The 995,495-nt window shown below is 44.3% G+C and overlaps 4 protein-coding genes and 1 long non-coding RNA gene across 13 annotated transcripts; 3 read left to right on the top strand and 2 right to left on the bottom strand.

Moving 5' to 3' along the window:
- Positions 1–42,457: 42,457 nt before the first annotated feature.
- Positions 42,458–366,872, top strand: HECTD1 (HECT domain E3 ubiquitin protein ligase 1). Its single transcript, XM_030215386.1, is given in 43 exon segments — positions 42,458–42,637; positions 59,622–59,918; positions 79,656–79,890; positions 99,944–100,171; positions 115,557–115,838; positions 122,712–122,982; positions 124,845–124,921; positions 125,007–125,105; positions 133,052–133,166; positions 153,872–154,046; positions 154,315–154,453; positions 158,213–158,383; positions 165,868–166,090; positions 166,809–167,072; positions 171,102–171,178; positions 180,222–180,356; positions 183,019–183,165; positions 183,721–183,815; positions 188,779–188,884; positions 191,478–191,612; positions 204,054–204,193; positions 210,747–211,070; positions 211,625–211,716; positions 211,719–211,790; positions 220,001–220,177; positions 233,610–234,446; positions 243,030–243,251; positions 254,424–254,557; positions 256,878–257,034; positions 279,815–280,037; positions 305,665–305,719; positions 305,984–306,166; positions 306,627–306,837; positions 308,948–309,033; positions 318,219–318,346; positions 318,744–318,945; positions 326,596–326,733; positions 332,120–332,727; positions 352,977–353,055; positions 353,158–353,251; positions 354,449–354,599; positions 362,843–362,987; positions 365,633–366,872. Coding segments are annotated over 42 exon segments (7,710 nt in total). The 5' UTR covers positions 42,458–42,637; positions 59,622–59,778; the 3' UTR covers positions 365,771–366,872.
- LOC115478140 lies at positions 289,919–294,909 on the top strand. Its single transcript, XR_003943448.1, has 3 exons — positions 289,919–289,931; positions 294,189–294,194; positions 294,808–294,909. It is a non-coding gene; the product is annotated as an uncharacterized LOC115478140 (long non-coding RNA).
- Positions 366,873–375,299: 8,427 nt separating the features above from the next.
- Positions 375,300–488,786, bottom strand: AP4S1 (adaptor related protein complex 4 subunit sigma 1). Of its 7 annotated transcripts, XM_030215285.1 has the most exons (9): positions 487,995–488,075; positions 451,428–451,513; positions 450,948–450,992; positions 440,174–440,267; positions 424,950–425,158; positions 415,248–415,334; positions 390,376–390,444; positions 386,492–386,503; positions 375,300–376,924 (listed from the first exon to the last, which is right to left on the bottom strand). In XM_030215285.1, the coding sequence occupies exons 5-9, from the start codon at positions 425,085–425,087 to the stop codon at positions 376,796–376,798; spliced, it is 435 nt and encodes a 144-aa protein (XP_030071145.1). In that variant the 5' UTR covers positions 425,088–425,158; positions 440,174–440,267; positions 450,948–450,992; positions 451,428–451,513; positions 487,995–488,075; the 3' UTR covers positions 375,300–376,795. The 7 variants fall into 7 exon arrangements, with proteins under 7 accessions (XP_030071145.1, XP_030071148.1, XP_030071144.1 ...); XM_030215288.1 differs by lacking the exons at positions 450,948–450,992; positions 487,995–488,075 and adding an exon at positions 488,713–488,786; XM_030215284.1 differs by lacking the exon at positions 450,948–450,992.
- On the top strand, positions 488,204–798,072 carry STRN3 (striatin 3). 3 transcript variants are annotated; one of them, XM_030215280.1, is made up of 18 exons: positions 488,204–488,681; positions 511,769–511,872; positions 572,620–572,693; positions 586,850–586,931; positions 608,405–608,584; positions 626,055–626,181; positions 642,436–642,577; positions 662,175–662,285; positions 694,262–694,402; positions 709,228–709,361; positions 712,788–712,963; positions 723,788–723,835; positions 734,007–734,128; positions 766,158–766,325; positions 776,559–776,699; positions 781,391–781,498; positions 783,546–783,632; positions 796,671–798,072. In XM_030215280.1, the coding sequence occupies exons 1-18, from the start codon at positions 488,409–488,411 to the stop codon at positions 796,838–796,840; spliced, it is 2,388 nt and encodes a 795-aa protein (XP_030071140.1). In that variant the 5' UTR covers positions 488,204–488,408; the 3' UTR covers positions 796,841–798,072. The 3 variants fall into 3 exon arrangements, with proteins under 3 accessions (XP_030071140.1, XP_030071141.1, XP_030071142.1); XM_030215281.1 differs by lacking the exon at positions 662,175–662,285; XM_030215282.1 differs by lacking the exons at positions 662,175–662,285; positions 694,262–694,402.
- Positions 798,073–822,321: 24,249 nt separating this feature from the next.
- Positions 822,322–989,298, bottom strand: COCH (cochlin). The gene is made up of 14 exons (XM_030213687.1): positions 989,271–989,298; positions 965,665–965,777; positions 943,826–943,988; positions 919,653–919,688; positions 919,236–919,280; positions 904,863–905,016; positions 891,564–891,697; positions 883,258–883,320; positions 860,486–860,530; positions 856,653–856,800; positions 849,133–849,236; positions 845,416–845,642; positions 834,376–834,889; positions 822,322–822,500 (listed from the first exon to the last, which is right to left on the bottom strand). The coding sequence occupies exons 1-14, from the start codon at positions 989,296–989,298 to the stop codon at positions 822,322–822,324; spliced, it is 1,953 nt and encodes a 650-aa protein (XP_030069547.1).
- Positions 989,299–995,495: the final 6,197 nt, after the last annotated feature.

Here is a 995,495-nt window from a genome sequence, read left to right as displayed (position 1 = left end):
GACATTGCACTTAAACAGATAAAGACCTAAACGATCTTTCCAGTCTGCCAAACAGTCAATTCATGATTAAACCAACAATGAATGTGGAGAGATTGTTAAGATAAGTATTTAGAAAAATAAATAGAAGAGTAAAAACTTGAAAAAAAGCATAAACAGGAAAAATGGACCTATGAGTTGAATTTCATTACTGATTCCACACTAGCTATGTGTAGAATAAAAGTATTGCATTTCCCTAGCGTGTATTACAAAAGTAAAACTTATTTCTCCCCTCTGACCTTCACACTGTTATTTCCTCACTAAAGTACATGTTCAAGTACATGAACTGTGTGAAAAAGTGCTGTAGATTCTAGAAATATGTTGTTGCTTATGTTCTTCTTTGCCTGGTCCTTAAACTAGTCTTGCACATTCTTAGATGATACAAGATGAGAGACACATTTAGGGGTCTTTTTACAAAGACGCACTGAAAAATGGCTTGCAGTAGTATAGGTGTGAGTTTTGAGCACGCGCCGATCCATTTTTCAGGGCGCCTGTAAAAGGCCTTTTTAAAATTTTTGCCAAAAATGGATGTGCGGCAAAATCAAAATTGCCGCGCGTCCATATTGGGTCTGAGACCTTACCGCTAGCCATTGATGTAGCGGTAAAGAGTCGCTTGGTAACCAGGCGGTAATGACCTAGGCGTGTCGAATGCCACTTGAAAATAAAAAATATTTTTTGGACGCGTGCCAAAAATGAAATTACTGCAAGAGCCACATGGTAGCTGGGTAGTAACTCCATTTTGGCGTGCATAGATGCTTATGCGGCTTAGTAAAAGGACCCCTTAGAGAGAGAAAAATAAATGGCGGCCTCTGTAATCTCATTGAAAGTATTTTCTTTATGACGCAGCTGTACTTAGGGCCATGTTTACTAAAGCGTAGTGCGCACTGGGTGATTACAGTTACATAGCCAAAGGACACGTGGTAAGTCTATTATATAAAGGAAAGTAGTGAACTACTTTCTTTTATAGAATACTAGCTGTAAGAGGGTATATACTCTCTTAACATTTGGAGCACGTACGTCACCCATAGAGCTAATGTAAGTGTTGAATGTTACCTGCCTAAATTAAGTATTCTGTAAGTTATGCACATAAGTGGGAGCCCTGTCCATGCTGCATCCCTTGTGTGTGGATCTTTGCAAATACACACTATGTAAGTTATAGGGCTGCATTTCGATAAAAAATTGTAATCATAATCACATGATTAAAAATATAATCATCATTAATCACACAATTTAAGGTATTTTATTTATTCATTTATTTTCCATTCCAGCTCCTTGCAACTCTGGGCAAGTCAATTAACCCTCCCATTACCCCAGGTACAAAATAAGTATAATATGTAAACTGCTTTGATTGTATCCACAGAATGGCGATATATCAAATCTCAACCCTTTCTCTTCTGTAAAGGACTGATAATCCCCCTCCCTTCCACCCTCAGAATCCACTCCCTCTTCTCTTCCCCCAGGCCTATTATCTTTTTCTTTCCTGAGATCCATTCTCTTTTTCTCTCTTCCACCCCCATGAGCAGCAATGGCACCTTGGCCATAGCTTCCACCAGTGAACTTTCCAGTTCTTCTCACTGATCTGTAGCTCACTGTGCTCCCCCTACCTGGGGTTCGGCATCTGCCCCCTCTTCATTCTCACCCCCCCCCCCCCCCCAGCCAGTCTACATAAGCACCGCCTTGCTGGAAAACGACCAGAGGACCATCAAGCCCAGCACTCTGTCTCCGACAGCGGCCCATCCAGGCCCCAAGAACCTGGCAAAAACCCCTAAATTTAATAACGATCAATGGACTTTTCCTTCAGAAATCTGACCAGACCCCCTTTAAACTCAGCAACGCCAGGTGCCGTCACTACCTTCTCCGGCAATGAGTTCCAGAGTCTAACTACACGCTGAGTAAAGAAAAACTTTCTCTGATTTGTTTTAAACCTACCACATTCTAATTTCATCTTGTGTCCCCTGGTTCTATTATTGTTAGAAAGTGTAAACAAACGCTTCACATCTGTCAGCTCTATCCCGCTCATTATTTTGTAAACCTCTATCATATCACCTCTCAGCCGCCTTCTCTCCAGGCTAAAGAGTCCTAGCCGTCTTAACCTCTCCTCATAGGGTAGTCATCCCATCCCTTTTATCATTTTTGTCGCCCTTCTCTGCACCTTCTCCAATTCCTTTATATCTTTTTTGAAATGAGGCGACCAGAGCTGAGCACAATACTCCAGGTGCGGTTGCACCATGGAGCGATATAACGGCATTATAACATGCTCATGCTTGTTTTCCATCCCTTTTCTAATAATACTCAACATTCTGTTCGCCTTCTTAGCCACCGCAGCACACTGAGCTGAAGATTTCAACGTCCTATCCACGATGACTCCCAGATTCCTTTCTTGGTCCGTAACTCCTAAAGCGGAACCCTGCATAACATACTGTAGCTGTAATTCGGGTTCCTCCTTCCCACATCCATCACTTTGCACTTGTCAACGTTGAACTTCATTTGCCATTTGGATGCCCAATCCCCCAGTCTCACGAGGTCTTCTTGTAATTTTTCACACTCCTCCCGCGACGAGACGACCCTGGATAACTTTGTGCCATCTGCGAATTTAATTACCTCACTAGTTACTCCCATCTCGAGGTCATTTATAAATATGTTAAAGCTAGTCTTCTGTTGGTCCCTGGGAGCAGCAACATTGCAGATACGCTGCCTGCGGCCTACTCTGAAGCCGATCCTGCCTCCTTTGACATCAATTCCTGTTTTTGTATGGGCGGGATGGATCAGTGAGACAGCTTCAGACCAGGCTGCAGGCAGCATATTTTCAATGCTGCCACTGCCACGGACCAACAGAAGACCACCCTTTTTTTTTTAAGAAGACTTTATTGAATGTTGAGAAACAAAACAAAGAGCAAACTAACATGCAGCAGGAAACTTGATCAAATACAGTATATGATGGAGGAACCCTCCCCCCAACAGAGAAATCCTGCACCAGCTGAAAAATGTTCCCAATTAATGAAACCCAGAAGCAAACACACACTTCCAACATTTATAACAGTTTTTCAGAATACAATTCCTACCCACCACAGACCAGAACCCCCCCCCAACCCCAAATCAACCAGCTAAGCAAACAACAACGCCTGGCAGATCAAACAAAAAGACCCTCCCCTCCCCAACCAACCAAACCCCTCAGTAGGAGCAGTATCTCAGAAAAGGGTCCCAAATAACTTCCCATTTAGCCAAGGTATGAGAACATACAGCCCAGAGTCTTTCCATTTCACAGATATACCAATACACCAAAGTTTGTTTAGCCATTTAAGCAAAGAGGGAACAGTAGGAGATTTCCATTGAGCAACCAAAGTGACTCTGGCAGCAGATATAGCATGTCGAACCAACAAGACCTGAGATTTAATGAGACCTGGAGGTTTCTTAGGAAAAAGAAAATATTTGGAAGACCACTTGATGGGCTTAGGCAGCCAATGCTGAAGTCTATACTGAATAGAGAAAGGGAAATGGGACTTGATATACCGCCTTTCTGAGGTTTTTGCAACTACATTCAAAGCGGTTTACATATATTCAGGTACTTATTTTGTACCAGGGGTAATGGAGGGTTAAGTGACTTGCCCAGAGTCACAAGGCGCTCCAGTGGGAATGGAACTCAGTTCCCCAGGATCAAAGTCTACTGCACTAACCACTAGGCTACTCCACTAGGCCTGAACCTTTACACAGGACCACCAAAGGTGACCCATGGTGCCTCTCTGTCCACACTCCCGACAACACAAAGGAGAGACAGCAGGAAACGTGGTGAAGACACACAGGTGTAAGGTACCATCTATACAGAACCTTTACGGCATTCTCTTTAAAGGGAACAGAGATGGAAATCTTCTGTAAAGCATTTTCTAAGAGAGTCCAATCCTCAACACTCAGTGTCATCCGTAATTCTTGATGCCGGCACAATCGATGCTGAACGTGGGGGCATGTTTGCTTACGTTGATATTTATACAGGCAAGAAATGAGACCCCTCGTCCCCTTGGAGTCTTCTCAAAATTCCTCAAGAAAAGAACCCTCACGAAACACCCTAGGCTTAATCTCAGCAGAAGGAAGAAAAATGCTTCAGCTGAGCGTAAGCAAAAAATCCCATGTGGAGAAATTGAGTAATTAATGGAAGACCACCTTTCAGGTAGACCCGGGGGAGTATTGTTGAATTACAGATGGGGGTAAAGTTGCTGGATCACCCTGAGGACAGATTGGGAATGGAAGAGAGCAGAAGAGATGTTTGGAGGAGACAAGAGATGTTGTAGCATGATTCGTTTTTTAAATTGTGATTAATAATGCATTATTCACACAGTTAACTCTGATTAACTTGGAGCCCTGTATTTGCACAATAGCACTTAGGTGCCATACTGGTATATACACGTGTATATGCTAGTATTCTAAACATGTACACACATACCACATGCATAAAGTTAGTGGCTATTTTATACTATTGCCTCATAAGTGCCATACAGCCCACAGGTATAAAATGGGCCATGTGGCACTTAGCTCACACTGATGCCTATTAGTGCATGCTAAGCTGTACTAAAACCTGCAATCCCTGTACCTTAATGTAACTTGCCTTGAGCTACAATCGAAAAAAAAAAGGAATGAGCCAAAATGTAATAAATAAAGACATGTAGATCAGAACAAGCTTTTTATATTAAGCAGATTTTTTTTTAAGAATATGAGGTCTTATTTTTCTTTTAGAAAGATAATTACTAGAAAAATAATAATGGTTTATTTTCAGGAGAATATGCCTATGTCCTGGGCTCCTAATTTGTGAGACATATTTGCTTTAGAAATCTCAGATGTATAAAATAATTTCTTAAAGATAATGAAAGAGAAATAGCAAAAAGTGTATACTACACACAGCTTAAATATATATAAGTGGCTTCTCTAGTTATTATCAAGCGTAGAATTATAGTAACTGTTTTAGAGAAAATTGGATTGTATGCTTTGTAGGCTGCAATGTCCCTTTTATCAGATCAACAAAAACTATTATAGTCCATGGGGTTTTAAGACTGTATAGATTATCTGAAAAGAGTACAATAAGTTCTTGGATCTCATATTCTACATCATCTTTTGATTGGTCTTAAAAAAAAAAAAATGCTGCTTAGCCCTATCCTGACAGCACACTTAACCAATCTGAATATCAGGGTATCTGGAATGGATATGTATGAATATCCATGTATAAAGTATTCTACAGATGTGAAATGGCTCTATTAAAAATGCACAGGTAGGCACACATGTACAAGTATGAAAGCAAAGTCATTGGTGATGAGACTGGCCATTGCAGAACATTTGTATCTGAAGGAGTGAAAGTTCTTTCTCTTATAGTAGCTTGCCTCAGACCCTTGAAGTCTGATTGCTAGATCAATGCAATCAATTGCCCCCAACACTGACTGGAAATGAAACATCTTATAGAATCTGGTCTTGATAACCCTAGGGATGTTACCACAAAGAGCTTACTTGATTTTCTTGCCTCCTGGCAAGGAATACCTTCTGCCACATTCCAAGTCCTCCCACATTAGGAGTCATCTACTGGATCTGCTGGCTTATAGAACTGTACAGATGGAGAATTTCTACCTGGGTGACCCATCCTGGTACCAAGACCCTTGGTCAGACCATAAGATTCTGGAGTTCACTCTTTACTGGCAGGAAGCTACTAGATCTTTTCAATCCAGTCACCTCTCCTTTTAAATCGAGAGGCAACACTGATCCTGTAAAATTCTGGTCTGGAATTTTTGATAGTCCACAGCTTCCAGACGCAGACAGCAAGGATTTCTTGTGTAAGTGGGATAAGTTATGTAGTTCATACTATCTACCCTGGATAGTATGGCTCCCATTAAAGTTTAGCCCAAACTCACCCATAGGATGTCACCCTGGTACAATCAAGATATTCTCCTCCTGAAGAGAAAGTGGTCTAAGACCGAAGAAGCTAAAACCCTCTACTATAAAGAGCAAATTGGTTGCAACCACTTAAATACCCATAAGCTCTTTAGCCTTCTTAATAGGCTTCTGTTGACTGAAAACATCAACAACTGTAGACACTCCCTCTGCTAATCAATTAGCCACATACTTCAAACAAAAAGTAACTAAAATTAGCGGGGCTGTACTGCAACTTAAGGCTGCTAGTGTTCAATCTTGCTTCAAGCAGTCTAGTCTGGATGCTGGTATTGCAGCGTGGTCCTCCTTTCTGCTATAAGACACTGTTCAACTATTTGGAATCCTTATATATTTTTTTCACTTCCTCACAAGGCTTGAAATAGAATCTTGAATAATATGTGACAGATGGACATTCTAATAGAAAATACTGAATTACCTGGTATGTAATAGACCAAAACCAAACACAGCAGTTCATTATAGAACCCATTATGTGTAATTTTGACAGAAACCTGTAGAGTGCGGTTTTGGAAGGCGGAGATAGGAATGAGATTGGTTTTGACAGCTGATGTTAAAATCTAAGGTTGAGTGACTGCACTCTATGTAATTATGCCTAATTGCAACCAATATGGTTGTGTTGTTATATGGCAAACCCTGAATTGTTGGCTCACTTTTGAACTTAACTACTATTTAATACATTTTATCACAGGTGTAATGTTAGCTTATTGTATCAGGAGTAACATTTTAGAAAAAAAGTAGGCTAGTGGTTAAAGCAGCAGGCTGAGGAACCAGGGAAGCCAGGCTTCAAATCCCACTGCCACGCCTTGTGACTTTAGGTAAGTCATTTAACCTCCTCCTGCCTGAGATAAAAATTTAGGGCCTCTTTTATCAAACTGCGCTAGCAGTTCCCCGTGTGGCAATGCCAACAAAGCTCAATTATCACATGGGACCTGCTAGCGCAGCTTGATAAAAGAGGCCCTTAGATTGTAAACTCTCCAGAGACTGAAAAATACTTGCTGCACCTGAATTAACAGGCCTCTAACTACTACTGAAAAGGCATGAGTAAAAAAATATTAGAGATAAGTTGGTTTTTTTTAATTGTTTATTTATAGTTTTTCCATCAGATTACAATAACCAAAACACATCTTTATCCTGTGTCTTATTTTACAATATGCCAACATAGATTTGCACATATAAACATATTACATAAACATTCTCAACTAAATACTATCACAAGCTTCCCCCCCCCCCTTTCCCCCTCTCAATCCCACCCTAACCTTAACTCCCCCCCCCCCCCCCCCCCCAGGTATGTCTGGAAAAGCTATGAGGCTTTTATTTTGTTGGCTCTTTTCCATTTATCATATACATCCCAGATTTTATAGTATTGAGCAATCTGTCCTTTTCTTAAAGCCGTAAGCTTTGACATCAGCTGGATCCTGTCCAATTTCTCCAGAACCAATTGGGCCCCTGCCAGATGTGGTTTTTACCAGGCTCTCGCAATGATCAATTTGCTCGCCACAAATAAATAGGTGGCAAAATGATGAGTGGAATTCTGAACTCCCTTCAGCTTGAAATGTAGTAAACAGCAATCCATGCTTAGGGGATATACCACCTCCGTTATCTCACATAATAAGTTCACCAACTTTTGACCAGAACTGATGTGTGTGCGTACAGGTCCACCATATGTGGAACATGTCTCCCTTTAAACCATATTGTCGTCAGCACAGATCAGATCCTGATTTATACATTTTTACCAATCTACTAGGTGTATAATACCAGCAATACAAGATCTTGTATCCGTTTTCAACCAATGCACTTGATATTGACACTCGCAACAGTGACCTAAGAGACTGTGTCCACTTAGCTACCCCATAGGTCACTCCCATTGCGTTTTCCCATTTAGGTGTACAGTGTTCTACTGGATTATCCGATGCTAGGAGGGCCTTGTACAATCCAGTTATCCCACCTCTACCTCCCCCCCTAGAAATAAGTTTTTATATTATAGTTATTAAATCAATGTTATAAATGAGCCTATATTTTTAAAACTCTGATGGGTCCTTTTACTAAACCTTAGCACACGTTAATGGACATTAGCCCATGCTAAATGCTGCGTGTCCTATTTTATATTTATGGACACTGGGCACTTAGTGCACACTAATGTCTGTTAGTGTGCACTAAGCTTTAGTAAAAGGGCCCCTGAGTTTGCCAAATCAGCTCATATGCACACACACACACACACACACACACACACACACACACACACACACACAAATAAAAACTAAGGCAGAACTGACTGATGTGATATCTGGTTAACCAGTTTAACCTTCTATACAAATAGAACCCTGATAGCTATGCCAGCTCTCAAGGATTTTTCCTTAAGCAGGGAAGCAATAAATCTTGCACATTATCACATGGGAACTTTCCACCCTGTCTCTGGAGACACAGCATTCTCTCTGAAAGTGAAACTGTTTACAGACTAAATATAACAGTTAACTGAATTGCTCAAAGACTGCCTGTTCTGCCTTTTCACAGGCATCCACTGTCTGTCTCCCTATATGCTCTCAATGTTCCACATCGGGATAACTAATTAAAAACAGCAGCCACATGTACAGCAACCTTTAACATACTTTCACTCTGTTGCAAAATCTATGACTGCTCTAGCAGCCTTGTAAACAAGAATTTGCACGTGTGATCTCATGTAACCAGAGTCACTTTGAACTCTAGGCAGCTGATCCTGCTGGACCTATGGGCACTTAATTTTGCTAAATCTATGACCTTTGTTTTTCTTTCTTGCCTGCTGTGTAACTGTGACATGGTGAGGAAAGAAACCCTAACTGTATCAGAAATCTGAGAACAGAAAGAATATGTACGTACAGCAGTCAGCAGGTTTTGTGTTGCTAGTTATTGAGGGCTAGATTTTTAGGGCCCTGTTTATTAAGCAGCGTTATAGTTGCGTTAACATTTTTAACGCGCATTAAACATGTACGTGCCTTAGGCGCATACATGCTAAGTGTAGGCGCGCCAAAAACACTAACGCTCCTTAGTAAACAGGGCCCTTAATACGTGCCAAAAAAGAAAAATTGGCAGTGATAAAGCCATGCTTAGAGGTAGGCGCGGTTTATAGAATATAACTTACACCTGGGAATTGCGCTTAACTTTTGGTGCGGCAATTTGCACCAACTGAAACATAGTGCAAATGTATGCGCTTAATCCCCCTTATTCTATAACAATGTACGTTAATTTTAGGAATACCCCTGTTACTCCCATGACACTCCAATTTCTGTACCCCCTTTTTTAGGTCGCATGTAAATGCAAATCTAATTAGTGACTAATTGCTTGTTAAAAAGTAAATTATTGGTGTTAATTAGCTCATTATTAAATTTAATTGGGTGGAAAGGGAATGGGACTTGATATACCTCCTTTCTGTGTTTTTGCAATTACATTCAAGGCAGTTTACATAGCATATACACGTACTTGTTTGTACCTGGGGCAATGGAGGGTTAAGTGACTTTCCCAGAGTCACAAGGAGCTGCAGTGGAAATTGAACCCAGTTCCCCAGGATCAAAGTTCGCTGCACTAACCATTAGGCTACTCCTCCACTCCAGCCAAATTTACTCACACAATTTTTGGCAACTTTTATAGAATTAAGGGTAAATTTCATGGAAGAAAGTTTGGACTAGAGATCTGCACAGGAATGGGGTTAGTGGGAATCCATCAGTTCACACAGTCGCTGAAAACTATGCTCCTGTGCCTCATCGCAAATCCAGCTGATAGAAATGTATTGGACCCAAATTTCTCTGCTCCAGCGACCTGGGCTGGTTCCCTATTTGCAACAGAGCAGCCTGTTAGCTTTTTTTACTATCTAGGGCTCCGTAAAGACAAAGACAAACCCAGACCGCATTATGACAAAAGGGCGGCCCCTGCAAGTCCAGTTGCCTCCACGATCGGGTTGACCTGGGTGGCAGAGGTTACTGCCGAGGTAACTGGGGCTATAGAAACCTTGCTGGACAAATGTTTAAGCCCTGTTGACTCCAAGTTAGAGCAACTGCACAGTAACTTGGAACGGCTCAGTACTGATCTGTCAACATATCAACAGAGACATGTGGAGCTTGAGGACAGAGTGACTAAAATGGAGGAAGAATATTCTCTATTGCAGAAACTAGTGACCACATATGAAGACAAAATTGAGGATCTGGAAAACAGATCCAGACGGAATAACCTTTGCTTTGCGGGCCTGCCTGAGACCCTTGAGGACTGGGACCTAAGGGGCTTTTTGGAGTCTTGGCTGTCCCAACAATTGAAGCTGCCGGCTTGTTAGTTCAGTCCTGCTTGGGGGGGGGGGGGGGTTGCCTCCTGCTGCCCTTGGCCTACTGTCGGCGAGTGGCAGCAGGAGGCAACCCCCCCCCCCCCCCAAGCAGGACTGAACTAACAAGCTTGGCTTGGCTGGAACAGGATGTTGGGATGGACTTGGCTTGACTGGAACAGGATTCAGGATACTGGAACAAGCTTGGCAGGAACAGAAGCTGAAAGCAAACAGGGCAGAGACAAGCAGGAAAGGGACTGGAGCTGAAGACAAACAGGGCAGACACAAGCAGGATACAAAGCTGACCCACACAGACAAACAACAGAACCAAGGCTGAAGGTAGAGGGAACTAGAACAAGCTAGGCAGACTAGGCAGGACACAAAGCTGACCCACACAGACAAACAACAGAATTATGGCTGAAGGCTGAACCTAGCACACAAACAGACTGAGAAGAACAGAAGCAGAAGTGCACACAGGCACCCTAAACAAGGAATCGAGACAGAAGTGCCCACAGGCACACAGGCTATGAACAAAGCAACAAGAAATCAAGGCAGAAGTGCACACAGACTAGAACAAGGCTGAAGTGCTACACTGCACACGGACTAACCTGGAGACCTTTGGCATTGCAAAGGCACTGAATGAAAGTGCACCACTTCCTTATAAACAGGACAGAGGCAGGAAATACACAGAACCCAAAGTGAGGCTTGAAACTCACAGGAAAGAAACCCTACAGACAGTAGCCAGCACAGCAGCTGACCATCGGGACATAAGGTGAGTCAGAGAGGGATCATGACCACAGTCGTGACAAGTACAAGTGGATCGGGCCCACTGAGTGGGTCTCCGCCAACAGATGGCCACAAGACCCCGAGTAGTCATCTGCCATTTGCTTAACTTTGTTCATAAGTCTGCTATCCTACAGGTTCTGTGTGGAGGAAAAGAACTTTGCTATGAGAATCAAAACATTTTGTGTTTCCAGGACTACTCAGCAGCCGTGGCGGCGCAACATCAGAGTTTTTCACCTATCTGTTCACAACTGTTTGCCCGCAAAATTCGATTTGCCCTTCAGTATCCTGCTGAACTGAGAGTTACCTATCAAGCTGAAACCAAGATGTATTCGTCAGTGGAGGAGGCGCAGAAATTTGTGAACACACTGGAATCACGGCACACTCGAGGAGAAAGTCCTGATCACTGATATACTGCAGAGTCTGTTAAGTTGGCGGCATTATGGCTATGGAACCGCTGATGGGACTTCTAACCTGGAAAGCTTGAACTGACTTGGCCTTACTGACTATCAGGGTCTTGACACCTTCTGAGGAGTTCAGCAGAGGAAGTTTGACCAGTTTGGAGAGACCTCCTTAACAAGTTGACATTGTACGTGGAGTTTGTATTGACTGAAATCACAGATGAAGAAAACGAGAAAGAGACCATAAAAAGAAGGACTGGGGTGTAACATTTTGTTGTTGTCTTGTCACCTTGAGTATGCTAGGAGGGTGCTTGGGCAAGGGGTTTTCCCTTGCCATTCTTGGATTGTGGAAATGAGGATGTGAGTAAGATTGAATGCTGCTAGACAAGCGCTTGAATGAGGGGCAGTACTCACTTACTATTGGGTTGTGAGGATGGGTTGTGTGTTTGTTTGTATGTGTGCTTGAGAGGCTCTAGAGTAGGGGATACTGTGTTGCTTTTATTGGTATGTGGAAATTGAGTGTATGTGAGTATGTCTGTTTGCTTGGGGAGATGGCTTTACAAAGGGTGGATTTACTTGGGGCCTGTTTGGTTAGTGATTGGGTGTGGTTTTGGTGGGATCTGTCTGGGATGTAGTTGTTTCTCATGGGTTTCTTATCTGTTGGACACTGTGGGGTTTGTGGTGGGGAAGGCATTGAAGAGTGATCTGTTCCGACTCAGAACTTTCGTTTGGGGAACAGGGGGTTGGTTTTGGGAAGATGGGCATGGGGGGCAGATTGAGGGGTTATGAGTGTGGGTTTTAAGACAGGTGGGGATTAAGGGCTATAATTGTCAAGACGAAGATTGTTATCATTACTGGGCTGTTACACATTAATGTGCTTTTTTTCTGTTTTTGTTTTGTTTTCTGGTCCTTTGGGGTGGAGGTCGAAAGCTGAGACGACCTGCCTCCTTTTCATTAATAGGAATATTGTGGGATATAAGCTGTGATAATTTTTGTTATGGTTAAAATTATTACTTGGAATGTAGGGGGTATTCACTCCTCCATCAAGCGCTCTAAGGTCCTGCAACGGCTGCAGCGCCTGAAAGTGGACGTTGCTGTCTTGCAGGAGACACACCTTAATGACCTGGAGCACTCCAAGTTGGTGAGATGGTGGGTGGGAAACTTTGTAGCCACCCTGGTGGTGAGAAAGAAAGGTGGGGTGGCCATATTAGGACTAGCTACTCAGATACACAATGTAATCAAAGATACAGAGGTCCAATTTATTTTTTGCAAGACTGCAATAGCTCAACAAAATGTGTTGATGGGTAGTATTTATGCCCCTAACCAGCTAGACACCTCATTTTACAAACGCATGTTGGCAATTCTATCTGATGAAAGTTCTGTTCCCTTACTCCTGGGGGGCGACTTTAATATGGTTTGGGATCCAGAGCTGGATAAGTCTCATCCCTTTGCCTACTCAAAAACGTGGGCTACATGAGGGCTGCCAAACTTCTCCAGGCTGCTTGATCTCCTAGATGTCTGGCGCGTGCTGCACCCTCTAGCCAAAGACTACACACACTTATCCAGCGCGCATGCAATGCAGTCTTGAATAGATTATCTCCTGGTTTCACGCTTTTTGCTATCAGATATTGTTGATTCTCAAATATGCCCATATGTAATCGCTGACCATGCAGCTGTCTGGTTGGATTGGTAGCCCGATGGGGCGATGTGCTTTTCTAGAGCATGGACTTTTCCGTGCCATTTATATCGAGACGTGCACTTTCAGGAAAAACTACTAGCGTGTTGGAATGAGTACAAGCACTTTAACCAAGCTTATTCCTCTGAAGCAGTTCACTACTGGGAGGCTGCTAAGGCAGTCTTGCGTGGAGATATCTTAAGTTATTCTAGTCACCTTAAAAATGCCAAAGATCGCGAGCTACTTAGGCTGGAAAGCCATTTAATCGGCTTGCGCAAGAGTCTTGTGACCCGCCACAGCAAGGCCACTCGGCAGGAATTGATATTGGTGCAAATAGCAATGAACACATTAATCCATGAACGTGCAGCTAAAATCACAGACTTTTTACAAATATCAGTTGTATAATTATGGTAATAAGAATGGCAAATTGTTGACAAAAAGATAGATAGGAAACAGGAGACCAGCTCAGTTACTACTCTTAAAGACACTTCTGGAAATTTGGTGCACACTGATGCAGCAATTTGTGATATTTTTAAAACTTATTATCAAACTCTATATACCCCACCCCCCCTGAGTCTGACGGGCTCCCTGGTCATCCCTATATGGATAGTTTAGATCTACCTCACCTGTCTACTACAGATCGTGATTTTTTTTAATGCTCCAATTCATTCAGATGAAGTACACTGGGTGATTAGTCGTAGCCTGTTGGGCAAAACACCGGGCACCGATGGCTTTAGGGCCGAGTTTTATAAAATTTTGGGTGATTCCATCGTTACCCCTTTGACTAATATGTTTAACGCCTGGGTGGAGGCGGAATCTCTGCTGGATCATTTGAACTTAGCACAAAATTATTGTTCTACCTAAACTGAACCAGGCTCCTACCCTCTTGGCATCGTATAGACCGTTTTCACTGTTAAAGTACAAAGTAAAATTGTTTGCAAAAATCTTGGCCAACCAGCTGGGGTGGGTGCTGCCTTCTCTTATTCACAAATCTCAAGTAGGGTCTATACAAGGCCACTTGGTGGCTAAGAATTTCAGAAGCATATTGGTATAATTGGAAGAGGCGACCACTTGCATTCAACCATCCTTATTAATAAGTTTTGACGCTGAGAAAGCTTTCGACCGGGTTCGCTGGGATTTTTTGTTTGCCGTGTTAAGGGCCTATGGATTTGTAGGCTGGTTTGTGTCTGCAGTTAGGGCACTTTACCACTCTCCTCGGGCCCAAGTGATGGTTAACAGACAGGTCTCTGGGGATTTTTTGATTGGGCGCGGGACCCGGCAAGGATGCCCCTTGTCGCCTCTTCTCTTTGTTTTAACGCTAGATCCTCTTCTTCATGATATCCACTCTAATCCCGAAATTCACGGAGTTGCCGTAGGAGGTTTTCAAAGTGACGGCCTTTGCAGATGATCTGCTGTTCCTCTTAACGGAGCCCTGTGGGTCCTTGAATGTTCTTTTGGAAACTTTTGTTGAATATGGAGACTTTGAGGGATTCCGTTTGAATCTAGATAAGTCAGAGGCACTGGCATCTACTCCAGACGTTAAATTTCTCTGGCCGGAGAGCTTTCCCTTATGGTGGGCAGACAGATTTTTTAAATACTGAAGCATTCTCCTTACACCGAACGTAGCTGAACTATATTTTCTCAATGTGAATTGGATGATGGGGACAACACAGCGGCAGTTGGAAAGTTGGCAATTGCTGTCTTTGCCTTTAGTAGGGCAGATTGGTCTTATTAGGATGGTTATCTTGCCTAAATGGTTATATATGCTTCAAACATTACCATTATACTTACTACAGAAAGATTTTCGGAAGTTCTGTCGAATGGTTCAATACTTCTGCTGGGCGAAAAAGAAGCCAAAACTGCATTACCAATACCTGTTGGGAAGTAGGGAGGGTTGGGGTTGCCTAATTTGAAGTTATATAATACTGCTTGTTTGTTACAGCATGTCCAGGACTGGCTTTTTTTTTCCCAAAGCTGTTTTACTCCTTTGGAGTTTGAGACGACATACTTTGACCCTTACAACTTGCTCTCTTTCAGGCTGATTGGTCAGTAATTCCTACAAATTTGAGAAACAGTGTGCTCTTAAACCCTTTGAGAGAGGCATGGCGTATATAAGTGAAGGGATTAGGCAGCGACCTGCAGGTTACTGATCTGCTCTCCCTGCAAGGCAACCCCAGGGAGAGCAGAGAAGGACGCCCATCTTTTGACACAAGTCAGAAGATGGACGTCCTCACACTTCTCCAGCGTTTTTATTTTACATATGTTGGTGGGCGTACAGTTGGATGGCACGCGCTGAGGGGAAGCCACGAGAAGGGGAGAGACAGCTGATAGCACGAGCCAGATGCTGGCTCATGCTGAGGAGTGCAGCAGTCACGTGCAGAGGGAAAATTGAAATAAACACCTCCAGACTTTAAATAAGGTATGGAAAGTTTATATAAATATGTGTAAAGTGCTGTGGGTTGCTGGAAATGTTGTAAATTAATGTAAAATGGGTGCTTAGGGTGGTTTGTTGGGCTGGTGTTAGTGCAGGGGCTCGTGCTGGGTTTTGTGTCATGTATGACATGGTTAGGGTTCTAAACGTTGTAATGTGGCAGAGGTCTGTGGTCAGCTGTGTTACAAAATCTGTATTAAAATGGATTTTGAATGTTTTAAGCGCTGGGTGTGAGTGAAAGGTGTGACTAAAGTTAATTATTTAAATTTTAAAAGCCTGCCACGATTTTAAAGGCTTATAGAGTGTTGTCTGACTGCTGCTTGATACAACTACAATTCTAGAAATAAAGTAGCTTAATAAATCAGACTAAAATATTAATGATGTGGTAGGCTAACAGAATGGGTTCAGCTGATAGATAGTCACCCTTATTATTTTAAGGAAGGTGCTGACTGAGCTGCACATTTCATTCTATTAAACCTAATAGGTTTTCTGAAGGATTCTAAACTGAAAATTCCCTATAGAACTGGAAATTGGATGATTAAATGTATAAAGAAAAAAATATATATATATATATTACACTGAACTTAAATTGCAGTGTATGTAAATTAACAGAGAGCTATTTTGATTCTAAAGACCTTTACACGCTCAGTAAATCTGCGTTTGGAAAATCTGAGTTTGGAAGAAAATTCTCTACACTATTATTTTGATTAATTAATTGTGGGAGGGATAGTATAGGGTTTAAGAATTATTCATTTTTTTTACTGGGGATGTTAGTTAGAAGAGTGCTGCTATAGTTAGTAATCATCTATAATTGCTTGACCTACTAAGATTGTTAGAATTTAGGGTTTTTTGATTTTTTTGAAGATTAGAATAGTAGGTATTCCGAAATGGTTCTTGTCCCTGTTATCATCACAAAACGGTACCCAACTATAAAAGAAAGGTGAAGATTGAAGAGATACAAGAAAGCTGGAAAAAGGGAAAGAAAATACATATCCTTTACCTGTACCTGCATATGAGAGATAGACACATAACAGAATTACTGAAAGCTAAAAACAGAGACTTTTAAACACTTCATCCCATACAGGGCCGTGCCTAGGGTCTCTGGTGCCCCCCTGCAGTCTATCAGTTGCCCCCCCCCCCCCCCCGTGGCACAAGATGCAAAGGAAATAGGAGCTGAAAGATGGAGTGCATCTTTGTGGGATTGCTGAACAAATAGAGGGTTTACAACCACTTAGCTTTTCGTGCTTTCATGTTCACGAAATTAGTGATTAAATCTTTGATATCTAACTGGGCACATATATCATTCTCAATAGCGATCATGGCAAGGCTTACAAGCCTTTCTTGCGAAATATTTGATAGCAAATAATTTTTTATGATTTTTAACTGTGAAAATGATCGCTCACCACTTGCCACATTGACAGGCATTGTCAGCAATATTCTTAGAAACAAATTGCTATACATTGCAAAATAAGATAGCAGATGTAAATTCTCAAAGTGGACATATTCCAAACAATAAAATGAAAATAAAATGATTTTTTTTCTACCTTTGTTGTCTGATGACCTTCTTTTTCTGATCATGCTGGCCCAGTATCTGATTCTGCTGCTATCTGTCCTCTTAACTCTGTTTCCAGGGCTTCCTTTCCATGTATTTCTTTACTTTCCTCCTTTCTTCTTAATTTCTTGCTCTATATCCATAAGTAAAAGCTGGGTCCTCCGCAGACTTGACTGTCCAGTGGATCCAGCTTCTGCCTATTTTCTCCATCCATGTGCAGTTTTTCTCCACTCTTCCTTTTCCCTCATCTCATCTCCTTCCTCTCTCTTCCCTCCCCTCCATCCATGCCCAGAATTTCTTCTCTCTCCCTTCCCCTCCATCCATGTGCATCTCCTTCCTCTGTCTCCCCTTCTCTCCCCTCCATCCATATCCAGCAATTATCCTCTCTCCCCTCCCTCCATTTCCAGCAATTTCTCCTCTCTCCCTGGGCCCTGGCCTCCTATCCATGTCCATCCTTTTCCCTCTCTGCCCTTCCCTCCTCCATCCATATCCAGCAATTCTTCTCTCTCCCCTCCCCTCCATTTCCAGCAATTTCTCCTCTCCCTGGGCCCTGCCCTCCCATCCATGTCCATCCTTGTCCCTCTCTGCCCTTCCCTCCTCCATCCATATCCAGCAATTCTTCTCTCTCTCCTCCCCTCCATTTCCAGCAATTTCTCCTCTCCCTGGGCCCTGCCCTCCCATCCATGTCCCTCTCTGCCCTTCCCTCCTCCATCCATATCCAGCAATTCTCCGCTCTCTCCTCCCCTCCATTTCCAGCAATTTCTCCTCTCCCTGGGCCCTCCCATCCATGTCCATCTTTCATTTAAATTTACCTACAGCTTTCCCTTCGCGCTCCCTTCTGACGTCATTTTCTTGTGAGGGTGGGACACTGAGGGAACAAATGAGCGTGAAGGGAAGGCTGAAGATGTCGGCAGCCCTTTCACTGACGCTGCTCAGCTGCTGCGACATCAGAGGTAAATTTAGATAACAGATTTAAAGCCCCCAGCTGGGGTAAGCAGCGAGGGTAAGCACCGCGGCGGCGCCCTCCAGAGGTCGGCACCCCCCTGCGGTGCTTACCTCGCTTACTGTGTTGGCACGGCCCTGATCCCATACATACCTGTGCTGTAGTTGGAAGAACCTGGAAAAGAACTTTAAAACAAAGAATCAGTTCTTACAAAATATAAATTTTTAAAACAATTCTTGATATCGAATGTGTGTTTAGGTATAAATTTGTTTGCATATCTCAAAGTTCATACTTATCTGATAGAATGTCACGTCTGTGGTCGTGACCACCCTCAGACTTACCTCATTTCTGGGGGCCAGCAGTTCTGCTGGCTTCTGTCTGTCTTTGTGTTAGTGTTGTCTCTGGCTCTGTGTGCTGATTACTTCACTATACCTCACCTGTGTGTGCTATGCCTCTCTGGGGAGCCAGCATCTAAGATGGCTGCCACCGGCTCTGTGCCAGCTTCCAAGATGGCTCCTGCCTGTCTTTCCTGTGGGCTCACTTCCTATGTGTGTCAAGCCTCTCTTTGGGGTCAGTGTATTTTCTGCTTCTGTCCTACTGCTGGTGACTCATCAGTGAGAGCCTTCATAAGGAAGTGCGGTGCTTGCAGTCAGGGCCTTTTGCATATGTGTTATGCTCTTAGGCCAGGTCAGGTTAGTAAGTGTCTGCTGCACTACTGCTTAGCCTCTCTCTGGGTTCCAGCCCAACTTCTTTCTGTGTCTGTGTCTTTGTTGTCCTTCCATGGGGGGTATTCCCTGCCACTGTCTGTCTGTGGACTGCGGTCCTTCCTGGCTTACCCTGAATTGGGGTGAAGCCTCTGTCTGTGGACTGCGGGTCCTTCCTGGCTTACCCTGTGTTTGGGGTGAAGCCTCTGCTCCTGGCTTACCCTGTGTTTGGGGTGAAGCCTCTGCTCCAGGCTTACCCTGTGTTGGGGTGAAGCCTCTGTTCCTGGCTTACCCTGGGTTGGGGTGAAGCCTTTGTCCTGGTTTACTCTGTCTGTTCTCCTGTCTGCCCCAAAGACCCTTGGCCTGTTATTCCTGGTTACTCTGTTTGCTCTGCTGCCAGCCCAAGACCCCTGGCCTGTTCTTCCTGGTTTGCTCTCTTTACCCTAAGTCCTGCCTTGCCTAGCCTGTGTGCCTACCCTGCTTGTATATCCTGAGGGTATATCCTGAATCCTGTATCTGTCTAGCTAGTGTGTATTTCCTGGGTGATTATTCCTGTATCCTGTCTCCTCCTAGCTAGAGGGTTTTCCCTGTGGGTATTCCCGGATCCCCGTTCTGCCTAGTGTGTATGCTGCCCTAGTCCTTGCTCCTGCTAAGCTTCTGTACGCCTTGTGTTCCTTGGTCTGCCTTCTGGGTCTTGCTAGTGGTTGTGCAGCAGCACACTGTCTGTGTTTAGTTCCTAGTCTGGTCTCCCTCGTGTATCCCAGACCCAGGGTGGGTCCTCTGGATCTTCAGTTCCTGCCTTATCCTGCAAGTCCTGCCGGCCACCTGCACTTCGGAGCTCAACTCCGGAGGAACGGTGGCTAAGTGCAGGTGAAGCTGTTCCTGTTTCGTCTGTTCTAGTTGCCTGCCTTGTACTACTCCAGTCCAGCGTTCCAGTATTGCTCTTCTGTGTTTCCAGTCCCGAGGTGGTCTTGCCTGCTGCTGCCACTCCGCGGCAGTGGTCCAAGGGCTCACGAACTCCAGTCCTGCCTCGAGGACCTGACAGAATGCCAAGGCCCTTGAGAACGCGACATAGAAGTTATGTAGAGTTCTGAAATGTTACAGATGGATTGTCTACAAGAAAAAAAACATACAAAATTTAATAAGGATTACAATTGTTTGACTGAGTTAAATAAATTTATATAATTTAAAGGTTTATCTATTGCCTTAACGAGTTATTTATTCCTTTAGATTTATTGACTTTTCTATTTGGATTTCCACCTCCGTTTTGGTAAGGTATGTTCGAGGTAAATTATAGGGTACTGTAGAACATACTTTTATCCTTGGAGGGGAGGTCACAGTAAGACGCTTTTGGAGCAAAGTGGTTACATACCTGGAGTCGATATTGTATTGTAGGATTGGGGGTACCCTGGCACAATTGGTGTTGGACTGCCCGGGATCCTCTACGAGCCCCACTGCCGCCAGTACTTTGCTGTTTTGAAAATTGTGCCTCTTGCCACAAAAATGTATTTTGCAGTCTTGGACCTTAGCCGACCCACCTATATTTTGGCACTGCCACAGTTTGGTACACACTTTGATAACATGGGAGGCGAAAGAGATGAGGGGATCTTATAAACGTAAAACTAGATTTTTAAAGCTCTGGAGCCCATATTTGGACTTGTTACCCCCCAGGAGTAGAAGTCTTATGATAAATGGCCTTTGCTAGGTCTTTCTCCGTACTATTACTTGGCCTTACCCTCTTGATAGCTCTATTTTGTATGGTTGATGATACTGGGGAGAGGGAGATAAAGAACTTAGGGATTACTCTGCTGAAGTGCCCATTCTACTTCCCCGGGGGGTTATAAGAGTGCAGAACCCATGGGGGTGTGGATGGAAATGATACACAGTATAGGTTTAAATGTGGGGTGGGTAGGGTGATAGGGGTTGGATTTTGTATTGGCAGCACTTCTGTACTCATGACACAAGTGGGGAGTGGGTAGCGGGGAGGGAAATGTGAAAAATGATGGACTGGGTTTTCATAATATTTCGCTTTTGGTACTGTGCTGTTCTTGTTATATTCCCACTTCCCACTGATAAAGTGTTTGTCATTAAAGGGGGTTGGGGAAGGGGGAGAGGGGAAAAAAACAGAAAACAACTTGATGACGGACTTATTCTATTGACTTTTATGTATAAGATCTGATAATTTGGACTTTGTAGATCAAGATTTATGGTTGTATCTGTTTTGCACAAGGTCATCAATAAAAATGTTGAACATAAAGGCAGTAAATAAAAATAAAACCAAAACAGAGAAAAGAAAATAAGATGATACCTTTTTTTATTGGACTAAATACACTTTTTGATTAGCTTTCAAATGCAATATCTTCTTCAGATCAGAAATGAACAAATGTTAGTCTGGACCTTGAACCCCTTGCAATTTCTATTAGATCAAATCCTGACATTACTGGAATTAAATTGAGAGATTGTTATAAACTATATACACTGATGATATCCTGTTATACCTATCAACTCTATCCCTCACCTTCTCTCTTGTATTAACTCTCTCGCTCTAAAATCTCTGGTTAAAAAGTCAACTGGACAAAGTCAGCAATCATGCCCCTCTCCAAATTTGTACCCAAATCACACATTTCACATTTCCCTTTTATTTGGGAACCTTCTAAATTAAAATATCTTGGTATCACTTATAGTAACTCCCACTAAATTAAATTAATCCACCACTGTACATATAACTAACGACTTACTGGATTCCTGGACTACTCTGTTTCTCTCATGGTGGTGAAGAATTGAAGCTGTGAAGATGGTCTGGCCTCAGAAATCAACTACTTATTTAGTACGATTCCCATCCTGTTCAAGGAGTCTTTTTTATAAAGGGCACAACTCTCTGATTTCCAAATGAATTTGGAAATCCTTCAAACCATGTATAGTGATAAAAAAAACGACAACTCCATCACAACTTAGGTGGGTTAAATCTTCCTGATTTTAAATATCATTTACCTTTTAAAGTATCTCAAGCCGAAGATTCAAAATGGCCGCTGACTAGTTCGGACGCTCAGCAAAGCTCCGAGAAGAAAAATGCCAAAGAGAAGGGGCCGCTTGTCCTCCGCTGCTGCCCCTCCACGGCAAAATCTTCCTTTTCAATCCACAATGATAAATTACCTTCGTGGAGCACAGATATCAGGAACATCGGGAGCAGGTCCGCTAGGTCGACCGGGTGGAAATGGAACCATTTCGGAGACCGTTGGACTGGAGCTATCGCTCAGCCCCGATGATAGGGCGCCTCCCCCGCAGAAAGTGAAAGTGCCTTGGTGCTTTGTAGCTTTTACTACATGAGACGTGGGGTAAGGAATAATATATTGTAGAGGAATATATTCGAGTTATTCCCCAAGTTTTCCACGTCATCACTGTGACCCCTGACGCAGGTGCTAGTCACCGAAACACGGCCCGTGTCAGGTCTTTTTGTCAAGGCTCATTCATTAAAGAACTGTGTTCCATTTTTAAAGGCCCGTGGTGCTATCTAATAATCAGCACCAGATGGAAGCTGTGACCGGAGATAAGGCACAAGAGACCGCTGTTGTAGCTGCAGAGGTACAATTTCCTAAATTTCAGAAACCTACTGAAATTACATTAGAGACTCTATACACCTTGATTGTGGACTTAGGGAGTTCCTTAAGTCCACAAATTAAACAATTATCTCAAGAAATGTCTATAATGGACCAAAAGGTTCAACAGACTGAACTCAAGGTAGAGACAATATCGAATCGGCAAGAAGAATTGGAAAAACAAGTGAAAGAGGTTCATTTAAACCAGGAGACTATGATTAAAGATTTAATTTCCTTGAGGAGACGAACTGAATTCTTGGAGAATGTAACCAGAAATAATAATATCCGCTTTTTAAATTTTCCAAAAAAAGTTGGAGTTTTACCAAGGGAAATGCTCAGAAAGTATATTACAGAGATACTTGGCGCTTCAGAGGAAATGGTTCCACCATTCACACAAATATATTATTTGCCCCTGAAGCGCCAAGCGCCTCAAGAAAAGTCAGAATTAGATATTTCACTGATACTGGAATCCTCAGATACCGAACTAGTACAAGCTTCTACTTTAATTGCCACAGTAGCCTTGTCGCCAGATAAAAACTGGCTGATGAGACTTTTCTTCCAAAATAAGGACAAGAGCTTCCTTGGTTTAAAAGTTAGTCTCTTCCCTGATGTGACTAAGGAGACTCAAAAACGTAGACAGAGATTTTTACTTATGAGGCCTGGTGTAATTCAGTTAGGAGGTACGTTTTTTCTAAAGTACCCGTGCAAATGCCTAGTTAAATATCACTCTAATAAATATGTGTTTTATGAGCCGGCACAGCTTTCCTCATTTCTAGCTGAAAAAGGACAAGGGAGAAATTAACTTAGAACCCTATATATTAAGAGAAGATATCTTTTATGAGCACCCGATAAAGGGAAGCTTCCTTAATTATTTTCTTTTGGAATCCATAATGTAATTTTTGAATCTCACAAATGTGGACTTTAATTAACATGCTGTAATTGTTTGAACATTAATTGGTTTCCTTTATAATTGAACAGTGATGTTATTTACTTGACAAGTTTATTTTTGCTTGTTTTAATATATGTAAATTGATAAATAAAGAATACAAAAAAAAAAAAAAAATATCTCAAGCCAAGCATTTGGTACTCAATGAACCAATCCTCTGACATTCCCAGGTGTGTATTCTTTGAAAAAAATAAAAGATATCTTATACCATTACATCTGCTTCATAAAATGAATAAATTTTGTTATATTGAAGACCTAACTGTACTTAAAAATACCTCATGTTCCATCAATATAGCTCTAAGGTCCCTGTTTACTAAGCCGTGCTGTAGGTGTGCTAGCGTTTTTAGCGCGTGCTAACACTAGAGACACCCATATATTCCTATTAACCAATCCTCTGACATTTCTAGGTGGGTGGGCATCCTATGAAAAAGAGAAAAGATATCCTATACCATTACATCTGCTTCATAACATGAATAAATTTTGTTATATTGAAGACCAAACTGTACTTAAAAATACCTCACGTTCCATCAATCTAGCTCTAAGGTCCCTGTTTACTAAGCCATGCTGTAGGTGTGTTAATGTTTTTAGTGCGTGTTAATGTTAGAGACACCCATATATTCCTATGGGTCTCTCTAGCATTAGTGCACACTAATTTTTAGCAGGAGCTAAAAATGCTAGCGCATCTTAGTAAACAAGGCCCTAAATTTGTTAAATATTAAATGGACAGATTCAATTGACATCTCTCTCTGGTACAACTCTTCATTTCCATGCAAACCCTCTCCTAGTCTCCGTAAACTATGGCTCTCAGTCAATATATGGTCTCCTTAGTTGATAACATAGTTCCTTTTCAGGTATTTTGTCAATGTTTTAACACCCAACACATTAACAAACCTTTTTGAGACCAACTTATTTCAATCATCTATCAGATTTATCCTTCCTCTGAAGTAAGATTAAGAACCACTTCAAACGTTTCTAGTTTTTGTAAAACTCTGCACATGGCTCCCAAAGTCTACAAGTCACTGGAAGTGTCTAAACCTAATTACTGCTCAACCCTTATTTCAGAATGGGAAAAAGATTTGTAATTCTCTCTATTTAAAAAAGGAATGGGACTTGTTCTGGACCAAAACTATGAAGGCCTCTATCTCTGCAGCGCTGCTCCAATCCTTGTATTTCATCTTTCACAAAACATACAGGACCCCAGTTAAACTGGCCAAACTATTTCACAAACCCTCAGACTTATACTGGTCATGTCAATCTGAGTTAGGATCTCTTACCCACATGATATTCTACTGAAATAATCTGAACTCCTATTGGCATGCTATTTGGAACAGACTGAAAATGATCTTCGCTTTATCTGAGGATCTCTTGGTTTATTTATTTTATGTATTTATTAGGATTTATTTACCGCCTTTTTGAACGAATTCACTCAAGGCGGAGTATAGTCCTCCACTCCAGGTCTCAGTCCCTCTCAAGAACGCTAAATTGTTTAATTTGATGCTTTCTCTCACTATTCATATAAATGTGATCAACTGGAAAAACAAGTTAAATGTTTCTTTTCATGAATGGTGGAATCTACTGTGCTCGTTTTGCAAATATGAACCCCTTCCCCCCACTTGATCCATATTAGATGACTTCTGTTTGACAAATGTGTCCTCCTAAGGTTTTACATTAACTATTCTCGCAACCTCAGCTTTAACTTTACTCATAAATAAGTTTCTATTAACCTTTCTTCCCACAGCAGCACAACATCTGCATACTTTCTAGTATCTGTTTATTATTGCACTTGTTTTAAAATGTTGACATTTTGCCCTTAAAATTTGTTACTACTAACCAGATGGTTGTTATTATCTGAATTTTGTATCTTTTACAACTTACACATTTTATACATAAAAGTATGTGGGGGGGGGGGGGGGGGTAGAAATAAGCAAATGTTGGTAAATAAAAGAATATATAAGTGAAACATAAAAGCATTTAAATGATAGCTTCACAGAAAAAGGGTAGAGTGGGTTAAGTGAGAAACAGGGAGAGCTGGGTGGGTGAGAGACAGACAGACAGGGAGAGATGGATGGGTGACAAGAGTGTGACAAAGCAATGTATAATTTAATGGTTTATAATGTGACAGAAAATCCAGATCTTTATTAAGTCTTGTCTGGAGGGCATCAAAATATTTAATCATTTTGACTTTAAAAGTCTTATGTTCTCACCATAAAATCACTAACGCAGTGTTTGGGTTTTGTAAAGTGCTATCCCACAGAGGTGACATCCTGGTTGGTCTCGGGACAATTTCTCCTAATGGATTAGTTTTGCAGATAATGCAGATAGATTTCCAAGTAAAAGTCGACTCCAAGGATGGGAATGGAGGTCAATCTTTATTGATGTATCCTTGGCGTCATCTTTTGGATTTTACTTGGATGGCTATCTGCGTTACCCTACTTTGCTGTTTTGCCTGTTAGACCTTTTCAGGTTTACATCCCTTTCTTTTTTGTTTAGTTTTGCGGATACCATGACAGGAATAAACCTCACTCCTAAGCCAGGGTATGTGGAGTATGATCTCGGTCTCTCAAATGTACTGAACATTTGCCATAATACTTGCATGGTGCCAAAGTAAGCTTCTTTCTAGAGTTCACAAGATGGTGGTTCTCAGATCAATGGCTTCCCAACCCAAGCTGTCAGTCAAGTTAGGTGGGAAATACTCCAAAATGCCTGCTGCCTGTCGGGTATTATAATTGGAGATCCAATAGTATTTGCATTTCCCAATCTCTGGTGACAAATGAAAGGAGTTCTCTAATTCTGGAACCACTACTGAAAGTGCCCTATTTTTAAGTGCAGCCTTTGACAAGAGGCGTTTTAATACTTCTTTTTTTTTTTTGATTGAACATATTGGATTACACTCATTGAAACTAGAGCTGCCTTTAGAATAAAAATTGTAATCAAAATGAATTGTGTGATTAAAGGTAGGGCATAGCCAGCAGTCCATTGGGGGGGGGCGGGCACGGGGTGGACTGGAAGGGACACACATTTCCTCCCCCTCCTTGGTATCATACTTTATCCAGTGGGGATGCCGAAGCCCCATCAGTTGAAGAAATCCACTGCAAAGCGGCCCCCTTCCTCAAGAGCAAGGAAGTCAGCAGGGTACCTCCAGCCGCCACTCCCTGAGTATGCTTAGTTTATGCATAAACTTGGGAAGTGCAAGCGTTGGTAGCTGGAGGCATGCCACTGACTTCCTCGTTCTGAGGGAGTAAGAGGAAGGGGGTGTCTCAGGCAGCAGATTTCTTCAGCTGGCAGGGCTTCAGCAACTCCACCACCCCAACCCAGGTCCATTATCTTGCTCCCCTCTCTCTGAGCCCAACATCTCTCCCTCCCTCTTGTCCATTCTCTCTCTTCCCTTTCTACTACCACTCCTCCATCCAACACTTCTCTCTTTTTCTTCCTTCCCTCCATCCTAGGTCCATTCTTTCTCTCGCCCCTCCTTCTGAGCCCATTCTCCCTCTATCTTCTCCCTCCCTCAGTTTGGCTTCTTTCCCTATTCCCCCCTTCCCCTCTGCACAATCCACCATCTCTTCCTCCCCTTTTAGCCCTCTGTGGTTCTCTCTCAATTCCCCCTGGCATCTCTCCCTTCCCCCACACCTGGCTCTCTTAAGCCCCCTCCCCCTGAAGTTCTCTAAAGCCCCCCTGTGGCTCTCTCAAGCTCCCCTCCCTCCATGTACCTGCCTGCGTCTCGCTCTCCCTACCCCTGTACCCATAGTGCATTTTTAAACAAAGTCTTCGACCTTTCGCCCCTCCCCTTCCGGACCTGACTGTGGATCTCCCTCCTCCCCCTGTCCACACCCTCACTCCCCCTCCCCAGTACCTTTTGAAACAGCAAGTCTTCGGCACTGCAGGCCAGTGGCAACTGTACTGAAAGGCTGCCCAGGGCCTTTCCCTCTGACCCTGGCATGCTCCTTCTGATGAAAATTCCTGTTTGCAAAACAGGCGGGACAGGTCAGAGGGAAAGGCCCAGTGCAGGCCACAGACAGCATTTTAGTACAACTGTCGCTGGCCTGCAGGGCCGAAAACTTGCTGTTTCAAAAGGTACTGTGGTGGGGGAGGGGTGCGGGAGCAGCGAGATTTAGATTGTAAGCTCCTTCGAGCAGGGACTGTCCTTCTTTGTTAAACTGTACAGTGCTGCGTAACGCTAGTAGCGCTCTAGAAATGTTAAGTAGTAGTACTTAGCGAGAGCCGTGGGAAGGGAGTGAGTGATGCTGGGCAGCATGTGATTTAATTATTAATTGCAATTACTTTTAATTTATAATTCATAATAATTAATTTATAATTAATGTGTTAATCACAGCATTAGCTGCAATTAATGTGCAGCCCTAATTAAAACCTTTAGAAACATAATTAGAGCTGACTTCTGAAGGTAAAATTATGTATCATACCTGATAATTTTCTTTCCATTAATCATAGCTGATCAATCCATAGACTGGTGGGTTGTGTCCATCTACCAGCAGGTGGAGATGGAGAGCAAAGCTTTTGCCTCCCTATATGTGGTCATGTGCTGCCGGAAACTCCTCAGTATGTCGATATCAAAGCTCCATCCGCAGGACTCAGCACTTAGAGAATTACACCCACAAAGGGACACTACGCCCAGCTCACCACCGCCGAAACGGGGGAGGGGAATTAACCCAGCTCATCCCAACACAAGTGGGGGAGGGGAATCCGTCCAGCTCATCCCCGCGGAGCGGGGGAGGGACACCACCCCGCCGATGCGGGGGGATATGGCTTATCCTGCAACTGCAACCGCGGGAGGAGCTGACTGACCCTAACACCGCCAAAGCGGGAGGGGTACAAAGCTGCCCTACAGCCGCACGAAGCGGGAGGGAGCGCCGGCAGAATTTATGTCTCAATCCAGCCCCGTAAAATGGAGGGGAGAGGAATGCAGCAGCTTACTGTAACACAAACTCGTCTCAACTCTTGAAGAATCCAATTGAAAAAACTTGAACATGAAGTCCTCCTGAACAGGAACTGAAGACTAAACTTGAACCTGAAATGCAACCAGAATATAAACAGTACAGATATCTGGGAGGGGCTATGGATTGATCAGCTATGATTAATGGAAAGAAAATTATCAGGTATGATACATAATTTTACCTTCCATATCATCATGCTGATCAATCCATAGACTGGTGGGATGTACTGAAGCAGTACTCACCCAGGGCGGGACATAGAAATCCCTGACCGCAACACTGAAGCTCCAAACCGGGCCTCCGCCCGAGCAGCCACAGTCAAGCGGTAATGCCTGGAGAAGGTATGGGCCGATGCCCAAGTTGCCGCCTTGCATATCTCTTCCAAGGAGACGGACCCGGCCTCTGCCATCGAGGCCGCCTGAGCTCTAGTGGAGTGAGCCTTCAGCTGAATAGGCGGCACCTTCCCCGCGGCCACATAAGCCGCTGCAATGGCTTCCTTGACCCACCTTGCCACTGTAGGCTTAGCAGCCTGCAGACCCTTACGAGGACCTGCAAACAGGACAAACAGATGATCCGATTTCCGGAAATCATTGGTCACTTCCAAGTATCTGTTGATGACTCATCTCACATCCAGATATTTGAGAGCAGAGTATTCCTCTGGGTAGTCCTCCCTACGAAAGGAAGGGAGACAGAGCTGCTGATTCACATGGAAGCGAGAAACAATCTTGGGCAGGAAGGAAGGCACTGTGTGAATAGTCACTCCTGCCTCAGTGAACTGCAGAAAAGGCTCTCGACATGAGAGTGCCTGGAGCTCGGAAACTCTTCTGGCTGAAGTGATAGCCACCAAAAAGACTGCTTTCAACGTCAGGTCCTTCAGAGATGCCCTCGACAAGGGTTCAAAAGGCGGCTTCTGCAAGGCTCTTAGCACCAGGTTGAGATTCCACGCAGGCACCACTGAGTGCAGAGGAGGGCGCAGGTGATCAACTCCCTTGAGAAAACGTACCACATCTGGCTGCGAAGCCAGGGAAGCACCCTTCAGGCGACCCCTGAAGCAAGCCAGAGCCGCTACCTGGACTTTAAGGGAACTGAGCGACAGGCCTTTCTCCAGACCTTCTTGCAGGAACGCCAGCACTGAAGAAATTGGAGCAGTGAAGGGAGAAAGTGAGCCTGCTTCACACCACGCTGCAAAGGTACCCCAAACCCTGGCGTAAGCAGTAGAAGTAGAGCGCTTTCTCGCTCTCAGCATAGTGGCGATGACCTTGTCTGAGAAGCCCTTTTTCCTCAGACGCTGCCGCTCAATAGCCAGGCCGTAAGACCAAAGAGGGAGGGATCCTCCATCACCACGGGACCCTGATGCAACAGGCCCTGCTCCACTGGCAGCCGCAGAGGGTCGTCCACTGATAGCCTTATCAAGTCCGCATACCAGGGATGTCTGGGCCAGTCCGGACCCACCACGATTATTCGGCCCGGATGCTTTGCCACCCGGTCTAGTACCCTGCCCAACATGGGCCAGGGCGGGAACACATAGAGAAGCTCCTGTGTCGGCCACTGTTGGAGAAGAGCATCTACTCCCAGGGATCGAGGGTCCCGTCCTCTGCTGAAAAAGCGCGGCACTTGGCAATTGGCCGATGACGCCATCAGATCTAGGCTCGGCTGGCCCCAGCGCTTCGTGATGTCCAAGAACGCCTGAGCCAATAACTGCCACTCTCCGGGATCCAAGGTATGGCGACTGAGAAAGTCCGCCTTGACATTCATGACTCCGGCAATGTGGGCAGCTGACAGCTGTTCCAGGTTCGCTTCTGCCCACTGGCATAGATTCATGGCTTCCTTGGCTAGAGGGGCGCTCTTGGTACCTCCCTGGCGGTTGACATAGGCCACAGCCGTGGCATTGTCCGACAGGACCCGTACTGGCTTCAACGCCAGTACCGGGAGGAACTCCAAAAGCGCCAACCGAATGGCTCTGAGTTCCAGGAGGTTGATAGACCACTTTGCCTCTGCAGGAGACCAGAGCCCCTGCGCTGTCCTTCCCAAGCAGTGGGCTCCCCAGCCCGTCAAAGAGGCGTCCGTCGTAACGACAATCCACTCCGGGGTCACAAGAGGCATCCCTGCAGACAACTTGTCTGTCTTCAGCCACCAGCTCAGCGCCTTGCGCACTGCTGGGTCCAAGGGAAGGCGCACAGCATAATCCTCCGACACCGGAGTCCAGCGCTGCAGCAGAGAGTGTTGTAGTGGTCTCATATGAGCCCTGGCCCAGGGCACTACTTCCATCGTGGCCGTCATAGAGCCCAACAGCTGCACATAGTCCCAAGCCCGAAGCGGAGAGGCTACTAGGAACTGGTCCACCTGAGCCTGAAGTTTGACAATCCGATTGTCCGGCAGGAACACTCTGCCCACTTGGGTGTCGAATCGAACTCCCAGATACTCCAGGGACTGAGTCGGGCGCAGCTGGCTTTTCTCCCAGTTGATGATCCACCCCAGGGAGCTCAAAAGAGCAATCACCCGGTCCACAGCTTTGCCGCACTCTGCATAAGAGGGGGCTCAGATCAACCAGTTGTCCAGATAAGGATGGACTTGTACTCCTTCCTTTCGCAGGAAGGCCGCGGATGACCACCATTACTTTGGAGAAGGTCCGCGGAGCAGTAGCCAACCCGAACGGGAGGGCTCTGAACTGGAAGTGTCGGCCCAGGACTGCAAAACGCAGAAAGCGTTGATGAGGAGGCCAGATGGGAATATGCAAGTACGCTTCCTTGATGTCCAAGGATGCCAGGAACTCCCCTGCCTTCACTGCCGCTATAACAGAGCGGAGAGTCTCCATGCGAAAGTGCCGAACTTTCAAGGCCCGATTGACCCCTTTGAGGTCGAGGATAGGCCGTACAGAACCTCCTTTCTTTGGTACCACAAAGTAAATGGAGTAACGTCCCTTGCCAAGCTGATTTTCTGGCACCGGAACGACCGCACCCAGGCGGATCAGATTGTCCAAGGTCTGCTGCACTACCACAGCTTTGACTGGAGACTTGCAGGGAGAGAGTACAAACCCGTCTCTTAAGGGTCGGCAGAACTCTAGCTTGTAGCCGTCTCTGATGACTTCCAGCACCCAAGCGTCTGAAGTTACCCTGGTCCACTCGCCCAGAAACGAGGACAGGCGTCCTCCAATCTGCACTGGGCCATGGACCAGGACCCCGTCATTGGGTACGAGACCCTGGGGGAGGACCGGAGGGCGCACCTCCGGGACGGCGGTCTCTGCGAAAGGAATGCTGCTTGGGGGAGAAGTTCCTCTTGAAGGAAGAGGGGGCAGAGGAGCCCGACTTGCCCGGGCGGTACCAACGGGCTTCCTGAAACCGTCCTCTGGAGTTACCGGGGCGAGCACTGGCCCGAGCCCTGACCTCTGATAACCTCTTGCCCTTAGACGTGCCGAGATCGGTCACAATTTTGTCCAGCTCGACCCCAAAGAGCAGCTTGCCTTTAAAAGGCAACTTAGCCAGGCGGGACTTAGAGGCGTGGTCAGCAGACCAATGTTTCAGCCAAAGCCAGCGCCGCGCAGAGACTGTCTGAGCCATACCTTTAGCCGAGGCTCTCAAGACATCATACAGTAAGTCTGCCAAATAAGCCAAGCCCGATTCCAGGGCCGGCCAATCAGCCCTCAAGGAAGGATCCGAGGGGGAAGCCCACTGCACAATCGTCAGGCACGCCCTGGCCACATAGGAGCCGCAAACTGAGGCCTGCAAACTTAAGGCAGCCGCCTTGAAGGACGACCTTAAGGCCGCCTCCAATCTTCTGTCTTGGGCGTCCTTTAGGGCCGTGCCACCTTCCACCGGCAACGCCGTTTTCTTAGTCACCGCAGTGATTAAAGAATCCACGGTAGGCCAAAGAAAGGCCTCACGTTCACTTTCAGGCAAAGGATAGAGGCGGGACATAGCCCTAGCCACTTTGAGGCTCGCTTCCGGGACATCCCATTGAGCCGAAATTAAGGTGTGCATGGCATCATGCACGTGGAAGGTTCTAGGCGGGCGCTTCGTCCCCAGCATAATGGCGGAGCCAACAGGGGCTGAGGGAGAGACGTCCTCTGGAGAGGAAATCTTCAAAATGCTCATGGCCTGCACTAACAGGTTGGGCAAATCCTCTGAGCGAAAGATCCGTGCTGCAGAGGGGTCATCCGCTCCATCCGAGCGGGAATCCGTCTCCTCCAAGGAATCCCCAAAGGACCGTTGAGAGAACTCAGATACGCTGCCCTCATCTACATCAGAGGAAACAGAGTCCTCTAAGGCCTGGGAATCCACCCGAGGGCGTTTACTTCCGGGGGCCTCAACCCCTTTATCGGACAAGGGAGAAGGGGCAGCATTTTGCATAAGGAAGGCCTGATGCAGCAGCAAAATAAACTCGGGAAAGAAACCCCCCAGACTGTGCACTTCAGCAGCCTGGGCCACAGCCCTAGACGCACCCTCAACCGGCGCTCGCAAGAGCGGGGGAGAAACATGCTGCGCATCCAAGATGGCGTCCGGCGCGACACTCCGCGAAGGAGCCGCGCGGGAAGAACGGCGCTTAACTTTAGCCGCTTTTTTGCCGTTGCCCAAATCAAGGGCGGCCATGGTATTAACGTCTCCCAGCTCAAGGGTGGCCCAAGAAGAAGCCGTCCGAGCAGTGGCCAGCCAAGATGGCGGAGGCGAGCAGCGGGGGATGGGCGTTTATGGCGGGAAAAACCGCTGCACCGGAGGAAGACCCGGGACACTGACCGGCCTCCAAACTGACACCCAACAAGGGCAAATCAGACTTTAAGACCCCCGCATCCCCGCTAGAAGCGCACACGCGGTCCGGGGAGCGATTCTTCGCGCCCTCGCCCTCCGACGCCATAGGCCACGTGGAGATCGATCGGGGAACCCCCTGCCCGCTATAAAAAGGTAAAAATTACCTGCTTCTCGCTCCGAGCTGTAACGACCTGGTGTCCCAGTGAGTAGCTGCAATAAACGTTTAAATAAACGTCGAAATAAACGCCCTTAAGGACGTCCAAAATTTTTTTTTTTTTGTAAACGGAGCCAGCGGGAGGGGGGAGAAAAGGAGGGACCTGGCGCCACCAGGTTTGCACTTGCTCAAGAAGAGCCCTCAATCCCAGGTACTCAACAAAACCTAAAAATTAGGCTTGGAGACCTAGCCAGAGCTGCTGCTGTGTGTGACCACCACCTGCTGAGATAGAGAACATACTGAGGAGTTTCCGGCAGCACATGACCACATATAGGGAGGCAAAAGCTTTGCTCTCTATCTCCACCTGCTGGTAGATGGACACAACCCACCAGTCTATGGATGGATCAGCATGATGATATGGAAGCAAGCATTTGCCGAAACATGGCCCGTGTTGAGTCTCTTAATAAAGTATTGTTTCCCATACAGATTCCCGAGTGCTTTTTCTTTGTTATATGGTTTCTGCTGCATCACTGAGACCCTCTCTTTGGCTTGGAGTTCATAATTTGTAATATGTATAGGCAATTGATCCAGATGTGCTTGAAAGTTCTTTTTGATCAAGCCTGTGGTACCCAAAACGATGGGAAATATTTCTGTGTATCTCTGCCACATTTTCTTAGTACTTAGTCTTAGGATAAGAACTGTGAAATCTTACAGCTCTTATCACAAGACTGGTCCTGCATTAGCAGGAGCTAATATCTTATTAACCCGTTTCCTGCTGCAGATAAAGGGGGAGGTTGCCGTACCACATCAGATCCACTGAGAGGGAGTTTATGATCCGTCAGTGGGAGTGCGAGAGATGACCCATGAAAGCTGGAGTCTCCCACCGAGAGACTAAGCCAGGCCCGGGGCAGGGCCACCAGTGCTGCCTCCCCAGGATCACCGTCGCAATTCCACATACTTTGGATGGTGGGGGTCTCCAGGCCCTGCCAGCAAAAGAAGCCTTCCTCCTGAGCTGTTCTTCACTCCGCCGCAATGCCTGTCCTGTCTCTGCGGCTGCTTTTCCCCTCACATCACGCATGCTCAATTTCATCAAAACCGAGCATGCGTGACATGAGGGGAAAACCAGCCCCAGGGCAGGTAATGTGGTGGAGTGAAGAACAGCGCTGGAGGAAGGCGTCTTCTTTTGGCAGGGCCTGGAGACCCCCACCAGCCAAAAAAGAGGCCCGAAAGCCCTGTGTCTGCTCCTCCCTAGCCTCTAAGGGGGGCCTGGCACTGGAGTTTTCTCCCTCCTCCTCTTTTCAGGACGTGATCACCAGGGTCCTGTAAGGAGCAAGAGAGAGACCCCCGTGCTAGGCCCCCCTTGGAGGCATCTACTAAGAATGCTAGCACCCCCATACATCACAAAGGCTTTTTTTGTGAGTGTTTTTCCCTTGGATATTTTTTATTCTTAAAATAGTCCTAAAAGATAGATGCAGTGAAAACAAAAACATCTGGCAAATGGCTATTTCTGAAACAAAACGTTGGATGTTTTTCTGGTTTGCAAATGGCCATATTTGCTACTAGCTTTTTACAAATTTTTCCTAAAACATCCAAAATTGGATTTAGACATATCAAAAATGCCCCTCTGCATCAACCAACTCACTTTTATCCACATTTGTTCACAACTTTAAAAAGATGAAATAAATTGGTAAGACAAAATAATTTGATTTATACTTTTTTCTAGCCCCCCACCCCAAAAAAAAAAACCAAAACTGTAGATAGAATGTATTTGGATACAGGCAGCAGATGATGTTTTGTATATTCCTGAGAATCTAGCATGTGATGTTTTTGTTCTTTCCTGAGAAAGTAGCAGAATAGCAGGTGATGTTTGTACATTCCTGAGCAGGTTCACGAGCTGTTCATGTAGAGTTGTTCTTGTAAGCAATGCATGATCATGGTTGTGTAAGCAAAATGTAACCAATAGTAATGATAATACATGTAATATCCATGAATATTCATAGAGTATATAAGAAGGGGATTGACTCCCAAATAAAGAGTTTTTTGCCCAGACACACGAGAGGAGAGTTATTTTGCAACATCTGGTGACCCCGACGTGATCGGTGAAAACGTGACGTACTTACTACGACTGGAACAGTCAGCGCGCCATTCCTTCTACGGAACACTGTAAGTATGGGGGGAAATTTAACATCATCACATAAACAACATGCACAGGAGCTATATACTATAACGCAAAGATATGGTTCCTCCCGAAATCCAATAACTCTTAAAGATATAGAGCGTTTAATTGAGGAAATAGTTTGTCAATGTCCCTGGTATCCAGAGAAGGGATCATTCGATCCTCAAACATGGGAAAAGATAGGGCAGCAGTTTCGTTTAGAGCCTAGAGTTTCGACTCCTATATTATTGACTTGGAGAGAGATATATTCTACTATAGTAATTCTCTCTTCTGGATTGACAGGCATTACTAACGAAAATATATCCAACAAATTGCCAGGCAAGACCTGGTCTCTTTTACCTCCCGCGACTCTTGGACCTACACCTTCTCCTCCTTCTTGTCGGCTGGCCACCGATATGGGAAGGGAAGAGCAAAACAAAACTCCTGACTTTACTACTACTACCCCTAATAAACCAATTGAAAATATCCAAAACAACAACGCTAATGATAGCGTTATTATTACCAAAACACCAAAGAGCGTAGAACGACCTAGTTTAATTCAATTAGGTATACAGCAAGCACGAAAAAATGGTGAATTCATTTGGAACGATGATCTATGGGATAATTCGGAACCTAATCCTAATTTATACCCAGTTACTAGAACTACAACAATAGAGGCAGGGAACGAAACACATCATGCAGAATGGACTGCTCTACCTTATCAAGTTTTGAGAGAATTACGTAGAGCTATCGTAGAATCAGGTTTAAAAAGTTCATTTGTTCAAGGCATGATAGAAGGGATTAGTAACGGTTACTTAATGACTCCAAAAGATTGGAAAGACCTTTTCCGTATGCTGTTAACTCCTGCGCAATATGTAGTGTGGGATAATGAATATAAGCAAGCAGCACAACTTATCACTGGGACTAATTTGGTGCCTGATCAAATTTATGGATCGGGACCATTTTCAACCCTTGATATGCAAATTCAACAAAACGATACCTGTTTTCAAGCCATAGGCACTTGTATCTTGCGAGCATTTAAAAGAACACCAGAAGGGAATAAACCAACAAAATCTTTTGCATCAATTAAACAGGGTGCAACCGAATCTTACCTTCAATTTGTTAATCGATTGCAGGAAGCTGTAACTAGGCAAATTGATAATCTTGATGCGCAAACAGAGTTATTGATTAAATTAGCCCAAGAAAATGCAAATTCAGATTGCAAAAAGGCATTGCAGACTGTAGCTCATCGCCCAGGAATTACTTTAGCAGATTTATTGAGCGCATGTGCAGATGTGGGGACTCATGGTTATTCTATGAATTTGTTAGCAGGAGCTATACAAAAAGGTAATAAGCCACAGGGGACGTGTTTTAATTGTAAGAAACCAGGACATTTTCGAGCTCAGTGTAGAGCCCCAGGAGGGGGTGCCAACTTTGCAAAAGGACCTTCTCGACCTTCTCGAAAATGTCCTCGATGTCAAAAAGGATATCATTGGGCCAATCAATGTCGCTCTAATCCAATTAATTCCACACCGCCACCCCCAAAAAACTTTGCTCCGGGTTAACTCCTAACCTCGGTCCAAAGGGAGTGCAAGGGTCTTTTGCTCATAGTACTACTGCTACACAAGGTAGTGCAGGAATTGACCTTATTGCAGCGGAATGTAAAACTGCCATCTTACCTCATGAAGTTTTGGTATATAATACTACCTTTAAAGGACCCATTCCAGCGGCTACTGTAGGTTTAGTATTACCTCGCTCCTCTGCATCGAAGGCAGGTATTCATGTTATCCCTGGAGTTATTGATGCTGATTACACAGGCATTGTTAAAATTCAAGTATGGTCCTCATCACCTTTAACAATTTCTCCCGGGGACTCGTGGGCACAATTAATTATTTTACCATATTTTACAGCACCTATTCCTTCTACTGTCTCTCGTACAGGGGGCTTTGGATCTACGCGACAGGTAAGTGCAGTTTTAAAACCGGTTTCTAATGCACGACCCACTGCTCAATTTTTATTGCAACAAAAGCCCTTTGTTGGTATATTAGATACCGGGGCGGATGTTTCTGTCATAGCTTATAAACAATGGCCTGTGGAATGGCCCATTGAAGATACTTCACATGTGACAGGAATAGGGGGAACTCAGTCAGCCTCCCAAAGTTCTCAATGGTTATCTATTACATATCCTAACGATACCAAGGTTCTAGGACATATTAAGCCCTGTATTTTACAAGTACCCTTTAATTTATGGGGTCGTGACCTTTTGGAACAATTAGATGCATCATTGATCCTACCTGATTAACAGTTCATAAATATGTCTTTTTCTCTTCCTTTGGAATGGAAAACTGACAAACCTGTTTGGGTAGAGCAGTGGCCGATTACCAGAGAAAAACTGTTGATTTTACATCAATTGGTGGAAGAACAATTACAATTAAATCACATTGAGCCTACCAATTCTCCATATAATACTCCGGTATTTGTGATCAAGAAAAAATCCGGAAAATGGAGATTTTTACATGACCTACGAGCTATTAATGCGATTTTAGAACCAATGGGCCCGTTACAATGTGGTATTCCAAATCCTAATTTGATTCCTTATGATTATCAATTAGCTATTATAGATCTGAAGGATTGTTTTTTTCAATTCCTCTCCAGGAAAAAGATTATAAATACTTTGCTTTTACTGTACCTGTTTACAATAATGCACACCCTACTACTAGGTATTGTTGGAAAGTTTTGCCCCAGGGAATGTTAAATTCACCCACTATTTGTCAATACTATGTTCATCAAGCCTTGCAACCATTTCGTGCCTATTTCCCTCAACTTTTGGTATATCATTATATGGATGATATACTAATTGCAGGGATAACTCTTCCCCCTTCTTGGAAATCTACTTTAATTTCTATCTTGGCCTCCTCAGGATTAACAATTGCCTCAGAGAAGGTTCAAGAAAAGGAACCCTATGTATATCTAGGTTTCCGTATGACTAAAGCTGCAGCCCAACCTGTCGCTCCTCATCTCAATTTACAGTCTCCCACGACATTACATCAATTACAAGAGATTTTAGGAAATCTCAATTGGTTACGTCCCTACTTGAAACTTCCTACAGAATTTTTACAACCCCTGTTTCTCGCATTAAAAGGTCATAAAACACCTGCTGAATTAATTACACTCACTGCATCGCAACAAACAATTCTGTCACAATTGGATCAAATCTTACAAACAAAATGGACAGATAGACGAGATGCATTTGCCCTTTTTTGTTTTTGCGTTCTCAAAGACCCCACCCACCGACAACCGTTTGGTGTCTTATATCAAGATACAACTCCTCCGAAATTGATAGAATGGGTCTATTTACAGAATACTCTCCATTCTACTATTACACAATGGCCCCAGCAACTAGCCTTGCTGATTACTAAAGCTCGAGAGCGAGCAACATTCATGACTGGTTTCGACATTCTTAAACTCATCATTCCTCATTCTTTGTGGCAGTGGGAAAAAATGATTCAGTTCTCCGACGACTTGCAATTTATTTTAGCCACTTATGTTGGTATTATAGATTGCCACTATCCTAAAGACCCTCGCATACAGGGCACATCCATTTTGCCAATCACTCTTCATGATCCCATTTCTTTACGTCCACTCCCTACTGCTCTCACCGTCTTTACAGATGGTAGTCCCACTCGTGGGGTGGTTACTTGGTACAATCTGAACAAATGGCACGTCAAATTTACCTCTCCACAAACCTCTGCTCAACGTTCAGAGCTTGCTGCCATCATCCTGGCTCTTTCTTTATTTTCAGATCAACCACTGAATCTTATTGTTGACAGTCAATATTGTGCTAATCTTGTCCGTCGCATGCCCGACAGTTATGTATCATTCAAAATGGATGCCTCTTTTTATGCTTTACTGTTAACCCTCCAAGGTTACTTGGAGAATCGCCTTTCTTCTCTCTTTATAGGTCATATCCGCAGTCATCAACCTTTTCCTGGTGGTCTGTCTGAAGGGAATGCTCGAGCGGATCGCCATCTTCATTTTTTCTCCACAGCACACTGCAGTCATGAACTTCATCATCAAAATGCACCTAGCCTAGCTCGCCAGTTTCAAATTTCTTTAGAAGAAGCTAGAGCTATTATCAAAAATTGTCCACAATGTTCCTTTTCAGCTCCTACTACCTTTTTTCCTGGAGTTAATCCTCGTGGTCTGGAAGTTAATAGCCTCTGGCAAATGGACGTTACTCACTTTCCCCCTTTTGGTCAATGGTCTAAGCTTCATGTGGTTGTTGATACTCATTCTGGATTTTTGTGGGTCACTGCACAAAAAGGGGAAACTACATCTCATGTCCGCTCTCATCTTCTCCAAGCTTTTGCGGTCATGGGTGTTCCTAAAACTCTCAAGACAGACAATGCCCCTGCTTATACTTCCACCTCCTTACAGGAGTTCCTGACCCTCTGGCATATTGAGCACCTTTTTGGTATCCCCTATAACTCCACTGGTCAAGCTATTGTTGAACGTGCTAATCGCACACTGAAAACTGCTTTAAGTAATCTGACTACAAAAAAAGACGGTATTCTCCGTCATAGAGTAAGCATTGATGAATGCTTAGCACAAATCCTTTACACACTGAATCATCTCAATCTCATCAATAATCCTGCTACAAAAACTTTTTCTTCCAGATTTGAACAACATTTTCGTACTCCTGCCCCACCTTTATCTCGTCCTTTGGTCATATACCGACAACTACCTTCTGATCAGTGGAGTTCCCCTGTGCCTCTCCTTACCTGGGGTCGTGGTTACGCTGCTGTTCAAACAGATTCTGGCCCGGTGTGGATTCCAGCAAAGTGGGTGAAACCTCATGTCGTGGCATCAAGGTCTTCACAACCCAATTCCCAATTTCACACTCACCCTTCAAGGACCGCAGATGCAAACACGCAAACGGTCAGTGACTCGTCAACCTAATGCTCCTGTTACTTGGGGACAAATTAAAGCCTTGAGTCAACAAGCTACAGAGACTTTAGAAAAAGCTCATATTGAAAAGACTGATGATAACTTCGTAGTGGCTATTATTGCAGCGCTTAATGCTAATTCCATTACATTGCTTCTACTGTGTTGTTGTTTGTACATACCTTGTGGACAGTCACAATTACTTCCCACAAAAAATATTTGGGAAGCGTTTGCAATTTCACTGAACCAAACTGATTTCTGTCTTTCTCATCAAAAGGCAGTTGGAGAAGTTTTGGCAACTTGCCTGATTCCAGTATGTCATGATCCTAAAGATATGCAAAATGATACTTGGTTTTATTCACAGCTTCCTGTTAATTCATCCTATCGAAATGCTTCTTATGAATACCATAATTGGGGAACACAAACCCTGTTGCCGCCTACTTTGGCAATGCATGTGAGAACCAATCAAATAGCTAGTATCAATATGACATGTGCTCGTATGGTTAATTGTACCCGATCAAATTGTGTTAATTTTGGACCAACTTTGTTAAATTGTAGCTCCTACGAAAATGTTTCATATATTTATAAATTTACTCATTTACCCCCTGGCTGGTTTTGGTCATGTGGAATGTATACCTTTAATTATATTCCAGCTAATATATCTGATGGTACTACATGCTGTCTAAGTCGACTCACTATGGTACTTCCCAGTAAACATATTTTATTTTCTAACTCCTCACATATGCGATCCAAGCGTATGACCCTTGCTGCCAATTGCAATGATAATGTTAAATTTCTGAGTCAAACTGAATATCTGGCACTTGCATTTTCATTAATAGGTGTCCCTGCATTGGCAGCGGCAAATGCAAAAAATATTCGTGAATTAGCCTGTTGGGCAATTAAATCAATCAATGCAACCTCCACTGCTATTAGTTTACTTAATGCTGAGCAACAGCAATTACGTCATGGAGTTTTACAAAATCGAGCAGCCATTGATTATCTTTTATTACTTAACCATCATGGTTGCGAAGAGTTTCAGGACATGTGCTGTTTTAATTTATCTGACAATTCAAAGGCCATTGACAAACAATTAGCTTTCCTACGGAATTTAACTACTCATATTACTATTCATAATAACCTACTCTCTGATGTATGGGATCAATTGTGGCAATGGATCCCTTGGACCTGGCTCCGCCCTATTATCCAGTATTTAGTCATTGGTATTTTTGTTTTCACTATTTTTTGCTGTTGTATACAATGCATTCCTAACCTTTTTTCTTTATGTTTTCCTCGTCCATTCGCTCCAACACGTCACTCTGCTCAATATGTTTATAAGCTATTACAAACATCTCCACCTCCATCTCCAGCTGGCACACCACGGAGATTTCATTAAAAAAAAAAAAAAAAAGGTGGAGATGTAGATAGAATGTATTTGGATACAGGCAGCAGATGATGTTTTGTATATTCCTGAGAATCTAGCATGTGATGTTTTTGTTCTTTCCTGAGAAAGTAGCAGAATAGCAGGTGATGTTTGTACATTCCTGAGCAGGTTCACGAGCTGTTCATGTAGAGTTGTTCTTGTAAGCAATGCATGATCATGGTTGTGTAAGCAAAATGTAACCAATAGTAATGATAATACATGTAATATCCATGAATATTCATAGAGTATATAAGAAGGGGATTGACTCCCAAATAAAGAGTTTTTTGCCCAGACACACGAGAGGAGAGTTATTTTGCAACACAAAACAAAACTGTATTTATAGGTTGGATAATCACTCCTTTTTTTTTCACAAGTAGACTAAGGCAGAATATAATAAAAACAAATGCAATAAATTACCATACAGATAAAACCTCAAACCCAATGTACAAAAAAAAAAAACCCCAACAACCTTCACAAAGTCTTCCAACTTGAACTACCACACTCAGCTAACCCAGAAGCTCCACTATATCCATACAGTCATCATCAACCCTAGATAGATGTCCTAATTTAGCAACACTGGCGGCAGCGCGTCCTCGTCAAACAGAATCTCCTAAGCTAAGGAGGCTAACCGTGCTCTTCTTTGCTCTGAATTATAGCGCCCTCAGCCGGCGGACGGAAAGAAGGTCGACGGATTGGTTGTTCATGCGTGGTTGAGGCCAAGGAAGTTTGGTTGAGGCACTCTGCCCAGGTTACAGCGCCCCTGGTGGTGGGTAGTCGTAATCTCGGCGCCGGGCGCCCGGCCGTCTCTCAGTTAGTCACGAGCCCCGCGTGATCGGACGCTTCTTCTCAGCGCGCGGCGCTCCTCTTCCTCCTCCGCGTCTCAGCGGCCGCCTCTCTTCCCCTCTCTCTCCTGGGTAGCCGTGCGGTCCGGGCCGGCCTCTTCGGGAGTCTGAGCTGGGGAAGCGGCCTCCGCCGCTCTCTACCTACCCGTCGAACGCTGTCTTGGTGAGTCTCCGGCATAGCCGGCTGCTGTCCTCCTAGGCCTCGCTCTCTCCGGCGACTTTCCCTGCGCTGCGCACCCAGGCCGAGTGGCTGGGCCCGCGGCCTCTGTACCAGGCGAAGGGCTCGTTCGGCCCGGGGACATAGAGGCACAGTGTTAGCAGCCAGAAAGACTTGGGGGCTCCTGGAAGCGCCAGTCTGTATCTGTAGAGCCTTCGGAAAGATTTCAGTTGTAGGAACCGAAGGCTGCCCCTTAACAAGTTTCCCCTCTCACCTAGAGGGCTACATCTGTTCCCCTACTCTCCTCTCTGGACGGGAGCTGCTTCTCTTTTTTGGGTCCCCCTGGGGAATCCTGGTCCTTGTAGCCTTACTGAAGCGGATCACTGTTGTCGGCCTCGAAATCCGGGGGCTGTTTGTAAGATCCGGGTTGGTTTGCTGTGTAATTTTTTCCTGTGTGGTTTTCTTTCATTACTGTTTGTCATACTGTATAGTAAGGAATGGGACCTCTTTAAGCAGATTAGGGCATCAATACTTCATAATTAGGGTTTGTATGGCTTTTGTTGTGCGTATGGAAGTCCTGGGCACTCGACAACGCTTTGTTTCTTTCTGGCTCGATTCTATCCCTTCTATATGATATATTTCTGTTTTTATACCTTCTTTTTTTGTAATATGTTGGAAGAGCTCAGAGACCTTCATGATTGAGTTTAGAAGCATATAAATGAGTAGCTGTGTTTGAAATATGTAAAACAACCTTTGTTAGTTACTTGCTTGGTCCAGGTGTAATTTGAAACTGAAGAGAATGGTGTTTTGGAAAAGGAGAAGCAGTTTAGTGCCAGAATAGTGTTTTGTCTATTTTTGTGGTGAGTGGTGCAAAAATCGGTTTGTAGATTTTTTTTTTTTGGGGGGGGGGGGGGGGTTGTGTGTAAATTGAGTTAAAATATTAAATTACTATATTAAACACGAATATTTTATAGTTATTCTTCATGTAGAACAAGGGTGAGGAGGTTTAATGTGTTTTTTTTATTCCTCCATCAGGAGAAGTTTGAGAAAAGAAATTTCTATTAAAAATAGCATATGTGTACTATTGGTTCAGTGAAAAATAGATCATAAGCAAAAAATCACCAGAAAGTAAAATAAGTTAAACGTTTCTCCTATTTCCTATAATGAAAAACTTTTTATGAAGGATGTTGGTGGAAAAGGGGAACAGCAACTCTCTGCAGATAGTTTGAACTTGACTGACTTGCTTGAGAGTTCTTTGGAGGTCAGGGAAGCCTGTTTTTCCTTAATTGTATTGTTTGCTCTGAGATTGTTTCTGCAATAGAAACAGACAGTAGAAAACAGGTTTTCCTGAGAGAATTCAGAGTTGTAGGGATTTTTTTTTGTGTGTGTGTGTCTGAAGCAGGAATTTCTGTTAGGCCTTACTTTCTGTTTAAATTTCCATGCAAATGTGTTTATAAAATTTGAAAGCAATACATGCAGTTAAAGTTTATCTTGAGTTTGTGTGTCAGTAAAGTAATTTTTGAGGTTCTGGGCACAACCCCCTCCCACATTGTAAGTTAAAAAAATCTGTGATAAATATGCATTTCCATAAATTTGTATATATTTGCTTTTTTGGTTGTTGCTTCATAAAAAGCCATTGTCTGACATTTTCTTATGTGCCCAGTTATTTTATTTGGTCCTTTTTGGAAGGGAAGATGGAAATGATCATATTTATTGTGATGAGAGAAAGAGGAAGTGGTTAGAGGGGAAGGAATCTAGGAAGTAGGTGCAGAGAGGGGGATGTCGGAGTAGGGAAAAGAGGGCATTTCAGATAGAAGGAATAGAAGATGGGAGGTGAGAATAAGGAGAATTAGCCAAGGAAAGAAGGAAGTGGGTTTTGGAGGAGAAAGAAGGGATGCTGAATTTGTCAGTGGCATCTGGGATCAGAAGGGAGGAATGACCTCTATGTGCCGTATCTCTGCCCCCACATGCATACCCCTTGTCGCTTTAACCCTGCACTTCAGCTCTGATCCTGTCACGTGATCTAATTCTTTATTCTCTCTCAACCCTCACATCGTATAAGATGCTCTCACCCACATCCTGTGTCTACTTCTAATCTTCTTAACTCATACCGTGTAGTATATTTGATTCTCACTCGCCTCCTTCCTTCCTCTACACATAAGAACAGCCATACTGGGTCAGATCAATGATCCATCTAGCCCAGTATCCTGCTTACAGCAGTGGCCAATCCAGGTCAAAAGTACCTGGCAGAAACCTAATTAGTAGCACCATTCCATGCTACCAATCCCAGGGCAAGCTGTGGCTTCCCCCATGTCCATCTCAGTAACAGACTATGAACTTTCCTCCAGGAACTTGTCCAAACCTTTTTTAAACCCAGATATCCTAACCGCTGTTACCATATTTTCTGGCAACGAGTTCCAGAGCTTAACTATACTTTGAAAAAATATTTCCTTCTTTAACAGTATTTCCATGAAATTTAATTGTTCCTCCTGGTCTTTGTACTTTTGAATGCATGAAAAATTTGATTCACCTCCACCCGCTCACACCACTCAGGACTTTGTAGACTTCAGTCATATCCCCCCTCAGCCATCTCTTTTCCAAGTTGAAAAACCCTAACTTCTTTACCCTTTCCTCATATAGGAGCGGTTCCATCCCCTCTATCATTTTGGTCGCTCTTCTTTGAACCTTTTCTAATTAGTGCTATTTTGTTTTAGATGCGACAACCAGAATTGAATGCCATACTCATTGAGTTTGCACTATTTTGGCCATTACTGAAGTCAGGGTTACCAGTCTGTAATTTCCTGGATCATCCCTGGAACCCTTTTAAAAAATCGGCGTTGCATTGGCTATCCTCCAGTCTTCAGGTACTATTCTTCTGTGGTAGTTGGAGGATTTTGTGACACTCGACATAGAATTGCTGGAGACCAGTGACTTTTGGTCTAGGTATTTTTCACAGGGGGTTTGAGATCAGCTATTGATTGGCTCTGTTTTGTGATCTCTGCTCTTTTTTTTTTTCCTTTACCTGTTAGGTTTTGAGTTCCTTGTAAAGGTTTCACATACTTGAATATTTTTCACATTCTGCTCTGCAATTCAGTGACACAAATTTCCACTTTAAAGCATTTTGATTTACACAACAACAACACACTATACTGTCAGTATGAATGACCAATTAAAGGGTATCAAAGAAGTAATCAAGAATAAGAAACCAAAAAACTTTGTGTGACAACAAACCCAATATTGCTCTGACAAGGCCCATGAGGTGTAGAGCCCCCCTTGCTTTCTTGTATAAAATTACTTTGATACAAAGGTGTAAACATGCTGAAAACAGAGCTGAAAGAATTGTGCTGTAAAGTTATTATGAGGTGCAGGTTGGGAGAAGCTTGTAAGAAAACTTTAACGTGTTTTAAATACACCATCTCTTAAAAAATCAGTAGATGTGGGTCACTGTTCCCTCTAAGCTGTGCAGGAGTCCTCCAACCATGTTCCTGTGAAGGGGGTGGGGGGTGGGGTGATGCTTCAGTATTCAGTTACTAGGACAGGAATTGACTCAGCACCACTACTGGTAGGAATGTAAGTGGGAAAACTCCTGCATAGGTTACAGAGAACATCTGTGTGGGTTAAGGAAATTGATGATAGAGGTCACTGATTTGTAAGTTTACATTAAAATAACTACAGAACTCTTTAGCTGAGACTGGCGAAAACATTGATTGTTGAACAATATCAAGATTACTCGACGGGTATGGTCTGTATGGGGAGAGTGGCAAGAGGGAAGCCAAAATTGAAGAAAAGCCAAGTGGGGGATAATTTTACAAAGCTTTTCCATGTACATCCCTTTGGCCTATTATGCCAAAGGAGGTATAGCAAATAAACTGTACTAACATGTTTAACATGTAGAAAAGAGCTCTTTGCATGTAGGCCTGATCACAATCTAAGATGGCGTTATAGGAGGTAGATGCACCTGCATCTGCTCTCCAGGCTACGCCAAATTTAATCTCAGAGTGTCTTCCTGTCTGTTTGAAAGTGGGCAAATGGAAAGAGAAGGTTAGAGAGATTCCCTCATTTCCTGGTGCAGTCCTGGCAATAAAACAGACAATGCTGGATTGCTTCGGAGTTCCTGCGGGGCTTCCGATGATATCATTTCCCTCTGCCAGAACCAATGTGCTAGCGTCGGTCCATAGCGTGAACGGGGCATCTCTGAACCCTGTTGAGCATGTGGCTCCCCCGCAGTCAGGAAGTGAAGGAGCTGCAGGAGTTTCTGTGCCTAGCGCCTTAGTAGTGGAAGAGCTGCGTTTGCAGAGAGGGAGTGTGACTGCAGCAGATAAAACTGTACTTATTCAGTCAGTTTTAAAGATTTTATCTATGGATACCATGAGTACTCTTTCCCAGGTGAAAAGTGTACCTCCTCCTGCTATGCCTTTTTGGGTGATAGTTAAGCCAGCCGTAGTGACATTGGAGTCACTTTGGGATATTGTTCATGATATGCACTCTTCTTTGCAGTCGTTGATCATGGGGAATTCTAAGGATATTATGGCTATTTCAAAGGTGGTCTTGCTTTAAGCTCGGGTATCTGCTCAGCAGTCCTCTAAAGTGGAGTCTTTGGGAGTAGTCTCGGTAAGGATAAGAACTTTCTACATTGTCATGCAGAATGCTTGTAAAACCAGGTTAGGAAATATAACTAGAGATTTCTCAATTTCCCCAAGTCACCTTTGATTTCCCAGTAGATATGATCAAGAAATATTTAAGTGAGGTCCTGGGGTGGTGAATGACTCATTGCCCCCACCCCCATTACACAAGCTCAGTATATTCTGATTCCTCTTGGAGGCGGGAGGTGGACAATTTGAATCTCGCATCCTTTTTGGAATCCTACCTGGAAGTAATTACACTGCCACTTTTGCTTTGGAACCTGACTGCAATGCAGTTTTGAAACTTTGTTTAAAGATGCAGTTTTTGGGATCAAAAGTGTTCATATTTCCTGATCTTTCAAGAAGAGACACAGATGAGCCAAAACACTTTATTGGCTTTTCGGCCTAGGGCACATAGGCTTTAGGTGCCAGTTTTCTGCTTGTTTGTGTTTTGTAGTTTGAGGGTAAACAATTTCAATTTTTTGACCCAAAACAGGTAAATGATTTTGTAGTAGCTAAAGAAGAATTGAATGTCATAACATAATCCTGAATGCGCACTACTAGGGGTAGGCTTGAGAGAGTGTTCGGGGATTGATTGATTAGTGTTTGTTTATATTTTTCTGATATCTTTATTCTTAATTTGTGGGCATGATTAATGTTTAATTTTCTTTAAATATCTGAGAAGTTTTTCTGTTTCTTGATTATCTCAGTATTATGGAGATACTAGGAAAAAAGGCCCGTTTCGGACTCAAATGAAATGGGCGCTAGCAAGGTTTTCCTCGGAGCGTGTGTGTTTTACAGTGTGTGTGTGAGAGTGAGTGTGTGTGCCAGGGGCCCCCTCCCTCCCAGTTTCAGGGTCCGCCCGCCCCCCTCCAAGTTCCAGGGTCCGCCCACCCACCCAGTTCCAGAGTTGTTGTCCCCTCTTCTCCCCCCCTCCAGTCACCCTGCGATGTTTAAATGAAAAGTTAGGGAGCTGTGTGTGTGTGAGAATGAGAGTGTTTGCCAGGGGCCCCCTCTCTCCCTCCCAGTTTCAGGTTTCGCCCGCCCCCTTCCAAGTTCCAGGGTTGTTGCCCCCCCCCTCCCAGTTTCAGGGTCACTCCCTTTCCCTCCCTCCCTCCAGTTTCAGGGTCTGCCTTTCTAGTTCCATGGTCGTTGCCCCCCCTCTCTCCCTCCCTCCCAGTTCCAGGGTAGTTGCCCCCCTCTTTCCCACCCCCACCCCCTCCAGCCACCCTGCAATGTTTAGTTGAAAAATAATGGAGCTGTGTATTTTAACCAAACGCACCTGCTACGTTGTGAAGCTGACTCCGTGGCTTCATTGAAGTGAAGGGGTTGGTAAGGTTCGTCGGATTCGTGAATCTGTTACCGTGTCTGTCGGCCCCGCCCTCGCGCCTCTGATAGGTCCGCCGCCCTTGACGTCAAAACGTGATGACGTCGAGGGCGGCGGACCTATCAGAGGCGCGAGGGCGGGGCCGAGAGAGATGGTTACAGATTCACGAATCAGATGAACCTTACGAACCCTTCATCAGTGAAGCCACGGAGTCAGTTTCAGAACGTTGGAGGTGCTTTTTATTATAGTAGAGATGTAATTTAAAAATTGAATAAAGAAATAATTTTAAAAAATTGCATGTGGGCCTACAAAAGTAAAACAGGCACATGAGAAGAGAGCCCCTAATGTTATGTAAGCTCCGCTTAGGCGTTCCAGGGGGCATGTGGGTGGAATTAGGGTGCAGTTGTGGGTACGTGCAGAGGGTATGTCTATGTAAATCACATTTTATAGAATATGCACACATTTGCACCTGCCTCTGAGTGGGTATAACTTTGTGCACTATTGAGTCTGATTCTGGTTGTCTGTTTAAAAAAAATACACATGGGTGCGTATGTTGCCTTTTATAAAATAGTAACAAAATAAGCATATAGGCACCCTGTTAGAAAATCTAGCCCATGATATGCTGCTCAGTGTTTGCAAAGAAACACTTAAAGGACAGTGCATATATGCGGGATGAGGTTTTGTGTTCTAATGAAACCAAAGTGAAACTTACTGGTCTCATTTCTAAGCGATATGTGGTGTAAAACGAGCACAGCACATCACCCTTCTAACATTACGAATTCTTTACTGAAAAGTTGGTGGTGGCAGAATTATGTTGTGGGGAGATGGGGGTTTTGAAGATTGAGGGACAGATGAATGGCACAAAACACAGGCAGATCTTGAAAGACAACCTGTTCCAATCTACTAGTAAATCTGAGACTGGGGAGAAGCTTCGTTTTTCAGCAGGGCAATGATCCTTAGCACAAAGCAAAAGCAAACATTGAGTAACTCGGCAAGAAGAAAGTGAATGTCCTTAAATGGTTCAGTCAAAGTGCAGACTTGTTACAGATTTTAGATTGCATTCAAGATTGAAGGCAGCAGTCAAGAGATGATGTCCAGCTAACTTAAGAGTTTGAGCTAATCTGCCAAGAAGAGTGAGTAAAATCTGTACTGTCCCGCTGAGCAAAATTGGGCGCTTCTTAATCTTAAATGACTCATGGCTGTTACAGCTTCTAAAGGCACTTTGACCCAGTTTTGAATCAAGGAGTGTGACGTCTTAGACAACCAAGACTATTTGGTTTCTTATTCTTAACTATTTGAATATTTCTATAATTATTTCAAGTTGAACCTGTACAGTCTGTTGGGTAGATCAGTGAGACAAGCTCCTACTTTAAAGTGTATATTGAATTGTACATTTTAGAGAGCAGAATATGAAAAATGTAGTAGGGTGTGAGGACCTTTTAAAAGGCATTGTAATTAAGACTCATTTTGTGTGTCTGGGATTCACCTATTTAAGGTGTTGGAATGGGATTTTTCTTGTTTATACGTGCAGTGTTTACTGTTGTTAGTTTTAATCCTTGCCTTTTTCTATATTAGATATATTCTTAATATGTTAAGTATAATTTTGAAGTTATAAATAGTTACAAAAACTGTAAAGGTAAGTACTAGAACATGTTTCCTGGGAAGTTGTTGGAATTTGTCACTGAAGGCTGGAGGAGGGAGGAGTAGATTAAAGGACCGCTTAATGTTCTTTCCAGCTGTATGTCTGTGATTTATCTATCTAAAATGTATGTTTGCTTGATCTACTTGAGAATAATCTCAGCAGTGCACAACATATGTGCATAAACAGTTTTACATAACTAAGCTAATATAATCTTAAATAGCTATAACATACTAAGAAAAAATGTTAAAGTAGCGCATTAAAATAATACGGTAAAAATGTTTTAAAAACACCCCGTAACTTTAAAGCCGGGGTTCTCAACCCAGTCCTCAGGACACACTCATCCACTCATGTTTTCAGGATACTCACAATGAATATGCATATGAGAGATTTGCATGCAAATTTCTTATGCTTATGATATGTTGAAAACCAGACTGGCTTGGTGGAGTGTCAGAATCTGGCCTGCTTGTCCTCGGAGAGCAGGTGTATATGACTGGTGTAATTGCACATGCCTAAATATGAGACGCACCAATGCCAATTATGCTGGTATTCTGTAATGGATCATGCTATAAAATAGGCTCTTACTGTGCAGCATTAGGGCGCTAGTAGTAAGCGGTCACTTAGAATTGCCCCTTCGTTATCAAGGGCCTATTATAGAGGAAACCCTCAGATGTGTGGAGACTAGTACCAAAAACTCCATGTACACAGCTCCCCCCTCCCGCCAAAGAAACATGAGTTAGACTACAAATCTTAAAGAATCTACTGGTCAAGCTCATTAATACAGGTGAAATATGATCATGAAAAGAGTCCAAAGAAAGGAGGCTGAAAGGCTATATTAAGTGTGTTGCAGTAGTCTAAATGGCACAAAACAAACAATTGCAACACGGTATCACCTTCAGAGGAGAAAATTAATGCCTAAGATGCTAAATCAGCTGTAACTTAAAACGTTCCTGACCATCCTCTAATAGGTTACTTAAACTGAAGTTGGGAGTCCAACAATACATCAAGATTTCTAACTTCCAGAACCCACCGTAGTATTAATCTTAAAAGTTCTCGAGCTCTTCAGCAAATCACCATGACCTGTCTATAAAATCTCAGTCTTATGGTCAAAAGCAACCTATTATACTCCATCCAAGATTTAATGAGGGGGAGAAAAAAAAAAGAATTAACTGCATAGGAATTGTCCATATAAATCCTAAAATTATATCTGTGAATGAAATAATACAAAAGGCAGAAGAAAAAGATTAAAAATAACTGCAAATAGAATTGCACCCTATAGCATCCCATGATTCAGTTCATAACTATCATTCTCCGAGGACAAGCAGGCTGCTTGTTCTCACGACTGGGTTGACGTCCACGGCAGCCCCCACCAACCAGAAGAAAAACTTAGCGGGCAGTCCCGCACGCATGGCACGGCCACTGCGCATGCGCGGCCGTCTTCCCGCCCGTGCGCGACCGTTCCCGCTCAGTTTTTTTTCCATTCCGCGCTGGAGAGAGACGTGTTCCTATCTCTCTCTTAGTCAGCCCCGGAAACCAGATTGCGGCATAGCCGCGGTTTTTTCTCTCTTCGAGTACGCGTTCGCGTGTTATTTTCTTTAAAAAAAAAAAACAGCGAAAAAGTTTTCCTTGTCGTTTTTAGCGCGAGGGCGCGTCGTCGCGGCCTTGTGGCTGCGCGGTCGTTTCTTCTTTTTCGGGTGTGCTTTTCACCGCCACCATCGATGATTTTGACTTCGCCAACGCGATTTTTCTGTCCATGTCCTCGAAGGTCCTGAGCGGATTCAAAAAGTGTGGTCGGTGCGGCCGGCAGATCTCGCAGACCCATACTCAAGCTTGATGTCTCCAGTGCCTCGGCCCGGAGCATGATTCCAAGATGTGCACCTTGTGTCTCGGCTTAAGAAAGCGGACACAGGTGGCGAGGCAAGTTCTGCAGGACCGTCTTTTTGGAACTTGTGCTGGCCCTTCAACGTCGACCTCTACGGCATCGGTGTTGACGGCCGGGTCTTCGGTACTGGTACCGATGTCGACGAAGTCGGCGCCGACTCTGGCATCGACCCTGTCAGCTCCGATCCCTCGAGGCCACCTCCTCCTCGTCTCTTCCGCCGAGCGCCGATGACGGGCATCGCAAGAAAGCCAAGAAGCACCATCATCGGTCGCCCATGGCGCACGGGACTGCCAGCTCCGGTACTTCGAGGGACGACTCGACGCCCAGGAAGCGACAGTGCTGGGAGGAGCGTGTGTCGCTGCGTGAGTCCATGGGTATCTCGGTACCGTCTCCTGGCCCCGAGCAGCTTCCGGCACCGGCACCCACACCAGCCCCTCTGCCTTTCCTGACAGCGGGCCTTGACGAGTGCCTCCGAGCCATCCTTTCCGGGATCCTGGAAGGGCTGATGCGCCAGGCTCTGCCCCCCGGCGCCGTTGATGGAGGCGCCGGTGGGCTCTAGCCCGATGCTGAGGCCTCCAACGCCGATGGTGCCGTTGCACAATGTCCTTAAGGAGACACTGCTTCGGAACTGGTTGAAGCCACTATCTAATCCCACCATCCCCAAGAAAGCGGAGTCCCAATATAGGATCCACTCAGAGTTGATGCGGCCTCAATTGCCTCATGACTCGGCGGTCGTGGACTCTGCTCTCAAGAGGGCACGGAGTTTGAGGGATACCGCCTCGGCGCCCCCTGGACGGGAGTCTCGCACTCTGGACTCGTTTGGGAGGAAGGCCTACCAATCTTCCATGCTCGTGACCCGCATCCAATCATACCAGCTCTACACGAGCATCCACATGCGGAACAATGTGAAGCAACTGGCAGACCTGGTCGATAAGCTCCCGCCGGAGCAGTCCAGGCCTTATCAGGAGGTGGTCAGGCAGCTGAAAGCATGCAGAAAGTTCCTGTCCAGGGGTATTTATGACACCTGTGACGTGGCATCTCGTGCTGCGGCCCAAGGTATAGTGATGCGCAGGCTCTCATGGCTGTGTGCCTCTGACCTGGACAACCACACCCAGCAGCGGCTGGTGGATGTCCCTTGACGGGGGGATAACGTTTTCGGCGAGAAGGTCGAGCAGTTGGTGGACCAACTACACCAGCGGGAAACCGCTCTCGACAAGCTCTCCCACCGGGCGCCTTCAGCATCCACCTCTCCGGGACGTTTTTCCCGGGCCAGGCAGGCTGTACCCTACGCTTAGCAAGCGTAGGTACACCCCGCTGGCCTGAAGGCCTCCTCAGGCACAGGGACAGTCCCAGCGCGCTCGTTCCCGTCAACAGCGTGCGCCTAAGCAGCCCCCTGCGCCTCCACAGCAAAAGCCGGGGACGGGCTTTTGACTGGATCCATGGGAACATAGCCGCCATCAAAGTTTCTGTGCCGGACAGCCTGCCGGTCGGGGGGAGGTTGAAACTTTCTCACCAAAGGTGGTCTCTCATAACCTCCGACCAGTGGGTTCTCCAAATAGTGCGGTGCGGATACACCCTGAATTTGGTCTCCCCTCCATCAAATTGTCCACTGGGGGCCCAGTCCTTTAGCTCCCATTACAAGCAGGTACTTGCAGAGGAACTCTCCGCCCTTCTCAGCGCCAATGCGGTCGAGCCCATGCCACCCGGGCAGGAAGGGCAGGGATTCTATTCCAGGTACTTCCTTGTGGAAAAGAAAACAGGGGGGATGCGCCCCATCCTAGACGTGAGAGGCCTGAACAAATATCTGGTCCGGGAAAAGTTCAGGATGCTTTCCTTGGGCACCCTTCTAGCCATGATTCAGAAAGACGATTGGCTATGTTCCCTGGATTTAAAGGACGCTTACACTCGCATCCCGATACTGCCAGCCCACAGACAGTATCTCTGATTCCGTCTGGGGACACGTCACTTTCAGTATTGTGTGCTGCCCTTTGGGCTCGCCTCTGCCCCACGGGTGTTTACGAAGTGCCTAGTGGTGGTAGCGGCGTATCTACGCAAGCTGGGAGTGCACGTGTTCCCATATCTCGACGATTGGCTGGTCAAGAACACCTCGGAGGTGGGAGCTCTCCGGTCCATGCAGTGCACTATTCGCCTCCTGGAGCTGCTGGGGTTTGTGATAAATTACCCAAAGTCCCATCTCCAGCCAATCCAATCTCTGGAATTCATAGGAGCTCTGCAGAATTCCCAGACGGCTCAGGCCTTTCTTCCCGAGGCGAGGGCTCAGAATCTCCTGTCCCTCGCTTCCCAGACCAGAGCGTCTCAGCAGATCACAGCTCGGCAGATGTTGAGACTCCTGGGCCATATGGCCTCCACGGTCCATGTGACTCCCATGGCTCGTCTTCACATGAGATCTGCTCAATGGACCCTAGCTTCCCAGTGGTGCCAAGCCACCGGGAATCTAGAAGATGTCATCCGCCTGTCCGTCAGTTGCCGCAATGCGCTGCACTGGTGGACAATTCGGACCAATTTGACCCTGGGACGTCCATTCCAAATTCTGCAGCCCACGAAAGTGCTGACGACGGATGCATCTCGCCTGGAGTAGGGAGCTCATGTCGATGGGCTCCACACCCAGGGGATGTGGCCCCCCCAGGAACAAGATCTTCAGATCAACCACCTGGAGCTTCGAGCGGTCTGGAACGCACTGAAGGCCTTCAGGGATCGGCTGTCCTACGAAATCATCCAAATTTGGACAATCAGGTTGCAATGTATTACATCAACAAGCAGGGGGGCACCGGATCTCGCCCCCTGTGCCAGGAAGCCGTCAGGATGTGGCATTGGGCCTGCCAGTTTGGCATGCGTCTCCAAGCCACATACCTGGCAGGCGTAAACAACAGTCTGGCTACAGGCTGAGCAGAGTCATGCAACCGCACGAGTGATCGCTCCATTCCAGAGTGGTACGCAAGATCTTCCGAGAGTGGGGCACCCCCTCGGTGGACCTTTTTGCCTCTCAGACCAACCACAAGCTGCCTCTGTTCTGTTCCAGACTACAGGCACACGGCAGACTGGCGTTGGATGCCTTTCTCCTCCATTGGGGGAACGGCCTCCAGAATGTTTATCCTCCCATACCTTTGGTGGGGAAGACCTTGCTGAAGCTCAAGCAAGACCACGGCACCATGATTCTGATAGCGCCTTTTTGGCCCCGTCAGATCTGGTTCCCTCTACTTCTGGAGTTGTCCTCCGAAGAACCGTGGAGATTGGAGTGTTTTCCGACTCTCATTTTGCAGAACGACGGAGCGCTTCTGCACCCCAACCTTCAGTTTCTGGCTCTCACGGCCTGGATGTTGAGGGCGTAGATTTTGCTTCGTTGGGTCTGTCTGAGGGTGTGTCCTGTGTCTTGCTTGCCTCTAGAAAGGATTCCACTAAGAAGAGTTACTTTTTCAAGTGGAGGAGGTTTGTTGTTTGGTGTGAGAGCAAGTTCCCACAAACCATCTTTCTCTTTTGATCTAGGCACAGGAAAAAATAATGTTCAAATGCTCGCTGGTTTCGACCTAATACATATTAAATGTGGGATATGAATAGAAACTGTATGTTGAGCACCTGATTCTCATAACATGATGTCTGTTTTAGTGGCCCATTACCAGGAGAAATCTCTGCATGAATATGACGCATGCTAAGGTGTCCTTGTAACTAATCCCTCCAACTGACCACTGATTTTTATAACAAATTACTACTCTACCTATGAAAAGTTATTCCATTATTATACTTCCTCTGTGTACATTTGTATGCTGCACAAGCTGGCATGTTTGAAAATATAAGTGAGATTAAATAATGCTACCAACAATACAGAACGACAAGGTGGATGCAGCAGCTCATAGGTTTGCTTGCTTTGTTTTGAGTGAACGGGGATGACATCTGCGCTAGGAAGGGGAAACTTAGACTGACTTAATTGTTTTCAGCGTTCTGACGTCACTTCTCCTCCTGTCTATTAATCCTCCTTGGTCAGACACCACGTGTATTAAAGGCTTGGGAGAAGAGCCAGGCTTTCATTTGCTTTCTGAAGCAGAGGTAGTCTTGAGTTAGACATAGTCCCTCTAAGTTCCAGAGTGTGGGAGTAATCCCTGAGAAGCATGATGCAATAGCCACCAGCGAGCCAATTTCTTTTGATGAGGGTACAGATAGTAATGCTCCTTGAGAGGACCTTAGAGGTCTTAAAGGTGTATAGAGGGCTAACTTATTCTTCAAGTATCTTGAGGACCTTGAAAATCAAACATACAGTTTTAAACTTTAGGAGGGGAAGTCATATATGTTGCAAAAGGCAAGATATTCAACACATTTATGCTATGTATTTAACATTTAAGTTGCTGTAGCTTTGTGTGAAGAAGGTGATGAGGCTTTCATGAAACACATCATCAGCTTTTATGGCATGGAAATGTTCATTATATCTGTTCAGTCTTCTCTGTGATACTTTTTGGAAATTGAGATGAGATGTGTATTTCACCCAGCGCAGTTTTATTTCATTTTGACTTTCACACTGGAGAAATCCTTATGGATCACATACCGTACATTTAAATATTTACTTCAAAAGGAATTCTGTGCAAAAAAAAAAATCTTAACAGAATATTCAGACTTTTTAAATACTGTTAAAATGGGAGGAGATTTGGGAGCAGCTCATACCTTTTCAGTACTCTTTTCCCAAGCATGGCAGGTTATTGGGAACATGTTTCCCGACTTTGCTGGTTGAATCTTGGGGTACAGACTGAGCAGCCTTTCCCTGCCTCCTGTAAGTGTGAGAGACATACACTTTTTGGCAGCAGCTTCACATGTGCTTGAGTCCAGCAGTCTGGTTACCAGAATGTCCACTGCTTTCACTTACCACACAGGTTTCCCAGGTCAGCTCTCCTGCCCCCACAGACCACATGTTTGGCATCTTCTCACGGTGGAACTTTCCTGTTAGGTCTTATTTTGAGCTAATAAAGCATTTATACTAAAGACAGGTCTTCTGCAATTGTGCTGGGCATGGCCTCGCCCCCGTCCTAATGCTCAGAGCAAACAGTACACACAAAATTTCCTTGTGAACCACAGAACCATATTGTCCAAGAACAGTAGTGTCGGGAGAGAAGCTGAGGAAGGTACTTACAGGGGAAGCAAAGGGCTAAGGAAAAACAGAAGAGGAAGTAGTGGGTAAGCTTGAGGAGACAAGGGGATTGAAGGGAGAGCTGGGGATGACAGTGGGACATGTGGAAGGTAAGATGAGCTGGAGGAGATAAGATGTAGGGAACGTGTATTGAAGGGAAAGAGCTGGGGATATGTGTGTAGGAAGAGAGAGCTAAGGGGACAAGAGTTAGGGATGTGTGGAGATGACATCGGAAGGGGGTGGAGCTGACAAATGGGAGTAGGGAATTATGTGTGTGTCGGGAGGGAGGAAGAGCTGTGGACAACAGAGGATAAGAGGATGTGTGTAAGAAAAGATGAGATAGGGTAAGAGAACAAGTATGGAGGAGATGACCTAGGGGTGAGTCTGGGTAAGGGGGCATGTGGAGTAGCTTAGAATGGAAAAACTAAGCGAGGTAATAGTGTTCATGGAAGATAGATGAACTGAAAGAGAATATTTGAAAGGGGAATGAGTTGGAGTAGGAGTGTGTTCAAATATCAAGTTTATTGGGGATTTGCTACTCTGCCTATCGCAGAGAACCATCTAGGTGGTTTACAATCTAAAATTTATAAAGAAAAAAGGGAGGAGAGGAGAAGATAAGACATGACATGACAAAAGGGGAGTGGAGGATGAACTACAATTCTGATAGAACAGGAAGGAGCGTTGCAAAAGGAGGGGGGCTGAGTTGTTCAGGCCCACATCAGAAGGGTATGGCATTCAGTTAAAGGCATCCATGAATAGACAGGTTTTAAGCACAGATTTGAAATTTTGTAATGATGTCTGTTGGCGGAGGGACTGCAGTAGTTGGTTCCAGAGTTTTGGGCCTTGGACTGCAAAAATTGCTTTCCTGGTTCACTCATGAAAGATTTCTCAGAACAAGGGTACTGCTAATCAATTTTGAGATGAGGATCTTGGAGTTCTCTGAAGAGTAAGGATTGAGTAAGTGGGAAAGGTATGGGGGCTCAACATAAAGTTGGTTTTTTTTATAGGTAGTATTATGGGGTAACAGTAACCTATGTACTGCTTTCGTGAGGTGTTACATGATCAAATTTATTTGCCCTGGAAATCAGCTTTCTGGCTGTGTTCTGTATTAATTGTAGCTCTTGAATATCCCTGGTCCTGAGGCTGTTGTAAAGTAAAGCGTGTTGCAGTAATCTAATTGACTGATAATGTGAGAGTAGATCAGTCGGAGCCTAAAGAAGCACTGTGGGGGGGGGGGGGGGGGGGGTGGAATCTGAGGGAGGCAATGTATGTGGGTACATATGGTTATGTGTATAGAGGTTGGGAGTGATCTACAGCCTTATCTTTTAGAGCTTCTGGGTTTTATGTTTTCATTTGACAATCTGTGGAGCCCAAAACAAACTGAAGGTAGCACTGGTGTGTGGGGTCCCCCCCCCCCTTAGTTGCTGTTACTTTGTAGCAAAAACCATGAGCGTAGCCATGTTGCTGCAAGAAGGCGGTGCTGTCTGCAGCTTAGTTTTCCCCTTGGACTCGGTGAATTGCCGAAATAAAATTCCCTAAAAGCCAGAGCTCTTGCTACTTGGGGTGTACTGTTACTGAGCTCCTGGGAAAAAACTGCTCCAAACACTTTCAAACTTGTATTTTAGAGTAAGAACTTTTCACTTCAGAAGTTAAATACTTTCAGATGTGGATTATACTGTTTTTTTTTTTTCAAATAAATATAATATGTAGAATTTCAAAATATTGTGTGCAGAATTTCCCCAGGTGGCTTTTCCCCTTTGTGTTGCTCTTTATTTACAGAACTTCTCTTTCTTACCCACAATTCTTTCCTGTTTTATTTTGGAACAATAGCTGTGCACAGTTGACTGTTCTGTTCATGCTTTTGATGAGTCATGGTGTGGAGTTTTCTAATACTAACCAGCACATGTCTGTGAGAGAATACTGAAAGGTTGGATCTTTTGAAACTGTGAATGAAATACAGACCAGGTAGAAGGAAGGAAAAAGCATTTAGAAGTTTGTGTATGTTCAGATGTTTAACAGAAGAGTGGCAATATTGGCCAGTTAGAGAATAGATCTGGAATCTAAAATGAAGGCCAGTTGAGAGGTTCTTATGGGGTAATTATTACCAAACTTGTTGTTATGTTAAGTCTTTTAGAGAAAACAGTGGTTATAAACAAGTCTGACAAAGAGGGCTCTGATTTCCAGCTAATCACCTGTTTGATCAATTCATAGTTATTGAGGATTCCTGTGCAAGCAGTACTTTTCTAGTTTGGTCTAGAATGTAAATTTAGGCAAGATTAATATGTGAATAAAAATAATTGCTGCTCATGTTTGGATGTATAGACAGGCAGGCAGGGAGTGACAGTGATAGAGCTGATATTGACAATTTTTTTTTTTTTTAATTCTCCAGGTGAAGGAAAGCGGCAATCAGCTGGGGCTGACCAAGTTCTGTTTCTCCCTTTAAGCTGCTCTGGTGTGAACATATTGTGGGTTTTTTTCCTTTTTTGGGGTGGGTTTTTTTTTTTGCCCTTTTCCCCCCACCCCCCTAGAGGAGGCTTATTGTAGCCATGGCTGACGTGGACCCTGACACATTGCTGGAATGGCTACAAATGGGACAGGGAGATGAAAGGGACATGCAGCTCATAGCCTTGGAGCAGCTGTGCATGCTGCTGTTGATGTCTGACAATGTTGATCGTTGTTTTGAAACGTAAGTACTTCTAAAATGAATGAAGTCAGATAAACAGGAGTTCCTTTGAATGGCACCTGTTGGCAAGTCTTCTGTCTTCTGAAAGTTTTATTGTAAACTTAAATGAAGTGTAAAACATGTTTGTTGACATTTATTGGGCTTCCTTTTAGAAAGTGTGTCTAACACAAAGTTCAGCATACAGCAGATATATTTCAATTCTGTTGCAAAGTTGTTTGACTATCAGAAGAACAATAAAATATAGCAACACCATGGCAAGCATGATATGGTATACTACAGTGATTCCCAAACTTTTTTTTAATCTATGGTGGACCCCCCCCCCCCCAAAAAAAAAAAAAAATTTATATATTTTTCATACACTGAAGAACCCCATTCCCTCTCCCCTTTCCCCTCCCCACCAAGACAAGGAGCCCCCATCTCCTGGAACCACACATAAATTCTAGCTAGTTTGGGCAGGAACGATCCTCGGTTGCTCCTGCCTCTGCTAGTTCCACTGACATAACTGCCAGGATCTCCCACAGCAGTCTTGTGAGATGCAGCAGAAACACAGCAGATCATTCCTGCCTGTGCTGGCTCCAATCTCAAAATTGCTGCTGGTCCTGGCAGCTGTTTTGTAAGCAGAGACAGGAGTAACTGAGGATCGTTCCTGCCCCAACTAGCTAGAATTTGCACTGAAGGGGAACTCCAGAAGAGAGTTCACAGAACCCAGTTTGGGAGTCGCTGGTATTCTGTATAATATCCAAAAAAACATACAAGTTGATTAATGTCAAAAGCAGTTTTTGTGTTCATAATATTTCTTAAAGTCCAGATAAAGAAAGTTTTGTCCTCTAAAATAGCAAGATTTGTCAGTCTGTAATTTTACACTTATTGGTGGGGTATGCAAGAATTCTTTTCAAAGATGTACATCTGGAAGTTCTGCACTTGGGATCAGCTTTTGAATATATGTTTTTTAAAATAATTTGTTCTGTCTGTGAAAGAAATATTCAGGTGTGAAAAGAAAAAGTCCAGGTGCACAAGGCTTTTGTTGTCTGAATTTATGATGCCTGTTTACTAGTAGTGTTCAGCTTCTTGCTGTTTGGTGTCTTGGATTTAGTCTTGTATTGATGCATATGTTTCTCACACAGAGGATGTGCACATTAGGCTAAATCAAATGGATTAGAGAGAGGCTGCCTGTAATATTTGCTGAATGTGTTCTTAATCTCCCTTCTGTTGATATGCTGTTCAAACAAGGCATTCCTTATTATTTGGTAATCTTTTTGAACTTCAGATAGTTGATGGTTACCATGTGGGAAGGTAAGCTCATCTCTGGATAGCCTCTAGTTCGCCTTATGAAAGGTTTTTTGTTGACAAAGCCTCCTATCAAACCTCCACCTGTGTCATGGGACCTCAGTGTTATCCTCACCCAGCTGATGAAAGCTCCTATTGAACCACTTGATTCATTGACATCTGAAGTACTTGACATGTAAGGTGTTCTTTGGTTATGCCGTTTTCAACCAGCAAGGGACACGGCAAGTATCATTTCTTTCCTTGTAACTTGCAGCAGATGAATACCGGAACTAGTGGGCTAAGTCCGCCTACCAGCAGGTGGAGAAAGAGATAAACAAAGGCAGTGATGCCAGGTGGCCAGCTCCTTCCTCAGTTAGTATGTCTCTATCTCAGCAGCTGGTGGACGGCTTTTTCTCCAGCTCCTGGGCCCAAGGCCTCTGAGGGTGCTCCTGGGCTGGTGGCCTGGTGGTGTCCCCTTTGGCAGCATACGCAGTTGCTGGGTCCCTGCTGCACCTCAAATTCCCTCTGAACAGGCTTTTGCTGTTCCTTTCCTTCCCTGTTTTTCTGCCTCCTCACTAAAAAAAACCAAAAAAAAAACCCCCCATAGAATTTATTTAAAAGAGAAACAGAGAAGCACAGGGAAGTGTGTTTTTGCTGAGAGCAGGTTTGTGTTACTGCTGTCCGAGTCCTGTTTTCTGTTGCCTGCTTGTCTGAGCCTGCCTCGAATTGGAGTCGGAGAGTTTTTTTCTTTGGCTCAGCTGTCAGTTCCCGCGCTTTCCCGATCCGGGGTAAGTCCTGCTGGTTTCCTCATCGGGGGCGGGCGATGGCAGTGGAGGCGGTAAAACACTGTTCCCGATGCAGGAAATGGCGTTTGGCAGCGGGTTTGCAGCACGGGGTGTGCTGATTTGGCGGGACTTGACGGAGCGGTGCACCCCACCCCCAAGAGCGTACTTTCCCGCCCAGAACCTGGTGATTCTCGCGCCATTTTGCAATTGGTTGCGGAGCATTCTCCAGTATCAGTTTTGGGCAAAGCTTCTCCGCTGGTAGGGGAGTAGGGGGGGGTGTTGTCAGGCACTGTGGGTGGTGGTGCAGGTGCCATGGCTGCGACCTCCTCCGTTGCGGGGGAGGGGTTTTCGCCAGAGTTAATTTTGCTACTCCAGGGGTTTTTGTTGAAAAGGGCCTTGCCCCCCCCTTCATGCGGCTGCGACAGCTGCGGCCTTTGATCCTATCAGGGTGTCTGGGGGTAACCAAGAGATTTTGGGGTTTTCCCCAGAAGATTTCTCCTCCCTTAAAAAGCCTAGGCTTTCTTTGGGGTCTGAGGAGAGGGGTTCTGCATACAGTCGCCTGTAGCTTCCTCCGCGGTGGCTCTCTCGGATTATCGCTGGATTATCAACGACGCCTTCCTTGGTCGAGCCGGGCCAGGGACAATGGTTTTAAGAAGCACTCTAGGTGACTCAAGGTTTTCTCTCTGATTCATCCTCATAGTTGGTTCTTGCTGTTCCTAGGACCCAATCCCTCTAATTGTTTTCTCTGATCCAAAATGCAGAAGGGAATCCAGAAAGGTACAGGGGGAAGGGAATGGGACTTGATATATTACCTTTCTGTGTTTTGTTGCAACTACATTCAAAGCGGTTTACATAGTATATACAGGTACTTGCCCAGATTCGCAAGGAGCTGCAGTGGGGATCAAAACCAATTACCCAGGATCAACGTTCGCTGCACTAACCACTAGGCTACTCCTCCACTCGCCTGGTGCAAGAGACTTTTTAGCACTTCTAAAGTCTGCCACTAAGTCCTGTCCATTGACTTCAGCGTCTGAGGCATTGGTATCTATGGCACAGGGAGGCTGGAGGTCTAGTGGACCTCTAGGCCCCCTAACTCCCACCCCCCTGAGACAGAAAGTAATTCCCTGGTTGCCTAGTGGGCTTATGTACCCCACCCACCCAGGTGGTCTAGCATCCCCCTCCCTGTATCTTGTAGTGTGATGGAGCAGGGAGTAGCACTGGGCAGGGCTTCCCTACCATATAAGGGAGTTTCTCCCTTATATGGTGGGGATGCCCCACCTAGGATGCATTGGGTAGGGCACCACTATTTTGGAGGCGGCACTAGAAGGAGGAGGGAATGCTACTCCCTTCTCCATTACATTACAAGGTATGGGGAGGGGAAGGGGCTGCTAGACCGCCATGGGGGTGGTGTATGTAGTCCACTGGGCCACCATAGAATTACATTTTGTGTCGTAGGGGGTAGGGGGCCTAGAGTTCCACCGGACCACACCCAAGGGGTGTGTGGGGTCTTGGGGGGGGGGGCACTGACCCCCGGACTGATAGTGGCAGCCCTGGCTGACAGTGACAGCCTAGGCTGCCTGTCATGGATAAGTGGAGGGTTAAGGCGAACTGGTGTAGGGTTAAAGCGCTATTCAGCCCGTAAGATCAGAGCACAGTGCTTTGATCATACGGGTGGAATATTGGACAGCTACCTTTAAATAAAAATGTATTTTAAATGAGCTCTGTGGCATTCCCTGCTCGCTTGCGCCAGACATTTGATAATCCGCGCTGGGTAAATGCTGGCGCTAGTGGCTTCCGCTTTTACTTTTGATGATCTACCCCTTGGTTCCTGAATCAGACCACCTAATGTCACTCCCTGGGAGCCTCTGCAGCACCCCCAGCAAAATGAGGTGCAAATGACCTGACTTTGTGATCCAACTGGGAACCTTTTTCAATGGCAGTGGATAGCTCTTGCCACAAGAACTATTGGGCTAGTTCAGTGGGCCCTTGTATATATTACTGTCTAGTAGCTCAGCCCAGTTTTTCCTCAACCCTTGCCTGCAGGCACATCTTGCCAATCAGATTTTCAGGGTCATGACAATGAAAATGCATGTTATAGATTTGCATATAATGGATCTTGGCTATATGCAAGTTACTCATGCATATTAATTGTGGTAATTCTGAAAACTCAGCTGTCTGTGTGCCTCTAGGAGAGAATTGAGAGGCATTTCAGTTACTCCACTAGGGAGCTGAATTGGAAGTATGTCTTGTTTCTAAGAACTTGACCGCTTCTTAGATTTGGTTATTTGCATACCTGATTATACATATATGGTAAAAGAAATTGTTGGTTGAAGGTAAATTCAGACACCTGTGAACTGCAGTCCTTGGCAAATGGAAGAAGTTGTATTTGAGCTGTGTGTGTGAATGATTCCAAGCATTTCATGCTAACCTTTAGATATAATTGCATTGTTTATTTGACCTCCTTGTGGTGAAATTTAGAACAGGTTCCAGAGAAGGTGATTAAGGAGAAGTAAAGGTGAGAATCAGTCAGTTATACCTTCATGATCAATATCTATGGAATGATGAAAAATGAGTCAGCGGCAAGTCATGCATTGGTCATAGTGCTGAGCACAAAAATGTATCTCGGAGTTGTAGCTCACTGCAGTTTGACAGGAAATTTGGAATATTTTCATGGCCATTACTGTCTGCTACTTTGAGCTTTTTTTTTTTTAATTGTTTTTATTAACATTTTCCATACACAAAAAGAAAAATCAGAAATTATACATGTCAAGCCACATCTCAGCAATACATCTTTAACAACACCCACCCCACTCCTCTCCCTCGGAGTAACTCAATTATGCATGACCATCTCTAGGCACTGAACCCCCCCCCCCCCCCCTTATCCACATGTCACACTGAAAGTCCTCGCCACTCCATGTATGGAGTCCATGTTTTAAGAAACTTCACTCCTCCCTGTCTTAAAGCAGTCAGTTTATCCATTAAACAGCAGTTGTTTTATGAGCTGATGACTAGAATATTGTGTTGTTTAAAATGCTGTTATGTAAAGTTAAAGAAAAGTTAATAAAAACATTTTCCAAAAAAAAAAATAATAATAATAAACAGCAGTAGTCCACCTTAACAAGTACTTGATCCATGGTAGGCACCGCAGCTTGCTTCCACATCTTCGCAATTAATATCCTGGCTGCTGTAACAATGAGAGAGAGAAGACAATGGCAAGAGCCACGGCCACCCCTCACTGGTATATTCAAAAGGCATAAACCAGGATTCAGTATGACCAAGGCTCCCAGACCACCCTGTTGTTGAAACTGTAAACTCATCCAGAAACGCTGTATTTCAGGGCAATCCCACCACACATGCCAAAACATTCCCACTGCCCCACATTTATGCCAGCAAGTCGCCTCGCCAGTTTTAAAAATACGTGACAACTGGTATGGGGGTCAGATACCATTGATAAAGCATCTTATGCCCATTTTCCACCATGAGAGTTGCCACCGAGGAATTCAGTAATCGTTTAAATATCTTTGTCCATGTGGCCCATTCATACGTAACTGATAACAGGGTCTCACGTTTGCGAACATATTTGTCTAGGGGTTGGGACTTATGAAGCAGGGCTCTGTATATCCTGGATATCCCTCCTTTACTTTGAGCTTTTAATTTTCTTTTCAGAGAATTTTTATTGGAAACATTGCAAAGTACAGTTGCAGGCCATTACAAATAAGCATATCCAAACAATGAAACAAGTAAGAATAATGAACATCAAAAAAGAATTTGTAAAAGGCTTTCTCTATAAAGATGGCTAACATTGTGAAATCTCCCCCTTTACAATAATTTCAAAGTGTTAAACATGCACCCCCACCCCTACCCACACAATAAGTACATAAGTACATAAGTAGTGCCATACTGGGAAAGACCAAAGGTCCATCTAGCCCAGCATCCTGTCACCGACAGTGGCCAATCCAGGTCAAGGGCACCTGGCACGCTCCCCAAACGTAAAAACATTCCAGACAAGTTATACCTAAAAATGCGGAATTTTTCCAAGTCCATTTAATAGCGGTCTATGGACTTGTCCTTTAGGAATCTATCTAACCCCTTTTTAAACTCCGTCAAGCTAACCGCCCGTACCACGTTCTCCGGCAACGAATTCCAGAGTCTAATTACACGTTGGGTGAAGAAACATTTTCTCCGATTCGTTTTAAATTTACCACACTGTAGCTTCAACTCATGCCCTCTAGTCCTAGTATTTTTGGATAGCGTGAACAGTCGCTTCACATCCACCCGATCCATTCCACTCATTATTTTATACACTTCTATCATATCTCCCCTCAGCCGTCTCTTCTCCAAGCTGAAAAGCCCTAGCCTTCTCAGCCTCTCTTCATAGGAAAGTCGTCCCATCCCCACTATCATTTTCGTCGCCCTTCGCTGTACCTTTTCCAATTCTACTATATCTTTTTTGAGATACGGAGACCAGTACTGAACACAATACTCCAGGTGCGGTCGCACCATGGAGCGATACAACGGTATTATAACATCCGCACACCTGGACTCCATACCCTTCCTAATAACACCCAACATTCTATTCGCTTTCCTAGCCGCAGCAGCACACTGAGCAGAAGGTTTCAGCGTATCATCGACGACGACACCCAGATCCCTTTCTTGATCCGTAACTCCTAACGCGGAACCTTGCAAGACGTAGCTATAATTCGGGTTCCTCTTACCCACATGCATCACTTTGCACTTGTCAACATTGAACTTCATCTGCCACTTGCACGCCCATTCTCCCAGTCTCGCAAGGTCCTCCTGTAATCGTTCACATTCCTCCTGCGACTTGACGACCCTGAATAATTTTGTGTCATCGGCGAATTTAATTACCTCACTAGTTATTCCCATCTCTAGGTCATTTATAAATACATTAAAAAGCAATGGACCCAGCACAGACCCCTGCGGGACCCCACTAACTACCCTCCTCCACTGAGAATACTGGCCACGCAATCCTACTCTCTGCTTCCTATCTTTCAACCAGTTCTTAATCCATAATAATACCCTACCTCCGATTCCATGACTCTGCAATTTCTTCAGGAGTCTTTCGTGCGGCACTTTGTCAAACGCCTTCTGAAAATCCAGATATACAATATCAACCGGCTCCCCATTGTCCACATGTTTGCTTACCCCCTCAAAAAAATGGATTAGATTGGTGAGGCAAGACTTCCCTTCACTAAATCCGTGCTGACTTTGTCTCATCAGTCCATGTTTTTGTATATGCTCTGCAATTTTATTCTTAATAATAGCCTCCACCATCTTGCCCGGCACCGACGTCAGACTCACCGGTCTATAATTTCCCGGATCTCCTCTGGAACCCTTCTTAAAAATCGGAGTAACATTGGCTACCCTCCAGTCTTCCGGTACTACACTCGATTTTAGGGACAGATTGCATATTTCTAACAGTAGCTCCGCAAGTTCATTTTTTAGTTCTATTAATACTCTGGGATGAATACCATCAGGTCCCGGTGATTTACTACTCTTCAGCTTGCTGAACTGACCCATTACATCCTCCAAGGTTACAGAGAATTTGTTTAGTTTCTCCGACTCCCCCGCTTCAAATATTCTTTCCGGCACCGGTGTCCCCCCCAAATCCTCCTCGGTGAAGACCGAAGCAAAGAATTCATTTAATTTCTCCGCTACGGCTTTGTCCTCCTTGATCGCCCCTTTAACACCATTTTTGTCCAGCGGCCCAACCGACTCTTTGGCCGGTTTCCTGCTTTTAATGTATCTAAAAAATTTTTTACTATGTATTTTTGCTTCCAACGCTAATTTCTTCTCAAAGTCTACCTGCTGAACTCAACAGAAAGAAAGAGAGAAAAAGGAAAACAAGAAAAATTGAGGGGTTGGGAGAAGGATACTTCCTATAGTGATGGAAATCAGGAAAGGCCAGCCAGAAAGCCAACACCTATTTTCGTCAAGTACCCTGATTGCATCAGCACAATCGGGGTATTGCATTCCACTAAACAAAGTAGCTATACTCTACCTACAGTTGCTTGTAAAAGGACCCCCAATTTTTTCTCCACTTATCTAAAGTTCTATTATGGTCTGCTCTCAACTGCTATTCTACATAAACCACAGTTTTGCAAACCATTTCTGGAGAGGTGAACTCCTTGCATACTTCAACACCTAGCTATGGTAAATCTAGCAGCATTCAGGCAGTGCTTAATAAACACTGCCTGGGACAGAGAAACATTTCCTATAGGTCTATTCAGAAGAAAGAATTTCAGATCTCAGGGTAACAAAAGGCCAAGCCATCTCTGAAGCCTAGATTGTATGGCTTTCCAAAAACTTCTAGACTTTTGATATGTCCACCATATGTGGCCCATCATGCCTCTGGCCCCATAGTTCCTCCAACAATATTTTTTTTATTTTCTTTTGATTTAATACTGCTTTTTAAAAATAAGACTTGTGTGTGTTCATACTCTTGTACTTTATGGCTTGTTTGTTTAGTCAACTTTTTTTTTCTTTGTTATTGGCAATGTTTTCTAAACTTGTTTGCTTCCTACATGACCTCAGTTTGTCACCATCTGATACTATAATACCCAGCTGAAGCTTCCCTAACCAGTTTTTCTGTGAAACGTAAGAGTAAATCTCAACATGTACAGACATAATCCACTCAAGGATAACTTCTGCTACATGTATGTGTTATAATGTAAAAACTGTAATGGAAGCTCAAAGGTATGATAGAGTCAGAATTTAAACAAACTTAGATCATCCTCAGACTGGCTTGGAAAGAATTCTCTCTCTCTGAACACTATGGATTTTGCTTTGTTTTTTAGTCAGCATACTAAAAATAGAAATTTTTGGTGCTAAAGTTGAGTCTATTTTAATATTTACTATTGTTTTATTGATGGCAAGTCAAAATGCATACATCGAGCATAATAAGTGGACAAAGGAACGACAACCAGCACATACAAATTAGATAAAGTGCTGATGTCCGTCATCAAAAGATTAACAAAGTTATTTGTCCCCTCCCCCTTTATTTAACTACCACCCAGCTCTATACCCCAAATGAAACCATACGTGCCCCCCGCCCCCCCCAATATAGTACAAATTGTCATCAGGAGAACAGACTCTTGTTTCCCCCAATGACCTATCAACACCAAGGAGAAGTCAAATAATCATTACAGATGTAATTTGTTTAACACAAAACTTTATGCTGCAGGAGGTAATAGGTTAATATAGTCCAGACAAAAGTGATTTCCTTCTCTTAAAGGAAAAGTTAGCACTTTGTTTTGGTCTTGGAGGGGTCAATTGCATACACTGATGCTGCTGGAACTCCAAAGGTGTGTCATGTCCCACCCAGGTTTCCAGAATACACTTTTTTTTCCCCACAATACATGCCTTATGGACAAACATTTGTTCCTTGTCATCAAGCAGATGAATCCATTACAAATGGGTTGTGTCCACCTACCAGCAGGGGGAGATAGAGAGCACTGAAAACCATAGTGCCTCTTGGTCAGCTAGCTCCATCTGCCTCTCAGTATTCTCTATCTCCCCAGCAGGGTTGGACGCAGTTTATTCAGCTCCTTCAGAAATCTGCATAGGGTGGCTCCTGTGCTTTTGCCAGTTGTAGCAGGGGTGTTGTGGCTGGTGGTGCCCACTTTAAAGGCACATAGGCCCTTTCCCTGCCTTACCCGGCCCCCGATGTGGATGCAGGCATATAGGTTTGCCCTATCCCTGCCTTTCCCACACTCTGGATGTAGGCACATTGGTTCGTCCTTTCCTCTGCCTTTCCCACTCTCCTGAACCTCCATAGTGCCTCTGTAGCTGTTGCCTCTAACTTTCCTCACAGTGTTAAAAAAAAAAAAAAAACCCTACACGCTTTTTAGCGCTGCAATTCTGAGGCTTCCTTCTGTCTGTGCAGCGTGACCAGAGCTCTGGGACTCGGTCTGGTGAGGTAAGAGAGTCTTGTAGCTCCGGGGAGGGCCCGCGATCGGGACGTTTTTTGGCACGAATCCGCCATTTTGAATTTTCCGCCGTTTTTGGCGATGGCTGCGGAGGTTGTTAAGCGCAGTTCACGTTGTGGCAAGCGCAGATCCGCAGCGAGGCTCTGTATATCGTGCTCTTCAGACGTCAGGGCCGGCACGAGCATGGCGAGCGATGTTTCTTACCGCTTGGTGGAGCTGGCAGCGGGCGCCATCTTGGATGCGCCGCATGGCTCAACCCCCACAGGTGCGGAGGGGTCTGAGGCCGGAGGGGAGCCTCGGATGGAGGCTACCAGAGGAGCTGCTTACCCCGGACTGGAACCGGGAGGCCAGGGTGAGCCTTTTCTCCCCTGAGTTTGTGTTGCTTTTACACAAAGCGTTCATGTTAAAAAGAGCTCTGCCGCAGATGTCTGACTCTGTGTTGATACCTGGTTCCCCTCCGGTGGAGACCTGCCCGGGATTGCCATCAGGCGTTTTTTTCCCCCAGACAGCTGGCCGCAAGACAAGCGCAGAAGGGTCAATTCCCCTTCAGAAAGTGGTGCACCCCCCCCCCCCGTGGTCGGGCTGTGGGGATTCTGAGGGGTCTGGCAGGCCTTCGTGGTCCGAAGAGCCAGAGAAAGGTGTAGGATTGCTACTGGATCCAGATGATCCCACTGTGGTTAGGATTTTCCATCGCGAGGAGCTGCCAGCGCTTATTTCTGATACCCTGCAGGCCCTCTCTATTGAAGATCCTGTGATGGGCGAAGCCTCCTCTGGTAATCCGAGGATGGCAAGTACTAAGAATCCTGCTCGAACCTTTCCTTTGCATGACACCATCCAAGAGCTTATTTTGGCTCAATGGGCTGACCCTGTGGGGCCTTTGAAAGATGCCAGGGCAGTGGGGCACTTATACCGTCTTAGTGAGGAGCACTTGGCACGCATGACCGTGCCTAAAGTGGATGCCCTAGTCACGGCTGTGACGAAAAAGACTACCCTCCCAGTAGAGGGAGGGGTCGCCGTGAAGGACATGCAGGACTGGCGTCTGGAATCAGCAATGAAGCGGTCCTTTGAGATTTCAGGCCTAGCCTTACGGGCATCTATGTGCAGTTGTTATGCTTCTCGAGCCTTCCTCACTTGTTTGCAACAGGCAGTGGAACAGCCCGGAGATGGAGCGGAGCCCCTTGCGGAGGTGGCACCGCGGTTGGAGTTGGCCTTGTCATTTTTGGCTGACGCCCTCTATGATCTGGTCAGAGCTTTGGCTAAACAGATGGCTGTGGCGGTGGCCGCTCGCCGCCTTCTATGGCTACGGCATTGGGCGGCTGACATGGTCTCTAAGCAAAGGTTGGTGAAGTTGCCCTTCCAGGGCCTTCTCCTATTTGGTGAGGAGTTGGAGAAAATTGTCAAGGGCCTGGGGGATGCTAAACCCCAGCACTTACCCGAGGATAGGCCGCGGCCTTCTTCCAAGGGTCAGGCGGTTCCTTTCTCTTCCAGACCTCGCTTCCGTGAAGCTCGAAGGTACCGCCTGGGGCGTTCTACTGGGTTTACGTCACGTGCCCGCTTTCAGCAGAGGAACTCCTTTTGCTCGGACAAACGTTCTCCAGCGGCCGGCTCAAAGCCTGGAGTTCATGGGTGACCCTCTCAGTGATGGTGCGCCGGCCCACTTCTTGATTCCTGCAGTTGGAGGACGTCTTTCCCTCTTTCTCGAGGAATGGGCCAAGATTACCTCAGATCAGTGGGCTTTGGACCTGATCAGAGATGGCTACAGATTAGAATTCAATGCCCCGGTGAGAGACGTGTTTGTGGAGTCCCGATGCGGCTCTGCCGTCAAACGGGCGGCGGTAGAGGAGACCTTGCAAGGCTTGTTGCACCTCGGGGGGCTACGGCCGTTACTCCATTTACTTAGTGGTGCAGCGAAAACCATACTCGACTTAAAGGAAGTCAACAAGTCACTGAGAGTGCGGCATTTTCGCATGGAAACCCTGCGCTCTGTCATTGCTGCGGTACAGCCAGGAGCGTTTCTCACGAATCTGGACCTGAAAGAAGCCTACTTGCACATTCCTATTTGTCCCCTGCACCAACGGTTTCTCCTGTTTGCGGTGGTGGGAAAACATTTCCAGTTTTGGGCCTTGCCTTTTGGCCTCGTCACAGCTCCCTGAACCTTTTCCAAGGTAATGGTGGTAGTAGCTGCCTTTCTCAGGCGAGAGGGTATCCGGGTTCACCCGTACCTCAATAAGTGGCTTATCAGAGCGGACTTGCAGAAGAGAGGAGTCATGTAACAGCCAGAGTGGTCTCAGTACTTCAATCTCTGGGCTGGGTCGTCAATATACCCAAAAGTCACCTGATCCCCTCTCAATCTCTGGAATATTTGGGGGTCCGTTTCGACACAGCCTCGGGGTTTGTCTTTCTACCTGAGCAAAGGCGGTGCAAGCTTCAGAACCAGGTCCGTCTGCTCCTGAGGATGCCTTGCCCGCGAGCTTGGGACCTTCGAAGTGGTGCCATGGGCGAGAGCGCACCTGAGACCCCTGCTTCAACGATGGTCTCCCATTTCTCAGGATTACCAGCGCAGACTCACATGGCTCCCTGCGGCCCGACTCAGTATGGAGTGGTGGCTCTCAGACAGCATGCTGCGGCGAGAATGCCGCTAGCGCTCCCTGATTGGTGCCTGGTGGTAACAGATGCCAGCCTGAAGGGCTGGGGAGCACATTGCCAGGGAAGGCATGCCCAGGATCTCTGGACATCCGAGGAGTCGGAGTGATCCATCAATCGCATGGAGTTAAAAGCGATATTCCAGGCGCTTCTGGCCTTTCACACGACCGTGGAGGGACTGGCTGTCAGAGTTCTGTCGGACAACACGACAGCAGTGGCCTATGTAAATCGACAAGGCAGCACTCAGTGTCAAACACTGGCCGCCGAGACCGCTCAGATATGCCACTGGGCCGAGCTACATCAGCAGTTTCTGTCAGCAGCTCACATTGCAGGTCAGAGCAACGTGCAAGCCGATTAAGCAGGCATCAAATCGACCCAGCAGAGTGGGAACTGGCAGACGAAGTATTCCTGCAGATCTGTGCCAAATAGGGGACGCCCGTAGTGGATCTTATGGTGTCAAGCGCAAATGCCAAAGTCCTGTGCTTTTACAGCAGACAGAGAGATCCTCGCTCGGCGGGGTTGGATGCCTTGGCTCAACCCTGGCCTCAGGGCCTCCTGTATGTGTTCCCTCCTTGGCCCTTGATAGGGCGAGTACTACTACTACTACTTAACATTTCTAGAGCGCTACTAGGGTTACGCAGCGCTGTACAATTTAACAGAGAGACAGTCCCTGCTCAAAGAGCTTACAATCTAATAGACAAGTGAACGGTCGGTCCGATAGGGGCAGTCAAATTGGGGCAGTTTGGATTCACTGAACGGTAAGGGTTAGGTGCCGAACGCAGCATTGAAGAGGTGGGCTTTAAGCAAAGACTTGAAGACGGGCAGGGAGGGGGCTTGGCGTAAGGGTTCAGGAAGGTTGTTCCAAGCATAGGGTGAGGCGAGGCAGAATGAGCGGAGCCTGGAGTTGGCGGTGGTGGAGAAGGGTACTGAGAGGAGGGATTTATCCTGTGAACAGAGGTTACGGGCGGGAACGTAAGGGGAGATGAGGGTAGAAAGATAGTGAGGGGCAGCAGAATGAGTGCATTTGTAGGTAAGAAGGAGAAGCTTGAATTGAATGCGGTATCTGATCGGAAGCCAGTGAAGTGACCTGAGGAGAGGGGTGATATGAGTATATCGGTTCTGGCGGAATATGAGACGTGCAGCAGAGTTCTGAACAGACTGAAGGGGGGATAGATGGCTAAGTGGGAGGCCGGTGAGGAGTAAGTTGCAGTAGTCCAGGCGAGAGGTAATGAGAGCGTGGACGAGAGTTCGGGTGGTGTGTTCAGAGAGGAAAGGGCGAATTTTGCTGATGTTAAAGAGGAAGAAGCGACAGGTCTTGGCTATCTGCTGGATATGCGCAGAGAAGGAGAGAGAGGAGTCAAAGATGACTCCGAGGTTGCGGGCAGATGAGACGGGGAGGATGAGGGTGTTATCAACTGAGATAGAAAGTGGAGGAAGAGGAGAAGTGGGTTTTGGTGGAAAGACGATAAGCTCGGTCTTGGACATGTTCAGTTTCAGGTGGCGGTTGGACATCCAGGCAGCAATGTCCTGCGGATTCGGCTTCATTGCCCCGGATTGGCCCAGGCGGCCATGGTATGCGGACCTCCGGTGGATGCTGGTAGAGGCTCCCCTTCCTTTGCCTCTGGTACCGAACCTGTTGTCACAGGGGCCGGTAACCATGGAGGACGCCTGCTGCTTTGGTCTTATTGCATGGCTATTGAGAGGGCGCAATTGAGAGACAAGGAGGCATATTTTCAAAGCATTTAGCCTTCCAAAGTTCCATAGGTTTCTATAGAACTTTGGAAGACTAAGTGCTTTGAAAATATGCCTCAAGGACTATTCCAACAAGGTCATCTCCACTCTCCTTCAGGCCCGCAAGCGTTCCACTTCCGTTGCCTGTGCTCGGATTTGGCGCCAGTTTGAGGCTTGGTGTGTTGCTAAAGCGATTACACCCATGCGGGCTTCTGTTTCGCCGATACTTGACTTTTTGCAGGATGGTTTACAAAAAGGCTTGGCCTATAATTCCCTGCATGTTCAAGTGGCAGCCTTAGCTGGCCTCTCCCTTGCTGCTTATCCGGATGTGGCACAGTTTCTTAAAGGGGTGCTTCGGCTCTGTCCTCCCGTGCGGTCTCCGTGTCCGGCCTGGAACCTGGGGTTAGTTTTAAAGGCCCTTCAGAGTTCGCCCTTCGAGCCATGTAGGTGAGCTTCGGAGAAGGATGTGACCCTAAAGATGGTCTTTTTGGTGGCCATTACATCGGCGAGATGGGTGTCTGAGCTCCAGGCGCTGTCCTGTCGAGACCCATTTCTGCAATTCTCAGAGTCCGGAGTTATGATACGTACGATGCCTTCCTTTCTGCCTAAGGTGGTTTCAGCGTTTCACCTAAACCAGCCTATTTTCCTGCCCTCCTTTTCTAGAGAGGAGTTTCCGGAATCTTTTGGGCAATTGCACCTTCTAGATGTGCGAAGGGCTCTGTTGCAATATCTGCGCATGTCAAATGCTTTCAGGACCTCTGATCACCTTTTTGTTTTGTTGTCAGGTCCTCGCAGAGGGTCTCCAGCGTCTAAAGCTACTCTGGCTCGTTGGCTCAAAGAACTATTTTTTCAGCATATCTGCTGTCTGGCCGGCCTTCGCCTGAAGCCTTTAAGGCTCGTTCCACAAGAGCGATTTCCTCTTCTTGGGCTGAAACTGGAGCACTCTCTCTTCGAGATATGCAGTGCAGCAACATGGGCGTCTAAGCTCTCATTTGCCCGACATTACAGGCTGGATGTGGCTGCCAGGAGGGATGCGCATTTTGGAGTACAAGTGCTGGCGCGTGGTGTGGCCTGTTCCCACCCTATCTAGGGATTGCTTTGATACATCCCATTCGTAATGGATTCATCTGCTTGATGACAAGGAAGGGAAAATTAGGTTCTTACCTTGGTAATTTTCTTTCCTTTAGTCATCGCAGATGAATCCATGAGCCCGCACTGATTGATTGATTAATGCTGTTTTGAGTTCAGTTTTTTCCTGTAGATATGTTCCCCCATTGGGAGAAGTTGGAAAACAGTGTTCAGGATTTCTGTTCTGTTACAGGAGGTTGAGTTCGTCCCTCCTTTGAATTACTGCTCCTGTTCTGGGGCGTTCGTTCGCTGTGAGCATTCATGTTATTCTACTTTGCGGTGTAGCACTGCTTTGGAAGCTTCAAATACTGAGAGGCAGATGGAGCTAGCTGGCCAAGAGGCACTATGGTTTTCAGTGCTCTCTATCTCCTCCTGCTGGTAAGGTGGACACAACCCATTCATAATGGATTCATCTGCTATGACTAAAGGAAAGAAAATTACCAAGGTAAGAACCTAATTGTCCCCTTCCACCTGCAGCCTAGAGCAGCGCATGGTCATTACCTGAAAGCACATGAGCCCTGGAGATCTCAGGACAGTGATATCCTATATATCCTATATATTGTCCATCCAGATTGCAGCCCCAAATGCAGGTTTTGTGACCTTGTCTGGGGCAAGGAGGTTTAATAAACTGGAGTGGAAGTGAGCATATCTAGTGCACTGAAAGCAAGGGGAAGCCAATTAGGACACTCTAGGTTTCCCCTTCCCAGCACAACCGTCATCCCCGTTCCCCAAAACAAAGCAAGCAAACCTATGAGCTATTGCATCTACATTTGTTTTTTTTTTTTTTTATTGCTGGTCCATCTGTAACAAGTCTAAAGCTGTTTCAATTGGATAGGCAGTGCCTTAAAAGACGGAGGACAAAAGGTTGTTGTTTTTTTTTTTTTTACTTATGGGAAACTTTCAAATAAATTAAAAATCTGTCCCATATCTATATAAATAATTCTCACCTCCAACGTTCTGAAGCTCACTTTGTGGCAGGGAAACACTGAAGCCCTGTACTGTTGGTAGGCTAGGCTGTGAGCACCACTCAGTGTCACTCATGGACCCGCCCTCAGCCACGCCCCATCTAGACATAATTCACAACCCCAACGTTCTAATGAAGCCTCCACAAGTCCCAACGTTCTAACTGCATGGTGGTGAAACCCAAATTTGCCCATGAGTGTTTGCCCCGCCCTTGCGTCAAACGTGATGACGTCGAGGGTGGATCAATGGCACTCAACCAATCGCATCGCTCCGCCCTCCATGTCATCATGTTTGACGCGAGGGCGTGGCAGACATCGATGTACACCACTACACGCCGCTCACCCACACCCACCCAAAGTCACCACCCCTTATCCCTACACCCCCCCCCCCAAGTTGACAACAATACCAGCCTCCACCCCCCACCCACATGTTGCCACCGCTCCACCCCCTCCCTAGAGTCGCACCACCCACTGCTCCACCCTCTGGCTCTGGTCCAGGCCCATCGCAACTGCCAAGCCCAGGCTGTCCACACTGTCACTGCTGCCGCCATCCTGCTGCTCCAACCGCTTTAACAGCAACTCTGCCACCGGGCCGTCCGCCATGCTGGGAGGAGCAAGACTGGGACCAGCCTGTTTTCTAACAAACACGTGTTCCGCTACCGGGGGACGTCATACTGGAGCAGGGCGCGGCGGGGGTGTTGTGACGTAAATCAACACGCGATGTCAGCTCGCAGCGGCCATGTCTGGTGCGGGTTCCGTGCACTAGCTAATCGCTGCCCCCCTGGCTAACGGACGGAGGGAAGGTCTTTCACGGATACTGAGAAGGATACAACAAAAGTTTATCAGCGTGAGGAACAAATGTGTTTTGGGTCTTAGCCAACCCGACAAAAAAATGTTTGAATAAGACACCTGCAGTAATGAAACCGAAAAAGTAGATGATGACAGGAAGCATGCATGGGACCTGACGTGATTGTAGATTATCAGCAGGGAACTTGCACAATGCAGACCACCTATCCTTCAGTCTAGGGGGGAGGAGGGGAGGAAAGAGGACAGGGGGACAGGAAAAAAGGAGGGGAGGGAAGACAGGGGGGAGGTGGAAGGAGGGCGAGAGACGGAGGGGGGGGGCTCCTGCCACACACTCTCACACACGCAGCCAGCCTCACTCTATGTCACACACACACACTCGCACATTCACTCTGTCTCTCTCTCTCTCTCACACTCTCTCAAGCATACACACTACGATGACAACCTTGCTAGCGCCCGTTTCATTGGTCTCAGAAACGGGCCTTCTTTACTAGTGTAGATATAAATATCATGAAATCACAATTGAATATCACAAAAACAGCTTAAAAAATTATTATAGCTGGTAGAAACAGAAATTTTAAACTCTGTATTTTGTGCTCATTTTTCTACACTAAAAACTAAATATACTGTATACAATACAGATGACCACATTTCAGTGAGGATATCCTGTTTCCTGATGGGCTCATCTTAAATGTTGTAATCTGCCTTGGGAAGCCTGATGTTGTAAAGACGATGGAATATATTGAAATTAAATGGAAGTAGAATTAAACTCTCCTTTCAATGGGGCACATGAAATCACATCTTCATCTGTTTTGTAGAAGTTTACCTTTTAGATACGCAAATGGATTATTCTGTTTGAGCATGTTTAGGGACAAGTGGTTTATAAGTCAAAATAATAAAAATATTTTCTGTCAAACAAATCTCTCATTTTTTGAAACATAACTAAATGGGCTATAAGACCCTAATGCAGTCCATTGGTTTTCTTATATTTTGTTCTTGTGATGGCTTATACTGTGCCAAAACTGGAAATACAGTGAGACAGAATAATAAAATTCAGTAACATCCAAAACTTATTTTTTGTGTGTTAATCATCTTTATTAAAAGCAAAACATGTTGGTTGATAAGCTTCATACAGAATAAGAAAAAAAAATAGTAAACCGTCCAACATGACACAATAAAAACATTTACAGGGAACATACCCCAAGAATCTTTCCCCTCCCATACTCCCCTCCCTCCCCATAATCCCACCTGACTGTTTCCACCTGCCAAAATAACACAACAGATGTACAGATCAGTAGGACTCAAAGCATTTCATAACAAGCACCGCCTCCACTGTATGCAAATCTCTTTCATGAATATTCATTGTCAATATCTTGACAAACCTGACTGGCTTGGATAACTCCAGGACCAGGTTATCCTAACTACCATAAGAGGCAGACACGGTCGTATAATTAACAACATAATTTTATTTGTATTTGGGTAATTGAGAAAATGCTATTAAAAATTATATTACAAAGCATGAAGTTGACTTGGTTAACTTCTGCTGTATATCAACCAGTAGTAAATAATAGTAATTAACAATATTAAGTGCATTTTTATAATATACCACTTCATTCTTGAAAACAGAAGGAGCATGTTCCCACAAACCATCTTTCTCTTTTGATCTAGGCACATGTTAAATGTGGAAGATGAATGTCAAAAATAAATAGAAACCCTGAATGTTGAGCACCTGATTCTCATAACATGATGTCTGTTTTAGTGACCCATTCCCAGGAGAAAAAAAAAATCTCTGCATGAATATAATGCGCTAGGGTGTCCCTGTAACCAGCCCCTCCAACTAACCACTGATTAAGATTTATAACAAATTACTACTCTACCTATAAAAAGTTATTCTGTTATTATACTTACTCTGTGTACATCTGTATGCTGCACAAACTGGCATATTTGAAAACATAAGTGAGATTAAATAAAAACTCTACCTACAATAAAGAACGACAAGGTGGATGCAACAGATCATAGGTTTGCTTTCTTTGTTTTGAGTGAACGGGGATGACAGCTGCACTGGGAAGGGGAAACTTAGATTGACCTATTTGTTTCAGTGTTCTGATGTCACTTCATGTCCTGTCTATTAAACCTCCTTGGTCTGAGGGAGTGTGATCCACCATTGGGAAGCTCTGGTGAATATTTGACATCCGAGTTTTGGAGCTAACATTTGCATTGGCTTATTTACTTCCCTCCTTTGCTACCTTTCACCTGCAAGTTCATGATACAGCTGTTAACTTAAGTCATAAAAGCCCTAGTCAGGAGGGCAAAACTATAGTAAGTTGCCATTCAGTTTGGAGCTTTATAGTTGTATAGTTGTTTGTGTTTCTTGTTTCACGTAACATCCTCACTGTAACAAAATTTTCATGTAAGCCTACTATTTAAAAAAAAAAGGTTTTGTCTAGTGATGGTGTCTTTCTTCTTTTGCAGATGTCCCCCACGAACTTTCTTACCAGCTCTCTGTAAGATATTTTTGGATGAGAGTGCCCCAGACAATGTGTTGGAGGTGACTGCTCGTGCCATAACGTATTACCTGGATGTATCAGCAGAGTGTACCCGGAGAATTGTGGGAGTGGATGGTGCCATTAAAGCACTGTGTAACCGACTGGTGGTGGTTGAACTTAACAACAGAACCAGCAGAGACTTAGCTGAGCAATGTGTGAAAGTAGGTGTTGCTAGAAATGCAGACATTTATAGATGTAGCCATGTTACTGTGTTGAATTTCTTATGAAGATCAATTGAAGCAGATTTGGCTACAGTTGTATAGGAGAATATAGTTGAAATTGTCATTTCTGTTTTGATGGTGTCGGGTTACATCATGGAAGTGATGTTTTTGGGATCCTTAGGTCAGGTGAGTTCTTTTTTTATTTATTTTTATTTTTTTATTTATAACCATTTAAATTTTTACAAGCGATAAAACAACTTGCTGAAAATACAGAGAAAGTAATATGTAGGAATTATTTCAGTCAGGTAATTCTATTCTCTTCCTTAGACCACTAAATAGGGAGAGTGAAACAAGATAAGGAGATCAATTAAACAGTAAACAGAAAAAAACCCCCGTGGTATTAACCTGATTATCCCCAGATATTACTCATCTAATTCATTATTCCACATTGATCATCTGGTTGGTTTCTTCAAGGCCAATACGGAGTTCATTGAAAACATACTTATTGTCAAACTTTGGATCCAGGAGGAAAAACCCACTGCCCAAGTATGGAGGGCATACATGATATCGTTGAGTGCCCTGGAACGCAGGGCAGTACAAGACTTAGCCACTCCAAAGGGCGAGAAGTATCTCCAATGTTGGTTACCATTCCTGGACACCTTGACACCTAAAGCGCGTAGTAGAGTGCTTAATGGATAAATGGATAAATACTGTAACAACATATAGCAACCTGGCGAAGGGGGAAATGGGGGGGAAAGGGGGGGTTTGGGAGGGGGGGTAAAAAGAAAAAATGTAATGATGATATTTAGAATCTGTTAAGACTATAACACCAAGTGGCATGGTAAACTACTGTTTTAAATCATTTTGAATGTAAGGATTTATTGTAAAGTTTCTATCATCAATAAAATATAACTTAAAAAAAAAAAAAAAACATACTTATTGTCCAATATTAGTTAGAAATAATACATCTGATTACATTCTTTCTCTTTTAAAAACCTGAAGTTATTTAACAATATATATACTTAAGTCTCTAATTCAAATCCCACTGATTAAAGTAATCCCAATTTTCACAGGCTTCACTCCTTTTAAAGTAATAATTTGAGGAAATATTTGGTCAGGTGAGTTCTTTTGTGCAATCCTAGATGACTTAAAGGCAGCACTTGTATAGCCCTATGTAAATGTTCACAGCAGGTATGCTTACTTTAAAATGATCAGTAACTAATTTCTATATGCCTGATCTATTGAAAGACAAGGTGGTTTTGGTAAGAACCAATGAGTTTACATTATCAGCTTAATGTAAATTTTTAAAAAAGAAGCTGGCGTGCTACATGAGATAAGATGCAAATGCATACTAGATGAAATTGCACCCTTACGAACAAAAACCTCACGTAAGCATAACTCAATACCATGGTTCAACGATGAACTGAAAAAGCTAAAAACACAATCCGTGAAAAACTACACTGGCTCCCAATCAAAGAGCGCATTGCCTTCAAAATCTGCACTATGGTTCACAAAATTATCTACGGCAAAGCCCTGGGATACATGACAGACCTGATCGACCTACCAACTAGAAACACATCTGGATCAACATGAGCGTACCTAAATCTGCACTACCCAAGCTGCAAAGGACTCAAATACAAATCCACCTACGCATCCAATTTCTTCTACATAAGCACACAACTGTGGAACACATTACCAAAAGCCTTGAAAACTATGTACGACCACATAAACTTCCGGAAATCACTAAAAACTAACCTGTTTAAAAAGGCATACCCTACCAACCCAACATAAATGACAATTTCTACAACACACTAATACTAAAATACGTAAAGGACATACTACTACTACTACTACTATTTAACATTTCTAAAGCGCTACTAGGGTTACGCAGCGCTGCACAATTTAACATAGAAGGACAGTCCTTCTCAAAGAGCTTACAATCTAATGGACAAATGTATAGTCAGTCAAGTAGGGGCAGTCTAGATTTCTTGAGAGACATAACACAACACAGGAAAGACAAGCAGGAGCCATCTTGGAAGCTGGCAAAGAACTGGTGGCAGCCATCTTGGAAACTGGCCAGGCAGAGAGGCATAGCCCACACAGGTGAGATCTAGTGAGATAATCAGCGCAGAGACTAGAGACAAGACTAACACAAACACAGACAGAAGCCAGCAGAGCTGCTGACCCCCAGAAAGAAGGTAAGGCTGAGGGTGGTCACGGCCACAGACGTGACAGATACCTAGGGATTGGGACACGCAATTGGATTTTCTTTCCAATCAGGATCAGGAAATGCCCCTTTTAGAGGAGGAAGAGGACTTAGCGGAGCATTCTTGGGAAGATCCTTCCTCTTTAGATTCAGACACTCTGCCTTTGTCACAGGGGGAGGATCCCGCTGTGGCTAGAGTGTTCCATTGGGAGGACTTTCAGGATCTCATTTCTATGGTATCCTCTGCTTTGCATTTTGAGGATCCTCTCCCTGTCACTGAGGTGCGAAAGGTTGATATCTTAGGGGATCCAGAGTTTCCACTAAAACTTTCCCGATGCATCAGGATATTTTGGAGGTTATTAAAGCGCACTGGGAGGTCGCGGATGCGGCTTTTCGTCCATCTAAATCTATGAATCGCCTTTACCCTGTCCCAGAGGCTGATAGAGCTCTGCTTAAACTTCCCGTGGTAGATGCCGTGGTTTCGGCTGTTACTAAGCGAAACACGGTTCCGGTAGATGGAGGGACGGCGCTTTGGGATGCTCAGGACAGGAGACTTTGACACTCTTCTAAAGGATAGTTTTGATGTTTCTTCTCTGGCTGTACAGGCGGCCATTTGTGGTTCTCTGGTGGCCAGAGCTTGTTTTCGTTGGGCGGAAAGAGTTTTGGATCGCTCTTCCGATGATCTAGGAGCGATTGATGTAGAAGTGGCTAAGATTGAGACGGGCTCTGCGTTTTTAGCCGATGCTCTGTATGATCTGTTGAGGGTTTCTTCTAGTCCTTGGCCTTGGGGGTCGCAGCTCATCGCTCTCTTTGGTTGAAGGGCTGGTCGGCAGATGCGGCCTCCAAGTCTAAATTAAGTAAATTTCCCTTTAGTGGTTCCTTTTTGTTTGGAGAAGAATTGGACAAATTGGTTCATTACCAAGGAGATTCTAAGGTTCCTCGTCTTCCGGAGGATAGGCCTTGGCAGTCTAGTCGCGGAGCTCAGTTTGGTCGTGGTCACATGCGCTCTTTCCATAGATTTCAATCTGATAGGGGTCCTCAGACTCAGAGATCTCGGTTTTTCAACAGGACTCAATCCTTTCGCTGTTACCGCAGAGGAGGCAGGCTCTCAGGCACGACTTTTTGCTCCCCATCGCGTGCTTCCTAATGAAGGTGCGAGGGGCTCTCCTCTGATTCCCGTAGGAGCTCGACTGGCTCAGTTCTATCAGAGGTGGGCTCAAATTACTTCGGATCAATGGGTCTTGGAAGTTATTCAAGATGGTTATGCCTTAGAATTCGCAAGGCCTATTTCAGACGCCTTTCTGGAGTCTCCCTGTCGCGCTCGTCTCAAAGCGGAGGCGATTTGGGAGACACTACAGAGGCTCTTGGATCTTCAAGCCATTTGTCCTGTCCCTCTGGCGGAGCACAAGCGGGGTCGCTATTCCATTTATTTTGTGGTCCCAAAAAAAGAGGATTCCTTTCGTCCTATTCTAGACCTCAAAGCTGTCAACCGGGCTCTCAAAGTCACAAGCTTTCGTATGGAGACCCTTCAGTCCGTAATAGTGGCAGTGCGCAAAGGGGAATATCTAACGGCATTAGATTTTACAGAAGCGTATTTACATATTCCTATTCGCCCTGCTCACCACAAGTTCTTGCGATTTGCGGTTCTAGGCAGACATTAGCAGTTTTGAGCTTTGCCTTTCGGTCTCGCTACGGCACCATGCAATTTACCAAGGTTATGGTTGTGGTGGCAGCGGCTCTCCGGAAAGAGGGGATCCTCGTCCACCCTTACCTTGGCGACTGGTTGATAAGGGCGAAGTCTTATCGAGAAAGTTGTCAACTCACGGAGCAAGTGGTAGCGTTCTTGCAGTCCCTAGGTTGGGTGGTGAATCTAGCCAAGAGCCGTTTGGTTCCCTCTCAGTCTCTCGAGTATCTGGGGGTCATCTTCGATACTGCGAGGGGTCGAGTTTTTCTTCCGCAGGGCAGGATTCTAAACCTCCGGTCTCAGATACTGAATTTGATGCATCACAAGGTACTTTGTGCTCGGGATTATCTTCAGGTTCTCGGGTCCATGGCAGCCACGATAGAGGTAGTGCCCTGGGCCAGGGCTCACATGAAGTCTCTTCAGTGGTCTCTTCTGTCCCGGTGGTCTGCTCAAACGGATTCTCTTCTGAAGAAGTTGTCTCTGCGCAACTGGGAACGCATCTCTCTCTTTTGGTGGCTACGGATGAAGAATCTCACTGTAGGGATGCCATTGGAGTCTCCTCGGTGGATACTATTGACGACAGGTGGCAGTCTCCAAGGCTGGGGAGCTCATTGCCTAGACAAGTGGACCCAGGGTCTCTGGTTTCCGCTAGAAGCAGCTCAATCCATCAACTTCTTAGAGACCAGAGCGATTCGGTTAGCTCTGCAGCACTTCAGTTCTCTCCTGGTGGGCAAAGCGGTGCGAGTTCTCTCGGACAACGCCTTGGCAGTGGCCTACATCAACCACAATGGAGGAACGAAGTGCCGTCTGCTGTGTCGAGAAGCGGAAAGTCTCCTCGCGTAGGCGGAGATTCACCTCACGGCCATATCAGCCTCGCATGTAGCAGGAGTCGACAACGTTCAAGCAGACTTTCTCAGTCGCCACACACTCGATCCCGGGGAATGGGCTCTCAGCGATCGGGCGTTTCAGTTGATAGTAGACCACTGGGGTCCTCCAGTGTTAGATCTTTTCGCCTCCAGTCTCAACTCCAAAGCTCCTTGCTTCTTCAGTCACTGAAGAGATGCAAGAGCGGTAGGGGTCGACGCCCTCTTGCAGCAGTGGCCCTCCGGCCTTCTTTACGCGTTTCCTCCATGGCCACTAATAGGTCGTTTCCTACAGAGGATCGAGGAGCACGGGGGGCCAGTAGTGTTGGTGGCACCAGACTGGCCTCGGCGTCCTTGGTATGCGGATCTGCAACATCTAACAGTGACGTCTCCTCTTCGTCTTCCGGTGCACAAGGCCTTGCTGGTACAAGGGCCAGTTCCTCATCCAGACCCGGCTCGATTTTGTCTTACGGCTTGGCTCTTGAGCGGGCCCGTTTAGCTAAGAGGGGATTCTCAGCTCCAGTAATTACCACCATGCTTCGGTCTCGTCGTCGCTCCACCTCTCTGAGCTATATTCGCACCTGGAGAATTTTTGAGGCTTGGTGTGCGGATGCTGGCATTGCACCTTTTCGGGCGTCCGTGGCTCAGATGTTAGATTTTCTGCAACGAGGCTTTGATAAAGGGTTGTCGCTTTCTTCACTTAGAGTGCAGACGGCATCTCTTTCCTGTTTCAGAGGTAGGATTCGGGGCAAGTCTTTGGCTAGTATTCCCAATGTGGCCCATTTTTTGAAGGGGGTTAGTCTTCGTCCTCCGGTCAGACCAATTTTTCCATCTTGGGACCTTAATCTGGTTCTTTCGGCTCTAACAAAGCCTCCTTTTGAGCCATTACAAGAATGTTCTTTGAAGGATTTGATGCTTAAGACAGTGTTTTTGGTGGCTATTGCGTCAGCTAGGAGAGTCTCGGAGTTGCAAGCTTTTTCCTGTAGATCTCCATTTCTGGAATTTTCTAAAGAGCGAGTAGTCCTTTGGCAGGTGCCTTCTTTTTTGCCTAAGGTTATGTCTCGTTTTCATATGTCCCAGTCGTTTTTTCTCCCTGTTCTGGGATCGGCCTCAGGAACACAGGAGCAGCAGAAGTTGCGTACTCTGGATGTTGAGAGTTCTTAAACGATATCTCGCAGCTACTGACGACTTCCGTCGCTTGGACCGTCTTTTTCTTCTTTTTGCTGGTCACCGGAAGGGCTTGTCAGCTTCTAAGCCCACGTCTCGGTGCTATCTTTCAGTTGAGATTCAACATTACCGTGTACAGACATTCAACTGTCGTCTACAGAGCTGTTCTGCAAGTTAGACAGTTAAAGGAATTACATAAAGTTCTTCAAGTTAATTAGTTATACAATGCGTTATGTTATGCAAGTTGAACAGTTTGGAGAAATACATATCTCTACGTTATGCAAGTTGAACAGTTTAAACAAATACATAAATCTGTACATAATTGGCCATACCTCAGCTCTGAAGCAAGTTGTTGGTGAGCCCAGTGTCACGGCTAAGCCGTAGTTTAAGCATGTTTCTCTTGTGCTTCCTGGCTGCTAGGATTCCTCACGGCACAGAATATGGGTCCTTCTTTTCCTTTCTGCTTTGCTAGTCAAATACTGAGGCTAGGGTCACATGACCAGGGCTCTTATTGACTCTCTAGAGTCAGAGTTTGTTCTCAGTCTCCACCTGTTGGTAGGCGTGCACAACCCATCAGTCCAATCCTGGGCCGGTCTGGAGGGATTAAAGGAAAGCAAATTAGCAGGTAAGGCCTAATTTCTCCTTAAAAAAAAAAAAAAAAAAAGGTGTTTTTCTGTTTTGAAAATGGCTATATTCCCCACTTGAATTTTGGACTTCTTGACTTAGTCATATCGAAAATGCCCCTTTCTGTGTTCTTGAGCTACCCACTTCATCCTGCATTGCCACAGGTAGAAACTTAGGTTATAAATAGGGTTTATGTTCTTAAATGCTTTTTGAATTCTAAATTTAGGTTTGTATTTTCCAATGAATTTAGAGTTCTGTGAGGGTCCAAAAGGTTGATGTGTTTGTACCACAGATACCATTGCTGGGTACCTTTGCTGGTATAATCAAGTGCGTGTGTTTTGTATCATTCAGAAGTTATTTGTGCAGAAAAGTCACAAAAGCAGAGTGGAATGTGTATGGATAGTGGTGTTTTTCCAGCATTTATCGAACAGACACTGCCTGATTAAGGTGTTTTTTTTGTTTGTTTTGTTTTTTTGCATTGATCTGTTAAAACCTAAAATCCCTAGTTATAAAGCATCTGGGGCAACAAAACGCCTTCTGTATCTGAAATGTATTTTGGCGTGGTGCATAATTTCAAAAAATTCCAATCCAAAAATCTATAAATGGTTTCCCTTGTGAACCAGCCTTACCCCATGCTTATAATGTTATGATAAAGTTTTATGAATTTTTGTTCTTCCTTGGTATATCTGAAATCCTTGCATGATGTCAGTTTAATTTGTCATGGTACCCAAGATTTGTTGAGCCCTTCATCATGGGTTTGCTATTCTGTTTTGTCTCTGAAAGAAAAAATGATTGTATTAGTCAGACAAAACAGATACTTGTATCTCTTCAAAGTTAGTGATGTGAAAGTGTATTTATCCCTTTCCTGGTTTCCCCTGTTACTGCATATATGTCAAACTGAATGGTTTCTGATCTTTAAACAAAATGCAATATTAGACAAAGGGAATCTGAGTAAACACAAAGCACACTTTTTAAATTATGACTTCATGTATTTAAGGAACAAAGTTATCCAACATCCGTATCGCCAGTGTGAAAAAGTAACTGTTCTCTAAACTTAGTAAGTGGTTACACCATCTTTAAGCAGCAATAATTGCAGCCAAACACTTCCCATAATTTGATACCAGTCTCTTGCATTGCTGTTAAGTAATCTCTTAGCCCACTCTTCTTTGCAGAATCTTTTTAGTTCAGATACATTGGTTTTTGTGCATGAAGTGCTCCTTTCAGGTCCTGCTACAGCATCTCTATTGAGTTCAAGTCAGGACGTTGATTAGGTGAGTCTAAAACCTTTTCTACTCAGTCATTCAGATAATAGCCTTGCTTTTGTGTTTTGGAAGATGGTCCTGCATAACCCAATTAAGCTTCAGCTTTATCTTGCAGACAGATGGCTGCACATTTTTCTTAAGAATTTTCTGGTTCAGTGCTAATTCAGCATACTACCTGTTGTCTGGTCTTAACATTATATTCACCCAGTTGACATTGGGAATTGGAAGGCACCTGTCAATTATCTATTCCAGTTCTGAAAAAAATTCATTTTGAAGAAACTTGTAAAAGACTTTTTCAATTGCTGGCCCATTTTTGTGGAATCAGCTGCCTGTACATATTAGTACAACCACTGACACAGCTGTATAAAAAGAAAATATTGAAGAGTGCACTATTTTCGATGGCATTTTTGAATATAGTATAACAATTTAAGTATTTAGAGTTTAGATTTGTCAGTACCAGCAGGAGTAGTATTTTGTTTTGTGCGTTATCTGATTTTTATTGTTTTTTTATTTTTTTGTATTTTATTTTAAACTAGTAAAAAAGGCCCATTTTTGTCACAAATGAAACAGGCGCTAGCAAGGTTTTTCTCGGAGTGTGAATGTGCGAGTGTGTGTGTGTGACAGAGAGTGAGACTGGGTGAAGTGTGTCTGTGAGAGAGTGTGTGTGTGTGTGTGAGAATGAGAGTGTGTGCCAGGGCCCCCCCCCTCCCTTCCCTCCCCCTTCTTTCCCTTCCCTTCCCTCCCCTCCCCCCTTCTTTCCCTTCCCTTTCCTTCCCTCCCAGTTCCAGGCTCGTTCCAGGCTCGTCCCCTCCCTCCCTCTGACTTTCAGGGTCGTCCCCCCCTCCCCTCTCCTTCCCTCTGACTTTCAGGGTCCCTCCCCCCTCCCTCCCTCCTTCCCTCTGACTTTCAGGGTTCCTTCATCCCCTCCCTCCCTTCAGGGTCCCTCCCTCCGACTTTCAGGCTCCCTTCTTCCCCTCCCTCCGAGTTTCAAGTTCCCTCCCTCCCGAGGAGTCGTTGCGGCTGCCCACACACTCTCCCATGGGGCCCGGAGGGGCAGCCGCGACCGTCGCCTGCTTTCCTCCTCTTTCGTGCCGCTCCGACTCCTGAGGTGCGCTGCTCCGACTCCTGAGGTCCACCCCAGGCACAGCAGCAGGCTCTCCGTGGCTCTGCCCCCTATGCTGAAGCCCAAGGACGACTCCGACCTTTCTTTCCGTGCCATTGGTCGGGACGCTGTCTGCTACTTTGCTCCTCAATGCTTCTGTTTCTTTCAAGCTCTGCCTTCACCCCTGTGCCTGCCCCTTTCGCCCCTCCTCCGGCTCTGGCGTTCTACGTGACGTCAGCTTGATCTACGGAGCCTAGCAGACCAACTGCGAAGAAAGCCATGGGCACAGGCAGCAAGATAGAATGTTGGAGGTGAGAATTATTATATAGGATTATATATATATAAATGATGTGACCCGCCTAGGTATAGGTGAAATATAAATTAAACCTTTACTCAGTGGTATACCCAGGGTGGGGCAGTGAGGGCAGGCCATTCTGGGTGCAGGCAATAAGGTGATGCATTGTCTACCTGACCACCACCTTCCCACCCACTAAGGGTGTATCACCTCTTTCTATTCCCCCCCCCCCCCCCCCCCACCTGCAAGTTTGCATGTCTTTTTTTGTTTGTTTGTTTTTGTTTTGTTACATTTGTACCCCGCGCTTTCCCACTCATGGCAGGCTCAATGCGGCTTACATGGGGCAATGAAGGGTTAAGTGACTTGCCCAGAGTCACAAGGAGCTGCCTGTGCCTGAAGTGGGAATCGAACTCAGTTCCTCAGTTCCCCAGGACCAAAGTCCACCACCCTAACCACTAGGCCACTCCTCCACTCCACTTTCTCTTTCAGCCCCCCCCCCCCCCTTCAATTCTTCGGTTCGCAGTAGCAATAACATGCTGCCCGGGCTAGTGCTGGAAGCCTTCCCTCTGACGCAATCTTATGTTTACACGTGGGCATAGTGCGGCAGAGAGAAGGCTTCTGGCATTGGCTTGGGCATTGTGCTATTACTATTGCAGTTGTGAAGAGCTGAGATGATGTACTGGTGGGGGGGAGGAGGGAGCAGCAAAAAGAAGAGAGACTGCATTTGTGAGGGGGGAGGGAGTCAGGGAAAGGACCCAGGGGTGGGGGGAAGGGAGGGGAGGGAAGGAAGTTGTGAGAGAGGTTCTGGATCTAAGTAAGGAAGTAGAAGAAATGCTGGACCTGCAGCATGAGGAGGAGGAACATATTTATAAATGACCTAGAGATGGGAGTAACTAGTGAGGTAATTAAATTTGCTGATGACACAAAGTTATTCAAAGTCATTAAATCGTGGGAGGATTGTGAAAAATTACAAGAGGACCTTACGAGACTGGGAGACTGGGCGTCTAAATGGCAGAAGATGTTTAATTTTTTATTTGTTGCATTTGTATCCCACATTATCCCACCTCTTTGCAGGCTCAATGTGGCTTACAATACATCATGGATAGTGGGAAAGAGAAAAGAGTAGATATTTGGTGAGCAAGTGCAAAGTGATGCATGTGGGAAAGAGGAACCCGAATTATAGCTATGTCATGCAAGGTTCCACGTTAGGAGTCATGGACCATGAAAGGGATCTAGGTGTCGTCATTGATGATACGTTGAAACCTTCTGCTCAGTGTGCTGCTGCGGCTAAGAAAGCAAATAGAATGTTAGGTATTATTAGGAAAGGAATGGAAAACAAAAATGAGGATGTTATAATGCCTTTGTATCGCTCCATGGTGCGACCGCACCTCGAATATTGTGTTCAATTCTGGTCGCTGCATCTCTTAAAAGATATAGTGGAATTAGAAAAGGTGCAGAGAAGGACAACGAAAATGATAAAGGGAATGGGACGACTTCCCTATGAGGAAAGGCTAAAGCAGTTAGGAATCTTCAGCTTGGCGAAAAGGTGGCTGAGAGGTCTATAAAATAATGAGTGGAGTTGAACGGGTAGATGTGAAGCATCTGTTCACGCTTTCCAAAAATACTAGGACTAGGGAGCATGCAATTAAGCTTTTTCTTCACTCAACATGTAATTAAACTCTGGAATTCATTGCCAGAGAATGTGGTAAAGGCGGTTAGCTTAGTGGAGTTTAAAAAAGGTTTGGACGGCTTCCTAAAGGAAAAGTTCATAGACCATTATTGAATGGACTTGGGGAAAATCCACTATTTCTGGGATAAGCAGTATAAAATGTTTTGTACTTTTTTTAGGATCTTGCCAGGTATATTGTGATCTGGATTGGCCACTGTTGGAAACAGGATGCTGGGCTTGATGGACCTTTGGTCTTTCCCAGTATGGCAATACTTATGTACTTATGTACTTATGCTGGACACTGGTGGTAGGGGAGAGGGACAGGAGAGATGTCAGAGGGAGGATATGCCAGATCATGGTGGGTGGAGAGACATATTGGACTGCAGGAAATGGAAGGAAGAGGTGGGAGAGATGCTGGACCTGGAGGTAGGGAAGGGAAGATAGACTGAGATGGTGTGTAGGGATGGAGGGAGGAGGGGGAGATATATTGGACCCACAGAGGGAGGGAAGGATGTGGATGGGGGCAGGGATGGAAAGGAAAGAGAGACAGATGTTGGACCGCATGGGGGTTGAGGAAAGATAGGAAAGATCTTGGACCATGTTGTACAGGGAGGGATAGGTACAGGGACTCAGAGAAGGGAGATGCTAGGTATGGGGTGAGAGAATGTAGGTACAGAAATACAGAGAGCCAGTGATGGACAGGGAGAGGATAAAGAGACAGAAGGACAATGCTAGACACACAAGGTTATGGACAGGAACACGTGTGATGCAGGACACTGGAAGGGTATAATGATACAAAGGGATGATGTGGACATGGGAGAATAGGGAAACATTTGGGTAGAGAGGTAATGCTGGACATGGAGATAAAGAAGGGGCAATGCTAGATACAGTGGGATGGATACGGACACAGAGAAAATGCTAGACAGGGGAAGTTAGATACAGAAAAGAGGGATGCTGAATATGGTGGGAGGATAGGGACACTAAAGGAAGATGGATGATGCACATGGAGAAAGAAGAAATATCAATGGATAGGAGATACTGGTAAGAGTTAAGAGAAGATGGAGGAAAGCAGAAACAAAAGACTAGGACTAATAAAATGAGCAAACAACAAAGGTAGAAAAATGATGTTTTGTGTTCATGATTGGAATATCAGTTTTTTGGAATGTACCTCTGTTAGAGCTGGAGGCATATTTTCAAAGCACTTAGCCTTCCAAAGTTCCATAGAAACCTGGACATGGCTGGAGTCCAAGGCAGAAACTTAGGAATGGGAGGGGACCTCAAAGCACACTACCAAACTTTACCTTAACCTTCATGGCTCCTTCAATAATGGCAACTTTTTCAGGTCCTGAGGCAGCAAAATATCCACACACCATCACACTATAACCACCATGTTTGATCTTCTGAGTGTGTAATGCTATATTTGCTTTATGGTAGACATAATGGGACCTGTGTTGTCCAGAGAGCTCCACTTTTGACTCTTCTGTTCGTAGAATATTCTCCTAAAAGGCTTGGGGATCATCCAAGTATGTTTTGCAAATCTGAGATGAGCATTGTTACACTTTTATAGCAGTGATTTCTGCCTCGCTACTCTTTCATGAATACCATTTTTGCCTAGATTTTCTTATTGGGAAGTCCTGAACACTGACCTTAGTTGAAACTAGAGAGGCCTGCAGTTCTTTGGATGTTTTTCTGGGAAGTTCTGTGACTTTCCAGATGAGATGTCGCTTTGTCGCTGAGCCCTTAGAGTTATTTTGGCAGGCCCAGCTACTCCTGGGAAGGTTCACCACTGTTCCAGGACTTCTCAGTTTGGAGATAATTATTTAGTGATTCAGTGAAGTGCCAGAGCTTTAAAAATGGCTTTGTACCCTTTCCAGACTGATAATTCAGCAACTGTTTTTCTCATCTCTTCAAGGAATTTCCTTTGATTGTGGCATAGTGTTCTTGTAGAAATTTTTATGATGACTACTTCAATGTCATGATACAGTGAAATATATATTGAGATTTAGATTCAGCAGGGCTGGCTACAGTCAAGCCTGGCTGTGTTCTGTCAGCTCAATATAATTATCAATTAAATTTGGTGATATTGTTGATTAACAAAGGGAGTAGTCGACCCTCCCACCTTATCCTCTAGTATCTCTAATTTCCTCCCTTCCATTACGTCCTCCGAGTCTGTCGACAAGGCTGTCTCCACTTACAATGCCACCCTCTCCTCTGCACTGGACACCCTTGCACCATCCATCTCCCGTCCCACAAGGCATGCTGACCCCTTGCACCCGTTACCTTCGCTCCTGCACCCGATCGGCTGAACGCCTCTGGAGGAAATCGCGCATCCATACTGATTTCATTCATTACAAATTCATGCTATCCTCCTTCCAGTCCTCCCTATTCCTCGCCAAACAGGACTATTACACCCAATTGACTAATTCCCTCAGCTGTATCCCTCGTCGTCTCTTTGCCACCCTTAACTCCCTCCTCAAAGTGCCCTCTGCTCCCACCCCCCTCACTCTCTCCTCAATCACTGGCTGATTACTTCCGCGACAAGGTGCAGAAGATCAACCTCGAATTCACCACCAAACCATCTCCTCCTCTTCACCCTTTAACCCACTCCCTCAAGCAACCAACCCAGGCCTCCTCCTCCTCTTTTCCTGATATCACCGAAGAGGAAACCGCCTATCTTCTCTCCTCCTCGAAATGCACCACCTGTTCCTCTGACCCCATCCCCACCAACTTACTCAACACTGTCTCTCCTACTGTCACCCCCCCCCCCAATCTGTCATATCTTCAACCTCTCTCTCTCCACTTCAACTGTCCCTGACACCTTCAAGCATGCTGTAGTCACACCACTTCTCAAGAAACCATCACTTGACCCTACCTGTCCCTCCAACTACCGCCCAATTTCCCTCCTACCCCTCCTCTCCAAGATACTTGAACGCGCCGTTCATAGCTGTTGCCTTGATATTCTCTCCTCTCATGCCATCCTCGATCCACTTCAATCCGGCTTTCGCCCCCTACACTCTACAGAAAGGGCACTATCTAAAGTCTGCAATGACCTGTTCCTTGCCAAATCCAAAGGCCACTATTCCATCCTCATCCACCTTGACCTATCCACCGCTTTTGACACTGTCAATCACAATTTACTTCTTGCCACACTGTCCTCATTTGGGTTCCAGGGCTCTGTCCTCTCCTGGTTCTCCTCTTATCTTTCCCACAGTACCTTCAGAGTACATTCTCATGGTTCTTCCTCCACCCCCATCCCGCTCTCCGTTGGAGTTCCTCAAGGATCTGTCCTTGGTCCCCTTCTTTTTTCAGTTTACACCTCTTCCCTGGGCTCCCTGATCTCATCTCACGGTTTCCAGTATCATCTGTATGCCGACGACACCCAGCTTTGTCTCCACACCAGACATCACTGCGGAAACCCAGGCCAAAGTATTGGCCTGCTTATCCGACATTGCTGCCTGGATGTCCAACCGCCACCTGAAACTGAATATAGCCAAGACTGAGCTTATTGTCTTCCCACCCAAACCCACTTCTCCTCTCCCTCCACTCTCTATCTCAGTTGATAACACCCTCATCCTCCCCGTCTCATCTGCCTGCAACCTCGGAGTCATCTTCGACTCCTCCCTCTCCTTCTCTGTGCATATCCAGCAGGTAGCCAAGACCTGTCGCTTCTTCCTCTATAACATTAGCAAAATTCACCCTTTCCTCTGTGAGCACACCACCCGAACTCTCATCCACTCTCTCATTACCTCTCGCCTTGACTACTGCAACCTACTCCTCACTGGCCTCCCACTTAGCCATCTATCCCCCCTTCAGTCCGTTCAGAACTCTGCTGCACGTCTTATCTTCCGCCTGGATCGATATACTCATATCACCCCCCTCCTCAAGTCACTTCACTGGCTTCCGATTAGGCACCGCATACAGTTCAAGCTTCTCCTACTAACCTACAAATGCACTCGATCTGCAGCCCCTCCCTACCTCTCTACCCTCATCTCCCCCTACATTCCTACCCATAACTTCCGCTCTCAAGACAAATCCCTCCTTTCAGTACCCTTCTCCACCACCACCAACTCCAGGCTCCGCCCTTTCTGCCTCGCCTCACCCCATGCTTGGAATAAACTCCCTGAGCCAATTCGCCAGGCCCCCTCCCTACCCATCTTCAAATCCTTGCTCAAAGCCCACCTCTTCAATGTCGCCTTCAGCACCTAACCACCATATCTCTATTCAGGAAATCTAGACTGCCCCAACTTGACATTTCGTCCTTTAGATTGTAAGCTCCTTTGAGCAGGGACTGTCCTTCTTTGTTAAACTGTACAGCGCTGCGTAACCCTAGTAGCGCTCTAGAAATGTTAAGTAGTAGTAGTAGTTACTTTTTCATAAGGGTGATATGGGTGTTGGATAACTCTGTTCCTTAAATTAATAAAGTAATAATTTAAAACCTGTGTTGTCTACTCAGATTCCCTTTGTGTAATATTACAATTTGTTTAAAGATCAGAAACCCATTCAGTGTGACATATATGCAGTAACAGGGGAAGTCACTGTACTTTGCTGTGAGGAAGAACTTGAATGTTGTTATAACGTTCAATCAATTTACCAAACTATACTGTACATACATAGTGTGAGTACACAGACCAGCTGTGTTTGAAAAAAAATAAAAGCGGGGTGATGAAAAAAATAAACACAGAAGGGCACAAAGAATGTAAAATCTAAGTGATACATGAACCACAGATTAAACAGCAGCATTGAAAAGGGCGCAAAGGCAGTTGTGATTTGGGGATTAAAAAATGTTTTTTTTTGAGAGAGGAAGTGACGTCACGGACCTTGATGGCTGCTTGATCTCTTTGCTCAGGAGCGTCCTCACTAACTACAAAGCTGCATCTGCGATCATCCGCCCCGATTTTGTGTTCTTTCCTCCTCTGGTGAATGCAGCCGGTCTAGAGAGTGGATTTAGCTTGTCTGCGGGTGACAATGTTGGTGGCGCGGAAAGAGGTTGAATGGCAGCCTCATAAGCCAGCGGATAAGGCCCCAAGGCGCCACGTGGCATCTGAGCATCTCTCGCACTTAGACTCTGACTCGGCTATGTCCTTAACGGAGGCTTGTTCAGTTCCTCCTACCCGGGGTCTAGTTCCTTACAGAAATTTGAGATGAAATAAAGTCCTCCAAAGAGGAAATATTGGAGCAAATGGACGTTCTTAGCGTAGACTTACGGGTGCTGGGAGGCCAAGTGGAGGACCTGGAGGCTCGTATGGACGTCCACGATGAGCAGTTGAGTGGGGCCGATGCTCTCTTAACAAAGCTCCTGGCTTCTTATGATGATTTGCAACACAAAATAGACGACTTGGAAAATCGGGGGAGTCGGAATAATCTCTGCCTCCGTGGAGTTCCTGAATCGGGAGACAGAGGATGTAGCTACCATCGTGCGAGTGGTGTGTGGGGAAATTGCTGGGGTCAGAGGATATGGCGATCAAAAGGGCATATAGGGCCCTGGGGAAACCAGTGGAAAACCGACCCCTTGATATTGTCGTTTGCTTTGCCTCTTTTCGGGTTAAAGAGCAAGTGTTGCAACGGGCACGCCAAGTGTCTTTTGTGGAATATAATGAAGCCAAAGTTATGGTCTTTCAGGACTTGTCTGTTTACTTTGTCTCAGAGACGTGCCATGAAGCCTGCGCTGGAAGTGTGGGTTAAGAATAAAATCCCATACCGCTGGGCTTTCCCCTTTGCACTTTACTGTGGAGGGAAAGTTGCATCGGGTTCGTTTGTTACCTGGTGTTTGGAAGAAGATTTTGCATGGTGCTGGATTGATGACCAAGGAAGTTCCACCGGTGGACGTGGTTTCCACTGAAAGAGCCAAGCTTCAAAAATGGAAGCGAGTTTCCCGCAAGAATAAGAACGCCCAGGAAGATACCTGATTTACCTGTTTGGACTGGCTGTAGGCCTTTTCTTTGCTTAGGGTATGTTACTGTTTCCCTGATTCATATAGGCTATGTTCCTGTAATGCATTGTTGCTGTTAGATAATGGGTTGGGAAAAGGAGCGAGGGGGTGTGTGACTAGAGGAGTAGGGGAGACAGAGGGGGGGTTTAGGTGTGGGGGTAGGTGAGTAGGTTTGTGTGTGGGGCGGCCGGGGGTGGGGGGGTTGGGTAGTGTTCTAGTTACGGTGGGGTTCTTCCTCCAGTGTTCCCAGTAAGTGGTACCTGGTTATTACTGCCTGGTGGTATAGATGGGGGGTGATGGGGTCCGGAAGGGGAGGGAGGAAGTGGGGGGGGGGGGGTTGTTCTGGGGGTGGGGGGGGTTAGTTTTTTTTTTTTCCCTCTCCTTTTCTCTTTTCACCAGACTCTGGTCGGTGCTGGCTTCCATGTTCTACCAGAGCTCATAGCTCGTATATTGAGGGTTAAATGAGTGTGGATCTAAAGTTCTTGTCCTATAACGTTAAAGGCGAACTCTCCTCAAAAGCGTCAAAAGTTATTTAAGGAATTGTTTCACAAACCTCATGTAGTATTTCTCCAAGAGACTCATTTAAAGAGGGAACATGAAAAATACTTGACCCATCATTATTACCCACATGTCTTTTGTGCCTCTGCTGTGGATGCTTCGAAAAAACGGGGGGTTTCAATTTTGCTTCATGCCTCCCTGCAGATTCAGGTGTTGAAATCTAGGTGTGACCCTACTGGTAGGTTTTTGCTTCTCCATGTTTTGTTGAATAATTTACCTCTTTCTCTGGTGGCGGTTTACATGCCCAATGAAGCTCAGGGGGACTTCTTTGGCAGGCTTGGTAAGGTTGTTCAATCTGATCCATATGGTAAATTGGTGTTGGGTGGTGACTTTAATGTGTCCTTTGACCCAGTTGTGGATAAGTCTGGGGCGGTGATGGGAATGGATGTTAAAAACTCTAAGGCTATGGTTGAATTAGCTCGCTCTTTAGCTGTATGCGATATGTGGCGATTACCTCATCCTGGGGATAGGGACTATTCTTTTTACTCTAATTCTCATGATTCATGCTCTCATATTGATCATTTATTATTAGATATTTCTGTGATGCAGGGGGAGTTGTCACTCAGGTATTGGCCCCATTACTATATTGGATCATGCTCCTGTGCGGATGCAGCTCTCATCCTTTTGTGAGGAAGATAAGAACAGTAGGTGGACATTAAACTTTTCCTTTCTGAAGGATCTTAAGCTTTTGGCTAACTATCGAGCGTATCTGAAGGAGTATCTTGACATTAATTTGACTTTGGGTCCTCCTTTGGGGATTGTTTGGGATGCCTTAAAGGCTGTCACAAGGGTTTTTTTTTTTTTTTTTTTAAATAGGCAAGCATTCAGGCGCGGGCTAGGCAAAAGGAATTTGCAGATTGTATATCACAGTTGTCTCACTTGGAGGATCTTCATAAGTCTTCTCACTCAATTTCTGTACTGAGGCAGATCTAGGCTTTACGGTTGAGATTGGATAATATCTATTTGAACCAATTGCAGTTTATCAGGGGTCAGCAACAGTAGTTTCATTACTTTAACCATACTAAACCTGGTCGTTCTTTGGCCATGAAATTGGGGCAACGTAGATTTGAGTGTACTATTCTTCGGATTGGAGGGGGCAATAATATGGTGTTAACTAAATCTTCTTTGATTCGGCAGCGGTTTCAGTCCTTCTATCAGTCTTTATATTCACTGATTCTTCAATTCATCAGGATGCGATTGAGGCCTTTTTATCATCTCAGAACCTTCCTTCCTTGACAGATCAGCAGAGATGTATGTTGGATGGTATTATTCAAGTTGATGAAGTTGTTAAAGTTACTAAGGATTTGCCTGCAGGGAAGGCGCCTGGTTTGGATGGCTTACCAAATGATTTCTACAGGACCTTCAGGGGGGAGCTTGCTCTCTTCTTGGTCGAAGTTCGTAGTGGAGTTCGGGAGGGGGAGGCTTTACCTCCCTCTATGATGGAAGCCTGGCTAGCTGTTATTCCGAAGCCAGGCAAAGATAAGTTGGAATGTGCCTCTTATCGTCCAATTTCAATTCTAAATTCTGTCAAGATCATAGCTAAGGTCCTAGCAAATTGACTAGCTAAAGTTCTTCTTGATCTGATCCATCCGGATCAGGTTGGGTTTGTTCCCCAAAGACAAGTGAAAGATAATGTTGGTTGAATGGTTAATTTGCTGCATGTCGCTATGAAGTCAAAAATCCCCTTGTGTCTCCTGGGGTTGGATGCTGAAAAGGCATTTGATAGTGTTCATTGGCCTTTTATGATTAGTGTTATGGAGCGCTTGGGTTTTGGGTCTGGTTTCAGGGATTGGACTCGAGCTCTTTATAATTCTCCCAAAGTGTGTGTGCGAATTAAAGGGGGTAATTCTCCCTTGTTTTCTTTGTCTAGGGGGACACGTCAAAGATTTCCTCTCTCGTCGATGCTATTTGCCTTGGTTATGGAACCCCTCGCTATTGCTATTTTCTCTAACCCAAATATTTCAGGCCTTGTGGTAGGTGGTCAGGAATTTAAGCTGACAATGTTTGCTGATTACATCTTGTTTTCCTTGCCTTGGGTTTGGGGAAAAGGTAAGCAGCTCAGTCTCGATCATGTTCAGTTTTAAACAGCGGTGGATAACATGTATGCCTTGTCAAGAATGTAATATTAATTCTCTAAGTAATGTTTGTACGTTTGGGTAGCTTGCCCAGGTGCCCTTGACCTGGATTGGCCGCTCTCGGGGACAGGATGCTGGGCTCGATGGACCTTTGGTCTTTTCCCAGTATGGCATTACTTATGTACTTATGTAAGTATTCTGTACGTTAATTATTTCAGTCTTGAGAGTTTCTTGTATGTATTGAACTATAAGGTTTTACCATCGAGTTGTGTATGCCACTGTTGAAGGATGTGACTTATTTGCTTTTGTGTTGACTCCTATAAGTTTAATAAAGACTTCTATAAATTTAAAAAAACAATGCTTTTTTGAAAAAGAATTTTGGAATTGAAATATGGAAAGGAAGGATAAATGGAGAAGATTAAGGAATACTAGAAGTTTGACAACCCTGAGTAAGTAGAATTGGAGAAGAGGGACAGCTATCTAAAACACCAGCTAAACTTTCTCCTGATTTATTGAAGTAGCATAAAATACAACTGACATTGTAGTTGGATGCTTCCTTCTGACAAGTTGATTGTATGTGATGACTTTGTTTTTTTTCTTTTTTCTTTTTTATCATTAGGTGTTGGAATTGATCTGCACGCGAGAGTCAGGTGCTGTGTTTGAAGCTGGGGGTTTGAACTGTGTGCTGACCTTCATTCGTGACAGTGGGCACTTAGTCCATAAAGATACCCTCCATTCTGCCATGGCTGTGGTGTCCAGGCTGTGTGGCAAGATGGAACCTCAGGATTCATCTCTGGAGATCTGTGTGGAGTCCTTATCCAGCTTACTGAAGCATGAGGATCATCAGGTAGGATGGTTTGTACAATGTTGAAACAGTTGAAAGCACAATAGTTGCCTCTCCCCCCCTCCCCCCCAAAAAAATATTCTGTATAGCTGATTAGGTGGTACAGTACTGATTTACATTGAGGTCTTTTTTTATTCTCAGCTATAACTGGAAAATTGCTATAAAACACTTCAAATGGGGAAATTGAGTGTACTTTGACTTCTGTGTTGGATAGCATTTTCACTTCCTTTCTTTTTTGCCTCTGTATTCCCACTGGTTCTCTAAACATGCTTGAAAATTGATACTCCTACTTTCTCCCCTTTTTCCCCACTTGAGTCCTGGAGATACTTTCCACTCACCCACAGAGTCATCTCTGCAGCCTTGAGAAGATGAGGTAGCATGAGCCTCAGGTTTTTGCACCCTGGTGATGTCGTCATGAGTGGATGATGTCATCGAAGCAGGACCATATTCTCTTATCTCTTCACTATAAACATAAAAGCAACTACCACATTGACTTGCAGGATTTACTTTGATTGCTGAGCTTGCTGTACCTCTGCCCCAGTGAACATGGGGCTCATATTGCCTTTTTCCCTCATGGACCCAGAGTTGGCACCCAGCAGGAATAAAGAGGTAAGGAATTAGTTCTGCCAACTGGTCAAGCATGTTTAGAAATTCATTGCAAATACCAAGGCGAAAGGAAGGGGAGATATTGTAACATAAAATTTGAAGGGAAAGAGGAAAAATTTGGCCACCTTTAGAAATGAGTGGAAAGAAAACAGAAAAGATACAGATTCAGATCAAGTTCATTGCTGAACGGCAGTACAAATCATAATAACCAGGAAATGTTACCAACCTTTCAAAAAAAAAAAAAAGTAACATTTAGGTCAAACAAGTGCTCAAAGAAAGGAAATAAAGTAATTGCTTCTCCATATGGTTAACCTCAGTATAGTTTTTGAGAGGACTGAAGGACTTAACTGATAAACTTTTACAATTCTCTAATTTTATGCCTTACCTTTTAGAATTTTCTTTTTTTTTTTTTTTTTAAATACATTTGTTACTTTGGAGAAAGGGATGGTTTGGGATTGTATGGTGACTTGTATTGATTATATTGTTGCTTGAAAGGCATGTTAAAATGGAATACACCTAAAAATATTTCTAAAATGTAATTTTCTTATTCTCCATGCGAGACCAGCCCAGACAAGTGGGTTATGTCCATCTGTCAGAAGATGGAGAGAGATTTAAAAAAAGCTCAGAGCTGACTTATTTTCCTTATAGGAGGCTGGTTCTGCCTTTTGTGCCCAACAGATGGTACAGATAAGTGGACTGGTGCAGCAGGCTTGCTAGGTCTCAGGCAGTGGCTTCTCTGCTATCTTCCCAGGTTTGCAGTCTGATTTTCCACAGGACACAATCTTCTGTTGCTTTTGGTAGAGCAGGTACTGGTAAATGTGCTCACAGTGCTATGGCCTTCAGTTGAGCAGGTTCCCAGGATTTGGCTTGTTTGCTGCCTCTGGTAGAGCAGGTATTGGAAAGTGTTCTCTCAGGGCTTCTGCCTACAGTGACCCTCTGATTGAGCAGGGGTAGGTAAATGAGGTCAGATCTTAGTTTCATCACCTCCCTGTTCCATTTCTTTCTCTGCTGCTTCTTGTCATTTAATTATCTGCAAGAGAACCCTATCGTTTAGAAGCCATTCTTATTCAAGTTATTTGAGGGTGGTGGGGAGCAAAGAGGGAGTCTCGAGGAGCGAATGCAGCAGGCTTTCTGCGAGATCCAGCCGCCTGGTGTGGAGAGTGAATTGTTGTTCCTTTACATAAGTACATAAGTAATGCCATACTGGGAAAAGACCAAAGGTCCATCGAGCCCAGCATCCTGTCCCCGACAGCGGCCAATCCAGGTCAAGGGCACCTGGCAAGCTACCCAAACGTACAAACATTTTATATATGTTATTCCCAAAATTGTGGATTTTTCCCAAGTCCATTTAGTAGCGGTCTATGGACTTGTCCTTTAGGAAACCCTCCAACCCCTTTTTAAACTCTGCAAAGCTAACTGCCTTCACTGCATTCTCCAGCAACAAATTCCAGAGTTTACGCATTGGGTGAAGAAAAAATTTCTCCTATTTGTTTTAAATTTACTACACTGTAGTTTCATCGCATGCCCCCTAGTCCTAGTATTTTTGTAAAGCGTGAACAGACGCTTCACATCCACCAAAGCTCTTCCTGATGTCTCTTCTTGGGTCCGTTTGCCCAGCACTGTTCTATTGCCAGGTGAAATGGATGGACCAGGACAGGATTGCTCTGGTCAAAAGGGGTTCCACTTTCGACTGCTCTTAAAGGAACTTTGGAGAGTGGGAAAGTATAAAAACTGTTAAGCCCCCTAGCAACTTTGGATGGAGGAAAGCCTTCATCTTCTGAAGAGGATGTCCTGTTTGTATATAGATTTTTCATTAAAAATGAATTCTCTTCTGTTTGCCAGGTGGCCTGTTACTTCTCGGTACTTCAGGCTATTAGAGATTCATTTCCCAGAAATATGAAAAGACAGTTTCCGGCCTTAAGATAGCCAGGATGGAAAGTAAGCTTTGCTCCCTTTTCCTGAAAGAAGAGGTAGTCGTTTTTTGTACATATACAACACTGATACTAGGAAACGTAGTGCTTGGAGACTTCAATGCCATTATGAAAAGCAGTATAGAAGATGCCATAATAAACAGGGCTGGGTCTTTGCTTAATCAAGTTTCTCAATTTTTCCAGTCCCTCTCTTTAGGCTGTAGTATATTAGTGGCTTTACGACTTGATTCCTCTTGTGTTGGGTCCAGTAACCCTTGTGGATGGTACCACAGGATCCTCCTTTTAGGTAGTGTTGTGCAGAGTTTGGGTGGTTTGACTGCTTTGTGGGAGAATGGATTGCAGATAGATCCACAGCAGGTGAGACTTACACAATAGAGGTTAGTGAAGCTGTGGAAGCTCCTTTTGTCAGATGCCTCAGTGATCCAATCCAGTTCTAGTGTTACGTAGAGCACAGGGATTATAAAATTTCTTGGAAGTGCCGCCGTAGAGTGGTGGTTGCTGCAAACAAACCATGTTCTACAGTTTCCACCTGATATAGGGATAACTACATTTGGGAAAGTCAAGAACCTTTTAGTGAGCTTTCTGACCAGATATCTCCCTCCGTTTTCTCAGGAAGGTGACCCATGAGAATTGGTTCAGCTGGGTCAGCTCACTTTTTGTTGTGGATAACTGTATGCTGAGCATTGGCTTTTATGACAGCACCACGAGGCTTCTTTACTGGGTTGTATGATGCTGTTAATGGCTGGCTGCAGTAGCAACAGTATTTGACTGATTAATTCAGCCACAGGTTTTGTGCCCTGTTTTCCTTAGCAGGGAGGGGCAGAGACATGGTACTGCCTACTCAAGGCGCTCGGGATAGTCATTGTGACAGTTCAGCAGAACAGCGAGAGGAAGAGATTTATCGTAATTCTTGACTTGTCTGGAGTATTTCCATGTGTTTCATTCACAGTTTGTCACCAAATGGTTCTAAGAAGTGCTTCTGAAGGCTTCAGACTCTTGATCTAACAATATGGTAGCAGCAGTCTCCCTACAAGGGGAGTGATTCTGGGTCCTTGCTTAGTCTGTTAACTGGCTGTGCAGGGCAGATAAGAAAAGGAAAGGAGTTTTGTCCATGTTTAGGATTATTTCAGGTGCTTGAACCACTAGGAAGACTGATAGCTTTTGAAAGGTGTAGGTTTTTTTTTTTTTTAAACTTCTTCACAGACTGTGAAATATTTGAGAAGTCCTTTTCCTTTAAAAGAAAAAGAGGTTCTGTGCCCTTGGACGAAAAAACTCAAGGCCTCACTCCTAGCTTCCCAGATCTTCCTTTTCCATGTTCACCCCTTGCATTCACCACAGCAACAGAGCTTAGAACCTCACTTCCCAAACTACCTAGGCAATCATCACAACAACGGAGCTCAGAACATCCTTCCCAAATTAACTACCCAATCATTACATCAACAGAGTTCAGAACCTCCTTCCCAGTGTGGACTTTGGGCTCAAGGACTGTGTGAATGTAGTATCTTGGGCACAGGCACATACACATCTTAAACATTTTTCTCTCCTCTCATATGATCTTCATGCATATAGAGTTGCCCTTCCTCTCTGTATGCACTCTGGAAGTTCATGGGTGGGGAATGGAGCAGAGGGCAACCTCCTAATTCTCGTCTCTGCTGCTAGCCTTGTTGGTTAAGGGGGAGTCCTTGTCCAGAACAGCTGATGAGGTGGCAGTGGCCCTTAGGTAGGGTAGGGACACAATCAGCTGCCTATGCTTGGTAGTCTTGTATACTGTCCTTGGGTAAGACAATCCAGGAGATTTGTTCTATGCAATACTGTTAGCTAATAGAAACATGCTGGGAAACCCTTTTAGCAGCCAGCTATTTGCGGAAGAACCTAGCTACAACTTGCATATCCACACAGGTTAAATTCATGGTATCCTAAGACATGACAGCTTGCAGATGTGCCCTTTGCCCTACTAGGGGACAGATGGGGCTCCTCAACTCTGGTGAAATATCAAGATCAAATTCTTCAACTAAAGGAGAAGGATGTAAACAAGGAATTTCATTGACTTCCTTCAGTCAGAGACCTTTTTTTTTTTTTTTTTTAAAGATCAGTTTTTTACTTTGTTTTATGATCATGGCTACTATTGGGAGCTCATTCTTCATGGGGATTTTTCTCAGTGTTGATATTTGCAACCCTTACTTGGTGCCTGGAGAGGTCCTTGTAGTGGACCTTGTTTAGTGTTTGGAGTATGTATGCGTTCAATTTTATGGAGGAGTTAATGTCCCCTTGATGGCTCTGTTCCTTTAATCTGGTGGTTTTTCCAGAGAAGACTGGATGGAGGCATAACCTGCACTTCTCATACAGGGCACAGTCAAATTTTGGATTATTTCAAGGTTCATGTATAGAGGAGATCTTTATTTACTCTGAGGGGGGGATATTTTCTCAAGAGAGAAAAACACACGAGACCTTCACTTTGGTGATCTCATCTTGAAATCGGAGCTTAGACCTGGAGGTTCTGGCATCCCTTTCCCTTGGGTCTTTAAGGTACTGTCTGCAACAGCTCGCCTTTGGAGGGTAGTATACCTCTTCTACCTGAATTCAGGCTTAAATTTCAATTGTAGGAAAGTCATGTGGGGACAAGAAGCCGTTGTTGATTTCCAAGCCCTTTCAAATTCATATAGGCACCTTTTTGGTATGAATGGGTTCAAAAAATGACAGTGTTCTCTAAGGCATTGATCTCTAGAGGAGTCAAGGAAGAGTTTGCTGGTACCAAAGAGCAATGTGCCTCTTGAGGAGGACTCAGGAATTCTTGTAGGCAGAGTCCAAATATTTTTCTAGATGATAATGGCAAGACACTGCATTTTCGCTCTAAGCACTTAATCTTGGATGTTGAGGCTAGTAGAGTCTCCACTTTGGGCATAAGAGCCTTGAGAGCTGTCCTGGTTTCTTCCTGTACAGTTAGGTGAAGCTTTGGTACTTTCCACTTGTCTGGACTGTCTGGCATGTATATGAAGGAAGGTGAAATTTAAATTTACCTAGTAATTTCACTTTCCTGAGTCTACCAGATCAATCCAGAAGGCACCCAGGAAAGCCGTGGCAGTGAAGAATAAATACAGTTGGTGCATGTTGCCTATTCAGGAGGTTTTTTAGGATTAATTTTACCCTCTGTTTCAAGTCTTACCTTGTTTGAGTTTCTGACCAAGGAGAGGTGTGTTTGGCTGCAACAGCTTTTGTTTTGAAGGTGTTTCAGAAACTAAAAAAAACAAAACAATTTTTATTGTATGATGGGAGTTTTTATCCAGGCCTTGCTAAAATCTAGTGACCTGTTTGTGGCCAAATCCAAGGGCCTTGAGTCAGTCGTTATCCTTGATCTGCACTTTTGGACTCTGTTGGCCAGTTTGATAACGCTGTCTTTAGTTGGATCTTCTAGTTGTGTTCTGTCTTTGTTTCCTTTTTCTCTCTCGTTGTAATTTTAATGAATGTTCCTTGTGGCTCCCGCTCCACTTCTATCCCATTATCGGTTGGTGTACCTCAGGACTGTGACTGGGAAATTTTCTTTCTCTATATTTCTTCCCTTGGTGTTGTCCCAGATGTACGCCTCTACACTAGAATTTTCACCAGGAACTTATGCTCAAATCTTGGCTTACTTGTCTGACATTGCTGCCTGGATATTCACCTAGTTGATCTATTGTAACTCTGAAGTATAGGAAAAAAAGGGGACACTGTAACCCAAATATCCCTCTCTCCCCCCTCCCAGAACTTGCTTTCTGCAGAGTATTATTACTTAGAGAATTAATATTACATTATTGACAAGGCATACATATTATGCACTGCTGTTTAAAACTGAACATGATCAAGACTGAGCTGCTTACCTTTTCCCCAAACCCATCTCTCCCCTACCTCTTTTTTTCAATTTCTGTGGATAGCATTGTCATCCTTCCTGTCTTCTCAGTTCATAACTTTGGGGATCAAGACAGGAAAGATGACAAAAAAAGAAATGTGGGAACAAGGTTTGCTGGAGTATTACTCCAGATGAGACAGAATCAGTACTAAGCCTTGTGGAGGTATGTTTATCCACTCCTTCCCTAGCTGAGATAATATTTAACCATCTCTCTGACCTCATGTGCAACTTTCTTTAAATTAGTCACCTTACTTTCTAACTCTTCTTACTCGCTTACCTATCTGTATGTTCATCTCTGCTCTACTCTTTATTATCAGTTAAAATGTTCTATTATGTATTATGTTGACATCGTAAGTAGTATACTATGCCATACTTTGTATTGTTTGTTTTTACTGCTGTAATTGCCTATTGCTCATGTTTGATCTAGTCTTACTGTACACTGCCTTGAGTGAATTCCTTCAAAAAGGCGGTAAATAAATCCTAATAGATAAATTAAAATAAAGTTTGACTCGAACCCCTTGGAGGGCTGCAAGTTCTGTTTGGTAAGTCCCTGACTTACCGCTCGGGACATGTTCTGTGCTTGTGCCAGTTGGGGTGAATGGTGACTCCCGTGGAGGCAGTTAAGCGGTGTTCTTGCTGTGGGACCTACCTGCCAGCGTTGGGGCATTGAAGTGTGTGCAAGCCCGGGAATCCTGTGATAAGCTAAAGAAATGGTTGGTGACAGCACGTCTTCGGATTTGGCACAACATTCAAGTATGCCAGAGTCCTTTGGCGCTCTGGCAGGGCCGGTGTGCAGTTTGATACAGAAGAGCGCAAGAACAGGCAGCATTTTGTTGGGGGCCTATTGGCAGTGAGGAACAGCCTCTGATCATGTACAGAACACAGCCACCATTTTACAGCCTCAGAGCCTGACAGAGCATTCAGCTGCATCGGGATCTTTGTTTTCTCTGGAATTTATATTGTAATTACACCAGGCATATTTACTGAAGCAGAGACAGTCAGAGTTTGCAGCAAAGTACTTCAGTTTCTCACCCCTCTGGCTCCTAAGAGATTTAATTTTGACCTCGGGAGTGGGCAGATGAAGCTTTCTTCTTCTCCCTCATCTGATGTGTCCTTGGTCTACTCAGAGGAGCCATCATTGAAAGAGCTGTTAAAGGAGGGAGTTGATCTGAAAGTACTGAGGTTCTTTCATAAAGAGGAGCTCAGTACTCATTCCTGAGGCACTGGCCATGCTTTCCATTGAGGAACCTTCTACTTCAGCATCATGAGTTCCATCTTTGTTGATCATAGATAGGGCTTTCAACCCAGTCCTCAGGGCACACCCAGCCAGTTGATGTTTCTGGGATATCTCCATTGATGGGGATATCCTGAAACCCTTACAGACTGGGTGTGCCTCAAGGACTGGGCATGAAAGCCTCTGTTCTAAGGCCTTCCCAATACATACAGAAATTCAGGACCTGATTATAGCGGAATGGGTATCACCGGACATGGGGCTGAGAGTTGGAAGAGCCGTAGCTCGCCTCTACCCATTAGTTTCAGAGGAGAAAGAGAAGCATAAATTGCTGCTTCCCAATGTGGACTCCCTGGTTACAGTGGTGATTAAGAAGACCACTTTTCTGGTGGAAGGGGGCATTGCCCTAAAAGACCTATGGGTAGGAAGCAAGAAGGTTCGCTGAAACAAGCCTTTGAAGTGGCCTTTTTGGGCCTTCCAATGACAGAATGCAGCTCATTCGGGGCAAGCGCATGCCTAAAATGGCATCAGCAGGCAGTAAAACAAGGTGGGCACCATAATTCCTAGCTGGAAGTGGGGTCCACTTACTTGGCGGATGCTATTTGACATGTTATGGGATACGGTCCGCAGTATGTCTTTGGTTGTCACGGCATGTCAGCAACTCTGGTTGCAGCATTGGGCAGTGGATACAGTGTCAGTCACATCTAGTTAAAATGCCCTTTCAGGGAAAATGGCTGTTTAGAGATCTCAGTAATTTGGTGAAACTAAGCCACAGTGGTTGCTGGAGGATAAGCCAAAATCATTTGGTCATTCGTCTTCAGAGGGCTCTTGATCTCAATTTTGACACAGCAGATGGTACCTGCCTGATTGTCAGCGATATGGTCAGATATCCCATTTTCAGACACGCCGGTGTTCCTTTCATGCAGACAAGAAGTCTGCCTAATGCTCTAGAGCATCGCAATGATACGAGGCTGGTCCACTCTTCTCTTTCTGTGGTGTGACACATGTTCAGGAGTTTTAGGAGGAGTGGACCAAAATCACGTCGTACCAGTGGGTTCTGGATATTTGTACAGAAGGCTACAAGTTGGAGTTCTCCCGCCCAGTCACTCCTTCCTTTTTCCAATCTCTTTGTCAGAAGGGAGCCAAGATAATCAAGGTTCAGACTACTGTAAATTCTTTGCTGGAACTCTGGGCCATTATTCCAGTTCCCCAGGCTGAACAGGGACAAGGCGGGTACTCTACTTCATTATCCCAAAGAAGGAAGGCACCTTTTGTCCTATCTTAGATGTGAAAGGACTAAATTGCTGCTTCTGAGTGTCCAGCTTTCACATGGAGACACTAAGAGCAGTCATATCCTCAGTTCAAGAAGGAGAATTTCTCATTGCCTTCATCTGAAGGGGGTGTACTTGCATATACCATATGGGCACCACATCAGAGGATTCTACGTTTTGCAGTGCTGGGCCATCACTGCCAGTTCAGTGCCTTGCCTTTTAGTCTTGCCATGGCTCCAAGAATAATTATCAAGGTTACGGTGGTAGTGGCTTTTTTCTTTTGGTGCTAGGGAATCAGAGTCAACCCGTATCTTAATGACTGGCTAATTCGTGCATGCTATTCAGACAGTGTGGCAGCATGAACAGAGTTGTCCGTCTTCAGCAGTTATTGGGTTGGGGGATTAATTTCGAGAAGAGCAGACTAACTCCATCTCAGACGCTGGAGTATCTGAGCATTCTAATCAGCACAGCAAGGGAGAGGATCGTCCTCATGGAGCACAGAATGTTGACATGTTTCAATGGATTCATCTTCTCAGTCAACGCAGGCCCAGGTTCTGGGCTCAATGGCGGCAGTGATTGAAGTGATACAGTGATGGAAGTGATGCCATGGGCAGGGGCTCGTATTCGACTGTTAAAGGAATCTCTTCTCAGCCACTGTTCTCTGTTGCTACAGAAGTATGACCTTCATCTTCCTGGACTCTAGTTGCTAGACGGAGTGTGCAGAGATGGTTGTTGCCCAGGAATTTAACTATTCGCTTTCTGATAACACAATGGGAGGTGGTGAAAACGGTCAACAGCAAATCAGATTGAGGAGCTCATTACAAGTTCCTTCTGGCACAGGGCACCTAGACAGAACAGGAGTCTCGGTAGGCAATAAATTGCTTGGAGCTCATGGCAGTGTAAAATGCCCTATGTGACTTTGCTCCCTTTCTGGTGGGGGCTCCAGTCTGAGTTTCTCTGACAATGTGAAGCTATAGAAATGATAAGTAGTAGTAGTAGTCTGATGACTGTGGAAATGGGCTCTTCCTCATGAGTTGAGTGGAGAAAAATCTTTTATGCTTGTTGACAGCTCATATTGCTGGGTCCTTTAATGTGGAGGCGGACTTTCTCAGCAGGCGCTCCTTGGAACTGGGAGAACGGGAGCTATCCAGCTAGTAGGTTCAGCTGATAGTGGACTGATTGAGTTCTCTGCTTCTGGATTTGATGATAAGGAATTCCAAAGTGCCCTAGTTCTTCAGTTGTCAGAACTGGGCTCGATGGGAATCTGTAGCCCTGGCTGGAGACACATCTACTGTATGTCTTCCTTCCTTGGCCCATGGTATGCCACGTGTTGAAAAGGATCACATTGCACTGGGGTTGAATAATTCTTGTAGCTCCAAAGTGGCCGCAGAGACCTGATTCGACTACTGGATGGGGAGTCCTTTCCATCATCTTGCCAGTACATGGCCTGCTGAACCATGGTGTGATGCTCGAATTCACTTCCAAGCCTTCTCCTCCCTGTGATTTCTTAACCCACCCCCTCAACCAACCTAACCCGGCCTCCTTCTCCTCCTTCCCCGAGATCACCGAAGAGGAAACTGCTCGCCTTCTTTCTTCCTCAAAGTGCACCACCTGTTCCTCTGATCCCATTCCCACCAATCTGCTTACCAACATCTCTCCTACGGTTAACCCCTCAATCTGTCACATCCTCAACCTCTCTCTCTCCACTGCTACTGTCCCTGACACCTTCAAGCACGCTGTAGTCACACCACTTCTCAAAAAAACATCACTTGACCCCACCTGTCCCTCCAATTACCGCCCCATCTCCCTTCTACCCTTCCTCTCCAAATTACTTGAACGCGCTGTCCACAGCGGCTGCCTTGATTTCCTCTCCTCTCAGGCCGTCCTCGATCCACTTCAATCTGGCTTTCGCCCACTACACTCGACAGAAACAGCACTCTCTAAAGTCTGCAATGACCTGTTCCTTGCCAAATCCAAAGGTCACTATTCCATCCTCATCCTCCTCGACCTATCTGCCGCCTTTGACACCGTCAATCATAATTTACTTCTTGACACACTGTCCTCATTCGGGTTCCAGGGCTCCGTCCTCTCCTGGTTCTCCTCGTATCTTTCCCAACGCACCTTCAGAGTATTTTCTAATGGCTCCTCTTTCACCCCCATCCCACTCTCTGTTGGGGTTCCTCAAGGATCTGTCCTTGGGACCGCTTCTTTTCTCGATATACACCTCTTCCCTGGGCTCGCTGATCTCATCACATGATTTCCAGTACCATCTCTATGCCGATGATACCCAGCTTTACCTCTCCACTCCCGACATCACAGTCGAAACCCAGGCCAAAGTCTCGGCCTGCCTTTCAGACATCGCTGCCTGGATGTCCAACCGGCATCTGAAACTGAACATGGCAAAGACTGAGCTCCTTGTCTTTCCACCAAAACCCTCCTCTCCTCTTCCCCCACTTTCCGTCTCTGTTGACAACGCCCTCATCCTCCCCATCTCTTCAGCCCGCAATCTCGTAGTCATTTTCGACTCCTCCCTCTCCTTCTCTGCCCATATCCAGCAGACAGCTAAGACCTGCCGCTTCTTCCTCTATAATATTAGCAAAATTCGCCCATTCCTCTCTGAACAGACCACCCGAACCCTCGTCCACTAACTCGTTACCTCTCGTCTCGACTACTGCAACCTCCTCCTCGCTGGTCTCCCACTTAGCCACCTATCCCCCCTCCAATCTGTCCAAATTCCGCCGCACGTCTTATCTACCGTGTGAACCGATACTCTCATATCACCCCTCTCCTCAAGTCGCTTCACTGGCTCCCGATCCGCTACCGTATACAGTTCAAGCTTCTCCTACTGACCTTCAAGTGCACTCAATCTACAGCCCCCCATTACCTCTCTACCCTCCTCTCCCCGTATGTTCCCACCCGTAACCTCCGCTCTCAGGACAAATCACTCCTATCTGTACCCTTCTCCACCACCGCTAACTGCAGACTCCGCCCCTTCTGCCTCGCTTCACCTTATGCCTGGAACAGACTTCCCGAGCCCATACGCATGCACCCTCCCTGCCCATTTTCAAGTCCTTACTCAAAGCCCATCTCTTCTCCCTTTTGGCGCCTAGCCACTCTACACTGACTACATAGCTTGTTACCTTTAGATTGTAAGCTCTCTTGAGGAGGGACCATCGTTCCCCATGTTTAAACTTGTACAGCGCTGCGTAACCCTGGCAGCGCTATAGAAATGCTAAGTAGTAGTAGTAGGATCCATGCCCTTTTGGTCTTATGGCTTGGCCATTGAAAGGTCTCAAGGTTATTCTGATTTGGTTATTGCTACCTTGCTTCAGGCTCAGAAACGCTCTACATCAGTATTTCCCAAGTCTAGTCCCTTTCCAGTCAGGTTTTCAGGCTGTCCACAATAAATATGCATGAATTCGATTTGCATATTTGCCTCCATTATATGGAAATCTTTCATGCATATTCGTTGCGGATATCCTGAAAACCTGTCTGGCAAGGGATACTCCAGGACCAGACTTGGGAAACACTGCTCTACAACAATGGTGTAAACTAGGGTGTGGAGGATGTTCAGGGGCTGGTGTTTGAGCATGGACTTTCTCTCTTCTCTGTTCAGATCACGTGTATCCTAGTTTCTCCAGGTAGGACTCCAGAAAGGATTAGCGTTCGATTTTCTGAAAGTTCAGTTTGCGGCTTTGGCGTGTTTCAGGAGCTGACAATAATCGGACAGACTGTGCTTTTTGGTAAATAGAGGCTTGGCCTCATGGTTCCAAGCGCACAGTTGGTAAATGGCTGAAGGAGACTCTTGTGTCAGCTTATTTGTTTGTGGGGAAGCAGGCTCCTGAGGCCTTGCAGGCTCATTCTATGAGGTGTGCAGCGACATCCTGGGCGGAGAATACCTTATTGTCTCCAGTGGATATTTGGAAGACAGTGAGTCTGTTGACTCTGCATACCTTTGCTAAGAAGTACAGGGTGGATGTTGTGGCACGCTTGGAAGCCAGTTTTGGGGCATTGGTCCTCAGGGTGGCGGCACCAGGATCACACACACTCTAGGGATTGCTTTTGAGCATTCCACAGGTTCTGGAGTAGTAGGAAGCAATGTAATGGAAGGAGAAATTTTAGATCTTACCTGATATTTTCTTTCTGTTAGTCCTTCCCACTGTTCTGGAGGTCTGCCCGAGGTTTCTGACGTGTTTAGTCAGTGCAAAGTAATGATGAAATAATGACTTGTCACCTTGCATGGTGCTTCCTGTGTAGGCTTATTCTCTACAAGTTGTCTAGAAATGAGAGGTCCACACGTTTGCTCGTCTAATTAATGTTAGGTTAGCGAGTTGTTTAAGGCTGCTGTGTTCAGTTTTTCCTTATTGCTTTTAACATGTCTCTTGCAGCTCACCCGGATATCGTTCGATTTCTTGTGGGGAGCGGGCTTTTGGCCTCCCTTTCATATGTCATGTCAAGAGTGGAACCTTAATTTAGTCCTTTGGGCTCTTCAGAAGCCTCCTTTTGAGCTATTCTGGAAGGCTGCCTTGAAAGATCTTATGTTAAAGGTAGTGTTCTTGGTGGCAGTTGTGTCAGGATTTAGGGATTCAGAGCTTTAGGCTCTCTTGGCGGGATCCCTTTCTTTGCTTTTCGGAGACAGCAGTCTCCCTGTGCACATTTCCTTCCTTGCTTCCGAAAGTGATATCGGCATTTCATCTCAACCAATCTGTTAAGTTTCCATTCTTTTACAGAGAGGACAAAGAGACTGAATATTCTTTTTTAATCTTCTCTTTGTGCGTAGTGTCCTCATTAGATATCTGAAGGTGGATCTCAACTGGTCAATGTGTTAAAATTTATGGCAAGCTCCAGGAGTTGTAATCATTTGATGTTATCTTTTCCCTCAACTAAGGGTATACGATTTAAAGCTGGTTTTTCTCACTCTTTTTTTTTTTTTTCTTTTCAGCTGTTCATCATTGGAATAATCTTCCTTTAGAGTTGTGTTCAATGAATAGTCATTTTTTAATTTGAAAAGCTTTGATGACTTATGTGATTTTTGTTTATTTAATATGTATTTTATAATGATATGTTATTTTCTGATTCTGTTCTTGTATAATAGATGTCACTCGCCTTGAATCTTTTAATTAAGAGAGCTGGTGGGAACACTCGCCTTGAATCTTTTAATTAAGAGAGCTGGTGGGAAATAAATCCCTGATAGCATTGCATAGTTGGTAAATGTGGACACTACTATGGTGATAATTGTCTCTAGGTCCTGCATTTACTTTTGATCATCGGCATCTGATTGACTGCATGTGCTCCTTTCCTCCTTGAGAATCCATTGGTGGCCAGAGAAGAGGAAATTTGCTGCAGTAAGCTGAATGCCTGGGGTAAAGGAGGATGTGGAGGAGATCTGTAGCAGGGCCAGTTGGTGCCTAACTTGCATTGTTGCCATGCAACCTGAGATCGCCTATAGAGCTGCTCCCTTTGTTTCAATAGCAGTAGTGGAGACTTTTTGTTGGGAGAGCTAGGACTGGGACCAGGAGTCTAACTGCCCAATATATTGGGGTGCAAATGGAGGTCATAAAAAGACTGTAATTGGTCTACTGTGTTATAGCAAGATGGCCCTACTCTCTACACTTATGTAGTAGTATGAACAATTCTGAAATCTTGGGAAAGAAAAGCCTTGCTGCCAGTGTTGATACTCAGTATGTACAAATGCTCAGAAATGGGCAGAAAGAAATGGCTCTGTTACACATTTCATACAGCTCTCCCATGAACTCCTGGGAAGGATAATTTTCAAGTAATTTACCCAAATAAAATAGCTTACATCAGCTTTGTACTTCAGCCATATTAAGAGGAACATTAAGGTTAGAGACATATGTTGTTGCTCAGCTAGCCAAACAAATGAAAGGTGTAAATCATGAGGGCAATTTTAGTACACATTCTTTGCATCTGCAGATTTTCAAACCATAGTAACACAGGCAGTTTCCCATCAAAAATTAGCTGCAAAGTACAAAGGCTAACAGGCTATCAAGAATTATTCCTTATGAGCTTAGGTGAGTATTTCCTTCTGTCTCAGTTTACCTAAATGGTTTAAAATTAATGACACTGATCCATTACTACCTACGTCTCTAACCAATAGACCATACTTTCTGACTTGTAAATCTTTTCTGTGTATACCTGGACTCTTATTTCGAGCATTTCCTCAACTGGTTCTTTTAATAGCTTATGGTCATATGACCACTTAGATCAAAGTTATGAGGTGGCTTTATATGAACCTGCTGGTCACCTGAGCACTTAAAATAAACATTTTTCAAGTTATTAATTTGTTATAGAACTCACTGTTTTACTATTGGAAATGAGAGGAGAAAGGATACCAGCACTTGTTGTGTGCTAAAAAGTGTTCCTCATTTGTCTATTTCAACCTGAGAAATGGTTTGAGTTGTATTTTCTAAGATGGCTGATGTCACATTGTATTTTTTTTCTGTAGGTTTCTGATGGTGCCCTGCGATGTTTCGCTTCCTTGGCAGATAGATTTACAAGGCGTGGTGTCGATCCAGCCCCATTAGCCAAGCATGGGCTTACAGAGGAACTTCTGTCTCGTATGGCAGCAGCAGGAGGAACAACGTCAGGCCCGCCCTCTGCATGCAAACCCAACCGAAGCACCACTGGGACTCCTTCAACCTCTGCAGACTCTAAACTTAGTAGCCAAGTATCAACTATTGTTAGCTTGCTGTCCACTCTTTGCAGAGGGTCTCCTGTTGTGACACATGTAAGAATATTTTACTAATGAACGGGATGTTTGCCATTACAATTTATTCTTTAAATGCTTAAACTTAAAATAATTATATCTGAAAACAAAATGCCTACATGGAGCCTGTGATCTCATATTTAACCACTGTACACCCCTTTGCACATTTAAAAGACCATCTATTGAATTAAAAGAGCAGTGCCCCATACATTTCATAGAACTCACATTTACATTTTGTAGCTTCCCACTATTCCAGAACCTGTGGGATAGTTGTGTCCATCAACCAGCAGGTGGACATAGAAAATACTGAGGAGCTGGTCTGGATGCCAGGAGAGATGTGTCTGAACTCTGTGTTCTCTGTCTCCAGCAGGTGGAAGGACACACTTTTCAGCCTCTGGTTCTTTTGCTCCTGGCTTCAGTTGAGCTTTACGGGTGGCTTGAATGTGCAGAGTCTTATGCACATAAGTACATGAGTGTTGCCATACTAGGACAGACTGAAGGTCCATCAAGCCCAGAATCCTGTTTCCAATAGTGGCCAATCCAGGTTACAAGTAGCTGGCAAGATCCCAAAACAGTGCAATACATTTTATACTGCTTATCCTAGAAATAAGATGCTGCTTATCCAATAAATAAGCAGTGGATTTTCCCAAAGTCCATCTTAATAATGGCTTATGGACTTCTTTTAAGAAGCTATCCAATCCTTTTTTGAATCCCGCTAAGCTAACTGCTTTTACCACATCCTCTGTCAACAAATTCCAGAGTTTAATTACACATTGTGAAGAAATATGTCCTCCGATTTGTTTTAAGTTTACTACTTTGTAGCTTCATTTTGTGCCTCCTAGTCCTTGTATTTTTGGAAACAGTAAACGAGCAATTCACGTCGACCCGTTCCATTCCACTCTCATTATTTTATAGACCTCTATCATACCTTCCTTCAGCCATCTTTTCTCCATGCTGAAGAGCCATAGCCGCTTTAGCTTTCCTCAAAGTGAAGTCATCCCATCCCCTTTATCATTTTCGTTGCCGTTGTTCAGATCCTTGGCTCTGGTTCCCTGCAAATTTACTTTTTCTCTCCCGTCACCTCTCCCCTGTTTCCTGTGGAACTCTTTTGTTTTTTTTTTCCCCCAGCACAACAACCTTAAAGAGGGAAAGAAGTTTACTGTAGAGAGTGAGAAAGAGTATCAGTGCTGATTCTCTCTCATTTTGAGTAACACTTGTGGAGACTGTAAGCTTGGGGAAAGCAGCCGGCAGTGGTGAGTGGTAAGTCCCACTAAAGATTGACTCAGAACCACTTGGAGGCTGCCAGTTCTACTTGGTGCAGAGGAGGGATCCTGACTGACTGCTTGGGGCTGTTGTGCTGCACTTGTACCAGTTGGGATGAATGGAGACTTGTGTGGAGGCAGTTGAGCAGTTTTCCCACTGTGGGACCCACTAGCCAGCATTGGTGTGTTGCAGTGCATGCAAGTGGTGAATCGTGCAAGACATGGGGGAAATGGTGGCAGCACTTCTTGGGATTTGGTGCACCATCAGAATATGCTGGGAACTTTGTGATCTTCGTCAGGGCCGTTGCACAGTTTGATGCAGGAGAGCACAGGAATGGGTGCTATTTTGTTAGAACCGACTGGTGGTGAGGAACAGCCTCTGGATCGCACACGGAGCACATCCACCATTTTGCAACCTTAGGCCCAAACAGAGCATTCAGCTGCATCAGAATCTTTGTTTTCTCTGTAGTTTATAGCGCTCTTATACCAGTCGTATCGACTGAAACAGATATAGGCAGAGTTGCTGCAAGGTATTTCAGTTTCTCACCTCACTGCCCCTCTTGTTTAGCCTCATATGTCCACTTCTAGAAGTCTAAACAAAAAAAACAGCACCACGGGCCTTTAAAAATGGAACACAGTTCTTTAATGAATGAGCCTTGACAAAAAGACCCGACACGGGCCGTGTTTCAGTGACTAGCACCTGCGTCAGGGGTCCCCACGTCTCATATAGTAAAAGCTACAAAGCACCAAGGCACTTTCACTTTCTTTTCTTTTTTTTCATCCGTTTGGATACAGAAAGTGAAAGTGCCTTGGTGCTTTGTAGCTTTTACTATATGAGATGTGGGGACCCCTGACGCAGGTGCTAGTCACCGAAACATGGCCCGTGTCGGGTCTTTTTGTCAAGGCTCATTCATTAAAGAACTGTGTTCCATTTTTAAAGGCCCGTGGTGCTGTTTTTTTTGTTTGGACTTTAGTTTGTACTTCGTTCCCTCTCTTTTGTTATATCCACTTCTAGAAGTCTGTCATGGCTTCTTCCTCCTCATCTGATGTGATCTTGGTCTATTTGGAGAAAGGAGCTCTTAGAGGAGGGAGAAACTAAGCCACAGTGGTTGCTGAAGGATAAACTGAAAGTCTCTGGTTGTCTGTCTTTAGGTGGCTCTCAATCTCAATTTTGAGACAGCAGACGGTACTGGTAATATGGTCAGAAGTCCCTCTTTCAAGCATGCCAGGTTTCCTTTCGTACAGACAGGAAGTCCTCCTCCCGGTTGGCCAGTTCCTCTAGAACTTCCCAGTGATGTGTGGGATGACATCTTCCGGTGGGGTGACATCTTCAGGAGTTTTGGAAGGAATGGGGCCATGTCAGACCAGTTGTTGTAGATATTCTTACAGAAGGTTACAAGTTGGAGTACTTTTACCTGGTCACTCCACTCCTTTTGCAGCCTCCTTGTCAAAAGGGAACCAAGGTGGTTGAGGTTCAGGCCACTGTAGTTTCCTTGCTAGCGCTCCAGGCCATTATTCCAGTTCCCTAATCTGAATGAACAGGGCCATGGCAGATATTCTGTCTAATTTATTGCCCCAAAGAAGGAAGGCACTTTTTGTCTGGGTTAGATCTCAGAGGTCTAAACCGCTGCCTCTTGTCCCGCTTTCGCATTGAAAGACTAGGAGCAGTCATAGCTTCTGTTCAAGTAGAAGAATTTCTTACCACCCTCAATCTCAAGGAGGTCTGCTTGCATATACGTATATGACTGTCACTTCAGTTCAGGGCTTTGCTCATCGGTCTCACCATGGCATCAAGAATGTCTACCAAAGTTGTGGGTGATGCTGGTGGCTTTCTTTGGCGTCAGGGAATTAGAATTCACCCGTGCCTTGATAATTGGCTCATTTGTGCGTCATCCTTTTTCAATGGCATCATGGCAACTGACAAATTTGTCCATCTTCTGTAGTCGTCGAGTTGGGTGATCAATTTCGAGAAGAGCAGACTAACTCAATTGCAGACACTGCAGTATCTGGGCATTCTGTTTGACTGCATGGTAGAGGATCTTCCTTATGTAATGCAGGAGTTCGAAGCTGGTTGAACAGAGTTGTCTTCTCAGTCAAGGCAGGCCCAGGGTCTTGGGATTACGCCTAGGGTCTAACATCAATGACGGTGACGATGGAAGTGGTGCTATGTGCAAGGGCTCAAAATTGGCTGTGACAAAATGGTGGTTTTTTTTAAGCCTGTAAAACTGCTTTAATTCTTGAAGTGTATTTCTCTAGTTTGGCCAGCAGGTGGTGCACATTTATGCTTAAAGCCATTAACAGAGAAAAGACCTGCAGTGAAGTGGCCAGTTTGTTTGTTTTTGTTTTTTTTTTTAACTTATTTTACTGGGCTCTGATTGGCCCAGGAGCTCAATTTCATTTGGAACGCGCACTGTCTTTTGCCCAAGTCTTAGCCAGGAAGAAAAGAGTAGGATCTCTTTGCTGAGGCTCAGTAAACAGTTATATGTTCTGATCTTCCCAGATACTAATTTGTATACAAATGTTTAGTTAGTGTTATAATTGATACATATTTCAGTTACATAGTAACATAGTAGATAACGGCAGATAATGATCTGTACCTGTTATTGTTTCGCTGATTGCGCTTTCTGTTTCACTGTTCAAGTTCTGACAGTAAACCTGATTAGTTTGTTGGCTCTGCCTGTCTGGACTGATAAAGAATCGTGGTGGGTCTGCAAGTGCTTTCTGGGAACTGTGGAACCACAAGGAGTGTGGCCTCCAGTAACCTAGAAAGCACTGGGGAGAATTGGAGAGCGGGAGACTTTCTCTGAAGCGGTTGAGACCCAGTCGGTGGGAGGAGGGTGCTAGTACAGAGCACAAGCGGCAGGTGCAGGCGGACCTGAGTTGTGCTGGGGATAGAAAGTGGCCACAGGGTAACCCCAGGTGGGTGGCTAGTCGTTTCATGATGGTGGCCGTTATAGGAATCTCTTCTCAACCTCTGGTCTCCGGTGTTGCAGAAGTACATCCTTCATCTTTCGTGGATGCTGGTTGCCAGCTGGAGTTTGCAGTAATTGGTTATCAGCCAGGAATTTGACTGTCGTAGCTGCCTTTCAGCTAACACAGTGGGAGTTGGTGATGACGGGACACCAGCAAGTCAAGATGGGGAGCTCATTACAAGTTCCATCTAGCAAAGGGCACCTGTACAGAACAGGAGTCTCAGTGGTCGATAAATTACTTGGAGATCAGGGCAGTGTGGAATGACTTATGCAACTTCGCTCCCTTTCTGGTAGGGTCCCTGGTTCACGTTTTCTATGACAGTGTGACTGTTCTGGCTTATATCAACCAGCAAGGTGATACCGCAGCCATTTGATGGCAGTGGAGGTGTCCACCCTCATGAATTGGGCAAAGAAAAATCTTCTCTGCTTGTAGGCAGCTCATATCACTGGGTCTTTAAATGTGGTGGTGATCTTTCTCAGGAGGCACTCCTTGGACCCGGTGGAATGGGAGTGGACCGATGGAGTTCTTTGCTTCTGGACTTGCCAAAGTGCCCAAGTTTATCAGCTGTTGGAAAGAACTGGGATCAGTGCTATACTGCAACCCTAGCCAGTGACACATCTAGCCTCTTTAGCCCATGGTAGGCCATGTGTTGAAAAGGATCACATTGCACCGTGGTCGAGTAATTCTTTTAGCCCCAGATTGGCTACAGAGGCAATGGTACATGGACCTAATTCGACTGCTGGACAGAGATCTTCTGTGTCTTCCCAGATAAATGGCCTCCTGAAGCAAGGTCCAGTGCTCATTGGCAACTGAAAGGACTTGGTTGAGACGAAAAGGTTATTCTGATATGATCATTGCTACCTTGCTTAAGGCTTGGAAACACTCTAGATCCATACTAAAATAATCAGACAGTATAATCTCGGCACAGTGGCAAACACTAGAAGCCTCTTATCTTTTTCTTAAATTTTGCTTTATTCAATAAATGTAGTTATTGCCCTGAGACAATCTTAGTAAGTTAACTGTGCAGATGAGAGGGCATCTGGCTATTTTCCAGAGGATCTGGGCACCTCTTGTTACTTGATATAAAAACTTACCCTCATAATCTGCTGAATTGAATCCCTCAGCTCTCATGTTATAAAGGGATATTTTGGATGTACTGGTTAGGTATTTTATTTATTTATTTTACTTCACTTGTAGCCCACATTTCCCACCTATTTGCAGGCTCAATGTGGCTTACAAAATGGTACAACGATATTCACATTAATAGAATAAGAATTTCAGAATCTAAAGCAACTAAGGCGCATAAAAATATCATAGCAATCATCTTAACGGAAAATATCAAAATTATTACAAATAAAGGTGCATATATAGGGAACTCTTGACACTGTCGTGTTTCGGCACAGGTGCAGCTCAGAAGCAAGTTTTCTGGCTTCGGTCCTGAAGGCGGCAGTGCCATGCACCCATCCACTCTATGGTTTGTTTTTGAACGTCCCAAAGTTCTGGAATAGTAGGAAGCTATGTAATGGCAGGAGAAATTAGGTCTTTTCTGATCATTTTCTTTCCGTTAGACCTTCTCACTATTTCAGAGGCCCCCTCCCCCTGAGGTATCTGAGATGTTTAGTCGGTGTGAATGTGTAGCAGGACTTGAGAAAAGGAATTTAACAGGTATGAATACATTTCATCTTTTATCAATGAGTTGGTCTATCTGTAGACCATAAATTCACTGAAATGAAGTACTCCATTGATAGGAAAGTAGGATTGGGGAATTTTAATGAGTAGCCTTTAAATAAAATTTCCAAAAAAGAATTGCATGCTTAGGAAGCAGAAGACTGCATTTTACAGAGCGGTTGCAGGATGGGGGTCATAGCTGTCCAAAAGTCATTTTTTTAAAGAAGGTATTCATTTAAAACAGGGGTTCTTAACCAGTGGTGCTTATATTTTCTGACTGCTAGTACAAAGAGCAAAAGCCTGAGGCTCGAATCAAATTCTAGTCTGTTGTAAGGGTACCAGTTTTCAAAGCTGTTTTCTGTGGTTAAAAAGCATTCAACCTACTTAAATCAGCTGTTTGAAAATTGCCTACCTTCAGTTTGACTAATAGCTGCACTGAAAAGAGGCTTTCCTGGGAGCTTTTTTAGATCATGGGAGGAAAAGTATATGCATAGACTAAATTTTCAAACACGGTTCTACCTTCAGAAAAAGCAGGTACAAGTGAGGATTGTATGTATCTTGTACCTATGGCAATTTTCAAAGCGAAAAAACATTTTGCTTTGAAAATTGGTGCCAAGCCTATGGGTAAGAAGAATGAGTGGTCTTTATTTCAGTTTATTTTCCATAGCCTTACCTGGAAATACCTGATTTAGTCGAGATGGCCAGGTGGCGGCACTGCTTCTACTATATATTTATTTATTTTTCTTTCTCTTTCCTCTTCTGTCTTATGTGTAGTTCTTTTCTTCCTTTGTAAACTATCATTTTATTGAGATTGTAAACTGCTTTGACTTTATTCTGAAAGGCGGTATATCATGTACGAAATAAACAGTTTGAAAATGCTAGGCCAGCCTTTTACTGCCTTTTACACCTTAGTTCCCATTGAAATGATTCTGTGTGCTACTTAGGCTTATAGTAAAATGATTTGTTTTCTGAATTATTTTTATTTTCTAAGGATTTGCTGCGATCAGAACTTCCTGATTCAATTGAGAGTGCCTTGCAGGGTGATGAGAGGTGTGTTCTGGATACCATGAGACTGGTTGATCTTCTTTTAGTGCTACTGTTTGAAGGTCGCAAGGCACTGCCAAAGTCCAGTGCTGGATCTACTGGCAGAATCCCAGGGCTGCGCAGGCTGGATAGCTCTGGAGAACGTTCCCACCGACAGCTGATAGACTGCATTCGCAGTAAGGATACGGATGCCCTCATAGATGCAATTGATACAGGAGGTAAATATATAAATTCAAGGAAAACAACTGTAAGCCAAACCATTACCTCCTAATACCAGCTTTCAACCAACTTAAAATGTATAGAATTGCATGCCATCCAAATAGTACACCACACACTGTAGAGCATTTTTTATATGGCAGTTTCCAAATAGGAGAGAAAATAAAGACAGAAGCGTAGAAGAAGGCGGAAGGTGGACTGTGGTTTATCCATTCTGCCCATTCAGAACCTATGATTGTTGAGCAATGTGACAGTATTTCCTGTGGAAGGTCATCTTAGAAACCAATTGTTTTACATCATTCTTTCCATGATCATTTTTCTGAGGCAGCTTCTTTGCATTTTTTGTCTTGTTTGCTTTGTTGCTTTAACATTTCTACGTTTCCTTCTAGCACCTGACGTTTTGACAGCATATTTTTCATTGACTTCTTCACGGGTGCAGCTTAAGCCCAGTCCTGGTTTCTTATTGCCTGTACAATACGTTTTGGTGTTTAAAAGTCTTGTTTATCTTGAGGAAGGATTTTCAAGTCCTAGAGTACAATTTACAAAACTATGAATGGAGATGGAGGGGATGACAGATGAACTGAAACTAGTTAAGACATATAGTCTATAACAGTGGTTCTCAAACCTGTCCTGGGGTGCTACCAGCTGGTCAGATTTTCAGGATATCCATAATTAATATGCATGGAAGTATCATATGCAAATTTATTAGGGATATCCTGTCTTGTGGTCCCAAAGGTCAGGTTTGAGAACCAGTGTTCTAGAATAGAATATATTCTATTCTATTCTAGCACCCAGCTGCACTATCCTATATAATTGGGTTGTATTCCCTTTCTACAATCAAATGGAGGTAGAGAAACTGACTTAATGACATCACTGGTATAAGGACTTATGCTCTGTGGGAGAAAACTCCAGTATTTTCTCTACCTCCAGCAGATGATAGGTTGTGTGGGTTATGGGTACAAATAAAGTGTTTTTTTACAGATCATATACATGTACAGGGTTGGTACACCTGGTCGCTGACTTAGCTGCCAGCCATGCAGGCTAAGACTGCACTGGTTGGCAGAGCCTAATGGCTTTGCTCTCAGGTTTCTGGTTCATGTATCAGACCTGGTAAAGCATGGAGCATAGCTACAGAGCTCCTAGTTATCACATACAGATAACTTGGTGAACCTCTCAACTTGAAGCTCACAGGGCCCTTGCTACAGGGGGAATGGGTCCCCATCCTATCCAACACCACTTTGGGAGGGGGGTACCACCCTCCTCAGGCTTTCTGCCGCTTCAGACCAACCCATAGGAAATATTTTGTTGAATGTGACACTGAATCAGTAAGATAGGAAATTGTTTTGGCAGGGAGTTGTATGGGGAGGGGGGCTCTTTATCTGAGCCTGGGCCAGAGTGACCTGAGACTCCAAGAGGTCCTCAGCCTCATCACGGTCCACCCCCAGAGGTTGAAGAACCTCCTGTTGGTTTGTGGTCACTTCTGGACTTTTGGCCCCCAAAGTGCCCCCCCTTCCCAAGTTACAGGGGGCTAGCATTAGATACCTAGTATCTGCTTAACAAGCTGGACTACTTGTTGCAGCCACTTGGAACTCAGTGCTCCCCATCATCCCCCAGGCAGGTGAAGGGACACTAACCTCCAGCCCTGATAGGGGCAGAGGCAGTTCCTGTTGCAGATAAACTGCAGCAGAAGCTGAAATGGTTGCTGTTCCTACCAAAGGCATCGGGTCCACAGGTCCTGAAGCAGGAGCAGCCTCAGCTGACATCAGGGATGCTAACAAAATGTTTTGCCCTTTTTTGTTTTTAACTATCTTTATACCTTTGCATTATCCTGTTCTTTTAATGTTCTTTTTCTTATGTTTTGTAGCATTTGAAGTAAATTTTATGGATGATGTAGGACAGACGCTCTTAAATTGGGCCTCTGCTTTTGGAACTCAAGAAATGGTGAGTTACTGAATGCTTACATAGAGTTCTTTGAAACCTGACATGTAAAAACAAAGATTAATCTTTTTTGGGTTATTTTTTTTAGGTTGAATTTCTCTGTGAAAGAGGTGCTGATGTAAATAGGGGTCAGAGATCATCCTCATTGCATTATGCTGCATGTTTTGGAAGACCTCAAGTAGCGAAGGTATGAATTCCAAACTGTACTTTAGTAGATTATTATTTTTTTTTTAATTTTTATGAAAGGCGGTATTGTAAGTGCTAATAAAGCATAAAGTTTACTTTTTAATTTTGGGTGGCAGTAGCACAGGCCAGCTTTATTCAGCTCCTGGACTTTTAGCCATATTGGAAGTTACTGAGGTTTTCATAAGCTCTTCACCTATACTTTTGAGACAACTGATATATGTCACTTGAGGATGCGATGCACAAAAGCAACTGTAAAATATGACTGCCTCGGTAAAATTTGCTGAGTCAGAAACAGTGACCAGTGCACAAAGGGGTTTGCATGCAAATAAGATGCATGGCCCCTTTGTGCATCAGGCATTTGACAGCTTGCACAAAAATCCCTGGTGATCCAGTGGATCGCCCCCACACTCCCCTGCTTTCAAATGGCGGTGTCCTGCCCAGTGCATTCTGGGATGTACTGGGCAGGGTTAAACACCATATAAGGAGAAAATCACCTTATATGGTTTTTAGGCCTGCCCTGTGCATCCCAGAATGCACTGGGCAGGAGCTGGGCACTGCCATTTTCAAAGCGGCAGGGCCCGAGTTAGGAGGGGAAGAGGTTTTGCTCCTGCCTACAACCTTTTTCTTCGAGGACAAGCAGGCTGCTTGTTCTCACTGATGGGTGACGTCCGCGGCAGCCCCCTCCAATCGGAATCTTCACTAGCAAAAGCCTTTGCTAGTGCTCGCGCGCCGATGCGCACTGCGCATGCGCGGCCGTCTTCCCGCCCGAACCGGCTCGTGCCGGCCAGTCTTCTTTTCTCCGCGCTCGGTACGGTTGTGCTTTGCCGTTCGTGCCCCGAAAAGTCGACCTCGCGCGTCGTTTTCGACTCGTTTCTGTTAGAAACTATAAAAATTGTTTGGAAAGACCTCTTGTGGTTTTTCCCTTCCTCTAGTTCGAGTTTTTTTCGCCCCGGTAAGTTTTCTTTCGTCGTCGGGGTAGGCCTTACTTAGGCCCCGGTCGAAATTTCCTTCCTCTAATTTTCTGGTGCCAAATTCCGCCATTTCGACTTTTGATTTCGCCGGCATGATTTTTCCGCCCATGACATTGAAGCCTTCCAGCGGCTTCAAGAAGTGCACCCAGTGTGCCCGGGTAATCTCGCTCACTGACAGGCACGCTTCGTGTCTTGGGTGTCTGGGGGCCGGGCACCGCCCTCAGGCCTGTAGTCTGTGTTCCCTTTTACAGAAGCGGACTCAGGTAGCGAGGTTAGCCCAGTGGAACTTTTTGTTCTCGGGCTCTTCGTCGGCATCGGCACCGGGGGTATCGAGTGCATCGACGTCTTCAGCGTCCAGACCTTCATCCTCGGCCGCCAGTGCATCGAATGCATCGAGGCATCGACCCTCTGCATCGGCGCTGAGACATCGGACGACTGTATCGACGTCGGTGGTACCGGGACCTCGTCTGCTGATGTCGTCGGACGGTGGTGCTTCGTCTGGAGTGCAGGTGAGGGCTGTCCATTCCCCTGCTGGTGGCGGTGAGCCTTCGGGTGGGTCTCCCCCTACCCTGAGGGCTCCTGCGGTACAGCCCCCCCGAGATCGACCCTCTTCGGTCTCGGCCCCGAGGAAGAGATGGCTGGATTCTACGTCCTCCTCGTCGGTGCCGGGAAGCGCCGGTGACATGCTTTGCAAAAAATCTAAGAAGCATTGACACCGGTCTCCTTCCCGTGTCGGCACCGAGAGCTCTGGGTCGCCGAGGGAGTCGGCACCCAGCAGGCATCGGCACCGAGAGGACCGCTCACCCTCTGTCCAAGAGGTGTCGATGCGCTCCACTCTGGACAGCCCGGAACAGCCTCCACGCCCGGAACAGGTTCTGACGTCGACGCCTGCATCGACTTCCATGCCTTTTTCTGCAGCCGCTCTGAACGAGAGCCTCCGGGCCGTTCTCCCAGAGATTCTGGGAGAGCTGTTGCGCCCTACCCCTCCGGTACCGGCGGTGCTTGCGCCACCGGTACCGTCGAGCGTGGCGCCGGCTGGTCCATCGCCCGGGGTGAGGTCTCCGGCGTCGGTGCTGCATGCGGTACCGACTGCGGTTGCCTCCCAGGAAGGCTCCCTGACTACGTCGGCGGAGGGAGTCTACCTCTCGACGCCCCCATCGTGGACGTGGCTCCACGGAGTCGAGCCGGGCGCGGTTGCAGACACAGGTTTGTGAACTTGTGTCTGACACCGAGGGTTAGGCCTCGTGGGAAGAAGAGGAAGACATCAGATATTTCTCTGACGAGGAGTCTGAGGGTCTTCCTTCTGATCCCACTCCCTCTCGTGAAAGGCAGCTTTCTCCTCCTGAGAGTCTGTCTTTCGCTTCCTTTGTCCGGGAGATGTCTACGGCCATCCCCTTCCCGGTGGTTGTGGAGGACGAGCCCAGGGCTGAAATGTTTGAGCTCCTGGACTATCCTTCTCCACCTAAGGAAGCGTCCACAGTACCCATGCACCATGTCCTGAAAAAGACATTGCTGGCGAACTGGACAAAACCTCTAACTAATCCCCACATTCCCAAGAAGATCGAGTCCCAGTACCGGATCCATGGGGACCCAGAGCTGATGCGCACCCAGTTGCCTCATGACTCTGGAGTTGTGGATTTGGCCCTAAAGAAGGCTAAGAGTTCTAGGGAGCATGCTTCGGCGCCCCCGGGCAAAGACTCTAGAACCTTAGACTCCTTTGGGAGGAAGGCCTACCATTCTTCTATGCTCGTGGCCAAAATTCAGTCCTACCAGCTCTACACGAGCATACATATGCGGAACAATGTGCGGCAGTTGGCGGGCTTGGTGGATGCGCTCCCCCCTGAGCAAGCCAAGCCTTTTCAGGAGGTGGTCAGGCAGCTGAAGGCGTGCAGAAAATTCCTGGCCAGAGGGGTGTATGACACCTTTGATGTTGCGTCCAGGGCCGCTGCTCAAGGTGTGGTGCTGCGCAGGCTCTCATGGCTGCGTGCCTCCGACCTGGAGAACAGACTCCAGCAGCGGATTGCGGACTCGTCTTGCCGTGCGGATAACATTTTTGGAGAGAAGGTCGAACAGGTGGTAGAGCAGCTCCACCAGCGGGATACCGCATTCGACAAGTTCTCCCGCCGGCAGCCTTCAGCATCTACCTCTACAGGTAGAAGATTTTTCAGGGGAAGGAAGACTGTTCCCTACTCTTCTGGCAAGCGTAGGTACAATCCTCCTTCTCGACAGCCTGTGGCCCAGGCTAAGCCCCAGCGCGCTCGCTCTCGTCAGCAGCGTGCGACTCAGCAAGGCCCCTCGGCTCCCCAGCAGAAGCAAGGGACGAGCTTTTGACTGGCTCCAGCAGAGCATAGCCGACATCCAAGTGTCAGTGCCGGGCGACCTGCCAGTCGGAGGGAGGTTGAAAGCTTTTCACCAAAGGTGGCCTCTCATAACCTCCGATCAGTGGGTTCTTCAAATAGTCCAGCAAGGATACACCCTCAATTTGGCCTCCATACCTCCAAATTGTCCACCGGGAGCTCAGTCTTACAGCTTCCAGCACAAGCAGGTACTTGCAGAGGAACTCTCCGCCCTTCTCAGCGCCAATGCGGTCGAGCCGGGCAGGAAGGGCTGGGATTCTATTCCAGGTACTTCCTTGTGGAAAAGAAAACAGGGGGGATGCGTCCCATCCTAGACCTAAGGGCCCTGAACAAATACCTCGTAAAAGAAAAGTTCAGGATGCTTTTCCTGGGCACCCTCCTTCCCATGATTCAGGAAAATGATTGGCTATGCTCTCTGGACTTAAAGGACGCCTACACGCACATCCCGATACTGCCAGCTCACAGACAGTATCTGCGATTTCAGCTGGGCACACGTCACTTCCAGTACTGTGTGCTACCCTTTGGGCTCGCCTCTGCACCCAGGGTGTTCACAAAGTGCTTGGCTGTAGTAGCAGCGGCACTTCGCAGGCTGGGGGTGCACGTGTTCCCATATCTCGACGATTGGCTGGTGAAGAACACATCCGAGGTAGGAGCCCTGCAGTCCATGCAGATGACTATTCGCCTCCTGGAGCTACTGGGGTTTGTGATAAATTATCCAAAGTCCCACCTTCTCCCAGTGCAGAGACTCGAATTCATAGGAGCTCTGCTGGACTCTCGGACGGCTTGCGCCTATCTCCCAGAGACGAGAGCCAACAACTTGTTGTCCCTCGTCTCGCGGGTGCGAGCGTCACAGCAGATCACAGCTCGGCAGATGTTGAGATTGCTGGGCCACATGGCCTCCACAGTTCATGTGACTCCCATGGCCCGCCTTCACATGAGATCTGCTCAATGGACCCTAGCTTCCCAGTGGTTTCAGGCTGCGGGGGATCTAGAAGACGTGATCCACCTGTCCACGAGTTTTCTCAAATCCCTGCATTGGTGAACGATTTGGTCCAATTTGACTCTGGGACGTCCTTTCCAAATTCCTCAGCCACAAAAAGTGCTGACCACGGATGCGTCTCTCCTGGGGTGGGGAGCTCATGTCGATGGGCTTCACACCCAAGGAAGCTGGTCCCTCCAGGAACGCGATCTGCAGATCAATCTTCTGGAGTTACGAGCGATCTGGAACGCTCTGAAGGCTTTCAGAGATCGGCTGTCCCACCAAATTATCCAAATTCAGACAGACAACCAGGTTGCCATGTATTACGTCAACAAGCAGGGGGGCACCGGATCTCGCCCCCTGTGTCAGGAAGCCGTCAGCATGTGGCTCTGGGCTCGCCGTTACGGCATGGTGCTCCAAGCCACATATCTGGCAGGCATAAACAACAGTCTGGCCGACAGGTTGAGCAGGATTATGCAACCTCACGAGTGGTCGCTCAATTCCCGTGTGGTGCGACAGATCTTCCAGGTGTGGGGCACCCCCTTGGTAGATCTCTTTGCATCTCGAGCCAACCACAAAGTCCCTCAGTTCTGTTCCAGGCTTCAGGCCCACGGCAGACTGGCATCGGATGCCTTCCTCCTGGACTGGGGGGAGGGTCTGCTGTATGCTTATCCTCCCATACCTCTGGTGGAGAAAACTTTGTTGAAACTCAAGCAAGACCGAGGCACCATGATTCTGATTGCTCCTTTTTGGCCGCGTCCGATCTGGTTCCCTCTTCTTCTGGAGTTATCCTCCGAAGAACCGTGGAGATTGGAGTGTTTTCCGACCCTCATCACACAGAACGAGGGGGCGCTTCTGCATCCCAGCCTCCAGTCTCTGGCTCTCACGGCCTGGATGTTGAGAGCGTAGACTTTGCCTCTTTGGGTCTGTCAGAGGGTGTCTCCCGCATCTTGCTTGCTTCCAGGAAACATTCCACTAAGAGGAGTTACTTCTTTCTATGGAGGAGGTTTGCCGTCTGGTGTGACAGCAAGGCCCTAGATCCTCGCTCTTGTCCTACACAGACCCTGCTTGAATACCTTCTGCACCTGTCTGAGTCTGGTCTCAAGACCAACTCTGTAAGGGTTCACCTTAGCGCAATCAGTGCATACCATTACCGTGTGGAAGGTAAGCCGATCTCAGGACAGCCTTTAGTTGTTCGCTTCATGAGAGGTTTGCTTTTATCAAAGCCCCCTGTCAAGCCTCCTACAGTGTCATGGGATCTCAATGTCGTTCTCACCCAGCTGATGAAACCTCCTTTTGAGCCACTGAACTCCTGCCATCTGAAGTACTTGACCTGGAAGGTCATTTTCTTGGTGGCAGTTACTTCAGCTCGTAGAGTCAGTGAGCTTCAGGCCCTGGTAGCCCAGGCCCCTTACACCAAATTTCATCATAACAGAGTAGTCCTCCGCACTCACCCTAAGTTCTTGCCGAAGGTTGTGTCGGAGTTCCATCTGAACCAGTCAATTGTCTTGCCAACATTTTTTCCCCGTCCCCATTCCTGCCCTGCTGAACGTCAGCTGCACACATTGGACTGCAAAAGAGCATTGGCCTTCTATTTGGAGCGGACACAGCCCGACAGACAGTCCGCCCAATTGTTTGTTTCTTTTGATCCCAACAGGAGGGGAGTGGCTGTAGGAAAACGCACCATATCCAATTGGCTAGCAGATTGCATTTCCTTCACTTACGCCCAGGCTGGGCTGGCTCTTGAGGGTCATGTCACGGCTCATAATGTTAGAGCCATGGCAGCGTCGGTAGCCCACTTGAAGTCAGCCTCTATTGAAGAAATTTGCAAAGCTGCGACGTGGTCATCTGTCCACACATTCACATCTCATTACTGCCTGCAGCAGGATACCCGACGCGACAGTCGGTTCGGGCAGTCAGTTCTTCAGAACCTGTTTGGGCTTTAGGATCCAACTCCACCCCCCGAGGGCCCTGTTTGTTCTGTTCCAGGCTGCACTCTCAGTTAGTTGGTAAATTTTTTAGGTCAATCTCAGTTATGTCCTCGCCGTTGCGAGGCCCAATTGACCATGGTTGTTGTTTTGAGTGAGCCTGGGGGCTAGGGATACCCCATCAGTGAGAACAAGCAGCCTGCTTGTCCTCGGAGAAAGCGAATGCTACATACCTGTAGAAGGTATTCTCCGAGGACAGCAGGCTGATTGTTCTCACAAACCCGCCCGCCTCCCCTTTGGAGTTGTGTCTTCCCTTCTCTTTGTCTTGCTACATATGAGACTGGCCGGCACGAGCCGGTTCGGGCGGGAAGACGGCCGCGCATGCGCGGTGCGCATCGGCGCGCGAGGGCTAGCAAAGGCTTTTGCTAGTGAAGATTCCGATTGGAGGGGGCTGCCGCGGACGTCACCCATCAGTGAGAACAATCAGCCTGCTGTCCTCGGAGAATACCTTCTTACAGGTATGTAGCATTCGCTTTATGGTACTGGGCAGGGGAGCGGCTTACTAGACCACCAGGGTCATTTGCTGGGGTGCGAGTCCACTGGATCACCAGTGGATCGTTTAGGTGGGGCATGGGGAGGGGTCAGGAGGTGTATGTGGGGGGTCTGGTCTTAACTGGACCACCAGGGAATTTTGTCGGGGGGGGGGGGGGTGTAGGGGGTTTGGGAGACATGGAAGGGGTCCACCTTTGCAGCTGCCTGCTTGTGCTTTCCTCCTCTCTGATAGCTTCAGAGCAGCTGTAAAATTTGCTCATTAGAGCTAGGTGCTCTGGAGCTGTGCATTGCCCGGAATGCTCATTATAATATTAATGAGCTCATTGTATTACATTTGCATGGTGGCTACTAAAGATACGTTAGAGACATGGAAAACCCCTTTATGCATTACAGGCTAAATAACGTTTGCTTTAGACTGGCTACAACCAGTCTAAAGCAAACATTCCCAACACGGTAAGCTTTGTGCATCGGGCCCTGGGACAGCTTAATATTTAAGAGTGCCTTATGTATTTCTCTATGTTAATCTGATTGTGTGCTGTAGAATTGTACTCAATCAAGTTCAATTTTATTTTGATATACCACAGTCATACTAACACTTCTAAGTGGTTTGCAACCCCATCAAAAAAGAGTAACCAGTATAAAAGCAACAAGACAAAGTAAAAACAGGGGTAAGAAAAGAATTAGAGGGAGAACAAAAGAAAACCCAAGAGGTATAAAATATAGTGTCATTAGGGGGCTAGGATCTTTAACAATTGTATCAAATTACCACTATTACAAAGGGGTATAGCAAATTGCCAAAAATAAATGTAAATATAACTAAAGAAAGCAGCAAAATAAGGAATTATCAAGCAAAGTAACATATGGAAGAGAAGGTAAAATTTGTGGTACAAGTTTTACACTTTGTTATAACGTAATTGTCATATGAGGTCATCGGATCTAATTACTTAAACTTCTTTGAAGCTGGTAGCATTTTTACATATTTTTAAAAGATATATATATAGATAGATATAGATAAATATAAATAAATATATATTAAGTCTGTGTGAGGCAAGTGGTTATGGTATTGGTTGAAGAACATAGCCAGTGAGACTGCAATATTCACCAGCCAACACAATTCTTAATTCTGGTGTGTTCTAAACTGCATACTTTCTCTTGTTCAGACACTTTTGCGACATGGTGCAAACCCTGATTTGAGGGATGAAGATGGTAAAACACCTTTAGATAAAGCTCGTGAAAGAGGACACAGTGAAGTGGTGGCCATTCTGCAATCTCCAGGTTAATTTTGTTTTCAGCATGTAATATTTACTCTTACTAACAAACTGATACTTGATTCCTATTTTCACAATTTTACATGAACTACTGAAGTTAGTGGCCTGTACATGTTAATAAGCTCTATTTTAGGGTCTTTTTTTGAATGTGGTCAGAGTGAGGATAAAGCGAAGATACTTACCTGTAGCAGGTATTCTCTGAGGACAGCAGGCTTCACATTCTCACAAGTGGGTATATGGTCCGCGTCGCCTGGGAATAGCATATTAACAAGCAAAGAAAAAATTTCAGAGCCTTCTCGGGTGCGCACCGCACTCTACTGCACATGAGCGGAGCACCTTCCCTCTCGCAGCGTTCCCCACGTCTCAGTATAATACAATAGCATAAAAGCTAAACAAATTATGAAGAAAGACAACTCCTAGGGGAGGTGGGCGGGGTTGTGAGAATGAAAAGCTTGCTGTCCTCGAATACCTGCTACAGGTAACGTATCTTCGCTTTCTCCGAGGACAAGCAGGCTGAGTAATTCTCACAAGTGGGGTATCCCTAGCATCCAGGCTCACCCAAAACAACACCAGTCAATTGGGCCTTGCAAGGGCGAGGACATAACAAAGATTAACCTGAACTAAAATACAACTAGATGAGGGTGCAACCTGGAACAGAATAAAATGGGCCTAGGAGGGTGGAGTTGGATTCTAGACCCCAAACAGATTCTGCAACCTTGACTGTCCAAACCGACTGTCGTGTCGGGTATCCTGCTCAAGGCAGTAGTGACATGTGAATGTATGAACTGAAGACCACGTCGCAGCCTTGCAGATCTCTTCAGTGGAGGCTGACTTTAAGTGAGCCACTGACGCAGCCATGGCTCTGACATTGGAGGGTCACGTCGTGACCCTCCAAAGTCAGCCCAGCTAGGGCATAAGTGAAGGAAATGCAATCTGCTAGCCAATTGGAAATGGTGTGTTTACTGATGGCGATTCCCGTCCTGATCAAAAGAAACAAACAACTGGGTGGACTGTCTGAAGGGCTTTATCTGCTTCATGTAAAATGCCAACGCTCTCTTGCAGTTCAAGGGTGTGCAAGCTGCTTTCGCCAGGGTGGACGTGAGGTTGGGGAAAAAATGTTGGCAAGACAATTGACTGGTTCAGATGGAACTCTGACACTACCTTTGGCAGGAGCTTAGGGTGCGTGTGGAGGACTACTCTGTTGTGATGAAACTTAGTATAAGGTGCATCCACTACTAAGGCCTGAAGCTCACTGACCCTACGAGCTGAATAACAGCCACCAAGAAAATGACCTTCCAGGTCAAGTACTTCAGATGGCAGGACTTCAGTGACTCAAAAGGAGCTTTCATCAGCTAGGTGAGAATGATGTTGAGATCCCATGACACTGATGGGACTTTGATAAAAGCAAACCTCTCATCAAGCGAACAACTAAAGGCTGTCCAGAGATAGGCCTACCCTCTACACGTTGATGATAAGCACTAATTGCACTAAGGTGAACCCTAATGGAGTTGGTCTTAAGATCAGACTCCGTTAAGTGTAGAAGGTATTCAAGTAGGGTCTGTGTAGGACAAGAAAGGGGATCTATGGCCCTGCTGTCACACCAGACGACAAACCACCTCCATTTAAAAGAGTAACACTTCTTAGTAGAATCTTTCCTGGAAGCAAGCAAGACCCGGGCGACATCCTCCGAAAGACCCAAGGAAGCAAATTCTAGGCTGTCAACATTCAGGCCGTGAGAGCCAGAGACTGGAGGCTGGGATGTAGAAGAGACTCCTTGTTCTGCACGCCAGTCTCCACGGTTCTTGGGAGGACAATTCCAGACGAAGAGGGAACTATATCTGTCGCATCCAGAAGGGCACGATCAGAATCATGGTTCCATGGTCTTGCTTGAGTTTCACAAAGTCTTTCCCACTGGAGATATGGGAGGATACGCATACAGAAGGCCTGTCCCCCAATGAAGAAGGAAGGCAGCTGATGCTAGTCTTTTGTGGGCCTAGAACTGAGGGACCTTGTGATTGAGTTGAGTGGCATAAAGATCCTCTGAGGGGGTGCCCCATGCTCGGAAGATCTTGCAGGCTACGTCCATGTTCAGAGACCACTTGTGAGGTTGCATTATCCTGCTCAGTCTGTCGGCCAGGCCATTGTTTGCGCCTGCCAAATAGGTGGCTTGGAGAAACATGCCGTGACGGCTTGCCCAGAGCCACATCTGGACGGCTTCCTGACACAGAGGGCGAGATTCGGTGCCCTCCTGCTTGTTGGTGTAATACATTTGCTTCCAAATATAGTAAGTATACTCTGAAAGTGGGGAAAAAGTTGCCCTGGGAATTGCCACAGGTAGTGTGTGATACAGATACATGAAACTGGGCAGTAGCATCATTTTGCATGTGGTAGTGCATCCCAGCCAGGTGTGGACCAGTCTGGACCAGTAATTCAAGGTCTTGAAAAGATCTGGAATTAACCTCCCATAATTCAACCTGTATAACGCAGATAGGTCTGATTTTATCTTTACTCCAGGATATAAAATATACCCTGTAGCCCCCACCCAAAGGGTAACTGAACTTTGAGATTCTCAATCACTGACATGGGAAGTGTGACAGTTAACAATTCTGACTTTGAAACATTCTTTTTTTGTTTATTTGTAGAAGTTTATTGAAAATCCCAACACAAAATCACAATACAAAATACAACAGAATAATATAGAAACAGAAGCAGTGAGTCCAATAAGAAATCCACAATGTCAGGATAATCCAAACAGTTACCCAATATACAACTTCCAGATTTAAAAAAAAGATTTTCAAATAACAAAAAGGAGAAACAGAACCCAGACCAGTATTGAAGCATTCATTGTAAAGCCTGAAAGGCTGTCGTATTAGGTGCACCTCAGTCATTACATGGGTTTAATAATGACCCACTGGGGTCCCAAACAGAAGGATGTCATCAGCAAACAACAATATTTTAAATCCTCCCCTCCCACACGTACTCCCTTGGTAAGCTGATGATGTCTGATTGTAGCTTCTAGGGTTCAACCACTAAAGCAAAGAGAAGTGAGCAGAGGGGGGGCACCCCTGTCATGTACCTCTGCGGAGCTCAAAACTAGCCTAGTATCCCCCATTAACTCTGACCTGGGCATTTGGAGAGGGGTAAAGGGCACCTCGAATATTGTGTTCAATTCTGGTTGCTGCATCTCAAAAAAGATACAGTGGAATTAGAAAAGGTAAAGAGAAGGGTGACGAAAATGATAAAAGGGATGGGATGACTTTCCTGTGAGGAAAGGCTGAAGCGTCTAGGGCTCTTCAGCTTGGAGAAAAGATTGCTGAGGGGAGATATGATAGAGGTCTATAAAATGAGTGGAGTGGAACGGGTAGACGTGAATCATTTGTTTACTCTTTCCAAAAATACTAGGACTAGGGGGCATGCGATGAAGCTACAGAGTAGTAAATTTAATATGAGTAGGAGAAAATGTTTCTTCACTCTTTGTGTAATTAAACTCTGTATTCGCCAAATTCAGGATCCTGGGTGTCTGGGGCAGCCCCCGCCCCCAGAAAATGTTTGCTTCAGGCAATAGGCCCATTCGCGTGGACTCTCAGAGGGCCCACGCACATTGTATAGGCTGCCTGCCTCTCTTTTGTGGGATTAGCAAATGATCCATAACGCTTTATTAAAGCCTGCTCCACAGTGAGCAGATCAGAATTGTCTGTACTTACTGCCTTAAGATATGCGTGACAATCTTTATGAAATGTTCATTTAAGTGTATAGATTTTTATAAAAAGATTGTCTGTGTACTATATATAGAATACATTTCTTAAATATTGTGCAGATATAGTTATTTATATGCCTTGTATGTTCCATCTCTATGTATTTTTATTTTTTATTTCTTATCTATCTGTAATTAACTGTGCACATCTTTTTTTATGCAATACTATCACTCTACGATTGACACAAGAGTACTTTACATACATTTTTGTTGTATGGCTTGTATTTAGCAACTGATGTATACATACTTTTATTTGTTCTTTAACTGTCCATTTATACATGTTTTTGAATATTTCATTAGTTTTTATTTTGTAATATTTTACATTGTTTTTGCTTTTTAGCAAATGATTCTTTGACTACATATGGTTTGTTTTTATTTAATGTTTATTTGTATATATGTGTTTTGTAGACTCCTGATGCAGGCCTAACGGCCGAAACACAACGGTTGTGTCGAGTCTTTTATTCATCAATAAACAAGTATTTTTAAGATCCATCTCTCCAGGTCTTGTATTTCCGTGGTCAAACATCCCACTTTCTTCCATACCATTTAAGTAAAGCCAATTAATCTGAATCCGAATGTACTTGAAATGTGTGAAACAAGTCATGCAATGAAGCCAGATGGGCCTGTATAGATTTATTTGATCCCTCCTTGAATGGAACAATCAGAGCTCTGAGTAGCTTCATTAAGTGTGACTGTTTTTCCAAAGACAGTGGAGCTCCCTCACATGGCCGCTTGTGGGAACGCTGCTCATCAGCAGAATCAGTGACCTATGGGGCAGATTTATTGACAAGGTCGTCATGAAATGCAGATGGGTGAGGCCTGACTGGGTGGAGCATGAGATCAGGTTTACTGTATATGTTAGGGAATGCAAATGGCTGAAACTTGGCAGAGTGTGGTTGGAGGTTTGCTTCATTCCAGTCCTTAGAATGTGCATGGGTGGAGCATGAGATCAGGTTTACTGTATATGTTAGGGAATGCAAATGGCTGAAACCTGGCAGAGTGTAGTTGGAGGTCTGCTTCATTCCAATCCTTAGAATGTGCATGGAAACTTTTAGAACTAATCTCTATCTCCTTTCTGGGACAATGATCAGCAAAATTGACTACGCGCTCCGAGAGAGTAGCCTGAGACTGCCTGACATACAAGCCCTCCGAGAGAGAGGGCTGCTGCTCCGTGATCCCTGCTATCACCTGACCAAAAACTGGAGGGCTGGGAGAACGTGAACTTGAGCTACTAGCACACTCAGTATGGAGTAGAACAAGTTCTCCCCTCACAACATGCAGATCCTGCTTCACAGCCACAAGCTCTGCAGAACTCTCTGATAATGACTAAGGAAAAAGCATTCATTTTAATCAGTACATGTTTCAGGCATACAGTGAGCGTATCATGTTTCTCCTGGAGGTCTTCCAGTTCCAGCCTAGCTCTGCGCAGTGCCAAGCTGGAAGATTCAGTTTGTTTGTTTGGACCTCAATAAATCAAGGTTTATACAGGCCCAACTTGTTTTGCTCTCATGTCTGGATCCAGTTCTTGGTCTGCCTTGTCTTGTCTGGATTCAGTGTCTGGCTTGCCACTGTTTTGTGCTCTGTGTCCTCCCAGAGGACTTGTCTGCTGCAGTCCAAGGGCTCATCATCCCTGAATCTTTGACGTGTTCAAGTTTCAACTGCAGTGATTGGTTGTCCTAAGCAGGAGGCTTAGAGTCTTTTCTTAAACTGTTTGCAAGGGGATGTGACACAGAGTTCAGCTTACATTGCAGTTTTGCAAAATGTCCTCAAGTCTAAAACACGTGTTACTCCTGAACCCTTGGGCGATTTGGTGTGCGCGTTAATTGGAATAAAGCATCATTCAGCTGTTGCTTTATAGTCTGCTGTGGATGCAGGGGATGGGCTCCGTTCTAAACTGCTACAGTGTGAAAAGCTATTAACTGATCTCAAGGCGCCCTGTACTACCCTTGAAACTCAAAAAAAAATGATTAACAACAGACTTTCAACCTTGCACAGGCTCAGGTTTCTGAATTCAGCCGACTGGCTAACTCACCGCCCATCTCTAAAGGGGGGGGGGGGGGGGAGTGCTGGCACAGTGTGTCACTCCTGTGAGAAGTGTGTACAGCTTCACAGCCAATACGATTCGTTGCAGGCTGACAGTTCTACTTTGGAAAACCAGATTCAGATACTACAGTCATTTTTATCTCAGAAAGAGGAGTGGAGGAGTGGCCTAGTGGTTAGAGCAACGGTCTTGAAATCCAGAGGTGGCCGGTTCAAATCCCACTGCTGCTCCTTGTGATCTTGGGCAAGTCACTTAACCCTCCATTGCCTCAGGTACAAACTTAGATTGTGAGCCCTTCTGGGACAGAGAAATATCCAGCATACCTGAATGTAACTCACCTTGAGCTACTACTGAAAAAGGCGTGAGCAAAATCCAAGTAAATAATAAATAAAATTCTGTTACACTTCAAGTTTCATATTTGCAGTCAGACTTGGATCTTCAGACCGCAGAAACTGCTAAAGTTACTTCCCAATTAGAAGCACTGAAATGACAGTCTGCAGTTGACGTGCATACATAACATATAGTAACATAGTAAATGACAGCAGATAAAGACCTGTACTACTACTACTACTTAACATTTCTAGAGTGCTATTAGGGTTACGCAGCGCTGTACAATTTAACAAAGAGAGACAGTCCCTGCTCAAAGAGCTTACAATCTAATAGACAAGTGAACGGTCGGTCCGATAGGGGCAATCAAATTGGGGCAGTCTGGATTCACTGAACAGTAAGGGTTAGGTGCCGAACGCAGCATTGAAGAGGTGGGCTGTACGATCCAGTCTGCCCAACAAGATAAACTCATTTTACATGGTATGTGATACTTTATATGTATACCAGAGTTTGATTTGTCCTTGCCTTTCTCAGGGCACAGACTGAATGATGCTTTATTCCAATTAACGCGCACACCAAATCGCCCAAGGGTTCAGGAGTAACACGTGTTTTAGACTTGAGGACGTTTTGCAAAACTGCAGTGTAAGCTGAACTCTGTGTCACATCCCCTTGCAAACAGTTTAAGAAAAGACTCTAAGCCTCCTGCTTAGGACAACCAATCACTACAGTTGAAACTTGAACATGTCAAAGATTCAGGGATGATGAGCCCTTGGACTGCAGCAGACAAGTCCTCTGGGAGGACACAGAGCACAAAACAGTGGCAAGCCAGACACTGAATCCAGACAAGACAGACCAAGAACTGGATCCAGACGTGAGAGCAAAACAAGACCAGGCACAAGACAACAGCAGACAAGCAGTGGAAACTAAAGACAAGGTAGAGCCTGGCAGTAGCAGGAACCAGGATCGGAGCTTGACTATAGCAGGAACCAGGAACAAAAGGAGGAACCCTTATATGGGCCACAAGGCTGAACTGGAACCCATACATAACAGAGTCCAAGTGCCTGAGCCACAAGGCCAAACTGGAACACAAACAGAAAGAAAGGGAAAAGGAACAAAACGAGATTCCCTAAGAAAATACTAACCAGGCAAAATATGCTGCGGCAAACACAGCCTCAACAAAAGGTCAAAAGACACTACAAACGCGCAAACAGTAAAAGAAGGGTAAAAGAAAAACCCACACAAAGAAACAATACACATTGTGCCCAGCACACAATCAAACAAAAAGTAGCTCACACAGACTCAAACAGCAACCACACAGCTCAGGGCTGATGAACAAAGTAGCAAAAATCCCTAACAGAGACAGCAAGCAATGCAATCAAGGCCTTACAAAGGATAGAAAGAAACACGACGAGAACCCCATTATGTAGGTACTTCTATATCAGAAAATCACAAAGTAGCAATTATTCTGGGCTCATTTGCTAAGGAGTATGAATGTACCTAATTGGCCCTTAGGCTCAGCTGACTGGCTGCACCAATGAAAGGAAAAATGCCACAAATGGGGATATATTATTTATTATAGATATAAAAATAACAATGTGGCAAAATGCAAAGCAAGTTACAAAAATAGACTTGTACTATAAAAATCCTGATTACCAGTAGATATATAAAGATATATGATTACACCACTAATGTATCAAGAAGTTTATGAGAAATTATACCTATGATATCCTGAGAGGATTACATTCTTAGCAGCAATGTAAGGCTGAAAACCACCAGTCCTGTTATAACCAGTCAGTGACAAGCAGTCACCATAGACTAGCTAGCCCCTGAACCATAGGAAAAATAATCCCACTTCTCTCACCTTGTCTGTAGGTTTCAGACTTCCGGTGATGAATTGGATTCCTCCTTTTAGACTCCAGCAGAGTGCATGTGAGTCTATCCCAGCGCAGGAATAAAATCCAAGGTCTTTGCTGTATACACTGATTACACAGTCTTTGGAGAAAACTACAGAGCTGCGGCTGAACTTGTCTTTGTCAGCTGTCAGCACAAGGAATTCAGTTCACTGGTGTTCAGGCCAAAAATCAGTCTCTCTTGCTCCTCTGAGAGAGATGTATACATCAGGCAAATCCACTCTCCTACCTCTCCTCTTCTGATCTTCTTCCTTGGCCCTGCTCAGGTGACCAATGGACTAATCACCAACCTTGTATCTCTGTCTCGCAGATAACCCACAGTCATGACAAAGAGGGCTTGTGTGCATTCAGCTAGAATAACTTACCAGTTATGAGCCTCATTGTAGCAAACTCCCCTCCATTGTTCACAGTTGATACTGAAGACACTGTCGTGAGAAGTTCACTCCTCCACCTGCTCTCAGGAGACAAGATGGACAGCCAGTGCATGTAGACATATGTCCTTGATGAAGTTAGCAGCATAGCTTTGCCAAAAAGTAATTTTCCTTTGTAGAAAGCTGGTTTCTGATGGTCCTGATATATGTAGGCCACAGGCAGTAGAATCCATGTTAGTTGGGTCAGGCTTAGACAGGCCTCAGACCAGCAAAGGTGAGATAGCCGGAAAATACCCCTTTAGCCATAAAAGGGACAATTAGCCATAAAGATGTCAGCTAACTGATCTGTTTTCTCTGGAGTATGGGGCTGGTGATCTTGAACATGTTGTCTCTCTGGACAAAAACACTGAAGAATCTACTCCAGGACCATCAGGTTTTGGCAGTCCTCCAGAGTTTTAACTTAAGCTCCATTGAGCCATGTCTGATGCTGGTATCTTAGCTGAATCACAAACTCGCTGTGAGTATCATCCGCCCCCTTTTGTAAAGTCCATAACTTTAGTCTGTTGGTCTCAGGGGTAATGGCATAACGGTTCAGCAAAGCTTTGCGCACCTCCTCAAACTAGGAGCACGTCTTCATGGACAGTCCTTGGAATGTCTCAAGTGCTCTACCATTGAGCTTTCCTCCCAGATAGCGCACCCAATCTTTCTGAGGAATCTCATTGAGGCAGCAAATTTTCTCAAAAGCAGTTAAGATATCCATCTATGACACCTCGGGTATCATCAAACTGCGAAAACAAATTGAACCCGATCCGAGCTGTGGATCTTGCCTCTGCCTTGGCGCAGGTGTTGGGCTGGAGCTTTGGACACGAGCCATTTCCATCTCCATCTCCAACTTCATTTTCAGCAATTGGAATTCACGTTCTCGTTCCCATTCCTCTCGCCGCAGCTGGAATTCACACTTTTCACTCCACCGTTGGTCTTCCTTTTCCTCTCGCTGCTGTTGCTCAAGCATGTAGATCTGCCGGATCTCAGCTGGTGTGGTATCTGGCCTTCCAACTCACAGGCCTCTGCCCATAAGGGATCTGCGCAGGCCATTCCTGCGTCTCCTTGCTGAGGCCATCTTATTGCTCTTGTGTTAGGACAGGCGTCTCCAGTGTCTGCTGGCCACTGCCAGTCGCAATCAGCATGCTGCTAATCTAACACTACCCAAAAAAAAAAAAAACCTTAACAGGAAAGGGACCCCATTACTCCTGCACTGCTCTGTGTCTGGAGGTTACAGATTAAAAAAAAAAACCAAAAAATCTCCCAAAACCTCTGAACCACTTCGTGAATGGTGAGCTTCACGTCACACACTGAGTCACCCACTGTTGCCACCTAATAAGGGCAAAGGTCTGTCATGAAATGCCTAGCCACCCGCCTGGAGTTACCCCGCGGCCACTTAGAGGGTCTGTCCCCAGCACAGCTGAGGTCCATCTGCACCTGCTGCTTTTGCTTTACACTAGCACCCTCCTTCTACCAACTGGGTCACAACTGCCTCTGGGTGAGTTTCCTCTCCAATTATCCCAGTGATTTCTAGGTTACTGGAGGCCACACTCCTAGTGGTTCCACAGTTCTCAGAAAGCACTCACAGACCAATACACAAACCACCAGGATTCTTTAGCACTCCAGACAGCAGAGTCATCAAACTAAACAGGTTTATTGTCACACTGGAACAATGAACAAAAAATGTGCAATCAGCAAACAGTAACAGGTCATTATAACACTAACTAAATATCTATATATCGTCTAAACAGTATCAGGACATATAATTCATTGAGCCTCAGCAAAGAGATCTGTCTTTCTTTCCTCCCGGGCTAAGACTGAAGCAACTGCCAGCAACAACTGCTGGGTAATTTCAAACTCCAGGACAATCAGAGCCCAGGCAACAAGATTTCAAATATATACTGAGTTCTTTGTAACAGCTTTACAGCAAAGAAACACCACCTGCTGGCCAAATAGGAGAAATACACTTCAGAACATAATCAATACAGGAAAATATCCAATACTTTTTACAGGCTTAAAACACACTGTTTCTTCACAGATGGATGGTCAGGAAGGGAAAAGGACTAAGATCCAAGAAGATCAGATCACCTGGAGTCAAGCTTGGTGTATGAGGTGGATGTCTTGTATGTTCTTGTTAGAACATAAGAATGGCAGTTGCTGTGTCAGCTAGGTGCCTCCTATAGGTCAGAAATTGGGCAGTGGATATGGCTTCCAAGACGCAGCTCAGCAGCATTCCATTTTGGGGAAGCTGCTATTTCAAGAGATAAGGAAAAGTTGGTGAAGGATTTGGAGAAATTGAAACCCCAGAGTTTACTGGAGAATAAGCCCAAGTCAGCCTCACACACCTCCTTGAGGCAATCTTAAGTTGTGGACGGCATGTTACCAGCTGGATAAGACAAGTTCCTCACAGCATGCTCAGTTCCTTCTGTTCAGAAAGGAAAGAAGCCAGACACTGTTTGAAGGTGATGGCATCCTCGAGAAATACACAATGATGGCTGCGGATCCTCTCCCCTACCGAATGTATTAGATGGTGTTTGTCCCAGCTTTTCGAAGAGTGGACCCAGATAACATCTGCCAATGAATGTGTCCTCTGCCCCGGTTGCAGATTTGTTTTCCCTTGCCATGCTGCAGCCAAGAAGATAGCAGTCATAGAGATCTTGGAGAGTTTGAGGGTGGTGGTTTCATTCTTGAGGAAAGGTGAGGTGCAGGATGTTCCAGCTCCTTTAATAGTTCCAAAGAAAGAAGGCTCACTTCGTCCCAATCTAGATCTCAAAGGGTTGAATTTTTTGCACTTGATGATCTTACATTTCTGGATGGGAATGTTGCAGTCAATATGTGTAGCTGTTGGAGTAGGGGAATTCTTAAGTGGCCTGTATCTGAGGCATGCATTATTTGTTAGGAGCATTAGCGATTTCTGCGGTTCTCAGTTCTGGGGCACTACTATCAGTTTCAAGCTTTGCCTTTTGGTTTGGTTACAGTACCTTTCAAAGGTGATAGTAGTGATGCCTGCAATACTCTGCAAAGAAGGCATACTGGTTCATCCATATCTTGACAGTTGGCTCATCAGGACCAAGTCCAAGGTAGAAAGCAAGGAAAACTACCTTATGAGTAACTCGAATGTGACAGTTGTTGGAATGGATGATCAACTTTGAGAAGAGCCTACAACTCTTTCCAGTGTCTGTAATATCTGGGGGCACTGTTAAGAGACCAGAAAAGGGAAGATGATGTTCCTTGTCAGGGAAAACTGAAGCTCCAGGCTCAGTTTCAAGCACTTCTAGTGCAGAGAGTTTTCCAAGTGTGGGATTCTATGCAGGTTGTAGGGTTTGTGGCAGTGACCTTCAAACTGGTTCCATGGGTGTGGGTGTATTTTCTGTATCTGCAGTCAGCACAGTCAGCACAGTTCTTGTGATTGGGGTGCTGAGGAATGCCAGTGGGAGCACACTTCCAGGAGTAAGCTTAGGGGTAACAGACAGTAATAGAAGCATATTGGTTCTACAAACCAGAGCCATACAGAAGTTCTGCAAGCTTTCTGCTCCTTTATACTGTGCAGAGCAATCAGAATATTCTGTGCCAACAGTGGTGGCCTGTGTCGATGGACAAGGAGGCACAAAGAGCGTGGTGGTGGCCTGAAGACTTCACTTTTGTTCTGCTGGGCTGAATCTCACCTGTAGGCATTATCAGTGGTTCATATTACTGGGAATATGATTATGCAGGCAGACTATTTGAGCAGGTACTCCTTGGATCTGGGATAGTGGGAGTTGTTGGAAGAGGTCTTTGTTCTGATTAGGTGTCATTGAGGCAACACATTAATGGATTTTATGGCCACAAGAAGGAATGTGGCCATTGAATTTGGAAGAGATAGATGCTCTCTTTCAGGTTTGGCTGTAGTCTCAGAAGTTTAACATATTTCCACCTTGGCCTTTTCTGGGTCGGGTATTGCAAAGAATAGTGTTGCCTCGTAGTTTGATAGTTTTGGTCACACCATATTGGCCAGAAGACCTTGATATTGGATCTTATGCAGCTGCAAGAGAGGAAAGACACCTTACTAGTTCCTTTTCTGCTTTTATTGGTTCATTCTACGCTCAAAACTGTGAAGAACTTGGGTTCACCCTTGTTTGAAAGATGCTAAGTTTGTAGTGCTTCACTATTATCCAATCTTCTGTTAATATTTAAATTGACAAACTATTGTAGCAGAGCAACTTACAAATTATGTTTAAATCTTTTTATTCAAAGCACAAAGCAGAAAAGGGAGAAGATACATCAACTCGGAAACAATCCAAATTGTATAGAACATCCAAAGAAAACATTCCAAGTGCCTTGAGTTCACTTCCCCTAACCTCTCCCCTCAATTACATCCCTTCCACCCCATGCAACTTACAAGTTATTTGAAAAAGACAGACATCCTAATCGATCTAGTTTCATAGTCATAGCACTGAAACTGCACTTTTAGGTATCACCAATTACATTTAAACAAATGTAGACCACTGTAGTATAGTTCTTTTATCATTTGATCGCTTGGCAGCCTTTGATCAGTCTGTTTTGCTTTGTAGGTTATAGGACATTGGTTTATCTGGTGCAGTTTTGGACTGATTTCATTCCTACCTAACAGATAGGACTTAGTACAATCGGGCACACCGCCTGTATTTTAAAATTTGTTTATAGTAGATAATTCTTTCTTTCAATAGCAAACTATCCCACATCGCAGACTGGTTTGCACTATGTAGAATGAAACTTAGTCCAGAAAAAACTAAAGGTATCCTATTCTCTAAAAAGTAAATTCCAGTCCTTTCTTGTCCCTTATTGATTAGTGGAACTCAGATTTCAATTGTAGTGTGTCTGAAAATATTAGGGATTAGCTTAGATATCAAATTAAACCATTTGTCTACTGTTCAGAAATGTTATGCCACTGTTTCCAATCATCTGTGCTGTACATCCTAGTGCATGTCCTAATCTAGACTACTGTAATGTCCTTTTTCACGGATTACACATTTCTGATGTGACATGCCTTCAGGTGAATCAAAACATTGCTGTAAAATTAACTGCTAATGTATAAAGTTTGATCACCTGACCCCATTACTTAGAGAAACATTGGCTCCTTATTACTTCTAGAATCCAAATCTTGGTTCAAAAGGGGTGTGACACTGTCATTCCTCTTCATATGTCTCATTTAATCATACCTTATTTTTGTGGTACACTTTGCTCATCTCATAAGTACACAAATATTGCCATACTGGGAAAGACCAAAGGTCCATCAAGCCCAGCATCCTATTTCCAACAGTGGCCAATCCAAGTCACAAATACCTGGCAAGTTCCCAAAAAAGTACGAAACATTTTGTACTGCTTATCCAGAAATAGTGGATTTCCCCCAAGTCCATTTAATAATGGTTTATGCACTTTTCCTTTAGGAAGCCGTCCAAACCTTTTTTAAACTCCGCTAAGCTAACCACCTTTACCACATTCTCTGGCAACGAATTCCAGAGTTTAATTACATGTTGAGTGATGAAAACGTTTCTTGGATTCGTTTTAAATTTACTACATTGTAGCTTCATCGCATGCCCCCTAATCCTAGTATTTTTGGAAAGCGTAAACAGACGCTTCACATCTACCCGTTTAACTCCACTCATTATTTTATAGACCTCTATCATATCTCCCCTCAGCCGCCTTTTCTCAAAGCTGAAGAGCCCTAGCCGCTTTAGCCTTTCCTCATAGGGAAGTCGTTCCATCCCCTTTATCATTTTCGTCGCCCTTCTCTGCACCTTTTCTAATTCCACTATATCTTTTTTGAGATGCGGCAACCAGAATTGAACACAATATTCGAGGTGCGGTTGCACCATGGAGCAATACAAAGACATGATAACGTCCTCATTTTTGTTTTCCATTCCTTTCCTAATAATACCTAACATTCTATTTGCTTTCTTAGCCGCAGAAGGTTTCAGTGTATCATCAACGACGACACCTAGATCCCTTTCTTGGTCCGTAACTCCTAACGTGGAAGCTTGCATGACATAGCTATATTTCGGGTACCTCTTTCCCACATGCATCACTTTGCACTTGCTCACGTTAGACGTCATCTGCCATTAGATGCCCAGTCTCGTAAGGTCCTCTTGTAATTTTTCACAATCCTCCTGCGATTTAACGACTTTGAATAACTTTGTGTCATCAGCAAATTTAATTACCTCACTAGTTACTCCCATCTCTAGGTCATTTATAAATATGTTAAAAAGTAGTGGTGCCAGCACAGAGCCCTGGGGAACCCCACTAACTACCCTTCTCCTGTGAGAATACTGAGCATTTAACCCTACTCTCTGTTTTCTATCTTTTAACCAGTTTTTAATCCACAATAGAACACTACCTCCTATCCCATGACTCTCCAATTTCCACTTGAGTCTTTCATGAAGTACTTTGTCAAACGCCTTCTGAAAATCCAGATACACAATATCAACCAGCTCACCTTTATCGACACGTTTGTTCATCTCTTCAAAGAAATGTAGTAGATTGGTGAGGCAAGATTTCCCCTTCACTAAATCCATACAAGACAATCAACTGGATAGTTTCTCCAGTGCTAATCATACATTACAAAATAATATTGCAATTCTTTCTCTCTTTCGCCTTCCCCTCTTCCCCCCCTCCCATATGCCTGCAACATAGTTATAGCATCATGGTTACTATATCAACAAAGAAGGGCCAGGTCCAGCTGACCACTGTACATACGGATCTCAAATGCAATGATAGGTCCCCAATTGCCCTGTGCGTAAGGCTGTCAATTTGGACATTAGATTAATATAGTCCACCTTTCGCAGAACATCGCTAAGGCTCTGCAGGGCTTGCTGCTTCCACGCTGCCGCCAGCATCAATTTGCTAGCTACAAACACAAAGGCAACTAGTTGATGAGTGTGGGGTTTCATCCCGCAGGGTCTAACATGCAAGAGACAGTGTTCCATCTTCAATGGATATTGTATTTCTGTAAGAGCATGCACACATTTCAGAATAGCAGTCCAGAACTCTTGCGCATGCGGACAGGTCCACCAAACATGTACCATATCAGCCTCTAGTCCACAGTGGCGCCAACATAAGGCTGAACTTGTAGGAAATATTTTAGAGAGTCTCTTTGGCGTGTAGTACCAGCTATATAATACCTTATGGCCATTTTCCATCAGATTACTAGAAACCGATACTTTAAGCAAAGATTTGAAAATACGTTCCCACTGGTCAAAATCATAGGATACACCCAATGCAGCTTCCCATTTAGAGAGATAATATGTAATCGGTCTTTGATAAGTCAAGAGAGCTCTATATATTCTGGAAATACACCTCTTAGCTGCTCCACTCATCATTGCCCGCTCTAAGGGTGTTTCAAAATATGCTCTCTAATTTTGTTCTTTATAATAGTCTCTACCATTTTGCCGGCACTGACGTCAGACTCACCGGTCTATAATTTCCCAGATCTCCTCTGGAACTTTTTTAAAAAATCGGCATTACATTGGCCACCCTCCAATCTTCCGGTACCACGCTCAATTTTAAGGATAAATTACATATTACTAACAATAGCTCTGCAAGCTTTTTTTTGAGTTCTATTAGTACTCTGGGATAAATACCATCTGGTCCAGGAGATTTGCTACTCTTCAGTTTGTAGAACTGCCCCATTACATCCTCCAGGTTTACAGAGAATTCATTAAGTTTCTCCGACTCGTTAGCTTCGAATACCATTTCTGGCACCAGTATCCCACCCAAATCTTTCTCGGTGAAAACCGAAGCAAAGAATTCATTTAATCTGTCCGCTATGGCTTTGTCTTCCCTGATCGCCCCTTTTATTCCTAGGTCATCTAGCGGTCCAACCGATTCTTTTGCCGGCTTCCTGCTTTTAATATACCTAAAAAAATTTTTTTACTATGTGTTTTTGCCTCCAACGCAATCTTTTTTTCGAAGTCCCTCTTAGCCTTCCTTATCAGCGCTTTGCATTTGACTTGCCATTCCTTATGCTGTTTCTTATTATTTTCAGTCTGTTCCTCCTTCCATTTTCTGAAGGATTTTCTTTTAGCTTTAATAGCTTTCTTCACCTCCCTTTTTAACCATGCCAGCTGTCGTTTGGTCTTCTGTATTCCTTTTTTAATACGCAGAACATATTTGGCTTGGGCTTCCAGGATGGTGGTTTTGAACAGCATCCACGCCTGATGTAAATTTTGACCCTCGCAGCCGCTCCTCTAAGTTTTTTTATCATAGTCTCCTTTTTTAAAATTAAACGCTAATGTATTTGATTTCCTATGTATACTTCAAAGCTAATATCAAATCCGATCATGTTATGATCACTGTCATCAAGCAGCACCATTACCTCCCGCACCAGATCATGCGCTCAACTAAGGACTAGGTGTAGAATTTTTCCTCTTCTCGTCGGCTCCTGTACCAGCTGCTCTATAAAGCTGTCCTTGATTTCATCAAGGAATTTTACCTCCCTAGCGTGCCCCGATGTTACATTTACCCAGTCAATATCAGGGTAATTGAAATCACCCGTTATTATTGTGTTGCCCAGTTTGTTTGCGTCCCTAATTTCCTTTAACATTTCTGCATCCGTCTGTTCATCCTGGCCAGGCGGGCAGTAGTACACGCCTATCACTATCCTTTTCCCCTTTACACATGGAATGTCAATCCACAGTGATTCCAAGAAGTGTTTTTTTTTTCCTGCAGAATTTTCAATCTATTTGATTCAAGGCTCTCCTTAATAAATGCAGTGCTACCCCTCCACCAATTTGATCCACCCTATCACTATGATATAATTTGTACCCCGGTATGACAGTGTCCCACTGGTTATCCTCCTTCCACCAGGTCTCAGAGATGCCTATTATATCCAATTTTTCATTTAGTGCAATATATTCTAACTCTCCCATTTTATTTCTTAGGCTCCTGGCATTTGCATATAGACATTTCAAACTATGTTTGTTGTTCCTATTTACATGATGCTTAGTACTTGACAGTATTAATTTGCTATTTTTTGTCTGATGTTTTATTTTTATTTAAGGACACCTGATCTACTATGGTCTCTTTTGCCAACCTCACTATCAGGATATCCTATCTTCCCTTTGGTGATATCTTTGAAAGATACCTAATCCCGAACCATGCGCTTTTGAGCAATTGTCAGCCTTCCCCCTGTTTCTAGTTTAAAAGCTGTTCTATCTCCTTTTTAATGCCAGCAGCCTGGTCCCACCCTGGTTAAGGTGGAGCCCATCCTTTCGAAATAGTTTCCCCCTTCCCCAGAATGTTGCCCAGTTACTAACAAATCTAAAACCCTCCTCCTTGCACCATCGTCTCCTCCATGCATTGAGACTTCAGAGCTCTGCCTGTCTCTTGGGCCCTGCGCATGGAACTGGTAGCATTTCAGAAAATGCTACCCTAGAGGATCTGGATTTGAGCTTTCTATCTAAGAGCCTAAATTGGGCTTCCAGAACCTCACTCCCACATTTTCCTATGTCATTGGTACCCACATGTACCAAGACAGCCGGCTCCTCCCCAGCACTATCTACTACCTTTCTAGGTGACGTGTGAGGTCCGCCACCTTCGCACTAGGCAGGCAAGTCACCAGGAGATCCTCACGCCCACCAGCTACCCAAGCAAATTTGTCTAGTTCATGTCTGTTGTTTGGTTTTTAGTATGGTTGACCCCTCTCTTTCGAACAGTATTCCTTCTTGTATTAGATAGGAAACCTCTATCATTAGGTTTTAAGATCCCCTTTCAAAAGGCTTTTGAGCTTAATACTGCTTTTCCTTAGGAAACCTGGCGCAGGGGGAGGGTTGGGATTTAGGACTTGAACCTCTAAATCTCCTTTTGTGCTTTCATACTTTTTCTCACTTGTTTTCTATTTTATTATTTTAATTCTAAACTGTTGATATGCTGTACTAAATCAGAGATAAACGTGTGCCTCCTTCAGAAGAGGGATCTTTGGTGCAAGGGTCGGTTCAAATGGAAGACTCTGGTACCTTTTATCTTATGGTTTGACCTTAATAGGTTGCCACCTTAGGCAAAAGGGATTAGGCAGGAGGTCATTACAATGTTGCTGCAGGCCCATAAAAGATCCACCTCTTTGACATATACCAAGTACCTCTGGGGTACTTCAGTATTTACCTTCCTTCATTCAGAAAATTGATCATTTAACTCTTCTCTCTCTTTTCTATCTTGTTATCCAGTTCACTGTAGGACATTGCCACCTATCTCATGGCTTTTTAATTTCTTTAGGAGTCTTTTATGAAGTACTTTGTTAAATAGTTTCTGAAAATCCAGATATGGAGTCACAACTTCCTTTGGCTAAATCCGTGGTGACTGGCCTTTTAAACTATCATTGTGTTTAATAACTTAGTTCCCTATAATAGTTTCTGTCATTTTGTCCAGCACTGATGTCGGTCTCACCAGTCTGTAGCTTCCTGGATCACTCCTGGAATTGTTTTTAGAAATTGGCATTAGCTTAGTCACCCTTCAATCTTGAAGTACCATAGATGATTTTAATAATAGATTACATTACTAATAGTAGATCTGCAGTTTCACTTTTGAGTTCTTTCAGCAATCTGGGGTGTATACCATCCAGTCCATATGACTTGCTGCTCTTCAGTTTGTCAGTTTGATCTATTACATTGTCTGTATTCACTGAGATTCCTAATGGCCCAACTGACTTCCTACCAAAGAATGAGAGGCCATTGGCAATAAGGATGAACCAAAGGAGAATCTTAGGATAACCACAATTAAGAGTTTATTGAAGTGACCCAACGCGGACCATGTTTTGGCCTTTTCTTGTGTCAGAGTTCAGTACATGGTAGTCTTGAGGCATAGAGGATAAGCAAATGATGTGGTGGTACCAACAATTGACATAGTTTGAAGCAAGAAGTACAATAATCTCTACAAAGCGTTTTAAAATGCTTTCAATTGCCTCGAGTCTGCCATATACTGACCTCTAATGCAGGCAAAGTCCGACACTCCGGTATGACAGCATTTCAAGGAATGCAACCCTGGAATTTCTGGATTTCCTCTCTTTATATAAAAGCCTAAATTTGGCTTCTAGAACCTCCCTCCCACATTTTCCTATGTCATTCATAGCCACACGTACCAAGACAGCTGTCTCCTTCCAAGCAGTGTTTAAAATCTCATCTATGTGAGGTACGAGTCCACCACCTTTGCACCAGGCAAGCAAATTAACAAATGATCTTTTTGTTTGCTAGCCACCCAGCTATCTACATGCCTAATGATTAAGTCACTAACTACAAAGTCTGTCCTAACCCTTCACTCGCAGGCACATGCCTTGGAGACACATCATTGGTGCAAGAGGATATTGTACCACTTGGAGGGCAAGTTTTGTCTACAGGATGGCTACTTTCAATGCCAAGGTGATTCTTTCTATTTATGCTTCCAGACTAAAGGTGGAACCTTTCTACTGTGGCCCTGAAGGTCTCCTCTATGTATACTTTTCTGTCCACCTCAGCTTCCAGAGGTCAAATTCGTTCCTTTAGAGCTGGGAGCAATTAGCACTGAGGGCCCAATGCACAAAGCTTACTGTGATTGCATTGTTTGCTTTAGACCAATTGTAGCTGGTCTAAAGCAAACTTTATTTAGCATCTGATGCACAAAATGCTTTAACTGTTCTCCATAGCAGTTACCAATAATCTAATGTAAATGTATTACGATGAGCTCATTAGTATTAAAATGAGAATTTTATACAATGCACAGAGAGAATCGCCAGTCTTTAAAGTACAAAATTTTCAAGCAGTTCTGGAGCTGTAAAGTGAGGGCGACTTCTGGGAGGATTAGTCTGCTTGCATTTTTCAATAGCAGGAGGAACGAAACAGTGTGGAAAAGTAGAAAACAACTTGGAGGGGTGGAGAGACAAAAGTAGACAGCTGGGGGGCTTTGAGCATGAAGGAGATTCCCAAGCACGCCAGCAAAATCAATCTGGGGCAATCAGAGGGAAAACAAGTAAGCAAGTCTTAACCTCAGTCTTCAGTTGTCACTCTTTAAGGCTAATGTGCCAATTCAGTATACAGGTTGTTACTGTAAGAAGGATATGTGATTGGAGATGCTCAAGTTAGCTAATCTGAAGTTTATCTTTCAAAGTAATTTTTAGTTTGTGTTGCCTAAATCAAACTTTTAATCCGATTACTAAAACAGTCTAATTTTTAGTTGGAGTATTTTAATGACCCCCAAACAAAATTAAACATATGTTATTTAAATTAACTAAACTATTTTAATAAAAACTAATACCACCCCTTTGTTGTGTATTCAAACTCTCTTCAGGTGATTGGATGTGTCCTGTTAACAAAGGGGATGACAAGAAGAAAAAAGATGCCAATAAGGATGAAGATGACTGTAATGAACCCAGAGGAGATCCAGAAATGGCACCTATGTACCTGAAAAGATTATTGCCCGTCTTTGCACAAACATTTCAGCAAACTATGCTGCCTTCAATCAGGTAAAAGTATATGTGTGTTCACTTCATACAGTGCCAGCATAGAGGTACAAAGTTTCAGACACAACCTGTTTTCCTCTAGGCATTTGCTTATTTCTCACCTCTGTTCTTGACTCTTTTCTCGCCACTTTTATGTACCCATTATTATCCCTTATTTTTGACTCATAAAATTATATTGGGTGTTCATGTCTCAGTTTATTGAACATAAAAATATTGCAATCAGCGTGAAATTATGCTAACAATCTAGGTTTTCACTTTTTTTTTCACACAGGAAAGCAAGCCTGGCTCTGATTAGAAAAATGATCCATTTTTGTTCAGAGGCACTGCTGAAAGAGGTTTGTGATTCTGATGCTGGCCACCACTTGCCCACAGTACTTGTGGAGATTACAGCAACTGTTCTTGATCAAGAGGTAATCATCCTGCCCTTTTTAAAGAATTTTTCAGTTTCATCTAAAACTAGCATTTAGGACAGTGGTGCTCAACCTTGTGTTGATGGGTATGCGTTTAAAAATTGACGTGTTAATTTGCAAAAAAAACCCATTAAGTGCCATGTTCACTACGGTTTAATGCACGCTAATGGATATTAGCATTCAGTAAATGCAACTCTCCCCATAAGAATAAAATGGGCCATGTGTCACTCTCAGTAAACAAGACCCTAAATATCTTATTCTTAAAGAAAATGTCAGAAATTAGGTAAAGGACCCATGACCCTTTCCAGACTGGCCAACTGATCTTGGTCCATCACTTGCTATTTTTTCTTTTTTTCCTTATTTCATCATATTCTCATGAGAGAGATCTCTTCTTCCTAAGCAGCATGCAGTTCCCGTTAGTACTTTTAAGGCTGTATCTACTTGCTGGTTAATACTTTTCTCTCCTTACACCAATCACCAGATCAAACTGGACAGAAATTCCATATTGTGAAATTTACATAGATTTATCAAATAGAGTGAGCCACTTTCATACAATGTAGTCAGAGGGGGAAGTATTGAGTCATAGGTTGCCTTGGAGTCACCATAGTGAACAGTATTTTCTTTTACTGGGGAATTCCTGAGATAGGTCTATTTGCCTCTGCTCAAATAGGAAGGTTCCATCACTCTTTAGAAAGAGATCAGAAGGCAGAGTAGGGTTGGATACATTCTTCCTTAGAAGGTCATGTTAAGCCCCTTTAGGGGGAATTCATCAAGCAGCGTTAGGGCTTTAATGCGTGTTAAGAGATTTAACGCACACTAAATGCTAAGATATCCATAGATGGGCTTCCATTACATAGCTTCCCACTATTCCAGAACCTTTAAGGATAGTAATGTCCATTAACCAGCAAGTGGAGATAAAGAACTGAAAACTGAGCTGAGACATCTCTCTTGGCATCCAGACCAGCTCCTCAGTATTTTCTATGTCCAGCAGGTGGATGGACACACTTTTTAGCCTCTGGTTCTGAGTTATTTGCTCCTGGTCCAGTTGTTCAACTGGTTCCCAGTTGAGCTTTGCAGGTGGCTTGAATCTGCAGAGTCATATCTGGAGGTCTTCAGATCCCTGTTTCTGGTGTCCCATGAATTTTCTTCTTCCTTCCCTTCACTTCTCCCCTGTTTCCTTTGGTGCTCTCCTTTCCAGCACAGCAACCTTAAAAAAAAAAAAAAAAGAGAGATTTACTGGAGAGTGTGGGACAAAGTATCAGTCCTGATTCTGTCTTATCTGGGGTAAGACTTGGGCAGACTATGAGCTTGGGAGGAGCACCTAGCAGTGGTATGTCCAGCCAAAGTTGGACTCAGAACCACTTGAACGGCTGCAAGTTCTGCTTGGTGCAGGGAGAGATCCTGACTCACTGCTTGGTGCTGTGCTTGTGACAGGAAGAATGTCAACTCCCACTGAGGCAGTTAAGTGGTATTCCCACTGTGGGACCTGTCGGCCAGCAGGTTATTTTGATTCAGTCATTGTTATCTTGCTTCAGTCTCAGAAATGCTCTGTGGTGTATGCGAGGATGTGGAGGACATTCGAGGACTGATGGTCTGACTGCAGACTTTCTCCCTTTTCTGCTCACGTTGTGCACATCCTAGCATTTCTCCAGGCAGGCCTTCAGAGAGGATTGGCGTTGGGTTCTTTAAAGTTCAGATTTTGGCTTTGGCCTGTTTCAGGGGCCACTGTCTCTTGCAGCTCACCTGGATGTCGTTCGATTCTTTCAGGGAGCAGGCTGCTTGTGGCATCCCTTTCGTACGCCATGTCTAGAGTGGAACCTTTAACGTAGTCCTTTTGAGCCACACTGGAAGGCCTTGAATATACTAAAGACAGTGTTATTGGTTTCTGTTGCGTCAGCACATAGGGTTTCAAAGCTTCAGACTCTCGTCTGGATCTCTTTCTCCACTTTTCAGAGGTAGGGGTCTCCCTGCTCATGGTGCCTTCCTTCCAAAAGTGGTATCAACATTTCATCTCAACCAATCTGTGGAGCTTTTATCCTTTCACAGAGAGGACAAAGAGTCTCAGTATTCTTCCTCAAAGCTTTTTGATGTGTATTGTGTCCTCCTTAGATATCTGGAAGTCATGAATGAGTTTCACAGACTGTGCTTTTTGGTAAACAGAGGCTTTGTTCTCATGGTTTCCAAGCCCACAGTTGGGTAGATGGCTGAAGGAGACTATCACATCAGATTATTTGCTTGCAGGAAGCAGGCTCTTTATGCCTTGAGGCTTATTTTACAAGGCATGCTGTGACATCCAGGTGGAGACTACCTTACTGTTTCCAGATATTTGCAAGGCTACAATGTGGTCAACACTGCATTCCTTTGTCAAGCACCACAGGGTGGACATTGTTTCAGTCTTGAAAGCCAGTTTTGGGGCTTCAGTTGTTGGGGCATCAGTGCCAGGATTCCACCCAGTCTAGGGATAGCTCTTATACATCCCACAGGTTTTGGAATACTGGGAAGCTATGTAATGGAAGGAGAAATTGTCTTACCTAATAATTTTTCTTTCCATTAGTCCTTTCCACTATTCCAGAGGGTTGATCAAGGTTTCTGAGATGTTTAGTTGGTGTAAAATAATGGGCCCAATAACGGCTTTCATCTTGCAAGGTGCTTCTTGCATGTTTGTTCTCTACAATTTGCCCAGAGATGAGACAGGTCTATGCATGTTTGCTCGTCTGGTTAGTGTTAGGTTAGCAAATTGTTTAAGGTTGCTGTATTTATTCTGAGTATTATCCTTACTGCTTGTCTTCCTAAATACTGAGGAGCTGGACTGGATGCCAAGAGATGTCTCAGTTCGTTTTTCAGTTCTCTATCTCCACCTGCTGGTTGACGGAGACAACTTTTCCACAGAGAGAAAATTCAGATAAGACTTAATTTCTCGTTCTTAGCATTTGGTGTATGCTAACGCCCTAACGCTGCTTGATGAATTCTCTCCCATAGTGTCGGGATGTTCTTCATTTTGGAAAGATTTTCTATTTTAGTGTAGTTTATCATGTTTGATTTGCCTGTGATCCACAATCTCTATCAGAATTGCATGTTTAAAAAAAAAAACAAAAAAACCCCAAAACGTTTTAAATGTTGAAATTAAATATTTGAACTTCTGCAACATTGGTAATCAAATAGCTGCATCCTTAGTATTTTTCTCAAAAACATTTTTTTAATTTTATGTATTTGAAAATTAATTTTTATAGGCTATAATATGTGGAATTTATATAGTCTGATATCTGATAAAAATTGGCTGTAGTGTTACCCACCTATTGTGGGTAAACGTTTTTTTATTTTCTCATCTCCTATTAGCCCTTTATAGTGCAAACTCTGATACGTTTGAGGACTGAACTCCTTGTTGCATGGATTTCCGCAGTTTGGTGACATTGTTCTGTGGTTTGCAGAACTGTTCACTGAGATTTCCAGACTTTTTTTATTTATAAATGAGAGAGGAAATCCAGATTTTTGGACAGGTAAAATGCTAGTGCAGTTACCCTTTGCATACAGATATTGAGATGATATTTCACTTAGACTACTTATTTTGCTATGAGAGTTGTGCCGTTTACATTCTTTCATAGTGAATGGAAATAAGATTGGAAAGGGTGAATATGTAGACCCACTTGATTGATACTGGAGATAAACAATGAACTAATTCTTTTTTACTTGTTTCCTCTAATCCTTCTCTAATTTTTTTTGAAATATTAAGAATAGACTTTATCTTTGTTTCTCTGGTAGGATGATGACGATGGCCACCTGTTAGCATTGCAGATCATTAGGGATCTAGTAGACAAAGGGGGTGACCGTTTCCTTGACCAGCTTGCTAGACTTGGTGTCATCAGCAAAGTTTCAACTTTAGCAGGACCTTCATCCGATGATGAGAATGAGGAGGAAACTAAACCTGAAAAGGTGAGTGAGTGCTGTGAATTCTGTGATTAGCCAGTTGTCATAGGCCCCCAAGAATTGTATGGGTGGGTGGGGGGGGGGGGGGGGGGACTATAAAAACTAATCAACATAAACTTGCCATACTTTTGTAGTATCTCCCCAAATATGAGATCCCATATTTTCCATGTGAGCTGCTTTTTCTCTTTACACAACATTTATTAGTTTAGACCCTTATTTATGAAGCTGTATTAAGGCAATAGTGCATGTGAATTGGCAGAAATTCAGCTTAATTTGATATCTTTTACCAAAATGCATGTAGATGAACTTTGGAGTATGCTGGTACATTTAATGCAGCTCATTATTATGCAAAATGAATAATGCAGCTTGTTTTAAATCTTGCAAGCTGCATTGTTCATGGAAAGTTAACACCTCAGGAATAACATAAAAGTCTGATGCTTAATAAAAACTCCTCACTGTCCCCACCCACTCTGAATACATAGCATCTCCCTTCAAACCTACCCTGACATGATGCATTGTCAAACACTTCCTCAAATTCACCTCACACCTCCACCTCAATCCCACCCTGACCCATTTTCAAGTAACACCTGCCTTCCCCTTCCTCCTGGCACCTACCAAGGGGATCCCTGCTAGGGGTAGGTGGTAGGAGCAAATCCTAGGTGCTTCTTCAATGGCTCCCTTAGTCTGAATTGCAGCCTCACACTTGTAATCACATTTTATTTATTTATGTATTTGTTGCATTTGTATCCCACATTTTCTCACCTAATTGCAGGCTTAGTGTGGCTTACATAGTACCGGAGAGGCGTTCGCAGACTCCGGTGTGAACAAATACAAAATGATGTTGTGGTAAGAGAGGTTCTCGTGGAACAGTCTCGTTAGGGTGTCATAAAGCGGAAGGGTTGTGTTGTGACCATTACGTACTTTGGTTTTGATGTGTTGCAGAGTTTGAGCATTTAAGTTGGATCGGTAGGGTATGCCTTTTGGAACAAGTTGGTTTTTAGTGATTTCTGGAAGTTTAAATGGCCGTATGTTGCTTTCACGGCTTTCAGTAATGCGTTCCACAGTTGTGTGCTTATAAAGGAGAAACTGAATGCGTAAGTTGATTTGTATTTAAGTCCTTTGCAACTTGGGTAGTGGAGATTTATTTATTTATTTGCTGCATTTGTACCCCACATTTTTTTTTAGATATGTTCGTGATGATTCGGATGTGTTTCTGGTTGGTAGGTCTATGAGGTCTGTCATGTATCTCTGGGCTTTACCGAAGATTATTTTATGAACTAGGGTGCAGATTTTGAAAGCGATATGTTCTTTGATTGGGAGCCAGTGTAGTTTTTCACTGAGAGGTTTTGCGCTTTCAAATTGCGTTTTTCCAAATATAAGCCTGGCTGTCGTGTTTTGAGTGGTCTGAAGTTTCTTTAGAATTTGTTCTTATTCAGTTGTTACATTTGGGGAGTTGAAAGCACAATACAATATTGCTTTCATAGGTGGGACTGGGGTTTGTATTTATGTACACACTTTTGAAAATAGGTGTATGTACACCAATAAACTCTGAAAATGCCAACGAGCAGGTATAAGTGTAAGCAAATAAATTATGAGGTAATTTTCTAATCAAAAGCATGCACAGGCTCCGGCAGAGAAAACATACGTGCATACTATTTACACATGCCCTCAGCTGTAAAATTACCACCAAAGAAGGCAACTGTAGGACTGGGTGCCCATAAAAAGGTACCCAGAGGGCACCTGGTGGGAACCTATTTTATGAAAGAATATAGGTACCTACTTTCTAGAGTAAATATAGGTGCCAATTAGGTGAGAACATTTATGCCTGCCACAGAGCTGCTAGGGTAGATGTAGTTGTCATTTTGACTGAGGGAGCTGCTTGGGCAGCAGTATCTGGTGATTGCTCCTGCCCTCTACTATGTACCAGGGAGACTCCTGCTAAGTGCTAGAATGTTAGTTTGGTGGAAGGTAGGAGGGGCTGGGGGGGTGTTTGAAATTGAATTGGGGTGGGTTTGGTGAGTGTTTTTTATTCAAGGATCAGGGAGGTGAGGATTTATTTTTTTCTAGAATTAGTGTAGCCAGGGATTTTCAGCCCAGTCCTAGGCACACACCCAGCCAGTCAGGTTTTCAGGATACCTATAATGAATATGCATATGAGAGATTTGCTTGCACTACCTCCATTATATGCAGATCTATCATATGCGTATTCATTGCAAGTATCCTGAAAATCTAACTGATTGGGTGTGTATTGAGAACTGAGTTCAGAACCCCTGGTCTAGCCCATTTAAAGCTGACAGTTCTAACTTGCAGTTTATCTTTGTGTTGTTATAGCAAGGCAAAAAATATGTTTACCATGAGATTTGCTAATCTTCAGTACTGAGGTACCGTAGGTTAGCAAATTCATAGGAAATTTCTATGCAATAAGAGTTTATAAAGTGCATGAGTAATTCATGAGTGGAGCTGGACTGCATTACTTCCTTTGTAGAAGAAACTAATCCTAGACTTGAGGTGGCTGAATTACTTTTGTTTTTGGTCACAATATAAAAGCAGATCTCTTGAGAGACAACTGCTCTTGCAAAGCTCAAAACTCACTCTACACCATTGTGTCAAAACAATCGGTTTAAGCCTGTAACTTGTATTATTTCTTGAAGTGTATTTCTCTAGTTTGGCCAGCAGGTGTTGCATGTTTATGCTTAAAGTTGTAACAGAGAACTGATCTTTCCTTCTTCAGTTAACACAGAGAAAGGGGGAAGTGCCTGCAGTGATGTAGCCAGCTATTTTCAAATGTTGTTCTGGGCTTTGATTGGCCTGGAGTTTGAAGTTACCCAGGAGTTAGAGAGTAGGATCTCTTTGCTGAGTCTCTGTGAACAGTTTTATGTCCTAATCTTCCCAGGTACTACTTAGATAGTATACAAATGTTAGTGTATAATTGATCCATATTTCAGTTACCTGTTACTGTTCTGTTGTTTGCACTTTTTCTGTTTCACTGTTCAGTTTTTCAGACAATAAACATTCCTTTTAGTTTATTGCCTCTGCTTGTCTTCTGGACTGATAAAGAATCCTAGTGGTTTGCTTGTTGGGTCTGTGAGTGCTTTCTGGGAGCTGTGGGCCACTGGGAGTGTGGCCTTCAGTAACCTATAAATCACTGAGGATAATTTGAGAGCGGGCGACTTGCCCAGCGGCAGTTTTGACCCAATCGGTGGGAGGAGGGTGCTAGTGTAGAGCACAAGCAGCAGGTGAACCTGAGTTGTGCTGGGGATAGACTCTCTAAGTGGCTGTGGGGTAGCCCCAGGCAGGTGGCTAGGCATTTCGTGACACCCATGCTTAAGGAAGGGGTTTTGTATAGCATATAGGGACCCTTTTACCGAGCTGCAGCAAAAGGGGGCCTGCGCTGGTTTCTGCGCGTGTTTTTGACGCGTGCCGAGGCCCCCTTTTACCACAGCTAGGTAAAAGGTAGATCTTTTCTCCAGGAAATGGCCATGCAGCAAGTAAAGCACTTGCCGCACGTCCATTTTGGGGGGGGGGGGGGGGGGGGGAGCCCTTACTGCCACCCATTGAGTTGACGGTAAGAGCTCCTGCGCTAACCCGGCGATAACTGAGCAGCCTGCGGCACTGCCCGATTTAACACTGGTGCTACAAAAATAAATATAAATATATATTTTTTGCTCTGGATATGATGGTGTGCTGGGGTGAGAACTACCACTGGGCTGCTGCGGTAGCCCGGCTGTAGGTAGTTCCTTTTTAGCGAGCCATAAGCCCACGTTGGTCTTACTGCCACTTTGTAAAAGGGACCCATAATTCTTTACTATGTCTTTTAAACCTACTAGAATGTGATATAAAGAAAAACAAAACTTGCAAGGTTTGTGGGTAAACAAAAACTATTACAAGAACTTTAAGTACCTCTTTGTACTAGTACGTGCGCATATCACAAAAGTCTTCACCTGAATTTGTTTTCAGAAACATGGCAGAGCAGACTGCCTCACCATGATTGTTTACAATAGCTGTCAGTCAAACTGGCCAAAAGTCACTAGATTTTAATGTTCCTGAGTATTGTAATGTGTGTTAGTACTGTATCTTCTGAAGTAAAAAAAAAAAAAATAAATAACAACAAATAAATCTTGTGCATGGTCATTCTCTTTTAGGAGTGTGTAGTAGTGATATATCTACTGTACTATGTATATAAAGGGAACCTGTCTGATTTTAGCTGCTAACAACTGCTGGGACCACTGCCATATAGGGCCACAGCCTAGAATTTGTTGCATTTATTTCCATTCAGAAATCATATTTATCTTAGCAGCAGATGGAAATCACTATAAGCAGGTACTTGAGTAAATCAGGAATAACAGCATAAAGGTGAGCTCAGCTGTTTTGCATGTAATTACAGCAGGCAAATCATAATAATTAGCAGGAGTTCATGAAACAGGCACAGAGGAGGCTCCTCAGTTTGTCCTGCTCCCAGGGAATTCTGGAGCAAGACAGGCCACCGACACTAGCTCTACTGTCCTGAGGCTTTGCACATTTTATTGGTACTGATGTCAGAAAATTTCTAACAGTTCCGGCAGATTTTGTTGCAAGCAACGTAAGATAGAGTTGCTACACTGAAGTTCAGATGAAGAATCCCCTTCACTAAGTAGATCTTACAATATAGATTACTTAGCTCCCGAGGAGGTGGGTGATTTCTCTAGGTAATCAGAAAAATGCTGAAATAGAGAAATATGGAAAAAAAACACCTTGTTTATATGAAAATAAAAATTGGCTAAAAATTAAACAGATCTACCAAAGTATGAAACATCAAATAAAACAAGGTTGGTCAAATAGTGATAACTCAAGTCTATATATCAGTCTTATACACATGAATGTAAATGATGGACATAAGCATAGAGAGTCATCAGACCTCTTATAGCTAAAGCTATTGCAGGTCAAGACCTCAAATCATTGTGGTTACTGACTTTTCGAACTAGACCAGAGCTTTTTCTATGCAGGTATTACAGTACATGTATTGAGTCTTTGAATGTATTGTGGAAACCTTTGTGACCCCTGACGAAGTCTTTTCCAAAACTTGGCTAAGTTGGGTCCTGTTTCCATTAAAGTTGACATTTGGATAAACTCTTGCTGTGTTTGGCCTTCCTTGGATCGTTTCTGCTGTTTGGTGTACTTTTATTAAAAAACCACTGTGTGCTTTGTGTCCATATTAAATCACTTTTAAGTGTCCTTATAAAATACAGTAAGAACTTCTAAATCAAATATAGAAATACAATGCAATCACTTACCTGAGTAAAATCTATCAGCAGTGAGTCAGAGACACCCAATGCCCACATACACCCACCATGAGTGACTACGGATGTTAGGCATCTTGTCAGATAATTAATTATGCAAGCAGTCCTTTGAAAATTAAGAATTTTTACAACCCCCGAAGCAGGTGCTCCAGTGCTGGCACAACACCATTAATTACACCCATCTTTGTATGTGGGCATTGGGGGGTTTCGACTCAGCGCTGAAAGATTTTATTCAGATAAGTGATTGCTTTGCGTTTCTGTATTTATTTGATAAGTTCTCACTATATTTTATAAGGATACTTAAAGCACACAGTGGTTTTTTTTTATGGAGGCATATACATTCAAAATATATTCCACTGTAATAGCTTACTTTAAAAACCTGGGAGGAAAAAGCCTCCCTTCAACAGAATGTTTGTGCTCCCTTCTTTTCATCATTGGCTTAAAAATCCTCCCAGTATCTTTTTCTGTTTTTAAATTTCAAACTCATGCAGCTTATCTCCAAAGAAAATATCAAAAATAGTGCCTTCACCAAAAAACAGTTCTTCTAATCATAGTTTCTTAATCTCCCCATTTCTCAAAGCAAAATATGCACACTTAGCTTCTGCAGCAACTTCTTAGAGCAGTCTTTTGTTTCCACTCCTTCTATTCTGACATGGCAGATGGGGTAGAACAATACACAATTAGTGAATTAAAATGTTTTCTGAGCAGCAGTAGTATCAGTTCCATGATGCAGCGGTAAGAAAACCATGAAACGCTGACAGCGTCGGAACAGAAGGCGTGGAAACTGGAAGCGGAAGACTGCTTTAAGAAGTTGCTGCATAAGCTAAGTGTGCATATTTTGCTTTGAGAAATGGAGAGATTAAGAAACTGATTAAAAGAACTGCGTTTTGGTGAATGCACTATTTTTAGGGCTGTTCAGCGATCAAAAGGTTTAACTGCACGATTGATCGCGATTGTGATTCTTGATCGCGAGGTTGGTCGCATGAAGTGCCCCCTCACATTTTCACCTGTATAGTGCAAAATATAGACTGCAGATGTCAGTTCTCAAAACTGATATATTGTATTTCAGTTACTAAATTGAAAATAATTTTTCTTACCTTTGTTGTCCAGTGATTTTATTTTTCAACCCTCTTATTCCTTGTCTCTGGTTCTGTTCCTCTGTCTGTGCTCTGAACTGTATTTTCAGGGCCGCCTCCTCACTATTTCTTTCCTCCTCTCTCCTTCACTTCTTCCCCTATAACATTTTTCACATTCAGCTTTCTGCCATTTTTCTTCCTCCTTATAGGAGAGAGCAGCATGATGCGATTAATCGTGTTAAAATTACCTGTGCAAGTAAAAAAAAAAAAATCCTGACGTGCTTAATTGTGATTGATTGCGCTGCGTGAGCAGCCTTAACTATTTTTGCTATTTTTTGGAGATAAGCTGCACGAGTTTGAAATCTAATAAATAGAGAGAGAGATACTGGGAGGTTTTTAAAGCCACAATTAAAAGAAGGAAGCACAAACGTTCTGTTGAAGCTACCCAGTTGTTTCTGAGGCTTTTTTCTCCCAGGTTTTTAAAGTAAGCTATTACAGTGGGTACTAGACCACTGTCTCTGACTTTGTGTATTTTATAGAGGTACATGGAGCTTTAGCTATAAGAGGTCTGATGACCCCCTATGTTTGATGTCCTTCATTTATATTCATATGTATTTAGACTGATATAGATTAAAGCTATCACTTAAAAAAAAAAAAAAACCCCAAACTTGTTTATAGCAGATGTTCAAGCATCTTCGGGAATCATTGTGTCCTGCAATGCCAAGCATAATAAATAAGGAAGGGGCCCAGCACGTATTCTGCAAGCTGGGAAACTAGGCAAGGAAGGTTCTCCCTGTAACAAAAATGTACCGTAAATATGCTCTTGTAAATCCCGTAGAGGAGCAAAAATATGCAGGTTTTATATGTGTCTTCAAGAGACAGTGCTTCTAACAGGTAGTCCTCAGAAGCATGATTCTCACCCCAAAAACATGGTTTCCGGCATGCTTCACAATCCCAGCCTTCTTTTTTGGTTGACTGTATTGGACTGTTGCTTTCAGGATGCTGTGATATCAGGGTTAGTCATGATCTGATGACTGTCATGAGTTCCACTACAGCGTGCTTCATTGTGTACAGTTTTATTTTGAGGGTGTTTTTCTTTTGCTTATAACTTAAGGGAATGTCGTGGTTTATACTGCAGGAGGATGAACCTCAGGAAGATGCTAAAGAGTTACAACAGGGGAAACCGTATCACTGGCGAGACTGGTCAGTCATTCGTGGGAGAGATTGCTTGTATATCTGGAGTGATGCTGCTGCTCTAGAGTTGTCCAATGGGAGCAATGGGTGGTTCCGGTTTATCCTAGATGGAAAACTTGCCACCATGTATTCTAGTGGTAGTCCTGAAGGAGGCTCTGATAGTTCAGGTAAGTTAAGTTTTAAAAGGTTTGCACAAGAAGTGGGAGCAGTCCCTAGATTTTCAGGTGGAAAAGTAGAGGTAAGATGGGAGAGAGGGCAAGGATGGGCATGGGCACATATGCTGGAGCTTCATTCCCAAGTATTGTATAACTTTGAAAAGTGTTCAGTTGTACAAGTTTGCAAATTTTAAACATTTTAAAGATTCAGATGTTTTTCTTTTAAGCATTTTTTTGGATTCTATATATTTGAGAATATTTTAAGACTTTATATGGAATTTTTATAGGTTGTAATACCTTTTAAAGAAATTTTTGAGACTTCACAGGCTAGGGCTTCAGTTGTCAGTGTTGTGCATGACAAGGCTTGTTCTTAAGCAGAAGAGGTAGACAATATTTAGCATAATTTTTACAAGTGAACTTGTGATATGTGTAATGCGAAAGGACTTAAGGTATTGAGTTTGAAAATTCTACTGGCTTTACTATGTCATAAGTAGACAATAGTGATAGTTTTCCTGCCCTATCTGTCTCACGGTGCTATTTTTTTTTTAAAATACCTTTTTCTTTATATGTGCAAATTGTTTTTGTATTTATATTTTTCAGGTTTTAAAGCTTGTTTCATTTGCAAGAAGTACAGTACCCTTTAACAGGCATCTCTTATTTCATAGGGTCTGACCAACAGCAACTTTATGTATGAATGATTAACAGTTTCTCATGTTTCTGTCTCAAATAGAAAGTAGAAGTGAATTTTTAGAGAAATTGCAAAGAGCTCGAAGTCAAGTAAAGCCATCAACCTCGAGTCAGCCAGTTCTTTCAGCCCCGGGGCCTGCTAAGCTGACTGTGGGAAACTGGTCACTGACCTGCCTGAAGGAAGGTGAAATCGCTATTCATAACTCAGATGGTCAGCAAGCTACAATACTGAGAGAAGATCTGCCAGGTTTTGTGTTTGAATCTAACAGAGGAACCAAACATTCCTTTACAGCTGAAACTTCCTTAGGTAGGTATGGCAGTGTGTGGGAAGGGTCCAGGCCAGATACAGATAAGTGCTGTAAGTTTTTGGTAGATGTTCAGAAGCCTTACAGTCTAGGGAATATCTATTCTACTAAAAACAGTTTAGTTAAAAATATGTGTATCCTGCCCTTCTACTCATTCTGGGTGGGTTACAGTAGATGTTGGTAATTGTGTTAAGATAGTGACTTTTTTTTCCCTATACTGTAGCACTGTTTGAGGACAAGCATTATAGCAAGTTCTCACTACTGGCTGTTGTCATCCAATGGAGCCCATTTAGGCAAGCGTCTTAAACTTAGAAAAACCTTCTGGAATTCTTTGAGGCACTATTGCTTCTCGGCCTTTTGGTTAAGATCAAGTGTAGTATAGTATTGCTCATATGTCTCTCTTCTGTTTTACGTTTACACATGGGATTTTCTCTGTTATTCCACAAATCAAGTAAGATGAACCAGATCTCCTCTCTTTCTCTCATCTAGCAAACTTGGGGGTGGGAGTGGGAGAGTATAAAATTGGAAAAGGCTTTTTGCCACCAAAAACATTTTTTGGTATCTTCCTGCTGGTAGCACCTTTCATGTGCCCCTCCACACTAATCTGTTGAAGGCAATCTGTAGTAGGAAGTTCCTGTTGTGAGCACTTGGTTTCCTCCAAGGATAAGCAGGATATCAAAAATACAAGTCCTTACACACTCTCCCACCTCCTCTAGTAGCTGTCTCCTAAACCTACAGTTTTCATTGAATGAGGAGGTCCTTCGTGATTGTGAGACAGTAACCTTTCTTAAAGGCTTCCAGAAAGTTTTTCAAAAATGAGTCTTATCTGCATGGGCACCCTCAGATAACCTCACCCAGCTGTAAGAATTTGTATCCTGCTATCTACAGAAGACACTTACTATAGGTCATTAACTTGGTTATACCTCTAATGTGGAGCTTTTTAATTTAGCCAGTTTTTTTGTGTTATTTGAATTAGAATTTTTCTTGGTAGCAATGATACGCCTGTTTAGATAAGATGGTTGACACTATCCTCACTGTTTGCCTTCTTTTCTGGTCCATGGTTCACATGGATGAAAAGTAGACAGCTAAGACAGTGAGGGCAAATGGACTATAAGAAGGAAGGAGGAGACTACTGGAAAGCAGATATCAAACATGGGAAATAGGGAAGAAGAGGGGACCAAAATGAAGAGGACTGCAGAGAATGAGCATCAGGGGAGGGTGTACTGTATAGGCTGAGTATGCAGAAGATGTTTGAGCAGGCCACAGAATTTCAGGTCCAGTTGTGCTAATCAAGGACATTTTACATGTGCCAAACTTTTAGCTATGTAAAATCAGTAAGTGGTGAGAGAATCTGGAAATTCAGTCTGTGTATTTTGGTTCATAACATGACAAAATACCATGTAGGTACCAGCAGACAGATAAGAGGAAGGAAACATAGGAGTAATTTTGTGTCTGGCATAATACATAAAGCAGATTTCTAGCAGCATTCCTCCTACTGGCTGTCTTTACTTCTTTCTCCCCATTTCTACACTACAGGTTCTCCTCTGTCTTATATCTAATTGCTTGTATTTTCCTCTATCACACCCTATGTGGCTATCCCAAACATTTCCTTCACTGAGTAATGCAGGACCCACTCCTCTTGGCTGTATTTACACCCCCTTTCCCTTTTAGCCTGTCTTTATCTCTCCTGTTCTCCCTCTGTGTTCTTCCTCTTTCACTCTCTCCTCTACCTCTCCCCCAGCTCTTCTGTTTTGGCACTCTTTTTGTTTTCCCTTTCCCATCTTTGCTTTCTCCTTCCTCTGCCTATTTCTTTCCTTTGCATACTCTTTTTCTTCTCCTCCTCCTTTTGTACTGTAGCATTAGCACCATACCATGACAGTACTTGAGGAGTGGGAAAAGGTCATGGTAGTTCAGATAGGAATACTCTTGTTAAGCATGACTGCCTCCTCTTCCTCCTCAGTCTCTTATTGGTTATCAGCCCTCTCTGAGGTGCAGACTGCTCAGTTCACTTCTGTTAGCCAGTAGATCAAGGGAGGAGGTGGGAGTAAATGCATTTGAGCTATGCCCTTTTTGGCTTCCAGTGCCCAGTGTAGCCCTGGTACCCCATGTTGATTCACTCACCAATGGGGAATTTTACAACTGGCTGGGAGGATTTGTGTTTGGGAGAAGAGAGAAGGAAAATGATGAGAAACAAAAAAAATATGACTAAGTTGGGAGGTGAGACATGACAAAAGAACAGATACATGTAGAAGGTTACTTTTGAAAGGATAAAAATGTCAAAATTTTATGCAGCTGACAAAATAAAACTGAGTGTATTAAAGGGCCTGCTTAATAAAGTGTGTTAAGGTTTTGTGGTTACTGCATAGTATTACTGTACACCGCCTTGAGTGAATTCTTTCAAAAAGGTGGTAAATAAATCCTAATAAATAAATAATAAATACATTGTTCTTCCATTAATAGCTGGGGGCATTCCCCATATTTTTCCATTCAGTTAACACACAAGTTTTATTACATGTTTATTGACCTGGCAGATAATGCAATGGCATTTTAGCTGTACTTCAGGTGGCATTAACAGCTCCTGTTACCTGTCTTTAAGTTAATGTGGGGCTCAACAAATCCTGGGCACCAGGTTGCCATGGCGCCTAGAAATTGGAACACTAGTGCCTGGGATTTCATGCCTCCTGATTTCTTGGGTTTTTTGTAACACAACCTCAAATGGCATGTTTCTTGCTTCTACACTGTGTTTCAGCTCTCTATGTAAGCTTGTGCAGTGGAGGAAGTTCAAGAATCTCCCGGCTTTAAGTCTTGCATAACTTAATGATGAGACCAGCCCGAACTTCCTATACTGAGCAGCTCAAGATTACATGAGAGCTGAATTAAAACATAGTCCACGAGGTAGGGGAGAATAGGTAGCAGTGTCAGAGAGACTGAGTGAAGGCTGAAAAAGGTTGGGGGGGGGGGGTTCAGAGAGACAGGGTGAAGGCTAGGGGGCAAATATATGTGAGCAAAAGAGACTGGTGAGTACCCAAGCTGCCTCTGTTTCCTGTTTCACCTATCTAGAATGTGCTGTCACACAGCTGACATGCTTTGGGAAGGGAGACTGCTGGCTTTTGCCAGTAATTTGCAGCTAGGTTCTGCAAGAAACTGATTTTAATAAAGTTTCTATGCCCACAGACACAAAATAAGAAGAAAGTCTTAGTAAGTCAGTTTCTAAAAGCGCTATTGCTGATCTGGAAGGGGATTCCGCTCCCACTTCACTTGGGACAATGTTGGAAGGATGAGGAGAGAGAAGCAAGAGATGTCTCCACTGCTGACCCCTAAGTTTTTGGGCTGGCTCCTAGATTTAGTGAAAATTTGTTGAGGCCTGTGGTTAATATGTGGTAACCACCTCGATATTAACTATAAGGTGCATTGCACACTTTGTTCCCTTCCTCGTTATTGGTTTAATATGGGAACTGCTGTTTGCGTTCAAGGCACAGTGTTTGAAAACAGCTAACACAGCTTAGTAAATGTACCCTAAGAGTCTGGTTTTTTTAAAATGATGAATGAGGCATTCAGTGGTTACACTTGAACTGCTCTTACCAGCCAGAAGGCAAAAATTTACACCATGTTTGGAATAGAAAGTAATGGGAACATTGATGCTAAAGGAACAAGGCATGGATTGGATAAGTTTGCTTGATTTTAATTTTCTTCATAAGTAACTGCTATCTGGCATTAGTAAATTAAGCCCCAAACAGTGGAGAAGCATCATGTAGTGAGGCTCTGCAATCCTATGTGATGAGAACATTGTATAATAAAATCAGCCTGCATAACTTCACCTATTTTTATTACTCCTTTTAGATTAGCTTGCCAGTGTTGCTGTTGTAGCAGTACTTGCCTCTGCTGCTTTCTGGAGTTGTGAATACTATTGCTTCATATCTATGACTAACTTGCATGGAGGTTACTAGCTTCAATTTTGGCAGCACAGTTGATGATAATGCTGTACAAAATTTTTAATTTTTTGAAAATAATTTCTCCTGTATACTTTGTAGGATCAGAGTTTGTTACAGGTTGGACGGGCAAAAGAGGCCGGAAACTGAAATCCAAGTTAGAGAAAACGAAGCAGAAGGTGTGTGTTTGGGTTACTGTCAAAAATTTTATCTTTGGCTTGGGGGGCTCTCTGTCCCTCCTTAAATCCCTCCTGAGACACATTTAGTGCCAAGCTACAACTATGTAGAGCTAAAAAAGCATGGTTTTATCTGAACTGATGTGAGAATAAACACGTCTGTATAGTGAACTTTAGTTTGTCAGCAGAAAACCTCATGCTTTCAAGAGAAAGCAACATTATCTCTGATCTGTGCTTAAAACATTGCTTACATATCATCAATTCTAGTTACAGTGTTGATATCTTTTCTCCAAAAAAGTAAAGGCATGAGTCTGAGCTAGAAACAGGTTTCCTCAAAGCCTTCTTATCTTTTTTTTTTTTTTGTTTAAATCATTTTATATTATTAAAGTCACAAAAACAAACAGAGAACAATGATGTACATCAAAGCTATGAGAAGTTCCAGCAATAGCATTGAAAACTGTAGCATCAAACAAGCTAAACTGCCTTTCTTGTCTTTAATAATTGAACTAACATTGGGCTTGATTGCATGGGGAAAATATTAATCAGCACTTACTCATAGAAATAAGTGTTTTTTCAATTTTAGTATTTTTTATACTTTTGAATTGGTGATACCTAAGCAGGTTATACAAGAGGTGACCAGAAAAATCGGTAGTGGCACCATAAGGCACTGCCAGCATTTACCGAGCAGTATATTGTCATGGGAGGTGAAGGCTGAGCAGAGCACAAGTGAAGAAGAGGATGAGTACAGGAAGGATAAGTAATTTCTTGAAGCTCATGCAATTCAAATAGCAAACTTGAGGAACCCTAAAGAGGTCTCAGATTTTCAAACTGTACTCTGTCCTCTTGAATGTCCTACTATCACTAAGTTCAGAATTGCTTGTATGATCAGGCATTTTCAATCGAGGTGTATCCATCATACGTAGATGCATACATACAGATCTGGGCTTTCTGTTGTCTCAGGAACGTGACCTACAGAAGTTGATAGTCCGATACTTCCCCATATCTATCCACCTGGTTGTGGTATTTTTAATTCTCCAAGACCGGGTAGAAAAGGAGGCAGACTTGCTCTTATCTTTAAGAATTTTTTCCACGTGTCTTTAGTTCTGGGATGTTCTCTATACTGGAATACATGCTATGCAAATTCTGTGATGATTCAAGAGAAGCAAATCAAATTGCCGTACTCCTCATTTACTGTCCTCCAGGAGCTTGGTCCAAGGCAGAGCCACTTCTAGTAGATGACTTCATGATGACCTATCCTAATAGCTTGATTAGTTCATTGAAATGGAATTCAGTACCATGGTCTCACCATTTCCAACTGTATTTCACTATTGATATCTGTATGTCAAGCTTAACCTGACACAAGTCATCCAAACTCATTTCCACCAGAGATAAAATCAATGAGGCCACTTTCTGTTCGGAGCTAACAGATTTCCTCACTACTGTATCTCCTACACGTGGTTTGATCAAATCCCACTGGGACACCAAGGTGAAAGCCATACTAGACAAAATTGATCCACTTAACCACTAAAAAGGTCGTCATCCAGAAATTCACCATGGTTTACAGAGGAACTAGTCATCCTAAAAAAGGAATGTTGATGCCTTGAAAAGCAATGGAGAAAGAACAAAGATACTACTGATAAATCCAGATGGAAGTCAGTCTTCCGACGCTACAAAAAGAAGGTAGCTAACTCAGAATGCCAGTACTATAGCAGCCTAATAGGTCAAGATGATCTTGACAAAAATAAAACTTTTCTGCTTAGTTAAAACACTAGTTTCCGCTAATAAGGATAAACATTCATAGAAAACATGTCCCACTACCCAAGACCTCGTTGATCATTTCGCCAATAAGATCTTCCAAATTAGGTCCGAACTATTTAAGGCTACTCCAACAGAGGAAAATAGCCCCAACTCGTAGTTCATCCTTAATCGCTGGAGATTCTACAACCCAAGGACTCAAAACTGACCAAAACTGGGAATCTTTTCAACCACTAACAGCTGAGGATGTGAGATCAATACTGTTGAAATGCTCCCAAGCCAACTGCTGCATCAGACAAGATCCAACTCAGTCTGTAGCGAATTGTATGACTGATGTTAGCACCTGGGCCCTGCCCAATAAACTAAAACAATCCACAAAAAATCAAGGTCCCGTGGTTCCAAAATCAGGGAATTGAGGTCCCATCATCAATATTTTCGTCCAGTGGTCAAAGCTTTACAGTTGAATCTGAAACCAGAATATTAGGGGTATTGCTTGATTCTTCACTCACCACCTCTTCCCGTATTAATCAGCTATGGAAGAAAACACTGGTCAAAATGAGACAGCTACACCTAGTCAGACCATTCTTTGACCAAAAAGCCTTCACGCTACTAGTCCAAATGTTAGTCCTACCTCATTTGGATTACTGTAACATTCTATTTCTTGGTATTAAGTGTCAATATCAGAAAAAATTGCAAATCATACAGTATACAGCTGCAAGACTAATATACAGACTGAATAGATATACTAGTGTTTGAACTCAACTAAACAAACTGCACTGGCTTCTCATAGCAGAAAGACTCTGGTTCAAAGCTTCTTGTTTAGTTTTTCCAAATCTTACAGGGCTTCACCTCTGAACTGCTGACTTAGACCACTTCACTATATCTGGTCCACTCTAACAGACTGAAACAGCAACTAATGCTAGCATCACCATTTCAGCTCTCTATTCCCTGTACTTGGAGTCAAAATATGGAACTCTCTACCTATTCCCATCAGAACAGAAAACAGCTACTTCAACTTCAGGAAGAGGCTAAAAACCTTTCTCTTCCCAAAGACTGCTTCATAATAATCCATCATGACTTCTACTTCCTTGTATCATCCATTATCCTTTCCTTTAATGTTTTTAGTCTCACTTATTACACCAGTGGTTTCTAATGTTTCTCGTACTTCACACTAACACTGTCTGCTTTTGTCTCACCTAGAATGTATACCGCACTGAACCCTGGAAAGGGGATATTAGCGGTATACAAGAATTGAATACAAGTAAGAAGTAGGTTATTTGTTACTAATGTTTTATTCTCCGAGAACAAGCAAGCCCAATGTATTCATGCATGTGAGTGATGATATCTGACTAAGCCTGGTGTGGACACTGTCTCATGCGTATAGCTTTAAGAAAGTTCTGGCAGTGTCCCATAGCGCATATGCAGGTGTCTTCTTGCTCTGCACGTGAGCGCAGGTACCTTAGTCTCTTCTGCAGAGTGGGGAGGATGCTTTTTGCGATCTCCCTTCAGTATGTGTGTGTTTTTTTTTTTTTTTGCTTTACGAGCGCCATCCCATGTGGGTTTAGCACTTATTTTCAGTTGTTTTTCTCAGTATTTCCCTTGTTTTACTTCCCTAATTATTTTCTTAGTTTTTTCAGATCTTCAAGTTTTCTTTTATATTTTTGCTGTTCTTTAGGTCCGCTTAGGACTGAGCATCGGCCTCAATTTCGGTCTCACACCCTTTTTTCTGACCTTCAAAATTGAGGAATTTAATTTGGCCACTATTCTTTCTCAGTGTTTATGAAGACCCCAACTGGTTTCAAAAGGTGCGTCCATGTAATTGGGTGACACCTGCCGTGGACGTACATAATTGATGCCTCGGGTTCCTTGGACCTGACCAGCAGCCTGATTCTCGTTCTCTCTGTTTATAAATGCAGCTGAGGACACAGGGTGTGCCAGGTCCAACAGGAGAAACACTGGCTCCTCAAAGACTGGTCCATTGACATTGACACCACAAGCATTGACCTCAATGGCTTATCAGACTGCCTCTACCACTGGCAATGCACTGGCTTTGAGCAGGTCTACACAGGTGCAGATAGCAGACTCTGGTATGGTCAGCATTGGACCCAACACTGAGGACGCGTACGGGTTCAACGTTGTCATCTTCGGCGCCGAGGGATCCCAGTGCTGTGCATTGAGGGAAGCCTAAGAAGCATGACGCCAGGAGTTGCTGGTCCCCGAAGGAGGATCGCTCCCCCTAGTCAGTGGAGGTGCCGGTGCGCTAGTCTGTGGGCAGTCAGGCTTCTGCTTCCAGTACAACACAGACTCCATTCCAGGCTGTTTCTGATTTGACTCCCATCCTTTGCCAGTGCCTCCTCTTGAATGGTATCGGGCCATGCTCAGGGAGTTGCTGGTGTAGATGTTTTAGTTGCACTCCGCTCGGGTATTGAGGGTGCTTGCACCAGCTGCAGCTCGGCCTCTGCTCCTTCGTGAGGCCCAGGTGTTGCCTGTGGAGTGATGCCAGCACCTCAATGGGTGTCGACATTGAACTATGCAGTATGGCGTTCAACATCGAGAGAGGAAGTTTCCACAGAGTCGGAGGGTAGGGCTGTACCTCGGCGCCCTCGGGGTGTGGGCAAAGTACCACTGAACTGAGACAGGCCCAGACTCACTCGGACCATCTTAAGTACATAGAGGAGTCTGATCTGGATTGTTCATAGGAGTCAGGTGAGGATCCATATTACTTCTTGGTGGAGTCGTCTTATGGTATCCCTTCTGACTCCTTCCCACCACATGAGAGGCGTAGATCTCCACCTGAGTCTCTTGTTCACTGGTTTTGTGAAAGAGATGGCTTCGGCCATCCTATTTAAGTTGGAAACAGAGGAGAGGAGCCCAGTGCTAAGGTGTTATCAGCGTTTGGACTAAGTGTCTTGTACAAGGGAAGGCATCACAGTTCTGTTACACCCGGTCCTGAAATATGCACTGATGAAAACTGGGAATCTCCCCTCTCAGTGCAAGTTGTACTGAAGAAGGTGGATAATGCAGTATTGTATCCAAAAGGCTCCCAGATTCGAGAGGGCGCAACTGCCTCACTGCACTTTGGCAGTTGAATCTGCTCTGAAGCGGGCCAGATGCTCCAGGACTCATGCCTCTGTGCCCCCAGGTAGGAAGGCTCTGACGCTGGGCTCATTTAGGAGAAAACTGTATCAGGCCTCAATGTTTATTGCCCATATCCACACCTATTAGCTCTACACGAGCATATATTTGAAGTCCTGGCTTGCAGTGTTCTCGGTCTCGTGGACACTGTCTCTCAGGAGCAGACCATAGAGCTTCATCGGTTGGCCAAAAAGCAGCTGGACTGCAGGACGTATCTGGTCAGGGGCTCCTATGATACTTTTGACATTGCATCCAGACTCTCTGCTGTGGGTGTGGGAATGTGTAGACTCTCATGGGCTATGTGTTTCTGACCTGGAACCAGCAGTTCGAGAGAGGTTAGCAGATGTTCCCAGCTGTAAAGAAATTATTTTGGGAGGGGGGGAGGTTGATGACTTCATTAAGAAGCATATTGATGCCTTGCAGTCCCTCTGTCAGCAGCCTCTCTCTCATCAGCCTCCAGTTGCATTATCCTGTGCTAGGAGTTCCTGAGCAGGTTGAGGCGCAGACCCTACTACTTTCAAAGGTGTATCCGCCAGCTTCCCACTTATCCCAGCATTCCCACCCTCAGTGGACTCATCTGTCAGCCTAGGACCCAAAAGTCCCAGTTTGTTCCCCAGTCAAAGCAGGGGACAAGCTTTTGACCTGCAGGAGCCACAGTCCAAGTAACTATCCCAGACAACCTTCTAGTGAGAGCGAGGCTGCATTTTTTCCATCAAAATTGGCCCATTGTAACCTCCGACTGGTGGTTCTTCAAATAGTCCATCTGTTACACTCTGCGTTGGCGACAGAGACCAACAAATTGTCCACCGAGAACATTGTTTATTAGCTGTCATCACAAGCAGGTACTTGGAGAGGAAATCTCTGCCTTTCTATAGGCCAGTGTGGTCGAACCCATGCCACCAAGAGAAGAAAGGAAGGGATTCTATTCCAGGTACTTTCTTGTACCCCAAAAAGCGGGAACATATCGTCCCATCCTAGACATAAGAGCTCTGAACAAATTCCTGGTCAAAGATAAGTTCAGGATGATTTCCCTGGGCACCCTTTTCCTCATGATTCAAGAACAGAATGGTTATTCTGTCTGGACTTAAAGGATGCCTGTACCCACATTTTGATGCTTCCCAGTCACAAGAAGTATCTTGGATTTTGAGTAGGGAAACACCATTATCAGTACTGTGTTCTGCCTTTTGGCCGCGTGTTGGCTGCCAGAGTCTTTACCAAGTGTCTTGCAGTAGTTGTAGCACCGTTACGCAGACACGGAGTCTGTGTTTCTCTACCTGGACAATTGGTTGGTCAAAAGCACATCGCAAGAAGTGGCACAAGCATCTGTGTAAGAACTATTCGGATGCTGGAGCTATTAGGGTTTGTTGTATACTACCCCAACTCCCACCTGCAGCCTGTTCAGAAATTGGAATTCATACGAGCCCTGCTTGATACAGTGCAAGCTCAGACTTTCCTCCTGCAAACAAGAGTGGATACATTGGTGATGCTCGCCTTTCAAGTCCGCAGCAGCAAGCATGTCCCAGCTTGGCAGATGTTGAGATTACTAGGCCACAGTGCCTCCACAGTGCTGTCATTTCCATGGCTCGCCTCCATTTGAAAGGGGCCCAATGGACTCTGGCTTCCCAGTGGTCTCCAGCTACGAGGAACCTAGCAGGCATCGTCCAAGTCCCTCCAGATCTAGATCACGCCCTACTCTGGACAATTCGGCTGAATTTGACCACAGGACTCCCATTCCAAATTTTACCTCCTCAAAAGGTGTTGACAACAGATGCTTCCAACTTTAGATGGGGAGCTCATGTAGATGGAATTCACACCCAAGGTACATGGTCTGCTTAGGAGACAGATCTTCACATCGATCTCCTGGAGCTAAGGGCCATTTGGAATGCTTTAAAGGCTTTCAGAGATTGGCTGCTGAACCAAATTGTTCTCTTTCAAACTGACAACCAGGTTGTGATGTATTATAAGAACAATGGGTGGGGGGGGGGGGGGGGATTCTACCCCTTGTGTCAGGAAGCGGTGGGGATGTGGCAGTGAGCCATCCTTCCTGGGATGGTTCTGCGGGCCACATATCTGGCTGGTAAGGAGAACAGCCTGGTGGATAGACTGAGCAGGGTAATGCAACATCACGAGTGGTCTCTCAACGTGGGCATAGCCCACAAGATCTTCCGAGAATCGGGCACCCCCTTGGTGGATCTTTTTTGCTACTCATCACAACAAGGTCCCTCAGTTTTGCTCCAGGCTCAGGTTGCATGGCAGACTAGTGTCAGATGCCTTCCCCCTCCATTGGGGGAAGGATCTTCTGTATGTGTATCCTCCCATACCTCTCATAGAGAAGAACTTGCTGAAACTCAAGATTGAGGAACGATGATCCTAAGTGCACCATTCTGGCCGAGACCGATCTGGTTCTCGCTTCTTCTGGAGTTGTCCTCCGAAGAACTGTGAAGGTTGGAGTGTTTTTCCAACCCTCATCATGCAGAATGAGAAGTCCTTTTGCACCCAACCTCCAGTCCCTGGCCCTTACAGCATGGATATTGAGAGCATAGAATTTCACTCCTCAAATCTGCCTGACGGTGTCTCATGAATATTGCTTGCTTCCAGGAAAGATTCTACTAAGAGAAGTTATTTCAAATGGAGGAGGTTGACTGTCTAGTGTAGGGCAAAGTCCTAGATCCTCTTACTTACCTTACAGAAAACTGCTTGAATACCTCCTGCACCTTTCTGGGTCTGGTTTGAAAACCAAATTTGTAAAGGTACACCTCTGTGCAATGAATGCTTACTATTTACATGTGGGGGTAAGCCCATCTCTCTGCAGCCTCTAGTTGTTCGATTTGTGAACGGTTTGTTGTTGACAAAGCCCCTGGTCAAATCTCCTACTGTGTTATGGGGTATCAGGATCGTTCTCACTCGGCTAATGAGAACTCCTTTTGAGCCACTGGATTCCTGTCATCTGAAGTATCTGACTTGAAAGGTTGTATTTTTGGTGGCAGTCACTTCAGCTCAGAGTTGGTGAGCTTCAGGCTTTTGTAGCTGATGCACCTTGCACTAAGTTTCATCACAACAGAGTAGTTTTTTGCATGCACCCTAACGTCCTTCCTAAAGTGGTATCGGATTTCCATCTTAAGCAGTCAATTGTTCTGCCAACATTTTTCCCGAAACCTCATGCCTAACCTGGCGAAAACACACTGCATACCTTGAACTGCAAGGGAAACCTTAGCTTTCTGTATGAAGTGGACTAAAGCCCATAGACAGTCCTCCCAGCTTTTGTTTCTTTTGACCCAAACAGGATGGGAATAGCCATTGGTGTAAACACTCTTTCCAGTTGGCTAACAGATTGTATCTCCTTCACTTATGCCCTTGCTGGGCTGACTTTTGAAGGTCATGTCATTGCTCATAATGTCAGAGGAGATTTGCGAAGCTGCAATGTTGGCTTTAGTTTGCACATTCACTTCTCACTACTATCTTGAGCAAGATACCCAATATGACTGCCGGTTCGGTCAGACAGCCCTGCAGAATTTGGTGTCTAGAATCCAGTTGTACCTTCCTAGGCCTGGTTTTGTTCTGTTCCAGGCTGCACCTTCACAAATCAATCAATAGAAAGCGTTGTTTATGCTTAAAGGACCCCTTTGTCTCTCTAGCCTCCCAGGATCCCAATATATATGATTGATTCCTCCAATGCCAGTAAGCCGGAGGTTCAGGCGAAGTCCAGTGTTGTTTCCTCACCTACATTGATGTACTTAATTCATCTGGAAGAGGTACCAACAATAGTACCCATGTTATGAAAACACAATAAAATAATGTTTTTTGCACCCTAAAATAATTCTTAATTAGCTGGAAAATAGATTCCTAAAATCACAATTTATAAACACACAAAAAAAATAGAAAACCCTATTTATAAACAATGTGACCATAACCTATGTTCTTAATGCCAAATATGTGTTCATGATTGAGAGATCATTGAATTTAATAACAAAAAGAGGTCATGAATGGTACAGTTTCAAAGTAGGTGTTAACAGCCTAAAGATGTTCAAATTGTTTTCAAAATTAAATACTTTATTATATATTTTATAGTTAAGCATTCAAATTACTTGAACAGTTGTGGAAATGAGCTGGGTTTCTGATGGTTAGAATATTGGTTTTTTTTTCCCTTTTGTAATAGGTGCGAACTATGGCGCGAGATCTTTATGATGATCACTTTAAAGCTGTGGAAAGCATGCCACGGGGTGTAGTTGTAACACTGAGGAACATTGCAACCCAGTTGGAATCAAGTTGGGAGCTTCATACCAACAGACAGGCAAGTATGGACCATACAGATGATCTGTCTCCTTCACTTGGAAGCAGTGAACAAATAGTTTTGAGATGAAATGTTGCTTTGATATACGTGTTGCTTTCTCTGCTTGAATAAAGTCATGTGATTTCCGTGTTAGTCCAAAGCAGGGCCGGCGTTAGAAATTGGGACCAATATGATGAAAAAATGTCCAAGACATCAATGTTAGAAAAAAAGTGGTTTGTTTTTGATTGAATTAATTGGAATATGTTAACTTTAGAGATGTATATTATTGTGTTCAGTGGCATAGCCAGACAGTTGGGAGGGGGGCAGGGCTGAAACCAAAAGTGGGTGGGCACCAAATTTCCCCCCTGTCCCCCGCTCCCCACCTGAATGCAAAATATAAATACTTGAGCTGGCAGGGATCTGAAGTTCCCTCTAAGTGAAGACTTCCTCTTCTTTTGCCACACTGACAGAACTCTCCAAGCTCTGCAGCTAGCATCAGTGTCTCCAAGCTGCAACCACCACTGCTAACCCACCCCTGTGAATGCTTGGCTTTTCTGCATGTGTGAATACTGAGCATGCATGTGTGTGTGTGGGGGGGGGGGGGGGGGGGGGGGGTCTAGAAGTGGCGGTAGCATCTTGAGGACACAGCCAAAAGTTGCAGATCTTGCAAGAGCTGTGGCTGCCGGACCAGAGTTCAGCTGTCACAACTTGGGAATCCCTGCCAGCCACGGCAAGGGTGATGGCTAATTTTGGAGGGTTTGAGCCCAAAGTAGGGGGACCCAGGCCAAGGCCCCTGTGGCTTTTGCCATTGATTGTGTTCAGTACAAAAGGAAGTGTATTTCTGTTTTTATTTCTTCAATATTGCAGTACTTGCTAAGTTTAATTTCTTGGGGTTCCTGGTTCAATTTTGCTTCCATATTTCTAATTCTTTGTTCTGTATTTGCTGAAAGTATGTTTGTATTCCAAGTGTGAAGAAGTCATTTAAAGATTTTGTTTGTTGTAGTGATGGTGGGTAGAGAGATTGGGGGAGAGGGCCCACCCCCCCTTAATTTCTGCCTTGGACCTTAGCATGTCTAAATCCGGCCCTGGTCCAAAGGGATATGCAGAAATAAAGGACCAACAAGCATGTTGTAAATGAGACCTCTTATGAGACTAACTTGATTAACTTGTGATTAGCTGTGCTTCCTTCATCAGGTATTTTGTTGTTGACCTTTGTTTTGTGGTGCATGCAGTTGGTCAGTGAGAGCTAGTGAAAATCTGTTTAAAAGTTTTGTTTTTGAAATTTTATATCTATACTAGTTCTCTCTAGATATACATATATACAGGTTACCTTATAGGTCTGAGTCTTGTTTCATAGTATATATAGAATATGGACTTGAGAACTTGCTTTTAAGAATAGTATTGTAAACCACAAGCCACAGTGGGGTAAAACCATAACTGATTCAATGAGTGTTGATAAAACATGGACTTGTGGAGTCCATTCCCTGACCCCATTAAACCCATGCACCTTGAAGGAGGGTAGGGTCTAAAGGAAAATCAGTCTTGTGTTGGAGCGAGGGTCAGAGAATGCTTATCTCTATGTAGTTCAGTTTTTGTAGGGAAATCCTTTTGGTCTGATGTCTTTGGCGTGTTGTCATTGCTTAGCAGTGTCTCTGTGTCTATTCCAGTAACTAGACAGGGCTGCCATGTAGGGTTATAAAGATGGTTTAATGCTGTAAAACACAACTTCATATAGCTACTTACTTTTTTGACAACTCAGAATTGTTGCTGTGGTTCTGCTAAGTAAATATTTTCTAGTGTTTTTATTCAGTACTAGAGAGGGTAAACACTATTGGTAATACTAATTATACACGATTAAGTGAACTGTTGACCATAGCTAAAAGAAGCTATGGTTAAGAAGAAGTTTATTTGCAGTATTTTATATAGGGCTACAGCGAATATTCAGTTTGATTTGGCCCCGAATACATTATTCGTATTCGGCTGAATAGCGATATAAATTCAGATATGAATAATCCAGGCTTCTGTTGTGCTAAATCCTATTGAAATAAACAATCTCTGATTTCACATTGCTTCTTTTTATTATTTGTTATTTTAAAGCTCAATGCCCCTTATCCCTATTTGGATGAATAGTAAAATATGCTATTCGATACAGCTCTAATGTTATATACTGCTAACTTACAATACTTCGAAGCAGTGTACAAAAAACATTTGCAGCAAAAAATTAACAACCAAAATCAGAAACACAATCACCCCAATATATTCTATGGGTAGCTGCTCACAGTACAACTTTGTCTTTCTTATGAAAAGGCCATTTGATGGCATCAAGAACAGTATTGTTTATGCTTAATTTTTTATTTTTTTGGGTGGGGGAAGAGGGTGACAGATCATTCCCACATTACTGAAACTGAAGGGATTGGTGGGGTGGAGGGTTCACCGCTCTTAAAATCAGGACCTAGTAAAACCCTTTTTCTGACAACTAAAAAGAAATTTCTAAAATCTGAAGATGCTACCAGAGTCTGATTGTAGAATTTGTCTGCGACCATCAGAGAGTTTTCTATATTCTTCTAAAAGATGCTGTGTCACAAGGAATGAAAAATGTGTGTTGAATTCAAGATACTGCTAGAAACAAGTACTGACTTCTACCCCATTCCCCCCCACTGGCCCTCAAATTCCTCTTTTGTAGTGTATTGAAGGAGAGAACACGTGGAGAGATCTAATGAAGACTGCTTTGGAAAACCTAATAGTACTATTGAAGGATGAAAATACCATTTCCCCATATGAAATGTGCAGTAGTGGACTTGTTCAAGCACTTCTCACAGTTTTAAATAATGTAAGTGTATAAAATATTAAGTAGTCGGTAAACATACACTCTCCAAGGGTAAACATTTTATTTGCATTTTCATTTCTGGGATAAATGCTGAATGGCAAACATGTCTGAGGATCTCTCAAGCTGGCCATGTATAGTAATATAGTTAAATGCCTGTAAAGACAACTAGAGTTCAGTGAAGCTGCAACAGGATGTTGCTCTAACTAATCAGATCCTGAATTCTGTAATTATAGTAGCATTTGCTCTAAACCAGCAAATATGGTTGTGGGCTATGCAGATATTTCAGGAGCGGAGACAGTAGAGGGATAGGACAATGGAAGAGGATTCTGTAGTGTTACAATTTACATATTAAAGCATCATTTGATTTTTAAACTTGTTGAGGTCCTTGTGGTTGGCCAGGAGCTACCCAAGATAATTACTAGGGGTCTGTTTGCCCAAATTGCTTAATGGTCTGTGTCAGTCTTACAGCTTCATGCATGCGGTGGGGGACATATAAAATAAAGAAGAAATGGATTGTTTCATTGGTTTTCACTATTAATTTTTATTTTCTTCCATCAGAGCACAGATTTGGATATAAAACAAGACTGTGGTCAGCTAGTGGAGAGACTGAACGTGTTTAAGGCAGCATTCAGTGAGAATGAGGATGATGAGAGGTAAAAGTTTAAATACAATACTCTGGAACTAGCAGGTATAGGAGAAATTTAGATTTAAACTGAGAAGGCTTTGATTAAAACTGTGTTCAAAAGCATGTAACTGAAAAAGGAGAGAAATTGATGTGAAAGGTATTGGGGGGGGGGGGGGCAGCAGTCTCGTGTTATAGGAAAAGAAAGATAGAGAGCACAAAAAGCAAGTTAAGTAGCTTACAAGTATATATTGAGTAGGTGGCAGAGGTGGGTTTTGATCTTGAATAACCAGTCATCACTGCTAAGTCACCCTCTGTTGAATGCAGAGGGATTAGTGCACTTTTAATCTAAACTGTAGTTCTTACTTTTACCTTTGTGTGTTTATATTACTTTTAAGAAACTGGGACATGTTTCATATTTTAAAAACAGCTCCTGGAAAGAAAAAATCCTTCAATCTCACCAGTTGTGACTTGACAAGTAACATCCAATGGTGCTTTAGTCAGTGCTTTTTTTGTAGGAAAAAAGGTACCGGTACTCATTGTGGGTGGGGTCACCATCTATGGCTGTGCCCCTATGGTAGCCACACCCCTTGTATCAGCCATGGCACATATAAGCAGTATCATTAAAAATACTGTACCAGTACAGGAGCAAAAAATAACTTGTGATTTATTTTCATTATAAATAATTTCTATAAGCTGTTACAGCTCTAGTATACCCAGTGCAAAATAAGACAGCAGATGTAAATTCTCAAATTGGACATCTTCGAAACACTAAAATGAAAATAAAATGATTTTTTCTACATTTGATGTCTGGTGACTGTTTTTCTGAATATGTTGGTCCCAGTCTCAGATTCTGAGGCTCTTTATCTGATTCCTTAACTCCATTTCCAGGGCTTCCTTTCCATTTATTTCTTAACTTTCCTCCTTCATTTCTTGCCCTACATCCATAGGTAAAAGCTGGGTCCTCTGTGGACTTGACTGGAGGGAGGCATAGAGTGGATCTAGCTTTTGCCTATCATCCATGTGCAGATTTTCTCCTCTTTTCCCTTTCCCTCACCTTGTCAGTATGCATCTCCTTCCTCTCTCCATCACGTCCAGCATTTTTCCTCTCCCCCTCCATCCATGTCCAGCATTTCTCCTCTCTCCTCCCCTCCATCTATGTTCATCTCACTTCTTCTGTCTTTCCTTCCCTCCATCCATGTCCAAAATTTCTCCTCTCTCCCCTAAATCCATGTGCATCTCCTCCTCTGTCTTCCCTCCCCTCCATCCATGTCCAGCATTTCTCCTCTCCCCCTCCACTCCATGCATGTGCATCTACATCCTCTGTCTTCCCTCCCATCCATCCATGTCCAGTATTTCTCTCTCTCTCCCTTCCCTCCAACATTTCTCCACTCTTTCCTGCCCTCCATCCATATCCAGCATTTCTCCTCTCTCCCCTCCATCCATGTGCATCTCCTTCCTGTCTTCCCTCCACTCCATCCATCCAGCATTTCTCTTGCCCTTCCCTCCATCCATCCATCCATGTCCAGAAACTGCTCTCTCCCCTGCCCTCTCTTCCCATCCATGTCCAGATTCTCCTCTCCCCTGCCCTCCGTGTCCAGCGATTCTGCTCTCTCCCCTGCCCTCCGTGTCCAGCGATTCTGCTCTCTCCCCTGCCCTCCGTGTCCAGCGATTCTCCTCTGCTCTCCCTTCCTCTCCCATCCGTGTCCAGCGATTCTCCTCTGCCCTCCCCTCCCTGTCCAGCGATTCTCCTTTGCCCCCTAGCCCTCCCCTCCATGTCCAGTAACTCGCCCCAGGCCTCCACCTGCCCACCCATAGCTTCCAGACAGACCCACCACCACCACCCCGCAACACGTTTAAATCTTTTATTCCTTGTCACTTGCAGCAGATTAATCCAGGAGCTAGTGAGACGCGACAGTATCGCCTGGGGTGGTCCAACGTAGCCTTTCAGCGTCCTCATTTTGGGCAGCGTTCTTCCTTTGCAACGAGAAGCGTCCGGCTGGACCCCCCTCTCGTCTGGGGGCTCCTTCTCGGGCCTCCCAATGATGGGGCACAGGTCCACTCGGGAGGAGAGCAGATTGGTGGTCGGCTTTCTCTGTTTCTTCCAGAGTGGGACAGAATTACTTCAGACCAGTGGGTCCTCGATGTGGTGCGAGAAGGTTACAAGCTAGAATTCTTCTCTCCCGTCACAGACTTTTTTCTGGAGTCCCGCTGTGTATCGCGGGCCAAGAGGACAGCGGTTTTGCAGTGTTTGCGAGACCTGCTAAGGATAGGGGCTATCGTGCCTGTTTCTCCTCTGATCATAGGGTAGAGTCAAAAGCCCAGACCTGTCAAATACAGGGGCTGGAGGTCCATGGGACCACCAGACCACAACTACCCCCACCCCGAGCCAAGTAAAACGGGGGCTGGAGGTCCAATGGACCTCCAGGACCCCCCCCTCCCCGGACACAAGTTTGGGGGGCTGGAGATCTGGTGGTCTCCAGCCCCCCCCCCCCCCCCAGCACCCTCTCAACTGAGTGGGCCACAGGACAATCCCCCTCCACCTGGTGGTCTAGCGGCCCTTCCCCCCCCAACCCCCCCGCCTTTAGTTGGAGGAGGGAGGTGGCCTTTCTCCTCTTCCATCGGCGCTGCCTTGAAAATGATGGTGCCCAGCCCTGCCCAGTGCATCCTGGGATGCGCTGGGTGGGGCTTCATGGTGTGAAGCCTAATTGAAGTTAGGGGGGTGAGGAAGGGCCGCTAGACCACCAGATGGGGGGTGCGATTGACCTGCGGCCCACTGGGCCACCAGGGACATCTGAGGGGATGCTTTTGGGGGGGGGGGGGCTGGAGACCCACTGGATCTCCAGGCTACCCCCAAACCTGTGTCAGGGGGAACGGAGGTCCGCCGGACCTCCAGCCCCCTGTCGCTGGGGGAAGTGTCAGGTCAGAGTTCCTGCGTGTGGGCTGCTGCATTGGGGGGGGGGGGGGGAATGGAGGCCTGTGGAATTTTTATGCTGGTTTTGAGTTATGAGACGTGCTGCTCAATCCTGACACTATGCGCACATGTGCCTGATTATTCCTTCTGACTATGGGAAAAAATTATAGGTAAGCAATTTTATCCTGTTGTCAACCTTGGAATATCTGATTTATTTTGCATTTAGTTCTCTGCGTGCACAGCAATATTAGGAAATAGATATACTGAGGTAAAATAACTTAATTGACATCACAAATGAACTATCTCCTAGAATCAGAGAATTTTGTTGGATGCACAAAACCATAAAATCCTGTACATGTTAAGCTTCTTTAGAAAATTCTCACTTTGCTACGGAGTAGTGGTAGCATGTACCAGTTGGTGAATTTGGGAGTATTATGTTTAAATTGTAAAGGAATCAAGGAGTAGCTTAACGAGCAATGGGCTGAGAACCAGTATAGCCTGGTTTAAAATCATGCTTCTCCTACTGTTGTATGACTTTAGGCAGTCCCTTCATCCTCTACTGCTTAAGATACAAACTTATATTGTATCCATAGCTCCCTGTAAGCACTGTGCATACTTTCATGTGTCTTCACACATGCCACTTTTGCATGGTGCAGCTTGGACTGTCCCGCTCGCTCTTCCTTCCCTACACCCCACCCCACTCCATCAGTTCCAGTTCAGTCAACAGCAGAAGGACAAACGGGCCATTGATGAGTTCCATGTAAACATCCAGTGGATGGGTCCTTGTCCCCTGTGTCTGTGCGATGGGAAGGCATGCCTAGTGCCCAGTTTCTACCTCATAGACCAAGGCAGTGGGAACTGAGAAGGGTTGAAAGAGGGCTGTTGACTGGGGCTCTGCTGTCAGCAGCAGGAAGTGATGTTCCCGGCAGAGAGTGGGGGAGAAAAGAGAAACAAAATGCTTGGATGGGTTTCATTTCACCTGTGCAAGTATGAAGACATGTTGGTGCATACTTGATTTCTCTGACATTTATTTTACATTCTGCAGGTGAGTGTGGGCTTTGGCTTGGAGATGTGTATGCAGCATGTGCAGATGGAGTAGATAAGGATGTGTTGGGTGTGGGGGGATGTTTACTACTTTTTATGTAGTGGAGGAGTGGCCTAGAGGTTATAGCACCGGTCATGAAATCCAGAGGTGGCTGGTTCAAATCCCACTGATGCTCCTTGTGATGTTGGGCAAGTCACTTAACCCTCCATTGCCTCAGGTACAAACTTAGATTGTGAGCCCTCCTGGGACAGAGAAATATCCAATGTACCTGAATGTAATTCACCTTGAGCTACTACTGAAAAGGTGTGAGCAAATATAAATGTGCCTGAAGGGGTTTTGGAGGGGATGTGTGTGTAGAGATGTGAGGGTGCAAGTGTAGACTGATTTCTAGTTTTTTAGAATAAGCGTATAGGGGTGCGTGTGTATGTAAGTGGAGAATGTTGGCAGGATGTGTATGTGGGGGGGGGGGGGGGGGGGGAGCAGCAAGTGTGTGGATACAAAGATATGTGTTCAGAGGGGGAGTGTGTATTGTGGGGCATGAATACTTAAATGCACTATTTCAGTAAATATGTTCTGAAATGCACTCTGTAATGAATTATCATATTGAGTAATAGCAAATAGCACTCACAGGAAAATGTAAGTTTGCACAAAAACAAAAATATTTGCTCATGGCAACCTGGTCCTTAGAGGGAACTATGATTATAAACCATGATTATAATCCCTCTTGAGCAGGGAGTTATCTACTGTATGTAAATGGAACTTGCCTTCAGCTTGGATTTAGAAATATGAGTAATCAAATGTGAAATCCAAGTTCAAATCCATTAAACAAGTTGGCTCCCCTGTATGTGCTCTTGAATCTCCCCTTGTGGGATTGTGGGGAGGCGAGAGGGGGAGAGGAAAGTTTGTACAGAGGCAAGAGTCTTTTAATATGAAATTGATCGTGATTATACATGCTGTTTTCTCTGTCCACATCAAATAAAAGCAAAATTTCAGTAGCCTACATATGTTGTAATATTTAACTGGCTTCTCTTACAGTCGTCCAGCAGTAGCACTAGTTCGCAAGTTGATTGCAGTGTTGGAATCAATAGAGCGCCTTCCTCTTCACTTGTACGATACGCCAGGTTCCACATACAATCTGCAGGTAAACATGTCCTGCTTCTTTAATCAGTAAAAGCTTCATTTGTTGTGTTGAATACATTGATTTTATTTTCTAATATTAGCTATTCACATTTTTGGTATTACAGCCCTTAGTTTCTTGAAATTTTGTTGTTTTAGGGGTTTGGGTTTTAGTTCCAAGCCCTGCTCTATGTGCTGCACTGCAAAAAAAAAAAAAAAAAAAAAAAAAAAAGGTAAATCCAGAGGGGAGTGTGCATCATGCATACATTGTGTAAGTGTGTATATGTATGTGTATAGTATACTGTTTTAGACTGTCAATTGATATAAAAACAAATAAAGTGACATTATTTTGAGGAAAGGAGAAAAGCAAGGTTGCAGATGAGGATGCCAGCAAGCCATATTGCTTTACCTATTGACAGGAAGTCAGTACTCTTTCTGCTTCTATATTCTGAACAGAATGATTTGAAATAGTGATTCTCCGAGGACAAGCAGGGTGAATATTATCACGTATGGGTTGTCGTCCGCGATGGCCCAGTAGACTGGAACTCTTCAAAACAAAGAAACTTCGAGAACGCTGCGTCGCACGGGACAAAACGCATCGCACATGTGCGAGCAGGTTCCCGCCCGCGACACAAGCGTGCCACCGCTAGTTCTTTTTGATCCGCGCTTCAGGAGAGTTGTGTTTTGCTGCTACTCCTTTTTCGGCTCAGGAGAACCGTTTTTCCACGTTTATCGTGCCCTTTCTTCTTCTACAAATTCTTCTCAGATAATTAAAAAAAAAAAAAAAAAAATTAGTTTTTTCCTCTTCTTTTTAGTTCTTTTCTTCTTCATTGAAGTTTTTTTTTTTGTTGCGGCCGCCCTTTAGGCTGGTCGACCGCGTCTTTTTTCCCCCCTTTTTTGTGCCTTGTTATTGGCACCATCGAGCCTTTTGATTTTGTGGACGCTATTTTCCCCACCCATGTCATCGAAGACTCCCAGCGGCTTCTAACGCTGTACTCGCTGCTACCGGACCATCTCGTCTATTGACCCCCATGTGTGGTGCCTTCAGTGTCTTGGGCCCGATCATCTCCCAGCTGCCTGTAAGCTGTGTAAGTTGACGAAGAAACGGACCCAAGTGGCTCAAGAGGCTCAGCGTGAGAGACTTTTTTCTGACCGGTCCGGTCCTTCGACGTCGGCATCGGTACAGAGGTGATCGGCATCAACGTCGAAGGAAGCCGTGACACCGAGAGCTCAGGTAATGGCTGCCGAGCGACTGCATCGAGCTGGGAGCAGCGAGGCATCAAGTGGGTCTCCACCCATCTCGAGGCCTACTATGATGCAGCCCCCCCCCCCCCCGGGACCGACCTTCATCGGACCGGGCCCCGAGGAGGCGTGAGGATTCCACATCCTCCTCTTTGGTACCGAGGAGTCTCAATGACAGGCGTCGAGTGAAGGCTAAGAAGCACCGTCATTGTTCTCCTTCCATGCACGGTACCGAGAGCTCCAGGGAGCCAAGGCAATCGGCACCCGAGAAGCATCGGCGCCGGGAGGACCACTCACCCTCCATACAAGAAGTGCCAGTGCGTCGGTCATCTGGCAGCCTGGCACCGACTCTCGAGCCCCCTCAGATTCTGCTGCCAACTCCTGCACCAGCCCCCCCAGCCCTTTCTGTTTTGAAGCTCTCGACTAGCGCATCAGGGTCCTTCTTCCGGAGCTTCTGGAGGGGTTGCTTCACCAGTCTGCATCGGTGTCGAGGGTTCTTGCGCCTTCCGTACCGACTGTGGAGGCTGCATCTGGGCCATCACCTGTGAGGAGGTCCCCATCCTCGGTGCCGCTTGCGGTACTTACGTCAGCTGCCACTCGGGTCGATTCCTCCTCGACGTCAGAGGAGGAAGCTTCGCCGAAGTCTAAGTAGGGGTCGACTCCACTCCAGCTTATCTGAATCTGTCTTGTCATGCCCGGCACTGTCCCCATGTTCCAAATTACTGGAGTCTATGTCAAAACCCTCTCCAGCCCACCCTAAACTGGATTGCTGTATGCGGGACATAAGACTGTACAAGCCAGCCCAGCACTGGCCTTAGTTTTTACAGCCAGAGTTGCCATCTAAGCACCACTTGACATGCAAACACATATGAAACCCTTTGTTTTTTATACCATTCATTTTGTAATTAGAGATCCTCTGTGTTCATCCCATGCTTTTTTGAATTCTGCAACCATTTTTTCTCCACCACCTTCCTCAAGAGGGCATTCCTGGTGTCAGCCACCCTCTCTGTGAAAAAGAGTTTTCTGATATCGCAACCTCAGTTCATGTCCTCTAGTTTTACCATTTTCCTTTGTGTGGAAAATACTTGTTTCTATATTAATACCTTTCAAGTTTTTAAACGTCTGTGTCTTATCTCCCCTGTCCCTTCTTTTCTCTAGGGTATAAATATTCAGATCTTCGAGTCTCTTCTCTTATGTCTTTTGGCCCAAGCCCCATACCATTTTTTTCCCCTTGGTTAATTTTTCGCTTTTCTTTTGAAAATTCAGTAGCATCTACATAGGCAGAAGTGTGTATGTATTATTTATCCTCTTACTGAAAATGTGCTTGGTATCATGCTGTCACTTAGCTTTGGGGGGGTTTTTTTTGTGTCCTTTAGATACTAACAAGAAGGCTGAGGTTTCGGTTGGAACGTGCTTCTGGGGAGACATCACTGATTGATCGAACAGGCAGAATGTTAAAAATGGAGCCCTTAGCAACAGTCGAATCATTAGAGCAGTATCTCCTTAAAATGGTAAGAGATTTGGAGGATATCTCATGGCTTCAACTAGACTGTAGTCTTGTGATCACCACCTGTCTCGTGGCAACCCCCTTTATTGTGCACTTTTAAAGGTTTGATAGTATGTATTTTTATTCTCTATAAATTTATTAATGTAATATAGAAAAATATTTGGCTAGTAGGGAACATGACTTGACTTTCAGATTTTGATGGAGTTTGGGGAGGCAGAGCTTTTCTGTTCTAGGATATTTCAGAGACTTGATTCTGAGAATATCAAATGTATAAACAGATAACAGAAAATTGAGAGAAAAAGAGAATGCTACAACATTGTTTGCATGTTTTAGTGTACATTTGAAGGTTAATCGATTACATCATAATTGTGCATGCCTATTTATCCACCAGACCAGTCCAGAACTGATGATTTATGCCACTTAGCTAGCAGACAGAGATAGGGACTTGCAAGCTTTGAGTTCTGCCTTTATAGGAAGTACAGTTCCAGAAAACCTATATTTGCTGTCTCCAGCAGATAGTGGTGAACATACCATATAGCGCAGGGCTGGTTTAGTGATAGCTTCTGGGCTCATTCAGATAACTGGTCTGGCTGGAGGTGACTACATTGGGAATACTTGGAATCATCCATGTTCTTTCCCTATCCAGGCAGATCTGACCAGTTTGGGATTTTTTTGTCTTCCTTTCCTTGTTGCTGTCAGCTTTTTAAATCCCCCCCCCCCCCCCCCCCTTTCTTTCTTTTGCCTCCTATTTTTTTTTTTTTTTTTTTTTTGCAAGTTTAAAAGAAGAAAAAAATAATAAAAGGCAGTGCATGCTGTGCTCCCATGATTGGTGCCCAGACTGCATAAATTCTGAAGTGGCAGCAGAGAGTTCTGTACCTGCTGGGGCTGCTCTAGTGTTTCAAGCCACCTGCCCCCCCACCCCTCCTCACACCTCTTAGAGCTATCAGAGTGCTGAGATTTCATGGGGCAGCTTTGCAGCAGGAGAGACCTCCTTAGCCACTTAGTGCCTTGTTTGTCCACCTTCCTGCATTGAATGGCTGCAAGAGGGCACCAGGAATGGTGTGGATACGAGCTGGAGAAGCCTCAGGAGTCCTGCTTTCCATGCCAAGAGCAGCAGGTGTGCAAGCGGCACTGGTTGGGTTTGGGCAGTGGATTTCTAAGCTGAAGTGCAAGCAAGGAAAGCAAAGTGGCTAGGTGATGGGCTTGGTAGGCTCAGTCTAATGGAGGCAACCTAAGAACATGCTAAACAGTCTTTTGGTGTGGGCAGCATTGTAACAGCGAAGGAGTTTATGCAGCATACTAGGGAGGATTCATTCGCTCTTCAGTGTCTGGGTCTGTGACTTGGGAACCCCAGGTAGCTGGGATTGGTTTCTTAGCTCATGGCCATGTAGACTGGCAAAAAGCATGGCAAACTGTCATTTTGTTCTTCAGTGATGCCGAAGAAAGCTTGATTGCCCTTTCCCCTTTGCTGGCCCTGGAGGGGAGCATAGTTTTTTTTTTTTTTTTTTTTTTGGGGGGGGGGGGGGGGGGGGGGGAATGAGGATGCCTGAAGCAAGATCTGTCTACAGCCCTTTTGTAAGCCTCTGAGTTTGTTTTTTTGTGGAGTTTCTTGTGTTTACTGCTCCACAAGGCTTTTATATTAAAGCAGGCACAGAGCAGTGCAGAGATTAGGTCTAATGGTTCAGGTTAAGCTGAAGGGGTCACGCAGCCTAAGTGGGCTTGTCTAATTGACTGAAAGATGCAGTCACTGCCTTTGAGAAGGAACTTGAAGTAGCTCAGCTCAGTCTGTGAGGCTGCCAGAAGTTCCTCACTAGCTGTCATCCTGGAGAAGGGAGAGCTTCTAGTAGGGGATGGAGTTTACCCTTTTATGGTTTAGCTTTTCTGGAAGGAGGAGTTCATAGGCATGGTGTTGCAAGTCCTAGAGAGTATTTCTTAACCATGGTTTCAGGGAACAGAGGAGAGACCCAGTTTATGGAGGGTATCCACAAGCCCAGTTTATGGAGGGTATCCACAAGCCTGCTATGGTCTTTCCTGTCCACCAGGTGATTTCGGGTCATGATCTTGTTCAGAGTGGGAGTTATCAGAAGCTGGGCTCAGGTAAGCACAACCAAGGGTAAGTTGTACCCATTGGTCTCAGAAGAGAAGAAGCTAGCTGTTATAACCACAGTTACTAAGAAGACAACCAACCAAGAGGGGGCTGTGCTAAAAGTGCTGGATTGGAAGTTGGAGATGCAACTCATTGTTTAGAGGTGTGTGCCCTGGGCTTTTTTCAGGTGGTGGCCTGCTGCGCCTATATACATGTTAGTTTATGGTGTCTCCTTGTTGTGCTTTAGCCAAAAGGGCATCTGTTTGCCACCTTGAAGATGTTAGACTTATGAGTGATGGATTTTATTTATTTATTTATTTTTATTTATTGCACTTGTATCCTACATTTTCCCACCTTTTTGCAGGCTTAATGTGGCTTACAAAGGTCTGTTATGGCGTCGCCATTACAGGGTCAAAGATACATTTGGTGTTACAAAAAGATCAAGGAAAGCAGAGAGGAACTAGCAAACAGTTATAGAACGATGTCATTCAAAATCATGGTGGAGTGGTAAAGTGTTGTAGTTAAGCTATGGATCTGGTCTCAAATGAGGAGTAGTTCAGAGATTGTTATTTAGTTTATTTTGTGGTTTCAAATAAAGCTCCTTTTGCCCAATCCTGGATTTGAAGGTGTGAATTGAGTGCTCGGTGTCTCTCACATTTCAGAATGGAGACCTTTCATTCTGCAGTAGGGGAGTTCTTATGGCCCTGCATCTGACGTCCTATCTACATATTCTGATTTGGCTGCCACATAAGAGGTTCTTGAGGTTTGCATTTTTAAACAGCATTACCAATTTCAAGTGCTTCCCTTTGGTTTGATCATGGCACTTCAAACCTTCTCCAAGGTAGTAGTGGTGGTGGCAGCAGCAGTGCTTTGCAGAGAGGGGATTCAAGTCCACACTTACTTAGATGATTGGCTTATCAGACCATTTCTCAGGAGATACAGCTGCTTCCCTAGCAGTACACAGAATATCTGGGTACCCAGTTTGACACGAGTGGGCAAAATCTTCCTCCCTCAGCAAAGGGGATTTGAAATTTAAGTTGGAAGTTCGGGCCCTGTTGACGAAGGGTGTCATTGGCCTAGTATTTTATGCACGTGCCAGCCTTCATGGCGGCAGCTTTGGATCTGGTGCCATTGGCTTGTGTTCACCTTGGTCTCCTGCAGGTGTCCCTCCTATCTCAGTGGTCTGCTCAGCACCAGTCTGATTTAGGATTGAGCTGCTTTTGTTTAGTGGAAGCTGGGCGGATAGAGGGTGGTCTGGGCCCCCTGCCCAACCACTGTCCAACACCTCCCCCCTGCTGCTGCAGCCAACGCCTCTGCTGCCCAGAGTACCCAAGGTATAATATCCTAGTATTTGGCTGTTTAGATGAGAAACATCTTCACGCCTGTAAGACGTTCCTCAGATCTCCAATTGTGTGTGTCCCTTCGTGCCTATCTGCCTCACTTGGAATCTTGCAGCCTGTGCGCAGGTTTACTGAGAGAGAGTTGAAAATTGTAACCTGTCTAGTAGTTGACCAGAAATTGCAGAGCACACTGTTCCTGATGATTTTCCAGTAAAGATGTATTGTATCTGTGTTTCTTGTGTACAGTGGGGGAAATAAGTATTTGATCCCTTGCTGATTTTGTAAGTTTGCCCACTGACAAAGACATGAGCAGCCCATAATTGAAGGGTAGGTTATTGGTAACAGTGAGAGATAGCACATCACAAATTAAATCCGGAAAATCACATTGTGGAAAGTATATGAATTTATTTGCATTCTGCAGAGGGAAATAAGTATTTAATCCCTCTGGCAAACAAGACCTAATACTTGGTGGCAAAACCCTTGTTGGCAAGCACAGCGGTCAGACGTGTTCTGTAGTTGATGATGAGGTTTGCACACATGTCAGGAGGAATTTTGGTCCACTCCTCTTTGCAGATCATCTCTAAATCATTAAGAGTTCTGGGCTGTCGCTTGGCAACTCGCAGCTTCAGCTCCCTCCATAAGTTTTCAATGGGATTAAGGTCTGGTGACTGGCTAGGCCACTCCATGACCCTAATGTGCTTCTTCCTGAGCCACTCCTTTGTTGCCTTGGCTGTATGTTTTGGGTCATTGTCGTGCTGGAAGACCCAGCCACGACCCATTTTTAAGGCCCTGGCGGAGGGAAGGAGGTTGTCACTCAGAATTGTACGGTACATGGCCCCATCCATTCTCCCATTGATGCGGTGAAGTAGTCCTGTGCCCTTAGCAGAGAAACACCCCCAAAACATAACATTTCCACCTCCATGCTTGACAGTGGGGACGGTGTTCTTTGGGTCATAGGCAGCATTTCTCTTCCTCCAAACACGGCGAGTTGAGTTCATGCCAAAGAGCTCAATTTTTGTCTCATCTGACCACAGCACCTTCTCCCAATCACTCTCGGCATCATCCAGGTGTTCACTGGCAAACTTCAGACGGGCCGTCACATGTGCCTTCCGGAGCAGGGGGACCTTGCGGGCACTGCAGGATTGCAATCCATTATGTCGTAATGTGTTACCAATGGTTTTCGTGGTGACAGTGGTCCCAGCTGCCTTGAGATCATTGACAAGTTCCCCCCTTGTAGTTGTAGGCTGATTTCTAACCTTCCTCATGATCAAGGATACCCCACGAGGTGAGATTTTGCGTGGAGCCCCAGATCTTTGTCGATTGACAGTCATTTTGTACTTCTTCCATTTTCTTACTATGGCACCAACAGTTGTCTCCTTCTCGCCCAGCGTCTTACTGATGGTTTTGTAGCCCATTCCAGCCTTGTGCAGGTGTATGATCTTGTCCCTGACATCCTTAGACAGCTCCTTGCTCTTGGCCATTTTGTAGAGGTTAGAGTCTGACTGATTCACTGAGTCTGTGGACAGGTGTCTTTCATACAGGTGACCATTGCCGACAGCTGTCTGTCATGCAGGTAACGAGTTGATTTGGAGCATCTACCTGGTCTGTAGGGCCAGATCTCTTACTGGTTGGTGGGGGATCAAATACTTATTTCCCTCTGCAGAATGCAAATAAATTCATATACTTTCCACAATGTGATTTTCCGGATTTAATTTGTGATGTGCTATCTCTCACTGTTACCAATAACCTACCCTTCAATTATGGGCTGCTCATGTCTTTGTCAGTGGGCAAACTTACAAAATCAGCAAGGGATCAAATACTTATTTCCCCCACTGTATGTGCATGGGTTTCTCTGTAGGTTATTCACACGTCACACAAAAATGCAAACGAATCTGAGTAGTGCTGCCAACATTTGCTAGTGGTTTATATATCAGCAGAAGCAGCTGCCATACATGACAGAAGCCAAATCCAGTGTGAAGTAGTGACTCCAGAACTACAGTCTGCTCAAAAGTACAGACTTGGAATCGCCAGGTTAGTTGCTAGTAACAACTGATGCAAGCCTCCTAAGTTGTGGAGTGCATTATTAAAGCCTGGTGGCTCAGGGTAAGTGGTCAGACACACAAGCTTCTTAGTGGATCAAACACGTGGAGACTCAGGCTGCACGGAAGGCCTTGTCTGCCTTCTGTCCTCTGTTGCAGACAAGGCAGTCAGTTGTTTCCAACAATGCCACAGAAGAAGCTTATGTCAGCCAGCAAGGGGGACTGAAGAACCTCCCAGTAGTGAAGAAATGGCTGATCAATTTTGGTGGGTAGAGACCCATCTGTGGCAATTATCCATAGTTCATATAGTGGGTGTGCAGAATTTTCAAGTTGATCTTTTGAACAGGCAGGCCTTGTATTCAGGAGAATGGGAGCTCTTGGACAAGACTTTTGCAATGATTTCTCCCTGCTGGGGAGCGTGGGTGGTGGGTCTCATGGTGACAAACCAGAATGTCAAGATTCTGTTTATCAGTTATTGAAGAGAGTTTGGGGCAGTGGGGTTGGATGCCGTTCTGTAAAGTTGGCTCCATTCAAGACTATTGTTTGCACTCTTTCCTTGATCATTGGTGGGCCATGTGCTCTGAAAAGTGATACCTTATCTGGGATTGGTGGTGCTAGTGGCACCAGGTTGGCCCAGGCATCTGTGATACATAGATCTTGCCTGCTCTTTAGGCAGGGGGCAGTTTGTCCCTTCTGCAGGAGAGAGGGTCTTCTGGTTTGAGAACCAGTAGTCATGGATAACCCATGTTCCTTTTGTCTTGGCTCTTGAGAGGTTGCATTTGAGATGTAAAAGCTACACAGAAGGGCTGCTTATAACCTTTTGCAGGAGGAAAATGGTTTACCTCCTTGGCCTGTGCCAGAGTCTGTGAAGCATGGTGTGGAAAGAGAGGATGTGATCTTTTGCATTACGTGTTTGTCCAGATTTTCTTTAGCGAATTTAGCTCCGACAGTTATTGTAAGAAGCTAGTCCACTTGCTTTGATTACAACAGCATTTGTGTACGGTCTACAGCTTTAAACCTTAGCAGGACTGCGATCCTATGCTAAGCTCTAGAGTTTACTGTTTGACCCCTGATGTAGACGCATGCCCGTGTCGGCTCCTCTTCTTTAAAGGTTCGTCACAGCATCTTGTTTCTGCAGGTATCGGAAAGGTTCCATGTTGAGGGTACACTCAAATATGGTGCAGTTTTTGAAGGGTATAGGGCACTTAAGGCCTCCGGTACGTCTGGTGGTGCCATTATGGAATCTCAATTTAGTGCTAAATTCTCTATTATCACTGCCCTTTAAACCAATCAAGAAAGCCTTGAAGGATTTGACCTTAAAGGTGTTGTGTTTTTTGTGGTTATCTGGTCAGCTAGAAGAATTTAGGAGTTGCAGACCTTATCTTGTCGGAAACAATTTTAATGTTTTATGTAGACAGATGTTTTCTTTAGGACAGTTCCCTTCTTTTTTTCCCCAAAGTGGTGACATTTTTCCATATTAATCAGGTGGTGATGTTAACCTGCTTTCCAGGAAGAGGATTGGGACAGGACTTCAAAGGCTTATGGCCCTCAGATGTGTGTAAATTTCTACTGCAGTATTTAGAGGTGACAAACCATTTTCACAAATCAGAGCTGTTTTGAGGGTATAGGAAGATTAAAGCAGCTACTAGAGCGATTATTGTGCGATGGTTGAAGGAGGTGATAAGGGCTGGCTTATATTTGGGGTCAAAACTTTCCTCATGGGTCTTCAGGCTCATTCTACTAGGGGAATGGCCACCTCCTAGGTGGAATCACAACTGATTACTCCTGTTGATATTTGCAGAGATACCACTTGGTCATCTCTTCATTTTTTTTTCTCCAAGTATTATAGATTGGGTGTGCAAGCTAGGGAAGATACTGCGTTCGGGACCACAGTAGTGGTGGAAGGGGCTTCATCTTTCCACCCAGTTTAAGGATTGCTTTGCTGCATCCTGGTTGGGAGAGGACACAGAGACCTCTTTAGTCTTTCTCGGTTGTGGTTAGTTCCTTTTTGATTTTGGATCCCCCTTTCTGCCGAATTCATTGCATATGTGGGATTGGAGATCCCATATCATCTTTGTTTACAGGCATACTAGGTTGTTGGAGCTGCATAATATCCCTTATAGGGCAGAGCTTACAGCTCATAAATGTCTCCATCTGTTGGCTGAGGAGCATAACCTGTCAGTTCTGGATTGGTCTGGCTGGACTCATGGAAAGAAAATTAGCAGGTAAGACCAAATTTTCTGTCTTTAAACCATATGATGTACAAATCTTCTGCAGAATCTCTGATACCACCTCTATCACTCAGCTAAACTCCTGTCTTTTTCAAATTTCTCTTTGGCTCAGTTCCAATTTCTTGTTCCTGAACACTTCAAAATATGAATCCATATTTTTTTCCTGTAGGCACTGTTAGTATACAGAAAATCACTTCGCAATTACTCTGGACTTGTTTGGCTAAGGATAGGACCAGTACCTAAATCAACCCTTAGATTCTTGCTAGGCTGTCCACCAATGAAGGAATAATGCCAAAATGAAAATATATGTATTATAGATATAAAAATAGTAATGAAGCAAAGCAATACCCAAACATAAGTGCATAGTATACACTAAGGATTACACCAATAGATATATGAAAATATATATATTTGTATGTAACTGCACACCTACAATATATCCTGAGAACAGATTACCAACTTTTCAGCTATAATAGGTGAGGCCATGTGCCTGAGCAAAACCTGCCTTTCACAAGCAAAGACCATGTCATAAAATGCCTAGCCACCTTAGTTAACCCTGCGGCCTGCACCTGGGCATATGATCTATACTGTACCGTCCTCCCACTGACTGTGTCCCACTTGCCTCTGGGCTAGTCTCCCACTCTCAAGTTTTTCCCCGGTGATTCAAGGTACTGGGACACTCTCTCAGGGGTCCCATAGTTCCTGGAAAACACCCACAGACCCAACACACCAATCACCAGGATTCTTAGTCGGTCCAGGACAACAGAACCAATAAATTAACAGGGTTATTGTTACAGTAAAATAATAAATGTTTGAAAAACCAGGTGGAAAAGTACAGCAGGCAATAACAGATAACCAATACAAGGATTTTTTATTATTTATTTATTTATTGCATTTGTATCCCACATTTTCCCACCTATTTGCGGGTTCAGTGTGGCTTACAATACATTGTAAATGATGGAAATACAATTTGTTACAACTCGGTTATGGATTACATTGTGAGGAGTTATGCGAAGACAAAGTCAGAGTATCGTTGAGGGAAAAGAACAATGGAAAGAGACAACTGGAAACTGATAGGGCAACAAAACAATAGTAGGAGATCATTCGGTATAACATTTTTCTGTAAGTAAAGCTATAAATGTGGTAATATTAAAGGGGGATGAAAATTCCAAGAGAGTGTATTGATGCATTACTGACAGTGTGTGTGGACTTCGTGTGTTTGATCCTTTCAATAAATTTTATCAAAGAGATGAGTCTTCAATAATTTGCGGAAGTTGGTCAGTTCGTAGATCGTTTTCAGGTTGCGTGGTAGTGTATTCCAGAATTGCATGCTCATATAAGAGAAGGTTGATGCGTGCAGCGCTTTGTATTTTATGCCTTTGCAATTAGGGAAGTGGAGGTTGAGGAAAGTTCGGGATGATCTTTTAGCGTTTCTGGGTGGTAGGTCTATTAAGTCAGACATGTAGGCTGGGGCTTCACCGTGAATGATTTTGTGGACTAGTGTGCATACTTTAAAAGTAATGCGTTCCTTGAGTGGGAGCCAGTGTAGCTTCTCTCGTAAGGGTTTTGCACTTTCGTATTTTGGTTTTCCGAAGATGAGTCTGGCTGCTGTGTTCTGGGCTGTTTGAAGTTTCCTCAGTATTTGCTCTTTACAACCTGCGTATAGTGAGTTACAGTAATCCAGATGGCTGAGTACGAGGGATTGCACTAGGCTGCGGAAGACGGATCTTGGGAAGAATGGTCTTATTCTTTTCAGTTTCCACATGCAGTAGAACATCTTTTTGGTTGTGTTGTTTGCATGAGTTTCGAGTGTTAGATGGCGGTCAATAGTGACTCCAAGGATTTTTAAAGTTTCTGAGATTGGAAGGTTTATTTTTGGTGTGTTTATAGCGGTAAATTTATTCGTGTTGTATTGGGAGGTGAGTATCAGGCATTGAGTTTTTTCTGCGTTTAGTTTCAATCGAAATGCATCTGCCCAGGTGTTCATGATGTGTAGACTTTGGCTGATTTCACTGAAGATTTCCTTAATGTCTTGTTTTAAAGGGATGTATATTGTTACATCATCAGCGTATATGTATGGGTTAAGATTATGGTTTGATAGGAGTTTTGCCAAGGGGGATCATCATTAGGTTGAAAATAGTTGGTGAGAGGGGTGATCCTTGCGGTACTCCACATTCAGGTGTCCATGTAGCAGACGTAATTGAATTTGATGTGACTTGATATGAGCGCAGGGTTAGGAACCCCTTGAACCAGTTTAGGACATTTCCTCCGATGCCAAAATATTCAAGTATGTGTAATAGGATTCCGTGGTCAACCATATCAAAGGCACGACATTAAAGCAGTCTAACACTACCTGGGTGGCACCTGGGGAGTTTCAGGAAATAGCTGCTCACAAGTCTGAACAGGGTCTCAGGACAGAGATGTTTCTCCTCTGTACTCTCACACTGAGACTAAAGAAAAATGCAGTACCTCCTGGCTAGATTGGAACTCCAGGACCAACCAGAGCCCAGATCACCAACTTTGAAAGTATCTGGCCAATGGTACTGCACATTCCCTTTTTACAAGGCTATATTGAAAATGAAAGTTAAGTTGAAAAGAGTTATCTTCTCTGCAACAGCTTTAAAACAAACGCTGTCTGCTGGCCGATTAGGGGAAATGCATATCATTAAATTATTTATTACTATTCACAGGCTTGAAAACCCACTGTTTCGTACAGAGTACAACTAGTTAAGCCCTGAACCATGAGGAAAAGTCCTGTTTCTCTCACCCTCGCTCTCCATAGCTTGAGTCCAGATGGGGTGATGAATCGGCTGCTCTTTCAGGCTGAAACAGAATTCTTCTGTGAGCCACTTTGGTCAGATTTTATTCCAAGGTCTCTGTTCAGCAAAACTACTGTTTACTCAGTGTGTAGAACGCCACAGAGCCACTTCTGAACTTGACCTTGTGCTGCAGTTAGCACAATGAATTACAGTTCACAGGTGTTATGGCAATTCAGCCTCTCTCTCCTGAGAGAGATGCATATACTATCTGTCTATTTGTTAAGGTCATAACAATGAGGGGCCTATCCAGCAAGAACAACTATCAAGTACCAAACTCCCCTCCATAGTTCACAAATGTTCCCGGAAACTCTGGGGTTCATTTTCAAAGCACTTAGACTTAAAGTTCCATACGTTACTACAGAACTTTGTAAGTCTAAGTGCTTTGAAAATATGCTGCTTTGTCTCTGCGAGCCACGCTCCCTCTGCACCTTCCCAGGAGATAACTGGAAGGCTAGTTCATGTAAGTAACATGTCCTTGGATGAAGTCACCAGCACATCTGTGCCAAGAAGTTTTCTTTATAGAAAAGCTGGTTCATGTTGTGTTGAGGCCTCAGGCTGCAGAATCCATATTGGTTCAGCAAAGATGGTTCAGGCCTAACCGGGTCTCAGACCAGCAAAGATGAGAGAGCAGGAAAAGTCCCCTACATCCATTACTCCGGTGAAGTTCATATTCCTCCTACACGGAATGGTTTTCCTCTTCCCTTTAAAGACTCAATCAAAATTATTGTTGTGATATTTGATTCAACACTTCCTTTTAAATCACAAATTAATGCTGTTCTGTGTTCCTCCTTTTTTGCCTTACATCATGTTTTCTCTGCTTGCCCTTTGCTTCCCACTGCTTCATTCTGCCTCCTTGTTTTATTTATTGTCATTTCACACCTGGACTATTGTAATACCCTTTATGCTGGTCTTTGCACTTAAATGTTTGCAATTTGTTCAATTCACCGCAGTTAAGTAACTCTAATGCCCATGATCACTTTACACCTCTATGCTGTTTTGGACACTGGCTCCCACTATCCGCTTTAATACAGTTCAGAATCCTTATGCTGGTCTTTAAGTCCAAGCTCTTCACTGCTGCTTCATATTTTCATAACCTTCTCATCCCTTATACCCCGTTATGTTTTCTTTGTTCTGCAGACCATAATCTCCTGACCCTTCCCTCCTCCTCTGATTCTCTTGACCACCAGCCGTGACTCAGCCTTTAGCTACATTGGCTCTAAACTATGGAACAACCTCCCACTCACCATAAGAAACCAGCTGTCACTTCCCGCATTCAAGCAAGCCCTGAAAACCTGTTTTCTATTACTTTTCCTCCTGAGATCTCAACTAATCTTTTAGTCCTTTCTTCTGATCCACTAATCATTTTTCCCCTCCCACTTTCTATTTAACTTTTTCAATTTTTTAATCTGTTTTTTTTTTAGTCTTTATGTACATGAACCTCTTTTTATATATTGTGAACCGCTTAATGTCCAAGTTGGGCCATAGTGGTATATCAAATGTGCTAATATAAAAATACCTTTTATATTATTTCTTTTAAAAAATGTAAATAAAAATTTTATCCTTTTACTCAAGCTGTCTTCAATCCTCTAGTAGCAGATTTATAGTACTTGTAATTTTCTTATACATGTAACTTAAAACAAACCAGATAAATGAAATACCTTTAATTATAATTCGTGGATCAAGTTCTGGTATCTTCAACTAACGTTTTCTTCGACCTCATGACTTTTGTCATCAGTGGCACCTGTTGTAGTTATGCACAGGTTTATTGTGTTCTCTATACAGTATAATGTTTATCCTGTCTATTCGGTGTATTGCCCTAGAAAGTGTGTAAACCCGAAGGTGAAATGTAGTGTTAAGGGAAGATCTGGACAGTACAAAGGCATGTTTAAAAAATTTTAAAATACATGGAAAATATTTTTTATTTCTTCAGGTGGCAAAGCAGTGGTACGATTTCGACCGTGCATCTTTTGTTTTTGTACGAAAACTACGTGAAGGGCAGACATTTGTATTCAGACACCAGCATGACTTTGATGAAAATGGAATTATTCACTGGATTGGAACAAATGCAAAGTAAGAATGCACCTTGATCCCCATTACAAACACAAGTGAGCGCTGGGCAAGCTGAAATGAGACAAAGGAAATTGTATGTGAAAAATTTTGCCTACCATGTTTTTAGATTAGCAGGTTCTTTCCAGTAGTGGTGAGGGCTACCATATGAAATATTTGTGGCTTTTATTTCAAGGTTTGTTTTGGTTGGTTGGTTTGTTATTTATATATTTACTTATTTATTTTGACATTTATACCCCACATTATCCTGAGCATACTTGTTCAGTGTGGCTTACAATAAATAAAACGACAGGCATGGTTTACAATACCATAAACAAAATAAAGTAAGAGCAGAGTAGCACAAATAAGAACTAAATAATAAACCATTGATGGCCAGTTATTTATTTATTATTAGGATTTATTTACCGCCTTTTTGAAGGAATTCACTCAAGGCGGTGTACAGTAAGAATAGATCAAACATGAGCAATAGGCAATTACAGCAGTAAAAATATTCCAAAGCAATACAAAGTATGGCATGGTATTCTATTTACAGTGTCAACACAATACGTGATAGAACATTATAAGTGATAGCGAAGGGTGAAGCACAGATGTAACATATAGACGGGTAAGAAAGTAGGAAGAGTTAGAAAGTAAGGTGATTGAGTTAAAGAAAGTTGCACATGAGGTCAGAGAAATGGTTAAATGTTATCTCAGCAAGGGTAGGAGTGGATAAAGGGTAAGAGTGTGTTAGATTAGTTATAATCTAACACACTCCATCAATGGGTAAAACACTCTGAAAGAGGAAAGTTTTCAGGTTCTCTTTTATGGGAATCAGGAGTTAAAGCACCTAAATTCTTGTACAGGGTGTTAACAAATAAATCTTACATGTTTCATTGTAGGCAAAATCATCCTTCATCCTTAAGTTATTGTTACAGGCTCTATTATATTTCCTACAGTCTATCTCCCTGAGATCCCACAGTGGAGCACTTGCTGGTTAGTGGGAGTTCATGGAAGAGAATGCCCTTTCTTGCATATCTTCTCTAAAAGATGGCATCTCTTTCTCAAGATTAGTGTGGGTAATTTATTATTTTCTTTAATTTACATTGATCCTGGACAAGAGCAAAAAAAAAAAAAAAACCCCATGAAATGAAATTTCCAATAAAATTCTTTCCAGATGCATAAAAGCAATTGGAAAAGATCTGTCTTGGTACTTGTCCTTGTTCTGTAGTGGTGTACTCGGCATTCTGGTTTCGATTCCCACTGCAGCAGCTCTTTGTGATCCTGGGCAAGTCACTTAACCCTAAGACTTTCATTTTCTTAAACTTTCAGCCCTCCAAACCCCCTGTTTACTGGAATGTTCAAGGAGAGGGACAACTCATTTTTAAAATTTAAATACATTTCACAATAATGTTATACACAGTGATACAACATAACATTTATATACTTTTACAATAACACATGAGAGCTTTGAGACTTCTAAAATGCTGTCAATTAGGCATATTTTAGCAGTTTTAACCTAAATAAACCCAAGGGGTCCTTTATTAAACTGCATTAAGCAGTTAATTGGGAAGCTAGCACATGGCTGTACTTAACATATTAACATGACACCCTGACACTTAAGGCTTCTTTTACAGATGCTTAATGTATGTTTATGGGCATCAGCATGCACTACCTGCCCCCATACTCCTAAGAATAAAATAGGCTGTGGCGGCAGATATCGTGCGCTAATGCCAATAGTGCGTGCTAATTGTCAGTAAAAGGGGCCTTTAGAGTGTGTTAATTCCAAGTTAACTGGGTAGCAAGGAATGGACATGAACTGCATCTTGCAATTAACACAGCAGATAATGGGGAACATTTAACGCACCTCAGCAGGTGGTGTTAAGTGCATTTGCTTTACCTGCAGTGCAGTTAATGTGCACTGATTTTATTTTCTCTACATTAATTGCATGGGCAGATGCTGGGAAACCTGTAACAGTTAACACAGAGACTTTGCTGTTACCATGCTTTAATTTGGACTATTACTACACCATAGCTACAAAACTTTGGGAGCCTTAACTAAAGTGTGCTAAAGTTATTGTTTTGATGGTGTACTTGAATCCAAGAGTTTAGTCAGATTCTGTTACTGTGACAGCACTATTTTGTATTTATTGTAATTTAATTAGCTGTTGTCTTGAGCTACTATCAAACAATAAATTGCAGTAGTCTAGTTGTGATAGCAATAGGCTCTGTACTCAGGATTTTTAGGTTGGTGGGACAGAGCTTGTTGATATCACAGCTACACTCATTAAGAAAAATCAGCTCCTCCTAAAAATTTAGGAAATATTTAAAGGATCATAATTTTATGAAATATTTGGGTTAACTGCGATCTTGATGGTAATGCTTTATTGCTTTGTAATTTCCGATTTATGTTTGGTTAGATTGTAATGTGAACCGCATTGAACCTTGCAGTATAAGTGGTAGACAAATTTTAAGTATTGTATAGTTAAAACAGCCATTGAGATGTGCTGAATAGATGCTTCTTGAGCTATCAGGTAAGTTTCATAAAGCAACCCTGGCATGCTTTCTGGGGAGAGAGTTTGAAGATGGAGAGCATGAAAGGAGAGGACAGCGGTTATTTATCTGTAATCTTTCCATCTGTCCTTTTAACGCCTCTTGTCCTCTGTGTCTATCAACTAGACTGTAAACTCCAATGCCATTCAGTTTCAGCATTTAAGCCACTGGGGTGCAAGATATATTCCATTTGTATACATATTCGTGTTCCCAAAGAGTCCTGGAGGTCTAACAGAGGTATGCCCTGGTATTTGCCAAGCCCATTTACAACATCTTTTATGGTGTCCCCCTGCGGTTCCCCTTTGAAAAGAAGGCAGTGGAGGTCACCTTGCAAGTGATTGCTTCTCCTCAGGTCTGTGGAGCCAGTTCCCTGTCAGCAGTGGAGTCGGAGACATTGTTCGATTTTATTTTTTTGTAGTCCCAAAGAAGGGCAGTATCTTCCACCTCATTTTGGACCTGGAAGGAGCCAGTGCATCCTGGGTTCCACGGTTCTGTATGTAGATGTTGTGGTTGGTGTTAGCCTTTTGACAGGCTGGGCGAGTTTCTCACCTCACTAGATTGGACAGGTCTATCTCCATATGCTACATCATAGCGATCAGTGAGGCTCACATGTGCTTCATGTATTTCTGCTCAAGTCAAGTGACTTCATTGGATACCTATCTGTTTCTGTATACAGTTCAAACTCCTCTAACTGACATACAAGTGCATTCCTTCTGCAGTTCCTCAGTATTTCTCCTCTCTTATCCCTGTACCCCCCCTTTCCAGGAACTCCATTTACCAGATGTCACTTATCTGTACCTTTCTCTTCCACTGTTTCAGACTACATTATTTCCATCTTGCTGCACCATATGCCTGGAATAGACTTCTGAGTTGGTACGTCATGCTTTGTCTCTGGCCCTATTCAAATATGTTTAAGACTTTATATACACCCGTTTTCTATCAATCAAAGTAGTTTACAAAGTTTAAAATAACACAAAACCAAACTGCAATTTTTAAAAATTTTTTTTTTTATTTATCATTTTACTTAATTACATTCACATTTATCACGTAAATGTAAGGAAAAACAGAAATTAATATAAGGAAAAAGAAAAAACATTTTCTCTTCAGGCACAGGCAGCTCCTTGTTACTCTGGGCAAGTCACTTAACCCACCATTGCCCCAGGTACAAATAAGTACCTGTATACAATATGTAAGCCGCATTGAGCCTGCCATGAGTGGGAAAAGCGCAGGGTACAAATGTAACAAAAATAAAATATATATAATTGTCCACAATTGGGGGATCCAAGATCAGGAAAACAATCTCAAAGAAAATAAGAAAAACACCAAGTGGTTAATCTTACAAATTCATATTTTCTGAGGAAGGAAGGTTAATCAGTAATTGCAGCCGGTACAGTGGTAACTAAAGGAAGTTGCTGCAGAGGGTTCTTCATCTGTTCTTTTAACTCCACAAACTCTTGTAATTTCTTGGGTTCAACAAATAAGTAATAAGGAAATAAAACACTTACAAGGGAATCGCTCTAGGAAGGTCCCACCTAGGGCAATGATTCTTGGCTTAAAAGCCAAGAGTTCACACCTCCTAGTCTGCGATTCCCTTGATATATCAGGAAATATATTTATCTTTGAACCCAAAAAAACTATCAGCCATGTATCGGAAATACTATTTCAAAACATTGTTCCTATCTAAATCAAAGGCAAAAGTCACTAGTAATATAACTATATAGGGTATTTTAGGAAGATTTATCATTCTCAAGTTATTTTTCCTTAATTGGTTCTCCAGAAGTTCCACTTTTTTACAAGAAACATGACTATTCCTTCATTACCAGATTAACTGATTTTTGTAGAGAAACCATTTCCGCAATCAAAGTCTCTATTTTTATATTTTGGACTTCCACTTTATTAGATAAGTATTGATATAATCACATATTTATTCCTGAAAAATTTTTGACATCTGAAGAAGAGAATTATTCACACTCTGCAGCACTTCCCATGGTGCGTCCATTATGACATTTTTTGGCTTCACCAGGTCCAATTTCTCCACAGAAACCGCTCCAAATATCTTTGGGGGGAAGAGCTCACACTCCAATCCCCCAGTTGGTTTATTATCTGGAGTCAGTGCTGTGCCAGGACCTCCTCGGATCGCGTGAGAATCCTAACCCACTTCGGGCGTTTCCACTGTCAACCTCCATAGCGAAGCGTTACTGTTTCCGGGTCTTGGAGATGTCATGCCAACAGGGGGACTCAAAGTCACTCCCTCTCCACTGAGATTCGGCGATAAAGCCTTGCTGTTCCCCGAAGTAGGAACCGATATCCCCCAACGTTATGACCCCGAATCTCTCCAAAGTAGACTGAGAAGTGGTGGGAACCCCAGCCGTGTTCGAGGAGGACAACACCACGGCTTTGCCTTTTTTCTTCCCCATTCTCTGGGGAGCGCGCCTACTTCTTCAGGTATTCTGGTGTAAAATGGGAACTCAACTAACGTACGTCCTCCCTCGACGCCATCTTGGATCCTCCAGTTTGGGACACTCTTTGTCTAGTTTCTCCTCAGAGGCCTGTCTGATATGGGTAACCCTTCAGCATAGCCCTCTAAGTCATTGAAACACGGAAGCCCCTCCACCACTTACAAGGTGGTGTCCCTTCGGTGGGGACCAAACTGCAATTACAAAGCACAAACATAAAAGGAACTATGTTAAATTAAAAAAAAACAAAAAACAAAGGCGTATAACATATAAGAGAGAAAAAAACCCACTGTCCAGAATTAAAATGAGAAGTCTTGGGGCTGGTAGTATGGCTTAGGAGAGTTATGGCTCCAAAATGTTATCTTTCTTGTATTGATATTAGGTTTTTGTTTTATTTTCTCATGTGTGGTTGGTTTATTATTTGTATATTAGTATTATTTTATTTTTATTTTATTATTTTTGTATATATTGATTACAACTTGTAGTCTCTAAAATACCTAAATCCTTGATGAAACCTACAAAATGGTTCACTGTGGTTGGGCCGATTTTAGCTCAGCAAATTTAGTTGCTTAATATACCACTTCTTTGCCAATAAAATATAACAAAGCTGTTCACAATAGTAAAATAAATGTTTGTATGGTGGAAGATTTTTTAGCCTATGATGGATGGTAAACAGGTTGAATATACATTGTGCCTGTCATGAATCTGACTCTTTTCCTTCCAGTGAAGACAGAAGTCCTGAGAACTGTTCCTGAGAACTGTTTGTATACTGAACACATGATTAGTGAAGTATTTTATTGTTGAGTTGTGAAGTGAAACATTCTTTCTGCTCTCTTCCTCTTGGGGGAGTTGTATTGGTTGATCTGGGAATGCTCCTTGAATGAATAATTATACTCTTATATGTGAGTGCCAGGCCTCAGGTGTGCAGCTAGGTTCTTTCAGCTGCCCTCACCAGAGGGCTCAACCCTGGTGGAATGAACGAAGACATTTTTCTTTTGTGTGTGATTTGACTCCATTAGGCTGTTCCACTTTGGTTTTATGTGCATATAATATATAAATATATATGGTTTATATATGTTCATGATTTTGTATTAAACTTAATTGCTTGTCTCCTGTCACTTTGTAGTTTTCTGTCACTCCCAACCATCTTATTCCCTGATTGTAGTTCTGCGGAGGGAGTTGGGAGGGGTAGGATGTTGGGGGCGCCATCTCATCCCTTGCCTCAGTCAGTAGATTTCCTTGGGATGCCCCTGTTTGCAGCAGTAACTTACTGTCATATTGTCTGTTGGGCCAGGTGGAGACCAAATAGATTTTTGCATAGCTTCCATTATACTACTTATCTGTCTTTGAGATATCATCTGAAAAATACCATGCTATATTTATGCATCTGAAAAATATATACAATTGTAGTTGTGTAGAAAAAGAATCACATTCCTGTGTAAGAAGAAGGATAGTACCTTTAATAGTTTTACTTCCACATGAGTTAATTGATTGTGCTTATGGAATGTTCCACATTTAATTTCTTGAATATTTCAAGGTAATTTGATTAATGCATTTTTGTTTTATTTCAGAACAGCATATGAGTGGGTAAATCCAGCAGCCTATGGACTGGTAGTGGTCACCTCTTCAGAGGGGAGAAACCTGCCATATGGTCGTTTGGAAGATATTCTTAGCAGAGACAGCTCAGCTCTGAACTGTCACACAAATGATGACAAGAATGCCTGGTTTGCTATAGATCTTGGGCTTTGGGTCATCCCATCAGCTTACACATTGCGCCATGCTCGTGGCTATGGAAGGTCTGCCCTCAGAAATTGGGTTTTCCAGGTGTCCAAGGATGGGCAGAACTGGACTACTTTATACACTCATGCAGATGACTGCAGTCTCAATGAACCTGGGTATGTGACATAGTATTTCTTTAATAGGTTTTTGTTGGTTAAATTTTACAAGTTGCATCTGAAAATTAAATACTTGCTGCTGGCATTTTCCTCCTGGTTTTGGGTTGGTTTTTTTTAGTGCATTGGCCTGCAGCACTGTATGCCTTTATTGATGGCTGACCAGGGTATTTTACCTGTAGCTGCAACAGTCCCCTGCCATGAGCCATGTACCAGAGCTTGTTTTTGAACTCTCCAGTCATACATGGTAAATCAGGCCATGAGGCGTTGCTTTTCTGTGGTCACTAGGAGGACTGCTTCCCCTTGGGCTGTGAATACTGCCTCCTATAGTATTAGTCTGTTGCCATCTTGCAAGGTGGTAAAGGCAGCTTGAATAATTCCTTTATTCCATATATTCAATTCAATTCTTGTATACCGCTAATATCCCCTTTCCAGGGTTCAGTGCGGTTTACATTCTAGGTGAGACAAAAGCAGACAGTGTTTAGTATGTGTTGAGCAACAGGTTAAAACCAATTTTGTGACTAACTTAAAATTTTATTTTTTACTCAAATCTGAAGATCCACAGCGACATGGCCTTTGGATCCTCCCAAAGAAGAGAAACAAGGATGGAGGCACATCAGAATAAAGCAAATGGGAAAGAATGCAAGTGGACAACACACTACCTCTCCCTCTCTGGGTTTGAACTTTATGGCACTGTGAATGGAGTGTGTGAAGATCAGCTAGGTAAGGCTACAGAAAAACCTATGTTCTAATGGTGTTCAATCCAGTGTAATTTGTGTATAGGCACCATTTATTTCTCAACAAAAAAAAAAAAGGCTGTAAATCCTAATAATTTAAGATCAAAACATGATTTTTGCATGTGTGCCCTTAATAAGGAAGCAGGAGTAGATCAAATCCTGTGTTTTATAGACAAAATATCTGTAACTTCTGTTAGGGAAACAAGTTGTTCACAGAAACCAAATTTTGTAAACTACTTAAAGTATTCCCTTCTCTAGAAGTGTCCGAGCAAATGGTTCCATTGTTGATGATTTCTGCACTTGCACTGACTGCTTGTTTTTCAGAATGTACTCCTTCCCATCATTTTGCCGTGTCTTCTTACTACTTTGGTTTTCTGTAACCATCAGAGTAACAACTACAACAGAATAGACTGAACACCAAGGGGGAGTTGTAACTATTTGCTATTATAATTGGATCGATCTTTAGGTGGCCTCTGACGGTTTTACTGAATAGTATTTTTTTTTTAATATGTCCACTGTTGGTATTAACATGTGGAAATTGTTTGGATTGTAATGTACTGATAGGAAAGCTGACCTTGGTATATCAGAATTTGCATTAGACATTGCACAAAACTTAATTTACATGGTGATTTATGTATTCACATTCTTGTTTAGCTGAATAATTTTGGAGTATACCTAACAGAGAAAAAGGGGTGAAATTTAGCACATGTTTGGTGCTACTGCTCATAAGTTTCAATCTTCAGGACTACTGTCCATATGCACATCTTCACATTCCTTTTGTATTTAAAGATAACTGCACCTACAGAATTATTTCTGCATAACATAGATGGATTGCTACAGAGCAACTAAGGCAGGAGAGATGATTCAAACACCTGTTGCTTACAAATTACAAAACCAAGCATGGGTTGAAATTTAGAACAGAAGATGGAACTTTGGTCCACAGTTCAGAGGGTAAAGGGATAATTGAATGACAATCATAATCCCCCCCCCCCCCCCCTAAAAAAAAGCATGGGTTTAAATCTAGACATCATATGGTTTTGAAATGAGTTGACATGCTGGGTGAAAAACTTGAAGACTAACTGCTGATTTTCTGGCAGATTGCCTTATCTATTATTCCACCACTTGGACCTGTGCAACTAAAGAAAAATCTCTTATTATTGTGCTATGTTTTTCTCTGTGGACACTGCACAGTTTTTTTCTCCCACATTTGAATGAAAATGAAGGTAAAGGTGGTAAATCTGGACTAAACAATAAAGTAGAGAAGTGAACAGCAAACTAATGCCACAGGCATTAGATTGTAAGCTCTTTGAGCAGGGACTGTCTTTCTTCTATGTTTGTGCAGCGCTGCGTATGCCTTGTAGCACTATAGAAATGCTAAATAGTAGTAGTAGTAGGCAGGGATATCTTATGGTTGAATAGAACAAAGAAAAGAAAAGTGAGTTAATAGAAAAACTGCAAGCAAGACTTCCCAAATATAAAGCAAGTAAAGATTAAGAAAATGAGACATCAAATTGCTGAAAAATTACATGGAAGCTTCAGAAGAGAAGTATGGTAATAGAGAAAATCAAAGTACCAAGCTTCTAAAGAGAGAGGAGGATAGACAAAGCATGAGTAGTATTGGATCACAAGAAAAAAAAAAGGACTAAAGTTAGACGTAGAAGGAAAAAGAAAGGGAAAATGGTGCACAAAGAAAGAACAGGCTTGAAAGAAATGACAAGAGAGAAATGCAGTATCTAAAAGTGCTTCCCCACATTTTACCGCATTCAGCCCCATTTTAATATTAGAAAAACTTCATGTGACTCGATCCCCTTTCTCTGTTCTGGTACAGAGCTTCCTCCTGAGCTTTTGCTGCAGTCCATTCCATTCCCAGTTTTTATGTCACACAAATTTCCAACTGGAATTATAGCAGGTTTACAATAAGAATTCAATCACAGTTTAGAATTTTCATGAACCTAATGTTTATCAAATACTAGTAAAAAATGCCTGTTTCAAAAGGGAAGGAAACGGGCGCTAGCAAGGCCATCCCCCACCCTCCCTCGCTGTTCCAGACTCTGCCCTCCCTCCGTTTTCACCCCCCCTTCCGCGACCCTGTCGACCCCCCCTTCTCGGCGAAAACTGTCCCCTGCCGCCGTCCAGTACCTGTGCTGACGGGGGACCCCAACCCCCGTCAGCCGAAGTCCTGTGCTGGCCCTTGCGGCGTTGCTTCTTCAATGATTTTGTGTTCAAGTTCCTCTGCATGCGTCTGACGTCAGCTGCATGCAGAGGAACTTGAACCGAAGAGCATTGAAGAAGCAACGCCGCGAAGGCCAGCACAGGACTTCGGCTGACGGGGTTTGGGGTCCCCCCTCAGCACAGGTACTGGACGGCGGCGAGGGACGGTTTTTGCCGAGAAGGGGGGTCCAGTGGACCGTAATGCCGGGGGGGGGGGGGGTTGTTGTAATCAGAGGGAAGGTGGAGTGTGGAACTCAGAGGGGGGGGGGGGGGTCTGTGTTGCACCGCTCCCTGCCACTTGCTCCGAAGTGGCAGGGAGCGGCGCAATGACAGCTGATTCCCAGGCAGGGAGAGGAGTAGGGAAACACGGTCCGCGTGTTTCCCTACTCCTCCCCTTGCTTTGGTATCAGCTGTCACTGACGTCAGTGCGTGCCTGCCTAGCAGACCACCTCCGAGGGAGGCACGATCCCAGGCACATTCGAACGTTGGAGGTGAGAATTATTATATAGGAAGAGAGTTTTCAAAGCTCATCTAAACTGATAATAATTTTCTATGTGTCGGAGTTGAATTGGAATCACATTCCAAACTTAACTGAATAATAACTAAAAGAGCTTTCAAAGAAATATTTATAACGAACCTTATTAACCGCTGGAAGACTTATATTCAAAGAATATTTAGCTCAAGAGATATATGATCCAATGGACAGTTGTCAAAATTTTTTTATAAATACTACTACTACTTAACACTTAACACTTCTAAAGCGCTACTAGGGTTACGCAGCGCTGTACAGTTTAACAAAGAAGGGCAGTCCCTGTTCAAAGGAGCTTACAATCTAATGGACAAAATGTGCAGTCAAATTGGGGCAGTCTAGATTTCCTGAATAGAGGTATAATGGTTAGGTGCCGAAGGCGACATTGAATCAAACAAGCAACTTTAAAATATATTCTAGCCGAACCCGGCAACCAGTGAAAATATCTCAGCAAAGGAAGTAAGATGCTCAAATGTTTTAAAGCCAAAAATTAATCTAGCTGCACAATTCTGCAAAAATTGTAACCTTACCCTGAAGAGTCTGACAAATACCAACGAATAGAGAACTACAGTAATCTATATGTGGTAAAATAATAGCCTGAACCAGTTTTCTGAATTGAGCAGGGAAAAAGGTTGATCTGATGGCCCTAAGTTGTTTTAAATTTAAAAAAAAAAGTCCTTCTTCAGTTATTGATCTGACTTTTCATTGTCAATTGTGAATCTAATATGAAACCCAAAACCATAGATGAAGTTTCTAAAAGCAAACACTCCCCTGTCTTAAGTGTGACATCTTTTGGAACATTGACCAGGGAAATACAAAAATAATAGTTCTATCTGTATTGAGCTTTTGTGCTGCCCAAGAATGTTTTTCCTATACATTCAGAGATTACTCTCTCTATATTACTACTAGCAGGCATTAATGGCAATAAAATAAAAATATCAGCATATGTTGCAACATAACATGAGGAATAATTTTAAGAATTCTCCAAGGAACTCGTGAAAATATTAAACAGTATAGGCGACAGTAATGAACCCTGTGGGATACCAAAAGTTGGACTCCAACTGTTGAAAAATTTCCCATTCTTCTTAACACTATACTCTTTATTATTAAGAAATTCCTTAAACTAGTTCAAGACTGTTCCAATAAATCCAAACTCATTCAACTTATTTAGCAGTAAGGTGTGATCCACGGTGTCAAAGGCACCAGACATATCAAACTGAAGCAAGACTGATGGAATATTTCAACTTAACAGATTTTTAAACCGTAATAACCATTGTCACAAGAAAGGATTCTGTGCTATGCATTGGTTTAAAGCCATATTGAGAACTGTGAAGACTTTGATTCCCACCTCCTGGTGAGCCTATGCAGGCCTTGCCTTTATTGAAATGTATTTACTGCTTTATTTTTCTTTTCTCTTTTTTTTTTTTTAAGAAATCCACTCAAGGTGGTTAGTTTCTTGTTGGATTGTGTGGTACTATCATGCACATATTTTTGTTGCAGATATGGAGGCGTATTTTCAAAGCACTTAGACTTAAAACGTTCCATAGTAACCTATGGAACTTTGTAAGTCTAAGTGCTTTGAAAATGAGCCCCATGGTTGCATCTCCAAATATGGAGTTTGTGACCCCACGTGGAGCCTTGATCAACAGTTTGCGAACCACTTGATCTGAAAACAGGAAGCAGAGGCTATATGGGTTGTAAAGGAATACTGAAGGAAAATGGAGAATATGTGAAGAAATCTGTCATGTTCCTCATGCATTTTTCATATAGTATGATTGCACACTGCCAATTACCGTGTTGGTCATTTTCCAGTCATTGCAAATGCAGTGGACTCTCTGCTGGTTTGTAATTTAATTATCTCAAAAAAAGTATACAGTAAGTCTCTGTAAAGCATGATTTACTTCTCATTTGCTTACCTTTTGTTTGGATCAGAAAGGGCTGGGCATTTAGGCTACAAACTCATTTAAATTTCCTAAGGAACTTCTTTTAAATCAAGTGGGAAGTCTGGTCTCTAGCATTCTAGTACTATATGATTGTCTAGAAAAGAGGAGAGTAAGGGTTAGAAGTCGACATATCTAAGAAAAGTAACTGGGATGCTGATTTGGGGATTGAAGTACTAAAATAAAAAAAATAAAAAAAACATAAGACTTATTCTTTGCTACATATCCTGCAGTGATGTTCATTCTAGAGGCCAACTAAAACTGCTTTTTTCAGTTTTGGCCAAAACTGAAACTCCAGCCTAAACTCATCCCCTGGGGACTGTCTTCCTTCTATGTTTGTGCAGCACTGCATACACTTTGTAGCGCTATAGAAATGCTAAATAGTAGTAGTAGTAGGTTTCGGTCAATACTGAAAACTCAAGTTTGATTGTGTGAATGTGAACCATTGAGGGCCACAGATGATTGTCAGAGCTTGCAGACTGCTTCCCTCTGTTAAACCCACAGTATCCAAGCTAGAATATAATAATTTAAATAAGGAAAAACATATTTTACCATCAAGCAAAATAGCCTCCACACACATTGACCACAGTTCATGAAAACTGAAACTAAAAGCTGCAGTGCTTGTATAGTGGCTGACTTTGCGCCACTCTTGGAGTGACGGTTGACATAACCTCTTTCAGAATTACTCTTTCTGGAGTTATCCAAAATTTAGTGTTAAATTCCTGCTAAAATTTTGTATCAAAAGCATTTATTTAAAGCACTCTGTCATATAAAGCAGTAGTTCCCAAACATGGTCTTGAAGGCACCACAGCCAGTCAGGATATCCACAATGAATATTTATGAGAGAGATTTGCATGCAGTGGAGGCAGTGCATGTAAATCTCATGAATATTCATTTTGGCAATCCTGTAAACCTGACTGGCTGGAGTGCCTCCAGGACCAGGTTTGTGAACTACTGATATAAACTATAGTGTAAAATCGTAACTACTTTACTTACAATCGCAGTATAAAAAAAAAGAGTAACCCCCCCCCCTTTCAGAATTACCTACATGTGGGAAGGAGGTACTCGGGGGGGGGGGGGGGGGGGGGGTTTCTAGGAAGAGGGCCAACTCCTCTCTGAGGGGGGATGGGAGACCAGGAGGGAGACAAATGGGACAAAGCACAAATTATTTGGCTTCCACCAAAAACAGCCATTTTTGGCTGAAACTGAAAACATGATCGAAAATTAAAATGACCTTTTGGCCAAAACTGAAACCGGGCAAAAAGGATTTGGGGCCAGTTTCAGCATTGTCGCTGAAACCAAAATTGTCGGCCTCTACTTTCTTTTTCCTTGTGTCCAATGTGCATATATATATTTTTTATGGAATATTTCAAAAATGTGTTTAGTACTTGTTCATAATATTAAAATGTAGTTGTGGAATCCGGTGACATCTAAGGAGTTTGAATGATATTGTCTCAGTTGTTTAGATTCTTGATTCAATGTTTGTCTACAGTTCAACAGCAGGAATATATGCACAGACAAGTTGGTAAGGTTAGATGCTGCTGCAAAAGCAGATTAGAGTCCATAGGTGCAATAGCTGAGGCTGGCTGCACTCCATATGGATAGCAAAGCAGCTTTGGTGTCAGCCGTTGGTGGAGGCTTACAATTATGAAGCTACTAGTAAAAAAGGCCCGTTTCTGACACAAATGAAACGGGCGCTAGCAAGGTTTTCCTCGGAGTGTGTGTGTTTGGGAGAGTGTATGTGAGAGTGAGTGTTTGAGAGTCAGAGTGAAAGTGTGAGTCCAATCCATGCTCCTCTGTCACCTGGCCCCTCCGTCACCTGGCCCCTCCATTCATCCCTATCCAGCAATTCCGCTGTCTCCCTGAGGCCTGCCCTGCAATCCATATGCATCCATGGCCATCTGTCCCTTCCATTCATCCCTATCCAGCAATTCCCCTCTCCATGAGTCCTGCCCTTCCAATCCATGCTCCTTTGTCACCTGGCCCCTCCATTTTTCCCTATCCAGCATTTCCCCTCTCTGCCTGAGGCCTGCCCTGCAATCCATATCCATCCATGGCCATCTGTCCCCTCCATTCATCCCTATCCAGCAATTCCCCTCTCCCTGAGTCCTGGCCTTCCAATCCATGCTCCTCTTTCACCTGGCCCCTCCATTCATCCCTATCCAGCAATTCCCCTCTCTGCCTGAGGCCTGCCCTGCAATCCATATGCATCCATGCCCATCTGTGCCCTCCATTCATCCCTATCCAGCAATTCCCCTCTCCCTGAGTCCTGCCCTTCCAATCCATGCCCATCCATGCTCATCTGTCACCTGGCCCCTCCATTTTTCCCTATCCAGCATTTCCCCTCTCTGCCTGAGGCCTGCCCTGCAATCCATATCCATCCATGGCCATCTGTCCCCTCCATTCATCCCTATTCAGCAATTCCCGTCTCCCTGAGTCCTGCCCTTCCAATCCATGCCCATCCATGCTCATCTGTCACCTGGCCCCTCCATTTTTCCCTATCCAGCAATTGCCCTGTCTCCCTGAGGCCTGCCCTGCAATCCATATCCATCCATGCCCATCTGTCCCCTCTATTCATCCCTATCCAGCAATTTCCCTCTCTCCGAGTCCTGCCCTCCCAATCCATGCCCATCCATGCTCCTCTGTCCCCTGCCCCGTCCATTCATCCCTTTCCAGCAATTGCCCTCTCTCCCTGAGCCCTGTCCTCCCAATCCATGCCCATCCATGCTCCTCTGTCCCCTGCCGCCTCCATTCATCCTTTTCCAGCAAGTCCCCTGTCTCCCTTCCATGACCCCCCCTTGCATCCATGCTCCTCTCTCTCCCATGTCCCAGCCTGGGCCGCCCTCTTCTTCCCCCCCCCCCCCCCCCTTCGCATCCATGGTGTCGTTTCTCCCCTGCCCTCCCGCCCCCATTGTTTTTCTTTTGTGGCCACCCTCTTCGCTCCCCCCAACATGGTTTTTATTTTTTTTTTCTTGTTTTTAAATGTACCTCCGTGGTTCCGGCAGCGAAGCGTCAGGGAAGGAGGCGGTGCTCCCGACGTCTAGGTTTCCCTTTGCTGTGTTCCGCCTTCTTTTGACGTCATCCTTGACGTCAGAAGAAGGCGGAACACAGCGAAGGGAAGGCTAGACGTTGAGAGCGCCGCCTCCTTCCCTGACGCTTCGCTGCCGAGCGTTGCGATTGGATGAGTGTCATTGCTCCGCCCTCGACGTCATCACGTTTGACGCGTGGGCGGGGCAGACACAATGCGATCTCACCCCCTTCACTTTTGGCTAACAGAGGCTTCATTCGAACGTTGGAGGTGCGTTTTATATAGAGAGATACTTGGAGATTCAACTAAGAATGCAGCATGAGAAATGAGAAGGTAGCCCTGTAAGGAAAGGTAAATGAAAATACATAGACAACTGTGGCAGATTTTAGATAATGTGGTGAGACATAGCAGTGTAACATATGTTGACAATCCATACCCTTCTGTGGTTCATGGCCAATGTGGACTACATTTGTTTGTATTTTCTACAGGAAAAGCAGCTAAGGAAGCTGAAGCTAATCTGAGGCGGCAGCGACGGCTTGTCCGGTCCCAGGTGTTGAAGTACATGGTCCCGGGAGCTCGTGTTATTCGAGGCATTGACTGGAAATGGAGAGACCAGGATGGCAGCTCTCAAGGAGAAGGCACTGTTACTGGAGAGTTGCACAATGGTGAGTGTGGCAGTCTTGATGTTTGAGGTTAATTATATTTAGGATCAGAGCTATTGAAAACTACTAACAATTGCTAGAACAACATAGTTTTGTGTTGCTGCTTTGTTACTGATGGCATTCAAAATATATAATGAATTCATGTATATGTGCATTTTTCATAATTGCTGCAACTTTGAGAATGTTATTCTCAGGATTTCACCCAGACACTTTCTGACTCCAATTCCTAGGGAAAATATTGAACTAAAGGAGCAGTTTGCCCTTCTAAGCTAATTAGACACTGCTGCCTTTTTGTTTCCCCACTGTGATTTTTTTTAAGAAAATCAATAACCCTTGATTTACAGTGCCCTGGAAAAGAATGTCTTAAAAATGTTTAGACTTCAAATAACAGCCTTAGAAATATTTGACCCTCTGCTGATGAGTGCCATATGTAGCCAGTCAGCGTTCTAATTATGTTTGCATGATAAATGCATCTTCAGATGATAAAACCACAACACTTTTAATAAAAAGAAAAGAAGTATGACTGGATTAATATGTTTAGCTGATGTTGAAAAGTAATCCTTTCACATGGCAGGTGTCCACTGTCCTGATTACTTCAGGGACTTTGAACAGATGAGTTGTGTGAGACCACTTGACCATTCTTACCATTTTCCTCATGTGTTGTAGGTCTGATATAAGACTGCAGTGTGCATTTATTTATATCTGTTTTCCACATGAATGTAGATGGTGTAGATCGTAATTATTTTTATAATTAAAACCTTTCAGCATCCTTTGTGGTATTTTGAGGTTGTGTACTATTTGCCACTGGACATGTGACAATCCAGGAGTAAGATGCATTTCAAATGGGGAAAAAAAGTGTTAAGCATACATTCCTAGAGTCATTAGATGTGCTTAACTTGCATTTGTGATAATTATAATAGAGTTCACCCAACTACAGTAATGAGAGCTGGTGGGCTGAATTGTGTACGTGTTTTGTGCAGTACTGTGGAATTGCTAAAAGATGTCTAGCTTTTGGAGAAGAATTTTAAGCATGTTTTTAAGCCTTCCTAAAATGTGATTTTGAAATTTTTAATGAAAAGTGGTTTTAAGCTGTTGACTGAGCTCATAATATATAGGGTGTCCCTGTCTTTTTATGTTTTGTTTTTTCCTTCTTTATTGCTGCTTTTTTTGGGCCTAGGAGTAAGATGCATTTCAAATATGAGTTTTACTTTTCCTGGTGTGGGGAATAAAAGTGTCTTCCAGAGGACATGCAGTGCACAAGTTCTCTCAAATGGGTGATGACATCCAATGGAGCCTTCATGTGGAGAACCTTCCTTAATACTGATTTGTGTTTAAATCTTTTTATTGAACGTGCTCCAAACCAATTAAACACTATATCAGCAACTATCAATCAGGCACCATAGAGCATATTCACATTTTTTTGACGGGATAGATGAGATGGATGGGCATATGATTTGTCCAAATTAAGCTGGAAGCCCAATAGTGGCACTCCATCAACTCGATCACTCCCAGAAGAGAGTGCTGCAGTGAGGTAAGGATCAATAGGAGATCATCTGCAAAGGCCAAGGTCTTCAAAGTGCTAACATCCACCTCCAGACCCTGCACCTCCAAGGGCCGCCGATAACGTGCACAGCAAATGCTCGAGAGAGAGAATGAACAGAAGGGGGAAAAGCGGGCAGCCCTCTCTCGTGCCCTGTTCTGTTGATAAGTCTGCATGCGAACACAATTAACCAAGAGGGATGTGGAGGGATGAGTATAAAGGACCTTTACTGCTTGCAGATACCACCTAGTAATCCCCATATGCTCTAATGTGGAAAACAAAAAGGGCCAGCTTACATGATCAACCACCTTGGCTGCATCTAGCCTGACCAAAAGCGCAGGTATCTGTCATTGTTGAATATGAGCCAAGGCCAAAAGGGCCTTATGAACGTTAAAAACTGATTGACTACCATCCACCAGGACAGAACAAACATGAACAAATGTTTACAGCGATTAGGAAAGCTGGCAAATTGGGCAGAATTATAATAATGGGTGATTTCAGTTACCCTGCAAATTTCCGGAATGAGTAGAATATATATAAAAAATTATCATGCAATTCTACCCTATACTCAACGTGTTTGTGGGTCACAATGGCAGGCAATAATGAAAAAAGTGGAGAAAAAAAGAAGACCTCAGAAACATCGGAACTTCCTCGTTTTTAAAGGACACGCCTTTTATGTAATGAGGGAACCACTTCAATCACGCGTCTTCAAAAAAAACTCCACTGTAACAACTTCATAAAAGCACTGTCCAGCCTTGTACAGGTATTCTCTCAACTGGACATTACATAAATTTATGAAGATATTGTCATCCAAGATAAGTACTTTTTCGAGTTTTTGTCAGAATCAAATTGAGTCTCCACATAAGTGTTTGTAAGGGTACAATGGCAGTGTTTTTGTGAAGTTGTTACAGTGGAGTTTTTTTTTTTTTTTTTGAAGACGCGTGATTGAAGTGGTTCCCTCATTACATAAAAGGCGTGTCCTTTAAAAACGAGGAAGTTCCGATGTTTCTGAGGTCTTCTTTTTTTTCTCCACTTTTTTCATTATTGCCTGCCATTGTGACCCACAAACACGTTGAGTATAGGGTAGAATTGCATGATAATTTTTTATTTCAGTTACCCCAATATTGACTGGGTAAATGCTAAATTAGCGCTAGAGAGGTAAAATTCTTAAGATGTAATAAATTACTGCTTGAAGCAACTGGTCCAAGAACTGACAAGAAGGGGATCTATTTTAGATGTAGTTCTTAGTGGCTTGCAGGGCATGGTACGAGAAGTAACGGTGTTGGATTTGCTGGGAAACAGTGATCATAACATGATCAAGTTTGAGCAGATACCTGGCATGAAGTCATTAACAAATCAGCTGTAGTAGCATTCAATTTTCAAAAGGGTGACTATGACAAAATGAGGAAAATGGTTAAAAAGAAGCTGAAAGGGTCAGCTGCAAATGTCAGGACTTTACATCAGACTTGGACATTGTTTAAAAAATACCATTGTGGAAGCCCAGACCAGATGTATTCCATGTATTAGCAAAGCTGGAAAGAAGAGCAAACAGCCAGCATGGTTTAAAAGATGAAGTGAAAGAGGCTATTAGAGCCAAAAGAACATCCGTCAAAGAACTGAATAAGAATCAGAATGAAGAAAATAAGAAGTAACATGAATGGAAAGCACTGATAAGGCTAAAAGGGAATATGAAGAAAAACATGCTGTGGAGAGAGAGAGAGTCATAGTAACACCTTTTTTCAGGTACATCAGAAGCAGAAAGCCTGTGAGGGAATCTGTGGGACCATTAGATCATGAAGGAGGTAAAGGTGCAACCAGGGAGGACAAAGCCATAGCGGAGAGATTGAATGAATTCTTTGCTTTGATCTTTACGGAAGGAGATGTAAGAGATCTACCTATACCGAAAATGGTTTTCAAGGGGGGTGATGCGGAGGAAATGAAAGAAATCTTGGTGAACCTAGAAGATGTACTGAGCCAAATCGACAAATTAAAGTGGGATAAATCACCTGGACCAGATGGCATACACACAAGAGTACTGAGAGAACTCAAATATGAAATTGCTGATTTGTGGTTAATGATCTGCAACCTGTCATTAAAATCATCCATAGTACTCGAAGATTGGAGGGTGGCCAATGTAATGCTGATTTTTAAAAAGGTTCCAGGGGTGATCCGGGAAATTACAGACCGGTAAGCCTGACTTCAGTAATGGGGAAAATAGTGGAAATTGTTATAAAGAATGAAATCACGGGACACATAGACAAACGTGGTTTAATGGGACAGAGTCAGCATGGGTTCAGTCAAGAGAAGTTTTGCCTCACCAATTTGTTTCATTTCTTTGAAGGTATAAACATGAATAAAGGTGAGCTGGGTTTTCAGAAATCTTTTGGCAAAGTTCGTCATGAGAGACTCCTGAGAAAATGAAAAAGTCATGGAATAGGAGGCAATATCCTTCTGTGGATTAGGAATTGGTTATTGGACATAAAACAGAGGGTTGGGTAATGGCCATTTTTCTCAATGGAGGGTGACTAGTGGAGTGCCACAGGGATCTGTACTGGAACATGTGCTATTTAGCATATTTATAAATGATCTGCCTGGTAATAAGCTAGCACCTGGGTGATTAAGCCCACCCCTAGCAGTTTAAAAAAAAACTCCATTGAAACCTATCATGACCTGAAACAATCCCGGACTTCAACCAAGTGATCGCATGTTGCAGTTTCTTAGCCTCTAGTGGTTCGTTAAAGCTTGTAATGGCTTCTGCTGGTGGCCGAGACAAACCAGATTGTGCCAGGTATTCTGCGGTTTGGTCAGGGAGAAAACTCAACTTTGGCCTTATAAAAATCTTCAAAATGTTGAACAAAAATTTGGACTATTTCCTCGAGCTGATTGGCCCATGTACCATCCCTTCTCAACGCAAGGAAGGGGTGCTGACGTTGCCATGTGAAATGTAACCTAGACAAAACTTTTCCCCGGCTTATTCCCAAAATGGTAAAAAAAGATAGATACAGCTCAATAGCTGCTTTTGCATTCTGGAGTAAAGCAAAGAGTTAAGTCATTTGCATGGCCAGATACATCTCTTTGTGTTTCAGTGGGGTTCTGAGCATAGTCCCTACAAGCTTTGCATAGCTATCTTCCTGTTTCTGGCACTCATAAAAGCTATAATATCCCCTCAAAGTGCAGCCTTCGCTGACTCCCAGAACAGGACAGGGTCATTACTATATTGGCCATTATGTTTACAGTATTTTTTCCACTTCTCCTGTGTGTACTCTTTAAACTCAAAGTTCTCTGACAAGAAAGACGGGAAACACCACAAGTTCCCTCTGGTATCATGGTTCCATCATAAGGTTTAAAAAAAAAAAAAAAAGGGCTTAGTCAGAAACTGCAATAACACTTATCTCCATCATAGAGAAAAAATAAGGAGTGGACATAAATAATCTATGCGGGAGAAGATACCATGGGCACAAGAATCAGGATGAAGCAGCTGCCAGGGGTCCACCAAGTCCAGAGCCTGGCAAAAAGAGCCTGCCCCCTCTCTCCCTGGGAGGCCTGTGGCGGAGCAGACCCATCCATGGCAGGATCAACAACTAGGTTAAAATTCCCTGCGACCAACAGAGATTGGCCAATGTAGGGAGCTCAAACGCACGTCAGATAAGAATAAAAGACAGCGTCGTAGGTATTTGAACCATATAACACAAGTAAAAGTAATTCATGGCCCTGTAAGTTCAGTTGAAAAAGAAGGTAGCAGCCTTGCCCATCACTGGCCAATACTGCTGTGGTATTATGGAATAAAATGGCTATTCCTCTATGCCTCCCCCCCCCCCCCAAGAAGCTGAACTAAACATTTCCCCAACCCAGTAATGTCAGAGCTTAAGGTGCTCCATCTCAGTGAGCATTGTCTCCTGCAAGCAGGCCACATCTACCTACAAGCGATTCAGAGTGGTCAGAATCTTTGAACACTTAACTGGGGAAGTGATACCTCCTACATTCACATTCCAGTAATCTATCTTCACCATAGGCGTCATATTTTAAAGTTACATTGCAGTGAATCAGCCAGAACCGGTAAGCACACAACCCAGCCTCCTGGAGCACAGCCTTCCCAGGAGCCACATCCACCAATGCATTCATCCTCAAGCAGCATCCTATACAATCCAGTCACACCACGACATCCAGTCCCTCGCTAGTGCAAATTAAAGGATCAAGCACCCCCCCCCCCCAAAGACATGTTGGCCCCGGCTCCCTAGTCACTCAATCAGATGGTCCAGGCCCGTGCCTAAAGTTGGAATGGAAAGGGCTCAGAGCCCCAAGTGAGCGTTCACACACTTGAGTAGTTCTGCTGTGTCTTGAGCCAAACTTGAAGAGAGAGCAAGTGTTCCGTCAAATAGTTAAGCACCACATTAAGACTACAAATCAGTGGGTGCTTCAAGTAGCTGATGACAAGCAATCCAGGAACACGCTGGTCTCCTCCACTGTATTGAAAATGAGCACCTTGCCATTGTGGCGAACACGCAGCCACACTGGATACTGCAGAGCAAAGGCCACATGGTGATTATGGAGCTCTGCACACACTGGAGACATTTTTTGCCTATTCTGTGCCACCTGCATCAAATAATCATTAAACAATAAGAGTTTATCGCCTTGATATTGCAGTGCTCCATGGTGACGGTAAGCTTGCGTGATATTTTCATTATCATCCCAATTCAAATATTTAGTGATCATGGACCACGGTCTAAGAGAGCGGTACCAAGCGATGGGCCCGCTTACACATTATGGCCATTCAGGAGTTTTTGACTGCAGGTTGCTCAGGAAGCCATGTCTCAAACTATGCACAAAGTTCTAGGTCTCTTACCTCCTCCGGGAGGCCTACCATTTGAACAATTGTTTCTCCATGCTCTGTGCTTATTATCTTCCAGCTATTCCTGAAGCTGCACATTTGCGGTGCACAGTTGTCACTTGCTCCTCCATGCTCACCAGCCGGTCATCGTGGCACGAAATGAGGGCCTCGGCCTCATCCAAACGTTAGTGTGTGTGAGTCAAAATGCTCCTTAATGTCCTCAAGCGCAGCCTGCAGTTTATTCAGTTTATCTTCTAAAGTGACTGACCAGCTGTGATATGTCTTGGGCCAAGGTCCCGGGAAATGGAGCTGCGGACTCAGCTGGAAGAGACACCATCTTGGGTGAGTCCACTTTGCTCCGTTCGTGTGGTGGCTTAGGTATTCTTAGGGGCATCACTACTAGGACCCACTGCCAATGTCAGCGTGTTCCAAATGCATCTACTGCATCCCCGCAAGTCTTACAAGCTCTAATAGGGCAGAGCGAACCCTGGTCTGCAAGATTTAATAGCTCATTGAAGTAAAGGAGAGCTGAAACTCCAGGCACTTGTGACTTCTCAGCACGCTGGCATGCCGGATGTACCCCTAGTACTTACCTGGAAGCTTTTGAGAAACCGTAATATGCATGAATGCAAATTCATGCTCGTTGCTGTTACATGGGACCTCCTTCAGTCTTTGTGCGCACTCAAAGATTTCTCAATTGTCCGTTGCATTTTACCTCTTAGTTCCCTTAAGACACGTTTTTCAGGTATGAAGGGTCCTGGAGCTGTACTGGATGTTAGGGATGCATCGGCATTGTGAGTGTGTCTGTTAGCCTTGACATCAGGTATTGACAGTCTGTTGCAATTAAATGTTGACTAATTCCTGCCTAAAGAAGGTGGATTTATTGTCCTTCATCAATGTCAAGGACCCATGAATGTCAACAGAGGTGGGAAACTTCAGCATTATAGCCCATCAGAGCACTGTAATGAGTATCGAGACACCATGTTCCCCAGTGCTTTTGAAATGAGCCCTACATGAAGGATCACTCGTCGTCTTTGATGATGGAGTCATGACAGCCACCAGTACTTCACAAGTGACTGAGGAAGATGTGGCTACCCTTTACTGGTCCCCCTTTACCTTTTAGCATTGGTAGTCTATCAGGAGGAGCTCAAGATAAATCAGTGAGCACCTGAAATGTTACCTTGCTCAATACAATGTTTCAATTTCAACATCGATGTTGATGCAGAGTGTTCTGGCCAAAACTAGAGATTCATGCTTGCCTGGAGGGGATTTATAGATATCAAAACCTTGCAGGGCCTTCAATTCCATGTGTGTTGCACCAGTATCAATTTCCAGCATATTAGAGAGGAGGAAGCTTCACAGAGATGCAGGAGGTCCGTGTGTCTGCACAGATCCAGAGCTCTCCACTTAAGTTGTTCTGTGGGTCAAAGTCTGAGCACATTTAGGATCCTGAATATGGCCATGTTCAGTTCTCTAAAGTGGATCACTCAGCTGGCTTGCTCTCATATCTAGCTCCACTGTATGAGGAGAAGTTCATCGACTCAATGCTGCTTCATTGATTTTTGTTTGGGAGATGGTGGAGCCCATTTAAATTAGAGGAGGAATATAGGGCATAAACATTGGATATCCTTCAGTTCCTTGACCTTTCACAAGGATGCTGTGACCACACTCATTCAGAGAATCCTCAGAGGTGTTCAGTTGAGAATGTATGATACCCCCCTCTCAGGATATCTGTCAGTAAGAAGGTTGGCTCTGAGTATAGAGGTCAGAAATCTCTCAGATTCAAGAAGCCGTTTCCTCACTGATTTGTGGTGATACAAAAAGGCCAAAAATTCCAAGTCTTATTCTTCTGTACCCCCAGAAAGGGAAGTACAAACATTGGATGCTTTTGGAAGAATTTTTTCTGAATACTGTTTTCCCTTCCTTCATGAGCCAATATATGCAAACACTGCACAGTAGCTAATTTATATGGTGACTTCTATATTCCAATGTTTGTTTAGCTGAGTCGTTTTGGAATATATTTAACAGAGTCAAAAAGGGGTAGAATTAGCAAATTTGATGCTATAGCCCATAAGTTTCAATCTTCAATCCTAGCTGCTGGCCAAACAGACATCCCTTATATTCCTCCTTTACATGTAAAGATAATTGTGCCCATAGGGTTGTCTTTGAGGAGCACAGATGCATTGCCACAGAACCACCGAGGCTGAAGGGGTTGTTTAAACACCTATTGCTTATAGATATCAATGGGAACTGATTTTGAGGGGGATATGATCATCTAGGAAAGGTATGTTGAGGGTTAGGAGAGAAGCACATTTAAAAAAAAGAAAAGTATTTGGGATGCTGACTTGTGGATTGAAGCACTAAAATCACAAGTCATTTGAAAGAGACTGGTTGCTACATATTCCTTCAAGATGGAGGTGTTTTCAGACTTTCTCCCTTATAACAAAACCACACAACTCATGCACACTGATGAAGTACAGTTAACTTTATTCTCCTGGTATTCAGGATATAAATTCATGTCTGATGTCTGTTGAAGCGAGGCTTAGCGTGTCTGGCCTAACACAATCCTTAAAAATCATTTGGATGTTGAGGAAAGCTTTGCCTGCCTCCCTCCTTTTATTGCAAATATTGTAGACATGATTACGTTACACTATGTTGCATTTCTTGTATTATTCAATTACCTTGAGTAGTTCAATGCAGATTACATACAAGAGACAGGGCATTCCCAGGAAACACATATATTAATATAAAGAATGAATAAATACCAAATTAGGGAAAACAACAAGCTGATCAGCGTGTATTTCAAAGAATACTTTATTGCTAGATCACAAACAGATAAAATGCCTGACACAAGCCATGTTTCGCCCAAAGGGACTGTGTCAGGGAATATCATGGTCCCATTTCCCTTTCCCTCCACTGGAACTTTCTATTAGAAAACATAATAAATTGGGGCATTTTTCAAAATGCTTATTAAACAAGATCCTAGCATCAATTCCCTTGTCCTCAGAGTTGGGATGTTTAGTAAATGACTTTGGTTGCTCTGAAAATGTCTGACAGTGTATTACACGTCATTCTGGCTTCCAGGAGAGATTCCACAAAACAGAGTTAGTTTTTTTTTTTTTAAAGTGAAAGAATATTGCCATCTGGTGTGGTGGAAAGGCCCTAGATTGTTTTTCCTGTGCTGCACAGAAACAGTTTGAATACTTTCTATATCTTTCGGAGTCAGGTTTAAAAACTCTTTCCAACTAGGTCTAGGGGACATGCAATGAAGCTACTAAGCAGTACATTTAAAACAAACCAGTGAAACTATTTTTTCCACAAAGTGTGTTGTTAAACTCTGGAATACGTTGCCAGAGAATGTGGTAAAAAGTTAACTTAAAAGTTAAAAAAAAAAAAAAAAAAGGTCTAGATAATTTCCTAAAAGAAAAGTTCATTAACCATTATTAAGATGGACTTAGGAATATCCACTGCTTATTTCTAGATAAGCATCATAAAATCTGTTTTACTCCTTTGGGATCTAGCCAGGTACTTGTGACCTGGATTGGCCACTGTTGGAAACAGGATACAAAAATATTTGCTGTCCTGTTGGCAAGGTAGTATTTTTGTTTTCCCATATCTATATAGATATCTATATATAGAATATGTATAGATATAGAGATTGCATGTTTGATATGCTTTCTTGCCTTGTTGCCTTGTACTTTCATTATAAATTGTATTTAAGTATAGCTATGTAATTCTCTCTGGGTTTATATGGGCAGAGTGGCATATCAGATGTAAGTAAATGGACAAGTTATTGTTGAGCATCACTGTTAGCTAGGGTGTTTCATGTATGTGTGACTTTAATGTATGTTTCATCTTCAGAGAGTAACATTTTTTTCTAAAGACGATTTACTATTTACAACGGTAGACCCTATTCTCTGCTTCTGGAATTGAGCTTTAATTGGAAAAGTGAGGCACATTGCATGGCCATGGTAACTGCTGTGAATGTTCTGAGGCCCTTTTTTTCCCTCTGAAAATGTCTTTGATGGTTTTATAAGCTATCTCTCGTGTGTGCCTGAACTGCTGTATTCATACAAGACCTGTTTCAGATAAACAGCTTCACTTGATTGGAACACTCATTGTCTACACTTTAGTAACCACAAATTGTGGGGCCTGATTTATTGTTTTTTCCTATCCTTAATAAATCTTGCTGCCCTGTTTGGTAAATGTAAAGTGCCCATATGAGACTGCTGGGCTGTCTGTCTCATTTATGTCCCCCTGCTTCTGCTACTTCTAAAGTGCTGCCAGATGTACACAGTGATGTACAGACACACACATGAGAGATTCCGTTCTCCATAGACCTTACAATTTAAGTTAAGATAAACATATGACTAAAAGAGAATCTAGGAGACAGCTTTTATATCTTGACCACTTTTTCTGTAGTAAATACAATTTCAGGTGAGTTTTTAGTTGAATTTTTGAGTATGCCTAGGGAGGGGATTATGGCTTGCTGAATCAGGTGTTCGGAGCTATCAGTGCTCTTCTCTACCCCTGCTAAGAGTGATTTCCAAGAGGAACCTAATTCATAAGGAAGGATGTAGGGAGAAAAGAGAAGTAATTAGGAGCTGCAAAGTAATTAATTTGTAGATTTCTGCTATATTATTATTCCTAGTACTAAAACTACCACCACATTTTAGTATGTGGCTTGGGTAGAGAGGCCCTCAAAGACAGTAGATGTGGAAACAGCCATCCTGTGATCCCTAGACACACTCCAGAACCACTGAGGCTCATTAGAGCAGAGGAGTATATCCTGCTGCTGTCTGTGCTGTACTTTAATTTCTCCGAGGATAAGCAGGCTGCTTGTTCTCACACGTGGGTTGACGTCCGCGTCGGCCAGGAATCGGCATTTTGCCAGAGTTTCTGCCGCGCGTGCACCATGCACGTGTGGACTGACTCCGTAAGAGTTCACCTCAGCGCAATTAGTGCTTATCGGCGTGTAGAGGGTAAGCCTATATCTTGGCAGCCTTTAGTTGCTCGTTTTATGAGAGGTTTATTTTTGTCAAAGCCCCCTGTCAACCTCTGCTAGTGCCATGGAATCTCAATGTCGTTCTCACCCAGCTGATGAAAGCTCCTTTTGAGCCATTGAATTCCTGCCATCTGAAGTACTTGACCTGCAAGGTCATTTTCTTGATGTCTGTTACTTGAGCTTGTACGGTCAGTGAGCATTAAGGCTGTAGTGGTGGATGCACCTTATACTAAGTTTCATCACAACAGAGTAGTCCTCCGCACACACCCTAAGTTCCTAGCAAAGGTGGTGTTAGAGTTCCATCTGAACCAGTCAGTTGTTTTGCCAACATTTTTTCCCTGACCTCATGCCCACCCCGGCGAAAGCAGTTTACACACCTTGGACTGCAAGAGAGCATTGGCCTTTTACATGGAGCGGACAAAGCCTTTCAGACAGTCCGCCCAGTTATTTGTTTCTTTCAATCCCAACAGGAGGGGAGTCCCCATCGGAAAACGCACAATCTCAAATTGGCTAGCAGATTGCATTTCCTTCACTTATGCCCAAGCTGGGCTGACTGTGGAGGGCCATGTCATGGCTCATAATGTTAGAGCCATGGCTGCGTCGGTGGCTCACTTAAAGTCAGCCTCTATTGAAGAAATTTGCAAGGCTGCAACGTGGTCATCAGTCCACACATTCACATTTCACTACTGCCTTCAGTAGGATACCCAACGCGACAGTTGGTTTGGGCAGTCAGTGCTACAGAATCTGTTTGGTGTTTAGAATCCAACTCCACCCCCCTAGGCCCATTTTATTCTGTTCCAGGCTGCACTCTCAGCTAGCTGTATATAGTTTCAGGTTAATCTATGTTATGTCCTCGCCATTGCGAGGACCAATTGACCAATGTTCATTGTTTTGAGTGAGTCTGGATGCTAGGGATACGCCACGTGAGAACAAACAGCCTGCTTGTCCTCAGAGAAAGCGAAGATACTTACCTGTAGCAGGTATTCTCCGAGGACAGCAGGCTGTTTGTTCTTCCAAACCCTCCCACCTCCCCTTTGGAGTTGTCATTTGTTATTTCTTATGCTTTTTGATTTAACTGAGGAGACGCGCTCGAGCGGCGGGCGGGAAGTCAGTCCATTCATGCGCTGCGCGCTGTACGTTCAACTGAAGACTCTGGCAAAACTTTGTTTATTTTTTGCTCCGGCAAAATGCCAATTCCCAGGCCGACGCGGACGTCGACCCACATGTGAGAACAATCAGCCTGCTGTCCTCGGAGAATACCTGCTACAGGTAAGTATCTTCGCTATCCTGGTAATAAGAAACTTTTCCATTGCTGCCTAACTGTTCTCAAATAATGAATTTATAGAAATGGCAAAAATATACAGTGATTTCAGTCTTGGAATAACAAAAAAAACTTCTGAAAATTGAATGACAGCCCTTTTTTACATAGTATCCCAAAGATTTTCTCTCTGTCTTTCTTAGCTTAGCATTTGCAAAATTCTTCTTTGCTGTTTATTTTGTTCTAACTTTCCTATGTCACTAGCTTCAATGGGATCAGACTATAGTTTGTAGTTATTTTAAAATGTGCCTACTTATATATTTATATACATCTTGTCAATTTTAAACCTGTTAAGGGACTTGAGTAAGACTTGAAATAGTGCTGTCCATTTATCTCCATACCCAGTGCATTTTGGTCTTTGATTATGGAAAATAGCGATGTACACCCACAGTCATAGAGGTGGTGTTCACAGTGGTGAGGCAAATTTTATTATACCAGAATGCACTGGTAAAGGATACAAAAATACACAAGACTATAAAAGTAGACTTAAATGTCTTTCTCATAGCTTGGGCTCCCCTAATAGGGCATGCCTTTTTTATTAACTTTTTAAAACCAATTTTGTCTTAATTTTCAAAGCTAATTTTGCCTTTGGCAGAAAGTGCTGTTGGTATTTTTGGTAGTAGATTGAATGTAGAAGTAATCATCACAGCACGTTTAAGATACTGATCCCATATGGTGGAGCTACTGTCTGACACGCTCCTATCTGCTTTCTGCTGGGTCTCATAAACTCCTGTCCCTTTCCAGGCTGGATTGATGTCACTTGGGATGCTGGTGGCTCTAACTCTTACCGTATGGGCGCAGAAGGAAAATTTGACCTCAAGCTTGCCCCAGGGTACGACCCTGATTCAGCGGCATCACCCAAACCTGTCTCATCCACTGTTTCAGGCACGACACAGTCATGGAGCAGCTTGGTGAAAAACAACTGTCCAGACAAGACGTCTGCTGCTGGCGCAGGCTCCTCGAGCAGAAAAGGAAGCAGCAGCTCGGTGTGTAGCGTGGCCAGCAGCAGTGACATCAGCCTGGGCTCGACCAAAATGGAGCGGAGATCGGAGAGTGTCATGGAACAAAGCATAGTTTCAGGTACTGACATCCAAGAACCAATCGTGGTTCTGTCTTCTGCAGATAGCATCCCTCAAGCTGAAATAGGATCATCATCCAGTACGAGTACCAGCACGCTAACAGCAGACATGAGTGAAAATGCTGAGAGGAAACTGGGTACTGATGGTTCCATACGCAATTCTGGAGAATCTAGTGCAATCTCAATGGGTATTGTTAGCATCAGCTCTCCTGATGTCAGTTCTGTGTCAGAGCTGACAAATAAAGAGGCAGCTTCACAGCGCCCTCTTAGCTCTTCAGCGAGCAACAGACTCTCAGTGAGCTCTTTGTTGGCTGCTGGGGCCCCCATGAGCTCCAGCGCAAGTGTCCCCAACCTCTCCTCACGGGAAACTTCTAGTTTGGAATCATTTGTTCGGAGAGTGGCAAACATAGCACGTACTAATGCCACTAACAACATGAATTTAAGCCGCAGCAGCAGTGACAACAATACCAATACATTGGGAAGGAATGTCATGAGCAGTGCAAGTAAGTATTCTTATTTTTACTAAAGCAAACATTGCAGGGCATTACCTAACAGAAATATGTATGACACTGTGCATGAATGTACTTACAAGCCAAGCTGTTGAGAGAGGAATTATGTTAGAACGTTATGCAGGTGGAGGCAAAGTGATATTGTTAGATGAAGGATGTTTAATAAAGTTGGGATCATGTACTGTATTGCATTACATAGAAAACATAGCATAGAGATTTAGACATGGGTGGTGCATTGAAATTGAGATTTGTTTTACAGAAGTTGTATAGCAGACCATTGCAAATAAAGAAAAGTACACATTTAGATGTAAGATGGGATGTGTTGGAATTGGTGAAAATATAGAGAGGTCACATGGTAATGCAGCAGTGCAAAGTAAGATAATGGCAAAACCATTGAAGCCTGCAGCAAAAATTTCCACCATGATTGCTGTTTTATTTCATATTGTGAAAAGCTGAGTTATTTTTAGTTATAGTATATTGAGATTCTGCTAACATAAAAAGTCTAGTGATTCATTAGTCACCATCCTTAAAGATAGTTTTGCAGCCTTTTTCACTGTTACCCTTTTCTATAATTTGCATAAGAATTGATCAGATTGTATGGAATTAAAATTGCATGTGCTAGTAGTAGCCTTGTGCTGAATTGCTCAGCATGACAATATATGGACTGATTAGAACTGATATTGTTTATATGTAACTAATGTCATTTTTTAAGTAGGAATTATAAGAACATATATTCTATAGTTTGTGATTTTTTTGCCAGGGAAATGAAATAATGTGGTTCCTGTAGCTGATTTGATTTGCTGAATTGTTTCTGCACATAGTTAAGCTAGCTGTAGCTGAAGTTCGCCAAAGCAGGCATAATATTCTCACACGTGGGTGACGTCGTCCACAGAGCCCGGTTCAGACACTGTCAAGTGCACTATCACTTTAAGTCTTTGAGACAGTGCCCCCACCGCATGTGCACAGGTGCCTTCCTGCCTGATGCCTGAGCGCAGGACCAGCAGTCTATCGTTTTCCATGGAGCAGAGAGGTTGGTTTTCTAATCTCTCCTCAGCGCGTCAAACATTTGCCTTTTTGGTGCCTTCCCCTTTTCAGGATATTTATTAGTCATATTTTTATTTTCTTTATTTAGTTCAATTTATCAAATTTTTATTTTTCATTTTTCGGCCTTTTTGGACCTCTGAGCCCTTCCTATGCCCAGGAACTATTGACCATTTTTGGGTACATGGCCACTAGAGCTCCCTGGGTCGTAGAGCCTTTTGACCTTGTGACGGCTGTCTTTCCCTCCAAGTCAACAAGGGTACTGAGTGGCTTTCTGAAGTGTGCTCGATGCAATAAGACTGTTTTAGATACAGACCTCCATAACTGGTAAGTTCAGAGCACCGGGACATAGTGTAGCCTTTGCCTGCGCATGCAGCAAGAACCCTTAAAGCCTGCAGAGACCCATGTGAAAAAGTTTTTGGTTCTGCATAGACATTGGTAATCTGCATGGAGCATGACTGGGGATTTAGCACTCAACACAGAATATGCATTGACATCGGGTGCGCTAATGCAACATCGAGATAGTCTGACATTGGACTCAGTACCGCAACTTTATAAGGACTCTACGTCCTCTTTGTTGGTGTTGGGTGTATCAAGGGACCTACAGCTTAAAAATCTAAGTAGGATTGTTCTCCTTCTAGGCACTCTGCCAACATGTCCCCTGCATCAGTGTCCTCAATGCACAGTGACTGCTCGCCTCCTCTCCAACTTATTTCTCATTGAGAACCTTCTCCTACACCTGTTTAGGCTATAACGTGGGCTGCGTCCACACTGGTTTATCAAGTGGTACCATTGCCTAATCTACAGGAAGAAATCCTGGCTATGCTCAAGGATGAGCTCTCAGGGCTACTGCATTTGCAGTCTATATAGGCTTACAGGGTGCTTTCATCAGCCCAGCCTGTCGATACATCAGAGAGACAGTCACAGGAAAGGTCCCATACATCAGCTCGGCGCCGAACATCAGAGACAGCACAAGCCTGACTGACCCTTGCGTCAACATGGCAGAAGAACTTCTCCAACTTTGGAGACTTGCCTGCCTTTGATGCACCTCAATGCAGAGCCAACACTCTAGTCAATGTTCTCTTCCATGTACTTCCCATGAACAGTGCTTTGAAGAGTCAATCAAACCTCTCCTGGGAGATGGATCAGAACTCATAGGACCCTCCTATGGCATCCCATCTGATTCTTCTACACCATCTAAGACACATAGGTCTCCTCCAGAAAGTATATCTTTTCCTGGCTTTATCTATGAGATGGCTCAAGCTATCCTTTCATATTAGAGACAGAGGAAGAACTGCTTTCAGAACTCTTTGAGGTTCTAGATTGATGCTCCTAGAGAAGGAATCACTATTCCACTTCTGACAATTATGAAAAATACTCTAATCAAAAGCTGGGAGACTCCACTGATGGTTCAGATTGCCCCAGATAAAAGTGATACAGTGTGTAGAATACAGAAATGCACTGGGTTTGAGAAAACTCTTACCTCATCATCATGCCATAGTTGTGGAATCTGCTTTAAAATGTATGTGCAGTACAAGATCTCATGCAGAGATGCTAGAACATTGGACTCTTTTGGCAGAAAAACATTTGTCTTCAATGCTAACCAATTGCATATTAGATTATCAGCTTTATTCCACAATTTACTTAAAATCTCTAATGCAGAATGCTCTTTCTTGGACAGAATTCCTTCCCCCTGAGAAGGCTGATGAATTCCATAAGCTTCACAGGAAACTTGTGGATTGTTGTAAACATCTGGAACAGCAAGCCTTTGATATTTCTTCACACATTTCCACCTTAGGAGTAGTAATGCAACATCTTTCCTGGCTTAGGGTCTCTGACCTCGAATCTGCTGTCTGGGAGCATCTAGCAAACATCCCTTGTTGAGATAATTTGGTGACAGTTGAGAAAGTGGTTGGCTTAATTAAAAAAAAAACATACAGATACTATAAAATCTCCATCCAGACCACAGGCTTCTGCTATCTCTTGTAGAAGATTTACAGGAGAATTTAGACGCTCTAGTTACCATATGTCTAAGTGTCATTACGCTCCTCCTCCTCCTCCACGTCAAAGGACTATTCCACCTCAAAGGACTATGTCCCAGTGTTCATGTCCAAGTCAGAAACGGAGTCTGAATCCTAGACGACCCCTTAGTCTAAAAAAACAGCCCAGTTTTTGGCTCCTTCCTAGAGAGCATCACCACCGTACAATAGAAGAGGCCTAATGGTTAGTGCAGTAGGCTGAGAAGTTGTGGAACTTGGTTAGATTCCCATTGCTGCTCTTTCTGACCTTGGGCAAGTCACTTGACTTAAGTACAAAACTTAGATTGTGAGCCCACTAGGAACAAAGAAAGTACCAGTGTGTAATATTTGTAAACTGCTTTGGTTATACACACAGAAAGGCGTTATGCCAAAATTCATGATCCTCCAACCGTTGGGTGCTATGCATCATACAGCTCAGTTATGTTCTACATTGGGGGAAAAAGACCTCCCGACCATCCACCAGGAGTCTCGTTTCAACTCCCTACAGATGACACTATTTTGAGAAGAGTTCTCTACCATCCTCCAGTAGAATGCAGTAAGAAGCAGTTCTTCTGTTGGACAGGGGTTGAGGGTTTTATTCCAATTCTCTATCTGCAAGACTAAACAAGTTGTACTCAAACATTTTGCATGATTTCCCTGGGATCACTGCTTCCCATGATACAACTAATGACTGGTTTTGCTCTCTAGATCTCAAGGAAGCATACATGCACAAAAAGTTCCTCCGCTTCCGCTGTAGGACTCTGCATTATCAATACAAGGTCTTACCATTCGGCTTGGCTTCAGCTCCTCGGGGCTTCAAGAAGTGTCTGATAGTGATAGCTGCAACACTTCACAGGTGGGGGGCATATACGTCTTCCCTCTTGGGAGTCGGCACCACACCTCCATTCTATCTGCCATAAAGATCCTAGAACTCCTTGGTTTGTGATCAATTACCTCAAATCACATCTTCAACCAGTTCAGACCTTAGAGTTCATATGGGCTCCCCTTGATACTACTCGGGGCCGAGCCTTCCTTCCTCAAATGAGGGCAAACATACTAAATCTCTGCAGTCAGTTGTTCAAATCCACCCAAGTATCTGCTTGTCAGATGCTCTGACTACTTAGTCGCATGGCTCTCAACAGTCCATGTAACACCATTGGCTTGACTCCCACTTCCAAATTCTTCAGTGGATGCTCTCCTCTCAGTGGTCCAAAGCCATGGGATTATTCTCAACCTGTATTTGAGCCACTACACAGCTATTCCACTCTCTCCACAGTGGTAAATGTTGACCCAGAATCTCACCCAGGATCTTCTGTTTCAGCCCCCTCCGCACCACAGATCTCTCCATGGTAGGTTGTGGTTCTCACCTCGATGGTCTCCATATACAGGGTTCTTGTTCCCCACGGGAGAAACTACATCATATCAACCTCCTGGAATTGCAAGTGGTCTGGAATTCCCTCGAAGCCTTCCAAACCTGCATTGTCAATCAGGTAATACTCATTTTCACAGACAACCAGGTTGCGATGTATTACCTGAACAGGCTCTTACCACCTCTGTCGTCAAGCAACCCAGATATGGACTTGAGCAGCTTCTCAAAACATCTGTTTACCTAGCTGGCAAAGTAGCAGACAAATTGAGCAGAGTCCTTAAGTCTCACAAATGGTCCCTCAGCATTTACATAGTAAACATAGTAGATGACGGCAGAAAAAGACCTGCACGGTCCATCCAGTCTGCCCAAGAAGATAAATTCATATGTGCTACTTTTTTTTATTTGTACTGTCTTCTTCAGTGCATAGACCGTATAAGTCTAGCCAGCCCTATCCCCGCCTCCCAACCACCAGCTCTGGCACAGACCGTATAAGTCTGCCCAGCACTATCCCTGCCTCCCACCACCGGCTCTGCCCAGCACTATCCCTGCCTCCCACCACCAGCTCTGACACAGACCGTATAAGTCTGCCCAGCACTATCCCCGCCGCCCAACCACCAGCCCCAGCACAGACCGTATATGTCTGCCCAGCACTAGCCCAGCCTCCCAACCACCAGCTCTGCCACCCATTCTAGGCTAAGCTCCTGAGGATCCCTTCCTTCTGCACAGGATTCCTTTATGTTTATCCCACGCATGTTTGAATTCCGTTACCGTTTTCATCTCCACCACCTCCCGCAGGAGGGCATTCCAAGCATCCACCACCCTCTCCGTGAAAAAATACTTTCTGACATTCTTCTTGAGTCTGCCCCCCTTCAATCTCATTTCATGCCCTCTCGTTCTACCGCCTTCCCATCTCCGGAAAAGGTTTGTTTGCGGATTAATACCTTTCAAATATTTGAACGTCTGTATCATATCACCCCTGTTCCTCCTTTCCTCCAGGGTATACATGTTCAGGTCCGCAAGTCTCTCCTCATACGTCTTGTAACACAAATCCCATACCATCCTCGTAGCTTTTCTTTGCACTGCTTCAATTCTTTTTACATCCCTCTTCAATTCTTTTTACATTTCTGTAGTTTGTTGAATATTCCAGCAGTCTCAGAGCAATAAGCTTCCCCACTTTTGTTCCAGGATATATGTTCCCAATCACACAGTCCTGGATGCCATCTTGCTCCACTGGGGAACAGACTTTTTATACACTTTTCCCCTACTACCTCTCATAGAGAAAACTCTTCTCAAACTGTGTTGAGACTAAGGGACCATGATTCTAATTGCTTCCTACTGGCCATGTCAAATCTGGTTCTCTTCTATAGTTATCGTCCAAGGAACCATTGAGGTTAGATCCTTTTTCAGCCCTATTAACACAAAGAGGAGTCCCTTTTCCGTCCAGATCCTTACTGTCTAGCCCTGACAGTTTGGTTCTTGATGACATAGATTTACATTCCTTATGTTCTCTAGGATACTCCTAGCCTCTAGGAAACTACCTACGCAGAAATGGTACCATTTCAAGTGGTAAAGATACTTCGTCTGGTGTGCAGCCAAAGCTCTCAACCCTGCTAGGAGCTCTCCTTCCCTTATGGAGTACATAGTAACATAGTAGATGACGGCAGAAAAAGACCTGCATGGTCCATCCAGTCTGCCCAACAAGATAAACTCATATGTGCTACTTTTTGTGTATACCTTACCTTGATTTGTATCTGTCATTTTCAGGGCACAGACCGTATAAGTCTGCCCAGCGCTATCCCTGCCTCCCAACCACCGGCTCTGGGACAGACCGTATAAGTCTGCCCAGCACTATCCCCGCCTCCCACCACCGGCTCTGCCACCTAATCTCAGCTAAGCTTCTGAGGATCCATTCCCTCGGAACAGGATTCCTTTATGTTTATCCCACGCATGTTTGAATTCCGTTACCGTTTTCCTCTCCACCACCTCCCGCATTTCACATTCTGGCCTCAAAACTAACTCAGAGTACACTTGAGTGATATTAGCATGTTTCACTTCAACCAGTTTTTGTTCTTCCTTTGATAGTAAGATTCATGAAAGATTTATTTCATACAAAACATCCAATTAAATCACTACCTATGTTTTGTGATCTTGATGTCATCCTAACAGCTTTCATGAAACCTCCTTTTGAAGCACTTCATTCCTGTTCTCTGAAGTTCCTCACATATAAGGTAGTTAGCTCTGCCAGAAGAGTAAGTGAACTTCAAGCCCTTGCGGCAGACCCACCTTTACACTAGGTTCCACCATGATAGGGTTTTGAACCAACCCCAAAATCAGTCCATTGTACTTCTGTCGTCTTGCCTGAGCCACACACTCATCCTGGAGAAGCAGCACTGCATACCTTAGATTGCAAGTGTGGTCTAGCGTATTATCTGGCGTGTAGAAAACTTCATACGAAGTCCTCCCAGCTTTTTGTATAATTTGATCCTAACAAATTAAGATGTATTATATCTACTTGGCTGACTGTCTGTATCTCCTACACATATAGTCAGGCTGGGCTGACCCTTCATGGCCGGGTCACTGCTCACAATGCAAAAGCCATGGTGGCTTCAGTTGCCCATTTCCGCTCTTCCTTCATTGAAGAAACTTGCAGTGTGGCTACATGGTCTTCTATCTAGGCTTTCACTGCTCACTGAGCAGCATTCTAGGTAGGATAGATGGTTTGGACAAGCAGTCCTTCAGAATGTTACTACTAAATTCAACTCCGCCCTCTGGCCCTTTTTTTCCACCAGGCTCACTAACTACTTGCCAAAAACTCATTTCTGTCATGAGCTTGGTACCTGGTGAGTCTCGCACATGAGAATATTATGCCTGCTTTTCCTCAGGGAAAGCTAAATTATTTACCTTTAGCAGTTGTTCTTGGAGGACAGCAGGCATATATTCGCACATTCCTTCCACCTTCCCTTGGGTTGTCGTCTTATCTTTAGTACTGTACTGTTGGTCCCGCGCTCAAGCATTGGGCGGGATGGCACTCGTTCATGCACGGTTGAGGCGCTGTCTCAAAGATTTAAAGTGACGGTGCTGTTAACAGTGTCCACACCAGGCTCCTTGGATGACATCACCCGCATGTGAGAATATATGCCTGCTGACTTTGGCGAACACCTGCTACAGGTAAGTAACTTAGCTGCTTAGCTTTTGAGAGTTGGGCTTCATTCATTGTCAGTGCAAACAATCTGGTAAAAGGGGGTATAACCTTAAGTAAGTCAATTATGAGATAATAAAATTGAATCCTCTGTAAGGTGTGTGTTGGCCTCTCTACCTGAGGAAAACCATTTGTGGCTGTTATCAGTTTTTGATGTTTCTTTTTATTGATAGTGTTAAAATTCAATTGATGTTTATTACTCTTAATATGTAATTGCAGCCACTGTGTGATTACAACCTATTCCATTCTTTTCAGTGGTGCATCTTTCAGAGGATCAGGCACACTGAGGGTAATTTTATACAGTCATTTTTGCATGTATGTGACTCTTTATAAAATTTTTACCTTTGTCAAAGTACAGATGCTAACATGATTGCACGTACTTTGCCAGTTGGCATGTACCTTGGTGGAGTTTGGGCAGAGTATGGGTAGAGTTCACAAGTACATGCATAGATTATAAAATATGCTAATTCATGCATACACTTAATCTAGGCACAGAAATTTGTCTATTTTTGAGCAGGTATAAATATCCATACCTCCAATGTAAGTGCGATTTTCTGCTGCTTATGCCAGTATTTTGTAGAGACGTAAGCGCTGATGTGCCTTTATAAAATAGTGCCTAAGTAATACTTGCCCTCTTAAACTAGATATGCTCCCTTCTATATAGTGCATCACTCTGATGCTGGCAAATATATTGATGGCTATTGTAATAACTATGGAATAATTTGTTTTACATGTTAAGGTGACCTGACTAGATAGTAGCAGAGTTACAACTAAAATAGAAAAAACTGGTTATTTTTCATTTCCATGGCAAAAATCTAGGGATTTGGAATGTTGTTGTATGCATGTGTACATATGGGGGAGAGACGGTGCAATTTTTTTGTTAAATAACTGGAGATCCCTTGAAGAATGAGAAGTATAATTTTGAGCAGTTTGTTTCTCTTCATCTCCAGCTTCCCCTTTGATGGGAGCACAAAGTTTCCCCAACCTCACTACTACTGGGACCACATCGACAGTGACCATGTCTACGTCAAGTGTTACTAGCAGCAGCAATGTAGCCACTGCAACTACAGGTTTATCTGTGGGACAGTCCCTCAGTAACACCCTGACCACCAGTCTGACCTCCACATCCAGTGAGAGTGATACGGGACAAGAGGCTGAATATTCTCTTTATGGTATGTTCTGTCTTTCCAGATAAACACCAGCATCTCATCCTTCACTAGTTTCTGGTCTTTGCTGTGTGTGCATTTCTCTTTTTTTAGAAGTTGGCTTTTAGATGGAGAACGCAGTGAAGGTAGAGATTAGTCCTCTCTCTCTCTAAATATAAGCATGTCATTGTAGAGTATAAACCCAGGTTACCAGGATCAAAACCCACTGCACTAACCATTAGGCAACTCCTCCAAACTCAAAAAGGCTTTCCCCATCTGGAAGACATCATTTCCCCTGCATGTCTGGTTGTCTGGTTGAGAACATGTATTGATTCCCACTGCAGCTCCTTGTGACCTTGGGCAAGTTACTTAGCCTTCCATTGCCCCAGGTACAAAAACTTAGATTGTGAGCCCTCTAGGGGCATATGATGTGTACAGTGCTGCATACATCTAGTAGCGTTATAGAAATGATTAGTAGTAGTACTTAACCTGAAGATATCTGTGATCTCGATGGAGGCATCTCCTAACTCTCTTAAAAACAAAATAGGAAAAACAACCTGTGGAATGGCCAATGAACAACTAGTAGGGGGTGTTTTATAAAGACGCAGTGGCATTTTTAGTGTTCGCTAAATGCTAGAGACATCCATAGGAATATTTGGACGTTGCTAGCATTTAGCTCACACTTAGTTTCAGCATGCTAAAAACGCTAGTGTGCCTTTGTAAAAGACCCACATAGTGCAGTTTTATCATCTTTCCCAACTCCCTGCCCTCCCCTCAGACCTAGGTTTGGTACAGATGGTAATGCTAAGCTTTCCTGCCTGGATATGAACTTTACTGCAGTGTGCTGGCAGTGCCTTTGTATGACAGACAATTAATTGCAATGTCCTTAAAGACTGCCAGCAATAAAAGTAAAACTCTGGTCAGTGTGCAGCAGAGGTCAGCCCTGAAAAAAAAAAAAAAAAACAGCACTGCTTCTGGCACATGAGGTCAGCCTGCTCTTTCCGCTGAGGCAGCAAAAACTCAAAGGCGCTCTGATTTCTATAAGTGATTAGTTCATAAGTACATAAGTAGTGCCATACTGGGAAAGACCAAAGGTCCATTTAGCCCAGCATCCTGTCACCGACAGTGGCCAATCCAGGTCAAGGGCACCTGGCACGCTCCCCAAACGTAAAAACATTCCAGACAAGTTATACCTAAAAATGCGGAATTTTTCCAAGTCCATTTAATAGCGGTCTATGGACTTGTCCTTTAGGAATCTATCTAACCCCTTTTTAAACTCCGTCAAGCTAACCGCCCGCACCACGTTCTCCGGCAACGAATTCCAGAGTCTAATTACACGTTGGGTGAAGAAAAATTTTCTCCGATTCGTTTTAAATTTACCACACTGTAGCTTCAACTCATGCCCTCTAGTCCTAGTATTTTTGGATAGCGTGAACAGTCGCTTCACATCCACCCGATCCATTCCACTCATTATTTTATACACTTCTATCATATCTCCCCTCAGCCGTCTCTTCTCCAAGCTAAAAAGCCCTAGCCTTCTCAGCCTCTCTTCATAGGAAAGTCGTCCCATCCCCACTATCATTTTCGTCGCCCTTCGCTGTACCTTTTCCAATTCTACTATATCTTTTTTGAGATACGGAGACCAGTACTGAACACAATACTCCAGGTAAAGGAGAGAAAAGGTTCTTTGCTCACATCTGACAAAACAAGCCACTGTAAACTCCCTAAATTTGCCAGTCAAAGGCTGACTACAGAGAAAAACATAGCCATAAGAAAAAGTAGGCATAGCAAAAGAACTCATCACTCCAAACCTGCAATAAAGGGTCCTTTCACCTCAGTACAAGTGTCAGGTAGGCCCTTCTTCAGAACTTGCTAGATTTGAGGCTTCCACTAGACAGATGCCTTTACTATCACCTGAGCCCACACTGCTAGTGCCAGCACAAGCACTGTTTATGAACCAGGGAGCCCCTCACAATGATCTGCTTCAGCTTCTGTGGAATTTTCTTCCAGACATTTCACCTTCCAATCGACTAGTGATGGCAAAGAGTCTTGTAAAATTCCTCTGGATCCTTCTCACTGCCTCGCACAACCTCCCTTGATCTGTTCCCATAGCTCCTGGGGAACCTCCCCTTCGACAAAATGATGTGTGATCCAAGTCTACAATACTCAGACTGTGAAGATGCAGAAGAACAATTCTTTCCAAACCAAAATGGCATTCTGGCAGTTTCTCCAAGCCTTCCTTCTGAGGAACATCTAGAGGACCACTCGTACCCCAAGTTTCTTTTGAAGCTTTCCAAAGCCCTGGAGCTTGTTTCTTCTCCAACAGCAAGTAATGAAAGGGTGCTTCCAGTCCATTTCTCCAGGCTTCGGTGCTCTGAAAGAAGGTATTGCTCTTCCTATTCATCAGCTTCTTCAAGATCGTCAAGTTAAAAAAAAAAAAATTGGAAAACACCAAATGCCTAGAGCTGAAATACAAAGTTCTTCCAGTGCCTGGCCATGACTGCCCAAAGCTGTCCTATCAATCTGTGGTGTCCGAAGCTGCATTTAACAGATCTAAACCATCTAGGTTTTATATGCATACATCAACAGGAAACGATCACAAGATCTTGGATATGGTATGGAAAGATATGTACCAAAGCACAATATTTACCATGAAAGTTCTGGCCTAGCAGCTGCTGATCCTGTATGGTCATTGAACCCACAGTCCTAGCAGGACTGTTTACCAGGAGTTTTCAGTCAGCTTGTCAACTTAATGTCTACAAACTTCACAAGTGGTCTCTGGATCCCACTGAAACAAAAGATATCTTCATATAATGGGATCAGTCAATACTGTACTTGTTAACCTCCGAGGAGAGCACATAGTGTCTCCACTTTTTTTCACTCCATCGAACCCAGCAATGAACAGTTCATGTTTCAATTCCCTAAAATATAGGTTTATTACGCTTTCCACTTTTCCTGCTGATAACGAGTACTGCAGACAATCTCAGAACAAAGCTCTTATTATATTAATAGCTCCTCATGGCCAAGACAAATTTGATTCCCTCATCTACTATCCTTGTTGCTAGATGAGCAGTTGCTCTGGGAACTCGCCCACATTACTAACTCAGCAGGACAGGAAGCTCTTACATCCCAACATCAAGTCTTTGACTCTCACAGCCTGAATGTTGAGGTGTAGATAAAACACACTTTACTAGCCTCCCAAGAGGTACAAGATATCCTGCTGTCTTCAGGGAAACCCTCTACCAGAAAACCATACTGACTTAATTTGACAAGGTTCACACAATGGAATTCAGCAAAACACTATAACCCTATCTCAGGTGTTACTACATCTTCATCTCTGTCCAGTTTGTCAGACTACATCTCTCAGCAAATTCAACTTACCATGTTCAAATCTGAGACATGTCACTTTCTGCACATTTACACTGTTTGAGAGGCTTAGGTGCTTATTTTCAAAGCACATAGACTTACAAAGTTATTAGGTCTATGTGCTTTGAAAATGAGCCCCACTATGCCAGTGGAACCTGAACTTGGTACTAAGCAGCCTCAGATCATTAGTTGAAGTTTCCTTAAATATCTCACATGGAAAACTGTTCTTAGTGGCAATCGCCTCAGCCAGAAGAATCCATGAATTCCAGGTGTTAGTGTATTTTATGCTCCACATACTCAAGTTTTTTTCCCTCAGGAAATTAGTTCTCTGCACGTATTCCAGGTTTTTATCTTAAAAGTAATCTGATTTTCATATGGAGCAGTCGTGCTATCTACTTTTATTCTAAACCCAACCCTGGAACACTAGAAGAAAAACTTCATTTGCTGTATTGTGGAAGAGCTGTGATCTACTGTTTCCATTCTACTAAGGACCTGTACAAAACTTTGCAGCTCTTTGTTATCCAGAGCCCTAATAATTCTAGGATGTCTGCCTCAAAACAGACTCTTCATTGGGTGTCCAACACTATAACCACCTGTTATCACAAAGCCAACGTGACCCTTCCATCCAAGACTGGGCCTCAGTGGCTTTGAGGTAAAGTGGCTATCATCTTAAGCTACCCACAGGCTCTATAATAGTTATTTGCAATGCTATTATGTAGTTTTCAATAGACGCATTTACTACGTATTACTGTGTGAATGTTTCTTTCTCTGCAGATAACAGCCTTCACGTACAGTACCTCTTAATATTTTTGCATTATTAAAAAAAAAAAGACCAGAACAAATGGTGAAATATGAGAACCACCAACCACACCCATACTTCTTCTCCGGGATGCACCCATACGCAGTATTATAACTTCACTGCAGATAAAGGGTGACCTTGAGCTTCTAAATCGCTTGCAGTGTACCTGCATCTCCCCTGCTTGTTTGCAAGGAAAGTGGAGGTGCTAACCCATGTGTGAGCCTCTCTGTAGGCAGGAGGGGGAATACAGCCACATGTGCCCTCCCCTTGACCCCTTATTTCTTGTTGTTACTTTTATTTGTATATATATCTAAAAGCTTGAACACAACAAATGTAATAACATTGAACAAACTGATATGATATGGACTGAGTGAGGGAGGGAACCTTGCCTAGTATGGGAACACCCATACTTACTCAAAAAAAGCCAATAAGACTTTGGAGAGCTCTTCACACAGGCTTGTCTGGAAGATATCATCAATAGTGTGGCAGCATTCCCCTGCTGTCTATGAAGAACACTTGTTAAAGGTTAAAAAAAACACCCTCTTCTTTCTGGTTAGCATTTCATCAGTTTGAATTAAAGTTGGTACTATTGTTAGCAACAAGTTCTGGTATCTTCAGATCCTGTTGGATAAAAGAAATCTTTACTCTCTGCGGCAGCTTACAAATTCAGCAGTTACTATATCATTGGATCCTTATTCTAAATACAAATTCCTCTTTTGTGTGAGGAAATAATTTCTCAGGATTGTTTTAATATGCTACACACTGGCTTATCTACTGTTCCCAATTTTTTTTTTTCATATCGTATCAGTATAGTATAGTAGATGATGTTAGAAAAAGATCAATTGTCAGCCACTACACTCCTGGTCTGCTCAATTTTTATATCCATGCTGCTAAGGATACTTCCAGCTGGCAACAACAGTGTGACCACCTGCAAGTTTCTTCACCCAACGCGTAATTAAACTCTGGAATTCATTGCCGGAGAACGTGGTGAAGGCGGTTAGCTTAGCAGAGTTTAAAAAGGGGTTAGACTGTTTCCTAAAGAACAAGTCCATAAACCACTACTAAATGGGAAAAATCCACAATTCCAGGAATAACATGTATAAAATGTTTGTACGTTTGGGAAGCTTGCCAGGTGCCCTTGGCCTGGATTGGCCGCTGTCGTGGACAGGATGCTGGGCTCGATGGACCCTTGATCTTTTCCCAGTGTGGCATTACTTATGTACTTACTTAAGTTCTTACCTTATCCATGGTAGTCTCTTATTTATTTATTTTTTCTGTCCTCTCCTTGGTACTCCATCTTGGGTAAATGAGCTTACAAGATCCCTACTTAGTTCTTTCTGTACAGCCCCACTGTTCTTATAACTAATTTGCTCAAACATCCAGCCTCCTAGGTCCTACACATAATCTGCCACACTGACCTGGCTGTGTGTCTACCTGTGTCTGTTAAGCTTTCTAGTTATTGCAGCCTTTCAGACAAACCCAGCTGATTTTACTGTTGCAGTCTGTTAAATAAGGCCAGATGGTTGCCTGTGTTTCCTCTGAGTGCTAATATTTCATATTACCCACTTTGTTGTTCTGGTAGCCCCAACACTCACTGCAGAGTCAGTCTAAAATAGCAGTATTTATTTTTTATTTTATTTTTTGTTACATTTGTACCCCGTGCTTTCCCACTCATGGCAGGCTCAATGTGGCTTACATGGGGCAATGGAGGGTTAAGTGACTTGCCCACAGTCACAAGGAGCTGCCTGTGCCTGAAGTGGGAATCAAACTCACTTCCTCAGTTCCCCAGGACCAAAGTCCACCACCCTAACCACTAGGCCAGTGTCCCAAAATAGGATGAGAGGCAAATGTACCCATCTTCTTGTATTTCCATATATATAACCTTGATGCTTCTAATTCTAGTCAGGGGCTGCTTGTACTACAAACCTTGCTTTACCCTGTTGTCCCTGCAATTCTAACTATAATGTGCCTATGTCGCAATGGTTCATTTGCTCTCTTCATGAGGCTCCTAAGGCTAGGTAGGGTTGTCCTAGAGCTTTTAATGAAAACTTCCTTTTCATCCACCAGTCCAGAATGCATGGCTATGCTCCTCAGCCAGCAGATGGAGACAGACTTATGAGCTGTGAACCCTGCCCTATAAAAGGCATTGTGCAGCCACTTGCTCTCCAATATTTTCTGTCTCCAGGAGGTGGTGATGGACTTTCTGTGCAGAGGATTGCTCTGGTGAGGATTGGTCTGATCCCCAAATTGAGTTGTGCCACTCAGAGGAGTATTGAGGGGTCCTATGAAAATTGGATGCATTTTTGGAGTGTATGTAGTGGAGTCCAGGACTCTCCCCATACCTGGTAGACCATTGGGGATTTTATTTATAATTAGATATCCTTCCGGGGGAAGAAACCACAGGGATAAAAAGGAACAGTGGGAAGGAGCTCACTTGGCTGTAGTACTTCTGCCTCCATAGATCTAAATTGCACTGGGAGTAACGTCAAGTCAGGCCTTGGGGAAAGTGTAATATAAGCCTCATTGTCACTAGGGGTGGCACGTACAGGGGCAGAAGTAAAGTGATAGCAGCTCACCCTGAAACAGCATATCTTTGGCACCTATTGTGCATGGAGACACTGCTGAGTAAGCCAAATGCTTCTCTTGGTGTTTTGGTTGCAGAGGCAGCTCCAGGTAGGGCAGCTTTTGCCACAAGGAAACATTAGGGTGTGCAGTGCTTGTGGCTTCAGCGTTGATGAGATCAGAGGCTGTAGGCAGGCTATCAGGAATGGAGGTGGTTGCTCCCTTAGAGTCACATTCTGAAGTATACTTTAGTGAGAAAAGGGTGGGTGAGGTGGCCATCTCCTTGCTACTTAAGTTGGAGGCATAGATTTCAGCTTTTACCCCCTCTGTCTCTTGCTTCTGCCTTAGCTGGGTACTCTGCAGTTTATGGGTTCCCTGAGGGGCTCTGTGAAGGGCTTGAGCTCTTCTTTGCAAAGGTTTTTCCCTGAGTCTGTACTGATCTTCATCAGGCCCTGTTGTGACAGATATAGCATTCCTTTAGAGATCAGAGAGTGCCCTAGGGTTTTAGAGGAACTCTTGAGACTCAAGCGATCATGACTAAATTGGTAGGAGGCCTGGGATAGTCAGTGGTTCTAAGGTAGGATCTGACCTTGGGAGTTCAGTTAGTATGCTGGGCAAGAGGTCTTTGTTAGTAAACCCTGTTGGTGAGATAATGATCCTATAGTGGCTTTCAACTGAGTGATAAAGTTCTGGAAGCTGTATTTCTAAGCCCTAAGTACAGAAAATGGAATGGGGGAGTTCCTATCTTGGTAAAAATTCATAAACCTACCAAAACTTTTCCTGTCAACCAGGCAACGCACAGCCTTTTCTCAGATGAGTGGGATGCACTGAGTTGGAAGACCATGGGTAAGTTCTATACATTGGTCTTGGATTAAAAAGAAATTGCATCTGATACCTTTTGGTTATGGTGATGACAAAGACCCTTAAAGGAAAGGTTTTCCTGACTAAGCAGAGGATAATTAAGCTACAGGTCCAGAGAAGGCTTTCATGGTGAAGAGAATGATGCTTAGTATGATTCCATGTGTTCCATAAGCACCCTTTAGAGCTGTCACTTCTGGTGAAGCACTAGTCAGTGCACTAACAGTTATAAGGTAAGAATATAAGAATATCTGTACTGGGTCAGACCAGTGGTCCATCTAGCCCCGTGTCTTGTTTCCAACAGTGGTCAAGCCAGGTCACAAGTACCTGGCAGAAACCCAAATAGTGGCAACATTCTATACTACCAATCCCGGGACAAGCAGTTGCTTCCCTACGTCTGTCTCAATAGCAGATTATGGACTTTTCCTCCAAGAACTTGTCCAAACCTTTTTTTAAAACCTATATACAGGGCTTTTTTTTGAGGGGGTACTTGGGGGTACTGAGTACCGGCACCTTTTCCATTGTCTGCTAAAATTACCCCGTGGACCCCAAGTTTTAATGAAAGAGCTCAGGCTCTACACACCAATTCTTCCTTGTCATAGATTTTGTGACTGGTTGCAGGGGGCCTGGCTATTGTGGAGTGGGTCCGTCAGTGATCACTCCACCCCTGAATGGTGGCCTAGCATTTGAGTACCGACACCTTTTTTGCTAGAAAAAATGCACTGCCTATATACGCTAACCACTGTTCCCACATCCTCTGACAAAGAGTTCCAGAGCTTAACTATTTGCTGAGTGAAAAAATATTTCCTCCTATTTGTTTTAAGATGTATCTCCTGTGGTCTCTAGAGGTAAAAGTAAACCAGAAGTGGTGGATGAACCAGTGGAATCTGTGAAGGGCATGCAGTTGGAAGCCCCTGATTGATTAGTTCTGACAACAGACCAGAGTCTAGTTGGCTTAGAAGCACATTGTCTGGACCAGGTAATGCAAGAATGCTGGTCACTGACTGAGGCATCATGGTCATGGTTAATTAACCATTTGCAAGCCAAGGCCATTTGAAAGGCTCTTCTTACATTCCAACCTTTGGTTCAGAGTAGATAGTCTCAAAAAAACCCTGTCAAAGCGGTGGCACATATAATCAGAGAGAAAAGAGGGTGTGTCTGTAGCCACGGAGGGCTCCTGGTGGATGAAGTGGGCACAGTTTCACCTTTTGAGCATTGTTGGCATCTCTTATCATGAGTTCTGAGAATGTGCAGTCAGGCTATTTGAGCAGATGCTCACTAAATCTGAGAGAATGGGAGTTGTTGAAGGAGGCTTATGCTCTAATCCAGAAGCTTTAAGGAATTCTGGGGATTGGCATTCTATCTTGTTGCCAAGTTCCTCTATTCTTGTGTGCACTTTCCCTATGACCTTCCTGGGCCAAGTGTTGCAAACTGTGGTGCCTCATTCTCATCTAGTTGTTCTTATGAAACCAACTTGGCCCAGCTGTTCATGGTATGCAGACCTTATTCATCTCCAGACGGGGAAGAGGTTGACCTTACTATTGGAAAAGGGCCTTCTCATGCAAGGTCTGTTGCCAAAAGAAGATTCTTTTCACTTTTGTCTTATGGCTTGCCAGGGCTGTGGAGTTGGTACACCAAACCTTCAATTCCGACTTCTCTATTTTTCTACCATCTGATTCGGAGTCAGACTCAGACTCCTACTGATATAAGGCTTTATCTAGATCAAAAACAAATATATATATATAGTAAATTTTTATTTTGAAGCTGGAATTTGTGCAATTTTACTGATTCAGACTCCACAGCCCTGATGTCTCGACTCTTGAAAGGTTGCACCTGAAACATAAGGGCTATGTGAACTGAGTGATCACAACCCTGTTACAAGCAAGAAAGCGATCTATTTCTTAGCATACATAAGGGTCTGGAAATGTTTTTTAAGATTTGGTGTGTAGAGCATGGTTTTTCTCCTTTTTGGACTCCTGTAGCCCAGATGTAGTCGTTCCTACAAAATGATCTGAGGAAGGACTTGGCCTTGGCCTCCCTAAATGTTCAGGTGTCAGCATTGGTGTGTTTTGAGGCTGCCTAGAGGTGACATCCTTAGGGTCACACCCAGATTTAGGGTAGTTTCTTATGGGGGGGTTGCACACTTATGTCCAGTGGTCCAGTAGTTCTGCCATAGCACCTAAGCATAGTTCTGCATGCATTTGGTTCTTTACTCTTTGAACCACTGAGGAAAATGTCCTCAAAAGATCTTGCCCTGAAAGCATTGGCTTTGGTATCAGTCTGTTTTGCTAGCAGGATTTCAGAGTGCCTGTCGAATCCTTTTTATGTCTTATTGAAGCAGTGTTTCTTTTCGTAAAGTTCCCCCGTTCCTTCCAAAGGTGCTGGTGCTATTGCCATTGCTTAGGCAGGACAATTGAGATGAGTGTCACTATCTCCACCTTTTGGTTTTTCATATGGTGCTATTGCATAATCTTAAGGCAACAAATTACTTTTGCTGGTCAGATTTTTGCAGCATCTTGGGCAGAATTTCATGCAGTTTCTCCAGTGGAGATTTGTAGAGCTGCCACTTGGACTTCATTGCGTTCTTTTGCTAAGCACTACCTGCTAGTTCATGCCTGGGATGAGACTGCCTTTGGTGCCTAGGGCAGGAGTATCTTCATCCTGCCGAATGTAACGGGAGGTTTTGGTACATCCCAGGCGTTTGGTAGATGGTTTGGCTGTACTTTTTTCTTTCTAGCTTCTCCCATGTGGAGAGTTGTTGTTCTCCCCTTTCGTTTTCTGCTTTCCTATTAAATGTATAGTTTTCCTCATTTTATTTTTTTCCTGTTACTAATGGTTTTATTGTTAACCGCTACAGCGAAATGTTCCCTGTAGCAATATATCCAATAAAAGTGAACTTGAAGAAAATTTTTTTTTCTTACTTTCTAATTTTTTTTCCTCAAGTTAAACCGGCCCAATCCAAATTCCCACTCTGGAAGAATTTGTTTAGCTGTGTTCGTGTTGTAGTTTATTTTTAATCTCAAGTTAATGGAATTGTTCAAGAAGATCTCAGGGTTCTCTTAGAGGTGTACTTCCCAAAGACTAAGGACACTGGATGGTGGCCTTCCTTGAATTTTTAGCAGAGGGTTTTTTTTTTTTTTTTTTTTTTTAAATCATTTGCTATGCTACAGGAATATTGAAGATAAAATGACTGTATGGTGCTTTTTATAGGGCAGGGCTCACAGCTTTTAAGTCTATCTCCCTTTGCTGGCTTAGTGTATTCTATACTAGGGGATTGGACGTAAGGAAAGAAAATTTGCAGGTAAGGCTACGTTTTTCCTTTTATTCATTGTTGTATTTTTGAGCCTTCACATTTCCTTTCTCTCTTATAAATGAGGTACTACCAAAAGGGCAAGATTTAACCTCTTTTGGCATTATTCTTACCAAAGGTGTTACTTTTTCATCCATGATGCAAGGTGAATTATCTGGAAGGTGTTTAGATATTACCACAAAGTTTGTTTATATGACTATACTAGAGAAATGATTTCTTGATAGACAGAAATCTGGGCTTTATTTCTGCTCCATATCCATCTTCTTGACTGTCTTTAAGAAATGTTAGTTTCTCTTGTATATAGATTTCCTGGATAGCTGTCGTGCTAGCACTTTATTAGCAGACCTGGATGATGATGAAGATTTACCTGAGCCAGATGAGGAAGATGATGAAAATGAAGATGACAATCAAGAAGATCAAGAATATGAAGAAGTTATGGTATGATACTTATCCTAACAGTAGCCAGTTCTTTTAAGTAAAAGCCCAAATAACTAAGATGACGATGAAGTAATATTCAAATTTATTACATTATTAATGACCGGAATACTTTCATTGCGATACCAGAATATTTTCATTGGATAAGAGGCTTTTAAATGGAAAGATTTAAAAATAAATAATTGTTTCTTGAAATATAGTAATTATTGTATATAAGGTAGAAGCAATAAATCTAATTCGGAATAAATATGAGTGTAGGTGAGCCCATAGTTTCCCTAGCACATTTAATTACCTATTTAGAATCAAGCACTTGAAGATGTTTTTATTTTATTAGTTCAGAGCTATTCTCTGTATGCAAAGATTCAGCTCGTCCAAGCTATTTTTAATAATGTCATATGGATGTGAAAGCTGACAGTGAAGAAGCAAGACTGGAAAAAAATTGATACTTTCAAGTTATGATGTCGGCAAAGAGTACTACACATTCTGTGGACTGCCCAGAGAAGAAATAATTCAGTATTGGAGGAGATCAAACTTAAGCTTTTCTTGAAAGCTTTAATGACAAGACTTCAACTGTCCTACTTCAGATCCATCATACAAAGAGAAAGATCATTCAAGAAAGAAATCATGCTTGGGAAGGTTGAAGGTCAGTGCCAAAGAGGAAGAAAGCAATATGATGGATTGATATAATAAATGAAAAGAACAGCTGATATCTATCTGGACAGATCATTTTTAAACATTTGGAACTCCATTTATAAACTGTCAAATGAAAAAAAGTTGAAGACTATAATGACTTTACCCAGGAATGGCTATCCTGTCAAGATCGCCCTAACAGCAAAATGAAAAAAATTAGCCATAAAGTCACAAAGAAGCACAGATTTACCATGAAAATATTTGAGGAGAATGTCAAGCCATTAATCCATGAGTTGAAGCTGAGCAAAAGTGGGCCATGCAGCAAAGCAACATAACATTCAAGTAAATGTACTACAGATTGAAGAAGAAGAGATTTTGTGTTTTGCACTAGCCAAGTCAAAGTCCTGATCTAAATCCTATCAAAATATGTTAGACCTGAAGTAAGGCATTCATGCAAACAAGCTGTCAGAAATTGATGAAACAGTATTACAGAAGATCATGGTTTCTTCATCAGCAAAATAAGATTCTCTGCTGCTGTATACATTTGACAGCCTCCTGTATACTACATCCATGCAAGTTTTGTGATAAACACAGCTCATAATTTGTACATAGGCTTTATTTGTCTCATCTGCATAGTATAATATTTCTACATAATTAGTCACTTGATCACTTTTCACATGCATGATTAACACTTTCATGCCTGATTCAACCTATAAGAAAGAAAAATGACATGGCAAGTGCACCTTTAGTTTGCAAAAGTTCATTACAGAGCTACTCTTCAGGCAGAAAATTCTGTATTCAACTGCCAGTAGTTTGGTCAGTTTGCCAAGCTCTATTTTGACTACTGTTATTTACATAAACACACATCCTCTGCATAGAACCCCTCACCCATTCTATTACATATGCATTTTTGTATACACTTACACTAACCTTCACATCACATTACCTCTTTTTCCAATGTCATAGGAAACAGTTCTGTATAGAAGAATAGGCCAATTTCTCAAAGGCTATGTAAGAAACCAGTCAAATGTTTAGTTGAAGTTATTGCTGCTGAAGCAGTCAGCTAATAAAGGGTTCACATATATTTTGCACACAAGGATATTTACTGTTGAATCTCCCTATTGAATGATAAAATTATATCCTTTGTTATTTTACTTATTCAGTGGGATTACATGTCCCTCTTACCAGGGTTTAGATTTGGACCTAATCATATTTTGAATATAAATTATACTAAAATACAGACTAATATAGGGAGTTCACAGACTTTCACAGCATTCTGTGTAAATCAAGCTTGATTTCAGTTCTTAATATATGGGCTTCTGGGTCATTAAAATCATAGTCCTTGTTTGCAATCTACAGAAAAGTCAGAAATTGACAATATTGTGCCTTGAATAGGGTAAAGCATTTTGCAGGACAGTGATGGAAATGCTTCTGCCTGCAAAATCTCTATTTTAAGTACCATGAATTTGGCATACTTTAGCAATAGTGTCTTTCAAAAATCTGTGTTTGGATACATGATTTAATACAAATGTAGAATGCTGTTTTCCTTCTAGCATGCAAAGAAAGGTTTGTAATTCTCTGGTATTCAGAAATCTCCAATTCTGAGAAAAGGAACATTGAGAATAAGTTGAATGCGAGAGGTTCTAAGTTTGCTGTCAAATCACTCACAGAAAAGAACTTTGTTATTTAACAGGAAGAAGAAGAATATGAAACTAAAGGAGGCCGTCGGAGAACATGGGATGATGATTATGTGCTGAAAAGACAGTTCTCTGCTTTAGTTCCTGCTTTTGACCCTCGACCTGGTCGGACTAATGTTCAACAGACAACTGATTTGGAAATTCCTCCTCCTGGTAGGTTAAACCAGAGCTAGTACTGCAAGATGACAGAATTAGGTAGCAAGTTTTACTGACCTTACTTTGCTTTCATATAGGTGTTGCATTATTTATGGTACATACATGTAACTGCAAACATTTTTCCAAGGAAACAAATGAAAGCAGCAAATAAGGGTATCGTAGGAGTAGTGGGATAAGACTTAAGTCACTCTGATATTAGTATCTACCTGTTTCTAATTTTTTGTCCTCCATGGAGAAGCAGGATAGCAAGCCCTCACAGATAGGGGACCCATCTGATGGACAGCACGTGACGAAACTCCCCCAGCCTAGATTCTTCTAGAAGCTATTGAAAAGCAGTTGTGCATATGCATGCTGTTTTCAAGACTTTTCTTTTATCACCACCATCTGGGGGTCACATACATTTTTAAGTATTAAAATGGGGTCAGTGTGAAAAGTTTGGGAAGCACTGCTCTAAAGGATTTCAGAGACTGACTGGGAAACAAAATAATACCTTTCTCCAAGGACAAGCACAAGTTCTCAAGGCATGTGCAATATCACAGATGGAGCCCACCTGAGAGAGGTGCTCCAGCTTAATCGCTACTAGGTGACTTTGAATTGTTTTACCACGTGTGTGCTTCACCTGGCTGTGTAACGTGGGATCACCTTTGTTTTTCCACAGAGCTGGTCAGATGCATGTCAGTGGAGCTCACATAGTGTTCTGCTTTTTTTTTTTTTTTTTTGTAAAGCTTTTGTTCTGTAAGTTTTGTACTCATGTCGCTGTAGTATGGTATCTCCCCCCCCCCCCCCCCCCCCCCCAATTTCAGCTAGCTTCTGGATTATTTGCCGCACCTTTGCCAATTTCCAGGACGTTGGCAACGGAAGCTTCATTGAGGCACCAGAGATCATTGTAGTGTCTGTGCCCAAGCCCCTATACCCAGACTTCTCCTTTGGGAATATTTTTCAGGGTCTTACTCTGTGCTGCTGGGATTCTTATTATGAGCCAAATGTATTCCTGAAGAGGGTTCAACAGACTTATCAGATTTGTCTCCCCCCCCCCCCCCCCCCCCCCCCAAAAAAAAAAAAAAAAAAATATGACAGAAGAAAATCCCTATTGGATGAGTTCTCATTTGTTGATTTTTTGTGAGGGAAATGCCTGATGAGACCTTTCTGTCTAAGTTAGAGATGGAGGGTGATCCCAGAACAGAAACATTTCTTTAACCCCCCTTCCCCCACCAAAGGAGGTTAGGACAGTGCCTGTTCACAGAATCCTGAAGGATGTACAGAAGAGAATGTGAGAGTCCACCTTCTCTGTCGCACCTTTTATATTTCAATATTTTTATTAAGAACATAGTACAAAGACAGTAAACCGTATAAGTGTAAACTTAACATTGCGGCAATAACCTCTCTTATGACAGGGTTAAAGATAGTGCAAAACAGCCATCAGATTTATGATTTAGTAACTTTTCTCCCCCCTATTCCCTTTTACCCCCCGTCCCTCCCTTCTCAAGTTGGTATTCTTTACTAACTTCATAATGATATTAGCCTATATCATCTAAAAACTTCCCTATAACAAAAGTTAACCATGATACATATTGAAACTCAGTTAACATATACCATAAGAGATCCTGATAAACAGGGTCAAAACTAGTCTTTAATCTTCTTAACCTAAATCCCTTCTTCCTTATCTCCCCAAACTTCCCCCCTCCCCTCCCCTCCCCTCCCCGTGCATTGCTTACAGACAAATTCTCTTTACTGGTTCCAGGGAAGTCTATTCAAGATATGGCTTCTCGCCTTAGGTGATATAGTGTTTATGTATGCCCCCCATATTGCTAGGAACCTCCGCTGCCTTCCCGGCGACAGTCCTGCCCCCCTAGACTCCCATGTCAGCAATTCCTGAAGTCGATTCCTCCAGTGCCAAAAGGAGGGTGGGCAATCATTAGTCCAATGAAGTAGGATACATTTTTTCCCCAAAATGCAGGCCTTGCTAAGAAACAATTTCTCCCCCTTTGTGGTTCCCATCCAGAGTCTAGGTACACTGAATATAGCTCTTTCAAATGTTAAAGTTATTGTGCGCCCCAACACCTTGGTCAAGTATCTGCCAATTGCCGACCAAAATAGTGATATTGACCTACATTGCCAGATCCCATGGAAGAAGTTTGCCTCCAACCTAAAACATTTCCTACAGTGCTGTGTAGTCGATACTCCTGCTCTAAAAGCTTGTCTCTGAGAGAAATACGCCCGATGGATAGTGCGAAAGTGACACTCCTGTAATTCAGCATTGTGTACTATGGCTACCCCACTCTGAAGAGCTGACGATATTAACTGTGTAGAGATGTTTTTGCCCGACTCTATGCTCCATCTATTTGCTACCTCTGTCAGGTCCCGTTCCATTGCGAGTCTACCCAATTTACCATAAAACCAGGACACTGAGATTTGCCCCGCTGCATCTCCTTCTAATAATTCTCTTAATTGTCTCCCAAACCGTGGGTGCAGGCTATCTGGTGGGAGGGTGTTTACATAATGAGACAACTGCCTGTACGCCAACCAGGCAGCTGTCCCCTGCCCACACTTCTCCAAAAAGTCAGTATATGAGAGCAAGGATCCGTCTTCCATTACCAGCTCATCCATCGAATGGATTCCCTTATTCTCTAACAGTCGGAAAATCCTATTTTCATCTCCCGGCCTAAATGACACATTCCCCCTCAAAGGTAGCCATACACTTCCTCTACTATCCTGCCCCCAATACATGAGCACTGTTTTCCACACATGTCTCATTGACTTTAACAGTACACTTCCTCTTACTTTTTCTGGCAAATCTCTCCTTGGAGAATGCACTAGGGAAACCAGGTGCCAAGGCCTGTAGAGGTCTCGCTCAAGTTCCACATGTGTATAAATATCTGAATCCATCAACCAATCTCTCAAATGCCTTAATAGGCATGCCTGGTTATACTTCCGGATGTCTGGGAGTCCTAAGCCACCCATCTTTTGCGCCCCTAATAAATATTTCCATCTCACTTTAGATTTTCCACCCCACCAACAGAATTTCATCACTAGTTTCCTAAGGGCTTCTAAGTCTTTTTTGAGTAACCACAGAGGAAGGGTCTGTAGAAGATAAAGCCATCTAGGGAAAACCATCATTCTGAACAAATGTAATCGTCCCAATAAAGTTAATGGCAAATTAGCCCAATTCATCAGTTGTTCCTTTGTCTCCCGGAGGAACCTTTGCACATTAATTTCATATATCTTTGTCGGGTTCATTGCCAATTGGATCCCCAGATATTTAAATGAGTCGTTTGCCCACTGTAATGGGAACCCCGCTCCCCACAACCTCCGCAAATCGTCTGAACTAGCCAATGCCTCCGATTTTAAAAGATTTAATCGGAAACCAGAGAAGTCCCCATACTCCGCCAAACTCTCCATCAGGTAAGGCAGGGAATCTCTAGGTTCAGTTATTAATACCAATAAGTCATCTGCAAAAGCAGCTGTTTTAAAGAGAAAGTCCCCTACATGCACCCCCTTCACATCGGAATTAAGCTGCAGCTCCCGCAACAGCGGGTCCAAAGTTAAAACAAACAGTAAAGGGGAGAGAGGGCACCCCTGTCTAGTCCCTCTTCTAATCTTAAATCTATCTGAAGTTATACCATTTGCATACACACATGCCTCAGGGTCTTCATACAATGTTCGCACAGCCTCATTAAACCAGCCTTCTATCCCATAAGCCTTTAATATACCAAACAGGAAGCCCCAGTCCACTCTATCAAACGCTTTTTCTGCGTCGAAACTGATAAGTAGAGCTGGGTGTCCTTCCAATCCAATTGTCTCCAAAGCTGCCAGGATCCGTCTTATGTTTTTGGCTATAACCCTTCCCCGTGTAAACCCCACTTGGGGCTCAGCTACTAAGGATGGTAATACTCTTGCCAGTCTGTTTGCCAATATCTTGGCCAAAAGCTTGACCTTGGTGTTAAGTAGGGATATGGGACGGTAAGATTCTGGTTGATCCTCAGGTTTACCAGGTTTCCTTAATACTATAATCTGTGCTGTGTTCAGGTGTCTCGAGAGAGCTCTTTGTTGGACAGATTTCTGAAAGACTTCTGTCAGGACCGGACCAATGTCATCCTGTAATAGTTTATAAAACTCATTGCGGAGCCCGTCGGGACCAGGCGCCCTCCCAAGAGCACTTTGCTTAATTACCCATGCCACTTCCTCTGTGTCTATTGGGGCACTCAACTGTGATAATTCTTCACTCGTTATCCTAGGAAGCTCTATGCTATTCAAATAAATGTCACTATCTACCAACTGAGATTGCTGTGACTCATATAGTTTAGTAAAAAAGTCCCGAAGCACTTTATTGATTGCCTTGTCGTCATTCACTCGCTTCCCTCTAGAATCCACCAGTGTGGCTATCTTACTCCGACCCGTACTACCCTTCGCTAATCTAGCCAGGAGAGCGCTACCCTTATTTGCGAACTTATAAAGCTGAAATTTATAATAAGCCCATGATTTCTTTGCCTCTGTATGTATTAACTCGTTTAATGCTTGTTGGGTTTCCAATAATTGCTTCTTAAGTCGCAATGAATGACTCACTCCATATTGCTGTCTTAAGACAGTCACTTGTTTTTCTAGACGCAAAAGCTCTCGCCTCCTCACTTTCCTTTGGTGACTCACGTATGAGATAATTTCTCCCCGGAGAACCACCTTTGCTGTCTCCCAGAACAGTGTTACATTTGATCTGTGCTGTTCATTATCTATTTTATATTGTTGCCACTTGGAGAGTAAGAATGGAGTGAAATTTCTATCTCTATATAGGTGAGAGGGGAATCTCCAGCCGCTCTCCGTTTGCCCAGAGCGCCCTCCTTGCAGGCTTAACTCTACCCATGCAAGGTCAGATATCATTGTAGGCCCTATTTTTGTGTTTTCGACCTGTGTGAAAAGTTCTCTTGATATAAGCAGATAATCTATTCTAGATAGTGTGGAGTGAGCCCTTGACATATGTGTAAAGTCCTTCTCCAAAGGATTTAGTGTTCGCCACCCATCTACCAGACCCAATGCTGACCCTAATAGGTTCACCCCTCTCACTATCCTTGTTAATTCTCTATCTGTAGGGTGGGATCTATCCATTTGAGGATCTGCCACATCGTTAAGGTCTGCTCCTAATATTATCGGAATATCACCCATGTCCAGTATCTGTCTGATCACCTTTGTATAAAATGCTCGATCAAAGGTGTTTGGGGCATAAAGATTGCACAATAGTATAGGTTGGCGCTCAAGGATTACCGAGGCCAGAGCATATCTGTGTAGCACCTTTTAAAAAGGCCGATTTACGCAAAGAGTTCAACATGCTCCTACTTTAGAGAATCAGCTGCTCCTCACCAGGGCCGCCAAGAGGGGGAGCAGCGCCAAGGTCAGGCTGCTGGCGCTGCAGTCCCCAGTCTCGCCTGCCCTCGGCTCCGTCCGCCACCGGGCCCCCTGCATTAAAATCGGCAGCGCCTCAGCTCCGTTTGGAAAGGCAGATCGGCTCCCTTCGGGTCCTCCCTGTGTCCCACCCTCGCGGAAACCAGAAGTTACATCAGACGAGGGCAGGACACAGTGAGGGAAGGCCCGAAGTGAGGCGATCTGCCTTTCCAAATGGAGCTGAGGCGCTGCCGATTTTAATGTAGGGGGCCCGGTGGCGGAAGGAGCCAAGGGGAAGGCAGGTGAGACCCGGGGGGAGGGGGGCGGCCTTGCCCCGGGCCCGGCTTAGTGTCTCTCAGTGGCCCTACTCCTCACCATTCCATGATGGTTGAATTCACTCTCAGAAGAGCTAAAAGTTCCAAGACTTATTTTTCTGTGCCCCAGGGAGAGAAGCTTGGATATTGGAATCTTTTTGGGACAAATGTTTTTCAGAACACTATTCTCTCTTCCCACATAGTTTTTTACCAGCTGTTCACAGGCTTGTTTGAGAAACGTACACAGTGTTAGGGAGTTTGCAGACACTCTCCCTTGGGAGAAGGTCGAGCAGCTCTGTTCACTAGTGGGCAAAGGGAAGGAGTTTGTAAAATATATGCTCTGAGCATACTATGATATTTTTGATACCATATCAAGAGCTTCTTCAACAAATATTGTCACCTGGAGATTCTCCTGGCTTCAGACTTAAGATATGATGTGCTGTGCTATGGAGAGAATTTCTTAGAAATAAAGTACAGGAGGTTATCTCTGTGCTGCCTGATAAGGGTAGCATTCTTAAGATCCTCTCCAGGCCCACTTCTGACCTGTCCTGCTAGAAGGTACAAAAGTGAAGAGCAAAGAAGATCCTGTTACTCTCAAAGGCATAGGTATCATCCTTCCTCTTGCTTTTCCTGGTGAAGACAGGGATCTTGCTCTCAACCCAAACAGCAGGGGACCCAGAAGACCCAACCTGTGCCTCATGCACATCCAGGGGTGGGTTTTTCATTGCCTCCATGAGAAGCATAACCAGTGTCCCAGGTGTAAGTGGAGGATGTTTGCCATCTTTGTGATGGAAAATACCTAGGTTCCTTCTCCTGCCCAACACAAAAACTGCTTGAATAGCTTGTGCATTTGTTGGATTCAGATTTGAAAAAACCCCAGCTCTGCCTGGGTACACCTTAGTGCGATTTATGCAGGATTTGCTTCTATTGATGATTCCCGTCAAGCCTTCTGCAGTGTCTTGGGACCTCAATGTGATCTTAATTTAGATAATGAAAGCTCCCTTTGATAACTTGATAACCTCTGAACTGAAGTACTTGACCTGGAAGATGCTGTTTTTGGTAATGGTGAGTTTTGCAGAGAGTGAATAAGCTCCAGGCTCTAGTACTACTACTACTACTATTTAACATTTCTAGAGCGCTACAAAGTGTACGCAGCGCTGTACAAACACAGAAGAAAGACAGTCCCTGCTCAAAGAGCTTACAATCTAAATAGACAAAAAGTAAAGCATTTAATATTTAAGCAGTCAAGCACAAGAGAACAGTCACAGAAGGACTGAAGATGTTGAAGGGTGGTCAGTGTGATTAGGTGTAACTCTGGTTGGAGTAGTGGGAGAAGGTGATAGAAGAATAGAAATGGGTGAGGTAAAAGTAATGAGTGGGTTGATAGGGAGGTTATATAAGACATGTCACTCTAGGGGTGGGTGGGTAGAGGGGTAGGGTGGGCGGGACTAAGTCTAAAGCAGGAGAAGGTATTCTCTGCAGCCTATCTGTGAGATGGAAAATGCTCTCTGAAGCTGCTGCAGCTATAAGTTGTTAGTTTTCTCTCCCTGAAAGAGATCCAAGCCACACCCACGAAGTTCAAACTGTCAGTTCAAACCGTGAGGGTGCGGCGCGCTGAGAGGGAAGGGAAACGACGAGGAGGCGAGCCTGCCTGCCTGCCTGCTCCTTTCACTGCCAGTTCGCTGCGACTTCGGGTGAACAAAAGATTTAAACTCAGGGAGCACAGGTGCACAAATGGAAGGGAGTGGGAAGGCAGGGAAGAGAGAATTGCTGGACATGGATAGGAGGGGAGTGGGAAGGCAGGGAAGAGAGAATTGCTGGACATGAATGGGAGGGGAGGGCAGGGGAGAGAGGAGAATTGCTGAACATGGATGGGATGGGAGGGGAGGGGAGGGCAGGGGAGAGAGGAGACATGCTGGACATGGATGGAAGGGGAGGACAGGGAAGAGAAAATTGCTGGACATGGAGGGAGGGGAGGGCAGGGGAGAGAAGAGAATCGCTGGACATGGGAGGGGAGGGCAGGGGAGAGAGGAGAATTGCTGGACATGGATGGGAGGGGAGGGCAGGGGAGAGAGGAGACATGCTGGACATGGATGGGAGGGCAGGGAAGAGAGAATTGCTGGACATGGAGGGAGGGGAGGGCAGGGTAGAGAGGAGAATCACTGGACATGGATGGGGGGAGGGCAGGCGAGAGAGGAGACATGCTGGGCATGGATGAGAGGGGAGGGCAGGGGATAGATGAGAATCGCTGGACATGGGAAGGGAGGGCAGGGGATAGAGGAGACTTGCTGGACATGGATAGAGGGGAGGGCAGGGGAGAGAGGAGAATCGCTGGACATGCTACTACTACTACGCATGAAAGCCTACAGAGGAAATTGGAAGGTCATGGGATAGGAGGAAATGTCCTATTGTGGATTAAAAACTGGTTGAAGGATAGGAAACAGAGAGTTGTGTTAAATGGGCAGTATTCACAATGGAGAAGGGTAGTTAGTGGGGTTCCTCAGGGGTCTGTGTTAGGGCCGCTGCTTTTTAATATATTTATAAATGATTTAGAGATGGGAGTAACTAGTGAGGTAATTAAATTTGCTGATGACACAAAGTTATTCAAAGTCGTTAACTCGCGACAGGATTGTGAAAAATTACAGAAGGACCTTACGAGACTGGGAGACTGGGCGGCTAAATGGCAGATGATGTTTAATGTGAGCAAGTGCAAGGTGATGCATGTGGGGAAAAAGAACCCGAATTATAGCTACGTCATGCAAGGTTCCACGTTAGGAGTTACGGACCAAGAAAGGGATCTGGGTGTCGTCGTCGATAATACGCTGAAACCTTCAGCTCAGTGTACTGCTGCGGCTAGGAAAGCGAATAGAATGTTGGGTATTATTAGGAAAGGTATGGAAAACAGGTGTGATGATGTTATAATGCCGTTGTATCGCTCCATAGTAGAATTGGAAAAGGTGCAGCGAAGGGCGACTAAAATGATAGTAATTTATCCACCTTGTACTAAATTCCATAACAGGGTGGTTCTGCACACTAGTCCTAAATTCCTTCCTAAGGTAGTGTTGGATTTCCTATTTATCATCCTGCCAGCATTGTTTTGCAGGCCTCATGCACACAAAGATCACTGCATGCATTGTATTGAAATGGAGTTTTGGCCGTCTATTTGGAGTGGACTAAAATCCTTAGAAAGTCTGGCCAATTTTGTTTCTTTTTACCTAATAGGATAGGGGTTACCATCAAATACACTGTCTGATTTAGCTAGCAGACTGTATTTACTGTCAAATGCTGTGGCAGGTGTGACTCTTTGGGATTGGGTCATATCTCAAAATGTCAGAGCTATGGCTGTGTTGAAAGCCCACCTGAGATCAGCCTCCAGATGGAAGAAATTTGCAAAGGTGTGATATGGATATTCTGTTCATACATTCACACCCCACTACTTTTTTTTTTAAGGTTTTACAATAGTTTCAAGATACTTCTTGATTTAGTAAAGATGATTTACAAAAATAAGAAAAGAATTAATAATAATTCTATACATTTTCCATCTTATATTGACAGGTAATATGTCATAAACGAAAAGAAAAAGGAATCAAGTAATTATACCAGTAATTTGCAATATAAAATGAAAATATTCCATATTATAAATCTTTAGTCCACAACATAGGAGGCCTATCACAGCATCCAAGGAATATCTAAAGTAAATTCTTTCCTTAGGAAACTAGGGATAAGGGAGGGAGTTCCAGGAATTTCTAACTATTTCACGGAGTAGATGTAACAATTGGTCTTGACTGTTCTGAAGGTAACAAGGCTATTTTAAAGTCCAAAAAAAGGTTAAATTGTTTGGGATCAAAAAAGACATATTTAACAGAATTCAATTTTACTACACATTTGCATGGAAAATTTAACCAGAAAAGTGCACCCAATTGATAAATCTTAGGGCGTAATTTAAGAAATTCTTTACGCCTCCTTTGGGTTGCTTTAGAAACATCCGGAAACATTCTTATTTTATAGTTCATAAAGAGCTGATCTCTATGGAGGAAAAACTGTTTAAGGATCCAGTCTCCATCCGGTTGCAATACAAAAGAGACTATTAAAGTCATTGGTATCAAGCCTAAATTGTCATCTTCTAAAGTTTGTGTTAGATTCAAATCCAGAATATCAAATGGTATTTCAGTTCTTTGACCCTCCAGTTGTTCCTTCTCCTTTTTTTAATATGGCAATAGTAAATTTTTGATATTGGAGGGTATGCTTTCTCTGGTATCTTCAGAACTTCACTCAAGTATTTTTTTAAAGTGATTGCTGGGGCTATCGAGGACTGTTTTCGAAAATTTATCAGTCTTATGTATTAGACCGCTGAGCGTTCTCCAAGGTTTCTATTTTATTCTGAAGATATGAATCTTCTTTAATTAAATGGGCTTGTACCTGTTGAAGATTTTGTATTTCTTTCATATTATTCTCTGAGGACAAGCAGGCTGCTTGTTCTCACTGATGGGTGACGTCCACGGCAGCCCCTCCAATCGGAAACTTCACTAGCAAAGGCCTTTGCTAGTCCTCGCGCGCCCATGCGCGGCCGTCTTCCCGCCCAAACCGGCTCGTGTTCGTCAGTCTTCTTTTGTCCGCGCTCGGTACGGTCGTATTTGCGCTGTTCGCGCCCCTTAAGTTGACCCTCGCGCGTCTTTTGACTTTTCGCTAGTTTACAAAAAAAAAAAAAAAAAAAAAAGGGATTTCGGAGAAAGGCCTTTCGGTCTTTTTCCCCTTCCCGTATTTCCAGTTGTTGCCCCGTTAAGTTTCCTTTCGTTTTCGGGGTAGGCCCTTTTGAGGCCTCGGGTCGAGTTTTTCTCTCCCTCTTTTTGGTGCCTTACCGCAATTACAAGTTTTGATTTCGCCGGCGTGATTTTTCCGCCCATGTCATCGAAGTCTCCCAGCGGCTTCAAGAAGTGCACCCAGTGCGCCCAGATAATCTCGCTCACTGATATGCACGCGTCGTGTCTTCAGTGTCTGGGGGCTGGGCACCGCCCGCAGGCCTGTAGTCTTTGCGCCCTTTTACAAAAAAGGACTCAGGTAGCGAGATTGGCCCAGTGGAACGTGTTGTTCTCGGGCTCTTCATCGGCAACAGCACCGGGGGTATCGAGTGCATCGACGTCGACAGCATCAAGACCTCCGACCTCGGCGGCGACTGTATCGATTGCATCGAGGCATCGACCCTCTGCATCGTCGGTACCGAGACATCGGAAGGCTGCATCGGCGTCACCAGGACCTCCACTAGTGCTGATGTCGTCGGACGGTGGTGCTTCGACTGGAGTGCAGGTGAGGGCTGTCCATTCCGCTGCTGGTGGCGGTGAGCCTTCGTGTGGGTCTCCCCCTACCCTGAAGGCTCCTGCGGTACAGCCCCCCTGAGACCGACCGACCTTTGGCCTCGGCCCCGAGGAAGCGACGGTTGGATTCTACGTCCTCGTCGGTACCGGGAAGTTCCGGTGACATGCTTCGTTTGAAAAAGTCAAAGAAGCATCGACACCGGTCTCCTTCCCGCATCGGTACCGAGAGCTCTGGGTCGCCGAGGGAGTCGGCACCCAGTAGGCATCGGCACCGGGAGGACCGCTCACCCTCTGTTCAGGAGGTGTCGATGCGCTCCACCTTGGACAGCCCGGAACAGACTCTGACTTCGACGCCTGCATCGGCTTCCATGTCTTTCTCCACAGCCGCCCTGCACGAGAGTCTCCGGGTCGTTCTCCCAGAGATTCTGGGAGAGCTGTTGCGCCCTTCCCCTCCGGTACCGGGGGTGCTTGCGCCACCGGTACCGTCGAGTGAGACGCCGGCTGGCCCCTTGCCCGGGGTGAGGTCTCGGATATCGATGCCGCTTGCGATACCGACTGCGGTCGCCTCCCAGGAAGGTTCCCCGACGACGTCGGCGGACGAGGGAGTCTACCTCTCGACGCTCACACCGTGGCCGTGTTTCCACGGAGTCGAGCCGGGCACGGCTTCAGACACAGGTTCATGAACTTGTGTCTGATACCAATGGTGAGGCCTTGTGGGAGGAGGAGGAGGACATCAGGTATTTCTCTGACGAGGAGTCTGATGGCCTTCCATCTGATCCCACTTCCTCCCCTAAAAGGCAGCTTTCTCCTCCCGAGAGTCTGTCTTTTTCGGCCTTTTTCCGGGAGATGTCTACGGCCATCCCGTTCCCCGGTGGTTGTGGAGGACGAGCCCAGGGCTGAAATGTTTTTAGCTCCTGGACTATCCTTCTCCACCTAAGGAAGCGTCCACAGTACCCATGCATCATGTCCTAAAAAAGACATTGCTGGCGAACTGGACCAAGCCTCTAAGTAATCCCCACATTCCCAAGAAGATCGAGTCCCAGTACCGGATCCATGGGGACCCAGAGCTGATGCGCACTCAGTTGCCTCACGACTCTGGTGTGGTGGATCTGGCCCTAAAGAAGGCTAAGAGTTCTAGGGAACATGCTTCGTCGCCCCCGGGCAAAGACTCTAGAACCTTAGACTCCTTTGGGAGGAAGGCCTACCATTCCTCTATGCTCGTGGCCAAAATTCAGTCTTACCAGCTCTATACAAGCATACACATGCGGAACAATGTGCGGCAGTTGGCGGGCTTGGTGGACAAGCTCCCTCTTGAGCAAGCCAAGCCATTTCAGGAGGTGGTCAGGCAGCTGAAGTCATGCAGAAAATTCCTGGCCAGAGGGGGGGGGGGGGTATATGATACCTTTGATGTTGCGTCCAGGGCCGCTGCTCAAGGTGTGGTGATGCGCAGACTCTCATGGCTGCGTGCCTCCGACCTGGAAAATAGGATCCAGCAGCGGATTGCGGACTCGCCTTGCCGTGCGGACAATATTTTTGGAGAGAAGGTCGAACAGTTGGTAGATCAGCTCCACCAGCGGGATACCGCTTTCGACAAGTTCTCCCGCCGGCAGCCTTCAGCTTCTACCTCCACAGGTAGACGTTTTTATGGGGGAAGGAAGACTGTTCCCTACTCTTCTGGTAAGCGTAGGTACAATCCTCCTTCTCGACAGCCTGCGGCCCAGGCTAAGCCCCAGCGCGCTCGCTCTCGTCAGCAGCGTGCGCCTCAGCAAGGCCCCTCGGCTTCCCAGCAAAAGCAAGGTTCGAGCTTTTGACTGGCTCCAGCAGAGCATAGCCGACATCAACGTGTCAGTGCCGGGCGACCTGCCGGTCGGGGGGAGGTTGAAAGTTTTTCACCAAAGGTGGCCTCTCATAACCTCCGATCAGTGGGTTCTTCAAATAGTCCGGCAAGGATACACCCTCAATTTGGCCTCCAAACCTCCAAATTGCCCACCGGGAGCTCAGTCTTACAGCTTCCAGCACAAGCGGGTACTTGCAGAGGAACTCTCCGCCCTTCTCAGCGCCAATGCGGTCGAGCCCGTGCCATCCGGGCAAGAAGGGCTGGGATTCTATTCCAGGTACTTCCTTGTGGAAAAGAAAACAGGGGGGATGCGTCCCATCCTAGACCTAAGGGCCCTGAACAAATATCTGGTCAAGGAAAAGTTCAGGATGCTTTCCCTGGGCACCCTTCTCCCCATGATTCAGGAAAAAGATTGGCTATGCTCTCTGGACTTGAAGGACGCCTACACACACATCCCGATACTGCCAGCTCACAGACAGTATCTGCGATTTCAGCTGGGCACACGTTACTTCCAGTACTGTGTGCTACCCTTTGGGCTCGCCTCTGCGCCCAGAGTGTTCACGAAGTGCTTGGCTGTAGTAGCAGCGGTGCTTCGCAGACTTGGGAGTACACGTGTTCACACGTGTTCCCCTATCTCGACGATTGGCTGGTGAAGAACACATCTGAGGCAGGAGCTCTACAGTCCATGCAGATGACTATTCGCCTCCTGGAGCTACTGGGGTTTGTGATAAATTATCCAAAGTCCCATCTTCTCCCAGTACAGAGACTCGAATTCATAGGAGCTCTGCTGGATTCTCGGACGGCTCATGCCTATCTCCCAGAGACGAGAGCCAACAACTTGTTGTCCCTCGTCTCGCGGGTGCGAGCGTCCCAGCAGATCACAGCTCGGCAGATGTTGAGATTGCTGGGCCACATGGCCTCCACAGTTCATGTGACTCCCATGGCCCGCCTTCACATGCGATCTGCTCAATGGACCCTAGCTTCCCAGTGGTTTCAGGCTGCTGGGGATCTAGAAGACGTGATCCACCTGTCCACGAGTTTTCTCAAATCCCTGTATTGGTGGATGATTTGGTCCAATTTGACTCTGGGACGTCCTTTCCAAATTCCTCAGCCACAAAAAGTGCTGACTACGGATGCGTCTCTCCTGGGGTGGGGAGCTCATGTCGATGGGCTTCACACCCAGGGAAGCTGGTCCCTCCAGGAACGCGATCTGCAGATCAATCTTCTGGAGTTACGAGCGATCTGGAACGCTCTAAAGGCTTTCAGAGATCGGCTGTCCCACCAAATTATCCAAATTCAGACAGACAACCAGGTTGCCATGTATTACATCAACAAGCAGGGGGGCACTGGATCTCGCCCCCTGTGTCAGGAAGCCGTCAGCATGTGGCTCTGGGCTCGCCGTCATGGCATGGTGCTCCAAGCCACTTATCTGGCAGGCGTAAACAACAGTCTGGCCGACAGGTTGAGCAGAATTATGCAACCTCACGAGTGGTTGCTCAATTCCCGAGTAGTGCGCCAGATCTTAAACAACAGTCTGGCCGACAGGTTGAGCAGAATTATGCAACCTCACGAGTGGTTGCTCAATTCCCGAGTAGTTCGCCAGATCTTCCAGGTGTGGGGCACCCCCTTGGTAGATCTCTTTGCATCTCGAGCCAACCACAAAGTCCCTCAGTTCTGTTCCAGGCTTCAGGCCCACGGCAGACTGGCATCGGATGCCTTCCTCCTGGACTGGGGGAAAGGTCTGCTGTATGCTTATCCTCCCATACCTCTGGTGGGGAAGACTTTGTTGAAACTCAAGCAAGACCGAGGCACCATGATTCTGATTGCTCCTTTTTGGCCAAGTCAGATCTGGTTCCCTCTTCTTCTGGAGTTGTCCTCCGAAGAACCGTGGAGATTGGAGTGTTTTACGACCCTCATCACACAGGACGAAGGGGCGCTTCTGCATCCCAACCTCCCGTCTCTGGCTGTCACGGCCTGGATGTTGAGAGCGTAGACTTTGCCTCTTTGGGTCTGTCAGAGGGTGTCTCCCGTGTCTTGCTTGCTTCCAGGAAAGATTCCACTAAGAGGAGTTACTTCTTTCTATGGAGGAGGTTTGCCGTCTGGTGTGACAGCAAGGCCCTAGATCCTCGCTCTTGTCCTACACAGACCCTGCTTGAATACCTTCTGCACTTGTCTGAGTCTGGTCTCAAGACCAACTCTGTAAGGGTTCACCTTAGCGCAATCAGTGCATACCATTACCGTGTGGAAGGTAAGCCGATCTCAGGACAGCCTTTAGTTGTTCTCTTCATGAAAGGTTTGCTTTTGTCAAAGCCCCCCGTCAAACCTCCTACAGTGTCATGGGATCTCAATGTCGTTCTCACCCAGCTGATGAAACCTCCTTTTGAGCCACTGAACTCCTGCCATCTGAAGTACTTGACCTGGAAGGTCATTTTTCTGGTGGCAGTTACTTCAGCTCGTAGAGTCAGTGAGCTTCAGGCCCTGATAGCCCAGGCCCCTTATACCAAATTTCATCATTACAGGGTAGTCCTCCGCACTCACCCTAAGTTCTTGCCGAAGGTGGTGTCAGAGTTCCATCTGAACCAGTCAATTGTCTTGCCAACATTCTTTCCCCGTCCTCATTCCTGCCCTGCTGAACGTCAACTGCACACATTGGACTGCAAAAGAGCATTGGCCTTCTATCTGGAGCGGACACAGCCCAACAGACAGTCCGCCCAATTGTTTGTTTCTTTTGATCCCAACAGGAGGGGAGTGGCTGTGGGGAAACGCACCATATCCAATTGGCTAGCAGATTGCATTTCCTTCACTTACGTCCAGGCTGGGCTGGCTCTTGAGGGTCATGTCACGGCTCATAATGTTAGAGCCATGGCAGCGTCGGTAGCCCACTTGAAGTCAGCCACTATTGAAGAGATTTGCAAAGCTGCGACATGGTCATCTGTCCACACATTCACATCTCATTACTGCCTGCAGCAGGATACCCGACGCGACAGTCGGTTCGGGCAGTCAGTGCTTCAGAATCTGTTCGGGGTTTAGAATCCAACTCCACCCCCCTAGGCCCATGTTTATTCTGTTCCAGGCTACACTCTCAGTTAGTTGGAAAAGTTTAGGTCAATCTCAGTTATGTCCTCGCCGTTGCGAGGCCCAATTGACCATGTTTATTGTTTTGAGTGAGCCTGGGGGCTAGGGATACCCCATTTGTGAGAACAAGCAGCCTGCTTGTCCTCGGAGAAAGCGAATGCTACATACCTGTAGAAGGTATTCTCTGAGGACAGCAGGCTGATTGTTCTCACCTACCCACCTGCCTCCCCTTTGGAGTTGTGTCTTCCCTTGTTTTGTCTTGCTACATATGGGACTGACGAACACGAGCCGGTTCGGGCGGGAAGACGGCCGTGCGTGCGCAGTGCGCATGGGCGCGCGAGGACTAGCAAAGGCCTTTGCTAGTGAAGTTTCTGATTGGAGGGGCTGCCGTGGACGTCACCCATCAGTGAGAACAATCAGCCTGCTGTCCTCGGAGAATACCTTCTACAGGTATGTAGCATTTGCTTCCTCCGTTGATTTTATCCAAAGTTTGTACCTTTGTTTCTAGTATTGGCATTTTATTTAATGGAATCTGAGATTGATCAAATAATGAGGAAATTTTTGGCGATAGTGAAGTTTCCAGGTTCTTTTAGGCTTTCCAGATGGCTTCAAGGGTAATATTATCTGGTTTTTCCCCCAAAACAAACTTACTTGGTAGATCTGCATGTAAAGTTTCCTCTATTAGTCCCGCTTCTTTCATGAGCTGGTTTTCAGTCAAGGCTTCTCCTTCCCTTGATTCCAGCACTTCATGTGCAGTTGGTATCGGTAAACTTCCATCCGGGTTGGGTCCCTTCCTGGGAGGCCCCATCGCCTCTTGGCAACTTGGGGTTTCCCGGTCCCTCCTCGGCATGTCTGCCAGCATGGAAGGAGCTGACCGCTGTTCGGGGCTTAATGTTGTTTCTATCTCTAGACGGAGAGGCGGCTCACCTCTCCCCGCACTCTCCATCAACAGAGCTCCTGCACCCGACGTCGTTCCCGGACCAAAGAAGTACTCCAAAGTACCAAGTACCGGCGAAGCAGAAACCGGTTTTCTGCCTTCCCCTCCTTTTAGGCATTATGAAAGAAAGAGGATAAACTTTTTCCAAGGGAATTTAAGATACGTAGTTCGGAGCATCTCCTCATCACTCCCTCCCCGTCGCCATCTTGCCTCCCATCACACCCCACTACTTTTTAAAAAAGGACGCCTGATAGGATAGGTTTGGCCAGACAGTCTTCTAGAATGTGAAGTGTATTCTCTGTTTGTTTGTGTATTTTTGTTGCATAAACATTTGTTTTAATTATGCTTGGGGTTTTTTGTACACCACTTAGGACATGATTGCATTCTTAAATAGAATTAAATCTCTTTGGGGATTACAACAGCACTCTCCCTGTTGCAGGGTTCTTTTCAAAAAGTAAAGAAGAAAATAAGAAAATGGCTAGCTGTCATCAAAAATATCTGCCTTTCGCAGTGCCTTACTTTTTTTCCTTGTTTCAGATATCAAAGTGGCTTATGTGGTAGAACATATAAAATTAGTTACATCATATGTAACAGAAATGCAGAGTGCAGCTAGAGAACAGTAGCATAAGAAAAGGAAAGTCGGAGTAGGAAAGCTTCTGCTTGAGGCTGCAATGATGTACCCCCACTCCCACCCTTCTATATATATCCTACAGAAATAAGGTATCTAGTAGCACTAAAGGACATTTAATTTGAACAATTTTTATTAAGAGCATTAAGACTTTATTTAGTTTTTGTTCCACATAATGAGTTTCTTTAGGACCCCAAATTGGTTTTCAGTCACAATTATCAAGAATGCTCTTTATGTGTTCAGCAAGAACATTGAGCTTCTAGTAGAAGAATCTTACAATTTGTTTTTACAAAGAAATGTTGGTTATAAAGTCCATTTAATTCTGAAAGATGAAATCAGTTTTTATTGTTAAAGTGAAGATATTGTATCTGTACCTATTTGTGCCGTTTTCCAAATAACTCTTTAAAAAAAAAAGAGTTGCAATGGATGCTGGAAGAGCAGCAAAAGGTTTATCTCAGCAGAGTTATCAGAAATAAGAGAAATGGTCCTAATGAAAAGAACTTCCTTTGCTGCTTATTTTAATCATCTACAAACTTCCGTTTTGTTGATAGAAGTTGTTCATAAAAAGAAAAAAAAAAGTGGAAGCTCACTGTTACAGCCACCTTGTTTTATAGAGCTACAAATTTGTCCTTGTCATGCATTTTGTTTGTTGAATTTTTTGACACCTAGGGGTTTTTTTTTCTCTTTTGGGCTTCCAGCTGAAGTGGATCAGCCTCTGTTGTCCTACAGCACCATGAGCCCTTAGCTCACTTACTGCAGCAGTCATCCTTGGTTGGGAGGATTAGATTCTATGTGCCACAGCAGTGGATCTTAAATTAAATCTGTAGGCATTCTTCTCACAATGAATGTTTGGAACTCTTTCCAATTGGCTGTTAATGCTATCTCTTAGCGCCCCCCCCCCCCCAGTCAAAATATGCATCAGATACATGGACCTTCCCTGACTCCGTTTTTAAAAGAAGTATTCTGGGTGCTGTAGTAACATAGACCCACTTGTTTAAAGACTGGTTAATTCTATTTCTGCAAGCCTTTATACTTAATGCTAGATTTTCCCCGTTCATTCTAATTTAAATCATCTCTCCTAAGAAATCCTTGAGCTTGGAAGGTAGATAGAGAGGAGTTGGGAGTAGCATGATATCTTGAGGAATGTCTTTGCCCGTCCACTATTGAGGCGTAGAGGAAAAACCATTAAGTTAAAACAGCACGAGGATTCATAAAATGAGAATTATCAAGTAATTATTTTTCTATCTCGTAACTGTTCTTTATATATTGAATGTTTCCTAAAGTGGAATAGCAGCCTAATAGAGCAGGAGGCTGAGAATCAAAGAAGCTTGGTTCAAATTCCACTGCAGATCTTTGTGATCATGGGCATGTTGTCTCATGTACATACATAAGTTGTAAGGTCTTTGGGGACAGGAAAATTCCTATTGTACCTGAATGTAACATAGTAGGGAGTATCCTGTTCAAACTTCTTCTACTAACCTATAAATGTACTCACTCTGCTGCTCCCCAGTATCTCTCCACACTCGTTCTTCCCTACACCCCTTCCTGTGCACTCCGCTCCATGGATAAATCCTTCTTATCTGTTCCCTTCTCCACTACTGCCAACTCCAGACTTCGCGCCTTCTGTCTCGCTGCACCCTACGCCTGGAATAAACTTCCTGAGCCCCTACGTCTTGCCCCATTCTTGGCCACCTTTAAATCTAGACTGAAAGCCCACCTCTTTAACATTGCTTTTGACTCGTAACCACTTGTAACCACTCGCCTCCACCTACCCTCCTCTCTTCCTTCCTGTTCACATTAATTGATTTGATTTGCTTACTTTATTTTTTGTCTATTAGATTGTAAGCTCTTTGAGCAGGGACTGTCTTCTATGTTTGTGCAGCGCTGCGTATGCCTTGTAGCGCTATAGAAATGCTAAATAGTAGTAGTAGTAGTAGTAGATAACGGCAGAAAAAGACCTGCATGGTCCATCTAGTCTGCCCAAAAAGATAAATTCATATGTGCAATCGTCAAGATAAGGGAACATATGCACTCCCAGTCTGCGTAGCGATGCTGCAACTACTGCCAGGCATTATGTAAAGACCCTGGACGCAGACGCCAGACCAAAGGGCAGCACACAATACTGGAAGTGCTGTGCTCCCAGACGAAATCAAAGATACCTCCTGTGAGCTGGAAGTATCGGGATGTGTGTATAAGCATCCTTTAAGCCCAGAGACCATAGCCAATCGTTTTTCTGATGGTGCCCAGGGAAACCATCCTGAACTTTTCTCAGACTAGGAATTTGTTCAGGGCCCTCAGGTCTAGGATGGGACGAATCCCCCATTTTCTTTTCCACAAGAAAGTACCTGGAATAGAACCCCAGCCCTTCTTGCCCTGGTGGAACGGGCTTGACTGCACTGGCACTGAGAAGGGCGGAGAGTTCCCCTGCAAGTACCTGCCTGTGCTGGAAGTTGAAGGACTGAGCTCCTGGTGGGCAATTTGGAGGTCTGGAGATCAAATTGAGGGAGTATCCTAACCGGACTATTTGAAGAACCCACCAGTCAGAGGTTATGAGAGGCCACCTTTAGTGGAAAAATTTTAACCTCCCTTCGACTGGCAAGTCGTCTGGTAAGGACACTTTTACAGCGGTTATGCTCAACTGAAGACAGTCAAAAGCCCATCCCTTGCTTTTGCTGAAGAGCTGCAAGAGCATGCCTTGGCGCACGCTGTTGACGAGAACGAGCGCGCTGGGGATGAGCCTGAGAAGGTTGTCGAGAAGGAGGATTGTACCTACGCTTGTTATAAGCATAGGGAGTATTCTTCCTTCCCCGGAAAAATCGTCTACCTGATGAGCTAGTAGCAGAAGGAGTCCGGCAGGAGAGATTGTCCATAGCAGTTTCCCGCTGAGTGATCTAATCAACCACTTGCTCGACTTTCTCACCAAAATATTATCCCCCAGCAAGGGACATCTGCAATCCGCTGCTGGACTTGACTGTCCAGGTCAGAGGCACGCAGCCGTGAGAGTCTGCACATCACTATACCTTGGGCAGCGGTTCTGGATGCAACATCAAAAGAATGGTAAGCACCCCTGGACAGGAATTTACGACACGCCTTCTGCTGCCTGACCACCTCCTGAAAAGGCTTGGCCTGCTCCGGAGGGAGCTTATCAACCAAGTCCGCCAGTTGCTTCACCGTGTTCCTCAAGTGAATGCTCGTGTAGAGCTGGTAGGATTGAATTTTGGCCATGCTGCCAACGCCGAAGAACCAGACGAAGCTCCAAAAAGACAATCCTGAAGAGCTTTTCTCGACGCCTGTGTCCGCCTTTTAAGGCGGAGGCACAACTTACATGGGTTTGGGCAATGGTTGGGCCCAAGGCCCTGAAGATACCACGTGTGGGTATCGGTACCTGAGATCGACCGGTTGCACCAAGTACACTTCTTGAAGCAGCTGGGAGTCCTCGATGACATGAACGGAAAAATAGTGGCGGCGAAGTCAAAATTTGCGATTGTGCCAAAGAAAAGGGCACAAAAATGAGAAAACGCGTATGCGCGACGACAAAACGAAAGGAAACTTAAAAGAGGCCAAACTAAAATAAAAGATTCTTTTTTTTTTTTTAAGGCAGGAGAAGCAGAAAAAGAAAAGAGAGAATAAGTTTCAAAAAAAATGAAGGCTCTTTTCCTCTGGGCTCGAAGAGAGAGACCGACAAGCAGCCACTCTCCACCGCGGAAAAAGAAAAAACTGAGCCGGACTCTCACGCGACGGGCAGAAAGATGGCCGTGTGTGCGCCAGGCGCGCTGGAAGGCTCTGGCAAAGCTTTGTTTGTTTTACTCTGGAAATTTGCCGTTCCTGGGCCGTCGACCCATCAGTGAGAACAAGCAGCCTGCTTGTCCTCGGAGAACATAGTTGGAAATATTGGTACTTATGCTAACCCACTATAAATCCAACAACTATAACAAATTCAATTCTCATCATGCTGTCTGCTACTAATGTTTTATCAAATATAAGAAGAGGTGGAAAAATATTTTAGGAAGTTTGTGCTCTGGACATATTTTTTGCTCTTATCTGTTTTTTTTTATTTTTATTTTATTTGCATGAAGTCTTTATTAACCATTAAAACAGAACAAAAAGCTCCTTTCACAAGATATGGGTGCACTGTTTTATAATTTATACAATCAAACAAAACACACTCTATGCACCCCCTTTCCACTGTTTTAACATCCATATATTAACCACAGTAAACTTCAAAAATATTTAAGATTTTTAATGACAATTTATCCCCTTCCCATTACCAACCCCCCCCCCCCCCTTCCCACCCTACCTACCCACCAAGCACCGCTTGACACTACCATCCGGCCACTCTCTCATTACTCACGCTATACACTATATGCTAAGTTTATGAAAAGTTTTTCCATATTGAATGCCATGTACTCTTCAGTTGTTTTCTCTCTGCTAACAACGTCTCCATCTCGCACACATACCTCAACTTGTTGTGCCATTTCGCAATTGGAGGGACCCCCACCTGTTCCCAATGCGCGGCAATAACTACCCTTGCTACACCCACTGCATGCCTCACCAATGCCTGCTGACAGGGCATTAAGCCTGTTGCCTTTACAGAAAAAGGGAAGACTTCAGGAGCCCAAAGAAATGAGCACCCCACCCATCTCTGCAGTCTGCTGTGTACTGATTTCCAAAATGCTCTAACATTTACACAACTCCACCACACATGCCCCATAGTCCCTCTTTGACCACACCCTCTCCAGCATAAACCTGTGGATGCTGGATATATTCGCTGAAGACGGTCTGGAGTTAGATACCATCTAAACAGCACCTTCACTGCATTTTCCTTAAATGAGACATGAGTAGACACACCCACCACCGCAAGCTCTATTCTCTGCTCTTATCTGTTTTTTGTAGGGTAGCTTGCCTTGAACTTCAACTGAAAAAGGCGTGGGTTAAATCCAAATAAAATTAAATCTGTTCTACCTGCTTTGAGCTACTGATGAAAAAAGTGTGTGCTAAATCTAAAATCTTTCTCCTAAAGTTTGCACAACTTGTAACAAAACATATTTGCTCTAATGTATTTAATGGTGATGCCTTGATAGGATAAATGTTGATCTTCCCTGCATGACAAAGGATATAGCTTGATACTATGATGATTACTTTGTTACTCTATGAAAAGTACTTTGCTTAAGTGTTGTAAACGTAGAATAAATAAGTAACACTTCAGAGTCCTTGGAATGGAAATCGATTAACAGAGAGGATAAGCAATGTGAGATGTTCAACAAATGTTTCTATCCCTTCCCAAACCCTTCTGCAATTCTCCAGGTACTCCTCAGTCAGAACTGCTGGAAGAAGTGGAGTGTGCACCAGCCCCACGTTTAGCACTAATTCTGAAAGTGACGGGCCTTGGAACGACACGAGAAGTGGAGTTACCTCTCACCAACTTCCGCTCTACCATCTTTTACTATGTGCAGAAATTACTTCAACTTTCTTGTAATGGTGCTGTGAAGTCAGATAAATTGAGGCGGATTTGGGAGCCCACTTACACGTAAGGAATTTTTGCTAGCTGATTTGTTTGACTTATACTGTGTTTCTTCATATTAGTAAAAAAAATGAAAATAGTCATCCATGAGAGAAACCAGCATTTCATAGCATAGGATTTATTTATATAAATATAGCATCATCCGCTATACCTCTCCTCTCTACTGCATATGAACTTTATGAAATATGTCAGTTGATGTTATATGCTTGTGTGTGTGTTGAGAAAAATGATTTTAAAAAGTATCCCTGCAGCTATACCATGTTACCTGGGTAGGAACCTCTGGGGAAGATTGGGTGCTGCAAGAGAATAATGGTGGTGACTTAGTATTTTTTCTGAGCCGCTGCTGAATATGTAATCTAACAAGTTGGTAGGGTCTTTTTCTGCCCTTATGTTGTATGATTATGTGGCTGAATTTGAACACAACTACCAACGTGCTTCAGAGGGGAGGAGCTTGTTGAATGTAATCTAGTTTTTTAAAGTATCCAGAGCATTACTCTGGATGTAAACTCTTCACACTGTTCCACACTGAAGATGGATAAACAGACTAGCTAGCGTAGGAGTGGAACAGAAAGTTGTTAATTTTATACTGAACTCAATTGGCAACAAAAATGGAGAAAGACCGCAGATAGAGACCTTATGGCCTGTAAAGTCCACCCATCCATACCAACTATTAAGCTCTACAGTATCTTCCTTTCCCTTACAACGTAGAGAATGGTGTTATATGGAGTTCAGTCTGGTGATGGGAAAGTGACCAGTTGGTTGCCTGAAAACTCTGAATTAGTGACAGTACTTCTCTACATAAAAAGATTCAAACTTCTCTATCCAAATAACTTCAATGTAGTGACTCCGATCTATTTTTGGATGATGATTGTTAACTTGGGGATTATTTTTCTCTGAGAAGAAGCAGGACAGCACTAACCACATAAGGGTGATATAATCCAACAGAGCCCAGCATGGACGCTACCCAGAATTCTAACTCTTTCTGAGACTTTGGCAGTGTTGTACCATGCATGTGCTAGTGCCCTCCTGTCTGACATGAGGATCAGCAGTCTGTTTTTTCTTGGCTGCTCTCCTCAATGTGTCTTTGTACTATTTTTGGTGCCTTCCTCTGTGGTGTGCAGGACCTTTTCTTGATAATTTCTTTATTTTCTTTACTCTTTTAGTTGAAACAATTTTTATTGAACAATAAAGAAATTTCAGTTACAGATCAAAACTGTTTTTTGAATTGGCACAAACTCTTAACCACACCCCCACCACCTCTTTCCATCAAATAACATCTTACACAAATTACAAGAACCCCTAAAATGTGGAGAGTTTGGTTTCTTATAACCCTCCACCAGGGTAATAGAGCTACAAAATCAAAAACACTGAGAGAAAAAAAACAAAGCTACAGAAGAGGGGCAAACAGAAAAACCCATAACTACCCCCCCCCCCCCCCAATCCTCGTAACCCCACTGCCACCCCTTCAATTAAAAAAAAATAATAATAGAAGGCCAGTTAAGAGAGTGTAATGGAATGGGAGAATCCAGCACCACAAGCACCAAGGACAACAAATTATTGTGAAGTACCCAAAACAGCACCTAATTCATTAAAGGATATGACTACTTATCCGTGGATTTAGTGTGAATATACTGCTTTAAAATGCAATTGGGAATCCCAAACTTCCATTAAAAGCAGATTATGGAACTTATTGCGCCACAACTAGTAAGAAGGATCCTCCTGATCAGTCCAGTATTTTAGGATACATTTCTTGTCCACTAGACATGCTTTTTGTTTCCAAATTTTTGATGTCTAGTCCCAATCCCCAAGGCTGAAGCGTGCCCCAAGAGAATACCTCTGGGTAAAAATGAGACCTCTCTCCCCAAAACGGTGCAGGCAGCGATTGGCTGGCAGCGTCGTAGCTTCCCTCTGCGAGTCCCGCCTATGCGTAAACAGTAAGTTGTAGGCGGGACTCGCAGAGGGAAGCTACGATGCTGCCAGCCAATCGCTGCCTGCACCGTTTGCTTCTGAGTCCGACGCTGGCTGGCAGGCAGTGAAGGAGGACGGCTGGGGGACGAAGAATCGCTGGATATGGGAGAGGTGAGGGCAGGGGAGAGATGGAGAATCGCTGCACGTCGATGGGAGGGCAGGGGAGAGGCGGAGAATCACTGGAAATCATGGGAGGGGAGGGCAGGGATGAGATAATTGCTGGACATCGATGGGATGGGAGGGAAGGGCAGGGGAGAGAGAATTGCTGGACATGGGATGGGAGGGAAGGGCAGGGGAAAGAGAATTGCTGGACATGGGATGGGAGGGCAGGGAAGAGAGAATTGTTGGACATGGATGGGAGGGCAGGGGAGAGAGGAGGGTAGGGAAGAGAGAATTGCTGGACATCAATGGGATGGGAGAGAAGGGCAGGGGAGAGAGAATTGTTGGACATTGATGGGAGGGCAGGGATGAGATAATTGCTGGATATGGAGGGGAGAGAGGAGAATCACTGGGAGGGGAGGACTGAGATGAGAGAATTGCTGGACATGGAGTAGAGGGCAGGGAAGAGAGAATTGCTGGACATGGAGGGGAGAGAGGAGAATCGCTGGACGGGGAGGGGAGGACAGGGATGAGAGAATTGCTGGACATGGAGGGGAGGGCAGGGAAGAGAGAATTGCTGGACATGGAGGGGAGAGAGGAGAATCACTGGACAGGGAGGGGAGGACAGGGAAGAGAGAATTGCTGGACATGGATGAGAGAGGAGAAATGCTAGAAATGGATGGAGAGGAGAGCAGGAGATAGAGGAGAATTGCTGGACATGGATGGATGGAGGAGTTGGCTAGGAGAGAGGAGAAATGCTGACTTGGATGGAGGAGAGGGGAGAGAGAATTATTGCTTTATATGGATACAGAGGAGGGAAGAGAGATGAGAAATGCTGGACATGGATGGAGGGGAGGAGAGAGAAGTGCTGGACATGAATGGAGGGGAGGAAAGAAAAAAGAAGATGCACATGGATGGAGATGAGGGAAAGGGAAGAGGAGAAAAACTGCACATGGATGGAGAAAATAGGCAAAAGCTGGATCCACGTTATACCTCCTCCAGTCAATTCCATGGAGGAGGACCCAGCTTTTACTTATGGATGCAGGGCAACAAAAGAAGAAGAAAGGAGGAAAGTAAAGAAATAAATGGAAAGGAAGCCCTGGAAACGGAGTTAAGAGAACAGATAGAGAGCAGCAGAATCAGAGACTGGGACCAATATGGATAGAAAAACAAAGTCACCAGACAACAAAGGTAGAAAAAATCATTTTATTTTCATTTTAGTGTTTGGAATTTGTGTTATTTTGCACTTGGTATACTGGAGCTGTAACAGCTTACAGAAATTATTTATAATGAAAAAAAATCACATTATTTTTTCTCCTATACTAGTATATTATTTTCAATGATGTTTGTTTATATGCGCCATGGCTGGCATAAGGGGTGTGGCTAATGTGCGTGTGGCTCTAATAGGGGCGACACCATATGTGGTGACCCCGCCCATAATGAGTACCGGCACCTTTTTGCCTACAAAAAAAGCACTGCTTATGCTCATACAGCAACTTATTCAAGCTAAGGGAAATATTTTCTATTTACCCGGAAGGCTGTCCTCTTATCAGTTCATGTCTTTCCTTTTGGACTTCCCTACATCCTAGGATGTTTGTCAAATCATGGCAGCCCACCTACATAGACAAAGACCACCTTGTTGTTCCATATCTGAATGATTGACTTTTAGCAGCTTTGTCCCCATGTCTAGCAATTTTATTGATAAGCAAGGCCTTCTTTCTAGTTCACTCCTTGGGGTTCCTGATGAACTTCAACAAATTCAATCTTCTATCAACATGGAGACTTTCCATCATTGGTGTACTTCTGGCTACAGATTAAGCCAAAGCTTTCCTTCTTGAAAAACTTTACCCCCCCCCCCCCCCCCCCCCCCCTCCTTACCTTACCAGGAAGTTGCAATATTCAGAAGGCTGATGAAGGCTAAACCTTTGGGTGCTTCTCCCCGGATAAACTTTTTTCCTTATCCTGTGTCACAGGAAAAAGATTCACCTTTATATTTTTCTTAAATACATTTAGCTACTACAAGTAAGTAAAAAAAAAATTACTTAAAAAGAAATTTAGATAAGACCAACAAGGTATTCTGCAAAAAATGTATTAACCAATAAATGTTTACATAGAATAGAAAAAACCCCCCAGAAAAAAATAGTTATTTAGTAGTTCACAACCAAAGGTTTAAAACTACAAGATTCACATAATATAATTTCTTTAATGGCAGAATATCGATCTCGTATTTGTTTCCTGTCAGAGGAAATTGTAAAAGCAGATAGCTGCAAGATGCTAGTCAGTCTGCCTCACAAGTTCCTACCATCCAACTCCCCTCTCCTTCTTTTATACCCTTTAATTTGGACAGTTTGTCCTGTTTACATGCTGAATCCTACAGCTGTATTTCTTCTAATCCTGCTGTCACTTCTTGCTTTTCTCCTTTCCTTTTCTTACATCCCCTTCCGAACATTCTGAAGGCCAGCCATCTGTTTCCTGCATGCCTCTCACTACGCGACCCATAATGCCCTTGTGATATTTATTCTTCTCTTACAAGTCTACAGAACAGGCTGTGCTTGTGGTTTTTCTGCTCTGCCCTCCCCATCAGGTTGCACAATGTGCTAGAGACCTTTCTTCTTGCTTCCATCTTCACCCTCTGTATTGTGTCACAGTGGGATCCCATTTTAGGACTCAGTGTACACTAAGCACTAAAATGGGCAGTTTCAATGGCTAGTATAACATTGCTTTCTACAAGACACACACGTAGAGACTTGTGAGAATTGTTCAAATAGTTCGTCATTCTTCTTGAATCACATCAAGAACCTTCTTAGAAATGCTGAGCCATTTAACATTCATAGTAAATATAGTCCCTCTTGCTGATTTTAGATGAGGAGATAATGGACCTGGAGTTTCAGAGGAATCAGACTTTCCTTAGCATCTCCACCAGACTAGTTCAGAAATTATTGGTGTTTTCTCCTGACCAGCAAATGGAGACAGAGAAGTCCCACATTCTTTGCCTGTTAAAGGCAGCATGAGATCATCACTTTTTCTCTGTTTTTAGTAGGTGGTCACAGACACACTGTGCAGCCTTCTGGACTGCTTAATCTGAGAGCTCTGGACTCAGTGTGAGAACTGAGTTTCTGTGGGTACCTTTTTTAAAGGTTTGAGCTCCTGACCAGGATTTTGAAGACGTTTAAACTAGACTTTAACTCATAGGTCTCTCCCTACCCTACCTCTTTTTACCTCTCAGCATGAAGGAAAAGGCTAGCAGAAGAGGACAAGTTTAGATTTACTTGGAGGACTCTGTTTTCCTCGCCTCTTAACTCCCCCTTTCCTCTGCCTGGAGGTTTCTGGGGTTGAGAGTTGTCTGAAGACTTGACAGGATGTTTCAAGTAGACTCCATTGTTCTAACCAGCAGTTAGAGTACAACTAGCGAGCACAAACAGTGGACTGAACCGTTGTTTTGTCTGGGGACTTCCCAGTGGACTGTGGGCCCATCCCCCTCCTTCCGCAGTGCCTTGTACCCGGTGGTTCTGGTGTGGGGATGTGTATTTTAACATTTATTATTCAGCTGTACAGTTTCAAACAGGTGAACTAAACTCAACTCTAGTGGGATCTGCACTAGAGGGAGTTTGGGCAGGTTTTTGTTTAGTAATGCAGTAGCATTGGGAGCAGCACAGCTTTCTGTCACTGTCAAATTTAAGGCACAGTAAAAATGCTCACTTTTAGTTTTGTGGGTCTATTTATCTTGTCATTGTGGCATTTACTCAGAGGTTCAGCTGGCACAATAAAAACTATTCTCCTCAACGGTAGTTGCCGAGGAGCATCGGGTCAATGTTTTTTGCCATGGGCTGTTTCTCTATTGTAGTGGTAAATGGAATTTGCTTGAAAGAGAAAGAGGTGGATATTAGAGTGCCTTAATGATCCTGTGCCCTTCCTGGGGCTGATTCTGATCAGTATTTTTGTGAGCAATATTGCCGAAGGGTTAGAAGGAAAAGTTTGCCTTTCTGAACTGTTCAGCCAGGACTCAAAGAGCTTCTCAAAACTCTACAAATCCACTATGTTGTCTTTTATGTTGCCTTTACCTACTTAAAATTTGTTAAATGGATTTTTTGGTATTCATCCTAGATTCTGTATTCCTCTCATCTATACAAAGAGGCAGCTCTTTGACTTTCATAGACATTTGTAAATTGCAGCATCCTCTTTGATGTTATCTTCATGAACCTCCTATGGCTTAGAATCCCGAAGTCTCTAATTCATGCTCCTAGGGTAATTCTTCTGGTTACACACCCACATAGGTGATGGCTTTAATACGGCCCACAAGTTCTGGACTGGGAAGAGAAATTAGTTCTTACTTGCTAATTTTTGTTCCTTTAGTCGGCCCAGACCAGTCCAGATTCCTTCCCTGGTATAGCAGAATTTGTACCTAAGTCCTGGTTTGAAAAGCCAAAATAAACTCCTGAACCAGAGAGTACTTAAAATGAATCTAACCTTTCTCTTAGCATTGAAAAGAGAAAAATGATATTGGGAAATACTTGAAGGAATTCAAGTCCTTTTCTTCTTGCTCCCTTTATGAAGTTTCTTGGGGTTACTGCACATGATATTCAACAGTTCGCTAGGAATAAGAAGTCATGTGGTTTGTTGCTTTGACATTCAGAATACTGATGACCTCATGCTGCACGGTGTCCTTGTTGAGTAAAGTACATGGGATATTTTTTGCTTCCGTTTCCATCGCTGGTCAGCAAATACAACACCCACAGGTTCTGGACTGGTCTAATGAGAGTAGAAGAGAGAAAATGCAGGTAAGCTCTGATTTCTCCTTACATTACTTATTTTCCAAGATCTCTCCTTCTGCACGTCTTCAAGCCATTCTGCAGTGGTGATCTACAAAATGCAAGCTGGTCAAATGGATTCTACTTTACACTTCAGCAGCAGCATTATGTACTCACATTCACTGGGGAGTTCGCCTTATCTTTCAAAATACACAAGGCATCTGGTCAAGAACCAGAAGACTTCGCCATTTCAATCATCTGGATCTAAGAGCAGTATTTTCACTTCAGATGTTTGCACACCGTTTAAGCAGACAGTCAGTGCTGATCCAAATGTACAGTTAGATGGCAATATTTTGTATCCAGTAGTTAGTAAAAGCAAGAATGGTCTCTGATAATTTTCTTGGAATATTTTGTATCCACAAACAAGGGGCAGTAGACTCCCTTTAAGTGTGCTGAGTGGGCAGCATGGACATGTATATTCACTGAGATCCACAGGATATAAGGTTATATCTGAAGCTCATTTGGAAAGAAAAATAATTGTGTTATTCTTTAAGGAAACTTTAGGGTTTGAACAGATTTGGAGGTGGCAGGGGCTTGGAGTTTTTGGTAGGTTTTGGAGCTTCCTTCATCCAGTAGGGATTTGAGAAGTTGGGAGGAGCTGTTGAATTTCATAGCAGAGATCAGTCTTCTTTATCAATACATATGGGTGGTGGGAGATTTAAATTTACATGTAGATGCCCTTTATCCTAAGGTAAAATGTTTTCTCTTCACTTGGGGTGTTATGACTGGCTTAGATAGGTTTTCCTATACCAGTGTTTCTCAACTTCAGTCAAAGTGCTACCTAAGTTGAACAACTTGTAACCAAGTACCCCTGAGCGCCAATCAGCAGAGATTTTGAAAAGGACATTCCATAAACTGACACATTCTAATCATGAAATAGAAAATAAAATTATTTTTTTCTACCTTTTGTTGTCAGGTCATTTTATTTTTCTAATTGTGTTGTTCCACGTTCCGCTTTCTCCACCTTCTCTTAACTCTTGTCATTTTTCTTTCTCCTCCTTTTCCTTTCAGCTTGCTTCAGTTTATTTCTCTTTCTCATTTGTCATTCTTTACTATCCCGTCTTCAATTTCCCTCTTTTTACTGCGTCTACCTAAAGCTTTCCATCTCTTTCACTCACCTGACCCTCTTATTCCCCAGTCTTTCACTATCTTCTTCCCTGCTTCCATCCAGCATCCTCTCTCTCTCTCTCTCTCTCTTCCCTTCCTTGGGGGAGGGGGGGAAAAGAGAGAGGTGAGGGAGGTCTTTTGGGCATATGTTAGTCCTGTTGATCATCTGACCCTAAGTTTCACCTCAGTAGGATGGTGTTTCACATGCACCCAGAGTTTCTGCCAAAACGTTGTATCTGATTTTCATCTTAATTGTGTTACCAACTTTTTCCCCAGACCTCCCATACCAGTGGAGGAGTGGCCTAGTGGTTAGGGTGGTGGACTTTGGTCCTGAGGAACTGAGTTTGATTCCCGGCACAGGCAGCTCCTTGTGACTCTGGGCAAGTCACTTAACCCTCCATTGCCCCATGTAAGCCGCATTGAACCTGCCATGAGTGGGAAAGCGCGGGGTACAAATTTAACAAAAATAAAGAATGTGCCCGTTTTTGGTTTATATGCAAGCTGTTATCTTCTACCTGGCACAGAATTTAAAAATCCTTTGATTGTCCGCTCTGCTTTTTTCGTTATCAGATAAGATTGGGGTACTGATGTGGAAAAGAATTTATGTGCAGTTGGATAGTTAAATGCGCAAGTTTCACTTAATCACTGTCATGCTTGAAATTGGAGGAGCCCGTCATCATTTATAATGTCAGAGCAAGCAATGGCTGTGTCTGTAGCCTTTCTCAAGTAAAGCCCTATTATAAAGAGATACAAAGCTGTGGTAACTAAGTTCAGTCCATACATTCATAGCACTACTGTTTGGACAGTGACTTCCAACATGACAGATTTCAGCAGTCCATTCTTCAGAGTATCTTTATACCCCTACAGGTATTTGTTTAAAAAAAAAAAATTGTTTCCCCCACCCCCCTTGCCAGGAGCATGGGAATTATTTTGTTTTCTTTAGAGGATAACCCTTATTGTGGGTGGCATGCTATTCCGTGGAATATGCTGTTTAGGTATTATTTTCTGCTGGGGTTGTCTGTTGCTTGTGTCTGGATAGTCCTTGCTGTGCATTGTCTTGGTGAAGTTCTTCAAAAAGGTGATAATTAAAATTAATTCTCTTGATTAATCACCATTAATGTTTAGAATTAATGGCATTAATTTAATCATTACTAACATTTGCATATTAACACTGACTGTGGCTGGAGTTAATCTCCCCCCCCTTCCCAAAGCCTCCTCCAAGAGTGCCCCCTCCAAGCCCACCTTAAGGATGCACTGGTGGTTTATGGTGGGACAGAGAGGAGCAATCCCCAGTCGCTCCTGCCCTTACCAGCTCTAGTTTCAAAATGGCAGACAAAAATTGTAACGGGCATTTTGATCCTTGTTCTGGTAAGGACATGAGCGATTGGGGGATCTCTCCTGGCCATCATACCCTAGCCAACAGGGCAACCTTAAAGTAGGCCTGGGAGGCGGGGGGGGGGGGGGGCTACAGGAGGATGAGGGTCCTGGAGGGGGATAGATGCTGTTATGGTGGGAAGCTTGGGGGTGGATGCTCTGGGATGGTCTCTGGGAGGGGACATGCTGTGGGCGAGAGCAAATTCTCTTGAGGGCGCCCTTTCAGGAAGGGTGGCTTTCTTAGGAATGGGGGGGGGGGGCTTCAGGGGGATCAGCAAAACTAATTCCCCTTACCCTCTCTCCTCCCCAATATTCAGCCCAATACCCAGTTAGCTAACCAGATAGCAGACTGAATACCACCACTATCCAGTTAACTGCAGAGATAGTGCTTCTCACCACCGTGACACTATCTGGGCAAGTATTAAAAATTAACTGGTGATTAATTGTAATTAAAATTCCTTTTTTTTTTAACTTTAATTTTTTTACTGAATTTTTTGCAAAAAAAGAACAAACACAGAAAACCTACTGAGTCAAATATAGAAGTGTAACAAGTACCAATGTAGACTTATTGCATGATATGAGAATATGAACTATTTAAACCACAATCTGTGTACAATAAGTATTTCAATATAGAAATCACTACATGTGAGGCAGAGAGTAATCACTTTGGGCTAGGAGTTGGATGACCTTGTATATTAAGAAGCACAATGCAAATAAAATTCTTGATCGAACAGCAGCTATAATTAAAATTAAAAAGTGTGCTATATTTGCCACAGAATTTCTGAGACTTTGCATGAAATTTTGATAATTATTTCCTCAGAATCTACCCTGAGTTGCCATAGCAAACTGAGGGCTGTGCTAGTTATACATTTTCTTCTTTCATTTTGTCATATATATATATATATATATATATATATATATATATATATATATATATATATATATATATATATATATATAAAAGAAAAACATTTATGGTTGCAAAGCCATTTCTAAAGCTCTAGGATTCCACAGAACCATTATCTCCAGATGGAATAGACTTCAAACAGTCCTTAAGAGTGGCCAGCCTTCCAAAAGTACTCCAACGTTACAGTGACAATTCATCCCAGAAAATCTGCAGGCCGCTCTAGTCTCAGCAAAGGTCAGTGTTCATGACTCCATAATAAGAAAGAGACTGGGCAAAAATGTGATTCATGGGAGAGTTGCAAGGTGGAGAGACTGGGCAAAAATGTGATTCATGGGAGAATTGCAAGGTGGAAACCACTGCTATTTAAGAGTAACATTCGTGCTCATCTCATATTTGCAAACTCATTTGGATGATTTCTGAGCCTTATATTCTGTGCTCAGATAGTCAAAAAGTGGAACTCTATGGACAACACAGATCCCAATTTGTCTTGCATAAAGCAAATAAAGCATTCCAGAGTAAGAACATCATACCAGCAGTCAAAAAGGGTGGTGTTAGTGTGATGATGTTTGGATGCTTTGCCTGCCTGAGGACTTGGAAAACTTACTGTTATTTAAGAACCATGAATTCTGCACTGTACCACCCTCAAGAGTCAGCCCAGCTTCGGCATAAGTGAAGGAAATGCAATCTGCTAGCCAATTGGAAATGGTGCGTTTCCCGACAGCGACTCCCCTTCTGTTGGGATCAAAAGAAACATTTGGGCGGACTGTTTGAAGGGGCTTGTCCGCTCTACATAGAAGGACAATGCTGTCTTGCAGTCCAGTGTATGCAACTGATGTTCAGCAGGGCGGGTATGAGGACGGGGAAAGAATGTTGGCAAGACAATCGATTGGTTCAGATGGAAGTCCGACACCACCTTCGGCAAGAACTTAGGGTGCGTGCGGAGGACTACTCTATTATGATGAAACTTAGTATAGGGAGCATGGGCTACCAAGGCCTGAAGCTCACTGACTCTACGAGCTGAAGTAACTGCCACAAAGAAAACGACCTTCCAGGTCAAATACTTCAGATGGCAGGAATTCAGTGACTCAAAAGGAGGTTTCATCAGCTGGGTGAGAATGACATTGAGATCCCATGACACTGGTGGAGGTTTGACAGGGGGCTTTGACAAAAGCAAACCTCTCATGAAGCAAACAACTAAAGGCTGTCCAGAGATAGGCTTACCCTCAACATGATAATGAAAAGAACTAATTGCACTAAGATGAACTCCTATGGAGTTGATCTTAAGACCAGACTCCGACAAGTGTAGAAGGTATTCAAGCAGGGTCTGTGTAGGACAAGAGCGAGGCTCTAGGGCCTTGCTGTCACACCAGACGGCAAACCTCTTCCATTTAAAAGAGTAACACCTCTTTGTGGAATCTTTCCTGGACGCAAGCAAGACTCAGGAGACACCCTCTGAAAGACCCAAGGAGGCGAAGTCTATGCCCTCAACATCCAGGCCGTGAGAGCCAGAGACTGGAGGTTGGGATGCAGAAGTGCCCCCTCGTTCTGAGTGATGAGGGTTGGAAAACACTCCAATCTCCATGGTCCTTCGGAGGACAACTCCAGAAGAAGAGGCAACCAAATCTGGCGCGGCCAAAAGGGCACAATCAGAATCATAGTCCCGCAGTCTTGCTTGAGTTTCAGCAAACTCTTCCCCACCAGAGGTATGGGAGGATGTGCGTACAGAAGGCCTGTCCCCAATGAAGGAGGAAGGCATCCGATGCTAGCCTGCCGTGGGCCTGTAGTCTGGAACAGAACTGAGGGACCTTATGATTTAGTTGAGTGGCAAAAAGATCCACCAAGGGGGTGCCCCACGCTACGCCCGAGTTGAGCGACCACTCGTGAGGTTGCATTATCCTGCTCAATCTGTCGGCCAGACTGTTTACGCCTGCCAGATACGTGGCTTGAAGATGTATTCTGTACTGGCGTGCCCAAAGCCACATCTGGACGGCTTCCCGACACAGGGGGGCGAGACCCGGTGCCCTCCTGCTTGTTGATGTTGTACATGGCAACCTGATTGTCTGTCCAAATTTGAATAATTTGATTGGACAGCTAATCTCTGAAAGCCTTTAGAGCATTCCAGACCACTTGCAACTCCAGGAGATTGATCTGAAGACCTGACTCCTGAAGGGACCAAGTTCCCTGGGTGTGAAGCCCATCTACATGTGCTCCCCACCCCAGGAGGGATGCATCCGTTGTCAGCGCTTTTTGTGGCTGAGGAATTTGAAAATGACGTCCCAAGGTCAAATTGGATCGAATCGTCCACCATCAAAGGGAATTGTGAAAGTCAGTGGACAGGTAGATCACATCCTCTAGATTCCCTGCAGCTTGATATCACTGGGAAGCTAGGGTCCATTGAGCCGATCTCATATGAAGACGAGCCATGGGAGTGACATGAACTGTGGAGGCCATATGGCCTAGAAGCCTCAACATCTGCCCAGCTGTGATCTGCTGAGACGCTCTGGCCATGGAAACAAGACAGAAGGTTGTCTGCTCTCGCCCTTGGAAGATAGGCATGGAGCCGTCTGTGAGTCCAGCAGAGCTCCTATGAATTCTAGTTTTAGAACTGGAAGAAGATGGGACTTTGGATAATTTAGAACAAACCCTAGTAGCTCCAGGAGTTGAATAGTCATCTGCATGGACTGTAGAGCTCCTGTCTCGGAAGTGTTCTTTACCAGCCAATCGTCGAGGTAAGGGAACACATGCACCCCCAGTCTGTGTACCGACGCTGCAACCACCGCTGTGCATTTTGTAAGCACCCTGGGCGCAGCCAAAGGGCAGCTGGTTTTTAAGGCTAAGACACAACTTACATGCGTCTGGGGCGATGGTCGGGCCCAAGGCACTGAATACACCACAAGTGGGGGTCGGTATCTGAGATTGCCCGGTTGCATCGAGTGCACTTCTTGAAGCCACTGGGAATCCTCGATGTCATGGACGGAAAAATAGCGGCGGCGAAGTCAAAGTTCTCGATGGTGCCAAAAAGAAGGGCACCAAAATGGGAAGAGGGCCGCGACGGAAACGAAAAGAAAGAGGGGACTAAACCTAAGAAATAAAGGATTTGTGTTTTTTTTTTTTTTTTTAAAGAAACAGCTCAACCAGAGCGAAAAAAAATGAAAGAAACAAGCGGAAAAAAACACAAAAACGAAGGTTCTTTTCAGGGGCACACGTAGAGAGACCGCAAGCAGTCACTCCCTTACCGTGGAAAGAAAAGAACTGATCATGACTCTCGCGCTATGGGCGCCCACGTGGGCTCGAAGGCTCTAGCAAACTTTTGTTGCTAGGAAGATTTCCGTTCCTTGGGGCTGCCGTGGACGTCACCTAGTCGTGAGAACAATCAGCCTGCTGTCCTTGGAGAATACCTGCTACAGGTATGTATCTTCATTTTTCTCAAGTTCCTTTTTCTAATGTTACATTTTGTTAAAGATCTGACACCATACAGAGTGACATATATGCAATAAGAACATAATATCCATCCTGGGTCAGACCAATGGTCCATCTAGTCCAGTATCCTATTTCCAATAGTGGCTAAGCTAGGGCACAATTACCTGGCAGAAACCCAAATAGTGGCACCATTCCATGCTACCAATCCTGGGGCATACAGTTGCTTCCCCATGTCTGTCTCAGTAGCAGACTATGGACTTCTTTTCCAGGAACTTGTCCAAATCAGCTGTTACTGCATCTTCTGGCAACGAGTTCCAGAGCTTAACTATTTGTTGAGTGAAAAAATATTTCCACCTATTTGTTTTAAAAGCATTTCCATGTAACTTCCTTGAGTGTCCCCTAGTCTTTGTATTTTTGGAATGAGTGAAAAAATTAATTCACTTTTACTCATTCTATACCACTCAGATTTTGTAGACATCAGTCATATCTCTCCTCTTCTGTCTCTTTTCCAAGTTGAAGAGCCCTAACCTCTTTAGTCTTTCCTCATATGAGAGGAGTTCCATACTCTGTATCATTTTAGTCACTCTTCTTTGAACTTTTTCTAATTCCGCTATATCTTTTTTGAGATACGGCAACCAGAACTGAATGTAGTACTCGAGGTGAGATCGCACCATGGAGCAATACAGAGGCATTATAGTATTTTTGGTCTTATACCATCACTTTCCTAATAATTCCTAGCTTCCTGTTTGCTTTTTTGGCTGCCGCTGCACACTGGTCAGAAGATTTCAGAGTATTATCTACAATGACACCTAGATCTTTTTCTTGGATTCTTATCCCCAAGGTGAACCCTAGCATCAGATAACTATGATTCGGTTTATTCTTCCCAATGTGCATCACTTTGCATTTGTTCATATTAAATTTCATCTTCCATTTGGATGCCCAATCTTCCAATTTCCTAAGGTCTTCCTGCAATTTTTCACAGTTTGCATGTGTTTTAACAACCTTGAATAGTTTTATGTCATCTGCAAATTTAATCACCTCACTCGTTCCGATTTCCAGATCATTTATAAATGTTAGATAGCACTGATCCCAGTGGCACTCCACCATCCTCCATTGAGACAAATGGCCATTAAACCTACCCTCTGTTTTCTGTCCAATAACCAATTCCTAATCCACACCAGAACATTGCCTCCTATCCCATGACTCTTTTAATTTCCTCAGGAGCCTTTCATGAGGAACTTTGACATAGCTTTCTGAAAATCTATCACCGGCTCACATGTATCCACATGTTTATTCACGCCTTCAAAGAAAAGAAGCAAATTGGTGAGACTTCCCTTGGCTGAACCCATGCTGACTCTGCCCAATTTATTAATTGGTGAGGGAAACTTTTTCACATTAGTGTACATGTGTGTATGTGCTTTCTGTGTGTCTGTTCAGAGGAGGAGATGAGAGGGGAAGGTAGTTTGAAAGGTGCAAATCCTTAAACACAATGTTACTATGAATCAGTGTACCTAGGAAGATGTCAGCTTATTAGAGTAGGGAGAGATGAAAGACAGTCAGATGTTGGGCTTGAAGGTGGGGGGAATGACTGAGAATGATGGAACCATGTGGGAGAAGCCAGGAGGGGGTAGCAAGGAAATGAATGAAAGGATAGCGATTACAGAGAATAGAAATATGTTAATGGGGAGTAGATTAAAGGTGAAAGAGAATGGAGGGCTGGAGAAGGGGTGAGATGGGGAATGGGAGAGCTAGTGGGTGAGAGAAAAAGATGGAAATTTAATAGGTAGCTAAAAAGTTTTTTTTAAAAAAGGATACGGGGGAGAGGCTGAAATTTGAGTTGACAGATACAAAAAAGAAAAAAAAGAGTAAAGAGCTAAAAAGGAACAATCAATATATCAAAGGCAGCTGTAATGAGGGCATACAGGAGAGAGGAGAAAAGACAAATAGCAGCTACTTGAAGGAGAACTAGCAAACAGGAAAGCAGAAGAGAGAAACTGGAACCAACATGATGGAAAAATAAAATGTCCAGACCACAAAGGTAGAAATAAGCATTTTATTTTCAGTGTTTTAAATGGAATATGTTAGCTTTGGCAACTGTACATAAGAAATGTCTTTGTACTGTGTTCGGTAGAAAAGGAAGTGCATTTCTATTTTTATTTCTCCAGTGTTGCAGTACATGCTGAGTTTAACTTGGGATTCCCAGGTACAATTTTTGTCTAAATATTTTTACTTCTAATTTGTGATTCCTTGTTCTGTATTTGGTGAGGGTCTGTTGGTGTGATAGTAATGGCAGATAGGGAAATTGGAGGAGAGGGAATCAGGGAGGAGGGACCCTCCTTTATTTTCTAATCTGGGCCCTAGCATGTGTAACACCTGTCCTGACCCTTGCTGTATAGGTGGTGGGGATCCCCAAGCATCCGCAGCTGAGGACCTCCTCCAAAGATAGCCAGAACTCCCTTCTACCAAGCTCTGCAACAGCATCCATGAGCCATCGACAACTAAGCATGTGTGTTGTGCTGACATTAGTGGCTTAGGGTCATTGCTGCTGCTTGCCAAGCTTGGTAAAAGGGAGTTCTGGCCACCTTCAGAGAAAGACTTCAGCTGACAGAGCTTGGGGATCCTTATTAGTTAATGTATTTATATTGTGAGGTGAGGGTAGGGCAGGGCAGAGAAGGAGAAATGTTGGCCATAGGAGTAGTGGGGGCGAGAGAGGGAGAAATGTTGGATTTGATGGTGGAGGGGAGGAAGGAAGAGGTGCTACATTGGGGGGGGGGGGAGAAAGGGGGGGCAGAAATGTTGGACTTGCCAGAGGTAGGGAGAGAATGCTGCATGGAGGAAAGAAGAAGAGAGATGGTGGTCCCAGGGACCAAAGGAGGGAGAGGGAGAGATGTTGGAAATGGGGGTACATGAGAGGGAGGGAGGGAGAGATACTCAGGAGGTGGAGAGGGGAGGAAGAGGAAGATGTTGGATCCAGGAACAGAACAGTGATCAGATTGAGAGATGCCAGACAATGGGAGTGAGGGAAGAGAGCGAGAAATGCAGTACCATGGAGGAGAGTACAGGAGGGAAGAGAGACGGTGCAGGGAGATGTGAAACTACTAGAGTAGGGAGGGGAGAAAGAGGGAGCAGATGCTGGGCTTTGAAGGGTGGGGGGAATGGCTGGGAATTATAGAACCATGTGGGAGAGGCCAGGAGGGGGTAGCATGGAAATGAATGGGGGCTCAGGCCCACTCAAAATTGGCTGTATGGCTATCTCCCCCCTCCCACCAGGTGCAGAATTTTCATTTCTACACAGAAGTGTTCTCCAGATCACTACCACCTTTCCTGTGATTAGAGCAGCCTTCCTTTTGGCTGGATCCTAACTACAGTCTCTGTTGCTAGTACAGTGTGGAGGCAGGCTAGGCTAGGTTGTCACACTCCTTTTTCTAAACAAATGCATTGTGCTGTATTTTAGGGGGGCTCATTTCTCTGGAAACCCTGGTCCAATTTAGGCCAATTTTGATTTCATGTGTCTTTTTAGTGTTCCCTCTACACACACATTTAGTTTCAGCCTATTTTTATGCTACAGAAGTTGTTCCAACTTCTCCTGCAGAAATATATTGGATCTTTTCTATCTCTGGAACTCCCAGTCTAATTTGTCCCACTTTTGAATTTTTCGGTTTTCCCTCATACCAAGTTTCATCCTATATGCTTTAATTGAGTTATTTTGCCCCTGACATTGTTGGTCCCTTTTGTATAATTCCAAGTTCTGTGGGTTGGAATGAATAACATAATCTTAAATTTTGTGGGTAAAGGAGCTACCGAATTCCTTACTTTCAAGTTCCCAACTGAGGTATAGTCTTTTCAACACCTTCTTAGTTAACCCACACAAAACTGTTATAGTAGTCAAACTAGTTATCATAATTTGAACCACTATCATTAAATCTTTGCAGTTAAGGTAGATCTGATATTTCAAAGTCGATTTAAAGTTAATGTTTGGTATTCCGCCCATTTAATTGAAAATAAAGTACTGGAATTCCCAAAGGCCTACCCAAAGAATTTCAGTCAGATTGATATTTCAGAGTCAATTTAGAGTAGTGTTTGGTATTTCTGCCCATTTAATTGAAAAGAAGGTATTGGGATTCCCAAAGGCCTACCCACAGATTTTCAGTCAGTTTAATATTTAACTTAGCTCTGCTAACATTACACCATTGAGATGCTTCAACAAGACACTTAAGAGGGGCATAATCGAAAGGGGCGCCCAAGTTTTCCTGAGGATGTCCTTGCAAGACGTCCTGGCAAAGGGGTGGGGAAACCCGTATTATCGAAACAAGATTGGCGTCCATCTTTCGTTTCGATAATGCAGTCGGGAACGCCCAAATCGCGAAATTTAGGTCATCCTTAGAGATGGTCGTTCTCGATTTTCGGCGATAATGGAAACCAAGGACGCCCATCTCAGAAATGACCAAATCCAAGCCCTTTGGTCGTGGGAGGAGCCAGCATTCATAGTGCACTGGTCCCCCTGACATGCCAAAACACCAACTGGGCAACCTAGGGGGCACTGCAGTGGACTTCAGAAATTGCTCCCAGGTGCATAACTCCCTTACCTTGTGTGCTGAGCCCCCCAACCCCCCCCCCCCAAAACCCACTCCCCACAACTGTACACCACTACCATAGCCCTTATGGGTGAAGGGGGGGCACCTACATGTCGGTACAGTGGATTTCTGGTGGGTTTTGAAGGGCTCACATTTACCACCACAAGTGTAACAGGTATGGAGGGGTGGGCCTGGGTCCACATGCCTGAAGTGCACTGCACCCCTAAAACTGCTCCAGAGACCTGCATACTGCTGTCATGGAGCTGAGTATGATATTTGAGGCAGGCATAGAGGCTGGAAAAAATATTTTAAAAAAAAGTTTTGAGGGTGGGAGGGGGTTAGTGACCACTGGGGGGAGTAAAGGGATGTCATCCCTGATTGCCTCCGGTGGTCATCTGTTGTGGCTTGGTTGTAAGGAAAAAAGGACCAGGTAAAGTCGTCCAAGTGTTCGTCAGGGATGCCCTTCTTTTTTCCATTATCGGTCGAGGACGCCCATGTGTTAGGCATGCCCCAGTCCCATCTTCGCTACACCTCCGACACGCCCCCGTGAACTTTGGTTGTCCCCACGACGGAAAGCAGTTGAGGACGCCCAAAATCGGCTTTCGATTATGCCAATTTGGGCGACACTGTGAGAAGGACGCCCATCTTGCAATTTGTGTGGAAAGATGGGCGCCTTCTCTGTCAAAAATAAGCCTATTAATTTACAGATAATTGTACATACTAATTCTCCGAGGACAAGCAATGGGTGACGTCCACGGCAGCCCCTCTGATCGGAAATCTTCCTAGCAACAGCGTTTGCTAGTCCTCACGCGCGCATGCGCGGCCGTCTTCCCGCCCGAAATCGCTCTTGTTCGCTAGTCTCCTTTTTTCCGCGGCTCGGGACGGCTGTTTTTTTTTTTCGGTCGCTCCGCACCCCTAGGAGATCCCTCGCGATTCGCCGTCTTTTTTCTCTTTTAAATTTTACCTTTATTTCTAGTGTTGGCCCGTAAGTTTTCTTTCGTGGTCGAGTGCGGCTTTTTTCGCCGCCCGTTCGTTTTTTGGTGAGTTTTTGGTGCCTTTTTTCACCATCACGGATTTCGATTTTGCCAGCATGATTTTTCCACCCATGTCATCGAAGCCTTCCAGCGGTTTCAAACCGTGCACCCAGTGAGGCCAGATAATCTCTCTCACTGATAGGCACGCTTCTTGCCTTCAGTGTCTGGGGGCTGGGCACCGTCCTCAGGCCTATAATCTCTGTCTTCTTTTGAAGAGGAGAACTCAGGTGGCGAGATTAGCCCAGTGGAACAGTTTGCTCGGGACTTCATCTGGCGCATCGACATCCTCCAATCCGCGGTCCTCGGCATCGGAGCCTTCGGTACCGCGTTCATCGGTACCGGCATCGACATCGAGGCCTTCGGTATTGAAGTCATCGTCTGGTGCAGCTGCGAGACCGGGAGGATGTCGTTGGAGGGTGCTTCGATGTTTGGAGTGCAGGTGAGGGCTGTCCATTTCCCTGCTGGTGGCGGTGAGCCCATGAGCAGGTCTTCGCCTGTCTCGAGGGCTCCCGCGGTACAGCCCTCCCCGGGATCGACCCTCTCCGGACCCGAGGAAACGTTTGGATTCGACGTCTTCCTCTTCAGTACCGGGGGGTGCCGTGCGTCGTGCTAAGGCAAAGAAGCACCGGCATTGGTCACCCTCCAAGCGTGGTACCAAGACCTCTGGGTCGCCGGTACTGCCGGCACCCAAGCGTCGACATCGGGAGGACCGCTCACCCTCCATTCAGGAGGTGTCGATGCGTTCCCCTGTGGACAGCCCGGTACCGCCTCCATCCCCGGAACAAATTCGCAGCTTGTCGCCGATACCGGCCCCACCGCCTTTCTCCACAGCCTCTCTGAACGAGAGCCTCAGGGCCGTCCTTCCGGGGATCCTGGAGGAGCTGTTTCGCCCTTCTCTGGTACCGGGGGTGCTTGCGCCGCCGGTGCCGTCGAGTGAGGCGACGGCTGGGCCCTCGTCTGCGGTGAGGATGCCCGCCCGTACCAGTGCCGGCCGCCTCCCAGGAGGGCTCTCAGACGACGTCGATGGAGGGAGCTCCATCGTCTCCGCTACGGGAGTCCTCTTCTCGACGCTCCCACCGTGGCCGTGTTTCCACAGAGTCGAGGCGGGCACAGCTTCGGACCGAAGTCCACCAGCTGGTGTCCGACACTGATGAGGAGGCCTTGTGGGAAGCAGAGGAAGGCGTCGGATATTTCTCTGACGAGGAGTCTGACGGTCTTCCTTCTGATCCTACTCCCTCGCCTGAAAGACAGCTTTCTCCTCCGGAGAGTCTCTCTTTCGCGGCCTTTGTCCGGGAAATGTCTACGGCAATTCCCTTCCCTGTGGTCACGGAGGATGAGCTGAGATGCTGGAGCTCTTGGACTATCCTTCGCCACCTAAGGAATCGTCCACAGTACCCATGCATCATGTCTTCAAGAAGACATTGCTGGCGAACTGGGCGAAACCCTTAACTACGCCCCACATCCCCAAGAAGATCAAATCTCAATATCGGATCCATGGGGACCCGGAGTTGATGCGGACTCAGTTGCCCCACAACTCTGGTGTTGTGGATCTGGCTCTCAAGAAGGCCAAGAGTTCTAGAGAGTATGCTTCGGCGCCCCCGGGCAAAGACTCTAGAACCTTGGACTCCTTTGGGCGGAAGGCCTACCATTCTGCAATGCTCATCGCCAAAATCCAGTCCTACCAGCTCTACACGAGCATACCCATGCGGAACAATGTGCGGCAGTTGGCGGACTTGGTGGACAAGCTCCCTTCTGAGCAGGCCAAGCCCTTTCAGCAGGTGGTCAGGCAGCTGAAGGCGTGTAGGAAATTCCTGGCCAAGGGGGTCTTTGACTCTTTTGATGTTGCATCCAGGGCCGCTGCGCAGGGTGTGGTGATGCGCAGGCTCTCATGGCTGCGCGCCTCCAACCTGGAAAATCGAATCCAGCAGCGCATTGCGGATGCCCCTTGCCGGGGGGACAATGTTTTTGGGGACAAGGTCGAACAGGTGGTTGAACAGCTCCATCAGCGGGATACCGCTTTCGACAAGTTCTCCCGCTGGCCGCCTTCAGCATCTACCTCTTTGGGTAGATGTTTTTACGGGGGAAGGAGGACGGTCCCCTATTCTTCTGGCAAGCGTAGGTACAATCCTCCTTCTCGCCAGCCTGCTGCTAAGGCTAAGTCCCAGCGCGCTCGCTCTCGTCAGCAGCGCGCGCCTCAGGCCCCTGGGGCTCCCCAGCAAAAGTCAGGGGCGGGCTTTTGACTGGCTCCTCCAGAGCATAGCTGACGTCCCAGTATCTGTGCCGGACGACCTCCCGGTCGGAGGAAGGTTAAAATTTTTTCACCAAAGGTGGCCTCTTGTAACCTCCGATCAGTGGGTTCTCCAAATAGTCCGGCTAGGATACTCTCTCAATTTGGCCTCCAAACCTCCAAATTGCCCACCGGGAGCTCAGTCCTTCAGCTTCCAGCACAGGCAGGTACTTGCAGAGGAACTCTCTGCCCTTCTCAGCGCCAATGCGGTCGAGCCCGTGCCACCGGGGCAAGAAGGGCTGGGATTCTATTCCAGGTACTTCCTTGTGGAAAAGAAAACAGGGGGGATGCGTCCCATCCTAGACCTAAGGGCCCTGAACAAATATCTGGTCCGAGAAAAGTTCAGGATGCTTTCCCTGGGCACCCTTCTTCCCATGATTCAACAGGACGATTGGCTATGCTCTCTGGACTTAAAGGATGCCTATACGCACATCCCGATTCTGCCAGCTCACAGGCAGTATCTTCGATTTCGTCAGGGAACACGACATTTTCAGTACTGTGTGCTACCCTTTGGGCTCGCCTCTGCGCCCAGAGTGTTCACCAAATGCCTGGCCGTAGTAGCGGCTTCTCTACGCAGGCTGGGAGTGCATGTGTTCTCGTACCTCGACGATTGGCTGGTAAAGAACACCTCCGACGCAGGAGCTCAGCAGTCCATGCAGGTGACTATTCGACTCCTGGAGCTGCTAGGGTTTGTGATAAATTATCCAAAGTCCCATCTTCTTCCAGTTCAGAAACTCGAATTCATAAGAGCTCTACTGGATTCTCAGACGGCCCGCGCCTACCTTCCAGAGACCAGGGCCGACAATCTGCTGGCCCTTGTCTCCTTGGTGCGGGCGTCTCAGCAGATCACAGCTTGGCAGATGTTGAGATTGCTCGGCCACATGGCCTCCATGGTTCACGTGACTCCCGTGGCCCGCCTTTTTATGAGTTCAGCTCAATGGACCCTAGCCTCCCAGTGGTGCCAGGCTGCTGGGGGCTTAGAGGACGTGGTCCGCTTGTCCACGAGGTTTCTCCTCTCCCTCCATTGGTGGACAATTCGATCCAATTTGACCCTGGGACGTCCCTTCCAGATTCCTCAGCCACAAAAAGTGCTGACCACGGACGCGTCACTCCTGGGGTGGGCAGCATGTCGATGGGCTCCACACCCAGGGGAATTGGTCCGTCCAGGAACAAGGTCTACAGATCAACCTCCTGGAGTTGCGAGCGGTCTGGAACGCTCTGAAGGCTTTCAGGGATTGGCTGTCCCATCAAATTATCCAAATTCAGACAGACAACCAGGTTGCGATGTATTACATCAACAAGCAGGGGGGCACCGGATCTCGCCCCCTGTGTCGGGAAGCCGTCAGCATGTGGCATTGGGCACGCCGGTTTGGCATGTGGCTCCAGGCCACGTATCTGGCAGGCGTAAACAACAATCTGGCCGACAGATTGAGCAGGATCATGCAACCGCACGAGTGGTCGCTCAATGCCAGAGTGATTCGTGAGATCTTCCAGGTGTGGGGCTCCCCCTTGGTGGACCTCTTTGCCACTCAGACCAATCACAAGGTCCCTCAGTTCTGTGCCAGGCTGCAGGCCCACGGCAGACTGGCGTTGGATGCTTTTCTTCTGTTTTGGGGGGAAGGCCTCCTGTACGCATATCCTCCCATTCCTCTGATAGGGAGGACTTTGCTGAAACTCAAGCAAGACAGGGGAACCATGATTTTGATTGCTCCTTTTTGGCCTCGTCAGATCTGGTTCCCTCTTCTTCTGGAATTGTCTTCCGAAGAACCGTGGAGATTGGACTGCTTTCCAACCCTCATCACGCAGAACGAGGAGGTGCTTCTCCATCCCAGCCTCCGGTCTCTGGCCCTCACGGCCTGGATGTTGAGAGCGTAGACTTCGCCTCCTTGGGTCTGTCAGAGGGTGTCTCCCGTGTCTTGCTTGCTTCCAGGAAAGATTCTACCAAGAGGAGTTACTTCTTCCTCTGGCGACGGTTTGCTGTGTGGTGTGATGGCAAGGCCCTAGATCCTCGCTCTTGTCATACACAGACCCTGCTTGAATACCTTCTACATTTATCTGAGTCTGGTCTTAAAATCAACTCTGTAAGGGTTCATCTTAGTGCGATTAGTGCATACCATTACCATGTGGAAGGTAAGCCGATCTCTGGACAGCCTTTAGTAGTTCGTTTCATGAGAGGTTTGCTTTAGTCAAAGCCCTCACTCAAACCTCCTACAGTGTCATGGGATCTCAATGTCGTTCTCACCCAGCTGATGAAACCTCCTTTCCTGTCATCTGAGGTACTTGACCTGGAAGGTCATTTTCTTGGTGGCAGTAACTTCAGCTCACAGGGTCAGTGAGCTTTCAAGCCTTGGTGGCTCATGCTCCTTATACCAAATTTCATCATAACAGGGTAGTCCTCCGCACTCACCCTAAGTTCTTGCCGAAGGTGGTGTCAGAGTTCCATCTGAACCAGTCAATTGTCTTGCCAACATTCTTTCCCCGTCCTCATACCCGCCCTGCTGAACGTCAACTGCACACATTGGACTGCAAGCGAGCATTGGCCTTCTATCTGGAGCGGACAAGCCCACACAGACAGTCCGCCCAACTTTTTGTTTCTTTTGATCCCAACAGGAGGGGAGTGGCTGTGGGGAAACGTACCATATCCAATTGGCTAGCAGATTGCATTTCCTTCACTTACGCCCAGGCTGGGCTGACTCTTGAGGGTCATGTCATGGCTCATAGTGTTCGACCCATGGCGGCGTCAGTGGCCCACTTGAAGTCAGCCACTATTGAAGAGATTTGCAAAGCTGCGACGTGGTCATCTGTCCACACATTCACATCTCACTACTGCCTTCAGCAGGATTCCCGACGCGACAGTCGGTTCGAGCAGTCGGTGCTGCAGAATCTGTTTGGGGTTTAGAATACAACTCCACCCCCCTAGGCCCATTTTTATTCTGTTCCAGGCTGCACTCTCAGTTAGTTGGAAAAGTTTAGGTCAATCTCAGTTATGTCCTCGCCGTTGCGAGGCCCAATTGACCATGTTTATTGTTTTGAGTGAGCCTGGGGGCTAGGGATACCCCATTTGTGAGAACAAGCAGCCTGCTTGTCCTCGGAGAAAGCGAATGCTACATACCTGTAGAAGGTATTCTCCGAGGACAGCAGGCTGATTGTTCTCACCTACCCGCCCGCCTCCCCTTTGGAGTTGTGTCTTCCCTTGTCTTGTTTTTGCTTGGTACGGGACTAGCGAACACGAGCTATTTTGGGCGGGAAGATGGCCGCGCATGCGCGCATCGCGGGCGCGCGCAAGGACTAGCAAACGCTGTTGTTAGGAAGATCTCCGATCGGAGGGGCTGCCGTGGACATCACCCATTTGTGAGAACAATCAGCCTGCTGTCCTCAGAGAATACCTTTTACAGGTATGTAGCATTCGCTTTACATATTGAAAATATAATTTCCATGTCATCTGCAATTTTACATAATTTTTTAGTTGTTCTTTTACGTTATGCCATCTGTAACATACAAAATATGCATTTAAAAAATACACTGTGACTCTCTGCCACCAAAATTGCATTTCATATCGTATCCTTTAGTGCACTGAATGTTGTGGTGGCAGTTTTTGTGGCAATGCAGCGATTCTTCTGATGATATGATTTAATCATTTTTTTGAGGCTTGTTATTTTTGTAATTCGTAGTATCTTTTATTAATAGAAGTATTTTGTAGATGTACTTGTCTTAAGTGGAGTAGATTTGATTTGCTTAGTAGCCAATTCCGGCTGCTTTTAAACTGCTGCTGAGGAGACTATCCCTTAGTCCTGAGCTGTCTTAGTATTGGACATATTGGTGTTAAGTATGCCTCTGCTTTGGTCTTGTCCTTAAAACAATTTGATTAGGTGTTTGGGATGGAATTTTAGCAAGGACTATGATAGTTTGTTTATAAAAAGATCCATTTTTCATAGACAATAGTTTGTATAGCGGTTTAACATTTTACAGATTTAGGACTATGCTATAGGGACTTGAAGAGTGTGATTGTAAATTTTAAGATCAAACTAAAACTTGATCATATTTCTGCTTTATAGGATCATGTATAGAGAAATGAAGGACTCTGACAAAGAGAAAGACAAGGAAAAATTAGTAAGTATTGTATTCTGTTTATAGTAATGTTTGTGTTTTCATGGTTGTTAAGCAACAAAGCAATAGCAAAAAGATCGCTTCTGTTTGCAAGATCCAACTTTTTTTTTTTTTTAAATCACACTAACCTAAAATTCTTAAATAGAAAAAAAATGGATGTAAACTGAACTGTTGCATGATCCTAAAATAAATTTGAGTATTAATGCATGTGACATTTTTGAGACTTTACAATCAGGAAAGACCAACATTTGGTTTTTCCTGTTGTAGGGTTGCTGGTCTATAGAGCATGTGGAACAGTACCTTGGCACTGATGAATTACCAAAGAGTGACTTGATAACCTACCTGCAGAAGAATGCAGACTCGGCTTTCCTGCGCCACTGGAAATTAACCGGCACTAATAAAAGTATTAGGAAAAACAGAAATTGTTCCCAGCTCATAGCTGCATACAAGGTATATGTCCGCCTCCAGGTGTTTGTTTCCTTGGGAATGGCTTTGTGCAGCTTTTAAAGGTTCACAAGGAGGGTGGGAAGAAAGGATGAGAAATGAAATGGTTGCATGATACTAAGTAACAAAAATCGCAATGTGCCAATAATATTTCTAGTAGTGTATTGTTTTGTGACCTTATGACACTAACCATGGATAGTTTGATTTCAGTTCTTTGATTTTGTGTTTTGTTTTTAATTTTTAAAAATATTTTAAAGTCTATTTTAAGAGAAGACATACTGAAGATAATTTTTGTTCTCCAATGATTATATGCATTTTTGTTTACACTTAACTATATACTAATAAGTATTTAAAATACAAGAAAAGTAATATTTTCTCTATCAATAAACTACTTTTATTACATAATATAATAAAATATTTGGAAAGTGACAGGCTACAGAATTAATTGAAAGAATGTTTTCTGCAGGATTTCTGCGAGAATGGATCCAAATCTGGGCTGAGCCAGGGTACCCTCTCTACATTTCAAAATTCAGACATTCTTAGTCTGATTCGAGAGCAGCCTCAGGCAAAGGCTGGTACTGGACAGAACTCCTGTGGAGTAGAAGATGTCCTCCAGCTCCTGCGTATTTTGTATATAGTCGCAAGTGACCCTTATTCAACCCGAACTACTCAAGAAGGTAACTGACTGACTTCCTTATGATTGGCAAAGCCAATACTAATTAGGGATAGAGGTTTGAGGTGAATGTTACAAGGGAGCCACTGGGTAAAACATGGATATATATATATTTTTTTTCTTTACAAAAGGTGGATCAAGTGCAGGGGAGGAAGAGTGAAGTACAAGAGAGAGCCACTGTGGACTTTGGGGATGGGGAGGGGCAGGGGAAAGGAGAAAGAGATGCAAAAGGGCTACTAGACCACCACTGATTTTTTTAATCTTTTTTTTTTTTGGATGAGGGACAAGGTGGGAAGGTATTGGGGGGGGGGGGGGGGGTCCACTAGGACCATCATGGATTTGGGGGGAGTGGGCAAGTGGGTTACTTGGGCCACTATGGGTTTTAGGGTGGGGTGGGGGTTGTCAGGGGAGGCAAAAACTACATCATGAGGTTCCCAAGGATAGCATCGCTGCAGCATACCAACACCGCTATGTAAACCCTGAAGCAGATAATTCATTTAATTTCGCCGCTATGGCCTTGTCTTTCCTGAGTGCCCCTTTTACCCTTCGGTCATCTAGCATTCCAACTGATTCTTTTACCTGCTTCTTCTAATATACCTATAAAAAAAAGTTTTTACTATGTATTTTTGCCTCCAACACAAGTCTGTCTCTGCCTGCTTAATCAGCGCTTTGCAATTGACTCTCCACTCCTTAATGCTGTTTCCTTTTATTTTCAGTTGGATCCTTCTTCCATTTTATGAAGGATTTTCTTTTAGCTCTAATAGCTTCCTTCACCTCACTTTTTAACCATGCCGGCTGTCATTTACCCTTCCTTCCTCCCTCCTTTTTTAATACATGAAATATATCTGGTATGGGCTTCCAGAATTGAATTTTTGAATAGCATCCAGTTTTGGTCTTATTTCCTTATTTTTTCACACTACTTTGTTTTCGGTGTGTGGATTTGGTTTGTCCAGCTTTCTGCCACCCACTAACCTCTGTGCAAACTTTTATATCTCTTAAGTGACCTCAAGGTACTACCTGTTCTATTAGCAGCAGGGACAAAGAACATGTGTTTGGCATAAATCCTGTAAGCTTGAAGAGGAAACTTTTTGAAAGCCATTTTACCCAGGTGGTTTGGCTGTTCTGAAAATTATCTATGTTCACTCTGGCTAAAAATGCACACAAGGTTTCATAGTTCCTGTATTTTTAGCAAGATTGAGAGGATGAGAGGAGGTATTTTGGAGGTAGCAGGAGTTGAAAGAATATATCATAGGAAAACAATTGTTTAGATATTCTTTTTGCAAGCAGAAAAAAGCTGCAGCATCCGTAGATAACTTGTACCCCCCCCCCCCCCCCCCAATATTCTGCGCTATTTAACCGGCCAGAACGGCTGCTGACCGGTTAAGTAGCATTTAACTGGCTATCTGCTGATACTCGGTGAGGGATAACTGCCTATCCCCTACTGAGTATTGGCAGTTACGGCTAGCACATAGTTAAAGGCATCATAGCTGCTGTCTGCTTATTTTTAAAGCCAATTTACATGTGAAAATGTGGGATATCTTTGGCTGGTTTAAAGATTACTGGCTAAGTCTGAATATCGACTTAGCTGGTTATCTTTGAAGTGGCTAAAAATAAACCGGATTTTCAATGCCATTCACCAGCCGTCCACCGAGCGTGGGAGTTAGCCAGTCTGATTCCCGTGATCTGTGTATCCGCCCCATAGTATTTACAGAGAAGTTGTTTGGATAGTTCCCTTTTTGAAAATGAGGGATATGGGTACAAAGTACTGAGGGACTTTGTAGCTATTTGGTCAGGCTGCCGCTTACCCCCCATTGATGTCCCCTCCCCTGAAAATTATTGTGCCTAGGGAGGCAAGACATGCTTTTTAGTAATTATTTCCTCCTTTTGCACTTCTCTCTTTCTCTTGTTTTCCTGGATAAATATAAATTCAGATGAAGCTGAAACTTCAGAAAATCCTATGTATGTATATAGTAAAGGTGATGGAACCATGTGATGACATTCGTAGTGATCTGTTTACCTGATTAACTCTGCTCACCCTCTTTTTGACCCTTGTACTTTACACATGCATAAGTTCATGCACAACCTATAAGCATTAATACTCTTAATACTTGCAGAAGGAGACGAGCAGCTTCAGTTTAATGTTCCAGCAGATGAATTCACCAGTAAGAAAATCACTACTAAAATTCTACAGCAAATCGAGGTAATGATGCCGTGCTTTAGTCACGCCATACATATTTTTATGTACCACATGGATTTACCAAGGGGAAATGAGAAGCTGCAAATTCAGTTTAGCTCCATCTGAGGCTCAGGAGACCTCTCAGGGGCTAATGTAGTAAGCTTTGTGCTATCCCTTAGCATGGCACTTCACTTCCAGTTTTTCTGTACCGATCTTAGACCTTATCTGTGCTCTGAAGCTGTATATTGCATAACAGATCATAGCACTTTATCTGCTATTATACAAAAATATTCATGGTGCCCTTAAAGATCTGAGTTGATAACATATACTGTATTCTCTGCATCACTAGCATTAGGCAACTCCTAATAAGCGCTCTTGTTCCAAGAATGTGCACTTCTCCTAACTTGAAGACGATGAAGAGGTTTGTTTGGAAGAGGGATTGTCCAGAGCCCACTAGGGCCCCTAGAGATTTTTTTGGGGGGAGGGGGACGGATTTATTGGCAGGCTGACCCCCTAGAAGTTTATTCTGACATACCACTAGGAGACAGGCATTTCTACTTTTCATGCAGGTTATGAGGATGATGATGCACACTTCTCCAGGACCCTAAATATTTATAGGTCTGTGAGTAGTGTATTGGAAGCTCTCTGAGGGCTCCCCTGTGCTAGTTGCCCTGGTTTGGCATGCCTGGGCTAGGGGTGTCCTGGACCATGTAGCCTCAAAGGGAACTCATATTTTTCCCTTCTTCTGCGTGTGAGCCATTCCCTGTTCAGAATTTGGTTTTGAACATGGATTATCTTGCACACTGACAGGAAATGAGCAAGAAAGAAAAAACAAAACTTCTGCTGAAGCACAAACCAGTGGCATGTTACAGCATTGATATACACTATTTTTCTCTCAGCACACTTTGATGCCCATGGTAATTTGTATGCGATCAGTTCCCTACATTGAGAGCAAAGGGTTTTTTGGTTTTTTGTTTATGGTGTATGTGTTAGAAAACTGCCCTGAAACTCAGTACTAATTTATGGCTTATTATATCAGCCCCTCAGTGACTTAAACAGCACACAGTTTTTTAGGCTATATGAAATAAGTGAAAATTAGATAAACATGACTAAGTATTTGATGTCAGATTTTCTGTCATGCTCATTTAGGAGATAATTAATTCTATAAAGTGCTGTCTAGTTTTAAGGGGTAGGAAGGCACATAAATGGCACTATTGTAGTCATTTATGTACCTTGATGGCCTCTTCTAGAATACTTCTTAGCAGAAGAGTATGCACCATAATTTGTTGGCATGTTCTTTGCTTGCGAATGGTGGAGTTTGAGGGCGTACACAGTGCTCCGAGGACAAGCAGGATAGCATCTCTTCATAACAAGGGCGATGTCACCAACAGAGCCCAGTGTGGGAAATGTTAACTTCTGCGTAGGGCTTTTAGAAGCTTTTGAGTAGGCTCGTTGCACATGTATGCTATCACTTGCCTGCCTCTGTCACATGGGACTAATTCACTCTTCATATTTCTGCAGATCTGGTTGGACACGTGTCAGCTGAGCTTGTTGTCAGATGGTTTTTTTTTTTTGTTTTTTCAAGTTTGTTTCCTTTGAGTCCTATCACTGTCTTGCGGTGATTTTTTTTTCCCCCATTATTGCCTTTAGTTAGATTTTTCTATTGTTTTTTTTGTAGTTTATTTCATATTGGGCTCCTGATTAGGATATTTTTTACCGAATCATTTATTTATTTATTAAAAACTTTTTGTTCTGCATAATTCACTGTTGTAGGTGGATTACAAGTTTACTTACATAAAACACATTACAAATTATACACTACATATCAAACATATAAATGGCAAGAGGCGTACTCACTCGCAAATGCGCAGTAGAGACCCTCTCTGTCCCGCCCCCGTGTCAATATGTGATGACGGGGGCGTGACAGAGAGGGAACCTGCGCACCTGCGAGTGAGAGCCACCGCTCCACCCCCCCCCCCCCCTAGGGTTGCCGTTACTGCTCCCTCCACCCACCCGGAGTTGCCGCCGCCACCCACCCTCCACCCGGCCCGGGTACCTGGCTTCACTATTCAAACCGCCGGAACGCAGCACACAGCTCATCTGAGCTGCCGTTGGCCTTCCTTACCTGCCTCCTGCCCTCGCCGACGTTACGTCACACGAGGGCGGAACACACGCAGAGAAGAAGGAAGGCCGACGGCAGCTCAGATGAGCTGTGTGCTGCGTTCCAGCGGTTTGAATAGTGAAGCCAGGTACCTGGGCCGGGTGGAGGGCTGGCGGAGGGGACTCCGGGGGGGGGGGGGGGGGCGCGGCGACCTATCTTGGGGGGGGCTTTCAACCCCCCCCCCTTCCTTACTAGCCCGTTTTTACGGGCTCAACGGCTAGTAGATTATAAACAAACACAATCCACCTGTGATGTCTCTTTCACCTACTATACAAACATTACTGCAGATAGTACTTTCTCATATGAACAAGCTAGAATTGCCCATATGCTTGAACAAATAACAATGTCTTAAGTTTTCTGTCCTTAAAATCTCTCAAAACTTTAATTTCTCTGAATCGTTTTGGGATTTTATTCCACAGCATTGGACCCACAACATAGAAGATTCATCTTCTATGCTCCTCCAATTTAATCATGTGTTAAGATGCTACTTGAACAAGCATTGTTTGTCAGATCTTAATGGCTGTTTAGGCTAGTACAAATACATGTTCAATGTCAGTACAAGGAACACAAGTTTATGCAAAAATTTGAACATTAGACATAAAGCTTTAAATTTAATTCTTTGTGCAACTGGTAACCAGTGTAACTCTTGTAAGACTGGAGTAATATGTTCAAATCTAGATTTCCCTACCAACATTCTTGCAACTGCGGTTTGTGTCGCTTGTAAGAATTGCCACTGATTCTTTTTTAGACCAGTCATTAAACCGTTAACAGTAGTTGAAATGTGGAGTAACAATATTCTGAATAACTTTCCTAAAATTATCTTGTTTTAGAAAAGTTTTCAGTCTTCTCAATACTTGTAATTTCCAGAAAATATCTGTAATCACTTTCTGTACATGCCATTTCAAGTTCAAAGCAGAGTATTATTATTCCGAAATTTCGAATCTTCCGCAAAATCTTAATTGTAACAGATTTGTATACAAATTGTGATGGCATATCACTACTCTGTTTGCTGGATAACAAAATAATCTGTGTTTTTGCTACATTTAATTTTAAGTGATTATTCTTCATCCAAATCTGAATGGATTTTAAATAGGATCTTAACTTGACAAAGGTAGCATCCATGGTAGCTTCTAGAGGTACAAGAAATTGTATATCATCTGCTATTTTTCCAGATGACATCCCAAAAGAAAGCCCTCAGCAGCTTTAAGAAGAGCACCAGGTGCAACAGGACCATATGTGTAACAGATACTCATAATTCGTGCCTGCACTACTTAAGGCCTGACTGTGATCCTTCTCATTGTAAACTAGTAAGAGAGGGATTCATGGCATCAATTTCAGCATCAGAGCCATTGGTCTCCGTTGATCCCGAAGCTGCAATGGATACTGTGAATGCATTGACATCGAGAGTACCTCGATCATGCCTCAACATCAGTAGAGGCTATTGAGACCCATCATTGTCTGAGTCCCACCCAAGTAAAGAGGAAGGATGTGTCCTTTTCTTCATTGGTGCCAAGGTATCGCAGTGCCAGGTGAGGGCTGCTGCACATCAGCATTGCACCACAGTGCATGGTGCTGAGAGCACCTGAGTTTATACCTGCTTATCCTCCCTTGCATTAGAAGGGGTGCAACATTCTCCAAGGTCCCGAGAACCTGTTTCCCATACTCTTCAGATGATTCAGGAGGATGTGGCTACCCCTACTTCAATTCTCCACCCCACCCCTTGCAGAAGGCAGTGACAAACAATACCTGTTAAATACTGAAGAACATACAGATGAGAATGCAGGGAGATCCCCACCCCTTGAAGTGTGTATTAGCAAGCACATCAATTTGATGTAGAGAGTCAGAAGACTCCCAAAATCGAGATGCAGCAGCTTCGTCGCTGTTCCATGGTAGTTCAGCCTGCGCTCAAAACGGGCCAAACGTTCCAAGACTTCTGTATGTCCACTGGGAGAGAACCTTGGACATTGGAGTCTTAAAGGAGGAAGTTTTTTCAGAATGCTGTGCTCACATCCTGTATAGTCTAACAGATGTTCATGGGCATGTACTTGTGAGAGATTGTGCACATTGTGTTGGAATTTGCTGATTCTTCTTCAGGCCCACAGACTCTGTTCGCTAATGGGCAAAAAGAAGCAGCATAGAAGGTCTCCCTACCTATGACAGAGGGATGTATTTTTTAAATTAAAAATTGCGAGACAACTGAAAGGATTATTGAACCAGGATAATTTACGTTTGGTGGTGCAGAGTGTGATCTCATTATGTTTTGATTACGACAATTGACTGTTAACAGATATTAGCAGAAATCAACTTTTGCAAGTGGTCGTAGATGCGATAGTGAGAGTGTTAGGAGAATGTAAGCGGTATGAACATATTACACCTGTGCTAAAGCAGCTATATTGGTTGCCAATAGATTACAGATCAAAATGTAAAATTTCGTATCTGATTTTTAAGATATTGCCCAATCGCATATCAGCTAAAAGCCGCTTGTTTATCAGCCAAGGAGGCCAAGTTTTAAAACTTATTTGTTTAGACAGGCATATGAAGGAGTGTAATATTAGGAGATAAAGATCTTTTATGGAGGAATTGTGGAGGGAGATAATGTTGTAGTATAAATGAGTAAGATATTTAGTATATGTTTTGTTTGTGCATATATATACAGTGGGGGAAATAAGTATTTGATCCCTTGCTGATTTTGTAAGTTTGCCCACTGACAAAGACATGAGCAGCCCATAATTGAAGGGTAGGTTATTGGTAACAGTGAGAGATAGCACATCACAAATTAAATCCGGAAAATCACATTGTGGAAAGTATATGAATTTATTTGCATTCTGCAGAGGGAAATAAGTATTTGATCCCCCACCAACCAGTAAGAGATCTGGCCCCTACAGACCAGGTAGATGCTCCAAATCAACTCGTTACCTGCATGACAGACAGCTGTCGGCAATGGTCACCTGTATGAAAGACACCTGTCCACAGACTCAGTGAATCAGTCAGACTCTAACCTCTACAAAATGGCCAAGAGCAAGGAGCTGTCTAAGGATGTCAGGGACAAGATCATACACCTGCACAAGGCTGGAATGGGCTACAAAACCATCAGTAAGACGCTGGGCGAGAAGGAGACAACTGTTGGTGCCATAGTAAGAAAATGGAAGAAGTACAAAATGACTGTCAATCGACAAAGATCTGGGGCTCCACGCAAAATCTCACCTCGTGGGGTATCCTTGATCATGAGGAAGGTTAGAAATCAGCCTACAACTACAAGGGGGGAACTTGTCAATGATCTCAAGGCAGCTGGGACCACTGTCACCACGAAAACCATTGGTAACACATTACGACATAACGGATTGCAATCCTGCAGTGCCCGCAAGGTCCCCCTGCTCCGGAAGGCACATGTGACGGCCCGTCTGAAGTTTGCCAGTGAACACCTGGATGATGCCGAGAGTGATTGGGAGAAGGTGCTGTGGTCAGATGAGACAAAAATTGAGCTCTTTGGCATGAACTCAACTCGCCGTGTTTGGAGGAAGAGAAATGCTGCCTATGACCCAAAGAACACCATCCCCACTGTCAAGCATGGAGGTGGAAATGTTATGTTTTGGGGGTGTTTCTCTGCTAAGGGCACAGGACTACTTCACCGCATCAATGGGAGAATGGATGGGGCCATGTACCGTACAATTCTGAGTGACAACCTCCTTCCCTCCGCCAGGGCCTTAAAAATGGGTCGTGGCTGGGTCTTCCAGCACGACAATGACCCAAAACATACAGCCAAGGCAACAAAGGAGTGGCTCAGGAAGAAGCACATTAGGGTCATGGAGTGGCCTAGCCAGTCACCAGACCTTAATCCCATTGAAAACTTATGGAGGGAGCTGAAGCTGCGAGTTGCCAAGCGACAGCCCAGAACTCTTAATGATTTAGAGATGATCTGCAAAGAGGAGCGGACCAAAATTCCTCCTGACATGTGTGCAAACCTCATCATCAACTACAGAAGACGTCTGACCGCTGTGCTTGCCAACAAGGGTATTGCCACCAAGTATTAGGTCTTGTTTGCCAGAGGGATTAAATACTTATTTCCCTCTGCAGAATGCAAATAAATTCATATACTTTCCACAATGTGATTTTCCGGATTTAATTTGTGATGTGCTATCTCTCATTGTTACCAATAACCTACCCTTCAATTATGGGCTGCTCATGTCTTTGTCAGTGGGCAAACTTACAAAATCAGCAAGGGATCAAATACTTATTTCCCCCACTGTATATTATATACTATATAAGATTATTATGTTTGTTGATGGTGTAATCCGCCTAGAATACTGGCAATAGAGTAGAATATAATTTTTTTAATAAATAGTCTGTGCAATCTAAGATTTTTTTTTATCCGACATAGAGAACTTCTCTGCAGTGGGTATTGCCCGGCATCAAACCTAAATTACAATGCACAGGAAATACTGCTACCTTGATTAAGCATCATAGTGACTCTTAAAATGGTTTCCAGGTTATCTTCCAACCAAAACTGCTTCTGGTAGGAGAGAGACTTGTAAACTGCTGGCCCCTTATAATTTCCGATTGTTGGGTTTTATAGATCATATAGCTCAGATACTATCTTTGTCTATTTGTACTCCCTCCAAATTGCCTACTGAGTATATCATGGTCAAGCTCTCAGCATCAGAATATACTGACAAAGGAACTCTTTCCATTTAGAAATCTATGCTCCACCAGAGGAAAGATGGAAGTTATTTTATTCCAAATATTTCCTGATCACAAAAAAGATAGGTCCAGAAAGGGATGGAATCCCAAGGGTCCTGAGCAGATTATTTATGTACTCAGAGAAAAGATCAGAATGATTTTCCTAGGCACCCTTATTCCAGTCCTCCAAAATGTCTCTGGACTTAAAGGATGCTTACACTTACATAGAGATTCTTCCTATGTTTGGGATGTTATACTATTTGTCATAGGAAAACACCTCTTCCAGTGCCACATTCTACCTTGTAGCCCTATGTCATCTTCTCAGATATTCACAAAGTGCCTAGTAGTTATAACTGTGTACCTGTGCAGACTAGGAATGCACATGTTTCCCTATTTGAATGATTGGCTAATCAAGAGGAGATCTCTGGAATGGGTATAAAGATCAATGTGCACAATATGTTTAATGTTCGTAATGGAAGAAATCCAAATGAGTCAGCAGGTATCAACATGACAGATGTTGAGGATGAGTGACATGGCTTTAACATTTCATGTAACACCTCTGGCGTATCTCAGTTTGAGACAGATTCAGTGGGCCTTCAGTACTCAGGGGATACAGGCCACTGGAAAGTTCCAGGATGTAATTTTGTCATTGGGACTCACTCTTTTGGTGGAGATCAAGCTGGCAAAAGGTGCCCCACTGCAGCTCCTTGTGACTGGGAGCAAGTCACTTAACCCTCCATTGCCCATGGTACAAATAAGTACCTGTATATACTATGTAAACCGCTTTGAATGTAGTTGCAAAATACCACAGAAAGGCGGTATATCAAGTCCCATTTCCCTTTCCACATTTCTCCAATTCATGCAGCATTAATATAGGTGCATCCAAACTGATCTGGGGACCCCAATTAGATAGGCTTCATATTTCAGGGGTGTGGTCTTCCCAGAAGAAACTCCCATCAGATAGATTTCCTGAAATTGAGAGCAATGTAGAATGCTGTAAAGGCATTCAAGGATTGGGTGGCCAACAACATTTTTTATCAGTCAAGCTATATACTATATCAACAAGCAGGGAAGACCAGGATCCTACCTCCTCTGTTGGGAGACTGTCGGGATGTGGAACTGGGCCATCTCACATGGTGACGTTTGGAGCTACTCATTTGTAACCTCTCGGAACAGACTGTTGTTGTGCTGAATTACAATTTCTACATTTTGAGCCACAATTCATGCATCTTGTATTGCTTGAATTGACCCCTGAGGCAGGCGTTAGTCACTCCGAAACATGGCCCATGGATTGCTTGTGTTGTGTACTTTGACCCTCTTCGTTGTATGCTGCTTTAAACATCTAGATGCAGGCATTTACACCAGCTACAGGACTGGTGTAAGTGATCTTGCCTTAATATGTGCCCACTTTCTGGCCATTCACACTAATATCTATAAGGAAAGGTAAGGCACCTACTAAAATAGGCTTAAAATGAGAACCATAGCCAGCACCTATGATGGAATTACCTTCATGGTGACTAAAGTTGAGTAACATTTCCAGGTTTTTAAGAATTCTTAATGTTAGAGAAAAAAAAAAGGGTCCAATGAATAATGTCCAAGACTCAGTTATAAAATGTTATCTTATTTGCACTTGTATCACAGTGGAGCCTTGAAATGCTTATCCTTTGCTTCAGTCTTGTGGTCATTTGCGTAGTTGTTTGGTCACTATTCCTCCAGACAGAAGACTTAGAAAAACTGAGGTTTGAAAAGCTTTACTAGGATTTTAACAGGGTTGGTCCTTGATTTACATAGTATCTATTGGACTAAAGGTCCTTGTATCCAAGACTAGTGAGTGCAAGATGGTAAAATTGGTGTACAGGGTTACGCTGAGATTTGTAGTTCATGCTAAAAAAACAAAACAAGATTAACATGCAGTTTTTCTTTCACAATGAAAGTAAAATCATTCATCAAATCTTTTTCTTTGCCCTTGTCCACTGCTCCTGCTAATCATTGAGCTGCATTACTTTTATCTCATTCATTTTCTATCAGTCACTGAACCCGGACATGCTAGAGAGGGTCTGCAGTGCTACAGTGTGTCACAAATAGAGCTTTAAAGTTGACTGAAGGAAGGGAGGAAAATAGATGAGAGAGACTGAAGCTAATGGAAGGATGACAATGTGGGAAGATTCAGAATGGACTGCAAACAGAGATACACTGGTAGTAAAAAAAAAAACCCAAAAACATTTGTTTCAGAGAATTTTTCATGAAAGTCTAGACTGCACATTTTTTGAGATGTCTGATGTGGTCTTGTAATTTGTTGGTGGCATGGGGCTGCAGATAATTCATTACATTGTAGTTATGTAGTAATCAGGTAATCTATATTGCATTACAGGAGCCATTGGCACTGGCAAGTGGAGCCTTACCAGACTGGTGTGAGCAGTTAACCAGTAAATGTCCTTTCCTAATTCCCTTTGAAACGAGACATCTTTACTTTACTTGCACAGCATTTGGAGCCTCAAGGTGAGACCCAGCTAGCTGTACCTTTTCATAATGGGTACAAAAGTTCTTTCTCATTTGTTGTCCTGTAAAAAATTCTAATTGCCTACTATCATTGTAAATAACAGATAATAATGTGAGCTAATGGCAGAATGAGTTTTGGAGCATAAAATATTGGTTTTATGTAGAGTTAATACTTATTCAATTCTCTTTGTATTAAACTGATGTGGCTCTTCTATAAATATACTGCATAGCGCCACAATGATTCCCTTATCTGCCATTTGGAGTAGAAATAGGGAATGTGATTCTTGCACACTCAACAAATTAGCAGCATGGTTGGATTTTTGCAAATCAAAGTAGAATTGGTCTAGGCACACCACAGATTGACTTAGCAATGTTTGGAATGTGTTATATTTCCCAGAGCAATTGTATGGCTGCAGAACAGACGTGAGGCCACAGTAGAAAGGACGAGAACGACGAGTGCTGTAAGACGAGATGATCCTGGCGAGTTCCGAGTGGGCCGCCTGAAACATGAGAGGGTGAAAGTTCCAAGGGGTGAATCCTTGATGGAATGGGCAGAGAATGTCATGCAGATTCATGCTGACAGGAAGTCTGTACTTGAGGTATAACTTTTTAAAAATTACCTTTCAATCTTATTGGGTAACATATCATCCAAAACATCCATCTGAACTCTAGATAAAGTAGCTAGGCATCTACTAGGGATTTCCTATTCAACTCCGTGACAAAACCTAGTACAAAGCTTCTGTTAAGGAATTTAAACTTGGAGTGTTGAATTTGACTTGTTAAGTTATTTAAGGAGGTTAGCTGTGTAATAATAATTAGACAGTTGAACACACGTTATGACTTGCAGATTATATCTTTCTTTCTTAAAATCATTTCTTTTATGCTTGCGTTGCAGCCTGAAAGAAATATGAAGAGCAAAAGAAAACTTAGTTTTTTGTATATTGTGCAGTTTATCAAAACTATACATAAGCATCAGTAATATTAGTGCCTTTGAGATGATAGTTTTAAATTTAAGGCACAAATAAAAGTGGGCATGTTAGCAAGAGAATCAGAAACTATACTTTCGTTAAATTTTGATCATCATCTTCAGTCGCACCAGGCCTCCCTCCAGCTCATGTGACCCATTGACTGCTGCCTGTACCAGGCTTCCTGCCAATCCACATGGCAAATTTGCTTGGCCTCCGTACAGGCCGCACATCTGCTGAAATCATGTAAGCATAAGTGTCAGAGGGAACTGATATATATAGATATAAATAGGATCTTGGATGGTTCAAACTTAGGGTCTTGTTTATTAAGCCGCGCTGTAGACATACTAGCATTTTTAGCATGCACTAATGCTAGAGACACTCATATATTCCTATGGGTGTCCCTAGCGTTAGCTCATGCTAACAATGCTAGCACACCTTAGTAAACAGGCTATTCTCCGAGGACAAGCAGGCTGCTTGTTCTCACTGATGGGGTGACGTCCACGGCAGCCCCTCCAATCGGAAACTTCACTAGCAAAGTCCTTTGCTAGCCCTCGCGCGCCCGCGCGCACCGCGCATGCGCGGCCGTCTTCCCGCCCGAAACCGGCTCGAGCCGGCCAGTCTTCTTTTGTCCGCACTCGGTACGGTCGTGTTTTCGCCGTGTCGAGCCCCGGAAAGTCGACCTCGCGCGTCCAATTTGTTTGAACGTGTTTTTTTCCTTCGGGAAAGCTTTGTCCTAGTCGGGAAGTGCTCCGGAAACCCCCCCGCCGGGTTTCGTGTAAATCCTCCCCGTACTTCCAGCTTTTTTGCCCCGGTAAGTTTTCTTTCGTCGTCGGGGTAGGCCTTTTTTCGGCCTCGGTCGAGATTTTTTCTCCCTCTAAATTTGGTGCTTCGAATTTCGCCATTTCGGCTTTTGATTTCGCCGGCGTGATTTTTCCGCCCATGACATCGAAGCCTTCCAGCGGCTTCAAGAAGTGCACCCAGTGCGCCCGGGTTATCTCGCTCACTGATCGACACTCGTCGTGTCTTCAGTGTCTGGGGGCCGAGCACCGCCCTCAGAACTGCAGTCTGTGTTCCCTGCTTCAAAGGCGGACTCAGGTAGCGAGACTAGCCCAGTGGAACGTGTTGTTCTCGGGCTCTTCGTCGGCATCGGCACCGGGATCTTCGAGTGCATCGACGTCGTCAGCGTCCAGACCATCTTCCTCGGCCGCCCCTGCATCGAGTGCATCGAGGCATCGGGCCTCTGCATCGGCGCCGAGACATCGGATAGCTGCATCGACGTCGGTGGTACCAGGACCTCGTCTGCTGATGTCGTCGGACGGTGGTGCATCGGGTGGAGTGCAGGTGAGGGCTGTCCATTCCCCTGCTGGTGGCGGTGAGCCCTCGGGTGGGTCTCCGCCTACCCTGAGGGCTCCTGCGGTACAGCCCCCCCGAGATCGACCTTCTTCAGTCTCGGCCCCGAGGAAGCGACGGGTGGATTCGACGTCCTCCTCGTCGGTGCCGGGGAGCTCCGGTGACATGCTTCGGAAGAAATCGAAGAAGCATCGACACCGGTCTCCTCCCCGTGTCGGCACCGAGAGCTCTGGGTCGCCGAGGGATTCGGCACCCAGCAGGCATCGGCACCGAGAGGACCGCTCACCCTCTGTTCAGGAGGTGTCGATGCGCTCCGCTCTGGACAGCCCGGAACAGCCTCCACGCCCGGAACAGGTACTGACGTCGACGCCTGCATCGACCTCTCAGCCTTTCTCTGCAGCCGCTCTAAACGAGAGCCTCCGGGCCGTTCTCCCAGAGATTCTGGGAGAGCTGTTGCGCCCTACCCCTCCGGTACCGGCGGTGCTTGCGCCACCGGTACCGTCGAGCGTGGCGCCGGCTGGCCCATCGCCCAGGTTGAGGTCCCCGACGTCGGTACCCGCGTGCGGTACCGACCGCGGCCACCTCCCAGGAAGGCTCCCCGACTACGTCGGCGGAGGGAGCTTCGCCGATGCGGGCGAGGGAGTCTACCTCTCGACGCCCCCATCGTGGACAGGGTTCCACGGAGTCGAGCAGGGCGAGGTTGCAGACACAGGTCCGTGAACTTGTGTCTGACACCGAGGGTGAGGCCTCGTGGAGGAAGAGGAAGATCCCAGATATTTCTCTGACGAGGAGTCTGGGGGTCTTCCGTCTGATCCCACTCCCTCTCCTGAGAGACAGCTTTCTCCTCCCGAGAGTCTGTCTTTTGCCTCCTTTGTCCGGGAGATGTCTACGGCCATCCCCTTCCCGGTGGTTGTGGAGGACGAGCCCAGGGCTGAAATGTTTGAGCTCCTGGACTATCCTTCTCCACCTAAGGAAGCGTCCACTGTTCCCTTGCACCATGTCCTGAAGAAGACATTGCTTGCGAACTGGACCAAACCATTAACTAATCCCCACATTCCCAAGAAGATCGAGTCCCAGTACCGGATCCATGGGGACCCAGAGCTGATGCGCACTCAGTTGCCTCATGACTCTGGAGTTGTGGATTTGGCCCTAAAGAAGGCTAAGAGTTCTAGGGAACATGCTTCGGCGCCCCCGGGCAAGGACGCTAGAACCTTAGACTCCTTTGGGAGGAAGGCCTACCATTCCTCTATGCTCGTGTCCAAGATCCAGTCTTACCAGCTCTACACGAGCATACACATGCGGAATAATGTGCGGCAGTTGGCGGGCTTGGTTGATGCTCTTCCCCCTGAGCAAGCCAAGCCTTTTCAGGAGGTGGTCAGGCAGCTGAAGGCGTGCAGAAAATTCCTGGCCAGAGGAGTTTATGACACTTTTGATGTTGCGTCCAGGGCCGCTGCTCAAGGTGTGGTGATGCGCAGGCTCTCATGGCTGCATGCCGCCGACCTGGAGAATAGAGTCCAGCAGCGGATTACGGACTTGCCTTGCCGTGCGGATAACATTTTTGGCGAAAAAGTCGAGCAGGTGGTAGAGTCTCTCCACCAGCGGGACACCGCATTCGACAAGTTCGCCCGCCGGCAGCCTTCAGCTTCTACCTCTACAGGTAGACGATTTTTCGGGGGAAGGAAGACTGTTCCCTATACTTCTGGCAAGCGTAGGTACAATCCTCCTTCCCGACAGCCTGCGGCCCAGGCTAAGCCCCAGCGCGCTCGCTCTCGTCAGCAGCGTGCGAATCAGCAAGGCCCCGCGGCTCCCCAGCAAAAGCAAGGGGCGAGCTTTTGACTGGCTCCAGCAGAGCATAGCCGACATCCAAGTGTCAGTGCCGGGCGACCTGCCTGTCGGAGGGAGGTTGAAAGCTTTTCACCAAAGGTGGCCTCTTATAACCTCCGATCAGTGGGTTCTCCAAATAGTCCGGCAAGGATACACCCTCAAATTGGCCTCTCAACCTCCAAATTGTCCACCGGGAGCTCAGTCCTACAGCTTCCAGCACAAGCAGGTACTTGCAGAGGAACTCTCCGCCCTTCTCAGCGCCAATGCGGTCGAGCCCGTGCCATCCGGGCAAGAAGGGCTGGGGTTCTATTCCAGGTACTTCCTTGTGGAAAAGAAAACAGGGGGGATGCGTCCCATCCTAGACCTAAGGGCCCTGAACAAATATCTCGTAAAAGAAAAGTTCAGGATGCTTTCCCTGGGCACCCTTCTCCCCATGATTCAGCAAAACGATTGGCTATGCTCTCTGGACTTGAAGGATGCCTACACACACATCCCGATACTGCCAGCTCACAGACAGTATCTGCGATTTCAGCTGGGCGCACGCCACTTCCAGTACTGTGTGCTACCCTTTGGGCTCGCCTCTGCGCCCAGGGTGTTCACAAAGTGCCTAGCTGTGGTAGCAGCGGCGCTTCGCAGGCTGGGGGTGCACGTGTTCCCATATCTCGACGATTGGCTGGTGAAGAACACATCCGAGGCAGGAGCCCTGCAGTCCATGCAGATGACTATTCGCCTCCTGGAGCTACTGGGGTTTGTGATAAATTACCCAAAGTCCCATCTTCTCCCAGTGCAGAAACTCGAATTCATCGGAGCCCTGCTGGATTCTCGGACGGCTCGCGCCTATCTCCCAGAGGCGAGGGCCAACAACTTGTTGTCCCTCGTCTCGCGGGTGCGAGCGTCCCAGCAGATCACAGCTCGGCAGATGTTGAGATTGCTGGGCCACATGGCCTCCACAGTTCATGTGACTCCCATGGCCCGCCTTCACATGAGATCTGCTCAATGGACCCTAGCCTCCCAGTGGTATCAGGCCGCCGGGGGTCTAGAGGACGTGATCCACCTGTCCACGAGTTTTCTCGAATCCCTGTATTGGTGGACGATTTGCTCCAATTTGACTCTGGGACGTCCCTTCCAAATTCCTCAGCCTCAAAAAGTGCTGACCACGGATGCGTCTCTCCTGGGATGGGGAGCTCATGTCGATGGGCTTCACACCCAAGGAAGGTGGTCCCTCCAAGAAAGCGATCTACAGATCAATCTTCTGGAGTTGCGAGCGATCTGGAACGCTCTGAAGGCTTTCAGAGATCGGCTGTCCCACCAAATTATCCAAATTCAGACAGACAATCAGGTTGCCATGTACTATGTCAACAAGCAGGGGGGCACCGGATCTCGCCCCCTGTGTCAGGAAGCCGTCAGCATGTGGCTCTGGGCTCGCCGTCAAGGCATGGTGCTCCAAGCCACATATCTGGCAGGCGTAAACAACAGTCTGGCCGACAGGTTGAGCAGGATTATGCAACCTCACGAGTGGTCGCTCAATTCCCGTGTGGTGCGACAGATCTTCCGGGCGTGGGGCACCCCCCTGGTAGATCTCTTCGCATCTCAAGTGAACCACAAGGTCCCTCAGTTCTGTTCCAGGCTTCAGGCCCACGGCAGACTGGCGTCGGATGCCTTCCTCCTGGATTGGGGGGAAGGTCTGCTGTATGCTTATCCTCCCATTCCTCTGGTGGGGAAGACTTTGTTGAAACTCAAGCAAGACCGAGGCACCATGATTCTGATTGCTCCCTTTTGGCCGCGTCAGATCTGGTTCCCTCTTCTTCTGGAGTTATCCTCCGAAGAACCGTGGAGATTGGAGTGTTTTCCGACCCTCATCACGCAGGACGAAGGGGCTCTGCTGCATCCCAACCTCCAGTCCCTGGCTCTCACGGCCTGGATGTTGAGGGCGTAGACTTTGCCTCTTTGGGTCTGCCAGAGGGTGTCTCCCGCATCTTGCTTGCTTCCAGGAAAGACTCCACTAAGAGAAGTTACTTCTTTCATTGGAGGAGGTTTGCCGTCTGGTGTGACAGCAAGGCCCTAGATCCTCGCTCTTGTCCTACACAGACCCTGCTTGAATACCTTCTCCACTTGTCGGAGTCTGGTCTGAAGACCAACTCCGTAAGGGTTCACCTTAGTGCAATCAGTGCATACCATTACCAAGTGGAAGGTAAGCCGATCTCAGGACAGCCTTTAGTTGTTCGCTTCATGAGAGGTTTGCTTTTGTCAAAGCCCCCTGTCAAGCCTCCTACAGTGTCATGGGATCTCAATGTCGTTCTCACCCAGCTGATGAAACCTCCTTTCGAGCCACTGAATTCCTGCCATCCGAAGTACTTGACCTGGAAGGTCATTTTCTTGGTGGCAGTTACCTCGGCTCGTAGAGTCAGTGAGCTTCAGGCCCTGGTAGCCCAGGCCCCTTACACCAAATTTCATCACAACAGAGTAGTCCTCCGCACTCACCCTAAGTTTCTGCCAAAGGTTGTGTCGGAGTTCCATCTGAACCAGTCAATTGTCTTGCCAACATTCTTTCCCCGTCCTCATTCCTGCCCTGCTGAACGTCAGCTGCACACATTGGACTGCAAGAGAGCATTGGCCTTCTATCTGGAGCGGACACAGCCCCACAGACAGTCCGCCCAATTGTTTGTTTCTTTTGATCCCAACAAGAGGGGAGTGGCTGTAGGGAAACGCACCATATCCAATTGGCTAGCAGATTGCATTTCCTTCACTTACGCCCAGGCTGGGCTGGCTCTTGAGGGTCATGTCACGGCTCATAATGTTAGAGCCATGGCAGCGTCGGTAGCCCACTTGAAGTCAGCCACCATGGAGGAAATTTGCAAAGCTGCGACGTGGTCATCTGTCCACACATTCACATCTCATTACTGTCTGCAGCAGGATACCCGACGTGACAGTCGGTTCGGGCAGTCAGTTCTTCAGAACCTGTTTGGGCTTTAGGATCCAACTCCACCCCCCGAGGGCCCTGTTTGTTCTGTTCCAGGCTACACTCTCAGTTAGTTGGTAAATTTTTTAGGTCAATCTCAGTTATGTCCTCGCCGTTGCGAGGCCCAATTGACCAATGTTGTTGTTTTGAGTGAGCCTGGGGGCTAGGGATACCCCATCAGTGAGAACAAGCAGCCTGCTTGTCCTCGGAGAAAGCGAATGCTACATACCTGTAGAAGGTATTCTCCGAGGACAGCAGGCTGATTGTTCTCACAAACCCGCCCGCCTCCCCTTTGGAGTTGTGTCTTCCCTTGAAGTGTATTGTCTTGCTACATACTGGACTGGCCGGCTCGAGCCGGTTTCGGGCGGGAAGACGGCCGCGCATGCGCGGTGCGCGCGGGCGCGCGAGGGCTAGCAAAGGACTTTGCTAGTGAAGTTTCCGATTGGAGGGGCTGCCGTGGACGTCACCCCATCAGTGAGAACAATCAGCCTGCTGTCCTCGGAGAATACCTTCTACAGGTATGTAGCATTCGCTTTACCTAGTGTACCCAAATGTAAAACACTGTAGATGTATATATTTCAGTTCCCAGAAAGTGGAAGTGTCAGATCCGGTCTGTTTCACAAAATGGCATAATCAGAAAAGTGCTTAAAAACTCCTTGGGTCTGTTCTTCTGTTTAGTAACTATTCCAAAGAAAGTACTTCCTGAACCAGGGGCGTAGCCAGACAACAGATTTTGGGTGGGCCTAGGCAAGAAGTGGGTGGGCACCAAATGTTTTCTCCCCCCAACCACCAAAAATATATCTCAGCTGGCAGGAAAATGCTACTTTCCACCTTGGCAATCTGAAGTAGGCATGCACTGAAAACTGAGCGTGCATAGGTGCCAGTATCATGGAGAGTAGCATTTTTGTTACCATTAGGGGGAAGTCTTCAGCTGGCAGAGCTTGAGATCCCCACCAGCTACCGTTAAACGTGTGCTACAGTTGGGTGGGCCTGAGCTCTAAGTGGCCCACCCAGGCCCACCTGTGGCTACGCCACTGTCCTGAACATCAAAAATCCTAAGATGGCTGAAGGAATTCATAATTTTTTTACATACCTTACTTAAGCCAACCCATGTTATAATCAAATGTTACATTTTCCCTCTTCCTCAGGTGGAATTTTTAGGGGAAGAAGGAACAGGTTTAGGACCAACATTGGAGTTCTATGCTTTGGTGGCTGCTGAGTTCCAGAGAACAGAGCTTGGAATCTGGTTATGTGATGATGATTTTCCAGATGATGAATCTCGTCAGGTATCTTGTGATCCTTTCATTTTGTCTCTCTTTTTATGCCATGTAACAGTGTATAGAACCACATTATCTTTTGAAGACACCCCCAAATATAGTGGAAGTTTCTATAGCAGATAACAAGTACTTAAAGGAAGGGTTAAGATAGTTGTATGTTATTTTTAATACATCCTAAAATTATTGTATTAAGGGGTCACATTTTTGGGTTGTTTGCCTGTTTTCTTTATGTAAAAAATGCTTATTACAAAGAATTGTCAATATAGTGCAAAGATTTCAGTATACAAAAGATATGAAATATATGCAAACAGAAGCAGTGATTTTGCAGTGTACAGTGGAAATATAAAAAGAACATGACATTTTTAATAGAGCAGTCATGTAAAGAGCTGTGTGGTTTTCAAAGCTTCCTGTTGGGTTGATGAGAGATCACAACTTGTAAAAATCTGTTTTCTCTGAGACCAAAAGGTCCACTGGAAATAGAGTAGCATGCTCATTTCTTAATAGGTTCGTCTTTAGTCCTAACATACCTAATAGCAGCAAGTAAAATTCTTCTATTTTTTATGCATATTTGCTTACAAAAACCCTAAAATCATAGATCAGTGTTAAGATGTTTTTTATTTTTATATTTGCATAAACTTGATATACCGCCAATGGCTGATGAATTTGTGAAATTTAAATATCTAGTTTTAAAAATACACATATTAGTGCAAGATAAGTGATTTCTTGGAGAGGTTTGTTTTTCCTTTAGATGATTATACTGTATATATTACACAGTCATTGCATTTCCATGTTGCAAGGTTTTATGTATATTTCAGAATAAAATGCTTCTTTTGTATCAGACAATTCTATAAAGTACACGTGTATGTCAGAATATGCACACGTACATCTATTCTAAAATTAAGCACTATTCTGTAAGTATACATGTATCATATAGCATGCATTTTACAGGTAGGTGTACAAATGAGCAAAGTCTGGGTGGAGCATGAGTGGGACTCACACATTACATGTAACTTACAGTATTCTATAAGGTTTAAATGAAAAAATGCCTTCACCCTCATTCATCCACAGATGGCAGCACTGACGTGCTACACGTGTTCACTTGTTCTTTAAAATCACGTCTTTCACCTCAGTTATCAAGATGTGTCTGTGTGAAGTGGCTGTTTTGTTCTTGATTGTTCACTTCATACTTCCATTTCACAAACGTCTGTATGATTTAAACAACATGCTGTGATAGAATTTCTGACTCTCAGAGGAGTCCCTCAAATTGAAATTCACCTCCACATCCAGGTTGTTTATGGTGATGATTCAGTTAATGTGATTACTGTGTCTGTGGGCCAAAAAATGTAAAAAACTGTAGACCTGGAAGGGCTGAGTTATATGATGAAAAATGAAGTGGATTACCTGTGACAGCAGTGGATGAGTCTCACATGGGAAAGATTGACACAGTCGGAGGATCACACATAGCATTGCATTGCAGCCCTGAAAAACTTTGAAAGAATGATTGAACAGAGTTTGGAAGCACAAGAAGGAAATTTTGTTGCAACATAACACTAGGCTTCACACAGCTTGAAACACCACAGAGGCAATTGTGAAGGTGGATCTGTCTTACCACTTCAAAAAGAGCTAGAGCAATAGATATCAAGAAAATTAATATAACACTGTTCCAATTTGTGTTCTGTAGTCATCACAACCAATACATAAATAATAAATGTGGACAAATGACCTCCGCTCTACTTGCAGATCACCACTGTCAATGGCGAATATATAAAGCTTTAATCATGAATAAAAAAAACCTCCACATTTCTTATTCAAAAAAAAAAAAGAGAAGGAAAATGTACCACCCCACTCCTAATCAAAATATATACAGTGCCTTAAAAAAAAAAGTAAGTAAAATACCGGTACTTAACTCGGTGAGGATCGCCTGATCAGTTGCCTACCTGATGCAAAGGTGGCGGACTTCACGCATCACCTAGATAGGATTTTGGATAGTGCTGGGGAGGAGCCAGCTGTCTTGGTTCATGTGGGTACCAATGATATAGAAAAATATGGGAGGGAGGTTCTGGAAGCCAAGTTTAAGCTCAAGTAGAAAGCTGAAATCTAGATCCTCAGGGTAGCATTTTCGGAAGTGCTCCCTGTTTCACATGCAGGAACCAAGAAGCAAGCAGAGCTCCGCAGTCTCAATGCATGGTTGAGACAATGGTGCAGGAATGAGGGATTTAGGTTTGTTAGGAATTGGGCAACATTCTGGGAAAGGGGGGAGCCTGTTTGGAAAGGATGGACTCCACCTTAACCGGAATGGAACCAGAGAGAGAGAGAGCAGTTTTTAAACTAAAAGGGCGGGGAAAGCCAACAGTTGCCCAGGAGTGCATGGTTCAGTGTTGAGTATCCTTCAAGGATACTATTGAAACAGGATCTTTCGGGAATCCCAATGGAGAGGTTTCAGTAATGGTGAAAGCCAGGAAAACAGGATGCAAATTATCCTCGTCAACTTCAAAGCAGCTTGTACATATAAGGAAAAAACACAATTTGAAGTGTCTATATACAAGTGCTAGAAGCCTAAAAAAAGAAGATGGGAGAGTTGAAGTATATAGCGCTAAACGAAGAGGTTGATATACTAGGCATCTCAGAGACCCGTTGGAAGGAGAAAAATCAATGGGACACTGTGTTTTCAGGGTACAAATTATATCACAATGATAGAGTGGATTAAATTGGAGGGGGGATTGTGCTATATGTTAAAGGGGGAATTGAGTTAATAAAATAAATATTCTACATGAAACAGCAGCTTGGAATCCTTGTGGATAGAAACTCCATGTGTGAAGGACAACAGCATACTGGTAGGGCTGTACTACCATCCACCACTATTTTAGATCTAGCTCTTAGTGGAATGCAGAGCATGGTACAAGAGGTAATGATGGATCTGCTGGGAAACAGTGATCTTAACATGATCAAATTTGAGCTGATACCTGGAGTGAAGTCATTAAAGAAATCTACTGTAGCAGCATTTCATTGTTGAAAGGGCGACTATGACAAAATGAGGAAAATGGTTAAAAAGAAGCTGAAAGGGTCGGCTGCAAAGATTAGGACTTTAAAGCAGGCATGGACGTTGTTTAAAACTACTATTGTAGAAGCCCAGACCAGATGTTTTCCACGTATTAACAAAGGTGAAAAGAAGAGCAAAGACAGCCAGCATGGTTAAAAGGTGAAGGAAAGAGGTTATTAGATCCAAAAGAGCATCGTTCAAAAGAATGGAAAAAGGATCCAAATGAAGAAAATAAGAAGCAACATGAGCAGTGTCAAGCTAGATTGAAAGCATTGATAAAGAAGACTAAAAGAGAATATGAAAAACTTGCTGTGGCGACAAAAACTCATAGTAACTCCCAGACCTGCAGATGTGTAATGTATGTTGTCAGTTAGGTTTGTTCAGGACTGGTTGGGGGATTTTGTGGAATTTAGCAGGGTGCACCTGGCGTCTCAGCTGGTGAGGCCTTACTCAGTCATGTGTTGCATAGTGTGGCCCATGTTTATTTGAGGATGGCTCACAAAAGTTTGCTTGTCCAAACTACTAAGTGCGGCTTGGCTTTGGGTGAGGAAGAAACTGGGCCTGTCTTTCTGAGACTCCATTTGATAATGGTGATTTCAGGACAAGAATGGAGTGTTCTTTATTTGAGATTAGAGGAGGAAAGAGCTTTGCAGGGTAGGCCCACCTATTAGAGAGAAAGTTGAGGATCAAGAGTGTTTTAGTACTTCCAGATGAGTATGATTTGGGGAATAAAGTTAAGGTTATCTGTTGATCAGATATCATATTGAGCAAATAATGAGGAAGGGCGAGCAGGCTTTTGGGAGTGGGAATTTGATAGCATAATTTTGAAAAAGCATCTTTGTATTGGATTGGCTATATTAGAGTTTAGAGCTAAGTTCCTAAAGGATGTATCCACTTGTCCATGGTTCAGAAGTTGAAATGCGATTTTTAAAATGGTTTGGTTGTAATGGGTATTATTTAACACCACAGTCCGAATGTTCTAAAACGTCAACCCAACCTTGCAGAACACTAGACTTAGTATGTGTTCCTTTTCGTGGGTTGGAGAATTGATCACCTATATAAATCCTAGTGTCCAGGAAAATGGGTTTAAATGGGTAGATTAGTCTCCCATGATCACTAACCTAGAGAAACTCAGGGTCACCCCAGTCATCAAATCAAGGAGTTCTTGTACAGATGTGGTAAGAAGTACTTCTATGTAACATGAGCAGCCAGATTGATTTTTCTTTTATCTCAATGAATAGGGATTCTGTGTCAGTTAAATGGGGGATGGTAATTCTGTGCAGTTTGATTATATCCTGGGTCAGGCCTGTTACTCCTCAACTCCACCTCTCTGGTCTTGATACTGAATTTAGAATCCTTTTTGGCATTGATCAGTGTTAGTCCCTCAGTTTCAGATGTTTAGATTCTGTTCACAGATGATGATCTGGATCATTGGGGATTTTTTAGTAGCCAGTCTGACTGCTTGTATTCCCAAAGGGTAGTCTGGGGGTGCTGGAGATAGATTGGAAATGGCAGGTAATCTTTTGGTTACCGTTAGGTGTGTATGTCTTCTTAACGCTTATGTCCTCTCTGTGGTTGGCGAAAATCATATTTTCTATTTCCATATAGTACTGGCATCCCTGAGGTCTCCTGACCTACTGGACTAAGGCATGTTCTTCATGTAATCATGATCCTTGTAAACCCCCGAGTGTCCCATCGTAAGACGTATCAAGCACGTTGTACACAATAAACAATATTCAGCCAACTTATAAGTGCTATTAAGCAGTTTCAATTTGCACTAGGTGGTCCAGCAAGACTAAAAAAACCTCTGTAGGTCAGCCACCTTTCAGTAGGGTCAGACCTGAGAGATGAAAGGCTAATCCACGTGCTAAAATTTATTTTATTTTATTTTTTTTGGAGGGGCGTTTTGGGGGAGGGGGTGGCATTCCTGAGCTGATCAGTTTAGCACACAGCTACACAACTGTGTGCTAACTAGTTAGTGCAGGATTACTGTGTGAGCACTTACTGCCTACAAAATAGTTGATGGTAAGTGCTCACAAAATGGATGGCTGTGTGCTAATGTCCATTTAATATAAAAATGGAAAATTGCCATTTTACAGCTGCAGCAAAAATGGCGTTTGTACGTGGGAAAAACCCGGGCAATGGTGCATTAGGCCACTTTTTGCTGCAGCTTTCTAAAAGAACCTCTTAATATTCAGCTACATCATGAGCACCCATATTTTTATGTGCATTAATATATGGGTCCCATTTAAGACCCAATAAAAGTCTAATATGTCATTTTATATTGCATTTTTTGTTACTGTTGTACTGTATATCTTATATAACCTGTTTTTTTGCACTCTTCTTTACAAATAGGTTGACCTTGGTGGTGGCTTGAAACCCCCTGGATACTATGTTCAGAGATCATGTGGCCTTTTCACAGCTCCCTTCCCACAGGATAGTGATGAACTGGACAGAATCACCAAACTCTTTCACTTTTTGGGGATTTTCTTGGCCAAGTGCATTCAGGACAACCGGCTGGTGGATTTACCCATTTCAAAACCATTTTTTAAAGTTATGTGTATGGGAGACATCAAAAGTAATATGAGTAAGCTGATTTATGAATCTCGAGGTGACAGAAGTTTCCACTGCATGGAAAGTCAGTCGGAGGCATCCACAGAAGAAGGCCATGATTCCTTATCTGTAGGAAGTTTTGAAGAAGACTCCAAATCTGAATTTATTCTAGATCCTCCAAAACCAAAGCCCCCAGTCTGGTTTCAGGGGATCCTGACGTGGGAGGACTTTGAACTGGTAAATCCTCATAGAGCCAGGTTTCTAAAAGAAATTAAAGAACTTGCTGTTAAAAGGCGCCAAATTTTGACCAACAAAGGTCTCTCTGAAGATGAAAAAAACACCAGGCTACAAGAACTGATGTTGAAGAACCCATCAGGCTCCGGGCCTCCCCTTAGCATAGAAGATTTAGGGTAAGATTATTCAGAGGGCACGGGGGGATAACATTTCAGTATTTTCTTTTTATGTTTAAATCATCTTTATTAAAACCACCAAAATTACCATAACAAAAGATCACCATTTTACAATGTTCTTAAGATATGAAATATGAAAAGCAGGTATAGCTAGTGGTTAAACATCACTGTCAACAAAAACAATTCAAAAAACCCCATTCCACTACCCACTACAAGAATCCCTCCCCTAGCCTGGGAGTACTGCAAGAAAGTTGCATGCTTCTTTCCGTAAGGTAGAAGTGAAGGTACATAATACTCAAAATAGAATTTGCTGCTGCTAAGTAAATAATGTATTTATTTTTTTGCCAGCTCTCTTTTTTATTAGAAAAGCTGCTAGTCTGACTGGTATAATGGCTAATACTTCATTTTTGTTTTGCTTTAGTCTAGCTTAGTACCCTACAGCTATCAGAGACACAAATAGAGAAATGCCTCCATCCCTTTCCTAATTAGTTCATAAACGTTTTTGTTTTGAAGGAAGATCAAACCACCCAGTTGCTTAACCTCTGTCTGTCAATATGGTGACCTAGGGGGAAGGTAAATTGCCAGATTTTTGGAACAGTTCTTTTCTCTGAAGTCTAACTAGATCATACCCATAGTATAGTTTTTCTCAATGTGTTCCAATTTATTTTTGAGTTTGTTTGGTGATGTAGCTATGACTAGCAAAGTATTCCATTATTTCACCATTCTGAATACAATTCCTTTACTGTAAAATGTTTTCTTCTTAACCTTAGAGGTTGATACTCCCTTGTTTTGTTAGTTGCTCCTGGGGGGAAAAAGTCTGCTTTAAGATATTTGTAACAATTAAGGGCCTCTTTTTTTTGTAAGGTGTGCTAGCGGTTTTAGCATGCGTTAATATTTGGGGTTTAGCGCATCCTAAATATTAGTGCGCACTAAAAACACTAGTTCGTTATTAGTTAAAGGCCTCATAAATCTCTTAAATGTCTTCTTTTAAATCCCCTATGACTTCTTTAATATGTTCCTACCTTGCCCTCACCATAGAAACCCTTTGAGACTTGAGTGCTCCAAACTGAACCACCTGATACAATGGAAAGAACACTTTTTTTTTTCTTGCTTCCATCTTCTGTGTAATTCATGCTAGTATGTGCTGAGCTCTGACTAGTGCTGCTTCTCAATATATCTGCTAAAATACCCCTTTCTTTTAACTAGCTAGCATTAGCAAGCTGACCTAGTCACTTGCCTAAATGGGTCTGTGTCCTGAGATCTTGTCAGGTACTTGTGAACTGAATTGACCTCTGTCAGATACTGGGTCCTAAACAGTGTGTGATAGACCTTTGGTCTGACACAGTATGACAGGTCTTAAGTATGTCACTTCTGTAAAATCTGTAAGACCTACTATATATTTACAATATAGCAATGGAGATATCTGTGAAACTACTACTGCTATTTATTCCTTTCTCTAGGTCATTAATAAGAATGTTAAATAGCTGTCCGAACATAGACATAATTATGACCATTTTGTTTCCTTCTGCTTCAGCACATGGGAAAAATATTTTAAAATGAAATAGAGAAAAAAACCCAAATTTCTTTTGGGGAAAAAAACCAACTGTACACCGTGAGAATTTATATTCTGCCTCGAAGTAGACTGACCATTTGGGCAACTGGGCAGTGCCCGAGGCTCTAGGGGGGCCCAGAGGCTCAACCCAGGTGCCCACCGTAAACTACAGCCCTCTCTGGTCCTACCTTTAAAGGTGCTCCGCTGGTGATCTAGTGGCCTCTGCAGGGGGGAATATGTTCTTTCCTGCCCACTGTACTGCTGCTATTCTCCCTGCCCGGCACTGCAGTACTTTAAAAGTGGTAGCCGAGACTCCCTGCAGAAGTCTTGCGAGACTGTTGAGACCCATGAGACTACTGCAGGAAGTCTCGGCTGCCATTTTGAAAACATGACAGCACCGGCAGATGGAATAGCTGCAGCACAGTGGGTAGGAAAGAACATGCTCCTCCCTCCCTCCCTGCAGAGACCACTAGACCAGCAGGGCCTTCAGGTAGGACTGGGGCAGCAGGGGCGTCAGCTGTGGCGGTAGGGGGGGTGTCGGGCAGTGGCCGGGTGGGGGACCCAGACCACCCTCAGTGCCCTGGGGCCCAGACCACTCTCAGTCCACCCCTGTTCTGCCTTACACCAATGCAGATTACAACCACATGTACAACCACATGTAATTATTATTGATAGCAGACATATAAAGAAGCTTAATTCTAAATAAAACAATAGAAACAAACTTAATTCTAAAAAGATATTTATCAAATCACTGATGCACATATGCTCCTTAATCCAGTGACAATGCTCTGCTGTAAAGCATATACGTAATATACTTTATTGAAATCACCAAATTCCCCCCCCCCCCCCCCCCAACCACACACACACATATAGACGCCCAGAATATATTTCAAAAAACATTCTCTAATCAGGAGTCCCAAACATAACTGTAAATAGATGCTTCTTCAGCAATCTGCTAAAAGGGGTAGTCTCATCTTGCAATCTAATTTGTACTTCCTATTTCGCTTCCTATGGTTTTCTCTCAGTAGCTTGAATGAGGCTTCAGATAAAATTTGGAAAACACTATTTCTTCATTAAGTGAAAGGCAAGACAATCTTAGGTGTAAAAACTTGGACTGTGTCTGAAGGACTAATGTGTGTTGTAGAACTAAGTGTATGATTCGTAGGTTTTTTTTTTTTTTAAACTCTTTATTTTATTGACACCATATAATAAACATATATGTATAAATTGCAAGGCGTCAGTTACATACAAAAATTAAGTCTGAAAAACGTGAGTACAGTTATACTGGTATTCTCCGAGGACAAGCAGGCTGCTTGTTCTCACTGATGGGTGACGTCCACGGCAGCCCCTCCAATCGGAAACTTCTCTAGCAAAGTCCTTTGCTAGTCCTCGCGCGCCCGCGCGCACCGCGCATGCGCGGCCGTCTTCCCGCCCGAAACCGGCTCGAGCCGGCCAGTCTTCTTTTGTCCGCACTCGGTACGGTCGTGTTTTCGCCGTGTCGAGCCCCGGAAAGTCGACCTCGCGCGTCCAAATTTATTTTGACGTGTTTTTTCTTCGGGAAGTGCTCCGGAACCCCCCCCCCCCCCCGGGTTTCGTGTTAATCCTCCCCGTACTTCCAGCTTTTTGCCCCGATAAGTTTTCTTTCGTCGTCGGGGTAGGCCTCTTTTCGGCCTCGGTCGAGATTTTCTCCCTTACAAATTTTTTGGTGCTCTTTTTCCGTCATTTCGGACTTTGATTTCGCCGGCGCGATTTTTCCGCCCATGACATCGAAGCCTTCCAGCGGCTTCAAGAAGTGCACCCAGTGCGCCCGGGTTATCTCGCTCACTGATCGACACTCGTTGTGTCTTCAGTGTCTGGGGGCCGAGCACCGCCCTCAGAACTGCAGTCTGTGTTCCCTGCTTCAAAGGCGGACTCAGGTAGCGAGACTAGCCCAGTGGAACGTGTTGTTCTCGGGCTCTTCGTCGGCATCGGCACCGGGATCTTCGAGTGCATCGACGTCGTCAGCGTCCAGACCATCTTCCTCGGCCGCCCCTGCATCGAGTGCATCGAGGCATCGGGCCTCTGCATCGGCGCCGAGACATCGGATAGCTGCATCGACGTCGGTGGTACCGGGACCTCGTCTGCTGATGTCGTCGGACGGTGGTGCATCGTCAGGAGTGCAGGTGAGGGCTGTCCATTCCCCTGCTGGTGGCGGTGAGCCTTCGGGTGGGTCTCCTCCTACCCTGAGGGCTCCTGCGGTACAGCCCCCCCGAGACCGACCTCCTTCGGCCTCGGCCCCGAGGAAGCGACGGCTGGATTCTACGTCCTCCTCGTCGGTGCCGGGGAGCTCCGGTGACATGCTTCGGAAGAAATCGAAGAAGCATCGACACCGGTCGCCTCCCCGCGTCGGCACCGAGAGCTCTGGGTCGCCGAGGGAGTCGGCACCCAGCAGGCATCGGCACCGAGAGGACCGCTCACCCTCTGTTCAAGAGGTGTCGATGCGCTCCACTCTGGACAGCCCAGAACAGGTTCTGACGTCGACGCCTGCATCGACCTCTTTGCCTTTCTCTGCAGCCGCTCTGAACGAGAGCCTCCGGGCCGTTCTCCCAGAGATTCTGGGAGAGCTGTTGCGCCCTACCCCTCCGGTACCGGCGGTGCTTGCGCCTCCGGTACCGTCGAGCGTGGCGCCGGCTGGCCCATCGCCCGGGGTGAGGTCCCCGACGTCGTACCGACTGCGGCCACCTCCCAGGAGGGCTCCCCGACTACGTCGGCGGAGGGAGCTTCGCCGATGTGGGCCAGGGAGTCTACCTCTCGACGCCCCCATCGTGGACGTGGCTCCACTGAGTCGAGCCGGGCGAGGTTGCAGACACAGGTTCGTGAACTTGTGTCTGACACCGAGGGTGAGGCCTCGTGGGAGGAAGAAGAAGACCCCAGATATTTCTCTGACGAGGAGTCTGAGGGTCTTCCTTCTGATCCCACTCCCTCTCCTGAAAGACAGCTTTCTCCTCCTGAGAGTCTGTCTTTTGCTTCCTTTGTCCGGGAGATGTCTACGGCCATCCCCTTCCCGGTGGTTGTGGAGGACGAGCCCAGGGCTGAAATGTTTGAGCTCCTGGACTATCCTTCTCCACCTAAGGAAGCGTCCACTGTTCCCTTGCACCATGTCCTAAAAAAGACATTGCTTGCGAACTGGACAAAACCTCTAACTAATCCCCACATCCCCAAGAAGATCGAGTCCCAGTACCGGATCCATGGGGACCCAGATCTGATGCGCACCCAGTTGCCTCATGATTCTGGAGTTGTGGATCTGGCCCTAAAGAAGGCTAAGAGTTCTAGGGAGCATGCTTCGGCGCCCCCCGGGCAAGGACTCTAGAACCTTAGACTCCTTTGGGAGGAAGGCCTACCATTCCTCTATGCTCGTGGCCAAAATCCAGTCTTACCAGCTCTACACGAGCATACGCATGCGGAACAATGTGCGGCAGTTGGCGGGCTTGGTTGATGCTCTTCCCCCTGAGCAAGCCAAGCCTTTTCAGGAGGTGGTCAGGCAGCTGAAGGCGTGCAGAAAATTCCTGGCCAGAGGGGTGTATGACACCTTTGATGTTGCGTCCAGGGCCGCTGCTCAAGGTGTGGTGATGCGCAGGCTCTCATGGCTGCGTGCCGCCGACCTGGAGAATAGACTCCAGCAGCGGATTGCGGACTCGCCTTGCCGTGCGGACAACATTTTTGGAGAGAAAGTCGAGCAGGTGGTAGAGTCTCTCCACCAGCGGGACACCGCATTCGACAAGTTCTCCCGCCGGCAGCCTTCAGCATCTACCTCTACAGGTAGAAGATTTTTTGGGGGAAGGAAGACTGTTCCCTATGCTTCTGGTAAGCGTAGGTACAATCCTCCTTCTCGACAGCCTGCGGCCCAGGCTAAGCCCCAGCGCGCTCGCTCTCGTCAGCAGCGTGCGCCTCAGCAGGGCCCCGCGGCTCCCCAGCAAAAGCAAGGGGCGAGCTTTTGACTGGCTCCAGCAGAGCATAGCCGACATCCAAGTGTCAGTGCCGGGCGACCTGCCGGTCGGGGGGAGGTTGAAAGCTTTTCACCAAAGGTGGCCTCTCATAACCTCCGATCAGTGGGTTCTGCAAATAGTCCGGCAAGGATACACCCTCAATTTGGCCTCAAAACCTCCAAATTGTCCACCGGGAGCTCAATCCTACAGCTTCCAGCACAAGCAGGTACTTGCAGAGGAACTCTCCGCCCTTCTCAGCGCCAATGCGGTCGAGCCCGTGCCATCCGGGCAAGAAGGGCTGGGATTCTATTCCAGGTACTTCCTTGTGGAAAAGAAAACAGGGGGGATGCGTCCCATCCTAGACCTAAGGGCCCTGAACAAATATCTCGTAAAAGAAAAGTTCAGGATGCTTTCCCTGGGCACCCTTCTCCCCATGATTCAGCAAAACGATTGGCTATGCTCTCTGGACTTGAAGGATGCCTACACACACATCCCGATACTGCCAGCTCACAGACAGTATCTGCGATTTCAGTTGGGCACACGCCACTTCCAGTACTGTGTGCTACCCTTTGGGCTCGCCTCTGCGCCCAGGGTGTTCACAAAGTGCCTAGCTGTGGTAGCAGCGGCACTTCGCAGGCTGGGGGTGCACGTATTCCCATATCTCGACGATTGGCTGGTGAAGAACACATCCGAGGCAGGAGCCCTGCAGTCCATGCAGATGACTATTCGCCTCCTGGAGCTACTGGGGTTTGTGATAAATTATCCAAAGTCCCATCTTCTCCCAGTGCAGAAACTCGAATTCATAGGAGCTCTGCTGGATTCTCGGACGGCTCGCGCCTATCTCCCAGAGACGAGGGCCAACAACTTGTTGTCCCTCGTCTCGCGGGTGCGAGCGTCCCAGCAGATCACAGCTCGGCAGATGTTGAGATTGCTGGGCCACATGGCCTCCACAGTTCATGTGACTCCCATGGCCCGTCTTCACATGAGATCTGCTCAATGGACCCTAGCCACCCAGTGGTATCAGGCTGCTGGGGGTCTAGAAGACGTGATCCACCTGTCCACGAGTTTTCTCGAATCCCTGTATTGGTGGACAATCTGGTCCAATTTGACTCAGGGACGTCCTTTCCAAATTCCTCAGCCACAAAAAGTGCTGACAACGGATGCGTCTCTCCTGGGATGGGGAGCTCATGTCGATGGGCTTCACACCCAAGGAAGCTGGTCCCTCCAGGAACGCGGTCTACAGATCAATCTCCTGGAGTTGCGAGCGATCTGGAACGCTCTGAAGGCTTTCAGAGATCGGCTGTCCCATCAAATTATCCAAATTCAGACAGACAACCAGGTTGCCATGTACTATGTCAACAAGCAGGGGGGCACCGGATCTCGCCCCCTGTGTCAGGAAGCCGTCAGCATGTGGCTCTGGGCTCGCCGTCTCGGCATGGTGCTCCAAGCCACATATCTGGCAGGCGTAAACAACAGTCTGGCCGACAGACTGAGCCGGATTATGCAACCTCACGAGTGGTCGCTCAACTCCAGAGTGGTGCGCCAGATCTTCCAAGCGTGGGGCACCCCTTGGTGGATCTCTTCGCATCTCGAGTGAACCACAAAGTCCCTCAGTTCTGTTCCAGGCTTCAGGCCCCCGGCAGACTGGCATCGGATGCCTTCCTCCTGGATTGGGGGGAGGGCCTGCTGTATGCTTATCCTCCCATTCCTCTGGTGGGGAAGACTTTGTTGAAACTCAAGCAAGACCGAGGCACCATGATTCTGATTGCTCCTTTTTGGCCGCGTCAGATCTGGTTCCCTCTTCTTCTGGAGTTATCCTCCGAAGAACCGTGGAGATTGGAGTGTTTTCCGACCCTCATCACGCAGGACGAAGGGGCTCTTCTACATCCCAGCCTCCGGTCCCTGGCTCTCACGGCCTGGATGTTGAGAGCGTAGACTTTGCCTCTTTGGGTCTGTCAGAGGGTGTCTCCCGCGTCTTGCTTGCTTCCAGGAAAGATTCCACTAAGAGGAGTTACTTCTTTCTGTGGAGGAGGTTTGCCGTCTGGTGTGACAGCAAGGCCCTAGCTCCTCGCTCTTGTCCTACACAGACCCTGCTTGAATACCTTCTGCACTTGTCTGAGTCTGGTCTCAAGACCAACTCTGTAAGAGTTCACCTTAGCGCAATCAGTGCATACCATTACCATGTGGAAGGTAAGCCGATCTCTGGGCAGCCTTTAGTAGTTCGTTTCATGAGAGGTTTGCTTTTGTCAAAGCCCCCTGTCAAGCCTCCTACAGTGTCATGGGATCTCAATGTCGTTCTCACCCAGCTGATGAAACCTCCTTTTGAGCCACTGAATTCCTGCCATCTGAAGTACTTGACCTGGAAGGTCATTTTCTTGGTGGCAGTTACTTCAGCTCGTAGAGTCAGTGAGCTTCAGGCCCTGGTAGCCCAGGCCCCTTACACCAAATTTCATCATAACAGAGTAGTCCTCCGCACTCACCCTAAGTTCTTGCCAAAGGTCGTGTCGGAGTTCCATCTGAACCAGTCAATTGTCTTGCCAACATTCTTTCCCCCCCAATTGTTTGTTTCTTTTGATCCCAATAGGAGGGGAGTGGCTGTAGGGAAACGCACCATATCCAATTGGCTAGCAGATTGCATTTCCTTCACTTACGCCCAGGCGGGGCTGGCTCTTGAGGGTCATGTCACGGCTCATAATGTTAGAGCCATGGCTGCGTCGGTAGCCCACTTGAAGTCAGCCTCCATTGAAGAAATTTGCAAAGCTGCGACGTGGTCATCTGTCCACACATTCACATCTCATTACTGCCTGCAGCAGGATACCCGACGCGACAGTCGGTTCGGGCAGTCAGTTCTTCAGAACCTGTTTGGGCTTTAGGATCCAACTCCACCCCCCGAGGGCCCTGTTTGTTCTGTTCCAGGCTGCACTCTCAGTTAGTTGGTAAATTTTTTAGGTCAATCTCAGTTATGTCCTCGCCGTTGCGAGGCCCAATTGACCATGGTTGTTGTTTTGAGTGAGCCTGGGGGCTAGGGATACCCCATCAGTGAGAACAAGCAGCCCTGCTTGTCCTCGGAGAAAGCGAATGCTACATACCTGTAGAAGGTATTCTCCGAGGACAGCAGGCTGATTGTTCTCACAAACCCGCCCGCCTCCCCGTTGGAGTTGTGTCTTCCCTTGAAGTGTATTGTCTTGCTACATACTGGACTGGCCGGCTCGAGGCGGTTTCGGGCGGGAAGACGGCCGCGCGAGGACTAGCAAAGGACTTTGCTAGAGAAGTTTCCGATTGGAGGGGCTGCCGTGGACGTCACCCATCAGTGAGAACAATCAGCCTGCTGTCCTCGGAGAATACCTTCTACAGGTATGTAGCATTCGCTTTGTAATGTAATTATACCTGAAGGTGAACAAGCATACCCCTTTCCCTCATCCCTCCCAACCCCCCCCCCCCCCCCCTTTCAAGAGTTTAGAATTCTGCTATGCGCTGTTGGGAGTGAGTGTATCCCAAAACGGTGTCTAAGTCTTTCAGTAGGAATCTTCCTTCTTTGAAGCCAAGTCCGGGATTCCCATTCTCTCCCACGAGCAAAGCTGAATCATGGCCAGTCACCAGTGAGTTACATTTGGCTGTTCTGCACTTAGCCATAGTTGCAAAATCACTCTTTTTGCCATAAGTTTAGCACATTTCAAAAAAGCCTTTATTCCTGCTAGGGTGATCCCTTGGATCCTGAAAATGTCGAACTGGCTTGTGATGGAGTACCAAGGGATCTTCCAGAAATGAGATACATGGACTCTTAGATGTCTCCAAAAAGTGTACACTAAGGGGGGGGGCAGGACCAGAACATGTGTACCAGGTGTGCTCCCACACTGGAACACTTAGGCATTTATTGCCCTGTCGGAGAATGGCTTGAAAGTCTCTGTGTGGTGACACGTATAATCTAAATACAAATTGTAGTGCCCACCATCCAGCATTCTCTGTTAACCAATAAACTTTCATCATGCATTCTTGCAGCTACTTGTCTTCAATTCCCCGCACCATTGCTGAGTCAGTGGAATAATCATAATCCCTAATGATGTTTCTCAAGTGAAATACTTTAGAGGAATAGTCAACTGCGCATCCAGTCCTAACATTGAATTAGAGCACTCCCAAATCTCCGCCGTCAAAGAGTCTCTCGGCAGAGAGTGAACATAATGCTGTAATTGAATATATGCAAACACATCTCTCTGACCCAAATGAAATTCCTTGCAAAGGGCTGAAAATGATTTTATGGTTCCATCTTCTGATAGTACAAGATAAAAGTAATGAATACCCTATGTAGCCCAGCATTGAAGATCTGAGGAGTTTCCAGTTTATTTGGAAGGCCGAATTGCCTCATATTGGAAGCAGGGGAGAAACTTTGCTATTCAGTCCATGGAATTTGCATAGCCAGTGCCAAGCGTGACGTAATGGCTGAGGGATAGGTACAAAGGGCCCTAGTGGCTTTGCTGTACTAGCTGGGGCCTGTAACCAGTACGCAAAATGTTGGGGTCCAAGTAATTGTCTATTCTGTGCAGGTACAGGAAAAAAAATTGAGTGGACTGGAACCAGTCAGAAAGGTAATGCATACAACTGACCACTGAAAATAATTAAGATTCAAAAGACCCAATCCCGCTTTATTCTGAGGAAGCATCGCCTGTGGTGACGACACTCGGGCTCGTTTCCCCTGCTGTAAATAATTAGACAAAATCTTGTCAAGCCATTTTTCATCCCTATGTTTTAAGAAACGTGGCAGGGTTCGAAAGATGTATATCCACTTAGGGAAAAGAATCATGTCATATAAAGCTGTGTGGCCCATTAAGGAAAGGGGTAGAGTCCGCCACCCTCGTAGCACCTCTCCTAAATGTACTTTCAAGGGCTGCACATTTATAGAGTAAAGACGGACTAAATCAGGTGGTATATACACTCCCAGGTATTTAACAGAATATGTTCCCCACTGGAGGGGGAAAGGGCCCACCCAGGTGTCTTTTATCGCAGGTTGGACCGGCAGAGCCATGGATTTTTGTAGGTTCAAGCTAAATCCAGAAAAGAAGCTATAGTCATCAATAATGCTTTATAAATGGGGTAGTGCCCGCTGGGGATGAGTATGTCTCAAAAACAAGTAATCCGCGAAAGCTAAGACTTTCACTGAGAGGTTCGGCAAGGACACCCCAGAGATATCGGGGTCCAGCTGAATTGTTCGAAGTAAGGGTTCTAGGTAAAATAAGAACAAAAGAGGTGAAAGAGGATATCCCTGACTCTAGTACCTGTCTGAACCTCAAAAAGTGAGGAATGAACCCCATTAACTAGTAATTATGCCGTTGGGCCCCAGTATAATGCTTCAATGGCCTGAAAGAACCATCCCTCCAAGCCCACATGCTCTAAAACTTGAAATAGGTAACCCCAATGAACCCTGTCAAATGCTTTCTTGGTGTCTAAACTGACCTGAAGCGTTTGGCCTTTGGTAAAGTGACTGTGGGCAATGGAGAGAAGAACCCTGTGTACATTTAAGACAGATTGGCGGCCTCGCACAAAACCCACTTGGTGGTTTCACACCAACATTGGGATTTGAGGGGCTAAATGATCAGCTGACACTCATGCTAGGATCTTAAGGACAACATTCAGTAACGAGATTGGCCTATAAGATTCCGGGCAGTCCCGGGTCTGCCCAGCTTGGGAATTAAAGTTATTAGGGCCTCATTTTCATGGGGAGAAAAAATACCCCACTCTATTACTGAATCCATAGTAAGATATTAAAGGGCCATATAGCTGGGGAGATAAGTTTGTAATATTCATTTGAAAAGCCATCTGGCCCCAGGGCCATGCCTGTTGATAAAGATTTAATGACCCGTTGAACTTCCATGGCCTTAATCAGGGTTGCTAACTAGTGCTGTACTGCCTGGGATAAGCGAGAAAAGCCCAAGTCGTCTAAATAGTCCTGGACTGATGGGCCTGAGTCCCTTTTTTCCAAGGTGTACATTTTGGCAAAATATTCATGGAATACCTGGGCTATCTCATCTGGCCAATGCACCCAGACACCTCTCGCTGTCAAAAGAGTAGGAATAAACTGCCTTGAGGACCAAGTTCGGGTGACCTGAGCTAACAGTTTACCTGCCTTGTTTCCAAATCGGTGGAATTGAAAACGGTGTGCAAAGAAGCGTTTTTTTACTTGTTCATGGGTGAGGGAGTTCAGAGCAGCCAGGGAGGCCGACATAGCGTTTCCCTTAGAAGTACTTTTGAGGCCTCCCAAAATACTATAGAAGATTTGCAGGATTCTGCTTTGGTATCCTTGTAGAATTCCTATCTTCCTTGACTATGAGGTTGGAATGATTCATCCTGTGCCAAATATAAAAGGGAAAGCGCCAAAACCGCAGCCCCCCCCCCCCCCCCAGCTGATCTAAGTCCAACTCCAGCCAAATTAAAGCGTGGTCGGAAACTTCTGTAGGTCCTATTTATGCCAGATGTACCCCCCAAAAAACAAAATTGGGACAGGAGTGGCCTAGTGGTTAGGGTGGTGGACTTTGGTCCTGAGGAACTGAGTTCGATTCCCACTTAAGGCACAGGCAGCTCCTTGTGACTCTGGGCAAGTCACTTAACCCTCCATTGCCCCATGTAAGCCGCATTGAGCCTGCCATGAGTGGGAAAGCGCGGGGTACAAATGTAACAAAACAAAAAAAACTAAATCTATATGTGACCAGGTTTGGTGAGCTTTGGACTGGTGGGTATAGTCTCTAGTAGTGGAATGTAGGAGGCGTCATGGGTCTGCCAGGTCCAATGTTTTGCAAAAGAGGGGCAGTCCTCTACCACTCCCCACTGCTGAAGAAGACCTATCCAAATCCGGATCCATTACCTGATTAAAGTCCCCTGCACATACCCACGTCGCAGCAGTATACTGAAGCCCAAGAGATGTTAGGTGTTGAAAGAAATGTGGATTGTAGCCATTAGTCCCATACACTGCACAGAGATAGAATCGAAGACCCTGATAATTGAGGTGAATCAAAACAAATCACCCCTCACTATCCTTTGACACCAATCGGAATGGCCATGCTGCACCGCCTTCTTCCCGAGGAGATGTAGAAGCACTCCCCAACCTATTGCTGGCATAATTTAGCATGTTCTGTGTCAGGTAACTTAGTCTATTGCAGGCAGGCAATTGAGGTGTTTAAGTTGAGTTAAGATCTTGGAATGCTTCACGGATGATGATATCCCTGAGACATTCCAAGAAATAATGTGGAGCTTCTGCCTACCCGCTAGACTCCCCAATGATGAAGGCTTCTCCTTGGAAGATTGTTGACGTGTTTGCACAGGAATAGATAGTTTCTACTCAGGGGAACAGTGTTAGCAGGATTTTTTTGAAACAACTTCTCTTAAGCATCCATATGCTCTTGAATTGACTATATTGAATGGTCTCTTTGTGCTGTCAGTGTCAATTGAGCACAATGCTTAATTTTTCTGCTTGTGTTCAGGACCAAGACACACAGCATTTGATTTGCATATCAAAGTTCTTGATTTTTCTGTCACATTCGTGGCACAACTGGAAGCCTGGCTTAGGCTTCCAGTTGTGCCACGACAGAAAAAGAATTATAAAGAAACGTGATGAAGATGCATCAAGCATACAGTACAAAAGAGTTCTGTTGTACATCCACTTGGCTGGGCAGAAAAAATAAAGAGCCAAAGAGACTGCTCTGTTTGGGAAGGGCCACGCATGTTTGGCTTTTTACTAAGCTGAACTCTGGGAGAGCAGTTCTGTCCTTGCACTTTCCGATGGCATCACCTGCTCTTGTGCCTTACTCAGTCCTGCTTATTGACTGTAGTAGTGTTTTGTGCTTTTTTGGAAGAATACGAAATAATTTGTGTTACGGGTATTGCTCATGCATTTGATATACCAACTTTGGATGCAGGCTTTGATAGACTCTTCACAAAATCATAAGTACATAAGTATTGCCATACTGGGAAAGACCAAAGGTCCATCAAGCCCAGCATCCTGTTTCCAACAGTGGCCAATCCAGGTCACAAATACCTGGCAAGATCCCCAAAAAAGTACAAAACATTTTATACTGCTTATCCCAGAATTAGTGGATTTTACCCCAAGTCCATTTAATAATGGTCTATGGACTTTTCTTTAGGAAGCCGTCCAAACCTTTTTTAAACTCCGCTAAGCTAACTGCCTTTACCACATTCTCTGGCAGTGAATTCCAGAGTTTAATTACACGTTGAGTGAAAAAACATTTTCTCCAGTTCGTTTTAAATTTACTACATAGCTTCATCGCATGCTCCCTAGTCCTAGTATTTTTGGAAAGCGTAAACAGACGCTTCACCTCTACCCGTTCAACGCCACTCATTATTTTATAGACCTCTATCATATCTCCTCTCAGCCGCCTTTTCTCCAAGCTGAAGAGCCCTAGCCGCTTTAGCCTTTCCTCATAGGGAAGTCGTCCCATCCCCTTTATCATTTTCGTCGCCCTTCTCTACACCTTTTCTAATTCCACTATATCTTTTTTGAGATGCAGTGACCAGAATTGAACACAATATTCGAGGTGCGGTCACACCATGGAGCGATACAAAGGCATTATAACATCCTCATTTTTGTTTTCCATTCCTTTCCTAATAATACCTAACATTCTGTTGCTTTCTTATGCGCAGCAGCACACTGAGTAGAAGGTTTCAACGTATCAACGACGACACCTAGATCTCTTTCTTGGTCTGTGACTCCTAATGTGGAACCTTGCATGACATAGCTATAATTCGGGTTCCTCTTTCCCACATGCATCACTTTGCACTTGCTCACATTAAATGTTATCTGCCGTTTGTGTCAGCAAATTTAATCACCTCACTAGTTACTCCCATCTCTAGGTCATTTATAAATACGTTAAAAAGCAGCGGTCCCAGCACAGACCCCTGGGGAACCCCACTAACTACCCTTCTCCATTGAGAATACTGACCATTTAACCCTACTCTCTGTTTTCTATCTTTTAACCAGTTTTTAATCCACAATAGAACACTACCTCCTATCCTATGACCCACCAATTTCCTCTGGAGTCTTTCATGAGGTACTTTGTCAAACGCCTTCTGAAAATCCAGATACACAATATCAGCCGGCTCACCTTTATCCACATGTTTGTTCACCCCTTCAAAAAAATGTAGTAGATTGGTGAGGCAAGATTTCTCTTCACTAAATCCATGTTGATTTTGTCTCATTAATCCATGCTTTTGAATATGCCCTGTAATTTTGTTCTTAATAATAGTCTCTACCGTTTTGCCCGGCACCAACGTCAGACTCACCAGTCTATAATTTCCCGGATCTCCTCTGGAACCTTTTTAAAAAATCAGCATTACATTGGCCACCCTCCAGTCTTCCAGTACCGTGCTCGATTTTAAGGATAAATTACATAGTACTAACAATAGCTCCGCAAGCTCATTTTTCAGTTCTATCAGGATGAATACCATCCGGTCCAGGAGATTTGCTACTTTTCAGTTTGTAGAACTGCCCCATTACATCCTCTAGGTTTACAGAGAATTCATTAAGTTTCTTCAACTCGTCAGCTTCGAATATCATTTCTGGCACTGGTATCCTACCCAAATCTTCCTCGGTGAAGACCGAAGCAAAGAATTCATGTAATCTCTCCTAGTTTTGGGGGGGGGGGGGCATTCTACAGCTTTGGTAGGGATTGTCCCTCCCCCCCCAATCATTTGCACAGGTACCTCACAACAAAGGTCCCTGGAGGTCTGCAGGAAGCCAATCCCTTGGTTCCAAGAGTGGGGATCTGGGCATGGGCTGTGAACCCTTCCAGATTCATCGCCACCTGGATGAGGGCTCCCCACAAGATGTGGCATCTATAGAACCATAGGATATATTGTAAGCCAAGGAGTAGGCTTCCTTCGCAGTCTGACTTTTTTTAGGCATGAATAGCTGGTTCAATTCAGTGATTGTCATTGAAGCCATGCATGTTCCAGCTCCACCGCTTGCAAAGCCCTTAGATGGAAACCCCATCATTGAGGGTCTTAGGTGTCCTAAGGCTTTTCAGTTGCATAGGACCTGTTCCCAGTTGGCATCTTCCAGTACATCAGATGTGTGAGTAGGCTCTGTCCTTTGATTCATGAGGACTTGGATTGGCTCCCCAAAGTTGGATGCCTTTATTATGGCTGTGACTAAAAAGATGATTCTGGTGGAGGGGGGATCGCTGCTGAAGGACACCCATGATTGGAAGGTTGTGCAACTGCTTAAGTAGACCTTCCCTCCTTTGCTCTTGGGGTCCAGGCTTTAGTGTGTTGGGGCTATGTAGCTCGTGCTCTGCTGCGCTAGATGCAGCAGGTCCCAGAGTCACTGCAGATGGTACACCTAGAGTTAGGGTTGGCCTTTCTAACCAGTGCTCTCTGGCTTAGTCTGCATACTGTCTTGATAATTGGTATTCATGGTAGTTGCCCAGAGGTCGCTGTGACTAAGGCACTGTGCAGCTGACATGGCATCTAAAGTATCTCAAACTTAGCCTCTGTTTATGGGTTGCTTGCATTTGGGAAAGATTTGGAAAAGCTGGTGAAGGATTTGGGGAGCCAGTGAGGCTTAGCCTCTCCTGAAGACCACCTTTACACATCTCCTTTCTCCTCGGGGTAAGTCAAGGTTAACAGGAGACTCTCCCTTTTTGGCAAGTGTTCCTTGGGTTCTTCAGTAAACTTGAAGGGTCAGAAGGCTCTTCACTTCCAGAGAGCATGGAAGCTGTAGGATTCAGGTCCCTTGGCCTCTGCTGGGCTGGTAAAGGACCCAAAGGAGGGTACAAGGCCTCTCATTTGTGCAGGTGGGAGGCAGACCGTTTCACTATGACTGGGCCTGTGTAACCATCTACCAGTGGGTCCTGGACTTGGTGCACCAATAGTGCATCCTGGAATTCACAGAACTTTTTCTGATGCCTTTATGGTGTCCTCCCTGTGGTTCCTCCATCTAGAGGAGTAGTAAAGGGCACTCTGTAGTGCTTTTTGCAGCTTGGAGTGATAGTCTTTTGGTAGGAAGAAGGTAAGTTTGGTAGTTTCCAAAAAGGCAGCTCCTTATTAGGCCCATTCTGGATATGGGGGGGGGGGGGGGGGGGGTCAATGCACCTTCTGAGTCCCACATTTCTGTATGGAAACCCTGCCATCAGTCATTGCTTGTTAGGCCAGGCAAATTTGACCTCCATGAATCTGTTGGAGAAGTATCTCCACATCAGAGAATTTCACAAATGCTTCCTGCGATTTTTATTTTTTTTTGTATTGTACAGGCACTTCAGATTTAGGGCTCTTCCGTTTGATTTGGCAACAGCACTCGGAACCTTTTCCAAGGTCATGGTGTGGTGGCGGCGACAGCACATCTCCACAAATGGGATACAGTTGAGCCCTACCCGGACATTTGGCTGATCTGAGGTGGTCTCCTCATTCCATGTGAACCAGCTTTCTTAGAGTACAGGCAGTCAGAGTCCTTGTGGAAACTCCATAAGCTGGGTTTTGTGTAGTTTTGCTTCGGTATTTTTAGGTGACCAATCTTTTCACTTCTTGGATAGGTTTTGTGCTGTTTCAGGGGTCATGTAGAGAACATGAGGCCCCTACATGTTTTATAGCCTGTTAAAGGAATGCAGTTGAGATGGCATACAGAAATGCTGCTAGTTGTACATGCGGGGCCCAAGAGGTAGGCAGAGCTCCGGAGACTCAATTTGTGGATGAGACAATGGTACAGGGAGGAGGGATCTAGATACGTTAAAAACTGGACAGTGTTCTGAGCAAGGGAGGGGGCTATTCCAGAAAGATGGCTTCACCTTAATAGAATCAGACTGCTGGCATAAACACTGGAAAAATTACATAGAGCAGCTTCTAAACTAGAATCTGGGGAAAAGCCGACAGTCATTCAAGAGCACATGGTTTGGAATGATGTATTTGTGAAAAATCTCATTAGAGAGGTCGCAATAAAGGCAAAAATAGACAAGGTGGAAGTTGTTAATAGAAACATTGAAATGTCTGTGTTTAAATGCTAGAAGCCTAAAACTAGATAGGAGAGTTAGAGTATATAGCACTAAATAAAAAGCTAGATATAATAGGTATCTCTGAGATCTGCTAGAAGGAAGATAACCAATGGGACACTGTCATGCCAGGGTATAAATTATATCAGTGATAGGGTGGATCAGATTGTTGGAGGCTGATCTATGGAAAATTGAGGTTTGAAAAGTTCAAGGCCACTACGTGAGAAATTACACTGGCTGCCCGTCAAAGACCGGATAACTTTTAAAGTTTGCACCCTGGTGCATAAAATCCTCTACAGTGAAGCTCCAGCTTATATGGATAACCCGATCAACTTACCGCCTAGGAACTCTCACAGATCATCTCGTTCGTACTTAACTCTTCATTACCCTATATTTTCTGGCCTCAAGTATAAAGCCACTTACGCATCCACCTTTCCCTATGTTGGTGCTCATTTGTAGAGGAGTGGAGTGGCCTAGTGGTTAAGGTGTTGGACTTTGGTCCTGAGGAACTGAGTTCGATTCCCACTTCAGGCACATGCAGCTCCTTATGACTCTGGGCAAGTCACTTAACCCTCCATTGCCCCATGTAAGCCGCATTGAGCCTGCCATGAGTGGGAAAGCGCAGGGTACAAATGTAACAAAAAAAAAAAAATCTGTTAAAACTATTCCCGATCATCTGACCTTCAGGAAAACCATCAAGACCACCTTATTTGGAATTGTCCCGCCATTGCATCCATAACTGCTGAACTGTAATTATCTTAACAACATCCTTAACTTTATTGCCCCTTTCCCTTCTCTGTAATTACTCACTGATCTCTCCTTCTTCCATGTACTTGATTGCTTTTGCCTTTTTTTCAGACTGATGTAAGCCACATTGGGCCTGCCCGTGGGTGGGAAAATGTGGGATATAAATGATATAAATAAATAAATGTTAGAAGGCCTTGAGTCAAATAGAATTAAAGTTCTGCAGGAAAATTAAAATAAAGGGGAAAAGAATATTGATAGCAGTATACTACCCATCCACCTGGTCAGAGCAAGCATGTAGATGTTGAAATGTTAGCAGAAATTATGGGAACAAACAAATTAGGTAACATAATAATAATGGGCCATTCAGTTACCTCAATATTGGCGGAATAAATGTAACATCAGGGCATGCAAAGGAGATGAAGTTCCTAGATGAAATAACTGCTTAGTCCTTTGTGAAGCACAAGATTTGGTGCAAGAGGAGACTGTGTTGGGGTCACTTGGCAACAGTGATCGTAACATGATGAAATTTGATTTAATAACGGGAGTGAGTACATACAGAAAACCTATGTTAGCATTTAACTTTAAAAAAGAAGACTACAATAAGGAGAGGAACTAAAAGAGGCAGCTGCAATGGTTAAAAGTTTACATTAGGCATGGACATTGTTCAAAAATTCCACCCTGAAAGCTCAGACAAGATGTATTCCAAATATTAAAAAAAGGTTCAAGGAAAGTCAGCAGCTGGCATGGTTAAAAAGTGCGATAAAGGCAACTGTTACGGCTTAAAAGAGCATCCTTCAGAAAATGAAAAAGGATTCAAATTAAAGGTAATAGGAAACAGTATAAGGAATAGCAAGGTAGATGCAAAGCACTGATAAAGAAAGGAGAATTTGAAAAGAAGCGTGCTTCAGAGGGGGGGGGGGAGGGAGGAATGGGACTTGATATACCGCCTTTCTGAGGTTTTTGCAACTACATTCAAAGTGGTTTACATATATTCAGGTACTTATTTTGTACCAGGGGCAATGGAGGGTTATAAGTGACTTGCCCAGAGTCACAAGGAGCTGCAGTGGGAATCGAACTCAGTTCCCCAGGATCAAAGTCCACTGCACTAACCACTAGGCTACTCCTCCTACAATAAAAACTTCTTTAGGTACATTTTGATGCAAGAAGCCAGTAGGAGAATCAGTTGGACTATTTAGATGATCAAAGGGGAAAAGGGACACAAGGAGACAGGGCTATAGCGAAAGACTAAATTCATTCCTGGCTTCAGTCTTCACAGGGAAAGTTGTGGAGGAGATACCCATGTCAGAAATAATATTTTAATGGTGATGGGGAGAGGAACTGAAACAAATCTTTAACCTGGAATGTTGTGATAAGGCAGATTGAAATCTAAAGAATAGCAAATCAGCTAGACCAGATGGTATACACCCCTGAGTACTGATTTTCAATTTCATTTTTGACTTCTATTATTAGTAATTTGTAACGTATCTGTAAAATCAAGTGTGGTACCCGAAGACTGGAGGAGGGCTAACGTAACACCAATTTTTAAAAAATGATTCTAGAGGGGACCCAGTAAACTCTACACCAGCAAGCTTGATGTTGGTGCCAAGCAAAATGGTAGAGACTATTATAAAGAACCAAATTGCTGAACATTCCCATAGACAAAGGATATTGTGGATTGAGAATATGTTAAAACTAAAAGATAGAAAATAGAGTAGGGTTAAATGGTCAATATTCTCAAAGGAGAAGAGTTGTAAGTAGGGTTCCCCAGGACTTGTCTGGGACTGCTGTTTTGTAACATGTCTATGGATGACATGGATATAGAAATGAATGAGGTGATCAAATTTTGCTGATGAGACAATTGTGAGAAATGGCAAGATGACTGGGCATCCAAATGGCAGATGAAATTTAATGTGACTGCAATTTTGACAGGTCTGAAAAGGGGAACGCTTACCATGGTGCCAAAATTAACAGCTTGTACCTTCTTGCCTTTATTTTATGCAGTCTAAATTTCCAGTTCTGCCCTTCATCCCGAGTGTATGGTTTTACAGCTGTGGATCTTAAACCCAATGGCGAGGATGATGTAAGTAAAACTGATTTGTCTTTATTTGTATCAGACTGCATGCTTCTCTTGATATTGTGCCAAGGACTTAAAGGTGTCTTTTATTTTTTTTTTTTCTTACAGCTAGTGACAATAGACAATGTGGAAGAGTACGTAGAACTGATGTTTGATGCATGCATGCAATCTGGTATACAGAAACAAATGGATGCTTTCCGCAGTAAGTGAACTTATTTATTTTATTTATTTATTTATTTATGTATTAGGATTTATTTAACACCTTTTTGAAGGAATTCACTCAAGGCGGTGTACAATAAGAATAAATCAAACATGAGCAATAGACAATTTCAGTAGTAAAAATATTCAAATAGTACAAAGTATGGCATGGTATACTACTTAATGTCAACACAATATGTTATAGAACATTTTAATTGACAGTGTAGGGTATTATAAGCAAAGATGGAACATATAGATAGGTAAGAGAGCATATTCATTGTGGACTGGCCAGGTGGTCCATGAGGACTAGGTTGAAAACCACTATCCCAGAGGACTCTTTAGCCAAAAACAGAAAACACAGGGTAGTACAGTATTTTGCAGTCTCACCTTGAAGAACATTTCCTTGAAGAAGTTTGCCTCCATTTTTAGTTTCCCTTCCATCTAGCGCAATCATTTCATTGAGTCCTTGGTCTGGTCCACAGACTGTGGTGTTCTCCAAAGCCCAACACAGCAGCCAGCTCTGTAGATCCAGTGAGTGCTGAGCACACCAATATTGAGCAAGCTCCTTCACTGTGTCCAAGGAGGGGTTATTTGTTTTGTTTCTGGTGCCCCCAATCATTTTGAAACGTTGGCGCCTATGGAGTCTAGCGTATGTATACAGAGAAGGCTCAGGCATCAGAATAGATATACAAGGTGGTTTAGAATTTGCTTTTGAAGTATCACTGAATATGTAAGTAGATGTGATCAGATGTAACACTGAATCCTGTTCAGTAAGTTACTACTTTTGTATATTCCTAAGTTAAAGATTAGGAAAATTGTATAGAATATACATTTTGAATTACCTTTGTCCATTATTTTCTGTGACTTCTCTTGCCAGTCTGGATTAAACTGCACAGGGTTATGTTTTAACTTTCTCATTCCCAAGTGTTTTCAAGAATTTAAAGAAAATTTCTCATTTGTGCTGTGTTTAGTATTTGGGTAAGGACGCTGTGGCAGTATCTCGGATGGAGAGAGTGGGAAATTCTAATCACATGAAGGCAGCAGAAATCTTAACAAGATTAGTTTTCACTGATCTTTAGGGAGAGAACGTAACCTTAAGATACAGACTGAAAGGGAAAGCTAATAGAAAATGAAAGAGGGTAAGATCAAAATTCCTATTTTCATCTTGACTCATTACGTTTTTATGGATATCTATTTTCAGATGGCTTTAATAAAGTTTTTCCAATGGAGAAGCTGAGCTCCTTTAGTCATGAAGAGGTTCAGATGATTCTTTGTGGAAACCAGTCTCCATCCTGGACACCTGAGGACATCATGAACTACACGGAGCCAAAATTAGGTTACACACGAGACAGGTACTGATTCTTGAACTAATGTTGACTTGTGTTATGAAAGGTGTCTGCCCTGGATTTGGCTATCACTCTGAAAGTACAGTAAAGTTGGAACATTTTGGAACATCAGTATTGAAATTACTTCATTCAGTGTATTCCTATTAACTAGCTGTGTATGTAACTGTTTTATTTTTTCCAGTACATTAATTTAGAGCAGGGTTTCTCAACGCAGTCCTTAAGACACACCCAGCCAGTCAGGTTTTCAGGATACCCACAATATGCATGAGATAAATTTACATGCATTACCTCCATTATATGCAAATCTTTCATGGATATCCTGAAAACCTGATTAGCTGGGTGTGTCCTGAGTTGAAATCCCTGATGTAGAGTGATAGATACAAGTGGAATTTCAGGGGCAACAAAGTTATGTTAGCAAAAGTTAGTTAAGCTGGGATACATAGTACATACAAGAGAGATTACTGGGAACAGTAAATAACAGCTATGGGAAAAAGAAAGCTCAGTTCTGTTACACTTTTTTTTTTTTTTTTTTAATAATGTATTCAAGGTCACCAGATCTTGACATCATACTTCATCATGTGATTTCTGAATTCAAACTAAAGTCAGCGCATTCATTTTTATATTGTTTTGTAAAAGAGTGTATGCAGTTTTGTTTACAGTGCCCTGAATAGTTTGTGCTACTACCAAAAAAAAGCAGCATGATATAAATGAAAAAGAAAACAGCAAAAAAAAAAAAAATGTTTTTTTCTACCTGCATACTCCTACTATATAAAATTATATATTGATTGATATTGGTACTGTTGATTAATCACTGTTAACATTAGTGATTAACGCGCAGATGTTAATGGCAATTCAAATATACTAATCCCTCAAATATACTAATCCCATTAATGCTGATCTTTGCAGCCTCTGCATCCAGCCCTCTCCCAAAGACAACCCCCAGCCCGACCTACCTTAATGATGTCCTGGTGGTAGGATGGGCAAGAGCAATCCCCAGTCACTCCTGCCCATACTGGCTCTGGGTTTGAAATGGTGTTACATGAGACCTGTTACTACAGGTCATGGCTGCCATGGCCTGGGCAGGAGTGAGTGGAGACTGCTCCTGCTTGTCCTACCCTACACCATCAGGGCATCATTAAGAGAGGCCCAGGGGAAGGAAGGGTCTTCAGGCAGAGAGTCGGATGCCCCTAGGGGGCTCCTCGGGTTGAGTGGGAGTTGCTTATGAGGAGGGATTTCAACAGAAGGGTGGATGCTCTGGAAGGAGGTGCTTTAAGAGGGGGTGGATGCTCTGGAGATGGGGCCTTCAGGAAGGGGATGCTCTTGGAGAGCGGTTTGGAAGAGTGTAGATACTCTTGACAGGTTGGCAGCCACTTTGGAAGAGGGTGGATGCTTTGGGGAGAGGTGCAGGTATCATTTGATATAAAACTTACAATTTTGTTAACAGCATTAATACAATCAGTGAATACTATCTATAGAAATATGATAGTGTCAGAAATACACACATTGAAACAGCACAGTAGAACAAGTGTATCAGAGATGAAGCATGATGGGTGCATCAAAAACATAGCAGACAGCATGGAGTACATAAGTAATGCCATACTGGGAAAAGACCAAAGGTCCATCGAGCCAAGCATCCTGTCCCCAACAGCAGCCAATCCAGGTCAAGGGCACCTGGCAAGCTACCCAAACGTACAAACATTTTATACAAGTTATTCCCGAAATTGTGGATTTTTCCCAAGTCCATTTAGTAGCGGTCTATGGACTTGTCCTTTAGGAAACCGTCCAACCCCTTTTTAAACTCTGCCAAGCTAACAGAAAGGATACTCAACAATGTCGGTCAAATACAAATGAAACCTCTTAATAGGAACATACTAGAACATTCATATAAAATAAAGATGATAAACACAATGTCAGCAAAATAAAAATGACTTCCCTTAATAGGCACATATTAAAGCATTCAGATAACATATATTTGATGCTCATAACATCACTATGATACAATGAAACATCTTAATAGGCAGTTGAGACATATAAAAAGATGGGTAGAGCAAAGTTGTTGGGATATATATAGTTGAATGGTTACATTGAAGCCAGGCAGTATGTACAGAATAAGGTATGTGGAGCTGGTCTTAGTTACAAAGTGGTATAGCAAGCTAGTCCAGATGCTGAACAAGTAGTCGATTACCACATATATTAAAGACTTAGAAGAAGAGCCAAGCTTTCTGAAGTAGTGGTAGTCGAGTTAGGCATAGCCCTTCCGGGAGTGAGTTCACTAGTATGGGGGCTACTCCTGAGAAAGCTTGCTGGCAGATATCACATCATGTAATTTCTTTTGATAAGGATACATACAGTGATGCTGCTTGAGAGGCTCTTAGAGACCTTTAAGGTGTGTAGAGGGCTGACTTTTTCTTTAGTTACAAATCAAATGCTGAGCTTTAAATTTGACCCTGTAGGGTACTGATAGTCAATGTAGTTTTTGCAGGAAGGGTGTGATGTGGTCCTGTCACTTGCAGCCCTCTGTCAGTCATGCAGCAGCATTCTGAATTGGGACTGATACAAACTCTGTTAGTTTAACCAACGTACAGTGCATTACCGTAGTCTAGCCATGACCTTGTTATGGCATGGACCATTGTGATGAGACTTGCCACAACTGATAGAAGCAGTTTTTAAAGGCTGTTTGAATTTGTGAGATCAAATTAAGTAATGAGTCTAGCAGCCAATCAATTATAGTCATCAAGCAGTTCAGTAATAGAGAAACAGCTCTCTATTCAGACCCTTGAAGTCTTGGCAGCCACTTTCAAGAAGTAGTTGCAGCAGGGAGGTCAGCGGTAATGGGCAGGAAACAGTAGGGTTCTTTCATGCCCCAAAGAGGTCACTAGACCATATGGCTGCAATGTAGGCACGGGAGGGGAGAGAAGGGGGCAAGCTGCCCGTGGATTGGAGGGAGTGAAGGAGGCTGCTGCTTGTGGATGTGGGAGGGAAGGGAGAGGAGCGGGGGACATGCTGTACATGAAGGGAAGGAAAAAGGGGGAAATGCAGCACATAGGTAGAAGAGTTCTAAGTCAGTTCCCATCCACCAATTCCCATCTGGCCAATTCCCACGGAACCAATTTCCACCCATAATCCAAACAATACAAAACACACTAGGAAAAATAATCTCCCTCCCTTTTCTCTTCCACATCATTTGTGGGGGGGGGGGCAGTACCCCCTCAACCCCCCCCCCCCCAACATTCTTTTATACATCCCTTTCCCCTTCCAGACATGCACTTCATATGGGGGGAGCAATGCCCCCCCAAACTAGGTTTCAGCCTAATTCATGTTTAATCTGGGATCTAAATGTCATAAATGGATAAATACAAACTGCAGTACATGTGTGTGTGTGTGGGGGGGGGGGGGGGCATTGAGCTGAACAAATATAAAAGAAAGACAGTTTACGATTTATAACAAATTACCTATGAAAAGTTATTCCATTATTATACATCCTCTGTGTACATACGTCTATATGCTGCTCTAACCTTGTTTCGGACGCCGTTAAAAAAAAAAAAAAAAAAAAAAACACCGCCAGGACTTATGGAAACCGATACAAAAAAGAAGCTACAGTCGGTTAAAAAAAAAAAAAAGGCTAGGGAGGGTGGGAAGTATCCGGGGGAGGGGGGAAATTGGTGGGTGGGAACTGTCCAGGTGGGAACGCACCTGATATCAGATAGAAGGGGATGGAGAGGAGAGAGGTACATACTGCTCATAGATGGGAGGGAAAAGAAAAGGGGACATGCTGCTTATGGATGTTTGCTTTTTTGGAAATGTACATCTTTTCTAATTTTATATTTAAACTACGGAAGAAAATGTGTTTCTTTTACTTTTACCAGTATTTTCACTGCTTATAGAATTTGGCTTCCTTTTACTTCTGCTTTTTTTTATGTTTTATTTTTTTGCCAGTGTGCTCTCTAATGTGCATTTGTTTTGCTTCTCTCTCTTAATATTAGTTTGTGGTGCACTTTTGAGCTTGCTTCATTCTTATGGCACCAGACCAAATTTTGCATGATCCTCACTTGCTACCCCTCAGAATCAAGAGAAATGGAGCACTTTTTACCTGTAAAGCTTAGGTCCAGAAGTTTCTCATTCCAGCTAAAAGCATACATTTTGTGCAGCCTAATATTTAAGCTGCTATCTTTGGTGATTGGGACATTCCGGGGGTAAGGCTTTTAATTAGCCAGGAATAGACATAAACTTAGCCAGATAAATCAGGCCATCAAAATAGCTGTCCAAACATTCCCTGATACGTTTATCCTGTTTACTCACATTCAGCAGTGAGACTTCCTTGTTAAATTTGCTGAATGTCTGATTAAAGTTTATCCGGATTATTTTAACCAGACTTCACCTGCCGAATATCATCAGCTCCTTTTTGCGTATCTTATTCTTTTGCCCTTAAGCTGAATATATAGGGCCAATGAGTCCAGCAAGATTTTGTATCTCCACATATTAAGATATCACACTGAAGGTGGCAGAAGTTATACACGGATAAGAAGTACTGTTCTCCCCCTGCCAGTGGAAAGAGGAAGAAGGTTGCCAGATTGGGGAGGGGGGAATCTGGGATAATTGCTCCCCATAATGCAAATAATAAGAGAACAGTTCATTTTGGTGGAATGGGAGAGGGAAGTCTGGTAGAATGTCCCTAGGGAAAATTGTTGTAAGTTACTCTCAAGATATACCTAGAATCACTAAGTTTTGCTGTCTCCAAACTCTTGGTGCTGGCAGATGGGTCTTTTTATACAGGAGAATTACCAGCTCCACATAGATCACAAATATGTTAGAGTGCAGCAAACTCTCTGGGCAAAACTGAGAATCAAGTTTCTTATGTGTTCTGGACAGCTAACAGCTTGCTAAGGAGCATATTTGTTGCTCCTTTTATTTCCAAAATAACGATTTTGTGGGAAAAATTCTCTTTACTTCAAGTTGGATGTGTTAATAATTTTTCTTCCTTCTTTCGTTCGCCACTCCTCCATTGAGACTGTTTCACTACGTATCTTTGCAAAGTACTGCATACGTCTTGTGTATGCTGTATAAATCAGGTTTCTCCCTCTCTTCCTGAATATATATGTTGCCATACTGGTACAGATCAAAGGTCCATGAAGCCCAGTATCCTGTTTCCAACAGTGACCAATCCAGGTCACAAGTACCTGACAAGATCCCAAAGAGTAAAACAGATTTCATGCTGCTTATCCTAGAAATAAGCAGTGGATTCCAAGTCCATCTTAATAATGGCTTATGGACTTTTCTTTAGGAAATTATCCAAACATTTTAAAAACCCTGCTAAGGTAACTGCTTTTACCACATTCATTGGCGGAAAATTCCAGAGTTTAATTGCACGTTGCGTGAAGAAATATTTTCTCTGATTTGTCCTAAATTTACTACTCAGTAGCTTCATTGCCTGCTCCCTGTCCTTGTATTTTTGGAAACAGTAATCATGTGATTCACATCTACTGATTCCACTCCACTCAGTATTCTATATACATCCTACTTGTCCTCCTTTTCTGTTTCTTCTCAATTCCCTCCTGTATTTTTCATTCCTTTCCTCCTCCATCTTTTTATCCCAGGAATTTCTCCCTTCCCTTAAATCCAGGGTTCTCACTTTGAAGCCCTGCTCCATCTCCAGTCTTCTATCTGTCTCATCACTAGCCCATTTCCTTTCTTCACCCAATACCCAGTCTTATCACAATTTCCGTCCATCCTGGGTGCTTGCTTCCCTGTTCATTTCCTCTATCCAGTATTTCCTCCTCCATCTCCATGTTTTCTTAGCCCCTTCCCTTATCTCCCTATTTCCAAGTCATTTCTCAATCTCCTTGTTCTCCAGTTCAGATTTATGTGCTTCCTCTGTCCTGGCATCTCTCTTGCTTCTTTCTCCCTTCATCTCCCTCTCTCTCTCCCTTTCTCCTCCTCCTCCTGCACCCCCTGCTTCTGCTCCAATCATTCCTCCCTTGCCCTAATCTTAGGTGGTTCTTCTTGCTCAACATTCACATTATATCCCTGCCTCCCCTCCAAATATCTCCTATCTTGTTTTTCTGGTTTCTGTCTATCCCTAACAAGCAGAAGCAGCAGAGCTAACAAACACATCAACTTCCTGTACCCCCTCCATACAAATATCTACATCGCTACTCATCTCTTCTCACCCTTGCCACCCCCCCCCCCCCCCCGCCAAAAACAAATTCACACTATCTCTTACTAGCATTCACCCCCTTTTCCCATTAGCCCTCTTCAGCATTCACCCTTTTTTTTCCCCTACAAAATTATTCTCGCCTGACTGAATATCTGGGTGATACCCTCCTTGGCTGGCAGCCGAGATCCAAGTCCTTGCATCACCAGCCATCTAGGGCTTAGGGCAGGGTCTCTTCAAGCAAATTGAGTACAACAGAGAAGAACCATGCTGTCGGGAGGGGGGGGGAGGAGAAACACCACTATCACTGCATGTGCTCCTTGCTTTTGCAATGCTGGAGTAACAAGCTGGAGGTTTGAGGTACTAGAAGAGGAAGATTTTGCTGCATGTACCTACACTGCAGCATATAGAGGACTTTCCTGGGGCAGACTGTTAGGAGGTACTTATAGTAACTTCCATGGTGTTCTGTGGGACCCCCAGCCCCAATCTAGTTTTTGATGGATGTGCATCTCCATTGTGCCCTTGTTTTCTTATATTTTATTCAAAAGAAAAAAGATCTGTGCTTAGTATAATTACTGATAGGTTTTGTAAAGAATCAAACAGTCTTTGCAGGAACGTTTTGGACAAGAATATTCTGACACCCTCATGATCAAAAGCAAACGCAGGCGCTAGAGGCTGTTAGCGCCATACTAGCGCCAGCGTTTGCTACCGCCCCATGATTAGAGCCCTCCTGCGCGTGAAACAACACGCTCGAGGGCTCTTTGTGCAAATAGCATGCAAATGCATGCTAAACAGGGCTCAGCGCATTTCATTCTCAATGATCAGCGACCAGCGCGCCAAAGATTGGGTCGCTGGCCACAGCAAACCCTACGCCAGCTCCGAGCTGGCGTTAGGGTTTGCCGATCATTGGGGAGGAATGGTGAGCCGTGTCCAGCATGTAGTTGCATGATGGCAGGCCCCCGTTCCCACCCAAAGCAAACGTGCCAGGCTGCCAACAGGGGGCTAGAGGTCTGGTGGACCTCCTGTCCCCCCGACGATCCCACCCCCCCTCAGGTCCAGGGACGGTTGGAACACCCTGAAATTGGTCCCTAGTGGTCTAGTGGCCACCGGCAAAACCCCCTCACACCTAGCGAGCGACGGGAGGAGGGGTGGAGGTCCGGCGGACCTGCAGCCCACCCCAACTCCCCCCCCTCCCAGCGTTGTCTGAGCGATCCCTGGTGGTCCAGCATAAGAACAGCCCCTGCCGGCCCCCCCTACCTTAGTTGGAGGAGGGACGCAGCCTGCCTCCCTCCTCTTGGTTGACGACACAGCAAAATGGCGGGGTTACAGACCATGAAAGGGAATGATTCCTTTACATGGTCTGTAGCCCAGCGCATCCCAGGATGCGCTGGGCAGGGCTGGGCGCCGCCATTTTGCTGTGTTGTCAACCAAGAGGAGGGAGGCAGGCTGTGTCCCTCCTCCAACTAAGGTAGGGGGGCCGGGAGGGGGCTGTCCTTACGCTGGACCACTAGGGATCGCTCGGACAACGCTGGGGGTGGGGGGAGTTGGGGTGGCCCCCCCCCCCCCCGGTCGCTGGGGGTTTTGCCGGTGGCCACTAGACCACCAGGGACCAATTTCGGGGGGGTTTGGGAGGGGCTGGAGACCCACCGGATCTCCAGCCCTCCCTGAACCTGGGGGGGGGGGGGTGGGATCATCGGGGGGACCGGAGGTCCACCGTACCTCCAGCCCCCGTTGCTCGGGCCTTGGGGCAGGGTGTTAGTTGATGGGGCAAGGTGTTTGACAGGTTTGGGCTTTTGACAGCCCAGACCTGTCAAACAAGTATGGGAGGACTGTGCTGAGCGCAACCTCAGGCACAATTCGCCTGCACTTCTACCCAATGATCAGAGATAATTGCGCTGCTTAAATTTGCATGCATTATCTCTGCTCATCGGTGCGGTAAAGCCCCGCGCTATTCCAGTGCTATTTTAGAGCGCTGTTTGGAATAGCGCGGGGCTTGTGATCATGAGGGCCTGAGTAAATGTCAAACCTGGTTCTGATTCACAGCAGACCTGTAACTAGGGTTGTAACAGTGACCTGATTTCTACTTTTCTGTTTGTAGCCCCGGCTTCCTGCGGTTTGTGAGAGTGCTGTGTGGCATGTCTTCAGATGAACGGAAAGCATTCTTACAGTTCACCACAGGATGTTCGACGCTCCCACCAGGTGGTCTGGCCAACCTTCACCCTCGTCTCACTGTCGTACGCAAGGTATTCCCCCATTACAGTTATAATACGTGCATTTTGTTGTTTTCAGCAGTACTGTGCCACATAGAGTGTGGCAAAATCCCCAGGGCAAAACTAAGACTCAAGTTTCTTCTCTGTCCGCGATTGCTGACAACTTGCTAAGGAGTTGCATTGTGTACAAGAACTCCTGTTGTAAAAACATTTTTTCCTAAAGCTTTTCCCTTCTTCCCCCACATATTCCTTCCTTTCATGATAATTTCTACTATATGGTTATTCTGCTTAAGAAAATACATTTTATAAGACCCTTGGTTGAATAAAATTCTTGGGAAAAGGATCATCATTCCACTGTGTGGTCTAAGCTTAAAGTACTGCTTTCTCGTTTCCATAGATGCTATGTCTATTTAACCATCTCTGACCTCGTGTGCAACTTTCTTTAAATCAGTCACCTTACTTCCCAACTCTTCCTACTCTCTTACCTATCTATATGTTCTATCTTTGCTTCACCCTTCACTATCAATTATAATGTTCTATTACATATTGTGTTGACATTGTAAGTAGTATACTATTCCATACTTTGTATTATTTGAATATTTTGACTGCTGTAAATGCCTGTTGCTCATGCTTGATCTATTCTTAATGTACACCACCCAGTGGCGTAGCCAGAAGTCAATTTTTGGGTGGGCCAACAGGTTGGATGGGTGGGCACTAGACAGTGGTGTGCTGGTAAATGTTTAACAACAGGCTCTCTCCCCGGTCCACCTCTGCGCCCCCCCCCCACTGTCCACCTGTGCACCTCCCCCCCCCCCCCCCCCCCCCCCCGAAATTGCAGAGCTGGCTATAGCCAGGGAGAGAGCCTGGGGGGGTGGGAGGGGGAGGCAATGCATTACTCTCTCCAGGAAAAAAAAACATTAAATGATCCCAGGTTCCAATCTAATTCATGTTTAATGTGGGATAAAATGCCATAAATAAGTAAATAAATATAAACTTCTAATGTTGAACACCTGATTCTCAAAGTGGACATATTCCAAACACTATAATGAAAATAAAACGATTTTTTTCTACCTTTGCTGTCTGGTGACTTTGTTTTTCGGATCATGCTGGCCCAGTATCTGATTCTGCTGCTATCTGTCCTCTTTACTCCGTTTCCAAGGCTTCCTTTCCATTTACTTCTTTACTTTCCGCCTTTCTTCTTCATTTCTTGCTCTATATCTGTAAGTAAAAGCTGGGTCCTCCGCAGACTTGACTGTCCAGTGGATCCAGCGTCTGCCTATTTTCTTCATCCATGTGCAATTTTCTCCTCTCTTTCCTTTTCCCTCATCTCATCTCCTTCCTCACTCTTCCATCCCCTCCATCCACGTCCAGCATTTCTTCTCTCTCCCTTCCCTCTCCTCCATCCATGTCTAGCAACCCTCCTCTCCCCTGCCCCCCCTCCATCCATCCATACCCAGTGACTCTCCTCTCTCCCCTGCCCTCCCCTCCCATCCATTTCCAGTGATTCTCCTTCACCCCCATCCTTCCAGAGCTTACAATCTAATTAGGACAGACAAATAGGACAAACAAGAGGATAAGGGAATTACTAAGGAGTAGGGGCAGATCAAACTCTCATGCCTGGACAAAATGGAAACTGTTAATCACTAGACCACCACATACCAATACACTGCAGCTGGACTTACTAGAAGCGTCTTAATCACCAGCAGATAACTGAGCAAAGTTCAGAGAGGGCAGACAATGGACGCTTGCCTGCCCTTTAATCCTGGCAGCGTCTGCTGTTTGACCTCCCCAAGATCTTTTACCTACATGTCCAAATCTTCACCAAATAGGAGCTTGCCCCTTCCCTCCCATTCCATCTGCCCACCCTCTGACAGCAGCGCTTCCGGTTGCACGCACGTGCACACACACACTCTCCTACCTTACCTTCTCCTCTCTCCCCCTTGCTTTTTCTCTGCCCACCCTGGCTCTCTCTTTCCCCCTCCTCTCTCACTTTCTTGGCCTCTGTCCTCTTCGTCTCTTTTGCTTGTCCCCTCTCTACTTCTTTCCCTACCTACTGTTCTCTCTCTCTCTCTTCTGGAGCATAGCCGTTTTTCTTACTATACATGTAGTGCTGCTAAGGTTCCATTAGAGGTCACTGGTTCTTAAGAAAAAGACTAAGCTTTAGAAGCTGGAAACAAAGGCAGCTCCACGAGTAAATATGGTAAAAAGGCTCTCTCTACGTCATCTTTGCTCCGCAGACGCTGCCTACCACCGCCACGATCGCAGGATCTACTTCCTCCCTCTGTCTCAGCAGCAGCAGCGGTAGCGATTCAAACACGCTGCCTCCTGCGTCTAACTCGGAAGCGTCTCCTCTGCAGAGGGAGGAGGTAGATCCTGCGATCGGGAAGCGCTGCCGTCAGAGAGATGGAGGCAGGATCGGAGCGCAGCCTGCTCCCTCCGCTCCACTGCTGGGTGGGCCTGGACCTAAACTGGGTGGGCCTAGGCCCACCCGTGGCTACGCCCCTGACACCACCTTGAGTGAATTCCTTCAAAAAGGCGGTAAATAAATCCTAATAAATAAAAATGTCTACTAGACTGAGGAAATACTTAGTTTTCTTCATTGAATGCCCAGTTCTGCCTCTCCACAGGGGAATGTATGTGTCATTATGATTTCTTACAACAGTTTGCTCTTTTTACAGGTGGATGCTACAGATTCCAGTTATCCTTCAGTGAATACATGTGTACATTATCTGAAGTTGCCTGAGTATTCCTCTGAAGAGATAATGAGGGAGCGCCTGTTAGCTGCTACCATGGAGAAAGGCTTTCACCTCAACTGAGCTGTAGTGCAGATACAGGATATAAAGACTATTTTTTTATACTAGTGACACCCTGTTGTGTTTGTGTGCTGAAAATATCCAGTCTCCAAGCTGTGTTCTAAAGAAAAAAAAAACTGGACTTTTTATTTTGTTCGGGAATTTTTTTGTTAAATTCTGTTTACTTTATTGCTACCTGTGAGACTTTAGAGGAGAACATGAAATAAGTTTCTTAGCTGCTAATGATGAAACTGAAATTCCCGGGAAGTACATGGCTGACAGAGACTGTGTAATGCTTTCTTTAAAGTGCTGGTGCAGGGTAGTGCTGTTTGATGGCACTCTACAGGGCTGATGCAGAGTGTCTTGTGTTCTTGGAAAGGCTGATGCAAAGCGACACAATGTGATGCTTTCTCTACAGGGTTGATGTAGAGCAGCACTATGTGATGACCCAGCAGGGCTGAAGTAACTGGAAATTATGCTGACTCCATTTGGTATTTTTAGAAAAAACATGGGGAAAGCAAGAAGGGAAGGAGATCTGAATATTTTGTATTTTTCCCCTTCAGTATTTACTGATACATTTTTCAATATGTGTAAAAGTTTTGACAATTAAAATATCTGATACACTACAGTGGCCATCACTGATCCTTTTTTTTTTTTTTTTCTTAACCAGTGGAAATCTGATCCCTGAAATTTAGTTAATGGGCATTTCAAATTCTTTCCTTTTTTTTTTTTTTCACGGTGCCTGCAGAATTGGCATATTGAAGTACTTCTCTCTCTTTATTTTGTTTTTTTGCATACAATCATGCATTTCCTTGGTTTAGTTTTTTTTTTTTTTTTTTTTTTTTTTAAACTGGGAGTAATATTTTTATTTCTTAAATGCCCTGCTTACAAAGATCAAATCCTTTGTGTGGGTGTGTGTGTGTGGTATGCAAGTCAACAATAAAGCTGGCAAACAACAAAATACTATAAAAACACTGGTTCTAAGTGCAAGGCACAATTGAAGCAAGGTTTGCTTTGTTTGTGTATTCTTTGTATATTACAAACATTTTATTTAACTTGTTGCAGATTGAAGTAAAAATGAATATGATTGCAATGTGTATGCTCAAGATAACCATTAAAATGTTAACTGCGTAAATACTGGTTTACTGTGTTATCTAATTCTTAGATAAATATCAAGTGTATACAGTGACTTGTTGCTGGGATGTAACTTGTAAAATTTTGAGCCAGCCAAATGCAGCAGTCTTCACAGCTCCTCAGTTTTTTGCCTTGGAGGCAAAAACACACACACACACACACACACACAAAAAAGTAAAAGAATCAATTGGACTGCTAGATGACCAAGGTGTAAAAGAGGCTCCCAGGAAAGACTAGGCCATAGCAGAGACAGTAAATAAATTCTTTGCTTCGGTCTTAACTGAGTAAGGTGTGGGGGAGATACCAGAGCCAGAAATGGTATTTAATGGTGGTGAGTGAGCCAGATAGTTTACATCCAAGAGTACTGATACTAGCTCTTTAAGTTCTTTTTTTTTTTTTAGTTCTATTAATATTATGTAATTTTATATTTAAAATCTAGCATGGTACTGGAAGATTGGGGAAGGTGGCCAATGTAATGCAACTTTTTAAAAAATGGTTCCACAAATGACCTGGGAAATTATAGACCAATAAGCCTGTAGTCCATGCCTGGCAAAATGGTAGAGACTACTATAAAGAAAAAAAATTACTGAACATATGTATTGGCATGTATCAATGGTACATGGATTTAGTCAAGGGAAATCTTGCCAATCTACTACATTTCTTTGAAGAGGTGAATAGATATTGTGGATAAAGGTGAGCCGATTGATATTGTGTATCTGGATTTTCAGAAGGCATTTTACCAACTACCTCATGAACGACTCCTGAGGAAATTAGAAAGTCATGGAATAGGAGGCAGTGTCTTATTGTGGATTAAGAACTGGTTAAAAAGAGAAAAGTAAGGTTAAATGGTCATTATTCTCAGTGGCGAAGGATAGTGGGGTTTCCTAGGGGTCTGTGCTGAGACTACTGCTTTTTAACATTTATAAATGGTTTAGAAACAGAAATAACAAGTGAAGTCATTAAGGGGCCCTTTTAAAAAACAGCTTTGTCTTGTACCAATCCTCATCGCAGGAGCAGGCGGTAGTGCCGCCCCCACCGTAAGCCATATCCGACACCAGAAATTATTTTTTCTTTTTTCCACTAGGGTCTTACCTGGCATTTACCACCGGGTTAGCGCAGGAGCCCCTACGCCTCCCATATAGGAGGCGGTAAGGGCTCCCCCAGGAAATGGCCGCATGCCAAGTATACTTACAGCCATTTCCTTTATTCACAAAACCTCTGCTGCAGTAAAAGGGTCCTAGGCAGACGACAAATCTATGTACCGAGGACACCGCAGGGCCTCTTTTACCACAGTGTAGTAAAAGGGCCCCTAAATTTGCTGATGACAGTTATTCAAAGTAGGCATCCAAATGGCAGATGATATTTAGGTCTCTGTTTACTAAGTGGAGTGGAGGAGTGGCCTAGTGGTTAGGGTGGTGGACTTTGGTCCTGGGGAACTGAGGAACTGAGTTCGATTCCCGGCCTAGGCAGCTCCTTGTGACTTTGGGCAAGTCACTTAACCCTCCATTGCCTGCCGCATTGAGCCTGCCATGAGTGGGAAAAAGTGCGGGGTACAAATAAAAATAAAAAAAAAGTTGCGCTAGCATATTTAGTGTGTGCTAAAACTTACTGCACGCTGTGCAGATGCCCATAGGAATATTATGGGCATCTACACTGCACGCACTAAAAATGGTAACATGCCTCTAGTGCGGCTCAGTAAACAGGGCCCTTAATGTGAGCAAGTGTAAGTGATGCATGTAGGAAAGATGATACCTTTTTTATTGGACATAACTTAATACATTTCTTAGCTTTCGAAGGTTGCCCTTCTTCGTCAGATCAGAAATAAGCAAATGTAGCAGATAGTATATATAAGAGAAACATCAAAGCATTACTTTGACAGTCTGACAGAGTGGGAGGGTGGGGGTATGCATGGGGACATCAAAGCATTTCATTGATATTCTAACAGAATGGGTGTTGGTAGGTGAGAGGAGGGTAATAAACAGAGAAATACAGCTTATGGTTTATAATGGGTTAGAAAACCCAGATCCTTATTAAGTCCTGTTTGTTGTGTGTCAAAATATTCAATCATTCTTATTTCAAAGGTCTTACGTTCCTGTATTGTTTTAAAATTACCTTTCAGTATTCTTACTGTGAAATCACTGGTGCAGTGTTCTGGTCTTGTGAAGTGTTGGCCCACAGGGGTGGGGGCTTGACTGGCACCGGCTATTTCCATGTGATGTCTGTGCAGATTGAATCTTGTCTTAAGCATCTGGCCTGTTTCTCCAATATAGCATCCTTCGTTACATTTTTTACACTGAATGATATATACCACATTGGAAGATGAGCATGTAAAATAGTCCTTTATGTTGAATATTTTTCCTTTGTGAATGACTGTGGGGTCTTGTGAAATGTTTTGGCATAGTTTGCAGCTGGCTGTGTTACACGGAAATGTGCCCTTTTCTTTTTCCGTCTGTGTTGGAAGTTTACTTCTGATCAGCTTGTGTTTTAAATTTGGTGGCTGTCGGAAGGCCAGCACTGGTAGGGATGGGAATATCTCTTTCAGTAATTCATCTTCCTGGAGTAGTGGCTGTAGTTCTCTTATGATTTTCCTCAGTTTTTCCAGCTCTGGGTTGTATGTCACTACAAGGGGAATTCTGTCTGTGGCTTTTTTTTTCTTTGTACTGTAGCAGATTTTCCCTGGGAGTTTATATTGTTGGGGGAGACAAGATGAATTATATAGCTCTTTGTGCCACCATCTTCTATGTTCTGGGCTAGAATACTGCAGGCGACATTGACCCAGTGGAGTCGCCCTGTGTGCTTCGACCCAACACTCTTGTTTGAGGAATATAATCTCAAGACTCCCACTGCTCCCAGATTGGTAGCATTCCTTCGTCAACTAGTGCTGATGGCCAAACATGTGATTCTACAATGTTGGCGAATGGACACTACCCCCTCACACACAGTACTTTAGCTGGAATTCCCAAATGATCCTGTTCCTTTCCATGGAGAAAATGGAGGTTCATGATAAAGCTTCCTTGAAAGGGAAGGCTTTCCAGCACCACTGGGAGTGCTTTTGGACCACATTGCAGCCGGCACCCCACAGCCAGATATTGAACTAATTGCACACACTAGCTGGACTCTTTCCCCAAACACGACCACCTATGCAACCTTGGGCGGGATGGGTGGGGTTGAGAGGAGAGGGTTGTGACTGGGTGAAAATGTTGAATATTATGCTTATGCTTTGTTTGCATTGTTAATGATCTCACTGATTCAATTTTATGTGTGCATATTCAAATGTTGATTTATATTTAAAAAAAACATGCTTATAACTTGTCAATTTCACTTGTGTGACTTACCAGCAGCAGAAGAATCTAAAGAATATTTTGGTAAGATCATCTGTGCCACTAACAAATGTCCCTTCTTTGCCACCTCAACCTCATGGACAATTCCTGTATAATCCTTGCAGCATTTGTGTTCGTGCGATGGAGATAACTTTCACACATCCTATTTTGCATTTTTATTTTAATTTACAAACTCATATGGATTGTGATTCCATGGGAGTTACAGTGGGGGAAATAAGTATTTGATCCCTTGCTGATTTTGTAAGTTTGCCCACTGACAAAGACATGAGCAGCCCATAATTGAAGGGTAGGTTATTGGTAACAGTGAGAGATAGCACATCACAAATTAAATCCGGAAAATCACATTGTGGAAAGTATATGAATTTATTTGCATTCTGCAGAGGGAAATAAGTATTTAATCCCTCTGGCAAACAAGACCTAATACTTGGTGGCAAAACCCTTGTTGGCAAGCACAGCGGTCAGACGTCTTCTGTAGTTGATGATGAGGTTTGCACACATGTCAGGAGGAATTTTGGTCCACTCCTCTTTGCAGATCATCTCTAAATCATTAAGAGTTCTGGGCTGTCGCTTGGCAACTCGCAGCTTCAGCTCCCTCCATAAGTTTTCAATGGGATTAAGGTCTGGTGACTGGCTAGGCCACTCCATGACCCTAATGTGCTTCTTCCTGAGCCACTCCTTTGTTGCCTTGGCTGTATGTTTTGGGTCATTGTCGTGCTGGAAGAGCCAGCCACGACCCATTTTTAAGGCCCTGGCGGAGGGAAGGAGGTTGTCACTCAGAATTGTACGGTACATGGCCCCATCCATTCTCCCATTGATGCGGTGAAGTAGTCCTGTGCCCTTAGCAGAGAAACACCCCCAAAACATAACATTTCCACCTCCATGCTTGACAGTGGGGACGGTGTTCTTTGGGTCATAGGCAGCATTTCTCTTCCTCCAAACACGGCGAGTTGAGTTCATGCCAAAGAGCTCAATTTTTGTCTCATCTGACCACAGCACCTTCTCCCAATCACTCTCGGCATCATCCAGGTGTTCACTGGCAAACTTCAGACGGGCCGTCACATGTGCCTTCCGGAGCAGGGGGACCTTGCGGGCACTGCAGGATTGCAATCCGTTATGTCGTAATGTGTTACCAATGGTTTTCGTGGTGACAGTGGTCCCAGCTGCCTTGAGATCATTGACAAGTTCCCCCTTTGTAGTTGTAGGCTGATTTCTAACCTTCCTCATGATCAAGGATACCCCACGAGGTGAGATTTTGCGTGGAGCCCCAGATCTTTGTCGATTGACAGTCATTTTGTACTACTTCCATTTTCTTACTATGGCACCAACAGTTGTCTCCTTCTCGCCCAGCGTCTTACTGATGGTTTTGTAGCCCATTCCAGCCTTGTGCAGGTGTATGATCTTGTCCCTGACATCCTTAGACAGCTCCTTGCTCTTGGCCATTTTATAGAGGTTAGAGTCTGACTGATTCACTGAGTCTGTGGACAGGTGTCTTTCATACAGGTGACCATTGCCGACAGCTGTCTGTCATGCAGGTAACGAGTTGATTTGGAGCATCTACCTGGTCTGTAGGGGCCAGATCTCTTACTGGTTGGTGGGGGATCAAATACTTATTTCCCTCTGCAGAATGCAAATAAATTCATATACTTTCCACAATGTGATTTTCCGGATTTAATTTGTGATGTGCTATCTCTCACTGTTACCAATAACCTACCCTTCAATTATGGGCTGCTCATGTCTTTGTCAGTGGGCAAACTTACAAAATCAGCAAGGGATCAAATACTTATTTCCCCCACTGTATTTATGTCGTGTGTCCATGTTTATTATTACATACAAGGACAACAATTTGAAAGATGACAACATATATTATTAAACATATCTGTTTTACAAAGACTGAAAGAATTGGTGCTTCTTACAGCACATTGGTCTCTTTAAAGTAATGCAATTACAGATTTGTAGGGTTTTGTTTTGCATTGAACAATCATCTGCTTCCATTAATTATTCAGCATAACTGCTCCTATGTTGGGAATAAAGAATACATTAAAAAAAAAAGACCATAGCGCCATTGGAATTAAATTTGGAAACTGGCTTACATAAAAGCACACCAATCAACTTATGACATTGGCAACACATGCTTACTACTACTACTACTATTTAGCATTTCTATAGTGCTACAAGGCATACGCAGCGCTGCACAAACATAGAAGAAAGACAGTCCCTGCTCAAAGAGCAGAATAAAAGATTTCTGGGACATTTAAGGCACATGCACTGATTGGCTTTTCTTTGTTAAGAGGTTCTCTAGCTATGCTATTTGAATGGAGGTGTTAGTATTTATTATTTAATTTGGATTTTGCGCACATTTGTTTTCAGCAGTTCAAGGAGAGTTGCATTGAGGGGCATAATCAAAAGGGGCACCCAAGTTTTCCTGAGGATGTCCCGGTGAAGGGGCGGGGAAATCCGTATTATCGTCCATCTTTCATTTCGATAATACGGTTGAGGACGACTAAATTGTGAAATTTAGGTCCTTACAGATGGTCGTCCCCGATTTTCGGCCATAATGGAAACCGAGGACACCCATCTTTGGTCATGGGAGGAACCAGCATTCGTAGTGCACTGGTCCCCCTGACAGGACACCAACCGGGCACCCTAGGGGGCACTGCAGTGGACTTCACAAATTGCTCCCAGGTGCATAGCTCCCTTACCTTGTGTGCTGAGCACCCCCCCCCCCACAAAACCCACTCCCCATAACTGTACACCACTGCCATAGCCCTAAGGTGTGAAGGGGGGCACCTAGATGTGGGTACAGTGGGTTTCAGGTGGGTTTTGGAGGGCTCACATTTACCACCACAAGTGTAACAGGTAGGGGGAGTGGGCCTGGGTCCGCTGCCTGAAGTGCACTGCACCCACTAAAACTGCTCCAGGGACCTGCATACTGCTGTGATGGAGCTGGGTATGACATTTGAGGCTGGCAAAAAATATTTAAAAAGTTTTTTTCTTAGGGTGGGAGGGGGTTGGTGACCATTGGGGGAGTAAGGGGAGGTGATCCCCGATTCCTTCCGGTGGTCATCTGGTCAGTTCGGGCACCTTTTTGAGGCTTGGTTGTAAAAAAAAAAATGGACCAAGAAAAGTCGCCCAAGTGCTCATCAGGGACGACGCCCTTCTTTTTCCCGTTATCAGTTGAGGATGCCCATGTTTTAGGCACGCCCCAGTCCCGCCTTCACTATGCTTCCGACACGCCCCCGTGAACTTTGGTCATCCCCGCAATGAAAAGCAGTTGAGGACACCCAAAATCAGCTTTCGATTATGCCGATTTGGGCGACTCTGGGAGAAGGATGCCCATCTCCCGATTTGTGTCGGAAAATGGGTGCCCTTCTCTTTCAAAAATAAGCCTTATAGTAACATAACATAGTAAGTGATGGCAGATCTGCCCAACAGTCACATTTATTATCAAGATTTAAGTAGACAATGAACGTGATATTATTTACTTGATCATGGTCTTTCTTTGGTGTTTCTGGGACATAGACCATAGAAGTCTGCCCGGCTCTGTCCTTATGTTCCAACTACTGGAGTTTCCGTCGAAGCCTACTTGAGCCTATCCGAATCCATCTTGTCATTTGCAAGACACAGACCGTAAATGTTTGCTCTGTACTGTAGAAGTGCGCCCGGCTCTGTCCTTATGTTCCAACTACTAGAGTTTCCATGAAAGCCCACTCCAGCCTATCCATAAAAGTCTGTCTGGCACTGTCCTCACATTCCAAACCAATGGAATACATGACGGCAAATCAGTGGCGCTCCTAGGGGGGCGGATACCCAGGGCGACGGCCCGCCCCTCGGGTGCATGCCGCTGGGGGGGGGGGGGTGCCGCAGCGCGCGCCTGCTGCGAGTTTACTAACTTTGCTCGTTCGCTGCAGCTCCCTCTGCCCTGGAACAGGAAGTAACCTGTTCCGGGGCAGAGGGAGCTGCAGCGAACGAGCAAAGTTAGCGAACTCTCGCAGCAGGTGCGCGCCGCGGCACCCCCCCCCCCCAGCGGCGTGCACCCGGGGTAGACCGCCCCCCCCCTTGGTACGCCACTGCGGCAAATAAAGACCTGAACGGTCCATCCAGTCTACCCAACAGTCACACTCATTATCAATTCATGATTAAACCAACAACAAATGTGAAATAAAATACTTGTTTATGGTCTTTCTTTGGCATTTCTGGGCCATAGACTGTAGAAGTCTGCATAGCATTGTCCTTACATTCCAACTACTGGAGTTGCTGTCGAAGCCCACAGGAGCCTATCCAAATCCATCTCGTTATTTGCAGGACACAGACAGTAAAAGTCTGCTCTGCACTGTCCTCATGTTCCAGCTACTGGAGTTGCTGTTGAAGCCCTCATCAGCCCATCCTAAACCGGATTACCATATACAGAACACAGACTGTACAAGTCTGCCTAGCATTGGCCTTAGATCTTCATAGCTGGAGTTGCCATCTTAAGCACCAGTCAAGACATCAATGTGCATGCAGATATTTAAAGTTTTGTTTCTTCACACCATCCATTTATTTATTTTTTTGTAGCATTAGTATCCCACATTTTCCCACCAATTTGCAGGCTCAATGTGGCTTACATTTGCCGTAATGGCAGTTGCCATTACCGGGTAACAGAATTACAAATGGTATTGCATTAAGGTGCATACATACATGGTAACATATATGGAACATGGCATATATGGAACAGATCATGGTATATGCATATACCATGTGCATACATACATAGTAAAGAAAAATAAATTATGATATTGCATGGAAGTTTCTGAGAATAAATTGGATTGTAACATACATTAGGTCATCGATTATAGAGAGTCCCTATTCAGCATAAGGTTGAAGTGGTAATACTTGATCATGAGTATCAAAGAGGTTAATCAGTCATGAGGTAAAAGATCGGTTATGTATGGATCGTGTATAGCGTTGTTATTTAGTATTTAAGATGAATGTTTCTAATTAGAGATCCTCTGTGTTCATCCCATACCTTTTTGAATTCTATCACTTTTTGTCTCTACCACCTCCCTTGGGAGGGCATTCCAGGCATCGACTACCCTCTCCATGAAAAAGAATTTCCTGACATTACTACTAAATCTACCACCATGCAACCTCAATTCATGTCTTCTAGTTTGTTTCCTCTTTTCTGGAAAAGATTTATTTCTATATTAATACCTTTCAAGTGTTTAAATGTCTGTATCATATCTCCCCAGCTCCTTCTTTCCTCTAGGGTATACAACAGATTACCTGCTGTTTAGACTTTGTTGGTACGGCCTGGGAAGAACTTTACATTCCCAGGGAGAGGTGTTGGTGTTATGAGGAAGTTTACCAGGAGAGGGCTTTTTCCGTTCAGGCCCTGATATTGTAGATTTGGATTTGGCACATGCCTTTTTCAGTAGTCCAAGGTGAGTTACAGTAGGTATTTTTCTATCTCTGAAGGGCTTACAATCTAATTATGTAACTGAAGCAACAGAGGGTTAAGTGACTTGCTCAACAACACAAGAGGTGTCAGTGGGATTTAAATCCTGACTTCCTTGGTTCTAAGCCCACTGCTAAGTATTAAGCTACTTCTCTACTTCATGCCCTCCTGTTTCACTAGGTATTTGTTCAATAAATGTTAGAATACTGATTTTCTCACCTTTTTTGGAAAATAAAATTGAAAATGTTTTTGAATGTAATAAGGTCTATTGTATTGGGTGGAACCACCAGCCAGGCTGAGGTTGTTTTGGATTATCATGGAAGCCAGTAGTTGTGCTTTGTAACAACTTGATGATAACTGTGGACTTCATTAGTGGACCCTTATGTTAAAAATATATTGATTTGTGGAGAGCAGTTATTTCCACTGATACTTCTGTTTGAAGACTAACATTTGAGGGCTCTGTTCATTTTAACAAGGCTTGAGATGTACTTTGTTTGAGGTGCAATGAGGAGAACATTGAAGTTTCTCTCTACACCTAGTAGCTTCATGTTTTTGAGCCCTCTTTAAAAATAAAATGTCAAAAGTGGTTATTGTATAGTTTGTGTATTCTGCTATTATTTTTGATACGTGGTTTATACATTATACGCTAGCATTTACACCTGCTCTGAAACAGGCATTAATGTCCATAGCTTTGATCTAGCCCTTATTTCTACAGGTTTAGCCCTAGTATTTTATAAAGGAACACAAACACTTTTAAGTATCTTTATAAAATAGGCTAGATATAGATGCCCAGTGGGCCTTCACACATAGATGACCTGATAGAAAGCTTATAAATATGTGGCAGGTAATTTTACATCTTCAAAGTAGAATAAACATGAGAAAAGCACTGCATCCACTACAAACTGGTTGACTCCAATATGGTTAAGCATTTAACAGAAGAATATTAAAAGCACCAATGAGAATCTAAGTGAAATATTTAATATACAGCTGAAAATTTTACTAACACAAAAAAAGCAAAACAAGAACTCACTTGAACCACAAATAATTATCTTACAGTCCATCATCACAGAAATTATTAATGGAAGTTCTGTGGTTTTCTAAATCTTCTCTGCGAAGTGAGTCTGTAGGATCTCTCCTTTATCAGCTCTCAACCATTCTGTCGAGGACCAGTAGGGGTGCTAGGATTCGAGTCTTGTTTGTTTCCACCGGGCTGCCATTTAACACCATTTCATCTAAAATTATATGTACTTTGTCCAGGTTAAACATGATCTGCAGTAGTAGCACGTTAAGAAACTTATCACAAAATCTATAACTTTGTAGGCATACCTATTACTGGAACTGTTTATTAGAAGTTTTCTTACAATTTGTGTTGGGGAAAAGTAGGGTCTATAATATATCTTGATAAAGAACAATTGTGACTGCACAGTTCTGTCAGTACTTCTTTATACAACACCCCAAGACCATAGCCTGGATATTAAGGCAGCTCTTTTGTTATATATTACTACTACTATAATTCATTACTATAGCGCTACCAGTTGTATGCAGCGCTTCACAATTGAACATGAAGAAAAGACGGTCCCTGCTCAAAAGAGAATATGAAGAAAGCCAAGGGGGCACACCAAGTCAACTGGGTTTTCAGAATGTCCATGATAAATATGCATGAGACAGATTTGCATGCACTGCCTCTATTGTACGCAAATCAATCTCATGCATCTGCAATAGTGCTTACTGAGCTTTCTGTGGCTGTGATCCTAAGGCACAGGCGTCACTATGGGGTGGCAAGTGCCACCCCAGAAAAAAGGCTTGCAACCCTTTTTCCACCCCAGTTCCAGTGCATAATCAGCCTGGAGCTGCAGTAGCAGATTTCAACCTTGGCTTCAGGCTGCCCATCACTGAAGCACATGTGCAAGCAGTACCCCAACACTCACTTGGCTGCCATTAGCTCTGCCCTCAGCCCCAGTCCCGCTAAACCAGATGGCGCTAAAGGAGACAAAAGCCGCAGTGCCTTCCCTCTTTCCTGCATTCTGCTGGTCTCATTCCCGCCCTCCTCTGAAGTCACTTCCTTTTTTTGAGGGGCAGGGTCAGGACCAGCAGAGCCTATAGCAACGCAGACAAGAGGGAAGGCCCGTGGCTTCTGTTTCCTTGCCATCCAATTTATCAGGGGCAGGGTCGATGGCAGCCAAGTGCAGAAGAGGAGGCAAAGGATAAGAATAAAATATGATGCTGGATCAGAGCTGGCAGCCAAGGGAGGAAAATATAGACGCTGGATTGAGGAGGGAGAAAAAAGGGATATATATATGTTTGGGAAGAGGGATGACAGAAGGGAGATGATGGATCAGCATAGGAGAGGACTGTTACTGGAACTGGATGAAGGGTGGGAAGAATAGGGACACAGCAGACAGATAGAGGCACAAAGGCAGATGCTGGACCTTGCAGGCAGCAGGGTAACAGGAGAAATGCTGGACACAAGAGGGTGGAGTATGAGGACTGAAGGGAGAGGCTGGTCATGAGTAGGGAGAGAGATGGAATATGCTGCACATGGTGGAAGGTGTATAATTATGGTACAGCTAGGAGCTCCCCACCAGAAGGGTGGGAAGTCAAATCTTGGAGCTCAAGCTGTTAGAAGCTCTGTCCAAGTTAAAAATCTGATGGCTAGCATGGCCAGACTGAGGCCAGATGACCTAAACTGGAAAAGTTAGGTCAAGAAATCAAAATGGAACCTCTCAGTCACAAAATGGATTCTCTTCTGAGTTAGAAAAAACTTGTTTATCTGAAGATAATGCCAGGTGCAAAGAAAATAGGGAAGTAGCTGTCCAAGAGGGGAGGGAGTCTTTCCTGTGAGCATCCTTGTGGTCAAGCAAGTTTTGGGTAAACAACCCTTAACATTGAAGTAAATGTGATTCCATTAGTTTGAATAGGGCCAGGAGTGTATAAAAGGCAGGGAGATTTTGGGTGTGAAAGAAGATCTTTTGATGTGCTAGACTAAGATGCTGTCCATCCGATCACCCCATTTGCTTGTTTACCTGATCCTGCTGTATTATTGTGGTAAGTTATAATAAAGCTGATTATTCTTGTAACTTCTTCTCTCACTGTTTCCTATAAAATATCTAAAGGCTTAATTAAACTTTTGGGGTAAAAATGGTTAGTAAGAGAAAACCTAAGCACACATGTGTTGGTAGGAAGTCAGATAAGCGCAAGCATATTACAGATGACAGCCTTCTAGGAAACCTTTCTGGTGGGTGGCTAGTTTGCCAACCTACTAGAGGGGGTCTTCATGGGTCTATCTAACCCTAATTAAAAACATTGGTGACCCCGATGTGAATACAAGGAAAAAAAAAGGAGTACCTCCCTCCAATAGAGGTCGGCAGTTTAGGTGTGAAAATAGGAAAAAAGAATGTTAGAAAGTGGTGATAAATAATTTATACAGTACCCAAAGGCATGGCTTTGTTAAAAGAAAAGAAGTGAATTGACTGTTTAAACTGTAACTGACAAGCTTTGCAGCGACACCCAAAAAATCTGCTAGATAATGTTATAAGAGGCAGATTAGAACACCCATAGTAAAGCACATCGAACCTCATAGAGAGAGGGATGGGGAGGGAAACGCCCTGGTTCCATTAAGACAGCTGGGAAAAGGGGAAGTGGCAGAAAATAAAATGTCGCAGCAGAAAATAGACCTTGCAGTACCCGCCGGCAAGTTTACTAGAACTCCCTAGGGGGGAATTAAGTCCCTGCCCGGGGAAGCAAAGTAATTAGAGATACAGTAGCCAAGAGCTTAGATGCTAAAACAGGTGCCTAGTTATCAATAACACGCAGAATACAAGGAGGGGCATAAGGACATAAGTGCAGTAACCTATAACGATCAGGGTTACAAGATTAGAGGGTCATTTACCGGTTTCAACGCAGTAAAAGCGTGATCACCGAGGTATTTAGGCTGACCAAGGGGTATTTATAGTGATAAAAGGATAGAACCCAAGAATTTGTTAACAGAATAGTTGAGGTGGAAGTTTTACATTAGTTGTCAACCGGGAACAAGGATTAACACATAAGAGATAAAAAATAGGGGAAGGGAGTAGATGGGGACGGTCAGAATGGGGGATTAGGGCAGAGGCAATGGATAAATATCAAAGGAACTGCAGCAAGGAAGGGAAAGATTCAGTACTATGTACCAGAGGCAGCAAATAATGAGCCGTACACAGCACAATTTAAACAGAGACAGCACCACAAGTAGAGACATAAAAGAACTGTCAAGCTGCCGTAACTTCATAACAGTGCAGAGACAGTACAGGGAGTATGTACTTGCAAGGCACCGATCTCTGAGGAGGAAATTTATTTTACATACAGAAGACTAGCAAACTTAAAGTCAGGAAGCATACAAGTACCAGGGCTGCAGCAATGGCAGGGGCTTTACCCACTTGAAAAATAGAATGTACGGGATGTAGGGTGGAAACAAATGGAAATCTCTAATCTTAAGAAACAACTTCAGGCTGGCATACCATAACACAGGGAAGGAGAAGAAAGATAGCCCTATAACAGACACCATAGAGTGAGCAAGAGCATAAAGAAGGAAGTAAGGGAGACATCCTATTAATCTCCTTTAATGGAGTCTGAAATTAGCTTCGCAGCAAGGGGGGGCAACGCCCAAAACAGTGGGGAATCTGGCGACGAAACCGACTAAAAGCCTGAGGGTGGGGGCTGCTCATCGCAGAGAGGGCTAGCTGTCAAAAACAGAAAGAGAAGTAAAACACCAGAAACTGGGTTTAGAACCCGGAAGTCAGAAAGACAATACAGAATATCATAAAAATATATAAACATGTCAATACGGTGCAATGTATTATTTTATTTACAAGGATCCTATATGGAGTTAAATGGTATACCCAATCCAGAATTAAGGCATAAAAAAACAATAAGAGAGACACCCTCTGGAGATCGCCTATCTCTGCAGCTGATAAGAAATCCTCAGGAGAGCTATGTAATAATGTATAATTATAATGTATAAAGGTAAATAAATAACCAACTGGTTCAGCTATGCCATTTATAAGATGCCACCAGATATACATATATACATAATTACAATTGTAATTAGATCTTTATAAATAGAGAACTAAAAACAAAATTATTTACAGACATATGGCACCTTTAGCAGGGACAGAAAAATAAAAATCACCCCAACACCCACACAGAAGCTTAGCAGTCTGAGTGAGCAACAAGATCATGGGGTCCTCAAAATCACTTTGGGTTCAGATTACGCCTAGTCACTATGGACAGGTGGGGCGGGCGAATTTGATTCCTGGGCCAGTGTTGAACTGGCTGAAGACACTCGGATGCATAGTTTCCAATTTGACGGCAACAGAAACATACCACATTAGCACGGTGATAGGGACTAGGCCAGGAATGGTAGTCCCTAAGTTGCCTATTATTATCAGGTGGGCCTTTCTGTGGCTGCCTTCCCCAGGAGTCGGGGTAGTCATTTATACGATCCGAGCGGAAAGGCCTGGGACCCTGGTTTCTAGCATTATTGCCTCTGCGATTATCAGCATACATAACCAGGGGGTTATGTCGTTCACAATCTGGCAAATCAGGGTAAACACGGGGGCAGTTGGTAGGCGAACTGGAACTAGTACTAGGGGTTGCAGGGTACCTAGTGCTATCTGAAGGGGAAATCCAAGATAGGGTGGACGGGGTGCTGGAACTAGAAGGGGTGGAGGGACTGATCTGAGAGGACATTTTAGCTTTCAAATCAGCAGTCTGCAACATTGTAAGATTCCTGTGCAAAACCTGGTCCTAATTAAAAACAAAGGGGAGTGGGAATGCAAGGAGAAGATGATGGAGGGAGGGAGGGGAGAGGCGATGCTGAATAAGGAAAGGATGGAAAGAAAAGGAATATGCCTGCTGGGGGGGAGGGGAGATAGTGCTCATGGGGGCAGTAGGGTGATAGAAGGAAGATGCTGGATCAAGATGGGGAAGAGAGAAGTTATGTGATGATGGTGCCCTGAGCGGTGGCTCCAACCTCTGGCTCCGCTCCCGATTTCCCATATCTTATGCTAAAATGCTGAAGACCAGCTTTTTGGACTAGGTTTTTTTTGGTAGGCCACACAATGTGACATTTCAGGACCCAGCTCAGGATGGAAGACTTACACCTGCGTGGCTGTACTCGCGATATGCCGATTCATACACCACGGCTGATAAGACAGAAGCACGAGGCTCTCAAGATAGTGTCGGAGGCTACATCTCCGACACCAGTTGTTACCCTGCAGGAAGAAGCAGTGCAGGAGCTTACTTGGAATTTGTCTGCTATACTGGATGAAAAACTTACCAAGCTCCAGACTACAGTTGATGAAATCAAGGAGGGCCTCGGAGGACATGCATCCAGACTGACTCGAGGAGCAGGTGTCACACCAGGAGGATAATACTGCAGCGCTGGAGGTGAAAGTCAAGGAATGTGGAGGACCGCTGCAAGATCTTGGTGGACCAGTTGGAGGATCAGAAAAATAGGAGTCGTAGGAATAACCTATGCATTGTAGGACTCCCTGAAAAGGTATCCTCTAAGGCTCTTTGGACATTGGTGGACACCTGCCTTCCTCAAACTTTGGGTATGGTGCTCCTGGATGGTGCCTAAAAATTGAGCGGGTTCATAGTGTGGGGCCACCATGTGTACAGAACCAATGCCCCAGGCCAGTTGTGGCACGGGTGCTGAACTTTGTGGACAAGGAACACTTGATGGGTCTTTATCAGAAGGCCACGTCTCTAGAATATGAAGGAAGTAAGCTGCTCCTTTTCAATGATTACTTGAGCCAAGTGGCAGTCAACCAATGCGCTTTGGTGTCATATTGTACTGATCTCAGGAATTGAGAAATATGTTATGTTGTGCAATTTCCTGCCAAGGTGCGGATTACCTGTGGCAACTCTGTCACGCACTGTAATACTCTGGAGGAGCTCAAACATTTTATACAGAATTTGTACTGACTTAACCTTCAGCTCTGGTTGTAGTGCTACCACTTTTGGACCTGCAGTTGCCTCTTTCTGCTATTCCTTGGCAGCAGTTGTGTCTGGTGAAGGTCCATGTCTTTTCATGTTCTTGGATTCAGTGGTCTACTTGGCCTCTCTGTGTGGGCAGAGGTTAGGGAGGAGAGGGTGAGTGTGTGTGGTGAGATTGTATGGGAGGAGTTTGTGCTTCTTTGTTTTTTTTTCTAGAGAGTTGGTTTGAGGGGCTCCTTTTGGGAGTGTAGCTCTCCTCGTTAGGTCTTTGTGGTCCCTTAGAGTCTGGAAGAAGACTGTTGGGGCAATAATAGTATGTCTGTTTGATCCTGTGGGTCTGGGGGGGGGGGGGTGGAGCATGGGTTGGGACTCTGATCCTGTCCAATATTTTACTATTTTCTCTGTCTGCTGTCTGTGGATCTTTTAGTTACATGAGCGCTTTGTGGCTTATTTCCTTGAATGTTGATGGAATCCATTTGCCAGTCAAGTGAACTAGGATCCTAAATTATTTTAAGAACCACCAGACAGAAGTGGCATTTTTGCAAGAAACACATCTCTCAGATTTTGAACATAAAAAGTTGAGGAGGGCATGGGAGGGAAAGGTTTGGGCTTTCTCTTTTCATGGCAGAAAGCAAGAAGTGGTGATTTTAGTTCAAGAGGGGTTAGATAAGTCAAAATGCAATTTTACAGTAAATTTACACTGCTTTCTTTATATTTTGCAGGGTGCTGTTTCGATTTCCCCTTCTCTAGTGTTGCACTGCATGTGGAGTATAGTTTCAAGTTTAATTGTTGTCTACATATTTTAAGTTTGTGGTTGGTTATTCTGTACTTGGGAAGGGGCTGAGAAAACAGCAGAACAAACGATCACAAAATCCAAGATGGTAATGAAAACTGAGCAGATCAAATAGTAAAATAAAATGTATTAAAAACATGCAAACAAACAATGCCCAAAGTGCCCAACACAAGCTGTATTTCGCCCATACAAGGGCTGCATCAGGGGCTAAGTGGTATGGCAAATAAAGATTACCACAATAGTAGTCCTGAAGTACAGCAAAAAAAAACAGAAGGTGGAAGCCTCTGTCAGAAATCCGTGCTGTGTCTCTACTCTTGTTCCTGATGCAGCCCTTGTGTGGGTGAAACATGGCCTGTGTCGGGCACTTTGGGCATTGTTTGTTTGCATGTTTTTAATAAATTTTATTTTACCGTCCATTTGATCTGCTCAGTTTTCATTACCATCTTGGCAAGGGTCTGTCTGTGTTCAGTGTTTGTGACTGAGTCAGGTACTCTGTTTGCATGGAGTTTATAAATAAAGATTTGTAGTAATTCAGCTTGCTCAGTTTCACAATAGACACTGCAATATTTCTGTTGCTGTGTTTTCCTATGTAGGGTCCTTGTTGTGTTACTATACCATAAAACCACTAATTTACAGATTAGCTCTCTATACTGCCCTGAAAAGGCAAAAGTAAGTAAGTGCCTCAATAAAAATAGGGACTTGTTTCCTTTTGCCTTTTCAGGGCAGTATAAGCCTTGAATGATTTTTGTAGGGCTTTTTATTACAGGTACTTCATAGTATGCTTGGTACTGGAGAGGGTTTATGTTTTTACTGAGATTACATCATCAGAATTTTTTTTAATATGGTGATTTCCTGGGGAAATGCCCTTTTTCGGCTTTGTGTCCATTCTTGAGGAGGGGCTATCAGGGTTTCTGTGGATGGAGGTTTCCAGTGCTCTGTGCCTGGGGTTGGTGTTTTTTTATATTAGATTTCCAGGCTACATAATTAAACTGCTACTAAGCATAACTAATGAATGTAAAGATTTCAATTATAAAGCTTGGGATTATAAATTAATGTATTTTTCTTGGAGCAACGGCCTTGCTGGCATACTGAGTGTGTTTGGGGGGGGGGGGGGGGAGTCCTAGTTGCTTGGAGTGGGGAGAGCTACCATATCTCATCCTTTCTTTCAGGCAGCAAATTGCCTTGAGCCACCCCTACAGCAAAAATAATAAATGGGTATTAATCTTTCCCTGCACAACCAGCACTGCTTACATAGCTTCAGCTTGCCAAGCTGCACAGATTTCCATAGATGTTGCTTCAAATATCACAAGACTGGCTCTACATGACTCAGGAAGCTGATGTTGTAAGGTGTTGCTCCTGCTTCCAGCTCTAGGGGGAAAGGAAAAATGGGGCATGTACCATGGAGTATGATCGCTAGCCATAAGAGAAGAGCTGAATGAGAGAAGATTAGGGGGACAATGGAAGAAGGTAGGAGAGGATCCAGGGTATTATGGAAGAGCAGAAGAAGAAGAGAGGGGGATCAAGGATGAGTGGCATGGTATGAAACCGAGAGGTGAGGGATGGGAGGAAGTGGAGAGTGATGAGAAGGTGGGGGAGGCAGAAAAGGAGAAAGGAGAATGTTGAAAGAAGGAGCAGTGGGAAAGAACTATTGAGGTAGGAGAGGAAAAATGGAAAAGGAGAGTATGGGGAAGGTTGCAGGAGGAAGGAGATGTGGTAAAATGAGAGAGTAAGGCGAGAGAGAAGAGGGAGATCGAAGGCAAGGAAAAAGATGTGAAGGAGGGAAGGATAGGAGAGAGGAGTGGAGGGAGAATAAGAAGAGATAAAGGGGGAAGGAGGGTGGTGGTGAGGGGGTGAAATAGGGAAAGGATGTGTGGTAGTAGCAGAAGGAGGGCAACATGTGAGGGGTGGGAAAAGGTGAGTGCTGGGTGAGGAAGAGAGGAGCAGGGAAGAGTACAAGCAGGATAAAGAAGTACCAAAGGGAAACAAAAGAAATAGGAACAAAATGAACAAAAGAAAAAAAACCAGTGAGAAGGATGAAAGAATAGAATGGATAATAGAAAAAGGAGGGAGAAGAAAAATAAAAAACAGAAGACTGAAACTAGGTGGTGGGATTCTTTGTGAATAGAAGATCCTTGTGGCTTTCTTAGTGTCTTTATAGCTTATTTAAAAGTATGGGGGGAATGATTATGATGTATGGAAATGCCACTTTGGCTTGCCTTCCCAAATATTTCTGTCCAGAGATGCCACTGTCCTAAGGCAGCACTGGACAAGGACATTCCATGGAGCGTCCGCCCAGATTGTGACCCTAAGCACAGGTTTTGCAAACTTGTTTGGGAAGCTCTGTTCTGCAAGAATGTATTACTTTACAACCTAGCATAAAGGGCTACCAAGTAACCAGAGGAACTACATCCACAAAAAGTTGTCTAATGCTCTGGAGACAAGTGGGAAGAGTACGTTGACAAAATGTTGAATGCAGACAGGAGATGAAGTACATTGCTGTTGAGATATCTTCTGCACTGGGCTAGGAGAGCAGTACAATGTAAGAATACTGTTTACTAGTGACCTGTATTTTCATGATTAAATATAAGAAACCTCACTTCTAAAATCAGTAAGCTGGAGGCTAATTTCTTTCAAACTGAATGAATTCTGTTGTTTATGAAAGCAAGGATCAGTAGTGTTGGCCAAGAACAAGCATGAATTGAAGCAAGTAGCTAGACACTGTTTGATGTTGATTAGAGGTGGGATAAATGGTTACAATTTCTTGCCTATTATTCTGGAAATCACCGGAAAGATAGAGGTCTGACACTTGTTATTCAGAATAGCAGTAAAAAGTAGTCAGTAAAAATGTATGAGTGCTCATGAAGTCTTTTTTTTTTTTTTCCTTGCTGTGACTATGAAATTGATGACAATTTCCCCAGATTGTATTTTTGGGATTTCAGATTGCTACCATGGGAAGATTGATGATCTGGTGGTTAAATAGATAGGATTCATCTGAAATCACGAATATCAGTCACAAATTTCTGTACAGGGTAACAAAGCAAAATGAACTTTGGTTCTATAAAGGATACATCCAGTTCACTCTGAGGGGAAAAAAAAAGAAAATTATCAACTGCAGTTATATAAGTAGCTTTTTTGTGGCCTAACATTTCCTACTATTTTTGGTTTCCAGCTCAAAGCACAGCTAGCCTCCAGTAGCATAATTCAGCTACCTGACAACTGTGGGGAGTGAGAGAAATCAATGTAGATGTGTTCTTCAATCCCTAAGAAAAAGAATGGGAATGTTCAAAAAACAATAGCATGCCAGCTTCTCAGGGCACTCACTATCTGACCTTAAGGTCACTATACTCCTAAAATGGAACTTTGAAGGGGACACTCCAAAACTGGAACACTAACCCCTTAGATCTGAATAGGACAAGTGGCTTCATTGCTCTCAACAGGTGAAAAACCTTGTCTTTGGTTTCTCTCACTCACCGTAGTTGACAGCTTAATTATGGTGTTATTATTACTCCCTTTCCACACCCTTCAAAACTGTTTTCAATACCTTCTTTATACCATAGGCACCAGCTTTATAGGTGCTTTGAGCCGGTGGTGGGAGGCGGGGCTAGTGCTGGGCAGACTTCTACGGTCTGTGCCCTGAAAATGGCAGATGCAAATCAAGGTCAGGTATACACAAAGTAGCACACATGAGTTTATCTTGTTGGGCAGACTGGATGGACCGTACAGGTCTTTCACTGCCGTCATCTACTATGTTACTATACTTTATTAAATATGGAGCAGAAATCTCCATGCTGCAGGGCAGCAAAGGAAGGCAGGAAAGAAATGTTTCAGTATTCCAGTTACTGCTTCTGCCTCTACTTGTAGCCTGTTGGCTGGAATATCTGACCAATGGCTACAGGAGGAAGACAGAATTATTTTTCAGTTGATTGGCTGCCTGTGTGACTGACTGACTGAAGAGCTTCAGGGAGAGGATAGAGGCACTTCCTGCCTACAGCCGCCAATGAGGAAGGGAAAAGCAACAGACAGACACTCAAAGAAGGCTAAGAAGGGCATTTTCGATATGACGTCAAAATCTGACTTTGGATGTTTCGCGGAAAATATCCAAAAATCCAGTAGCGAACATGGTCATTTTTGAATCTTAAAAAAGTATTTTTTTTTCCTCCCAAAAAATAGCCATTTCCTAGACGATGTTGTGCTCAGTGCATCTATCTTTTAGGACCATTAAAAAAAATGTCCACGTGAAAAATGCAGAAAATCAAGCCTTTGGGATGTAGGAGGAACCAGTATTCTTAGCAGACTGGCCACACAGACATCCCAGTAGAGCAGTGGGGAACCGCAGTGGACTTTACATAAATGGTCTCAGATACATATCTCACCGTTACTCCCTATATTGTATAGTCAGCTCTCCAAAACCCACCAAAAATTGATTCATTGAGCACACCATTTTGATCATTTTACCCTGCTTCTCCATCTTGAACACTGGCATTCTGTCCTTTACCAAATTCACTTCAAATTCCTTATGATAGTCTTCAAATGTTACCTTCCTTCTGCCCTGGCCTAATTGTACAAGCTATTGATTCCCTTTGCTCCTGCCCATCTCTTATGCCTCCCCTGAATTTACTGTGCTTCCCTTACCCCTCTGCTTTACACTTTACAATCTCTCACAGCAGAACCTTTGTGACGTTTTTGGAAGTTTTTCTGTTTTGAAAATGAGCCCGAGTCATATAACTTTATTGGCATGATAATTTTAAATGAGTTGCCACAATAATAATATGTTTAGTGAGTAAGATAAAAAAGACAGAGAAGTACTGGGAGAGGAATAGAGGAGCTAGGAAGGAGTGCAGGAGTTTGAAAGGCTTTATTGGCTGGGAGAGAGAATGTTGTTGTAAAGCGCTGGAGGTGGTAGAAAGCAGCTGCAAGGATATAAGAGGAAGCAGGTTCTCCCACCTCCCCTCCCCCAATCCCCAGGCCTACCTGCAGTGGTGTGCTGGTAAATGTTTAACAACAGGCTCTCTCCCCGGTCCCCCTCTGCGCCCCCCACCCAAATTGCAGAGCTGGCTATAGCCAGGAGAGAGCCTGGTGGGGGGGGGGGGGGGTGGCAATGCATTACTCCAGGAAAACAAAATTAAATGATCCCAGGTTCCAATCTAATTCATGTTTAATGCGCAATAAAATGCCATAAATAAGTAAATAAATATAAACTTTTATTGTTGAGCACCTGATTCTCAAAGTGAACATATTCCAAACACTATAATGAAAATAAAATGATTTTTTTTTTCTACCTTTGTTGTCTGGTGACTGTTTTTCTGATCATGCTGGCCCAGTATCCGATTCTGCTGCTATCTGTCCTCTTAACTCCGTTTCCAGGACTTCCTTTCCATTTATTTCTTTCCTTTCCTCCTTTCTTCTTCATTTCTGGTCCTCAGCTTCTGTCTATTTTCTTCATCCATGTGCAGTTTTTCTCTTCCTTTTCCCTCATCTCATCTCCTTCCTCACTCTTCCCTCCCCTCCATCCATGTCCAGCATTTCTTCTCTCTCCCCTCCTCTCCCCTGCCCTCCATCCCACCCATGTCCAGCGACCCTTCTCTCCCCCTGCCCTGCATGCACCCATACCCAGTGACCCTCCTTTCCCCTGCCCTCCATCCACCCATGTCCAGCAGTGACCCTCCTCTCCCATGCCCTCCATCCACCCATGTCCAGCAGTGACCCTTCTCTCCCCTGCCCTGCATGCACCCATACCCAGTGACCCCCCTTTCCCCTGCCCTCCATCCACCCATGTCCAGCAGTGATCCTCTTTTCCCCTGCCCTCCATCCACCCATGTCCAGCAGTGACCCTCCTCTCCCCTGCCCTGCATGCACCCATACCCAGCAACCCTTCTCTCCCCTCCATCCACAAAGGCCCAGTGACTCCCTTCTCTCCCCTGCCACCCCCTCCCGAGTTGTTCAGTGAATTCTCCTCCCTCCCTCCGGTCCCTCACGTCACCGACCTGACTCTTTGAATTCTTCGGGGCAGGCATTCTTGCCTGCCCGCTGCCAGCGTTGACTCTCCCCCATTGGCGCTGCCGGTTCGCGCTTCAAAATGGCCACCGAGACTTCAGCAGAAGTCTCGTGAGGCCGCCTCTGGAAGTCTCGGCGGCCATTTTTAAAGCGCGAACCGGCAGCGCCAGCCAGCAGGGGAGAGTCAGCGCTGGCAGCGGGCAGACAAGACTGCCTGTCCCAAAGAATGCGAAGAGTCAGGTTGGTGACGTGAGGGACCAGATCGGGAGGGAGGAGAGCCTGCTCGCGCGTTTCAACAACCAGCTCGCAAGAGCCGAGCAAAGTTAACAACCGGCTCTTGCGAGCCGGCTCCAGCACACCACTGCCTACCTGTAACATTGTAGCATCATAGGGGTCCAACAGACAGAAGGTCCTACCCCTTGTGGCTCCAGCCTGAAAATGGCTGCCATGACTTCAAGAGGCAGTCTCATGGTGCTCAATCCTGCCTGTTGGATCCCTATATCAGCAAAGATACTAAAGGTAAGACTGGAATGAGGGGGGAGTCTGGCTAGTGGACTGCAATCCCTTTGGTGGGGAGGGAGGGAGGGGGAAAGTAGATTTGGGAGAGAGAGGTCATAGCCAGAAGTTAACCATGCACCAGCTGATATCCAGTTAGGACAGCTATTTTGTTGTCTTATCTTTAGCTGCTTACTTAACTGGTTAATGATGTGAATATTGCAGCTAATCAGTTAAGAACCATTTAAATACTATTTCTACACAGGCTCCATCCACAGACCACCCCACTAACTGGACAGTGCAGGGGTGGTTAAGGCTGGTATCCAGCGCACTGTTATCGGCAAATAGGCAGGAAGAAGCAATTTAACCAGGCAAGGTCCTGGCCCGTTAAATCTCTTTGAATATCGGGTGGGTGATTGTTATTTGGTAATATTTCTGCCTTAACAGAAAGATAAAAACTTACCACTCTACTGAAGTATTTGTCCAAAACCTCTATAAAATTGTGAATGAGCTCATAGACTGCCATCTCATTCTAAAATCAAATACAAAGGCAGAGTTAAGCTGATGTCACACTTTAGTTTTGATATGAATGCATGTGATTAAAAATTGAATACTACTGAGTCATACTCATGCCAGTTCACTGTTGATATAAAACAGTGTTTCCCAAGTCCAGTCCTGCCAGTCAGGTTTTCAAGATATCCACATTCATATTCATTGTGGATATCCTGAAAACCTGACTGGCAAGGGGTATTCCAGGACCGGACTTGGGAAACACTGATATAAAACACTTGGCCATAATTTTAGAAACATATCCAGATATAAATAATGACATTTAAACTTATATATTGCATATATGTGTAAATATCAATTTCATAAAGCTGCTATTTACATGTGGAAATCTACACCATGCATATGTTTCAAAGGGGTGTAACTGAGCGTAGTCTGGGTGGGACTAAAATCTACAGGTGTGTTCCCCTTCTATAAGAGGAATACACATGTAAGGAGAAAAATGTCCATGTCTGGTTTTATAGCAGCTCAAAGGCATGGATATGTCTTACAAATATGCTTGTTTTGGCCATGGTTTTATATGAGGGGTTCAGGGAGTCATTCTCCTTAATCCCATGTAGTTTATTTCAATGTTCCAAAATGAAGTGAAAAAAAAAAGCAGCACAAAGGGCTTTCAAGACTGGAGCAGACAAGTTTGCTTTACTCAGAGACCCAACATGGGCCGTGTTTCGGTGTCACAACGCCTGGGTCTGGGATCAAACTAAATTTACAGCTCATGAGATGTGTTATGGGGGCCAGAAACAAAAACAGGAGCACTATGTCTGTGCGATATGAATCCTCGAGGAATTGTGTATCGAGCGGATGTAGTGATCCTATTTTTGTATCTGCCTCCATGACACGTATCACAAGCTGCAAATTTAGATTGACGCCTGACGCAGGTGCTGTGATGCCAAAACACAGCCCATGTTGGGTAACAATAAAAGGCCCCGTGCCCAGTGGTAACGGTAAAAAGCCTTGTTTCCATGGTAAAAAATCCTTTCCTCCATTCCCATTATCCTCCTGTCAGGCATCACTTATATATTCCTGCAGCCAGAATTGATTCACAGTCACAGGCTGGCTCCACATTCTTCCTCCTGCTACATCCCGCCCTATTTAGCGTCAAAAAGGAAGTTGCAGTGGAGAGAGCAGGACGTGGCAGAAGGAAGGCCATGGAGTCGGCCTGTGACTGAATCACTGCAGAAAAATGTAAGTAATACCTGTGGCAAGGAGGAAGGGAAGGGAGAGGGGTTTTTGTCCAACAGACACTGAACCTGGGATCACCCGAGGCATTTTGCAGCTTGTCAGCCTCGGACCGATCGGATCTTTGGATGGTGAGAGTAAGGTGCTGCTACATATGGTGTGAAGCGGACACGCCTGCTATCCTTCAGTGCCACAAACTCCAGGCTTGCTCTCCTCCCCTACAGTGTAGGCCTCACCAGCCCCCATCTCTAACTGCCAGTTCTTGCTCCTCCTCCTCAGGTGGCAGGACACCTACAATGCCCTAGAAAATTCCATCCTAAGTGAATGCACAGGTTGCTCCCCTGTTGTACTGTGTTGAATGAAAGCATGAAAATGTTGAATAAAAGCATGGAAGAATAGAGGTGGAAAGCTTCAAAGAACATGCAGAGCAAGCTGTTTCAACACTAAATCTCCTGGGACATGATGGGGCCCACATCAGCCAAAGGCATGGCTCCAGAAAGTCTGGCAAGAAGGGGGGGCCGATAATGGGAACCAGATGCAGCATATGTTCTGCTGTAGGTTTTATGGTATGGTACAGCCTGCAAGCACGTGATATCAGGAGAAGATTATAAGGAGAGTGGAACAAAGAAATAAGTAAGCATTTTGAATTTTTCTTTGTCTGTCTATAGCATTTTTGATTTGCCTTAAGCTTGCTGTATATTGCTTGTGTGTGTAGATGTGTTTTGAGTACAGAAATGCTTCCTGACTACCCCTATTGATGGTAATCAGCTTGTACACTAAACAAATGAGTAAATTTTTTATATTAAATATGAAATTCGTCTGGCGTTCTCTACAAAAGTGGCGGCATCCTTTTACACAAAAGTGGCGAGCCAGCCAGGAGTAGGCCGCACACGGAAAAGAGAAGGCGAGACGAAGGACAAATTAAGTTGTTAATGAAGTTTTTTACAGGATTGAAAGCAAAGCAAGCGTTGTTTAAACCTGATGATTTCTGTGCTCCATTGATGTGGGATTGATCAAACTACTGACGTGGACATACAGGTGATAACTCCTGGGCTTGCTAAAAAGAGAAATAAGAAGACGCGTGAGTTTGTTTAGCTTTGTAGTTTTCTTTTTTGTATATTTTCTTTGTTTAAGTGCATTAGTATATTTTTGTAGGTTGTGGCTCTATAGGAGAAATTGTAATAGTCAGAATAAAATGAAAGGGAAAGGGGCAGATAAGAAAGAAAAACCTCCTGTATATGCTATGTATTTAGATTTAGATAGTTCAAAAAAATGCTCCCCTTTGCAGCATGTCATAGAATTATTCCCATTAGAAAAAAAACAGATTGAAAAAATACATGACAAATGGGTCAAATATGATGCAAAAGATTCTGTTTTGAGCTGGTCTCAGGATGGATCGTTTGATCGTCCAAAATTATTATCTCTCCTGAGCTATTTACAAGAAAATAAAAATAAAACTAGGCAGAAGAAAAGCTTAGAGAAGCATCTTACAATTTGGAATTTATTTTCTTTAGCAGCAGATCTGTTTCATGCTGATGTAGATAGGATACAAAAAGAGGCAGAAAGAAATAATCCCCCGTCATATGAATCTAGCAGGGACACGTTGTGCCCCCTAAGGGTGACTGATAAATGAAGGAATCCAAGGCAAAGCGCCCTGTGCCATGCGCTGGGTATTCGGCTCTTGATGACCCCCCCAGTGATTCAGAAAGTGAAAAGGGAGGGGATAATGAGGACAGTGATGTGGGGACTAGGGAACAGAAAAAGGAGAAAAAACGGGTGAGACAGAAAGAAAAAGGAAAATCTAGTGCAGAATCAGGCACTTACCCTGATTTGAAAACCCTAATTACATCAGAACAATATGACTTGGCAACACAATTTGAAATTGAGGGACGACTGCGGATGTACTCCGAGCCTCCCATGACCATGTCAACCCCAACTCATAAGCGAACAAAAACTATGCCAACATCTTTAACCCCAGGGCCCCCCAGGCCAATTTTTCGAGGCACGCATGTGGCTGCAGAGCTTATGAGACTGAATAATACTAGATATGGTGAGGAATGGTGGGGGGCTACTAGACACTTGTTAGATGTAAAACGGCTCCTTTTGCCGTGCGATGAAAATGGTCCTAGTACACATGAGGACATTCAGGAATTATTAGAGGTTGTCAACAAAAATTGCCCGGGTATAGGGACTGGAACATTTGTAAAAGAGGGATTGGAATTCTGGGATAATTGGTTCCACCAAATAAAACGTGATTTGGAAGAGGAAGGTAAACAGGAGATTTGCGGCGCTTTAGATAGTAGTGCTTTACACATGCCAGTTATGACGCGCTTAGACGCAGCTGGCAATCGAATACAACATTACAAACCATACACCCCTGTAGATGTGACAACTTTAGTTGCAAAAATTCCCAGTATAGTGAAAGGAGCTCGTATGTGGTTAGATGGGATAGAACAGGCAACTGCAGGGACTCAATTGACTATTGGAGATTTTAAAGCTTTATGTGCAGCATCAGGTATTAGTATTTCTCAACTGGCAGTGCAGTGTGGATATCAGCGTCTGCTGTCACATACTGCAGATGGGGATGTATATGTAGGGAATATTAAGGCTGCTCTTTCTGCAGCTCTGCATGTGATGTATCCAACCCCGATTGATTTTTCAGCCATAACAGCAAATAAATGGGACCCTAAAACTGATTTTTCGGCACATTTGACAAAATGTATAAATTTGTATAAGGCTCAAACAGGGCAAGATGCAGATGTAGAAAAAAAAAAAAAAAAAAAAAGCAGCCTTGGGTTCAGCCTGAAGGTTGAGGAATGTCATCTGTTTTTGATTTCTCGGGTGTCTGGCTTTACAGGTTAGAAAGGTCAGGAAGAACTGAAATTTTTTTTGTTCCTTTTAAAAGATTGTTTTAGATTAGATTTAAATAAGTTCTTTGTCTTATAGGGAATTCTGATCTCTGTTTATTTTAAAATATGTGTTATTCTGTTTCTAGTTCTCTATGTGGAATGTCTTTGCAATTTAACTTTGTTTGACTCTTTTTTAAGTGAGATTCCTGCAGTGTTAAGAGATCATCTGGCTTGAATTAGTCACAGTCCTAGCTAGTTCTGTGTGTAGGGCTAATAGGGGAAAGAGGTGATTTAAAATCTTTAATAACATCTGAACAATATGATTTGTCAGCAATATGGTTACTATGCTTCAGAATGTTATCAGAATGCAGGAATGCCCCAAGTACAAATGCAGACGCAGCAAGGATTAATGCCACAAGTAGTAGGGATGCCTGTGAGTGCCCCGCAGACTGCCTTACAGCAGCCGGCGATGCAATCACAGGGACCAGGAGCGGCAGTACAGAGACAGGGTACTGTAAATGCTTTTCCAACTTGGCAGAATATTCCAGACCAATGCTATTGACTGGAAGCAAACCCGTGTCAGGAAGAGGGAATGATTTTCAGGTTAGACACAAGGGAACCCTTTATTACATTGACAATTGGCAAATATGGAACTCCTGTGAGATTTTTGATAGATACAGGGGCGAGTACCTCTGTGTTGTGTGCAAAACCACAGGGAGTTAAACTTTCAAATCAGTATAGAACAACAGTGGGATTTACGGGGATAGAACAAAGAAAAAGGCTAACAGAACCCACTCTGGTGCGCTTGGAATGCCAACCGCATGGTTCAAGGGAGGCTGTGGTACCCTTCTTAGTGGCACCTGATTGCCCAGTAAATTTGTGTGGTAGAGACTTATTGTCTCAATTAGGATTGTGTTTAGATTTTGGAAATAAAGAAATACCAAGTTTGCTCACCATGGTTCAACAGTTGAATAATGAAAATAAAGTAAGGGTTATGGAAGAATTACCACAACATATTTGGAGTACAAGTGATTCACCATATGGACTAGCCGTAAATGCAAAACCCCATAAGATAGAATTAATAGAAGGGGCAAAGGGGCCGAAGCAAGACCCTTACCCCATACGACCTAAATTAGTATCCAAAACCTTGGAACACATTGATAAATTATTGAAATGTGGTATTATTGAACCTTCAGTATCCCCGTACAATACCCCATTGTTTCCGGTCCCGAAAGGGGAAAACAATGTAAGGATAGTACATGATTTAAGAGAGCTAAATGAGATTACAAGAAATCAATTTCCGATTTGTGCAAATCCTGCTACTCTTTTACATACCCAGAATATATATGCATATAACACTGTTATTGACTTGTCTAATGCATTCTTTTCAATACCTCTTCATCCAGAGTCTAGGGATTTGACGTCATTTATAGTACAGAATGAGGCATACAGGTGGACTAGGATGCCTCAAGGCTTTACTGATAGTCCATCGGTATTCTCAAAACAACTAATGATGGATTTAAAGGATTTCAGGAGTCAATTGCCTGACACAGTGTCATTGTTTGTCTATGTAGATGATATTCTACTGTCTGCTGAGACTGAAGCAGAATGCCTAGATTGGACTAGAAAATTATTTTTGTTATTAGGAGAGTTAGGATATAAATGTAACAGGGAAAAATGTGTTATAGCTCAGTCTACTGTCACCTTTTTAGGACAAAATGTTTCAGCAGAACATAAGGTCATTATACCTGAAGTTATATCTATTTTAAATGAAACCCCGGTACCGCAAACAGTTACCCAGTTACGTGCTGTTTTGGGAATGTTAAATTACTGCAGACAATGGATACCAAATTATACACAAAAAGTAATGAGACTTTATAAACATTTGAAACTGCCCGCAGCCACACCAAAGAATACACTAATTGTGTTGGAAGAACAGGATAAAATAGTGCTGGCTAAGATTGTGAGGGATTTGTTATCTCCAGGACCTTTAGCAGTAATAGATATCCAATCACCTGTGCATTTGTGGGTAAAAGACATGGGAAACAGTTGGGCAGCTATGATTAATCAAAATAATGAAGTAAATGCACCAGTAGCTTTTTTGTCAGGCTCTTTTAATCATGTGGAGAAGGGAATGAAAGAAATACCAAAGTTACTGACAGCTATAGTGGCTGCAGTAGGCAAATGGAGAGCACAAATGCCTTTTGTTCCTATTGTAATACATACTAACCACACGATTAAAACGCTGTTGAGCCCTAGCCAGACGGCATTGACAGCCACTAGATTTGGAAAATATCAAGCAGTACTTTTAGGACAAGATATAAGAATAATACCATTAACTAAAGAACAGAGAAATAAGATAGATCTGCTTTTTCCTGTCGATCAAGAGGGTGAGATTGATACTATAGAAATCCCTACATTTCACTGTCTTACTTTTGAACCCTTATCTGATGGATTAATATGGTTTACAGATGGAGCTTGTGAAAGGACTGTTGCAGGCTTTGCCTGCGTGCAGGTAGATGAGAATCTAAGAAAGATAATGCAAGTACAATATAAAACCCCTCCTGACCAGACTGCACAGCATGCTGAACTTTTAGCCGTTATTACGGCCTTACAACACACTGATATGACTCAAAATGTCACTATATATACTGATAGTGGTTACGTTGCAAGTTCACTACAGTATCATATATTAAAATGGCAACGTAGGGGGATGATAACCAGTGCAGGTAAAAATCTACAACATTACACATATTGGAAATTGCTGTTTGAAATTTTGGCAAGAAGGGAACGTGAAGGTAGAAAAACTGCAGTTGTGTGGACCCCGGCCCACACTGAAAGGCCAACCTTTGAAGCACTAGGTAATGCAATGGCTGATGCAGCAGCAACGGAGGTGGTTAAGCAAAGTGAAAAGATTTTGTATAATACTAGACAGACACAGGAAGGGCCACTTACGAATGTAGATAAGATTGAAATGTGGCAGCCAGAGGGACAGGAAAGTGAAAAATGGTTGAAGAGAGGATGTATGAAATTGGGAAGTGAATGGTTTAATGCAGAAGAAGGATTACCTTGTATGCCAATGAGCCAGGTGATTAAGGTATTGGCTGAGTGGCATGCAACCATGCATTGGAATAAGGAAACAATGAGGCAACAATTTGAGCAAAGATTTTGGACTTTAAAAATTGATAACCTGATTCAACAGGTTGTGCAAAATTGCATGGTATGCAATATTAACATACCTAAACGAGGTCCTAAAATATCACCTGGGACACTTCCAATACCAGAAGGCCCAGCAAAAGAATGGTATATCGATTTCACTGATATGATTGTTCCAGTGCAGGGAAAAAGATATTTGTTAGTTTGGGTGGATGCTTTTTCAAGGTGGATAGAAGCATTTCCATGTAAAAGGGAGACAGCACATGAAGTGGTACAATGCCTGATAACTCATATTATGCCAAGGCATGGGTGTCCGTCTAGAATAATTTCTGATAACGGGACACATTTTAATAACAGTGTTTTGAAAGAAATGGAAACGATTATGGGTTTAACACACAGAAAAGTATCAGTGTATCGCCCCACCTCCAATGGGTTGGTGGAGCGCTACAATGGTATTTTAAAAACTAAATTGAGAGTATTACTGAAGGCTTTAAACAAGGAAACAGCAGGTAAACCATATACCTGGCTTGATTTGTTACCATTAGCTTTGATGGTTATAAGGGCCCAACCTAATGGGCGTACTAAGTTGACCCCATTCCAAATTCAGACAGGACGTCATTTCTTCCCGATGCAGACAGCAAGTACTGATAGCACAACTCAGTACTGGCAAAAGCTACAACCTATGTTGAACCTGACAAGTGATATGATCCGAACAAATGTAGCATCACAGGCAGGGACTACTAATGATGTTTGTGCTTTTAAAGTAGGTGATTTAGTACTACGAAAGAACTTTACACATAAAACATGGAAGGATCCTGTGTATGTAGGACCTTTTGCTATCACGGCCCTTACTCAGACTGCTGCCCGTCTGGAAGGTCATACTTCTTGGATACATTTAGCAGATATTCGACGAATTAATAACATTGAAATGGACAAAGAATAAACAAACATCATGTCCCTAAACATGATGGTATTGGACTGTTGGTGTTTGTTAATGGACAATGAACACATATGAGAATAGACTTGTTACAGTGGCCAAAATGTTGAATTTGACTGATTGTATCATATGTGCCCACATCCTTGTCCTTGCCAGCTATGATGTATGGGACTACAATGATAAAATTGAGTGGGCACCATGACTGTGATCCCAATAATACCTGTGTAAGGGACTTCATTGGACAAATGAGACTATTTATAAGCAAGCCTTGCTTATGGACAAGTACCCACAGACATCATGTTGGTGTCTGATTAATAGTATGACAACTGAACACATTCCCCCGATAAAGTGCACTTACATGCAGAATGTTGTAACAACTGATTCAATGAATGTTATGCTTTTAATTTATGTAATTTTTAATGCCACATCAGCTAATGAAAAGTAAGAATGAATGACAGTGTACTTCCCTTTGATGAAACTCACTGTCTGTATTCAAAAGAAATATAAATTTTGTACCCTAGTACAATTGAATCTGTTTAATGCTGTGTAACATGTGTATTAGCATGTTTGCAAAGATGTGCCAGGATGCTTTTAAAATAACAATGATAACTGAAATCAAGAATGAATAGAACTTTAAAATGTCAGCAGAAATATTGAAAGATGTATGATAAAGATGATGAAAAGGCAGAGCTTGCAGGCACAGCATATCATAAATAACAAGGGGGAGGAGATTTAGAAGGGAGGAAAGGAAACAGACTGGAGCTAAAACGGATGTGTTGAGGCCTGGAATATCAGTCCTCAAAGGGAGGATGTTGAATGAAAGCATGACAATGTTGAATAAAAGCATGGAAGAATAGAGGTGGAAAGCTTCAAAGAACATGCAGAGCAAGCTGTTTCAACACTAAATCTCCTGGGACATGATGGGGCCCACATCAGCCAAAGGCATGGCTCCAGAAAGTCTGGCAAGAAGGGGGGGGCCGATAATGGGAACCAGATGCAGCATATGTTCTGCTGTAGGATTTATGGTATGGTACAGCCTGCAAGCACGTGATATCAGGAGAAGATTATAAGGAGAGTGGAACAAAGAAATAAGTAAGCATTTTGAATTTTTCTTTGTCTGTCTATAGCATTTTTGATTTGCCTTAAGCTTGCTGTATATTGCTTGTGTGTGTAGATGAGTTTTGAGTACAGAAATGCTTCCTGACTACCCCTATTGATGGTAATCAGCTTGTACACTAAACAAATGAGTACATTTTTTATATTAAATATGAAATTCGTCTGGCGTTCTCTACAAAAGTGGCGGCATCCTTTTATACAACTGGCTATGGTAGGGTTTGAGGTACAAGAAAAGCACAGTTGGGGATAGGGGATGTGACTGGTCATAAAGGAGTGGTCTGGCTTAAAGTAGCTAATTCCAAAATTGGCTTAAAGTAGTCCATTCCTAAATTCTTTCCTTGCTGACCAGAATGGCTTCTTCCCCTAAACCCCACTTCCTCTTGGATATCTTGCTGAGTCTTCACTCAGTCCCCAGTATATATCATTGGTGAAATCCATTAGCAGATGGAGTCAGAGCTCGTGAGGACGGGGACAGAGCTTGTGGGGACGGGGACAAACTTTGTCCCCATGTCATTCTCTAGTTTGTACTTTCAAAATGAAACCATGTTAAAAATGGTGACTTCCCTACATAATTGGCAGCACTGAAAGGGAACTTGATATACCGTCTTTCTGTGGTATTTTGCAACTACATTCAAAGCGGTTTACATATATGCAGGTACTTATTTTGTACCTGGGGCAATGGAGGGTTAAGTGACTTGCCCACAGTCACAAGGAGCTGCAGTGGGAATTGAACTCTTTTCTCCAAGCTGAAGAGCCCTAGCCGCTTTAGCCTTTCCTCATAGGGAAGTCTGTGCCAGAGCCGGTGGTGGGAGGCGGGGCTGGTGGTTGGGAGGCGGGGATAGTGCTGTGCAGACTTATACTGTCTGTGCCAGAGCCAGTGGTGGGAGGTGGGGCTGGTGGGTGGGAGGCGGGGATAGTGCTGGGCAGACTTATACGGTCTGTGCCCTGAAAACGACAGTTACAAATCAAGGTAAGATATACACAAAATGTAGCACATATGAGTTTATCTTGTTGGGCAGACTGGATGGACCATGCAGGTCTTTTTCTGCCGTCATCTACTATGTTACTTTGAGGCATATTTTCAAAGCACTTTGGGAGGCTAAGTTCCATAGGTTTCTATGGAACTTTGGGAGGCTAAGTGCTTTGAAAATGAGCCCCTATGTAACCCAGTTCCCCAGGATCAAAGTCCGCTGCACTAACCATTAGGCTACTCCTCCACTCTACTTACACATGTAGCTTTGTGAAATGGGGAAGCTACACGTGGAGGTGGCACCATTGGCACCTGGAAGTTGTGAAATTACCACTTCCATGTGTAGGAGCCGATACCAACACTTGGAAGCTATTGGATCTGGGTCATCAGGGCCGTGCCGATGCGGTAAGCGAGGTAAGCGCCGCAGGGGGGCGCCCACCTCTGGAGGGCGCCGCCGCGGTGCTTACCCTCGCCCCGGCGCCCCAGCCCAATCGTGGACTTCGGACGTCCCTGCTGCCCTCACAAGCGTAGCGCTTTTGCGAGGCAGCTCGGGCTCTCCCTCCTTCCTTCCTTAGTTCCCGCTCTGGCTCCCCGATCAGCAGCCCCCTCCTCCCCCTTCCCCCCCCCCCGCGTGTTTTAACCTTTACGCGATGTCAATCAATGAAGAACGCACACCAGACTCGTTTCCAGCTTCTCTCTTCACACAGTGTCCCGCCTTCAGCGTCAGCGATGATGCATTTCCTGTTCCCGCGAGGGCGGGATACTGTGTGAAGAGAGAAGCTGGAAATGAGTCTGGTGTGCGTTCTTCATTGATTGACATCGCGTAAAGGTTAAAACACGCGGGGGGGGGGGGGCTGCTGATCGGGGAGCCAGAGCGGGAACCAAGGACGAAGGAAGGAGGGAGAGCCAGAGCTGCCTCGCAAAAACGCTGCAGCCTGCCACATGTAGGGGAGAGGAAAATTGTTGGCGATGTATGGATGCAGGGCAGGGAGAGAGAAGAAATCATTGGACAGGAGGGGAGAGGGCAGAGCAGGGGAGAGAATTGCTGACAGGCATGGATGGGAGGGCATGGATGGGAGGGCAGAGAGGCATGGATGGGAGGGCAGCAGCAGGGCCCAGGGAGAGGACAAATTGCTGGAAGGGGAGGGGAGAGAGGAGGATTGCTAGCTATGGATGCAGCAGGGAAGGGCAGAGAGGGACAAGGATGGACATGGGGCCCAGGGAGAGTACAATTTGCTGGAAATGGAGGGGAGGGGAGAGAGGAGGATTGCTGGCTATGGATGGAGGAGGGAAGGGCAGAGAGGGACAAGGATGGACATGGGGGCCCAGGGAGAGGACAAATTGCTGGAAATGGAGGGGAGGAGGATTGCTGGCTATGGATGGAGGAGGAGGGAAGGGCAGAGAGGGACAAGGATGGACATGGGGGCCCAGGGAGAGGACAAATTGCTGGAAATGGAGGGGAGGAGGATTGCTGGCTATGGATGGAGGAGGAGGGAAGCGCAGAGAGGGACAAGGATGGACATGGGGGCCCAGGGAGAGGACAATTTGCTGGAAAGGGAGGGGAGGGGAGAGAGGAGGATTGCTGGCTATGGATGGAGGAGGGAAGGGCAGAGAGGGACAAGAATGGACATGGATGGGAGGGCAGGACCCAGGGAGAGAGAAGAAATTGCTGGAAATGGATATAGAGCAAGAAATGAAGAAGAAAGGAGGAAAGTAAAGAAATTAATGGAAAGGAAGCCCTGGAAATGGAGTTAAGAGGACAGATAGCAGCAGACTCAGATACTGGGCCAGCATGATCGGAAAAAGAAAGTCACCAGACAACAAAGGTAAAAAAAAATCATTTTATTTTCATTTTAGCGTTTGGAATATGTCCACTTTGAGAATTTACATCTGCTATCTTATTTTGCAATGCATAGCAATTTGTTTCTAAGAATATTGCTGACAGTTCCTGTCAGTGTGGCAAGTGGTGAGCGATCATTTTCACCGGGGGGGGGGGGGGGGGGGGGGGGCGCCAACTGATAGTCTGCAGGGGGGCGCCAGAGACCCTAGGCACGGCCCTGTGGGTCATTCAGTTTTTCTAACATGTATTTGTAAAATGGCTGTTCTTGCTACACTTGCTGCAAGTATTTTAGGAAAGGCTCTGCATCAGCAGATTATTTTCTAAAATACCACTGGACCTGGATGTCTGAATTCTGATCTCTACAATTTATGTAAAATGGGACCCTTCCCTGAAGCTGTCTTGTACTGTTTTTTGGGTTAAATCAATGTCAAGTCTGCCTCTTCCAACTCATGGGTTTTTTTTTTCTTGGTCTCACCTGAGAGAAAATACACATGTAGCATTCTGCCACACAGACACTGAGGTGTTCTTTGTGCTGTTTTAATCAAACCACTAACAGTTTAAAAGAATGCAGTAGTTTCTGGCATTTTCTGAGACTATGGTTAAGTCAAAGAATACTATAGTTCAACTATATTGGAAGGAAGTTATGTACATAAGACCATAAGAATAGCCACACTGGTTCAGACCAATGGTCAATCTAGCAGAGTATCCTGTTTCATACAGTGGCTAAACCAGGTTATAAGTACCTGGCAGAAACCCAATTAGTAGCAACATTCAATGCTGCCAATCCCAAGGCAAGCAGTGGCTTTCCCCATATCCATCCCAATAATAGACTATGGTCTTTTCCTCCAGGAACACGTCTAAACCTTTTTAAAACCCAGATACACTAGCTGCTGTTCCCACATCCTCTGGCAACAAGTTCCAGAGCTTAACTATTCTCTGAGTGAAAAAATATTTCCTCCTATTTGTTTTAAAAGTATTCCCATGTAATTTCCTCGAGCGTCCCCTAGTCTGTACTTTTTGAGAGACTGAAAAATCGATTCACTTTTACCCATTCTACTCCACTCAGGCTTTTGTAGACCTCAATCGTATTCCCACTCAGCCATCTCTTTTCCAAGCTGAAGAGCGTTAACATCTTTAGCCTTTCCTCTTATGGGAGGAGTTCCATCCCCTTTATGATTTTGGTCGCTCTTCTTTGAACCTTTTCTAATTTCGCAGTATCTCTTTTGAGATATGGTGACCAGAATTGAACACAATACTCAAGGTGAGGTTGCACCATGGAGCGATACAGAGGCATTACAGTATTCTTGGTCTTCTTTACCATCCCTTTCCTAATAATTCCTAGCATCATGTTTGCTTTTTTGGCTGCCGCACACTAGGCAGAAGGTTTCAGCGTATTGTCTACAATGACACCTATGTTTTTTTCTTGACTGCTGACTCCTAAAGTAGACCCTAGCATCAGATAACTATGATTCAGATTATTCTTCCCAATGTGCATCACTTTGCATCTGTCTACATTACATTTCATCTGCCATTTGGATGCCCAGTCTTCAGTTTCCTAAGGTCTTCCTGCAATTTTTCACAATCAGCATGTGTTTGAACAACTTTGAATAGTTTTGTGTCATCTGCAAATTTAATCACCTCACTTGTTCCAATTTCCAGATCATTTATAAATATGTTAAATAGTACTGGTCCCAGTACAGATATCTGTGGCACTCCACTAAGAAAAATGGTCATTTAATCCTACCTTCTGTTTCCTGCCCAATAACCAGTTCCTAATCTGCAAAAGGACATTGCCTTTTATCCCATGACTTTTTTAATTTTCGCAGGAGTCTCTCATGAGGAACTTTGTCAAAAGCTTTCTGAAAATCTAGATACACTACCCCAACTGGCTCATCTTTATCCACATGTTTATTCTAGCCTTCAAAGAAATGAAGCAAATTGGTGAGGCAAGACTTCCCTTGGTTGAACCTATGCTGACTGTCCTATTCAACTATGTTTGTCTATGTGTTCCGTAATTTTATTCTTTATAATAGTTTCCATTATTTTGCCTGGCACTGAAATCAGGCTTACCGGTCTGTAATTTTCCGAATCACCCCTGGAACCCTTTGTAAAAATCGGCGTTACATTGGCCACTCTTCAATCTTTAGGTACTATGGATGATTTTAACAACATGATACAGATCACTAATAGCAGATCAGCAATTTCATGTTTGATATCTTTCAGTACCCTGGGGTGTATGCCATCTGGTCCAGGTGAATTATCACTCCTGTCAATTTGGCTCTGGACGTCTTCCAGGCTCACCAAAATTTCTTTCAGTTCCTCTGAATGTTCACCCTTGAAAAACAATTCCGGTACAGGTAGATCTTTTAAATCTTCTTCTGTAAAGACTGAAGCAATGAATTCATTCAATCTCTCCACTATAGCCTTGTCCTCCCTGAGTGCCCCTTTTGCTCCTTCATTATTTAACGGTCCCACGGATTCTCTCACAGGCTTTCTGCATCTGATGTACCTGAAAAAGTTGTTACTATGAGATTTTATCTCTGTGGCAAGTTTTTCTTCATATTCTCTTTTAGCTTTCTTTATCAAAGCTTTGCATCTAGCGTGACAATGCTTATGTTAATTCTTATTTTCTTCATTCAGATCCTTTTTCCATTCTTTGAAGGATGTTATTTTCGCTCTAATAGCCTCCATCACTTCACCTTTTAACTACGCTGGCTGTTGTTTACTTACAGTTTTTTCCACCTTTGTTAATATGTGGAATATATCTGGACTGGACTTTCAAGATGGTATTTTTAAACAACATCCATGCCTGCTTAAGTCCTAACCTCTGCAGCTCTGGTTTAACCATATTCTTCATTTTGTCATAGTCATTCTTTTGAAAATTAAATACCGCTATGGTAGATTTCCTTAGTGACTTCACTCCAGATATCAACTTGAATTTGATCATGTTGTGATCATTGTTTCCCAGCGGATCCAACACTATTACCTCTCATACTATGCTCTGCGTTCCACTAAGGATTTCATGATATCACTAAAATTAAAGACTCCTTTTAATTCACTCTGGCAGCCTGGAGAAAAAGGCATCTGCCCCTTCTAAATCCACATAATAAACTGTTTATTGGAAAATGTAAACTTGAAATGCTTTAAAAAATAACTGAACAAACATGACAGTTGTCAGGAACAGAAAATTCAAAACATTCGGCAAACAAGACGGTGACCCATCCTACCACAAAAAAAGCGTTCAAGTTTCAGGTTATTGTTATTTACTATACCCCCTTCAAAAGATATCTTTAAAAGGCACTGGACATTGTTTCATGTCTACCAATCAATTAGCAATTCATATCAGAAAAGAGGCAAGTAAAGGAGAAATAATATTATGGTAGTATATGCAGATTTACCCCTAGTGACAGTACTGCTAGACTATCACTAGATGTCATCAGTGCTACTTTGATTCCAGCAGGGGCAACTGCGGATCACTCGTGCCCTAAACCCCTAGACATCAGGGAATTCCATCAGGTAGGCTTGAGTGAGCCCTATGGGAGGGTTGGGGGTGACTTTGTAGGGAAGGGGAAGGAATAAGGAGACTTGGGGAGAGGGGTTTTCGAGGGGAAAGGGGAGATTACTATTTATTGCCAGTCCCTGTGAGATGCAGCCTAGAAGCATCAAAGCACAGGTACTATAATTAATCAAATTTCTCTTAGATTTATTATACATAGTATTCGTCTGAGTTGAAGGTTTGGTGTACCAACTCCATAGCCATGCTTAAAACAGCTGGTCTTTTGAGATATTTCACCAAAACATATAGCTACAGTGAAATCAAACAACTCAGTTGTGAAAAAGACCCTGGTTAGGCAGCCCAGCTCCTAGAAGAGGGAGGCGGAGGGTGATCATGTTAAATAAATAAAGACATATTTAAAGTATCTGGCAAACCTAACTTGGGTTGCAAAAATGTACCAGAGAGAAAAGTGCAAAAATGCAAACCAGACAAGAATTTTAATGTTGCAAAAAAAAAAAAACAACACGGGGAGAATGCAATGGCACTTTGTACTTGCTCCACAGAAAAACAACGACCAAGAAAGACAAAGGATGGAAGCTGGCATGCCTGAGCTGTGTCTTAGTCATTTAGATGTCTTTCAGTTTTGTTGTTGTTAATTCTACTCTTAACTTGACAACTGAAGACATATTTGTGTGTGTGTAGGATTGAGGTTGATATGTCTATTTTGTATATTGTCTTTTCAGATTTGTTTGTTTTTTTGTAATTTGAGATTTGTTTGTTTGATTTTTATTATGGATGTTTTAATGTAATCTGCTTAGTTGTAGGTGGAACAATAAATAAACCTACTGACTGAACTATACAGTTTCATAATGGTTGCTATATGTACTGCCAAATAAAATAATATTGTTGCTGTGGGACTGTAACACCCTGTGATTAAACTGTAAAGTCCATCCCTTTAAATCTGTTGATTGTCAAATCTACTTGTTCGATATATTGTTAATTTTTTTTTTAATTCTTTTCAAACCAAAAGAATGTTTAGGTACTATTCCACTCAAACCAGCCCTCTCCTATAGGTTAAAGATACTCACAGAGACAACAAAGATTATATACCCATATTTATATCTCTATATATATCTATCCATATATAAGGGCTGCATATTAATTGTGATTAACGCATCAATCACTAATTGCGATTATAAATTAATGTGATTGATGATTTGCCTTCCTCTCCCGTCTGCACACCCTGTCTGGCATCTGTTCCTCCCCTCCTGGACAGCTGACAGCTCTCCTCTACCCTCCCCTCCTGGTTTACCGTGTTATTTGCAGTAAATCATCAACCGGCAGTGTACTGAAAGGCTGCCTGGGCCTGCACCGAGTCTTTTCTTCTGATCCGTCCCATTCCCTTTTGACGCAACTTCCTGTTTTCAGAAGGGGGCACCGTGTCAGAAGGAAAGGCCCTGTGCAGGTCCGGGCAGCCTTTCAATATGCTGCCGCTGCAGGACAAAGACTTACTGCACATAACAAGGTGGGAGGGAGACGGCAGTCTGTGAGAGACGGTGGGTGTGCATGCAGACGAGTGAGTGAGGTGGGAACTGAGAGAAAATGCGGGAGGGGAGGCATATTTGGGAGAAAGAGAATAGGTGAAGGCACATGGAGAGAGAGAGAGAGAATGGGTGAAGGCACAGGGGAGCACATGAGAGAGAAAATGGGTGAAGGCACAGGGGAGCACATGAGAGAGAAAATGGGTGAAGGCACAGGGGAGGCACATGCAGAGAGAGAGAGAGAGAATGTGTGAAGGTACAAGGGGCAGAGAGAGAGGGAATGGGTGAAGGCATAGGGGGGCACATGGAGAGAACGAGAATGGGTGAAGGCAAAGGGAGCACATGAGAGAGAGAGAGAGAGAGAGAGAGAGAGAGAGAGAACTGGTGAAGTCATAGGGGGCACATAGAGAGAATGGGTGAAGGCACAGGAGGGCACATGAGAGAGAGAATGGGTGAGAGCATGGGGGACATGACAGAGAGAATGGGTGAGAGTACAGGGAATACATGAGAGAGAGAGAGAGAGAGAAAGAGAGAGAACGAGAACGGGTGAAGATTCCCTCCAAAGCTACAGTACCTGTTCAATGGCTGGTGGGGTAGCTGAAGCCCTGCTATCCAAAGAAATTCACTTGCACTCCCCAAGCATGCTCAGTTCTTGCATGAATTTAGCATGCTCTGGGAGTGCAGGCATCGGTGGCTGGAGGCACCCCACTGACTTTCTCGCTCCTGAGGCAGCACAAGGCAGAAGGGGGGACGCTTTGGCAGTGGATTCTTCGACTAGCTTCGGCATCCTCACCAGCAAAGGTATGATATTTAATGGGGAGGGGGAATGCGTGCACCCCCTCCAGTCCATCCCTGTGGCCCCCCATGAACAGCTGGCTATGCCCTGACTTTAATCATGTATATACACACACACACACACATATACAATTTTTAAAGGTTGTTTGAATTTGTGTATTTTTCACCTGCGGCACCTATGAAATCTCTCTCCACATATTGGTAAGACAAGTCTGACCACAGTTCACGCTGTGATAACATCATGACTAGACTACAGTAATGCCATTTAAACTGGTCAAGACAAAAAAAGAGTTTGCATCAGCTCCAACTAATTTAGAATGCAACCGCATGACTGATAGAAGACTGCAAGTGGAATGACCACATTACACCCTTACTGCAAAAACTACACTGGCTACCAGTGGCTTACACGGCTAAATTTAAAACTCTGTTGTTTGATTTTCAATGTCCTCAGACAAAATGAGCCAGAGTACTTAAAGAGACCTTTAACATACCTTTAAGACCTCTAAGATCCTCTCAAGGAAAATCACTGTTTATTCCCTCATCAAAATAAATTGTATGATGTGATGCCTGCTAGTGAGCTCTCTCAGGAGTAGCCCCCACATTTTGTAATTTACTCCCAGCAGGGCTACATCTAACTTGAGACTACCTCTACTTCAGGAAGCAGATGAAAGCCTGGCTCTTCTCCAAAGCCTTTAATACATAGGGTGCTTGACTATGCACCACTCTGTGCCTAGACTAGCTTGCTACGCACACTGTAATATCTTGTTTAACAGTACAAAGAACTTGCCTAGAGTTTAGCCACCCATCTATTTACCCCAACTGTACCGCCCATCTTATCCCCATTTATATATCTGCACTTGGCCTCTCAGCTATATGGTAAGTTGTATTGTAGAAAAGCATTAGCATCATATCTCTGTTACTTGAATGTTCTAATGCGTGCTTATTAGATGTTTCATTAGTATTATGCTGACATTGTATAATGGGGCTTATTTTCGGAGCACAAGTTTGAAATGTCTATATGCGAATGCCAGGAGCCTAAGAAATAAGATGGGAGAGTTAGAATATATTGCACTAAATGAAAAATTAGATATAATAGGCATCTCTGAGACCTGGTTGAAGGAGGATAACCAGTGGGACACTGTCATATCGGGGTACAAATTATATTGTAGTGATAGGGTGGATCGAATTGGTGGAGGGGTAGCATTGTATATTAATGAGAGCCTTGAATCAAATAGATTGAAAATTCTGCAGGAAAAAAAACACTTCTTGGAATCACTGTGGATTGAAATTCCATGTGTAAAGGGGAAAACGATAGTGATAGGAGTGTACTACCGTCCGCCTGGCCAAGATGAACAGACAGATGCAGAAATGTTAAAGGAAATTAGGGACACAAACAAACTGGGCAACACGATAATAATGGGTGATTTCATTTCACCGATACTGACTAGGTAAATGTAACATCGGTGCACGTTAGGGAGGTAAAATTCCTTGATGAAATCAAGGACTGCTTTATGGAGCAGCTGGTACAGGAGCCGACGAGAGAAGGAAAAATTCTAGACCTAGTCCTTAGTGGAGCACATGATCTGGTGCGTGAGGTAATGGTACTGGGGCCACTTGATAACAGTGATCATAATATGATTGGATTTGATATTACTTTGAAGTAAATATACATAGGAAATCAAATACGTTAGCATTTAACTTTAAAAAAGGAGACTATGATAAAATGAGAAGAACGGTAAAAACAAAATTTAGAGGAGCGACTGCAAGTGTCAAAAATTTACATCAGGCGTGGATGCTGTTCAAAAACACCATCCTGGAAGCCCAGGCCAAATATATTCCACGTATTAAAAAAGGAGGACGGAAGACCAAACGACAACCAGCGTGGTTAAAAAGTGAAGTGAAGGAAGCTATTAGAGCTGAAAGAAAATCCTTCAGAAAATGGAAGAAGGAACCAACTGAAAATAATAAGAAACAGCATAAGGAATGTCAAGTCAAATGCAAAGCGCTGATAAGGAAGGCTAAGAGGAACTTCGAAAAAAAGATTGTGTTGGAGGCAAAAACACATAGAGGGGCATAATTGAACGAAAACGCCTATCTCCATGGGCGTTTATCTCCAAGAACGGGTCCGTGAAGGGGTGGACCGAACCGTATTTTGGGAAAAAATAGACGCCCATGTTTTATTCAACAATGTGTGAGCTGGGCGTTTTTGTTTTTCAGCGATAATGGAAAATGAAAGCGCTCAGCTCAAAAACGAATAAATCCAAGGCATTTGTTCGTGGGAGGGGCCAGGATTCGTAGTGCACTGGTCCCCCTCACATGCCAGGACATCAACCGGGCACCCTAGGGGGCACTTTTACAAAACCAAAATAAAAGGTAAAAGAGCTCCCAGGTGCATAGCACCCTTCCCTTGTGTGTTGAGCCCCCCAAATCCCCCTCAAAACCCACTGCCCACAAGTCTACACCATTACTATAGCCCTAAGGGGTGAAGGGGGGCACCTACATGTGGGTACAGTGGGTTTGGGGGGGTTGGACGACTAATAAGCATTAAGCAGCACAATTGTAACAGGTAGGGGGGATGGGCCTGGGTCCACCTGCCTGAAGTCCACTGCACCCCCTAACAACTCCTCCAGTGACCTGCATACTGCTGTCAGGGAGCTGGGTATGACATTTGAGGGTGAAAATAAAAAGTTGTGAAACTTCATTTTTTGTGGTGGGAGGGGGTTAGTGACCACTGGGGGAGTCAGGGGAGGTCATCCCTGATTCCCTCCAGTGGTCATCTGGTCATTTAGGGCACTTTTTGGGGCCTTATTCGTGAAAAAACAGGGTCCAGGAAAAGTGTTCTAAATTCTAGCTAAAAACGCATACTTTTTTCCCATTATCGGTGAAATGCGCCCATCTTTGTTCGGCAGATAACCACGCCCCAGTTCTGCTTTCGCCACACCTCTGACACGCCCCCATCAACTTTGTCCGCATCCGCGACGGAGTGCAGTTGAAAACGTCCAAAAATCGGCTTTCGATTATACCGCTTTATTCGTTTTTGTGAGATAAACGTCCATCTCCCGATTTAGGTCGGAACTTGGGCGTTTTTCTCGTTCGATTATAAGGTGGATTGTAACATTTTTTTAAAGATATATTAAAAGCAGGAAGCCGGCAAAAGAATTGGTTGGACCGCTAGATGACCGAGGAGTAAAAGGGGCGAACAGGGAAGACAAAGCCGTAGCGGAGAGATTAAATGAATTCTTGGTTTTGGTCTTCACCAAGGAAGATTTGGGTGGGATACTGGTGCCGAAAATGGTATTCGAAGCTGATGAGTCGGAGAAACTTAATGAATTCTCTGTAAACCTGGAGGATGTAATGGGGCAGTTCTACAAACTGAAGAGTAGCAAATCTCCTGGACTGGATGGTATTCATCCCAGAGTACTGACAGAACTGAAAAATGAGCTTGCGGAGCTATTGTTAGAAATATGTAATTTATCCTTAAAATCGAGCATGGTACCAGAAGATTGGAGGGTAGCCAATGTAACGCCGATTTTTAAAAAAAAGGTTCCAGAGGAGATCTGGGAAATTATAGACCAGTGAGTCTGAAGTCGGTGCCAGGCAAAATGGTAGAGACTATTATTAAGAACAAAATTACAGAGCATATTCAAAAGCATGCCTCACCAATCTACATTTCTTTAAAGGGGTGAACAAACATGTGGATAAAGGTGAGCCGGTTGATACTGTGTATCTGGATTTTCAGAAGGCATTTGACAAAGTACCTCCTGAAAGACTCCAGAGGAAATTGGAGAGTCATGGGATAGGAGGTAGTGTTCTATTGTGGATTAAAAACTGGTTAAAAGATAGAAAACAGAGAGTAGGGTTAAATGCTCAGTATTCTCAATGGAGAAGGGTAGTTAGTGGGGTTCCCCGGGGTCTGTGCTGGGACCGCTGTTTTTTAACATATTTATAAATGACCTAGAGATGGGAGTAACTAGTGAGGTAATTACAGTAAATTTGCTGATGACACAAAGTTATTCAAAATCGTTAAATCACGGGAGGATTGTGAAAAATTACAAGAGGACCTTACGAGACTGGGAGACTGGGCGTCTAAATGGCAGATGACGTTTAATGTGAGCAAGTGCAAAGTGATGCATGTGGGAAAGAGGAACCCGAATTATAGCTACGTCATGCAAGGTTCCACGTTAGGAGTCATGGACCAAGAAAGGGATCTAGGTGTCGTCATTGATGATACATTGAAACCTTCTGCTCAGTGTGCTGCTGCGGCTAAGAAAGCAAATAGAATGTTAAGTATTATTAGGAAAGAAATGGAAAACAAAAATGAGGATGTTATAATGCCTTTGTATCGCTCCATGGTGTGACCGCACCTTGAATATTGTGTTCAATTCTGGTCGCCACATCTCAGAAAAGATATAGTGGAATTAGAAAAGGTGCAGAGAAGAGCGACGAAAATGATAATGGGGATGGGACGACTTCCCTATGAGGAAAGGCTAAAGCAGCTAGGGCTCATCAGCTTGGAGAAAAGGTGGCTGAGGGGAGATATGATAGAGGTCTATAAAATGATGAGTGGGGTTGAATGGGTAGATGTGAAGCGTCTGTTTGTGCTTTCCAAAAATACTAGGACTAGGGGGCATGTGATGAAGCTACAAGGTAGTAAATTTAAAATGAATCAGAGAAAATCTCTCTTCACTCAACGTGTAATTAAACTCTGGAATTCGTTGCCAGAGAATGTGGTAAAGGCGGTTAGTTTAGTGGAGTTTAAAAAAGGTTTGGACGGCTTCCTAAAGGAAAAGTCCATAGATCGTTATTAAATGTGGAGGAGTGGCCTAGTGGTTAGGGTGGTGGACTTTGGTCCTGGGGAACTGAGGAACTGAGTTCGATTCCCACTTCAGACACAGGCAGCTCCTTGTGACTCTGGGCAAGTCACTTAACCCTCCATTGCCCCATGTAAGCCGCATTAAGCCTGCCATGAGTGGGAAAGCGCAGGGTACAAATGTAACAAAAATAAAAAATAAATAAATGGACTTGGGGAAAAGCCACTATTTCTGGAATATGCAGTATAAAATGTTTTGTACTTTTTGGGGATCTTGCCAGGTATTTGTGACCTGGATTGGCAACTGTTGGAAACAGGATACTGGGCTGGTTGGACCATTGGTCTGACCCAGTATGGCTATTTTTATGTTCTTATGTACAGGTTTCCATAGGTTACTATGGGTCTCATTTTCAAATGAGAAAAACATCCAAAAAGTGACGTCTGCATTTGGATGTTTATCTCAGAAAAACATCCAAATCAGTATTTTTGAAACATCTTTCCGTCAGAAGTCCATCTAAATTTTAAGGGGGTGTGCCAGGGGCATATTCAAGATGGGACTTGGGCATTCCTAAGACTTAGACGTTTTTCAGCCATAATGGAACAAAACAAAAACAACCAGGACTAAAACTTAGATGTTTTGAGTTACACCTGTTTTTATTACGAATAAGGCACAAAAAGGTGCCCCAAATGACCAGATGACCACTGGAGGTAATCAGGGATGACCTCCCCTTACGCCCCCAGTGGTCACTAACCCCCTTCAACCCCCCCAAATTGTGATTAAGAACATTACTTGCCAGCCTCAGATGTTATACTCCGGTCCATTAGAACAGAATGCAGGTCCCTGGAGTAGTCTAGTGGTGGGTGCAGTGCACTGCAGACAGGTGGACCCAGGCCCATACTTCCCCCTACCTGTTACACTTGTGGAGGAAACTGTGAGCTCTCCCAAACTCACCAGAAACCCACTGTACCAAAATATAGGTGCCCTCTTCACCCATAAGGGCTAAGATAGTGGTATACAGTTTGGGGTGGGTTTTGGGGGGGCTCAGCACACAAGGTAAGGGAGTAACGGTCAGATGTGTACCTGGGAGCAGTTTATGAAGTCCACTGCAGTGCCCCCTAGGGTGCTTTATTGCTGTCCTGGGATGTCAGGGGGACCAGTCTACTAAAAAGGCTGGCTCCTCCTCCATCCCAATGGCTTGATTTTGTGTGTTTTGCACTCGGACGTTTTTTTTTTTCCGAAAATGGCCCCCCTAAAAAAAGTCCAAAAAACAAAACGTCGAAAGTATTTTCGAAAACAAAAGATAGATGTTTTTCTTTTTCGAAAATGACCTTCTTTCCTGTTCAGAATTTGGACGTTTTGTGTGAAACGTCCAAATTCAGATTTAGACGTTCTATCGAAAATGCCCCTCTATGTAACTTTGTAAGTTTAAGAGGTTTGAAAATATGCCTCTATATCTCTGTTATTTGAATTTCAGTGCTGTTAAATGTGTATATTTTTGAAACTGTTTCATGGTAGACCTATAATTAGGTTTTAATTTGCTGTTCACAAGCTTACCTCATTTAGAGCCTCTTTTATCAAGCCACGCTAGTGGTTCTCACGTGGCAATGCCAACAAAGCCCATTCAAAGTGAATAGGCTTTGACAGCATTGCCACACCAGGGACTGCTAGTGCGGCTTGATAAAAGAGGATCTTATTGCATTTATGTTTATATTTGGTCATTTTTACTATTGTTATGCTGTTAACAAAATTATAAGTTTTATGTTAAAACACTGTCTTGGGTGAATCTCTTCATAAAGGCGGTTACAACAAAGATTATATACATAAACACTCAAAGAAACAACATAGATTATATAATATACATATTCACACACAAACACAAGGGATGGAAAGAGCCAGAATATCTGCATTTTGTGCAATGCTATCATAGTCCAGGAATGTCATAATATGTAAGCTGCCTAGGCCACACCCTTGATGAGTCTCTTAATAAGGGCAGCATAGGGAGAGATGCTGATGTCAGCTTCCCCTCCCTCTGGAAAATGTTATTAAACATGATTCTTTGAAGGCATGAAGTCTCTTACCTCTGCATCGTCAATCCCAGCCACTATAAATAGAGCTGCATATTGCCGGTACACTAATTTGAAATCTTTATACTCTATGAAGGAACACTGAGAAAAAAAACAACAACACAATAGACAGTTAGTTACAAATAAAGTAAATGACTACATCCTTGAAGAATTTGGTGATTTCCAGCTGGATGAGAACAGTAAACCAACCAGCCAGTGAATTTCTATTCTTTCTCTTGTGGTGAATATGGTGGGGTTAATTGTCAGATTAAATTTTTTTTTGCACACCCTTTCCTTCTTTCAAGCAAATATTTTTCTACCTTTGTTTATATACAAAGAGATAATAAAAAATCAAAGCCCAAATCAGCTGTTACTATTGGAGAAGAAAAAACTGTCTGACCACTGTCTAATTATTAAAGTCCTGGCAGTCTGGTTCTATGAGTCATCATGGGAGGGCAACATGATAGCTATGAAAATCTCTCATAAAGATCACCCAGGAAGGGGACCTGTGCTTCAAGAACCACAGAATTTCAAACTATCCTTTGTTTCATTGCACATATTGTGGTTTTCTCAGGTGAAACCTAAGTTATTTGCCTGTAACAGGTGCTCTCCGAGGACAGTAGGTGTCTTGTATGTGGGTGACGTCATCCATGGAGCCCGGTGCGGACACTGCCAAGTGTACTGTCACTTTAAATCTTTGAGGCAGTGCCCCCACGACATACATGTGGTTCCTTTACTGCCTGATGCTCAAGCACGGGACCAGCAGTACAGTACTAAATGGGCAGGTGGGAGCAATGTGAATATACGCCTGCTGTCTTTGGAGAACATCTGCTACAGGTAAGTAACTAGCCTTCTCCAAGGACAAGCAGGCATAATATTCTCACATATGGGACTCACTAGCTACCAGGCTTACAATATAAATCAGTTTCTGCAACTAAGGATAGTGAGCCTAATGGGGAACAAAAAGGGGCTGGAGGGTGGAGCTGACTTAAGTAGTACAAAGATTCTGTAGGACTGCTTGTCCAAAGCAGGTATCCCACCTGGAATGATGCTCCAAACAGTAGTGAGCAGTAAAGGCGTGGATAGAAGACCACCTAGCCGCCTTGCAAATATTTTCAATGGAGGCAGAGTGGAAATGGGCTCATGAAGCCGCCTTGGCTCTTAGACTGTGAGTGGTGACTCGGCTATGAAGGGTCAGTCTAGCCTGAGTATAAGGGTAGGAGACACGATCAGCTAGCCAAACTGAGACTGTACATTTGGTGAAGGGAATCCCCAAGCTATCAGGGTTGAAGGACACAAAAAGTTGGGAGGACTTTCTATCTTTAAGTTCTAGACAGTATGCTAAAGCACGTTTGCAGGCCAAGGCACACAAGTTCTTCTTCTCCAGGATTACTGTTGGATTAGGGAAGAAGACAGGTAGTGTACTGGATTGATTGAGATCGAACTCTGACACCACTTTAGGAAAGAATTTGGGATGGGTTCGGTGTACAACCCTATCGTGGTATAACCATATATAAAGTGGGTTTGCCATTAGGGCTTGAAGCACACTGATTCTTCTGGCAGAAGAGGTATTAATGGTAATACTTTTGTGTAGAAGTTTTCCTAGAGGCTAAGAAGGTTTAATGAGCGTAAATGTACACTGTCAGAAACTGAGCCATAAGGGCTGGAGAGCAAGGGTCTGGATGAAGAAGGAAGCCCTCATTCTGTGTTATTAAGGTTGAATAAGGATCTAACTTTAATGGCTCCCTAGAGGTTAACTCAAGGAGAAGAGGGAACCAGATTTGACGTGGCCAACAGGGAGCTATCAGAATCATGGTCCCCTGGTCTCAATGCAGTTTGAGTAGAGTTTTCCCTAGGTGAAGTAATGGGGAGAAAAACTTATAAAAGGTATGTTCCCCAGTGAAGCAAGAAGGCATCTGGAGAAGTACGATTGGAAGCATATATTCAGGAACAAAAGCAGGGAAGCTTGATGTTCTGAGAAGAAGTGAAGAGGTCTATCGCTGGTGTCCCCCAATGTTGGCATATTCAACGACTACCAAGGTGCTGAAGGACTCTGCTCAGTTTGTCTGCCACAGGATTTTGTTATCCAGCTAGGTAAACAGCTCTTACAAAGATGTTTTAAGAAGCTGTCCAAGTCCATATTTGTATTGCTTGGCAACAGAGATGGTAAGAACCTGTTCGTCCCTGTTTGTTCAGGTAATACACTGCTACCTGGTTATTTGTGTGAATGAGTATTACCTGACAGAGGATACGGTTCTGGAAGATTTTGTGAGCGTTCCAAACTGCTCTTAATCCTAGGAGATTGATATGATATCTTTTCTACCAAGAACCCTGTGCATGGAGACCATCGAGGTGACCACCCAACTTACCATGGAGGCATCTGTGGTGAGGACCTTTTGATGTGGCTACTTGAACTGACAGTAGAGTCTCCCAGTTTTTACTTAAATTAATTGAATGAAGTGGAACTTCAATGCCCTCACTAGAAGGAGAATCATAATCTAGAACGTCAAAAAGCTCTGAACGAGGTTCTTCCTCTGTTTCTAATTTGAAAGATATGACTTGACCCATCTCTCAGACAATGCCAGGAAAAGATATACTCTCTGGAGGAGATCTATGTCTCTCAGGTGGCAGAGATGAATCAGATGGAATACCATAGGATTCCTCAGCTGTGGGTCTTGATCTGTCTCCTGGGAGAGGTCCGAGTCCGACTCTTCAAAGTACTGTTCATGGGAAATAAGTGAAAGAGAGTAACGACTAGAACATCAGCTCTGAGTCGAGGCAGATAAGTCTCTGCAGTTAGGGAAAGTTCTTCTGGTGATGTCGACACATGCGTTGGTCAGGTTTGTGCCACGTAGGACAGTCAACACTGAGCTGCTGTGCAGGACCTTTCCCGTGACTGTCTCTCCGATGCATTGACGGGCTGGGCTGAGGCAGGCACAAGAAACCTTGTAAGCCTGTACAGACTGTGAATGCAGTAGCCCTGAAAGTTCCTTTTTCAGCATAGACCGGATTTCTTTGTGAAGAGTCGGCGTTGGTATCAGCTGAGAAAGTGTTGTGGAAGCAGCCTGAGTTATAACCCGTGCAGGGATAGGAGATCTTAAAGACCTCAAAGGCTTTCAATGAGAAATGAGCTGGAGAGAAGGAGAGTGGTCACTGTGGCATGGACGCTTTCTGTGCATCAAGGACATTGATGTAGGGGAGGTATAGGCAGAGTGCCTGGAGGTAGAATGATGGCGATGCTTCTTAGGTTTTTTATGCAGAAGGTCCCTCCATGCGTGCACCACCATTGACGAGGATGTAGAGTCGTTATGAGTACATAGTACTGAGCCTGATGCTGGACCTTCTCAATGTTGCGTCGGTGCACCTGATGTCAATGCAGGTTCTGTGTCAGGTACCGAATCCCCTGTCATGCTCGATGCAGATGCCAATGTAGGACCAAAAATTCTTTCATGCTGGACTCTGTGGACTTTAAAGGTCCTCACTTGCATGCGCAGATGACTATATTGTATGTTCATGAACCTAAGCACTGAACACACCAGTTATGGGGGTCTGTGCATTAAACAGTCCTATTGCATCAAGAACACTTCTTAAATCGACTAAGACCTCTTGTTGTCATGGAGGGAAAAATGGCCAACGCTAGGTCAAAAGACTCTATGGCAGGGGGAGCTTGAGTAGTTGCGTACCCGAAAATAGTTGACGTTTCCTGGGCAAGACAAGAGCTCAGAGGACCCAAAAAGCCAAAAATTGAAAAATGAAAATAGTTTTAAAAATGGATAATTTGAACAACTGAATACTGAAAAAACAAGAATATGAAGAAAACATGTCCCGAAAAAGGGAAGGCACCAACAAAGCAAAAGTTTAACATGCTAAGGAGAGATTAAAAAATCAACCTCTCTGCTCCACGGAAAACAATAGACTACTGGTCCCACACTCAAGCATTGGGCGGGAAGGCACTGCCTCAAAGATTTAAAGTGACAGTGCCTGCTTGTCCTCAGAGAATGCACCATTAACATCTTTTACTTCACAATTGCACTACTTAGACTTTCTATAATTAAAATATAACATCACAGGCTTTTATGGATAAATTTAGTTTATATTTCAGCAGTGGAATAGATAGAACCCAGTAGGGCCCTGGTGAAGAAATTAAAATGTTCTCCTATAATACCTTGTTGCCGAAGAAAGTGTGTGGAGCCAGGGAGTCTCCCTCAGAGCTTCAGTGAGGGACTAGAAGTATTTATGATAATCTGAGGGGTGTCTGAGGCAGGGTGTGTGAATAGAAATTGAGTGTAGGAATGATGTGTGGGTGGGTGGGTGTCTGGGACAGGGGTATGTAGGGCATTGGGGCGACATATGAAGTCTCTGAGACAGTAAGGATATCAGTAGAAAATGTCTGTTGTGGCTAAGATTCTGAGATGGGAGATGAGGGGCATGTGCATATCAGGGTGCAGCAGGAGTGTAATGTACGACTGTGTATGTTTGTAGGGTGTCTGGGACAGTGATACAGTGAGCGTGTCTGAGGCAGGATGGATGTGCAGCAGGGCAAAAGAGAGGGATGTCAGGTGCACAGCGAGGGTGTGAGTCAGGTAGATCTAGTCTAGGGAGCGAACTGAGTGGGCAGTGGTGTGGTGTCCGAGGTGGGGGTCCAGGAACAGGGTCAGGAGTGCAGTTAAGAGTTTAGAGGAACAGCCTATTCCCCCACCCCCATCCCATGGGCAGATAAAGCCATTAGACTGGGGCACTGGTAAGAAGTCAGCATAACAGATATTATTCTTATCTCCAGTAGTGTTGCCACAGTGCTTCCTATCTGATCCCTGATGTTGCTCAGCAGCAAGAGAAAGCTTAAGCACCTTATCTCCTACTGCCACATGGCAAAGTCTCATAGTATGAACTGTGAGATCTGGCAGGTCTTATCAAGATGTGGCTCTAGCAGCAGGAGATAAGGCATGATTACGTTTCTCCTCTTGCCGAGTTGCATCGGAAATTGACTGATAGGATTGAAAGCAGCATGGTAACTCTGCAAGAGGTAAGTTCAGCAGTGCCGCACAGATGTCCCAATGCACAATCACTGCTACTGTCTCTGTGGCTCTGCCCCTCAGTGCTGATAATGTAGATCTCCCAACAGCAGGCGGTCCCTGGCTCTTTGTTGGGTTTGCTCAATCGTGACAATTCCACTGTATCTCACAACAGCAGAAAAACTGAGAACTCCATCTTAGGGACATATGGATTATGATAGAACTGGTCACTACAAAGATGGAATGAGTTTATGATTATTTGGATTTACTACACTGCCTTTAGTGGCAAACATATCAATGTGGTTTATATTCTGAACATTCTGGAGTGGAGGAGTGGCCTAGTGGTTAGGGTGGTGGACTCTGGTCCTGGGGAACTGGGGAACTGAGTTCGATTCCCATTTCAGGCACAGGCAGCTCCTTGTGACTCTGGGCAAGTCACTTAACCCTCCATTGCCCCAGGTACAAATAAGTACCTGTGTCACGTTTTCACAGCTGGAAACTGGGTTGTGAGCCCTTGGGCCACTGCCGAAGAGCGGCAGTGGCAGGCAAAACCACCCCACACCAGAGACTAAGCAGAACCAGACTGGAACTCCGGACTGGAGTTGCAGCAGAGGCAAACAGGCAGGACTGAAGCAGAGCAGGCACCCTTAAACTTCACCTGCACTTGGCCACTTTTCACCAAACGTTGAGCTTATGGCTGCAGGTGTCCGGCAGGGCTTACTGGGCAAGGCAGGACTGGAAACCCCACTAGGCTGAACCAGGACTGAGGGTCAGAGGGGAGAGGACAATACAGAGACAGCCAGGCAGGGAATGAGAAGCCAAAAGACCAGACTGAAAGCTGTAAACAGCCACTGCAGCAGGGAACCAAACACTGAAAAACAAAAGACAGACTAAAAGCTGCCCGGCAGCCACTAAACAAGAAACACAGAGAACCCAGAACCAGACACAGTAAATACAAACAAGAGTCAAGACTAGGACATTACAAGCTAAGCTACACATAAACTAAACAGAATCAGGCAAGGAACTAGAACAGGAATCAAACTAGGCTGAAGTGCAACAAGCACCAACATGCCAGAGCCTTAGACGCAATGCAAAGGCAAAGCAGAGTGTTTCAGAATGGCTAATAAGCTCAGCAGCACCTGGAGCTCAGCTGTAACCATCACCAGGAAACTACGGGTGCTGTGTAGGTTCAATCCAAGCAAGCAAGTCTGGCAAACCGGAAGATCCGGACCGGACTGGGCTGAAATCTGGAACAGGTGACAGCACACAGACAATCTAATGCAGCCAGCACACTGAGACAGAGACAGAACTAACTCACAAGGAACAGACAGAAGCCAGCTCAGAAGCTGACCACAGGAAATACGGTGAGTCGGAGAGGGGTCACGGCCACAGATGTGACAACCTGTATATGTAAGCTGCATTGAGCCTGCCATGAGCGGGAAAGCACGGGGTACAAATGTAACAAAAAAAAACAAACAAACAGAAAAGAACTTCAAATATCTCAGCACAGAGAGAGCAGCATACAAAAGGCAAAGGGGGCAATTCTATACAGTGATGTCTAATGTAAGAACAACAAATAAGTGCACTTAGCACCAATTCTATAACTACCTTAAGGCGCACCTAACCCAGTGGCGGCCCTACCATTAGGCCACCTGAGGTGGGGGCCTCAGGTGGCAGTCTTCCGGGAGTGGCATATCCCCTCCTCCCGTTGTGATATGGCACCTCCCTCATCCTTCTTCAATTCCCTTCCTCAAGACAACCTTTGTTTATTAAAAGACGGCAGCAGCAATTCCTATTGGCTGCCCTGCCGCCGGTACCAGCCTCTTCTCTCTAGTGTAGCCTGCCTCTGACATAACATCCTGTTTCCTCAGAAGCGGGCCACAGTAGAGAGAAAAGGCCGGTACCAGCAGCAGGCCAGCGTTTGAGAATTGCTGCTGCCGCTGCATTTTGGAAAACAAAGGTAGGCTTGGGGAAGGGAGTTGAAGAAGCAAGGGGGGAGATGCCAGACCATGACATGGGAGGTGTGCTATCTTAGCCCTCACCTCAGGCAGCAGATTGCCTTGGACCGCCCCGGCCTAACCTGTTATAGAATAGTAGCATGAAGCTGCTTTAGCATGCTGAAACTGATGCAACAGCTTACTCCAGGTCAATGTCAGCCATTTTGCAATGTGCGCATCTGGTACTTTTCAATAAGGTGTGTGTATTGCTAGGCAGAATGCCTATGCTCCGACCACTGGTACAGCCATTTGCTATTATGAGCCATGCAACTAGTGCACTAATTTTATAGAATAGCGCTACCACATATGTATATACATACCAATTTGTGATGTCATTCACATGCGTATGTGCGCCTATTCAATAAGTTGATGAACATATCTGTAAGGGCATTCTATAAATGGTGCATAAAATTGTGCACACAAATTTTGGATGTGCCCAATGTGCATGTGCAATTTAAGTAACAAGCCTTTTAGCTTCAATAACTGGGCGCTATCAATTATTGGTACTAACTCGCAAGTTTGGATTTACATACACACCTTGCTAAGCGTTATTCTATAAAGATATGCATGTAAATCCTTTAGTGCGCAGCTGAAAAGGGGGTGTGGTCATGGAAGGGGCATGTGCGAGTCAGGGGCGTTCACTTAAGATGCACGCACTACTACAGATTTTGGGGGATCCATGACTAATTTAGACACAGGGATTTACTCCAGGGTTCAGCTGGTGTAAATCGTCAAACCTAAAAGTTAAGCGCAGATCCTGGCCCTATGCGCTATGCTACTTGAGGCATATTTTCAAAGCACTTAGACTTACAAAGTTCCATAATAACCTATGGAACTTTGTAAGTCTAAGTGCTTTGAAAATGAGCCCCATAGGCTGCCAATCCTGAAATGCTGAGTTTCTTTGGCGCTGAGATGGACATGGGGGAAGCCATTGCTGTCCCTGGGATTGGTAACATGGAATCCTGCTACTATTTGGGTATCCGCAGGTACTTAAGACCTGGATTGGCCACTATTGGAAGCAGGATACTGGGCTAGATGGACCATTGGTCTGACCCAGTATAGATATTCTTATGTTATGTTCATTTTCTGTGCCGTTTACTGAATCCAGCCCTTGGTACCTAAATCTAGGTGCCCTTTATAGAATTGCCCTTCACCGCTCTCTTCGGTGTCAGAAATTATATATTTAATTGCTATCCAAATTTGAACTTGTAATAAAACTAACATCTAACGAAATAAGCTTTTACAATTACTGGGCCAGATAGCCAAAATGGCTTATTCATATAGCAACCACCACTATCTTGTATATTTTGATTACCCTAGTAATCAAACTTGTTTATTTTATTTATTTATTGCATTAGTATCCCACATTTTCCCACCTTTTTGCAGGGTCAATGTGGCTTACAATACCTCATGAATGGTGGAAATATATAAGAGAATAGACATTTAGCATTACAGAAGGATCTTGGTTCACATTATAATGATAAAACATGATAGTAGTATGCCAAGCAGGCATTTATAAGGCAATTCTGGATGTATGTGGAGGAGTTCACATTTGTTGATCTTTTTGGTATACCTTGTTAAAGAGATGGGTCTTCAGTAGTTTGCGGAAGTTAATTCAAGAATCGTTTTTAAGTTGCGCGGCAGCGCGTTCCAGAATTGTGATATCAGGACAGGGTATGATTCTCAGTAATTAGGGTGTAAATAAAATAGGCCAAATAAAAGAGTTCCAATATAAAATTGTGTCTGGTGTAGTTTAGGAGTAGGATCGTTATGAGGGATCCATTTTGTACGCTTTTTTGAACAAGTCTTCAGTAGTTTCTGGAAGGTCATCAAGTCGTGTGTTTTTCTTATAGTGGTTGGTAATTCATTCCATCGTTGTGTACAGATGTATGAAAAGCTAGATGTATGTATTGATTTGTATTTAAGTCCTCTGCAATTGGGATAATGGAGGTTTAAGAAAGTACGTGATAAACTTGGCCCTTGCACTTTCTCTAGTCCGGCCCTGCCCCAACTAGGGGACTCGGCCCCTGTTACCTTCTCTGGCCCTGTCCAGTCCCCCTCTGCCCCAACTGGGGACACAGCCCCTGCAACCTTCATCGGGGACTCAGCCCGGCGCCTTCAACCTTCTCCAGTCCGGCCCCATCCCAACCAGGGACTCAGCCCCTGCAATTTTCTCCAGTCCAGCACTATGTTTATAACTCTATCAAAAGAGAAGAAAGGAATTGCACAGCCAGATACATTAAAGATGAGAGTACACAATGACTACACCTTCATCTTGTTTTTGTGAACTTCAACATTTGTGTCACTTAAAATACTGGGTTTGTCTTAGTCAGTATTTACCCTTCTTGGTCAATAAATGTTGATGTTCAATATACATAAAACTTGGTATCAGTTTATTTTGGCTCCCACCTCATTCAGAACTAAAGATGGGATCTAGCACCATAAGCCTCTTTTCTTTCACAACATACAGCTTCCTGGGTAGTTGCACTAATAAAATGTAAAAGGAGGCTGGTAGTACATACAAACTAAGAATAATTAAGAGTCCTACAAAGAACACAGTTAACCTCTGCAACTAATGGAATAAGGTAATAGTCTCTGAGCTTAGAAAGTAAATGGGTTTCATCTGTTCCAAGGAAGAACCACTGTTGCACTTATTAGTAATTTCACCTGCTTTTCATCAGAAGGATGGGGGTGACATGTATCATTACCTGATCCTTCAGCCGAGAAAGGCAGCTTTTAATCACTTCCATTTCCAGCAGTGTCCGTTTGTGAAGTTCCATGTGCTCATAATACTTTGACAGTCTGGTTTGTCCTTGTTTATTCACGATTAAGATAAACTTGATCATGGTTTAAGAGAATTTTTGTGACTGTATAGTTCAGAAATCCAATTGGAAGTAGAAAGGAAATATTTTGATCGCTAGTATTTTGGAAAGGGGGGAACAAAAGCAAGAAAAGACAATAAAGAGAAGTTACTTGAAGAAACTATGAGACACTGGTAAAATGAAGTGACTAGATAAGAGTAAGCATACTGTTGCCATAAAACTATACTCAAGGGTCAATGTACATCCTAAAATGTCTTACCGTCATTGTAAGACTTAAAAATTGTTATTAGATTAGGGGCTGAGATAGGGACATTGTAAAAGGTCTGCTACTGTATCTACCATGTGACCCAGTCCTAGCCAGCTAAAGCTCAGTACATCATGGAGGTCACTTTCTCAAGGCTGAACCTTCTCCCTCCCCAACACACTGACACAGGAGATCAGTAGGATGTTGTGCTCCCTGTGTTTACATACTTTTAATATTCAGTGGTACAGATTGTTGGATGGGAAGAAAATATTTTATAAGAATACTCTACTGTACAAATGTTTCCACAAACTGAGCTAAGTCTCAGAATTCAAAAAAACTCCCGTCAACTTACCCTGATGTATGACAATCCATGAGTGGTGATTCTAGCTATTAAGAAGCCAAGTGCATTAATGAAATTATTCATTTCAGAATTCAACCTTTTGGAATACAGTTGAAAATAAGGTACTTTCCACTAAAATTGCCTCTTGGCAAGAACAATAACATTATAAAAAAACCGGTGAGGACAAAATCTGGATAAAACAAATGATCTACAATAGACAACCACCACTATTCAGATCCACCTGAAAAAGTATCTGTCTCAGGCTTTACAAAATCTCTGGCTCAATGTTTAAAAAAACCACCCAAAAAATACAGGAATAGGTTCCCCTCTCCTCCCACTAGTTTCACTCTTAAACAATGTCCAGTCAAATTAGTCAAGCTGATAACACCTTTAACTTCAAGGAAAAATTGTAATTTTGCTTTATTATACAACACATATTTAATACTTTCAAAAACCACAATACATTTGCATAGGTATTTTAACTGAAATTTTGCTCCTAGGAGCAAAACTTGTTGCAAACTGAAAAGCAGTTTTCTTCTATTTTGTATCGATTTACATACATCTGGGAACATAGAGATTTTCCCCCACAGAAAATTCAAATTAGGCAATCGAAAAAAACATTGACTGCTTAGGTTTATATGTATTAGGTGGTACTTGATTTTGGCATATGTTAGTCTCACTCAATAGAATTTAAAAAGTTTCTATTGTAGACCAGCTTCCTTTGGGATTTCCTTGTAGCTTGCCCCTTTCTTATGTGGACTTAAAGACCTGAGTTAAATAGACATTTCCCTGTTGGTATAGTTATATTTTATATTTGAAATTTCTTTATGTACTACCTCAAGTATCCTGATCAAAGTATTCTTTTTTCTTTGGTGTAATTATATGTGAAATTCAAATAAAAATGTAACCCCCCCCCCCCCAACTTAATGTTAATATCAATATGATTCAGACAGCAACCGTGGACGTTCTGATTATAAGAGGTTGATGATACAAAGAATCTGATGAAGAAGCTTCTTCACAATCTCCCCATTTGGGGTTTGCTTGGCAGCATAAAAAGAGTAATTCTATAAAGCTGCACCTACACTTGTGTGTACTTGGAACCTGTTCTATAAAGATAAGTAGATGCTGACTTCTTACAGAAATCTAGCATAACATACCAAGAACGTGTCCATATCCTAGGAGCAAACACTTACACCAGCCATAGAACTGGTGTAAATGCTTGCACTTAGACTGGGAAATTATGGGGTCCTTTTACCAAGCCATGCTAAAAAGTGGGTTTTCCACGTGCTGCAGCCACTTTTAGCGTGGCGAGAAAATGGCTGACATGCCATATTTTTTTGTAATGGCCAACCGCTAAATTTCCTATCAAAGCATGGCCATTGCCATATGAGCCCTTACTGCCAGGAGGTTGTAAAGGCTCTAGAACTAATTGGGTAGCGTGCGGTAATGTGCCCGTGCAACCTGATTAGCACAGGCATGCCTACTCTCCCGCCCATGGGCACGCCTCCTGCGCTGGAAAATAAATCCAATGTGGGATGTGTGCACGCTAAGTGGATAACTACCAAGCGATGCCTCATTGTGTTCCACAGCAGTGCTCTTTTAGGCTTACTGTGCCTTAGTAAAAGGGCTCCTATGCTTCATGTATGTGAACTTGTAGCGTGCGGTAATGTGCCCGTGCAACCTGATTAGCTCAGGCATGTCTACTCTCCAGCCATGGGCATGCCTCCTGTGCTGGAAAATGAATCCAGTGTGGGATGAGTGCATGCTAAGTGGATAACTACCACGGAATGCCTCAGCATGTTCCACAGCAGTGCTCTTTTAGTGCCTACATGCTTGATCTATGTGAACATCCACCTGTAAACCATGCACTATGGCTCATATGTGCGCGTTTATAGAATAGTGCTTAGCCAATATGCTACAATTCCAGCCTTTACACGCATTCTTGCTACCTACCTGTAGGCAGCTTCTTAAAGAACTACCCCTAAAGTACTGAACAATTGCTGTTTGACAACTCACCTAGGATGGATTTTCCTTTATATTTTGCTATAAATAAAACACAAAGTAGCAGCGTTTATCAGAATCAGGCAGCAAAGAAAGAGCTCTGCTAAAATACAAATGTGCATTGTACTGCCATTTTAGGGTGCTGTTGGGTTACCATCACACTTGGAATGGGCTCTGGATGCTTACTAGGCTTCAGTAGATTGGTATAGGTGGGTGGCACTGATCTGCAGTGGTTTTGGTCCTTTCTGACAGGATGCTCCAATACAGTCCTATGGCAAGACTCCCATTCCAATGCCTTTGAATATACCTGTGGGGTGCCACAGAGATCTAAGTTAGCCTTGACAGTTAGTTGTCACTTGGGGTGAAACACCCCCCCCCCCCCACTCAAGGGGATGTGCTGAGCAGCTGCGTGACCCACGGTTCTGCCGGTCCCCTGCCCCTTCTGACGTCAACTTCCTGTTCCGGGGCAGGGGACTGGCAGAGCAAACAGCCATGCCCTTGCTGCCTGCACCCGGGGTGAACTGCATTCACCGCCCCACCTTTGGTACACTAGAGAGCACCAGTCCTATTTAATATCTTCCTGGTCCCGCTACTATGCATTATTCAATTGCTAGATCTTACACCATTCGTCTATGCAGACAACGACCAAATACTGAGCACCCTGAATTGTCAAGACCAAAATGCCATTTCTGTGTTTAATGAGAAAAATGAATAAGGTTGTAGACTGGTTGCAACTTAATAAGTTAAAACTGGACCCTGATAAATCGAAAAGCCTCCTGCTATTGTGGAAAATCACTCCCACTCTATCTGCCTCAGTCTTGCTTGACAATATTAGTGTACCTTTCGGTTCGACTCTACGGGTGCTGGATGTCACCCTAGATTAAACCTTGTCTTCCAGCCTCATGTATCCACAATTGTACAATGCTGCTTTTTTAAGTTTAGGTTGATTTTCTTTGTCAGGAATTTGTTCACTACATCTTTCCTCCTTGTGTTACTATTGTAACGCCTTACTACAAGGAATAGGTGTTTCTCATGTTAGAAGACTCCAATTCGAGGAAATATGATCATGTGACCCCTTTGCTTCATGCAGAATACTGGCTTCCAATTTTATACAGGATTACCTATAAGATCTTACTTCTGGTTTTCAAGATATGCCATTCTGGCACACCACCTTATTTGTCTCATTTACTTATCCCACATAGCCCCACAAGATCCCGCTGTTCCTCCCAACAGTATTGCCTCTCAGTTCACAACTTTTGAATTATTTGTCTAGACACTGTAAGAACTATATTCAGTGTCATGGGTCCCGCACTTTGGCATGCTCTGCTGTTACACCTATGTCTAGATCAATCACTCTCAAATTTTAAGAAGGAAATACAGGCATTTTTATTTCAGGATGCTTATAGTACCTAATAAAGGTAGCCTTTTGGACTATCGCCACTTTTGCTTGCCTCTGGTGAGATGGATAGGTCACCAACACTGTCTGACTACACCTCTTCTCTTCCTCTTACTATTTGTGATGCAATTCCCTTTTATTTTTCCTTGATTTGAATTATTTTAATGTAAACCACTCAGCATGGATCCCTGAATGGGTGGTATATCAAATACTGGTTAAACTTGGAAACTTGGCAACTAAGTCTTCTCATCTAACTCGCTGTGACAAAGAAGCAAATGCTAAAAATAGATCCAGAGCTATGTTTCAAGTCCTGGAGCACCAACTTGGTGGGGATAATTAAAGGTCTGAAACAAGAACTTGTGCAAAGCCTTCCAAGTCTCCAGTAGGGGGCTGTTACGGTTCATTAAGGGAAGACCTAGTTTAGTTCTTCTACTGTAAGTAGGCTTGGCATTCATCCCAACTTGCTTCTGTCATTAGAGAACTCCTGGGGATACATCATGAAGCACAAGTTTTGCTGGTTAATCAACTCCCAGAAATATCCTGGTTTGTCATCGAAGTGCTCTGGCAAAGGCACGGTAACCAGACATACTGTCAGTGACTGCGAAGCAGCTGACAGAGCAGCCTTCTGCAGCCCACAAAAATTCTGATAATATCTGACGAGGGCTGTGTGTCAAACAAGATTTGTAGCAAAATCATCAGCCCTGAAGTACTTATGGAACTGCGAGAGGGGCCAAGCCCCAGATGTTGATGTTCAGCATATGCCAGGAATGGGATGGGAAATTCAGAGGAGTCAGGATACGTAACTCAGAAAGATAAGAAGCCTGGATATGGAACTTGCAAGCAAAATAGCTGGAATCAAAAAGGAATCATAGCTTGGCTGCAGGGCTGTAACTGGAATTAGCAGGCAGGCCACAAGATTGGAGAAAGGATTGGAAATGTACCAGAACAGCAGGCCTGTAATAGGAATCAGTGAGCAGATCATGAACCAGCAGTAAACTAGAACCGCAGGTCTGCAACAAAGAAACCTAGTGGTAAGGATTCTGTATGCACAAGTTTTGATCCATCACTCTCAGTTTGGCCGGGTAGAGAATTGCAAACTTCACCTTCCATTGGAACAACTTGGAACAAAGCCCTGTCGTTGAGCAGATACTTTTGGAGAGTAGTCATGAAAATATAAGTCTTCGACCATTGTATTCCAATTGCTTATCAGCCCGGAGGGATTGTAGAATAGCATAGTAACATAGTAACATAGTAGATGACAGCAGAAAAAGACCTGCATGGTCCATCCAGTCTGCCCAACAAGATAACTCATATTTGCTGCTTTTTGTGTATACCCTACTTTGATTTGTACCTGTGCTCTTCAGGGCACAGACCGTATAAGTCTGCCCAGCACTATCCCCGCCTCCCAACCACCTGCCCCTCCTCCCAACCACCTGCCCCTCCTCCCAACCACCGGCTCTGGCACAGACCGTATAAGTCTGCCCAGCACTATCCTCACCTCCCAACCACCAGCCCTGCCTCCCAACCACCGGCTCTGGCACAGACCGTACAAGTCTGTCCAGCACTATCCCCACCTCCCAACCACCAGTCCTGCTGCCCACCACCGGCTCTGGCACAGACCGTATAAGTCTGCCCAGCACTATCCCCGCCTCCCAACCACCAGCCCCGCCTCCCGATCTTGACTAAGCTCCTGAAGATCCATTCTTTCGGCACAGGATTCCTTTATGCGTATCCCACGCATGTTTGAATTCCGTTACCGTTTTCATTTCCACCACCTCCTGCGGGAGGGCATTCCAAGCATCCACTACTCTCTCCGTGAAAAAATACTTCCTGACATTTTTCTTGAGTCTGCCCCCCTTCAATCTCATTTCATGTCCTCTCGTTCTACCACCTTCCCATCTCCGGAAAAGGTTCGTTTGCGGATTAATACCTTTCAAATATTTGAACGTCTGTATCATATCACCCCTGTTTCTCCTTTCAGTTTTATGTGCAAAGTTTAATAGGCAAAGTATGACCACCATGGGCCATTGATCGCCTGGTTTCTTCAATCCAATCCTATAGGCTTGCTTGATTTTGAGGGGACCTGCGTGATACAGAAATGCCAACGATTGAAAAAATAAGAACATAACATAATATAAGCGTTGCCATACTGGGACAGACCAAAGGTCCATCAAGCCCAGCATCCTGTTTCCAACAGTGGCCAATCCAGGCTACAAGTACCTGGCAAGATCCCAAAACAGTATAATACATTTTATGCTGTGTATCCTAGAAATAAGCAGTGGATTTTCCCCAAGTCTACCTTAATAATGGCTTATGAACTTTTCTTGTAGGAAGTTATCCAAACATTGTTTAAACCATGCTAGGCTAACTGCTTTTACCACATTCTCTGGCAATGAATTCCAGAGTTTAATTACATGTTGAGTGAAGAAATATTGTCTCCAATTTGTTTTAAAATTACTACTTTGCAGCTTCATTGCCTGCCCCCTAGTTCTAGTATTTTTGGAAAGCATAAACAAGCGATTCATGTCTACCTCTTCCACTCCACTCATTATTTTACAGACCTCTATCATATCTCCCTTCAGCTGTCTTTACTCCAAGCTAAACAGTCCTAGCCTCAAGAAAGCCTAGTAGTTCTGCACTGGCAACAGACTCAGGTATGCCAACCATGTGAAGATTATTCCGAAGCGAGCAGTTTATCAAGTTTCTTTTCCAGGGCAGCCACCAATTATTGCATCTTATTTTAAGTAAAATCACTAGCTATCCTGTTAAAATGTGCTGCTCTGAGTTAACAATTTTACTGCTTTTATTTCTAATCAGGTGCAATAATTGGTGTTTCTTTGAACAGTCAGCAGGTTTAGTTAGAGACATCCTACTGATGACTCCTGAGACAGGCCAGTGTTGCCGACAAACGACTCGTGTCGAGTCTTTGGATGTTTTAATAAACTCCTTTTATGTTGGGCATCATCTAGTTGTTCTTTTTTGTCACCTTCGCCGTGTTAGACACATCTTTGTGACTTCTGTGTTTTGATGTGTTCTTTGAAAATGAGCACCATATGGTCCACCCAGTGTCTGCAGAAAGCAGCTGCTTTGTCACGCTCCTTCACTGGCGCATTGTGCCTCTGGTGTGTGCCCCAATCCTTTTACCACATTGCACACCCAGTGACATCACTGAGGGCAGGGTTAAGGATCATCTGGGAGTTGGGGCCAGGCAGATGGTGCAAGCAGGCTGCTACTGCCACTGCTCACCACATGATGGTCCGGGTGGCTGAATTGCAAGGTAACCAGTCAGTGCAGTAGTCTCTGGCGCTGGCTCCCTCCTTTTACCACTATGTGCACTACCATGCTTTTGATGATATGCAGCTAAGTACTTCCTTTGCTTTTCTAATACTTTTCTCAGCATCGTTATGGTCTCAAAGAGAAAGGATCCCTAATTATGCTTTACATCTGCAGAGCTATTGGATTCTCTAATCACTCTCTCCATCTGCAGCCTCCAAGTGCAGCTGTTAGATAATGTCCCAGTCTAGGCATTTGAGGCTTCTTAAAGTTCCCTAATTCTTGTACAGTAAAGCCCTAGAGAAATGTGCTCATTCAGTTAGTGTGTCCAGATGTAATACTGGCTGGAATATTCTCCCTTAAAAAGGAAAACATGCTTATATAATACAGGTCTTCAAGTTGTGTTAGTTCTCGTTTTTAAAATAACGTAGGTCAAGTTCTTAATGCATCAATTGTACAATTAGATAGTCAGACTTGCTGGGATTCTAATGAATAATACCAACCCAGGGATTTCATGTTATTATCTTATTGAGATCAAGAAAGGAATTAATACCTGACAAAAATAATTACCATAAACTAACAGTGCCATCTTTACAACCAAGAATATTTACCTAAGCTAGAATAACTTGACAGTGATCTTGCCTGGATAGTGTTTGAGTTTCTGCAAGACCCTAATACATATGTTTAGTTCTCCTTGAAAACGCAGTTTAACTTACCCAGCTTTTCAACAGATGTTTTCCTTTTGGTTGTGCTCCAGCACCTTACTGAGTCTACAGGACAGCTACATGCTTCCATTGTAGCTCTTCTGTATGTTTGGTGAGAAAGGACAGTATTTTCCCTTAGCCCGCATTTAGGTCAGCCAAGTTAATAAGATGCTTTAATCCACCCTTCATTTTCTTCATTAGTTTAGAACTATAAAACTAAATAGTGCATTTCTCCATAGTGCTTTCCAATAAACACACCAATTAAAATTAAGACTAAGATGACATTGAAGAGGTGATTTTAGAACCTGCCACATAAGTGGATGCATCCAATAAATGTGCTAAAGGAGATGATTTTAGAAAGGCTGTGCACACATATAGTTTCCCTTCTAAAATTGCTGCTTGTATGTACAATCAACAGTAGTAAGCAAAGGGTATACAGTATGTACACATATTTATTTATACTTACTTTGAAGCAGGCATATGTCTGCCCAGTTATCAAGTATATTTTGTAGAAATAAAGCATATACTTGCAAAGTATATACACGAATCCCAAATTCCCTCGAACATGTATGAAAAATATGTCTAGGATCAGAACTGGCTCAAGGGTTGTGACAACCTGAGCCAACTTTTGCTTTTGTATTCCCATCTTAGGGTCAGTCTTGCTTTACGAATCATGCAGATAGCAAGATTCATACCATGAGAATGGCCTCACATCAGAAGGCACCTGTGTGGTTTGATAATTTGTTTTCAAACAAAAAATGGAAAGAGGTCTACACCTACTACTACTACTTAATATTTCTAGAGCGCTACTAGGGTTACGCAGCGCTGTACAGTTTAACAAAAAAGGACAGTCCCTGCTCAAAGGAGCTTACAATCTAATGGGCGAAATGTCAAGTTGGGGCAGTCTAGATTTCCTGAATAGAGGTATGGTGGTAGTGAGGCAACAAAAAAGGCAGGATTTGATGAATGTATATGGCGCTTTTAATTCATTCATGCAATCCAAATCAAGAAAGACATGTGTAGAGGTGACTCGACACGGCTGTGTTTCGGCATATGTGCCAGAGTCAGGAGTCCTACCTTTACAATCAGCAAGGCTGATATAATATCTAGGCCAGTGATGGGCAACCTTTTGAGCTTGGTGTGTCAAAATTCGCAAAAAAACTGAGCATAACTTGGGTGGTGTGTCACTTCGAGAAAAAAAACCATAATTTCGCGATATTTATAGTTTAAATAACAAAAATGTATAATTATAATATATAACTGTATGTAATAAACCAAAAACTAATTCTTTAACTTACCTGCTTAGTGACTTCTTTGTTCATCTGTCAGTCGGTTTCTTTTGTTGGTCTTGATATTATTTAACTTATGTGGGGTGCTGTGAACTAAGAAAAGTGAGGGGGAGGGGGAATTCTTTAACTAACCTGCCTATTAGTGACTTTTTTTGTTGCTGAATTTCATTGGCTAAATCTTCAATTGAAGGTTGGTATTTTGTACACTTCAAGCTCAAGCAAGCGCTACTAACTTCATCTGTCAATCTGTTTCTTTTGTTGGTTTTGATATTATTTAACGCTGAGAATAAGGTTTCACAAAAGTACATAGAGGGAAAAATTGTGAGTAAAGCCATTGCTATATTTTTCAGGGTGCTAAAAGTGTCTGGTAATCGGTTCCAGGCCCTCCAAATTTCCTGTTCGTAGTGGCACTCCTCTTGATTCTCCAAGCGGCACCTTTCCAGATTCTCAAGCTTTGACCTCAAGTCGACAAACACCTGAGCCCAGATGCTGTCTTGAAATTCTACAAGTTGCATCTCCAAATCATCAATTTGCATCCATTGGAAACCATTTAATTCCAAACTACTGTAGACTACTACATCAGGATACTTAATTATTTTCATGGTCTGTTCTAGGCTTCTAAATTAATTAAATCTACCACTGAACTGGTCAAGTAACGAGTCTAAAACATGCTGGTACTTTATATGCAAGGGTTCCATTTCATTTTGTATAGCTACACTGGCCTTCTCAAAATACTTTGTTACTCGAGGAAAATACTTATAAGTTTTAGTTTCTACATCTCGCTTGAAAATTTTAAGTTTACTTTCAAAAGCTTTTATGTATCCAAACATAAAGTCAATACTTTTGCCAAAACCTTGTAACTTTAAGTTCAGTTCATTAATATGAACAGAGAGATCTGTAAAAAACATCAGGGTGTTGACCCACTTATCATCATTGAGCTGAGGAAAGTTTCCCAGATCCTTATCCTCAAGAAATACCTTAATTTCTTCAAAGCACTCCACAAAGCGCTCAAGAACTTTGCCTCGGCTCAGCCATCTTACATTATTGTACATCAGCAGTCCACTGTAAGTGGAATCAACCTCCAGTAAAAGTGCAGAAAATTCTCACTTGTGAAGGGGGTGAGCAGCTATTAAATTAACTATTTTTGTAACAACTGACATTAAGTCGTTTAAGTCGGTGAATCCTGCCTTGGCACATAAAGCCTCCTGATGGATAATACAATGAAAAGGCACAATCGGATGTCCAATAGCTTCCATAAACAATTTGACAAATCCGACTTTTTTCCCCACCATGTTTGGTGCCCCATCTGTCGTCACTGACACAACTTTAGAGATATCAATGCTTAGGTCACGGAATGTTTGTATAACAACCTTACATATTTTGCTTCCTGATGTACTTGTTGGCACTGATACTAACTTTATCAACTCTTCTCTCATTGTGAGACCATCAGAATATCGACCAATAATGGCCAACTGAGCATGTGATGTGACATCAGTAGTTTCATCAAGAGAGATCGAAAAATAGTTACAATTACTTATGTCTCTCTTTAATTGATGTTGTACGTTTGTGTTCAGTCTCATTATTCAGTCTTTTATGATATTTGAGTGGTAACTCAGATATTCTCTTAATAATTGCATCATTATTCTGCATATCGTGAAATAGAACTGGTGCACATCTTAGGAGAGTTTCTTTAATAAATTCTCCCTCACTGAGTGCTTTTCCATGCTGAGCTATGGAGTGAGCAATGCTCAAACTTGCAGATGTTAAATTTGTAGAACCTTTTACAAATTTAAGGATGGAATTAGACTGGCTCTTATAAAAGTGTAGCTGCCTAGAAATGTATTCCTTCCTTTCATCCTCACTTTTTTTCAAGAGCTGGGAATGATTAGTTTCAAAATGTCTATTTATATTCCATTTTCTGCTTACTACCGTTTCAGTACATAGAACACAAAATGATCTGCCATTTTTTTCTATAATGCCATACATCTCGGTCCATGTCTCTTGAAAGGGTCGGCTACTGCTACTACCACTTCCTTTACTTAACCTTGTTTTTTTATTTTTTGGGTTCTCCATCAAGGGGGCAGTGACAGAAGATAGAATTATAGATAGCCTGTTAGCCCTGCAGGCAATTAGGGGTTAACTAGCCTAACTGTCCACCTTATGTAAATTAAGATGGCTGCCGCTATTTCTAGTGGCGGGAAACGGCACCCATAGCACATGCCCTCACCTATCTCAGTAATGATGGTCAATTAGAAATCCACAACACCCCAGAACAGTAGATTGGATGATGGTTGCTGTGGTTATGTGGTTGCTGGTAATGGCGATCACAGGGCCCCCAGAGATGTGTCCCCCACGGCATTCCGCTGCTGTCTGCTCCGCCAGTCGGAAGTGAGGTCAAAGATCCCCTAACGGCCATGCAGGAGCTGGGGCAGAGGGAGCAGCAGGGAGGGATCGAGCGGAGGACTCGGAGGGAGCCAATAGGAGCGCACACGGCACCCCCCCCCCCCCAGCAGGTAAACATGCACCGGGGGTGTGTGATTTCGCCGGAGGGGGGGTGTGATTTCGCCGGGGGGGGGGGGGGGGGGGGGGGAGGTCGCGCTGCACCCGGGGAGGGGGAGCGCATCGGCGAACCGCTCTGGGTGTCAGCAAGCCTGGGAACGCCGCGTGTCATCGAAAATGGCTATGCGTGTTAGTGCTGACACGTGTGTCATAGGTTCGCCATCAAGGCGATGTTTACTTGCACTAGCCTTCCAGGTTATCTCCTGGGAAGGTGAATAGGAGCATGCTTCACAGAGACAGAGTCTCAAGCAACATCTGTGAACAATGGTACTGCAAGACTACTACTGATAAGCTGTTCTTGCAGAATGCCCACAAGCCAGGCCCCTCATTGTCATGATTGTATACAGATGGACAGACTGTCTGTCCATCTGTATACAATCATGACAATGAGGGGTGAGACAGAAGGAAAACCCCCTACAGACGCGAAGTAATTGTAAGGTGTTATTGCTTGATTGATTTTATTTGATGTAATATCTTTCATTGTCAGGCATTGTGGTGAATGTTAATTCATAAATTTAAATTAAAAAAAAAAATTCAGATACAGTCCTCAGCTCATTTAAATTACCCCTTAATGAAAGCCAAGCCCAGTCAAGAAACACTGGAATTATCAGACCATATATTCTTCCCAATGTGCATCACTTTGCATTTGTTCACATTAAATTTCATCTGCCATTTAGATACCCAGTCTTCCAATTTTCTAAAGTCTTCCTGCAATTTTTCACAGTCTGCATGAGTTTTAACAACTTTGAATAGTTTTATCTCATCTACAAATTTAATCACTTGACTTGTCGTTCTGATTTTCAGATCATTTATAAATGTGTTAAATAGCACTGCTCCTACTAGAGATCCATGCAGCACTCCATTATTCACCCTCCTCCAATGAGAAAAATGGCCATTTAACCCTACTCTCGGGCTGATAATCAGAAGCAAAGGCAGGCACTAGAAACCAATAGCGCTTTACTAGCGCCCACATTTGCTTCCGCCCGATGATCAGAGCTGGCAAGCACTTGTTAAACAGGGCATTACCTATCTTCCCCAATGCTCAGCAGACAGCACCAACCATTGGCGCTGCTCCTGCAGCAAACCCTATGCCAGTTCAGAGCTGGCGTTAGGGTTTGCGGAGCACTGGAGAGGAATGGGAGCACTGTCCAGCATGCATTTGCATAATAGCAGGCTCCCCTATCCCCCCAACAGGACCAGAACCAGAGCCCCCCCTCCGAAGGAGCCCCGACCTCCCCCCCAAGCCAGTGACACTAGGGCTGGAGGTCTGGTGCACCTCCAGTTCCCCCGATTTTTCCCAGCACAGGAGCACAGGGGGCTGGAGATCCCGTGGCTCTCCAAACCCCCTAACCCTCCTCTCACACCCAAAAAATAAGGCCTTTATTGGCCCAGTGGGCTGCAAGCCCAAACCCCCTCACCTGGTGGTCTAGTGGCCCCTTCTCCCCTGTTCCTTTGCGGTAGAAGAGGGAGTAGCACTTTCCCTCCTCTTCAACGCTGCCTTCAAAATGGCAGTGCCCAGCCCTGCCCAGTGCATCTCCTCTATAACATTTTCTGGTATTGGCAGCCTGAAGCCCAATGAAGCTTCCCTCACACATCCTACCCCACCACAAAACAAATGCAGTATATGTAGAAACAATGCACACTTTTTTCACATAATGTCCCACACAGGCTGCCCCATCAAGGACAGGAGGAGTTCAAGCTTTCCATACACTACCCCCTTTTCTTCTCAAGAAAAATTACAGTTGGGCAGCAGCATAAGAAGTGCAAGCCCCACCTCAGATCAGGCCCTGCATAGACAGCAGGACAGCACATTTCCCACATACACTACCCTACAAAATAACAGGTGGGGCTGAAGCAGGTGCAATACAGGCTTCCTCTATCTCCCTAGCTATGTGAAAGAACCTTGGAACTATCTCTAATCCTGTGAGGGGAGTTTCCATTCACATGCAAACAATTTATTTTAATGAAAGGGGTTCTTGTCTGACTTTACATCACTTAGGCCCCGAAGCTCAAAAGTAAACGTGGGTGCTAGAGACTATTAGCGCCGTACTAACGTCCGCATTTACCTATGCAGAATGTTCAGAGGGGTCTAGCACAGGAAATAATGAGCAGATATCATGCAAATGTAGTCAATCTCACGTAAATGAGGACATTTTGTATTCCTCCCCAATGCTCAGAAAAAAGCACCTGAAACAAAACTTCCGTACCACTGCAAAAAATAACGTCAGGTCAGAGCAGACAGGGTGTTGGAAGAGAGGATTTCTCACGATTCTTTCTGCAAAATCTGCCAGTTTTGATTGCTTTTGGAAGCAGAAGGAAGCCCGTGCAAGCCTTTAAGCGCTGGTCATGAGAAACAGCAGACCCAAACGAAGGTTTTCTGCATCAGTTTCCTGCATCTAAATTTAAAGCGTTCATGCTAAAAAAATATTAAAATCACTTATATTTAGGCTGCAGAAAACAGATGCTAATGTGTGCTTCACATGCACACAGGAACCCAGCTTACCATGGAACTCTTCTGCCATACGCCAAAGCACAATCCTCCCGCCGAAGTCCCTAATGGTCAATGCTATGACTGCGCCTATATTTGCATCTCATTACTGTTGAGCATTAGGGCGTTGTTCTGTGCTGTTCTGGTGGTATTTTTATGGCGCTATTCAGAATAGCGTCAGAGTTTTGAGCATTGGAGCCTTAATGAAACATCTTTTGGATTCATTAAATAAATTAAACAGACTTCTCTCAACAGCCCATTCCAGCATATCTTTTGTGTTAAAGTTCCTGAAATATCTCAAAGGCATAAATAATGCACAGGATGAACACTTTTTCAGTGGAAAGAAAATTCTAAAATGAGGCTCAAAGTGAGTACATTTAGAAGCAACATTTTGAAAATAGTTTTTCATAGAAAAGGCTGTGGCTGGAACAGCCTCCTGGACAAAAACATTAACAGAATTCAAGGAAGCATGGGATAAGCACAGATGAATCTCTACTTAAAAAAAATGAAAGGAAAGCCAGAGATCGGTTGTGGTCTGCAAAGGAAACAAACTGGGCAGACTACATAGACCTTACAGTCCATTTTCACCATTACCTATGTTTCTATGTTTATCCTTGCTGGTGAGGCTACGTTAATGTGTTAATTATTCCTAGTTAACGTAATAGTATCATGGATGCGGTTTAATGTCTATCAAGAAATAGATGATTTCCTAACAACTGTCATGTTGACTGGCTAATTTAATGATCCCCAGGTTTCTTCTCACCAGTGTTCTGCCTTTCATTTTTATTTGTTTTCAAAAGAACCAACATTACTTACCAGAGATGGAAAGTTCACTGATGTCTGATCCCAATTAAATTCTTGGAAAGTGTATTCACATGGACAGTTTCCTCTCTTTGTATACTACTTCTGGCTGCAATAAATCACAAAAACACATTTGAACAACAGATTTTGCAGCATGTTAACAGGGTAATTCTTGTTTCTAAGCAGTAGTCCAGGGGGTCCACAAACTTTTCATGTCTAGGGCCAAATAGGACATTTCAAATCAATAAGAGCCAGATGATCAGAAGCCCTGTGCTATTCCAAACAGTGCACTAAAGGGTATGATACATACCTGTAGCAGTTGTTCTCCGAGGACAGCAGGCTGATTGTTCTCACGACTGGGTGACGTCCGCGGCAGCCCCCACCAACCGGAAAGAAGCTTCGCGGGACGGTCGGCACGCAGGGCACGCCCACCGCGCATGCGCGGCCGTCTTCCCGCCCGTGCGCGACCGCTCCCGCCAGTTGAATGACTAGCAAAAGATGAAACACACAACTCCAAAGGGGAGGAGGGAGGGTAGGTGAGAACAATCAGCCTGCTGTCCTCGGAGAACAACTGCTACAGGTATGTATCATACCCTTTCTCCGAGGACAAGCAGGCTGCTTGTTCTCACGACTGGGGTATCCCTAGCTCTCAGGCTCACTCAAAACAAGAACCCAGGTCAATTGAACCTCGCAACGGCGAGGGTACAACAGAAATTGACCTACGAAGAACAGCTAACTGAGAGTGCAGCCTGACCAGAATAAATTCGGGTCCTGGAGGGTGGAGTTGGATTTACACCCCAAACAGATTCTGCAGCACCGACTGCCCGAACCGACTGTCGCGTCGGGTATCCTGCTGGAGGCAGTAATGAGATGTGAATGTGTGGACAGATGACCACGTCGCAGCCTTGCAGATCTCTTCAATAGTGGCTGACTTCAAGTGGGCCACCGACGCTGCCATGGCTCTGACACTATGAGCCGTGACATGACCCTCAAGAGTCAGCCCAGCCTGGGCGTAAGTGAAGGAAATGCAATCTGCTAGCCAATTGGAGATGGTGCGTTTCCCGACAGCGACCCCTAGCCTGTTAGGGTCGAAAGAAATAAACAATTGGGCGGACTGTCTGTTGGGCTGTGTCCGCTCCAAGTAGAAGGCCAATGCTCTCTTGCAGTCCAATGTGTGCAACTGACGTTCAGCAGGGCGGGTATGCGGCCTGGGGAAGAATGTTGGCAAGACAATTGACTGGTTAAGATGGAACTCCGACACCACCTTCGGCAGGAACTTTGGGTGGGTGCGGAGCACTACTCTGTTGTGATGAAATTTGGTATATGGAGCATGAGCTACTAGGGCTTGAAGCTCACTGACCCTACGAGCTGAAGTAACTGCCACCAAGAAAATGACCTTCCAGGTCAAGTACTTCAGATGGCAGGTATTCAGTGGCTCAAAAGGAGGTTTCATCAGCTGGGTGAGGACGACGTTGAGATCCCATGACACAGTAGGAGGCTTGATAGGGGGCTTTGACAAAAGCAAGCCTCTCATGAATCGAACGACTAAAGGCTCTCCAGAGATGGCTTTACCTTCCACACGATAATGGTAAGCACTAATCGCACTAAGGTGATTCCTTACTGAGTTGGTCTTGAGGCCAGACTCTGATAAGTGCAGAAGGTATTCAAGCAGGTTCTGTGCAGGGCAAGAACGAGGTTCTAGGGCCTTGCTCTCACACCACACGACAAACCTCCTCCACTTGAAAAAGTAACTCTTTTTAGTGGAATCCTTCCTAGAGGCAAGCAAGACCCGGGAGACACCCTCAGACAGACCCAACGCAGTGAAGTCTACGCCCTCAACATCCAGGCCGTGAGAGCCAGGGACTGAAGGTTGGGGTGCAGCAACGCTCCGTCGTTCTGCGAGAAGAGAGTCGGAAAACACTCCAATCTCCACGGTTCCTCGGAGGACAACTCCAGAAGAAGAGGGAACCAGATCTGACGGGGCCAAAAAGGCGCTATCAGAATCATGGTGCCGCGGTCTTGCTTGAGCTTCAGTAAGGTCTTCCCCACCAAAGGTATGGGAGGATAAGCATACAGGAGGCCGGTCCCCCAATGGAGGAGAAAGGCATCCGACGCTAGCCTGCCGTGTGCCTGAAGTCTGGAACAGAACAGAGGCAGCTTGTGGTTGGTCTGAGAGGCGAAAAGGTCCACCGAGGGGGTGCCCCACACTCGGAAGATCTTGCGTACCACTCTGGCATGGAGCGACCACTCGTGCGGTTGCATGACTCTGCTCAGTCTGTCGGCCAGACTGTTGTTTACGCCTGCCAGGTACGTGGCTTGGAGGAGCATGCCGAACCGACACGCCCAACGCCACATCCCGACGGCCTCCTGGCACAGGGGGCGAGATCCGGTGCCCCCCTGCTTGTTGACGTAATACATTGCAACCTGATTGTGTGTCCGAAATTGGATAATTTGGCAGGACAGCCGATCTCTGAAAGCCTTCAGTGCGTTCCAGATCGCTCGGAGCTCCAGGAGGTTGATCTGCAGACCCTTTTCCTGGAGGGACCACAGACCCTGGGTGTGAAGCCCATCGACATGGGCTCCCCACCCCAGGCGAGATGCATCCGTCGTCAGCACTTTCGTGGGTTGCGGAATTTGGAATGGACGTCCCAGGGTCAAATTGGTCCGTATGGTCCACCAGAGCAGTGAAGTGCGGCAACTGGTGGAGAGGCGGATGACATCTTCTAGATTCCCGGTGGCTTGGAACCACTGGGAAGCTAGGGTCCATTGAGCAGATCTCATGTGAAGACGAGCCATGGGAGTCACATGAACTGTGGAGGCCATATGACCCAGAAGTCTCAACATCTGCCGAGCTGTGATCTGCTGAGACGTTCTGGTCTGCGAAGCCAGGGCCAAGAGATTGGTGGCCCTCGCTTCGGGAAGGTAGGCCTGAGCCGTCTGGGAATTCAGCAGCGCTCCTATGAATTCCAGAGACTGAGTTGGCTGGAGATGGGACTTTGGGTAATTTATCACAAACCCCAGCAGCTCCAGAAGTTGAATAGTGCACTGCATGGACCGGAGGGCTCCTGCCTCCGAGGTGTTCTTGACCAGCCAATCGTCGAGGTATGGGAACACGTGCACTCCCAGCTTGCGTAGGTAGGCCGCTACCACCACGAGGCATTTGGTAAACACTCGTGGGGCAGAGGTGAGCCCAAATGGCAGCACACAATACTGAAAGTGGCGTGCGCCCAGGCGGAATCTGAGATACTGTCTGTGAGCTGGCAGTATCGGTATGTGAGTATATGCGTCCTTTAAATCCAGGGAACATAGCCAATCGTTTTTCTGAATCATTGGCAGAAGGGTGCCCAAGGAAAGCATCCTGAACTTTTCTTTGACCAGGAATTTGTTCAGGCCTCTCAGGTCTAGGATGGGACGCATCCCCCCTGTTTTCTTTTCCACAAGGAAGTACCTGGAATAGAATCCCTGCCCTTCCTGCCCGGGTGGTACGGGCTCGACCGCATTGGCGCTGAGAAGGGCGGAGAGTTCCTCTGCAAGTACCTGCTTGTGATGGGAGCTGAAAGACTGAGCTCCCGGAGGACAATTTGGAGGCAGGGAGGCCAAATTCAGGGCGTATCCGCACCGCACTATTTGGAGAACCCACTGGTCGGAGGTTATGAGAGGCCACCTTTGGTGAAAAAATTTTAACCTCCCTCCGACCGGCAGATCGTCCGGTACGGACACTTGTAGGGCGGCTATGTTCCCGTGGATCCAGTCAAAAGCCCGTCCCCGGCTTTTGCTGTGGAGGCGCAGGGGGCTGCTTAGGCGCACGCTGTTGACGAGAACGAGCGCGCTGGGGCTGTCCCTGTGCCTGACGAGGCCTTCGGGCCGGCTGGTTGTACCTACGCTTTGCAAAAGAATAGGGTGCAGCCTGCCGTGCCCCGGAAAAACGCCCACCCGTGGGGGCGGATGCTGAAGGCGCCCGGTGGGAGAGCTTGTCGAGAGCGGTTTCCCGCTGATGCAGTTGGTCCACCATCTGCTCGACCTTCTCACCGAAAATGTTATCCCCCCGGCAAGGGACGTCGGCCAGTCTCTGCTGGGTGCGGTTGTCCAGGTCAGAGGCGCGCAGCCATGAGAGCCTGCGCATCACTATACCTTGGGCCGCAGCACGAGATGCCACGTCACAGGTGTCAAAAATACCCCTGGACAGGAACTTTCTGCATGCCTTCAGCTGCCTGACCACCTCCTGATAAGGCCTGGACTGCTCCGGCGGGAGCTTCTCGACCAGGTCCGCCAGCTGTTGCACATTGGTCCGCATGTGGATGCTCATATAGAGCAGGTATGACTGAATGCGGGTCACGAGCATGGAGGATTGGTAGGCCTTCCTCCCAAACGAGTCCAGAGTGCGAGACTCCCGCCCCGGGGGCGCCGAGGCGGTATCCCTCGAACTCCGTGCCCTCTTGAGAGCAGAATCCACGACCGCTGAGTCATGGGGCAATTGGGGCCGCATGAGCTCTGGGTCGGAGTGGATCCTGTACTGGGACTCTGCTTTCTTGGGAATGGTGGGGTTAGTTAATGGTCGCACCCAGTTCCGAAGCAGTGTCTCCTTCAGGACATTGTGCAGCGGCACCGTGGAGGACTCTCTAGGTGGTGATGGATAGTCGAGGACCTCGAGCATCTCGGCCCTCGGCTCTTCCACAGAGACCACGGGGAAGGGAATGCTGATAGACATATCCCGCACAAAAGAGGCAAAGGAGAGACTCTCAGGAGGTGAGAGCTTCCTCTCCGGTGAAGGCGTGGGGTCCGAGGGAAGGCCCGTAGACTCCTCTGAGGAGAAATATCTAGGGTCCTCCTCTTCCCCCCACGAGTCCTCATCCTCGGTATCGGACATTAGCTCATGTAGCTGAGTCCTGTACCGGGCCCGGCTCGACGTCGAGGCACCGAGGTCTCGGTGTCGTCGAGCGGTGGACTCCCGCGCCGGCGGGGACGGAGCTCCCTCCATCGACGTCGACGGGGACTCCACCTGCGTGGCAGTCGAGACCGGCACCGCAAGCGGCGGCGGTGTCGACAGCCCCGGCGCCGGGCTAGAGCTCGCCGGCGCCACAGTCATCGGCGCCGAGGGCGCAAGCACCCCCGGCGCCGGCACAGCCTGGCGCATCAGCCCTTCCAGGATCCCCGGAAGGATGGCTCTGAGGCACTCGTCCAGGCCCGCTGCCGGGAAAGGCGGTGGGGCCGGTAAGGGTGTCGGTGCCGGAAGCTGCTGGGAGCCAGGAGACGGCACCGAGGTGCCGGAACCCCGACGCGTCGGTACCTCCACAACCGACGGAGACCTCTCCTCTCGACGATGACGCTTCGGCGTCGACTCCTCTTCGGGATGCACCGAGGGCGTCCGGTGACGACGCTTCTTATCCTTTTTTCGATGCACGTCACCGGCGCCGGAGGGCATGGAGGAGGAGGAGGTCGATCCCCCTCGGTCTCGAGGCACCGGGTCAGACAGGGTTCGGTCCCGTGGCTCACGAGCTGAGGGAGTGACCGGGGCCGACTGCCCACGCGGCCTCTCAACCCCACTCTCACCGGCGGACCGGCGGGCCAACGGGACCTGTTCTCCTGGGGGTCGCTGCCATCGGTGCCGATGTCTCGGGCATCGATACCGGTACCGAAGAACCGGCCTTCGATACCGATGCCGTCGAGGTCGACGTCGAGGGGCCGGCGCAAGTTCCAAAAAGACGGTCCCGCAGAACTTGCCTCGCAACCTGAGTCCGTTTCCGGAGACCGAGACACAAAGCACACGACTTGAGATTGTGCTCCGGCCCGAGGCACTGGAGGCACCAAGTGTGGGTGTCGGTCTGCGAGATCGGCCGGCCGCAGCGACCACACTTTTTAAATCCACTCGGGACCTTCGAGGACATCGACGGAAAAATCGCGTCGGCGAAGTCAAAGTCGTCAATGGTGGCTAAAATCACACCACGAAAAGATAAACGACCGAGCGACCACTAGGCCGCAACGTGGCGTCCCCGCTGGAAGCGAGGGAAAAGGGGAGCGCGTGCTCCACACGCGGAGATTTTTTTTTTTTTTTTTTTAACAAACAAGAAAAAGGAAAACCGAACGGTAATCCGAAGCGAAGCGACGATCCGCGTAAACGCGGTCGAAAAATCCGGCGGCTGAAACAGAGAGAGTGGCAGAAGCACAACTCTCTCCAGTCGCGGAAAAAAAGGAACTGGCGGGAGCGGTCGCGCACGGGCGGGAAGACGGCCGCGCATGCGCGGTGGGCGTGCCCTGCGTGCCGACCGTCCCGCGAAGCTTCTTTCCGGTTGGTGGGGGCTGCCGCGGACGTCACCCAGTCGTGAGAACAAGCAGCCTGCTTGTCCTCGGAGAAAAATAGCGCCGGAACAGCTCGGCGCTATACTGCCCCTATAATCAGAGCTAATAGCATGCAAATATAGGCACGCTATATTTCCCTGATCATAGGGAAAAGGTGTGGGAGAATTGTGCCTGAGCGCTCACTCTAGTTTGATAGGTCCAGGCTGTCAAAAGCCCGGGCCTATTAAATGAGATGGAGATCCATGGGACCCCAGACCTCCACCGGCCACCAACCCAAGCCCCCCCCCCCAGACAGCGAAATGGGGACTGGAGGTCCGGTGGACCTTCAGTCCCTGACTCCCCCAACACAAGGGCCCAGGGGGCTGGAGATCTGGTGAATCTCCAGCCCCACCCTAACCCCCCTAACACTCAAAAAAGATCCTTGGTGGCCCAAATGGGCTGCCACCCCAACCCCATCTTCCCTGGTTGTCTAGCGGAGCCCTCCCCCTCCCCCATACCTCTCCAATGGAGGAGGGAGTAGCACACTCCCTCCTCATCCAGCTCTGCCTTCAAAATGGCTGAATGATGCACTGGGTAGGGCTTCACTACCATATAAGGGTGTTTCTCCCTTATATAGTAGGGAAGCTTTGCCCAGCGCATCCTAGGATGCACTGGGCAGGGCGCTGCCATTTTGAAGGCAGTGCTGGATGAGGAGGGAGTGTGCTACTCCCTCTTCCATTAGAGAGGTGGAGGGAGGGCTCATGCAAATGAGATACTCAGAAAGTCTACATGCAGCCCAGTAGAGACAGCATCTAGCATATATGCAGAATGGTCTCACAGTAAGCATCGATGTTCTGCACATACCCACACTACAAGGGCACAGTGACCTCTAGCCCCCCCCCCCCAACACCAAAAAAAACAGACTCTGGTGACCAGTGGGCAACCCTATCCCAACCCCTCTCCTGCCCTGGTAGCCTAGTGCCCTCCAAACCCCCTGTATCTTGAGAAGGGAGAAGGGAATAGCATTCCTTTCTCCTGGGGTGCTGCCTTCAAAATGGTGGCACCCGCTCTGCCCGGTGCATCCTGGGATGCACTGGGCAGGGCTTCAATACTAACTGAGGGAGTTTGGTATTCAAGCCCCACCCAGTGCATCCCAGGATGCACCGGGCAAGGCACTGCCATTTTGAAGGCAGTGCCCTAGGAGAAGGGAGTGCTACTTCCTCCTTCCTTCTCAAGGTACGGGAGGGGGATTTTGGGGGGGCACTAGGTGACAAGGGTGGATGGGGGTAGGGTTGTGAACTATGCCATCAGGGACTAGTGGTGTCGGGGAGGTTGGGGGAGCTAGAGGTGCATTGAACTCTAGCCCCCCCCCCCCATGCCCTTGGGTGGGTGGGGGGGGGGGATCAGGGGTCCACCTGACCTCCAGTCCCCGTGTACGGGAGATTGGGAGGGAGAGAGAAGGCCACTAGAGAAACTTTCCCACGAAGGGGCGGTTAGGTCCACCGGACGTCCAGCCCCTTGCATGTGAGGGGGGGCCTCCTGTTTGACAGGTCCAGGCTTTTAATGATGGCCCGGACCTGCAAACAACTTCTGAGGGAGGATTGTGCCTTGTGCCTTTGGCGCATGCCCAGGCACAATCCTCTCACAGCAGTCCCCCGATGATCAAAACAAAAGTGTGCCTAAATTTGCACGCTATTAGTTTTGAGCATGAGGGCTTTAATCCCCTGCACTGTTCCAGCGCTAATTTTCCAGCGCTGTTTAGAACAGCATGGGAGGTTTGATCATCAGGGCTTTAGTGCTGATACTTTTAATCATGCTACTCCTGCTGTCATATAGGGTGAGATAATCAAAGCAAACTAGGCTTGCAACGTTTCATTTAGACCGGTTTTGGTCAGTTTAACGCGCATATTATTGTGTGCCTAATGCACAAAGGGCCTAGGCACTGCTTTTACTGCTCGTGGAAAGCAGTGAACAAAAACGCTATGCAAATCTATGAAAACAAGCTCATTTGTATTAAAACGAGTATTCCATGTGAAGCACAGACGTTTCCGAGCAATGCACGGAAAGGATAAGCAAAATAGCAAAAATTTAAAAAAATGCAAAATTGATCAAAGAGGAAACAAAAGGGAGAACATTTTAGGAAAGAAGTACAATTCTGAAAACAATATTATTTTACATAAACAAAGGAAGGAAAAACCAAAAGGATAGGGTAAATAAGCCTACAGGCTGAGGCAGTGACTTTTGCCCTAAGTTATTAATTGATAATAACAGAGCAAGAAAATGAATCAGCGGTTACCAGAATCAGGAAAAGCAAGGGAATAGTAACAAGCCTTTAATTGGGATTTAATGTTCTTGAAGGAACTTTCCAAATCTAAGATAAATAGGAAGATCATTCCAAAGGGTGGGTGTGACACACTGAAGCAGACTGATCTGCTTAACACTTTTCATTCATCACATGCAAGCTTCCATTCCTATTTTGCTTCATTTTCACAGTCTTCCTTTAATATAGACTAGACAATCAATTTTTCAAAGGGAAAAACAATTTTTATTTCCACTCCTCTCCACCACTCCTGGGGTTTAATTCCCAGGTGGGAACCGCTTGGATCTCTCTTAGCATCTTACATAAGTACATAAGTATTACCACAGTGGGACAGACCAAAGGTCCATCAAGCCCAGCATTCTGTTTCCAACAGTGGCCAATCCAGGTCACAAATACCTGGAAAGATCCCAAAAAGGTTCGATACATTTTATGCTGCTTATCCCAGAAATAAAAAGTGGAATTTCCCCAAGTCAATGTAATAATGGTCTATGAACTTTTCCTTTAGGAAGCCATCCAGACCTTTTTAAAACATTGCTAGGCTAACCGCCTTTACCACATTCTCTGGCAACGAATTCCAGAGTTTAATTACATGTTGAGTGGAGAAACATTTTCTCCGATTCATATTAAATTTACTACTTTGTAGCTTCATCGCATGCCCCCTAGTCCTGGTATTTTTTGAAAGAGTAAACAAACCATTCACGTCTACCCATTTCACTCCTCTAATTCTTATATAGACCTCTATCGTATCTTCCCTCAGTCGTCTTTTCTCCAAGCTGAAAAGCCCTAGCTGCTTCAGCCTTTCGTCATAGGAAAATCGTCCCATCCCCATTATCATTTCCAACGCCCTTCTCTGTACCTTTTCTAATTCCACTATATCTTTTTTGAGATGCGGTGACCAGAATTGAACACAATATTCGAGGTGTGGTCGCACCATGGAGCGATACAAGGGCATTATAATGTCCTCACTTTTGTTTTCCATTCCTTTCCTAATAATACCTAACATTCTATTTGCTTTCTTAGCCGCCGCCACCGCCACACACTGAGGGTTTCAACGTATTATCAACAACGACGCCGAGATCCCTTTCTTGGTCGGTGACTCCTAATGTGGAACCTTGCGTTACGTAGCTATAGTTCAGGTTCCTCTTTCTCACATGCATCACTTTGCACTTGCTCACATTAAACACCATCTGCCATTTAGACACCCAGTCTCCCAGACTTGTGAGGTCCTCTTGTAATTTTTCACAATCCTCTTGCGATTTAACAATTTTGAATAACTTTGTGTCATTGGTAAATTTAATTACCTCACTAGTTACTCCCATCCCTAGATCACTCCACTATCTACCTTTCTCCATTGAGAATACTGACCATTTAACCCTACTCTCTGTTTTCTATCCTTTAACCAGGTTTTTAATCCATAGGGTTGGGTGTCCTTATGAAACAGGACAGCATCTCTGGTGCCTCATTTGGCTAGACCTTCCGCCGGAAAACCAGAAAATTACAGTGTAGATGAAACAGGATAAAAGAAATACATATTCAACCACAGACTTGTATCACAATGCAAAAATAAAGTGAGAATGGCAAGCACGACTGGGTGGTGCACAGAGCTCTACAATCAATTCCACTCCAAGTTAAACCTACGTGTGTGCTTGTATGCACTGGTGTAAAATGTAGCCTGGAGAAGCTGGGCCTTTTAAAAACTAACCTGTATGATCACTGAACTAAAGACACTACACTGATATGAACACTGAACTAAAGGTGCTACAGAACAAGGGTTCTGAAATGGTGTAGCAGATAACTGAAATCTTCATACGATGTGGCACAATATTTAGGACAAAAAAGGCTATAATACATACCAGTAAAAAAATTTTTTTAACACACAGGTACCTTCTTAAGTTTGTGTGCTGCACAACATATTTTGTGTTGATCCTTTAAACAGAGTGATGACAGAAGGAAAAGGAATGTGCTGAAAAAAGAGCTACAGAAGAAACATATACACATTTAGACATACACTGAAACAGCAAGGGTGGAATTCAGAGCACACGTAGTTTTGTTTGCACGCAACAAAGAATTGTGATCAAAACAAAGAATCAAAAGGACAACAAAACACATAACCTGACACAAATGACAGAGAGAAGCAGTAAAAAAGCACACATGAGCTCAGTGTATGATGTACACAAATAAAACTTGCCATACCTGTGCACCAGAGACACAGACTGCAATTGAATTCACATCTTCTCTCTCAAGAAAACAAGAAACTTACATAAGAACATACTCCAGTGAGATCACAGGTGACCCTCCAAAGCTACCTACTAGGCCTATTACGCCCCTCAAAGGCTATATAACTAATCTTGTTAAACTGTCATCTGGAAATTGCGATTCCAACTCAAGAAATTACTTGATCCTTCATTATCTGTTGGATTAAAAAAGCTATATGTAAATCTACTCTATCAAAACTATTTTCTTATCAATCCACCAGCCATTCTCTCCCTGAACAGATAGGATTAACAACTAATTATCTGATGTTTCAAAGATTACTAAAAGACATTTCTGTTTCAGAAGTTTTTTAATTGTTAGGTGGCATTTGAATAATTTGTAACCATCCTGGATTTTACTAGTGTCTTTTGATATTGTAAACTGTGCTGAACCCATGAGGCTATTGTGGTAAATAAGTACCCAATGTAATGTAATGTAACTGTGACATCAGTGAATCCACAAATTCCCCCTCCTGGTATCAATGAAGGTTGATGGTCCCTGGCATTCTGTAATAAACAAAACAAAAAAAAAAAAAGGAGAGAGAAAACACTATTTAGCTGACTACTTGCAAAGTGTGGGCAACGCATAATGTTCAGGAAACCAAGAAAGGGGCACCACGAGATGACTATAGGTATGGCAAAAAATACACACCAGACAATGCATTGGCTCCCTATCTATAAGCCCTCTGGAAGCCAACAGCAGCCCAGCTTGTCCCAATAAGGGAGTAACCATCATGGGGAGATGGGGCGCTAATAGCATCCTTTGCCCTAGGCACTGTTTTGCTCAGCAGTGTTCTTGTCATTTAGCACCCACTCCAGCAAAGATCAGTGTATTTCTACTATTACTGCACACTCTCTCTCTCTCAGCACACATTGGACGCATTAAAAAAAAATGTGTGTGTGTATGTATGTATGTATGTATGTATATATATATACACACACACACACACATACATATATATATATTTGGATTGTGCTCACACCTTTTTCAGTAGTAGATCAAGGTGAGTTACATTCAGGTACACTGTATTTTATCTAAAACTCAGGGCAGAAAGATAATACAGCATTGCTTCCCTGTGTCTCAGGGTCTGCCTGATGTCTGTCAGTGAATGAGTGTCTATGTCAGGGCTGTGGAGGGAGGGGATGTGTGTGGAATGGCTGTAGGTAGGAGGAGGTGTGTGGATGTGTGTCCTTCTCTTTGTCCCTCTCTGGGTTTATTGTCTCTTACCAGAATTGGCAAGTTGACCCTCCAGCACATATTCCTGAAATACCAATAGAGGAGTAGGAAGGCCAGCTGCAGGAAAAGGATCCCGTTCAGCAGGCTGCTCACTGTCTCACCATCTCTCTCACCAGTCAAGCAATGAGCCTGCATTTTTACACTCCACAGGAATAGGGCAGCAGATATTTAAAGAGGCCATACCTGTCGTAGCTAACTTTCCACAGCTAATTCCCAACTTCTTACGCTGTCATATTTTGAATGTAGCTTGCCATGCCCTACCAATGAACATATAGGAACTAAATCCAAATAAATAAATACAATGTAACAACCGCTTTTATAAAAGAGGCAGAAACAAGGATCTTTCATTTCAGTTACAGCCATCTAAGCTTCAGGGGTTTATTCTTTCCATTCCAAAGAGTACAACTAATGTTCTTCAACATGAAAGTCTTTACAAATTTGCACTTCGGTTATACTTTTCCCCACATCGTGCTTCTCGAGCTGGATTGGACATGACTGGACATTGTCTGAAATGTGACCTTCTTGATGCTACATTAGGTCATATATTTTGGTCTTGCTTTGCAGTGCAACAGTTTTGGAGTGATCTTCTGGATGGATTTCACAGATTATGGACTTTAAATGTTCAATGTCTGCCTGCATTGTTGTTTGATGAGTAGGTATTTAATGGGCCAGTACAAAAGGGATGTAGAGAGTATCTGCGTCTGGTAATTCTTATGGCCCTCAAAACCATACTATTTTGTTGGTTGTCTCCTGAGTCGATCTCTCGCCAATGCTGGCGCTCCTACATGATTTATCAGATGAGAATGGATAGACTCTGGGTACATGATTTTTCAGATGCACTAGGAAAACGTTTTCGTCAAGTTTGGGAGCCCTTTTTGCAGACCCTTACTTCCCAGGCCAGAAGTTGGTTGCTTCATTTTTTACTTAATCTTCTCCCTTTTTTTTTCCTCTCTGTCGTGTATTTGCTCATCAAACAACTTATTATTATTTGTCACTTTCAGGACCATATTTGAGGGAGGAGAGGAAGACCGATGGGGTAGTGTTCGGGTGGGTTAGTTATGGTGTTTGGTTTAAACAAGACGTTTGAAGCAACATAATGATGGCTTTCACACTGTTCTTGGTTTTGTAATGACGTATGTCACTAGTTTTGGTTGACATAATAAATATGATTTAAACATAAAGAGGCAGAGTGAGTGGCAGTGGTTATTTATTTATTTATTAGGATTTATCTACCGCCTTTTTGAACTAATTCACTCAAGGCAGTATACAGTACGAATAAATCAAACATAAGCAATAGACAATTACAGCAGTAAAAATATCCAAATAACAATACAAAGTATGGCATGGTCTACTTCTTACAATCGACTACACAAAGACTCCAGTATTTTTTCTTTATCACAAAAACATTTTATTATATTGCAATGCCTGCTGACCTCACTAGCACTGCTGCCTATTATTAAAACCTCACACATTCACTCCTCCGCTCCGTGAATGTGTGAGGTTTTAATAGTAGGCAGCAGTGCTAGTGAGGTTAGCGGGCATTGCAATATAATAAAATGTTTTTGTGATAAAGAAAAAATACTGGAGTCTTTGTGTAGTCGATATTAAAAGTGACTCTGGAATTAAAAGAGTTATCCCCTGATTAGTAATTTTACTTCTTACAATGCCAACATAGTAACATAGTAGATGACAACAGAGAAAGACCTGTACGGTCCATTCAGTCTGCCCAACAAGACAAACTCATATGTGCTACTTTATGTGTGTACCTGACTTTGACTTGTATCTGCCATTTTCAGGGCACAGACCGTAGGAGTCTGCCCCGCCTCCTGCCACCGGCTCTGCCACCCAATCTCCGCTAAGTATGTATTAGAACATACACAGTATGTAATAGAACATTTTAACTGGTCAACATTATGCGAGAAACAGTTAACATGTTTCACAGCCGATACTACACATGCTATAAAATGCTATAAACAAGTATTTAGTAGTACTTGAGAAAGAAGTTTACTCTCTTGTCCCCAGATGCCGGAAATCTATTCTATCATCCTCTCAGCATGACAAATTTTCTCATATTCCTTTAGAGCTTCCCTTCCTTTAGCCTCTAATTGTGGTTTCTTTATACGCTGTAGCATCCCAGTGCCCAGTAAAATTGAACGCCCCAGCAACTGTAAATGTGTTTGCACATTTTTTCCTGGAGTCATTTTCAAAGAGAAAAGTACATAATTGCATAAAAAAATTTCCTATGTTGAAGACTGTATGCAGCACAGGACTATGGAGCTCATTTTTGAAAGAGAACAATGTCGAAAAAGTGTCATAAAAAACCATTTGGCCGTTTTTCTTCTCAAATCGTCCAAACGGGTATTTTCGAAACGTATTTTGCAGCCATTTATCTATGAAATTCATCTGCAGTGTGTCCAAATCACAAGGGGGCGTGTCAGAGGCGTTTTGAAGGCGGGATTAGGTTGTGCCTAACACTTGGATGTTTTACAGCCATAGTGGAACAAAACAAAAACGTCCAGGACTAAAACTCAGATGTTTTGCTCTAGACCTGTTTTCAGAATGAATAAGGAGGTTTTGGCTTCCAAAAGCTAACTGAAAAATGTATTAAGTTAGCCAATAAAAAGTATCATCTTATTTTCCATTTTTTATTTTATTTGTAATGTAGTGATTGGAATATGTCAGTTCTGAAATTTCTCTCCGCTATCTTTAAATTTTGCACAGTACGGGGGGGGGGGGGGGGGGGGGGGGGGGGGGGGGGGCATATGTCACTGTTTCTTTTTCTCTGGTGCTGCACTAGGTGCAGAGTCTGGCTTCTTAGGGGTTCAGTTTAATTTCTATCTTCATATTCTATTTTAGCTTGTGATTACTTATTCTATACTGTGTGAAGATCTATATATGCTTTATATGTGTGAAAGAGACCAGATTTTCTGTTAGCACTGAATGACTGTGTAGGATTGATCTATGGTTTGTTCAGTTTTCTAATAAGTGGATTGAGTTTCCAGTGCCCACCACAATGTTTATGGTACTGCCTTTTCTAGGTCAACCCTTGTGTGTGATTCTTGTTAAGTTAGTGATATTACGGTAGGGTAGAATTGTTCTGTGGGTTCTGAGTGACACTTGTAGTGTTTTGTATAACGTTTTCACAATACTGTATGCTCGGTACTGGATTTTGGATTTAGATCACACCTAAGTAGTAGCTCAAGGCACATTACATTCAGGCATAGTAGGTATTTTCCTGTCCATGGAGGACTTATAGTCTAGTTTTGACCTAAGGTAATGGATGGCTAAGTGACTTGTCCGTGATCTCAAGCACTGGCAGAGGGAGATTTGAACCCTGGCTTCCTTAGTTGTCAGCTTCCTGCTCTAAACATTAGACACAGCTTATTCCAAACATGTTTGCTACCTGAACAGTAAACTAACGATTAGCAGAACTGAAGCCTGGTGGCTATTTGGCAACCTACCAAAAACACTGATAGGTAAATCATTTTATAGTTGCTAATAACCATAAGATTTGTATTATAGTGATGCTTGCACACCACTGTTCACATGGCCAAGAGGAAGATGCTGGATTGTGGAGCTAGGGTTTACTGAGAGCCAAGTATTAAAGTACCTGCATATATTTGAAGAATATTTCAAATACTATTTTGTTTAATATGTTGTACTTTGGTGCGCATTATTTTGATTTTTTTTGGTACATACATAATTTCCTGGAGTGTATTCAATGTGCATAATACCATTAGTAACAGAGTTACAAGGGGGAGAAGCTAGTACACAGTGAAGGGATCCTTCTCTGTTGTGTTCTCCTACTGCCCTTTTACTGCTGATATAGGCCCATCTCATTCTACCCTGCCCTAGCCCCACCCACCTTAGCCTCCCCAAACAGTCAAACCACCAACTGCCTAAGCTCCTTACTGTGGCTGGCGAGGATCCCCAAGCCCCACCAGCTGAAGACTTCCTCCTCCTCCTCCTCCTCTTGCGATGAGTCCTGGCTGCTGGAAAAGGAAGTCTTCAGTTGGTGGGGCTTTGGGATCCCTGTCAGCTTAGTTATTTATATTTTGCATTTGGGGGGAAAGCAGGGATGGCAGGGGCAGAGAAAAAAATTTTGTGCCCACCCAAAATTAGCCATATGGCTATGCCACTGCTTAAATTGCTCTCCTTTCCCTACCCAACCTTCAACTATCTCTTGTCTCGGCATCCTGAATATCCCTACTTAGATGTTTAGGGAACAGCAAACTTTTAACAGCTGCAAGCAGCAGAATCCAACCCGGATGCCCCTGCTGTTAACGTTCCCTATGGCTCCCTGAGTCTTTGTCTCAATAGTGTGGCTCTGTGCTGATATCCTGCTCCAGTCCTTTTCCACCATACTCTTGCCACATTGGAGTGTGATACTATGCCATTCATAAACAGGGAAGGGGACAGGAACAAACTCAGATCCTCTGATTCAAACCTGCTCCTCTGCTTTTACCACACTGCTTCATATTTGATTCCTGGGAAGTGCAGAAAGAGGATCAGTGCACCAAGAGCATAGCTTCATAGCCCCATGTGCAGGAAGAAGCCCAGTCTATTCACATTTTAGAGCACCTACATAGAAAGGATCCATGATGTAACAATGCCCAAGGGATGAAAAGGGAGTTTTCTCTATGGTAAGCCAGTTCACAATCCACTTGAGTTTAAAATTAATTGCTTGGGCAGGATCTACTTTCAGTGACCTTGAACCGTGAACATGGAATTCCCCTTTAAGAGTGACTTGAATGAAGGCTGCAAAGCATAACTTTCCTGGCTAAAAGCAAACCTGAAATACACAGATGATGCGGCTACATCAAAATAAGTGTAAAAGAATTCTAGGAATGCAGAAGAAATTTCAGGAATCTGGGATTGGCAGATACAGCACTGAGAGCCTGTTTATTTGGAATAATCCTGCTTTAGCCAAACCACACCACTACAAGAAATAACTACAAAGCAAAAGTAGGACAGAAACAAACAAAGACATTTTGAGTTGCTGCAAGTGCTTAGAACTGATGATTGAGTCGCTCTACTGCAGAGTTTCCCAACAAGGGGAACACGAGATCTCTGCAGGGGTATGCGGTATGCGGCTCCTGGCCAAAAAAAAAAAAAGCTCAATTTCTCCCTCTTGGTCCCTCCTTTTGCTGTTGGGTTTCTCTCCATTTTGCTCCTCTAATGCGTGATGGCATCCCTCCCCCCACCCCCTACCTTTTCAAAGCAGTGTTATAGAGGTTGCCAGCAGCGGGTCAGCGATTTACAAGGTGCTGCTTGTGCTGACATTGGAGCCTTCTGTATGATGCAACTTCCTGTTTCCGCATAGGCGGGTGGAAAAGGAAGGTCAGACAGAAGGCTCTGATGTCGGCAAGGGCAGCCTATTGTGAATCGCTGCCCACAACCTCTAAGACAGCTTTAAAAAGGTATTTGGGGGGGGAGGGAGGAGAGAGGGAGGGAGGGATGCCATCATGAATTACAGAAGGAGCAAATGGGAGTGAAGTCGGACCACGGGAGGAGAGAAGAAATGCAGGACTGATGGTGGTGAGTGGTAGGAAGGATAAGGAGAAACGGTGGCTCAATGATGGCTAGATGGGTGGGGTGAGGAGGAGAATATTTTTGTATGGTGACTTCCAAGGAGAAATGTCCTACCTGCTGTTGGGGGAAGGTTGGATTTTTGTGGATACAGAAAATGTTTACATTTAATTCATAAGAACTGCTGTACCGTGTCAGACCAAAGGTCTTTGGAAATGTAAGCATTCCTCTGCTCCAACCCAGCCACTCTGCCCTGCAGTGGCAAAAGGAAGCAAGTGTGTCAGTAAAAATAGACATTTGCTTCTTTTGTTGCAGTTGTTTGGGTCTTGTCATATCCGAGTAATTGGAACATACTCAGATGTGGCAAGACCCAACCACTGCAACAATCGTGATATGTTGGGTCTGCTGAGTCCTTCATCCTGTTTTCTCTAGGGGTGGAAGTCTCCCAGCCTCAGAAAAGCAGCAAGAAGTCTTGGCAGCTCCTAACTGTAACCTCCTACTGAGAGGTAATTTGATGAAGTCACTGAGCCTCTCTTTCTGTTTCTCTGGGGGTGGAAGGTGATATGTCAAGCCACTGTCTTGTTCTGGGGATGCTGAACATGGGGGGGAAATAGATTTTAAATACTAAGTATCTGAGAGTCTGACTCAAAAACAGAGGAAAAGGCCTCGAGAAGCCCCCAGGAAGTCATAGACCTCCTTACAGAGGATCCAGCATTGCGGAAATCAAAAGCACGGACCACTGTACCCTGAAGCAGGTCATCGAAACGACGGCCATCGTAGGTCATGGTCAGCGTGTTAAACTGATCTGTTTGCTGTTCAACTGCTCTGTATGCTGCATTGATCTTTACGTTGGAACGTCAGATAAAGTTATATCTGATGTGTAATTTGATGCATTGAAGTGATATATAAGGGATGAAAAATAAAAGATAAAAAATGAGATAATAAAGAATTAAAGAATAAAGAACAGAAGATAACGTTTTGTAAAACCAGAGATAGGTTTTACACAGAGGTTTTTTCGGCTGATGATGAAGAAGCCCAGCCCCCGAGGTCTATGACTTGCTTTGGGCTTCTCGAGGCCTTTTCCTCTGTTTTTGAGTCAGACTCTCAGATACTTAGTATTTAAAATCTCCTATTTTTCTAGATTGTAATAGATTTGACTAGGAAGATTTCCTCGCTATATGTTATAGTTTTGAACATGGGGGGAAAGACAGAGGCACAGAGAGAATAAATAGATAATGGACATGTAGAAAGAAGAAATGTCAAACAGACAGGAGACACTGGCAAAAGAGAGAAAAGAAGAAAGACGAAAGAATAAGTCAGAGACTGGTACCTACACGATTATAAAAATGAATAGTAAACAAAGGTAGAAAAAGTGATTTTATTTTCTATGGTGTGATTAGAATATGTCAGTTTTTTGGAATGTACATGAGCATGAACTATAACAAATAATGCTAACTGTGCTGATTTTCAAAGCACACAATGCTAAAAGAGATAACTGGCCACATTTTGCATTTAAGTGGCTGTGTTTGAATTCTGAAGACAGTTTGCACTTCTGTATCATTACTATGTGCTATTTATTTTTTAGTTTTCATTTGTTATGTGCATAGAAAAGTGCCTTGGTTCATTGGGAACTACTTATTAAGACAAAAATTAAATTACTTCACAAAAGTGGAGAAGTTGCCCATACTGATCAATCAAGATTCATCTTTTATTCTCTGGGAAAATGAAACAAGGAATCTGACTGGTCACTGTGGGGAAGTTCCTCACTTTTGTGGAGAGCTTTCTTTTCTTCTGTTTTTATAAATAGACTCATCTGTAGGACTCATTGTTCATTTTTACTCAGATTGTAAGAACAGCTGTCAAGGGGCCACACAGTTTATAAGGGAGTGAAACATAACTGTGTCTTGTTCTGAATATCATTTCCAATGAACTGTATGTGTTATATATGTTGCCAAGTTAGTTAACTGTTTAATAATAAAATGTCCATTTCAAAGTCTTTGCTAATCACACCGATCAGTTGTCAGGGGTACTTGGTTGATTGGGAAACACTACCCTAGGGTACTAAAAGAACTCAAACATGAATTTGCAAATCTCCAGTTAGTGATCTGCCTGCCGTTAGAATTATACATGGTACTTGAATATTGGAGGGTGGCCAAAGTAACACTGATTTTTAAAAAGGGTTTAGCGGTGATCTGGGAAATTACAGACCGGTAAGCCTGACTTCAGTGCCAGGCAAAATAGTGGAAAGAATTATAAAGAATAAAATTATGGAACACACAGAGAAACATGGTTTAATAGGACAGAGTCAGGATGGATTCAGCCAAGGAAAGTCTTGCCTCACCAATCTGATTCACTTCTTTGAAGGTGTGAATAAATGTGTATAAAGGTGAGCCGGTTGATGTTGTGTATCTAGATTTTCACAAAGCTTTTGGCAAAGTTCCTCGTGAGATACTCCTGAGAAAATTAAAGAGTCATGGGATAGGAGGTTTACATACATATTATATGCAGGTACTTTCTCTGTTCCAATCTAAGTTTTCTACTTGGGGGCAATGGAGGGTTAAGTGACTTGCCCACAGTTCCAAGGAGCTGCAATGGGAATCAAACCCAATTCCTTAGTCCACTGCACAAACCATTAGGTTACTCCTCTACTCAGATGGTAAAGGGTCACGGATTTGATACACCACCTTTCTGTGGTACAACCAAAGTGGTTTACATATAAATTATATACAGGACTAAACAGATCACACTTGTATTTTATATTTGGACAAGTTGTTAAATGAAGCTTTTACTAATATGACCCCTCACGCAGGCATTTTCTTATCACTCTAACATATGCTGACATATGTGACTAAATATAACCCCTGCTCTAATACAGTGGTTAGAGTGATAAGAAAACACTGGAATTTGGTGAAGACATTGACTGTTTTCTCAGTGTCCAAACTTTGTTTTGCTTACAGCAGGGAAAAACAAATTTAAAAGAACATTTCAGTCCTTCAGTGCTACCCAGACAAATGGTCACTCCAATGATGACTGGAACTTATGGGGGTCATAAGAAGTGAGGCGAATGTTCCCTATGCAACATTATGTATGAGACAACAACAATTTTTGTTAATCCAGTAGATCAAAAAAGTATACTTTAACAGCCGACACCTCATGCATTTCTGAATTTGTCTTCTATTGTTTACGTTGTCCTTGTGATAAGATTTATGTGGTGCAAATGACACATTCCCTTGTTGTATGTCTTAGAGAACACAAGAGCTCCATTCTAACACAGAAAGTTGGACTGCCCCTGGTACAGAATTGTGCATAGTTCAATCATAAGTTTACAGATCTACGATGTGTAGTATTACAAAGAGTGGAACTGTTGAAGCGAGGTGGAGAGAGACGAAAATTATTACTACAAAGGAAACAAAAGTGGATTCATATGCTTAAATCCCTGGATACTGCAGGTTTGAATTCACAAATAGAATGGTGTCATTTTTTCTAGTCAGCTTATCGGAGGCATTTTTTGCCTTCTAGTTCTCTGACTGGGGAAGTTTTTGACAGCATCTGACGTCACTTTTTAAATAAAAAGGGCAGCCATTTTATATCATCTGTGAAAGCCGATATGCAGGATTTGGAAGTTTCTATGCTGCTATAATCTGTAAGAAAGATCATATAGAGACTGAACTGTTTGCGACAGTTGGGGCAATATTCTGAAATTGCATTTTCTCCGTTTGACTGTCAGTCCGGTTGTTTGGACCCTAAAGCAGCTGAGTGAAACACTGGCTGACGTTGGTCTGGGGAGTAAAGGACATCGGTTCTAAGAATCTGAAGCTGCCACTGTCTGCTGACTTGCAGATAAGTATAGAATCAATTTTGTAACCATATGTGACTGTGCAATGTTTATATGAGATTATCCTGAATAAGATTTTTGCAAGTTTAACAAATTAAAGGTAGGTTTTTATGTCAATGATGAAGAAGGGATTGTATCTAGCTCTAGAAACTTTTGGGTTTGAAGCTCTTTGAGGCTTTTCTTTCCTTTATTAACATTTACGTGCTTGTTTAATCTCTCTCTCTTTTTCCATACATGGATCATTTTGTTTTGGATATTTTTCTTATTGAAAGTGTGATTCCACACCTTAGTTGTATTGATAACAAGAAGGGCAGAAGAGTTAATGAGCACCATGTTCCTGACCCTCACTAATGTTTCTGTGTACATTTCATACTGAACATGCTAAGGGGCACTCATATAGTGTTTGTTTTTATTTCCATTTACAGTCAATAAGCCTATTTACATGCATGAGTAGAACTAGTCACATAAAACAAAAAAAAAATAAGACGAAAAAGAATATTCTCTATTTAAAGAAATAAACAAAAAAGCATTTAGACTCCCTAAAAGTCCACAATAAAAGTAGAGGAGATACCATTAGGAAAATGAGGCTGATGTTCAATTACTTCTAAAATAATTAAAGAAAAAGAAATTAAATAAGGTACTTAAACCGACAATAGGCTTATTTAAGACTTCAATATAAATTATAATACCAATTATAATTATAATTACATTCATTAGCTGTGAGAAGCTGTACAACATGTCTGTTATCAAGAAAAGCCCTATGCTGTTTGGGTTCATGGAACAGGTACTGATTATATTCTAGCTGAATCAAGCATTTACTTGGAAAGCATAAAAAGAAATGTGCTCCAAGGGTTAATACCTCAGAACACATCATTAGAGTAACACAGTAAACAGTACATAAAGACTTGCATGGTTCATCCAATCCATCCAAGAAGTCATTCATGCTTAAACACTGGTTGGCAATTTGCCATTATGCCAACTACACATAGGCAGTTAAATATGATTCGGTCTTGGGACAACATTTTATAACCAAAAGTACTGCTACCACTATTTAACTTGCTAATCTCAACATTAAGATGTTCTCCCCTCCCCTCTGAGATACACAGAACCCTTACTCATAGCATAGGATAATAAAGTTATATACAATACACAGACTTGATCTTCATCTGTCTTTCGCCATTTGCGGGACACGGACTGTAGAAGTTGGTCCAGAATTGGCTTTAGTTCCCTGATCCACACCTGACATTTGCCATAAGTAGGAAAAAGACTGTAAAAGTCCGCCTTGCACTGGCCTTAGTTCCCAACTACTCTTGTGCAACATAATACCTCAACAACCATGTTTTGTTACCACCCTGCTATTTAGGCAACCTTTGTGCTTATCCCATGCATTTTTGGATTCCTTCACTGCTTTTGACTCCATTATTTGTCCTGAAAGGGCGTTCTAGGCATCCACTACTCTCTTGGTGATAAAGTATTTCCTGACATTACCCCTAAGTCTACCGCCCTACAACCTCCATTCATGTCCTCTAGTTCTAGAGCATCCACATCTCTGGAAACTTTTTTTTGTATATTAATACCTTTCAAATACTTAAACATCTGTATCATATCTCCACTCTCTCTATCCTTTTCTCTACTGTCTTCCAGTCTCTACTCATACATCTTATGATGCAAACCCTGTACCATTTGTGTTGCCTTCCTCTGGACTGTCTCAAGTCTTTTTATGTCCTTGGAAAGATATGGCCTCCAAAACTGAACACAATACTACAAGTGGGGCCTCACCAATGACTTGCACAGGGGCATCAACACCTCCTTTTCTTCTGATGTTTATGCCTCTGACACTTGGCCTTATTTTCGAAAGTGATGGGCGCCCATATTTCGACTCACATCGGGAGATGGGCGCCCATCTCGCAAAGGCACCCAAATCGGTATAATCGAAAGCCGATTTTGGGCGTCTTCAACTGCACTCCGTCGCGGGAACGAACAAAGTTGACGGGGGCGTGTCGCAGGCGGGACTGGGGCGTGTTTATCGGACGAGGAGAGATGGGCGCCTTTGGCCGATAATCAAAAAAAAAAAGGGCGGCAGAAGCGAGAATTTGGGTCGCTTTTGCTGGACCCTTTTTTTTCACGACCCAAGTCCCCAAAAAGTGCCCCAACTGGCCAGATGACCACCGGAGGGAATCGGGGATGACCTCCCCTGACTCCCCCAGTGGTCACTAACCCCCTCCCACCACAAAAAAAGAATTTTAAAAACTTTTTTTGAGAGCCTGTATGTGAGCCTCAAATGTCATACCCAGCTCACTGGAGCTGTTGTTAGTGGGTGCAGTGGATGTCAGGCAGGATCATCAGCCTGCTGGAGATAGAGATATACTTTACTGAGTACTGACCAAGGAGCATACCATCCTATATAACAGAGTTCAGTTTAGTGCTCTCTATCTCCACTTGCTGGTACATGGTCATAATCCACAAGTTTCTGGCTTCATCTGCTGCTGATGACAAGGGAAAAAAAGGGTTAGGTAGCATCTGTAGGGCCAATCGGTGCTTGGGAGAAAGGAAGAGAGCAACCACAAGGTCTGTCAGTGCCTGACTTATACTGTCCTTGCACTGACATGCTGATCCTCTCCTGTTCTGAAGTCACCTACAGAGCTGCCTCCGTTCCTGTGGCAGTACCACAATCTGTTTCAGGCCATACAAACTTAAGACAAGAGTGAGCGAGAGAGAGATGGTGTAAAGACACTGAATAGGGATGCTGCTGGATGCGGTGAGCACTTGAATTTGGGAGATGGAGAGCGTAGAAAAATGACCAGGACAGTATTGAGTGATTAGAGGGATGAGAGGATAAGAATAATAGGGAGAAGACAGATAATAGAAGAAGGGTGTGAGACCATCTGGCAAGGGGTAGCAACAGAAGATAAACATCTAAAAGATTTAGTGAGGATAGGAGTGGTTTCTGGTAAGAAGAGACAGCAAAGTACACACTGATGGAAGGGAAAAGGGGCAATCACACACAGAAGATAGACAATGATGTCAATAAGGTGAATAAAATGAAAGCAATAATTTTGCAGATATGTTTGGGCCGATATTCAAAGTAATTTAACCAGCCAGAAATGGCTCCTGGCCAATTAAAATGCTTGTTCAGGGCTAACTGGTCATTTTCAGCAGCACTTAACTGGTTAGTGCTGCTGAAAATGTCCAGCTAGTGCCTATCTCAAAACCAGCTACTTTGGGGGCACAGTCAGCACTTCTCCGGTTAATTGCTTATATTCGGCATTTAACCGGCCAAGCTAACCACATAAATAGGACCGCATAAAAGTCATAAGAACATAAAGTGTTGCATTACTGGGACAGACCAAAGGTCTATCAAGCCCAGTAACCTGTTTCCAACAGTGGCCAATCCAGGTCACAAATACCTGGCTACATCCCAAAACGGTACAATACATTTTATGCTGCTTATCCTAGAAAGAAGCAGTGGATTTTCCCAAGTCCATCTTAATAATGGCTTATGGACTTTTCTTTTAGGAAGATATCCAAACCTTTTTTAAACCCTGCTAAGCTGCTTTTACCACATTCTCCGGCAATGAATTCCAGAGCTTAATTACACATTGAGTGAAGAAATATTTTCTCCAATTTGTTTTACATTTACTAATTTGTAGCTTCATTGCGTGCCCCCTAGTCCTAGTATTTTTGGGAACGGTAAACAAGCGAGTCACATCTACCCGTTTCACTCCACTCATTATTTTATATACTTCTATTTTATTTCCCCTCAGCCGTCTTTCTCCAAGCAGAAGAGCCTATCTTCTTTATCATTTTTGACGCCCTTCTCTGTACCTTTTCTAATTCTACTATATCTTGTTTGAGATATGGTGACTAGAACTGCACACAGTATCAACGATGACACCTACGGCCCTGTTTACTAAGCTGTGCTGTAAGCACGCTAACTTTTTAGCATAAGTTAATGATAGAGACACCCATTATATTCCTACGGGTGTCTAGCATTAGTGTGCACTAAAAAGTTTGCGTGCCTACAGAACGATTTAGTAAATAGGGCCCCTAGCTCCCTTTCCTGGACGCTGACTCCTAACGTGGAACCTTGCATCACATAGCAATAGTTCGGGTTCTTCTTTCCCACATGCATTACTTTGCATTTGCTCACTTTAAACGACATCTGCCATTTGGATGCCCAGTCTCCCAGTCTCGTGAGGTCCTCTTGCAATTTTTCACAATCCTCTTGCGATTAAACTTTGAATAACTTTTGTGTCATCAGCAAATTTAATTACCTCAATAGTTATTCCCATATCTAAATCAGTTATAAAGATTTTAAAATGCAGCAGTCCCAGCACAGACCCCTGCAGAACCCCATTATCAATCCCTCTCTACTGAGAATACTGACCATTTAATCCTACTCTCTGTTTTCTATCTTTTAACCAGTTTTTAATCCAAAATAGAACACTACCTCCTATCCCATGACTCTCCAATCTCCTCTGGAGTCTTTCATGAGGTACTTTGTCAAATGCCTTTTGAAAATCCAGATACACAGTTTCGACTGACTCACCTTTATCCCCTTCAAAGAAATGCAGCAAATTGGTAAAGCAAGATTTCCATTCACTAAATCCATGTTGGCTTTGTCTCATTATTCCATGCTCGATTTTAAAGATAAATTACATATTACTAACAATAGTTCTGCAAATACATTTTTCAATTCTATCAATACTCTGGGATGTATACCATCTGGTCCAGGCAATTTGCTACTCTTCAATTTGTCAAATTGCCCTATTACATCTTCTAGGTTTAGAGATTTGATTCAGTTTCCCTGACTCGTCAGCACTGAATACCATTACTGGCACAGGTATCTCTCCCACATCTTCCTTGGTGAAAACCGAAGTAAAGAATTCATTTAATCTCTCCGCTATGGCCTTGTCTTTCCTGAGTGCCACTTTTACCCTTCGGTCATCTAGCTGTCCAACTGATTCTTTTGCCGGCTTATTGCTTTTAATATACCTAAAAAGCTTTTACTATGTGTTTTTTGCCTCCAACACAATCTTCTTTTCAAAGTCTCTCTCTGCTTCCTTAGTCTTCCCTGAGTGTCCCTTTTACCCTTCGGTCATCTAGCTGTCCAACTAATTATTTTGCTGGCTTCTTGCTTTTAATAAACCTTAAAAAATGTTTACTATGTGTTTTTGCCTTCAATGCAATCTTCTTTTCAAAGACTTGCCATTCCTTATGCTGTTTCCTATTATTTTCAGTCAGATCCTTCTTCCATTCTGAAGGATTTTCTTTAAGCTCTAATAGCTTCCTTCACTTTACTTTTTAACCATGCTGGCTGTCTTTTTTTTTTTTAATCTTAATCCTAATAGGGTATATATATATATATATATATATAATAGGAGGTACCTAAAACATTAACAACAAACAGTACTCCTGTTCTATATAAATTACAAAATCTTTTTTAGTGAAAACAAACCAGTGCATTAAAAGAATTACCAAATAGTATCCCTGCAACTCACTCACACTGCCATCCACACCAGACTTATACCCTGATCACATATGTAAATCCCACAAAGAACATTGAACATTGAGCTGGAAGCTTGGAGGTGGGGCTGGGATTCCCTGCCTGGACGTTAGTCCCGTTGGTGATAAGGGGTGGTTCCCCTTGAGGAAGAGCTACGAAATGTGGTTTCGCATTGGGGAACTTTGGAGTATACCAACTATGTGGGTTTAATTTACCTATCCCTGGAAGCCTCCCACTTACCTGAAGCATTCTTTGGCTGACTTTAATTTAAAGGTTTGACTGTGTGCAGGAGGATCACAGAAGATTTGTGTGACTCTGCAGTTCCCAGTGTTTCTGTGTGTTTTTTTTAATCACAGGGATAACAACAGTGGCTTTATATTGCAGTGGAGTTTTTTCTTTCTTCACTTGAGAACTTGTTGGATACAAAGATCAGCAATGTTCAATATCTGCTACAATTATTAAGAACTGGGTTTTGTGTGCCCTTGTGTTTTTTTAGGGCTCACTGACTGATCTTTATTGAGATTGTGCTCTGATGATATACAGAGACTGAAGACACTGCAATTTAGGGTTTATGTTCAATGTTCTTTGTGGGATTTACATATGTGATCAGGGTATAAGTCTGGTGTGGATGGCAGTGTGAGTGAGTTGCAAGGATACTATTTGGTAATTCTTTTAATGCACTGGTTTGTTTTCACTAATAAAGATTTTGTAATTTATATAGAACAGGAGTACTATGTATATATGTTAATGTCTTTTTTTTTTAAACAGGGAATATATTTGGCCTGAGCTTCCAGGATGGTATTTTTGAACAGCATCTACGCACAATGTAAATTTTTGACCTTTGCAGCTGCTCCTCTACATTTTTTTCCCACCGTTCTTCTTTTATCGTAGTCTCCTTTTTGAAAGTTAAATGTTAACATATTGGATTTCCTGCGCTTATATCAAATCTGATCATGTTATGATCACTGTTATCAAGCGGCCCCAGCATCATTACCTGGAGTATTGTGTTCAGTACTGGTCTCCGTATCTCAAAAAAGATATAGTAGAATTGGAAAAGGTACAGCGAAGGGCGACGAAAATGATAGTGGGGATGGGACGACTTTCCTATGAAGAGAGGCTGAGAAGGCTAGGGCTTTTCAGCTTGGAGAAGAGACGGCTGAGGGGAGATATGATAGAAGTGTATAAAATAATGAGTGGAATGGATCGGGTGGATGTGAAGCGACTGTTCACGCTATCCAAAAATACTAGGACTAGAGGGCATGAGTTGAAGCTACAGTGTGGTAAATTTAAAACGAATCGGAGAAAAGTTTTCTTCACCCAACGTGTAATTAGACTCTGGAATTCGTTGCCGGAGAACGTGGTACGGGCGGTTAGCTTGACGGAGTTTAAAAAGGGGTTAGATAGATTCCTAAAGGACAAGTCCATAGACCGCTATTAAATGGACTTGGAAAAATTCCGCATTTTTAGGTATAACTTGTCTGGAATGTTACGTTTGGGGAGCGTGCCAGGTGCCCTTGACCTGGATTGGCCACTGTCGGTGACAGGATGCTGGGCTAGATGGACCTTTGGTCTTTCCCAGTATGGCACTACTTATGTACTTATGTACTTATGTAACAGATCATGCACTCCACAAAGGACTAGGTTCCTCCTCTTGTTAGCTCCTCAGCTAGCTGCTCCATAAAGCAGTCTTGATTTCATCAAGGAATTTTAGCTCTCTAGCATGCCCTGATGTTACATTTACCCAATCAATTCTGGGGTAATTGATATCACCCATTATTATTGTGTTCCCCAGTTTGTTAGCCTCCTTAATTTGTGATAACATTTCTACATCTGTCTGTTCATCCTGGTTCATCACTATCCTTTTCCCCTTTACACATGGAATTTCAAATCATAGGGATTCCAAGACATGTTTTGTGTCGTACAGAATTTTTAGTCTATTTGATTCAAGGTCCTCCTTAACATATAATGCTATCCCTCCACCAATTCGATCTACCCTATCACTGCAATATAATTTGTAACCTGGCATGACAGTATCCTATCCTTCATCCACCAGGTCTCAGAGATGCCTATTATATCTATTTTTTCATTTAGTGCAATATAGTCATAAGTACATAAGTACATAAGTAGTGCCATACTGGGAAAGACCAAAGGTCCATCTAGCCCAGCATCCTGTCACCGACAGTGGCCAATCCAGGTCAAGGGCACCTGGCACGCTCCCCAAACGTAAAAACATTCCAGACAAGTTATACCTAAAAATGCGGAATTTTTCCAAGTCCATTTAATAGCGGTCTATGGACTTGTCCTTTAGGAATCTATCTAACCCCTTTTTAAACTCCGTCAAGCTAACCGCCCGTACCACGTTCTCCGGCAACGAATTCCAGAGTCTAATTACACGTTGGGTGAAGAAAATTTTCTCCGATTTGTTTTAAATTTACCACACTGTAGCTTCAACTCATGCCCTCTAGTCCTAGTATTTTTGGATAGCGTGAACAGTCGCTTCACATCCACCCGATCCATTCCACTCATTATTTTATACACTTCTATCATATCTCCCCTCAGCCGTCTCTTCTCCAAGCTGAAAAGCCCTAGCCTTCTCAGCCTCTCTTCATAGGAAAGTCGTCCCATCCCCACTATCATTTTCGTCGCCCTTCGCTGTACCTTTTCCAATTCTACTATATCTTTTTTGAGATACGGAGACCAGTACTGAACACAATACTCCAGGTGCGGTCGCACCATGGAGCGATACAACGGCATTATAACATCCGCACACCTGGACTCCATACCCTTCCTAATAACACCCAACATTCTATTCGCTTTCCTAGCCGCAGCAGCACACTGAGCAGAAGGTTTCAGCGTATCATCGACGACGACACCCAGATCCCTTTCTTGATCCGTAACTCCTAACGCGGAACCTTGCAAGACGTAGCTATAATTCGGGTTCCTCTTACCCACATGCATCACTTTGCACTTGTCAACATTGAACTTCATCTGCCACTTGCACGCCCATTCTCCCAGTCTCGCAAGGTCCTCCTGTAATCGTTCACATTCCTCCTGCGACTTGACGACCCTGAATAATTTTGTGTCATCGGCGAATTTAATTACCTCACTAGTTATTCCCATCTCTAGGTCATTTATAAATACATTAAAAAGCAACGGACCCAGCACAGACCCCTGCGGGACCCCACTAACTACCCTCCTCCACTGAGAATACTGGCCACGCAATCCTACTCTCTGCTTCCTATCTTTCAACCAGTTCTTAATCCATAATAATACCCTACCTCCGATTCCATGACTCTGCAATTTCTTCAGGAGTCTTTCGTGCGGCACTTTGTCAAACGCCTTCTGAAAATCCAGATATACAATATCAACCGGCTCCCCATTGTCCACATGTTTGCTTACCCCCTCAAAAAAATGCATTAGATTGGTGAGGCAAGACTTCCCTTCACTAAATCCGTGCTGACTTTGTCTCATCAGTCCATGTTTTTGTATATGCTCTGCAATTTTATTCTTAATAATAGCCTCCACCATCTTGCCCGGCACCGACGTCAGACTCACCGGTCTATAATTTCCCGGATCTCCTCTGGAACCCTTCTTAAAAATCGGAGTAACATTGGCTACCCTCCAGTCTTCCGGTACTACACTCGATTTTAGGGACAGATTGCATATTTCTAACAGTAGCTCCGCAAGTTCATTTTTTAGTTCTATTAATACTCTGGGATGAATACCATCAGGTCCCGGTGATTTACTACTCTTCAGCTTGCTGAACTGACCCATTACATCCTCCAAGGTTACAGAGAATTTGTTTAGTTTCTCCGACTCCCCCGCTTCAAATATTCTTTCCGGCACCGGTGTCCCCCCCAAATCCTCCTCGGTGAAGACCGAAGCAAAGAATTCATTTAATTTCTCCGCTACGGCTTTGTCCTCCTTGATCGCCCCTTTAACACCATTTTCGTCCAGCGGCCCAACAGACTCTTTGGCCGGTTTCCTGCTTTTAATGTATCTAAAAAAATTTTTACTATGTATTTTTGCTTCCAACGCTAATTTCTTCTCAAAGTCCTTTTTTGCCCTCCTTATCTCCATTTTATTTCTTAGGCTTCTGGCATTTCCATATAGAAAAACTATGTTGTTCCTATTTACATCTTGCTCAGCAGCTGACTGCGATAATAAGCAGTCTTGAAAATCTGTCTGCTTTTTGTTTAAATACATCTGGTCTACTATAGTCTCTACTGCAACCTCGCTATCGGGGTGCCCTATCTTCTCTGTTTTGGTGATACCTTTGAAAATACCTTATTCAAAACCATACGCTTTTGAGCAACTGTCAGCCTTCCCCCAGTTTCTAATCGAAAAGCTGCTCTATCTCCTTTTTAAATCCAGATGCCAGCAGCCTGGTCCCACCCTAGTCAGTCCTATCTTTATGCAGTGCTCCATAGCCAGTTAAGTGCTGAATATCACACTTATCTATGTTTTAGCTGGCACCGCAAATCCAGAAATTCAATGCTGAAGCCCAGACATGGCTCAGTACTGAATTTCTGGGCGTAACACGGTGGCAGTCAGCAAAACGCTGAGTGCTGCCTGCTGAATATGAACCCTGTTATTTTTTGCTGTACATAAAATCCCAGGTTGTAAAGAGAAATATAATCCTCCACCCTTTCCACCCTACAGCCTTTAAGAGGAGATATAAAATGAGAAGGAAAAAAAATGAAAAACTTGAGTTTCATAACTCTACAGGGTACTACAGTACTCTATAAAAAGTATTTCAAAATATGTTCTCAAGCCATCAACATACCATCATCATTTGTACTTAGTTCCTTTAACAGAGCATCCATTTCATAGATGTTCCATATATATTTCATCAACTCACTTATCATAGCAAGTATTGTGTAACTCCATGCCAGAAGTATTTTTGAACGACACAAATCTCTATCTTTAGTTCCTGAGTAATAGCTGGAGGTCAAAGATAAACACTCTGGCATTATTACTGAGTTATATACCCATCGTATATCTAGTTATTTCTGCAATTTCATTCCAAATTGTATGATATAAGGGCAGGAAAATAAAATGTGAGCTAGAGTAGCACTCTTTCCCCCCACAATTTCTCCAGTACATACCCTCTGTCAAAGAAAATAATCTTAAATTTGACTGGGGTGAAATAAATCTTAGAAATACAAAGTTGTGAACATAAAAAAATTTACATTTTGAAACAAACAAAACAATATGTTGTATATTGCTGTTCACAAATTGTTGCTGATTTTACTAAGAACTTTTTATTCTAAATATTTGCTGCCAAGGAACTGTCATTCCCAGTTCCTAGTCACAAGGTTTAGTCACAGGCATAGAGTCTTATCCTTCCTATCCCTCAATATATATTTTCACTATCTTGTTTCTTGAAAAGTGCACCATAAATATTGTTCCTCTCATTCTGATAATTATGCCGAGGGCATGTCTGGGGGGTAGAGAGTGGGTATGTTCTGAGCTAATCGATTAGCGCAGCTACATTGTCGTGTACTAACTGATTAGCTCATACTTAGCGTGTGAGCCCTTACCGCCTAAATAGTGGGTGGCGGTAAGGACTCACGTGATAATCTGTTATAACAGCCATGCGCTACTTCTCATCAGAAACATTCAGAATATTGGTACAATCATTAACATTATCCCAATTCGATTATTGTAATGCCATACATGCTGGCTGTAAGGAGTGCCTGTTGAGAAAACTCCAAACAGCTCAAAACACTGAAGCCAAGTTCATATATAAAATTTCTCATTTTGAAAGTGCCTCCCCTTTATTAATCAAATTACACTGGCTTCCCATCAAAGTGAGAATCACCTTCAAATTATGCACCTTTAACTTTCAAATACTAAATGGCACAGCTCCAGACTATATGGTAACAAAGAATCACTAAATATGAGGCAAGAAACTATCTCAGACTACATCTCCCAAATTGCAAAAAAAGTGATCTACAAAACTGTCCACTCTGCAGACTTCACTTACCTAGGAACCAAATGGTGGAACTCCTTACCACCCAAAATAAGAAATATACAGGATTATACTAGATTCCGCAAAATCCTCAAATCGTTCCTATTCAAACAAACCCTCATAAAGAACGACCATATCTCAATTAATTATTACCATGAATTGGTTATTACTCTATTTACCATTAACTTTCTCTTTGCTTCATGTACAATTTCTCATTCATAATAGATTTTCTAAATGTTAAACATCCATAGATATCCCAGTATGTTTATGATATTGTACTGTAAAATTGGATTCTTACAACAAATTTACCTTCTTATGCATTATTCTTTGTTATGTATCCTATACTGTTTATTGTAAGCCACATTGAACTCAAACTTGTTTGGGATAATGTGGGATATAAATGGCAAAATTAGCACTTGGCCATTAATACAAAAAATAGGAAATTCGGCAATTTTACCCCAGCAGTAAAAATGGTCTTAGTGCGTGGGAAAGGCCCATGTAAGGGCACACTAAGACCACTTTTTACTGATGTTTGGTAAAAGGACCCCATAGTAATATAATAAATTACAGCTCTATGTCCTTGCCTGGGGATGTACCTGCTACTCCACGCAGGTTATATCCCTCTATGCCTTCCTTCAAGTATGAAGGTCATTTATATTTCATTTTGATTCCATCCACTTGCTGTATAGGAATCCTCTATGTTTATCCCATTCATTTCTGAATTTTGTCATTGTTCTCAGTTATAAAAAGTTGAAAAGTGCCTGCTTGAAATAGTGCATGCAATGCATAACCCTAAATGCACCTTTCTTGTCATCCTGGTAGAACACTTCAGATATAAGGGTTAAGCCCTCCTGCCAACAATTAGCTGGAGACACAGCGCCAACATCTCCACTGATATCACCAGTATAAGGATTTCTTGTCTCCAGCAAATGGTGGCACATGCTAGATTTGTGTAGCAGAACTGAGAGGTGGGTCCTATGGGCCTGGTGCTTGTTGTACCTTGCTCACAGGGTAGAAGTCTGTGGACTCAGTTCCCTGGTTCAGCTGCCCAACAGAGGCCTAGACTTCTGGTTCTTCAGCCTGAGGGCTCCTGACCCACTGGAGCGAGGCCAGTGGCTTGCCCTGTCTGGTGTCTACTGATCTCTGGCTAAATTGGGGGAGGGGGGCTACAAAATTACCCCTGGTTCCTCTCCTGGAAGAACCAGAGGAACAGCACGACAGGAAAACTAAGTAGTGGCTGTAATTTCAGCACTGGGAGAGCCAGGACCAGCTTTCTGAGGAGGTGGGATTTCTATCATCACTTTGGGGTGGTTGCTAAGCGATGGGGGAATTTTGCCTTTACGTGCTGGAATCGGATTATGGCTGATGCTGAAGTATCTGCAGAAGACAGCAACAGCCAGTTCTTATTGTCTGGTCTATGATGCTAAGCCCAGGAGCACTGATGAGCAGGCTGTGAGTGTCAACGGGTCAACTGGCCTTGCCTCCCTGAGCTGCAGAGAGCATCAGGGGGAGGAACGTTCTAGCAGCTGGTGACGTTTTCATGTTGGTGGGAGCATCAGCCTTCTTGGAGGAGGGGTTTATCGTCCTGATGCAGCCTCCGGCTTTTTTTCATTCTCCCCCAATGGAAGGAGATCTTGTGAAATTGGGTGGGTCCCAGAGGATGCGCTGATTCAGCACAGTAGCACTGCTTCCATGGCAGCCCCCTTCCCCCAGGAATTTATAGCCTTCTTGCAGAATGCATTTTGAGTTTGAAGTCTCAGCAGCCATTTTCAAGAAGAAACGGTAGTGGGGAGGTCAGCCGCAGCAGGCAGGAAAGAGTGGAGTTCTTTCATGCCCCAAAGAATCCACTAGACCAGGGAAATCCAGACGTATGGTAGCCCTAGGGAGAAATCAACAATCATTAGGGTTCTTTCTTGGCTGGATGTGTGGAACTGCTTGCTCTGATATGTGGAGGTAACCAATCCTTCCAGAGGACAAGACAGGTTGATTGTCTTCTTCAGTGTGCATCAAAAGGGTGAGGTGGAATTCAAATCTTCCACTGCTAAGTGGATCAAAGAGGTGATTGCCTCTATGTATCTACTGAAGGGGCATCAAGTCCCAGAGGGACTCAAGGTGCATTTCACCAGGTTACAGGCTTTGTCTTGGGCTAATGTTTGAGTGGTTGCACTGCAGGATCTCTGTAAGACGGCTACTTGGTCATTCTTTCATTCCTTCATCAAGAACTACAGACTGGATGTGAAGCTGTGATTTCCTCTCACCTTGGTAGTTAGAGCTTGGGTATTTCCCACACATCTGGACTGATCCAGCAGGATGATAAGGAAGAAGAAATGTGGTCTTACCTCATAATTTCCTTTCCTTGGGTTCTGCTAGACGAATCTAGTTCCCACCCAGGGAGGTTTAGGCAGCCATAGTCAGTGTCATCTCCAGTAATGAATTTCTGTTGAATGGTGTTGCTATCATTTACCTCACTTTATGAAAGTGAAAGGTAGGGGAGGGGTGCTAGGTTCTGATTACTTTATGAGGTTTGGATGTTTGAACCTGCTCTGCTTAGTCATTTGTTTACTGAAAAGTTCCAGAACCACATCAATCCTTATAGTGCAGATGATGTAACTGAAGTGTTTGTGTTCTCTGTCTCTACCAATATGCAGGCAGGGGGCATAACCCATGTGTCTTGACTGGTTTAGAAGGACTTAAGGAAAAGAAATTATCAGTTAAAACTAAATTTCTCCTTTTTCTCAAGTCCAGGAGAGAAATATGGTTTAGGCCTTGGGGGAGGAAGGGTATGTATGCCGGCTGCTCCTCCCTCTCTGCCACTCAAAGTATTGCAGGCAAAGGGAAGAGTGGTGGCAGAAACTCTTTGAAACTCTTATCATACTTTTAGGAAAGGCCTTAAAGCCTTTCTGTTTAGAGACACTTTGAAATTACGCAAGTGCAAGGTGGCAGGAGTCTTGGAAAACGATTTTTGGGAGCCTGGATGACACAAATATTTCATACTTTACTTCTCTATGCTAAGGATTGTAATCTCTCTATTTTCTTCCTTGCTCTATTCTACTTTATCTTACCTATAACAGTATTGTAAACCACTATGCAAGTACTTCCATATGGCAGTACACAAGTTTTGAATAAACTATAAACTTTACCTTCCCCAGATCTAAAAGTGCTGTTTCATTGTCAAAGCCCCTCGTATTTTCAAGGAATATTCAGGAGGGCTCTATGCAGGGCCGGTCTTAGGCAGAGGCGACCGAGGCGGCCGCATAGGGCCCCGCACTTAAGGGGGCCCGCGTGGCGCGCCTCAACTGTGCCTCTCCGACCGACCCCCGCTCGCGCCTTGGACCGCCTCATGAATGATCATAAGTACATAAGTAATGCCATACTGGGAAAAAACCAAGGGTCCATCGAGCCCAGCATCCTGTCCACGACAGCGGCCAATCCAGGCCAAGGGCACCTGGCAAGCTTCCCAAACGTACAAACATTCTATACATGTTATTCCTGGAATTGTGGATTTTTCCCAAGTCCATTTAGTAGCGGTTTATGGACTTGTCCTTTAGGAAACCGTCCAACCCCTTTTTAAACTCTGCTAAGCTAACCGCCTTCACCACTTTCTCTGGCAACGAATTCCAGAGTTTAATTATACGTTGGGTGAAGAAAATGTTTCTCCGATTTGTTTTAAATTTAATACACTGTAGTTTCATAGCATGCCCCCTAGTCCTAGTATTTTTGGAAAGCGTGAACAGACGCTTCACATCCACCTGTTCCACTCCACTCATTATTTTATATACCTCTATCATGTCTCCCCTCAGCCGTCTCTTCTCCAAGCTGAATAGCCCTAACCTCCTTAATCTTTCTTCATAGGGAAGTCGTCCCATCCCCGCTATCATTTTAGTCGCCCTTCGCTGCACCTTTTCCAATTCTACTATATCTTTCTTGAGATGCGGCGACCAGAATTGAACACAATACTCAAGGTGCGGTCGCACCATGGAGCAATACAACGGCATCACATCATCATGATCGCTCGCCATCAGCTCCGGAGCCTCCCGCCTCCCAGTCCCAGGACAACGACTGCAGCGACGGCCCGGCCTGGCCCGACAGATAGTTGGCACGACGACGACGGCTCACCCCAGCTTTTCCCTTCCACCTTCCCGCTCAATGTCCCGCCTTCTTCTGATGAGGTATTTCCTGTTCCGAGGGCAGGTGGGAGTCATTGAGCGGGAAGGGAAAAGGAGCTGCAGCGTGGTCGGAGGGGAGCCAAGACGGTGCTGCCAGACGCTGCAACTTAAAAAATAAAGAAAGTTGATTTTTATGCTTGCTGCTTCATCAGGTAGGACAAACGATTAACCTTGCCACTAGGCCTACTCCTAACTCCTCCTCCACACAAAAGAGGCACCTTGTTCACATTTTTATGGTGTTCTCTTTCTCTTCTAAGTTACATTACCCTCCAAATCCAGACACATGGGGGGGATTATGACAGATTATCAGTGGGCTTGGGGGTACTTCTTTATAGCACTGGCCCATAACATTAAAGATAGTGTGTCTAATTTGGAGTCTATTATCTTAGCAATGCATAAGTAAATTTACTGCGGGATTCAGTACTGAGGATACATAAATTCAACACCCGTTAATAAGATATACTGACCTGACAACCCTAATGATGGAGTCTGAGAAATTATACCAACTATAACCAATATTCCATGTCAGTCTGCTTACTGATATGCTATATCTCCTATAGGCAAGAGAATTAGGTTCTAGCAAAGCATTCCATCCAGAGTACTGGCACAAAGAACCTAAAAGTCTTTCACCTGGTAGTGTACCCACTGTATTATGTGACAGGATTCCCCTCTCTGCGATTAATAGATGCCTCTGACCCCTGAGCTCCATCATGTGACAGGATTCCTCTCTCCTGGATTAATAGATGCATCTAATCTCTGAGTTACGTGGAGGGGCATAATCGAACAGAAACGCCTATCTCCATGGGCGTTTATCTCCGAGAACGGGTCCGTGAAGGGGCGGACCGAAACGTATTTTTGAAAAACATGGACGTTTATCTTTTTTTGAGCTGGGCGTTTTGGTTTTTCAGCGATAATGGAAAATGAAAGCGCCCACTTCAAAAATGAATAAATCCAAGGCATTTGTTCGTGGGAGGGGCCAGAATTCGTAGTGCACTGGTCCCCCTCACATGCCAGGACACCAACCGGGCACCCTAGGGGGCACTTAAAAAAAAAAAAAAAAAAAGGTAAAACAGCTCCCAGGTGCATAGCAACCCTTCCCTTATGTGTTGAGCCCCCCCAAATCCCCCTCAAAACCCACTGCCCACAAGTCTACACCATTACTATAGCCCTAAGGGGTGAAGGGGGGCACCTACATGTGGGTACAGTGGGTTTGGGGGGGCGGTTTGGAGGGCTCCCATTTACCAGCACAAGTGTAACAGGTAGGGGGGGATGGGCCTGGGTCCACCTGCCTGAAGTCCACTGCACCCCCTAATAACTGCTCCAGTGACCTGCATACTGCTGCCAGGGAAGTGGGTATGACATTTGAGGGTGAAAATAAAAAGTTGTGAAACGGCATATTTTGTGGTGGGAGGGGGTTTGTGACCACTGGGGGAGTCAGGGGAGGTCATCCCCGATTCCCTCCAGTGGCCATCTGGTCATTTAGGGCACTTTTTGGGCCCTTATTTGTGGAAAAACAGGGTCCAGGAAAAGTGCCATAAATTCTCGCTAAAAACGCTTATTTTTTTTCCATTATCGGCAAAAGGTGCCTATCTCTGATCAGCCGATAACCATGCCCCAGTTCCGCCTTCACCACACCTCCGACACGCCCCCCGCCAACTTAGTCCGCATCTGCGACGAAGTGCAGTTGAAAACGTCCAAATTCGGCTTACGATTATACCGCTTTATTCGTTTTTGTGAGATAAACGTCTATCTCCCGATTTGGGTCACAATATAGGCATTTTTCTCTTTAGATTATAAGCTGGATAATATGACAAGATTCACTTTTTGTACATATTAACAGTTGCTCGACCTTTGTGGCACTAATGTTTTTTGTACAAGTTTAGCTTCATTTGTCTTTATTTGAAATTTCATAAATAAAAAAGTTTTCTAAAAATGGAATAATCTTATCAATGGGGTGGAGCTTAGGTGGGGGCAGGGCTTCAGTGGGGCAGGGCTAGGATGGGGTCCCACCAAATTGGTCTGCATAGGGCCCCGCCCTTGCTAAGACCGGCCCTGGCTCTATGGTTCCTGAATGTGATTTGACTGATATTTCCTTAAACGATATATGGACTTTATTGATGACAAGTTGAAAAGCTTCAGTTTCCAGACCTATTACATACATTTTTTTTTCAAAAATTGAGTATATACCAAAGCAAAAGTATCTGTGTAAAAAGGCTGTTTTGTTTTATTGTTTGCGAAACTGAAGCATGCAGTGAGCACTTGCTGGTGCGATTTAAGTGCAATGTGCCATAATAGAATTTCTGAAAGTTGAAGGAGTCCTTTCAACTGAAATTCACTGCCATATGCAGGTTGTTTATGGTGATGACTGTGTTGATATGAGTACTGTGCATCGTTGGGCCAAAAAATATAAAGATTGCATTCTGGGATGGGCTGATTTGTGTGATCAAAAATGAAATGGATGACCTATGACAGCAATGAACGTGTCTCACATGAAAAAGGCTGATGATTTCAAAGGACAATTGGAGGATCACACAAAGCATTATACTGCAACCTTGAAAACTTTGAAAGAACGAATGAGAAGAGTTTGGAAGAAGAAGGAAATTTTGTTGCAATATGATAATGCTAGGCCTCACGCAGCACAAAACACCAAAGAGGCACTTACAAAGAAGGGCCTCACAGTCTTACCAGAAAATCATACAAAATTTTTGCTCTATCAACTGTGTTAGACCCAAGATAAATCCACTTAAAATTAGTGAAAAAAAGACCTCAAATCACATTTATCCACAACCCCTTGACTTCACTTGTCTACTACTACTACTACTACTACTATTTAACATTTCTAGAGCGCTACAAAGTGTACGCAGCGCTGTACAAACACAGAAGAAAGACAGTCCCTGCTCAAAGAGCTTACAATCTAATAGACAAAAAGTAAAGCATTTAAATTTAAAATATTTAAGCAGTCAAGCACAAGAGAACAGTCACAGAAGGACAGAAGATGTTGAAGGGTGGTCAGTGTGATTAGGTGTAACTCTGGTTGGAGTAGTGGGAGAAGGTGATAGAAGAATAGAAATGGGTGAGGTAAAGTAATGAGTGGGTTGATAGGGAGGTTATATAAGACATAAGACTTGTCTCAGGTTAGCAATAGGGTCAAAGAAAATCTCCACTAATATTCAAAAATACTTAACAATGATAATCAAAATTATTCAATACTCTTTAGAAAATTGTCATAGCAACACTTGCAACACACAAGTTGAGTACAAAATTGAAAGGTTTCTCTGGGACCTTAGATGACCTTGAGCATTTATTCAAGTATATCTCAGGGGGAGGCACTATCAGTCATAAATAAACGTTTAGCTCAGACTTCCTCCCCCTCCCCCTCAAGCACATTTGATCCCCACTCAATTTTTGGTGGAATCCCATTGCTGCTGCAGCTGCCTCTACACCATCTCCAGCATCGGCCAACTCAGGGAGCAGATGACCTGAGTTATGAATGAAACCCAGGTCTTTCTACGTGGTACTGTCATTCAGCATGACTGTTTCCCCTCCCTCTAAAATACAGAAGTTCTGAAATAGTTGTCTAATACTATTATTGAAGTAAATTGGTCAGGCAAGATTTCCCCACACTAAAGCCGTGCTGACTTGGTCTCAGTAATCCATGTCCTTGGATGTGCTCTGTAATTTTGTTTTTAATAATAGCCTCTACCATTTTCCCTGGCACCGACGTCAGACTCACCGGTCTATAATTTTTTTTTTTTTTTGTTACATTTGTACCCCGCGCTTTCCCACTCATGGCAGGCTCAATGCGGCTTACATGGAGCAATGGAGGGTTAAGTGACTTGCCCAGAGTCACAAGGAGCTGCCTGTGCCTGAAGTGGGAATCGAACTCAGTTCCTCAGTTTCCCAGGACAAAAGTCCACCACCCTAACCACTAGGCCACTCCTCCCAGATCTCCCCTGGAACCTTTTTTAAAAATCGGCGTTACATTGCAGACAAAATGAAACTAGAGTCAGCCCAGTTTGAACTCCCTGTCCAACTGTCACAGCTGCAAGCATTAAGCTCTGAGGACTGCATGCATGTTCTGAGTTCCCTCAGGTCCAGTCTCCTCTAGGCGATGCCAACGCCTTCTCCAAACATTTGTGGCTCACTGCCATCTTGGAAGCGCCTTATGTATCAGAACAGCAGTCAGCTCAATATAGCTGAGGATAAAGAAAATAAAACCTGTATCCAAATGGGTGTTATCTACAGACCTCTGGCACAAATGGAGAAACTGGACAAGGATCTGATAAAAGATATCCATAAACTTGGTATGAAAGGGGAGGCACTATAGCTGGGAGATTTCAACTTGCCTGATGTGGACTGGAACGTCCTGTCAGCAGAATCGGAGAGAAGTAGAGAGATCATGGATGCCTGACAAAGTGCCTTGCTCAGACAAATGGTGAGGGAACCCATGAAAGAAGGGTCGACATTGGATCTAGTGCTCACAAATGGAGGAAGTGTTTCCAATGTCCTGGTGAGTGCCCACTTAGGCAATAGTGATCATCACACGATATGGTTTGATTAAAGAGCAAAAGCGGGGTGCAACTGCACAAAACTCGAAGTACTGGATTTCAGACATACTGATTTTGGTAAAATGGGGGAATACCTGAAGGAGACGATGGCATGGGTAGGCATAAGTGAAGTAGAAGCGCAGTGGTCCAAGCTGAATGCTGCTATAAATATGGCAACTGATCTTTATACAAGAAAAGTAAACAAAAACAAGAGAAAACAGGAAACCTATATGGTTCTTCAAACAAGTGGCTGAAAAAATAAGGGCAAAAGAGACCGCTCAAGAAATATAGAAGAACGCAACAAGAGGATCATGGAAAAGATTACCGGACTAAATTCAAAGAAGCAAAGAGGGAAATATGGCTAGCAAAAATACAGGCAGAAGAAAAAATGGCTACAATGTAAAGAGAGGTGACAAGATTTTTTTCAGATATATTGTAACAAGGAGAAAAGATAGGAATGGAACTGTAAGACTGAAAGATAACGAGAATGGCTACGTGGAGAGTGATGAGGATAAAGCAAACATGGTAAACAAATACTTCTCTTCAGTGTTCATGGAAGAAAAACCTGGAGAAGGACCGAAGTTGGCTGCCGAGAGTATATCTAGGAATGGAGTGGATATTGCGCTGTTCACAGTAGAAAGCGTTTATAAACAGCTTGAAAATCTGAAAGTGGACAAAGCTATGGGCCTGGATGGGATACAGAGAAGTCCTGGCAGGACATCTTAAGGAATAGTTCTTTAGAGATGGGAGAGGTTCTGTGGGATTAGAGACAAGATGATGTGGTCCCTCTTCACAAAAGCGGGGACAGGGAAGAATTGAGAAACTACATGTCGGTAAGCCTCATGTCGGTAGTAGCAAAAATAATGGAGTCACCGCTGAAGGAAAGGATAGTTAACTTTCTAGAAGCCAATGGGTTACAGGATCTGAAGAAACATGGCTTTACCAAAGGAAAATCCTGCCAACCAAAATCTGATTGACTTCTTTGATTAGGTGACCAAAGAACTGGATAAAAGACATGTGCTAGATGGATTTCAGCAAAGCCTTTGATATGGTCCCTCATGAATAAGTTGAGAGAGCTGAACTTAGGACACAAAGTGGTGAACGGGACTGGAAACTAGTTGACCGACAGGCAGCAAAGGGTAGTGGTAAATGGAATCTGCTCAGAGAAAGGAAGGTGATCAGTGGAGTGCCTCAGGGGTTGGACCTGGGGCCAATTCTGTGTAATATATTTGAGAGAGACATTGCTGAAGGGTTAGAAGGAAATGTTTGCCTTTTTGTGGATGACATGAAGATAGCCAATAGACTGCATACCCTGGAGGGTGTAGAAACCATGACATGAGATCTCCAAACATTGGGAGATAAAATTTAATGCAAAGAAGTGAAGAGTGATGCACTTGGAGTGCAGAAATCCAAAAGAGATGTATCAGATAGGAGGGGAGAGATTGGTAAATTTGGCTCAGGAGAGGGACTGGGGTGATAGGGGTCTGAGGATCTCAAGGCCACGAAACAATGCGACAAGGCGGTAGCCACGGCCAGAAGAATTCTAGGCTGCATAGAGAGGGGTATAACCAGCAGAAGAAAGAAGGTGTTGATGCCCCTGGACAAGTCATTGGTGAGACCCCACTTGGGTTTGGGGGGGGGGGGGGGCTGAGCAGACAAGATAAGGGAGCAATGGTGAGATGTGTACCTGGAGCATCTTTTCTAATTTTGTAAGAGTACCAAAGAAGGAAAAAATCCCCATGAAAAAGGTTAGCAGAGCAAAACAATAGTGGAGAATTAGAGCCATTTGTGGAACCAAAAGGACTTTATTGTCAGCATCAACAGCATATCTTTATTTGAGATACAGTGACCAGAATAGCACATTACTCAAGGTGCAATCACACCACGGATTGATACAGATGTTTTATTTTCTATTCCTTTCTTAATAATTCTTGCATTCTTTTTGCTTTCTGGGATGCTACTGCACATTGAACAGAGGACTTCAAAATATTATCCACAACAGTGCCTAGAACTTTTTCCTGGGTGCTGTGAGGAGAGACAGGATGCCCACATGAATGACAGGGAAAGAAATCAGAAACCTGCTGTACAGAACACACACCTCAACATTTCCCCAAGCACTAAGCCAAGGAGAAGGGTAAAGAAGGCAGGCACACTACCAGGGAGGCTAACCAACTGCTGGGAGAAGGAGGAGTATACCGTGTTTCCCCAAAAATAAGACACTGTCTTATATTAGTTTTTGCTCCCAAAAATGCGCTAGGTCTTATTTTCAGGGGCTGTCTTATTTTTCGAGGAAACATCGGGGTTGGATAGGGGTTGGCCCGCCCGCCCTCCGTTATTCCTGGAACTAACTTTAAACGCCTCCTTTCACCTTCGCAGCAAGCAGCAGCAGGGCAGGCCACTCCTTCCTTCCATGCCCCGCCCTCGCCTGACGTAACGTCCGCGAGGGCGGGGCATGGAAGGAAGGAGAGGTCTGCCCTGCTGCTGCTTGCTGCGAAGGTGAAAGGAGGCGTTTAAGGTTAGTTCCGGGAGCAACGGAGGGTGAGTGGAGGGGGGGCCCGGCGACCTCGGGTGGGGGGGGGGGGCGGTCTTGTCCGGCTCTCGGCGGCCTTGCTTTCAAACAAAAATTTGCTAGGTCTTACTTTCGGGGGAGGCCTTATATCTACCAATTCAGGAAAACCTCTACTAGGTCTTATTTTCGGGGGATGTCTTACTTTCGGGGAAACAGGGTAGAAGGGTGTAACCTGCATAGAGTGGCAGGAACAACTCCGATAGTCATGTTGGGCAGACTGGATGGACCATACAGGTCTTTATTTGCCATCATTTGCTGTGCTTCTATATTACTATGAATATGGTATCATGGTTTTGGTCAGACTGGATTGCAACAGAAGAAAAAGCAGGATGGCATCTTGATTACTTTTCCAATTGAATACAAATAGATATTAACTAGAATGGGAGATAAAGAACCACCTCCTGGGACTCTAGAATTGAGACCTCTCCAATTACACTTTCTCCTTTCCAACTGAACTTGTCAAAGAAGGCTGGCTCACAGATAACGTCTGAAATCAAACTGCAGCATTTTATTTATTTAAATTTACCTTAACTGCTATTACTGTGACGCTCACAGTGGTGTACATCAATATTTCTCAACTTCTTCAAATGAAGTACCCCTTAAGTCAAACAAATTTCAGCCAAAACCCCCTGAGCTCTGATCAGCAGAGATTTTGAAAAGGTCATTTTATTAATAAATAGTTAACTAATTTAGGGACTCTTTTAATAAAGCTTAGCGAGTGCTAAATGCTGCGTGTCCTATATTATACCTACTTAATTCACACTAATATCCATTAGTGCCCACTAAGCTTTAGTAAATGAGCCCATTAGAAACATACATAACAAATAAAGGTCATTGTAACTAGCACACCGAGCAAGACAGGTGATGTGTTGTTATTACAAACTGAGGGCCTCCTTTATCAAACCACGCTAGCGGTCCCCGACACAGTAATGCCGACAAAGCTCATTCACTTTGAGTGATAAAAGAGTGATAAAAGAGGCCCTGAGTTAAAATGAACAATGAGACTTATAGACAGGGCCTATTTATAAAAACAGGAAGTTCTCCACAGAAATGGAGAACTTGCCCATGGTGACCAATCAGATTCCTTTTTCATTTTCCTACTTTTGTGGAGAACTTGCCCATAGTGACCAGATTCCTTGTTTTATTTTCTCATTTTGTGAAGAACTTTCTTTTACTTATTTTTTTCAAATACATAGATCTCAGTGAACCCAGGCACTTTTCTACATTTTCAGGTCAGGATAGTATTTAGCCCAATAGTAAGGTATCACTTTATTTTCTGTTTGTTTATTTTTATTTATTGATGTTTAAAGTGGATTAACAAGACTACCACACTATTTCATCCCAAACTGTAAAAATAAAATTCTTTTTTCTATCTTTGTTGTCTGGCCATTTGGGGCTTTTTTCACTAAGCTGTGCAGAAAATGAGAGGAAGCCCATAGGAACTGAATAGGTTTCCTCTCATTTGCTGCGCCAGAAATTGCTAGAGCAGTTTAGTAAAAGGGGCTCTTAATTTTTCTAATTGTGTAGGTCTCTCTCTGGTTGCTGATTTCCTGTCAACTCTTTCCAAGGGCTTCCATTTGCCATTTTTCTCTCTCCTCCTATCTTTTCCACTTCCTTCACTACATCCATCTCTGAAAGTGATTTTTTTTTCTTTCAGCTTTCTTCCCTGTTTATGAATCTGTCCATTCAGATTTCATTCATTCTTACTAGCCTGTATCCAATCTCCCTTTTTTCAAGATGTCTAATTACAGGTTTCCAACTCTTTCTTTCAACCCAGAGCTTATTCCTTCTCCTCTTATTTCCCAGTCTCTTAAATTCTTGCTTGTCTCCCCCCTACCATGCAGCCTCTCCTCTCTCTCTCTATCTCCCAAGTGCCATGTAGCATCTCCTCTCTCGCCCTCTGTCTGTTGCCCCACCCACCATTGCTTTCTTTTTCTCCTCCTTTGACATCATCCTATTTCTTTCTCTTTTTTTCTGCTCTCCTCACTCCCCACCTCTCACCCTTTTTCTGCCTTCCTGGGTCTGCAATGACAGCAATAAAACCAGCAGGAAGACAAGCGGGATCATTTCCCTGCATGCGCCATGACTAGCTTTGTCAGCCCCACCCCCTCTGAGGCAAACTTCCTGTGTCGGAGGGGTAGGATTGGGAGAGCTAGGAGCAATACCTGCATGGTCCCATGTCTTTTTCCTGCACTTTTTATCACTGCTACTGTAGAGCTGGGAAGGCAGCAGTCCTGGTGGTAGCAGAACTGGAACAGAGGAGAAGGTCGTGGTCGGGTCTGGGGAGGCTAAGAGCCCCACCAAGTCTTATTTAGGGTGCCTGTGACACTGGTATTTTGGAACAGTTGTGTAGTACTACTAAGAATACTTGTCATAATCATCTTTTATAGAGGAATCATCTCAGTAGGTGGTACTGGCTTTGGGGAGGGGTCCAGCAAATTCTCCTGAGATGAACAGGATTGCATGCTAGGGAATAAGAGTGCAGCTTCACTAACAAATACTTCCTGAGTGTCAACCTTCAGAGCTCTAAACATCATCATAAGCACCTTAAATTTGTAACAGCATAAGACTTTTAATCTTGTCAACATTCAGCAGATCATGATAAGAAGGTCATTGGAACATGAAAATAATTATACATCTATATAAATGGATATAAATGGTCCAGAAAAGACATTTACAGAAACAGACTATGAAAGTACTCTATTTTCTTTAGCTCCTCTCTAACAAAATTCCTGTTATAGTTTATGCTACAGCACCACTTATCAACATTCCTGTGGCTGAGACTCCATTTATCAACCACAGAACGCATGCAATACTCTTGCTTCTCCCATGGCACAGGCTAACATTTCTATTTACAGCCTGCCCAGTATGGGACTATGCAGGTTTTGTGCCCCCATTTGGGGTCACAACCCACAGTTTGAGAAGCCCTTGGGTCCAGCCATCGGTCAATGGGTGAAAGTAAAGAAGGGGGAGAAAATACTTGCCCTAACATTCTGATTGTACTTCAGGTTCCATGTTTGTCCTTTACTGGCCATATGTCCATTAGAAAGTAAGAACCACACAGCAGGAACTCTCCTATCTATGTGTCTGTACAGTGCTGCATACAACTTGTGGCACTATGTAAATGTGTTGTAGTAGTTGACAAGGACTGTAAGGCCATCTAAATCTGCTTATTCTGTTAAAAATAAAAACAGACATAGAGTTATAGCAGGGGTTCATAACCAAGTCCTGGGAGCAAACCCAGCCAGTCAGGTTTTCAGGATACCCACAACTAACATGCATGAAATAGATCTGCATACAATGATGCAATATTTTGAAAACCAGGCAGGCTTGGTTTGACCCAAGGACTGGGTTGAGAACCCCTGGGCTACAGAATTAGAGGTTGCTATATCCGACCACCCAGGACTACCAAACTAGAGTGACAGGTTGAGAAAAATTATTGTTCGGAAATCTTTAATATCGGAATACAATTGCCTACAACCAACTTCTTCTGGTCCTGAAGAACAGAAAGGGTTCAGGGTCATCGCTTTGGCAGCAATGACGCATAGAGGTGGAGAGACTTCTTCATGTGACCAACTAATTCATCACTGATGATACTCCAAAGTTGAGAAAAACGCATACTCACGTCACAAGAAGTCACTCGCGCTTCTGATACACTAGCATCGATCCTCCCTCCACAACACTGTCTATCTACTTCCCTCTCCTCCGCCACGCATGCGCACCAGCGGTCATTACTGTATTCGGGTGAAAAAAAAGGCAGCGCCGGCTCCCAAAATTACCCGTGGGGCAGTGCGGCGCTGCTCCTTCCCTCCCCCCCCCCCCCCCCCAGTCCACAGGAGCGGAGGGAGATGGGCAAAGTGATGATGAGAGGCAGGAGGCGGAGGATGAGAGACTGTAATGGCGGCCACCGATAGCCTGCTGCTTTTGACAGCCTGATACCCCTTCTAACCAACCCAAGCCTTGTTGCCGGTGATTTCAACCGGACGTTCTTCTTCAGCACAAGCCGGCTCCTTCCTTAAACCTGCTTCTGCTCTGCGTCATGGACGAGCTCCCCGGCGGTGGAGGAATAGTCACTCCGCGGCCACAGCAGCAATCGCCGGCAGGGCCTCTGGGTCCCCAACCTGCGGGGATAGCGGGCGGCGGGCAGCAGACATCGCCACCTCCACAACCCGAGCCTACCAACGGTGGCGGAGGCGACGGACCTCGGCCGTTACAGTACACTATTCCGGGTATCCTACACTACATCCAGCACGAATGGGCCCGCTTCGAGATGGAGAGAGCGCACTGGGAGGTGGAGAGGGCCGAGCTACAGGTACTGGCGCCAAGCGTGTAATGCTTCATACCTGGCTTGGTTACTATGAAGTAGAGAAAAACCTTGGTCACCCTGACCCATTGCGACGCGCGGGCTTCCTCCGGGGTCGCCATTTTGGCCCGTATTGTGGCATCCGGCTGAGCCCCCCCTCGGAAGCGTAAAGATAGCCGGTGTGCGGCCGGCTGCTTATTCCGGGGGTGTGTTGTGTGTGTTGGTTGGTATCATTATCTGGTTCGCTGTGCTGTGAGTGGATATCGAAGTTCTGTGTGAGAGGAGCTGAGACATGGAATCGGAGAGTAGGAAAAGCTGTCAAAGGAGAGCAAATGTATTCTGACAGCTGCAGTCTAGCGTTTCAAAACAATGATTGGGGGGTTCCCTTGAGTGGACGGATTTAGGCTATTGCCTTTTAGTTTAATAATATTCATGTTTACTCATTCACAGTACTAAATAAAGCCCCACGTGTTTTCTTTCTTGCCTAAGGTGCTTCATATATTGGTGGCTTAACTGTTTTTTTTTTTATTCAGCTCAGAATCGTTGATTATGTAGGCTTTTGAAAGGGTGTGTTCGTACACCTCGTTTTTACCAGTATTTGTCAGTTAAGACAAAGCATATAGCTAAGATATAGTTCCTTTCCAGTGTATTAGGTGCCTTATTTTAGGACCACTACGCCAAAAAGGGCTCTTACTGTAACAATTCTCACTGCTAAACTTTCGGTGGCTTATTTATCCAGGGTGTTAATTGGGGACTTGAGGGCATAACGAGCTAAGGATTTTTCCCGTTTTAAGTCTATGGGAAAAATACTTATGTCTGGCTCTTACTTTGTTGCTTCTCAAAGGTATTTACTTTTAATCATTGTCTTTGCTGCTCTTCTTAATGTTCTGAAACTAAGTCTTTTTGCTAAAGTGTGGTAAAAGTGTTCTACTTACCATATGATAGGTGCAAAACCTGTGCACTAATATGTTGTGGTTTTCTCTAACATGTTTCCCATGCAGTTCCTGCACGGTAAGTGTACTGATAGTGCAAATGCTCTTACTGCTGCTGTTTATTTACAACAGTGACAGAGCTACTGCAGTGCATAGTCCCCACCCCATTATAGGCTATGCAGTTAGAGCCTGGGTCTTCACTTCCAGTTCTCCAGGGTTACTAATGTGCAAGGTTTCAGGATATCTCTCGTGAAAATGCATGACAGAGATTTGTGTGCAGTCAAGGTAGTAGGCATGCAAAGCTGTCATGCTTATTCATGAGGGACATTCTGATAACCGGATCCCTTGGCAGCCCTCCAGGACAGAGTGAATACTAACGAGGTAATGTGAATTAGCAAGGTGATGGTTATTGTGACCGTGTGCTAAATGCTTATTGCATCTTATTAAATGGGTTCTTTAGTAAAAGAAAAATGTATGCATTGTTAAAGCTGAAAATAGCTATTAGAAATATTTGAATAGAATTCTATTTTTTTAATCATGCTTTTCTGATGAATCGGCCAGTTTATTTTCAAACAAGTGCTAGAAAGCTAACACCAGTGGATTGGTTAGAAATGCTGTTACATGTGGGCACATTTGTGTGTGAACTATCCTAGGTCTTGCAGATGGAGATTAGTAATATTTTTTTTGTATTCAGTGATGAGTTAAATTGGTTAAGCACTTGCCTAGAGCAGTATTGCAAAGTTGGTATGGTGAAAGAGTGCCAGGTAGAAAAATTCTGTTAGAGATGAGAGAAGGAAAAAGAATAGGGACAATGAAAGTTTTGTCTGTATTTGTGCTGATTCTCATATGAAAGACTTTCAGTAGGGATTGGAACAGGTGTGTTAAACACGCAGCCTGCGGGGAAGTTTTGTGTGGCCTGTGTTGTACCTAATGCACATTCTAAATTTAACATCTAGTTACTTACATAATGTAAATTTGGCTCCTAAGTAATTGTAATTGGGAGAGCAGGGAGAACAATATTTAGTGCAGGACATGCTGTAGTGGCTCACCATTAGTCATGAGTTTGACATACCTGGATTGAAGCATCTTTATCCGTCTTTACTGTGTGATCTCAGTTACTGCGGTACTCTATAGTGGATTGATGACTGAATACAAATATTTGTACAAGCTTTATCATATTTAATTGCATTCCTGTTAAGTAGGCACTAAAGCATGTCCATCATCTGGCTTTATACTTCAATGAGTAACCCTGTAGAACTGCCACCCTGCAAAGTCATTTATAAAGACGATTTTGTAACTATACAGGAATACACCTGAAATGTAATATTGGTAATTATCTATTTATACGGCCTTTGTGGAAGGAAGTGTTTGGGGACGAGGCATATGAATATTTGTCCTCATGCCTTGAAATGCTTTGTTGCATTTAATGAATTTCTTTAGTTCTGTACAACTTCTAATTTTAGTTGTTGAAATAACTTTTCGCTGATGACCATTTCACTGGCTACAGTCATTTAGAGTGGTTTAGATCAGTGTTTCCCAAATGCAGTCCTGGAGTACTCCTTGCCAGTCAGGTTTTCAGGATATCCACAGTGAATATGCATGCACTTTATTTGCATACACTGCCTCCATTATATGCAAATCTGGTTCTGAAGAACAAAAAGGGTTCAGGGTCATAGCCTTGGCAGCAATGGCACATGGAGGTGGAGAGGACTGGACTTGGGGAAACACTGGTTTAGAGCATAACAAAATTACACTATAACACTACTTTTCCTCTAAGAAAGTTCCATAGCATTACCAACAGACCCTGTCCCTCTTCCTCCACTCCCTTTGCTGGCTCCAGTTACCAAGGGAGTAGAACTAACTTCACTTGATTATAGGAAAGCAGAACATCTACTGCCTGTGTATTTGCATAAATGAGTACTGTAACTCGGGTACCAACACTGAAAATGCCTTGACTAGCCCAACAGAAATTGGAAAGAATTTTACAAAAGGGGTCGAATGTTTAGAAGCAAACTCTGAGTATTTAACAGAATAAAATGAAGCTTTAGCTTTGGGTTTAAAACCTGGAGGAAAGACATATCAGGTTTGAAAATGGGCCAGAGTGTACTGGGAATGCGAAAGAAATAAACAACTCCCCCCAAATAGCCCAGTGTATTTCTGTGTGAGAAGTAGTTCCAGTTGCCACAGCATAGAAATGTACATACGGTGAGAGGCTGAGATTATGCTTCACATACCCTGGCTTAAGAGTGAGGTTCATTCCTGTCATGGTATGTGCTAAACTAACCTATTTGGAGATATTGCTCCCGAAACACAGAAGTTAGGGATGAGGCAGTTTGCTAGGAGGAATTCTGTACTCTCCTCAGCTTCCAAACTGCTTCCATCTCCCCAAATTAGCCAGACCCTTGCAGCTGACCAACCAACCTCAAATTACCCCACTATCTCCTCCTTCTCTCCCCCCCCCCCCCCCCCCCCCCCCGTAGCTACCCTCCCATTCACTACAGATACAACACACACAGGTATTATGTATTTCATTTTCTTTAAATAATTTAGTTAATAGTTTTCACAGGAGAATTTTAATGATTGCTATGTGTATTGTAGCGAGCAGGGACATAGTAAATGACTGCAGATAAAGACCTGTACGGGCCATCCAGTCTGCCCAATAACAAACTACACACAGCTTTAGACCCAAACGTTTAAGGGGGCCTTGTGAGACTACCCTGGACTCATAAAGCTAGGATTGACAATTGACGGCTTTTTTCAGGGTTCAACAAACTTGCATATATGTCCAGAAGCCATAAGGCTGGCTAATGTGTACAGACATTTTTCAGAATATAAAACTTCTATATGCAATTCTCTGATCCTCCTCCTGTATGAGTGAGCATGCCTTGCTTGTTTCGTTCCATTGTCACTAGCAGAAGAGAATATGTGGACAGGATAAATAGATTGGGGTTGCCTTCTATCTACTCCTCACCTGGACTAGTTTGCTGCTCTCTGTATAACTTATACCAGTTCCTCATATCTTACATTACCACATTATACATATAATCTGCCTTCAGTTAAGCCACTTGTGTATTTATCCCAATGACTTTGTACTACATATAGTGGACCAGATTCAGCACCCAATTCTATTCTAAAAAGGGTGCTCTGGTTTGAGCTCTCTTTCTAGAATAGCATATAGCACCAATTTGGGTGCCAGGACTTACACCTTCTGAAACCAGGCATAATTCCAAGTACCTAGTTTGGGCGCACATCTGTGGTATTCAATAAGTACAGAAGTACTTAAGTATTGCCATACTGGGACAGACCGAAGGTCCGTCAAGCCCAGCATCCTGTTTCCAACAGTGGCTAATCCAGGTTGTAAGTATCTGGCAAGAACCCAAAACAGTACAATACATTTTATGCTGCTTATCCTAGAAATAAGCAGTGGATTTTCCCCAAGTCTACCTTAATAATGGCTTATGAACTTTTAGGAAGTTATCCAAACGTTTTTTTAAACCACGCTAGGCTAACTGCTTTTACCACATTCTCTGGCAATGAATTCCAGAATTTAATTACATGTTGAGTGAAGAAATATTGTCTCCAATTTGTTTTAAAATTACTACTTTGCAGCTTCATTGCATGCCCCCTAGTTCTAGTATTTTTGGAAAGTGTAAACAAGCGATTCAAGTCTACCTCTTCCACTCCACTCATTATTTTACCGGTGCACAGGAAAAGGCTTTTTGATAGAGCCTGCTTTTTCATGTTACAGCGGATATCTTGAACAACACGTTAATGTGTTGAGGTATTTGACCAACATTATTTATACATTTCAGTATCAATACTCTGACCCCTGAGGCAGGCGTCATTTGGCGCCGAAACACGGCCCGTGTTGGGTCACCTGTTAATAAAGTACTCCTGCTGTCCTAGTCTTGAAGGCCCAGTGTTGCTTTTTTTGTCTGTATACTTTGGTTGTTTGCTGTTATGCTGCTTATCCTAGAAATATGCAGTGGATTTTCCCCAAGTTCATTTTAGTTTTAAATCTGTTTATTGACGTAACATGCAAAATATACATACATGATATTGCAACAAGAAAACAAGACTGATGCAACAAATAATTGCCGGTCCTTTGCCTGTCGTCAATTAGCTTTTTCTTTATCCCTAAGCTTCCCACCCCTCCCTTTCCCCTTCCTTTGTCTCTCTTACTATTCACTGTTTTATTTGACAGTACATTCTTACATACAACTTTCATGTATTACAAAGAAACTATATCATTTATAATTATCATCTAACAAATGGTAACTATGACAATTCTTTCATCTGTTATTCACATTCCTCCCTAAACCATTACCCCCCCTTCCCATCCTCCCAGCTCCTCCCTCTTTCAGCCTACTCCATCTATGCACATTCGACTTTATTTTATTGGTTATACATTTGTATGATGTTAAGAAGTAAAGTGTGGGCTCTGCTATTAAGCTTTTGAAGATAGGGCTGTCCAATATTCCTTTTTCCGTTTTGCTGTTCCTCTAGCATCTTTGGCCTCCCACGTGGCTAATACGTGTAGACTGTTACGCCAATGCCAGAAGGAGGGCGAATCAGCTTGTATCCAATATTGCATTATACACATTTTCCCTATAATACATGCTTTATACATAAATTGACGTTCCGAGCGTCTTAATGTATGCCCACTTCCTCTATATCCTAATAGACATATCTGAGGTGTCATTGAGAGTTGTTTATTCATTATATGTTCACAATATCGCTGTATACTGCTCCAGAACTGTCTCACATATCCACACTCCCACAACATATGGATCAAGGTCTGATCTATGTGGGCACATTTTGGATATTTACTTTCTGTTATACGTCCTGCATAAAAGGCCTGCTTAGGTGTAAAATATGCCCTTGTAAGTACTCTATATTGGGTCTCTCTATGCCTTGTACTTTGCATAGTTTCTTTGATCTCTTTCATATATTCGAGAATGTCCCCGTCTCGGATTGTCGTTCCTATGTCACTCGTCCACCTCTGCGCCACCCCTTCCTAGTTCTTAGGAGTCAGTAATTTTGTCACTGCACTATGTAGCACCGATACCGTAACCCGCTGGCTGCCTGGGGGCAAAAAGAAAGTTTCTAGCAATGAAAACATCTCTTTTGAACATCCACTCCTGAGCAGTCTTGAAATATGTCTTCACCTGTAGGTACGAGTACCAGTCCACATTACTGTCCCCCACTATCTGTCTTATTTCCTCTTGCGTCCTCAACGTTCCCGTGTTGTTAAATAAATCCGCCACTACCACCACACCCTCCTGAGCCCATTTGTGATATCTAACTGAATTTATATCTGACTCAAAATCTTCATTCCCTGCTAGTGGGAGCATATCCGTGCATCTTGGGTTTTTCCCCAATCTCTGGACTAGATAATACCATGCCCGTCTCATTGGTACTAATAAAATATGTTTCTTCCACACTTGGGGAATCCTTTGATTGGCTGTATGTAAAAGATAATATGGATGGTACGGTGCAAACAGGTATCTTTCCAACTCCCATGGTGTGAAATCTGCAGTTCCGAAAACCCATTCTGCCATATAACGTAACAAACACGCCCAATTATAGCTTCTTAGATTAGGCAGTCCTAGCCCTCCCATCTGCAACCCTCCAAACAATTGTTCCAGTTTAATTTTTGGTTTATCCCCCCCCCCCCCCCCAGCAAAAGTGGGAAATCAGATGTCTCATCTGACAAAGATCAGCGGCCTGCATATACAAAGGCAGCTGCCTAAGCACATACAGCCATCTGGGAAAAATTACCATACTGTACATGCTAATCCTGCCACTTAATGTCAACGGCAGATTCTGCCAGGAGGTTAATGCCTGCCTCATATATCTAAGCAAGGCATCTACATTCTTCCTGTAGAGTTGTTGGGGATCCGCTGTGAGTGGTATTCCTAAATATTTAAATTCACCTAAGGTCCATCGTAATGGAAAGTCCCCCTCCCATCGCTCTAGTATCTTTCCATATGTAGACATACACTCCGATTTCTGCATATTTAATTTAAATCCCGAAAAGGAGCCGTATTCCTGAAACCGTTCTAGCAGCACCGGTAACGCAATACAAGGTTGTGTCAAATGTACTAATAAATCATCGGCAAATGCTGAAATTTTGAACTCATGGCTCCCCATGCGTACCTCAGTGATCTCTGGATCTTCCAATATCGACCTAATTAACGGGTCTAATACTATGGCGAACAATAATGGGGAGAGCGGGCATCCCTGCCTCGTACCTCTAGAGATCTCAAATGTTGTAGTATAGTCCCTATTAACATACAACCTTGCGGTAGGCTCTTTATATATCGTGGTTATTGCTTTTATAAAGGTCCCATCAAACCCATAGGCTCCCAGAGTTTGGAAGAGGAACTCCCAGACCACCCTATCAAACGCCTTTTCGGCGTCAAAGCTGATAAGTAAGGCATCTTCTTTCATCATTCTCACCCACTCTATTGAAGCCAATATCTTTCTAATGTTCTTGACTATCTGTCTACCTTTAATGAATCCTCCCTGGGGGAATGCAATTATATCTGGTAGTATCCTTGCTAGCCTATTAGCATAGATCCCCGCTAGCAGTTTAGCTTCATAATTAATTAAGGATATTGGCCTATAAGATTCCGGTTTACCCAGATCTTTCCCCGGTTTAGGAAACACTACTATATCTGCCGTCTTCAGACTCCCAGGTAGACTTTCTAGTTCTATTGCCCTCTGAAAGGACTGCAGAAGTGGATGGGCAATATTGGCTTCTAATAGCTTATAGAATTCAGCCCGATATCCATCGGGTCCCTGGGCCTTATGTAAAGCACTTCTTTTAATAGCACTAGTAAGCTTGTCAATGTCAATGGGTTTAATAATCATCCCCTTTTGACCCTCCGTTATTTGAGGTAATGCAACATTGCATAAATACATCTCGGGATCCAAGTGATCCTCTGTTGGTGCCTGATATAGTTTTTTATAGTATTCCAAAAATATTTGTCAGATTTAATCATTGGTGTGCATTATTTGTCCCGAGGGATGCTGTAAGGCCAATATTTTGGGGGGTCCGGTTTTCCTTCTAATCAGCCCTGCTAACATTTTACCTTGCTTGTTCCCAAATTTATACAATTGGTATTGATAATATGTAGCAGATTTAATAGCTCGTTGATGAATTAGTATGTTAAGGTTAGTCTGCGTGGCCAACATCTGCTCTCTTAGGGCTTTCTAGTTTTTGTTCCCATAGTTACGCCTTAACCAAACCAATTGTTTGCCTAGCCGTAATATTTCTTTTTCTCTCTTTTTCTTCTTTTGAGTACTGTATGCAATTATTTCGTCCCGGAGCACCGCTTTTGCAGCCTCCCAGTACAGTATTGGATCTGATTGATGGCTCTCATTGTGTACCTTATATTCCATCCATTTGTCTCTTATATGGCTCAGGAACTCCTCATCATAATATAATTCTAAGGGAAATGTCCATTTCCGCTGTCGACTTTGTTTTCCTAGTCTATGATATTTTAGAAATATCGGGGCATGATCTGATATTATAGTGGGGTCTATGCCAGCTTCTTGTATATCAGTAAGGCCTCCCTCGTTTATCAAGATGTAGTCTATTCGAGATTGGGTGTGGTGTGCACGTGAATAATGAGTGTAGTCTTTCAAGTCTGGGTTTAAAATTTGCCACACATCTATTACTTCTAACGTGTCACAAATTAATGGAATCCCCTTCATAGATTCCCCTATTCTCTACTTATTCCCGATGTTCTATCCATATTAGCATAGGCCACTATATTAAAGTCTCCCCCTATCACTGTTCGTATGTGTGGTTCTTGTATTTTAATTTTTTGTATCCTTACTATTAAGGTCTTAAAGAATTTCTTACTATATATATTGGGGGCATATACATTCACCAGTAACAGCGGCATTCCATCGACCGCCACCTTTGCAATAATATATCTACCTTCAGGGTCGCTAAAGATATATTTCTGAATCATCTGCAGCGCTTTATGGAATAATATCACCACCCCGGCTTTTTTCCCTACCGCTGGGGCCTCTATCAGTGTGCCCACCCACCAAGACTTCAGTTTTTCATGTTCTTGCATGGTTAAGTGGGTTTCTTGTAGCATAGCTATAGATGTTTTTTTCTTATTCAGGGCCCCCAGTATTTTCTTTCGTTTAATAGGTGACCCAGTATCTCCCACATTCCAGGAATATATGATCAGGTCCCCCATATCATCTCGCCTATCCTGCCTTCAAAATGCAAAGTATCATTCATCTCTACACCAGACTGCCGCCCCAGCTGCAGCAGTCCCACATCTCCAACTCTCCTACCATACAGTATCAGCCTTTGTGCATATGCAATTTGTCCTTATATTTGTCTTTATATTTTGTATGTGTTCTAAAATGTACATTGCTGTGATGTTACCTCCTCCCCTTTCCCCTCCCCCAGCCCCCCCCCCCCCCGTTTGGCTAGTCACTTCCACAATGGTTACCTCCCCACCACTCACTCTCGCCCTGTTAACCGTATTCTCCCCCTGCACCTACTAACACCATTCATCATATATCATCCATATATCCTTCCATCTAAACTCCCATTGCTGATTCCATATGTACTTCTCCATTTACTCAACCTGTGTTTCATAACTTTTAAACTCCCCTTCTATACCTCCCCCATGTTCCCAACAACAAAATTAACTATTAATCAGCTTTCCCAATAAAGTTCAACAGCTGCCTCCGAGAGCAGTTTCTCAAAACCTGTGTAACTTCTTACATGTCTCTTTACCTTCATGCCATCGTTCACCCTCTAAACCAGCAGCTTATCTTTGTTGTATCCCCCTTAGCTCTTGGCTTCCCACGGATTCCGTTCACGCTGGCTCCGTCTCAGCAAATTCTGATGGTTCACGACGCTCCAATCCATTCACATAAGTTCTTGCCTCTTTCTCTGAGATAAACAATTTCAGTTCGCCATTATGGGTAATTTTCAACGTGGCAGGATACTGGAGGGAGAAGTGGATCTTCATTTCAAACAGTTTAGAGCACACTGGCGAGAATAACCGCCTCTTTGCTGCAATGCCGGCGGAATAATCTTGAAAAAATAATATCTTCGCATTCTCATAGGTTAGTGCTGTTGTGGAACGCGCTGCTTGTAAAATGAACTGCTTATGCATAAAATTTAGAATCCTGCATATCACAACTCTTGGCTTCCTATTTTCGGCCTGACGCGTTCCCAACCGATGAGCTCGCGCGATTCTCAAAGGTCCCATATTGGCTGGAAACTCAATCACTTTCGACAGCCACTGCTCCAATACACTTTCCAGTTGACGTCCACCCAGAGATTCAGGTAATCCCACCAGGCGGATATTATTCCGCCTGGATCGATTCTCCAGGTCCTCTGTTTTGCTTTCCAAGTCCTGCACTGTTTTTTTTTTACTTCTTTCTGAGTGCCTTCCATGATCGCCATGCGGTCTTCCACCTCGCTTGTTCTCATCTGGAACGCAACACATTCCTTAGTCGGATCTGCTATTTTAGTGTTGAGCTGTTCCAACTTGCGATCTAGTTTTTGTTCGATCGGATTGAATCTCCGGTCCAATAGGTCCTCCATCACCACTGTTAGTTCCGACGTGATCTCTGCCACCCATGCAGATGACACCGAGGGCCCGGCTTCTGGAGGAGACGCCGCCATTTTATGTTCGGCTACCTTCCCCTTCTGCTTGTCTTTTTGAGCAGATCGCGCTGCCATAATCCGGTTTCACAGTAAATAGAATGGTCAGCTTAGCTCTCCAGACCTCGCTCTGTGGATTAATGCTAATGTGGGGAGAATCTATTCCTTGCAGACTCCAATACGAGCAGGTAGGCGACGGAGAGAAGTTCACCCACGTCCTCTCTCCATCACAGTGTCACGTGACCCCCCCCTCCCCAAGTCCATTTTAATAATGGCTTATGGATTTTTCTTTTAGGAAGCTATCCATACCTTTTGTGTAAATTTCCAGAATGCCTCTGACCCAACCATGGCCATGCCTCCTTTTGGGTTGAACACTATGGGATTTGGGTGTGCAGTTTTATAGAATGACGCGTAGAAAGATGCATTAATGAAAATGCAAATTGGTGCCAATTAACTTCAATTATTGATAGCACCCAGTTAATTGGTTTGTTACCCAATTTAGTTGTGCACATATCTTGTGATCATGCCCAAATTTGGGCGCCCTTTATAGAACTGGATTCGGAACTGGTTGACAGACAGACGCTCAGAGGAAGGAAAGGTGAGTAGTGGAGTGCCTCAAGGATCGGTGCTGGGGCCAATTCTGTTCAATATATTTGTGAGCGACATTGATGAAGGTTTAGAAGGTAAGGTCTTCCTTTTTGTGGACAATAGTAAGATTTGTAAGAGTGGACACTGGAGGGAGTGGAAAACATGAAAAGGATCTACTACAAATCATTTCTATAGCGCTACCAGTCGTACGCAGCGCTTCACTGCTGAAGTTAGCATGGTTTAATGTTTGGCAAATAAAATTCAATACAAAGACGTGCAAAGAGATGCACTTAGTAGAAATCCAAGGGAGACATATGTACTAGGTGGTGAGAGGCTGATATGCACAGACAGGGAGAGGGATCTTGAGGTGATAGTGTCTGAGGATCTGAAGACAACGAAGCAGAAGGATTCTAGGCTGTATAGAGAGAGGTGAAACCAGCAGAACAAAAAAGGTGTTGATGCCTCTGTACAAGTCGTTGGTGAGGTCCCACCTGGAGTATTGTGTTCAGTTTTGGAGGCTGTATCTTGCTAAAGATGTAAGAAGATGAAGCGGTCCAGAGGAAGGTGACAAGAATGTTGCTTGTCATCAGCAGCAGATGAATCCATTACGAATGGGTTGTGTCCACCTACCAGCAGGGGGAGATAGAGAACACTGAAAACCATAGTGCCTTCTGGACGGCTAGCTCCGTCTGCCTCTCAGTATTCTCTATCTCCCAGCAGGGTTGGATGCAGCTTATTCAGCTCCTTCAAGAATCTGCCTGGGGTGGCTCCTGTGCTTTTTCCAGTTGTAGCAGGGGTGTTGTGGCTATTGCAGCTCCACTTTAAAGGCACATAGGTTAGCCTTTCCCTGCCTTACCCGGCCCCCGATGTGGATGCAGGCATATAGGTTTGCCCTATCCCTGCCTTTCCCACACTCTGTGGATGCAGGCACATTGGTTCGTCCTTTCCCTGCCTTTCCCACTCTTCTGGACCTCCGTAGTGCCTCTGTAGCTGTTGCCTCTAACTTTCCTCACAGCATTAAAAAAAAAAAAAAAATGTGACGCGCTTGTTAGCGCTGCGATTCTGAGGCTATCTTCTGTCTGTGCAGCGTGAGCGGAGCTCTGGGGCTCGGTCTGTTGAGGTAAGAGCGTCTTGTAGCTCCTCTGGGGAGGGCCCGCGATCGGGGCGTTTGTGGCGTGAATCCGCCATTTTGAAATTTTCCGCCGTTTTCGGTGATGGCTGCAGAGGTTCTTAAGCGCTGTTCACGTTGTGGCAAGCGCAGATCCGCAGCGGGGCTCTGTAAATTGTGCTCTTCAGATGTCAGGGCCGGCACGAGCATGGCGAGCGATGTCTCTTCCCACTCGGTGGAGCTGGCAGTGGGCGCCATATTGGATGCGCCGCATGGTCTGACCCCCGCAGGAGTGGAGGAGTCTGAGGCTGGAGGGGAGTCTCGATGGAGGCTACCAGAGGAGCTGCTTGCCCCGGATTGGAACCGGGAGACCAGGGTGAACCTTTCTCCCCTGAGTTTGTGTTGCTTTTACATAAAGCGTTCATGTTAAAGAGGGCTCTGCCGCAGGTGTCTGACTCTGCGTTGCTACCTGGTTCCCCTCTGGTGGAGGCTGGCCCGGGATTGCTGTCAGGCATTTTTTCCCCAGACAGTTGGCTGCAGGACTAGCGTAGAAGGGTAAATTCCCCTTCGGAGAATGGCGCACCTCCCTTTTCCGCCCCGTGGTCGGGCTGTGGGGATTCTGAGGGGTCTGGCAGGCCTTCGTGGTCTGAGGAGCCACAAGAAGGTGCCGGGTTGCCACTGGATCCAGATGATCCCACCGCGGTTAGGATTTTCCACCGTGAGGAGCTGCCAGCGCTTATTTCTGACGCCTTGCAGGCCCTCTCTATTGAAGATCCTGCGCTTGGCGAGGCCTCCTCTGGTAATCCGAGGATGGCAAGTACTAAGAAGCCTGCTCGAGCCTTTCCTTTGCATGACTCCATCCAAGAGCTTATTCCAGCTCAGTGGGCTGACCCCGAGGGGCCTTTGAAGGTTGCCAGGCCAATGGGGCACTTATACCCTCTTAGTGAGGAGCACTTGGCACGCTTGGCCGTGCCTAAAGTAGATGCCCTAGTCACGGCTGTGACAAAGAAGACTACCCTCCCGGTTGAGGGAGGGGTCGCCCTGAAGGACATGCAGGACCGGCGGCTGGAATCAGCAATGAAACGGTCCTTTGAAATCTCAGGCCTATCCTTACGAGCATCTGTGTGCAGTTGTTACGCTGCTCGAGCCTGCCTCGCTTGGTTGCAACAGGCAGTGGAACAACCCAGGGATGGAGCGGAGCCCCTTGCGGAGGTGGCACCACGGATGGAGTCGGTCTTGTCATTTTTAGCTGACACCCTTTATGATCTGGTTAGAGCCTCGGCTAAACAGATGTCTGTGGCGGTGGCTGCTCGCCGCCTTCTATGGCTACGGCATTGGGCGGCTGACATGGCCCTAAGCAAAGGTTGGTGAAGTTGCCCTTCCAGGGCCTTCTCCTATTTGGTGAGGAGTTGGAGAAAATTGTCAAGGGCCTGGCAAGGATAGGCTGTGGCCTTCTTCCAAGGGTCAGGCGGTTCCCTCCTCTTCCAGACCTCACTTCCGTGAAGCTAGAAGGTACCGCCCGTGGCGTTCTGCTGGGTTTACTTCGCATGCCCATTTTCAGCAGAGGAATTCCTTTCGCTCGGACAAGCCGGTTCAAGGCCTGGAGTTCATGGGAGACCCTCTCAATGATGGTGCGCCGGCCCACTCCTCGATTCCTGCAGTTGGAGGACGTCTTTCCCTTTTTCTCGTGGAGTGGGTCAAGATTACCTCAGATCAGTGGCATAGCCACAGGTGGGCTTGGGTGGGCCAGGGCCCACCCATTTATGGCTCAGGCCCACCCAACAGTAGCACATGTTTAGTGGTAACTGGTGGGAATCCCAAGCTCCGCCAGCTGAAGATTTCCCCCTGATGGTAACGAAAACGCTACTCTCCACAACACCGGCACCTGCGCATGCTGAGTTTTCAGTGCATTCCTGCTGTCAAGGTGGTAAGAAGCATTTTTCCACAAGCTGAGATTTTTTTTTTTTTTTGGGGGGGGGGGGGGGGGGGAGAACACTTGGTGCCCACCCAATTCTTGCCTAGGCCCACCCATAATCTGTTGTCTGGCTACGCCACTGCCTCAGATCAGTGGGTTTTGGACCTGATCAGAGACGGCTACAGATTGGAATTTCTGCCCCAGTGAGAGACGTGTTTTTGGAGTCCCGATGCGGCACTGCCGTCAAACGGGCGGCGGTAGAGAAGACCTTGCAAGGCTTGTTGCACCTGGGAGCGGTGATCCCTGTGCCTTCCGCCGAACACGGCTGCGGCCGTTACTCCATTTACTTTGTGGTGCTGCGAAAAGGCGGGTCTTTTCGGCCCATCCTCGACTTGAAGGAAGTCAGCAAGTCACTACAAAAATAATCCTTGATGAAACAAACTACTCCGTATACCACCCAAACGCTTTAAAACACCTCTAACACGACCTTACCTAATACCTTCTAACCAATTCCTCTTCTACCTCCAGCTCATTACCGACTGTATCTAAGATTATGTAATGACTATACCATATTAACACCCTGTAAGCCACATTGAGCCTGCAAAAAGGAGGGATAATGTGGGGTACAAATGCAATAAAAAATAATAATAAGAGTGCGGCATTTTCACATGGAAACCCTGCGCTCCGTCAGTGCGGCGGTACAGCCAGGAGAGTTTCTCACGTCTCTGGACCTGAAAGAAGCTTATTTGCACATTCCTATTTGGCCCCCGCACCATCGGTTTCTCCGGTTTGCGGTGTTAGGAAAACATTTCCAGTTTCAGGCCTTGCCTTTTGGCCTCACCACAGCTCCCCGAACCTTTTCCAAGGTAATGGTGGTAGTAGCTGCCTTTCTCAGGCTTGAGGGTATCCGGGTTCACCCGTACCTCAACGACTGGCTCATCAGAGCGGACTCTGCAGAAGAGAGTCATCATGTAACAGCAATAGTGGTCTCAGTACTTCAATCTCTGGGCTGGGTCGTCAATATACCCAAGAGTCACCTGACCCCTTCTCAATCTCTAGAATATTTGGGGGTCCGGTTCGACACGGCCTCGGGGTTTTGTCTTTCTACCCGACCAAAGGCGGTGCAGGCTTCAGAATCGGGTCCATCTGCTCCTGAGGATGCCTCGCCTGCGAGCTTGGGACATAGTCCAGCTGTTGGGGTCAATGACGGCCACCTTGGAAGTGGTGCCATGGACGAGAGCGCACCTGAGACCTCTGCAGTGTTCCCTGCTTCAACGATGGTCTCCAATATCTCAGGCTCCGCTCATTCTGCCTCGCCTCACCCTATGCTTGGAACAACCTTCCTGAGCCCTTACGCCAAGCCCTCTCCCTGCCCGTCTTCAAGTCTTTGCTTAAAGCCCACCTCTTCAATGCTGCGTTCGGCACCTAACCCTTACCGTTCAGTGAATCCAGACTGCCCCAATTTGACTGCCCCTATCGGACCGACCGTTCACTTGTCTATTAGATTGTAAGCTCTTTGAGCAGGGACTGTCTCTGTTTGTTAAATTGTACAGCGCTGCGTAACCCTAGTAGCGCTTTAGAAATGTTAAGTAGTAGTAGGATTACCAGCGCAGACTCACGTGGCTCCCTGCAGCCTGGCTCAGTATGGAGTGGTGGCTCTCAGACAGCATGCTGCGGTGAGGAATGCCGCTAGCGCTTCCCGATTGGTGCCTGGTGGTAACAGATGCCAGCCTGCAGGGCTGGGGAGCACATTGCCAGGGAAGGCATGCCCAGGGTCTCTGGACACCCAAGGAGTCGGAGTGGTGCATCAATCGCTTGGAGTTTAAAGCGATATTCCAGGCGCTTCTGGCCTGTCACTTGACCCTGGAAGGACTGTCTGTCAGAGTTCTGTCAGACAATACGACAGCAGTGGCCTACATAAATCGACAAGGCGGCACTCGGTGCAGAGCACTGGCCGCGCAGGCCGTGCAGATTTGCCACTGGGCCGAGCTACATCTGCAGTTTCTGTCAGCAGCTCACATTGCAGGTCAGAGCAACATGCAAGCCGATTATCTAAGCAGGCATCAAATCGACCCAGCAGAGGGGAACTGGTAGGCGAAGTGTTTATTCAGATCTGTGCCAAGTGGAAGACGCCCATAGCGGATCTTATGGCGATAAGCACAAATGCCAAAGTCCTGTACTTTTACAGCAGACGGAGAGATCCTCACTCGGTGGGGTTGGATGCCTTGGCTCAACCCTGGCCTCAGGGCCTCCTGTATGTGTTCCCTCCGTAGTCCTTGATAGGGCGAGTGCTCCTGCAGATTCGGCTACATCAAGGAGAGGTGGTTCTCATTGCCCCAGAAATGCCCAGGAGGCCGTGGTATGCAGACCTCCGGCGGATGCTGGTGGAGGCTTCCCTTCCTTTGCCTCTGATACCGAACCTGTTGTCACAGGGGCCGGTAACCATGGAGGACGCCTGCCACATTGGTCTTATGGCATGGCTATTGAGAGAGCGCAATTGAGAGACAAGGGCTATTCCAGCAAGGTCATCTCCACTCTCCTTCAGGCCTGCAAGCGTTCCACTTCCGTTGCCTGTGCTCGGATTTGGCGCCAGTTTGAGGCTTGGTGTGCTGCTAAAGCGATTACACCCATGCGGGCTTCTGTCTCGCTGATACTTGACTTTTTGCAGGATGGTTTACAAAAAGGCCTTGCCTATAATTCCCTGCTTGTTCAAGTGGCAGCCTTGGCATGTTTTCGAGGGAAGGTCGCTGGCCTCTCCCTGGCTGTTTATCCGGATGTGGCACGGTTTCTTAGAGGGGTGCTTCGGCTCCGTCCTCCCATGCGGGTTCCGTGTCCGGCCTGGAACCTGGGGTTAGTTTTAAAGGCCCTTCAGTGTTCGCCTTTCGAGCCGCTAAGGCGAGCTTCAGAGAAGGATGTGACCCTAAAGACGGTCTTTTTGGTGGCCATTACTTCGGCGAGACAGGCGTCTGAGCTGCAGGCACTGTCCTGTCGAGACCCTTTTCTGCAATTCTCAGAATCCGGAGTTATGGTACATATGGTGCCTTCCTTCCTGCCTAAGGCGGTTTCAGCGTTTCACCTAAACCAGCCTATTTTCCTGCCTTCCTTTTCCAGAGAGGAGTTTCCGGAAGCCTTTGGGCAATTGCACCTCCTAGATGTGCAAAGGGCTCTGTTGCAGTATCTGCACATGTCAAATGCTTGTAGGACCTCTGATCATCTTTTTGTCCTGTTGTCAGGTCCGCGCAGAAGGTCTCCAGCGTCTCAAGCCACTATAGCCTTTTGGCTCAAGGAAGCTATCTTTTCAGCATATCTGCTGTCTGGCTGGCCTCCGCCTGAAGCCTTCAAGGCACATTCCACAAAAGAGTGATTTCCTCTTCTTTGGCTGAAACTGGAGCACTCTCTCTTCAAGAGCTATGCAGTGCAGTGACATGGGCTTCTAAGCTCTCTTTTGCCCGACATAACAGGCTGGATGTGGCTGCCAGGAGAGACACGCATTTTGGAGCATAAGTGCTGGCGTGTGGTGTGGCTTGTTCCCACCCTATCTAGGGATTGCTTTGATACATCCCATTCGTAATGGATTCATCTGCTTGATGACAAGGAAGGGAAAATTAGGTTCTTACCTTGGTAATTTTCTTTCCTTTAGTCATAGCAGATGAATCCATGAGCCCTCCCTCAGTGATTCATTGTGTGATTGATGTTGTTTTATGTTCAGTTTTTCCTGTAGATATGTTCCATCATTGGGAGAAGTTGGAAAACAGTCTTCAGGATTTCTGTTTTGTTATAGGAGGTTGAGTTCGTCCCTCCTTTGTGTTATTGCTCCTGTTCTGGGGCGTTCATCCACTGTGAGGAAAGTTCATGTTATTCTACTTTGCGGTGTAACACTGCTTTGGAAGCTTCAAATACTGAAGAGGCAGATGGAGCTAGCTGGCCATGAGGCACTATGGTTTTTTCAGTGCTCTCTATCTCCCCCTGCTGGTTGATGGACACAACCCATTCGTAACGGATTCATCTGCTATGACTAAAGGAAAGAAAATTACCAAGGTAAGAACCTAATTTTCCCATATGTTTTTATCATATTATTATATATTTTTTTGTAGCCCCTGAAGCAGCCCTGTTGGGCGAATCACGGCCTGTGTCAGGCTGTTTGTGTGTGTATATATTTTAATTGGTTTTTATCAGTAAACTGCGTTTGCCTTTTAACGATCTGTTCCGTTCATTTTCCATATAGTAAATCTTATCAATAAACATATACTGTGTAGAAGGAAGTATAAATCCTATCATATAACCTACTGAAAGTAGAAAGTAGAAACTCATTTCATTGTATTAATACTGTAGTGAATACACTTGCGATACATCATTTTATTCAAGTGTAATTTAGGTCTCCTCTGAATTAGCAGAAATAGATTCCTCCATAAATATGAAACTGCGTTGTTCCAGGTACACTTAAGTGTGTCTGGATCCTCAAAAGATTTGGTTTGATTATGCTGTTATCTTTATGGTCGCTGGGAAGAGAAGTCCATAATGTGCCCCAGTGCTTTTTAAGTGAGGACACAGCGCTAGAAATTGCTTTCTCCTGGCGATAGTATTCTTGTGTAGATCCGCAACGATTAATACCGAATGTCCTTAATATTTCAGAGGATCTCTGGACCTAGCGTGCTGCAAGGTTTGAATAGCATGCTGATAGCGCAGCAGTTTCGTTGTTATCAGCTGTGGCCTCGTTGCTACTTGGGTCAGAAAAGATGGTGACCTGTGGGCCCTCTCAAACTCTAGGTGCAGTGAAGGAGAGTTGCAGAGATTGAGTTGGCCATTTGATAAGGAATTGAAACATGTCAGTACCTTCGAACATCTCATCGTATTGCATCGTAAATGGTTATTAAGATCTATATCACGGTCCAAGTTATGCAGCTTCCTCGAGAGTTTTTGGTATGGACTGCAGTTGTACATTGTGTGCGGCGTTTTGCTTCTTCGAAGCGAGTTGAGTGAGAGGATATCTGCTATTTGGTTAAAAATCTCTTCCTATAATTCAGAAAGTGTTTCTTTATTTTCCTTTCGTTAAAATCGTCCATAGTACCTGAAGATTGGAGGGTGGCCAGTGTGACACCAATTTTTAAAAAGGGTTCAGGGGTGACTGGGAAATTACAGACTGGTAAGCCTGACGTCAGTGCCCGGCAAAATAGTGGAAACTATTAAAAAGAATAAAATTACAGAACACATAGACAAGCATGGTTTAATGGAACAGAGTCAGCATGGGTTCTGCCAAGGGAAGTCTTGCCTCACCAATTTGCTTAATTTCTTTGAAGGCGTGAATGAACATGTGGATAAAGGTGAGCCAGTTGATGTAGTGTATCTAGATTTTCAGAAAGCTTTTGATAAAGTTCCTCATGAGAGACTCCTGAGAAAATTAAAGAGTCATGGGATAGGAGGCAATGTTCTGGTGTGGATTAGGAATTGGTTATGGGACAGAAGCCAGAGGGTAGGGTTAAATGGTCATTTCTCTCAATGGAGGAGGGTGAACATGAAGTGGTGCAGGGATCAGTTCTGGGACCTGTGCTATTTAACATGTTTATAAATGATATGGAAATCAGAATGACGAATGATGTGATTAAATTTGCAGATAACATACAAATATTCAAGGTTGTTAAAACATTTGCGGACTGTGAAATATTGCAGGAATACCCTAGGAAATTGAAAGACTGGACAAATGCAAAGTGATGCACATTGGAAAGAATAATCCGAATCATAGTTACCTGATGCTAGGGTCCACCTTGGGGGTCAGCAACCAAGAAAAAGATATAGGTGTCTGTAGGAAATAGGCTGAAATCTTATGCTTAGTGTGCGGCAGCCATCAAAAAAGCAAACGGGATACTAGGAATTATTAGGAAAGGGATGGTGAATAAGATCGAAAATACTATAATGCCTCTGTATCGCTCCATGGTACGACTGCACCTTGAGTATTGAATTAGAAAGGCTCATAGAAGAGCAACCAAAATGATAAAGGGAATGGAACGCCTCTCGTATGAGGAAAGGCTAAAGAGGTTAGGGCTCTTCAGCTTGGAAAAGAGACTGATGAGGGGAGATATGATTGAGGTCTACAAAATCCTGAGTGGTGTAGAATGAGTAGAAGTAAATCGATTTTTATTTATGTTTTTTTTACTCATTCCAAAAGTAAGACTAGGGGACTCTCAAGGAAGCTACATGGAAATACTTTTAAAACACAGTGGAGGAAATATTTTTTTCACTCAACGAATAGTTGAGGTCTGGAACTCTTTGTTGGGGGATGTGGTTAACGTGAGCTCTGGAACTCTTTGTCGGGGGATGTGGTTGGCGTGAGCTCTGGAACTCTTTGTTGGGGGATGTGGTTGGCATATCTGGGTTTTAAAAAGGTTTGGTCAAGTTCCTCGAAGAAAGTCCATAGTCTGCTATTGAGACAGACTTGAGGAAGCAACTGCTTGCCCTGGGATTTGTCACATGGAATGATGCCATGATTTGGGTTTTTGGCAGGTATTTGTGACATGGTTTGGCCACCGTTGGAAACAGGATACTGGGCTAGATGGACCATTGGTCTGACCCAGTATGGCTACTCTTATGATCTTATCCTTGATCAGATCCTTTACTTACAGTAATTCTTGCAGGAGCATGTTCATCGATACTTCCTTAGGTTGGTCCAATCTGGATTTTGCAAGGTGACGGCTCTTCATGTTTGGATTGCTTAACATCTTAATTCTGAGACTGAGTCTGTTTGTTGTGTTTAGAGGAGCTAATTTTAGATGAAACAGAAAAAATAGATGGATCCAATTAGTATGATAAAAGTGTTAGCATTGATCTTGCTCAGAGCTCATGAGCATCCCTGCTAAAATGAAAAGTATTTTTACTCATAATACATTAAACTAATGGCATGCAAATTACTGTTGTATTACAGTGTGTGGTGCTAGGAAAAAAAGTGCACACCACTTTACCACTGTGATAATATGCAGGCATTTGCTGAATATTGTGTAACGTTTTTTTTTCATATCAGTGTGTGAGTAGGGATTGTTTTATGCACTAACAGAAAGGGAGTCAGCCTCCGTTCCCCCCCCCCCCTGCTCCTGCCCCCTCCCCCCCAAAAATGCCTCTCTGATCCAGTGGAGCCCAAATACCCTATCCCCCTTAATTTCTTCCCCCTCCTCCACACACCCTTTAAAGCTCCTGGTTCACCAGAAAACAGGCTGGAAGCACATTCAGGCCCCTCAACCTCCACCCCTTCCGAAGAGCCCCTCCATGCATTTCTACTTTAGAAAGCAGGATTGATGACCACTCGCTCCTGCTTACATGACACCATCTTACAAAAAGAAAATAAAAATGGCATCAACAGACCCTGGGCATATAAAGGGGAGTTTGCTTAGTTGTATTATTGTATTAATATTAATGGTCTTGTAATGCTGCTTCTTAATTTGTTATGTAGGCTGCATTGAACCTGAGCATTTTGGGGAAAATGCGGAGGTAGAAATACCATATATAAATAAATGTACCACGCATGGTCAAGTGCACAGCTTTTTCTATATGGCAGTGCAGAGGCAAGAATGGCCTCCCATCATTGGAGATATATGGGGGGTTATTTTGGGGGAAGGGAGGAGAGGGAGGGGTACAAGGGGTCAAAGGTTACTGAGGTGAGGGGTCCAGGATCCATGGGCCAGCAGGAACTTTTATGGGACTGGGGAAGGGCGTATTGGCCAGCAGAGTTCTTGGGTTATGTGAGGTGAAGTGTTGCACTTCACCTCAGATGAGCCCTTTGTTCCTGCTCTGCATCTTTATGCCAGCCCTGCATCTTTACTCCAGCATTAGAGGGAAGAGTAATAACTGTGCCGACTTTTATTGCAGTGTTATACATAAGGAGTTATTTTGTTATTCAACCGTTTTGCAAGTCTTCTGTATTATCTTTTAGCACAGTGGTTTTTCTCCAGATTTTCTCCATGCTGGAAGTGCTTTCTGCATCAAGAGCAAGTGTAGCACAGGAAAATTTGGAGTAAACCCACTGTACTAAAGCATAGCACTGTTTACTGCATCGGCACCCTACACCCACCCTCCTCTCGCCCCTAGTATTTTCCTATAGCTCTCTCTTTCTCTTCCCCCTGCCTGGCTATCTCTGTCTCTCCCCCCTCTCACCCACTAATGGTACATTAGTTTTCCAGGTCCTGGTGCTCCTGCTTCCAGCATCCCTATCTGTTTCTGGTTACACCTCCTAAGACAGCCCCACCAGCACATCCGCCTCTGCTTCTAGCCTGTGCAGCAGCCTTCAGTTCCACTCCTCATTTGCTACTACTGATTCCCTCCCCCCCCCCCCCCCCCCCCCCCCCCCCCCCCTCTTTACAGTGGCTTATGTACTCTGCTTGCCTGGATGATAGCAGCATGAAAGGTCTTTTTCTCTTCTCTGATTTGTGGACCCCTCTGTCTCATGGACCACATGTTGGGAACTACTGCTCCATAAAGTTGTCCATTCAGTGCTGCTTGTCGCTTTTTCTGTTTAGATTTTCTTTTTTCAAGTATCCCAAATGTAATGTGTTTTTCTGCTCCTGGCTAATAATTCCATTTTATTTTTTTCTCTCTGCACAGCACAAATTCCTTGTCATTGAAAATTGACACCTGCCCTTCTTGCCTCTGCACTGCCATATAGAAAAAGCGGTGCACCTGACCATGGGTCTTACATTTATTTATTTATGGCATTTCTACCCCCCGCTTTTTCCCAAAAATGTTCAGATTCAATGCGGCCTACATAACAAATTAAGAAGCAGCATTACAAGACAATTAATATAAATACAAGAATGAAAGGATGTTTGAAACTAAAGACAAGATATTTGTTAGCCAAGTATATGGGAAGTGAAAGAGGAAAATAACTTTTTTTCCTTTTTTTTTTTTTTTTTTCCTTAGGCTCGAATAGCATTTTTACAAGGAGAGAGAAAGGGTCAAGAAAATTTGAAGAAGGATTTAGTAAGAAGAATAAAAATGTTAGAATATGCATTAAAACAAGAAAGGTATGTATGCCACTTCAGTGTTAGTTTTATTGGTACAGATTCTTCTAGAGCTGAAATGAAATGAACTGAATAAGTGGAGAAGTTATTTCAATTTGAATGTCACTGCCACTACATTGTATAAAATAATGTGGTAGCTTTGTTAGTCTGTTTTAAAGGTTAATGACCTTATTTTGACTAGCTATTGACTTCTTAAGGAATGAGGTTTTGGCATCTAAAAGCTAATCAAAAAGTACATTTTATTGAGCTAAATTAATATCACCTTATATTCCCACTAGACTTTGAGCCCGTAAAAACGGGCTATTATAGGAAGGGGGGGTTGAAAGGCCCGCCCCCACCACCGAGTTCACCGCTGCCCCTCCCCCCCCGCGCTTGCGCCCCCCCCCCCCCCCCACCGAGCCGTCACCACCCACCTTCCACCCGGCCGGGCCCTCGCTCCTCTATTGAAACAGCGAGGGTCCGGGAACGCAGCACTGAGCTCTGCTGAGCTGCCGACGTCGGCCTTCGTTCTTCTTCTCTGTCTGTCCCGCCCTCGTGTGACGTAACGTCGTCGAGGGCGGGACAGAGGCAGAGAAGAAGAAGGAAGGGCGATGTCGGCAGCTCAGCAGAGTTCAGTGCTGCGTTCCCGGACCCTCGCTGTTTCAATAGTGGAGCGAGGGCTCGACCGGGTAGAAGGTGGGTGGCGGCGGCGACTCGGGTGGGGGGAGCGTTAGACGGCGGTGTCTCTCCCTCAGCAATGCGCAGTACAGACCCTCTGTGTTCCGCCCCCCGTCATCACGTATTGACATGGGGGCGGGGCAGAGAAGGTCTCTACTGCGCATTTGCGAGTGAGTACGGTCACTCGCCATTTATATGTTTGATTTTTTTAAAAAGACCATTCCATTGCATCAGCAGCAGATGAATCCTGAAACTGGTGGGTTGTATCTGTCTACCAGCAGATGGAGATAGAGAACACTGAAAGAAGGCAGTGACCCTGGACATCCAGCACCCATTCCTTCAGTATATCTCTGTTTCCAGCAGGTGGTGACGGATTTCCTCCAGCTCCTGAATTCGACCATTGGGAAAGGCTCCTGGGCCATCTTGGCCAGTTGAGCCTGGGGGTGCGTGGCTAGTGGTGCCAGCTTTGAAGGCATACTTGTTTGTCGGGTCTCTTTCTCTAAGATGCTTTTGCCTTCCTCAGGAAAAAATAAAAGCCAGCACTGATGCAATGTTTTAAGTCATAAAAAAAAAAAAAAGGAGACAACAGCCTATTTAGGTTGACAGGAACCTGTGCCTGGACGGATCTTGCGAGCTAGGAGTGCCGTTGGACTCCTCCTGGACCCTTACTGGGGTCAAAGCGCCTTTCTTTTTGAGGTGAGTGTGTTTGTCTTTTCCCTCCTTCGGACCCTGCGGTCCGTGTTTACAGACAACACTATGGAGACGGGAACAGTTTTACACTGTTCCTGATGTGGAACGAAGTGATCTGCTTCAGGCCTGTTCAGCGCTGCAGGTAGGAACAGCGTGGGAGCTAATGGCACTTCGCTGTCCCTCTGCATGGAGAGTTTTCCTACGCGGAGGTGTTCTGACCGACACACCATTTTCCTGCGAATGCAAGGATAGTGCCTCTCAGCTGTTTCTCCTTCATCGCGTCTCTGGTGAACTTGGCAGGCAGTGGCTCCAGTATGGTGCTCCGGCCTCATGGGGTGTTCCGGTGGTGGCAGCGAGAGCAGAGAAGACTGGCGATTTGTTCTCCTCTGATTTTTATTCTTTTTCCGGCTTCTTTGTTTAAGCAGGCCTGCCTCCAGGCTCTCCCGGCATTGTTGCCTCAGGTTCCCCAGGCTTAGGCTTTGAGGAGCTTCTCCAGCTGCCGCAGTCCATTTGGTGGACCTCCCACAGAGACGTGGGAACATGGCCTTCATGTCAGAAGGGGGGTCATTTGGACCCTTTTCCCTTCCCTTTCTAGGATGGTGGGCTCGGAGGAACCTTTTTGGTCTTTTGGCTTCTGAGTGGGAGGAAGACAGCCCCTCTACAGGAACAGCTTGACCCCTTGGCGTTCGGATTTTCTTCTCACGTAAGATCAGTTGTCTCTCTCATTTTGGTTTCCTGGGAGTCGTTGATTTAACTGACTCTCGGACGCAGACGGCAGCTACAGTCAGTCTTCGGTTGGCACCTCTCAGGTGCCTTCTAGGCTGTTTTTCTTTTCACCATTCAGGGTTTAATTTCAGAGCAGTGGTCCACTTCTGATAAGGGTTTTTTGGTGGAGAGGCCTATTACTTTTCTCTACCCTGTGAGCGCTTTCTATTTTGCCAAATTTCTTTTCCTTATGTGGGCGCTCTGGTGACGGCAATAACAAAACAAAAAAAAGGGTAACTCTTCCAGGGGTAGGTAGAGTGGTACCTCTGGATGTGCAGGGCTGGCGTTTGGAGGCTGCTTTAGAGCGTTCATCTGAGGTTTTTGCTCTGGCTTTGCTAGTAACTATTTGGAGCTGTAGGTGGCCAGAGCTACACTACAGGTTATGGCTCTAGACATGTTTCCTGACTGAGTGAAATCTCTGTATGAGCCACTGTGCAGGTTATGGTTCAAGCCACGTCTCCTGACTGAGTAAAATTTCTGTATGAGCCACACTACAGGTAATGGCTCAAGCCACATCTCCTTAGTGAAATATCCATGTCGGTTCAGTTCGAGCCTGACTGTAGGTGGTAGCTCAAGCCTCATCTCCTGACTCAGTGCATTATTCTGTATGTCAGTTGAGTACGAGCCACGCTTGATATTACAGTTCTGCATGGATTTTATGCCTCGACAAAATTTCTGTCAGTTGAATACAAGCCATGCTACTTGCTGCAGCTCATGCCCTGTAGGTTCCCTGACTTTGGCCTGTCGGTTCTGTTCAGGTCGATATTCTGAACTCCCTTCTATGAGCACTTTCCGGGTGCGGCCTTCCTCTCGTAGTGCTAAGGGGTCTGCAGGGGTGGTGGCTTGGAGGGAGTTCCTCGCTACTATGGGGCATCTGTCCTCTCGGTGGGTCGACTAGGAGGTCGGCTGTCCTTTTTTTTTTTTTCTTCTAGCGTGGAACAAGGTCATTTCAGACCTCTGGATTATAGAGCCTTTCTGTGCCTGTTTCTGGTTAGAGTTCTTGACATCTGTCAGGGATTCCTTCTTGGAGTAGCAGTATGCCTCAGTCGCCAAGCGAATAGTGATCAATGGTTAGTTAGGGCCCTCCTCGAGAGGGGCTATGGAAACAGTGCTACTGTCTAAGAGGCACACAGGTTGGTACCTCTTTTCTTGTGGGACCTTGGAAGAGGTTCCGCCTATTCAGTACTCAATTTCCAGTAGTTCATCAAATTCCTGCCAATATGCCTTTTCCACAAGGACTCGTTGAAATAGTGATGGTTGGTCTGCAACTGGGAGTTTTCTGGAAGCTGTAGATCTCTTGAGAGCCTCTTTGTACTTACCTATTTGTCCTCCGCTTTTCGATCCTGGGACATCCTTTTCTGTTTTGTTCCTTGGTTTTTGGATTACTTCAAATCTTCGCACGTTTTTCACAGTTATGGTGGTGGTGGCGACTTGTCTGTGGCTGGAAGGGGTCAGATTGCACCCTTACCTCGACAATTGGCTCTTTCACGCTAGTTGGAACAAGAGTCGCCTGGCCTCCAACTGGGTTCTCTCTCCCTCTGACTAGTACGGGGAAGGGGATCAGCCTTTTGATGGTTGCTGCACTTTTTGGGGCTGCGTGTCGAATAGTGCAAGGGTGGGTCTTCTAGCCGGAAGGCTGTGGGATGATACTCTTTTCTCTGGTATGCAGTCTCTTTAGATGGCCAAGTCTTCAGGCCTGAGTTTACGTTTCCGGTGCTGGAATCCAGGGCAGCCACTCTAGAGGTGGTGCTCTGGGCATGAGCGCTCTTGCGCACACTGCAGTTTTCGCTTCTGCGCAAGTAGATACTGATGTGCAAGGACCTCCAGCGCCTCCTTCCTTGTCTACCTCAGACATAGCACTGCATGAACTAGTGGCTTTGCACACCATTACCGGCAAAGCACGCCGTTATGCACAGCGAATGGTGGTCGTCAGGGATGCCACCCGTGCAGGGTAAGGTGCTTCTTTTTTCTCCACTGATCTGCCCAGGAGTGATGGTTGATGACGGCTGCGAGGTGGTCCTTCAGTTTTCTGGTGCTGGAAGCGGTGATATATGCATTGCGGGCTTTCAAGAGTTCCTGGAAGGTCAGGCAGTTCTCCTTCTTTTGGGCATCACAATGGTGGTGCCTTACTTGTGCCGTCAGGGAGGTATGCACAGCATGTTTTTAGTCTTCTAGTGAGTGGACTTCTAAACTGCCAGAGAGTCCTTGTTCAGCTTCTTGGCGAGACCCTTGTGGGTCAGAGCTTTCTTCTCTTGGTTTTTCTCAGTTGTCATCTTGTCGCCTGGATGTGTTGGAGACATTTCCCGGTTTTCTCAGACCGGGGGTTCCCTGCGGTTTGATCTGTTGGCACTCTAGAATCCCCCCAAGTTGGCCTAGTTCTTCGGAGCAAGAAGGGACTTGGCTTCACTGGGCTGGATGCCCTTCTACAGCCTTGGCCAGTGTTGGCACTTCGTTTCATTTTTCCTCTGTTGCCCTTGATAGAGGGAGTCCTCTGGATCATTCGGCACTGAGTCTGGAGTTTTTGGTGGCTTCAGATTGGTCACACCATCCTGTGTATGCGGATTTGACTCAGCTTCTCGGGAGCAAGCCTTTCGGTGTCCCATAGTCCGGATCTTCGGTTCTAGTGACCAGTGCTGACAGTGGATCCCTCTCGCTTTAGTCTTATGGCTTGGCTCTAGAGCTCAGGATTGTGGCAGGGCTATCCTGTTGTGGTGATAGCCATGTGGCTTTGGACTGCAGCGCTTGGTTTCTACAGCTTTTTCCCGTGGGTAGCAGTCTTTTTCAGGCGCAGTGTGTGGATAACACTTGGTCGCCCTTGCGGGTTTCTGTGGCTCTTCTGTTGGCTGTCTGCTGGATGACTTGCAGACAGGACGAACCTACATTTTTTTCCCGGTTCTGCTTGTGGCGTTGGCGTTTTTTCTCCGGGGTCCAACCTTGAGGGCTCTTCCTTAGCAACGCATTCAGAGTTGGGGCGGTTTCTACGAGACATGCTTCATCTCGTGCCTCTATTGCACTTTCTGTTACTGTACTGGAACTTGGATTTCGTGCTGGGGGTGGTGCAGAGGACTCCGGTTGAGCCCCATGGCATTTCACTCCTGGCAGGATCTTCCCTGCAGATGGTCTTTTTGATGGCTATGGCTTGGCTCATGGAGCCTCGGAGTTCCAGGCTCCATGAGTCCCTTCCCTCCGTACTTCGGAGTTTGGGGTACCTGTGTAGACATTTCCGTCTGTCTGTTGCAGGTCGTTTTTGTTTTCTCTTACCTCGTTTTTGCAGGAACAAGTTTTTTCCCCTGAGTTGATCAGCTCAGACTGAGGTTCGCAGAGTCTGCCTCCAGTTTTCTGAACATGTCTTTCTGTTCTTGGGATCTTCTTCTCATGCTGCGTCTAGCGACTACAGCTCGGTGACTGTGGGAAACGGTGGCTTCAGCATTCTTTTGGGCAGGTATAGTCTCTGAGGAATGGTGGACTCCTTTGATTCTGATGCAGTTGGCATACTGGGTAGAGATCGGTGTTCTTTCCTTGGAGGAGTTTTGTCGGGTCACCTTTAGAGCATCGCATCATTCTTTTTCAGCACATTCTACAGTCCAGGTAGCCGCCGGTGGTTCTGTCACGGTGAGCGGCAGCTTCCCACCCTAGATAGGGGATTGCTTTCGTACATCCCACCAGTTTCTGGATTCATTTGCTGCTGACGCTATGGAAGGAAAAATTATGTCTTACCTGATAATTTTCTTTCCTTTAGTAGCAGCAGATGAATCCAGGATCCCTCCCATTTGTTCTGCCACGCTCTGTTCTTTCCCTCAAGATAAATTTCTCAGGTACAGTATTTACAAAAAAAAAGCAAAAAAAAAAACCCAGCAAAAACCGAAAAACACAAACAAAGCAGATAAACCTGTTTCATGCATATTGATCTTTTACTTTGTGAGGAAGGTTTGCAGTTTGTGTTATCTCCTGTTCTGCTTGGTGATGTAAACACAAAAGAGCAGATCGACAAGAGAAATATCAATTTATTAAATAACAAAAATATTCAGAATCAGCCCTATTCTTTATCGCCACCTGCTCGTAGACTGATACAACCTACTAGTTTCTGGATTCATCTGCTGCTACTATAGGAAAGAAAATTATCAGGTAGGACATAATTTTTCCTTATATATTGTCTATTAACCGAGCACATCAAGGGCTAATCCATAGCATCCCTCAGATCAATCCAGAGACTTGTGGGTTATGTCCCTCTGCCAGCAGGTGGAGATAGAACTTCAGAGGTTCAGCATACGTTCAACCAGCTTAACTAGTATTCTCTCTATTTAGCAGGTTAAGGGTACATAACGTGCAGCTCTGGTTGATCTGGCTCCTGGCCCGTCCCTTGGGTTCAGTAGAGCCTGGATTGTGGGTTGAGGTTCCCTGCCTTGGGTGTTCAGGGTATACCTGGTGGTGCCAGGTTCCTCCCTTCCTCCTCCCTCACCGACCCCCCCCCCCCCCTCGGTATTTCACTGCCTTGTCACTGGATTTCTGTCTCCAGCTGGCTCTCCTGCCTCATGAATCAAAACAAAAGAAACAGGACCAAGTGAAGGAGCACTGTTCAGCGCTTGGACTGGCACAGGGGGTTGTTTTCTCTTCAGAATGTCGGCGTCTGAAGCCGTGAAGCGCTGCTCTTGGTGTGGGAGCCAGAGAGTCTTCTGGAGGGTGCAGTTCTTGTTCGCAATAAGCTGTGTTAGATTTGCCGCGTTTGGCGGGGGGGGGGGGGGGAACCCGGATTCAGGTGATCAGTCGGTAGCACCGTGTTCCATTTTGGCGGGAATCTTGGACTCTCCTTCAGCGCCTGCAGGCACAATTTTTTCCCCTGCCTCTGCAGTCTTTGCACGTAGCAGTGGAGCAGCCACAGGGTGAGCTTTTTGCAGCCCTGGAAGAATCTGTAGCATGAGGGAGGGGCCGTCTGTGTGTGCAGGGAAAATAGTGTCCCGTTTTCCCCAGAATTTGTGCTTCTGACGCACAAAGCCTTTTTGTTGAAGCACTCAGGTGCTTCCCAGCTTTCTGATTTGTCTCCTGCATCTGAAACACTGCATTGTCAACATCCCCCTTTGCTTAAGAGACCCCGGTTTGGGTCTCTCTTGATTTGTATGTGGTCTCTGTTGTCTCAGATGTAGATGACTTCTCACTGGGAATTCCCCTACTGGGGCCTCGGATTCCTTGGATGAAGGTGAACTGCCACCATAGGAGGGAGATGACCCCACTGCGGTGCATCTTTTTCTGAAAGACGAGCTTCCTACCCTTATTGTTCGGGCGCTTGAAATGTTAAATATTTCTTCCCCAGTTTTTGAGGTCGGCCCCCCGTGCACCCCTTCTATCATGTCAGGGACCAAAAGCCTCTTGAGGCTATGAAAGCCCTCGTTTCCACACAATAGGACATGCCAGAGACTGGCCTGAGGGTGGCATGGGCGATGTCACGCTTTTACGCTCTTCCTGAATTGGATTTGGAGTCCTTAAGACTCCCCACAGTAGATTCCCTGGTCACTGCGGTCACTAAAAAGATCACGCTTCCAGTGGAGGGGGGGGAATAGCTCTTAAAGACCCATAGGACCATAAGTTGGAGTCTTCCCTCAAATTGTATTTTGAGGTGGCGGCACTCAGTCTTCAGGCATCTGTATGTGGGTCGTAAGCAGCACGTGGCTGCCTTTCGTGGGTTCAAAAGGCCTCTTCCGCAGTTGAGTTTGTTAGTTTCTTGTTGGCCCTGGAGTCGGGGTTTTCTTACTTGGTGGATTTTCTTTATGATCTGCTTTGGGCTTTGGCCAAGGGTGTCTCCTTCACAGTCACAGCTCGCCACTGGATCTGGTTGATCCATTGGGAGGGTGATGTTTTGGTTTCTCTTTTGAGTAGCTTTGGCTTTAGCATATTGAAATGTTCCTGGCTGCACAACCTGTTATACTGATGTCATCAGGCTCGAAGTCTCTGCCTCCATCTGCTGATGGGTAGACAAAACTCATAGGTCTGGACTTATGGAAAGGAAATTTAATAATTAAGATCAAATTTCACCTTGTATCAAGCCATATTGTGTGTGATCTACAATGTAATATTAAAATTCACAGTTTATCCAATTTTGTAGTCCAGCAGTTGATTTTTAAAGGGATTTGGATTTAGCCCACACCTTTCTCATAGCTCAGGGTGTGTTACATTCAGATATAGTAGGTATTTTCTTATCCGCAGACGGCTTACGTTCTGAGTCTGTATCTGATGCAGTGGAGGGTTAAGTGACTTTCCCACAATCACAAGAGGCAGTAGTGGGATTTGAACTTGCTCTCAGTGCGTTGCTGTAACCATTAGGCTACTCCACTCCCATTTACACATACTGCATGTGATTACTCTATTGGTTTTCACATCATCAGTGACATCACACACTCCATAGAATAATCAAGATACCAATGTGTGTAGTAATGTGTGCCACGCACATCAAAATGGCTGGTGTAGAAATAGCAAAGATGCAAAGAATTGTATCTCCCATTAACAAGTAAGGTCAATCAATCATACTAGCAGATGATGTACTCTGATGGTATGGAAGTGGAGTAGTTCTCTCAGAACTCAGATTTACCTTTAAAACTTCTGAGCATGAATGGTTAATAGTTTATTGATCTTGCTATACCCTCTTTGCTAAGCACTAGCAAGGCAGTGTACAGCTAAAATGAAATAGAAAGGAACGCCATTAATATGATAAGAGAGAGGAAAACAAAAAAGTAGAAGGACCAATTAATCTAAAGATTTCACAAATGAAATCGGCAAACAGTTTGAGAGAGAAAGTAGAGGGGAGCACCTTTACCTCAGAGGTGTGCTGTCTTGCAGGCACCGTCACGGACAGAGGCCTCTGAAATGGTGTCACCCAGTGGTCCTCGGTTGGCCTTCAAGAGCTGTGCCCTACTGTTGATTTCTGGGAACACATGTATATCAGGTGAGGTGCACTGACTGGCTTGCAGGCACTGCCACAGACAGAGGCCCTGAAGTGACATTGCCATTGGATCATGAGGAGCAATAGGGGCACTCAGGGAGGACAAGGCCATAGCAGAGAGAATGAATGAATTCTTTGCTTCAGTCTTTATGGACGAAGATGTAAGAGATCTACCAGTACCATTTCAAGGGTGAAGATATGGAAGAACTGAAACATCTCGGTGAGCCAGGAAGACATACTGAGCCAAATCAATACGAGTGATAAATCATCTGGACTGGATGGCATACACCGCAGAATACTGAAAGAACTTAAACATGAAATTGCTGATCATCTGTTAGTGATCTGTAACCTGTTAAAATCGTCCATGTATACCTGAAGAATGGAGGGTGGCCAATGTAATACTGATTTTTAAAAAGGGTTCAAGTGGTGATCCGGGAAATTACAGACCTACCGGTCTGAATTCAGAGCCAGGCAAAATAGTGGAAACAATTAATTATAAAGAATAAAATTACAGAACATATAAACAAACATGGTTTAATGGGACAGTTAGCATGGGTTCAGCCAAGGGAAGTCTTTCCTCAACAGTTTGCTTCATTTCTTTGAAGGTGTGAATAAACATGTGGATAAAGGTAATCCGGTTGATATAGTGTATCTAGATTTTCAGAAAGCTTTTGATAAAATTCCTCATGAGACTCCAGAGAAAATGAGAAAGTCATGGTATAGGAGGCAGTGTGGACAGAAGACAGAGGGTAGGATTAAATGGTTATTTTTCTCAGTGGAGGAGAATGAATAGTGGAGTGCCGCAGGGATCTATACTGGGACCTGTGCTATTTAACGTATTTATAAATGATCTGGAAATTGGAACGACGAGTGAGGTGATTAAATGTGCAGATGTTTAAAACACTTGCGGATTGTGAAAAAACTTCCTCTCTCTTAGTGTCTGAAGTTACTGGAGCTGGAGGAAGTTACATCACCAAATGTGATGGCTGCCTAAGTTGTTAACTCCAGCCAAGTCATAGCAAATTCTCCTTCCGCGGTTTTATAGTCCCTTCATAAGTACATAAGTAATGCCATACTGGGAAAAGACCAAGGGTCCATCGAGCCCAGCATCCTGTCCACGACAGCGGCCAGTCCAGGCCAAGGGCACCTGACAAGCTTCCCAAACGTACAAACATTCTATACATGTTATTCCTGGAATTGTGGATTTTTTCCAAGTCCATTTAGTAGCGGTTTATGGACTTGTCCTTTAGGAAACCGTCCAACCCCTTTTAAACTCTGCTAAGCTAACCGCCTTCACCACTTTCTCCGGCAACGAATTCCAGAGTTTAATTATACGTTGGGTGGAGAAACATTTTCTCCGATTTGTTTTAAATTTAATACACTGTAGTTTCATCGCATGCCCCCTAGTCCTAGTATTTTTGGAAAGCGTGAACAGACGCTTCACATCCACCTGTTCCACTCCACTCATTATTTTATATACCTCTATCATGTCTCCCCCTCAGCCGTCTCTTCTCCAAGCTGAATAGCCCTAGTCTCCTTAATCTTTCTTCATAGGGAAGTCGTCCCATCCCCACTATCATTTTAGTCGCCCTTCGCTGCACCTTTTCCAATTCTACTATATCTTTCTTGAGATGCGGCGACCAGAATTGAACACAATACTCTAGGTGCGGTCGCACCATGGAGCGATACAAGGGCATTATAACATCCTCACACCTGTTTTCCATACCTTTCCTAATAATACCCAACATTCTATTCGCTTTCCTAGCCGCAGCAGCACACTGAGCAGAAGGTTTCAGTGTATTATCGACGACGACACCCAGATCCCTTTCTTGGTCCGTAACTCCTAACGTGGAACCTTGCATGACGTAGCTATAATTCGGGTTCTTTTTTCCCACATGCATCACCTTGCACTTGCTCACATTAAACGTCATCTGCCATTTAGCCGCCCAGTCTCCCAGTCTCGTAAGGTCCTCTTGTAATTTTTCACAATCCTGTCGCGATTTAACAACTTTGAATAACTTTGTATCATCAGCAAATTTAATTACCTCGCTAGTTACTCCCATCTCTAAATCATTTATAAATATATTAAAAAGCAGTTACCTGCCCCGGTTTGTTGATCCCGTGCACGCCTGATGGCATCGAAAACTCACAGCGGAGTGTCAGGCTTCTTCCCTGGAAGCACTGGGTTTGTGAGCCCTTGGACCACTACCATGGAGCGGCAGTGGCAGGCAAGGTCACCTTCAAAGCAGAGACGAGGCAAGGCTGGACTGGAACCCCGGACTGGAGTTCTGCCCTGGAATACACAAGACTGGAACACACCAGACGGGTGCGCACTGGACTGGAACCCACTGGACTGGTACACACTGGAGTGGAGCCCACTGGACTGGAACACACGGGACCGGAACCCACTGGACAGGAACACACTGGACCTAGGCTTCACCTACGCTTAGCCACCGTTCCCTGAGGGTTGAGCCCTCAGGTTCGGGCAGCCAGCAGGGCTTACAGGAAAACCGGAACTGGAACTAGCAAGCAGGAACAATAAGAATCAGGATACAGAAGTGCCCCCAGGCACCTAGGCGAAAGCAAGGCAGACAGGCAGGGAATGTCCGGGTTCCGGCAATAGTTCTGGCCACAGGCAGAGAATATCCGGGTTCAGGCAGGAGTCTGGTCAGGCAGCAGGCAGAGAGTAGTCAGATTGAGGCAATGGTCAGGTCAAGCAGCAAGCAGAGAATATCTGGGTACAGGCAGCGGTCAGGTCAGACAGCAGGCAGAGAGTAGTCAGATTCAAGCAATGGTCAGGTCAAGTAGCAAGACTATGGCTGGAGCTCCAGTAGCAAGGAGTACTGGCAGCGGACAGGACTAGGGCTGAAGCTCCAGAAGCAAAGGAAAACACACACGGGAAAACCAGAAAGCTAAACACAAGAAAACTAGTAAAGCCGTATACAAACTAACAAGAAAGCTATGCCCAAGCTAACTAGTCAAAAGCTAGAAACTCACACTAAGCAAAACACAGGAGAACTAGTAAAGCTGTACACAAGCTAACAAGCAAAGCTATGCCCAAGCTAACTAGTCACACGCTAAGAACTCACACAACACAACACACAGGAGAACTACTAAAGCTGTATACAAGCCAACAAGAAAAGCCATGCCCAAGCTACTAGTAACAAGCTAGAAACTCACACTGAACTGGACAAGGTAGCAGTGCACAGAGCACTCTAACATACCAGGGACCTTAGACAATGCAAAGGCCAAGGCTGCAGTCTCTAAGTGATTAATAAAGCCCTTCAACACCTGAGGAGCAGCTGTAGCCATCAGTAAGCAACCACGGAGGCTGTCCAGGCACAAACGAGAGACAAGTCTGGCAGCCTGGAAGAACCGGACCGGACTGGGCTAAAGTCTGGAACGGGTAGGAACAGCAAGACAAACTATGGCAACCACTGGCTCTAGCCACCAGCGGGTGAAAGGAGCACAAACCAAGGAGCAGGCAGAGCGCACACAGAACATAGAGAGACTTAAAATACCTAGGTGCAGCACAGAGGAGCAAACAGAGTCAGGCTGGAGACAGAGGTAGAGCTAACTCAGGCAGCACCCCCAGGTGCAGTACAGTGGAGTATTCTTTTTTTTTTTTAATCATTTATTTATAATTTTTCATTTTACAAGGGTCACTTGCAAACAATAATACAGAGATGACTGCACATTAATACAAGATAAGAAGAAAACAATCCCAACTAGATATATGGATTGTATACTCTCTTTCTTAGACCACAAAGTGAAGAAAAATAGGGAGAGTGAGATAAGACATATAGTAACATAGTAGATGACGGCAGACAAAGACCTGCACGGTCCATCTAGTCTACCCAACAAGATAAACTCATATGTGCTACTTCTTGTATATACCTTACCTTGATTTGTATCTGCCATTTTCAGGACACAGACCATAGAAGTCTTGCCCAGAACTAGCCCCATCTTCAGGACACAGACCGTAGAAGTCTTGCCCAAAACTAGCCCCACCATCCAAACACCAGCCCCGCCTCCCAATCTCAGCTAAGCTTCTGAGGATCCATTCCTTCTGCACAGGATTTCTTTATGTTTATCCCACGCATGCTTGAATTCCGCTACCGTTTTCATCTCCACCACCTCCCGCGGGAGGGCATTCCAAGTATCTACCACTCTCTCCATGAAAAAATACTTCCTGACAAGGAGATCAATTCAACAGTAAGCAGAAAAAAGAAAACATGGTATTAACCTGATTATCCCCAGATATTACTCATCTAATTTATTATTCCACATTGATCATCTGGTTGGCTTCTTCAAGACCAAATACGGTGTATAGTCAATTCATTTCATTGAGAACATACTTATTGTCCAGATTTTAGTTAGAAATAATACATCTGATTATATTCTCTCTCTGTTAAAAACCAGAAATTATTTAACAATACATATACTTAAGTCTCTAATTCAAATCCCACTGATTAAAGCAATCCCAGTTTTCATAAGTTTCACTCCTTTCGAAGTAATAATTAAGGAAATATTTCTGAGGAAAACTTTAGGAGTCATACCTGGAACTCTGGGAAAAACATTAATCTCGACATTAAGGACCATGCAGATCTTTTTCTGCCGTCATCTACTATGTTACTATCTATGTATGTATGTTAATCATCCTCAATAACATCCACCTTATCATTCAAATTTCTGGTCCATTATCATTTTCAGGATCATAACCACTTCTAGCTTGTGTAGAACTTCATTTATTATATCAAATTTTCACTCTCAAAGGGTTCAGTCAAATTTTCCATGTAACTCTCCAATAAGACTATATCTGAAACAAAGTTATTTACTACAACCGTCAGGTCCCAAAGCGCCTTCCAGATGGCATTCAATGTAACCTCCACGGAAGGCAAAAACTCCAAGGTGATTTCTCTTGAGGTGTTTAGGAGTGGTTCCGCTGGTTCGGGTTCTGCTGTAAACGTCCTCCATTTCAGCATATGCCTCTAACTCACTCCTCCACTCCTTTGGACATGGTGGTTGAATAATTCGCGAACATTGGAGTTGTTTTAAGAGGTCCAAGAGCGTCGACGCTCCTTCGCCAGCGCTAATCAAAGGACTCGCCAACCCTTTCATCTGTGGGCAGTTTGATGCGCAGCGGTCCCGCACTTGCTGCTCAGGGGACAAAACGCTGGCCATCAGCGACTGACCCCCGGTTGTTCCCTTCCTCTAAGTTAAGGAAAGTGCAATTGTGGGGAGGGAATTTTCATAAATTAGACAAAACTTCAGAGGGCAGCTGGGCATACGAACTTCAGGTCACCATCTTACCACTCTCCCAGTTTGGGACACTCTTTGTCTGGTTTCTCCTCAGAGGCCTGTTTGATATTGGTAACCCTTCAGCATAGCCCTCTGAGTCATTGAAACACAGAAGCCCCTCCACCACTACAAGGTGGTGTCCCTTCGGAGGGGGGGGGTGCGGGGCATTCTAGAAACCACAGCTTATAAGGACTTAACTGTTATAGTTCAATTATTTTCCTAGTTGCTGACTCCCGGTAGCGATGGACCAGTGGAGTTGCCTCTGATTGAAAGGGCACATTGAGCATTGGGGCCTTGTGTTGATGGCAAGCCCTGTGATGTTGTGGCCTGTTTTATGCGCTTCCCAGATAAGGATGCTATGCTGTGAGAGATGTGGGAGCAGGGCTGCCTAAAGTGGAATGGGCTGGAAGTGGAGCTGTTTCAGGATCTGACTGCTGTTACTGTGGCCAAGCTTTGGTCTTTTTGTGAGGTTACCCAGGCGTTTGTGAAGACACATGCAATATCGCTGGATTTTCCCCTTTGGGCTTTTGGTGACTATCAATGGTGGGGGTGCCCTGCAAAAAAGTTGGACTTCAGTGCCTGTTTTGGATCAGCGTCAAATGGATCAGCGTCAGAAGATTTGTTAATGGTTGGCGGGTTAATACTGGCAAGGTATCAGGAACCGTCAGTGACAGGACGACAATTAGAACCAACCTCGGGCCCCTCTGGGGTGCCCGTGATTGTTGTTATTTCAGATTTATTGATTTTCTTTTTCTTTGTTTTGCAAGCTTGAATTGTTTGAAGAGCTGAGGGGTTATGCTAATGTGATTGGGTAGTGTGAGTTTGTGGGGGATTGATGGCTAGTGATGGGGGATTGATGGCTAGTGATGCATGGATGTGCTCTTGGGGTGTGTTGCGTGTAGGGGAGGGGTGATGATCAGTATGTGTGTGAGGGATTGGCTTGGAGTTTCACTTCCTTTTATGGAAAGGTAGGATGTGGGTGCTGTTCTACCAAGGATTTGAGGGTGGGGATGGGTTTGGGGGTTGGGTGGGGTAGGGAGGGATTCTTATGGGGGCCTTTTGCTTGGGTTTGATTAGGTGTGGTAATATGGGGAAATCATTAGTGAAATTTGTCTCTTTATAATGCTCAAGATCTTAATTTGCCTGCAAAACATAGTTTGTTTGGTGTCTTCATTAATATACCCCCTTGGGGTTTGGGCTGCTAATGCAAAGGAATCTAGAAAGGGTGGAGTGGGTATCCTTTTTGCTAGGGCTTTGAGGGTAGAGCTTAAGCTGACTGAACGGAATGCAAGAGGCCGTTTTTTTGTTGGCAGTCATTACCCTTGAACGGAAGGTCTATACTTCAGTTAATATTTATGCCCCAGATCTGGACCATTGCCTGACTGAAATTTTGTGTTACCTAGAGGGGGAGTTGACAGTGTGGGGTGATTTTATTTTGACATTAGCTCTCTGGTTTGATAATATTGGGGAGGGGGGGTGGAGTGCATTATGGTAGGGGAGATAGGAAGCGTTTTTGTCCCGTCCCGGGCCCTTACCTGGCGGCCCGCAGTAGGGGGCGAAGACCAACGGAGGCCGCGGGATCCGGGGCGGCGAGGACGAGCCGCCGACGGGGCCGGCGCTGCCGCGGGCTGCTCCGAGGCCGGCGATCCGCTGGAGCAAGCGCCGGCCTCGGAGAAGGAGATACGCCGGCCAAGATGGCGGCGCCGGCGTCGTCGTCTCCCTCGCTGGAGCGGACCAGCGAGCTAGCCCCGCCTACTCGCGCCGGATTGGCGCATCGATAAGGAGACCCCGCCCGCCGGGCAGGCTGGCCAATCCAGGCCTCCCTTGCCTGCCTAGGCCGGGGGGATTGGCTCCAGCTGCTGGAAGGGGAAGGACGGGCAGGGGATTTAAACAACGAAACGGAAAGAGTCCAGTGCTTCCGTTTCGTTCGTCAGAAGCCCACACAGTGGATCGGAAGGCCAGCCACCTTCAGAGACTGTGTCCTCTTCAGCTAGCCGTCCTTGCTAGCCACCTTCAGAGACTGTGTCCTCTTCAGCTAGCCGTCCTTGCTAGCCACCCTCCGAGACTGTGTCCTCTTCAGCTAGCCGTCCTTGCTAGCCCCCTTCAGAGACCGTGTCCTTTTCTGCGCTAGCCGTCCTTGCTAGCTGCCCTCTAGAGACTGAGTTGCTGACTACCAGCCAGGCCGACCGTCACCCCGCGCTTCCAGCAGTCCTGCTGGCCGCCTGCAGCTGGGGACTCAACCCTCGGTGAACGGCGGTCGCCGCGGGTGAAGATTCGGGGTGCACGGCGGTCCTCGGAGGTCTTACCAGGCCTCAGGGAACCTAAGGGCTCACCAACCATTGGACCAGGACAGGAAACGGAAGCCATGAGCTCGCCTACGCAGCCCGATCTACGGGACCTGGCCAAGGTACTTCAGCAGGAGCAGCTGAACGCCCTGTCGGGGGCGCTCCAGAACGTATGCTCTCAACTTTCTACGCTTCAGGTACAGAACCAGGCCGCTGCGGTCCAGGGGGCCGCAGCGGCTCCCTGTTCGGGAGGGTTCCGCACGGGACCTCGGTTCCCTGAGCCGGCGCGATATAATGGGGCCCCCGGAGGTTGCCGGGGGTTCCTCAATCAGTGCAACTTGGCCTTCCAGATGCAACCGGAGACATTTGCTTCGGACCAAAGTAAAGTGGGATATATCATGGGCTTATGTGAAGGGAAGGCCCTGGCCTGGGTGGCCCCACTTAATGAGCAACAGGACCCCATCTTGGATGACTATAGCGAATTTCAGCTCCGGTTCCGTATGGTGTTCGACCTTCCTGGGAGACCATCTTCCGTGGCATCGGAACTGCTGCGAATTCATCAGGGTGAGGGAACGGTGGCCGATTATGCCATTCGTTTCCGGACTTTAGCCACGGAGCTCCGTTGGAACCCGGAGTCTTTAATGGCCATCTTTACGGAAGGGTTACAAGAACGAATCAAGGACGAATTGGCAGGGCGAGAGGTCCCAGGCCAACTGGATGCCCTGATTTCGCTCTGTATCCGCGTAGATACCCGGTTCCAGGAGCGAGCGAGAGCCCGGGCGGAACGGCAGAAGTGGGCACGGGGAACGTCCCGGACTACTAAGGGGCCGTCTCCTCGCCGTGGGAACCGGGACTCCAAGGAGAATGGGGAGGAGCCGATGGTGATGGGCCGTCAGCGACTGGCCCCTTCCGACAGGAAAAAACGCTTGTGGGACGGACTGTGCCTCTTTTGTGGTGAGGCCGGACATTTTATTCGAGCCTGTCCCGCCCGGGCGGGAAACGTCTCCCCCAAGGCACCTTGAGGGGAGGGGTCTTGGGGCATTCCGCTCCCCTACCGGATTCCTTGATCACACTGCCAGTAATTCTACGGTGGCACGAGACCGCTATTCAGACCCGGGCCCTTGTGGACTCTGGGTCAGGGGGCAACTTCATCGGGTACGAACTGCTACAACAGATGGGCTGGCCCACGCTCCCGCGGCGGCCTGCGCTGCAAATCACCTCCATCCAGGGAACTACATTACCGCAGCCGGTCACGGAGACCACCTCCTTTCTGGAATTGCAGGTGGGGGAGGATCACCGGGAAGAAGTCCAATTCCTGGTACTATCCCGGACCATTCATCCAGTGGTTCTAGGATTGCCCTGGATACAGACTCATAGCCCTGTTATTGACTGGACCAAGGGTAGTATCCAAGCCTGGGGCAGTTCCTGTCGGGAGAATTGTTGTAAGGGCCGGACCGGCAGCTGCCCCGCCTTTACTAGTATGCCCGGGGGGGCGCGGATAGAGCTGGGCTCCCTGCCCATGGACTATAGGGACTTTGCAGATGTGTTTTGTCCCGTGGAGGCGGAAGTTCTACCGCCTCATCGGTCGTTTGACTGTGCCATTAACTTGATGGCAGATACCATGCCACCGCGGGGCCGACTGTATACCCTGTCCCGAGGGGAGTCCAAGGCGATGCAGGAGTACATCCGGGAGAATCTGCGAAGAGGCTTCATCCGGCCCTCTACGTCCCCGGCCGGGGCCGGATTCTTTTTTGTTACTAAGAAGGATGGCTCCTTGAGGCCCTGTATCGACTATCGGGGGTTAAATGCCATCACGGTAAAGGATCGCTTTCCTCTACCGCTCATTCCCGAACTCTTTGACAGGCTGCAAGGAGCCCAGATGTTTACCAAGTTGGACTTACGGGGGGCCTACAACTTAGTGCGGATCCGGCGAGGGGACGAATGGAAGACGGCTTTTAACATCCACGAGGGACATTTCGAGTACCGGGTGAGGCCATTTGGCCTAGGTAATGCCCCTGCGGTGTTTCAGCGACTTATTAATTTTGTGCTCGAGGATTTGCTGAACTCCACGGTAATTGTGTATCTGGACGACATCTTGGTGTTTTCCCAAAACCCCGCGGAACATGTGGGTCATGTTCGCGCAGTGCTGCAGCGGTTACGACAATACCGCCTGTTTGCTAAGCTCAGCAAGTGCGCTTTTCACCAGAGGTCGTTACCATTTTTGGGACACATTCTGTTACCCGGGGGCCTACAGATGGAACCGGACAAACTCCGGGCAATTCGAGAATGGCCACAACCGCTGGGATTGAAAGCACTGCAACGTTTTTTGGGATTCGCGAACTACTATCGCCAGTTTATTCCCCAGTATTCACAACTGACGGCGCCGTTAACCGCGCTCACTAGAAAAAATGCGAAGGTCCGGGACTGGCCGCCCAAGGCGCAGGTGGCTTTTCGCCAGGTCAAGGAGGCATTCAACTCAGCATCCATTTTGTTAGCCCCGGATCCAAACAAACCCTTTATTCTCCGAGGACAAGCAGGCTGCTTGTTCTCACTGATGGGTGATGTCCTCGGCAGCCCCTCCAATCGGAATCTTCCTAGCAAAGTCCTTTGCTAGCTCTCGCGCGCCCGCGCGCACCGCGCATGCGCGGGCCGTCTTCCCGCCCGAAACCGGCTCGAGCCGGCCAGTCTTCTTTCGTCCGCACTCGGTACGGCTGTGTTTTTGTTGTGTCGAGCCCCGGAGAGTCGACCTCGCGCGTCCGTTATCTAAATCGACGTGTTTTTCTTCGGAAAAGTTTCATTTTCGTTCGGAAAGTGCTCCGGAAACCCCCTTGGGTTTCGTTTGCCCCTTCCCGTATTTCCAGTTTTTGCCCCGGTAAGTTTTCTTTCGTTGTCGGGGTAGGCCTCTTTTCGGCCTCGGTCGAGATTTTTCTCCCTTAAAGTTTTGGTGCTCCAAATTCGTCATTTCGGATTTTGACTTCGCCGGCGTGATTTTTCCGCCCATGACATCGAAGCCTTCCAGCGGCTTCAAGAAGTGCACCCAGTGCGCCCGGGTAATCTCGCTCACTGATAGGCACTCTTCGTGTCTTCAGTGTCTGGGGGCCGAGCACCGTCCCCAGAACTGTAGTCTGTGTTCCCTCTTACAAAGGCGGACTCAAGTAGCGAGATTAGCCCAGTGGAACGTTTTGTTCTCGGGCTCTTCGTCGGCATCGGCACCGGGGTCATCGTGTGCATCGACGTCATCAGCGTCCAGACCTTCTTCCTTGGCTGCCAGTGCATCGAGTGCATCGAGGCATCGGCGCCGAGACATCGGATAGCTGCATCGACGTCGGTGGTACCGGGACCTCGTCTCCTGATGTCGTCGGACGGTGGTGCATCGAGTGGAGTGCAGGTGAGGGCTGTCCATTCCCCTGCTGGTGGCGGTGAGCCCTCGGGTGGGTCTCCTCCTACCCTGAGGGCTCCTGCGGTACAGCCCCCCCGAGATCGACCCCCTTCGGTCTCGGCCCCGAGGAAGCGACGGATGGATTCTACGTCCTCCTCGTCGGTGCCGGGGAGCTCCGGTGACATGCTTCGGAAGAAGTCGAAGAAGCATCGACACCGGTCCCCTCCCCGCGTCGGCACCGAGAGCTCTGGGTCGCCGAGGGAGTCGGCACCCAGCAGGCATCGGCACCGAGAGGACCGCTCACCCTCTGTTCAGGAGGTGTCGATGCGCTCCACTCTGGACAGCCCGGAACAGCCTCCACGCCCGGAACAGGTTCTGACGTCGACGCCTGCATCGACCTCCATGCCTTTCTCTGCAGCCGCTCTGAACGAGAGCCTCCGGGCCGTTCTCCCAGAGATTCTGGGAGAGCTGTTGCGCCCTACCCCTCCGGTACCGGCGGTGCTTGCGCCTCCGGTACCGTCGAGCGTGGCGCCGGCTGGCCCATCGCCCGGGGTGAGGTCCCCGACGTCGGTACCGCGTGCGGTGCCGACTGCGGCCACCTCCCAGGAGGGCTCCCCAACTACGACGGCGGAGGGAGCTTCGCCGATGCGGGCGAGGGAGTCTACCTCTCGACGCCCCCAGCGTGGACGTGGCTCCACGGAGTCGAGCCGGGCACGGTTGCAGACGCAGTTCCGTGAACTTGTGTCTGACACCGAGGGTGAGGCCTCGTGGGAAGAAGAAGAAGATCCCAGATATTTCTCTGACGAGGAGTCTGAGGGTCTTCCTTCTGATTCCACTCCCTCCCCTGAAAGACAGCTTTCTCCTCCCGAGAGTCTGTCTTTCGCTTCCTTTGTCCGGGAGATGTCTACGGCCATCCCCTTCCCGGTGGTTGTGGAGGACGAGCCCAGGGCTGAAATGTTTGAGCTCCTGGACTATCCTTCTCCACCTAAGGAAGCGTCCACTGTTCCCTTGCACCATGTCCTGAAAAAGACATTGCTTGCGAACTGGACCAAGCCATTAAGTAATCCCCACATCCCCAAGAAGATCGAGTCCCAGTACCGGATCCATGGGGACCCAGAGCTGATGCGCACCCAGTTGCCTCACGACTCTGGAGTTGTGGATCTGGCCCTAAAGAAGGCTAAGAGTTCTAGAGAGCATGCTTCGGCGCCCCCGGGCAAAGACTCTAGAACCTTAGACTCCTTTGGGAGGAAGGCCTACCATTCCTCTATGCTCGTGGCCAAAATTCAGTCTTACCAGCTCTACACGAGCATACACATGCGGAATAATGTGCGACAGTTGGCGGGCTTGGTTGATGCTCTTCCCCCTGAGCAAGCCAAGCCTTTTCAGGAGGTGGTCAGGCAGCTGAAGGCGTGCAGAAAATTCCTGGCCAGAGGAGTTTATGACACTTTTGATGTTGCGTCCAGGGCCGCTGCTCAAGGTGTGGTGATGCGCAGGCTCTCATGGCTGCGTGCCGCCGACCTGGAGAATAGACTCCAGCAGCGGATTGCGGACTCGCCTTGCCGTGCGGACAACATTTTTGGAGAAAAAGTCGAGCAGATGGTAGAGTCTCTCCACCAGCGGGACACCGCATTCGACAAGTTCTCCCGCCGGCAGCCTTCAGCTTCTACCTCTACAGGTAGACGATTTTTCGGGGGAAGGAAGACTGTTCCCTATACTTCTGGTAAGCGTAGGTACAATCCTCCTTCCCGACAGCCTGCGGCCCAGGCTAAGCCCCAGCGCGCTCGCTCTCGTCAGCAGCGTGCGCCTCAGCAAGGCCCCGCGGCTCCCCAGCAAAAGCAAGGGGCGAGCTTTTGACTGGCTCCAGCAGAGCATAGCCGACATCCAAGTGTCAGTGTCGGGCGACCTGCCAGTCGGAGGGAGGTTGAAAGCTTTTCACCAAAGGTGGCCTCTCATAACCTCCGATCAGTGGGTTCTGCAAATAGTCCGGCAAGGATACACCCTCAATTTGGCCTCAAAACCTCCAAATTGTCCACCGGGAGCTCAGTGTTACAGCTTCCAGCACAAGCAGGTACTTGCAGAGGAACTCTCCGCCCTTCTCAGCGCCAAGGCGGTCGAGCCCGTGCCATCCGGGCAAGAAGGGCTGGGATTCTATTCCAGGTACTTCCTTGTGGAAAAGAAAACAGGGGGGATGCGTCCCATCCTAGACCTAAGGGCCCTGAACAAATATCTAGTAAAAGAAAAGTTCAGGATGCTTTCCCTGGGCACCCTTCTCCCCATGATTCAACAAAACGATTGGCTATGCTCTCTGGACTTGAAGGATGCCTACACACACATCCCGATACTGCCAGCTCACAGGCAGTATCTGCGATTTCAGTTGGGCACACGCCACTTCCAGTACTGTGTGCTACCCTTTGGGCTCGCCTCTGCGCCCAGGGTGTTCACAAAGTGCCTAGCTGTGGTAGCAGCGGCACTTCGCAGGCTGGGGGTGCACGTGTTCCCATATCTCGACGATTGGCTGGTGAAGAACACATCCGAGGCAGGAGCCCTGCAGTCCATGCAGATGACTATTCGCCTCCTGGAGCTACTGGGGTTTGTGATAAATTACCCAAAGTCCCATCTTCTACCAGTGCAGAAACTCGAATTCATAGGAGCTCTGCTGGATTCTCGGACGGCTCGTGCCTATCTCCCAGAGGCGAGAGCCAACAACTTGTTGTCCCTCGTCTCGCGGGTGCGAGCGTCCCAGCAGATCACAGCTCGGCAGATGTTGAGATTGCTGGGCCACATGGCCTCCACAGTTCATGTGACTCCCATGGCCCGTCTTCACATGAGATCTGCTCAATGGACCCTAGCCTCCCAGTGGTTTCAGGCTGCTGGGGGTCTAGAAGACGTGATCCACCTGTCCACGAGTTTTCTCGAATCCCTGTATTGGTGGACAATCTGGTCCAATTTGACTCTGGGACGTCCTTTCCAAATTCCTCAGCCACAAAAAGTGCTGACAACGGATGCGTCTCTCCTGGGATGGGGAGCTCATGTCGATGGGCTTCACACCCAAGGAAGCTGGTCCCTCCAGGAACGCGGTCTACAGATCAATCTCCTGGAGTTGCGAGCGATCTGGAACGCTCTGAAGGCTTTCAGAGATCGGCTGTCCCATCAAATTATCCAAATTCAGACAGACAATCAGGTTGCCATGTACTATGTCAACAAGCAGGGGGGCACCGGATCTCGCCCCCTGTGTCAGGAAGCCGTCAGCATGTGGCTTTGGGCTCGCCGTCTCGGCATGGTACTCCAAGCCACATATCTGGCAGGCGTAAACAACAGTCTGGCCGACAGACTGAGCCGGATTATGCAACCTCACGAGTGGTCGCTCAACTCCAGAGTGGTGCGCCAGATCTTCCAAGCGTGGGGCACCCCCTTGGTGGATCTCTTCGCATCTCGAGTGAACCACAAAGTCCCTCAGTTCTGTTCCAGGCTTCAGGCCCCCGGCAGACTAGCATCGGATGCCTTCCTCCTGGATTGGTGGGGAGGGCCTGCTGTATGCTTATCCTCCCATTCCTCTGGTGGGAAAGACTTTGTTGAAACTCAAGCAAGACCGAGGCACCATGATTCTGATTGCTCCTTTTTGGCCGCGTCAGATCTGGTTCCCTCTTCTTCTGGAGTTATCCTCCGAAGAACCGTGGAGATTGGAGTGTTTTCCGACCCTCATCACGCAGGACGAAGGGGCTCTTCTGCATCCCAGCCTCCGGTCCCTGGCTCTCACGGCCTGGATGTTGAGAGCGTAGACTTTGCCTCTTTGGGTCTGTCAGAGGGTGTCTCCCGCGTCTTGCTTGCTTCCAGGAAAGATTCCACTAAGAGGAGTTACTTCTTTCTGTGGAGGAGGTTTGTCGTCTGGTGTGACAGCAAGGCCCTAGCTCCTCGCTCTTGTCCTACACAGACCCTGCTTGAATACCTTCTGCACTTGTCTGAGTCTGGTCTTAAGACCAACTCTGTAAGAGTTCACCTTAGCGCAATCAGTGCATACCATTACCATGTGGAAGGTAAGCCGATCTCAGGACAGCCTTTAGTTGTTCGCTTCATGAGAGGTTTGCTTTTGTCAAAGCCCCCTGTCAAGCCTCCTACAGTGTCATGGGATCTCAATGTCGTTCTCACCCAGCTGATGAAACCTCCTTTTGAGCCACTGAATTCCTGCCATCTGAAGTACTTGACCTGGAAGGTCATTTTCTTGGTGGCAGTTACTTCAGCTCGTAGAGTCAGTGAGCTTCAGGCCCTGGTAGCCCAGGCCCCTTACACTAAATTTCATCATAACAGAGTAGTCCTCCGCACTCACCCTAAGTTCTTGCCAAAGGTCGTGTCGGAGTTCCATCTGAACCAGTCAATTGTCTTGCCAACATTCTTTCCCCGTCCTCATTCCTGCCCTGCTGAACGTCAGCTGCACACATTGGACTGCAAGAGAGCATTGGCCTTCTACCTGGAGCGGACACAGCCCCACAGACAGTCCGCCCAATTGTTTGTTTCTTTTGATCCCAATAGGAGGGGAGTGGCTGTAGGGAAACGCACCATATCCAATTGGCTAGCAGATTGCATTTCCTTCACTTACGCCCAGGCGGGGCTGGCTCTTGAGGGTCATGTCACGGCTCATAATGTTAGAGCCATGGCTGCGTCGGTAGCCCACTTGAAGTCAGCCTCCATTGAAGAAATTTGCAAAGCTGCGACGTGGTCATCTGTCCACACATTCACATCTCATTACTGCCTGCAGCAGGATACCCGACGCGACAGTCGGTTCGGGCAGTCAGTTCTTCAGAACCTGTTTGGGCTTTAGGATCCAACTCCACCCCCCGAGGGCCCTGTTTGTTCTGTTCCAGGCTGCACTCTCAGTTAGTTGGTAATTTTTTAGGTCAATCTCAGTTATGTCCTCGCCGTTGCGAGGTCCAATTGACCATGGTTGTTGTTTTGAGTGAGCCTGGGGGCTAGGGATACCCCATCAGTGAGAACAAGCAGCCTGCTTGTCCTCGGAGAAAGCGAATGCTACATACCTGTAGAAGGTATTCTCCGAGGACAGCAGGCTGATTGTTCTCACAAACCCGCCCGCCTCCCCTTTGGAGTTGTGTCTTCCCTTGAAGTGTATTGTATTGCTACATACTGGACTGGCCGGCTCGAGCCGGTTTCGGGCGGGAAGACGGCCGCGCATGCGCGCGAGAGCTAGCAAAGGACTTTGCTAGGAAGATTCCGATTGGAGGGGCTGCCGAGGACGTCACCCATCAGTGAGAACAATCAGCCTGCTGTCCTCGGAGAATACCTTCTACAGGTATGTAGCATTCGCTTTGTGGAAGTGGATGCGTCCGCGCTGGGAGCCGGGGCGGTTCTCTCGCAAGTGAATTCTAAGGGCCGGCGCCAGCCTTGCTCTTTCTTCTCTCGTAGATTCTCCCCGGCGGAATGTAATTATACAGTAGGGGACAGAGAGCTCTTAGCATTGAAATTAGCCCTGCAGGAATGGAGACATCTGCTGGAGGGAGCGGAACATCGATTCACAGTGATCACTGACCACAAGAATCTCCTGTATCTATAAGAGGCTCAACGGCTCAATCCCCGACAAGCCCGGTGGTCATTGTTTTTCGCCAGATTCCATTTTCAATTAGTTTTTCGGGCGGCTGCTCAAAATACCCCTGCGGATTCCCTCTCCAGAGCATTTGAGGTTCCAGAGGAGACTAAGGAGACCCATTCCATGTTGGATCCGGCATGCCTCAGCGCGGCCGTGGGGGAAGTGGCTCCTACGAGAGAACTAGTGCCGGCCGCTGAACGAGCGAAGGTAATGCAATGGGGGCATTCGTCCAGATGGGCGGGACATTTTGGGTTTCAAAAGACTCTGCGTCTCATTACCAGACAGTATCAATGGCCTCAGATGAGGCGGGACATTCTTCAATTTGTCACCACCTGTCCTGTGTGCGCCCGGACCAAACCGGTAATCGGGACTCCCATAGGGAAGCTACAACCACTGCCCGTACCGACAGGCCCCTGGACGGAGCTTTCCATGGATTTTATCACCGACCTCCCCAGTTCCCGGGGACATACGGTGATTTGGGTGGTAATTGACCGTTTTTCCCGAATGGCCCATTTCGTTCCCTTGCCGGGACTTCCTTCGGCGGTCGCATTAGCTCAACTCTTCATTCAACACATTTTTCGACTTCATGGGCTGCCTCTTCGGATTATTAGTGACCGAGGCCCCCAATTCACCTCGCGTTTCTGGAGGGCGTTGTGTACTGCATTGGGGGTGAAAACCCATTTCTCATCAGCATACCATCCCCAAACTAATGGCATGGTCGAGAGGACGAATCAAACGTTAAAAGGGTTCCTACGAGCATTTGTCAACAAACGCCAAGATAACTGGGTCTCCCTGCTCCCTTGTGCCGAGTTTGCATATAACCACAGTGTCCACTCGGCCTCGGGAGACTCTCCATTCTTCTTGGTGTATGGACGACATCCTCGACTTCCAGCACCGTTCCCATCTGGATCTCCGACCCCCATGGTTAATGAAACTCTGGCAGATCTGCAAAGAGTCTGGGAAATGGCCCGAGAACAACTGCAGAAGGCAGCCACCAAATACAAGGTCTTTGCAGATCGGCATCGGAAAACCGCTCCCGTCTTGCAACCAGGGCAGAAGGTATGGTTAAGCACGAAATACCTCCGGCTTCGGGTGCCCTCCCGTAGATTGAGACCTCGGTACATTGGACCCTTTGCAATCCAATCCCGACTTGGAGCTGTGACATATCGGTTGCGGCTACCTAGTACCCTGTGGGTACATAACGCTTTCCATGTTTCCTTATTGAAGAGTTTTCGAGGGTCTCGATGGCACCCTCCACGGCAGGAAACCGAAGATCTAGAAGCAGAGCCCGATCCAGAGTTTGAAGTGGACGAGGTCCTGGATGCAAAAAAACAGCGAGGAAAGCTATATTACTTATTGTCCTGGAAGAATTTTGGCCCCGAAGACAACTCCTGGGAGCCCACGGCGAATGTACATGCTCCAGAATTGGTCAAAGCCTTCCACGCCCGGTATCCTTCCAAACCCGGGCCCAGGGAAAAGGGGGCATCCGGGGAGGATACTGTCCCGTCCCGGGCCCTTACCTGGCGGCCCGCAGTAGGGGGCGAAGACCAACGGAGGCCGCGGGATCCGGGGCGGCGAGGACGAGCCGCCGACGGGGCCGGCGCTGCCGCGGGCCGCTCCGAGGCCGGCGATCCGCTGGAGCAAGCGCCGGCCTCGGAGAAGGAGATACGCCGGCCAAGATGGCGGCGCCGGCGTCGTCGTCTCCCTCGCTGGAGCGGACCAGCGAGCCAGCCCCGCCTACTCGCGCCGGATTGGCGCATTGATAAGGAGACCCCGCCCGCCGGGCAGGCTGGCCAATCCAGGCCTCCCTTGCCTGCCTAGGCCGGGGGGATTGGCTCCAGCTGCTGGAAGGGGAAGGACGGGCGGGGGATTTAAACAACGAAACGGAAAGAGTCCAGTGCTTCCGTTTCGTTCGTCAGAAGCCCACACAGTGGATCGGAAGGCCAGCCACCTTCAGAGACTGTGTCCTCTTCAGCTAGCCGTCCTTGCTAGCCACCTTCAGAGACTGTGTCCTCTTCAGCTAGCCGTCCTTGCTAGCCACCTTCAGAGACTGTGTCCTCTTCAGCTAGCCGTCCTTGCTAGCCACCTTCAGAGACTGTGTCTCTTCAGCTAGCCGTCCTTGCTAGCCACCTTCAGAGACTGTGTCCTTTCAGCTAGCCGTCCTTAATAGCCACCTTCAGAGACTGTGTCCTCTTCAGCTAGCCGTCCTTGCTAGCCACCCTCCGAGACTGTGTCCTTCAGCTAGCCGTCCTTGCTAGCCACCCTCCGAGACTGTGTCCTCTTCAGCTAGCCGTCCTTGCTAGCCCCCTTCAGAGACCGTGTCCTTTTCTGCGCTAGCCGTCCTTGCTAGCTGCCCTCTAGAGACTGAGTTGCTGACTACCAGCCAGGCCGACCGTCACCCCGCAGTTCCAGCAGTCCTGCTGGCCGCCTGCAGCTGGGGGCTCAACCCTCGGTGAACGGCGGTCGCCGCGGGTGAAGATTCGGGGTGCGCGGCGGTCCTCGGAGGTCTTACCAGGCCTCAGGGAACCTAAGGGCTCACCAACCATCGGACCAGGACAGTTTTCATAGTTTTTGGTTGTTCTTGACATTGTGGAGGGAGACACTTAGACTGAAGAGGGATTATTCTTTTTCTTTTCCTCTGTGCACCTGAGTTATTCTAGAATTGACTTTTTTTGGCAAAGGGTTTATTCCTTATGAATGCTTGATCAGGCATTGAGCAGATATTGTAGTCTGATTATGCTCCAGTATGGATGGAATTGACCACTACTGCAGCACGGGAGGTACTAAGTATTGGAGGCTTAACGACAGTCTTTTAGGTGACCCTCAGCTGGCTTGTCAGGTGGAGATCTGGCTGGAGCACTGTTTTGCTGCTAATGATCAAGAAGGGGTTTCTGCTGAGGCTTTTGGGGAGGGGTTGAAGGTGACTTATGTGGGAACATTTAATTGCGCTGGCTGCACGGAGGAAAAGAGCTCAGTTGGCAGAGGTAGCAGAGTTGCCTCAATGTATTGTTGTCTTGGCTTCTTGACACCAGGTGCATCCTTCAGATAGGGTGGCTTTACGCCAGCTGAGTGATGCATAACAGCACCTCTGCGATTGAGATATGGAGGTTCAATTGGTACAACAACACTATTTTGAATAGGTTTTTGGCCTATTGCTTGAAGAAGTGACGGGGTACCAGAAATAATGTGCTTTGTATTAAAAGTCAGATGGGAGTGGTTTGTGGTGTGACTGTACTATTCGGGCTCATTTTGTGGAGTTTAAGGAATTGTATACTCCTGAATATGAGTCTTCAGCTAATGATCTTGTCACTTATTTTGCAGATGTCCACTTGGAGTGTTTGCAAGAGCGGGAGGTGGGCCTGTTAGATCACCCCATTACGGGAGTGGAGGTCTGGCACGTTACTCGTTCTGTGAAGCTGGGAAAGGCTCCTGGCCTGGTTGATTTTACGGTGGCTTTTTATAAGCAGTTTCAGCATTTGTTAGTGGGGCCCCTTGTCCGTCATTTAAACATTTTGGGGGAAGGTTGACAGCTTACTTATTTCATTCACCTGGCGGGTGTTACTTTGCTCCCTAAAAAGGGCAAGGATCCAGCGCAGGGTAGCTCATATTGCCCTATTTCTATGTTTGGAATGAATACTAAGATTTTGACTTGGGTCTTGGTGGATTGATTGGCTCCTCGGATTCTTGTGCTAGTTCAGCCCGACCAGACCGGGTTTGTGAGTGGTCAGCAGATGTGGGATAATATTCATAAAGTCCTCAATGTAATGGATAAAGCACAGCAGACCCATCAGGCTATGTTTTTGTTATCCCTCGATATGGGGAAAGCCTTTTATCGGGTTTCCTGGGGTTTTCTGCTTCAATGTCTTGGAGGCTTTGGGGCTGGGACCTCGGTTCCTGAGCTGGATTAAAACAGTGTATGCTAAACCCATGACTTGTCAGTGGGAGTTATTCCGAGACTTTTGAACTTAGGCGAGGTACCCGTCAGGTTGCCCCCTTTCTCTGTTACTTTTTGCTCTAGTCATTGAGCCTTTGGCACAGAAAATTTGTGCCAGCACTTTAGTCATGGAGTTTGGTCTAATGGGAAACAGCATAAGATTAACCTTTTTGCGGATGATGTAATGTGTAATCCTGTCCCCTGTCCCTGGGGAGGGGAAAACACTTCAGCCCTAGGGGCTAGAATAAGAGAGACAATCAGACTTAGATATAGGCGCAACCAGTAAAAATCTTTATTGGTATCTCACTAAGCCAGTACAAAATAATTGTTTTCTCTTGAGCAGATTGTTACCCAGTAGCCAGACATTATATCTTGTCCTGCTCTCATTTATGTTATGAATTATCCATTTATCTTCTTCTAGTTTTACCTGTTTTTCTTATGAACCTTATCTGTAATAATATTCTGAACTTCTTATTCTGTTAATGTGATTGCCATTGCAACATAATGTAAGCCACATTGAGCCTGCAAGTGGGTGGGAAAATGTGGGATATAAGTGCAGCAAATAAATAAATAACAAAACTGCTCAGCAAAACTTTTCTTAGCTATCACATATATATATTGTTGTAAGTTTCGTTTCTCCCAAATCATGTGATTTCTCCTAAACTAACTTATGGTCATATATGGATTTTCCTGTAATATTCAGTTATTTTTTATATGTATACATATATGGCAATTTCCTACATTGTATCATCCTCTCCTCTTGTGTGCACATGCACACTTTGTGGCAATTGGCTAATTCCTTATCAGTACAGCGTACTCACAGCGTGCAAATAACCATGTAGCAAGCAAATAATAAATATTATAAGACACCTGGTGTCATTCTATTTGACAGGAACAACTCCTTCTTTGGAGGGTCCTCAGTCTCTCATCACCACCAAGGTTATATTCAATTATATCTGCCATATATGGACTGCATGGCCTCAGTTCCTCCTGTCACCTTGACATGTAACATGTACTTTCCATTTCCTGAGAAAGCACTGTAACTTACATGCAGCTGCAGGAATAAACTAAAAATATGCTGAAGACAGCAAACTAGGAAATCTGAGGGCTGGCTGAGCCATATTACAGGCCTAGTATATGAAGGAATATACAATGTTTTATTGACATTGACAAATCCAGAGGTTTCCTTGTGGGTGGTATTAACTGAGTTAGAGGCCTATGGGACTGTCTATGGATTTTGGGTAATATGGGGAAATCCGAGATACTTAATGTTAAATCTTCCACCTGATCAGGTTGAGGGGTTGCAACCCCAGTTTCCATTTCACTGGGCGCGCTCTTCATTGTGGTATTTGGGTGTTGTGGGCACTGGTTTGTATGATTTGAACTATATGCCGTTGATTGCCAACTAGTTTGAGATCTTGATAGTTGAACTAAGTTAACTTTTTCTTGATGGGTCACATATTCACAGTATTGAAAGTGATGATTTTACCTCATATATTATATTTGTTTGAGGCATTACTGGTGCTGATACCGGCCCAGGAGTTGGATTATATGTGGCGCACCATATTCATTGGTTGGGGGAAAAGGATGGGGACCTGGCAGTCCCTAATGTTTGTAGGTAGTAGTATGCCTTCCAGCTACATGAGCGATTCTGGCCTGGCAAATGCAGGAAATTGAGCAGTGGGTGGAGTTGGAACAGGAGGAAGAGGCTGATATTCCTCTGATGAGATTTGACTCAATTTCTCCTATACTAGTCAAATTGCATTGGTTTCCTGTTAACTTTTGGGTTTGGTTCCTTTGTTTGGCACATATGTCCTTACACCTGGGACTACCTTCATATCTTTCCTGTGTCATAGTACCATATATTCCAAATCATTTTCTTCACTATCTGGATGCCCACTGATGGTCCTTCCCTCTCCAAAACGGGCCCACTATGAGTTCACAAGGCATTCAGCCTTTTATTTTCTTGCCCCTAAATTGTGGAATGACATCCCTCACTCTGTCTGATCAGAGTTGTCCTTCCCAAAGTTTTAAACCCAGTTGAAGACCCATTTTTTCAATGTCATTTTAGAGCTTTAGGTTCTCCTTTGATTTCTCTCCCTCAACATTGTATCCTGAAGAGGATTCAGCTACTGAGTTTTCTCTTAAGGGTATTGCAAGTGCAATCTCAAGGATGGAAAAAGTTCTATGTGATAATTTACTGCTACTGTTTAAATGTTTAGAGAATGCTGCTCAGAAATTAAGTGAATGTGATAATCATATTGTTTCTTGAGCAGGCACTATCTAAATCTGATTCTCAGTCTGTGCATTCCACAGTAACAGCTGTTATTAAAGAAAATTTGTTTCATCTGCAAATGGAGTAGGTAGAAAATTCAACCCGAGCTCATAATTTTAGATTGAGATTAAATTTTCCAGTGGCACATTATCTTTCTCCTTTAGAGTTGTTTAAAATGTATTTTCGTGATATTGCAATTCCAAATTTTGAAACAGTGGCTGTAACTAATCTCTGTTATATGCCTAGAGGCTCTAGAGATGTCGAGGAAGAAGGAACAATTGATGTGATAAATTCCCCTGATAGATGTCTAGATTTCTTGAAACCTCTCAAGACCTTATCAGTAAGCAGACTACTTTGTTGGTTGCGCTTCAATCATAAGAACTTAAGGGGTCCTTTTACCAAGCTGCGGTAAAAGGACCCTTGCGGTGCAGAGGCCCCCATTTTACTGCAGTGGGTAAAAGGAGTTTTTTGTTTAAAGAAAGAAATGTCCATGCAGTAAGTTAAGCATCTGCCTCATGGCCATTTCCTTGGGGAGCCCTTACCACCTCCTAAATAAGAGGCGGTAAGGGCTCCCATGCTGACCTTGGTGGTAACTGGGCACAGCATGGCGCTGTCCAATTACTTCCAGGGTAAACCACTGGTGCTAAAAAAAATAAATAAAATTCCGAGCGGTAGGACCAATTTGCTATGTGCAGTTGCCGCAGTAGCACTACTATGACTTTGTGAAAGGGCCCCTAAGTTAGCCTAGTGGTTAGGGTGGTGGACTTTGGTCCTGGGGAACTGAGGACCTGAGTTCGATTCCCACTTCAGGCACAGGCAGCTCCTTGTGACTGTGGGCAAGTCACTTAACCCTCCATTGCCTCATGTGAACCGCATTGAGCCTGCCATGAGTGGGAAAGAGCGGGGTACAAAAGTAACAAAAATAAATTCTCAAAGTTTACTTTCCAAAGAAGAACTTATTATTCTGTGGGCAAGCTGTGATGTTCCTAGATGTCTTTTCATATGACAGCTTTTCTATAGCTAACGCAAAACGTTTTGACTGTGGGAGCTTCCTTTTTCTTCAAATTTCTTTGAAATGCCTGGTTTACTATGAGAACAATTATTGTTTTTAGACCCCCTTCAACTTTAGCATTTTCTAGATATGGTGGATAAGTGAAATAGCAACTGGGGATTATAAAGATGTAGATTAACACATGTTCTAGAAATGTATTTGTTTCTTTGCTCACAGTGCTGGATGCTGTGTTAGAATGGTACAGTCTTCCTATACTACTTTTATTAGGTTCGATTGTACCTTTTGATGTGGACTAACGAGTATTTTTGTGGTTTTCTTAGTTCCTTGATATTTTTTTCTTCTGCTTCTGTAATACTTCTGGTAGTAATATATATATAAATATTCAATAAAAGAATAAACAAGGTGAAAGGAGCTATCATCATACAGTAACAGTCCTCGCTGCCTCCAGGTCAAATCCAAAGGCTTGGGTATTTCTGCTCCTGGCTAATAATTCCATTTTCTTTGTTTTTTTTTTTTCTCTGCAGATCAAACTTGAAAGTAGTTTACTTATACATGTACCCTTTTTTTTGTGGGTTTCACTTTGTTGCTTCTTCACAAGTTTTGTCAATACATCTTTACTTCACAAAACAACAAAAAGAGGTCTTTGAATTTATTCTGGTCAGTGCTGTCTTCAGTGTTAACAGAAAATTCAGGCTTTCACAAATGCACAATCTGTGGCAGGAAGATGGAACTACCCAACAGACACAAAGTATATATCCTCTGGCTGAGCCCTAACATAACGTGGAGAATAGCTATCTGGCAGAATGTCACTGAGGGCTCAGAGGAGCGAGTGGTAGAAACTAGCATCCTCACTTTGATATTCCCTTGTCTCTTGTTTGTCCTGTTTGTCCTAATTGGATTGTGGGCTCTGTCGAGCGGGGACTGTCTTCATGTTCAGGTGTACAGCACTGCGTGCGTCTAGTGGCGCTATGGAAATAAGTAGTAGTAGTAGTATATGGAGGCTCTTAAATAAACTGGAGGGGCTGAAGATAGGACCTGAAGTGGTGAACTGGATTAGGAACTGGTTGACGGACAGACGCCAGAGGGTGGTGGTGAATGGAATTCGCTCGGAGGAGGGAAAGGAGAGTAGTGGAGTGCCTCAGGGATCGGTGCTGGGGCCGATTCTGTTCAATATATTTGTGAGTGACATTGCCGAAGGGTTAGAAGGTAAAGTTTGCCTATTTGCGGATGATACTAAGATCTGTAACAGAGTGGACACCCGGGAGGGAGTGGAAAACATGAAAAAGGATCTGAGGAAGCTAGAAGAATGGTCTAACGTTTGGCAATTAAAATTCAATGCGAAGAAATGCAAAGTGATGCACTTAGGGAATAGAAATCCACGGGAGACGTATGTGTTAGGCGGGGAGAGTCTGATAGGTACGGGCGGAGAGAGGGATCTTGGGGTGATAGTATCTGAGGATTTGAAGGCGACGAAACAGTGTGACAAGGCGGTGGCCGTAGCTAGAAAGTTGTTAGGCTGTATATAGAGAGAGGTGTGACCAGCAGAAGAAAGGGGGTGTTGATGCCCCTGTATAAGTCGTTGGTGAGGCCCCACCTGGAGTATTGTGTTCAGTTTTGGAGGCCGTATCTTGTTAAGGATGTAAAAAGAATTGAAGCGGTGCAAAGAAAAGCTGCAAGAATGGTATGGGATTTGCGTTACAAGACGTATGAGGAGAGACTTGCTGAACTAAACATGTATACTCTGGAGGAAAGGAGAAACAGGGGTGATATGATACAGACGTTCAAATATTTGAAAGGTATTAATCCGCAAACGAACCTTTTCCGGAGATGAGAAGATGGTAGAACGAGAGGACATGAAATGAGATTGAAGGGGGGCAGACTCAAGAAAAATGTCAGGAAGTATTTTTTCACGGAGAGAGTAGTGGATGCTTGGAATGCCCTCCCGCGGGAGGTGGTGGAAATGAAAACGGTAACGGAATTCAAACATGCGTGGGATAAGCATAAAGGAATCCTGTGCCGAAGGAATGGATCTTCAGGAGCTTAGTCAAGATCAGGAGGCGGGGCTGGTGGTAGGGAGGCGGGGATAGTGCTGGACAGACTTGTACGGTCTGTGCCAGAGCCGGTAGTGGGAGGCGGGACTCGTGGTTGGGAGGCGGGGATAGTGCTGGACAGACTTGTACGGTCTGTGCCAGAGCCGGTGGTTGGGAGGCGGGGCTGATGGTTGGGAGGCGGGGATAGTGCTGGGCAGACTTACATGGTCTGGGGCCTGGAGAGCACAGGTACAAATCAAAGTAGGGTATACACAAAAAGTTCCAAATATGAGTTACCTTGTTGGGCAGACTGGATGGACCGTGCGGGTCTTTTTCTGCCGTCATCTACTATGTTACTATGTTAATATTGAGCACATAGTTAAGGCGAAGAGAACACTCCTCACCTAAGAAGCATCAGACAAAGTCTTGCACCCCAGGTGGAACATCTGGATACAAGGCCTTCCAGAGTCCTGTAACATCATACAGGAGAAGGATCAAGTCTAAAAAAAAAAAAATTCCAAAGACTTAAAAATCTTAAAGGCAAAAGTTAAACACTTGAAAGAACCACTGCCGATAGTCCAGCTGTGGCTCTGAATGTAAGAGCTGGGAAGGTTCTTCGATACACCAGAGCCGAAGGCATTGGCACCAGTCAGTAATGCAGAGACGTCAGTGCTGTGAAAGATGAGCTAATGACCTATTGGTGCACAGCCAGTGACCTCTTTAACCAGCACCCCACCAAGGTACCGGAACACCAAAATCTTAGCACTTTTTCTTGTATATAGAGATCTCAGGGAGCGTGTTCTCCAGAGATTAGCAGACACACCTTACACATAAGTATCCAAACAGAGACACTGTTCCAGTGCCACACAAATGGCATCGACGATCAAGGTTTCGTGCATTCATCTAGATTATATCAATGTTATAGTGTTTTCTTAGAATCTGCTATTAAACCATTCAAAAAAAAAATTAGAATGGCTATTCCCAGATGACCTCCTGGCCCATTAGGTTAGCTCCAAAATTGCAGCCCAAACTCACCAGCTAAGATGGTTTAAAATATTTGAGAACATAAACATTGCCATACTAGGACCAACCGAAGGTCCGTCAAGCCCTGTATCTTGTTTCCAATAGTGGCCAATCCAGGTCACAAGTACCTGTCAAGATCCCAAAAGAGTAAAATAGTTTTTATGTTGTTTATCCTAGAAATAAGCTGTAGATTTTCCCAAGTCCATCTTAGTAATGGCTTATGGACTTTTAGGAAATTATCCAAACCTTTTGTAAACCCTGCTAAGCTGCTTTTACCACATTCTCTTTGTAAAAGAAAAAAAAAAATAACTTCAGTCTTGTAAAAAAAAGTTCCAGTGGTATGGAAATCTTTTATCTAAGACATAAGAGTTTATTGAGAAAATTTTAACAGGTCTTCAAAAATTTTCTTTTAAAATTTGCTTACCACTGGTGATGGAGATCTTTCAGAGAGCTATTGCTCCCATCTTTGTTCCTTTCATGGCTATATTAGTTGCATTAGATTTATAGGGACTGAAGTATAAATCAACATATGTGTGCAGTTTTTTCTACATATGCACACAGCTCTGGAACACATTACCAAAAGACCTGAAAACTACGATCAATCACCTGAACTTCCGAAAAAACCTAAAGACTCACCTTTTCAGAAAGGCATACCCCACAGAACCAACATAAACACCACCAAACAATGTAATACCCCACAGAACCAACATAAACACCGAACAATGTAACAGAACAGCTAAACACCGAACAATGTAACAGAACAGCTAAACTAAGTAACGGACTATACTCAATCCCTTGCTGAACGATCCCACCCTTGCAACCCAGACAGGATGATCCGCACCAAATCTATAAATTGTACTATCCACTTTGTATTTGTTCACACCGGAGTCTGTAACCAGCGCTCTGGAACTATGTAAGCCAAGTTGAGCCTACAAATAGGTGGGAAAAGTTTGGATATAACAAATAAATAAATAAATAAATAAATATCCATATTTGGTTAACTCAATTTTATTATTTCCTTTTATTTTTCTTTGTGTATATTGTAGTAGTTGTATTTTTTGTTGATTTATGTTCGCTTTAAATTGGTTATAGCTTTGTTTATTTGTAAGCCACTTTGACATTAGTCATTGAAAGACATCAAGCAAATATAAAAAAATTAAACTATAAACATCTACCTGATTGTAGACTGCTATCAGGATGGAGTATTTCATCAAGATTAGACTGACACAAAGATTGTATCAAGTTGTTATGAAGATCCCAAAGTTTCCTTGCTTTCACTTTATTACTCTGATTCAGATGCAGAAATATCACAACTATCATTCATTAGTAGCATCCAAAAGGGCTCATACTGCTCAAGAAGCTTCCTGTTGACTAATTTTAGAACAAGCCATGTTATTTATTTATATATTAGTAAAACAGGCCCATTTCTGACACAAATGAAACGGGCACTAGTAAGGTTTTCCTCGGAGTGTGTATGTTTGAGAGAGAGAAAGTGTGTGTGTGTGAGTGATAGAGAGAATGAGTGAAAGCGACAGAGTGTGTTTGTGTCAGAGAGAGAGTGTGTGAGAGACAGAGAGTGTGCGAGTGTGTGTGTGTGAGAGAGAAATAGAGTGTATGTGAGAGACAGAGAGTGAGTGTGTGTGAGAAAGTGAGGTCTTCAAGCCTTGAAGCATTCGTGCACTCTGTAAGTCTTTCTCTCCTCAATTGATGACACGTAGTTCCGGAACGATGCAGGAATACTTCAAGGCTTGAAGGCTTCACTTTCTCGGCTTCAGAACGTTGGAGGTGCATTTTATTATATAGGATTTATTATAGGGCTGCATTTCTTATCTTTTCATTACTTTTTATTTAATTTATTTAGGGCTGTATTTTGATTAAAATTTGTAATTGCTATTAATTGTACAATTTTATTTATTTTTTATTTATTGCATTTGTACCCCACATTATCCCACCTTTTTGCAGGCTCAATGTGGCTTACAGGGTGTAAATATGGTATAGTCATTACATAATCTTAGATACAGTCGGTAATAAACTGGAGGTAGAAGAGGAGTTAGTTAGAAGGTATTAGGTAAGGTTGTGTTAGAGGTGTTTTAAAGCGTTTGGGTGGTATACGGAGTAATTTGTTTCATCAAGGATTATTTTTGTAGGCCTTGTTGAAGAGATATGTCTTCATAGATTTGTGAAAGCTGGTTAAGTTGTCCGTGGTTTTCAGGGTCATGGGTAGTGCGTTCCATAACTGTGTGCTTTTGTACGCAAAGTTAGTAGTGAATGCCTGTTTGTATTTAATTCCTTTACAGCTGGGGAAGTTGAAATTGAGGAACAATTAATCGCGCAATTCAAGGTATGCTAATTTTGTTCCCACTGCAGCTCTTTGTGACTCTGAGCTATGGAGGGTTAAGTACCTTTTTTTCACTTGTTTCAGGCAAGTCTAAAAACAACAAAGTTCCACCTTCTATCCTCTGGTCTCCAGGTTTATTAGAGGACATGTCTCCACACACAACTGATACAAAACCCACCAGTGCTATGGAACTTAAAAATCCACCAGTGCTATGGAACTTAAATGTAGTGCTGGTGCACCTAAGGGAAGCCATCATTCAAATCAATAGACTCTCCAATACTCAGATTTCTTTCCTGGAAGATTTTCCTCCTAATTGTATCCACCACCAGAAGAGGTAGTGAGCTCCAAATACTGATTTCATTTGCCCTGTGTATCCATTTCTTTTGAAGTAGGGAGAACAGATCTCAAGGTACCACTGAAGGTGGTTTGTTTTCCACATTAACCAAGTTATAGTATTTTCTCAGCCACATGCTCAAATAGTTAAAATGGTGCTTCATACTCTGTGTTCTAAAAGGGCACTTTCATTTTCTTTTTAAATAGTTGGGATTTCTTGTTTTATTGTTCTGTTGTATGAGCCCAGCCATCTCAAAAGGAATAATAGCCAGTTTGTTAGCAGAATGTATTTGGTTTTGCTATCAGCAAGATAGAATAATGGAATGGCATTCTCCTCCTAGTCCTGGTATTTCTTCTCTCCTTTCTGCTTCAGATAAGGAATGTGTTAGGAGGATCGTGATCCCTTGGACCTAGGCCTAGGGCAGACCAAGCTCATGCTATACAGAGACAAAGGGCTACGAAGCCTGGCACACTCAGGGAGACCAGTGAGCACCAACAGAAATGGAAATAGACCACTCATATGGGCTGCAAGGCTAAACTGGAACCCACACGTACAGAGTCCAAATGTTGGGCCGCAAGGCCATACTGGAACTGAAACATACAAAAGGGAAGGAAAAAAGAGAGAAGTCCCAGAAGGGATTGGCACTCAGGCTGCGCATGCTTCGCCACAACCAGAATAAGGGAACCCACCCAGAGAGGCAGCCGAAGCTGTACCACAAAGCCCAAACGAATGAGCGGCCTCCACAGGGTCCAAACAACAGGGTACAGCAAGCAAAGGGAAAAAGGGGAAACCACACAGAGAGACAGCTGTAGTCGAATGGCTAGGCAAGGAGCAGTCCACAGAGGAACCAACAACAGATACAGCAGGTAAAGGGTTAAAGAGAAGCCCAAATGAAGGAAGTAAGCTCCCACTGACTCACCCAGCAAACATAGTAGGGAAAGGTAAAGACGGAGAGCACAGCTGATCAACAGCGGAGCGCACTGAGAAGCAGAACACAGCTGAAGAACAGCAAAGCAATCAGAGGGAGCAGACTTTGACAGACACAAAGAACAAACACAGACAAGGAGAAATCAAACTGTGCCACACGCACAGAAGCAAGGTAAGCTCACAGCTAAAGGAAGTAACGTTAGAGCATACTATGCAGGCAGAAGCAGACTTAAGTAGGTCTGGCATCAGCTGCCTCAAACGTCTGCCCAATCCCTGACATGACCAATCAGGAGCGAGACCCAGTCGCTACCCAGCCTGTCCCAGTAGGATCATAACAGAATGATTCTATTTTTCCTTGGATCCTCCTTCCCCCCACCAGGCTGGTTTAGGAGTTCAAGGCCTAATTCATCAAGGCCCTGGAGCACAGGGTTCTTGAGTTCATTACCTATTTCAGAGTGGTAAAAAAGAGGCAAAAGACAAGTGAATGCACTTTTTTTCCCCCTCTTGAACCCAAAACTAGATTGATTTATGTATTTAAGGGCAATCCACATAGAGCCTGAGATTCTAGAATGCTAAACTCTTAGCCTGATTCTGGGTAACAGAAAAGAGGCAACAAGCAGCATCAAGTTGGGTACCCAGATGAGTGAGGTCATCGCACATCACTGGGACGGAACAGTTCTCTCATTGATCAGAATTTATTGAGCATGTGTGGCCCTTCTCACATTCAACAGTCTCCTCAGCTCCTTAGTTTTTAAAATATTTTTCTGCTCTGCTGAATGGATGCCAAATTTCTCCCCAGAAGTTGTGTAGATGGTCGTTTTCTGACATTATAGTTTGTCATTTTTTAAATTCCTTATATCACAAAGGAAGCATCTATGGAGATACAGAGTTCAACTTGGGGACTTACAGTAGCTTTTCAGAGTAATTCTATAGCTTATTCCCCCTCTTTCTTCTAGGGTCTTGGTCACTACATTTTAAGTGAGGGCCACTTTGGCTGCAAAGTGGCTGAGGGTTGCAACACTACTAACCAGCATCTGCCAATGACGACATGTACACAACAGTCTGTCTCTCAGCCCCTCTTGTCCAATCACCAGTATTTCACTTTTTGGTTCCTATACCGCTCCACCTGCATTTTTTTTAAAACTAGTAGAGTGCATGCTATAATAAACAGTAATGTGCTCTAGATTCTAGGAGTTTAAGGAGGTCATTAATTATTTTTGTGAAAATAGACAACTACACCAAGAGGAGCAAAATTAGGAAAAACCTACTGATGAGAAACTGGCAAGCATATCACCGGAGAGACTATGTATATAGTTAAACACAAATTTTTTTTCCTATTTAATACATAAGAAACGGTTACATTCTCACCTGAAAATAAGCAACATCACCAGCCAAACTTCATCAAAAATCTTAGAAAGAGCAATGCTACCATTAACAGGTAGGATTAAGAAAGGCACTGGAAAATAACACAATTAGTACAAACTCATCACTCCCTTAAGCTGCAGGAGCAATTTCAGGACAGTGGCAGCTTGGTGCATGGCCTGTGCGAAGTACAAATTATGAATTTCCCGTATGAGCCAATGTGGGAAAGGAGGGGTCAGAATTATGTGTGGAAAGACTGCCATGGTAAAATAAATAAAACAATCAAACAAACATTGTTCTCTACCCTACTGCCATGAGTTGATTTTAGGCTTTCCTTTTGCTGCTAGGAAAAAGATGATGACTATGAGGGCCATACCAGGGGTCCTCAGAAACTGTCAGTAACCCCTGAGCCTTGCATTGAAGATTACTGTTCTATGGATTCTCTGGGGGTGTTGCATTCTTTCTCTGAGGACAAGTAGAATATGTTCTTCCATAGCGTCCCACAGATCAATCCAGAGACTGGTGGGTTATTTCCCTCTGCCATCAGGTGGAGATAGAGAGAACTTCTGAGTTTCACTACATGTGGTCATAAGCAGCACTGAAACCTCAGTATTCTCTCTATCTAGCAGGTGGAAGGTCATAACTCTGCAGCTTTGGATTCTGGCTCCTCACCCGTTCCCTTGGGCTGAGTTGAGCTTTCCCTAACGGGTTGAGGGCTCGCCTGGGTAAAAGGCGAGCAAGGTACTCTGGTTGGAGCCAGGTCCCTCCCTTCCTCCCCCCATCTCCCGTTTCACCCCTTCTCAACTTCACGTGAGGCTTCTGTTTGGGGGGGGGGGGGGGAACAACCTTTTTCTGCTCTCACAGTAAGCAAGCTTCCTTCTCCGGTAACGTAGGGGTGTTTCCCCAGTGTTAGCAGGGGAGAGCGGGGTTGTATTTTTTGGTGGAGCTGGTTAGCATGGCAGCTCCTTCTGAGATAGTTAAACGCTGCTCCCAGTGTGGGAACTGGAGAGCAGCGTCTGGGGTATGCTTTGCCTGCCTCCGCGGCTAAGTGTCAGCAGAGTGAGGATCGGAGGTGCGGGACTGCCCTTTGCAAACCGTTCAGTTGGCTCCGGTGTTGCAGGACTCCACCAGGCTTTCTTCTTCCTGCCCGGCAGTGGATGAATTTGGCACCATTTCCCCGCAGGCGACGACTTCCACCTCGTCCTTCCCTTTGGCGCGAGCGGCAGTTGAGCCTGGGTTTTCGGTCACTCCAGGTGCAGGGGACAGCGGGAAGGCGCCGGCTCCTAGTGCCTTGGTGCGCCTTGGTTACCGCACATGCGATCCAGGACTGAATGCGCCCAGCGCCATTTTGGATTCCTCTCAGGTTCCTGAGCAGGAGGGTGCGCCGGCTGTGGGGCTTTCGGCTGCGGCAGCGTTTCAGCAGAGGCCCTTGGCTGAGATGGCAGAAGGAGACATGGCTGGTATGCCATTTTCTCCAGAGTTTGTATTATTATTGCACAAGGCTTTTCTCCTCAAGCGGTCAGGGGATGCTTCTCCTGTAGTCTCCTCGGGGAGGGGGGGGGGTTCCTCCTCCATTGGTAGCCAAATGTCCCCGTTTCGAGGCAGGGGGGCAGGAGGATGTCTCTGGGTGCTCAGAGGTAGATGGCGGTCAGTTTTCTACAGCTTCCCGACTGAATAGGTCCTAGGTGCTGGAAGAGGGTGATCTGCCTCCGGGGGGGGGGGGGGGGGGATGATGCTACAGCAGCGCGGCTGTTCCACCAAGAGGAGCTCCCATCATTTATTGTGCAGGCACTTGAAGTGTTGAACATCTCTTCTCCAGATTCCAATTCTCCTTCAGTGGCAACTCCCTCTATTATGTCAGGGACCAAGCGGCCCCCTTGAACCTTTCACATTCACGACACAATGAAGGTACTCATTGTGGCACAATGGGACACCCCAGAGTCAGGTTTGCGGGTGGGTCGAGCCATTATCCGCCTCTATCCGCTACCTGAAGGGGAACGGGAGGCCTTGCGGATTCCCACTGTGGATTCTTTAATCATAGCAGTCACTAAGAAGACTACGTTGCCGGTAGAGGGTGGTACGGCCCTCAAGGTTCCTCAGGACAGGAAATTCCTTTAAGATGTCTTTTGAAATCGCTGCGTTGTGCCTTCAGGCATCGGTATGTGGTTCTTACACGGCCAGAGCATGCCTTTCTTGGGTTCAGAAAGCAGCCTTTACAAAGGAGCTAGTTGAGTCTTTGCCTCCTCTAGAAGCAGGGTGGCGTACCTGATAGATCTTCTTTATGATCTTCTCCGGTCCTCTGCAAAGGAGATTTCTCTTTCAGTGACGACTCGCCATTGATTATTGCTTCGGCATTGGTTAGCAGATGCGGCTTCTAAGTCGCACTTGGCTCGTTTATCGTTCAGAGGAAAGCTGCTCTTTGGTGAGGACTTGGACTAGATTGTCAAGGACCTGGGGGACTCCAAAGGCCGGCATTTGCCTGAGGACAAGCCGAAATCCGGCTCTTGTGCTGGCTAGGTCTTGTTCCTTTGGGAAACTGCGTTTCCCTCAAAAGCAGTAGCTTTTTTATGGGGACAGCCGCCCAGGCGGCGCTTCCTCAAGACTGGCTTTGGGAGCGTGCCCCCAATGATGGGGCCTTGGCCTACCTCCCGGTGTCGGTAGGGGGATGGCTGGCCCTTTTTCTTGGGGAGTGGGCCATGGTAACGTCAGACGAGTGGGTCTTGGACGTTATCCAAGACGGTTACAAACTAGAATTTTTTCAGCCTCTGGCAGAATTTTTCATGAAGTCTTCTTGCAAATCTCCTCAAAAGGTAATAGCGGTCAGGGAAACATTAAGAAACTTGCTCTAACTGGAGGTGGTGATTCCCGTTCTGGAATAGCAGCGCAGCCTTGGCCTCTACTTCATTTATTTCGTGGTACCAAAAAAAAGGGGGATTCTTTCGGCCTCTTCTCGATCTAAAGGAAGTGAGCGGATGCCAGATTGGCCATGCGTTGGTGATTCTGTCATGACAAGCTGAATTGGGGGATGCCTCTTGTGGCGCCGGAATGGATTGTTGTGAATACGGATGCCAGTCTATAGGGCTGGGGGCCCATTGTCTAGGCCAGTTGGCTCAGGGAACTTGGTCCCCAATGGAGGCCTCCTGGTCCATCAAACATTTGGAGCTGAGGGCGATTCGACTGGTGCTCCGGTCCTTTCATCTTCTGTTGGAGGGGAGACCTGTTCGGGTTCTCAATGCCAATGCGACAGCGGTGGCATATGTCAGCCGTCAGGGGAACACCAAGAGTGCCCAGCTGGCCAAGGAGGCGTCACTTCTCTGCCAGTGGGTGGAAGAGCATTTGTTCCTGATCACGGTGGCTCACATTGCAGGATCAATGAACGTTGAGGTGGACTTTCTGAGTCACCAAGTGTTGGATCCCGGGGAGTGGGAACTCTCCAACCTAGTGTTCGCGCTCATCACGGGCAGATGGGGAGTTCCGGCGATGGATCTGATGGCACGAAGCACAAATGCGAAGCTGCTGCGCTTTTTCAGCAGGGGGAGAGACCCACGATCCCAGGGGATCGATGCGCTCCTCCAGGTATGGCTGCAGTCCGACCTCCTTTATGTCTTCCCACCGTGGCCCATGATAGGTAGGCTCTTAGGATGGGTAGCTCCTCACCCAGGTCAGGTGCGGTAGCTTCGGATTGGCCTCGGGCCCCCGTGGTACGAGGATCTAGTTCGCCTTCAGATCGACTCTCCGTTGCACCTTCCGGCTCACTGAGGGTTGCTGTGGCAGGGATCCCTCCCTCTTTGGTCCTACGCGGAGTTAATCATCTGCGTCCACCTCATGTGTCTGTTTTGCCAACTTGACATCGTAATTTGCTGCTGCGAGCCTTTTAGCAGCCTAACTTTGAGCCTCTGTCTCGTTTGACAGTGAAGGACTTGACCTTGAAGATGGTGTTCTTGGTGGCTATCTCTTCGGCATGGATAATCTTGGAACTGCAGGCGTTGTCCTATAGGGATCCGTTCCTCCAATTTACCGAAACGGGAGTTGCGATATGGACAGTTCCTTCGTTCCTGCCCAAAATTGTGTTGCGTTTCCATATGAATCAGCAGCTCTGTCTTACTGCGTTTTGCAGGAAAGACTACCTTATGGAGTTTTGGGCTCTGCGGTTCCTGGACGTGAGACACGCTGTCATCCAGTACTTGGAGGTTACAAATGAATTTTGGTGCTCGGATCATCTTTTTGTTCTGTTTGCAGGTCATAAAAAGGGACAGCATGCCTCGAAGGCCACGGTGGCTCGTTGGGTGAAAGAGGCTATTTCTTCAGCCTACATCGCGTTGGGGAAGGATCACCGTTGCAGTTGCGAGCTCATTCCACTAGAGCACAAGCGACTTCCATGGCTGAGTCCAAGTTGGTCTCATTGGAGGAGCTCTGCAGATCGGCGACTTGGTCGTCCATACATTCTTTTTTTAAGCACTATCATTTAGACGTAGCAGCTTGGGCTGACGCCATGTTTGGGGCTTCCATTCTGGAAACTGGAGTCTTGGTGTCCTGCCGATATTGAAGACTGCTTAGGTACATCCCACTAGTCTCTGGATTGAGCTGTGGGACGCTATGGAAGGTAAAATTAGTTCTTACCTGATAATTTTCTTTCCATTAGTCCTGGCAGATCAATCCAGAGGCCCTCCCATGGTTTCTGTGTTTGTGATTTAGAGTTTTTTGTTTCATATTTCGGGTTGGTTTGTCGCAGCTACTGTGTTTTGTCCGATGGAGTTTGGAGCCCATATCTTGCTGTGAGCTGCACGAGTTCCTCTTGCTTAGGCGGTTGAAGAGTATCTTTAATATTTCTGAAGACAGAAGCATGAAACTTAGGTCACTGTTGGAGAGTCCACCATCCTTTGATATCGATCATTTTGAGGTTTCAGTGGCTGCATATGACCACATGTAGTGAAACTTAGAAGTTCTCTCTATCTCCACCTGCTGGCAGAGGGACATAACTCACCAGTCTCTGGATTGGTCTGTTGAGAATAATGGAAAGAAAATTATCAGGTAAGAGCTAATTTTACCTTCCATAGCGTCCCACAGATCAATTTAGAGACTGGTGGGATGTACCTAAGCAGTCTTCAATATCGGCGGGACACCAAGACTCCAGTTTCCAGTACAGAAGCCCTAAATGTGGCAGCAGCCCGAGCTTCTATGTCTAAATGACAGAGGTTGATTTGGGAACACTCCCCAGGATCCTTTTCTAGAAGTCTTTGGCATTGATTCATCATGCAGGTGCATATCATTTTCCACCCATCTTCATTGTGCAGGACCAGCTCAGTCTTTGTCTTTCTGTAGAACAGAAAGGACATACTGTCTTGCTTTTCCTACATCTCTCGCATCACAGTCGTTCTGGTGGTATACAAAATTCTCTACACTGTTTGAGTTTTGTTTATGACAAGGGTACAGAAGAACAAGAACCCTCACAGAAAAAATACCTCAAAGGAAACAGCGAATGTGACTCAATAAAACGATGCTGTATGTGGTCTAGAAGGTTTATTGAGCAACAATCATGACTCTATGGTCAACACAACGACTCTACATGGCCGTTTTATTGAGTCACCTTCGCTGTTTCCTTTGTTGAGTTTTGTTTACGGCCTCTTCCCTTTAGATCTTCTTAGTTAGGTTTTTTGGCACTTTTTAAGCTTGCTTTATTTTCCATGGCTCATTAGGCTCCGTTAGGCCTAGGGTACCTAGCCAGCTAGAGTTTTCACCATTGACTCATTTGATTTTGCTGTGGCTGTTTTGCAGGTATGTACCTGGTAGTTTGAAGTGCAGCAGGACACAAAACTGGTGCCTTCAGTGCCTGGGGCCCAATTATGATTGCTCTTCATGTAAACTCTGTGGATGTCAAGAAGTGGCATCAAAGGTCATGAAAAGCAGAGCAAAAATTTTTGGTGTTGAGAAGTCCAGTCCATCGACTTAGGCATCGGTCTCTATAGTTCTGGGAGCTGCATCAGACATGGGATTCATCGAGATTGGGAGGGCCTCCATCTTCCTTAACATCAAGTGTCAGTAGTAGTTGCCAAGGGCGAGTAAAGATTTATTCCCATTCTCATCGATGCCAAGGAACTCCAATGTGATGTGTTGGGCGGAGGCCAAGAAGCATCATCATCTGTCCCTCTCAAAACACAACATTGAGGTCACCAGTGCCCTCAAAATGACCCTGACATGAGTGTAGCTTGCCCTCCTGGGAGCCAGAAGGAGTGTGACTACCTCTATCAAGTTGATACCAGTTCACAAGAGCATTGGTGCTGGCATTATTGTTAGCATATCTGTTCTTCTTTCCCTAGATGTGAACTTAGGACTAGTTGTATTATATATTGAATTCTTTGTTGAAAGTTCAATTTGAGTTTTGGTTCTTTTCTTGAATGTATTTTCTATACGTTGTAGCTGGGTCGCCCATCCAGGACCCAGCCAGGCTCGACCCTGCTTAGCTGCCTCTTCCTCCACACGACTGTTGCCTTCACTCCACAGCAATCTGGCTCCTCCGAGCCTTGGCTCCAGGCCCTGTGAACTCCCAGGACTTCCTCCTCCCTCCGTTCCTTTCACAGAGGCACATTCAAAGCCCAATGTTTATAAGTAAGAGCTTTTATTTTCTGGCTTCAAATCAACAAAACACCCTTCACTCCAGGTTGTTTAGGCTAGCAGGCCAGAGCACAATTCAGGTTCAACACAGTCAAATTCAGGTTCAAAAACAGTCCATATAACTTCAAACTCAGGTTCAAAAATAGTCCATATAACTTCACTTCACTTTAGCTCAGATTACTTCACTTAGGGAACAGTACATTATCAGAGGGAAAAACCAAATAGCTTGGTAGGTTGCAGCCCAGACCTTTTTAGTATGAAACAGTTTACACAGTCTTTCTTGCACCTTCTTACAGCACGGTTACACAGCTTTATTCCCACCTGGTTCAGGCTGGGGTTTCAATTGTGCCCAGCTCTCTTTCTCTCCCACAGGCTGCACCTGTTTCCTCTTTAGTAGAGATTTCCCCCAGTGCCTCAGCATCTCTCCTCCGGTCTTCCACTAGTCTCTCCAAGGTACAGCTAGCCACCCTCTTAGAGCAGCTTTTTGGGTTTGAGCCAGGGCTCCAATCTCCATCTGTTCCTCCCCTAGTCCTTCAGTAATCACCATTTTATCCTGCTCTTCAACTTCCCCCGCCCCCAATCTCTCCAGCTGGCCCTCATCACCTTCCTCAGAGACCATTTCCCAATCTTCTATCTCCTCCCCTAACTCTTGCACAGCCGGGTGGGGAAGAGAAGGATTCTGGGACTGGTAGTTCCTCCCCTTCTTCCTTAACCCAGCCAACCTCTCTGCCTCCGGTTGCCCAGCTTTCTGAATGTGGGTGTTGTGCACATGAAATCTGCCCCGTTGGGATTCCCCGGCTCCGTGTACCCCCTTTCTTCGTGCCTTCCTGGATCCCCTTTCACCTGCACTCTCACATACCCCCATCCTCACCTGATTGCTAGGGATTTCTATTTCTTCACTAGCAATCCGTGACAGGACATCGGCATTGGTTAACAGCTGACCTGCCCGGTGCTCCACTCGGAAGCGGTAGGGTTGCAGGGCCAGGTACCACCGGGTAAGACGAGCATTGTTGTTCTTCATATGTCCCAACCATTTGAGAGGAGCATGGTCAGTCACCAACATAAATGCTCGGCCATCCAAATAGAAGTGACAGGCCTGTTTGGCCCACTTGATGGCCAAACATTCCCTCTCAATGGTGGAATACCTCGTCTCATGCGGTAATAACGTGCGACTCAGGTATAGGAGAGGATGCTCTTGTCCCTCATGTAGCTGGGATAACACTGCCCCCAACCCCACCCCAGAGGCGTCCACCTGGAGCACGAAGGTTTTATCAAAGTCCACTGCCCTTAGTACGGGCTCCTGACACAATATCGACCTTAACTTATCAAAGACCTCTTGACTTTCCCCATCCCACTGAAGAGTGTTAGGACTCTTACTTTTCAACTTATCTGTTAAAGGGGCTGCTATTGAGGCGAAATGGGGAATAAACCTCCGCTAGTAGCCCACTATGCCCAAAAATCGCCTTAACCCTTTCTTATTCCCCGCACGCGGAAACTCCCTAATGCTAGCCACTTTGTCGCACAAGGGAGTGATATGTCCGTCCCCCACCATGTACCCCAAATATTTCACGCGTCGCTGGCCGAAATGACATTTCTGGGGGTTTAAGGTTAAACCTGCCTGTCGGAACATATCCAGTACCCCTCTGAGTCGGACTACATGGGTGGCCCAGTCCTCACTATGGATGACCACATCATCCAAGTATGCTGCCGCATACTCCTGATGCGGATGTAATATTCGATCCAACAACCGTTGGCAGGACGCAGCTGCTGAGTGCAACCCGGATGGCATTCTTTTAAACTGATAAAGTCCTGCTGGGGTAGCAAAAGCAGTTTTTGGCCGTGCTCCCTCCGTCAGGGGTATCTGCCAATAGCCCTTGGTCAAGTCCAGGGTAGACAGATACCTGGCGGTTCCCAGACGATCCAGTAATTCCTCAATGCGGGGCATTGGGTAAGCATCCGGGGTGGACAGGGCATTGACTTGGTGGAAGTCAATGCAGAACCGCCAGGTACCATCAGCTTTTGGAACGAGCACCACTGGGCTCGACCAGGGACTGAATGACTCCTCGATTACCCCAATGGATACCATCTTCTTAACCTGCCGGACCACCTCTTGCCGCTTGGGAGGTGAGAGATGATAGGGCCGCTGCCTCACTACTCTCCCTGGTTCTGATATAATATCATGAGTTATGAGAGTGGTCTCCCTGGGACGAGCGGTCAACACATCCCGAAACTCATCTAGGAGTGCCCGCAGATCCCGCTGCTGGGGTTCACTAAGGCCTGGATCTATCTGGGGTTCCCCCCTCTGTGAGAACTCTGTAATCTGGGGCCCCAGGTCTTCTTTTAGATTGTAAGCTCTTTGAGCAGGGACTGTCCTTCTATGTTTGAATTGTACAGCGCTGCGTAACCCTAGTAGCGCTTTAGAAATGGTTGTTGTTGTTGTTGTTGTTCTTCCCCTTCCTGTATCCCCTGACTCCATAACCCCTTTCTCTACCGCCAGGGCTTCAGAACGTTCACATGATACGTTTGTATCCGGCCTTGCTCATGTCTCACGGCATAGGTGGTAGGACCTAACTGTTTCTCTATCATTACAGGCCCTTTCCACTGGCTTGTGAATTTATGTGGTGAGTCAGATATCAATACCAGCACTTTTTGCCCCACCTGAAATGTCCTATTAGCACTCTTCCTATCATAATAGGTCTTTTGGGTGACCTGGCTTCTGGCTAGCTGCTGCTGCGCCCCCTCCTGTACCCTCCTCAAGCGCTCCTTTAGATCAACCAAATACCTATTAACTTCCTTATCCTGCTCCTCGGGTGGCACCCACTGCTCTTTTAGAATGTCCAGCACTCCCCTGGGTACTCTCCCATACATCATCTCAAGCGGAGAGACCTTTAGGGAGGCTTGCACACTTTCCCGACACACGTACAACACAAAAGGAAGTAACAAATCCCACTGTTCATGATGGATTCCAAGTCCCTTTCTTAACAGCATTTTCAGGGTCTTATTGAAGCGCTCCACCAACCCATTGGCCTGGGGGTGGTAGGCCACTGTACGTATGTGCTGGATCCCAAATGCCTCCCATACCTGTTTCAGAGTACGTGACAAAAAATTGGTACCCCTGTCTGTTAATACCTCTCTGGGGAACCCCACCTCACAGAAAATCCGTATGAGATGGGAGCCTATGACTTTTGCTGAGGTGTTACGGAGCGGAATTGCCCAAGGATACCTAGTAGCCATATCCACAACCACCAATATATATGAGAAACGCCGCTTGCTCTTGGTGATGGGGCCAATCATATCCATGGCCACCCGGGCCATCAGGATAGCTATCCGGGGCAGAGGACATAGGGGTTCCCGGGCAGGCATTTTCTCCGACACCTTTTGGCACTGGGCACATGCAGCGCAGAACTGCTCAATACCCTTGTACACCCCAGGCCAATAGAAATGGAGAAGCACCTGTGTAAGTGTCCCTTGGACCCCCTTATGCCCCCCCAAAGGGTGATCATGAGCTAGCCGCATAACCAACTCCCTGAAACCCTGGGGCACCACTAACTGCTTTCTGGTACCCTCTTCACCCGGAGCCCGAGCTATACGGAATAGTAGCCCCTGGTCCACACTGAATCGTGGAAAAACCTGCTCTCCCTCCTGTCCCGCTCGCTCCCAGGCGTACCGTAAGCTAGCATCCGTTTCCTGCTCCTTTTGGAAGTAAGGAAACTTCTCCCGCACCCCCGCCGGGTCATGCTTATTCAAGTCAGCTCTCCTACGCTGCTGGGCTCGCTTCTTCTGGCTAGAGCTAGGCTTCTCCCTGCCCGGGGCTCCAAAAATGTCCATCTGGAACGGGAATACCTGAGAAACTGTGGGCCTATCCCCCTCCCCCTGCTTACTCTGGGCCCGTGTCGTCACCAGCCCTGTCCGAATCCCCAGGTACTGGCCAAAAGGAGCCCAATCCCGCCCTAAAATCAAATTTTGGGGCAGCCGGGGTAGTACCGCCACCTCCACCTCATGGGTCCCTGCCGAGCTCTTAATCTGCACCCGATAAACGGGGTATCGTGAGGTAGCCCCATGGATACACTGAATGTTTATTAGCCTACTCCTCCTGCCCTCTCCCCTTTTCCCTTCTTTCACCTGGTCCCACAACCTCTGGGAACACATTGTCTGGTCAGCCCCCGAATCCAGGAGCCCCTCTACCTCAATCCCTCCGAACTCCACCCACTGAGTGAATTGGCGCCCGGCTGAGACCGGCACATAAGAGGTTAACCCCAGTCGGACCCCACAATCCCGTCTCACATGTCCAGCCTTCCCACACTGATAACACTGCTTGTCTTCCCCCATGCCCTTTTCCTTATATCCCGGGGAACCTTTCCCTAACATGCCTTTAGGCTGGCAAGGAGACCCCTTCGATCCCCCCAGGCATTGAGACTCGAGATAACATTCCATCCCTTTTACCGCAGTTTCTAAGGTTTCACACCCCCTCCTCACCAAATCCGCCCTTACCACTTCTGGTAAAGACTCTAAGAATTGTTCCAATACCAGTTCCTGTAACATTTGCATCACTGACCTTTTCTCAGGCTCTAGCCACCTTGTGGCGAGGTCCATTAGTCTCTGGGCCAGGGCTCTCGGAGTTTCTCCCTCCGACCAACTCCGGAACCGCCGGCGATAGGTCGGTTTACTTACACCAAACCGGTCCAGAATGGCCTGTTTAAGGTAATCATAGTTGGTTACCTCTGATGGAGCCAGCCCCCGAAATGCCGCCAAAGCCTCTCCGGTTAATGCTGGGGCCAAACGAATGGTCCACTGGTCCTGGGGCCATGCAGCGGCCACGGCTACCCGTTCAAACGTCCCTAGGTAGTTCTCAATATCATCCCCGGGTGCCAACTTGCCCCAGGGTAGCCAGTTCACATGGCCCGGTTCCCCATAGGCTCGTCCTCCCACTGCTCCGGTCTCTTCTCCACTCAGACCCCCTCTCTTTGATGCACTCCCAGACCGCACCATCTCTTGTACTAGGTCCAACAAGGGTTGTTGCTGGGCTCTCGACGCTGCCAGGGAGTCCTCCATGAATTTCTGTGCCAGTTCTTGCTGCTTCTGGAACTGGTGTGCCACGAACGCCATCAGCTCCTTTGGGTCCATGATCTCAGATGCACGCTGGTCCCTGGAAAACACAGAATACAAGACCCAAGTGCTGCTGTTCACACAATACCCCCACTCGAGAGTAAATGATTCCTCTCACCCGTTTCACAATCCTTGCCCCAATTCTGAGTCTGCTTACCAGAATCAGGGTAAATATAAGCCTTCCTTAGCGGGTCTTCAATTAATCCCACCACTGCCACCACTTTGTAGCTGGATCTCCCATCCAGGACCCAGCCAGGCTCGACCCTGCTTAGCTGCCTCTTCCTCCACACGACTGTTGCCTTCACTCCACAGCAATCTGGCTCCTCTGAGCCTTGGCTCCAGGCCCTGTGAACTCCCAGGACTTTCTCCTCCCTCCGTTCCTTTCACAGAGGCACATTCAAAGCCCAATGTTTATAAGTAAGAGCTTTTATTTTCTGGCTTCAAATCAACAAAACACCCTTCACTCCAGGTTGTTTAGGCTAGTAGGCCAGAGCACAATTCAGGTTCAACACAGTCAAATTCAGGTTCCATATCATCATGCTGATCAATCCATAGACTGGTGGGTTGTGTCCATCTACCAGCAGGTGGAGATAGAGAGCAATCCTTTTGCCTCCCTATATGTGGTCATGTGCTGCCGGAAACTCCTCAGTATGTTCTCTATCTCAGCAGGTGGTGGTCACACACAGCAGTAGCTCTGGCTAGGCCTCCAAGCCTAATTTTTAGGTTTTGTTGAGTGCCTGGGTTTGAGGGCTCTTCTTGAGCAAGTGCAAACCTGGTGGCGCCAGGTCCCTCCTTTTCTCCCCCCTCCCGCTGGCTCTGTTAAAAAAAAAAAAAAATTTTGGGACTCCTTAAAGGCGTTTATTTCGATGTTTATTTAAACGTTTATTGCAGCTACTCACTGGGACACCAGGTCGTTACAGCTCGGAGCGAGAAGCAGGTAATTTTTACCTTTTTTATAGCGGGCAGGGGGTTCCCCGATTGATCTCCACGTGGCCTATGGCGTCGGAGGGCGAGGGGTTGAAGAATCTCTCCCCGGACCGCGTGTGCGCTCCTAGCGGGGATGCGGGGGTATTAAAGTCTGATTCGCCCTTGTTGGGTGTCAGTTCGGAGGCTGGTCAGTGTCCCGGGTCTTCCTCCGGTGCGGCGGTTTTTCCCGCCATAAACGCCCATCCCCCGCTGATCGCCTCCGCCATCTTGGCCGGCCACTCTGCTCGGACGGCTTCTTCTTGGGCCGCCCTTGAGATGGGAGACGTTCATGCCATGGCCGCCCTTGATTTGGGCGACGGCAAAAAAGCGGCTAAAGTTAAGCGCCGTTCTTCCCGCGCGGCTCCTTCGCGGAGTGTCGCGCCGGACGCCATCTTGGATGCGCAGCATGTTTCTCCCCCGCTCTTACTAGCGCCGGTTGAGGGTGCGTCTAGGGCTGTGGCCCAGGCTGCTGAAGTGCACAGTCTGGGGGGTTTCTCCCCCGAGTTTATTTTGCTGCTGCATCAGGCCTTCCTTATGCAGAACGCTGTCCCTTCTCCCTTGTCCGATAAAGGGGTTGAGGCCCCCGGAAGTAAACGCCCTCGGGTGGATTCCCAGGCCTTAGAGGATGCTGTTTCCTCTGATGTAGATGAGGGCAGCGTATCTGAGTTCTCCCAACGGTCCTTTGGGGATTCCTTGGAGGAGACGGATTCCCGCTCGGATGGAGCGGTGACCCTTCTGCAGCACGGATCTTTCGCTCAGAGGATTTGCCCAACCTGTTAATGCAGGCCATGAGCATTTTAAAGATTTCCTCTCCGGAGGACGTCTCTCCCTCAGCCCCTGTTGGCTCCGCCATTATGCTGGGGACGAAGCGCCCGCCTAGAACCTTCCACGTGCATAATGCCATGCACACCTTAATTTCGGCTCAATGGGATGTCCCGGAAGCGAGCCTCAAAGTGGCTAGGGCTATGTCCCGCCTCTATCCTTTGCCTGAAAGTGAACGTGAGGCCTTTCTTTGGCCTACCGTGGATTCTTTAATCACTGCGGTGACTAAGAAAACGGCGTTGCCGGTGGAAGGTGGCACGGCCCTAAAGGACGCCCAAGACAGAAGATTGGAGGCGGCCTTAAGGTCGTCCTTCGAGGCGGCTGCCTTAAGTTTGCAAGCCTCAGTTTGTGGCTCCTACGTGGCCAGGGCGTGCCTGACGATTGTGCAGCGGGCTTCCCCCTCGGATCCTTCCTTGAGGGCGGATTGGCCGGCCCTGGAATCGGGCTTGGCTTATTTGGTAGACTTGCTGTATGATGTCTTGAGAGCCTCGGCTAAAGGTATGGCTCAGACAGTCTCTGCGCGGCGGTGGCTTTGGCTGAAACATTGGTCTGCGGACCACGCCTCTAAGTCCCGCCTGGCTAAGTTGCCTTTTAAAGGCAAGCTGCTCTTTGGGGTCGAGCTGGACAAAATTGTGACCGATCTCGGCACGTCTAAGGGCAAGAGGTTACCAGAGGTCAGGGCTCGGGCCAGTGCTCGCCCCGGTATCTCCAGAGGACGGTTTCAGGAAGCCCGTCAGTACCGCCCGGGCAAGTCGGGCTCCTCTGCCCCCTCTTCCTTCAAGAGGAACTTCTCCCCCAAGCAGCATTCCTTTCGCAGAGACCGCCGTCCCGGAGGTGCACCCTCCGGTCCTCCCCCAGGGTCTCGTACCCAATGACGGGGTCCTGGTCCATGGCCCAGTGCAAATTGGAGGACGCCTGTCCTCGTTTCTGGGCGAGTGGACCAGGGTAACTTCAGACGCTTGGGTGCTGGAAGTCATCAGAGACGGCTACAAGCTAGAGTTCTGCCGACCCTTAAGAGACGGGTTTGTACTCTCTCCCTGCAAGTCTCCGGTCAAAGCTGTGGCAGTGCAGCAGACCTTGGACAATCTGATCCGCCTGGGTGCGGTCGTTCCGGTGCCAGAAAATCAGCTTGGCAAGGGACGTTACTCCATTTACTTTGTGGTACCAAAGAAAGGAGGTTCTGTCCGGCCTATCCTCGACCTCAAAGGGGTCAATCGGGCCTTGAAAGTTCGGCACTTTCGCATGGAGACCCTCCGCTCTGTTATAGCGGCAGTGAAGGCAGGGGAGTTCCTGGCATCCTTGGACATCAAGGAAGCGTACTTGCATATTCCCATCTGGCCTCCTCATCAACGCTTTCTGCGTTTTGCAGTCCTGGGCCGACACTTCCAGTTCAGAGCCCTCCCGTTCGGGTTGGCTACTGCTCCGCGGACCTTCTCCAAAGTAATGGTGGTCATCGCGGCCTTCCTGAGAAAGGAAGGAGTACAAGTCCATCCTTATCTGGACGACTGGTTGATCCGAGCCCCCTCTTATGCAGAGTGCGGCAAAGCTGTGGACCGGGTGATTGCTCTTTTGAGCTCCCTGGGGTGGATCATCAACTGGGAGAAAAGCCAGCTGCGCCCGACTCAGTCCCTGGAGTATCTGGGAGTTCGATTCGACACCCAATTAGGCAGAGTGTTCCTGCCGGACAATCGGATTGTCAAACTTCAGGCTCAGGTGGACCAGTTCCTAGTAGCCTCTCCGCTCCGGGCTTGGGACTATGTGCAGCTGTTGGGCTCTATGACAGCCACGATGGAAGTAGTGCCCTGGGCCAGGGCTCATATGAGACCACTACAACACTCTCTGCTGCAGCGCTGGACTCCGGTGTCGGAGGGTTATGCTGTGCGCCTTCCCTTGGACCCAGCAGTGCGCAAGGCGCTGAGCTGGTGGCTGCAGACAGACAAGTTGTCTGCAGGGATGCCTCTTGTGACCCCGGAGTGGATTGTCGTCACGACGGACGCCTCTTTGACGGGCTGGGGAGCCCACTGCTTGGGAAGGACAGCGCAGGGGCTCTGGTCTCCTGCAGAGGCAAAGTGGTCTATCAACCTCCTGGAACTCAGAGCCATTCGGTTGGCGCTTTTGGAGTTCCTCCCGGTACTGGCGTTGAAGCCAGTACGGGTCCTGTCGGACAATGCCATGGCTGTGGCCTATGTCAACCCCCAGGGAGGTACCAAGAGCGCCCCTCTAGCCAAGGAGGCCATGAATCTATGCCAGTGGGCGGAAGCGAACCTGGAACAGCTGTCAGCGGCCCACATTGCCGGAGTCATGAATGTCAAGGCGGACTTTCTCAGTCGCCATACCTTGGATCCCGGAGAGTGGCAGCTATCTGCTCAGGCGTTCTTGGACATCACGAAGCGCTGGGGCCAGCCGAGTTTAGATCTGATGGCGTCATCGGCCAATTGCCAAGTGCCGCGCTTTTTCAGCAGAGGACGGGACCCTCGATCCCTGGGAGTAGATGCTCTTCTCCAACAGTGGCCGACACAGGAGCTTCTCTATGTGTTCCCGCCCTGGCCCATGTTGGGCAGGGTGCTAGACCGGGTGGCAAAGCATCCGGGCCGGATAATCCTGGTGGGTCCGGACTGGCCCAGACGTCCCTGGTATGCGGACTTGATCAGGCTCTCAGTGGACGATCCTCTGCGGCTGCCAGTGGAGCAGGGCCTGTTGCATCAGGGTCCCGTGGTGATGGAGGATCCCTCCCCCTTTGGTCTTATGGCCTGGCTATTGAGCGGCAGCGTCTGAGAAAGAAGGGCTTCTCAGACAAGGTCATCGCCACTATGCTAAGAGCGAGGAAGCGCTCTACTTCTACTGCTTACGCCAGGGTTTGGCGTACCTTTGCAGCGTGGTGTGAAGCAGGCTCACTTTCTCCCTTCACTGCTCCAATTTCTTCAGTGTTGGCGTTCCTGCAAGAAGGTCTGGAGAAAGGCCTGTCGCTCAGTTCCCTTAAAGTCCAGGTAGCGGCTCTGGCTTGCTTCAGGGGCCGCCTGAAGGGTGCTTCCCTGGCTTCGCAGCCAGATGTGGTGCGCTTTCTCAAGGGAGTTAATCACCTGCGCCCTCCTCTGCACTCAGTGGTGCCTGCGTGGAATCTCAACCTGGTGCTAAGAGCCTTGCAGAAGCCGCCTTTTGAACCCTTGTCAAGGGCATCTCTGAAAGACCTGACGTTGAAAGCAGTCTTTTTGGTGGCTATCACTTCAGCCAGAAGAGTTTCCGAGCTCCAGGCACTCTCATGTCGAGAGCCCTTTCTGCAGTTCACTGAGGCAGGAGTGTCTATTCGCACAGTGCCTTCCTTCCTGCCCAAGGTTGTTTCTCGCTTCCATGTGAATCAGCAGCTCTGTCTCCCTTCCTTTCGTAGGGAGGACTACCCAGAGGAATACTCTGCTCTCAAATATCTGGATGTGAGACGAGTCATCATCAGATACTTGGAAGTGACCAATGATTTCCGGAAGTCGGATCATCTGTTTGTCCTGTTTGCAGGTCCTCGTAAGGGTCTGCAGGCTGCTAAGCCTACAGTGGCAAGATGGGTCAAGGAAGCCATTGCAGCGGCTTATGTGGCCGCGGGGAAGGTGCCGCCTATCCAGCTGAAGGCTCACTCCACTAGAGCTCAGGCGGCCTCGATGGCAGAGGCCGGGTCCGTCTCCTTGGAGGAGATTTGCAAGGCGGCAACTTGGGCATCGGCCCATACCTTCTCCAGGCATTACCGCTTGACTGTGGCTGCTCGGGCGGAGGCCCGGTTTGGAGCTTCAGTGTTGCGGTCAGGGATTTCTATGTCCCGCCCTGGGTGAGTACTGCTTCGGTACATCCCACCAGTCTATGGATTGATCAGCATGATGATATGGAAGGTAAAATTATGTATCATACCTGATAATTTTCTTTCCATTAATCATAGCTCATCAATCCATAGCCCCTCCCAGATATCTGTATTGTTTATATTCTGGTTGCATTTCAGGTTCAAGTTTAGTCTTCAGTTCTTGTTCAGGAGGACTTCGTGTTCAAGTTTTTCAATGGATTCTTCAAGAGTTGAGACGAATTTGTGTTACAGTGAGCTGCTGCATTCCTCTCCCCTCCGTTTTACGGGGCTGGATTGAGACTTAAATTCTGCCGGCGCTCCCTCCCGCTTCTTGCGGCAGTAGGGCAGCTTTGTACCCCTCCCGCTTCGGCGGTGTTAGGGTCAGTCAGCTTCTCCCGCGGTTGCGGTTGCAGGATAAGCCAGATCCCCCCGCATTGGCGGGTGTGGTGTCCCTCCCCCGCTCCGCGGGGATGAGCTGGACAGATTCCCCTCCCCCACTTGTGTGGGGATGAGCTGGGTTAATTCCCCTCCCCCGTTTCGGCGGTGGTGAGCTGGGCAGAGTGTCCCTTTGTGGGTGTAATTCTCTAAGTGCTGAGTCCTGCGGATGGAGCTTGGATATCGACATACTGAGGAGTTTCCGGCAGCACATGACCACATATAGGGAGGCAAAAGGATTGCTCTCTATCTCCACCTGCTGGTAGATGGACACAACCCACCAGTCTATGGATTGATCAGCTATGATTAATGGAAAGAAAATTATCAGGTATGATACATAATTTTACCTTCAAAAACAGTCCATATAACTTCACTTCACTTTAGCTCAGATTACTTCACTTAGGGAACAGTACATTATCAGAGGGAAAAACCAAATAGCTTGGTAGGTTGCAGCCCAGACCTTTTTAGTATGAAACAGTTTACACAGTCTTTCTTGCACCTTCTTACAGCACGGTTACACAGCTTTATTCCCACCTGGTTCAGGCTGGGGTTTCAATTGTGCCCAGCTCTCTTTCTCTCCCACAGGCTGTACATGTTTCCTCTTTAGTAGAGATTTCCCCCAGTGCCTCAGCCTCTCTCCTCCGGTCTTCCACCAGTCTCTCCAAGGTACAGCTAGCCACCCTCTTACAGCAGCTTTTTGGGTTTGAGCCAGGGCTCCAATCTCCATCTGTTCCTCCCCTAGTCCTTCAGTAATCTCCATTTTATCCTCCTCTTCAACTTCCCCCGCCCCCAATCTCTCCAGCTGGCCCTCATCACCTTCCTCAGAGACCATTTCCCAATCTTCTATCTCCTCCCCTAACTCTTGCACAGCCGGGTGGGGAAGAGAAGGATTCTGGGACTGGTAGTTCCTCCCCTTCTTCCTTAACCCAGCCAACCTCTCTGCCTCCGGTAGCCCAGCTTTCTGAATGTGGGTGTTGTGCACATGAAATCTGCCCCGTTGGGATTCCCCGGTTCCCTGTACCCCCTTTCTTCGTGCCTTCCTGGATCCCCTTTCACCTGCACTCTCACAACGTGTATGATTTTTAAATGCCAAAAAAAAAATCAGATACATGCATACTTTCTCTAATCATGCCCAACAAATCACAGTTCATGGGTGCTACTTTGTCTATATCTACTCCTAATTGCAACGAAAACTGAGCAATCTGCCTCATGAGGGAGTTACTAGACCTTCTTTTGAAGACCTCTGGGCATTCCAAGGCAAAAAGCTTAGATGAGGCACTCTCCCTTGGAGTTATTTTCTGAGTCAAGCAACTCTAATCCTATGCAGTGAATACTGGCAATCCTTCCAGAGTCGCTATGGACTGTGAAAACTCTTGTAGCCCCTCCACCGCTGGTCACCTGGGACTGACTGCTGTAGCAACTGTACAGCGATGTCCTTTTCCAGTACCAGATTGCTCTGCTAAAGTTCTCAGGTAGTCTTCAGATACGAGATACTGAGATCCGCTGTACCCAAGGCCCACTGGAGCAAATTAATTTGTTGGATCTGAAGTGGCTGATATCCTGGTTCTGTGGGGAAGCTTGGAACTTTTCCATAGGACTGTTACAGATGGGGGTAGACGATGGAGAATAAAAGTAATGTGGCACTCAAGACAGCAGTGTCTTGCCATGGCCCTTTCATATGTACCTCAACTTAATAAAAACATCCAAGTTGAAGGGAAAAAATGTTGGCATTTTATATTCTACCTTTAAAAAATCTTTTTTTACTTTTGTATTCCTTCATTGTTTGGTTGTATATTTTTATATTAATAAAAATAAAAAAAATTTTAAAGATACTTTTCTGCTTCATTTTTTATATTCTCTCCTTTAAAAATCTTTTTCTTTAATGCTTCGCTTTTAACTATTATCTGATAATGCATGCAATATTTTAGCATTTCAGCTCTATCAGATTGATCATACCCTTGTTACAGATACTAGACAGTATCACAACCGTGCCCTTTTTGGAAGTGGTAGCATGTGTTTCTGAATATGTAGTGTACTATCAACCTCTTGGAGGTCTCATTGACAGCAATGAAAGTAGCATAGTAAGCTTAAGAGATATTTTTGTTATGCTTTGTAAATGTATTTATAATTTATTTGTACTTACCTTTTAGAACAAAATATCATAAATTGAAATATGGCACAGAACTGAACCAAGGAGACTTGAAAATGCCAGCTTTTGAACCAGGTAACATTTTCAAAGCATTCGGAAATAAGTCTGACAATAATTCTTAAGTGTTTTTTCCAACCCAACAGAATATTAGCAATAAAATAGGCATAAGGGGTCAAAAATGTTTGTCAGGAGGTAAAATCACTCGCCCAAACTGATTGGATTGGGGATTCCAGAGGGATAAAGTCTCCAAAAAATGATAACGTAGAATTTCATGGTAGATGTTGCAGCAGCAGCAGCAGTAGCATAGAAAGATTAATATGTTGAAACATAGTGGGTAGGGCAGTGTTTTTGAACCAGTGTGCTGTGGCTGCTCCCCAGATGTGCCGCAGTGGAGAGCTACACAGGAAAAGGATTTGCGGAGATCCCACAGGAATTTCCTCCAGGTCCGTGTAGATCTTGTGGGGATGGAAATGGTTCCTACAGGGTTCCTGTGGGAGTGTAATGAGCCTCTCATTGACCACCTACCTACCCAGGGTCCTCCAAAACATCTAAGTACTGCCGCCTCCTCCCTTCAATATTTCAGCACAGCCGCACTTGCTGTCTGCCTGGGCTGAAACAGCAAGACTCACACTGACACACGTACGGGCCAGCAGCATCAGAGGTCACCTGTTCTACTGGTGCATATGTGTGGTGATCTCTACATGCAACTGGCCCATGCATGTGCCAGTGTGAGCTTTGCTGCATCAGCCCAGGCAGAGAGCAGGTGCGACTGCGCTGAATTATTGAAGCAAGGACTCAGAAGACCAATCAAATTCCCATAAGGGCGAGAGAATTTTCAACACAAAGTGTTCCAAATCATGTGTGTGCATACTGAGATCTCACTTTTTAAACTAGTACCTTTAATATATTATTTCATGGTTTTTTTTCCTCTTGTTTTCAAGTGGGACCCAGTTTAACTAAAAAAAAGTATGTATATCTGAAGTATTCTTTTCATAAGAAGGACAAGTAAATATATCTTACTTTTAGGTAGTAATTTTTACAGCACCACTTGTAAGTATTTAAAAATGTAAAGAATTCCTCAGTGTGTGTGTGTGGGGGGGGGGGGGGGGGGTGACTGAACACCATAGTTACTAGTTACCAGACTGTCTTGTTTATTTGGCACCTACAGTATTTCCCCTAACACACAGCACAGCTATGTGAAATGCAGTATAAGATGCTAATACGCATGCACATTTCACCTCATTGAGCGCATAAAGCAACATTGGCCTCCATCTTGTTTCAAATGTGCAGCACATTCTCTGACACTGGGCTACATGTTCTGGCACTGCCCTGGTGTGGTGGGGTTCTGGCATCAGTTCTGGCACTGCCCTGGTGTGGTGGAGTTCTGGCATCAAATCTTTTCACATGTTTTGGCTCAGTGGTTATCTGAAGAGTATCTCAGCTGAAACTAAATTGTCGACGCCTAGAAAAACAATGGAGAAGGAACAAAACTATGAGGATAGATCTAAATGAAAACTCGCCTTCCGTCACTATAAATTAAAAGTAACGGAATTCCAAGCGAAAATACTACAGTAGCCTAGTCGGGCAGGATAGCCTTGACAATTAAAAAAAAGCAACCCAAAAAACTATTCACCCTAGTGAGAAACCTAACCTTCACCTACACGGATAACAAAATGCAGCAGACAGGTCCCTCCACCCAAGAACTAGCAGACTATTTCGCAAACAAGATCAACCAGATTAGAACTGACCTTGCAAAACAGAACCCAACAGAAGAAAACACTAAAATCTCTGACTCAGGAGCCAGCTCTGGCTTAGACCCAATCCAGGGAATTAAAGCAAATCAGACATGGGAACTTTTTCAACCACAAACTACTGAAGATATGAAATCACTTCTACTGAAATGCTCACACTGTCACTGCGTTCTGGAACACTGCCCAGAATTCCTGATACAAACCATCCCAGTAGAGGTTGTCCAGTGGCTAACAAACCATCTCAGTGAGTTACTGAAATTGGTTACTCTCCCCTCTGATATGGGCAAAATTGTTCTTACACACCTATGGAAGAATTCAGGACCAGACACCACCTCAACAGCAAACTATCGCCCAGTGGCCAGCATACCCGTCTTCACAAAAATCCTGGAATTCTAAGTTAGTAAACAATTTACCAAATACCTGGACAAATTCTGTATTTTAAAACAATCCCAATTGGGAATCAGAACAGCACACAGCACCGAAACCCTGCTCCTGGTTTGTATAGGAAATCAAGTCATACTACTCCAGTTCGACATTTCAGCGGTGTTCTGTAGGGGTATATACAGGAGGACAACTCCTAATATATATCCAGAGGGACTTTAGCTGAAAGAACACTACTAAATATCAATTATTCTGGACTCGTGTCTAGGGGAAGCGTACCTCTTTGGCCCTATGGCTAGCTAGCTGTGCTGGAAAAAGGAACAATGCCACAGATGGAATATATTATTTATTTATTAGGTATAAAAATAGTAGTTATCTATAGCAAATGCAAAGCAAGATTACAAAACTAGATTGGTCACCAAAATATATATAATGATATATGATTATCCAAACAGACTAACTAAATGAGTGATTACACAACCAATCACAATACTGATAGCCTAATGATTATTAGGAGAACTTACACCACATGTCTAATGTCACAGTTAGCAGCTAAATTCATAGACCATAAGTCCTGACATAAAACCAATCTGTTTCAGACAAAAAGCCAAGAACTAATTATCCCCTAATTTGATAGGTAGTAAACCTTGTTATCTCACCTTGCCATCTGTTATGGCATACTTCCAATGGTAAAGAAGTGAATTCCTCCTTGGAGACTCAAGCTGATGCATCAGCAAGTCTCAATCCAGGAATAAAGTCCAAGGTCTGTATTTTGGATACAGATGGCACAGTCTTTAGGTAAGGCCATATATTGTAGCTGAGCTAACCTTGTTAGTCTATTACAAGGTCTGCAGTTCACTGGTGTTTTAGGAAATCAGTCTCATGCTCTCTCTCTCTCTCTCTGAGCATTCTATCCTCCAGCAGGTCTTCTGCTTTTCTTCCTTTCGTTCTCCTTTAGTCCAACATTGGCATCCAAGAGTCAGATGATACCTGTGGACCAATCACAGATGGTGTAATAATGTCCAGCCAGCTTCATGGTCATGAAGAGAGGCCTTTGTTATAGCAAAGAACATGTTATCAATGGCATGCAAACCTCCCTGTCGGATTCCATACTGTCCTCCATTCTTCCCAGGAGGTAACTGGGCTAGTTTGCAACAAATAGTATGTCCTTGGATGAAGTCATCATGGTATGCTCAGCAGTAATTTTCCTTTTGTAGAAAAGCTGGTTTCTGATTAATACAGATGTATGCAGGCCACAAACAGAAGTATCCATATTGTTATAACAGAATGGTTCGGGCTTATATAGGCCAAGACCAGCAAAGGTGAGATCGCAGGTAAATACTCCTACAGTTTGATGCATTAGATCATGTCATGTTACTTGAACGACTGAATCAGATAGGAATAACAGGATCTGTCTTCAAGTGGTTCAACGAATTCCTTTCAAATAGAAGTTCCTCTGTAAAACAAAACAAATACCTCTCCAACTATTGGATCTCGGGATGTGGTGTCCCCCAGGGATCCCCACTCTCTCCCATTCTATTCAACTTCTTGTTTTCACTCAGCTCAGTTCACCTGGAATTAGAGCTACTGTAATATGCAGACGATATCATGCTCTTCCTTGTCATCAAGCAGATGAATCCATTACGAGTGGGTTGTGTCCATCAACCAGCAGGGGGAGATAAAGAGCACTGAAAAACCATAGTGCCTCTTGGCCAGCTAGCTCCATCTGCCTCTTCAGTATTCTCTATCTCCCCAGCAGGGTGGACGCAGCTTATTCAGCTCCTTCAGAAAATCTGCCTGGGGTGGCTCCTGTGCTGTTGCCAGTTGTAGCAGGGTTGTTGTGGCTGATGGTGCCCACTTTAAAGACACATAGGTACGCCCTTTCCCTGCCTTACCCGGCCCCCGATGTGGATGTAGACACATAGGCTAGCCCTGTCTTTGCCCACGCTGTGGATGCAGGCACATAGGTTCGCCCTTTCCCTGCCTTTCCCACGCTACTGATCATCCGGAGTGGAAAAATTTACCTCTTGCGCTGTGGCCTCTAACTTTCCTCACAGCGTTTAAAAAAAAAAAAAAAAAAAGTCACATCACGCTGGAGCGCTGCGATCCCAGTAAAGAGGCTTTCTTCTGATTGTGCAGTGGATTGGAGCTCTGTGGATTCGGTCCGGGGAGGTAAGAGCATTTTGTAGCTCCTCCGGGGAGGGCCCACATTCGGGACGATTTTGGTGCGAATCCGCCATTTTGAATTTCCCGCCGTTTTTGGCAATGGCTGTGGAGGTTAAGCACTGTTCCCGTTGTGGCAAGCGCAGATCAGCAGCAGGGCTCTGTAAATCATGCTCTTCTGACGTCAGAGCCGGCCCGAGCATGGCGAAAGAGGTCTCTTCCCACTCCGTGGAGCTGGCAGTGGGCGCCATTTTGGAACAGCATGGCGCGACCCCCCGCTAAGGCGGAGGGGTTTGAGCCTGGAGGGGAGCCTCGTATGGAGGCTAATATGAGATCTGTTGCCCCCCGGACTGGAACCGGGAGACCAGGGTGAGCCATTCTCCCCTGAGTTTGTTTTGCTGCTGCATAAAGCATTTATGTTAAAATGAGTTCTTCCGCAGGGGTCTCAATCGGCCCTGCTGCCTGTGTCCCCTCCAGTGGATCCTGGCCTTGGATTGCCGTCAGGTGCGTTTTCCCCTGACAGATGGCGATAGGACAAGCGCAGAAGGGTGGATTCCCCTTCAGAGAGTGGCGCACACCCTCCCCCCCGTGGTCAGGATGTGAGGAGTCTGAGGGGTCTGGCAGGCCCCGTGGGCTGGAGCGCCAGAGGAAGGTGCAGGATTGGCACTGGATCCAGATGATCCTTCCGCGATGAGGATTTTCCACCACGATGAGCTGCCAGCGCTTATTTCTAATGCATTGCAGGCACTCTCTATTGAAGATCCTGCGAGCGCTGAAGTCTCTTCTGCTAATCCGAGGATGACAAGTACCAAGAAGCCTGCTCGAGCCTTTCCTTTGCATGATTCCATCCAAGAGCTTATTTCGGCTCAGTGGGCTGACCCCGAGGGGCCTTTGAAGGTTCCCAGGGCGATGGGGCAATTTGGCATGCCTAGCTGTGCCTAAAGAGAACTACCCTCCCAGTTGAAGGAGGGGGAGGGGTGGCCCTGAAGGACATGCAGGACTGATGCCTTGAATCAGCTATAAAGCGGTCCTTTGACATTTCAGGCCTATCCTTGCGGGCGTCTGCATGCAGCTGTTATGCTGCCCGAGCCTGCCTCGTTTGGTTACAACAGGCAGTGGAACAGCCCGGAGATGGAGTGGAGCCCCTTGCGGAGGTGGCACCGCGGATGGAGTCGGCCTTGTCTTTCTTGGCTGACGCCCTTTATGATCTGGTCAGAGCTTCGGCTAAGCAGATGGTTGTGGCGGTGGCGGCTCGCCGCCTGTTGTGACTACGGCATTGGGCGGATGACATGGCCTCTAAGCAAAGGTTGGTGAAGTTGCCCTTTCAAGGCCTTCTATTTGGTGAGGAGTTGGAGAACATTGTTAAAGGCCTGGGGAATGCTAAACCCCAGTGCTTACCCGAGGACAGGCCGCAGCCTTCCTCCAAGGGCCAGGCGGTTCCCTCCTCTTACAGACCTCGCTTCCGAGAAGCTCGAAGGTACCGCCCGGGGCGTTCTGCTGGGTTCACTTCTCGTGCCCGTTTTTCAGCAGAGGAACTCCTTTCGCTCAGACAAGCGTTCCGCAGCCACCGGCTCTAGGCCTGGAGTTCAGGGGCGACCCTCTCAATGATGGTGCGCCGGCCCCCTCCTCGCTTCCTGTCATCGGAGGACGTCTTTCCCTCTTTGCCGAGGAGTGGGCCAATATTTCCTCAGATCAGTGGGTTCTGGACCTGATCAGATATGGCTACAGAATAGAATTCAACGCCCCAGTAAGAGACGTGTTAGTGGAGTCCCGATGGGGTTCTGCCGCCAAACGGGCGGCAGTAGAGGAGACTTTGCAAGGTCTGATTCAGTTAGGGGCCGTGTCCCCGGTACCTCCCGCCGAACACAGCTACGGTCGATACTCCATCTACTTTGTGGTGCCACGAAAAGGTGGGTCTTTTCGCCCTATTCTGGACTTAAAAGAATTAAACAAGTCCCTGAGAGTGCGGCATTTCCACATGGAAACCCTGCGCTCCGTCATTGCTGCGGTACAGCCAGGAGAGTTTCTCACGTCTCTAGACCTGAAAGAAGCTTACTTGCACATACCAATTTGGCCCCCGCACCAGTGGTTTGTGGTGTTGGGAAAACATTTCCAGTTCCGGGCCTTGCCTTTTGGCCTCGCCACAGCTCCCTGAACCTTTTCGAAGGTAATGGTGGTAGTAGCTGCTTTACTCAGGCGAGAAGGTATCAGGCTTCACCCGTACCTAGACGACTGGCTAATCAGAGCAGACTCTGTAACAGAGAGCTATCAAGCTACAGCCAGAGTGGTCTCAGTACTTCAATCTCTAGGCTGGGTCGTCAATATGGCCAAAAGTCACCTGACCCCCTCGCAATCTCTAGAATATTTGGGGGCCAGGTTCGACACAGACTCGGGTTATGTATACCTACCCGAGCTAAGGCGGTGCAAGCTTCAGAATCAGGTCCGTCTGCTCCTGAGGATGCCCCGCCCGTGAGCTTGGGACATTGTCCAGCTGCTGGGATCGATGACAGCCACATTGGAAGTGGTGCCCTGGGCGAGAGCGCACCTGAGACCTCTACTGTGTTCCCTACTTCAAAGATGGTCTCCAGTTTCTCAGGATTATCAATGCAGACTTTCTTGGCTCCCTGCGGCCCGACTCAGCATGGAGTGGTGGCTCTCAGACAGCATGCTGCGGCGAGGAATGCCGCTGGTGCTCCCCGATTGGTGTCTAGTAGTGACAGATGCCAGTCTGAAGGGCTGGGGCACACATTGCAAGGGGAAGCATGCCCAGGGTCTATGGACACCCAAGGAGTCGGAGTGGTCCATCAACTGCCTGGAGTTGAAAGCGGTGTTTCAGGCGCTTCTGGCCTTTCAAGTGACCCTGGAAGGATTGGCTGTCAGAGTGATGTCGGACAACACGACAGCAGTGGCCTTTCAGTCAGTACCTCAATTGTGTGGGTGGCACTGGGCAGCTAATGCTGCCTTCAAGATGCGGTAAGTAAGTTGCCCATTAGGTGCCAGTTGCTTTTGGTGCAGATTTGGAGAAACTGATGAAGGTCCTGGGGGAGACTGGACCCCAGCATCTTCCTGAAGATTGCCCTGTGCCTCTGCTTACTCCACCCCCATGGCAAGGGCAAAGGTTATTTAAAGGATAGGGGCCACTTCTACTTTGGTAAGTGTCCCTCAAGCCTCCCTATGGTAGTTAATGCTCAGAGAGGTTTGCAAGGGACTTTTCTGCCTTGTCCTCCATGGGGTCTGTTAAGGAGTCCAGTAAGGATCAGCCAGGCCCCTTGATAGTACAGGTGAGAGACAGACTTGTACTGTTCCACCATAAGTAGACCCACATTACTTTTGACCAGTGGGTCCTGGAAGTGGTACACCAGGGGTATGCCCTGGAATTGCCGAATCTGTTTCCAACTCCTTTATGATGCCTCCGTGAAGTTCCCTCTCAAAAGATGGGCAGTAGAGCTCACCCCCTAGCACATATTGCAGAAGGGGATGGGATTGTTTATTCCTGTTTCGTAGTCCAGAGTAGTTCCTACAGACCCATCTTGGATCTTAAGGGGGTCAGTGTCTCCCACCGGATGCTACATTTCTGCAGTTGGTGATAGCTTTGGTCTGGCCAAGTGAGTTCTTGGTCCCTCTGATCTGGTGGAGGTGTATTTCTACATTGCCATCCAGGACTCCCACAATCATCTTCTGCATGTCTGTGTCATAGGCAGCCACTTTAAGTTCAAAGAGCTTTTGTTCAGCTTGTTGATGGCTCCTTGGACATTTTCCAAGGTCATGATGATTGTGGCAGTGTTTCTTCACAAGCAGGGGATCTGGGTGAATTTGTACCTCAATGGCTGGCTGATACAGGCCAATGCAGAGCCAGAATCGAGGACAGCTACTAAGGAGGTAACCTGACTTCTTGAGTACCTGGTCTAGATGGTGAATTATACCAAATCCCACTTGATTCCTAAGCTGGAGAACCTTAGAGTCTGTTTCAACACCCAGCAGGGGACTGTATTCCTGCCAGTGGATCGCATGCTCAAGCTGCAGTCCTGGAAGTGGGTTCTGTATGCTCAGGAGGTCCCCTGAACCTAGGACTACCTGGGTCTCCATGGCAGTGACTCTGGAAGTAATACCTTGGATGAGGGCTCATATCTGACCATTACAGAGGGCATTGTCTCATTGGGACCTTTGGTCCCAATAGTTCAATATGCCCCCCCCCCCCCCCCCCCCCCGGGGGGACTTTACATTGGAATCTGGCATAATCCCTACCATCTGCTTAAGGGTCTACACTATTGACCACAGATATGAGCCTCTAGGGGTGGGGAGTCCACTATCTGGTCAGGTCATATAAGATCAGTTGTCCTAGTTGAAGTTGGCCTGGTCTAGCCCATAAATTGCTCAGAGCCGAGTTCCATTCACTTAGCCTTTCAGGAGTTTCTTCTCATAGTGAAGTGGAAGGCAGTCTGGGTCATATCAAACAGTGGCACAGCTGTGGCATAAACCAACAAACAAGGAGAGGGATCCAGAATGTGGCATTGGTTTTGTAGACTAGCTGGATTTGCAGTTGGGCCAAAATTCATCTCTCTTAACAATCTCGGCAGTTCATATAGCAGAGATGGACAATGTGCAGGGGGACGTTTATCAGTCAGAATGCTCTAGATTTGGGAGAGAGGGAGCTAAACATTGCCACCTTCCAGCTGCTGGTGAATCACTGGGTTCTACACTGCTTTAACCTGATGACAATGTATCAACGTGCCAATTGTGCATAGTTCTTCAGCAGCAGGAAAACATCTGAGTTGATGGGGTCAATGTGCTGGTGCAGCTCTGACCAAGTCAGGAGCTCCTTTGTGTTTCCTCCCTGGCCTCTGGTGGGCACAGTCTTCTGCAGGACAGTCAAACATCTCTTCCTTTTAATACTAGTTGACCTGGATGGATTCCACCAGCTATGGTATGCAGACTTGTGTCTCTGCTGGCTGGAACCCCTCGGCTTATGGCCTAGCTCTTGAAGGTGTTGCTTGAGGAACAGGGGCAGCCCTCTGTCTGCGTTCATCATTCTTAAAGCCCCAAAACATTCTGTATTCTTAGTATATATCTGGGTCTGAGTGTGAGGTATCACCCTGGGGAACACAGATTGTGGGGACTCTGGAGTTCTTGCAGAGGAGTTCACTAAAAGATCAGGTGGTGGCCCTCTCTTGTTTCTGTGAGAAGGCCCGGGGGGGGGGGGGGGGGGGGCGGGGGGCTTCCTGGAGACTCAGACAAATATCATACAGTTCTTGTATATGGTAAAGCATATTAGTCCCCCGTTCCAGCTTATTCTTCCACAGGGGTCCATAACCTAGTCCTCGGTGCCCTTATTGGGTCTATGGTTCAAGCCTTTGTGGGAGCTTTTACTGAAGGACCTTACTCTGAAAGCAGTGTTTCTAGTAGCTGTTTGCTGGGCCAAATGGATATCCGAATTACAAGCCTTGTCTTGCCGGGTACTGCACTTGTTCTTTTCTGACAAATAGTCTTCTTTCGCACATTGTCTTCATTCCTTCTTAAGGTGGTTTCTGTTTTCCATGTGAACCAGGCAGTGATTCTTCTGGCCTTTACAGAGCAAGAGACAGAAAACGACAAAGCAGGGAGTCTGCCAAATTCAACATGGAAGATTTAAAACAAGGAGGCAGATTATATAAAAAGGCAGTCTTTAATAAATGTAAAATGCTCCCAGGCTAACATCTGTGCTCAACACGGCCATGTCTCGCAAGTAATAATGGCTGCGTCAGGGGCAGAATAAACCAGCCAGTGTATTTATTTATTGCATTTGTATCCCACATTTTCCCACCTCTTTGCAGGCTCAATGTGGCTTACAATCTAATATAATAAAACGCACCCTCAACGTTCTGAGGACAACGTTCTATGAAGCCGTGAAGCCCTGAAGCCTTGAAGCCTTGAAGCCATCTGACGTCACTCCCAGGCTGAAGGGTTCGTGGATTCGTGGTGTGAAGCCTTCAAGCCAGCCAGCCGTCTCTGCCCCGCCCTCGCCTCAAACCAAACAAATCCGGAAGCGAAGCGTCAGGGAAGGAGGCGGCGCTCCCGACGTCTAGCCTTCCCTTCGCTGTGTTCCGCCTTCAAAAGAAGGCGGAACACAGCGAAGGGAAAGCTAGACGTCGGGAGCGCCGCCTCCTTCCCTGACGCTTCGCTGCACGAACCGCCACGGAGGTAAAGTTAAAACGAAGAAGAAAAAAAAAAAGGGATGCATGGATGCGAAGGGGGGGGGATGCATGGATGCGAAGGGGGGGCATGGATGCGAAGGGGGGGGGGAGAAGAGGGCGGGCCAGGCTGGGACATGGGAGAGAGAGGAGCATGGATGCGAGGGGGGGGGGGGTCATGGAAGGGAGAGAGGGGACTTGCTGGAAAAGGATGAATGGAGGCGGCAGGGGACAGAGGAGCATGGATGGGCATGGATTGGGAGGGCAGGGCTCAGGGAGAGAGGGGAAATACTGGAAATGGATGAATGGAGGGGACAGAGGAGCATGGATGGGCATGGATTGGGAGGGCAGGACTAAGGGAGAGAGGGAATTTGCTGGATAGGGATGAATAGAGGGGACAGATGGGCATGGATGGATATGGATTGCAGGGTAGGCCTCAGGTAGAGAGGGCAATTGCTGGATAGGGAAAAATGGAGGGTCCAGGTGACAGATGACATGGATTGGAAGGGCAGGACTCAGGGAGAGGGAAATTGCTGGATAGGGATGAATGGAGGGGACAGATGGGCATGGATGGATATGGATTGCAGGGCAGGCCTCAGGCAGAGAGGGGAAATGCTGGATAGGGAAAAATGGAGGGGCCAGGTGACAGGAGCATGGATGGGCATGTATTGGAAGGGCAGGACTCAGGGAGAGGGGAATTGCTGGATAGGGATGAATGGAAGGGACAGATGGGCATGGATGGATATGGATTGCAGGGCAGGCCTCAGGCAGAGAGGGGAAATGCTGGATAGGGAAAAATGGAGGGGCCAAGTGACAGAGGAGCATGGATGGGCATGGATTGGAAGGGCAGGACTCAGGGAGAGGGGAATTGCTGGATAGGGATGAATGGAGGGGACAGATGGGCATGGATGGATATGGATTGCAGGGCAGGCCTCAGGCAGAGAGGGGAAATGCTGGATAGGGAAAAATGGAGGGGCCAGGTGACAGAGGAGCATGGATGGGCATGGATTGGAAGAGCAGGACTCAGGGAGAGGGGAATTGCTGGATAGGGATGAATGGAGGGGACAGATGGGCATGGATGGATATGGATTGCAGGGCAGGCCTCAGGCAGAGAGGGGAAATGCTGGATAGGAATGAATGGAGGGAGCAGGTGACAGAGAAACATGGATGGCCATGGATTGGGAGGGCAGGGCTCAGGGAGAGAGGGGAATTGCTGGAAAAGGATGAATGGAGGGGGCAGGGGACAGATGGCCATGGATTGGGAGGGCACGGCTCACACTCTCTCTCTCATATACAATGTCTTTCTGACTCTCACTCTCACACACTCTGTCTCACACTGTATCACATTCACTCTCTATGTGCCACACAGTCACTCACACACTCGCTTGGTCTCATACACACACTCTCTCTCACACTGTGTCTCACATACACACTTGCACACACTCTCATTCTCACACACACACTCTCTCACAAACACACTCACACCCAGACTCACTCTCTCTCTCACACACTCACACTTTCACTCTGACTCTCAAACAGTCACTCTCACATACACTCTCCCAAACATACACACTCCAAGGAAAACCTTGCTAGCGCCCGTTTCATTTGTGTCAGAAACGGGCCTTTTTTACTAGTACATCATGAATGGTGGAATTAAATTAGAAAATTTACATTTAGTGTTACAGAAGAATCTTGGGTTACATGATATACAGCACACTTCACCTAATCTGGTCCAGCTAAGTGATACGATAAAGGCAATGTTATTGTACCTGGAGGTGTGTAGATCAGTTTAAGCTTTTTGTGTTTTGTACTCTTTTAAAGGCCACACAGGGATCGTGTGGCCTCTAAATTCTTTATAGTGCATTATATTAAAGTTGCAGTTAAGTGCCAGAAGATGGTTCAGTTAGGTCTGCGCAGGAGTGTCATGGGCAGAAGTCTGGGCCATCATACTTGAAGATACCTGCAAGGTGGAAACTTGATTGTTGCTGTATGCCTTTGTGTGAAGCACTATACCAATCTGGCCTTTGGTAGGCCAGTGATTTAGGTGGCCTTGTCTTTCTCTCCAAGTAGAGTATTGTTTTTGTACATCTCACTAGTCTGGACTGATCTAGCAGGATGATAAAATGACATTTATTCATATTATTTTTTAATTTCCTTGAGTCCTGCTAGACTCACCCTGGAAGACTGTAGAATGGGAGATTCTTTCAGGTTTAGCATGTTCTCTCCCTCGATCTTGTATATAGTTCATTTGGAAAAGTGATTTTCATGATGTATGCTGCAGTGGTATGAATAAGGTACTAAATTGGTATGTGACAAGTTGGACCTACTTCTGCTTTGGCATTGGTATACTGGAGAATTCGAGGCTGCGCCAACCCTTATACTGGTGATATCACTGGAATAGTTCAGTATCTCTACCTCCATCTGCTGGAGGGAAGAGGGTGAGAAACTCAACCCACCCTGTCTGGACTAGTCTAGCAGGACTCTAGGAAAGGAAGTGAACAGGTTTTAATAAATTTCACCTTCTGAGTTATGGAGTGGGCAGCATTCCAACTATTAGACTTGCTTTGTGCTACCTATGCAGTTAGACCTTTTGCACAGTGGATCACGTCAGCCCTAATAAATCAAATCCTTTAAAGCAAACCAGAGTAGCACACTGATTGTAGTCATTCTGCTTCAACTGTTTTATATTTAACTAGAAAAAAAAGGCCCGTTTCTGACACAAATGAAACGGGCACTAGCAAGGTTTTCTTCGGAGTATGTATGTTTGAGAGTGTATGTGAGAGAAAGAGAGAGTGAATGTGCAAGTGTGTGTGTGACAGAGAGAGAGTGAGACTGGTCCCCTCCCTCCCTCCGAGTTCCAGGGTCGTCTCCTCCCTCCGAGTTCCAGGGTCATCCCCTCCCTCCGAGTTTCAGGTTCCCCCCTCCCTCCTTCCCTCTGAGTTTCAGATTCCCCCCTCCCTCCCTCTGAGTTTGATTCTCCCCTCCCTCTCTCCCTCTGAGTTTGATTCCCTCCTCCCTCCCTCCCTCCCTCCCTCCCTCCCTCTGAGTTTCAGGTTCCCTCCCTCCCTCCCTCTGAGTTTCAGGGTCCCTCCTTCCCTCCGAGTTTCAGGTTCCTCCCTTCCTCCCTCCTTCCCTCCCTCTGAGTGTCAGGGTCCCCCCCCCCCCCCTCAGAATGCGACGTCACACGCATGAGGATGTCGTCGTCCCTCCCTTCCAGTTCCAGGCCCCCTACCTCCAAATTTTAAAAGTCAACTTCACTTACGAAATCGGGTTTATGGCGGCCGACAGCAGCAGCGGTAACAGGTGTGCAGGCTCGACCCTTCTCTCTCTCTCAGCTCTGGTCCCGGCCTCATTTCCTGTTTCCGCAAGGGCAGGACCAGAGCTGAGACAGAGAGAAGGGTCGAGCCTGCACGCCTGTTACCGCTGCTGCGGTCGGCCGCCGTAAACCCAACTTCGTAAGTGAAGTTGACTTTTAAAATTTGGAGGTAGGGGGCCTGGAACTGGAAAGGAGGGAGGGACAACGACACCCTCATGCTTGTGACGTCGCGTTCCATTGCCTGGCAACTCTGCAGCGTTTCCTTGCAGTGATTGGTCTTTACGAATACGGAAGTAGTGACATCATTTCAGAAGATGGATACAGCAGAAGCACGAATACTTCAGGCTTCACTTTCTCGGAGTCAGCTTCAGAACGTTGGAGGTGCTTTTTATTATATAGGATAAGGCTTATTTTCTTTATTTTAATTTAATATATTTCTTTCTTGCCTTTCAGAAGAAACCAAAGAAACAGAGGTTCCCACAGTACCTCAGAATAGTCAACTGACTTGGAAACAAGGTCGCCAGTTGTTAAGACAGTGAGTAATATAATTGGTAATACTTCTATTCCTGAATCATCTTTGTAGTGGATGAGCACTTCCATACTACTGTTAGTTTTGTGAATTATATTTGTCAAGATAATACATTTTATTTATAATGGATTCCAGTTAATTAGGACACATCAGTTAAGTGGTTTCACCAACAAAACGAAGCTGCAATGTAATACAGTACAGGCATAAGATGAAAGAAAAACTCTCCATTTATTCAGTAATAAACATACAGAGCAGCAGAAACAAGTCGCAATTCACAGAAAAATGTTCCTTAAACACAGTTGAAGGAATTGATCAAGTGTACCCTGACATGCTTTCTTTAGTAGCTGCAAGTGAACAAAATTGGCACAGATTTCTAGGGTAGATAAAGGACAGCTTTCATTGCCTTCCTGTGTGAAATACTTGTAATTCAGAAATAAATTTCCTAGCATCCTGGATTGGCACTTGTTTCCGCTGAGTAATGTCATCCTCTTCAGTTTCCTGATCTTCTGATGTTGGGCCGCAATTTGTTCAACAGTTTCATCCTCACAATCTTCATTAGCATTCTCACACTGAAGATTATTGTAAATGCACAAAAACTCTGATAATTTTCTAAACCTACTACTTAGGAAATTATGGAGACCTTTTAATATGGTGCACTAATAGATTTAGCGCACGCTAAATAAGACACCCATAGGAATATAATGGGCATCTTATCATTTAGTGCAAGCTTTAGTAAAAGGACCCCTAAGTCATTTTCATTATCGACTGTATCCGGTGTATCCAAGTATGAGTGTTTAAAACCACAGTGAGCAAAACAGTATTGAATGGTCTTGGTGCAAACACTTTGCCAACTATCAGCAATAAACTTCACTTCTTGTAAAAGATGGATCCTTGCACTGATCACTTTTGTTGTTGTTGAAGAAGATGTGAGTAGAACTCTTTTAATTACTTCAGAGATATAATTTACCGGTTTTGTGGGATATAAAGTATTCCGATTGTTTGATTTCCATCTCCATTGGCTGCACCAGAGTTGTGGTGTTGGGAGACATAATTTCCACTTGGACAGTTTTCTCAGAGCCTAAGTGTGGGCATGCCATATAGTAGTTAAAACTAGCAAAATTTTCCTTGACTTTCGTTGTAATTCCATATTCCAGCTCATTAGCCAGTTCTTAAAAGTTTCAGCTATCATCCACACATTTTGCTCGCATGATAGAAAACTATCCCTATTAATTCCTTTAAAACACCATAGTTTTGCACTTTTCCCAATAACCAATAGCTTCCATTTATTAGTTCCCAATATGTTGAAGAAGCATAGCACAGTCATACAATCCATCGCTTTCTTTCAACCAGACAGTGATGCATGTTTGTAGATCGGAGAACCATCCAGAATGGCACAGTAAAATAAACCTGTCTCATCGGCATTTTAGATGTCATCCATGCAAAAATTCTGAAACAAATTTGGAAGTTTTGTGGATTTCCATTGTTCAGTACTTAAAAGGTCAGCACTGTCCTTTTTGCATTGATTCTAATTTAAACTTTATCCCAAACCTGCATTTCCATCAAGACAACCATCTATTTGTTGCTTTGAAATAGTTGTAACCCAGTTTTCTAACTACTCTGATTTTTCAACATTGGTCCTCTTACATGCATACCTTGTCCAGTTACAATTAAGAACCACTGAGGGCACCTTCAACATTTGGATCCTCTTTCACGCTTCCAGTTTTGGGAAGTTCCCTGTTTTTTATTCGTGTAATGTCCATTCATTGCTCAATTTCTCTTGCTGCTGTATAACGTGTATTCTCCGAGGACAAGCAGGCTGCTTGTTCTCACTGATGGGTGACGTCCACGGCAGCCCCTCCAATCGGAATCTTCACTAGCAAAAGCCTTTGCTAGCCCTCGCGCGCCGATGCGCACCGCGAATGCGCAGCCGTCTTCCCGCCCGAAACCGGCTCGTGCCGGCCAGTCTTCTTTTATCCGCGCTCGGTACGGTCGTATTTACGCCGTTCGCGCCCCGAAAGTCGACCTCGCGCGTCTTTTTTGGACTTCGCTACGAAAAAAAAAAAAAACATTCGGAAGGAGACCTTTTCTGTCTGTTCCCCTTCCTATATTTCTAGTTTTGCCCCGTTAAGTTTTCTTTCGTCGTCGGGATAGGCCCCTTGGAGGCCTCGGTTCGAAGTTTTTCTCCCCCTTTTTTGTGGTGCCATCTTCGCCATTACGAGTTTTGATCTCGCCGGCGCGATTTTTCCGCCCATGACATCGAAGTCTCCCAGAGGCTTCAAGAAGTGCACCCAGTGCGCCCGGGTAATCTCGCTCACTGATAGGCACGCGTCGTGTCTTCAGTGTCTGGGGGCTGGGCACCGCCCGCAGGCCTGTAGTCTGTGCTCTCTTTTACAAAAGCGGACTCAGGTAGCGAGATTGGCCCAGTGGAACGTTTTGTTCTCGGGCTCTTCGTCGGCATCGGCACCGGGAGTATCGAGTGCATCGACGTCGCCAGCGTCCAGACCTTCATCCTCGGCCGCGATTGCATCGAGTGCATCGAGGCATCGACCCTCTGCATCGGGGCTGAGACATCGGAAGGCTACGTCGGCGTCGGTGGTACCGGGACCTCCTCGTCTGCTGATGTCGTCGGACGGTGGTGCTTCGTCTGGAGTGCAGGTGAGGGCTGTCCATTCCCCTGCTGGTGGCGGTGAGCCTTCGGGTGGGTCTCCCCCTACCCTGAGGGCTCCTGCGGTACAGCCCCCCCGAGACCGACCTTCTTCGGCCTCGGCCCCGAGGAAGCGACGGTTGGATTCTACGTCCTCCTCGTCGGTGCCGGGAAGCTCCGGTGACATGCTTTGTCCCAAGAAGTCGAAGAAGCATCGACACCGGTCCCCTTCCCGTGTCGGCACCGAGAGCTCTGGGTCGCCGAGGGAGTCGGCACCCAGTAGGCATCGGCACCGAGAGGACCGCTCACCCTCTGTTCAAGAGGTGTCGATGCGCTCCACTATGGACAGCCCGGAACAGCCTCCACGCCCGGAACAGACTCTGACATCGACACCTGCATCGGCTTCCATGTCTTTTTCCACAGCCGCTCTGCACGAGAGTCTCCGGGCCTTCTCCCAGAGATCCTGGGAGAGCTGTTGCGCCCTTCCCCTCCGGTACCGGGGGTGCTTGCGCCTCCGGTACCGTCGAGTGAGGCGCCGGCTGGCCCCTTGCCCGGGGTGAGGTCTCCGACATCGGTGCCGCTTGCGGTACCGACTGCGGTAGCCTCCCAGGAAGGCTCCCCGACGACGTTGGCGGAGGGAGCTTCGCCGGTGCGGGCGAGGGAGTCTACCTCTCGACACTCTCACCGTGGCCGTGGTTCCATGGAGTCGAGCCGGGCACGGCTTCAGACACAGGTCCGCGAACTTGTGTCTGATACCGACGGTGAGGCCTCGTGGGAGGAGGAGGAGGACATCAGATATTTCTCTGACGAGGAGTCTGATGGCCTTCCTTCTGATCCCACTCCCTCCCCTGAAAGGCAGCTTTCTCCTCCCGAGAGTCTTTTTCGCTTCCTTTGTCCGGGAGATGTCTACGGCCATCCCCTTCCCGGTGGTTGTGGAGGACGAGCCCAGGGCTGAGATGTTTGAGCTCCTGGACTATCCTTCTCCACCTAAGGAAGCGTCCACAGTACCCATGCATCATGTCCTCAAAAAGGCATTGCTGGCGAACTGGACCAAGCCATTAAGTAATCCCCACATTCCCAAGAAGATCGAGTCCCAGTACCAGATCCATGGGGACCCAGAGCTGATGCGCACTCAGTTGCCTCACGACTCTGGAGTTGTGGATTTGGCCCTAAAGAAGGCTAAGAGTTCTAGGGAGCATGCTTCGGCGCCCCCGGGCAAGGACTCTAGAACCTTAGACTCCTTTGGGAGGAAGGCCTACCATTCCTCTATGCTCGTGGCCTAAATTCAGTCTTACCAGCTCTACACGAGCATACACATGCGGAACAATGTGCGGCAGTTGGCGGGCTTGGTGGACAAGCTCCCCCCTGAGCAAACCAAGCCACTTCAGGAGGTGGTCAGGCAGCTGAAGGCGTGCAGAAAATTCCTGGCCAGAGGGGTGTATGACACCTTTGATGTTGCGTCCAGGGCCGCTGCTCAAGGTGTGGTGATGCGCAGACTCTCATGGCTGCGTGCCTCCGACCTGGAGAATAGACTCCAGCAGCAGATTGCGGACTCGCCTTGCCGTGCGGATAACATTTTTGGAGAAAAAGTCGATCAGGTGGTAGAGCAGCTCCACCAGCGGGATACCGCTTTCGACAAGTTCTCCCGCCGGCAGCCTTCAGCTTCTACCTCTACAGGTAGACGATTTTTGGGGGGAAGGAGGACTGTTCCCTACTCTTCTGGTAAGCGTAGGTACAACCCTTCTTCTCGACAGCCTGCGGCCCAGGCTAAGCCCCAGCGCGCTCGTTCTCGTCAGCAGCGTGCGCCTCAGCAAGGCCCCTCGGCTCCCCAGCAAAAGCAAGGGGCGAGCTTTTGACTGGCTCCAGCAGAGCATAGCCGACATCCAAGTGTCAGTGCCGGGCGACCTGCCAGTCGGAGGGAGGTTGAAAGTTTTTCACCAAAGGTGGCCTCTCATAACCTCCGATCAGTGGGTTCTCCAAATAGTCCGGCAAGGATACACCCTCAATTTGGCCTCAAAACCTCCAAATTGTCCACCGGGAGCTCAGTCTTACAGCTTCCAGCACAAGCAGGTACTTGCAGAGGAACTCTCCGCCCTTCTCAGCGCCAAATGCGGTCGAGCCCGTGCCATCCGGGCAAGAAGGGCTGGGATTCTATTCCAGGTACTTCCTTGTGGAAAAGAAAACAGGGGGGATGCGTCCCATCCTAGACCTAAGGGCCCTGAACAAATATCTGGTCAAAGAAAAGTTCAGGATGCTTTCCCTGGGCACCCTTCTCCCCATGATTCAGGAAAACGATTGGCTATGCTCTCTGGACTTGAAGGACGCCTACACACACATCCCGATACTGCCAGCTCACAGACAGTATCTGCGATTTCGGATGGGCACACGTCACTTCCAGTACTGTGTGCTACCCTTTGGGCTCGCCTCTGCGCCCAGAGTGTTCACGAAGTGCTTGGCTGTAGTAGCAGCGGCACTTCGCAGACTGGGGGTACACGTGTTCCCATATCTCGACGATTGGCTGGTGAAGAACACCTCCGAGGCAGGAGCTCTACAGTCCATGCAGATGACTATTCGCCTCCTGAAGCTACTGGGGTTTGTGATAAATTATCCAAAGTCCCACCTTCTTCCAGTGCAGAAACTCGAATTCATAGGAGCTCTGCTGGACTCTCGGACGGCTCGCGCCTATTTCCCAGAGACGAGAGCCAACAACTTGTTGTCCCTCGTCTCGCGGGTGCGAGCGTCCCAGCAGATCACAGCTCGGCAGATGTTGAGATTGCTGGGCCACATGGCCTCCACAGTTCATGTGACTCCCATGGCCCGCCTTCACATGAGATCTGCTCAATGGACCCTAGCTTCCCAGTGGTTTCAGGCTGCTGGGGATCTAGAAGACGTGATCCACCTGTCCACGAGTTTTCTCAAATCCCTGTATTGGTGGACGATTTGGTCCAATTTGACTCTGGGACGTCCTTTCCAAATTCCTCAGTTACAAAAAGTGCTGACCACGGATGCGTCTCTCCTGGGGTGGGGAGCTCATGTCGATGGGCTTCACACCCAAGGAAGCTGGTCCCTCCAGGAACGCAATCTGCAGATCAATCTCCTGGAGTTACGAGCGGTCTGGAACGCTCTGAAGGCTTTCAGAGATCGGCTGTCCCGCCAAATTATCCAAATTCAGACAGACAACCAGGTTGCCATGTATTACATCAACAAGCAGGGGGGCACTGGATCTCGCCCCCTGTGTCAGGAAGCCGTCAGCATGTGGCTCTGGGCTCGCCGTCACGGCATGGTGCTCCAAGCCACATATCTGGCAGGCGTAAACAACAGTCTGCCCGACAGGTTGGGCAGGATTATGCAACCTCACGAGTGGTTGCTCAATTCCCGTGTAGTGCTACAGATCTTCCAGGTGTGGGGCACCCCCTTGGTAGATCTCTTCGCATCTCGAGCCAACCACAAACTCCCTCAGTTCTGTTCCAGGCTTCAGGCCCACGGCAGACTGGCATCGGATGCCTTCCTCTTGGACTGGGGGGAGGGTCTGCTGTATGCTTATCCTCCCATACCTCTGGTGGGGAATACTTTGTTGAAACTCAAGCAAGACCGAGGCACCATGATTCTGATTGCTCCTTTTTGGCCGCGTCAGATCTGGTTTCCTCTTCTTCTGGAGTTGTCCTCCGAAGAACCGTGGAGATTGGAGTGTTTTCCGACCCTCATCACTCAGGACGAGGGGGCGCTTCTGCACCTCAACCTCTAGTCTCTGGCTGTCACGGCCTGGATGTTGAGAGCGTAGACTTTGCCTCTTTGGGTCTGTCAGAGGGTGTCTCCCGCATCTTGCTTGCTTCCAGGAAAGATTCCACTAAGAGGAGTTACTTCTTTCTATGGAGGAGGTTTGCCGTCTGGTGTGACAGCAAGGCCCTAGAGTCTCGCTCTTGTCCTACACAGACCCTGCTTGAATACCTTCTGCACTTGTCTGAGTCTGGTCTCAAGACCAACTCTGTAAGGGTTCACCTTAGTGCAATCAGTGCATACCATTACCGTGTGGAAGGTAAGCCGATCTCGGGACAGCCTTTAGTTGTTCGCTTCATGAGAGGTTTGCTTTTATCAAAGCCCCCTGTCAAGCCTCCTACAGTGTCATGGGATCTCAATGTCGTTCTCACCCAGTTGATGAAACCTCCTTTTGAGCCACTGAACTCCTGCCATCTGAAGTACTTGACCTGGAAGGTCATTTTCTTGGTGGCAGTTACTTCAGCTCGTAGGGTCAGTGAGCTTCAGGCCCTGGTAGCCCAGGGTCCTTACACCAAATTTCATCATAACAGAGTAGTCCTCCGCACTCACCCTAAGTTCTTGCCAAAGGTTGTGTCGGAGTTCCATCTGAACCAGTCAATTGTCTTGCCAACATTCTTTCCCCGTCCTCATTCCTGCCCTGCTGAACGTCAGCTGCACACATTGGACTGCAAGAGAGCATTGGCCTTCTATCTGGAGCGGACACAGCCCAACAGACAGTCCGCCCAATTGTTTGTTTCTTTTGATCCCAACAGGAGGGGAGTGGCTGTGGGGAAACGCACCATATCCAATTGGCTAGCAGATTGCATTTCCTTCACTTACGCCCAGGCTGGGCTGGCTCTTGAGGGTCATGTCACGGCTCATAATGTTAGAGCCATGGCAGCGTCGGTAGCCCACTTGAAGTCAGCCACTATTGAAGAGATTTGCAAAGCTGCGACGTGGTCATCTGTCCACACATTCACATCTCATTACTGCCTGCAGCAGGATACCCGACGCGACAGTCGGTTCGGGCAGTCAGTGCTTCAGAATCTGTTCGGTGTTTAGAATCCAACTCCACCCCCCTAGGCCCATGTTTTTTCTGTTCCAGGCTACACTCTCAGTTAGTTGGAAAATTGTTAGGTCAATCTCAGTTATGTCCTCGCCGTTGCGAGGTCCATTTGACCATGTTTGTTGTTTTGAGTGAGCCTGGGGGCTAGGGATACCCCATCAGTGAGAACAAGCAGCCTGCTTGTCCTCGGAGAAAGCGAATGCTACATACCTGTAGAAGGTATTCTCCGAGGACAGCAGGCTGATTGTTCTCACAAACCCGCCCGCCTCCCCTTTGGAGTTGTGTCTTCCCTTCTCTTTGTCTTGCTACATATGAGACTGGCCGGCACGAGCCGGTTTCGGGCGGGAAGACGGCCGCGCATGCGCGGTGCGCATGGGCGCGCGAGGGCTAGCAAAGGCTTTTGCTAGTGAAGATTCCGATTGGAGGGGCTGCCGTGGACGTCACCCATCAGTGAGAACAATCAGCCTGCTGTCCTCGGAGAATACCTTCTACAGGTATGTAGCATTCGCTCTATTGTATATCCAGTCCATCTCATCAGTATTTTCAATCTCCAGCAGGTGGATGGACACACTTCTCAGCAGTGGTGGTTGTTGCCCAGGAATTTGACCATTGGAGCTCCCTTTCCAATAACAGAATGGAAGGTGGTAACAACAGACGCTGGCACGTTGGATTAGGGAGTTCATTACAAGTTCCATCTGGCACAGGTCACCTGAATGGAACAGGATTCTCAGTGGCCAATAAAATCATTTGGAGCTCAGGGTGATGTGGAACGCCTTACATGACTTTGATTGACGGCGGTGGCTTTTATCAATAAGCAAGGCGGGAGCCACCGTCGTCTGATTGCAGTGTGGTGGCCTCCCTTATGATTTGGGCTGAGAAAAAATCTCTGCTTGTCGGCAGTTCACATTGCTGAGTCCTGGAATTTGGAGGTGGACATTCTCAGGAGGCACTCCTTGGACCCGGGAGAATGGGAACTATCTGACCAGGGTTTTCAGCTGATAGTAGACCAATGGGGTTCTCTGCTTCTGGACTTAGGCACTTTGGCATTCCTTTTTGTTGTCAATGTTCTTCAGCCATTGGAAAGAACCAGGATTGATGCCCTACTGCAGCTCTGACTGAGACACATCTACTATATGTCTTCCCTCCTTGGCCCATGGTAGGCCATGTGTTAAAAAGGATGGCATTGAACTGGGGTCGAATAATTCTCGTAGCCCTGGATTGGCAGTGGAGGTTCTGGTATGTGGACCTGATTTGACTGTTGGACGGGGCCCCTCTCCGTTTTCTGCAGGTACATAGCCTACTGAAGCAAGGTCCAGTATTCATGGAGGATCCGCCCTTTGGTATTATGGCTTGGCCATTGAAAGGTCTCAGTTGAGATGAAAAGATTATTGTGATTTGGTCATTGCTACCTTGTTTCAGGCTTGGAAATGCTCTGCATCCATGGCATATGCAGGGGTGTGGAGGATGTTCGAGGGCTCATGTGGATCCTTCACCACTCAGATTGCACACATCCAATATTTCTCCAAGCGGGCCTTCAGAAAGGATTGGTTTTGGGTTCTCTAAAAGTTCAGGTTACGGCTTTGGCCTCTTTCAGGAGCTGACTATAGAAGGTGAGCTAAGAAACAGTCTCTTGTGGCTCATCTGGATATCGTTTGATTCTTGCAGAGATTGGGCCGCTCGCGGCTTACCTTTCGTACACTGTGTCCAGAGTGGAATCTTGATTTAGTTGTTTTATTAGCAGACAGTATGTTTTTTGGGCTTTTTTTTTGGGGGGGGGGGGGGGGGGGGAATTTGTAAATTTTTTTTGTTTATTTTTAATTTGTATTTAATGTTTATTTTGTCTGTATTTTGTAAACATCTTAGACTTTAGTGGTATAGAAGTTTGGAAAATAAATAAACAGTTCTTTGGGCTCTTCAGAAGCCTCCTTTTGAGCCTCTCTGGAAGGCTTGCTTGAAAGGTCTTAAGCAAAAGACAGCATTCTTGGTGGCTGTTGCATTGGCAATAGGTTTTTGGAGCTTCAGGCTCTCTCTTGTTGGGAATCCTTTCTTTGTTTTTCAGAGGCGGGGGTCTCCCTTTGCACGGCTCCTTCCTAGCTTCCGAAAGTGGTATCGGCATTTCATTTCAACCAATCTGTGGAGCTTCCGTCCTTTCGCAGAGGGGATGAAGAGGCTCAGTACTCTTAATTGAAGCTTCTCGATATGCGTAGAGTTCTCATTAGATATCTGGAAGTCACAAATGAGTTTTGCAAATGAGACAGACTGTGCTTTTTGGTAAACAGAGGCTTTGGCTCATGGCTTCCAAGTCCACAATTGCTAGAGGCCGAAGGAGACTGTAGGTATTTCCCTGTGATCTCACCTGAGCTGGTCTTGGTTCATACAAGCCTAATGCATCCTGTTACAAACAAGATGGCTGCTACAACCTCTGACCTGAACGTTTGTGTCAGCAAGATCCAGCTTTTCAGCTTATGGAAAATCACTGGCAGGCCTGTCCCATCCAAGGACATTCTGTGTTACCACCACCCCCTGATATCACCCTGAGAAGCTGAGAGGGGAGTGAGACTGTGGCACCAGAAAGTTACCATTTCAAGGTCACAAAACAAAGGACTCTTCTTGCCCATGTAGTGAGCTGGACAAGATCTTGATTGGTCCCTGCTGTCACCTGACCGAGAGTACTAAGAAAGCGGGAACAGAAGAAAGTCAGTTGGAGTTGGTAAGGACCGTCGGAGAGTTAGGACTGATGGGAGAAGACCTGAAACACCTGCGAACTGCATATTTGGTGAAAATACTCGGTGGCTCAGCCATACCAGCCCTGAAGTACAGCACGGAGTGATTGTGACCCTGCACTATATCCGTGACTAAGGCTCGCTGTAGAGACAGCTTGAGTCTAGAAGAAATCTACCCCCATCTCATCGAGAAGCTGCCTTGAGAGACAGTGCGGTGAGATCCAGTGATTTACTTTCTATAGTCTGGGATTAGTGATTGGTCTTTATCCAAGAAAGATTGGTTATGTCATAACTTGTGGTCAGGAGATAAAGCTGCTAACTTTGTATTTGGCATAAGAACCATAGTTTAGTTTACAAATCAGGTTTCTGTAATTACGTAGTATTGTAGTCCAGAAAGAATCCTAGAGTATAGTTATTCAGTAGCAATCTAGTTCTGTTTTATTGTTATCAGCAAGTTCTATATTTTTGTATTTTGTTAAGCCTTGCTACAGTGATTCTATATTTGTACATTCTTATCTAATAAATCTAATATATATATATATATATATATATATATATATATATATATATATACACATATATATATATATTTGGCTTTGGTTTCACTTCTCAGTAACGGCAAATTTGGCTAGGTGCCAAAAGCAAGGTCCTAAGTTCCCCTAGACGAGTCCAGAATATTTGCTTATGCAGAGTTCTGCATCATAGGATCTTGGTGTAAATAATAATCTGTTGGGAGTTGCTTTTTCCTATAGGAATTATTTATGATTATTCTACCTACAAGACTGTCACATCAGCTTATTTGCTTGTGGGGAAGCAGGCTCCTCAGGCCTTACGGGCTCATTGTACAAGGCATACAGCGACATCCTGGGCAGAGACTACCTTACTGTCTGGTGGATATTTGCAAGGCAGTGATGTAATCAATGCTATATACCTTTGTCAAGCACTACAGCATGTTAAGCTAGTTTTGGGACTTTGGTCCTCAGGGTGGTGTGCCAGGATCCCACCCATTCCAGGGATTGCTTTTGAACACCCCACAGGTTGTGGAGTAGAGGGAAGCTATATAATGGAAGGAGAAATTAGGTCTCAACTGATATTTTTCTTTCCATTAGTCCTTCCCACTATTTTAGAGGCCTGAGCGAGGTTTCTGAGATGTTTAGTTGGTGTGAAGTAATGGCTCAAATAATGACTGTCATCTTGCATGATGCTTCCTTCGTACCTCTTGTTTTCTACAAATTGTCCAGAGGTGAGAGCAGTCCACACATTTGCTTGTCTGGTTAGTGTTAGGTTAGAAAGTTGTTTAAGATTATTGTATTTATTCTGAGTTTCTCCTTACTGCTTGTCTATGTAAATACTGAGGAGCTAGACTGGATTCCAGAAGAGAAATCTCTCAGCTCAGTTTTCAGTTCTTCATCTCCACTTGTTTGTTGATGGACACAGCTGTCCCATAAGGGTCTGGAATAGTGGGAAGGACTAATGTAAAGAAAATTATCAGGTAAGGCTAGGGGACACTCAATGAAGTTACATTGAAATACTTTTAAAACAAATAGGAGGAAATATATATATATTTTTTTTAACTCTTTATTTATGAATTTTCCATTTACATCAAAATATAAAGTTCAGCAATATCAGAAAATTAAATAAGGAAATATACATTTATCATTACTTATAGAAAATAATATTTCAAATTTGTCCTCAATAAGTTTGAATCAAGATACTAGGAAATATTTTACAAGAAATTATTAATATAAACTAAATTGTTTAAACGGAAGGGTCAAAACAGATTTCTGCAGCCAACTAAACAGCATTTCTAATTAGGGAGGCAAGACAACAGGTATACCAGCACTCTCCTTGGAAACAATAAAATCTAATAACTTCGAGGGAGTAAAAAATACGTAATTAACTGATTCACAGGTAATATAACATTTGCAAGGAAATTTAAGCAAAAATGTAGCACCCAGCTTTAAGACTCTAGTTTTATATATCAAAAAGTCTTTTCTTCTTTTTTGCGTACTCCTTGCCAAATCCGGAAAAATTTGTATTTTTTGACCCAAGAAGATTTCATTTAAATGGCGAAAATAAAGTCTCAGAATATTGTTTCTGTCCATTTCCAGTGCGAAAGTCACAATAAGTGTCGTTCTCTCTGTAACAACTTCCAGAGAGTTCTCTAGAAATTCTGTCAGGTTTAAATCTGGAGCAGCTAATAATTGCTCCTTTGGGATTTTAGAAACACCCGTAATATACTGGGTTCTCGTTATAGGGGGATAACCCTCCATTGAGATTCCCAGTATTTGAGTAAAATATCTCTTAAGCATATCTATAGCAGTAACAAGGGGTGATTTTGGAAAATTAATTAGCCTTAGATTGTTCCTTCGGGCATTATTTTCCAGATTTTCTAGTTTCTTTTCCTGTATTTCTCTTTCTTTAATTAAGGAAAACGTTAGATTTTGAAGTTTTCCAACTTCAGCTTCCATCTTCAAAACTTTTTCTTTCTGTTCCTGAAAATATTTGGACAGATTTTCACTAGTCTGTTTAATTTCCTTAATTTCACCATTAATAGTAATATTCATCTGGAGTAATGTACTATTAACCCCTTGAATTGCGTCTCATAATGAATTCATAGTCACCACTGAAGGTCTCTGTATTCCTCCATTACTCTCGGCGGCGAAACCTCGGGGAGCAGGGGCATTGACCAGCAATTGCTCCTGCGTTGTTATCTCCTTTCCCGGGGTTGAAGTGCCTGAAGGTCCTCCTCCCAACGGTGTTGCAAATAGCGTTTCCAACTGCCGTGGCCCTTCAGGAAGTCTTTCGCTTCCGGGTTGTGGAGGAGCGGTGTAAGAAGGAGGGCTCAACGTCGCTCCTTCAATGCTGCGGTCCGCTTCTAAAACAGCCGAACCCGTCGAAGCAGTCAACTGTTCACCATGGCTCCCAATTCCGAAGATCTCCAAAGTTGTTTGTCGGGAGATTGGCGTCGTCGGCGGAACCACGGAGGTAGGAACCGCCGTCTTCCCCTTTCTTTTCCCCATTTTGAAATCGGGGAAAAGAACTTCTCTCGAAAAAAACAACGATGTGTCTCAGGAGCTTTGGGAGCACACATCCGCTACTGACGCCATCTTGATTCGAGGAAATATATTTTTTAACCAGAGAATGTGGTAACAGCGGTTAGCATATCTGTGTTTTTTTTTTTTTAATTTGTATGAAGTCTTTATTGTTCATTGAAACAACACAAAGAATGCAAGTTACAATCCATCAAGACACATTTTCCTATGATTAATACAATATTCCGCTAATGCTTCATACAGTATAACTCATCGTAGTTTCAACTTTCCAATATCAACATCACTGAACTTCAAAATTTTTTCAACTTTTTAATAAAGCAAAGATTACCCTCCCTCCCACCCCCCTACCCCACCCCACCCCGAGAGCACCACTGAGCACTACCTCTTTTTTTTTTTTTTTTTTATATAAACACTCTCTTTACAGACAAACTAGTTCATCAGTGCGTCTTTAGGAATGTACTTCCAAACAGAATGCCATTTCCCTATTTGTTGTGTATTCTCAGCCACCAGTCTCTCCATTTCACGCACATACCTCAACTTATTAAGCCACTTAGCTAGCGGGGGAACTCCCTCCCTCCTCCATTGTGAAGCTACAACCACCCTTGCTGTGCCAACCACATGCTTAGCCAAGGTTTGTTGACAGGACAATAGGCCTGCGATCCTAGCAGAAAACAGGAATACCTCGGGGGCCCAGGGCACTGTACACCCTATCCAGGCCTGCAACCTATAGTGTACCGTCTTCCAAAAGGCACAAATTTTAACACAATTCCACCATATGTGCCCCATGGTGCCCTCTTGGCCGCATCTTCTCCAACACATGCCCGAGGCAGTCGGAAAGATCCGCCGCAGTCGAGCAGGCGTAAGGTACCAACGATATAATACTTTCACAGCATTCTCCTGCAGGGGTACATGGGTCGATACCCTCACAGCTGCTTTTTCTATACTCTCCCACCCAGGGTCTCCCAAGCTCACCCCCAGCTCTCGTTCCCAGCTTCTCCTATGTACCCCGTAACCGGGCGCCTGTTTGCTTATATTATGGTACAGGGAACCTATCAGTCCCCTAGAGGAAGCATGTCGCTCACATATCTCCTCCAGTTCTAATTTCTCACGCTGCATCACCTCCCTCACCGCCTTACTTTTAAGGAGAGATACCAATTGACAATAGGCAAAATCACCTCCCTCCACCCCTGGGTATCTGTCCAGCAATATGTCAAAAGGTACCAGGGAGTCAGCTTCAAATAATTGGCCCCAGGTTCTCACCCCTATCTCGTACCATTTAGTGAAAATCCCCGTTACCGTCCCAGGTAAAAATAAAGGATTAAAGGCTATTGGAGTATACCGGGTCAATATACATTGTCTCTTAGGGAACAGACTATCCCAGTAATGGAGTGTTACAGCTATGGAGGGACAAGCTCTTTCATTCATACTTCTAAAAGACTTTGGCAACCACATTAGTGCACTCAATGGTTTGTCACCCACCGAATGTTGTTCTATATGCACCCATTGGCGATCCGGGTATTCTTGATACCATTCAAGTGCTGCTTTCCCCTGCGCTGCCCTATAATACCATGCGAGATTGGGTACCCCAAGTCCTCCCCTTTTCCTTTCCTTATAGGAGCGATCTCGCTAGCATAGGACGTTTTCCTGCCCAGACGAATCGCACCAGTTTATCTTGTAGATTAGCTAAAAATCGCCTGGGCATTATCACAGGCAGCACCTGAAAAAGGTATAACAATCGTGGCAAGACATTCATTTTAAGAATGGCTATTCTACCAAACCATGATGTTCCCAGATCTCCCCACCTCTCTAGATCTTCCATAATAATTTTACCCAGCCCCTTATAATTTGCATTAAAGAGCTCCGAAGGTTCCCTAGTCAGATTCACCCCCAGGTATTTTAAATGTTTGGAAGCCCACCGAAAGGGAGAGGAAATCTTTAAGGACTCCACCACGTCCTCCGGAATTGTCACGTTCAGGGCCTCAGAGTTTGCCATGTTGACCCTAAATCCGGACACTGCAGAGTACTGCTGTATCATTTGTTCTAGGTGCGGGAAGGTGGTCAAGGGTCGAGTGACAAACAGCAGTACATCATCTGCGAATAAGGCCATTTTATGAGTTCTATCTGCTATCTTAGCTCCCGAGATATCAGGATCAGACCGCACACGGGCTGCAAAAGGCTCCATCACCATCGCAAATAATAAGGGAGACAAGGGGCAGCCCTGCCTAGTACCTCTATGTAGAGTGAATAATTCTGAGTTTCCACCATTGACCCGGACACAGGCCTTGGGGAACTCGTAGAAGGCCCGAATCCAGCTACAAAACTGTATTCCAAACCCCATATTTTCCATCACCCTATACATGAAGGGCCAGTGAACCCGGTCAAAGGCTTTTTCCGCGTCAAGGCTTAAAAGACATAACGGCTTCTGGTTGGTTTTTGCCAAGTTCATTATATCCACCGCCCTTCTAATATTGTCCATCGCCTTTCGATACTGTACAAAGCCCACTTGGTCTGGATGAATAAGTACTGGTAGAATAGGGGCCAAACGATTTGCCAGTACCTTAGCCAATATTTTGACATCTGCATTAAGCACAGATATAGGTCTGTAGGATCCACATTCAGAGTGATCTTTACCTGGTTTAGGCAGGACCGCTATCCATGCCTCCATCATTGACTGAGGTAATGACCCCCCTCTCCCCACCTGATTAAACAGATCTGCTAGGAGCGGAGCTATCTCAGGGGCAAACTTCCTATAGAACTCATTGGGCAATCCGTCGAGCCCGGGCGATTTATGTGAGGGGAGACTACTAATTGCCTCCTGGATTTCCCCAGGGGTGATTGGCTCATCTAACATTGTCTGCTGCTGGTGACTCAGAGAGGTAAGTTCACTATCCTGTAAGTAATGATCTATCAGGTCCATCGACGGGCTGAGCTCCTGGGCATACAGATTTTTATAAAATTCCCCAAATCTGTTTCGTATTTGTTCGGACGTACTTAAGGTACCTCCTCCAACATCTCATATCTTTATGATGTTCCGCTCAACTTTTTGCCTGCGCAGCTTTATGGCGAGAAGGCGCCCTATTTTGTTAGCGTATGCATAGGAGCTCAACCTATTCTTTGCCTGTAGCATGCTTAGGTGCTCCGAATATATGGAGTCAAGGCGCATTCTCTGGAAACTAAGTTCTCTCAGAACCCTAGCTGAGCCATTGGCCTTATGCTGTTCCTCTAGCAAGCGAATGCTTTCCAGACAATTCGCGATCTGCGCCCTACGGGCTTTCGATTGTCTACTGGCCAATTGTAAAAAATATCCCCGGGTCACCGCCTTCATAGCATCCCATATTGTGCTAAGCGAGGGCCCTGAGCCTAAATTAAATTCAAGGTACTCTTTCAACATTTGTTTATAGCCATCCACCACTGCCCCCTCCCGCAGAAGACCAACATTCAGTGTCCATCTTTTATTTTTTTTTTCGGCCCTAATGTTTGGTAGAGTCACCCATATTGGAGCATGATCCGACAGAGTCACATTACCTATCCCTGCTTCAGGACCGTGCTCCACCAGGGTTGCATCCACAAATATGTAGTCAATGCATGAATAAGAATTATGTACTGCAGAGTAAAATGTATAATCTCGTACCCTCTGGTGTTTCACCCTCCACAGGTCCACTGTGCCCAGTGAAAGCGCCAAAGACCTCAAGGCCAAAGAGTCCCTCTGACCCTCGCCTCTGGGGAGCCCTGAACGATCTAGGCCTGGGTTCATCACTGTATTAAAGTCCCCTCCTATTACAAGTGAGCCCTGCGCAAAAGTGGCCAAGGAATTTCTAACTTTCTCCAGGAACCCAGCCTGTCCTGTGTTAGGCGCATATATAGAGGCCAGGGTTAGATCCACATTGTCAATCGTGATATGCATAAAAATATAGCGTCCACCCATGTCCCGCTTTACCTTTAGAACCTGCACCCCAACCGCAGCATGAATCAAGATCGCAACTCCTCCTTTCTTTGACCCAGCTGCTGATGCAAAATACACCACTGGGTACTCTGGGTGAGAAAGAAGCCTTTCATGCCTACCCACCAAGTGCGTCTCCTGCAGGAGAACCACATGTGGTCTATGCTGCTTTATTTCCTTATAGAACTTTTGCCTCTTCTGGGGCATGTTCAGGCCCTTTACATTATACGAGAGAATTTTTAAGTCTGTATTCATCTCCATAGCGTGTAATAAAGCTGTTCTATCGCACCCCTTCGTGGTATCTCTATACAATGCCATAGTACAAAGTGTGCGCCCTTCATACCCAGCAGTGCCCCGCTCTCTCCCCTATTTCCCCACATCCCACTATCCCCCCTCCCTCCCACCCCCTCCATTCACACCAATTGAAAGACCAATGTCCTCCAAGTGGGTCTTTAGGAAGTTATCCACCCACCACACAGTGCCCAAACCCACATCTATCCCTCCCCATCCATATCAGCTTACACACGATCCCACATACACCTATCCCTTACATGCTTCATTACTATTCCCTCCCTTCAGTTTACCGTTTCAACACTCTTCAAAGCCCTATAGTATAGGGCCATTGTCAACCCTAACATCAGTGTTCAAAGTCAAATGGCAAATGCAGCTATGCCTACCCATCAAGGTAATCTCCTGGGAGCATAGCCCCAGTGTCCCGATCCAGCCTGATTCAGCGCTTCTGGTTGTTGTTATGCTTTGCGGGTCCCGGGATTCTCTGCCATCGCTGAAGCCTCGTCTTAGTAGCTGGCGCCACCACTCCAGGTGCAGTCTTTGCAGACACCATTTCAACAGCGTGCAAGGCTTCCCACGTCACTTGAAGAGTTTGCACCCGATATTTGGTGCCCTTCAGGGTGAAGTTTAATGAGAAGGGGAAGCCCCATCTATATTGTATCTGCTGTTTGCTCAAGACTTCCAGCGCCGGTCTCATCTGCCGCCTCATCTGGAGCGTATATAGCGAGAGGTCCTGATAGACCTGAACTGGGGCTCCACCGTACTCCAGGCTCTGTCTTCCTAGCTGAGACTAGAACTCTCTCCTTGGTCTCATATTTGTGAAATCTCACAATGATGTCCCGTGTCTGCTGCTCCTTTCGCGCTCCAAGAGCTCTGTGCGCTCTATCCAGCTCACATCTCAGCTCATCTGCCTCAGGGCCCAGCAAGGTAGAACATAATGTGTGCACAATCTCTGCCACATTCTCCGTGTCTCCGCCCTCAGGAACTCCTCGGAAACGGAGATTATTTCTCCGTCCCCTCCACTCTGCCGCCCAGTTCTCTGAGATCCGCGCTGAGCGTATCCATCCGCTCTAAAATTTCGTCTTTTGACTGCTTAATCTCCGACTGGATCGTAGCAGATAACTTGCGGAGCTCAACGGACAATCCTTTCTTGGAAGGAGGGGCTCGCGCCTCAGACATAGATAGCGCTGAATCCGAGTCCGACGGAGACCCGCGCTCCGGGGACTCACGGTGTCTGGAGGCCTTACTCGCCGTGCTTTTCTCCGTTTTTTCCATCTCTTTTTTCCGGGTCGAGGCCGCTTTACTCATGGCGGCTGTGTGTCAGGAGGTAAATTCTTACAATTTCGCGATGTTTATCGCCGTTTGGATCGGAGTGTTTCCAAATTTTGCAGCGTTGGGAGAGGGAGCTATGAATTCAGGCTGCCATGCTGTCGGCTGACGTCACTTCCTCAGCATATCTGTGTTTAAAAAAAGGTTTGGTCAAGTTCCTGGATGAAAAGTCCATAGTCTGAAATTGAGATAGACATGGGGAAGCCACAGCTTGTCCTGGGATTGGTAGCATGGAATCCTATTTGGGTTTCTGTCAGGTATTTGTGACTTGGGTTAGCAACAGGATACTGGGGTAGATGGACCATTAGTCTGACCAAGCTACTTTGAATAGTTTTGTGTCGGATTTGCAAATTTAATCACCTCACTTGTCATTCCGATTTCCAGATCATTTATAAATATGTTAAGTAGCACTGGTCCCGGGTACAGATCCCTGTGGCACTCCACTATTCACTGACCTTTTTCTTTTCCTCTCCTTTGATTATCTGGCATTCCTCTCTTACTGTTTTTATTTAGTCTGTAAACCACCTTGTACACTGTCACGTAACACCTGAGTGCTACTCCTATCACCCACCTGGGGTTTACTCTGTGGCCATCTGGATTGTCCTACCCAGCACTGCCCAGGCCCACCTGCACAATTGTGCCTACACTGGCATACCCTCCACCTACCAATGGATCCTGCTTGCCTCTAGGCGAGTTTCCCACCTGCATGCTATTCCCTGGTAGTTTCTAGGGACACTGGGAGCTGCAATCCTGGAGCCCCACAGTTCCTAGTAAAACAGTAAGAGACTGAGAACACAAACTGCCAGGATTCTTAGTCAGTCCAGGACAACAGAACTAACAAACTAATAGGTTTATTATCAAACAAAGTAGAACAATGAATGGTAAAAGGTTTAAAGCAGGAACCTAAGTAGTACCTTGGGAGATCAGGAAAAGAAGCTACTCACAGGAATTGAACATGGTCTCAGTGCAGAGATCTGTTATTCCCTCCACACTCCTAACTGAGACTGGGGAGTTCTAGCACATTCTGGGCTAGGTCTTTGGTTTCATTGCCAATCAGGGCACAGAGCATTAGCACTGAGGATGTTTGACCAATGACACTGCAGGTTACTTTTCTCCTTAAGGGTTTTCCTCTTTCTTTGGGGAAGGTAAGCTACAAAAAAAAAAAAACAGACCTCTGCTACAGCTATAATGCATAGGTCAGACACCACCTACTGGCCAATTATGAGAAATACACTGAAGGGAAGAAAAGTATCAGGGTAGCATTATCAAACATATAAATGGCGAGTGACCATACTCACTCGCAAATGCGCAGTAGAGACTTCCCTCTCTGTCCCACCCCCGCGTCAATACGTGATGACGGGAGGTGGGACAGAGAGAGAAACTGCGCGAAGCCGCCGACGTCGCTACCGCTCCCCCCCCCCCCCCCCAAGGTCGCCGCCGCCCCCCCTCCACCCGGCCCGAGCACTCTCTTCAGTATTGAACTTACATCGGCGAAACGCAGAGCAGCTGAGTTCCCGTTGCCCTTTCTTCCCTGCCTGTGTCCCGCCCTCGCCGACGTTACATCACACGAGGGCGGGACACAGGCAGAGAAGGAAGGCCAACGGGAGCTCAGCTGATCTGCGTGCTGCCTGCGTTTCGCCGATGTAAGTTCAATACCGAAGAGAGGGCCCAGGCCGGGTGCAGGGGTTGTGGCGGCGACTCCGGGGGGAGGGGGGGGGGCCTTGCCAAAACCCCATACTCAACGGCTAGTAAATCACAAAGCATGAAAGTCCCCAGTTTCGCCACACTAACCTGTTAAGTGGTATAGTAAATCCTTTAATAAACATAAACACTGTATTGCATTTTAGTAAATGTAACCCCAAGTAGATCTTGTTGTGCTAATTCCTTTTGAACTGTAGTTATGCTGTGCTATGCTATGCTATGCTACATGTGTTGTATATACTGCTCAATTATCAAAAAAGGACTTCATGGGAGTGTACAAATTACAAAACAAAAAGAAACTCTCCAAGAAGAGGATATAACAAAAATTAAAAACAATCCATTCTCTTATATGTACCTATCAAAATTAATCAAAACATTTAAGTTTCATATATAAAAGTTTTTTTAACATTTCGAAGAAAAGCAAAAGTGATAATACTTTCATATATAAAAGTTTTTTTAACATTTCCAAAAAAAGCAAAAGTGATAATACTTGTTTTAAATCTAATGCTAATACTTTCCAGAGTTTAGCACCTTGGACTTAAAATAAGTTGTCGTGGATGGACTTTTAACGCACAATTTTAATCATCTGATAACCTAAGCAAAGAGTCCTAGAAAAACAGATTCTACGGCCTTGAGATGAAATCATCAATATTTCTCCAACTCCCTCAGAATTTAATCCATATAGAGATATGCAAATTAATGTAATTATTTTGAACTGTATACATTAGGTTTCTGTTGTTCAAATTTTGTATATCTTTGTTTGCAGCATCACTGTAGTGAACAGAGAAAAATGGGTGCATGTAGTTTTGAGGAATGTAGCCAGTATAGCTAGTGTTGTATAAATGTTAAATTATGACATCCCTGCTCTGTCAACTTCACTTGTTATACCACGTTTCAGTAATTTGTCTTCATGTGTGAGATGTGCATCTATACCATTTGTATTAAATTGTGTGTGATTATTCTGTTTTGTTAGATATCTTCAGGAAGTAGGCTACACAGATACAATATTAGACGTACGGTCCCAGAGAGTGCGATCTTTGCTTGGATTGTCTGGTTCAGAGCCAAATGGGTCTATAGAGACAAAGAATATAGAACAAATTCTCAACGGTGGAGAATCTCTTTCTCTTAGACAAAAGGGACAGGAAATAAAAAGGTAAGTGAACAACCTGAAGATGTTAAGCAGTTATTTCATTTATCCTCTCAGAATTTTGATTAGTAGCAAAGGTTATTTGTTTAAGCTCCTTGGATCTTGGCAAGTACAGCTTCAGATTATTTACTAATTACTATTAGTTTATTAACATTTGCTTGATCTCCTTTCAACAGCAGTTATCAAAGTGATTTGCAGTAATAAACATTTATAAAATCATCAAGGGAAAGAGGTGGGCAGGGGAGACATAACATAGAATGACTGCTAACTAAATGAGACAAATGCAGTGTGGCTGAGGTAAAATTGTAACCTAATACCAAAAAAAGCAACTTCAGCCAATGTTGTATATGGGTCGCGTTATTCAATGGGTATAGTGGAGAAAAAGCCCTCAGAAACCTCCAGTGAGATTCTGGTGGTTTGATGCGAGGTTATACACAGTTTTGTGAAGTAACTCACGCAGTGATTCTATCATAGGGCAAAAAACTCCACTCCCTGACTATTATTTAAGTCTTAATCTGCACACAGTATAAACAATGTTAAAGCGATGTTTTTAATAGTCGCGATTTGAACAGTGTTTGTGCTCTAATGTGTCTAATGTGTCTTTCAACTGCACATGAAATAAAGTAGCACTTAGCTTTGTGATTTAAATTGGCACTCTTCTGTGACCGTTCGACGGGGGCCGCCGTTTCACCTAGAAAACTGGCTTCATCAGGAACGGAGTGCTCACAGTGATATTGAGTTGAGAACCTAAAAATAAAAAAAAAAAAGCACATTAAATATCTTTCAAAGTGCGCAAAATCTTTGATAAGCAAAACTTACGGAAGTCGCCCCATGGACAAACATACTCGAGCTGGAGGCAATGATTTAAAAATGGCGCCTCAGCGTTCACGTATAAACAGCTGTTAGATATACTAACGTAAGAGTGACGTGTTAAGCATTAGTAAAAATTAAACCAATCAATGGAGCTGTTCAGCCCATTGGGTACTAAAGTGTCCAATTGGAAGATCCACCTTGCCTCCCTCCTAGCTAGTTTGAGCTTTCGGTCGCCGCCTCTATTGGACGGTGCTATCCAATCAATGACAGAGCACTGTAAATCTTCGAATTTGTGCTTGTGAAGCACTGTGGGGCTTTATTGATACGTAAACCCCTAGGGATTTGTTCTTTCTTACAGTATTCAATTAGCAGACCACAGTTAAGTTCTGTCTTTACAATGTCTTTGTGTTTCAAAGTGATTTCATTCCACCCATTCTCCGTGGTGCATGACTGGATGCTCGTAGCAAAGTCTGAGGGAAAACTAAGTAGATTCCTGAATTGGTCGTTTGAAAAACTGAATCCTGAATTCCATGGGTTTTGCGACATACTGCTTTTTCCAAACTGGAAACTAAATGAGACAAATGCAGTGTGGCTGAGGTAAAATTGTAACCTAATACCAAAAAAAGCAACTTCAGCCAATGTTGTATATGGGTCGCGTTATTCAATGGGTATAGTGGAGAAAAAGCCCTCAGAAACCTCCAGTGAGATTCTGGTGGTTTGATGCGAGGTTATACACAGTTTTGTGAAGTAACTCACGCAGTGATTCTATCATAGGGCAAAAAACTCCACTCCCTGACTATTATTTAAGTCTTAATCTGCACACAGTATAAACAATGTTAAAGCGATGTTTTTAATAGTCGCGATTTGAACAGTGTTTGTGCTCTAATGTGTCTAATGTGTCTTTCAACTGCACATGAAATAAAGTAGCACTTAGCTTTGTGATTTAAATTGGCACTCTTCTGTGACCGTTCGACGGGGGCCGCCGTTTCACCTAGAAAACTGGCTTCATCAGGAACGGAGTGCTCACAGTGATATTGAGTTGAGAACCTAAAAATAAAAAATAAAAAAAAAATAAAAACCTCGCATCAAACCACCAGAATCTCACTGGAGGTTTCTGAGGGCTTTTTCTCCACTATACCCATTGAATAACGCGACCCATATACAACATTGGCTGAAGTTGCTTTTTTTGGTTATAGAATGACTGCTCCCTGCAGCCCTCAGCCAAATGATACATAAGACATTTCTTTGAAACAGATCAAGTCCTTCTGGAATACCAAAAGGGGAACTTTCATCTCTCAGCTATGGAGGCAAAGAGTTCCACAAGGATGTAGCTTTGTCCTTAAAAAAAGAAAAAAAAAACCTCATTGCGGTAGACTCAAAATTAATAGTCAAGGGAGAAAGGATGCAGGGTAAATTACTGCTTTGTTGAGAAAAGAATCTGCATGAGAGTGCAAGTATTAGAAATTTTTGCACCATGGATATTTGTTAGCAGGATTTCCCAGTTAAGGTCTGTTGTCTAAAATTCACAGAATTAAGAAGCATGGGCCTCAAGAGACAATAGGATGCTTACAGGATAGCTGATATTGTACACAAGAACTAGATAACTATTAGTATCAAATGAAAACCATAATTTTTTTAAAAAGTAGTTTTTAAACCTTACAGTATTTTCTCTTTTAATCTCTGAAGGAGGGTAGATTTTTGAGGCTTCTACATCAGTATTGGCTTCTGAGCTGCACGTATTCTGGTAATTCCAGTATCCTTAGGTCTGCTTAAATTCAATGAGAGTGGAGTATGCTCACTAAACCTTATGAAGTGTAGACAGTAGCTCTGGAATAGATTTTATTTATGGGGATTTATTGACTAGTAGGAAGAGATTCACCCAGGTGGTGTACAGCTTGACATAAAAACTTTAAATATTGTTAAAGCATAACAATAGTGAAATGCTCAAACATACCCATAAATACAATCAAAGAGGTATACTTGGACGTGCCAAATTGAATCCTACTAATAGGAGTAACAGGAGTAACAGTATCAAAATATATATACATTGTTCTGCTGTGCTGTTTAATCATATAATAGAAAAGTGATAATTCCTTGTCATTAACAGCAGATGAATCCATTAACTGATGGGTTGTATCCGCCTACCAGCAGATGGAGATAGAGAACACTGAATGACACAGTAACTCTGGACGGCCAGCCCCTTCTGCCTCAGTATATCTCTATCTCCAAGCAGGTGTGGACGTTGCTTTAGCAGCTCCTGGATTTCTACCTGGGGAGGCTCCTGTGCTTTGCCAGTAGAGCGGGGGTGTTGTGTCTGGTGGTGCCCACTTTGAAGGCATACTTGGTTTTGTTCCGTGTCTCTGCCTTACCCCATACCCCCATCCTCCCGGAGTCCCTCTGTTGCTGCCTGCCTCCAACTTTCCTCACAGTGTTAAAAAAAAAAAAGGGGGGGGGCGCGCTTTTACAGCGCAGGTATTCTGAGGCTTTATCCAGAGATTCTGGTTCTGTGCAGCTTGACCGGAGCTCGTTGACTCAGTCTTCTGAGGTGATAGTGGTGCCAGCTCCTCTGGGGAGGTTCCCGCAGACAGTGTTCTGTGCGGGGTAAGTTTTGGCGCAAAGCCGCCATTTTATTTCTATATTTCCGTCCAGTCGGGCGATGGCTGCTGAAGGAGTTAAGCGCTGCTCCCACTGTGGTAAACGCAGGTCAGCAGCGGGGCTTTGCAGTACGTGCTCCTTAGACACTCGTGCTAGTACGGGCATGGCGAGCGGTGATTCTTCCCGCTTGGAGCTGGCAGCGGGTGCCATTTTGGAAGCACTGCGTGACTCGACCCTCACGGTGGCGGAGGAGTCTGAGTGCAGGGGGATGCCTCGTTCAGAGGCTGCTAGAGGAGCTTCTTCCTCCGCTTCTCCTAATTCGGGGGCGGAGGGCCAGGGTGAGTTTTTCTCCCCTGAATTTGTGCTGCTGATGCATACTTACAGGAGTCAAGCCTACTTGTAACGAAAGCGTGTACCAATTTTATCAGATTGCTTTCAGTTAATACAGGTTTCAGTTGTCGTAACATCTGAAGATGAAAAAAAAAAACAAGGTTTCACAATATAGCCTACCTGCAAATTAAATTTCAGTGCATCATCAGAACGAAAACCTAGTGTTAAGTCCTGCAAAAGCAGAAGGGTTTGCCACATACTTCAGAAAAGACACGTAAAACATTACATTTGCATGAAAGCCACGATACTGCTCATTTATTTGCATTCAAAATTAAGTCATGCTTGCTCATCTAGTCTGTTAGAAGTTTGTTTTTTTTTAATTAAACCCAGAAATAACATCCTCTCAATCATTTTTCATAAAAACAATAAGCTGGATAACGGCAAAAAAGTGGAAATCAAACTCGTACCTGTCCAGTAATTTCACTAAAGATGCCAGATACAAATTGAAAAGAGTCAGAGAGAGAGAAATGATCCTTGTGGAACATTTCGTTCTAGAACTCTGTTGGTAGAAAATTCCTGATTGTACAGAGTCAGTCTGTTGGAATGAAAAATTAAGATCCAAACCACTGCATTCTCAGAGGACAAGCAGGCCATTTCTTTCTCACATGTGGAGTGACATCATCCACATCGCCTTTGTGGAATACTTAGTGTGGTACACCTTTAAAAACACACAACAGCATCCCCACCGTGCATGCATGGGTGCCTTCCCGCCCACCACGAAACCGCAGGACCAGCAGTAGTCTTCCATCTGCTATGAGAAGATGCTTCTTCGCAGCTCCCTTACTGCGTCAGGTGCGGCTTGTTTTTTCAAACAGTTTTTTTGTGTCTTCCCTTCGGGATTTTTTTTACTTTTTTAGTTCATTTTATCTCTACTTTTAAGCTTTCTTTATTTATTTATTCATGCTCAGTAGGCCGTCTTAGGCCTGAGCTCCAGTTGGGCTTTCTCCCTTATTTTTTCTTGGTGATTTGCACCTTTTTAAGGTCCATATAGAATCGTTTGATTTGGCCATGGCTTTTTTCCCCTCCATGTTATTGAAGCTACCCAGGGGCTTCAAGCGCTGTGCCCAGTGCAGTCACACCATCTCTGGAAAAGGCATCGATTCTTGGTGTCTCCAGTGTTTGGAGCTGGAACATACCTCTTCCAGTTGTTTTCTTTGTCTTTGTATGAAGAAAAGGACTCAGCTGGCCAGAGAGGCTCAGAGAGAGGAACTCTTTGGAGTCTGGTCCAAATCTTTGACATTGGTGTGCGTATCGATGTCGAGATTTGCACTGGCATCGGGTACATCGGTCCCTATGGCTGCTAGGCCCATATCAGACATTGGAAGTGGGTGTGCATTGAGCAGGTCTCCACCAGCCTCAATACCGGCTGCTGTGCAGGGTCCCCAGGAACTGTCAGGATCAGACCTAACACCTAGGAGATGTGGGGATTCAGCATCATCCTCTCCAACACTGAGGAGTATCGATGACCGGCATTGGGCGAAGGCCAAGAAGCATTGGCATCGATTCCCCCCTCGACTCATGGTGCTGGGAGCACCGGGGGATTGAGGGATCCAGTCACTGAGAAGTGTTGGCAGCGGGAGAAGCACTCTGAAGTGATGCCCCAGCCTTTCCCTATGGCGACCTTCGATGAGTGCATCAGGGCCATGGTCCATGAGCATTTGGCAGGGCTCCTTCAGCAGAGTGCATTGGTGTCTGGGGTGCTTGCACCAGCAATGCCTATTCCTGCTGCCTGGCAAGGCTTTTGACCCCAGTGATGTATGTGGTACCGGAATCAACAACCGCCTATGCTGGCACCCCCTTGATGTCATTTAAAGAATGACTTTGCTGGAGTCATGGATGGAGCCTGCACTTCGATGCCCCTCCAGACAAGGATGTGGTTCCTGTTTCTTAAGGCAGGCTTGGTCTCAGCCCTCCCTTGAGTAGTTCTTTGCTGACACCGATGAGGAGTGCTCATGGATGTCTGATGAGGACCCTAGATACTTGGAGAAGTCCAATGGTATCCCATCTAACCCCTCCCTTCCGGAGAAAAGGAGGAAGTCTCCACGTGAGTGCTTTTCCTTCCCAGGTTTTGTCAGGGAAATGGCGTTTACTATTACTGCTAGTACTACTTATCATGTCTATAGCAGTACTAGACGTACACAGCGCTGTACACAGGACATAAAGAGACAGTCCCTACTCAAAAGAGCTTACAATCTTAAGTAGGACAGTCGAACAGGGCAAATAAGGGAGTTACAAAGGTGGGAATGATAACAGTGGGTGCTGAACAAGTGAGTAAGGGTTAGTAGTTAAAAGCGACATCAAAAAGGTGGGCTTTTAGCCTAGATTTGAAGACAGCCAGTGATGGAGCTTGACGTACAGGCTCAGGAAGTCTATTCCAGCCATATGGTGCAGCAAGATAAAAGGAATAGAGTCTGGAGTTAGCAGTGGAGGAGAAGGGTGCAGATAAAAGAGATTTACCCAGTGAACGGAGTTCCCAGGGAGAAGTGTAGGGAGAGAGAAGAGTGGAGAGATACTGAGGCGCTGCAGAGCGAATGCACTAGTAAGTCAATAAGAGGAGCTTGAACTGTATGTGGAAATGAATAGGGAGCAAATGAAGTGACTTGAGGAGAGGGCTAATATGAGCATAGTGACACTGTAATATGGTAACATAGTAGATGACGGCAGAGAAAGACCTGTACGGTCCATCCAGTCTTCCCAGCAAGATAAACTCATATGTGCTACTTTGTGTGTATACCTGACTGATTTGTAACTTCCATTTTCAGGGCACAGACCGTAGAAGTCTGCCCAGCACTAGCCCCGCCTCCCAACCACTATCCCCGGCTCCCCTCACCGGCTCTGCCACCCAATCTCCGCTAAGCTTCTGAGGATCCATTCCTTCTGAACAGGATTCCTTTGTTTATCCCACTCCTTTTTTAATTCCGTTACCTCCCGCGGGAGGGCATTCCAAGCATCCACCACTCTCTCAGTGAAAAAATACTTCCTGACATTTTTCTTGAGTCTGCCCCCCTTCAATCTCATTTCATGTCCTCTAGTTCTACCGCCTTCCCATCTCCGGAAAAGGTTCGTTTGCGGATAAATACCTTTCAAATATTTGAACGTCTGTATCATATCACCCCTGTTTCTCCTTTCCTCCAGGGTATACATGTTCAGGTCAGCAAGACTGTCCTCATACGTCTTGTAACGCAAATCCCATACCTTTTTTATAGCTTTTTTTTGCACCACTTCAATTCTTTTTACATCCTTAGCAAGATACGGCCTCCAAAACTGAACACAATACTCCAGGTGGGGCCTCACCAACGACTTATACAGGGGCATCAACACCTCCTTTCTTCTGCTGGTCACACCTCTCTCTATACAGCCTAGCAACCTTCTAGCTACGGCCACCACCTTGTCACACTGTTTCGTCGCCTTCAGATCCTCAGATACTATCACCCCAAGATCCCTCTCCTCGTCCGTACATATCAGACTCTCACCGCCTAACACATACGTCTCCCGTGGATTTCTACTCCATGAGTGCATCACTTTGCATTTCTTCACATTGAATTTTAATTGCCAAACCTTAGACCATTCTTCTAGCTTCCGCATATCCTTTTTCATGTTTTCTACTCACTCCTGGGTGTCCACTCTGTTACAAATCTTGGTATCATCTGCAAAAAGGCAAACTTTACCATCTAACCCTTCGGCAATGTCACTCACAAATATATTGAACAGAATAGGCCAATACATTTGTGAGTGACATTGCCGAAGGGTTAGAAGGTAAAGTTTGCCTTTTTGCGGACGATAGTAAGATTTGTAACAGAGTGGACACCTGGAATATAAGTAATGCAGCAGAATTTTGAACAGATTGAAGGGAAGACAGATGGCTTAGTGGGAGACGTGTGAGAAGCAGGTTGCATTTAGTCTAAGCAAGAGGTGATAAGAGTCTGGATAAGGGTTCTGGTATTGTGCTCAGAAAGGAAAGGGTGAATTTTGGTGATATTATAGAGAAAGAAATGACAGGTTTTAGCAGTCTGTTGAATATGTGCAGAAAAGGAAAGCGAGGAGTCGAAGATGACCCAAGGTTATGAGCTGATGAGACAGGGAGAATGAGAGTGTTATCTACAGAGATAGAGAATGGGGGAAGAGGAGAGGTTGGTTTAGGGGGAAAGATAAGAAGCTCGGTCTTGGTCATGTTTAGTTTCAGATGGCGGTGAGACATCCAGGCAGCAATGTCAGACAGGCAGGCTGATACTTTGGCCTGGATTCATGCTGAAATTTCTGGTGTGGAGAGGTAGATCTTGGAGTCATCAGCGTAAATGTAATACTGAAAACCATAGGATTAGATCAGAGTACCAAAGGAAGAGGTATAGATAGAGAAAAGAAGAGGTCCCAGGACAGATCCCTGAGGTACACCAACTGTTAGTGGGATAGAAGTGGAGGAGGATCCACCAGAGTAAACACTGAAAGTACGATGGGAGGGATAAGAAGAAAACCAGGAAAGAACAGAGCCCTGAAATCCAAGTGAGGACAGTGTATCAAAGAGTAGGCGGTGATCAGCAGCAGTTAGATTGAGAAGGATCAGGAAGAGGTCATTGGAGACTTTAGCAAGTGCTGTTTCAGTTGAGTGAAGAGGGTGAAAGCCAGATTGAAGTGGATCAAGAATAGCTTGGGATGAAAGAAAGTCAAGACAACGGCGGTGAACAGCACGTTCAAGTATCTTGGACAGGAAAGGGAGGAGGGAGATAGTTGGAAGGACAAATAGGGTCCAATGAAGGCGTTTTGAGGAGTGGTATGACTATGGCATGTTTGAAGGCATCAGGTACAGTCGCAGTGGAAAGTGAAAGATTGAGGATATGACAGATAAAAGGGGTGACAGTAGGAGAGATAGTGCTAAGTAGATGGGTTGGAATAGGATCAGAGGAACAAGTAGTTAGTTTCGAGGAGGAAAGAAAATGTGCAATTTCCTCTTTAGTGATTTCAGAAAAGGAGGCAGGGATTGAAGGAGGTTTGAGAGAATAGAGTAAGGGAAGGAGAGGTGGAGGTGACTTGGTTGAGAATTCAAGTTTAATCTTGTGAACCTTATCATGAAAGAACTCAGCCAGAGTCTGGGGACAAAGTGAAGGGGGAGTTGGAGTGAAGGCACTTTAAGGAGAGAGTTCATTGTGGCAAAGAGACGTTGAGGGTTTGAGCCAAGAGAATTTGTCAACTGAATGTAGTAGTCCTGTTTGGCAAGTGAAAGAGCAGACTGGAAGGAGGTCAGCAAGAATTTGAAATGTATGAAGTCAGCATGGACACAGGATCTCAGCCAAAGTCATTTGGCAGATCAAGCACAGGAACATAGGTAGTGGATTCTGTAGGTCAGCCAAGGCTGGGGATTAGTACACCTTACAGAACAAGAAATGGGAGGAGTGAGAGTATCCAGGCCAGAGGAGAGAATAGTATTATATGAAGAGACAGCCTCATTGACAGACTTGAATAACATAGTGGTTGAGAAGAGGTTTGAAACACTGGAGGACAGAGTAGCCTGAAGATTCGTAAATGTATTGTTGGAGATTGGACGGGACAGGGGTTGGGGGAAGGGTGTTTAAGTGTGAAAGTTATCGGATGATGGTCAGAGAGGAGAAGAGCTGAGGCACAGAACTAGAGAGTGAGCAATTTGCAAAGAAGATAAGATCAAGGCAGTGGCCGTTCTGGTGAGTGGGGGTAGCGGAGCACAGTTGAAGATTGAAAGAGGATGTTAAAGTGAGAAACTGAGAAGCATGAGTCAGAGAGATCATTAGCATGAATGTTAAAATCTGCAAGAATGAGAGAAGGAGATGAAGGTTCAAGGAAGAAGAAAAGGCAGGCGTCAAAGTCAGTTTGGAGACGGAGGATGAGCCCAGGGCTGAGATGTTTGAGGTCTTGGATTATGACTCTCCCTCTAGAGAGGCCGTGACAGCCCTGCTTTACCAGATCCTGAAAGATGTTCAGGTAAAGAACTGGGAGTCCCTCTCTGTTCTGTCCTGTCCAAAAAGATCAGTACCATATATCGAATCTAGAGTTCCCCAGGCTTTGACAGGCGTAAGTTGTCTCATCATTCCCTGGTGGTGGAATCCGCGCTCAAAAGAGCCAGAAGTTCCAGGGACTTTGCTTCGAGCCCCCAGGCAGGGAAGCTTGAACCTTGGATTCTTTAGGGCAGAAGATGTGTTGGGCCTCTTATGCTCATCTCCCACATACAATCTTACCAGCTCTACACGAGCCTTTACTTGCAGAACTTGATGCACAGTATGTCTTTCTCCCACCGGAGTAGGCCAAGAGGGGCATAATCGAATGGGGCGCCCAAGTTTTCCTGAGGGCGTCCTCGCAGGACATCCCCCGCGAAGGGGCGGGGAAACCCGTATTATCGAAACAAGATGGGCGTCCCTCTTTCGTTTCGATAATACGGTCGGGGACACCCAAATCTCAACATTTAGGTCGACCTTAGAGATGGTCGTCCCCGGTTTTTGCCATTAATGGAAACCGAGGACGCCCATTTCAGAAATGACCAAATCCAAGCCATATGTTTGTGGGAGGAGCCAGCATTCGCAGTGCACTGGTCCCCTCACATGCCAGGACACCTACCGGGCACCCTAGGGGGCACTGCAGTGGACTTTATAAATTGCTCCCAGGTGCATAGCTCCTTGTATGCTGAGCCCCCCAAAACCTACTCCCCACAACTGTACAACACTACCATAGCCTTAAGGGGTGAAGGGGGGCACCTAGATGTGGGTACAGTGGGTTGTGGTGGGTTTTGAAGGGCTCACATTTATCACACAAGTGTAACAGGTAGGGGGGTATGGGCCTGGTTCCGCCTGCCTGAAGTGCACTGCAGTACCCACTAAAACTGGTCCAGGGACCTGCATACGGCTGTGATGGAGCTGGGTATGACATTTGAGGCTGGCCTAGAGGCTGGCAAAAAATATTTTAAAAGTTTTTTTTTAGGGTGGGACGGGGTTAGTGACCACTGGGGGAGTAAGGGGAGGTGATCCCCGATTCCCTCCGGTGGTCATCTGGTCAGTTCGGGCACCTTTTTGAGGCTTGGTCACAAGAAAAAGAGGACCAAGTAAAGTCGGCCAAGTGTTCGTCAGGGACGCCCTTCTTTTTTCCATTATCGGCCGAGGACGCTCATGTGTTAAGCACTTCCCAGTCCCTCCTTCGCTATGCTTCCGACACCCCCCCGTGAACTTTGGTCATCCCCTTGATAGAAAGTTGTTGGGGACGCCCAAAATCGGCTTTCGATTATGCCGATTTGGGCGACCCTGGGAGAAGGACGCCCATCTTCAGATTTGTGTTGAAAGATGGGCATCCTTCTCTTTCGAAAATAAGCCTGCAAATCTCTTTGCCAGCTGGCCAAGCAGCAGAAGACATGTGATAAGTTTTTGGCCACAGGGTCTAACGATACTTTTGATATGTAGCTCTGCCCAGAGCACAACGATATGCAGAATCTCATGGCTATATGTCTCTGACATGGATCCTGTGGTCCAGCAAAGATTGGCGATGACACAGGCCAGGGGGCATAACCTTTTAGGAGAGAAGGTGAAGGAGTTTGCTGACTTCATTAAAAAGCATACTAATACCATCGATACTCTCTCCCTCCAGATGCTTTCTGCCCCCTCCTCATCCGGGAGGTTTTCTAGTAAGACGAGGAGAGCTCCCTACTATTCTCAAAGGTGTGTTCCTTATCGCCTGCCTCAGCAGGTTTATTTTTGTCAACAATGTGCGCCTAAGGCCCAGCAGACTCCCCAGTCAAAGCAGGGTACGAGCTTTTGACTGTCTCCAGCAGAGCATAATGATGTACCAGTGACTGTTCTGGATGACCTGCCAGTATGAGGGAGGCTGAGTTTATTTTCCAAGAAAGGTGGCCCCCTTGTACCCTTCGACCTGTGTTGTTTTTTTTTTTTAATTGTCTGTCTCGGTTATGCTCTACATTGGCACCAAAGACCACCAAATTGCCCTCTGAGAGCATGTTAGTTCAGCCTTCTGCACAAGGAAATACTTGCAGAGGAACTCTTCGCCCTTCTGAAGGCCCATGTGGTTGAGCCTATTCCACCAGGGGAAGAAGGGCTGGGATTCTATTCCAGGTACTTGTCCCAAAGCAAACAGGGGGAATGCATCCCATCCTAGACCTAAGAGCCCAGAACAAATTCATGGTCAAAGAAAAGTTTAAAATGATTTCCCTGGGCACCCTTCTCCCCATGTTTCAGGAAAAAGATTGACTATATTCTCTGTACTTAAAGGATGTGTACAGTTGCATCCTGATATTTCCCAGGCCACAGTAAGTGTTTCAGATTTCGGGTATGAACACGTTACTTCCACTACCACGTGATGCTGTTTGGCTTCGTGTCAGCTCCCAGGGTTTTCACCACATGTCTAGTGGTAGTCACAGCGTCACTATGCAGACTGGGAGTCTATGTTTACCTTCCTGGACGATTGGCTGGTGAAGAGCACGTTGAAAGACGATGCTCAGAAGTCCATGCGGAGAACTACTTGGATGCTGAAGCTACTAGGGTTCGTTATAAAATACCCCAAGCCCCATCTGCTTCCGGTTCAGCAATTTGAGTTGACTGCACCCTGCTTAGACATACACAATTCACAAGCCTATCTCCCTGTGCCGAGGGCAGAGGCTGTAGTCGCAATTGCCACTCAGGGTTGGGCCAGCCAGCAGGTCACTTCTCGGCAGCTGTTAGGCCACATTGTCTCCTCAGTGTATGTTGCACCCGTGGCATGTCTTCACATGAGAACTGCCCAGTGAACTCTAGCTTCCCAGTGGTGTTAGTATTCCGGGAACCTGGTGGATATCATTCGAGCGACACTGGATTTGGTTTAGTCCCTCTTCTGGTGGTCTATTCAAACCGATTTGACTGTGGGAATTCCATTCCAAATTGCTCAGCCTCAGAAAGTGCTGATGATGGATGCATCCCGCCTAGGGTGGGGAGTTCATGTGGATGGGCTTCACACCCAAGGTGCTTGGTCATCTCAGGAATCAGGTCTTCAGATCAGCCTCCTGGAACACTCTAAAGACTTTCAGAGATCAGCTGTTAAAGCAAATTGTGCTCATTCAAATGGACAGTCAGGTTACGATGTATTACACCAACAAGCAGGGGGGTACCAGATCATACCCTCTGTGTCAGGAGGCCATCCAGATGTGGTACTGGGCTGTCCAGAACAGGATAGTTCTCTAGGGCACATACCTGACAGGCAAATCCAACAGCCTGACTGATAGACTGAGCGGGGTCATGCAACCTCATGGGTGGTCACTCAGTACAAGTGTTATCCGCAAAATCTTCCAAGAGTGGTGCACCCGCTTGGTGGATCTCTTTGCTACTCCGTTCAACCACAAAGTCCTATTCCAGGATCAGGGCACACAACAGACTAGTGTTGGATACTTTTCTTCTTCATTGGGGAAGCGGTCTTCTGTATGTTAGATGTGTGGTTCTAGAGATGGTTTTTTGAGGATAGGCTTGACAATTGCTTTTTTCCAATTAAGTGGCACCAACCCAAGAGAGAGGCTGGTGGTAATCTGAGATAATATTTGAGGAAGAAGTAGAGAATGTAACTGTTTAATCCATGAAGAAGGAAATGGATCGAGTTCACAGTATGTAGGTTTTGTGTTTGAAAGTACAACTGAAAGAGAGTGAGGGGACTGGAGCTGGAAAGTAGATCAAGAAGTAGCACCCACCAGAAGGGGAGGATCTATGTAGAAGGGAAGCCCATCTCTGGTCAGCCTCTTGTTGTTCATTTCATGAGAGGTTTGCTGTTTTCAAAGCCCCCTATCAAACCTCCGCCTATGTCATTCGACCTCAGTGTTGTCCTTATCTAGCTGATGAAAGCTTTTTTTTTGAGCTGTTGGGTTCCTGTCAATTGAAGTACTTGACCTGGAAGGTCATATTTTTGGTGGCTGCTATTTCAGCTTGCAGGGTCAATGAGTTTCAGTCCCTAGTAGTGGATCCATCTTACACTGAATTTCATCATAACCCAGTAGTTCTCTGCATGCACCCTAAGTTCCTGCTGAAGGTTGTGTAGGAGTCCCATGTAAACCAGTCAATCATTCTTCTAACATTCTTTTGCAAACCTCATGCCCATCCTGACGAAAGCACAGTGCACACCTTGGACTGCAAGCCAGCATTGGCCTTTTACTTGGAGAGGACTAGGCCCCTCGAGACAGTCCACCCAGCTTTTTGTTTCTTTTGACCCCCAACAGGATTGGGGTTGCTGTCAGGAAACGCACAATCTCCAGTTTGGCTGGCAGATTGTATTTGTTTCACTTACACCAAGGCTGGACTGACTCGAGGGTCATGTCAAGGCTCATAATGTCAGAGCCATGGTAGCATCAGGAGCCCACTTTCGGTCAGCCTCCATAGAAGAAATTTGCAAGGCTGCAACGTGATCTTCAGTCCACACATTCACATCTCACTACTGTCGTGAGCAGGATACCTGACGTGATAGTCAGCTTGGACAGGCAGTTCTGTGGAATTTGTTTGGGGAATCCAAGTCCTCCCCCCTAGGCCCATCTTTGTTCTGTTCCAGGCTGCACTGTGTGCGGAAGAATAGCAGAGGTTTCCCTAAGCTTAGCCTAAGAAATAAAAGAGGAGGGGAGAGTAATCTTCAGCCTAGGGACAGCCCTCAAGGGAAAGAGGATCCTGAGAGATGGGGGCATGTACTCCAGCCCACTAGAGCGGTGGAAGTAGAAGGGGGAGGGGTTTGAGCCAGGAATGGTAGGATCTTGAGCCCATGGACTGTAAGCAAACCCCTTTTTAAACCAGTTGAAAGCTCAGTAGAGAGGAAGGCAGAGGAGACAAACTGCAAGGAGACTGAAGGAGCAGAAGACCTCAATCCCATTGAACTTATGGAGTTAAGTTTGTGAGCATTACCTTGCTATTTTGATAATTGTAAAGAAAACTGGGCTGGAAGGTTTTTGTGAAAAGGTCAACAGCATCTGCGGGCAGGTCCAGTATGATTTCAAACACTAAGAGGAAGGAGAACTGCACAGCCTTGGCAAAAAAAAAAACAAACAGAAAGCCAATGTTGTATTTTTGTTGAACCCTGTGTTTTTGATGTTTGGTGTTTTGAACAAGAAAATGATAAAGAGAAAGACGTTGGATTTTCAGATTCTCCATTAAAAGATTCCTAGTGAAGTGGAGTGGAGAAGAGAGAGAAGGGATTGATGGTGAAAGGGGTCACCGTAATGGTGAAATAATGGAACCGAGTGCTGCATTTTTTTTTTTTTTACATTTGTACCCCGCGCTTTCCCACTCAAGGCAGGCTCAATGCGGCTTACATATTGTATACAGGTACTTATTTGTATCTGGGGCAATGGAGGGTTAAGTGACTTGCCCAGTCACAAGGAGCTGCCTGTGCCTGAAGTGGGAATCGAACACAGTTCCTCAGTTCCCCAGGACCAAAGTCCACCACCCTAACCACTAGGCCACTCCTCCACTCTAGCTGCTGAGGATGCAGTATTTTGTGGAATTTTGCTTTTCTTTTTCTTGGTGTTTTGAATGAATGGTGTGGTGTCCCTGGGAAGAAACTGCACAACTGCAGTGGTAACCTCCTCATGGGAGTGTGTGCAAGAGCTGGAAAAGAGCAACCAGAATGGTGAAATGGGATTTTCAAAGCTTATATTGCAGATACCCTTGACAACTGTCCCACACTATGTATATAGTTTCAGATTAATTTGTATTTTGACCTCGCCGTCGCAAGTTCTTATTGTCCTAATGTTGTAGCTGAGGTTTCCCACATGTGAGAAGGAAATGGCCTGCTTGTCCTTGGAGAAAGCAAGGATATTTACCAGTAGCAGGTATTCTCCAAGGACAGCTGGCCATTCATTCTCACATACCTTCCCACCTCCTCTTGGAATTGTCTCCTGTCCTGATAGTATACTGTTGTATTGCTGTGCCCAAGCTCTTGCGGCGGGTGGAAAGGCATCCATACATGTGCAGTGGGGACACTGTTGCATGTCTTTAAAACTGTACTACACTTTTTTAAGCATTTCGCAGGGTGATGTAGATGACATCACCCCACATGTGAGAATGGTCTGCTGTCGTTGGAGCTACAGGTAAGTGTCCTTGCTAGACCTCTGACTTAATGAGACACCGTATTAAAGGCTGTAGTGAGATCTAACTGTCCCCACAGGGCATCATAGCCCTGATTAACCTTTACCAGGATCTCATCCACTATTAGCAGTATCTTGATTACATAGTAACATAGTAGATGACTGCAGAAAAAGACCTGCACGGTCCATCCAGTCTGCCCAACAAGATAACTCATATTTGCTGCTTTTTGTGTATACCCTACTTTGATTTGTACCTGTGCTCTTCAGGGCACAGACCGTATAAGTCTGCCCAGCACTATCCTCACCTCCCCACCACCAGCCCTGCCTCCCAACCACCGGCTCTGGCACAGACCGTACAAGTCTGTCCAGCACTATCCCCGCCTCCCAACCACCAGTCCTGCTTCCCACCACCGGCTCTGGTACAGACCGTATAAGTCTGCCCCGCCTCCCGATCTTGACTAAGCTCCTGAGGATCCATTCCTTCGGCACAGGATTCCTTTATGCTTATCCCACGCATGTTTGAATTCCGTTACCGTTTTCATTTCCACCACCTCCCGCGGGAGGGCATTCCAAGCATCCACTACTCTCTCCGTGAAAAAAATACTTCCTGACATTTTTCTTGAGTCTGCCTCCCTTCAATCTCATTTCATGTCCTCTCGTTCTACCACCTTCCCATCTCCGGAAAAGGTTCGTTTGCGGATTAATACCTTTCAAATATTTGAACGTCTGTATCATATCACCCCTGTTTCTCCTTTCCTCCGGAATATACATGTTTAGTTCAGCAAGTCTCTCCTCATACGTCTTGTAACGCAAATCCCATACCATTCTCGTAGCTTTTCTTTGCACCGCTTCAATTCTTTTTACATCCTTAACAAGATACGGCCTCCAAAACTGAACACAGTACTCCAGGTGGGGCCTCACCAACGACTTATACAGGGGCATCAACACCCCCTTTCTTCTGCTGGTCACCTCTCTTTATACAGCCTAACAACCTTCTAGATTGTCGATGTGTAAAAGATCATTGGCTTCCAAAAAAATCATTCATCTGTAAAGGAAATGATTTCTGTACAACCTTTGTTAACAAAGACAAATCTGAGTATCCATCATATCGCATGCAGCAATCTATCAATTATATTGTAGCATTCTGGATTAGTTGGACTTGGTCCAAAAGTAGTCCAGTAGTCTTGACATTTATTATGGCATGGTCAAATTTGCCTGTTCAATATATGGAGAGAGATGTCATAGTTGCCACAGGTGTTTGAATGTTTTTGTGACCAAAGTAAGTAATGAATGTAATAGTATCCCAAATTCCTGACCTATCATTTTAGGGCAACCTCATTCTTTTGAAGCTAGGTGTCTGTCTACTTGTATTAGGAACCCATGGCATCTGTTTTATGTGGGTTCTTGCAGAGTATATTTTTTTGCCCATTTCTGAGTTGCTGTTAGTTGATAGTATTAGCTGATACCGGGCTGTTCTCTGTATATACCTTATTTATAGGATTATTTTCTCTAATTCAGTTCACCTCATTCCTATGCTACAAGTATTATGTTAAATGTTACTTCTATGGTAGTAGTAATACCAAAAAGACACATTGCTTTTTGTTCTTTCTTTTTTTTTTTTTTTTGCAGGAACTCAAGTGGTGATCTTGAAACATTTAATTTCTTAGAAAACGCAGATGATAGTGATGAAGAGGAGGAAGGAGACCTAGAAGAACTCCGAGAAGAAAAAAAACATAGAATAAATAAAAAGCATAAAGTAAAGATATTGTGCATTATTACTTTTATAAAATATAATTTATATACTTTAAATATGGTATTAATGATAGTGAAAAAATACTGCTCATTTTCCTGCTGTAGTTTGAGCTTGTTCATATTTAAATGTTAAATATCACAAATGCATAAATATTCTCCATCAACAAGCAGGATATAATCAGCCACATAGTGTGACCTCATTGCATGGTGCCTAGACAGAACAGCTCTTCTAGAGCTCAGAGCTAGTGTAAATTTTTGAGTATGTGCAACTCTTCCTGCACTCAGTCTCAGCTCACTAAGTTTTGTTTCTTCACTCTGCCAAACTGATGTGAAAACCCAGTTCGCCTATATTTTTGTTTCCTTGTCATCAAGCAGATGCAGCCATTACAGATGGGTTGAGTCCATCAACCAGCAGAGGGAGATAGAGAGCACACTTTTTTCAATGCCTCATACCAGCTTGCTCCACTGCCTCTCTTCAGTATTCTCTATTTCCCCTAGCAGAGTGGCTGCAGCTTCTTCGAGCTCCATCTAAAATCTGCCTGGAGGTTACTCCTGTGCTTTTGCCAGTTGTTAGCCAGGGGTGTTGGAGGCTATAGCAGCTTCACTTTAAAGGCACATAGGTTTGCCCTTTCCCTGCCTTACCCATACCTCCATGGATGTGGACACATTGCTTAGCTTTCCCTGTCCTTCCCCACCAACAGTGGATGCAGGCACCTAGGTTCGCCCTTTCTCTGCTTTTCCCACTCACCTGAGCCTCCGGAGTTCTATTTACCTCTGCTTTCCTCAAAGCGTTAAAAAAGAAAAAGGGAACAGAGGTTTTTCCTTGCCTTTTTCTGTGGGACCGGAGCTGTGATACTCGGTCCAGTGAGGTAAGAGTGTTTTCTGACTCCTCCGGGGTGGGCCCGCGATCGGGGCGATTTTGGCGTGAACCGCCATTTTGAATTTTACCGCCGTTTTCAGCGATGGCTGCGGAGACAGTAAAGCGCTGTTCCAAGTGTGGCAAACGCAGATCAGCAGCGGGGCTCTGTAAATCGTGCTGTACAGACATTAGAGCCGGCCCGAACATGGCAAGCGACGATTCTTCGCTCTCTGAGCTGGCAGCGGGCGCCATTTTGAATTTACCACGTGGCGCGACCTCCGCTGAGTCGGAGAGGCCTGAGCCCGGGGGGAGGCCTCGGAGTGAGGCTGATATGGGAGCTACTAGCCCCGGCAGAGATCCGGGTGCCCTGGGTATGCCCTCTGAGGCAATATGACGCACAGAAGGGCTCATTCCCCTTCAGAGAGTGCTGCACCTCCTCCGGCCCCCCCCCCCCCCCCCCCCGTGGTCGGGCTGTGAGGATTCGGAGGACTTTGGCAGGCCTTCATGGTCTGAGGTGCCAGAGCCTGGTGCAGAAGTGACTCAGGATCTGGACGATCCCTCCGCGGTGAGGATTTTCCACCGTGATGAGCTGCCAGCGCTTATTTCTGATGCCCTGCAAGCTCTCTCTATTGAGGACCCTGCCAGTGGCACAGCCTCCTCTGTGAATCCTAGGATGGCTAGTACCAAAAAGCCTGCTCGAGCCTTTCCTTTGCATGACTCCATCCAAGAGCTTATTCGGCTCAATGGGCTGACCCCGAGGGATCTTTGAAAGTTTCCAGGGCTATGGGGCAATTATACCCTCTGAGTGAGGAGCATATGGCTCGCTTTGCTATGCCTAAAGTGGATGCCCTAGTCACAGCTGTGACAAAGAGAACTACCTTCCCTGTTGAAGGAGGTGTTGCCATGAAGGATATTCAATACCGTAGACTGGAATCAGCACTTAAACGGTCATTTGAAATTGCAGGTCTCACTATTCGGGCATCTGCATGCAGTTGTTATGCTGCTAGAGCCTGCCTGGCTTGGTTGCAACAGGCAGTGGAACAGCCCGGTGATGGAGTGGAGCCCTTTTCAGATGTGGCTCCGCGGATGGAGTCGGCCTTGTCCTTTCTTGCTGACGCCCTTTATGATATTGTCAGAGCTTCGGCTAAACACATGGCAGTAGCAGTGGTGGCTCGCCGTCTTCTTTGGCTACGGCATTGGGCGGCTGACATGGCTTCTAAGCAAAGGTTGGTGAAGTTGCCCTTTCAAGGCCTTCTCCTGTTTGGTGAGGAGTTGGAGAAAATTGTGAATGGCCTGGGTGAGGCTAAACCTCAGCGCTTGCCTGAAGATAGGCCTCGGCCTTCCTCTAAGGGTGCGGCGGTCCACTCCTCTTACAGACCTCGCTTCCGTGAAGCTAGAAGGTACCGCCCGGGGCGTTCTGCTGGGTTCACTTCTCGTGCCCGTTTTCAGCAGAGGAACTCCTTTCGCTCGGACAAACGTTCCACAGCCACTGGCTCAAGGCCTGGAGTTCAGGGGCGACCCTCTCAATGATGGTGCGCCGGCCCTCTCCTCGAGTCCTGTCATCGGAGGACGTCTTTCCCTCTTTGCCGAGGAGTGGGCCAACATTTCCTCAGATCAGTGGGTCTTGGACCTGATCAGAGACGGTTACAGAATAGAATTCGACGCCCCTGTAAGAGACGTGTTTGTGGAGTCCCGATGGGGTTCTGCCGCCAAACGGGCGGCGGTAGAGGAGACTTTACAAGGTCTGATTCAGATAGGGGCCGTGTCCCCGGTACCTCCCGCCGAACACGGCTGCGGCCGCTACTCCATCTACTTTGTGGTGCCGCGAAAAGGAGGGTCTTTTTGCCCTATTCTGGACTTAAAAGAATTAAACAAGTCCCTGAGAGTGCGGCATTTTCACATGGAAACCCTGCGCTCCGTCATTACGGCGGTACAGCCAGGAGAGTTTCTCACGTCTCTGGACCTGAAAGAAGCTTACTTGCACATTCCAATTTGGCCCCCGCACCAGAAGTTTCTGAGGTTTGCGGTGATGGGAAAGCATTTCCAGTTCCGGGCCTTGCCTTTTGGCCTCGCCACAGCTCCCCGTACCTTTTCGAAGGTTATGGTGGTAGTAGCTGCCTTTCTAAGGCGAGAAGGTATTCGGGTTCACCCGTACCTGGACGACTGGTTCATTCGAGCAAACTCTGCTGCAGAGAGTCAGCATGTAACAAGCCAGAGTGGTCTCAGTACTTCAATCTCTGGGCTGGGTCGTCAATTTGGCCAAAAGTCACCTGACCCACTCGCACTCTCTAGAATATTTGGGGGCCAGGTTCGACACAGCCTCGGGATATGTGTACCTACCCGAGCAAAGGCGGTGCAAGCTTCAGAATCAGGTCCGTCTGCTCCTGAGGATGCCCCGCCCGCGAGCTTGGGACATTGTCCAGCTGCTTGGATCGATGACGGCCACCATGGAACTGGTGCCCTGGGCGAGAGCGCACCTGATACCTCTACAGTATGCTCTACTCCAAAGATGGTCTCCATTATCTCAGGATTACCAATGCAGACTCTCTTGGCTCCCTGCGGCTCGACTCAGCATGGAGTGGTGGCTCTCAGACAGGAATGTCGCTGGCGCTCCCCGATTGGTGCCTAGTGGTGACAGATGCCAGTCTGAAAGGCTGGGGCGCACATTGCAAGGGGAAGCATGCCCAGGGTCTATGGACACCCGAGGAGTCGGAGTGGTCCATCAACCGCCTAGAGTTGAAAGCGGTGTTTCAGGCGCTTCTGGCCTTTCAAGTGACCCTGGAAAGATTGGCTGTCAGAGTGATGTCGGACAACACGACAGCAGTGGCCTACATAAATCGACAAGGCGGCACTCGGTGCAGAGCTCTAGCCACGCAGGCCGAACAAATTTGCCACTGGGCTGAGCTGCATCTACAGTTTCTGTCGGCAGCTCACATTGCAGGTCAGAGCAACGTGCAAGCCGATTATCTAAGCAGGCATCAGATCGATCCAGCGGAGTGGGAACTTGCAGACGGAATGTTCCTGCAGATATGTGCCAAGTGGGGCAAGCCCGTGATGGATCTAATGGCGACAAGCTCCAATGCCAAAGTCCCGTGCTTCTTCAGCAGACGGAGAGATCCTCGCGCGGCGGAGTTGGATGCCTTGGCTCAACCCTGGTCTCCGGGCCTACTGTATGTGTTCCCTCCGTGGCCCTTGATAGGGCGAGTGCTCCTGCGGATTCGGCTGCATCCTGGTGAAGTGGTTCTCGTCGCCCCGGATTGGCCCAGGAGGCCTTGGTATGCGGACCTCTGACATATGCTCGTAGAGGATCCCCTTCAGTTACCTCTGGTTCCCAACCTGACATATGCTCGTAGAGGATCCCCTTCAGTTACCTCTGGTTCCCAACCTGTTGTCACAGGGTCCGGTGACCATGGAGGACACCGGCCGATTTGGTCTTATGGCCTGGCGATTGAGAGGGCGTAATTGAGAGGCAGAGGCTATTCCAATAAAGTAATTACCACTCTCCTGCAAGCCCGCAAGTGTTCCACTTTCGTGGCTTATGCCAGGATTTGGCGCCAGTTTGAAGTCTGGTGTGCTTCCAGAGAGATCACACCCCTGCGGGCTCCTGTCTCGCTGATTCTGGAATTTTTGCAGGATGGTGTACAAAAAGGCTTGGCCTAGGGGAGGAAGTGACGTCATCGAGAGAGATGGCAGCCTAGCCTGAGAGCTCCGTCTCCTCGCGCTTGATTTACGCTTTAAACAGCTATAAAAAACGGCAGCGAGCGTGAGAACCTAGCGAAACCAGCTTATTAAACGCTCCCTTCAACAAAATCGGCGATGAGCAAAACTCCCGCTACGCGAAAAAAAGAGAGCGAGCGGTCTGAGCGAATCATGGCGGGAAAAAGCGCCAAACGCCACGAGTCACCAGAGCGGACCTCGCGCTCCGACTCCGAATCGGCCCAGTCGCAGGCCGAGCAGCGACATCTACCCTCCAAAAAAAGTATCCCAACTGAACTGCGGAGGTTTTAGCGAACATTCAGGCGGAGATAAAGCAGTCGAAGGATGAAATCTTGGAACGCATGGATTCCTTGAGCACAGACCTCCGTGAGTTGGGGGGGCGGGTGGAAGACGCAGAACTTAAGCTAGAGGAACAGGCAGAGACACTGCTTAAGCATAATGAGAAGCTGCTTGCACTGGACAAACACCGATTGGACTTAGAATACAAGATAGATGACTTGGAAAACCGAGGGAGGCGGAACAACCTTAGGTTTCGAGGGGTGCCAGAAGGAGGAGAAACAGAGAATGTTACACAGATCGTGCAGACAATCTGTGCCTCTTTACTTGGCCCAGAAGCGGGAGAGAGTACTGTGGAGCTGGACAGAGCACATAGAGCGCTTGGAGTTCGCAAAGAACAGCAGCAGCGAGATATTATTGTCCGCTTCCACAAATACGAAACCAAGGAATTGATCATGACTAAGGCGCGGAAGGCGCAGAACCTGGAGTTTGGAGGCGCAAAAGTACTGGTGTATCAAGATTTGTCGCAATATACCTTGCAGCAACGACGGCAAATGAAGCCAGCCCTAGACATACTAACAAAACATCAAGTGCAATACAGATGGGGTTTCCCGTTCTCTCTGAACTTTGCCCTGAAGGGTAGCAAATACCGTGTGAGATCTTTACAAGAAGCATGGGAGGCCCTACACGCAGCAGAGCTGGTGAACTCGGCTATCCCACCAGGTGAGCTGGCCTCATCCACCATGGCCAAGCTTCAGGGCTGGCAAAGAGCATCGGGGCCAGTGCGACGAGGCAGCAACAAGAGATGACTGGACAGACTCCAGGAGAGACAAAAGACATTTGGACTGAGTAACTGGACAAAGACATGTGCCACTATGTCAGATTACCATTGGTCCGCCAGGAACTGTTCTAACTGGCGACCAAGTTTGCTGTAAGACCAGCTAATTCTTGATGTGAGGTGAGGCCTGTGGGACTGTAGGACTGATCGGATTGCATGAATGACACGACGCGGCTGGCTGAAGCTGGAAGTGTATAGATACACTTTACAGGAAATAACACTATGTTGAAGGGGGATGGGCAGGAGGGCATACAATAGCGGTTGAATGCTGGAAAGCACTTGGGCGGGGGGAGGGGATGTCTGGCTGAGGTGTCGGGAGTGTTGTGACTCACTTACTCGGATCCCATCTAGGGGTTTTATACTCCTGGCTGGTGTAACAGGGGGGAGATGTGGGGGGAGGGACTGGGATAGAGGGATAAGGGTGGGTTGTGGGAGGAGGGATGACATAGGTAATAATTATTGCTCTACTGACCTGTGCTGCTCACAAGGGGGAGGTGCATTGCTTTTACACTTTGCAGATATTAGCTGTCTTTTACACGATAAGACATGTGTCCTGAGCTGAAGATAGTCTCCTATAATGTCAAGGGACTTAACATGCCTCAAAAAAGACAGAAGCTTTATGGAGAACTCCACCAGTTAAAACCACACATAGTTTTATTGCAAGAAACACACCTGCGTCGCAAACACGAGAAATTTCTCTCCTGCCCTGGTTACTCAGGAGTCTACTGCGCATCCGGTGCGGACTCCAGGAGGGGAGGAGTGGCGATACTGCTGCAATCTTCACTGGGGGCCCAGGTGATGCAGACTAAAAGGGACCCTGGGGGGCGTTTTTTATTTCTACAACTTAAGATAGACCAAGTAATCCTCACAGTGGCATCAATATATGCCCCAAATTCTGGACAAGGGGAATTTTTTAACAAAATACAAGCCTTATTGGGGACCTTCACTACAGGGGCGCTTATACTTGGGGGTGATTTCAATGCTGTTATGAGCCCAGGACAAGATCGCTCTGGGCCTGTCAGGACGGAGGGGCACAAAGAAGCACGATCGCTGGTCTCGTTGGCCTACTCCCTGGGGCTCTTAGATCTTTGGAGGTTGACACACCATACAGAAAGGGACTATACATATTATTCTCCAGTGCACGAAACATACTCCCGTATTGACTACATCTTCTTAGACACCACGCTAGTGGAATTAGGCCCAAGTGCTGGAATTGGTAGTGTGACGATATCTGATCACGCCCCAATATGGGTCACTCTCCCAAATATTCAAACTGAAGTGAAAGATAGACGCTGGTCTCTGAACACAAGCCTGTTGCAGGATGAGCAGGTGGTGGAGGGTTATAAACAGGTGTTTAAAGAATACCTTGAGCACAACCTAGCTTCTGGCCCACCGATGCATGTGGTGTGGGACGCTTTAAAAGCGGTGTCCAGAGGACATTTTTTGCAATTGGCTAGTACTCGAGCAAGAGCCCGTAGATCCCGCTTAAACACATGCATGGGGCGGATACAGGCATTGGAACAACAGCACAAAGCTGGTCCCACGCCGCAAATCTGGGATGCCCTGTGCAGGGAGAGAATGGCACTGAATCTGATGTACTCGGAACAACTCGAGTTAATAAGGGCGAGACAAGGGGTACAATCGTACGAATTAACTAATAAAGCTGGGCGCCTACTGGCAATGCGACTGCGAAGACAGAAAGTTGATAGAATGATTAAGCAGGTGAAAGACAGAGGGGGTGATTTGTTGCGTCATTCGGCTTTCATCCGTGAGCGCTTTAGAGAATATTATAAGAAGCTCTATGAGCAGGAGATCGATCCTCCTGGGGAACAAATAGACAACTATCTGCAAGATAGTGATCTCATCCCTTTAGCTAGGCAACACCAGGAATTGTTGGAGAAGCCTGTTACACCTAAAGAGGTCCAGGAGGCGATTGGAGGTATGCCCTCAAATAAGTCTCCGGGGCTTGACTGCTTTCCCAACGAGTTTTATCGGACATTCGCCGTTGAATTGGCCCCCCTCCTTGCTGATATGTTCAACCAGGTGGGGGTGGGGGGAAATCTGCCGCGGACAATGTTGGAGGCCTGGATAGCGGTGATCCCAAAACCCGGCAAAGATACCACTGACTGTGGCTCTTATAGGCCCATATCTGTCCTAAATGCCGACGTCAAGATTCTGGCTAAGGTCCTTGCCAACAGGCTTGCACCGTTGATGCCAACCCTAGTGCACCCTGACCAAGTGGGCTTTGTTTCCTACCGAAAGGCGATGGACAACATCAGACGCACCTTAGATCTTATATATCTGGCCAAGCGAAATCAGAGACCATTATGCCTCTTAAGCCTAGATGCAGAAAAGGCCTTTGACAGGGTCCACTGGCCTTTTATGTATAGGACCTTGGAGATCTTGGGGTTCGGTACACGGTTTAAGGGCTGGATACAAGCATTTTACTCCTCCCCTAGAGCCTGCATTAAGATCAATGGCAGTCACTCAGACTCTTTCTCCTTGCATAGGGGCACACGACAGGGCTGCCCTCTCTCCCCCCTTTTGTTTGCACTTGTTATGGAACCATTTGCCTCTAGGATTCGGAAAGACCCGCTGATGGCAGGGCCTACTGTGGCAGGGAGAATGCATAAAATGGCACTCTTTGCGGATGATGTTTTGCTGTATATAACCCGTCCCCGTGACGCGTTCCCTAGACTTGCTCAGCTTATTGAGGAGTATTCTGTAGTATCGGGTTTTAAAGTCAATATGACAAAATCCGAGGCCCTAAATATCTCCCTACCGGAAGCTACAGTTGCAGAACTTAAAGTTGCTCATGCTTTTCGGTGGGCGGGTAGACACATTAGATATTTGGGGGTGAATCTCACTTCCAACCTGTCTGATCTATTCTCTGCCAACTATAGAGGCCTGGTCCGAGCCCTTGCAGCAGATATGGAACGATGGGGTGATTTAGAGGTCTCCTGGTTTGGCCGTATAGCAATTCTTAAGATGAACGTTTTACCTCGAATCTTATACTTATTCCAGGTGCTGCCTGTAATGATGCCCAGGCGATTTCTAGCCTCATTGCAAGATAAAATTGTGCGTTTCGTCTGGGCAGGAAAGCATCCTAGGTTGTCCCATGCCCTGTTGTACCAAGGAAGACGCCGCGGGGGACTGGCGGTCCCGAATGTCTTCTGGTACTATCGGGCGGCCCAGGGAAAGGTAGCATTGGAGTGGTATCAGGCATATCCAGACAGACAGTGGGTGCACTTGGAACAACATTCCGCAGGTACGACACCGCTGGGAGCGCTTATGTGGTTACCAAAGACATTTCGCAAGCTCGACGAGAGCGTTTGTCCCTCGGTGGAGGTTACCCTTCACTACTGGGACAAGTTATTTCCGGGGGGTAAATGTACCTTGACTCGTTTGGCCCCTATAGCACACAACCCATTATTCCTGCCGGGGACGACGGAGGGTTCGGTCATGCGGTGGTACAGGGAAGGGCTACGAACATGGGACCAGCTGTATGATGGGGACACTCTTCTTGAATTTGGAGAGCTGCAGTCACGAAACCCTGGGGTGTTGAGAGATGATTTTGCATACTACCAATTAACTCACTTCCTGCGCACCAAGGCCGTGGCCACGATAATCCAGCGGACCAAGGGCTACTTAGAGGAGATATGTGATAAGTTAACCACTTCTAGAGGCCTGATAGGTACACTATACAAGCACATTACTATGCAGCACCCTGTGTATGAATGTCATAGGAGAGGATGGGAGAGGGAGCTGGGGGTGACACTGGATGTGCCGGGGTGGGAGAGAATAGAACGTGAAGCGACAAAGGTTTCCACACATGTCCCGCTAAAGGAAAATGCTGTGAAGGTGCTATACAGATGGTACCTTACCCCTGATCGCCTCCAGCGCATATACCCAAACACATCAGGTCTCTGCTGGAGGGGATGCGGCATGAGGGGGACGATGGGGCACCTCTGGTGGAACTGCCATAAAGTGAGAGCTTTCTGGAAAGCGGTTCAAAACAGGTTGCAGAGCTGGTTACAAACGCCCATTCCGTGGGCCCCGACGGTGTTTCTTTTTGCTGTAAAAGTAGAGGGCATGCCGGCAGCGCAGCATAAGCTGCTGAGGCAGGCGGTGTGTGTTGCACGAGTAACCATTGCTCAGCACTGGAAGCACCACGGGGTCCCGTCGGTTAAGAGATGGCACAATAAACTGAAACGTGTGTGAGATGGAAAGACTCTTGGCAGTCAGGAGACATCAACTGCACAAGTGGCATGATATATGGCAGTTTTTTGCTACTGCAGTAGGTAATTACTAGCATAGATGCACGGGAAAAATCTGTATGATGCAAAGTGAGACAGCCATGAAGGGCAGGGAAGAAAACAGGGGGTGGGAGGGATTAGGTAGGTCTTAATTTTGGAAAGGGCGACTGTTGAGAGGAGGGTTAGGGGGAGGGGAATGTTTCCTTATTAAAACATAATAATACAAAGTTGAAGTTTCTACAGTTATATTTACTGTTGTACGGTAGCAGTTCATTGTTCTACTTGGACTTCACCTTGCTGAGCCTATATTGTAAACACTCCAATGTAGAGCGATGATTATTGTACATTGTTTATTGCAAATTTTCAATAAAAGACTTCTTACAAATAAAAAAAAAAAAAAAAGGCTTGGCCTATAATTTCCTGCGGGTGCAAGTGGCAGCGTTGGCCTCCCTGCGTGGCAAGGTTGAAGGCGTGTCTTTAGCTGCTCAGCCAGATGTGGCACGGTTTCTTAGAGGGGTGCTTCGGCTCCGTCCTCCCGTTCGTGCACCTTGTCCAGCTTGGAACCTGGAGCTAGTGCTGAAAGCCCTTCAGGGTGCTCCCTTTGAACCGCTTCGGCGTGCTTCAGAGACAGATTTGACACTGAAGGCCATCTTTTTAGTGGCCATTACTTCGGCAAGACGGGTGTCAGAGCTCCAGGCGCTGTCCTGAAGAGACCCTTTTCTGCAATTTTCAGAGTCCGGGGTCATGGTTCGGACCGTGCCTTCCTTCTTGCCTAAGGTGGTTTCAGCGTTTCACCTAAACCAACCTATTTTCTTGCCCTCCTTTGTCGAGGAGGAGTTTCCAGAATCTTTTGGGCAATTGCACCTGTTGGACGTGCGCAGGACTCTGCTGCAGTATCTGCGAGTTACTAACTCTTTCAGGACCTCTGATCATCTGTTTGTTTTGCTATCAGGTCCTCGCAGAGGGTCTCCAGCGTCTAAAGCCACTATTGCCCGCTGGCTTAAAGAATCTATCTTTTCAGCTTATTTGCTTGCCGGCCGGCCGGCCTCCGCCTGATGCCTTTAAGGCACATTCCACTAGAGGAATTTCCTCTTCTTGGGCTGAAACTGGAGCATTCTCTCTTCAAGAGATTTGTAGTGCAACAACATGGGCTTCTAAGCTCTCTTTTGCCCGACATTACAGGCTGGATTACAGACAGGGCTAGCCCAATGATATTTGACACACTAGGCCAGTGGTTCCCAAACCTGATCCTGGAGGCACCCCAGCCAGTCAGGTTTTTGGGATATCCAAAAATGAATATTCATGAGAGAGATTTGCATGCAACTCTCTCATGAATATTCATTGTTGGTATTCTGAAAACCTGACTGTCTGTGGGATGCCTCTAGGACCAGATTTGGGGACCACTGCCTTAGGCAAATATTCAGCTGTGCATCACCCACCAAGGAAGGGGTGGTTAAGCTCCTCTTTTGCCACATCCAGTATCTCCCCTTACCTACCTCCCCCTCCCCCCCCCCCCCCCAAGAAGGTATCCAGCATATCTCTGCTTCCTTACCTACCTTCCCCAAGGTGTCCAGCACTCCCTTCCCCACCAAGGTTTTCTGTGTCTTCCCCTAACCCCTCCAAGGTGGTGCCAGTAAACGGTCATTGTATGTAGAAAAGAAAAGAAGGCTTGTTGCTGGTGGTGCAGGGCATTGAACAGGCATCGTATGTAAAAAAAAGAAAAGACTTGTTGCTGGTGGTGCAGGGCCTTGAGCATCTACACATGCTCAAGGCCTCCTAGGTCCCACTGCCTCTGAAACATTTCAGTGGGAGCAGGACCCAGTAGGTCTTCACCATGATGCTCAGTAACAGTGATGAGTCTTTTGTTGACTTGCTGATTGCTGCCCTAAGTGGGCATCTAGTCCATCTACTGTTTGTGCCAGCCCTGGGTTCAGGCCATGCATTTTCTTTCCATTATATTTTAGATATTGGCTCCTGGCACATAAGTTTCTATTAGTCACACGACTGCTCTTTGACTTAGAAAGATAATTAAGCTGGTTAGGTCAATAACCTCGGCACTAACACGGGTTGTCTTGTCCTAACCCAGCATTAGTTAACTCACGGTGAGGTAAAATAGTTGAGGCTATTTTACTACCAGGGAGCATCAGGCTGCCAAGTTGTGACCCAATTCTCCTGCACCACAGTGCAAAGGGGCCCCAGTACTGGCTTAAAAAAGTTGTTGGTGGGGCCCCCATGTTGACTATTCCCCTCCCCCAACTCTTCCCCTACCCTTCCGACCTTACCATAGATGATTGGTTGGTGGGTAGTGGTCTGGGCAGGACCAAAGCCCAGGCATTCCTGCCCTCACCTGCACTGTAATCCAAAATGGCATCGGTAACATAGTAACATAGTAGATGACGGCAGAAAAAGACCTGCACGGTCCATCCAGTCTGCCCAACAAGACAGACTCATGTGTGTATACCTTACCTTGATTTGTACCTGCCTTATTCAGGGCACAGACCGTACAAGTCTGCCCAGCAGTACTTCCCGCCACCCAACCACTAGTCCCGCCTCCCATCACTGGCTCTGGCACAGACCGTATAAGTCTGCCCTCCACTATCCTCGCCTCCCAACCACCAACCCCTCTTCCCCCCCCAACTGCTCCGCCACCCAATTTCGGCTAAGCTTCTGAGGATCCATTCCTTCTGCACAGGTTTCCTTTATGCATATCCCACGCATGTTTGAATTCTGTTACCGTTTTCATCTCCACCACCTCTCGCGGGAGGGCATTCCAAGCATCCACCACCCTCTCCGTGAAAAAATACTTCCTGACGTCTTTCCTGAGTCTGCCCCTCTTCAATCTCATTTCATGTCCTCTCTTTCTACCACCTTCCCATCTCCGGAAAAGATTTGTTTGCGGATTAATACCTTTCAAATATTTGAACGTCTGTATCATATCACCCCTGTTCCTGCTTTGCTCCAGGGTATACATGTTCAGGTCAGCAAGTCTCTGTTCATACGTCTTGGAACGCAAATCCCGTACCACTCTCGTAGCTTTTCTTTGCACCGCTTCCATTTTTTTAACATCCTTCGCAAGGTACGGCCTCCAAAACTGAACACAATACTCCAGGTGGGGCCTCACCAACAACTTGTACAGGGGCATCAACACTTCCTTTCTTCTGCTGATCACACCTCTCTCTATACAGCCTAGCAACCTTCTCGCTACGGCCACTGCCTTGTCACACTGTTTCGTCGCCTTCAGATCCTCGGATACTATCACACCAAGATCCCTCTCCCCCTCAGTACCTATCAGACTCTCACCGCCTAACACATAGGGAGTAGAAACCCAAGAGAGACTTATGTGTTAGGCGGTGAGAGTCTGATAGGTACTGAGGGGGAGAAGGATCTTGGTGTGATAGTATCCGAGGATCTGAAGGCGACGAAACAGTGTGACAAGGCAGTGGCCGTAGCGAGAAGGTTGCTAGGCTGTATCACTTTGCATTTCTTCTCATTGAATTTTAATTGCCAAACCTTAGACCATTCTTCTAGCTTCCTCAGATCCTTTTTCATGCTTTCCACTCCCTCCTGGGTGTCCACTCTGTTGCAAATCTTAGTATCATCCGCAAATAGGCAAACTTTACCTTCTAACCCTTCGGCAATGTCACTCACAAATATATTGAACAGAATCGGCCCCAGCACCGATCCCTGAGGCACTCCACTACTCACCTTTTCCTCCTCCGAGCGAACTCCATTTACCATCACCCTCTGTCATCTGTTCGTCAACCAGTTCCTAATCCAGTTCACCACTTCGGGACCTATCTTCAGCCCATCGAGTTTATTTAAGAGCCTTCTGTGGGGAACCATGTCAAAAGCTTTGCTAAAATCTAAGTATATTACGTCTATAGCATGTCGATGATTCAATTCTCCAGTTACCCAATCAAAGAATTCAATGAAATTCGTTTGGCACGATTTCCCTCTGGTAAAACCATGTTGTCTCGGATCTTGCAACTTATTGACTTCTAGGAAATTCACTATCCTTTCCTTCAGCATCGCTTCCATTACTTTTCCAATAACTGAAGTGAGGCTTACCGGCCTGTAGTTTCCAGCTTCTTCCCTATCACCACTTTTGTGAAGAGGGACCACATCCGCCGTTCTCCAATCCCTCAGAACCTCTCCCGTCTCCAAGGATTTATTAAACAAATCTTTAAGAGGACCCGCCAGAACCTCTCTGAGCTCCGTCAATATTCTGGGGTGGATCCCGTCCGGTCCCATGGCTTTGTCCACCTTTAGCTTTCCAAGTTGTTGATACACACTCTCTTTTGTGAACGGTGCTCTATCCACTCCATTCTCAGGTGTACTTTTGCCAGTCCCTCGTGGTCCTTCTCCAGGATTTTCTTCAGTGAAAACAGAACAAAAGTATCTATTTAGCAAATTGGCTTTTTCTTCATCATTATCTACATAGCGTTTCGCTGTATCTTTTAGTCTCACAATTCCCTTTTTAGTCATTCTCCTTTCACTTAATATACCTGAAGAAATTTTTGTCTCCCTTCCTTACATTTCTAGCCATTTGTTTTTCTGCTTGCGCCTTCGCCAGACGTATCTCTCTCTTGGCTTCTTTCAGTTTCATCCGGTATTCCTCCCCGTGTTCCTCTTCTTGAGATTTTCTATATTTCTGGAGCGCTAACTCTTTAGCCTTTATTTTCTCATCCACTTGCTTGGAGAACCATATAGGTTTCCTTTTTCTCTTGCTTTTATTTACTCTCCTTACATAAAGGTCTGTGGCCCTATTTATTACTTCTTGCAGCCTGGACCACTGTCCTTCCACTTCTTGTACATCCTCCCAGCCCATCATCTCCTTCCTCAGGTATTCCCCCATTTTACTAAAGTCAGCACGCTTGAAATCCAGGACTGAGCTTAGAGTGGTTGCCCTCCACTTCAGCCGTCATATCAAACCAAACCGTTTGGTCACTGCTTCCCAGGTGTGCACCCACTCGGACATTTGACACACTATTCCCATTTGTGAGCACCAGGTCCAGCGTCGCTCTCTCCCTCGTGGGTTCCGTCACAATTTGAGCAGAGCACTTTGGAAAGCATCCACGATCTCTCTACTTCTTTCCAATTTTGCAGAGGGAATCTTCCAATCTACATCCGGCAGATTGAAATCTCCCATCAACAGAACCTCTTTTTTGTTTCCTAATTTTTGAATATCTGCGATCAGATCTTTATCTAGTTCCTTTAATTGTGTCGGGGGTCTGTAGACAACACCCACGTGGACAGAGATTCTATCATCTCTTTTTAAGGTGATCCATATCGCTTCTTCCTTTCCCCAGGTCCCTGTCATTTCAGTCGCCATGTTATCATTCTTTACATACAGAGCTACTCCTCCACCTTTTCGACCCTCTCTATCCTTCCTAAATAGATTATAGCCTGGTATGTTTGCATCCCATTCATGGGAACCATTGAGCCACGTCTCCGTGATTGCAACAACATCTAAGTCTGCTTGAAGGTCATGAATTTTATTGCTTAGACTACGAGCATTTGTGGCCATCGCTTTCCATCTATATTTCCTGGTATGTGTTTCAACATTAGTGATTTGGGGGTGTCTTTTCACTTTGGGTACCTTTGTATCTTTTTGTTCCAACTTTATTGCTTTTTCGTCTGCCTCAGTTTTATGTTTAGGAGCATCACTAGCATCAGTGACCACTAGCAAGTGCTACTAAGTACCATGAGAGTACCTCTAAGGATTTCTGCTGCTATTTTGGATTACAGCACTGATGAGGGCTGGAGCAGCTGGGTATCACTGTTGCCAGACCATTACCCAACATTGCTTCATCTTCTGTAATCCTAGGAAGGGGCCTCTGGGAGGGTGGGGGAGGAGTTGGGTTTTTCAGGCCCTGGTTGGTGTGGTTCATGGTGTATGCTGCCACTGTGGGGGGGGGGGGGGAGTCTGTTTAGGAGGATGGTCCAGGGGGGGGAGGAGGGAGAAGGGCTTGTTGGGGTGCATCCTAGAGTAGTATTCAACTTTGAGAGTGCAGGGCCCCCACCACCAATTATTTTACTCTGGTACTGGGCCCCTTTGCACTGCTGTCTGACGCACCCGGGCCAGTGGACTAATGCTGTGTGCTTCAAGATGGTTACTCCCGTGGTAAATCAAGCTGCAACTTGACTGGAAGGCCTGTGCATGCCTGTGAAAAGCCATCTAGAAAAAGCCTATCATTGAAAACATCAGAAAATATGACTCCCTTATCTGCTGTCCACATAGGACACACTTAATAGGTAAGTAACTTTATTTTTTGAGCTGTTGTGCCTGAAATGACACTGTTTCATTTACAGATTGGCAATGAGGGCCTAGCTGCTGACCTTACTGATGATCCTGATACTGAAGAAGCCCTGAAAGAATTTGATTTTTTGGTGACAGCAGAAGATGGAGAAGGAGCTGGAGAAGCAAGAAGTTCAGGGGATGGGACTGAGTGGGGTAAGAAGCTTCTAGATATACCCAGGCCAATCTCTTCTTCATTACAAAACTTTTATGAATCCTGAATAAGATATTACATGCACTTGGAAACCAACCAAATGGCAATTGACATACTTATAACATATTAGCAAAAAGTATATTGTTTGTATGCTATGAACTACTTTAGTCTTGTTTTTGAAGGCCAAAGGTGACATTTAAGTAGGGAATACAGATAAATAGAAAGAGCACCTGGTTATGCTTTTCTATGTGATTGTCATGTAAGTTCTATAGGGTAGAACAGTGGTTCCTAAACCTGTTGTGGGGGACCCCTAGTCAGTTGACTGTTCAGGGTATCCTCAAGAAATAATGTATGAGAGAAATTTGAATGAAATGAAGACAGCACATGCAAATCTATCTCATAAAAATTCATTGTGGATATTCTGATAACCTGACTAGTTAGGGGTACTCTAGGAAAGGATGAGGAACCACTGGTGGAGAACATCTTTACAAGTCATTTTCTTTTACAGTGAAATACTACCTGTTTGATCACAGTTGGTTTGACTATTAATATATTAGGTTGTAGTAATTGCCAGATACATGCTGTAGGATACTGTTTTTCCAAGTAAAGGGCAACTGGTATCTATTTGAACTCAGGGATGATTGTGTATGGATAAAAATTCCTTGCCTCTAGAAAAATAAGTTTTATCACATTGTTTACTCATTATGCGGTTAAAAGTATGCACTTACATCTACTGTGCACTTGCTTTTACCCACAGTGAGCAGTTCCTGGACATGGAGTTTGCGCTTATATGCATACTTTTAAAATTCAAGCATATGCAGAAAAATTAACCCTGAAAATTTTTGTGGGCCAAAGACAAATATAATTGTAAGTGCATAGTTTTGGGGGGCTAGTTTTCAAAGTGGAAATCGGTGTATTTTCACTTTGGAAATATGAGAATGTCTGGAAAAAGAAAAGTGTGCAAATTCTAACTTGTGCATGCAGTTATAATATTACCCCTTTAATCCCATGAAGTTTCATTAACCCTTTTAAGGGCTTTTTCATAATTCAAATTCAATAATCTAATATGAAAACAGCCATCGGTCTGTTGAACTTTTTTTCACATCACTTGGCAATTGCTTATTTGTCATGTTTCAAAGAGAGATACAATCTGGTGTGAAACTAAAGACAGCTGTTTTCCACAGAGATTATTTTTTTCATCTCTGCCTGTATTTTTGGGCAAGTTTGACAGATTGAGTTATTTTTGTTTCTGTCTTATAGAGCAGGGGCTCTTAACCCAATCCTCAGGACAAACCTAGCAAGTCAGGCTTTCAGGATATCCCTAGTGAATATGCATGAGGTAAATTTGTATGCACTATTAGTGTTCTATATAAATGTATTTATGCAGATTTCTTGTGGGTATCCTGAAAATTTAACTGTCTAGGTGTATCCCAAAGGCTAGGTTGAGAACCAGTGCTCTAGAGATATTGGATTGCTTAGTGTTCATTTACTGTGTTAGGGGGTTGTTTACTAAAGCTTAGCTTGAGTTATCTGCAGCAGGGCCCTTAGGAATAAAATGGGCCCTGCTGCAGATAACTCGAACTAGGCTTAACTCGAACTAGGCTTTAGTAACAACCCCCATAGTTTGTTAACTGAACCTAGTACACAAGATAGTCAAGCTGTAAACACTTTTCTTTAAGACTAATATCTTGAGACACCATGACCTAATAGTTCTCTGCTTTTCCCTTTTAACTTATAAAAGAAAAAAAAACTGCTATGGAAATATTAAAAAGAAATTTTAGGGACAGGATGTGTTTAGTAGATTTTGTGATAGAGACCTTTTTTTTTAAAGCCCCTCCCTCCCAATCAGATAATATTGTGGTGCATTTAGAAATAAAGAAAACCTTGCCTTAATCACCTTTTCTATTAGTTTGACCCGCAATGGAGCTAGGTGTTGCAGCATCTGGAACACCATCCTGCAAAACAACAGTACAGCACCCCTCCCCATAAACCAGAGATTTGTGCCTCCAGAAATATGATGCCCAGGGCGTTGCTTTCTACTTGTAGCGCTATAGAAATGATAAATAGTAGTAGTTCTAGGTCTGAGTGCAGAATTATCTTTCTCATGTATGAACACTCAGGCTATTTACTCAGTGATCCCAGGGCCTCATATTAAAAAAACAAAACAAAAACTGAGCTCCTAAATTTGTGCCCTATTCTCAGCCAAACCTAGAAGCCTAAATTTTCAACTAAAAATTCATTTTGTGTTAGGAGCATAAAAGTTAAGCTCATACATTTAAGCCTACCATTTGTGTACCTAGATTTGAGCCTAATGCTGAAAATCAGTGTTAAGCTCCTAACTTCTTTTTCCCCACCCTAAAGCTACCCTTGTTGCTACCTATCTTTTATGTTCCTAGATTTAAAGGTTCAATTTTTGATTACCTGCTTAGGTTCAGACCATCAAAGAGTTATACATAGATAAAATAGAAAACATTAAAATGCAGCGATAGTGTGTACGCAGCATTATTTGATTTGAGAGTTTGGTGAAGTTTTGAGTAAAACTTTATGCACTCAGCCATACTAAATTTTCAAAGAGGCTAATTTATAAGCATAACTCAAAGCTAGAACATAAACCCATTGATTAGCAGGTTCTTAATGATTGGATTCAGATGCCAATTAATAACCTTACAGAACAGAGTCTTAATAGGCTATGATACTTTTTAAAAGACCAGCAAGAAAGCTATAGTGGTGCTTGAGATTTTGTGACCCCCCCCCCCCCCCCCCCCCCCAAAGCTTTCTTTGGTTTGAAGTTATCTGTGGCTCTTGTTACATCACATCCAGTTTGGCACAACTGCCATTAATTAACTTCAAATTATCTGTTTTTCCTCCTCAAACAATGTGGTGTTATAAATAGGCTTTTATCGTTGGGCTAGCCTAGTGGTTCATTGGCAGTGCTATTAAGGAAGGGATCCCCAGAAGCTTAGCCGGTGGTGGGAGGCAGGGCTGGTGGTTGGGAGGTGCTGATAGTGCTGGGCAGACTTATACGTCTGTGCCAGAGCCGGTGGTGGGAGGCGGGGCTGGTGGTTGGGAGGCGGGAATAGTGCTGGGCAGACTTATACGGTCTGTGCCCTGAAAAAGACAGGTACAAATCAAGGTAAGGTATACACAAAAAATGGCACATGTGAGTTTATCTTGTTGGGCAGACTGGATGGACCATGCAGGTCTTTTTCTGCCGTCATCTACTATGTTACTATGAAAGATCTAGGTTTACTTTCTGAGTTAAGTCTTCAATTGCCTAGGACTAGAGAAATGGGGGTTGATTCTTCAGGTGAAAAACAAAATCACAGCATCTGGGGGAAAAGAAGTCCTTGTCTTCATTCAGTGCTCACAAAGTAACAAAAGAGAGGGTAAAACAGTACAGACACAAGCAATAAAAGGAAAAGCACAGCTTTGCCTTCAAGACCGAGATAAACGGGAGTCCTTTTATTCTGAAAGAGACCCGACATGGGCCATGTTTTGGCATAGAAACACCTGCTTCAGGGGTCCAAGGTCACAATGTTCTTAAAGATACAAAAAAGAACACAGTAGGAAAACAGGCTCCTAGCGGTAATAGTGCATCTCCTAAGGAGAAATAACCGATGGTGTTCATTACAATAGCATGGATACTTGCGTTTATTTCTCCTTGGGAGATGCACTATTACCGCTAGGAACCTGTTTTCCTACTGTGTTCTTTTTTGTACCTTTAAGAACATTGTGACCTTCGACCCCTGAAGCAGGCATTTCATGTCCCTTGTTGGGTCTCTTTCAGAATAAAAGGACTCCTGTTTACCTCAGTCTTGAAGGCCCAGCTGTGCTTTTTTCTTTTATTGCTTCATTTGGTGTTGACATCTAAATGACTGATTAGGGATCCACATTAACTGAATTCCAGAGGAAACCATGGATTTTAGCCCTTGGTGAAAAATTGTTATTGTAATAATTGGGCCAGGTTTAGAGTAGCAGAATGTGGGCATTATTCTGAATTTGAGTAAATTCTTTTTTTGGTACAAGTAGGCTTCACTTTTTTCTCAAAATCGTTAATTGTTTTTCTCTAAAATCATTTCCTTCAAGACAGTAATTACAGCTTTGTATGCATTTTTAAATATTTTGCTCTGATGTTTTGTGAATGTTTTAATATTTTTTTTTGTATGGTGTTTTTCGTTTCCCCTTTTCTTCAATTTTTACCTTGTCTTTCAGATTTTCTGTATTTTGTCATATCTGTAATTTTCTGTATCTAAAGCACTTTTTTCACTGACTTTCCTCTTCTGCCCTCCTTTTCTCCACATCTCTTGTCATGTTTTGACCTGGCAAAGCAGATGTTTGAGCACGTTGAGACTCGAATGTGCCATACCAAGGTTACAGTTGTGGGCTTGTACAGGTGTGCAGGTTAATGGGAACCTGGGTCATCAAGATGAATATTGCTATTCTCGGAGGACAAGAAGGCCGTATTCTCACATGTGGGTGATATCATCCTCGTCACCTGGTGCGTAACTTAAATAAAGCTAATAATCGCTTAAGAGCACATGCAGCGTCCCTGCCGTGCATGCGCAAGTGCCTTTCCTCCCACAAAGAGAGCACGGGACCAGCAGTCTCTCTTCATCCACAGTGAGGAGAGAATGTGTTGTCCCACCCTCCTCACAGCATCTGGTGCATGAGTCTGTTTTGAAGCTTTTCTGTGCCTTCTCTTCAGAGTTTTTTCCCCCTGATTTTTGTTTTATTGTCTTCAGAAAATTTTCCTCTCCTTTCTTGTATTATCTTTAGTTTGGTTTTCCCCACTTTTTAGTTTTCTTTTATTTTTACTATGCTCGGTAGGCCCTCTTAGGCCTCCACTCCTGTCAGGAGTTTGTCCCTCAGTTTTTTTTGTGCTTTCCCCTTTTTTTCAGTCACCATCAAGCTGTTTGATTTGGCCATGGCTGTTTTCCCTTCCATGTTCTCAAAGGTTCCCAGTGGCTTTAAGTGCTGTAGCTGGTGTAATAGGACCGTCTCTGGCAAAGTTACTCATTCTTGGTGTCTTCAATGTTTGGGGCCTGAACCAACCTCTTGTATTCTTTCCCTTTGTATGAAGAAAATAACCCAGCTAGTCAGAGAGATTCTAAAAAAAAAAAACTTTTTGGGGAGGAAGTGACGTCACCAATGTGATCGGTAGCCTAAATTTAGAGCTCTGCGGGGATGCGACGATATAAGAAGATAAACCCCCGAATTAGTGCGAAATTCATTTCGGTGGACGAGTGGTTAAACTTACCAGACCACATGGCAGCCAGAAAGAAACTTGCAAAATATAAATTTGCAGCTGAATCACGGTAAGCAGGGCGTCTGCAGCGCTGCCCTCGCGTGGAACCAAGATGGCGCCGGAGGACCTCGAATCTGATAATGAACTCGAGGAGCGGAGAGGTGGAACTGGAGAGGAGCGAAATCATAAAGTGGTTTAAGGAGCTGAAAACGGAGATGATCAACACCAGAAACAGTATTCATGCTGCAGTAAAAGAACTCCACGAAGAAGTAAAAGACATGGGAAACCGCATGGGTGAGACTAAGGAACGTATGGAGGAGATGGCGGCAGAGGTTCAGAGCCTGACTAAAAGAGTCAAAGTCGAGCAACAGCAGCACATCGATCTGGAGTACCGGCTGGAGGACCTTGAGAACCGCTCTCGGCGGTATAACTTGCGTTTTAAAGGACTACCTGAGGATGCTCACTATAAAGATGCTGTGAAAATTGTGCAGGAGATCAGTGACTATATACTTAGTCAAGGAAAAGATACTCAGGGAAGTTCGGAACGGACTGAAATAAAAATCGACCGGGTGCACCAGAGTTTAGGACCACAGCGGGGGGGGGGGGGGGGTGAAGTGACGAGATATCTACAAAAGGCAGGTCTACATTACAGATGGACTTTCCCCAGCGGGTTAATGGTTACAGTGGGGAATCAGACGAGGAGAATTCAGCAGCTGGATGCAGCGTGGAAAACTCTGGTGGCCACGGGGTGCACGGATCTACCTGAGGAGGCACGAGCTCTCCCAAGCACTGGTAACAGCAAGACTTCTCCCAATCCGGGCAGATGGCTTAAGCAGAGAAAAATGGGCAATAGCACGAGTCAAGCGAGGGAGGAAAGTGGACTGGAGCAGCAAGGAGACACCTGAATGGACAATTGTAGAAGGGCCATAGCCCGAAGAAAAAGTTTGGAAATTTGATCATTAGTAGTAAGTGACTTTATGTTAGTAATGTTTAACAGATTATAAATATGTGATTATGAGGGAATATGACTGAAATGAATGTGGTTGAAGGTTTGAGTGAAGTGGGGATATATACAGGGTAGTGACCCCATCGGAATGACACTTTCTTAGGGAAACATCTGGCAGTTAGTTGAGGGGAATAGCTGGGGGGAGAGGGAGGCAGGGAGGGAAGAGGGAGGGGGGGGGGGGATCGTAGTGGGATCATGGAATGTGAATGGCTTGAGTACCCCTGAGAAAAGAAGTATTATATGCAGGGAGATCCACAAAATGCAGTGGGACATCATTATGTTTCAGGAAACACATATCAAAAGAAAGATGAAAGGCTCATACAATATAAAACCTTGGGCCAGAATTATATATTGGCAGATCCTAGAGGGGGGAAAAAGGGGGGTTTGGCAATTTATATCAAAGACAAGGTACTTTTTGTCCACGAGCAAACATTTTTAGAGAGTCAAGGTAGATGCATTGCGGTCACAGGCAAGATCAATGACCAGCAAATTACATTAGTTAATATCTATGCACCTAATGAGGGACAGGGAGCGTTCTTTGAAAAATTACGATTAGAGTTGACACAATTTGTGGGAGGGGAGGTTGTCCTCGGGGGGGGGGGGGGACTTTAATTGGGCATTGACGGATCTAGATCACTCTAAAGGAAAGAAGGGTGGGGTTACGGCAAATACGGCCAAATTGCTGGGCCTGGTTAAGGATCTGGACTTGGTAGATGTCTGGAGGTTGCAGCATCCCGGACAGAAGACGTACACCTTCTTTTCACACGCCCAACAAACATATACACGTATAGATGTAATCTGGGGTTCCCGCAATCTATGGGGGGAGGTTCGGGACTCTAATATAGGGAGCATTCATGCATCAGATCATGCCCCTATCTGGATCTCGTGGAAGGGTTTGGGGAGAGAACGGGGCAGCACTTTTTGGAGATTGAATGAATCTTTACTTGACTCAGTAGAGGCATGTGGGGAAGTCCGAAGGGTGATGCAAGAATATCTATCCTACAATGATACAGGAGAGGTTTCGGAGGGGACTCTCTGGGATGCTCTTAAAGCAGTGGTGAGAGGCCATTTGATCAAGAGAGGAAGTTAAAGGAAGCGGGAGGGCCAACTGCACGAATTAGAGGTAAGACAAAGACTAGCGACTCTAGAGGCCCAACATCAGGGAGGGCAGCACCCTGCGGTACTTACAGAATTGAAGGAGTGCAGAGCAGTGTTGCACCAAATTCAAATAAAACAGATGGAATTTTATAGGAAGTTAGTTTAGCAAAAGTTTTTTTGAGTATAGTAACAAGGCAGGCAGGATGCTGGCGCGCTGTCTGCGCCAGCGGCAGGTTGGCAATACTATAACGAAACTTAAGGGGGATGGTGATACACATATATCAGGATAAGGAGCTTAGGGAATGTTTCGCCCAATTCTATTCGGCTTTGTATACTAGGAAAACTAAGACATATGAGGGAGCGATTAAGGATTACCTGAAGGGTTGGGTTTGCGGAAACTAACTGAGAGGCAAAGGGAGACCCTGGATAAGCCCATAACATTAGATGAGATAGTAAGAGTTATTAGAGGACTAAAGGGAGGTAAAGCGCCTGGACTTGATGGGTACACCGCAAAATTTTATAAGTTACTAAGTAAGGAAGTGGGGCCGCTTTTAGCGAGGGTAGGGAATGAGTGTTTTACATCGGGGACTCTGCCGAGGAGTATGTATGAAGCAGGAATCTCTGTTATTCCCAAGCCAGGGCAAGATCCTACACTATGTGGCTCCTATAGGCCTATATCTCTTATAAATGTGGATATTAAGATATTGGCCAAGGTCATGGCAGAGAGGATTAATAAATTTTTGTCCCAGTTAATCCATGAGGACCAATCAGGTTTTGTGCCCCAACGGCAAGTAGCTGATAATATTAGGAGAACTCTTAATATAATATGGGAGGCTCAACATCGAGGTGAAAATTTTGCGCTTTTAACAACAGACGCAGAAAAAGCCTTCGATTGGGTTGAGTGGCATTACTTGTGGGAGGTTTTGGAGATTATTGGGTTTGACTCGGGGGGGGGGGGGGGGGGGGTTTGACCTGGCTTAAGGGGCTATATGCGACACCGGTAGCTCGGATAAAAGTAAATGGGGGGTATTCTGAACAGGTTCAGATACATCGTGGTACGCGTCAGGGCTGCCCCCTATCACCCCGGCTTTTTGCTTTGGCGATTGAACCACTGGCGCAGAGGATTAGGGAGACAGCACGCATCAAGGGGCTTTCGGTGGGCGAAAGAGAGCATAACATAGCTCTATTTGCGGATGATATTCTTTTTTATGTGCGTCAACCTGAAGAGACCCTAGCTTCCATCTGTACGGAGCTCCGAGCATTTGGAGCTATATCTGGCTTTAAAGTTAATTATGACAAGTCAGAGGTTTTGGGCATTACTGGACTCACTTCAGACTTGGAAAACCTGTTGTTAAGCTTTTCTTTTAAACATGCTAGAGAAAGCTTTAGATATTTAGGTATAAGGCTTCCTCGCGAGCTCTCATCTATATATGGGCTCAATTATGCTCCATTATTTAGAGAACTTCGCACAGATTTAAGCAGATTTTTATTTATTTATTGCATTTGTACCCCACATTATCCCACCTTTTTGCAGGCTCAATGTGGCTTACAGAGTAAGGTTATGATAGAGTCAAGACATGATTTAAATACAGTTGATCATAAGTTGAAGTAGAAGAGGATTTAGATGGGTGGATGTTGGGTAGGTTGTGTGAGAAGTGTTTAAGGTGTGTTTGGGTGGATTGGGGATGATTTGTATCATTGAGGGTGACTTTTGTAAGCTTTGTTAAAGATGGAAAAATGGGTTGCTATCTTGGTGGGGCAGAATAGCTGTGATTAAGATGAACTTGCTCCCTCGACTGTTGTTCCTCTTCCAGACATTACCAATAGAAGTTCCATCAGCGGCCTTGAACAAACTGCATTCAGATATCTCACAATTTGCATGGGGGGGGGGGGGGGGGGGGGGGGGGGGGGAGACGGGCAAGGTTATCCAAGCGAATTATGTGGGGAGGAGTGGAGAAAGGGGGGAGGGGATGCACAACATCACATGGTACTACCAAGCAGCACAATTAAAGCAGGTGGCGGAATGGAGTAAGGGAGAAAGGGCACCAGTAGCTACCCTAGAACAACATTTGGAGCCCAGGTGTAACCTTGAAAGGGGATTGTGGGGGTCTAGGAAGATGTATATCTCCCAAAGAGGAACTGCAAATCCTTTCATAGTGCATTTGCAGCATACATGGGATGTGCTGAAAAGTAAATTTAAGAAGGGAGTTAAAACCTCAACATTGGCTCATATCATCCATGAAGCTGAGTTCCCAGCTGGGCAGGCGGGGGGGTACATTTCGTGAGTGGTATAGAAAAGGCCTGCGGAGATTCCGGGATTTACTGTCAGATGGGACACAGAGCATTTGGGGCACTACGGAGGAAGTTTGACCTGCGGGAGTCTGATTATTATGCATACCTGCAGGTCAAGCACTATATGAGCAGACAAGGGGTAGCTACAAGCAGACCCGAGGGAACAGGAACCCTTGGAAAATGTATGGGTCACTCTGGAATGGGGGAGGAGAGGTATTTCTAGACTTTATAGGTATATCAGGGGAAGCACTTTGATTAAATTACCTTATATGAAAGCATAGGAGAGTGATTTGAATAGTGAATTGAGTGTGAAGGAATGGGAACGGGTGTGCATGGAGGTGAAAAAGGCATCTGTATGTGTGCTAATTAAAGAAAACGCCTACAAAGTTCTAAGCAGATGGTATTACACACCGGATAGGCTAAAACAAATGTACCCCACTGTTTCAGACCGGTGTTGGCGGTGTGAAGAAGAATTAGGTAGTTTTTTGCATGTGTGGTGGACATGTACTCCTGTATGCTCTTTCTGGGAAGAAATAGCTATGTGCTTGACAGCTATCTTGGATACCCAATTCCCTGCAGAGCCGAAGTGGTGTTTGTTGGGGTGGGGAAATTAAAAGGGGCAAGAAGTGGCAGAAGCAGATAAAAAGACTATGTTTGGCAGCTGCAAAGCTGGAGATAGCCGCCCACTGGAAACAGAGAGTGGGTCCTACAATTTTAGAGTGGAAAACAAGACTCCGGAACATAGTGGGACTAGAGCAACTGACCGACAGAAGGATGGGCAGATATGAGCCTGCTGCGACGGAGTGGACGCATTTAGAACATTTATGAACCACTGATATTAATGCTCAGGGTATTCAGCCATGAAAGAGGAGGGGGGGAGGTAAGGGAGAAAATCACTTTTGTTTTGAAACTGGTTGAATTGAAGTTCTTTGTTTGTACAACTGCGCAGCTGGTTAGCTGAGTGTATGTATGATATCATTGATGGAGTGTTCAATAAAAATTATTTTTCAAATCAAAAAAAAAAAAAAAAACTTTTTGGAGCCCAGTCCAAAACCTTGGCATTTTGACATTGACATCTGGAGTTGCATCAGCATCGGTGTGTATGGCTGATGGGCCTATCTTGGACACTGGGAGTGGACGTTCATCTGGTGGGTCTCCACCTGCCTCAGTGCCGACCACTGTGCAGGGCCCCTGGGATGGTCAGCATCAGACATAACCCCGAGGCAACATGAGGATTCAACATTCTCATCAGCAAAGGCCAAGAAGCATCAGTATCAATCCCCCTCATGCATGGTGCCAGGGGAAACTGAGGGATTTGGTCCCTGAGAAGTGTCAGCACCTGGAGGATTGCTCTTCTTCCATACAAAAGTTGCTGATGAGCGATTCTCCACGCAGCCAGGACCAAGCACCCCCTCAACCCCTGCAGTTCAGCAATCTGTCGCTGACCCAACACCACGGCCTTTCCTGATGGCCTGTCTGAGCGCATCCAGGCTATGAGCCATGAGCACTTAGCAGGGATTTTACAGCAGTTTGCATCAGCCTATGGGGTGCTTACACCAGCTGTGTCTTTTGCTGCTACTCTGAAAGGTCCTCAACCTGCGGTGAGGTCTCCATCACCAGTGTTATCTGCCACCCGTGTTGGCACCCCCTTGATTTCAGTGGAGGAAGCTTCGCCGGAGTCTAGGATGGAACCGACGCCTCGGCCCCTGTCAGGGACATGGTTCCTCTGTATCGAGTCGGGCTCAGTCTCGGCCCTGCTATGAAGAGTTCTTTGCTGACACCAGTGAGCGCTCATGGGAGTCTGATGAGGATCTACGATACTTCTGAAAGGAGGAGTCATATGGAGGGGCATTTTCGAAAGGGACGTCAAAGTTGTGATTTGGACGTCCTTGCAAAACAGCGCAATCCAGAGGCGGGGAAACCCGTATTTTTGAAACAAGATGGACGTCCATCTTTCGTTTCAAAAATACCATCAGGGACGTCCAAATCCTTAAATTTGGACGTCCCTAGATTTGGTTGTCCCTAGACATGGACGTTTCTGACTTTCGGCGATTTTCGAAACCAAAGACGTCCATGTCAAAAACAGCCAAATGCAAGTCTTACGGGTGAAGGGGGGCACATAGATGTGGGTACAGTGGGTTTTGGAGGGCTAGCTGTTTCAACTGGTAGGGGCGTATGGGCCTGGGTCCGCCTGTCTGAAGTCCACTGCAGTACCCACTAAAACTGCTCCAGGGACCTTCATGCGCTGTCATGGACCTGAGTATGACATCTGAGGCTGGCATGTCATATTTTTAAAGATGTTTTTTGAGTGTTGGAGGGAGCTAGTGACCACTGGAGGAGTAATAGGAGGTTAACCCCAATTCTCTCTGGTGGTCATCTGGTCATTTTGGGCACCTTTTTATGCCTTAGTCGTAAGAAAAACAGGTCTGGATGAAAACATCCAAGTGTTCGTCAGGGACGTCCTTGTTTTTTTTCGATTATGGGTCAAGGACGTCCAAGTGTTAGGCACGCCCAAGTCCCGCCTTCGCTACACATCCGACACGCCCCCTTGAATTTTGGCCATCCTTGCAACGGAGTGCAGTTGGAGACGTCTAAATCGGATTTCGATTATACCGATTTGGACATCCCTTGGAGAAGGACGTCCATCTTCCGATTTATGTCGAAAGATGGACGTCCTTCTCTTTTGAAAATGAGCCCAAAGTCCTCCACCTGAGTGCCTTTGCTACCCAGTTTTGTCAGGGAAATGGCAGCTGCTATTCCCATTCGTTTGGAGACTGAGGGCAAGCCTAGGGCTGAGATTCTCTTCTGGACTACGAATCTTCTCCTAGAGAGGCTGTGACGGTCCTTCACCAGATCCTGAACCATTTTCAGGTGAAGAACTAGGAGTACCCTCTGTCAGTCCCTGTCCTGCTAAAAAATGTAGACACCATGTATCAGATCCAGAGTTACTCAGGGTTTGACAAGCCTCAGTTGCCTCATAATTCCTTGGTGTGAATCCATGCTCAAGAGAGCAATGAGTTCTAAGAGACTATGCTTCGGTGCCTCCCAGGCAGAGAAGCTAGAACCTTGAATTATTTTGGGCAAAAGATATTTCAGGTCTTTATGCTCATCTCCCGCATACACTCTTACCAGGTCTACTTGCGTAACCTGGTTCGTAGTATGTCTGATTTGGCAGGCTCTCTCCCACTGGATCAGGCTGAATCTCTTTGCCAGCTGGTCAACCAGCAAAAGGCGTGTCATAAGTTCTTGGCTGGGGCGCATATGATACCTTTGATGTCATGTTCCGCATCTCTGCCCAAAGTATAGCGATGTGCAGACTCTCATGGCTGTGTGTCTCTGACTTGGACCTTGCGGTCCAGTGGAGACTGGCAGACTCTACGTGCCAGGGGAATAACATTTTTGAAGAAAAAATGGAGGAGTTCGCTGACCTCATCAAGAGAAACACTGACATCATTGCCACTCTCTCCCACATGCAGCTTCTGCACCCTCCTCCTCATCTAGGAAGTTTTTTGTCAAGTCGAAGAGGGGTTCCTACTACTCACAGAGGTGTACGTACGCTCCTCACCAGCTCCCCAGTTGAAACAGAAGTTGAGCTTTTGACTGGCTCTTGCAGAGCATAGCCACAGTAAAAGCAACCATTCCAGATGATCTGCATGTTGATGGGACACTGAATTTTTTACAGGAAAGTTGGCCCCTTGTAACCTTCGACCGGTGGGTTCTTCAAATAGTCCGTCTCAGCTATGCCCTGCATTGGTGTCCAAGACCACCAGAGTGCCCACAGAGAGTATCTCACTTCAGCTCAAGCAGGTACTCACAGAGGAATTTTCCACCCTTCTAAAGGCCCATGCATAGAAGCCCTTTCCATAAGGGGAAGAAGGGAAGGGACTCTATTCCAGGTACTTCCTTGTGCTGAAGAAAATGAGGGGGGATGTGTCGCATCTTAGATCTAAGGGCCCTGAACAAATTCCGGGTTTAAAGATAAGTTCTGGATGTTTTCCCTGTGCACCTTTCTCCCCATGATTCAGGAACACGATTATCTGTGCGCTCTGTACTTAAAGGATGCTGATACCCGAAGATGGCGCTTGCGAGCTGACGTACATCGTGAGTGCTCCTGAACTCCAAGTTTGAGCTGGCTGTTTGGTGCGTCCCCAGGAGATGGGGAAAAGAAAGGGAAAATCGGTACCCCAGCCCCCTCGGGTCCGATTGGAAATTTCCCCCCCACACGCCAACCTACCTTGGAACAATATGGAGTCCTGATGTCGGGCATTCCAGCGAATACTTCAGGGGAAATCAGGCAAACAGCCGCAAGCAGCAGCACGGAGGGAGCTACCTTGAGTCCTCCCCCGCAAGGCATGACCCCGCCACAACCCGGAAGCAACGGTTTGTTGGTTAGTGAACACTTGGAGGCGTCCGGTGTGGGCTCACCCGTCCAGGTGCTCGGAGGAGGCCCCCTCACCGTACTTTCTGCTGGAGAGATATCGGATGGAGCGACGAGGAATACCTCAACGCCTATTCAGCCCAGAGGAAGAGTTTCCGGGGGAATTTGTGGCTCGGTAAGACCTGCCTTAGTCACATTAGACACTCTTTGGGATGCCATACAGGGGGTGAACTCATCTTTGGTAAAAATGTCTGAATCCCTTCGAGGAGAGACATTAGAACTTAAAAATAATTTGCAACAGGTGTCTAATAAAGTGGAAGAACAAAAGAGTGAATTTAAAAGATTAGAATGTGAGATGAAAACAGCTAAGGAAGTAATGTCAGCACTGATAAAGGAAAAAAACGTGACTGTAAAGAAAATGGAATCATTTGAAAATCAACTTAGAAAAAATAATCTGAGATTTCTCAATTTTCCTGTTTCAACTTTTATTTCCCCGATGGAACTCTTAAAGAAATATTTTCATGATATCCTGGGATTTACAAAAGACAATTTTCCACCGGTTGCAAAAGTATATTATATAAAAAGAAATATGAGAACAAATGTTCAAATGCTTAGAGAAGATTTAAATGTTACCGAAATTCTAGAGACATCAGTGGAATCTGAAAGATCAACTCTGCTTGTTTCTTTTGTTTTTGAATTAGACAAAATCAATGTTTTGAAATTATATTTTCAACATATGAAAGATGTTTTCATGGGTGCTATGATAAATATATTTCCAGATTTGTCCAAAGAAACCCAAATGAGAAGGAAGGAGCTCTTAGTGTTTAAACCAAGAGTGGTAGCCCTAGGGGCAACCTTCTTTGTTAAATTTCCTGGTAAATGTTTGATAAGTTATGAAAATAATAATTTCCTATTCACCGACCCCAAGAAACTTCAAGAATTTGTAATAAGTAAAGAAAGGATGAGAAACCCCCCGGTAGAAGCTAACCAGAATAATGCTGCTGTCTGATTGTATTGTTGGTATGCTCTCTGCTCTAATAATAGAATGTAATTGCTGAATTTTATTTTACTTTCATCTTGGATCCATATGTTGTGGTCAAAAAGTGTTTTGTAGAATTTCCTGGCGATTTGCTATATTATTTTTTCTTTATATGTTAAAATTCAGATATTTCTGATAACTAATTCATGTTTGAATGTTATAAGAAAACTAATAAAGAAATTAAATATAAAAGGATGCTTATACCCACATTCCAATACTTCCAAGTTACAGGAAGTATCTTCAATTTCAGCTAGAGACATATCATTTCCACTACCGTGTGTTGCCTTTTATCAGCTCCCAGGGTTTTCACCAAGTGTCTTGCAGTAGTCGCAATGTCGCTACGCAGACTGGAAGTCCATGTGTTCCCCTATCTGGATGATTGGCTGTTGAAGAGCATGTCAAGGAACGGTGCTCAGTAGTCGATGTGAAGAACTATTCAGATGAGAGCTACTAGGGTTAGTTTTAAACTACCCCAAGTCCCATCTCCACCACATTCATCAATTGGAGTTCTTTGTAGCCCTGCTAGACACACAACAGGCACAGGCTTTTCCCCCTGTGCCGAGAGTGAACATTCTGATCACCCTTGCCACTCACGTCTGGCAGGTCACGGCTTGGAGGATGTTGAGGCTGTTAGGCCACATGGCCTCCACTGTCCATGTCACGCACATGGCACGTCTTCATATTTGAACTGCCTAGTGGTGTCGGGCCTTGTGTAACCTAGAGCATGTCATTGGAATGAATTAGTTCAATCTTCTCTTTGGTGGACAATTTGATCCGATTGGACTGTAGGACTCATTCCAAATTCCTTACCCCAGAAGGTGCTGATGATGGATGCATCCCACCTGGGATGGGGAGCTCATGTGGATGGGCTTCACATCCAGGGTGCTTGGTCAGCTCAGGAATCTTTAGATCTTCAGATCAACCTCCTGGAGCTACGGGCAATCTAAAAGCTTTCAGGGATCAGTTGTCCAACCAAATTGTACTCATTCAAACCAACAGTCAGATTGTAGTATACTTCACCAGTAAGAAGGGGGTACCACATTTCTCCCACTGTGTTAGGAGACTGTCCAGATATGACACTGGGCAGTCCACCATGGGCGCTTCTCATAACTACTTACCTGGCGGGTAAATCCAACAGTCTGGTCGACAGAACAAGCAGGGTCATGCAACCGTGCATCGGCTCATGAGTGTGGGGCATATCCTCGGTGGACCTCTTTACCACTCAGTTCAATCACAGAGTCCCTTAGTTCTGTTCCAGGCTTCAGGCCCATGACAGACTAGTGTCGGATGTCTTCATTGGGAGACCGGTCTTCTGTATGCATATCCTCCCATCCCTCATGTGGGGAAAACTTTGCTGAAACTCAAGCAAGATCGAGGAACCATGATCCTGATCGCTCCATACTGGCCCAGGCAAATCTGGTTCCCTCTTTTTCTGGAGTTGTCCTCTGAAAAACCTCGGAGGTTGGAGTGTTTTCCTTTCCTCATCATGCAGAACGAAGGATCTCTTCATCCCAACCTCCAGTCTCTGGCCCTCACAGCTTAGAATTTGCTTCCTTTTATCTTCCTGAGGGTGCCTCCAGGGTCTTACTGGCTTCCAGGAAAGATTCCACTAATAGGTGTTACTCTTTCAAATTTAGGAGGTTTGCTGTCTGGTGTGAGAGTAAGGCCCTGGACCCCTTTCTTGCCCAACACAGACCCTGCTTGAATACCGTCTACACCTTTCTGAGTCTGGACTCAAGACCAACTCTGTAAAGTTTCACCTTAGTGCAATTAGTGCTTACCATCACTGTTTAGAAGGTAGGCCCATCTCTTGTCAGCCTCTAGTTGTTTCATGAGAAGTTTGCTTTTGACAAAGCCCCGTTCAAGCCTCTGCCGGTGTCATGGGACCTCAATGTCATCCTCACCCAGCTGATGAAAGCTCCTTTCTAGCTGTTGGATTCCTGTCATCTGACCTGGAAGATCTTATTTTTGGTGGCTGTTACTTCCAGCTCACAGGATCGGAAAGCTTCAGGCCATAGTAGTGGATCCACCTTACACTAAATTTCATCATGAGTAGTTTTCCGCATGCACCCCAAATTCCTGCCTAAGGTTATATCGGCGTTCCATATGAACCACTCGATTGTTCTTTCAACATTCTTTCCCAAACTTCATGCCCATCCTTGCAAAAGCGCACTGCACACCTTGGGCTGCAATCAAACATTGACCTTTTGCTTGGGGCAGACTAGGCCCAAAGACAGTCCACCCAGCTTGTTGTTTCTTGTGATCCCAACAGGATGGGATTGCCATCAAGAAACGCACAGTCTCCAGTTGGCTGGCAGATTGCATTTCTTTCACTTATGCCCAGTCTAGGTTGACTCTTGAGGATCATGTCAAGGCCCATAATATTAGAGCCATGGCAGCATCAGTAGCCCACTTGCAGTCAGCCTCCATAGAAGAAATTTGAAAGGCTGAAATGTGGTCTTCAGTCCACACCTTCACATTTCACTACTGCCTTGAGCAGGATATTTGGCACAATAGTCAGTTTGGACAGAAAGTTTTGCAGAATTTGTTTGGTGTCTAGAATCCAAATCCCACTCCATCCCACAGGCCTGGTTTGTTCTGTTCCAGGCTGCACTCACACAGTTTTATATATAATTTTAGGTTATTTATATATAATTTTAGGTTAATAATTATTTTGCCCTGGCCATTGTGAGGCCCAATTGACCATTGGTGGTTGCTTTCAGTGAGCCTCTTAGCTAGGGATTCCCAAATGTGTGAATATGGCCTGCTTGTCTTTGGAAAAAGCAAGCATACTTACCTGTAGCAGGTATTCTCTGAGGACAGCAGGCCATTTATTCTCACATACCCTCCCACCTCCTCTTGGAGTTGATTCCATGCTATGTTATTGCACTGCTAGTCCCGTGCTCTCACAGCGGGTGGGAAATCACCTTTACATGCGTGGTGGGGGACGCTGCATGAGCTGTTAAAGCAATATTAATTTTATTTAAGCTCCGCACTGGACAAAGTGAATGACGTCACCCACGTGTGAGAATGAATGGCCTGCTGTCCTCTGAGAATACCTGCTATAGTTAAGTATCTTCGCTTTAATGAAATAAGATTCTGAAAATGCTAGGACACGTTTTTCATCTCCCCCCCCCCCCCCCCCCCCCCCCAAAAATCACAGTGACATCTGGTAAAAACCCACTATCAGCCTTGCTTTAGCCTATGCTTCTTAATTTTTATCAGTAAGGGTGCTGAGCGTGGTGAGCAGAGTATTTGAGGATGTGATGCATGGTTAGTCGTTTCAGCTGACTCACACTCACATTTTGCACTTTTTCCATGGATTAATGTGGCATGAAAATCTACTTAGCTGCTTGAATCATTTCTAACTAACACCTTTTTATTGTAACAATAAAGTAATCCTGCTTCTGCTGTGTAATTACTGACATCCAGTTTATTCTGTGTAAATATATATTGAATGATGAAAAACCTAAACAAAATGAACTACTTGCATCTTATTAGTATTTTGATGAAATGCCATTAAGATGTGGCTTTCCTCTTGTTTCCTTGCAAGAAAGCTGCAAAATGAAGCTCTCTAGTTGTAGCATTATAAAGAGATAAATTGAGACAGTAGTTTACCTCAGAGACTGCTGTTTGATGATCCTATAAACTATTTAATTGATGAACTAACAAATACTAGTGCTGGAACCACAACTGTTTGATTCTGGGCTTTTTCATTTTGCATGCTCAGTCCAATTCTGATGAGTTAACTTAAGAAGCAAATTTCCTTAGACTTGGTCACACTCTCTTCTTTCTTCTTGAGGCAGTTGTGTTGCTGGTGTATTACTTCTCTTATGAATATACAGAAGTGACAAACCAGCTATATAGTAGTAGTACTATATAAGATCAAGAAGAACCATAGGAAAGGTATGACTGGAGCAACCAAGATCTTCACTGGAACACAATAGTTAATAAAAATGAAAAAGTACCAGGCTTCTGAGATTTTCTGCTTTCCTTTTAATACACTACTAAAATTTGAAAGGAATATCCAGATATTGGGTTATATTTAGTTTTATATTTAAAAGAAAAAAACAACTAAAACCAGATAGCCCACTTGAGACTCACTGGATATTTTTCAGACCTTCATTTGAATTTTACAGTCCTCTCCTGATTTTAAAATCTTCTCCAAATTTCAAGTTCAATTGCTTGTAATATCCTTAGTTTCCTTTTCGCTGGTGGTCTAAATTTGTTGCTAGAATGTTTGTGCATTGTCTTGCATTTAGTTGTTGTGTCTCTTCATAATATATACCTGCTTCTTAATGCGCTTGACAAGTTGCACCTGTTTGGAGAAATGTAAACAGCTTAGTGGTTCACTGCATAAAATGGATATACATTTTTGTTAACATCTGAGTGAAAAAGTTGAACTGCGCCTTTAAAAAAAAACAAAAAAAAACTAACCTTGCATTTTTTAATGACCATGTTTAAGTTTATATTAATAAATTACTAATAGCTTGTATTGCCAACTGCTGATTTTTCTTCTTTTAATAATATGCTGCATGTAGACAAGGATGACCTGTCCCCAACTGCTGAGGTTTGGGATGTAGACCAGGGGCTAATAAATAAACTGAAGGAGCAATACAAGAAGGAACGAAAAGGGAAGAAAGGGGTGAAGAGTAAGTTCAGATTCTACGTCTTATAATGCAACATTTCTTGTCCACATAGTGAACAGTTTTCATCCATACTGTTTACTCCTTTTAATGTTGACCATCATTTTCCTTTATAAAAGTGTTGTCAACCTTGACATTTTTTTTCTTGTTCCATTTTTTTCTTGTTATTTCTTGTGGCCACACATGGAAAATTGTTTTTCTGATTGTTTTTGTAGCTTTTATACAGGAAGCTGTTTGAGTTTTAACTTAAAGCTTAACCAAATTGTTATAATTCACCTTTTTCATTCTGCCTTTTATCTCATGCCCTGAGGAGATATTGTTCATTTTATTTCTGAAAATTCTTTCTGCTTGTCATACCACTCACTATAAATCTGAATACCTGCATAGCATTCTTATGTGAATATTATACAGGTATTTTGCTGATGTAAAGTGTGAATATCGTATGGAAAATGAGCTGGATTTGGAAGATGTTTAGGAAAAGGGGGCATGGGCAGTATGAAAGATGTTCTTTTTCTTCATAAATTTAAACATACAAATGATATATATTGGAACCAAAAGAGATCTAGGAATAAGAGCAAACAGTTGACAGCAAATAGAGAAAATCAGTATTCTTAAAAATCAAGCTTGTACCATAACTTATTTTTAAAAATGCAGATATTTATTTCCCTCTGTGTTCAACTTTATAGTGTCCTGTTATTCTGGAAGCTGCTGTTAATCTGTTTGATTTTAAAGTTCCCCTAACAGATTTATAGAGCTTAATTTATGTAGTTCGCACAGGCAACTTAAAACTGTCAGAATTTTGATAGTGATTTGTATGCAATGATTGAGAAGAGAGCAAGAGTCCATAAGGACCAGGAGAAATTTGAAAGTCTAAATTTAAGTGATGAGAAAAAATCCTGTAGAATTGTTTGCACATGCTTTTGCCTAAGTTTATTTTCTGTAGATTGGTTTTCTGTTCAGAAGCCATAGGAAATCAAAACCTTGGGCTAATAAGAGCATATGCTAATTTCACTGTAATTCTCTATTTCCTTAGGAAGAAGTGGGTACAAAGCAGTCACATTTGTACCTCATGTATACTGAATCTGACTAGTCCATAAAAACATAAAACTACCATACTTGGTCAAACCAAAGGTCCATCAGCTTCAGCATCCTCTTTTATCAGTGGCCAGTCTAGGTCACAAGTCCCTAGCAGGATCCAAAAAAAGTAACCAGATTCCATTCTGCTTACTCCTAGGAACTTGCAGATAAGGGGGTAAGGGTAATGGGATTTGATATACTCCCCTTTCTGTGGTACAATCAAAGCAGTTTATATTTATTATATGCCGGCACTTTTTCTGTCCCAAGTGGGCTCATAATCTAATCATAATGTCAGATATGATATTCACCCAACATACACTGGTCACAGTGAAGTAGTTGGTGACACTGTTCCAAACATGACTGCTCGCAGTCATTAGAGGGACTTATAGGAAAAATTGTTTAAAAATATTCAGTTGTAGTTTCAAAATATTTGTATTGATGAAAGATGAGATTAGATTATTTGGTTTTCAGTTCTTCAACACCATACAGTACGTAGACTTAGATTTTTTATATATGTATGTTTTGTGGACTTTTACATTCCTAAACACATAGAGGGCAATTCTGTACAGGGTGCCAAAGTTAGGTGCCAGAATGTAGTGCGCTGAACGCAAAATCTATAACAGCATCCAGGCACGCTGATTCAATTATAGAATACTAGCGTAAGTGTGCATTGATGTGCCAACATTTAGGCAAGCCCACTTTCACCATGTCAGTGGGAATCAAATGTGCATGCCTAAATGCACCACTTCAGCGCTTAAATGACAGTTTTCTGTAACCTAAGTACTCAGTTTACATACCCATTCATCGTTTGTGTGCCTTACCCTGTGAACATTCTTTGCAATTATGCACTGCTCCACTTGCACATTCACACAGAATACTGCTGTGTGCGCACATAGACCTTGTGTGTGAATGTGGCATTCATGTGCTTAAGTGCTTGTACTCTATAATCTTAAGTGTAACGATGTATTATAAATGTAAATATTGCTACATCTCTTCGGAAATAATTTTTTGAGGTCATTTATACTTAGAAAACCCCAGGGTCTAAGGAAAAAAAATAAAGGGGAATGTTTACTTCTAAGGCCCAAATATTTTGCACTTGCTACACATTTTAGTAACAAGCTGCGGAACGTTCAAAGGCTGTGCAGTGTATGTTGGGGGTTTAGTCAACACTTGCCTAAAATTTACTGTACAGGAAAGATAGAGCAGGGGCCTGCGATAAATGCTTAAGCAAATAGCAAGGGTACATCTGCCCCAGTGGTAGGCTTGATCTAGAAAGTAGTGGGTTATAGCTTTAGAGAGGGAAGGACTCTGTTTTTTTTTTTTTTTTTTGTGAGCTGTGGTCATGCAAACTGCTGCTAGTACAGCAGCCCTTAACACCACTTGTGCTATCAGCAGCAGTGACAACATGTTGTAACGTATTATACACTAACCCCCAGATTCTATAAATTTGGGTGCCCAATTTATGCCTAGTGTGCAAATTTGCACATGCAAATTTTAGAATAAGGGCAGTTGCATGCGCAACTTAATAATTGGCTGTTAACTCTAATTAACAGACAATTGGCTTAAATAGCCAGAACCGGTGGTGGGAGGCGGGGCTGGTGGTTGGGAGGTGGGGATAGTGCTGGGCAGACTTATACGGTCTGTGCCCTGAAAAGGACAGGTACAAATCAAGGTAAGGTATACACAAAAAGTAGCACATGTGAGTTTATCTTGTTGGGCAGACTGGATGGACCGTGCAGGTCTTTTTCTGCCATCATCTACTATGTTACTATGTTAATTGGTGTTAATTAGCACCAGTTAGTATTTTCACACACAAATGCCCTTAATCACCATTCTAGAAGTTGTGCAGGCTTGGGCATGGATGTGAGAGGGGCATGGGTGGGTCAGGGGCATTCCTAGGAGTTAGGCGCACAGGCTTTAGTATACTAGGAGTTATGTGCATAACTGTCAACAGGTATGAGCACTTACACCAACCTTTGACATAGCATAAGTGCTCCTGACTAAAGTTGGACACAAAACTGTGAACTTGTGGAACTGCCATTATAGAATTTGCACTTAGCACACATCATCCCAGTGAATAGAATTTGGTGTATATTCTTGGAATCTACCCCTGTCCTGTCACTGTTTGCCAAACCCTATGACCTTCTGTGACTCCCCAATTGTGTCCCTACCCACACTAAGCAGCTACTATGGGATTTTTACCATGTTGGCTGATTTTGGTGTGCAGTAGCCAGCATGCTAATTCCTGCACTAACTGCTTAGCACAGTTTAGTAAACAGACCCCAAAATACTTTATCCTTGGCTTATAGACAGGGCTTATATTCTTTAGAAGTTTTTGAATTGTAAATTTAGGCATTTTGTTTCCATAGTAACATAGTAAATGATGGCAGATAAAGGTCTCCACTAACCATCCAGTGTGCCCAACGAGGCAGCCAGAGCCACACCTGCCACTCCATGCAGATTACATTCCCTCGTGATTAAACACTGGCATTGCATTCATATGATATGAATGGGATATAACTACACATACTTGATCATGAACTGTCTTTAGTAAGCCTTTCCTCAGCTGAGAGGTGCCCAGCTCTACCACCGGCTGCCTTTCAGGTGCTGTGGAGGACTTGCAGCTCATCTGCATATCCTTACAGCCTTCTCCGGGGTGACACCCAGGTCTACTCCGATCCACTCAGGGCCTCCGCTCTAGGTGCCGCGCGCCTAACGGCACGCGGGGCATTTTTTTCTTTACATCTAATCTTCCCAGTTGCTAAAGTACCTCAGTCATTTATGGCCCCTATTCACATTCTCTTCCTAGCCCTGTCCCTTCCTAATCTTTTTCCCTCACCCCCTACCTCTCTCCGCTACAAGAACTCACTGCCCATCCATCGACTTCATCACCTCACCTTCTCTCCTACCCTCTTCCTCCCTCTTGGCTTTTAATCTCCGCCTCTTTCTTCCGTCCATTTTGCCTTCCCCATTCCACCTAAATACCTCTCGCCTTCAACGCCACACCTCTCCTACTCTCCTCCGCTCTCTTTTACTCCTTCTCTTACTCAGCCGGTGACATCAATCCCAATCCTGGCCCCCCTCACCAACTATTATCCCAACTCTACAGATCTCACCGCGACCTCTCTAACCTCATCTCTATTTCTCTACTCCCCTCCTCTTCTCTGCCCTTCTCTTGCGCCCTATTTATTTATTTATTTATTTATTTACATCAATTTATATACCGTATCTTATTGCTACTGCAAGACAGAACGGTTTACAATTTATAAAAAAAAAAAAAAAAAGCAGTACAATAAGTACAAATTGGACAAACATTAGAACTCCAATCATTACAGGAAAGCACAGCAAACCCAACAAACTAGCTACATAAGATGAAAACAATATAACTCATGATTAATACACAGGAGAACACTGCAGATACAAAATTAAATACATAATATAATCTACACAGACAGATAATACAGTTTTGACTTAGTATATATTACAGATGCCCATTTATAACCTTTCTTCCATTATTCTAAATTCTGATCTACATACTCGATAAAGTGGAATGCCCGCTCTATCTGTAACAAACTCGCCTATATCCAGGACCTCTTTATCTTGCGTCACCTCCATCTGCTCGCCATAACAGAAACCTTGCTCTGCCCTGATGACTCTGCTTCAGTCGCAGCCCTGTGCCATGGCGGTTATCTATTTTCACATACTCCTCGTCCTGCTGGCCGTGGGGGCGGTGTTGGACTACTTCTCTCTCCCTCCTCCAGATTTCAACCCCTTCTTCCACCTCAATCTCACTGTTTTTCCTCCTTTGAAGTCCACTCTATCCGCCTTTTCTCTCCTCTGCCTCTTCAAATAGCGGTCATTTATCGTCCCCCTGATAAGTCCCTTTCATCCTTTCTCAGTGACTTTGACGCCTGGCTTGCCTTCTTCCATGATCCTTCCTCCCCTTTTCTCATCCTTGGTGATTTTAATATTCCTGCTAATGATCCTTCCAACTCTTATATTTCCAAGTTACTCGCTTTAACGTCCTCCTTTAATCTCCAACTATGCTCCACCTCCCCCACTCATCAAAATGGTCACTGTCTTGATCTCATCTTCTCCTCCAACTGTTCACCCTATAGTTTCCTTGCCTCTGATCTTCCCTCCTCTGATCACCATCTTATAACTTTCACACTTAAATCTCCTCTCTCCCAGTCCCGTCCTATCTTATCTAATTTATCTAGGAATCTTCACGATATTGACCCTTCATCTCTATCCTCCCATGTTTCAAACCTCCTCTCTACTGTGGCACCATCCACGTCTGTCAACGAGGCTGTTTCTTCTTACAACAATACTCTATCCTCTGCCTTAGACACTCTTGCACCTTTGATGACCCGCCCTGTAAGGCGTACAAAACCCCAACCTTGGCTGACTTCTAATATCCGCTACCTACGTTCCTGTACCCGCTCCGCTGAACGCCTCTGGCGGAAATCTCGGGCCCTTGCTGATTTCTTACACTTTAAGTTCATGCTGACCTCCTTCCAATCTGCTCTTTTACGTGCCAAACAGGATTATTATATCCAACTGACCAACTCTCTTGGCTCTAATTCTCGACTTCTCTTCACCACATTGAACTCTCTACTGAAGGTGCCCCCTCCCCCAACTCCCCCTTCATTATCTCCTCAGACCCTTGCTGAATTCTTTCACAACAAGGTTCAAAAGATAAACCTTGCTTTCTCTACCTCACCACCTCTCCCTCCGTTCCCCTCTCTCTCCTTCCCCTCATTCCCTTTCCTCCTTTCCTGAAGTTACTATTGAGGAAACTACACTTCTCCTTTCTTCCTCAAATGTACCACCTGTTCCTCTGATCCCATTCCCACCCACCTTCTTAATGCCATCTCTCCTGCTCTTATTCCTTTTATCTGTCACATTCTCAACCTCTCACGTTCCACTGCGACTGTCCCTGCTGCCTTTAAACATGCTGTGGTCACACCTCTCCTTAAGAAGCCTTCACTCGACCCTACTTGTCCCTCTAATTACCGACCTATCTCCCTTCTTCCTTTTCTCTCCAAATTACTTGAGCGTGCTGTTCACCGCCGCTGCCTTGATTTTCTCTCCTCACATGCTATTCTTGACCCACTACAATCTGGTTTTCGCCCTCTCCACTCAACCGAAACTGCGCTTACTAAAGTCTCCAATGACCTATTACTGGCTAAATCCAGAGGTCAATATTCTATCCTCATTCTTCTTGATCTTTCCGCTACTTTTGACACTGTCGATCACAGCATACTTCTCGATACCCTGTCCTCACTTGGATTCCAGGGCTCTGTCCTTTCCTGGTTCTCTTCCTACCTCTTCCTCCGCACCTTTAGTGTTCACTCTGGTGGATCCTCTTCTACTTCTATCCCTCTGCCTGTCGGCGTACCTCAGGGTTCTGTTCTTGGTCCCCTCCTCTTTTCTATCTACACTTCTTCCCTTGGTTCATTAATCTCATCCCATGGCTTTTCCTACCATCTCTATGCTGATGACTCCCTAATCTACCTTTCTACCCCTGATATCTCACCTTGCATCCAAACCAAAGTTTCAGCATGCTTGTCTGACATTGCTGTCTGGATGTCTCATCGCCACCTGAAATTAAATATGACCAAAATCGAGCTTCTCATTTTCCCCCCCAAACCCACCTCCCCGCTCCCCCCGTTTTCTATTTCTGTTGATGGCTCTCTCATTCTCCCTGTCTCCTCAGCTCGAAACCTTGGGGTCATCTTTGACTCTTCTCTCTCCTTCTCTGCTCATATCCAGCAGATTGCCAAGACCTGTCGTTTCTTTCTTTACAACATCCGTAAAATCCGCCCCTTTCTTTCCAAGCACTCTACCAAAACCCTCATCCACACCGTTGTCACCTCTCGTTTAGACTACTGCAATCTGCTTCTTGCTGGCCTCCCACTTAGTCACCTCTCCCCTCTCCAGTCGGTTCAAAACTCTGCTGCCCGTCTCGTCTTCCGCCAGGGTCGCTTTACTCATACTACCCCTCTCCTCAAGACCCTTCACTGGCTCCCTATCCGTTTTCGCATCCTGTTCAAACTTCTTCTACTAACCTATAAATGTACTCACTCTGCTGCTCCCCAGTATCTCTCCACACTCGTCCTTCCCTACCCCCCTTCCCGTGCACTCCGCTCCATGGATAAATCCTTCTTGTCTGTTCCCTTCTCCACTACTGCCAACTCCAGACTTCGCGCCTTCTGTCTCGCTGCACCCTAAGCCTGGAATAAACTTCCTGAGCCCCTACGTTTTGCCCCATCCTTGGCCACCTTTAAATCTAGACTGAAAGCCCACCTCTTTAACATTGCTTTTGACTTGTAACCACTCGCCTCCACCTACCCTCCTCTCTTCCTTCCCGTTCACATTAATTGATTTGATTTGCTTACTTTATTTATTTTTTGTCTATTAGTTTGTAAGCTCTTTGAGCAGGGACTGTCTTTCTTCTATGTTTGTGCAGCGCTGCGTACGCCTTGTAGCGCTATAGAAATGCTAAATAGTAGTAGTAGTAGCTATTTTCAGGACACAGACAGTATAAGTTTGCCTGATACTGGCCTTACTTTCCAACTGCTGAAAATATTTTACCCTTGGCTTATAGAGAGCGCTTCTGTTCTTTAGGTGTTTGTTTTCCAGTTAATCAGGTGTTCATTGAGGGTACAAAAAATCAGTGTCTATCAATGTTTCAATGCCACAGATACTCTTGCTGGGTACCTTTTCCAGTGGAATCAGTTATGCATAATTTGTGTCACTTATGAGTCACCAGCACAAAAAATGTCACAAAAACATTGGGGGATACATTCCAAGGCACTTGAGGGTTGAGAGAGTATGGGGAGAAGCAGTGTTTATTTTTTTTCATGAGTTATCCTGTAAACCCCTTTCAAATTAATTTATATCAGGGAAAGGGTTATCTTTCTTTCTTCGGGGACAAGCAGGCTTACCATTCTCACAAGTGGGTAGACAATCCGCGTCAACTGGGAATCGGCACATTAGCCAGGTAAAGAAAAATTTGAGAGCCTTCTGTGCCCGCAGCGCATCCGGGTCTCTTCAGTTTTCTCTTTTCTGCGGGAGGAAGCAGCTATGTTGTGCGTTGCTCCTCACGTGCCTGGGAAGAGCCTTTTCTGCGTTTTCGGCGCTGATTTATTTTTTGTTCTTGTACTTCTTTTCTTCTATAATTCTTTTAAAAGTCTTTTTCCCCTTATTTCCTTAGTTTATTTTTCCTCATATTTAAATTTTCTTTGTTTTTCTTCGTTGGCCCCCTTTTAGGCCTGCTCGGATGGTCTCTACTATTTTTTGTGCCTTTCCCTCTTTTTCAGGCACAGTCGTGACCTTTGATTTTGCCGGAATCATTTTTCCTTCCATTTCATCGACTCCTAGTGGCTTCAAGCGTTGCTTCCGGTGCAATTGGACCATCTCGGGTACTGATACACATTCTTGGTGTATTAAGTACATACGTATTGCCACACTGGGACAGACCAATGGTCCATCAAGCCCAGTATCGTGTTTCCAACAGTGGCCAATCCAGGTCACAGATACCTGGCAAGATCCCAGAAAATCTGAATACATTTTATGTTGCTTATCCCAGAAATAAGCAGTGGATTTTCCCAAGTCAATTTAATAATGGTTTATGGACTTTTCCTTTAGAAAGCCGTCCAGACTTTTTTAAAATCCCGCTAAGCTAACCGCCTTTACCACATTCTCTGGCAATGAATTCCAGAGTTTAATTGAGTGAAGAAACATTTTCTCCGATTCGTTTTAAATTTACTACTTTGAGGCTTCATCGCATGCTCCCTAGTCCTAGTATTTTTGGAAAGAGTAAAGAAACTATTCACGTCTACCCGTTCCACTCCACTCATTATTTTATAGACCTCTATCATATCTCCCCTCAGCTGTCTCTTCTCCAAGCTGAAGAGTCCTAGACGCTACAGCCTTTCCTCATAGAGAAGTTATCCCATCCCCTTTATCATTTTTGTCACCCTTCTCTGTACCTTTTCTAATTCCACTATATCTTTCTTGAGATACGGTGACCAGAATTGAACACAATATTCGAGGTGCGGTCACACCATGGACCGATACAAAGGCATTATAACGTTCTCACTTTTGTTTTCTATTCCTTTCCTAGTAATACCTAACATTCTATATGCTTTCTTAGCCACCGCAGCACACTGAGCAGAGCATTTCAACGTATCAACAACGACGCCGAGATCCCTTTCTTGGACAGTGACTCCTAACGTGGAACCTTACATTACGTAGCTATAGTTCGAGTTCCTCTTTCCCACATGCATCACCTTGCACTTGTTCACATTAAACGGCATCTTCCATTTATTTATTTATTTATTTAGATTTTACTCACATCTTTTTCAGTAGTAGCTCAAGGTGAGTTACATTCAGACGCCCAGTCTCGTAATGTCCTCTTGTAATTTTTCACAATCCTCTCACAATTTAACAACTTTGAATAACTTTGTGTCATCCGCAAATTTAATTACCTCACTACTTACTCCCATCTCTAAATCATTTTAAATATGTTAAAAAGCAGCGGTCCCAGCACAGACCCCTGAGGAACCCCACTATCTACCCTTCTCCATTGAGAATACTGACCAATTAACCCTACTCTCTGTTTTCTATCAACCAGTTTTTAATCAACAATAGGACACTACCTCCTATCCCATGACTCTCTGATTTCCTCTGGAGTCTTTCATGAGGTACTTTGTCAAACGCCTTCTGAAAATCCAAATATACAATATCGACTGGCTCACCTTTATCCACATGTTTGTTCACCCCTTCAAAGAAATGTAATAGATTGGTGAGGTAGGTAAGATTTCTCTTCACTAAATCCATGTTGGCTTTGTCTCATTAATCCATGCTTTTGAATATGCTCTGTAATTTTGTTTTTAATAATAGTCTCTACCATTTTGTCCGGCACCGACATCAGGCTCACCGGTCTATAATTTCTCGGATTACTTCTGGAACTTTTAAAAAATATCTGCGTTACATGGGCTACCCTCCATCTTCCGGTAGCACGCTTGATTTTAAAGATAATTTACATATTCTCCAAGGACAAGCAGGCTCAATATTCTCACTCATGGGTCGTTGTCCACGACGGCCCAGGAGACCGGAAGGAAACTTCAAAGGAAAAAGAAGACTTCAGAACGTGCTGTTCATGCGCGAACAGCTTCCCGCCCGAGACGCGAGCATGGATTTACTCAGTTTCTTTTTGTCTGTGCCTTAGTGGTCACGATTTTTTGCTGCTCAAGGTTTTGATCCAGGAGTCTCGCTCAGCGTTTATCGCTACCCTCTTGTTTAGTTTGTTTTTCACTCCATTAGTCTTGAAATTAAAAAGAAAAAGTAGTTTTTTTCATTTAAATATTATTAGTTTTTTCTAATTTCTTTCAAGTTTCCTTTTCTTTTCGTTGCGGCCGCCTTTAGGCTGCTCGGACGGGTCTTGTTTCCCTTTTTTGTGCCTTTTTATTTGGCACCATCGAGCGTTTTAATTTTGCAGCTGCTGTTTTTCTGTCCATGTCATCGTGGACTCCCAGCGGCTTCAAGTGTTGTACACGTTGCAACCGGACCATCTCGAGTACCGACCCCCCCACGCTTGGTGTCTTCAGTGCCTTGGGCCCAACCATCTGCCAGCTGTCTGTAAGCTGTGTTTTTTGATAAAGAAACGGACCCAAGTAGCTTGGGAGGCCCAGCGTGAGAAACTTTTTTCTGACCGGTCCGGTCCTTCAACGACGGCATCGACATCGGTACCGAGGTCGTCGGCGTCTAGGGAAACAGCGACATCGAGAGCGCAGGTAATGGCTGCCAAACGACTGCATCACGCTGGGAGCAGTGAGGCATTGAGTGGATCTCCACTTATCTCGAGACCTCCTGCTATTCAGGCCCCCTGGGACTGACCTTCGTTGGACCCGGCCCCGAGGAGGCGTGAGGATTCCACGTCCTTCTCTTCAGTACCGAGGAGTCTCGATGACGGGCGTCGAGCAAAGGCTTAGAAGCACCATCATCGATCTCCTTCCATGCACGGTACCAAGAGCTCCAGGGAGCCGAAGGAGTCTGCACCCGAGAAGCGTCGGCGCCAGGAGGATCGCTCACCCTCCATCCAAGAAGTGCCGATGCGTCGGTCATCTGGCAGCCTGGTACCGGCTCTCGAGCCCCTCAGATTCTGGCACCGACTCCTGCACCGGCCCCCCAGCCTTTTCCAATGAAAGCTCTCAACGAACACATCAGGTTCCTTCTTCCAGAGCTCCTGAAAGGGTTGCTGCGTCAGTCGGCCTCGGTGTTGGGGGTGCTTGCGCCTTCTGTACCTACTGCGGAGGCGGCATCTGGGCCATCGCCTTTGGTGAGATCTTCGTCCTCGGTGCCGCTTGCGGTAGCGGCGTCAGCCGCCACCTGTGTCGATTCCCCCTCGACGTAGGTGGCGGAAGCTTCGCCAGAGTCCAGGCAGGGGTTGACTTCTCAGCATCCCCCACAAGGTCGTTGTCCCTCGACGTTGAGACAGGCTCGGGTTCGTGCTGTTTAGAGATTTTTTGTCCAATACCGATGATGAGCGCTCGTAGGAAGAGGAGGAATACCGCAGGTACTTTTCGGAGGAAGAGTCATGTGGTGTACCCTCTGATCCCACTCCGCTAATTGAAAGTAGGATGTCTCCACCTGAGAGTCTTTCTTTCTCATATTTTGTTCGGGAAATGTGTAAGAACATTCCATTCCCTGTGGAGGTTGTGGATGAGCCCAGGGCCGAGATGCTCGAGGTCTTGGATTATCCTTCTCCACCTGCTGAGGTTGCAACGGCCCCCTTGCATAATACACTGAGGGAAGTGCTTATGCGAAATTGGTTGTGCCCTCTTTCTAATCCTGTGGTCCCCAACTTCCTCACGATTCCATGGTGGTGGGTTCTGCTCTCAGAAGAGCCAAGCGTACTAGAGACTATGCCTCGACGCCCCCGGGCAGAGAGTCTAGGAACTTGGATTCTTTTGGGAGGAGAATGTATCATGCCACTTTGCTTGCCGCCAAGATCCAAACTTACCAGCTCTACACGAGCATCCACTTTCAGAACTCGGTGAGGCAACTGTCTAGTTTGGTTGAAGCAGTTCCTCTGGAGCTCGCTGAACCTTTTCACTAGGTGGTCAGGCAGCAGAAGGTGTGTCGCAAATTCCTGGCAAGGGGGACTTACGACACTTTTGATGTAGCATCCCAGGTAGCTGCTCAAGGTATAGTGATACGCAGACTCTCATGGCTGCGTGTCTCTGACCTGGATCATAAGACCCAGCAGCGAATGACGGATGTTCCTTGCCGGGGAATAATCTTTTTGGAGAGAAGGTAGAAGACATGGTTGATCAGATCAAAAGACACCATGATGCTATGGATTCTCTCTCCCGCCAGGCGTCTTCCTCTACCACCTCCTCATCCAGGAGGTTTTTTGGAGGGAGGAGGAGTGCTCCCTATTCCTATAACAGGCGTAGGTACACTCCTGCTTCTTGACAGTCGGCTCAGGCCCAGCATGCGCATTCTCATCAACGCCGTGCACCTAAGGCCCCTAGGGTTCCCCAGCAAAAGCAATGGACGGGCTTTTGACTGGCTCCAGTGCAGCATAGCCTCAGAAAATGTGTCCGTGCCGGACGGCTTGCCCATCAGGGGGAGGTTAATATTTTTTCACCATAGGTGGCCTCGTATAACCTCCACAGTCACAAAAGAGAGGGAATACAGCATACAAAAGCAAGCAAAGCAAACACTGGGCCTTCAGGATTGAGAAAAATGTAGTTACAAACAAAGCAAACACTTTTGATTCACTTTTACTCATTCCACATCACTCATGATTTTTTTTATTTTTATTACATTTGTACCCTGCGCTTTCCCACTCATGCTTGGCTTGATGTGGCTTACATGGGGCAATGGAAGGTTAAGTGACTTGCCCAGAGTCACAAGGAGCTGCCTGTGCCTGAAGTGGGAATTGAACTCAGTTCCTCAGGACCAAAGTCCACCACCCTAACCACTAGGTCCAACATTGTGTGAGAAACATCACTGCGCCTTTGGTCCAACATTGTGTGGGTCTCCATTATAAATAAAGAACTACATTTTTCTCAATCCTGAAGGCCCAGTGTTTGCTTTGTTTGTTTGTTTGGTTGCTCTTATAACCTCCGACAGGTGGGTTCTTCAAATAGTCCGGTTAGGATATGCTCTCAATCTGGTATCCAAGCCCCCAAATTGCCCACCGGGAGCTCAGTCCTTCAGCTCCCAGCAAAAGCAGGTACTTGCAGAGGAACTCTCCGCCCTTCTGAAGGCCAATGAGGTCGAACCCGTTCCACCAGGGGAAGAAGGGCTGGGATTCTATTCCAGGTACTTCCTTGTGCAAAACAAAACAGGGGGATGCATCCCATCCTAGATCTAAGGGCCCTGAACAAATTCCTAGTCCGAAAAAAGTTCAGGATGCTTTCCCTCGGCACCCTTCTTCCCATGATTCAGGAAAATGATTGGTTATGCTCTCTGGACTTAAAGGATGCCTATACTCACATCTCGATACTTCCAGCTCACAGGAAGTATCTTCGATTTTGGTTGGAAACTCGGCACTACCCTTTGGCCTCGCTTCTGCACCCAGGGTCTTCACAAAGTGTCTGGCAGTTGTCGCAGCATCGCTATGCAGACTGGGAGTGCATGTGTTCCCTTATCTCGATGATTAGCTGGTGAAGAGCACCTCGGAGGCAGGGGCTCTACAGTCCATGCAGATGACTATTCAACTGCGGGAGCTACTGGAGTTTGTGATCAATTATCCCAAGTCCCACCTTGTCCTGGTACAGAAATTGGAGTTCATTGGAGCTCTGTTGGACACACGAACGTTTCAAGCTTATTTTCCCCAGGCAAGGGCAGACAATCTCCTGGCCCTCGTGTCCATAGCTCAAGCATCTCAAAAGATCACAGCTCGGCAGATGTTGAGACTCTTGGGACACATGGCCTCCACAGTTCATGTAACTCCCATGGCATGTCTACATATGAGATCAGCTCATTGGACCCTAGCTTCCCAGTGGTGCCAGGCCACAGGGAATCTGGAGGATGTGATCCATCTCTCCACCGACGTTTGCAGTTCCCTTCAGAGGTGGACCATTCGATTCAATTTGACCTTGGGACGTCCATTCCAAATTCCTCAGCCACAAAAAGTGCTGACGACGGATGCATCCCTCCTGGGGTGGGGAGCTCATGTAGATGGACTTCACACTCAAGGAGCTTGGTCCTTTCAGGAAAAAGATCTTCAGATCAACCTTCTGGAATTACGAGCGATCTGGAACGCTTTCAAGGCTTTCAGAGATTGGCTGTCCAATCAAATCATTCTAATTCAGACAGACAACCAGGTTGCTATGTATTACACCAACGAGCAGGGGGGCACCGTATCTCGCCTTCTGTGTTGGGAAGCCATCAGGATGTGGCTTTGGGCGCACTATCACGGCATGCTTCTCCAGGCCACGTATCTGGCAGGCGTAAAAAACAGTCTGGCCGACAGGTTGAGCAGGATTATGCAACCTCACGAGTGGTCTCTGAACATGAATGTTGTCCACAAGATCTTCCGAGAGTGGGGCACCCCCTCGGTGGATCTTTTTGCCACTCAGATCAATCACAAAGTCCCTCAGTTCTGTTCCAGACTTCAGGCCCACGACAGACTAGCGTCGGATGCCTTTCTCCTTCATTGGGGGACAGGACTTCTGTATGCATATCCTCCCATACCTTTAGTAGGGAAGATTCTGCTGTAACTCAAGCAAGACCGAGGAACCATGATTCTGATTGCGCCTTTTTGGCCCCGTCAGATTTGGTTCCCTCATCTTCTAGGTTGGAGTGTTTTCCGACCCTCATCACCCAGAACGAGGGGTCGCTTCTGCATCCCAACCTAAAGTCTCTGGCTCTCACGGCCTGGATGTTGAGAACTTAGAAGTTGCCTCCTTGGGTCTTTCAGAGGGTGTCTCCCGAGTCTTGCTTGCTTCCAGAAAAGATTCCACGAAAAAGTGTTACTCTTTTAAATGGAAGAGGTTTGCCGTCTGGTGTAACAGCAGGACCCTAGATCCTTTTTCTTGTCTTACACGGACCCTGCTTGAATACCTTCTACACTTGTCAGAGTCTGGTCTCAAGATGGCGGCTTTCGACGCATGTATCTGGACCTTGCTCTCAGAGCTCTTGAAGGGATTGATGCAGCAGTGTGCATCGGCATAGGGGGTGCTTGCGCCTGCCATGCCTTCCGCTTCAACCCCACCTGTCCCCCAAGCCTGCGGTGCGGCCTCCAATGCGGGTGCCACTTCCTGCTCCAGTGTCAGTTGCCACCCAGGCCGGTACTCCATCGACGTTTGTGGAGTGAGCTTCACCAAAGTCGAGGCGGGAGCCAGCTCCTCGACATCTTTCTCAAGGACATGGGTCCTCCACGTCGAGGTGGGCCCAGTCTTGGACATCCCAGAGGGAAGTGCTGTCTGATACCAAGGAGTAACGCTCGTGGGAATCAGAAAAGGATCCTAGGTGTTTTGTTCTAGATAGCACCAGCGTTTTTGCACTCAGTTGTTTATATTCTGTGCAACTTTGGAGGCTACATTTGTATACGTCAGTTTGAAGACCCCTGAGGAAGGCCTCTCTGGCCGAAACACGGACCGTGTAGGGTCCTTATAAAATTATTTTTGGTGCTCTTACTGTTTTTAGTCTGGTCCTTTTGGGTTCTTCAAATAGTCTGTCTTGGGTACACCCTCAGTTTTATTTCCAAGCCTTCAAATTGTCCACCGAGAGCTCATTTTTTCAGCTGTCAGCACAGGCAGGTACTTGCAGAGGAATTCTCTGCCCTTCTAAAGACCAATGCGGTCGAACCAGTTCCACCCGGGGAAGAAGGGCAGGGATTCTATTCCAGGTACTTCCTTGTGCAAAAGAAAACAGGGGGGATGCATATCATCCTAGACCTAAGGGCCCTGAACAAATTCCTAGTCCGAGAAAAGTTCAGGATGGTTTCCCTAGGCACCCTTCTTCCCATGATTCAGAAAAATGATTGGCTATGCTCTAAAAGGATGCATACACTCACATCCTGATACTTCCTGTGAGCTGGAAGTATCTTCGATTTCGGTTGGGAGCACATCACTTTCAGTACCATGTATTGCCTTTTGGCCTCACGTCAGCTCCCAGGTTATTCACAAATGCCTGCGTCACTCCTTAGACTGGGAGTTCACGTGTTCCCTTAGCTCGACGATTGGCTGGTAAAAAGAGCACCTCGGAGGCCAGTGCTCGAGAGTCCATGTGGATGACTATTCAGGTCCTGGAGCTACTAGGATTTGTAATAAACTACCCCAAGTCCCATCTCCAACCTGTTCAACAATTAGAGTTCATAGGAGCCCTGCTCGATACGAAGAATGTCCAAGCCTACCTCCCAGATACGTGGACAGACAACTTTCTCTCCCTTGCTTCCAAGATTCAGGCATCATAGCAGGTCACATCTCAGCAGATGTTGAGATTGTTGGGCCACATGGCCGCCACAGTTTATGTTAAATCCATGGCTCGACTTCAGATGAGATCTGCTCAATGGACCCTAGCTCCTCAGTGGTATCAAGCCACGGGGAATGTAGACGATATCATCCTATGTCTATGGATCTTGTACGCTCCCTTCAGTGGTGGACAATTTGATCCAATCTGACCTTGGGACTACCATTCTAAATTTCTCAGCCACGAAAAGTTCTGATGACGGACGGGGTGGGGAACTCACCCAGCTGATGAAAGCTCCTTTTGAGCCACTGAATTCCTGCCATCTGAAGTATTTGACCTGGAAGGTTGTTTTCTTGGTGGTGGTTACTTCAGCTCGTAGGGTCAGTGAGCTTCAAGCCTTAGTAATGGATGCACCTTACACTAAATTTCATCACAATAGAGTAGTGCTCCACATGCACCCTAAGTTCCTGCCAAAAGTGGTGTCGGCGTTCCATCTGAACCAGTCGATTGTCTTCCCAACATTTTTTCCCCGATCTCATGCCCACCCTGGCGAAAACAGCTTGCACACCTTGGACTGCAAGAGAGCGTTGGTCTTTTACATGGAGTGGATGAAGCCCTTCAGACAGTCCACCCAGTTGTTTGTTTCTTTTGATCCCAACAGGAGGGGAGTTGCCATTGGTAAACGCACCATTTCCAATTGGCTAGCAGATTGCATTTCCTTCCGTTATTTCCAAGCTGGGCTGACTTTGGAGGGTCATGCCATGGCTCACAATGTCAGAGGCCATGGCTGAGTCAGTGACTCATTTAAAGTCAGCCTCCATTGAAGAGATTTGCAAGGCTGCAATGTGGTCTTTGTTCCACACGTTCACTTCTCACTACTGCCTTGAGCAGGATACCTGATGCAACAGTCGGTTTGGGCAGTCAGTGTTGCAGAATCTGTTTGGGGTCTAGAATCCAACTCCACCTTCCTTGGCCCGATTTATTCTGTTCCAGGCTGCACCCTCATCTAGTTGTATTTATTTCAGGTTAATCTGTGTTATGTCCTCGCCGTTACGAGGCCCAATTGTACTGTTTGTTGTTTTTGGTGAGCCTGGATGCTAGGGATTCCCCACTTGTGAGAATGGTAAGCCTGCTTGTCCTCGGAGAAATTGAAGATACTTACCTGTAGCAGGTATTCTCAGAGTACAGCAGGCTTCACATTCTCACAATCCTGCCCACTTTCCCTTGGAGTTGTTTCTTCGCTATTTGTTTCATTTTTATGCTATTGTATTAAACTGGAGAGATGCGGATGTGCTGCGGGTGGGAAGGCGCTCCGCGCATGCGCGGTGGGGCGCAGCATGTGCCCCACATGGCTCTCAAATTTTTCTTTAGCTGGCTAATATGTCAGTTCCCAGGCGACGCAGATCGTCAACCCACTAGTGAGAATGTGAAGCCTGCTGTCCTTGGAGAATACCTGCTAGAGGTAAGTATCTTCACTTTATTAGTTAAAGCCTAAAATAAGAAATGGTGTTTAATAGTTTTCTTTTTGTTAATTTAGAATATTCCAGTGATCAGCTATTAAAATATGAATCCATCTTCTTTATCCTACTTGAGTTCTTGGAGGTATTTTAGAATTTATAATTGGTGAAGTTCTTCATTAAAAAAAAAAAACCTTATTCTATTATCTCTTCTTTGAATAGGTTGCACCATCCTTAATGATACCTTACCTGAGTTACTGAGAAGTTATTTCATTTGTCTAGTGCTATTAAGTCATTCACTGTTACTTTACTTTACTTGATTACTCACCTCACCCAAAGTCTTGATGTGAGATTCAATCAAAATTATAGCAGAATGAGACTAAGTTTTTAATGGAATTTGTAGGTATAATTTCATGAACAAAATTGTTGAATCTGTAACGGATTTAACTGTGACACCAGTATTATCCAGAATACCATGGTGTAACAACATGGGCAGCGGACTCAATTCTGGGCCTGCTAGTGAAGCTTTAAGATAGCAGACATCTGAGCCCAGGTTCAGAATGCATGTGTCTTTATTCCAGAAATAGAAAAATGCAAGTAATACCTGGCTTACCTTTGCAGACTTCAAACAGCGTACCATCATGCTTTTAACGTAAAGAGCGAGAGCCTATTCTGGTGATTCTCTCTGAGCCTGAGGTTTTTAATTAACTTTCTTCCTGGGCTGTATCCTCTATTCCAAGTTGAGCAGGAGTTGGGTTATTTTATTTTTTTTTTTTTTGTTACATTTGTACCCCGCGCTTTCCCACTCAAGGCAGGCTCAATGCGGCTTACATGGGGCAATGGAGGGTTAAGTGACTTGCCCAGAGTCACAAGGAGCTGCCTGTGCCTGAAGTGGGAATTGAACTCAGTTCCTCAGTTCCCCAGGACCAAAGTCCACCACCCTAACCACTAGGCCACTCCTCCACTCCCTTTGAGGTGGCATATGTGTCTTTAATATCCCCAGAGTGGAGGGTGTTCTGTTTATACCCTACCTCCAAAATATGCTGTCCTTAGCAGTACCCAACACTATGGTGTGACATTCATTCTGTACAATTCAGAAAGACTGCTTCTTACTGAATCAGCAACATAATTTTCTACAGCGCTCATTCTTTTGGAGGTGTTTCTGCCAATGTTGATTGTGCTATGCTTTGGAAATTTCTCCAGATGCTATCTTGGCATGACAGTAATACAAAATAAACTAATTTCCCCAATTCAATGCAGTTCTATAATTTCCAAAAACCAAGTATGTGATTCATAGTATGGCTTTAGAGTTTTATCTGTGCATATAGTTGATGCCTGAAGCCATAGATACCTGTTAATGATTTTATGAGAGAACATTTTATTTCAGGTTAGTGTAGACTGACAGTTGGATAAATTATGAGAATTTGATGGTAAAATGGTGAGAAACAAAGTGTAATTCATTTGAAAAGCTCAATCATTAAATATCTTTTGTAGGTTAAGATAATGCCAGATATTCAGCTGGTTGTCCTTCTGCTTTAAAAGATAAAATATCAGTAAAGGAGACAACCTTCTTGTAAAAGTTGTGTATATTAAAATATTATGGGGATCATCCACTAACATCTACCATAGGGCCCATTTATTCTCATGAGCCCTGTGGTGATAGTGTGTGTTCTTAATAAATTAATCCTTTTGTATATTTGGAAATCAGTTTTTCTACTACCATTCTCCAATTATGTAGGAAATAAATTGATAAACAATAAATGACTAGTGAGCTAGTGTCTGTCATTTTGTTTTCGTTGTAGCATAGGCAATTGATCTTTGTAACATCAGTATGGATCATACCAGTTTTCTAATCCATTTAGATTGAACCTCAACATCGATATTTGCTTTTTCTTCATTGGTCCAAATATTTGAGAAGTTGATGAGATACGAGACGTACCTGGTGGACCAGAACCCTGACGCAGCATATTGCGAAACATGCCGCATGTTGGCGAACGGTCCAAGTTACATTACTGCTTGAGATAAGTGGCGTTTATAAAGTACAAGATAGTTAAGAGAGAAATGATGAAAAGCTATCTTTTGAACAATTTTGAATAACCATTTGAAATTTTGCGATTACACTACAATATCTATAATATATACAAGTTCAAAATTAGTTGTTTTTTTTAAATTAAAAAGACGAAAAAGATGAAAATGATTCTAATGGACCAGTGAAGAAGCAGGTGACCTATGAGCGTGGTAGCTCAGGGATTACCAAAAAGCAATCTAAATGGATTACAAAGCTGGTATGATCCATACTGATTTTACAAAGATCGATTGCCTATGCTGACTATTCTTTAATTTGTCGAAGCTATTGTTGATGGGCTTGTGTTCTACATTGGAATGTTTTGCCCCCACCTATTTGAATACTAATGGTCACATTAATTTGATTCTTCCTGTCATTTTGTTTTCAGCATATTTACTTCCAGTTAACTAGAAAGCAAGCATATTGAGAGAGTTTAGAAATAGCATCAGTGTGTACTTGTGTTTTCTCTGAGGACAAGTAGGCTTCAATCTTCTCACAAGTGGGTGACGCTGATCCGTGTCGCTCAGTCCAGCATTTTGCCTAAGCTAAAAATAGAGCTTTGTGGAGCGCGAGCTGCGCTCCACTGCGCATGCACGAATGCCTTCCCGCTCGTCGCGTGAACACAGTCTCCTTGGTTCTCTTTTTTCCATGTGAGGAGAAGGTGCGCTTTTTTGATCTCTCTTCACTCTCCCGGTCTTGAGAGCTTTTCAGTACCTTCTGGCTATTTTCTTTCTGATTTTCAGAGTTGCTCTTTTATTTGGGCCTGTTTCAAACCCGTCCTTTATTTTCCTTGGTTTTATTTTGCCCAGGTTTAAGTTTTCTTGTTTTTCCATCGTCATCGGGCCATTTTTAGGCCTTGACTTCAGTTGGGTTCTTCCCTTTCTTTTTTCTATGCCTTGCTCCTTTTTTAGGCACCATTGAGTTTTTTAATTTAGCCGATGAGGTTTTCCTGTCCATGTCCACGAAGACTCCCAGGGGCTTCAAGCGCTGTACCCGGTGCAGTTGAACTATCTATGGAAAAGACACCCATTATTGGTGTCTACAGTGTCTTGGGCCCAACCATAGCCCTGCTAACTGTATTCTCTGTCTTCATATGAAGAAGAGGACCCAGGTTTCTCGAGAGGCTTAATGAGAGAATTTTTGGAGCCAAGTCTGGGTCCTCGACATCGGCATTGACGTCGAGCATCGCAGCAGCATTGGGAGCATCAGTAAGCATGGCTGCTTTGAGACCCTTAGACAATGGAAACAGTGAGGTGTTGAGTGGGTTTCCACCTGTCTCGAGGCCTCCTGCTGTGCAGGCGCCTGGGACCGTCCATCATCGGACCCGACCCCAAGGCAACTTGAGGATTCAATGTCATCCTCGTCAACACCGAGGAGCTTTGGTGACATGCTTTGGGCGAAGGCCAAGAAGCATCGTCATCAGTCACCCTCATCACATAGTGCGGGAGCTCCAGAGCATCGAAGGATTCGGCTTCTGAGAAGCATCAGCACCAAGAGGATCATACTCCCTTTATAGAGGAGGTGCCAATGCACTTGTCTCCAAGCAGCCAAGATCCTAAACCCAGCAGTCCTGCAACCTGCGTCTCAACCCACACCCCAGCTTTTCCCGGTGTCTGCCCTCAATGAGTGCATCCAGGCCTTGCTCCCAGAGCTCCAGCGCTTTATGCAGCGGTATCGGGGTACTTGCGCCTGCCATACCTCCTGTTCCGGTCACGCCTGGCCCTCAGCCTTCCGTACAGCCTCCAGCACCTCTTGCAGCCCAGTGTTGACTGCCACCCAGGCCAGTACCCCCTCGAAATCAGTGGCGGAAGCTTCACTGGAGTCAAGACGGGACCCGGCTTCTTGACACCGCTCTCGAGGGCATGGTTCCTCGGCATCGAGGCAGGTTCGGTCTTGGCCATCCAATAGGGAGATTCTGTCTGATACTGAGGAGGAAGCGCTCATGGTTTTCAGAGGAAGATCCCAGATACTTCCCCTTAGATGAGTCTTAGGGGATCCCCTCTGAACCCTCCCCTCCACCTGAAAGGAGATGGTCTCCACTGGAGACCTTTTCATTTCCATCTTTTGTTAAGGAAATGGCTGATGTCATTCCATTTCCTTTGGAAGTGGAAGATGAGCCCAGTGCCAAGATGCTCGAGGTCCTGGACTACACATCTCCTCCTAAGGAGGCTGTGACTGCCCCTGTCCACGAGGTACTCGTGGAATCCTCATCAGGAACTGGGAGTCCCCTCTGTCGGTCCTTGTCATCCCCAAGAAGATTAACACCCAGTATCGGATCCACAGTGAACCTGGTTTTGTTAGGCCCTAGTTATCTCACAATTCCATGGTGATGGAGTCTTCTCTCAAAAGAACTAGGAGTACTAGGGACTATGCCTTGGCGCCCCCAGGCAGAGAAGCTAGAACCCTGGATTCTTTTGGGAGAAAGATATACCAGGCTTCAATTCTCATCTCCCGTATACAACCCTACCAGCTCTTCATGAGCGTCTACTTGCGAAACTCAGTGTGACAGCTGTCGGAATTGGTGGATTGAGCTCCCTCAGGAGCAGGCCGAGCCTTTTCACCAGTTGATCAAGCAGCATGTAGCATCCAGAATCTCTGCTCAAGAGTATAGCAATGCCCAGACTCTCATGGCTGTGTGTTTCTGACTTGAACACTCTGTTCAGCAGAGGTTGGCGGATGCCCCTTGTTGAGGGGGGGGGGGGGGTAACCTTTTTAGAGAGAAGGTTGAGGGGGTCGCTTACCAAATCAAAATGCATACTGATACAATCTCTTCTCCCTCCTGCCGGGCGCCTTCTGCATCCACCTCCTCATCTAGGAGGGTTTTTGGTAAGTCAAGGAGCAGGCCCTACTACTATTATAGGCGTAGGCACACTCCTTTGACTCACCAGCCTACTCAGGCTCAGCCCCAGCGCGCTCATTCATGACAACAGCATGCGCCTAAGGCCCCTGCTGCTCTTCAGTCAAAGCAGGGGACAAGCTTTTGAATGGCTCCAGCAGAACATATTCACAGTAAGAGTGTCTGTCCCGGACGACTTGTCAGTGAGGAGGAGGCTAAACTTTTTTCACCAAAGGTGGCCTCTTATAACCTCCAACCGGTGGGTTCTTCAAATAGTCCATCTTGGATACGCCCTCAGTTGGCATCTCAATCCTTCAAATTGCCTACAGAGAGCTCATTCATTCAGCTCTCAGCACAGGTGAGTACTTGCAGAGGAACTCTGTGTCCTTCTGAAAGGCCATGTAGTTGAACCCATTCCACTAGGGGAAGAAGGACAGGGATTCTATTCCAGGTACTTCCTTGTGCAAAACAGGGGAGATGCGTCTCATCCTAGACCTAAGGGCCCTGAACAAATTTCTAGTCCAAGAAAAGTTCAGGATGGTTTCTCTGGGCACCCTTCTCCCCATGATTCATAAAAATGACTGGCTATGCTCTCTGGACTTAAAGGACCCATATACTCACATCCTGATACTTCCAGCCACTGGAAGTATGTTCAGTTTTGGCTGTGAACACATCTTTACCAGTACAGAGTGTTGCCTTTTGGCCTCGTGCCAGCTCCCAGGGTCTTCACCAAATGTCTAGCAGTGGTTGCAGTATTGCTATGCAGACTTGGGAATCCATGTGTTCCCATATCATATCCCGACGATTAGCTGGTGAAGAGCACCTCGGAGGACAGTGCTCGGGAGTCCATGGGGATGACTATTCGGGTGCTAGAGCTACTAGGGTTCGTTTTAAACTGCTTCAAATCCCATCTACACCATCCAGCGATTGGAGTTCATAGGAGCACTGCTCGACACAGAGAATGTTCGAGCCTACCTCCCAGAGATGAGTGGACATTCTTGTCTCGCCTGTGTCTAAGGTTCGTTCCTCTCAACAGGTCATAGCTCGGCAGACGTTGAGATTGTTGGGCCACATGGCTTCCACAGTGTATGACACAACTTCACATGAGATCAGCTCAATGCACCCTGGCTTCTCAGTGGTATCAAGCCACAGGGAGTCTAGAAGATGTCATCTAAGTGTCCCCAGAGCTTGTACGCTCTCTTCAGTGGTGGACAATTAGTTCCAATTTGATTGTGGGACTTCCATTCCAAACTCCTCAGCCATAAAAAGTCTTTGTTCAGTTTATCCGGATAGCAGTTCCTGGATATTTTGGAAGTGTTTCTCATGTATGGGCATGGTTGTTCACATAACAAGGCAAATACTACATCAGGAATGCAAGAGATGAAAGATAATACATCACAGATTGTCATAAACATAAACAGTAATAGTCATGAGTAACATAAAATCGGTTGCGTATTGTATCATTGTAGCAAGACCTTATTAAGCATATGTGTTATAAATGAGGCATCGCTAACCTAAGTATATCTATACTGTAATAGTAAAGCACCGGTGTAGGTAAAAACATAAATTTATGACATGAAAACCCTACATCATATACTAATATAATGATGTAATATGCTTAGAATGTTAAGACAAGTTCCAGACTTCACTGGTATCAAAAGAAATCATTATAAGAAATCATTATACCATAAGGTTAGCATACATGGGATGGTACCAGCATAAGAAAACAGTGCACATGCAGTGTAATATAGAAATTAACTTTACCAATATGGGGATGGTTTAAAAGCAAAAGTAACAATTTCTGACACATAGGCAGTGACATACAGTGGTGGAAATAAGTATTTGATCCCTTGCTGATTTTGTAAGTTTGCCCACTGACAAAGACATGAGCAGCCCATAATTGAAGGGTAGGTTATTGGTAACAGTGAGAGATAGCACATCACAAATTAAATCCGGAAAATCACATTGTGGAAAGTATATGAATTTATTTGCATTCTGCAGAGGGAAATAAGTATTTAATCCCTCTGGCAAACAAGACCTAATACTTGGTGGCAAAACCCTTGTTGGCAAGCACAGCGGTCAGGCGTCTTCTGTAGTTGATGATGAGGTTTGCACACATGTCAGGAGGAATTTTGGTCCACTCCTCTTTGCAGATCATCTCTAAATCATTAAGAGTTCTGGGCTGTCGCTTGGCAACTCGCAGCTTCAGCTCCCTCCATAAGTTTTCAATGGGATTAAGGTCTGGTGACTGGCTAGGCCACTCCATGACCCTAATGTGCTTCTTCCTGAGCCACTCCTTTGTTGCCTTGGCTGTATGTTTTGGGTCATTGTCGTGCTGGAAGACCCAGCCACGACCCATTTTTAAGGCCCTGGCGGAGGGAAGGAGGTTGTCACTCAGAATTGTACGGTACATGGCCCCATCCATTCTCCCATTGATGCGGTGAAGTAGTCCTGTGCCCTTAGCAGAGAAACACCCCCAAAACATAACATTTCCACCTCCATGCTTGACAGTGGGGACGGTGTTCTTTGGGTCATAGGCAGCATTTCTCTTCCTCCAAACACGGCGAGTTGAGTTCATGCCAAAGAGCTCAATTTTTGTCTCATCTGACCACAGCACCTTCTCCCAATCACTCTCGGCATCATCCAGGTGTTCACTGGCAAACTTCAGACGGGCCGTCACATGTGCCTTCCGGAGCAGGGGGACCTTGCGGGCACTGCAGGATTGCAATCCGTTATGTCGTAATGTGTTACCAATGGTTTTCGTGGTGACAGTGGTCCCAGCTGCCTTGAGATCATTGACAAGTTCCCCCCTTGTAGTTGTAGGCTGATTTCTAACCTTCCTCATGATCAAGGATACCCCACGAGGTGAGATTTTGCGTGGAGCCCCAGATCTTTGTCGATTGACAGTCATTTTGTACTTCTTCCATTTTCTTACTATGGCACCAACAGTTGTCTCCTTCTCGCCCAGCGTCTTACTGATGGTTTTGTAGCCCATTCCAGCCTTGTGCAGGTGTATGATCTTGTCCCTGACATCCTTAGACAGCTCCTTGCTCTTGGCCATTTTGTAGAGGTTAGAGTCTGACTGATTCACTGAGTCTGTGGACAGGTGTCTTTCATACAGGTGACCATTGCCGACAGCTGTCTGTCATGCAGGTAACGAGTTGATTTGGAGCATCTACCTGGTCTGTAGGGGCCAGATCTCTTACTGGTTGGTGGGGGATCAAATACTTATTTCCCTCTGCAGAATGCAAATAAATTCATATACTTTCCACAATGTGATTTTCCGGATTTAATTTGTGATGTGCTATCTCTCACTGTTACCAATAACCTACCCTTCAATTATGGGCTGCTCATGTCTTTGTCAGTGGGCAAACTTACAAAATCAGCAAGGGATCAAATACTTATTTCCACCACTGTACATGTGATTTAACAAGAAGGAAAGCACTTCGATAGAAAACGTAAGGGAAGAAATAGGTGAAAACATATATATGTAAATAAAAACCTGTTTAAAATACCCTTAGAAAGACAGGTGTGCTAGATAGGTCTGTGGACCTAAGCTGTGTCTGTATCTCTGATAGGTATGCATAATGAATTCAGAAAGGAAACTTTATCCCACCAATATAAACACCCCAGACTGCACCCTTCCTGTTTCAGAAAGCCTGAAAATTCTCGGAGTCACAATCGCTAGAAAGCCAAGCGAAAACTACAACAAAGTAAATGTTCCAATCAATGTGGAAACTCAAAACGAGTAAAACCTTTCTTCCCAAGGGAAATATTCCGCAGCTTGGTGCAATCAGTGGTACTAACCACCTTATAATTGAAAGAGAAAAACGCCTAGATTTCGACCTACATCGGGAGATAGACGTTTATCTCACAAAAACGAATAAATCGGTATAATGGAAAGCCGATTTTGGACGTTTTCAACTGCACTCCATCGCGGAAGCGTACAAAGTTGACGGGGGCGTGTCGGAGGCGTGGCGAAGGTGGAACTGGGGCGTGGTTATCGGCCGAGGAGAGATGGGCGCCTTTCGCCGATAATGGAAAAAAAGTATACGTTTGTAGCTAGAATTCAGGGCACTTTTCCTGGACCCTGTTTTTTCACGAATAAGGCCCCAAAAAGTGCCCTAAATGACCAGATTACCACCAGAGGGAATCGGGGATGACCTCCCCTGACTCCCCCAGTGGTCACTAACCCCCTACCACAACACAAAACATGATGTTTCACAACTTTTTATTTTTACCCTCAAATGTCATACCCACCTCCCTGGCAGCAGTATGCAGGTCCCTGGAGCAGTTGTTAGGGGGTGCAGTGGACTTCAGGCAGGTGGACCCAGGCCCATCCCCCACCTACCTGTTACAGTTGTGCTGCTTAATGCTTAGTCGTCCAACCTCCCCAAACCCACTGTACTCACATGTAGGTGCCCCCCTTCACCCCTTAGGGCTATAGTAATGGTGTAGACTTTTGGGCAGTGGGTTTTGAGGGGGATTTGGGGGGCTCAACACACAAGGGAAGGGTGCTATGCACCTGGGAGCTGTTTTACCTTTTTTTTTGGTTTTTGTAAAAGTGCCCCCTAGGGTGCCCGGTTGGTGTCCTGGCATGTGAGGGGGACCAGTGCACTACGAATTCTGGCCCCTCCCACGAACAAATGCCTTGGATTTATTCGTTTTTGAGCTGGGCGCTTTCATTTTCCATTATCACTGAAAAACAAAAATGCCCAGCTCACAAATTGTCGAATAAAACATAGACGTCTATTTTTTTCGAAAATACGGTTCGGTCCGCCCCTTCACGGACCCGTTCTCTGAGATAAACGCCCATGGAGATAGACGTTTTCGTTCAATTATGCCCCTCTAAGTCACCTAGACTACTGTAATGCAATCTATGCCGGCTGCAAAGAGCAAATCATTAAGAAATTCCAAACTGCTCAAAACACAGCAGCCAGACTCATATTTGGTAAAACGAGATTCGAAAGCGCCCAGCCCCTATGAGAGAAACTGCACTGGCTCCCAATCAAGGAACGAATAGCGTTCAAAATCTGCACCCTAGTCCATAAAATTATTCATGGGGAGACCCCGGTATACAGGCAGATCTCAGAGACTTACCAACCAGAAACACAAAGAGGACAACACGCACATACCTAAATTTTCACTACCCAAGCTGCAAAGGACTAAAATATAAATCAGCCTATGCATCTAGTTTCTCCTAAATAAGCACACGACTCTGGAATGCACTACCAAACACCATGAAAATAATCCATGACCTAACAAACTTCTGGAAATCATTAAAGACCAACTTGTTCAAAAAGGCATACCATAACGATCCAACTTAAATACCAGAACCATGCAACACAACGAAACCTATACCAGAACTGGTCAAAACTCAGCTCTTCTTGATTACCTAATTTACTCTGTCACTCATGAACTCTAACGTAATACCACTCTGTATTTCTCATACCGCAATTGGCAATCGCCTCACGGTACTATGTAAGCCACATTGAGCCTGCAAATTGGTGGGAAAATGTGGGATACAAATGCAATAAATAAATAAAATCCTGTACCATGTCCTTCATGGCAATTGATCTTTATGCAAGGAAAGTAAACAAAAACAAGAGAAACAGGAATCCTATATGGTTCTCCAAACACGTACTACTACTACTACTTATCATTTCTATAGCGCTCAAGGCAGACAAGTAGCTGAAACAATAAGAGCAAAAGAGGCTTTGTTCAAGAAATACAAAAGAACGCAACGAGAGGATCACGGAAAAGATTATTGGATTAAACTAAAAGAAGCGAAGAGGGAAATACGGCTAGCGAAAGCGGAAGAAAAAATGGCTAAAGATATAGAGAGGTGTCAAGACCTTTTTCAGATATATTGGAGAAAGGAGAAAAGATAGGAATGGAATTGCAAGACTGAAAGATAATGAGAATGGTTATGTGGAGAGTGAGGAGGATAAAGCGAATGTGCTAAACAATTACTTCTCTTTGGTGTTCACGGAGGAAAATCCTGGTGAAAGACTGCAGTTGGCTACCAAAGGAATATCTGGGAATGGAATGGATACTGCACCGTTTACGGAAGAAAGAGTTTATAAACAGCTTGAGAATCTGAAGGTGGACAAAGCTATGGGGCCGGATGGAATACATCCCAGGATACTGAAGGAGCTCAGGGAGGTCCTGGCGGGACCTCTTAAAGATTTATTTAATAGATATTTAGAGATGGGAGAGGTTCCGAGAGATTGGAGTTGAGCGGATGTGGTCCCTCTTCACAAAAGTGGAGACAGGGAAGAAGTGGGAAACTGCACACCAGTAAGTCTCACGTTGGTTGTAGGAAAAATAATGGAGTCGCTTCTGAAAGAAAGCATAGTTAACTTTTTAGAAGCCAATGATTTACAGGACCCGAGGCAACATGACTTTACCAAAGGAAAATCCTGCCAAACGAATCTCATTGACTTCTTTGACTGGGTGACAAAAGAAATGAAGGCCGTGCGCTAGATGTAATCTACTTGGATTTCAGCAAAGCCTTTGATACGATCCCCCACAGAAGACTCGTGAATAAGCTGAAAGGGCTGAACTTAGGAGTGAAAGTGGTGAACTGGATAGAAAACTGGTTGACCAATAGGTGGCAGAGGGTGGTAATAAATGGAATCCGCTCAGGGGTCGGTGCTGGGGCCCATTTTGTTTAATACATTTGTGAGAGATATTGCTGAAGGTTTGGAAGGAAAGGTTTGCCTTTTTGTGGATGACACGAAGATAGCCAATAGAGTGGATACCCTGGAGGGAGTAGAAATAATGAGAAGGGATCTCCAAAAGTTAGAATGGTAGAGGGTCTGGCAGTTGAAATTTAATCTGTTAAATCCTCTCTGGAAGAATATCTGTGTTATACCTACTGAGTCAATTTCTAAAATTCATCAAAAAACCTCAGTCTTATAGCAATTAACACATAGACTCAAATATTATTACTACTGATAATAATGTTCTCAGTTCATACCCATTCCTACCATTATATCCCCAAGGGAACATGTGGCAGTGTCGCAGATGGAACCATCATCGCACATTAGGCATTCCAAATCCCATATCATGTATGTACATACACTATTGCTTTCATGACACTATAGTTTACCACTTATGCCTGCATTCTCTTCCACTGTTTACCAATACTGTGCACTAATCTTATACATTTATAACAATAGCAAATAAACATTTACTAGATGGCTCTCATACAATAAATTGTTTGCAGAAAATTATAATATTTCAGCTTTTCTTCAATGATTTCCTGTAAGTAGTATAACGCCTAATGCTGTTAATGTAAAAGCCAGATGGTGACCTAAGGCTGACTTATATCAGCCCACTGTTATACCCCTCAATAAATCTCCCCAAATTCATTTATACCATATTTGAAATTAAATATAAACATAGGTTATACCAGCTAACAGGGGTGACATGATACAGACATTCAAATATTTGAAAGGTATTAATCCGCAAATGAACCTTTTCAGGAGACGGGAAAGTGGTAGAACTAGAGGACATGAATTGAAGTTGAAGGGAGGCAGACTCAGGAGTAATGTCAGGAAGTATTTCTTCACGGAAAGGGTGGTAGATACATGGAATGCCCTCCTGCGGAAGGTGGTGGAGATGAAAACGGTAATGGAATTCAAACATACGTGGGATAAACACAAAGGAATCCTGTTTAGAAGGAATGGATCTACGAAATCTTAGCGGAGATTGGGTGGTGACGCCGGTATTTGGAGAGTAAAACTGGTGCAGGGCGGACTTCTATGGTCTGTGCCCTGATTGTGACTGAATGGATGTGGATGGCCTGGAGTGTAAATTTTAAGGGGCTTCGATGTTAGCTTCAGAACTTTTAGAACAGGAACAGTGCTGGGCAGACCTTTACAGTCTGTGCCTTGAGAAAGGCAAGGACAAATCAAACTCAGGTATACATAGAAAGTATTACATACCATGTAAAATGAGTTTATCTTGTTGGGCAGACTGGATGGACCGTTCAGGTCTTTATCTGTCGTCATTTACTATGTTTACTATATGTTTAATACTTAACCCTTTCACACAGCTGGAGAGTGCAACCAGTTACAGCAACAGAACTATTCAAAGCATTTCACAGCATTTGAGATAGGCCATTTGCAAGCAGCCCACATGCTGTAAGACTACAACATAAACTTTTAATATATTTTAAAAATTAAGCAAACATCTTGTGTGGTCCTCTTACCTACCTTCTCTGTGGGATAAATGTTCTTGTAAAAAGGTTGTTATTTTTCATATGCCATCTACTGAAATGAAGGGGTGAAGGAGCATATATGGCTTCTAGTGAGATACATGAAGGGAGTGAAGATATATGCCTCATCAGTTCCCATGCTGCACTGAATGGGATAAATCTTTGATAATATACAAAGCCTACACAATAGCATTGGATTGTTGTATATGGTTTGTGTAGCCAACTGGATAAAAAATATATGACAGTTTCTACAATACCAAAAGAGAATGAGCTCTAGATGACCCCTTTGTAAAATTAGCTGTTTTATCATAGGACAATATTGTGCACTTTTGCTATAACATGAAAAATGTTGTATGCTACTTGCTTAATTTGACACTGGACTTTTCTGTTATAGTAATTCTGCTTTTTTCCTTTTTAAATAAAGAGCAGGTTCTGTATTTTGTTCATCTCCAAAATGAAATGTTTTTACTTATTTTTTTAATTAGTACCCACTTTTATTAATGTAAATTAAGTGTTTTTGTATTGAACTTCACCATAAAGCTGCTGCTTAAAATATGAATGCAGTATGATATGCTTTAGGGTGATTTGAAAAAACATGGTATTTAGTCACAATAAAATATTTCAGTAGGAAACCTGAAAATAGTATTGGTGAGAGGAACTTAGTCAAGGATCAAAAATAATTGGAAGACCATAGGTTGTGTTTTCACATTAGATAATAACCCATATTTAAGCATCACTATCAGGAATAAAATGCACATTTTCTTTTTTTCAGTATCTTTAATGGATGTTTTGATTTATAGTTTCAATTTTTAATAAACAGGAGTTTAACATGTGAAAGTAAATCCATTGGCTGCCATCTAGTGAACCTCTGCTGCTGAATTACAGGGGTCAACAGAACAAAGCTCCATGACATGATAGCAGACTTGGGAGATGAGGAACTACCCCCACACATCCCTTCAGGAATTCTTAATCAGTCTAGGTCACCCTCTAGAATCACCGAGCATGAAGGTGGAAGAGCAGAGGAAGGTACTAAGTGGTTCAAATATTTTTCCACACTTGTATTTCAAGTATTTGGTGGTGAACTATTCTACCATTAGGGGAAAAAAAAAGAAACTTTCTGCAAGCTATGCAATATTGGAATTAATTGGGTATTTTATACTAGATGTCCACTGGAAATAATTCTAAAGTAGCGTAAAATAACTCTAAAAGTTTTAAATGTTTGAAAACGTCGGTTTTCTGATGTTGAGAAATCTTTAACAGCATGCTGCATTATAGCTGTATTTACAGTGGTCTTAAATGCATTCTCCTTCTCAAAATATTCATCTTTGCAAGCAGCCTGTATAGTTGGGTGATGCAGATGTGCAGTTGGCAAAGACTTCCTTTGTAATAGCCAGTCTTAACTTATTAGTGATATAGGGCCTGATAGTTAGCCCACAGCAGTAAACGGTTGGCAAGACGCTTCCAGTTGTTGGCTGAACTAACCTCAGATATTTAGAGTGAGGTATTGAATATCTGGGTATGACCATCGACCCAGAGGTTAACTGGGCACTGACTAAAATGCAGACCAGTGCCCAATTTAACTTGCCGTATAAAGTTAAAACAACTGTTTTGCTCTCATAAATTTTTGTGGTTATTTAGCTTGTTAGTGGACTTAAAATCACCACTTATTGTCTAAGTTTCCATTTTAACTCCACCCCTGAACTGCTCACAAACTAGTCTGTTTCAGTATAGGCAGTTAGAAGGGATATTCAGTGGCACTATCCAGTTAAGTACTGCTGAATATTCTCAGATAGCCCCACACAAGCAACTTAAATAGCCAGGAGCCCCTCCTGGCCATTTAAATCGCTTGAATATCTACCCTGTGCTATATAATAAAAACTGATATTAGGATAAAATTTCTTAAATAGTATTACTTCAACAAATTGTTTATATTTCTACTATTTAATTCATAGACTCTGAGATTTTTATATTCTTGAACTAGTATGACAATTAAGATCTGTAACAAGAAGCAGTTTCAACTTCCTGTGCTTTAATTCATTTATCGTGATTTAGGCTCCTGAGTTGAATATTTAGTGTTGAAAGTCAGTACTATGCACCTAACATTTTTCCCCCACCCTAGCTGCAGACTCCTAAATTGAAGTGGCAAGCCATAGTACATTTTAAGAGGGGCAGGTTTTGTGGCTTTAAAAAAAAATAATGTTCCTACCCTTGGATTTTCTTTTTGGTCATGTTCTATTCCAACTCATTAGAGGCTTATGTAAATAAGTCAAATTGCACTATGTTCATGTTATGATAATAGACCTTATGGTAGTGGCTCTCAATCCATTCCTTAGGGCACACCCAACCAGTTGGGTGTTCAGGATATACACAATGAATATACATGAGTTACAATTGCATGCACTGCCTCCTTGGTATACAAATATCTCATGTATATTTATTGTCCTATTTACTAATGACCTAATCTTCTGTTATCAAAATTAACAAGAAAAAGATTTTTTAAATACAATATTTTATTAAATTTCACACACATCTAAACATACTTATAATCTATATTACCGCCTATGATACTCTATATGCTATTTCTCATAAACATAAAGCATTATTAAAGTCACATGACTTATCTTTTTTACACAGGCCGTGTTTCATTCAAACTTCATCAGGAGATCCTATATACAAACATATAACAACGCTCAACAAAACATAAATCTCAAACTCTATTACAAAACAATTTTTATTTTAAATCTTACCAGCGACATTTAGAACCCTGAGTTCAAAACAGGAAATCCCTTCTGAGAATTTACGTCATCATGATAGATTGAACAATCTAACTTTACTTAAACCACCATTCTTATACAGACATCAATAAAGCCCAATCAACCTCTTTATTCAGGCCATATGGGTGCACAGTCCTCCAATTAAAAATAAATCGCTGCTCTCTACGAATCAATTCACTTTCTACATTACCATAACCACCCTGCATGTTATTAATGATCACAAACCTAAGATCGTCTACTGAATGATTATGTTGTAACCAATGGCTGACCAATGGTGTCTCCACTTTCTGCAATCGAATGTTGCTCAGATGTTGAGCAATACGTAATTTAATTTTCCTTGTGGTTTCCCCTACAGTATATACCAAAGTTGACAGGGACAACATATTGCATACACTACATTTTGTGTGTTACAGTTTGTATTAGATCGCAATATGAAGTATCTATTTAAAAATTGTACCCAAATTCGATCGGTGCATAGAGCATATCTACAGTATACACAAGCATTACAACAAGTGTGTCCCCCTTCTTCCTGATAGTTAACATATTGGTAAAATTTCTTTTTTGATAAAATTTCACCTAAATTCCTCTCACGATTACAAGCAAATCTAGGTTTAATCTGTAAACTATGATGAAGGGATAATACTGACCAATGTTTAAGAATAATATCTTGTATATCTCTTGTTTGTTTATAAAACGGAAGGATACAATTAACTTGCGAACTCTGCATATTAACAGGGGATACCTCGTGATTCAACCAGCATCTTTGAGCATATTTAGCTCTTTTATGAGCAGATTTTATAGCGTACTGTGGATAACCACGCTGCTGAAATCTTTTCGCCATAGAAATGGCCTGTTGGTTAAATTGCACTGGACTGGAGCATAACCGCTTAATCCTTAAAAACTGTCCTATGGGGATACTTTCCTTTAATTTCCTAGGATGATGACTATTAAAATGCAAGATAGCATTCCTATCTGTGGCTTTCCTAAATACTCCTGTAGTAAACCGACCATTAGACAATTCTATCTCTATGTCCAAAATTGTACTTTGGACCCTATAGATTGTATTATTAAACGAATATTAGAATCACATCCATTCAAATATTCCACAAAAGCATGTAACTCAGGCTCAGAACCAGACCAGACAATAAATATGTCGTCAATGTATCTTTTCCAAGTGATCAAATGACCAATACTATGTATAGATGTATAGACATATAAAGATTCAAACAGCGCCATATATAAACAGGCTACCACAGGAGCAACTGTAGCTCCCATGGCAACTCCTTTTATTTGTAGAAAAAATTGATCCCTAAAACAAAAATAATTTTTCTCTATAACAAACGACGCCATGTGCAACAATAACTGGATCTTAGATTGAGATAAATCTTGTTGTTCTAAAGCACTTTTTATTATCTGTATACATGCCCTCTGTGGAATACTTGTATAAAGGGACGTTACATCCAATGTCAGCATAATGCACGGCTGATCACATGGAATCTGTATCCCATTCAAAAATTCCAACATCTCTCCAGAATCCTTGATGTACGATTGTATACGTACCATATGTGAATGTAAATGATATTCTCCGAGGACAAGCAGGCTGCTTGTTCTCACTGATGGGTGACGTCCACGGCAGCCCCTCCAATCGGAATCTTCACTAGCAAAGTCCTTTGCTAGCCCTCGCGCGCCCGCGCGGCCGTCTTCCCGCCCGAAACCGGCTCGAGCCGGCCAGTCTTCTTTTGTCCGCACTCGGTACGGTCGTATTTTTCGCCGTGTCGAGCCCCGGAGAGTCGACCTCGCGCGTCCATATTGTGAACGTGTTTTTTCTTCGGAAAAGTTTTCCTGTACTCGGGAAGTGCTCCGGAACCCCTCCACCGGGTTTCGTTTCAATCCTCCCCGTATTTCCAGCTTTTGGCCCCGATAAGTTTTCTTTCGTCGTCGGGGTAGGCCTCTTTTCGGCCTCGGTCGAGATTTTTCTCCCTCTACAGTTTTTGGTGCTCTTTTTCCGTCATTTCGGACTTTGATTTCGCCGGCGTGATTTTTCCGCCCATGACATCGAAGCCTTCCAGCGGCTTCAAGAAGTGCACCCAGTGCGCCCGGGTTATCTCGCTCACTGATCGACACTCGTCGTGTCTTCAGTGTCTGGGGGCCGAGCACCGCCCTCAGAACTGTAGTCTGTGTTCCCTGCTTCAAAGGCGGACTCAGGTAGCGAGACTAGCCCAGTGGAACGTTTTGTTCTCGGGCTCTTCGTCGGCATCGGCACCGGGATCTTCGAGTGCATCGACGTCGTCAGCGTCCAGACCATCTTCCTCGGCCGCCCTTGCATCGAGTGCATCGAGGCATCGGGCCCCTGCATCGGCGCCGAGACATCGGATAGCTGCATCGACGTCGGTGGTACCGGGACCTCGTCTGCTGATGTCGTCGGACGGTGGTGCATCGTCAGGAGTGCAGGTGAGGGCTGTCCATTCCCCTGCTGGTGGCGGTGAGCCTTCGGGTGGGTCTCCTCCCACCCTGAGGGCTCCTGCGGTACAGCCCCCCCGAGACCGACCTTCTTCGGCCTCGGCCCCGAGGAAGCGACGGATGGATTCTACGTCCTCCTCGTCGGTGCCGGGGAGCTCCGGTGACATGCTTCGGAAGAAGTCGAAGAAGCATCGACACCGGTCTCCTCCCCGCGTCGGCACCGAGAGCTCTGGGTCGCCGAGGGATTCGGCACCCAGCAGGCATCGGCACCGAGAGGACCGCTCACCCTCTGTCCAAGAGGTGTCGATGCGCTCCACTCTGGACAGCCCGGAACAGCCTCCTCGCCCGGAACAGGTCCTGACGTCGACGCCTGCATCGACCTCACAGCCTTTCTCTGCAGCCGCTCTAAACGAGAGCCTCCGGGCCGTTCTCCCAGAGATTCTGGGAGAGCTGTTGCGCCCTACCCCTCCGGTACCGGCGGTGCTTGCGCCTCCGGTACCGTCGAGCGTGGCGCCGGCTGGCCCATCGCCCAGGTTGAGGTCCCCGACGTCGGTACCGCGTGCGGTACCGACCGCGGCCACCTCCCAGGAAGGCTCCCCGACTACGTCGGCGGAGGGAGCTTCGCCGATGCGGGCGAGGGAGTCTACCTCTCGACGCCCCCATCGTGGACGTGGCTCCACTGAGTCGAGCAGGGCGAGGTTGCAGACACAGGTTCGTGAACTTGTGTCTGACACCGAGGGTGAGGCCTCGTGGGAGGAAGAGGAAGATCCTAGATATTTCTCTGACGAGGAGTCTGAGGGTCTTCCTTCTGATCCCACTCCCTCTCCTGAAAGACAGCTTTCTCCTCCCGAGAGTCTGTCTTTTGCTTCCTTTGTCCGGGAGATGTCTACGGCCATCCCCTTCCCGGTGGTTGTGAAGGACGAGCCCAGGGCTGAAATGTTTGAGCTCCTGGACTATCCTTCTCCACCTAAGGAAGCGTCCACTGTTCCCTTGCACCATGTCCTGAAAAAGACATTGCTTGCGAACTGGACCAAGCCATTAACTAATCCCCACATTCCCAAGAAGATCGAGTCCCAGTACCGGATCCATGGGGACCCAGAGCTGATGCGCACTCAGTTGCCTCATGACTCTGGAGTTGTGGATTTGGCCCTAAAGAAGGCTAAGAGTTCTAGGGAACATGCTTCGGCGCCCCCGGGCAAGGACGCTAGAACCTTAGACTCCTTTGGGAGGAAGGCCTACCATTCCTCTATGCTCGTGTCCAAGATCCAGTCTTACCAGCTCTACACGAGCATACACATGCGGAACAATGTGCGGCAGTTGGCGGGCTTGGTTGATGCTCTTCCCCCTGAGCAAGCCAAGCCTTTTCAGGAGGTGGTCAGGCAGCTGAAGGCGTGCAGAAAATTCCTGGCCAGAGGAGTTTATGACACTTTTGATGTTGCGTCCAGGGCCGCTGCTCAAGGTGTGGTGATGCGCAGGCTCTCATGGCTGCGTGCCGCCGACCTGGAGAATAGAATCCAGCAGCGGATTGCGGACTCGCCTTGCCGTGCGGACAACATTTTTGGCAAAAAAGTCGAACAGGTGGTAGAGTCTCTCCACCAGCGGGACACCGCATTCGACAAATTCGCCCGCCGGCAGCCTTCAGCTTCTACCTCTACAGGTAGACGATTTTTCGGGGGAAGGAAGACTGTTCCCTACTCTTCTGGCAAGCGTAGGTACAATCCTCCTTCCCGACAGCCTGCGGCCCAGGCTAAGCCCCAGCGCGCTCGCTCTCGTCAGCAGCGTGCGACTCAGCAAGGCCCCGCGGCTCCCCAGCAAAAGCAAGGGGCGAGCTTTTGACTGGCTCCAGCAGAGCATAGCCGACATCCAAGTGTCCGTGCCGGGCGACCTGCCAGTCGGAGGGAGGTTGAAAGCTTTTCACCAAAGGTGGCCTCTCATAACCTCCGATCAGTGGGTTCTGCAAATAGTCCGGCAGGGATACACCCTCAATTTGGCTTCAAAACCTCCAAATTGTCCACCGGGAGCTCAGTCTTACAGCTTCCAGCACAAGAGGGTACTTGCAGAGGAACTCTCCGCCCTTCTCAGCGCCAATGCGGTCGAGCCCGTGCCATCCGGGCAAGAAGGGCTGGGATTCTATTCCAGGTACTTCCTTGTGGAAAAGAAAACAGGGGGGATGCGTCCCATCCTAGACCTAAGGGCCCTGAACAAATATCTCGTAAAAGAAAAGTTCAGGATGCTTTCCCTGGGCACCCTTCTCCCCATGATTCAGCAAAACGATTGGCTATGCTCTCTGGACTTGAAGGATGCCTACACACATATCCCGATACTGCCAGCTCACAGACAGTATCTGCGATTTCAGTTGGGCACACGCCACTTCCAGTACTGTGTGCTACCCTTTGGGCTCGCCTCTGCGCCCAGGGTGTTCACAAAGTGTCTAGCTGTGGTAGCAGCGGCACTTCGCAGGCTGGGAGTACACGTGTTCCCATATCTCGACGATTGGCTGGTGAAGAACACGTCCAAGGCAGGAGCCCTGCAGTCCATGCAGATGACTATTCGCCTTCTGAAGCTACTGGGGTTTGTGATAAATTACCCAAAGTCCCATCTTCTTCCAGTGCAGAACCTAGAATTCATAGGAGCCCTGCTGGATTCTCGGACGGCTCGCGCCTATCTCCCAGAGTCGAGAGCCAACAACTTGTTGTCCCTCGTCTCCCGGGTGCGGGCGTCCCAGCAGATCACAGCTCGGCAGATGTTGAGATTGCTGGGCCATATGGCCTCCACAGTTCATGTGACTCCCATGGCCCGCCTTCACATGAGATCTGCTCAATGGACCCTAGCCTCCCAGTGGTATCAGGCCGCGGGGGGTCTAGAGGACGTGATCCACCTGTCCACGAGTTTTCTCGAATCCTTGTATTGGTGGACGATTTGGACCAATTTGACTCTGGGACGTCCCTTCCAAATTCCTCAGCCACAAAAAGTGCTGACCACGGATGCGTCTCTCCTGGGATGGGGAGCTCATGTCGATGGGCTTCACACCCAAGGAAGCTGGTCCCTCCAAGAACGCGATCTACAGATCAATCTTCTGGAGTTACGAGCGATCTGGAACGCTCTGAAGGCTTTCAGAGATCGGCTGTCCCACCAAATTATTCAAATTCAGACAGACAACCAGGTTGCCATGTACTATGTAAACAAGCAGGGGGGCACCGGATCTCGCCCCCTGTGTCAGGAAGCCGTCAGCATGTGGACCTGGGCTCGCCGGAACGGCATGGTGCTCCAAGCCACATATCTGGCAGGCGTAAACAACAGTCTGGCCGACAGGTTGAGCAGGATTATGCAACCTCACGAGTGGTCGCTCAACTCCCGAGTGGTGCGCCAGATCTTCCAAGCGTGGGGCACCCCCTTGGTGGATCTCTTCGCATCTCGAGCAAACCACAAAGTCCCTCAGTTCTGTTCCAGGCTTCAGGCCACCGGCAGACTGGCATCGGATGCCTTCCTCCTCGATTGGGGGGAGGGCCTGCTGTATGCTTATCCTCCCATTCCTCTGGTGGGGAAGACTTTGTTGAAACTCAAGCAAGACCGAGGCACCATGATCCTGATTGCTCCTTTTTGGCCGCGTCAGATCTGGTTCCCTCTTCTTCTGGAGTTATCCTCCGAAGAACCGTGGAGATTGGAGTGTTTTCCGACCCTCATCACGCAGGACGAAGGGGCTCTTCTGCATCCCAACCTCCGGTCCCTGGCTCTCACGGCCTGGATGTTGAGGGCGTAGACTTTGCCTCTTTGGGTCTGCCAGAGGGTGTCTCCCGCATCTTGCTTGCTTCCAGGAAAGACTCCACTAAGAGAAGTTACTTCTTTCATTGGAGGAGGTTTGCCGTCTGGTGTGACAGCAAGGCCCTAGATCCTCGCTCTTGTCCTACACAGACCCTGCTTGAATACCTTCTGCACTTGTCTGAGTCTGGTCTTAAGACCAACTCCGTAAGGGTTCATCTTAGTGCAATCAGTGCATACCATTACCATGTGGAAGGTAAGCCGATCTCAGGACAGCCTTTAGTTGTTCGCTTCATGAGAGGTTTGCTTTTGTCAAAGCCCCCTGTCAAGCCTCCTACAGTGTCATGGGATCTCAATGTCGTTCTCACCCAGCTGATGAAACCTCCTTTTGAGCCACTGAATTCCTGCCATCCGAAGTACTTGACCTGGAAGGTCATTTTCTTGGTGGCAGTTACTTCAGCTCGTAGAGTCAGTGAGCTTCAGGCCCTGGTAGCCCAGGCCCCTTACACCAAATTTCATCACAACAGAGTAGTCCTCCGCACTCACCCTAAGTTCCTGCCAAAGGTCGTGTCGGAGTTCCATCTGAACCAGTCAATTGTCTTGCCAACATTCTTTCCCCGTCCTCATTCCTGCCCTGCTGAACGTCAGCTGCACACATTGGACTGCAAGAGAGCATTGGCCTTCTACCTGGAGCGGACACAGCCCCACAGACAGTCCGCCCAATTGTTTGTTTCTTTTGACCCCAATAGGAGGGGAGTGGCTGTAGGGAAACGCACCATATCCAATTGGCTAGCAGATTGCATTTCCTTCACTTACTCCCAGGCGGGGCTGGCTCTTGAGGGTCATGTCACGGCTCATAATGTTAGAGCCATGGCTGCGTCGGTAGCCCACTTGAAGTCAGCCTCCATTGAAGAAATTTGCAAAGCTGCGACGTGGGCTTCTGTCCACACATTCACATCCCATTACTGCCTGCAGCAGGATACCCGACGCGACAGTCGGTTCGGGCAGTCAGTTCTTCAGAACCTGTTTGGGCTTTAGGATCCAACTCCACCCCCCGAGGGCCCTGTTTGTTCTGTTCCAGGCTACACTCTCAGTTAGTTGGTAAATTTTTTAGGTCAATCTCAGTTATGTCCTCGCCGTTGCGTGACCCAATTGACCATGGTTGTTGTTTTGAGTGAGCCTGGGGGCTAGGGATACCCCATCAGTGAGAACAAGCAGCCTGCTTGTCCTCGGAGAAAGCGAATGCTACATACCTGTAGAAGGTATTCTCCGAGGACAGCAGGCTGATTGTTCTCACAAACCCGCCCGCCTCCCCTTTGGAGTTGTGTCTTCCCTTAAGAGTATTGTCTTGCTACATACTGGACTGGCCGGCTCGAGCCGGTTTCGGGCGGGAAGACGGCCGCGCATGCGCGGTGCGCGCGGGCGCGCGAGGGCTAGCAAAGGACTTTGCTAGTGAAGATTCCGATTGGAGGGGCTGCCGTGGACGTCACCCATCAGTGAGAACAATCAGCCTGCTGTCCTCGGAGAATACCTTCTACAGGTATGTAGCATTCGCTTTCTAAGAATTGAGACAATGGTTCAAAAAGGGACCCTACACAAGAGACAATAGGTCTCCCTGGTGGATTTTCGGCCGACTTGTGAATTTTCGGTAAAAAATAGATGGTAGGAACATTAATTTTCTTACGTAGTAAATATTTATATTCTTTCACAGAAATGATATCACGGGCCCTAGCTGTTTCCAGCATTATTTTAACTTGTTGAGAAAATTCCTCCGAGGGATCAGATGCTAATAATTCATAAGAGGTTCCATCTAATAATTGAGATAGAGCTTCTCGTATATATTGACTAGTGTCCTGTACTACAACTGCGCCCCCCTTATCAGCGCGAGTTATCACAATAGAGTCATCCTGTTTTAAATCTTGCATCGCTGATTTCTGTAATTTGGTCAAATTATAAAAAACAGGAGTGAAATGTTGTTCCAGAGCCTCAACATCTCTCATAACCAATTTTTGAAAAGTATCCACCGCGGGATCAGTTGCTCCAGGCGGCAACCATGAAGACGGTAATTTATATTTATCAAAAAATGCTACTTTAGTATCCTTGGTCTCCACTCCTTCATTCTCCGGTTTGTTATCAAAAAATGCACGAAGTTTTAATTTTCGAAAGAATTTATGTAAATGAAATCTCACTGAAAATGCATCATACAGAGCAGTGGGGACGAACGATAAACCCATAGACAAAACCGATAATTGGGTTTCTGTCAAATCTTTAGAGGAAATGTTTACTACTAAACTCAATTCTTCCGTCCTCTCCGACTTCGAGTCACTAAAGGGGCTGCAGGTAATACCGCAGTACTATCTATCCGATTTCCTGATCGACTATCATTAGAGGGAATTTCCAACTCCTGGCTAACCTTAGTTGTTTCCTCTCCGGATGAATCACTAGACGTGTTCAGAAATGTCACCTTTTTATTTTTCCTATTTCTACGTGATTTCGTGAATGATCCATCCAAGGATATACATAGCCTTTCGTATAATCCCCCTCATCTCGTTTATATTTCTTAATTTTTTGTTGTCTAATCTCCGTTGTATATTTTTCTACAGCTGATAGATGTTCTCTATATTGCTTCTCAAAAACATCCAAAGTAATTAATCCTTTCATTTCTTCTAACTTTTTATCCAAATCTGCTTTTGAATCATTAACTTGTTTATGTAATTTATCAACTGTGAGCAGCATTAAATCTAGAGAGCAGCGTGAAATTAACTCATTCCATTTTAACACATAATCTGAATCATCAAGGAAACGAGGTTCCTTAATCAACCGGAGATTGATTCTCCGGTTGATTAAGGAACCTCGTCTCCTTGATGATTCAGATTATGTGTTAAAATGGAATGAGTTAATTTCACGCTGCTCTCTAGATTTAATGCTGCTCACAGTTGATAAATTACATAAACAAGTTAATGATTCAAAAGCAGATTTGGATAAAAAGTTAGAAGAAATGAAAGGATTAATTACTTTGGATGTTTTTGAGAAGCAATATAGAGAACATCTATCAGCTGTAGAAAAATATACAACGGAGATTAGACAACAAAAAATTAAGAAATATAAACGAGATGAGGGGGATTATACGAAAGGCTATGTATATCCTTGGATGGATCATTCACGAAAATCACTTAGAAATAGGAAAAATAAAAAGGTGACATTTCTGAACACGTCTAGTGATTCATCCGGAGAGGAAACAACTAAGGTTAGCCAGGAGTTGGAAATTCCCTCTAATGATAGTCGATCAGGAAATCGGATAGATAGTACTGCGGTATTACCTGCAGCCCCTTTAGTGACTCGAAGTCGGAGAGGACGGAAGAATTGAGTTTAGTAGTAAACATTTCCTCTAAAGATTTGACAGAAACCCAATTATCGGTTTTGTCTATGGGTTTATCGTTCGTCCCCACTGCTCTGTATGATGCATTTTCAGTGAGATTTCATTTACATAAATTCTTTCGAAAATTAAAACTTCGTGCATTTTTTGATAACAAACCGGAGAATGAAGGAGTGGAGACCAAGGATACTAAAGTAGCATTTTTTGATAAATATAAATTACCGTCTTCATGGTTGCCGCCTGGAGCAACTGATCCCGCGGTGGATACTTTTCAAAAATTGGTTATGAGAGATGTTGAGGCTCTGGAACAACATTTCACTCCTGTTTTTTATAATTTGACCAAATTACAGAAATCAGCGATGCAAGATTTAAAACAGGATGACTCTATTGTGATAACTCGCGCTGATAAGGGGGGCGCAGTTGTAGTACAGGACACTAGTCAATATATACGAGAAGCTCTATCTCAATTATTAGATGGAACCTCTTATGAATTATTAGCATCTGATCCCTCGGAGGAATTTTCTCAACAAGTTAAAATAATGCTGGAAACAGCTAGGGCCCGTGATATCATTTCTGTGAAAGAATATAAATATTTACTACGTAAGAAAATTAATGTTCCTACCATCTATTTTTTACCGAAAATTCACAAGTCGGCCGAAAATCCACCAGGGAGACCTATTGTCTCTTGTGTAGGGTCCCTTTTTGAACCATTGTCTCAATTCTTAGAATATCATTTACATTCACATATGGTACGTATACAATCGTACATCAAGGATTCTGGAGAGATGTTGGAATTTTTGAATGGGATACAGATTCCATGTGATCAGCCGTGCATTATGCTGACATTGGATGTAACGTCCCTTTATACAAGTATTCCACAGAGGGCATGTATACAGATAATAAAAAGTGCTTTAGAACAACAAGATTTATCTCAATCTAAGATCCAGTTATTGTTGCACATGGCGTCGTTTGTTATAGAGAAAAATTATTTTCGTTTTAGGGATCAATTTTTTCTACAAATAAAAGGAGTTGCCATGGGAGCTACAGTTGCTCCTGTGGTAGCCTGTTTATATATGGCGCTGTTTGAATCTTTATATGTCTATACATCTATACATAGTATTGGTCATTTGATCACTTGGAAAAGATACATTGACGACATATTTATTGTCTGGTCTGGTTCTGAGCCTGAGTTACATGCTTTTGTGGAATATTTGAATGGATGTGATTCTAATATTCGTTTAATAATACAATCTATAGGGTCCAAAGTACAATTTTTGGACATAGAGATAGAATTGTCTAATGGTCGGTTTACTACAGGAGTATTTAGGAAAGCCACAGATAGGAATGCTATCTTGCATTTTAATAGTCATCATCCTAGGAAATTAAAGGAAAGTATCCCCATAGGACAGTTTTTAAGGATTAAGCGGTTATGCTCCAGTCCAGTGCAATTTAACCAACAGGCCATTTCTATGGCGAAAAGATTTCAGCAGCGTGGTTATCCACAGTACGCTATAAAATCTGCTCATAAAAGAGCTAAATATGCTCAAAGATGCTGGTTGAATCACGAGGTATCCCCTGTTAATATGCAGAGTTCGCAAGTTAATTGTATCCTTCCGTTTTATAAACAAACAAGAGATATACAAGATATTATTCTTAAACATTGGTCAGTATTATCCCTTCATCATAGTTTACAGATTAAACCTAGATTTGCTTGTAATCGTGAGAGGAATTTAGGTGAAATTTTATCAAAAAAGAAATTTTACCAATATGTTAACTATCAGGAAGAAGGGGGACACACTTGTTGTAATGCTTGTGTATACTGTAGATATGCTCTATGCACCGATCGAATTTGGGTACAATTTTTAAATAGATACTTCATATTGCGATCTAATACAAACTGTAACACACAAAATGTAGTGTATGCAATATGTTGTCCCTGTCAACTTTGGTATATACTGTAGGGGAAACCACAAGGAAAATTAAATTACGTATTGCTCAACATCTGAGCAACATTCGATTGCAGAAAGTGGAGACACCATTGGTCAGCCATTGGTTACAACATAATCATTCAGTAGACGATCTTAGGTTTGTGATCATTAATAACATGCAGGGTGGTTATGGTAATGTAGAAAGTGAATTGATTCGTAGAGAGCAGCGATTTATTTTAATTGGAGGACTGTGCACCCATATGGCCTGAATAAAGAGGTTGATTGGGCTTTATTGATGTCTGTATAAGAATGGTGGTTTAAGTAAAGTTAGATTGTTCAATCTATCATGATGACGTAAATTCTCAGAAGGGATTTCCTGTTTTGAACTCAGGGTTCTAAATGTCGCTGGTAAGATTTAAAATAAAAATTGTTTTGTAATAGAGTTTGAGATTTATGTTTTGTTGAGCGTTGTTATATGTTTGTATATAGGATCTCCTGATGAAGTTTGAATGAAACACGGCCTGTGTAAAAAAGATAAGTCATGTGACTTTAATAATGCTTTATGTTTATGAGAAATAGCATATAGAGTATCATAGGCGGTAATATAGATTATAAGTATGTTTAGATGTGTGTGAAATTTAATAAAATATTGTATTTAAAAAATCTTTTTCTTGTTAATTTTGATAACAGAAGATTAGGTCATTAGTAAATAGGATATTAGCTGAATTTGACCGATAATTAAGATATTTTACCCAAGTTAGTAATGTATATTTATTGAGGATATCCTAAAAACCTGACTGTCTGGGTCTTCCCAGAGAACTGGGTTGAGGAACACTGCCTTATGTTGTAATTACACAGCAAAACTAGGTGCCTACAGTCACTCAACTACACTTTCAGCAGTTGGATACACAGCCTGTCCTCAATAGTCTTTTGCTTTCTAACCCCTAAAAAGTGCAAATAGGTTCTGAACTGTTGTTCTGTGATATTAGGCTGAAACCCTTGTTAACCAATTATGCTGTTTAACAAATTACTACTACTACTACAACTACTACTATAAATCACTACTACTATAAATCACTATAGAAACACATTTGATCTAAAAAAAAATTGGCTACCTATTCTTTCAGTTAATCAAATCACATTTGTTAGTTTTAACTGTAGCAGAACCAGGTAAAGTTCTTTGTCCAAACATTTCAATTACTACCACCATTGAACAGGAAACTCCCTTTATTGTAGTGTAATCGAGCACCCAGCTTTTTGATGTACAGAGTTAATATAAACATGAATATAGCTGTTTTGCTTACTGTTGTGTAGCCAACATACAGAAAAGATGACTATGGAAGGAACAGCAGTATGAACTACAATGAATGATTTTATTGAGTGATTGATTTTACTGGTTGAGCACATTATTGAAGTTTTGGTGTATATATCTGATAAATAATTAGAGCCCTTAAGTTTTTCATATAATTTACAGAATTAGTATGGTTTTGGCTTGTAAGTCTTTTAGTTGACTTATGTTTGGTGTTTAAAGGTTTCTCTTTTTGTCTTCCATAGCTGAAGCTTTATCATTTCCATCTGGAGGGGGCAAATCATTTATTATGGGTACTGAAGATGTCTTAGAAAACGTACTGGGTCTTGGAGACCTTGCAGATCTGACAGTAACAAATGATGCAGACTACAGTTATGATGTAAGTGCCATTCTGTGTGTGAACATTCCATTTAAGAATTCAGCCTTAAATATCAAGTTTAATTCAGAAAGGTTCCCAGCAGGTTATATAAAAAAAGCATTATAGCAGGTTCCCAGCAGGTTATCTAAGAAAAGCATCATAGACTTCAGTCCACTGTGCTCAGGTCCTACGTGCACGTCCTGTATGTAGCCCCGTGCAGGAGGTGCATGCAGGATGTCAGGACTGACAGAACAGATCAGTGAAGGCGCCAGAGACCGGCGCTGAAGAAGACTTCAGCTGGCGGGGGTTGGGAACCCCCGCCAGCAAAGGTACCTGGCAGCGGCAACAGGGGAGGGTTCGCAGCGGGAGGGGGGGTTCGAAAGTGGTGGTGGGGGGTCTGCGGGGGGGGGGGGCGAAAGTGGCGTGGGGGGGTCGGCTGTTGGGGGAGGCGGGCTAAACTGTGCCCCCCCCCTACCTCGGGCTCTGGATCCCCCCTCCCGCCGAGGTCTGGCTACGCCCCCCTGGTCTAGACCCTGAAGTCTTCATTTATGATCTTAGGTTTTTATATGCTAATATTATGCTTTTCTGTGTTTTTGCAGAATAGGGTTCTCAAAATTATCTGGAATGGATACAGATACTGTTGCCTCTAAGCTGAGCAGAAGTCTTCCAACTACATTGCTGCCAGTGGGTGGCAGTGCATCAATATTATGTTTTCAATGCCTAAGAACAGACAGGTTCCCTGCAGTTCTTTAGAGCTTGCCTGTTCCTTACTGTTGAAAATTTGACAGTAACCCCCCACTGGCAAGAGAGTAGGTGGGAGGACTCCTGCTCAGCTTAGAGGGAACAGTGGATATAGATACATCTATTTGAAATGCTGCTAGACTGCCCACACAGAGCATCTTAGTCAAATACTCAACATCAGGAAGAACTTAATTTTGATAAGACAATGGCACTTCTATTAATCTGGACAATGAGGGATGAAGGCAGTTGGTGGTTCCCTTTAGATGGTCAGAAGGGCCAGTAAGATATTTGAAAATCTAATTGCCTTCTCATCCAAGTAATCTATACGAGGCTAATATTAGACCTTTGATTGTTTTATCGAAACAGCTGCTATGCAATTGGATGAACCTTCCACTGTCATTATTGGACAGAATAGCTCTTTATAAGATGATGCTCCTCCCAAAATAGCTGTATTTTTTTCAGACTGCTCCACTATATATCCATCCTCTATTTGATAGGTATTTAAGACAATTTTTATGGTATAATCAGAAAGCCAGTGTGCAAAGGCAAATGTTGATGCTATGCCTGTAAAAGAGGGGGATTTAGTGATCCCTGACCTGGACTATTACTCAAAAGCTTGTCACCTGAGACAAATTGACTGACTGAAGGATATGGATTATTGTACCCTGCTCGGCGTGGTGCAGGATTTATCTAACCCTTGAAGCTTGATTATATATTTCACGCCCTGGCACATTGTTTGCCGCGGGTCATAAAAATGAGCACCCTGGTAAAACCTCTGCAGAGAACATGGAAATGGATGTGCAGGAGAAAAAGCATGAACTGGTGATGTTTTGGGTGGTTGCCCCTGGTAGAGAGTGCAGAATTCCCTACAGGAGTGTCTTCTAGGTTATTTCAGCAATGGGAGCATTGTGCGTTTACTCTGCTCAAGCACCTGGTGAGTGAAAATGGGAGAATTTACCTCTTTGCCTCTGAAACAGCAGTACCATTTGTTAGGTATTGATGTGTTTAGTTATATGCAGGTGGCTTATTATGTATGCCTTAGTAAAATAACCCCAATAGTTTGTCAGTTTGCTGTTTTCCATATCACCTGCTGCATAGAAGCTCACATGTGTAGCTTTCTGTGCAAAGAAAATTTCTTGTATAAGTTCCTGTACACACATAGATGAAAACTTTATGGACCAATAACTGGCCAGATACAGTATTTCCTTTAAGGAGTAAGGTTTTTGCTAACAAAGTTGCTTTTAATTTTTAAAAAATGTTTTTTATTAAAAAGCCTCTTTAAATGTATTCAGTACTTGGGATTGATCCATTAAAAAATGATGGAAAGTAACATGGACAAAAAGACTTTTAACAGTCTGCTTTCGTTAACTGCAGACTTATACTGCATTGTAGGAAAAAGATGGATACAAAATGATGAAAGAAAAAATGTCATGATCTGTATGAAGATGTTGGCATATTCAAACCTTATGATATAGCTCAAGTCTATTAAAAGCAGTGCATTTGACCAATTCCGGTGTAGTAAAGACTTGCTGTTGGTGAAAAAGCTTTGTAGAAAGTTGCATACTTTGAGACCCCCAGACGTTTGTAAAGATCTTTGACTAACAATGCTTTTGATTTTTCTATACTAAATCTAAGTGGAAAAAAGGGGCTGTCACAAAACGCCTAGCCACCTGCCTGGGGCTAACCCACTGCCACTTAGAGGGTGTATCCCCAGCACAGCTCAGGTTCATCTGCAGTACACTAGCACCCTTCTCCCACTTACTGAGTCCCAGCTGCCTCTGGGCGATTCTCCCGCTCTCAAATTATCCCCAGTGATTTCTAGGTTACTGGAGCCACGCTCCCAGTGGTTCCACAGTTCCCAGAAAGCACTCACAGACCCAACACAGACCACCAGGATTTTTAGTCCAGTCAAGCATAGGCAATAAACTAAAAATGTTTATTGTCATGAAAAATGCAAAACAATGAACAGAAAAGTTGCAATCAGAAAAACAATAACAGGTAACTGAAATACATATCAATTAAAACACTGTCTAAACATTTTTTTTCTATCTAAATAGTACTTGGGGAGATCAGGACATATAGCTGCTCACAGGTTATCAAATATAACTATTTACAGGGCGTCAGCAAAGAGATTCTTCTCTCTTTTCTCCCTGGCCAAGACTGGAGAAAGCGCCAGTACATCCTAGCTGAATGTTGAGCTCCTGAGCCAATCAGAGCCCAATACAGCAAGTTTTAAATGTAGCTGGCGACATCACTGCAGGTTATCTGTGTTAACTAAAGAAGGAACAGTCAGTTCTCTGAAACAGCTTTAAACATAAACATACACCACCTGTTGGTCAAACTAGAGAAATACACTTTAAGAACAGTACTCTAATTGCTATTTTCCATTCTCTCTCTCTCTCTCTCACACTCTCTCTCACACTCTCACTCACTCACTTTTGGTCTACTGACATTAATCCAACATTGTCGTTGAACTTCCAAAATATTTTGGACCTATGTTCTCAGTGAGTTGAATGTGGTTCACGTGCTGCAGTTTTCCCACCCTTGAGTTAATCCAATAAAATAGTATTACTATTACCTGTAACTTTTTTGTTTACCTTTTCTAGGTCACCTAACATTGCTGTGTTCACTGTTGTGATACTGAAGTAGTACATTATTCCCTTTTCTTAACTGGGCTGTTCTTTATTTGTGTATGTGTCTTTTTAGATGCCAGCCAATAAAGATGCATTTCGAAAAACCTGGAACCCAAAGTATACGCTACGCAGCCACTTTGATGGTGTGCGAGCATTAGCATTTCATCCTATAGAGCCTGTGCTGGTTACAGCCTCTGAGGATCATACGCTGAAACTATGGAACTTGCAGAAAACTGTTCCTGCCAAAAAGTAAGTGTTTACTGCACTGAGTATTATCTCCCGTTACCTATCAAATCACTCCAGACCTCTGTCACAATATTCTGGGCGTTCTAGCTTTATCTTTTTAGCAGGATATTAAATTCCCCTCGTACTGTAATAATTGATCTGTCTTATTTCTTGGGCAGAAGCTGTGGGGTTTTCCTGATTAATGTTAAGTTGCACAAGAAAGAAGGAAGAAATTCCTTGCTGTAGCTCAGGAGGCTTGTTCCCTTTTGAATGCAGTTTTTTATTAGATTTCCTTGTAATTGCATATAGACTTGTGATGCACACAAGTTTTTGTTTTTTTTTTTTTTTTTTTTTTTAAATCCTCACAGTTTCAGAATTTCATTTGTAGTAAGAAGAAATCTGTCTCTGCTAGGGGCAGCTGGTGTTCAGAAAATAAGCTGTTGTCATACTCCGCTGTAATTTAGAGAAGTGCCAGGTTTTTTCTAATTGGTATTTTTTTAGTCTCTTTCTCTTTTTCCTGTTCTTGGATCTCTCTCTATTTCAGTTCTATAAGAGAACACACTAAAGATTATGATGTGAATGATCATATACCTCTAATTGTTATCTTGTATATATATTTACAAAGTGTATTTCCATTGCTATTCAAATCGCTGTGATTTGATGAAAATTTGAAAAAATGTCATTAAATATAACGTTTTAAAAATTTTTCAGCAATTCCCTCTACGTAAACTTGTGATTGCTGATGTGCTATAGCCATCTAGTATTGCTAAATAGCTTTCACATGAGTGCATTAGCATTGAGAGATTTGTAATCTTAGTACCATTGTTGGTAATTTTAAGTAGCATTTACCATGAATATTTTTGAAACGCATGCCTATGGATAAAAAGCTTAGGAAATAAGGCTCTGTGAACCTGGAGGATTAGCCTAATGGTTAGTGCAATAGGCAGAAAACCAGGGGAACTGGGTTTCATTCTCATTGCAGCTCCTTGTGATCCTGGGAATGTCACAACCCTCCTTTGCCCCAGGTACAAAAACCCCATTTACTAAGCCATGCTAATGCTGACACAGCCTATTCATTTTGAATGGGCTATGTTGGTATTGCCATGCAGCAGCCACTAGCAACAGCTTAGTAAACAAGGGGGTTAGATTACGAGCCCATTAGAGACAGAAAAAAAGTACTTTTATATAATTATGTAAATCACTTTGGGTGGCAATATATCAAATGCACTACCCTATAAGTTGAGTTTTCTTGAAGAAAAAAACAACTATATTGTGTCCTATGCAGTATTTTCAAAGTGCACATAGCAGTTATATTAAGCTGGTAAATATTCAAATTGATTTAATCAGCCATTGTCTGGTTAAATTGCATGTTTGGGGCTATCTGCTAATTCTCCGAAGACAAGCAGGCTGAGTTCTCACAACTGGGTCGACGTCCACTAGGAACTGTTAAAAGTTGTTTATTAGCACACTTGGTATAGCCCCTTTTACAAAAAAAGAGCAAAGTGGTTCTCAATATTAAAATACTAGTAAAAAAGCCCCGTTTCTGATGCAAATGAAATGGGGGCTAGCAAGGTTTTCTTCTGTGTGCATGTGGGAGTGTGTGTGTCCCTGCCCTCTGCCCTCTATCCCTTCCCCTCTGCTCTCTGTCCCCTCCCCCCTCGGAGTCGAGTCCTTCAGTGTTAAGTTTCTTGCTCTGCTGTGTTTGTGTTACAGAGATAGTGAGGGCTTCTGCCCTCTCTCCCCTCCTCCCTCTGAGTCCTTCACTGTTACAGAGAGAGTGATTTGAGTTCGTGCCTTGCTGTGTTTTCCTTCACTGTTTGTGTTACAGAGAGAGCTAGGGCGGGGCAGACACTCATGGGGAAACCGGATATCTCTCCCCCTTCACACTTCCGGCTGGAGGCTTCATTTAGAACGTTGTTGGTGCCTTTTATATATAGATAGAGATATATATATATATATATATATATATATATATATTTTATTTTTTTTAAGAAAGAACTCCAAATAATGACAATTTGAAAGTGGACAAAGCTATGGGGCTGGATAGGATACATTCCAGAATATTGAGGGAGCTCAGAGTAATCCAGGTGGGACCTCTTGGATTTATTTAATAGATCTTTAGAGATGGGAAAGGTTCTGCAGGATTGGAGATGAACGGATGTGGTCCCTCTTCACAAAAGCGGGACAAGAAAGTGGGAAACTACCGGCTGGTAAGCCTCATGTCAGTGGAAGGTAAAATAATAGTCGCTGCTGAAGGAAAAGATAGTTAACTTTCTAGAATCCAACAATTACAGGATCTGAAGCAACATGATTTTAACAAAGGAAAATTGATTTTCTTTGACTGGATGACCAAAAAACTGGATACTTGGATTTCAGCAAAGTCTTTGATACAGTTCCTCACAGAAGACTCATGAGTAAGCTAATAGGGCTGAACTTAAGACCCAATGTGGTGAACTAGTGGCCTAGTGGTTAGGGTGGTGGACTTTGGTCCTGAGGAACTGAGTTCAATTCCCACTTCAGGCACAGGCAGCTCCTTGTGACTCTGGGCAAGTCACTTAACCCTCCATTGTCCCATGTAAGCTGCATTGAGCCTGCCATGAGTGGGAAAGTGCGGGGTACAAATGTAACAAAAAAAAAAACTGGATTGGAAACTAGTTAACCGACAGGTGACAGAAGGTGGTGGTCAATGAAATTTGCTTGGAGGAAAGGAAAGTGAGTAGTGAAATGCTTCAGGGATCGGTACTTGGACCGACTCTGTTTAATATATTTGTGAGAGACATTGCTGAAGGGTGAGAAGGAAAAGGTAATCAATAAAGAGAGGGAGGGAGTAGAAACCATGAGAAGAGATCTCCAAAAATTGGAAGAATAGTTGTAGATGTGACAGTTAAAATTTAATGTGAAAAAGTGCAGAAATCCATAGGAGATGTGTAAGATAGGAGGAGAGAGATTAGTAAGCACAGCTCAGGAGAGGGACCTTGCGGTAATGGTGTCTGAGGATCCCAAGGTGGCAAAACAATGTGACAAGGCAGTGGCCACAGTCAGTGGGATGCTAGGTTGCACAGAGAGGGATATAACCAGCAGAAGAAAGGTATTGATGCCCCTGTACAAGTCGTTGGAGTATTATGTTCGGTTTTGAAGGCTGCATCTTGCCAAAAACTTAAAAAAATCTTAAACAGTTCAGAGAAAAGTGACAAGAATGGTATGGGGTTTGCACCATAAGATTTATGAGGAAACTCGATGACCTGAAGATGTGTACCTTAGAGGAAAGGAGAGACAGGGGTGATACGATACAGACTTCAAATAGTTGAAAAGTATTCATTTACAAACTAACCTTTTCCAGAGCTGGGAAGGTGCTAGAACTAAAGGACATAAATTGAAGTTGCGGGGGCGGGGGGGGGGGGGGGGGGGGGGGGGGGCTGATTCAGGAATAACATCAGGAAGTACTTTTTTTCACAAAGAGGGTGGTAGAGACCTGAATGCCCTCCCGCTGGAGGTGGTTGAGATGAAAACAGTAACGGAATTCAAAAAAGTGTAGGATAAACACAAAGGAAGCCTGTATAGAACCAAACAAACTTAGTGGTGATTAGATGTCAACTCTGGTATTTGAGGAGCAAAGCTAGTGCCAAGCAACTTTACAGTCTGTGCCCTGATCATGGCTGGACAGATTGGGATGGGCTACAGTGGGACTTGGATGACAGCTTCAATAGTTGGAGAACAAAGCTAGTGCTACTTACTACTACTAGACGTACGCAGCGCTATACACTTGAACATGAAGAGACAGTCCCTGCTCGACAGAGCTTACAATCTAATTAGGACAGACAAACAGGACAAACAAGAGATAAGGGAATATTAAAGTGAGGATGATAAAATAAGGGTTCTGAACAAGTGAATAAGGGTTAGGAGTTAAAAGCAGCATCAAAAGGTGGGCTTTTAGCTTAGATTTGAAGACTGCCGGAGATGGAGCTTGACGTACCGGCTCAGGAAGTGTATTCCAGGCATATGGTGCAGCAAGATAAAAGGAACGGAGTGTGGAGGTAGCAGTGGAGGAGAAGGGTGCAGATAAAAGAGATTTACCCAGTGAACGGAGTTCCCGGGGAGGAATGTAGGGAGAGATGAGAGTGGAGCCCCCTCCCTACCCATCTTCAGATCCTTGCTCAAAGCCCACCTCTTCAATGTCGCTTTCAGCACCTAACCATTGTACCTCTATCCAGGAAATCTAGACTGCCTCAATCTTGATTGACTGCACTTTTTGTCCTTTAGATTGTAAGCTCTTTTGAGCAGGGACTGTCCTTCTTTGTTAATTGTATAGCGCTGTGCAACCCTGGTAGCGCTTTAGAAATGTTAAATAGTAGTAGTAGTAGTAGTAGTAGTAGTGGAGAGGTACTGAGGAGCTGCAGAGTGAATGCACTTATAGGTCAATAAGAGGAGTTTGAACTGTATGCGGAAATGGATAGGAAGCCAGTGAAGTGACTTGAGGAGAGGGCTAATATGAGCATAACGACACTGGCGGAATATTAGTCGTGCAGCAGAATTTTGAACAGATTGAAGAGGAGAGAGATGGCTAAGTAGGAGACCTGTGAGAAGCAAGTTGCAATAGTGCTGAGTAGACTACAGTCTGTGCCCTGAAAATGACAAAGACAAATCAAGATCAAGTATGCATATGTAGTATTGCATTATACTTTATGCCAGGGCTCAACAAATCCTAGGTGCCGCGTCACTATGGCACCTAGAAATTTACATACCCCTGATATTTTTTTCTTCCTTCTTCAGCTCTTCCTCAAACTGTTTCTCTCGGTCTTGCACAGTGATCGGTCTCTGTGTATACTTGAGCCGCATGGTGCAGGGAGTTCAGGAAGTCTTGCAGGACTTGAAATCATGAGACTTTCCCAACCTCCTGCACCATGCAGCTAAGTATATGCAGAGCCTGATTGCAATGGGCTGAGAAAAGCATTTTGAGGCAGCAAGGGGTATAAGAGAGACTGGGAGAAGGCTGGAGAGGGGTACGAGAGAGACAGACTGAGTGAAGGCTTTGTGTGTGGGGGGGGGGGTACGAGTGAAACAAACTGAGTGAAGGATATGGGGGGGGGATGAGAGAGACAGAAAGACTGGATGAAGGCTGGGGGGGGGGGGGGATATGAGAGAGAAACTGATGGGGACCCAGGCTATGGTGATAAGTGAAACAAAGAGGCAATTGCGTCTTTGCTTCACTTATCTGGAGGGTGCTATCACATAGGCATGCTTTGGGAAGGGAGACTATTAACTTTGCAGTTGATTAGCAGAGGCAGCTTAATAAATTGATTTACTAAAGTTTATTTGCCCACAGGCACAAAATAAGGAAAAAAAATCTTAGTAAGTGAGATAGGTCTTAGATGCTGTCTCCTAAGTTTTTTGGGCTGACTCCTAGATTTAATGAAAATTTATTGAGGGCCTTCTTTGTGCTATGAGTTTATCTTGTTGAGCATACTGAATAGACCATACATGTCTTTATCTGCCGTCATCTACTATGTTACTATGAAAGAGAAAATATGGAAAAAAAAAACCCCATTTAAGTAGACACATTTTGAAATTGAAAATAGTCTAGGCTAAGATCAGTTGCTGCAACTCACCATAGACCACCTTCCTCCTTAAATGTCAACTTAAAAAGACAGGTCTTCAACATTGGCCTGAATTTCACTAGAGAAAGTTCCAAACAGATGTACAAAGGGAGTGCATTCCAGAATAAAGGAGCTAATTAAATGACAGTACTCTGCGTTATTGACTCCAATTTCAAATGAACAGCAGGTTGGAGTGGTCGAAAATCATGTATTGAACGCAAAGAATAAAGCTGATATGTATAAAGTTATGAGAGGATAGATTTGATTTGATCTATTAACTTGATACTACAAGGTTTAAAAGTGGTTCACAATAAAACCAGTATTCAATCCAAAGTAACAATTTTCAATACATATAATAATAAATATGAAAATGAAAATTTAACGTTTCAGCCAAACTTATACTTCATAAAAAGTATTCTCAAAAAAGTTTTCAGAGCTTTTCAAATGTCAAAATAGCTAAAAGAACTACAAACATCGGCAGGTAAAGAGTTCCATGAAGAAGGCCCTATTTCTGGTGGAGGTTAATCAAACTATCTACAAAGAAGGAAACTGCAATTGACTATGTTGAGATGAGCACAGAGGGCAGCTACATTCTTGCTACTTGACTACATGACTTTTTGAACTAGGACAAAAATCTTTGATTTCAAATAAAATTCATCAGGACCCAGTGATGGCAAATCAAAAATGGAGTGATGCAATGCTATGTCTTTGTGCCTGAGAGGATCCTTATAGTGGTATTTCATATCGCCTGCAAACATTTAATTAGAGAGCGATTAATGCCAGCATTGATTGTTACAGTAATCTAACCTGAACGATAATAGTGCATATAGCAGGGTCATCTAAGAAGTCTTATCAAGGAATGCCTGGACAGAGCAAAACTGATGGACAGTGAAAAAAACCTTTCTTATTGATGGAACTAAGCAGCTGATCTAAAATAACTCTCAGCAGAAATGATCTACAAAAGGGAATAGAAGAACCATTCAACAAGGGAGCAACAATATGCGTAAGAAGATGGCTAGTTTGCCAACATGCTGTGGAATTGAAGGATAAAGTACAAGCCTGTGATTGCATAGCCAGGCTTCTAACCACATTAAGGCAAGAATTGAGAAGGCTCAAGTCAGGTTTAAAGAGGTCAGTATAAAAACTTGAGAGTATCATCTGCATTATAAAATGGTTGGACCTGTTGATCTTGAATCATTGTTATTAAAGGACTCCAAAAATGTTAAATAATAGTGGGGATAAAGTAGATTCTTGGGAGACTCCACATGATTAACAGGTAATTAATTATAATCAATAAATTAATTAGTAAGCAAAAAGTAAAACTTCACTTTACTTACTGGTGAATCCGTCACCCAAGCGATCAACAAATTTGCTAAGTCCCACTGCAAGCTTGATGTATGCCCCAACAACCTAATAAGATCCGCCCCTAAACACTTCATATCAGACCTCATGAAGTATTTAAACTATATGCTACAACATGGACTTTTCCCTAATGATAAAGGAAATATATTACTTACACCAATTCCCAAGGACATAAAAAAAAAAAGCAAATGATATAACCAACTATCGCCCAGTTACATCCATCCTTTTAGCAGTTAAACTTATGGAAAGTATGGTAACCAAGCAACTTACTGATTACTTATGCAAGTTCTCAATGTTACATGAATCACAGTCGGGATTTGCAACTGGTGACAGTATACTTCTCCTGCAATTCGACATGTCCAGTGCGTTCGACATGGTAAACCATAATATACTATTAAATATCTTAGAATATTTTGGAATTGTAGGAAACGTACTTAACTGGATCAAAGGCTTCCTAACAGCAAGAACATACCAAGTAATATCAAATTCGATTATATCATCACCTTGGCAACCAGAATGCGGAGTACCTCAAGGATCGCCGCTCTCACCAACCCTCTTCAACTTAATGATGACACCTTTAGCCAAAACGTTATCCATCCTTTTATTTACGCAGATGATATCACGATTTATATCCCGTTTAAACATGACCTGACAGAAATCACTAAAGAAATTAATTACAGCTTCCAAATTATGAACTCATGGGCTGATGCTTTCCAACTAAAACTTAATCCAGATAAAACACAATGTCTCATCCTCTCATCACAACACAACCAGGGCCGGTCTTAGTAAGTGCGGGGCCCTGTGCAGACCAATTTGGTGGGGCCCTATCCTAGCCCCACCCCACCCTAGCTCCGCCCCAACCTAGCTCCACCCCATTGAAAAGATTATTCCATTTTTAGAAAATTTTAAGTGTGACTGATGAAGTGACAGGGGAATCCCAAGTAAATTATTTATATTGGGTAACTAGGTTGTTTGTGATACACCTACTTTGTAACAGTCAATTTCTTTGCAACCTTCTATTTGCTCTCTAATGCTCTACCTCTACTAAGTGCTTCAAGAAGTAATTTACAGTAATATATAAAAGCAAACTGTATGCCATCAAACAGAAGACTGTGAAGCATCAAAACACAGATAAAATTGCATATAACCCTCCAAGAAATGGAGCACTTGTCACATTAAGCTAAAAAACCATCATGCACAAGCTTTGATCTTCTGTAATAGATTCCTTACAACTGATTATATTAACCTGAAAATTAAAATGGCTTACTGGGAAAAGCACGGCAGCATAGTTCTGTTACAGAAAGGTTAATCGTTTGTTCTACCTGAGTGATGAAGTTGCCGTCACAAGCATAAATCATGTTTCTTTATTTTTTAAGTCGCACTGGCACCAGGCGATGGCTCACCTCCGACCACGCTGCAGCTCCTTTTCCCTTCCCGCTCAATGACTCCCGCCCACCCTTGTGGAAACAGGGAATACCTCATCAGAAAGAGGCGGGACATTGAGCGGGAAGGCGGAAGGGAAAAGCTGGGGTGAACCCTCGTGCCTGCAACTGTCTGTCGGGGCTGTGCCATCGCTGCAACAGTCATTATCCTGGGACTGGGAGGCGGGAGCTGATGGCGGGCTCAGTGGGGGGGGGGGGGGGAGGGGCACCGGAGGCGGGAGAGGAGCGATCATGATGATGCAGTCCGGAGCGAGCGCGGGATCATGATGATGCGGTCCGAGCGAGCGGGGCTCAGAGAGGCAGAGTTGAGGTGCGCCGTGCGGGGCCCTATGCGGCCGCCTTGGTCGCCTCTGCCTAAGACCGGCCCCGAACACAACAAGTACAAACCCACAATAATAAGTACCCCATATTTTACCCTTCCTGTCTCAGACAATCTGAAAATCCTAGGAATCACAATTGATCGAAATCTTACACTAGAAAACCATGCGAAAAACGTAACAAAGAAAATGTTTCACTCAATGTGGAAACTCAAAAGAATAAAACCTTTTTTCCCAAGGGAACTATTCTGCTGACTGATACAATCAATTGTATTAAGTCAACTAGATTATTGCAGTGCAATTTATGCCGGTTGCAAAGAACAAATTATTAAGAAACTCCAAACTGCACAAAACACGGCAGCCAGACTCATATTTAGCAAAATGAAATATGAAAACGCCAGACCCTTAAGAGAAAAACTACATTGGCTCCACTAAGAGAGCGCATTACGTTCAAGGTCTGCACTCTGGTTCATAAGATCATACACGGTGAAGTTCCGGGTTATATGTCAGACCTTATAGACTTACCAAACAGGAACTCTACTAAATCATCATGCACGTTCCTGAACCTTCACTACCCCAACTGCAGAGGAGTGAAATATAAATTAACATATGCATCCAGTTTCTCCTATATAGGTACGCAAATATGGAACAAACTACCTAAATCAATAAAAACAACACACGACATAAATAATTTCTGTAAATTATTGAAAACCAACCTTTTCAACAAAGCATACTACAATAATCCATCCTAAATACCAGTTCAATCAAAATTTTACACCGAATCTTCACTAAACATAATTTTGTACTTCCCGATTGTCCATACTAATCAATAAGATTGAAGTTTAATATTCCTGATTGTCCAAGTTAATCTATTCACGATTGAAGTTAATCCAACACCTTTATTTCTGATTAGGAAAATGCAGTTTCTGTAACTGTATACCTAATCCTCTCTGTCTACTTCACCTTAAATATGTATTTCTCTTCCGGAATTGGTGATCACCATTGTGGAAAATGTAACCCACATTGAGCCTGAAAATAGGTGGAAAAATGTGGGATACAAATGCTATAAATAAATAAATAAGAAAGCAAGTCTCATCTGTACCCAGGCGCCTTCTTTACCTTGCCTCCCTTTGATGGATAATTTTGTAATAGGGTTCTTCTAAAAATTTCCAAAAACATTTTTATTTAATGCCTATTTTATAAAGTCTCCAAAGGCACCTGTTTGCCTTTGTATAAAATAAACACCCAGAACTATCCCCAGTAGCACACACAAATGCTCTCACACAAATTTACACATGTACTTTTATGCTGAGTTACATATATGTTCATCACAACACCACCTTTGATCTGTTCAAATCATGCTTCAGGGATACCTACACTTATATGCTTAAAAATAGGTGCTGGATAGGTGCTGGTTTCTGTGCACTTTCTTTGCATGCACGGCTAGTTCTACCACTAGACTGATCAGGAGCATGCCTAGGGTAGCAGGCTTCAGGGAGAGGCAGAGCAGTCCTGGCACAACTTGCAAAAACAGCAGCAAGGGAGCCCTTTAAACCAACTGTCAGCTGCAGGCCTTGAGTATCTGTGCACACTCATGCTTAGGGCCTGCTGCATCCCACCAACTCCAGATGTCTGAGGAGGCAGGGCAGTAGTGGTAGTGGAAGGACAGAGATGCTGGACACTATAGACGGGGAGGGAAGGAGAGAGATGCTGGAAGCTGGAGACCTTCGGAGATGATAGGGCAGGGGTATATGGCTGATGGTTCACTTAGGGCATCAGATTCCTTTAAGCGGGCCCTATGTGCTTAAACATGCTTTACAGGCAGCAAATGCTTTCCCCCCCCTTATGTTCTCAGTGGGTTCTAAGCCAGCCTCTCTTCCCCCTCCCATCCCCACTAATTCAGATGTCTTCAATTGAGATTTCAAAACTTTTTCCTGGTCAATAATTCATAAGGATTTATTTTTTTGTTTACTAATGGTAAATCTGAAACAAGTCCCGTACCTAACTTTATCCATAAGCAAGTTCCACATTCCAAAACCTGAATTTTACCCTGTGTGTATGAGTGTATGTGTATGTGCTTATATATTTTTAATGCGAAGAATTTATTCACCGTGTTTTATCTTTAAATTTCAGGAGTGCCTCCCTAGATGTAGAACCTATCTACACATTTAGAGCTCACATGTAAGTGTTTTTTAAATCATTTTTTCATTTAATAGCTTAAATACTTAAAAGCATATGTATTGATTTTACTTAGGGCTTATGAATCTATGGATTTATCATATTAAATTTTAGGGGGTTAATTTTGAGGCAATTGGGATGCTTTACCAGAGTCAGAAAAATACAGGCTTATCGGTATATTTGCATATCTTTGTGTTTAGGTGTATTCCATTTAGTGATCCAAAGCATAGTTTTCCAGCACCAGACTTTTCTTCCAGTCTTATCCTCATCCCTCTTCAACCCCTTACCAGTAGAGTCACTACTTCCATCCGCAGCCGCCTCCTTTGAGTGTTGGCATTACCCCCCCCCCCCCCCCCACACACACACACACACCAGCCCCCTTCTTCCACCAGCTCAGAGCCGGGGTTCTCTGTAGACTGTGGGAATTTGTTGCTTCCCATATGCCCCTCAGCCTCTGGCAGATGGCATTGTGCAGGAGTCAGGGATGGTCTTAGCAATTACGGGGCCCTGTGCAGACCAGTTCAATGGGTCCCCCCCCCCCTGCACCCACCACCATAGTTTAAAAGGAGGTTTATAGCTCTTGGAACCCTGCCTCCCCCATACCTTGATGTGCATCCGCTTTGTTTCAGTAGAGAGCGTCAGACATTGGCACAGTGGCAGCGATTTTCATATCCCGTCAGCTGCCAAGCCCAGAACCTCATCGCTGCTGCATCCCACCCTTGCAGAAGTGACATCAAAATGGGGTGGGACGCAGCAGTGAGAAGGCTCTGGGTTAGGCAGCTGATGGAATATGAAAATCGCTGCCTGATGCTCTCTACTGAAATGTGGATGCACATTTAAGGTACAGAGCACGGAGATGTTCCCAGCCAGGAGGACAGACGTGCCAGAGATGCAGGGCCCTGGGTGACCGCCCCTGTCTAAGACCGGCCCTGGCAGAAGTTACATGGAAACAGAGAAAATGAAGGTAAGTAATGACCATACAGCCTATCCAGTTTCCAGTCTGCCCATCCATACTATCTAAAATACCTATTGTACCTGTATTTAATTAATTAATTTCATATCCCACATTATCCCAATAGATCAGGTTCAATGTGGTTAACAACGTATTGTAATTAACAGTATAAAAAGTGATGCGGGATAGTATACATTAAGGGCTTCTTTTATAAAGCCATGCTAACGATTCCCTGCGGCAAATGAGAGGAAGTCCATAGGAATTGAATGGGCTTCCTCTCATTTGCCGCACCGAGAATCAGTAGCGCACAGCTTTGTGAAAGGAGAGCCCTAAGTAACATAGTAAGTGATGACAGATAAAGACCTGAACAGTCCATCCAGTCTGCCCAATAGTCACAGTTATTATCAATTCATGATTAAAATCGACAATAAACCTGATGTTATATACTTGATTATGGTCTTTCTTTGGCATTTCTGGGACGTAGTCAAACAAAAAATACTATGGGAAAATCAATCTGAAAGTTTTCCCAAATAAAACAAAATCTATATTTGAGAATACAGTTTACAATTTATCAAACAACTTTTATTGAAATATTCCACTATATTTAAAAAAATTTATATAAAAATAATACCAACTACACATTAAACCCCAACTACATAATATAACCTCAGTCCATTGAGACAATTATAAGCTCTTCTCCCAATATGGATATCATTAATGTCTCTAATACAATCCTAAAAATTGAGTAATACTTACCTGCTGATGCAGAACATAATTCTTAATGATGATGACATATGTTGACAAAGTTATTATAGAGTATCTCAGTGATGTAACTGGACCAATCAAAAAATGAAAATCCTCTAATGCGATGATGTAGCCTCCATCAAAAGTTCTCAATTGGTTGTCCAAAGGACTACCATTATGTTCCAACTTGTGCTGTACTGTAGAAGTAATACATCTTCTTCATACAAATAGAAACTCTGATGCTGCCAACTAACATGCAGCCATCTATCAACCAGCAATAACTAGTAAAATAGCTCAAAACAGCAATGCGAGGTGTGTTCCCAACCGAATAATACAATATCCTCTTCACAGCTCGACACAATTCTGTGTTTCACTTGTTATTTTTTATTTATTAATTTATTTAGATTTTTCTCACACCTTTTCAGTAGTAGATCAAGTGAGTTACATTTAGGTACACTGGTTATTTCTCTGTCCCTGGAGTGCTCTCAATCTAAGTTTGTACCTGAGGCATAATGGACGGGTTAGGTGGCTTGCCCAAGATCACAAGGAGCAGAAGTTGAATTTGAACCGGCCACCTCTGGATATCAAGACCGGTGCTCTAACCGCTAGGCAACTCCTCCACTCCCTTGTTAGGATCTTCAGGAGCCATTAACCTAAATATCATGAAATAAACCTTAACTCCGGCAGGTTATGGCGGAACTTCAATCAAGAACATCCTCTGCATCCTAATAGCTGGGACATAGACCATAGAAGTCCACCTGACCCTGCCTTATATTCCAAGTGCTGGAGTTGCTATCGAAGCCCACTCCAGTCTATTAGTCTTGTTATTTGCTGGACACAGACTGTAAAAGTCTGTCCAGCACTGTCCTCGTGTTCCAGGCACTAAAATTGCTGTCTAAGCCCTTTCCAGCCCATCCTAAACCAGATTGCCATATATGGGACACAGACCATACAAGTCTGCCCGGTATGGGTCCTAGGTCATCACAACCAGAATCACCATCTAAGTGTCACTTGACACATTCACACACATTAAGTTTAAGTTTTTTTATACCTTCCATTTTCTAATTTGAGATCCTCTGTATTCATCCCACGTAGTAATAGCAAAGTAAGTGAGGATTGAGTATTACAAGATGTAATATGAAAACAAATCTTAGACGCAAAAAGGTAACAATTTATAGTCATGTGTGTATAATAACAGTTAGAGTGGAACTGAGAAATTGGTATAATTATGCAATGAGGCGTTTAAATTAATTATGATAATCCGTGAGAAATTGCTTAAACAGAGAGAGGCTTTAAGGTATTTCCGGAATATCAAATAATTAGGTTCCCATCTGATGAGAGAATTCCACCATTTGGTACAGAGGTAAGGGAATCCTGACATGTAGATTGACGTGTAGATTGCATTTTTGCAACTGGGATAGTGGAAGGTTAGATAATCTCTTGAACCAGGAAGAGCATTGTGAAGGGGAGGGTTGCATATAATCAAGGGTTAAACCATATAGAGTTTTAAACACAAATGTTCATAGTTTGAATTTTGTTCTGGCTTTGATTGGGAGCCAGTGTAACTTTATAAGCAAAGGGGCTGCACTTTTGAATCTCGTAGCCTTGTAGACTAATCTGGCTGCTGAATTTTGAGCTGTATGCAGTTTTTTCAAGGAAAATTCCTTATAGCCAGCATAAATGGCATTGCAGTAATCAGAGTGTGATAACACTACTGTTTGTACTAAGGTTCTAAACATATCATTAGGGAAGAGATGCCTGATTCTTTTTAGTTTTCACATTGCTTTAAAGGTTTTTGTGATAACTGCTTGGACTTGGATGTCTAATAACATGTAGGAATCAATTATTATACCAAGTATATGTAGTTGGGACTCCAATGGATGTTACATCAGTTGTGAAGTTTTGACAGTTTATGACATGGTGAGGGTTAGATAATAACAGAAATTTTGTTTTCTCTATATTCAATTTTAGTTTAAAGGTAGAGGCCCAATTCTTCATGAGGTAAATAATATGTAAACCACTTTAGTTGTACCATAGAAAAGTAGTATATCAAGAATCTCTCATAAACATACCATCCTTTCCTCTCCCTTAAGCATCCTATGTCCTTTTCCCAGACTTTCTTGAATTCAGATGTTCATCATCACCACCTCCACTGTGAGACTGTTCCACAAATTCACCACCCTTCTTGTATTTCCTTAAGTTACTCCTGAGTCTATGCCCTTTCACCTTCATCCTATGTTCCCTCATTCTGGAGCTTCCTTTCAATTGAAAGATACTTATATCCTGTGCATTTATGCCACAGAGGTATTTAAATGTGTCTCTCAGATCTCCCCTCTGTGGCCTTTCTTCGAAAATATTCATATTGAGGTCTTTACGTCTGTCCTTATATGCCTTATGACGAAGACCACCTTTTCTACCTGTATGGTGACCTTAAGATCATCACATATAATCACTTCAAGTCCCACTTCTCTTTTGTGCACAGAGGTACTTCGCTCCCTAAACTGTACTGCTCCACCAGGTTTTTGTAGCCCAAATGCATTATCCTTTTTTTTTTTTAAGCATTCAATCATAGCTGCCAAATTCTAGACCATTCTTTTAGCTTTGCTAGATACTTCCTCATGTTATCCACACCATAAGGAGTATCTATCCTATTGCAGATGATGGTATCATCTGCAATAAGTCAACCCTTATCTGACAGACCTTCAAAAATATTGCTTACAAAAATGTTTAAAAGAATTGGACCAAGAACCAGTCCTTTCAGGATACCACTTATAATGTCCCTTTTCTTAGGGTGAGCTCTATTTGCCTTTATTCTTTGTCGCCTTCCACTTAACCAGTTCCTAACCCTGTCACTTTAGGGCCCATACTGAGGACACAGTTTATTTGTAAGTTCTCAATGCGAAACTGTGTCAAAGGCTTTCCTAAATATCTAAGCATACCACATCTAGCACACATTCTCACTCCCATCTCTGGTCACCCAGTCAAAGAAATTAATTTATACAGTTCTAGAGACCTCACCTTCAAAAAGATTTGAGCAGGATGCAGTTGGTCCAGAGGGCAGATACTAACATGGTCAGTGGTTTTCGTCATACGGCGTATGGGAGACAAACTTCAAAACCTCAATATATTCTTTGGAAGAAAGGCGGGAGAGGGGAGATATGATAGAGACATTTAAATATCTATGCGGCATAAATGCCTAATACACCTTCTTGCCAACATTCAAAGCACATTAACTGGCTGAGAACAGCTGCCAACCAGTTATCTCACTTATCAGTGCCTATCCGATCATTTTCACAGCACCTACTACTACTACTAATAGCATTTGTATAGCGCTACCAGATGCACGCAGCGCTGAACATTTGACATAAAGAGACAGTCCCTGCTCAAAGAGCTTACAATCTAGGTAGAACAGACAGACAAGACATTAATGGGCAAGGGAATTAATGGATAGAGAGGAGGAGGGCGAATGAGTAGTGGTTAGGAGCCAAAGGCAGAAGTGAAAAGGTGGGATTTCAGCATAGATTTAAAAACAGGTAGAGAAGGAGCTAGATGTATGGGTTCAGGAAGACGGTTCCAGGCATAAGGTGCTGCAAGATAAAACGATCGAAGTCTGGAGTTAGCGGTGGAGGAGAAGGGGGACGATAAGAGCACCTAACTAATTATCTTTGCTGAAAATGGCCGGTTAGCACCAAAATCAAGCCAACTGTGTTGGGCGCGTTCCAGGGGTGGAGTCCAGTTAGATCCAGATATTCAGAGGTAGCCAGCCAGTATTCGAACATAAATAAGGAGACTTGTTGCGCAGTTAACACAAAACAAAGTTCACTGCCATATAAACTGCCCAGAAGATAGCATGGAATACAGTTAGCTGTGTCTCTTGAGGTATAGTTGACTATACAACATTATCTACTGCATTAGCTACTAATATTTCCATGTTAACTCAGTGTGCAATCCTTATATACTGCATGCCCCAAAATGGAGTTTCTCTTAGTAGCACACATTATCTGTTGCACTGAAACATTAATAGTTAATTCAGCAGTTTATTTTAAAATTTGATATACCACCATTTGGTATAACCATCATTAGTGGTTTGCAAATACCATAAATTAAGAAAATATAGTATCATATAAATTAAAACGTTAAAAAAGAAGAAATAGTTGTGCATGTTCAGCATATAATTCAGCACTGCACAATTAGCGTTTGGTAATTCCCACATTAAACTAATGCAGTTTATTAAATAGGGGCCTTAGAATCACAAAGATGTATTTCAAATGCATATCTATCTTAGATTAATTCAAATGAAAAGCACCACCCTCTTACATATTAACAGTGTTGATCAGGGGTTCTCAACCTAGGCCACTAGACACACCCAGCCAGTCACGTTTTCCCAATATCCACAATAAATATGCATTAGACAGATTTGAATCCAGTGAATGTGGTGCATGTAGATTTCTCATGCATATTTATTGTGGGTATGCTGAAAACCTGACTGGCTAGGTGTGTCTTGAGGACTGGAATGAGAACCACTGCTGTTGTTGATGGAAGGGAAAGACCAGCTTATTCATCAAGTCTTCACGTAAATTCCTGTCCATGCTGCAAGGATATATCCAGGTTGTGAGCTGTGCAACAATAACCATTTATAAATCTCTCATTCTGGCGAATTTTTGTTTCTTATTTTACTCTACCATTTTAAATAGGAGAGTATTCCAGATTTGCCACCTAATTCACACCAAGCACCTCCTTCTTATTGTCCATGCCAGTTCAGTCCAAATAAGAAAGTTATGTATGCTTCTAGGCTCTGGCCTTTGGTTGAGCAGGCTCCCAGGGTTTGGCCTTCAGCCACTTTTAGTAGATCATGGATTAGTAAGTATGCTTCCAGGGCTCTGTCCTATGTAGCTCTTTGGTTGAACAAAGACTTTCAAGATACAGGTAGTTCTCCCTCACATAGTCTGTAGCCTTACTATTAGGCCCCCTACCATAGAAACCTGAACACCAGTGGAGACATACAGTATATTTTATCTGCCATGTGGATCTCCCATGACCCTATTTATTTCTCCTGATATGAAATTATACAGTAGAAAGCATTTGGTTGCAATTATTGCTGCAAAAGGTGGTGCAACCAGTAAGTATAAGGGGCTGTTATTTTTTCATGTGGTGATATAGGTGTTGGATAACTTTGTTCTTCAAGTAAATAAAATAATGTAAAAACTTTACTGACTTTCCTTTTGTGTAATATTACTTTTTGTTTAAAGATCAGATCCCATTCAGTGTAACATAACTGCAATAATTTTTATAGTTCTGTTTTTCTCAAGCAGATTTAATCTTAGTCACACATGTCAGAGATTTTAATCTATCTTATGGCTGTGTCAGCCTCTATTAGAGATACATGAGGCGGTAGCATAGAGTTAGTCCAACATTCACAGCCCATTATTGTGTAGACGATGATTCCCTGTACAGCAGAAGAGCTATTCGCTACCAGTGTTTTCTTCAGAATCTCTCAACAGTTAATGCTTAACTTGGAGGGTGTTATGCAGTCATTCCAACTGTGTTTATTCCGCGGTAATAATTTTGATATTTGGTGGCCTGTCAACACCTAATTTTTAGGGCATGTTTGATGATCATAGAGGAGTTGGATGTCTTCACAGTTGCCATCCCTAGTAACGTTTTGGTTTCTGACCTGTTCTGCATGTGATCCACAAAGAATTTGTGTGACATGTTGTAGGGACCAAGGGATCACCAGGAGCATGATGGGTATTCTTTGGAGGATCAGCATATTTCCCCAAACATACATACACAATTGCACCATCCAATAACGTTTTGGTTTTATGCCTATGCACACTAAATTTTCAGGAGATGTCAGAAGATTAACTTAGGGCTGTGCCCACAAGTGTGAGCCCATTCTGGAAAGTAAAGTCCATTAGTTCTGTATGGAACTTCTGTTATTTTTGGTTGTCCTTCCTGTTGATGGAAAATAAAAACACTCTCATTTGCCTGTAATAGTTTGCCTGCCCTATTGATGGTATGTTATGCATAAGTGTTGCCAGGTTTTGGCATTTGGTGAACGGACAACATTAAAAAATAGGCACCAGCGCAAGTAGGTTTATAAAAGTGCATAGGTGCTGTTTTTATTGGAAGTCTATTTGGGGGAGCAGCTACTCCCCTTGTGCCCCACCTAGCTACACCTTAAGCTATTTTTATTTTTTTAAAAACAACCCTTTGTTAGGGAATCCCAGTAGTGTGATAGGTGAATAGCTTGGTTTTTTTTGGGAAAATAAAGTTTACATGGACGCAGTTCACTAGTCACACAGATTTATCCTTTCTTCTCTCCAGGAGTTGAGCCTGTTAGCTTAATTGACAGGATTGTGGCTGCATGGGAACTGATGTCATGCCCAGTGAAGTTGAAGAACCTCTTAGAATTTCCTGGAAGAGATTATACAGTTCATTATTTAGGATAATCATCCAGTTTGTGACTAGATCTGATTTACTAATATGCTTAGGGCATCACCAATAGACCTGAAGTATCCTAAAATAATAATGTATTGACATTTTATAAAACAGTGAAAGTTGTAATCATGTTCTACTTGAGTAAACCCACCGCCGGCTACTTTTTAACGTGACTTACTAAAAGGGTCCCATAAGAAATAATGAGTGGTACTTGGCAAAAGGAGGCCACTTCAGCTTAGAATTGGAGTAAATATATTTAGGAGTTAATTTTAGAACCAGCCTTATAAAATGGTTGCAGCTAGAAGATTTGTGTGTGTGTGTGTGTGTGTGTATATATATATATATATATATATATATATATATATATATATAACAAGCATTGATTTCAGAAAGGGAAAGTAATAGATATTTCTGTTTCTAAAAGTTTGTTATAAAAAGCAGACCAATACACATATATAAAAACAAAGAAATAATTTATTCAAACCAAGAAAAAAGCAGTACCCGACGTGGCCACGTTTCGCCCTCAGGCTGCGTCAGGGGTAAAACTGCAAATAAAAACATTAAAATAGTGATAACATTATCTCAAGTTATGTACATATATATATATATATATATATATACATTTCGCCCTCAGGCTGCGTCAGGGGTAAAACTACAAATAAAAACATAAAAATAGTGATAACATCATCTCGTTATGGATATACATATATATATATATATGTATATCCATAACGAGATGATGTTATCACTATTTTTATGTTTTTATTTGTAGTTTTACCCCTGACGCAGCCTGAGGGCGAAATGTGGCCACGTCGGGTACTGCTTTTATCTTGGTTTGAATAAATTATTTCTTTGTTTTTATATATGTGTATCGGTCTGCTTTTTATAACAGACTTTTATGTAGCAAGTAGACTGTTGCCTTTTTTGTTTCTAAAAGTTGCCATTTATCAGCAGGTTCACATGTATATTTTTGCCTGTTTCACATCAAGCGTACATAAATACACATATGTGTGTATCTGCTAGATTCCACATATATACTTGTGTTTTGCAAATGTCCAACCCAGAGAATGCCTATTTATACATAGGATCAGTGCAGGATATACTTTCATATATGTTGAGAAATTTTGCATAACACACTTCCTATATGTGAAGCCAGAGGAAGGTTTCATCTTTATCTTTGTCAGTACTAAGGCACTGCATCTGATCCACACACATGTAGAAAGCCTTTGTAAAATTATTCTGTGTATAAATCAGGGGCGTATCTGAACTGCGGCGGTAGGGGGGGCCAGGGCCAGAGAGGGGGGGCACATTATAGCCCCCCCCCCCCCGCCGCCGCCGCCGCCATTGCCGATCCCCCTCCCCCCAGCCGCTGCCATTGCTAACCCTCCCCCTCCGTACAACGTGCAGCGACGTCAGACTCAAAAGAAACTTTCGTCGGCGCCAGCTTCAATGGAAGAATTAAAGGACCAAAGGCAGCCGGCAGCGGCAGGAGGACGCGGACCTCGGCTGGCGGGGGTTGGGGTCCCCCGCCAGCGAAGGTAGGCGAGCAACGGAGGGGGAGGGTTGGCAGCGGTAGGGGGGTCCAGGGCGAAATCTGCGGGGGCCCAGGCCCCTGAGGCCCCACGCAGATACGCCCCTGGTATAAATGTTCAGCAGGCAAAGAAAAGTAGTTTATGAATAGTTGATTTGCCATGGTTGGATGGGAGTGGTGGCAAGATGGAGCAGAGCTCTATAACACAAAGATATGATTGTGCATCCTGAATATATGTTTTTAGATTTTTTCCAAGTAACTTTTTGAGAATTTGCAAACACATACCATGGATATTCACGAATAGCCCATTATTCTGCTGTAATTTGCCTTTGGAAAGCCAGAATGACAGGGGATGAGTTAACTCCTATGTGTAGAAGGTTAGCTTGTAGTATGTTTATAGTGCTTTTAAGTTTAAAACAAAGATACTTTGCAAATGATTTTATAATGGTTTTCCAAACTTCCTTTGACCTTGCAACAGGTAATTACAATTTTTTTTCCCCCCCCAGTGGACCTGTATTATCTTTGGCATTTAGCTCTAATGGTGAACAGTGTTTTAGTGGTGGCACTGACGCAGCTATCCAGTGGTGGAACATACCCAGTTCTAATGTGGATCCGTATGATACATATGGTAAGAATATGCTCAGAACTGCATATTAATATTAATTTATCTAACCTTTAGAAAATGTGAAACAAAGTCCAGTGAAAGACTGTGCACTGAGGTTTTTTTTTAAGAGGGTCTTGTTTCCCAGATTTACTTGTATATTTTTAATGATGCTTAATAGAATATATAACTTTATAGTTACTATGATCATGATAGTAATGTTTTCTACGAGGTCAAACAGAACTGTAAAATCCTCTGGGTGATTCTGCCAACAGAACCTGAAGAAGCACTACCCCAGTAACTTTCTAGAAGCCTTTGAGTATCGTACGTATCGTGCATGCGAACCTGTTCCTGCCTGCTGCTGTCGTGCAAGACCTCCTCATTCTTAATTTTTCACGGAGCTGGTTGGACCTTTTATGTGTCAAGGTCGCCTTGGCGCCTTTTTCCATTTGTAAGGGTTGCTGTTACATGGTTTACTTTCGCAGGTTCCCCAGTATTTCTTTAGTTAGATTTTTAAGTTTGGTTTTTTTTTTTCTTATTTCAACATTGGCTATAGGCCTTGAGCTCCTGGGCAGCAATTTTTTCACCGTCAAGTTGTTTGATTTCTATACTGATGTTTTTGTGGATAAAATGTATCAAAAGAAGATCTCCAGTAGGTTCAAGAGATGTTCCTGGTGTAATGGGTCCATGTCCATTCCATGTCCATTATGGAAGCCTGTTCCTGCAATGCCTGGGACCTGATCATGGTCCTCTCATTGTATTCTGTGTTCACAGATGTCAGAGGGGGATTCATCACAACTTCAAAAGAAGAAGGTAAATAAACCACTATTAAATATCTAACTCGGTCCAAAATAAACCAAAGTTTCCAATGCTGATGGACTGGTCTTTTTGACGCACATACTGGATTCCAATCCCAGGTACTCCTTATCAATGGTTGTCCTAATAGCATCTTGGCAGGAGACTCCCTACCTTCTTCTGGAGTCTCAAACTATTCCAAACAATGAATCGCTTTAAACCTCAGTGTGTACGTCGAGTTGGATGGCTATCTACATGCTTTAAGCAAAGTGCTTTTTTTTGTTGTTGTTGATTGCTACTTTAAATATTTTTACAAAAAGAAGTGTGTTGCTTACTAAAGGATGATATTTGTAAAAGTTGTTTCCACGGGAGGTTTAAATGATTGAAGATACTAAAACTCGAGGCTGTAGTCTGAAATGGGATGGCTCATAAGAGACTAAATAGCCTATGTTGAGTCTTTACAAATTATCTCCAATACTGTTCCTGTTGGCTTTGTTTTATTTTGAACTGTTCAATGATGGGATATCTATTAGTACACACTCATTTTTCCACTATTTTGTTTTGTGTGGGGGGAATTCATTCAGAGAAAGCAATGCGGAAATCTTTTTGGCAATAAGACCAGTCCATCAGCATTGGAAACTTTGGTCTCCATAGGTCCAGGAGCTGCAGCAGACACTGGGGATGTATCAGCATCGCGAGTGTCCCGATTGCCCTCTGTGGGAGCAGTCATTGTCTAGTTTACATCCAAACAAGAGGAAGGTTTCATCTTTATCTTTGTCAGTGCTAAGGGACTGCAATTAGGTGATTGGATGGAGGCTAAAAATATGGCATGAGAGCATAGAGGCACCGAGGTCACTGGCGTGCTCCAAGTGCCTTCAGTGCAAGGACCACTCATCATTCCTGCCTTTGGAGAGGGTGCAACATCTTCTGTAGACACAAAATTTTGTTCTACTGCACCTCAAATGATTCAGGAGGATGTGACCAATCCTACTGTGATTCTCTCATCTTTGTTGAGGGCAGCATTCAAGGAGTAGCTCATTCAGAAAGAGATGGAGCATTTCTTGTTCACCTTTGACATTATCAGCACTGAGGGCAGATGAAATCCAGCCAGTACTTGGGACCCAAGTTCTGCCTCAAAGGGACACCTCAGTACCAAGGCCCGGAGGGAATTTTGAGTCAAAGTTGGCCATGCCTGTGTCCTATTTCCAGTACTTTGAGGGAGGAAGTTTTGTTGATGCACAGGAGAATCTTCAGTGTCTCAACACCATAGAAGGACTGACCCAGCAGTCAGTGGTGCAAAACAGGTAGAGACTTGGACTTCATTGACTAACTTCTTTTATGAGTCTTGAATCAAGAGTGTTCCTGGGATTCTGATGAAGAGCCAGGTTGCTTCTTAGAGAAGAGGTCCACAGGTTTTCTTTTTTATTCATCATTCTTGATATATTGCATGAGAGCCAATAAAGGATACTATATGGTCTATGCTGTAAAAGCAAGATGCGGAGGGGAAAATGGTGAGAGTAATTGCGTGGGGATCAACTGGTTGGAGAGGAGGCAAAATGGTTCTGAGAGATGGTCAGTTCAAGGGATGGGAGAAGGTTAGGGATGAACCAAAAGAGTTGGTGAATAGATAAGTTTTAAGCAGTGATTAGAAGACAAGAGAGGGAGTTTTGGGACCTAAGCTGGGAAGGGAGGGAATTCTAAAGTTTAGAACCAAGATAGCTAAAGGCAGTTTCACATGAGGTAAGATAAAGGAAAATGGCATTGGAGGGGTGTGGTGGATTGTATGGAATTAGCAGGTTGTTAGCAGTGGGAAGGTGGCATTTATAGACAAGGGGGAGAAGCTTAAATTTAATATGGGCAGTGACAGGTAACCAGTGCTCAGAATGAAGAAGAGGGGTGACCTTGGTCAAAGCAGTGTGCGAGGTGAAGTTTAACAGCAGTGGATTGAGTGAGCTGATGTCTTTTTAGAGAGCATAGGGAGAGGCTAGCATAGAGGGAATTACAGTAATCAAGGTGAGAAATGACCAGAGTGAGCAGGAGAGTACAGATAAGGGGAGGAGAAAGAAGGGGATGGAGGGAGTGAATACAATGCAAGGCAAAGAAGGAGGAGTGGAGAACAGTGTCAGTCTGTGGCTTAAATAGATTCTAAGATGACACCAAATATTTTTACTGATTCTTTGAAGGAAAGTAGCTGATCTTTAATAACTGGGGGAGCTAGAAAGGAAACATAAGGATTAGGAAACAAAATATATTTGCATTTTGAAGTATTCAAGAATAAGGAATAACTTTGAGCCCACCTTATGAGTGATGCAGATCCCCATGAGATGAGTCTTCTTCATTGATTGTTTGGGAGATGAATCTGGCTGTCCCATTTCAGTTAGAGATGGAGGAAAAACCTAGGACAAAACCACTGTATATACTCCTACCCCCACTATAGCCAAAGATTGTGTGAGAGTGTCTGTTCCCCTATTACTGAAGGACATACAAATGAGAATGTAGGAGACCCCTTCTTGCATCTCCTATTAATGAGTTTGACTCTATCTATGGAGTCTAGAAAGATCCTGAACTACTTAAATCTCTCGTACAGGCCAATGCAGTCAAGCCCATTCCATTACAGGAAAGAAGGCAGGGATTTTATGATCATAACTACTACTACTATTTAGCATTTCTATAGCGCTACAAGACGTACGCAGCGCTGCACAAACATAGAAGAAAGTCCCTGCTCAAAGAGCTTACAATCTAATAGACAAAAAATAAATAAAGTAAGCAAATCAAATCAATTAATGTGAACGGGAAGGAAGAGAGGAGGGTAGGTGGAGGCGAGTGGTTACGAGTCAAAAGCAATGTTAAAGAGGTGGGCTTTCAGTCTAGATTTAAAGGTGGCCAAGGATGGGGCAAGACATAGGGGCTCAGGAAGTTTATTCCAGGCGTAGGGTGCAGCAAGACAGAAGGCGCGAAGTCTGGAGTTGGCAGTAGTGGAGAAGGGAACAGATAAGAAGGATTTATCCATGGAGCAGAGTGCACGGGAATGGGGGTAGGGAAGGACGAGTGTGGAGAGATACTGGGGAGCAGCAGAGTGAGTACATTTATAGGTTAGTAGAAGAAGTTTGAACACGATGCGAAAACGGATAGGGAGCCAGTGAAGGGTCTTGAGGAGAGGGGTAGTATGAGTAAAGCGACCCTGGCGGAAGACGAGACGGGCAGCAGAGTTTTGAACCGACTGGAGAGGGGAGAGGTGACTAAGTGGGAGGCCAGCAAGAAGCAGATTGCAGTAGTCTAAACGAGAGGTGACAAGGGTGTGGATGAGGGTTTTGGTAGAGTGCTCGGAAAGAAAGGGGCGGATTTTACGGATGTTGTAAAGAAAGAAACGACAGGTCTTGGCAATCTGCTGGATATGAGCAGAGAAGGAGAGAAAAGAGTCAAAGATGACCCCAAGGTTTCGAGCTGAGGAGACAGGGAGAATGAGAGAGCCATCAACAGAAATAGAAAACGGGGGGAGCAGGGAGGTGGGTTTGGGGGGGAAAATGAGAAGCTCGGTTTTGGTCATATTTAATTTCAGGTGGCATTGAGACATCCAGACAGCAATGTCAGACAAGCACGCTGAATCTTTGGTTTGGATGCAAGGTGAGATATCAGGGGTAGAAAGGTAGATTTGGGAGTCATCAGCATAGAGATGGTAGGAAAAGCCATGGGATGAGATTAATGAACCAAGGGAAGAAGTGTAGATAGAAAAGAGGAGGGGACCAAGAACAGAACCCTGAGGTACGCCGACAGGCAGAGGGATAGAAGTAGAAGAGGATCCACCAGAGTGAACACTAAAAGTGCGGAGGGAGAGGTAGGAAGAGAACCAGGAAAGGACAGAGCCCTGGAATCCAAGTGACGGCACAGATTCCACCCAACCCTAAACCTTGAGGGCACTAAGTATCTCTCCAGAGAAAAGTTTGAGGTGGTTTTCTTAGGCTTCCTCATGCCACTTTTTCAAAAAGGGGGACTAGCAATGAGCACTGAATCTGAAGGATATTTATACCCACATTCAGATACATTAAGGTCACAGGAAGTATCTGTGAGTCATCATAGGGAAACACTACTACCATTCAGCCTCGCACAGCACCTTGAGTATTCACAAAGTGTTTAGCAATCTTCACAGCATATCTACATGGACTGTGAGTGGATATGTTTCTCTATTTGGACAATTGCCTGGTAATCAACTCAGGAATGGGTGGAAAGATCTGTTCCTAGCAACTTCAGCTCCTGAATGTTTGACTGATTTGTCATGTTATCCCAAGATACGTTTAGGCCCAGCTCAAATATTGGAATTCATAGGAGACTTGCTAGACATATCTCAAGCATCTGCCTTTTACAGCAAAGATCTCCAACTTGATTTCTACTGTGGAGGAAATTCAGGCGAGTCAGCAAGTATCAGCAGGTCAAATGCTGACGATGTTGGACCATATGGCATCAATAGTTCACATCACTTAGATGGCATTCCTCTATTTGAAGCGAGTTTCAGTGGACCTTATCTGTTCAATAGACCTTATCCACCCAATGGATTCAGTCTATGGGAACTTTCTAGGATGTCATATGCCACCACACCAGTCTTCTGTGGGACTCACTGTCCTGATGGATGAATTGTTACAATCTGATTAAAAGGAATCACTTTCCATAATCCTCAAATTCAAGCAACAACAACAGATGTATCCTAATTGGGCTGGGGGGGGGCGGGGGCTCATCTTTAACCGATTTCACATCCAGGGTACTTGATCTGCTCAGGAAAGTCTTCAGCAGATAAGCTTCCTATAGCTAAGAGTAGTATTGTTCGTTTTAGATTTGCTGTATTGCACTTCCATCAGATCAAAGTGGTACGGAACGCTATAAGGGCTTTCACAGATGCAAGGTTATCCTGGCTGAAATAGACAACTGGGTAGCCGCATAAATGGTCAAGGAGGGACAGGGTTGTACCTCTTGTGTAGGAAGAGAAATGTGAAAATGGACACTTTCTCATGGAATGTTTCTCAGGGCCACATATCTGCAGGCAAGAACAATGTCCTGACACAAACTGAGCTTAGTCCTCTGAACCCTACAATTGTACACCAGATGACAAAGTTGCTTGGGATCTTTAATAAGTGTGGCACCACCTCGATAGATCTTTGTCACTCCATTCAACAATCAAGTTCCTTGGTTTCTCTCCAGAATAGGGACACATAGCAAAGTATCCTCAGATACTTTTCTTCTGCATTGATAGGGAAGATCTTCTGTCTGCATATCCTCCAATTTCACACATAGTGAAGACCATTCTAAAACTTGGACTGGATTGGGGGACCATGGTTCTTATAGTCCTTTATTAGCTGAGAGAGAGATGGTTCCCCCTTTCAGCTCAATATATCCGTCAGAAGTCCAGTGAGGCTGGAGTGTTTTCCATAACTGATCACACAAGAGTAGGACGTATTGTTGCATCTCAACACATCACACTATCCTAAAACCAGTGGTTCTCAACCCAGTCCTCAGGGCACACCCAACCAGTCAGGTTTTCAGAATATCCACAATGAATATGTATATGATGAGAGGAAGTGACGTCAGCGCTTGTGGATGGACGCCTGACGAGAGGGCTCCGCTCCTGACTGAATTAAAATAAGAAAAAAAACCCTCCAAATCGAGCGCAGTACCCGCAGCTTCATTTTGGAAGGATAGCTAAACTTATGGCAGCCCGAAAGAGCCTTGCTAAGTTCAAGTTTACGAGCGAAAAAGGCGAGGGAAGCAAGATCGCGGGTTCGCGATCGGGCACACGAGGCGGCAAGATGGCGGCCGGAGATTCTGAAACGGACCCGGACCCTGAGGAACCAGCAGTGAGTGGCACAGATCTGGATAGAAATGAAGTGTCGCACTGGTTTAAAGAATTAAAAGCAGAAATGATAGCCACCCGGAAGGGAATACAGTCCTCCGTGGCAGAGCTCCGTGAGGAGCTGAAAGACATTGGACTACGAGTAGCTGAGACTGAGGAGCGAGTAGATGCGCTTGGGGAAGAAGTGCAGACACTGCAGACAGCCCTAAAGAAAGAGCAACAGCTTAGATCAGATCTAGAACAAACAGTAGAAGATTTGGAAAATCGTTCGAGGAGATGCAATCTCAGATTTAAGGGAATCCCCGAAGAAGAGCAATTTAGAGACGCCATGAAAGTGGTACAGGAGATTAGCGCACACATACTTAAAGAGCGGCCTGGAGGAGGAGACCAACTGGAGAGAGAACTACCTGTCCTGGACAGAGCACATCGGAGCCTGGGGCCCCAGAGGGGGGGACAACCCCGAGACATTATTGCTTGTTACCATGAATTTGGCGTGAAAGAGGCAGTGTGGAAAGCAGCCCGCGTACTGGGAGACTTTAGTTGGAAAAACTGTAAACCAAAAATTTATCAAGACCTGGCCCAAAACACTCTTCAGAAGCGGAAGGAGTTTAAAGAGGTGACTCAATACTTGCAGCGGATGGGTCTAAGATACCGATGGCTGTACCCATTTGGGCTCCAGGTCACAGTCGGAACCACACACAGAAGGTTGCAATCACCGAAAGGGGCCTGGAAGACCTTGAGAGAAATGGGGTGCGAGGACTTGCCAAATGGGGAGAACTTAACACCGCACCGTAAGCAGACACCTGTGAAAGACCGGAGTTCCGGAGGGAACCAGACCAGAGGAGAAAAGGACCTTAACATCACGAAGAAGAGGCGGAGAGAATCCGGAGATGGAGTGGATTGAGTAATTCCAGATAAGCTATTCATGGGGACTTAAGTGTTCATACACAGTGAATTAAGCTATAGACTATAAAGTAATATGAAGGACTATTGAGGCTGCGGGATTGAAGGGGAGGTTTGATTGAGGAGGAGGAGGCGGAAATAAGGAGGAGTCTAAAGTCGGGGGACATTATAAGCGGGGACTCACTTCCTTTGGGAGGAACTGGCGAGAAGGGAGGATAGCCAGTTGAAGGGGAAGGGAAGGGATGGGGGAGGGGGGCCAGAGGGCAAGGGGGGGGAGGGGAAGGGGGGGATTATGAGGGTAGGATCGTGGAATGTGAATGGTCTAAACAGCCCCGGGAAGAGAAGTATTATTTTTCGAGAACTACGCAGGCTGGAGTGGGATATAGCAATGTTACAAGAGACACATATACAAAAGAAGGATGAAAAGCTGTACCCATGTGCGAATCCCAAAGGGGGGAAATCTGGGGGGGTTGGTTATATACGTAAAAGACAACCTGCATTTCACCAAGGAACAAGAATTTAGGGGGAAGGACGGTAGATGTCTGGCAATTAAAGGATCGATTAAGGGTCACCCAATTACACTCATTAATATTTATGCACCAAATGAGGGACAAGGGGAATTTTTTGATAAATTACGAGCAAGTCTAACACCTTTTGTCAAGGGTCAAATAATACTGGGGGTGATTTTAACTTCCCCGCAGCGGGGCTCGATCACTCGAAAGGAAAAAAACAAGGGGCGAAATACACAAGAGGGAAATTTCTTAAACTAATGCGGGAATTAGACTTATTGGACTTCTGGAGGCTGCAACACCCAGGGCAAAGAACCTACACGCATTACTCACATGCACAAAAGACATATGGTAGGATAAGACGCGATTTGGGGTAGTCGCTCATTATGAGGAGCTCTCAAAGGGTCTGAAATTGATACTATCCATGCTTCTGACCATGCCCCAGTGTGGGTCATGATGGGTGGGATGGGCAAGGAGAGAGGGGGAAGGGTATGGAGACTTAATGAGTCCTTGATAGACTCTGAGGAAAACTGTAAGGAAATAAAGGATATAATAGAGGAATACCTGAAATTCAATGACAATACAGAAGTAACAGATGGGACCTTATGGGACGCACTCAAAACAGTGGTGCGGGGGCACTTGATTAAAAAAGGGGCACACCGAAAGAGGGAACAAGGGATTCGGGAGATGTTGATTCGCCAAAGGTTGGCTGAGTGTGAGGCACTCCACCACGCAGAGGGGAATCCCCAAGTGTTTAGAGAATTAATGGCTGCAAAAATTACAAATTGGGAAGATGGAATTCCAATGGAAATTATTACAACAAAAATTCTTTGAATATAGCAATAAAGCAGGTAATATGCTAGCTAGGAAATTACGATGCAGGCAGGTACAAAATACGATAACTAAACTAAAAAGGGGGGGAGGAAGCATGGTACATCAGGATGGGGATATCAGGGCCGAGTTTGTGAAATATTATATGAAACTATACTCGAAAGAAGATGGGGCAACACTGGAGGAGAAGCGGAATTACATAGGGGACTTGGGTCTGAATAGAATAACGGAAGCTCAAAGGGTGAACTTAGAAGCCCCAATTACACTGGAGGAAGTGTTAGGAGTCATCAAGGGATTAAAAGGAGGGAAAGCGCCGGGGATGGATGGATACACGGGGAAATATTACAAAGTGTTTAGACAAGAATTGGCTCCCCTGTTGGTAAGAGTGGGCAATGCTTGCTTTATGGGGGAAGAGATGCCTATAAGCATGCATGCGCGGGAATTACAGTGCTCCTCAAGCCAGGAAGAGACCCAACTCTGTGCGGCTCCTACAGGCCAATCTCCTTGTTAAACATAGATGTTAAGATTTTGGCCAAAGTGATGGCGGAGCGCTTGGGCAAGCTTTTACCATTTTTGATTCATGAGGACCAAGCGGGATTCGTGCCCCATAGGCAAGTAGCGGATAACATTCGTAGAACTTTGAATATCAAGTGGGGAGCCCAGAGGAGAGAGGACTCCCTTACACTTTTAGCGATCGATGCAGAGAAAGCATTCGATAGAGTGGATTGGGAGTTCCTATGGGAGAGCATGGCACAAATGGGGATGGGGAAAAGTCTTATAGGCTGGCTGAAGAAATTGTATGCTCGCCCGGTGGCAAAAATTAAAATAAATGGGGGATACTCTGAGCACTTTGATATTCAGCGGGAAACCAGGCAGGGGTGCCCGCTATCCCCACTATTATTTGCAATAGCTATAGAGCCATTTGCTCAGAGGATCCGCTTGCTCCAAGAGATACGGGGGGTTCGGATGGGGGGTAAGGAGCACAAGATCGCACTATTTGCGGACGATATCTTATTTTATATCTCATCCCCTATGATGACAATGCCTGCCTTGATTCAAGAGTTGAAGGATTATGGCTGGGTATCGGGATTTAAGGTGAACTATGATAAGTCCGAGGTGATGGGGGTCACTATACCAGAAGTGGAGGAAGAAAGAATAAAAGAAGAGTTTAAATTTAAAGTAGCTAAAGACAGCTTCAGGTACATAGGGATACAGATCCCGCGGAATCTTAATAAGTTATATCAATTAAATTACATACCTTTATTAAAAGAAGTGCGAGGGGATATGACCAAATGGCAAAAGGGGTGGCTTTCATGGTGGGGTCGCATTGCATCAGTAAAGATGAATATTCTCCCCCGGCTCCTATTCTTGTTTCAGACACTACCAATTCCAGTACCCAAGAGGGAGCTCATGAAGCTGCAAGCGGATATAGGATTATATATCTGGGGGGGGAGCCCCGGCAAGGTTGGCAAGGAAAATAATGTGGGGCACACCTGACCAAGGGGGGAGGGGGATACCAAACATTCTCTGGTACTACTGGGCATCACAGCTAAAACAAATAGCGGTCTGGGGAAAAGTGGACTTATCACATATAACAAAATTAGAGCAGATCTTTGTCCAAGAAGGGGTACTGGAGGGATTGTTATGGGCCCCAATTCCGGATAATACATATAAGGGATTCACCCTAAACCCCTTTGTATCGCATCTCTTAGCTTTATGGGGTACTTTAAAATATAGGCTTAGGGGATCTAGGACCAAATCTACTTTTGCTTGGATTACACAAGACCCGGGCTTCCCAGCCGGGATTCAGGGTGGAGTGTTTAAAACATGGTTCCATAAAGGGCTGATCAGATTTTGAGACTTACTGACAGAAGAGGGAATTAAACCTTTTGCAGAATTGCAGGAGGCCTATGAACTACCATCAGCTGATATTTATGCGTATATGCAGGTAAACCACTATATAACATCCACAAGGTGGGTTAAAGATAAATTAGTAGAAAAGGAAAAATTGGAAGATATATGGGGGAAGATTGATTTATGGGGTAAGGGAATCTCTAGGCTATACGATCATATAAGGGGGTCACAATTCGTAAAACACCAATACATGCAGGCTTGGGAGAGGGATTTGAAACAAGAACTGACTGACTCTGAATGGGGAAGAGTATGTGGAGAGGTCAAAAAGGCCTCTGTCTGTGTACTATTGAAAGAGAATGCATATAAAGTATTGAGTAGGTGGTACTACACGCCGGAGAGAGAGTAAAAGCAATGTTCCCCGACGCCTCGGATATATGTTGGCGGTGCAAGGGGGAAAAAGGCACTTTTTACCATGTATGGTGGGAGTGTGTGTTAATACAGAAATTTTGGGAAGGAGTTACGGGGCTATTGACAGAGGCTCTGGACACTCCATTCCCATGTGATCCAAAATGGTGTTTATTGGGGTGGGGGAACCAGAGAGGAGGGAAATGGAGACAAAGGATTAAAAGGATAGGCCTCGCGGTTGCAAAATCCATAGTAGCAGCGTTCTGGAAACAAGATAAGGGACCCACAGTGCACAACTGGATTGGGAAAGTCAGGGGACTAATAGTGATGGTGGAGCTGACGGACAAAAGGCGGGGGAGGTTCAACTCAAAGGCTGAAGAGTGGAAACACTTTGATCGAATATTGGGGAAAGAATTGTAAGGGTGGGGGGATATGGGGAGGGGAAGCTGGGAATGAGAGGGACCAAGGAAGTGGGAGTGGGGGGGAGGGAGGATTAAAATAGGGGGGGAGAAAATGGAGGAGACATAGGAGGGGACATTCTCTATTGTATATATTTTTGTATTCTGAGGTTCAGATGAGGGAATGATGGTTGTTACCAGAATTTAGGATGAGACATTGTAATGTAACTCTTACAAGGTTTGTTCAATAAACTTTACAAAATTAAAAAAAAAAAAAAAAGAATATGTATATGATAAGTACATAAGTAGTGCCATACTGGGAAAGACCAAAGGTCCATCTAGCCCAGCATCCTGTCACCGACAGTGGCCAATCCAGGTCAAGGGCACCTGGCACGCTCCCCAAACGTAAAAACATTCCAGACAAGTTATACCTAAAAATGCGGAATTTTTCCAAGTCCATTTAATAGCGGTCTATGGACTTGTCCTTTAGGAATCTATCTAACCCCTTTTAAAACTCCGTCAAGCTAACCGCCCGTACCACGTTCTCCGGCAACGAATTCCAGAGTCTAATTACACGTTGGGTGAAGAAAAATTTTCTCCGATTCGTTTTAAATTTACCACACTGTAGCTTCAACTCATGCCCTCTAGTCCTAGTATTTTTGGATAGCGTGAACAGTCGCTTCACATCCACCTGATCCATTCCACTCATTATTTTATACACTTCTATCATATCTCCCCTCAGCCGTCTCTTCTCCAAGCTGAAAAGCCCTAGCCTTCTCAGCCTCTCTTCATAGGAAAGTCGTCCCATCCCCACTATCATTTTCGTCGCCCTTCGCTGTACCTTTTCCAATTCTACTATATCTTTTTTGAGATACGGAGACCAGTACTGAACACAATACTCCAGGTGCGGTCGCACCATGGAGCGATACAACGGCATTATAACATCCGCACACCTGGACTCCATACCCTTCCTAATAACACCCAACATTCTATTCGCTTTCCTAGCCGCAGCAGCACACTGAGCAGAAGGTTTCAGCGTATCATCGACGACGACACCCAGATCCCTTTCTTGATCCGTAACTCCTAACGCGGAACCTTGCAAGACGTAGCTATAATTCGGGTTCCTCTTACCCACATGCATCACACACTCCCCTTGATATGCAAATCTATTTCTTGCATATTCATTGTAGATATCCTGAAAATCTGACTGGCTGGGTGTGCACCACTGGTGTAGAGCAGGACTCCTGACGTGACAGTCGGTTTGTCCAGAGAGTCCTCCAGAATCTATTTGGGTTTAAAACCAACTCCAGCCCCTTTCTTTCTGTTCCAGGCTTCCTTCTAAAATAAAAAAAAAAGAAAGGAAGGAGCCAAAAAAATACTTGGTGTCTACCTGTTGCGTTTCCATTTCTTGCATTATTTTCCATTTTTTGGTTGAAGGCACTCCGTGGGTAGGGAGTTACATAATGTGAGGATTTTTTCAGTCCTGCTTGTCCTTGGTGAAAACAGTTAACTAACTTTAGCAGATGTTCTCCTAGGACAGCAAGACTTAAATCCTCACAACCCTGCCACCTCCCCAAGGAGTTTAATCTTCTCTTTGAATAAATTCGAGCCTCTGTCTTCTTACTTTTTTGATTTACATTAGCTTCCGGTTGAGGCTTGGAATTATTTTAAGTTGGGTATCACAGTTTTTAGGATGCGGTGGGGTGAGACTCCGCCTTATTTGGCGGCTGCATTGAATATATTTTTAGGTGTCAAATCAGATTGGTTACGTGGTCAGCTCTTATTGTCTTTTCCTTCACTGAGGATGGTTCGATATATTAGAATTTTGTCATCCTCTCTTTCTTATCAGGCTCCTGCGTTTTGGAATTCTTTACCGCTGGAACTTAGGATATATACCGGGGCATAATCGAACGGGGCAACCAAGTTTTCCTGAGGATGTCCTCGCAGGACGTCCCGGCAAAGGGGCGGGAAAACCCGTATTATCGAAACAAGATGAGCGTCCATCTTTTGTTTGGATAATACGGTCGGGGATACCCAAATCTCAACATTTAGGTCGACCTTAGAGATGGTCGTCCCCGGTTTTCGCGATTATGGAAACTGAAGATGTTCATCTCAGAAACGACCAAATCCAAGCCCTTTGGTCGTGGGAGGAGCCAGCATTCGTAGTGCACTGGTCCCCCTCACATGCCAGGACACCAACCGGGCACCCTAGGGGGCACTGCAATGGACTTCAGATATTGCTCCCAGGTGCATATCTCCCTTACCTTGGGTGCTGAGCCCCCAAAACCTCCCCAAAACCCACTCCCCACAACTGTACAACACTACCATAGCCCTAAGGGGTGAAGGGGGGCACCTACATGTGGGTACAGTGGGTTTGTGGTGGGTTTTGGAGGGCTCACATATACCACCACAAGTATAACAGGAGGGGGGGGGGCCTGGGTCTGCCTGCATGAAGTACACTGCACCCACTAAAACTGCTCCAGGGACCTGCATACTGCTGTGATGGAGCTGGGTATGACATTTGAGGCTGGCATGGAGGCTGGCAAAAAATATTTTTAAAGTTTTTTTTTTTTTTAGGGTGGGAGGTGGTTAGTGACCACTGGGGGAGTAAAGGGAGGTTGTCCTGATTCCCTCCAGTGGTAATCTGGTCATTTCAGGCACCTTTTTGAGGCTTGGTCACGAGAAAAAATGGACCAAGTATAGTCAGCCAAGTGCTAGTCAGGATCGCCCTTCTTTTTTCCATTATCAGCTGAGGACACCCATGTGTTAAGCACGTCCCAGTCCCGCCTTCGCTATGCTTCCGACACGTCCCCAGGAACTTTGGTCATCCCCGCGATGGAAAGCAGTTGAGGACACCCAAAATCGGCTTTCAATTATGCCGATTTGGGTGACCCTGGGAGAAGGACGCCCATCTCCCGATTTGTGTCGAAAGATGGGCGCCCTTCTCTTTTGAAAATAAGCCTGATAGTGATTATGTTTTTTGTTGATTACTTAAAACATTTTTTATTTCAGAAATGTGTTATAAGCTTTGTAAAATAAGTCATCTTTAAACTTTTATTTGTTTATGTATAGAGAATGACCTTATTGCGTTGTATTATTTTATCTGAATGTTGTGTTCACTTTTATGTAATCCGCATTGGTAGTTCATTATTAAAAAAAAAAAACAAAAGAGTTGTATTCTCTGGTTTGTAATGGACTGAGGAGGTCCAGTGTGACAGCAGCCAGTGAGAACAGTCACGTATGGTGCAGAGAGCCTACTAAAAACACTTCTAGAAAAGTGGCTGGGATAGTGCTTCCTGCACCAGGCTCCGCAACCCCTATGTGAAGATTTGTTTTGTTGTCCTTGGACAACACCCTCTACAGGTAAGTAACTTTGTTATCCTGTTTGTTGGTAGGTTGACATGATTACAGTTATTTTATGATTTTAGGGGCCTTGATTACTATTCCTATGGGTGTCCCTAGCATTACCGCATGCTAACAATGATAGCACACTTATGGCACAGCTTAGTAAACAGGGCCCTCAGTTTGTTTGTGATTTATGGTTTTTTTTAATGTATTGTGTATTTTGTGGTGTGAGCTGCTGAGGTAAGCCTATCAGCATATAAATTTTTGAAATAAGTGAATTACAGTTTTCACATGTTTTATATGAATGAATATAACTTAAAACATCTGTTTTATGTATTGTGTTTTCCTAGTTAATTTTCTTCCTTCCTTTTTTTTATGCAGGATTAAATTACAGTATCCAAGCCTAAAACTTCTTAGTGCATACACAATAAAATTTTACCAAAGAATTCTTTGGTTTGTTTTTATTTTGTTTTCTGTTTTAATTAGAATTTATTTTTCTGAGGACAAGCAGGCATAATATTCTCACATATGGGTGACATCATCCACTGAGCCCAGTGTGGACACTACCAAGTGCCCTGTCACTTTAAATCTTTGAGGCAGTGCCCCTACCACGCTGCCTTTCAGCCCAACCCTCGAGTGCAGGACCAGCAGTCTATTGTGTTCCACCAAGCTGAGAGAATGTTTTTTAATCTCTCCTCTGCGATTTTGCCTTTTTTTGTTCATAATCTTCCTTTTCAATACTAATTTCTTAATTGTAGTCATTTTTTCTATTATTATTCTTTTTTTAATTTTCAGCCTTTGGAGCCTCTGAGCCCATCTTTTGTCCAGAAATCATTGACCGTTTTCAGGTACGCGACTACTTGCGCTTCCAGGGCCATAGAGCCTTTTGACCTTACGTTGGCCATTTTTCTCTCCATGTTAATGAGGGTACCAAGTGGCTTTAAGAAGTGTACTCAATGCAATAGGACTATTTTGGGCACAGACCCCCATAACTAGTGTGTTCAGTGCTTGGGTCCAGAACACCAAGACATACAGGGTAGCCTCTGCCTGTGCATGCAAGGGAAGACCCTTAAAGCCTTCAGAGTTCAGCATGAAAACTTTTGGTTCTGTATCGACATCCTCATCGAGCATGGCAAGGGATTCAACACTTGACATGGAATCTGCATTAGCGTTGACATCGACATCATAGTAACATAGTAAACATAGTAAATGACGGCAGATAAAGACCTGTATGGTCCATCCAGTCTGCCCAACAAGATAAACTCATTTTACATGGTATGTGATACTTTATATGTATACCCGAGTTTGATTTGTCCTTGCCTTTCTCAGGGTACAGACCGTAGAAGTCTGCCCAGTACTGGTCTTTTACTAAGTTCTGAAGCTAACATCGAAGCCCCTTAAAATTTACACTTCAGCCCATCCCAAACTATTCAGTCACAATCAGGGCATAGAATGTAGAAGTCTGCCCAGCTCCCGTTTTGTTTCCAGTTACCAGCGTCGCCACCCAATCTCCGCTAAGATTCCATCGGGTGCATTGATGCAACATCGAGATGGTCTGATGTTGCATTAAGGAATCCACATCCTCTTTGGCGGTGCTGCATGGGTCAACATTGGCAGAGGAACTTTCTTCAACTTCGGAGACTCATCTGCTTCAATGGAGCACTGACACTCTACTCAAAATCTCTTCTACGTACTTCCCATAAACAGTATGTTAAAGAGTCAGACTCGGACCTCTCCCGGGAGACAGATCAGAACCCACAGAAGAGTCCTGTAGCATTCCATCAGTTCCTTCACCATCACCTGAGACGTAACATATACATACATACATAGTAGGTCTCCTCCAGAGAATATATCCTTTCCTAGCTTTGTCCATGGAATGGCTCAAGTCATATCTTTCAGATTAGAGACAGAGAAAGAACCTCACTCAGAACTTTTTGAGGTTCTAGATTGTCTCTCCTCCTAGAGAAGGAATCACTGTTCCACTTCATATAATTATGAAAAATACTCTACTCAAAAACTGGAAAACTTCACTGACAGTTCAGGTAGCCCCAAAGAAAAATTGATACAATGTATAGTAACATAGTAAGTGATGGCAGATAAAGACCTGAATGGTCGATCCAGTCTGCCCAACAGTCACATTTGTTACCAATTCAAAATTTAAGTCAGCAATGAACTTGATATTTTATACTTGATCGTAGTCTTTCTTTGGTGTTTCTGGGACGTAGACCATGAGGCATATTTTCAAAGCACTCAGCCATTCAAAGTTCCATAGGTTTCTATGGAACTTTGAAAGGCTAAGTGCTTAGAAAATATGCCTCCATAGATGTCCACCCTGCTCTGTCCTTTTGTTCCAACTACTGGCGTTGCCATCAAAGCCCAGTCCAGCGTATCCGAATTTGTCTTGTCATTTGCGGGACAAAGATTGGAAAATTCTGCCCATCACTGTCCTCACGTTCCAAATTACTGGAGCTTCCCTTGAAGCTCTCTCCAGCCCATCCTAAACTGGATTGCAATATCAAGGACTCAGACCCTATAATCCAGCCAAACACCTGCCTTAGTTGATGCATCTAGAGTCGCCATCTAAGTACCACTTGACCTGCAAACACATATGCATCCCTTCAAGTTTTTATCATTCATTTTCTAATTAGAGGTACTCTGTGTTTATTCCATGGCTATTTGAATTCCATCACAGTTTTTTTTTTCACCACCTCCTTCAGGAGGGCATTCCAGGCATCAGTCACCTCTCTGTGGAAAGATTTTCTGACATTACTCCAGGTCTACCATCCTGCAACCTCAATTCATGTCCTCTAGTTTTACCACTTTCCCTTCTCTGGAAAATATTTTTTTCTATATTAATACCTTTCAAGTATTTAAACATTAGTATCATATTCAAATCAATTCTTGTATACCGCTAATACCCCCTTTCCAGGATTCAGTATGGTTTACAATCTAAATCACCCCTGTCCCTCCACTCCTCTAGGGTATACATATTCAGGTCTTCCAGTCGCTTCTCATATGTCTTTTGGCACAAGCCACATATTATTTTTGTTGTCTTCTTCTGGACCGTTTCAAATTTTCTTACATCTTTAGCAAGATACAGCCTCTAAAACTGAACACAGTACTCTGGGTGGAGCCTCACCAACACCTTGTACAGGGGCATCAACACCCCTGTTCTTCTGCTGGTTACACCTCTCATGATACAGCCTAGCATCCTTTTGGCTATGGCCACCACATTGTCACACTGTTTTGTTGCCTTCAGATCCTCGGATACTATTGCCTCAAGATCCCTCTCTCTGTCTGTGCATATCAGTCTCTCACTGCCTAACATATACGTCTCCCTTGGATTTCTACTCCTTAAGTGCATCACTTTACACTTCTTAGCATTGAATTTTAATTGCCAAACATTAGACCATTCTTCTAACTTCTGAGATCCTTTTCAATGTTTTCCACTCCCTCTGGGGTGTCCATTCTGTTACAAATCTTGATATCATCTGCAAAAAAACATACCTAACCCTTCAGCAATGTCGCTTACAAATGCATTGAACAGAATTGACCCCAGCACTGATCCTTGAGGCACTCCACTACTCACCTTTCCTTCCTCTGAACGAATGCCATTAACCACCACCCTCTGGCATCTGTTTGTCTGTCTGTCTGTCTATCAATCAGTTCACTACTTTGGGTCGTAAGTTCAGCCTATCAAGTTTATTCAAGAGCCTCCTCTGAAGAACTGTGTCAAAGGCTTTGCTGAAATCTAAATAGAGTACATCTAGCACATGTCCTCTATACAGTTCTCTGGTTACCCAAAGAATCAGATTCTTTTGGCATGATTTACCTTTGGTGAAGCCATGTTGTCTCAGATCTTGTAGCCTATTGGATTCCAGGAAATTCACTATCCTTTCCTTCAGCATTGCTTCCATTACTTTTCCAATAACCGAAGTGAGGCTTACTGGCCTGCAGTTTCCAGCTTCTTCTCTGTCACCACTTTTGTGAAGAGGGACCACATCCGCTCTTCTCCAGCCTCAAGGAACTTCCCCTGTCTCCAAGGATTTATTAAACAAATCTTTGAGAGGACCCGCCAGAACCTCTCTGAGCTCCCTCAGTATTCTAGGATGGATCCCATCTGGTCCCAGGCTTTATCCACCTTCAGATTTTCTAGTTGTTCATAAACAATTTCTTCCACGAACGGTGCTGTATCCACTCCATTCTCATATGTACCTTTGCAAGTCAATTGTGGTCCTTCTCTAGGATTTTCTTCTGTGAATGTATTTGTTTAGCACATTTGCTTTTTCCTCATCATTCTTCACATAGCAATTTCACAATTCCATTTATAGTCTTCCTCCATTCACTTATATACCTGAAAAAATTCTTGTCATTTTTCCTTACATTTCTAGCCATTTGTTCTTCTGTTTACACTTTTGACAGATATATCTCTCTCTTGCTTTCTTTCAGTTTCATCCGATATTCCTCTCTGTGTTCTTTCTCTTGAGTTTTTCTGTATTTCATGAACGCTAACTCTAGCCTATATTTTCTCAGCCACTTGAGAACCATATCGGTTTCCTTTTTTCTCTTGCCTTTATTTACTCTCCTTACATAAAGGTTAGTAGCCATATTTAGAGCTCCTTTCAGCGTGGACCACTGCCTTTCCTCTTCTCTTATGTCCTCCCAGCCCATCTCTTTCTTCAGGTATTCCCCTATTTTGCTGAAGTCAGCATGTTTAAATCCAAGGCTTTGAGTTTTGAGTGGCTGCCCTCCACTTAGCTGTTATATCAAACCAAACTGTTTGATGATCACTGCTGCCCAGGTGGGCACCCACTTGGATATGAGACACACTTTCCCCATTTGTGAGCACCAAATCCAGCATCGCTCCTTTCCTCGTGGGTTCTGTCACCGTTTGTCTGAGCAGAGCACTTTGTAAGGCATCCACGATCTCTCTACTTCTTTCCATTTCCACAGAGGGAACTTTCCAAGCCACATCCGGCAGGTTGAAATCTCCCAGCAATCTCTCAACTTTTGGAGATCTTTATCTAGTTCTTCCGATTGTGTCAGAGGTCTGTGGACAGAGGTTCCATCATTTCTTTTCAAGGAGATCTGTATCGCTTCATCCTTTCCCCAGGCCCCTGGTACTTCAGTCACTGTGATATAGTTTCTCACATACAGCGCTACTCCTCCACTTTTACGATCATCTGTATTCTTCCTAAATAGATGGTAGCCTGGTATGTTTGCATCCCATTCATGGGAATCATTGAACCATGTCTCTATGATAGCAGCAATGTCTAAGTCTGCCTCTAACTTCAGGGCTTGCAGATCATGAACGTTGTTGCTTAAACTGCGAGCATTTGTGGTCATCGCTTTCCAGCTACATTTCAGTGGCAGTCTCATCTTCTGTTTAGTTTTTTTTTTTAGTCTCACTTTCTGTTGTGTTGATAATAATTGATTTGCTAAGACTGTTGTTTTCAGTGTTTTCTTTACTACTGTCACACCTTGTCTTTAGTTGGGGGTGACCACTGGAAGTAACCTGCCTCCATATGCCGCCCCCGCCTTCTAGTTTAAACACCTAGATACATAGTCTGAATTTCTCTACAATGATTTCTTTTTCCTGCCACAGTGAGATGCAGTTCATTACAGTACAGTCTTTTGTTTTTTCATATATTGCCCCATCCTCCTAAGTACCTAAAACCTTCTTGATGGCACTAGGCTTTGAGCCACCTATTGAAATTCTCGGTATTTTATAAACTTTTCTCTCCCTTTCCAAAAGTAGGTAGTACTTCAGAAAAAGCTACTGTTTGTGCCAAAGGTTTTAACCCCTCCCCCAGCTCCTAAAAAGCTTTCTACGCTGCAAGTGTGGTATTGTTGGCCAGGTCATTTGTTCCGTGGATAACAACATCAGTGTTAGACTTCTTAGTTTCTTCTCTGATTATAGTCAGTATTTCCATGATACTCCTGGTAGCTGGGGAGCCTGGAAGGCATTTTACTTTGCTGGGCCTCTTGAATCCACTGGGTTTGAGAAAATAGTTATCTCATCATTCCCCAGTTGTGGAGTCTGCTTTAAAACTTCTTCACAGTGCAAGATCTCATGCTTTTTCTCTTCCAGGATAGAGCAGCTAAAACATTTGGACTCTTTTGGCAGAAAAACTTTTCAGGCTTCAATGCTAACCAATTGCATATTGGATTATCAATTTTATTGCACGATTTACTTAAAATTGAGCGTATTACCTGGAGCCTACAAAACCTCATAGGAAGTCCTCTCATCTTTTTGTATTCTTTGACCCTGACAGACTTGGGATACCCATTACCAAACATACCGTCTCTACTTGGCTGGCTGACTGTATCTCCTACATGTATTCCCAGACTGGGCTGACCCTTCAAGGCCAAGTCATGGCTCACAATGTAAGAGCCATGGTGGCTTCAGTAGCCCATTTCTGATCCATCTCCATTGAAGACATTTGCAAGGCAGCTACGTGGTCTTCTATTCACACCTTCACTGCTCACTGTTTGGAGCAGCATTCTAAGAGGGATAGCCGGTTTGGACAAGCAGTCCTGCAGAATCTTTTTACCACGTAAAAGTTAATTCCACCCTCCGGCCCTTTTTTTCTACCAGGCTTACTATCAGCTAAGTTGCAAAAATCATTTATGTTGTGAGCCTGGTAGCTAGTGAATCCCATATGTGAAAATATTATTTATTTATTTTTATTTATTTGTTGCTTATATCCCACATTTTCCCACTCGTGCAGGCTCAATGTGGCTTACAGTAAATTAAATAAAAGTACAAACTTAAAGGTAATACAAGCATCTAACAGAGTGAACTAGATAGGGAAGGGGACAAGGATACATTAATCAACATTGCAAGTTGAGGGGTAAGTCTTAGCAAAGAGGAATGTCTTTAACAACTTCTTAAAAAGGCCGTGGTCTTCTTGAGTTTTGAGGTGATGAGGTAACATATTCCAGTGTTTGGGACTCCAGTAACGGAAGGACGAGGCAAAGAGTTTCTTGTACTTTACTCCCTTACAGTTCGGAAAGTGAAGATGGAGATAGGACCGAGCGGCAGGGTTGGCATTTCTAGGCGGAAGGTCAATCAAGGGGAGCATGTATTCCGGTGCAGTCCCATAGATGATTTTATGAGTTAGGGAGCAGATCTTAAAAGCAATTCGCTCATGTACAGGCAGCCAATGAAGTTTAAAGCGCAGGGGTTCGGCATGTTCAAAACGTCTTACTTTAAGGATGAGCCTCGCCGCAGTGTTCTGAGCCGTTTGGAACGTTTTCAATAAGGAAGCCTGACAACCCACGTAAATACCACTACAATAATCCAGGTGGGATAGGACCAGCCAGTGGACAAGGGTACGAAACAAGTCTCTTGGAAGGAGGTATCTGATGCGCCGAAGCCTCCACATTGCCTGGAACATTTTTTTGGTAACCAAGTGTACATGATCAGCCAGCTGGAGATGTGAGTCCAGGTGTATTCCTAAAAGTCTCATGCTATTGGCAATCGGGAGGGCCGAGCCCAGTACTGGAAGCATTGTGTCAGATACATGAGCGTACGTGGACGAGAGGATGAGACAGTGAGTTTTTTCCCTGTTGAGCCTGAATCGGAACACCTTGGCCCAGTGTTCTAAAGTGGTGAAACATGCATCTATGAGGTTGGCAACTTCTGATATTGAGGATTGAAAAGGGATGTAAACTGTAATATCATCCGCATAGATGAAAGGGTTGAGGTTTAGGTTTGCAAGTGCTGTGGCTAACGGCATCATCATAATATTGAACAGGGTAGGTGAAAGGGGCGAACCCTGAGGGACCCCACAGGAAGCATTCCACGGTTCTGAAGTGTGGGAGTTCGCCATGACCTGATAGGACCTTGAAGTCAAGAAACCCTTGAACCAATGCAAAACTGGCCCTCCTATACCGAAAGAATCCAGTAGATGGAGCAGGAGTTCCTTGGGTAATGCTAAGTTACCTGTAGCAGATGTTCGAGGACAGCAGGCATATACTGTCACACCTCTCCCACCGCCCCTTGGAGTTGTCTTCTTAAGTTTAGTACTGTACTGCTGGTCCCACTCTCCAACATCAGGCAGGACGGCACCTGTGCATGCACGGTGGGGGCAGTGCCTCAAAGATTAAAAGTGACTTGGCACTGGGCTCCGTGGATGATGTTGCCCTTGTGTGAGAATATTTGCTTGCTGTCCTCAGAGAACAGCTGCTCCAAGTAAGTAACTTAGCTTTACCACCTTTTTGAAAGAATTCACCCAAGTTGGGTGTACAAGATCAATCCTAATAGGCAGCACAGGGTGTAAGTGAAGGTAGAGCATATAGACAGATAAGATAGAATAACAAGAGTTAGATAGAGAATAAGGGTTCTCGAAGTTGCATGTGGAGTCAGAAAGGTACATGAAAATGATCTCGGCTAATGTAAGAGTGGATAAATAGTCCTGCTATAGTACTGTATTTGCAGCTGATGTTAGTCCTTATGTGTGTGAGACTAGCTATTTAATTGCTTCTTCCACTGAAGGTTGGGAGAAGAACCAAGGTTTCATCTGCTCCAAATAGTATAGATAATCTTGTGTTGAGCACATCCTTTCAGAGACTGCATTCAAGAGTGTGGGAGCTACTCCAGAGAAGACTCGTTGACTGTAAAGTGGTGTAAGCACCTGCCACAATGTAACTAGCAATTGTAGAGCTTGGTTAACATTGTTTTGTGCTACAGAATACAAGCATGCAGTGCCATACTCCAATACAGCATGAACTTTGCTTTGATTTTTGCCAGTGCTTGCTCTTCAGAAGGAAAATACACATGTCCCACTTGGCTGATGCAAGAATGTAGGCAACCATGGAAGGGGGACCCTTGGTCAGGTTGATCCTAGTCTTCCTGGAGCCAGAATGTGGAGAAAGCCTCCAGAGTGACGTCAAAAGACATTCTTGTGGTTTCTTCAGTCACAACGTCAGGGCTCAGACCAATCACTTATCTAATCATTGGAAACATTGCTGTTATCAGAGTGATATAAAAGGGTCATCTTCTTTTCGAGTTTTATCTTGTGAACTCTTCTGAACTTCCCTCTACTCATTTTATTAGTTAATCTAGTGGAACATTTCAGATCATGCACTGCCTGTGAGGACCACTTGCTAACTCAGCCATTTCTGAGGGAAAAGACTTGTCTCACTGCCAGGTTGTATAAAATAGGCTCTGTAATCACTATCTGTTAATAAACAGGTGGCCTCGTTTTGTGCCATAGGAAGAGTGTGTTTTCTCCAGTTAAAGAACTGTTGTTGTTGCAGCTTCATCCTAAGTTTCTCCTGAACTTATATTTAAACCCTTGTTATTTCCATTTTCATTCTTGGTTATATTACTTTCTTGCAAATAGTAAAGCTTTCATTTTTGTTGTATTTGTTACTTGTGTTATGTAATTTGTCAGTGTGTCTAGAAGGAGTCAGAACTTGGTAAACTGCATACAGACATGCATGTTGTTCCAGTGTGCTATACAGACTTATTATTTGCACGTCTTGTCCTACACTGCCCAGCTGGGATGGGTGTGATTACTGTCTTACTCTTACAGCGAGTGTCACATCGGGTGATGTCCTTTGGAAAGGATGTGGTTAGCAATACTGCTTGGGGAAGACCTTAACAACCTTGGAGGTGTGTAGAATGAGATCCTGTTTATCAAGTACTCTGGTCCATTTCCTTTAAGGACCTTAAAGGTCAGACACATAGTTTTCAATTCAGCCCTGCATTGTACTGGTAGCCAGTAAAGTTCTTGCAGAAATGGTGTAGTGTGATCACATCACTTGCTGCAGCATTCTAAATCAGTTGGAGCTGGTGCAAACCCTTTATAGTCAGACCAATATAGTCTGCGTTACAGTAATCTGGTCTTCATGTTGTCCAGGCATGAAACACTGTGACAAGACTTGCCTTCTCATAACATTAAAGTAATTTAAACAACAATTGCAGCACCAATTCTTAAGTCCATAAATGAGGAGGTTAAGTCAAACAAAAAAAAATTAGGAAAATGCAAATCAGCTGAGATGGCCATTTAGCTCAACATTTAATCACCAGCAAGCTGAGACATATTCAGATGCACAGGAATTGGATTTCTCACTGAGGAAAGCAGTTAGTTGAGAAGAATCAAAAATGTATTTGACTTTATTATACCAGGTAATGCGTTTACATGTCTAAGCAAAAAAACTTCCTGCTCTGCTGTGGGGCCCTGGCCAAATCTGGAAACCCATTCAAAGTTGCTTCCTATATTTGATACCGTTTCAAAATATTATTTTTATCCACTTTCAAAACCTATGTAACAATCAAAGTGGCTGGCATTATATGAGTAAACCCAGATACATTCCTGGAAGAATTCAAACAATCCACAGAAACCTTTTCTTCTATATTATCAAGATCTGTGGATGACAATAAATACTCTTAATAAAAGATAGAAGGGAATCTGCTGGAAATCCCAAAATGTCCATCATATATTTCCTCAGCATGTCCTTGGCAGAAAGTCGAGAAGATATATGAAACTTTATAAATCATAGATTTCTTGATTTGGACATTTTTTTAGCTGACAGTGTATATAAGTGAAAACATTCAACCATTACTATGACAGTCTGACAGGGTGGGAGGATGGGGGTGGGTAGGAGGTATGCATGGGGACATCAAAGCATATCATTGATATTCTAACAGGATGGGTGTGGATAGGTGAGGGGTGGGGTGATCAACAGAGAAATACAGCTTTATGGTTTATAATGGGCTAGGAACCCCAGATCCTTGTTAAGTCCTTTCTGTTGGGTGTTAAAATATTCAATCATTCTGACTTCAAAGGTCTTACGTTCTTGTATAGTTTTACAAGGAGAAAAAAAGCCATAGACAGAATCCCCCTTGTAGTGACATACAATCCAGAGCTGGAAAAACTGAGGAAAATCATAAGAGATCTACAACCTATACTCCAGGAGGATGAATTACTGAAAGAGATATTCCCATCCCCACCAGTACTGGCCTTCCGACAGCCACCCAACTTAAAACACAAGCTAATAAGTAAACTTCCATCACAGACTGAAAAGGAACAGAAGGGCACACTTCCCTGTAATTTATCCAGTTGCAAACTATGCCAAAACATTTCACAGGACCCCACAGTCATCCACAAAGGAAAGATATTCAACATAAAGGAATCTTTCACTTGCTCATCTTCTAATGTGGTATATATCATTCAGTGTAAAAAATGTAACAAAGGATGCTATATTGGAGAAACAGGCCAGATGCTTAAGACAAGATTCAATTTACATAGACATCACATGAACAATACTGGTGCTAGTAGAGCTGCCACCCCTGTTGGTCAGCATTTTACAGGACCAGGACACTGTACCAGTGACTTCACAGTGAGAATCCTGAAAGGTAACTTTAAAACCATACAAGAACGTAAGACCTTTGAAGTCAGAATGATTGAATATTTTAACACCCAACAGAAAGGACTTAACAAGGATCTGGGATTCTTAGCCCATTATAAACCATAAAGCTGTATTTCTTTGTTGATCACCCCATCCCTCACCTATCCACACCCATCCTGTTAGAATATCAATGATATGCTTTGATGTCCCCATGCATACCTCCTACCCACCTCCATCCTCCCACCCTGTCAGACTGTCATAGTAATGCTTGAATGTTTTAACTTATATACAGTGGTGGAAATAAGTATTTGATCCCTTGCTGATTTTGTAAGTTTGCCCACTGACAAAGACATGAGCAGCCCATAATTGAAGGGTATTGGTAACAGTGAGAGATAGCACATCACAAATTAAATCCGGAAAATCACATTGTGGAAAGTATATGAATTTATTTGCATTCTGCAGAGGGAAATAAGTATTTGATCCCCCACCAACCAGTAAGAGATCTAGCTCCTACAGACCAGGTAGATGCTCCAAATCAACTCGTTACCTGCATGACAGACAGCTGTCGGCAATGGTCACCTGTATGAAAGACACCTGTCCACAGACTCAGTGAATCAGTCAGACTCTAACCTCTACAAAATGGCCAAGAGCAAGGAGCTGTCTAAGGATGTCAGGGACAAGATCATACACCTGCACAAGGCTGGAATGGGCTACAAAACCATCAGTAAGACGCTGGGTGAGAAGGAGACAACTGTTGGTGCCATAGTAAGAAAATGGAAGAAGTACAAAATGACTGTCAATCGACAAAGATCTGGGGCTCCACGCAAAATCTCACCTCGTGGGGTATCCTTGATCATGAGGAAGGTTAGAAATCAGCCTACAACTACAAGGGGAGAACTTGTCAATGATCTCAAGGCAGCTGGGACCACTGTCACCACGAAAACCATTGGTAACACATTACGACATAACGGATTGCAATCCTGCAGTGCCCGCAAGGTCCCCCTGCTCCGGAAGGCACATGTGACGGCCCGTCTGAAGTTTGCCAGTGAACACCTGGATGATGCCGAGAGTGATTGGGAGAAGGTGCTGTGGTCAGATGAGACAAAAATTGAGCTCTTTGGCATGAACTCAACTCGCCGTGTTTGGAGGAAGAGAAATGCTGCCTATGACCCAAAGAACACCGTCCCCACTGTCAAGCATGGAGGTGGAAATGTTATGTTTTGGGGGTGTTTCTCTGCTAAGGGCACAGGACTACTTCACCGCATCAATGGGAGAATGGATGGGGCCATGTACCGTACAATTCTGAGTGACAACCTCCTTCCCTCCGCCAGGGCCTTAAAAATGGGTCGTGGCTGGGTCTTCCAGCACGACAATGACCCAAAACATACAGCCAAGGCAACAAAGGAGTGGCTCAGGAAGAAGCACATTAGGGTCATGGAGTGGCCTAGCCAGTCACCAGACCTTAATCCCATTGAAAACTTATGGAGGGAGCTGAAGCTGCGAGTTGCCAAGCGACAGCCCAGAACTCTTAATGATTTAGAGATGATCTGCAAAGAGGAGTGGACCAAAATTCCTCCTGACATGTGTGCAAACCTCATCATCAACTACAGAAGACGTGCTTGCCAACAAGGGTTTTGCCACCAAGTATTAGGTCTTGTTTGCCAGAGGGATTAAATACTTATTTCCCTCTGCAGAATGCAAATAAATTCATATACTTTCCACAATGTGATTTTCCGGATTTAATTTGTGATGTGCTATCTCTCACTGTTACCAATAACCTACCCTTCAATTATGGGCTGCTCATGTCTTTGTCAGTGGGCAAACTTACAAAATCAGCAAGGGATCAAATACTTATTTCCACCACTGTACACTGTCAGCTAGCACATTTGCTTATTTCCGATCTGACGAAGAAGGGCAACCTTTGAAAGCTAATCAAGAAATGTATTAAGTTATGTTCAATAAAAAAGGTATCATCTTATTTTCTTTTCCATGTTTTATTTTGTTTGATTTCTATTTATAACCTTAAGAGTGGACTAACACAGCTACCACACTCCTCGACATTTTTTTAAAAATAATTTCCAGTCTTCTATGAGTTACTGAATTATCTTTCACAATTGCTGTCTCCAAAGTTTCTAACTTCATAAGCTTCAATTCCAAAGATTCCAGTCTTGTACTATGATCTAACAACGGAATTGAATGTTCAGAAGAAGTTCCAAGGAGAGTGAAAAATTGATCCTCCAAAGATTTAAACCTGCCAGACAGTATCTTCCCCAGATTATCAATAGCTATCCAGAGATTCTACAGTCACTTCTTGTGGTTTTTCTAATAAAGACCACTGTAATCCCGCAACTCCAGATGAAGCAGGTAATTGAACCTCACCCGATGTTTCTAGCACTCCTGTTGACATAGCTAGATGAACACCTGGATCTTCCAGGGCTGCTAATACTAAAGGAGCTGCCACTGAAATTGATTCGCTAAGACTGGCTACAGTAGACCAGTATGCCTCCCTCCTTGAGCCTCCTCAGATGCCCCAGCGCTGGACTGCATCGGGAGCCTGCATTCTTTGGGAGATAGGGATATCACTGAGGCCTGGGAAGAAACCACTCCTCAAGTCAGCAGAATATTTCCCAGTGGTCAGCCATCTAAAGTGATTGTCGGAGCAGAACCAAGTCATACAAATTCATCCACGGACCAGCCACCAAGTAGAAAGGAGTGTGCTCACACCCATACAGGTAGTGCCCTTTATTTTTCCCCCTCATATCAGAGGAAAGGAAACAGGCTTCAAGAGGTAAGATGCTGAGGCTCACAGGGATACCTTAGCGGCCACCATCTGCTCTGCCCCCAGTTTTTCTTTTTGTGACTGAATGACTGTTAATTGTTATACATATATTGTCTTTGTTCAAGATAACATTTTTTATTTTTAACTGTTGATATTTTTACCATGAGGCCCATTTTCAAAGCACATAGACTTACCAAGTTACATAGGTTATTATCAGGATTATTTTCGAAAGAGATCGCCGGCGATCTTCCGACACAAATCGGGAGATGGCCGGCCATCTCCTAAAACTGGCCAAATTGGTATAATCGAAAGCCGATTTTTGGACACACTCGCCGGCATTCCGTCGCGGAGGCGGCTAAACTTCAAGGGGGCGTGTCGGCAGGGTAGTGAAGGCGGGATGTGGGCGTGCTTATGAGATGGCCAGCTTCAGCTGATAATGGAAAAAAGAAAACCGGCGATGACGAGCATTTGGCCGGTTTTACTTGGTCTATTTATTTTCACGACCAAGTCTCAAAAAGATGCCCAAACTGACCAGATGACCACCGGAAGGAATCGGGGATGACCTCCCCATACTCCTCCAGTGGTCACCAACCCCCTCCCACCCAAAAAAAAACTTTAAAACATTTCCTTCCTAGGAGGGGAAGCTAGTCGGCCAGCTCGTTAAAAAAAAAAAAAAGGGTCTTGCTAATCAATTATGTTATGACTTGTTCTGGAGTGCTGTATTTTGTGATACTGTTTTGAGAAATGTTCAAGAAAGACTTCATACAAATTAAGAAAGTCCCTGCCGTTCATTTTCCCTTGATGGCCATCCCTGACGTGCACTTCCCTTAATAGCCGTCTTTCTCTCCGAAAGTGCACTTCTCTTAATGGCCGTCTTTCTCCCCAAACAGGGAAATCAAAACAGTTTTTGCTCACAGTTTTTTTAGTAGTAACAGTGGGATTTGAACCAGCCACCTCTGCATTACAACAGCCATGATGTAACCACTTGGCCACAGCTCCACTTACTTGGCTGTCCCTCCCTTTTGATTATACCCCTTCAGGTCTCTCTCAGCCAATCACAGTGCGTTAAGGTGTCTGTGAGTGGCTGAGAGAGACCTGGAGGGGTATAATCAAAAGGGAGGGACACCCAAGTAAGTGGAGCTGTGGCCAAGTGGTTACATCACTGGTCTTGTAATGCAGAGGTGGCTGGTTCAAATCCCACTGTTGCTACAAAAAAAGCAGTGTGCAAAAACTTTTGATTTCCCTGTTCAGGGAGAAAGACGGCCATTAAGAGAAGTGCACTTTCGGAGAGAAAGACGGCCATCAAGAGAAAGACGGCTATTAAGGGAAGTGCACGTCAGGGACGGCCATCAAGGGAAAATGCACGGCAGGGACTTTTTTCATTTGTATGAAGTCTTTCTTGAACATTTCTCAAAACAGTATCACAAAATACAGCACTCCTGAACAAGTAAGTCATAACATAACTGATCAGCAAGATCTAAACATCCAGAAGTACCAGTGCACTACGAATGCTGGCCCCTCCCACGATCTATTTTGGCGGCGCCGTTTGATTATGCCCCTCTATGCTACTTTGTAAGTCTATGTGCTTTGAAAATGAGAACCTAAGTTACAGAAGTTGATGGTTTCAATTCTACTCCTAGTTAGATATACACAACACAATTAAAAAAAAAAAAAAAAAAAGTCCCTATCCAAACAGTTATCCTGAGAGGACCTGAAAAGCTTGGAACTGTCTAACAAACTAATTCCACTTTCTGTGTGCACTTTGAGTTGCTAGTTTTCCATGTTCACAGCTTTTTATGTGTGTTTTGCAAACCTCAGTTCCTTATGTATCTTCAGCTTTTTTTAGCTAGTTTTATGGCTTACACAATACTTGAATGAAAGTTTAGTACAGCTTCTCTTGAATATAGTAAAATAGTTTAATAAGTTTACACCTAATGCTATTTCCTGTTTTTCTTTTTTGGTACTTAATTAATGTATGACATCCTGCATGTAAGGGGGCAATACTAGCAAGCAGACTTTCAAAAGGAAACTCTCATAGAGTTTAACTTCAAAAATTCTCACAGCTATGGAAAATACCTACATAATAAAACTGATTCTATAATTAAATCCCGATGCATTCTCTTCCTTCCATGACCAAACCCCACCCCTCATCTTTTGTTTACCATAAGTAAAAGTATGTACACTGTTGCAAGCTCATGTCATGTTACCCACGGTGTGTGTTTTGGAGCGGGGGCCAATTTTCAAAGAAATGGCTTGTTTTCGAAAGGACTGTGACATTATATAACTGCACTGAATATAAAATTTATTTTACTTTTTCCCTAGGATATAATACAATATAGAGTAATCAAAAAACATCTTTGAAGAAGGGGGATTGTAATATATGAAGATATTTGGCTACTGAAATGTTGCACGTTTCAGTTGCCAAGTTTTTTTTAACTATTTAATTATCAGTGCTGTTATGGAGCATGATTTTTCTTTATAGCAATCACTTGAAATTACAGTTAATTTTGATATGAAATAAAATCAGTAAATACATTTTTAGATTTCCATTATAACTAACATATTGAAGCATGCATATGATTGTGTTACTCCATCTCTGTCAAAGTAGAGTCATAGATAAGGAAGAAAACTGTAAAATATAATTGGGAAGAATGAAGTCACGTGAATTAAGAATTTGCTTTAAAGCAGTTCTGCTATAAGGAGGAGGGCTAAAATTAATGTGGGACTGTTCTCTAGTTGTCCTTTTCCTTTACTGTTTTACCTTACACAAGATAGAAATCAGAGCAAGGGGGTACACTTGAATCTTCATATGACTCAAAAAGCAGGAAGAGAGTTGTCTCGTTTTTCATTGTTTTTTAATCCCAAAAGGCATAATACTACTTTTTAAGTATTATCTAACCAAGATTGTATACTTGAAAAGTGATGAGATACTATAGTAAACAACAACTTTGTGTGTCATGAAGCAGTAAAACAACAATTTGTACTTTAGTATATACCTCCTCTTTGAATCTAACAGTATTCTCTCTCTTTTTTGCAGAGCCAAGAGTTCTGGCTGGTACATTAGCAGGTCATACTGATGCAGTCTGGGGTCTTGCTTATAGTAGTATAAAGAATCATTTACTGTCTTGCTCAGCAGATGGCACCATTAGGTTATGGAATCCACTAGAAAAATCCCCTTGCATCGGCACTTTCAATAGAGAGAAGGGTGAGTGAAAAGTTGCCTTATTTATAGTACTAATACTTAAATGTATTGTGTTTCAGGCAGACATAATTCTTAAGCACTTGAAGCTGCAGTTCTAGTTAGGTTTCATGAAAATATCAAGTTGCCTTCTCCTTGACTTCATTACTTCTTTGATCTTAGTTCCAAGTCTTCTTTATTTTTTACCCTAATACATTACTGAGTTGCGCTGTTTAGCTTAATGACAGGGCTGTAGCTGCAGGAGATGCCCAGTGAAGTTGAATAACCACCTCTGCATCTAATCCACAGGGAACAGAATCATGGAGCCATGATTCTCATCACACCCTATTGGCACCAACAGATTTAGTTCACTCTACACTGGAGGCAGCCTCCAAAGACCCGTGGTGACTGCACTGTTTTCAAATCTTTATTACCCAGAAAGAGGGTTCCCTTTTAATACCCATCCTCTGGCCCCTAGAAGTGGACTCCTTGAACTTACCAGAGGGTGTCTCCCAAGTTCTGCTTAAACTAAGAAAGATTCCTCTAGGAATTTTTATGGATTCAGGTGGAAGAGGTTTGCTGTCCGTTGTGAGGGCAGGTTCTGTATCCCTTTTCCTGCCCTGCACAAAAGCTGCTTGAATATTTTCTACATATGTCAGAGTCAGGTCTCAAGAGCAACTCTAAAAGGTTTCAACTCAGTGCAGTTGTAGCTTATCACCGTATAGAGGGTAAATCCCTCTCTGCTCAGCTTCTAGTTGTTTGCTTCTTCCTGGGTTTGCTTCTGCTAAAACCTCCTTTCAAACCCTCAACAGTATCATGTGATCTCAATGTTGTACTTACCCAGCTGATGAAAGATCCTTTTGAGCCACTTGATAACTATCACCTGAAGTACCTGATCCCAGGGGCGTAGTCACACTTCCGTGGGAGGGGGGTCCAAAGCCCGAGGGGAGGGGGCACATTTTAGCCCTTCCCCCGGCGCTGCCCCCCCCCCCCCCCGCCGCCTTTGCCAACCCCCCTCCCGCCGCGAACCCTCCCCCGCCGCCACCTACCTTCACTTTGCTGGCGGGGGACCCCACTCCCCGCCAGCCGACGTCCTCTCCGTCCTGCTCCTGCTCTTGTTGCATGCATTGCTGACGACGTCAGACTCAGAGAACAGAGTTCTGTTCTCTGAGTCTGACGTCACACGTACAACGTGCAGGACGTCAGCAATGCATGCAACAGCAGGAGCAGGATGGAGAGGACGTCGGCTGGTGGGGAGTGGGGTCCCCCGCCAGCAAAAGTGAAGGTAGGCGGCGGCGGGGCAGGTTCGCCGGGAGGGGGGTCCAGGCTGGAATCCACGGGGGCCCAGGCCCCCTCAGGCCCCACGTAGCTATGCCACTGCCTGATTCTGGAAAGTATTGTTCATGGTGACAGTCAAAGTATGCAGAGTCAGTGGGCTTCGAGCCTTAGTAGCTGATCCACCTTATACAAAGTTTTGCAACGGAGTGTTTTTTCTGCACACATCTTAAGTTCCCTTCCTAAGGTGGTATGGGAATTCTATCATAACTAGTCAGTTATTCTGCGAATAATTTTCCACAAAAGCCACATAACCATCAAGGTGAAAGTGCAATGCACACTCTGGACTGCAAGAGGGCTTTGAGCTTCTTTTTGGAAAAGACTACAACCCACAGAAAGTTCCGTTTCACACAGTCAGGATGGGAGCTGCCATCAGTAAATGCACTTTAATTGGCTAGCAGATTGTATCTCCTTCACTTCTGCCCAGGCTGGGCTGACTCCCTAAGGTCATGTCAAGGCTTATAATGTCAGGTAGCCCTCTTGAGGTCAGCCACCATAGAGGAGGTCTGCAGAGCTGCAACGTAGACATCTGACCACACTTTCACATCTCGCTATTGTCTAGAACAGGATTCCTGATGCAACAGCTGATTTTTTTTTTTTGTTACATTTGTACCCCTCACTTTCCCAGTCATGGCAGGCTCAATGCAGCTTACATGGGGCAATGGAGGGTTAAGTGACTTGCCCAGAATCACAAGGAGCTGTCTGTGCCTGAAGTGGGAATCGAACTCAGTTCCTCAGTTCCCCAGGACCAAAGTCCAACACCCTAACCACTAGGCCACTCCTCCACATCTGGTTGATTGAATTACAGTAAGTCCTTCAAAATCTATTTGGGGTTTAGAATCCAGCTCCACCCCCTGTAGTCCACCCCCTGTAGTCCCATTCGTTTTAAGGTCAAGACCGTCTTAAAAAATAAAATTGTTGACAGTTTAGTTCATGGTCTTGCCTGTTGCAGGCCTGATTTGCATCCCCCAGAAACATTAGATATCTGTATAGAAATGGAAAAAAGAGCAACATCTGGAAAGATGTGTATACTTATGCCTATAGTATGGGAAATTTAGGTTCTGGATTTAGAGGCAGTGATGGAAGAGACTCAACTTTGCGGCAATGACAGGGACATGGCTCACAGAGAATGATGACTGGGATATAGTTATACTGGGCAACATCCTGATTAGGAAGGACTGGGTAGAAATGGAGTTGGAGTCTGTGTTCAACTTAATGAATGACTAGAAAAGAGTACCTGGCTAGATCCATGTCAATCTGGATTCAGACCCAGTTATGGAACAGAAACAGTCCTCGTATCCCTGCTAGATGATCTTCACAGAAACCGTGACAAGGGATTTGCCTCGATGTTAGTACTGCTAGATTTCTCAGCAGCTTTTGACATGGTGGATCATGATATCTTGCTAGCACGACTGACAGAAACAGGTATCAGTGGAACAGTACTTGCCTGGTTCATATCCTATCTGTCAGACAGGCAACAATCCATAATGTTTGGCACAACTCATCACCACCATGGACACTGACCTGTGGGGTACAACAAGGATCAATACTGTCACCTATTCTGTTCAATATCTACCTCAAGCCACTAGCTGAGCTGATTCAGTCAATAGACACTCAGTTCTACATCTATTCGGACGATGTACAACTACTCATACCCATTGAACCTGACAGCCTTGAATAAACTGATTACCTGTCAAACATCAATTCAAGAATGGGCTAAACACAACAAACTTTGCCTGAACCCAAGTAAAACCGAGCTTCTCTAGGTCCCTAACACAAGTGGATACATACCTGACTTCAAAATCCCTTTTGGGAAGTATGAACTCCCTCCTCAAATCACAAGTCAGGAACCTTGGAATACAGTTAGATTCAACACTTACTCTGATTCCTCAAATCCAAGCAACCTTCAAGAGCTGCTTCTACTATTTGTGACAGCTACGCTGCCTCTCTCCTTACATCGAGAAGGTAAATCTTATCCCAGTTGTGCATGCCATGGTAACATCAAGACTGGATTACTGCAATGCACTATACAATGGTCTGACTACAAAAGGCCTGCACCAGCTCCAGTTGATTCAGAATGCAGCAGCAAGACTCATAGAAGGTTGCAAGCAACATGACCACATCACACCATTTTTGCAAATACTTCATTGGCTACCAGAACAATACAGGGCTAAATTTAAAACTCTATGTCTGATCTTCAAGACCCTGAAAGGAAATGGCCCTGAGTATCTGAAGAATAGGATGATTCTCCACACACCGCCAAGGACACTAAGGTCCTCCCAAGGACTTTCACTAACCACACCCTCTCCAAAGGACATTACACGATGTGATACCCGCAAGCAAGCCTTCTCCGGAGTAGCCACCACACTCTGGAGTGCATTGCCTGAAAGGCTCGGCTTAACACAAGACTATCTCTACTTCAGGAAGCAGGTGAAAGCTTGGCTCTTCAACCAAGCCTTTAATGGAAAAAGTAACTAACTTGTTAGTCTTACTCACACACACAGTGATTGACTCAGGCTGCACTTACTGCAGCGGGACATGTTTATCCACTCCTACCCTAGCTGAGGTAATATTTAACCATCTCTCTGACCTCATGTGCAACTTTCTTCAAATCAGTCACCTTACTTTCAAATTCTTCCTACTTTCTTACCTCGTCTATTTGTTACAACTTTGCCTTACCCTTCACTACCAATTATAATGTTCTATTGTGTATTGTGTTGACATTGCAAGTAGTATACCATGCCATACTTTGTATTGTTGAATAGTTTTACTGCTGTAAGTGCCTATTGCTCATGTTTGATCTATTCTTACTGTACACCGCCTTGAGTGAATTCCTTCAAAAAGGCGGAAAATAAATCCTAATAATAATAATAATAAAAATCTTTGTAAGATTCTCCTCTTGTTGAAACAGAGGGCACGGGATAAGAGTGCATCTTTGCTAATTAGTTTTGATATGGAGAAAGCATTTGACAGAGTATGGTGGCACTTTTTGTATGCAATGTTAGAGGCGTATGGGTTTCAGGGTCGTTTTGTTTCTGCAATATGGTCTTTGTATTCTGATCCCAGAGCATTTGTATCAGTTAACGACTGGCCCTTGGATTGTTTTCCTATACTGCTAGATACCCACCAGGTCTATCCACTTTCACCCCATCTCTATGTGTTGACGCTGGACCCTTTATTGAGAGACCTCCACGATAGACCTGACATCTGTGGCATTCCAATAGGTTCTGTTTGTTTTAAGGCAGTAGCCTTTGCAGACAATACACATCTTTGTATCTTTCACATCCTAAGTACTCTTGTGACTTTATTAGAACTTTTCCAGGAGTATGGCAACTATGCTAGGCTTAGCTTAAATCTGCATAAATCTGAAGCATTAGCATCGTTGGCACAAATTCATGATCTTTGGGGGAGCCAGTTTCCCCTACTTTCGGCTAATGGTTCATTTAAATGTTCGGGCATTCGAAGCCCAATTGTCCTATCCACTTTATATATGCCATCAACACCTCTCAAGTGCTGGAGGCAAACACACTTGCAATTGGAGAGTTCATAGGGCCTACCACTGTCTCTTTTGGGCAGAATCCACCTTATTTGTATGATCGTATTTCCCCGGTGGCTTTACCTTATGCAGACTCTCCCTCTCAGCCTGAAACGGACAGATTTGGATCGTCTGTATCTGCTCCTTAATCACTTCTGTTGGGAAGGTAGGACGGCGAGGGTACGGTTGTTGTTCTTGTTAGGTAATTGGGCCAGGGGTGGCCTTGGTCTGCCAGATTTCAAATGGTATAATAGAGCTTTTCTCATGTGTCACCTGTGGGACTGGATATCCTTGAAACAGCAGTTCACCCCTCTGCAGTGGGGAAAAAGGCATTTTTGTCCTTTATAACTGTCTCTACCTGCTTCACATTCCACCCGCTCAGCTCTTGGGGTGGTTGCAGCACAACATACTTCTTAAACCTATGCGAGGATGTGTGCCGTGTTCTCATTGGTCTGCTTGTGGGGAATCCGAGGGTAACAGATCAGCTTCCGCTCTGAGGAAATGGAGACTTTGTACCTGGAATGGATAATGCTGCTGTTCTAGATTGGGAACATCAGGGGATAAATAAATTGGAACATGCTTTAGCTGCAGAGGGAGGGATTATTCCTTTTGAAGCCTTACAGCAACAGGTGGTGGTCCACTGGGAACACCGGTTTGCACACTGTCAAGTTAAACATTATGTTGTCTCATTGGAGGAGAGTGTGCTGCATACTAGTATGGGGGTCAAACTGAGGAATTTATTTCATAAAGTATTTCGGCACAGGGTACTTCTGTTTCCAGCTTATATAAAGCACTTCAGCGGGTGATACCAAAGTTGGCTTTTGGAGAATTGAAGGAAAGGGGGCTAAGGATTTGGCCCATGCTGTAGATGGGTGGGATGTCCAAGCTGCAATTAGTGGGATTCCTTGAGAGATCTCGAGTGCCTGGCCTCAGGAATGTTATTTTCGGATCCTTCATAGTGCTTAATTCTCAGAGCTCCAGCTGTCTAAGGTGAGGGTTGGACGCTCATCTCTGCCTTAAATGTGGAGTCACAGTTGGTACTTTAATACATGCCTTTTGGGGTTGTGTGAAAATCCAAGCTTCTTTGGCCGCTGTGGTTCACTTTCTGTTGTTTATTTTTGGTTGTTCTATTCATGGTTCAGTGAAAGTGCTGGTTTTGGATCAACCAGGTACCTTTCACGGAGACTCAAAGGAATGTGTTTTATTGTTCCTTAAGCTTACACTGGTAGCCCAGAAATGTATATTGCAATATTGGATGTCACCTCTGTCCCCATCCTTTTGCTTGCCACCTGGGAGGTGAGGGGTTCCTTTAAGCAGAAGGTTCACTTTCTAAAAGTGTGGGGGGCGCTTATTTTGATGTATTGTCACCTAGGGGCCAGGGTCTTGTATTTAATCACCTGTAAAAATTTTATTTCTAGCACCGAAGTGTGAGCTCTCTCGACGTTAAAGGAGGAGGTTGGGTGGCTTGCTCAGAGTAATATCCAGAGGGGAGGGAGTTGAGTATAGGGGGGTTGGGGGTTGGTTTTGTGATGTTTGGGTGAGGGTAGCTTACAATGTTCAGGGTTTTGGTGTCTTTTGCCTGCTTTATGGATGCATGTTTGTCTAGCTTTGTTAGCAGTCACCATGGTATCAACCTCCTCTTCTATGATGTCTCGTGGTCTCTGGCCACTTAAGAAGCCAGGCAGGTGGAGATGATTACTTTTCCTGGGGTGGGGGGGGGGTTATTACAAAATCACCTTTGGTGAGCAGCATTTCATATCTTGCATTTTTGGCTTAGCAGATCAGTGCTATTTTGGTCTTGCATTTATTTATTTTATTTATTTATGCATTCTTGCATTCCAGTATTATCTAAAAACAAGTTTCAGTTCAATGTGGCTTACAATTTACGTGAAATTACCTTAATATATTACAGTTACAATGTAGAGAACATTGGTGGCTTATGTAGTTAACTAAAGAATTAGTTAAATGCATCTGTTGCATGTTTACAATGTATTTTGTAAGAATGTTGCTTCACCAATAATTGTTTTCACCCTAAAACTGTGTGACTTGAAGACTGACCCCCCACCACCACCACCACCATCCTTGCTGGTTAAAGTGAGTTGATAAATAAGACGTAGTATAATGATTAAATCTGTTCTTACCATACATATCTGTTATGTGTGTGTTAGTACTGTGACCTTAATCAATTCAGCTGAATACAGGCAAGTAATGATGCTAGATATATAGATTGATTATAATATGCAACATAAGAATATAGGAGTATCCATACTGGGGTCAGATCAGTGGTCCATCTAGCCCAGTATCCTGTTTTCCAAACAGTGGCCAAGCCAGGTCACAAGTATTTAGCAGAAACCCAAATCTTGAGAACACTCCATACTACAGATCCCAGGGCAAGCGGTTGACTCCCATGTCTGTCTCAATAGCAGACTATGGACTTTGCCTCCAGGAATTTGTCCAAACCTTTTATAAACCCAGATATACTAACCACTGTTACCACATCCTCCAGCAAAGAATTCCAGAGCTTAACTTTATGTTGCGTGAAAAAAAATATTTCCTGCTATTTTAAAAGTATTTCCATGTAACTTCCTCGAGTGTCCCCTAGTCTTTGTACTTTGGGAACGAGTAAAAAATTGATTTACTTCTACACCACTCAGGATTTTGTAGACCTCAATCATATCTCCCCTCATCTGTCTCTTTTCCAAGCAAGACAAAGGATCTTTGAATTTGGGGCCTGGGTGGAGTGGAGGGATAGGGCAGTTAAGGGGTGAGAAAAGCTGCCTGCCCATTTTGTGTTGGTAAAGATTGAAGCAATTGTTTTGATCTCCTATGTAAAGCTTCCCTTCACTTATTTTCATATATTTTCTAACTAAAATTTTAGTATGGGAAAATATTACCTAATATTAGAGTATTGGTTCTCTTGCCATGGTTTTGCAGGTTTTTATGTATTTGTTGTTCGCTGCTTTAAGAAAAGAAAGCAAAGGTTAACTTTTTTACACAGATATATGTAATAATTTAGGTAGAGAAGCAGAGGGCTGTGTCACAAAATGCCTAGCCACCTGCCTGGGGTTACCCCGCGGCCACTTAGAGGGTTTGTCTCCAGCACAGCTTAGGTCCACCTGCACCTGCCGCTTGTGCTCTACACTATCACCCTCCTCCCACCAACTGGGTCCCAACCGCCTCTGGGTGAGTCTCCCACTCTCAAATTATCCCCAGCGATTTCTATGTTACTGGGGGCCACATTCCCAGTGGTCCCACGGTTCCCAAAATCACTCACAGACGCAACACACAAACCACCAGGATTCTTAGTCTTTCCAGACAAGCAGAGTCAATAAAGTAAAAATGTTTGTCATGAAAAATATCGAACAGTGAACCATAAAACAGATGAAACGAAAACGGCACATAATACCAGGTAACTGAACATGAATCAGTTATAAAACTATCTAAACATTTGTTCACTACCTGAATAGTGCCTGAAGAATATAGGTAATATAACTGTTCACAGGGTCTCAGCAAAGAGATCTTTCTCTCTTTTCTTCCAAACTAAGACTGGAGAAAAATCCATTATTTACTAGATGAATTTGAGCTCCGGGGCCAATCAGAGCCTAAAACAACAAGTTTTAAAAATAGCTGGCCACATCACTGCAGGTTACCTCTTATCTATGTTAACTAAAGAGAGAACAGTCATTTCTCAACAGCTTTAAATATAAACATGCACCACCTGCTGGCCAAACTAGAGAAATACACGTACAAAAAATAACAGTTTTACAGGCTTAAAAATCCACTGTTTTGTCTCAGGCTGATACTGATTTCTGCCAAGAAATTTCTCAGTACTTTTAGTCTAAATTGAAATTGATTGCAGTCAAAAGTGCTAAATATTTTGATCACATGACATGATTTTGTCCACTCCAGTCACTGTAGTGTTTTATTCTTTTGAAAGTTATTCCTTTATTACTTTGGATTTTGCTCTCACATTTTTTAGTATTTACTCAGGGTGAGTTATATCAGGCATATAGTTATAAATATTCAGCTGAGCTGTTGCTATTTCTTTAAAAGAATTTCTAGTTGCTTTATTTGTCCAAGCGATGCCATTGAAAATTCACATGTATCTTTAAATGGATAACTTACTTAGGGGGCATTTTCTGTAACTGGACACCTCCAGTTAGGCCCTCAGAGGGTGTGTAATAGGAGCCTATCTTAGAAAGTAGGCATCTACTAGTGTAACTGGATATTAAGGTGCCTAACATTTAGGCACTTGCACTTAAGGCAGCCATAGACCTGGTGTAAATGCACTTGGCCTAAGTGCAGTAAAGGTGCATAAAACGTACTGTATTTTATGTTATACATGTAAGTGGGAACCATGGCTGTGTTCCACCCATGTTCCGCCCACCTGACAAATATGTGCTATGCAAATTATATAGGTAAATACTAATATTCTAAACATTTATGTGTGTAATGTGTGCGCAAATGTGAGTGACTAAGTTATGGAAATTGCCCTGTTAACCATCTACTGGCCAAGTATTTCTGTTAAAGATAGATGTTTTTTTAGTCCTGGCATGCCCCAACTACCTACCTATTTTTTAAACATGCAACTTTTAGACAATTTAGGGGCCCTTTTACAAAACTGTGGCAATGGCATGCAGAAAATTGGCCGTATTGCCAGGCTAACGCAGGAGCCCAACAGTAGTAGTTCTGGTGTGTGCCGCATGCCATTTCCACAGTTCAAAAATTATCTCTACTTTTTTAGTGCCTGGGGCTTACCTGGTGGTAATTGGGCAGCTTAACTTACCGCACGGCCATTTCCTTTTTTTTTTTTTTTTTTTAACTCCTTTTACCTGCTGCAGTAAAAGGGAGCCTTGGCACGTGGCAGATCCATGCACTGATGCCACCACAGTCCCCCTTTTACCACAGCTTGGTAAAAGGAGCCCTTATTTATGTAGGGATGAACTGTTTGAAACGAATGTCATTTGCCAATAATAATGCACACTCTCAGTAGTGCACATTGTGCACACTGTTTCCTGATAGCGCGCTATACACACCCATCTGCGATGACATCCACATGTGCACACTATTGAGAGTGTTCACTAGGTGTAAGTAGTGTGGACACTTTTAACATTTGTTTCAAACTGGAAAAAAAAAACAGAATAAATCACAAAAGTTTTCTAGCTGCCCATCCCTAGATTTAAACAGCCAAATTTCAAGTGGCTTGGAGTTATTTTAAAAAAAAAAAAAAGAAAAGGGCACGTATGCAGTTGGGCTGTGCAGTTGACCCCATAACACATAAGTGCTTTTCAGGATTGACCAGAATGTCTTTATAGAATAAGCTTATTCCAGTGATGAAGATGTCACAAAACTGACCACTTTCTTTCTCTTTTCATCTGGCATGTTTTTAGGACATGGGATACCCACATCTGTTGACTTCATAGGATGTGATCCTGCACATGTTGTAGCATCCTTCAACACAGGTAGTGCAGTTCTTTATGACTTGGAAACATTACAGTTGTTGACAGTGCTGTCATCCTCCATGGACTCTGGTAAGTGAACGTAGGAAGCAAAGTATGTTTGACCCTGGTACTTTGCATGATATGTCTTGTACACATGTGCCAGATAATTCTCATGGTCTAGTAGAATAAGTGAAAGTAACAGCTTTATAGCGTAGGAGATAGAAATCTGAGAAAGTTTGTAAACCGCCTAGGTATCTTTCTTTTGAACTAATTGATTAAATTAATATACTTAAAATCCACCTTTTCATTCTTTGGCATATACAAAGTGGAGTACTAAGTTGATAAAAATGTAAACTGTTACATAAAAACATGCAAAAATATAAAGCCAAAGTAATTTTTAAAATGTTCACATTAATATAAAAAACATACACTGTGTTAAAAAAAAATAGAAAGCTTGTTTTCTGCATAACTTGTGAAAACGTGACCCATTTCAATAAAATGTGGGTTATATTATCCTGAATAAATTTGCATTAAGACTACGTTCATACCATCCACCTCACCTAAATGACGTCATTTCACTATCTGGTTCTTCAGTTGTGAAGTTTTCTTCAGTGAGAATTGATCAGGCCCTGCCACTTCCTGACTGGCAGTTTCTTGTAATTTCTTCAAAACATATTCTATGCTTACCCTCTTCCACCTCTTTTCTGGAAACTCTTGCATGGTCTATGAGGACCATAACCTTTCTCCAGATACAGATCTATATATATAATTCTCACCTCCAACGTTCTATGAAGCCTCCACAAGAGCTGCATGGTGGTGAAACCCAAATTTCCCCATGCCTGTTTGCTCCGCCCCCACGTCAAATGCGATGACGTTGAGGGCGGAGCAATCACACTCAACCAATCGTATCGCCGCTCATAGCCCTACCTCCCTCCGGAGACCGGTCTCTCATCTCTGTCTTCTTCCTTGGCAGCTCTGTGTGCGTCCACAAAACCTTACAAACCAGGCAACAAGCACTGCAACACCGCCTCTCTCCAGAAGCAAGCCCGGCTCTCACTCTCTTTGTCAAACGTTCATTCCCTCCCGTAAATACAGCAATTCCCAAAGCCAACAACCGGCCCATAGCTGAGGCTTCAAAACTGAAGGAAGGGAAGCGACAGAAACGCTGGCCTGTGAAACAAAAACAATGCCCTCCAGGCCTCTGCTTCTGTGCTTGCGTATTGGACAAAAAAAAAATAATAATAATAACTCTTCTCCTACAACAACGCTGTGCTCTCTCTGGGGAAACAGGTACAATTAGCAACACTTTTCAAGCACATCTTTTTTTCCTACGGAGATGCAAAGCTTTCTTTTTCTTTGTTTTTGTTTTTTACCTATTATGCATACGGGGGAAGGGGGGGGGCTGACACCTGACAGCAGGAGCACCAGAAGGGGGGAGGGGTCCTGCGAATACACAGAGGGAGGAGGGGAGGTTTCTCTCACATACACACAGTGTCTCTCTCACTCTCCACCACACACTCTGTCTCTCACTGTGTCACACTCACACACACAGTGTCTCTCTCACTCTCACACACTCGCACCCACACTCTCTCTCTCTCTAACACACATACACTCGCACATTAACTCTCTCTCACACACACTCTCTCAAACATACACACACCGAGGAAAACCTTGCTAGCGCCCGTTTCATTTCTCTCAGAAACAGGCCTTTTTTCTAGTTTTTAATAAGGATCAGATCCTCCTGACTGAAAACCACAGCAACTGTTTGTTTTAAGCAAAATGGCATCTGCGTGTATCATGAAGATAATCGCTAGGTAGTGGTAATGAGGTGGCTGGTGCGAGTGGCAGAGGCACACCCAGCCTGCCACTATCAAAGCCACTCCCAGAGTAACTGTCAATAAAGATCGCCGTCATAGCGAACTGGGCCTTAAATCCCAACCAACACCAGCTCCTGCCCTTGTACATTAAGATAGATACTTAAATAATGTCCTTTGTCATGAAAGAGTAGTATACCTGCGCATTACAAGGTCTCCAACCCACTGCTGCTGCAATTTCTGATACTCTGTGACATACTGTCTGGTTTCCAACAGACACACACTGCGCTTTATGGGAGTCCCCAAAATCTTAGTGCGCTTTACGGGAGGCGTAATCCTGCCCACGTTCCAAGAGACAAGGCGGATACCACCAGTGGACATACTGCTCAGAGAGCATCGCTAAAAAGTATATTAAATTGAGCCTGGAACCTCACCCAGAAACATAGCAAAGAAGAATAGACGCGCAAGCGGAAAAACAAGCATTCCAAAGAAGGGCCCCAAGGGATTACCACCAAAAATGCAAAATATCCCTGTCCTCCCTTGGGAGTCCATACTCAAACAGCACCCTGACACTAACCCCCCCCTGCTAAAACATGCAATGAGTGCCCCCACACTAATGGTGTAAGGGTTCTCAGGATCACGCTGTTGGCCAGGAGGTCCCTACCCCCCCCCCCCCCATTCAAGCAATTAACAGATCAGGTAAAATCACATCATCAACAAGGAAAATATTCAAAAAGTAAACTGTATAGATTAATACTAGAGCAAATGGGGCACCATCTACAGCAGAGGTATTCCATCACAGAATACCCAACGAGAACCAAGAGCCACTGTGAGCTACCTGACTATGGTGTGTCTTTCATATTTGTGCTGGCAGGCCTCTAGTGAAGATGGGAAAAAGTAAACAAGAGCCAGGGAAAAGTCAGGTAGCCTGCCAAATATCCAGGAGTAAATTCAGAGAACTGATAACTCTTCCAAAGTCTGCTACTCCGGGTCAAGTGGCCTCACTGGGTAAAATGTTAATAAAATCCTGTGCTGGCTGAGTCATGTCAAATATCTTCCATTGACCATCATGGTGCAGTTTCAAAAACTGCAGGATAAAGGAAGAACACGAAGCCTATGCTCATATAAGATATTGCACAACGGAGTGAACCATCACTGCCTTTCCAACAGGGCTGGAGAATAACCCTGGAGGAGTAGGATTGGTACCTTTTCATAAGTCAGCTTCTCCCAATTCTACTTATAGGACCACAGTAAGCTTCACTTTATTTGCATAATTCAAAATTTTTGCTATGATGATGCGGGACCTAGTCTGACCCACTTCTGGCCGGCCCAGATGATGGGCACGTTCTATATGCAGCCATCATACAACAGGAAATGGGTAGACAACCACCATTCCAGCAGCTGTGGTAGTTTTGGCCAGGTCGTTGAGTTTAGTGGCTTGGTCTTTAAGCTGCTCCCACAACGCCACCAGTTCTGTAGTGACAAGGGCTGAGGCGTCTTCAATAGCAGAGCCCGCTGCTCAAGTTCTCTGGTGTGGCGGTTAGTCTCTGATAGCATGGTTTCTACCTGCTGGAGGTGCCCAAACAAGCAATCAAAATGCGATTCCAAAGCGGTCATTACTGCAGCAGTAAGTTGTTTTAATTGGACTTCAGAAAATTCTTGTGGTATGGACCCAGAGGACGCTGCCATCTTGTCCTCAACCCACTGGTCCGCTTCTTGTCCTTCTTTATCATTTTGAGGACATGCTGGGGCCAAGTCTCACCAAAACGTTGTCCATTCAGATGATACGCTTGTAAGCATGTGGATTATAAAATATATTAACCTCTGTATGTATGTGATTAGTTTAAGCGTGGATATTTACATTAGCTTGAGAGTAGGATTAACTGTTCCTGCCTGCTAGGTAGATATTTCTGCTGCTCATGCTAATATTTTATTAAGACACATGGAAGGGCATTTCAAAAGAACATCCAAGTCAGAATTTCGACATCCTGCTCATGTCCAAAAAAAAGTTAATCTCTCAGACATTTTCAAGCAGGAAAAACATTTGGATTTCCTGTTCGAAAATATATGAGAAGGACGTTCTTGTACTGATAACGTCCAAAATATGAACGCTAAAAAAGCAAGCACAAAAACGTCTATCTGGCAGCATTTGTACAAAAATAACCACACACATCCCTGTAGAGCAGCCTAGTGGTCAGTGCAGTGGTCTTTAAACAAGAGGACCCAGGTACAAATCCCACCTTAATTGCTTTATATGTTATGGTGAGCACTCCAGGAACCGATAAAAAGTCACTGTACCTGAAAGTACACCACTACAATAGTTATCTTGCTTGCAGGTGTCTTATACTTTCAAATACAATAGGTATTTCTGTGTTCCATGAGGGCTCACATATTTGTACAGAAATAAGAGTTAAAGTGGGAGTTACACCTGCGTTAAAAAAAAAAAAAAAAACTTTGTGTCATCCTCAGTTGGTATGTCACAAGTAAATACTGTTGCTAAATATTTATATACTTTGCCATACTTTGTATTATTTGACTATTTTTACTGCTATAATTGTCTATTGCTTATGTTTGATTTATTCTTACTGTACACTGCCTTGGGTGAATTACTTTAAAAAAGCTGTAAATAAATCCTAATAAATAAAATAAATAAACAAACAAGAATTTTTCTTTTTTTATAAATTTAGTGCTAGCTGCAAAATATAGACTGAAAACTGTGCACCTTTTGTTCCTTTCCTTCAGGCTGTTAGGGAGAATTTATGACTGTTTTATAGATGTAAAAATATACAGTTTGTTATATCAATATGTTTGCTAAGTTGTGTAATATGCAGTTTAAACAAGCTGTCGTTTATCAGCAGAAGATACAGTCCAACATATTTGATAGATTGCTTTGTGTTAAATGCCCTCTTTTATTTTATTTAATTTGTGTGTATTTATATGACCTCAATATGATATTGTTTCTTTTAGGTTCTCAGTTAACCAGTCACATTAATAGGGTAGTAAGTCATTCCACGCTTCCTGTTACCATCACAGCTCATGAAGACAGACATATCAAATTTTTTGATAATAAAACGGGTAAGAGCCTGAACATGTCACTGAAGGATTTTCACTTTGTATTTGAGCAGTTTTTCTTTTCTGCATCTTTGGTTTGTCTTGATTTGCTTGTGAATACAAAAGACTATGGTGTCCTTTTACTAAGGTGCGCCGAAAAATGGCCTACACTGGTGTAGATGCATATATTGGATGTGGGCAGGGCCATTTTTCAGCATGCCTGGCCAAAAATGGACGTGCGACAAAATGAAAATTGGCGAGCGTCCATTTTGGGCCTGAAACCTTACCACCACCCATTCACTTAACAGTAAGGTCTCACGCAGTAATTGGGTGGTAACTGTCAAAGTGCATACAATCCCTATTACTGCCCAGTTAGCACCGCGTGCTGGAATTTAAAATATACTTTCTAGTTCGCGTATTGGACGCATGTAAAAAATGAAATTACCATTGGGCAGTAGTTCCGAATTGGCGCATGTTATAGGCGCCTATGCGACTTAGTAAAATGGCCCCTATATATTTTCTGTGTTAGATCAGGAAAAGCACATCCAAGGAGGGTAGAATGGTACATCTTTGAACAGTTTTCCATTAATTTTTCAATGTATTGTATTTTGATTAATATGACGACGGTTGTCATGTCCTAAGGATTAATCTGCTGATAGTCTGAGTGTTTTGCTTCTGTGTGCTGGCTGTAGAGTGAAATAAGAAAAGCAAATATAGGGTTTTGTGGTTTGTTTTTTTTTACTAAATTTTAGCTTGAGTTACCTGCAGCAGGGCCCATAGGAATAAAATGGGCCCTGCTGCAGATAACTCAAGCTAAGCTTTAGTAAAAGCCCCCCCCCCCCCCCCCCCCCCCCAGTTTGTACCACTTAATGCTTTAAACTTTAAAACATATTTAGCAAAAGAGAAATTTTCTTCTAGCTGATCTGTCAGGTATAACATGAAAAAAATTTTAAAATGATTGATTATGGGATTTGGATCAGATTGGTGACATCGATAACATTTAGACCGAATCTGTTTTGAAAAAAATATCAGAATCTGTTTCTTTATTTGGATAATGTTAGGCTTCATGCCTATCAAGAGCCCATAATCAATTGCTATGAAGTATAAACTCAAATTGAAATCTAACCTAGTAGTTGATGGTAGAAAAAGACTGACTGACTCATCCAGTCTGTTTAGTAGTCTTTACTGACGGATATCCCAGCTGCTAACTATTGAGTGTAATCACTTGTAAGCTACCTTTTCTTGTTTGGGGAATTTATCATAGTCTTCATTTGTTCTGTACTTAAACTGAATCAAAGATGCCCATTGTAATTGACCATAGGAAGTACCTTACTCTCATTGGCTAACTGTGCCTAGCTCTACATGCAACTTCTCTGAATTCATGCCATTAATGAGGCACTACTGAGAATTATTTAATGTCATCAACAAAGCTGTGCACTCTTCTTATTATGTATACCTCCCTTCAGTAACAAAATAGTAAACTTTCTCATGGTCTTTTGCTTATAAAACTTTAAAACACAATAAAATGAATTTAAAAATCCCCTTAATGTTCATAAATCCTGGGGGCACACAAACTTTGCATATCTTTTCATTGAGTTATTTCCATACATGATGTTTTCCCCTATACTATGAATCTCATTTTATAAAAACCAGTAGCCCTATTTCAAGATCAGGACATTCTGTATGCTGTGGAGCTGTTAATTAAATATTAATATTAAAGGCTCTGGAATGGTCCCATGGCAGCACTAGAATGCAAAAAAAAACCTAAGTTGAGCTGTCCTGCCCTGTGAAAATGGTGCATTGCCACTCTGGGGCAGGAAGATGACCAGTGCTAGAGTGACATTGGGACTTTGTCTCAGAAGAAACTGAAGGTTCTTATTTCCAAAATGCTTTGGGAATAGTTTGTGTGAAAATATTCTTTGTTTAAAGGTTCTTTTTCGCTGTACTGAAATCTTAGAGCTTAAAAATTAGGCAGAACTCTATAATGCATATATTGCAATGATATTAATGACTAAAAAAAGAAAGTATTTAGCTTATGCTCTGAAAATGATTTATTCTGGTTTCCTTTTAGGTAAAATGATCCATTCGATGGTTGCTCATTTAGATGCTGTGACAAGTTTAGCTGTAGACCCTAATGGGATCTACTTGATGTCAGGAAGTAAGTCAATTGTTTTGTTTTTTCCATAGTCCTTAGCATGTTTTTTTTTTTTAATTCTCCGTTGACGAGCAATATGAATCGGCCACATGTGGATGACATCAACTGTTGGCACCAGGACAGAGCAGTATGCACTTACCTGCTCACAATGGCTTTTGTAGTTTATTTATAAACCAGGAGAGTTTAAGCTTGCTGTTAACACCGCACCAAAAGCTCCAAAGAAAGGGAGTTATTGAGCTTTTGGGAAACTAGCCAGGGTTGTATCTTTGGCTTGGAGGTGGAAAAGCATTTTAGTGAAGACTCTTTATGCTGAACTCAGAGCACAGAAAGATTTGACAGAGAAGGTTTCTAGCACAGACCCTCTATACTGAAGTTTGGATGTAAATGTTGAGCATTGAGCACTCGGCACAGACACCAAACCAACTAATTGCCCAGTGTTCTGCCAGAGATATGGGCACAAAGTCAGTGGTGCAAACTTTTTTTTAAATTTAGTATTAATATTTTTTGAATACATCACAAGCAATATGCTTGTTAAAGCAACACAAATAATAACATTCAAAACATGAAGAAATAGTGAAATAACGTCACTCAAAAGAACATTTAACATTCTCCTTAGTCCACAAAGTAAATATAGAGGGGAGGAGTATACATATGAAGAAAACAAATAGAAGAAAAGATGAAATCCTCTAATAGTAGTGAAGCTTAACATGAGATATAGAAAACACCCCCCCTTATCCTTTAATTCCTGAAATCCCAGCATTGATCTTCTTTAGGTCTAGGAAGGTCTTCAGCTGTTCTGGCAAAAAGAAAGCATATTTCACTCTGGCAAAATGGACTAAACGTTTACAAGGATAAGCTAAGAGAAAAGTAGCCCCAAGCTCTTAGTATCCTGTATCATTGCTAAAAACTAGTGTACTTTTATGAGCCTCAGGATTACATTCCCCACAGAACAAATCTGCATTTTGAAAATATAGTGTTAACAAAGCATTTAAGTCTTGTTCAAATAGCAAATGATATCAGTAATGTAGCTCTGATATATCTGACATCGAGTCTTCCAAAATAGCTGAGATATTGTTAACATCAATTTGCTCCAGTCATGGGTCTCACTAGCAAAGAAGCAGAGGGATGACATCTCCAAAGAGTATAGTGACTGAAGTTTGATGAATCACTACTTTTAACATCTGTTTTCTGGTCTTACTAGTCTTCTTGCCTAAAGCCCATTCTCAGAAAACAAGCAGGACATCCCATTCTCATGTATGGGTGACGCCATCTGACAGCCCGGCGTGGAAACGCTGCACAGTGTTCACTATTATAAATGCTTTTGACATCATCTGCTGAGCATGTGTACTGCTGTCATTGCATGGGACCAAGGCAGTATTAATTTTTCCACAAGGCGGAGAAGATGTATTCGTAATTTCTCCTCTCAGTTCATTCCATTTTGGGATTTTTCTTTTTGTGGTAATTTTGCCTTTATTGCCTAATCAGGGCTGTTTTTTTGTTTTTTTTTCTTGTGCCTCTTACGTGGGAGCAGGTTCTCCTACTCTAGCCAGGAAACTCCCATTTTTTCACTATAGCATTGTTTGATTTTACTGCAGCTAGTTTTCCCAACATGTCTCTGAAAACTCCTAGTGATTTAAAAATGTATTCTAGGTACAACAGGACTGTGTCCCTTATGGACACCCATTTAGTGTGTGGGACCTGACCGTAATCCTTGCTGTCATCTGTGTTCACAGTTATCAACAAGAAGCATTAAGAGTAGAGAACAGCATCCCAAAAATACATTTGGTGCAGACAGTTTCAGTCCATTGATTTCAACATCTGAGACATTGGTCCCTATGGCTCCTGGAGCTGCATTGGCATCAAGAAGGTCTCCCTTTGCTTCGACATCGAGTGTTGGCAGTGCCGATTCATATCGGGCGTCTTCCAGTCCCACCTTGAGGACATATAAGGAATGAATGCCGAAGGACACCGATGTTAAGCAAAGAAGCTTTGGTGTCATTCTCCTTCGAAGCATGGTAGCTTCCTCATCGAGCCAAGCCAAAACCAGTACTTGTGAAAGGTGTCTCCATATCAGCTCAGGCCCAGCCTTTACTGATGGTTGACCTAGAGGAGTGGATCTGAGTCATGCTGCAACAGGAGCTGGGGTAGCTTCTTGCCTGATGCAATCTGAGACATCAAGGGCATTGGTGTTGGTCATGATGGAGTCCAAGGCCATACTGGAATCTCATGTGTTGCATGTTTGCCATACTTCAATGCTGGGGCCTTGAAGGGCGTTGTTATTGACACTGGTCAAAACAGTTTTGTTTTCCAGTTCTTCAGGGGAGGAAGCTTCCTCGGAGCATAGGTGGACTCCTGTCCCTCAGCGCTCCTGGCCAGTCTGGACAGCAGCCCAGTAGATCAAGGCAGGCATAGACTCAGGTTTCTGCATGAGAAGACATCTTTGCGTTTGTTTTGGACCTCTGCTGGGAGTCTGATCAGGATCCAGAGATCCTCTCAGATGAGGGGTCCCTTGGTATCCTTTCAGACTCCTCCCCTCCCCATGAAAGAGGAAGGTCTCCCCATGAGGAACTGTTCTGTACTGAGTTTGTGTGGGAGATGGTCAAGTCCATCCCATTGCTGTTGGACTGTTGGATGTCCCTGATGACCTACTGGTAGGAGAGATGCTGAAATTTTTCCAGGCAAGAGGATCCCTTGTAACATCTTGACTGATGGGTTCTCAAAATAGTCTGAACAGGCTATACTCTGTAATTTGAAACAATCTCTCCAAGTTGTCTACTGAGAGCATCAAATTTAACCTCTCAGCACGGGGAATTACTTGCACATGAGCTCTCTTCCCTTCTACATGCCAGTGCTGTCACACTCTTCCCACCTGGAATGCAGGGGAGGGGTTTTACTCCAAGTACTTCCTGTTCCTCAGCTCCAGGCTCTAGTATCTGATACACCTCAAACATGATTTCATCACAATGCCGTATGCATCTTAAGTTCCTTCCTAAGATAATGCATATAATGTGTACAGTACTGTGTATGGCTAACGTTATAGAAATGATTAGTAGTAGTTAATCAGTCAGCTATTCTGCCAACATTCTTCCCAAATCACATGCCTATCCCAGTGAAAGTGCACTGCACACTTTAGACTTCAAGAGAACCTTGGCCTTCTGTCTGGATTGGACTAAAACCCATAGTCAGTTCACCCAGCTTGTTTCTTTTGACCCTAATATGATGGGATTAGCCAACGGTAAACACACTTTATCCAGTTCGCTAACAGATTCTATTTCTTTCACTTAGCACCAAGCTGAGATGACTTTGGAGGGTCACATCACAGCTCACAAAATCAGAGCCATGACTGTGTAAGTAGCCTACATAAGGTCAGCCTCCACAGAAGAGGTCTGCAAAGCTGCGACATGGCCATCCTTCCAGATGTTCACATCTCACTACTGCCTAGAGCATGATTGCCGGCGCAATAATCAGTTTGGTGAAATAGTCCTTCAGCATTTATTTGGGGTCTAGAATCCAACTCTTCTCCCCCCCCCCCCCCCTCCCCCCCGCCACCTCCCTGGGCCCATTTTGTTTCTGTCCCAGGCTGTTCTAAAAAAAAAGATTCTTGGGCCTTTCTTTTTGTAGTCCTCATTGAGTTTTTCCCCCTTTTCATTTTAGTCTGGAAGATAGGGGGTCCGATATGTGAGAATGTGATGACTTGCTTGTCCTTGGAGAAAGCGGTTATTCACCTGTAGCAGGTGTGTTCCGAGGACAGCAGGAAATACTTTCTTAAATACCTGGCCATCCCCTCTGAGTTGTATTCCATCAGCTGTTCTATTAGACTGCCTTGGTACTGCACGAGGACGATAGGTGGGAAGGTGCAGTGGATGTTGCCAAAAGCTTTTACAGTAGTGAATGCTGGGGATGATGTCACCTGTATGTGAGATTGTGTCCTTCTGTCTTTGGAGAGCACCTGCTACAGGTAAGTAACTTCACTTTATTTGTGCTCTAGATTGCAAGAGGGCCCTCAACAATTTATCTAAAACATAGAGATACTAGTAAGAGATTTACACAGCTCTTAACAGCCCATAAACCAAATTGGTTTGGATTGGTTGTAACCAAAAGAACTATATCCAAATGGTTAGTGGACTGCATCTAGTCCACTAGCCAGTGGGCATAAGACAAAGTAAGAGTGAATCAGGATAGGGCTATGTCATATCCATAGCCCATTTTACACAATTTTTCCATACAAGATATCCGTAGAACTGCTGTGTGATCCTGGCTGTACACTTTCATTATTGTCTGGATCAGGCTTCAACAACAGACAGTGGGACAATCAGTATTGAAAAGTTGGGTTGTTGTTTTTTGGTTTTTTTTTTTTGCTTAGCATCAACTCTCAAAACTGCAGAGATCTCAGATTACTTAAAAAATCTGCCAGCCCTAACATGTTCCACCTTCAATAATCCCATTCTGCAGAAAAGATGTTTGGTTCTCCAAGGAGAAACATGAGACCTTTATAAATTTGCCCCCTTAGTTTTAAACCCTCTAGACTCCTTGTACCTGTTTGTAATTTGTTGTAAAGCATTCTAATTTAAACCAGAATTAATGTGTGAATTTGTAATTGCAAGTGCATGGATGAATTAACTGGAAAAGGAGTTTTCTACACTGACTGCTGTTGATTAATTTGAGTGAGATGTACTGATTTGGAGCTAGTTAGATTATCAAAGGACAAAATCTATTCCATTCTGTGAAAAGTGAGGTACTTAGTATTTCAAGCTGAACCTTAATACTTGAAAGTAGCACTTGCCTGTGGATCCTATACTCCCAGTTTCTAGCATAAAGTTGTTTCTATAAATCAGGTTTAGAATAATGATCTTGCAGTACTGACATAAGCAATTGGCCCACACTCAAATTACATGTGTGGTTTCAGTTGATACACCTAGCCCCCGCAGTGGATGTATATCTGCAGATGCGAGCCCTGAATGATGGGGAGTTACCCAGTTGAGCACGAAATGAAATGGACTATGAGGAACTGCAGACAGACCTACAAGTCTGGGCTTCACAATAGCAGGTGAAATTCAATTTGGACAATTACAAAGTGATACATGCTGGGAAAAATAATCCTAACTCTAGGTACACATAGCGAGGGCAATGACTGGGAATGGTTGGACCTATTCTGTAGTGAAAAGTAGACACCTACTTTAATTGCTACATTACTGTTCTGTAAGGAACCTGTGAGCACGGTATTTAGGTGTGATCACTCATGCCCACCAGTGAGCTGGTGTAACTCCAGGCTCCGCTCATTCTGCCTCGCCTCACCCTATGCTTGGAATAAACTTCCTGAGCCCTTACGCCAAGCCCCCTCCCTACCCATCTTCAAATCCTTGCTCAAAGCCCACCTCTTCAATGTTGCTTTCGGCACCTAACCTTTATACCTTTCAGGAAATCTAGACTGCCCCTATTTGACTGACTGTACATTTGTCCTTTAGATTGTAAGCTCCTTTGAGCAGGGACTGTCCTTCTATGTTAAACTGTACAGCGCTGCGTAACCCTAGTAGCGCTTTAGAAATGTCAAGTAGTAGTAGTAGTAGTACTTGGATTTCAACATTGATTTTGACATGGCTCCAAATAGGCACTTATAAATAAACTGAGTATCCTTGATATGGGCTTCGAAAGTGACTGGTTTAGAAATTAAGTGGGAGGTGGGTAATGGTAAGTGGAATTCACTTTTTTCAAAAATGCGTGGGATAAACCTAAAGGAATCCTGTTCAGAAGAAATGGATCCTCAGAAGCTTAGCAGAGATTGGGTGGCAGCGCCGATGGTTAGAAGGTGGGGCTAGTGCTGGGCAGACTTCCACGGTCTGTGCCCTGAAAATGGCAGATACAAATAGTAACATAGTAGATGACGGCAGAGAAAGACCTGCACAGTCCATCCAGTCTACCCAACAAGATAAACTCATATGTGCTACTTCATCAGCAAGATCTTAAATTGAACAGGCAGACCATTTGTCTATTTCAGGATTATTCAGCGTCACTGTCTGCTCAGAGAAGGGCATTCTCTCCTATGTGTTCCAGCTGGATAGACCACAAAAGAAAGTTTCAGCTCCAATATCCTGCAATCTTAAAAATCTACTATGGGGGGTAATGGATCATCCTCAGTAGGCACAGGACTCAGTGGCATACTAAGGGGGGGGCGGTGGGTGCGGGCCGCCCCGGGTGCACGCCGCTGGGGGGGGGGGGGGGTGCCGCGCGCCGGGCAGCTTCGTTGTTTCCATGCTCCCTCTGCCCCGGAACAGGTTACTTTCTGTTCCGGGGCAGAGGGAGCATGGAAACAACGAAGCTGACCGGCGCGCGGCACCCCCCCCCCCCCCCCCTTCCCCCAGTGGCATGCACCGGGGAGGGGGTTCTTTCGCCGGGGTTGGGGGGTGACGAGGGGGTTCGTGCTGCATCGGGGGGGGGGCACTGCACCCAGGGGGGGGGGGCGCATCGGTGACCGCCCCGGGTGTCAGCGCCCCTAGGAACGCCACTGACAGGACTGGCTGAACACCATGCACACTCCGTAACTGAGCCAGAAATATGTGACTGGTAGTTAATTAACACTGAGAAAAAGGCAGTCATGGCGCCATAATTTGAAGCCCATGTCTGGGATTGATGCAGCTTATGCAGTGAGTACTACTCATGCAGAAGTAAATCAGACATCTTGTAATTGCTATATGGATGCATTTAATCAGTACAGTTGCAGGAGGGAGGAAGAACCCCTTGGCATAAAAGGAACTCAGGGATCACTCTCCGTAAAGGAAGCTGGCACAGTTAAGGTGGCAGGATGTGTATAAGGGATAAAAGCAAGGAAGATGGGGAGGGGTTGTTATAATAGGGATTTGATTCCTTGCACTGAGTTTGTGTCTGTCACTGCTATGCTCACTGTTCTAGATGTGGATATTGTTCAGGTTGCTGTTTTGGTATTGGACCGGGGTGGGGGGGGGGGGGGGAGAAGGGGGGGAGACCAAGGGCGAGGCTGGGTGCCCCAGAGCTCCTTCTGGCCACTTGTTCAATCAGTCTTTCATTACTCAAAAGCGGTGGCTGGTCTCCTACAAGTTAGTGTTCTGGAACGTGGGAGGGATCTCCACCCCAATAAATGTACTAAACTTTTGTAGCACCTGTTGGTCTTATATGCTCCCACACCCTTTGAACTGCAGTTTTACTCCACACACTATTGCAGAAACTACTCCCCTACAGTCAAGAAAATCTAATATGGGTAGGAGATGCAAATCTGGTTTTAGACAAGACTTTAGATCGTTCAGACACTCCCAGAAGAGCTGAGGTCCAGAGTCCTGGAGATGGGGTTTACATCAGTTTATTACAGACCTAGATTTAATAGACTCCAGGTGTCTTCACCCCTGGGAACGTGACTATATGCACGTTTCGCAAGCACATGGCACACTGTCTAGATTGGACTACATACTGGTGCAGCATGACCTTTCCCAGAGAATTGCAGCAGCTAAGGTGGGCCTTGGGGATGTCTTGTGTGGGTTGATATTGACTTTTCACAGTCATTTTGTCTGCAGTGTCGCTGGCGCTTCCCAGCATATTTAGCAACGGACCAGGAATTTCAAAAACACTTAAAAGATAGATGGGAATTTTTGTATCTACCATTGGCCAACACAGACTATCCAGGCCTATTTTGGGACACAGCAAAGGCTGTAATGAGAGGGAAAATAATAGCATACACAAGTGCGAGGAAAAAACGTATATCAGCCAGTATTATTCACTTGGAAGGTCAGACACCCTCATAAAAAAAGTATATATGTGAACTCCAACGAACAACAAGGAAGCTTATTATTGCGCTCAAATAGCATTAAACACACTTATCCATGGTCATGCCATGCATTCTTTTCTGTATCATAAATTTAAAATTTTCAAGTATGGCAATAGATCAGGAAAGCTGATGGCATGATTAAGGCCTAGTGGGGTGGGGGGGGGGCTCTCGGGAGATACTGTCTGTGAGGGATGCAGCTGGAGTCATCAGCGGGTCAGTAAAATCCTGCAACTGATCACTGATTATTTCTCATCTTTATATGGGCAAGCAGCTGGGGATGACCACACACAATCCATGCACCAGTTTTTAGAAGCAGCAGCACTGCCTACATTGAAAGCAGATGCAGTAACAGCCCTTAACAGACCTATTCAACCCAAGGAACTGCAACACACTATTAGATCCTTAAAAACATATTCGGCCCCAGGACCAGACAGATTCTCAGGGGGATTCTACAAGGGTCTTCAAGCACAGCTCATGGGACCTTTGCACTCCTATCTTATAGTAGTGGACCAAAGCTCCTTCCCTTTGTACGCTAACATGGCCCTAATCATACTTCTTCCCAAACCACACAAGCCCAAGGACAGGGTTGACTCCTATAGGACCATTTATCTTCTCAGTGTCGACATAAAACTGCTATCCAAGATCATGGCTACAAGTCTAGGTGACATACTTTATGAATTAATAACCAAAGCCCAGGTAGGCTTCGTGAGGGGGCGGCAATCTGTTCTTAATGTCCAGAAAATACTCATAGCATTGGTGCGCTGCTAAGCAAATAAAATTCCAGCCTTAGTAGCCAGTCTAGACACTGAAAAGGCATTTGATAAGGTATGCTGGCCCTACCTTTTGAAGTTTTGACCATGTTTGTGTTCCAAGGCTGGTTCCTTCATGCAATACAGACCCTCTATACTGATCCTCAAGCACACCTCATAGTAAACGGGATATACTCCCCGATCTTTTCTGTACGGGGATGAAACAGAGTTGCCCCCTGTCACCTTTGTTTATTCTTTCATTAGAACCCCTTCTCAGAACGCTTAATAAGGATCAAAATGTAGCTGGTGTTCAATACAGGACACACAAATTAAGGGTCTAGCTTTTGCAGATGATCTACTGGTTGTACTGTCTAACCCCCTGGGCTCTCTCAGAGCACTTATGAAACTAATTATCAAATACAGACTGTTCTCGGGGTTCTCATTAAATTTCTAAAAGTCCAGAGCTCTACTGGTTATTGGGGGTATTCGAGAGGCCTGGGTGGGGCCCTTTCCACTAACATGGGAGGAGGTGCAGTTAAAATACCTCAGGATCCACCTTCCTTCGGACCTCTCTACCTTATACACCAGCAATATAAACCCCCTAATGGGAGAGACTCACATTAAACTAGGGATGTGAGGGCCATATCCATTATCCCAATGAGGTAGAATCCGCCTTTACAACGTATTAATGGCCTCCAAGTGGTTGTATCTGTTTCAAATGGCGCCCTTGTTTCTGCGGAGATATGATGAGAGAAAGCTGAGGTGGACTCTGCAGCACTATATATGGCAAGGTAAGAAATCAAGGCTGCCTCTTAGGATGTTACAGATTCTCATCCGCCATGGAGGCAAGGGCCTCCTAAGTATAAAGAATTTCTCAACGAGTCAGATCAGACATATCAATGATTGGTGTAGAAATACTAGCATTTTTCCCTCTGCTGGCCTTGAGACACACAGCTGGTCACAGGGATTCACATTAGCAGTATACTTCATGGACTGTCCACTTTGCCAAAGGGCATCTACAAGAGGCACCAGATACAGAGCAGCAAGAGAATCATGGGAGTGGATTTGCCGTCACTTTTCATTTGCAGCCGACACCATACTTAACCTTTTGTGGGAATCCTGACTTCCCTGCAGGATTCGGTGCAAGCATTTTCACACATTGGCAACAGACTGGTCTCCACTACTTACTTCAATTCGTCAACCCATAAGGGAAACCAAAATTCTTTCCTAGGATTCAGTGAGAATTTCATATCCCGCCCTCAGACTATTTTGCATATTTCCAGGCATTTCATTATATTCTCTTGGACTGGACAGCACTCACAGAAGGACGTCCAAGAGATACTATCGGAGACATTTACCCTAGGATCATAGTCCCACTGCGATTCCATCACAGGGTGCACCTAGACACTACTCCAGATGTTGCCTGTGCCACCATAGCTCAACAGTGGACTCTGGAGCTGGCGCATTTGATTATGGGAGCCCACTTTCAGGATTTCATTCTACATTGTTCGCCTATTCAGACTGTGTGTTGCACAATGGATTTCGACTTCACAGGAGAAAGTCCTAAATGCAAAGCCCCTGCTGCAGACCTTGGCCACATGTTCTGGTTGTGCCCGATTTATAAAGGATTTCTGGCTCTGTCTTCTCAAATACTTCATCAACTTGTGGGCATTGTCAGTGGCGAGCACCCCTTTATTGCTGTTTGGAGCATATACGCTAGGAACTCCCATGAGCCGAGCGAGCAACTGGTTCTTGAGGCGACTGGTGTTATTTGGCATCAAATCCATACTACAGACCTGGTGTTCAGAAAATGGGCCTACTTTTGAGCAGTGGTGCCTTTTAGTGATTCAGAACATGCGAATGGAGCGCCTCCAAATCCAGGATATTTCAAAATGTCCAGGTCTGCAATTCCAGGCCACACGGTCACTTTTTTGGGACACATAACCCCTGCAAAGAGAAGTCACTTAATTTGTAATTTGGAGGGGTTCTTTCTCACTTACTTATCCCCGGTGCAAGGTTGATTTGAAGTAGGGGGAGGGTTGGGGAGGGGAGTGTTCGTACAGTTGAGATACGCTGTTCAACTGCATAGACTTTGTATATGCAACATTGCTAATAAAAAGAATCAAACATAATCTTAATGCATTGCTTCCATTTCAATTTATCACAGTCAGGGATAGAGCCTAGCCAAATCCTTTCTAACTTTCTACATTCTATTTTTTTAACATTTAATTTAGAAGTAACTCAAGGCAAAATCTTCTGTCAGCTTTTTTATTTAGCTTATATTCATATACAAAAACAAAACAATAATTAAACAATAATTAAATATTCCCTCCCTCCCTCCCCCCCCAACCTTCCAGGATATAACTTCAAAAGTCTGAGATTCTATTATGTTGCACATTAACAGGTTAACAAAAAAAAAAACAATTCTTAACTGCAACTTCCTTATATTTCCAAACAATACATACAATATTCCACCATGCACACATTGATAACCCAGTATTGTCTTTCCATTCAGAAAAAATAAACTGAATAGCTACCCCATCTTCACATCAAACAACGTAGCTTTATCTTTATAAAAAAAAAAGGTCAGGCAAAGCAGCTGATCTGAAAATAACAATTTTATAATTAAGTTCAACCTGAATGCTTACCACAGAAGTAATCCTCTTCCAAACTGGATCCCAACATTGCCTTAAATTCAGACACTCATACAACATATGCAGATGAGTGCCCACAGCTTTCTTACAAGACCAGTAAAAACTAGCTCCGTGGTCAGACAACTTCAACACTTTCCAAAAAATCCAAAGCACTCTATGTGCTAATTAATACAAAGATTATTTATTTATTTATTTTTTTATTTTATTGCATTTGTATCCCACATTTTCCCACCTTTTTGCAGGCTTAATGTGGCTTACATAAAGCCATAATGGCGATTGCTATTTACGGAATGAGAAATACAAGGTATTATAACATTTAAAGTACAAAATGTATTAAAATAAATTAAGGTAAGTAGACAAACAGTTCATTACAGGCGTAAGAGATAAGGGGGTAATGCATAATATTCATTGGTGACAAAGTAATTGAAGTAAACAAGTATAAAAAGTTCAATGGTACACAATTGAAGCTGACAAAGAAGGCCTGTAAACTCAAACTCAGAAATGTTCCCACACCAAATTATTAAAACACTTCCTTAAATCATTCTCCCAAACGTTTTCCAATGCAGAGCACATAGTCACATCTTTAAATATGACTTTCCTATGTACTGCAGATGTCTTCCCTGGTAGCTTCATAATCTCTAAACATAAATCCTTCAACCTTGAATCTTTAACCAACACCCATCCAAGTGCTCCTGAACCATGGAGACATGCTTAACATGCGGCCTTTGTTAATAATGCTTTGACTCTAATTTTTATTCCTCTCTAAGCTCCTCAAAAGTTTTAGATCCCTCCCCCCTCCTCAAAAGTTGGTGACCATACCATGTACCACTGCTCTGCCAATCAGGCCAACTCACTTTTTTAGGTCAACCTTCAACGAAACAAAGGATTCATTTTGAGCCAGACTTAACATCTGACTCTTTTTTTTTTTTTCATACTCTCATTCCCCATAACAACCCCCAGCCTGGTTAACCTAATCCCTTTTCATTCATCCTATTATTACAGTATACTTGGCCTAATACCTGATAGTTCAATTTTTGCTTAATCAAGCTCTTTCTTTATATCCTTCATAAACTTGTTGTTGAATTCAGTACTATCATAACTTATATTAACTATGTCTACTCCAAGATGTTTAAAGTGTTAAATGATATATAAATCTATTACTTTTCCTAATACGTATCATTCTTTAATTTTGTCATGTAAGCCACATTGAACCTGAGTTTTACTTGGGATAATGTGGTATAGAAACGTCATAAATAAATAAATAGCATCACCAGTGCATGCAGTTACCAATATCCTAGCGCTTGAACCCATCATTTCAGAACTGTTTGCATCGCCTGCTGGCCCTACCAAAACTAAACTAAAAATCTCATCTTGCTTCCCAACTCACAGTCCCATAATACTGTCACCAGGACAGTCAAATATGTGTACTTATCAATTGATCTGAAGAAAGTATAATATTCCCTGTACTATCACAGTTTTAGTAGGCAAGTCAGAGGGAATAAACAACACAAACAGTTGTGAGATAAGAGTGTATCAGACCACAGATGGAACAACCAGTCAGGCGTAGAGATCAAAGAAGGCAATGTTTTATTATAGACCAGGCACGTCCTGTGTTCAGCTGTTGCCTGCATCAAGGGTCAATGAGAAGTAAAACATCAGTCTGGGGAATCCTTCACATCAGTAGCAATACAGGAAAACATTCAGAAGACAGCTTGTTAGGAAGCAATGGCGGTTGCCGGCCATCTGCAACCTGACACACTCTCACAGTTTTAGCCATCTTTAGTTGCTGTCAGAATTTGAGGTCCAAATAAATTCAACATCTTTTTTTTTTCCACTTTGTTTTTAGGTCATGACTGCTCCATTAGATTGTGGAACTTGGACAGCAAGACATGTGTACAGGAAATAACAGCTCACAGGAAGAAGCTGGATGAATCCATTTATGATGTAGCTTTTCACCCTTCCAAAGCATATATTGCCAGTGCAGGAGCTGATGCTCTTGCCAAAGTATTTGTGTGACATAAAGTGAACCTGTCATAAACAATAGATGTATTGGACAAAGCATCAGAGAGAGGGAATGTGTCACTGCCATCAGTAACAAGGTTGCCAACCTAAGACACTACATCTATCTTGTTGAAGATTGCATGGTGGGGGCAGGTAGTAACTGGTGTGAAGCTACCATGCCCTTCAATGTGGCCTCATTAATTTAAACTAACTAATACTGTACTTGACCGGGAGAGACAGAATAAGGAAACCAGTATTTGTAGCTTTGACTGGGTATGAACCGAGCATATGTCTGTTCCTTGGATGTCTAAGCAACCATGGAGTCTGATCTTACAAGAACACTTACTTTTTTTTTTTTTTTTTTTAATTTTCACTTTGGACTCCGTGCTGCCTTAGTGTTAGGAATGTGGTGCTCTTGAAGAGGGAAGGGAACTGAGCTCCAAGAGTAACTTTCTTTTCGTTTGGTGACCTATTTATCTGTTGATTTAACCACAGATTCTTCTTTTAAACTCTTTATTTTGCTTTAAGGAACAAGGAAAGTTAACTTTAAAATATTTTAGCATTAGTTGCACAGAAAAGGGTTTGGATAAAAATCTAGTTTTTATAAGTCTTTTTATATATTTAGCCTGTCATAACAGTGCTCAAGATTGCATTGAAAATGTTTTATCTGCATTAAAGAACCCTAGCATTGCATAGAGATCTCATATGAGCTGCTGCTGTGTAACTACTTTCTTTTGGCTTAGAATAGTTCAACTTAGTCCTCTTGTAAAGGATGTTGAATCATTATTACCTCTCTTTAATTGTCAGTAACAGAATAATGGAAATGTGTCCATATGCAAAAATGCAATACGTCAGGCCTAACATTTTCTTCCCTCCATCAAACCCTTTAAAAATATGAACCGCAGCATCCTATCACTATGTGATATTTTGTACATCTTCAACTGTATTTACAAGTTTTATTTATCAAGAATTACCCATCTTCCTAATGGCCTATTGTTATTTATTACTTTGGGGGGTTTTGTTAGTCTTTATATCTTTTTATGTCAGTTTTAGGGCTTTGTCCGTCTACTGTGACAGTCTAAGAACAGTTTAAAAACAGACTTCAGAATACAGCTTGTAGTTATTTTATTTTAAACTGCAAAACTAATTTGTTGTGTCTGTAATTAATTTGACTCTGGGGCTAAAAACAAAATAAGGATTATTTAAAAACATCTGGCGTGAAAGTGTTCTTATTTGAGGTTAAAATAGTATACAAAGCATACATGAACTGGGATTCAGAACTCTGTCTTTTGATCTAGGTATTCCCTGCTTTATTCATTTTTTTTTTCTAAATATGCTTCATTTTATGGTGTAATTAAAGACTTTGTGTAGCGCATGACTAAAGACAAAGTATTTTTTCTAGTCTTCCACAAAACTTTTCTGATCAGTGTGCGAGTTTTGATGAGCTTTGTAATACTGTTTTGGTTTACAAACTATGAATTGAAAATTTTTAAGACTGTATCATATAGCAAAAGTCTAGTTGTTGAAAAATACTGTATATAAAATGCATATAATAAATATTAAATGGCATATATATACATGCACACACACATATTTATAATAGCTTTAAGTGTCATTGTTTTCATTGTATATAGTTCTGCACCTTTTTCCAACAATGGAGAATGGCTTTTTTTTAACTACTGCTCTGTTCAGGCACAAAATAATGTTCACGCAGCAAAAAAGACCCCTGTTCAAGGTAACCCTGCTCATAAGCCACTTATATCAGGATAATAGTTCAACTAGAGGGCACTCATCGACATTGTTCAAGAATTCCAGCATGAAAGCACAGACCAAATGTATGCTGTGCATTAAAAAAGGTCAAAGGAAAATCATGTGATCTCATTCTCGAGGCCAAGCAGGTCAGTTAATACTCATGTGGGGGCTTCATCCACGTGGCCCAGTACAGAACGCTTTAACAGCATATATAACTTTGTGTCACACACTTTTTTTTGTGCCTTTTTTTATCCTGCTTCTTTTTGTTTTTCCCTTCTTTCTTTTTTCTCCCTTCCTGTAGTGTTTTAGTTAGGTTTTTCTCCACTTTTAGGTTTCCTTCATATTTTTGCACTCTTAGGCCTGAGCTTCAGTCAGAAGTTTTTCTCTGTCTTTTTCTGGTGTTTTGCCCCTTTTTGAAGTCACCATCGAGTCATTTGATTTGGCCATGGCTGTTTTTCCTTCCATGTCATCGAAGGTTCCCAGTGGCTTCAAGATCTGTGCTGTGCAATTGGACCATCTCTGGCAAAAGCACTCATTCTTGGTGTCTGGGACCAGAACATACCCCTGCCAGCTATATTCTTTCCCCAAGTATGCAGAAAAGAACTTGGCTGGCCAGAAAGAAATTTTAGAGCCCGGTCCAAATCATCTACTACAGCGTCAGCACCTATGGCTGCGAGACACATGTCTGACACTGTTGGTCTCCATGCAACCAGGACCAGGCAGCCGCAGAAGCCCCGACAGTTCAGCAGGATTCCTCTGAACCAACTCCTCAGCTTTTTCTGATGATCCTAGATGAGCGCATCTGGGCCATGCTCCATGAGCACCTGGCAGGGCTTATCCAACAGAGTGCCTCGGCATCTGGGGTGTTTTACCAGCCATGCCTTTCTTTGCTATCCCCCCCCCCCCCCCCCCCCCCCCACACACACACACACACACACACACAATGCTCTCAGCCTGCAGTGAGGACTCTGGTGCTGGGTGCGGTTCTGGTATCGATAGTCACCTGTGCTGGCACCGTCTCCACATAGATATGGTTACTCTCACTAGAGGCAGGCTTGATCTCAGCCCTCCCATGAGAAGTCTTTTGCTGACAGCAAAGAGGAGCGCTAATGGATATCTGATGAGAACCTAGGTATTTCTCAGAGGAAACGTTCTATAGTATCCCATCTGGAACTCACTGGAGGATGTGGTAAAAGTGGTTAGCATTTCCGGATTTAAAAAAGGTTTGGACAAGTTCCTGGAGGAAAGGTCCATAGTCTTATTGAGATGGACATGGGGAAGCCATTGCTTGCCCTGCGATTGGTTTCATGGAATTGGTTTCTGCCAGGTACTTGTGACCTGGATTGGCGACTGCTGGAAGTAGGATACTGAACTAGGACCATTGTTCTGACCCAGTATGGCTATTCTTATGTTTTTATGACCCCTCCCCTCCAGAGGAAAGGAGGAAGTTTCCACCTGAGAGCCTTTCCTTCCCTTCTTTTATCAGGGAAATGGCAGCTGCCATTCCAATTTGGTTGGAGACAGAGGACAAGCTCAGGGTGAGATGTTCAAGGTCCTAGACTACAACTCTCGTCCTAGAGAGGCTTTGACTGTCCTGCTTCACAGGATCCTACGAGATGTTCAGGTGAAGAATAGGGAGTCCCCTCTGTCGGTCTGTGTCCTCCCCAAGCAGATAGACACCATGTTCCCCTGAGTTTAGTAGTCCACAGTTGCCTTATCATTCCCTGGTGGTGGAATCTGCACTCAAAAGAAGCAGGAGATCTAGAGACCTTCGATGCTCCAGGAGTAGCTCGAACCCTGGACTCTTTTGGGCAGAAGATGTATCAGACCTGTATACTGATCTCCCAATACAATCACACCAACTCTACATAAGCCTTTACTTGCAGAACTTGGTGCATAGTATGTCTGATTGGGGGATTCTCTCCCACCGAAGCAGGCCAGATCTCTTCGCCAGCTAGCCAAGCAGCAGAAGGCATGTCATAAGTTTTTGGCCAGGGGCACTTATGATACCTTTGATTATGGCATCCAGGATCTCTGCCCAGAGTATAGCGATGCACAGACTCTCATGGCTGTGTGTTTCTGACTTCCACCCTGCAGTCCAGCAGAGGTTGGTGGATGCCACTTGCCAGGGGGATAACCTTTCTGCACCCTCCTCATCCAGGAGGTTTTCAGGCAAAACGATGAGAGCTCCCTACTGCTCTGAGGAGGAGGTAAACTTCTTGCCAACCTCAGCAGGCACAGCCCCAGCACATTCATTCTCATCAACAACGTGCACCTAAGGCCCAGCCGGTTACCCAGTCAAAACAGGGAGGAAGTTTTTGACCAGCTCCAGCACAGCATAACTGCCGTACCAGTGACTGTTCCGGGTGACCTACCAGTGGGGGGGGGGGGGGGGAGGCTGAGTTTTTCCAAAGAAAGGTGTGGCCCCTTGTAACCTCCAACCAGTGGATTCTTCAAATTGCCCTCTGAGAGCATGTTCCTTCAGCTCTCAGCCCAGGGAAGTATTTGTAGAGGAACTCTTCGCCCTTCTAAAGGCCCACGCAGTGGACCCTGTTCCACCAGGAGAAGAAGAGAAGGAATTCTATTCCAGGTACTTCTTTGTCCCAAAGAAAACATGGGGGATGCATCCCATCCTCGACACAAGGGCCTTAACAAACTCCTGATCAAAAGTTCAGGATGGTTTCCCTGGGCACCCTTCTCCCAATGATTCAGGCACAAGATTGGCTTTGTTCTCTGGACTTAAAAGATGCCTACACTCACATCCGGATACTTCCAGGCCACAGGTAGTATCTCAGATTTTGGGTGGGAACACGTCACTTCCAGTACTGCGTCTTCCCATTTTGACCTAGTTGTAGTCGCAGCAGACTGGGAGTCCATGTGTTTCCCTACCTGGACAATTGGCTGGTGACGAGCACGTTGAAGGGCAGTGCTCAGGAGGCCATGTAGAGAACTATTCAGGTGCTGGAGCTACTAGGGTTTGTTTTAAATTACCTCGTCCCATCTGCTCCCGGTTCAGCAATTGAAATTCATTGGAGCCCTGCTAGACACACAGCAGATGAGAGCCTTTCTCCCTTTGCTGAGGGTGAACGTTCTAGTCGCACTTGCTATTCATGTTCAAGCCAGCCAGCGGGTCACAGCTTAGCAGATATTGTCCCTTGACACATCTGTTTTCCAATGCTGTTAGCCCTCAAGGAACCTAGCACATGTCATCCAAGTAACACCGGAGTTGATACAGTCCCTCCTCTGGTGGACAATTCAATCCAGTTTAACCATGGGACTTCCATTCCAAATTGCTGAGCCCCAGAAGGTGCTGACGATGGATGCATCCCGCCTGGGGTGGGGAGCTGATTTGGATGGACTTCACACCCAGGGTGCTTAATCAATGCAGGAAACAGATCTTCAGATTAACTTCCTGTAATTTTGGGTAATCTGGAACACTTGAAAGGCTTTCAGAGATCGGCTGGTCAACCAAATTGTGCTTATTCAAATGGACCATCAGGTTGCAATGTATTACACCAACAAGCAGGGAGGTACCAGATCATACCCTCTGTGTCAGGAGGCCATCGGGATGTGCAATGGGCTGTCCAGAACAGGATAGTTCTCACAGCCACTTAACCTGATGAGCAGATCCAACACCCTGGCTGTCTGAGCAGGGTCATACAACCGCACAAGTGGTCACTCAATATGAGTGTTGCCCATGACATCTTCCAGGAGTGAGGCATTCCCTCGATGGATCTTTTTGCCACTCCATTCAATCACAAAGTCCCTCAGTACTGTTCCAGGGTGAGGGCATACAACAGACTAGCATCAGATGCCTTCCTCCTCTATTGAGGGAGCAGTTTTCTGTATGTGTATCTTTCCATCCCTCTCATGGGGAAGACTTTGCTGAGATTTACGCAATACCGAGGAAACATGATTCTGATTGCTCCTTATTGGCCCAGGCAGATCTGGTTCCCTTTTCTTCTGGAGTTGTCCTCCGAAGAACCTTGAAGGTTGGAGTGTTTACAGACTCTCATCACGCAGAATGAGGCCCTCACAGCCTGGATGTTGAGAGCTTAGAATTTGCTTCCTTGGATCTTCCTGAAGGTTTTCAAGGTTTTGCTGTCTTCCAGGAAAGATTCTACTAAGAGGTGTTACTCTTGCAAATGGAGGAGGTTTTGCCATCAGGTGTGAGGGCAGGACTGTAGATCCTATTTCTTGCCTACACAGACCCTGCTTGAATACCTTCTACACCTTTCCGTGTCTGTTCTTAAGACCAACTCAGTAAGGGTTCACCTCAGTGCAATTAGTGTTTACCATCACCGTATGGAAGGTAAGCCCATCTCTGGACAGCCTCTAGTGGTTTGATTCATGAGAGGTTTGCTTTTGGCAAAGCCCTCTATCAAACCTCTGCCTTTGTCATGGAACCTTAATATCATCCTCACCCAGCTGATGGAAGCTCCTTTTGAGCCGCTGGATTCCTGTCATCTGAAGTACTTGACTTGGAAGATCTTAGTTTTGTGGTTGTTACTTCAGCTCGCAGGGTCAATGAGCTTCAGGCCTGTAGTAACATATCTACCTTGCACCAAATTTCATCATAACAGAGTAGTTCACTCTCACCCTAAGGTAGTGTTGGAGGTATATCTTAATCAGTCAATCGTCCTCCTAGCATTTTTCCCCAACCATATGCCCATCCTGGCAAGAGTGCACTGCATACCTTGGATTGCAAGCTTTTAATCTGGAGCGAACTAAAGCCCATAGACAGTCCACCCAGCTTTTTGTTTCTTTTGACCCAAACAGAATGGGGGTAGCATCTCCTTTACTTATACCCAGGCTGGGATGAGTTTAGAGGGTTATGTCAAGGCAAATAATGTCAGAGCTATAGCTGCGTCAGTAACCCACTTGAGGTCAACCTCTGTAGAGGAGATTTGCAAGGCTGCAGCGTGGTCTTCAGTACATACATTTTCATCTCTCTGTTGCCTTGAGAAACAGTCCTGCAGAATTTGTTTGGTGTCTAGGATTCAACTCCACCCCCTCCCCTCCATGCCCAGTTTTGTTTTGTTCCAGGCTATTTATTTATTTTATTTTTTAGTTACATTTGTACCCCGCGCTTTCCCACTCATGGCAGGCTCAATGCGGCTTACATGGGGCAATGGAGGGTTAAGTGACTTGCCCAGAGTCACAAGGAGCTGCCTGTGCCGGAGGTGGGAATTGAACTCAGTTCCCCAGGACCAAAGTCCACCACCCTAACCACTAGGCCACTCCTCCACATCTTCACATCTGGTTGATTGAATTACAGGCCTCAACGTTTTGAGACCCTGTTATCCTAGCTTTTCTGTTTTCAATGAGCCTGGTAGCTAGGGATTTCAAAGTTAACTGTAGCAGGTGTTCTCCGAGGACAGCAGGCAAAGTATTCACATACCCCCCCCCCCCCACCCCCTTATAGTTGCATTCTTTAGCTTTTTACAATGACTGAGGGACCCAAGCTTCTGTCAGATGTGAAGGTACCATGAGCAGTGGGACACTGCTAGAAAATTCTAGTACTCATACTCACTAGTCAGTGTCTACACTGAGCTCCATCAGATGACATCACCCAAATGTGAGCCTACGTGGCCTGCTGTCCTTGGAGATCATCTGCTACTTGGCCTGCTGTCCTCAAAGAACATCTACAGGTGAGTAACATTGCTATGTGTAACTTTTATTGCACCTTAATAACTACTTCCCTAATTCTCTAGCAGGACTCCCACTATAGGCAGTAGATATAACTCATATTTTTCTTTATAGAATATTAGAGTAAATGGCAGAAAATGTGTACATTAAGATCACTTGCACCAGTCCTATAGCTGGTATAAATGCCTAACCTTAGATGTTAGCACATACCCGTGTAAATGATAGAATTCTATAATTTGGATGTGTCCCTATTAGCTCCATCCATGCATTTCCCCTTGGCAAAATATGCATGGATGGAGCTAATAGGGACATATAATTTTTCACCAATGAGTATTCTATAAGAATTTTTTTACATGCATAAGTGGCCAGAATACTACTATTTACATGCCTTTCTTCCCATCTTGACACTAGGTTATTCCTTATAGAATTACACTAAGTAAGTTTAGTGGAATACAGTTTAGCTTTTCTGTTCATGAGAGAGTGGTACTTGGATGATTTTATATGATGATCTTAAGGTGGCCAAACAGGTAGAAAAGGCAACAGCTAGAAGGATTCTTGGGTGCATAGGGATAGGAATGGCCAGCAGGAAAAAAAAAGAGGTGGTGATGCTTCTGTATAAGTTAGATACTTTCAAAAAGATGTAAATAGTGTGGAATCGGTCCAGAGGGTGCTACTAAAATGGTCAATGATGTTTATCATAAAATATACAGGGACAGACTAAAAGATCTCAAAATGTATACTTTGGAAGAAAGGTGGGAGAGGGGAGATATAATAGAGACATATAATAACCCCATGGCATAAATACACAAGAGGTGTTGATTCTCATTCTATAAATTCAAATCTATAACCGGTCAATGTGAATTAGTCATGTATTTTAGAATTGCATAAAATAGCCTGTTAACAGGGAGGAAAACCCAACAGGGATGTTTCTTTCCTGTTAGGTTCTCCTGACTATGATTCATAACGGATACATTTTTATCGGCTAACCCACAGATGTAATGAATCCATTCCATTCAAATAATGACAAATACAAACATTTGGGGGGGGGGGGGGGTAGACAGAAAATCTCAGGACCATAAATCTATCACCCTGGTGCCTAAGTAGGGAAAGAGTAAACTTTCCTATAGACAGCTTATGTCTTAGCTAGTGCCTGTAGTGCCTGGGCAAATCAGAGATAAATAGGTGAAGGCTGAGAGAAAACAAGTCAGTCTCAGCATTTTTTTACCATTAATTGTAGAATATTTTCCTTAAGTATTCTAGACTAACATTAAACATTTATTTACCAGATTCTACAATTTCTTCCTCTTGTTCCTATGATCTCTATAAAGATCACTATGAACAGTAAAAGTAATATATTACCTACTTTCCTATTCAAACATTTAACTCATAAAAAGCATGCAATTACATCTAGATTCCATTCTGTCAAGAATTTGCCACTCCACAACAAAACCCTTCACTTACTTCGGAAAGAACTACTACTACTACTTAGCATTTCTAGAGCGCTACTAGGGTTACGCAGCACTGTACAGTTTAACAAAGAAGGACAGTCCCTGCTCAAAGGAGCTTACAATCTAAAGGACGAAATGTCAAGTTGGGGCAGTCTAGATTTCCTGAATAGAGGTCTGGTGGTTAGGTGCTGAAGGCGACATTGAAGAGGTGGGTTTTGAGCAAGGATTTGAAGATGGACAGGGAGGGGGCCTGGTGAACTCTGACTTAAATTTTCTTAAGAAAGCTGTGACTAGTTCAGGCTTGGTGTCTAGACATCTATAGCCATTCTCACATGTAGAGGTATTGAGAATTGGGGTGACGATGTTATATAATCTGTCATGCTTCTATGTTCAGTATTCCATTCCATAATCCAGAAACTTCCACCTCTGGGTGAGGTAAATGGTTGGGCTTTTACTCCCAAGTTAGCATCTGTTGAATTAGCTGTGGTCACTTCTCACATCAGTAGGTGGTATCATCTTTTCTTCACTGCACTTATGTCAGATCTCGCTTCGGCTGGACAGCACAGAGAACAAAGGGAGAGTGTCTCCCAAAGTGAGTAAAGCTAAGAAATATACATGAGTATCAAGGCAGAATGGATACATTTAGATTCCTAATAATACATCCCTTTTATAAACGCATTTCCTTTGGCTTAAATTTTACAAGTTTAGTATTAATTCTAGCATTACATACGGGACAATAATACTGAAGAAAGAAAAATTTCAATTCCTAATTCAATAATAAAATAGAAAACAAGAAAAAGTCCTTAGTTTCAAAATATATACAGCTATAAAGCTTTCTCTTCAGTCTCTCTTATAAACGTTGTTGCAGTTATAAGCAGACAATCCTGGTGACAGATGTCTGCAGCGGTCAGTCTTGGTCCTGGTATTGTAAATCATCCTTCTTTTGCACAGTTGCAGTGAAGATTTGTGCTGGCATCTTTCACAATTAGTCTTAAGTAGAAGTCATTTTTCCTCTGGAAGTTTCAACTAATATTAAATGAAAGCTCTTTGAAACCTGCAACATGGCTCAAAACAATAAATCAGTTAAACATATTGCAATGAGGGCCTCATATGTGGTTAGGCCTCAGGTCAGTTAGTGGCAGCATAGTTTCCAGCAAGCTTTATATTCTAGTTAATATCAGCACAATTCCTTAACAAAAATTGCATTAGCTCAATTATTTTATTTTCAGATCTTCATACAATCCTATTTCATAGTTATTTTCAATTCACATGAACACCCCAACTCAAATACTTCCATTTATTCACTTTACCAATATATTCCAGTCAACCTGCAGTTTCCTTTCTTTACATGCTGCTTATTAGAATAGCAGTCATCTTCTGCAGTTGTGTGACCATTCACAATATCTACTGTCAAACAGTTCACACAACTTGCACAATGGCAGGTAACAACATTACCTTTTCTCATTACAAATACATCTCTCTAACCTTCAGCTTTAATCATTTTTGACAATTCCTTCTACATAAAATCTCCTAAGAATGATTGGGAGATTTCTTCCACTGTCTTCATAATTTTATTCCATACAATTCAAAACAACTTTAAACCTTTTGTCATTGTGGCTTTCTGGGTAACTAGTTCTGCTATAAGGAAGCCTCTGCTTAAGAAAATCATTAGGCACTTTTCATTTATGGAACATCAAAGGAGAGAAAAATAAAATCACATGAGCATCCTATTTTCAACAGTGCAACGTAGTTGGTTTGGTGCTTAATTTAACCTTTTTCTCTACATAAATTCAAATTATTTTAACACCTAATACATTTTCCACTTGCCTTAAGAAAACTAATTTCTTATTACTTTTTCCTTTAGTAATTATCTTTGAAACCATGAATAAGTTAAACAACAACCTTTGTATCTTATTTTACAGTCAATCTCCTGTTATTTATTCTTATCACTAAAGCAGAAACAAAAACAATTCACAAACTGTGACCTTAAAACTACAACCTTGAACCTTTAATTTAAAATACCATTTCAATTATAGAACAACAACATTACAAGAAAAACCAACTACTGTACCATTCATCTCTTACAAAAAAAAAACTTGTAACAAATAGTACAGGTTTTCAAACAAATTAGAGTTTAATGCTGTGCCATTACACATTTCAGACATTTCTCTCTAGTTCTTACTCATGCCAAAATTACACAAGGACTGCCTGCAACTAAAAGAAGTATATCCCTTCAACATATGAATGCAAAGGAATATATACTAAAATAATAGCACATTGCATTTATCTTTTATAAGGTAAGCACACAAAAAAAAGATTATACTCTTAAGTGGACCTCAAGAATCCTGGGCAAATAGGAAACCTTCCAGCACTCCTCCTCAGTAGGGTGCTTTCCGATTCTCTTGTCCTCTTATGAGAACCAGTAAGAATGAGCTGCATCTTGCTCATCCTGGCAGATTAGACCCACAAGATTCTGTTATCTGGCTCTCAGCCAGATAAATCTAGCAAACTAGGCTCTTTGATCGGTCCTCCTTTGAACTGCTGATGCTCAAAGCAATCTCAATTAGCCAGTTTGCAAGTATATTATAAACCCAATCAATTAACAAAAATCTTGTTTCTCATATACATTGTGCTTTCCTTAAAAATCCATTATTCCAGAATAGAATTTTAACCTTATGTATAAGAACCACACAGCCATTCAATACCATGGCAATTCATTAGTATAATTCAGTTGGTAATAATTCACCCTTAAAGATTATCAATAGAAATCAAACAAAATAAAACATGGAAAAGAAAATAAGATGATACCTTTTTTATTGGACATAATACATTTCTTGATTAGCTTTCGAAGGTTGTCCTTCATCAAATCGGAAATATGCAAATGTGGTAGCAGATAGTATATATAAGAGAAACATCAAAGCATTACTTTGACAGTCTGAAATGAAAGTCAAGAGACATAGCTAAATGGGCAATAAAACACAAACAAAGATTAACAAACAAAAACAAAAAAAACTGTGGAATTCCATTATGCAAATCTAAAAGCAATTCACTGACCTTTTCTTGTAGCAATTAAGTAACTTTAGTTCTTGGAAGCATGTCTGCAAATTAGAGCAATGGCAATAAACCTTTATATATATAATAGAATAAAGGCAATCTCACCTCCAGTGCTAGCTTCCCAATGGCAAAGATAGCTTTCCCCATACATGCACACCAAAGAATTGCATATAATAGCCTGTTAACGGAGGAAAACCCAACAGGGATATTTCTCTCCTAAGATTCATAATGGATACATTTTTATAGGCTAACCGACAGATGTGATAATGAATCATTCCAATGAAAGAATAATAAATACAAATATAGGGGGGGTTAGACAGAAAAAAAGAAAATCTCAGGACCATAAATCTATCACCCTACTACTATTTAGCATTTCTATAGCGCTACAAGGCGTACGCAGCGCTGCACAAGTGGGTGCCTAAGTGGGGAAAGAGTAAACTTTCCTATAGACAGCTTATGTCTTAGCTATTGCCTGTAGTGCTTGGACAAATCAGAGGTTAATAGGTGAAGGCTGAGAAACCAAGTCAGTCTCAGCATTTTTTACCATCCAGTCTGCCCAACAAGATAAGCTCATTTTACATGGTGTGTGATACTTTAAATGTATACCTGAGTTTGATTTGTCCCTGCCTTTCTCAGGGCACAGTCCGTAAAAGTCCACTGTTCCTGTACTAAAAGTTCTGAAGCTAACATTGAAGCCCCTTAAAATTTACACTCTAGCCCATCCATATATATTCAGCCATGATCAGGGAGGAGACCATAGAAGTCCGCCCAGCATTGGTTTTACTCTCCAGTTACCGGCATCGCCACCCAATCTCTGCTAAGATTCCGTAGATCCATTCCTTATAAACCTTATAACCTAACCATCATACCTCTATTCAGGAAACCTGGACTGCCCCTACTTGACATTTCGCCCTTTAGATTGTAAGCTCCTTGGAGCAGGGACTGTCCTTTATGTCAATTTATGTTAATCTGTACAGCGCTGCGTAACCCTAGTAGCACTCTAGAAATGTTAAGTAGCAGTAGTAGTAATTTATTATTAGGATTTATTTACTGCCTTTTTGAAGGAGTTCACTCAAGGCGGTGTACAGTAAGAATAGATCAAACATGAGCAATAGGCAATTACAGCAGTAAAAATATTTGAAAACAATACAAAGTATGACATGGTATACTAGCAATGTCAACACAATACGTAATAGAACATTATAATTGGTAGTGAAGGGTAAGGCAAAGTTGTAATATACAGATGGGTAAGAAAGTAGGAAGAATTAGAAAGTAAGGTGACTGATTTGAAGAAAGTTGCACATGGAGGAGTGGATAAACATGTCCCGCTGCAGTATATGCAGCCTGAGTACACCTTGTGTGTGTGAGTGAGACTAACAAGTTAGTTACTTCTTCCATTAAAGGCTTGGTTGAAGAGCCAAGCTTTCACCTGTTTCCTGAAGTAGAGATAGTCTTGTGTTAAGCTGAGCCTTTCAGGCAAATCATTCCAGAGTGTGGGGGCTACTCCGGAGAAGGCTCGCTTACAGGTATCACATCGTGTAATGTCTTTTGGAGAGGGTGTAGTTAGTGAAAGTACTTGGGAGGACCTTAGTGTCCTTGGCAGTGTGTGGAGGATCATCCTATTCTTTAGATACTCAGGGCCATTTCCTTTCAGGGCCTTGAAGATCAGACATAGAGTTTTAAATTTAGCCCTGTATTGTACTGGTAGCCAATGAAGTTTTTACAAAAATGGTGTGATGTGGTCACGTCGCTTGCAACCTTTTATGAGTCTTGCTGCTGCATTCTGAATCAACTGGAGCTGGTGCAGGCCCTTTGTAGTCAGACCATTGTATAGTGCATTGCAGTAATCCAGTCTTGATGTTACCATGGCATGCACAACTGGGATAAGATTTACCTTCTCGATGTAAGGAGAGAGGCAGCGTAGCTGTCACAAATAGTAGAAGCAGCTCTTGAAGGTTGCTTTGATTTGGGGAATCTGAGTGTTGAAGCTAGCTGTATTCCATCCTACACATGTTTGAATTCCATTACCGTTTTCATCTGCACCACCTCCCGCGGGAGGGCATTCCACGTATTTACCACCCTTTCCATGAAAAATACTTCCTGACATTACTCCTGAGTCTGCCCCCCCTCCAACCTCAATTCATGTCCTCTAGTTCTACCACCTTCCCATCTCCGGAAAAGGTTCATTTGCGGATTAATACCTTTCAAATATGTGAACATCTGTATCATGTCACCCGTTTCTCCTTTTCTCCAAGGTATACATGTTCAGGTCGCAAGTCTCCCCTCGTACAGTTTGCAATGGAAATCCCAAACCATTTTTGTAGCTTTTTTTGCACCACTTCCAGCCTTTTTACGTCTTTAGCAAGATGCAGCCTCCAAAACTGTACACAATACTCCATTTATTTACCAGATTCCACAGAGGCAAATTTCTTTCAATTGAAAGGAAGCTCTGGAATGAAGGAGACATAGGAGAAAAGTGAAATGGGACAGATTTAGGAGTAATCTGAGGAAATAATTCTTCACAAGATGGGTGGTGAGTTCGTGGAATGGCCTCTTCCAGTAGAGGTGGTTTAGGCAAAGACTGTATCTGAATTCAAGAAAGCTTGGTACAATATATAAGATCTCTAAGAGAGAGGAAGAGTTAATAAATGTCATGTATGGGCAGACTGGATAAGCCATATGGTTATCTACCTTCATTTCTCTTTGTATATTTACATGTCCATGTTTACATTGTTTTTATCATTGAATCCCCCTGCCACAGCCAAGGAGCTTTCACCTCCCTTATCAATTAGTGAGTGGGAGTAGAAACATTCCTTTCTGCCCATGTTCACGTGTTACCTTGGCCCGGGTCCTGCCCTGCTTGGGCCAGGCAGCATAAGAGTATTATTGCATTTTACACTGGTATGTTTAGAGCTTTCTTTTCTTTCTGTTTTTTTGCTCCATTGTTCCATCTCTGTGCACTGTGGAGGTTTAGCTGCCCCTGTCTGCAGTCCAGACCCTTCATGCCCTCTCCCCATGCAGGGGAGGCTAGAGACTGCTATGAAGATTCTCTACCTGTAACCAGAAGCAACATAGCTGTATAATCTGTTGGCGTCAAAATAAAGGTATTTATCGTATCTGCTCCCTGGGTGATTGTGTGTGTCTGTAGTTTATGCACATTTGTCATCCAAAATTAGTACATACAGACTTACAGCTTGGATCTCAGATTTCTGTGCTATTGGGCATCAACTCCCACAAGTTTGGGAGGTTAGTATAGGCCTATCAGGGAGACCTGGGAAGCTAAAACTAGCATTCCTCTCCAGATGTTATACTATTGCACGCTTATTATAAAGGCGGGGGGGCTAGAGTGGAGGGATCAGACCAGATGGGTGACATACAGTAGAGGAGTAAACATCCCATTGAAATGCCCCCTGGAGGCATCAAGGAGTTAAGTAGATGTTTGACTGTTGATGCCACCATCATCAGTAAAACAGTAATAATTTAAGCCCCTGTGGAGGATAGATTGTGGGATTATTGGTACAGAATGGTATACTCTTACTGGATAAGGGAAAAGCTCAGAGGGTATTTGTGCAGGTGAAGAGTGAATCTACTCGCCCTATTCAAATATCCCCAAAGGCTAACATAGCTACAGTGAGCAGGGTCGAAGCAGTTCAGAAATTAGAGCCCAAAAGAGGGCCTATGCAGGAAATTGATCCTATTTGGTGACTCTCCAGTTTACCCAGAATGGAAGGCTCGGTTACAACAGAAGTTGGCCCAAAGTGTTAGCGTGTTCTCATTGTCAGAATGGGATGTGGGATGTGCAAAGGGGGGAGAGCATCCCATACGCTGTACAGATGACACTGCATTTCGAGAAAGGTACAGGAGAATAGCTTAAGGTGACTTAGCTGATGTCAGTACTCACCTGGAGGAACTCACGCAAATGGGATTATTTTCAAGTTTCACAGCACTTACTCTTCTCCGATTATAGTTGTGAGGAAAAAGGATGGGTCAGTGAGACTTTGTGTTGATTACTGGACCCTGAACTCAAGGATCACACCTGACCAGTGCACTACCCCTTAAATAGAAGGTGACCTTGATCCTCTCACAGGGATTCAGTGTTTTTTTGTTCTAGACTAATGTAGTGGGTACTATCAAATACTCATGGCCAGTAAAGAGGAAACTGCATTCATGTGTCCCTTGGGGTTTTATCAGTTTAATAGGCTTCCCCAGGGGGTGTCTGGGGCCCCCACAAGTTTTCAAAGGTTGATGGAGAAGACAGTGGGAGACATTAATTTATTGGAAGTTCTAGTGTACTTGGATGATCTGTTTAGAAAAAGGTTAGAAAGGTAGGAGAAACGATTATTGATTATTGGCAAAATGTGGTTTACATTAGACAAATGTAAGTTCTGCCAAGTGGAGGTTAAATATGTGGGGGGATATTATTTTTAAAAATGAAGTGGCCGAGAGATTCAAGAAGGCTGCCGCGCAGGTTGATTGTTGAAACGCTCTCGTGTCTATGAGCAAATAATTCCTGTTTTTCAAACAGAAAATGCCCCATTCTAAACGAAAAGGAATTGTGAGATTGGTACCTCCACCCACCTCAACTTCCTCACCTGCTCAGACGTCCCTTGAGCGTTTCTTTCCCGGCGCTACCAGATTGCAGCGAGGAGCAGATCCCATAGCGGGGAAAGCCGGAGGAGCAGAATCCCCGCCGGGAGAGGAAGTCTCCTTATCACCACCGTCCACCTCGCTTATTCCTCCTAGCCCGGCGTCGAGAGCGGTCCTGGCGGGAAACCCCATCGGCTCTGATGATGTGTCGATAGGGGCGACAGTGGAGGACCCAGGCATGCAAACGGCGACCCGGGGCTCTGTGGGTAGTTTGATCACCACGGTGCAGACCTCGGAGGTAACTCTACAGACCCTGAAGGTGATGTTGGACCAGATTTCTACCACGCTACAAAAAACGTCAGGTGATGTGGTCAATTTAAGTACTAAATTTGAAGAATTACAAAGTACTGTAGATTCTGTTAAGAATGATTTATCGACGCAAGTCCAAGCTATAAAGAAAGAAGTTGAGACCCTAAACTCCTTTAAAAATGTGGTAACAAAAGACTCTTTGGACATTAGGAATAAAATTGAACAACTTGAAAACTTTAACAGGCGCCTGAACCTCCGTGTGCTTAATTTTCCAATTATAGCAGGCGAAACTCTAATTAACATTTTTCGGAAATACTTGATGGAAGTTTTGAATATTCCTTCAGAGGCTATACCTCCGCTAAATAAGATTTACTATACTCCTGTTAGAAAAGAGGCTCAAGGTCCGGTTGAAGATAATCTTGATTTGCAAAATATCTCAGATATTTTAGAACAATCCTCGGACATAATAGTGAACAGAGCTACAGTCATTGTATCATTCGTTTTTGAGCAAGATTATAATACTATTTTAAGATTCTACTTTAAAAACCTTAAGTCCCAATTTTATGGTGCTAAGGTTAGGGTATACCCTGACGTTACTAAGTCAACTCAGCAAAAAAGGAAGCAATTTCTTTCTTTAAAACAAAATACAATTGACATTGGAGCTTCCTTTTTTCTTGCATATCCGTGCAAATGCGTGGTCAAGCTGGCTCAAACAAAATATACATTCTTTTCACCGGAACAGCTAAAAGTGTTTATAGAGATGAAGAAAGTGAAGTGAAAAGTAAAGAAGCACTGGTTAATAACAGCCTATACCTATGAGATTATTTTTCTTTTTTTTTTGTGATCTTCTCTAACTCTTTTCTCTCTCACATCATCATTGAGGTCTAAGAAAGGCTGTAAAATATTATTTTGTATAAATGTACCAATAGATATTTTCTCTTTAGAATGTTAAATACTTTGATAATATGAATGGAACATTATTCTTTTATATTAATTTTTGCCTGTATTTCTCTTACAAGGTTTATCCTTGTTAAAAATGTATTAAAACTATAAATAAATAATAAAAAAAAAATTAAAAATAAAAATAAAAATGGAGTGGCCACAGACCCTGACGATAGCTGCTCTCACTCTGGCCAGGGTCAGTCAATTTAAAAGAGATGAGATCTTTTCTGGGATTCATTATTATAGATGATTTCTAAAGGACTATTCAAAACTTGTGAGCCTTCTGCTTGGACCCATGAATCGGAGAGAGACACAAAGTGGTTCAGAGAGGAAAATATTTAAAAAGTGTCAACTTTTGGTGCCAGATGGACTCAAGATTGTGAGGGTGTATTCCAGAGGATTATATAGGATTACCATATGTCTAGTTTTTGAGGACACGGCCAGGCATCCGGGCGGGTTTTGCCAGCCTGCCTGTTTGTCCAGATTTTTGGACAAACAGGTAGGCTGATGGGCAGTTGGGCCTCAGGGTGTCCTATCCTCCCTTCCCCTCCTTTACCTTAGTGTGGTGCCCTGGTGGTCTAGTGACCTCTTCAGGGCAGGAAAGAGCTCCCTGTTTCCTGTCCGGTGCATCTGCAAACTGTCTTGCTCCTAGCACTGCTTCAAAATGGCTACCAAAAATTCATGTGGTGGCCTTGTGAGATTTTCGCAGAAGTCTTGCAGGGTCACTGCTTGAATTCTCAGCAGCCATTTTGAATTGATGCTGAGAGCAAGAGAAGTCTACAGTCACACAGGGCACGAAAGAGGGGGCTCTTTCCTGCCCTGAAGAGGCTACTAGACCACCATAGCACTACAGTGTAAGGTACAGGAGGGTGAGGGGAGGGGTAGTGAATGGAGTCATGTGGATGGAGGGAGGCTGGAAAATTGGGGAGGGGATATATAGGGGGAGAGGGGGAATCTGGCTTTCTTGTGGGGGGGGGGGGGTAAGTGACAGGGGCAGGGTGGGGATGTGATGGGTGGGGCATGTGTCCTGTTTTTTGCCTTAGGGCAAATATGGTAACCCTAATTATAGACTGTTTATGTAATTGCTCCTGTGCTGCCATTTGCTGACCAAGGCAAACCTTATGAGCTACATATAGACACCTGCCTGGAGAACAGTATTATATCAGCCATACCCTGAAGGACTGAGGGTGGTGGCCTATGCAAGCTGGAGTCTAAGACTGAAAGGAATTATCCAGTACATAAGATGAAATTTCTAGCTCTAAAATAGGCAGTGGTGGACAAGTTTACAGACTATTTGTATGGGGTGGAGTTTGTTAAAGATGGACAATAACCTATGTGCTGATGACTGCAAAGTTGGATGCAGCTAGGCACAGGTGGCTGGCTGCTTTATCTCTCTACAATTTAAGCCTGCAATCAGCCAGGTAATACCAAATTGGGATGGGGCGCATTATCCAGACGTCCTCACAGGAGTGACTCTGAAAAAGAAAGTTGTTATAAACTGTCAGTCTGTTGTGGCTGCTATATGTGGGAGAGCACGGGACAAAACAGACATGGACATTGAAAATGCAGTCTGAGAGGTTCCCCCTGAGGCTGTTCCTCCTTCCTACTGCATTGTGCCTTTGATTTTTACTAACCTGCCCTGATTGACTTTACAGGACTTTTGACAAGCCCAATAGGCTGGGTCCAGTGATAGGTACTGTGCTTAGAGCAAAGGAGAGAGGTTTGGGACCTCAGACTGTCTAGGTGAGTCATTTTGTTTGCCTACGTTTTATAACATGGTACTACAGTCCCTTCATGGTGACATGGGCCATATGGGAACATAGAGAGTTCTGCAATTGGTAAAAGGCAGGTTTTATAGTTTGAGATTTGTCATACCACCTAGGCTGACTAGCAGTGTTCGATAGTTTACAATAGTACAAATTAATAACAAAGGAAAAGAACTACAAAATATGACAGGAAAGTCTTCAATTTTGATTTAACGTTCTTAAATGAAGATTCAGCGTAGATGTCTAGCAGGAGGGAGTTCCAATGAAAAGGGGCAGCAAAAAAAGAAAGCAGCATGGCGAGCAGAATCAAGACAAGTGAGTTTAGGACCAAATAAATAAAGTATAGTTTTATTGACCTCAATAGGCCTAAGACATTGAAAGCTATTGCAAAAAGTGCACCACCTACATAGAATGAAGGGCTCTACCTTAAAGAGTGGCAGGATTGGTGAACATCACAAGTTAAGGCCCTGTGGATTTGGTGTGCATACACTTTTTAACATTGGAAATGGATTCACAATGTAAGGAAAATATTTTAGTGATAACTGACCATTTTACTAGGTATGCGCAGGCATATCCAACCAAGGACCAGAAAGCATAAATGCTTGTGAGGTTCAAGTTCAATTTATTTGATATGCTGGTTTACACTATATAAATAATTGGATGAGAAATAATTGGATGAGAAAGGGGAGCCACACAGTGTCACATGTCAACAAAATAAGACACAAGAGGATAATGGGAGAAAGGAAAGATTATAGAGCCAACAAAAGTGAAATACAGGAGGAAAAGAACAATAGGAGGCTTGGAACTGTCTCAAGTACGTAGCAAAATCAAATCACAGGTGAAAAAAATCCCTGGATCAGAAAAAGGCAAGGAAAAATAATAGATCTTTAACTGGGATTTAAAGCTGTAGAAGGACTGTTCGAGACATACATAAGGAGGAAGGGTGTTCCACAGTGTAGAAGATACCACACTAAAAGTGCCTAAAAATACTCGGAGTCACAATCGACCACAACCTCACTCTTGAAACCAACCTGTTCAAAAAGGCATACCCTACCGACCCAACATAAATGCCTACACTCTGCAACACAGCAAAATCAAAGCTCATAATGGACACTATCCAGCTTATTTTCAAAGGAGATCGCCGGCCATCTTCCGACACAAATCAGGAGATGGCCGGCCATCTCCTGAAGCCGGCCAAATCTGTATAATCAAAAGCCGATTTTGGCCGGCTTCAACTGCATTCCATCACGGGATCGGTGAAACTTCAAGTGGGCGTGTCGGCATGGTAACAAAGGCAGGACGCGGGCGGGACATGGGCATGCTTTGAGATGGCCGGCTTCGCCCGATAATTGAAAAAAGAAAGCTGGCCTTGACGAGCATTTCGCTGGCTTCACTTGGTCCCTTTTTTTCAGGTCCAAGTCCCAAAAAAGTGCCCGAACTGGAACTGACCAGATGACCACCGGAGGGAATCGGGGATCAACCCCTTCCCACCCTCAAAAAAAACAACTTTAAAAACTTTTTTTTGGCAGCCTCTATGCCAGCCTCAAATGTCATACTCAGGTCCATCGCAGCAGTATACAGGTCCCTGGAGCAGTTTTAGTGGGTGCAGTGGACTTAAAGCAGGCGGACCCAGGCCCATCCCCCCATACCTGTTACACTTGTGGTGGAAAATGGGAGCCCTTCAAAACCCACCCGAAACCCACTATATCCACATGTAGGTGCCCCCCTTCACCCCTTAGGGCTATGGTTGAGGTGTATAGTTGTGGGGAGTGTGTTTTTGGGGGGCTCAGAACACAAGGTAAGGGAGCTATGCACCTGGGAGACATTTTAATTTTTTAAAACTTTTTAGAAGTGCCCCCTAGGGTGCCCGGTTGGTGTCCTGGCATGTGAGGGGGACCAGTGCACTATGAATCCTGGCCCCTCCCATGACCAAATGCCTTGGATTTGGCCAGGTTTGAGATGGCCGGCTTCGGTTTCCATTATGGGCAAAAACAGAGGCCGGCCATCTCAAGCCCGGCCATCTCTGACATTTGGGCGGCCCCAACCATATTATCGAAAAAAAAGATGGCTGGCCATCTTGTTCAAAAATATGGTTGGCTCCGCCCCTTCGTGGCGCCGGGCCCAGAGATGGCCGGCCGTGGAGATGGGCATCCCCGTTCGAAAATGCCCCTCCACATAACCTCTCCTCTCTTCGATCCCCATTGTGCCTGAACCTTAATCGACCACAACATCACCATGTATTTGTTTTTCTACCAGACTTGGTGAACGCCTTTACGGTACTATGTAAGCCACATTGAACCTGCAAATAGGTGGGAAAATGTGGGATACAAATGTAACAAATAAATAAATGGTCCTAAGCCATGCATATTACTGCAATGGAATCTATGTGGGATGTAAAGAACAACTCACAAAAATACTCCAGACCGCCCAAAACACAGCAGCCAGACTGATATATGGTAAAACACGATTTGAAAGTGCTAAACCCTTCGAGAATAGCTGCACTGGTTCCCAGTCAAAGAACGGATCATCTTCAAAATCTGCACATTAGGCTACAAAATCATCTATGGCGTAGTCCCAGGATACATGACAGACCTCCTAGATTTACCAACTAGAAACTCGGATCAGCATGATCATACTTAAACCTACATTACCCAAACTGTAAAGGGCTAAAATACAAAACAACGTATGCATCTAGCTTCTCCTACATAAGTGCACAACTATGGAATGGACTCCCATATGCAGTGAAAACAATACATGACCACCTAAACTTCAGGAAATCATTAAAAACCCACCTCTTCAAAAAAGCTTATCCCACCGATCCAACACAAATCCTCACACCCAGCAACACAACATAATCAATGTTTGTACTGGACAATTTACTTTCCTCTTTCCCCTCAACCCCAGGACGCCTGATTCACTTCTACCTCATCTGGCCTCAACATAATCTTGTATTTGTTATCAACTGAAATGGCAAACGCCTTTACGGTACTTTGTAAGCCACATTGAGCCTGCAAATAGGTGGGAAAATGTGAGGTATAAATGTAACAAATAAATACAAAAATTAGTTCCCCGCACTGTGCTGAATAGCATGGGGAATTAACTCTTCAATGATCATAGGCAGTCGGTGGCCCAACTGTTTCGGGAGGCTACAGGGGCATGGTCAGGGGCAGTGCCAGGGGTGGGGCTTACATCCATAATTATCTGACAACACAGAAAACAAAATAAGTAAAAGTAAAATAGTAACAAGTAATACCTTTTATTAAATTTAGATATTAGATAGAGAATAGGTTTAAATGGTCAGTATTCTCAATGGAGAAGGGTAGTACATCACCAATTGTATCTGACATCATGGAATGATTATGTCATAACCAAACTCTGTAAGCCACATTGAGCCTGCAAATAGGTGGGAAAATGTGGGAGACAAATGTAATAAATAAATAATAAATAGTTAGTGGGGTTCCCCAGGGCTCTGTGCTGGGACCGCTGCTTTTTAACATATTTATAAATGACCTAGAAATGGGAGTAACTAGTGAGGTAATTACATTTGCTGATGACACAAAGTTATTCAAAGTCGTTAAATGGTGGGAGGATTGTGAAAAATTACAAGCAGACCTTACGAGACTGGGAGACTGGGCGTCTAAATGGAAAGGCTAAAGCAGCTAGGGCTCTTCAGCTTGGAGAAAGGGCGGCTGAGGGGAGATATGATAGCGGTCTATAAAATAATGAGTGGAGTTGAACGGGTAGATGTGAAGCGTCTGTTCACGCTTTCCAAAAATACTAGGACTAAGGCATGCGATGAAGCTACAATGTAGTAAATTTAAAACGAATCAGAGAAAATCTTTCTTCACTCAATGTGTAATTAAACTCTGGAATTCGTTGCCAGAGAATGTGGTAAAGGCGGTTAGCTTAGTGGAGTTTTAAAAAGATTTGGACGGCTTCCTTAAGGAAAAGTCCTTAGACCGTTATTAAATGGACTTGGGGAAAATCCACTATTTCTGGGATAAGCGGTATAAAATGTATTGTATTGTTTGGGGATCTTGCCGGGTATCTGTGACCTGGATTGGCCACTGTTGGAAACAGGATGCTGGGCTCAATGGACCTTTGGTCTTTCCCAGTATGACAATACTTATGTACTTATGTAGATATGTATCATATGTCAAAGAATAAAGTGGTTGCTCAAACTGAGAGCTTGATGGCTGAACAGTATAGTTGGAAGGGAAGTGCATTTCTACAGAATAGGCAGCCAGAACATTTGGATGACACAAAAGCACCAGTGCTAAGGTCCAATTTCTAGAGTGCAGAGATACCAAGGGTGTCCCATCCCAAATATGAAAAGTACCACCCTAATTAGTGAGATTCAAGGTTAGCAAGTGAAAGTTGCACTACTACTAAGAATGCTATGAGCTAAATCAAGTTCAAATTCTAATATTAGGCATATTGAAAAGTAATACAAAACCTTAAAAAAGTCATTCAGGATCTATAAAGCAAATTGACTGTAACATAAGAATAGCCATACTGAGTCAGATCAACAGATTTAAATTTCAGAAACTGACACATTCCACTCAATAAAATAAAAAATGAATAAATATTTGAAACAAAAATGTATAAGGTGATATCTTTTTATTGAACTAATTTAATAAATTTGACTAGCTTTTTGGAGTTTACTAACCTGAGGAAGGAAGTTTAGACCTCTGAAAGCAAGTCAAAAAATTTATTTAGTCCAATAAAAAGTTATCATCTTATTTTACATCTTTTTAAAAAATTTATTAACCTGTAAAGTGGACTAACATGGCTACTTCATTCTACATTAAAAATAATTTTACCTTTGCTATCTGGCATCTAGTAAAAGGGCCCCTAGTTTTATTAATAGACCCAAGAAGTTCTCTGTTTTGAAAACGACAGTTAGTGACAGAAGTTGTTTTTATTCCTTTCTCTATTACTAATTAAATCATATATAACACAATCTTTGCTGGCTTTTATTTACTACCCTGCATTTTAGTTGTGGCACAGGTGTTGGTCATGGTCTCGCAGGGTGAGTTGTGCTTCTGTGTAGCTGTCTTTGCTGCTTCAGCACAGTAAACAGGCAGAGCTTATAAGCAGCTACCCCCTTTAAAGGGGTATAGCGGTGATCCCAAAAGTTGTTTATTGATAACCATCTTGACTCATGTGTTATGGTAATACACAAGAGTGATTTCACTTTCCTACTTTCCTTGTATAGGGAGAAATGTAATTCACATATCTACAAGAACGTGTATTTTATTGTACTGCTTTACTGTACTGAAAAGCATCCCAAGAACTTTTTGGAGTAGAAATATGAAATGAAGAATAAAAATCTAACATCTGAGGCAGTAATTGAACAACTTATGGACACATTTGGGAAAGGATGTCACCATTGCTCCTTTGCATAATTCTTTTAATCATAAAATACAAAAAAATGCAGTTAAGAGCAGAAATGAGACCCAGAAATTAACAGTGTAGGAACAAAGTCAACAAGAATACATCCTGCAATCTGAGTCTCGTGGGACTGCTACATAGTTGTTGTTTTTTTCCTATTGTAAAATATACTACTGTACATTGTTCGAAAGTATATTACTTTAAATGAACTTATAAGAATACCATATATGATCAATGTGTGTGTTTGTTTTTAACTACTGAAATAGTTTTTCTTTAATATCAGATTCTTCAGACTTTTAAAACATTTAGCTGGACTTGGCAATTGAGAAGTTATCCATTTACTACCCATGTGATCCATCATATATTTACCATGTGATTCATCATATATTTTATCTTCTACCTATACAATACAGTATACTTTGCTATTTAGCAAATTAAATGTAAAATAGATCTGATTTACAGTAAGAAGCAAGGTAGTAACTTTTCTTTGACATCCTATCAATCCTTCCATACACAACAAAACAACATTGACACGTATTTAGGTCTATTTGTTTTTACACTATGCACACAGTAACCATAGTAGCTTTTCTTTTCTTTATGCAGCTTGGGAGCTCAAAAAATCCTGGCAAACGCCTTTCACTAAGTCCTGTGCAATTTGCTCCAGTCCTGTGAATTCTTGACTGAAAAAAGTATGCGAGTCTTTAGGATCTGAGGCCATGGTTTTCAGATCTTCTGGAGGTGCCCAGGCCACACCAACAGAGAAGACTGTGATACCTGCAATTAAAAACCATAGAAGATCCAATATAGAAACATAGCAACAGAGAACGTGATGGCAGATAAAAGCATATGGCCTGTCCACAACATTTATTATATCTTCCTCTCCTTTAGAGATCATATAGCTCTCATTTTCAAAAGAGAAAAATGTCTTATATGGACATTTATCTCACAAAAATGTCTAAGTCACAATTTTCAAAACTCGGAATTGGGACATTTTATGCCACAGTTTATCTAAATTGCAATTGGGTGGGCTTAAAATCTGGATGTTTTTCATCAATAATGGAACAGAAAAAAAGGTCCAGAGCAAAAAAGAAGTACTTTTTTTTTTTTATCTAGACCTGTTTCAGTCATGACTACATCAGAAAAAGGTACTCTAACTGAGCTGATCACTAGAGGGATTAAGGCATGATCCCCCAGTAATCACAGACCTCCACCCCAGTGGCATAGCCAGAAGTCAATTTTTGGGTGGGCCAACAGGTTGGATGGGTGGGCACTAGACAGTGGTGTGCTGGTAAATGTTTAACAACAGGCTCTCTCCCCAGTCCACCTATGCACCCCCCCCCCCCCCCCCGTCCGTCCACCTGTGTACCTCCCCTCAAAATTGCAGAGCTAGCTATAGCCGGGGAGAGAGCCTTGGAGGGGGGAGGCAATGCATTACTGTCTCCGGGAAAAAAAAATTAAATGATCCAAGGATCCAATCTAATTCATGTTTAATGTGGGATAGAATAAGTAAATAAATATAAACTTTTAATGTTGAGCACCTGATTCTCAAAGTGGACATATTCCAAACACTATAATGAAAATAAAATGATTTTTTTCTACCTTTGTTGTCTGGTGACTTTGTTTTTCTGATCATGCTGGCTCAGTATCTGATTCTGCTGCTATCTGTCCTCTTAACTCCGTTTCCAGGGCTTCCTTTCCATTTATTTCTTTACTTTCTGCCTTTCTTCTTCATTTCTTGCTCTATATCCGTAAGTAAAAGCTGGGTCCTCCGCAGACTTGACTGTCCAGTGGATCCAGCTTCTGCCTATTTTCTTCATCCATGTGAAGTTTTTCTCCTATCTTCCTTTTCTCTCATCTCATCTCCTTCCTCACTCTTCCATCCCTTCCATCCATGTCCAGCATTTCTTCTCTCTCCCTTCCCTCTCCTCCATCCATGTCCAGCAACCCTCCTCTCCCCTGCCCTTCCCTCCATCCATCCATGTCCAGCAACCCTCCTCTCCCCTGCCCTCCCCTCCATCCACCTATGTCCAGCAACTCTCCTCTCCCCTCCATCCATCCATAGGAATTCTCTTCTCTCCCCTGCCCCCCTCTATCCATTCATACCCAGCAATTCTCCTCTCTGCCCTGCCCCTATCCATCCATACCCAGCAATTCTGATCTTGCCCCTGCCCCCCTCTATCCATCCATACCCAGTCCCAGCAATTCTCTTTTCTCCCCTGTCCCCTCCCTACAGCCATCAGTGATTCTCCTCTCTCCCCTGCCCTCTCCTCCCGCTCCCATCCATGTCCTGAGATTCTCCTTCGCCCCCATCCTTCCCTCCCATTCCATTCCACCTGCCCGCCCTCTTCTCTCCCAAAAAATTTACAGTGGAAGCAGGCTGAGCTCCATTCCTGAATCTGCCTCCCTCTCTCTCACTCACTCACGGCAGCGCTTCCCAGACGCTGCCTACTGCTGCCACGATCGCAGGATCTACCTCCCTCCGTCACGGTCTCAGGACTCAGCAGCAGCTGTAGCGAATCATACATGCTGCCTCCTTCTAACCCGGAAGCGTCTCCTCTGCGCGTCCCGCCCCCATTATCAAAACTTCCTGTTTCTGCAGTGCTGGGGCAGGACGCGGCAGAGGAGACGCTTCCGGGTTAGAAGGAGGTAGCGTGTATGATTCGCTACCGCTGGTGCTGAATCTGAGACCATGACGGAGAGAGGTAGATCTTGTACGATCGTGGCGGCGGTAGGCAGCGTCTGGGAAGCGCTGCCGTGAGAGAGAGGGAGGCAGATACAGGAAAGGAGCTCAGCCTGCTCCCTCCACTCCGCTGCCTCCACTGCTGGGCAGGCCTTGTGTGCTGTGCCCATCAACCCCCCCCCCCAAACCCACTACCCCCAAATGTACACCACTACCACAGCCCTTATGGGTGAAGGGGGCACCTAGATGTGGGTACAGTGGGTTTGTGGTGGGTTTTGGAGGGCTTGCTGTTTCCTCCACAAACGTAACAGGTAGGGGGTTATGGGCCTGGGTCTGCCTGTCTGAAGTGCACTGCACCCACTAAAACTGGTCCAGGGACCTGCATGCGCTGTCATGGACCTGAGTATGACATCTGAGGCTGGCACAACATATTTTTAAAGATGTTTTTTGAGGGTGGGAGGGGGTTAGTGACCACTGGGGGAGTAATGGGAGGTCATCCCCGATTCCCTGTGGTGGTCATCTGGTCATTTTGGGCCCTTTTTTGTGCCTTATTCGTAAAGAAAAGCACATCCAGGTGAAAACGTCCCAGTTTTACTTTGACATCCCTTAATTTTTCGATTATGGCTCAAAGATGACCAAGTGTTAGGCACGCCGAAGTCCCGCCTTCACTACGCCTCCGACACACCCCCTTGAAATTTTGACATCCTTGCAACGGACTGTGTTGAAGCCGTCCAAAATCGAGTTTCGATTATACCGATTTGGACGTCTCTGGGAGATGGACATCCATGTTCTGATATATGTCGAAAGATGGATGTCCATCTCTTTCGAAAATGAGCCTGATAGTAACATAGTAAATGACGACAGATAAAGACCTATATGGTCCATCCAGTCTGCCCAACAAGATAAGTAGATGGCATTTCAAGTGTCATTGCTAATAGGTAGGTCCTGACCCAGGAACCTGTTTAGTCCGCAAATGTCTTGGGGAAAAAGAAGTGACTTGATAAGAGTCCAAAAATGGGGATGGAACAACTCACCACAGATATCCAAAGGCAAAGAAGTCCAATGGAAAGGGCTGACTGCAATAAAGGCTGAATGGCATGTGGATTATAGCCTTATCAAACATATAAACGGCAAGTGACCGACTCACCTGCAAATGCGCAGTAGAGACTTCCCTCTCTGTCCCGCCCTCCCATCAAGACATGATGACATCAGAGGGCGGAACAGAGAGGGAAACGGAGTCAGAGTCACTGTTGGACACTGCCGCCTGGAAATGAACATCGCGCGCACTAACCTCCACCCTCCCCCCCATCCCCGCCGCCACTCCCACCCTCCTCCACATCGGGCCCCCTGCACTGACCTGACAGCGCCTCTCACCTCCATGTGGAAGTGCTGCAGACAGCAGCAGAGCGATCTGCTGCTACCTGCAGCACTTTCACACAGAGGTGAGAGGCGCTGTCAGGTCAGTGCAGGGGGCCCAGCAGGGAGGGGGGAGGGAGCAGCGGCGAGGAGGGTAGCTGGAAATCTCGCCCGTTTTTATGGGTTTAACGGATAGTTAAATATAAAGAGGGTGTGGAGAGATGATGGCCCAGAGAAGAACAGAGCATCTGAACAGGTCTATATGGAGTGGTAAAACATGCCAAGTACAAAGGGGTACCCCGGTGAATGGTATTAAATGTTAAGGTCAGGAGCTTGTGGATTAAGTGGCACTTTATTGGCAACCAATGATGCAGTTTCAGAATGGGAAGTTGCATGATCATAACGACAGGCACCACAGTGAGTAAACAAATTGCTGTGTTCTGGACTATTTGGAGTTTAAGAGCAAGCATAGGAAGACCAGTATAGACAACATTACAGTAATTCAACTTGGAAGCAACCAAAGCATAAAGTAAAGTGGCACAGTTATCCTCATCCAGATATGGCTTAATGATCCGAATCATGTGTAAGGAGTAGAAACAAGATTTAATAACTGCTGAGATTTGGGAGTGAAAAGTGAGTGCTGAATTAATACACACACCTAAATATTTAAGAGTATACACCAACTCATTATGCTCACACTGCAGAAAAGGGGCAGAAGGAGAAGCCTGATGTCCAGTAACTCATAGGACCACTGTTTTCTTAGTGTTTAAGATCAGCAAGTGGGCAGAAAGCCAGTCAACAATCTTATCCAATGTAGACTGAAGCAAAGATAAATTGGGACTTGCAAGGTCCTGAAGTGAGACAAACAAAATATCATCTATGTGAGCTCACCTGGAACATAGAAATACCGCCTGTCCCTAAATATATGTGACCTGTAAGCCTGAGAGCTATTATAGTAGTGGACCTTTAGGTACAGCGAATGATACATACCTGTAGCAGGTGTTCTCCGAGGACAGCAGGCTGATTGTTCTCACGACTGGGTTGACGTCCACGGCAGCCCCCACCAACCGGAACAAAACTTTGCGGGTGGTCCCGCACGCAGGGTACGCCCACCGCGCATGCGCGGCCGTCTTCCCGCCCGTGCGCGACCATTCCCGCCAGTTGAATGACAAGCAAAAATGAGTAAAAACGCAACTCCAAAGGGGAGGAGGGAGGGTAGGTGAGAACAATCAGCCTGCTGTCCTCGGAGAACACCTGCTACAGGAATGTATCATTCGCTTTCTCCGAGGACAAGCAGGCTGCTTGTTCTCACGACTGGGGTATCACTAGCTCTCAGGCTCACTCAAAACAAGAACCCAGGTCAATTGAACCTCGCAACGGCGAGGGTATAACAGAAATTGACCTACGAAGAACAACTAACTGAGAGTGCAGCCTGACCAGAATAAATTCGGGTCCTGGAGGGTGGAGTTGGATTTAAACCCCAAACAGATTCTGCAGCACCGACTGCCCGAACCGACTGTCGCGTCGGGTATCCTGCTGGAGGCAGTAATGTGATGTGAATGTGTGGACAGATGACCACATCGCAGCCTTGCAAATCTCTTCAATAGTGGCTGACTTCAAGTTAGCCACCGACGCTGCCATGGCTCTAACACTATGAGCCGTGACATGACCCTCAAGAGTCAGCCCAGCCTGGGCGTAAGTGAAGGAAATGCAATCTGCTAGCCAATTGGAGATGGTGCGTTTCCCGACAGCGACCCCTTTCCTATTGGGGTCGAAAGAAACAAACAATTGGGCGGACTGTCTGTGGGGCTGTGTCCGCTCCAAATAGAAGGCCAACGCTCGCTTGCAGTCCAATGTGTGCAACTGACGTTCAGCAGGGCGGGTATGCAGTCTGGGAAAGAATGTTGGCAAGACAATTGACTGGTTAAGATGGAACTCCGACACCACCTTTGGCAGGAACTTAGGGTGAGTGCGGAGCACTACTCTGTTATGATGAAATTTAGTATACGGAGCATGAGCTACCAGGGCTTGAAGCTCACTGACCCTACGAGCTGAAGTAACTGCCACCAAGAAAATGACCTTCCAGGTCAAGTACTTCAGATGGCAAGAATTCAGTGGCTCAAAAGGAGGTTTCATCATCTGGGTGAGGACGACGTTGAGATCCCATGACACTGCAGGAGGCTTGACAGGGGGCCTTGACAAAAGCAAGCCTCTCATGAATCGAACGACTAAAGGCTCTCCAGAGATGGCTTTACCCTCTACACGAAGATGGTAAGCACTAATCGCACTAAGGTGATTCCTTACTGAGTTGGTCTTGAGACCAGACTCTGATAAGTGCAGAAGGTATTCAAGCAGGTTCTGTGCAGGACAAGAACGAGGTTCTAGGGCCTTGCTCTCACACCAAACGACAAACCTCCTCCACTTGAAAAAGTAACTCTTTTTAGTGGAATCCTTCCTAGAGGCAAGCAAGACACGGGAGACCCCCTCAGACAGACCCAACGAAGCGAAGTCTACGCCCTCAACATCCAGGTCGTGAGAGCCAGAGACTGAAGGTTGGGGTGCAGAAGCGCTCCGTCGTTCTGTGAAATGAGGGTCAGAAAACACTCCAATCTCCACGGTTCTTCGGAGGACAACTCCAGAAGTAGAGGGAACCAGATCTGACGGGGCCAAAAGGGCGCTATCAGAATCATGGTGCCGTGGTCTTGCTTGAGTTTCAGTAAGGTCTTCCCCACCAAAGGTATGGGAGGATAAGCATACAGGAGGCCGGTCCCCCAATGGAGGAGAAAGCATCCGACGCTAGTCTGCCGTGTGCCTGGAGTCTGGAACAGAACAGAGGCAGCTTGTGGTTGGTCTGAGAGGCGAAAAGGTCCACCGAGGGAGTGCCCCACTCTCGGAAGATCTTGCGTACCACTCTGGAATGGAGCGACCACTCGTGCGGTTGCATGACTCTGCTCAGTCTGTCGGCCAGACTGTTGTTTACACCTGCCAGGTATGTGGTTTGGAGAAGCATGCCGAACTGGCAAGCCCAACGCCACATCCCGACGGCTTCCTGACACAGGGGGCGAGATCCGGTGCCCCCCTGCTTGTTGATGTAATACATTGCAACCTGATTGTCTGTCCGAATTTGGATAATTTGACAGGACAGCCGATCTCTGAAAGCCTTCAGTGCGTTCCAGACCGCTCGGAGCTCCAGGAGGTTGATCTGAAGATCTTTTTCCTGGAGGGACCACAGTCCCTGGGTGTGAAGCCCATCGACATGAGCTCCCCACCCCAGGCGAGATGCATCCGTCGTTAGCACTTTCGTGGGCTGTGGAATTTGGAATGGGCGTCCCAGGGTCAAATTGGTCCGAATGGTCCACCAGTGCAGTGAAGTGCGACAACTGATGGAGAGGCGGATGACATCTTCTAGATTCCCGGTGGCCTGGCACCACTGGGAAGCTAGGGTCCATTGAGCTGATCTCATGTGAAGACGAGCCATGGAAGTCACATGAACTGTAGAGGCCATATGACCTCGGAATCTCAACATCTGCCGAGCTGTGACCTGCTGAGACTCTCTGGTCTGGGAAGCGAGGGACAGGAGGTTGTGGGCCCTCGCTTCGGGAAGAAAGGCCTGAGCCGTCTGAGAATCCAGCAGAGCTCCTATGAATTCCAGAGATTGGACTGGCTGGAGATGGGATTTTGGGTAATTTATCACAAACCCCAGCAGCTCCAGGAGGTGAATAGTGCACTGCATGGACCGGAGAGCTCCTGCCTCCGAGGTGTTCTTGACCAGCCAATCGTCGAGATATGGGAACACGTGCACTCCCAGCTTGCGCAGATATGCCGCGACCACCACGAGGCACTTCGTGAACACCCGTGGGGCAGAGGTGAGCCCAAAGGGCAGCACACAATACTGAAAGTGCCGTGTGCCCAGGCGGAATCTGAGATACTGTCTGTGAGCTGGCAGTATCGGGATGTGAGTGTATGCGTCCTTTAAATCCAGGGAACATAGCCAATCGTTTTTCTGAATCATTGGTAGAAGGGTGCCCAAGGAAAGCATCCTGAACTTCTCTTTGACCAGGTATTTGTTCAGGCCTCTCAGGTCTAGGATGGGGCGCATCCCCTCTGTTTTCTTTTCCACAAGGAAGTACCTGGAATAGAATCCCTGCCCTTCCTGCCCGGGTGGCACGGGCTCGACCGCATTGGCGCTGAGAAGGGCGGAGAGTTCCTCTGCAAGTACCTGCTTGTGCTGGGAGCTGAAAGATTGGGCTCCCGGAGGACAATTTGGTGGAGGGGAGGCCAAATTCAGGGCGTATCCGCACCGCACTATTTGGAGAACCCAGTGGTCGGAGGTTATGAGAGGCCACCTTTGGTGAAAAAGTTTTAACCTTCCCCCGACTGGCAGATCGTCCGGCATGGACACTTTGATGGCGGCTATGTTCCCATGGATCCAGTCAAAAACCCGTCCCCGGTTTTTGCTGTGGAGGCGCCGGGGGCTGCTTAGGCGCACGCGGTTGACGGGAATGAGCGCGCTGGGACTGTCCCTGTGCCTGAGAAGGCCTTCGGGCCGGCTGGGTGTACCTACGCTTGTTGTAGGCGTAGGGCGCAGCCTGCCTGGCCCGGGAAAAACGTCCACCTGCTGAGGTGGATGCTGAAGGCGCCCGGTGGGAGAGTTTGTCGAGGGCGGTTTCCCGCTGATGTAGTTGGTCCACCAACTGCTCGACCTTCTCACCAAAAATATTATCCCCCCGGCAAGGGACATCGGCCAGCCTCTGCTGGGTGCGGTTGTCCAGGTCAGAGGCACGCAGCCATGAGAGCCTGCGCATCACTATACCTTGGGCCGCAGCACGAGATGCCACATCACAGGTGTCATATATACCCATGGACAGGAACTTTCTGCACGCCTTCAGCTGCCTGACCACCTCCTGAAAAGGCCTGGACTGCTCCGGGGGGAGCTTGTCGACCAGGTCCGCCAGTTGCTTCACATTATTCCGCATGTGTATGCTCGTGTAGAGCTGGTAGGACTGGATGCGGGTCACGAGCATTGAAGATTGGTAGGCCTTCCTCCCAAATGAGTCCAGAGTGCGAGACTCCCGCCCCGGGGGCGCCGAGGCGGTATCCCTCGAACTCCGTGCCCTCTTGAGAGCAGAGTCCACGACCGCCGAGTCATGAGGCAATTGAGGCCGCATTAACTCTGGGTCTGAGTGGATCCTGTATTGGGACTCCACTTTCTTGGGGATGGTGGGATTAGATAAAGGTCTCAACCAGTTCCGAAGCAGTGTCTCTTTGAGGACATTGTGCAACGGTACCGTGGAGGACTCTCTAGGTGGTGATAGATGGTCGAGGACCTCGAGCATCTCAGCCCTCGGCTCAACCACAGAGACCACGGGGAAGGGAATGCAAATCGACATGTCCCTGACGAAGGAGGCAAAGGAGAGGCTCTCAGGTGGCGAGAGCTTTCTCTCTGGTGAAGGAGTGGGGTCGGAGGGAAGGCCCACAGACTCCTCTGAGGAGAAATATCTGGGGTCCTCCTCCTCCCCCCACGAGGCCTCTTCCTCGGTGTCGGACATGAGCTCCTGTAGCTCAGACCTCAACCGGGCCTGGCTCGACTTCGAGGCACCGAGTCCTCGGTGGCGTCGTCAAGCGGTGGACTCCCGCGCCGGCGGGGATGAAGCTCCCTCCATCGACGTCAACGGGGACTCCACCTGTGTGGTGGTCGAGACCGGCGCCGCAAGCGGCTTCGGCGTCGAAGGCCTCTGCACCGGGCTAGAGCACGCCGGCGCCTCCATCAACGGCGCCGAGGGCGCAAGCACCCCCGGCGCCGGCACAGTCTGGCGCATCAGCCCTTCCAGGATCCCCGGAAGGATGGCTCGGAGGCACTCGTCCAGGCCCGCTGTCGGGAAAGGCAAGGGGGCCGGTAGAGGTGTCGGTGCCGGAAGCTGTTCGGGTCCAGGAGACGGCACCGAAGTGCCGGCGCCCTGACGTAACGATACCTCTACCACAGAGGGGGACCGCTCCTCCCGGCGCTGCCGCTTCCTCGGCGTCGAATCGTCTCTGGAGCCGGGAGCCATGCGCCGTGGGCGACCGATGACGGTGTTTTTTTGTCTTTTTCTGGTGCCCGTCATCGGCGCTTGGCGGTACTGAAGAGGAGGAGGTAGATCCCCCTCGGCCTCGAGGGATCGGGTCCGACAGGGTTCGGTCCCGAGGGCCCTGGGTAGAGGGAGTGACTGGGGCCGATTGCCCACGCGGCCGCTCACCCCTGCCGTCTCCGGAAGACCGGCGGGCCGACGGGACCTGTGCTCCTGGGGTCGGTGCCGTCGGTGCCGATTTCGTGGACATCGGTACCGGTACCGAAGATCCGGCCGTCGACACCGATGCCGTCGAAGTCGACGTCGAGGGGCCGGCGCAAGTTCCAAAAAGACGGTCCCGTAGAACTTGCCCCGCCACCTGTGTCCGTTTCCGTAAACTGAGACACAAGGTGCACGTCTTGGTATCGTGCTCCGACCTGAGGCACTGGAGGCACCAAGCATGAGTGTCGGTCTGCGAGATATGCCGGCCGCACCGACCACACTTCTTAAATCCACTCGGGACCTTCGAGGACATCGACGGAAAAATCACGTCGGCGAAGTCAAAGTCGTCGATGGTGGCGGTAAAATTCATACCTCGAAAAATAAATCGACCGCGCGGCCACAAGGCCGCAACGAGACGCCCCCGCTAAAAAGACGAGGGAAAACAAAGCTCTTCTCGTTTTTTTTTTTTTAAACAAAAATAAAACAGAGAAGCGACGAAGAAAAAAACAACGAAGAAAATCTCGTGGCAAAAGTGCGATCCGGTTTCCGGGGCTGACAGAGAGACGAACGCGGCTCTCTCCAGCGCGGAAAAGAAAAGACTGAGCAGGAACGGTCGCGCACGGGCGGAAAGACGGCCGCGCATGCGAGGTGGGCGTACCCTGCGTGCAGGACCGCCCGCAAAGTTTTGTTCCGGTTGGTGGGGGCTGCCGTGGACGTCAACCCAGTCGTGAGAACAAGCAGCCTGCTTGTCCTCGGAGAAAGTAGGTTTTCTCTGATCCTAGAGGGCTCACTATACAATAGGAAGGAGATTAGGTGAGATTTGTACCTGGGTCCTTTTATGTGAAGTCTACTGCGCTGACCACTAGGTTACCTCTCTGCACTGCTGGGATGTCTCTGTGGCCAGTTTACTAGGAATACTGCCAGATAGATGTCCCTATAGCTTACAATCTAAGGGGCCCTTTTACCAAGCCGTGGTAGGCACTAGCGCACGCCTACCATGCAGCAAAAAGCTCTGCTGCGGGACGTGCTGAGGCATCCCACGGTAGTGTGCCCATCCGTGCATACTAATCCAGTGCTGAAAAATAATTTTAATTTTTCAGCATGGGAGGCATGACTATGAGCGGACAGTACACTGCCATTGCCACATGCTCCCTGATTACCATGGAGTTAGTGTGGGAGCCCTTAGTGTCAACAAAATAGGTGTTGGTAAGGCTCCTGTGATAATGGCCATGTGCTAATTGGAAAATTAACACATGGCCATTACAGAAAAATATGGAAATATGACCATTTTACAACCACACTAAAAGTGGCTGCAGCGTATGGAAAACGTACGTGCTGAAACAGCACCAGCCACTTGTTAGTATGGTTTGATAAAAGGGCCCCTAAGTTTGTACCTGAAATATTAGAGAGTTGACTTGCCCATGGTCACAAGGAGCATCGGTAAGATTTGAACCAGGCTTCCCTGGTTCTTAGTGTGTTGCTCTATCCATTAGGCTATTCTTCCATGTGCACAATAGGCATAAGAAAACAGCCTTTCTCAGAAAATCTAACTTTGTCCTGGGGGGGGGGGGGGGGGGGGGGGGGGGAGGTGGATTTGTGATTCAGCAAGATGGCCTGGATTTAGCCCTAGGCAGCACATAGGCAATTGCCAAGGGTGCCATATTTTGAAGACTCCAAATACTCAGGTCAAAGGGAAGCCTGCACCTGTTTGCTTAGGGCCGGGTGTAGATGCTGCTGCTTCAAAGATGTGCCATTGTGGCACTGTTGCCTTCCTCTGCTTCTCTTGTGGCTCTCCAGTCTTTAGGATCTCTTACATCCCCGTACCCCCCCCCCCCCCCAGCACCACCACCACCGAATTTCTGCTGTCTGGTCTCACCTATGAGCACCAATTTCTTATATATGATCTTGCAGAGAGGCTGAGCAAAACTCAAGTATCACATGCTCTTCTAAGTCCCAGGTCCAAAAGATAAGTTGATTGGAGGTTATGGAGGCTAGGTACACAAATAGATGTGGGGAGGGGTGGTACTTTTGAAACTTTTGGTGGCAGTGGGTTTTATGTGGCAACGAGGGGGAGGAGGAAGAGCCCAGGACTGGAGTCAATGGCTTTGTAGACAGAAAGGGCTAACTTTGGTGGTGATGCTAGCAGGGCATCTCTCTATTTTCTTTATTTTTATTTCTTTCTTTTTTTTTTAACATGAAAAGAAACAAAAACTTTCAATACAGATCACTAATCTATAACTTTTATGTTAATATTTATTTTAATTCTATAAAATACATAATATTTTAAGTAACTCTAATTGATTGAGCTGTCTTTTCCATATTTTAAAGATCAGACAGTAATTACCTGCATTTTGAGCAGAAGTGGCGGGTCCTCTAACATCATCATAGGATTGTCCATCTGTTATGATCACAAGGAAGTTTTTATGTCCATCCTTCATGGTTTTGAACAAGTTATTGACAGTGTAAGAGATGGCTTCCCCGGTTGCTGTCCCACCACTCATGTACCGAATACCACGCAGAGCAACCAGGATATCTTCCTTTGTGTTGTAATCATTGAGGCTGAACTCAGTACGTTGATCATAAGTGAACTGCACAGCTCCAATCTTTGTACCAATCTCAGAAATCTCAAAGGCTTTAGCTACATTAGCAGTAAAGTCGAGCATCATGCGGAAGTTGGTGTCTCCAATGCTACTGGAGCCATCTATTAAGAACACTATGCTGACAGAATTGTAGCAAGTCTTACTGCAAAGCAGGTGCTCATGAGAACATAGCTTTTGGATAAGAGGTTTCACATACTTGGTGGTACCAAACCAATTTGGAATATAATGAGAGAAAAAGCCATTGTTTCGACAAACCACCTGTTTCAAAACAAAAACAGAAAGGTGATTTCTTGGTAACAACATTATTGAGCAAAACTTGTATGATAATTGTTCTTTGTTTCTGTTGTATACCTTGTTTGAGGCTGCTAAAGAGAATTGATTTATAAGAATGAAAAATAAATAAATGTAATACCTTCATCCAAACAGGATCACTTCTCACTAAACATTCACTGCAACTTAGGGATGGGCAGCCAGATAATTTATCCTGCTGCTAGCTGCTGAGCTGTTTATATTGTTACAGCTATCAACGATTTTTTAAAAATATATCTTTATTAACTCAAAGCAAGGGTGAACAATCAGCAACAACGTTGCGCGGTGTAATATAAGCAAAGTACAGAACAACAGCTCCAAGGAACATAAGCAACTGGTAAATAGGTATTCATCCCCCCACCCTGAGGTTTATGTTCGTTATCTCCTCCCCAACTAATAAAGGTGTTCGTGCCCTTTGGGACCCTAATAGTTGATAATCTCTGATGCAACCTCTAGAGAGGCAAAACGTGGTCACGTCGGGTTGTGTTTTAAAGTGGCAAGAATAAAAGCCTTTAAAAAAAAACTATTAGAAGGCGTGTATTCTGCTTTTGTGGACCGCACTGCTCTTTCTGCAGAATTTTTGTTTTCCTCTTCTGGATTGCCTATGTGGAAAGAAGGCACACTGTTATTATAAAGTGTGCACCAGATGCAAAGAGGGTGCAAACTTATTAAAGAATGAGCACTTTTTCCTGATTTGCACATGCATGATGGTTTGTGCATGTGCAATATCAAGAGATTTGTTCCACCAAGCTAAGTCAAGCTAAGTGCATTTAAAGTTTAATAGCTTGTTTGAATTAAAGAGGTTTTTCTGGCCTATGATGAGAGAGTCCAACCCCGAGTGACTGTCATAAGAGTCACGGGGTTTCTCGAGGCCTTTTCCTCACCATATTCAGTGGACTATATGTTGCTATATGTTCCCTATGAAGAAAGACTAAGGAGGCTAGGGCTATACAGCTTGGAGAAGAGACGGCTGAGGGGAGACATGATAGAGGTATATAAAATAATGAGTGGAGTGGAACAGGTGGATGTGAAGCGTCTGTTCACGCTTTCCAAAAATACTAGGACTAGGGGGCATGCGATGAAACTACAGTGTAGTAAATTTAAAACAAATCGGAGAAAATTTTTCTTCACCCAACGTGTAATTAAACTCTGGAATTCGTTGCCGGAGAAAGTGGTGAAGGCGGTTAGCTTAGCAGAGTTTAAAAAAGGGTTGGACGGTTTCCTAAAGAACAAGTCCATAAACCGCTACTAAACGGACTTGGAAAAATCCAAAATTCCAGGAATAACATGTATAGAATGTTTGTACATTTGGGAAGCTTGCCAGGTGCCCTTGGCCTGGATTGGCCGCTGTCGTGGACAGGATGCTGGGCTCGATGGACCCTTGGTCTTTTCCCAGTATGGCATTACTTATGTACTATTACGACTGCTATATCTAATAAGAGCACCATGTGCTAATTTTGCCATTAGCATGTGACACCTGCAAAAAAAATGTGGTAGTACTTACCCGCATTAACCCAGTGTTATCCATTTAGGATGCGGTAATCCTAATGCGTTAACTGGATAACACAGAAATGCCCTTTTTCTGCCCCTTGACACACCCCCTCATACAAACATATTTTTAAAAAATAGTTAACGCTCACTTAACGAGAGAAAACAGGACAATTACTGTAAAATGCTTTAATGTGTTTTGCAGTAAGCCTTTTTTCATGCCCTAACCACACAATGGGCTTAATGTCCTTTAGTAAAAGGGCCTTTAAATTCTGAACTGCCTAGATTTAAAAGTGCAAGTTAGGTGCATAATGCTAAGATTCTAACTTGTTGTTTTGTTTGTTTTTGTCATATAGACAGAGTGTCATATTAAGATCCTAACTCGCTTCCCTCCCCAAAATTTAGGTTCTTAGAGAATCTTTTTAGGATCTCTGTCATAGACAGGTTGCAAAGGAGCCCATTTAGGCATCTAAATCCTTTGAAAATTGAGCTCTTAAAGTTAGGAGTAATGAATAGCTGTCATGTGGCTCTACATCCACATTTACGAGAGATGAAGAGCTGCTATGTGGCTTTATACCTACATTACTTTTATTTTTTTTGTTGTTTTTAAAGTTATTTTTCATACAGGTGATCTGGATTTTAGACAGGATTGATTCTGTAAAATTTCTTTAAAAAGCGTTTGACTTTCTTCAGCTTAAAATTGTAGAAGCTAATTCTGAAATTCAGAGCCTTTCATCAGTGTTCATATGATGTTGTCAACATCCACATTTTGGCTAAACCAGTGACTTTTAGTAAAATTAATGTGCATCAAATATGTGGCACTATGGAAAGCATGAATAAACCCCAAAGTGTTTATGCTAGAAAAAGATTTTCCCCTTGTCAGCTGCTACCTGAATATGATGGATTTGCATTTGATTCTGATGTTCATGCAGTCCAGTAACCAGTCATAGTTTAATGATATTACTGTTACATTTGCCTCAGATCTGTTGGTATGTTAATATACAGGCTTTCACTTTCAACTTCACAAAATTTATCCTAGATTTTAATAACACTGTTCTTCATCAATTTATGGCCCCTGGTTTAATTGTGGCAATCATCATCATCCTTAACAGTTTTACATAGATATTTCAAAATCATTTTTAATATTTATATAACTTGGTAATAAGACAAGAAAGGGGACCCAGATGTTGGATTTAGGGCCAGCCTTGTAAGAATCATAGAAAGATGATAAGACCTGAAATGGCCTACCTAAGGAGTTGGTGGAAGCCATATTTAACAGAATCTGGGCATGTTTAGGGACTGATATGGAGGGAGTGATTGGAAAGAGTTTGGAAAGTTCAAGTAAAAGACATGGGTAACATATTAACATAGTTTATAGTAACATAACACATATTACATCTATTGTAGAAATATGCTAGCCTTTGCTCTCAGTAAAATGCAGGCCAATGGCTCAGGCTCTGGCTAAGAGCTAGGCCCTTAAGAATCAGAGATCACCTTTGACACGGTTACATTTCACTGTGGCAAGTGCTGAAATGAGGTAATTGAGAGCTGACAGAGGGTGGGGGAAATCTACTCTGTAAACAATGAGGAGGCTGGCACCTACAAGACGTCAGGAGCAAGATTGTTGTGGTTATGTAGAGTTAGTAGTGGGTCAGCTGCACCCCGGGTGAGAACATCCAAAGGGGGGGCTAGGGGAAGGTTTGGGATCATGTGAAGTCATCTCACAAGATGCGCTCTGAGCATATCTTGTTTATACTTAGAGCTTGATAACATGTGAAGTTATTCTGATCAATTGATAAGGGCCAAAGGGCTCTGATGAGAAAGCTGGGGTCCATTGGAATCAATGGGGTCAAAATAGTATAAAAGGAGCAGTCTGAGGGGAATTAGATCAAAAGGAAGGTTACAAGAGAAGGCGGGTGACAGACGTATCGTGAACTGCTGCTCAACCATATGAATACCTGATTTGCCTGTACTACTGTTGGTGAGATTGTAATAAACTATCTTCTTATATCCCAGTGAGTCCTTCTGATTATGGAGTTTGTTAATTCCTAGACTGTGTAAAGAGCAGTCTGGGGAGGATGAGGTCAGAGTAATTGGTGGGAACACGCAAATTATTTACACTATCTATCTATCTATCTATCTATCTATCTATCTATCTATCTATCTATCGAGAAAGTGATTACACAACTATAATACATCCTGAGAAGAGATTACCAACATAACAGCTAAATTAGGCTAGACCATATACCTGAGAAATAACCAATCTTTCACTAGCAAAAACACAAGTCTCTAACTAAGGTTCCCTGACTGTAGAAGGAAATCCCTTTTCTCTCACCCTTCGTGGTCTGCAGTAACAGCTCCATATGGGGTGTAGACTTGGTTCCTCTTCAGGCTCTAGTAGAATTCCCCCCGCGAGCCATTCCTGTGTCAGGTTTTTAGTCCGAGGTCCCTGTTCTGCAAAACCACTGGTTACTCAGTCTGTAGGAAGCCTGCAATCAGCTTCTGAGTTTGGCCTTGGGCTGCACTCAGCACAGAGATACAGTTCACAGGTATTCTGGAAATTCAGTCTCCCTCCTCCGAGAGAGATGCATACACCATGAGATCTCCTCTTCTACCCTGTTCTTCCTTCTCTCCCTCTCTTGTCCAGAGCGGCACTGCTCTCTAGGTCCAGGTGACAATCAAGGACCAATCATGAACCATGGACCTCTGTCCAGTAGGTTACAATGAGGGGGCCTGGTGGGCTTCCAGCAAGAGTATCTTATCAGTAGTAGTCTGCCCGTGCCAAACTCCCCTCCATGGTTCACAGATGTTACCGGAGATGCTGTCTCTGTGAAGCTGTCTCCTACACGACTTCCCAGGAGATAAGCAGGAAGGAGAATAAGTAAACAACATATCCTGCTGCCAGGAAGAAATGCAAAATCCATGTTGTTTTTCTTACAGAAAAGATGGTTCAGGTTAAAGCCAGGCCTCAGGCTACAGAATCCGTAGTGCTTCAGAAAAGATAGTTCATGCTGTATTCAGGCCTCAGGCATACCAAGGGTGAGATCCAGGGAAACACCCCTACAATATACCAGTGCCCGAAATGGTATTCAGTGCTGATAAGACAGAGAAACAAAAAACCTGGAAGATGTATTGGGCAATTTGACAAATTGAAGAGTAGCAAATCGCCTGGAATGGATGGTATAGATCCCAGAGTACTAACAGAATTGAAAAATGAATTTGCAGAGCTATTGTTAGTAATATGTAATTTATCTTTAAAATAAAGCATGGTACTAAAAGATTGGAGGGTGGCCAATGTAATGCCAATTTTTAAAACGGGTTCCAGAGGTGATCCAGGAAATTATAGACCAGCGAGCCTGACATCGGTGCAGGGCAAAATGGTAGAGACAAAGAACAAAATTATAGAGCATATACAAGCATGAAATAATCAGATAAAGCCAACATGGATTTAGTCAAGGGAAATTTTGCCTCACCAATCTACTACATTTCTTTGAAGGGAATTTTCAAAAGATATTTGACAAAGTACCTCATGAAAGAATCCTGAGGAAATTAGGAAGTCATGGGATAGAAGGGTAATGTCCAACTGTGGATTAAGAACTGATTAAAAGATAGAAAACAGTAGGGCTAAACAGTCAGTATTCTCAATGGAGAAGGATAGATAGTGAGGTTCCCCAGGGGTCTGTACTGGAACTGCTGCTTTTAACAAATTTATAAATGATCTAGAGATGGGCATAACTAGTGAGGTAATTAAATTTGCTGATGACACTAAGTTAATCAAAGTTGTTAAATTGCAAGAAGATTGTGAAAAATTACAAGACTGGGCAACCAAATGGCAGATGATGTTTAATGTGAGCATGGGAAAGAGAAACCCAAACTATAGTTACGTGATGCAAGGTTCCACATTAGGAGTCACCGCTCAAGAAAAGGATCTAGGTGTCATCATTGATGATATATTGAAACCATCTGCTCAGTGTGCGGTGGCATCTAAGAAAGCAAATAGAATGTTAGAAATTATTAGAAAAGGAATGGAAAACAAATATTGGAATGTTATGACTTTGTATTGCTTGAGGGTGCGACTGCACCCCAAAATCTGTGTGCAATTCTGGACACCTCATCTCAAAAAAGATATAGCAAAATCAGAAAAGGTACAGAGAAGGGTGACAAAAATGTTAAAGGGAATGGAATAATTTCCCGAAAGGCTAAAGCTGAAAGGGCTCTTCAGGTTGGAGAAGAGATGGCTGAGGGGAGATACGATAGTGGTCTATAAATTACTGAGTGGAATGGAACAGGTAGACATGAATATCTTAGGACTAGGGGGCTACTAAGTAGTAAATTTAAAATAAACCGGAGAAAATATTTTTTCACTCAACGAGTAATTAAACTCTGGAATTGGTTGCCAGAGAGTGTGGTAGAAGCAGTTAGTTTAGCAGTGTTTCAAAAAGGTTTGGATAATTTTCTAAAATAAAAGTCCATAAGCCATTATTAAGAGGGACTTGGGAAAATCCACTGTTTATTTCTAGGATAAGCAGCATAAAATTGGTTTTACGGTTCTGAGATCATGCCAGGTACTTGTGACCTGGATTGACCACTGCTGGAAACAGGATACTGGGCTTGATGGACCTTTGGTCTGTCCCAGTATGGCAACACTTATGTTTTTACTAGTAAAACAGGCCTGTTTCTGACACAAATGAAACGGGCGCTAGCAAGGTTTTCCTCGGAATGTGTATGTTTGAGAGAGTGTGAGAGTGAGTGTGCGAGTGTGTGTGTGTGACAGAGAGTGAGACTGGGTGCGAGTGTGTCTGTGAGAATGAGAGTGTGTGCCAGGGGCTCCCCCTCCCTCCCAGTCTCAGGGTGTCCCCTCCCAGTTCCAGGGTCCTCCTCCCTCCCTCCCTCCAAGTTCCAGGGTCTCCCCATCCCCTCCCTCCCTCTCCCTCCGAGTTTCAGGGTCCCTCCCTCCCCCTACCTCCGAGTTTCAGTGTCTCCCTCCCTCCGAGTGTCAGGGAGAGTGCTAATAATTTGCATGTACAATTTTCTTATTTTCCATACCTTCAAGGAATTAGGTTGTCGGTACTAAGATTGTATTTTGGAACCTCAAGAACTTTTGGGGTCACGAAGTTCCCAAGGGTTTCTGTCTCAACAGTGAAAAATCAAACCATCCTGCACGTACGAAACAAAAGTTTACTTGGCTAGAGCTTTCCCACTCTGATAGATTTATCATTCTGCTGACTGACAGATGACCCCGCACCAAAAACAGCACCTCAGCTTCCAAAATAATGTGTGAACCTTCAAATATTTACTTTGCTGTTCGCCGGGGTTGCATAGGGTTGCATGGCAGTTTTAAAAACTGATCGCTCGTGGAAAGCTGTTCAGAGTGTAATAATAAATCCCTATTTTCCGGGAGCTGCTCTGGAAGGCAGAAGAACCCGATCCTGCCACCGGGGCTCAGGTTACCAGCACAGACCCCAGGACGGATCAGGTGGTGGGGAGGAGGGGGGGGGGACTGTAAAAGCATGGACACGGAACTGTCTGCCTCTGCACACACCAAACCCTACGGGAGTCATACTTCGTGATCTGCGTCCACGTCACGTGCCCCGCCCCCTCCCATGTCAGCCCCGCCCCCAGGGGTGTGGCCACAATGGCAACGATGACATCAGCCAGGGCTTTGGAGTCTAGCAGACCAACTCTGAAGAAAGTTACGGACCCAGGCAGCCAGACACATAGAACGTTGGAGGTGAGAATTATTATATAGGATGAACAGTTTTATTATCATAAACTACAACACTCATTCAGCAACCTAAAAATCATATGACAGGGTCTTGTTTCATCACATTAAGGGCTGCATCAGGGGTGTAACACTGTCCAATGAATACAATATCCAGTTAGTGAAATCATAAATGCCTGTCTATCTGTTTTATTTATTTACAATGTCACTTATTCATTGATACAAAATCTTTCACTTTTAAATGAATGACAGTTTATGTATATGTGTCTAGTACTATTGAGTATATTTAGATTTACATATGGATGTATTTTAGGTATGTATGTATATATCCTATATAATAAAAAGCACCTCCAACGTTCTGAAGCTGACTCTGTAAAAGTGAAGCCTTGAAGCATTCATACACTCTGTAAGGCTGTATCCATCTCCTGAATTGACGTCACGTACTTCCATGTTCGTCACAAACAGCAGTGACCAATCACTGGAAGTGTACGCTGCAGAGTTGCCAGGCAACGGAACGCAACGTCACACGCATGAGGGTGTCATCGTCCCTCCCTCCCTTCCAGTTCTAGGCCCCCTCCCTCCAAATTTTAAGTTATCTTCACTTACCAAGTCGGGTTTACGGCGGCCGGCAGCAGCGGTAAAAGACGTGCAGGCTCGGCCCTTCTCTCTCTCTCAGCTCTGGTCCCGCCCTTGCAGAAACAGGAAATGAGGGCGGGACCAGAGCTGAGAGAGAGAAGGGCCGAGCCTGCACACCTTTTACCGCTGCTGACGGCCGCCGTAACCCCGACTTGGTAAGTGAAGATGACTTCTAAAATTTGGAGGGAGGGGTGCTGGAACTGGAAGGGAGGGAGGGAGGAATGGAGGGATGACGACGACCCTGGAACTGAGAGGGATGGGGAATCCTGGAACTGGGAGGGAGGAGGGACCATGAACGTCGGAGGGAGGGAGGGGGGAACCTGAAACTTGGTCCCCTGGAACTCGGAGGGAGGGGACGACCCTGGAACTCGGAGGGAGGGGACAACCCTGGAACTCAGAGGGAGGGGGGGGAAGACCCTGGAACTCGGAGGAAGGGAGGGAATGACCCTGGAACTTGGAGGGAGGGGGGACGACCCTGGAACTCGGAGGGAGGGAGGTAGGGGACGACCCTGGAACTCAAAGGGAGGGAGGGGACGGACGACCCTGCAACTCGGAGGGAGGGGACCCTAGAACTCGGAGGGAAGGAGGGGGGGCCCATGGCACACACTCTCATTCTCACACACACACTCTCTCTCTCACAGACACACTCGCACCCAGTCTCACTCTCTCTCTGTCACACACACACACTCACACCCAGTCTCACTCTCTCTATCACACATACACACTCGCACATTCACTCTCTCTCTCTCTCTCTCACACAGTCACTCTCACACACACTCTCTCAAATATACACACTCCGAGGAAAACCTTGCTAGCGCCCGTTTCATTTGTGTCAGGAATGGACCTTTTTTTTACTAGTCTATATATAAAATTTGATTGCTATGCATGTTTTAAAATGTCTGTTACAGATAAAAGTGTCCAATTTTTTATACATTTATTTTTGAATTTATAATCTTACTAAATGGATATTGTATTCATTTGACAGTGCTACACACCTGATGTAGCCTTTAGTGGGGCGAAACATGTCTGTGTCAGGTTATGATTTTCCGGTTGCTGAATGAGTGGTGCATTTCATTATGATAAAAGTGTGTTAAAATCTTCTTTGTTGTTCATCTTGGATCTGTTTTGGTTCTTTGGTTCGCATTGCCCATTTTATAAAATACGTATGTACATTGCAACTCCACCCTTGCTCTGCTCAAACTACACCAAAGGAAATGCGTACATGCAATGTAAATGTAAGTACATGCAATCTATTAGGCAGGCATCCATGGTCATGCAATTTTATAAAAGCTCTCTTCTGTTTGTAAAATGGGCATTAGATATAGAAAAAGCTTTACATCATTGCTTGCTTGGTACCTATATTGCATTATAGATGATTAGTGTAACTTGGTATCAGTACACCTTCCATTTAGGTGCCTGCAGCTTCATTAGCCAAGATCTGGTGTAACTGTGGGTACCCAAATGCGGCATGGGCATGTGTAACATACTACAGTGTTTCTCAATCCAGTCCTTGGGGCACACTCAGCAAGTCAGGTTTTCAGGATATCCACCATGAATATGCATATGATAGATTTACATGCACAAATCTATTTCATGCATTTTTATTGTGGATACCCTGAAAACTTGATAGGCTGGGTGTGCCCTGAGCACTGGGTTGAGAAGAACTGACTTAACTGTATTCTGTAAGGTATTTCCTTAAGTGTCAGCCCCTCTCTTGCCTCTCCCATTCTCCACCCATGTGGACGCCCCCAATGCATTTATGCACTATGCCACTTATGCGTGCCTTTACAGAACGGAGCACAGAAACCCCTGGATTTTATATATGGTGCCCAGATTTGCATGCCCAAATGTGTGCACGTGCCTAAGATGTGTGCACAATTTAACTGAGTAATGAGCCCTTAACTATTTTATTTATTTATTGCATTTGTATCCCACATTTTCCCACCTCTTTGCAGGCTCAATGTGGCTTACAATACATCGTGATAAGTGGAAATACAGAATTGCCCCTTTCCCCCCAATGCTATAAAAGTTGCCAAAAATTGCCCACACAATCAATTTGCATTCACAATTGAATAATGAGCTAATTAACACCATAATTGGCTTTTTAACAAGCAATTATTGGCACTGATTAGATTTAATTGGAATATCTGTGCGTAAATTTAGACGCAAATTGAAAAAGGTGGTGTGGAAATGGGAGGGTCACGGGCAGAACAGGGGCATTCCTTACATTTACACACATTATTATAGAATGAGGGGAGATATGTGCCTAATTTGGGCACGTAAATGGCCGCATCTAAAGTTAGGCGCGATTCTTGGGCATAAGCACTGTTCTATAAAGTGTGCTAATTTTAAGCACAGCTTAAAATTAGCCCATGTTTTCTTCAATGCTGATTTTTTTCAGCACTATATATAGAATTCACTCCTAACTTGGAGTATTGCAGTGCACAACTATGGGAAGAACTATAGTTTAGACCCCTTATCCTTATTTTATTTTTGGAACCAGCCACAGATTTCTGATTTGCTTGTGGATTCAGATGGTGTTTATTTCAAAACATTTAATATGTGCATCATTATCTGAAATGAAAGCAACACCTTACGAGACAGAATACTATATTTATTTTAACTGTACCTTGTCAATAAAGCCAATATCCTGCACCATTCCCAATTCTTCAGGTGTGGGTTTTGCTACAGAGACCATGAATACATTGATACCAAATTCCCTAGCCAAATTCCCAGCTTCTTCAATATCATCAGAGGGCCAGCCATCTACGACAATTACGATGACTTTAGGAATTCCTTTTCGCACGCCATTCAGTGCAGTGAAGAAGGTCTGTACTGTTTGTTTCAAAGCCTTTCCTGATTTCAAAAAGGGAGAGTTGCTGTTAAATTCTTTACTACTTTTTGTATCAAATTAAGGTTACAGATATTAGAACTGTGATACCAAATATGTTAAATGCATGACCCTAGACCAAAAGTAAGTTTCTACAAAGTTTTGCAGAAATGCCATAATACACATGACACTGTGGAGGTTTGAGAGAGAGGCAAAATGGATATAATCAGGTGACAAAAACAAGAATGTAGACAGGAATAATCCAAATAATATTTATTAATCAAACAACCGAACTGGAGGAGTAAACATAAGCCAAACTCAGCCAAGTTTCGCCCTCTAATGGGATGCCTCAGGGGCTGAAAATACTGTTAAAAACAAATGTAGATCGGAGTACATAAATATGTAAAAGCACCATTAAAACAGTCTATTCATTATACCAGTGGCATAGCCAGAAGGCAATTTTTGGGTGGGCCAACAGGTTGGACAGGTGGGCACTAGAGTTGCCAACTTTTTTGAAAGAGAAAAAACAGCAACCTGATGTACCTATGCTCTGTCCCTACCCCACTCCCCATAACTTCAATGAGGGTTGCAGTGCAGGCTTCAGTGGCTGCAGGCCAATTGAGAGCTAAGGAAAGTACAATAGACTGCACTCTATTCAGCCCCATTGAGCCATGGTCCTCCAACACATATATGGTATTGAAGCCAAACACATTCTGCATCCAGAGAACCTCCTGGCTCTCCACCAACAATGGATACAGAGCATAGCAAGGACAATTCTCCATAAAACTCATCATACAAAGACATTTTGTTTTCTAGTGTTATCTCAATTACAGACATATTATAAATTAACTTTAAAAAATCTATAAAACAAAAGCCACTCAGAACCTAGAGCAAATCTACCATGCCAACACTAACTTCCAAAAGTAAAGATCCTAACTATGAAAAAGAAGTGCCTTAAATATTATAGTAGGGCCCTAAAATACAAATACATTTATCAGGAAAGCTGAACAAGCCAAATTACTACACGTAGTACAACACCAGAGAAACAAGAAAGAAAGGCATTTGCTCCTGTGCAAAATATAAAGATGGCACATGCCAGGGATGGTGTTAGGGGATGCAACTAGGGCAATTGTGCTTGGTTCCTTGGCCAGAGAAAGCCTGCATGCTGCCTGCTGGAAACTGAAGGTGCAGCCTGGTAATGGACTTTGGGGTCCTTTCTTAGATTTCTGTCCTGGACCCCAGCCATGTTTAACATCAACTTTGGCAAGATGTACATTCCAAATCCAACATATTATATTCACAACATTGAAAATAAAATAATTTTTTATACCTTTTTGTTGTCTGCTCATTTTTTCTCAAATCATATTGGTCCCAGTCTCTGGTTTCTGCTTCCCTCTGTCTTCTCTTAACTCACTTGCCAGGGTCTCCTATTTGACATTTCTTCTTTCACCATGTCCATCATCCATCTCCCATCTCTGTTTTCCTATATTTCCTTGTCCAGTATCTCCCCTGTGTTCATATCCCCTCATCCATCATCATTCCTCTGTGCACCTACTACTACTACTTAACATTTCTAGAGTGCTACTAGGGTTACGCAGCGCTGTACAATTTAACAAAGAGAGACAGTCCCTGCTCAAAGAGCTTACAATCTAATAGACAAGTGAACGGTCGGTCCGATAGGGGCAGTCAAATTGGGGCAGTCTGGATTCACTGAACGGTAAGGGTTAGGTGCCGAACGCAGCATTGAAGAGGTGGGCTTTAAGCAAAGACTTGAAGACGGGCAGGGAGGGGGCTTGGCGTAAGGGCTCAGGAAGGTTGTTCCAAGCATAGGGTGAGGCGAGGCAGAATGAGCGGAGCCTGGAGTTGGCGGTGGTGGAGAAGGGTACTGAGAGGAGGGATTTATCCTGTGAACAGAGGTTACGGGCGGGAACGTAAGGGGAGATGAGGGTAGAAAGATAGTGAGGGGCAGCAGAATGAGTGCATTTGTAGGTAAGAAGGAGAAGCTTGAATTGAATGCGGTATCTGATCGGAAGCCAGTGAAGTGACTTGAGGAGAGGGGTGATATGAGTATATCGGTTCTGGCGGAATATGAGACGTGCAGCAGAGTTCTGAACAGATTGAAGGGGGGATAGATGGCTAAGTGGGAGGCCGGTGAGGAGTAAGTTGCAGTAGTCCAGGCGAGAGGTAATGAGAGCGTGGACGAGAGTTCGGGTGGTGTGTTCAGAGAGGAAAGGGCGAATTTTGCTGATGTTAAAGAGGAAGAAGCGACAGGTCTTGGCTATCTGCTGGATATGCGCAGAGAAGGACAGAGAGGAGTCAAAGATGACTCAGAGGTTGCGGGCAGATGAGACGGGGAGGATGAGGGTGTTATCAACTGAGATAGAAAGTGGAGGAAGAGGAGAAGTGGGTTTTGGTGGAAAGACGATAAGCTCGGTCTTGGACATGTTCAGTTTCAGGTGGCGGTTGGACATCCAGGCAGCAATGTCGGATAAGCAGGCCGATACCTTTGCCTGGGTCTCCGCGGTGATGTCTGGTGTGGAGAGATACAGTTGGGTGTCATCAGCAATGCACCTATCACCAATCACCTATGCACCCCATGCCCAGCATATCCCTTCTGTGTTCCTATTCTCCCCCTTGTCTGGTATCTCTCCCCCCCTCCGTGTCCATATACCCCCCTCTCCAGTGTCCAGCATTTTATCTCTATTCCATATCCCCGTTCCCCCCCCTGTCAGGCATTACCCCTCTGTGCCCATGTGCCATCCCCATACAGCATCTCATGTGTCCCTGTCCCCATGCTCCCACATAATGCCCATCATCTCCCTTCTGTATCTGTATACTTCACTATGTCCCCTTTCTCCCTCTTCCACACCAATGTGTCCCTCTCCTCTCTGATCCCACCCACCAACCAGCTTCTCTTCCTCTCTTTCTTTCCCCTTATGCATCTGGCTCTTTCTCCCTGCACCTCTCCCCTAACTTCTCCCCTTCCTTCCAACCTCCCCTCTGCAAATCCAAAACCTCTCCCCTTCCCTCCAACCTCCCCTCTGCAAATCCAAAACCTCTCTCCCTTCCCCCAACCCTCTGCCCCTGGCATGTCCAGCACCCTTCTGTTCCCATCAGGCCCCTCCCCTCCCAGCCTCCCCTTACTGGGCCAGCACCCCACTGACTTCCTCCCCCTCTCCCACACCTGCCGCAGCGCTTCATTTAATGCTGTCGGCGCTGCTGTTGCACCTCACAATCTTCCACCCCCGAGGCGGCGCTTACACTTTGCTATGGCGCTGCCTGACATCAACGCTACAGATGTGGCACCGACGTCTGATGTCTTGCTCCGGGCCTTCCGTGTCCCGCCTCCATAAACAGGAAGTTACATCAGTGCGGCAGAGGGAAGGCCCTGGAGCAGGACGTCGGTGTTTGAAGGTGTTTCCAGAATATCTATTTTTTCCATATGTTACAATAGTTTAAATTTCTGCAGCAACATAAATTCCTGCATCCATCCATCCAAGCTACATTGTAACTCACCGAAATTGGAATTGCCTCCTCTGAAACCAATCTCCTTTATAGCAAACAATACATCTTTAGCAGAGGAAAAGTTTCTCAGATGGAATTCTGTTTTTGGCTGCTCACTACATGAAATATAAGGAAAAAAACAGTTATAAAGCGGATATATCAAATCATGTTTTCAGATTTAGGAAAAGAAGTTTATCCACATTTGTCTGATCAATTTCAGATGTTTTGAACTGAAAAAAGAGGGGGTCGTCTTGTTTAAATAGTCAATTAATAACACTATGTTCAGTTCCCTGGCCTGGGATGCGATTTGTATTTTTCATAAAATATAATGCCTAATTATATATTTTTACAGGATTTTACTTGGAGAAGTGGTGTTTGGGTAATCATGATTGTTCCGCTTAATTATCTAAATGTCATTAGGGGGATGCTAGAGGCTTGAGAGTTTATTGCAGGGGTACAAGGCTGAAGGTTCACCAGGTAAGCTTAATGTCCCTTGTACTAGCCCTGCAAGAGATGCAACCAGTCATGACAGGGATCCTCTGTTAATACAAGTCATTCTTCACCTGTAGCATATCCTGCTCTTCCATTAACCTTCTCTCTATCCTACCAAAATATACAACATTGTAAATTACTTAGTCATGTGCAGGCATGCAAACTACAAACTGAGAATTTTTGAGTTAGTGAGTTGAGGTGTGACCACTGTTCCCTCTAAGCTGAGCAGGACTCCTCCAGCACCACTTCAAAATGGCTGGTGAGACTTCAAGCAGCAGCCTCACAAGACTTCTGCAGAAATCTCAGCAGCCATTTTGAAGCAGCACCGGCAGCGAGTAGGTCAGCAGCAGCACCGGGCAGGAAAGAGAGGGGTTCTTCCCTGCTCCGAAGAGGCCACTAGACTACCAGGGCGCATTAAGATACATGAGGGGGAGAGCACCCTGAGGCCAGCCTGCCAACCTGCCCAAAAACCCGGAGAAACGGGCAGGCTGGTTAAAAACTGCCCATTCCCCTGAAAGTTCCCTGAAAAAGAGGACATGTCAGGTAACCCTACGTTGGTGCATCCCAGTGCTATAATGCTAGATGTGTGGTACCTGAACTCAGAAAGTTCTCTAATATTTAGGAATGTGCTAGCAGATGTGGCTATACTTGGAGGCAGTACATTTACTACACACTGAGCAGAACGAGGCTTACTATGAGTGGACTTGGAGAAAGCATTGACAATGTAGTTTGGGGATTATGAATTCTGAATAAATATTTTTGACTATGTTGTGTGGATAGATGACTAGCACAAAGGACTTTGAATTTGATGTACAGGAACTGGGATGTAAATTGCTGTTTGAAATGTTTTTTTTTGGTTTTTTTTTTTGTTACATTTGTACCCCGTGCTTTCCCACTCATGGCAGGCTCAATGCGGCGGGCAATGGAGGGTTAAGTGACTTGCCCAGAGTCACAAGGAGCTACCTGTGCTGGGAATTGAACTCAGTTCCTCAGTTCCCCAGGACCAAAGTCCACCACCCTAACCACTAGGCCACTCCTCCTCCAATTGGTTCCTGAATTCCCATTGAAATCTTTTTTAGAGCCCTGGGAATGAAGAAACACTGGACTCTATAAGTAAGCAATGATGATTTGAAAACACTGGTTTATTTGTTACAAACACCATAGAGTTTGAGCTCATTTTTCTTCAAATATTTAACAAATATCATGTGAAGAATTTTCTTCTCCATTGCATATTTTGAATAGAAAGTGAGTGGAGGAGTAGCTTAGTGGTTAGTGCAGTGGACTTTAATCCTGGGGAACTAGGTTCAATTCCCACTGCAGCTCCTTGTGACCTTGGGCAAGTCACTTAACCCTCCTTTGCCTCAGGTACCAAAACTTAGATTATGAGCACTCTAGGGACAGAAAAAGTACCTGCATATAATGTGTACAGCACCATGTACATCTAATAGCACTATAGAAATGATTAGTAGTAGTAGGAAAGTTCAGTCAAAATTTTAAAGTTTTTTGAAAAAAAAAACACTTTTGAAGAACTTTTGTGTATGTTTGTGAATAATACTGAAATATACTGAAACTCCAACTTTACTGTTTAACTGCAGGGTGAACTGAGACTGATTGAAAAGTTAGACCAGTTTAAAAAGGCCTTTAAAACCTATTTGTATCAGAATGTGTTCAGTATGGTCAATTGAAAGGTTATGATTATAGAACAACTGGAGATTGGCTGCTTCCTTTTTTGTTTTAATGTTACGTTTTTGTGATTTAATGTATGAGAATGTAATTTTATATATACGATAATTTGTATGTATGGTTGTTAACTGCTTAGAATTGTAGATTATGTGGTCTATAAGTTTTAATAACAAATAAATAAACTGTAGATCATTATTTACAATTTCTTTCAGGGTGGATTATATAAGTTACATCAACAGCTCCATTCCATTACTCCAACTCCTGGCCATTTTATGTTAGCTCCTTTACATAGGCAGCTCTCCTCGTCCTCTAATATTTCCTCTCTAGATGAAAATCTCACTTACTCTCTCCTTCATAAAATATCACTGTGGTTGTTGCACCTTTTCTTATCCCTTTATCTCTGTAACATTAAGGGGTACCATCTCTCACAAGATCTGACACCGTCTTCCTTGGACAGGACTACAGTATCTAACACCTCCTCTCCATGAAAATGAGCTTCTTTTCCTATTGTCAAGAAATGTGAATAATTTTTCAGGGCCCAACCTACAGAGCTTTGACTTTCTCAGTATAGATGTTGCACTTGTTACAGGGAGGGAAAAAGATAAAAGAACTCTTTTTGGGGTGTTCCCTATTTCTTTTGCCCTTAAACCTGAGTGGTAATTCAGGTCGCACCTTCCTCAGGGCTTGAGGTACTGCTGATCCCATCATGTATTTGATAGGGTTGTCAGAAACTGAGAAAACAGCTGGGCAAATGATCCACAAGACCCACGATGGTAATAAAAACTGAACAGATCAAATGGGTAGTAAAATAAAATTTATTAAAAACATGCAAACAAACAATGCCCAAAGTGCCCGACACAGGTTATGTTTTGCCCACACAAGGGCTGCATCAGGGGCTACGTGGTATGGCAGAGGAAAATTACCTCAGTAGTGGTCATGAAGTAAGCAAAAAACCAGAAGATGGCAGCCTTTGTCAGAAATCCGTGCTGTGTCTCTGCCATACCACGTAGTCCTGATGCAGCTTTTGTGTGGGTGAAACACAGCCAGTGTTGGACACAGGATTGCCAGAAATTCAGGACTGGTCTAAAATATCCCTCCTTGAAGTGGTTACTTGAAAGCTCTGTATCACAACATGATGTGCACCACTGAACTCGAACTTGCAAAATTTTGTGGAACGGTATAGTGTTATTTTGTTGTTGTGATTTTGCATATTTCATTAAGTGTATTCTATAAGGCAATGAGTGTAAATTGTCCCATGCGGATCTCAAAAGTGAGCGTGAGCATGGTGTCAAGCTTTCAAGGCACAAACTAGGTTTGTGAGCCCTTGGGCCACTGCTGTGGAGCAGCAGTGGCAGGCAAAACCACCCCATACCAGAGACAAGGCAGAACTCTGACAGAAACAGCTAGACTTCACCTGCGCTTGACCGCCCTTCCCCAGGAGTTGAGACCCTGAGTGCAGGCGGCCGGCAGGACTTACCAGACAGGGCAGGAACTGGATACCAACTAGGCTGAACAGGGAATGAGGGCATAGGCGGTCGGTGGCCCAGCTGTTTGGGGAGGCTAAAGGGGGCAGGATAGGGGGTGGAGTCTGGTTAGGCCCTACTCCATAATTACCTTACAACACGCAGAAACAAAAAGTAAAATTCCTCAACCTTCACTTCCCCAACTGCAAAGGTCTAAAATACAAACTAACGCATGTGTCAACCTTTTCCTACCTGAGCACACAATTCTGGAACGCGCTGCCGCGGAATTTAAAAACGAACTATGAACTTACTAACTTCCGCAAACTACTGAAGATCCATCTCTTTAACAAGGCATACCACAAAGACCAACACTTGTGAACCTCTCCACATATATCCAGAAAAGACTTAGTATATCTGCTTGTTAGACTACTATCTTGTCTTATCATAATCATTTCACCCAAGATCTGTCTGTAATACTTAATATCTATCTTATCGTGTATTTCCACTCTTCATGATGTATTGTAAGCCACATTGAGCCTGCAAAGAGGTGGGAAAATGTGGGATAGAAATGCAATAAATAATAATAATAATAAAATGGGAGGGAAGGAAGATGCTAGACCAAAGTGCAGAGATGTTAAGAGTAGTCTTTCCCAAACATTGAAGAGTACTACCTTAATTAGTGAGATTGAAGGCTAGTGAGTGAGGGTTTTCTTGCAGTGCATTCGGTGTATACAATTTGTCAAGATGGAGAAGAGATTGAGTCCTAAGGAAGGTATTGACAAGCAATAAATGCCTTCATATGCATGTAAAAATGGATTTATATATCATGACATATCATAAGGATTACAGTAGGCAGTAAAACATTAATACACCTAATGGAAAACTAAAAAAGCTGGATTAGTACAGATCAATCCTACACAGAATCAGTACTAACAGAATACCCAGCCTTTTTCAAACACAGGTAGACTCCCAAGTATAGAATAAGTAAACATAAACTAAAAACAGAAATATGTAGACAAAAATTACACTGAACCCCCAAGAAGCTACATTCTGCATATGGTGCAACACCAGAAAAATAGGAACAGTGACACATGTCCCTCTGTACTATGCAAATATAAAAAGAGCAGATGCACATTTCAAAAACTGTCATAGTCCAATTGCTGCATTATACATTACCAAAATGAAAACAGAAAATAAGATAATACTTTTTTTTTTACTAACTTATTACAGTTAACTAGTTTTCAAAAGCCAAAAAACATCCTTGCTTAATTTAGGACAAGCATACTTTTAACAGCAATATAATGTCTAGACCTAAAAGAGAAGGTTTTGGTCTCCGAAAGTTAGTCAAAAAATGTATTTAGTCCAATAAAAAGATGTCAGCTTATTTTCCTTTTTGTCTTTTATTTACGTTTATTAACTTTTTAAGTGGACTAACACAGCCACCACATTATTTCATCCTAAATTAAAAGTAAAATTCTTCTTTTTTTTTTTTACCTTTGCTGTCTGGTCATTTAATTTTCTTTTTAATATGTTGGCCCCAGTATCTGGTTCCTTCTTTCCTGTCTTCTTTTAACTCTTTCCAAGGGTCTCCTTTTTTCTCTTCTGTCTTCTTCACCTCCTCCACTACATCCAACTCCAGCACTGATCTGTTCCTTTCAGCTTTCTTCCATTTTTTTCTGCCTGTCCATTCTGATTTCATTCATGTTATCTAGACTTTAATCTTTTTTTTTTTACTGTGTCTACATACAGCTTTCCATTTTTTCCCCTACTCTGGCCCTCCCATTCTTCTTCCCCTTACTCCCCAGTCTTTCACTAACTCTTTCCTCTCCCCTTCCATCCAGCATTTTCTCTCTTTACTCCTGCAATCCAGCATCTTCTCTCTCTCTCCCTTCCCCTACAACCATCCAGCCTCTCCTCTTTTGTCTCTCCCCCCTGCCAACCAGCAATTCCTCTCCTGTCTTTCTCTCTCTCCTCCCCCCTGCTAGCCAGCATCCTCTTTTAATTGATCTCTCTCCTCCCCCACCCCCCCCCGCTAGCTAGCATTTCCTCTCTTGTACCCATCTCCCTCATCTAGTATCTCCACTGCACCTCACGTGGTCCACGCGAATAAACATCCCTCCCGTTGCACTTATCCCATTCCATCTCTTTCTGCCCCTTTCATCCACCCACCTTTCAGCACAATATCTCTCCCGTTGCACTTTGCTTGGTCCGCGCGAATAAACATGCATAGCAGAGACGTGGGACCGTAGCTCTCTGCCTGCCGCTACTGCTTCCTGTGCCGTTCTTGCCTCCTCTGAGGTTAACTTCCGGGTCGGCACAGGAAGCAGTAGCGGCAGGCAGAGAGCCACAGTCCCACGTCTCTGCTATGCATGTTTATTCGTGCAGATCAAGCAAAGTGCAACGGGAGTGATATTGTGCTGAAAGGTGGGTGGATGAAAGGGGCAGAAAGAGATGGGATAAGACAGGATAGGAGGGGCAGTGGGGTCCAGGAAAGACTGCAGTTGGGCTGGGGAGGCTTAGCCTATGACTGAGGGGAAAGGAATATACATGGGCAGCAAGGTAGGAAACTGGGCTAGGACTCACAGACAGACAATACTACACAAAGCAAGAAATGGACAAGCTAAAGGACAGGAACTGAAAGCTGCAGAGCAGCCACTAAAACAGGGTACAAATACTGACAGACAAGAGACAAGACTGAAAGCTGCAGAGCAGCCACTAAAACAGGGTACAAATACTGACAGACAAGAGACAAGACTGAAAGCTGCCAGGCAGCCACTAAACAAGAAACACAGACAACCAAGAACTAGACAGAGAAATACAAACAAGAAACAAGACTGGGAAAGAAGCAATACAGTACAAAATAAACTACACAAAGACTAGACTAGAATCAGGCAAGAATCTCAGACAATAAACTGGACTAGGCAGAAGTGCACAGCGCACACCAGCATACCAGGGACCTTAGGCAATGCAAAGGCAAACTCAGAAGGTTTCCAGGTGGTAATAAACCCATCAGAAGCTGAACTCAGCTGCAGCAATCATGAGGCAGCAACGGATGAGGCTAGCTGCCAAACTTCAAACCAAGTCTGGAGGGCTGGAATATCTGGACCGGACCGTAAAGAAAGTCTGGAAAGTCTATGGCAGCCACCAGAGGGTGAGAGGAACACAAACCAAGACACAGGCAGAAAGCATACTGAAACACAGAGGGGCTTAACACACCCAGGTGCAGTATAGTGGAGTAATCAGCCCATGCTGGAAGCAGCCAGCACACAGAGACAGAACTAACTCAGGAAGAACAGACAGAAGCCAGCTCAGATGCTGACCGCCGGAAACAAGGCGAGTCTGAGAGGGGTCACGACTACAATCGTGACACATGGGAGGAGCAAGAGCGAGTCATGGGCATTGCTAAAATTTCTGCAGTGTTATAGAATAACCTGTTCTGTGCCTAAATTTAGGTGTGGGCATTTACACCAGGTTTTCATTGGAGTAATTTGCTGCACCTAGATTTTAATCATGTGCACGGTGTTACACGTATACTATAAACTGCACCTAACTTTAGACATGGCTTAGAGAATACACCTAAGCATGTTTTTGATTGGTGCTGATTTTGTAGGTGACATTTATAGAACCTAGCCCTTAGTGTGCAAAGTTGCTCGTGCAATTTATAGAATGAGGTCAGATGTGTGCACAATGTAATTGTATAATTGGCTATTAATTGGCGTTAACAGCCAATTAGCTTAAATTGGTGCTAATTGGTATTAATTGGCACCAATTGGTAGTTGTGCAAACAACTAACCTTAGTCGCTGTTCTAGAAGCTGCACCTAAACTTTGGTGACATTTTGAGAATTTACCCCTTCTGTGTACACTAAAATAATTATATGCACTATATTGAGTACCTGGCTTGCACAAGTCCAACATGTGGCCCATCTGTTCCAATGCCCAGCATCAAAGCCACTTTTCCAACAAAGTTTTTCTGCAGATTAAACCTGCGCTGACCAATATTGTAGCTTCCATCAATCAGAAATGCAATGTCAGCCTTACAATCTGCAAAATAAAAAGCCACTCAAAATAAGTACTTGAACAATGAGGTTTTTTTGACAAATATGTAACCACTTTATTTCAGCATTTATATCTTACATTTTCCAATATTATTTTGTTTCAATGTGGCTTACAATAATATCCTATGAACAAAATCTAACAATTAATCTTCACCACTTTAAAATATCAAAGAGATAAGAATTTTATCCTGAAAATAGCTTAAACTTCATTTGCTGTCTTTATAAAAAATAATTTCCCCCAAAAAAACTTTTAGATGTTTACGGAAGTACAGATAGTTGTTCATACATCTTATATCTTTTGGTAAAGAGTTCCAGCTTTTTGTACATAAATAAGAGCATCCCGAAGAATACACTGATCTATGACAACTTGAAAAGAATTCACTGATCCCTGACAACTCGAAAAATGAAGAGTGAGGTAATTTTGCGTTCCCATGACTGCATTATTAATGGTAATTCAATTAGACCCAAGGGAAAACAGGAAATAACCTCCACAACAGTCCAAGGAGCACCAAAGGAGTAGAGGATGACACACGACTCTAAAAATGGGATTTGCAGACTGAAAAGCTTTGAGGCACCAAAGAAAGACCTGACATAGGTCCGATGTGTCTGCCTATGGCTGTGCTTTGATCCTAGATTCTGTTGATTTCTCTTCCCTCTGCTTTAGAGCTCCTGTTGTTTTTATAGAAACCTTTATGCATTGTATCAGGTACCACACGCAGTGCAGTGACTTCAGAGTGTTTGTTCGTGACCTCTGAAGGAGGCAGTTTGTCCACCGAAACACAGAGCCGTGTCAAAATTTTTCTTTGGTGCCTCAATAAAGATTTTCAGTCTGCAACTCCCATTTTGAGAGTTGTGTGTCATCTCTTACTCCTTTGGTGCTCACCATATATCCAGAAGTGAAACCAAAAATGATCTGACAAGCCAAAGCACATAACTTAAAGATAATAGGGGAGAGTCTATATATGGCACCTGAAAAATCCACACAGAAAAAAATTATGCCTACGTGTATTCTCTAAAGAACGCCTAAATGTTATAGAATAGGCTTAAATTTCTGCATGGTAGATAGAATAATGCTGAGTGCCTCTCCACACAACCAAATGTAGTTGCAGCTATTTACACCAAGTAAAACTTGGTATAAATCCTGGTGCCTAAATTACGCACAGAGCAGGTATATTCTATAACTATGTGTGTAGTTTTTTGGAATGCCTATGACATGCCCATTTCCCCACCTATAGCCACACCCATTTTTGGATGCACACAGAATTTAGGCGCAGTGCATTACAGAATATGCTTAGGGAGTTATGCGCATAAATTCTAATTATTGCCAATTAGTGCTCATAATTGCTTGTTAAGCACTGTTATCAATGCTGATTGGCTTGTTAAGCCAATTGGATAATTGTTTTGTTAAAAGGAATATATATAATAGTCTACTTTTTTAATATAAAACAATTATGGACCTTGTTCAAAAAGGAATTTGTCCCATTCTGGGCCTATGGGAACATTTTTTTACTGTATACAGCCCTATGAGTAAATCTACTGTAGGATATGTGAAAGGCGTAAGATCAACAGTATCTGAATTCAGTCTTCTGTTTACTCACAGAAAATGAGGTTGCTTACCTGTAACAACTATTCTCTGTAGACAGCAGAATAAATCATACATGTCAGTAGGCAATATTATCTAATGGCACAACATGGATCTACTCAGAGCTCAGAAAGGCCAAGGTCATTTTCAGTATGTAGGGCAATTAACTACCTCCCTTGGTTTATTTCAGTGCTTGAGTCAACTCCCTATGACAGTAGGTGGGTACATGTATCTGCTTTATCCGTCTACAGAGAACCCATGTTACCCGTAAGTAACTTTGCTTTCTCCACTGACAACTACATCAGTAGGGAATTCTAAACTGAGGGTCACCACCCCTGGTCTAGGACACAGTCTTCTAGGAAGACCTTTGGAATAGCCTATTGAAGAGGAAAGTTGAATTTACTATGAATTGAAGAGTCCGTGAAGAACAGTCTGGCCAAAGGCACTGTCTGTCCAGACAAGCTGTCTAGATCATAGTGCAATGTAAAAGTAAGGATCAAGGACCAGGTCATTGCCTTCCCTCTATTGCCAATGTACAATACGGAATGGATCTATTATTTGTTATCCTGCTAGATATTGGTGACTTGATTTGGCCATTGTCAGAGAAAGGATGGTGGGCTCTTTGGTTTGACCCAATATGAGCATGTTTTGAGTTCTATTCCCTAATTCTATAATTGCTGCACACAGTTGCACATGAAAATGTGAGTGTACTTTATAGAATACCTTGTGTGTAATTTAATTGTTTGATTGAACCTAAACTAGCACTTAAATGCCACTAATCTATATATATAAAAGGCAAGACCAACGTTCTATGAAGCCTCCAGCCGGAAGTGTGAAGCGCCAGAGATATCCGGTTTCCCCATGAGTGAAGGAAAACAGCACAGCACGAAATCCCTCTCTCTGTAAACAGTGAAGGACCAAGACGGGGAGGGGAGAAAGATGCCTTCACTCTCTCTGTAACACAGAACAGCAGGAAACTTAACACTGAAGGACTGGACTCCAATGGGGGAGGGGGAGGGAGAGAGGGCAGAGGGCAGGGACACACACGCCCACATGCACACTCTGAAGAAAACCTTGCTAGCCCCCGTTTCATTTGCATCAGAAACGGGGCTTTTTTTACTAGTTGTCAATAATTGGCATTAACTAGAACTTATTGACACTAATTAGCAGTAACGTGTGTTACTGAGGTATGCTCCTATTTTATAACGTTGGCATGGCGGGTCGATTTTAATATCCTCAATAAAGACTTTTTTGTCATCCTCCTTGATTTTTCCTCACTGGTTTTTCCTTTTCACGAAGTAAAATGTCCTGCATTTTCTGAGGCTTTGGTCCTCTTCCTTTTTTTTTTTTTTTTGAGTTGATTGAATGTAGTTCTGCAAATAATTGTATCTGAACACAATATTAGTGAAGTGTTTTTCTGTGATTTTGATTTGCCATTGCTTTTTCTTTCAGCTTTTCTGTAACCTCAAACCTATTGAGGTTCCTACTATATTTTTATCATCACAAATAGGGAATTTGTTTAAAATATAAAAATGCCCATTTTAAGCTGATATTATTTTGAAGTTGCTACTGTAATTTTTTGGTTCTTTTTCATTGTGTTATTTATTTATTTTGTCTGTTTTGTCTTGTTGTTTGGTCCTTTGGTTTTTGTGTGTTTTATAAGGGATTTTTGTTCAATAAATTAAGGAGTTGCTTTTCCCACATACACTTTGCAAAATATGGCCTTTTGCATTTTGCTGGTTATCTGCAATATATGTGTGATTGGTTAGCTTTCTTTCATTTATCAAAGTTTAAACCAGGCCTTTTTGATAATTGATCAAATATACTGTTCTAAGCAAAAGAAATCCATTACTAATAGTGTGTGTTATCTTCTGCATGATCCATTTTATTCTGATGAGCCCTGCAACAAAATAGTTCATGGTAACTAATAGTAAATAGCCCCCTTAATAAGTTGGATAATGCCCTTCTACATTCATAACATACAACTTACAGGAAACAAAGATGATATCAAGCTATATCTAAAAATCAGACAAATTGTCTAACTTTAACATAATTTTTTTTTGTATAACACAGTTACTTTGAATTTTACCTTTGTTTCCCATTTTCTTCTCTGGTGTCTTCTTTTGACGTTTACCTACAATTATAAAAGCAGCACAAAATTATTAGAAATAAAAGACTATAATAAATGTTCTCAACAAGGTAGTCTAGGAGTTGCAATGCATATCTCTGATTCAGTAAGACTCCTTGAACTGCTTTATTCAATTTTGGCTCTGCCACCTCTCTAATCTCTATAACTTCTCATTTCTATAGTGCTACCAGACATATTTATAGGTGGATACCTCCTTTTACATGCCCTGATGCCATACAGTGAGACTTTATTCTGTAATGGCATCTGGGCAGATACCATTATCAAATGCTAGTATAACGTGGCACACCTTAGATTTAGGTACCCACTGTTACCTCAGCCACAGATGTGGTGAGGTTATGCGCAACTTACTGTATTCATTAAGTGGCAGCCCCTCCAATGCCCCTCCCATGTTCTGCCCATGTTTTATGTTTGTTTATTAAAACTTAGGGAAAATTAATTCTTACCTGATAGTTTTCTTTCCATTAGTCCCAACAGATCAATCCAGAGACTTTTGGGTTGTGGCCCTCTACCAGCAGGTGGAGATAGAGAGAACCTCCGAGGTTTGATATATGTGGACCTGTGCAGCCAGCTGAACCTCAGTATGAATGATACCAAAGCAGTGGAATGGAAACAATAGAAAAACTCTCCTGACATTGTCAGACCAATTGCCCAACATACTTCCACCACTTCTATATTTATTTATTTTATTTTATTTTGTAATCAAACAAAGGAGCATTCAGAACGGAACCCGAAAAAAAACTAACCAACCGCAACAAAACCGCAGACAGTAAACTTGGAGGGGGGGGGGGCCTCTGGATTGATCTGTTGAGACTAATGAAAAGAAAATGATCAGGTATGAATTAATTTTTCCTTCCATGGCGTCCCCACAGATCAATCCAGAGACTTGTGGGATGTACCCAAGCAGTCCTCAAGTAGGGCAGGACACCTTCAACCTGGCAGAAATCACAGACGAGCCAAACACCGCATCTTGACGAGCTGCCACACCCACCTGATAATAACCAGTGAATGTATGTACCGAAGCCCATGTAGCTGCCCTGCAGATATCTTCCAGAGAAACCAAACGGGACTCTGCATAGGAGGAAGCTTGAGCTCGCGTAGAATGAGCATGAACTTGCAAAGGGGCTTGCTTGCCCAATGCCACGTATACCGAAGAGATGGCCTCCCGCAACCAACGGGCTATGGTGGCCTTGGACGCCCTATGACCCTTCTTACTGCCTCCAAAAAGGACAAAGAGATGGTCAGAAAGACGAAATTCATTTGTCACCTCCAAATACCTGAGAAGAGTCCATCTCACGTCGAGGCAGTGAAGCGCCTGGAATTGCTCAGTGTAATCTTCCCAGCAGAGGGCCAGCAAATGCAGGGACTGCCCCAAGTGGAAACGAGAAACCACCTTGGGCAAAAATGAAGGAACTGTCCTAATCGATATCCCTGCCTCCGTAAAATGCAGGAAGGGGTCTCTGCAAGAAAGGGCCTGCAATTCTGAAATTCTCTGAGCAGAAGTAATGGCTACTAGGAAAATCACCTTCAAGGTGAGATCCTTAATCGTAATCCCCGATAAGGGTTCGAAAGGAGGACGCTGAAGCACTTTGAGAACTAGATTAAGGTTCAAGGATGGCAGAAGTGGCACATGAGGAGGCGCAAATGATTTACGCCCCTCAAGAAACGAACCACATCCGGGTAGAAGGCGATGGACGCTCCCTGAAGCCGGCCTCTAAAACATGCCAGAGCTGCCACCTGCACCTGTCACGACTGTGCCCATGTTTCATGCTCTCATTCATTTTGCCACCTGGTGGTCAGACCTGGTGGCTGCGATGGACTGTCTGCTTCCTGTTTCCCATGTTCCAGAAATCATTCCGGTCTGGATATTCCAGCCTTCCAGACTGTCTTGGGATTTTTGGAATTAAGCAGCACCCTTACCTGGTGACCTCCCTGGTATTTTGCCTTTATTAACCACCTGGAACCTTTGCAACAGAGGTCCTCAGAAGAGTTTTCATCTGTGAGAGTTTGTTGCAGTGCTAACCTTGCTACTTTCAGTTTCAGCTAGACCCTGCTTGTTTCCTGGTTTATTCTACTGTCTGCTGCCTGCCCAAGACCCTGCTTGTTTCCTGGTTTATTCTACTGTCTGCTGCCTACCCAAGTCCCTGCTTGATTCCTGGTTTACTACTGATTGCCGCCAGCCTATAGACTCTGTTTGGTTCCTGGTTTCCCTTCTGCTTCGCTGCCTGCCAGTAAGACTCTGCTTGATTCGTGGACTATTCTCCTGCTTACTGCTTATTGTTTCTGTTCCAGGCCAGCTGCTCCAGTCCGGCCTGTGCCCGTCTGTCTGGGGTCCGCCTTGCTGCCTGTTTGGGTGGTTCTCCTGCCACTGCCGGTTATCGGTAGTGGCCCAAGGGCTCACTTTTCCTGACCAGTGTGACAGAACCTTAAGAGAACTCAATGAGAGTGATTTTTGTACAGCCTCCTGAAGAAACGCGAGGATAACCGATACTGAAGCCGAAGCCGCTGACAATCCCGAACTCGTACACCATGAAGCGAAGGTACGCCATACCCTAGCATAAGCTATCAAGGTTGATCTTTTCCGAATCTACAGCATCGTTGTGATAACCGTGTCCGGATATCCTTTTCTTCTCAACCTCGCCCTTTCAAGGGCCAGGCTGTAAGACCAAAGGGGGAGGGATCCTCCATCGTGACTGGCCCCTGCAGCAGGAGACTGTCCTGCACCGGTAGCAGAAAAGGACAATCGAACAGAAGCCTGATCACATCTGCGTACCAGGGTCGTCTGTGCCAATCCAGGGCCACTAAGATTACTCGACCGTGATGACTGACAATGTGAGTCAGTAACCTGCCCACCATTGGCCAGGGGGGAAAGGCATAGAGCAGGCCCCTGGGCCAAGGTTGAAGAAGGGCATAGATGCCTTCCGAGCCCAGCTCTCGTCCCCTGCTGAAGAACCGGGGAACTTTCGCATTGAATGCGGTGGCCATTAAGTCCATCTCTGGCATCCCCCAATGGGCAGTTATCTGAATGAAGGCCAGAGGGAAGAGCGTCCACTCCCCCGGTTCTAACTGGTGGTGACTGAGAAAGTCCACTTGCACATTCTGTGACCCCGCTATATAAGCCGCTGTCAAGAAAGAGAGATAAGTCTCTGCCCAATGGCAGATCAGATCCGCCTCGCGCGCTAGGGGTGCACTCCTGCTTGCCCCCCTGATGGTTTACTTAGGCGACCGCTGTCACATTGTCCTAAAGCACTCGAATTGGGCAACCGCAGAGAAAAAACAGAAACTCCCGAAGGGCCAGACGAATCACCCGTAACTCCAAGCAGCTGATGGACCATGACGCCTCCGTCGAAGTCCAAACGTCCTGGGCCATCTATTGAAGGCAATGAGCCCCCCAGTCAGACAGTGAAGCATCCGTGGTCACTATCTTCCAGTCCGGGATTGCCAGAGGAATGCCTGACACCAGATTCTTTTGAATGAACCACCAGTGCATGATTGTATGAAGACGGGCCGAACATGGCACCCGAACCTCGTAATCCTCCGAGAGTGGAGACCAACGGCTCAGAAGGTGCCACTGGAGGGGGCGCACATGAGCTCTGGCTCACTTTATCATGTCCAAGGTGGAGGCCATGGAACCTAGAACTTGTACATAGTCCCAAGCCCGCGGGTTTGGAGTTTGAAACAGCGCTCGTAACTGAGCCTGTAATCTCTGTGCTGAAGCTGAAGGAACAGAAACTATCCCTGTTCGGGTATCGAAGCACACCCCCAAGTATTCCAGCGTTTGGGAAGGCGTTAGGCTGCACTTCGGGAAGTTGATCACCCAACCAAGCGACTGAAGCAACCCGACCACTTTGTCGGTTGCCCGCCGACTCTCCTCGAAAGAAAATGCCTGCACAAGCCAGTCGTCTATATAGGGATGGACCTGAATCCCTTCCTTCCTGAGATAGGCTGCCACTACTAACAGGACCTCGGAAAAGGTCCGAGGTGCTTTGGCTAGGCCGAAGGGCATCGCCTTGAATTGAAAATGATGACCGAGCACTGCAAAGCGAAGTAAGCGCCTGTGGGGAGGCCAGATTGGAATGTGTAAATAGGCCTCTTTGAGATCGAGAGAGGTCAAAAAATCCCCTGGCTGTACCGCTGCAATCAATGATTGGAGGGTTTCCATGTGGAAAACCTGAACCTGTAAGGACCTGTTGATGCACTTGAGATCTAAGACGGGTCGCCAAGAACTGCCCTTTTTTGGCACCACAAAATAAATGGAGTATCGACCGCACCCTCGTTCTGCTGGGGGTACGGGCTGGACAAGTCGAGGAGGGTGTGTCGAATGGCCCACACCTTGGCGGGACATTTGCAAGGAGATTCCAGAAAAGAGTCTACTATTGGATGAGCAAATTCTAACTTGCAGCCGTCTCTGGTAACCTCCAAGCCCCATTTGTCGGATGTTACCCTGGTCCACTTCACCAGGAATAGGGACAGTCTTCCCCCAATAACCGGCTGGATATGGACCAGGTCCCCATCATTGTGCGGACCTGGCTGCGGGCTGGTTTCTGTTGCCGGAAAGGAAGGCCCGCCTATCACCTCGAAAGGGCTGAGGCCTCTGAGAAGACCTTGCTCTCTGAAAAGAGGCCCCGCGACCTGGACGGTAACACCGTGTATCCCTAAACTTAGGTCTAGGTCCCGCCGGTTGTACAAACTTGGATCTGTCCTCCGGGAGGCGCTGGCCCTTAGAGTCACCGAGGTCCTTCACAATCTGTTCTAAGTCTGTCCCAAACAAAAGCTTTCCCCTAAAAGGAAGCCTTGCTAAAAGTGACTTAGAGGCCACATCTGCAGCCCAATGCCGCAACCACAGCCAGCGACCATAGGCGGTCGGTGGCCCAACTGTTTGGGGAGGCTAAAGGGGGGGGGGGGGTTAGGGGGTGGAGCTTAAATCCATAATTGTCTGATAACACACAGAAAAAATAAATAAAAATAAAAGTCACAATTAATACCGTTTATTAAATTTAGATATTAGATATGTATCATATGTCAAAGAATAAAGTGGTTGCTCAAAGCATATTCTAAGCACAATCGCTCAACTGCAAAACACTATGCACAACTTTGTGCAAAAACACACTCAGAACCTTACTGTATCATAAATATTACACTGGGCAGAACCTAATACACCAATATACCACCCATACAGAAAATGCAGACCGTCAACAATATGAAACAAGGGATCATATCATAAAAATTTTCATGTAGAGCCACAAAACACCCTAATTCATGTTTAATGTGGGATAAAATGCCATAAATAAGTAAATAAATATAAACTTTTAATCAGGGGCGTAGCCAGCCTTCCGTGGGAGAGGGGTCCGAGCCCGGGGGGAGGGGGCACATTTTAGCCCTCCCCCCGGCGCCGCCCCCCCACCGCCGACATTGCCGCCCCCCCCTCCCGCCGCGAACCCGCCGCCGCTGCAGCCTACCTTTACTTTTGCTGGCGGGGGATCCCACTCCCCGCCAGCCGACGTCTTCTTCTTAGTCGCTTCCCGCTCTTCAATTTGTTTGCTGACGTCCTGCACGTTGTACGTGCAGGACGTCAGACTCTGACGTCCTGCACGTATAATTACGTGCAGGACGTCAGCAAACAAATTGAAGTGCAGGAAGGACTGAGAAGACGTCGGCTGGCGGGGAGTGGGATCCCCCGCCAGCAAAAGTAAAGGTAGGCGGCGGCGGGGGCGGGTTCGCCGGGAGGGGGGTCCTGGGGTGAATCTGCGGGGGCCCCGGCCCCCTTAGGCCCCACGTAGCTACGCCACTGCTTTTAATGTTGAGCACCTGATTCTCAAAGTGGACATATTCCAAACACTATAATGAAAATAAAATGATCTTTTCTACCTTTGTTGTCTGGTTGTCCGATTCTGCTGCTATCTGTTCTCAGTGCAGGTCAGGAAGTCATCCTCGTTAAATATCTCCCTGGCAACCCAGCCAACCCCCCTCCCCCTGCTCTCCCAGCAGTAAGGTAAACAAACCATAAACCAATTTCTACAATTGGTTACACAAGGCTAGAGGGCTTTCACTCCAGCTCCTGCTGTGAGGATGGAGGTAAATCAACAATTTAAACCTCTCAGAGCACAGCAGGGGAGGCTTAGCCTGTCCAAGCCTCTTATACCGGGCGCCTATGCCAGCGACGCGTGGTGACTGCTAGGGAAACCTCCTTCACCGAAGCCCTCAAAAGATCATAAAGATCCGCGAGGAAGCTAAACCGGACTCGAAGGCCAGCAAAACAGCCACGAGATCTTCCAGAGAGGAGGCTTTCTGTACCCACGATAAGCATGCCGGCGCCGCATAGGAGCCACAAACTGAGGCCTGCAGGGAAAGGGCCGCTACTTCAAAGGACAGCTTCAAGAAAGTCTCCAACTTACGATCCTGAGGGTCCTTGAGCGCCGTGCCACCCTCCACAGGGAGAGTGGTTTTCTTAGTGATCGCTGTGATTAAGGAATCCACCGTAGGGATCTTCAGCAAGTCTAAGTCATGAGCAGGTAGCGCATAAAGATGCGACATAGCCCTAAGCAACCTTAAGCCCACTGTCTGGCGTATCCCACTGCGCCGAAATAAGGATCTCCATGGCCTCATGCACATGAAAGGAACGAGGTGGGCATTTGGTGCAAGACATAATAGAGGGCACCGGACCTGTTCCCCCTGATGATTCAGGGGGAAATGGCCAAAACCTCAAAACCCTAACAATCAGGGAGGGAAGCTCTTCCCTGCGAAAAAGGCGGGCAGCCGTCAGATCATCCCCCTCCTCAGAGGGCAGGGTGACCTCATCTGCCAAATCCAAAGAATCTGAGGCCGAGCCCGGAGACAAAACTGGTCCATCTGTGTGAGATAGTTCCTCGGGATCCAAAATTTCCACCCGCGGACATTTTGGCAGGAAAGACTGAGAGGCTGCAGCAACCGAAGTTTGCTGAGGAAGAGATGGGGCTGCCTGAAGAGAAGCTCCTGACTTCTTAAATAAAAAAGCATTGTGCATGAATAAAACAAAATCCGGGGAAAAAGGAACTGCAAGGGACTCCCCTGCTCCCTGTACATCGCTTCCCTCCATCGGAGCCTGTGCCACAGAAACGCGCTGCACCTCTTGTCTATCAATCGCCATGTGTGGAGCGAGTCGTGCCTTAGAGGAAAAAATGGCACCCGCCAATGCACGCTGCACTAACTACCCCACCGCCGAAACTATCCCCTGCGCTTCTGACTCACCGGACGCCTGAGGGGAACCCCCTTCACGCTGAACACCCGCTGTGGGCTGATGGCAGCAGGACTCACACTCCCCCGATGCTGCTCTCCGGCCCCCACACTGGGAGCAGTGCTTAGCCGCCTCAGAAGGCACTGACATGCTCCACAAACGCCTGCCCCAAAACTGACTCGGCAGAACGTCTAGTTCTTTCGTATGATTAAACAAAAATTAAGTCTCTTGCCTTTTTTTTTTTTTTTTTTAGTCAGGAGAGAAAGGAAACACCCAATCAGGCCAACAGCCCTGGGCGACGGAGGAAAGGTAGGGGGAGACCGGGAGAGACTTGGCACCATCAGGTGTACACCTCGTGGTGTGCTGGAGCCGGCTCGCAAGAGTCGGTTGTTAAATTTTTAAAGCTCTTGTGAGCCGGTTGTTCTGGCAGGCGAGCTGGCTCCTAGGGGCAGCGCAACCTGGCAGTACGTGAGGTAAGCATGGCAGGAGGGCACCACAAGCCACGCTTACCTCACCTCCCGCCGCTCTGGGGGTTTAAATCTTTGATTTACCTCCATCGCAGCAGCCACAGTCAAAGCCCATCTCTAGTCTTCCCTTCGTTCCCGTCAGTGTCCCGCCTTCTTCTGATGTCATTTCCTCTTTCCGCAAGGGCAGGACACTGACAAGAAACGAAGTGAAGGCTGGAGATGGGCTTTCACTGTAGCTGCTGTGACGGAGGTAAATCAAAGATTTAAACCCCCAGGGCAGCAGGAGCAAAAAGAGGGATGTTGGGGAAAGAAGAGGGCGGGCAGGTGGACATGGGAGCGGGAGGGCAGGGGAGAGAGAAGCATCGAAGCCATCGATAGATATGGATGGGAAGGCGGGGCCCAGGGAGATAGGAGAAATTGCTGGACATGGAGGAGAGGGGAGGGCAGGGGAGAGAGGAGAATTGCTGGATATGGATAGATAGATGGATGGAGGGCAGGGGAGAGGACAGTTGCTGGATATGGGTGGATGGAGGGGAGGACAGGGGAGAGGAAAGTTGCTGGACACAGATGGATGGAAAGGAGGGGAGAGGAGAGTTGCTGGACATGGGTGGATGGAGGGGGTGGCAGGGGAGAGAGGAGGGTTGCTGGACATGGGTGGAAGGAGGGGAGGGCAGGGGAGAGAGGAGAGTTTCAGGACATGGATGGAGGGGAGGGAAGACAGGAAGGAGATGCACATGGATGGAGGGGAAGGGAGAGAGAAGAAATGCTGGGCATGGATGGAGGGGAGGGAAGAGAGAGGAAGTGAGATGAACATGAATGGAGGGGAGAAAGGAGAAATGCTGGACATGGATGGAGGAGAGGGAAGGGAGAGAGAAGAAATGCTGGACATGGAGGGAAGAGAGAGGAGAAAAACTGCACATGTATGGAGAAAATAGGAAGAAGCTGGATCCACTGACAGTCAAGTATGCGGAGGACCATAAATGAAGAAGAAAGGAGGAAAGAAAAGAAATAAATGGAAAGGAAGCTCTAGAAACGGAGTCAAGGGAACAGATAGAGAGCAGCAGAATGAGATACTGGGCCAGCATGATCAGAAAAACAAAGTCACCAGACAACAAAGGTAGAAAAAATTATTTTCATTTTATTGTTTGGAATATGTCCACTTTGAGAATTTACAACTGCTATCATATTTTGCAGTGTATAGCAACGTGTTTCTTTCTGTTTTTCTGGTATTGTGCTGCATGGTTAATTTTTGAAGAATTTGAATAGGGGCTGTCTCTGTTCTGCATGTATGACTGCAAGGCCAAGTGTCTGAACAGGGATCTGTTTGTTAGGTTCTGAGAGTTTGATAACACATTGTTTTTCAGAGTTGGCAAGACTGTCTTGTTGAATAAAAGCATAAAAATGTTGAATAAAAGCATAAAAAAATTGGAGTGGAATGCTTCAAAAAAAACATGCAGAGCTAGCTGTTTCAACACTAAAATCTCCTGGGACATGATGGGGCCCACATTAGCCAGAGGCAGGCTCCAGAAAGTCTGTGGGATAGAAGGTAGGGGGGTAATAGAAAGCAGATGTTCTGCACATGATTAACAGTTTGTGGTATTCAGAGACTTGCACAGGGATGTTGTATAGTCAGATGCCAAAGAAAGCTATATAAGACCAATGAGAGATCTGTGCCTTTAAGCATTCTCTGACTGCTTTGTCTGAACATGCTTCCTGCATACCTCATAAAAGGTATGCAGTACAATTGTAAATAAACTTTTTATATTAAATCGTCTAGTCTTCTCTTCAAAGTGGCGAGCCAGCCAGGAGTAGGCCGCAAACGGAAAAGAGAAGGCGAGACGAAGGACAAATTAAGTGTTTGTTGTTAACGAAGTTTTTTACAGGATTTTGAGAGAGAGCAAGCGTTGTTTGCGCCTGATTACTATGTACCACGGATTTGGGAGTGATCAAACTATTGAAGTGGACATACAGGTGACGGACTCCTGGGCTTGCTAAAGAGAAATAAGAAGACGCGTAAGTAAGCTTACACTGTGGCCTTATTACTGGTATATTTGTTTAGTTTTGTAGTTTTCTGTTTTGTATATTTTCTTTGTTTAAGTGCATTAGTATATTTTTGTAGGTTGTGGCTCTATAGGAGAAATTGTAATAGTCAGAATAAAATGAAAGGGAAAGGGGCAGATAAGAAAGAAAAGCCTCCTGTATATGTATTTAGATTTAGATAGTTCAAAAAAATGCTCCCCTTTGCAGCATGTCATAGAATTATTCCCATTAGAAAAAAAACAGATTGAAAAAATACATGAGAAATGGGTCAAATATGAAGGAAAAGATTCTGTTTTGAGCTGGTCTCAGTATGGATCGTTTGATCGTCCAAAATTATTATCTCTCCTGAGCTATTTACAAGAAAATAAAAATAAAACTAGGCAGAAGAAAAGCTTAGAACAGCATCTTACAATTTGGAATTTATTTTTTGTAGCAGCAGATCTGTTTTATGCTGATGTAGATAGGGTACAACAAGAGGCAGAAATGTACAAAAGAAATAATCCTCCTCCTTATGATTCTGGCTGTAATACAAGGAGAGAGACTTTATGCCCTGTAAGGGATACAGGATGGGAGAAGGAACAAAAGCGCTCTGTGCCATGCGCTGGGTATTCGGCTCTTGATGACCCCCCCAGTGATTCAGAAAGTGAAAAGGGAGGGGATAATGAATTAGATGGGAGAGAACAGGCAACAGCAGGAACTCAATTAACTATTGGGGATTTTAAAGCTCTGTGTGCAGCATCGGGCATAGGAAATATTAAGGCTGCTCTTTCTGCAGCTCTGCATGTGATGTATCCAACCCCGATTGATTTTTCAGCCATAACAGCAAATAAATGGGACCCTCAAAACTGATTTTTCGGCACATTTGACAAAATGTATAAATTTGTATAAGGTTCAAACAGGGCAAGATGCAGATGTAGAAAAAAAAAAAATCAGCCTTTGGTTCAGCCTGAAGGTTGAGGAATGTCATCTGTTTTTGATTTCTCGGTGTTTGGCTGTTAAAGGTTAGAAAGGTCAGGAAGAACTGAAATTTTCTTTGTTCCTTTTAAAAGATTGTTTTAGATTAGATTTAAATAAGTTTGATTTTGTCTTATAAGGTGATCTCTGTTTATTTTAAAATATGTGTTATTCTGTTTCTAGTTCTCTATGTGGAATGTCTTTGCAATTTAACTTTGTTTGACTCTTTTTTAAGTGAGATTCCTGCAGTGTTAAGAGATCATCTGGCTTGAATTAGTCACAGTCCTTAGTTCTGTGTGTAGGGCTAATAGGTGATTTAAAATCTCTAATAACCTCTGAACAATATGATTTGTCAGCAATATGGTTACTATGCTTCAGAATGTTATCAGAATGCAGGAATGCCCCAAGTACAAATGCAGACGCAGCAAGGATTAATGCCACAAGTAGTAGGGATACCTGTGAGTGCCCCGCAGACTGCCTTACAGCAGCCGGCGATGCAATCACCGGGACCAGGAGCTGCAGTACAGAGACAGGGTACTGTAAATGCTTTTCCAACTTGGCAGAATACTCCAGACCAATGCTATTGACTGGAAGCAAACCCGTGTCAGGAAGAGGGAATGATTTTCAGGTTAGACACAAGGGAACCCTTTATTACATTGACAATTGGCAAATATGGAACTCCTGTGAGATTTTTGATAGATACAGGGGCGAGTACCTCTGTGTTGTGTGCAAAACCACAGGGAGTTAAACTTTCAAATCAGTATAGAACAACAGTGGGATTTACGGGGATAGAACAAAGAAAAAGGCTAACAGAACCCACTCTGGTGCGCATGGAATGCCAACCGCACGGTTCAAGGGAGGCTGTGGTACCCTTTTTAGTGGCACCTGATTGCCCAGTAAATTTGTGGGTAAAAGACATGGGAAATAGTTGGGCAGCTATGATTAATCAAAACAATGAAGTAAATGCACCAGTAGCTTTTTTGTCAGGCTCTTTTAATCATGTGGAAAAGGGAATGAAAGAAATACCAAAGTTACTGACAGCTATAGTGGCAGCAGTAGGTAAATGGAGAGCACAAATGCCTTTTGTTCCTATTGTAATACATACTAACCACACGATTAAAACGCTGTTGAGCCCTAGCCAAACAGCATTGACAGCCACTAGATTTGGAAAATATCAAGCAGTACTTTTAGGACAAGATATAAGAATAATACCATTAACTAAAGAACAGAGAAATAAGATAGATCTGCTTTTTCCTGTCGATCAAGAGGGTGAGATTGATACTATAGAAATCCCTACATTTCACTGTCTTACTTTTGAACCCTTATCTGATGGATTAATATGGTTTACAGATGGAGCTTGTGAAAGGACTGTTGCAGGCTTTGCCTGCGTGCAGGTAGATGAGAATCTAAGAAAGATAATGCAAGTACAATATAAAACCCCTCCTGATCAGACTGCACAGCATGCTGAACTTTTAGCCGTTATTACGGCCTTACAACACACTGATATGACTCAAAATGTCACTATATATACTGATAGTGGTTACGTTGCAAGTTCACTACAGTATCATATATTAAAATGGCAGCGTAGGGGATGATAACCAGTGCAGGTAAAAATCTACAACATTACACATATTGGAAATTGCTATTTGAAATTTTGGCAAGAAGGGAACGTGAAGGTAGAAAAACTGCAGTTGTGTGGACCCCGGCCCACACTGAAAAGCCAACCTTTGAGGCACTAGGTAATGCAATGGCTGATGCAGCAGCAACGGAGGTGGTTAAGCAAAGTGAAAAGATTTTGTATAATACTAGACAGACACAGGAAGGGCCACTTACGAATGTAGATAAGATTGAAATGTGGCAGCCAGAGGGACAGGAAAGTGAAAAATGGTTGAAGAGAGGATGTATGAAATTGGGAAGTGAATGGTTTAATGCAGAAGAAGGATTACCTTGTATGCCAATGAGCCAGGCGATTAAGGTATTGGCTGGTTGGCATGCAACCATGCATTGGAATAAGGAAACAATGAGACAACAGTTTGAACAAAGGTTTTGGACTTTGAAAATTGATAACTTGGTTCAACAGGTTGTGCAGAATTGCATGGTATGCAATATTAACATACCTAAGCGAGGTCCTAAAATATCGCCTGGGACACTTCCAATACCAGAAGGCACAGCAAAAGAATGGTATATCGATTTCACTGATATGATTGTTCCAGTGCAGGGAAAAAGGTATTTGTTAGTTTGGGTGGATGCTTTTTCAAGGTGGGTAGAAGCATTTCCATGTAAAAGGGAGACAGCACATGAAGTGGTACAATGCCTGGTAACTCATATTATGCCAAGACATGGGTGTCCATCTAGAATAATTTCTGATAACGGGACACATTTTAATAACAGTGTTTTGAAAGAAATGGCAACGATTATGGGTTTAACACACAGAAAAGTATCAGTGTATCGCCCCACCTCCAATGGTTTGGTGGAACGCTACAATGGTATTTTAAAAACTAAATTGAGAGTATTACTGAAGGCTTTAAACAAGGAAACAGCAGGTAAACCATATACCTGGCTTGATTTGTTACCATTAGCTTTGATGGTTATAAGGGCCCAACCTAATGGGCGTACTAAATTGACCCCATTCCAAATTCAGACAGGACGTCATTTCTTCCCGATGCAGACAGCAAGTACTGATAGCACAACTCAGTACTGGCAAAAGCTACAACCTATGTTGAACCTGACAAGTGATATGATCCGAACAAATGTAGCATCACAAGCAGGGACTACTAATGATGTTTGTGCTTTTAAAGTAGGTGACCTAGTGCTACGAAAGAACTTTACACATAAAACATGGAAGGATCCTGTGTATGTAGGGCCTTTTGCTATCACGGCCCTTACTCAGACCGCTGCCTGTCTGGAAGGTCATACTTCTTGGATACATTTAGCAGATATTCGACGAATTAATAACATTGAAATGGACAAAGAATAAACAAACATCATGTCCCTAAACATGATGGTATTGGACTGTTGTTGTTTGTTAATGGACAATGAACACATATGATAATAGACTTGTTACAGTGGCCAAGATGTTGAATTTGACTGATTGTATCATATGTGCCCACTGACTGACATCATCCTTGTCCTTGCCAACTATGATATATGGGACTACAATGATAAAATCATGTCTGTTATCCCAATAATACCTGTGTAAGAGATGATGAAAACCTTCATTGGACAAATGAGACTATTTATAAGCAAGCCTTGCTTATGGACAAGTACCCACAGACATCATGTTGGTGTCTGATTAATAGTATGACAACTGAACACATTCCCCCGATACAGTGCACTTACACGCAGAATGTTGTAACAACTGATTCAATGAATGTTATGCTTTTAATTTGTGTAATTTTTAATGCCACATTAACTAATGCAATTGGGCATTATCCTTATAATTGTTCTTATATGAAACATAAGAATGACAGTGTACTTCCCTTGTGATGAAACTCACTGTCTGTATTCAAAAGAATTATAAATTTTGTACCCTAGTACAATTGAATCTGTTTAATGCAACATGTATTAGCATGTTTGCAAAGATGTGCCAGGATGTTTTTAAAATAACAATGATAACTGAAATTCAGAATAAATAGAACTTTAATATGTCAGCCAAAAATATTGAAAAAGCGTGCAGAAACTGAATGCCACAAACAAGGGGGGAGGAGATTTAGAAAGGAGGTAAGAAAACAGACTGGAGCTGAAACAGATGTGTTGAGGCCTGGAATATCAGTCCTCAAAGGGAGGATGTTGAATAAAAGCATAAAAATGTTGAATAAAAGCATAAAAAAATTGGAGTGGAATGCTTCAAAAAAAACATGCAGAGCTAGCTGTTTCAACACTAAAATCTCCTGGGACATGATGGGGCCCACATTAGCCAGAGGCAGGCTCCAGAAAGTCTGTGGGATAGAAGGTAGGGGGGTAATAGAAAGCAGATGTTCTGCACATGATTAACAGTTTGTGGTATTCAGAGACTTGCACAGGGATGTTGTATAGTCAGATGCCAAAGAAAGCTATATAAGACCAATGAGAGATCTGTGCCTTTAAGCATTCTCTGACTGCTTTGTCTGAACATGCTTCCTGCATACCTCATAAAAGGTATGCAGTACAATTGTAAATAAACTTTTTATATTAAATCGTCTAGTCTTCTCTTCAGTCTGTTCTCCTAATTCCTGGTCTGTATGCTAATTTGGTTTGTGTTATTTTGGGTATACTGCAGAGATTTGTTTTTTTCCTGGTAAAGGGCTTCTAAAACAGACATCATGTTATGAGAATCAGTTTCTCAATGTTAAAAGTTTTATTTATTTACTTATTTATGGCATTTTAGCCCACATTAAACATGAATTAGATTGGAACCTAGGAGCATTTAATTTTTTTTTCCTAGATAGAATAATGCATTGCAGTGGCATACCTAGGGTAGTTGACACCCGGGGCCGGTCATTTTTTAACACCCCCCCCCCCCCAAATCCAGTATTAGGCATGCCGAGAATACAAAACACTCAGGACCTATAGAGCAATTCTACCATACCATAAGCAGTCATTTCTACGAGTCACACAAGGAAAAGGAAAGCATCTTAAACACTACAGTGAGCACTAGAACATCAATTCACCTATTGTAAAACGAAACCAGACAGAATAGTACAGATCGTAGATCCTGCACAGTCAATGCCAACTGAAAGCCATGTCTTTTTCACAAACACAGATACACCCTAATCCACTATAGAATAAGTAATCATAAACTTTCTAATTAGACAAAATTAAACTGAACCCCAATGCCAGACTCTGCATACAATGCAACACCACAGAAACAGAAACTGTCCCCTAGTACTGTGCAAAATATAAAGACAGCAGATGTAAATTTGAAAAAAAAAACCTAACAAGTACCAATCACCACTTTACAAATTAACAAATAGAAATAAAACAAATATAGAAAGTAAAATAATACCATTTTATTGGACTAATACATTTAGCTTTCAGAGGCCAAAACCTCCGTCCTCGGGTCAGTACAGTATAGTGCTGTTACAGTATCCTATCCTGACCTGAGGAAGGGGTTTTTGTTCTCCCCCACCCCAGTCCCCTTCTCTCCTCTGAACACCCCCATCCCAGTCCCCTTCTCTCCTCCCCTTCTCCCCTCTGAGATCCCCACCCCAGTCCCCTTCTCCCCTCTGAGACCCCCACCCCAGTCCCCTTCTCCCCTCCGAACACCCCCACCCCAGTCCCCTTCTCCCCTCCCCTGTCTGAGACCCCCACCCCAGTCCCCTTCTCCCCTCTGAACACCCCCACCCCAGTCCCCTTCTCCCCTCTCCTTCCCTTCTCCCCTCTGAGATCCCCACCCCAGTCCCCTTCTCCCCTCCCCCTCCCCTGTCTGAGATCCCCACCCCAGTCCCCTTCTCCCCTCTGAACACCCCCACCCCAGTCCCCTTCTCCCCTCTCCTTCCCTTCTCCCCTCTGAGATCCCCACCCCAGTCCCCTTCTCCCCTCTGAACACCCCCACCCGAGTCCCTTTCGCCTCTCTCCTTCCCCACCTCAGTCCCGTTAAAACCGGTGAAGCAGCGTCGCAGGCAGCACCTCGTGCCCTGCTTGTAAAAAAAAAAAATCAAATCTCCTTCCTTCTCCTCGTCTTGACGTCTTGACGTCGACTCGGGCCTTCCAATCAAATTGATTGGAAGGCCTGAGTCGACGTCAAGACGAGGAGGAGAAGGAGGAAGGAGATTTGATTTTTTTTTTACAAGCAGGGCACGAGGCGCTGCCTGCGACGCTGCTTCGCCGTTTTTTTAAATGTGCGGCGCCGCGGGAACGGCCACGGGAGGCGGCGGGAGTGGAGCACCCCCCACCCACTGGCACCCGGGGCGGACCGCGCCCACCGCCCCCCCCTTGGTACGCCACTGATGCATTGCCGCCCCCCCCACCCCAGGCTCTCTCCCCGGCTATAGCCAGCTCTGCAATTTGTGGGGGAGGGGGCGCAGAGGTGGACGGGTGGGCGCAGAGGTGGACCGGGGAGAGAGCCTGTTAAACATTTACCAGCACACCACTGTCACCACAAGCTGCAAACAGCCACTCAACCCCTGTCTGTGCTAAACTAGGCCCAAAGGACACCAGTAGCCAGATCAAACCAAAGCTGCACAGAGATGTCCCTCCACCTGCTAGATAGAATACTGAGGTTCAGCTGGCTGCACAGGTCCACATATAGCAAACCTCGGAGGTTCTCTCTATCTCCACCTGCTGATAGAGGGACACAACCCACAAGTCTCTGGATTGATCTGTGGGACGCCATGGAATATGCCGCTTAACTTTCACCAAATAGAGCAGTTTACAATTTAAAAATTCAAAAACAAAATAAAAGTAGAAAAAAAAACATAAAGCAGGAATTCCATTAGTATAATAGGAAAATCCGAAAAAGAGAAAAAAAAACTCCATCCATCCTAAGAACTATTCTCGACAAAGAATATATATCCTTCATCCTAAATCTTGTGTCCTGCAGAAAGCTAATACGTTCTGTTAATATATCCGATTAATAGATTCTAATTCAACATTAAAATCCTGTTAAAAAATAAGGTTTTTACCATAACTTTAAACTTATTAAAATTTGCTTTAGCCCATACAGAATGTGAAAGATTATTCCACAAAGAAGGTGCTGCACAGAAAAAAGTCTTAGATTGTGTAGATATTCATCTAACTATAGTCAGATTTGGCTCTTTTCAAATTTGACGTTCCCCTCCTAGAATTTACACACAATGGGGTCCTTTTACTAAGGTGTGCTGAAAAATGGCCTGCGGTAGTGTAGGTGCGCGTTTTGGGTGCATGCAGAATCATTTTTCAGCGCACCTGCAAAAAATGCCTTTTTAAAATTTTTGCCGAAAATGGACGTGCGGCAAAATGAAAATTGTCGTGCGTCCATTTTGGGTCTGAGACCTTACCGCCAGCCATTTACCTAGCAGTAAAGTCTCACATGGTAACCTTAATGACAAATGTCACTTGGCGCACGTCCAAAAATAAAAAAAAATTTCAGACATGCCAAATGTGGTAGCCAGGCATTAACTCCATTTTGGCACACTTTGGGTGCACGTAGACGCTTACACAGCTTAGTAAAAGGGCCCCTATGCCACTTATGTGCACTCTTACAGAATAGCATTTAGGTGTTTTGTTTTCACCTGATCATGCAAGTACACAGTTGCCCCCCAAAGTGACAGTATTCTGTACAATTGTACACTCAAGAATTTTTCCTATAGTGACTGAATGAAAGCAAATAGCCTCTAATATTTCAACAAGGCTGAATTCCTAAATTTAGGCATCTAGGGGTCAATATTTTGCCGCCAGCGTTATTCCTGGATATTCAATGCACGACCATGTCCAGGCTTCAGCATTGAATATCTGGTTTATGTGGCAACGGCTATCACATGACCAGTTAAGTCAATAAGATCCAAGAAAACAGGTAGGCAGGTAGGTGGTGACTCATGGGATAAAAAAGTAATCAATAGAAATAAAAGAAAATAAAACATAGAAAAGAAAATTAGATAATACCTTTTTTATTGGACTAACAATACAATTTTTGATTAGCTTTCGATGGTAGCCCTTCTTCATCAGATCAGAAATAAGCAAATGTTGATAAATATAAGTGAAATATAAGTGAAACATCAAAGCATTTCAGTGACAGTCTCACAGGTTGAGGATGGAGTGGATTGGGTGAGAGACAGGGAGAGCCGGGAGGAAGAGGGACAGGGAGATATGCGTGGTAATGAGGGTGACAAAGCAGTAGAATTTTATGGTTTATAATGGGCTAGAAAATCCAGATCTTTGTTAAGTCCTATCTGGTGGGTGTCAAAATATTTAATCTTTTATATTTTTCCACGTTTAAAAGCTGTCCTTAATCTTTTATTGTCAAATGCAGGCATTGTTTGTAATATCAGCCAATATTTTCTTAAAATCTTAAGGACAGCTTTTAAACGTGGAAAAAAGAAAATCGCCAAAAAGATCTTTCATAAATAGATTAATTTATTCACCACAAAAGTTTAAAACAGTCTTAAGCCCAACGCAGCTGTGTTTTGCCCTCTTAAAGGGCTGTGTCAGGGGCTTGATATACAGTACAAACAATTCCACCTAATGGACTAAAACAGCTCCTCTCTTGAGAAACAGCAACAGAGAGGAGCTGTTTTAGGCCTAGATGCACTAAACGTTTTTCATCGTTAAATGAGCCCTCAAGGAAGAATTTCCTATCCTTTCCATGCACTAAAGCCTATTTTCTGAGAACAGTAGCAGCTAACGAAAACTGAATGCAGATGAGCAATTCTTCTACAAATCCCATTGAAATGACATGCACTAACCTTTTCCGATTCGTTTAACGCAGGAGAACACCGTGAAATCTAACGGGAGTCTGTACCTCTCGTTAGGGCTGTCTGTCTGCTAGAAGTTAACAAAATCCAATAAAAAAAATAACTGGGGGGGGCGAAAACGCGTCAGGGGCGTCCTTTATTGACGCCCCAGGTCGCCGCTGCTCCCCTCTCCCTCAGCACCAAAAAGAAAAAAAAAAAAAAGGATCGGGAGGGGGCAAAGGCACTCGTCATGAGCGTCCTGTATGGACGCCTTGACCCCCCCCCCCCCGCTGCTCCCCGCTTCCCCCCCCCCCCCCCACACACGAAAAATCTCCAATTTTAGCAGCCCCGGGCCGGCCCTCCTCTCTTCCTGTATTCTCCCACACTAGCTCCGCCTCCTGCCATGCTCCGGTCCCGTGCCCCGCCCCCGCCGCCCCCACTTTGGTCGTGGCTGCCGCTCCTCCCCGTCCAACGACCCCCCCCTTTGCCTTACCAGCCCGTGCAGCGCCTGTCACCTCTGCTGCACGGGCAAGAACAGCTGATCGGCGAGTCAGAAGGCCTCCTCAGACGTCCCTTCTTTCTTCCTGGGCCCGCCCTCCTCTGACGTAGGTAAACTACGTAGGGACGAGTGCCTTTGCCCCCTCCCGAAACACACGTGTTTGTGGGGGGGTTTTTTTTGGTTTGACAGCTGGCCTTTGTGGCACGCGCAGAGCAGCCAGCATAACGCTTGGGCTGCTCTGCGCATGCTTTAGGCGCTGATTAACAACGGGTTTAACGATTCTGTGATACATCCTACTTTGCAATACCGATCCGAACATTTCTGGAGTGTTTTGGTAGTGCATGCCTCGTTTTTTAAAAATCGTTAAGCACTTTTACGATTCTTATTTTTTAACGTTTGGTTGATGCATCTGGGCCTTAGTCCTTATGTGGAATTGTTTGCACAGCACCACTGGGTGGTATATCAAGCCCCTGATACAGCCATGTAGGAGGGCGAAACATGGACGTGTCGGGCTTATGACTGTTTTAAACTTCTGTGGTGAATAAATTCATCTTCTTATGAAAGATTTTTTTGGCGATTTGCTTCTTTTTTATCCCCCGTTATGTCAATATTCAGAACTTAACCGGCCATGGTTTTCCACATAAAAATAGGACTGCATTTTAGGGATCCTAAATATTGGCACTTAACTAGCCAAGTGCTGACTCTGCCCCTGGAAAGCCCCCAAAATCGATGGCTTTCAATTAGGTGCTAACTGCTCATTTTCAGCAGTGAAAATCGGTTAAGTGCCACTGAAAATTAGCAGGTAGCCCCAAACAAGCAATTTAACCTGTCAGTGGCCGTTTCTGGCCAGTTAAATCATTTTGAATATCAACCAGCTAGTGTAGATCTCTATATTTGTCCTTTATTTTCAGCCAAATGTAGGAGCCTAAGGAGATCATTTCCATATAGATTTGTAAATAGTAACTTTATAAAGCTTCTATTTTGCATCTGTATATCCCCTGGGATGGACAGATTTTAAGGGGGTATGGTTTGGGTGGTATCTAAAATAGATGTATTTCCCATTTTATAATGCGAACAGATGTCTATTTAAATAAATAGCCCCATCAGCTTTTGCAGCTGTCCTGAGTTCTTCAGAACTAACTTCTTTAGGAGCAGATGTAAAACAAAATAACCCTCCTGATCCCTCCACTATGACACAAGAAGATCCCTCCCACTCTCCCCGGATAGTCTTTGATATCATCTCTTATACTCAAAGTTCCTTGCACCCTGCCAGATTCTCCCAGCTCTTACCAGGGGGTCTCCTTGGTGTCTACTGGGAGGGAGGTGTGTCACTGGAGGCACCTGCCCCATCAGTGCACAGGTTCTAAATAATGTTTCTGACCTCTTAGGGGTCAGATGCATCATTATTTAACTTGTGTTGTACAAAAAAAGTGTGTGTTAAGAGCAAATAGCACACAATTTTGCCATTTAACTCATATAATTTGGCAAAATCATGTGTTATTCCCTTAGCACATGTTAGTAATTATAGCCCTAAATTGGATCATTCAATGCATGGTCCCAAATTTATACAAATAGATACCCATATAAAGTTAGGGCTGCTGTTTATGGAGTGCAGGAGTGGCCTAGGTGTTAGAGCAGCAGGCTGTGAACCAGTGAGACCAGGGTTCAAATCACATTAACACTTGTGGCATTGGGTAAGCCATCTAATGACCCATTGCCTCAAACACAAACTTAGGGGTCCTTTTACAAAGCGATGGTAAAACATGGCCTTAGTGCACCATTACATGGGTCTTTCCAACGCGCTAAGGCCATTTTTACCACAGTCAGGAAATGACTGACATTCAATTTTCCCAATTAATAGCCATGTGCTAATGTCACTATTAGCATGAAGGATCATACCAGATATACTTTCACCTTCTGTCAGCTGTTGTTTAATCACTGACCTCAGCGATGCCACTCACTGAATAAAACTTCAAATCAGTAAGCTTTACGCATTCACCTCCTCATTGGTCTGTGATATATTTTCTGATTTTACGTTTTTCTTTTCTTTTCTCTATTTTAATATCCACATTTTATCATTATCTCTATTCACAACTGTACATTTAAACTAAAGTACTCATCTTTAGATGAATATGAAGACTCTCTATCAGGGATTCTGCATGGCATTCAGCCGTTAACAAAAATTTGTGTGTGAGTCCTTCCGCACTCATTTTGAAGGTGGTAAGGTATCATGTGCTAATCCTGTGCTAATCAGTTAATATAGCGGTGCTAACTGATTTCACGTTTTCACGCCCACTCTCCACCTCCAGTCATGCCCCCTCCAACAACAATTCAGGAACTTTTTTAGGGCATGGTTTGCACATGCTTATTGGGATTTTATGCATCCCACATTAAGCTCTTTTGAGCTGTGATAAGTGTACATTAGCGCTTACTACAGCTTAATAAAAGGAACCCTTAGATTGTAAGACCTCTGGGAACAGGGAAATATCTGCTGTACCTGAATGTAACTTAACTTGAACTCTACCACTGGCAAGACATGCACTAATACTAAAAATAATTAGGTAAAATCCACTTATATAGATAACGCTGCATCTTTCCAGGGGAATTTAGGCCCCATCCTCAGAATACTCCTGACCTCTCCTCAAGTTATATGGATATCAGTGGCATAGCCACAGGGCTTTTTTTGAGGGGGTACTTGGGGGTACTGAGTACTGGCACCTTTTCCATTGTCTCCTAAAATTGACCCATGGAACCCAAATTTTAATGATAGAGCTCAGACTCTACGCACCAATTCTGCCTTGTCATAGATTCTGTGACTGGTTGCAGGGTGCCTGGCTATTATGGGGTGGGTCCCTCAGTGATTACCCCACCCCTGAAGGGTGGCCTAGCATTTGAGTACCGGCACCTTTTTTACTACAAAAAACACACTGCATAGCCAGACCTACTATTTCATGTGCTGATGGTTAAATGCCATTTAAAGTACAGCAGCAAGGAAAGAATGATATTTTCTCTAGGCAATCCAATGATCATCATGAAAGAAATTTCATGTTTTTCAGTTGCTATCATTTCTGCCAGACCTGTTGCCAAATTTCTCATCCTGGTCTCTGTATTCTAAGGATTCACATTCATGATGGTGCCCTATGATCTGATTTGTTGCTTTACATATTGAGCAAGAAAATAGGAAAGATTTTTACCTGTAGGTGGGAGCACCGTTGCTTTTGGTTTTCCTGATGCTGCCAGAGCTCTTGTCTTGATCTCTGAGGACATAATATTGAAAAGAATAAAAATACTGTCTTCCTAATAAAAACATGGAAGTGTGATTATGCAACACACAAGAAAATGTAGTACAACCCTTTCTAGTGAATGTCCTCCACTACTACTGCAAATACTACTAGCACTACTAATCATTGCTATAGCCCTGCTAGATAAATGCAGCACTGAACACATACACATAAGAGCCAACCCCTTCTCAACAGAGCTTACGATCTATTCAAAACAGACATGACAAATTAGAGATCAGGGAGTTCTATTTATTATTGTGAAAGTTTAAAAACAATTTCTCATATATACTTGTCTATAAGTCGAGAAATTTTAGCTTTAAAATGCATCGGGAAAACCAGGGTTGTCTTATCTATGGGTAATTCCCAATAGTACTAAGAAAATTAATCCCTCCCCCCACCCTTGTAGGTGGCATGATCTGGAATCTCTCCCTCCACTTCCATCCCTCTGCCAGCATTTGGTTTGGCATCTCAGTTCCCTCTGATCTGTCCTGCCCATGCAGAAACAGGAAGTTGAGTCGGGTGGGGGGGGGGGGGGGACAAGTCAGAGGGAGTGCTCTGGAACAGACTACAGGCGGCCTAGGTGTATCACTGGACTGCCACTGCTCTATGGAAGAGAGGGTTGAAGATATATGGCGGGTGGGCAGGCAGGGCAGGCATGGGAGGGAGGTAGACCAATGGAAAAAAACCTGATAGCTATGTGAGAAGCCAGAGAAGCAAAAGTGCTGCAGGGGAGGGGTAATACAGAAGTACCATATATGCTGGATTTATGTGCATGGGGCTTAGAGAGGAATGGGCAGTGAAAAAAAGAGACATGCATGGATATATGTGTGGGAGCAGCAGAGATATATATATATATATAGTGGCTGTGTGTGTGTGTGGGGGGGGGGGTCAGCAGAAAGATATACTGGGTGTATATAAGGGGGTATTCTGACTGTATGTGCTGAAAAAAAAACAGGACATTGTAAGAGCAAAGCAAGCACTGTGAGCACTATGCCCAGCCGTCCACGTACCTATATGGAAACATATATGGAGTGGCATTTTCAATATGATGTCTAAGTCCAATTTTAGACATTTTGCATAAAACGTCCAAAATCCGAATAGGAGAGAAGTTTATTTTCAAAAATATCTAACTTTTTTTTCAGAAATACTGTTTTGAACAAGGTTTTGTGATTTGGATGTTTTGTTTTTTGGCTCATTTTCAAAAAAACAAATAGGTGCTAAATATAGAGATTCATGCCATTGGGATATAGGAGGAGCCAGCATTTTTACTAGACTGGTTCCCCAGACATCCCAGAAAAGCAATGGGGCACCCTAGAGGGCACCTCTGTGCACTTCATAAAAATGCTCCCAGGTACACATCTCACCTTTGCTCCCTTATCTTGTCTCCTGAGCCCTCCAAAACCCACTGTCTCCCACTGCAATAGCCCTTATGGGTGAACCTGTATGTGGGAACAGTAGGGTTTTGGTGACCTTGGGAGGGGTCACAGTTTCCACCACAAGTGTGACAGGTAGAGGGAGATAGGACCACTACACTACCCCAGGGACCTGCATGATGGTCTAATAGACCTGACTTTAGCATCTGCAACCGTCATAGAGGCTGGTAAGTCATATTTTTATTCACATTTTGGGGGGTGAGAGGGGGGTCACCCCTAATTCTCACCAGTGATCATCTGGTCATTTAGGGCACTTTTTTGTGCCTTATTCATTTTGAAAACAGGTCTAGACCAAATTGTCTTGGTTTCATTATGGCTGTAAAATATCCAAGTGTTAGGCACGCCTTAATACCAGCTTTAAAATGCCCCCAACATGCCACCTTGTGCTTTGGATGCATTTCTGACGGACTTCATAGAAAAACATCTAAAAATAGGTTTTGAAAATACTGATTTGGATGTTTTTGCGAGAAAAACATGCAAATGCTGCTTTATGCCACTTTTTAATTTATTTATTTAATTTATTTATTTGTACTTGTATCCCACAATTATCCAAAAACAAGTTTCAGTTCAATATAAGTACATAAGTAATGCCATGCTGGGAAAAGACCAAAGGTCCATCGAGCCCAGCATCCTGTCCACGACAGCGGCCAATCCAGGCCAAGGGCTTACATTTAAAAGTTGTTAGAGATTACACTGATTCAATTACATTTACAGTATTGTATGGTGCTGTGTTTTATAGTGGTTGGCAAGATAACTATTAGTGTGTATGGAATAGTCATTGGGTTTCTTGAGAAGATATGTCTTAGTTCTTTTCTTAACTAAAAAGATGCATTATAGTTAGAGGTTGTATTGTGTATTGTTCCAGAATGATTAGAATTTCCTGAAGAGGTAGGTCTTTAGGTCTTTTCTGAACTGGAGGTAGGTCGTGATGATTCTTATGACTATGGGAATTGAGTTCCACCATTTTCAGCCCAGGTAGCCAAATTCCGCTGTGCAGGTGGACTTGTATAGTACATTTTTGCAGTTGGGCAGGTGAAGTAGTAGGTAACCTCTGGTTCCTGGGTTTGCATTTCTTGCTGATAGTTTGATCATGTCTAGCATGTAGTCCAGTGACATGCCAAACAGTATTTTGAAGATGATTGTGCTGGTTTGGAAAAATCATCTGGATCTGATTGGGAGCCAATATAGCATTATGAATAGAGTGGTTGCTCTATCATATTTCAACTTTTTGAATATCAATTTCGCTGCTATGATTTGGATGGTCTGCAATGATCTTAGTAGGTTTTGTTTGCAGCCTACATATGCTGCATTACAGTAGTCTAGTTGGGACAATATCAGCATCTGTACTATAAGATGGAATGACTGTCTGGGGAAATAGTCTGATTTTTCTCAGTTTCCAGAGTGTTTTGAAGTTTTTTGATATGATTGCAGCTACTTGGTTTTCGAGGATCAGATGTTTGTCAAGAATGATTCCTATTATTTTTGTGTTTTGATTGTGTAAGATTGTTGATCTACTATGAGGTTTTGGTAAGTAGTGGGATTGTGCTGGCTGGATAAAACCAGGAGTTTGGTTTTGTCTCAGTGCAGTTTAAGTTTGACAGTTGTGGCCCAATTTTTCCATGAGGTCAAGTCCTTTTTATGGCCTTATCCGTGTACTGTTGTTGAAAAGTATGTAGATGGTAACATCATCTGCATATATGAATGGGTTTAAACCCATTTTTTTCTAGTTGCTTGCCAACTGGAGCCATCAGGACATTGAATAATATTGATGATATTGGGGAACCCTGAGGGACCCCACATTCAGGATCCAGGAGGCTGAAAATTCATTGGACATCTTGACCAGGTAGGATCTATTTCTTAGAAAACCGTTGAACCAGACTGCTACTGCTCCAGTTATTCCTATGTTGTCGAGCAGGGTCATTAGTTTTGTGTGATCTACTAGGTCGAAGGTGCTTGACATATCAAATTTTAGTAGGACTGGCCTTGGCTTTTCTTCTGAATTCTGTGATCAGGGTGGTTATGACTCTTTCAGTGGTATAGCATGGTCTGATTGAGAGCTGTGAAGGATTGAGTAGTGCCTTAGGTATTCCATTAATTGTTGTGCTACTAGTCCTTCCATTGTTTTTGTCAGGAGTGGTATTGATGCCACTGGTCTGTAATTAGTGAGTTCACTGATCTTTCTGGTGGTCTTTAAGGACTGGAGTGAGTATGATGTTGCCCTTGTCAGAAGGGAAATGACCTTTCGAGAACATGTATTCTATGTGTTCAGTTAAGAGTTTGATGAATCAATCTGGTGGGTTTTCCATCATGTAGTTTGGGCAGCTGTCTAGTAGGCCGTATTTTTTTCAGTAGTGCTTTAACTGAGTTGGTTGTTGGTATCTTAAAGGAGGTCCAGATTCTGTCTTTCTTGATGTGGTCCTCATTGATTTCACATTCGTGTACGAAATCTATGAGTGTTGTTTGTGTTGCAGCTAGGTGTGATCTTGTTTTTATTATTTTTTCTTCCAAATATTGTGTGAGCTCATCTGCTATTGGTGGTTTTTCATTTGACATTAGCAGAGCTTGTGTGTTCAGTACATTTTTCATTGGTTTATATATTTTTTATGTTTATCTGTTCTGAGCGCACATATGTTCTATATTATTCTGCTTTGGCTCTTTTTATGGTGTGTTTATACTTGCTTAGGGCTTTCCTCCATGTGGTTTTGTTCATGTCTGATTTGTTTTGGGACCATTTTCTTTCCAGTTTCCTGCAGAGTTTTTCCATCACTAATAGTTCCTCATTGAACCAGGGGCACAGTGGTTCTTTCCTCTTTAGTTTTCATTTTGAGTGGTGCTGTTTTGTTTAGTGTGTTTCCACTTAGTTCATCCCAGTTTCTCATGAAGTGAAAGTTAGTAGGTATTATGTTTGTGTAGTCATTCATCACTGTTGACCAGAAGCTATGGTTATCCACCTTTCCTCTGGTTAGGGCAGTATGTGATGTCCTTGGTTCTCTGTTTTTGCTGTTCTCTTTCCACTGACGTGTGAAGGTGAGTTTGTTATGGTCTGACCATGGTACCTCTGCCCAGTTATTATTCTCTATTATATGGCTGTTATCGGCTAAGAGTCTGTAAGCTATTATGTCTAATTGGTGACCTTTTACATGAAATGAGGTGGCTGGTGCCTTTTTGAAGTTCCATTAGTTCAGGAAGTTTTTTAGAAACCTGGTGTTGGTGTCATGTTGCTTGTCTAGGTGTAGATTGATATCATCTAGTAGCAGGACATAAGTACATAAGTATTGCCACACTGGGACAGACCAAACGTCCATCAAGCCCAGTATCCTGTTTCCAACAGTGGCCAATCCAGGTCACAAGTACCTGGCAAGATCCCAGAAAAGCTCAATACATTTTATGATGCTTATCCCAGTAATAAGCAGTGGCTTTTCCCAAGTCAATTTAATAATGGTCTATGGACTTTTCCTTTAGGAAGCCGTCCAGACCCTTTTAAAACCCCGCTATGCTAACCACCTTTACCACATTCTCTGGCAACGAAGACCAGAGTTTAATTACACGTTGAGTGAAGAAACATTTTCTCCGATTCATTTTACTACTTTGTAACTTCATCGCGTGCCCCCTAGTCCTAGTATTTTTGAAAAGAGTAAACAAACGATTCACATCTACCCGTTCCACTCCACTCATTATTTTATAGACCTCTATCATATCTCCCCTCAGCCGTCTCTTCTCCAAGCTGAAGAGTCCTAGACACTTCAGCCTTTCCTCATAGGGAAGTCATCCCATCCCCTTTATCATTTTTATCGCCCTTCTCTGTATCTTTTCTAAATCTAGTCTTATCTTTTTTGAGATAAGTTTGTGCATATATTTGATATGAAGTCCATGAAGTTGTCTTGGGCGCTTGACCATCTTCCAAGTGGGTAGTAGAAAAGTATACCACACAACTGATCAGTTAATGTTGAGTCTGTAATTTTGCCATGATTTCAATCACAGGGGATATATGTTCAGCTATGGTTTCTACTGTAAAGAAGGATTTTTAGATGTTTTTCTCTTTTGAAAATGAACCCCATGGTCTCATAAATACATGGCACTATCCAGCATTTACAACCTGATTACAAGATGCAAACTCAGACATTTCATCTATAAAGCCTCTAGAACAATGCAGAGACATCAAATCTAATAGAAGCACAACAACTCTTGTTTACTGTACTTGGAAGCTGCTGATAAGATCACAATGTTCCAGGACAATCAGGCTATTATCAGAATGCACGTCATTACAGGTCTCATGGAGACACTGTGGCTGGTCAAGATGTACTTGTTTATGTTCTCCAAGGACAGAAAATATTTCAGCAGTACAGCTACAGTTTCTGATTTCTCTATAAAAAGGAGCTCTTATCAGAGATAGAGGCTGGTGTGTCAACATCCCATCCGAGAGGCAAGATCTGCGTTGGACCAGACAGACATCTTAATTTATTTATTTATTTATTATTTATTTATTTATTTATTTATTATTATTTCAATCAAAATCACAAGTAAATTTACTTGACAGGAAAAAAGCAGCTAAAGAAACTAATTTGCCCAGAAATTCCTCAGAAATAAAGAAAAATATCTCCTTTTTAGATGCTTTAAAGTCCACAATACTGAGTCCAAGTTCAACAACTGGAGATATAAGGAAAAGAAATTAAATATTTCAAATATACTTTAACCAAAAAACAAGATTTCAGCGTTACAGGCTTGGTATATATACACTTATAGAGCTCTCTTTGATGTTAAGAAGGAACCCAGTTGGGAAGGGTCAAAATACACATATTTAACATTCTGATAGTTTACCAAGCATTTACATGGGTATTTTAAATAAAACGTTGCTCCTAACTGGAGCGTCTCCTGTTTCAACTGCAAGAACTTTTGCCTACGCTTCTGCGTGTCCCTCGACAAGTCAGGAAATATCCGAGTTTGTAACCCTCTAAAGGTTTTCTCTTTTTTTTGGAAAAATTTCTTTAATATCCATGACTTGTCTGAGGTCAACGCTACCGTGGCAAGTAGGGTTGAAGCAGTTAGTTGTTCGCTATCTGAACTTTCTATCAATGCAGAGACATCTATTGCCTGGTTATTTAAATGCTGTTCTTCTCTTTTACCCGGGATATAAAAAACCTGGGAGATAGGGGGGAACTGATCTTCTCCAATTTCAAGAACTTCTTTAAAGTAATTTCTTAGCATTTCCCTCGGAGAAATCAGAGGTTGCAAGGGAAAATTTATAAAACGCAAGTTATTATTTTTTAAACTGTTTTCAAGGAACTCCGATTTTCTCCTTAGGTTTACCAAATCTTTAACAGTTGTTGTTTGCAAAGTTTGTATCTGTTGTACTTCTTTTTCAAGATTTTCTGTTTGTGAAGCCACAGAATTAAGTTTAGTTTCTACTTCCTTCAGTTTCCCATCCAATAAAGAAATTTCTTCAGACATCTTTTTCGTCTGAGGGCATAAAGCCTTTCCAAGTTCCACAATTAGATGCCAGAGATTGTTTAAAGTTACTTCGGTAGGTTTTTTAAAAGGAAAAATCTCTTCTACCTCAGTGTGTATCAGACTCACATTCCCAGCTGTTCCTATCGTCTCCTCAGCTGTTCTTCTTTCTATGGAAGCAGTCAAAGTGGGGGTTAACAAACTCCCCAAACCTTCCAATGAAGATAAAATTGCCTCCCGTTCCCCTCCGCTACCTGACTCTCCGGTCTTCGCGGTCGAGAACGCCTTCATCGGAGAACTGCTTCCTATTGGCTGGGGAGGTGGGTCTCTGCCGTCTGGGCTTAACGAAACTTCCAGCCCAGTGTTCACTCCGCTTTCTCCAGCTAGTGGGTGAACAAGCGGGCCGCCCATCGACGGTAAAACCATGCCTGCGGCTCTCTGCAAAAAAGGTTCAATCGAGCCTAAAGAAGATGGATTCCTCGGCTGCTGGGAGGCAGTCGCTGCAGCCCTTCCTCTCCTCTTCGGCATATTGCTAGTATTGTTCAGGAAATGAGAGAGACTCTAAAAATGCGTCCGTCTCATTCAGCGGCCATCTTGGACTCTGCCTTAATTTATTTATTTAATAAATTTATAACCCGCCTATTCAAACATCTAGGCAAGGTACAATAAAACATTCATATAAACCCCCCACAAACATTACACAATCTTACAAATTGCAAACTCCAAAAACTCAGAAACCACCTATCAGCCAACGCCCTAGAAAATAGCCAGGTTTTTAGCAATTTCTTGAACTGGGGAGCAGATGCCGACTAACACATAGATAATGGTAACAAATTCCAAAACAAGGACCAGCAATTAAAACAAAACTCGACTACAAAATTTCCTCCAAGCATACCAGATGTAAAGATGGAAAGACCAATAAATTCTGGTTTTGAGACTGTAACGTCCAAGAAGGACAATAAGACTGAAACCTGCGCACTAAGGCCTCAGGAGCAACACCCTGCCATGCTTGAAACACCAATAACAAAAGTTTGAATTAAATGCTCTGTGCCATAGGCAACCAATGCAACAACCTCAAATGTGGTGTGATATGCGCCTTCTGACCCAAACTCAGAAGAACCGTGCAGCAGAGTTCTGTGCAACTTGAAAGGCCCGCAAAGTCATTTGCGGCAAACCACACAACAAAACGTTACAATAATCAAAAGAAGGTGACACAGAACTCTGCAGAACAGTATTGTATACATCCTTTATTAGGACAGTGTACTGTACATATTTGAGTGGACTAACACAGTGACCATATTTCATCATTCACACTTTAAAGTATATTGATGTTCTACTCACTGGACACAGAGAAAGATGAACCCCACTTAGCAAACTTCTGAGACAGAACTCCATTGGCATAAACAGATGGATAGCTCTCTTGTCCAGGCAGTCTTTTCATTGTGATGGCTCCTCCTAAGGTGGTGATCACCCCACTATAATAAAAAAAAAAAAAGAATTGATTTTCTGTCAGGTATAGACCTTACTTTTTCTGTAATTAACAGCAGATAAATACATTGCTATTAAACCGAAGATTCTGTGTAATATTCAAGCATGCAGAAGGCTTTTTAAAACAGTGATCATGAACATGTGATAAGTAGAGGAGTAGCCTAATGGTTAGTGTAGTGGTCCATGAACTACTAGGGGAACTGGATTCAATTCCCACTACAGCTCCTTGTGACTGAGTGTCACAACCCTCCACTGCTCCAGGTACAAAATAAGTACCTGTATATATATACAATATGTAAAACACTTTGATTGTAATCACAGAAAGGCAGTATGTCAAATCCCATCCCCTTTCCTTTCCCTTAATTCTGTTGTAGCACGGCAAAACAGTTTGGGAAAAGTAAATTGATTTAGTATATGTTTGTTTTTGTAAAACAAAAAAATCAAGATGTTATCAACTCATATTATTATTTTAGTTTGAATTTGTGTGCTGAAAGATTCTTTGTGATATCCGAATAATGTTAAATCTGTCTTGTCAAGGATTCATATTTATTCTATAGCTCATTGATTATCCTTGCTTATTTACACCCATTAAACTAAGGGCCCTGTTTACTAAGGCGCATTAGTGTTTTTAACACACCTACAATTAGCATGTACTAACCATGTAGGCGCCTATAGGGGTATTGTAGGAGCATACACTATTAACGCGAGTACATGGTTAATGCGCATTAAAAACGCTAACGTGCCTTTAACACGGCTTAGTAAACAAAGACCTAAGTATCTTAATAAATGTTTGTCTAGTCAAGCTAACCTATTAATCTTCCTGCATGGTCTTCTAACTGTGTTGCTAGCCCTTTTTACTTTTGGGAAAGATGCATTAACTCTTTTTTTTTTTTCTAAATCTGCATATTCCATGATTCATAGTTGTGGACACAGAATGCAGAATCTTTCCCTGGAGATCCTGCAATCATAGCATTAATGTGCATCCTAAATTGTATAACAGCAGGATAGTATCATTAACCAATCAACCTTATGTTAGAGACTTGGCTCTGAATTAGGGAGACTATGAGGGGCATAATCAAACGCAAACGCCTATCTCCATGGGTGTTTATCTCCGAGAACGGGTCCGTGAAGGGGAGGGCCGAACCATATTTTCTAAAAAATGGACGTTTTTGAGCTGGGCGTTTGTTTTTCTAAGAGATAATGGAAACTAAAAACGCCCAGCTCAAAAACGTCCTAATCCGAGCCATTTGGTCGTGGGAGGGGCCACGATTCGTAGTACACTCGCCCCCCCTGACATGCCAGTACACCAACTGGGCACCCTAGAGGTCAGTGCGGTGGACTTCAGACAACGCTCCCACATGCATAGCTCCCTTACCACGGGTGCTGAGCACCCAACCCCCTCCCCCAAAACCCACTACCCACAAATGTACAACACTACCATAGCTCTTAGGGGTGAAGGGGGCACCTACATGTGGGTACAGTGGGTTTTGGAGGCCTCCCATTTACCAGCACAAGTGTTACAAGTGGGGGGGATGGGCCTGGGGCCACCTGGCTGAAGTGCAGTGCGGTACCCACTAAAAGTGCTCCAGGGACCTGCATACATGCAGGCCTCTAGGACTTGTTGCTGCTGTATAACATTGGCACACCAGTTGACACCTGAAGACTAATCTCTCCGAAAACGTCCTTTATTGGAATAACCACATTTACTCACAGTTAACTGCAGATCAGAGGTTGTGCCCCACTGGCAACGAGTCTCCCTGGTACTGAGATGAGCAGTAGGTCAGAGCTGGCAGAATGCTGTACAATGCCCTCTTTCAGCCATATTCAAGGTAAGAACTAAGTTCTGTAACGTGGCTAACACAGGAAAGGGAACTAAAACTGGCTTACAAAAATGGCCACTACCATATGGACTACAACAGGAAACACAACAGGGCACACTCTGACCCAATAGGCAGGGGGAAAAGCACCATGGGAGAAGAGCCTACCAACTACCAACATCGTGAGACTGTAACACAAGCTAATGAAATCACGGAGCCCAATACCCTACACCCACCACAATGCAATGCTGATGTGACCCTGTACTACACCCGAGAGCCACATCTGACCCAGGGAAAGGCTGTGACAGGATCGAACACATTCTGCTGTCATGGAGGTGGGTATGGCATTTGAGGCTGGCATAGAGGCTGGAAAAAAAGTTTGTAAAGTGGGTTCTTTTTGGTGGGAGGGGGTTAGTGACCACTGGGGGAGTCCGGGGAGGTCATCCCCGATTCCCTCCAGTGGTCATCTGGGCAGTTGGGGCACTTTTTTGGGACTTGTGCGTGAGAAAAAAGGGTCCAAAAAAAGTGACCCAAAATCGCGGTCAAAACGCCTTTTTTTCGATTATCAGCTAAAGACACCCATCTCTCCTCAGCTGATAACCATGCCCCACCTCCACCACGCCTCCGACACGCCCCAGCAACTTTATTCGTTTCTGCAATGGAGTGCAGTTGGAAACGCCCAAAATTGGCTTTTGGATTATACCAATTTGGGCGCCTTTGCAAGAAAAACACCCATCTCCCGATTTGGGTAGAAATATAGGCGTTTTTCTCTTTCGATTATAAGCAGGTATATCTCCTTGGGCCTTGTTATTTAGATTTAAATGTTTTCTTCTGCAGGGTTTTCTTCCTTGCCCAGCATATCTTCTCTGCTCTTTTGGAATGGTAACAAATCACCACCTTATTATACCATTGTCACAATTCCAAGAGTGGAATTACCTCAGGAAATGAACTGCACCCGCATTTGGCATACAGAAGTAAACTCAAGTGTTAAATTGTTTTCTTATAAACTTAAGTTTTAATTAACATTCATAAATAAAAAAAATCACTTTTCAATTCTGAGTATACAATTGCTTAACATTTGTTTTGAAAATGTCACTATAACTATTTCAAGCTAAGTAACTGCAATATATTTTTGTAGCTACTTTGTTTCCACTTTTTAATGGAATGTTTCTCAACAATACTATTTGTCTATACCACAAACAACAATGGCAACATCTGTCAAGTAAATCACAATTCAATATAATATCTTTCACTTGAATGTAATTCAAGCTAGATTCTCAGATAATTATTTAAAACTACACATTTTTCCAAGTTCTTGTCTATATAGTTCTATTTAAAAATTGGTCCTTTAAAGTTCTCTCTTTCGGGAAAGAAAGCCAGCAGATCAATGTCACAACAAAAAGATTTTATTGAAGATACCGTGTATGAACAAATCGCCCGACACAGGCCGTGTTTCGCCCACCTAGGGCTGCGTCAGGGGCTACAATGAACAAATATATAATAATTATCATAGATCATAATAAATAAAATATAACACACATACGAACATAATATATCAAATATATGAATTGACAAAGAACAATTAATAAAATATGGAATATTACTAGGTATACATAGAGAGTATACTAAAATAATTACATGAATAAACATATCGATACGCACTGTCCAATATAAATAATATATATACATGTACATAAAAGAGCATATATAAGAAAATATATATATAAAGAAGTATATATAATGCAACAATTATATGACAGTGCATATAAACATATATATAAAAGCATAATAAAATCTGACATCACGTAACAGCAAATCAAGGGCACTGGTATAGTTATGAACTTCAATACAAATATGTATAAAAAAATGTATAAATGAGATAATAAAAGGCACATACCTAATTTGAAACCTTCGTAAAGGGGCAAATATGGTGCATAAAAGTCAAGAAAAACCAGCTAAAACGGGAATACCTATAATCATGAATCAAAAAGAATTAATAAAAAGCAAAAAATAAAATTAGAGCGGATCAAGACTAATGATGTGACATTAGTTTAGGTATCATAGGGGGTATTGACACTACATTGTGTATTGACATGACTAGTGCAATGTGTTTATAAAAAATACTATATACAAAACGTCTTGCAATCAAAACAACATCATGGCACAGCAATGTCACATATATAAACACTAAGTGCAATGTAATAATAAAATATCTAAATGTTACAAGTGCCGTGTTATAAAATGATGCACTTATTGTTATGTATGACAAACAATTATCAGTGCCCTTAAAGGCTGACAGAAGCGCAATGAAATATTAATACAGCATCAGAGGAGAATTAAACCACCACGTTGCTAGTAAACTTCCTGCTATACTACTTCAAGTGATTGTATGTAAAAACAGGGATGATTACAACATTAAAGCAGGGACCACAAAAAGTGTGGATATCAACATCTCTAAAAAAGCAAAACTGCTACAGTCTGAAGATTAAAACAAAAGTGCAATACTGCTTCAAGTGAATATGTATGAAAACAAGTAAATGCCAATAGTGCAATGATGCGCATACATAAAATGTGTCTCAAAACAAAAATATACTTACTGTAGTCTCTAGCATACACAAATGGACACACCATTATTGAAGCTGGAAAAACTATTGCAAGTGTCCTGTGATGTTTATATGCATCATTTCCGGGTCAAAGTTCAAAAAAGCAACAAATTAAATTAAAGAATGCCAGAGACTAAAAAAAAAAAAAAAAAAGGGGGGAATAGCTATGAATCAAATCAAATGTATATGCAATGATCGATTAATAAATGCAGTGAAGAAAATACTGAATAAAAAACAACAATGAATGTGATCTGATGTAACACAGGATATGTAAATTATATTGATGATGGGACTATGTGTGGTAAAGAATAAAATTTAAAAAAATGAAAATAAATTGAATTAAAATTAAAATGAAAAAATATGAACTTATACACCTCTTCTGCTGGGAGACCGTTTGATTTGTATAAAAACCACTGAAAACAAAAATGTAAAAAATATGTATGTGAACACCCTAAGTAAAAAAGAGCACGTCAGTGAGCCATATATATAGAAAATGCACAACAATAAAAATATAAGAACAAATTAAAAACCAAATATATATATATTTATATATTGTGAATAAAAAATGAAAGAAAAAAAAATAAAATAAAAAAAGAACAATATTATTTCACAGGAATACTGATAGGTCAGTCTCCATGTTCAGACCCTGAGGATGTAATGTTTGTAACTCAAAAATGAATTGTTGTTCCTTTCTTAGGAGGAGGGTGTCTACTGGTCCACCTCTCCAGTTCTTTTTGTGCACAAATAAAATGCAAAAACGCAGTTCTTCAAAAAGATGTCCTAAGGTTTTTGAATGTTCCACCAGTGGTTTCTCAAGTGCATTCCTTTTTATAGCACTTTTATGCTCGATTATTCTAGTGTTAAATTGTCTCTTGGTTTTACCTATATAGGCTAAACCACACGGACAGATAACCACATAAATAACGTTTTAGTCTTGCAATTAGAGAATCCTTTCAGATGGATCTTTTTATTGGAAGATGGAATATGGATGACTGTGGTTCTCATGTTCACATTACAAACAGAGCATGATCCACATGGGTAATGTCCAACTGGTAAATTCCTCAATGTTTTGGATTCAATGTGTAATGCTGATGCACACTTCCATTCAATCATATGTCCAATCCTATTGTTAAGATTATTAGGAAACACTGGCATCTAATACAAGGCATCCCTGCTTTTGATAACAAAGAGCTACTAGTAGCATATAAACGTGAAAAAAAACCTAAAAGATCTATTAGTGCCATCAGCATTACACATTGAATCCAAAACATTGAGGAATTTACCAGTTGGACATTACCCATGTGGATCATGCTCTGTTTGTAATGTGAACATGAGAACCACAGTCATCCATTTAACACTAGAATAATCGAGCATAAAAGTGCTATAAAAAGGAATGCACTTGAGAAACCACTGGTGGAACATTCAAAAACCTTAGGACATCTTTTTGAAGAACTGCGTTTTTGCATTTTATTTGTGCACAAAAAGAACTGGAGAGGTGGACCAGTAGACACCCTCCTCCTAAGAAAGGAACAACAATTCATTTTTGAGTTACAAACATTACATCCTCAGGGTCTGAACATGGAGACTGACCTATCAGTATTCCTGTGAAATAATATTGTTCTTTTTTTATTTTTTTTTCTTTCATTATTTATTCACAATATATAAATATATATATATTTGGTTTTTAATTTGTTCTTATATTTTTATTGTTGTGCATTTTCTATATATATGGCTCACTGACGTGCTCTTTTTTACTTAGGGTGTTCACATACATATTTTTTACATTTTTGTTTTCAGTGGTTTTTATACAAATCAAACGGTCTCCCAGCAGAAGAGGTGTATAAGTTCATATTTTTTCATTTTAATTTTAATTCAATTTATTTTCATTTTTTAAATTTTATTCTTTACCACACATAGTCCCATCATCAATATAATTTACATATCCTGTGTTACATCAGATCACATTCATTGTTGTTTTTTATTCAGTATTTTCTTCACTGCATTTATTAATCGATCATTGCATATACATTTGATTTGATTCATAGCTATTCCCCCCTTTTTTTTTTTTTTTTTATTCTCTGGCATTCTTTAATTTAATTTGTTGCTTTTTTGAACTTTGACCCGGAAATGATGCATATAAACATCACAGGACACTTGCAATAGTTTTTCCAGCTTCAATAATGGTGTGTCCATTTGTGTATGCTAGAGACTACAGTAAGTATATTTTTGTTTTGAGACACATTTTATGTATGCGCATCATTGCACTATTGGCATTTACTTGTTTTCATACATATTCACTTGAAGCAGTATTGCACTTTTGTTTTTAATCTTCAGACTGTAGCAGTTTTGCTTTTTTAGAGATGTTGATATCCACACTTTTTGTGGTCCCTGCTTTAATGTTGTAATCATCCCTGTTTTTACATACAATCACTTGAAGTAGTATAGCAGGAAGTTTACTAGCAACGTGGTGGTTTAATTCTCCTCTGATGCTGTATTAATATTTCATTGCGCTTCTGTCAGCCTTTAAGGGCACTGATAATTGTTTGTCATACATAACAATAAGTGCATCATTTTATAACACGGCACTTGTAACATTTTAGATATTTTATTATTACATTGCACTTAGTGTTTATATATGTGACATTGCTGTGCCATGATGTTGTTTTGATTGCAAGACGTTTTGTATATAGTATTTTTTATAAACACATTGCACTAGTCATGTCAATACACAATGTAGTGTCAATACCCCCTATGATACCTAAACTAATGTCACATCATTAGTCTTGATCCGCTCTAATTTTATTTTTTGCTTTTTATTAATTCTTTTTGATTCATGATTATAGGTATTCCCGTTTTAGCTGGTTTTTTCTTGACTTTTATGCACCATATTTGCCCCTTTACGAAGGTTTCAAATTAGGTATGTGCCTTTTATTATCTCATTTATACATTTTTTTATACATATTTGTATTGAAGTTCATAACTATACCAGTGCCCTTGATTTGCTGTTACGTGATGTCAGATTTTATTATGCTTTTATATATATGTTTATATGCACTGTCATATAATTGTTGCATTATATATACTTCTTTTATATATATATTTTCTTATATATGCTCTTTTATGTACATGTATATATATATTATTTATATTGGACAGTGCGTATCGATATGTTTATTCATGTAATTATTTTAGTATACTCTCTATGTATACCTAGTAATATTCCATATTTTATTAATTGTTCTTTGTCAATTCATATATTTGATATATTATGTTCGTATGTGTGTTATATTTTATTTATTATGATCTATGATAATTATTATATATTTGTTCATTGTAGCCCCTGACGCAGCCCTAGGTGGGCGAAACACGGCCTGTGTCGGGCGATTTGTTCATACACGGTATCTTCAATAAAATCTTTTTGTTGTGACATTGATCTGCTGGCTTTCTTTCCCATATTGGATTTTGCAGATCGTTGCCTTGTTGTATTTTGGAAGTTCTCTCTTTCTACAGATTTTCTAGATGTTCTTCTGCTAATCTAAACACAAGGATTCATCTTCCAGTAAGTATATGAATCTTAGGGGCCTCTTTACAAATGCATTAAGCACTTACAGGCAGATGATCAAAAGCCCCATGCTGTTCCAAACAGCACTCTAAAAATAGCGCTGAAACAGCCCAGGGCATTATTACTACTACTACTCATCATTTCTATAGCGCTACTAGATGTACGCAGTGCTGTACACCTGAACATGAAGAGACAGTCCCTGCTCAACAGAGCTTACAATCTAATTAGGACAAATAGGACAAACAAGAGATAAGGGAATATTAAAGTGAGGATGATGAAATAAGGGTTCTGAACAAGTGAATAAGGGTTAGGAGTTAAAAGCAGCATCAAAAAGGTGGGCTTTTAGCTTAGATTTGAAGACGGCCAGAGATGGAGCTTGACGTACTCAGGTAGTCTATTCTATTGTTGTTTTAAAGGATATTTGCTATTTTACTATCAACTGTATAATCGTACTTCTTGTACTGTAGCCTTCCTACAGATTAGTGTAAGACACATTGAGCCTGCTATTAGTTGGAAAATGTGGGATATAAATGCATTAAATAAATAAATAAAAATATTTTTCCTATAGTAATTGAGTTACAGACTTACAACCATTTGAAAACTCAAAAGATATTTTACAGTACATTCTACCCCTCCCCCGAGTTTTACCTGTAAAACAAAAATTAGGGGGCACAAGATACACCTAAAAAAAACATTTTAAAAATACCATATAAATCAGTGTAAAAATGTGATGCATGATGCAAGCAGCTGTTTGGGGAAAATCCCACAATGGCATGCCACTGGGGACAAATTCTATTTTTCAAGGGTCTATAATTTTCTATGAGCCTAGATTTAAGAAGGAATATTAACTTATGGGCTCGTATTCAGTCGATGCAATCAGCATTTTTAAAAACAAAGGCCACAGTAGCCAAAAGAAACCTGCATATTCACTACAGAAGATGTAATGGGACAATTTGACACATTGAAGAGTAGCAAATTGCCTGGGCCAGATGGTATTCATCCCAGAGTACTGATAGAATTGAAAAATGAACTAATGTTAGTAATATATAATTTATCTTTAAAATCAAGCATGGTACAGAAGATTGGAGGGTAGCCAATGTAACACTGATTTTTAAAAAAGGTTCCAGAGGTGATCCAGGAAATTATAGACTATGAGCCTGACATCGGTGCATGGCAAAATGGTACAGACTATTATAAAGAACAAAATTACAGTGCATATTCAAAAGAATGGATCAATGAGACAAAGCCAACATGGATTTAGTGAAGGGAAATGTTGCCTCATCAATCTATTACATTTCTTTGAAGGGGTAAACAAACGTGGATAAGGTGAGCCGGTGTCCAATGTTCCCATCAATCTGTTCCCATATGGCTTATTATGGGAACATTGGACACCAAAGGGTTAATTGTGCATCTGGATTTTCAAAAGGCACTTGACAAAGTACCTCATGAAAGACTTCAGAGGAAACTGGAGAGTCATGAGATAGGAGGTACTGTTCTATTGCGGATTAAAAACTGGTTAAAAGATAGAAAATAGAGAGTATGGTTAAAATGGCCAGTATTCCGAATGGAGACAGTTTAAATGTCATCTGCATAAGGATATAATCTAAACCGTTCTGATTGAAGTTTGAAGGTAAAGGAATCCTAACAGAATGGCAAGGGTAGTTATTGGGTAACACTAGCTTTCAAGAGCAGTATTAGTGTTAAAAGATTGTGGCAGGAAAGCAGAAGAAATTTAATCTCTAATGGAGGTTTGCTCTTTTTTGAAACCACTGCTTTGAAACCATTGTTGTATCCTAATAAAAGATGCCTTTGGCTATTTGGTTCTAATCCAATTTGTTTTGTCCTCCCTGCTGGACTTTCTCTACATATACATGCATTCTATTTCTGAAATGGGGAATGCACATGTAGATTTTGGTCCTGCCCAAACCATTTGTAAATATTACTTTTCTAAAATCAGATTTAACATATGTATATGATATACACGTGTAAATGGTAGTATATATATACAGTACACATGTAAATCATGAATAGGGATTCTAAAATAAAGGTCAAAGTATTTGTGGTCACTTGTTTGGCCACTTGATTATGTAGAATTAAAAGTACAACAAACAAATTTAGTCAATTATTTTGTGCTCGTAACTTGGATCCACATGCAAAATTGAATGCCTAACTTGGATGATTTATACAGAATCCCCCCTTCTGCTTAACACCCTTTGGTAAAAGGGTCTCATATCATTTTAGTAATCAGAATACGTACAATTTTGACTCCAAAACAACATAGGGTATTAGGGTATTAGAGTGTTAGTGATTTAACAGTGAATCTCTACATGGAACTGGTGAGCAATATACAAGTCACTTACATTGTTTTGTGTATATATATTGTTTATATATCTATATGTCTATTTATATACTATATTATGTGATTCACTGATTATATATTTTTTAATTTCTATAACAATACTGAAGAGGCTAGATATTAACATGGGAGGACACTTAGTAAAAGGTCCGTATCTTCAATATCATCCCACCATAAATTTTAACAAGCCCCAAAAACCTCAGCGAAGCCTTCTGCATATATATAGTTTAATGCAAGGATTTATGCACCCACCTTGACATCAGTTCTCAAAGGTTTCAAATGACAATTCTGCAATTACTCCAATTCTCTATGACTTAAATGCTGAAATTTCTTACTTATATAAATCTTATACTATATCCAATTTAAACTGTAGATCTTATTATAAACTGTACTTATCTTAAGCAGAGACTCTGGGATTTGGTTGGGGCAGGCTTCCATGTGTTGGGCTCATGCCTGCATATGGAAACTTTTTCTGCTGGGGTGGAGGGGGCCAGGGAGGTTTTGCTTGCTGTGGTGGGGAAGTTTTGCTGCTGTCAGGAGAGGTTTTGAAGCTGTCAGGGAGTGGGAAGTTTTGCTGTTATCGGGGGTGCTGAAAGCTGTCAGGGAAGAGATTTTGTTGCTGTTGGGGGTGTGTGGAGGCTATGGGGGTATTTACTAATGTCAGAGGGGTACTTGCTAATGTCTGGGGTTCTTGTTGATGTGTGGAAGGGGGTGGGTTCTGAAGGTTGGCATTGGGGTGGAGGAGCTGGCCTCCTGGGAACCAGTAATGTTGGGATTTACATGTGCACCCAAGGTGGGCATTTAGTTGTGCCTCAGAGCAGATATAAATTCCAGCATCCAGGTTTCCCCATGCAGATGCGCATTTCCTATGTTAAATATGTAATGCACATCTATATTTTTGTTCCACCCAGACCACTCCCTCTCCTTGTCCTCCCCACACCCCCTTGCTATTTAGGAGCTTCCACATGTCTGAATTGCCCCTGTTTTGAAATGGCTTTGGAATGTCTGGCCTCTCCAGACATTTAAAGGCTGCCATTTAGATGTGTGGATGCTTTTAATTTAATCATCAAAGCAAACAATAAACATACAAAACAAATACTCTCCAGCATAAACTCTTTTAACCCCTTCACCGTTCAAATAATTAGTTTGGGGGGGGGGGGGCTTTTTCTTAAGCATAGATAGTTCCTAATATATACTATGAGAGAGTACAGAATCTAGGCATATCAAATATGAATCCTGTGCCCTGAATATGGGAGAGGGCATATTGATGACAGACCAAAAGGTAGATGTAGATATCTAGCAATAAATCAGTAGGAGTAGGATGTAGATGGACAGCTGTTGCTCTGAGGGTAGCAGGAAAATATAAATTTAAAATTGTTATTTAATTTTTAGGTGGGAAGAGAGATCCTTCAGACCAAATCCCACATAGTATGACAGATAGTTCTTATTAAGTGACTCTTTCTGAGCTGTGAGAAGAGAAGGTTATAAGAAAGAAATGAAAACTGTAGTGGTCCCAAGAGGACTGTATGGCAATGAAGATGGTAGATTTGGAATGCATCAAAGCCTGGGTTGCTTTCATCAGTCTAGACTGGTTTTATGCACTGACAATTTGAGCCTTGTTCTAGGGCTTAGAAACTGTAGAGATATGAATGCAATTCCAAATAAAGCTGCTTTTTGTACCTGGTAGGGAGTTATCCATTCAATTTTAACTGATTTGAAGTTTTTTCAATGTATTAGGTATAGCTCCTAAGGCCTCTGTTATAATTGGTACTACTTTTCATTATTTTCTTCCATATTCTTTCAGTTTCAGTTAGTAGATTCTTGTATTTTGTGAATGTTTCCAGAGTTTTATCTTCCACTCGACTGTCTCCTGGTATAGATACCTCTACGAACCATACAACCACTTCTTCTGTTATTGTTATATCTGCTATATCATAGTCCGGATTATGGTCCTTCCAAATTTTAAAGACACACAAAATCTTTACTTTAATTTTCTATTACTTTTTCCTTAATTGTGTGTTCCCAATCATTTTTACACACTTGAAGGCAATATTTTTTCTAAAGTGCCAGCAACATTATTATGACATTTTATACTCAGTTTGAGCAATTTTACTATGACCACTAATTAAGGGCTTCTTTTACAAAGCCACGCTAGCAATTCTATGTTTGCTGTCAAATAACATTTGTTTGCATGGTTTGTTCTGGAGCTGCAAAAATTAGAGCCAGTTTTTTTTTTTTTTTAATGATTCATTTTGTAGCCATTACAATGTTTCTTTTTTGTCTACACTTCCATCTAGGCTGTTTGGATAATTCCCATGGCTCTTTCTGGCGCCTAATTTTGTGCTCCATTTACTGAGTCTGGCCCTATATGGATATTGCTGTAATAGAAAATTTTCATTGGTGCTATCTATTGAGTAGCCCTGAATATTGGATAAACACTTGAAGAAAATATTTCTTCCTCTAGAACTTTGCCACACCTGTGTTGGATCCTTCGCTCTGTTTTTTGTAGCGTTTTCTGTGCATACTATATACCTCAGCTGCAGAAATATATGCATTTAATTGAACTGGAAAAAGTACCCAATAATAGTACCTGTGCTGTGAAAACTAATTAGGTGAATAACAATCACGTATTCAAACATTTTATAAATTCCTAAGAATAGAAACACTAATTCTAACCCAACAGAAGATGAGGACAATAATGTCAACAGACATTTGAGGACAGGTTATTGTCCTCAAATGTAACAGAAGATACATTTTCATTGTACAGGCAGAAATCTTCACTTCCTCCTCTTGATTTACAGAACTCTGGCTTACCTATGAACAGCAGCTCCACAGATACTGGAGAGAGTTGCATAAACCAAGTTACCAAAGATAGAGAACTGCTCCACAGTGCAGTCTGCTGGACAGAGAATATCTATCACCTCCTTGTTCAAGTCAATACCTCTGGTACAACATGTGATGGGAGTAACTGCTAGAGAGAGAGAGGGGGGAGGGGAAAAAGCACTCATTAAGATCATTCAACAAAATCTTAAGAGCCTTTCAAATGAACAATTTGATTTATTTCTTTTAGCTTTTATTTATTTATTTAATACAAGGCAATAACATAGGCAGAGTGCCGACTGTAATAGGAACAAAGAAGATACATAGAGGGGCATAATCGAATGGAAACGCCTATCTCCATGGGCGTTTATCTCCGAGAACGGGTCCGTGAAGGGGCGGGCCGAACCGTATTTTCGAAAAAATGGACGTTTTTGAGCTGGGCATTTGGTTTTTTTTAGCGATAATGGAAACTAAAAAAGCCCAGCTCAAAAACGTCCTAATCCGAGCCATTTGGTCATGGGAGGGGCCACGATTCGTAGTACACTGGCCCCCCTGATATGCCAGGACACCAACTGGGCACCCTAGGTCAGTGCGGTGGACTTCAGAAAAAGTTCCCACATGCATAGTTCCCTTACCATGGGTGCTGAGCTCCCAACCCCCCTCCCCCAAAACCCACAAATGTACAACACTACCATAGCTCTTAGGGGTGAAGGGGGCACCTACATGTGGGTACAGTGGGTTTTGGAGGCCTCCCATTTACCAGCACAAGTGTTACAGGTGGGGGGGGGATGGGCCTGGGGCCAACTGGCTGAAGTGCACTGCGGTACCCACTAAAAGTGCTCCAGGGACCTGCATACATACAGGCCTCTAGGACTTGTTGCTGCTGTATAACATTGGCACACCAGTTGACACCTGAAGACTAATCTCTCTGAAAACATCCTTTATTGGAATAACCGCATTTACTCACAGTTAACTGCAGATCAGAGGTTGTGCCCCACTGGCAACGAGTCTCCCTGGTACTGAGATGAGCAGTAGGTCAGAGCTGGCAGAATGCTGTACAATGCCCTCTTTCAGCCACATTCAAGGGAAGAACTAAGTTCTGTAACGTGGCTAACACAGGAAAGGGAACTAAAACTGGCTTACAAAAATGGCCACTACCATATGGACTACAACAGGAAACACAACAGGGCACACTCTGACCCAATAGGCAGGGGGAAAAGCACCATGGGAGAAGAGCCTACCAACTACCAACATCGTGAGACTGTAACACAAGCTAATGAAATCACGGAGCCCAATACCCTACACCCACCACAATGCAATGCTGATGTGACCCTGTACTACACCCGAGAGCCACATCTGACCCAGGGAAAGGCTGTGACAGGATCGAACACATTCTGCTGTCATGGAGGTGGGTATGGCATTTGAGGCTGGCATAGAGGCTGGAAAAAAAGTTTGTAAAGTGGGTTCTTTTTGGTGGGAGGGGGTTAGTGACCACTGGGGGAGTCCGGGGAGGTCATCCCCGATTCCCTCCAATGGTCATTTGGGCAGTTGGAGCACTTTTTTAGGACGTCCGTGAAAAAAAGGGTCCAAAAAAAGTGACCCAAAATCGCGGTAAAAACGCCTTTTTTTCCCATTATCAGCTAAAGACGCCCATCTCTCCTCGGCTGATAACCACGCCCCAGTTCTGCCTCCACCATGCCTCCGACACGCCCCCATCAACTTTATTCATTTCCGTGACGGAGTGCAGTTGGAAACGCCCAAAATCGGCTTTTGATTATACCACTTTGGGCGCCTTTGCGAGATAAACGTCTATCTCCCGATTTAGGTCGCACTATAGGCGTTTTTCTCTTTTCGAAAATAAGCAGGATAGCCTACCCCTCCCATATCACTCCCCCCCAAACCCCTCCCACCCCAAACAATAAGGTAGAAACCCACCCCAGGGAGACCAGACCAGGCTCTGCATTAAAGTTAAAGGGTATGCCTCACCAGAGAAGACACGGCTGGAGAGCAGTCAATTTCAACATCAAATATAAATAGTCCAGCTTAGTTAACAAGTGCTCCCACTTTGGAGGGTCCACCCATCTCCAAAACGAAACCAAATAAAGCTGAGCATCACTACAGAAGCCATGAAATGGTAAGAATCAGACAGGGAGTGGGGCCACCCATTAAGCAGATATCCATAAACACATCCAATAACTCGTAGAAATCAAGAAACCATATCACAAAAAACTTGCACTTTGGCCACGTTTGAGGACATGCTCTAAACGTGCCCTCCTTGGTACAGCCCCTCCAACACTGACCCATGCCTGAGCCAAAAATCTTCTTGAGGTGGGAGGGTGTGTAGTGCCAGCATTCTAAAACCATACTCTATATAGTTAGATGCAAATGAGACTTTCAAAAGATGTTCATATATCAGCTGCCATTGGCCAGGGTCCAAAGACATTCCCAGGAGGGACTCCCAATGATGATCATAAAAACTATCTAAGGGGTGACTGTAAAGTAAAGCTTTATACAGGTGTCAGTACAGACCACATGCCCATACGAAAAACTTTCAACAGGGCCTGGTCTCCCTGTCCCTAGTTCGGAAGGACCCATCTCGGCATAAAATCCCTCAATTGACAATATGAAAAATAATTAGTCTTTCTCAGACCATATTCATCTTGTAAAGCATCAAAAGGGATAAAGGAACTCTGTAAATACAACTGACCCAAAATTCGAAGGCCTTTCCCCACCCATTTTTTGTACACAGTAGTCATAGATGACGGTTTAATCCCTGGAGCAAACTGAATAGGGGTATCGTAAAAATAACATTATCGAGGAAATAGGGCCAAACAGACCACACACCACAAAGCAAGGGCACAAAAGGACCCATAAGGCATAGACCTCAAACAAGAGCACAACTGAGCCAAAGGCATCCATGGGAAAGAATGCAAGGATAAACTGCTCATCGGGCTCTATTCCAATTGAACCTATTGCTTATATGGAAAAGCTGCCCACTCAAAATTGGCCTGGAGATCAGCTGCCCAATAGTAAAACAAAAAATGGGGCACACCCATACTACGTCGTCTGCTTTCAACATACATGCAAATTCTGTGCAGGGGTTTTCGCCTCCATATGTAGGCAAAAACTTTTTGCTGAAGTTTAATCAAAAACAAATCTTTGGATGTACTTAATTTCTATTTCAAATTGCACTGAACTATCTCTGCATATGTTTGCGATTAGTAAGAAATAAAGTGCAGCAAAGTAAACTTAGGAGTAGACAAGGGGAGACAAGGAAACAAATATAGGAAGCATGGCAACACAGACATTTTGACAGCGCTAGCCCTAGCCACCCAGGAAACCAGCAAACTGTCCCAACAATCTGTCAGCCAGAACCTGCCTAAGAAGGGGAGGGGATAATTCAAGGAAAATAAAAGATTCAGATCTGCAGGAATATCCACCACCAGATACCGAATACTCTGTGCACCCACAAAACGAAAACTGCACCTTCAGAACAGCCACCTGGGGAGCAGGCACATGAACATTCGAGAGTTCTGACTGAGCAACATTAAGGGTAAACTCAGACAACCGTCTGTAGTATGATAGGTGATACAGAAGAGTCCATGGAGAAGACTGGGGATCCATAAGGGTGAAGAGAAGATCATCAGCATATAACAAAACCTTATGATCTTGATCACCGACTCGAATGCTGCAATGTCCGAATTAGCATGAATCGTCTGGGCGAAAGGCTCCATAATCAAAGAAAAATTAATGGGGAAAGGGGATATAAGTACATAGTAATGCCACACTGGGAAAGACCAAGGGTCCATCGAGCCCAGCATCCCGTCCACGACAGCGGCCAATCCAGGCCAAGGGCACCTGGCAAGCTTCCCAAACGTACAAACATTCTATACATGTTATTCCTGGAATTATGGATTTTTCTCAAGTCCATTTAGTAGTGGTTTATAGACTTGTCCTTTAGGAAACCATCTAACCCCTTTTTAAACTCTGCTAAGCTAACCGCCTTCACCACATTCTCTGGCAACGAATTCCAGAGTTTATTTATGCGTTGGGTGAAGAAATATTTTCTCCAATTTGTTTTAAATTTACTACACTGTCGTTTCATCGCATGCCCCCTAGTCCTAGTATTTTTGGAAAGCGTGAACAGACGCTTCATATCCACCTGTTCCATTCCACTCATTATTTTATATACCTCTATCATGTCTCCCCTCAGCAGTCTCTTCTCCAAGCTGAAAAGCCCTAGCCTCCTTAGTCTTTCTTCATAGGGAAGTCGTCCCATCCCCGCTATCATTTTAGTCGCCCTTCGCTGCACCTAGATAGTCCTGTCTAGTACCTCTTTGGATAGAAAAATAATCAGAATAAGCCCCATTTGCCTGAAGACAGGCTACAGGGACATCATAAATAAGAGACAACCAAACCTAAAAAGTAATCCGAAAACCATAAATGATGCAGGGTGGCCATCATAAAAGGCCAAGACACTTTATCAAAGGCCTTTTCCATGTCTACCCCCAAAACAGCTGTCAGAGATGACCCATGGCGTGCAACCCAAATAAGATCCAACAACCGCCACATATTATCATATGGCTGCCTGACAGCAATAAACCTGCTCTGATCATCATGAACAAGATTGGGCAGAAACTGCTGAAGCCATGCAGTAAAAATCCACCTAAAAAGCTTATATTGACCCCCAACAAAGAGATCGGCTGATAAGATGTACAACTCTCAGGATATTTCCTAGGCTTAAGTAACAATGCCACCTCCACCTGTTTAAGAGACAATGGAAGCTGTCTTTTAGAAAGCAAAGAATTAAAACTTTTTTAGCTAGAGGGTCAGCCAGAATATGTACAAACTTCTTATAAAATAGAAAAACCATCTAGCCCCGAAGCTTTACAAGATGGAAGCCGCACAATAGTCTCACACACCTCCTCCACTGTGGCAGAAGCAGACAGCTGCTCACACTCGAGGACAACAGAGGAAGAGAAATCCCTGCTAAATACCCCTCAATATCGGCCACAGGACGCAGATCCAACAATATAATTGAGTGTAGTACTGAACAAACACCTGACCAATAGCTGTATTCCCCTGTACAACATGCCCATTCTGATCCTTAAGAAGCACAATCAAATTGCGAGACTGATGCTTCCGCAACTTATTGGACAACAAACGTCCCTTTTTATCTCCCCACGCAAAAAACTCTTGACAAATCTTTTGAAGCAGGCAAGCAATATCTTCCAAATCCAAGTCTTTCAACTCCTGCCTACAATCCTTCAAATCTCAGAAAATAGAAGGCTGCGACAGCCGAGATCTAGAAGCAGCCTCAAGAATACACAACTGCCATTCCAGATGGACACGATTACAATACGCACTATGTGGAGATACACCCAGGGGTGTGCTGGTAAATTTTTAACAACAGGCTCTTTCTCCGACGTAGTCACCTCTGCAGTTGGAAGGGCCAGCGGTGGCCGGGGGGGGGGGGGGGGGGGAGCAACACTTGCCTCTCTCTCCTCCCTCCCTTCATGTGGGCACGCTAGGCATACTTTGCTGGCAGCCAATAAATGGACTGCCACCACTCCCAACGTCTTGCTCTGATCAGCATGCTGGAACGTTCTCTCACATGCTTGAGAAGTCCCAGCCTGCTGCCCAGAGCTGGAAGGAGCGGGGAACAGCAGTAGTCTATTTACTTGGCTGGCAGGGCTCAGCATCCCCACCAGCAAAGTAAAAGAGAAATTCAGCAGGGGGCCCAAGCCCACATTTTGGGAGCCAGTTGTTAAAGTAGCCAAGGAGGGCCCTACTTTAACAACCGGCTCCCAAAATTCTTAAAACGTAACAACCGGCTCTTGAGAGCTGTGAGAGCCTACTCCAGCACACCACTGGATACACCCCCCCCCCCCCATCGCAAAGGTCTTAAAACCCTCCAATACAGAAAAAGAACCAATCTGCCCAGTGTCATTAAGAGCAAAATACTCCAAAAAAATCCACCTCCAACTGAGATAGAACATGAAAATCCAAGCAACTGATCATTCAAACGCCAAAATCTCTGACCCATCACACCACCAAAGATAGCAGCTTAAGTGATACTGGCACATGATCTGACCAAATTTGGGGCCAACCACAATCTTAGCAACTCAGGAACAATGACAATGCTCTAGAAGCCACAAATTGATCCGTTTATAGGAATCATGAAAGGCAGAGAGAAAAAAAATATAATCACACTTGCTCAGTGTGATACAAAATGCCAACATCCTCCAAGCCCACCAACTCATAAATCCATGCAACTACACACGATCACACTTAGCATAATGAATTTCTTAGCAGTGGAGTTGTCAAACGATTACAGGTTAAATTAAAATCGCCACCTACCACCAGGAGGCCCTCACGAAACTCCAAATAGGTTTAGACTCAAGCATATTAAAGAAAGCCCCCTGGGCTGTGTTAGGAGCATAGATGTTAATCAAAGTAAATAATTGGCTATCTAGCTCAACTTTAACAAAGACATATCAAACTTCATGGTCAGACAATGTCCCAAACAACACAGTGAACACTCTTAAGAATCAAAATCCCTTATCCCATTTTCTTTCTTACGCTTATGATTAGTAGCCTGAAACACAAAAGGATAATGCTTATACAACAACAGGTGCACAAGTGAGGGCAACAAATGGGTTTCCTCAACAAACCCTAAAGCCATATTTGTGTGACGTGCCTCTCGAAAAGACATACAACAGCTCTTTGGGTGGTTGCCTTTTGGGTAATGAAAGTGTTATGTAATCATATGCAAATGATATATTTCTTTTGGGTACTCTTTTGTTTAGCTGGGATAATACTTTGAATTCTATCAAATATTATATCAGTTTGATAAATAATTGGGCTACGAGTCATTTTCTAAAGTTGAATAAACAGAAAACAAAGATACTTTGGTTTGGAGATATAGCTAAATTGCCAAATACAACATTTACACTGGCTTTAGGGGAGAAAAATATTGAGGACAATTCCAGAGTGCTAGGTGTAATTCTAGAATCTGACTTGTCTTATGAAAAACAGATTAATGCTCTTAGTAGAAGATTCTTCTGTAAGCTTCGACATCTTCGGGCAATAAGATCCATTTTAATGGAAGAACATTATAGATTGGTTGCTCAGGCTGTCTTGTTACCACAACTGGACTACTGCAACTCACTTTATTCTCATATTTCAGTGAAGCAGTTAAAATGCTTACAACTGATGAAAAATACAGCCATTAGATTGATTAGTGGTATTGGATGTTTTGACAGTGTCTCTCTTATCTGCCGAGAATACCATTGGATGATAAATGAAAAAGCCAGCAAACATTGGATGATCTCCATGGAAAATTAGAAATTGTGAAGATTGTATACTGGATAAGATTTAACATCGGATCTAACAGCGGAAGAATAGTGGAGGATTTGTATCTTCAATTTGTACGCACTGATATTACATCTTGGAGCGTTGTGCCTTTCATCCTATGAACTTTGTTTGACCGGTTTGGTCATTTTGGACCTTGGACAATATAAGGAGAACTGATTGTGGTTGGACATAATTGGAATTCCTTGCTGGATTTTGTATAGTTGGATGAATTGGTGGGGTTGTTAGAAATAATATGTGAGATTTGATGTGTTTGAATGAATGATGTTTGTCAATAAATATTTTGTAATAAGCAGATTAAGTGGTAAACAAGTTAGTTTCATATTTATGTATTGAATACAGAGTAACTAATTGGAGTAAAATTTAACCCTTGTATTTATATTACACATTTCTATGGGCGCATTAGCGTTTAACGAGCGTAAACCATGTACATGCGTTAAAAACTCTAACGCGCTGATAGCACCTCTTAGTAAACATGGGCGTAAGTGAGCTGCTGGTTTTTCCATCTGTAGAAAGATCCTTGTGTTTCTTGATAACTTTGAAGTCTGTTTTTGAGGCCTCTTTTCTTTTTGCTAGGGTGAGATTATGGAATAATCAGATTGCCTCTGGAATTAAGGTTGGCACCTTCTTATTTTTCTTTTAGGAAAATCTATAAACTTACTTATCTGAACAATAATTTTATTTTAAGTTAATGTTTGTTTCAGGTTTTACATTTTGTTCTTTTTACATTTTTGCCAATGTAATTTCATTAGATTATTTGGAGTTGTCTTTACAAACTGTAAACCGCTTCAAATCCTTTGGAATAATAGCAGTATAGAAAACTCTGGTTATCTAGTAGGGCAGGAAAGATCCCCACTCTTTCCTGCCCACTGCCGCCAGTCCTTTCTCTGCAGCTGTTTCTTTCGAAATAACTGCAAAGACTTCAATTTGTGGCCTCACAAGACTCCCCAGGTACTACCCAGGTAGTAAACAAATCTTTGGATAATGTTATAATTGATCTCTATTCAGTTACCTGTTATTGTCTGCTAATTTCACCTTTTTCTGTTCACTGTTCAAGTTCTGTGATAATAAACCTTTCTTAGTTTCTTAGTTTATTGACTCTGCTGTCCTGGACTGACTAAGAATCCTGGTTTGTGCTTTTGGGTCTGTGGGTGCTTTCTAGGAGCTGTGGGACCCCTGGAGTGTAGTCCCAGTGTCCTAGAAATCACCAGGGAATAACCTGACAGTGGGAGACTAGCCCAGAGGCAAGTAAGACCAAGTCGGTGGGAGGAGGGTGCTAGTATAGAGCACATACCCAGGTGCAGGCAGGCCTAAGCAGTGGTGGGTCCCAAAAAACAACAAGGCAAACGATCTGCAAATTCCAACGTAGACAACAAAACAGCAGATACAAAATGGAAGAATGTTCAAAAATTTATTGATGATGTCAAATACCAGACTTATTGCCTGACACAGGCCGTCTTTCGCCCAAGAAGGGCTGCGTCAGGGCTAAATCAATTAAAACACATAGAAATACGTAAAAATATATACTTAAAAAATACAACATTACAAATTATTGTAAATAAAATAATAGAATAGAATAAATATAATACACCATGGATTAAATCAAAAATAAATGACATTTATAGCTAATGATAACTTATAATACAAAAATATATGACAGGTAATAAAAGACTACCCACATACATTAGTATCAAGGGCATATACAATAATAAATATTAAAACTGAAAATACAGAGACCATATTTCTATAATTATGAAACCCTAATGTTTAAATTAATTGCCTGAAAATTCAGTCTGTAATTTTTTAACAATATATACTGAAACCATTCTGTTTTGTTGTCTAAGCAGTGGTGGGGACAGACTCTACAGGTAGCTGCAGGGTTAACCCCAGGTGGGTGTAAGGTGTTTCATGACACAGGCATATATGACCTTAAATCATCTCGTTCTAAACCACGTTTTTTGTTTTGTTTTTTTAAACAGGCTAGATACTGCATTCTTCAAAGAACTAAGGAAAGTTTTCTTAGTAATTGATGAATTTACAATAGTCAAATTATTCAAATGAATGGAGGTGAAATTATTTTACTAACCATGCCCAACGGGGATCAACAAGATTACTTGATTGCTCACTACTTAACAGAAATGGTTTTACATAGGATTCTAGGAAAGGCTCAAGCAAATACAGCTTTAAACCAATAACTCTAGCCTCTGGAATAGGAGGATCATAGTTTCCACTTAATATCCTAGGTAACACTGCCTTAGAAGCCATTAACAATCCATATTGTCCTGAACAGAGCTGGGCAGAAGCAAAGTACTTGTACTTCGTTACAATACTTAAGTACAATTTTCAGTACTTTTGCTTGTAACATTTTATACAATACTTTTTACTTGTGATTCGTTACAAATAAGCAGTACTTTTGTACTTTTTAGTGAAGTACAAATACAGAAAGCATGTAAAAAAAATAAAGTATTTTCCCTGCCTCTGCTTGAACTCAATTGGATACCGTGGAACAGGGACTGTGGTATCCAATTGGGTTCAAGCAGAGGCAGGGAAAATAAAAGGCAGGCTGTTTGCCCTGCGCCCCCCCCTGCCTACCTTTATATGCCCTGGTGGTCTAGTGGCCTCATTGAGACAGGAAAGAAGACCTCTATTTCCTGCCTGCTGCCGCTGCTCTCCTCGATACCAATGCGTATTCAAAATGGCTGCAGAGACTCCAAACAGCAGTCTTGCGAGGCTGCTGCTTAGTCTTGATAGCCATATTGAAAAAGCAGCGGTATTGCTGAGAGCAGTGGTAATCAGTGGCGTTCCTAGCCTGGATGACACCTGGGCGGATCGCCGATGCGCCCCCCCTGGGTGCAGCGCCCCCCCCTGCGAAATGACACCTCCCCCCCGATGAAATGACCCCCCCGGGTGCACGCCGCTAGGGGGGGGTGCCGCGGCGCGCGCCTGTCGGCTCCGAGTTCGCTAACTTCGCTTGTTCGCTGCAGCTCCCTCTGCCCCGGAACAGGTTACTTCCGTTTCCGGGGCAGAGGAGCTGCAGCGAACGAGCGAAGTTAGTGAACTCGGAGCTGACAGGCGCGCGCCGCGGCACCCCCCAGCGGTGTGCACCTGGGGCGGACCGCCCCCACTGCCCCCCCTTGGTACGCCACTGGCGGTAGTGAGCAACAAAGAAGGTTTCCTTCTTGCCCTGAAGCATCGAACCAAGTCCACCTGGTGAGTGGAAGGGCTGTAAAAAAAAAAAGAGAGGGCCTGTGTAGGACCAATCTGTACTAATTCAGCTTCATTTTGTTTTCCAATATGTATATAATGTTCTTCTGCCCACTGCAATGTTCAGGGTGCTGTTTTTTTTCTAGGAAGGACCTTGTGTGACCCGCTGGTAGTTAGCCTGTAAACATATTACATTCTGTGATCCAACTTGTTAAGAATACTTTTTACTTTGTAGTAAAAACGTAGTTATAAGAGTTGTACTTTATTACTTTTACTTGAGTATTTTTTTTAGATAAGACTTTTTACTTTTACTTCACTACTTTTGCAGCCAGTACTTTTACTTTTTACTTAAGTACTTTTAAAAAGTAAGAACCCCATTTCTGGTCCTGAATCAAAGTTATTACAATGCATACTCACTCTCAATTTCTGAATTTTTCCAGTAAGATAATTAAATAAAGGAAGCATCCAAACTAGAGGAGATCACTATTTCCTTAATATATGAAGAATAATCAAGCAAATTTAGGCTGATTTTTTAGACTGCTTAATTCATTCTGACAAATATTCCTTTCAAACTACTCAGGAAATACATGCCTGGGCCTGTGTCAAAAGAGCTATATGATTGGATTCATGGATATGATATAAGTGCATCATGGATGGAAACAATTGTTTGGAAGAGCATTGCAGATAATGTGATTTTTTGTCCTAGTGCATTGTGAGCTGTGATTCTGTGGGCATGTTAAACTGTTAACCCCTCACCGTTTTCTGTTAAAAGATGGAGTTTTTTTGCTGATATTATTGAAGATAACTGTTAGCTGTAATTGCATTGAGCTGTCACTTAAGTGTGTGGCTTGTTTCTCCATCTGAATTGTTATTAACTGTGTGGGTTTTCAGTGAGACACTAGTTGAGAGAATTATTGGCAATTTATTTTTGAAGCTTTGCTGTTGTATTTAAAATTGCTATTTGCTGTTATTATGTTCAAAACTAACTGATTTGGAGACATCCCTCTCATTATTAAAAAAAAAAAGAACTAATACACACATACACTGAGGTAAGATTTAATAACAATAAAGCTTCTCTGTCGCAGAAATGCTATTTGTTCTATTTTTTTCCTTGAGTAATAAATATGCATGGATCCATCTCTGGCATTTTCAAACAGTATACTGTAGTTGTCAGAGAACAGCCCTTATGGTCAGGTCAGTTTGATTCCTCTGAAAGCTATTCGTATGGTTTTCTTGTGCATGTTATCTAGCATCTCTATGGCAATATAACCATGTAAATTATCTAGTACAGTGCTAGGGGATGGACCTTATCTGTGACTGATGGGCAAAGTCAGAAAAACAAAAGAAAAGTGGGCATAAATCTGGCCAGTTGCTTTTAAAATCCTGGATGTTTACAAGGATAAATGCTAATCTGAAAATGACCAATAGTTACCTTTTCTAGAAGTGGGTTACAATGACAAGGCACTATTGTTACTTTCATTTCATATGTTACACTGAAAGAAATATATTACACAATCACTATTGGCTATAGAAATATGAAATCATTTTGTCACAGTAATTCAACAATTATTTCTAGTTGCAATTTCAACTCAGGGCATGAGACTGTTGCATATTTAGTTATCATATTTAATGGTCAGGGAAGCAATATCTACGGGGTTTTTCTACTAAGCTGCGGTAAGCATTAACACATATTTATCGCAGTTTAATGGTGTACCAATGGGGCATGTTCAGGCGTCCCATGGTAATTTTTTCATGTGTACACTCTACCCATGTACTAAAAAATAGATTTATTTTTTTTTAGCTCTGGGGGAGTGTCTGGGACAGAGAGTAGGTGTGTTCTGAGCTAATTGGTTAGCACAGCTATATTGCTTCGTGCTTTGTGGTTAGCATGTGAGCCCTTACTGCCTACAATAAAGATGGTGGTAGTGGAAAATTAGTGTGTGGCCATCAATTCAAAAAATAAACTAGCCATTTTATCCATGTGAGAAAAATGGCTTTAGTGTGTGGGAATAACCCACGTAAGCATACTCTAAGGCCACTTTTTACCATTGTTTGGTAAAAGGGCCCCTCTGTTACTATAAATCCAATTCTACCAACAACAAAACAAAATCCAACAACCCTCCCCCCTCACCACACTCACCAAGTGCCCCTTTTACCAAGCTGCAGTAAAAGCGGCCCTGAGGTAGCGTCAGTACATGGATTTGTGGTGCACTGAGGCCCCTTTTACCGCAGCGGGTAAAAGGCAAAAAAAAAAAGAGGAAATGGCTGTGCACACTTGAAAGTCTAAAAAATGTAGGAAGAGAGAAAACAATGGAAGGTAATAAACAATCTTCCTAACCAGTCAGTATAGCATTTGTGTGGGCCTCTATTTGGGAGGGGGGGCAAGAGAATGCAGTGGGGAATAATAATATCGGAAAAACAAAAATAATACTATGGTTTCTATACTAGTTGTAAAATAAATGTTTAACCTTTTTTGTTTATATCTGTAACAGTTGTCATGCTGTTATCAGTATTTCAATAAAATATCAAATTAAAAAGAGAGTGGTCAATACCTATGATTAAACCTGATTTTATCTGAACAGAAGTGGGAGAACTTACAGTAGATAAAACCAGCTAAAAGCAAAAGAACCCAAATATGAGGTCATACTTACATAATACTGTAATTAGATATTTTCAAAATTCATATTGTTTAAATAAATTTTAAAATAAAATGTATAATAACTCTTGCAAGGTTAAGGTGTCAGAAGGCAAGAAAGGGACAACGTTTTCAGCATGATGCTTATCATGTGTCTTAGTGCATCATAATTTTACAGTCCACCTAAACCAGCATACTCTTTGGACCCAGGCTTAAGACTATCCTTGTATATGTTGGCTAGAGAATATGGTGAAAAAGATTAAAGAACATCTAAGGTGCTTTGCCACCTTAGCCAAATGCAATTTTCTGCCTACGGATTAAGATTAAAATAGTAGCGGTAATATCTGAACTATTGCTTTTTCATTTAGATTGAAACCCTGTAGAGTGCAATAAGATTCTACCACCCCTGGCCTTGGGGACACAATACTTTAAAGTCCAGATTGAAAAATTTAATGTCATCACCCCCCCCAAAAAAAAAAAGAAAACAAAATGATCAAACTCTCTTTATACTTGCATATTGTCTCAGTGCATAATTTACATACTTTAGATCTTTTACAGACGTGGGTGATCAAATGTATATACATTATTCAATATTTTGCTAGACATTCTACAAATGATGATATCAATATTGTATATAGCTTGGTTTATTTTACATTTTTTCCTTAGTTTTGTATTTCAAACTATTTTATTATGGCATTAATAGAAATGTGTTTTGTTTTTTTAAAGGGAGCTCTCTCTCTAACTGAAATGACTTATGAAATAATGTATTAAAGCATTTTTGTATTTACAGTATTTCCAATTTTTATTTTCTTCCTTTTCCAGCATTTGTCTTGGCAATTGGTTGAGTTAACCATTGCAAAAGAAATCACTTTTCAAACCATGATCATACTGCCTGCATAAGGAAACAAATATCAGCAATATAAAGGAAGGCTAAATGACATAAAATGGTTGAGCCTTAAGATATTTTCTGTTACACTTCACAGCATTAATATAAATAATATTTAGAAGCAAATGAGAAGTTCTAAATCTTTACTATAACCCATAACAAGTTTCAAAGAGTGGGCTTCACTAATATTTGTAAATGCATAAGGTTTCCATCTCGATGATGGTGTGAGTAGATGAATGAATGCAAAAGAGAAGTTAATACAACTCACTATCGCCATTAGATCCCACCACTGGATCGTACGATACAAAGATGCCTAGGAAGCAAGCCAACAACAACAAAAAAAAATTAACAGGACGTTTTGGTTCGTATGGTAAAAAAAAATAACGTTGTAAACAATTACAGGTGGAAAAAAACACCCTGAAACTAATTCTTGTAAATAATTTGTACATAAGCAGCAGTTCCAGGTCTTCCAATGTAAATGCTATAGAAGGATTTTAAAGCTCATTTGTTAAGGCAATTGGTTTCATATTAAAAATTCCCCATCGATCCAGTTTGAAGATACAAATTTAAAGAAATGCTATAAATAGCTACATCCTATCTAACCAAAGCTGTTTTTTTTTTGTTGTAAAAGATTGTAATCACGTTTTTTAAAAAATAAACAAAATGTTAGTTTGTTGTTACTTACCTAAAATGAAAAGTGCCTGAGTCAGGGAAAGACATACTGACAAAATAAGCGGCAATCTAGGAAAAGAAAAAAAAAGTAACTTATTCCTTCTCTTCCATAATTTTTCCAGTTTCAGAATAGTTTAACAAGATTATTCATATTTTAAGTAAGCTGCAAATTAATATTTCCTATAGATGTTTGCATGAACTTTCTAAGAGGACTTGTTAAGAATCCCGGTTCCAGGTTCGCTAAGCGTAACAGAGCTCTCTATGGCTTTCCACAACTTGTCATATTTTTTCATAAGCGTTCACAACCCCCCTTCTGCTAAAGATTCTGCTAGTATCTGTGTCTTCAGTAGTCGGTTTCAAAAGAAATACTCAAGAAAACAAGTAAGCTGTTCTGGTTGTAAAAGAAAACAATTGGCATGATTGTAGTGTTTTATGAGAAAGAAGAGGGGAAATAGAACCTTCAGCTGGATAAGGCAGAAAATCTTCGGCGGTGTAGGCGAGTGAGCCAGAGATAATGAAAGCAGCCTGGCTTCTCTGGTCCAGCGCGAGCGTTGCTCCAGCTATGTATTCCGCATCAAGGGCAGCGCGCGCTTTAAAACTGCTCGCGGCTGCTGCGCGTGGGTGGAAGGGGATTGGGCGAACGTGGAATTAAAAAAGGCGGGAACTGTGTGGTAGGAAACATGGGGAGTGTCACCAGCACAGCAGCTTTGTTCTTTTCAGGTACAGTACCTCCATCACATGACAAGATTAACCCTGCCCCCCCCCCCCCCCCCCCCCCCCCCACACACACACACGCGCGCGCGTACTTTTTGTTTTGTCTCTGAACAAAAGAAACCAATAAAATATTTCAAATACTGCCTTCTAAATCATATTTTGACAGACAGGAAAAATACATCAATAAAGGAGGTGGCCATAAAACACCGTTTAGAAGTATTGCACCCCATAATTTCAGGTGTGAGTGAAACAGAACAAAGTAACCTGCCTTTTTGTAAATAAGCATAGAGCTGTTCTTGAGAACAGGAATAAAGGGTCAGTTGTTCTGAAAAAGCAGGCCACCGTTAAGACATTTTAATATTTATCAAAATGCGAAATCTTTTGGGGACTTTGTTAGAGTAAAAAAAAATATCTGTTTTAAATAATAAGTGCTGGATCAAGTAACAAACCTGCAGGGACAGAAACCGATCAATTTTTTGAAGGCTTTAGTGTCATAGACGTTTGTAAACCACTTTAAAACCACCGGGTTACATATGCCTAATTGTGTTTCTTGTCAGAAGTACTGCTAGACTACCACTAGAGGACGCAGTGGTCCTGAGTGGTGTAGAAGGAGTAGAAGTGAATTGATTTTTTTACTCTTTTAAGAAGTACAAAGACCAGGGGACACTGAATGAAATTAAATGGAAATACTTTTAAAACTAATAGGAGGTAATATTTTTTCACTCAGCAAATAGTTAAGCTCTGGAACTCGTTGCCGGAGATTGTGGTAAAAGCGTTTAGCATATCCAAAAAAGGTTTTGACAAGTTCCTGGAGGAAAAATTCATAGTCTGTTACTGAGATGGACATGGGGTGGGATTGGTAGTATGGAATGTTGCTACTCTTTTTTGGTGTTCTGGAATCTTGCTACTATTTGATTTTCTGCCAACAGAATCCTGGATTGGCCATTGTTGGAAACAGGATATTGGGCTGGATGGACCATTGGTCTGACCCAGTTTGGCTATTCTTATGGTAATTTTTGAGACTAGAGCAGGGGTTCTCAACTGGGTCCTTAGGACACACCTAGCCAGTCAGGTTTTCAGGATACCCACAATGAATATTCATGAGATAGATTTGCATGCCCTACCTCCATGGTATGCAAATTTATCTCATGCATATTCATTGTGGGTATTCTAAAAACCTGACTGGCTAGGTATGTCCTGGGGATTGGGTTGAGAACCCCTGGACTAGAGCAACAAGGGCAGAGGCAAGTAGCCCCCTGGACCCCTATACCACCATGAATCTTAAAGGTAGGCCTGAGGGGCTACAGGGTTGGGGTTGACAGGGAGGGGGTATCAGAATTGGTGGGGTGGAAGGACCTACTTCCCCTTAAGTGAGTCCTGGCTGATATTCAGTTGGGGGTCCACACGAGTGTCTTATGTATGTCCCAGCTGAATATTGCCTGGGACCCACATGGCCCCAGATATTCAATGTCCATTGAATATTGGGGCCTAATGTGGCTGGCAGCAATCAGTATTAAAAAAAATCACTGACCACCACTTAGGCTAGTTTTGGGGTGTGTGACCTCTGCAGATGTGCAGGGCACTATGAATGAGAGGTTACTGCTTTAGTGATGTGTCACTCCCATATCCTTCCACATCATGTGGGCCAAGGAAAAAGGGAAGTGGAGAGAGAATGGTGCTGGGAAGAGAATGGAGAAGAAAGAAGGGGATGTTTGGTAAAAGGAGAGAGAAAGAAGGATGTTGTGCTGAAGTCACTGGTAACAAAGGAGGTGGGCATTGTGCCAAAGCTGTTACCACCAAATGAGGTGCCAATTTCCATTTTTGCAGAAGGCACTAGAATCAAAGCAAACCACTTATTCTGTGACTTCTAGAGCTTTAGTAGGTGGGCTGACACACAGTGGGTTGAAATGAATGCAAGCGTTTGGGTTATTTCCTGCTCAGCGTGTGATCTTCGGGGTCTGACGGCAGGAAGCACCACATGCAAATATGGCCACAGGGGCTGTGGAGCAACTGATTTCTGAGCCTTCAAGATTTGTACATGCAGGTGGTGGAGCAGCTCATAGGGCCTTTCTGGATGTGGAACTGCTAATATATTTCAGTCTGAGTTCTAGATATGAATGATGTCTGGGGCTCTGGGAAGGGGGATTAGGAATATGATCCTCACTAGGAAGGGTGGGGATAGAAAAGTTGAAATGTGAGATGAATCTGCTTAGGATTTATGAAGGATGAATAAGCCTAGTCTGCAGGGGAGGGGCACTGACCAAGGTAGTGTGAGAGGGAACCTAATGGGGGGGGGGGGGGGGGAGGAATTAGTAGGAAACAAGGTAGGTCAGGTCAGAAGGAAGTAAAGAGAAGAGAAGTATAGAATTGGGGAATGGAGTGGGTACAGGGGGTGTGTGGATTAAGCATCCTACTCCAAAACAAAAGTCAAACTGTGCACTGGGAGAAAGAAACAAGGGAAACGTGGAATAAGATGATAAGAGGAGGAAGAATACATTTAGGCTTGGAGAGGCTGAGAAAGAGAGAAAGAAGTGGGGATGGTCAGAGAAAAGAAAGTGTATGGTGTGCACAAGTTAGGAAGGAAACAAGGACTATTAAGGACTGGCTGGGAGGGGGAGAATATGGGTTGTATAGATGGGCTAGGGTGGGCTGGAAGGCATAGCGTGAGTGTGTTGTAAATGTGCTGAGAGTAGGACAGTAAACTATGGTGATGAGTTGGGGTTGGGGAGGAAGAAAGACTGGTGAGACTTTCAGTGCTATCCCTAGCACTTCTTTTACCCACGTCGTCCCTGTGTGTGCACCACCTGTGCTCTTAATTTAAAGATAGCCTAGCCAGATGTGTTCACAACCCACCATGCTTTAATATCGACTGAATAGATATGGATGAACTGGAGTGAAACTGTTAAGGGGCTTCGACATTAACTTCAGAAATTTTAGTACAAGAACAGTGCTGGGTAGACTTCTATGGTCGGTGCCCTGATCGTGACTGCATAGATATGGATGACTTAGAGTGTAACTGTTAGGGGGCTTCGACGTTAACGTCAGAAATTTTAGTACAAGAACAATGCTGGGCTGACTTCTACGGTCTGTGCCCTGAAAATGGCAAGGACAGATCAAGGCAGATATACATACTATGTGTAATGAGTTTATCATGTTGGGCAGACTGGAAGGACCACACAGGTTTTTATCTGCTGTCATAGACTATGTTACTATCCTTTATATGGACTTGGTAATTTGTGCTGAGTTCAGCACCCCCAATTCCTAATCATTTTGAAAACTTGGCTCTTTGGAGCCCAAGTACACCCAGTTGGCCCAGTCAGCCCAAGTCACTCGAGTTGACCCAGTCAGCCTGAGTCAACCAAGTCAGTCGAGTCAGCCCAGTCAACCCAAGTGAACCCAGTCAGCCTGAGTCTAGGATGTAGGCAATAGCTAACATATGGGACCTAATAGTAAAGGACGGGAAAAAAACCCCACAGAGGGGAAGCCATATATGTACAAATAAGAAAGCTACCTCTCCACCCTCATCTCCCCCTATGTTCCCGCCCGTAACCTTCGCTCACAGGACAAAGCCCTTCTCTCAGTACCCTTCTCCACCACTGCCAACTCCAGGCTCCGCTCATTCTGCCTTGCTTCACCCTATGCCTGGAACAATCTTCCTTTACCCATACGCCATGCCCCTCCCTACCCATCTTCAAATCTCTGCTTAAAACTCACCTCTTCAATGCTGCCTTCGGCGCCTAACCACTCGAGATAGATAGAATGCCCCAATCTATCCACCCTATCAGATTAACTGTTCACTCGTCCTCTAGATTGTTCACTTGTCTTTAGATTGTTCTCTTGTCTTTTAGATTGTAAGCTCTTTGAGCAGGGACCGTCCTTCTATGTTTAAATTGTACAGCGCTGCGTAACCCTAGTAGCGCTTTAGAAATGCTAGTTAGTAGTAGTAGTAGTAGTAAGATGCCTAAGACAGGCAGGTGTGCTAATTAGGTATGTGTACCTAAGTTGTATCTGTAGTGTTGATATATATGCATAATCAATACAGAAAGAACCATCCTTTGTGAGCAAGAGGGTATGTATCTGCACACATATCATATTAATGGCTAAAATTGTTTCCATAAATCTCACATTTCAGTAACTGAAGAAATTGAATTCAAATTTCGAATGCATACATTTGAATTTGGATTTTAGTTTGCATTTTGAACCTTAAAATATTAAACCATTGTTGCACTCTTTTGCTATAGCACAAACAAAGAACCCTTAACCACTTTCAGATAGTAAAACAAATTGAAAAAATGTCTAAAGACAAAAATGATTTCTGTGGTTGTCATGAATCCTTTGACCCATGCATTGTTAATAAAAAAAACAAAACAAAAAACCCTTTAATATTGCTGGACAGTTTAGAAATATTAAAAATGAAGCATGGGAAAACAATTCTATCCAGAAGAAAAAGTAAAAAAATTAACATCCAATGAATAGTCATTGTCCCCACAGGGCATGTGACGACTAGCACAAACAGTATTGCTACAAGATTGTCAACTATAAGTAATTGTTGAGTTAATAAATATTAGACATGAAACTTTCCATGATTAGAGGAATTTAGGAAATTAGTAGCTTAAACTCTTCCAGTCCCCTTATATAACAGGGAAGCAGTCAGCTCTGCAAAGAGAGAAAATATAAGTAACAAACCTCTTCCAAGACTTGAAATGAACATACTTGATTTCTAGCTACAATTCCCTCTAAAACCAAACAAAACATTAATGATGGATACTGCCCTTAGATTGGGGATTCTCAGTGGCAAATGCTCGGCTTTAGAACCTAGAACAGTAGAATACAGCAGAAAGGAATAGCTAAACTTTCTTGTTAAAATCTTTTTATTAGACTACAAAACAAAATGCAAAACACAGTTGATATGTATCAACGATATACTAATAAACCAAAGACTGAAGGTAACAAGAAACTATCAAAGGCCTGGGCACAAACCCTAAACCCCCTCCATACCCTCCAACCTCCACCCCAGTCACCACCCTAAAATCCCAAATGCCTTTAAATCCCCCCCCCCTCAAAAGCCCTCCCATTCCCCACACCCCACAATGCCAGATACCAAATGTAACAGAGCAGGACTCAATACATGAATGTACAGACTAGGAGACCCATCATATAGCAGACAAAACAATACCAGAAGGGACTTGGGTTCTTATAGCCCCCTCTACAATATGGGCACATTAAGCAGAAGAACAGCAACTTCACATAGACTCCCCTCTCTCTTTCCAATCCTTTGAAGACTGTGGAGAGAAGATCTAGAAATACCAGAGTAAATGGAATTGCAATAGTCAATTCATGAGGTCAGAAATGCATGGATCAGAGTATGTAAAGAGGGAATGTCAATATAATTACGAATGGTTCAAAGTTTCTGCAAGGTTAGAAAACCTCAATAGTGACTTGGGCAAATTGGGACTCAAAAGATAATTTAGAGTCAACAAGAATTCCAAGATACCACAAGCAGTTGACTGGTGGAATGGGTCTATTGAAGAGGGCTGGAGTAAAAGTTGGGGAAGGATGAAAGCCAGTGATCTAAGAAACAACAGTCTTGAAGGGGTTAAATATAAGTTTATGATCAGCTAACCAGTTGGCCAGTGCACCCAAGCAGTCTCGTAATTGAGTAAGCATGTGAAATATTTGAGAAGTAGGATAAATCAGTAAGATATCATCTGCTTAGAAAAAGAATCAAATATAATCTTGAATTAATATGGTCAGGGGACTCAAGCAAATATTAAACAACAGAGAGGAGAGAACGGAACCTTGGAGAACACCACATGTCAGAGATTGTTCAGAGGAAGAGGAGGCAGGGGTCTTAACAATGAATGAGCAATCTGAAAGACAGGATTTGAACGTTGAGTACTGAACTGGACAGACCAATATTATGAAGGCAAGAGAGAAGAATAGAATGGTCGAGCAGATCAAAGGTGGCAGACAGGTCTAATGAGACAACTAAAGCAATTTGGCCAAAATTGAAACAGAAGATGAGCAAACCTGATGTAGACTCTCAATAGCTGGCCATAGAGCCTCCAAAGCTACCACTGTAGGGTTTTATCAGAAGTTTCATGGAGGTTATAACTGGAAGCAAAGATGTCTCATCACCTTCTGCTTCATCACCCAGCAGCTCTTACCTCCCCTTATCTCTGAAAGCTATCAGTGTCTTCCTCTATGGTCGACAATTGTAGTAGAAAGGATGCCAATGTTGAAGTCTCCCATGTCGACAGTGGCAACACAATCTGTCTCCCAACTCCGGTTCTGGGCTTTTCCTCACTGCAGAGTGATTGTGTGCCAGGTCCTCCGGAAACAGGAAGAGGTTCCAGTCTTTGTGGGCTAAGTGAAGTATCGCTTTTGAAGTTGGGGCACCACTTTGCTTTTGGCCTATGTTTATTGCATTTTAACATGGGACTTCCCATATGTACTTAGAACAGGATTTTTCTTTTTATGCAAACTCAGAGCTATCCATAATTACCAGGATAAAGACTTTCATTCTTTGTTCTATGCTTATATTAACTTGCGCTATGATTACTGTAATATTGTATATGCAGGTATCACCAAGACTATTCTAAAACACTTACAGACTCTTCAGATACTGCAGCTAGGATCTTATGCAGGGTCAAGCAGAACGACCATGTCACAACCCTTTTGAAACAACTGTATTGACTTCCGATAGACTTCTATATTGTAAAATATTTTGTGCCTAAGAATCAATATTTTGAATTTAATTCTATACAAATATTGATTCTTAGGCACAAAATATTTTACAATAATAAACCTAATTATCCTCATTGGTCATTCCATATGCTCCACACTGCATTTGCGCTCTCTGACAGACAACAAACTTGTGCTGTCTCATCCCTCCAAAGCGTAATGAGAATCAACCAGATAAGTGCTTTTTATTTCTTGGCCCCTGCATTCTGAAACTCTTTACCACAGTATCAGATTAGAAAAAACTCTTAGGTACACACAGTGGATCCAAAAAGAGTCCTCTCTCATGCAATGTCTTCCCAAACAACGTCTTTATTAAAATCAATAAAAGCCCGACACGAATCATGTTTCGGCCACACCAGCCTGCATCAGGGGTTTATCAGCTTTGGTTGGAACAGATGAAACAGCTGAATTACAATGAAATTGTAAAGAACAAGGATGTCGCATTGAATGCTCTACCAAACAGGAACTCTCTGTCGCATGTATTTCTGAGATTGCCCACCAACAATCCCCCAGCCCAGTTTCCTTTCTCCGGTGCACCCAAGCAGGTTTAGCTTCTCTCCCTCCGAAGCATCTTGCCTTGCCGGAAACAGGAAGTTGTATCAGAGGAGAGCGGAATGCCCAGTAAGAACGGGGTTTGTAGTTGTTTCGCTTTATAGAAAAAACTTTTATACCTCATTCCAGGCCGAATTGAAAGCATAAAGCATATTTATTTCAGATGGTGTTTGATAATCGCTGATCCTGTATTCGAGATGTATGGGTATGGGGGCAGTGGGTGACAATTTCTGTGTGAATGATAATTTCTGTGTGACTAATTTTGCTTATACCTCTTAAGTGTGTGTGTGTGTGTGTGTGTCTGTGTCCTATTAAGCTATGGTGTTCTATTTTCTGTACCTTGTAATTTTGGTTTGTAAATTGTGTGAACTGCCTCCACTCATTTACCAAAGAGGTGGTATATCAAATCAATAAACGATAAACTTTAATACATAACTTAGTATTTTATAAGGTGTGTGCGTAAAAGGGAGGCCCATCTATGCCCACCTATTTGTTCGCTCCCTTGCATTTAAGCAAATTGCTCATTCTTCTATTTTATAACATTAGCATGCAAATGGCACTTAAACAGACTCTGTGGCATTAGTTCTATAAATTAGCTCTTCATTTTAGGCACCTCAAAGGGATGCACTTAATCAAAGGGGTGCACTTAATGCTAATTCTATAACGGCTTAATAGTGTGCCTAAGCCACTATAGAATACTAGCACAAAGCCAGGTGAGCTGATTTTTAGGTGCGATCATTTAAGCCAGGTCAATGTCTGCTTTAAGTGAGTGTGCCTAACTTGCACTAAGAATCACATGTAACTGATAGCATTCTAGAAGGTGTGCTCCTACCTTGGTGATATGCCCATGACATGCCCATTTTCTGCCCATCTTGCAGTTGCATACTGTACAATTAAGCACAATACTGCTTAGCACTTATGCATGTAACTGCCAATTATTGGCGCCAGTAATGCGGATAAGTGTTAACATTCTATAAATTTGGCTCACTATTGGCACCTATATTTAGGTATCAGCTTATAGAATTGCTTCTTGAATTTATAGAATGAGATGGTAAGTGACTTGCCCAAGATTACAAGGAGCAGCAGTGGGATTGGAACACTGGTTTACAGCCTTACTGCTTTAACCATTAGGCTACTCCTCCATTTTTTTGACACATTGTCTAGAAACAAATTCCACGACTTGATTGTTCACTGAGTGAAAAAAATATTTTGTCCAATTTGGTTTAAATCTCAACCTATTAGTTTCATGGAGTAGCCTCTAGTCCAGGTGCAGTTTGAAGGCATAAATAACTAGTACCTATTCTACCTTGCACATGATTTTATAAACGTTTATCATATTCCCACTCAATCATCTCTTATCCAAACTGAAGAGCCCTAAACAGTTTAGCCTTTCTTATAAGGGAGATATTCTATACCCTTTATCATTTTTGCCATTCTTCTTTGTACTTCTTCTAATTCTGCTATTCTCTATTTTATGAAACATTCCTTTACTAAAAATTCCTAACATTCTGTTTACTTTATTGACTGCTTGTCATGTCCCCTACCTCAACGCAAGCGGCGTCCTCGGGCTGCGCGGGGTCCCGTCGACACGCACACTTGACTTGCACTGCCTGAGCCATGTATATGTAGTCCTCTCTGAGTTTGTTCAGAGAGCGGTGGCTGCAGGCTCCTTAATTGCTTTGTTTCCATGCACCTGTTTCTGCTCTCTCTCTCTCTCTCTCTCTCTCTCTCTCTCTCTCTCTCTCTCTGCCTGGCTTCCAGGCTCCTTGATTGCTTTGCTTCCACCCACCTGGGTCTGCTCGTCCTCTGCCTGGCTTCCCTTGCTTCTCTCCTATTGGTCTTCCGGTTCCTCCTTCCCCTGCTCTTGTCCTATGGCTGTGCCCCTTCTCCCTGCTGATGTCAGACGCCAGCACTTTATCAGCTGAGCTCTCCCTGGACTCCATGCTTTGGCTTCTACTTTGGTAGGTGTTTCTAACTCTGTAGTCTGCTTCTTATCTACTGGTCCCTCGTTGCTGACTCTGCCTGTACCCGAATTACCCTTCTGCCTGCCGCCTGCCTACTGACTTTCGCCTGTACCTGGATTACTCTCTTGCCTGCCGCCTGCCTACTGACTTTCGCCTGTACCTGAATTACTCTCTTGCCTGCCGTCTGCCTACTGACTGCCACTTGTACCTGGATTACTCTCTTTACCTGCTGCCTGCCTGGCCAATGCATTCATCACCTTGCTTCCAGCTCTGTCCCGTAAGTCCTGCAGGCCGTCCGCACCTAGGGGCTCAACCTATGGGGAACAGCGGTCAGCGCAGGTGAAACCCGGGGTTGTCCAGCTGCCAAGCAGAACCTGGTCCGAGTACCGGACTCAGCAGCGCTCTACTTGGTACAAGAACTCACAAGTCTGACGCTGCTACTGAACTGAGGATTTCAATGTGTTTTCCACAGTGATTTCAAGATCAAATTATTGGGTAGTGACTCCTAATACTGAACCTAGCATTGTATAGGTATAATTAGGATTGTTTTTCTCTATGTACATAACTTTGCATTTGTCCACATTACATTTCATATACCTTCTTGATGCCCACTTCTCCAGTATGGCAAAATCTCTGCAGTTCCTCATGGTCTTCTAGTTTTTTATTTATTTTATTAATCTTTATTGAGCACAACCATGTCAAATACAAACAATGGCAATTACTTATGGTCCGGTATATTCTTAACAACCAGGACAACCAAAATGGGGGCAAAACAACAAGTTGCACAATTTGTCTTTATTGTCTTCGACTGACTCGACATGGGCTGTGGTTCGGCCTACTGGCCTGCATTAGGAGTCTGAAGATTAGACATCCACTGTCAAAGTCAACATTCAAACCAGTGGTATAGCTTGGTGGGTCACCAGGAGGAGCATAATTGAAAGGGACACCCAGGTTTTGCTGAGGACGTCCTCGCAAAATGTCCCGATGGGGGGGGCGGGGACCGTATTATCGAATCAAGATGGACATCCATCTTTCGTTTTGATAATACGGTCAGGGATACACAAATCTTGAAATTTAGGTCGTCCTTAGAGATGGTCATCCCTAGACTTGGTCGTTTCTGATTTTCGGCGATAATGGAAACCAAGGACACCCATCTCAGAAATGACCAAATGCAAACCCTTTGGTCATGGGAGGAGCCAGAATTCGTAGTACACCAGTCCCTCTCACATGCCAGAACACCAACCGGGCACCCTAGGGGGCACTGCAGTGGACTTCATAAATTGCTCCCAGGTACATAGCTCCCTTACCATGTGTGCTGAGCCCCCCAAACCCCTCCCCAAAACCCACTACCCACAACTGTACACCACTACCATAGCCCTTGCGGGTGAAGGGGGGCACCTAGATGTGGGTACAGTGGGTTTCTGGTGGGTTTTGGAGTTTGGACAAGCTCAACCATTTTGCATATGCGCAGTTGTGTCACTAACCTGCTTATTTTCGAAGGAATAGGCCAACCATCTTCCGACACAAATTGGGAGATGGCCAGCCATCACCTAAACCCAGCCAAATCGGTATAATCGAAAGCTGATTTTGGCCATCTTCAACTGCTTTCTGTTGCAGGGCCGGCCAAAATTAAAAAGGGCGTTTTGGAAGGGTACGGAATGCGGGACGGGGTGTATTTATGAGATGGCCGGCTTCGGCCAATAATGGAAAAAAGAAGGCCTGCTCCATAGGCGGTCGGTGGCCCAACTGTTTGGGGAGGCTAAAGGGGGTGGGGTTAGGTGTGGAGCCAGGGGTGGAGCTTAAATAAAAATAAGTCACAATTAATACCTTTTATTAAATATAGATATTAGATATGTATCATATGTCAAAGAATAAAGTGGTTGCTCAAAGCATATACTAATCACAATCGCTCAACTGCAAAACACTATGCACAACTTTGTGCAAAAACACACTCAGAACCTTACTGTACCATAAATATTACACTGGGCAGAACCTAATACACAAATATACCACCCATACAGAAAATGCAGACCGTCAACAATATGAAACAAGGGATCATAATATCACAATTCTCATGTAGAGCCACAAAACACCCTAATTCATGTTTAATGTGGGATAAAATGCCATAAATAAGTAAATAAATATAAACTTTTAATGTTGAGCACCTGATTCTCAAAGTGGACATATTCCAAACACTATAATGAAAATAAAATGATTTTTTTCTACCTTTGTTGTCTGGTGACTGTTTTTCTGATCATGCTGGCCCAGTATCCGATTCTGCTGCTATCTGTCCTCTTAACTCCGTTTCCAGGACTTCCTTTCCATTTCTTTCTTTCCTCCTTTCTTCTTCATTTCTGGTCCTCAGCTTCTGCCTATTTTCTTCATCCATGTGCAGTTTTTCTCCTCTCATCTCCTTCCTCACTCTGCCCTCCCCTCTATCCATGTCCAGCATTTCTTCTCTCTCCCCTCCTCTCCCCTGCCCTCCATGCACCCATGTCCAGTAGTGATCCTCCTCTCCCTGCCCTGTATGCACCCATACCCGGTGACTCTCCTACCCCTGCCCTGCATCCACCCATGTCCAGCAGTGACCCTCCTCTCCCCTGCCCTGCATGAACCCATTATACCCAGCGACCCATCTCTCCCCTCCATCCACAAATGCCCTGCGACTCCCTTCTCTTCCCTGCCACCCCCTCCCGAGTTCTACGGTGAATTCTCCCTCCCTCCCTCCCTCCCTCCCTCCCTCCGGATTCGGTCCCTCACACCGACCTGACTCTTCGGAGCTCAGCTGTCAGCGCTAACTCTCCCCCGCTGGTGCTGCCGGCGTTCATGCTTCAAAATGGCCGCCGAGACTTACAGGGCGGCCTCCAAGACTTCAGCAGAAGTCTCGCGAGGCCGCCTCTGGAAGTCTCGGCGGCCATTTTTAAAGCGCGAACGCCGGCAGCGCCAGCAGGGGAGAGTTAGCGCTGACAGCTGAGCTCTGAAGAGTCAGGTCGGTAACGTGAGGGACGGGACCGGATCCGGAGGGAGGGGGAGGAGCCGGCTCGCTGCGGCTGGGGAGGCTTAGCCTCCCCAAGCCTTCTATACCGGGCGCCTATGGCCTGCTCTCATGAGTACTTGGCCAGCTTCACTTGGTCAGCCCGCCCACCAGCTGTTTGTCCAGAAATCCGGGCATACAGGCAGATTGGCAAAACCCACCCGGTTGCCCGGACATGTCCTCAAAAAGAGGACATGTCCAGGTAAATCCGGACATATGGTAACTAAAAGACTAAACATATGTGACTAAAAGAAAAATAATTAGCAGGTAAGATCTAATTTCTTCATCCATATATACAAATACATATCATCGACTTTGTGGAGTGACACCATGCACAGAAACTCATTAAGATTGCTTTTCAAAGGATAGGTTAATCAAAGATCTTCAGTACTGTCTTATTTTGGACTTTGGCTTTATAGTTGGAATCGTTTTAGCCAGTGTAACTTTTGCTTGTATTCTTGTGGTGTTATGTTTCATACTGTTGATGCAATAAAGATATTTAAAAACAAAAAAAGAAGAAGAGAGGAGAAACATCTACAAACACTTTGTAATATATATCTTCCCCCATTGTAAGCCTAGATCAGTGGTTCCCAAACTTGGTCCTGGAGGCATGCAAATCTCTCTCATGAATATTCATTGTGGGAATCATGAAAACCTGACTGGCTGGGGTGCAGGTTTAGAAACCACTGCCATAGCTGTTGTAGTGAGGAAACATTTTTCCAGATGAGACAAACGTGAAGTAACTCCATATTGTTCACTACTTGCCAAACCAAAGGGCCCTTTTACTAAGCTGCGTAAGCATCTACGTGTGCCCAATGCACACCAATTTGGAGTTACCACCCAGCTACCGCCTGGCTCTTATGGTAATTTCATTTTTGGAGTGTGTCCGATATGCACGTCCGAAAAATAATTTTTATTTTCTGGTGCACTACCACTGCGCATGCCAAGTGGCATTTGACACATGTAGGTCATTATTGCCCGGTTACTGCATGAGACTTTACCACTAGGTCAGTGGCTGGCAGTAAGGTCTCAGATCCAAAATGGACATGCACCAATTTTTATTTTGCCGCACGTCCATTTTCGGTAAAAATTTTAAAAAGGCATTTTTTGTAGGCGCACTGAAAAATGGATCTGCGTGCGCCCAAAACACATTCCTACACTACCGCAGGCCATTTTTCAGTGTACCTTAGTAAAAGGACCCCCAATAGACTTTTCTGACCCAAAGAACAGCATTTCATTTTTTTTTCATAGTTCCTGTTTGCAAGTTGGATGCACTCTGTTTGAGACAAGGAAAGGACTGTAAACAAATGAGACTTTTTTTGTTTCTCCCTTTGTCTTGCTTATGCTTGCTTGCTTGTTTGTTTTGTTTTCCTTTTCTTTTAAGTTCCTTACTAATGGAAACCAGTTGGAAAAATAACAGCAAGATTCCACAATGATGGTGACTGGGACTTGCACTAAGGAATTGTTTAATCAGACTTTTTTCAATCAACAAGAAAGCCTGGAATAACAAAAGGTCTAGGGTGAAGATATCTACTCTGAGAAATCTCAGTTTGATGAATTAAAGAATTTTAGTTCAAGTTAATATGCAAAAATTAAAGAGCATTACTTTATTGTATGGTACTTTAGGAGGCTTCAAAAGAATGGGCATTTTGACACATTGTCTATTTTATTTACATGTGATATTGCAGCCATATGCACCAGCTCTGTGAGTGCATGAGCACCAATGTTTCCTCTAATGTTTCTGGTGTGTACAAATGTTTTTTTGTGTGTGAGCAACAAGCTTTAAGAACCAACAATTTTTGAGCGCCAGTATTAGCAATGCATTTCTGTAAATAGCACAAAAAAACCTACATTTTTGTGAGCAACCATGCAAAATCTGTGAGTGACGCTCCTATAATGTATGAGCAACTGCTCATGCACTCCACTTAGAGGGAACATTGATAAGCATCCCCATTATTTTTCCGTGTAGATCTGGAGCAGCAAGCTCCATGCTCCAGAGCTACAGAAAAACACAAGAAGGAAGTGCTTCTGTATCCTAGTTACTGCTCCTGTCTCCCCCTGCAGCCTGTTGGCTGGCTGTGTCTGTTCCATAGACTGCAGGGGAAGGAGGGAGAATTGCTGTAGTCTAGCATCTGCCAATGGGGAAGAGAAATGTAGCAGACATACACTGACAAAAAGGAAAAGACACATTCAGATAACTTTATTGGCATGACAATTTTACCTATGTTGCCAAAGTAATACTTGCAGCATTTAAAGAAAAGAAAGACAGAAAAGTACTGATAGAGGAAAAAAGGAGGCAAGAAAGAGGAGAAGGAATTTACTAGTTGGGATAGACAGAAGAGGAGGAAAGGAATTGTAAAGGGAAGAGAGGCTGGGTGATGGGGACAGGGCCTGATACTGGAGCTGTAGGAGAGGAGGAGACACAGGCTGCGAGGGTGAGAGGAACTTAGGGAGAGTATGGGCTGTGTGGGAGAAGGTTGCTAGTAGAAGGAGACATGATCTGAGAGAGAGGAAGAAGAGCAGGCACAGGAGACTGTAGGGCTATTTTCCTGTGAGCCTCACTCTGCTGATCTCTGCCTGTGTATACAACTATGTCAAGATGGAGTCTGTGAACTAAGACCCTGCACTTCAGTGACCAAGCAGATTCAACTTTCTGTTTGTACCAGAGCTCTGCTTGGTGGTAAATAACTGGCAGGTCTGAAAAAAAACTCAAGGATATGCAGTGGGCTACCTGACCCTTGCACCTCCCTGATGAGCTACAGGGGGTAAGGCCATGGTGCCAGCGAGTCTGATGAGAGACAGGAATATAACAACTGGAAGATCAAAAAAAAAGGTTTTCTTGCTCAGGGAAGGAGCTGGACAAGATCCTGATTGGTTGCTGTCTGGTCACCTGGGAATCAGGGGCCAGAGAGCGGGAGACCAGAAGGAGAGAGAAGTTCAGAGAGACAGAGAGAAGAACAAAGAAAAGAAGAAAGGGAGAATTTGTCTGGTTCTACTGGAAGAAGGGTAGCTGAAAAGAAGACCAGCGAGACCTGAAGTGGTCCACAACCTTGTGAACTGACCATCTGAAGAAAGTACCTGTTGGTTCAGCTCTACCGGCCAGAGAGACTGTAATCCTGCATGCTGCAGAGAACCTGTGTTGTTTCCTGAGACGGGGACTCGCTGTGGAAAACAGCTGGAGTCTAAAGGGGAAAACCTGTGTCCACTTCATCTGAGAGACCACCTAGAGTCGGCTCGGTGAGGATTGCAGAGATTTATTTCCTATAGTCGGGGATTAGCTAGTGGGTTCTTACCTAAGCAAAGGCGGGTTAATCAGAACTTTGTGATCAGGAAGATGTGCTGCTAACTGTATTACTTCATGACCTAGTCAGTATTACTAATCAGGATTGTGTAATAATCTAGTAACCAGTGATATCAGTGTTTTAGTTAGACAATACATTCTACAGTTGCTTATCAGCATAAGGGAGCTACAATTGTACAGCTGAGCTGTAGTGTAGGGTGTAATATACTATTTTCTTACCTATATAATAAATTAATATATTTCACAGCAGTGACTTTACTTTTATTCCAGTTCTCTCTAACAGAAGAAAAGTTCTGGTGTAGGCCCAGAACAGCCAGGTTCCTTTATAATATAAAACCCCTGGACAGAGCTAGGAAGTTGGTTTAGCCAGACTCCTGTAAACGGAACCTGGGAATTACTCATTGGGTAGCTTTGCCCAGAAGAGTTATTCATCCTATAAATGATTACAGGACACAAGCTGCGGACAGAAGAGGAGCTGAAAGAGATGGAGAGTAGCTGTGTGGGACTAGAAAAAGAGTGGCTGAGGGAAAGGGGGGGGGGGGTCATGATGGAGAAAACCTTGGCTTTTTTGTGCTGGTACAGTGTACCTGCACCTTTTTTTTTTCCTTCCCTGCTCATTCCACCATCTCCTGCCTTTCTCCTACAGCCACTACTGCTTTTCCCAAAGATTGTTTTTGCTAAAAGTGTAATAGCAGAGTGTAGCATGACTGAAATAGGAGCAAACAGGAAGAACTGCTGTGAGGAGTTCTTTTATGTTAGGGAATTAAGTAAAAGAATAGAAAAATCTAGACAGGGAAATGAATTATCTGTTATTTTACTTAGCTAAAGGCCCCATTAAAACCAACTGTTTCCTAAGTAAGATGCTGTCATTTATAGAGGGGTTAGCCCCCCCCCCCCCCCCCCCAATAATCAGTGCCATTTAACCGGCCAGGAACAGCTCCTGGCTGGTTAAATAGTGCTTAACTGGCTATCTGCAAATATTCAATGGGAGGTAACTGGTTATCTTCCCCTGAATATTTGCAGTCAGCACTTAGTGGATAACTGGTTATCCGCTAATATTCAGCGCTTCGTCAGCTAAGTTTGGCAGCCAAATCGAGCTGCCAAAATAGCAGTCATATCTTTGGCTGGTTTAAATTTAACTGACCAATCACATGTTCAGTGTTCAAACTGTTCTCAAGACCATTTCTTTTTGGTAGGAAGAAAAGTCTCCGTTTTATCACAGGAAGAAAATGTATTCTGTTTCACATCCATCACTGGCTGAAAAACCTTTCACCTTCCAAATTATTCTATGAACATATAGTTCCAATTTTTTTAATTAATCATATTTCTTTTAGTCTTTTTTTTTCTTTTATACATAAAAAAATTCTTCTATTAGTACTTAATGTTTGAGCAAATCAGATATCCCTGACATTGGAAAGTGTTTCGCAGTCTACAACTGCTGCCTCAGGGGGAACAGACCTTTGCACTGTGCTAGATAATAATAAAACAACTAATTATACAAAAATATATTTATGCTCAAAAGCTACATAGTACATTCTTACAAACACTTACTGCTCCTTGGTTCACTACTGACTCACTCAGCACAATTAAAAATGGTGCCTTGGCGACTCTTATCCTCTATTTGAATTATCTGTTAGCCAATCAAATGTCCCACAGTGTTCAATAGGTCTACACTCCTCCCTGGGAACTCTGTTCACTGGGTAAATCTATCTTATCTGCACCCTTCTCCTCCACTGCTAACTCCAGACTCCGTTCCTTTTATCTTGCCGCACCATATGCCTGGAATAGACTTTCTGAGCCTGTACATCAAACTCCATCTCTGGCTGTCTTGAAATCTGGACTAAAAGCCCACTTTTTTATGTTGCTTTTAACTCCCAACCCTTACTCACTTGTTCAGCACCCATTTTTATCATTCCCACCTTCATAATTCCCTTATATCTTATTTGTCCTGTTTGTCTGTCCAAGTTAGATTGTATGGTCTTTTGAGCAGGGACTGCCTCTTAATTTCCAGTGTACAGTGCTGCATACGTCTAGTAGTAGTACTCAATTTCAACTAGCTGAAATCACAGAGAATTATTAGATCTATGCACTTGTTCAAAAGCTCAATTTATTAAAAAAAAACCCTCAATTAAAAAAAATGTATCCATTCAATACCCACATTCAATCCATTTGGGTGCAAGGTCTTCAATCTGAAAATCCATCATTGTTCACAATGCAAGAGTTGTAATTTAAAGTCACCACTTCTAATGTTACCTCTCACCCAATCAAGGACAAAACACTTAATCTTCAAAATGATGATTCTCATGTGGGCAATGCTCCACTATCTGCACTTCTTTGATCATTATATATAGAGCACTGCAGTGCTCTATCAATCTAGTTTTGTTTCTTTGATGTCTGTCCTACATACAGTATATCATAAGTATATTTAATTACATACATTACACAATCAGAGTTGCAGGTCGCAAAGTATATTTTCTTGAATCCACTGGATTTTGAAAGAAAGAAAGAGCAAGCATAATTGAACACACTGAACGTTTTTGGCATAATGTATCACCCCCAGTCTGCTGTGTAATGTACTTGATGTCTCATTGAGGGATCGAAGGTTACAGTATACACAATAAACCTTTTGGCGTGATGTATGACCCCCCAGTCTGCTATGTAGCACTCTTAAAGTCCCATCAAGGGACCAAAGGTGACACTATCTCTTTAAAGTTTTTTCCTCTTCTATATGCCAGTTGCAGATGCTTTTCAGAAAAAACAGGCAAAGGTTCTAAAACAGTCCAATATTTCCTAAGAATCTTAGTTAATTGTCGGCTACTCCCACCATATTTTGTCACACAGGTAATAAGATCTTGATCTTTCTCATGTGATCCTTGAGTAGGTTAAAAAAAAAAAAAAAAAAGCAGGTCACAAGTATTATACAATGCCCACTTATAAGCAGATTTCACAATATTCTTAGAGTACCCCTTTGCTTAAATCTTGTCTTCAAAATTTTACATTGTTCTTTATATTCTCTCTAGTAGACAAATGGGCTCATTTTCGAAAGAGAAGGACGCCCATCTTTCAACTTAAATCGGAAGATGGCCATCCTCACAGGGTCGTCCAAAATCGGTTTTCAATTATACCGATTTGGACGTCCCCAACTGCTTTCTGTCGCAGGGACAACCAAAGTTCAAGTGGGCGTATCAGAGACATAGCGAAGGCAGGACTTGGGCCTGCCTAACACTTGGACATCCTCGACCCATAATCGAAAGAAACAAGGACATACCTGACGAATGCTTGGCCGACTTTACCTGGTAGTGTTTTTCTTATGACCAAGGCACAAAAAGGTGCCCGAAATGACCAGATGACCACCGGAGAGAATTGGGGATGACCTTCCGTTACTCCCCCAGTGGTGACTAACTCCCTCCCACCCTCATAAAACATCTTTAAAAATATTGATTGCCAGCCTCAGATAGGGGGTGCAGTCAGTGGTGTGCTGGTAAATTTTTAACAACAGGCTCTCTCTCTGAACCACCTCTTCGCCCCCCCCATCCACCTCTGCACCCCCCCCCAAAAAAAAAAAACATTTGCAGAGCTGGCTATACCCGGGGAGAGAGCGTGCTTTCAAACAATCCTTACATCCAAATTTACCTTCTTTTAATGTAAAAAAAAAATCCTTTATGCTTCATCTTTTAAGACACTGCCTACCTGCTGGATAGTGATGGCACAAGGAAAGCAAGTTTGGTCCAGTGAAGACTAACTCAAAATAACCTGGCTGTTCCTTAGCTGGGCCCTAGTATTACCATATTGAAAATGCGACCATACCAAGCCTCTATGGTTATGCTCCACTAATAAGTTAAAAGATTAACTGGATTTCTTGAAAGGATTACATAAACTTAGGATGCATCATGACTAGGGACACACACATACGCTTATTTATTCAATATCACAATTCTTCATACAGCCACAAAACAACCTTTTAGGGTAGATAGTGTTCACAATGAGCTCCTTTTATTACCGACCAGACAGAGATAAGAGTTTTCAGTTTTGGCACAGTATGCGTTATCACAAGAACAAAATATAAGAAAACCAATATGGGCTGCATTAGGGGCTTATATAGCCCATTTATGTATAAACAAAAGAAATCTGCATGAAACAAAATATTTATTTTGACTAATAAAACCACTTCCCCCTGAAACATGTTCAAAACAGAATAATCCATTTGTGTATCTAAAAGGTAAACTTCTACAAAACAGATGAAAATCTGATTCCATGTGTAGTGTGCCCCAATGAAAGGAGAGTTTAATTCTACTTCCATTTAATTTCAATATATTCCAACAACTTTATAATACCTGGCTTCCCATGGTAGATTACGACAACAACAGTTAAGCGGAACCCATCAGGAAACAGGATATCCTCACTGAAATTTGGCCATCTGTATTGTATACAGTGTATTTATTTATTTTTATAGTGTAGAAAAATGAGCACAAAATACAGAGTTTAAAATTGCTGTTTCTACCAGCTATAATAATTTCTTAAAATGTGTTAGTGATATTCAATTGTTATTTCATTACATTTATATCTAGACTATATGGGAAGCTTTCAAATAAATTAAAAAGCTGTCGAATAAGTAAAAAAAAACAAAACAAAACTTTTGACCTCTACATTTTAAGGCACTACCTATCCAATTGAAACAGCTTTAGAGTTGGTACACAGAAGATGGGCAATAAAGAACGACAACGTGGATGCAGCAGCTCATAGGTTTGCTTGCTTTGAGGAGATGACAGAAGTGCGGGGGGGGGGGGGGCACTGAGAACAGAGATTTAGCAAACTGGCTTCCTTACCATGGTGGAGTAGATAGGCAGCGCAGCAGCTCATCAGTTTCTTTCAAACCTCCTTGGTCCCAACTCCCGACAGTGTCCTTTGACTGCCGCGTCCTGCCTACGCAGAAACAACAACTTGAATCAGAGTAGGCGGACGTGGCAGCAGAAGGACCCCGATGCTCGCAATGCATAATGACCTGGCTGTTCTAACCACCGCCTGCAGCTACTACAGGTACTGTAGAGGAGTGGACGACGACAGGCGGGGGCAGAGAGGTTGAGGAAGGGAAGGAGGGAGGGAGGGAGAGAGTGGATACAAGAGGGAAGAAGAGAGAAACCGAAGAGACAAAATAAAACTTAAAATGCATGGGGCAGCGGGAAGGGCAGCAGGGGAGAGAGAATCGGAACTCAGACGGTGCGTGCAGCAAGTGTTTTTTTGGGGGGTGGGCAGCCGGGGGACAATGCTCCCCCAACCACTTGACTACTACTACAAATCTGTCCTCCCTCAACAAACGGGCCCCCCGGCCCAGCAACAAGTCTGATTAAAATAATTCTTACCAGAGGCAGGGTATGCTGCTTGCTGACGGTGTACGGCACCACGACCAGCTGAGCGCTGCTGAGGCGAACCATACAGCGCACGAGTGACGAGCACACAAATACCTTCCCAATGCAGCACTAGGAGGCAGGGCTGCCACACACCACGCGTGCACCAATATCAGGTGACAGCTGGTGTGTTTGGGTATGTGTGCCTCCAGCCTCCCGCTGTAATTTGTAGGGGAAAAAAAACTTTGTCCTGTCCCTGCAGACAGTTGAACAACCGGCTCGCAAAATAATTCAAAAATTAACAACCGGCTCTGCAGAGCCGGTGCGAGCCAGCTCCAGCACACCACTGGGTGCAGTGCACTTCAGGCAGGTGACCTAGGCCCATCCCCCCCTACCTGTTACATTTGTGGAGGAAACAGCAAACTCTACAAAACCCACCAGAAAGCCACTGTACCCAAATCTAGGTGCCCCCCTTCACCCATAAGGGCTATTGTAGTGGTGTTTAGTTGTGGGTAGTGGGTTTTGGGAGGCTCAGCACACAAAGTAAGAGAGCTATGTACCTGGGAGCAATTTATGAAGTCCACTGCAGTGCCCCCTAGGGTGCCCGGTTGGTTTCCTGGCATGTCAGGGGGACCAGTGCACTACAAATGCTGGCTCCTCCTATGACCAAATGGCTTGCACTTGGTTGTTTCTGAGAGGGATGTCCTTGGTTTCCATTAATGCCGAAAATCAGAAATGACCAAGTCTTGAGATGACCATCTCTAAGGACGACCAAATTTCAGGATTTGGGCGTCCTTGACCGTATTATCGAAACGAAAGATGGACATCCATCTTGTTTTGAAAATACTGGTTTCCTCACCCTTGGATGGGGATGTTTTGTGAGGACATCCAAATCAAAATAAGGATGTCCCTTTTGATTATGCCCCTCCACACCTCCTGTATCTTAAAAACTGAGATACAGAAAGATTATGTTTTAAAGCTTCAGGATAACAACTGTCATAATGAAGGAAAGTATTCCTGTCAGTATCCTTCCAGTAGACTGTAGTAAAAAGACTAGTTCCAACTTTCTTGATCAATACATCCAAAAAGAATTATCTCTTCATCTTAACAATTCTTAACAAACGTAATCTTCAGACGACAACCATTAAGATATAGAAAAAATTATTCAAAAACATCTAGTGATCCTGTCCATAACACAAAAATTTCAGCAATATATCGGGTCCAATATATTTAAACCAAGCTGATATTTTAACAACATTTTCTTCAAACCATGCCATAAATTGGCAACCGAGGGGGCCATTGTAACTCCCATGGCTAACCCAGAGACTTGCTGAAAAAAATCGATCCTCAAATAAAAAATAATTTTTACTTATGGCCAAACTTAGTAGCTGAATCACAAAATCAGTGGGAACCCTCTTTGTTTCTTTATGTCGATTTAAACAATCTTCGAGGATCGATAACGCTTCTGTCTGTGGAATAACTGTATATAAGAAGATCACATCTAATGTGACCAGCATTAGTCCTTCTTCCATTGCTGTTTGTTCCAGGATCTGTAAAAAAAATGAGATGAATCTTTTATATAAGAGAATGACTCAACCACTAAAGGCTTTAAAAAGTGATCTGCAAAAATAGAAAGCAGTTCTAAAACTAAATTCTTATTTGATACTATGGGTCTCCCAGGTGGTTTACGTTGAATTTTATGCACCTTAGGTAGGATATATATCACTGGTATTTGTGGATGCTGTTTATTCAAAAACAAAAATTATTGTAAAGTAATGTATCCTATCTGTAAACCTTGTTCTGTAAATTGTCTAATTGTTTGTTGTAAGTCTTGCATTGAATTTGTAACTAATTCTTTATAACCTGTGTGTTATTTAATTGTCGCAGAACTTCAACATAATTTTTATCTTGTAAAACTATAGCACCACTCTTGTCTACCCTTTTAATAACTACATTAGTGTTCGTCTGAAGAGATTTTAAAGCAATTCTTTTATCTGTTGACCATTTTGAAATGGGATAGGTTTATCATTCAAATTATTTAAATCTCTTAATACCAGTCTTATAAGTTTGTAGTAAAGGATCTGGCTGGCCAGGTGGACTCCACTTCAAGGGATTTATAACAACAGACTGAGAGCCTACTTAATATCAGTAGGATATTCAGGAAAATACCATTTAATATGTAATATTCTAAAAAAAATGTCAACATCAAGTTGTAACAAATATATTGGAATAATGGATAAACCTTTAAGTAATGCATTATTTTCTATTTCCAATAGATGATATGAAGAAAGATTAATCACTGCGGTTTCTTGAACTGTTGCTGTCATGTTACTGGCTGATCTCCTATTTGTTTTTGATATCTTCTTTGGCTGCCCCTTCGTCCTCTGCCACATTCTAAAAAATGTGCCACACAAGATTCATTATCTGAACTTGAACTTGATGACGAGTCACTACCTGAATCAGAATGACCCTTAAAAACTGTTTTTTTCTTCTGATGATTCTTATCTTTATTTTACCAAATATATATTTTACCAAAGCGATAGTCTTCTTCATCACATGCAAACTTCTTCAGTTTCTGCTTCTGCAGGTCCAAAGGAAAAGATTCTAATTTATTCTTCCATTCTGCGTGCATCTTATCAAATTCCTCTATCTTAGATTTATCTTTAAGATCCTTCAACTGTTGATCAACTTGTACCTTCAAAGAGCCAACTTTTCAAAATTATTGGGGATGCTAAGCCCAATGTAAATAACCCCTCCCTGGACACATACAAGGAATTTTCTCAATATTGGGGGTGCTCAAGCACCCACAGCACCCACAGAGTCGGCTCCAAGATGCCACAGTCTCTGTAGTCTTCTCTATTATCAACACCATAAGATAAAAAAAAAACATTTATTTAAGAAGGAAACCCGTTTCTTCATAAATACTTCATCATCAGCAAACAAATGAGATTTCTTAGACATTCTTAAACCTCTTGGAATTTATTCATGTTAACAGTACTCAACAAGTGTTGCCCCATGCCAGTTTTTTACTGAGGGGCATTTTTGAAAGAAACGTCCAACTTGTGATTTGGACATCTTTGCAAAACGTTGAAATCCAGGGGCAGGGAAAACTGTATTTTCGAAAAAAGATAGACGACCATCTTTCGTTTTGAAAATACCTTGAGAGACGTTCAAATCCTTAAATTTGGATGTCCTTGGATTTGGACGTTTCTGACTTTTGGCGATTTTTGAAACCAACGATGTTCATGCCAAAAACGTCCAAATGCAAGCCATTTGGGTGTGGGAGGAGCCAGCATTTGTAGTGCACTAGTCCCCCTGACATGCCAGGACATCAACCGGGCACCCTAGGGGGCACAGTAGTGGACTTCATAAAATGCTCCCAGGAACATAGCTCCTTTACCTTGTGTGCTGAGCCCCCTCAAACCCCCTCCCCCAAAACCCACTACCGACAACTGTACACCACTACAATAGCCATTACGGGTGAAGGGGGGCACCTAGATGTGGTTACAGTGGGTTTCTGGTGGGTTTTGGAGAGCTCGCTGTTTCCTCCACAAATGTAACAGGTAGGGGGGTATGGGCCTGGGTCCGCCTGTCTGAAGTGCACTGCAGTACCCACTAAAACTGCTCCTGAGACCTTCATGCGCTGTCATGGACCTGAGTATGACATCTGAGGCTGGCATAGAGGCTGGCACAACATATTTTTAAAGATGTTTTTTGATGGTGGGAGGAGGTTTGTGACCACTGGGGGAGTAACGAGAGGTCATCCCTGATTCCCTCTGGTGGTCATCTGGTCATTTCGGGCACCTTTTTCTGCCTTATTTGTGAAAAAAACACGTTCGGATGAAAATGTCTAAGTGTTTGTCAGGGACATCCTTGCTTTTTTCGATTATGGGTCAAAGCAAGTGTTAGGCACGCCCAAGTCCCGCCTTCACTATGCCTCTGACACGCCCCCTTGAAATTTGGATATCCTTGCAATGGACTGCAGTTGGAGACGTCCAAAATCGTGTTTCGATTATCCTGATTTGGACGTCTCTGGTAGATGGGCGTCCATCTTCCGATTTATGTCGAAAGACGGACGTCCTTCTCTTTTGAAAATGAGCCTGACTGCCACCTTCAGTCCCTTGATTGGATGCTAAGAGCATTACACAGCAGACTGGGGGTCATACATCATGCCAAAAATGTTCAGTGTGTTCAATTATGCTTTCTCTTTCTTCCTTTCAAAATCTGGTGGATTTGAGAAAATATACTTTGTGACATACTACTACCTGCGACTCTGATTTCATAGTGTATGTAATTAAATGTACATGTGATAAATTGTATGTAGGACAGACATCGAGGAAACTTAAAACTAGATTGATAGAGCACTGCAGTGCTCTATATAAAATAATCAAAGAAGTGCCGATGGTGGAGCATTGCCTACTTGAGAATCATCGGTTTGAAGATTTAAAGTGTTTTGCCCTTGATCGGGTGAGAGATAACATTAGAGGAGGTAACCCTAAATTACAACTTTTGTGTTGTGACAACAATGGATTTTCAGATTGAAGACCTTGCACTCAAATGGATTGAACACGTGTATTGAATGAATACATTTTTTAAAAACTGAGTTTAAAAAAATAATAAATTTAGCTTTTGGACAAGTGTATAGATCTAATAATTCTCCATGATTCCAGCTAGCTGATGAGTGACGTCAAGATGCCATTTTGAATTGTGCTCAGTGAGTCAGTAGTGAACTAAGGAGCAGTAAGTGTTTGTAAGATTGTACTATATAGCTTTTGAGCATAAATATATTTGTATAATTAGTTGTTAGAGTAATTTGGAAGATGGAAGGTTTTTCAGCCGATGATGGATACGAAACGGGTAGAATATATTTTGTTCCTGTGATAAAACTGAGACTTTTCCTTCCTACCAAAAATAAATGGTCTTGAGAATAGTTTGAACACTTGAACATGTGATTAGTGAAATTGTTTACAGTGGTATTTATTATATTTCACTCCTTTGTAATTGAGTTTGTATGTTTTAAACATGCCATGCTGTTCTGCATTCTGTTATCCTTTTCCCCCCACCAATATATAATTGTCTCTTAAGACCATAGTGCTATGATCTACTTTGCTCACTCCAACAAAATCTAATTGGTGAGCTGATGGTGGCATTTCAGCATCCTTTAGAAATTGGAAAGCCTAAATAAATATTGTGAAATCTGTTAAATTACTTCTGGAATTGTTTTTCTGTATTTCTAAGCTAAAATAGATTAAGCCAGACTGCCTTTACCCATAATGAGGCTTTCCTTCTGCCAAGTCTTGGCCACTAGCAATAGGAAGTTGCATCAGAGGAGGCAGGATGTAGTAGAGGAAAGGCCCTATGGCTGAACAGAGGCAGCCTGGCTTAATCGCTGCCTGTGAAAGAACATGCTTGGAGGACTACGGAGCCCCCAGATGGGGGGAGGGGAGGGAGGGGGAGAGTGAGGGAGGGAGATAGAGATGCTGGATCATGGAGGAATGAGAGAGGGAGCGATATAAACTTGCCTTGCTGTGTGAACCATGAGAGTCAGTATGCCATACTTTGTATTGTTATTTGAATATTTGTACTGCAGTAATTATTGATAGCTTATGTTTGAGTTATTCTTACAGTACACCGCCTTGAGTGAATTCCTTCAAAATGGAGGTAAATAAATCCTAATAAATAGATATCAAATCCAAAAAAACAAAGCTATTGGGGGGGGGGGGGGGGGGGGGTTGAGACAGATGCTGACTGTGAGGTGGGGGAGCAGGGACAGAATGCATGACAAAAGAACCTTTCAGCCTGTGAGCTAGAGGAAGGGGCCAAATGCATGTGACTTGGCACGTCTTCTGGGACATAACCTAATGCCTGATAAGATGATCTTCCCCTGCTCTAGAATCAGGGAGAGGAGGTTGAAGCAGACGTGGAGCTGGGAAAACTGCTTCAAAAGCAGATTAATTTGGTAACTTTAGGGAAAGGGAGAGGGAGACATAATTTCTGTGATAGGGCAGTGATTAAATTCACAACAAGAGATAGGGCATTAAGGAAAGTGAGAAAGATTCATGCATCTTATTCTATATATTACATATAGAAAATGTGTGCTTTCTGTCAACTCAGAAAGCCTTGCTACATTTCTTTATCATTACTATTACTTTGCTGCATCACCTGAGAGCTAATAGTATATTTCAGAAACACAGAAGTGCTCTAGGTAACCAGTGTATTTGTGTGCTAGAACTATGCGCAGCATGTTGTCTTAAATAGGACACTGAGCCAGGCCGAGATGTTGAGTAACACCTCAAGACATCTGCTCAGCATCAGAAGCTACAATGGGCTGCATTGTTCCCAGTTTTTATCTTTCATTCTTTTCTTATCCTTGTTATTCTTGTATTACATTTCAAAGGCATGGTTCTTCTTCTTATAGTTGCCAAAAGTTTTCCCGTCAGGAAGAATGGGGTAGTGTGTGATGAAACCAGAGATGTATATTTATGTAGCTACAGAGAGCCATTCAGTAGCACTGAAAGATTCATAACATCAGAAGCAGAACAGCAAAGGAACTCTTACTAGATTGTAAAATTAGGGGAATGGGGTAATTTTCAAAGCCATATCCATAGGTAAAGCAGTGCTTTATCCACAGAAATGAGCTTTTACAAAATTGCCCACCTGAAATACAAGTATAACTCGTTTGTAGGGGCTGTATTCCCATACTTTTTTCTACAATAACAAGGAGTGATTTTAGGAGTGGGCTCTGGACAGGAGTTGCACTTATGTGTATACTTTTTCATGTATTTTCCCTTGAAAACTATTCACAGCAAATAACAAGTGTAATTGTGCACGCATAGATTTTGTTGGGTAATTTTCAAAGTAAAGGTACATGTGTACTTTTATCCCTGGGATTCAATCATGTATGATAGGATATCTTAAACAGATATATAGGCCCATATACAGTAATGCTTAGTATGTGATGATGGCTTTTTATCTGCAGCAAAACCCATCTTATGTAACAGGTTTGTGTCAGATAATACATGATAACACTGTGATTAGATGCTAAGCATTAGTAAATAGGGACCATAGAGAGCTAGATGCAATTATCAGTAGGTTGTAGATGCAAAGTCCATGTATATTGCATCAAACTATTTGTGCAAGCAGTTGATTGCTTAAATTAAAAATAAAATTCTTTATTAATCCTTTGTGCTCTGGCCTTTTTATTCATATTTGTCAGTCTCCAGTTTCTGCTTTCTTGTGTCTTTTTTTAGTTATCTTTCCAGAGCCTCTGGTCCATCTGAAACTTCTTCTCTCCCTTCCTGTCTTCTTCACCTCTTCTCTTATATCCATCTCTTATTTTGATCTTTTCCATTCAACTTTCTTCCTTTTATTTTTCTGCCTCAATCTTCTTAGATTTCATTCATTTTTCAATCTTCCTTTTTATTTTTGCATCTACCTACAATTTTCCTTCTCCCTCACCCCAGCTCTCCTATTCCTCAACCTATGATTTATGTTTTTTTTGCTTACACTCCCTTTTCTCTTTCTACTCCTCTATCCAGCATCTCCTCTCTTTCTCTGTTCCCCTCTGTACAACACCTCTCTTTTATTTTTCTGCCCAACATCTCATCTCCCCCCCTTCTATCTAACCTTCCTCTTTCTACTCCCCCATAGCATTTCCCAATCACACTACTTCCCTCCCACCCACCCACCCCTGCATTCAGAATCTCCCTCCGTTTCTCTCTCCCTCTCTCAGGATCTCCCTTTTCTCCTTATTCCCCTCACTTCCAGCATCCCTGTCCCTAATTCCCCTCCAATGTCTAGCATCTTCTCTTTGTCTTCTGACGCTGTCATGTCTAGCATCTCCCCCCTGTCTTCCTCATATCCAGTATTTCCTGTCACCCTACAACACCCATGTCCAGCATTCACTTTCTTTGTCCCTCTACCCCCATGTATACTGTCTGAGTTTATACCAGGCATGAAGACTTGATAAGTGTCAGGAAAGAAACCCTGAGCCAGCTTTAAAATGAAGAAGCATTTCAATAAAGAATTCTTTCCACAAGTTTGTGGTATGTTGTAAATTAGTATTATTTTTCAGAAGATAGTTATAGTTCTATGTACAGTATATTTCTCCTGTCAGTTTCATCAGGGAATGAATAACTATGTGTTCTGTGTCACTGAGGTATAGTTCATATAGTATCAATATCAAAACAATTCTTATAAACTGCTAAATCCTCTGGAATGTGTCCAATGTGGTGTACAAAATCAGAAAAGAAATAAAACAACTTCCTTGCCATCTATACCAGACCAGTCCAGACTAATGGGTTGTGTCCATATACCAGCAGAAGAAGACAGAGAAAATAGTTCCAAGTAAACCGTCCCTTAAGGGTATCGTGCAGCCTGGAATGTTCAGTATTTTCTCTGTCTCCTAGTGGATCGTGGACGGACTGTGCAGCTGCTCTGGGTTGCTGGCTGGCAGCTCCTGTCCCAGATTCTTCTAGTGAAAGTGGAGCCAGGGGTGTGCTGGTAGCCATGTTAGGGCTAGTTTTAGATGATACCCAGTGGTCCTGAGCTCCTCATCTGCCAGATAAGGTGATATCCAGTGACCCTGGTTCCCTCCCCTCCCCTACCCTACCTCCCCTGGCTGTCTTTCTAACAGGGTGATGGTTGATTGTGGCATGGAGTAACTTGCCTCCCCTGCGAGGGTTCTTCTGTTCTGTGGTAATAGGTATATTTGAATTTCTGCCTCTGAGGTAAGCCTTTAGTTATTTCTGTCACTAGTGAAGAAGGTTGTTAAAAAGAAAAGAAGAAACTTTGTTTTTCCTTCTTTCTCTTGTTACCTGATTTATTTTCCCGCCTTTGGCAATGTATTCTAGGAGGCCGCTTGCAAAGTTTCTTTGAATTTAGCTGGCCGGTGTCTGATTCTGATCTTCCGAGCTGGTACCAGTTACTTTGATTTTTTTTGTGGGGCACGTCTCGTGTCTGGATCACAAAACTCAGTTGTTTTTCTCCTCTTCAAGGTCCTAGACAGCAGCTGATTCAGAGGGCGGCCCCGTTGCTGGAACTTGCACCTTTATGGTTTGGAGGTCTTAGTCTGCTGTTTCCAAAGTGGGGGAAGTCTCTCGCTGGCTCTGTTTGGCTGCAGGCTCAGACTTTTTATTCCAGGGCTATTTTTTCTTTTCTGTCAGCCTTACGTGACTGTTGGTCAGTTCTTTTTCAGACCGTCTGGTCTCTGCTGCTTCAGGCATCTTGCTTGAGACACCCCTGCTATTTCCTTCTTATTTTGGCAGCAGTTTTTCCTCCCTTCCTTAGGGAGGTTCTGGTTCTTTCGTCCCCGTGGATCACTCCTGTCTGCTCTGGTTTGTATACAGGGTACTTTCCTTCTGGTGGGGGTCCGAGTTGTCCTTGGTGTGCCACTGCTAACTCATATCCCTCTTCTGAGTACCCTCGGGAGCACCATTCTTGCCAGTCTTTAGCTTGGACTCAGTTCAGTGTCTCTTTACGGGAATGCGCCTTTTTAGGACTAGTTTGCCACAGCTGTTCCTTGCTTTCCCTTGCTTTCGGGTGAGAATTTTAGCCTGGCACAGGTGGATTTTGCCTTTTCTAGTTTCAGGCGCCTCTCTCCTGGCATATTTGGCACTCCTTCCTTTTTCTGTAAGGGGCACAGTTCTTTCCTACTGAGCAGATCTATTGCTGTGCATCTGGATTATCGCTTCTTAGCTCTGCGCTTTTCTCTACTTTTCTGCAGGGAAGTGGCTCTGTTCTAGGTCTTGAGTTTGACTCTCCCTTAGCTGGTTTTTCCTCAGTTTGGTGTTAGTGGCCAGCTTCCTCTTTGTTCCTGGCCTGGCGAGAGTTGTTTCTTCCTCACTGCATTACGGCTGCATTTTGCTCCCTACGGTCTGAGGATTCCAGATCTGTGGTGCTTACCTCCCTCTTGGCGGGAGTTCTTTCTCTATGTTGACTGCTGCTCTGTCTTGGTTGCCTAGGAGGGTGGTCATTGTGGCTCAGAGACCACTTGGGGGCCGAGAGTGTCTCTTGGGGCACAGGGTCTTCTCTTCTTGTAGTTTTAGTCCCTCGTGCTCCTTTCTTGTTGACCTCCTGGCAGCACCTTCTTCTCTGGCTATCCCCCGGGGCTCCATCTATGCATTTTGCTTGTTGAGCACAGCTCCATCGCTGTATGTTGAGCACCAGTGGTTTACCAAGGGGGGGGGGCAGTGGGGGCAGTCCGCCCCGGGTGTCAGTGGGTTGGGTGGTGCTCCGTTGGCGCTGCAGACTGCAGTCAGCCCTTTAAAGAAAAATCTGAAAAGCGGCATGGCAGGCAGCGCTTCTCGTCTGCCCTGCCTGCTTGTAAAAGAAAGCAGCAAATCTCATCAACGTCGCGTCGGGTCTTCCCTCACTGGGTCCTGCCCTCCGCGAGAGTGGGACCCAGTGAGGGAAGACCCGACGCGACATCGCAACGTCGACGAGATTTGCTGCTTTCTTTTACAAGCAGGCAGGGCAGATGCGAAGCGCTGCCTGCCATGCCGCTTTTCAGATTTTAAAGGCACAGGATGGAGGCAGGAGACGAGGGCTGTTGTCTCTCGACGAAGGTGGTAGGTGGGTCGAGTTGGGGGGGCTTTGATGGGAGAGGAGGACTGGGGAGGGGGTTTTCAGATGGGAGAAGGGGTCTGGGGAGGGGGGCCTCAGATGGGAGAAGAGGGGAGAAGGGGACTGGGGTGGGGAGAAGGGGGATGGGGGTCTCAGATGGGAGAAGGGGATGTGGGGAGGGGGGTCTCAGATGGGAGAAGAGGGGAGAAGGGGACTGGGGTGGGAAGAAGGGGGGTGGGGGGTCTCAGATGGGAGAAGGGGATGTGGGGAGGGGGATCTCAGATGGGAGAAGGGGACTGGGGTGGGGAGGGGGTCTCAGATGGGAGAAGAGGGGAGAAGGGGACTGGGGTGGGGAGGGGGATCTCAGATGGGAGAAGAGGGGAGAAGGGGACGGGTGGAGAGAAGGGGGGTGGGGAAGGGGCCATGCGAGAAAATGGGAGCCATGCCTGGGGCTGGTGGGAAAATGGGTCTGGGGCTGAAAAGGGGTCCCTAATGCAAGGCATGTGGATGAAGGGGGCAGGAACTGGGGGCTGAAAAGGAGGGTAGGTGGGATAAGGCGGCTAGTACTGGAACTGGGGGATGAAAAGGGGCAGGGGCTGAAACTGGGGGGACTGGGGGCTGAAAAGGGAACAGGGAGAAGTGGCTGGGGCTGAAGCTCGGGACTGGTGAGAGAAAAGGGCTGGGGCTGAAACTGCGGACTGGTGAGATAGTGGGGCTGAAAAGGGGAGGGCAAGTGGGAGATGTGGGCTGGGGCTAGAACTAGGGGCAGGTGGGATAAGAGGGCTGGAACTGGGGGCTGAAAATGGGGCAGAGAGAGAGAGAGAGGGGACAGACGATGGATTGATGGTTCTCTATAACATTAGCAAGATTCGCCCTTTCCTCTCTGAACACACCACCTGAACTCTCATCCACTCTCTCATTACCTCTCACCTTGACTACTGCAACCTACTCCTCACTGGCCTCCCACTTAGCCATCTATCCCCCCTTCAGTCCGTTCAGAACTCTGCTGCACGTCTTATCTTCCGCCTGGACCGATATACTCATATCACCCCTCTCCTCAAGTCACTTCACTGGCTTCCGATCAGGTACCGCATACAGTTCAAGCTTCTCCTACTAACCTACAAATGCACTCGATCTACAGCCCCTCCTTACCTCTCTACCCTCATCTCCCCTTACGTTCCTACCCGTAACCTCCGCTCTCAAGACAAATCCCTCCTTTCAGTACCCTTCTCCACCACCGCCAACTCTAGGCTCCGCCCTTTCTGCCTCGCCTCACCCCATGCTTGGAATAAACTCCCTGAGCCCATACGCCAGGCCCCCTCCTTGCCCATCTTCAAATCCTTACTAAAAGCCCTCTTCAATGTCGCCTTCGGCACCTAACCACTATACCTCTCTTCAGGAAATCTAGACTGCCCCAACTTGACATTTCGTCCTTTAGATTGTAAGCTCCTTGAGCAGGGACTGTCCTTCTTTGTTAAACTGTACAGCGCTGTATAACCCTTGTAGCGCTCTAGAAATGTTAAGTAGTAGTAGTAGTGGATGGATGGGGGGAGAGGGAGGGCAGACAGTGAATGGAAGGGGGAGAGAGAGAGAGCAGACAGTGAATGGAAGGGGCAGGGAGAGAGGGCAGACACTGGATGGAGGAGACAGCAGAGAGGGCAGACACTGGATGGCAGAGAAAGAACGAAGACAGATGCTGGATGGAAGGAAGACAGTGAAAAGAAGATGAGGAAAGCAGAAACCAGAGACCACAAACTGTAAATAAAATATATGTTTTTATTTTTTTTTGCTTTAGGATAAAGTAGTATTGTAGCTGTGTTAATAAATGTTTATAATAGAACATGTAAATAAGGTAATCTTTTTATTGGACTAATTTTAATAAATTTTGACTAACTTTCGGAGAACAAAACCCCCTTCCTCAGGTCAGGTTAGGACACTGTAACACACTATACTGTATTGACCTGAGGAAGAAGGTTTTGGCCTCTGACAGCTAAATGTATTAGTCCAATAAAATGGTATTTTATTTTCTATATTTGTTTTATTTCTATTTGTTAATTTGTAAAGTGGTGATTGGTATTTGTTAGTTTTTTTTTTCAAATTTACATCTGCTGTCTTTATATTTTGCACAGTACTAGGGGTCATTTTCTGTTTCTATGGTGTTGCATTGTATGCAGAGTCTGGCATCTTGGGGGTTCAGTTTAATTTTTGTCTAAATAGAAAGTTTATGATTACTTGTTCTATAGTGGATTAGGGTGTATCTGTGTTTATGAAAAAGACATGACTTTCAGTTGGCATTGACTGTGCAGGATTGACGATCTGTACTATCTGTCTGGTTTCGTTTTACAATTGATGTTCTAGTGCTCACTGTAGTGTTTAAGATGCTTTCTTTTTCCTTGTGTGACTCGTAGAAATGACTGCTTATGGTATGGTAGAATTGCTCTATAGGTCCTGAGTGTTTTGTATTCTCGATATGCCTAGTACTGGATTTTGGAGGGGGGGTGTTAAAAAATGACCGGCCCCAGGTGTCAACTACCCTAGGTACGCCACTGTTGAGCACAGCTGCATCGATGCATGCAGAGCCCGGTTCCATCGCTGCATGTTGAGCGCAGCTCCATTGCTGCATGTTGAGCCTTGTCCAGCTCAACTCTCCTCCTCAGGTGTTAACCATAAATCAGTGAATGTCCAAAGTAAAATCCCACATGCACAAAGTGTCCAGGAATTTCTCCCATAACTCAGACTCTCTTAAATAGAGTACCAAACAAGCATGTTCCTTTAAGGGTCAGGCTTATTCTTGCCTGCCCCCCTGCCACCACCCATGTAGCTTCCACTGTAGCTATATCCAGCTACTGGCAGTTAATAATGACCCACAGTCTGTCTTCAAACTGCTTTCAAAACAATGTACTTCTGTGAAGCAAAGGAAAACAAAAGGATAATTTGATACTTTTTAACAGGAATGCAGTCTTCCATCTCTGGTTTAATACCTTCTAGCATGGCCTGGGAAATGGATTTCTCTCCTAAACCCTACCCTGGGAGTGGATTGGAGAAGAACTGATATCTCTCATTCTCCGAGGACAAGCAGGCTGCTTGTTCTGACGTCTGGGTCGACGTCCACAGCGGCCCAAAAATGGCAATTTTTCCCAAGCAAAAATAGACAAAGCTTTGCCAGAGCCTTCCATAGCACGGGGCACGTGCACCGCGCATGCGCGGCCATCTTCCCACCCATCGCGCGAGAGTCCCGCTTCAGTTTTTTCTTTTCCGTGGTTGAAGAGTGGCTGCTTTTCTGTCTCTCTCCATTCAGCCCAAAGAAAGAGCCTTTGTTTTTGGAGCTTTGCTCCGTTTTCTTAGTCCCCTTATTTCTAGTTTTTGTCCTCTTAAGTTTTCTTTCGCTTCCGTCGCGGCCCCTCATTTTTGTGCCCTTTACTTTTGGCACCATCGAGAATTTTGACTTCGCCGCCGCTATTTTTCCGTCCATGTCATCGAGGACTCACAGCGGCTTCAAGAAGTGTACTCGGTGCAACCGGATGATCTTAGGTACCGACCCCCACGCGTGGTGTCTTCAGTGCCTTGGGCCCGACCATCTCCCAGACGCATGTAAGTTGTGTCTTAGCTTGAAAAAGCGGACACAGGCGTCAAGACAAGCTCTTTGGGACCAACTTTTCGGAGCTTTGTCTGGTTCCTCGACATCGACAGAGGTACCGAGGTCGTTGTCGTCGATGTTGGCACCGGGGATGGCATCGACCTCAGGAGTGCAGGTAATGGCTGTCCGGACACCATCACACGCTGGGAGCAGTGAGCCATCGAGTGGGTTTCTACCTGTCTCAAAGACTCCTGCTGTGCAGGCCCACCGGGACTGACCACTCTCGGAAACGACCTTGAGGAAGCGTGTGGATTCCACGTCCTCCTCGTCAGTACCGAGGAGTATCAATGACATGCATTGAGTGAAGGCTAAGAAGCATCGTCATCGATCTCCTTCCAGGCACGGTACCGGGAGCTCTGGGGCGTCAAAGGATTCAGCACCCATGAAGCGCCGACGCCGGGAGGATCACTCGCCCTCCATACAAGAGGTGTTGGTGCGTCAGTCTCCTGACAGCTCGGTACCACCTCCTCAACCTCCACGGGTTCTGACGCCGGTTCCTGAACCGACCCCACAGCCTTGCTTGATAGCGACTCTAGATGAGCGCATCCCAGCCATTCTTCCAGGTCTTCTGGAGGGGTTGCTGCATCAGTCTGCTCCGGTACCGGGGGTGCTTGCGCCCTCGGCTCCGTCGATAGAAGCGGTAGCTGGCTCTATGCTTGTGGTGAGGTCTCCGACGCCGGTACCGCCTGCGGCATCGGCTGCCACCCAGGTTGACTCCCCGTCGACATCGCTGGTGGGAGCTTCATTGCCACCGGCATGGGAGTCGACTTCTTGGCATCGCCATCGAGGACATGGTTCCTCGGCATCGAGACGGGCCTGGTTTCGGACTGCAGTTAATGAACTTTTGTCCGATACCGATGAGGATGCCTCGTGGGATGAAGGGCAAGATCCCAGGTATTTCTCTTCTAAGGAGTCTAGTGGTCTTCCCTCTGATCCTACTCCTTCTCCAGAAAGAAAGCTTTCTCCTCCGGAGAGTCTTTCTTTCTCTTCATTTGTCCGTGAAATGTCTGTGGCTATTCCCTTCCCTGTGGTATCTGAGGATGAGCCCAGGACTGAGATGCTCGAGGTCCTTGACTATCCTTCACCACCTAAGGAGTCATCCATGGTTCCTTTGCATAATGTCCTTAAGGAGACACTTCTAAGGAACTGGATGAAACCGCTACGTAATCCCACCATCTCCCAAAAAGTTGAGTCCCAATATCGGATTCACAGAGAACCTGAGTTGATGAAGTCACAGTTACCTCACGACTCTATGGTTGTGGATTCTGCTCTCAAGAGAGCCAGGAGTTCTAGAGATTTTGCCTCCGCGCCCCCGGGATGAGAATCTAGAACCCTGGATTCTTTTGGGAGAAAGGCCTACCAGTCCTCTATGCTCGTGGCCAAGATTCAATCCTACCAGCTCTACATGAGCATTCACTTGAGGAACACAGAGAAGCAACTGGTGGACTTGGTTGATAAGCTCCCTCCAGAGCAGGCCAATAAGCTCCCTCCGGAGCAGGCCAAGCCTTTTCAGGGGGTGGACAGGCAGCAGAAGGCGTGTCGTAAATTCCTATCCAGGGGTGCTTACGATTCTTTTGATGTTGCATCCAGAACTGCTGCCCAAGGTATAGTGATGTGCAGACTCTCATGGCTGCATGCCTCTGACCTGGACAATCGAGTCCAGCAGTGGATTGCAGATGTCCCTTGTCGGGGGGATAACATTTTTGGCGAGAAAGTCGAGCAGGTGGTCGATCAGATCATGCAGTGGGAAACCGCTATGGACAATCTCTCCCGCCGGGTGCCTTCTGCCTCTACCTCAACTGGTAGACATTTTTTCCGGGGAAGGAAGAATGCTCCCTATGCCTATAGTAGGCGTAGGTACAATCCTCCTTCTTGACAGCCTTCTCAGGCTCATCCCCAGCGCGCTCATTCACGTTAACAGCGTGCGCCAAGGCAGGCCCCTGAGGCTCCCTAGCAAAACCAAGGGACGGGCTTTTGACTGGCTCCAGCTGAGCATAGCCACCACAAAAGTGTCCGTGCCGGACGATCTGCCGGTCAGAGGGAGGTTAAAATTTTTTCACCAACGGTGGCCTCTCATAACCTCCGATCGGTGGGTTCTTCAAATAGTCCGGCTCGGATACTCCCTCAATTTGATCTCCACACCTCCAAATTGTCCACCGGGAGCTCAGTCCTTCAGCTTCCAGCACAGGCAGGTATTTGCAGAGGAACTCTCCGCTCTTCTCAGCGCCAATGCAGTCGAGCCCGTTCCACCAGGGCAAGAAGGGCTGGGATTCTATTCCAGGTACTTCCTTGTGCAAAAGAAAACAGGGGGGATGCGTCCTATCCTAGACCTAAGGGCCCTGAACAAATTCCTGGTCCGAGAAAAGTTCAGGATGATTTCCCTGGGCACCCTTCTTCCCATGATTCAGGAGAACGATTGGCTATGCTCTCTGGACTTATACACACATCCCGATACTTCCAGCTCACAGGAGGTATCTTCGATTCCGTCTGGGAGCGCAGCACTTCCAGTATTGTGTGTTGCCCTTTGGTCTGGCGTCTGCGCCCAGGGTCTTTACAAAATGCCTGGCGGTAGTTGCAGTGTCGCTACGCAGACTGGGAGTGCATGTGTTCCCTTATGTCAACGATTGGCTGGTGAAGAACACCTCAGAGGCAGGAGCTCTACAGTCCATGTAGATGACTATTCAACTCCTGCAGATACTCGGGTTTGTTATAAATTACCCAAAGTCCCATCTTCTTCCAGTTCAAAAACTAGAATTCATAGGAGCTCTGCTGAACTCACAGATGGCTCACACCTATCTTCCCGAGGCGAGAGCAGACAATCATCTGTCTCTAGTTTTCATGGCCAGAGCGTCTCAGCAGATCACAGCTCGGCAGATGTTGAGACTTCTAGGCCATATGGCCTCCACAGTTCATGTGACACCCATGGCTCGTCTTCACATGAGATCAGCTCAATGGACCCTAGCTTCCCAGTGGTATCAAGCTGCAGGGGATCTAGAAGATGCAATCCAGCTGTCCACCAATTTTCACAATTCCCTTCAGTGGTGGACAATTCGATCCAATTTGACCTTGGGACGTCCATTTCAAATTCATCAGCCACAAAAAGTGCTGACAACGGATGCATCCCTCCTGGGGTGGGGAGCTCATGTCGATGGGCTTCACACATTGTCTGTCTGAATTTGGATGATTTTGATTGGACAGCCGATCTGTGAAAGCCTTTAGAGCATTCCAGACTGCTCGCAACTCCAGGAGATTGATCTGAAGACCCTTTTCCTGGAGGGACCAAACAAGGGTCTTCAGATCAATCTCCTGGAGTTGCGAGCGGTCTGGAATGCTCTAAAGGCTTTCACAGATCGGCTGTCCAATCAAAATCATCCAAATTCAGACAGACAATCAGGTTGTGATATACTATATCAACAAGCAGGGGACACCGGATCTCACCCCCTGTGTCGGGAAGACGTCCTGATGTGGCTTTGGGCTCTCCATCACGGCATGGTTCTTCAAGCCACGTATCTGGCAGGGGTAACCAACAGTCTGGCCAACAGATTGAGCAGCATTATGCAACCTCACGAGTGGTCGCTCAACTCGCTCATGGTTCACAAGATCTTCCGAGCGTGGGGCACCCCCTCGGTGAATCTTTTTGCCACTCAGATCAATCACAAGGTCCCTCAGTTCTGTTCCAGGCTTCAGGCCCACGAGACTAGCGTCGGATGCCTTTCTCCTTCATTGGGGGAAGGGCCTTCTGTACGCATATCCTCCCATACCTCTGGTGGGGAAGACTTTGCTGAAACTCAAGCAAGACCGTGGAACCATGATTCTGATTGCTTCCTTCTGGTCACGTCATATTTGGTTCCCTCTTCTTCTGGAGTTGTCCTCCGAAGAACCATAGAGAATGGACTGTTTTCCAACCCTCATAACTCAGAACGAGAGGGTGCTCTGCATCCCAACCTCCAGTCTCTGGCTCTCACGGCCTGGATGTTGAGAGCGTAGAATTTGCTTCCTTGGGTCTTTCTCAGGGTGTGTCCTGGGTTTTGCTTGCTTGCAGGAAAGATTCCATGAAGAACTGTTACTTTTTCAAATGGAGGAGGTTTGCCATCTGGTGTGATAGCAAGGCCCTAGATCCTCGCGCTTGTCCTACACAGACCCTGCTTGAATACCTTCTACACTTGTCAAAGTCTGGTCTAAAGACCAACTCTGTAAGAGTTCACCTTAGTGCGATTAGTGCTTATCATCGCCGTGTAGAGGGTAAGCCTAACTATGGACAGCCTTTAGTTGTTTGCTTCATGAGAGGTTTGCTTTTGTCAAAGTCCCCTGTCAAACCTCCACCACTGTCATGGGATCTCAACGTAGTTCTCACCCAGCTGATGAAAGCGCCTTTTGAGCCACTGAATTCCTGCCATCATAAGTACTTGACCTGGAAGGTCATTTTCTTGGTGGCTGTTACTTCAGCTCGTAGGTCAGTGAGCTTCAAGCCTTGGTAGTGCATGCTCCTTATCTCACGTTTCATCATAATAGAATAGTCCTCCACACTCACCCTAAGTTCTTGCAGAAGTTGGTGTCGGAGTTCCATCTGAACCAGTCAATTGTCTTGCCAACATTTTTTCCCCGTCCTCATACCCGCCCTGCTGAATGTCAGTTGCACACCTTGGACTGCAAGAGAGCATTGGTCTTTTATGTGGAGCGGACAAGCCCCTTCAGACATTCCGCCCAAATGTTTGTTTCTTTTGATCCCAACAGAAGGGGAGTCACAGTCAGGAAACACACCATCTTTAATTGGCTAGCAGATTGCATTTCCTTCACTTATGCCCAAGCTGGGCTGAATCTTGAGGGTCATGTCACAGCTCATAGTGTTAGAGCCATGGCAGCGTCGGTGGCCCACTTGAAGTCAGCCTCCATTGAAGAGATTTGCAAGGCTGCGACGTGGTCTTCAATCCACACATTCACATCTCACTACTGCCTTCAGCAGGATACCCAACGCGATAGTCAGTTTGGGCAGTTGGTGCTGCAGAATCTGTTCAGGGTTTAGAATCCAACTCCACCCCCCTAGACCCATTTTTATTCTGTTCCAGGCTGCACTCTCAGTTAGATGTTTTAGTTCGTAGGTCAATCCTTCTTATGTCCTCGCCATTGCGAGGCCCAAATGACCTTTCTTTGTTGTTTTGAGTGAGCCTGGGTGCTAGGGATACCCCAGTCATGAGAACAAGCAGCCTGCTTGTCCTCGGAGAAAGCGAAGATACATACCTGTAGCAGGAGTTCTCCGAAGACAGCAAGCTGATTGTTCTCACAAACCCTCCCACCTCCCCTTTGGAGTTGTTTTTCTCCTTGTTATTGCTCTTGTATATAACTGAAGCGGGACTCGCAGTGCGCACACCTCGTGCTATGGAAGGCTCTGGCAAAGCTTTGCCTATTTTTGCTTGGAAAAAATTGCCGTTTTTTGGCCGCCATGGATGTCAACCCAGTCTTGAGAACAATCAGCCTGCTGTCCTCGGAGAACACCTGCTACAGATATGTATCTTCGCTTTTCTACTGGAAGGATAAGGGAGCCTATCTGTTTGGGCCAGGTGATTTCCCTTTCTCACTTTTTTTCCCCAGGGATTCACATTGTAGTTCACCAAGCAAGCCTGGTATGCTAGACCCTCTGTGTGTTGGATTGGATTCTTTGGTTCTAGTGCCTGCCTTCAACTTTTCACCATGCCCCTGGGATTTTCTACGTGATGGGATGTAAACACCATCATATCCACCAAACATGTCTTAAACGTACATGTAGTCTTCCCTACATATATTGTCCTGCAGTGGTACAATACCACATCCTATATAATAATTTGCACCTCCGTCTGGCTGCCTGGGTTCGTAACACAGTTCAGATTGATCCGCCCTGGGGATGACATCACAGGGCGGACCAATCATGGCAAGTGAGAGGGAAGGGAACCCAGCAGCAGACACCGGAGGTGAGTAAACAAATGCCCACCCCCCCCCCCGAGTTCCATAACCCCCTACCTCCCTCCCTCCTTCCACTCCCGTCCGTCCGAGTTCCACGGGCCCACTCCAGTCCGACGGCCCCACTCCTATCCGATTTCCGCATCCCCTCCTCCGATTTCCGCCGCCCAGCGCCTCCCTCCCTGTCTCTGTGGCCTCCGAGTGCAAGGAGGACGTGTGCGGGTGCCCCAGCACCTGTTTGCAGAAGCGCGGGACCAGAGGAACAGCTGAAACAGAAAGGCAGTCTGAAGCGGCGTCCGTGTGTGCTGAACTTCACTGTTGCCGGCGAAGCAGGAGATAAAACGTTTTAAACAACAGCTACCACTTACGAAGGGCTGGGGCACCCGCATACATCCTCCTTGCACTCGGAGGCCACAGAGACAGAGGGAGGGAGGCGCTAGACGGCGGAAATCGGAGGAAAGGGGGGGCGTGGAACTTGGTCGGGAGTGGGGGGGAGGGAGGATAGGGTCCTGAGATGAGAGAGGGGGGTCCTGAGATGAGAGGGGGGAGGGTGAGGAGGGGAGGGGTGGGTCCTGGAACTCGAAGGAAAGGGAGGGAGGCAGGTGGGGGGGCATGGAACTTGGAGGGGATGGGGCCTGGACATCGGAGGACGGAGGGAGGGGGCCCTGGAACCTTGCTAGCGCCCGTTTCCTTTCTGTTAGAAACGGACCTCTTTTACTAGTATACAATAAAAGTATAGTTGCAAAATTCAAGTTATATTCCTTTTGATCATATTCAGTGGTGTGCTGGAGCCAGCTCACACTGGCTCGCAAGAGCCGGTTGTTAAATTTTCTTCCGACTTGCGAGCCGGTTGTTAAAAAGCGCGAGCCAGCTCTCCTCCCTCCCTCTGGATCCGGTCCCTCACCGACCTGACTCTGAGGAGTCACCCTTGTCCTTCTAATTCTTCGGGGCAGGCACTCTTGCCTGCCCGCTGCCAGCGCTGACTCTCCCCTGCTGCCGGTTCGCGCTTTAAAAATGGCCGCCGAGACTTCCAGAGGTGGCCTCGTGACACTTCTGCTGAAGTCTTGAAGGCCGCCCTTGTAAGTCTCGGTGGCCATTTTGAAGCGCGATCTGGCGGCAGGGGAGAGTCAGCGCTGGCAGCGGGCAGGCAAGACTGCCTGTCCCGAAGAATTCGAAGGACAAGGCAGGGTGACTCAGAGTCAGGTCGGTGAGGGACCAGATCCGGAGGGAGGGAGGGAGGAGAATTCGCTGAACAACTCGGGAGGGGGTGGCAGGGGAGAGAAGGGAGTCGCTGGGTATGGGTGGATGGAGGGGAGAGAAGGGTCGCTGGGTATGGGTGCATGCAGGCAGGCAGGGGAGAGGAGGGTCACTGCTGGACATGGGTGGATAGAGCATGGAGGGCAGGGAAAAGGAGGGTCACTGGGTATGGGTGCATGCAGGGCAGGGGAGAGGAGGGTCACTGGACAGGGGTGGATTGAGGGCAGGGGAAAGGAGGGTCACTGGGTATGGGTGCCTGCAGGGCAGGGGAAAGGAGGGTCGCTGGGTATGGGTGCATGGAGGGCAGGGGAGAGGAGGGTCGCTGGGTATGGGTGCATGCAGGGCAGGGGAGAGAAGGGTCGCTGGGTATGGGTGCATGCAGGGCAGGGGAGAGGAGGGTCACTGGGTATGGGTGCATGGAGGGCAGGGGAGAGGAGGGTCGCTGGGTATGGGTGCATGCAGGGCAGGGGAGAGAAGGGTCGCTGGACATGGGTGGATGGAGGGCAGGGGAGAGGAGGGGAAAGAGAAGAAATGCTGGACATGGATGGAGGGGAAGGAAGAGTGAGGAAGGAGATGAGATGAGGGAAAAGGAAGAGAGGAGAAAAAGTGCACATGGATGAAGAAAATAGGCAGAAGCTGAGGACCAGAAATGAAGAAGAAAGTAGAAAGGAAAGAAATAAATGGAAAGGAAGCCTTGGAGTTAAGAGGACAGATAGCAGCAGAATCGGATATTGGGCCAGCATGATCAGAAAAACAGTCACCAGACAACAAAGGTAGAAAAAAAATCATTTTATTTTCATTATACTGTTTGGAATATGTTCACTTTGAGAATCAGGTGCTCAACATTAAAAGTTTATATTTATTTACTTATTTATGGCATTTTATCGCACATTAAACATGAATTAGATTGGAACCTGGGATTATTTTTTTTTTTTTTCCTGGAGTAATGCATTGCCACCCCCCCAGGCTCTCTCCCCGGCTATAGCCAATGCTGCAATTTGGGGGGGGGGGGCGCAGAGGGGGACTGGTGAGAGAGCCTGTTGTTAAACATTTACCAGCACACCACTGCTTTACCTAGACAAATCTTCTGCATTTCTGCTTCATGAGTAACAAATCACCAAGACCAGATGATATTTACCCCCAAGTTCTAAAAGAACTCCAATCTGAAAGAGCAGACCTACATCGAGATATCTATAACCTAACATTAAGATCAGTAGCATAATACACATTGGGAATGCGTTAGCACATTTTCTTCAAATGTGAGCAACAGAACCACGTCAAGGTCCATTCCCCTGTCTGTTGGCATTCATACACATTCACACCTGGAGGCACCTATTTTCCTTCCTTTGCCTTACTTGGCTAAAAGATAACAGTGGTACAGAAAGAGACACCACTGTGGGAAAAGCAGGTGCCTTCACTCTTTCACACTCACATGCATGCTCAAATGCATACACATGCATACTCAATCATACAAAGAGGCACTCACACATGCATACTCTAGAGGTGGATTGAGGCCAGCAGGGCCGAAATACAGCTCCAGTTGTGTAAGATATAGTGATTTAAGCCAAATCAATGTGATTTATATCAAAGCGGTGCATTATGAACATGGATGCTAAAGCTCAACCTGCACATCCCCCACGCAGGAGATCATGAAGCAATTGGCCAGAAATTGCCTGATGATGTCACAAGCAGGGAAAACACAACCTGAACTTTATCATCTATCTTCAATGTGCAGCCACTGGAAGGGCAAAAACAAAAAATATTTGCACCCTTAGCTCTTATGGAAAAGACATGGATGCTAAAGCTCAAGCAGCATTTGCCTAACTCATGAGATCATGAGGCAATGGGCCAGAAATTGCCTGATGATATCACAAGAAGAGAAAACACAACCTGAACTTTATCATTGATCTTCAATAAGAAGCCACTGAAAGGGCAAAATCACAAATTTCTGCTCACTTTGGTCAGCACAGTGAACATTGATACCAATGCTTAGACAGCATTTTCCTTGCTCACATCATGAGGCAATGGGCCAGAAATTGCCTGATGATGTCACAAGCAGGAAGACTATAGCCTAAACATTTTCATCTATCTTCAATATGCAGCCACTGAGAGGGCAAAAATAATATTTTCTCCCTTAGCTCATGCACAGTTGATCATGAATGATGAAGATAAGGCTGAATTTTCCTGGTTAGGAGAGCATCAGACAATGGGCCAGAAATTGTCTGATGATGTCCCAAGAAGGGAAAACTCAACCTGAGCATTCTCATCCATTTTCAATATGCTGCCTCTCGAAATGCAAAAATAAAAATATTTGCTCTTGTAGTTTCCACATCATGAACATGGATGATGAAGCTCAAGCTGTATTTCCCATGCTCAGGACACCATGAGGCAATGGGCCAGAAATTGTCTGATGATGTCCCAAGGACAGAAAACACAACCTGAGCATTCTCATCCATCTTCAGTATGCAGCCAGTAAGAGAGCATTCATAAAAATATTTTCATCTCTAGCTCTTGCACAGTGAGTGTGAATGCTGAAGCTCAGCCTGCATTTTCCCTGCTCAGGAGAGCATCAGACAATGGGCCAGAAATTGGCTGATGATGTCACAAGTAGGGAAAACACAACCTGAACTTCACCATTTATCCTCACTATGCATTAACTGAAAAAATATAAAAGATGCTTTCACATGAAAACTCTCTAGGTTTTATGTGGAGCAAGCCTGATCCAAATCTCTAATTTTAAGTTTTAGTAGTAGAATTAATAGATACTATATAGGGGACCATTTCAGCACAGCAAAACTCCTGGTTTAGTTATAGACCTATACTTGAAGTGGCATTTCAGTAATGTAAACCATACTCTTTCCCTCTACAGAGAGAGGGAGACACCAATACCTGTAAGATATGCAACTATATTTCTATATACAAAGCGTGTATTATTGCACAATTATCTAAGGTCAATTTCAATTGTTTTTCCAACACTTACCTGGATCTTTTTAGCAGCTCCCAGAGCAAGGGATGAACATGAAGTCTGCTGATCCTGTACCAGTATTCTGGTGCTATGATTAATCTTTATTAATATAGTGGTAAATACCCACTCTAAATAAAGTACCAAGATTTTATGCAGTATAATGGTTATCATGCTTATTATCATTGAATCTAATGATTTGACTTTCTGCAGTTATTCCCTGATTTCAGCTCCTGTTAAGTTCTCTACTGAGGCAACACTAAGCCAAATGAATCAAGAGAGCATTTGTCCATTGAAGCATGCAAATGAAGAAATTGATAAAATTGGGCTGTAATTAAAGAACAGAAACACTTTTCTAATAAGAGTTCTGAGAAATGAATGAAGAAGTGCACAGCTTTAAATAGATATATTTAAATAAATGAATCTGGTGCTTCACAGGTCCTCGTACAAGAATTAAACTGGAAGTAGCGACTGGCGATGTGTACAAAGGGCAGGGACTTAATCAACGTGAGCTTATGACCCGCACTTACTGGAAATTCCTTGTTCATGGGGAATAATTGCAATCCTCGATCCCTATCACGAACGGGGTTCAGCGGGTTACCCGCATCTGTCGGCGAAGGGTAGACACACGCTGATCCGTTCAGTGTAGCGTGCGTGCAGCCCCGGACATCTAAGGGCATCACAGACCTGTTATTCCTCATTAGTATAGTGGTATCACACTTGTTTCCATAGTGTAATGGTTATCACGCTCTACAATAAGTCTAATGATGTCAGTTTAAATCAAGCACTTACCTGGCTCCTAGTGCAAAAGATGACCTGGAAGTCTTCTGCTCTTCCACCATTATTCTGGTGCTTTGGTTAATCCTTGTTAGCAGAGTGGTAAATATTCCACTCCGGATTAAGTGCCAAGTGCCGTGAGTACTAACCATTACAGTATGGAAGTTGTTCCATAGCATAATGATTAACACTCAGGGCAATGAACCCGATACCGTGAGTACTAACCATTACAGTATGGAAGTTGTTCCATAGCATAATGATTAACACTCAGGGCAATGAACCCGAAACCGTGAGTACTAACCATTACAGTATGGAAGTTGTTCCATAGCGTAATGATTAACACTCAGGGCAATGAACCCGAAACCGTGAGTACTAACCATTACAGTATGGAAGTTGTTCCATAGCATAATAATTAACACTCAGGGCAATGAACCCGAAACCGTGAGTACTAACCATTACAGTATGGAAGTTGTTCCATAGCGTAATGATTAGCACTCAGGGCAATGAACCCGATGATTTAAGCTCACATAATTTAGCACTTACCTGCTCTTCCACCGGTATGCGCACTTACCTGCTCTTCCACCGGTATGCCAATATTTTATTAATCTTACTCCTAAATAAATCCCTGGTGGTCAGGATTCAACCCAGAATCAATTCCAGGCCAGTAAAACCTGGCAGACTTCAGGAAATATAAGGGCCCTGTTTACTAAGCCACTCTAGATTAAGTGCCAAGTTGTTCCTTAGTGTAATGGTTAGCACTCTGGGCAATGATCCTGATGATTTAAGATCACATAATTTAACACTTATCTAGCTCCTTATAACAGCTCTTTCACTGGTATGCCAGTAGTTTGTTAATCCTCATTAGTATAGTGATAAGTATCCTACCCCAAAATAAATCACTTGTAGTCTAGTGGTTAGGATACAACCCAGAATCAATTCCAGGCCAGTGAAAGCTGGCTTCAGAGTGCAAGACTTGAGCTCTCAAGCCAGCTTTCAGAAAATCTAAATTTGTTACAATGGGAGAGTACATAAAAGGTCATTAGCTGATATCAGCAATCGTTGTCTAGGTTTGGTCCATTTTGCCATCCTCAGTGATTCCTGAGGGGGGGAGGGAGTTCTCAGAGGTCAGAAGCTGGTTTAATATTACTCTATATTAATTTTAAGTATGTCCTCTGTCCAGCCATCCTGACAGCTGGATGGAAAATTCTAGGGGAAAATTCTAGGGGAAATTGAACATTAGTGGGTATGATGTAAAGTAGAGCTTATAAGGGCAACAAATCTTTTTGTTATAAAAGTAAATAAAAATATGGTCAGTGCACAATGGATATGATAACGCATCAAAGTATAATATAGATCAGAAGATTCTAGGTTCAACTCCTGCCAGGTTGATGCTTTCTTTAGCTTTAACATCCTCTATTGTACTTGAATTAGAGGGTGGTAAAGTAAAAGAAGCTGGTAGGGATTTGCATGGCCAAAGAATCATCAGTTCATTTTTGGATATTTCCAAAGTTTTTTATGACATTTGTATGGAGTTTTTTTCCCAGATATTTAACATATTCATTTTTTATATTTTATGTACTTTTTAATTAATGAAAATTGATTATTTCTATATTCATTTATAGGTTTTATGTGTGTGTCATTTGTTCGATTGCTAAATTTTTTAAGGCTCCCAAATGGACTGAATGTACTCCAGCAAATGCATATCTCTAGAAGCTGGTAAAATAACCAGGTCAGTGAAGATGCAAATAGAAGAAAAAGTACTTAATCTAATCAAACATGCAGAGGTCAAAGAATGTATTCCAAGACTCAGAGATGAAGGAGATTATGTAGCGAATGATGAGAAAAAAAATAGAATTACTTAAGTATTTGTTTTTGGTGTTCACTGAGGATGGCCTGGGAGAATTATGGAAAACTGAGAGAAATGAAGTGAATTCACCTCGATGATTTTCAGACTACTGTCTATGAGGTGCTAGCTAAACTAAAATGTGGATATTAAGGAGTTTAAACAATTTTCCAATTTACACAAGCAGGCCTTTGTTAATGAAGCAAGACTTACCCCCTTGTTTACTAAGCCAAGCTAGCAGTTGCCACACGGCAATGCCGAGATAGCCTACTCAAAGTGAATGGGCTGTGTCGGCATTAGCGCACCGCCAGCCGCTAGCACAGCTTAGTAAACAAGGGGGGTTGTGAGATGAGGTAATTAGCATGGGTGAAAACTGAGGTCCATCTAACTTGCAAAAATATTCTTTGTGTTGAGGCTAGTGTGATGGTGCTTTTAAAAAAGTATATTAATTTTGCTGTTGGAGAATGTGTATGATTGACTTTATGTTTGTGAGTGTAACAGTGTTTTAAAAGTAATGTGAGAATGTTTATAAGTATATTTTTTTTTATTTGGAAGTATGATAGAGCTTTTGAAGTAGTTTACAGTTTGGGTATGTCCAGGAAGATAGGCCTTAAATCTGCCCAGAACTGGCTAGCTGCAAATAACTACTGAGAGCCAACAATGAATGTCTGCAGGGGAAGAAATTGCCCTGGATCCAGCCTCCCAAGATGTACTGAACTTACATCTGGGGTTTTTTATTTCTTTGGTTCTTGTTATATGATTGGAAATTAATACAAGAAATGAAAAAAAGTATATAGTTTTGCTATTTAGAAGTGCAATAGAGATGGAAAAGGATACAATTTTGTTGTCTTAGAGGGCATGGGCATAGACTGGGGGGGGGGGCGAGGGGGGGCAGTGCCCCCCCAAACGATGAAGACGACGAAGAGGAGTTCTTTCCCGCAGCGGCGAACGGGCGGGTGGGAAAGCAGCAAACAAGCAGCCACGTGAACTTCGTCCTTCGCTTCCTGAATCCAGCCCTCTCTCAGCGTCCCGCCCGCCCGCCCCAAAGGAAATGACATCAGAGGAAGGCGGGGACGCAGAGAGAGGGCTGGATTCAGGAAGCGAAGGACGGAGTTCAGCGTGGCTGCTTGTTTGCTGCTTTCCCGCCCGCCCGTTCGCCGCTGCAGCTTCGGGAGTGGAGTGAGCCAGGCCTATCTAGTCTGTAAGTAAGGAAGCCATTTCCACTCCCCGTGCAGCCGTCGTCATTCACAAACACAGCAAGCAAACCTGTGTGAGCTGCTGCTGCTGCATCCACGTTGTCGTTTGGGAGATGCTTTGAAGGGGGAGGGAGACGCTGGATAGAATGGGGAGGGGAAGAGAAGGGGATGGAAAGAAACAGGATGGGCAGGGGAGAGAGAAGAATTGTTGGACAACAGGGATTGATGGAGGGGACAAGGGAGAGAGGAAATTTGCTGGAGATGGATGGAGGAGAAGGCAGGGGGAGAATGGAAAGTTGCTGGACATGGAGCGGAGGGCAGAGGAAGGAGGAGAATTATGGTTATTCCCTAAAAAAAGCCAGCTCTTTTTCCCTTCCTTCCTTTCTTCCTTCCTTCCTCCATATTAGCATATTCATAGTAACATAGTAGATGACAGCAGAAAAAGACCTGCATGGTCCATCTAGTCTGCCCAAGATAAACGAATATATATATGCAAATGAATATGCTAATATGCTCCACCCCATTTTTGCCCCCCCAAATGAAACAGTCAAACTACGCCCATGTTAGAGGGTGAAAATGTTTAAAAGTATATTGTTTTACTATCTGAAAGTATGATAGAGCTTTAGATCATTTTCCTGATTGGGAGTGTGATTAATTGGTAGAAGTATATTTTCCTATTCGGGAGTGTAAGAAAGTTTAGGAATGTATTATTCTATTCTATCTGCTGGAAAGGCTTCACATCCTCTCTCCTCTTCCTCTTCTATGATTGTTTCCTGTTGGAGTGGGGACCAGCGGGCGCATGGTGAAAATGTGTTATCTTTAAAGTATGGTTTTTCTGCTGTGATTGATCTTTAAAAAGTATATTGTTTTGCTGTTTAGGAGTATAAAAGTATAATTTACTATGTGGGATTGAGAGAAAGGTAAAGAGTGTATATTCTGTTTGAGGTGTCATCTAAAGAATGGTTATGCTGTTGAGCGTGACTGATTTTTAAAAAGTATATTGTTTTGCTATTTGGAAGTGAAAAGGTTTTGTTGTTTGGAGGATATATTGAAGTTTGGGAGTGTGATCTATTCTTTAAAAGAGCCTTGGTATACTTGGGGGACAGCAGATGGGAGAAGGGTTCAGAAGGATAAAAACTGTCATGGCAAAGAATGGATAAAGGATAGCAGGGCTTCTCCTTCAGCTCTGAAGTTATGAGGGAATAGGGGGGAAAACAAAGCTTTCAATGTCCTACCTTTGGTGGGTGGTCTTTCCACCATATGCTACTCACTTCACTAAAAGTGCAGTCCATAGCAGTGTAGCTGAATAAAAATGAAGACCTTTTACTGACAGAATAGTTACAAATTTGTGTAAAATTAACCATCAGCACACATTGTACAATGTAGACTTCAAGGAGAAGTGAAGATACCAATAGTTATAATAATTGCAAAACAGCAGCACTGAATCATCTGCTGGTCTGACACAGATAATGAATCTCCTTCAATAAAGTCAAGATGCTCAGTAGGCCGGTAATGCCTAGAGGCTTCCTGTGATTCACTTCAGTCACTTGATGGATGAAGAATTGGCGGGACAGTTAAGCATGAACCTGCCTATTCTAGCTTAGCTGTCTCCCTAAATGAGCCTTGGCTTCTGTGGGTGTGACCATTGATTTGTAGGACATGGCCTGCATTTAGATTCTCAAAAAAAGGATGGCATCAGGTGGAGTTGAGGGACAGATGAGGTCTTGTCTAGTGCAGACAGATAAAGACCTGTACGGTCCATCCAGTCTGTCCAACAAGATAAACTCATTTTACATGGTATGTGTTACTTTATATGTATACCCAAATGATTTATCCTTGCCTTTCTCAGGGCACAGACTGTAGAAGTCTGCCCAGTACTGTTCTTGTACTAAGTTCTGAAGCTAACGTCGAAGCCCCTTAAAATTTACACTCCAGCCCATCCCTATCTATTCAGTCACGATCAGGGCATAGACTGTAGAAGTCTGCCCAGCTCCCGTTTTGTTTCCCCAATTACCGGCGTTGCCACCCAATCTCCGCTAAGAATCCATGGAACCATTCCTTCTAAACCAGATTCCTTTGTGTTTATCTCACACATGTTTGAATTCCATTACCATTTTCATCTCCACCACCTCCCGCGAGAGGGCATTCCACATATCCACCACCCTCTCCGTGAAAAAATACTTCCTGACATTAGTCCTGAATCTGCCCCCCTTCAACCTTAATTCATGTCCTTTAGTTCTACCACCTTCCCGTCTCCGATAAATGTTCATTTGTGGATTAATACCTTTCAAATATTTAAACGTCTGTATTATGTCACCCCTGTTTCTCATTTCCTCCAAGGTATATATGTTCAGGTCAGCAAGTCTCTCCTCATACGGTTTGCAACGCAAATCCCGTACCATTTTTGTAGCTTTTCCCCTGTTTTGTGTAGTTTTTCCTCTCCCCTCCCCCACATAGGAATTGCTTCAGAAAAAACCACAGTCCGAACCAAAGATTTCAGTCCCTCCCCAAGCTTCTGGAACGCTCTTCTGTGCTGTAAACTTGCTATTGTTGGCCAGGTCATTTGTCCCCAGGTGAATTACAACATCAGTGTTTGAAGCCTCGCTCTCTTCTCAGATCACTTTCAGTATTTGGTCTGTACATCTTGAAGCTGAAGATCCTGGAAGACATTTCACTGAGTTGGAATCCCTGAACTATGTTCCTAAGTTAATGCCTCTGATAATGGAGTCTCCGAGCAGCAAGAATTTTCTGCTTTTCACCATTCTGTCATTATTTGGGGGATGTTTCTTGGGTTGTGCTACTTTCATTGCCTCTGGTTCTACCACAGTACTTCTTTTTTCACCATCATAATGATGCAACGCTGCAAAAGAATTTGACAGGGGCAAAGCTTGGAAGGGCGAGTGTTTCTGTGTCACAGATCTTAGTCTACCAGAGCATACTGTGACCCATGTATTCCTCTGATGTTTCATTCTATGAGGCAGTGGTGGTGGTAAATTAGCTGGGAAATGAGTAATCCTGGATGCTTCTTTAACTGTACTGTAGTTAATTCCATCTTGAGTTTGTTGATCTCTTCTTTCAAGGCTGATATTTGGAGACAGATAGGACAAGCTCTAAGGTTCCAGATAGGTTGCCTTAGGATTAAAGCAGAACATATATTGCACTGAATGAAGGTCATAATGATGTGATTCACAAGTGTGAAAAGGTGAACTATGATAGGGAATAACAAGAATTAGGACTGACCAATTACGTGTAATGAAGATACTTGTTCCTTGATTGCCCTATATAAAAAGGGAGTTTACCTAGGGGTGGGTGGGACTATGACACAGGTAACCTCAGTTACCAATCAAACCAAGTCTGAAAATGCACAGCGTAGCTCACAAGGTAAACTTAGGTTCTACCAAACAGCTCAAAACAAAACTGCCCCTCCTCCAGAGCTATGAGTCACCAGATGCTATGTAACCAAATTGATTGAATTAAGTCTCTGACAGTGTAGATTCAACACATAATTCTAATGAAAACAGACACCAGATTCACCAGATTGAGTAGCTCTGGAGTGGAGAAGAGATACAGGTGCCACACGGCAGGCTGCACTGCAGCCCAGCTCTGAGCAGATCCGAGAACGGAAATTCCATCACCTGCTCACAGCAGCCTAGGTTAGTGGACTGTGAATTTCACATCTGCTACCTTTCTCCTTATGTAAAGGAGCACTGGGGGCAGACCAGCTTGATGACAGAGACAGACATAAGAGCCATTACAACAAAATCAGAAAGGAAGGGGCCGGGGGCAAACAGGTGTGAGATTTGAGAATGGAAAATCAGTGCAAGCAACTAGTGCTAACTCTGATGTTGCATGTGGCCTATGCAGGTAGGCAACTTCTAAGAAAAGTCATTGCTGCTGTCACCCTGTCTCATACTGAATCAGCTGCTCTTCTGCTTGGCACCTTCCACTATCGGCAGAGTTGCACTCTATATTTGTTTCTTTGCCTCATGTTACGCTGCATGTAGAATTGGACTTCTATTTCTAACTTGTGGTCTTTTATTCTATGCTCAGTGAGTGGGAACTCAATAATTGGATAGAGACTGGAGAGAACAGGGATTTCAGGACTGGGTGAAAAGGGATAGGCACCACAGGGTCCATGAGGAAAGCAGTAAAATGAGAGAAGGACCACTGTTACAATGTCCAGACAATAACATTAGAACACAGAATTTTATGCTCATTGTATTGATACATCTATGTCAAATTTCAGAAAAATGTTCATCTACTATCTATCTACTTATCATTTCTATAGTGCTACAAGGCGTTCATCTTTTTTTATATGTCTGCATTTTGCACAGTTTGCAAGAAAAGATTACTTGAGAGAATTTTGCTCAGGTTTGACACTACATGGACCACTATGGAAAAAAAACAATCCCTCAAGCCACTATGATCAGGAAATCTGTGCCTGTGTCCACTGAATTCGACAAGGTTCAGATACACCTTATGTCAAGTACTTTTTTTGTGCGCATCACTTTGGTATCACTTTTGCACAGAATGGATAAAGGATAGCAGGGCTCCGCCATCTCTTTGGCTGCAAAGGAGTGAGGAGAAGCAAAGCTTTCAAGGCCCTGTGATTGGTGAATATTCTTTTCTACTACTACTACTACTACTATTTAGCATTTCTATAGCGCTACAAGGCGTACGCAGCGCTGCACAAACATAGAAGAAAGACAGTCCCTGCTCAAAGAGCTTACAATCTAATAGACAAAAAAATAAATAAAGTAATCAAATCAATTAATGTGAACGGGAAGGAAGAGAGGAGGGTAGGTGGAGGCGAGTGGTTACACTAATATGCCACTCACTAGACCCACTCTAAAAAGATGCTGCCATACTAGTCTGACTGAATCAAAATGATGACTCTTTACCAAGCATGTGTCATCTGAAATAGGTGAGAATAGGAGAACACATCACAATTTGGAACAGATGTGTAGGGGTTTTCTTCTTCACAAGCAGACTCTTCTTGTCTCTTCAGCCTCATCGAGTCATTCCCTACATCTTAAGCCCTTGGAATCTCCAGAGACCTGTGACAACAGCTTCTCGAAAACACGTACTCTCTTCTTTCCTTCATAGACTCCTTAACCCACTCCTTCCTTCAGACAGACAAAGCCATAGGGAAATCCACGTGAACAGACCCTCCAACACAATAGATAAATAGATGCTCTTCTCAGTAGGCTCAAAAAAACAAAGCACAACAATATTCTCTTCTTTCCCTAGACCAGCTTGGCACACAAGATCCTCTGCTGCCAGTCCACTCAACTATTAATGATTTAAGGTCCTTTTTAGTGTGAATGATGAGGTAAATATTTAGGGCCCTGATTACAAAGGCGCACTAGCATTTTTAGCACATGCTAAAAATTAGTGTGTACTAACCGTGTAGACACCCATACGAATATTACAGGCATCTTTGTAAATAGGGCCCTTAATAATTTGAGAAATATAGCAAATTTATTAGACTGTTCCTTAGTATGTAAACAGTCTATTCCAACTACCATTTGACATAGACGTAGGAGGTTTATTGCAAAACTGAGTGCATCATCAGAATTTAAACTGAAGATTAGCTCAGGCGGATATAGATGAGTTTGCTATCACTATAAGATGCTTAATAGTCCTAGGTTAGGTACGAGAGGTGGTAGTTTGGCTTTAGTTTACAAAGATTTTTTTTTAATATTAAGTTAGTAGATAAGGTATCTGTAGAGGCATTTTTTGAACTTATGGCTTGTCAGTTTATGAATTGGAATAATTGTGGTGCTTTGGGTATTCTATTATTATACAGACCATCTACTAATTGGAATTTTCGTTATCAGAAATTGTTTGAATCAATCTCTTATTATGTTACAAACTTTAGGGCCATGTTTACTAAGGTGTGCTAGCGTTTTTAGCACACGCTAACGTTAGATACACCCATATATTCCTATGGTTGTCTCTAGCATTAGCGCATGCTAAAAATGTAAGTGTGCCTTCAGCACCGGCATAGTAAACAGGTCCCTTAATGATGATTATATTGGGAGATTTGAATTTACATTTGGAGGATCAAAATGATCCCAAAGTACTCCAATTTACTCAATTCTTAGAATCTTTGGGTTATGTACTAGGACTAATTAAGCCTAAACATGAGAAATGTCATATGCTTGATTTTAAGGCATATCCTAGGGAATTAATAAATGCTTCTATTAGTAACCCTAATTGGGAGCCATTAATTTGGTTGGATCACTTTTTGTTTGAAAGCACTTGTTGTAAATACTGGCATATGTTCTAGACAGTGACAATCCTAGGTTGGCTGACACCCGGGCCGGATCGCTGCTGCGCACCCCCCCCCCCCGGGTGCAGCAGCGTCTGTCCCCCCAGGGTGCAGCACGACACCCCCCACCCAGGTGCATTCTTAGCTGCTGGGAGCAGCCGCACGGCTGTCGGCTCTGCTGGCTCCCTGCTCTCTCTGCCCCGGAACAGGAAGTAGCCTGTTCCAGAGCAGGGAACCAGCGGAGCCGACAGGCGCGCGACTGCTCTGTGTACCCCTCCAGCAGCATGCACCCGGGGCGGACCGCCCCTCCCTCGGTACGCCACTGGTTCTAGATCCAAAGTTTAAGTGCAAAGGAAGAGGGTTGATCCAATCAATTTCTGGCAACTGGTATCACCTCAGTTGGAAGTAAAAAATCTAGGTTCTGAGTTGTCTGTATGGAATAATGTTGTTAATACAGTACTGTTTTTAAAGATGATATTTCCCCTTTTAAGGAAAAGAAATTACAGAGTAATAATAATCCTTGGAACAATGAATAACTTGAATTGAAAAAGAGAATTTGTAGAAAAAGGGAAAGAATTTGGAACAGAAATAACAATATAAGTGCCAAATTGCCCAGGGAAAGAAAAATTATTACATTCAGAACATTGACATGACAGATAATTCTTGTAAGACACCTTTTAAAATCTTTAATAGTATAACCAATACAGATAGGCTGCTTATGATTCCAGAATCTTTACAACCTACTGCAGATGATTTAGCACAATTTTTTCAGTCAAAGGTAAATAAGATTAGGAAGTCATTCTCTCAGATTCAAATGGAACAGCTATCAAATGTTCCTGGTGATAGAAATTGGGGAAGTTTTAAGAGGTAACATCAGACTCAGTTCAGAAGGTACTTTCCAAACTTGCAAAAAAATCATGTCTTTTAACTATACGCCCATCCTATCTATTAGAAGGAGTTCCTCTAAATGCCTTCAAAACACACACTGGTTTTGTGAATTCTGTTTTATAAGCAGGTTTTTATCATAAGGATTTGACAGGTAAAGTGTTGACTCTCCTTCCAAAATCAATTGGGGCTGATTTGTCAAATGTTGAGAATTATTGACCCATAGCAAGTAATCTATTGATGGCCAAATTACTAGAGTTCTTGGTGAATGATCAGTTGAAGAACTATCTGGAGCTTCACAATATCTTACATTGTACACAATAGTGGTGTTCCTTGGTTGGCTACCACTGCGCACCCCCCTGGCACATCATCTCCCCTCCCCCCCAGCACATCATCTCCCTCCCCCTGGTACATCAGTTCCAACCCCCCTCTCCCCCCCCCCACGGTTTATTGCTCTTACCTCATGGGGGTGCTGGGAGCAGCCATACAGCTGTCTGCTCTGCCGGTTCCCTGCCCCAGGACAGGAAATAATATCAGAGGGAGCAGGGAACCTGCAGCATGCACCTGGGGCGGACTGCCCCCACCACCCCGCCCTCGGTACGCCACTGGTATGCAACATTGTTTTAGATCTAGGAACAGTACAGAAACTATGCTGTTGGTACTTATATCAAAAGTTAGAACTTTTCTTAGCAAAGGTCAACCAGTTGTCTTGCTGCAATTTGACATATCTGCAGCATTTGATGCAATTAATCATTAATTACTGTTGTTTAGATTACGTGAATTGGGATTGGCAGATAAAGTACTTCAATGGTCTCACAATTTTTGAGTAAAAGGGCATTTTGTGTAAGAGGGAAAAATGGTTTCTCAATATCTTGGAACCCCCAGTTGTGGTGTTCCATAAAGTTCTCTTTTATCCCTGCTCTTGTTTAATATTTACCTTAGTTTGCTTGGTTCTTTTTCTCTAAGATGGGAAAGATAGTTCTTTCTTACACAGATGACATCTTTGTGTTGTGTTCAGTATTACTTAAATTTGGGAATACCTTGGGCTCTTATTTATTAGATCAATGGACATTTAAATGTTTTTTTAAGTTAAATAAACAGAAAGCAAATGAATTGTGGTTTGGCGATTTTGAAAATATTCCATAAGGAGAATTTAGTCTGGCTTCAGGAGACAGTCTGAAAGTTGAGGATCATTCAAAAGTTCAGGGTATTAGATTAGACTCAAATTTGATTAGTACAGTACATCGAGTAAGAATTTTTTTTCAGACTGAGGCAGGTTCGAGCTATTAGATCATCATTTGTGCCACAAAACTTTAGAATTTTAGTACAGGCGATTCTTTTACTGCAGTAGATTATTGTAATGGGTTATATCAAAATGTTTAATAAAAATTACAAAAACAACTGCAATTGTTGCAAAATACGGCTGCTAAGTTGAACTTTTGTAAAAGGAAGTTTGAGAGTGTTAGGCCACTTCTGAGAAATTTACATTGGCTGCTAGTTCGGAAGCATATTGAGTTTAAGTTAGTCTGCCTGGTTTTTAAGTCACTTTTTGATCAAAATTTGGAGGACCTTACAGGACTGCATTTAATTCCCTCTTCGGGATATTCTTCTTCTTTATCCCATACTTTGCAAATTGGATTTCCTTCTTTTAATAGAATTCATTTTAAATCTGTTTATGAAGGTTCATTTGCATTTCAAGGGACACGAAATGGTTTGCTTTGGGAGATTAAAAACAAAAAGCTTCCTACATATTATTATTTTAGGAACGGTTTGAAGACACTTTTATTTGATTTAGACTTTAAATGAAATGTAATTGGTTAAGATGTTTGTTTGCTAACTGCTGCAGACTTTTAGTAATATTTTACATTAATTATATAATCCTCTGATAATGAGTCTCTTGGTATATGAACTGCAGCAAACCCTTGGGAGGATGCAAGCAGTATACAAAACTCTTATAGCATAGTATAGTTGTAGGTGGTCCAGAATGCGGCTGCTTGAGCAATAGTAGGATATGTCAAAACTTTCCCATTCTTAAACAACTGCACTGGCTAACAGTTTTACAAAGAATACAATTCAAGGTGCTGATGATTATACATCAAACTTTGGGTCCTGTTTACCAAGCAGCATTATAGGCGCGTTAATGTTTTTAACATGTTAACCATGTATGCGCAATAACCATGTACGTGCCTACAATATCTCTATAGGCGCCTACATGGTTAGCGTGCATGCTAAATGTAGGCATGCTAAAAACACTAACGCATCTTGGTAAATGGGGCTCTTTATTTGCTGATGCTCCATTCTATTGGAAGCAAGCCTTGAATTATCAGTAGAGATGTACACTGCAGTCAGAGACTTCTATGCGGCTTTCTATTGAAGTAGTTTTGCGATTATACCATGTGCATATATGAGCTTCAGCTTTTGTCCAAGTTGAAATCTCCCTGTGGAACACACCATCTGGTCAGCTTCGCCATTGTGGTAACTTAATACAGTTTAAAAAACTTCTGAAGACACAATTGTTTGTGACTGTGTTTTTCTGATTGCACATGGATTTGATCTTATTGGCCATGAAGTAATGATTTAAGGTTACGTGGAGGAGCATTTTCGAAAGAAATGTCTAAGTCAGAATTTGGACGTTTTACAAAGACGTCCAAATTCCGAGGCGGGGAGAAGGTTATTTTTGAAAAAGATGGACGTCCATCTTTTGTGTTCGAAAATACCATGGATGTCCTTGGATTTGGACGTTCTGCGATTTAGACATCTTTGATTTTCGGCCATTTTCGAAACAAAGACGTCCAAGTTTAAAACGTCCAAAGTCAAACCATTTGGAAGTGGGAGGAGCTAGCATTTTTAGTAGACTGGACCCCCTGACATGCCAGGACAGCAATTGGGCACCCTAGGCGGCACTGCAGTAGACTTCATAAAATGCTCCCAGGTACACAGCTCCCTTACCTTGTGTGCTGAGCCCCCTAAAACCTCCCCAAAACCCACCACCCACAACTGTACACCACTACCATAGCCCTTACGGGTAATGGGGCACCTATATGTGGGTACAGTGGGTTTCTGGTGGGGTTTGGAGGGCTCACAGTTTCCTGCACAAGTGTAACAGGTAGTGGGGGTATGGGCCTGTGTCCACCTGTCTGAAGTGCACTGCACCTACTACTAAACTACTCAAGGGACCTGCATGCGCTGTAATGGACGTTCTAGAAGCCAATAGGTTGCAGGATCCAAGGCAACATGGATTTACCAAAGGAAAATCCTGCCAAATCAATCTGATTGATTTCTTTGACTGAGTGACCAAAGAACTTGATAAAGGACAAGTCCTAGATGTAATCTACTTGGATTTCAGTCAAGCCTATGATACGGTTCCTCACAGAAGACTCATGAATAAGTGAGAGGGCTGAACGTAGAACCCAAAGTGATGAACTGGCTTGGAAACTGGTTGACCGTTAGGCGACAGAGGGTGGTGGCAAATGGAATCCACTTGGAGGAAAGGAAGGTGAGTGGCATGCCTCAGGGATCAGTTCTGGGGCTGATTAATATATTTGTGAGAGACATTGCTGAAGGATTAGAAGGAAAAGTTTTCCTTTTTGCAGATGACATGAAGATAGCCAATAGAGTGGATATCCTAGAGGTAGTAGAAACCATAAGAAGAGAACTCCAAACATTAGAAGAATGGTCAAAGGTCAGGCAGTTAAAATTTAATGCTAAGAAGTGCAGAGTGATGCACTTGAGGTGCAGAAATCCAAAGCTGATATATTGGATAGAAGAAGAGAGATTATTAAGCATTGTTCAGGAGAGGGACCTTGGGGTGATGGAGTCTGAGGATTTCAAGGTGACAAAACAATACGACAAGGCAGTGGCCATGGCCAGAAGGATGCTAGGCTGCATAGAGAGGGGTATAACCAACAGAAGAAAGGAGGTGTTGATGTCACTGTACAAGTCATTGGTGAGGCCCCACTTGGAAGCCGTATCTTGCTAAGGATGAAAAAGACTTCAAGCAGTTCAGAGAAAAGCTGGTATGGGGTTTGCCTCACAAGATGTATGAGGAGAGACTTGAGGACCTGAATGTGAATACCTTGGAGGAAAGGAAAGACAGGGTTGATATGACATAGACATTCAAATTTCTGAAAGGAATTAATCTACAAACAAAACTTTTCCAGAGACCGGAAGGTAGTAGAACTAGAAGACATGAATTGAAGTTACAGGGGGAACAACTCAGGAATAATGTCATGGAGTACTGTTTCATGGAGAGGGTAGTAAATACCTGGAATGCCCTCCCATGGAAGGCGGTGGAGATGAAAACGATAACAGATTTCAAAAATGCATGGGGTAAACACAAAGGAATCCTGGGCAGAAGGCAGGGAACCAAAGAAGCTTAGCAGTGATTAGATGGCAACATCAGTAATTGGGAAGCAAACACAGTGTTGGGCAGACTTCTATGGTTTGTGCCCCGATCGTGGCTGGACAGATTCAGATTCAGTAGCTGGAGAACAAGGCCAGTGCTGGGCAGACATTTACAATCCTCGCCCTGACTGATGCTGGACAGATTTGGATGGGCTAAATTGAGGTTTCAATGACAACTTCAGAAGTTGGAGAACAAGGACAGTGCCGGGTAGATTTTTTCAGTCTGTGCTCTGAAAATGGCAACGACCAATCAAGATGAAGTATAAATATGTAGTATCACATCATATCTTATGCTATGAGTTTATCTTGTTGGACAGACTGCATGGACCTTACAGGTCTTTATCTGCTGTCATCTACTATGTTATTATATTACTATGAATTAAACAATGGGTTTTGCTTAAGTAGGATGAAATTTAATGTCAGTACCCAAGAAAAAGATCTAGGTGTCAAAATATGTGCTGAAATCTTCTACCCTGTGTGCGGCGGAGGCCAAAAAAGCAAACAGAATGCTCTGAATTATTAGGAAAGGTATGGTAAAGAAAACCAAGAATACTATAATGCCTCTGTATTGCTTCATGGTGAGATCTCACCTTGAGTATTGTGTTCAGTTCTGGATGCTGAATCTCAAAAAAGATATAGTGGAATTAGAAAAGTTTCAAAGAAGAGCAACCAAAATGATAAAGGGGATGGAACTCCTCTCATGTGATGAAAGGCTAAAGAGGTTAGGGCTCTTCAGCTTGGAAAAGAGATGGCTGAGGGAAGATATAATTGAGGTCTACAAAATCCTGAGTGGTGTAGAACAAGTAGAAGTCGATTTTTTACTCTTTCAAAAACTACAAAGACTAGGGGACACTCAATGAAGTTACATGGAAATACTTTTAAAGTAAATGGGAGGAAATATTTTTTCATTCAATTAATAAGTTAGCTCTGAAACTCATTGCCGGTGGATGTGGTAACAGTGGTTAGCATATCAGGCTTTAAAAAAGGTTTGGACAAATTACTGGAGGAAAAGTCCATAGTATGCTATTGAGACAGACATGGGTGAAGTCACTGCTTGCCCTGGGATTGTTACCATGGAATGTTACTACTTTTTGGGTTTCTGCCAGGTACTTGTGATCTGGCTTGGTCACTGTTGGAAACAGGATACTGGGCTAGATGAATTATTGGTCTGATCCAATATGGCTATTCTTATGTTCTTAATCCTTCTGAAGAGGGTTAGCTGAAATGGGCACTTTTTTAACACTTGCACGTGCCAGGAAACAGCAGTATTGGGACTTACACGTGTATTTCCTTTCTGAAATGAGATTATGTGTCTATATTTTTATTCTGGAAAGCTCTACCCAAACCATACCCCTTTTTCCTATGTACATGTAGTGCAGATTTACACATATGTGATCTGCTGAGTGAAAAGGTGGGGATATGTGACTAATTTATACCACAAGATAGAGGGATATCAACTTCATAATCCTGCAAAAAAGTAATTAAGTACTTTATAGGCACTTGCACTTTTAGGATGTAGAACATGAAAAACATCAAAATTGTGGGGAAAAAATTACGTGGAGGGGCATAATTGAATGGCGCCGGCCATCTATATGGGCGGCCATCTATTCGGCCGGCGCCACAAACAGCGGTCCTGAAACGTATTATCGAAAAAGATGGCCGGCCATCTTTTGTTCCGATAATACGGTTGGGGCCGGCCAAATGTCACAGGTGGCCGGGTTTGAGATGGCCGGCATCGGTTTTCAGTGATAATGGAAACCGAAGTCGACCATCTCAAACCCGGCCAAATCCAAGACATTTGGTCGTGGGAGGGGCCAGTATTTGTAGTGCACTGGTCCCCCTCACATGCCAAGGCACTAACCGGGCACCCTAGGGGGCACTGCAGTGGATTTCAGAAATTGATCCCAGGTGCATACCTCCCTTACCTTGGGTGCTGAGCCCTCAAATCCCCCCCCAAAACTCTACACCACTACCATAGCCCTTACAGGTGAAGGGGGACACCTACATGTGGGTACAGTGGGTTTTGGGGGGGTTTGGAGGGCTCCCATTTACCACCGCAAGTGTAACAGGTAGGGGGGGTGGGCCTGGGTTCACCTGCCTGAAGTGCACTGCACCCACTAAAAACTGCTCCAGGGACCTGCATACTGCTGTCATGGAGCTGGGTATGACATTTGAGGCTGGCAAAAAAAGTTTTAAAAATATTTTTTTTGAGGGTGGGAGGGGGTTGGTGACCACTGGGGGGAGTAAGGGGAGGTCATCCCCCATTCCCTCCGGTGGTCATCTGGTCATTTGAGGCACCTTTTTGAGGCTTGGTCCTGAAAAATATTAGACTAAGTAGCGTCGGCCAAATGCTTGTCGGGCCCTGCTTTCTTTTTTCCATTATCGGCCGAAATCAGCCATCTCTTCCCCATGCCCTCGTCCCGCCTTTGCTAGGCTACCAACACGCCCCCTTGAACTTCGCTGGTTCCATGACGGAAAGCAGTTGGAGCCGACCAAAATCGGCTTTCGATTATACCGATTTGGACGGGTTTAGGAGATGGCCGGCCATCTCCCGATTTGTGTCGGAAGATGGCCGGCGATCTCGTTCAAAAATAAGCTGGATAGTCCCTCTTTCTACTGACCCTGCAGTACACAAAACTTTCAAAAATGAAAGTTGCCCAAATGTATCCCTCCCAAATTTTATAGTTTTTATGTCTGTTATTTCTAACCCCAGTTTTGGTAAAATTTTACCAGTTTGCTAAAGTCAGGTTTTATATGGGTATACAAAATATACATGTAAACTGTGAACAGGGCCTCTAAAATATGGGCCTCGGAGTGGTTTCAATTTTAAAGTTTATGAAAAGTTAAGTGATAGTAAATCTTACCTATAAACTGCACTTTGGTTTGTGCTCATCTATGGCTGCTTACATCCCAGTTAGGTTCCAGGCATGCTAGCACCATTACCACACCTTTTGTCTTCAATGTCTTGGGGTGTTACCGCCACTATTGGTGCTGCATTACCCCTTTGGGGTCTTCAGGGTACTCTTGAGTCTTGGAATACTGCTGCCTCTGTGGCACCAATCTCAAAAAAGTGATGGAAAGCTCTACTGTGCAACATTGCTTTCCTCATTGATTTTAATGGACCTGAATAAAATGAAGCAAAGTTTTCAGAGTTGAAAAATTAGTCACAAGGCCGATTGACACAAACAGAAACTAAACCATACATTTTTCCCGTGCACATCGCAATCAATTACTATCTTCTCTTATACATTCTTAAATGGGAACAGCATTTGAACACATATTCCTCGTGTTTCCATTGCTAGCAGGGATAAATTAACCCTTTAGCCATACTAAGAGGATATACAGAGATGATAATGCTTTTTTTGAGGCCAAAAATAATAAGTGGTATTCCTCAACCTTCTTAACATAAATTACAAATCCAATATATCAGAGGTAGCTCAGCAGGAAAATAAGTTAGCCAATATTTATTGGTTACACTTGTTACCAAGAAGAGTGTCTTTTCATTGCTGTCATGGGATAGCAGTGGTAGGGTTTGGTTCAATGACAGTTGGGAGATGGAAGATGGGAGTCTTAGCAATGGATCTAAGGAGCAATCTAGAGGTGATCCTGACCAGAGGGTCATAAAATAAACCATGAATGAAGATGGTGGCCATTCTCCTTAGTGAACTGGATTGGCCAATGCCAGGTTAAAAAGGGTTACTAGAAACTAAAAAGGTGTTCACAGAAACTAAAAGGTCACCAAAGCTCTCTAGTGAGATGAACTCTCTTCCTACAGCAGTGAAGCACTGCTCTTGATCATAGTTCCATACTTCTTTTTTTTTAATTAATTTTTCAAAACTTAAACAGGTTACATTTCTTAAGTGAAACAGCGATAAGAAAAGAGAAAAAAAAAGAAAAGGAAATTCAGTACAGGCAATACATACCTAAGGCAATTAGGCTTTCTTAGACCTCAACAAGTGTGTGTGTGTGTGGGGGGGGGGGGGGGGGGTTAGGAATTAGTGAAGATTGTACAAAATATTTAACACAAGACTTAAGAAAATTATTGCGCCGCTTTTCTCAATACTTAATTTCTATCTCTCTACAGCTGTTTCGAGTCCAGAAAGGATTTAAGCTGTTCAGGCATATAAAACACATATTTTGTCTGATTCAACCTTACTATACATTTACAAGGGTAGGATAGCAGGAAGGTTCCTCCTAATTCTAAAGTTCTTGTCTTCATAGAAAGAAACATTTTCCTCCTTTGCAGAGTTATTTTTGTTACGTCACGGTAAAGCCAAATTTTTTTCACCTCCAAAATTATAGTTTTCCGATTTAAAATAAAGTTTCATAACTGAGTTCAGATCTTGCTCGAAAACAAAGGAGACAATCAGTGTAGCTCTTTCAGTCACATTGTCAAGAGATTGTTCTAATATTTCTGTAATATTGTTCACGTCTATATCATTAAACAGGTTATCTTTTCTCTTTCCGTCTGCATTTTTTGCCTTATTCGGTATGTAGTATATTTTGTTTATTGGTGGTATAGCTTCTTGCGGAACATAGTTCCATACTTCTATTTCCGTTTCTGACTCCATCTCTGAGTTCAACATCCAACTTTAATTGGTTCCTGCTCCAGCTCTGAATTCCTATTCCATCAGCCCCATCCCACAGCTCTAGCACTATCTACTTCCTATAAGCAAACCCATCTTCTATCCAGGAGTACTGGCATGACTAGGTGATCTGACAAATGCAGAACTAGAGGAGGAGATATTTCATAATAGTGACATTTCTGAGAAGAATCCATACAGCAGCAATACTGACAATGAACAGGAAAAGCAAAGTTGCTGAGGAGGAGAATATGCAACAAAAATGGGACATGCTGTCACTGACAACAACCTTAAAGTCAACATAGTAGTCAAATGTAGGAAGGCGGAGGGAAAGATGTCTTGCTTAATAGGTGAGAAGCTAATAATTGGTACAGAGCTGCAAATAAATAGGAGGCAGGAACTCTGACTTAGAAGACTCTCTATGGTAGTCTTAAAAGGGAAGGACAGACTTGAAACAGATTTGACAAATGACCAGAGAGGAGACTTCACCAGCTCCAGAGGGTGGACAACTGAGTTTCAACAAAGCCTGAAAAAAGGAGAATGGCAAATCACTCTAGTAGTCCACTTTGAGATGGCTCTACAGCATATCAAAACTTCAGTTAATAAGACTAGTGAAAAAGAAAGTATTAGAAAAGGAGGAAACAACTGTCTACAACAGTAGCTACTAAGAAAAGGCCAGAACTATATCTGAAGATCTGACAAAGCAGGTCAACTGAGCTACACAAAGCTAAAATGAAGATACCAGTGAGACTCAGATGGAAGAGGAGCAGCCAGAGTGAAAGGGAAACAAACTGTTGCATGACTGTTGTCTTGATGTGTCTAGTGTTTAAATCCGTAGCAGATCAATATTTAAAGGTGACAGGGAGTATTGGGGACAAAAAAAATACATACATTCAGCCCCATTAACTATGATAGGTGATGTCACTGAATATATATTGAAAGTGCTTGCTGCTGAGATATTCAACCTCTTTAAGTATAGCTGAGCATTTTAACTCAGCTATTTTCTGTCCTAAATTAAGCCACTTGGGGGGAGGGGGACTCATTAAGGTGCCTGAAGATCCTTAACCTGAACAACGTATTGTGAGGCATACTAAAGCATACTATTTGTATAGGTGGTTTAGGAGGTATAAAATGATTTATGAATTTTTGAATAACAAAATGCATATTCTTTTCCTCTTCAGAGTTAATCCCTCTACCTTCTGCAAACCAGGAAAGTGCCTTCTTCACCAAGCTAAGGGGTCCTTTTACTAAGGTGTGTCAAAAAATGACCTGTGCTGTTGGAGACCCATGTATTGGACGTGCGACTGTCCATTTTTCAGTGCGCCTGCAAAAAGGCCTCTTTTCTTGGCAGAAAATGGACATGTAGCAAAATGAAAATTGTTCCATGTCCATTTTGGGCCTGAGACCTTACTGCTACCCATTCACTTAGCGGTAAGGTCTCACGCATTAACTGGGCGGTAATCATCAGTACACATACAATGTTGATTACCACTAGGTTAGTGCTACATGCCGGAAAATAAAATATATTTTCCGGCACACGTACTAGACGTATATAAAAAATGAAATTACCACCCAGGCCATGCAGTAGCCGGGTGGTAGTTCTGAACTGGTACACGTTGGGCACACGTAGGCGCCTATGCGGCTTAGTAAAAGGGCCTCTAAAAGTATGTGTGTCATGAAAAACCATTTGTACCGTGCCCCCCCCTTCCTGACAAATGCATATTGTCTATGTTTTTAGCTTACCCAAATTTAGCACCTGACTAAAACCAGGATCTTTAATTTCAGCCAAAACTGAATCTGTGATCAAAATTGGTAACTCGATTTTGGAAGAAACCAAAACTGCCCCCACTCCCTCCCCCCAACTGGCCAAAAAGAGTCCCCCCTTCCAAGGGCCATCCACTGATGGCAGCCCCCTCACGGACTCAACCCCCTCCAGCATCTCCACTCCAGAACCCATTTCCCCTGGTGGCAGCCCCCCTCCTGGGCCTACTTTGTTGTTGGTGAGTAGTAGGTGCAGGAGGCATCTCCACTTGCTACTGTGCATGTCCAGCTCCAGGCATAGGCGCCGACTCCGTGGGTGCTCGAGCACCCCCCATATTTTCACCCGCCGGAAGTCAGAACCGGAAGTTCCCTTCCCAGCCAGCCCGACCTGCCCGGTGCCCGACCTCTTCTCCCTCAACAGTCCTTCGCTGGTCCGCCCTCACCTTCCTGCGTGGCGCCCAGAATTTTAAAACTCAAGTTACCTCGAGGTCCTGGAAGCAGTGAAAGGCGAGCAGGCTCGGCACTTCATCCTTCCCTTCTCTCTCAGCTCTGGTCCCGCCCTTGTGGAAACAGGAAATGAAGGCGGGACCAGAGCTGAGAGAGAAGGAAAGGCTGAAGCGCTGAGCCTGCTCGCACTTTCACTGCTGCCACCGGGACCCCGAGGTAAGATGAGTTTTAAAATTCTGGGCGGCACGCAGGAAGGCGAGGGCGGACTGGCGGAGGACTGCTGTGGGAGAAGAGGTCAGGCTGGGGTTGGGACTGGCACTCTGAGGGAGGGAGGGGGGCCTGGAACTCAGTGGGAGCGAGGAAGGGAGAGGGTCCTGGAACTCGGGGGGAGGGGGCCTGGAACTCGGAGGGAGTGAGGGGAGGGGGGAGCCTGGAACTCAGAGGGAGGGAGGGGTCCTGGAACCCGAAGGAGAGGGAGGGGGAGAGGGAGGGGGAAGGGGAATGTATCACCTGTAAAAAAAAAAAAAATTTCAGCACCCCCAATCATTTTGAAAAGTTGGCTCCTATGGCTCCAGGTCACAATGGCCTCTTGGACTTCCAGCAGCAGTCCTGTGAGACTGCCACTGGAGGTCCCAGCAGCCATTTTGAGACTAGAACCGGTATGGGCAAGAACAATCCTCTACCCAACTTGCCTTTTCAATCCCAAGGGATTGCCCAAAATGCCTTACAAAGTACAATTTATAAACATACCATTCATAAATAATTCAAAATTCAGTACAATAAAAAAATTAAAATGTCACTTTTCAATACCATAACATAAGCGTTAGTACTGTATAATGAAGCAGTTCTTTAATATTTAGGAGAGGAATATAAATATACAATAAGTGACCAATATAAGAAAGGACAGGTGATCTCTAGGTTCCCCATAAACTAGGGAAGTACTGCTCCACAAAGAATCATAATTCAGTATCTCTTAGTATCTACTTAAAGTCTACACAAATTTATTGGAGCACTTTTCATACTATATTGGTCCATAAGCCACATATTTTCTTACTCTCAGCCTTTGCACTGGGGTTCTCAAAAGTTCATTCATACTTTCACTTCAAAACTTGTAGCAGATACATGGTGCCTCTTCTTTCTGTGGTTAGAAATTTTGCATCGATATCTGTGCATATTTTTCCTTCCCAATCTAAACATGTCTCCAGGAACGGTTCATCTCAATATGACTAAAATTATGCAAATTCACACTTTTAACTAAATTTAGAGGGAAAATTTTTCAGACAACTCATTACTTCAGCTAAAATGCTTTGAAAAGTAAGTTTAAAATAAAATCTACAGAACAAGTTCATTTGTATAATGGGAAAATACCCTCATACCCAAGCAAATGGTTTAAAAAAAATTGCCCCCTTTATATTCCCAGGGTTGTTCCACTATGAAAGAACTGGAAAACTTACCTTCATCAGCTGCCTCTGCCACAGTCATTTCTTGTCACTAGGGTTTCAGCACCTAGTGGTGGCAATGCACCAGGATGTGTCTGCTGAGAACTGATAATAACAGCAGACAATGAATAGAGTACCCGCTGGCTCCATTTTATAAGGACAGGTTGGCCCAGTGTTGGACTAGTTTTCCTGTTTTCTTTGGGGGATCCGTGAAGTACAAAAAAAGGCTTCATCAGCCTATTTTAATAAATGAAGCCAGTTGGTGCCACTGTCCCCCAGTTTGTCCAGCTCAGGATTAAAGACTAACAACTGGTGTGTGATTTCTAGTCTCTAAGCAACACCTTCAGTCATAAAGGACAGTATAGGTCAGGGACACCTCCTCCTCCACTGTGACATCACCACATCTAGTCACCATAGCAACACTGAAAAAAATACTTATGCGCATAGATTGGATTCAGGGTAACAGACACAAAAAGGGGCTGAATTAACATAAATTAAAAACTTCTGAGCAGTAGACTCAATTTTAAATTTTTCAACCATGGTCGGTCTCTATTTGCAAATCTTTCATATCCATCAATTATATTGAAAAATATAAAGTGGACTAAAATCTCACATTCACTTAGCTCATGCTAGATCTGAAATAGCTAAGAATATACCGTCTGATATTCAGCGATTTTTAACTGGTCAGGAACGGGTCCTGGCCGGTTAAATAGCACTTAACCAGTTATCCAACACAAAGGGGAGAGAGATGGGAAAAAAAAGGGAATTTGGGATATAGCTTAATAAAAGATGCGGGTAAGAAGGAGGAGGTAAGAGATGAGGCACAATTCATGGGAAAGAACAAGAAGGGTAGATTGAGCTGGGGGTGACAGAGAAGATGCAACATAGACAGAAGGGATAAGAAGGCAGAGGGCACATTGTAGATGGGAAATGGTACAGGGGCAGGATGAGAAGGGTAGAGGGGTGTGAAAGGGGTGCAGCATGGACAGAAGACTGAGAAGAGATGAATGGAGCTGAGAGAAGGACACAGTATAAGAAGGGAAGAGTTGATCTGGGAGACAGGATACAGCACAGAGGAAAGGGTGAGAAGGAAGGAGGAGAACTGGGAGTGAGGTGAAGGGGGATATAGCATACGAGAGAGGGTGAGAAGGGATGAGGATAGCTGGGAGCGAAGTGAGTTGGGATAAATCATAGAGAAGGGATGAAGAAAGCTGAGAGGAAATGATTAGAAGGGAGGGGAGAATAGAGAAGGGGCAAGGACAAACTATGAGTGGATACAAGTCAAATGAAGAGACATGTCAGGGGACTTCAATAGCATAAATATGTTATATAAGTACAGGGCTTCATTTGTTCTGTGCAGCAAAAGAAGCTGATGCATTCTTAAGCACAGCTTCTTCTGTCTGTGCAGATCAGATACTGAACAAAGACAGAAGAGAGTAGCAGTTTCTGTAACCTAGGGCAGTAGTTCACAACTATTTAATGTCATGATACACCATCCAGAGCTAGATTAACACTATATTGGGCCCTAGGCAAACATATATTTGTGGACCCCCCCCCTTACCCTCACCATCTTTAACCTCTCCAAAAGTAGCAAGGAAAGCTGCAAAGCCTATCTGTGAGTATGATAGCAGTAATACCTTGTGAGTGAGCATGGGGGTTATGTAAGCACATACTTTGAATGGAGAGGCTTCATGATTAGAGCTGGAGAGCTGCCAAGTTACTGAGTTCCAGGAGGGAAATTCTGAACCAGTCCTGGATTGCTGCAACCCTATCCTGGCACATTATGGGACCAGAAGTGCTGATTTCAATTGGTGGTATCAAGGACTACAAATAGAACACTGAATTGGGATATTGTGACAAGGCTACATCCCGATGTATGGAATGAAGCAGCAAAACCCTAAACTGCATCTCCCAGAATGCATTTCCAGTCCCAGCAGTGAGAGCCCAGGGGATAGGCAAGCTGGCCATATACTATTTCTGACCACAAGAGGGAGGGAGAAGGAAGGAAGGAAGGAGCCCAGTTCCCTGGACCCGCAATTAGTATATCATGCCGCCCACCTGTAATAGAGGGGGGTGTGGTGAGAAGCAGGAGGAGGATTGGATGGAAGAGGGGGATTAATCAGGCTGAGCCGGGAGAAGAAACCAGAATGAAATGGGAGCCTGAGAGCCCTGAGGAGTGCAGTACCTGAAGGTTTGAAAATCTACCTTGGTGGGAAGTTATTTTGATTTAAACCCTGCTTGAATAGAGAAGCCTGTTTTCTTGGGTGAGAACTGTTTGCTTTGGGGAAACCTTGACTGTTGGGGAGGTGGCTGGAAGAATTACCCAACCGGGTTCCCCCAAGCTTAAACCTGATTAGTTTGGAGAGACTCTGTGGAAATTGGAAAGGCTTCTTTAGGAAGGGGAAGCCAGATGCTTAATGTTTGCTGCTTGAGGGGGGAAGCCAAATGCCTAATATGTGCCAGGTGCCTGGGAGAGAAGGTCTCAAGGCAGGAGGGCCAGGAGGAGCCTCTCCAAACCAGGAAGGTACTAAATGCCCTGATGTTATAAGGCTGTTGGGCTTGATAACTGGCTAAGTAGGGGGAGCCATGTCCTAAAAGACTAAGCACACATTAACTGAAGTGTTTGTCATGAACTTGGAAAATAAAAAAAATATTTTAAAGTCTCAACTGCCGGCATTTTGTGGAGTTCTGGCTACTCAGGGGGGGGAGGAGGCTTCCTTCCCCCACATACTGGCACAGCGGGCTCGTTTACAATATAAGTTCAAAAAAAGGCCTGGCCAAAAAGTCTCCCTCCTGGAGCTGGGTAATTTGGCAGCTCTGCAGCAGTGGGCAAGTCATTTTCACTCTCCATTGCCTCTGGTACAAACCAAAGATTCTGTGGGTGAACTACCTTCAAGAGTGAGATTTAAGGACCAAGTGTCCAAAATATACATTTACCGGGTTATAAGTGTGAAAAAAAAGATTCACAAAAGGCAAAATAACATATTTAGCTTTTTTTTATGCTTCTAAAAAGAATATAGTCAAAGTGGAGGCAATATTAAGACAATGTTCCTGGACCAGTTGCTTCAAGTAGTAGGTCATTTATTACATCTAGGAATTTTACCTCCCTAGTCAGTGCTTTTTTTGTGGGGAAAAAAGGTACCGGTACTCATTATGGGCAGGGTCACCATCGATGGCTCTGCCCCTATGGTAGCCACACCCCTTATACAAGACTTGGTGCATGTAAACAGGCATCACTGAAAATACTATTCCAGTATAGGAGAAAAAAATAACTTGTGATTTCTTTTCATTATAAATAATTTCTGTAAGGTGTTATAGCTCCAGTATACCCAGTGCAAAATAAGACAGCAGATGTAAATTCTCAAATTGGACATATTCCAAACACTAAAATGAAAATAAAATGATTTTTTTCTACCTTTGTTGTGTGATGTCTTTGTTTTTCTGATCATGTTGGTCCCAGTCTCTGATTCTGCTGCTATCTGTTCTCTTAACTCTGTTTCCAGGGCTTCCTTTCCATTTATTTCTTTACTTTTCTCCTTTCCTCTTCATTTCTTGCCCTACATCCATAAGTAAAAGCTGGGTCCTCCTCTGTGGAATTGACTGGAGGAGGTATTACATGAATCCAGCTTTTGCCTATTTTCTCCATTCTTGTGCAGTTTTTCTCCATTCTTCCCTTTCCCTCATTTCCATCCATGTGCATCTTCTTTTCCTCCCCTCCATCCATGTCCAGCATTTCTCCTCTCTCTTTTCCCTTCCCTGTATCCATATTCAGCAATAATTCTCTCTCCCCTCTCCTCCATCCAAGTCCAGCATTTCTCCTCTCTTTCCTCGCCACCTCTCCATCCATCAATGTCCAGCAATTCTCCTCTCTCCTCTGCTCTCATCTCCATCCATGTCCACCAATTCTCCTCTCTCTCCTGCTCTTCTCTACATCCATGACCAGTGATTTTCCTTCCCCCGACCTCCCCTGCCATCCATGTCCTGTGATTCTCCTCTCCTCCCTGTCCTCCCCTGCTATCTATGACCAGTGATTCTCCCCCCCCCCCCCCCCGCCTATCCTCCTCCTCCCACTGCCTGCCTGCCTGCTGCTTCACAGTCCGGGCCCCCAGCATCAGCCAGTACAAGGCCCGGCACAAGCGCTAAAAGCCTTTACGCCAATGCCACACGCTTGGGAAGGCCCTGTTAGTTCTGCCCCCTCTGTCAGAGGGGTGGTACCAACAGGGCCTCCATGAGCGGATAGGCTTAAAGGCTGAGTGTGCTGTTGCCGGCTAGGTCTTGTACTGATTGCTCGAGGATCGGACTCTCAAGTGAGGCGGCTTTCACCGACCCTTTTCAACCTAATGATGGCTCCTTTAGCCAAATTGCTATCCAATCAAGGCCTTAATCCTTACATCTACGCGGACGATGTCACGATCTATATCCCGTTCAAACATGATCTAACAGATTTCACAAATGAAATCAAATACAGCCTCCAAATCATGAATTCATGGGCGGATGCATTCCAATTAAAACTCAATGCAGAAAAAACACAATGTCTCATCCTCTCATCACAATGTAACACGTATAAACCCACCACAATAAACACCCCAGACTACACCCTTCCTGTTTCAGATAGCCTGAAAATTCTTGGAGTCACAATCGACCAAAATCTCTTACTAGAAAGCCATGCGAAAAATACTACAAAGAAAATGTTCCATTCAATGTGGAAACTCAAAAGAGTAAAACCTTTCTTCCCAAGGGAAATATTCCGCAGCCTGGTACAATCAATGGTACTAAGCCACCTAGATTATTGCAATGCAATCTATGCCAGATGCAAAGAACAAATCATCAAGAAACTCCAAACTGCTCAAAACACAGCGGCCAGATTCATATTTGGAAAAACGAAATACGAAAGTGCCAAACTCCTAAGGGAAAAACTACACTGGCTCCCACTTAAAGAACGTATTGCGTTCAAAATTTGCACCTTGGTTCACAAAATTATTCACGGCGGAGCCCCGGCCTACAGGAACACAAAAAGATCAGCACACACATTCTTGAATCTCCACTAACCCAGCTGCAAAGGACTAAAATATAAATCAACATATGCATCCAACTTCTCATACATAAGCACCCAACTATGGAATACACTACCAAATGCAATAAAAACAATACACGACCTAACAAACTTCCGAAAATCACTAAAAACCACAGTGATAAGGGGACTCGGGAGGTAAAAAAAGGTGCTGGTATGCCGTACCGGTGCACAGGGCCGGTCTTAGGCAGAGGCGACCAAGGCGGCCGCATAGGGCCCCGCGCCTAAGGGGGCCCCGCTCTGCCTCCGCTCCGACCTCCGCTCGCCTCGGATGACCGTCCGCATCATTCATGATGATCCCGCGGCTCGGCCACTCTACTTCTGGGGAGGGGAGGTTTCATGATAGCATTGTGCTTATTATTTCAATCAGTTTTTTTGTACAAGTTTAGCTTTATTTGTCTTTATTTGAAATTTCATTAAAAAAAATTCTAAAAATGGAATAATCCTATCAATGGGGTGGAGCTAGGGTGGGGGGCGGAGCTAGGGCAGGGCTAGGATGGGGCCCCACCAAATTGGTCTACACAGGGCCCCACACTTGCTAAGACCGGCCCTGCCGGTGCATAACGGCACAAAAAAAGCACTGCTGAACAGTAACTCTTAACTGAACTCCCATTGATGAAAAGAGGATAAAAATCAAAGCAAATCTTAACCTTCACACCTACTATGCATCCAGTTTCTCCTTTTTGGGCAGCCAGCTTTGGAACGCTATACCCAGACCAATCCGATTAATAAACGACTTCTTGCCCTTTAGAAAAATGCTGAAAGCTCATCTCTTTAAGCAAGCCTACCCAAATGCCCCAACCTAATCTCGCCAACTTCCACCCCCAATTCTGTTCTGACTTAAATACCAACTCCCATCCTTCTCTTTCCATCTCTTCTTAATGTTATCCCTCCTTACCCTTTCTCCCAAATTACACTATCCTATTCTGTCTACCCTCTTTTATCCTAGTCATATATTATCTAGCTCAACTTATCATACACTACTAAGCCCAACTTTACATTGTTTTACTACTGTTTTATTAAAATTCTATTAACTTTGTATTTCAAATTACTATGTAAGCCGCATTGAGCCTGCATTATGTGGGAAAGCGCGGGGTACAAATGTAATAATAATAATAATAAACAGGCCATACAGGGATGTATCCTGCATATGGGGGGGGGGGGGGGGG

This window comes from Microcaecilia unicolor, chromosome 9 (assembly GCF_901765095.1).
Source record: "Microcaecilia unicolor chromosome 9, aMicUni1.1, whole genome shotgun sequence".
NCBI classification, from domain to species: domain Eukaryota; kingdom Metazoa; phylum Chordata; class Amphibia; order Gymnophiona; family Siphonopidae; genus Microcaecilia; species Microcaecilia unicolor.
This window is presented reverse-complemented; position numbering and strand designations above follow the sequence as displayed.

Bases quoted from the DNA above. Each gene is read 5' to 3' on its own strand.
- AP4S1 (XM_030215288.1), bottom strand. From the start codon at position 425,087: ATGATCAAGTTTATCTTAATCGTGAATAAACAAGGACAAACCAGACTG. The intron at 415,335-424,949 runs GTAATGATACAT...TTTTTTTCTCAG, and splicing joins TTTCTCGGCTGAAGGATCAG to TGTTCCTTCATAGAGTATAA. The intron at 390,445-415,247 runs GTAAGAGACTTC...ATTTGATTTTAG, and splicing joins CTGGGATTGACGATGCAGAG to AATGAGATGGCAGTCTATGA.
- STRN3 (XM_030215280.1), top strand. From the start codon at position 488,409: ATGGACGAGCTCCCCGGCGGTGGAGGAATAGTCACTCCGCGGCCACAG. The intron at 626,182-642,435 runs GTAAAGATATTG...TTTCATTTACAG, and splicing joins GAATAAATAAAAAGCATAAA to ATTGGCAATGAGGGCCTAGC. The intron at 783,633-796,670 runs GTAAGTCAATTG...CTTTGTTTTTAG, and splicing joins GATCTACTTGATGTCAGGAA to GTCATGACTGCTCCATTAGA.
- COCH (XM_030213687.1), bottom strand. From the start codon at position 989,298: ATGACTGTGGCAGAGGCAGCTGATGAAG. The intron at 856,801-860,485 runs GTAAAATTCAAA...TTTATTTTGCAG, and splicing joins GAAGAAAATGGGAAACAAAG to ATTGTAAGGCTGACATTGCA. The intron at 845,643-849,132 runs GTGAGTTACAAT...TTTTGAAATCAG, and splicing joins AGGAGGCAATTCCAATTTCG to GAAAGGCTTTGAAACAAACA.